Below are 1,054,878 nucleotides of genomic sequence, written 5' to 3'. Positions count from 1 at the left end.
AAAGAATAGGGCATAGAGTCCATTCTATTTCTTTCAGCTATGCCTTCCCAGAGACATTACCTTTTAAAAACTTTTTAATTTATTAGTGAAATGCTAAAAATGTCCTCTTTTCAAGAAGAGAAATTCCTTGAAACCAAATTCAATAAAAAAAAATCAGTTGATTCCCAGAAATCACCCAACCCTTTCATCAAACTACACATCCCTTCTGCAAATCTAAAAATCACGTCCAGTGAAAAAGAAGGGAATTTTTCTGTAGCTTGAAAATTTTAATTTGATTTTTTAAAAAGCTTATTTGCATGGGGCAGCTAGGTGGCGCTGTGGATAGAGCACTGGCCCTGGATTCAGGAGGACCTGAGTTCAAATGTGACCTCAGACATATAACACTTACTAGCTGTGTGACCCTGGGCAAGTCACTTAACCCTACCACCTAGCCCCCCCCCAAAAAAAAGCTTATTTCTAATAATAATAGCATGCAGTATAACCAGAAAAGTAAAGGGGTAACAATACAGAACTTACACAGAAATGTCAACTCATACTGTCAATGACCACGTGCAACAATTCTTAATAAGCTAAAATGAAATATGGTACGTAGCAGGAAGTTCTATGTGACCAAAACATATTGCCATTTGGCTTATTAGAAAATAAGTCAATTTGATCTCAGCAATATCTTCCTTCCCCCTCATATGGCACCTTTATAGGAAGCCCAGCCCCCAAAGAGAAAGAATAAATATTAAACTGTTCTGTTTTTACCTCCCAATGGCTGAACACCAACTGTGGGCTGGCAAGACCACTTGTCCTCTTCCTTATTTCATCAGCAAATCCAAAGCTTTCAGCTACTGGAAGCACAGCTTTGATAATGAACATGTCCGTCCCTTCTTTCATCTCTTCCTGCAGTACTCGACCTTCTCTCTTTGACAAGACAGCATAGACCCGACCTGCAAAATCATAAGTCTCATTAACTGGCTGAACTTGTCACAAGTTTTTTTTTTTAAGGCAATTGGGGTTAAGTGACACCACACAACTAGTAGGTATCAAGTGTTTGGTCTAAGGCCATATTTGAACTCAGGTCCTCCTGACTATTCACTGCGCCACCTCGCTGCCCCTTGTCACAACTTTTTAGCCACAAAGAAACACATACTTAAGAAAGTCCACTATTACAATCTGCCCTAATGTGCGGTTTTCTCAAATATCATCTTCTGTGGCCTATGTTTTCTGAAAGGCCTTCATAACATTAACTTGCCTACAATACAGTCTTGGGATATTGACCACATGGTTCTAGTTACGGGAGACATCTAAGCCAAAGAAAAGGGGACATATTTATTTATATACTTTTCTTCAACCCACTCTTCTAAAAAGTATGAGAATGAGAGAATATCAGCCCTGGAAAACTGACACTTTAAGTTATTTCATGTACCCTAACAATTCTTGTCACATAGAAATCAAACAAGTTTTTTTTGGCCAAAGCTTTTCCTATTCATTACCATTATTTCATATACTTGGGAAGCAGTATCTTCACATACATGAGTATTTACATGGAAAGTATATTTTTATCCTAGAAGGATGATGACTATCCATAGTAAAGAGTATGGATAACTGAAATTCATATACAATGCTAAAGACTAATTTTGGCCAATACTTCAATTTTGTCACTTTTTCTATGTAACTTTTTATGAGACTTGGCAATAAAGAATAAAATGGGCTAGCCTCACTTCCTCTTCCTGACCCTTCCTGCCCTCTGGTGGTGATGTTAATGAAATTACTAAACAGGGAACAGCAGAAGGGATTAAGAGAAATAAATAAAGGAGAGAGAAATAATCCACAAACAGGATAAGGACACGTTAAGAGTGGATGATTCCTCAAAAACCTGGCTATTGCTTATCACTATTCTCCTCAACATTTTCCATTTTTTCTAGCTCTAATGCCTTTTTCTTACCTTTCAAATATATTCAGGCAATATTCCCCATCTTAGAAATTATTTCTTTTGATCCCATTACCCCTTCCAGTTTCCCCACCCAAAAAACGAAGATCTGTCCAGGATGTTTATTTATTCCTTCTTCATCACCCTGAAATCTATCTTCCATTCCCCACACTACTGAAAATGCTCTTTTGAAGGTTACTGACTCCCTTATTGCCAAGTGGGCTAATTTGCCTTCATACAGTTTTTTTCTAGGTCCTAATTCTACTTGACTTCTTTGTGGCAGTTAAAACTGTTGACCACAGCCTCCATTCTTGAAACTTTCTCCTCTCTTGTTTTCCTTTCACCCTTCCAAAAGATTTCTGATGCTTCTTTTTCCCTCTGCCTAACCTTTAACTGTAGGGTTTAACCCGGACTCAGTCTTTGTTCTCTCTGGTACGCTTTAAGCTTTAACTATCCTATTTTTTTGTGTATTCAATTACTATTTGTATGTCTTCCATATTTCTACATCCAGCTTTGATCTGATCTCCAAACCCTTCTATTACCAAGACATTTTCACCTGGATATCCTACCTTTACGTTACAGTTAATGTGCCCAAAATTTAATTATCTTCTCTATAAATTTAGTTTCACCTCTCAAATTTCCAATTCCTGTCAATTACTAACACTGCCCTCTTAATAACTCAGAGGAGAAATCTTGAAATCACCTTTGACTTTTCCCCAGGTCCATTGCTCCTCTCTTTCCATTCTTCCTGAAACTATCCTAATTCAGGCTGCCCTCACTGTTTCTGGTTTAACCAGCATTGCAACTTCTAGCTTCTCCTAGTTTCAATCTATTCTTTACTACTGACAGAATTATTTTCGCAAAACACCATTTTGTCACGTTATTCAATCAAGAACTGCCTATGGATTCTCCTTCCCTATGGAGTCCAATTATTCTTTCTAACAAGGTCTTTCACACTGGGCCCTATCTTAACTAATTTTTATCTCTAGTTTCCTTAAAATCCTAAACACTCAGTTCCTAAACCTACTCACTTCCTACAACCTATTCCTCCAACCCAGCTCACCCCCACACAAAGATAGTCATACCTTTGATCTTGCTATCATCCACAAATGTACTACCTCCAAGTCCAAGAATTCTGAAATCCACTCCTCCAACCATAATCTACTGGTTTTCCACATTTCCCTCTGCTTTCCTTTACATAACTCTACCCTTTATCCTCACTGTGACCAATTCCTTGGCCCCTCAATTCTTTCCCAAACTATTTCCTCTGCACTAGCCACTCTTTCCTCTTTTCCCCATCTTGACCCTTTGCTGAACTGATTCAACTCTATTGTCCTCTTCCCTTAAGTCCTTAGCCCCTTATCAAACTGGATGTCCAGCAGATATCTTCAACTCAACACATCCAAAACAAAATTCATTACCTTTCCTCCTAAAAGCTCCCCCATCCCCTATCTTCCCTATTGCTATAGAAGGTGACATCATCCTCCCAGTTGCTCAAGTCTGTAACCCAGGAGTCATCTTCAACTCTTCTCTTTCACCTCCTAACTCCATCCAATCTCTTGCCAAGGCCTGTCATTTCTACCTTTGCAACATGCTCCCTTCTCTCCTCTAACACTGCTACCACTCTAATGCAGGTTCTCATCACCTCATACCTGGATTACTGCAATAGCCTGGTGGCAGGTCTGCCCTCCGTAAGTCTCTCCCCATTCCAATCTATCCTCCACTCAGTCACTAACGAGATTTTCCTAAAGCACAAGTACACAACCATGTTACCCCCAACTCATTAAATTCCAATGGCTTCCTATTGCTTCCAGAATCAAATGTAAAATCCTCTTTTTGGTGTCCAAAGCCCTTCATAACCTAGCCCCCTACTATCTTTCCTGTCTTCTTGTACCTTATTCTCTGCCACATACTGCTTGATATAGTAACACTGGCTTCCTTGCTGTTGCACGAACAAGACATCCCATCTCTTGGTTCTAGGCACTTTCTCTGGCTGTCCCCCATGCCTAGAATGCTCTCCCTCCTCATCTCTTCCTACCGGCTTCTTAAATCTAAAATCTCACCTTCCACAATAAGTCTTTCCTAACACCTCTTAATTTTAGTGCCTTTTCTGTCTTTCTTATTTCCCATTAATCCTGTACTTTGTTTTACTATCACCTATAACCTTACCTTTCCTAGAAAACTATCCTTTATAATGATTTTTTTTAAAAAAAAGAAAAAGAAAAGAAAAAAATTAGCAAAACTGAACAACACCTTGGAAAACTCTGACATTACCTGTAATGTTCCGTATCTGTGGACCCCAACCTTTATGCTGAATCCCCTAGTTTAAATGTAGGGACTAGGAGTCTATTATAAAACTGCCTGATTTACAATATGGTTTTCAAAACTCATGCTAAAGCAATCTTCCAGCATAATGGGATAGAGGTAAAGTTCCATATTAGTAAAGACCAACATAGTTTCTAGTTCTGCATAAAGGGAATATTTTCATTTCCCTGTACATAGCCTAGAGTAGCAGGGTTTGGTGTTTGTTTGCTTGTTTTTCAATCAAGGTTATAAGCATTTCTCTTAAATTAAAACACACACACACACACACACGAACTTTAATAGATCTCTCCACTTAACCCTATCCACATATAAGATAAGCTCAATATGAAAGACACTGCTTTAGTATAATTGTACTTTAATGGAATGTAAGACTGTTTGAAAACCTAACAAGTTTACAAAAGGCTAAATGGGTGCGGCCTGGGTTTTTTTTTTAGCTTTGCTGGGAAGAGGGACAGGAGAAAGTGATTCCCATAGGAGGAGAAAGCTGACAATTAAAACATGAAAAAAGGATTTATCACTGAAAATCAAAGGGTTGAGATTAGAAGAAACGCAAAAATATTTGGGTAACATTCTGAACAAGGGTTTTATAGCTTATTGTTGTCCTTAATTCTCGAAGAGAACCAAAATGACATCACTATGTTAGAGAGTCAAATGACAGTGTGTCTGACTGGCTGATCAGACCAATACGAGCTTGGAAGGCTCTACCACATGTCAGGCACAAATAGTCCACATGAACATCTGGAGTGGACATGTTTCTAAATTTGCGCATCTCACGTTTCTTTTCAGCTACTTCAATTTTGTTTTGCTCATAGAGCACAGCATCTTCTCTGATGAGGGCATGTCATGCTGGGCGTGTTCTGTGTAACAAAATCAATTCCGAAGTTCTTATGTGACACCTTTATCCTTGTATTGCTCTTTCTGACCATCATGTGAGTGCTTGCCCTCTGTGGGTTCTCCATAAAATAGTCTTTTTTGGCAAGCATACATTTGGCATTCAAGGGGGGGAAAAGCCATGTATCCCAACAACTGGTAAACATTTACTGACTGACTGATAATTGTAGCAATAGGTCTCCATTTATATCAAAACTGAATATACTAAGAAAATTTTAATGGTAGGTTGTATTTGTTAAAAAGGAATTCTACCTGAATACAGGTGCAAATAGTATTAAGAAGTGTAAAAGATTTCATGTTTTAACCCTTTTGGGGGAAGTATATTCTGAATGAGCTCTGCAGAAAAGTGTGGCTATTTTCTAAGAGTATTTCTCCAGAGGAAGTACTTTAATTATTTTGCGATACTTATATTCTCAGAAAATTATGTTGTATAAGTGTGAGGAAAAAGTAATTTAACAGCTATAGAATAAATTACTGTTTTAAGACTTTGTTTAGAAGAAACATTAGCTTCCTTCCTCCCTCCCTCCCTTCTCTTTCTTTCTTTCTTTCTGTCTTTCTGTTTATGATTTCATGGGACATCCTGGCAAGGAATTTCCTCTCCTAATGCAGGTCAGTACTTTCTCTGCAAATGTCTGCAAGTGCCTGGAGTATTAAGAGGTTAGGGGACTTGCACCAGGTAAAGAGCCAGTTTATGAGTCAAAGGCAGTACTATAGCCTGGGTCTTACTGAATCTGAGATCAGCTCTCATGGTGTGTGGCTCAGATTAAAAACAGAATGCTTAACTGAAAGATTAAATAAACCTACCATTCACTACCCAATTCTGCTGATTCACATAAATAAAGGTCTCCAATGTAGCCCTAAAACATTCTGAAATTCTGGGTAGGAAATTAAAGAATTTTGGGGGAATTGGTAAAGTTTTCATCTCCTCCAGTTCAAAGTTATGACTTTAGAAGAAAAAAGGCTACAGCTGACTATGTAGATGAGGTCAAAGAGCAGGATTTAGTTTCATGGGCTATGCTATCAGAACAATAGGTTCCTGGCAAGGGACTAGGAAAAATTCATTTGGCAAGATCTGATCAAAAGGGATTTCAACCAAATTCTGAAGGAAGAGAGAAAAGCACTCAGATAAAACAGTGAAATAAGATACTATATAGGACAATTTACTTAACCAAGAAAGAAACAGCGTCATGGAAGTTGTGCCTAGTAATTCTTAGTTGAAAATAACAGGAAAACAGGTCAGAAACAATACTATGGTTTCTAATGTCTCCATGACAACCCACAGAGCTGCAATAGTTTTCCATTTCCATTAAAACTGAATAAAAATAACCAAATTAAACCTGAAACTTTAACACAAAATAGTAAATACAATTTCAAAGAAATTACTGAGATTTGTTAAGGTAGACCAATACCTGGAATATGATAATAGCAGGGGATATTTTATACAAAACTAACATTTGATTTATTTTTAAGGCAGAAGAATATAATAGTGTATGAATTTAACTCATATTAAAATCCACAAACTTGAATCAGAAGGTAGAGACTTTCTGAATGAGAATAAAAGGGGAGATAAAGAGAAGTACAATATTGTTATGCAACAGTATTGTTATACAACAGACCACTTGGTCAGAAGTGCCTTCTGAACACAGATGCTAAAACTGGGACAGAGGCAAAATAGAGTGGTGATGGGGGACTTCAACTATTCTGATATCAGATGAATGTTATTCTGCTAAAAGCAAAGTATCTGATAAATTCTGTATCTGACTTACTAAAAATGCAAAGGAAGGAAATGGCAAAAAATGCCATCCTGAAAAATACTCAACAAATGAGACCTGTCTGGAGATATTCAAATACTAAAGGAGAGATAACGTTCCATATAGTTGGACAAGTAATTTCTGAAAAGTAGATGTGAAAGCATTTAGAGAAACTGGCAGGACGAGAACTAGGACAGAAGTGTTCCCAAAAAACAAGGAGGAGAATGTCCAGAAGGAAGGGCGGTATCAACAGTGTCAAAAGCTTCAGAGAAGTCAAGAAGCATGTGGACTGAGAAAAAGCCAGTGGATTTAGCAAATCACTGACAAACTTGGGTAGTCCTTTTAGCTAAGTGGTAGAGTAAGAAGCCAGACTGATTGCAAGACACAATCATTCAGATTAATGACAATAGCTCACATTTATGTAACTTTATGGTTACAAAAGGCTTTACATCCACCATCTCATTTTGTCCTTACAACATCCCATCTGAGGTATATTTGTGATTGTACAGATGAGGGAAATTAAGGCTCAGAGAGATTTGTTAAATGACTTGCTTAAGTTCATGCAGCTAAATAGATGTACAGGTCATGATTTGATTCCAGGTCTTTTGATGCCTAAATCTGACGCCCGTTCTCTTTAGACAAAAAGTCACTCTTTAACGGCCAGTTCCAAAATTGTTTGCTCATACAAATATGGCTTCAAACATCACCTCTATACCAATGACTTCCTCAAGTGCATCTCTGGTCCTGAGCTAGAAGTCTATCTCCAGTAACCTACAAGACATCTCCAGAGATGTGTCACTGTCACTCCCAGCTTGATTTACTCCTTGACTGGCTTCCCTCCCCCAACAAGTCACCATTGCCCTCCTGATTCTTTCTTGGAAGACAGAGCTAATACAGAGACACCGTATGTCACACACACACACATACACTCTCTCTCACTCTCTCTCTCTCTCTCTCTCTCTCTCTCTCCCTCCTCTTACCTAATACTTCTGCAGTGGCCATGATGTCACAGGTATACATTGCTGCCACGAGGCGCTGGGGTTTCACTTGTAGTGCATAGCGGCAAGCTTCTTTCATAGTAGCAATCAGCTGACCAGAGAAAGGGCCATAACAGTCGGCCAGGAATGCTTCCCCTTTACGCTTGCTCCTTTTTTCCAATGTCTCTGGATACTCCTCTTGAAACTGTTCCTTTTCAGTGGGTGACCCTAGAGGTTTACTTGGGTCAGAAGCAGTTTCACCTCTGTCTAGCTCCTCTTCGGCTTTCTCAGTTGCTCCTTGACCCAAGAATTTACTTAGGTCCCATTTTTCTAGAACAAAACAGACACCCATGAGCGGTTCTTCACACATGGGGCCTGAGAATGTTGCCAGCTGAAATCCACTGATGATACTATTGTCAAAATCTCTGTATTTACTTGCTTCTTTAATACATTTGCTCTCAAGGCACTGCCATACAGAGCTCTTAAAATCGTTGCATCTATTTACTAATATATTAGGTCCACATTTCCTAGGACCAAATGACCAGATCTGGTCCACAACATTCCTCCATTTCCTTCCCTGTAGGTTTTGCTCCAACTTTTGTTTGAACTCCTGGATCTTAGCCTGGGTTTTCTCATGAATCATCTGAGTATTTTCCCCCTCACTTAAAGAAGAAGTCAGTTGCTCCATAGACCGAATCAAATCACTATTTTCTTCAAGGATCTGAGTGACTTCTCCCGGGAGAGGCAGGGCTCGGACACTGAGAGTGGCGAGTTTGTTTGGGGTGGTTATTGTGATGAGCCCATCGGCATCAACCTGGACCCCCTCAGGGAGTTTGCTCTGGTCCTCTTTGGTTTGGTGTATGACTGCAATCTTCTGTTGTTTACCTATTTCTTCGTTGACCATGTCCACTTTGGGTGGCTTAGTAATTGTTTCCCTAAATGGGATGATTGGTTCAGATACACTGATTTGAATCTTTGCAAACCTGAAAATAAAACCAATAGATACAATGATGATGATGACCTAGGAAAAACCTACAACTAAAAAATACCACATACATGTGTGAAGCAGGTCCTGTCAAAAAATAAGAGTTATTTTTCTTTTCAGAACTCTGTAATAATTTGTTTCATGAATTCAGAATGTAAAACTCATTTTGATTTCAGTCTAAAAAGATAAAATTCTGCTTAAAAAATAACACTTCAAGCGGAGTACCCAAACTTGTGTGTGTGTGTGTATGTGTGTTAGAACTGCATTATAGTGCTATTATTTAAAATAAAAAGGTTTACTTGCTTGGACTTACCTATCACATTACGTATGTTTTCACTTGGAATGCATTTGTTGTAGTAAGATTTGACTAATTTGTGTTTAAAAAAATAATGTATACCAAATTATTTACTAAGACACATGAGGAGAAAACATCTTATAGTTTTAAGTGGAATACAGAATTTTAGAACTGGAAGGGATACTAGACATCAGTTTAGTTCAACTCCATTGTAAAGATGAGGAAACGAGGCCCAGGGAAGTAAAGCACACAGAGTTAGTATCAAAAGTGGAACTAGGGCCCAAGCCTCGTAACTCAAACATTTTTAATCATTACATTCAATTACTAAGAAGTATATATTATTACACTTAGGAATGACATCTTAAATATAACAAAATGGGCTCTACTGGGAATTATCTTTAGTTTCCAATGGCATCATAAGACCAAAAGTTGATTGTAGCATAAATGCAGAAGGGAAAAATCTCTATCATGTTAGCTTAGGTCAACTGAAAAACGACTGTTTCAGGACCACTTTCTAAGTTCCTTTGAGCTGTGGGGAACTTCTCATTTTCAGACCGGGAAACAGCAACAGCAACTTACACCAACTAGTGGCAGTAATACATCCCTGGATTCCTTCAGGAAGAGCCCAGGCCAAAAACTAAATAAAGTGACATTATACTCCCATAAGAGACATAGAAGTAGAATTCCCAATATTCTTATGAAGGCAGTCTTAGCTAACTACAGGATGTGAATGCACCAAAGTAATATCGAAATCAACCTAGGTGGCATAGTGGATTTGTTGGATTTGGGAGTAAGGAAGACCTGAGTTCAAATCCTGCCTCAGATACTAGCTATGGGGCACTGGGCAAATTACTTTCATTCAGCCTCAGTTTTTTCATCTGTAAAATGGAAATAATAATACCACCTATTTCACAGGGTTGCCTTAAAATACTATGTAAATGCTAACCATCATCATCATTATTAAGTCATTTTTCTCTACCTCTCTCCTCCAACAAAACAGGTAATGTAGTGATATGGAAGGAAACCTGGGCCCTAATCTTGGTTAGTGACAGTGTGAGCCTGTATAAATCAGTAAATTAGGTCTAAGTTTCCTTATATGGGAAATAAAGACACCAGGCTAACTCTTTCCAGCTCTACCATTCTATGAGCTATAATTGGGAAATACAAAGTCCTTTCCAAATAGGGAGAGAGTTGTCGCTACTGCCTTTTTCTCCCCTTCCTTTTAGCCCTCATTATTCCCGGTTGTGTTTCATTTTTCACTGCTTCCATTCCTTGTATTCAAGGACCTATAAGTAATCCCTTTTTCCTCTTGTCTACTTTTTGTCCCCACAGCAAACGTGGAAAACTAGGAAAAGAAGACATTTGGTTAAATAATTCGTGTTCACCTGTATGGCCATCTCATTTATTTTAGTTTCTTTCTTCTTTTTTTTTTTGGTGAGGCAATCGAGGTTAAGTGACTTGCCCAGGGTCACACAGCTACTAAGAGTTAAGTATCTGAGGCTGGATCTGAATTCAGGTCCTCCTGACTCCAGGGCCAGTGCTCTATCCACTGCACCACTTACCTGCCTCTATGATTTTCTTCTATGGTATATTCAGATTACAGGGCTGCTTTGGGAAACAAAGTAGACTTTGAAATAAAGTCCAATATTTTTTAAAAAAATTATTATTAAATTAAATATTTCTATAAAGAAAAGCCTAAATAAAGATAATTTAATATACATTAAATATAAAAGATTAAGTTTAAACTTTAACATGAAATAAGGATTATGATTTATCTAGGAATCTAAGAGAGATTATCTCCCCACTTCTGCCCTGTGGAAAGCTGTATTTCTTTTAGTTGTTATAGGGGTGGGCACCAGACCTGGGATTTCATTGGTATAAGGGGCTCCAGAAAGATAAAATTCCCTCTACTAAAACAGATCAGCACTTTGCAACTTGCAGGTTTAGAGAGCTGCCCAGAGCCCTGAGAGCTTATGTCAGCTTCCCAGGGTCACACACCCTGTAGATTTATTTCAGAGGCAGGATTTAAGGCCTTCCTGGCCTCAAAGCCAAATTTCTAACAACTATCTGTCACTGCCTCTGGTAGTTATTATACTATAGCATATTTGTACATGTGACCATGTCTCAAATATCTTTGTACTTCCTCCAGTGTCAGAAACAGAGGGTTTTTTTTGCACACAGGGACAGAGAGTGGACCTGTGCTTTCCCTGGTAGGGGGAATTCATAGTGAGTAACCTACCTTTAATGATGCATATTGGTACTTCTTCTGTAACTTAGTAGTCTTAAAAGAGTTTCTGAGAGCACTAGGGTTGCACATTCTGTTTAGGGCTGGAACCCAGCTCTCTATGAACCACATCATGAGGCCTCTCATTTAATAAACAGTTGCTACTGCTGTTGATATAATTTTAGAACCTGGTTCTTGTCTACATTACTCTACTGGAAGTGCTCCTTTGCAGATCCCTCAGTAATGTACCACTGCCAAAGCTAATGACCTTTCCTCCATACTCAACTCTTCACCTCCCTGCTAATGTTCTGGCCATACTCTACTTGCTTTAGTTGCTGTTGAACTACCTTTTCCTCATAGAGAAAACTTACTATCTCTCTGTCCAAACCAAGGTTAAGCACAAGCATCCACTACTGGGGAGATAAGACAAAGGCCTAAAGGCCAAACCAGCTGTGAAAGCTCACTGCAACATCTTGTTAAGATGACTTACATTGCTGGCTTAACTGTTTGTAGCATCCCTGGACTTTAGCATTTTTCCCATTTCTAATTCTCATTCTTTCCCCTTTGAAATTTCGGTTTTGGTTTATTCTACTCTACTTCTTTATAAATGACCTTTGCCTACCTCAACCCTGATCCCATGGGCTCTGAGAATTAAACCGACAAAGAACCACGACATGTACCCAAACGTCCTTTCTAATTACTCTTTCTGCCACTTCTTTTTCCACTTACCTCTCTTTAGGGCCTAAGTAATTTCTCATCTGCCTTCCATCAGGTGTGGCAGGAGAAGGAGGCTTATTTTCCTATCTATGCCCTATAGGATTTCTTTAGTTTTCAGTAGACTCCAGTGACTGTACAGAGGCATCTCCATGCCTCTGTAGGAGGAGGGAAAAAAAAAAAAAGGAAAAATCCTAGTATCATTTGATCATGGTTATGAGGAATTTACCTATTCCACTATCTAATACCATTTAGTGTTTTTCAATTTTGAAAGCTTCATTTTTGTGTATAAACTTGAATGATATGTTAGCTAGTGTTATAAAATCACTTTCGCAATTTAATTTTTGTCTATTTTAGATGAATTTTAATGAAATCATAATTTTTTCCCCTTTCTTTTTCCTAAAAATCATCCTCTGAGCAGTGTAATTGGAGCCAGAAGCCCTAGATTCAAATCTTGCCTCTTCTACTTATTACCTCTACCTGTGCAGCCTTGGGAAAATCAAGTTTACCTTTCTGGGGCTCAGCTGCCTCATCTAATAAATGATGGTACTGAGCAATATAACTTCTGGCTCAAAATCCCATGATTAAAAAGAATCTGAGCTATGAAAGAATGGAGTTTTATCACCTCCAGAAACAGGTGTCTCCAGCAACCACGGAGAGCAACTAACTATAAGAGTGCTTGAGAAGAATGCTTAAAGTATCTCTTTAGAGAACATACATCCAAAGATGGCTGAGGGGCCTCTGTCTGCATTACTTTGCTCCCTTCATTCAGCATCAGTCTATATTTCTGATGATGTTTATAAGCTGTAACACTGATCTTTCCAATTGCTTTCATGCTGAATGGTTTTCAAAGTGAGCTGGTTTTCTATAAATACTTTAATACCATGTCAAGGCCACATTTCTGAAAAAAAAAATCAATTTCTCTTTCTGTAAGTGTAATTTTTTTTTCTCCTGAGGAAAAAAAGTGCACCTAAACACCAGTGAATGCAAATAATACACACCTAAAATACAAGTGGATGACTTAACTCAGATACTCACTGAAGCATAAGAACACACACTTGGAGGGGGTAATTCTAAGTTTAAAAAGATGCATGATATTATGCAGAGAGGAAACTAATGGTTTGAGAATTAAAAAATAAATTAAAATTGATTTTAATGTGAGAGGGGAATTTATTTCAAATTACTACTGAGAAGCACAGAATTTTGAGCTGGAAGAAATCTCAGAAGTAATCTTAGTAAAAATTATTTTCACAGATAAAGAAACTAAGGTTCAGAAATGTTAAGGGACCTGTCCAAGGAAATACATCATCTATTTCATTTACAAGAATTGCTTCAGTATCTACTCTGTGTCAGGCACTGCACTGTACCAGGAGTTGGGAAATACAAAGGCAAAAGTGCTTGCCCTTAGGGAACTTACATTCTATCAAAGATTATCTAAAGCTAATAAACTAAATAACTTTATAAGTTAAAACAATCATTGAAAGTTATTAATATTTACTCTTTTAAAAGAAATTATGCTTTGTGATTTATTATTCTCTGAGTGCTAATGAAGCTTTCCATAATTAGCAAGACAATTTTAACAAAGAAACCTAATGACATCAAAGAAGGTAAAGGAAAGGCAATGCAGAGGACCAGAAGTCAGAAGCCCTGGGGCCTACTCCTAACTCTTGTCACTACCTCTCTGTGACTAGGAATAATTCTTCTGACATCTCTAAGCCACAGGTCCTTTTCAGTTCTAAAATTCTAAGTTCTTAATCTAAATAGCCATAAAAATTTTAAACCTAAAGAAAGGGGAAAAAATCCACAATTTCATTAAAATTTATCTAAAATAGGAGACAAAAATCAAATTGCAATACTTTTTTTATTAAAAAAAGTTATTTTATAATACTAGCTAACATGCCATTCAACTTTATACTTAAAAATGAAGATGTCAAAATGGAAAAACATCATATGGGATTAGATGGTGGAATAGGTAAATTCTTTACAACCACATTCAAATGATACTAAGATTTTCTTTCTTCATTTCCAAGTAACTTCTTTTATTAAAACATTACCTTGATAATGTATATAAAAGCACTTTAAAGCAATATATGCTGTCATTTATTATTATTATTATATAAAATATTATATGACAATATATGACTAATATAGAAAAATAACATTAAAATAAAAAGCATTCAAGAAAATAGGAAGAAAGTGACATTTCCTGGTGGTAGTCATTTTATAGTTATTAAAATTTAAATGTATGATCCAGTTGCAGCAAAACTCTTGCACAAGGAGGCTTTGCCTACCCACCAAAGATAAACCTCAGTCATGGATTTCAATAACTGAGGAATACTCAAACAACCTACTGAACTACACACATATAGGGAACATAACTCCACCACCCTTGTCTCCTAACCTTTCTTTCAAGTCATCCAGGCATCGTTGGAGATGGACCTCTCCTGCTGTAACTAACACATGTTCTCCAGTCTCCTGAATTAAAACTTGCACACATGGATCAGCCTGGTTTAAAAGCTTCATTCCTTTAACCAACTGCGGCATCTCACCTAAGCAGACCAAATAGAAAATGCTTATTAAAAATACAGCAAAAGGAGGACTATTAAAAACCATTACCATCCAAGGGAAAGAATAGAAATCCATTAGTACTGAAGCTCCTAATGTTTTTTTTAACCCATTTGGATAAAAACCTCTACAAAAATTACAATTATGTGTGAACTTATTACTTCAAAATTCAGTTTTACACATTTTTAGGCCATAGCATTCACAAGCATGCAATGTGAAATCCGTAGCTAGTCTGTAATACCCCTTGAACTCTTCAATAGACATAACTATCGTCTACCATTGGTTCTAGGAATATAACAGACATCTCCCCCCAAATCACAGATAAAACATAGGCAGCTAATAACCAAAGGAAGGCTTCAGTGTGGAATCTAGCTAAAAGAAAAATGAGAATAAATAGCTGTCACAGAGCTGCTGCAACAGGGAAAAACTCAAATCATCTATAAAATTGCTTATATTACAATCAGGATTTTTCTGGGCATAAAACTTGCCCTATAAGTATCAGCTTTAAGCATCTTGATAAAGTTATTAGTTATTGCCTTTGAAGCCATCTCTCCAGTCTTGTAGAGCTCTCTAAATGCCTCTCCTCATATAGATATATGGCATGTAGAGCAACACTTTGGAGCTTTCTTAGAGTATCATCAGAAGAGGGTCCCTTGCATGGCAGTACCTGAGTACCTATCAGGCTGTCCTGCCCAAGTCTCCCTCCTGGAGATACCCATATTTTTACTGACTTCACAGGAAGTCTACCAAATGAGTGGATTTGTCCACAAAGAGGCTGTGGAATACTGGTCTGGTTTTGGAGTGATTGTGTAGGGTGTGGATCCCTGCAGCCTCTGAAACAGACGTTTTAAAGTACTTTATATTAACATATGGTCTTGTTCCTGTTTTAAACAGGAAGAAACAAACAATGGCCCCCCAAAGTCTGTATTTTAGAGACCAACCCAGAAATCCCAGACATCATAGCTCTACTGATTCCACAAACGAAAAGTACTTGATGTGACAGAATGGGGGAGTCAAAAAGAGTGAAGGATTTAGAGTCAGGTGACCTGAATTTGAATCCCAGTTTTGCTCCTTAACTACCTGTGTGGCCTTGGTCCAGTCACTTCACCTTTCTAGGTCTCAGTTTCCTCATCTGCAAAATAACTGGGGTGGTCTTGAACCCTAAGGTTTCTTCCAGCTCACATTCCTCTGATCCTACGATCCAGTACATGTAGGATGTGGCCAGTGGGTAAGGCAGTTCCCAAAGTGGACATCAGTAATTAGGAGAAGGCAAAATAGTTGAGACTCAGAAAAGGAACACTCTGTTAGACTAACAGGAATCCACACAAATGGTGACATGAGCCTTCCTGGAAGCTGTCCTAGAACAATCAGAAGCCAGACCACTGAAAACATGCGGAATCAAAAATAGCATCTGAAATTGTGAAGATGCTAGGAAGATGTTGCAATGAAGCAAAACCAGAAATCAGATGGTGTGGGTCAACGTGTGGTCTAGAAAAGGTCTGGCCTAAAAAGCTCAGAGAGAAAGATTTGCTCCTGCATCCTCCTTCTTCCCTTGGCTTATGTGACACTTCCCTCTCCTGGTTCTTTTTCTACCTGTGTGACAGCTATCTCAGTCTCCCCAGCCTTATTTCACAATCATGGCCTACCCCAAAACTTTGAAAAAAGGCTCTCTTGACTTATCTTTGATTCTCTGCTGTTGATGTATCAGCTCCCCTGATTTTAGTTATCATTCCCTTCCTATCTACCCATCCATCCATCCTAAATCTCTCTACCAAGCTTCAGTCATGGATTTCCAATAGCTTACTGGACATTTATTTTCACCTGGATGTCAGGTAGATATTTAAAATTTAGTATAAACTGAACCAACATGACTGCCCTGAAATCCTCTCAAAATTGGGAGACTGGAAGAAAGGTTATTTCCTCATCACACAGGTGGTAAGTCCCAGGACATAATAACTAGGATTACTCTCCTGATTGTGTATCCTATTTTGTGTTTCCTAGGTCTTTGTTGTAATGGGTCCACTCTGACCTCAAGTTATGGCCAAAGAATTCTTGCCCACCCTGCCAATTGTGGACAAGCAAGAAGGATGCAGCTGCCAGAAGATCTAGAGGCAATGACAACACTTAAGAGACTGGTAGAGTTACAGAAACCTGTAGAGAACGTGGGAACCACTGTCACCCACAGTTTTTGACTAATGTCATACCACCAAGCACCAATTCTGAGTTTCAAGGAGGCATTTTAGGGAGAAATTGTGGCTAATGCTGCTGCTACAGAAGAGAACATGGTGAAAATGAATCCTTTCATGGAAATAACTGTCATTTTACCAACAGCCAATGCTACTCCTTTTAGAGATTTTTCTCTGACCTGGTCCCCTCCCCACAACTTTGGACCACTGCAACCTCTTAACAAGCCATTTGGACTTCTTTATACTGTGAATTCTGGCTTCCTTGAGTATAGCATTCTATTCATCTTCTTACATCAAAATTCAGATCTTGCCCCTTTTCCCCACAAGAGTTTTTTTTCAAAGGGTTCACTGAAATGATAGGCAGGATTCTAATGGACCATAAATCTATAAAGAAATTCAGCTGAGGAGGCACAGAAAGCCATCAAGAATATATTTCTGAAGACCAAAGAGAAAGACTAATGATGAGGAGGAAAAAGGGGAGTTGTCTAAAGAGACTGATTTGGATACACAGAAGAAACTCATCAACCAGCTAAGATTTTTTTCAGAAGTGTACTGACAATGGGAACAAGTACAGTAATGGAGGATTAACATAATGGCATAAACTGCGATGAATGTCAGGAGGGCTAAAGTTAAGAATGAACTAACCTTGGCAAGAAATACTCAGGCTTAAAAAAAAAAAAGACGTGTTTCTTTTAACTAAACTGAGGAAAAGAGGAGGACTAAAGAAGAGAAGTAAACTTGTCCCACTTGCCAGGACAGATGGAGCGATGATAAATGATGATGCAGGGAAGGTAAAACTGATCAATTCTGATTTTACATCTATTAACCAACCCAAAGCGGAATAAACTGCCTTACAAGGTAGTGGGTTCCCTTTTATTTAAGGTTTTTCAGTAAATGCCGGAAGACTACTTATCAGTGCTGTTGTAGAAGGATCATTTTTTAAGGGCCAGCTGGACGAAATGGCCTTCATGGTTTCTTCCAATTGTGAAAGTCTGTGATTCTGATTCACCCTCAGGTGCACTGGATTTTTCTTAGTTACCAGCAAGACAGAAGGGACTACTACAAAATCCCTAAATACTAAAGACAAGCAGTTCTAAAAGCACAATATGTAGTATCCATTGCAAAGAGCAAAGCACAAGTGTCTTGCACAGTAGGCATTTAATAAATATTTGTGGAACTGAGCTGGAACACAAGAGCTGTCTTACCTGGATGTTTTGGCTCAATTGCAACTCTCACAATGGGAGTGGCTTCAAAGTTGAGTGGGATAAAGGGAGGGCAAGATGGCGAGGTACACAGGGTAGCAGACTTCAGGACAAACTCCTGCAGACCTCCTATCCCTAAAAAACAAACAAGAACAACAAACTCAGTGAACAAGAACTCAAGGTTTAAGATATCAATAAATAATGACAAAATCTGAATGTACAACTGAAAACCAAAACAAGGCCAATATCTAATCTGATTTAAAATGATACAGATTTGCACACTGATTTTTTATTAATATGCAATCCCTGGCACTGCTTCCAAAACCCGGATTCTGTATTGCATCATAAAAGACTAATATAGGCCCCAACTTGGAACACAGCATTACTCAATGACATCTTGTCTTCCAACACTGATTAACATACATCACGCTTATAGATAACATTTAATTTTTTAAGAATAAACGTAGAACAGAAATTCTCTTTAACAAAGAATTAATTTCCTTAATGCAGGAAGACTTCTTCCATTCAAATCCTACTATCACAGCTCACTGTGGTTTAAGAAGTGATCATGGGTTTTTCAAGCTATGCCAGAAAAGCACAACCTTGAGAGATCCTAAAATGTCTACCATTCAAAGATAAGCCTCGCTAAGTTTAAAGAACATCCCAAGGCTGGTTATGGATGTTTTTCTGGCCACTGCTAGCAACTCAAGAAGATCATCTACCACAGAAGGAAGAGAGAAGCTACCATTTGCAATCAAAGGATGTAGGACGACAACAATGAAATTATAGATTCTTTAGATATCTTAACAAGAAATGGAGGAAAATTTTAAATAAGTGGACTCATTTCAACTGATTATTTATACATTCATTTAGTCAACAAATATTTAAAGTTTTAATAGAAACATTAAACATCAATACAAACTACATTTGCTTTATATTGATTCATATTTAAATTAGTTTAAATGCATAAAATTTCTTAATACTTTTTTTTAGTTTTATCCTTAAGTCTCCATTATGATTGTTCAGTTATTTTCTTCAAATAATCACAGATTTATTTCACTCACTTTTCCTCATATGATAGAGTTAAAATACAATCCGTTCTTCTGGTTCTGCTTTTTTCACATTTTGTGATTTAATAAAAGATCTTTCTAGATTTGTTTGTATCTTAATTGCTTTATAGCATTCCATTATATGAATGTACCACACTTTAATCATTCTCCTACCGTTCGACATTTAGGTTGCTTTATCTTTCTCTCTCACAATTATATAGAACGCTTCTATGAAAATCTTTCAGCAGATAGCTCTTTTATTCGTATTATGATGACACAATAAGGGTATATCCTTAAAGAAAGAATTATTGGGTCAAAGAGTATAATTATCTTTACAAACTTTATTGCATAATGCCAATCTCAGAAAGATTTTAGAAGTTTTCAGTTCCACCATCAATGAATAAATATTCCCATTTGGTCATAATGTTTACATCATTATTTCATGATTTTTGAGTATTTTTGCCAACTTGATAGGTGTGAGATGGTATCTCAAAGTCAACAAGTATTTACTGAACACACTATGTATGAGGTATTTGTGTTATATACTGTAGATGACACAAAGACATATGAACTAGCTCCTCTCCTTTAGGAGTTTACAATCTTGAGGGGAGATAAGAAATATGCACAAAAAACTACAATACGAGGCAATATATAAGTGCTATAAGAGTGGCATAGATACTGATTATATAGATATACAGAGAAAGATGATAAGGTATGGCACAGTGTTCAGGAACATTTTAATGGAGGAAACGACATTTGACTTGGATCTTGAGAGATAAGCAGGATTCAATAACTGAGTTGAAAAAGGGAATCCAATCAAAAGAGAGAATGTGAAGAGCATGAAGAGGCATGTCGGAGGGACAGAAATAATATCAGTTTAGAAGAAATTGAGCAAGTTTATCTAGGGAAGTACTGTGAGCTCAGGCTACAATAAGAATTAAACCTGCAAAGGGCCTGGAATGCTAAACAAAAGGCTTTACCCCTTTGTGTTCTGAGGTCATGGAGAGTCAGTGAGGATTTTTGAGCAAAGGGACAACTTCATCAAAGAAGTGTTTTTATATACTTTATCTGACAGCAATGAAATAGAAGGATGAGGATAAGGAAATAAAAGTAGAGGTACCAGTTATGAACAGATGAGAGGTAGACTATGAAGAAAGATGTGACAAGAGTTGTCAACTGATAAATTGTAAGAAGAGAGGAAACAGTCAATGACGACTTCAAGACTTCAAGTCTGGTTGATGGGAAAAGCATCGATAACACCGCCAAAAGTAGGGAATTAGGGAAAAGGAACTACTTCATGGGTTTAGGGGAAGATGATGGCTTGGGTTTTAGACACATTAAATCTGAGATAACTGCAGAACAATCAAGTGGAGATTATAGAGGCAATTGGAAGTGTACAACCAGAACTTAAGAGAAAGCTCATAGACGGAGATAAAGACTTAGGAATTATTCAATATACTTCAATTTAAGAAACACTTATTAAGTGTCTACTGTATGAGGGATCATGCTAGGTCCTGGGGATACAAAAACAAAAAAATAGTCCTTGTCCTCAAAAAACTTACTTATGCTGGGGGTAAAAGGAAATACAGAGATGAATAAATACAAAACACTTAACAAAGTAATTTCAAGAGGGAAAAAGCCCTAACAACTTATGGATGGGGTGGGGAATCTAGAAAGACCACAAATAGGTGGCAGTAGCCATAGTGTGCTTTGAAGAAACTTGGACTTTCCAAGAAGAAATTATAAAGGACTGCATTCCAGAAAAGGGAGGAGCAGCTGTGCAAAGGCAAAGAGGTGGTAAAGGAAATACCATGTATAGGCAATAGGCAGGGGAGTAAAATGAAATAAAAGGCTAGAAGGGATGTGAGGGATGCAATCAAGTATATAAAATAGTTGAAACTGTGAGCAGGAGGCAAAGGATAAAACCTTGAAGAATGTCCACATTTAAGGGGTCTGAGGAAGAAAACAGCCAGAAAAAGAGAAAGAGTGCAAAAGGAAAGCCAAACTCTAAAGATAGAAAGAATTCCTTTTGTGTGTAATTTGGTGGTGGTTCTACATCAGGAGAAGTGACAATTTCCCTGAAACCATCAGCATTTCTTAAACTGGAATCTTATTGTTCAATTATATCCTATCCATTTAGGCAACACAGTAAACACACACATGCACATACATACACGCACACACATGTGAGCATGCACACACTTCATAACAGCAAGCAGAAGTGTTAACTTCCCATTTAATATACCACTAACCTGAGTCAAATGATGCTGCAATTGAAACCCACGATTATTTCTGGCAGACACATGCCCTACCACCTTTACAATTCCACTGGCAGAACCAACAGTCAAAACCCACAAATAGAGCTATGATTCACAGCTCAGATGAAATGGAACTATGACGTCCATTATCATGTTATAGGTTTGTGTGTGCAAGACCAACATTCAGAAAGCAATTTATTTTCTCTTGGGACAATCAGAGTACTTATATGGATGATGGTGCCTCTGTCTGGTCTTGTAGCCAAACACCTAAACTTCACACAAACATGATTAAATGAATAAAAATTGTTATCATTTTTCAAAAAGCAAAATTGAAAATACTTTTATTCAATCAACTAACTATAAATATTAATAAACATATTTTAAATAAGGCACACAATTTAACATAATGTTTTAATACAAAATCTAGACACGATCAGGAGGCATCCTCTAACAAATTTTTAAATATTATAAAATATTCTTTAGTCTAATTCTAGCTTTCCCCCAGGCTTCAAGAGTGCTCATGCTCAAAATGAGCCAATGTTACGATGTGGCAGACAAAAAGATCCAATGCTATTTAAGGTTGCATTAAGAGAAGCATATTGTCCAAGACGAGAGATAATGACTCCACTGTACTGGTCAGACTACATCTGGAACACTGCATTTAGTTCTGGGCATCACATTTTAAAAGAGACATTGGCAAGCTTAAGTTCCTCTAGAAGAGAGCTATCAGTATAGTCAAGAGTATGGAAAAAGAAAAGTCAAATTTTTAGTCTGTATAACTCCAAAGGACAAGAATAGGATAAAAGGTTGAAAAATTTCTTTGGATTTCAGTTCAATATTAGAAAGACCTCTAAAAATCAGAGCTATGTCAAAATAGAATAGCCTTTTATAAGTTCTCTGTCTTTGGAAGTGTAACAGAGGCTGGATAGTCATTTGTCACGAACAATTATTTGGGAACTTATTTATTAGGTGGGAACTTGGCTGACACTTAAATATCTATTAAGCACCTAATATGCTCAAGGCAGTATGCCAGGGCACTGGGCTTACAATAGGGGGAAGATATGACTTGACACAGTTGTTGTTGTTCAGCCATGTCCAACTCTTCATGAACCCATGGACCATAGAACATTTGGTCTTTCTATTCTCCACTCTGTCTTGAAGTACGTTAAAGTTTGTGTTAGTTGTTTCTACGACGCTACCCATCCATCTCATCCTCTGCTGTTCCCTTCTCTTTTTGCCTTCAATCTTTCCCAACATCATTCTGTCTTCTCATTTATGTGGCCAGTGAAGAGCCTGAATTAATTTCTTGAAGTATTGACTAATTTGAGCAAATCAGCTCCTCCTCTTCTTTCCTCTCCTACCCTCTCCTCTCTTCTCTTCTCCCCTCCTCTCCTCTTCTCCCTTCCTCTCTCTCCATGGGGTGGTCGTGCCCTTACCTGAGGGCATTCTGCCCAAAGGAAAGCAAATTTTGACAGCTGAAGCCTAGCCTGACGTCATGGGGTTTACTGGCTAGAATTCTGCCTAAAGACCATGCCTGAAACTCAATTCATTCTAGCTCTCACTGATTGGCCAACAATAGGTCCCTTTCCAAGCACCACTTAATGGTTATTTTTTTGGCCCTGATGGTTCTGAGTGAATGTAAATAGTAATCCCCTCTCAGTTCGAGCTTAAAGTGACAGTAGGATAACCAGGTAGCGATATCTAGCTGATATTATAAATATAACACTGGAGATCAGAGGAAAGAAAGAAGGGCTAGAAAGAGCACAGGCCCCAGAGTGAGAGGACATGAGCTCAGATACCATCTCAGATACCAACTTACTGTTGCTTAATACTCATTTTACCTCCCTGGGTCTCAATTTCTCATTTGTAAAATAAAAAAGTTGGAATTAGATTAGGGTCTCTTGAAGTCCCTTTCAGTTTTCTATCTATGATGCAATATAGGCTTGGGAAATAATTTTATATAAAGGTGTTATCTGAAGATATAATAGTGGAAAAGATTGCCAATAAAAACCATGGAGAAAGGAATGATACAGATAAAGTTTGAGGAAGAACACTTATAAAAATAATCAACCTACAAAACAGGATGCAGAAAGATAATTTAAAAATCAAGATTACAGAAGAGTATGATGAAAAAGGAAACTATATTACTTTTAAAAAAATCACAAAAGAAAATTGCCCATAAGTACTGAAACCCAGAGGATGAAGTACAGATTGAATGAATCCAAAAATCATCAACAGAGGAAAAAAACCAAGACAGAACATACTCAGAAATGTAACTGCCAAGCTCCAGCAAGAGACAGGTCAACTATCAAGGAAATCCAATAAGAACCATATAGAACCTTGCTTCAACCACAAGAAAGAAAAGAATAGATTGGAATATGATATACTGAAAGGCAATGGGGAATGGTCTGCATCCAAAAAGAATTTATTATGCTGAGCATATCTGACAAGGGGGGAAAAAATAGCTTTTAGCAGAAACAATGACTTCCAAGCATTCCTCCTAAGAAATTAGAAATAGGCAGGCGTTTTGAAATGTAAATGTAGCAAAGATTTAATTATAATAGGTCATATTATATATTCTGACCTCATTTCTTTTGATACTTATAACAATCCTTTGAGTTAAGTAGTTGTTACAGTTTCCTCATTTTATAGATAATTAAACTGAGGTTTATAAAAGTTAAGTGACCTGTCCAGAAACACAATGAAACATTAAAAAAGCAAACACATTTGAATAATTCAGAAAGGCTGAAAAATACCAAGCTACATCTCAGAAGGAGGAGACTTTCTACTACTTACTATGTCTTACTATGTCTAAGGGGCAGGTGGAAAACAACAACAAACTATGAGTTTGGGTATTCCCCCCGAAGAAAAGAGACAAGAACTAACCCTAGCAAGGTAGGGAATTTTAACGTGTGTTAGTTACATTTGATAGAATAAGAGAAGGAGGGAGAAGGGAAGGGAATAGGCCTTTATAAAGCACTTACTATGTGCCAGGCACTGTGCAGTGTTTTTTGTTTATTTGTTTACAAATATACTCCTATTATATATATACCTCCCAAAGACCTCTATGAGGTAGATGCTATTATCCTCATTTTTTACAACTGAGGAAACAAGGTGGCAACAGAGGTTAAATGACTTGTCCAAGGTCACATGGCTAGTAAGTGTCTGAGGCTGGATTTAAACTCAGGACTTCTGATTCCAGGCCCAGCACTCTATCCACTGTGTCACCATCTGCCTCTAAGAGGCAGAAGAGTATTAAAATATTGTGGATAGGGGTTCCAGGGAAGTAGGAATCTCACGAATTTCCCTCATACCTAGGATGGGCAAAGGAACATGAACCAGATTCCAGGTCTGTTGACCAGACCAAGAACAGATTCCTTAATTCTATTTTCATTGTTTCCACATTCCTATAAACCAGGCCTGCACAACCTGTGGCCCGTGGGCATGCCAAAGGACTTCAGGCAGCCCTTGAAATGTGTAGAGGATGTTTTCCTCTATATTTTTTGCAGTTCGCACAAAATTCATTGACGGGCCAGATTGTGCAGGCCTGCTATAAACTCATGTCTGAGTTTATCTTCATCTGTGACATCACATTTCAAAAAATATTAATTCAGTCCTTTCCCTCCTGCAAAGAAGGTGTTTTTCTGCACTGTTAGAAGAAATGTCTTCAACAAGAGTTTTTTATGCTAATGAAATTACAACTCCAGCTTCTTCTATCCATCTTTTATTTTGTTTAGCATATTGTGCTGTTTAAGATGAAGGGGAGCTTCGCTTAGCAACAGCCACCCACTCATCCAGCTTACTGAATGCTCTATCTTCTTCATCTTCATGTGTCTTTGTAAAAGTAAGTTATACCCTAATGACAGCGATGTGGGCAAAGACTTAAGAAGGGGACAAGAAGCCTTTTGCCTGAGGCAGCACTATAGCTCTGAAATGAGTAGAAGAGAATAGGTTGGACTACTTTTAGGAAAATGCAAGAATTTTCAATTATTCAAGCTTCTCCCTGAAACAAAAATCCCCTCTTTTCAATACCAATTTTCCCAAGTTGAACACCATTCTCAATACTACAGGCAACTCTCTTAGCTTACAAATTGTAGAGAAGGGACCTTTCTGTGTTAGTAAAGGAAGCTCCTTATCAGGTACTTCTTACATTGATGAAATCATAGGTCTGATTTTAAAAAAAAAAGCTCTTAATTGTCCATGTATATGATTCTCTCCATCTACGAATCATGGAATATTACAACCTATGAGAAATCGAAATGGTAGATCACTCAAAGGCAAGAAAGGTAGTAGGTGTAACTAGGCTTGGTAATGGATTACAAATTATGAACTGTCTTCACAAAGCAGCATACAAATTATTGCCAAAGGTATATATGATTAGAAAAGGAGGTGGGTTATAAATGTGGAGAGAGCAACTCACTGATAGCCATATAATCTTATGAGATCTATAGCACTCTATGTGAGCTCCCTGTAAGGAATTTATAAGAGGATATTATGAAGAGTAACATAGGATGGAAGCCATGGATAGGTTGGGATTCACATCACTAGAAGGAGTACTGATATCAAAAAGAGCACTGATCCACTGCAGTTTTTCTTTTGTTTGTTTTGTTTTTTGGTTAGGCAATGGGGTTAAGTGACTTGCTGAGGATCACACAGCATTGCAGTTTTTAAATGTACAGGTTCCATCTACTTTAGTAGAATGTAAACTCTTTCATGATAGAGATTATTTTACTTTTATTTCTGTGTTCTTAGAGACTAGCACAGTGTCTTGTACATTGCAGGTACTTAATAAACATTTATGGAATTGAACTTAAATTAGCTTCTGTGTTGTTCTTCTGTTGTACTATTGTCTTATAATCATATCAACTGCTACCATCTCTTTTATTTGCCCAAGGAGAACTTAATGGTCAACCTTCAATTTAACTCTAATTTCTTTATATTTTCTGGTTTCACTTACGGTAAGGATATCTATATGGATGTGATCTAGTTTCCCTAGTAATGAACTAACTTACTGGTTGCTGAAAAAAAATCTTGCATTTAGAATATACAAACAGTTAAAATTAATGTCTATAGCTTTTAAACATGCTGACACTATTACTATGGAAGCAGAAGGGGGCCTCATGGGACTGAGGTTCATTTAGTATTTTTAATCTGTTCCATAAGTTTCCCCAGCTAAAAAATTCCCCATCCAGTGGCTATCCCTTTGTTGCTAAAATTAGCTAAGGTTGGTCCTTAGACAGAAGATAGATTAATTCCCAGGACCATATTTCTAGGCTTTCCAACTTAGTAGCACTGCCACAGCTTATACTCCACTAGTATAAAGTCTTTGAGAATCTGGAGTTATCTACATACTATGATGAGAAAATAATTCATCTTACAGATTGGAAATCAGAAGCATAGTGAAGAGAAACCTGCAAATCACATAACTAGCTTGGGGCTAGCTTACTTCACTATCATGCAGTCTTCTTTCTTTTTTTTCTGTCTTAAAAACAAAACAGATCAAAGCCAAGCAGAAAACCACTAAGAACATTCAATTTCATATTTTAAGTGACAATCACATATAGCTATGTTAAATTTGAACAGAATCTCACTTTTACTACCCTTATATTAAATCTAGTAACAAAAACCAAGCATGCCTTTCCCTGAATCATTCTGGCCACATACATGCACATTTTCCCTCTATTTCTCTAATCACCAGAGCTTTCCTCTTCTCACTATTCAGGGCCTGATCTGCTTGTACAAAAGAACTCCAGAAAAGCTGGAGCTGGGTACTCACTAATCTATAGCCATTTGGAAATAACTGAAGAGACTATTTTCTGCTGTGCCTGACATGCTATTATCACCAGTTTTTGTAGTTCAGAAAGTCTACCTCCAAATTAGAAATAAAAGAGCATCCAACAAGGCCAGAAGTACAGGAATATCCTAAACTAAAAGCTAGCCTTCAAACTCCATCCTATCTCTGACCTATGACCAGGCTGTACTTCCTTTCTTTGCTCAGAGAACATATGGCTTCAATGAGAAACAAATAGTAGTCTTTCCTCTTTCTCACCAAAAACCCAATCTGCAGATGGTCAGTATATTTTCATCTTCTATAGCTAATAAAAGAAATCTTCGCATATACCATAGTGACTTATTTCTTTGCATTTCATAAAATGAGCCCCAAATGACCAAATCTACTATTTCTAATCAGACACAGCTAGATTTATTAAGATAAAAGTAGTTCATTCAATTCTGGGATGGGAGGAAGCAAACTTTTCAGATTTTCTGTGTCACAGTTGAGGCAGTGTGCCGATAAATTGATGCCTCCAAACCACAGTAACATGTGATGGCCCAAATCTATCATCAGTCTTGCCACCAATAGCCTAGTTGTTATTTTTGTGTGTGTGTGTGAGGTTTACAACTGGACCATTTTAGCTTACCCAAGGCTGTAATTTGACAAAGCAGCTTTCAATTCATGTGGTTTTTATTTCACTCAGTTTCATCAAAATCATAAGATAAGTGGGGGCATAGCCCCTTCTAAAAAAAAAATAGTCCACCAGTCAAAACAATGAACTAGGCACAGAAAATACTAGGACCTCTTAATGTAGTTGCCAAAAATTTATTCTGTGATTGACAGCAAATTGCTTACTTCCTCTCTGTTTCCATTTTTTCCTTAAATGCCAAGTGAAATTAGACAAACTCACTTGTTTAGGCCATGTAGTGCATTTGACTGACAGATGAGACCATTCATTTGAACACTTCCTTCTTCAGTTTGGTACAATTTACTTTGCCGTCATACATCGTTATATCAGTTGCTATGCTGCTGAGCTCAGATAGAACCACTCTCAATATCCTAATAAGGTGGTATCTCAATATGCACCATATTGGCTATGGTACATCTTTTATAGCAAAGGCAGTTCACTTTTTTGGGTCGCACATAAATGACAACAGCCTAGCACAAAATGGCTTGCCCCCAATATCAGTGTGCCAAGAAGCTTTATTAGCCGGTTCACAAAGAAAACATTGCAGTCATGTATGATAAAATGAATGTCTTTTTTTTTTTGGTGGGGGTGGTGAGGCATTTGGGGTTAAGTGACTTGCCTATAGTCACACAGCTAGTAAGTGTCAAGTGTCTGAGGCCGCATTTGAACTCAGGTCTTCCTGATTCTGGGGCTGGTGCTCTATCCACTGTGCCACCTAGCTGCCCCCCCCCCCAAATGAATGTCTTGCATGAGAAATCTACAACTTAACAGCAGTAATTCTTAACTTTGAAAACTTACAAAAACACAACATAGCTCCTAAGTGTGGATTGTGGTGCTTCCCAAGACTTTTCAATTTTGACTTTTCTGTAAATTTAAAGGGGGATCCCTACTGTCCAGTTATCAACTCAAAACCATATAATGATCCCTCCCACTCACAACTACAATGTGTGGGTATACACATATACTAGACGGCAAGTCATTTGAAGGCAAAGGTCATATCTTCTATTTCTTTTGGATTCCACAAACTGACTAGAGTTCATCACTCAACTCATGTTTTTGTAAATGCAATTAAATTATTAAAGTGAATAACACCATCTCAACCTCTCAGTAAAAAAAAAAATGAACAAAGCAAAGAAGGAGTGTAAAGTAATGGAAAAAACAACTGACAAGAAATCAAGATGCGTGGGTTTTTATCCCTGCTGATGTCCGTCACCAGCTGTGTAAGCCTGATCAGAATATCCCAGCTCTCTGAATCTATTTTCTGATCTGCAGTAAGAAAGATTATACTAGATGCACTTAATTATTTGATCATTCTTTTACTCATGTTGTACGGTATAGGGTTGTGAAGAAAAAACTCTGCAAAACTTAAAGTGTTATAAAGGTGTTATATATTAACTATTTATTATTATTTTCACAAGGGATTAATAGAATTTTATTTAAATAAACGTTTATGCTCTGTACATAGCCCCAGGGATGGAAAACAGGGAAGGGGCTCAGTCATCAGTAGTTTTACAAACATCAAAGCAACTGCAAGGCCCACACAGTAGCTTCACAAGCAAGGCCAGTAACTGCTTGTGCTCCTGTTGCACATCCGGCAGAGGGGTGAGCAACTTACAATGAAGGCTCCCCTCTACCATTCGGCCTAGGGCCCGGCGAAGCTCCCACAGCAGCTCAACAGTGTGTGAGTCACCTTCTAGCTGCAGGAGATCACTGTCACAGTAATAATAATCATAATCGTAATCATAATCATAAATGATTTCAAATATCCCTTCCACACCTAAATTTCTACGTTCTTTCATGGGGTGTTCAAGGAGGATTAGCACCAATGGTGTGAGGACTTGCTGAGCCCTTTTCAGGGCTACTCATCCACCTTTGGTGGCCACTCCCTCCCCCCAACTCTCACCTGTGGCTCCAAGAAGAAGTAGCATGTGCAGCGGCCACATCCCGGTAAAACCATCTCAGCAGATGGGCTGACCCATATTGGTAAAGTACTGTGCAAAACATAAAGCACTATATAAATGCTAGCTATTATTATTATTAAAAGTCTTATATGGCACCCGTACGATTGAGCACTCTCATATAGCATCTCTCTTATTCTCAGTAGCCCATCAGTAAATAGTTTGGAATCAATGAGGCAACACTAGTACTCAGCAAGATGGTAAAGCTCTTAGCTGCTAATGCTACTCCCCGAGAATACACTATATAAATATCTAATAGAACAACACTCTTGTCATTAGCAAAACCTATGTTTTGAGGATGTTTTCCTATTACAAATTCAAAAGTATGCTGAAAACAAATCAGGAAAAAAAATTCTTCATCCATCCATGTACATCCTTACCTTAACATTTCATGAGGTATGGGAAATGGTTTTCAAAACCCAGGAAGATTATATTTTCCCATTATAGAAATTTAACTTGAAGCAGGCCTGAAATATTAGGATATCTAAGAATTGTTACCCTGAAATTATTCTGCTTAAGCAGTAAATGTGAGTTATCATCATATTCATGAGGGTGGTGGTGGTCATGGTATGATGGGGTTAAAAAAAAAGAAGAGGGCAGAACAGCAAAAAGAGCACTTGAATTCAAGGGAGCTTGGTCAGGAGACCAAGATTCAAATCTCAGCTCTCCTATCACCTTGGGCAGATTCTTCCATCTTTGGAGCCCCTGGTTTTCTTAGTTATAGAATGGGGGGTGGGAGTGGACTAGAAGATGTCTATGCTTCTTTTCAGCCCTAATCTATCAGACTATGATCACAAACCAACTACAATTGTAAAAATAATTTTCCTGAGATTGTAAAGTACAGCTAATAAATGCAGAATGTCTTTCTGTGGACTACATGGTGCAACTTTCTCCTTAAGTCATCCTTTAATGCAAGGGTGCTTAACCTTTTTTGTGTCGGGACCCTGTTGGCAGTTTGGTGAAGCCTGCACTCCTTCTCAGAAGCCTGTTTTTTAAATTTATAAAATAAAATACAGAGGATTACAAAGGAAAACAATTATACCAAAATACAGTTATCAAAAATTTAAACAAAACAACAAAACAAAAACTAAGTTCACAGACTGCAGATTAAGAATCGCACCCCTAATGCTTCGTCACAGTGTTGAAGTGAACTTAAGCTCTAGCAGCTCTACCAGGCTGAAAAGGCTCCCAGTTAGAGCCTGACAATGTGTGTCCATATTCTAAAGATTAACTTGTTTTTGGAGGAAGGGAGTATAGGAAGGGAGATCCATTACCAAGTAAATACCACGTTTACTCTCCATGCATGTACACAAAGATGATGAAGTTGACGCATGCATTGCCAGAGCTAGCTCAGTGTTTGGGAGGCTCTGAAGTTAAGGGGGAGAGAAGAGGTGTTACACTGCCTAACAAACTGAAGGTCTACAGAGCTGTTGTGCTGACCTCATTGTTGTATGCCTGTGAAACCTGGAGAGTCTACCAGCACCATGTCAGAAAAACTGAATCACTTCTATCTGAATTGTCTTAGATGTCTTAAGATTCTGAAGATCACCTGACAACATAAGGTACTGGACACTGAGGTCTTTGCTTGAGTTGAACTGCCAAGCATTCAAACTCTACCACAGAAAGTGCAATCCAATGGGACTGGCCACGTTGTTCAAATGCCAAACCTACGTTTACCTAAAAGACTAGTTTATGGAGAACTCACACAAGGCAAGCACTCATGTGGAAGTCAGAAGTGATACAAGGACACTCTCAAGGTCTCTCTGAAGAACTCTGGAATGGATTGGGTGACATGGGAGACACTGGCACAGGATCATCCAGCATGGTGTGCCTGCATCAAAGGAGGCACTGTGCTCTATGAGCAAAGCAGAATTGCAGTAGCTGTACAAATTCAGAGACATCTCCACTCCAAGTGTCCATATAGACTATTTGTGCCAAGCCTGTGGTAGAGCCTTCTGAGCTCATGTTGGTCTGAGGAGCTACAGTTGGACACATTGGACCTTGACCCCAATGCAGCGATGTCATTTTGGTCCTCTGAGAAAAAGAAAATAACCTACATAGCAAGATACCAGGTGATTCAACACAACAATAAAATATGCCACCCATCCATTATTTAGAGAGATTATGATTTGTATCTGTGACAACTCCAAAACTAAGGATTCCCTGAAGTACTGAATTCAATTCAACAACAAACATTTATTAGGTATGTGCAGTGACCAAGGCACTGTGCTTAGGGAAACAAAGACAAGAAGAAACAGTGCCTGCCATTAAGAAGCCCACACTGCACTGGGTGAAGGAGGGAGGGAAGGGAGTAGAGGTGGGCGAGATACATCTACAAAGATAGGTAAGTATCAAGTATATACAAAGTTATTCAAAGTAATTTTGGAGGGAGACAAGGCTTCAGGTAGATGCTGGGACTAGGGTTATGCTTTGAAAGCTCAAGATTCCAAAAGGCAGGGCTTAGGATTACATGTCATATATGGGGAACCACCTATGCAAAGGAACAGAGACAGAAAATGGACTACTGGGAATGGGGAAAAGGCTAGTCTGGACCAAATGGAAAATTCATGAGGGGAGTAAAATGAAATAAGGCTGGAAAAGCAGGTGTAAGCCAAACTATAAAGGGCTTTAAGCACCAGACTTCAATGGAAAGGGAAGAGACTGGAAGCAAAGAGATTAATAAAGAGGCTCATTGAGTATTCTAGACAAGAGGTGACAAAAGCTGGAAAAGGACAGAGCTTGTGGGAATGAAGACAAAGGGCCAGATGGAAGAGAGGGGACAGAGGGAAAACTGATTAAGACCTGGCAACTTTTGGATATAGGGGCTGAAGGGGAGCTAAGTGTCGAGAATGACTATGAGATGGCCAACCAGAGTAACTCAGATAGTGTTGATGTGATCAACACAAATATGGACATACTGTAGAAGAGGGTTGGATTTAGGGAAAATATGAATTCCATTTTGGATATTTATCATTTCACGATGTTCTGTCTACTGCATACATCAGCTCCACTGACCTCCCTGCAGTATGAAAATAATACAGCTGAATAACTCCATCAGTATCTTGCTTCTGATAGAGGCAGTAAGGGACATATTGAGATTGTACCCATCAGATCGACTTCTAAGGTTGGAAATATAGCAAAAAATATCCTATCTTCCCTTACTTCACTACTGTAAGGATCTGTGATTTTTTACATATAGGGTCTCCCACCACCAAATGCAGACCTCAATGTCTCCATATAGTATTTGGGCATTGTCATCGCCAAAAAATTCATCACTGAGCAGATAAATGAGTGATGAGGCTCTCCAAACCTAGCTGGACTGGTCAACAGGCAACAAGTCCATTGATAGGCATACTCAAAGCCTAGCCTAGAATTTGGTACGGCCAGTCAGAGCTTGTACAATTCTGGGATAATCCTGAAGTATATAGTGCCCCACACACAGAATGTAAAAACCAATTAAGTTTGTATCAAATGACTATTAGCTAAATTTAGTCATTGAGTGGGTGTTTCCTCCCAATTAATTGCATACCTATACAGTAACAAGTAATGTGCTTCTTCTGTGTGAGAAGTAGACAAACACTAGAAGATTTTCAAGTTAGTGTTGTGGGATTTAATTTTTCAAACATGCTCATACCCAAGGCAATACTTGAACATATGAGTAACAAGACATTTAAAACATTCCAACAATTACAGTCCAGTCTTAAATGTACTGGATTCTCCCACATGGTTCGGCAGAAATCTCCATCAAACTGATGGGTTTTGCGCCTCAGGCAATAGAAGGGCACTGATGGAGCTAATAGCTGGCTGAGGTGCCCAGCTCCTCCAACATTTTCCCAAGGAGATTCTTTCAGAGGTCTAATGATGTCCTTTCTGTACCACACACTGACTGCTAGGATCTGTACTTCAAGTCTCTTATCCAGTAGCTTTGAATCTGTGCTGATAATAGCAGTTCAAGAACATTTATAGAGTGCTGTAAGTTTGTAAAGTATTTTTTACATATTAGCTAATATGATCTTTATCCTAATACTTCCTTCTCCTAACAGTAAAATTATAGAATTTTCTTCCTTGTAATTGATAGCATGAATTTAATGGAAAAAGTCAGGAAATGTGAGTTCCAGTTCCACCTGCCACTAACTAGCTTCACAATCACAGATGAGTCAATCTCTCTGATCCTTGGTTTTCTCATCTGAAAAGTGGGGATAACAATACTTGCCCAATAGTTATTATGGAGTTGAAAGCAAATTATAATTTATACTTTAAAAGCATCATTATTTAATTTTTTAAAATAAGTTTTAATTTTTTTTCCAATTATTAAGTACCTCTAGGAAGGGGAAGAAAAAAGAAAGGTCAAAGATTGAAGGGAAAGGAGAAATGAGACTTTTCCTGTCTTCCCTTTTCCCCTTCTCCACTGCTAATGCCTTCCCTCTGAAGAGTACCTTCCATCTACTCTATCTGTATTTACATTATTATTTATATGTTGTCTCCCCTATTAGAAGCATCTTGCCAGGAGCAACAGTGATTTTGTTTTTCTTTGTGTCTTTAGAGTGCCTGGTATACAATAAGAGCTTAGTAAATGTTTAGTGACTAATTGATTGACCAGAAGAGAGTACTCATTAATTATAACCTTATAAGAGGAAAAATGAACGAGAAGGAATAGCTAAAGAATACTAATCGATACTTAGAAGTTACTAAAAATTTGTTAGAATATTCTATGCATTCATATTAAAGAATTTAAATGTGAAATTACTAAAAAACATTCTAAAATGCTAGGGGTCATGATAACATCTTGAAGCAAAAAGAAACTTTAAAGAGCATCTAGTTCAACCTCATTTGGAAGAAACACACGCACAAATGGTTCTAGAATGTTTATATATGAATTAAACACACTCAACACAAGATAATACAAAATATTACTATTTTCTGATGAAAACTGACTGATTTGATATCAATCTTTCAACCCTAATCCTACAAGAAAAACACCAGCCAACTCTTGGAAAATAAACTATATCAAAGTTGTGATGACCAGGTTTGTACAAATTAAAATTTACAAGAAACCAGTATTTAGTTTCTTTTCTGGATTTGAAAGAACTAACTTTCCAAATTCTGTCTGAAAGCTTAAAAAAAACATAATAAACAACGGATAACTCCTAATCCATTAAACAAAGGATTTTTTTGGCCATTTGACAACTAATACATTCATTAAAAGAGGCTCAAATTTTAGCTTCAATGGCATGGTTTAAAAAATAAAAAAGAGACAATGGAAGAACTTATGATCAAACAAGAAATAGAACATTATGAAATGCAAAATGGATAATTTTGATTTTATTACATTGAAAAGTTTTTTGCATTAACAAAGCCAATGCAACCAAGATTAGGAGGGAAGCAAAAAACTGGGAAAGAATTTTTACAACCAATGTCTCTGATAAAGGCCTCATTGCTAAAATATACACAGAATTGAGCCAAATTTGTAAGAATATCAGTCATTCCCCAACTGATATGCAGTCAAAGGATATGAACAGGCAGTTTTCAGATGAAGAAATTAAAGCTATCTGCAGTCGTATGAAAAAAAAGTTCTAAATCACTATTGATTGAGAAATGCAAATCAAAACAACTCTTAGGTACCACATCACACCTATCAAATTGGCTAACATGACAAAACAGGAAAATGATAAATGCTGCAGAAAATGTGGGAAAATTGGAACACTACAGCATTGTTCATGGAGTTGTGAACTGATCCAACCATTCTGGAGAGTAATTTGGAACTATGCCCAAAGGGCTATAAAACTGTGTATCCCCTTTGACCCAGCAATACCATTTCTAGGTGTGTATCCCAAAGAGATCATACAAATGGGAAAAGGAACCACATGTACAAAAATATTCATAGCAGCTCTTTTTGTGATGGCAAAGAATTGGAAATTGAGAGGATGCCCATCAGCTGGGGAATGGCTGAACAAGTTGTGGTATATAAATATAATAGGATACTATCGTGGTATAAGAAATGATGAGCAGGCAGACATCAGTAAAATCTGGAAAGACTTATATGAACTGATGCTGAGTGAAGTGAGCAGAACCAGAACACTGTACACAGTAACAGTCACATTGTGTGATGACTGACTTTGACAGACTTATCTCTTCTTAGCAATGCAAGGATCTAAGACAACTCCACAATACTCGTGATGGAAAACGCTGTCCATAGCCAGAAAAAGAACTATAGAGTCTGAATGCAGATTGAAGCATATTATTTGCTCTTGCTCTTTTTTTTGGTTTGTTTCTTCTTTCTTGTGGTTTCTCCCATGGGTTCTAATCCTTTTTTACAATGTAACTAATATGAAAATAGGTTTAATATGAATGTATATGTATAGCCTACATCAATTTACATGCCATCTTGGGGTAGGTAGAGGGGAGGGATGGGGAGAAAATCTGGAACTCAAAATCTTATGGAAGTGAATGTTGAAAACTAAAAATAAATAAATTTATTATTAAAAAAATGTTTTACATAAAAAAGACAAAGTCTGTGCTAAATATATTTATCTCTGTTTACTGATGATAACATCACTTTGAAATTTTGGGGAACAAATGCTTAGACTCACAGAACTGGAGATTTTCAAAGCTGAAAGAGGCTCTAGTCCAATTCTTCTCTTTACAGAGGGTTGAAAACTGAAGCCTAAAAGTGAAGAAGTGACTTGCTCAAGGTCATAGAGTTATTACTTGGCAGTATTTGCTACACTTTTGACTGATAATTCTAAGTTGGCAAAGAAAAAGTTAAGAGAGCTAAGGGAATATACTTCTAAACAAGCAGCAGTTTCATCACTTCTCACTGGCTGTAAGTTCAATAAGTCTCGTTTTACAACATACAAAATTTTAGAGGTGGGATATTTTAGGCATCAACAGGATCTGTGACCACAGAACAATACTAAAAACCTTCCTCCACCCAAGATATCTAGGCAATAAGCAGACTCTCAAAGGTCTTCTTTTATTGGTCATAAAAACAAAGAAGTCTTTCCTAGTTATTATTATTAAAAAGAACGATGATGGTAATAATAACACTTTACAACATTTGTAAAATCCTTTACATTTCCTTTGTGCTATTCCATGCATCATCTCATTTGAACCTCACAATAGCCTCATGTGGCTGACATGGCTGGTATTATTTTCCCCATTTTACAGCTGAAGAACCAAACTCCAAGAGGTTAATTGAAACAGATGAAAAGAATACCTTTTTCTAAAGTGATAATGAATTGGATGCATCCATCATTATCTTTTCAACTAGCACGTAAAGAAACATAAACAAGCACCTTTAAGATTACACACAGTTTACACTTTGCCATATATATATTTATATCTTAATTACACCCCAGAGCCCACAATTTTCTGACTCTGTCAGGGATCACGAAAATCAATTAAATTAAGGCAAATGTGGTTATTAATGAGAATGTTAAAAGGGAAAGAAGCCAGGAGGAACAACATAACTGAGAACCTACTTCTAGGGTCAGTCCATCTCCTGTGAAAAGTGGAAGGTATTCATTCTATGGGCTCTAGAAGCATATGAAGAAAATATGAGGAGGTGGGCTGGGCTTAAGGAAGAGCTTAAGAGAAGTATGGAGAGAAAACAAAGTAATTAGAAGCAATGGAAGGAAGTTTAAAGTATGTGGAATTGAGGAGGAATGAAGATAAATTCTATAGTTAAAAGAAGAAAGGGAAGAAAGCTGGCAAGTAATTTTAGTCAGATCAGTGAGACAGAAAATAGAGTTTACAGATCAGTTGCTTTAAAGACTATAGTTAAATTAATGGGAAAAGCACACAAAAAGAGATTTGGAGAAAAATTAGCCAGTGTAAAACAAGAGTTTTATGTAGGAAGCACATTAGCTTCTCATCAGAAAGAGGGGAAAACACTCCCAATGTCTGTCAGCTACACCACCAGATACAATTAGTCTCACTAGAGCTTCAGTATGAAAGGATTCACAGAAATCACAAGTTCACACACACGTCAAGGCTGCAAGGGGCTTCAGCAGTCATCTAATCCAATGCCCTCATTTTAGAGATAAGGAAACTGGGGGAGAGTCCGGGAGGTCAGACAAGGTGGCTTGACCGAGGTCCCAAACTGACTGAATGTTGCAGCCACGACTAGACCTTTGAGGACTGTTCCAGCCCATCTATGGTCCAATGACCTCAGGTCTTCTGATTCTTACTAAAAGCAAAATTGCATACTCTAACAAGGACACTCTATTAACAATGAACAATGTACACTTGCTCTCAAATGGACCCACCTCTACATAGTTAGCTCTCAAAAAGGCACAGTACAGTACCTATGGATGGTACAATGAAGCCCTCATGACTATGAATAGTGAAAACTAAATGTTACCCATAGTGGAAAGGATAATGAACACCTCTACAGTAGTGGTGTCAAACTCAAATAGAAACAGATCCCTGAAGGTGCAATATTGACTTAGAAAACCACAAACTGACATCATCCATGTCGTATTATATATTTATTTATTTTGATAGATATTTCCCAGTTACATTTTAATCTCCCTCCTACCACACTGGTGAGCTGTGAAAGCTTCAAGTTTGATGCTTCTGCTCTATATCAGCAATACCAAAGAAAGGGAAAGACACACCAAACCATTGTGAATCTCCTGGTCTTCACCTCTATATCCTTAAGCCTGGCCTCCATTTAAAAATTCCCACTCTTCTAATGGTGCACACTTTCCCACACAAAGGTGGCTGAAGAGTGAAGAATGGCATCCTATTAATTCAACGCAATTTATAGGCATGTATAAATAGTTACTGTATCTGTGGAATTTTTTTTAAGACTTTTTAGTATGTCCATTCTCAATCTATTGAGAGAACATTTCTTTCATTATATTGTATTGCTTTGAAAAAAGTTCCTAGGGTAACCATGGATTCAGATAAATATTAAGATCCAAATTAATTTTAAAAAGCATTTATGAAATGCTACTATGCTCAAGGCTGCTGGGGATACAAAGATAGATAAGATATGTGGCCCCTGTTCTCAAAGATTTTTATATATCTATTTACAACATTTTATAACATATTTATAACAATTTATAACATAATGGGCGTGGAGAGTAAAGGGAAGAAAGGAGTGTACATAGTGACTATGATACAAAGGAAAATGAAACAGATGTAAGGGGGGAGCAATTATGGATCAGGATTGTGTCAGAAAAGCTTCATGGAGCTGATACTACCTAAAATGGGCCTTGAAAGATGACTTTTGACCCACTGATCTTATAATTTCAAGAAGTTCAAAAGCATAAGAGAATCTAGAAAAAAAATTCTCCTTTTTCAGAATTCTCACTGTATTTTGATGGTACTTCTCTTTGGACACTTTGTTGAACAAATGAGTAAATGAAAGAAAAAGGACTATAAAATAGTAAAGATAAAATATGACTCTTAACCACAAAATCATGTGACTATTTTTTGATTTAAAAAATTATAATAATATGAAGATCAGTATTTCAGTTTAATCCAGCACCCAAATTCCTCCCAGTTCTTTACTAGTTTTCAAACTGAAGCAATTTTCAAAGTAACCCTGTTAATCCATATGAAGAATAAATCTTGAAAACTCCCTATTTTCTTTTCCACTCAACAGATCAGTGTAATCAGGGGAAGAGAAGTGAATAAGCATTAATATAGTATCTATTATGTGCCAGGTACTTATTATCTCAACGATCCTTACAACAACCCAGACTGGTAGGTGCTATTAGTATCCCCATTTTACAGTAGAGGAAACTAAGAGTTTAAATGACTTGCCCAGAGTCACACAGCTAGTAAGTGTCTGAGGCTGGATTTGAACTCAGGTCTTCTGGACTCCAATCAATCAATACACTTTTATTAAGTTTCTACTACGTGCCATGCACTGTGCTAAGGCCCAGAACTCTATCTAGTCAGAAAACCTAGCTGCCTCATTATTGCATAATCGGTGAAAACATTTCTGATTAAACATTTTGTTTCCAATTAGAAGACACTTAAAGTGAAATATTAATTACAGTTTACATTAGAATAAGTTGAAATTTTATGCTAGTGTGAAAGTGTTAAGGGTATATTTATTGATATAGCCAACATAAAGGTTTCCTTTAAACATTACTTTCTAAGCAACAAAGGAACTTTAAAGTTACTTTAAAGTCATAATGCAATGGAGACAATCAACAGATGCTCAGTTTTACACCAAAGCGAAAAAGGGTTAATTAAGGCTGCAGTAACTACTTACCCAGAATCCAAGTAGGCAACATGTGGCTATTTGATAACTCTCCCCTAGAAAGAAATTTAACCAGTATCATCCAGGTCATTAATACCAATAATGGATAAAACTTTGTCATAGAATCAGTCAGAAAATTTTTAGAGCTGAAAAAGATTTCAGATCATAAAGTCTCCTCATTTTATAAATGAGGAAACAGATTCGTGGCTTCCCCAAAACACAAAGAGAAAAACTAAGCATAATCAAAGGAATTCATGTTAGAGTGAAATAAGACAAACTCTAGTGGGACTGAAAGGGAACCTTCAGATGCATCTAATAAATAGAAGCCTTGTTATCACTGTTTACTGCAAAGGGCCATCAAATTAAAAAAAAACCCCAACTAGTTTCAATATTTAAATTCCCTTCCACATCTCTCCAGTAGCCCCCAAAATATGCCTGTCAATACATCAAATTCTAAAATCAGAAATCTTGACACTTCTGTTCTCAAACAAATGGTCTGCTCATTCATTTGATGGATGCTATTCTCATGCTGGTCAGTTTATAATGACCTGCACAGTCCATACTGGGTCTTTTTGTTTTAAAAACATCTTTAAAGTAAAATACAAAGCCTATAGGAGACTCCTATTGTTTTGATATTAGCTGCCTCTTTTTTCCAGAAAAATAAGTAAATCTGGATTAAGAGTGAAGAGACATAGGATATCGGGTACGTTACTTCACCTTTCTAGGTTGGTTTCAGTAACTATAACATGAGGAGGGTTGGCCCAGATTTCTCAGATCTCTTTCTGGCTCTAAAAGTCTAAGAATCTGTGAATATAAGCTTCCAAAAAAACCACACCTGCTTTTGCTTCCTGAACATGAAAATTCAAAAGACAATAATGCTCAAGAATTTGCAGGTCTGTCCTGATCCTCAGAGTAGCTACTAGGTGAATAAAATCAGAGTATAGGTTAACAAATAACTTGATTATGTACCTCTGGCAACATCTCCTCTCTAGCCCAGAAGAAGCCTCGAAAGCAAGGAATCACAATTATTTGCCACCTTACCTAGAGACAAATAAATTATAATTATTTGCCTACATGGCTTAACCTCATCAATTAAATTATAAAACCACCTTTGAGACCAGGGACTTACACATTATAGACAACCAATAAATGATTGTTGAATAAATGCAGTTTCTAGTTATTGACTTCCACAATAAATATTGTAGAGGGAGGAAAAAACCCAAACTTGTTACCTGAATGTTCGGTTTGACTTCGGAATGACATCCCTTTCTGCCCCGCCCCCCCTTCCCCCCAGTCATTCTGCGGCAGCCTAAATACACTAAACCTCACTGAACTACCCCCATTCTTTGGCATACTGAATAACAAACTTGATTCAACTACCTTCATCTAGTTAAGGCTGAATGCATAAACCCCTTACACATACAAAATCACACATGTGACCTTAGAAAACTACTAAGGACTTTCAGACCAATTTTCTAATAGTGACAGACTAGATCCCACTGGATCTTTGAAATGCCATAGAATGTTCTTGATTTGCAGTGCCCCCCCAACAGGACTGAAGAGGCTATAGAAGTCCAGTCTACCACTAGGTAGCTGAAGCTGCTACAGCCAAAGTATCATTTCTTAGGGAGTTCATACATTACTTTTTCTTTTGGTTTGGCTACTCTATTTGACTCCTAGTCATGCAGATCTGCATGGAGGGTGAGATTCTCCCTGGGCTCTCAAGGAACCGAGGCTGAGAACTTCTCCAACAATACCAAGGCAATTTTGACTCTATGAGATTATGCTGACAAACATGAGGTAATGTTTTATATTTACTTCATTAATTTAATAAGTATTTGGAAGTGCCCAAAATTGGCAGGAGCACACAAGGAGAAAGGGGGAGATTACCAGAAAGAGCTATTCCACCAATGGATAGAGAGGTGGCTATGCCCATAGGTTCTAACTTCTGTTTCTTACATTACCAGTCACAGGGAACTTGGTGGACAGGTTATTTCACTGCTCTCAGTCAGTTTTTCATCAGTTAAATAGAAATAATACCATCTGCCTTGCCTTGCACTATGAGAATTCAGTGAAATAATGGATGTGAATGAGCAGCAAAAATAAACTACTCTCAGAATTATAAATGTCAGATATTATTAGCATTTTTATGTTTCTAATTGTTTGCAAAAGCATACTTGGTTGTAAATCAAAAAACATCTTTGTATTCTCAACCTTTACAGACAGATAAATTGTGCCAAAAGCACAAGCCTAAGAATAATAAAAGTCTTTCTTCATAAGAAGTAAGTCTTAGTGTATTGTGCACTTCTATTGCAGAAAGGTTACATCAGCATGAGTGGCAGGAGGAGAAAATAAATTTCACTACACTAGCTCTAAGTAGTGAGAAACAGCTCAAGAGGAGACATGGACCTTTATTAAGTCTACAAATCTATTACCATTTCAGGTGAGGAGAAGGTACTTCTAAGTTTCTATGAAAGAGACTTTGTTCTAGCTAATGTCAAGGGATGCCTTCAGAGCTAATGTGATCATAGGCTGCGTTTAAAACAAGGTCTAAGTTCCAGGACTTGGGTATCCTGTTGTATTCAAATAATTGAGGTATTATGTTCACTTCTGGTCATCACCTTTTAAGGAAGGACACTAATGATCCAGAGAATATTTAGAGAAGGACAACCAGGATGATGAATGATCCCACGAACAGTCCATAATGGAATAAGCTGAGGAAACTAAGACTGTTTATCCTCCTAAAGAATAGTAGAGACCATGATAGCTGATCCCAAAGGGGAAAATTAGGAGTACGGAGTGAAAGCTGTAGAATCAAATTTAAACATAATTTAAAACTTCCTTATCAATTAGAACCGTCCAAAGAGTAGGACAGACTGTTCTGGAGGTGATAGGTCCCTCCTTCATTTGAAGTCTTCAAGCAAAGGCTGGATGACTACTTAACGGGTATAGCATATCATAGAATGATTCTTAATCAGGCACAAATTAGACTTGACAACCAGAGGCTCCTTTTAACTGTGAGATTCTATGATAGCTTTGACAATGAGATAACATATAAGTATTATTACTATTATGAGGAAGATGAGGAGGAGGGGGGAGGAAGAGGGGCATGGAAAAGAAGAAATAAAGAAAAAGGAAGAAGGGAGTATAGAGGAAGAAAGGGGATAAAGGAGAAAAGAGGAGGAGGAGGAGGAAGGAGAAGGAAGAGGCGGAGGAGGAGGACCAGAATAGTAGTAAGGCCGGTTTGAGGAAGATATGGATGTGCCTTTAAGGCAGTAGAGAAGCTGCTAGTTGACAGTGAAAGATCGAGAATAAGAGAGAGAGGATGATAGAGGGGGCAAGATGGCATGGGACTGGATCTTGTGTCCATGTACAGGGATTTGCCTTGATAAGGAGTGGGACCACCTCTTCATGTTAGACAGGAGTGAAAGAGAACGTGGCAGAAGGCATCTCAGTAACGTGAAAAAAAGGAGGGGAGAAGAGAGAGCTCTTAGTGATTGCCTCAAATTTTTCATATGAAATATGAGGCAAGGTTCTCAGCTAAGAGGTTGGGGAAAGGAAGAACTATGGAAGATTTGAGAACAGATAGAAAGGTTTGAAAAACTCAGTGGTCTGAGTGTGATAGTGAATCAATTAGCAAAGTGTAAAAGGACTGCCTTGCAGAAATGAGGGCCCATTTGAGATTATGTAACATAAACTTGTAGGGGATTCAGCATAATTTCATGACTTTCTCTAGCTTCATTTAGTATCAGATGAATAGGAGTAAAGGTGAAGGATGATGGGAGTGATCCAAGGCTGGCCTTTGGATGAACAAGATCAGTAAGAGGCAAAAGACTCATGAGAAGAGGAAAGAGCAGAGTTGAACTGGTTCACCAAGGGGTCAAAAAGGGAGAAGGAGGAGAGTGTAGCTAGTGCAATGGCAGCCTGGGAAAGAATTGAGGGGATTTGCAGGTGATATCTAACATCCTTTGTAGTTTTAGATCCAGTTTTTAGCAAGCTGGAAAGCCTCTGCACAAACCCAGTGACAGATTGTACATCAGTCATGCGAGGATCAGCCTAAGTAAATTTGGAAAAGTTCAATACCAGTGTGGCTACAGAGTAATGAATGTTTGGCAAAGTAACTCAAGATCATTTACTCAAGCACAAAGAGTTTGCAATCTACAATACTGCAGGGAAAGCCCACAATGATGAAATCACACATCCTTGAAATACATTACATTTAAGGACCTGAGAGACCAGCATTGTTGTATATTCAGGTGCACCTCACTTCTAATAACAGATAGGTTCTTAAAATGTTATATATAAAATGAATTTTTAAAAATCAAATGCTATTTATTTCCAATATATTAGTAGAACTTACTACTTAAAGGAATGCCACCATATATTAGTTTGTTAAATGACTAATCAATTAATTTCTTGAGGTTTTATGTCAAGCATAATTAAAGTAAGATAGATATACCTGTATACATCCATATACATATAAAATTAAAAACTAGCATCTGTTTTTTGCCAGATGTTGATTAAAAAGTGGTAATAAAATCAATTAAGTCTTTGGGTTGTAAATTTGCAAGTTATTCATTTAAACTATACATCTGTTAGACTCTTATTAGATTTGACAAGCTAATTGTCTAGAAAATCTACTATCAAAATAGGAAGTCTAGAGACTAATAAAATAAAACCTTTAGGAAAATATACTTTAATACAAAATAGGAGAAACTATCCACTCTGGGTTGTACTAGAGAACTGTTGTGGTTCCTTTCAGCTCTAAGACATTCTAAAAATTCAAATGCCAGTTAACCTATCAGAGTCCTTGCTTCTTGTTCTCTAAAATGACAGGCTTGGACTAGAATTCAGGGGTGGGGAACCTGAAGCCTCGAGGCCACATGCGGCCCTCTAGGTCCTCAAGTGTGGCCCTTTGACTGAATCCAAATTTAACTAGGTCACTTGGGGACCTAGAGAGCCACATGTGGCCTTGAGGCCTCAGTTTCCCCATGCCTGGACTAGATGATCTTTAAAGGATCCAAATTTCCTAGCATACTCCTAGTGATGGATTAAGCTGATCTTTAGGAACCCAACAGGATTTCAGCTCACCTGTATTACTGTATGGTCTATCAACTGTCTTACTGTATTGTCTATCAACTGTCTTATTGTATTGTCTATCTGAATTCTCCCAAACATGAATTAATGCATACTTCTTGAATTGCTAATCATCAAACATTACAAAGGACAGTATGTTAAGTTATCCACTACATCTCTCTGAAAAGAATGACCCAGAAATTATCTATTACATTAGAACATACCCCAATTAGGTCAACAGTGATTTATTAAGTGCTGACTATTTATTCACAGAGCATTGTGCAAGGTGCTGGGACATTTGCAAAGATGAATAATACACATTCCTGCTTCCCAGGAATACACTCTACTAGGGGTTCAAAACAAGCCCCCAAATGCTTACAACAGAAACGAGAATAGAAGAGCTAATGAAGATTAAATTGTTAGGAGTTCAAACAGAGGACAGAGACAACTACTACATAGAGCAAGAAAGGTACAAGGCAGCAGCTTGGTCTCTGATTGAGCAGTTGAAAGATGGGCAGAATTATGATTGATTGTTAAGACTTAAACAAAAGGCATTCTAGGTAAAAGGAATGGCATGTAGTTCAATCTGGCTGCAATAAAAGAAAGAAGTGAGAGATATGGCAGGAGAGGTGCACTGTCACAAGACTTACAGGAGATGCTAAAAAGTATGGTTTAAAAAATCTGGATTTTAATAGGAATAAGGAACCACTGAAGTAGTAATATAGGTAGTGGAAGAGAATAATTAGACCAGATTAATATGGAAAGAGTAGGTACAACAGACTGGAGCAAAAAAGAAACCAGAGCAGGGTTATCATTTAAGAGGCTAACAAAATAGTTCTGGTGAGAGGTAATAACCTGAATTAGAATGGTAGCAGTAGGATAAAAAAGGGAGAGGGCAGATGGAAGAGGTTCTGGAACTGTAAGCAAGAAGATTCAGTGACTCATTAGATAATAATAGCTGACATTTAATTAGCACATTAAAATTTAAAGTGTTGGACATGCATTGTTTCATTTGCTTATTATAACACATATATTGTCAAATATAAACAATGTGTTGATATATATATTGTTTAATGTGATTTCCACAACATTCCTATAAGATATGATTCAGGAGAAAAAGAAGTAGGAGAAGGCAAACATGACTGAGGTTTCAAGACCTGGTTCCTCAGACAATGACAGACAGAAATTGAGATTGTATTGGAGGAAGGTAGTGTTAGGGGTAAGACAATGTTGGATTACAGACCTCTAAAGTCCTTTTAGTTATAAAAATGGTCAAGGTGAGTTATAGGGATCAATCCTATAAGATGAAGTTGATTAAAGAAAAATTGCCATCAGGTATAGATCCTGTGGTATCGCCAATAATTTAATTTTCTCAACATCAAAAGAGTTAGTGTAATAGCATCACTAAGAAAAGGATTAAAATAAGTGAGTAGTATTTGTACTATATCAGCGAGACCAACTGCTCCCATTTATAATCTTTTTGTCGCCAAAGACTTCAAGTTGACCAATAGGCCTTGTAACCACTTGTGCATTCAAAAACAAATATTTATTAAGCATTACAACACACTGTTTTAAGTGCTGAAGATAAAAGACAAAAACAACATCCCTGCTCCAAAGGAGCTTACATTCTACTGGAGGATATAACATGTACACAGATAAGTAAAAACAAAGTATATTTCAAAGCAAGTTTAAGAGGGACAGAGCACTAAAAACTGGGGAGGGATCAGGAATGGCCTTGTATACTCAATAACTGAGAAGAGCCTTGAAGGGAGCTAAGAGAGAAAGATGAGGTAGGAATGCATTCCAGACATGGGGGCTGCCTATGCAAAAGCGTGGAAATAGGAGAGGGAATGTTGTATATAGGTAGCAGCTGTAGGTCAATTTGACAGGAATGTAGAGAGTTTTAAGGGGAGAAATAGGAAATGACTATAAAGGTAGGAAGGACAGATTGTAGAGAGTTTTGAACATCAGGCTAACAACTTTGTATTTTATCCTAGAGACAGGAGAGAGATATTGAGTTTTGATTAGAGAAGTGACATGGTAAATCTTTGTTTTAGAAATATCTACTTGGCAGCTATATGAAAGATGGATTGGAGAGGGGATAGTCAGCAAGCAGAAAGACCAACTCTATCTTCACCTTCCTTTGAATTTGGTAGTCCAAATATACTCTGGTTTGACTTGGCAAATCTTTAGTTTACTCTGACCAACTGTTTGTGACTTGGGCCATGTCCTCTTATCAGGGAAGGTTTCATACTCAAACCCTCTCTTTTGCCCATAAAAATCATTAACACCTAACAACCATATTAGAGGTCCATCTAGTCCAAACACCCATGCATGTAGTAATAATTTTTTATCTCCTCAGGAGATAGTTAAGTGAACATCTTCTTGAACATTTTCAGTGTCAGGAAGTATATATATTACAAGGCATCCTGTTCCATTGTTTGATGGATATAACTATCAAAAAAGTTATTTCTTATGATGGGAAGAAAACAGTCTTTTTTAATCTTTTACTTATTGATCCTAACTTTGCCTTCTGAAACAATGTATCTATTACCCTATTATGTGAGTCTTTCAAATATCTAAAGACATACTTAGCATAGTGTTTGGCATACACTAAGTGCTAAATAAATGTTTGCCTTTTTTTCATTCATTTATTCAATTTATTACCAGAACCCTGCAAACAAAACACTACTAATTCCTTTTGTTGCTCCTCACAGTACATGGCTTCTTGTGGAACTCATCCAGAAGCACTATCTTTTGACTAATATCTCTTAAAACCAATATCTCTTAAACTAATAGCTCTTGACTTAGATCACTACCTCTTAGAATGCTGCCTCCAAAAACAATGGTCATATTCTAAATGTAGTCTGACTAGCAAAGGACACTAGAATCATTACTTCTTGTGCTCTGTACACTATATTTGTCTTAAAGATTGCAGTAGTTACTTTAGCAGTCACATTAGACTCATGTTAAGCTTGTGATCTCCACGCTTAGTGTTTTCTGATTCACATTCCATACTGCATCTCCGCCCCCCCCCTTCATTCCCTCAATTTTCATATTCTACTTCTGCTAATTCATCCTTGGCAAGCCATCCAGTCTCTTATTTCACATGGCCACTGATACTAGTTCAGGCCTTATCCACCTCATATTTGGATGAACTCTCAGTCTTGCTAACTCATGTGATAAAAGTTTATTTGAAGGAACCATAGAAATCATCATTTTAAAAATGTTTAGTGGACTGCCTAAGGCCATAGAGCTGAGATTCAACCTAAGACCATCTAACTCTAGGACTAGTGGTCCCTCCACTATACTACAGTGATTTATGTCCAGTCTCTTGCTCCCTCTAACCTACAAAACATTTAGATTAATTTTCTTAGAACACTACTTTTATTTTGCTATTCAACACCTTCCATAATCTACCTAGACTCTACCATTTTGTCTTCTTGCCTGCTTCTCTTCCACGTGACTCCATAGAGAATAGCATATTCATTGTGCTCTAAACATTTTAGTAAATCTTTGCCTTCTTACTTAAAAATTCTTGTTTTACATTTACAGGAAAGTTCACCTGGTAAAGAAGTAAAAAAAAAGACTTTACAAATAGAAAACACTTCCACGACAAAGGAGAATTTGGTTGGAAGGCTGAGCATCTGCTGCAGTAACAGTTGTAAATCTGACTAACTTGAGTTCAGTGCTAGATAGCTGAGAGCAAAACACTGTTTCTCGAGGTATCTCCTTCCATATCTACCTTGATACTATTCACTAGAAAGGGATATTGCAGGCAGGCTCCAGAAAACAAAGTTCAAAACATGGCAGAAGAGAAGAAACAGAAGAGGAACTTACCAAGAGAGCACACGATGGAGGGCTAGTTGAATATAATGCTTTAAAACAAACTGTTTAGGTGCTCTCTACATTGATATCATTAGTAATGTAAAAACAAAAACAAAAACAAAAACAAAAAAAACGACCCCATCATTTTCCAGAGCAAAGCTGCCTAATTCTTCATAAATGCATGGGAAAAAAGCACCAAGTAAATTAGAATTTGAAGTTCAGTTTTAGACAAGTCAATTTGTGCTTGCTTCCTCTGACAGTTTATAGCCTTATTATCTAGGGGAAAAATAATTCTCTCCCATAAGAGTCTGTGTCAAAACACTGCTTAGGGCACATTTCATCATTATTAGTCAGTTGGACAGATCAGTCCCTGCACCAGGAAGCACATCACACTACTGCTCCACAAATATGTCATTCTCCCTGCAGATGTCACTCAGTGATAAGAGGCCTGGAGCTCCAATCCCACAGAAGCATCTGTGTGTAGAGGAGCAGTGATGGAGGAAATTTAATAAGAGAGGTTCAGAGAATGGTCCAGCAAAATAATTTTCTTTAAATCCTAATGCACTACTAAGTATTTAACCAGTTTTGCATATTATCAGTGGGTTTACAATAGGCCCTTGTGTTCCTATATTTGTTAGCAGAGTCAATTGGCAGTTGGTGTGCTTTCCTGGGGAGCTATTAAAAGCCAACATTAAAATAAAACTTCAAAGCAGAATTCCCTGAAACTGGGAAGACATTGGGAACTCTGCCCAGAAAAACAACAAAAGGCTACCTTACTAGTTTGAAAGCAAAGTATTACTGCAGTTTACATTATTAACAGAGGGCTCACTAATTCTAAAAGTCCCTGTTGCTGAGCATGGTACCTTCCCCAAGGATTCTCTCTTCTTTGTTCCTAACGTTAGAGAGAGCTCCTTCTTAATCAAATCTTGATTCCTATATCCCCAGTCCAAGATCACTACAATCTTTGCTCCTGGCTTCCAATGATGATTTACCTTTCAAGTATATGCCTTCATTTATCTCTTTCCAGTTTAGCTCTGTTTTTTGCAGTGACAGAGGGCTCAAAGGATTTTCATTTGGAAAGGACCTTAGAGATAATATACTTCAACCCTTTTTGCAGACGAGAAAACTAAAGTTCAGTGAAGTTAAATGACTTGCCACAGGGCACAGAGAATGTAAGCAACAGATCCAGTTAAATACTCTGACTTCAAATCTAGGACTCTTTCCATTACCTATACCCCCTTTTAAACATCATGGCCTCTCAAATTTATTCTAATGATTGAGCTACAGAAATTTAATCCACAGAAGTTTTGCACGACACTTTGTACAGAATAGTAGGACATGTACCTAAGAGAATAGATCCAAAGAATTTTATGGCTGAAGAATCTTTAGAGAAAATTTAATTTCACATATCCCAGCTCAACTCACCAGAATTCAACAAACATTTATTAAGCACTTACTCTCTCAAGAATATATATAAGCATACGTACATATAACATATATACACAAATATACATATAAATACACACACACATATGTGTGTAGACAGAGATACAAAAATTAATATGCCAGTCCTACCCCCAAGAAGTTTACCTTTTTTCTGAGGAAATAAAACACGTACATTTATATAAGCAAATATGAAGTACACATAAATCCATAAAAGAGAGAGAATGTGTTAACAACCGGGGAAATCAAGAAAGCTCTCCAGGAGCTAAGGATGATAAAAGGCAGATATGGAACCAGAAGACAGAAATATCCCCTACAACGAAAATATAGCAGGCCAGTTTGACTAGAATGGAGAAGAATGTGAATGGGACTAAAGGGTATTCAGGAGGTAGACTGGAGGGCTTTAAATGAGAGCTAAAAATTTGGATTTTATCCTAAAGGCAACAGAGAGCCACTGAAGATTTTGCAGGACATTAAGATAAGTGTTTTAGAAATACCAATTTGACAGCTATGGGGAGGATGACTGAGAAGCTGAGAGACCAACTAGGAAGCTGCAGAAATAGTTCAGGTTGAGCGGCAATGAAGGTCTGAACTAGTGTGGAGGTTGTTTGAGTAAAGACAAGGAAAAGGATGCAAGAAATGTGGAAGCAGAATTGATAATTCTTGGCAAGTTAGTGAATATGAAAGGGAGAAGGAGAAGGAAGAGCGGAGAATGACTCTAAGGCTGTGATCTGAGTGCGAGTAAAGAAGCTTATGTCCTCAATATAAAAAAGAGAGATTTAGGGATGGGTCTGGGAAGACTGTTAATTATGTTTGGATAAGCTGAGTTCGAGTTGGCTACAGAAAACCTAAGTGGGGATGTCCAGGAGGGAACTGGTGTAAAGCAAGGCTGGAGTTTAGGAGGAAATCTGGGCTGGATTTACAGATCTTGGAAGTTATCTGCATTAAGAAGAAGCCACAGGAGCTGCTGAGATCACCAAGAGACAGAATATAAAGAGAACTGGCCTAGGACAGTATGTTGGAGAACTGCCCACATTAGTGGGCGGGAGAAAGGTGATAATCCATCAAAAGATCTTCCAGATGGAGGAATCACAGATGGTATAAGCAAGAAAGAATAGTGTCGAGGAAGCAAAAGAAGGAGAGTGACTGGGAGGAACCCTGCTACTACTTCTGGGGTTAGCTGACAGTGATATCAAGCAGAATGAAAACTTTTTTTAAAAATCCACTGGATTTTACAATTAGGAGATCATTAGTAACTTGTAAAGAGAGTTTCTGATTGAGTGGTCCAATCAGAAACTGATTGGTTGGGGCTAAGAAGTGAATAGGAGATGAGAAAATGGAGGCACCGAGTATAAAGTATTAGGAGACTCTGCCTGAGAAAGGGAAGAAAGCTTGAGGGTTAAGGGAAGGTTTTTTAAGAATGGGAAGATCTATCAGATTTGTTAGGCAACTGAGAATTGAGTGTATAAGAAGAGACTGAAGTAAAAAGGAGAGGGAATGATTAAAGAAGCAAACTCAGAGAAGAAACAAGAAGAGAAAGGATCAATAATATAGCAAGAGGCACTGAACTTGTCAAGAGGAAGGGCACCCTCCTTTTCAAAGGAGAATGGAAAATGATAAAAAAGAGCAGTTCTGAAGTAGAGAACAGAGAAGAAGGAAGTGGTGACATATAGTCTCTTTTCTCAGCAAAGTAAGAAGCAAAGTTCTCTGCTGAACAGGACAAGGGATGGTGTAGGAGCCCTGAGAAATAGAAAACATTTGAAAGAGAGTCAATCAAAAGAAGGAAAAAAGAGATTACACAGAAGTGAAGGACCAGTTGAGATTAGATAATAAATTTGTACATCTAATCCACTTGGATGTAATAATGCCATTCCATAAATTCCAGGAATTTCATTCCATGACCACAGGATAAAGACTATAAAGTGAAGAAAGGAAAGACAGAGTAAGGATGATGCTTTGCTTCTGGCGGATGGAACAATGATAACCAACAATTGAAAGGGCAGCACTGTTCAACTCTGGTTTTCATTTTCTCTGTAAAGGTCAATGACCTTTATACTAGAAATGACAAAACAAAAATGACTAACAGGGAATTGATGCCCAGGATCAATAAGAAGAGAGAGTCCATGTACCTGCTCTTGATGAATCCAGGTCCCAAATAAACTACATCCTTAGTTCCTAAAAGAACTGGAAGATTTGATTACTGAAGTATTTTTACTGATATTTGAAAGATCATGGAAAATGGAAGAGGTATAACAATCATTTATCAAGTGCCTACTATTTGCCAGGCCCTATGCTAAGTGCTGGGGATACAAAACAAAAACAGTTCCTTCCCTAATGAAGCTTACATTTTTATTGAAGAGAAAACACGTAAACAGGTACGTATATACAAGACATATATAGGGTAAATTGTTGTAGTTCCAGAGGGAAGAAATTAGCATGAAAGGGAACCAGAAAAGCCTTCATACCGAAGGTGGGATTCTAGCTGAGATTTGGAGGGAGTTAGGGAAGACAGAAGGCAGAGGTAAAGAAGGAGAGATTCCAGGATTAGAGGGCAGCCAGTGAAAATGTCACATGGGAGAAATAGCAAGGAGACCAGTGTCATTAGAATTAGAAAAGAATTTTTGAAAAAAGATCTGGGAGTTTTACTGGATTGCAAACTCAACATGAGGCAGCAAGGTGGCACAGTGGAAAGAACGGGCCTGGAATCAGAAAGACCTGAGTGCAAATTCAGCCTCAGATTCTTCCTACTAGCTGTGTGTCTCTGAGCAAGTCCTTTAACCTTGGTCTGCCTCAGTTTCCTCATTTGTAAAGTAGAGATAATAAAAGCACCTACTTCCCAGGATTGTTGTGCAGAGATAATGTTTGTAAAGGGCTTTGTAAATTAATCTTAAAGTGCTATGCAAATGCCAGCTATTAGGACAGTGATGAAGAGGAGAAGGAAGAAGAGGAAGAGGAGTCGTCAGCAGCGTGATGTGGCAGCCCAAAAGGCTAATGTGATCTTGGACTACATTAAAAGGAGTATAGCTTCTAATAACAGGGAAGTGACTGTGTTACCATACTCTGCTCTCAGGAGATTTCATCTAGAGGTCTTCAGTTCTGGGTAAGCAATGCTTAAGAAAGACACTGAGGGGCAGCTAGGTGGCACAGTGGAGACAGCACCGGCCCTGGAGTCAGGAGGACCTGAGTTCAAATCTGGACTCATACACGTAATAGAAAGAGAGAGAAAGAGAGAGAGAGAGAGAGAGAGAGAGAGAGAGAGAGAGAGAGAGAGAGAGAGAGAGAGAGAGAGAGATATTGAGAAGCTGTAGAGTATCCAGAGGAAGATAACCAAATTGAGGAAAAGCTGTGTATTGATAAGACAGGAAGACTGGTTGAATAAACTGGGCATGTTTATCCTGGAAAAGAAAAGATTCAGAGACATAATAAGTGTCTTCAGTTATTGGAAAGGTTGTTCTATGGAAGAGGGATTGGATAGAACCAGCAACAATGTGTGAAAGGTGTGAAGAGGTTAATTTGGGCTTGATATCAGGAAAAAACTTTCTAACAATTACAGCTGCCCAAAAGTGGAATGGCTCTCCTTGAGAGACAATGTGTTCCTCCTCCTTGAAAGTCTTCAAGCAGATGCTGGACAATCACTTGCTGGGTATATTATAGAGAAGACTCCTCTTATGTATAAATTGGACTGGATGACCAATGAGATCCTTTCCAATTGGCTGGAAGAAAAGGAAGGGGCAGATTGACTATAGCTCTCAGTGAGGATGTAAGGAGAGATAGAAGGTCATGATTAGAGAGAGGAATTTCAGAATTCTGGACAATGACAATTTATGAATGACACTAAAATCAAGGAATGTTCACTCCTGTATGAGGCTGACATATCATGAAGGTGCACAGTTTACGTAAACTGAAAAGGCTGACGGATTAGAAGACCAAGAGGTTTGAAAGGACATCGACATGTATACTAAAGTCCCAAAAGGTTGGGGTAGACAGACTCCCCAGGTGCAGAATTCATAGACATTCAGGCAAAATGACCCAGGGGCTGTAAGATGCCTATTCTACTGAACAAGACTGAGACAAGAATTTAGCTGGATAGAGTCAGACTCAAAGAAGGAGATGTTGCTCAGTGATAGTGACAGGAGGAGTATGCCTACTGTTCTTCCCTGAACACTATGTTGTATGAGAGAAGCGGCATTCAGGATTAGAGAGGGTGGCCAAGGATGTACATGCATTGTGTTCTGGGGTAAGCCATGTTCCCATGACCATAAGATTGAAGGGTTATGAAATGAAGAGAACTGAGAAAAACCAAAGTTTGCTTAAAATTAAACAGAGGTCCAAAAGGCAATACTGGTGAAGGAGAGGACTTGGGTGAGGTCTTAGGAAAGAAAGAGCTGAAATGGATCAGAATGTGAGAACACATTTGACAAAACTGATCTCCAAAGTCAGCCAGATTGTGAATAGTGATAGACTTGCATAGTGTGCTAGTAAAAGTTTATCAACCAGTTCTCCAGAAAAAAAAAAGTACACAACACAGCTTTTAAGTTTAATCTGCACTATTAACATTGTCTCCATCACTCTCTCGAGTCTAAACAATCAACAAAGCAATAAATCCAATCCAGATTTGAGAATCTAACTGTATTCTATTAATCTAGTCATTTAAAAAAACTTGGAAAAGTATATAAAACAATGTTACTCTTCTCATCGATTTTTTAAAAATAGTTATTTTTCATAAATGTTATTTATGTTAACATGTAATGGCTCTATTATTATTTTTAAATAAATTAATACATAATTACGTTAAAATTTACCAGCCTTAATTTTTAATATGGTAAATATCAACAGATAAAACTCACATAAACAAAAGCTCTTTGGAGTCCTCAATAATTTTTAGGAGTATGAAGGGGTCCTGGGAACAAAAACTTTGAGAACCACTGCTCTTTAATCTTTAAGGTCCCATCCAGATCAAATCATCTAGAAATTGAGGAGAATTTGGAAAGAACCAGAAAAAAAACATCCTAGAATAGACAGGCAGAAAAGCAATTATTCTTAAGTTTCTGCAATGATAGGGGGAAGCAAGCATATATGAAGCCAAAATCTGTATAATTCTAAAACAAGAAACAATATTTAAAAGAATGAGAATTTCCTCAATAATGGATCTTGGGTCTCAGGAAACACTGCAGGAACCCACAGCACAGGTTTAACAATCAGTCCTTTGTATAACTAATGAGGAGGTCTCAATTCCTTTCATCCATGAAGCGTGTGGAGCAAACACCTCATGGAAATGAAACAAGTTAATTTGTCTCTATGAATCTCCCAGCCCAAAGGTCTCTCAGAAACAAAGCAGTTCTGGCTAGTATTCTGCTGACTAAACAAAGTGCTCCACAAACCTGGGATCATGTATCACCCACAAGCAACAGCAAAAGCTGGGCTGCTTCCACTTGAGTGCTAACTAAAAACATTTTAAAAAAAAAATCCAACCAGAGTGTCAGCTCCTTTTCAGTGGGCTAGAAATCTGAACATCTGAGTTTAAAATAGGGTATAAAAGCAATGCCCAGATACCTTACACTCCCACTAAAGAAGAGCCCTGTCATACTGGATTACCTTAATGTCTTTATCAGCTGTGAAGTAATGCCTGTAATGGGATAGTCTATTCTCCTAGAATGCTATAAGCTGGCACTGGGGGTGGAGGAACTGGGCACTGTTCTGTAATGTGTATTTGGGGATGGCAAGATTATGTAATTTGAGGGGAAAACACCCTGAACAATTAATCCCTGGTGAAAAACTTCTGCAAACGTTACTTTCATAGGGAAGGATAAAGCTCAGTTTGGTGTTTATTTCTTAATGAAAATATTCTTAATATAACAAAAACAACTATGATACGGCTTTACCAACTTGTAAAAGATAATTATTTTATTTACCAACATGCCCTTAAAAAAACTCATCTTCAACCTGGAATACCACATACATTTTGGACAATAAATACGTCTGATTACTTCAAAATAATTTAATCATCACCAGGTTTACTTTCCTACTCAGGGAACATTTGACTGAGGGTCTAATACATCAAGTGCCATGGGCCCAGAGATGTTAATCTCAAAGCCATCAAGTTCATATTATGGCCCCAATGAATTTGAATCACGAACTCTGCCCTGAGAAGGTAGCTATGGATAGTCAGTGTGGCTTCCACAGTTTGGGAACGACTCCATTCGCAGCTCTCCTCCACTTCCTTAATGTCACCCTGATCTCCATGGGTATGAGTTCAGGGACGAGGTCAGATTGAAATGATAGAACAAATGCAAGTGTAAATCCTTTAAACATACATTTGGGAAATAAAAGGTCAGGCATTAAATATTTGAAAGAAACGAGAGGAAAACTGGAGGATAATAATAATTCATATTTCTATAGCCTAACAGGTTACAAAGTGCTTTCCTCACAATTCACATAGGCAGACAAGTCTTACTGTTTCCTGTTTTACAGAACCAGAACCAGAACCAGGTGCTGATGTGTGCTACCAGATGTGTTACTCATGCTAACACAGTTTCAAGGAGTTTCAAAACCCAAATCTTCCAACTTCTAGTACTTTGCTCTTTCTCCTATACTAGGCACTATGCACTGTAGCTAAGGTACAACAGCTTCCAAAGGTTCTGGTGTCCTAAAAGTATCCTGGTATAAAGAGGACAAGCATGCAGGATGAAATGAAAGAGTGGAGAGACAGGAGGTAGGGACACCAAAGTTAAGAGATCGGAATTCTTTCCAAGGGAACCATCTTATGCACAAGATTTATTTTAATGTTAAGAATTCTGGTAGAGTCTTCAAAGAAAAATGTTCCTCAGAGAAAGAATGTAACCTTTCTATTCATAGCATGGTGACTGCAGGATTAGGGAGCAGAAGGTGGTAAGATATATTGCTTTTTATTGATCTGAGAATCACTAGTTTGCATTTTTCAGGATCAACTTCAGAATCACAGAACACCAAACCTGAAAAAAGCTTTAGGGAATCAAGCTGAATCTCCTTATATTACAGGTGAAAAAACTGAGGTCCCTAACAATTACATGAGGGGCCTTTATAGAGCTTGGATTAGAACCTTTTGTGGCTTGGTACATGGAGAATCAGGCTTGAAGCCTCTTCATCTCCTCTCGTACCTGTCCTTTAAAGGTGGAGGAGCAGTGCCCACTGATGAACACTGTCACAAGTGTTCATCCCGGTAACTCTAAACTCCTGTAGATCATCACCTAAACCCCAATTCCCCATCCCCACCACCTAATTCCTCATCCCCATCCCCTTCAATTCACCCCAAAGTTTCAACCTAGCTTCACCCATCCTTTTCACTGTGCCCTTTGGAACACGTTTCACAAAGCATTTTATTGGTAATAGGAAAAGAGCCCAGCAGAGAGGGAAAGACTGAAAAAAAGTGAGAGTGGGGATAATAGAGGGCACAATTTGTTGGAGAAGACTTGTTCAAACAGTCCCATTCCATCCTGTCTCCTCCAACAAACTGCCCCCTCTGTTACCCTTCACTTGAACTTTCCATTCCTGCTAAACTAGTATTTCTTCTGCCCTTTTTAGCTAAACTCCTGGAAAAGCTTGTCTATAACTGGTGCCTCCACTTTCTCTCCTCTCTATCCTTAATCCTTTACAACCCAGATTCTGACTTTATCATTCCAGTGAAATCGCTCTTTTCAAAGTCACTGAATAATTGCCAAAGTCAATGGCCTTTTCTCAGTCCTCATTCTTTTTCACCTCTCTGTAGCCTCTGACACTGCTGATTACTCTTCCCTCCCGGATACTCTCTTCTCTCTAGATTTCAGGACACCACTCTCTGCTGGCTTTCCTCCCACCTACGTGACTGCTCTTTCTCTCTCTCCTTTGCTAGATCTTCCTCCAGATCATGGTCTCTAACCACAAGTGTCCCTCAGGATTCTGTCCTGGGCCACCTTCTCTTCTCCCTCTATACAACCTCACTTGGTGATCTCATCAACTCCCAGGGATTTAACTGCCATCTCTATGCTGATGATTCTCAAATCTACCTAGTCTGCTCCAATCTCTGCTGACTTCCAATCTATGTCCAAACGCCTTTCAGACATTTTGAACTGGATGTTCAATAGGCATCTTAGACTTAGCATCTCCAAAACAGAACTCCTTGTCTTTCTCTCTAAATCTCCACACACCTAAACCTTTTCCATTACTGTAGAGAGCAGCACCAGCCTCCCAGTCCCTCAGGCTCACAATCTCAGGAGTCATCCTGGATTCCTTCCTCTCTCTCACCTCCCATATCCAAGCTGTTGGGAAGACCTGCTAATTTCACCCTTGCAACATTTCTTAAATATACCTCCTCTGACAAGGCCACCACTCTAGTGCAGGCCCTCATTTCCTCATACCTCAGTTACAGCAATAGCCTGCTTTCTGGGGAAGGTGGGGTGGGGGGTCCTGTCTGCCTCAGTTCCTTCCCACTTTAATCCATCCTTCATTCATCCACTAAAGAGATTTTCCTAAAATGCAAGTCTGATCATGTCACCCCACCCCCCACCCCAACTCAATACACTCCAGTGGCTTCCTATTGCCTCCAGGAGCAAATACAAAATGCTCTGTTTGCATTCAAAGCCCTTCATAGCCTAGTCCCCTCCTACCTTTCCAGTCTTTTTACATCTTAACTTCAAGATTCTTTGATTTGATTCAGTGACAATGGCCTCCTGGCTATTCCACAAGCAAAACACTCCGTTTCTTGGCTCCAGGCATTTTTTCTGACTGTCCCCCATACCTGGAACACTCTCCCTTCTTGCTTCTGACTCCCTGTAAGTCCCAATGAAAATCCCACCTTCTACAGGAAGCCTTCCCTAACTTCTCTTAATTCGAGTACCTTCCCTCTGTTAATTATTTCCTATTTATACATAGCTTGCTTTGTATATATTTTTTTGCATGTTGTCTCCTTCTTTAGACTGTAAGCTCCTTGAGGGAAGGGACTTTTGTCTCTTATTGTATCTTGGGCACTTAGTAGGTGCTTAATAAATTTTTATTGAATAAATAAATGAAAACCTGAGTTCAAATGCTCCCTTTGACACTTTTGAGTCATGTGATCCCAAGCATGTCATTTAACCTCTTAGCCTCAATTTCTTCATTTATAAAATGGGGACAATGATGGCACTTACATCATAAAGTTGTTGTAAGGATCAAACAAGATATCTGTAAGGCACTGTGCTAGTCTTAAACTTTTATGAAAATACTAGATCTAATAATAGTTATTGTTATTTTTATCATGTTGACCAAAGCTTTCGTGATTTTAAAAGATAATATGATACAGTAGAAAGAGTAATTATTAATTAGATTTGTCAAAGAAACTGAATTCCAGTCCTGGCTCTGAAACCTAAGATCTGTGTGATCTTGGGCAAATCACTTATTCTCTCTAGGACTCAAGCTTCTTCATTTTTAAAATGAGAGGGGGTGGACTTCAAAAGTCCATTCAAACCACAAACTTAAAAACCCACGAACCTTTGAGGTTCTTCAGAATCACTGAGTGGATATCATCCAGATCTAGTGATTTGTTTATATCAAATACTTGTTTACAAGTTTGTCTAGATCTAGAAGTCTAGATCTATCAGTTTCTGGTCTAATAACTCTCTCCCATCTGACTCAAAAAAACATTCGGGAGTGTGATTATCCCAAATACCCTTGTCAGTGAAGCCCAAAAGAAAGAATTCATTGAGTTGGCTCTCTTTTGCATTTTCCCATTCATCATTTTTATCTCATTCATCAAATGGTCGTAATAGAGTCTCCATTAGTACTTCTGTTTTTTTAAGTTTTTAAACAAATTTTGAATGGCCTTACAATCCCCTGAAATGTCCTTCTCAAATATTATCCATAGCTAATTTCTCTTTACTTTGTTAATGTTCCTGTTCTTTCTTTCTTTCTTGTGATGATTTCCTTACAAGGTAGAATTGCTTTATGAACATCTATTGATTTGTATCCCTGATAAACATTCTTCTCAATCTTTCTGCAGAAATTTTTTGAGTCAACAAATAATTCTGTGAATTATTTACCTTATTAAGTATTTCTTTCACTTTCTTCCCAAACTCACTTGGCACATCTCCATTTTCTAAAATTCAATAATTGTGGCTTTTATTTGACTTCCCTTCTCCCATCAAAATGCTGAACTTAATTGGCTTGCGATCTCCATTACACAAAGGTCCCCACATAATAATTTCTGTACTACTTACATACAGTATATGCAGACCTTTGACAATCACAGGATTTTAGAGCTGTCAAGACCTCAGAGATCATTTAGCCCAGTATTCTGATTATATAGAAAATGAGGTCCAGAAAGTTAAAGTGAGTCCCCCATGATCACTTAGCTATTCAGTGTCAGGGACAAGAGCAGAATCCACATTTCAACCTTAGCTCACTTCTCTCTACCTGTTTGTTTGTTTTTTAACTAGAATACTTAACCAAAAAATAATAAATACCAGTACACATTTCAGTATACTCCTTTTTCACCAAGGCAATAGTCTTCTAGTCTTAATGAAGTTTTAATACAGTATGGAATGCTGCTGTCCCATAAAGCTCATTAAAATAAGCCTCTAATCGCACTGACTCACAAAAACTAGATCAAAATTGTAACAGGAGACCATGAATTAGGTCAGCTCAGCTCCTAGCTAATTTTTCAAAAGTTATACAGTGATACAAGACAGGAAGACATGGTGTCCAAAGAGGTATTCGGTTGAGGATATTTTATTTGATGTTTACCGCGCAGCAGATGAACAGTCTTAAAAATCTTAAAGTACTTTTATGTCAGAAAGATGAATAAGAAGCAACAGAAGGCTAATGTAAGCACAGTGACACATGATATGTAAATAAGTTTTCCTCTTCAAGCATCTTCCACGATCTGTAATTTTGTATGTATTTTGAAAAAGGGGTTGGGGGAAAATGTACTCCCCACCAAAAAAATTCCACTCTACCCCATCACAGGCCCCAAAGAACAATCTCTCAATGGTATGCACATAAACAAGAGGAGCTAAGAAGACGGAGGATTCTCTGTGCTAAGGATAAAAGCAAAGATGACTTACATAGCCTCAGAGTTTTGGGATGCTTACTGAAAAGCACCATTGCTCCTTAGTGAGGAAAGAAAATAGAATAAGGGGAAAAGCTTTTTTAAAAAAAGTTGTTTCTATATGGTTCTGAGATTATCAAAGAACTTGGAATAGAGTCAGGAGACCAAAACAAAACTAGGGCTATAGAAATGAGAAGAGCTCCAACAGAGAGAACCAATCTCACCTCCCTCCAGGATTGATAGAACAGGTAAGGATTCCTGTAAGGAGTGTGCTTTTAAAAGAATACAGTCTAGTAAAAGGTGAATAGAAACAAGAGTCTAGGGAATGGGAAGGAAAGGCCAGATTTTTAGGTGTTGGAACAAAATAATAAAGGAAGAGAACAAGTCTCCCATGAAGCTTGGTAGTTGTGTTCTCCTGTAGAAGAGTCTTGGCTGTTTGCATTTGCACACATAGCCAAAGAAGAATCAGAAGGACTTCAGGGTATGCCTGAATTTCTACCACCCTAGACAACTTTGGGTTAATTTCTTTCTCTCAGCTTACATAAAACTATGTTATTTTATTTCTACAATATAATTCCCAGCAGGATAACTGCCAATTGACTGGCTGGCTCAGAGGAGGCAGTGTCAACCGCTAGTGAGCTAGCTGTATATCAAGCTGATTCTGAGAAAGCTAGGAGGAGAAACTCAATTTAACACAGGAGTGAGCACTTTAGGAGGGTGAGAAGAAAGGAGCAGGGCAGGCTAAAGTAATTTTAAAGTTGCTTTCCTCCTATGTTGAAACTACTCCGTATTTTTTGCATAAAACTCCTTAGCCAACAAAGTGACTTTCCTAAAAAGGGTTCATGTCTGACCCTACCACCTTCCGAATCAAAAAGCTCCAGTGGTTCCCTCTTACCTACAGGTCCAAATATAAACTCTTCTGTTTGGCATTTAAAGCTCTTCCCAACTGGGCTCAGTCTTCTCACATATTCTTCCCCTCCTGCTACTCTCCAGTCCAGCCAAACTGCCCTTGCTGCTGTTTCTCATACACCACACTCAATCTCAATGCCACTGCATTGGCTATGCCTCACTCCAGAAATACTTGTCCTCTTCACCTCTGCTTCCTAGACCCCCTGGTCTCTTTCATGGGCCACCTTCTATATAATTCTTTTTTTTTTCAGGTCTCCCCAGCTACTTGCCTTCCCCACCCAAGTACCTTATAACTGTTTTTATATGTTCTGTATATTTCTAGATCTGCACACGTTGTGGTCTCTCCTTCAGGAACATTAGCTCCCTGAGGGCAGGAACTTCTTCAGCTTTTTCTTGGTAAGTCCAGATCCTAGCACAGTCCTTAATACTTGTTAGCTGATTGATGAATAAAATGAAAACCTGAGTTCAAATGCTCCCTTTGACACTTTTGAGTCATGTGACCCCAAGCATGTCATTTAACCTCTTAGTCTCAATTTCTTCATTTACAAAATGGGGACAATGATGGCATTTACATCATAAAGTTGTTGTAATGATCAAGTGAGATATCTGTAAAGCACTGTGCTAGTTTTAAACTTTTATGAAAATAACTAGCTCTAATAATAGTTATTATTATTTTTATTATGTTGACCAAAGCTTTCATGATTTTACAAGATAATATGATACAGTAGAAAGATTAAAAAAAATTTCAGTGTTTTTGTTCTACAAATAATAGTGGCACTTTTAGGAAAGGCTTTGGGATAAACTGAGATTTCTATGACTTTCAGCTCTGATGAGAGGTTAAGTTGCTAGGTAGCAAGGGGAATAATTATATTCAAATTTAGGTTCACTTAAGACATGGCTCTGATACTGCTAAGAAATCAGGGGAAAGTTTTTTTAAACCTCCATAACTACCAATACACATCTCCACAAAAATACCTAGTTAAGGATGGAGGAGAAGAAACATTTTCTAGTATTATAGAGTACTAATGAGAGCTGCATGTCAGACATCCTAAGTGAGTGTAATTACTTTGTATTTCTGTCAAGATGTATAGAAAACAAGAAACCTTAAAGCATTTTAGAAAGGGATACCAAATAAAACAGTTTAAGTCTCTCTTCTATTCAACAGAATTCTTCTAAAACAGAAAACGAAACAAAAGACTGGGATGTTTTACAGTGAGAATACTGACTGACTCAGAAAAATTAAGTCAGATGTAGTCAAAGGACTTTCACTATGAAATTCACAGCCAGCTGCTAAGAAACCAATTCTCCAAACTGCTATTTGGCTATTTTAATAAAAATTTTAATAAGACACCTGAGGGCAAAACCAAAACATTCCCAGTTCTTTCAATAAACTCCTTTTACTCTCTAGTCACCTCACAATCCTACTTATTCTTAAGCTTTATAGATATTTTTCCTAAAATGTGATAGCTGGCATAGATAATTTTACTCCAGTTGTGACTTGACTAGGAGAGAACACAATGGAACTATCACAACCCCTATTTTGAACACTAATGCAGCCTAAGACTGCACCAGTTTTTGGCTATGTCATATTTTCGCCTCTTGTTAAACTTCTAGTCCACTAAAATCCCTAGGTCTTTTTTCACATGAACTGTTTAAGACATGTCTCTTCCCCATCCTATACTTGTGCAATACACTTGTTTAATCCACATATATGACTTTAGATTTGTCAATATACAGTTTCACCTTATTACACAATTTATCATTCTAACTTAACATAATCTTTTGGGGAGCCCAATTCTGGCCTCCAACATGTTAACTAGCCCTCCCCAAATTGTTGTGATTTGCTAAATATGCTATTTATCCAAATCACTGATAAAAATATTCCTGGGTCAAGATCAGCTCTATTTGAAAAACTGTGTCAGCAACTTCCCCATTCAAGCTGACATTAATCCATTTATGACTAGGCTTTAGGTTCAATCATTTAGCCAGTTTTCAATCTGCCTAACCATACAATCATTCAGCCAAGAGCTCTCAATCTTATCTATGACCATATCATAAGATATATTATATATGTGTGTGTGGGTACACACATACACACACACACACACACACACGCCCCCGGAGAGGAAGCATGGCATAGTAGACAGAATCAGAGAATCTGAAATTAATTGCTGCCTTCGATACCTACTAGATGTGTGGCCAAGAGCAAGTCATTTAACCTGACACTATTTCCTCATCTGCAAAATAAAAATGATATGCCTGTAGTACCTAATTCACAGGATGGTTGTGAGGCCCAAATGCAAGAATGCACATTAAATGCTTTACAAACGTCGAGTCACTATGTAAATGGCCGTTTTTATTGAATCTGGTTTCAGCAAATGATTTGGCAATGTCTATGGCATTCTACTTACATGGTAAACCTATCCAAAAAGGAAATGAGCATGACTTATTCTTGATAAAGGCATGAGCTTTAGTGATCACTGTTTTCCTAAGGCTTTAGAAACCATCCTTCTATTACTGTCAAACTTTTGCCAGATTAAAAACATACTTTCTTCCCTATCCCCTCCCCCTTTCGAAAATTGTGACATTTGTCCATCACCTGTCCTGCAATATTTTTCATCATAATTTGCCCTCCAGTTAATGACTATGGTAAGAGATTGGTGGAAGGCTCCAGAGTTATTTTTGTACCCTGGGATGAAGTTTTCTGGGCCTGGCGAAATCAATGAGTGCAGCTAGGTGCTCTCTTATCATGTCTTCATTTGTTTCTTAGGTTTTGATTCTCTGTTAACCATCTCTAAGTGTTTCCCAGCCTGAGCTTTCACAATCTATCTCCTGTAATTCCAGCAGTTTCTGAAATTCCATCTTCAATGTAAAGTCTTTCAGGAATGATCAGTGGAGTGGTGACAACTTTCTCTGCCAAAACCTTTCTGCTGGGAATTCCTATGACATCTCTTTCCTTCCTTTCTATTCCTAAAAGTAAGTGTCTCTTAATACCTACAGTATGAGAGTGCTTTACTCTTGAATTAGATGGTGGTCAAGTGACTCTATTCTGCTAATGCTGTGTCCTTACATATTTGTTTCCATCAAAAGGATGTTAATTCAGGAAAATAAGAAATCATTAGACAGCTAACTTTCAAGAAAGTAATTTGAAGTAGCGAACTTTACCCTACCAAAAACCAAAGCTATTTCACTGAAATAAGCGAACCTGGAATGTCCACTATCTGATTTATTTTTGTTTTTCAAATCCATCACCCCAATAGGTATTACTTCCAAAATAACCAGCACAAACCTTTGAAGAAAAAAAAAATATTGGACTGATCAAATATTGTAGGTTAAGTAAGGCATTTTAAAAAGTATAAAAGCACTATACAAAAACGCAACAGTGATGTTAAAAAATGGATTGCAGCATGAAATCCAAACCTCTTCCATTCTGGCTACTTTACTGAGTGGTAGAGAAAAGGTAGGAATCATCAATACTTTAACCTACATCCTGCTAAGAATCTCATTAGGAATGTATCTTGAAAATCAATCACAATTGATCAAATTTCATTCTACCAACTCAAACAAGTTGATCAAGCTTTGGTAAAGTGACATTGAGTTTTCCCACAAAATCTACCCATTATTTTTAATGGATGACATTTGGAATACTTCAAATCAAATGCAGGAAAGTATTTCCCAACAGCTGCTTAATTACATTCTTGGCAAAGTAGGGCTCTCGATTTCTACTTTAAATCTTTTCCTGCAACTAGTCAATTGTTGAGAAGAGCACTGCACTACAAATCAGGAAATATAGGTTCTAATACCAGTTCTGCTAACAGTTATAGCCTTACCATCTACTCATGGGCAAGCCAAAGGATACTGCCAATATCTTCTCTAATAATCTCAGCAAAGACATGGCTTTGGCCACCACTAAAGATGGGATTCCGCAGATCGATCAGGCAAATAAGGAGGCAGTATAGTACCCGAGAAAGAACACTGGTTCAATAAACCAGAAAACATAAAATTACTTAGGAAACAACTTCCTATTTGATAAAAACTGCTTGGGAAAACTGTAGTCTATCAAAAATCAGGTTTAAGCCAATACCTTACATGATATTTTATACCTTCTAAATGGATATTTGACCTTAATACTAAAGATCATACTACAAAAAAAAGGGAGATCATATGCCTCTCATGGTGATAGGTAGGAGATGAATTCTGAACCAAACAAAGGAGGTAGGCAGGCAATTATAAAAGATAAAAGAGCTAGCTTTAATTGTATGAAATTGAAAAGTTTCTGCACAAACAAAATTAACATACCTAGGATTAGAAGGGAAATAGCTGAATGCAAAAAAAAAAAATTTCTTTGTATCCAATTTCTCCTATAAGAATGTGGTATCATATTTATACACATACACACACACAAATGTGTATATATATCTATATAGACAAACAGATAGATATATACATGTAGACAGATATATATCCATCTAAAAGCCATTCCAAAAGTGGTGAAAGGATAGAAAAAATAGTTCTGAAAAGAACTGCTATTAATAACCAACCACAAGAAAGAAATGCTTCAAATCACTAATAATAAGAAAAAATGGAAATCAAAACAACCCTGAAGTTTTACCTCAAATATTGCAGATTGGCAAAGATGACAAAAGATGGGAAAAGTGAGTACAAGAGGCAATGTGGGAAGAGAGGCACACTAGTGCACTGTTGGTGGAACTGTAAATCAGTACAACCATTTTGGAATGATGCAAACAGAATGACTATAATCTCCATACTCTTTGACCCAAAGATCCCATTATTTATCAATGAGGTTTAGATATTCTTTAACTTCACAAAAGATCAATCATCTAATTTAGGGGTATATAGAACATGGCATAATTTGAATTACAGCAAGTAGGGGATTTGAAGAGATGATCTCTGAGATCCCCTTTACACAATCCTATGAACTAGGTGAAGTTATGTCACATAATATATACGAGGTAATAATCAAGACTTTCATAGTCATTCTCTTTTCAATTAATAGGGTTTTTTAAAAAATTCTTTTAGGGTATATATCAAGTCAAATCAATAAGCCCTTATTAAAAGAAAAGCAAAACCAGTCCCTGCCTTAAAGGAGGTCACATGCTAACAGCAGAGGCATGAAAACAACTATGAACATACAGAATCTATGCAAAGTAAATTGAAGGCAATTTCAAAAGGAAGGTACTAGCATTGGATTCTTCTTTAGAATTAGCATAGCTTATAGAGCTTTTCCCTTCTACAGTCTCTCCAAGATTTGGGGAAACCAAATAGGATGGCTTAATCATATCCTACTTCCCCCTCTCAATTTTTTCAATCAGTAACTCGGTTAATACATTATAATCAAAGGTCTGTGAAACTCTGCCGTATCACCATTACATGAAGAACAACATGAAACTAACTGCTCACTTTAATGCTATCAGGCCAGAATACAATGTTTTAGAGCAGTGATCTCAAATTTTTGGTTCTCAAGTTTCATTCTTAAAAATTATTGAAGTCTCTTTAAAGAGTTTTCTTTTTTTTTATATGGATTATATCTGTTGATACTTACCATATTGGAAATTAAAATATATTAGTATTATCATAAAAATAGTTTTGACCTCGCATTCCCCATAGAGGATCCCTTTGAAAACCACTGTTTTAGAAGAATCTAATGATGACATTAGACTCTCCTCTGCTCCTCATCTCATAGGACTCCACAGCTCTATTTCCTCCTTTATCCCTGTTTCACAAAAGGAGGCAGACCATCATGCCAAGGTTAAACCTTCTCTATGCACAACTGATCCTTTTCCATCCCATCTTTTCCAGCTCATTGGTCCTTCTATCATCCCTATCTTCAGTCTCTTCCTATCTACTGGCAGCTTCTTTACTATCTATAAAATGCCCATTTCTCCCCATCCTCAAAAAACATTCACCCCTGCTATCTACCACCCTATATCTCACCTTCTCTTTTTTTATGGCTAAATTCTACTTCCTTTCCTTTCACTCTCTTCATAACACTTTAGAGCTAGGCTTTCAACTTCATCATTCAAATCAAATTGCTTTCTCCAAAGTTATCAGTGATCTCTTAATTGCCAATCTAATGGCTGTTTTTCTTCCCCAGTCCTCAACCTTCTTGACATAATGACAGCCTTCAACACAATCAATTATGTTCTTCTTCACATTTTCTTCTCTATGCTTCTGGGACACAGATCTCTATTTATTCTCCCCTTAACTGTATAACCACTCTTTCTCAGTCAACTTTGTTGGACGTTTATCCAGTTCACACTCACTAACAGAGGGTTGGTCCCCCAAGGTTCTGTCTTGAGCCCTCTCTCTTTCTCCTTCTGTTGGTCATATTATCAGCACCCATAGTTTCAATTATTACCTCCATGCAGATGATTCTCAGATCTATTTGGCTAGGCCTGACCTCTCTTCTGACCCCCAGACTCACATCTCCAATCATCTAACGGACATCTTGAAGTAGATGTTCAGACATCCTAAACTCAACATATCTAAAACTGAACTATATGTCTTTGCCCACAAACTCTTCAGATTTCTGAACTTTGTTGTTCATGAGAACAGACCCTAAAATCTGAAACAGTTTTAGAAAAAAAATTTATTATGTCATTTGGTAGAGGCGAGTGAGCTGGAAATGAGGTTTGGCTCCCTCTCTCCAGATTCTGGAAGATTTACATTACATAGGATTTTGACAAAGCTTTCCCACATAGGAACCTCACATACCCCATGTATTTAGTTAAGTGATTTTGCCAAGAGGGCAGTTTGAAAGCAAGGCAGATTGAGACAGATATGAGTAACTATAAACAATCAAAAAGATTTGAGTAAAGCCAAAATACAAGGGCACCCAAAATGGAAGCTTGGGATGGACCCTTCAGGACCCTGCCTATAGTAACCCAAAACAAGAAAGCTTTGGGTATCTGGGGCCTGCCAGAATCGAAAATACCTTATAGCCATCTCTGGCATTTCTAGAGTTACTGGGTTCAAGCAATATTCGGGGTGTGGATAACCTTTAATTTCATAAGGTTGGATTTAAACAGTATAATAAGTCATTTCCCCCACAATTTCCCTATTACTATTAAGGGTACCACCATCTTCCTAGTCACCCAGGCTTGCAACCTAGATGTCACCTTCAACTCTTCACTCGCTCCCATTACCCCCTTCCCATCTGATCAGTTGCCTAGTTCTACTGTTTTTACCCTCTTAACATCTCTTTGTATAGACCCTCTTCTCTCCTCTGACACTATCGCCACATTGATGCAAGCCCTCATCACCTTATGTCTAGACTACTGCAATAGACTGCTGGCTGGTCTCCCTATTTCATCTCTCCCCTGACACTGGTCCATTCTCCACCCAGTTGTCAAACTGATCTTCCCAAAGCGCAAGTCTAACCATGTCACTCCCTATTCAATAAACTCCAGTGGCTCCCTATAACCCCCAGGATCAAATACAGAACCCTCTGTTTGGCCTTTAAAGCCCTTCATAACTTGATCCTTTCAGTTTTCCTATATCTCACTCCTTCTCCATGTATTCCAGTGATGCCGGCTTCCCTTGTCATTCCTTGAACATGATACTCCATCTTGGACTCTGAGCATTTTCACTGGTTGATAGCCATGTCTGGAGGAACTCTTTCCTTCATCTCTGTGGCTTCTCTGGCTTCCTTCAAGTCTCTGTTACAGTCCTACCTTCTGCAAGAAGTCTTTCCTCAGTCCTACTTACTCTTAGTGTCTTCCTCTGAGATTATGTCCAGTTACTTCTGCATAAATCTTGTTTGTACATAGCTATTTTTATGTTGTCTCCCCCAAAAGACTGTGAGCTACTTAAGACAAGGGGTGGTTTTTGCCTTTTCTTGTATTCTCAACACTTAGTACAGTTGCCTGACATGCCTGACATGACAGGTGCTTAATAAATGCTACTAGGACCACGGATGATTATATTAACTTAACTTATAATCTAACATATCTACTACTCATCTGCTACTATCTACTGTTTTTAATTTACATTCTGTTACTACTGCTGCTGCTACTACTATTACTACTACTTCTACTGCTACTGCTACTAGTACTAGCTACCAATTCTATATAGCTTTAAGATTTATAAAGCACTTCACAAATATTATCCCATTTGGCCCTCATAACAACCCTAGAAGGTAGGTGCTATTATTATATCCATTTTAAAGATGAGGAAACTAAGGCCTCAGACAGAGGTTAAGTGACCTGTCCAGAATCTGGCAGCTAATAAGAGTCTGAGGCAGGAATTGAACTTTCCTGACTCTAGGTACAGTGCTCATATCTACTGAGCCGCCAAGCTGCTAGCTGGAGCAGTATATTGATTCTTCCTTTCTCTGTCTACTTTCCTTAAATCTGTGAAGGTCCTAGACTGAAGCACTTATTAAATTCAGCTAATTACAAAGTATCTAAATCTTATCAACTAAAGCATTCTTTTAAATTTCTGTTCTTCCAGATAGTACTGCTTCTTTCTAGGGAATTAGGAGGTACAAACAAAACTTTTATCCCTTCCCTTTCACACTCTTATAGGATTTTTAACATATAGTGAATATACAGAATGGGGAAGAATTTCTCATTTTTTTGTTTCTTCCCATTCTTTCTCCAGAGAAAGCAACAGTTATTATTCTTGGTGATCAAAGTATTAATAAACCATCAACTTGGATGGGAGAGAAAAATGAGGAGGAATACAGAATAGTCACAGAAGTAGAAAAATCTCAAATAAATAAATATCGTTGGCATAAACATGTTACTAGGAAAAATAAGTAAGAAAAATATTGCTAACCACAAAGAACTATTAATTTACTCAGATATCTTAATATAACTTGAATAGAGGTGAGCAGATTTCTCCCTTTTCTACTTCCTCCAACCTCCAAAGGGAACCAAATAAGTTTTCTTTTCTAATGATAGAGTCTTTTAATTTTTTGGAATTTGTGATGGAAAGAAATTGGATCATTCAGAAGATGAATGACACTCATGACAGGTAGAACAAAAGGACATTTGTTTCATTTTTTTAAATGACCTACTGGGTCACTTAATCTACTCAACTTACAAATGCAAGATTGTTTCCCTCAAATGCACACTCTACAAAGCTTGATCTTATCCAGTTTAGAGTTACCGAATCTAAGAGAGTTCCCATCACTTCCCTTGAGAGTCAATTTCACCATTACAAAAACATATTTAACCTTCTAAGGAAAAGGGGGCTCTTAAAATGGTTATTAGTCATTCTCCTGTAACAGAAACCACTATTCATACAGAGAACATAGAACAGTAAGAATTAGTTAAAAAAAAAAAAGGGCACCCTCTCACTCTACAGGCTTCCAAGAATACCTGAGGATATACTGTGAACACAAAGAATAGAAATATTTATTTTATTTTTTAAACAAATTTGTCTTCTGCCACCTGGTTTCATAATATATCACCACTTACCTTATAATGGACCAATTCTGCATATTTTTGTTATTTAAAAATAAATATTGAAATGTCTTTAAAATAGCGAAGTCTTGTAATTGGTAAGTTCTAGTATTTTGTCTTAAAGAGATGATTTTGCAATTCAACATACAGAAAAAAAACACTCAACAGATGAATATCAGATGAATATCATCTTCATATAAGTGGCACACACTTCATTTGCCAATGCTTTCACTAATCTGTGGCCACCTAAGACAAGTTATTTTTAAAATTAGATACTGATCAAAAACCATATCTCAGTATTTCCAACTTGTAGGAACTAGACTGTCTGCAGATAAATGTGTCTGACCATGAGTGGGGTCACCAACCTAATCAACCATTCAAAACAAACAGAAACTGTAAAGACATTTTGAGAAAGGTCCATTAGGAACAAATGAGAAGTTATTTGCAATTGTGAGAAGTAAAATAAACCAAACAATGAAAAACACTGGAAAGTACTTGAGACATTCAAGTTTTGAGAGCTTGATTTTTTTTTGGAAGGGGGGGAGAATCACCATATAAGGGAGCAAAAGTTTGTTGTTCCTGCTAATCAGAAATCTAAGTCAATAAAGCTAATGATTTTGAATGGTCCCAAGAGTTTTTCCAAATTAGAAGAGAAATAACGTAAGCATAAGAATTGGAACAACACCCAACCTGTCAACAAAACCACATCCCTAAGGATTTGCATACCCATATAAACTTAAAAGGTAGAAGTAAAATCAAGTACTATGGGACTGATGACATATACATGCCATGCAATAAAAGTACAAACTCGAGGTAACACTGGTTGCAAGAACTGAAGGATCAATATTTGATTACAGTATTCATGAGTAGAAAAGCCTAAGCTTTAAACAGTACCCAATGTCTCTGAGCAAGTAGCTTTTACAGGGGCTCTCTGGGCAGGCTACACTGAGGCTGTTTTAAGGCTAACAATCCCTAGCTCTCGCTAATCTATTAGTCTTTCTCCAGAAAAATCTCTGCTTCCCCCCTCTTCCCTTCCCTTTTCCCCTACATTCCACCCCCAGACCAGAAACTGCTAGGACAGAGACACACAAGTATGTGCTTAATAAATATCTGTTTATTTGAATTCTCAGCTGCATATAAAATCTGTGTTCAAAATCAGGATGATGTCTACCCAATAAGAAAAATCTTAACTGAACTTTTAAGTCAATCAAAATTTCTTCTCTTCTCCTTCCTTACCTCTTTATCATAATGCATTTGAATCACTTACTTGCTGAGCCTGCAGTTGATGTCTTTGTTTCTTACAATCTGGATGGGCTAATCTACCTTTAAGGTAAACCATTTTTCCCCTTTGAACATTTAAACACATTTTAAAGTAACAGAATAGTTTTTAAATACAGCTACATCATGGCTTCTTTGCTGAGGCAATTCCCTAACACCAAAACACTGGATTTGAAAAAATTTTGAGGTAGACTTAAAATCAGAATGCAGAATGATAAAAACCTTTTTTCTAACACATAAAGTCGTATCATCTTAGCAATAAATATATAAGAATTGAAACTACTATGTGATGTATCTAATCTTAAGTATACTTAATATATTCCTTTATAAATGTCATCTGCAGCAAATGCAATTGATCATGAATATTATTTTAAAACTAAACTTTAAAAGTTGATACTTAAAAAGAATTAGATTGAAGAAAAATGACAAGCATACAACAAATCTACTAATTGCTGCTTCTGTACAGACCTACAAAAGTATTTCTTGATAGAGAAAAGTAGACTTTGTCTTTGATTTCCTGCATATCTGATTTCTTTTCTCCATTATAGTTAGATAATATGATGAAATTAGATACAATAGTGAAGAAATAATAACTGTGTTTCTTCAATTCAGCACTTGAATCAATAAACCAAAATCCTTTGAAATACGATCATCAATGGAATTATGTGCTGAACTGGTGGAAGCTAACAAACAGTCATCTGGGAAGCATAAAACAAAACTAGTGACAATATGCTCCTAATTGCACTGGATATCAGGTTATTAGCAATGTTTTGCATTCTGCTTCACTGCTCACTAAGCAGCATATATTTCCATAACAAAACTACTTCAAACTAGAAATAACCAAAGGAGTAATAACTCAATTTCAGAAGACTCAGAACGAACTGAAGTAAAAATATACAACTAAGACAACGGCCCTAGTATTCAGGAATGAATGGGGAGGGACAAAGGAAGGAAGTGCCATACTAGATTTAAATTGCTGATTTAAGATCACTCTTTGGGTCCTGGTAGTAACTAAAAGAATTTCTACTTCAACAGTTTAACAGGCCCTGACATCTCTAAACATCTGGTCATGTCATCATCACCACCAGCAAATATTTATTTGGGCACTAACTATGTGTAAAGCAGTGCTGGGTAGGCCTCTGGTGTGTGATCCAGCATATATCAACAAAGAACAACAGAGTTGTGTTTTACAAAAAACTGCCCATTCAATAAGAAATCTGATTGTGTCTACTTTTTATTCAATTCCTTAACACTGTTTTAAAATATGGCAAATGAAATAATTCAGCTTCTGCATTAATAGTAAGGCACTTAATTACTCTTAAAACCAACAATTTCAGATGTTAAATGAATCTCTCCTCCACCCCTCCAAACATTTCTCTCCTTATTTCTTTTACTATTTTTCAGCTAATGGTTGAAGAAAATGTGAGAAAGACTGCCCTCCTGTGTTCACCTTGAGATGGAGCTAGGAAGCTGGATGCAGCTGGAACTACTTTAAGCCAGCTACTTTTATAATCACATTACTGATTCAGAGAGCAAAATTAGCCCACCAAATGTTTGCACAGAATAAAAGGCTGGTTTAACAGCAGGACTGTTCACAGGGCTTTCAGAGAAGGTGTTAACGCTTGCGAGCTGGCATCAATCCCAGAAAGCCATTCTGGACCCTTATAATGGCACCACCACTTGCAGCTGCTCCGTGTGCTAAGCAGAGCCTGCTTATTAAAAAGCCCCAAATCATTACAAGAAATACCCAAAGGGAAAAAATGCCTACTGGGCATGCAGCAGTGTTTTTAGCAGGGGTAGCCTCTCTCTTCACAACGTCTATATCAATCAATCAACAAATATTTACTGGGCAGACACTCTAGCCTCTGTGTTACACAAGGTAGAGGATAAAAAAAAAGGATAAGATATTATCCCTGCCCTCATGGAGTTTACAAACTGGTTAGGACATAAAACATACAATGACAGAAAAAAATTGATAAAGAAACACAGTATATGAATTCTGAGTTTAGTGAATGAGGAATTCACTGTGAGTTGGAGGGATTTTAAGGAGACTCCATCAAGAGGGAAGCATCTACATTAGCTCTGAAGGACAGACAGTGTTAGAAGATAAGCAGGGAGAAGGATATTGCAAGTACAAGGAACAGCATAGGAACAAAAAATTATAAGATGTTTTCTAAGTAATGGGATAGGTTTATGAAGACAGCAATAGGAAATAAGTCTAAAAAGTCAGACTTATAAAGTAGTATTAGAGTATGTCATAGAATGTCAGCAATGAGAGAGCCCTTAAAAATCATCTGTCCCACACATCAAGTTGTTTCCCCAAATCTTTACGTAAAGAAACTCAAGGAGGTTAAATTGTTGGCTCAAAGCACGTTAGGTGAGATTGTGGAGGACTAATACTTAGTTTAGGGTGAAAAATCCAAGCATTAAATGCAGTGAATCTGACAACTTTAGAGTCCAAAGAGCTGAATTACGATCCTGCTTCTCACTCTTATTCAAAGGCCTGCTCAGGCAGCCTTGGAGATGCCTTGCAGCTCCAGATCTAGCAACCTACTCAATAGTGAAACACGAGTTATTTCTCCTCAAAGGCTGCAAAAATTGACTACCTGGCAGAATGGGAGGAACGTTTTTCCTTTCTAAAAACGGAATTGTAAAACCTTCCCCGAATAGATCAAAAAAAAGATTTTTCCCCTCCCTTCTCAAAAATAAAGTAAAAACCCATATGAGAAAAATAAATTCCATTTGTCAAGTTAATTACTGAACAACTCCCTATGTACCCATATGTAATGTGGGGTTTGGGGGGAGCAGTGTTAAAGGAAATATATACTTAACCCCAAGAGCAGAACTTAATTTATGCAATCTTCTCTCTGAATATTTTAAATCTGTGGTCCCAAAATAAGAGCTAGCCAACATCTATATAAAGGCTTTAAGGTTTGCAGTGTGTGTGTGTGTGTGTGTGTGTGTGTGTGTGTGTGTGTGTGTGTGTGTGTAATCTCATTTGATCCTCAATAATTTTGTGAAAGAGATCCTATTATTTTCCCCTTTTTATAAGTGAAGAGACTGAAGCTAAGGAAAGTTTAGTGATTTGTCCAGCTAATAAGCATTTGCCACAGGACTCAAATTCAGGTCTTCCTGGCTCCAAGTCCAATGTTGTATCCACTGTGGCATTTGATACTACCAAAGTCTACAATGAAGATTAGACAATGCCCATTTTTCTACTCCTCTGTCATAAATTCTAAACTTAACTAGTCACTCCCTAATCCCAATATTCCCATTGTCTCTATGCCAGAAAACACATCTTTCTTATGGGTGAGAATCGTGTCCATAACAATAGTCCCCCTTCTTGGATCCTCCAACTTGAGATCACAGATTTAAAGAGAGGTCATCTAATTCAACTCCTTCATTTAAAACTTTTGAAGAATGAAATTACCATTAGGGTAAATCAAAATATTATTGGTTGCTTTGCTTTTGGCAGACACACAACTTGTACCATATGTCCAAATAAATGAAGTCTCTCATCACTTCTACATACCATGACTACAACTTAGGCCTGCGGTGTGTTTCCCAAACTTCTCACGTATTTTCTCTTTCTGTCTAGGTTGTCTATACATGACAATATCTGTCGTTGCTGTTTCCATTCATTTTTATCTGAATACTCCCCTCCTTGCCTCTTTCCTCTAGCTCCAGGATATGCACACATGATTGCATCTTCTTGATATACATACCACTTCTCCTGTTACCTTTCTCTTTTCTTTTGAATAAGACACATACCTTCCCAGAATTGTATTCTAGTCACATGTCATAACTTCAAGTCTCAGGGAGAGCTATGAGATCAAGCAAGTTTACTTCCTTACTTTAGAATTCTAGTTCCAAATGCTTGTTGTACTCTGTCCACCTGCATAAAGACATTTGAGGTGATAGGTTTTGTTACTGGTTCTTTTCTTCAGTCTTGTTTCTTGTGCACTCCTGCATGTTGCAACTGATTAGTCTGGTGAGAAGGTACAGTTTATGAAGAGCAGGAAGGTGAGAAAAAAAGTAGACTAGAATTAGATAATAAAGAGCTATCAACTCCAAGCTGAGGAGTTTATATCTTATGCTAGAGGCAATAAATAATGACTGAAGTTTCTGGAGCAGGGCAGTGACATGCTCAAACCTGCACTTTAGCAAGATTATTTTGACAGCTATATTAAAGGTGGATTGCAAAGTGGAGAGACTAGAAGCCAGGAGGACAATTAGGGAGTGAAAGGTGATGAGGACATATACTGGAGTGGATGGAGAGGAGACAGATGTGACTGATATAGTGCTAGTAGAAATGCCAAGACTTGGGAACTGATCGATTGGATATGGGGAGTGAAGGAGAGTTAAGAGTCAAGAATCATGACGAATTTGCAAACCTGGATGACTGGAAGATTGATGGTACCTTGGAAAGGAGTAAGAAAGGTAGGGGAAAGGTGGGTTTAAGGTAACAGATAACGAATTCTGTATGGATATAGCTACATGTTTGATGGAGACATCCAACTAGATAGTTGGTGATGAGAAAGATATTGAGGCACTGGTTAACAGAGTCAGCAACTGAGTAGGGAGGGAAGAGATGTATGAAGGAGTTGGTTTGGGTTTTTTTTTTTTAATCCACCATCAATACTAATAGAGTTGAGCTAATCCTTCAAGGCAAATATGTAACCAGACATTTTTTCACAGTACTAGTCAACTGGTGTGGATGGGAATCTTGAAGATAAGACTTTAAGATGATCTATTTTTAGTACATATCTACAATATAAATGCACTTTGGAGCAGGCTACTCACCTCCAAACACATGCCACCATTTCCATAACCCAGCAAGCCACATTTCTCTACCTCCTTTCAACAAAGCTTATGCTTTCCTACATTCTTCCACCAAAAAACCAAGACAAGGTTTGAAAATGTCTTCCACAAAGTGTTAATATTATAGATAAAGTTTTGAACCTCCATTTTAATGCACAGTTCAAATTGGTACAAAATTAACTATGTGTGCTACAGAAAGCATTCATGGGCATTACAAACACAGGCATTTATTACAAGTAAAATTACAAAGTGGCCCTCTTTATGTTCCAAAGGTATTACACTCTAAGTAACTCTGCCAACTGGGTTTACCTTTATTACTAACTTTGTTCTCATTCCTATTACCTGACAAACTTACTACTTCTTTGCCTCATGTATAAAAAGACAAAAGGAAAATATTTTATAAATGTGTGGTAGTAGGACTTTCTCATTAACAATATCCCAAAGTGTTCATTCCTCAGTGACCATATTGAAATTCCTGAGGTTTCACTAGGCTTTATTATATAAACAACATCATATCAGTACACTGTTCTACTTTAAAAATAAACTCCTAAGTTTCAGTCTGTTTAAAAAAGGATTACATCCATTTTCACTTTTGCCAAGACAAGTCAAAGAATTTTTAAAAAAGCATTGTGTTTACAATTAAGATAGCAATAATAACCCAATGACTGGAGCCAGAACACTTTAGCAGTAGCTAAGCACCCATAGCAGTTTCCTGCTTTTTTTTTCCCTTCTTTTTTTTTTTTTTTGGTAGTAAGAGGACTCAGTCATTTGGCCCAAATGATTTAAACCTCAGCCTGCAATCATTTTCCCTTTCTTTGACCTAAGGGAAAACTACTGAAATCACTTTTCTCTTTCTGTAGAGATAAAAAAAAAAAAGAAAAAGAAGAAATGTTAAGATTAATGTATGTGCTTCCAACATTTCGACTTCATGTATTGGTGGGAAATTCAGCTACGACACTTTCTTCATTCCCCTTTTGCACTCAATCTGACCTCAAGTCCACCCTTCCGGCATTTTCAGCCAATGACTTCACAGGGAGCTTCTTAGTTTCTTCATCTGCAAAATGGAGATAGAAACAGCACCTGCCTCACAGGTTTGCTATGAAGGTAAAATTAGGTAATGTATACAAAGATCATTAGAAACTGAAAGCATCTTATGTCAATACTTGTTACCATTTCTTTCGGTTTCCATTTCTAAACACTTGTCTCTATATATAACTTCTCATCCTGCCCTCTTGTAAAAGAAATGCCTCTCCTCTCAACGATTAACCTCATTCCTAATGTTACTGAGGACATTAACCCCTCAACTACTCCATTCCTTCCCTTAATTTCTATTTCTCTACTATTTTCATTTGTAGATGACTGTCAAATCTGTATTTCAATCAAGAGCACAGTGCACCTGCAGGTTTCTGACTCTTGCTATTGGTGCCATTGTATGTTTGAGGCCCACAACCATATGCATTTCGTTTTGGTGTTTTCACTTACTTCTACCTCAAATTACCTCAGGAGTTTTGGACTCTTGAGCTCACCTACCTTGACCTTTAAGAATGGCCTTAACTTGAGGACATTCATGCCTTCTCAAGTCTTCCAGGAAAAAATTACTAAGTTCCTAGACTCCAAGGACTCACTGTGAAGCCTTGCTGAGCTAATAACATTCTCTTCCAACCACCGCAATTAGAGTTTTTATTCAAATGATATACTTTCAAACGAGTGTATGACAAACTGATATCAATTTCCCAATTTGGGTCTAGACTAAAAGGTTTTTTTTTCTTTTCAATCACAGAAATTCATTAGAACCTAGAACACAGACTCTATTAGAAACCACTTTATATAAAACCTCAATTGAAAGTAGGAAGAAAAATATACAATGTAACAAGTCATTGGAAAAATAGAAAATTCATACATTTCTCATCTTCAAAATGAGATTAGGCTAGATGATCTTTTATAATTTCTTCTAATTCAAAAGTCCTATGATTCTAAGATTAATTATGTATTCTATGTGGTAACAATTTCATTACAAAAAATAAAATCACAGTGATCTGAACAACTTCCTTAATTAGCTGAATAATTTACCAATAATTTCCTCATAAGGGGGGGACTTCTGCTTCTGGGAGCCAAGATGGCGGAGTAAAAAGGTAGTCACTCTCACCCTCCCCTATCAACCTCTGAAACCCCAAAAAATATCACCCCAGAAAAAAAAAAAACCCTGAACAGCTGAACTAGAAGAAAGATAGGGAACAGCAGTGCAGCAGCCCAACAAATCGGTCTCCCAGTGCCTCAGCAAAAATAAGGGAAGCAGCACTACAAAGGGCCCCAGGCAGATACTCCGAAGCATTCATCTGAAAGGAGCTGAAGAAAGCAACCTAGAGTCTTTCTAAAGTATCAGCCTTGCTCATTCTAACCCAACACCGGGTAAGCTCTCAGAACCCTATAGCCTCCAACTGTCAACCAGGAGGAGATCCTGAAGCCCAGGTGGTAGAGCAGGTAAACACCAACATCTGGACCTCCAAGTGCCTCAGTGAGGGAGGGGGAACCAGTGGAAACCAGCTCAGACAACCACGAGGTGCCTCAGCATTCTATGCAAAGGAATCTCCCACTGCATTAGCAGAAACGAGAGAGGCAGCACTGCAAGGGGCCCCAGGCAGATAAACACCCTGCAGCACCCCCATCTAAAAGGAGCTGAAGAAAGCTAAAGGAAAGGAAAAGCAGGCAACCTAGAATTGCCTGAAAGTTCCAGCCTTGCTGATTCCAGCCCAACACGAGGTAAGCTGCCAGAACCCCTACAGCCCCCAATTGCCAACATAGGAGGCCTAGCACACAAAGTCAGTGACCAAGATGTAGGCTTCCAACACAAGAAGCTTGGGTCAGTGCCCTCTGTTCCCCAGCAGGAGAGCTCAATCTCTTTAAAGGCCAGGGAATAAAGAAACCATGAGTAAAAAGAAACGTACCATAGATTCATATTATGAGAAGAGTGAAGATCAAGACAGAAATTCTGAAGAGGACAACATTGTCAACAAATCCACATCTGCAACATCAAAAGGGAATATAAACTGGTCTGAAGCCCAAAAAGCCTTCTTAGAAGAGCTCAAGAAGGATTTTAAAAGTCTAATGAGAGAGGTAGAACAGTCCTTAAAATACAATTGGCCAATTGGCAAACTGGAAAAAAAGTACACTGAAGAAAACAAATCCCTTAAAAATACAATTGGCCAATTGAAGAAGGAAGTACAAAAACTAACAGAAGAAAACAATCTGTTAAAAACTAGAATTGGACAAATGGAAACTAATGACTCTATGAGAGAGCAAGAATCAAACAGAAACAAAAAAAATGAAAAAAGATGAAAACATAAAATACCTCATTGTAAAACAACCAACCTGGAAAATCGATCCAGGAGAGACAATTTAAAAATCATTGGACTACCTGAAAATCATGATAAAAAAAAGATCCTGGACAGTGCCTTTCAGGAAATCATACAGGAAAACTTCCGGGAAGTCCTAGAACCAGAAGGTAAAATAACCATAGAAAGAATACACTGCTCACCACCTGAAAGAGATCCCAAATTGACAACCAAGGAATATAATAGCAAAATTCCAAAATTACCAGATGAAAGAGAAGGTGCTGCAAGCAGCCAGAAAGAAACAATTTAAATATCATGGAACCACAGTCAGGATTACACAGGACCTTGCAGCTTCTACATTAAAAGACGCAGGGCATGGAACATGATATTCTAAGGCAAAGGAGCTTGGATGCAGCCAAGGATCAACTACCCTGCAAAAATGAGCATGATTTTTCAAGGAGGAGATGGATATTCAACAAATAGGGGACTTCCAAACCTTCCTGATAAAAAGACCAGAGCTCAACAAAAAATTTGATCTTCAAGTACAAGATTCAAGAAAGACATAAAAAGGTAAATGGGACAGAAAGATACAAAATGTTGTTAATAAGGGGACTGTTTAATCCCTACAAGGGAAGATGACACTTGCAACTCTTGAGAACTGTATTGTTATTACACCATGTTAAAGGAGTATACATAAAGGGGGTGGATATTAGCTGATTTTATGTATTGATAAAAAAAATCTAATCAAATGTGGGTTAAATGGATCCAAGTAAGTGGATTAGTCTGATCTTAGAAAATGTACTGAGAAAGGAGAAGGCAGACAAGGGTAAATTACATTACAGGAAAAGACAGAAAATCCTTATTCCGCCGGGGGAAAGGAAGGGAGGGGTGAGCATTGTTTGAACCTTACTCTCATCAGATCTGGCTCAAGAAGGGAATAACATAATCAGTTAGGTATAGAAATCAAACTTGCCTATAGGCAGTAGGAGGGAAAAGGAGAAAGAAAAGGGAAGAGGAATAGAAGGGAGGGAAGAAGCAGTAAGGGCAAAGGGGAAGAAAAGGAGAAGGGATAATAGAAGGGAGGAGAGACTGAAGGAGGCGGTAATCTAAAGCAAAACACTAGTGGGGGGGAAAGGAGAAAGGAGAAAGAAAAGCATAAACAGGGGGGGAAAAGGATGGAGAAAAAGACACAGATAGTAATCATAACTGTGAAAGTTGAATCGCTATCTTTTTTTTTTCCTCTTCTGTTGAGTTTTGTTTCCTATTGGTTTTAATTTTTACTTACAGCTTCACTAATGTAAAAATATGTTTAATAGGAATGTAAATGTATAGCCTATATCAGATTGTGCGCCGTCTTGGGGAGAGCGGTGGGGAGGAAAGGGGAGAAAAATTTTAAACTCAAAAGCATATGGAAGTGATTGTTGATAAATCAAAATAAATTAATAAAATAAAATTTAAAAAAAAAATTTATTCATAAGGATCCAAGTAAGGGATAAAAAAGCCTCTAAAAACAAAATCACTGTTTCTAACTAGAACCATAAGAGATTTGTAAAAATCACTATTAAAGTCTTTTTTTTTTTCACATGGAAAATATAACATTCCTTTCCTGAATTCAACAAATTACAGTGAAGGTAGAAAAGGTGAATGAATACTGGACCATGGATAAGTTTAAAAAGGAAAAGAACCAAATGAACTCAAAGGTAATTTTTAGTTCCTTTATAAATAACTGAAGTTAAACTATTCTACTAATGATGTTTTGTTGTTCTTTTACTCATGGACTAACAGTATCAAACAGGTTTGCATTATATCAGACAAATGAAACAGTGGATAAACTATCCAGTCATCTTCTCCATGGCAGTGAATAACTGTCTCTAGGCTCTAGACCCAGGTTGCTTCATCCTCTAAAATGCTAGCCTTTGAGACTCTGGGGAAACTATAAATTCAAGAGCGTTCTATTTGGAGTCACAAGCCCTAGGTTTGAATTCCTGCCCAGCTGCTTATTAGATCTGAGACACGGGGACGTTTTATCTCCCTGAGCCTCCGGTTCCTTCTCTGTGAAATGAGGGGGTTGAAAATACATGACCTCTAAGATCACTTCCAGATAAAGGTTCTTATCCTTAATCAATCCTGTAGCTTAAAAGCAGTCATGCATGTGCTGACCCTGGATAGTCTACCCCTACTATTTCCTTCTAACTTTGCAAATGCTGAGAATCATCAACAAATGCCACCTTTAGATGGAAAGTGTTGGCATTTCAGAAATGCTCTCTTTTCAAAAATGTAGATTATAAAAAGATTTTTTTTTAAAAAAATGGTATTTAAGGACTAGTGGAAAAATGATGGAATGGGATTCAGGAGTCCCAGGTCTGTCCAAATTGGGCTAAAACAGTGGTGTGACTCTGAACATGTCACTGAACTTTTCCTGAGGCTCAGCACCCTCATTTGTTAAATGCAGGAGTTGGACCAGATGATTCCTAAAGTTAACTACATGACTCAAAAATGAACTCGCTGATGAATTTTCAAAGCCTTCTCATCTGTTAAGCAAATAGGAACATACAATACTGATCTAAACCACTGTAATTATATTCTACATTACCCATTGCAAGTTTTCTTTCATTTAAGAAATTAATTACATAAGAAAACAAAAAGTACTCAAATTAAACATGTCAACGTCAGCATTTCCCTTTCCCACTGGGTTCAACATTTCCTTCTGGTGTGGATATCTACACATTCTATGAAACCACGATCAAGTACAAGCCTTCTCCTATCAACAACAAACAAAAAATGAAGGGTTATTTATAAAGTGGCCTTTCCACTCACAATAGCAGGGCCCTTACGTGACAACGAACAAGAAACTAACCTTCTTCATCATCAGTAAATGATCTTGAAGGTTACTTCCAGAACTAATTTTTATGAATCTGTGACTACTTTCACCATTCATGCTTTCTCTGCAGCGTCCATGAACCACCACCTTGCATGGGGAATAAATAGAATCCTGCCTATAAAGATTCTGGTAAGAGATACGGAAAGGGCTCCCAAATGATCAACCCTCCCCTAGTCTTTGAAGAGAGGCTATTCTTTTAATTTCACTATTTACAGTGTTACAGAGGCATGAAGCACTATATTTTCATATAATATGAACTTTAGCCATGCCTTTCAAATACCATTTAGGGAAATTTGATTACTCCCCTGAAACTGATTTACTTGGAAAAAGTCTAAGTGAAAATGGATAATCAAGGAAAAGCTAGCTGAAGAGAGCAGGTCCCCTGCCAGTGATCTCCGGGCCTAAAAAACATTCAAATAACCCCTAATTTAGGGCAAGAGAGGTGAGGAAGATGGAGAGGTGAGAAGTATTTTTAATCTTCCCAATTAGCCACAGGGTAAGAGGATCTTTTTAATGTCTGCTTCCAGTGGACCCCAAATTCCTAGTAAAAACACCTCAAAGGAGAAAAGGCATAGTACTATTTTGGAACCATTATCTTAATCATGATGAGTGTCATTAATAGCCTTGTTCCTTGTTCCCTCAATTCCCCTTCTCCAGTCAAATGTGTCTCCAACTACCTCTACCTGAAGGCTCAAATCTGTTCACACTCTGGGAATAGTTGTGGCCCTAAGCACAAGGCATAAGACTAACTTTCTATTAAACTCCATTGGCAAAGAGAATGCTGATTGCCTAGATTCAGTTTCTAAGTCCTTCTCCAGGTTTGGAGCCTGGGTTCTTGGTGATAATTCACATTTAGACAGTGCTTTAAGGCCTGCAAAGTGCCACCTGAGAGGCTGGTTGGGTTGGTATTATTATCTCTAATTTTACAGAGGAGGAAACAGGTTCTGGGACATTAACTGATCCAACTGCCCTGATTCTAAGTTCAGAATTCTTCTAACTTCCTGGGTTTGATCCTTCACTTTCTTGGACCTATGTCACCTGTCCAGGGTGTTGACCAATGCCCAAAGAAAGGCACTCCAAGAACTTCCCTGGGGAGAAAACTGGAATTCAGAAGAGACTGCGCCCCTAGCTCTCTGTCCACAACAAAAATGTAGCACACCTATCCAAGTCCAATTTGGAGAATCACTGCAACAAAGAAATTGAAGACAATGTGCTAAGGGTGCTATGACCTATCCTATACCCAGGTCCTTTTAAGACCAGGGCAGACTCACTCTTCCAGAGTATGGGACTTCCAAAAGGCACAAATGCATCTGTGAAAAATCAGCACTTCTCAGGGAGGATCAGTCAGCTTAGCACACCTACTGATAGAGAGGTCAGCTTTTGTTTGAACCTTGGCTCTGCCTTTGCCTGGTTATATCTCCTTCAACATTTTCAATACTTCCTGTCTCACCGTCCTTCTAGCCAGAGAAGCTACCTATTTTGAAAAGCAATTGGCTCTACCCTGCCTGATGACCACAGGAGTTCTATCTGGATAGGACCCTGATTGGGAATTCTGCAACCTGGGGCAAATTCAGGGGTGTGGAGAAAGAGAGCCCAATCCTTACCCTAAGTAGCAAACAGGCAGTCTGTCCTGTTTGGGGAAAGCCATGTTAGCATCTGGTTTCAGTGGGGGAAGAAGGGAGAAACCAAGGCAGTCCAAGACAGGCACAATATGACCATGAGGGTGCTCCTGATTCTGGGAATCCTGTGTGCCAGTTTCCTCATGAAGCCTGGCGCATAGTAAACAGTATATAAAGGTTAACACCATCATTATCATTAGGCCACTGCCTAGCTTAGCTTAGTTTAGCTTAGCTCCCTGGGATACCTGAACAGTAGAGTCATAGCACAGCAGTAGAGCAGGGTACCTGACCAATTATCTGTGTAAAACCAGTCACTCTTCAACCGTATATACCAGCAGCTTCTGTACACAGCTGGACAGTCTTTGCTTAACAGGCAAAGCTTAGGAACTCGAGCCTAAGCCAACATGGCCTATTTCTTTCTATCTGGGTTAGTCTTTCTGAGTTCAACCTCCAGTCCACATGACTCTCCTGTTAAACAATGCTCAGGCCTGCCTCCCCTTTGTTTCTTATGCTGCCGCTCTCAATGGACTAAATGTTAAACACAGAAGTCACCAGTATTTTTTCTAAAATTCATTTAAAATCTGACCTATTAAGCACTTATTGTTCAGTATGTAATATCTAAATAGTTATTTACTATGTCTTACAACATCTGTCAAGTGTTTTCAATTCACACATCTGTGACAGGTTCACTAGGAAAACTACTTCTAAAAAGGAGGGAAAAAGCATGAGGAAGGGAAACAAGGAAGAGCCATTTATCAACTGGTAACCAGTGCTCTGATACTTTGGAAGTGCTGCTTACTATAAGACCACTGGCCAACCTGGTTCTGCTCATGCTAGACCATTAGCTATCTTCCAATGATACATGGCACAATGAAGGCAGGTTTCTAGCAATAATCCATCATACTGATATTACAACTAAAATTTGGGGCCTGGGCATTATTTTCCTTCATATTTCCTTCCACCCAGCTAGCAAAGTCTGTATAAAACCCAAACAAATCCTGACAACACCTGCTCTCCCCACAGATTCAACTAATACCACCAAGAAATAAGCCCCAAATTGACACCTTCAGCCCTGACTTCTCCCCTGAGATACAACCTCAGATCATTAACTATCAGGTGGACACTTCCATTTAGGTGTTAGCATATTTGAAACCAAATTCATAATCTTTTCACCAAAGCCTGCTCCCCTTCAAAACTTTCCTGACCACTATTAAATGGAAAAAATGTGTGTGTGTATGTATATGCCCAACAACTGAATAAACATTTATTTAAGTATATACAGAACAATGCTGGCTGCTAGAGAAACAAACACACAATAATGAAACAGTTTTTATGTCCCTCCCATCTCCTCCCCCAAGGAGCTTAAATACCGTAGATTTAGAAGATGTACACACATAACAAAATGTAAAAGAATATGATGATGGAGAGACCATTAACAACTTGGGGGAAAGGGGCATGCATGGTGGAGATAGCAAGGATGGCTTCCAGAAAGAGTAAATCCTCCCTAAGTCTTGAAGAAGATCATGATTCTAAGAGGTGACGGAGATAGTTTTTTATAAATATATGGAAGCAGGAGATAAGACTTACATTTGGAGACAGCTGGTAATCTAGCTTGTTCAGAAAAGAAAATATATAGAGTAAGGTGCTGGCCACTTGGGTAGTGAAAATGGGAAACACAGGAGAAATGTTATGGAGGTAGAACTGAGGAGATGAGGATGAGGAAATCAAGGAAGACTTTCAGGTAATGAATCTGGGTGCTTGAGGACAGTAGTGTCTAACAAAAACAGGCCAATTTACATAGAAGTAGATCTGTATATAAAAAATTGAAATGTACAGAAAAAGAAATCAAATATCAATAAGTTATTATAGATATTTTATATGATAAAATTCAGATATTTAAATGTAAATAGTTGCAAAGCAAAATTCTGTTACAGGTGTCATTGTTGACTCCCTATCACCCTTAAATATTCAATTAATCATCAAATCTTATTGATTTTTTTTCTTGTACCCTTGTTGTTTCATATCTATACTACTGCAATAGGTTCTATTTTTTAAATCTTTCCCCGTCTAACGCAGAATGTTATTTTGGTCCTCACTAGTGGAGCTTCACAAGTCCGTAAATTCTTAGGCATGCTACAGTCTAGAGCTTTGTGGCTGCTCCAAACAAAACGCTGACCTCACATCTGCTACATTTTAATTATCGGGTAGAACACTATACACATCAAAAAGCTGAAGACAAACAGTTCTGTAGTTACCTTTGGAAACAAGTGTAGTGCTGAGTAAAGGATAGTAAATGTGAATTTGGAAAACCTGAGTTTGAGCATCTGTTCTGAGAGTTATTAGCTCGGTGACCTAGGGGAGATGCAGACTGCTGTCGTGCTTTGCTTTCCCTAGTGCCCTCAAAAGGGAAGAAAATGGCACTTAATATTTCTAGAACTCAGTTTATCACCCTGAAAAATAGAGATATTAATATCTACATGAGCTTCTTCAATTTCTTTTTCTGTAAAACAGGGATTATAATATTCATAAGATCTACCACACTGACTTGCTGTGATATAAATACTTTGTCAACTTTAAAGTACTATGTAAAAGTAATTCTGATATATTATTATCACAGGCACTGTTAGTCTCAGCTAATACAGCTTCCTGCTGACAACACTGATCTCCACTCAGTTACTAGGGGTACAGACTTCGAAATGTAGTCATTATCTGACGTTATTTTGCAGTGGTTCTTCATCATGGTTTGCAACGGTTCATTCTTAAAACTGAGAATTGAATATGGACCTTAAGCAAAACCTACAAAGCTTAATTTGTAATTAATCAAACTTTCAAAAGAAATCCTTCAGCATACAGATAACACCAACATATCAATTACACCCTCATTCTTTGTCCTTTTCCACTGTTTTTTGTCTATTCACCTCTTGCATTTGTGTATACATGTTCCTTTTAGAATAGCTCCAAAGAGCATCCTGGTCTACTAGTTTGAGGCTCTATTATTTCTTTACATTCCTTGCATTTGTTTTCCTTACTGTATTAGCCTCCACGAAAAGCCTACTCCAGCACTTATATTACAGCACGTTATAGCATGAAATTATTATAGCACATTATAGCACAAAATTCACTGTGGCAGAGTGGAGTCTCTAGCACAGTCTATGCCAAACTGGAAAACAGTTTGGAGTACTGGCCCTGCACCTTGTACCAGCCTAGTTAAATTATAAGACGCTCATCACCAGAATATCAATCACCAAAGGATGAACTGTTTTAGTTAAAAAAAACTCAGGAAAACTATCTCAGGTGTAACCATTTGGCAGCTGGCATTAGTTGTAGGAATAGCCACACTAATGACATAGTTTGTGGGCTCATAAGAGAGAAATTGTGTGTGTCGGAAGGGCAGGAGAGGTAAGAAAGAAACAAGGTCTGTTTGGAAATGAGTGAATTAAAGGCTAAGATGGTCATCGTTCTGGTTAAGGGAGGACAGAACAGGAGTGGAACAGGAGCAGAGCAGCTGGTGGTTCTTCAGGGAAGATAAGAAGATACCAGTAACAGCAATAAAGCAAAAAGAGGGACAGTTAGATGGCGCAGTGGACAGAGCACTGGCCCTGGAGTCAGGAGGACTTGAGTTCAAATCCAGACACATAACACTCACAGCTGTGTGACTCTGGGCAAGTCACTCAACCCCAATCGCCTCACCAAAAGAAAAAAAAAAAGATAACAAACCTGATCAAGAATGAATAAAAGAAAGAAGTGATGTGGAAACCAAAGTTTGCCAAGATGACAGTTTGCATGTTCCACCAGCCCTTCTACACTTTTTCTACCCAGGCACTGTGCTGCTCTCCCTGGTCCCCATGCCCACTCTGCTTAAAGTAGGACAGCTGTTTGGTACTTGGGGATTTAACTGGCAAGTGGTAGAATGGAGCCCTGCAGTAACATCTCCCCATCAAGCAGCCCTTCTGTTCTCAAATGCGTCCATAGCATCCATGACCTTATATGAGGCTGTGGGAATGTAAGGTCATATAGGCCACTTGATATGAGGAAATCGTATCTGGGTGATCGTAGTCAATAACTTGAGAGGACAAAGAGCAAATTAACAGATAAGTTTTACCAGCCTAGCCATTTTCTGAAACAACAACCAAACTGTAACTACTTGCTTCATAACAACTATATTCTATATAGCCAAAACAAAATGGAAGATCATGCAAATACTTGGATCATTCAGGAAAAAAACCCCAACATACTTTTTTTTGTCTAGTATGAAAAAAATTCACAGCCTTGCATAGCCTTTCCATTCTACTTTGGCTAAGCTGACCTAACCTATGAATTAAGTAGGAAGAAATAATCTTTCCTTATATTACAGATTCTTTTAGCTAAGAGAGAAACAGAAGGGGTTACCTCACACAGGTTTCAAACGGAAACAATCCAATTGCTGCTTAAATTCCTAATGTACAATCCTCAGCTTGAAACAAGCAACACTGCTTCTTTTGATAAAAAAGGATAGTCTTTTAATTGGAGAGAAAGGGCCTAATCCAGGATGATTAAAAACAAGTTCAGCAAAAGGCATCAGAACTAATAAGGTAAATATTTTAAACACTTTAAAGCACTTTCTTACATGAAAACAAATATCATCTGTAACTGACTAAAACAAATCTTCCCTGATCCAAAGAGAAATGTTTGGAATAAAGGGACAAATTAATCACTATTTAGATAAAAGGTTACCTTAAAAAAATAAAAACTATGAAATTATTCATATTTTCCTCAAAATAAATGTTAAATAATGAAGCTCTTTCAAAGTTTCTTGGTCTTCCCTCATACCATATGATATATCACAGAATTAGCTCATTCAACATGCCATGACTTCCTACTGACCCAGTGACCAATCAGAACTTAAGCAAAACAAGTTTAGAAGGGAACTTATTAATATTCATTATTTTCTTGATGCTATGGTGAAAAAGAAAGGTATCAAGTTGCTTCTGAGAATATTTCTTCAAGAACTTTTAAAAGTAATTTAACCATCTGGAAAAGATCTGAAAAGTTTCCATGAAAAAGTTGTAGATTTGAAAACCTAATTTAATTTCCCATATACTTCAATAAGAGGCAATAGCAAACTTATATTTTTAGAGATGTTCATCACCATATATAGCAAAAGGCAAGTGTGTATTAAATATATTAGAGACCCACTGCCCTCCTCTGGGCCCTCATCTTTAACTACACAAATGTCAGAAGGCAAGCAGATGAAGTCAAAATCTAAATCAATTGTTTCCAGACCACAAAACACTGTTGTACACTATCAATATCATTACAAGATCTTCAAGTAAATTTATTTTGTTTTTTTAGTTTGTTTGTTTTGGTGAGGCAGTTGGGGTTAAATGAGTTGCCCAGAGTCACACTGCTAGGAAATACTATGTGTCTGAGGCTGCATTTGAACTCAGGTCTCCTGAATCCAGGGCTGGTATTCCATCCACTGCACCACCTAGCTGCCCCTTCTTCAAGTAAATTTAGCAGAAGCCAAATGTCAACCCCTGCGTTTTCAAAAGCCAAAGAAATTTCTGCTTTTTTTCTTGTCTATAAAATGCTGAATTGTTCAAGTAAGTTATATAATGTTTTCATTTACTTTTTTCAACAAAAATTTACATCTGGGATGGATAAATCTGATGTCATATACCATTTTTGACGAGAAGCATATGGGTAATGGTCATATCAATCTTATTTTGAAAGTTCTTGCATTTTAAAAAGTGAATTGGTACCTTTTACAATGTTAATTAATGAGAGGAAAAGGAGGTGGAGACTTCAGGTCTGTCCAAATCACAATAAGACCCCCTGTTGCTTAACTCGTGAAATGTGCTCCTGCCATGTACGTGGTAAAAAGAAATAGAAAACAAAATATCTATGATTAATAGATTCTTTAGGCCAAATTTAGCCAACTTATGAGTTGACTCCTTTCCATTTCATATCCACATGTGAAAAGATAAAGCATTTTTAAGTGGATAAAACTATACTGACACATCTGGTATCAATAAAATTCACCCCAACATACTATTGGCTGGCATCCCAGCATTCATTATTTTGAGCTGCTGCTGTCTCTCTTCTGAGTCACTCTATCCCCTTCCACCTCATAATACACCAGAATGCATGGCCTGCCTTTCAGCCCTATACTGAACTTACTCCTAAATTTGGAAATTTGCTTTCTATTAGGTGACACTGTATCCTGGCTTCAGACATGGCTGCTGCTTCCACGATTACTGCACATGTGGCAAACCTTCCTAATCACTATGTGTTCTTCAATGAACAAGCGGAATGGCCTAGGTATCCTGCAGGCTTTGAAGAGACACCATCTATCTGTTCAAGATGGTTTGGTGACAATGGCTGAAGAACTCTGCACAACTACTAAATAAATCCCCTCTATGAACAAACCTGGTCTGTTTGCTTTTTGATCCTTCAAAAATATCCCAGGGAGGGAGAAATCTGATCTTTGACTCTACTTTACTTAGAGTAAAATTATTTCTCTAAAGAACTCACAGAGCACTAGAGCTACAAGGCACCACAGAGATGACTGAGCCTGTCTCTGTCATTACTTAGACTGAGAAACAAGGGTCCAAGCCAGTGAAAGGATCTGTTCATGGTCATCCAGCTAGGTACTAGGAGAACCTGCACTTGAACCCAGTTTATGGTTCTTTTTACTAAACTATACTGTCTATCTGGATCTTAATAACAGGGGCTCATGCAAGTATTGATAACATGACAAAAACAGTCCCATGTTCACCTACCCTTCCCATATCATTCATGATTCTATAGACTTAGTTTCAAAATCTTAATTTTGTTACACTGTCCTCACATTCAGGTCAGCCATTTGTTTGATTTTTTAAATGATCACTTATGGACCTTCTCCAGTTCCATTTTACCTCTGTTAATATGCAGTTGCAACAACAGGAGGCTTTGATACAGATGCAAAAATTCTCATGGTTTTGTACAAGGGCAGAATAATATTTTCTATTTTATTTCTAATACAGTTCCTAATAACCAGCAGTTTGTTAGTAACTGTTGTCCATAAAGCTGCCGAAGTACTCACAGCCATTCAAAAGCAAGCTTCAAAAGGCATGGAAAAGACATGACTCCCATAAGCCAATTAGATAATTATGCTTGTTGTGCACTTTATTTCATAAGCATATGTATTTCTACCCCTAAAAGTCAAAATATTTCAGGAAATATTTCTAAACTAGCTGTTCTAAGATTCAGATAAATGTCTACTGACACTAAGGGGCATCTCAAGACCAAAAGACCAGCTATCCTATTTATTCAAACTCAAGCAATTTACAGTAAAGGGCCCTATAACTTAACAACATAAAAGTTCAGGACAAAGACCCACTAAAGAAATTACCCTCAACAGATTTCAGTTGCAATGAAGGTAAGAAGAGAACCTGAAAATATAGGTCTATCAAGTTCACATTAAGAAATGTTTTAATGGGGGCAGCTAGGTGGTGCAGTGGATAGAGCACCGGCCCTGAAGTCAGGAGGACCTGAGTTCAAATCCAGCCTCAGACCAAACACTTGACACTTACTAGCTGTGTGACCCTGGGCAAGTCACTTAACCCCAACTGCCTAAAAAAAAAGTTTTAATGGAAAACAATATTTCATTTATAATTTTAAATGTGAACACACAAATCATGAGTAGGGAAGAAGTACCAAACGACTGGAGATTTCTCACTTAGGTAATAAGGAAGAAAACTCATAGAAATTGATGGATAATTTTAGCCACAGGTAAAAAGGAAATGCCAGACAGGAAAATGGTGGTCGAAGAGAGAAAGAAAATAATTTAAATGAGCCATTAAATAAACATTTTCAAGCAATTCAGGTCTTCTAAAAAGCTGACCATTCCACTGAATAGAAGCCTTATCCCAGAGAAAAGAAAGTAATGGCAATGTGAGGACGGAGAACTATCCTGCAGAATGATTTTCTTTACATGTTTAAATGTATTATATATTTATTTGCTAAATAAGAGAAATTAAAAGCACTGTCCTACCTAGTACATTGCCTGGGGGCACTTCCTGTAGATCCTCTAGTTCCCTTCCCATCAGAAGGTAGAGGTTTTCCAAAGTACAACAAGCCATATGGGGAACTGACGGAAGATCATCTGGAGAAGCCGAAAAGCCTAAAGGTACCTGGTCAAAGAGAATGACTGATGGTAAATATACATTTTATAAACTAAGAATGATTCCATAAAAAGTGAAAATGTACCCATTCCAATCAATCAAACAACAAATTTATGCAAACATGTTATGTGCAAAGAACTGTGCTAGAAGCAATAAGTAATATAAAGAAATCATTAAAAAAAAAAAAGAAAGGTCCCTAACTTTAAAAGATCATAACATATTTGGAAAGATACAGTGCATTCACATAAAAAAGACAGCTAAAAATACATGATGGTAGAGGACAAGCAGTAGTACAAATAATCAGCTCTCCCACCAAAGGAACACTGTGGCCTGGTAAAAGTGGGGATGCTAAAGGAAAAATCTACTGTGGGGATAGGAAAGAATCATAAAGTATGACTAGGACTCAGATGGAGAGAAGGAACAAGGTGAGTCTTACCGCAGGGTAAAGGTCTGAGCAAAGTGATAGCGCAAACAATGAGCAAAGACACACAAAGTACATCTCATGAAAAGTGAGTATGCCATTATGGCCAGAGCTGAGGAAAAGGTTTTAGATAGTGATGAGACATAAAATAAGAGAGGAAAGTTGCAGTCCTATTTTAGAGGACCTCAAGACCACGCTTAGAAGTCTAACTTCAACTTGAAGGTAGTGGTTACTACTGGAGGATTCTGAGCAGGGAAGTGACTTGATGAAAGCTGTAAATAAAAGATGCCACATGAGGTATGATTTTGAGGTTCACGTCGGGCCAACCTGGATGGCTAAAGTCGGAAAGTCAAGAGAGCTAGTAATCTAGAGAATTCTTGAGAATTATAATAATAGCTAGTATTTACATTATACTTTAAAGATTTGCAAAGTACTTTACAAATGTTACCTCGTTTTATCCTCACAACCACCCTGGGAGGTAGGTGCTATTATTATCCTCATTTTACAGATGAGGAAACTGAGGTAATACATAGGTTAAGTGTCTTGATCAGGGTTATGCAACTGGTAAGCATCTGGATCAGGATTTGAACTCAGGCCTTCCTAACTCCATGCCCAAAAAGTACTCTGTCCCTAGATGCCCAGGAAAGACAAATTCCCAAAGGTCTACCATGTAGGCAAGTAATCCTATTTCAGTCTATAAGAGATACAAAGCAAGAACACACCAAAAGAGAAAAATAAGTTAACTAAGTACAGAAAAACAATATTTATCTGCCTATGTGGAGTCAACCCAGAAGTATGGTAACCATATGTTGCTTGGTTGATCTCTCTCCCTCTCCCCCAACTTTTAGTACCTTCCCCCCTGAGTTTACCTTTGAAAGAAATTATTATTTTTTGTCATATTAATAATCAATTATTAAATTAGGATTAAGGCCTTTTTCTCTCTATTTCTTCATTCAGGGACCAGTCCCTGTAAGTCAGTCAGTTCCTGGAGATCATTGCTAATAGATGAGATTGCCCAAATCCTCTGGGAACATGCTCCCTGATCTCGGGCCAGACCAAAACTGCACTAGGAAACCTTACTTCTATTTAGAATGTAAACAGAACCTAATATAGGTGAATTCCAGCCACAAAGCATCAAATCTATGCCCTTGCACCCCTCCACTGGAGTCTAGGGTAACCGAGCCCATGAAAGAGAAAACCAGAGTGGTTTGGGTAGAGATGGATTACTTTGTCCAGACTGCTAGAGGGAGCTGAGTCTCATGATCAAGCCATGGTTTTCAGCATGAGGAGCTGAAAGCTTACCTCCTCATTTGAAAGTCCATTCCCTCATTAACTGTTCACAAATCAGGGCTAATTTTCACCCTTCAGGGGCACCTCCTTTTCCAAAGGTATTATTGGTTACTGAGAGAAACCTATGACCATCAACTTATTGATTATCAGCTGGTCTGATTAATAAACTGATTTTTAATTACCCAGAAACTCTGTCCCTCGTTTCACCTTCCATCTATGAGGTATGTAATTTATGTGTATCTGGTTATTTATATGTTGTCTCTCCCATTAGAACGTGAGCTCACTGGGGGCTGGGATTATTTCTGCCTTTCTTTGAATCCTCAGCATACTGCCTGGCACAAAGCAAATGCTTAAAAAATCCTTTTTGACTTGACTTTTTTGTGAACATATATAGTATGACCCTGTGCATTCACAGGTCAAACCAACAAAGCAACCTATACATATGTGTACTGGTCCTATGGATGGGGGTCCAAAGAAATTAAACATAGGATAAGGAATGCAATAAGTATGAGGAGGTGAAAATAATTTAATTAAACATGAATTATCAAATGCTTACTATGTGCCAGCTACTATTCTAGGTGTGGAGATATGAAAACAAAAATGGAAACATTCTCTTTGGAGGAAACACAAAATAAACACAAGGTAATTTACCAGAGTTAGAATGGAAGAAGAAAGGAACTAGGATAGGGACTAACAATTGACTGAATCAGAAAAGGTCTTGCAGGAAGTGGAAATGAGCTGGTCCTTGGAACCATTGTTTGGACTCAGGAGAGATGAAGTTAAAAGCGCAGTTTATTACACAGTTGCAAACTCGGCTGTCCTATGGGGTAGGACGCACTGTACCAAAGCAGGAGTTCACTATTTCTCTAATTCCGGCCACAAAGGCCCTATTCTGTTTCCTCATTGGTTGAATACTCCAAAGTGTACAACTTTCCGGTACACCCATTACACGTCTACTCCCTGACATACCTTTCGCCTTCTTCATACATCCCATGTTCAGAAAATGGTGCCTTAGCCCCTCCTGGAGGTGGAGAAGCTAATATTTATAAGCCTATTATTAAGCATGTATACTCTAAGCAAAGCTTAACCTTTGTCCTACTTACTAACTTCCATTAGCAAAATAAGATAAGACATGCTGTATTCTGTTTTACTTAGTTACTTTTCTAGCTGTCTGCTCCAAATTTATGGGAACAAACATTTTTGTTATATCTCTCAACTATCAGGGTCATAAGGCATAGGGGAGGAGGGAGAACATTACAGGCATGGGAGATAGTTCGTACCAAGGGATGTAGAACAGCATGGAGGGTAAACAGGGAGTAATGTATAAGTTAGGGTAAAACTGTAAAGAGTTTTAAAATGCCAAACATGAACTTGTATTTGATCCTGTAAGTAATAGGGAGCCATAACACTTCTTGAGTAGGAGAGTGAGTGTCAGCCAACAAGATTTTATTAAGCGTTTACTATATGCTAGGCATTGTGCTTAGGGGTGGGGTCAGATCTGTACTTTAGGATTACCACTCTGCTAGTAAGAGGAGGGGAACAGTTGATTTTATTTTTCTACTACGTGGGCCTTACAAACTTCAATCACTCTTATCTGAATTTTCAAGAATATTTCATTTAGTAGGTCAGGTAGGCACTGATGCTGTAACATTACCAAAGTAATAGGAAACCACATACTAGGGATGATTAGAGGCGGCCATAATCTTTGTAACATCTGATCAAGACTTTTAAACAAAAAAACAAACAAAAATCCCTTGTCATCTAGGAAAATTTCTAGCTTTCAAATATTAATGTGAAAAAAGGTTTAAAAGAAGTGCTTGATACTTAATAATAAGAAATTTGCAATTATATCATAAAATTTATGTGCAAACCAAACCACCAAGATAATCACAAATGGATTTTCATAAATCTCACCACCCCACATTTAACAATTTAATAAGAATAATCACATATACACATTTAAAGTACTTCTTGCTAAATCAGGGTATATAGAAAACAAGAGTCCTCTAATTTATGCTATAATTTGAGAGGTATGGATAAGATGTTTAATATGGATAAAATGTTTTCAATGCAAAAACAAAGTCAAGTTTATTGTCAGGCCCCACGGTAAGTTGCTACACCCACATCCCTTTATTTATGCTGACCAACAGACCCTGGGCTCACCATGCCCAGGAATATATTTTACTAACTTAAGAGAAAACTTATAAAATTGTCTGGGTGATCGAGAACCTTGACTCAGCATCAAGGTGATCTGACAGTGACTTGTGCTTCCTATTTCTGCCTCTTCCACACTCCCTTCTGAGTGTGAGTCAGGGGTAAGGCATGCCCCTTATTCACTGCCTATTCAGCTGCAAACAAGACATACAGGGTGGTTTTCAAAAGCATAATTATCTTGTGTTTTTCTTTACCTTTGTTGTTCTCAAATCCCACAGTGTCCATCCAATGACAGAGCCCTATCTAACCTGCTTTCTATGATATGTAACCATTATCAGCTGTCTCGCCAAAGCCTCACAATGCCTGCTTTGGGCTGTTCTTAGTCCCACTAGACTAAAGTGTTTTTCCACACTTTGCCACATCTCACAGTGCCAAAGTAACAGAAGGTGGTTTCCCTCTATGGTTTTTCTAAAGTGCAACTGATCCATTCTGCAAAAAATCTGCCGCACAGTGTTAAAGAACCTTAGATTTAAATGCAAAATTGCAGTTGCCTAACACATGTGACTTTTTGTTCTAACAGGACTAACAAGGAGAGATAAGCAAGGTATACCAAATCTGAGTCAAAGTTACAGAAGAAATTTGGTATTGATTTGGAGTGGAGACCAATGTGTCCTGGGCTCACTCCCTGATGATGGTACCCAGTTCCAAATTCAAGGCTAACTTTTTAAAAACAACATGGATCTCAACTTTTAGCAGGCCCAAAACCAGTTTGAGAAATTTGGAAAGAAGAAGGACCACACAATAGGATAAAAGTTTAGCCCCAATTCTTACCCTTTGCAAAAATTCAGCAGGATCATATTTGGGTCCTAAGACAAAAATTCTCTGTCCTCTTCGAGCCACACCACTAAACACCCGAGCAAAAGCAATGAAAGAATCTTTGTCCTCTGCTTCCTGCATCACAGGTTTTAAGGTGATACTCTCAACTGGACTGGTCAGCTGCTCATCATCTAATTAAAGGAAAAATAGGTATAAAATACTATTCAATAATTATCATCAAGGAATGACAGGGGAAGAGCAAAAGGAAATAGTAATTCTACTCATTTTGATCAACCATCAGTTAAGAAATGTTAAGGAAAAGAGGGAGAAAATTTAGGAAAAAAGCAGTAGTATGGATAAGGCCTAACAAAAATAAGAGAAACAGAGGATGATGTAAGTTGGGAGAGGGCCGAAAGTCCCGCACCACATCCAGCAGGAGCACATACTTTTGAAATGATGTAACAAATCCCATCTTTGCATGTGAAGTGAGGGTGGTGCTGACAACCTACTAGTAATGCCCCAAGTCAAAACTGTGAATTTCACTTTATAAACAACTACTGTGGTCATACACAAATGAAGAGAGCCAGGGCAGTTTATGGAAAGACCAATGAACTCAAGAGTCCTGTCTCCACTACTCATACTATTTGTGTGACTTAAGCGAGTCATCTGCCTCAGTTTCCTCAACTTTACGATGAGAATAATATTCACACAGGATTGTCAGGATTAAATGAGACTGTATACATAAGACTTCTTTAAAACTGTGAAATGCTATGCACTGCAATATTTTAAGACCTTTCATCTCATTGGTGAGTGTATTTCCCCCATGGAACATAGATTGCAAAAGCTCTGTGCCTCAGTAGATGTTCTTTCTGAATTGTTATGGCTGGAAAAATGCACCAGCTATCAGCCTTCTTAAATTAGTGGAGCTGATGCATGCCCTGCCAGAAATAAAAGTGCCTCATTAGAAAAGTACTCAAAACTATTCTCCCTGAGCACAACATGCCAAATCTCGTGCCCTGTTCATACAGCCTGCAGAGCCCAGGGCCAACTCCATGACCAAGACAAGGCATCAGAATATGTCTTTAGTAGAGGTCAGGTGTAAGGGCTGCTTTATTTCCAAATAAGGCTTTTCAAATTATGGTAGAAAAATGGTTAACCCCACAAATCCTCTTAAATATAGAGTAATACTACAACAACAACACTACTTTTTGTCTCTTCTTTCTTTGGACAGATTTCAGATGCATTTTCAACAAGAGCTGGTTCCAATGGCATCTGTCCCTGAGCAGCAGCCAGCTTTTCAGCATGCCTTCTTCTCGCAAACTCCCGCCTTTGAGCAATTTCTTCTGGAGTTAGAGGCCTGTATAACATTACAAAATTGTTAACATTTGGAAACAACACGAGAATTCTAATAAATTCAGTCAAAGAAACAACAATTGTTACTACAGCATAGTGAGGTAGAGCTAAATCCCGTTTGTTTATCAGCACTTTTATTTCACTAAAGGTGTAGCGCCTCAGCAGAAGCTGAAGGATGTAGACTTCTCAAGCCATCTCAAAGCTTTTCATAAGGCTTTTTTTTTTTGTCTCTGTAGGTGTTTGGAATTTGATGTGGTAGCTACCTGACTCCTAGACTCCTGTGCTCCTGGATGGTACCTACAATGGCACTTTCTCTGGCTCCTGATCCCACTTAAGGATTAGACAAGGTAAGTAAGTTTCTTAGGGCCCAAGAAGAGCCTTCATGGAGGATGCTGTAGTAGCTACCAAGGAGGTGCTGTGTGATTTGCTAGAAAGAACCCTAGATTTGAAATCAGGAGTCTTGGGTTAGAATCTTGATGGCTTTGAGAGTAGTCACTCAAGTGACTTTGCACAAGTCAACATCATCTATAAAATGGGGATAGTAATATACAACCTACCTACCTTGCATGTTTGTTGTAAGAAAAGCAGTTTGTATAAACATTAAAGTGCTAGATAAATATAAGCTACTGCTATTACTATCATCAACAAACTGCAGAAAAATAATCTTAGTATAAATAACTTGTTTTTCATATCTTCCTATCCATATTTAAAAAAAATAAGGAAAGAAAAAAGAAAAACCATCATGGTCAGCTGCATCATACAAGATACAAGGAGAGGTCAAGTCAAGATTAGGGGTCATAGAACTCAACGGGAGAGCTGAAATTATCAACATAAGCTAACTCAATTCAATTAAAAATATTCATTGAGTGCCTAATATATACAAGTCTCTGTGCTGGATCCAAAAGAGAATAAAAGGAAAAATAAAATATGGCACCTTATAGAGCTTAAAATTTAGGAAGAGATCAGACAAATAGACATCACTATAATACAAAAGGGAGTATGAAAGTATGGCAAGGGAGGTACAAATAAGATTCTCTTCCCTTATCCTGAAAAAATCCTCACTTGATCCTTCCCTGCTAACTATCATCCTATAGCTCTTCTGCTCTTTGTAGCTAAATTCCTCAAAAAGCCTGTCTACAATCGTTGCCTCCACTTTTTCTCCTATTCTCTTCTTAACCCATTACAATTTGGCTTCCAACCTTATTTCACAGAAACCACTTTTTCCAATGTTATTAATGATTTCTTAGTTGTCAAGTCCAATGGCCTTTTCTCAATCCTTATTCTCCTTGACCTCTCTACAGCCTCGGACACTGCTAATGACTCCCCCCTCCTGGATACTCTCTTCTGTTTAGGTTTCAGGACACTACTCTCTGCTGGCTTTCCTCCCCACTACGTGACCACTCTTTCTTTCCTTTGCTACATCCTCCTCCAGATCATGGTCTCTAACCACAGGTGTCCCTCAGGGTTCTGTCCCTGGCCACCTTCTCTTCTCCCTCTATACAACCTCACTTGGTGACCACATCAGCTCCCAGGGGTTTAACTGCCATCTCTATGCTGACAATTCTCAAATCTACCCAGCCTGCCCCAATCTCTGTTGACTTCCAATCTCACATGTCCAAATGCCTTTCAGACATTTTGAACTGGATATTCAATAGGCATCTTAGACTTACCATCTCCATAACAGAATGCATTGTCTTTCTCCCTAAATCTCCACACATCCAGACCTTTTCCATTACTGTAGAGAGCAACACCAGCCTCCCAGTCCCTCAGACTCACAATTCAGGAGTCATTCTGGATTCTTTCTCTCTCTCACCTCCCATATCCAAGCTGTTGCCAAGGCCTGCTAATTTCACCCTTGCAACATTTCTTGAATATGCCCCCTTTTCTCTTCTTAACACGGCCACCACTCTAGTGCAGGCTCTCATTTCCTCATGCCTCAATTATTGCAATAGACTGCTTTTTGGGGGATGTGGGGGAGTCCTGTCTGTCTCAGTTCCTCCTCACTCTAATCCATCCTTCATTCATCCACTAAAGAGATTTTCCTAAAATGTAAGTCTGATCATGTCATCCCACTACTCAATAAACTCCAGTGGCTTCCTATTGCCTCCAGGAGCAAATACAAAATGCTCTGTTTGCATTCAAAGCCCTTCATAGCCTAGCCTCCTACCTTTCCAGTCTTCTTATACCTTACTTCAAGATATTTACTCTTTGATTCAGTGACAATGGCCTCCTGGCTGCTTCACAAATAAGACACTCCATCTCTCAGCTCCACATATTTTCTCTGGCTGTCCCCCATGCTCAGAAGACTCTTCCTCCTCTCCTGCCACAACTGACCTCCCTGGCTTCCAGTCCCACAAACACCACCTCCTACAGGAAGTCTTTCCTGACCCTCTTAATTCTAGTGCTTTTACCCTGTTTATTATTTCCTATTTATCCCACATGCAGCTTGAACATGAAGTAGAAGTGATGAATAGATTTAAAGGATTAGATCTGGTGGATAGAGTGCCTGAAGAACAATGTACAGGAGTTTACAATATTATACAAGAGGCAGCAATTAAAAACACATTTCAAAGAAAAAGATCAAGTAAGCAAAATGGCTATCTGATGAGGCTTTAGAAATCTGCTGAGGCCAAGGACGAAGGAAAGCAAAAGGGAAAAGGAGAAAGGGAAGGATATATCCAACTGAATGTAGAATTCCAGAAAACAGTAAGGAGACAAGGTTTTCTTAAATGAGCGATGCAAAGAAAAAGCAGAAAACAATAGAATGAGGAAGACAAGAGATCTCTTCAAGAAAATTAGACATCTCAAGGGGATATTTCATGTCAAAATGGGCATAATAAAAGACAGAAATGGTAGGGATTTAAGAAGTAGAAGAGAGTAAGGAGGGGCAAGAATATATAGAAGTATACAAGAAAGATCTTAATATCACTGACAACCACAATGGTGCAGTTACTGATCTAGAGCCAGACATTCTGGAGAATGGAGTTAAGCAGACCTTAGGAAACATTGCTAACAATAAGGCAAGTGAAAGTGACAGAATTCCAGCTGAGCTATTCAAAATCTAAAAAGATGATGCTGTTAAAGTGTTGCATTCAATAAGCCAGCAAATTTGGAAAACTCAAAAGTGGCCCACTGGATTGGAAAAGATCAGTTTATTTCCCAATCCCAAAGAAGGACAGTGTCAAAGAATGTCAATTACCTAAACAATTGTGCTCATTTCATGTGTCAGCAAGGTATGCTTAAGATTCTGCAAGCTAGACCTCCAAATGCCTGAAAAACATGGCTCTACACCAATTCTAAAGCAGCAAAACCCACAAAAAGACACAGTGAAAAAAAATTTACAGCCCAAGATAGCCTGGATGGTTGATCAGAAAAGTATATCATGCCTGGCTGGGAGAGGAACACAGTTTGGCGTGGGCACACAGGCAAAACAGGTCTCAGCAAACCTGGAGCAGCCCTCAGAGGACTGAATCACGGGCAGCTGTGGCAGTTTCCAGACTTCTTAATCCACAAATGCCAAAGACAACTTAGGTCAGTGGGAAAAGTCTGTGACCGCGGTGAGAGAGAAGCATGATACTAGCCCTAGCTCCCAAGCTCGGTCCTGGGGCAATAGCTACTTTCGGAGCTTCCGACCCACAGACTGTGGGGGAATCAAGTGGCTGATCAGAGGGGGATTGCAAGGATCATTCTGATGGTGCAGGATTCTCTTGCTTTGCCCATGCCTGGATCTGGGTCACAGTTCTGGGTGGCTGGTCCTGGGGCGAGGAGGAATGCTGGCATGGTAATTATTTGCATAATTCCATATTGTTTTGAAAAATGGTCGTATCATTTCACAGATCTACAAACAATGTACCTATTAATCCACAAACCCTCCAGCATTGACTATTTGTTTGTTTGGTTTTTTTGGTCACCTTTGCCAATTTTGCAGGGTGTAAGGCTACACCTTAGGGCTGTTTTGATTTGTATTTTTCTTATTATTAGAGATTTGGAATATTCTTGTATGTGATTGTGAATACTTGGTAATTCTTTTGAGAATTGTTTATTCTTATCCTTTGATCATTTATTTATTAGGGATCTCTATTATTCATACATATTTATTAATTGTTTTATATATCTTGGATACCAAACCCTTTAGAAGGCTCTTAATAAATATATGTTGAATGAGTATGAATGCTCTAACTGAATTTTTCTTGCTAGCTGTTTCTTTTAACTCTAAACTGATCAATTATTTTGGAGACATGTAAACAAGGACTAAGTCTGTGTAGTATGCATGCTAATCTCCGTAAATTAGTATATGAGTGCCTGAATTTCTGTGGAGAAAACAATGTTTAATGGGACAACAGAGTAGAAAGAGCATCAGTCTAGGAACTAGTCTAATAATACTAGGAACTAATACCTAGGCTCCCCAGCATTTGTACTACCACTAACTAACCAGTTAGCCATGTTGCCTTGGACAAATTTCAGTCTAATCCAATAAACATTTATTAAGCGCCCACTATGTACCAGTTACATTAAACAATATTTGTTTCCATTCTGCTTTAATGGTATAAATCATAGAAAGAGCTAGAAATTAGCTGAAAACTGCTAGCCTACCCCACTCCCCCCCTTTCTAGATGAGGAAACTGAGGCTCAGAAAGTAGCCAAGTCAGATCTTAAACCCAGGTCTCCTAATTACATTTTGTTAGACTACCTCCCCCCATTCATGTATTGGTTTATTGCGATAAACATGTCAAAACTTTTATTTCAGTAATTATGTCTTGGCTGCAGCAAAAAGCAGGTCTTTGAGACTGACACCTTTAAGTTTCCTAGATACAAAGCTTACCAAAAGTCTCTATTATTTGGTAATAATCTTGACAGGACAGAAGGTACAGAAAGAAAAGGGAACCTTCAAGTATAGACAGGATATACCAGAGAAATACAGTGAGATTCAGAAGGAGCAAAACTGGGGAAGGACCATTTCCTGACTGTGACTTAAGAATCACGGGACTAAGTAAGATATTATAGTTTCTCCCCATTTTAACTAAGAAAAACATGGGAGTGCAATCACTTTGGAGGAAAAAAGGGGGGCTCTACTCCTTCAGTTGTTGTGTAAAAGTCACAGCTAAGCTAGTTACACCTAATTACCACTATTAAGGTGAGATCAGCCATCAACCTACATCCAGCTCCAGAGGTGAACCAGCAGACAGATGGCTGGACTTGAAGCAACATTAGATGATGAAGTTTCATTGTCATTCCAAAGAAAACTGTAAGTATAAACTAGGAGAACACCAGTCTTTTAAGTATATAGTAAAAATTAGGGATAATAGGGGCATTATAACTTAAGGGGTACCAAATGCATATGTTATGAAATAGAGATGGTTAGAAGAGTCAAAGACAAGGAACTATAAAATAAGGGTGTTAGATGGATATTCAACATGAAAGGTGAAATCTCTGAGGAAGACAGCAGTAAAGTGGCATAAAGGAATTTTGTGATTAAAAATATATCAAAGAACAAGGAAGTGGGTCCTTGATGGTGTAGATGCGAATAAGGTTTTTAAAATTCTAATACTGCTTTTCCCATCAAGTCAAGAGAATAGTAGAGGAAGATGAGTGTACCATGGGTGGGAACATATCAAGAAAGCCAAGATTCAGAGAAGGCAAAGAGTTAAGGAAAAGAATGAGTCTAATAGGAGCAACTGGGTGGAAGAGTAGAGGTGGAAGGAAGCAGTACAGAGTGGACTCCAAAGAGTGCTTTCAAATGGAAATCACAAGACTGATTAACCAGGAAGAATAAAGGGAATTCCCATTCAAGCTACTGCTTTGACTAGAAGATCTATGAAATGGAAAAATGTACCAATCAGATCTATGGATAAGGGAAGAGTTTATGACTAAACAAGAGATAGAGAAGATTATGAGAAATAAAATAGATGATTTTGATTACATGAAACCAAAAGGCTTTGCACAAACAAAACTAATGAAGCCAAAATGAGAAGGAAAACAGATTGGGAAAAAAGTTTTGCAAGAAGTTTCTCTGATAAAGGTCTCATTTCTCAAATGTATATGGGACTAAGCCAAATTTGCAAAAACAAGGGCCATTTTCCACTTGATAAATGGTAAAGGTGCGAACAGGCAGTTTTCCGGGGAAGTAAAAGTTATCAATAGTCACATAAAAAATGTTCTAAATCACTAATGATTAGAGAAATGCAAATTACAATAACTCTGAGATACTATCTCACACCTATCAAATTGGCTAATGTGATAGAAAAGGAAAATGACAAATGCTGGAAGGGATGTGGAAAAATTCGGACACTAACCTACCTTTGGTGGAGTTGTGAACTAGTCCAGCCATTCTAGAAAACAATATGGAACTATATCCAAAAGGCTATAAAACTGTGCATGCCCTTTGGCCCAGTAATACCACTACTAGGTCTGTATCCCAAAGAGATCAAAGGGATAAGGACCTATTTGTACAAAAACATTTACAGCATCTCTTTTTGTGGTAGCAAAGAATTGGAAATTGAGGGGATGTCCATCAATTGGGGAATGGCTGAACAAGTTGTGGTATATGATTGTGATGAAATACCATTGTGCTATAAGAAAGGACAAACAGGATGGTTTCAGAAAAACCTGGGAAGATTCATATTATCTGATGCACAGTGAAATGAGCAGAACCAGAAGAATATTAACAGCACAATAACATTAACACAATAACAGCAATATTATAAAGATGATCAACTGTGAAAGACTTAGCTACTATGATCAATACAATGCTCTATGTCAGTTCCAAAAGACCCATGATAAAAATGCTATCTACCTCCAGAGTGAAAACTGATGAACTCTGAAATACAGATGGAAGTATATTTTTCTAAACTTTAATTTTTATAATTTTGTTTGTGTTGTCTTCTGCAACATAGCTAATATTGACATATGTTTTGCAAGACCTCACATATATAACTGAAATAAAGTTGCTTGCCTTCTCAAAGAAGGGTGAGGAGCCAGAGTGAGAGAGAAAATTTGGAACTCAAAAATTTTAAAAATGACTGTTAAAAAATTTGTTTACATGTAATTAAGAAATATTTAATGAAATAAGTAAAAATCAATTTTAAAAAGAAGATCTATGAGATCCCTTCCAAGTCCAAAGTAGATTGGGGGGGGGCGGGAGGAGGACATAATAGCGACAAGGGGTGAGAAAATCATGCAAGTGTTGGCGATGTCTCATTACTAGAGAAAATACAAAGAAAGGAGCAAGGAAGGGAGCACAAGTAGGAAAAATGGACCCAAGTGCTCATCTAAATGAGGTCCTTCCATGAGCCAAATGAAGTGTTCACTCTATAAACATGAATGTATTAAAAACAGCTAAAGGCTCAGCAACCACTGGCTGAATACTTTCTTGAGATGAGAAACAAATATGAGGAGTTCTCGGTATTGTCAGATCTTTGTTGGGGAATAGTGGGAACAAAAATTGGATGAGTGAATTAAGAAAGGCCTTGAAAGGCAAGCAGAGCAGCTAAGAACGACTGGCTGATACCTTAACAGTGGATGTAAACTTTCCAGGTACAGGCCCCCAGCCCCACAATTATCAAGCATGAGCCAGTCTCTGGCAGATTAAGTTCAGAGTCTCTGAAATCAGACTATTTTTCGGGAAAGCCAAATGATAGTGACAGAAACAGGCAATGAGCAAATGAAAATCTTGTAAGTAACACAGTAAACACACACCCTGAAAAGCCAGCTTACAACAAAAGGTTTAAAAATAAGTGAATCAGCACATACTTGATTAAACATTGGAAGGTCAAGAAAATAAACTACCACAGCAGACAAGATTTTATTATTAAGATCATATATTTCTCTTATAGATCATTTTGGATAGAACATCAATCATGGACTTAAAATTCTATCCAAATAGCAATTGATTATCCATCACTGATTTAAAATTAAAATACATAAATCAGAGCAATCTTATAATTACAAAAACTAAAAATGTCCAAATTCTCACATTACTGCATTATTGAGGCATTTCTACAGTGTTTTAACACTTGTTTGCCATCTTGCAATTATGTAAAAGCCACAGAGAGATCCAAACTTCACACATATATAAAAGCTATTACTTTAAGTCAGTACCATATGTTTCATTTGAACCCCAAGAGATATATTTCCATATAGGAAAGAACACTAAATACATTTTTCCTTTAAGTGACCAAAATTATAAAGCTCATAAATTATATAAATGTCAAACCTTTTCATTAAAAATTTGTTTAACATTATGCACAATTAACTATCAATATTTCTATTTAATAAACTGATTAATACAATGAAGTTCAGCCACAAAACGCTTTTTTGTACTCAAAAAGGCAGTTCAGAATTTGATTTTTTAAATAAAATGCATTTTACAGGTGACGTCTTTACTGAAATAAGTTTAAGAAAATTTTATTTCTATAGAAGATTATGCTTTACACAACAATCACATCAAAATATTACTCATGACAAAGCAAAACCAAATTTGTTTTTGCATCTTTTCCCCTGCAAGCTTTCCAAAAGAGAAGCAAACTTAAATGTGTTATCAAATGACATATAAAACTAACATGTTGTTTTAGCACATGCAAACAAGCTGCATGACCAGAGATCTAATTATTGTGCTAATTTCATGCAGTATTATAAGACAAAGTGCCAATTTTATGGTGACATTTAACGCAAGGTACTGATTTCATGCAGAGAAGAAAAATATTTTTCATGTCATTGAGAAGAAAAGTATACAATGTAAAAGGAAATCTCTAAAGTCTATCAATCAGAGGGAAAAGAATCCTGGAGCTTCTATGATTCTGATATAACTACTGTGGAAGCCATAGGGAGGCAGACACACATAGAAGGAGCCCTTGGCCAGGAATCAAGAGTTAGGCAATCTAAGTTCTTTAAATCCAAGATCTGACACTAAATCCCAGCTCTTCAACCTTAGGCAAGTCAGTGTGTGTACATCTGAAAACATCAGGATTCAACTACAGAATCTTCCAGTTTCATAAAAGATTCATCATGAATAGCTGGGTCTGGTAGATGCCAAGTCCCCTCCTAGAAGTTAAATTTCCCAGTGCCCATCATTCCTCCTTCGATCTCGCCAACTCTGTCCTCTTAATTCCTGTGATGGCATTACTAAAAGGACAGGAGAGACTTCAGGATGCACTGACCATTTGAGCTACAAAGGCTTCTTTTTTCCACTAGTTGAACCTGAACCATAACACAATGTAACAACCATTGCCTCCAACACATTTAAGGAAACAAGGGCACTTAACTCCCCCCTTGCTTTCATGGTTCCGTTATGCTCCCGAGCTAACAAACATTTGCATATATTTTCCCTCATTAATTCTGCAAATCCACTGAGAATACTTTAGGTTTACAATATCACATGAAGTTGTGGAACGTGGAAAAAAATGCTGAGCCAGGTAACAGGTATTGCTGCTTATGGATAGATGGATCTCAAGGGAAAATTCAAATGATGAATTTAAAAGGAAAAGCAAAGATGTGAAGCTGTCCTCAACAAACAAATACAGTACTGTTCTAACTATAGTCCACATCCCTTAATGAAATCTCTTTGGGGAGAAAAAGATATACATTGGAAAATAAATGCATTATATTATCATTTATATGTTTATTTATTGTGAAAGGTTTTCTAGAAAAAAAAATTATTCCTAACAATTCTATCATCACTGCTCTTCTCATCTTTTATCACTTTCACTGTTTATCTCTTACTTAGCATATGATTCTAGGCCACATTCAGATTTTCCAGAAACCAAACTTGAGAAAAAAGTATGGCTTATATTCAGATGAATATATACCACTTCTCCAATTCAGGTGGAAACCAAAAGACAAGAAGGAATTATTCTAACAGATTCTCAGAAAACAGGCAAGAACCTGTTCAACTTGGGTCTCAGAAAGACAGTCAGGAATATACTAGGTGTCTCCTAGAATTCTAGTTTCTGAATTTATTCTTGAGAAAGAGACATTCAGTAAAGTATAGGAACTAAAGGCACAGTCAGAGTGTAACGCACTTTGGAAAGTAGAAAGGGTTTAGAGTCTGTACAAGGCAGAATATAGTGCCATAAAAAGGGTGAAGGGGTATATACCACAGAGAATCACTAAGTTCCAAGAAATCTGTCAGTAAGTAAGCCAAAGTTCAAAAAAAAATTAACAAGAGTCATGCACACAGAAAAAGAAATTTTCATTAAAGAAACATCTTAATGCATGGTTCAGAGGTCAGAAGGGCAAAACAGAACTAGCTTTTGCTGAAGTTATAGAACTTTAAAAGTCAGAAATGTTATTGATGACAAAAGAAAATAATCTTTCACACAGTTTCTAAAAATGTCTTTGTTAAAAGTATTTGGGCAGCCATATGATTTGCTTAACCACAGACATTCTAAGATTCATTTTGTTTTCATTTTCAAGCAGTAGTGAGTTGCAAATAAGTAATATTTATGATATCTTCTCCACCCTCTCAAAATTTCTGTTTAACATAACAAACTGTATACCAAAGGGTGTACACTTATTCAAGATTTTAAACCCAAACAAGTGAAGATTTACCCTTTGATTTTTTTTCTAGAAAACTATGACTTAAAAGATGAAACAGTGATACCTAAGTTATCTGGAATTATCAGAGATTGAGGTGTTCTTCCTGAAAACTGAAGTTTAACCACTTAAGTGTAGAGAGTTTCCTCCTCTGGAAAACAAGGAGGCAGTATTTGTGGCACAGAAGAAAGAACACTAGATTTGAAATGTGAGGAGCTAAGTTCAAGTTTCTTCTCTGCTTTGTACTCACTCATATGAACATTTTCAAGTCCCTCAACTTCACAGAATCTCAGTTTCATTTGTAATAAGAATAAAGGCATTTGCACTATCTACCTCACAGGGTTAAAGGAATCAAATAAAGGAAACATATGGAAAATCACTCTGCAAATCATAAAGCATCATACCAATGTATGCCACTATTATCAGAAGATCTTTAAGGTTCCTCAAGTTTGAAAACTACACCACATGTTTTACTGAAGTTGTTGTTTTTATTTGGGAGGGGAGGACACAGTCATAATTTCAGTGACTCCCCATGGAGGAAGGCCCTCTACCATGCAGATTGGCACAGACTCTGCAATTTATAACTGGAGAGAACTATCTGGGTCATTCAGAGGTCCAAGTGTGCACCCAGTCATGCAGCCAGTTTGTGCCAAAGCCCCCAGGTCTTTCTGACTCAAGGGCAGGCTCTCCATAAGCTACACCAGGACTCCTTCCCATTTAACATTTCTTTCCCAATGGAAATCTTTTTTAAACTATACTTCACATGCCCTTGAATTCAAAATATATTTAAACTAATTTAATTAGGTTACATCTCACGGTCATCAATATATGAACAGAAGTTCTTATAGCTACTGCATCAACAGACATGCAGATATAGTAAGTGGGATAGGACAAAGGGCAACTCAGGAGTCACCCTAAAACTTGCAGCCACAAAAAAGTCCCTAGTGTCAGAGTTATGATCATTTGGCTTCTTATAAAAGGTAGCATGAAGAATATACAGCTACATAGCCTCTTGGGCAGGACAGTAATAATAATAATGATTTTTTTAAGGTGTTTTAAGGTTAATTAGCACTTTTCTTTCAAAAATCCTGTGAGATAGGTAGTTTAAGAAGTATCATCCCCATTTTACCAATTTGGAAATGGAATCTCAGAGACATTAAGCTGATTGTCCAGAGTCACAAGAATACTTAAAGTGTGGAACCAGAATTTGAACCCAGGTCTACTAATTCCATGTCTAGTTGGCATTGCTTCTAAAATCACTACATATTTTTATGTATCACTAACACAACATGCCATGGGGCTATGCAGTTGATTGGTATCTACTTTTCTATCTCATTTGTGCTAAATTTGTTGTTGTGCGTATACTGCCCTGCAAGATGTAGCTACAGATATAGTAGTTATAAATGAGGTGGGACAAAGAAATAAAATGACTCATTTTAGATGTACTAGGTTATTTGGGTAAGTCCTTGCAGCTCCAACCGCTAGAAATTCATCATCAGAAAAAATGATATTCATGTGCACATAACAACATCTCCCCTTCTCCCTTTTTCTCCAAGCTCTCATGAATGTGTGACTTTTACATAACTCCAGGCCCAAACAACATTAAAAACTATATCTTTAATGTCATAACAAGCCTGAAAATGCAGTATAACTCTTACACTGATTAGCTTTCTCCATTTACGAGCTGAATTAATGCTGGTTGACGAGCCATAAGCATGACCACTCAGAAGGCCTCTCAGGCCACAGAAGTATAGAGATCTTGACTTCTCCCTTTCACTCAGTTCCCCCCAACACAACCCCTGCCCAACCCATGCACATGACACAGTGCTAGTCTTGGGAACTTCTGTGATCTGGATAGCACCAACAATTGTTAGGACTCTGGCATCTGTCTGATAGGACAATGATGCCTACAGGGGTTGCTAAAATCTATGGGGATCATTGCCCCCAACAACTGTGGAGCTGCCTCTTCATAATGGGCTTTCTTCTGTAGTCTGAGCCTGTGTTTTGCCACCCTAATGGCCACTTCTACTCCTGACTGTTCCTAACATGGAGGGCAACTTTTCTTTGCCCATCACTCCCTCCTTCAATGAGCTCCGCCCCCCAACCTTTCCCCTTCTCAATTCTGTTTCCTTTCCCTGTCTGAATTTCTCATGCCTTTTATAGAAAAGAGGCGAGAACAACCTTTCCTTCTGGTCAGCAAACCAACTCTTCTCAATATATATTGAGAAGATGACAAGGCTTTCTGGTATCTTACAAAAAGACCTCCTGATTCATTATGATCCTATTCTCTTAGCTATGGAGGAGGAGCTTACTAGAAAGACTGTCAGAGGTAAGTTTTTGTCAGAGATCTGATGGCTGCTTGAGGTCTGCCTCTTAGCTTCCATATCTTTATGCTTGAGGTTGTCATATGTCTGGATAATGGAGACACTGATGAATTCATCCTCATATTGCTGAAAATGCCATGAAAGTATTAACATTCTGCAAAATATTCAACATCTACCTCTGCATATTTTAGATAGTTACCTCAAAATAGATGGTGTGTAAATGCTGACCAAGTGAGCAGATAGATCCTAAACATGTTAGACCCTGCCTTCCAAAGATACTCATGATTCATTCCAGTCTTGGGTGCACAGGATGAAAACATCACGTGATTCTACCTTTCTCCATTTACCCTAATCATATTGGGGAAAACTAGTCTTCTCTTCTTTGGTCTTTATAACATAGGGACCCAATTTGGTCTTATGACAGGGAGGCTTAGTTTGGGCCCAATTCTGCAGCTCTATCATATACAGAAAGATAAAATGGTTCAAAATTTTACAAATCATTTCTCATTCTTCCTTAAAAATCCTATCAAGTGATCAAAAAATATCACCCACAAAATCAAGTGAACAGAAATTTGTGACTGTTTCTCCTTTACCTCTGCTCTGGTCATTCCCTTATTCTACTTCCCATTATTCTTTTTCACTCTTTTTTTCATTGCCTATTCTGTGTCCTTATTCCTTACCTAGAGTCTGAAATGAAAACAAGTACAGGAGGCGAAGGGACAGAGTAGAAAATGACATTTCTGGATCTTTTCTCATCACCACCTCTCGTTTCTATATTTTTTGGCTTGAAAGGGTACAAATTATGTATGGGGAGATCTCTAGCTATCTACTTATGCTAGGGTGAGGAATCATTTTTTCTATTAAAGGGCACTGATCCACAAGGGAAAATAATTAACTGAGGCCAACCAAAGTAAACTAACTTTAGTTAGTTCTTGTTATTTTAAAAGAGAAACAGAAAACATTTGAGCTACACATTTTCAAAATTAGGAATAGAATAGAGAAATAAAATTTTATTCAGTTAAGACCATAAAATTAATATACTTACTTTGGTTTCTCAATTAGCAACCAAATCTGCAATCAGTTAACACAGGTATCATCTAAATACCTTAAATCAAGCAAATCTTGGAGCTATAAATCATTCAGAAAGTAAGATAGGACCTCTGCGTATCTGCTGGCCCATGTGAGGAAAAAGAACAGCAAAAAACAATCACTATAAAAAAAATTATTTTCCTCCAAAGAATGTTTTAGGTTTAGAATATCATTAGTACAAAAATGTCTCATTTTTCTGGCATAATAATAAAAGCTGACATACACAATGTAAGGTTTCAAACATACTTCCAAACTGATTCTAATAAGAAAACACTGAGGGTAGGAGCTACATGAATTATTAGCCTCATTTTACAGATGGCAAAACTAAGGCTCAAAGAACTTACGTGATTTGTTAATGGCCACACAGCTATTAAGTGTTGAAGGCTTGCTTCAAACCCACGTTTCTCCTGATTTCAAGCCCAACACTCTTTCTACTATACCATGTTGCCTCTGGAAGTGAAGTATTTTTCCTGAGCCATGTTTCTGTATAAGTGAAGGAAACTTCTTTAAGTATCCATCCTTTTTTTTTAAAAAAAAAGTACCATTAATATTATTTCTCTTGTCTTGAAAAAAGGAAAGCACTCAACTCTGCTGTGGTCCTTCCATTTATTATCCTATTCCTTTCTTCGTTTAACTCCCAAATTTCTTGAGGAAGTGACCTACCACAAAGGATATGAACAGGTAGTTTTCAGAAGAAAAAAGTCAAACCTATCTAGAGTCACATTAAAAAAAAAATGCTCTAACTCACCACTGATTAGAGAAATACAAATTACAATTCTGAGATACCACATCACACTTATCAGATTGGCCAACAAGATAGAATAGCAAAATGACAAATTTGGGAGGGGATATGGAAAAATTGGGAAACTAATGCCCTGCTGGTGGAATTGTGAACTGGTCCAACCATTCTAGAGAACAGTTTGGAGCTATACCCAAAGGGCTACAAAACTGCATACCCTTTGACCCACAAATACTACTACTAGGTCTGTATCCCAAAGTGACCAAAGGAAAAAAAGAAAAGGACCTATATGTACAAAAATATTTATCAGTAGCTCTTTTTGTGGTAGCAAAGAATTGGAAATTGAGGGGTAACTATCAATTGGGGAAGGGCTGAACAAGTAGTGGTATATGATAGTGATGAAATACATTACTGTGCTTTAAGAAATGACAAACAGGATGTTTTAAAAAAAAAGAAAAACCTGGGAAAATATATATGAACCGATGTTAGGTGAAATGAGCAGAACCACGAAAACACTGTACATAGTAACAGAAATGTTGTAATGATGATCAACTGTGAAAGACTTAGCTACTCTGATCGGCGGTACAGCGATCCAAGATACTTCCACAGGACTCATGATAAAAAATGCTATTAATCTTCAGAGAGAAAACTGATGAAGTGTGAGTGCAGATTGAAGCATAATTTTTTCACTTTATTTTTCTGGCATTTTTTTGCAACATGGCTAATATGAAAATGTTTTATATAAATTAACATATATAATTGCTATCATATTGCTTGACTTCTTAATGGGGGAGGGGGAGGTTTGGAGGAAGGGAGATACAATCCAGAATTCAAAATTTTAAATGAATAAATAATAAAAATAAATAATAAATTGTTTGTGTATTTTTTAAAAAGAGATCTATCAGGTGCTTACTGTTGCTTCCCTGTCTTTCTTCCAACTTAAGTCCCTAGGAAACCTGGCTATCAATCTTAGAGACATTTCTGAAACTGTGACCTTGTTACTACCAAATTCCAGCATCTCTGCCAAAGAATTCCATCTGTTTGCCACCCTCACTTTCACTTTATGGTTGGTTGTTTTCAGTTACTACCCATCAACCACAGTCTCCCAGAACAATGGCTGCTGTCAGTGAGGCAGAATGCTCAAGGGAAACCAGCCCTGATTGACTAAACCTTTGTCAGATGCAGTCATGATGTAGATAATGCAAAGACCACAGGCACTGGAGTCAGAAGAATAGGGCTCAAGTTCTGTTGCTGTAACCCACACAACTGATTTCCCTAAGCTTCAGTTTTCCCATCAGCAAAATGGGATAATACTCTACTTCTATGGTTCTGTGCTCTCATGAATATGGGTCCTCCCTCCAACCAGCCATATAGACTGCAACATTTTGATACGTGCCAATTCTGTCCATGGCTGTACAGGTGGTTGCGACCTCAAATGAGAGAATATACGTAAAAGCATCCTATAAATCATAAATATATGTATGTATGAGTATGTATTTGTATACATGTGTATAAATACATACATGTGTATTCATGTACATATAGATGGAGAGAGACAGAAAGAGAGAGAGAGAGAGACAGAGAGAGAGAGAGAGAGAGAGAGAGAGAGAGAGATGCTTAGTATATTCATAGCACGTCCTAAGAATGGAAAAGATGTTTCTTTTATCTTTCTCCTCTCCTCTGGAGAACTCAAAGTACTGTCTAATCAATACTATTTAATGCTACCAGTTATAAGAAGGAGGGAAGAAAGAAGAGAGAATCAGGGAGAGAGTCGGCTATGTAAAGGAATGAACTAGGGGCCAGAGGAGCAGCTCTGCCTCCGGTGAAGCACAGCATATATGTGTGTGTGTAACATATGTATTCAGGAATATTCATTAAAATTAATTAAGTCTATTTAGATATAGATTGCTATATTCCTCAGCAACCTATACATAACATACATATATACTAAACATATATCTATCTATCTATCTATATATATATATATATACACATACACATACATATATACGTGTGTATATATCCATGTCTAGTCAATATTGATACAGACATAGATAAACATAATCTCCCACTAACATATTTACCAGAGTGTAAGTACAAAGGGAATAGACACCTGAGGGTGGGGAAGCAAGTGACCCAGTGGCCTTTCTTTCCCGAGGTACCTCCCTTGTTCCTGGGTGCCTTGACCCCAGGAAAGTTTCTAGGATTGCTGAATGCACTTATGGGCAGGCAGTGTGTTTATAGTTTTGCCTTCAATTCTTCCAGTCTGTTCTTGGCAGCGGCATCAGACCCTCTCTTCCCCCTCTGCCCTACCCCACAGACACTGGGTCTCCCTGACTTTAGTCTACTTGCTCGGCCTCTAGTTCCATGGCGGCACTAACTTCAGTGTTTTATGGGGTCCTGATTTGGTCACTTGTCCAATGGTACAAACTTAACACACACAAACCTTATATCAATGACTTGAAGTAATGTTAGAGACACGCTGAAACAAGGGGATGACACCAATGCCTATTCAGATTCAGAGCTGTACCCCCTAGCAGCCCAAGGTCCCAACTACTGAGACTATTTACACAGGGGTTCCAAAAGTCTTGGTGCAGTTTTAAGCTACTAAAGCCCAAGAATTCAAATAGCTATATAAATAGCTTATACTTGTTCAATTTTCTCAGTCTTCTGTTTTCTCTGTCATTTGTCATCTCTTACTGATGTCAATATGGACTCCAATCTGAATATGCTCCCTTATTTTACACACAATAATCTGGGTAAAGACCAGAGGTTAGTGACGCCATGCCTCTCTCTTGTGGTATAAATACATGGGCTACAGGAGAACTACTTTTATCAAGGTTCCCACAAGATCTTTATCTTGTTGCCAAGTTCATTTCTCTATTCTAGATGGCTAAAGTTATGGAAAGTCAATCCAATAAAAATTTATGAAGCAACTACTATGTGCCAGGCAGTATGCTAAGCACTGAGGATACAAAGAAAGGTAAAAGACAGTCCCTACTCTCAAGAAGCTAATGGTTTAATGGAGGAGACAACATGAAAACAACTATGTACAAACAAGCCATAGAAGCATACACTGCAGATTATCAACAAAGGGAAGGCACTAGAATTAGGGAGATTGGGAAAAGTTTTCTGTAGAAGGTGGGATTTTAGCTGGGAAGGAAGCCAGGGAAGCCAGGGAATCCAAGAGGCAGAGCCAAGGAGGAAGAGCATTCCCCACATGAGGGACAGCCAGTGAAAATACCCAGAGTTGAAGGTGAAGTGGTGTGTTCAATGAACAGCATGGAAGTCTAATCTCTACAAAACTGCAGTTAGACAGACACACTAATCTGGGTCACTAACTGAAAATGCAAGATAGGTCATCTAGCTTGTGTATTTTAGTTGTAGGCTGGAAAGCTGTGTCCTAATCTAATTTAAAACATCTCCATTTCAACACTTTAGGGAGTTTTCTATTCAAGTTACTAAATAACAGACAAAAAGACAGCAAATCATCCCTTCCTTCCCCCTTGCCCTGATATACCTGAGTGAATACTATTTCCATTGTTAAAGTATTCCATTTCCATTAAAGTCATAAACAAAGGGGAAAAGTAAAGTTAATGGAGTTCTTAGTATCATTAATAAGCCTACAATCTACAAACTGTTTTAACTACAAAACACCAGAAATTCTGCACATATAGACCCCACCACAAGAATGTAGAAACATCATAGAGAATATTATGTGCAAAACATGTGATCAAATGTAACCATTCTCCAAACATGTCACTATTAAGAGTAGACAATCTTTCCGCAAAACCAGGTGAACATAAAAACAGAAACATTTGATGACAAAAGAAAAAAAAAGACAAGCCCAAAAAACATGCAAAATAGAAAATTTCAGTTTGATAGGATTTTGCAAGTTGCATTACAAAATAAAAAAGAATAAGGAGGAAAGTATTACTCCATTTTGAAGGAAACAGAATCAAAGAACCAATCGCTGATGAACCATTTGTTATCTATGAATTGTGTAGAACCAGGAAGCACCTTTATTTCAAGTAAACAAAGGTATCTTTAGGAACGACTAATGTCCTATAGATGTAACGAACGTGTGAAAGGCAGGTCATAGCCAAGCAAACATCAATTCAGTTGATGAGAAAATTAATTATGAAATCACCTTTTCCCAATTAACAATGAAATTTTTGGTCAATTACCTAAAGAAAAGTAAATATCGGAAACTACAAACCACTAAGAAAGATAAGGTGAAATTTTTATGTACTTTCTGGTTTGTTTGGAAAAAATATATATATATTTTTCTGGGCTTTAAGCTGGGTGCAGTCTGGAAGAGCAGATACTACCAGGAAAGAGCTAAGAATGGGCCTATGATTTGATTCAAGTGAGAAACTAAAATAAGGTAAATAGACTGGGTCACAAAGTGTCTGGGTACCAGAAAAGGAAGTCAGGAACCCACGCCAAAGAGCCTTGAGGGAGCAAGATCCAGGCAACAGATTTGGGTGACAGCCGTAGCACCCAACAAATACTAAGAACTAAGTTTAATTCAACAAAGTACCTGCCCAATTACTGCCTGAGTCTAGAAATACTCTTAAACCATATCAGAGGGCTTGAGCCTCCTGGCAAAGCCACAACCAGGCACGCCAAGCTGGAATGTGGGAGGGAATAAGACTTGATAATACATATAAAGAGCAAATAAAGATATATACATGATACATACATGACACATATATAGCAGATAATTTTATTAGAAGGAAAACTGGCTTGATAATACTAATAATTAGCATTTATACAGTGCTATAAGGAAAAACATTACAAATATCTCATTTTCTCATTGATTCTGGTACATTTTGTTCCGGTCAAAAAGAAAATAAATTATCTAGGCTATTTTAATATCTGCTCTACAATATAAAGAATTGAAGCAATTACTCAGAAAATTCAGGTCAAATAAACTTTTTTCCCCCTGGAATGCACTTATATTCAAAATATGCAATGGTATAGCAGGAAGAGCACTAAATTTAGAGTCAGAAGCCTTGAATTTGAATCATGGCTCTGCCATTTCTCTGTGTCACCTTGGACCTTAATTCTCTCATCTGTAAGGGAGGGGGTACTTTTATGGTCCCTTATAACTCAATTTATGACACTTTAACCCAAATAATCCCAAAATCTATTTTGACTGATTTTCAGAGTAACTACTTCATGTTGTCTTAGTGTGGGGGAGAAGGGGAAGAAAGGATAAACTCTTAGTGTGCTTTTAGATGAAGAGGAGTCAGATGTTATAATTAGGATGTTTGGTGTTTTTTTAGTTTGTTTGTTTTTTTTAAGTCACAAAAGCTTTTGATAAACAGTGAATCAGCCTGGAACTAATTCCAGGATCTTTTTTTTTTTCCAGTGCACAGAATTCTTTGGGGAATTTTCAAGTCCCACTGGTACAATGAGAATAATTTTGTTTAGAGAAGCAGGTAAGCACCATCTATTTATCCTTGATCCCCATTTCATCTCCTCATCTTTTGAAGCATTGAGCTGACTTATAGCTAGCTACTTCTGCTTTCAAAATCTAGATGATCAGTCTACTGTTCAGAAGTATTACTCAAGAAACTTCAAGTCTTCTCCCCGCAACAATTATCAATGCCATCCCCTCTCTTTGATAATAAAACTACCCTAATGTTCTTCTTAAGTTTGGGAGAACATGGAGCATGGGGCTCCAGCAAACCTGCACCTTTTCTACAAACTCTCATTAAAGAAAAATCATACTAAATAGTAACAAAAAAGAGAGGCAGAATATGTAAACTTCTTTATGGCCCAGGTTGGTTGTTCACAATTCCTAAAGAACTCTACAAACAGGTGATCTTAATGAAGAAAATCCATTCATAAGCTTCCTTCTTCGATAGACAGACCAAAGCAGAGGTCAAAATAACTTAACATTTATACACCTCTTTAAGCTTGTAAAGCATTTCCCATCCATTCCCTTATCTGATCTTCACAACAATGCTGTGAGGTAGGTGGTACTCAGAGAAATGGAATGGACTGCCCATGGTCACATAGCTATTAACTGCCAAAGGCAGGATTCCAACCCAGGAAGTGCTGATTCTGACAAGTCCAGCAGCCTCTCCACTATTATAGACTGACCCTGCTGTATAATAATGAATAGACTTTGAAAAAATTCATAGGCTAGAGCGGCCTTGAAATTAAATCAATTTCCTAGAGCACATAGGACAGAGTAATGAGAGGACAAGATCCAGATGTGGCCACGGCAGCTGTCAAAGGCTCTAAGTGGTTCCAAGACCTGCCTTCCTCTTTTCCTCATCTCCCTTACCAGAGAATGTTCTCAGAAAAGGCTCTACTCATTGACTGACTTACTCCACAGTATAAAGTCTATATTCCCTTTTACTGGCTATCAGCATTATCATCCTAGGTTGCCCAGAACCAGCCACTCCATGGTAGGTGAAACTGCACACTCACTACTTTTGCTAAAGCAATGATGGCATGGTGTGGAGAGGAAAAAGAGCCCAAAACTTGGGAGTCAGGATGGGCTGAACTTGGCACCAAAAGACCCAGGATCAAGTAAAAAATTCCCTGAGCTTTCATTCCCTAAATTTAAATAATGACCATAATGATCCCCACCAGTCTTTTCCATAGGGTTGTAGAGATGAAATAAGAGGTTATATGTGAAAAGGCTTTTAAAACCACAAAGGGTTATATAAATGGAAAGGGATTCTTATGCCCATCAGTCTTGGATCTTCAAATAACTGGCTATGGGGCTACAGGCAGGGCACTTTTAAGTTTCATTATGTGAGGGCTGGTTGCAAAAGCAGAGAAATGTTTACTTCTCCCTTCTCTTGACATGTAACTGTGTTAGACATGGACTGACTAATTTTTAGACAGATACTTGATCACAGAATAAGCTAGCCAGGTGGGCCATATTCTTAAGATGACTTTTAAGATTAGCCCAAGGAATCAAAAAACTTGCCCAGCTAGTCTCTAAAGGAAATCTTTGGCAGCAAAACATTTTAATGTGTGTAACTTTAATCATGTTTGCTATCGGTAGATGTATCATGAAATGGCTTGTGCTCATTTTAACTCTAGAGGCCTTAAAACAAGAGCCAAAAGTGAATGGTCAAGTACATGTAACCTAATATATTTTCCAGCTTTTACCTTTTCAACCAATTGTTACCTGTTTAAATATATGTGTATACACACATTTGCATATATAGACATATAGACATATATAATATCCATACATATGTATAACTATATAACTATGTATGTATGTGTGTATAAATACACACAAATACATATATATAATATATATGTATATATATATGTATGTATATATAATGTTTAGGTATGAAATTTCTACTTAAGAGGAGTAATATCATGACAGATATTGAGAGAATACCAATGAAGATCTAACACTGAGATGGGATCTCTAACTAAAAGATGGGATGGAATTTAGAGATAATCCAGTCTAATCTCTTTTTTTTAACTTGGGAGGGAAGTAGTTCCAGAGGGGGTAAAATTACTTGCCCAAGGTCACATAGTGATTCAGTAGTGCATAGTCAGGATGTGAGAGGCAGCTAGAAAGCTGGCCCTCAGAGTTAGGAAGACATTTACTACCTTTGAAATATACTGGTTGTCAGACCATAGGCAATTCACTTAATGTCTCAGTGTCCTCAACAATCAAAGGAGTTCCTTGCCTAAACCAATGAAATCACAAATCTGTACCAAAAAGTGGGCAGGCAGAAGACTGCTCCCCAGATTAAGTATGCAGCTAGACAGCTGGCCATTAAACTAGTCCATCAATTACTGAAGTACGTCTATATGATCACAGGTTTACAGCTGGAAGGTATCTTGGATGTCATCAACTACAACTCCCTCATTTTATAGATAAGGAAAGAATTCCAGGTAGGTGAAAAGACTTATCCGAAGTCCCACAAATACAAGCAGTAGAGGAAGGAAATAATCCCAGATCCAACGACTCTAATCCAGCACTCCATACATCTTGAATAACCACTATGGATGGACAATAAACCAGAGCCAGAACTAAGTAGGAACTGGTCAGGCTAAATCACTCCTGAGAAACGGTTCAACAATACTAAGTTGTTCACTGCTGCAAAAGTCCATCTTTTTGACAGTAAATTCCCAGGAATGCTGTCATGGAACAACACATTCATGAAACAACCTAATTCCAGGACTGCAGATGACCCAAAAAGATAATGGGAAGCTATGGATTTTAGGGTGAAGGATATTACCAGAGGTGACTGTCCTGGAAGATGGTACGCTGGTCATGCAGCAGCAGTTTAAGAGATAACAGATGAACAGTCACACAATGCTACACAGAAGACAACACTCAATACACTGGCTGGACTCTTCAGGGAAGATTTATAGAAAGATAAGGAAAACAATAATATTGGATAAGAAGACATGAATGATTTGTAATCTGCACTGGTCAATGGAATATTCACAGATCCAACAAAATCCTGAAAAAGGAGGCAGGATACCACACAGTCTTATGATGGAAGCATTCCCTGGGGGGCAGATGCCCAAGAGCAGACAATGATTGGTTACCATACCTTCCAAACTTGTCATCTGGCATCTGCCTAAAGGAATCAAAATTGCAGATAATGAACGACCAGTACAATAACGGTACCAGGTTCCCCCAATTCTCAAAGATTTGAGAGTCAGCAGCTATACTAATGCTCTTTAAGCAAAATATTCTAATAATGAATAGGGAAAACAATAGGACACAGGGCATACATACCATTCTAAGTTCCTGATAATTACAACTGATGAAGCATTAGCCAGGGATTCATGAGAGCACAACTCTAGTCCCAGGTCTGCCCTGTGCTAAATGCTTTACAAATATTATCTCATTTGATCCTCATAACAACCCTGGGGAGTTCGGGGGCGGAGGTGGGGGGAGGGAAGAGATTCTATTATTATCCCCACTTTATTATATTTTTTTTAAGGCAATTGGGGTTAAGTGACTTGCCCGAGGTCACAGAGCTAGTAAGTGTCAAGTGTTTGGTCTAAGGCCGGATTTGAACTCAGGTCCTCCTAACTTCAGGGTCGGTGCTCTATCTACTATGCCACCTAGCTGCCCCAATCATCCCCATTTTACAGTGAGGAAATGGAGACAGACAAAGATTAAGTGACTTGCCCAGGGTCATACAGCTAGTAAATATCTAAGGCCACATTTGAACTCAGGTCTTTTGACTCTAGGCCCAGCTCTCTATCCAGTTTACCACCCAGCTCTCTGATTCTCTCAATTCCTTCCCTTATAAAGCAACTGGGTTGGACTATATGATCTCTAAGATTTCTTCTGGCTCCAACATATCATGAGCTAGGCTAAGGCAAATTATAAAGCATGGAAAAATGATCACTAGCATCTGAAGCCTCCTCTCCTTCGTCTTTGAGATGACCCCACACCCCATTCTGTGTCACTTTTTTCTACTATCAAAATCTGCTCTTATGAAAAGTATCTAATGTTAGTCATTTACACCTTTTTGTGACTTCAGGCAAATTGGGCTACCTCCCTCAGTTATATTGAGACATACAAGTTAGATGTCAGGAGTAGAGGAGAAACAAAAGAAAAAGGAACAAGAGAACTTATAGATCCTAGCAGACTCTATAGTTACAAAGAACTTTCACAAATACTCACTGATTTGAGTCTCAGTAGAATCATCTGAGGTAGGGAGTGACAATGTTATCTATGGTAGAGTGGACAGGAAGTCAGGATAACTGGCTTCAAATTCTGACTACCGCTTCTCCTTAGCCATATGATCTTGAATAAATCATTTTACAACATGTACCTTCATTTCCTTATTTTTAAAATGAAGGAATAGGGCTACAGGAGCGCTAAAGATCCCTGATTGCTCTAGTACACTATGATTCTACTCTTCTTTTAGAGGCAGTTAGGTGGCACAGGACACAGACTGCTAGGCCTAGAGTTATGAAGACTTAGGTTCAAATCCAGTGTCAGACACTAACCCTGGGCAAATCACTTAATGTGTCTGCCTCAGTTTCCCCACCTGTAAAATGAGGATAATAACAATACCTACCTTTCAGGATTGTTGTGGGGATAAATGAGATAATATTTGACAAGTACTTTGCAAACCTTAAAGCACTGTGTAAATGGTAGCTATTATTAGTGTTGTTGTTATTATTATTGCTGTTGTTGTTTTGTCATTATTTTGAAGTGAGACAGAGGTGAAATGAACTCGTCCAAGACCACACAGCTTGTAAGGGGCATATTTAAACTCCACGCTTCTAACTCAAAGTCTGGTACTATTTTCACATATTTCACTGCCTTTTCAGCCAGTCTGCCATCACCTAAGCAGGAGGATGCCAAAATCATCAGGGCTAATTGCTTTATTTAACAAATGAGGAAACTGAACCCAAGTTAAATGACTTGCCCTAGGTTACACAGTAAAGTTGCTGGGCCAAGTCTTCTGTCTCCAAATCCAGTCTTCTTTCACTGAACTACAAGACTGTCTTTTTAAAAAATAAAGAATATGAAATGTTCTTTACCATATAAAAGTCCACAGGTATCAGTCAATAAAGAGTGATACACCTATGTTATAATCTGTTGTAGTGTAACTATACATATCAGTGATCCAATGTAAAATCTATGCAAAAGTCCAAGTTTTAGACCTTCATTCACAAAGTTCCATGTTTTTAAAAACTTTAGATTTAAATATTAAATGCTATAATAACTTTATACAAACTTAAACCAAGAGGTTCTGAACTGGCTTCAAGACCTTTCTAAAACTGCCGAGTATTATTTGCTTCCTCTCACCAAATATTATATTAATAATAACACTTCATTTGGTGAGAGGAAACAAATTCTTTCTAAAATGTCACACAGCATCTACTTTCATTGCACACCAAAGACCTGTCAAAATATTCACAATACCACAGATATGAAGGGATCATTTGCAAGAGAAGTCAAACCCATTTAAAACTCCATTTCACATGTTCAAGGGGCTCCCTGGGATCAAAGGCCTAGTCTGACTGTATCACAATGTTGAAATTTTCAGTAGCTACTGCCTAATATAGTTTGAAAAATTATACTATTCTAATTAAAATGATAAAATGCCAGTCACTAGAAGAAAACTTAAGTATTCCTTCACTTTGAATGTGACTGCGCAATTATAAAAGTGTTTACCTGCCTGAACAAGAGTCTTATAAAATAATTCCATTCTTTGAAAATGAAATTAATGAATTTTAATAGCCCCCCCTCAAATTATATAATCAATAGTTATATCAGTACTCTAAACAGACACAATATTTGGCTGTCTTGATCCCGACTAGGGCTAATCCCAATTTAGTCTAGTCAATTGCCCAGCCTGGAACATATTTTACTACTCCTAGATGGTACGAAAAGATAACTTCAGCTAAAAGATCCAGTAAGCACCTTTGTTGCTACTGGTCACAATTTCTGTCACTATGTTTGGGGATGATTTTGTTTTCCATCCTAAAGGTGTGGACAGTGGAGAAGAGAGGGGCCTCAGATTAAGTTACTGAATTACTTTAAGGCTGCTCTAATCAATGAGAGCATGGAGTAGTGAAGAAAGCATAGATCTTAGATCCTAGTAACATGATAAATGTTTTTAATGAGAGAAAATTCTGTTCTTTGTGGTATGTAGCTACTCTACAAAAAATGCAAGTCACATGTCTAGACTGACAACTCAAAACCTCCAGCAGAAAAGAAGCACACAGGGGACATCTTTTTAAATGCAGAGAAGAACAACTATATAAGCTTATACAGAGCACACAAGAACATTGTTCCAGCTTTGGATTCCATATGTACAGATGATTAGGGAAGCAAGAAGCACACACAAAATAACTAGATACACGCAAACAGCAGCATGTCAGTAGAAACTGCTAATTAATATAGTACCATATATATGGCACAACTACAAAGGGAATATGCTATAAGCAAAGGAGTGAACTGTCATTGAGAGTGAACCTTAATTTATTCTTGGTGGTAATAAATTATGAGCTCGTCTGGAAAAGTTAAAACCCCATTCCCCACCTCTGGCACACACATACTTACCTTCTACTAACTCTGCCAGGAAAAATCTCCAGTACACATACACCTATCTGCTACTAAGCCCCACTAGGAGAAATCTCCAGTTTCTCCTTGAGCCTTACCTCGGTTTGTTACAAGGTAAAGTCTTTGCATCAACTGCAAACATTTTGGAAACAAAGATGATCACTGGAGCTGTGTCTTCACTTCCACATTTCATAAAAGCTAAATAAATAAGAAACAAAAGTCACCCTTTTTCTTCATCTACTGTAAGAAAAATTTTAGAATAAGTGAGGTTTAGGACAAAACAGCACTTAGAAGTAAAACCAAGCCACGATCTTAAAAATTATTTTTTAAATTCTACTTGGAAGACTGTTTTTTCAGATAACAAAAATGCTTCCCTTCTTCACTCAGAAAAAAAAAAATCAATGTAACCTATAATGATTGACTTGTATGCCTGATATTTATAGTGAGTGGTTGGACTACAGGCCCCGGAGTAAGACCCCTTCTTCCCCCAAGATGGAGAAGAAATAATTGAAATAAATCAGGAGAGGGCAGGCCATCCTAGCCAGAGAAGGGACACATTCTGTGAGAAAAGCTAACAAGTATCCATACAGCATAGATAGGGGATAGCCTGCAAACTTAGCAAACCTTCCTTAAGTAATCCAAACTACAGTATTTGAAGCGTTAAGTGGCCTCACATATCCCTCCTAACTCTACAACTATGATCCTATGACTTCCATGCTACAATTCCATATCCAAGGGATGGTAAGAGATATAATGATGGCAGAATATTGTTAATAAGGAAATACCACCAAACTCTCTTGAAACAGTTTCAAAAATAACCTTTTAAAGTTCCAGAACCAATCTCCCTAGCTGCTCTGAAGCCAATGGCAGAATGGGCTAGTGTTGGAAGAGGCTTCAGTAACTGAGGAATTGCCATACCAACATGAGAGGGAAGGTTCTAATAGCCCAGAAGTAGAAGCTCCCAAGCTGGAGATGGCATAGTAATTTCTGTATGTTATTCAAATATGTAATCAATCATATGTATCAATATGCAATCAGTCATCAAATATATAATCAAACCTAAATCACAGGCTGCCTATAAATAATTTGTGTCCTGTGATTTTATCAATAGTGATTTTCCTGCTAGCACTCCAGTTTAGGATGGCAACGAGAAGAGAAGAGTCAGCTTTCTTTGTGCCCTATCAAAAATGATTCCTCACACATGCACAATTTGAGAATTTACTTTCCATGATACTAGACCAGACCCTAACAAGCCACCCCCCAAAAAAAGAGCCCAGTGGATTTCACCTAAAAACTGTAAGAACATCATCTAACTCCATATTACAGCAAAGCAACATTGTCTGTAGGAAGGAAGGGTGTACTGGAGTTTAAATGGGGTTTTGAGGAAACTGCCACTGAATACTTCAGAACTTCTTCCTGGCAAAGTACACTTACATCTTTAAACCAAAGTGAGAATCAATTTTCTGATAAAGTTCTCTTCCCAAGAGTGATCTAAACCAATTTCCTTGAGAACTCATTCAACATGCCTAAATACCTATTTTTGGAATCTTGGCTCACCATAGGCTGTGGTTAAATGCTTCCACATATACATGTTTCTTAAGAGCTGCTTTAACATTATTTTAATGACGGCAGATCATATTTTAAGTATTAAACATCCATCAATATGGCTGTGTTATTTGTCTTTACTCTTAAAGAGAGAAAATCCATTCAAAACCAGAACTGACAAGAGCACTGGACTGGAATGAGTATCATGGGCTCAACCACAATCAATCAACAATCATGTAGTGAGTTCTTACGATGTATCAGGCACAGTGGTAGGTGCTGGACAGACAAAGAAATAAATGCAGCAGTCCCAATCCTAAAGTCTCAGAGCTCAAATACATGATGAATTGAATTTAAAAACCATCACCATCAAGGCTAGATCCAAAGCTGAAATTATACAATGTCTTAGTGACCAGAACACCAAATATTGGATCTGTAGCACCAGAATGGGCTTTAATCATTTCTAAGTTAACTTGTTCATGTTTAACTTACCTGTCTTTAGTTCCTGGGTTTCTGGAGGAAGAGAATCAAAGGTCCTTGCTCCAGTGCACAGCAGCCTCTCCACCCGCTCAGCCGGGATGTCAAGAGGACTAGGGAGTTTCTGACATACCATGTCTAAAACCTACTGTTAAGGATTCAAAGCCTATGGGCTAGACCTTGCTCTCAATTCTTTGTACTAGCTTTTTAAAAGGTGTCATTATCAAGTGATATAGACCAAGATGATAATCATGGACAGATTACAGGTAAATGTAAGTTAATAAAGCACATGGAATATATTGGATCTTCACCACACTCCAATGTGGCAGGTATAACAGAGCAACATCCCAACTGATTGATAAAGATATTGTAACTGAAACTTACAGATTTGTATATTTGCCCAAGGTACAAATGAACATTTACACTTCATATAGTATACAGATATTGCAAAAAATTACTGTATAACAAATAAAAAGCTTCATTTTTAATAGTTTAGTGCAAAAATAAATACTAGCAATTATCAGAGGACTTCATTCTATTATAAGGGCTCTGGCAATTACTATATAGATACTTACAGCTAGAGATTTCTGGCAGATATGTACTAGAAAATCCTCAGAAACAGAAAAATTCTCAAACATAGAACTGCTGCTATAAGAATGAAGAGGGTTGAGGATAAATTTAATTTAAAGAAAACTATAAAAAAAATTTTTGAAAAAAAATTTTATCCAGACTGGACCTGTGATTTCAATAAATATCGAGAATTCACGAAAAACCAATGTAAATGGGCACCTATTCTGCAGCGTCTAGTCTTAGAAAGTTGTCTGGGGTGTTGAGGGGTAAAGTGGCTTCCGGTGACTTAGCCTGCTTAGGAGTCAAAAGCAGAACTTGAAGGCAAAGTCTCCATAACCCTGACCTTGAGGCCAGCTACTATGTAACTATGCTTCTCATTTAGAGAATATGAACATTTCTCATACAAAAGAATATGAACTTTAAAAAATTAAGGGCATTATTATCCATATTTTAAAACATTTTACTTTTCATTTTACCTGAAAAACATTTTAAGACTTCCTTGAAACATCCATTTTCATAACTTCAATTAAGATGATCTGATTTACAAATATTCAAATGTATATAGTTATCCAGGCCCATACAAGAGTGTTGAACAACTAAAGTGTCCCAGGAAAAGGAAAACTCTAAATGTATTTAATTAACTAGCTCAGTTAAGAATAGACAAGTGAAAAAAGGCCATAATGATAAGAAACAGTGATCAGTTGAAGATACAGTTATATTCAAATGGAACCAAATTCCCAGTAGAAACCATTCTCAAATTAACCAGTGATACTCAAGGGGAAAAAATGCATTTTGTTAAACTATAGATAATAAATATGACAAATGTAGGTTACCTTTGATAAATCTGGGTCACCTTCTTCCCTACACATGTTAGATTTAGTCTGAAGAGGTGTTATGGGATAAAAGGAATCCCTACAGGGAAAAATAAATATCATAGGCAAGGCCTTAAAAAAAGCTCATTACGTTACCATAAAAAGCTTCAGCTTGGAGAGCCTTATTTTCAAAGGTTTTCATGGCTCATCAATAGCAGGGAATTTCAAAAAGGATACCAAGAACACTATTTGATATTGGAAGCCACTGGCTGCAAATGGCATTGATCTGAACTTTAGGGTCAGAATGACGTGCCTCTCGGGCTCCAATTTTTAATCCCAATGAGCTTACTATTTTATCAATTTTTTCTTTGTCCCTATAATTGTTCAAGAAAACAAAAACACAAGATTATATTTCTATACACACTGAAACAGAGATAAAATTTAATTACCTATTGGTTCCCAATCTTTACTTTTCCAATAAAAGATGATAAATAACCTGCTTTTTTTTCAATTTAAAAAATGGGAGATTCCAAAACTCTTTTATGACAAACCACATTACCAACAATATATCTTTGCAAATGGTGAAAAATAAAATTATTAACCTATCATTCAGAATGGAATTATAACAATAAAATTAACTTTAATTTCTACTTGTTGCAGATAAATTTTATCAAATTAATCTTATAATGGGCATGGATGTCAATTTTTTTTTTCACAGAAATTGACCCCAACCCCTATCTTTCTTGTTAAAAACACACAGCTATTATCATCATCCTACCACCACACCACCTTGTACAATCTTGGCTAATTACACTTTTTGGCCATGATTTTACTCGGGCTTAATATTAACAGTAATGTTTGGTTCACCAACTGCAATCAAATCTGTTGAAAACTTCTATCCCTTTTCTGTGTCAACCACACTCTTCTTAAAACATGATAAGTACCTAAGACTAGCATACTATTCAAACAGAATTGATCAGAATATCAAACACTGTATAATAATCTTACCTTTTCAGGACTGCATCATAGAGACTCCATATATTTTCCAGGACTAACTGTACAAATAAAGGTTTCTTTCCTTTTGTCTGTAAGAAAGAATATATATATGGTTGGAATAATAACAACTCACATTTATATAGCACTTTCATATTTTACAAAGGCTTTCCACATAAACATCCCCAATAATGTGGAAAGGATATCAACAGCAATTTTACAGGTGAAACAGAGGTGTAAAGAGGGGGCCTGACTTGGTCATGATCACCAATCTAGTGAGTGCTAGAGTTGGAATTCCCACCCATGTGTTCTCATTTCTGTGCTCTCTGGTCTCTACCAGATTGTCTCTCGAGATCTTGAACATTTGACAGATGTCTTAACATGATTCAATTTCATACTCGATTCTTTATCAACTATATGTCTCATCAGTTTGCAAATATTTACTTAACTTAATTTTCAGTTTGGCATAACCTGTAGTTCCACACTCAGAGCCAAGTTTCAATTATCCATACCAATGGTGGTAAACAGTAACACAAATAATGCTTAACAATAAAAAAGGGAAGCCTTGCTGTTGCAGCTGCTCCACCATTAATGCTTCCATTTCAATTCAATTCAACCAACATTAATTTCTATGGCTACTTCCATTGCTTTTGCCACAAATGCTCAATAGAGGCATTATCCACCCTAGTAAAGGAACCAAGGTGGTTTCAGTTTTAATTCTGTTTGAGTAGCCCATTCATATGGAACTCTTTCTACAATGTCATTCCCACTTCCTATTTATACAGAGTATGCTAAACATAACTTAACATTTTCTTTATACCTCAGAGCCGTCATTATGAATAGCAAATACTGTACTGCATTTACAACACAGAGCCCCAAAGGGACCAATGAAATGCCAAAGAATGTTTGCCACTTCACTAAGTGGCCCCAGATTGCTGAGACATGTATGGTAAATGGAAAATATACAATCTCTGACATATAAAATGTGTGGTTTTCCATCATTTCCCCAGAGCTCTTGTGTAGCTAAGTGACCTTAACAATACAGTTTTTTAGATCTATAAGAGAGAAAGTCGAAGCTTCTAACTTTATAGAGATGCAGAAAAACAGAAGGGGAAGTCACACAAAATCAGAACTTGAACCTGAATCTCTTCACTCCAAACTATGAAGAAATGAGTTGTTATGCTATGGAAACTTAAAAGGACAACAAAAATTCTTATCTAAGCACATAAAGAAAGCTTGTAAGTGTTAACCAACTTCGAAGAGTAAAAAACTTTCATGACATGAGCAGCATAAATGAAAGATGAATTAAGACTATTACAGCTATTAAATGATATAAGATATTCAAAGGAAAAGAATGTAGCTAAATATCAAAATGTTATATGCCACATTTTCTGTGACTGTTTGAATACAGACATAATTTTCTTCAATGTTCAACATTACAACTTCATCTCCAAAATCCAGAAAAATTTGTGAAATGGCATAAATGAACCTACATGAAGAGAATATTACTGGTATTTGTGCTCATATGTTGAAAAATTTATTAAGGTCATAATTTCCATACTACACTGAATAACGAAGAACATTAAATATCAGCTACTACTTATATCTCTTGGTAGAAAACCTCAAAGATTTATTTTTCTTTATATCAATAGTGAGTCCCACTAGAAAGTGCTTCTTCATTTTAATGTATTTACCTGGTCAGCTTTCATAATCTTCTTTGATTTTGTATTTAGGTAATAATCTCCCCATAAGGTCTTCAGAAGAACATCGGTTTTGATGCCAAGTTTTTGGCTGTAGAGTTTGGCAAAATGCTCAATCCTGAAAGAAAGTGATTTTCCATAGCAATATGAATTATACGAAATATATTATGCTTTACTGATTTCATAACTAAAGCAAGAAGAAGAAGGGAAGTTAGAAGGACCAGATGGAGACTAGGATGTTCAAACCGTAGACAAAGTTATTCATCTCCTCCAAGATTTTATCAGTGTAGAGAATTCCCAGTTTGGAAGGTCCTTCCACCAATGCAAATCAACTCTTCTGTGGCTTTTAATCTCAGAGAGATGCCTGGGGCACTAAGAGGTCAAGTACTTTGCTTAGTTGTCACACAGATAAATATGTATTGTAGTCAAGGCTTGTACCTAGGTCTTCTGGATTTCAAAGATGCCTCTACTTTATCAGTACTAACTCTCTTAATACTCCCTTCCTAATCTCAAACTAAAACAAGTTCAATTTCCTAGAAAAATATCCCAAGCACCTTGATTTTAAGTAAGGCAGTTCTACAAACGTAGGGTTTATATAGGGTATACATTTCTGCCTTAATCTTTTTCTTTATACATTAAAAGAGCTGTGAGATTTCATCAGTGAGGGAATTTCCTCCACCGATAGACATCATACACAACCCCTCCATATTCTTAATAGGTAGATTTATGAATTGCTGTGGTCAAAAATTCCATCACTTGGTGGCCAATATATCTGCTACTGATTCTCCTTGAAATGAGGCTGGCACTCAAATACCAGGCAAACAATCCACTTCTTGGCCTGCATTTCACATCTTTCTAAATTTGTAGACATGCCAGAGCTGGTGTTCAATAACATAACTTTTGAGGACCGATGGTCACCACCTTCAACCATAATAGTAGCAAATGACATTGATGTAACACATGCATTATCTAATTTGAACCTGACAGCAAACCTGTGAGCTCAGCAGTGCAAGTACTATTGTCCTCTTCCATAATGCCTCCCAAAACAAAAAACAGGAAATTGAAGGAAAAAGTAGTCAAAATGTTATTTCCCATTCTTGGTGCTTCTTAAGTAGCTGTCACATGCTCAAAGAAATGAAGTCATCCTCCCAGGAATACACAGTGAGTTAGTGGTAAGATGGAGATGCTAATCCAGGTCTCCTGCCCTACATTCTTTTGGGTACACTTTTTACACTACCTGTACAGGATGAATTACTGGTTCCCAAAAGTTAAACAAGAAATAACGAGCTGTTATTAACATGCAACTTGCAATGAAGGAGCAGAGAGCTTACTTAGGAAATCTAAATATAGTTTGCTGAATTATCTTTGCAAGACTAAATTAAGAAATACTCCTGTTTCTCAGAAAACTTTATTTCTTCAGAGACCTAAGTTAGCTGTGATCATCTGACCTAGGAATCCAGAGACATTTACAACGGCCACGTCTTCCAAACAACATTCTAAAAAGTGATGCTGCAAAAAGCATGGCACTCAAGACAGTGTCTTAAAAGATGCCAGCATTTTTTGAAAGCAAGCCAAAGGCAAAAAAAACTCAGACTTTTATGATTCATTTGATTTCTGTAATTGCTAATATACAGTTTGACTGCACCCTTTCAACACATGGATTTTATATGGGAATCCCAGATGTGCTGTGTTCAGCACTTGATCAAAATAGAACCATCTAAACTTCACTCACTCTTCCCATAAGCACATGGAAGAAGTTTAGAATATGTCAGCAATTCTGTCATGGGTGTGCAAGGGTAGATTCCTGCCTTGGGTGGATTTTCCTCCAGCCTTGTTGATTGCCCTAAGTGTCTGCATATGTTGGCTCCTATTGTGGAGCATATAATCTTTTTTCTGAGGTTTATGAAGTTCATTACATGTGTTATCTCATTTTGACTCAATAACCCTGGGAAGTAGGTGACATAATCCTCATTTTGTAAATGAGGAAACCAAGGGTGAGAGGTTAACTGACTTGCTCAGGGGTCACTTCCCTCAATATCTGAGGCAAGATTTCAATTCAGGTATTCCTGAATCCACGTCCAGCGTTGGCACTTAACTGCTTTGTGGAGCACACAGTCTAAGGCTCCTTTTAGCCTGAATGTTCTTAGTCTATGAGATCTGGACTCTTTCTTAGAGACTAGTTGGCATTAAAAATAAAAATTCTCTTTTTCCTCTGAGAAGAGTAGCGTACCTAATAATCCTATTATTGAAATGAAGACCATAACCAATTAATACTCTTGACTAACAATTCACCACACATAGTATTCAACTAGACAAGACAAGGCAGGTAAAACAAAGACATCTACCTTCACAGGACAAACAAATTATAAATCATAATAAGCCAAGAGATATGAGAAAAGATGGGATTTTTTTTTTAAAAAAGCTCTCTTTTCAAGAAATTTTGACAGCTCATTTTTATGTTTCCCAACACCTAGCACAATGTGTGATACATAGTAGGCACTTAATAAATGCTTGTTAATTTGCTGACTGGTCAACAGGTCTTAATCTTTAAGTTTAGTAATAAATAGGGAGAAAATGGAGGAGTTGGAAACCAACTAAGAAAAGGAAAAGGCAGCACTAGTGAGTAGAAATAGAATCACTGTGATATTCAGGCCGATAATGGAACTTCAAGAAATCTGAGTCTACCCAAATTGAGGGAAAGGGAAGGGAATAAGCATTTACTAAGCACCCACTATGTTTCAGGCACTGTAAAACACTTTACAAATATTATCTTATCTAATCCTCACAACCACCCTGGGAGGTAGGTGCTATTATTATCTTCACTTTACAGTTGAGGAAACTGAAGTAGACAGAGGTTAAATGACTTGCCCATGGTCACACAGCTAAGACGTGTCCAAGATAGATCTGAACTCAGGCACAGGTCTCTATTCAGTACATCATCCAGCTGCCTCAAATTATTTGCAAGCCTATCTTTAATCAACGTACAGTAAAAGTCCCATTTTAGTTGGACCTGCTTATATGCACTTTACTTTTCAAAAATCTTATTTTCATGTTTTGCATGACTGCACATGTATTATCTATGTCAAACCGTTTACCATATCAGAGGAGGGCAGAGGCAAGTAAGAAAATTTAGGCCTCAAAATTTTAAAAAATGAATGCCAAAAATTGTTTTTATAAGTAACTGGAGTAAAACACAAAATATTAAGAGAGTAAAAAATTAAAATCTTACCACTAATACCTTTTGTTTTTACATGATATTAATTTCTGAAGATACTCTTTGCTTCTTCCCTTAATTCAAAGAGCCATCTCTTTAACAAAAAAAAAACCCAACACTTTTTAGAAGGCACAAATTGTGGGGGGGAAATTAATGAAGATTTACTTAGGGCAGCTAAGTGGCACAGTGGATAGAGCACCAGCCATGGAGTCAGGAGGACCTGAGTCCAAATTTGACCTCAGACACATAATACTCACTAGCTATGTGACTCTGGGCAAGTCACTTAACTCCAATTGCCTCACCCAAAAAAAAAAAACCATTTGGAAGACTTACTTAGTATTTTTTAAAATTCTAGGTTAAATGTTTGGCTTAAGAGAGTCAGCCTAGTGTTTCATATCTACACCCCAAATACAGTATCATAATCATCAATATTTATAATAATCCCCCTAAGGTGCTACAAGATCCTCAAAGAAAGATTAGATTAACAGTCACAGAAAGAGAGATATGAATCCAAGGCCTCTGGTTCCAGAGGCATAAAACTCCCAGTAACTTCCATCCTCTAGCTCTATTTCTGCCTTTCAGAGTTAGACAAAATAAATGTAATTCCTCTTCCACAAAACAATCATTTAAATACCAAAGGACAACAATTATGCCTCACATAAGTAGTCACTTCTTCAGGCTAAACATTCTCAAGTCTTTCCTCATATGATATGGTTTTCAGAACTCTCACCATCTTGGTTAATATCTTCTGAACATATTCTTGTCTGTTACTCTTTTGGAAATGTTGCCCACATCAAAACCAAAACAGAGTACAGTGGGAATGCCATCCTCCATGATTTAAACACTATACTTTAAAGTGACCAGAGACTGCGCATCCCACTGCTTATTGATACTGAAAGAATAAAAAGAAATAAGCATCTTTCTCATGGGAGCTACTGTCACTCTAGGTGGCTTCCATCCTCTATTTGTTCAACTGATGTGTTCAGCGTAAATGAAAGATGCTAGATTTATCTCTGTAAATTCTCATCTTATTGGTTTCATTCCATCATTCCAGACTGTCAAGATCACTTTGAGTCTTGATTCTGTTATCCATCACATTAGCTTCTCCTCTTAGGCTAGTGATATTTGAAAATCTGCAACAAATGACTTACTTCCATGTCTTTATCTGCATCACTGATTAAAACATCTAACATGGCAAAAACAAACCCTAAGTCCAACTTCCTTTTCAAGGTTGAAACCCTGATTAATTTCATCAATCAGAGCTATTTTAAATTCACATGTTAAAATAGTGCAAATCCACCTAATGGTACTATCATTCACTCCACTTTCTTCATCTTGCCCAGAGTTATCACAAGAGACTCTGTCAGATACCTTGCTAAAATCAAGATAAACTGTTTGTGGCATTCCCAATCTACCAGTCTAGTAACCTTAAAATAAAAGGAAATTAGATCAGTTGTATGTGATTTTTTTCTCAGTGAATCCACCACACCTTTTGTTTTCTAAATGCTCACAAAGATTACAATCTGATTTAATAATCTGATCTAGACTTTAGCCAGGAAGCAACACAATTCTTAGCCACTAAGCTTGTAATATCCACCTTTTCATTTATGTTGACAATATTTGTCTATTTCTATTTCTTTGACACCTCTCCCGCTTGCTTCACAATTATTTCTCCAGACTACTAACAGGGGTTGTGTGACAACATGTACAAGTTATTTCAGTACCCTGGAATGTAATTTGTCTGGGTCCAGACACTCTTAATTCATTTAAAGCTACCTAGTGCTCTTTTCTTGTCTCCTAACCCATCTTGGGCTTCAATTCCACCTTTAAGATGTGTTTCTTTTTCCCCTCCCCTTTTCAAGTTGAGAGGTCTTTCTCCCAACTAGCGAACACAGAACAAGAGAAGATAAGCAGTTTTGCCTTCTTTTTGTCATCTGTTAATATTATACCATCTCCTCTAACCAATCTCTTCCCTGCTGTTCTTGCTCGAAATGTAACAAAAAAAGGATTTTAATTTGTCTTTAGTATTTTTGGCAAATCTCAGTGAATTCTGACATTATTCTTGTGGGTTCATACCACTCTATTTGCAGTTGGATTTATATTCTTAAGTCAATCTTTTGGCCAACTCCTTTCTAAAGCTGAACAAATTTTCTGTAGCACAAAAGATTACTTTACATAACTTTCTCCAACTTTTCCCTCATTGGGATTATTTTCAATCATAATGTCAGAATTTTACTTTTTGGAGTCTCCTAACTTCTGGGGGAAAAAAAAGATATTTTCTTTCAAAGTTTCCAGCCAAAGACCCATGTCCCTACTTTTTTTCCCCCCCACTAAAGCCTATGGTCATGTCTAATAACAATCATAAATTCCCTTTCTCTGTAATCATGAACTGTAGATGACATGGTCATTATTTCCCAAAGTTTCTATCACTGTCACACTTCTAGATCTCCTTTGCTGGCTAGAATTAAGGGCAAAATAGCAAGACCCTCATCTCATCTTCTACCCTCTCAAAGATGAAACTGTCAGTAAGACAAGTCAAGAATTTAGCAGTTGCTCTGATTTGAACAGAAATGACCCTCAGTTACTAAGTATATCCCATTCCCTGAACAATTCTACTTAACTAATACTTCGTAGTATATACAAAAATTTTATTTTAAAAATTGTGTTTATATGTATATGAACACACACACATATACACATGGGTGGATATATATGTGCATATATATTTACATATATGTACATCTATATATACATAAATATATTTATTTCTAAAAAGCCTCAAGCAAAGCTACCATCCCTGATGATACTAAGCTTAAGGAAAAAAAGGACTCTACAACCCATGTCAAGGAATGCTTAACAACAGTAAGTCAACACAACTTATGAGTAAATTGTGAAATTGTTAAGAGGTCTCAGAGGATGTCTAGTTCAATGTACTACATGCCCAGAAAGGAATCCCTTTTACAACATCCTGGACGTGTGCACATATTGCCTCTGTTTAAAAACTTCTAATGAATAAAACTCCCTTGCTCCCAAGGTAACCTACTCAACCTTTACACAGTTTGAATCATTTGGAAGTTTTTCATTATGTCAACTCTAAATCTGTGCCTCAGCTTCCACTCATGGAAATTTTTCACTTTTGCCCTGTGGAGTAAAGCAGAACAAGTCGAATCCATCTTCCAGCCATTCAAATACATGAAGACATTTAACACACCTCTTGGAATCTTCAGTTTCCTCATCTGTAAAATGAGGGAGTGGGAATTAAGCAGGAGTCTGATAACATTTAGATGAGAGCCATTTAAGCATATGAATGCATTTAGCAGGGTTCCCTGAGATTCCTCATCTATAAAATGAAGGGGTTGAACTCTGGCCTCTAAGGGTCCCTTAAAGCTTCAAAACTATGATTCTATGGTAATAGGTTTAGCTTCTTTTCATCGTGCATTATCAACCCATCCACCTACAGCAATGGTACTATCTTTGACCTTTCTCTTGCCCCTAAATATAGGTAAGAAGCTTGCTTTGTTATTCTGAGCACTTGCCACTACCCTGGGTTGATTCTGGCCTTGAGTACTTGACATACCACTCTTACAACACTTGGCTTCATCCTCTATTATGCTTTCCCTTGCTGCAGTCTTCTACACGCAGCTTTGTGCACAAGTTCCCTGTACTGACACACTGTCATAAACATAACTCTATGGATGAGTTCCCTATATAGCTCTATAGCCATCTTTAAGCAGCCCCTTCTTTCCCTCCCTAATTCTCCCTTTTCTGTCTTCATGGTTTTCTCATTTTTCCTAGACTGATTTGCCCTCTAGAATGAGCCCTTGAAATCCTGCTTATTCCTTTTCTGTAACATCTGAAATCTGTTTTCCCCAAAATCTACAACGCACATTAGACTTATGCTCTTCCTCTATCAGAAATTCTAAAATGGAATGGATCTATTTCCTTCTATTCAGGTTGTCTATAGTACACACTGATAAGAATATAAATTTGTCATTTCCTCCATTGATTCTCACTCTAATAATTTCTCGCTATATTCTCAAGTTGCTGGATTTCATCACAAGAATTTATCTTCTAAAAATATAATGCTATTTTCTTGCCTTCTCAATGGCTGGGGAGGGGGTGGAGAGAGAGATTCAGAATGGAAAATAAAATTTTAATTTAAAAAAAGATATAATTCTATTCTACTGCCCTTTTTACATATTCTATATTTTTTTAATCAGATGTATCTTTCCATGGCCACATTCCAGGTATTAATCCCATTCTACCAACTCTTAGGAATACACTGCTTATTAAATCCAATTTTTCTTCTCACATTAAGATGGCTAGTTCCCATCCTATCATTGTTATTTTTTGCATGTTTTTACCTATGTACCTAAGGACATGGATTTTACCGCTGGATACCCTCAAATATTATCTCCTGTAAATCTTTGCTCTTTCTATTGCTATTCTTCCTATGTTGTAGCTTGCTGTAGTATCTGAGCTTGGAAGACTTATGCCAGCAACAGAAGCCTCAACTTGGGTTACCCCCACCAACAATCTTTTATGCTGAACACAGGTGTACATGTTATAACTTCACAGCAGACTATACACTCTCAGAATGTGGCAAGTGTTTCATTTTTGTTTTTGTATCCTTAGTGCCCAGCACAGTGCCAGCAACATAGTGGAGATATGATAGCAATGAATCGAACTGATTTTCTCAAAAAGCACTTCTTTCAAAAGATGCTTCATCATAAAGAAGAGTTCATCCAGCCCTTCCAACTTACTACTCTAAAAGGGAAACCAATCCGTACTTTTATCATCTACTTCTGTTACTTGGCAGTAGAGAAACATTACTGCAGCACTTGATCTGGTCACTGCAAAAGTCCCCATGCTTACAGGAAATGAGAGCCTTGGTACTCTGTCATTCTTGATGGCAGCTCTCATGGCATACTGCCACAATGAGACACCTGTTTGCTAAGCCGGTGGCTATTTATTCATAGCTTCCTACTTTCTTTCTTAATATGACTGGAAATCGGCAGTTTCTTGCCAAAATCTCAATGTAAACAGAAACTGTCCACTGCTGTTTACTTTGCTTGGGATTTCAAATAACAATTCAATTTCTAGTCATTTTGCACCCTCTCTTCCTACTTTTTTTAATCCTCTCTCAATGATGAGATTTTAGAAATCTTCATCTTGCCACTTCTTCTATTAGAAATAAAAAATTAATACTTAGACTTTTGCCATATAGAAACCACACTGCCAGATCATAAGTGAGCTTCTTGAAAGTGGCCAACACAATATATCCAAGATTGATATCTAAGTATGTGTAATATTCACTTATTGAGATTTCTATTGTTTAAAAAAAAAAGCCAAACACATGAGCTCAAAGAGATGAGTCAGCTACATTTAATCAGGTAAAGACATCATCTTCTTGCCCTTTCTCCATCCACAAACCTCTCTGACAAAATAATCATTACATAATTTATAAATTAAGACTTCAACTAAACAAACATGAAACATTAATAGTAACCTTGAAAGAAAAAGACAAGATCTCCATCTTGTGGCCAGTTGGCAGAATACTCAACAAATCATTAAAAGAACCATTAAAAGAACTTCTGGATATAATAAAATATTACAGAATAGAAGGGCTTCAAATAAGGGGACAGACATTGCAATCAATTAAGATACAACATGTTTTAGCAACCCCTCCTCCCAAAACACTTTTATAATGCACCCGTCCTTTTATATTGCAATGAAATATGTAATAATGGCAAGCCATTAGCAACCTGGCAGGGTGGCAACTGCAAACAATCAACACATATTTATTAAAAACCTACTATGTGCTAGGCATGGTGAAGGAGCTGGGGATAAAGAATAAGACAATTCTACCCACAAGGAGTTTACACTCTAATGGGAAAACAACAAGTGCATATATAAGCATATACAGCATAAATATAAAATTAATAAATATACAAAGAACTTAAATACAAGGTAGTTGCTAAAGGCTTCATGCAGAATACGGTGCTTGAGCACCACCTTAAAGGAAGTGAGTGATTCTATATGCAGGATTTAAAGAGAATATGCAGGCAAGGCCTGTAGGATGGCCCCTTTTCAATCAACTATGTGTCTGGGAAGACACAGTTTGCTAGAGAGAACTGTCTGCAGAAGCTTTGCCTTGCCTTTCTCATTTCAATCACTGGTACTCCTAAATGCATCGAGTATCCTCACACAGAGATAAGAAAGTAGGCATCTGATTGATAGCTGCTAAGATTTCTTGGGTTGCCTTTTTTTTTTTAAAAGTAATAGTACTATCATCCATGATCTTTTTTAATTTTTAGAAATTTCTTTTTTTCATTCTCTGAGATACAATTGCAAAGTAAAATTAAAATCCCCTTAAATTATTGGTCTAATTTGTTTGCTTGTTTGTTTCAAACTTATACTTTCACTGGTATATGGAAATTCTGGTGAAGGAGCCCCCTTTACCAATGCATTTCTACAGCAATTCTGCTCAGTATAATAATCTTAAAAAGTTGTCCACAGGGTTTTTTTTTCCTCCTTTGGGTCTATGTCTTCTTTCACAACATGACTAATACGGAAATATGTTTTATATGACTGCACACGTATAAATAACCTATATCAAACTACTTATCATATCAGGGAGGGGACAACGGAGGGAAACAGAAAATTTAGAACTCACAATTTTTTAAAATAAATGTTAAAAATTGTCTTTACATGTAACTGGGGCAAAAATAAAATATTACTTAAAATAAAAAGTCTACAGTCACTGAGAAATTATGTGACTCAGTCAGGATCACAGAGTTAGTATACAGCAAAAGCGTAACTTTAACCTAAATTTTCCTAACTTCAAGATCAGCACCCCATCCATTATTCTATGTTGCCTTCACTGCCTGTAAATAACTTATTTTACTGGTGGCAAAAGTCACTTAAAGAAAAAAAAGCTGTCTATATAAAGTTTCTCAGAAATCAAACAGTGTCATAATGGTTGTATTACCTAGTTTGGGAGATGATCACAGACAAATGCAGACAGATTTCTAGCATCGCTTAATGCTTTGTTTTCCATACTAATGAAAAAGCCCTAAGTATTGAAGTTTGAACAGTGAGAAGTTTAGACAGTTAACCCTGAATTATCCACATGAAGATAATCTACTTCCTGAACTGTTTGCAGAAAAATTTTCATGCCCACGTTCTCTTGTATTCATTTCTCCCTCTTCTCTTTCTTACTCCTCTTACTTCTTACCACTATCAAATGGGATGTGCTCCTGGAAGACAAACTAATTTAAATCTAGTTAAGAAACTCTACAGGAAATACTAATCATTTTTATGTAATGAAATTTTATGACTAGTTTTATAAGCCTAGATGAAATAAAGATGAATATATGCTCTTTACCATCAATTGTCAAGGGAAAAGAAGGGCTTTGAACCCAGAAGGATGATTTTTCCCTACAAGCTCTTAAATATTTTTGTATACATTCTTGTTTTGGAGGATGGTTTGAATTTTGTTGGAATTTTTTTTAGATGGCTGCAACGTTTGAGATAGTTTGGTATGGGAACCTGAAGGGACAAAAGTATAAAAAGTTCATATCACCAAGCCTATTCTACAAGCTGAACAGCATACAATCAAGGTCAAAACACAGAGAAGCCAAATAGAAAAGAACCAGAAAAAGCATACACACTGCATTATTCCTTTCACTTTGCATGTGATAGGTGCTCAAAAATGTTTTTATTAAAACAAATTTATAAAATTATGAAAATAAAAATCAGCAAAACATTTCTAGACCACATGCCTCAAAACAACTGTGTTACAGAATCCTTCTTTTCCAGTGTATTCTTTGTAGCTTAATTCTACTGCTATTTGACTGAAGAAAACATAATCGCTCAAAATGCATTATAAGTTGGCTTATACCAAAGCTGTAAGATGCATTACAAAATCAAATATAAAGTATTTTTGGATAATCATTCATTTTAGTTTATTCACGTCCTCTTCGCCTGTATTAACTTGGATAATCAAAAACTTAATACAAATGACATTTAAAAAAGAGCTCAAGGAGAATTAACTATTATCTGTCTCAGAAGGATTGTAAAAGAATTAACTCATAGTGTAATAATATCAACGACAGCAGAGTAATAATAATCTTAATAGGTATATAGTGCCTTACGTGTACCATCTCATACCTTACAACTCTCTTAGGTAGGTACTATAGGTATTAGCATTCGCATTTCACAGATTAAGAAACTGAACCCCAGAGATGTGAACTGGCTTGCCCATAGCTACCCACCTAGTGTTCAGAGCCAGTGTTCTAACCCATGTCTCTGCTCATTGCCATACTGCCTCCTGGTGTAGCAGAAAATAGTTAATAACAGTAATGTTGAAAAGTCTTTATTTTTCTTATGACTATAACCTCTACGGCATTCAAACAGACTTACCCAAAGCCCCATCCATCTATTGCACTTGTAAATATCACATTTCCCTGATCTGGTGAGAAGTAAAGGTGAGAATCATCTGTGTGCTCCAAGCCTGCACTCCAGTCATAAACTTGGTCTCCTGGTACAGAATCTGAACTCTCTTGGGATTCGGTTTCTCTTTTGGCCCATTCTTCTAAGACTTTAGAAGTAAAAAGAGCCCCAGTGAGTGCATTAATCTAGGGAAGACAGGTAAAATACAAAAATGTCATCCAGATGGTAAGAGATGGCCACTGTGGGATATCCACTGTGGGGTACACACGCTCTAACTCCAGGTAGCTAGCTTCTGAAGTAACAAAAGGATGCTGCCAATTCATATTCAATTCATGAAGAAAATGTATGACTACCTTACCTTATCAAAGATATTCTTGACTTTACTTAGAATAAGATATTATCAAGTTTGAATTGTCCATAGTAAAACCAAATCAGAGGTATTCTGAGAGGTCATTTTGTGATTTTAATACAAATAAACACTGTCAAACCCTCTAGCAAATTTTCATTTTATTTCCCAACACACCCAAACAGCAGCTCTCATTGATAAATCTGACAGCACAAAAGAACCGCTTCACTCCAGTCATACTGTTTTCAAAATGGTGATCTATGACCTACAGATAGTAGAGGAAGTTCTTTTATGTTTTTTTTGGATTTGGTTTGGTTTTGATCATTTTGACTTTTGTATAGCAAACTTTAAGGTATTTAATGAATGAATAAGCATCTATTTAATCATTTACTATATACAAAGCACTGTGCTAAATGATAGTGATAGAAAAACATCTTAAAATGTACTTTGAGAGACTCAAGGTCAATCTTCCCACCACTCTACTGCCTTCCCCCAGACCACGTACCCCTCCATTACAGGGAGGCAAAAGCCTCCCAGAAGTGGCTGCTTACAAATATATTCGGAATCCTGATTTTTTCTGAAGAAAGCTTCTTCTGGTTTTACTGATATTATCCCATACATCACACCAATTTTTACCTCTGGAATTACCCCTCTTAAACTTTCCTGTGACCTCCCCAGTTTGATACCAAAAGTATAATTTGATACAGTACCTGTTCTAAGATATTCTTCAGGTGAGAATATGCTTCCTGAGGGGTCAACTTAAGTTCCACTATCAAACGATCTATTTTATTGATCACTAGAACTGGGCGGATGTTTTCTAGCCAGGCTTGTCGAAGGACTGCTTGCGTCTAACAGAAACACACATGCAAATACGGCTTATGGTTTGACAGAATTAAACCACATCAAGAAAACCTTCAATGCAAAATAATCAATACATTTCATCCTATCTGATCAAAATCCAATCCACATAAGTGAGTCAGCAAATTCAGTGCTTACTGGGTATGCACAAGATCATGGAGTCATTTACTTGCTGGAAAGGTTAGAAGAATGGAACTGGGTTAATCAGGAAAATTTTCCTGAAGGTGGGTGTTAAGCTAAAATTGGAACTAGAGACAAATTTGGGAGGAGGGGGTTAGGGAGATGTTCCATTAGTGATAACAGCTGCTCACAGTGATAAGATCTTTACAATTTACAAAGTGCTTTTGTGTGAATCATCTTGTTTGATGCTGACAAAAAACTGCAAAACAGACAATACATTATCTTATTATTCTCAGTTTTTAAATGAGATGGTCACAGTAAGTGGCAGAAACAGGTTTTGAACCAAAATCCAATTCTAAGACATGTCCTGATGCAAAAGAGCAATCAAAGCAATGGTCTCAAAGCTGGGTGTGAAAGGACTAAGTGCACAAAGCCAAAGAAGAGAAGTTTTACTGACAGAAGTCATAGACTTCAGTAAAGACAACAAGAGAAGATGGAAGACAAGCCAGGTAAAATTAAATCAGAAGAAATCACTCTAGGAGTTATAGTGAACAGAAAGGACCTCGGGAAGCCCCAGGAAAACTATGAAAAGTGAAATGGATGAAACAGCAAGAGCAGAAAAATGGCTCAAATTTCCACATGATGGCTCCACCTCAAACTCAGTGCTGAAAATCAAACATCCATTTGTGTCTCTGGGCCCACCATTCTTCAAAATCGTGTACTAGCCTCTCTCCCTAGCATTCCACCTCAGTTAGCACACTGATTCATCCTTTTCAGTTCTGTTCCATCCATGGTCGCTTCCTTCCCATGCCTGTAGTCACCATCCTAGGAGAGAATCTTACCTTTTCAGCAGGGCTGGGGCCTCCTAGCTTCCCCCCTTGCTTCCAGACCCTCTGCTCTACAGATAAGAAGAGGGTTAGCTACACAGGAAGTATTCCACAAACGTACTGTTTTTAAGGAGGAAAAAAAGGAATCTTGAGCTCCTTTCATCATTTCACATTTATGAATCAATCTACTCATCAAAAAATAGGATAATCTTCTAAAAAGAGAGAAAACAAACAAACAACTTGCTTAATCTGATGCCCAAGTGGTTTGTTTGTCTCGGATCTCCAAAGCAGTAGGCTCTGATGCAAAGCTGCCATGTTGGTATTCACTTCAAGATGTGCAACCCATCAATGGCAGCAAGGCAGTAAGCCTGACCCAAAGAAAATATTCTAGGGCAGCTAGGTGGCACACTGGATAAAGCACCAGCCCTGGAGTCAGGAGGACCTGAGTTCAAATCTAGCCTCAGACACTAGCACTCACTAGCTGTGTGACCCTGGGGAAGTCACCTAACCCCAATTACCTCACCAAAAAAAAAAGGAAAATATTCTGCTCATATCATCCATGCACCCCTAATTTCTCATTTTCCAGGGGGGCTTCTTAGTTCAGAAGCTGCCTTTGAGAATGTGACAACTACTTAAGCACCAAGAGTGAGAATAGAATTTTTTTAAACTACTTTTTCCTTGATTTCAAATTTCTGTTATGAGAGGCAGTGTAGAAGAATAAGAAGAACATCAAGGAGGGGCTCAGGAGACCGGAGTCTTAATGCCACCTCCACCAAGGCTTGTCTGTTGGGGGTAATCTAGGGCAAGCCAAGTTGCCTCTCTAAAGTCGTTTGAAAAAATGAGGGAGTTGGTAGGAATTAAGGTCCAGGACCTAATTAGAGCTACCTGAGACTCAGTGGCCTCATTTCTCATCTATAAAGTAAGCCAGACTAGATGATATTTAAAATCCTTTCAGTTCTAACATCAGAGTTTGGGCATATCTTCTATACAAGTAAATATTATATATAATTCACTTGATCCAGAACACTGTGCTAATCCTTAGGCAAGAGTGTAAAGCTGACCAAAGCAGCTGTGGGGTAGTAAAAGGAGCCCTGGGCTTGGTGTCAGAAGAGTTCAGTTCAAACCCCGGCTGACTGACAATTATTAGCTCTGTGACCATGGGCAAATTAATTCACCTCTCTGGGCTTCAGTTACTTCATCTGCAAAGACTGGGGTTGTAAAACTTGTACTACCTTGCTCACAAGGTTGTTGTAAGAAAGCACTTTGTAAACTTTAAGATGCTACGGAAATGTGAGTTAGTTACTACTCTGATTTTTCCGAAGGTTCGTTATTTCCCTCTGCTATTCCCAGTAAATGCCATAGTTTCTCACTGTACATCACCTGTGGGCAGACTCCTTCCACAGCATCCACCACAATGATGCAGCCATCACAAATTCGGACGGCAGTTGATACTTCTGAGGAGAAATCCACGTGTCCCGGGGAGTCTATTAGATTAATGAGGTACTCCTGATCATCTGAAATCAAGTTTTAAAAATACATGTATTTTAAAAACATGCAGAGTAGAAGATTTCAACACGGGTGCTTAGTCACAAAAGCAAAGAAATTCCACACTGATAAAGGAGTTTCACAAAAAGCCATGAATCAAAACTTAAGAATTAGTCCTCACCCTAAGTTTAGTTGCTGTTATCTCCTGTCCCAAATTGAGGACTCCTAATTCTTGATGTAAAATTAGTTGTAAATGGGATGACCTCTTCTGATCTGTCTGGCATTCTACATGGGGCAAATCCCTGTCTGACATTCTGACATTCACCTTAAAAGGATAACAAAGTTCAGGTCCCTCACCACTAAAATGGCCATAATAAACTGGAAAGGAAAGGGAATGTGGAGAGAGAGACTGAAATTGTATTCTACCAAGATCCTGATAGAAAACATCCTCAAACAAAAAAGTTGAAGTATAAAACCTTGAGGAAATCTAAAGAGCAAATATAGGGGGATTCCAAAATCTGATAGCAGTCATAAGCTTTTAACAGCTTCTAGGGTCCAACAACCTGAGATAAGAAACTTTCAGACTTCTCAGTTTCCTTTATAAACAAGTTTCATATCACCAATTCTCACATTTGTCCTTTGGTCATAATTAAGCAAGAGGGCTCTAATTTCATAGCAAAAAGAAAAGTGGTAACTGTGGAAATCTGTGGAAAAAAATTTGGAAACTAAATATGCAAGTTCCCATTACTCGCAGCTCCTATGCCATAATTGATAGGCAGCAGTTCTTCCAAATAATAGCTTTCTATGAGATGAGATCGTAGATTCAAAGAATCATAGTTTTAAAATGAGATGGGCCCTTCAAGATCATTAGTTTCAACCTCTGTTCTTTTTTTCTCTTTCTTTCTTTCTTTTTTTTTTTTGCAAGGCAGTTAGGGTTAAGTGACTTGCCCAGGGACAAACAGCTAGTTCAAGCTCTGTCTTGCAAATGAGGAATGTGAGGCCTAGATAGGTGGGGCGATATGCACAATATCACAGAGTCAGTGATAAAACTGGAAGAGCTCAAATTTCTTAATTCCCAATTGGAGGTTCTTCAATATCACCCTGCCTTCTCAATTTATTTTCTGAGGGATCTCCTTTCAAAGGGAAAAAGCACAGGATTTTACTGAAAGATCAAAGATGTGACTTATTTTCACATATGACTTGTGAAATTGATCTCCCAACTTTATAGTCAAGCCTCATGTGCAACTATAATCAATCACAAGGAGGTGTTTTGGGTTTGTTCACTCACTTTAAGCCATCTTTGATAAAAACCATTTGCTATCAAATCTATTTTATTTTAGCCAAATTCATAAAATTCAATAAGGACAAATTTAAGTTTTAAAAAACCTCTTTTCATATTAGTTATTCAGAAATAACAAAAATAAATACAATTCAGGTTGCTTTACAGAACTTTGAAATTTCAGAAGCTATTCTGCATCATAACATATAATGGTGAGCGTAGCAAACTAGTTACATTACAATTTACTTTATGTCATACCAACACCAATACCTGATTCTTTTGTTACATTTATATGATACGTATTACTTTAAAAAGATTTAGTCTTATAAGCCGTCTTTTCTCTTGTCAACAAATTCTCATCACCCAAAATTCTGAGAAATCCCTACTGCACTTCAGGTATAAAGATGTTTTATTCAGTAATGAATAATGAATAAAACAGTAGCTCTTTTTCCACAGAATTTCTCTCACTTTATTAAGCCAAGCTTTGACTGTGGCCAGTTCTTCTGATTCCAGTGTTGGACTACTAACAGCAAAATAATACATTCCTTTCTCAAAGTGGGAAACATATCTCTGCTTAGGACCTATAATAGCATTTTAAGAGAGTCCCAAGATAATACTATTCCAGTGACAGACTTAATTCATTCAAATGCCATGTTCCAAACAGTGACCTTGGGGAATAAGCTCCACAAATGTAACTTTCCTTCCATACATACCTTCAACAACTTGCAGAAATGGAGGGATTTCTGCGTTATTCCTGCTGGTGCTCTATAACAACTGCTTCACAATTAAAGGTTAACCCTTTAATGCTCAATGAAAAACCACATAGTAGGTCAGAGGCTCCATGTACGACTAAATGTTTTAACTACTTCGTGGCCAGGATTTCTTTCCCATTTTGTGATATCTCTCTCAAATTCTAATATCATTTGTCTAGAAACATTTGAACCCTAATATCAGTTTCAAAAATCTGACCCAAAAAAACCGGTGGCTTTAAATAAAATTTTAGTATCTAATGACAGTATTAATATGAAGAAAAATGAGGCAAGATTTTCAGAGAGTTTCACAGAATAGTTAATATTGCACCAGTACAGATAATGGGGACTCTTTACATAGAGATGACAGACTTAAAGAGAAGCAACACAATCTCCTCTATAAATACCAGTGAATATGTATGAGCAATCTGTAAAGTTCTTTAAAAGTGCTATAGAAATATTATCTGAAGAGAGGGGAAGGAAAACATTCAGAAACCAAAGTGATTTTTAAAAAAAAGAGAAGGCAACAAAATTATGTATTTTTTAAAATCAAATAATGTCTTTTGGCTAAAAAATGGAAGAGTTATCACAAGACTAGAAAATGTCTAATTATCTTCTTTTATTTGATAAAAGGAAGAGAGTACAGTTAGTCAACTAAAAGCCAATTCATTTGAATTCTATAGCACGTCTAGAAAAGGGAGTGGTGATTATGAAGATCCAATCATTAAAAATATTTCATAACAGACAACTTTATTTCCTTTTTAAAGTTTTTTTTAACAGAATTCCTAAATAGGATGACAAGGGGAATACTATAGGGTTTATCAAGATTTTAACAAAGCATTTGACAAAATCTATAATGCTATTTTTCTGGAAATGTTGGAAAGAAAATATTCAAGTCAGATAATGGTCAATAAAGTATATTCATAACTAAAAAATAAATGAATGTGATCTGCTGTTATATGAAATAACAAAATAATAACTAATTCTACAAACCACATGAAAACTACCCTCATTACTTCATAGTTCACATACATTTGAAGGGATAGATGCTTAAGAGGACCAAGAAACCATCCAGTCCAACTCTTTCACTTTATAGGTGAAGGAACTAGCTTCAGAATGTTACTGAAACTCAACAAATATTTATCAGGTACTCCCTTCCAAGAAAGGCATTGTGTAGGGTGCTTTGAAATATATAAAAATAAATAAAACATAGTCTTTACCCTTGGGGAACATAATTATATAGATCAAATAAAGACACATACATAAATGTTTTCCATACAAAGCAGAATATGATAAATACCAGGAGAGGAGCATACCAAGTACTCTTGAGAAGTTCTGAAGGAAGAAATGATCACATTTATATCAGGAGACACAACAGAATATAGATGGAAGAGAAGGCCTCTAGGCTTGGAGGGCTGATGGGCAAGACTTGAACAGGCAGACAACCAGAGAAGAGGTAATTCTAGCAAGTAGAAACAGCATGGCGAAGGCAGAGAGGAATGAAACAAAGGACCCAGTAGGAGCAGTGGCTAATGCAAGTTTGACAGAGCAGTAAGGTAGTGTCCACATAAGGGAATACTAGGAGATAAGGCTGGAAATACAGCTTAGGAATCAAAGTGGAGAGGAGGGTCATGCTGAGAATTTTTAATTTTATTATGTAAGCAACAGGAACTGCAGAATAATATGAAAAATACCACAAGAATAAAATCTATAAAACTTGACTATAAACTGGCCATGAGAGTGAGGTAAAAAGAAGAGTCAAAGGTGACAGCCTAAAATTCAAGCCTGTGTAACAGAAGAAATGGTGCCATTAACAAAAGAAGGGAAGTTGGGAGGAGGGAGAAAGAGATAAAGGGAAAGAGATAAAGATTTTAAAAGTCACCCACATAAAGGAATCATTGAAAGTTAAGTGACTTGCCCAAGGTCTCACAACTAGTGATAGTCTTGGATTCCGAATTCCTCATCCAATGTTTATTCGATTTTTTCCCTCATCAAATAACAGAAAACTAAATAACTTTATAGTTAAAGTTTATTTGTGCCTAGGAGCAACTAAATTGCTAGAGTGCTGCGCCTGCAGTCAGAAAGACTGGAGTAAAAATCCAACTTCCACTTACTGTGGTTTTACTCCAGGCCAGTAAGTTACTTAACCTCTATCTGTAACAATTTCCTCAACTGTAAAATAGAGCTAATTTAGCACCTACCTCACAGGGTCATTGTGAGGATTAAATGAAATAACATTTGTAAAATGCTCAGCACAGTGCCAGGCATATGGTAAGCTCTTAAATGCATGTTCTTTCCTTTCCTCCCTAATTTAAAAAAATAATAACTATACCATAAAAAATGAACTATTTATTAGTAACCAGAATGTGTATCTTCTGCAGTAGCTAGCCTAGAATACATATACAGAAGGCATTTTGGGGGAGACAAAATTTTAAACTATAAGTGTGTTAGAGTTTCCAACACCACCTTGAGAGCATTAACTCCTGCTACAGCATTCAGAAACAAAAGTCTCTGCCTTCTTCTGTTTGAACAACTTTTCTATTACAAAAGGAACAAGCTAACCACAAGCATTAAGAACATTTTAGCTTTCTAGGCAAAAGGAAAAACAGCTAAGGTGAGAAGGGGCAACCATAGTATCTAAGGAAATATCTTCCAGATGAGATCCCCTATTACTATTAGAAAGGTGTTAAGAGAAAAGAATCTCTCACTCTCCTGCAAGAGTCCGCTGGTCTTTCAGTAAGCCATGGAGAATTGTTTAAGGAGCCTGCTCATTTGTCACACGCACCAGTCAAAAGATCTCCTTTGTGACCAGTAAAATGATGAGGTGAAGCATCCCCATTTCAAATGAGGTGAAATTATTAAAAAAGTTCCCATCACCACTATTCATTAAACATAGACACAGATCCAAAAAGGAGGGCTTTCTTAAAATAAAGAGAAGTGAACAAGTCAGTTCTCCTCAATGCCCCGGGTTTGACTGGTTAAGAGTTCACTGTTTCTGGACAATCCTAGACCCACCTCTGCACCATGCAGCTGGCTCTGACCTGTCTTAGACCCTCCTTGACATGCTGCTCTAAGTCCCACCCTGGGTCCTCGGGCTTCTCCTTGGTGGCTAGTTCATTGATTGGCAAGAGCTCACCATATGCACCATGTCTCAGAAATACCACTGTACTGCACTGAGATCCTGACCATAATGTCTTATCCTTACTCCTTTCCACCTCTAGGCAATAATCAAATCAACACTATAATTCTTGGAAAGAGCTGTTAATCAATTACTAGAACCATATTTTCCAGACCAAATCACCCTCCCTGGCCATCACTTTTTTTAGAATGTAGGTCTCTGCCGCCTGAACTAGATTAAAGTTTAACTACAAATGTTTAACAAAATAAATAAAAATACAGATAAAGTTAATTTGAGATTTTCTCAGTTAACATGTGACCCACAGGGTTACATTTCTATTTTTCTATTCTATAACATCCAATTCTATTCTTCCAACTCTCAATCTATAATACTAAAATGCTGGTTATAAGGTTTAAAAAAGTCAATGAATAAAATATCTTCAAGCTATTAATTATATGAAATCTAGGATCCTACTAAGCAGATACCATCGATAATTCAACCAATATTTACCAAGCCAGAAATTGCACTATATACTATTTCATTACTAAGTAAATAAAAATCTGCTAATTTCAAAAGCAATTCAAAAGACACTTACTAAATAATGATGATGAAAGATAGTTATCTGGCCATGAAGGCAAAGATTATTGAGAAAACTAGGGTCTATTAGCAAAAAATCACTTAATCTTTAAGAGTACATATTTGTGTCTAAGGGTAGCCATTTCTAAGATGGGGGGGAGGAAAAGAGTTATATGATAACTGTATAATATGTTTTAAAGGAATAGCAAGTTGTACATAATGGACTAGCAGTTTCATGTACGATCATCTTTTTTTATTCTACTATGTTAAGAAAATGCTTGTTATTTCACAAATGAAAAATAAATTTTTCAAAAGTCTAAATCAATGGTTCTCAAAGGCAGCACCTCTAGTTTTTTTTTTTTTGTTTGTTTTGGTTTTTTTGTTTGATTTTTAGGCAATTAGGGTTAAGTGACTTGCCCAGGGTCACACAGCTAGTAAGTGTCAAGTGTTTGGTCTGAGGCCATATTTGAACTCAGATCCTCCTGACTTCAGGGCCAGTGCTCTGTCCACTGCGCCCCCTAGCTGCCGCGCACCTCTAGTTTTGTTGCACATGTGCTGAGAACTGTATAAAACTTACACTTGCCCATGTCATGCTAACTTTTAAAAGGCAGCTTTTAAAAAATCACAAAAAGATATCCTACACAACATTCCTCTGATTCACTCTGTTAATTTGCTTCTTTCCTAAAGCCTTTTAAAGAACTTTTTAACATATTCACCTTCTAATTCAAATTTTTTAGACATTAAGTCCATTCTAACTTTTTTGATCTGTAACATTCCTGGGGTTTTTTCTTTTTTCTTTTTTTAGGCATTTAGCTTTATACTTCTATTCTGCCTCTTTATATCTTATAAAATTAGTTCACTCAACAAATATTTGCTGAGCACATAATGTGCCTGGTGCTATGCTAAGTGATAAGGGAAAGACAAAGGTGTATAAGGGCCCTGGCCCTCTAGAAATTAAGAATCAGAAGTGAAGACAGAACAAAAACACCAATAACTATGGTAGAATCTAATAACTGTCAGGAAAGAATTACAAACAAATAGACATAAGAATTCTGAGAAAAAGACTCCTTCCTATTGTGGGAAAGAGGGGAGAGAGGAGGACTGGGTTGTTATTTGTCCTTTGTTCTCAAAGAGGACCATGACATCAGGGACATGATGCCATGACATGCAAATGAATTAGATTTAAGTGAGGGAGGCTGTGCAAAGTCATCAGCCTCACTTTTTCCTCCAGAGTCATCTGGCTTAAGTGGCAAGATATAGATCAAGATGACTGGAGATGGCCCTGGATGCAGTGGGGGATGCACTTGGCCTTAAGCTAAGGTCTTTCCCACGTCTAGGTTTGTCTGATGTAATGCCCATTCAGTGGTTAAGGCTAGGTAAGAAAGGAGACAGAGAATGGCCTCTTGTACCTAGTTCAAAAAAAAAATCAATCTGGAAAGGGAAGACCCTCAGGGTTTCTGACCAAAACACAAACAATTGGTATTTACATTCACTCATAGTCAATCAGGGCCCAAATAATGATGAAGTGTGGCTTGGCCTGGGACCTACTGTTGGCCAATCAATGAGAGCCAGAGTGATTTGGCTTTAAGGCAGGCCTGCACAACGTATGCAAAGGATTTTAGGCAGCCCTCCAAAAATGTATGGTTGCCACTGCTCACTCTCTTGTTACCCACCATCAACAGTCTGTCTGTAGTCTAACCTATCTGCGGTCAGAAGAATTTTAGCCTATTTTAATTTTGGCCCCCTACCTACTGCAAAGTTGTGCAGGTCTAGTTTAAGGCATGGTCCTTAAGAAAAAAAATTAGCCTATAAATCCCAAGACATCTTGTGAGGTTTCAGTGGTCAAAATTTACATTCCTTTGGGCAGAGCACCCCTGGTAAGGCTATGATGAAAGAAAGGAAGGAAGGAAAGAAGGAAGGAAGGAAGGAAGGAAGGAAGCAAGGAAGGAAGGAAGGAAGGAAGGAAGGAAGGAAGGAAGACTGGGGAAAGCAGGATTTCATGTGGCCTTTAAAAAACAGAGTAGGAGTGACAGACCCCAGAAGAAAGAAAGAAAAGAGGCTTCTTTGCAGCACTCTCCTCTTCCTACCAGTCTTCCGATGGGCAGAGATAACTTAAAAGCTTGTCCCTCAACCACTGTCCTCTTCTGCTTTCTTACTACTTTTTTTTTGATGGTGCTTGTAACTTCATTGGTGTAGGGAACTCAGAGTGAGGATCTTCCTCTGTCAACGTTGGTTACTACCTGCTCTGCAACTCATCTGTCTTAGGGAGTTGTGAGAGGTTGAATGATTTGTCTAGGGTCATAGATCCAGCATGTGTTATAGGTAGGACTTGAATCCAGGTCTCATGATCAACTGTTATCTCTTACTATTATAGGGTAACCATAAGAGGTTTACTTCCTTCTATGACCAACACATGTGCTAGTTTTTATCTGTGACCATACAGATATTCCATGCAGTAGAAATAAAGGAAGGACCCTTTCAGCAGAAGTAGGCATCTGATTGACAGGTGCTATACAGTGCTAATGTACAGGAAAATCACCATCAGAAAGTGCTTTATCACTCTTCCTCTATGTTGTCTGAGGACAGCTTCAATATCTTCCTCTTTCACATTTTCACCTGCCAAAAATTCTAGTTTTATGTCTTCAATACTATACTAGTTATTTTTACAAATTTCATAGAATGACAATAGCCCTACAAGTCCATTGAGAAATAAGCATTAATTGAGAAGTAGATCACTTCAAGAGGCAATCATCAATTTAAAGTGTTTTAATTTTTCAAAAAAGGAATTGCTATAATGAGCAAATTAATTCAAAAGGGAAACCCCCCCCCAAAAAAAGCAAGAGACTAAATTATGTGCTCTTAGATTTACCTTTTTCATAGTGTAGGGAAATGGCACTCGATTTCATGGTGATTCCTCGAATCTGTTCATCTTCTCGGCTATCCATATATCTTAACTAAAAAACAAAAAAACCCAACAGCTTACATACACAGACACTATACACACATATGTGCATGTATGTATGTATTCACCTCATTGATTTAAAGTGTAATATGGTGAATGGTGAGTTTTTACAGTAAAGTGTTTTTTTACTATGTAATTTAAAATGAATTTAGGAACTTTAAAAATTAATAGAATTAACAAATAAAACAAATTGAAGTATGTAAAACTTTACTATTACTACTGTGAAAAAAATCTGCACTTACTACACATTTTCCCAAAATTAATTTTAATCTTCTACTTTACTCTAATACCTGATGTGAGATATTTTATACATATGAACATTTAGAAACTGGAAACAGAAGCATTTCTTCTATTATTCAATATCATTATTAGTATTGGTTCCAGTATAACTGTTTTAAAGCAAACTGTTTTAAATGAGTTTATTAGGGAAATACTGTATCTGGCTTCATACACGTTTAGTGGTGAGGCCTCTTTCTTCTGCTAGAAACAATGGCTAAGAATAGTGCCTAATGTGGTTCTACTATCACCACTTAATCCCATAGCTTCTTCTGGCCTGTAAATAGAGGCAATCTCTAATACCCAAATCCTTGATCCTCTCCCCTTCTTTTTTTATATGTTCTTTCTCAGAGAGCTGACCCATTTTTATGCTTTGAACTACCAGCTCTATCATGATGATATTTTCAAAACTACACGGGAGATTCTTTTCATTCTCTGAGGACAGACTCTAGAGTCCTCTGAAAATAGTGGAATTCAATAGCATTCGTAATTCTTTACAAACAGCCCTGCGGCCCAAGAAGCTCAGAGTAAAATCACCACTGGAAGAAGAGTTGGTACTCATAAGAGAGAAGAATCCTCTCTTATGGATATTTTCTGTATCTATAGTCCTGACGTTTCACCTGACCTCACCAACTTCAACCACACTAGGCACTATTCTTTGCCACTGATCCTAGGAGAAGAAAGAGTCCAAAAGAGATATTGGTCAACATGTGAAGCCAGAGACAGTATTTCCCTAAACTTCCCTAATTTTAACTTGAGATTGTCCATTGGATATGTATCACCCCAACTCAACTCTTATAAAACCTAATTCATCATATACTTTCTCAAACTCACTTCTCCCAAACTTTCTATTTCTCTTACTGCCCCACTCTTCTGAGTTTCCCAGACCCCAAACCTTTTCATCCTCTTATTTCTTCCCTTTTCCTTTGGACTTCAACATTCAATCAGTTACCAAATCATGTCTCCCTAATGGCAAGGTCCTTAAGGGCTGGAAGCAAAGTGATTCCTGCTTTAAAAATAACTCTTGTATTTATACCTTCCTTTCCATCACCACTGCCACCTAACCACCATATCCTCAGAATTTCACGACATGATTACTGAAAACAAAGCCTAACAGGCCTCTCTCTCTTCTTATGCAATCCATCCTAGAGATCACTACCAACAGATCAACCTTTCTAAAACATTAATTTCATCCTGTTGCTGCCATGTTCAAAAGGTTTCAATTGTCTTCCATTACACACAGGATGAAGTTGAAACTCTTCAAAACAGCTTTCAAGGCCATCTTCAATATGGGTCCCACAATACTAACTGAACTAACCTCCTCCTAAAAAACTCCATTCTCAGCAAGATGGTCTTACTGTTCTCTAACTACATCACATTCACTGCTTTTGTTCATATTGTCCATCAACCTTTTCTCCAATGTCCCAACAATACAAGACCTATTCTTTATGATCCAATGTAATTTTTTAATCATCAAACCATCCTCAACCCCTAAGGCAACAACTCGCTCTACCATTCATGTTTGTACTTAAATCAAATTCCTCCTCATATTATTGTTTTCTGAGTGTACCAGCCTATCTTCCTAACCAGATCATAACTTCTTTAGGGCAAGAACCATGTTTCAGACACCTTTCACACCTTCAGATTGCTAAGCCTATGGGAAATACTCAATAAATACTTGCTGAATACTGTAATAGCCTGATGAATACACATCCATGATAAAATAACATCTTACCTTCCCAGCCAGGCGACTGGAGATGATTCCATTGCTAGATATGAGGCAGTCTGCCAGCGTGGTTTTCCCTATAAATAAAATAATTAAAGGGCATTTACTCTTTAAAAAAAAAAAAAGGAGTAAAACTGTAAGAGAAGAGAGTCTACCTAAGGGCTAAGTACTTGACCATTTGATGTGGCTTAGGAAAGATTCCATAGCTGTTACTGGTTAAGTGAAGCTAGACCAAAATCTAGCACCTAAAATAAATAAACTAGAGCCTAGATAGTAGTGGAGAGAGTGCTGACCTTGGACAAAAAGACCTAAGTTTGAATACTGCCTTGGACACCTGCTAGCTTGTATGACTCCAGACACAAATCACTTAATCTCTCTCTCAGTTTTCCCTTATTTGTAAAGTGGGCATAATAAAAGCACCCATCTCACAGGGCTGTTGTAAGAATCAGAGGAGACAATATTTGTAAATCGCTTGGCAAACCTTAGCGTTCCGCTACTACAACAACTACCACCCCGACCACCTGAAAGTTAAATCAAGTTACGATCCTTTAGAAGACCACCTTAAGACAGAAGGAGCCCTGTATAAAATTCATCAGTATTCTGAGGAGAATGCAGAAAAGTTAATTCATACTAGGTTGACATTATTCTCTGAGATGGAATAGTAGAAAGGACACTGGACTTGGAATCAGAAGACCTGGGTTTGGATCCTAGCTCCGTCAATAATTAGCTATGTACACTCGGGCAAGTCATTTGAATTCTAAGACCTTTAGTTTTCCTCATTTTCCAAATGAGGATAAAAAAATTTCAACTTCCCACCTCCTAATTATGAGGAAAAAGCTTCATCACTTGTAAAGTGCTATAGAAACGTGTGAACCATCAGGATTTCTTTTTCCACCTCCAAACTTTCCTTGACCCAAACTGTTAGTTAGGATCATTACTTTCTTCTCACTCAGCAGAACCACTGCAGCTACAAACACCAAACCCTTACCAATCTCCAAAGGAACAGGCCAGAAATGATAACACGGATATTCTTGAAGAGAAGGAGCTGTAATTTTATCAGCGCAGATACTCCCTCCAACTACAAAGATTGCCAAGTCAACTAGACTTAGGTGAGGGTTTCTGGGAATTACTAAAGCAAAATTTTTATCAGCTGACCCTTTCTTACACAGTATCCAAGGAAGAACTAATTTCTGACACACCTAGAAAAATGCATTATTAGTAGTTTAGCCTACAAGATGTCCCCACAGAAGACAGAAAAAAGAAAACAGCATAATACTAAAAATAACCAGTCATGCTACATTATGAAACACTCTGAAAACTTTCTTCGTATAAAAGAAAAAAGAACTTGTCAATGACTTTCCATGAATCCTCAGGCTGTGGTCCAATGATGGAAAAAAGGTAAGAGTGGTTAAGTGGAAAGAACATCCACTCTGGAGTGAGAGGACCTATATCCAAATACCTCTTCCAGTGCTCTCTCTCTCTATGACCTGGGAGAAACCACCTCATCTCCCTTTATATGTCAGTAGCTATGTTTCTTCATTTACAAAAATTAGAGGCATAGACTAGAGAGGGCCCCAGAGATCTCATTCAGTCGTAAGGCAATAATCCTTTTGCTTGTTGTTGTTGTTCAGTCATTTCAGTCGTGTCTGACTCTTTCTGACCCTATTTGGGGTTTTTTTGGGCAAAGATACTGCAGTGTTTTGTAGTATCCTTTCCAGCTCATTTTACAGACAAGGAAACTGAGGCAGACAAGGTTAAGTGACTTGCCCAGGGCCAAATGGCTAGTGTAAGCATCTGAGGCCAGATTTGAACTCAAAAAGATGAGTCTTTGTGACTCCAGGCCCAGCACTCTAACCAGCGGGCCACCCAGCTGCTCCAGGCCAAGATCTCATGATACACTACACCAGTGCCATAACAGGTCAGAGAGCTCAGACCTGATGAAACTGCCTTGCCACAGGTTTCTCTTACATCCTGGAAAATGAACCAGTCTACTAGTATAAATCAAGACCTGTAAGTTGTCCACAGCATACCTCTTCCACTTTTTATTACTCAAGATAACATAATTCAGACATGCTGCTTACCGTGGTCCACATGAGCCAGTATGCAGATGTTTCTGATGTTACTGGTATTTCTCTGGAGTTGAATCATCTTATCCAAACTGTTGAGCACCATGGTCTTTTTTTTCCCTGTGTGGTTAAAAATTAAACTACATTCTGTTACAAACGGAGATAAAGATAAAGGCTAGGGAATATATAAAATGTTGGTAGTTGACAAGATTGTCAAATACACTTTCAAGTAATCAATATCAAAGCTCAGCGTAAGTACCTAATGTGACAGCACAACGTAGTCATTTAGGGAACACAGTTCGGCTGCCAGGATTCCAAAAGCTACACACATACAAAGAATCCCCGAGACGGGCAACTTCTGGTTTACGGGTAAAGAATCACCATAGTATTCCTCCATTCCTTGGTTGTGAATGTATGTTCACACCAAGACAAACACATCTCGGCAAATTATAAATCTGATAAGTTGTATCCAATCATTAGAACCAACATTTAAAATTGCCTCAAATGTTTTTATCCACTAAAAACTGAACTGACTGCTCATTACTGACTTCAAATTCAATCAAAGTTCTGAACAATATTGGATCTGTGTTCTTAGGTTGAATTCATTTATTCTGAAAGTATTTCTCTGCTGAGGGATATAAGAGCTCTACAAAATATAGTGCCCTCCCCTGCAGAAAACTATTAAGTAACAAATGCAAGGTACTATGCAATTAAATAGCAAAGTATGGAACAATGGTCTCCAAACTTTTAACTATCACACACACACACTCCATCAATTAAAAAAAAAGTCAGTAAAAAATTTTTAAGCATGTACTCCCAATATATGTATATTTACTTACTCATATACTAACAATTATGTATATTTGTATATTATAAAATTTACATAAAAATTAAACTAAAAAAGGATGAAATAAAAATGAACTATTTGATCCCAGAATTAACAGGGAGCTACTAGAGTTTTCAGTCAGGCTACTGTCCTTTCTGCTCGAAGAGGATCAAAATGACATCATATGACAGGGTCAAGGACCAATGTGTTGTGACTGTGGCTGATCAGACCAGTATGAGCTCAGAAGGCTCTACCACAGATTGGGCACAAATAGTCCATATGAATATTTGGAGTGACAACGTCTCTAAATTTGCGTATCTCATGGTTCTTTTGAGCTACTGCAATTCTACTTGGCTAACAGAGTACAGCTCCTTTGATGTGGGCATCCCACGCTGGGCCGTCCTGTGCCAGGATTTCTCATGTCTCACAACCAATTCCAAAGTTCTTCAGAGAGATCTTGAAAATGTCCTCGTGAGCTTCTTGTGAGTGCTTACCTTATGTGACTTCTCAGTAAAATAATCTTTTAGGCAAACACAGGTTTGGCATTTGAACAATGTGGCCAGCCCATCACTGCTGTACTCTCTGCGACAGAGTTTGAATGCCTGGCAGTTTAGCTTGAAAAAGGACTTCAATGTCCAGTACCTTGCCAGGTGAACTTTAGAATCTTCCTAAGACAATTCAAACAGACAATTAAAACATGGCACTGGTATACTATCCAGGTTTCGCAGGCACACAACAGTGAGGTCAGCACAATGGCTCTGTAGATCTTCAGTTTGGTAAGCAGTCTTAAACCTCTTTTCTCCCACACGTTCTTTAGGAGCCTCCCAAACACTGAACTAGCTCTAGTAATGCATGCATCAACCTCATTGTCTGCGTGGCCATCCCTGGAAAGTATACTGCCAAAGTAAGTGAACTTATCCACAGCATTCAAAATTTCTCCATTTGCTATAACCGATGGTTCCACATAAGGATGGTGTGGTACTGGCTTGGTGGAGAACCTGTTTTCTTGGTATTAATTGTCAGGCCAAAATAAACACAAGCGGCAGAGAATCAATCCATGCTCTGTTGCATCTCGGCCTCAGAGGCTGTATTGAGTGCATAATCATCTGTGAACAAAAAGTTGCCTACCAACTCTCCCTCCACTTTAGTCTTGTCTTGTAGACTTTTCAAGTTAAATAATTTACCATCAGTGCAGTCAGTGACCTTGATGCCATTTTCATCCTCACTGAAGGCATCTGACACTGAAAACATCATGCTAAAAAGCATGGGAGTAAGCACACAGCTCTGCTTCACTCCACTGATGACTGGGAAAGCATGAAAGCATAGTCTATTATCTGGCACCCATGCAAGCATGCTGTCATGGAACAGGGATACACTACTGATGAACTTCTCCAGGCAACCAAATTTTACCATGATCTTCCATAAGCCCTCACTACTGCCAGTATCAAAGGCCTTGGTCGGATCAACAAATATTGTATAGACTTCCATTCTCCTCCTGGCATTTCTCCTGGAGTTGTTGGGCAGCAAATATCATGTTGACCATTCCTTGACCCTTAATGAAGCCATACTGGCTCTCAGATAGATCACCATCTCCAAAGTGAAGGATTAGCTTTTTAAGAACTCTGGCAAGAATCTTGCCAGCAGTAAGACAGAGACTTCCCTGTGATTGTCACAGGACAACCTATTTCCTTTTCCTTTACAGAGATGGATAATGGAGGCATACCTGAAGTCCTGGGGGATAACCACCTCTTGCCATATAACCAGGAAGATTTCAGGTAGCTTTTGTATGACCAATGGACCACCCTCCCCCACCTTTGTAAATCCCAGCTGGAACAGAATCAGCACAATGCACTTTGCCACACGAGAGGAGCCTAATGGCATTCAAAACCTATCCTTCCATTGTAAGTTCAGCTAGAGAGGGATATGGTCAATGGCTTCAGCATTAGTTGAAGATGGTCTGTTGAGAATATTACGAAAGTTTTCAGCCCATCTCTCCAACATCATGTCCTTATCACTAATCAACGTGGCTCTGTCAGCAAAGAGCAGTTGCAATGTATCGTAGGTCTTCAGCCCTTAAACAGTCTTTTTAGGGCAACACAAAAGTGTTTTAGATTGCTACTATCAGAGTAAAATTGAATTTCATTTGCCTTCATACCAAACCAAGAACCTGCATCTCTCTAAGTTTCACTTGCACTTTACTTTTGATGGAGTTAAATGCTGCCTTCTTAGAGATGGATGAATTATCTTGTTGGTCTGAGTAGGGGAATGACATGCACAGCCCTGTGTTTTAAGAGTATCAATGCAGTAGCTGTGTGATGTGGGAAAAGACTTAAGGTAGGGAGGCAGTTGTAATTGTCCAGGCAAGAGATAATGAGAGCCTTAACAATGGTTGGCAACCGAGTGGAGAGAAAGGGATAGATAGGATAAACAAGACTCAGCTACTGACTAGATATATGGGGTCAGGGAGAGTGAGGAGGATAAAACTGAGCTTCCAAATTTGGGTGATTAGAAGGCTGTGGTGCCCTTAATAGAAACTGGGAAGTCCACAGATGGATGGGTTGGGGGTAGAAGGGAATACCATAATGAGATCTGAAATGTAGATAAAAACTTACTAATTTGTACCAGCTCATTCTTTGAGACTCACTCTGTCCCACCAAAACCATGAGGGAGGAGAAGTAGAAGGATCTGGGGGCTCTATTCAGGAGTGTAAAGCCCACCAAGAAGCACCAGCAGCAGCCATAGATAATCTGGAGGATGACAAGGTATACATGGATGGCAAGGGAGAATGTTGCCATCAACTTGTGTTTATTCACTTTGAGAAGCCTATCATCTCAGTCCAGGGAAAGGCTGGGGCTCACACAGGCACAAGAGGCTCTTAGCAGAGTTAGCGGGTAAAAGAGGGGATTCTGAAGGATAAGAAGTAAAGGGGTGATGGAGACAAGCCTAACAACTGGATATGTGGGAAGACTGGGAATTTATCTTCCTACCCCACCCTTCACTTGGTTATATACCCTGAGGTCATGCCAAAGTCTAGCATGTGGGAGAGGAGACACTTTGGAGACCCTGGACAGGGACAATAAGTATTCTAAGAGAATTGGGGTAAGCAGATTGTGAGATAAGAGGTAAATGTCCTGGAAAAGGTAAGGCCTCTGCTATATTCTCAATGGTAGAGGAACAATTAGGATGCTATTGAGAGCATGGAGAACCATATTTTAGATGAGAAAAACAGCATTCAGCAAGGTTATAGTCAATCAATCAATAAACATTTATTAAGAGCTTACTATGTACCAGGCCCTGTGCTAAGTGCTGGGGATACAAAAAGAGGCAAAAGAGAGTCCCTGCCATCAAGTTACAGTCTAATCGGGGAGAGAACATGTAAACAAATATATACAAAGCAAGCTATATACAGAATACATAGAAAATAATTAGCCAAGAGAAGGTACTAAAGTTAATAGGGTCTGGGGAAGGCATACTATAGAAGGTACCCATATTGAACTATTTTATACTTAAGGGATAATGGAACTAAGGACCAACTAGATGGATTGATATTTCCACGCTGGGGAGTAGTGAAAGATAGTAAGGACCAGGGGTGGAAAGCCTTGATTAGACTGCATAAATCAACTGAAAACTGTTATCTACAATGTCCACATTAGACACTCTGATAAAAAAAAAATATCCCAAAAAAGCTCATCTCCACAGAGTTGAGTCACACCTGGAAGAATTTAAACCCGTGCAGTATTAGCTTTAAGATAGTAGTGAAACAGAAGCTACAAAGATAATAAAAATTGAACATGAGCAGTTTATACTTCTATAAAACTAAAAATTCAGCCTTAGGGAGAGGGCTTTTTGATAGAGTATTTAATGATTTGGTTTCTTTTCATACAAATATGAATTTCCTGTTCCCCACCTCCTATACTGGCTCTCACCTCAAAGAATACGCTAGAGAGCCTACAAAATTTAAGCCCCACTTCTAGGCCCTAGCAATACATAAACTCCAGGTTCTGAGCAAAACTTAGCCCTCACTTTAATTTTACACAGCTTATTAAAAAAAAGCAGACCTTAAATAAAGTCTTTCCTCTTTAAACTAAGTATAATAAGGAACTTTAAAAAAAATCCTTTGTTGTTTTAAATAAGCTTTTATCCTCAATTTAAAAAACAGATGGCTATCATATTTTATTATTTCTTGACAGAAAAAAACGCTTTTACTTTGTGGCCCTTCATTTTTGCTATAGGTCAATGGTTGTCATCATTTCTTGTTTAAATAATAATACTCAACAGGACAAAAACACTGTTTCATTTATGCAGCCTATAAGTAGATTGACTAATCTTCCTTGAAAGTCATTTATCTCTGTACTTTGTACACATGTATAAAATTTTACTAAAATTCTTTTAAGAAACGCTTTAGTATATGTATTTGAACACCATGCCTGGGATTTGGTTTCAGGATGGGGCTATTGATTTTAAAATTCATCTTTCAGTATATCTATATAGTCTTTTTCAGTAAAGAATTTTAAAAAACTTTTTAATCAATTAATTTCTTCAAAAGTTACCATAGAGTGAATAAACAAACAGGCTGTTGCAAGTTCTAGGATGACATTTTAGTCAATTATATCTTAATATCTTGCAGATCAATCATAGAGCAAATTTTCTTGTTATTTATTTTTTTAATATATTTATAACTACTATGAAAGTAAGCAAAGTCACATACATGCAGAATTTCAGTCTTTTGCACACTGCTTAATGCACATAATAATTGATAACATTTATATTTATATATGGGGCAGGTAGGTGGTACAGTGAATAGAGTGCCAGGCCTGGAGGCAGAAGAATCGTCTCCCTGAATTCAAATCTGGTCTCAGACACTAGCTGTGTCACCCTGGGCAAGTCACTTAATCCTGTCTACCTCAGTTTCCTCATCTGTAAAATGAGCTGGAGAAGGAAATGGCAAACCACTCCAGTATCTTTGCCAAGAAAATCCCAAATGTATCTTGAAGAATGGGACACAACTTAAAAAGTGACTGAACACACTATTTGCACAGCACTTTAAGGTTTGCAAAAACCTTACAAATATGATTTCATTTTATCCTCATAACCACTCTGGGAGGCAGATGCTATTCCCATTTTACAGCTGAGGAAGCGGAAGCCAAGAAAGGTTACATGACTTGCCCAGTCACACAGCTGGTATCTGAGACTGGATTTGAACCCATCTTCCTGACTCCAGGTCCATGACTCACTCTCCTGTGACACCTAGCTTGCCTCCTTTTAAATGTACAGAGTAGTAGATTTAGAAACTGATTCATCATGACCTGGAGATATTTACATAAATCTTTAATATGAATCATTAAAAACAAGAGAAACAAGTTTTTAAAATGCCCATATAGGCAAAACAAAAATTACTTTAGGTATTTTCAATAACTCAAAATTTATTTCCACAGCTGTAGCTTTTAACTTAAAAAACAAAGTTTACAATCTTAACTGGTCCATCTTTCAAGTTACTTAATAACTCTCTGGGACTCAGAGTTTGCTTAATAGTAAAATGAAAAGTTGGACCCAAAGAACTAGAAAGTCCATTATAACTCTCAATTTAAGCCCCAACTACCAAATGGAAAGAGATGGTAGAAGTAATATAGCCCAACATCCTCATCTTACAGATGAATAATTGCGAGCCAAAAGTGAAGTAACTTGCCCATTCAGTGAGTTAATGGCAGAACCAGGTCTATTTAGATATGCAGGATACCCCAAAAGTCTTTAAACTTTATTAGCTTAAAACTGCACTACTAATAAGGCTTATAAGTATACTAAAACTTTTGGAACAATCTGTACAATGCCAACAAAAACCAAAAAGGGAAGTATTCTGTTGATTCCTAAAGTTAACTTCTTGATACTATATGTTCAACTACTCTGGGCCACCTTCTAATGTAATTTAGGGAGGAACTATGGCAAAGTGACAAGCAAAATGTAAACTTGAGGGCAGGGTCTTTTTTTTCTCCCCATCTCTGGATCCTCAGTGCCTAGAATCACAGTATGATAGATATAAAGGCAAGAACCATATTCCTCTCTTTCTTTGTATCCCCAGTGCTTAGCACAGCATCCCTGCATACAGTAAGCTCTTAATAAATGCTTGTTGACTGACCTCAGAGATCCTTCTGAGTGGAGTTACCTGGGATCTGGTGAACTCTCTATACACATAAATGTACACATATACACACATACAGAGAGATACATATACATGCGTATATACAATTTTCTCTGCATCCCCTGCACTTAGCAATGTATGGCACATAAAACATTTTATAAATGATGATCTAATGGCCATATCACACTCCTCTCTTCAAAATGAGCTTCAATGACTCACTATTGCCTACCCATTAAAGTTTAAAACAATTTTTTTTGCCTGGCATTCAAAACATTCAACGATATAAGTTTACATTTCCAGCTTTATGTCATTAATCCTAATATACACATACATGTATGTACACATACATATGTGTATACATATGTACATCTATAAATACATTCGGATGTGCTACATAACTATACACGTGTCTATAAACATACTCGTATGTTAAATTACGACTTCATAACTATTTTTCTATACATTTCGTTTCCTTTGTAATCCTACGTATTTTATTTTGTTCATTTAATAACACTGTTTTGAGAGGGGGCTCATCGATTTCGCCAGACTGCCCAATGAGTTCATGAACCCCCTATACCCCAAACCACCAAAATAAGTTTAGACTCCTGGTCTCATTTATGTTACGTCTGAGGACACCGGGACTCAGCGGGGGGAAATGATCCGTCCCAAGTCATCTGGGCAGAGCCAGGCCTCGGGACCCCACAACTGCTCCCTGCCGTCCATCCCTCCATCCCGAGGGAGCGCTCCACGTCCACGCCTCGCCGAAGTTTCCCGCCGGCCTTTCCCCAGAGTTGGGGCTGCGGGAGCCCAAGCTGCCGAGCCCCGCTTCGCATCCGGCCCCTCTAGGATCGCATTTTGATCTGGGGGACGTGGGGAGAACCGGAGGGTGACCCCGGAGAGGTGAGGGACGAGGCCCGCGAGGAAGTGCCCGGGGGGAGGCTGAATCCCGCCCCGAGCAGCGCGGGGCGCCGGCGCCTCACAACTTCCCAGGGTTCCCCCTTCCAGTTCTGACAACCTGGGCGTGCGCGACCTCTGACCCCAGCGAGTGACGCCGGCCGGGGTAAGCCGATGTCCAAGCGCTCTAGCAGGGGAACGCTGGAGGCAGTCACCCAGGAATCGTTCCAGCCCCCTGCCCACCTGCGTCTCGACGCCCCCCAACTCACCCACTCACTCAGTTACAGATGACAAAAAAACCCAAGGAGCCGATGTCGGGCCCAGCAGCTCAGGCGCCACCACGCGTGCCGGAGGAGACGCGGAGGAGGAGGCTGTTGCACACCCGGAACTCAAGGATGGGGGAGCTGGGGAAGGGGGAGGAGGGGCGAAGGGGCGTGGCGAGGACCGCGACCTTCGACTGGCCCGCCCCCTGTGACGACGCCGGAAGCCCGCCCCGTTCATAGGACGCCGCGGCCGTCACTAGGCAGCACGGGGTTGCTGTGGTTACTACGGCCTCGGTTCGAGAGTGTTAGAAACGGCCGGAGGGAAGGCTTCGGCAGGACAATGACGCTCCTCTGTCTGTGCCAGATTTGCACATGCGGGTAAGGGACATTTCGAACTGCGGTGAGTGCGGGCCCCTCTCTCCCGCCACCCAGTATCGTCCAACGAAGCCATCTCCATCCCTCCTCCGGAATCGGCTTCCCCTCGGCTCCGCCGCGCGCTTCCGAGCTGCCGGGATGCTGCTCTACGCGTGCTCTGGGAGTGGGGCTCCGGCGTGGGGCTCCCGCCCTGGCGTGGGGCTAGCCCCTTCCTCGCCCTACTGCCTTTATCTCCTTCTGTTCCGGGGTCTCAGCCCCCTCACCCGCTTCCTGACTCCGCTGCCTTCACCTCCCCCCATCCCAGGGTGTCGACTCCCCTTCCTGCCCCTGCAGTTTTCAGCTGTCCTTTTCCAGGGTCTCACCACACCTTCCTGACTCCTTATTCAGCTCTCCCTCTTCCAGGGTCTCAAACCCCTTTCCTCCCTCCTCCCCCGCCCAACCTTCAAATGTCCTGTTCCACTGCGTTAGACCTTTTCCTGACCCCATACTCTTCAGGCCCCTTATTCCAGAGACTTAGGCCCCTTTCCACTTCCTGTAGGTTTCTTCTTTCAGAGACTTAGTCCACTTCATGGGCCCCACACTCTTAAGTTTTCCCTCTCCCTCTCAAGAGGGCTAAGTCCCCTTAACCCTAGAGCTTTTCTGCTTCCCTGTTCCAGAGAGCCAGCCCCCTTCCTGAGCCTCACACCCTTATGGAAGCCAGAGAACACTTTCTAAGCTCACACCCTTAAGCTTCTCCTGTTCAAAGGACCAAGCCCCCTTTTCTGACCCCCCACTGTTCCAGAGAGCCAGCCCCCTTCCTGAGCCTCGCCCTCTTCAATTCTCTTTTTCCAGAGAGCTAACCATTTCCTGTACCCCAAACCCTTCACCTTTTCTAGTCCAGGAACCAAGCCTCCTTCCTGAGCCCACATCTCACCCTTCCCCACCGTTTTAGAAACTTAGCCTTTCCAAATCACTTCCTTCAACTCTCCTGCTCTAGGAAGCCAGCTCCCTTTCTGAGCCACATCTTTCATCTTAACCTATTCTAACTCCCTTCCTGAGCAGCTACACCCTTAAACTTACCCTATTCCCGGGATTAAGCCCTTTTCCTGGCCCGGTTCCCCCCTTCAGCTCTCCTGTTCCAGAGACCCGGACCTCTTTCTGAGCCCCACTGCCTTCAGCTCTCCTAGTCCAAGAGCTCCAGCCCAGCCCCTGTTCTGAGTTCCATACTCTTTGGTTTTTCTTTTCCAGAGACTTAGCTCCTTTTCTTAACCCCATTTACTTTCACCTCTCCTGTTCCAGGGACCCAGACCCTTTTGCTGAAGTTTGTGGGTGTCAGGTTCCAAGGACCCAGCCTACTTTCCTTCCCCTTCATCAGCAACCTGTACCAAGCATCCAGACTCCCCTTCCTAGGCCCCATTCTTTTTAACTTATATTCCAGAAACTCAGTTTTCCAATATGCCCCTTCCTTCTGAGCCCCATACTCTTCAGTTCTCAAGTTCTAAAAACTCATTTCTCTTTCCCCTTTCTGAGTTATCAGAGTGGCCTTCAGTTTTCCTGTTCCTGGGAGCCAGTGCCCACTTTCCTGACTCTCATGCAGTTGAGCTCTCCTGTTCCAAAGCTCTGCCTTCCTGAGCCATCATACCCTGTGGCTCTCCTGTTCTAGGAATCCCAAATCCTACCCCCTACACACACACACACACACACACACACACACACACACATACATGTCTTCAAGGGACCTCTCTCTTTTCTGACCTTCCTCACCCTTCAGCCCTCCTCTTCCAGGACTCAGTCCCCTTTCCTGAGCCCCTATACCTTTCAGTCCTCCTCATCTAGAGATCCAGCTCCTTTTTTTCCTCTTGTAGAATGTAAGGTCTTTGAGGTCTAGGACTATTTCATTTTCATATAAAAACTGTTTGCTGAATTGCATTTCCCAAGGGCCTACACCCTTTGGGTCACCTGTGGACCAAGACCACTTTCCTGTACTTTTCAATAGTCATTAGTTCCACCGATCCAGCACCTGTGCTCCTTTCTGAGCTTCCTGTGTCTTCAAGCACTCCTGTTCCATTAAAGCCCAAAGTCTGTGCTTTTAGATCTTCTTTCCCTGCATTTCCAAATTTATACCTACTTATCCTGGAACACTGTTCAGATTTGATACAATTTTCTTGATTTTCTCTACTTCCTGAATTTCTTGAAAGCTTTGTCTGCTAAGGACTAATTTGACTCTAAAGGTTCACTTTTTCCCTCTCCTGTGGCCCAACTATATTCAGATAATCTAGGAAAGGTACCTTTCTTGCCTTAGTTCACATATGAAGTGTATTTTTTTAAACACTCAGATACAAAGGTTGAACTATATCTGTTGTGTCTCTGGAGTCACCGTTTCATTGCTTTTTTAAAATTTCCCCCCAGTTTATGGAAATACCAGGGTCCCACCTAACAACTTCCTATACCAAACAAACACAGTCTCCTAGTTGCTCTCTCCCCACTATTTACCTAAGGTCTTAATCAGTATGTGCCATTCAGTTTATTGTTTCTGCTCCCAAGTAATGAGTACCTCCAAAGGGAAAACACTTAAATTTTAGGGGAAAATGGTTTTTCACAAGCTTGGTTCTTGCCAAAACATTAAAAATAACAGTGGACCTAAGGTTGTTTAGGTTATACCAATCAAGGTTATCAAATGTCTTCTGGGAAATTGTTACATTTCATTTTTCAAAAAAAATGCAATAAATACTCAGCTTTTTCTCACCTTCTTTTGTATGTATTTGTCTATTTATCTTCCTTTAAAGTTATTTCTTTACAGTTCTGTGTGTTTCCATCTGTTTATGAGCATTAAAATATGAGATCATGTAGAAATTTAGAGCAAGGATGGGACAAGAGACTTGATTCCCTCAAAAGTCATATTACAAAGAATAAAATAATGCATATGGATACTTGTGAATTTTTAAACAACCTTTTGTCACTAGTTAAATGCTTGCAATGATAGAATTCAATTTTTTAGCCCAGGAGTTGGTAAGTATCTATTTTGCCGACTAACCACATCATAATTAAAGGAAGCACTTGATAATGTATGCTTTGAGCTATCCAATTCAGCTGCCCACTTCTCTGGCTCAATATGCTCCTCTTGTATATCCTCAATTAAAATCCTTGGTCATGTTCATCATGAAGCACAGACCATCACAAGAGAGCACCTAAAAGTTACCAAAGCTCAAAAACAGGGATTTTGTTGCACCTCCTCTACAGTCTTCTGGAATATCTCATGCTGGCATAGAAGTAACCTGGTGTTCTCCCAGGCTGTGGCAGGAGAACACAAGATAAAGCAGATCTCATTGTACTCAGTGGCTTCAAATGTGGCTTCCAGGGGAAGGGACTGCTTTTTGAGGACTGGCATATCTGAATTTGCAGAGACTCATTAACCAAAGACCAGCCATCAGGTGATTGGTTTTTGGTTTTTGGGCCACAATAATTCGTGAAGACCATCTACTAAATCAAAGGGGGTTACTTCTGTTGGTGAAAGGAAATGTTATATTGGTGAAAGTATGGATCCCTGAAAGGTTGAAGTAAATATTCAGCAGAGATGATCCCAAAATACAAGCAAAATTTTGCAAAAGGGCTATAAAATTTCACTTAAATTGACCAAATGAATGTCATTGGAGTTCTTAGAGATTCAGCTATGCCTGAATATTGTAATTAGTCTATGTAAAGTTTCCATAAGATAAATGTAAAGCATCAGTGAATATTAAGACTTAAAATAGAAGAGAGGAAAAAAAGCCAAAGATAGATAATAAAAAAGAAATCTCAGGCCCTTCAGTTACAGTCCATTAAAGTCATTGTCACTGCTGAAATTAAAGCATATAAACTTGAAAGAAGGAACTACTTTTCAGAGCCTTAACTAGCAGACAGGAAACCATGGCTTTGCTCTGAGGATGCTGTTATCCCAGCAGGCCCTTCCCATAACTGTGCACTGGCCCACTGTCTCTGTTCTTTCAGTGCCATCCCTAAGAGTCCAAGGTCCACCTTTTCCCACTGCCAGGTTCCACATTTGCCACCTACCTTCATCCAATGTTGCCTAGAAACAAATGATTCAGGGGCAAGTAACTGAGAGTAGAATGTTCTGTGGGTACAGAATGATCAAGAGTAGTTCTCTTTAACAGATGAACTACATTTCTTAGATACTGAAAGAGCTGGCAGCTATGATTCCCCAAGCACTCTTAGTAACTGGAGAACAGGAGGGAATACTGTAGGACTAGAAAAGGGCAAGTATCCCTTTTTTTCTAAAAAGGGAAAAGAATCAAACAATACAAACCATAGTCCAGTAAATTTCTTGGCAAGGCTCCAAAACTTATTGGAGAGATATTTAGTGAATTACAGAAATTAGTAATCACATTTAACTATGGCTTCAAAAAAAAATAAATCATGCCTTACAAGCATTTCCTTTTTCAACAAGCTTTCTCAACTTGTAGAATACAAGAAATAGTATAAATACGGTTTACATAGGTTTTAAGAAAGCATTCAATAGAGTAGTTGTTACTATTCGTGTGGAAATGATGGAGTGGGGATAGATGATAATACTATTATATGGACTCAAAAAGTAATCAATGGTTCAGTGTTAACATGTAAAAAGTGCAAAACTTTGTCAGTAGAGTGACCCAGAGATCTGTAGTTGGGTCCTTTACTGTACCATTTTAATCAGTTATTTGGATGAAGGCATAGGTGGCAATCCTTATCAAATAAACAGATTAAATGAAACAGCTAACAGACTGGATAACAAAGTCACTATTCGAAAAGATACTGCTAGGCAAGAAAATTGGGCTGAATCTGACCAGGTGAAATATAATAGTATAAAATTTTAGCTTTGCCTTCAAAAAATCTGTGCTAGATATAATGTTGAGGAGGCATGATTACTAAGCAAGAGAGTGGGGAGGTGGGAGGGAAAAAAGATCTGAAGGTGTTAGTGGACGACAAAATCAGTATGAGTCAACAGTGTGGTATGTGATTCTGAGTTGTACGCTGCCTACTACAAAGATTCTTTCCTTGACCACCACTTACTGCTGCTTCATATTATCGTGCCCTCCAAAAGCCATGAGTTCTGTTCACAAATTGCCTTTGTATTAGATTTGTTCCCTCCCCTCAGAAATTACTTTGTATATATTTATATTTGCTTATGTGTTTATATATTGTTCCCCCTCAATGGAACATAAGCTCCTTGAGGACGGGCTCTGTTTTGTTTTGTCTTTGTGTCCACAGCACCTAGCACAGTGCCTGATACATAGTAGGCACTTAATGTTTTTTGGGGGGTTTTTTGTTTGTTTTTTTTTTCAGGAAAATATAGCAGCCAAAAAAACTAATGCAATTTAGGGCTACATTAAGATGATTCAAATGTGATCTTTCCTGGCCAAACTCTAACCCATTGGTGGGGAACCTGCAGCCTCAAGGCCAAATTTGGCCTTCTAGGTCCTTGGGTGCAGCCTTTTGAGTGAGTCCAAGTTTTACAGAACAAATCCTTTTATTAAGGGGATTTGTTCTGTGAAGTTTAGATTCAGTCAAAGGGCCATATGTGTGGCCTTGAGGGCACAGGTTCCCCACCCTTGCTTTAACCAGTCCCACTGTACTCTGTTGTGCCCAAAACCATCTTTGGGTATGTGTATGTGTTCTGTTCTGGGCACTATGTTTCTTGAAGGACATTTTTAAAATGGAGAGCAGTTAAAACAGGATAACCAAAATGGTTTAAGGCCTTAAGTTCATGTTAGATGAGTAGCTTTTGAAGGTACTAGAGATGTTTAGTGTAGAGAACAAAAGGCTTAGAAGGACTATAGGGTCATAGGCTTAGAGCTGGAAAGGACCCTAGAGGTCATTTATTCTAGTCCTCCATTTTGCTTATGTGGAAACTGAGGTTCCAGGTGAGCTGTCCAATGTTGTATGGGTGGTAGCGTCAAGAATTGGGATTTGAACCCAAGGCCTTTGGCTCCAGAATCCATGATCTTTCCAGGACATGATAGCTGTCTTTAAGTATGTGAAGGACTATAATGTAGAAGAGGGATTAAACATGTTATCTGGCCCTAGCCTACAACTAAGAGTAATGGGTAGAATTAGCAAAGAGGCAGACTTAGGCTTCCTGACAAACTAGAGTTGCCTAACATGACAGAATGGACCCTCTCAGAAGGTAGTGTGGTCCTCCTGAAAAGGTTAGATGACTATTTGTCGAGTGTGTTGTGGTGATTCTTTTATAGGTATGGGTTAGACCAAGTGGCCCTGGGGTCCCTTCTAACTTTGAAATTCTCAGATTCTTCCCAAGGATTGGGAATTTGGAGATCACTGAACATGCCAAGGAGACTGGAGCTAGACTCTTGGGGATGGGAGGGAGGATAAAGTGCAAAGGAGAAAAGTGGAGGGCACAGAACTAGTGATTTAGGTACTTCCTGAAATGGTGGTTGGGAGAAGAACTCACTAATCAGAGGTAGGGTTTCAGTGAAAGAGGGATTTCCGGGTGAGAAAGCTGTAGAGTGGAGGTGTCTTCTAGGGTGAAAAGGTGAGAGTCAAGAGTAGAGCTAGGAGAGGGAGTTTGCAAGATAGTATGATATACTGTGCTTTGGCTAACTATACACAGAATTGTAGGGTGCTAGTACTGGTGCTGCCATTAGCTGTACAGCCATAGTCAGAATAATGAAGGTACTCAAAGTCATGCCATATCTAGGATTGGTTGAAGGATGTTTAGCCTACAAAAGAAAACACTTAGGTATGGGAGAGGGTATGTTGAGGATGTAACAGCCATCCATCTTAAGGTTTTTGAAGGTCTGCCTCTTGGAGGTTCAGTTTAACTTGTTCTGATTGATGCAGGATGGACTAAATGGCTCTGTATCTCTTAGGCCTTTCATGTCCATTCTAACTCTAAAATTCTGGTTCAGTGTCCAGCACCTTCCTTCTTTCTTCTTGAATAAAGAATTCATATTATATAGGTATAAAGCTTCTATGTAAATGACAAGCCTTTGGCATATTTCATTTCTTGCTCCTGAGTCATGTCTTCCAATATATTTTTCGGTGTCTTTCTCTATGCCCACCTTTATGTACCTTAAAACCAACAAATTAAAATTATATGTTGTTTTAATCTAGAGATTTTTGTTGAATTCTTAGTAGATTTTCTCTACCTCCTTATTCTCTGCAAAAGATCACATCAGATTACCCTGTATTATCTTTCTGGTGGTCTTTTTCTAGATGTTCATCTTGAATCCTGAAATGTGAGATAACCAAATATCCCATAACATGATGTTTCTTGTTGCCTTTGGGCAGAGACTAAAATTAATCCTGGGCTCATTCCCTTAATTCCTATTTCCTAGGAGAACCTATGAACCACTCTCACTTTTTATCTTCTGGTTTCACTTGTAGCAAGAACATCAAGATTGACAAGTTTTAGTTTCTCCAGTAACAGGTTCGTTTGTTGGTTAGCATACAAGAATTGAACTATCATTCATAGTACCTGTAATTAAATTATTGTTTTATAGGAAGTCTTAAGAACTATGATTCATAGCATTTTCTGGCCTGCTTTCTGCTGTTTGCCAAGGTCACAGCAGATGCAGAAGGGGGCCACGTGGGCCTGAGGGCTGTTTTGGTTTTGTTTATTTTTCCAGAGCAGGCCCCAGAGTTTTACCATTACTGATTTAAGCAAATCTGGTTACATGACTAGTGTGTATATCTGGATGTTGTATAAAGTCTCTGTTTAGTTAGTTTGATGATTAAGGTAATAACTTTAACTTTCTTTATCAGTGACTTAAAGGTGTGGATATTATGCTTATCCAATTTGAAGATGACAAAAAAAACTACTTAAATAACTATAGCCATTTCAAATAACATGAAAATATATTTTTTACCAAGTATAAGAATACCCCAGTGCTGGGTTTAGCATGGGGGGTTGGTAGAAGCATAGAACATATGTATCCTCATTACCAGAACCAGGCTTGTGAGAGCAATTAAAATTGGAAAATTAACATCAAAACTTAGAGAAAATTTAAATAAAATATGCAGAATACATTTAAATAATGGTCCTTGTGTTTTTAATTATAGTACAGTTTAATGGTTGCAACTGAAAAGTTTTCTCAAGATATGGAAGGAATTGAATTGAATGTTGAGTTGATTTAGACAAATGGGATTGGATTGATGCCATTATAATCTCTTTCATTTAATTGCCTCATTTTCCTGGGAGATTTTGAATACATCATAGAAAAAAGGTTTTATATGATGGGCAACAGAAGCATAAATGAAGGAAATAATGATAATAAGATGTAGGCTGTAGATATGTGTAGACATGATGCCAGAATATTTGATTGAAAAATAAAAATGGCAATTAAACATCCAGATGTGTTTTTTTTTCTGTAGAGTGCCAGATATCTGAATGAGTCCAAATATCCATATGTTTGGCTAAACATCTGGAGATTAACTGAGTTTTCTGTTTTTCATCCAGATGTTTTTCTGTCACATAGAATAACTCAGACTCAATCAACCAACAGATTCTGATATAGTTTATTTTATGTTCTGAGAACTATGGTAGATCCTAGGAAGCATATAAGCATATATAGTCCCTGCCTCCTAGGAGCATATAATCTAGTTGGGAAGAGAAAACCTATATGTACAAACCAACAGGTAAACAAAAAAAACAAAACCAAGTATTATAAATGACCTTGACCAATTCATTTGACCTTTCTGAGCCTCAGTTTCTTCATCTGTAAACTATGAGTCTGGACTGGATAATTTCTAAGTTCACTTCCAGCTCTATACTATATGATCCTACAGATAGGAAATTGGATAAACTGACTATAAATGCTTTTTAAGATGAGAAGATGGAGAAAGCAATGAAGGTTGAAGTAGGCAGATAATGCTCTCTAGAGGAAGAAGTCTTGAAGTGATTTTTTGAACTATAGGGAGGATTTGCCTACATAGAGAATCAGGAAGACCTTTCCAGATGAAAGGAACAATATAGATAAAGGCTCTGAGGTGTCACTGAATATAGAACATCCATGGCATGGTAAGGAGACCTGAATGACCACAGCACAGGATACATTGGAGAACAACAGGAAACAAGGTTGTATAGATAAGATGGAACTAGAAAGGCTGAAACTTCAGAGTCAAAAGGATCAATACCAATCTGAAGAGGATCAATGTAAATTTAAGAGCACATTCATGAACATGAAATGAAATACACAGAAGATGAGACAAAAATAATACGGTAAAAGTAGCAAAAACCACGCAAGACTAACCCAAGAATTTTCATCCTGTTTAACACTGTGATGCCTAGCCCTAGATCTTTCTATATCCGTTCAAACGAATAATCTAAAAGGTATCTCCAAGCTTGATGTATCCCAAGCAAAATTTCCTATGGTCTAAGCTTAGTCATAATCAAATTACCTGAAGTATACAAAACAATGTTAGGAGGTAAAGAGTGATATTTCTTGAGTTATACATAAATATATTGGCTCCTTATTATTTAAAAAAATAATTTAATTTAATTTAAAAAAATAATCCAATTAATCCTATACCCCTTTCCAAAGTGAATTTATAACCTAAACTGATGTTAATGGAAATATTAATGATGTAGGTGGAGGGTGTCCCTAAACAGCTACCTGATCATTTAGCCCAGACTTATTGTACTACATAATTTCCAAGTAAGCATTAATACAAGTAGTCTTAAGTGACAGAATTCACTGATAAACTTCTAGTATGAACTAAGGCTACAAAATTTCCACATCCACAGAGGAAGTCCAAGCCAAAAGAACTATGTTCCAATCACAGCGAGGATGTTTACTACCCATGTGATTTTGGGCAAGTTACTTAACCTTCTTGGGTTTCAAGCTTGTTCATCTAGAAAATCAGAAGGTTAGACTAGATGGCCTTAGAGGCCCCTTCCAACTCCAGAACTAAGATCCTATGACTTCCTATAACTAAAAAAGAAAAGAAAATGCCAAAGGTAACCAATTATTTCCAAAGGAGAACCAGTTATATTCTCAAAGAAAACCTGTTACTAATGTGGGCAGACAAGGTTCTTGCAGTGGCAATATGTCCTAATTTATAATGTGTCACCACTATCACATTTAGGCCAGCTCAGGTACACTAAGGTCATGAGACAACAGAAAAAGTACTTTCTACTTTGCAATGTAATTGGGCTTGTGATCACAGTCTACCACAACCTTAAAGGACTCTGGAGGGAGGAGACAGGAGGGAGGCAGGGACGCAGATGTAAGAGTTAAAGCTGTTTTGGATATATCAGACACTAGGACCACAGTTTCATGAATTTGCTCAGACAGATGATCTTATGTTCTAGGCATGATGAATTTAGTCAGTAGTCAATAAACATTTATTAAAACCTACTATGTGCCAAGCCCTGTGCTAATTTCTGGGGATACCAAAAGAGGCAAAACAGTCTCTGCCCCCAAGGAGCTCACAGTCTAATGGGGGAGACAATAAGCAAGCAAATGTGTATGAACAAGGTATGCACAGGTTAAATAGGAAATAATTAGCAGAACAAAAGCACTAGAATTAAAAGAGGGTGGGGTGGGTGTGACATGGTCAGACCTGCTTTTTTAGGAAGATCAATTTGATATCTCAGTAGAACATGGATGGGATGGAGAAGAGACTTGTAGCAGGCAGACCCCAACCCACTACCATGCTGCAGCTGTTGCAGTATGCCAGGTCTCAGATTATAAGGGCCTGTACTGGGGAGGGGGCAGTATCAGAGGAGAGCAGGGGGTATATAAGACAGATGTTGTGAGAGCAGAAAATAGTAGGACTTGACCACTAATTAGATCAGGGGCAGGGGAGGTGAAAGAGGGCGAGGAGTCTCCTGAAATACTACTAAGTAAAAGGAGAGATCTTGAGCACTTTATAAACAATTTCCTGAGGAACAACTGGCCTATTTCTGAGTGTATGACCCAAGATAGGGAAGTGACATAAAGAAAGCTAAGATTATGTCGTCAAAGATGGGTAGGCTGGATTTGATTGAGAGAAAGGCTGAAGGAAGATCAATTAGGGGACTATTGATGTAGTCAAAGTAGTTTTCTCTAGGGCAAATGACTTGAGAAATCAGAGAATTATTAAAATTAAATTAGAAAATTAATTATTAAATTATATTAGAATAAGAGAAGCCTCTATAGTATCTGAAGTAGATAAAAAGTTATTAGAATCCCTTATCATAAGCAATATTAGGCTGAAAACTTTGTGGGAAGATAGCTACCTAATTAAGGACAAATTTGATTCATTCTCCTATGAAAAGGACTTGGAAAAGTTTTCAAGAAAAATCTAAAATGGTTAATGTAAATTATGAATAATATGGATGCAGTGTCCCTAAAATACTGGTGCCTGGCAATGTACCTCAAGCCACAGAGAGTGCTCTTAGCTAAAGGAGTGCCTCCTTTAGTGACTTCAGAAATAGCTTTACTGCAAGCACACCCACTGCTACTCATCCACACAACTGTTTTCAGGAGTTAATTTTGGAGCAGGTCTAGATTGTTTGCCTGTTGTGGTACAAGAGAGCTTTTCTGAGATCCTTCTGCTACCACAGAGCCATAGGATGAGGTTTCTCCAGTAGCCTAGAAATCTCAAATGCTCAAACTTACAGATCTTTGGAACTTTTCTACCTGCCTGTCCTAGCATAGTGTAAGTCTGAACCTCCACTTGGCATGTCCAGTGCAGTTACGGGGAATTTTTTGTCCAGACCACTGCTAGATAGCACAGGAGAAAGAGTGCTAGAACAGAAATCAGGAAGACCTGAGTTCAAACCAGCCTCAGACACTTTGCTATGTAACCTTGAGCAACTCATTTAATGTCTGTCTGACTCAGTTTTCACATCTGTAAAATGGAGATAACACCCACCTCCCAGGATTGTCGTGAGGATAAAAGTAGGTATTTGTAAAGCACTTTGCAACCACAAAAGCACATGTTCCTTAGGTGTCTGACTCTCTACTTATAATATCTGCATCTCTGCTCTTCCTGTTGATGCTGGGTTTATTTACGGGAGAGTGTGCCCCAGCTTTATGGAGGAATTTTTTTTTGTTACTTGTATTATAATGCTATTTCAGTAAATATCTTCACTTTGAGCTAATAGTGTGTTCTGGCTGACTACTGAAAGGTAAACAGATCAGCAAGGGACTTGCGAGCTATAGTTTTAAGGGTACAGATCCACACAGAGTACCTTAAACCTAGGGTGGCCATCCTCTATGGTAAAGGAGTCAGACTCCCAGCCTGCTGCACCAAGTGCCCCCACCAAACTCCTGAGTAGGGCCCAAGCCAGATTAAAATGTAATTGAGAAATATTAAATGAAATAAATAAAAATGCAGTAAAACCTAGATAATGTTAATTTGTGGTTTTCCAAGTCCGTAGTCAGCCTGGGGATCTGTTTCTATTTGAGTTTGACACCATTGCTCCAGGGCATCAATCCTGTGAGTTGGGGTACCTCCAAGTGCTACATAAATATATTAAATCTTTATGTCATCTGAGAATTACAGTTTCTCAGAACTGAAGGGGACCTCAGAACCATGTAGTCCAATAAGAAGTACCTATTCTGGGTGTCATAACATGATCTTCTTTTTAGAGAAACACAGAATCAGAGAAGTTATTACTGTGTTTCTTCATTGTGCAGAAAAAAGCAGAGAATGTCCAGAGAATACAGAGTGATTAGAAAATAGTTTTCAAATAGAGAAAACACTTTGCATCTGTTAAGTGGCATAGATATTATTCAGAGCAAACTGTTGTGGACCGACATTATGATTATTGTTTATACTCCAGGTTCTGGCTGTATTTACACCCCAATAATGATTATTTTCCCATTTGGGGGGACAATCAGGGATTTAGAATTATGTCATTTAGACATGACACATCTGACAGGATTATTTCATGATTTTCCCAGAAAATTGAAATTACTCTATGCATAGAACCCAGAACACATAGAATCTTACCAGCTAACTGCACAAGCTAGAGGGAATGCTGCCTGATAACCTAAATCAATAGTGTTCCCATATTCCCTAAATCAAGACTTTGCCCTAGGAACACACTCAGCCTGCCAGGGATCTACAACCAGATTCATTCATAGTCTGCCAGGGAACCACGGTCAAAAACACTCACAAATCATTTACGCTGACTCAGTGCTTCTCTGCAGACTTTTAACTCTCCAATCAATCTCTCTCATCACAGTTTCCCACTAACGTTCATTGATGTACTTACAGCTGTATAATTGATCTCCACATCCTTCATATGTCCAACATATTCCCAAAACCCATGGGCATTCCTACATCTGAGTATTCCTTTATAGTCTGGGGGTGCAGAGACAACTGTGAATAGATTATAATCCCTTTTGCCTTCTACACACTCCTCTTTCAAGTCTGAATTCCCCAGGGTCTAACACAAAACCTAATGAACTGATTTGGCTACACACACTATAGATCCTGGTTAGTATAGGAGAAATCATGGAGCATAACAGAGCAGGGGAATAACTGATTCAGCATGTTAACTAAGGGCTTCCCCAATGGAGGGAACAGTGCTAAGAACTGGGACAAGTAAAACATTTATGTCATAATAGCACAAGCTTTGGAAGTGGAAGGTGCCTCAGAGATCATCTAGTAACCCCCTACACACACACACACACACACACACACACACAATTTACAGAGAAGGAAACTGAAGCCTAAAGGGAAATAATTTACCTATTTGACACTCATTATAATGACCTGGTATTGGTTATTCATTCATGCATGTGTAACTAGAGTTCCCATAAGTCCCTCTAAGAACTTGCTACCTTTCCTAGGTTCAATGTAGAACATTTTGGGTAACTAGTTATGCAAATCACGGCCCAATCCCCAACAAGCTCCATTCACAGAATATGCAAGATTCAAAAACTTAATAAAAATGTTTAATAAAATATAAAATTAGTGTAAACAACAAGGGAAAAAAACAATTGGTCAAATTCTTACTGCCCTATACACAAATGAGCAAAATATTGTATACCTTATAGGATGGAGAAAAAAGCTCCCAGGGAAAACTCACACAGGGGTGGAGAAATTATCATTCAGACGCTGTAGCTCCTGTCTTCTCACTTCAATAAGTTTGTACTCTCAGAAGCCATCCTTGCATCCAGAAACTGTCTTGACATCTCAAACCTGCCTGCAGTGAGAATGCAGGCTCCCTCACCTCTGTGGAAACTTGCACTGGAGAACTCCATTAAGGGAGAAGACAACCCTTGTCCATATTGCACTTGAGTGCCTTTATCAACTAGGTTATAAGCTCTTTGGGAATGGTTACCATGTCTTTTTATAGAAGCTAATAGAAGGAAGGGACCATTTTTTATTTATCTTTATATATCCACTAGCACTTAGTGTAACATTATGCATAATTATTTAAGTATTTAATACATGCCCGTTGAATGCTAAATGAATGTGTTTAGTAAATATTTGTTGATTGAATTTCATTTACAAATTAAAATACTTTTCTCACCACCTTTTATAAATCAATATTCACCTCTAAATCTGCAATGCTGTGATGATATGTAATCTACTATGGTCAGTAACAAAGAGGCTTTCCTTATAAATTATGTTCACCTTCTGCCCCTTATACTATTTTTGGGTTTTGCCTTCTTTTTGCTTTGTTTTCCTTAGGTAATTTGCTTCTGTCTTCTGAGCCTCAGTTTCCCCCTTTAGAAAATGGAGGTAGGAGGTTGGAAAAGATGATTTCTAATGTTTCTTCCAACTTTAACATTCTGTGATTCCATGAAAGTGTTTTGTAAACCTCAAAGGACCACATGGAATTTTAAAATTTGAAGGGATTTTAGGGATCATCTAGCCCATTAGATGAGGAAACAGAACCGAAGAGGTAAAAGGGACTTGCCTAAAGAGTCACAAGGTGACAGAGTGACAGCTAGTATTCAAACCCAGGTGTTATGACTCCAGATTCAAATATGAACTATAATAATAATAATTATTATTATTCTCCAGTCTTCTTTACCTTTGATCTTTTCTTTTTTTAAATAAATCTTTAAATTCCAACATACTTCATTGCTAGCAGGTCTATGTTAATTTTGTTTACCAAAGATGAATGACATCATAATCTTAGGCATCACCTTCTTACTATCAAACAATAGAAAGCTGGCAAGAGAATATGCATAGTGCAATATAAGCCCACATCACTTTAATCACTTTCTGCTAAGTGGAAAGTCTCTCACTGGAAATAACAATGTCAGTAATATCACTGATGTTGAAGAAGTCATGGAGTGATAGAAAGAGTGCTGTGTTTAGAGTCTAGAGATTTGGATTTATAATCATAGATTTTGACATGAATGTGGTATGAAATTGAGAAAATCAGTCTCTCTGTGTCTCAGTTTCCTCTATAACATGGAAACAAACATTCCTACCCTGTTTTCCTCAGTATGTTATTTTGAGAAACAAGTAAAATATTAAGTGTGACAATACTGAGAAGTTAAAAGACAGGTACATCATTATCCTATTTCAAAGGTCTATTATAAATACCCTTTAGCTCCTTTATCAGCTGAGACATAGATAATATAGATTTTTAACCAGGTATTGACGATATTCTTGGTGATCTCATTAACTCCCAAGTATTCAATTATCATCTCTTTGCAGATGATTCCCAGATTTTCATACTCAGTCCTACTCTATCCTGAACTTCAGTCCCAAATCAGCTAATGCCCCTTGGACATTTCCCACTGGACATCCTGGAAGTATCTCAAAACTGACATTGTCTAAAACTAAACTCATTATCTTTCCCCCAATCCCCACCCCTCCTCTTAACTATGCTTTCTATCAAGGACACCATTAGCTTTCCATTCACTCATTTCAGATCTGAACAGTTGCCAAGTCTTATCCATCCTCATCACCTCTCACCTTGACTATTGCAATAACCTCTTAATTGGTCCTGCCTCTAGTCTCTCCTCTCTCCAGTCCATACTCCATACAGCTATCAGTGGTATTCCTTAAGTATAACTGACCATGCTACTTCTCCACTCAGAAAGCCCAGGGGTTCCTTATTACCTCTAAGATAGAATGCAAGCTCCTCCATTTGATGTTTAAAGCCCTTCAGAAACCTGGCTATAAGAACTTATTGCATGAATTTGGAAAGTCATGCATTCTACATCAGCCAAATAGGCCTCTCTATTCTTCAAACATGCCTTAACATACGCTGCCCACCCCTCCCACCCTCTACCCTATGCCTGAGATGTACTACCTCCTTCTATCCATCTTTTAGAAGAACCCTTAGCTACCTCCAAAAATCAACCCTAGTTCTACTTCCCTGTATAAGCCATTTCTTTTCTTAATTTTTGGAAGGCAGCTGGGGTTAAGGACTTGCCCAAAATCACACAGCTAGTGACTATCACATGTCTGAGGTCATATTTGAACTCAGCTCTTCTTGACTTCAGGGCCAGTGCTCTATCCACTGCACCACCCAGTTGTTCCACATGAGGCATTTCTTAATCTCCCTAGCTGCTGTGCCCTCCCCCATTACCTTGATTTTACCTTATATGAATTTATATCTACTTTTATGTGAATGTTTCATTTTCCCTGATAGAATGTAAGCTCCTCAAGGTCAGGGACTATTTTGACTTTTCTCTTTACAGCCCCAGACACTAACAGTACCTGGCACATAGGAGGCACTGAGTGAATGCTTATTGATTGATTCATTCTCTTAGGGATATTTCTGACCAGAAATGCCAGTCTAGAATCAGAGAAGCCTTTCCCCCTAGACCAGGGGTTCTTAACCTTTTTTGTGATATTTCATCTTTGGTAGTCTGGTGAAGCCTATGAAGCCCTTCATGTTTTTAAATCATGTTTTTAAATGCATAAAATAAAAGACATAGGATTACATGAAAACTAATTATATTGGAATAAGGTTATCATATTTTTTTAAAAAAAGATCTAGACTGTACTGGAGAAACACCAACAAATTATTACTATGTCACTCTTTTTTTCCCTTAAATATTTGTTGTATTGTGGTCTTCTGTATCTGCTTCATGCTGACCATCTCCCTTCAGTTTACATATGTCTTTGTAGCATTAACCTTCTTTTCATCACACTTTTACAATTCACAAGGTGTAAATTTTTTATCATAATTTTAAGTTAGCTGCTTTCTGATGACATGTAGAGGGTTAGGGTAATACATTTCTAACTCATACTAAAGCATGGGTTATTTGGAAGACTCATTGTGGACCAATGATACCATGTATGATGTAGAGATTCTTGTAAAACTTTAAATAGAGGGAGGCAATTTTGTTTGAAACTTCAGTATTTTGTCTTTTTTTGACCTTGCCCTCAATCATCTAGATCTGCATCCTGCGGTCAATCATACCTTGGGACCTGTACCCTCTGTACGTTGGCTATGAAGATCAAATAGTTCATATAGTTCATTCAGGATTGGTGACCCAAATATGATATTGAGGTAAACAGTGAAAAGACCACTGGCCCTAGAAGCAAAACATCAGTATAGTAACATTGAGGATATTAGCCTTGGAAAGTCAGTGAGTCTATCTGAGCTTCCATTTCCTCATATGTAAAATGGAAATAAGAACACTTGCCTTGACTATCTCACAGAGTTTATATGAGGATCAAATAATAATATTAAGGAGCATTGAAAATTGTAAGTTATTACTATTAGAGGTTCCCGGACTTGAATGGAATGTTGGTTGTGTTTTCAAATATTTTCTGTGATGTTTTTTGACGGAGACATATGGGAGTTGCAACAATTGGCTGAAGAATGTCCAGAATTTATTTTTAATAGTGTAAATGGAGAATCATAATTAGAAATTATGGCATCTGAAGAAAATTCAGTTGAGGCAGGATGGCACCTGAGGCATGATCATTCATCCACATGATTGAGCTTGATTAGAGAAAAACTGAAGAACAATAAGCCAAGTTACTAGAAACAAGGAGGGACTGGGAACCTCAAATGTCTCATTTATTTATTCATATCAGCACATCAAATGAAAATTGGTTAAAGGAATTAGAGATGTTTAGCCTGAAGAAGAGAAGGCATGGGGGTGGGGATATGATAACTGTCTTCAAACATTTGAAGGGCTGCCATATGGAAGATGGAACTCTACTTGATCCCAATGGGCAGAACTAGAAGTAAAGGGTGGAACCTACAAAGAGGAAAATTTTAGGCTTCATATAAGGAGAAATTTTCCTTCTAGTTAAAATATTAGCTCCCTGAGGGCAAGGACAGTTTCATTTTTTTTTCTTTCTATCTCTATCACAGTGTCTTGAACATAGTAGGCACTTAAACTCATATTGAATTCAGTTAGCAATTAAGAGCTATCCCAAGGTAGAACGCACTGCTTTGAGAGGTCATCAAGCAAAAGCCCTTTGTTGAACGGGTATATTGTAAAGTGGATTCTGGTTTAGGTATGGATTGGATAAGCAGCTATTCTAGTTCTGAGATCCTGTGATTTCTATAAATCAGACATTCTCTTAAAGAGCACAGCTATCTTCTTTCAAGGTATCTGCCCTTCCCTGAGTGGCACCCAGTCTTTATTTTCTAGACTTTATTCTAGCTCTGGCAAGGGGCAAGATTTCAGACCTACACCTCAGGTTTTTCTTTCATTGGCTTATCTAAGGCCAGCCTGGCATGTCAGATTGGTCCTTAAGAAAAGTTTCAGACGTAACATAGACAAAGAGGGAAATGAAGCTGCTCTCAAGTAAAGATCCCTAAGTGTGTTGGGGATTTCTGGGTAAAAAGGTATCATGAGGTACAGTACAATGATTTCATGATATGCAAAATATTTTTAAAAGTTGAAACCACATTTCAGTTCATTTATTTGTGTTTACACAGGCTCCATCGCTGTCCTCGGAGGCCTACAAGGATTTATGAAGAACTAGATTTGAGTTGCCCCACCACTGAGTATTCAGAAAAATATACCAGCTTTGAAAATGTTATTCCTTCACAAAATATTAAATCTATCAAGCATAAACACCAAGCAAATGGAGGCAAAATGTAAGAAATAATGGCATTTAAGTAAATAGTTCACATTGTACGTTATATGCAATGGGGGTAAAGCTATTTCTAGCCTTTAAAAATGTTTTATTAATGTGGGTTTTTTTATGACATTATTGTCCCTTCCTAATGACTCCCCACCCAATGGAACTCTCCCTTGCAACAAACAAGTTCTGTTGAGTAAAGCAAATCAATAAATTGGCCATGTTTGAAAATGTGTAGTTTATTCTGCACCTATTATCCACTAGCTTTTTGCTGTGTCCCGAGGCATGCTTCATTTTCATGTTGTCTTGGTTACAGGTAGTCACCACTAATCCCAATTGCACAATACGTTGATGAGTTCTAATGCGCTTATCTTTTACAGTCTTGTGGTCATATGTCAGTTGTTCTGATTCTGCATACTTTGCTTTGCATCAGATCATATAAGTCTCCCCACATTCCTTTGAGTTCTTCATGTTCATGACTTCTTCTTGCATTACATTATAATTCACGTGTTGGCCAGTCATTCCCCCAAATCATTGGATACCTACTTTCCTTCTACTTTTTTGCTATTACAGTATTTTTCTATATATGGGATTTTTTCTTCAGTCTTTGATTTCAAATACTTTTTTTTGTTTGTTTTTTTAGGCAATTGGGGTTAAATGGCTTGCCTAGGGTCACATAGCTAGTAAGTGTCAAGTGTTTGGTCTGAGGCTGGATTTGAACTTCGGTCCACCTGACTTCAGGGCTGGTGCTCTATCCACCTAACTGCCCCTTCAGTCTTTGATTTCCTTGGAGTATATGCCTAGTAGCAGCATCACTTGAGTCAAAGGCAATGTACAGTTTACTGACTTTATAAATATTATTCCATATTTTTTTTGTAACAGTTGGGCTAATTGACACCTCCACCAACAGTGCCTACTCACCTTCTTCCCACACTCTGTCCTGATACTACACCAGCCAAAATCTGCTCCCCACTGCAGTTAGGTTTGGTTTGACGGAGCTGGGGATTGAGACACGAATACAGGAATCATATTATCTGTACCCCATTCTCTCTTAGTTGGGAAGGATTGGAGCCCTTTGTTGCTCCTGGAGTAGGCTTGGGTCTGAAACTCATTACTTGGCCCTTTATTATCTCTCTCCCTTTGTGAGAGTAAGATAACTGATGTCCCACTTAGGTTTACCTCTTCTGTTGGTTTCTCCTTTGCTCCACCTGCCAGTTTTCCCCATTCTATGTCAGTTTCTTGAGAAGGCCAGACTTGGCTTGCATCTTCCATATCAGCATCCTTGCTGGAAGTGGGATTCTTACTTTTATATTAAACTAGTAACTTGTGCTGAAGTAGAGATGATCTAAGGGGAAACCTAACCATTTAATTTTGAGGCTCAGAAAAGATGTTTAAAAATAAGTCTGAAGATGAGGAATGGTGAGGTGAGTAAAAAGAAGTAGAGGGAAAAAGGTAAAATTATTCTGAAGTTCACATTTTGAGGGGAATTTTTCTGCCACTGTCCATACTTGTTTGGTTGATCAACTGTTTTATCTTCTCTGATATTTTCCTACTTTTCCCCACGTCAGCTTTCTTTAATTTTTACTTTTACGTTGCTCCATCACATTTTTCATTAGTTTATGCCAGCATCTTGGTATCATTTTGATTCAGGTAGAGCCCAACCCACTTGTGTATAGCAGTGATGGAGAACTTTCTATAGCCCTTATGCTGACTGCAGCCCTTGACTTCATTTCATCTAGTCCTTTTAGTCATAGTCACTACAATTCAGAGAAAAATCTCCCTCAAGTGAGTATCTATGGATTTCTAATTAAGAATAGAATTTCTGAAGGTTTAAGAATAAAAAAGAGATGTGTGAACAGTGTACAATAGTCTGAATAGCACTGACTTAGGTTTACCAGTTCTCAGTTGAAAAACCACAACATTTCAGAGACTATGCCCCAGAAATTCTGGGTCCTTACCTAGACTACTGAAACCCAAGGAGGCTGATGACTTAGCACACAAAGGTAAGTGAACCAGATTCATAGCTGGGTGAGAAACAAGATTTTATTCCATAATTTATAGTTGTTTTGCCTGACTAATCCTAGGTAAAAAGTTAAAAAAAATAGTAATCAGCTTGACCTTATGAGGGGTAAGGCATGGCACCATCATGGTATGATAGAAAGAGCCATGGATTTAGAGTCAAAGGCTCTGCATTTGAAGCCTGGTTCTTTTATTTATTATCTGTGTGATCTCAACCAAATCACAACTCCGTTAGACTGTGAGCTCCTTGAGAGCAGGGACTGTTGTTTTTTTTTGTTTGTTTGTTTGTTTTGTTTTGGTTTTACCTTTCTTTGTATCCCCAAATCCTAGCATAGTACTTTGCACATAGTTGGTACTTAATAAATACTTGCTTGCTTGAACTAACTTTTTTGGACCTCAATTTCTTCATTTGTAAAAATGAGGGTATTACAAAAAATGAACTCTGACATCCCTTCTAGTTCTAAATTTAAATTCCTATAATAAATACCCAGCAAGACAGAAGGTTAAAAGATTGTCTAATCTAGCATATCAGACTAATTTAATTTCTTTCCATAGAAGAGGAAAAGGCTTAATAGAAATAGGCTATCTACAATACCTATATAGAGATAGATATGCCTAGACTTGGGACAGTCTACCAGTTCTATCAGTGAAATGGGACATGGATTGTTGGAACTGAAAAGGGCATTAGAAGTCATCCAGTTCAACCTTATTTTACAAATGAGGAAAACGGGATCTAGAAAGGTTGAGTGACTTGACTAGCCACTTAGTAGAAGAGCCTGGACTAGAACCCAGTTTTTATGGTTCCCAGGTATATTGTCTTTCCCCGTAGGATCTTCCTTTCATGACAGGAAGATCTAGAATGGCAGATTTGGAGACAGAAGGGAACTTGGAGTCCATCTAGCTCTATTCCCCCATTTTACAGATGAGAAAACAAAGGCCCAGATAAATAAACTAACATGCCCTAGGTCACACAGGTACTAAAGGACAGAAGCAAGATGTGAATCCAGACCATTTGCCTCTAAAGATAGTGTACTTTCCACGGTACCACACATCTCTCAGAAACATCATTGATTGGGTAGGTGTTGGATTTTCTTTATCCCTTCCAGAACTTAACGCATTGCTAAAGTTCAGAGGAAGTCTACACTGAACAGATAGGACTTAGTAGATCATTTTCAACTCTGAGAGACATATCATGTAGCAAGAAACCCAGTGGAAATGATTGTGGGGCCACTGCTCATGATCTCTGAGAGATTGTGGAGACCCGGAAAAGGTGCTACACATGGTACAGATGTCACCTCTAACTCTGAACTTCTTATAATAATATTTGGTTTCACGTTTCAAATCCCAACCACCCTCAGTTCCCATATTTCATGAAGTGAAAAATAAATATCCTTTATGGAATGTCCCATGTTATGTTATTTCAGGTCCGAACGTCTTCCCTGTGACACATTTCAAGAAATGGTTCATGCACCAGAAGAATACAGGCCAAAAATGGTGGACACTGATATGACAACCACCTATAAGGAGAATTTTAATGTTTACCCATTACAACCTGCTGAAACAATGAGGCCTCTGGACAGACATCTTATTAAAAAAGAAAAGCTGGATACTCTTCCTACCTATAAAGGTAATAGTACACATTTTTAAAAGAAATAACATGTAACCAGCACTTACTTTTAGTGTAGTTGATATGGTGATTTTAAAATATTTTTATTAAACTTTGTTGGGTAAAATATGAGCTCAAATGACTTTGAAAGGAAATATATATAATACATATGTATATATACATGTATGTGTGTCTACACACATAAACATACTGCATATATACCATAACTAAAATTATATATATGCACATAGGTGTGTATGTATATGTTCAAACATATGTTTTTTGGGTTTTTTGGTGAGGTAATCAGGGTTAAGTGACTTGCCCAGGGTCACACAGCTAATATGTATCAGATGTCTGAGGCTGGATTTTTTATATGTGTATACACACACACACACACACGTGTGTATATATATATACATATGTGTGTGTGTGTGTATATATATGCACTTTCAAAGACATTTTGGCAGCTCATATTTGTGTAGTCGAGGAGTGACCTAGTTACATATGCACCTCAGAAAGAAAAGTTACTTTGGCAGCTGTGTGGTGGATGGATTTTGAGAGGGGAGAGAATGAAAGCAGGAAGGCCAGTTTGGAAGCTATTACAATAAACAAAGTGAACGAGGTTTTGAGAGAACTTCAATGAAGATGGTAACTGAGGGGTAAAATGAAGGAGAAAAATACTAGAAATGTTGTAGAAGGCCTCAGATCTCAGATTTTATTTGAGAGGCAAGAGAGCCATTGAGCAAACACCTAATATGAATTCATCTGTACATGAAGAAAATAAGCCATGTAAAGAATGTTATGCAAGGGATTAGAGTGGAGATGGGAAGATGGGAGATGGGAAGAAGATACAGTAGCCCAGGAAAATGGTAATGAGGGCTGGTACTAGGGTCTAAGAAAGGGAGCAGTTAGAGAAATAAGTAGAGAAAATTGATCTATGTACCTAGGCTTCATCTGCCTTTTGAGCCCCAGGCCCACATCTCCAAGTGACTTCTGGACAAGTCTGTTTGCTGATTTCATGAAGTTTAGGAGTAAAGGAGATCTGTGTAAGGTAGAAAGGTCAAGGGAAGGTGTTTTGGGTTTGGTTTTGTTCTGGTTTTTTTTTTTTGGTTTGTTTGTTTTGTTTTAGCACTGGGGAAACCTGAGCATGTTTGTAGGCAGATAAAAGGGAGCCAATGGAGGAGTCAAGGTGCATGAAAGAGAAGGGATGATTGGATGAGTCAGTGTCGTGGAGGAGGCAGAAAGGCTGCGATCAAGGGCATAGGGAGAGGAAGCTAGAGGGCATCTTTCCTTCAGACAGGAGGGAAGGAGATAGAAGTGAGTGACCGTGTGGAGAAGTGCTGAGAAAGATAGTTGAGAGAGTTTCCATTTCATGTTAAGTCTCAGGCCATCTGATTTGGCACATTTAGGCCCCTAAGGAGAGAGAACAGGTTTGTAATAATTGTGACAAAGGGGAAATGAGACAGGGAGTCAATGAGTAGAAGATTGGGATATATTTTATCCTAAGTGTACAATATTACATACTAGTCAGCAATTTTAGGGACATCCCCCCATTCCCTTTCTTACCTCTCCCTTCAACTTTTAGGCAAATATAATAAACTATGAGTGGTTAAAAATGCAGTAAATGCAAAATCATTCTACATGGGGAGGGATCTAGAAGTAGAAATGGCTTATTTAGTATTAAATCTGCCATCTGTTATTTCTTATTCACGTTATAATTATATATACATATATTTTAAAAACAAAATATGATACATATCTATTTATCAAAACATCAAGATCCTGTCTAGATACCATCTATGGCTATAACCTCTTTGCTAATACATAGCACTATAGCTTCTCATGGGTTATTTTCAGAATTGAATACTAATACTAATTCATTTATGTAGCTCTTTACAAAATACTTTCCTTAGAACCACCTTGTGAGGCAGTAGGTAGTACAATAATTAGTTACCTAGATTTATTGATGAGGAAACTGAGAGGCTCAGAGAGAGTCAACGAATCATTACCAGGGAAACACAGAGAGCAAGTGGACGGATTGGGGACTCAAACCTAGCCTCTTGTGAGTTCAAGCCAAGAGCTTTTTTCTACTGCACCATGGTAATGCCCAGCATTTTGTTGTGATTTTTCTCTTCGTTGAATTTTCTAGGACCTACATAAATAACATCAGTGTTGAGTTTTCATGATGTGATATACAGTTAGATCCTCCTCCTCCTTTTCTTCTTCTTCCTCCTCCTCCTCTTCCTCTTCCACTCTAATACACACACACACACACACACACACACACATTCTCTCTGACACATTTGCTAAAAAGCAAAGGTTTTGGATTCAGTTTCTTAAAGGTGGGGTTCCTTTCAAGTTCCCTACCTCCTTCCCTAAAAGTCTCTTCTTAGAGGGAACTTTTGGAAAGCATCTCCTTCCCACCCTCCACTGCTAGCAGCCCACCCTGAGCCAGACCGAGGAAGCACCAGCTTTTAACATTCTGGATGCTGAAAAGCATCAGACAAACAGAAGCATGTACTATGTGATATCACAGAAAAAGAGGGAGGGAACAGTGAGAACTGACTTTGACTCAGGCATCTTTCAGGGAGTTTGGGGCAGGGGGAAAGTGAGGGAGGAACTCAAGGAAGGAAAAGATTCATCCAGGAGGGAAGACTTGTTCTTAATGGGAGTTCCAATTCCAGATCTATAGTTTGAAGAAACTATTAATTTCTGGACACATTGGATAGTAATTGGTCACCCAACAACTATTTACTATGTACCCACTACATCTTAAGGCTAGGCATTATGGAAGATACAAATATGTACAATAACATTTCCATTACCCGTAAGGAGCTTATTATCAAGTTGGGGAGACAAGACATGAATGCATACATGTGAAAAGTTAAATAACACAAGAAAAAAAAATCAGTCCAATAAGATAAGTGATGTTATAAGGCAATTTGTGGTTAGTTGCCAAATGAATAAATGCTACAGGGAATAGAAGTTGATCAGATTTCTAAAGACAGGAGGATTATTGGTAGTGACAGAAGGGAGTGATATTAATAGAGCAATTATTTAAGAATCAGTGTCTTTGAATTTTCATTTTATGCTTAAAGGCTTTTTTTATCTTAAAGATGATTTCAGACCTTGGAATACTGAGAAAAGTGAACTTGGTAAACATCTGCCTACTGAGAAATCTACATTTCAGGATGACTTAAGTCCTCAAAAGCTATGTCCTAGGTCAAACTTTAAACCTTTGAACCTACTCTCCCATTCTGTTATTCCCTTTAATGCTATTACAAGCCATCGCTCATCATATGTGCCTCACCAGCTAGAACCCAAATTTATAAGACCAAAAGAAGTTTACAGGCCAAACAATGAACCCTTTGATGATTTAACAACCCACCGCCATGCCTACAAAGGCCTTTTTGGAGAACCTGCAAAGATTTGTAGACCTACAGTCACCAAGGTGGCAAAAAACGCTCCATTTAGGGAAAACACAGAATTCCAGGATAATTTTCAGTCATGGGAAATTCCATTGCCCAAGGTTCGAAAGTTAATGGAGGATGTCCCCTCAACAGGTCACATGGAGCCAAGTAGCAAAATCAAGCAAGATCATATTTCAACTCATATGACCACAGGGGCTCCCAAAAAGCAAGTTTATTCACATATCACTAAGTTTCCTTTTCAAGCAAGAAGCACTACGAAAGATGATTTCAAACTATGGGACAAACCATGTCGGCTAGGAATGATTAAGCCCAACAATCAGATTCCCAAGCCATCTGGGAAGTTTGAAGGCTTGACCACTTTTAGGTCACATTATATACCACATGAGTTAATTCCAACACTGAGTTTCAAACCTGTCCCCATTGTCTGTCACAGCTCTGAACCATTTGATGATACAACAATGTACTCTACACAGTATACAGCAAAGATACAGGAGACGTGCCCAGCTAGCTATACTTCCCCTCCAGGATATACATTTGAAAATACCAATTCCCATGGTCACAAATTATTCCGCAAGGATATTCCTTCTGGGAAGGACTTTTCCCCATTAATTGACAAGGTTTCCCAATAAATGGATTTTATGAGATGCTAGATTTCCTAGGCTGATAGACCTATGAGAATCAAAACATTTTAATTAATTGATAAAGAGAAAAATCTTCCTGGAAGATTGATCTTATGAAGGATTCACAGTAAAATGTTTGAACTGGATTTTTTTTTAACCTAAGGAAATTTGAAGATCTATCAAGAGGGATCAATATATCTGCTTATAGAATCAGGTCTATGATTGAACTAGTATGGATATTCCTTCCACCAAAGGTAATCATAACACCTTCATGCCACAGGAGACAGTTCTTCCTAAGTTGCTATGGTAAAAAAAATCATCAGTTACCACCCCTCTGTTAATAAGCATTTTTGAACTTAGCCAGGCTGATCCCTTAGAAGTCAGGCAGGTCATTGACAAGATTGTACCCACAGCCTTTCTAGCTGGGTGACACCAGCCACAGCTTGTGTTCCACTAGCATAGCCTCCAAGAGCCCCAGGATCACCTCCTTGACATCAGGAGGCATTAAGAGTAGGGTGCGGAAAGAGCCTCATGCAATTAACATTGATATTTTAGACCATTTTTCTTGACAATGCACTTATAACCATTTTACTTTGTATATTCCCAACGTAACTTATTATTCCTAACATGCAGTTTGACAACTGGTCCTCGTTCTGTGATCCTATATAATGATGACATTTTTATGTGCAAATGATGTAGTCAGGTGTCCAGCTGTTCAGTCATTAATGTCAATCTGCTTATGAAATATAGTCATTCAGCACACAGTAAATTAAACTCAGATCAAATTTGGCATATAAAGTATGATTCTTAATATAAATTATGCTTTTGGAGACTCAGGTAGTTCATGGTCATTCATATGCTTATGCTAATTTATTAAGTATTTTTAGATTTTTTTCCAATATAGGCATATTCCACATAATGTTGCCCCAACCAAGATCATGTTGTAATAATGATAACTTACATTTTATATATAGCACAGGCTTAATAAATACTTATCAAATGACTAAATATAGTGTTTTATAATGTACAAAATGCTTTATAACAATTCTGTTAATTATATAGTATGACTATTATTATTATTATTATTACTTCCATTTTACAGATGAGGAAACCAAGGTGTAGAGAGGTTAACCACTTACCTGGTCATAGCTACTGCATTCTCTCACCTTCGTACCTTTGCTCAGGCTATTTCTTAGGCCTGAAATGACCTCCTTTCCCATGTTTGCCTTTTGAACTAACTACCCCTGCATACTCCCACAAAATGCTACATCATCCAAGAAGTTTACACTGATTGAACAGATTTGGCAATAACCTTCCCCCTTCAATGTTGCCATAATACTGTTGTGTAATTGTCTCATGCATTACAGGCCATCGGGGTTTAAGCCCTTATCTTCCTACTAGACTGTAATTTCCATAGGCTTAAGGATTATCTTTTATCTATACTTTTTGTCTCCCTTGGCATCTAGCACAATACCCTGCACTCAATAGGTGCTAAATAAACATTCCTTTTATTGAATGTTGGAGCCAGAGGAATAAACCTAAGCCTGCTGACTCCAAAACTGGTGCTCTTACCATCCTCTTGCCTCTCACATTGACAGTATAACCACATCCCACCTCCCAAATATCTGATCTGTGCCAAAATTAACCCAACCTTAGCCTCTGCCTTGGATGGTCCCTGCTAGCCTTTCTTTGCCCAGGAGCCTCAGCTTAATCCACTCCAGCAGCTGAGACTCCACTCAGCTCCCTTTCTATGGAACTAACTCTCCCCGGTTTTTTTTGGTTTTGTTCTTAAGGGAAAAGAGTGAATAAGGGACATTAAGACATAGTGTATCTGAATACCAAAGAAATCTTGAATACAGCTTCTGAAATGCTGTAGTATTCATTTTTACCAGAGCGCCATATAATTTGTCTTTCCAGAGTAATTAATGAAAGGTAACATAACCTAAGGCAGAGAATCTGTGGAGGCCACATGAGAAGTGCTTAATTAACAATTCACTTTCTTCACTAGGGCAAGACAAAGTAGGGCATAATGGACAAACATCGGATCTAGTCCCACATTTAATGCATTGGAGTGCATAATGCATATAACTCTAGACAAGTTATTTAACATATTGGAGTCTTTTTTTCCTTATCTATAAAACAAAGATACTATTATCAGCCCTGACTACCTCACCAGGTTGTTTTAAGGATCAAGTGAGGAAATGGATAGGAAATCATACAATTTATGTTTCAAAGCTCTCTCCACCATAGTAGATCACAGCCCGTCTAAACCAGAGTACGCAGTCTTCAGGAGCAGCAAAGGGTAAACAAATGTCTTAACTGGTGGTTAGCCTATTGGTGGTCAGCCTTCCCTAGGTTACTTAATCTGACTTCTAGATGACAAGCATATAGTACATTGAGAGGCCCATACATTTTGGTATGACCTATCAGTGTGTGTTTTGCTTCACAGACTTTGAGAATTCAGAAGTTCAAGTTAATTCAATAAACATTCAGTAGGTGCCTGCTATGCATCAAGTACTGTGCTAAAAGCTGGGGGATACAACAAGAGGCTAAAGACAGTCCTTGCCTTCTAGAAGCTTACAGTCTAACGGTTCTCATCTACTCCATGATGAAACTTTGGAGCACCTCTATGGAGGATAAAATTGTAAGGCATTAAATTACACTCTCTCTATTCCACAGTCATGCAAGTTCAATTTAACAGGTGCTAAATAAGCACTCCCTACATAATGAATTCACAGGTCCAAACTTTACTGAGATATGTTAATGAATTGTGTGCTAGGCAATGGGGATACAAAGATAGATTTTAAGTATACCTTGCTTTCAAGCTGCTTGCAATCTCATAAGAGAAAATCACAATTATCTGTGTGATTTTGGATAATACATTTAATCTCCCTGGGCACTGGATGTTAGATCATAGGTCTATAGAGACAGAAGGGATGTCTAAATGGCTCAGTGGATACAGTACCCCACCTGGAGTCAGGAAGTTAAGTCTTCTGAATTCAAATCCTGCCTCAGACACTTTCTAGCTGTGTGACCTGGGCAAGTCACTTAACCCTGTTGGCCTCAGTTTCCTCATCTGTAAAATGAGCTGGAGAAGAAATCTCCAGTATCTCTGCCAAGAAGACCCTAAATGGGTTCACAAAGAGTTGGGCATGACTGAACAATAACAGAGACATCCAGTTAGTCCATCTTCCTCCTTTCAGAGATAATGAAGCTGAGGCCAAAAGAGGGTCAGTGATTGGCCAAGAGTCAGATGGGCAGTGTCACTGGTGGAATTTGCACCTAGGTCTTCTGACTCCAAAACCAGTGTACTTTCCCCGGTGCCTCACTTCTTCCACAGAGGCCCCCTATTTCTGTAAAAGGTCTTCTGTTATCTGTAACATGAAGAGTCTGGGCTAGTAGCAGATCTCTAACATCCCAGTTCCAAATGTCCGAGGCTGTGAGTTGTGAAACAAAGAAAGATGAGACAGATGCAAGGGGAAAGTCCTCCAGGAAAAGGACAAGAGGAATCTGCTGAGGGAGAGATTACTTTGATTTGGGGTGAGGGAGGTGTTCCTTCCTGTTTTCTTATCTTTAAGAAAGGGGTTGATAATGCTGTCCACTTTCTATCTACTTTTTAAGTACATCACAAAGATTACAGAACAACTGCTCCAAGTTTTTCTTGATTTCCCAAATAGGACACTTCTCAACAGAGTGGAGAGAATGCTTTTGCCTTTAGAAATTCAAAAGTTGCTTAAGACAACTATTTCACAGGGAGTGGAGTATAGGAGACCAGTGAAAGAAGTCTGCATGATAATGTTTTCTGAAGACAGAGTGAAGCATAGTGAATTGAGGCATTTGAAAGCATGTAGGCCTTGGATCCAAGGGGAGACCTGGGTTTGTGTCTTGCCTCTTGACTCCAGCTAGCTGTGTGACCATGTGTAAGAGCCTCTGTGCCTCATATAACTATAAAAATGGGGATGATATCTATCACATTGAGCACACAGAGTTGTTATAAAGCTCAAATGAAAACAATGTTGCAAGATTTCCCAGGTGTAGAAATGTCAGTTGTTATGGTTATGACTACTATGGAAAATTATAAAAGATATATCAACAAAAACTAATTGCTCAAAGTCTTCAGAGTACTTAGGGAGATGAGGTTAGATATGTTCTGCTTGGACTGGTGGGAGTTCCCAGTTTCCCCCATAAGGAACAGCAGTAGCCAGATGTAATGTACAGTTATAGTAACAGACTCAGAGTCATAAAATCTAGGATTATGCCTGGATATCATCTCTTTCCCATACTCTGCCTCCTCTTTTAGTTCAGCAATAAAATACATGCTAAAAAAAAAAAAGAAAAGAAAAAGGAAAGGAAAAAAGATTCTGCTAGTAAATAAAGTAGCAAGAATTAGTAGTAGATGAGATATTTCCATAATTTCCTACAGAAATATAGAAGTTCCTGAAAATATTTTTCTTTGAGTAAATATGTTTAATATGGAGTGAATTTTAGCTTCCTTTTATTGTATCTATGTTAAATCTATATTAAATATATATCAATTTGGGGCTTGAAATGAACCAGTCACATACTTTTTAGATTGAAAACTTGTTATTAAATTGTGATTAATTTATCAACATGAATTTAAATTTGTATACATGATTGTAAAATTATAAATAGCACTTAAAACTTCATCTCTATGTAGTATCAGATGATCAAAAAAACCCAACAACTTATACTTCCATCTTTCCCTAAAAAATAATCTCATTTTGGGGAAAAATAATGTCAAGTAACTGACTATGTATATGAGGTGAGCAGCCTTCTCTCATATGAATTCTGATTATGTAAGTCAGAAAGAATTGAAAAACCCCTAGTTATTTTTCCCATTTTGAGGTTTGGATATGTCACTGGTAATCTGGTAATGCATCTCTTTTTGAATATTCTTTATGACGTATTTAGCAGCTCAGAGAACAGAAGAGAGACCTCTTTATCAAGGTTCCTTCGACTTTACTTTTATCAATATGGTTTCATTAATGTATTTGTTTGGTGTGCAAAGACTGTTTTAATCTCTCATATGGAAAAATCATGGACAAAGATCAAATGAGAAGATGTGGATGGATTGCAATCTGTACTGAAAGAAGGAATACCCTCCGTGGATGAGGTCAGAGATGCAGTGATATACAGAAGCATGTCAATGTTGATTTCACAAAATTATATTTTTAGTGCTTTAGGGATGCATAATGAAGAATACTACTCAAATTGGATAATAGGATTATCCTCAACATAATAGGTGGTCCTAGTAGTTTTAAAAAAGTGGTCCTGGGAAATGATGTTTATGGAAGACATTATGTAAAATGTCACAGAAATGAACCCATATATCATTGTATGATGGTCCAACAGCTGGGGAATCAGGAGAAACGGATTCAAGTCCAGCTAACTCTTCCATTGACTTTTAGCATTATGGTGGACAGGTCACTTTGCCTTTTTGAGTCTTACTTTCCTTACCTGTAAAATAAAAAGGTTGGACTAGATAATTTCTAAGATCTCTTTTTGTTTACCATTCCATAGATCAAGAGTATTTCTCTCCATCATTAATAGACCTTATAAAACAATAAGATAAACACTGGAAACCAGTGTCAAGAAGTGTGTTTCCAATTTAATAAAATAATCTTTTTCTTTATTCTGTTTTAACAGAATTCAGTGTTAAGTGCACTTATGGCCTGGATAATCATTGATGAAGTATATGCATTTTTGGAAGCCTACTTAAACTATAGTATTATCTTTCCATGTTCAGTATACAATTGGGGATAGGGTTTGGGATCAAAATCAAAGACTTCCCAAAATGAGTGACAACAGGTTTTATGTGCAGCAATCCCTTAATACATGGTTATAACAGAACCGTAATGCACCTAGTTACAAAGAAAACATAACAATAACTGAGCCATCCCCCAGGACATGGCAAATGTGGTCATTACTCTGATCCTCGGCAATGGAGTGCTTCTCTTTTTTCTTCTTCCCCTCTCCCAATAACAGACAACAAATGTAATTAACCAGGGGAAGAAGATGGCTCCCCTAGTTTGGACAAAAGGTATCCTGAGGCTTACATATGTATAGATAAAGATAGATAGATAGATATAGCTATAAATGTGTGTGTATGTAAATGTGTGTGTGTGTGTGTGTGTGTGTGCATGCATGTGTATATCTCAGTCCATTAACTTTCCTCATCTTCCTTCTCGCCAAGGCCCCTCCTTCCTTCCACATGTCCTACCCTCAACCCAAGTTTATGGTATCTGTAACTCCTTTTTGCCACTTCCCAATTGCCTTGGATATTCATTTTAATACCATTTCACCTGTGTTAAAGATGCTTTGGATGGATGGAGGAGGTGGAGATTGGAGGCACATATTATGATTTGCTGTAAGATAGTCCTTCCCTCCCCCTGGAGGGTCTTGGGCCCTGAGCACCTTAGGGATGGTGTGGATATCCCCATATAGAGAGGCCACAAGAGAAGCCACAAAAAGAAATGCTCTCCATAATGATGGTGCAGCTGAATAACCAAACTCAATTTTATTTCTGAATTACTGAAGCGGTTTTTATGAAAGATATATAGTGAACACTTCTTGTTACTGTAACAGTAGTCAATACACTACAGAGGCATGTCACTTTGATGGTAATAAACAGTTTCCTTATTGCAAGAATATACTCAACCCAACCCAGAGGGTATAATAGAAAACAAGAAATGCTTAATGTTAACTCTTAAAGTTTAAATACAAATATGAAGTAATTTAATATGAATTCTTGGTAATAAGAAAAATATATGTTCCATAATCTTTATTACACACTGTACAAAACAAAATATTGCACTTTAAGAATCATACAATAAATATATACAAAAGTTATCTTACAAATGTTCTTTGTCCTTTTAATTTAAAAACCTGTTTCAACAGTCAAGACCCATTACTGATTAAAAAAAAAAAAGCTTGTCATCTGGAGTATCCTCTCCCACACAGCCACCAAATGCTGTGCCTTCTAAGCCCTTGGGATACAGTAGTGCTCATCTCAGTTTCAGTGATGCTAAAAATTATGGCCTGGGAGACCTGTGGCTTTCCAAATTACAATGTGCCAATTCTGGGACTGCTCCTGCCCTCCAAGAAACCAAAGCCAAAATGTATGTCCCCTGTTGGGCACTGAGGCAAGAAACAGTGAGATGTGCTTCCCCCTCAGATTTCATCATTGCTACAAATGGGTAAAATATTGCATGTAAACAGAGCAGCTGTGGCACCTTCCTCAGACTGCCAGGACATCCAAATGCTGAATCCTTAATTCTTTTTTCTCTCCCCTCAACCCCCCTCCCCTCACTTTTTTTTTTGGTCAGCCAGGCTTAGAATTGGCAATACATCTAGGAAGATGGTAGAGAAGTCTTTCAATGGTAGGTTTAGAATTTATAATGTGCAAGCTTGAGTTCCTTTTTTGAGTGATGGAAGCTCAATGTGTATGAAAATTGTCAATGGCTTCACTATTAAGAATCCTATTTAGAACACTACTTCCTTATTATTTTGATTCAGGATTGAAAAAAATATAAAATACTGAGGAATGATATTTGACACAGACTGGGCCAGATAAGGCTTAGATTTCCTATCTGGTCATGTGCAAGAGAATAGTGCTTACCAAAGTGTCATTCACAGCTCTTCTAAAGAAGTGTTGAGTCTAATTCAAAGTCAGTAGAAATGACTAAGTAGAGCTTCCCTCTGATCATCTTTCAATCTGAGTGGAAGAGGATAGGAACCAAGCCAAGCAGCGCCTCCTCTGATTAAAAAAATACAGATTTCTGGAGTGGAAAATGGCAAGACTGTCAAGAATGCTGTTTCCCATTTGGTACATAAACACTGGTTAGGGATGTGAGATGCTCTCCCACACTGTGTATCCAGCCACCAGCCAATCTTGAGAAAACTTGTCCTGAGAGTTTGCCTCATAGTCCAATCTTAAAGCCAGCTATGAAAAATACAATCAATGACACAACCACCACCTGAACAGCTACTGGCCAGAGCATCTGAAACTTCAGTACCTTGTAAATTCTAAAACACACTAAAAATATGAAGTTGAGAAACAGTCATCAGTTGCTGCACTTCCCAAGTCTTCAGGATGTATTAATCTACTATGATTTCCTACAAATCACAGGAAGTGAGCAGTATTTGATGCACTGGTGATAATAGTGTTTTCCCGATTACAATCATGTAACAAGGGCCTATTCAGTTCAATGGATTACATGCTATGGTGTTTTAAATTCTGGAACAGCAACAACAACAACAAAAAAAACCGTAAGTGTTGAAAGTTCACCATGGGAATGCTGATCAAGGAAAAAAAAACCCAAAATCATGGAAAAAATTCCACTCTATAAAATTCTAACTGTGGTGTTTCTGCATCAACATCCATTTTACTTTTAAGCCTAGAGTCTTACACTGAATACATACTTTGGAACCAGCTACATGCAAAGAACTTCCTCCTCTTCATAGCAGCACCATGAACTTTGCACAGAGCTATGCTTCTTGACAAGACTGGCAACACCGTTGTTTGTAGAGGTCTATCGAGCACAAGTTTAGGTGCTTTACAAACGTACAGTAGTGAGTTGTGTCCTTGCATTCTCCTTCTGCAAAAATAACAACTGATTAATTAGCTGGATTTATTAAACATTTTATTTTATTTTGGGTACAGTCCTACGTTCTCATCAGCATCAGGAATTCCCAACGTAGAAGCTCTCTTCAGGGATGCAGCTTGGCAACAACAAATTTACATACTTAATTGTCTGGGAAATCTAGAGGCTAATTGACCTACTTAGGGTCAACACAGTTAGTATGTGTCAGAGGAAAGGCTTAAACACAGGTGTTCTACTCTACCACATTGCTGCTCAATGGGGAACATTTTCATGAACAATACGTTCATTTTAATTAAAGGTATTAATAGGCAATGTGGCACAATGGATATGGAACTAGATTTGAATTCAGAGGGACCCACGTTCAAATTCTGCTTCTGACCAGTTCTGACTGTGATCCTGGGCAAGTCATAATCTCTGAGTGCTCTAGGCAACTCTCTTAAACCAAACATTTCAGAGAAGCTGTGGACCCCTATTGGTTGAAGCAGTTTCGTAACCTGAGACTTCCCCAAGTCAGTGAAAACCCTATCCCTATCCTTATCCCTATGTGCATTTAGTAGTGTGATTTATTATTAAATAATAAATGCATAATTGATGAATAAGCCACACATTAAAAAACTCTAGTTCTAAAGGGTTGTATTTCTACAAACCTTTCAACTAACTAGTCAACACAGAATAAACATAATTAAACTCTCTAGTTACAAGTCCATATGGTAGTCATTGGTACTTTACAGTACTGACAAAGTACTTTACCTCTGCAGTGACCTGAATTCCAGGCCTCTTTTGGTTAAAAAAAGATTCAGTTTAATAGCCACATCTTACTTCTTTGGTTGCTGCACAGAACAATTATTTATGCTGGCACTTGTAGGAGTCTCTTCAAAGCTGACGCACCTTCTCAGTGCTGGGAATGGAGATTGTTGGAAAGCCTGGCCATTGTTGGTAGTAAAACCAAACACCAAAGAATATGTGCTAGTGAACCAGACATGCCTTGAGGGTTTATTCAGGATTTTTTCCTCCAAAGAGTCTGAAGTCTGGCCTGGAGCCAAAATAGTCAGTCCCCCTCATTACATTTTAATGGATAGGAAACAACAAGTAAATCAATAGATTGACAAAAAGATTAAAAAAAAAAAGTGAATGGATGGTAGCCTTAGAGGGGAAGGCTCAAGCAGCTTTAAGATGTATTATACATTATCTTGGGAATCCTTACCCGAGACAAAAGGCATTACTTTCTATCAAGCCACTCAAATCATCTTCAACCCCCAAAGCCAACTACCATAATAATCATATAGTAGCAAGTAGGATTCATACCCGGAATGACTTAATGACAAGTCGAGTGCTCTTCACACTCACTACACCATTCTGAGGACCATGAAAAGTACTTAAAATGGGTACATACTACCACAGGAAGTGACATTGCAGTGCTTCCAGGTCACTGGTCTCTGTCTAGAACCGCAGTGGTGAGCTGCCACAGGTCGGTTGCTTTTTCGGTGTACGCATTCCACTTTCCGGGATTGAAACCCATTGCCACAGGCTGCCGTGCAGGGCTTCCAAGGGCCTGTGCGCCAGTATACATCACACGGCTCAGAGGAGCAGTTTCTTCTCAGGTTGGATCTAAAGGGAGAAAAGTAGGAGAATCAGGGAGATTTGGAGGAGGAGGAAGAGTAAGCACTTTTCTGGAACACTGTTTTACCTTAAAACTACTGGGTAATCCCGACACTTAGACTCCTCCCACCAATTTTTTTTAAAGTTGTGATATTAGGATAGGAATTCAACTGACATTTGCCTTGGTGCTACCTCTGAAAATAAAGGTTCTTTCTCTAAGGAAATGAAATTTTCAGGTGAGTGTTTTCTCTGCTCGAGGAAACAAAACTTTGTTTTCAAATATCCTGCATTTACCATATTCTACCCAATTTACCTCCAACTTCCTCAGATAAAACAATCACATAATGTAGTTGGGCAAAGGGCAGGAGGAGGAAATCTAATCTAATCTAACAAAAATATCAAAGATTCAAAGGAAGAAGAGATGGAGAGAGGTAAGGAAAGCAAAACAAAGTAGGTTAATGAACACCTCAGAAGCGAATATCAATTGCACTCATTTCAAGGTAGGGATGGGGATAGGGAGCAAGCATCTTCTGCTCAGACGTCAGAATGAGGCATGGAGTCCTCCAGTTGTAAGATGAAATGGATTGGCTAGGGATCTAGGGAAGTCAAAAGTAGGGTGCCAGATAGAGGAAATAAGGAAGAGGGCTAAGGACTTGCTCTAAAGAGGTAAAAAAAAAAAGACTTCTACTCTCTTCTTCACTGACTTCCATGAAACTACACTATTGAGAGAAATTATTATTCTGTTATATCAATTATTAATCGTGGTCCACCCTTCTATTTTCTGTGAAGGGCCAACTCCTGTTAAGGTCAGTCAGTCTCTGAAGGGCATGGCTGACTGAAGAGATTTCTCCTAGCCCTCAAGGAACATGCTTGTTAATTTGGGTGGGACTCCACCCAACTAAGAGTCTGAGAGAAATGATTATTAATAACCAACGAGTTGGGAAGATCCAGAGTTTCCCCCTTTTTCTAAAGTTCTCGTTTCAAAAGCTCAATCTCGGAAGGCTGAATTAACTATCTCCTCTCCCATCCAACCTTATATGGAATTTAATCTAAGGTAGGGAAGTCCACTGTGCTCTACACTAGTTAGGGTGGGGATAAATTCTTTGAATAGATTGTCCAAGGTGGGGGCAATTTAGAAGTAAATGACAAAATCAAAGTTCATTAGAATGGGTCCAGCCCCTCATTGTAATATTCATTCCAATCAGAGCTGATTGCTCCCCTCAGGAACACACCTCTTCCAAGGGCATGTGAGCCATGAGCTCCAGCCATGATTGTCTTTGGCATTTGAGAGTATACTGACCTCTTTCATTTCTAAACTGATTAATTAGATTGACTAGAAATTATGTCTCTTGAACTTTTAAAAAGTCACAAGTCCTAATTTCTGTTTATTTAGAGTACAGTCTGGTGGAGCCCTTACCCTGAGAGAGGCAACCTCTGTCCTTGATCCCTTCCATTAGAGTTTAAGGTGACCCAGCTTGTGAAGAAGAAAACTAGCCAGAGAGGTCTGGATGGAGATGGCTTTCCTTTGCCCAGATTGCTGGAGGATGCTGAGTCTCACCATGAAGCCATGTTCTCAGTAGGAGGAGCTGAAGACTTTTAGATCACCTCCTCATTAAATGTTCGGAGTTGATTTTCACTTGTGAGGGGAATTCCCTTTCAGAAGGGATTTAAGGCATTTCAGGGTCTCCCTTGGTGTCTTTGGTTACTGAGAGAAACCACTGAGAGTCAATTTATTGATTGCAGTCTAGCCTAATTAATAAATTGATTATTAATTAGCCAGAAACTCTGTCCCTTGGGGTTTTCATTCATCTCACTATCCTGATTTCTCTTCTTACCACTCTGTTGTCCTGTTTCCTTCACTGGGTCTTTTTTCTCTTCTTACCCTTTATAAGATTTTTACAAAGTTTTGTCTTTGGTACTTTTTTTCTTTCTTTCTAAGCAATCTTCTTTAACAATCCCATTCGTTCCCTTGGTTTTATCCAACACCCTTTCATGTGGATGGATTACAAATCTCTCTGTTCAGTCCCCATGTCTATTGTGTTCTCCAGTCCTGACTCTCATTTCCAACTTCACCTGAATAAAATCTCAAACTAAAATCATATGAGTTTCCTTTACCTCAGATCAACTTTCATTTTTTTCCTATCTCTCAGTAATACCAATACAATCAATCAACATGTATTTAATAAGTTCTTACTACATGCCAGGCACTGGGCTGGGCTAGTTGCTGAAAATACCAAAAAATAATAACTATTTTTATAATAAATTCCTGCCTGTAAGGTGTTAGGACCATTAAGGGGTCTCCTGAATTTGTCTTTTTGAGTTGCCATATTTTTCCAGAAACACTGGACCCACAGCATGCAGGAAGCCCTGAATGTGCCAAGGATAGTGCCTAATCAGCTGACATAATTTGTTGTTTGCATCCCAAACTGGACTCCCTGTGTGTCCTCGGGAGTCAAGACGGGTACCAGTTGAGGGCAGCTAGGTGGTGCAGTGGATAGAGCACAGGCTCTGAAGTCAGGAGGACCTGAGTTCAAATGTGGCCTCAGACCAAACACTTGGCACATATTAGCTGTGTGACCCTGGGCAAGTCACTTAACCCCAACTGCCTTAAAAAAAAAAAGATGAGCACCAGGTCATTCTGTAATTGTGCAGCTAGGACCCTTGAAGATAAAGAGACCATTACTTCTTCATGGTTTAGTAGTTCCCAAGGGAAAAGAATGTGGCTTTTACCATTGCCTTGCTCTTCCCCTTTGGGAGGAGTTTTGTCCTTTTCAAACCTTTATTGCACCTTTTCCCCCTCCCATGCCATGCCCCTTCAGGTAGAGATTTCTGGTTAGTAGAGATTTACTCCTTCCTTTGTCCTGCTTTTATAAAAATGCAAACTTCTGTATGGATTGTGAACTCTTTAGGTTCCACATACATGTTCACTTCTCTTGTACTAAACCTATTTTTCATGTAAATTTTATGAAATTGTGACTGTTAAAGAGCTTGTGTAGCATGTAAATAATAGGAATATACAAATCAGTGGAGTAGATCAGGAGGGTCAAACTCAAATAACTTACTCCCCTCCATGCACTGTCTAATCTCTGGACCTTGACCAACCTGCTGCTCCTCAAACATGATTCTCTATTTCTTGTCTTCGTGCCTTCGTATTCTTGTTCCTTCTCCGGCCTAGAACACTCTGCACCTTCACCTCTCTGTGCCTCTTCGTTTCCTAGACTTCATTCAAGACTCGCTTCAAATCCCACCATCTGTGAGAGGATTTTTCGGCTCCTTCCTAGCTACTAATTAATGCCTTTCCCTTTCAGTTTACCTTCATCTACTCTGTAAGTGTCTTGTATGTACCTAATTACTAACCTGTCGTCTCCCCCACTAAGCTATGAGCCCTGAGTGCTTAATGCAGTGCCTGCTATAGAGTAAGAGCTTAATAAGTACTTTAAAATAATTAATTAATTAATTTTTAATTTATGGAATAAAACAAGCATTTCTAGAACATAGTATAATAAAATAATACATAGTATAGTTTGTATGATTAAATATATATAATAAAATAATTATATATAAAACATATAATAGTATAATTTGCACAAAAGTGCAAATCTATTATTTACAACTTGCTGTTCCTTTTAAATATATAATAAAGTTATAACATAAATTTCTTTTTTCCCTTCTCCCACCCTAGAGATGGCTACCATTAGACACAAATATGTATATATGTAAAATGAGTCTATATATATCAGTTCTTTCTCTGGATGCAGATAGCATTTTCCTTTTTATGACTTTCATAGTTAATCTGGATATTTATAATAGTAAAAAATGACTTAGTTGTTCAGTTATTCTTAGAACAATATTGCTGTTAATGTATACAACGTTCTCTTGGCTCTGCTCATTTTGTTCTTCAGTAAGTATTTCATGCAAGTCTATCCATCTTTTTCTAAGATTATTGAGCTCATCATTTCTTATGGCACAATAGTATTCCATCACGATCATATACCACAACTTGTTCAGGCTGAACAAAATAAGTACTTGCTGACTTACTGCCTGGTAAAAATTGATATTTATAACTGAAAGCTCTATTAATAACAGACTATTTCAGACATGACAGTGAAAGGCCTTGAGATCATGCCACATGAAGATGAATAGAAGGAATTGGGCATGTTTGTCCTGGGGAAGAGAAAAAAGTTGGGGAGAGGAATGGCCATGAAAACTCCCTTTAAACAGCAGTCACATGGAAGAGGGATTAGACAGTTTCTGCTTGGGCACATATTGTGGATCCAGAAACTGGTAAGAAAAAACTTCCTAATAATTAAAGCTACCCAAAAATGAAATAGGATGGGGCGTTGAGAGGTAGTGAGAAGGATCCCTTTCACTTGAGATCTCTATGCAAAAGCCGCATGACTGCTTGTCAAAGATGTCATTGAAAAGGAAACTAAGATAGTACGAGTTTAAGTGATCTGCCCAGGGTATAGAAATAATAAGAATCTTTGGTGAAACTGGAACTAAATGCTCCCAATTCTAGGTTTACTGTCTTGGCCACTATACCATGCTGTCTCTCTAATGTCTGGGTTTAGTTTCCTTTAAATTTTGAGATTCTGTGATTCAAAATCCCATCTGCAAATGATATAAATTGTTTATGGGAAGCTTTGGCTGTAAAGAGAAGTTAAATTTCATAAATAATGCTTCAAATGGTTTGAAAACACTATTTTCAAGAAGGGATATTTCTTTCTTGTTTCTTTATCTTTGAAATGGAAAGTTACCTCCTTCTGACTAGAAAGAGGAAGTTTTTGGATTTTACTTCAGAGTGTAGAGGTACCCTATGTGGTTGTAATTTTTCTTTCTCTGCTTCAGCCTTGTGAGGAGAGACGATGGGGGAGTCAGAGGGAATCACAGTCTAAGCAAGACATACTGATATCCAGAGGGCAAAGAAATCCAAACCCCAGAAGTAAGATGAAATTCTGGGGATAAATATGGAAAATGTGCTTCTTTGAGCTGTGAAGTTTTCATCAGGTAATGCAAATTCAAATCTATAACAAAGACCTACTATTTTTACTGACAGGTACTAGGCTTGTAATTCCAACACACGCCACAAGGTGGTGCCTGGAATCTAATTTTTGTTTGTTCAATGATCATTGGTGATAGTAATTATTTGGCATCTCCAAATATAGGCTCTTTGATTTGAATTGCATCCTCTGGCCCAGTAATAAAGGCATATCCTACAAAAAGAAAAGGACCTTTTATTTAATTTGCATAAAGAACTCCCAGGCAAGAAAATTCTCCCCATCAATGGAAGTCAGTACCTTCTCAGCAACTTTTCAGAATTGCCTACAGTCTCGAGAGAGTGATTTGTCCAAGGTCACACAGCCAGTCTGTATCGAGAAAAGGCTTAAACCCAGATCTTCCAGGCTTCAAGACCAACTCTCTACCTACGGTACTATACTTCCTCTTTGGATAACTAACAAAAAGGAGGAATTAAGGGAACATTTTTTTAAAAGACATTTTCTTTATTAAAAAAAAAAAACCTATACAATTAATTAAGTGCTAATTACTTCACTTTCTAACTTGTAGAGGGCACAGTTTAAAAAAATGCAACACTTATATGGGCACTTGGTACCTTTTCTTACTGAATTCAATTTTGTAGTAATTACTGCTAAATTTTATTTTAACCACTTCTTCCTATTCTCAAGAAACCGTTTAACTGATGCCTTTTTGGGTATTGCTTAGTTAAAGTTTCTGGGTGGCTTGTGGACTCTTTGTTCCTCATTCTTGCTTTGCCTACTTCAAAGCTTTGAACAATCAGGGCTTGGCATCAAAACTTTCTGCTTTGAGCCAGTTCAGCCATGAAAAGCCTTTAATCAGCCTAGGCCTTCTAATCACTGCAGTCAAGATCTTCTTTGTTTGAATTCTGCCAGTTGGAGAATAAGGAAATTTGGAAGTTGGAAGAGGTCTTGGCGGTCATCTAGCTCTACTTCCCAAACAAATGTGAGAATCCCTTAGATACAATCCCTGATCGAGGCGTGAACGTCCTCCACTCGTGAGTGGGACAGCTTTCTATGGAGCCCTTTGGTCAAAGTTACTGTAGACCTTCTAACCATGTTGTGCCCACTGGAGCAATGCAGAATAGTTTTACTGCCTCCTCCTAATGAAAGCCCATCAAATATTCTAATGTTATCATGTCCCAAGCAGAATATTGCACGGATGTCATCTATATCCCATGTCATGTAGTTTTTCTTCTGGATTCTGGATGCCTTTCTATTTATTTATTCATGTTCTTCTAGCAACTGATTGCACAGTGAATAAAACTGCTGTACTTAAGAGTCAGGAAGACCAGAATTCAAACACTTACTAGCTGTGTGATCCTGGGCAAGTCGCTTAATCTCTGCAGAGCTTCAGTTTCCTGAACTGTAAAATGAGGATAATAATAGAACTTATCTCCCAGGATTGTTGTGAGGATCAAAAGAGATAATATATGTAAAAGCGCTTAGCACAGTGCCTAGCACATAGTAGGCTCTTGCTAAATGCTAATTCCTTCCTTTCTTCCTTCCCTTCTTGAAATCTTATGTCCAACCAGAACCTAATACTTCAGATGTGGTCAGATCAGTGCAGAATACAGGGATCATTGCCAAGATCTGGATGCTATCATGAACATAATTTGAGACAGTGTGGGCTTTTTTCTTTTTTTAAAGCAGCCACATCATACTTTCTGTTTATGTTGAACTTGTGGTTAAACTTCTCAGGTCTCTTTACATGAACTACTCCCAAGCTAGGTCTTTTCCCATCCCACACTTGTGCCATATATATATGTCAGATATTATGAGCTATGAGAACCCTTAGTGGAGTAGGTCCAGCAGGACAAGGTGATGATAGCACCTGAAGTCGTCAGTGACCTTGTGCATGGAGATGGACTATCTGAGGGATAGCGTACCCAAGATCTAGACAGGTAATGTTTTATTGCTACTTTTCTTACTGCACTATATCATTGAATGCCTTTTGACTTGAATTGCATCTCTGGCCTAGTAATAAAGGCAAACACATTGGTGGGGACTCGTGAGCTGTGGGTTTGAGGGGATGCAGACTCACAAAGTATGCTAAATCTGGGGACTGGGGGGTGAGTTGGGGGAGGAGCACCGAGCTGCCATTTCCCTATTAGCTTTCCCTTCTAATTTCTCATTCAGTGCCTGTGGCATTCTACTCAAGACTCTGGTTCAAGCTGACACCAATCCTCTAACTGGCACTCTTTAGAGAAGTTCACAAGTTTACTATCATCCAACACATACTGCTTCAGCTTACCTATTTGGGGGTAGTGGATCATGGTGGGATCTGGGCCCTGATCAACCAACCAGAGAAAACAATAACAATGGCTAACATTCATATGGTACCTTAAAGTTTGGAAAGCTCTTTACATGTGTTAGCTCACTTGAACCTCACAACTCTTGGAGGTTGGTACTATTATTCCTAGTTTATAGATGATAGAACAGTCGCAGAGAGCGTGAATAACTTGCTTAGGGTCATCAGCTAGCAAATATCTGAGGCCAGAGTCCAACTCAGGTCTCCAAGTCTAACGCTGGATCCATTGTGCTACCTAGTTGCCCCAGCCCTCGCCCCTCTCCAGGACTAAACCTGGAACCCTCCTCACCTCAGAATCCACTTCCATGCGTGGAGGCTATACCTAGTCTTACCTGAGCCAATCAATCAACATTTATTAAATGCTTACTACTGGCAACGTACTATGCCAAGGATACAAGACAAAAATGAAAGAGTCCCTGTCCTCAAAGAGCTTACATTCATTTTAACAAAACCTTCTGAGAAAACAATGCCTTAGTCTTCTGTTACCAAGTGCCTACAGAAAGGCCAACTTTGACACCAAAGCTCCTGGTGAAGTACCAAGAGTGTGCCCCTAGCCTCAGTCTCTTTCAGAGATAATGGATGTGGAGGCCTCTTGTCTCAGAATCTAATGTCACGTGTAAAGGCAACACCCACACTTTCCCTAAACCATAGCTGACTATGAACAAAGATAAGACAAAGGAAAAAGGGATTCAAAGACAGAGTAGAATTAAAATATAAAGTCCTTGAGGGCCAGGACTATTGTTAATTTGTGCTCAGCACAGTGCCTGGAATGTACTAGGTGCTTAATAAATGCTTGATTATTGGTTGAGTACAGTACACAGCTACATATGGCCAAATGTAGGGTCAAGATTGTGATGAGAAGGGGCAGCTCGGAAGTGCAGTGGATACAGCGCGGATGCTGAAGTCAGGAGGACCTGAGTTCAAATCTGGCCTCAGACCAAACACTTGACACTTGCTGACTATGTGACCCTGGGCAAGTCACTTAATCTCAATTACCTAAATAAATAAATAAAAATAAACAAATAAGCAAAAAAAAAAAGATTGTGATGGGAAGAAGGATGACGAAGAAGTGAAGGTCCCTCTGAGAAAAATACCTTAGCCTTTGCTACCCTTTGGCACCCAGACATCAGGCCTCTTCTCTGCTTGATCTCCAACCTTGGTCTCACTGCCATGACCTTGTTAAGGTACAGGTTCTTAGATTCTAGTTCTAATTAAGAACCAAGTACATGACAAGTGTATGAAGCATCTCCTGTGTATCATTCCTTGTTTGGGATGTCAGAATGGCAGTGAGTGTGGTTTTACCAATCCAAATACTCAGCCCAATAATTCCACTGCATCAACTACAGTGATATGCTGGCAAATATTTAACAATAGGTTTTCCAAAAAAGCAGGACAAATGTTTACATTTAATCTACATTATTAACATTTTCTCTATCACTTTTGTAAGTCTAGAAATCTCAAAACAATAAATCAAACCCTGATTTGTAGCATTTGATGATTTCTGAGAAGTAAATGCTCACACAGAAATTCAATAATTGGCTCTCAGGAGCCAGTCTGAGCTGGCTCCATCATACCAATCCACTGCTTTCTTCAGGAATGGAGCGGGATGAATAGGCTGATACTGCCTATCCTTTCACAAGATTCTGGAGAGTAGGCATCCCAGTCAACTGGTGCTTCCTCCAGTCCCTCCCACCCTCTTCCCTACAATTCAGCCACTGTCTGCTGAGGCTGCAAACAAACAATCCCCCTTTCTCTGCTATCACTTCTGCTCTCTCATCCCTATCCTTCTTATCCTTAGCCCTTCCCTGTCCCTATCCTTCTCTGCCCTCTCTTTCCATTGTGCCTTCTATAGTACCCTCATCCCATTATTTAGTTTACCATCTTTCCTTCATCTTCTGCTTCTTCCTTCACACTACTTCATGGAACCTCACTCCCTCTGAAAGACAAGGCATTCCTGACCACCTTCTGTATTCCTGGCTGCTCCTCCCCTCAAACTTCAAGAAACTGTAAGCTAGGAAGAGAAGGAAACCTACTCTTTGCTCCTCATGAGAACCTGAAGAACCTTGCTCTGGCACCATCACTCAGCACCTTTGATTTGTCTAAATCATTCTGAGCGAGGTCCCAAACTCGTCTCCATGTCTCTCTCCCCTTTCTCAAGAAGTTTAGTACCACTCACAGTCTTCCTTTCTGGTCCAACTTGTGCCTTCCTGCTTAGCATATTTAAGGATTTTAATATACACACTGATATTCCTCCTCAAACCCCCTGGTCTCTCACTTAAAAAACTCCTCAACTTTTTTTTTTTAATAAGGCAGTTGGGGTTAAGTGACTTGCCCAGGGTCACACAGCTAGTAAGTGTCAAGTGTTTGGTCTGAGGCTGGATTTGAACTCAGGTACTCCTGACTTCAGAGCCGGTACTCTATCCACTGTGCCACCTAGCTGACCCTAAAACTCCTCAACTTTCATGGACTGCATCTTCACTCTACTCCAGCCACAGGCCTGGCCACACATTAGATATCACCATGACCTGTAGTCGTGCTCTCTCCAGGAACTGTGAAATTCCCTTCTCATCAGAGCTAGAATCATTCCATCTCTCTGCTTCATTTCTCCTAAATCTATTCTTTGTTATCACAATGACCTCTAGTTTGTTCGTTTATTCCAGTCTATCACCGCTTCTCTCATCATAGTTTGGGTTCTAGAGCCGATCAGATAACTGTACACTGTCCTCATTCCAAAGGCATTTATTAAGATTCGGGAGGAGAAAATGAGGCTGGTGACTTTGCACAGCCCTCCCTCACTTAAATCCAATTCACTTGCATGTAGTGGCATCAGCTCCCTGATGCATTTGTTATGTGTCTGGCACAGTGCTAAACACAGAGGATTAAAAAAAAAAAGACAAAAACAGTCGCTACCCTTAAGGAGTTTACATTCTGATTCCCCTCTATCTGTGAGTTCCTTACTGCTTTGTCCCACTGCTCTTCATAAACCAGTTAAAGCCTGTGTTTGGGTTACCCATCTCCCCCTTCCTTCCTCTGTTCCTATTCTCATGCTGCTGAATGCTGCCAGCAGAACACACAACCACACCACTACATATTTATGCAATCTGACTTCAGTTGAATACTCACTGCTGCATGACAGTTCACTTATTCTTCCTTTATCAATTCTCTCACATGCCCCGCTATGTGAAGGTTTGGTTATGACAATCCACCTATTCTTGAGCCCCCTGATGCCACTCTTCCACCACTCCCTCTCAGCAGAACTCCAGACTGTATTTTATGGAGACAAATCCTTCTGCTGTAAGCACACTGCAGCTTTTGATACTATCAGCTATCCCTTCTCTCTTTAATAACTTTTTTTTTTTGCAAGGCAATTGGGGTTAAGTGACTTGCCCAGGGTCACGCAGCTAGTAAGTGTCAAGTGTTTGGTCTGAGGCTGGATTTGAACTCAGGTTCTCCTGACTTCAGGGCTGGTACTCCATCCACTGTGCCACCTAGCTGCCCCCTAATTACTCCCTCTTTCTCTGGCTTCTGTGGTATAGCTTTCTCCTTGTCCTTCTCTTCCCCACCTAACAATTACTTCTCAGTCTCCCATGCTTCTTAAAAGTGGTTCTTTTCCAAAACTCTGTTCTAGGCCTTCTCTTCTTTCTTTGAGTTCTCAGTCATCTTTGCTGCTCCCATGATTATCATCTCTATATAGACACCTCCTAAATCTGTATATATAACTATGATCTCTCTCCTGAGCTTCAGTTCCCATATCACTTGGTCTAGTCTATTGGACATTTCTACCTGAATGTCCCATCAATATCTCAATCTCAACATCTCAAACCCAACAGAATTCACTGTAGTTCCCTCAGTCTACCCCTCCTTCAAATATGGTGCTTTTCTTTCTGTTAATAACCTCCTAGGGGATTATGAAGAGCAGTGGAATCTCCAATGTGTTCATTTTAATGACTTTATTTGAATAATTCCAAATTGCTTTCCAGAACAGTTATACTAATTCATAGCTACATCAACAATGCACTAATGTGCCTGTCTTTCCATGATGCCCACCCCCCTGCCCCAACATTGCCTGTTTCCATCTTCTGTCAGCTTTCCCTATTTGCTGGAAATTAGGTGAATCCTCAGGGTTATTTTGATTTTCATTTCTTATCATTAGTAATTTGCAGTATTCTTCCACATGGCTGTTGATAGTTAGCAATTCTTCATTTGAGAACTCTTCACTGATATCCTTTGATCACTTCTCTATTGGGAAACAAGATGATCCTTAAATTGCCTTGAAATTATAAAGTATTATTTAAACATTGCTAATAAATTGAGATGAAAGAGTATTTCCAGTAGAACACTCCTACATGAATTGATAAAATGGAAACTTGAAACTGAAAAACTGAGGACCAGATCTCTGACACGTTTATTGGGTCTTCACCTCTAGGTAGCTCAAACAGTTTAATCAGGTGAAAAGACCACTACTACCAAGGCTCAGAAAAGCCTGTGAGATGCTGGAAGGGCATTCAGCGTTAAGGCAACCTGAAGACTTTCAGCTTAAATAGTGGAGGCATGGACCCATCTCAGAAAGAAGAGAACTCTAAGACCTGAATTCTGGGTGAGTTAGAAAGAAGTATTCTAATCAAGCCAGAGGACAAGATCAATGTCAGGTTTGAGTTGTAGCTGTTAAAAAAAAATAAGTACCAGTCACAAAGGTGTACATATTAAACATGTATTAAATACTTATTGTGGAAAGCACAATGCTAGGTCCCAAGTGACAGTGCAGAGGATACAAAGGTTAAGTTTTAAAAATACTGTTCTTCCTCGAGGTGTTTACAATCTAGGAGGTGGAAAACAAGACAATGTATATATAATACATTGTGTATTACAAATGTGTAATACAAAACAGAATTTAAGTATATACAAAAGGCTTAAATTTAGAGGAGGTAGACTTTCACTTTCAGGCTGAGAAGAGGCCAAGAAATATTACATGAAGCTTCCATTTTAAATTGGATCCTTGACTTTTCAAGTTCAGAATTTTTATTTTATACATTCATTGAGGTTTGATTTTCTGGAAAAAATCTTTCCGTCATCTTGTAGCTAATGCTTATGTTTATAATGTCTACCATACTGCTGAATAATTGTGCTCCTCTATTTTAATAAAAAGTTATATTTTTGTAAAAACAAAAAAAGAATAATGATTGGTGCTCTATATTGATGTCACTTAAGTCCTGGACCATTTCAGAACTGAATCCTCAATTGTAACAGTTATCTTGTTTTGCCACTAGATGGCGACTGTGCATTGGGTCAGCTTATATAGAAATTATTAGCAAGCTGTTCCATTAAAAGTAGGCGTTTACAATTTTAAAAGCTAGACATATTCACATTCCCACTAAGAACAACTTTATATTAACAAAACACATACTGCTGCGACTCGCTGTTAATATATGCAATTACAACTTCCTTCAGGGCAATTATCTAAGGAATTAGGACTCTAAGTGCCTCAAGCTCCTCTCTTCTATTATAACTATTCCTCTAGTTCACAATCAGGGTGGCTAGGTGGCGCCACAGTGCACAGTGCTGGGCCTGAAGTCAGGAAGACTCATCTTCCTCCGTTCAAATCTGGCCTCAGATACTTACTAGCTGTGTGACCCTGGGCAAATCACTTGACTCTGTTTGCCTCAGCTAGAGAAGGAAGTGGTAAACCACTCCAGTATCTCTGCCAAGAAAACCCCAAATGGCATCACAGGGTCAGACAGGTAAATAACAAAAAACTTACAATCTACCAGGCAACAACAATGTCCATGTAATTAAACTTACATATCCCCGTTGAAGCTCCTACCTTTGAAAATATACTGCCACAAAGTCCTGGTGTTCTTGCTTATTAGGACAAGTTCATAACTGTTTCTCAGTAAAAGCCAAGCCTCTACCTGTTTATGCTAGCAGGAGAATACTACCACAGACTTAGAGCTAGAAGGTACCTTAAAAGAAAAGCCACTTGTTAGATTGTCATTGCGAGCATTTCACACCTCAGAAACTGGAAAATGCTACAAATCACAGTTTGATTTACTGTTTTGTTGATTATCTAGACTTGAGAAAGTAATGGAGAAAATGTTGACAATACAGATTAAACTTAAAAGTGAAGCCTGCTTTTTGGAGAGCTGGTTGTTTAACATTTACCAGCACACCTCTGATTAAAAGCCATGAAACAAATATCCTTTTTCTAAAGATAAGGAAAATGAGGCCCAAAGAGTTTAAGCAGTTTGTTTAAAGTATGTTGTAAGGAGCAGTAGGTCTTTAACTTCAAATGCAGTATTCTTTTCACTATGTCATGTTCCTTCTAATTTCTTAATGTTGGCCTTGCAATTGTGTTCTTCTACTCAAATATGATCTAGGTATCTTCTCTGCTTCTCACTAATCAACAGAAAGGGACATGAATTCAAAGTACCAGATGCTTTTGATTCCTTAAGTATTTCCCCCACCTATCCATTCTGTTCTTCTGTTGTGTAGAACTACCAGGGTGGGGAACCTGCAGCCTCCAGGCCACATGTGGCCAGGTTCCCCACCCCTGAACTAGACCATATGGTCATAAACATGGACCCAAGACTTACAACTGTGACATTCACTGTTACTTTATAGGTTTGGCTTTCCAGGTCAGTTCTAAAGAGATTATTGCTTTTTCTCCTAAGAATTTTGCTTGCCTTTAAAACAAGTTAACTGTATGGTACTACTAGACACTGGGGATACTGGCAAAGGAAGAGGGAACAGCTGTGTACCTGAGAGGCTACATGGGGACATGGCAACTCTCAGCTACAGATAAGTCCCTGGGCACCTTCAGAAGTGTCAAGACGTTCCCTTAATGATGGCAATGGAGAGAAGGTATGGTAGTTGAGACAATTCCCTATATGAGTGACATTAGTGCAAAGATCCCTGGTGTGAATAAGAGAGGGAGAGAGAAAGAATATGGATGGTATGACTGAGTCATTGTGAGATTAGGAAATATATGGCAGACAGAGAGGCAAAGTACACAGCAACTGTATGTGAGTGGCTCTACCGCAGCAGAATGAACCTGGACATGACAGGATGTGACAGTACCAAAGGAAGTAGTCTAGTATCTAGGCTGAGGAAGATGATGTGGGTGATGAAATTTAGGGTGAGGGTGATTATGACTTTGTCCTGAGGGTGCTGAAATATAGAGGAAACACCCTCTAAACATTAGTCAGTCCTTTAGCCCTACAGAAACAACTCAGTCTAGCACCTAGTTAAAAGTAATAATTAGTTAAAATAGGAAAGCAAAGTCCTTCCACAGGAGATCCTCCACAGTCCAGGGTCACACTGCCATGAAACACCACCTTCCCTCCCCCACCACAATCCCTCCACTCCTATTGAGGAAAAGGTGTTGTCCTGGTGTCTCCTACCAATCTCCACTCACCTTCCCAACTCAATTTTCCTTTAAAAATTGTCTTGAGGGAATATTTTCTACTGCTTGCCCCTAGATTAAAGAATTGAAAGTTATGGCTCTGCCTACCACATAATGATAACACTTTGACAGTGAGGCTGAAAAACGTCCAAATAGATTCTGTATATTTGAATTTCACATTTCTGAGGGAGCTGTAGTCTCTAGATGGGGAGAAAAGGAGTGCCTGGGGAGGGGGAGGGAGCAAGCACCCAGAGCTCAGGGCATAAGTGAAATCAGCCTAAGTATGGGTGGGCCTGTGACAGATATATCACAGGAACAGAGGATTTGAGGGGTAGAAGACCTCAGAAGGCATCTCGTACAACCCTCTCATTTCACAGAGAAGAAAACTGAGTCCCGGAGAAGTGGTCTGACTAGTGCCTGAGGAAATGAAGACCTGGCTAACTGAGAGGGATATTAGGAAGCTTTTCCTCAGTGATATTTTAGCTTTCACTTAGACCGCCGCAGCTCCCGGGCTGTCAACAGCTTGTATTTCCTAATGCTGCTTCTCCTCTCTTAGCTCTGCTTGCCTCTCACACATAGATAGAAGCAGAAAAAAAAAGCCATTTATTGTGTCTCTTTGTTTACAAGCATAAACCCTGTAATTGTCTTTTTTGTACATGTCTAGGGAATGATTTTCTACTTTCTTAACCTGAGCTCTTTAAAGTCAATGCTATTACTTAGAATTCATATCAGATTACAAATTGCATCCTCAGTGCTTGGAGTAATGCACATCTTGGGCACCGCACAACAATAGGGCAGACAGAGTGTTCATGAGACAGATTTTAAAAACTCACATTTAACCAGAATACAACTGAGGTCCTTAATAAATGCTTGCTGGCCTGAATCATATTCACTTTGAAATGGGCCCATTGAAGTGATTACTCCCACAGGGTGGTCTCTATATCTTTTTTAATGTCTAAAGAAACTGCTGCTGAAGGAAAGAACAGTATTCTAAAAAGTGATTGTTCAGTATGAACTTTGTATTATAAAAAGATAAAGCAACTTTAAATCACTTCAATTTCAGCCATGGTACTATGGATAGACTGTTGCTTTGGGAGCCAGAGGACATGGATTTGAATTTCATTTCTACTTCTTTTTACCCACAGATACAACACACCCATACATATACATGCATGTGTTGTGTATATGTATACATGTGTGCATGCATGTATATATGCGTACCATACATACCTATAAATAGATATGTATTTATATCACACATACAAATATACATACATGTGTGTATATGTGTGCGTGTATCTATCTAAGCCTTGGAAGACTCCACATCCAGCACTCTATTCACTTTGTCCCATTGATTTCTAAGGAGAAATTCAAACTAACATTGCCATTTGACACCCATGTGACCTTGCACAAGTGACCTCTCTGAACCTCAGTGTCCTCATCTGTGAAATGAGGGTGTCAGATTTGATGAGCTCTAAGGTCCCTTCCAGTTCCAAACCAGTGCTCCTATGACAATTATGAACATCACCAGGAATAAGAGATTCGACCCATCTTGGCACATGGCTCGTACCTCTTTCTTTCATCACAGTCCATGTCAGATATTGCTGAGCCATTGGGATGCTGACAGAGCACAGGCAGACGCTGCATCTCCTGGGCATGGCCCAAACACTGTCCAGGCAAACACTGAAATTGAAAAATAAGCAATGTCCTAAAAAAGGTAAAAGCAAGTTAGCCTCCCATTAGTGTGTTGGTTAGCTGTTTGTGCTGAGTTTATAAGCATTGGAAATTATTAAAATTACATCATCCTCCGGGTCCATCAGGTTTCATATTAGATCAGCATTGTAGACACAATATATTTATCCCAATTCTTCCTTCTGCTTGGAAGATAGTAAGTGATCCCAAATACTCAATGTACAAATGTACAAACAAGTAGTGTGTGCTCTGGACTGTATAGCCTTGAACTGGAAGTGGGGAAAAAGAATGGCCAGATGAAAATTTTCCCATACAGAAGTGTCTTTATTGTCGCATCCCCTTAAAGGGGTATGCGTAAACAAAGAAGTAAATAAATACTTGTGTGATATAAATATATATTTATGTGAATCGTATATGTGGTAAGTGTATATGTATATGTGGTAAATGTATATGCATACACACATGTGCCACACACACATATGCTCCAAAGCACACACACAGAAACATGTGTGAATGTGTAATGTGTGTATATGTGTATATCATATACAATTTATTCCATAACAAATACATACACTTCAATACACATATATGCACATACACATATGATATATTTGCATGTATGTATATACACATCATATATACATGCACACAATTATTTATATCATGTAAATATACATTGTATACATGTACATGTTTATGTGTGCCTATAAGCCCTGGAAGACTTGAAGTTCAGGACTCTGTTCACTTTTCATTTTGATATACTGAGTTCTACAGATGAATTCAAATTTTAAAAACTCAATGGACATTAACTAAATATTCTCTATGTGCAGAGTACTGGGGAATATGAATATGAATAGGAATCGTCAGATCAGAAGATTATATTAATTAATACAGAGCGATTGAATTTTCTTCTACTGTTAACGAGACACAAAGTCATGAGAGAATGGATGGATTACCTGGCTCCCTAGCTGAACTTCCCATTCACCACAAGCTTGTCCCAAACAACGTTTTCTGCCCAAAGGTCGATCTTTATGGGCACAAGCACTTAGAGACATTGCCTGCACAATGCCACTGGCTTTTACTCGTTCACAAGTTATTTGGCGATGGCGAAATCCGTTACCACAAGACACAGAACATTCTGACCAGTTACTTGTCAGCCACCTAAGGAATATGAGACAAAACATTTCAATTTGGATGTTAGGGATGTGGTAGGGTCACAGAATGAAATGCTGCTTTTTTCAGAAGAAAAAAAACAGTAACTCTAAAAGCGTGAGGGGTCAAGAAATTAATTTCACTTTAAGACATGCTGAATGAACATTTACAAAATACACAGTATTGGGCTAGAAACTCAAGGCAATACAATAACAAATGAGGCATTGGTTCCTGTCCTCAAAGAGCTCCTAATCTAGTAAGAGAGACAAAGTGTGTATAGGAGTGATATCTGGTTCAGCCCCTTTGACAGATGGTGAAACAAAAATCCATAAAAGGGAAGCCTCCTAAGACCAAACAAATGGTTGCAGACTCAGCTTTAGTTCACAAGTCCCCTGAATCGTGGCAAGGGCTTCCAGAGGCAGTGGGTGCCCCCTCACTGGAGGCCACCAGGCAAATGCTGAAGGGTAAGTTGTCAGGGATGTTCTAGCAGGAATTCTCATTCAGATACGGGCTGGACTGGATGACCCCTGAGGTCCTTTCCAAGTCTGAGATGATCTGATCAGTAGGGTGAGAACAACGAAAAGACAACACAAGGACGGCAGATCAAACTTTGTTGAAATAGGTCTCTCTAGGCACCAGATGGTGAATGGTGAGCAATGAAGGCAGAAAAGTGGCTTCAGTTCCCTGAGAAATAAAAGTGCTGAGATTCTCCTTTTCTGTTTGAAGGGAGCTAAACTGATGTCCGCTTTAACATTCGAAAGCATTCCGTCAGTGACCAAACCACCTGGTAATTTCATTCTTAAATCTAAGTTTTAGAAAGATTCATAGTCTTTACATTGTGTCCTGGAGCCTCTCAGTGTGGGGGTGGGGTGGGGTGGGGGTGGAGGATGGGCTACCTGAAGAGGCTCTTTAAAAGAAAGAGTGAAAACAGACACAAGAGAAAATGCACCTTGGAGGGCAGTCTCTCCAGTTGCAGGGCTGGACCAGAGTCTGTGGCTTCCGGAGGTGATCACAAAAGGTCTCATTGACTTTTTGTCTTTTTGTCGTCATGCACTGGGGGCTCTGAATGCGGCTTCCCAGGTTGCCACAGGTAGCAGAGCAGTGTGTCCATTCACCAGGCTCCCAATTATATTCTGCTGAAAAAGGAGAAAGAAAAAGAAAGAAATATTGCCACAAACTCAACTTAGAAATAGTGACTGGGGGCTCACTATGCTATGGCCTATGGACATTTGGGGGACTGAATTTCCTATAAGTCTCCTTTACATAACAGGGTCTTAAGGATCAACAAAAGAAAGACATCTTTCCTCCCCCTCAAAAATGCAATTGTCTATTTTAAATATTATTCTCCTTCCCCTGCTTTCATGCATCTACACAGTCAGGTGCAGAAGCCAAATGGGGCCCACTGGAAGACATCCATGTTCTATTACCACAGAATGGGAAAGAGGGACTGTGGCGAGCCAACCAGATGTCCCAGAAAAATCCCAGAAGGTGTAGCTATTAACCACTGGACCTCCTACTCAGATATCTTGTCAGAACACAGGAAGGGGGAAAACTAGAGAGTTGCAACTTCTATTAAAGCCACTGTCCTGGGAAGGATTTGGAGGCAAATCCCATCTTCTTAGCCAGCAGCTCTCAGGATTTTAAGCATTGGACAACAGGACTCTGGGTTGGCCAAAGCCCATTGAATCAACAGAGACAATCTGGCTTATGAGGGGGCAACAGATATTAATGAGGCCTCAAAAACATAAAAAATTTTGGGGACTTCTAGCTCTATACAAACATGCAGCATAAATCCATTAAAAATAACTTGTATAAATCAAGGATATAATTCTTAACAGTAATCCTAAAGACACAGGAGTGTAAGCATTTCTACAAACAGGATGGAATGAGATCATCTCTCCTCAGGCCAGCTGGGCCTACCTTGCTTGACACAAGGCCACACAGGTTTCCCAGCTCCAAACCAAACTCAGAGAGAGGGAAAGGAAGAGGAAAGAGGAGAAAGAGAGAGAGGCTACTGCTTGCTCCTCATTCCAGAAAAGGGAGAAAGAGATAGAGGAGGGTGGAGGTAGTGCAATGTTGCTAGGGGTTTTTCTGCCTCTCAGGAGAGAAGTGGAATGGTGTTCACTAGGAGGGGAGAGAATGCTGAAAGAGCTGAGCTAGAGTCCTCTATCTACATCCCCAACTCCTTTCTACTACTTTAGGACTAGTCAGGCCATGTTTAGTTACTTTTCTTTCCCCAAGACTCTCTACACAGTCGGCTATGCCCCACTCCCCACTCCACTGAGAACTGGAAACAAAACCATCCTTTCTGCATTGTATGTTCTGTGATATGAAGATTATCGTAAAGGTGTTGCACCTCTGAACCAAGGAGGTCTAACATGTTAATAATAGAAAGTTTCTTCCTTAATCCAGTCATTCGAGTCACTGTTGTCTAAGAATCTGTAAAGTGCTTTCTATGTACCAATGTGCCAGGCACTGAGTTAAACACTAGGGATACAAGAAAAACAAAACTCGGTCCCCAAGGAGCTCATAATTTAATGGGGCAAGCCACAGTGTAGATAAAAGATGTGTACAGGGTAAACTGGATGCAATCTCAGAAGGAGGCGCTGAGAGGAACTAGGAAAGGCTTCTTGTAGAAGGGAGGGTTTGAGCTAAGACCTGAAGGAAAGCCAGGGAAGCCAGGAGGCAAAGACAAGGATTCTACAAGGCATAAGAAAGAGCTAGTGAAAAGTCAGGAAATGGAGCATTGTGTCAGAAGATTATCACAAAGGCCAGTGTCACTGGACTGTCGCGTACACGTACCGTACTGTAGAGTACATGGAGTGAAGTCAAAGTAGAAGAAGACTGGAAAGGTAAGAAGGGACCAGGTTGGGAAGGGCTTAAAACCCCAAAAGAGAATTTGATCTTGGAGGTAATAGGAAGCCACTAGAATTTAATGAGTTGAGGAATGACACAGTCAGAGCTGAGCGTTAGGAAGACCACTTTGGCATTCAATTGGAGAATGCACTGGAGTGGGGAGAGAATTAAGACAAGAACACTAACCAGAAGACTACTGCAATAGTCCAGGCACGAGGAGTTGAGGGTCTGCCAAGAAGTTAGAAGGTAAGGATTTATCATTTGATAGTTACCACATTGCAGAGATAGGGTTATTTTGGGATCCATAGGAATAATTTAAAAATTGGCCAACATCTTGTCCATTTTAATTTCTATATTTAGTAGCAGTTGCTCTTTAAATGAGTAATTTGATGAAAAACTATGTGCCACACCTAGAGAGGAAAGAAACAGACAACCCACAGAACTTATAACTTCTAATGAAGTTTGTTGGAGGGTTTTTCCCCCTAGCAAGCAGAGGTCTCAGGAGAACTGGAGAGAGGACTGTATTGCTTCAGTTCCTCTGGTTCTTGAGTTAGGGCTCTACTAGCCATCTGGGCAGCACAGGGCCATGCAGTCTTGGATTAACTAGTTAGGGGGAGGGGAGATCCCCGATGGCTCACAGGGGTCACAGCACCAAAGATGAGTCCATAGCTTTTGCCATTTATTTAGAAGAGGTTCAACATCTGAAAACCATCAGAAATGTTTTAATTTTCTAGTTCCCAAGGATTCTAGAGAAGTGATTACTTAGATGGGATAGCACACTTAAGATGAAACTGCTCATCATTCTTAACACTATTCAGGATGCTGAAACCTATTATCTACAAAACTCATTCATTTTATGAAGAACTTAACAAGATCCTCCAAACTAAATCAACATATTCCTTGAAACTCAGTGACTTCAGTATTCCAACTAAGCACAGATCAGAAGAATAAACACTCTTTTTGAATATATGGTTCAGGATTAAGAAAAGAAAGAGACCAAACCATTGTAAAATACCAAGATGATTCATGACTGTATGCTCTTGATTTTCAATAATAAAATTAATTTGACAGAATTTAAGCTCCTTGAGGGGAAGGGGCTATTTGAATTTGGTCTTTGTAGACCTGGTGCCTAGAATATAGTAGGCACCTAAGAGGCGCTTACTGATTAGTTGGTTGAAGAGAATTAGGAGACATTCTGAGAGTACCATATTATATCGTAAATAGTGAAACTGACTGTAATTTAGTTGGAAAAGGACCGAGTAAAAGCATGATCATTTAAGAATCAGTTAGCCATGTACTATAAGCTCACTGACTAATTAGAGTAGGGATCCTTAACCTATTTTGTATCATAGGTCTCATTGGCAGTTTAGTAAAGCTTATGGATCCCTTCCCAGAATACTGCTTTTAAATAACTGAAGGAAATGGTAAATTTCACTTAGAGGTTACTGAAAATAAGGATGTAATTTTTTTCATATTGAAGTTCCTGGACCCTCTGAAATCTATCCATAGACCCCAGATTAATAAATCCTGAATAAGAACAAAGTCAAGGTGAACATCAATTTAGGAATTGGAATAAAAAAGTGAAAAGGAGACACCAGCTGAAATTACAGTAGCTCTAGTCTGACCTACTTAAACAAACTAGAGTGTAAGCTCTTTGAGGGCAGAGAAAGTTTTTGCCTTTCTTTGTATCCAGTGGTTGACACATAAGTACTTAATGCTTGTCACTTGAATGTTTGTTGATTTGATTTCATTTGAGTTGAGAGGAACATTCGCATGATTTTTGGAAACTCAGAGACATCTCAGCAGTTGGGGTTACCAGAGAAGATAGTGACAAGCAACAGACTATATGGGCAAGTAGAATAAACTATAAGTTACAAGTGGAGTATCTTATCATTCTTTAATCTGTAAACAGCTAGCTCGCTGTCAAGGGGAAGAGGCTAAACTTCACAAGGGTATTAACATTAGGCAGGAAAGGGTCTCAATATATCGATAGAGCTATGTATAAATATTTGTATGAATGTATACAAGCCACGTGAATTTCTTTCTATCCATCAAGAATGGCACTTACAGTTATAAAAACTCTACAAAGCAAACATATCCTTATTTACGTTACAAAAAGGGAAATGGCAGCTACTCACCATAGTTTAGCTGACACCAACACCATTGCCACTGGCAGGGTCCTGACCCTTCTGCAGAGGATGCTTTAAATAGTTTTGACTTTCAAAAATGGCCAACAGGTAGAGCAGGATTGTGGGGCATTTTAAACAGGCAACAGATTTACCAGAAAGAGTGACTGCAGGCTAATGATCATTCTAATATTGAACTAAAATAAGCTTCATATTAATGGATTGGAAAATAATTATAGGAACAGATTAAAAAAAAACTGGTTAAATCCTGTTGAAGTAACAAGCAGGAAATGTGAAAAACTATTTGAATTATGTGTTTTAATTAACTTCTGTGAAAAGTCTATTGGAAGTCTGTTGTCCAGTCGCTTTCCAATTGTGTCTGATGCTTTGTGACCCTAGTTGGAGTTTTCCTGGCAAAGATACTGAAGTGGTTTGCCATTTCTTTCTCCAGTTCATTTTACAGATGAGGAAATTGAGGCCAATAGGGTTAAGTGATGTGGCCAGGGTCACACATCGAGTAAGTATTTGAGGCTACATTTGAACTCAGGTCTTCCTGACTCCAGGCTCACACCCTATCAGCTGTGCTCAGTAGGAGATAAAGAGCAGGGACTGCTGATGAACATCAGAAGATATGAGGAAAAGGAGACTGCATCAGGACCTAGGCATCACTGTGTACTAAGCCCATAAGCAAGTAAGACAGAGAGAAAAGCTAACTTAACCAACAATAGTTCCTATTTTAAGAGCATTTTTAGGTTTTTAAAGCTCTTTCCTGCACAGAAGCACCAGAGACAAATAGTCTAAGTATTTTCCATTGTCGAGGATGTTCACGTTTCATTTAACCTTAGAAAGAACCAGAGAAAGGGGCCTACCCAGAGTCACTGTGTTAAAAATGAATCATATTGAAGCAGCTAGGTGGCGCAGTGGATAGAGCACTGGCCTTGGAGTCAGGAGGACCTGAGTTCAAATCCGGCCTCAGACACATAACACTTACTAGCTGTATGACTTGGGGCAAGTCACTTAACCCCATTGCCTAGCAAAAAAAAAAAAAAAGAAAAGAATCATATTCACTTTTCCATGATATGCCCAGGAATATGTATTCTCCCCACTTGTCCCAAACTAATGCACTTCATAAGAATGAATGCAGTGACTCTCTGTGCATTTAAGTATGTCTGTGTGTGACATCACATGTATACACATACCCATTCAAACTAAGAAAGGCTCTTACACATATTTTCAGACTGATAAAGTCTCTAAGTTTAGCAGATGAATGCTGGCTAATGGATCTTTGAAACCAGAAGGAATGTCCATGAGGGTTGGTGTTAACACCCCCTCAAGACCTGTGAATCAGCATTGATGAAGAGCCTAGCCTGCCACTATGCTGGGTACTGGGCATACAAAGACAGCTCCTAGCCTCGAAAGAGTTTGCATTCTACTTTGTAATGCTCATTCTGACATCATTAATTTCATAAGATGAGAGTTTAGTCCGAGGAAGAAGGGCCAGATATTAGGGTGACTCCAGGTGTATCCAGAAATACAATTCAATTCAAATCTTACTTTTGCCAGATCAGTCCATTCACTCCTAATCTAAATGACAGGTTTTGTGCCTTAAAGTGTCTAAATAATTTGCCATTGAGAACATTGAGCAAAATGAGGTGAAAAATGGGGATTTTCTTTAGAAATTAGATGCTAATCACTTCCAATAATTATAGTTCTTATAGTCAGTCACCATTCCAAATGATTTTTCCCTTCTCTTCTGACACTTGGTACCAGATGAGGTACTACATGATGCTGACAGATTTTTATGTGATCACAGAAGGAGCCAGATTTAGCTGTAATAACCAAAAATAATTGATAGCTACCAGCTGTGTCCACAGTCTCCCTCAAACAGCACATAATGAATTCTTTAGCTTATTGTTTTTCAGGCTTTCTTTCTTAGTTCTGAGTTTTTTGTTTTAAGCTGCATAAAGGGCTATTTGCAAAGTAGAAACAGTTACATTTATTGACTGTCACTGTGGCCTGGAGATTGTTTATTTAAGTACAGCAGCACCTGCATCCCACCAGGGCAATCCCCTTGCCTTGCCCACTTTAGGTGAGGCTCTCTCTGGTTTCTTCATCTCTTTAAAAATTCTTAAATGATGAGCCATTTGAGGGTTCAGAGTACATCATGATAAGTATTAATAACCCGAGGATTTTTATTAAAATTACCCAATAACATGGTATTATGATAGGCATCTGGAGATCTTTGCAACCTAGCTGCTTGTCTTTGGGCATCAGGGGTGGGACGGTGAGAACCTGCCGCCAGATTCCAGGATTCGACTCCCAGGAGGACTAGGTTTGGGGCTCTTGGTTTTTGGTTTGGGGAAGGAAGGAAAGCAGGGGATGTGGTGTGAAGGAGAAGGAGACTGGGACTTGAAGGATGTAGGATCCCCGATCAAAATCATTTGCTGAGCGCATTCTACCAAGTGAAGGTTAATTGGGATCAACTAGACTAGAGTGTCAGATCTATGCATCATTCTCACCTTAGTGTCAAAGCTTCTTTAATCAGATCAATACCTAGTTGAGAAGTCTCAATGAATGGGAGTTGTTTTGGAGGTGTGGGTGAGGAGAGGGGGTAAGTGTTGCTTGCTCCAGGTGACAGAGCGTCTTGGGACTGGGTTGAGTTCAGAGCATAGTGATTATTAATAAGGAGATGGAGGAGGGGGTATGTCCGTATGGTGGTGGTGGTGGTGGTGGGGACAACAACAAAGGAGGGCTGCTGACAGCAAGAATTTAAGCATCATCACCAGGGTAGCTGAAGCCAGGGTCCAAGGCTCCAAGGAACTGGAGACTCAGCAAGAATAGGAGGGTGAAGGGAGTCCTATGTGGTAATTTTTTATTCCACAGACTACTGGATGTTTTTTGTTTTTCTCCATTGGTATAAACGTTTGGAATACTGGGGCTGCTGAGCTTGAAAACCAGGAGGCAAGAATAGAAAGAGGAGGCCCTGGAGCTATGTGCCAGCTTGGACTGAACCCCCATTCTTATACCATCTTCTTATTCATTCTCACATGGAGACAGATGTTTTCAGGGATCCCTATGATTGTAATGGCTTTCCAACTCAAGCTTCTTTTATATCTGGAGAAGGCAGTGGGGATGACAATGAGGAGGTCCCTTTCATAAGTGTTGGAGGGTAGGAAATACCTAACTTACAGGGGGTGTACACATGAGGGTCCAGTGTGGACATGGCCAGAGAAAGAGTAAGGTGTAACACAACTGTATGTTTTCTTCTCCTTTTGGTAAATAGCTCTCAAGGGAGTATTTGAGCTACCAAGGACAGCTTCAGAATTCAAGCTCCTGGATGCAGGCCTCTGCAAACTGCTGTGTTCCAAAGCACTTTACCAGTCTATAACCAGCAGGTATCATTAGAAAGCACAGAGGTACCAGCAATAGGCTATTTTAGCTTTTTGATTAAAATAGTCATGGAATAAAATAAGGTATTCTTATCATTTAAAAGTTCCAAGATACCAAAAATGTGTTTACATTTTGTAAGAGATACACATGTCTGGGACGCAATAATTAGCCCTCTTCCTTTATTATTTGGTACAAATCCTTATTTATCTGGTAAAACAAATGAGTTAAATACAAAAATAAACTAGAATCTTCAGAGCAGCCAACAGATTTCACCTCTCAAACCTCTTACCAGAGATACAAACAATCTAAATGGTTTGAGATGGGTTTTCCTCTCTTTCCTCTTCCCACTTAATAAGCAGTAGCAGCAGTAGTAATAATAGCAACTGACATATGGTGTACCTATGGTTACAGAACATTTTACATACACAATCTCATTTGGTCCTCACAAAAGTTCTGTGAGGAAGGCAAGGTATTGAACTGGAAAAAAGCTTAGAGTTCATACAGATCTTCTTTTAATCAACTGCTACCTCTTAGGGAGGGCTTTCCTGGTTCCTCCAGTTGTTACTGCTCTGCTCCAACCAATGAAATTATTTTGTATTAACTCTGTATTAACCAATCAATTGTACAGACTTATCTATTATTTCCTCCCATTAGAATGTAAACTTCTTGAGGACAGAGATCGTTTATTGTCTTTGCATGCTGGGTACCTAGTACACACAGTGTGTGAATGTTTAGTGAATGAATGAATCAAGCCTCAGTTCCACCATTTCTTAGCATTGTGACTTTGGGCAAGTTACAATTTCTCTGAGCTCCTATTTCCTCACCTGAAAAACAGGAACATTGGCCTTATTCCCTCAACATCATAGCAAGGATAAAAATGAGCTAATGGATTTGGTTTTTTGTGTACCATAAACTATGCAATTCAATTCAGCAAACATTTATTAAACATCTGTCATCCTGATTTTTCACATAATGCAATAATACTCAGAGAAACAAACTAACCCATCCTATGTCACCCAGCTAGTAAGTAGTAGCACAGAAACTTGAACACAGATCTTCTAATTATGTTCAGAGAAGAGAATAAAGGTACTTATAAATAATAGTAGGATGTTGAAAGTGTTTGGGGGAAAAACTGTAAATAAAACAATAAAAGAGCAGGGCATGCATTTCTTAGTAAACCTTCAATGCTGGCATTTCTCTAAGGAGAAAGTGGCTTTGAGCCATTGAACAACTGACATTTGTATTGTCTAATGAATTACTGAGGGACAAAAGTTACTTCCAGTGCCGAACCCTAGCCAAGGGACTTTCCCTCATGTCCCTGATGTTCTCAATGGTTTAGTCTTTGAAGAATCAACACATGGAGACTCTATAATGTGACTGCCTAGGACGTCCTCCAAACCAACAATACTGCAAGAGCTTTATGACTGTGGTTGCTGTTCCACATGTTCTCTTCCTTTCTTTTAGAGTTCATGGACAGATGCAATGCATTCTTCCACACACAAAACTAATTTTATCAAACAGAGATGTTCAACAGTTGTGCCTATCATTCAAAAATGGTCACTAGATATACTGTTTCACTCCTTTTGCTTTTGATGGCTATACATGAACCCACAAAATCCCACTGAATCCACAGCTCCCAAAAGACTTTATGGCATTCTACATGACCTTGCTTGATGCACCTTTCTTGCCAAAGCCCTACTGAATTTACTACCCTTATAGCTTGACACCCTTTCACACTCTTATTCTCGCTGTACTACCTACCCAAGTCTTTGCTGCCAAACCAAAAGTCTTTGTTAGCCATTGTTGTGTGTTTTCTTTGCAAGGTGGGAGAGTAAAGTCTACAACGTGTAAAACATGGCACAAGAAATCAGAGTACTTAATTGCTAATTGTCTCATCTTGAATCAAGCTAGGGAGAGTAGTCTAGTCTTCTTGAGATTATCTTTGTTTAAGAGAAAGGCATCATATAGCTGTTTTCTTCTAAGCTATCCCACAACTCTTTCTTCTATTTACTTTCTAATTTGCCTTACTGATATCACTGATAGAATTATAAGAAGCATCCTTCTCCACACTCAGTTGGAAGTGAATGCCTTTATTCGGCACTGTCTTAACATGCCACCAATATGCCCTCATGTGATTAACACATCACAATATATCTTTCCCACCAAGGGGATGCAGAAATATATAGATAACTACGTGTTGTTAAAGACTACATCCATCACCAGTTCACCTTAAAATTTATAAGAAAATTACACTTTAGAACACAGTAGGCTCATTTAACCTGAAATCAGTGGGTAAAAACTTCATTGTGAATCTTATCCTTCATTGTGAATAGTCTCATTTATTGGGAAAACCACTTGTTTGCTGCAATTTGCTATAAAGACATTGCTGATCAGGTCCAAAGCTTCATCCTAGAAAATCTGGCTGAAAAGCTATATTTTGATTGAAGGAAAGGCAGTCACTGTTTAGAGCCAACTTCGATCCATCTATATGTTGACGTTGGGGTCAGAAGACCTGCATGTAAGTCCTGGCCCCACCACTTATTAGCTGTTTATTTCTCTGAGCTTCCGTATTCTTATCTGTAGACAGTACAAATATTCTTACCCTATCTCCTGACAGATTGTTGTGAAGATCAAATGAGAAAATGGACATGAAAGCCCTTTGTAATTATAAAGTACTACATATATGTCAATTATTACTTAGGGGTACAGATTGGGATTAGACCTATGATTTGGGTGAGGAAACTCAAGCAATTCAGGTCAGTCCCTCTTCTGAAACTTATAGTTCTAGAGACTTGCCTAGAGCTCTGAGAAGTTAAAATGACTGGTGTACGGTCACACTGCCAGAATGTGTTCGATGTGACACTTGAACTCAGGTCTTCTTGGCTCCTAGGCCAGCTCTCTATACACTATTCCACACTTTCTGTTATTATTTAGTCATTATTAAATGCTAAATACTTAGGAGAGTCTTTTAGCCTAATGTAATTTTGGTTGAAAATACCGTGCTGAAAAGAGCAAAGAATAAAAATAACTCACCTATATGGAGCATCTGTCCAGTTGTCACACTGATACTTGTACTGATGTTGGATGCCATTAGAACATGTTTCTTGTTCCCTTTGGGCAAATTAACTTTCATGTCTGGATACCTTGGTTCTGAAGAATAAAATGTACTTTGTACTATATTTTATTATTATTTAAATGTTGCTAATATATTGTTCTAGCCTGAAATTCTTACTCCTACTAACTTGCTAGATAACAACCTTTACTCATCATTCTGAACATTTACAGAAAACTCACCCATTAGTTCATGGTACCACATACACTAGGCATGATAAAGTATACACAGTGTGGATAAGATGCTGACTCTGGGAGCAGAGTGTTGTCTATGCTCCAAATATTCTTCCTGACAGAGTTCAAGTTCCTTCAGGGCAGAGATTTGTCCTTTTTTCCCCCCCTTTGTATCCTTACTACAGTATCTTATACACATTGGGCATTTCATTTCAATTAAATTCAATAAGCATTTCATTATGTGCATATTATATGCAAGGCATCATGCTATGTGCTAGGAATACAGAAATAAAAATGAAATAATCTCTGTTCTCAAGTGGCTTAAATGTTTATCAAAGCAAGTGGGGAGTAGAGTGGTTTGTATCAGAAAACTGCTATAAATTCATGTGCACCATTGTAACTCTCTCCTTGACTGAATATGAGAGCCATGGATTATACCACATTGTTTAATACTGTGACTTGTCTTAGAGTCAGTATTGCATCGTGTGTAGTGGGCTACTCTTGGAATCAGGAAGACCTGAGTTCAAATCCTGCCTCAGACACTCACCAACTGTGTGACCAAAGGCAAATCATTTAACTTCTTGGAGTATCAGTTTTGTCATCTATAAAATGCAGAGAATAATACCTGTAGTACCTATCTTAAAGGTTTATTTTCAGGTTCAAAAGTGTTAATATTTGTAAGGTACACTTTAAACCACTATTTAAACATCAATGTCGGTTGTTATTGAAGGTTATGTATAGAATGGGGGAAAGGAGAATATTTGGCATCTCAGCCCATTTTTCTCAAGTGGAGTAAGGAATCAGTATGTGTTTACAAAGTATCTTGTTCTATACATATCACTCGCCTGAGATATAAGAATTACACATATGTAGAGAAAACAAGGATAAGAAAAGAGACCCTTTTATGAAGATGGACCTACAAGAAAAGGTGGTAGAATGCAAAGATGAAAGAACAAAATCATGGATAGGAAAGGTCCTTGGCCAGTTTGTGAAACTGGTTAAGGGTCTTTGGCAACCGTTTCTCATATTACCTTTTGGCCACATATTCCCTTAATGATCTGTCTTTTTCCTTCTCCTACCTCAGGTACCTAGTTAGCCAGTACTTTATCCCCTGCCTCTATAAAGCACCCCTCCCTTCTATATTGTGGAGCTCTCCCCCTTTCCCAAGCCAACATTCTATGACCTGAACATTTCTTCTTTCCTCTTCTTATCACAACTCACCTGTCTCTCATACTCTCTGTATCTTAAGCTTAGCCTGCTGTCAAGAATGAAAGCAATTTGATCTGGTAATTCACAATACACTCCATTCAACTCATTAGCCTTGAGATTTAATGCCACCTTAAGTTACTCCTTCAAAAAGTGACCCATCCTGGTGTTTTCTCCTGTCTCTGTGTCTTCATGTGTAAAATACAGATAATAGTTTTGACATGAACATTAAGGAGGTTTGAAGACTTAATCAGTAATTATTCAGGACCTACTTCACGCTAAGAGGAATTTTGCCTGCTGGCTGTCCTCCATGCCTGGAATGCTCTGCCCTCTCCCCTTCCTGCCTCCCAGTTTCCTTAGTTTCCTTCAAGACTTAGCGCAAAGCCTCCCTTATGTAGAAGGCCTTTCTCAGTCATTTCAGAGGCTAATGCCTTCTCTTTTTCAAATCACCTTCAGTCTTCTCTCTCTCTCTGTCTCTCTCTCTCTCTGTCTCTCTCTCTCCCCCTCCCTCCCTCCCTCTCTCTCTCCATCTCTCTCTCTCTCTGTCTCTCTCTCTCTGTCTCTCTGTCTCTCTCTGTCTCTGTCTCTCTCTCTCTCTCTCTCTCTCTCTCTCTTCTCTCTCTCTCTCCTCTCTCCTCTCTCTCTCTCTCTCTCTCTCTCTCTCTCTCTCTCTCTCCTCTCTCTCTCTCTCTCTCTCTCTCTCCTCTCTCCTCTCTCTCTCTCTCTCTCTCCTCTCTCTCCCCTCTCTCCCTCTTCTCTCCCCCTCTCCTTCACTCCTCCCCCACCTCTCTCTCTCTCTCTTTCTCTCTCTCCCTCTTCTCTCCCCCCTCCTTCACTCCTCCACCTCTCTCTCTCTCTCCTCTCTCTCTCTGTCTTTCTCTCTGTCTCTCTCTCTCCTTTCCTCTCTCTCTCTTCCCCCCTCCTCTCTTTCTCCCCCTCCCCCCTCCTCTCTCTCTTTCCCTCTCTCTCCCCCTCTTTTCTCTCTCTCTCCCTCTTCTCTCTCCCTCTCCTTCACTGCCCCCCACCTCTCCTCTCCTCTCTCTCTCCCTCTCTCTCTCTCCCTCTTCTCTCCCATCTCCTTCACTGCTCCCCCCCTCCATCTCTCTCTCCTTCTCTCTCTCTCTCTCTCTCTCTCTCTCTCTCTCTCTCTCTCTCTCTCTCTCTCTCCCTTTCTCTCTCTCTCTCTCCCTCTTCTCTCCCCCTCTCCTTCACTGCTCCCCCCCTCTCCCTCTCTCTCTCTCTCTCTCTCTCTCTCTCTCTCTCTCTCTCTCTCTCTCTCCCTTTCTCTCTCTCTCTCCCTCTTCCCTCTTCTCCCCTCTCCTCACTGTCCCCCACCTCTCTCTCTCTCTCTCTCTCTCTCTCTCTCTCTCTCTCTCTCTCTCTCTCTCTCTCTCTCTCTGTCTCTCTCTGTCTCTCTCTGTCTCTCTCTCATTCTAATCCTCCCATTAGAATGCATACTACTTAAGATCAGGCACTTATCTCTCTACCACCTACCTCCCCAACACTTAGCACGCAGCCTGGCACATAGTAAGTGCTTAAAAAATACTGAATGATTGGTTGATTGATTGCTTAATAAATGCTTCCTGCTGACTGAGAACAGCTCTCTGACTTCAAGGAGGTGACAATTTAATTGGGATGATGCTAACACACAATAACAATAAAAGCAATTACTATTATTACAGCTAACATTTTTATAGTGCTTTAAGGTTTGCAAAGTATTTTACGTATATTATTTCAGACAGCAGTAAATGGGAGGAGATAATAAAATGTTAAAATAGAAGTGCTCTGAGAGATTAGAGATCAAAACACACCAGAATGGTCAGGAAAGTTTTCATAGAAGAGAGAGGAATCAAGCTAGGACTTCCAGACACGCAGAGAAGCAGGGGGAACACAGTCTAGGCTAGGGAAACTCAAAGTTATGCATTAGTATGTGGTACATGCACTAGAGTAAAGGGCCTAAAAAGAGTAGAACATTTGTTTTGGAGAGTAGTGGTGAATGAAGCAGGATAGCTAGGATAGATCCAGGTCATGAAAGGCCTGGAGAACCAGGCAGAGGAGTTTTAGACTTGATTTAGTAAGCAAGAAGCAGAGGAGCAACACACTAAAAGCAACATGTTGTAAGAGAGCTGGTAAAACGTCCATAGGAAATACTACTCAGACACTGCATAAGAGCTAGATGGGTTATTTGGCAAGGACTACAACAATAACATGCCTTTCAGTGATCATTCCCAAACTTCTGGACAAAAACAGGAATACAACTCCCCCTATAGTAAAAAAAAAAATCGTTAAATGTCATGCAATCATGAAAAACAATGAAAATAACACACTTACCCGACAAGTGAAGAAGAGATGATGCCATTGCTTTTCCAAGGCCATTGGTAGCTGTGCACACATATGTTCCTTCATTTTCAAGTGAAACATTCTTCAGCAATAGGGACCCATTGAAAAGCAAGAAAGCATTGTCACTGAGGGATCCTCCTCTTTTTAACCAAGTAATATTAGGCTGAGGAACACCTTAAAAACAAAAACAAACAAGCCAAAAATATCCCTTTAATGATCAACAAACATAATGTGCCAAATCATTCAATCACTGTCATTGACACAATGAGGGCATGGATCTACCAAGTACCCAGGGCTACCAAATACCCCAGTGCCTAGCACATAGGGCAATAAAATCAGATTTAGAGATGACAGCCCAACTCTCTCATATTACAGATGAAGAAAGTCAGGTTCAAGTAAAGTGACTTGCTCAAGGAGACACAGCCGAGTAGGTAAAGTATTTAACAAATCCTTGTTGATTGACTGATTCTGGAACTTATGAGCTCATGTTTGCCATTCCTCCTTATGTCCAAACAACCAGACCCCTGGCTCATCCTACCAACTTTTTAGCTTCGTTGTTGGGTGGCTGTGTTCCTGTGGGATCCAGCCTGTAAGTCAGATGGTGCATTTATTGTTTCTCATCATTGACTCATGACCTGTCCAAAGCCACCCACGGACTTTGGGGGGGGAGGCAGAGTGCTACATCTGTGTCATGTGACTGTACCAGAGGAGTCGATGCTAGGTGACCATCAGCTTTTGCTCACTGCTCTTTATCGAGGTCAATATTCTGATATGTAGATCACTACAAGAAGTATTACAGACTTGGAAACTTCGGCCTGATCTTTCTGGGTGCTTCATTATTGGTCAAGGCTGAGAATGTGGATGAAACGAATCCAGGCCATTTTCTGGTTCACTCTTGGTTCATTCTGTTATCCTTTCAAAGGTAATAACTGAGGTATTTCCTGGAATATTAGGTATTATGGCTAAAAGTCCATAGATATTTAAGGATTAAGTCTGAGCAGTGGAGACCTCTTTTCTCTAGGAATTTGGTTATATAACAGTTTAGAATAGGGGTCAGCAAACTACAGCCCTCATAGGCCACCTGTTTTTGTATGACCTATGGTCTGAGCGGCTAGACTTGGTGTGTGGGCTGGAGTTTGCCAACCTCTGGTTTAGAAGAATGAAAAAAAGTCATGATTTTCATGGTTTAGTCAAATTTATACATACATAAACATATATATGTTTATGTAAATGTATATTTGCATATGTACATACATATACACACATATACATGTATGTATGTGCACGTAGTTTTATGATATTAAAAATTACCAACTTTCAAATGCTTAATCTGCATTGTAGAAACAATTCACAGCATTTTTTCACATGAAAAGTACAAATGCCCCAATAACCTGGGAACCCCAAACAATAGCTTGTACTTCAAAACTCAAATCCAGTTTACTCTTAATTAAAGGGGGAAGGACCTGGTTCTAGTGCTCATACCACCACTGGTGCATGTCACGTGACCTCTCTGGGTCTCAGCTGCCAAGGGGGAAAATAGAGATATTAGTACTAGCTTTGTGGAAACCAGGAGTGGGGAACCTGTGGCCTAGAGGCCCTCAAGTGCAGCCCTTTGACTGAATCCAAACTTTACAGAACAAATTTCACTTGAGGACCTAGAGGGCCACAGGTTCCCCACCCCTGGTCTAAACTCTAAATTTTATTTTATTTTTTTATTTGTTTGTTTTTTGGTTAGGCAATGGCATTAAGTGACTTGCCCAGGGTTACACAGCTAGTGAGTGTTATGTGTCTGAGACTGGATTTGAACTCAGGTCCTCCTGAATCCAGGGCTGGTGAGCTATCCACTGTGCCACCTAAACTGCCCCTAAACTCTAAATTTTAAAGGTAATGGGCTTGACTAAATGAGTTCTTGAGATCCCTTCCAGCACAGAGCTATAGACGTGTGTTTGTTTTTATCTCCTTCCTACATTATCTGAGGATACATTTTCAATCCGAAGCCAGCTGCTCTTGCTCTATATGTAGTCTTTTCCTGAGTTACGTTCTCCTACTGACCAGCTACTGAGAAATTACTGACTAGTTCTACTATGAACTTCTACAACATGTAATTGAGAATGTAAATCTAATGGAAAAGAACAATGCTATTTCCCAATGACAAAACTGTATGTCTTTATGGTGTACATTGACAATATATTCTTCCTATAGCAAAAAACCCCAGCATTTTGGCAGAAGTTCTTTCATTTATTCCTATTTTGGAATCTGTGATCACACAGACTATTAGTGAAGAAAGGGATGTGTCAAACAAGTGAATTGTGAAAGCAAACTCTCTTATGGGAGCTTTTACAACCCACTCAACTCTTTAGCAGAGACATAAAAATTAATATACCAATTTTAAAGCAGTTATCTATCAACAAAAGTCGGACCCATATTTTGTTAACCAAGTTCCAGTAATGAAGTCTGATTCCATGCTTGAATGAATCTGTCACTTCACTGATGTGGCCACTTCTGCCACAGGTACAGAACATAACCCATCCAAGATTCTTATCCTAGGAAGGTTCTGACCATGCCCTTCCACTCTGCTAGAGACCTTGTTTTAGGCTTTTTAACTTGTGGTAGGCACCAATGTGGTACTCCAAGTGTCAACCTAGTATTCCTTGCTCTCATTAAATGTACCTGAAAGCAAAGATATTCTAGTTTAATTTTCACATAATTTAATCATGTTAATTATAGTCATTAGAATTTATCTCATTTATTTAGCACTTTAGGTTTACAAATACTTTTTCTCACAACATCCCTGAAAATTGGTAATTAAAGTATTATTATTCTCCTTTTATAAATGAAGAAATTGAGCCTGAGAGTGATAAGGGGCTTGTCCAGGGTCAGCTAGCTCATAAAAGTCCACTCTCATTTTAGGTAGCTAGATGGCCAGTAGTTAGAATGCCAGGCTTGGAGTCAGGAAGACTCATTCTTCTGAATTCAAATCCTGTCTCAGACACTAGTTGTGTGAACTCAGGCAAGTCACTTAACCCTGGTTACCTCAGTTTCCTCATCTGTAAAATTAGCTGAAGAAGGAAATGGCAAATTACTCCAGTATCTTTGCCAAGAAAACCCCAAATGGATTCATGAAGAGTTGAACACATCTGCAATAACTGAACAACAACAATAACACAATGTGCCTGGCACTGTGCTAAGTGCTGGGGATATAAAGAAAAACAAAAGACAGTCCTTGTTTTCAAGGAGCTCAGAGTTGAATGCTGGCGACAACGTGTAAACCACTAAGTATAAACAGGATACACTGGATATAATCAACAGAGGGAGGCACTAGCATTAATGGGGACTGGGAAAGGCTTCCTGTAGAAGGTGAGATTTTAGTTAGGATTTGAAGGAAACAAGAGAAAGCAGGAGATAGAGGTGAGGTAGGAGAGAATTCCAGACACCAGGGACAGCCAGTGAAAACACCCAGAGTTGGGAGACAGAGAATCTTGGGAAAGTAGGGTTTTTTAAGAAAATAAAAAAATGACACCTAATTTAATCAAACAGTAGAAAAAATATCAGTGAGGTATTATAATTTGTTATGAGCAACAGTTGTATGTGCTTTCAGTATTATAACAGAATGGCACTGAACTGGTAATAACATGGCATCGCAGTATGGTTGCAGATTTCTAATCATATTCCATAATTTGACCAACATATTTTTATCGAGTGTCTACTATGTGCAAGGTACTGAGGGAAAAAAGCCTAAATAGTACTTTTATCCTCAAAAAACTTAAGAGGTTGCCCCTGGATATGATAGCAGAGAAGTAAAGGTACATGGTAGAAAGGGCAGTCTCAACCTTTCCCACTACAGAGAAGCAACATTTCTAAAGGATGAGACATCACCTCATTCTCTTTCCCTATTAGGGCCTAAGCAGGATAGTCTCTTTGATCTAGTGCCATGTATAGATAACCAAAGATTGCAGCATCTCAAAAAATGGTTCTGGATTTGCCTCCTTTTCTCTGCTGTTAAAGGACTGATGGTTTCCTGAGATACCAGAGGCAAAGGTAGAAGGAATAAGGCAACAAGAGTGGAATGTGTCCTTCCTGTACGGAAGATCTCACTTATTGAAGGCCCTGAGGAGATGAGATGCTGAAGAATTAAGATTCTGACACATGATAGTGGTGGTGGTGGGAACCTTCTGTGCATTTTCAAAATGATAATCTCAATTAAGGCTTAATAATAACTAATAATATTATGAACTGAGCCAATGACCTGGCAGATCTCACTGACAACATTTTAGTTAGCAAACTGTTAAACTGTGAAGATATGAAACTGCCCACAAATGTTTTAAGGGGAACTCTGATATCACTGTGATGTACTATTTATTTCAACTCCTGATAATTTTTTTAAATAGTATACAGAATGTATCTGTACTGTCAGCTCCCATGTTTGGGGAAAAGGCAGAGTGTAGTGGAAAGAGCACTTGATCTGAAGTCCAAAGGACATGGATCTGAATCCTTCTACAGGAGTACAAGTATTATTATCCCCATTATGCAGACAGGAAAACTGATATTCAAAAGGCTTTTCATTTGCCCAAGGTCATGAAGTTAATGGCTCCTCCCACAGATATCAGATTTTAGAGTCATTAAATGTTAAACATTACTTGAGTTTTCCAGCAACATTTTTTATGTTTATATAAATACTACTGTGTAAAAAACAAAAACAAAACAAACAAAAAACCCAAACCAAAACAAAAAACAAAAAGCAAATAGTGAGGACTGGACTCAAGGATGTCTATGATGTAATGATCTTTTTTTTTCCTCCCCAAAAGTGCTGGGTTTCTATTTAACTAGAAGGAGCATTTCCTGTCATTTTCTGAACAACCTGCTTATAAACACCCTCAATTTTTTTCCCTTAGAATTTCTAGGGCAGACCTCTAAAAGCCCTACTTATTCTTAAGTGCCCACTTGAGCTAAGTCTACTAAGTACTTGGCCTCCCAAGAGATTAACCAGCAAGTATCTGGGGCTCTGGGCTTGCTGATTCAACAAAGGATAATCACAGTAAATTATAGGTAAATTCCTGGGGGACTCAATACACATTTCAGTCCAATCCTAAAAACAGCTATGAGATTTAGAAGTTTGTTCACCCAAACTTCACTTTTCATAGGCCTCTTTTTTCATCCAATTACCTGGTTAAGAGAATCAAATTATCATTTCCCAAGGGTATTTCATGAACAGGAACTGTACTGTACTCAGTAATTATAATGATCATACTGTCATGTTCACTAATTGCTTTATTTGTACTTGTCTTTTCAACCAGGTCACAAGAAACTTGTGGCAGGCACTTTGCTATGTGGTAGAAGGGACAATGAAGTGAGTGTGGGAGAGAGGGATTCTGGTCTTGGCTCCACCACTAACTATAGGACTTGGGAGAGTCATTTCATTTTGTTTGGGTTGGCTGTGCTTTTCGTCTTTAAAATGAGAGGGTTGGATACAATGACCTCTAAGGTCCTTTCCAGCTCTCATTCTGTCTAGGCATGGTTTCTACCTGTACTCTAGAACTCCAGGTCCCACTCCACGGACCCTGGGCTCTGATCAGTGATCATTCACTTTATTTTTTCTAGACCTAGGCCTGCAGGACTATTACCTCCCTGAATCTCCACGCCTCTCCACCTCAGGGCAAATGGAACAAAGAACACCTTCAGATGTGGGAGTGCAGAACATTGATCTATGACAGACATAGATCTCAGAAAACTGGCTCAAAGTGACTGTGGGGGGAGCAAGTACACAGGAGATGAGGGAGTAGAGTGGGGGAAGAGAAGAGCTCACTCTCACCTACCACCTAGCAGTCCATTATACAAGCAAATTCTTCTTTCTAACTAGTTTCTAAGCTCTGTTGTTTCCAAGCCCTTCAAACCCCTCCCACACACACTAACCCCCCCTTTCCTGTCTTCTTATACCTTACACCCTCCCCTAAACTCCAGCCCACCCCCACCTCCACATACTCTGCAATCTCAGAACACTGGCCTCCTTGATATTCCTTAAACAGAACACTCCATCTCCCTGACTCCTGGCATTTCACTGGCTATCCCCTAGGTCTGGAATACTCTCCTTCCTTATGTCTGCCTTCTGGCTTCCATCAAATGCCAGCTAAAAAGTGTGCACAGTATCAGGGCTTTGTGCAAGGAGAAAATGTAATAAGAACATACAAACATCTAATATGTAAATTGAATATGAATGAATGAACCCTCAAAGGACAACAGAGAGACCTATCATGGACATGAGTAGGCTGCGAGATGTCACCAACAAGGAATGATGAAGAGCAATGCCATCAATGAAATATGTAAGTGAAATGAAAGATGAACTGGTCACTAGGAAAGAGCAAAGGTGATCAATGGACAGCTCACTGTCGATGTCAATGAATTGTCAAAAGGACAAAAAGAAGGCTCACAACATACTGGGTAGACCCCTTGTAGCAAACTGATTTGAGCAATTAGCTAAGAACTGTACAGGATGATCATGAAGGGATAAAGCCATGATTTGTATTATGGGAAAGAATACCAACAGGATAACAACAACAAAAATAACATTTCTTGTTGTTCATTTGTTTTAGTCTTATCTGACTCTTCATGACCCTATTTGGGTTTTCTTGGCAAAGATAGTGGAGTGGTTTGCCATTTCCTTCTCTAGCTCTTTTTTTTAAATTATTATTTACAAATGAGATAACTGAGGCCAACAGGGTTAAATGACTTGCTCAGTGTCACACAGCTAAGTGTGTGGCTAAGTTCAGCCAGTGTCTAAGGCTGAACTCAGATCTTCCTGACTCTAGGTCTGGCACTCTATCCACTGTACCACCTAGCTGCCCCATAATAATAATAGCTAGTATTTATATAGCTATTTATATTTTATATACTATATTTTATATAGTATTTATATATATATATGTATTTAAGATTTGGAAATATAACTTACAAAATTATTTTATTTGATCCTTACAACAATCCTGGAAGGTAGGTGCTATTATTTCCATTTTACAGATAAGGAAATTGAGGCAAACTGAAGTTAAGTGACTTGCCCAAGGTTACCAGCAAAGAAGCAGATGAGGCATGATTTGAATTTAGGTCAACCTGACTCCAAGTCCAGCACTTTATCTACTGTAGGACTTAGCTAATAATATCCCATATCTATTTGCACATATACACTCATACCCTAAATGTCCTTTGACTCAGTACTAGGTCATTGACATAAACTAGATGATATAGGGATTGTTTCACTTTTTGTATTTGTATTCCTAGCTCCTAGCCCAGTGCATGGCACACAGTAGGTACTTAATATATTATCGAATATACACTGAACTGAAAGAAAAACTGGGCTAGTTATATATCTGATAAAACTTTAAGAAAAATTCTATCATGGATAGAGGGAAACTGACTTTGCAACTCATCATCCAGATGCTACAAGAGACATATAGGCAGAATTTTCTGCATTCAAAAGATCAGAAAATATAAAAGAAATTCAGTCTGAAATTTTTTTCTACCCATGCTCAGTTTGTTTGGTGCATTGAAAGCAACCGAAAATATAAATGTTTGCTTCATAGTGAAACAACCACAGAATGTCAAAAATAGTTTAAATTTATTTATCTGACCTTAAAAGGTACGCTATTTTTCCAGCCTTACAGCAGTTCTGAAATATCTAGTGTTCAATTTCCACAATCCTAAAGTAGCTTTTGGACAGCAAATGTTGTGGAAAAAAAGTTCAGGTCTGGAGGGGCTGCAAAACATGTGTTTAAAAAAGTCTGCACTATAGGGTGCCTTTAAAATATTCAGTGTTTAAAAACAAATTTCTTCCAACCTTGAAAGGCCCATGAAATATTCCACACTATAAAAAAATTCTTGGCCTACTCACAGACTGCTCTAAAATACTGGATATTTCTTGAGAGAGTTTTTCCCCCCTTCAACTGTGCAGGCTCACAAAGTTTTCTGTATTTCTCACTGAAGACAGTGAAGATTGATATTTGTACTGGCTATATCTTGTGTGAATATTTTTAAAAACTGTGATTTCATAAGAACTGCAGCAACTCAATATGATATGGATGAAATAGAAATAGTGCGATTCAGAATACTGCTGAGACAGGGTTGACCCATCACACTTAGATTAGTAGATAAATTAGCTTCCTTTGTATTCCTGACAAACTCTCTTGAGACACGTAAGGCCAGATGAGTGTGGGCCTTTGAAGAATTTCTATGTTTTCAATAAAATATCTATTTTTGCCTACCCAAAGTTGTTTTTTGAGTCAAAATTAATGAGGCTATATCTCTTTGGCACTTTTGCAGATAATGTCAGAATACCTTCCCTTCAGAAGTCTTCTTTATCTGAGTATGATCATGAGGTCTTTGTAAAGAATGAGAGACAGACAGACAGAGAGACTGAGAGACAGAGAGAGACAGAGAGACAGAGGATGATGATTATGTATGAATGATATTGCATTCCCATATGGCAATGATGATGAAAATAAACAGGTTCTGAATACATTCAGTAATTATTTCCTTTCATTATGATGCCTAAATTTTTTTCCATATGTGAAATAAGGGGCAACAAATATGCTTATGTATGAATGTGATTCATTAAACCTGAGGCACAGCCACTTTAGACAAGACAATTCAAGGGGTACATGAAGCCCCAGTTTATGCTTCCTGAGCTTTATGTTCATATTACACAGGTGCATCCTGAGCATTTATCAGGGTGCTAGTTGCTTGGTACGGGGGAAAACTGGGAATGGTAGAGAAGAACTCAATCCTGTTGAGAAGACAAGGCAAACATATGAAATTAAATAATAATGTATTCCAATATATCATTAAACTAAATGAATGAAAAACAATATGAAATAAGTGTGGAAAAGTAGGTTGGAACCAGATTACATAGGACCTTAAATGTAAGGTGAAAGAATTTGTATTTTAACCTAGAGACAATAGGGAGTCATTGAAAGCTTCTGATCAGAGAGGATGATTAACATGGAAATATTTGTGATTGGTTATCTGGAGCTAAATAATCCAACACAGAATTTGGGAAAGGTCAACAGAACTTTCAGATACATGGAAAAGCTATTTCAGCCATAACCCTAGGGATGATCCTTAGCCAAAGCTCTTGTTCTAGTAGGAAGACTATTGGGATGTATTTAGAATAGTTGAGGCATAGAAGTTGCCCCCTACGAAGACTGTTTGGCTATGTAATCCCCCTAGGTCTGGGGGCCTCAATCCCAGCCAGCTTAATTAGTTGATCAGGCCAGAGATGGCAGCCATTTGGGAGTTCCTGGGTAGATAAACCCTCCAAAACAAAAGCAAGGGTTATACTGGCCCTTCACCTTCTCTGTCAGAGCCTTAATTATATTTATTAAAAAGAAAAATGAAGAATTACAACTGCAATTATGGTAAGGTCCTATATTGAATAATTATACAGAATTATCCACTCACCCCCATCTTTGATACCTAATTTAACTGGACCAGTGGGACAAGGATGGTGATAGTAACCAACCAGACCTCTAGGAAACATACAATTAGAGCTAGATATAAAGGGGTGAAGGAATGGTTATCACTATCTAGGCTGAATACAACCTGTATGAATAACTGGTTCTGTCCTTTGGGGATTGTGAAGGCCTCTGCAGTCTCTCAAGGGTTCATGAATTTGCTGTTTCCTCAATCTACTGTACCAGGAAGCAGTCCTTTATCTCCATAATACCATCATCTACTTTTGGGCTCCTGCTCTGCATCCCTACTTAGTCTGAGCTGTCCTCCATTGCCTGGATCATTATCAGGTATTTGATAGACTGAAAATAACAGCAACAACAATAATGATAACAACAATAGCTAGCATTTCTATATGGCTTTTAGGTTTGCAAAGCACTTTAAATGCATCCTTTCATTTGATCCTAACAACCCTATGCCTAGGAAAAATGTTAGGTAGAGAAAGAGAAAGTGGAATTTCTGAAGTACAAGATAGGACAGTGGTGAAAGGGAGGGAATTATGCAACATGGAAGCCACACTGCAGTGGTAGAGACCATGTCCTGTGTAAAACCTATGGTAATTCTTTTTCTTTAGGTTGTCTGACACGATAGCAACATACATTCACCTGCTTACCCAAACATTCCAAAGGATACCAGAAATGGAAGACAGCTTTAATTACCTGAAGAACAAATTTACCTCAGTCCTTAGATTTTACGTGTGTGTGTGTGTGTGTGTGTGTGTGTGTGTGTGTGTGTGTGTGTGTGTGTTGTTCAGTCACTTTTCAGTTGTGTCTGAATTTTCATGATCCCATTTGGGGTTTTCTTGGAAAAGATACTGGAATGGTTTGCTGTTTCCTTCTTCAACTCATTTTTTTTTTTAACAGATGAGGAAATGAAGCCAACAGAGATAAGTGATTTGCCCAGGGTTAACACTGCTATTAAGTATCTGAAGCCAGATTTGAACTCATGAATATGAATCTTCCTGACTTCAGGCCCAGCACTCTATCCACTGTGCCACCATGTATCTCTATCATTTCTATGTCTATGGCTAGATACTGATACCCCCCCATATATACATATATATATACACATCTAGATACAGATATTGACATATATACACATCTACATATACTTCCCCCCCCACATATGGATCTGTTGAGATCGTTCATCATGAAGATCGACACACCTAATACCATCCTCTGACAGGCCATACCACCATCCTTCCAAACCTTGTCCTGTATATACTTGTCATACAATCTAGCTGATATAGAAGAGATATTTTAGGGAGATAAATCTGTTGGAGATGCACAGAGTTGATTGGATGGAGACAGAGTAGCTATGGGGAGATCAATTAGGAAGCAACAATCCAGATATGAGATGATAAGGACTTGATGGCAATGGAAATAAAAAGAAAGAAAAGAAAGCAAGAGATATGAAGGAAGAATGCATAGGGCGTGGCAGCTGAGAAGAGGCTTGGGGAAAGGGACAAGAAATCAGACATCACCCCTGAGCCTGGATGAGAAAGAACACTGACACGATTGAGAAAAACAGGAAAGTCAGAAAGGTTAGTTAGTTTTAGAAATAAGATTATGAATTTGGTTTTAGATATGTTAAGAAATACAGTATTTTCAAAAATCTATTTTGATTGTTTCATTAATTTTAATCAGGTTCAAAGAACAGATTAAGATTTTAATAAGATTAAAAGAACATAAATTAAGCAATATATTTCTAAAATAACAGGTTAAGAATAAGGAATGACCTTTTATTTGAGATACAGTCCAGAGCCCCAAAGACTCAAACCATAAAGTCCTTTCTTCTACATAATATGAACCAATAGAGTTCATGGAGAAAAGGGTGGAAAGTAGAAGGAGAAAAGATTCAGGTTTAGGAATTTAACCACATATAATTCTGCTTTACCATAAATGTTTTCTCAAGACCACATCGAAAGGGAGAAAATTATGAAGTTAATAATGAATAGAATCCAATAAGTCTTCAACAGAACCCATGGGCATATTCCACAGCTTGCATATCCTGAAATAAATCTGATGATGCAAACCCTTTTTAATATAGTGTGTGTGCGTGTGCGTGTGCGTGTGTGTGTATATGTGAAGAGCTCAAAGTGCTCTAAACCATAAGAATGTGTCCAACACACTGTATCATCTTGTGCTATCTGACAGCACTGGACTAGAGTCAGAATACCTCTGGTTCGAGTTCTGGATCTACAACTTCCTAGTTTTCTGACTCTCAACAAGACATTTAACATCTCTATGTTCCAGTTTCCTCATCTGTAAAATGACTCACCTGTGGGCATTGTCACCTGTCAGTAACAAATGTCTGTAATGGCCTCTGTAATTGCTACTGTAACTGTAACCATAAAAACACAACATCCACTAGCAATGCAGAGGACAGTGGGTTGGCCTTGGGGCTCAAATCTGGCCTCTGACACTGTGTGACCAAGGTCGAGTTGCCCACCCTCTCTGCACCTCAGCCCTTCCACATCTCTAAAATGGAGACAATAATACCGGTCATACCTTGCCTCACAGGGTTGCTGGGAGGCTCATATGAGAATACTACACGTAAAGCAGTCTGCAGACTCTAAAGTGCTATATCAATGTCATTGATTATTATTAAAGGAATTGTGAAGCAGCAAGATATAGTAGAAAGTGAACTAGTTTTATAGTCAGGAAGACCTGGGTTGGAGTCTCACATGCTGGGGAAGGGTGCCAGTGCTCCAGGCAATGCTCAAAGACCAAGCAGGTGCCCATCTGCATTCACAGAGGGGGTTTTCCCCACCAGGAGTTCCCTACACTAGTGAAATCAGTCACAAAACTGGGCCAATAAGCAATAACCATAGCAATAGAAATCCTGTTTCTTCTTGCCCCATCACACTCCTAGCCCCTTCTCACACTTAAAACAGATGATTTGTCTGCCATAATTTATTAGGAAGAATTAAGGTCACTGCATGTGATCTTGAGCTCCCCGAAATCCTCATAGCCTCACTCCTCAGTATTTCCTCTTTCCCTCCTATCTCAGGGGCACAGGCCCTGCCTTTGCTAAGAATCGCCCCTTTCCCTGGGCCCTAAATCCTTTTCTCTCCCAACTCCTTTAGGACTTGGACTCTGGCATTCCTCTTCTCTCTCTCACACATCTACAACCGCTCCCTCTCCAAACATGCTCAGCTCCCAATCATAAAAAGCCTTCCCTCTTGACAGTTCTTCACACTAGCAACATCGGCCTCTGCGATGTTCTACCAACAAGACACTCCATTTCTTGGTTAGGGGCATTCTCTCTGGCTGTCCCTCATGCCAGGAATGTTCTTCCTCCTCCACTCAGAGTAGCTTCAAGTCCCAACTAAAACCCCTTCTACAGGAAGCCTTTCTCCTCCCCTCTTAATTCTAGTGCCTTCCCTCTCTGTCAATTAGCTCCTATTTATCCTGTATGTAGCTTGCTTTCTATGTATTTGTTTGCACATTGTCTCTCCCATTAGATTACAAGCTCCTTGTAGTCAGGGACTATCTTTTGTCTCTCTTTGTATCCTTAGTGCTAAGCACAGTGCCTGGCACATAGCAGGCACTTGATAAATGTTTGTTGATTGATTACAGATGACTGACTGGTCCTTCTCCTCCTTCTCCCTAACGAAATGTTGGAAAATCGTCTACATTCAATGCTTCTACTTCCTCACATTTCATTGCCTCCTTGACCCTCATGACAGGGCTGCTAGCACCAGAGTTCATAAAGTTCTCTCTCAAAGGTCACTCTGCCTTTGGTGACCAGCATTTTTTTTTCAACATTCCTAACCTATCTGTGGTATTTTGTCTTGCTGAGTCTCCTCACCTTTTAAGTTCTCTTCCTCTCCTAGGCTTCAGAGACCATTCTCTTGCTTCTCCTCCCAGCTCTCAGACTGTTCTTTCTTAACGTGAACCTCAGTTCAAATCCCTGCTCTGACACAAACCAGCAGTGTGATTGTGGGCAAGACATTTCACTTCTATGGCCCTCAGCAACATCAGTTGTAAAGAATGTAAAATGTAGATAATATTAACACTTGGACAACTATCTCATGAGATTGTTTGAGGAAGATAACACATAAGCCCTAAAGAGCTTCAGAGATAGGATCTGTTGTTTGTATATTTTGCCTTCCTTTTTTGCCTCATTCTTTACTCTCTGAACTTCATTTTCCTATGTACTTATTATATGGTGTACCATGGAAATAACTCCAACAAAGTAAAACTTATTTAAAGTACCCAAAATGGGAAAAGTGGAACTGCAGGAACTGTATTATTGTGCCCCCACTCCCCCACCCCCAAATGGACAAGAAGTTGTGTCAAGAATGGACAGGATAGGATTGAGCAGCCTCACTCACCTCTGGGAAACTGTAAAATTCTTTTAATGACTCCCAATTTCTCCCTGAAACAGAGGTCTATCTTTTTAATGACAAAATTCTTCCAGTGTTATTGAATGGCTGTGGTATACTACATGGAACAGTAGAGTCTCTGATGAAGTGAAAATGAGAATAACTTAGAAGGTAATGGAAAGAGGTACATGATTTATGTGAACAAGCTGTAACTGTGCTGCAACACAGTAGGCACTTAACAAATGCTTATTGAACGACAAACGCTGGAAGGGATGTGGAAAAATAGATACACTAATGTACTGTTGGTGGAGCTGTGAACTGGTTCAAACATTCTGGAGAACAATTTGGAATTATGCCCAAAATGCTATAAAACTGTGCATGTCCTTTGACCCAGCAATATTGCAACTAGGTGTATATCCTAGAGAGATCAAAGAAAAAGGAAAAGGACCTATACATACAAAAATATTTATAGCAGCTCTTTCTGTGATGGCAAAGAATTAGCAACTGAGGGGATACTCATCAATTGGGAATGGCTGAACAAGTTGAGGTATATGATTGTGATGGAATACTATTATGCTATAAGAAATGATAAGCAGGATGGTTTCAGAAAAACTTTGGAAGATTTATCTGAATCGATGAAAAGTGAAGTGAAAAAAACTAGGGGACAATTTTCAAAAATAATATTTTATTTTTCCCCAATTGCATGTAAAAACAATTTTTAACATTTGTTTTTTAAAAAAATCTTGAGTTCCAAATTCTTTCTCTCCCTTCCTCTCCTCCCTGCCAATGGTAGCAATTTGATATAGGTTATACATGCGTGATCATGCAAGATATATTTTCACATTAGTCATGTTGTGAAAGAAAACACAGACAAAAAGAATCAAGAAAAAAATAAAGTGAAAAATACTATGCTTCAATCTGCATTCAGAGTCCATATGTTCTCTCTCTGGGGGTGGATAGCATTTTTTATCATAAGTCTTTTGGAACTGTCTTGGATCACTGTATTACTGAGAATAGTGGAGTCATTCACAGTCGATCATTGCACGATTATTGTAAGATATTGTGATTACTATGTACAATGTTCTCCTGGTTCTGCTCACTTCACTTTGCATCAGCTCATGTAAGTCTTTCTGGGTTTTCTGCTCATCATTTCTTATAGCACAACAGTATTTCCATTACAATCAGATACCACAACTTGTTCAGCCATTCCCCAATTTCCATTTCTTAGCCACCACAAAAAGAACTGCTATAAATATTTTTTATACAAATAGGTTCTCTTCTCCCCCCCCCCTTTTTAAATCTATTTGGGATACAGACATCGTAGTGATATTGCTGGGTCAAAGGATGTGCACAGTTTTATTGCCCTTCGAGCACAGTTCCAAGTTGCTCTCCAGGATGGCTGGATCAGTTTACAACTCTACCAACAGTGCAGTAGGATCCCAATTTTACTACAGGAACTTTGTAAATAGTAATAAAATCATCTGTTAAAGACTTAGCTACTTTGATCAATACAGTAATCCATGACAATTCCAGAGGATTAATGATAAAAAATGCTATTCACCACTAAAGAGAGAAGTGATGATCTCTGGGTATTGACTGAAGCATATTTTTTCTTAATTTATTTTTCTTGCTTCTCCCTCCCTCAGTGTGGCTAATGTAGAAATGTGTTGCATGGCTTCACATACATAATGGGTACTGTATTTCTTGCCTTCTCAATGGATGAAGGAGAGAGGGAGAAAATTGGAAACTAAAACTAAAAATAAAAAATTTTTAAATGTTATAAAAGAATTAACAAATATGGTTACAGAGATACATGGAAAGACTTGTATGTGTTGAAGAAAAATGAATTAAGCAAGGAAAACAACATACACAATGATTATAACAGTGTAAATGGAAAGAAAAATAATCACCAAATAACTGAAAATGAGTTTTGAAAAATTATAGTGACCAAGCTTGTTCACAAAGAAGAGCTTTGAGATGACACCTTCTTCTGCTCCTTTGCAGAACTGGGAGTCCACCTATATGGAATACTGCAAATAATGTAAGACTTTTTGGAGATGTAGACTGGTTTTGTTGATTTGTTTTTTAATCTTCATCTAAAAAAATGCTTGTTATAAGGATGGCTCTATGGGAATGGAAAAGGGGAATTTAAGAAGAAATCTGTTGTAAAAGTGATATAAAAAGATATCAATAAAATCTATTAAAAGTAAATAAATGCTTATTGACTGAATGACCTTATAAACAAGGTTATGAAGGACACATAGAGTAGTAATAATGAGAATAATACTGGTTAGCATGTATATAGCACTTTAAGGTTTTCAAAGAGCTTCATATGTTATCTCATTTTATCCTTACAATAACCTTGGGAGGTAAGTGCAATTACTATCACCATTTTACAGGTGAAGAAACTGAAGTGAAGAGAAGTTAAGCAACTTGCCTATGGTGATAGAATAATGAGTTTCTCAGGCATGACTCGAACTCAAGTTTTCTTGACTCCAAGTTCAATACTCTATCCACTGAGCCACCTAAAATGTGTCCTTACAGAAACGTATGAGCAAAAAAAAGATGAACTAGTCACATGGTGAACACAGGGGCAAACCAAAAGATAGCCTTTGTATGCTCTACTTGTATCCTCTCCATGTTGAAAGAAAGAAAGGGAGGTACATTGGATGGCTACCATACAATGAATGCAGTAGTGTACCTGGACAAGAGTTGCATGGGATGGCAGACATGAATGAGTTTCAATCTGAGGGACCAGAGCAAATAGCACCTCAATGAGATCATAGATTGACATGAGTACAGAAAGAGGTTAAATAATACTTCTTCCTGTGTTCAGTGCCTTCCCTACTGGCCACTAGACTCAGAAATTAATCCCATGAAAAAAATAAATGAAACTGCATTTCTATGTACCAGGGAACATAAAGAGGTCAGAACCAAGGTTACAATTTTGAGAAATTCCATCCTAGGAAGGTGGGAAGAGTACACAGAGACAAAGAAAGAACAGACACAGGAGAACCAAGAGTGTGGTATCTCAAGCTTAGGGTAGGGAGAGTATTCAAAAGCTGAAGGTCCTCAGTAAGAAATATTGCAGATAAGTCAGGAAATTTGAGAAAGATGCCTCAACACCAAAGGCAAAGGTGACCATTAAGAGACTCCAAAGACAGTGCTCTTCCCACTGTAAATTTTGCTTCTATAGTAAAATGATTCGGCCAAACAACACAGACCAGGTAGTTTATGTGGCATATTAAGCATCTACTCTACTAAGAACTTTGCTAAGAATACTTTGCCCCCTCCCCCAAAGGAAAGTAAACTTGGAGTGTTCTAGGTCACCCTTTAACATTCTAGTGAGTCTCTTTCTCATAGAATCCTATAGTCCCCAAGAGATATAACAATACCCTGTGGGTGTCCCCTCAAAAGCAAACATACTTTGGGGGACAGGCTGAAGAAAAAGCAATCCCTTGCCCATCAAACCTGTGACTAACTGGTATTAATCTCTAAGCAGGACACTATACAGAAACTATGTATATGATCCCTTTTGCTACCCAATGAGCACACTTCATCAGGAAATGTCCTCTCTGCGAAGTCTCATATTTAGGATTATCAAAAGCTTCTGCACAGGAAATGTCCTTGCTCTGGTCAGAAGGTTCGATTTTGGGGTCACCCTGCCTAGGGAATTTAAAATACTCCCTCCTGCATACAGGACAAACACTGTTTATGAACTGCCCTCTGGCTGAGTAGTCATACACTTCCGCTTCTTCTGTGTGCTTCTGAAGGAAATCTGTAAGTGTCAGGGTTGCTACCATCTATTTAGTGGGGAAAGTCCACTCATATTATCTCTATCCCCAAGCTATGTGTAAGTACACACGTACTTTCTATTGTGTATTTCTGATGTAAGTCACTGCTCTTGGGATGATGAAAATGTACACAGACACAAGTCTCTTTCACTTTTCTCCCTACATCTTTGTCCCTCCCAGAAGGCAGGTCTATTCTGTTATCCACTGGTCGCCTAAAAGTCCAAAAGTTGGTGAGAGACAGAGCTAGTCTTTCAGCTCAGTTTAATAGACCACAGAGGGAGGCTGACTCCTCCTTCAGGAGTCTGTCCTTATGGACTCAATCTGCTAATCATCTTTAGTCTCATCACCAAGTCACTAGTGCCTTAGACACATTAAAACAGATAACACATTAAAACAGATGTGCAGAACCTATAAACTGACTGGGGGAAGTCGTCACATTGATCAGAAACTCTCCTGACCAATCCCTTTTGTTCTAACATTCTGAGATTCTCTGAAAACAAATTCCTTCTTTCATCTGCTTCCCACAGCATTTGGTTGCCTTTATTCAAACAGACCAATTTTGATGATGCCAATTTCTAAGAGTTTTGTGGGGAGGGAAAGAACCACTGCTGCTTCCTCACCCAGACCTCAAGTGTTACAAAAATTACAGGTTGCCTCATAAGCCACTTTGGTAACTCAATCCTGGCCCCCTGCCTTCTTTCACACTATACTCAAAATGACCAAGGACAAATTAACTTCTCAGGCTGAAAGGGCAGTATTTTTCCTCTCCTACACCCAGTTATGTTGTAGCGACTGTAAGAGTCTGGAGGAAGAGCTTAGTTTCAAAGAATCAGACACTACAGGGAAGGAATGAGATATCCTAGCAAGAACAATGGACTGAGAGTCAAGAGAGAGGAGGGTTTGAATTCACCCACTGACACTTTATTCCTCTGACCTCTCAGTTTCCTCATCTGCATAAAATGAAGATGATAATACCTGCAGTACCAGCATTATATGGTTGTCATGAGAATCAAATGGGGGTATTTACATAAAGTGCATTGCAAACATTAAAGTGTCAAATGAAGGTCAATTATTATTTATAATATTATATTTATAATATACTATTATAAGTTTAGCGATGCCTCCCTTTGTTGGGTATTTCAGTGCCTAGGCACTTAAATGTCTATTGACTGACTGACACATACTGCTCAAGACCTGACCTATCTTCCTGTTATCACTTAGGGACTCTTTTTGGTACCCCAACCAAGCTCCAGTCGGTTATCTGTCCCATTTTAATCCCCTTCTTTCTCTCTACCTCAATGCCATTTATGTGCTAGAATCCTTTCTTGGAGAAACCGGATTTAATGGGATTAAGGGGGAAAAGTTTTCTTTTTCAACCAGGAAGATGACAGATACCAGCTCTAGAATCATTAGAATGAATGCCTTGAGATATTTTTCTTTTTTTTTGTTGTTGTGAAGATGGGCTGACCTGAGCCACCTTCACTCTGATGAAGTCTATGGTTTGTTAACAAAATGATGTTTGTTTAAGCCAAAGTTGGGGGCAGATTCTTGCAGTTTCTGCTACCAGAGAGGCTGAGGCTGTCAGATCTCTTGAGCTTAGGACTCCTGAACTGTAGTGAGCTACATCGATCCAGTGTCTGCACTAAGTTCTGTGTTGGTAAGGTGAGCCCTTGAAATGGAGGGCCAGCAGGTTGCCTAAGAAGGGTCAAACAACCTAAGGTCAAAACTCTCATATTAGCTGGAGTTGGATCATGCCCATGACTGGCCCCAGAGCTTCCAGTCTACATGAGAGAAAGGGATCCAGTCTTCATTAAAAAAAAAAATAACCAAAATTTTTTTCAAATGCTGGCTCAGGACAGTTTCCTGATTTAGAGGTAAAGTTCCATGGCCATGAAAGATCTTTTCTCTGATGGAGCAATCACAATGGCAGAAAATGAGAAGTTAACTAAAGGAGAAGTTCTGGAATCTGAAGGAGACCTAAGAGATCATCTCATTTGGCTCCTCCAGGATAGGAAACTCTGACTCAGAGAGATCAGGTGGTTTGCTTAAAGTCCTGTATTTTGTCAGGGAATTCATTAATTATTTAAGCGGGGGCATTTTTTTCATAAGTCCTAACATTTTCACCTCGACGTTTCCATCAGTTGTTAAGCTCCACCATCACCAAAATGTTCCATTTATATCCTGTAAGCTGATATCTTGTCCTAATTTGAAAGAATCAGGATGATGGGAGACATACAGAAGGGAAGGGAATGAAGAGATCAATAACCCTCCTCTCCTCGTGATTTTACAAATGAGAAACCTAAGGCAGACAGGGAAAGTACCTTGCTTGAAGTCAGGGAATTACAGAAGTAGCAGGGGCAGGACTAAAGACTTGGGTCTCCTGACTCCTACTCCAGAAAGCAGAGAGCACTAATCTACGCCCCTAGATGTTATGAACACCACATTTCTCCTAGCCTGTCATCCTACAAATCTGTCAACATTAAAAGTCTTTGGGAGACAAGGAAAAGTTCTTCCAAACAGTAACAGTAGCTGCCTAAGGGGGCTCTGCCATCATCCGCAAGTCCTTGTTTTCTCTCACCCCCTCTATCCAATCTGTTGCTGAGGCCTGTCAGTTTTACCTTTGTGAAAGCTGTCACATAAGCCCCCTTCTCTCCTTGGACAGTGCCACCGTCCTGGTGCAGGCCCCTATCATCTCGCTATGCTACTGCCAGTGTGTGCTGCTTGATCGCCCGGCCTCATTCCAGTGCATTTCCCCATTCCAGGACATCTTCCATTCAGCTGCCAAAGAGAGCTTCCTAAAGAACAGATCTGACCACGTCATTCCTCTACTCAATAAATTCCAGCAGCTCCCTATCATCTCCAGGATCAAATATGAAAACCTCTCTGGTGTTCAAAGTCCTTCATAACCCTTCTCCTTCCCCCCTCCACCTTTCCAGTCTTCTTACACCTGGGCCATCTCCAGTCATCCTGATGTGTATCTGGCCACTGGACCCAGATGGCTCCAGAGGAGAAAGTGAGGTTAGTGCCTTTGCATTGCTCTCCCTCACTTATATCCAATTCATTTGCAAGTCATGGCATCACTTTCCTGATGTCATGGTCCTCTTCTAGAACTAAGGACAAACAACAGCTTCTTAGACCTTTACATAGATTGCTCTTCCCCATTCTCTGCAGTCCAATGCCAGCGGCCTCCTTGTTCCTCAAACAAAACACTTCAACACTCTGGGCATTTTCACTGGCTGTCTCCCATACCTCACATGCTCTCCTTTGTCATTTTCACCTCCTAGTTTCTCTGACTTCTTTCAGTTCCCAGCTAAAATCCCTTCTACAGGAAGCCTCTCCTGATCCCCTTAATTCTAGTGCCTTCCCTCTGTTGATTGTTTCTAATTTATCCTATCTATCTCTCCTTTGTACATCTGTTGTTCAGTTGTTTTTCAGTAACATCTGACTCTCCATTGGACCTCATTTGGGGTTTTCTTGCAGAGATTCTGGAGCAGTTTGCCATTTCCTTCCCCAGCTCATTTTACAAATGAGGAAACTGAGGTAAACAATGTAAAGTGACTTGTCCAGGGTCACACATCTACTAAGTGTCTGAGGCCAGATCTGAACTCAGGGAGCTGAATCTTCCTGACTGCAGGCTCGGCATCTGCCGAGTCACCTAGCTTTGTACAGAGTTGCTTACACGTTGTCTCCTCCATTATATTGTGAATGTCTTGAGAGCAGGGACTGTTCTTTGCCTTTTTTTATATCCCCAGTGTTTAGCATAGCACTTGGCACACTGTAGTTGCTTCTTTAATGCACGCTGACTGCAGTCACAAGATTTGTTTCAGGAAAAGGAAGTACAAGGCACACACTCAACAGAAAGATATCCTATGTCACCAGACTGAACTTTGAGAAGCATAAGAATCAAATCAAATCAATTATACAAAACTTAAAGCAACTGACCATTTTCTTCTGACGAGCTTTCCTTTCTTACCAGAAGGTGGCAGAGAATACTCATTTTCCCCTCTCACTTTCAGAGGATCTTGGGTCATAGGAATTAGAGCTGGAAAGTATCTGAGAGATCATCTAATCCAATCTCCTCATTGTAGAGATGAGGAATCTAAGGCCCAAGAGATAAAACAATCTGCCCAAGGTTAAACAGTAAATAAACAGCAGAACTGAGATTTGAACCCAGGTTTTTTAATTCCAAATCTGGGATTTTACCTCTCTGCCACAAAATTTTTTTAGGCAAAGAATTGGCCAAACCAATTATTTTGCTTAATCCTAGAACTTTGGAGCTTTAAGAGTACATAGAGTTCAACAGATGTTATTTATTTAATGTAATAATCTTTAAAAAATTGTTGCAAATGTGGTAAATTTTATTCAAGAACAATTAGAAACAACTGCTACGAACATTTATACTATATGTATTGATTGAACAGTAACTGTCCGCAACATGAGAATATGGGTCAGTCTTAAACATAACAAAGTCTCATAAACATGATTTTACTATAATTAAAGGGAAAATGGTTTAAGAGTTAGTTGAAATGAAAATAGGTATTTATACCAGTGGCTCCAATGAATTAATACAAATAAGTATATCAATTCTCAACCTACATATATGTTACTCATTAGGATATTTTATTTTGTAAATTTTATAATATGAAGCTGATGATTAGAAAATGGAAGCATCTATGTGAGCGTGGTAGGAAAATCCAGGAAATAAAACTGTGAGATCGCAAAGGAATGTGTTGTGTTGATTAATTTTAAACACACAGCTACATTTTTGCTTTGATAATATTAATTAAAGTTGGCATGAGTAAGCTATAGTTAATTTAACAGCCCAAGGTATTATGCAACATAATAAAAAATTGTGGAAGATTACAGGCCATGCATTATATTACTTAAAAGGATATACAATCTGTCCTAGTCAGACTGAAAAATGAACAGGGCTGGCATTGCTTGTGCAAATGGTCCACTAACAGAGTTTTTCAGATATTGCAATGGTAGGGGTTAAGCCTGTGTGTCTCACATGGACCCAGTTCCAACACAAGCTATGCCAGCAAGAAGATAAAATTTGGACCCAATACTCGAACAGCTTTTTATAGAAACTGTTAATGACAGCAGATAACCAAACTCGGGCCAATCATCTAGCCTTTCCTCAGACAAAATTGCCACTGAAGCCAATTATTCATCTGTCATCCTCCCCAAAGTCTACCTAAAAATGTGACCTCTAAATCGATCACATCATGAAATTGCAATTTAAAAACACTGCCCAACTCAGAAATCAAAACAAAGGTGAAATGATGAGGCTCCTCTTAATAAACATCGGTTCTGTTACACACAAGTCCCTCTCTGCAGGTGCGGGATGGCAGAAGCTCCAGACAGTTGTGGCTTGGCATCGGAGAAGTGTAAGCCCGCTCGTCTCCTTGCTGCAGCCACAGAATGCTGGTCCGGACTATAATGGGGAGGTTTACACTGCCAAAAGGCTCGCAGTGGTGTTGGGGGCTTTTTCCACCCCCTTAGGGGTGAGGGCAGTGGTGGAATCGAGTTAGCTGCTGGAGATGTCTTTTACAAGTCTAGGTCTATGAAGGCCAGATGGCCTAAGAACTTCAAAGGGGGTGTAAAACAACTCATTGTGGGTTTGCAGATTTCCAGACCAATAGGTCAACTAGTTGAGAAGCCAAGACAGTGCTCCCTTGCAGCTCGGAGGAATGGTTGGCAATAGGCCATTACAAAAAGGAAGATATTTCAGTGTTGGATGCCTATACCGGCACGTCCCCAGACGGAGGACTAATCACAAGCCCTAGGAAAAAAAAATGTGTGGCCTTCATTCTATGACTAAGCACGGCCACAATCATTTTTACAGTTCCCGCTGGTTGTTCAGGTCACATTTAAGCGCATCCTAAGATTCAGGCTACAAATGGATGCTCTCACTTACCTTTTGCTGGACACCTAATGGTGATGTTGGCTCCTACTCGTGCCTTGGCAGTGCCACCAACAATTACAGTCAGACGGCCATGTTCCAATTCTGTGAAATTTCTTGCAACAGTCAAGATGACAGGCACCTCTTAATTAAAAAGAAATATAGAGCTAGGTTAGGTTAAAGTCTTTTTTTTTTTTCCTTTTCTCCAGATAGCTAACAAAGTAGCAGGGCAATGACCAAAGCTGGCAGGCAGATGGATACAGATTAAATATGTGCAGCACAGTTTTAGTTACTGCAATTTTGGCACCAAAGTTTAATTGGCGATCAGGAGTGGGAGTGATCAGGTTGTCTGGGCCTGTAATTCCACTGGAATACGAGCAAACTCTAGCAATACATATGAGCAACTGTTCCACAGCCTACGGTTTAGAGAGCTGTCTGAGGCACCAAAAGGTTATGGGACAGCTAGTGTACGTCAGAGGTAATGCCTGAACCCAGGTGCTGCTCAAATATCAATCACAAACAGAGAAAGAAGGTAATCGTTCTACTTAATTTTTTTTCTAATGTCTACTTTTACAACATATGGATTCCCATAAATACCAAGGAAAATATAATTCGAGGACTCATACGTTTGAGCAGTGCGGTCGGTTAGTCAATAAGTATTTATCACGCCCCTACTATGTGCCAGGCACTGTGCTAAGCCCTGGAGATACAAAGAAAGGCAAAAAAAAAAAATACTGAAACAGACTGTCAATCAGTAGACTTGTGTTCTAATCCTGATTTACTGTAGTGCCTCCACTGTTGAGCACAGTGCCTGGCACATGGTAGGGGCTTACAAAATGTCTGTTGACTGACTGATTATGCCACGAATTATCTGAAATGTTGAGCAAAACTCTTCCAATCTCCAGGCTTCAGCTTCCTTATCTGAAAAGTGAGGATGCTGAAAGGCCTTGAGTCTATGCCATATCAGTCGATCAATCCACGAGCATTTATCAGGCATCTGTTACACGTCAGTCACTGTTCTAGGGACTGGGAATTTAAAGAGAAAAATGACATATTTCCAACCGTCAGAGAGCTTATATTATAGGAAAAAGAGATAACATATATACATATACGTGTATCTAAAACACATACACATTAACATATACGATAATTAATTGAAGGAACTAAGGATATTTAATCTAGAGAAAGGAAGGCTCAGGCAGGGGCACAATAATGATTTCCGAGGATTTGAAGGACAAATGGAAAATGCATTAGATTTGTTCTGTCTGGCCCCAAGAACCAGGAGACAGAGGTGGAAGTTGTAAGGAATCACATTTAGTCTTGATGTCAGGAAAAACTTCCTAAGATTTAGCCTCCTGAGGTCGTGGGTCCCCATCCCCTGGAGTTTTTCTAGCAAAGGCCGACTGGCAATATATTGGGAGTTTTGTAGTGGAGATTCTCTTTCAGAGATGAGTTGGATGAGATGACCTCTGAGGTCCCTTCTAGCCCTAAAATTCAGGGATTCTGTGAGGAGACTTGATCTTCTCAAAGCGTTCTAGATTTAAGATTCTACAGTCGGTTGTGCGATCTGATCTTGTAAAGGCTTCTGCGTTTTAAATTCATCTAATACAAATTTTAATTCAGATTAAGGAGTTGCTCTTGAAATAACTTACAATACTAAGAACTCATTTAAATTGTAGAAAGTCTTAAGATGGAAAATGAACCTCAATTGGCCAACTCTAATATTGCTCTCCAACTGCAAAAGTTACATGTGGCTATGACCAGTAAAACTGTTTAATAAAAAATGGCCAACAATGGTGAAATGAAATTAAAAGTTAGTATCTGATTATTCTGAAACGAGTGTTTGCATAACAGATTAAGTGGAAAAATTCAATACTAGAAAAAACATTTCAAGTTTGGAAAGAATAAAGAATGTGTTGGTCAGTGACAACTCTGGCTGCACACTAACATTTCCTGCCTAAAGAAAAATGCTCCCCTAGGGCTGGTGACAGGCAAAAAGCCAAGTACCACAAAGTAAACAAGGCTCCCCTCCCAAGGCCAGTCTAGACCCACCACATGGCGCTTTCAGAAAACAGAAAGGGACAAGTTGGTAGGAATGTGCTGATGAAGATGGGCAATTCATTCTGAGAAATCTAGAAAGGGTCTTATGTTTAATATGTATGTATATGTATAGCCTATATCAGATTGCATGCCATCTTGAGGAGGGGGAGAAAATTTAGAACTCAAAATCTTATAGAAGTGAATGCTGAAAACTAAAAATAAATAAATTTTTAAAAATTAAAAAAAAATAAAGGGTCTGAGTACCCAGGGCTAGGAGAAAAAAGGAATCAGTAAACTATGACCTGGGGGCCAAATTCTGCCAGCCACTTGTTTTCCATGAACTAAGAATGTTTTTTATACTCTTAAATAACAATTTATTGATATGTGATATGGATATATAATATGTATTGATATGCAATAATTTTATTTATATCTGATACTCCCAGAATAGGGTTTTTTTTAACATGGGCTCTATGAACTTCTAAAAAATATATTTGATATCTATATTTCAACATAATTGGTTTCCTTTGTAACCCTATGTATTTTATTTTATGCATTTAAGAATATGATTCTGAGAAGGGGTCCATGGGCTTCACCAGATTGCCAAAGGGGTCAACGACACAAACAAGGTTAAGAATCTCTGACCTATGGGCACTGCCCAGATAAGCACCAACTCCAATCCTGAGGCAGAGTGGCAGGTGGCAGGATAACTGCTTTGGCCTGGAGATAAGAGAAACTAAGCTGAGGCAGCAGCCCTTCACTCGGAGGTGCAAGAAAAGCAAAGGACTCATCCAGGGTCATCCCACTGGGCCTCGATGACCGCATCACAAATGCTAAGAGGCAGGTTCCTGGGGAGCTTGGCAGAGGGTGTCCCAGGAAATGCCCCTGGGATCCAGCTTTGGCCGTGGACCACTGAACGATTTTTATCAGTGACTTGGATCACAGTACAGCTGGTGTGCTTATTTAATCTACAGGGGACAGAAAGCCAGCTCACGAATCGTTAGGACAGAGTTAGGAGCCAAAAAAATCTTGTGAGGATAGAACACCGGGCCAACTACGATTAGATGAAATTAAATAGGGATAGATTTAAAGTTTTACCTTTGCTTAAGAAAACCAGTCTCACAAGCACAAGATCAGGGAAGCATGGCTAGACATCAGCTGGGGGAAGGGGGCAGAGATCTGAAGAGTGTTAGCGGACAGCGAGTTCAGTGTGATTCAGTGCAGGAGGCTAATGTGATCTTGGGCACTATTAGAGGAGTTAGGGGGTATAGGACTCAGGAAGGAGGTTTGTCCCGATCAGCACCTATGCTGAATAGTGTGTCCCTTTCTGTAGGCCACATCTGAGAAAAGACACTGGTAAACTGGAATGCCTTTAAAGGAAGGGGAACAGGATGATTAAGTGTGTTGAGATCATGACATACTGCTTGAAGATGTTTAACCCGGGAAAGGGGGGAAGTGAAGAGGGAACAGTTTAGTCTAAAACTAAATAACAATTTTATTGTCATATCTATAAATGATATTCTTTACTCTTATATATTAAAATCTTAAACAAGGATTTTACTCCTAAACATTAAACTTGTTTTTCTTGGTTTGCAGGGCAGAGCTAGCCAGATGTAAAGGAGAAATTCCTAACAATTCAGGCTATCTCAAAGTAAAATGGGCTGCCTTGGGACAGAGATGGTTCCTTTCCATTGGACATTTTTAAGTAAAAGCTATACTATTTTGTCGGGTGTGCAGTGAGAATTTTTATGCAGGTATAGGTTGGGCCTCTGGTCCAACTTTCCAACTCTGAGATTCTGTTCAGGTATATATAGTTTGGACTAGATAGCCTCATGTTCTTTTCTACTTCTAGGGTTTTATAATTCTGGGGACCCAGAAAGGAAAGAATCTTTTTTTTTTCCACACAGGATACTTAGGTTTTTGGTTTTTTTATGCTTAAATTTTACTTTATTTTTATCTCAATTACATGTAAACAAAAAAATTTTAACATTCATTTAAATTTTTTTTGAGTTTTATATTCTGTATTCCCTCCCTCCTCTCCCCTCTTCTTGAGAAGGCAAGCAATTTGACATAGATTACACATGTGCAGTCATTCATAACAGTCCAAGATACTTTTCTAGAACACATTATGACCCCCAGAGCTATTGCCAACAGGAACAGATGCCTCAAGAAAGCACTTAGGCTTATTAAAAACAATCTAATCTTAGGATATTCGTTTTGAAGATGAAATCCAACAGACACAAGCTGGCCTTGGTAACACATCAGGGTGGAGAGTTTAGCATCTTAGAACTTTAGAATGGAAAGAAGCCTTTGAGAACTCTAGATCAATTACTTCATTATACAGGTGACGAACCCAGGCCCACAGAAATGATGTGATTTTCTCAAAGTCAAACAATCAGTGGTAGAGCCCAGATGACTACTCAAGCCATCTCATTCCTAATGGTGCCAATCCTCCAGCTCACTGTTACATATTGTCTTCTTCCCCCTAGGGGAACGTAAATTCATTGTGGCTAAAAGGCATGTCTCATATTTCTCCTCTGTCCCCTACAGTGCTATGGTCAGGGTTGGATGCTTCAAAGGGCATTCAAGGAATACTTATAACCATATAATTTTAGAACTGGAAATGACTCAGACATCATCTAGTCCAAGGTCGTCATTTTACAGATGAAGAAACTGAGACCTGGAGAGATGAAGAGATTTGCTCAAAGTCACAGAACGTGTTGCTGCACGGCCAGAACCAGAACCAAGCTCTTGACTCCAAAGACTATGTTATTTCTCCTTTACCATTATGCTTCTCAACTTATTGCACTTGGCTGTGACCTTTCCCCAAAGAGCAATTTTGCAAACATTTCCCACCCTCCCACCCACCCTGGAATCTCTACATCTGATTCTCACTTGTGGTTTGGGGAAGTAGTAACAGAAACCACTGCTGGTGCTGGTGATGATTCCTTTCATCTCTGCATGCTTGAAATAAGAAAGCCTTTAACGAAACTTTTTCCCCCTCTGTGATTTCACTAGTACAATGAATTCCTAGAGTGGAGACTTCACCCACCAGTGCAATTCTCCAGTAATTTATAGTTTTAGAGAATTGGCTATGGACACTGATGGGTTAAGTGGGTCAAAGAGTTACTTTAAAAGAGTGGCAGGGTGTAAACTCAAGTCTTACTGACTCCAAAGCCAGACAATTATTTGACAAAACAATGAAACAATAAAGTTTTACAATATTCCCTTAAATATTTTTACTTAAAATAAGACAGTTTCCACTCCCTTTCCTTGAGAGTGTGTGTGTGTGTGTGTGTGTGTGTGTGTGTGTGTGTGTGTGTGTGTGAGACAATAATAGCCAGAATTTATATGGTGTTTTAGTCAGGTTGCACAATGGTTAGAGCTCTGGTCCTGAATCAGAAAGACCTGAGTTCAAACCTGGCCTCAGACACTTGCTAGCTGTGTGACCCTGGGCAAGTCGTTTAACCCTGTTGGCCTCAGTTTCCTCATCTGTAAAATGAGCTGGAGAAAGAAATGGCAAACTACTCCAGTATCTTAGCCAAGAAAACCCCAAATGGAGTCACAAAGAGTTGGACATGTCTGAACAACAACAACAACAAAAGCACTTTACAAATAATCTCATTTTATCTTTACAATAACCCTGGGAGGTGAGTGCAATTATTACCCCCATTTTGCAGTTGAGGAAATAGGTGGAAAGGTTAAATGACTTGCTTGGTGTCACACAGCTAGTAAGTATCTGGGGACACATTTGAACTCAGGTCTTTCTGACTCTGGGTCCAGCGTGCCATTCATTTTGCCACCCAGCTACCTCATATGATTTGATTTATGGAATCATAAAACATCTGTATAGCTATATTAAGTTCCAGCTTCTTTGAAGTGTTTTTAATGAGGCAGATAGTTATATATTATGGTATTAAAAAAGACAAGTCTTAAAAATATCCCTTCCTTAGTTGGACTTTAAATATGAAGTCAGTAATGTAGGAAATAAATATCCATAATTAGGATAAAGGCTGCTTTAGAGACCACCTTTGAGCACAGCCACGTTAAACAACTCTAATGATTTCATATTTCCATAGGAAGCAAGATATGGAATTAGTTGTAGAATAAAAAAAAAATCCCAATTCTTCACTAGGCATTACCTGCATACAACACTGAGGAAGTTTTTGTTTCTGAATCAAGATGATTAACCACAGTACATCCATATACACCTTGTTCTTCCCTTGTAGGATTCCGAATTTGTACTTTTCTGGAGCCATCCAGTATTATTCTGCAGAACAGTAAGAAACATGGTGTATTCACTCAATTAATATATTTACTAAGGAAAGCCATATATAACACTTAAGAATGTGGGACTATGGAATTTTAAGGCTAATAAAATAGAGCCATGGCCTGGAATTTTTGTGTCTGTAGCAAGTACCACAAACTGTGGTAAAAGAAATGGTACAATGTGCTGAGAGACAAAGCCCCTTGGGATACCAGTGTGAGAACCACAGCTGGGAGGTGAGGAAGCTTACTCCAGTCCTCCATCTGGTAGCTTAATATTTTAATTAACTTTTGTTTCTAATTAAGTGCTTGTCATCACCCTCTAAATTTGGTACCCTGGAGAGCAAAGCCCTATTTACTCTACTTTACTTATGACTCTGAGAAGGGCCCTCAAGGGATTACCTTGTCTATGGTCCCTCCCTGAACCTCCCTTTCCTTTCCTTATAGTTATAGGTTCATAGACTTTTTAAAACTATAAGCGACTTTACAGACCATCCATCTGCCATTTGCCATCTGTGCCCCATGGGCAAATAACTTTTCTGGGTCTGTTTTCTCACCTGAAATATAAGGTAGTTAGACTAGATGACTTTTAAGGCTCCCTTCCACTTCTAAATCTATGATCGAACCAAGACCAAAATTTTGGTTTGCTGACTCCTAGTTCAAGTCCTCCCATTAGCACGCCATAGGAGGTCAATCCAATATGGTAGGGACATTCCTTACTTTCTCCTGATATTGTGAAAATGCCAGTGGAACACATAGGCTATCTAGTAGCTATCCTTTGCTTTGGCCGTGTGACCAGTCCATCTTTTTAAATTATATGCTTATCTGATGGCTCCGTTTCTCCTTTTCTACTCCTTTTTTTTTTTTGTAATGGGCTTCAGTCTGCTGATGCCTACCATGTGCATTTCCATTACCTTTTGGGTAATTCTCACCTTCAATTCTTCATTGATTATAGTCCTCCAGAACTTGTAGCCATACAACAATATCAGAAGACTACTAATATTTAAAAGGTGGTTCTTTATTTCTGGGAGAAGCTTGTGATCAGGAGAAGAGCTCTGAAATTCCTCAAAAGTAATCTAGCCACCCTCCTGCTCCTGCTAAATTTTGGGCTCAACACATTGTCAACATGCGATGTCTGAACAAAATATATGTGTACTTTTCACCATATCTGGGTTTTCTGGAGCAATTATATATCAGTCTCAATGACAAACATTTTTTTATCAACTTGATTTATTCTATGTGGATAGTTAGGCCAAACTCATTTGAGTAATTATGGATCTCACTTAGGGGGGCTATGCAGTCCCAATGTTCCTTAATTCAATTAGCTCAACATCATACATGAAACATCTTAAGAATCTCACTATCTTTAGGGAATTTTTCCCTGAGTAGGACTCTGTAGAATTTTTTAATAAGAGTAGCAAACATCGTTGGCTATCATGTTTCCCTTTTAAATGTTTCAGTTGATATTTATGATCAAAAGGTGTTCAAAGAAGGTTAGCTCTATTGGGATGATGATCTTCCATCTTCAATAAGATGGAGGACCAGACACTTTTTCTTATCCCCTAAAGCTCTGAAACTTGTCCCATATAGAAATATATACAAGGGCTAAAATAACTTTAGTTTTCTCTATAGTCTAGGACACCAAGAACCCTAACTCTGATGAATTAACAGCAGAGAAGGCTAATCCTTAATGCTTAACATATCCATTCAGCATCCCATTTCCTACTGCCCATTGGGTTCCTATAGCAGGGCTGCACAAGCTGACCCATGGGTTTGCAAATGAACTCATTTTAACTGTGAAAAATGAAAAAGCACACGTTTTCTTGGGCTGCGATAGCAGCTCTGTGCTGCAACAGAGAACTGAGGAATAAAGGGCAAGGGGCAGCACTCACGTGTGCCTGCATGGCACCATGTTAAGTTTGAGGGAAAGAGCCCAGCTGGGACCAGTTCTCTCCACCTTCAAATCACTTGGGGCAGAGACTGAGGCTAGTGAGATGTGAATTGCCAAGCATGAAATAAAACTGAGATAGCCTTGAGATCTAGTGCCCACAAAAACTGTCATCAAAGAAGAAAAAAAATGATTGAAATTACCAAAGAGATCAGGAGGAGATTAAATTATAGGCTTTGAACATAAGCAGATAATCCAAATAGGGAAGATATTAAAAAACAAAAGGGAATATGGTCTGCACATCAGTTTAAAAAGTCCAGATTTCTGCAAATAAACATTTCAAGACAAATTAAAATGAATCAACACTTGATGAGGTAGAGGACCCTGGGTATTCCCAAAAAATCATGGGTATTTCTGAATGATTTAAAAGAGAAATGAGAATTACAAAAGCAGAATTTATGGATCGCATAGCAGAAATAATTGCAGACTAAAAAAAAACTGAACCCACAGTGGCAAATTTCACCAAAGAAACTAAAGAGAGAATAAGTTATTGGGAATGCAAACATACAAAAGAGAAGGACAATCTGTAAAAAGAGAAGCAAACAGTTCTGTTGTTATATTTTTCATGGAATTTTGTATTATTTTAGCATATGCACGAGAGAGATGTTGGAGGGAAAATTTTAAGGCATCATTTTGCTCCAATGAACCAAATGCATTTTTGTAGTTAATAAGCAATAAGCACAGTGGTATCTTATATCCTCTATTTCTTTAATGAATTATGATATGTAATATACAGTCTTCTATGGAATATCCTTTCAAAAGCCTACATATTCCCTTCTTATGTTTTCATGAAGGATGCTCTAAAAATGCATGCAAATTATTCTCAAACAATTACATGATGGAAAAGTAGGCATATGGATTTGTAACTGATATTCTCTACATTGCCTTTTTTAGAACTAAGAAGGTCTTCATTTTTTTAAAGCTTCTAGTATCTTCCTCTTTAGATACCTTGAAAAATCATCCCTCAGTATCACCAAGATTGTTGCCTTCCAGAATGTACCTCCTCTGTGTTATATTTGGTTTAGTTGACTTGCTTTTCTTATCATTGTCTATTGATCTCAAGACCATTTACACTTGCTCTACAAGTTCATTTGGATTGTGTTCTTAGAATCCAAATGAGTGGTTTCACTTTATGGTGAATAGAATTTGTCGTAAAAATTTTTGTACATCTTTTTCACTTTTTATCAGTTTGCTGTCTGCTTTCCAGTTTCATCCTTAAATATCCCTGAGATGACTTTCGGTAGGGGGTATCTCTCACCAAACTTTCTGTTTTAAAATAATATTTTATTTTTCTCCAATTCCATACAAAAATAATTTTTAACATTTAAAAATCTGAGTTCCAAATTTTCTTCCTCTGTCTCTAAACTTTCTTTTAGCTGCTTTTCCCCTCCATCATCATTCTCCATACACCACACTGCTTCTTACTGGGTCAGTAACCATTTCCATTCTGTTGGCCTAATGGGAAGTATCTGAAGTTGCTTTCCTTGTCCCCCCTCATTTTTCTGCCAATGCAGGGAATCCAGGATCTTTCTCAGAAGAAAGAAGATTGGAGTGGGGACTTACCATCTGCCCTGCAGTTATGCCCTCTAGATTCTCAGGCACTGACATCTTACTTACCAATTAACTTTAAAGAACTCTGGGTGGCCACCTCTACTCTACAGCTGTACCTTTAGGAAGACTGGGCCCCTTCATCTGCCTTGAAGCTTAGCCATCTTATATTAGTTATCTCTCCCACTTAGAATGTGAATTCACTGAGCTTGAAGTGATCTCATTGCTTTTCTATCTTTATCCTTAGCATTTAGCACAGTGCTTGGCACATGGTAACTTCTCAGTCTTCTTTTTAAAAAAAAAAAAATTTGTTCATTCATTCACTCATTCACCCTAGTTTAGGCCCTCATCACCTCTTGCCTAAACAGCTTAATTCAAATCAACAAACATTTATTAAGGGCCAACTCAATGTTAGATGCTGGTGACACAAAGCAAACAAACAAAAAGACCAAAAACACAGTTCAATCTCCCTGCCCTCAAAGAGCTTATAATCTAATGGGAGGATACTAACATTTTCATAGACAGATAAACAAAAAGTTATTTTAGGAGGGAGATGGAACCAACAATTGCAAGGGGGCAGTGCGGCAGAAATGCTTCCCTAGGAGGTGACACTTTAGCAAGTGATGAAAAATGTCAGGAATTGGAAGAGGTGGCCCAGCATTCCAGGCATGGAGGACACAACTTATCTGGGGAAAGAGATGGAATTGTCAAGTTAAGAGAATAGCTAGTAAGTTAATTTGATGACAGCACAGAGGGCATGAAGGATACTATTGGACAACAATGCTGGAAATGTAGAAGAACCATATTCTGGAGGGCCTTAAATGCCAGGCTGAGGCATTTCTAGGAAGCCACAAAAGATTTCTGAGTAAGGACATAATAAATTATGTTTTAAGACTATTGATTTGGTAGTGATACAGAGGATGAATTGGAGGAGGGAGTGCTAGAAGCAAGATTAATTAGAAGGTTGCTGCCTTAGTCCAGGAGAGAAATGATAAGGGCCTGACCTTCAGTAGTGATTTTATGGGTGAAGAGATGTAGTAGAATTTACAAGACTTGGCAACTGTGATCAGACATGGGGAATGAAGGAGACAGTAGAGTTGAGGGTCATTCTGAAGTTGTTAACTCTGGGGGTGATTGGAAGGATGATGAGATCATCCTTCATCTCCGTACCCTAGACCCCACCTTCCCATACTTCATTAGGCTCTTGTTTCATTAATTCCCTTTCTCTTACATACTCAGTTTCTTCCTTCCCACTAGCTTCTTTTCCCTTTGCCTACAAAGATGTTTAAGTCTTTGCTATCCTAAACAACAGCCCTAACAACAACACTTCTCTCTGTACCACTTTACTGTCAGTCAGGTTTACATCCTATCGCTTTTTGCCTTTAAAAATCAAATGAAAATTAGATGGAGGGTAGCTATACAAAAAGTGGAGTAGCTGATTAACTATCAGTACTTGAATTACTTTGCCTGTCTCCTGGGTTTCTGTTCCCACAATCTACCCACCCGTTTTGGGATGCCAGCTTGCCTTTCTTTCTGTGATTCTTGGTTCACCCTTAGATTACCTTCATTTGGCATCCTCCTAGCATTCCAGTCTCCTGGCCTTCAGAGCCCTGGCCAAAACATTTATGCCACTGTTCTGCTTGTAACTCTCCTGGCACTTTTCCACCATGCCTGTTTGTCATGGACTACCCCTAGTGAGTCTCTGGGACTTTTGACCTTGCCCCAGATTTAATCCTCTCTAGAAAATGCCCCAAATCTCATCTTCTTTTCATTGCCAAAATGCTAAAAGTATTAGCTTAAACTCAACGTCTTTACTTATATCTCAGCCTTGTGCAATCTGACTTTTACTTTCACCAACTTACTGGGATTGCTTTTTCTAAGGTCACCAGTGAATTTCTGGCTGTCAAATCTACTAACCTTTTCTCTATTATCTTTCTCCACTGTGCCATTTGATATTCAGTTAGCCCTTGCTTTTTGAAAATTCTCTCCTTCCCTATTTCCATAACACCATTCTCTAGATTCTTATTTTTCTCTGACAGATCCATCTGTGAAAACTACAGTGGTTCTTCTTCTTCTCCCACCCTTTAGATACAGATATTCTCCAAAGTTCTGTCCTTTGCCTTTTTTTTCCTGAGAGTTTATTTTCTTCTTTGGTAAAATTTGAAATAAAAGATAAAATATATTTTCTAAATGTATGTTGTCTTTTCAGACCACACTCACTTTCCAATATCACTCCCATACCTTTTCTTATAAAACAAAATTAAACAAGCTAAAAGTGGTTACAAAAACTGTGTGATATAGTGACCACAAGTAACAAGAATAACTAATAAACAACACACCTATAATCCATTCCTTCTCTATAGACTGGAAAGAAGTATTTTCCAATAGCCCTTCTCTAGAGTCAACATCAGTCATTGTTATATCATTTATATCAGTGGTGTCAAAGTCAAATAGAAACAGATCCCTGCCAGGCTGCATACTGACTTAGAAAACCACAAATTCACACTACCTATGTTTTATTGTATTTTTATATATTGTGTTAAACATTTGTTCTGAAACACTTGGCGGTGTTGTGGTATGTAGTTAGACACCTCTGATTTATATCACTATAGTTGTGCATATTTTCCTCCTGGTTCTAATTTGTTTGGTCTGTATCAGTTTCATGTATCTTCCCATGTTTCTATGAATTTCTCATATTCATCATTCCTTATGGTATAAAAAAATACCCACATCACTAATATGCCACACATTGTTCAGCCATTAATAATAATTGACATTTGTGTCATGCTTAAAAGTTCTCAAAATGCTATACACATATGTGTGTACGTGTGTGTGTGTGTATACATACATATATACACACACGCACACACACAAACATGCACACATGTATACATTTGATCCTCACAACAACTTTATGAAGTACTATAGGCATCATTCCCATATTGCAAATGAGAAAACTGAGACTCAGAGATGTTAAACAACTTGCCCACTGTCATATAACTAATCTATGTCACAGGCAGGATTAGAACATAATCTCTCCTGATTCCAGATCCCACATTCTTTCCATGACACAACATTGCATTCTCTATTGCATGCTTGCCAAAGACATTTGCCACAATAATGGAATAGATTTAGGACATCGTCCAAGTTGAAGAAGGATTCCCTATGGATGGTGAAGTCCTTCAGATGCTCCTATTTATGGACAATTTTGCATGGACTGCATTGAGCCCTAGAACATTTTAGAGTTTCCTGGAAGGGATTCATAATCACTCAAAGGAGTTTGGCCTAACCACACAGGAAACAGCAAAGAGATGAAGAATGTCCATTGCCAGATTACAACACGCAATTGGATGGCCAACTTGTGGAACATGTCCATCAGTTTTTATACTTGAGAAAGATAGCATATAATGACAAGTTGGGCCCAAAGTTGATAAGGAGATGGGGAGAGAGGACAGGATTGCCTTTGGGAAGTTGCAGAGCTCCCTTAATGATGTCTAGCTTCTCATATATGTTCCCTTCTTTCCATTCACACAGCCACATCTCTGGTCCAGGCCCTTATCACCTTTTGCCTGGGACATTATAATAGCCTCCAACTAATTATCTTGGAATCTAAATATTGGATGGATTAGAGTAGAGAGAGAGACTGTTTTCTCTGCCTCTAATCTTTTCCCCTTCTATTTTCTCATCCACTGAGTTGTCAAGGTGGTTTAACTAAAGCATAGATCTGACTATATGACCTCCATACTTAATTTGCTCCACTGATTCCCTAAGATCCCACCCTCCAGGATAAAATATAAATTCTAGCTTGACATTTAAAGCTTTTATCTTTCTAATATCAATATTCTAACAGTGTTTCTGTCTGGCAGTGAGACATAGGATAAATAGTCTCAGAAGAATCTCACAGAAGGCAATGGAGAGGTGTATGGAGGATTTGAGTAGGCTGAAATATAATCAATGAGGAACTTTGAAGAAGAATAGGAGTAAAAGAGGACAATATGTACTGGATTAACTTACAAACTGAATGTAATATGAATAAAAGTACCTCTTACACTCTGAGGGTACTCAAGGTTGAAAGGTCAGAAAGCTCTACCCAGGAAGCCATTTTACAATATGGCTCTATATAATACTGTGGGCAAATTTTATAGTGTTGAGATATTCTTTTTGACACATATGCTTTAGAAGTCATGATTGGGAGAAATCAGCCTCAGGGTATGGTGAAGAAGTGAGGGGATGACAAGTTGTCATTGTGGCCAAAATAACTTAGTCAGTGGAGAACAAAAGTATGCAAAGGGAAGAGAGACCAGCAGCAATTAGAGCAAAGAGGGGCTAGAATGAGAATGATAGTGGAAGTGTAAGAAAAGAAGGATCAAGGTAAGGATGTGTCCAGGGATTGAAGCCCTTCAAAGATGTAGATGAGTCTCGATTTAGGGAGGAGGGACAAAGTGGGTACTTGGACATAGCGGAGATTGGTACAATGCTGCCCATCAAATCCAGTCAGTGAATGACTCTGGGATAATCTAAAAATTATATAATCTTACACATGTATGTATGTATGTATGTATATAACATGGATAATTATCCTCTTAGATAACACTTGTTTGGATGGAGAAATGTTAAGAGATGCTGATTTCTTCTGGGCAAGTGAATGGCACATTGCTGAGCACCCAAGTCTTGGCAAGATTAAAGAGAATGTATGGTACCGAAAACTGACAGAAAGAGGGTACAAGTGAACCCAGAGCTTAAGGAGTAAGTTAGAACAACTAAGTCTATAAAAGTTTCAATGAATTTCTTTATAAAAATGAAATAACAAAATTTACATGCAAAAACTGGCAACAATACCAATTGTCAATTTGAAAAAAGGTAGACTGAAGTAGGACCTTTTTGGAGGGCAATTCAGAAAATATGCAACAAGAATAACACATAAACAAACTTTCTATCCCAACAATCCCCTTATCAAGAATATACAGTGTTAGAAAAATCAAAGCTATTTATTAAAAGCCATGTAGAGCAGTATTATTTGTGATTGCAAAGAAATGGAAATATTCAACTGTTGATAAGAAAACATGATCTAATGGAAAGAATATTGAATGAGTCAGAGGACATGAATTTGAATTCTGCTTCTACTACTTTACTACCTATGTAACTTTGGATGAGTGCCACTTAATTTCTCTGTGCCTCAGTTACTCGCCTGTCAAAGGAGGGAGTTATACCAAAGAGTCTTGAGGGTCTTTTCCAGATCTAAGTCTGTAAATTATTTATATAATAGAATATCATACTGCTATTAAAATGATAAATACAGAGAATGTGGGGAAATTTTCAAAAATGTAATATATTTGCAACTAAGTAGTGTAAAATGGGTAGCTATGTGGCACAGTGGCCAGTGGCACAGTGGTAGAGTGCCAGACCTGGAGTCAGGAAGACTCATCTTCCTGAGTTCAAATGCTATCTCAGACACTTACTAGTAGTGTGACCCTGGGCAAGTTGCTTAACCTATTTACTTCAGTTTCCTCATCTATAAAATGAGCTGGAGAAGAAAATGGCAGACGACTCCAGTATTTTTGCCAAGAAAACCCCAAGTAGGGTCACGAAGAGTCAGACGTGACTGAAACAACTAAACAACAAGAGCATAAAATGAAAAAAGAACTGAAAGATTATATACATACTAAGAAAAAGAAAAATCTATACACAACTACAGCAGTGAATATATAAAAAGAGGAAAGGAAAACTGAGGGAATATCAAACTTACAATTTATATACTGAAATACTTTTTTTAATGTCATTAAGTTACAAATATATGTTTAGTTGTTTTTCTGTGTTTTAAAATTAAATGCATAAAAATTATTTTAATGAAGTTATACCATGTGATATAACAATTAAAGGTTAAACAAATGAGCTTTGGGTATTGAATTCAAGCACCTTGAATAGTATTTCGTCCCTCAGTAAATGCTTACTGTTTTTTTTTTATCTTTTGCTTATTTTAATGTTTTCCCTTTCTAATATCTAAGCTAATAGCTCTCATTTATATGTCACCTAAAATGTGGCAAAAGAATTGGGCTCAGGCTTCTTGCTGCTACTGAGAGAAGAGAATAACTGTGATGTGAAACAAAGTCTGACTCATTCTTGCCATTACTATGAGAAGAAAAGGTTGTGGCCAGTCTCTGTTTTGAACTTCCAGACATTGTTCCTGGATGCTTGAAGGTCACAAAACCTACAGAATCAAAGCTGAGAAAGCAGCTTACAGCTCCTGCTTTGACCAGCTGAGCAGGTGACCCTATCTTCCCCCTTCTGTTACTTGTTTCTGGACATGTACACTCTTATCTTTCCCTTCTAATTTCTGTAAAATTCCATTTTTCTATATTGCATGTATATTCTCATTCTACATAAAGTTGCTGAAGCTGATGCTCTGGCTCTCCAACTTTTTATTGTTACATATACAAGAGGAGCCTGTGCTCCAAGCATAATAAAACTCTGCAAATAACTATCTCTGAATCATTGATTTGATGACTGATAGCAGCACTTAATCAATGGCCCCTCAGGCAAATTTTTACCACAAAAGTATGAGTATTAATACCCCCATTTTATAGACAAATGAGGCTCTGATAAGCTACTTACCTAGTGCCACACAGCAAATAAATGTCTGAAAAGGGATATGAATTCCAATCTTTTGACTCCAAGTCCAGCACTATGTCCATCATATTATTATATTGACTCTCATCTTATCCTGGACCTTTTATTTTGGGGTATCTAGGCTTTTTTTTTCTAAAGTAAATTTTTTGGTTTTTGTTTGTTTTTTAACTGGAGTCCTAGACCATCCCCTTCAGTCTTTAATTTGTCTCTGACATGCTACAGGCATGCTTTCCTTTGTACTCACACACTGCAGGTTGAATTGCAAATTGGTAGATTGAGCTTTGACCTATTCTGCATTCTTGCTCTCCCACTTACTCCTCCTCAGCACTCCTACCTTGACCTCAGACCCTTGTTGTCAAGTGCCTCAGTGGTTTGGTCCTGAGCTTCCTCCCCCACTTTGGCTAGATTCTAGGTATCTCTATATCTTCATGTGGTTTCTCTCTCTCCTATCTCTCCCTCTCGTCTACATATCCGACATGCAACTTTGGCCACAGTTGAGGGGAACTGGCTGATGGCCATCTCTAAACAAAGCTTCTGCTGCCTCCTACTGCCACCATTTTAAAACCTATCAACTCCTGCCTACTCAGGTACTGCAGGTTAATCTTATCTATCTAAACATTAGACCGGTTATTACAATACATCAAATACAGTCCCATGATCTTGGACAGTAGGCAGAATTTTCTGCATAACTGGTTGCTGCTTCCCCCTCAATCCTAGTACTACAAAAATGGAATAATGTCAGGAATCTCTCTGAAGTACAAATGATAACTGTTCAATCTTTTAAAATCAGGCTTTACAGTTAGTCCAATTCTATAGAGATGCAGAATCACATTAGTTGCCATCTTAGCAAATCTGAGTTTGTAGCAGAAAGTCATTTCAATATTTTTTCCAGTGGTCATATAATTTCTGCCTGGGCACAATGAGATTTCTTGTTTCATCATTTATGTTAAGGCAAGCCCATTCTTTCCAAATAAAAGGTTAAGGTTGTTATCAGAGCACAGTGAGCAAAAGAAGAAGAAAGAAGAGTCCTGGTTTTTGGTAGAAGAATTTGCTCAATACTGAAACTATCTCACTGGCCAGACAAGACTGGAAAACACCTAAATCTCTACTCTAGTCCAGATACTTAGCACCTCTCTCCTGCACTATTACAAAAGCTTCCTATATTGAGCAGTCTGCTTTTAATCTCTCCCTTCTCCAATCCATCCGTCATGTAGCTGCCAGATTGATAATCTTAAGACACAGATCTGACCACATCATTTGACTACTCAAAAATTTTCTGTGGCTCCCCATTGCCTCTCGGATAACTCCTCAGTCTGGCATTTAAAGTTCTCTAGGATATGATTTCCACCATATTTTTCAAAATCCTAGTTCATATCATTCCCCTTTCTGCATTCTCTGTTCCAGTCAAACAGATTCACTGGCCATTTTCTGTCTATGAATATGTGTTGCTGTTTTGTGTCTTCATACTAGGGGCACTCTATGTCTGGAATGCACTCCTTCCTTACTCTTTCTCCTAAAGCTCAAGTAACACCTGCTACACAAGGCTTTTCCTGACTGGCTGTTAGCACTCTCTTGCTCTTGAAATTACTTTGTATATTTTGCATTTACTTATTTGTGTACACATTTTATCTTCCAAGAAAATGCAGACAGAGGGCCTACTTGAAGGCAGAGACCCTGCTTGAGGGCAAAATGGTTTTTGTTTTTTAAAGTTCCAGTGCCTTGAACATAGTAGGAGTTTTAATGCTTGTGGCATTCAATTGAACAGAAATCAAGCATGTGCATTAATTTTATTCAATGAAAATTTGGGGCATATATATTGGATGTTTGGTTACAAGAGTCCTGACACTCAAAGGAGCTTATGATCAATACGTATGACAAATGAAATGAAAAAAAAATAGTTAATTAGTGCTATTTTCGATAGGTATTGCTATATGAACTATAAAATTCAATAGAAATGTGAATTCTTGTTTTTACTGTAGAACAGGGTACCTGATAATCCAGATTTTTTGTAAAATAACAATAAATATACTCTGAGTGAGGAGCTCTCCCATGGAGTGAAGTGTCTGAACTTTAGTGTGTGAATTTTGTGTTATGTATTTGGCCTTTTTTAATTATTCAATTATTGATTTTTGATTTTATTCTAAATAGTAGCATTTGTAAGATAAATCAATCCCAGATAAGTGAGGCATTATTATAACCCTTTTCTAGCTCACTATCTAGCTTGCTGGATTACAGAGGAAAAATGTCAGTTGTTATACCCCTGAACTTGGGAAATCAGAGACAGGAGATATAATTCTGGCTTTCCTATCAACTAACTAGCTGTGTGACCTTTGGCAGGTCACTTAATATATCTTTGCCTTAGTGCCCTCTCATGTAAATGAAAAGTTTGGATAAGATAATGACTAACACCTCTCAGTTCCAAAATTCAATAATTTTTAATTTCTTTGCACTGAAAGATTTAAGTAATTCAGAAAGAGCAGATCTAAAGAACTTGGATTATAATAAAGAAAAACTACCAGTTTAAACCAGTTAATGGCAAATTAAGTATGTTCTATATGATACCAATAACTGGCAGTAGTAACAGAGACTTCAAAATCATTCTAAGTTCTTGTAAGGATGTCATTTTAAAACACTTTGATAACCACACAGAAAGACCTTATTTTTTGGCAAGGGTGCTAATCATTAAAGTATGTAGAGTCACATCCAAATAAGCTGTTATAATTTCAGAAATTCTTTTTCAAAATTCAAGGCCAAATCATAATTCCCTGAGACTCAGGCCTGGGAAGTTAACTTTAATTCAATCCTGGTGATTTCCTAAGGCCAGCATATCAAATCCAATTAGCACGTATTTATTGAGTGCCTGTTAGCCAGATGATAAGTCTCTCAGGGCCTCAGTTTCTCCATTAATGAAATGAGAAGTTGGACGCAGAAGGTCCTTTCTATCTCTACAATTCCAACCCTTCATTCGAAGCATAGTATTTTTTAAATCTACATGTCTAGCATGAGGAAATCAAAAGATGGGAAAAAACATTTTTCTACATTCTCTGTTCAATTAAATTCAATTCCACAAGTATGTATTAATCATCTACTATATTCTAGGCACCAAGCTAGGTATTGGAAATATGAAGGCAAAAAAAAAAAGAGACACTCCCTCGCCTCAAGGAGCTTAAATTTTACTGTGGGGATTCAATATATACAGAAAACTAAATATAAGGCATATATGAAATGAATACAAAGTGATTTCAGGAAGGGAGTGGGTGTAGAATCAGGAAAGACCTCTTGCATGAGCTGAGACTTTAAGGGAGCTGAGGATTCTAAGAGGCTGAGGTGAGGAGGAGGAGGGTTCCAGGCGTAAAGTACCATTCCTTAACATATTGCCATTTCACATGGAATAGCCTGGTGCTGAGCTGTCTGCACCTGAGCACTACATGAAACACACCTCTCAGTGTGATGCTGGCCGGTTGGAGCGAGTGAACGAGACCAGAGGGTGAGCAGGTGTTTGCGTGTGAGAAGTGAGGCTCTAAAGTGTGGTGGGGGAGGGTAGGGTATAAAAGCCCACACATCTGCTACATGTGCACAAAGGACTGCCTATGCTAAGGTTAGGGGTGGGGAACAGAATGGAGAAGAGCACATAAGCCATTTTGGCTTGGAAGAGGGAATGATATGTAATTAGCTTGAAAAGATAGGCTGGAATCAGACTGTGAAATGCTTTCAATGTCAGGCTGAGTATCCTAGAGGCAACAGGGAGATAATGAAGTTTCTGTGTCAGGAGTCCGACAATGCACTCAGACTTGTGCATTAGGAAAATCAATTTGGCAGCCGTGCAGAGGAAGGAGCAAGGAACGAACTGGGTTTTAGGAGACTGGCACAACAGTCAGCAGAGGTGATAAGGGCTGAACAAGGGTGACTGTGGTGTAACTGAAAAGATGGGGAGAGATATAAGAGATATTATGGAGGTTGAAATAAGAAGATTTTGCAACTGACCAGGTATGGGGCTGCAGAAGGTGAGTGAGTAAAGAGTTGAAAATATCTTCAAGCTTATAAAACTCAGTTGAAGAAGGATGGTAGAGCCCTGAAAAGAAATAGTGAAATTGAAGAGGTGAGGTGTGTTTATGGTGAAAGATAATGAGTTTAATTTTAGATATGCTTGAGCTTCAAATACCCATGGGATATCTGAGTGAAGATAATCATTTAAAATGCAGCTCCAAAGCTAATGAGAGAGAGAGAGGAGAGAGAGAGAGAGAGAGAGAGAGAGAGAGAGAGAGAGAGAGAGAGAGAGAGAGAGAGAGAGAGAGAAGAAAAGGAGAAGATAGAAGAGAGACAGAGATAGAAAGGGACTGAAACAGATAGATTCACAGAAACAGAAAGGGAGAGACAGAGGCAGATATCGACTAGAATAGAGTCTTGGGGTATGCACAGAGAGAGGGTGAGACATGGATAATGACTTGAGCAAAGGAGACTAAGAAAGATTAGCCAGGAAGGCAGAAAACCCATGACTGTGCAGTATCATGAAAATTCAGGTGTCTAGAGTATCAAATGATACAAAGAAGAATCAGAAAAGGCCCCTGGATGTAGCAATAAACAAAACATTGGTGACATTAGAGAGAAAATTTCATCTAAGTGGTAGGAATACAAGCCAGACTTCAAGGGACTGAGGAGTGGAAGGTAAGAAGATGCAGTCTAGACAACTTTTTTAGAAGTCTGGCTGTGAAAAGAAGGAGAGATATAAGATGATAGCTGGAGGGGATGGCAAGGCACTAATATTCCTGTCTTTTAATTCCTAATTCCTGTTTTCTCTCCATGTGAAACATTTTGAGCATAATTTATGCTGAGCATGTAATCTATAGTCTTTTATTCACAAATAGCAAGAGCTAGAGACATTAAAGAATATAAAATATCGGCTCAGATTCTTATAATCTTGCCAATATTAGCTCGGTAACGTACAGATTCCTTAAAAGTCTGTCCAATATTATGGATGTTCTAATAAACCATATCTTTGGCTGAAAGAAGGCGTGGGTCGAATTCTTTTGGGCAGGACCCATATGTTGTTATGTCAGAGTCCTGACCACTTAAACCCTTAAACCTCTTCATTTTGGTGGCCCATACCAGGAAACTGCCTCACCCCAAGTTCTTTTCCAGCCAAGACTGGAAGGCATGTAAGCCTCCCCCCACTTCTTTTTTGCCCTGCATTTGGAGTCACTCTCCAAGCACCTACGAAGGTGCTTTTTGGCAGACAGGTACGAGACCGTCTTGCACTCAGCCTGACACTCTCAGGCTCTTAGTCTACTGGGTCGGTTCAAGGCCATGGACCTGGGTACACCTTCCGCAGCATAGAGGAGAAGGATGGATGCCCTATCTGGAAGCATATGCCCAATCCTGTCAATTCTCTCGGAGCTAGAGAATTGGGAGAATTGCAGTTGCTTTTTGGTCCCTGAGGCTTACTTTCTCCCTTCCCTCTACACCCCCGAATTCTCCTTCAAGGAGGTTACAGGGAAAAGTTAAAACAGCTAAAAACATTTTGCAAATTCTGGAGGTTTTGTGACTGACCATTTAGGAGTTTTGAAATGCCTCCTTACAACCCTGGGTCACTCCCTTTCCTTGAGTCAAGAGGGTATCTGTTAACCTCTCTCATAGGAGAAGAGAGTTTCACCCTTTCCCCCTCACTTTTGATTTCTCCCTCCTCCACCTGGGGAAAGAGGGGGGAGGGGCAGCAGCTATAGCATGGACCCCACTGGCAAAGGCCTTGGGCCCTGGGGCAACCTTTGCCTGGAAGCATCACCCCGGTTCAGGACATCCTGCTCAAGGTAAAGAAGCCAGCCTCTGAACTTGGGTAAGCACGCTCTTTTTAAAGTTGTAGTTTTAACTGTTAAGGAGGAGATGTTGATTCTCTGGGTAAAGTAATTTTGAAATGCATTTAACAGTCACCTAATTGGTAATGGCTTCGTTTCAAGTTTTGAATTGGTGAACTTTTTGTGTCAGTTATGTCAAGTAGCTTCTCATGATTTAGTTATTGCTAAAAATAATTTGGCTATTGTTGGTTATTGTTTTAATGTGTAAACTTTCCAAAAAGCTTGTTTGGGTTATGGCCTGCTGAGAATTTGCAAGTGTATAGAAATCTCTAACAATTGGCTTTTTACCCCAGGATAAATTTAAATTTGAGATGTAAAGCCTGGAAAAGTTTTTCCTAAGCTGTGATTAGTGAAACTTGCTTTTTGAGGTAAAAGCTCATGGGATTTTATTTTAATAATAATACCATACATTTAAGTAGGACTTTGAAATGTTAATAAAACTTTCATGCTTATCACTGATTCAAAGATAAAGGGGAAAAAATCACTTAGTAGTTTTTTAAAAAGTCAGTGACCCAAATGGGCAATTATTTTGTTAATTTTGTTAGATGTTACATGTTAAATTTGTCATTCATATGCAATTAATCAATCAATAGGCATTAAATGTCTAATAAATACACCTTGCTAGGTGCTTGGTGGAGTATAAAGTACAGAGAAGACATGACTCCTGCTCTCAAGGAGTTTGGAATCTATTGAGATATAAGACACAAATACATTAGTATTTACTACAATTTACTTTAAGAATAGGTGTTTCTGGGTGAATAGTACTGAGTTAGAACACACATACAGTTTCTACAGGGCTAGGAGTTGTAGCTATAATGTTTGTCTTGTGGCCTCCTTTTCAAGAATTTCCCAGAAGTCTCTCCACCAAAGGGATATAGTTCCCCTAAGATGAGAAGAGTGCCTGGCACTCTTGATTGCCAACTTCCATTAACCTCACCCTAGCTATCAAGAGGCAAATTCCTTGGTCTGGTGAGGGCCTTTGAAAATGCTGCTAGAGTAGGGATAGCTCTGCTATATGTTTGGGTCTAATTATTTTTTTCCATGTTTGAAAATGTATATGTCTATTTAAAACCTACAGACAGAATCACAGAACCAATTGCAGACTGTTATCTTCTCATTTTTGAAAATTGGGACACTTCTCCAAGTTTAGATCTAATTCTGATCGTAGCTCGTAAGAGAGCCTTAGTGGGGCTAATATCATCTAATGAATCATAATTTATCATTGGAACAAAGGCACAAAAGTTGAGATAGTGACTATTTTATAAGGGTTTCAGAATCTAGGCTCTAAAAGTGGAGGGATTCAACCTGTCGAACCTCCATTTTTATACACTGCCACCCCCATGTGGGCACCTGATTAACACTGTACTCTCTGCTCTGAATAATAAAGACAGAATGGCAGAGCAGATAGAGTGTTGGGCTTGGAGTCAGAAAGATCTGGGTTCAAATTTTGTCTCTGACATTTACTAGCTCTGTAATTTGGGCAAGTCTATGGATACCTCAGGCAACTCCCTACAACTGGTCTACTAAATCATCAAAGCATTGCTATCTAACATTGATGGACAAAGTCACAGACCATAAGAGTATTTATGTATGCCAGAAGTACCTACTTCAACCACATCTGCTTAATAACATTCCACCCATTCTTCAAGGCCAAGCTCAAAGGCAATTGCTTATATAAAGTCTTTCTCCTACCCGGAAGTGATTTCTTCCACATGGTCCTTGTACTTCTTGTGTGCACACATCACCCTGGAATTTGTGCTATATATTTATCTGGGGACATATTTTATCTTGATCCTTGAGAATAGGAACTATGTTTTACCTTTGCATCTCCCCCACTACCTTGCCCATAGAACATTTTCCATGGTTGGATCTGACAACATAAAGAACTGTTTGATGCTGACATATATTAAAAACAGAACTGATAGTACCATCTTTTCTCCTACTGGCAACCTAAACTCAGAAGAAGGTATCTGAAAATATGTCGAAACTATCTGAAGAGTCATTAGTAGCATGTTCTTTAAATTAAGATCTACATTTTACTTACTTTTCTGAGGGCTGTAGCACTGCTCCATCTTTGGTCCATGCATATTTAGCATCATTAGTTGTAACAAGGTCACAAAACAAGTTGATGACCTCAGTACTTTGAGTAATAAAAACTGTGCTTCCAATCCTCGAATTTATTGTTTTGTTCAATGAAATTGGGGGTAATTTGCTTTGTTTCATAAGAGCAAGTCCCTTCTGCTTGATGGTTGGCCTGTTTGGGTTTTTTGACTTGAAACCTCTAGACACATTTTGAGTTTTCATGTTCAATCTTGTGGTGGAAGATTCCACTTGGGCTCCTCTCCATTTCTCCCTTGTAGGCTGTACCTTTGCTAACTCAGCAACCACCTCATAGATCACTTGGGATGCGATGTCATCATTCACTTCTCCAGTTTCAACGAGCTGACTCATATTCTTTATTAGTTCTTCAAACTGTACGGTCTCCATACTGTAGGAACCTTGTTGGACTGCTGCTTCTAAGCATTTATCCTTGAATTCCAAGGAGTTGGGAGTTTCTGCTGGATTACTGCCATGGTGTACAAGAGCTCTCAAAAGTGGCTGGTCGCTAACTTGACCATCATCCAGGTAGAGTTCATTTTGTTGACTCCATATTTGTCTCATTTTATGCCATGTGGCTCCTAAACTATTGGCTTCATTATGGTCTATCCTGCCACGTTCAAGGGAGTGATCTCGGAAAGCTGGGGGCTCTATGAGTCGGTTGTCAGTGCCAATTAGCTTGAGAACAAATGTTTCACGCACAGGCCCTGCAATACACTGGTATAGTCCAATATCACTGGCTTCAAGGCTATGAATCTTCATTGAACCTGACTTGGTTATGCCAAGTCTTTTGGAGTTCTGCAAACGCTGTCCATCTTTTTCCCACCGGATGAGAGATTTCTGGAACCTTCTTACGGGGCACTTGATGACCACAGATGTTTTGGGAAGTAGATAGGCCCTACCACCTATTGTGAAATTAATACGTTTTTCTTCTCTTGTCTGAATGTAGACTCTTTGGATGCCAAGGATCTGAGGACCTTGGACACCATATTTTGGTATAACCTCTGGCTTTATCACTGCAAAAACCCCCCAAAACCAATAGAAAAAATTAATAAAACAACTTTTCAAAAGCAGAAACATTTTTATCAATTTTAAATATATGTATATATTTAATTTTTTAGTTTACTTTTTTAAAGTACATGGATAAAAACACTGGTAAACCACAAAAATCATAGAATCTCAGGGTTTTAAGGAACTTCAGTTTTTCTTCTTTAACACCCCCAACAAGTGGTCATCTTGCATCTGCTTAAAAACACTGAGAGATAGAGAATCCACTGCTTCCGAGGGCAATCTGTTCTGCTCTGGGGCAGCTATAAATGTTGGGGAGATTTTTTTATATCAGGCCCAAATCTGTTTCCTGCATCTTCCACCCACTATTCCTGGTTCTGTGCCCTCGGGCCAAGCAGAACAAAGCTAATCCACCTCCCACATGACAACCCTGCAAATACACAAAGACAGTTGGCATAGCCTCCAGGCTAAATGTACATCTCTACAGCGTCTGGATACATTTCAAGTCACTATGCACTACTTCAGCAGTGGAAAACCTAAGTTAGAAGACACACTGAACACATGCAAGTGATACTACAAAACGTTGGGTGGAGGAGACAGGAAGCTAAATGCCTCCAGGGCTCAGTAGATACGAAACGCTTACAGTGGTTATTTTTTGGTTAGGGGAAATGTGTTCTGACTCATGGGATTATCTTGGCCTCAGTTACCCAGTTCCTAAGTAAACAGTTCTATCCACTTGCATGGCTTTCAAATTAATCATTTTATAAGATACAAATTAGAGTAGGCACTGATATAGTAGATTTTTTTGTTTTGCTTTGTTTTGAATTACAGTCCAGTACATTTGTTGCAATGGAAGAGTCCCACGTCTAAAATATTTGAAATCCTGATTACAGTAGAACAGGGGTGCTGCTCAACTGATACTTGGAATCAATCAGGAGATTTTTTAAAAACATTTTTATTTAAAGTTTTGAGTTCCAAATTCTATCCCTTCCCTCCCTTCCGCTTTCCCTGAGACAGTAAGCAATTAGATATGGGTTATATATGTGCAATTATGTAAAACATTTCCATATTAGTCATTTGTACAAGAAGATGTGAATAAAAAAAAAAAGAAAGTGAAAATAACATGCTTCAGTCTGCATTCCAATAATATCAGCTCTTTTTCTGAAGGCAGAGAATATGCTTCATCATTAGTTCTTTGGGACTATCTCAGATCACTGTTTTGCTGAGAATAGCTAAATCATTCACAGTTCTACATTAAACAATATTGCTGTTACTGTGTACAACATTCCTCCAATTCTGTTCACTTCATTATCCACGAGTTCATCTAAGTCTCAATCAGGAGAGTTTTACAGGTTTTCATGGGAGTTCCTCAAAGCTGGCTCTTCGCTTCCTTTTATGCCACAGTTTGCTAAAATTCCCTGCAGAAAGGGGTACACAAAGCTAGCATCCCTGCTCCAGCCCAAGAATTTTGCTGACAGGATCCCATCCTTTACTGCCCTTTAGATATTTTAATTTCAGAACCAGCTATTGCCCTCGAGAGACAGTGTGGAAAGGGAAGGGGGTCTGGCATCAGCTTGAGTCTTGATGGACTTAGGGCATGTCACTTCCATCTCTGGGCCTTAGTTTCCCCATTTGTACAATGAAAGGATTGGACCAGATGAATTTCTAAATTCATTTAAGCTCTAAATCCTATTACCTTGGAGGTTTTTGGGAAAGAAAAGTATCTTCCAGAGAAAAAAAATGGTTAAGGGCACCTGTAGTAGAGGAATTATGACCTCTTGGATTTAAGTAAGTTTATCTTTTATTATGGTTTTCTTTACATCAAATGTTTGACAAGGAATTAAGCCTAAAGTTTGTCAAGGTTCCATTCCATCTGGTTGTGACCCACAAAGCTAATTTTAGAACAGCAGTTCTGTCTACACAAGATGGGGGTCTGCTGATCAAGTCCGATCTGCTGGAGAAGCTGGGATGTTGAGGGGATGATGAGAACAGCATCATGGTGTCCTCCCTGGACAGTGACTGCACAGTTTTGTCTGACTCCATGATAAGGATGGTTTGCAAAGCCGAAGGAAGGTTACAATCTGCAAAGACATTTACTTAGGCATTTTTTTCGCTAACTTATAATTTCTCCTTGCACCCCATTTCATGCCCTAATAACTACTACAGATTCCCACATGTTGTCCCGATATTATTTTAGTGGAAGCTGCCAGTGTTACTTTAATATGACTCTCCTCTAAGCAGTTTACAGACTAGCCACACAGCCATGAAACTATACACAATTAATAAAATTCAGATAAATATGCAGCTCAAAATATTTTATTATATCACATGCCAAGGACATTCCAGAATTCCTTGGGGCTTTATTTAAGTGATGTTTGGAACCTCAGACTTTTGGAATGTCAACTTAAAAGATGTGCAATAAAAGAAGTTTCAAATGATGCATGAACCAATAATTACTGTATTTCTGATTTGATTTTTTTAGTGACTGAGAAAGCTATGTATAAGCAGATGATTTTAGATAGCATTAACCAAACCTTTCTTCTTATTAAACTAACTTGCTCTTTATAATGATTTTTTTCTTAACATTATCCTCCACGAGGGACCTTGACATAATTAAATCCATTTTTTTTTCAGATTAATATATAAAGGTATCAAGAAGTGGCAGGGTGAAGAAGAGAACTGAGAAACTGTTGACTTCCAGCAGAGTAATATATTCCCAGGATCATCCTGTTTCTTAATTATTAAATTCTAGGCATTAAACCCAAATAACCTCACTTGAAATATACATGTAGTATTTGGCATTTTCTTATTGTTTTAAGTATTTGGAAGGAGCAGTACTTTATGTCTCTCTAATAAGTTATAATGAATTTATTATCTTATTTAACTAAAGAGCTGTTCAAACTAAATTTTGTATTTTGTAATATAGGAACATTTCACTTTTTAACTCAATTCTGATTTTGGCCCATTGTTAACAAAAAACACTAAACTTTTGCTATTCCCCTTAACAGTGCAAATATAAAGATGTTATGAGTATAATGGTAAAAAAAGAAAAAAACATTAGATTTGGAGGTTAAAGGAAGTGAGTTCTACTCCCATCTTTGCTCTTTACTGCATGTGGGGTTTGTGTAAGTCACTCTATCCTCTAGGCCTCTTCTACAAAATGAAACAGTTGCACTAGACACTCTCTAGGTCCCTTCCAGCACTAAATCCTAGGAAGTGAAATTAGGAATAATTTCAACATCAATTATATAATTAACATTTAAAACATCAAATGTTAGGAAACCAGGAAGAAAGGCAACATTCTAAGGGGGAACAAGTCCCAACATTGGAAAAAATAAAAATAAAACCTAAAAGGCAGAAACTATAAATGGAAGGAAAGAGAAGAAAGCTACTAACAGACTTCAGCATTATAGACTTCATTAGCATAGAATTTCTCTGTTAATGTTCTCAACTTTGACCAGCTTGTTTCACCCACTGATTAGAAACATGCTGCTGTAAGGAGAAAAAAAAAACCATTTGGTAGTTATACAAGTTCTATACTTTAATATTCAGATAATAATTCAGATCACTAGGCTAAACATTTCATTTGAAGACATGCTAGAACTATACTTACTATTACACATGGTCATCCGGCAAGACCTTACGAGAGGGGCATGCAGCTGACCCCTGCACAGTGACCCACTGAGTGTGATGTTTCGACCTTTGGAGGTTAGCTTCTGACAGATGGGCTTCCTCCTCTGAATTCCAACACCACAACTTACAGAACACTGTAAAAGGGATGAGGCAGTGGAGTCAAATAAGATTCTAATCTGGTCCATGTCAAACCCAATTGCAATGAATTCTACGGGAGGTATAAACTCTAGAGATATACAGGAATTTCACAAATGTAGGGTTTCAAGTGAGCGAGCCACTTCCTGGATTTTTGTTATTCATAGTTCACAATTTAATTTTCTTGTAATGACATCTGTCATGGTTATCATCTTGTAGATAATAATAACTGGCTTCTAATTATTTTTAAAGTAAGTGCATTCAAATAACTGAAGGGTCATTTTGCTCAAGATGGCAACCAAAGGGTTTTACTTTTTTCTTATGGAGACAGAATGGTATCAAGATGTAATGGATGGGGAGTTAAGAGACTTTGGTTCTGGTCTTAGCTCTGCCTCTGTGTGTCACTGTTAAGGTAACTGGTAAAACAGCAGAAGTAGTTAAAACAACAATAATAATAGTTGAGTTTATATAGTACTTTAAGCTTTGCAAATTGCTTCATCTACCCACACAATAGCCTCACTAACCTTGTAATAATACTATTACTCCTCTCATTTCATAGATGAGGAAAGAAATGGAGGCTGATAGCTGTGTGACCCTGGGCAAGTCACTTAACCCCGACTGCCTCACCAAAAAGCAAAAAAGAAAAAAAAAAGAAAAAGAAAAAAAGAAATGGAAGCTGAGAGGGTTTAAACAAGAGAGGTTAGTAGCCCAGGGTCACAAAGCCAGGAAGTATCTAAGTAGAGATTTAAATTCAAATTGTCCTAAACCCAAATCACACACTACCATTTTACCTCTGGGCTCTAGTCTCTATACCTGTAAGACAAAGGGGTTAAATCAGATGATCTTTAAAACCTTTTTCAAACTAAGTCTGTGATTCTTTCATCAATGAAAGTATAGGAAAAAGTGGCTGCTCCTTATAGTGGGTGGAGAGAATATAAAGAACAGGGTGACTTTTATAAGTCTCAGCATTTGTTCAGTAACAATTCAACTTTTTAGTAGCAGGGAGCAGTAGAGAAAGATCCGGTCTTGCACCCACCTGGCCTCAAGTACCACCTCTGGCATTTACTGGCTGCATGACCCTGGGCAAATCACTTAACCTGTGAGGCAGCTATGTGGTACAGTAGAGAGCACACTGGACTTGGAATAAGGAAGGCCTGAGTTCAAATCCTGTCTCAGATACTAACTGCACTTAGCCTTTACCAGACTCAGTTTCTTCGTCTATAGAAAAAGGATGATGATACTCAGAGTGTTGCAATAATCCAGTGAAATAATATATGTAAAGCTTGACAAATATTAAAGTATTATATAAGTGTTTTTATTATTATTACTATTTATTATAATTATTATAATTATTATATTTATTGTTATATTCTTATAATTACTATTATTATTCTCTCAGGATTCTATGCCAGGGATTCACATACTTTAACTTTTTGGTCTCAGGAACCCTTTACAATCTTAAAAATTACTGAGGACTCCAAAGAACTTTTGCTTATGTGGGATTTATCTATCAATATATTAGACATTAAAATGTCTTAGTATTATTATGAAAATTGTTTTAAACTCATCACCCCTAAAAGAGGGGTGGGTGGGTGTGTGTGTGTGAGAGAGAGAGAGAGAGACAGAGAGAGACAGAGACAGAGAAAGGGTAGGAGGGAGGAGAGACAGAGAGACACAGAAAGACAGAGACAGAGAGGGAGAGAGAGAAAGGGAGGGAGGAAAAAGGAGAGAGAAAGAGAGAGAAAAAAAGGGAGGGAGGGAGGGAGGAGAGAGACAGAGAGACAGAGGAGAGAGAAAGAAGGAGAGCAAGAGAGAGAGACAGACAGAGAGAGAAGGAGAGAGAGAGAGAAAGAAGGGGACAGGGGGAGAGACAGAGAGAGAGAGAGAGAGAGAGAGAGAGAGAGAGAGAGAGAGAGAGAGAGAGAGAGAGAGAGAGAGAGAGAAAGGGAGGGAGAGAGAGAAAGACAGAGAGACAGAGAGAGAGAGGGAGAGAGAGACAGAGACAGAAGGAGAGAAAGGTGTAGGTTTCAGGGACCACATTTTGAGAGTTGCTCCTCTAATTAGGCAACTCTCTAAGTGCTGACCTATATAGGAAAAGAGAATTTTCTTTCTGGATGTTCCCTATACCAATGAAATTATTGGTCCAGTCCCTGCTCCAAATACCTATTTAATACTTTGCTAGGCAATGAGGAACATATAAAGTAAACATAAGTCATGGTCCATAATCTCTGGGAGCTTCCTGTCTGGATGGTAAGAAAAGACATACACACATGAAAAAGCCAGGAAGAATGACAAGTGGTCTCTATTTAAATCAGAGGTGGGGACAATAAGCACAGAAATGACAGCAAGTGTCATGAGAGCTGAACGAGGAATAGTGCAAAGACTGAGCCTCCAGGAAACCTCCAGGGAGTGAAGAGGAACTGTGGAAAAGGAGACACAGAAGGGTGGATAAGAGAGAGCAAAAGAACTTGGTGGGAGGTGGTCAGCAATGTCAAATTCTACAGGAAGGTAATGGAGAGGAAGACTGAGAAAAGGCAGTCGGATACAACGAGAGCAAATTCACTAGAGGTGAAAAAAATGAGATGGGAGTTTCATTAGGATGAGAAGAGAAGGTACAGACATCAAGGAGGGGGATGGTCAGATGAGATGTAGAGCTGGAAGGAACCTCAATGACCATCTAGTCCAACCCCCTCCTTTTACAGATGAAGAACTGAGGCCTAGAGAAGTGACTTGCCCAAGGTCACACATGCAGCGAGGGCTAGAACTGGGATTCAAATCTGGCATCTGATTCCAAATCCAGAACACATTCTACAATTCTACACTACCTCTCATAGGTGGTGAGGAAATAAATGTGGTGAACATAGACATTCATCTATTAACTCCAAAAGCAGTCTAGGAACTCAACAGTAGCATTTATTGTTCTTTTCTGTAAGACAGACAATGGATACAATGGGAAAAAATACTGTATTTAGAGGTAGAAGACCTGGGATTGCAACTTGCCTCTCTGAGCTTGCTTAAATCAGTTAACTAATCTGACCTCCAGTTTCCTCATCTGTAAAGTGACAATAACAACACTTGCCTTACCTATCTCACAAGGTTGTTGGATAGAAATATGAGTTATTATCAGCATTGGTTCAAGTCCCCAGACTCCTTACCAATGCTAGAAGAAATAAAGTTGAAATGTATGGCCTTGTGCATATTATTCCGCACCTCACCCCCTTGTCCCTTCCTGGGATGCAGTTTCCTCAAATGAATGATGAGGGGTTGAGTTAGATGTTCTATAAGGGCCTTTCCAATGCTAGCATTCTAAGAAGCCAATTTCGGTGAGTGTAGGGTGATCACAGGCTGGGGAAGGGTCATGGCTAGAAGGGGAGACACTCATGAGCTGTTTCCTAGCCTTTGAATGCACAGGGCTAAATTGTTAGCTATAATCTTGCAATGGAGCTATTCAGAAGCTACAATGAATAGCTAGCTAGCTGCCTTTAAGGTGAGAACTCCCTTGGCACATGGACTTGGCAGGCACCCACCCGGCCTTAGACACAGGCAGCAATTAGGTGTCAAGTTCTATGCCAAAGAAATAAGGGGAAAAAATGATTTCAAAATGAGAGGAAATTTCAACAGAAAAGAGAAAATGGGAATGCTACAAAAATGCTAAATTCCTTTCCTACCAGCTGCATATGCATCCTGTTGTTTCTGAACCCCAGTAAGGTTTGTTTTTGAAAGAAAGGTTGAAATTGAAATCATGTGTATACAATTTCCTTGCTCACACCCTATTAATGGTCTCACATAGAAATGTGGTCTGTGGTTGGACCCTGGTAGAATGTCTTGACAAGGTTAGGCTGACCTGGGTGCTTACTTTGTACCTTAATGAATTTTGTTGCCTTGGCAACCAGCCCTCCTACCAAAAGCTCAGGTAGGTTAAGAGCCTTTTTTGTTTGCTTTGAATTGCTTCTTTCAGAATAAAAGTCCTTAGCCTAAATCCCATACCAAAAGTGATTTAATTCCCTTGCATGAGCAGGTTGGTACTTTGTCCCAGATATACCTTCTTCTTAGCTTATGCTTAGGATACAGTTGGCACCTGTAAAAGACGTCACGAATGACTCCAGTGCATTTCCTGACTTCTTGGTCAATGGGGGAAGTGAAGCTCAGGAACCAAGACCACAGGTCATTATAGAAAGCCCAGGTCATTAGGACACTTTGACTTCATGCATGAAATTCTGCTTTTGCTAAGTGGCTAACAAGACAGCTAGGTAGGTTTCACATCCACCTGATGAAATGCAGTGTAATTCAACATTTGCTTGCCGAAGTACCTGTATCTTGTCTAGCATTGTACAAGTTACTGTGCTGGCCACAAAAGAAGAGAAAGGTAAGCTCTCTACTTTAAGGGTACTTACAATCTAATTGGAAAGACCAAATATATTAAAGAGAGTAGCTATCAATTTAGGTCACAGCTATGAGTGCTAAAATGAGGAGTATAGACACACCAGCTAAAGAAATTGAAAGAAAATAAGAATGAATTAGAGTTAGAGCAATCACAGAAAGCTGTTCAGAGGAAAAGGTACTCAAGTTGGGCCTTTGAAGAAAAGTGAGATTTAAATAGATGAGAGGAAATAGCTGGGGGGAGGATGTCACACAAATAGAATGATACAGAATGAGGTCTCAGATCACTCAACATTAACCCTGCAAAAAACCAGAAAGGTCATCTAAACTAACTCCCTTATTTTACAGGAGAAACTGAGGCCTACATAGATAAAATACTGTGCCCAAGGTTCACAAAGTTAATTAGTGGTAAGCACTGGGATGGGACTAGAACCCATGTTTTTGATCTCCTAGACCAGTGTCCCGTCTACTATACCCAGGCATTTCACAGCATATTCCAGTTTGTCTTAAATTTATAATATAGAGTGAATGAACTTTTTATGGCTTATAAAATAATCTGCTGCCTTTGAAAAATCAGGTTATTGTCCTCCTGAGTCTCTCATTCACATACTGCCTGAAAGAATAGAAAAGAGCTAGGGAGACTCTCAAAACAAAGCCAGACAATCAGCTGACAGAAAAAACCACTAAATCATGGAATCACATAGTTTGAAAGGACCTCAGAAGTAATCTATTCCAAACCATACCTGAATGAGGTTGCCTGAAATAAGTATCCACAGACATGATTATCCAGCATCTTCTCAAAGACCTTACCACCCTGGGATGAAAGGAGGGAGATAAACCCTGCCTTGTCTCCCAACTCTTTCGGTGACCTGCTCTAGGAACATCCAAGTTCAAATCCCATCTAGGACACTTACTAGCTTTATGACCCTGGACAAGTCACCTAACCTCTCTGGGCCTCAGTTTCCCCACCCATAAAAAGAAATAATAATACTTCTATTGCCAACCTCACCAGGTAGTTGAATGGAGTTGCCAATCTTAAAGTGATGAAAAAATATATTTAATTAATATAGTAGAATTCCTCTTTGTACAAAACACTACTAAACCTTTTTAGTTTTGTTTTTAGAAGTTTCTTGGACTATTCATGCAAAAATACAGTACTAAAAAGTCCTCCGACTACATAAAAGTCACTAACCTTGGACCAATCTCCTAAAACTAACTGAGGCGGACAGTCAGTTCTGGCACAAGATTTATGGGACGATGCTCTAGGCTCTTGGCACAACTCATCTGACAGGTTCAGAAAGCTGCCATCCGTCAGCAGCTGCCTACAGGTCACTCTCCGATACTGAGTTCCTCCACCACAGGTCCTAGAACACTGAGAGAGAGGGGCAGGGGAAAACGGGTAAGTCCAGCATCACTAACTTTGCATTTATCCTTTCATGTGGGGTGATGACCCTGCATCTTGAGAAGGGTCACTCTGTACCTGTTGCCACTCTTCGATGTGCCAGCCAGGGGGACAGTCAAACTGATTGCAAGCTTGCAAAACATGAGGCTTTTCATCTTTGCACTCTTCAGAAGGGACAATGGGTTCCCCGGGCTGCAGGCAGTACACGTCTCTGGTCTGTATTCCCACACCACAAGTTGCGGAGCATGGCCTCCAGGACCCTGTTTGCCACCTGTGCCAAAACATAAAAGGATACAGCCATGTTCTAGGAAATGGTGCTCGTGTGCCAGGGGCAACAGCGAATGGGAGTTCTTGTCCTGATTTCAGAGCTCCCTTTATCTGTCTGACACACTTCATCCTCTGGGCAAAGTCTCGAGAGCCACAAAAGTCTCAATAAATCAAAGTAACACACACACATACACACACATACACACACATACACACACACAAAATGAAGAATGACTGTTTTTAATGCAAGAAATGTCTGTGATGCTTCTCAATGAAGAAGCCCTTCCGTTTAGGAAGGCCCTTCAGAAAAATAAAGGGAAAACAAGGCTGTCCACCAAGTCCTGACTGGCTAGCCCATAATTAGTCAAACTTTTGTTTCCTTTTGAAAAGAACACAAAGATAAGGATGATGTGTATGATTATTAAAAGCAATTTTAAATGCTTAAAAAGCCGATTTCAGGAAATCTTCCAGGCACCTGTCTTCATTCACTTAGATTACTCTAAAACTATTGTCTTCCTCTGGTAAGAGCATATATAAAGCAGTAATTAGGTCAATGTGATTTACTTCAGATAAAACCTTGGGTGAATGAAATTTTCTTATGAAATATATTTTAAAAAATATTTGCAAATAAACAGAAAAACCAGGACAGCTGCTTACCAAGCATAATCCAAGGAGGGGAAACTGGCAATAGAGATGTGAAGGCCTGGGGAAAAAAAAACAAACGGAAAGATTCGGGAAAAAAACAGTTTGTTTTTTTTCCTGTTATTTCCCAAGGACTCTCGTTTCCCCAAAAATGTTGTAGTGTTAATTTTTAGGATGATAAATGAAAATTTAAGGAATTGCATTCATATATATTTGGTCTAGTCTTTTACTCCCCCAAACAAATTCTAAATGCTACACAATGAGTATGATTTTGATGGAAAGCTAGCTATCATCACAATTTCTGTACACTTTAGACAGGCCCTGTCCTAAAGCAAGATGCATTTTGACCTCCATTGCAGAGCCACTCTCACAAGGGAAGGAAAGATGCAGTGCTGCCCTGGCTTGTGAGAATTCTTTTGGTGACTTATAATCTAGAGGTTTCCATCTTCCTAACTAAGTTTCTCTAGGCTGGAAACATTGAGAAGACTGGCAGTAGCCGCCATTTATCCTCATAGGTATTATGAGAACATTTTTCTCACGCTCCTTACTAAAATGCATCAGAGCAGAGAGGGTTTTGGAGCAAAGGGGTTTTTACAATTAGAGGGAAATTGGAATCTGCTTCCTTAGTTTCCTTTTCTATAAAATGGAAAGGTTTGCCCAGATGGCAGCAAAAGCCCTTTCTAGCTCGAAATCCTAGAATTCTAATATCTTCCTAGTTCTTCGACCTTGAGATTCACAAGCAAACTACAAGAAATTTTATCTATTAGAAACAAAACCAAACAAAACAGACGCTTACATCTACCTAGATTCAAAATGCTAAACTGTGTTTTAGTTGGATGAACATATTTCCATATTCAATGCAAAGTATAATAGAATTTCTCTAGTGCTTTATGTCAAAATCACATTCCTAACATTCATAGCGAGGGGAAGCCTACAGAACTAGAAAGCTGTCTGCAGGTAACTAAAATAAAGAGCTCTGTTAATTTTGTGCTTGCTGTACTTTGTTGTTGCCTGTCTTTCATTCTCAAAGAGGAGCAATGACAGACATCACGTGGGTGATGTATTGACTTGCTATCAAATTGGATTTCAGTGAGGCACAGCTACACAAAGTCATCGGCCTCACTTTCTCCTCCAAAGTCATCAGAGTCCAGTGGCAAGACACAGGTCAAGACGACCGGTGATGGCCTGGGATGCAGTGGGAGACTTTGACCTTTTTAAATTAATCTCTTTGCCATGTCTCAATCTGTCTGAGGCAATGCCCATTCAGTAATTAAAGGACAGGTAAGAACCGAGGCAAAAGATGGCCGAGTTTGCCTTCGTAAAAGAATCCATCTGGCAGGGGAAGACCCTTTAGCCTTGACAAAAATGCTACAAATTTAGTTTAAGAAACATTCATTGTGTATCTGCAATGAACAGGACATTTCATTAGACATTAAAGGGTAAGCAAAAATAAATGAGATATAATTCCTGCCCTCCAGGAGCTTACAGTCTAGGAGGAAGGATAACATATATTTACAAATACCTAGAATAAGAGGTAAAATGTGAAAAAAAAAAGGGATTAAGTCATGCCAACAAAATGTTATGAGAGTTCAAAGGAGGGAGAGATTGTTTCTGGCTTGGGAGAAAAACTTCTAGCATAGGGAAGATTTTTTTCTGTGGGGTGAAATGATTTGAAAACATTCTTAAATGAGGTATGTGTGCAATTCCATATGTGCTGGCTGTGGGATAAAGGAAAGCTATCTGTCAAGGTTGTATGTGAGAAAGATGAGCACAAGATGAGGAGATAAGGGTAGGTGGATATGGTTAGATAGCAGCAGATGGGAAAAAGATCTGGGGCCTTTAGATGAATTCACACTAAACAATGACTCAACAAAGTGGCAAAGCTGGCAAAAGAGTAATGTGATTTTGGGCCGCAAGAATAAAAGCAGCATCTAGGAAGGATGAGGGGGGCTAGACTTTAGATTACGTATTTGGCTTTGAGTGTCACATTATAGGAAGAATATTGACAGACTAAAGCATGCCAAAGAAAGGCAGCCAAGATGGTGAGGCTGCCAGAAAATGCCATGTGAAGATGGGCTGAAGGAAGAGAGGAACGTTAGCTTCAGGGAAAAAATAAGATGGGGGCAGGGTGCGCAGCTTCACCACCCTTGTGAGGATAGAATAGCTGTCTTCAAGTAATGAAGGAGTGGCAGATGAAATTTATTCTGTATAGTTTCAGAGGGCAGACTGAGAACCAATGGGCAAAAATAGTTGGAAGGAAGATTTTATTCCCAAATAGGGAAGTTTTTCCAAGAATGGAACAGGATGTTTCTTGAGATAATTGAGCAACAATGGAGTTGTTGGAAAAAGACTGGATGATTCCTTCTAAGAATGAAAGGTCCTTGAGAGGAAAGAATATTTCCTTTTTTCCATATCTACCTCCCACACCTATCATAGTGCCTGGCACATAACTGACACTTAAAATGCTTATTGATTGGCTATTATTGATTGTGGATATCACACTCATATACTGCTAAGGACTAGGTAGGCTCTAGGTAAGTCAGACTAGGTAAGCCCTCTAATGTTACTTCCAAGTCTAAGATTTTATGATTTGATAGAATAATTTTTAAACATGATAAATTCTGAAGATGAAGAAAAATTTAACCAAGTTATTAGGCATCTGATTGGTAATTTCATATCATGGTGAGTGATAAGAGTTATTACTTGGGTTTTGCAGCCTAAATATTCCGCACTCAAATATCAAAATATATTTAATAAAACAAGGTTAGGATAGAAACGTAGAGTAATTTGTAAAAGTAAGGTCATTCCACCCTCTGAATTTCTGTTCAGAAAAAGGATATGTAATACAGAACAGAACAGGCTCCCCTATTAGGTACGCATTCTTCTCTAGACTGATAGCACACCACTAAAATCACAAACAAGCTTAGTCAAATGAACATCCAACCATCTGAGATGCAGATTATTAAAGCTATGATTTCTAAGGTCAAGTATCCCATGCACAAATGGGCATATATAGAGCACAAAACTAAGCATTAGCACTCCAAGGCAAAAACCCTAGTCTGGCTCAGTCTTACTAGATTTAAGAAGTCTGGTTTATATCTGACTCCTGCTACAAGCCGTTGCTGTTCAGTCATTTTCAGTAGTGTTCAACTCTTCATGGACCTCCATTTGAGGTTTTCTTGACAAAGATACTGGAGTGGCTTGCCACTTCCTTCTCTCCAGTTCATTTTACAGATGAGAAACTGAGGCAAACAGGGTTATGTAACTTGCCCAGGGTCACACAGCTAGTAAGAGTCTGAGACCAGATTTGAACTCTGAAAATGTATGTCCCAACATCCTTTCTGTTTGGTGATGCTAGTTTGTTTGACTTTATTCCTCCCTCTAGGTCTTTAAGTAGAATCAACAGATGAACTGGATGAGGATGTGCTCGGGATCACCTGCAGAAATCCCATAAAGACTGTTTTCTCCAATAAGGGCTATACCTTGGTCAAAACATTTTCTCAATTCATTCTAAAACTACTTGCTAAGTATCTACCATATCTAAAGCATCTAAGAGGTGATGGAGAAAGAAATATGGCAGCAAGGAGAGACAACTTCATATACAGCTTACATGAGCTCACATGGTACACTATCCTCGTGTACAACCGCATCAAATCTCTACCTTCAGCAGCCTACCTGACTTGTTGCCTTGGAAATTCTCATTCTAAGGCAATCCAATGCATCTTAATAGAAGTGGGATTATAAGTAAATTCACTGGAAGATTGGGTTACACATTTAAACAATTCAGCTTAAATTTATCTTTTCCATTTTGAGTGGTTGCAGGGCATTTATTTTTTTCTAGAAAGAGGGCAGCCAGAAGAATCACTACAGCAACACTAGACAGAGTAAAGGAGCTCTTTTATTTGGGAAACTGGTAATAATTTTTTTTTTATTATTATTGGCTTACTGGTCCAAGTGGTTCAAGACACTAATATGCAATACCAGTGGAGATTCCAGTCCTCTTGTTCTCCTCCCACCTGGCAGATGACTTCCTCTGTCCCTTTTCTGAGATTGTTTGAGAAAAAGCCTCCTCCCAGACCCTCAGGAATCATCATATACCACATCACCCACAAGTTTTTCTGAACAGCTGACTCCATCCCAGAGACAGTAACCCAGGAAGAGGTAGAAACTTGGCAGTGATGGTCTTCATCAGGAAAGAGCCCACAAAGGTGAATCAAAAATGCAGCGCCCAGCCTCAGAAAGCTGAAGCAAAGAAACCAAAGGAAGCTGCCTTTGGGCAAAAACAGCCCCATCGGATGTGCAGCACAGTCTCAGCAATGAGCCCTACCCTTGGGTGATGTTTTACAGCCACTGCCCTTGGAGCCAGTCAATATTTGTATGGAAAATATTATCCAGCGCCCTGTTCCTGTTATTTCTACAACCACAAGTTTTTAGAACCTCAAACATTTCCGTAAACTTACCTTTGTTTTCGCTTCGACCTTTGTCTCTACTATGTCCTTTTTTTCCAATCGAATCCCCACTCTTTGAAAAAGTTTATTAAATCTGCATCATTGAAATGAGGCATAATATTTCCCTCTGTACAAAAACAAAGTATCAGTTTCCCAAAGAAATCAACACATTCTGACTGCCCAATTATTCCTAGCTCCGGGGCTCCAGGGTATGGCATTCCTGAGAAGGATAACTTGCGAGGTTTAGTGCTGAGATGTATTGAGGTGGATACTCCACATAGGCTACTACAAGAGGAAACCAACCAGTTATTATAAGGGACAAAACGAAAACGTTCTTCAGTATCATTGGGAAACAATTTCCTGTCTCTTTATTAAATCTGGATTTAACTTGGTGAGCAAAGACCCACAGTGTAGACCAAGTTCAACCCTACACTGGATTTTCAACTCTTCTAGATCTCTGCCCTAAAATTCTGACTTCTCAAAATAAAAAACAGATACTAACAACTCAAGTTTGCTAAAAAAAATTCTTAGTTTTTCACTCTTCATTATCTTATCTCTCTAGCATGTAGAATTTACATCAATAATGAGTTTTTCCTAATATCTTTTAATTATCATCTCCATCACTGTTAATGTGTGTGCACATACAAACATAAACATAGACATGCATTTAAAAACAAGAGTTGTGGATCTTATTTTTAACAACTAACTTTCCTTTGCTCCCAAACACCTTCCCCTATCCACGTCTCAGGGCTATTTCCCTAATCTTTGCCCATGCACTCTTACCTACCAGTCCTCTCTTCTTGGTACCACCATGACCCTTTCGATCTATGAGTTATTAGTGCATACTTATTATACCAAGGATTATAAAGGAAAATCTGGTCATAAAGGGATAGTGATTGCCTACTAAATTATACAAGGAACAAATCTATACAACTTCATAAGGCAGAAAACAAAAGATTTGTGGCAATACTAGGCAATAAAGAATCTAAGTTGCAAATAGGTACCCTCCTCAATGACCACCTAATTCTATTTTGGGAAAGTGACCACATCTTGGCTTGTTCCAAAGTTGTGGAAATACAGGTGGATAGATTGAGTTAACTATTCTGGGAAGGGCTAGGGAACAGAGAAAATCCTATAAAATTCTAGTAGTGGCAAAATATAAAGAGGTGAAATACAGTTAAGAGAAATTATGTTTGTGTGTATTAGAAGAAGGAGGGCATGAATTTTAAGCTTCATTTTTGCTTTTGTATAGGAAGGCTTGGGGACCTAACAACTTCTACTGAGAACCGTCTAGCTAGTGGGTGCCTGTTGGCTATCTTGACCAGGATGAGGATGATCCGTTAAACTACAGTTAAAGGTGGCCTTGACAATATTGTACATCATTTTAAATTTGTCCTTTTCTGCTTCCCTCTAGTCTTTGATGAATAAAGTGACCCTTTTCCTTGCCAAGACCAACTCTTCTGGACTTGTTCCCTTGATCCAGCAATAGCACCTTGTCCTCACAATTATTCCCCCTATACATCTCTCTCATCTCATCTTTCCAACTCTATCTCTTGGTTCCTTCCTTGATCCCTGTAAACATGCCCACATCTTCCCCATCCTAAAAACAAAGAAATAAAATCCTTCCCTGGATCCTATCGACTCTTCATGCTATCATCTTATCTCTCTCTTTTTTTTACAACCAAACTCAATACAGTTGTGAGCTGTGTACTCTCACAACCTCTACTTTTCTATATCACACTCAGTTCTCAAGCCCTTAGAGAATCTGCTGTCTCCAGTTTTACTAACCTAGCTGCTAAATAGAATAGTCTTTTTTCAACCATCATCCTTCTTAACTTCTCTGAAGTGTGTGATCTGGTTGGTTATTCCCTCCTCCTAGAAAGTCTCACCCCCTTGAATTTTTCTAATGACGTTGCGCCCTGGCTCTCCTCTTAACTGTATAGACATTCCCCCTTGGTCTCCTTGGATAGATCATCACCCACATCCCATTACGACACACACATATTGTGTACCCCTAAGCCTCCATTGTGGGCCTTTTCTCATCTATGCTCTCAAGGTAATCTCCTAAGCTTTGCTTCTATATCACCAACTACCTATTAGACATTTCCAGTGGAATATTCTGTAGTCATCTAAACTCAACTTATCCAAAAGAGAAATCATCTCTTCTCATAAATTGGTTCCTTTTTCTTACTTCCCTATTTACTAACCTCAAACTTGTCCCTCTTCTCATCCCCCAAATCCAGTCCATTCTCATCAATTCTACCTCCACCACATTTCTGATGTGGTTTCCCCTCTGTCCATTCACACAGAAGCCAACCCAGGTCAAGTGATCATCACCCTTTGCCTACTCTCCAGGTCCTCCCCTCACTACTCCATCTTGTGTGCAGCTACCAGCTTGATATTCATAAAGCACAGGTCTGACCATGTCACTTCCCTGCTTAAGAAGTTTCAGTGATTCCCTACTCCCTCTAAGATAAAATACAAACTTCGCTGTTTGTAATGCAAAGCTCTTCACAATCTGATTCCAGTCTACTTTTCCAAGATTATTGTACATTTTTCTCAAAGCTGCTGATTGACTTCAGCCTCCCTTGGGCAGTGAGGAAGTAATAATGATAATACTAAGTAGCATTTAGATATCACTTTAAAGCTCACAAAGTGCTCTAACTGTTATCTCACTTGATTCTTGTAACCCTGTGGGGTTAAATGTTATTATTCTTCACATTTTAAAGATGAACAAACTGAGGCAGGCTAAGAAAAGTTAAGTGACTTGCTCAGGGTTACATAACTAGCAAGTGCCCGAGGGCAGGATTTAATCTCAAGTCTTCCCTCCTTCAAGTCAGGCACCATATACACTATGCCATCTAGGGATCCAGTATTAGGGTATCAGATATTGAGGATGCCATGGGGCTGAGTGAGAAAGGAGTGACAGGTGTATACCCTCATCCTCAGGGGAGGTAGGGGTGATGGTTAGACTCTCACTGGATCTATTAGGGAGTCCCTGTTTCTCCTCAGCATGCATACCACCAGAAAGAATACTGATAAAAGGCTTCACCCCCTTACAATACATGTAAATGAAGGCATTTTATGAGTTTCTTCATAGTTTAGTTTAGGAAAGAGAATTCTTGCTTTCTCTGAGAACACAGAGAGTATGTGACTGGGGATGATAATTTAATGATGGGATAGAGTGAGGGAACCCTTCCTACCTTCCCTTCTTACCCAACTCTCACCACTACCCATGCTCCCTAAATTCACTGAGGTAGGCTATCCTTAGGATTAGGCTTAGGCAGAGATTATAATTTTAGGGTCAGAAGAAAGGTCCATTGCCCAAAGAAATGCTTCCCCTATCTGTCCAATGATACTTAAACTTTCTACAGCAGTAGAGATAGCCATTTAGTGGGTTTACAGTGGGAGAGTCAATAAGTGTACAAAAGAGTTTCAGATTAAAAACTACAGCATCAGAGTTGTTCCTGTTTTAATAGGGATATGGGGTTAGAGAAAAGGAAAATACAGGGAACCTAAGAGGGCTGAAGGAAAGATGTACCCTAAAAGGGTAGAGGGGAGGAGCAGAAAGGGAGATGGGAAATAAATTTCACTGGCTTTATAATTTATCTCAGATCTGCCCTGTTTATTTCTATCTACTATAGGGATAAACAGAAACCAGGTATAACAAGTACTTCATGTCCTGTGTAGCTCTGTGCATGTAGTACAAAAAGCTGACCTTGTGTGCTCACCACACCTTTCAATCAGTTCTAGGTGTCAATAAAGCAATCAGGAAGCACAAGAGCCTAAAACAGTCAGCCTGGCTTGGCTTTCTCAGCATGACTGTATCCTGGCTTTTGTATGCAGGCACCCAAACCCTAGCTCCATTACTTCTGCTTGCAGAAGTTTCTGAGTGGTGATGACAGCAAAAGATGAAAGGCCCAGGCATATGAGTCCCAGGAGTCCCAGGTCCTACACATACCTTGGAGGACAGGGATCAGTGTTGCAGCCCTGAGTCATTGCGGGGGGACGATGGGCCTTGTCACACAGTGTGTCATTGACAGCTTGCTGGGTCTGGATGTGTAGACACCGAGCTATGGCTTCTCGTTTGCCTAGTTAAAAAAAAAATACCCAAACCACAAATGAGATAAAGTAACCTACTATGAAAAAAAAAATGAAATTACACAAGAGACTGAAAGCTAAACACCCTTTAGGATAAAGTCTTATCAATTAAACAACTTAATATGAAGCTGAATTTCTGTATCTACTTGGTAGTGAAAAAAATTTCAATGAAAGACAATATTTATTAAGTGCCTACTATCTGTTAGGCTCTGCGGTATAGTAAAAATAATACATTGGATTTGCAATCACAGAGCTCACCAACTAGATCAGGGCTTCTTAATGTAGAATCCATGAACTTACTTTTTTATTTTGATAGCTATATTTTAATTGATTGATTTACTTTCTAATCCTACTTATTTTATTTTATGCATTTAAATTTATTTATTTATTTATTTATTTATGCATTTTTTTTTTTTTCTGAGAAAGGGCTTATAGAATTCGCCAGATTTCCAAAGAGGTTCACAACACAAAAATAATTAAGAACTTCTGATCTTGAATGAAGTGATAGAAAATACATACAAATGACTATAATACAAAATGAGCATATCTAGTATATAAGACTAGTACAAGTACAATGTTGGGTCTAAGGAAGGAAAGCAAATTTCCAAGTGGAAGCATGAATAAAGATCTAATGGAAAAAGTGGTATTTGAGCCGGGTCAGACTTATGCACAAAGAGGCTGGGAAAACAGTTCATTAGTACAAATACTATGAAGTGGGAAAGTGTGGAACATACTACATTTATAAATTTAAATTATGCTCCATTAAAATTTAATTATAAATTACATATTATTATAATTTTAATTATTATTTAGAGTTTCACTCCGTTAGCTTCTCCTGACTTAAAAATGAACTTTTATAAACATACTTTTCATCTGAGGTAAAAAAAAGCTGAACGACTGGAATTTAAATCCTGGCCTAAAACATAAGAAGTAAATTATAGACTAGAGTAAAGAGAAACTAAAACAGTATTTCCCAGATCTAATGACCATATTTTGGCTGGCAAAGAAAAGCTGTGGAAATTGTAAACTTCTGCACTCAACTTATTGAGCAGTAAAATCTATATTGTCTCAGGTAAACAGTAACACGTAAAGCTGTCTATAAGGTGTATGTATGGTTGGCATATACTAGGTTCTTTGGGGATATTTAAAAGAAATAGAAGTGAGTAGAGTTTATCATTCAAAGATAGAAAATGGGCTAAATAGGAGTTACAACACAATAACATATAAATTAAAAAAAACCCATTGTATCATGCCTACTATGCTTAAGTTGTTAAAATAAACCAGAGTAAATTAATTAAAGGCACAAAAATATTTACATAGTGAATAAAAGAATAAGGCAATGAAGAGAGTCTTAAAGCTGAGAGACATTTCATTAGAGAAGTCCAAATAGAGTTTGGGATCCATCCTAATCTCCATCTCTATTTAATCCTGGGCCCATCTCACTGTCCATCCATCTCTATTGCCTGTAAACAAATCTAATTGATAGAGACTGTATGGCTGCATGTCATAATGTGGAAATATGTTCATAGGATCATAGTTAGGGAGCTGGAAGGAACCAAAGAGGTCATCTGGTCTAATGCCTTCACTTTACAGGTAAGGAAGTTGAGGCCCAAGGAAGTTAAGCAACTCACATAAGGATTTCTTCATCTCCTTTGTTTCTAGTGTGTAGATATGGGCTCTCTCTCTCTCTCTCTCTCTCTCTCTCTCTCTCTCTCTCTCTCAATTTATTAAATTAGCTCACATTGATTATGTCAGATTTATACACAGCTTTATAATTTACAAATTTGATTAAAATAGTGGTCCAATTCAGATTCAACCCTGGGGTCCATCTTCATGTGGAAGCAGGCTAGTCTTCCAGTTGGGAGAAAATATAAATAAGGCTTATAACAGAAAATTAACTCTTAAGCCTATCTCTCTTGAGTGATCTCACTTAGAACATCCTGTAGTGTGACAGAGATCAACTCAGTTGTCATATATCAGTTGCAAACAGAAGCAAGAGGAAACCCCTCTGTGATCCAATGATTTTGGTCAGAGCATCTTCTATGAATGTGGTAAACATCTACAGTGAGCGTATCTCATGTTGACGTTTCACTTGACTTTTGTACCTACAGGATTGTTGGAAAGAGTTATCATCATGACTATCCATCATGGAATCTTGTATAATCTTTATATATCAAGAGGAGATACCTAGTTGCAAGAGGGCATTTAAGGCCATGATTTGTTCTATCAAGTGAAATTAATTTCTATAATGAACAACTGGCACATCAGAATTTCATATTCTCTACATTCCTCCACTCAACTGCGTGAATGTGAAGATCGTTGTTCAGTCATTTTTCAGTTGTGTCCTACTCTTTGTAAAACCCCATTTGGGGTTTTCTCGGCAAAGAAACTGTTGTTCTCCAGTTCATTTTATAGATGAGGAAACTGAGGCTAACAGGGTTAAGTGACTTGCCCGTGGTCATACAGCTAGTAAGTGTCTGAGGTTGGATTTGAACTCATATCCTTCTGACTCCAGAGCCAGTGTTCTAGCCATCATTCTACCTAAGATGAAGAATGCTAGGCCACGCAAAGGGACCCTAGAAGTCTTCTGTCTTGGGTAAAGTCAGGCTGCTACAACAAAGAAGCCACCAGTAACATGCATCCATCTAGTTGAAATGGTGATACCTCAGGTGGGTGCCCCACAGCTATTCCACAGGGGTTAGCTCCACTGGGGCTTTCCTCTGCACCGAGTGGGTGCAGCCTTAAGGTGAGGGCACCATGAAGAAAGTGGAAAATTTTTCATTCTTACACATTACTCTTCTCCTGGCCCTCTGGGGTCCAGGTCTACTGGCTGTTCTTCACAAACGATGCTGCCTGTCCCAACTCCAGGCCTTTGCCCTCACTATCTTGCTTACCTTCTGGGAGCTAGAGACTATTCCCTTCTAAGATTTTACTGCTGAAACCCCGGAGCAGGTGCAGTAGAACTATTAATTCCTGTGCTGTGTATTTGAATACTTGGAATATCAGTGATGCACCCAACCCATGGGTAGGTCTGAACCTCCTGCTTCACTATCATGACTCTTTCCTCCATCTATAAGAAGCATTGGCCCCTCTGAGCATCGCCTAAAGCTTAAATCTTCTGGCTGCAGAGGAGAGAGCCAGCAGCAGCAGCAGCTGTCGAGACACCCTGGTAAGCAAATTGCCTGTGTTGTACTTCTATAATTAAATTCTCTTGCAATCCAGGAAAGAGTTTGCTTCCAGGTAGTCCCAATTAGTGGGGTTCGCTATACTTAGGACAAACTGAACAATGCAACCTTTGTATCTGGAAATATGCAACTCCATACAAGCATATATATATATATATATATATATATATATATATATACACACACACACACACACACACACACACATATATATGCATATAACTAACTAGCCTTTATGTATATATGCATACATAAGTATGTCTATATATACACATGTGTTCATTATATACATATATATATATATATACACACACATATATAATTATACACATGCATATATATTAGTTTGGAGTTGTATATTTCCAGATACAAAGGTTGTATGTTCAATTTGTATGTATGTATATAAGTGTGTATATATGTGTATGTGTGTATGCATATTTATGTATATGTCAGCTAGGTAGTGCAGTAGATAGAATGCCAGGCCTGGAGTCAGTAAGACTTCTCTTCCTGAGTTCAAATCTGGCCTCAGTCACTTAATAGCTATGTGACCCTGGGCAAGTCACTTAACCCCCTTTGCCTTGCTTTTCTCATCTGTAAAATAAGCTGGAGAAGGAAATGGCAAACCACTCCAGTATCTTTGCCAAGAAAACCCAAAATGGGGTCATGAAGAGTGGAACATGACTGAAAAATGACTGAATTATATACACACATATATGTATATATGCACATGACATATGTATTTTGTATGTATGTATATGTGTACATATATAAACACACATATATCTATGTATGTATGTATTTAAATTACAAAATCTCCTCATGATTTTGTTTTAGCTTTGTAGTTTAAAAAAAATGCTGCTCTCCTAGATGAAATAAAGGACTTTCTTTCCGAATTCCCCACTAATTAATTTTCTGTTATAAGCCTTACTTGTATTTTCTCCTAACTGGTATTTAGGGGACTCATTCACTGACTGGCACAGTTTCCAGAATTCTCAAAGGTCAAAGTTCCAGAGTAGCTATCTGAAACAATTTATCTACATGGTTTATTGGGTCCCCTACGTTACACAATTACCACCTTATTCTTTTTTTTTTAGTTTCTGAAATTTTTTTTATAATTTATTTATTTTTAGTTTTCAACATTCACTTCCATAAGATTTTGAGTTTTAAATTTTCTTTCCCTTTTTTCCTCCCTCCTCCCCAAGATGGTGTGCAATCTCATATAGGCTCTATTTATACATTCATATTAAATATATTTTCACATTAATCATGATGTCAAGAAGAATTAGAACTAATGGGAGGAATCACGAGAAAGAAGAAACAAAACAAAACAACAAAAGATAAGGAGAGTAAATAGTATGCTTCCATTTACATTCTGACTCCTAAGTTCTTTTTCTGCACGTGGACAGCATTTTCCATCATTTAGTGTTTTGGAGTTGTCTTATATCCTTGCATTGCTGAGAAGAGATAAGTCTATCAAAGTCAGTCATCACACAATGTGGCTGTTACTGTGTACAATGTTCTCCTGGTTCTGCTCATTTCACTCTGCATCAGTTCATGTAAGTCTTTCCAGATATTTCTGAAGTCTACTTGCTCATCATTTCTTATAGCACAATAGTATTCCATTACATTCACATACCACAACTTGTTCAGCCATTCCTCAACTGATGGACATCCCCTCAATTTCCAATTCTTTGCCACCACATAAAGGGCTGCTATAAATACTTTTGTCCATGTGGGTCCTTTTCCAGTTTTTATGATCTCTTTGGGATACAGCCCTAGAAGTAGTATTGCTGAATCAAAGCAAATACTAACATCATGAAACAGGAAAATGATAAATGTGGGAGAAGATGTGGGAAAACTGGAACACTAATTCATTGTTGGTAGAGTTGTGAACTTATCCAACTATTCTGGAGAGCAATTTAGAACTATGCCCAAAGGGCAGTCAAACTGTGCATTTATTATATTAGCCCAGCCTACCCATGAGCAACTGATATTTTTCAATTATTTAGATCTGACTTCATTTGTGTGAAAAGTATTTTGTGATCATGTTCACATAGTTCCTGGCAGGTAGACTCCCAAATACTTTGTAATGTCTACAGTAACTTTAAATGGAATTTCTCTTTCTCCTGCTGTTGGGCTTTGTTAGTATTATACAGAAATACTGTCGATTTATGTGGGTTTATTTTATATCCTGCAACTTTGCTAAATTTGTTATTTCAAGTAACTTTTTTACTCAGTTCTCTAGAATTCTCCAAGTATACCATCATATCATCTGCAAAGAACCACCTTATTCTTAAGACACTTTTCATCAGAGTTAGAAATATAATTTGAGGCCAAATGAAACTTTGAATCCAAAAGGCCCTAAGTCCATTCTTGGAGACTTCTCCATGACTCTCTATAACTTATATTTGTCCTCATTCAGATGTTCCTATTGCCATTAAAATCCAGGTCATTGAAGCAGCGAGGTGACACAATGGATGGAGTACTGATTCTGGAGTCAGAAAGTCTTGAGTTCAAATTCCACCTGTGATGTTTACTAGCTGCAGGACTGTGGTCAAATCACTTAATCTTTGTTTGCCTTGTTTTCTCCTTCTATGAAATGGGGATAAAAATAGCACCGACCTCCCAAGGTGGTTGTGAGAATAGAATGAGATAATATTTGCAACACACTTTGGAAACCTCATAGCACTATATAAATGGTAGCTATTACTATTCTGGCTCTCTATGAGGGGTGTTCAATTTATCCCCTCTAAGCAACTGTATCTATTTAGGTGGCGGAACTTAAAAAGTCAATGTAGCACAAGACATGTCAAAAGAACATATAAAATGACTCAAATCTGAGTCTGGTTAGTAAGGGAAAAGTTATTACATCTACAACATAGGACACTTCACAAGCTTACTGATTTAGAGCTTGGGAACAATGTTGCTTGGATCACCTGAGCACACAAAGTATTGAGAAAAATGCTCTGTTGCTTAACAGATTATAAACCCAAAGATGGTAATCCTCTGTCTCCATTCTCCCCTTCAGCTCTCTCATGGAAGACTAAAACCTTTCCCAGTGAACACAGGGAAAGGCTTTCTTTGTTTCAGACATTTATTTTGTCTATAAACCGTAGTAACCACAGGTCTTTGCTACTGTTGGTGTACTTATTAAAAACACAGGTGGGAGGAAGCAACAGAAGTGGATACATCCTCAGAGAAAAGACACAGAAATACACTGGAGTGTTTTGCTAGAATCACTGTCTCTGACTGGGGGATTGTCACTAATAAAAGGATAAAGAGAATTTTTAAATCCTTTGATACTACTTCCTAGTGCGGAGAAGGAGAGTTTATATCAGGAAGCACATCTGGACAATGAGTTAATACCAAGGTGAGAGGCAAATAGGAGTATTTGAACAGCTGATCACCGCACCACCCTCCCTCTGCTAAAAGTTGGTAATGGCACCATCCATAATCTTTTCTACTCTTTTGCAACACTCATCTTTTTGAAATATATTGAAAAATTGATCTTAAATGCCTTTTAAATTGTGTTTCCATCAGCATTAATTTATTTTGTGTGTGTTTCATGCAGTTCATTTTCCATTTTCAACTTCACATTTAGCATTTTAAGTTCCACATATAGCACATCTGAAACCAAGGAGGCAGAGATAAAATCTAAAGCCTTCACATTTATTGCTAAGACTAACATATTGCCTTAAAAATGCCAATTAATCTGTTACATTTCATATCTATTTGTTGTTTTCCTTTGATTTTCATCTGTGAATGCTTTCAGCATAATCTGGCTTAGGTAGTTCTTAGGTGCTTATCTGCTTTTTCTATTTGGTGAAGTGATGCATTTCATATTTTTAAGTCGTTCATCTCTATAATATTTTACAAATCAATATATACTCTAAAGTGATGTTTTGGTTTTCATGTTTCTTTGCTTATCAAAGAGATTCAGAAGTATTTACTGGCTAAGGTGGTTCCTAGGGTCTTTCGACCTCTTCATTGTGGAGGTTATTTTCTATCAGTTAAGCTCTTCTAAAAATAGTGAGAGTTAAAATATTTACTTTGGTACATTTCCCACCTTTCAGAGTAAACAAATTGCTGAAATAAGTTGAGTTGAAGCCATACAATGTCTTCTCATCTTTATCTTTTCTTTTAATTTAGTGTTTATTTTCTTTATGTCTGACTACATAGCAACAAGAAAATGATTCCCACGTCATACATAACTAGCTAATTCCTGTCAAGATACAATCAATTTCAGTTTTTATAATATTGTTTAATGTTCTCTCCACTTCTGGCACCTTGAACTCTCTCTTTGAAGAGAGTATTTGTGATCTTCAGATGTGAGGTTTCTGAGCAGTCCAGAAGCCAGTGGCCTCTTTCAATCTTTGATCTGGAGCCACATTTTCCAACATAATCTTCCAGCATCCTCCCCTGTGTCTACCTTCACACTGAAGTCACTAGGTATCAGGGTAAATATTGACTTAATTTGGAGGATCTCATCAAGTTACAGAAATAGGTTTTTCCCTACATAGTTATCCTCTGCAACAGGTGTTGGAACATGTGCTGCAATTATCTTAACTATAGCCCTCAATACTTAAAATAACCACTGCAAAGAGAAATGATCAAGTGTCCCATGAAAGGATGCTTCCTGTTGCTGTTGGCTGCACCTAATGAATCTAATTTAATAAACTTCTTTCTTAGCTTCTCTTGGGGAGAACCTACGAGCCAACTTTCTATTTGGCTACAACTTTATGATTCTTGCTTTCCTTTATATCAATAGGGATATGGTTCAGTTTTTCTAGTCATGTTCTCAGTGGATACTGATAGCCACGAGTATCAGTGAATATTCAGTGTTCACTGTACAAAGAACTCACATATTGAGAATCAGCAGTTAATTTTATATTTGTAGACAGTACAAAATTATGTGATTTTTAGCATTCCTTCCTTCTTTTTCCAATGTTCTGCCACCACTGTGGAAGTGGAAAGGTCCTGCATAGGACAACTTTTTATTTTCTCTATCACTTTCAGGGCACTTTGGCCAAAGAATTCACCTCCAAGTAGCTAACTTGATGGTGAGTCTCTCTGTATATTGGGATCTAGAGCTTTAATACATTCAGCTTGTTGCTGATGTTGTATACTCTTATTCTTTCCACTTTGGTAGAGCCTTCCAGAACTTGCTTTCTGCTAAATTAACCTTTGAGAACTCAAAGTTACTTCCATCAAGCAACTGAGGACTTAATTTTTTTTTTATAGTGTTAGGCTCACTATATCCTCCTTCCTCTCCCAGAACTATCCATTAGGACAAAGAGTGGAAAAAAAAGAAAAAGAAAAAACTAAGTAATTTACTGAAACTAATCAAAACACGGAAGAAGTCTGACATCATAATGCTATGTTCTGTTCTCATAGTCCCTCCTCTGCAAAGGAGAGTGGATGTGCCTTCACAGAAACATTTTTATGTAGTCTTTTTCCTGAGCTATGTCTCAAACTGAATCTCTGACATTTCTATCTGTATGACAAGGAGGCATCTCAAATTCAACATGCCCAAAACATGACTCATTACTTTTTCTCCCAAAACTACCCCTCATTTGAGCTTCCCTACTTCTATCGAGGGTACCACCATAAGTCACTTGGGTTCATAATCTCTAAGTCACTGTCCACTCATCCCTTTCCCTCAAACTCCATAACCAATCCATTGCCAAGTGCTTTTAATTATATCTTTACATCGGCATTCCCATTAACCCCTTCTCTCCACTTGCATGGCTAACACCCTCATTTAGATCCTCTTTATCTCTATCCTGGAATATTGATATAGTTTCCTAATTAGTTTCCACTTTCAATCTCTAACCTTTCAAATCCATCCTCTAAACAACTACCAAAGAGATATTCTTAAAGTGAATGTCTAAAGCATTTCAGATAGTGGATAAAATTCTAGTGGCTCCCTCTTACCTTTAATATAAAGTACAAGCTCTTCCACCTGACATTTAGAGCCCTTTCTAATCAGATTTGAGCCTACCTTTGAGGACAATTGTACATCATTCTCCTTCACTCAATGTTTTAGACAAAATTTGTTGTTTCCCAAACTTAACATTCCACCTGCCATCTTTGTCTATGCCTTTACATGGGCTCTGTCTTATGCCGGAAGGTACTTGTTCCTTAATTCTACCTCACAGAACTCCTAACTTTTTTCAAAGTTCAATTCAAGTGTGACTTCCCGAGGTTGCTAGTGCTTTCCACCTCAGAAAATTTTGTTTTATATATATATATACACACACACACACATGAATATATGCATGTGCACATATGTATATTTATTTATATAGATATAAATATATAGGTATCAATACATGTAGGTATGTCTCTATAGATATACAGATACACATATATGAATATTTACTTATCACTGTAAATGTTTCTCTCTCAGAGGACTGGAAGTTACTTTCAAGGCAAGAACTGTTTCATTTTTGTTTCCGTTTGAGGTACCTCAGTACCTTGCACAGTGGTTGGCACACAGTAAGTAAATGAGGAATGCTTGCAGAATGAATGAAAAAGAGAAAAATCTTAAACATGGGAATTACAACAAAATTGTTGGAAATTGTTGGGTAAAACCTTTAAGAGTAAGAAGACACTTTGAAATATAAAAATGTATTCAATTTCACATGAAAAGAGCCACGATCCCTTTTTTATGAAGTGGTGGATTTTTAAAATAAACACTTGTTATATTTCAGCCCAGCAATTTTCCAATGAAGTAATGGTTATAAAAAGGACATAATTATATACACATAATATTTGTTTACAAAGGGCAACTCTTTCCTCTTACTTTTCTGTAATGCCCCTGCTTCATTCATTAGCAATTTTATAGGCTTAATGATAGTAATACAGTGCTAAATTTCATGCCAGTTAATTATAAAGCTTTAATAAAAACTGATCAACCTGATACACAAGAATAAATATTGTCACAACACATTAACTCTGCTTCCTGTTTTCAAATGTGAAATTTTCCCTAGTCATTTGCAAAGGCTATAAATATTCCTTCCCTAGCCAGTTACATTTATTTTCTTATGCAAAAGCTTGTATGTGTACATATGTATGTATATGTCTATATGCACACATGCACATATATATTTATGTATATTTTCGTTTGCAACTAAAATTCCTTAAAACTATAATTAAACTTCACCCATCTAGAACTCTTAGGGAATTAAAATTCTGTCTAGTTAAGGTCTCTAGCTAGCTAACATTAAAAAATTATTATTACAGACAGTTTTTAAAAATGGTATTATATACTTTCCTTACTTTTTACACAGGCTATACTGGCCATAATTTAACCATTACTTGATCACTATGAATATCAGGTATTATCCTAGGCTTAAACAGGGACAACCTCAGGAATTACTGAGGTCTTAGGTTCACAGATTTAGAAGTAAAGAGTTCTTAGAAGGCCATTTAGTAAACACTCATCTTACAGACGAAGAAACTGAAGCCTGAAAAGGGCAAATTATTTGAAAAAGGTCACAGAAGTTGCAAAGCCAGGTTTTGAACCCTGGCCTTCTGACAAAAAAAAATTCCACTATACCACACTATTCAGGACTATTTGCCTTTATATTCTTGCATGTGTGTGTGCGTGTGTGTGCACGCGCACGCATGTATCCTCCCTTGTTGGAGTGCCAATAGTAACATCTCTGCATTTGTCAGTGGGTCTGGTGATACTAACTCTTCTCCTCCATTCTAATCATCTACTTCAAATCTTCTGTGAGACTAATCAAGCTTGTTAGAATTGTGTATAAAGTTAGAATAAACAAGATTCTTAGTAGTCTGACTTTAGTGCATGGTTATCATACCTTCAACTTTCTTGCCCTGATTTTTTCTTAGCTCTCAGCTGAATTACCTGAATTAAGTACTTGTGTTTATGCTCATTACTCTTCTCTCTGAGGAAAGCTCAGGAAACACTTCACCAACATCTCTTAATGGAGGCTAAAGCACACATTTTATCACTGTCTCTGCCTCAGGAGATCAATCAGCTCAAGACAGTCCCTGGTATTTCTTTCAAGTTAACAAATAGACATTCAGAAAACGTTCAACTAGAGCATTTTCAGTAACTCTTTTATCCTCGAAAAGACCTGGGGTTAATCTGGCCTGTGGGAATAGACAAGCTGGCCCATACCCCAGTGAAAAACCATGCAGGAAGACACATCGAAGAGAGTTGTGGCAAAAGGTCCCTCCAGAGCCAAGGCTCTGAATGATTCTCAAGTCTAATGTAACATTTATAGAGCACTATTATATGCCAGGCACTGTATTAAACACTACAAATATTATTTCATTTATTCCTCATAATCATCCAGGAAAGTAGGTGCTATCATTATCCCCAAATACAAGTGAGGAAACTGAGACAGACTGAGGTTAAGTGACTTGCCCAGAGTCACACAGTTAGTAAGTGTCAGAGGCCAGATTTGAATTCAAGTCTTCCTGACTCCAAACCCAGTGCTCTAGCCATTGCACAACATAGCTGTCCCTAATAGCTAGAAAGTAACACTCAGAATACCAATGGGAAAGGGCAAGCAATCTGAATTAACACCAGTACAGAGTCCTGGATGGATCAAATTTTTACAGTATCTTTAAAATATCGGTGAGAAAAAAAATGATTCTAGTTTCACCACTGTAGAAAGCAGCTCCCAAGGGGCTTTTTCTTTCACTATGTATTCAGTGGACAGGTTGAGTCTCCTCTGCAATTACATAATGGGCAGGGCAGCTTCCTCTGTTTCCTGCTTTGCCCCAACGCTGTTGCTCCTAGCAGCTCTGCTGATGACCTAGCCTAGGAGGTGGGTGGGCTTGGGACTTTATTGGACCTCTCTTTTTAGCCATGACATTTTCTCATTTTGACATCTAAGAATTTCCTCTTTATATATTTTGTTATCTCCCCATTAGAAGGGAAGCTCTTTGAGGGCAGAACTGTGATTTCTGACCTTCTTTGGATCACCAGTGCTTAGCATAATGACTGGAATAGAGTCAGGACTTAATAAATATTTGCTGAGTTAAAGATCATGACATTTGGAACTTTATAAACCTCATATAAACCTCATAACCATGAACTTAAAACTTAACAACTACTGTTGATTATTAACACAGCAGTTCATTTGGGGCAGAGAAAATGGTTTCTCAGGCTGATGACGTTAATGACCAATTTCCACCAAGAGTCTTGGGAATGGGAATATCCCCTCCTTCCTCCCCTACCAGTCTTGTTTCTAGCCCAGTACCCAAAACCACTATCCATGGAAACAACTACAGTGAAGAAGGGAGCATCTGTCCCCAGAATATGAGACCAACTTACACCCAAAGGTCAGGCGAGCTAGTCTAACTGAAGTGGCAAGGCATCCTGAGGGAGAAGAAAGAGGTGGTATGTGCCAGAAGAGTTAAGCTACGGCCACCACCTTGAAGACTGCCTTCCTTCTCTAGTGGAGACGTGACCCTGAGCCCAAGACCACTGGGAATAGCAGGGAAAGGGAAAGGAGGGGAGGAGAGGGAAAGAAAAGGAGTAAGCATGTATATAGAACCACCTACTATGTGCCAGGCACTCTATTAAAGTTATTTTTTAAAAAACAAATGTTATATCATTTGATTCTCACAACAAATCTACAAGGTAGGTGCTATTATTTCCCCTATTTTGTAGATGAGGAAACTGAGGCAAAAGTTACGTAACTAGTTCAGGGTCACCAGTGTCTGAGGTCACATTTGAACTCAGGTCTTCCTAACAATAGGACAAGCACTTTGCCACCAGCTGCCTCTGGTGGGGGAATAGTAACATCCCTCAGATCACCAACTCTGCTTTATAGTCTAGCCCCTGGTGCCAACATGGGTCCCTTTCCTTGCCACCACCAGCACCAACCACTGAACAACTGCCATTGACAGACAGGTAAACTCAAGAGCCATGGGAATGGTAGTCCTCTCCACCCCTCTCCTAACCCCTATAGCCATCAATACTTGTGGAGATGTCCCTGGCAACTGCTGACGCCTCACCCCCTCAGCAGCTGGAGACACTAAAGAAAATTTTTGCCATCGAGATTCTTGGTGCTTGGTTCAACATTAGAAATGGAAGTTTCTATTAGTGGGAATGGCAGTAAAGAAGAGATTACAATTTGCTTCATCACCAGTTCCTAAGGTAAGGACCATGGGGTGTTTCCATCTGACTTGCAGTTGAAATCTATGTAGGCTGTCTCCCCAATTCAGGTGAGCTCCTTGAGGGCAGAGACTGTTGCTGCTTTTCTACTTGTATTCTCAGCATTTAGCACAGTCCTGTGCACATAGCAGGCTCTTAATAAATTGTTTTTCATTCATTTATTCAGTCATGAATATTCATTCTTTCATGCCCAGAAACACAGAATTTCAGAACTGGAAATGATCTGAGCCCATCATCCAGTTCAACCCCTTCATTTTAGAGATGAGGAAAATGGAGCCCAGAGGGGTAAAGTAATTTGCTCAAGGTCACACAGTGAGTAAGTGATACAGCCAGAATTTGCAGGAAAGTCTCCCAACTTTAAGTCTAGGATCATTCCGTTATGCCATCTTTCCTTCCTATTTTGACGTATCTTAGTACATGTTTAAGTATAATTACTATTTTCACTTTTCTCTAAAGTGACCAGTGTGTACAATACCTGACCATACAGGATCTTAGAATTTAGCACTGGAAACATTAGAGAGTTAGTCTGATCCCTTCATTTCAAAGGATATGGAAGCTAAGGCCTAATTTTCAAGTGGTACAATCAAAGTCATTTGGGTAATAAAGTAATAAATCTGGGATTTGGACCCATATTTTCTGACTTGAGACCTAATGCTCCTTCCACAAAACCACAGTGCCTTCTTCTCTAGTCTTCGTATTACTATCACTAATCGCCTCCTGCCCAAATGTGAATGCCTGGATTAAACCTAGGTATGCTTGCTCTCCATGCTGCTCATTAGTGCCCCCTATGCCCCTGTGATGCCTCTATGAGATTCTTTTAATTTTTTGGACATTCTCACTACAAACGAAAAAAAAAATTGCCATCAATATCTGGGATCCTTCAAAATCAGACTACAGTCTTCCATTCATCTGACACCTGACCTAATCATGTTGTTTCCAACATATTAAATGTCCTTGTATGTAATGTGCTTAACAGTCAGACAGGATGTACTACATCCTGGATGCCAGAATTCTCATTAGCATCAGTAGGTACCATAAGCCAAGTGGTTTATTTCAGGAAGGCTCTGTTGTAAAATTGTTTTGACTAGGTCTGCAAAGGGCTGAGAGAGAGAGAGAGAGAGAGAGAGAGAGAGAGAGAGAGAGAGAGTGTGTGTGTGTTCTGGCCTAACAAGAGCCATGACCTAGAGTTCAACTGTGTGCCTAGATAGTCTATAAAAGACTAATAATTAAACTAATAATTAATGCTAATTAATAATTTAATTGAACTAATTAATAATTGAACTAATAATATATCATATCTAAATAGTACTTTATCATTTACAAAACCCTTGCCTCACAACAACCTTGTAAACTGATCAATCCAAGCCTCGTTATTCTCATTTTATAGAAGAAGCAGCTTAGGCACACTGAGGTTAAGTGATTTGTCTGCAGTCACATGGCCATTTGGAACCCAAGTCTTCTGATTCCCAGAGCAGTGTACCACTTGAGTTCTTAGGACAGAAGAGAATGAATAAGAATAAGGGACATAAGTGGATACCACTCCTCTCCCTATAAGGACCCAATAATTTTTACAAGTTTGGTAGCAATTAAAATTCAAAGAGGATCTGTAAGGATGAATGATGTTTTATTCAGATTTTTCTACAACTGAAAGATAAAATGATAGCTGGAAGCTAAATAAAATAGAATTTCATCTATAATTTTATAGGTGTAATCATGGTAATCTTAAGTATTTCATTTAAACTCCCAGGGCTTTGATTTCTGAATTTGTTAAAAAAAAAAAGAAAGGTGACAATACAGAGTATAGTACAAAATCATGGGATTTCAAATGTTGGTTCTGCTACTTGCTATGCATGTGATCCTTGCCAAGTCACTTGGTCTTTTGGGGCCTCAGTTTTCTCATCAACGAGGGTGCTGGACTAAGCAATTTTTAATGTTCCTTCTAGCTCTAAATTTGTTTATCCTAATGCATGCTATCTCAAATAAAAGGAGGGTTTTAAAAAATTATTATTAATTTATTTTACAAGTAAAAGCACCCATTAAGTGGTGGGTACTCTATTAGGTGCAAAACAGGATACAAAGGGAGGATGAAGCAGTCTTCTCCCTAAAATATAGGAAAGGTGATGAGACATTAGCAAATATGAATAAAAAACCAAGGTATTTTAATATAAGTGATCCAGATGAAGTGCTACAGGAATGTAAAGGAAAGAAGGATCTCAGGGCCAAGTCCTTCTCCTTCCTTAGGAATTTATAAATTACCTGGCAATGAGCCTCCACATTGGCATAAAGCTCTGTTCCTAAGGTAGTGTAGAGCTCCCCATACTCTACCAGAAGATGGAAAAGACTGTCCTTGATAACTTTCAGGTGAAGGGAAGAAGCTTCCTATGGAAAAGTTGGTCTTAGGAGAACACAGCATCCTCCAGTGAAACAGAACGTGAAATGGTCAGGGCCCCAGAGCAATCAGTGAAAAAAATGGCTGCAAGGAGATGTCTAGGGCCAAGGCAATCTTGGAGAAGGGGGTGATGGAGCAGTTTCTACAAGTATGCCCTAGCCAGGTCCACAAGCCAGTCCATGTGGCACAGGTCCCAGACTCCTAAGGAGCCTACGCCCATCATCTGGATGGGTACTTATTAGCTGAAGGAACTTATGTGAGGTGAGGTAAGGACACCTAAGCTGAGAGAGAGGCTTTTTCCTATGCAGGAGGGGACACTCTGTGGGGTCCCTAAGAGGAAGAGGTACATTCTAAACACAGGGGGCCACTTATGCAAGGAGCAGATGCAGGGACAAGCTAGCAAGCCAGTTTGACTAGAACAGAGAAGCAAATGTATGAGGGGAGAAAAATTTACTGGTCAGGTGGGGAGGAGACAGATTGTGGAGGGCTTTAAAGATTAGGCTGAGGGTTTCAGAGTTTATCCTTCATGTAACAAGCATCAAAGATTTTTGAGTAGACATATCTATATGTCAGACCTGTGTTTGTGAGTGTGACAGTTGTGTCAAAGACGGAGTGGAAGGGGACAATAAAAAGAGTGAAAAATGATATTCTGACAAAGTAGCAGACTAAGAAGGAACTTGTCTTACTTATGCAATTCCCACTCTAGGATCATTCACACTCACATACTACCTACAGAATAATGATAGACATCTGAAGTCAACTACTCCCTCGAGACAATGTTTTGCAGAATATTATGGTCCCTCAGCTTATTTGCATAGAACTGTTTTATTATAATAATAACAGCTAATAGTTATATGGCATTTTAAGGTTTACAAAGTATTTTATATATATATATATATATATATATATAATATATATATATATATATATATATATATATATATATATATATATATATATATATATATATATATATAATCTCATTTTAGCCTGACAATTCTTGGAGGTAAGTGTTACTATTATCACTATTTTACAGAAGAAGAAATTGAGGCAGCAGTTAAGTAATTTGTCCAGGTTTACACAGCTGATGAACATTTGAGGCAGGATTTGAACTCAGGTTTTTCACAAATTTTAGTTCCGGTGTTCTATCCACTAACTCTACTTAGCTGTCTCTTAAGAAGACAAAACTTCAAAAATCACTCATGTAAGTATATGGAGAGACTTAGATGTGATTTCTTTTTTAGGCAATTGGGTTTAAGTGACTTGCCCAGGGTCACACAGCTAGTAAGTATGTGATTTTAAAAGGACTATTGATTTCAAAGCTGACATTTGGCAAGTGGTGAAAGCTGAGTTACCAAGAACCAGGAGACTTTGATTTAATCCACTAGAAGATACAGGGGTACAGGAGGGATGAGAAGTAGGAGGCTGAGGCAGAAAATAGAAGAAAGGAACCCAAGAAGTGAAGAAAGGAAGAAACAGCTGAGGGCTGGAAAACCAGTTTGTTGGAGCAGTTCAAAGAGATCAGCAGCAAAAATGGACAACTCTCAGTTTTCAGCTATGTAATTTCTAACTGGTGAAGATCCTCAGAAGTACACGTTGTCCCTCCTGTCCCCTCTGGTCTGAGAAGGAAATGAAGAAAGAGGAAAAAGAGGTACTTCAGCTGCTCTATAGAAAGAGCTGCCTAGTGATGGTTTTCCTTGTCCAGAGTAAACCTGAGTTGTTTGCTGTGAACCCTGTTTTGACTGGTCAGCACTGCCTCTGGGTGAGGACTAGCTGGCTGGGCTGGTCCTTATAGACCAGACAGCTAGGCTGATGAGCCGTGCACTTCTCTGGCTTAAAATAAACTGTTGTTTCTTCACATTAAAGGGTGATGGTTTCTAACTGCCCTTTGAAGGGTGATTGTAAGTAGAAAGAAATTATAAGTGTCACATTAGAGTATAGCAGAAAAAAGCATGAGAAGATCTGTCCAGGACCAAAAGACAAGCAGTTAACAGAAGCAGTTTTGTTTAGTGCAGATATTCTTAAATGGATCAATGACATCAAAGCCTACATTCCATATGTGAGTAATCTCAAGCACATGGGATTTTGTCCTTCATCGGCTTCCTTGCCAGGTTCTGCAAGTATGTGTCTATTCCACCACAGATATTGAGTGCGTTGGAGAGTGTGACCCAGGTACATATGTGGATTGTAATGTATATTATTTTATTTATTTTAATACAGGAATGTCTATGATGTTATTTTTCTTCATTGTTAAGTAAACAGTTATGTTTAAGATCTGACCAAGATCTCTGGATCTATGGGGTTATAGGTGAAATCTAATTTTCCAATGTCTGGTCAATGAGAGCATTAACCCCTTTAAGAATTTGCAGCTGTAAGGAATAGTTAAATAAATTTAGTACATTGATGAAATGTAATAATGCAATTAAGACCTACAAGTCTTAGGAATGAAGAGAAATCTGGAAATAGCTATATAAAATGATGCAAAGAGAAAAAAAGCAAAAACAATTAGGCTGGACCCAATTATCATAATTTATATTACTATAACTATGAATAGTTTAAATTTGAATACCTATCATCATTTCATAGGATTCATTATTTGCACTAAATAGTGCATAGCTCCTAGGCAAGTTTAGTTCTTTTGGTGTTCAATGTTAAGTTTCTAATAAAACATGTAATAAAATAATTTACGTTATAGAGCTTTCTGTCCCTCTCTTATTTCCCAAACTCCCTGAGGCCAGGCACTCTTTCTTATTCATCTTTACATCCTTAGCTCCTCACACAGCATGTTACACACACCAGGCATTTTTAGTTGAATTAAATGGCTTGTGGAGACATCACTTCAGACACTGGTTATTGAAGGATTAAACTTCTCCATGCCATTTACTGTAGACACAGATTCATCAGCTAAAAGCAATACTTTTCCAAGCAAAATGAGAAAATGGTGTACATTGATTAGAAAATAATGTACAAGGAAATGATGTACATCAGTGGTGAAATAAAGTTGTAAGCTTGCTTAAATAATCAATCAATTACTTTTCATGGAAAATGGTTGTTTAATTATACTCTGTCCTATATTGAACAGTTTTTGACAAACTGTTTGTTGGGCATATGGTTTTAGCCTTATAAAAAACTTAAAATCTGTTTGAACAGAATGGAGTTAAACAGTGGTACCATCACAGAGTTTTTAAATAGTTTATAGACTTCTGGTGAATTACAGATTTTTTTTTTGGTGAGGCAATTGGGGTTTAGTGAGTGTTATGTATCTGAGGCTGGATTTGAACTCAGGTCCTCCAGGCCCAGTGCTCTATCTACTGTACCACCTAGCTGCCCCAAATTATAGAATTTTTGAATTCTACCTTTCAAATTTTCTGAATACTTGCATTTTGTGACAATTCCCTTTTCTAGAAGTGTCTGGCATCCCTGAGATTTTGTTTTACAATACTGTCTATCTCTTTAGCCTTCCTTCTCCTACCAGGATGGCAAATTTAATTGTGTTATGAATCACTATTTATTATAACATTGGTATAACATTCTGATACTTAGATGGAACCATGATTTCGTGGGTTAAAGCAGCCTCTTCACCCATGCTGCTCCCAATCCTCACATGCTCATTCTATGCAATTCTTGCCCATGTTTTTCCAAAAATCCCTTATCAAGAATCTACTTACAGAAAGGAGTCTGAATAATCATTTTCTTAATAGTAATAACAATAGTTGACATTTAGAGAACACTACCATTTACCTTCCTTCTGAAGAAGACGTGTCATTGGTCTGGCCAGCTGTTATTTCTCATTCTAGCTACATGAATAATAGCTCAATTGAAGAGAATAAAGTCTTCCTTGATGGAGTAATGTCCTTTACTTATTAAAATTTTAAGATACTTCTGCTAAAAGGTGTCACATTTTACAATTATTACCAGCAAACAGAGGCCAAAATAGGTTTTGAATGTAGGGAGGAAGAGCTTAATAGACCCTTAATTTTAAAAAACTGCCACACAGGTTTTGCCACAGGCCAGATGAAATTCAGCTGAGAGCTGTATGCATCCTGTAAGACACAGATTTGACTCCCCTGGTTTATCTGCTCTAGAAGCTGAAAACAGAATGTGCCTGGTTCCTTAATCATTGCAGAGAGATCAGTAGAGAAAAAAGTTAACTTGTGGTTACCAAATTAACATGAGAGAAGATTTACTCAAACTTCTGAATGCGTCAATGTTGAAAAGACTAGATAATTTACCCACTGACAACTTTGCTGGGATGTACTTACATGATGGATGTACAAGCTTATAGGTTAAAACAAAATCTCAGGGATTCCAGACAATGGGGTTGATTTTTGAAAATTCTTAATTTATATTCATTATTTCTTCTCCATAGGAAACATGACTTCAATCCATGAATGTTGAGTGGAAAATTACATTTCTCTCAGCATGGCTTTTTAATATAACTGCCAACCTTTTTCAGATGGAAGCCCTTTGATTTTCAGAAGTCAGGTTATGAAACTCTTACATACTGATCAAAATTCAAATCAACGAAGAAGAAAGTTAATCTTTGGAGGATGACCTTGTAGTACTAGGTTAAAATGTATTATAAAGAAACAGGCTTTGCTACATCCAATAAAACCCTTCAAGGAATCTATAAAATCAAGGGCTGGACTACTGCAAATCTACAGGCTTCCTTCACTCTCTAAGAGAGGCTTTCTTCTCAGGCTGCAAAACCCACCTTTGCTCCTCTCACATTTTTCCCAGGGTCGTCCCTAGTCAACTCTCTCATTTTACAAAGGAAGAAATTTTGGTGCAGAGATGTGATATCACTTACCAAGCTCACAAAGTTTCTAAAGGGCAGAATCAAAGGGGCTTTGCCCCTTTCCACATTTCCTTTCCTTCTTCCCCCATAGGCACTACCTACTCCGGCTGACCACACTGTTAGGCTGAGAGAACACAGGCATCTCTTTCTCTCTGCATTACCTCCTGTGAGTAAGAGATTTAACAGGCAGAGTATTTTACTAATTCTCTCTTAGGTCATTGGCAGGACTTCTTTCAATCCCATTCTGATTTACACCAAGTAATTTTTTGTTGCTGTTGCTTTTTTTGGTGAGGCAATCAGGGTGAAGTGACTTGCCTAGGGCCACATAGCTAGTAAGTGTCATGTGTCTGAGACTGGATTTGAACTCATGTCCTCCTGACTTCAAGGCCAGAGCTCTATCCACTGCACCAAGTAATTTTTCATATGGCTTTTGGCTACCCAAAAAATAAGCACCACAGAAGAAGAAAAGTATCAAATACCTCCCAAACATGTAGCTGAGCAAGGAGTAAAACCAACATACTCCCAATCATAAATCATTTCACTGTCCTTTTCATGCCGAGAGAAATCCAGTCCACGTGCAGCAGGGACTTCGTCACATGCTTCAAGTAGACAAGGCCGTTCTGTAGATGGCTTAGGACTTTCACACTCTTCCTCTGGCAGCTCTGTTTCTGTCTGAGTGAATGTAAGCAGGACTCGACACTTGACCTCTCGGACTTGGATGCCTGGGCCACAAGTGGTGCTGCAGGGTGACCAAGGCTCAGGAATAAACCTACAGAAAGCAAGAGGGAGGGAGGGAGGGAGGAGGAGGAGGGAGGGAGGGAGGAGGAGGAGGGAGGGAGGAGGGAGGGAGGGAGGGAGGAAGGAGGGAGGGAGGGAGGGAGGGAGGGAGGGAGAGAGAGAGAGAGAGAGAGAGAGAGAGAGAGAGAGAGAGAGAGAGAGAGAGAGAGAGAGAGAGGGAGAGAGGCAAATAGACATTTAGTTAAGACATATAGGAAAAGCACCAAAATGCCTTTAACATACAGAAGAAGGAAAAACGAGGAGAAATACATAGCCAGCTTCATTTAATGGACTTCCTCTCGATTCGTCTTGCCAGTGATTTGCTATATTTAACCACTGTACTGACATCACATTAGCAGCAGGGCTGCTTGGAAGGAGCATTTTCCATCAGAGAAAATGGCCATTTGATTACTGAAACTCTGTTTTATAGCCCTTTAAAATAAATCTTTATGAAGCTTTACTTTAAGATTTAATAATAATAGACAATAACATAGGACTTTCCCTCTCTCTCCACCTCCTAACTTCCTCCAAACCTCAGCTTTTTCTACAAGCAGCCTTTCCAAGTCCTCTTTAATCTTAGCGCCCTCACTCTGAGATTATCTCATTTACCCTGTATATATCCTGTATGTACCTAGTTCATGTTTTCTTCCTCATTAGAATGTGAGCTCCTTTAAGGTGGTGACCTATTTATCTTTCTTTGTATTCCTCACTGCTTATTTAGCATAGTGCCTGACACATAATAAGCACTTAATTAGTGTTCGTTGACTGACATGTTCTCATAGAAAAAAAAGAATTTTAAAATCATTTTATTAAAAAGATCTAAAATTAAAATTTAAGTGATGGTGGGAGGTATCTTTTTTTTTTTTTGCCTTGTAGTAGACAAAATTTCCTGAATATTTTTTTGTCCTTTAAAAACTGTAATATACTCTGGCTGAATGAATTATTTGTCATTTTATCAAGATTTTTCTCTCTTAAGTCTTAGAGGTAATGAATTTTTAAAACAGACAAAACAGGTAGAATGAAGCTATTTTATAAGACACTACCATGTGCTTAAGTCAGTCATCACAGCTGAAGATTCATAGTAATAGGATAATAGGAGTGTGTCTCAGAAAGGTCACCAACACTCCAGAAATCACTGTCTAAATTTTTTTAGCATCAGAAATTGCCTTTTTCTCTAACCAAAGGAGGATCCCCATACTGATGCCAAAGAAACAAACATCAATTTAAAAAATTACAGGAAGTAGGGATGTGGGAAAATAGGAGGAAGGAGAATTGGGGAAAGGGGGAAACTAAATCCTAAACCTTAAAAAAGCCAACAGTCTGGGGGCGGCTAAGTGGCACAATGGACAGAACACTGGCCCTGGAATCACGAGGAGTTGAGTTCAAATTCGGCCTCAGACACATGATACTCACTAGCTGTGTGACCCTGGGCAAGTCACTTACCCCTGATTGCCTCACCAAAACAAACAAATAAATAAATAAATAAGCAAGTAAGTAAATAAATAAATAGCCGATGGTCAACACAGTTTTCATTTTTATTTATTTATTTATTTTTGGAAAATAATCACTGAAGAAATGGTAGAGAAAACACAGGTTTAGCTATTTGTAGACTAAGCTATTATTGCTTTGGGCATCCTGCTGAAGATTAGAGGCAAGACACAAAGCACTGGTCTGGGAATAAAGATACTCAAGTTCTAGTCTTGCCATTTATTAACTGTGGGAGTTTAGGCAAGTCATATCAACTTTCTGAACCTCAGTTTCTCAGTTTCTAGGATGACAAGATGGTAGGTTCCCTTTTTCTCTAAGTCTTTGTGATTCTGTCATTTTGACGCAACCTAGAAGAAACAAAGTTTATGTTACTTTAAGGACTATTGCTAAGCCAAGAAGCTAATGACGTATGGAAGTAGTCACCATAAGATACTTTCTAGGACTGGTCAATCTACCAAATAGTCTCTTGCATCTCACCTGCCATTGGGAAGAGACTTCCAGGAGGAAGAAATTCTTCATCCAAAGATTAGCCAACAATTCAGAGCAAGCAAGAGGTAAGCCTCTAGGCTGCATCCCCAAACAGTAATGAGAAAAAGCCATTATCAAAATGTAGATACAGTGATACCACTATTAACAAAAAAATGCATTTCAAAAATGTATTGTTATCATACACTTCCTTCCTAGAGAAGGAAATAATATTAGAAGAAGAGGGGTACAATCTAGGACATGGATTCCCACCCCACAGAGCCTTAGCCAAGCACTCCTTTCCTTCTTTGATCAATTAATCAACCAGCAAGCATTTCTTAAGCATCCACTATTTCCCAGACACTGTAGTAGAACCTTGAGCTATAGAGACAAAGAATGAAATATTTCTTACTTTCAAGGAGTTCATATCCTGCTGGGAGACACAATATATACATATAGAAGCATATACAAAATAAATACATTGTAGTTAGGCAGGCAGAGCACTAGCAGGTGAGGAACCAGGAAAGGCTTCAGGTAGAAGAGAGTTCTTAAGCTGCATCTTAAAGGAAGAGCAGGATTTTATGAGTGGAATATGAGGAAAGAATATATCCCAGGCATGGAGACTAGGAGCAGCCAGCGCAAAAGCGCTGAGATGGGTGACTGCATATTGTGTTTGGGGAACAGAGAGACCAGTTTGACTAGAGTGAATCACAGAACATTAGAGTATGAAGGAATCTTATCAGAGAATTTAGAGTGTAGGAAGGGCAGTGATATATGAGGTTAAAAAGACAGTTGTGACTAGGTCCTAAAGAGCTTTAAAAGACAAAAACAGGAGTATATAGTTTATCTTATAGACAATAGAGAACTACTGGATTTGATGGCATAGGGCAGTGACACAGTCAGAGCTAAGCTTAAGGAAAATAAGAATCTGCCCCAAAAGAGTTGACTGTGGCTCCCTACTGCTCTCAGCCCATGTGAGGGAGTTCTCATCTCTCCTAGAATAATTCTCTTAGAGACTCTCAGGGACAGGGTAACATCACAGGTAATACCTTCTACGAGCCCATGTGGGTGGAGTTGGGCATGTCCCCATAGAGCAACTCTTACCTGAGCTCAAGGTTCTTAACCTGTTCTGTGTCACTGAGTCACTTTTTTAGTAGTTTGAAGAAGCCTATGGATGCTTTCTCAGAATAATGTCTATGTTTTAAAAATTCATACTTGAAGGAAATGCTCAATTTCAGTTGGAGATCAATGAAAATAAAGATGCGATTATTTTCCCCGTGCAAATTTATAGATTTCCTGAAATCTACCCATAGACCACATTGGTGTGTGTGTAGGAGTGTCTGAACCCTAGGTTAAGAGTCCCTGGACTTGGATCTAAACTCCCCTCAAGAATTCTATACCCCATGCCACACCACTGCTTTCCTTTTGTCAGCCACAGTTACCAGTGGGTCAGAACTGAGGACTCCAGAACTTTTCTGGCTCCTTCTAAGCTCAGGCCAACTTGGTTCAGAGGATATTTCCTCCCAGATCATTTTCTGATAGAAGCATCACTATATTATTACTATTGGCCTACTGGTTACTCAGTTCAACAAATGAGCTGGTGTTTGTGAAAAAGGCCTGAGTGGCAATGTCTTTTGACTCAGTTTGGAGAATCTTGTCAAGTTCTTCCTAGAATTTCTCTACTTCTTCACCCTCTACAACAGATGTTGGCACAGAAACTGCAAATACTTTCACGGAGGTCTTTTTTAGTCTATTCATCATGGACCCTGCCAAATAAGATGATCAAGTGTACTGTTAAATGATATTTCATGTTGCTTTTGGAAACAAACTTCTTTGTTGGCCTTGCCCAGAGGAGTCTGTGAGCCATCTTTCTACGTAGCGGTGACTTCTTTATGTCTTTCATTTCTAGCAAGAACATCAGTAAAAATGTAGTTCTGTTTCTCCAGCAGTACATCAAATCCTTTCACATTGGACAAAGATCTCACATTTAGAATAGCCTCATTTAAATAAATACTGATAGGAAATCTAAAAAATGAAGTAATTTTAAAAAAAAAGACTGGGTCTCACCTCACCCAGGTTTGGCAGGTCAAGGTCAACTCATGGGCCTGATATTGCTTGGACTGGCATGGGAGTTTTTTTTTTTTGAAATCATAAATTTATTTATTTATTTTTAGTTTTCAACATTCACTTCCATAAGATTTTGAGTTCCAAATTTTCTTCCCATCTCTCCACTCCCCCTACCTCAAGACAGCATGTAAATTGATATAGGCTCAACATATACATTCATATTCAATCTATTTTCACATTAGTTATATTGTAAAAAAGAATTAGAAGGCATGGGAGTTTTTTTTTAACTTGCTCTGTTTCTGACCTGGGACAGTTCGTCCTTCCTTAGGCAGCCTGGTAGCCTTCTGCTCCCAGTAGCTCACCATATTGGTGTCAGACACTTGATCAGCTATAGACCATACTGCAGCTCAGAATTCCCAAGCTTAAGAGAGTCACCAGTCTCAGTCTCCATGGTAGCTAGGATTATCAGTGTGTACCACAATACCAATCTAATTATGTGATTCTCAGCACCCTGCCCTTTTACTTCCATAGCCCTTTTGCTCTGAAAGTAAAAGGAGACAACACAGAACTACAGTGAGTTATAGTGGCGGAAGCAGTGTAAGAAGAGCAGACAGGGTACTAGCTTTGGATTCAAAAGACTTGGGTTTAAATCCTTTCTTTGCTTACTACCTGGCTGACCTTGGGCAAATAATTTACTATTGTCTATGCCTCACTTTCCTCACCTGTAAAATAAGGGATTTGGAAGAGATGATCTCTAGGGTCCTTTCAGACTCTAAGTCTTGTGATTCTGAGTGTTGCTTTTAATATTTCTTAGTTTCATGGATTGCCATGGCCAAGAAATTTATTACCTAGTGGCCAATCTGCTAGCTAGGACCCTCTCTGTATTTAAGTAGGCTTGTATTCAATAAGGATTCTCAGTCCATCATTAAACATATGCTTGAGGTTTTCTAACTTGGTAGAACCTTCTAGGAATTGTGCTAAATCAATATATAGGCTTTGAGAATCCAGGATCACTTCCATGGCCCAATAAAATATCAGAATATAAATTTTGTGGTAGACCTAATTAGTTATGTTAGGTTTAGGTTTTGGATGCTTGGAAAAATTAAACTTACATCCACATATCTTGACTTTTCACTCTTATATTAAAATGAAAGAAATGGAAGACAGCTGCCATCTCAGGTAATGTGATACAGTAGAAAAAATGCTAGACCTGGAATCAGAGTTCAAATACTAACTGGGTTAAATATCGGGTTCACATACTAACCCTGATACTTATTACCTATGTGACCTTGGGAAAGTTTCCTCATCTGTAAAATGAGGAGGTTGGCTCCTAAGGTTTCTTCCAGCTCTAATATTTGATTTTATGATCTTGGACGGTTTTAGGAACTTGTCTACGCTGCCATCTTTGGAATTATCTCAAGTGAAAATCAATTGGGAGCACACTGGTGGGGGCTCATGATTGTCAGTATTAGAAACTATTCCCAACCTCTGCAAGAGCTTCCAGACTTGCAGTCTCTGGGCGGGAAAACTCCAGAGTGGGGCCAGAACCAGATTAAAATGTAATTGGGAAATATTTAGCAAAATAAATAAAAGTAAAATACAACATAAATAATGTTAATTTGCAGTTTTCTAAGTTCATTTGCAGCCACAGGGATTCATTCCTATTTGACTTTGATATCACCATCACAGGGAACCCTGAGAACCCAGTAGGGAGAAGTAGTTAAAAACTCAAGGGATCTGATCTGTCTATGAGAATGGTAATTTTAAGAGTGAGCTTAGAGAGTGTGATATGCTAGGCACCACAGACACAAACAAAATAAAACAATTGCTATCTTCAAGGAATTTATATTCTATTTTGGGGAAAGAACATGAACAAACACACACACACACACACACACACACACACATATATAGTAGACACAAGGTAATTTTGGGGAGGAGTTGAGGCTCTAGCAGTTAGAGAGATAAAGATGTGTAAGAAGTATCACTTCATTTGAACTTGGAAAGAAGCAAAGAATTTTAAGAGGCACAGATAAGGAGGTAATACATTCCAGGCCCAGGGACAACCCTGGAAAAGGCAAGAGATGGGGAAGTAGAGCCAAGATGGCAGAATGAAAGCAGTGACTTGCTTGAGCTCTCCCCCGAAGCCCTCCAAATACCTGTAAAAAATGTCTGTAAAGAAATTCTAGAGCAGCAAATTTCCAGCCCAAGACAACATGGATGGTTAATTGGAAAGGTCTATTGAGCCAGGCTGGGAGAGGAACACAATTCAGTGTGGGTGCGTAGGCAAAGACCAGGCCTCAGCAAACCTGAAGCAGGCCTCAGGGGACTGAATCACGGGCAGCTGTGGCAGTTTCCAGACTTCTCAACCCACAAATGCCAAAGACAACTTAGAAGGTCAGTAGGAAAGGTCTACGACCCACAGTAAGAGACAAGCTTGGTCCCAGCCCCAGTCCCAACTCAGCCCTGGGGCAGTGGCTGCTTCCAGAGCTTTCTGCCTATAGACTAAGGGGGAATCGAGTGGCTGATCAGAGGGGGATTGCAGGGATCTCTTTGTTGGTGCTGAGGCAGGAATCTCTTGCTTTGTTGGTGCTTGGATCTGTGTTGCAGTTCTGGGTGGTTATCCTGGGGTAAGGAGGAGAGCTGGCATGGTGGAGCTTGCAGTGGCAGTAGAGAGAGAATCCTCCTCTCAGTTCCAAGGCAGAAAAGAGTGCCTGTGGTCACTCAGAGACCAGAGCACAGGCCAGGAAAGGAGTATACACCTCACCCTTGATTGTACTACCTTGGATGAAACAATTTACAGGTCCCTAGAAGTATCTCTGAAAACAGCTGCACAAAACCCTTGAAGCTTGGGACAGTACATTCTCCACACTAGAAGCAGACCCCTACCTTAACAAAGAGTTTAAAACTCAAGTAATTGGCTGGGATCATGAGCAAACTGTGCAAAAAAAAAAAGTCAGACCACAGAATCTTTCTTTGGTGACAAAGAAGATCAAAACATACAACCAAAAGAAAACAACAAAGTCAAAGCTCCTACATCCAAAGCCTCCAAGAAAAATAGGAATTGATCTCAGGCCATGGATGAGCTCAAAAAGGATTTTGAAAAGCAAGTAAGAAAAGTAGAGGAAAAATTGGGAAGAGAAATTAGGTGATGCAAGAAAATAATGAAAAAGAGTCAACAGCTTGCTAAAGGAGACCCAAAAAAATACTGAAGAAAATAATACCTAGAAAAATAGACTAACCCAAATGGCAAAAGAGGTCCAAAAAGTCAATGAGGAGAAGAATGCCTTAAAAAGCAGAATTGGCCAAATGGAAAAGGAGGTCCAAAAGTTCACTGAAGAAAATAATTCCTTAAAAATTAGAATGGAGCAAGTGGAAGCTAATGACTTCATGAGAAATGAAGACATTGTAAAGCAAAAGTAAAAGAATGAAAAAATAGAAGGCAATGTGAAATATCTCATTGTGAAATAAAACAATTGACCTAGAAAATAGAACCAGGAGAGATAATTTTAAAATTATTGGACTATCTGAAAACCATGATCAATAAAAGAGCCTAGACATCACCTTTCAAGAAATTATCAAGGAAAACTGCCCTGATATTACAGAACCAGAGGGTAAAATAGAAATTGAAAGAATCCACCAATCACCTCCTAAAAGAGATCGCCAAAGGAAAACTCCTAGGGATATTGTAGCCAAATTCCAGAGTTCCCAGGTCAAGGAGAAAATACTACAAGCAGCCAGAAAGAAACAATTCAAGTATTGCAGAAACACACACAGACACACACAGACACACACACACACACACACACACACACACACACACACTTGTGGATAACACAAGATTTAGCTGCTTCTACATTAAGGAACCAGAGGGCTTGGAATATAATATTCTGGAGGTCAAAGGATTACAGCCAAGAATCACCTACCCAGAAAAACTGAGTATAATCCTTCAGGGGAAAAATGGACATTCAGTGAAATAGAGGACTTTTAAGCATTCTTGATGAAAAGACCAGAGTTGAATAGAAAATCTGACTTTCAAATACAAGACTCAAGAGAAGCATGAAGAGGTAAACAGGAAATACAAATCATAAGGGACTTATTAAGGTTGAAATGTTTACATTCCTGCATGGAAAGATGATATTTGTAACTCATGAGGCCTTTGTCAGTATTAGGATAGTTGGAGGGAAAACAATATATATGTATAGATAGATAGAAAGATAGATAGACAGATAAATAGATATATGGAGGGATGGATAGATAGAGGGCACAGAGTGAGCTGAAGATGAGGCAGTGATATCTGGAGAATAAAAATAAGAGAGGATTATAATACTATGAGAATGAGAAAGGGAGAGAGAGAATGGGGTAAATTATCTCACATAAAACAGACAAGAAAAGGCTTTTACAGTGGAGGGGAAGTGGAGGAAGGTGAGAAGGAATGAGTGAATCTTATTCTCTCAGATTTGGCTTAAGGAGGGAGTACCATACACATTCAATTGGGCATGGAAATCTATCTTACCCTACAGGAAAATAGTGGGGAAGGGGATAAGAGAGCAGGTGGCCAGGGGAAGGGATGACAAATGGGAAGGTAGATTGGGGAGAGGGTAATCAGAAGGAAAAACTTCTGAAGAGGGACAGGGTCAAAAGAGAGAACAGCATAAAGGGGGTGCAGGTTAGGATGAAGGGAAATATAGTTAGTTTTCCACAATATGACTTCTATGGAAGTGTTTTGCATGACTACACATGTATAACCTGTATCGAGTTGCTTGCCTTCTCAATGAGGGGGGGTGGGGAGGGAGGAAGGGAGAAAATATGGAACCCAAAGTTTCAAAAACAAATGTCAAAAATTGTTTTCACATGCAACTGGGAAATAAGATAAACAGGCAATGGGGTATAGAAATCTATCCTACTCTACAGGAAAACAAAAGGGGAAAGGGATAAGAGAAGGTGGGGGGGGAGATAGAAGGGAGGGCAGATTAGGGGAAGGGGTATTCAGAATGCACACTGCCTTAGGGTGGGGGGGGAGGGATAAGATGGGGAGAAAATTTGGAACTCAAAATCTTGTGGAAGTGAATGTTGAAAACTAAAAATAAATATATAAATAAATATTAAAAAATAAAATAAAAAAAGACCACTCTGTGATTGAAATTTAACAGTTTAAGTAAAGTGTGTCAAGGCATTTCAATTCAACAAACAATTATCAAACACAATATGCCATATACATACTATGGGGGGGAGATAAAGAAATTGATTTTCCATTAGAAAAAAATAAAATTTATTTTTACCTTTGTTAAAAAAAAAGCAAGAAAGAGAATTTTCCTCTATAAGTCCACATGCTCGAGAAATACTAATGAAATGGCTTAACTTTTTGGTTTTTTACATGTATATGCAAAATAGTTGCTTATTTAGTGGGATTCGGCTCACCAGGCATTCTATTGACTAATGCCTAGGAAAATTCCAAGAATAATGGCTCTCAAAAGATTTGTTAACAGAAGACTTGTTAATAACAGTATGACAAATGGGATTATATAGAAAGCCCAAACAAAATACTAATTTTCCATTCACAAGAAAATTCAAGTCAGTATGGTATCGGGTAAATAATAGTAGTCATAGTGAGAAGACCTGGATTCAAATCCCAATTGTTAACTATCTGTGTGACCCTGGATAAAGTCATTAAACCTCCTTTGGCCTATAAAATGGGGACATAATACTTGCACTAAAATTCATGTCTCCAACATTCACTGTGTGATTCTGAACTCAACCTCTATTAGCCAGAGTTTTAATTTATAAATTGAAGAATTAATGTTACTGTCTAGGATTACTGAGAGAGGAAAAAAAAGACACTTTGCAAACCTTGAAGCATCATCATTATATACGATTTCTGAGTATAAGTAAATTAATTCTTTTTTTGTCAGTCTATTTAATTTGTGAAATAGTTCTCTGAATTTTTAGAGTTAAAAAAAATCCCTAAAGCTACTATCCTAATAGTTTATACAGGCCAAAAAAAAAAGTAGCCTGTTTGGTTCAAGTGTGATAGCAGCATACCAGAAATTAGACCTGTTATTGTATAGAGCCAAATGAATTCTTTGGAGCATCCAAAAATAATTTATGGTGCATTCTTCTAAAGTCTTTTATTGCTTGGTTTGGAAGAAAGGGCTGAAGTGTACCGCAGATGTATTAATAAACTCAAAAATCATGAGCAGTTTTCTTTGACTTGCAGCAGACCTATACTGCAATTAGGGCTTCCTGTTCAACACTGGTATCTGCTTTCAAATTCTAAATGGCAAAATGAAAAAAATTGCAAATGGCATTTAAAAGTCCCAACCTATGACTATTATGGCCAGTTATATGAATTGGTGGTTTAAACACTAACATCACTGTCACCAAGTTACAATTGAATTGGATATCCCTTGCCTTTATACTGGGATGGGGCAAGGATTCTCTTTAAGTAAGATTTCTATAAATTTTTAAAAATTGTATTTGAGAATACTATCTTGCTGTATTGCACAATGTCGCTCAGAAAAGGACTCATGCAGAACTACATTCCTGATGAAATTTAGTTCCAGGAAAATGTTTGTCTCCGTAGACAAATTTTTTTGCCCTCTTTTGTTGGAAAATAAAAATTTTGTAATACGATCTGTTTCCCTTTTTAGCTCATCAAAAAACTCAGTCAAATTCAGGGCTTAATTACAATAATCAAATTATATCTATTATGTGGTAGCCTCTACTCTTTCTGTGTCCTTCAGGTGGTCCCTCTCCTGTTTCTATCCTTAACTGTCCTAATTTCACAACATTTTTAACTAATTGTTGTTCAGTTTTTCAATCATGTCTGACTCTTCATGACCGCATTTGGGTTTGCCATTTCCTTCTCCAGCTCATTTTACAGATGAGGAAACAGGGTTAAGTGACTTGCCCAGGGTGACACACCTCATGTCTAAGTCTGGATTTGAATTCAGGAAGAGGGGTCTTCTTGACTTTAAGCCCAGAACTGCACCACTTGGCTGTCCTATTTTAACTAATAGGCTGCCTCAAATCCTTTTGGTAGAAGGCAGAATAAAAATGTTAAGTAAATAACTATCACAGCCATGCAAGAGACTTTTAATGGAGGTGGCTTTGGCACCATAAGTTTTGGTCTGGACTTGTGTAGGGAACTTCTAGGGTCTGGAGCGTCAGCGATAACTTAGAATTTTAGAGAGTTCTGAGGCACTGAAAAATTAAGATAGATTGCTAGAAGCAAACCTTGAACTGATTCTGCTCTAATCCTGTGTCCTTGTCTCCCAGTTCATTTGTGATGAGGTTCCTATTGCAGTGTCTCAGCTCCCATGGGTCTGAGCTCCTCCTTTGGACCCACATCCCCAGCAATGGGGTTTGTTGCTCTTTAGCTCTTCAGTGGCTCCTGACTCCCAGTCTCCCTGTGATTGAGAACCTGACATCTGTTGCTAGATTATCTCAACTGTCTTGTTTGCTTACACCTCCACTGACTACCTGCCATACCGCTACTCAGACTGACATTCTGAATCTTGAAATTGGTTTGAACATTTTGCATTCTGCCTGTTCCCTCTCCAATATCCCAGTTTCATATCTACTTTCAAATGAACATCCCATATGCCTTGATAACTGAATGCCTTGCTCCCTTATTCAGGCCCCCAGGCCTTTCAACAATGTAGAGCTGCTTGGACTCAAAGTCCCAGCCTTCTGTGGTCTGGTCCATCCTGGGGCTGCTTAAGCACCAACTCGGACAAAAATGACCCTGGCAACTTACAGTTTTACACTTTCCCGACTCTCTGCAGGATGCAGCAAACTCTCCATTAACTTCCTTCCAGTTAAAACATGCTTTGAACAAACGACTTTCCTGTGAGCATCAGTTATGATTCCCTTCTAAGTTTTATCCATTCCATACCGCATCCTCAATTCTGCTCAGTAGGCTAGGTGCTGAGAAGCTTGCTCCTGCTAGCCATCCAGCCCTCTTCCATTTCAATTCCAAGACCTTGCTCTGAGTTGAATCTGTTTCTTTTCCCCCTAAGTCTTTCTTTGCTCCTATCCTACAATGGATAGGCTTTTATCCTCCTCTTTCCTTCTACCTCTTCCTTGGTGGTCAGAATTCCTTCAACACTGTAAATTTATTCTTTCTGGCCCTGGTACAATTCTCCCTTCCCTCCAATCCCTGGATTTTCTACATGTAAACTGTCAATAGGAACATCTGCTTCTCTGTATCTCCTCTCTTATTTCAACAGGCTGACAAAATGAAGAAGCTGATTCAGAAGCAGGAGGATTTAACCTGATGACCACATAGCAACAACAGGATACTTTTTATTCTTGTTATAGCTTAAATTTGTGCTTTCAGCTGTCTCAGGAGGCCAAGACCACCACCCCCCCTTACAGATTTTCCTCTGATTAAGTTAGATAAAGCATCACAGAATGTTGGAGTATAAGGTGACCTTACTGATCATAGAAGCTCAGGACAGGAAGCAACCCCAGAGTTATTGAGTCTATCTTGTTGATATTTAAATTTAAAATTCACTAAAGAGAAATTTCCTATATGATATTTATAACGATAACAATATTAATAATAGTTAACATTTATATAACACTTACTATGTGCCAGGCACTGCAGAGGTTAAGTGACTTGCCCAGGGTCACATTGCTGTTCAGTTTCTGAGGCCAGATTTGAACTAGGTCTTCCTGATTCCACCCAGTGCTCTAACCATTGGGAAACCTAGCTGCTGTCTAACAAGTGATTATGTGGTCTGGCCTGGCAGTTACTAGGTAACTCACCATCTCCAGAGGTATGCCATCCCATTTTCAAGGAGCTGTTAGAAAGTTTTTGCTTAGATTGAGCCTCATCACTCCTGATTCTGCTCTCACGGTCTCTGCAGGACACAAGACTAAACCTTCTACCATCAGCCCTTCACATGCTTGACGTCCCCTCTCTCCCTGGAACCTCACCTTCTGTCTTCTCTTAGCTATACCTCCTCAGCTCTCTAACTTGTCCTCATAATATGTTTCCTCAAGGCCTTTCACCATTTTGTGCTTTCCCAGTTCCATGCTTTGGCTACATGCTACTTCCTCTGAACGTACTCCAGTTTATCAATGCCCTTCCTAAAATAAGGAGCCCACAACTGAACAGAATGCTTCCGGCATGGGCATGGTATAACTAGGGCAGAATATACAGGGATGATAACTTTTCCTATACTGGATCCCAAGCCTTTCTTAATACAATTGAAGATCATGTGGCTTTTTTTGGGTCATCACTTCACATTACTGACTCACATTGAGCTTAAAATCTGCTAAAAGCCCAGATTTCTTTCACAAAAGTTGTTGGCTATCTGTAGTCCATCCTTTTAGTTTTATGGATAAGGAAAATGAGATACTGAGAGATAAAGTGCTGTAACCAGGATTCCAAGCCTAGTTAGGAAAAGAGCCCATACCACAATCCAAGTATCCACACCAGAACTTTTATACTATAGTTTGCTGCCTCTGTCACTGGCTATTTATTACAAATGGAGGTAGCAATAAAATAATAAGATGATAAAAGACTATATTGGTGGGCCCTAGCTATATTTAGAAACAAGGATAAGAAGGGCAAGGAGAGGTGTCCATCCTAACAGGAGTGGCTATGCAGAGAAAAATCAGGAGCTGGGTTAAAAAAAAAAGTAGAGGAGAAAAAAAAAGATTGAATAAGTGAAGGCCTCTGAGATGCTTCTCTTCCAATACTAAAAATGGTAATGATAGTTCATATTAATATGTACTTTCCCCAGAACAACCTCATGTGGTGCGTAGTATTATTATTACTATTGTGACCATTTTAAACATAAGGAATATAAGCTTGGCATGAGTACATAAGGTATGATTAATGTACATAATAATTTCATGGGCTGTATCTCAGGGATATACTTCTCACCAATCAATATGCCCTTAACATTATCTAATAGGATAAACTACAATGAGTATGGCTTTTGAGAGGAAGATGTACACTGTGTAACATCTACTGTTTCAGTTTGAGACATATGAGAAAACATCTCCCTGATCTCTCCCACTCAACTCCATAGTGTAAGTTACTATAGCCTTCACTTTGCCTTCCACATCTGGGAAGAAGTGGCAAACTACAGAATATATCCAGATGAGAAAGTCACATTCTAATTCCAAGGCTTGACTGGTGCAATGAACATCAAGTATTAGGAATAGGGGACTAGGATGAGATGGTGACAGATTTCCTTTTCGATCCTCAAATGTAAATACCACCTGAGCAATTCCTGTGTTCCAGAGGTTGCCAGGAAAAAGAGGTGGCTTTCTGCTAGCCATCTGTTTATTCCGCAGGTAATAAATGTATAAAAAGGAATATTTCTAAATTTTTTGGAGGGCTCATAATGTAAACTCCAGCTACCATTCTAACCACACGATGATAAAGTTCTAAAAAAGAAGTGATCACCACAAATGTCAACAGACATAGTGAACTAGATACTGAAATTGAAGACTATGGCTATTAATCAAAATCTCATCACAGTTCAAGTTTAACATAGACACCAACAACCAAACTTGATTCCAAAGGAAACATATACTTCTATGAAGCTCATCCTGGTACATAATGCTCAAAATGATATGTGTGCTTTTGTGGCTTACAGAGGTTTTTTAGCATTCTCAGAATTCCTAGTTTTACAAGGATAGCAGGATTTAGAGCTAAATGACACCTTAGAAATTACCTACTCACAGAATCACAGTTTTGGAAAGGAGGGACATCAGAACTCATGAAGCCCAAGCCATACCTGTATAGGAAACCCCTCTATGATATCTCCAACAAGTGGTAGTTTTGCCAGCATTTGAAAACCTCGGTTACAAATGAGGAAATTGGCACTCAGAGAGGGCAAGATCTCAACTGTCTGTGATTTAGTAGATAAGTTCCAGGCAATTGCTAGAGACACACAGAGGTTAACTTACTTGCCTAAGATGATACAGCTGATAAGTTGCAGAGATAGGATCTGAATTCAAGTCTTCCTGATTCTATGCCCAATATTCTTTTGATCATGTAATTCTGTCTTATACAAATATACAAGTATTAATTATACCTTCCAAAACTATTATTTTTATTGAAGTTTTATTTTTTTTAGTTAACAGAAATCTATTCTCCCCCCCTTCATCTCTCCCCATTAAAATAAACAACAAATTCCTTATAACATGTAATGCATGGTCAAGTAAAACAAATTTCCTCATTAGCCACACACACACACACATTCATGTGTGCATATAAGCACATACACACACACACACACACACACACACACATATAGATAGATAGATAGATAGATCGATCGATCGATCTCATTTTTCGCCCTGAACCCATCGTTTTTAAGTCAGGAAGTAGACAGCATGCATTATCATCAGTTCTATGGAATACTGTGCTGATGATAATTCTTGTAGTTTTCAAAGTTCCTTGTCTTTGCAGTGTTGTTACTATAAAAATAGTTTTCCTAGTTCTTTTCATTTAATTCTTTCTTAGCTTCTTATATCTTCAAAATTGTTCCTTTTTATAATATTGATATTATAGCATAAACTGTTCTTCTGGCTCTGCTTACTTTATTCTGCCTTGGTTCAAACAAGTCTTTGTGTGTCTCTGAAATCACCCATTTACCTGTGACAGAGTAACAATTTGGCCATTTCCCCCACTGAGAAGCATCTCCTTAGTTTCCTTTTTTTGGCACCACAAAAAAAGCTGCTCTGAGTATTTTTCTTTTTTTTTTTCTTTTTAATTTTTTTTTGTTTTGCTTTGGTTTTTTGGTTAGGCAATTGGGGTTAAGTGACTTGCCCAGGGTCACACAGCTAATAAGTGTTATGTGTCTGAGGTCAAATTTGAACTCAGGTCCTCCTGATTTCAGGGCCAGTGAGCTATCCACTGCGCCACCTACCTGCGTCTGAGTATTTTTCTACATATAGGATTTCATACTCTTCGATCTCTATTGAGTATATGTGTAGTAGTGGTATAACTGGGCCAAAGGGCATTTACTGCTTAGTAACATTTTGTGATTCCAAATTGCTTTCCAGAATGGTTATACCTATTGTCAGATTCACCAACAGTGCATCAATGTGTCTGTTTCCCCACAGTCCCTTCAGAAATTTTTTCCTTTTTTGGTATCTTTGTCAAAATTATGTGCATGAGGCAGAAACTCAGAATTGCTTTATTCTGCATTTGGAGCATTTTTTTCATATGGCAATATGAACATGGGTTTCTTCCCTTGAGAAGTCATTAGTCCATTTACTAATTCCAATTAGTCCATTTACTAATTGGAAAAGGGCTGTAATTCTTATACATTTGAATGAGTTCTTTGGAAATGAGACATTTATCAGAGAAACTTACTGCAAAGATTGTTTCCCCATATTTAATTATTTCTCTTTTAATATTAGCTATATTAGTTATATTGGATTTGTGCTAAACTTTTTAAATTTTGTGATCCTCTCTATCTCATGTACCCCATATGATGTCTATCTTATGTCATATATTCTAGAGCGGCCAAGCCCACAAAAAGACAGAGGGAAACAATTTTCCAGCCCAAGACAACTTAAAAGGTTGGCAGGAAAGGTCTGATGCACCAGGGTGAGAAAGGAGTGCAGTCCAACCCAGGCTGCACCACCACAGATCAGACTCCAGAAAACCAGCCTCAAGCTACTGAATCAGTGGCAGTAATGACAGTTTCTAAACGTCTCTGCCCACATACGGTAAGGGGATCAGACAATGGGTCAGAAAAAGATTTACAGGGGTCTGTTTGCGGGTACCAGGGACAGGACTCTATTGCATTGCCTATACGTCGATCTGGGTAATAGTCCTGGGTCTTAGTTCCACTGTGAGGAAGAACACAGTAAAGCTTACAGCCACAGGGAAGCAGGAACCCTGGTCACAGTTCTAGAGCTGGCAAGAGTGCTTGTGGTTGTTCACAAACCAGTGCACAGTACAGGAGAGTAGTAAACACCTCTTCCTAGATCATACCAACTTGAAAGAGCCAAAAACTTACAGATTCCCAGAATTACCTCTGAAAACGACTGAACAAAAAACCCTGAAGCTTGAGACAGTGTCCCCTCTACTTGGGAAGCACAGCCCCACTTTAGCATAGAGTGAAAATTTAAGAAACAGGCTGGAAAATTAGCAAACAGGAAAAAAAATTCTTTCATAGAAAGTTACTATGGTGACAAGGAAGATCAAAACACAAAGAAGAAGACAACAGAGTCAAAATTCCTGCATCCAAAGCCACAAAGAAAAATATGAAATGGTCTCAGGCCATGGAAGAGCTCAAAAAGTATTTTAAAAATCAAGTAAGAGAGGTAAAGGAAAAACTGGGAAGAGAAATGAGTAACATAAGAAAATCATGAAAAAAAGAATCAACAGCTTGGTAAAGGAGGCACAAAAAATACTGAAGAAAATAATATCTTTAAAAAACAGAAGACGCCAAATAGCAAAAGAGACACAAAAATCTAATGAAGAGAACAATGCCTTGAAAAGCAGAACTGGCCAAATGGATAAATATATACAAAAATTCACTGAAGAGAAGAACTCCTTAAAAGGAGTAAGATTAGCCAAATGGAAAAGGAGGCACAAAAGCTCACTGAAGAAAATAATTCCTTAAAAGTTATAATTGGGCAAGTGGAAGCTAATGACTTTATGAGACATCAAGAAGCCAAACAAAATCAAAAGCATAAAAAATAGAAGAAAATGTGAACTATGTCACTGGGAGAACAACTGACCTGGAAAATAGATCCAGGAGAGATAATTTAAGAATTATTAGACTACCTGAAAGTCTTGATAATAAAAAAAAAAAGAGCCTAGATAGTTTTCAAGAATTATCAAGGAAAACTGCCAGATATTCTAGAACCAGATGGTAAAACAGAAATTGAAAGAATCCACCAATCGCCTCCTGAAAGAGATCCCAAAATGAAAAACCCCAAGAATATTATAGCCAAAATTCCAGACCTCCCAGATCAAGGAGAAAATACTGCAAGCAGCCAAAGAGAAACAATTCAAATATCATGGAGCCACAATTAGGATATCATAAAACAAGATTTAGTAGCTTTTACATTAAGAGCACTTGGAATATGATATTCTGGAGGGCAAAAAGAGCAACCAAGAATCACCTACCCAGCAAAACTGAGTATAATCCTTTGGGGGGAAATGGAGATTCAAGGAAATGGAGGACTTTCAAGCACTCCTGATGAAAAGACTAGAGCTGAATAGAAAATTTGACTTTTAAATACAAAATGCAAAAGAAGCATAAAAAGGTAAACAGTAAAGAGAAAGCATAAGGAATTCAATAAGGTTAAACTGTTTATATTCCTACATGGGAAAATTATATTTATAATTCCTAAAAACTTTCTCATTATTAGGGCAGTTAGAAGGAGTATATAGAAAACAGAGGTGTGAGTTGAATATGATGGCACGATTATCTAAAAAATAAAATTAAGGGATGAGAAAGAAGAATACACTGGGAAAAGAGGAAAAGGAAAGGTAGAATGGGATAAATTATCTGACATAGAAGATGCCTGAGAGAGATTTTACAGTGGAAGGGGAAATGGGGGAAGTGGAGAGGGGAACACATGAACCTTACTCTCATTGGAACGGGCTCAGAGGTAATATTACATACACTCAGTTGCCTATAGAAATCTATCTTACCATACAGGAAAGTAGGAAAGGAAGGAGACATGAGAAAGGGGAGCTGATAGAATGCAGGGAAGTTTGGTGAAGGTAAAAGTGAGATACAAAACCCTTTTCAGAATGGACAGGGTAAATAGAGAGAGAGTAGGATAAACGGGGGAAATAGGATGGAGTGAAATACTTAGTTGGTAATCGTTACTGTGAAAAAAAAATTTACAGTGAGTTTCTCTGATAAAGACTTCATTTCTCACACACATAGAAAATGAGTCAAATATATAGAAATGAGCCATTCCTCAATTGATAAGTGGTCAAAGGATATGAACAAGCAGTTTTCAGACAAAGTAATCAAAGCTATCTACAATCATGAAAAAATGCTCTAAATAACTATTGATGAGAGAAATGCAAATTAAAACACCTCTGAGATACTACCTCATACCTGTCAGATTGGATAACATAACAGAAAAAATAACAAATGTTGATGGGGATGTGGGAAAATTAAAACACTAATGTACTATTGGTGAAGTTGTATACTTATTCAATCATTCTGGAGAGCAATTTGGAACTACGCCCAAAGGGCTATGAAACCATGCATACCCTTTGACCAAGCAATACCACTATTAGGTCTGTATTCCAAATAGATTAAAAAAACAAAAAGGAAAAGGACACATGTGTACAAAAATATTTATAGCAGTTCTTTTAGTGGTGACAAAGAATTGGAAACTGAGGGGATGTCCATCAATTGGGAAATGGATTGTTGTATATGATTGTGATGGAATACTATTGTGCTTTAAGAAATGATGGGCAGGATTCTCTCAGAAAAACCTGCAAAGACTTACATGAACTGATGCAAAGTGAAATGAGCAGAACCAGGAGTAACAACAATATTTTATGATGATCTACTATGAATAACTTAGCTATTCTCAGCAATACAATGACCCAAGACAATTCTATATGACTTAGGATAAAAGGTGCTGTCCATCTCCAGAGAAAGAACTGGTAGAGCCTGAATGCATATCAAAGATACTTTTTCTTTACTTTCTTTTTCTTGATTTTTTTTTTTTGGCTTGTGTTTTCTTTTACAGAATGACTTACATGGAAATGTGTTTTTCATGACTACACATACATAACCTATGTCAAATTGCTTGCCTTCTCAATGGAGAGGGAAAGTAGGAAGGGAGAGAATTGGGAACTCAAAATTTGAAAAAATGTTAAACTTGTTTTTACATGTAGCTGGAGAAAAATAAAATATTAAATAAGAAAAAAAGGCACCCCATCTGTCCTGTCTCTCAGACTATCATCTTTAATTCCTCACTCTCTGGATATATGTCCAATCCATTTATAAATTACTATTATTATCATTATTATTATACAACTGATAAATGTGAAGGGTTTTTGTTATTTTTCAAATGTAGCTAAAAAACAACACTAGTAGAGATCAGATAGCATTAAAACCGAAGTGGTACTATATAACCAATCAACAGGGGAATTCAGAAAACAGTTTTTTATGTTATAAATTGTTTTTTCCCTACATTTTTCCATTAGCAGTTGCAGACTATTTTTATAAGTGAGAAATTGGTAAAGAAATATTAATTAATTCAGCAACCATTTATTCATTGCCTTCTATGTTAAGCACTAGGAGTAGATACGACATGGCCCCTGTCTTCAACAAATTTATAGTTTAATAGGGATATATGACACACACAGAGACAAATATAATATAATATAATTAATATAATATAATATAATATAATATAATATAATATAATATAATATAATATAACATAACATAATATTATATAATATAATATAATATAATATAATATAATAAACAATATCATCGACAAATATAATATAATATAATTAATATAATATAATATAACATAATATAATATAATATAATATAATATAATATAATATATAATATAATATAATATAATATAATATAATATAATAATATAATATAATATAATAAACAATATCATCGGCTTAGTGTTAGTGAACTTAATCACATTAGGCAGCTCATAAGCTTCCCTTCCTACTAGCCTTTGCTCATGTGTTTTCTTCTCAGGATTTTTTTCCTTCCTGCTCAGTCCATTTTTTAAATGCTTACTGTATGAAAAGCACTCTCCAAGGTGTTGAGGAAATAGGCAAAGGATAGGTGAGACTTTTTCCTGACCCTAAATGGGGTATGCTTACTGAAATTCTACCTATTTCTCAAGGTTATCAAAGTCAAGTGCTTCCTCTTCCATGAAGCATCCCTTGGTCCTCTAGCAGACCCGACTTTCCTCTCCTTTGACCTCCTCTAGCACTCTTGTGGCATTTATCACATTATATCTCATGCAGTTATTTGTGGACGTACCTTATCTCCTGTTGCTTGAGGTCAGAGTCTGAATCTTATTAATTTTTTATTTTCCCACAACATATAGCATGAAGACTTACTTCCTCAATAAATATGTGAATGAATGAGTGTGTGAAAAAATGGGATATCCATTGTAAGAGAGTCAACAATTTTCAGTGACTTTCAACTCAAATTATAATGTAAATATTACCAGCAACAACAACGTTAAACTATTATTACTCTTATAAAGTGTAATATGCTCATCTAGAAAGAAAACAGATTACAGAAAAATGCTAGTCCAACTCTTTCATTATATAGCTAAGGAGAAATTATGGTCTATAGAAACTACATGATTTATCCAGTCATACAAATGGCTAGGGACAGAGCTAGAACTTGACACCTATCTCCTAGGAATTTGGACTACGTAACTTCTGCATGTTTTTATTTGGGTCTTTTCACTATATCCTTTCCCACTCCCAAAAAAGGCAGCAGCATGTAGTAATGGGAGGCAAGCAATGAAAAGAACATTGGTGTGGGAAGAAGACTTTTTGCCATAGCTTCTCCAGTTGCTGGCTCACTGAATACCATTCAGAGCACAACGATACAAGATATTTTATTATTTCCTTAAAGCATTAGAATCCACAGAATACTTGGATCCTTTAGTCCTCTGATCAATTCCAAAGTCCCAAATGGCTTTACAGGAATGGAAAACTGACCCTGAAATAGAGCTTAAGTCCAAGGATGAAAACAGAAAAAAACAGAAATTGATGTTGCTCCGTTTTCTTAAAATTAAATGCACTTTCCAGGCCCAATTTATTTGGTTTCTTCTCTAAAGAAAATCTTAAGTTCCAGTGAATCATTGACATAGGCTGTTAAGAAGAGATAGGGGAACCTAACGCTGATCCTAATAATTGGAGATAGCAGGGTACTCACCTGGAGGTCAATTAACTCTTCCAAACCACCAAGGGACACTTAAATTATCTTCATGAGCCACCAATACTATCCCAATACCCAATCTTAGAGGCTGTGTTTGTGGACCTCATCTTTCTTGACCCCTTAGAAACCACTTGATGTTCTCTCCTACCAGTTAACTTCTTCCTTGGCTTCAATGACACTGCACTCTCTGAATTATTTTCCTACTTCTTGAAATGCTTCTTTGTCTCCATTGCTGGCCTTGCCTCCTCTTTTTTCAGTGTTTAACAATTTATTATGTATTTCACATATATCATCCTTATAGGATCATAGCTTTAGAGCTGGAGGGTATACCAGAAATCTTCTAACACAAACACTCCATTTTACAAGTGAGGAAACTAAATTTGCCTCTTTTCAAGGACTGCCCAGGGCTCTGTTCTCAGCCTTTTTTCTTTTTCTCTCGGTAACCTCATTCCCTTGCATGAACCACCTATGTGCAAATGACTCCCAAATCTTGTCTGCACCCCTAGCCTCTTCTGAGCTTCAAACCCATATACCCAACTGCCTACAGTATCTCTCCATTTGGATGTCAGTATCATCACCTGAAACATAACACATCTTAAAGTGAGTGTATTATCTTACCCCACGTGCTTCTCTTTCCAATTCCATGATTTCTACTAGTGTCACTATCACCCACTCAACCTCCTATGTTCAAAACTTTAAGATTACCTTGGACAATTCCCTCATCTTCATCTCTCATATCCAGTTCTCAAATCTTACCAATTCTACTCCTGAAACATCTCTTCTGTTTATCATCTTCTCTGTCCCCATGGCCATTTTTGCAACAGCTTTACAGCTCTTCCCATTTCTATTCTTTCCCCACTCCAATCCAGCCTTCATACCAATGCCACACTAATCTTCCTTCTCTACCAATCTGGTCGTGTCGCTCTTCTGTTCACATCTTCAACACTTCTTTCCTGCCCAATAAATAAATTTCAAACTTTTTGCCTAGTGTTCAAGGCCCTTCATAATTTCACAGGATCATGGACTCATAGACTTAGAGATGGAAGAGAACTTAGAAATCATCTAATTTAGCCTCCTCATTTTACAGGTATGGAAACTGAGTCACAAAGAGACTAATTAACTTGCTTAGGATTACACTAATAGTTAAGTTTTGGAGGTACAATTTTAATCCAGGTCTTACTGATTCCAAGTCCAGCACTTTAACTGCTACATGATACATACCACTATATCTTTCCAACTTCAATCTAATATCATTCCTCTGCTCCAACCAAACTGGACTTTTCCCCAAACATAGTCTGTGATTTTGTGTTTCTGTGTTTTTGCTTCTACTGCTTCCTGTGCCTAGAATGTCTACCCTATCTCTTTTCACAACCTGAATTCCTACCCATTCTTTAAAATCTAACGCAAATACTTCTTCATAAAGTCTACCTTTATGCCTCCTGCCAGTAACACCCTTTCTCCTTGGACTTCACATGACATATTTTTTTCTGTACCACTCCAATACACTTCTTCTAAAATAATGTGCTACATATTTTTTTTGTTTTGTATCTTATCTTTTCACTCAACTATAAGTCCTATGAAAACAATTTTATCTAAACTTTCTATCTCTCCCAGTGCCTCGCACAGTGCTTTGCACACAGAAGGTTTTTAATAAATGTATGTTGAATCTAATAAAAGATATCTACTAAGTAACTCAGCTGGTTACTTAATTATCTGTTAAGAGGTCCCAATTCAATGTGACAAACATTTTGCGAGTGCTTACTATGCTGGATTCTGGGAATACGAAGGGAAAAAAAACCAATGATCCCTGCTCTCAAGGAGCTTATATGCTACTAGGGGCATAAGGTGGGTAGAATAAGGATACAACACACATATAAATAAAACAATGTAATTTAAAAAGGAAAAAAGTACTAGTAACTGAAGAAAAAGGAAAGGTTGAATGGAGGGAGGTGGTATCTCAGCTGTGCTTTGGAGGAATTCTATAAGCCAGAAGTGAGGGAGTGCATTTCAAAAATTTATACAAAAGCATGAAGGCGGGAGATGAAATATCATGTATGGGGAGCAGTTCTTTGGCTACTTTAACTGGAACAGAGTTTGCATGAAATGGAAAACTATGAACTAATACTTGGAAAGGTAGGTAGGAGACTTTTATGCCAGGCTAAGTTTTATATTTTATCCTTTGGATAAGGAGGAAGCCATTGAAGATGTCTGAGTAGGAGTGATGGGGTTAGATTTGTGTCTTAGAAATATCAGTTTGTCACCTGTGCAAAGGATAGGTCAGAAAGGAAAGCAACGAGAGACAGGTTGGTCAATTAGAGGCTACTTTGCGGTCCAGGTGAGATATGGTAAGTTTAACTACAGGAGAGGCTGCATGAATGCAGAGAAGAGAAAAGTGCAAGAGATGTGGAGACTGGAACTACAAGATTTAGCAACTAACTGGACATGGAGGTTGAGGGAAAGGACAAGTCAAAGGTTGCAAAACTGGTTGACTAGAAAGATGCCGTCAGCTAAAATAGTGAAGTTTGGAGAAGGGATGGATTTGTGGAGAAATATGAGTTCTGTTTTAGATATGTTGAAATTAAGACACTCAGGCTGAGATGCCCAAAAGGCAAAATAGGGGACTAGAGTTCAAGAGATTTGGGATGGATATACAAATGTGGGAGTGGTTTTCATAGCAATGATAAGTGAACTCATGGTAGCAAACAAAACAGTGGAGAAACCAAGAAGGCTCAAGACAGCCTCTCCCAAAGTATTTCACTTTTATGATATGAGAGAGTACAGTGTGTATATGTGGCAGTCTCCCAAGAAAATTATACTATCCTTTTTTATGGACAGAATCCATAAAAAAGTCTTCCTTTCCATTCCCACTGCCACCCCACCACCACCCCTCTAGCTCAGGCCCTTACCACCTCTCACCTTAGTCTTATTATACTCAATTCAGTGATCTTACCACCTCATCATACATTTCCTCTTTCCTTTCCTGTTCATGAGAACTGGCATCAGAGAAAGACAAAGATATTTTGGAGATAGATGTAAAATTCAAAAATAAGCTGGGAAAGGAATTTAGTGTGGAGCTCTAGCCATACCCACGAAAATAGGAACTAGGAAGGATTTACATCCCAGTATAATGGATAAGAAAAAAGGGAAGAGTCATGAGCTAGTCAGAAAAAAATCAAGGCAATATAATCTGCTCTGAACTAATGAAAGTTCCTAAAAACTTATTTCCTGATTATAATCATCAACATTTGATAGCACTTTACTCCCACTATTCTTTATAAACTCCACCCAAACTGGTTTTCTTATGATGTCTCTAGCATGCTTTCCACTTTCCCAACTTGGCACTTTTAATGTAGTCATTCTGTTCACTGGAAAGACCTCTTACCTCATTTCCACCTTTCTAAATCTGTAATACTAAATTAAAATTTTTTTAAAAAAACTTGGAATGCAGTCTCGAGTAGCTAATGGGTATATTCTTCATAAGTATGAGGAACAATGGTTATAACTATTAAATGGTGTTTTAGTATACATTGGATTTCTGGTTTCTGAGCTGTTTTTCTGCCTTATTCAGCTCAGGCTGCTCCATACTGGAATGTTTGGGTGAATTTCTAGCCATGTCAACTCCAATGATATCCTTCAAATGCCATCAAGGTCTTCACTGGAAACAATCATAGCCCTCAGCTACACATAGCCTTTTGTTTTGCACCTCTTTGAGGTCATACTGATTATTAGGAATATTTATATTCATGTCTTATCACTCTGTTAGACTCTATGCTCCTCAAGCACAGGGACAATTTAAATTTTGTTAACTCCTGAATGTCTAGTAGTGCATTCCACACATACTATGGAAGAAGGTCCTTAATATTTGCTCTTGTTCAACAACAAATAATTATGAAGAAAGATGGACCATACCAGAATTTCAAATATTATTACAAAATAATTCTACCATAAAGGAAAAACCCAAGTTTGACCCACAGATGCCAATGTTAGGGGTATCCCTCAAAGAGGTCAAAGACAAAAAAGATTCCCTACATAACAAAATATACATAGCAACATATATTGTGGTAGCAAAGGACTGGAAACAAAGGAGATGTCGATTCACTGGGAAATGGTTAAGCTAACTGTGATACGTGAATGTAATAGAATATGGCATAAGAAGTGTTGAAGAGTATAGAGAGGTATAGAAAGACTTACATGAATTGAGGAAGAGTGCAGTAATGAGAACCAGGAAAACAATGTACACAATGTCAACAATATAAACGGAAACAAACAAAAACAACCTATGATGACCAAGTCTAGCTCCAGAAAAGAGATGAGAAAACACTTTCCCCTCTTCTTTACATGGGTGGGTGACTATGAGTGTGGAATATTATATATACTGTTAGAGTGACTGGAGGTGCTGACTGGCTTTGCTAAACTTTTTTTAAAGAAATTATTTATTACAAGTATATTCAGTAATGAAGGCTATCTAAAAATGTATTAATACAATTTCTTAAAAGGAAAAATAAGGAAAGGCCATCTGTAAAGTGAAGAGAAGCTGGGACTCAAGAGGCTAAATGAGGCTAGTAATGAGGAGGCCACAGTGACTAGGGTACTGCTAGGGTCAGCAGGCATGTGAAGCTGTTATCACTCCTGAAGGCTGCAGACTGAAAACTGTGGAAAACTCAGAGAGAGGTGAGGAGTATGAGTTTAAACAAGGGTCAAGTGAAGCAGAATCTAGCAGTCAGCCCATTATCAGGAAGCCAACGGGTCAGGTCAGAGAAGGATGAGGATGCCAAAGCGGAGAAGTGAGGTATGAAACAGGAAGTCAGAATGAACATGGGTCATAAAGAAGATAGACCAGTATGGAACAGAGGGTCAGAATGCTGCCTAGAGAATCCTATGAAGCAACTAACTCTCATGGTGGGCTGTGTGAAGGGAGATGGATTTTTGATGGCCCCTCAACTCTGGCACTAAAAGAAGCCCACCAGGGCCAGGCTCTCATGTGGGTTCTGAAAAGACCACCAGCTTTGCATTTTACCAATAGAAAATAGCACGGAACTGTAGTAAAATCATAAATGGATGTATTAAATGGAATAGGGAAGAATAATCCAAGAGTTTGTGGAGCATTAGAATCACTCAGTGTTGGTCAGGAGACTGGTATGAACTCTGGCTCTGACTTTTATTATCTATATATTCATGGTAACTTACTCTGAAACTCAATTTCTTCTTTTGTAAAATAAGTGAGATTACTTCCCACTACCTATCTTACAATGTTTTTAGAAAGTAAGACCTTTGTAAACTGTAAAATGCAAGACTGAATATAATTTTTCACTGTTATATGGTTCTTGAAAAAACTGGTCAGAAACACCCTGGTTACCAACCCCTGAAATATCATACATCAACTTGGTTTTAACAAATTAAATGTCCCTAAATGGAAAAGGCTTAAGTGTCAGCTGGAGAAAACATACCAAGCATTCTAAATTCATATAATTTCTTTGGCCTTTTGATGAAAAAATTGAAAGGAAAAGGTAAGGAGAAAGGGGAAGATGGCAATGGTGATGTAAAACCTTGCTGAAGTCTTGAGAATCCCAGAGAAACTCAGACGGCTCCAGGGAGGAACTTTTAAAATGATGATGCGTATCAACTGTCATCACATTCCACAACTGAAAACCCAAAAGGCCAAACCTACATTTTTCTTGGCTTAGCTTGACAAGCTGTAATTTTTTATTTTCCTAATAAAAAAAATGTCTTTTGAACATTCACCCTCTATGTAAATTCAGAACCCCAGCCACGGTAGACCACAGAGGCTGCAATATTTATCTTCCACAAACTGGGTTGGCATGCTTGTGTTTAGGGGTTTTGAAACACAGCTACATTTATTCCCTTATTCATTGTCAACTAACACACAGCTCAGAGCCACAGAAGACAGTTGTAATAAAAGGATGAACTAGAAGCTGAGATATGTTGTGGTTTTGTTTGGAAAACTAGGAAATGAATAAAGTCAAATGCTGTGGCAGCCTACCAAGGAAACTGGAAACCCCACACTAACCAGAAGTGGGCCAGAGACTGTTAGGCAACATGACTTACAAAAGGAAAATCGAATATGTGCCAGGATAGGAGAGAGTCTACATTTGTGGGAGAGGAACAGTTTCCTACTATACATGCTTGATCATCCTCTGAGCTCTCCTATCTCCTTACCCAAAGATGATGATGATAAAGATAAAAGATAGTGTGTGTATATGTATACATGTACATATGTACATACTCACATATACACATACATATATGTGTGTATATGTAGATATTGGGGCAGCTAGGTGATGCAGTGAACAGAGTGCTGAGCCTGGAGTCAGGAGGACCTGAGTTCAAATGTGGCCTAAGACATTCACTAGTTGTGTACCCTAGGCAAAAGTCATTTAACCCTATTTGCCTCAGTTTTCTCACCTGTAAAATAAGCTGGAGAAGGAAATGGCAAACCACTCCAATATGGTTTTTTTTCTCTTTGATAAGGCAATTGAGGTTAGGTGACTTGCCCAGGGTCACACTGCTAGTAAGTGTCAAACCATTCCAGTATCTTTGCCAAGAAAACCCCAAATGGGGTCATGAAGAATTGGGCATGACTAATCAATGAAAACAACTAGATAGATAGATAGATACATACATACATACATACACACACACACATATATGTATATGTATGTATATATGTATATACACACACATATACACATACATATATGTATACATGTATGCATATATATGTATGTATATTATATAACTTCAAAATTTGCAAAGTATTTTGCATATATTATCTCATTTGAATCTCATAACAACCCTATGAGGTAGGTGCTATTATTATCCCCTTTGAAGAGATGAAAAAACTGAGACACAGACAAGCAAACTTACTTGCCCAAGGTCAAAAATCTAGTCAGTTTCAGGCTTCCTGATTCCAAGTCCAGCACTCTATCCACCATGCCATCTAGTTCCTCATATGGAGGAGTATAGCTTTTTCCTTCTTATGACTAGAGGTAGCAGGGTCATTAGAGTTGAGAGATGAAAAGGTCTCAGAGTTCATCTAGTCCAACTGCTTTATTTCACAGATGAAGGAACTGAGGATTGGAAAGGTTAAGTGAGGTTTGATCAAGGCCACATAGATAATCAATTGCAGAACAGTTATTTCAACCCAGATTTGCCCTGTCCAGGGCTTTTCCCACTACATTAACATGGCTTTCTAGCAAAGATGCTGAATCTTTAAAGGACCAAACAGAATGGCTGCTCTGCTTGCTTATATGCATAAGAGGAAAAGGGAAAAAAAGGCAAGAAAGTTTAGGTGACTTTCAACAGAAAAATCTCAAGAGGTAAAGCAGTACCTGAGGGCACAGAAACCTCAATCAGACCTGAATTTTATTACTTATGTACTCTTCAGGGTGGGAAAGGACCTGAGAGTTTGAGGTCTTCAAGCTCAACTCTTTAATTTTTCATATGCACAGACTGAGGCTAGGGAGGAGAGAATGACTTGCCTACAGTCACACAGCTAGTCTGGAGTAGGGCTGAGTCTACTTTAGAATCTAGGTCCTGATGCAATTTAGAGATCTTTTTACTGCCTAATAATTAAAAGAAATGATGTCTATAAAAGTGTTTTGGCTCTCCTAAGAAATAAATGTTTATGGAGCCAACTTGGTACAGGAGAAAGTGCCTTGAACTTGGGAGTCAGAAGGCCTACCTTTGAGTCCCACCAAAGTACAGTGCTTTGTACATAGTAAGGGCTTAATAAATGATTCCTTTATTCAGTCAGTCCTGTTACCACCGTTTACCAGCTGTGAGAAAGTGGCCAAGCCATTTAACCCCTAAAGATTTCCTTCTCTGTAAAACGAGAAGAGAAACATTACAGCAGAGTGGACAGAGGATAAATCTTGCAATCAGAAAGACTTAAATTCTAATCCTAACTTGGACACATAATAAATGAGCTACCCAAGGCTTAGCACAGTGCTTCACACACAGAATGCACTTATTAAATACTAGTTGACTGACCCTGGACAAGTCACTAAATTTCTCCATCAGTCAGTCCTCTAATTACAGTAGGTTGAGGAAGTTTTCACTCAAGGAGCTCTGTCTGCTAATAAAGCCACAGGCCTAGATACCATACTCTTCAACTAAAATTAGTATTCACACTCCAATTAGTAGTCAGATTACAGACTTCATAGAGCTCACAGAATCAAATGAGTTATGTGTTCAAAAGTTCTTCTAAAAATTAAAGTCCTTCTTCTCAGCAGTAGCAAAGAATTGGAAACAAAACAGATGCCATAATCTGGGAAATGTTTAAATGAATTGTGGTACATGAATGCAACAGAATATTACAATGCCATAAGAAATGATGAATATGATAAAAATAGAGAAGTATGAGAAGACACAATCAGATACAAAGGGAAGTAAGCAGAATCAGGAAAGTGATGTACACGATGACTGCCAATCAAGTAAATTCCATTAACCAATACGTGTTTATTAAATGCCTACTATGAGCCAGTCACTGTGTGAGGCACTGGCTATACAGTATAAAATAAAATGAAACCATCCATATCTTCAAGGATTATAAAAACATAAATACAAAGCAGAACAAAAAACTGAAACTGAATGCTGTGAAAAATTTTGTGATTGAACTTTGCCCTAAAGAAGAGATATGACAAAGTACCTCCCCTGTTTCTTTGCAGAGTTAAGGGATAGAGCTGTGGAATATTGCATGCTAATGTCAGACCTTTTTAATGTATTTGTTAGTTTTTATGAATTGATTTTTTTTCTCTTTTTGTTCTTTATTATAAGAGATGTTTACGTCAGTGGGAAGAATATATTGGGAAATATGGGTGACATAAAAACCAAATATATCCATCAAATTAAATTAAAATTCCATATAAATGTAAGAGATTATTATAGAATTATTTTGAGTCACACAAAGACTTGACTAACTGTGAACTTACTGAGTTATTGGGACTTTCCTTGGATGGGACGATATTCATTTTCTCATCTTAAAGATGTGAAACTGGGCTATATATTTTTTTTAATTAAAAGGCAAGGGAGAGCAGCACAAAAGGATGGCATGAATGCCAGCTAGAGCTGTGCCATCTCACAAATGGACATGGTCTGTTTTGGCAATACCTGATCTTTCTACACTGACATCCATCAGTCTAGTACTTTAGGCTACTTCTCACTAGAGGGATAACCTTTGGATGTACTCATCAGTCTGGTAGCTGCCTGTAGAATTGTGTAACATCTGTGGGGCAGGACATCTCTTGTATAAGTAAATAGAGGTATTATGATTTTTAATAATCTTTACTTACTAATGCAGCAAGATTTATCTTCCCGAGTTCAAGTCTGGCCTTGGGTACTCAGTACTTGAGTGACAGTGGGCAAATCACTTAAACCTGTTTGCCTCAGTTTCCTCATCTGTAAAATTAGCTGGAGAAGGAAATGGCAAACCACTTCAGCATCTTTGCCAAGAAAACCCTAAATACAGTCACAAAGAGTTAGACATGACTGAAATGACTCAATGACAACTAATACTTTTATGTCTAAACAAGGATAGTGAACAAGAAAAAAAATAAAATGCCTCAATGAAAGGCTCAGGAAAAGGGTCCTTTAAGGATAAATAACACTCAGAAAGCTTCCTTACTTCAAAATATATGTGTTAAAAATGTTTGAAGAAAATAATAATAAAAAGAAAGATGTGGGAGCTAGGAGCCAGTTGCAACATATAACTAATAAGGAACTAGCAAGAGCAGGGGTAACCAGTGTCATTAATAAATTATATAACAGGAAGGGAAGATGGGTGTGTCCCATGGCAAGGGTGAAAGGTGACAAGTAGACTGCCAGCATGCTCCACTGGTATGCTCTTGATATCAAAAGAAATTGAGAAAGACCTCCAGTGTGCTGGGGGAATCCCTGTGGCCAGCTAAAGGAGTGGACATAACTTATACAGGATGGGCAAGCCAAATCAATGAGATCCCAGATTCTCCTGAATATCTGAGTATCCAGTTATGGAATCCTAAGAGCCAGAAGGAATTTTAGAGGTAATCTATGACAACCTCCCACAAATCCGGAATAACACGTCAGTGCTTTCAATGCAGCAGACCTCTCGATATGAGGAAACATCTTGTTCCATAGTTGAACAGCAACAGATGTTAGAAAGTTCTTTCTTATATTATTCTGAAATCTCTTTCCTTAGAAGTCTTGATCACATGTCTTAATTCTGCCCTCAAGAGCAAAAATCCCTTTCGTACTTGAAAGCCCTTCAAAACATGTTCAATTTGGGAAAAATGCACATGGGGAAAAATACAGTACCCTAAAGACAGAGAAGAGCCTACTTATCAAAGTTGGAACAGCTCATCTTCCATATGTGACAGAATCCAGATTAAAAATAATCATGACAGGTTGGAACCACGGGCAGAAATTAGTGAAATGAAACTGAACAGCAACAAACATAGGTTTTGTATTTAGGTTTTTTTTTTTTAAAAAGTCAATTACATAAATACAAGATAGAAAAAACCTACCTTGGCAGCTGATCATGTGGAAAAGACTTAGGAATTTTAGCTGACAGCAAGTTAAACACAAGCTGTCAGGGTGATGTGGCTTTTAAAAAAGCTAATCCAATTTTAGGTACATGAATAGCATTAATGTCTAGATACCTGAAGTAGTGATCCCACTGTACTTTATGCTGATGAGGCCACACCTAAAGAGCAATGTCCAATTTATCCATTTAAAACAACCCCTGAGTAAACCACACTCACATCATTTAAAGAGGGGCAAGAGAACAGTTGGGAAATTTCCTAGCACTTTCAATGATCCCAAGCAACAACTTGAAAAATTTAAAAACACTAATATACTCCTGGCAGTGCTACATCATTAAACATAACAATTTCCAAAGAATAAAAATTGTGGATCGACCCAAAGGGGAATGAAATGGTATATGGGAGGATAAAGCTGGTTACAATATCGCCAATGATAACAGGAACATGAGAAGAGGCTAAGAGGCTTGATACTAGGAAAAATTTGGTAAAAATTAGAGTTATCCAAAAGTAGGATGGGCTGATTGGGAAGTGGGCTAACCCTCGCTAGAGCTGTTCCAATGAAGGTCTGATGAACACTTTTGGTGGATATTGGAGAGGGAAAAATTGTACAGGTATAAGTTGTTCTAGATGCCTTTGAGGTTACTTCTAACTCTGAGATTCTGTGACAAAATAGGATAGGAATATATTATTCAGCATATGTATGATGAGAAAAGGAGGCAAGATGTCTTCAATGAGAGCAAGGTATGACATACAGTCTGTGTGCTACACTAGTAGCCCTGCAAATGTTAGCAAGCATAAAGGAAGGCCTTTATTACATGGAATAGATTTTCTGTAAAGGATTTTTGGGGCAGCTGGGTGGTGTAGTGGATAGAGCACCAGACTTGGAGTCAGGAAGACTCATCTTCCTGAGTTCAAATCTAGCCTCAGATACCAACTAGCTATGTGATCCTGGGCAAGTCACTTAACTGTTTGCCTCAGTTTCCTCATCTGTAAAATGAGCTGGAGAAGGAAACAGCAAACCACTTCAGAATCTCTGCAAGAAAACCCCAAATGGCATCACAAAGAGTCAGATATGACTGAAAATAACTAAACAACAACAACAAAAGGATTTATTAGAAGGCATGGACAAGAATCTCCAAGGATAAGATGATGCGGATGGGTTGCAATATATACTGATGGAGCATAACAGCAATAATAACAATGGCTAACATTTCTATAGCACTTTTCAGTTTTGCAAAGCATTTTGTAAATATTTTGCAACAACCCTGGGAAATCGGTGTTATTATTATCCCAATTTTATAGATGAAGAAACCAAGGCAGACAAAGGTTAAGTGACTTGCCCAGGTTACACAGCTAGCAAGTAAATGAGGTTGGATTTGAACTCAAATCTTTCTGACTCCAGGTCCAGTGCTCTATCTACTGTACCAGCTAACTGTGACTAACATAAAAAAGAAGCATTACAAAATTAGAGTTTACATCAGATTGCTGCAGTTCATTTCTCTATCCATGTAACTCTAGAACACCCCAGGATGAACTTTTCAATGTGGCTTCCTGTCTCCTTCATGTAGAAATTGCTTTAACAATCTCTCTGAAAAGTGACTGGAGCTTCTGCTCCAATTCCTCCAGTGGGGGAAAACCCACTCCCTCCCAGGGAAGTCCATTATGCTTAGAGCTCCATGTTGGGCAACTGGCTCTTAAATCAAGCACAAAGTCTTTGCAACTTGAGAGAATTAGAGAAACTCAGAGGTGGAAAAGACCAGAGGATTATAGCTCTAAGAGTTGTAAGGAACCCCAGAGATGATTTAGTGCAACTTCTTCTTGTTACAGATGAGGAAAGTGAAGCCCAGAGAGGGTGAGGACCTTAGAAGCTCTCTAGAGAGTTCAATTTATTCCCTTTTACAATACACTCCCAAAGTGGTTATTCAGCCTGGACTTAAAAGATTTCCCAGGAGGGGAAATCTATTTTCTACCAATGAAGCCTAGCCTACTCTTGCAAAACTCTAATTGTCAGGAACTTTGTACTTAAAATCAAGCCTAATTATGACCCTTTGTAACTTCTACTCATTGCTTCTGGTTCTTCCCTCTGGGGCCAAACTGAACAAATGTCTTCCAAATTACAGCCCTTCAAACACTTGCATATAGTTCTCATACTCCTTTTTTTTCCCTTAAAATTAAACATCCCTAATTCCTTCGATTCCAGTGGCGTATGATCGCAAAGTTGTTCCCTATCCTGGCTGCCCTACTCTCCATGCTCTAAAAGGTGACCTGTACACAGTTCTGCAGGTGTGTAAGAGAAAAGGCGTATGACTTTTCTGCTCTTGGACAGTACTCTCCCAATGTGGCCCAACATGCGCTGGCTTCTTTAGCTGCCATGTTGTTCTGTTGGTTCATTTTGAGTGAACAAGTTCTCATCTTGTACTTTTGATGTTAATTTTTTGAATCCAAGTAAAAGACTTTACATTTATCCATCTAATTCAATTTGGCCTAACATCCTAGTCTGCCAAGATCTTTTAGGCAATCCAGTTTGATCATCTGAATGTTAGCTATTGCTCCTACTTTTGGGTTATCTGAAAAATGTGATTAAGTATATGACTTATGCTTTTAATCAAACTTAATGATAAAATATCTTAAACATGCAGCATAAGACCAAGTACATATCCTCATGACATCCCACTACAGTCCTTCCAAATAAGACATGGAACCATTAATGACTATTATTTTAAAGAGATTCTAAGACATTTATTAACATTCATTTGAGGTCTGTGATTCAACCAGTTATGAATGCAACATATACTGTTATCTAGCCCACATCTCCATTATTTCTACTCTTTTCTCCCAGCTCTGTCCTCTAAAACTAATAGAACAAATCTAATTCCTTCTCCTTCTACATGACATCCCTCTCAAGTACCTGAAGGTAAATGATCATGTCCTTGAGCCCCTAATCCTCTTATCCAAGCTAACATCCCTAGTTCCCTCAGTTGATTATAATGTGGTCTGGTCTCTAGTTCTATTTCCTACAATGTGGTATAAAATGCTACTCACAACTGATGTGGATGAATCAGGAAAAAGAGCACTAGGATTATCTATCACCATCTTTGTTCTGGATGCTGTCTTATTTAATGTAGATTAGGACTGGATTAGTTTTTTTTTTTTTATCTCTCATGTCACACTGTTAATTTATATATTGAGCATGTAATCCACAGGATTTCCAAGATTTTTGCACATAAGTGATTATCCCTAAGAAGACAGAATTTTAAGCATTGTTTCACTTGTAGAGAAATCAAGATATGGTTTCTGTCTGTGTAACACAAAATATTTACCATTACTCATTTTTTCTTAATATAGTAACAGTTTACATGTTAAATAGCCAATAGCTAGCATTTATATAGAGCTTTAAGGTTTGCAAAGCACTTTACATATATTTACTCATTTGATCCTCACAAACAACGATGTAAAGCAGGTGCTATTATTATCCTCATTTTACAGATGAGGTAACTGAGGCACAGAGAGACTGACTTGTCCAGGGTCATACAGATAGGGGAAGATTTGAACTCAGGTCTTCCTTACTCCAATCTCTGTGCTCTATCCACTGTATCACCTAGGTATCTATAATCATCACAGGTTTGATCTAACATGGTCATTAACATGGAGGCTAGGTGGCACAGTGGAGAGAGCACTAGGCCTGCTTGAATTCAAATTTGACCTCACATGCTTACTAGCTAGGAGACTCTGGGTAAGTCACTTAAACTTCTGTCTGCCTCAGTTTCCTCAACTGTAAAATGGGGATAATAATAGCACCTACATCCCAGGGTTACTATATATGAGATGATATCTATAAAGTGCTTAGCATAGTACCTGGCATGTAAAAGACACTTAATAAATGCTTGTTTCTCACAGTGGATAGAGCACCGGCCCTGAAGTCAGGAGGATCTGAGTTCAAATCTGGCCTCAGACCAAACACTTGACACTTACTAGCTGTGTGACCCTGGGAAAGTCACTTAACCCCAGCTGCCTAAAAAAAATGCTTGTTTCCTTCCTTTCTTCCTTCCTTCCTTCCTTCCTTCCTTCCTTCCTTCCTTCCTTCCTTCCTTCCTTCCTTCCTTCCTTCCTTTGTTCCATCCTAAGATCACTCTGATAAGTCAGTGGATTCATAATCACATTGGCATCAGTATTCCCTCCAGCAGGACTGATCATAATCCACCTATGTCTTCTTTCTGTAAATCTTCCTTTAAGGTTCTACTTAAAGCACTGGAGGCCTTCTTCTGGTTCTTTTAATATTTTGGGGATAGCAATACAACATTTAGGCTCTATTGTTATCAGGCCCCTAAATGGTCTCCATCCTTTTCTGGTCTTTTACTTCTTCTCACACGTAAATTATCAACAGTTATGCTATAGCTTATTTATGTCTACCATATGTCTTGACATTCCTCTTTGAATAACCTGTACATATAATTCTTCTGATAGCATAATATTCTAAGATTTACAGCCACACATTCTCACTGACAGAATTTTTTTTGGATTTTTTTTTTTAACTAGGCAATAGGGTTAAATGACTTGCCCAGGGTCACAGAGTTAGTAAGTGTCAAGTGTCCGAGGCTGGATTTGAACTCAGGTCCTCCTGACTACAGGGCTGGTGCTCTATCCACTGCACCACCTAGCTGCCCTGTTACAATTCTTTTTTAAGGGACAATGGGAGAGGTGTTGGTGAGGGTGGGTCTAGACCTGTGTTTTCATTGGTGTAGGGAATTCGTGGTGAGGAAACTCCGTCCACCAATCAATCAATCAATATTTATTAAGCACCGACTATGCGCCAGGCATTGTGCTACGATCTGGGAATACAAAAGGAGGCAATTCAAATTGGCAACAATGCTGTAGATTACAGTCTGAGAGAGTTTGTGAATCATTGAAAACTCTGTACACATAATCCATAAGAAATTAAAAGCTAACCTAATGGGTCACCCGATATAATATTATGTTTCTAGCAAGTAGGGTTGTTCAGAACCCAATATCTCTTTCCATGAGAAGACATCAGAAAAGGATTCTTGTAAAAGTAGGTAATTTTTTGAAAACCTTAAAGTGTTCCTAACAACAACTAGTAGGTGACCTCATCATTCATATTCCCCCCAAAAAGTGGCAATTTATCCCAACCCTTTATTTCTTATTTCTAAACTAGTTCTTTGCCATGAAAAAAAAATATCTCTCCCTTTCCAATTCCTTGGTGATTCATTTTTCCCCTTTTAAATATACTTGTGTGTAAACTTTTTAAAAATCCACACGATTTACATATTTTTTTTAGGTGGAAAGGAGAAGAGTGGGTTTCCCTGTATTGCCCAGGCTAGAAGTTCAGCAGCCTCTTATGGACTCAATTTCACTGCTGATTGGCACAGAGGCCATTAGACATGGTCCATTTGCCCCTCCTTAGGGATGCCAGTGTTCCCATGAGGGGCTCACCATATTGGTGTTGGACTTGGTAGAGACACTTAATTGGCTTTAGTCCTCACTGCAGTTTAGCATGCCTGAGCTCAAACATTCCAATAGCCTTAGCCACCCCAACAGCAGCAAGTACAGCTCTGTGTCACCATGTCTGAACATAATTTTCTAATTTCTCTGTTTATGTGCATACACACCTATCACTCAAAGTACTCAGGTTCAAATTATTTCAGCTTTTTAAATATTTGAATTATAGGGACTATATGACGATCAACCATTACTTTAGTTTAAAACAAAAGAACTGACCTTGGAATGATCAGTTTATTTAAGAAACAGTGGGATTGCCTGAGGCCAAGGAATATATGAGATCTACAAAGTGAACCCAATTTCAACCATAACTTGCCATTTGGACTGCCCTAGGATAAACAAATTTGCCCTCTTCTGTATCCCCTAGACAGATGATACCCAAACAGCATGTCAAAGAGTTGTGAAAAGAGAAGGGTTGACAACAGCTGTGATATCTACTGAGTCTGAAAAGTTCAGATCACTCTTGCAAAAGATTCCCAAATGAGAAAAAACTGATAGAGGCCTATTGAAGGGCTTGGTTCCCTTCTAGGCTCATAAAAGATGATGAACTCACGTTGGTTCTTCTGACGCTGCTGTTCTGGTCTCTTCCAGTTCCTGGGCTTGTTTAAACCAAGGTAATTTGGCTTCCACTGGATTTTTTTCTAGGATAGGAACAATGTTTAGTTATTGTTAATTCATTAAGGATCCATATTAAATATATAGAAGTTTTCTATTAATTTTTTCACCAGAAAAGGTTAAGTGGTATAGACTCAAGTGGTTTCACTTAAACACAGCTCATCAAGTGGTTTCTGGAGTAAAAATTAGCTCCAATTCTATTCAGTTGTATTTTTTTTTTAAAAACAACAAATTAGCAAAACAGGAAAGAAAAGTCTCTGGCCAGTGTTTAGCTGTACTCCCTAAATTACTATTAAATGTCTTCTAAAATGTGATATCAGCTCTTGGTATTGTTTCCAACATTTGCATTTTCAGTTAGTTATTCAGGATCATTTCCCCACTAAAGTCTGATGGGGCATTCACTGTGGTGTATGGAAGATTCTGGATTCTCAACGGCAATACCAGAAGATTGTATGCTTTGGCAAGTGCCACCAAGCTGGAAGAGCTTTGAATATGGGCTCAGCAATGGACTTTGTGTCTGTCATCCAAGGACCAGTTTAGCTAATTTAGAAAGCAAAGGCTCATTTTCCTCACTAGGAGGTTGGCTCCTGAATAATGTTTTTTTTTTTTTAAACAATAGTAACTTACAAAGACCATCTTCTTAGACGAGGTTGTCATACTCACAGCCATGGCTGCAATCAGCCTGCAAAACTCCCAAGTGCAGGGACCCATATTAAAATGCAATTGGGAAATGTTTAATGAAAAAAAATAAGTAAAATTACAACAAAACATAGGTAATGCTAATTTGTGGTTTTCTAAGCCAATATGTAGCCTGTAGAGATCCATTTCTGTTTGAGTTTGACGCTGCTGTAATCTTACACACACAGGGTTTGTGATCTTGTGTAGTTGGTACCATGGAAAGATCACTGGCTCTGAGATCAAAAGACATAGATTCAAACTGTATTTCTGATGCTTGCTATGTTTGTGACTCTGGGCAAGTTATTTAACCTCTCAGTGCCCTAGGCAGCTCTCTAAGACCCTAAGTTGCAAAGAAGGTGCTGACTTGCATTTAGAGAGGATGTTTCCTATATCAATGAGATCATAGGTACAGTCTCTATATGACCCACAATCATCAGGGCAAATTACATGGATGGTGGGGAAGTAGAAGAGGGGGGGACCAAGGAGCTTTTGGGGAGCACAAAGTAAGAAAGTAAGGAACTGTTAGGCATAGGCTTGAATAATGGCATTTAACTTTCCTATAACGTCCCTGACAGCTGATGTCCATCAGCCCTCTGTAGCTGAGGTAGCCTTGAAGAAGAGATCCTTCCCAGGGATACATGGGCAAGTAATTATCTTCTAGTTTCCTGCACCTTTGCAGTCTCTGCTCTATCTCTGGGGGTTCTTTGACTCTTGTCTGGCAAATCAGTTCACACTCCTGGTCTAATCTTCTTGGCTTGACACATAAGTATTCCCCAGCTGATGCTATGGACTGAATCCAGCAAAAGCTTCTCACTCAGATTTGGTAATGCTCCACTCTGCTCCCTTCTTGGTACTTATCACTGGCCCATTTCCTTATTAGTGAACTTCCTGGCAAGACCAGGACTTGGAGGAGCCTTTCTCCACACTAACCCTCTAGTCTAGCTTTGTGTGAGTCTCTCTCTGTCTCTCTCTCTCTCTCTCTCTCTGTCTCTCTCTCTCTCTCTCTCTCTCTCTCTCTCTCTCTCTCTCTCTCTCTCTCTCTCTCTCTCTCTCTCTCTCTCCCTCTCTCTCTCTCTCTCTCTCTCTCTCTCTCTCTCTCTCTCTCTCATACACACACACACACACACACACACACACACACAGACAGACACACACAGACACATACACACGCACCCCACTTAGCATACTGCCCGGCATATAGTAAGTGCTTAATAAACACTACTTGATTGATTGCTATCAGCTTTCTTGTCTATAAAAAGAGGCTCCCAATCTACTTTACATGACTGTTATGAAAGGATTCCAAAAATTAATAGTGAAACCCTTTGAAACATAAAATATCATATCAACATAGGGAAAAAGCATGCTAAAACACATTCTTTGCAACCCTTTTTACATAAAGAATAAAAAGAAGCAAGATCATATGAGGAATAGTTGTTAGAATCAAACTGTCTAGAAAAGAAAAAAAACAACAACACTTAACTGGATTTCTATAAACATTTTAAGGAAAGTGATGGGCAACAGGAAGTAGGGCTTGTTTTATGTTGCTGCAGAGAGTAGAAGTAGGACCAATGTAGAAGTGGGTTTTTAGTACTCAAAGTAATAATTAGGAATGATCAGTGATTCTGAGCTAGAAAGGCCTTCAAGTTCATCTGAGCAATACCCTCGTTTTACAGATGACAAAACTGAGGCCCAAAGATGTTGAGTAATTTGCCCAATGTCACAGAGATAGTTAACTGCAATGATTACACTTGGGTCTTTTGACTCCAAATCCAGGATTCCCCCTACTTCCCCAGAACAGAATAAGTAACCTCCTATGGGACTCAGTTCTCTATCATTAAAAATACTACTAAGTTGATGCCTCTGAAGCATAGTTCTGACCATGTTACTCCTTTTCTCAAAAACTTTCAATAGTTTCGTATTAACTATAAGAGAAATTACAGAATTTACAGAATCCTCAGGATGGTATTGAAAACCCTCCACAATCTGATTCCCACCTACTTTTTTAGTCTTAATTTGTATTACTTTCCTACTGGTATTCTCTTTTCTGGTCACAACAAATGAATGTATTTGGACTGAATGGCAACTAAGATACCATGCAATGTTAAGTTTTTAAAAATTTGTTTAATTATTACAAATATCCCAAGAAAGGAGTTCTGTCATATGCTTCTTTTTTGTCCTCTACAGGATATACTACAGAATCAGAGAATACAAAATCAAAGAATCAGTATATAAAAATGTACTCCTCTTACTATAATGAATTCATTTTTCCTAAATGAGTCAATCATATGTGTATATGTATTTCAAGATGCATCTCAGTTGACATTGCTATTACATTAATTTTAGTATATTAAAAATACTAAGGCTATGAGAACTTGGATCCTCTAATACAAAAACTGATGAATGCTGATGAATTCTCACTAAATGATAAAATCAAAATCTAATCTGAACTAGCCCAACAAGCATTTACAGAGCGCTTACTCTGTGTGAGGCACCGTGCTAAGCACTGAGGATATGAAGACAAAATAAAAAACAGGCCCTATCTACAAGCTTATGTTCTACCGAGGGACACATTATCCAGGCCTGTAAAACTATCCATGACTAATTGAGGTAGCAGAAACACTAACAACCTGGAGCACCATGGAAGGCTTCTTACAGGAGGCAGACCATGAGCTGAGCCTTGACAGAAGCTAGAGATTCTAAGGGGCTGAGGTGAGGATGCAGTGCATTCCAGACATGCAGGAAGGCACTGAGGCCAGGGATGAAATGGTATGTTCAATGAACAATAAACTGGCAACTTTGGCTAGGATTTTTGTATGTGAAGAAGAACAGTTTCAATTAAGCCTGGAAATGGAGGCTGGAGCAAATTGAAAAGGGTTTTAAATGTTAAGCTGAGCAGTATATATCATGTCCTAGAGGCAATAAGGAGCAATTAAAAGCTCCTGAGCAAGAGAATCACATGGCCAGACTTGTGCTTTAGGAAGATCATTCTGGTAGTTACGAAAAGACAGATCAGAGGGAGGAAAGAGTGACTGGAAACCAGGAGCCCAATGAGAAGGCTGCTGCAATAGTCCAGGCAAGAGTGAGGAAGTCTTAAACTAGCACAGTAGTCATGTCAGTGGAGAGAAAGGAAAAGTCATATGGTAAGCTATGAGGAAGAATATGTAAGAGTTAGCAACCGACTGAATATGGGAGAAGAAAGTGTCCAGGATGATCAAGAGATTGTGAACCTAAGTGAGTAGAAGGACAGTAGGACCATAAACAGAAATAGGTGACCTAGGAAGAAGAGAGCATTTGCAGGGAAAGAAGAATCCTGCTTTGGCTGTATGGACTGTGAGATGTCTGTGAAGCATCCATTTGAAGATGTCAAATAGGCATCTGATGATATAGAACTGGGGCTCAAGAGAGAGATTTGGAGTGGATACAGAGATCTGGGAGTCATCTACATAAGAGATTTATAATTGAACTCCTGGGAACTTATGAAATCAACAAGAGAAAGGAAATGGAGAAAAAAAATGGAAGAAGGTCCAGGACAGAATCTTGAGAAACATCTGTGGAAAGGGGACAAGGCAAGGATGATTATCCAGCAAAGGACAGACTGGAAGCGAACCAAAAGTATCTTCGTACAGGACTTGATAAGTCTAGAGAATTACAAGCAAAAAGTAAAAGAAAAAAGAATACAGATTACCTTTTGGTTTATAACATGGGACTGGGATGATACATTCCTCTTTGATGTGTAACTTGAGTTGTGGATTGCAGCCCCCAACATGCTGTCCATTATGGTTGATACAAAGGACAACTCGATATCTTAACCCTCGACCACATGTCACTGTGCACTTCAAGAAAGAAAAGTTACACAAAAACATTAATTTGTAACTTACAAAAGAGAACTAATATCCCTTTAGGATATCCCTGGCCAGGGTTAATCTTTGTCTTTTGAAGGAAGATGTGATTTTTTTTTGGGGGGGGAATAACCAAAAGTCAATCAAAGATAACTCTGACAAATAGTTCAATGATCACTGGCTATTATGATTTTGGATTAAAACAAAGTGTGTCTATGACATGATAAGAGTGACTTTCTTGTAAATTGGTTCTGAAGGTAATTCTCAAGAGGAGATTTAAAAATATCAAGAGGAGTAAGAACATCCACCATTAAAACAATTAACTCCAAGCATATTCATACACAGCCTCCAAGGTATCTACTTTGAAGGACAACTGTCACGTGATTATATAGGTCTCATGTTTATTTAAAAATGAGTTTTAGAGTCATACCTTAAATTTAGTAAATCTTATAGAATAATAATAATTAATGTGATTGATCATTTACTAAAAAATAGCAAATCAAGATAGAAGGCAAGCCCTTATATTTTATAAAGAATTATGATGGTCAATACTTTTAGTGGGTAAAAAAAATCTGCCTGCATCAGAGTTAACCACTTTTATATATAATATGTATTATCTCATTCAAGACACTAAGATATTTAGTAAATTAATATAGTAATTCACCATACAAATACTTAATATAACACAATGAGATATAGGACCTACATTCCATTATGTATTATACTATCAAAAATTAGATATAAAATTATTTAAGAATTGTAAGATTAAGACGAAGGCCTATGGGACATTTTAAAAAATAATGTTCTTCAATTTCTGCTAATCCCAGTAGAGCTTCAACTTTCTGTAGACTCTCCAAAGATTCTGCCAGTGGATATATTAAATTCATTTCAAAGAAGGATTTAATTAATTAAGCTATTTTGTCAATTCATAAGGTCATTTAGAGTCCAAACTTCTCATTTAATGCAAAAGGAGAGTGAGGCTGGGCTTAAGACTTGTTCAAAATTACAAAACATAGAAAATGGAAGAACTGGAATTTGAACCCAAATCCCCTGACTCTAAATACAGCATTCTGTGACTGTACCATCTATGTCAGATTCATTCTTTTCTGTTTATTCCCACTTCTTCCTCCATGGCTCAGGTTTTCAAGACCTCACACGTGAAATATTGTAACGACTCGTCTTGTACAGTGGTACTGGACTTATCTTATAGGAATATAACTTTTATATCTTCACTCCAATAATGAAGAACCTGTTATACCTTCCTGCTGAATACTCAAATATCAACAGTCTGGTTTCATCTTACTTGTCCAGTTTTATTTTCTATTATTTTACAATCCATAATTCTCCTCTAACCAATTTATTCTATCCCAAAAATGTCAGGCTTGTTCCCACAGTCACACTTCTGTGTATTCTGTATCTCCTGCCAATGATACCCTCACCTTTTTAAATCCTCTCCTGGTGCCAATGCATAGTCCTTGTTTCTTCATGCTTAAACTCTGGTCATTCCCAAACCCTACACATCACTTACTGTCTGCACCACCCACATTATGGCACTCAATAGTATCTTGGATTTCAGTTGTTTTTTGCCTCTTCAAGTACACTGTAAGTTATGTGGGAGCAGTGGGCCATGGCTTGATGCTACTTTCAAAGTCCCCATATTATGGAGCCAAAAAAACTGGATATAGGGAGGAAAGAGCCACTCAATCTTACCTGTGACCACTCCATGGCAATCCACTTGGGACAATCAAAGAGGTTACAAGTTTGCATCACCTTGGGCTTGGGGGCATACATGCATTTCCATTCTTCTACTTGCAATATTTCTCCATGCATGGACTCCTCTACACAAACAAAGCTCCGCCTCTGGATCCCTCCACCACAGGACACTGAGCATGCTGTCCAAGGATTATGTTCCCAGCTCGGGAGCAAAAACAATTTAAAAAGAAGACGTTACTTTTAAAAAAAAATACCCCAAGAGTGTAGTTTCAAACTTGAGGCCATCAAGATTAATATTAAGGATCAGAGAAACATATTCCAAGTAGGTCCTTCACTTATTCCCAAGCATATGATGAAATGGAAAGATACATAAATCAGCTTGCTAAAGCCTCTTAAGCCAACTTAGAATGACCATGAGACTGATCCAACTTGTTTCAAAACATGTTCTGGTTTTTAAGTAATAGGATATTCTCAAGACTCCAGGTGCATTTCCTGTAAGTGCTGCCTGACACATTCTAATCAACTCCAAGCATGTCCATAGTTAAATTAAAATTCTAGGTACAAGAATCATCTACCCACAAAAAGTACATCTTGTCTTTTTGCAGGCTCTTTGTTCAACATATTGGTAGGAAAAAATAGAAGATTCAATGAATTTTATAGATCAAGGCATAGAAAACTTCAGTGAGTTTGCTAGGACACTAAGAAGTTAAGTGACTTGGCCAGGGTCAAAGAGTCAGTATGACTCAGATGTAGGCATTTTCCTGTCCCTAAGGCTTGCTGTCTATCCACTATAACACACTGCTTTTCTTGAATTCATATGTATGTAATATATACACACAGAAATATAAACACACACACACACATATAGACATATATGTGCATGTGTATGTATGTCTACTTCTTAGACATTTCTTCCTTTCTGCTTTAAACTCTTGCCCAATTACTCCAGAAAAACTATTTCTCCTCCCATTTCCCTTCATTGAATCTAGTCGTTGTCATTATTGTTGTTGTCAAATCATTTCAGTCATGTCCGACTCTTTGTGACCCCATGTAAGGTTTTCTTGGCACAGATAATGGAGTGGTTTACTATTTCCTTCTCCAGCTCATTTTACAGCTGAGGAAACTGAGGCCAATAGAGCTAAGTGACTTGCCCAAGGCCATACAGCTAGTAAGTGTCTGAGGCCAGATTTGAACTCAGGTCCTCCTGACTTCAGGGCCAGCACTCTATCCACTGCACCACCTCGATGTTTAATTGCATCTATAAGCCCCACCCCACCCTCCATCAGTGTTGATAAGTGTAATAGTATTAACGATGCACTAGCACCAATATTCGTGAAAATGGCATCACTTTTAATGAAAATGAAAAAGAATGAAAAGTCTTTATGGAACAGCTACTGTATTTGAAGTAGTGTACTAGTCATCCTCAGTAGACTCAAGTAATTATTCTTTCTCTCATACTTAGTTCTCATTCACTTAATTTATCTATTTAGTTTGCTTTGAAACAGACACTATGTTGCAAGCAGACACCCATTATAGGCTAGTTCTCTAACCCTAAAAGGGACCTTAGCAAGCACTGAGCCTAATCGTTTTATTTTATGGACAAGGAAAGTGAGGCCCAGCAGGCAGTGACTTATCTATGGTTAGTGGCACAGCTGAGATCTGAACCTAAGCCCCCCAATTTCATGAAGTGAAATCTAGCGCTCTAAGGGTAATGCACATGATTCCTCTATCTCAAAGCAATCACCTCGTGGCTTTTAGTTGCATAGTTTCAGTCTCAAAAGGAAATCACAAATTCGATTTCAAAACCATCATTGAGATGTGTTAGGACTTCATCTATGATGGAAATCTGGCTCTGGGAGAGCATACTTTCTTTGGAAAGGTACAAAATGGGTTAAAGGGAAGGGGTAAAGAGGCAGAAAACCATCACATACCAAGATTATAACCAGCCTTTTGGACCCACCCACCCACAAAGCAAGGTGGGGGGGGGCACCAGTGACCTAGCCTACCGAATGGGTGGTTTTATTAAGATTCCTTAAGCTCTGGTGGTTTTGGACTTGGTCTAAGAAAAACTACCCAGAGTGCTCTATCTCTCCTTGCTACTCCAGGTCTTAAGTGGTGTGAAGACACTGTAAACACTGGAGGGAATGGCTAAAGGACAACCAGGAGATGAATGGCATGCTGGTGGAGGTTACCTGACTTGACTATATTGCTTCTCTCTTCTCCTTCAAACTTAAGATCTGGGGTACTCTAGGTATTCTCTCCCAGGCAAAATCCAAGCCTGGATTTCCCCAATAAGAATTTGGGGAAAACTGAGAAATTGCCTAGCCAGAAGAAGGTAGTTTCTTGGCTTCCCTCCCCACTCCATGGCCACGCCTCTGAAGGAGGGCATGAAAGATTAGAAGAAGGTATGCTCATGTGAGGAAATTCAAGAACCAGAGGGATAATTATGATAGACCGAGCTTAGGTGAAAAGATATGCAAAGGAAAATAGTAGCAACATTGTCACAATAGTATTAGCTAGGTAGCACAGTAGATAGTGTGACTCTATCACTGTGCCTCTGGGAAAGTCATTTAGCTTCTCAGTCTCAGGGTCTTCATTTAAAAAGTGGGGCTGATACTAGCACCTACCTCACAGAGTTATTGTGAGGATCCAGTGAAATAACATATGTAAAGCACTTTGCAAACTTAAAACGCTATATAAAGTCTCATCAACTACTCAGGTAAAATGGTGAATAGCTCAGGAAACAGATCACAACCTGGCACAGAGATATAGCATAACAATGACAAGAGAAGGGAATTATCTGGACTTAGCTGGCATACTCTTTCTGCCAAAGCAGAGTGACTTGGCTTACCTAAATGCAAATTTCATCCTTTAAAAGGTGAAGAAGATAGGAGGGAATTATTATTCTCCAACAGATTCTCTCCCTGAAGGAAGAACTGGTTGCTGGGATAAAAATAATGGGAACTTAAGGGAACTGTGACTTTTCTGTCTTAGAATTTATAACTAAGGGGATGGAAAGGGGGAAGAGAATAACCATTTCGTTGTTGTTGTTGTTCAGTCATTTTTCAGTCATGTCAGACTCTTCAAGACCCCATTTGGGCTTCTTGTGGCAAAGACAGTGGAGTGATTCACCATTTCCTTCTCCAGCTCATTTTACAGATGAGGAACCTCAAGAAACAAACAAGTTTAAGTGATGTGCTAGTAAGTATCTAAGGCCAGATTTGAAGTCCGGAAGATAAGTGTTCCTGACTTCGGGCCTGGTACTTTATCCACTGCACCACCTAGCTGCCTAATAAGTAGTTATTATGTGCCAGCCTCTGTGCTAGAGATTTTTACAAATATTACCTCATTTGATCCTCACAATCACCCTAGGAGGTAGGTGCTATTATCATTGCCATTTTATAGTTGAAGAAACTGAGGCAGACAGAAGTTAAGTGGCCTGCCCAGGGTCACAGAGTTAGTAAATATCTGAGGCTGCATTTGAACTCAGATTTTCCTGATTCCACATCTCATGCTCTATCCACTGTGCCACTTAGTGGCCTTAAGAAGGAAAGAAAAGCCAGGTACATTCTGACATGTACTCCAGGTTTTGGGAGAGCAGATTTCCAAGGTTTAGGAGAAAAGATAAATTGGATCCTATGCTCAAAAATTCTGAAGAAGTCAGCGTGTAAAAGATAGGCGCTTTCAAAAGTAAAATTCTGAAGACACAAGAAAGAAACAATTCCAAGAAAAAAAAATGAAAGCAGAAGCTATCAAAAGAGACCAATGTGGATACACGAGGAATTCTTCTACCAACTCAAATTTTAAAAAGAGGGAAGCAGCGCAGGTCACTGCTGAGTCAGGCACGACCGAAAAACGACTGAACAACAGCACCAGCAACAACAAGGGACGAATTCAAAAGTGAAGCATGGACTAGTACAGGCAGTGTCGGGAATGCTAAAACATAAAAGGAGCTGAGGAGATCAGGATTTCGGAATTAATGTCCTGGCTCCCTTTCTTACCAGAACACATATAGACTTCTAGTATTCTCTTTGAAATTAGATTCATATGTGTCATGTCCCCCATTAGTCTGTAAGTTTAACAAGGGCTGAAGTCATGTCTTAATCTTTGTACATCTTCTGACATCTCGCACAGCAATCTGCACAGAGAAAGTGCGTTTTCATACAAGTCCAGTGAACTGAATCAATATCAGTGTTTGATTTATTAGTGAAGATATATTTAAGCTACATGAGAACATTTGAATGAGTGGCAAACCTGACCCCAACAAACCACTTATATTAGGTACTGGCCATGTCTTATTCAGTGCCCAACAAGTTACTCATGTTCAATGAAAACAAACAATAAATAAAATTAATAGTAATCAGAACTCACCGAGGAAGAGGCTGGAAGTGGTCATAGGGCATAATCTCTTTAAATCCATCACTGTGAATAAAATAATTAGCACAATGTTATTTTATCTTTTAGACAACTGATATATTTGACATTGTGACATTTTCAGGTAGCATGAACCTCCCAAGAGAAGCCCCCTTTTTCCAATGACAGCTCAATGTGACATGCTCCTATTTCCCAAGTGTTCTGCCAACTTCATTTCTTTAATCATCTGTGGTTTTCTCTTGCCTTTTCTCCATTTCAGAAACATCCCTGACACAAACCACCATCTAACCTCATTTCTAATATGAGAATGTATTTCACAGAACCCCAGACTAGTTAGATGATGAAAAATACAAATTATCTTCCATGACCAAAAGGTGGTGTGTTTGGCCTCTGGCAAGGGAAATGGGCTCAATTCTAGACAAAATTTTAGTCATGTCACATGCCTGCTACTATAGGCTACTCTGGTAAAATACACATATAACACACTCTCCTATTAATTGGGTCTTTAGTTCAGGTATTTGTGCTCAGTAAAGGTCACGGTTAATGGTGATGTCCAACTGGGATTAAAGGAAATGGACAGTTTAGCTATAGGAAATGAAATCTACCGAGAAGGTTTCCTTTTCCACTTGCCTATAACTCTCCCTCCGCCAGCTGGCATATTTATGTGAGGTTCTGGGACTTGATATTGTGATGTTATTTTAAGATACTGTAATGTTGCCAGGAAACCGCTTCAAGCAGTCCAAAAGTAAGCTGGTTCTAAATTGTGCAACATTATAGTTTCTGCAGGGCTTCTCTACACTCCGGCATTAACACTTGGTAGTTCTTTGCAAAAATTTGCAATTCGTACCACATTTAATATGATTACTTTTCAAGCCACGACATGCTAATAAGTGACCCACTTTCACAGTCTGTGAAGGATAAATTAAGTTGGAAACTTGGGAGGAAGAAATCCTTCATACCATATATGGCACCTCACACAGCAGAGGCATCTGGCCAGGTTTAATGTGTTCGTGAGTTTTAATAGCTACATCAAAAGTAGATTCAGACCATGATTAGGAGATGAGGAGGTTATGCTGACCTGCCATGTGGACAGTTTAAGTTCCCTTACTGAAGGCCAAGGAGATAGACCTAGTTGGCAAATATAACAATGTCAACCATCAGCATTTCTTCCAATGGCAAGAATCAAGAAGGAAGCTGTTTCTAGGGTAAATGAATGATTGGTATCAGCTAACACTGGTTTATTTGTTCCTCAACAAATAGCAATGCAAACGATGCACACAAACCTCGAAGGGCAAGGATCCATGCTACATTCCTTCAGTTTTGGCTTCGGTTTTGTGTTCTCAGGGTAGTAGTGACAATAATGATCAGGAACGACCCGCTTCAGGCGAACATCCACACATTCAGCAGAGTTGAGTTGATATCCTAGTTAGGAGAAAAATAAAAATACAAGAGCAGCATCATTTTTGAAGATATAGAGCTAAAGGGGATCTCAGAAGTCATTTTTAATGGGGATGACTTTAGTTGTCTAAAGAGCTCCTTTAGATTCCCCTTCCTAATGCCATTCTTCTGCCCAGACTCTGTAAATAACAATAATAGTAATAGCTTATATTGCTAAAACAATTTAAAGTTTACAAAGTGCTTTACAAAGATTTTCTCATTTAAGCCCCAAAACAACTCTATAAGGTAGCTACCAGCTGTGTTACTAGACTTTTTGTTTGTTTGTTTTTAAACAGATGGGGAAATGGAGGCTGAGAGGTTAAGTGATTTCTCTACATTTTCAGTCTTTCAGTATTAGAGGTATATCTGAATCCAGTGTCTTCCAAGTAGAATATTCTATCCATTTTGGCCATGCCGCCTTTCACTCTCATCATTTTACCTTGCAAGAATGTAATTGAAAAATTATAACAGAGTGCCCAATCGGGAATGAAAACATATTGGCAGTTAGCTATTAGAGACTCAGCACTCTAAAAAGATGAAACAATTTGCAAAGCAGCTAGTTATACAGTCTTTGAGAAAAGCAAACACCTGGAAGGTATAACCCAAACAGAAGAGGAGAGCAAATAAAGAAAAAGAAGCAAGTTGTACTTTCATTTCTGGGAAAGTTTGGCACACTTCGCCTCCAGCTACACAAGTGCTATGTTGCTAAACATTTTTTCAAAGTAATTTTTTCACGAACATCATCAGTTATTCAGCCCCTTTTCTTCCAAAAAGGCCCCAAACCCAAACATACCTAATTGGTCTAAAATTCTATTTAAAGGATTGATTACTGAGAGTGAATTTGATTTTATAAACCACTGGGCTGCTTTCTTGGCAAAGAGAGGAAAGGCATTCATGAGCGATGGCTTGGATGTAAGCTGAGTAGAGAAGGATGTACTGGTATGCATTATAAAAAACAAGGTAGAAACCACAAGAATGAAAATTCAAATGGAGTCAGTAAAATATGACTGTAGTACTAGTGCCAGTATCTACTGAAAAGACTAAAATATCAGATATCAATGGCAACCTCTGCCCATTTCCTTGGCTCATCATGAGCATCCCCACATTGATTTTTAGATGGCAGGAATAATAAAATTGAGTTAAATGGTTCTGGCACCTCAGAGGCAAATCAGCTAACTTTCTTAATTATCAAGGAACCGTGAAAAATGCCATTTATTCATATCATGTTGACTAGAGAATAAGCACAAATACACTTTTCAAAAACAAAACAAAACAGAATAACAAAACACTAAATGAGTTTATGGTCTTTCAGGACAGAAAGTACCTTTGTTCTAAAGGGATATATAAACAAGAAAATGAGAGAGTAGGTATGTATATGTTTATGATTTGGTATGAAGGTTGGAGGAAAGAAATCATCTTTGCTCTTTTTTTTTAATTGTAAAGAGCTTTAGGAGTTAAAAAACATATATACATATATAAAATCTATTTGTTGGCTCTCCCATTTGTAGATAAATATAGAGTTCAAGCAAGGATTGAAGAACAGTGGAAAGAGCTCTGTATTTGGGAATCAGAAGACCTGGATCTAAGTCCCAGGTCTAGTACCGACTAGCTGCGTGGAGATGGACAACTAATGTAGCCTTCCAAAGCCAGAGCTTCTTCAACTATAAAATGGGGACATTGCTGCTTGAGCTGGATACCTTATTGGATTGTTGAGAAGACAACAGTCAGAGGCAGTGTAACATAGTAGCTTGGGTGTTGGACTTGGGGTCAGGAATATCTAGTTTTGTATTCTATATTATTATTATTATTATTATTATTATTATTATTATTATTATTATTATTATTATTATTAGCTTCTGACACTAGTTGAGTTACTACCTTGCTGAGCCTCAGTTTTCTTATTTGTAAAACAGGGTTAGCAAGAGTATTTATCTGATCAAATGAGACAAGGTCAGTCGATCAATAAGCATTTATTAAGCACATACTCTGTGCTAAGCACTGAGGGTGAAAAAAAGGAAAATAAAAGACAACATCTACTCTTGAGGAGCTCGCAGTCTAATGCAAAGAGAGGTCTTTATAAAGCTTTAAGCACTATATGAACATGAGAAATATTATGATGAGATGCAAAGCAATATATAGATATAAGCTATTACATAATAGTATCAAAATCTTGCTACCATACAAATATGGCAGGGATTAAAGATGACAACCCTTCTACCAAAAAAGGAAAAACAAATGTTCCCTAAGCTGTACAGAGAATAGCCCACAATCCCATTCTATTAACATAGCAATCTCACAAGTTTTAGCAAATCTGACCACTAGCTTCTGCAGCAAGAGCCCCAGGGGATGCTCATGCGCCTTTCTGCAATTTCAGCAATGTTTGCTGACTTTTTATTACAAGTAAATTTAGGAAGCATATCTTTGGAATCAAACTGATCATAATTAGCCAAATCCCAATTCTAAGTGCAACTCTCAGATGGGAAAGTTACTGCTGGTTTACTGTATCTTACCTGGCCTAGGTCCTGCCACATAATAAATAAATGCTGAAAAAACGCTTCTTGATTGACTGATTGACCTAACAGGGTCTTTGGGTATGCATGCAATGAATGGGAAGAAAAGTCTTCCTGCTAAAAAAGAACGATAAATACATACATACATACATATACACACATTCTACACTGAGGCAGTGCAGCATGATACATCTGCACCCAGACAGTTCCTAGGTTCAAATCCTAGCTCTGCCCCTTAGCTATATGACTTTGGGTAAATTATCTCACCTTTCTAGGTCTCAGTTCCCTCACTTATAAAAATAAGGGACTATGTTTGTTGATACCTAAAGTTTCTTCCAGCTCTAGATCCAGTGATTGCTTTGTTTTCAAAAGATGTGATCATCCCCTTTGCTTAACTTCAATCATGGATCATGGTGCATTCAGGTTTATGCTGAGGTTCTGTTATATGCAAAGCTTGAATGTGCAAATCTGCAGGTACGATTAACTTATGCGAACAATTGCTTTATGGAAGGCCAGTGAGTCACACCCAAGTACATCTGGTAACTTGTCCTGGGCGCAGAGGGGAATGCCAGGAGCCCGGACCTGAGGGGATTAGGTCAGTTATGCATCTGCTGACTATGTATCAGCATTTATGAGAAAGCATAAAGTTCTGGGTATTAATTTCAGGGAAGAGATTTGGCCCTACGAATTTGTGAATCACAAGAACTAGCAGGGAACTCGCGGACTCATCTGATCCAGGCTCCAAGCAGCATGCTGTCTAAACCAGTCCAGACAGGGGTCTATATTTTAAGAGCTTTCCCTCACAGCATGCTTGGAATTCTATAGTTAAAAGAAAAAGGTAATTTTTTTTTTTTGCCTCACAAACAAGTATTCATACCCTAGGTCACTGTATTTGTATTGTCAGAACCTAACACAATGCTGGCACACAGTAGGTCCTTAATCAGTGTTTATCAATGGGTTAACCATATATTTATAACTAATTAGAGGTCATCTTATCCAACCTCCTTATTTTAGATATAAGCTAACAGTCCCACAGGTTAAATGTCTTGCCAAGGTTCCCACAGCAGCAGAGATATGGTCCAAACCCAGGTCCTTGGATTCCAAATCCAGTGCTGTGCTGCCATATAAGCAAGTGAATCTCAAACTCAGGGAGAGACAAAAGATGGAGGTTGATATTTCCTACGTAGGCTAGAGTAACAACAACAACAACGTGAACAATGGAACTTATATTGCCTTTATGAGGCACTTTTGGAAGGCACTTCACATGCATGATCTCATTTGATGCTCACAACAACTCTGTGAGCCAGGTACTTTTCTCTCCATTTTACAGATGAGGAAACAGAGACTGATGGGCTAAGTGACTTGCCTAGGGTCACCCAGCTAGTAAGTGCTTGAGGCGAGATTCAAACTTGGATTTTTCTGATTCCAACTGAAGTGTCAAACACCACTAAGCCAGAATTTTAGAAGTTGAAGGTCCTTAGTATCATTTAGCCCAACCCTTTTAACTGAGGGAACTGAAAACCAGAGAGAAAAGTCATTTGCTTAGGATCTCATGCAGTGAGTCCACTGCAGAATCAAGTCCAGAACCCAGGTATCCTGAAGTAGTCCAAAGCTAGCAAGCTGCATTGCAAATAGCCAGTTGACAATAAGGTGTTACTAACTGCAGAAAGGCAGTGTGAAGTAAGGAATGAAGCCTTGGAACAGGCCCTGGACAAGTCTCTTATCCCTCGGTGCCCCCCAGGCTACTTTAAAACTACAGAGCAGGCCTCAATCTGTATTGATCATAAGGGTTTCTTTACTGAAATTTCTCTATAGCAATGAACTCACACTCCCAGTCTGGGGGACTGGAGTGGGGGAGTCCTGGTACAACTCTACTAGTTACCCTTCCCCAGGGAGTCTGAACTTTGAAAGGAGATACTTGACAAGGGAAAGTCTTAACCTAAGATAATTTCATGTGGGAGGGCTGTTTGTGAATAAAATGGCTATAGTAGTCAACTTTCTTTTGGGAATTCAAAGAACACTGTGAGGCCTCTAGGTGGTGGGGTCTGGAATCAGGAAGACCTGAGTTCAAATTCTATCTTATATGCTCACTAGCTGCATGATCTTGGGTGAATTCCTTCAGTCTCAGTTTCCTCATCTGTAAAATGGAGATAATCATAGCATCTACCTCCCAGGGATATTGTGAGTCTCAAATGAGATAATTTATGTACAGCACTTTCCTAACCGCAAAGCTCTATATTAAGTACTAGCTAATACAGTCTCATACTTAAAGTAGTAGTTGAGAATAAAAATAATAATAGCTAAAATTTATATAGCACTTACTATGTGTCAAGCACTATGATAAACACTTCACAAGTATTACCTCATTTGATCCTCACAAGTCTGGGAGGTAGGTGCTGTTATTATCCTCATTTTACAGGTAAGGAAACTGAAGCAAACAGAGGTTAAGTTATTTGCCCAGGGTCACACAGCTGCTCAGTGTCTGAGCCAGATTTGAACTCAGATTTTCCTGAATCCAGGCCCATCTATCCACTGTACCACCTAGCTGCTCCTGGATCTAACTTCAAAGTTTACTGATATCACAAATAAGTTTCGTGGACATAAGTACTCCTATCAGAAAGGTATAAGACAGGTGTTAGCTTTATACCCCACTGCTATCACTAAGTCTCCATTTTGATCTGATTTGAGGAAATAAAGATTCAGCATGCTATGGGTAGATAAATGCTCAGCAACTGGTGTTCCCCAAGTATGGATAAACTACATATGTGGGGGGAATATGAGGGGAGCTAATGGATTTTAAATTAAGGTAGACAAAGTGGGCTGGAATCTTTCACATATATATCCATCTTATGGTAAGCAGAGAAAGCTCAAAACAGAGCCCAGAGGATGGCAGAATTCCTCTGGAGTCAGGGGCTAGACTCAGATATTCCCCATTCACTCTAGCTGTCTATCTGCACAGATTCCTCCTCCCTTTCTTTGACAAAGAGTTGATCTAATAAACCTGCATCAAGGACCTTCTTCACTCCCTCCTCATCATCCCACTCTGGAAAAAACAAACAAACAACAAAAAAACGACTGTCTCCTAAGCCTAACAGTAAGATGGGTCCTACATAGTCTTAGGAAAAGGTAGAGGTAGTCATCTAGACAACTCAAAGAAAAATGTTTCCTAAAGAATTATCCTAAGAATGAAGTCATGGTCCCCATTTTGAAATTATATCCAAGCTATTTCTCTTGCTTTTAAATTGCATTTCAGAATGAATATTCTTTTGCCTGAACTATCGCAGTTATTGACTACTTCACTTTTCTTTTTGGTTCTTTTTGGTTCAAGAGAAATACATTTCACCAAACCTAATGAGTATAAACTCACTAGTTGGTTGAAAAGAACTTACAAAGTATAGCATGGACCATTATACTACAGCACACAAGGTTAACTTAAGAGCCTTGGAAAATTTATTTAAGGCACCTCAGAGTAAAGGGGATGGTGAATATATTCTCCACATGATCTGGGTGGTGACTATTACACCATGGGCAGTTTAAATGGAATAAACTCTAAAAGGAGATCCAAGAGCTTATTAGACAGGCCTCAAAGCAAGAATTTGGAGGGCTTAGCTGGAAATTATACTAATTTAATTTAAAATGCCAGACAGAGAAATATAAAGAGGAGGGTAGACGGAGTGGAAAGTGATGAAATGCTTTAAAGACAAAACTCAAATCTCTTCAAGAGGTAGATAAATGAAAGCTACCTTCTAATAAGTACAAATATGGAGGAAGCATGGTCTAGTAGAAACAGCACCGGTCTTGATAAGACCTGGGTTTGAATCCGACTTCTGACAAGATCCATATGAGCATAGGCAAGTCACTAAAATTCTGTCAGGCTCAGTTTCCTCATGTCTAAAGATGAAGATCATAATACTCATGAAGATTAAATGAGATAAATTATCTAAAGCATTCTGTAACTATGAAGCACTTTATCAATGTTGGCTATTATTTTCTAATCAGAAGGATTTGTCGGAGGAGGCAGCATGGCCTAACTGAGAGAACACTGGGGCAGAGGGTGGGGATAGGGAGAGGACATCAGGACATCTGATGCTTTGCCTAACTCATTCATTATTAACTTGTTAGCCTTGAGAAAGCCACTAACCCTCTCACTTTCTCTGTTTTTCTATGCGGAATGTGGAGATATGAACATGTGCTTTACAGAGATGTTGTAGAGCAAAAAAGTAATCACATGTGTGAAAGGATTCCAAGGTCTCAGTAAGAAATGTTCTTTCTGAATCTAAGCTTTAATTTCATTTTCAAGAGTTAGAAAAAAAGCCATAGCACATTCACAGCCATTTACTTTACTGAGGAAGAAATGATACAATCACAAATTAGGAATTTTGGCATCATGGCCTTAGAGTCAGAAGACCTGAGTGCAAATACCACTGCTAATGACTAGTTCTACGATTATTCATGAGTCACCTAACCTCTGTAAGCCTTCATTTTCTCAAACAGAGGGGTAGCTAGGTGGCACAGCAGAGAGAGAACTGGTCTTGGAGTCAGGAGGACCTGAGTTCAAATCCAGCCTTAGACACTTGACACTTACTAGCTGTGTGACCCTGGGCAAGTCACTTAGCCCTGACCGCCTCAACCCCCCCTCCAAAAAAAAAAGACATTTTCTCAAATAGAGATGAGGATGCTAATATGTATATCACCTACCTCACACAGTTGTTTGAAAGCTCAAATGAATCAATAACCATGAGGCACTTTATGTAAGTTGTATTAATTTCTAATTGTATTAATTTTTATTAAATTTGTGCTTATCAAATTTGTATTAATTCCTTTGAATTAACCATTTTAGACATGCAAACTGGCCATTTCTAATTCACAGGTGAATGTATTCGGGAATAGCCTCTGCTCACCTCCTCCGCATGTTACAGTGCAGGGAAAGAAGTCAGTTTGTCTCCACTGATGACTGATAGGTTGGTAGAAGAAGAACTGGACCACGCTGTCTCTGGAGGTGGTATACCTGGTCTAAAGAAATGTTCATTACAACACATTTGCATGCTTATGTCAATACTCCCCAAATGTTTCAATATATAAGTGAGATGTGTCAACACTATATGGGAACCATGTATTCATAGATATGAAATTATGCTACACATAAACAAACATTGCAATGAGCAATCATTAATCATGAATTTTCATTTTCAAACTATAGCTCAGCAATACTTAAGACAATACGGCTTTCATGTAACATTTACAGAATTTCCAGATCACCAGGAGTAATCGATTGTACTGGGAAAAGAAAATTGCTATAAAAATGTAGACAATTTCTCAACCATATAACTCAAGTACCATCTGGGAGATAATTTTTTACAAACTATAATTTCTGGATAATTCAGTCCCAATCTTCTGCTTTGGATTAAATTACCTGGGTAATTTAGAAGAAACATAAGTTTTGGTGACAAATTATCCAGATTGACCATACACATTTATTGAACAAATTAAGAGGATAACTGCTAACCCTATATTTCAATGTCAAGATAAATAATTTCCATTCTATTACACTGAAAATTATAATTTACTACCTGCTACATTCAAGCACTAAGTGGTTAAGTGCTACAGGGACATAATAAATAATTAAACACTTTAAAATGCCTACTCCGTATGAAATGCTGAGTGCTGGTGAGATGAAACATACCTGGTCCCTGCCCTCAAGGAGTTTCTAATTCAGGAGGGAAGATATGACATGTATATAAATAGTTATACAAATTTGAATGTGGTAGCAAGGTTGGTAAGTATGCACGAGCGGAACAATTGTGAGCATTTGCCAGTCTCTATTCAGTCTCTCTTTTTTAAAATCCCATATCACTCAGTATATGGGGTTGCAACTGAATTATTTATGTATATTCTACCTCTTCTCCCTTAACATCCCAACCCCATGCCCAGAATTCATACTCCCTCCATATTTTAGACAAGAAAACAAAGAAAAAATATTTTCCCTGAAAATTTCCCAAATGTTCTCCCAATCTTACATTTTTAAAATTTGGAAATATTAATAGTTACTGTCAAATATTTCTCTAAGAAATAACTGCTTATATTTATCAGAGTCAGAGTTAAATTTAGGAAGCTGCTATGTTGACTGCTGTGAGGTGGGCAGCACTGCCTCCTCTGCATCTGAACAGATGTCCTACGTCCCTCTCCTCTTTCTTCCACTGGCCTTTGACAGTATGACTATGGCTCCCAAACGTAATCTCAATTTAGAGGAGTTTCCTGAGAAGTGATTGGAGATGGGATCTGAGATTACAAATAAATACCCAGTCCCTTTATTCTTCACTATTTCTGTACTACATTCCCCCAGAGTGGCTGTTCCACACCTTCTTTTCTCTTCTGAAATCACCCTTACCCCCACTTTCAACACGTCCTTCCAGATCACCCCAGAATCATCTCTTTCCCTTGTCCTTTACCATGTTGCTCTATTCTTGAAGGATGAAGTCAAGACCAAACCCTTCACATCTACTTTTGATCCTATGTCCCTTCGTTGCTTCCAAGAAACTTCCTTGTTCAATTATCCCTCTTCTTTCACTAATTTTCCATATCTCTTTATCCACTGGTTCCTTTTGCCTATTTTCAAACAAGCCCAGTACTTCCACATCCATTAAAAACCCTTCAGCTGAATCTACTATTACCTCTACTTATTATCCTATATTTCTTTTTTCTCTGTCTCACTTTTGACCTTGGCACCCCATCATTCTGGACATTCTCTTGTCTCTGAATTTTAATGACACTGTTCTGTTGTACTTCTCTTTCTAGTTACTGAACCAATCTTTAGTTTCCTTTAAAATATAATCATGCATGTCCCATCACCTTTCTACAGATTACTTCTAGTGTTCTGTCCTGGGCCCTCTTTTCTTCTTCTCCTTACATTCTCTCTCAGTGAATTTATAAGCTCTCATGAATTAAATTCTAATCTCTATTCACATGATTCCTCAGTTCTCATCTCTCTGCAGAGTTCCAGTTCCACACTTCTCATCGCCTGATAGACATCTCCATCTAGATGTCCTAAAGACATTTGAAATTCAATATATCCAAGTACATCCTGGGTGTATTCTAATCCCCAATCAATTACCAATTTTTCCTAGTCTACTTCTTTCTGCATCTCCCTCGTCTGCCCCCTTCTCTTTGTTCATACCACAAAGAAACTAGTCCATGCTCTTACTGTTCCCTTCAGTCACCTAACTAGGGTCTTTCTGTCCAGTATTTTCCCTCTCATCCATCCTTCAAACAGCTATCAAATCGATATCCTAAAGCACATCTGACCACTTCTCTCCAACTCAAGAAGCTTCATGGATTCCCTGTTATTTCTGGAATAAAAAATCCTCAGTTTGACATTTAAAACTCTTCATAATTAGGCTACAATCTATCTTTCCAGGATAATTACATGTGTGTGTGTGTGTGTGACGGAACCTTTTGCTTGTCTGATTAAGCCTATCAATCCCTTCAAAGCATAAAATAAAATACCAAGAATTACAAAGGAACTCGAATATTGAACTGCAGTTATCAAATATGTAATTAAGTAAAACCACTCCACAGCTCCCAAGTTAAGAACTCCTGCTCTTAGCCAAACTTGCTGTTTCTCACATGCGAGCTCTCCAGGTCTGTGCCTTTTCACAGACTAACCTCCATGCCTGTCATGCTCTTCCTCCTCACTTACAAACTCCTAGGCTTAGCTGGTGTTTATTAAATGCTTACAGATTTACCAATTGGTTTTCTACCCTCAACAAACATTCTATGTGGTAGTTGAAAAGAGTAATCTTCAAACATGAAATTTAAAAGAAACAAAGTCTAAAGGTACTAACAAATGACTCAATATAGGTTTTCCTATGAAGAAAAAAGCAATTGAGATGGATATGACCAGTAGGAAATTTCCCGAGATATAAATAAAACTGAGTCCTTTATAGCAGTAGTGTCAAACTGATAACAGAGAGAGGGACATTAAACCCTGCATAGGGATCCTTGTAGCCTGCACCTTAGAAAACCACATGTTAACATCATCTATGTTCTACTGTATTTTTATTTATTTTATCAAATGTTTCCCACTTATATTTTAATCTGATTCTACTGCACTAGAGCCCCACAAACTGGTGACTGATGCCTCTGCTTTACAGTATATAAGCCAAATATAAAAAATCCTGGATTTCAGGGAGTCAGAGACAGTGAGGGAACTCACTGACTATGAGTTCAATCACTGTAGGACCTTGAGGGATCTTATTATGATGGCTATTTTCATGTTGAGCTAATATATTCCCTGCCCCTCCTATTCTTATGATTCAGAGTCAACACCAGCTAAGACAAAAATCCTCTCCCTGTCCTATTTCTCCCTAAGCCAGTGAGAGTTAGGGACTCCACCCTAATCACCTGAGCTTCTCCAGTCAATGGTCCATATCCTCCACCTTCCTATTCCATTGCACTTTCTGGACCCACTCCCCCCCTCAACTTTGTTGAATGAAGTCTCCTCTAACTTAGATTTCATCCTTCATTGTTTACACCTTGCATCTCTTTTTGTACCAATGGAAACCTGGCTCTTGCTCTGGACCTTACAATCTGTATCAATAATGTCTGGGTTCTTTCTGACAGGATCACATGCATTAGCAGAAATGGATAGTAGTCATCACATTTGACAAGACACCAGACATTCTTTATCACATTCTGGATATCTGCCACAGGAAGACAGGAGGTGCAGACTAAAAACAGCTTTTCATCAGGTGATCACCAGCCATCATCGCTCCCTTCTCTTTTAGACCGTTACTGAATGATCTCTTTTGTGATACTCCTTATGAATTCATACCATCTCCCTTGGAACATAAGCATTTACCTCCTCCTCACAGGGGCTCGCTCCCTTTCCCTCTATACGACCAGCCTCCTAACCCTTACCAACTTTTACTCCATCGTCCTTCTTTTCATTGTCTTCTTCCATGTCTCGCATTTTTATATCCTACAAGACTAGATTTCTCTTCCACCTCTCCAGACAACTGTTCTTCTTTTTCTTAAGTTGAAACTTTCACTTGCTTTCCATACTCAATTCTCTGCCATGCTCACGACTGCCCTGAGCCTTCTGAGCAAGCAAAACTGCTGTGACCAACTCCTGAGCCAGACTTTGTGAACTGCTCATCAAAAGCAAATGAACATTCTAGCCTTATTTATTTCAGCAGGAAAGCTAACAATAAAGCCCAATGGAAATGGAAACTGGCGACAACAGAAATACACGAGGGGTTACCTAGCCGAGTACAATCACTAGCCCTCTCCTCTAATCTGGTGTCTCTAACAATCTCCCATCTTCCCACTTCTTGGCTGGTGCTTGTTTTGCAGTAGAGTAAAATGAAAATTAGCAGAGGTAGCCATTTATTCTTGTGGAGATAAGAAACTAGGAGCTGAGTGTTCTATTTACTCAAAAGGCAGCCTAGTACAATGGAAAGAACACTAAATGTGAAGTCAAAGGACCTGTGTTTGAATTCTGGCTGTTTGTGACCTTGGACAAAACTTTTAACTTCATTGGGTTTAAATTTCCTCGTCTACAGATGAGAAAGCTGGGCTAAATGATCTCTAAGGGCCCTTTCAGTTTTAAATCTAGGAATCTAAGGCTTGGGGCTGACAGTAATCCAAGTCAAAAGGTTTTGTAGCTGGATAGATATTTGAAAACAGCTCTTCTAGGCCCTGTAACATGATGAAGATGAGGGAAACTGTGCCTTTTAGTTGAAATGTAAGACATTATTTTATTCTAAATTCAGAATATTAAATTTTATTTTGGCTTCTCTAGAGAGTTTTCTTGACTCATGAAGGCACAATTGAATTCCTACTAACTCAGTGCTCCATAGCAAAATTATCTAGCCAACTAGTCAGATAAGGCTTGAGAAAGGAAAGGTAGAGTTAATTTGAGGAGAGGTTTCACATGTTCTAAGTTGGTGTTTCTATGCAAGCTGCTTACTGAAATACATTTCTTTTTTTGATCAGCAATATGTTAAGACCAAATTCTACCCACATGGAAGTAATTTTCCAGTGCAATTGATTCTGAGAGGTTAAAAAAAGATATGTGATTTGCAAATACTGCCTAATGAAATACAAAATTCCAAATGTTATTAGGATGGGTAAACACACTCTTGCAGGTAAGAAGTGTCCTGTTCATGCCTTCTGCATCATTAGCACAAGGGGGTACCCAGCCAACACCCTCCAGTTTCCAGTTATTGCAAGCAATGATGGAGACTTCCGTTTGTCTCAGTTTCTTTATCTGTAAAGTGGAGAAAACAATAGCACCTACCTCCCAGAGTTTTTGCACAGATAAAACAAGCTAATATTTGTAAAACTCTTTTCAAACCTTAAAGCATTATCTAAATGAAAATAAGAACCTCATATCGACTTTCTTTCCAGACAAAATGTCTCCACTGGGTGATACCTGTCAATAACTGAAAATGCATGCTGGCAAAGAGTGGTTAAATTACAAAAAACATCACACTGGTTGGCCAATAGAAAATCTTTGTGCAAGTATTTCTTTCATATTCAAGAATGCAAAGATATAATGAAGTTAAATATTTAAGAATAGAAAGAATCAATGCAGTCATATATTTTGCAAGTACTTTCAGATGCACAAACTTTGTGGTAACAAACAAAAGTCACTTTTTAAAAAACTGAAGTACTATAATAAGGGGAAAGAGACAAATTTTAGAGAGATGAATTCTAAAACTCTAAAACACAGTAAAATAGATAATTTTCAGAGGGACAGAGGATAATTTTCATAAGACACAAGGTCCTACAGGAAAATGGGAGTAGGAAAACATTTGCTCTGTAGACTAACAATTCAAATACCACAATCAACCTGCGGAAAAACTGGGACAGAACGAGTGAAGATCACTGACTGGCAAAATGATGGATAGCCCATGAAAGTAGGACACTCTCCAGAAGATGAAAAGGTTGCGGGACATTTAAAATTAATAAAGAATACCCAGTGTGAAGGAGATGGGGGCAACTAGGTGGCACAGCAGATAGTGCTGGACCTGGAGTCAAGAAGACTAATTTTCCTGAGTTCAAATTTGGCCTCAGACACTTATAAAGGAGAGACCCTGGGCAAATCACTTAACCTGTTTGATTCAGTTTCCTCACCTGTAAAATGAGCTGGTGAAGGAAATGGCAAACCAGGGGTTACGAACAATTGGACATGACTGAAAAATAACTTAACAAGAAGTATGAAGGAGTGGCAGTGAGACAATAATAAAACAGTGTGGGGTAAACTATTGATATTATTTGATATCATTTACCAAAAAACAAAGCTTCTATTTAAAAAGCAGTGTTAGTGGAAGATCCTCAAATACCCAAGAAAAAAACAAAATACTTAATAAGAATGTCTTCTGCAAACCTCAACTCCCCTTTCCTTTGGCATTTTCTCCATGTAAGCCAGACAGCATAGACAGAAATGGAGGTGGTGATAGCACTGCCACTGTGCTGGAATGTATTACAAAATAAATTGCATGTTGAGGACTGGTGTTGGAAAGCACTTTCAAAATGTGGCAGAATGAGAAACTCATTAGCTGCTTGATCCAGGAAAGCAGGCTGGTATTCTACCAATTAAATAGCTCCTGTGACATTGAGGAAGGCTTTTGTACAACACCACTTTGGACTCCTCTTGCCTTTCACCTGCTTTTAGTCTTCCATCTATGTACTGTAGTCTGCAAAATGTGTAAATGGAGAGATTTACCAAATCTGTAAATAAACACACGTGCAGAAGGGTAGAGAAGCTGACCTCAAGTTTTCAGTTTCCATAATCCTCACAGAGATGGCAAAAACAAAGCATCAGAAGAAGCAGAAACTGCTGACAGGAAAACAAAATTTGTCTAATTTGTATGGCAAAAGTTTGGAGATTTATGCATGGGTTTTGTTCTTTCCACATTCCTTTTTTCTCTTTAATTCCTTTTATAAAGTGACTTTTTCTGTATTTGCTTGACACTGTGAAGTGCAGGAAATCTGATGATTTTGTTTTGCTCTTAAGCAGATGGTGTCTCTGTTCTCAAATTTGTGCCTGCTTTTCATTAGTTAGCAAAAACTAAGGAATAATGGATTCCATAAAGTTTAATAGCTTAAAGCTCTATTTGTAACAAAACTTAAAATTCATCTAAAATTAAATCCAATTAGCAATTTAACAATAATCAAGTGAATAATAAATTATAAGAATAGGAGTTGGACCTGTGACTTCAGTGCAAGAGGGTAGTAGTTTCAAACTCAAAAGGAAAGGATTCCTGTGGGCTTCATATTCACTTAGAAAACCACAAATTAACATTATCTAGCTTATATTGTACTTTTATTTATTTTGTTAAACATTTCTCAATTACACTTTAATCTATTTTGAGTTTTGCTTGTCTCAAGGTCAGGCTGCACGTTTGACACTTCTGGGTAGAGTATTCTCAGTGAGGACCTTCTATCAGTGCTGGGGGGGTATCTGCTTTACAACTTGTAGTTTTGTAGAGTTGCCTAGAGTACTTGGGGGTTAAATGAGGGTCATATGATCAATACATGTCAGAAGTAGGACTTGGCCCCAGGCCATCTTGGCTCCTAGGCCAGTCCTCTATTTACCATGCTATGCTGCTTCTCTGAATAAATTATATTTTTAATAAATGTTATTGTGCTACATAAAGTCTCCCTCTATGAGTACAGAGTAGACTACATGTGACCCTGAGTTCTTCAAATCTGTGATAGCAGAATACAAGGAAGAAGGAGGAAGAAGACAAGGAGTAGGAAAAGAAGGAGGAAGAAGAAGAAAAAGAGGAAGAACAGTAAGAGGAGAAAAGAAGGAAAATAGAGAAAAAGAAGAAGGATGAGGAGGGACAAAAGGAGGAGGAAGAAGAAGAGGAGGAGGAGAAGAATAAAGAAGATGATGATGATGACAATGACGATAACAACTCCAACTCTTTTCTCCATCACTATCCACTGCGTTGGAACTCCAACATCATGATCTTCAATGAGGAAGTAGCAAAGCAGTAGAGGAGAAGGTGAGATCTAACTAATGTAAACCATTCCCAAAGTACTTATAAATGGAAGTGGAAGGAGGAGAACAAATATATTTGAAATGAAACTGATCTACCAGGATATATGCAGTGGTCTACCAACATCACTGATGACAGTAAAAGAACCACATTTGGTCTCTGGCACCTAAGTTAGAATTTAATACATTATATGAGACACTAAGGAATCAATTTTAAAAATATCTAAAAGAAGAGATTCCAATATATTTTTTTTTTGGCTAGGCAATGGGATTAAGTGACTTGTCCATGGTCACACAACTAACAAGTGTCAAGTGTCTGCAGGTAGATTTGAACTCAGGCCCTTCTGACTCCAGGGGCAGTGCTCTAACCACTGCGCCACCTAGCTCCCCCAAAATAATTTTAGTGATCATAGTTAACATAGTATCCCCCCAAGAAGACAAAAGAAGATATAAGCAACTAGCAATGACATTTCTCTCAACTTTATAAAATCTTTATGACAATAACCTATATATGACCTATATCAAGTATATCCTTGATGAAAATTTGAGAAGGGAACAGGAAGGTTTTTGCAGATGATTCTCTACATAATTATATATTTTTAGTCACAAAAACATCAAAGAGAAGCAGAATGGCTAAAAAATACAAAAATATCAATGAACTAAAATAAAAACTAAAATTTGGATACATATAAAATAAACCTTAAAAGAAGAAAATCAACTAAAATAACAAGAGTAACAGAAGTAGAAAAAGAACCTACAATATATGCCATGAGACATCAAAAGACAGAAAAACAGCACAAACAAAAACTGGAGATGTTAAAGAAATCATAAGACCAAATAAAAAGCATAAAGAAAGTAGGAAATCAGATGAAGAAATTAATTGAGAATTTTTTAAAAATCCAAGCCGAATTAATGAAAATCATCAACACGGAAAACACAATCAAAAAAAACTTTTTTTAAACCAATAACTCAAGAAACAGCAGATATACAATAGTGGAAGCTGTAATTACGCACAATACAGAAAAGCCAGAAATTCAGACTCAAAAAAAATCACTGTATTGGTCAAAATATTAGAAAACACTCATACCCATGTTAGCGTCCTGGAGGAAAGAATATATTGAATCAATCACAAGATTACTGACATCCCAGGGAAGTTAGCAGATCAAAAAATTTGAATGTACCATTATTCACCTCCCCCCCCAAGGGAAAAAGAAAGAATTTCAGTGAAAACAATGAGCAAGATGTAAACAGAAATAAGTGACAAGACCCTGACAATTAAGAACTCCGGGTTTTTTTGAGTTTAAATACATCAAAGTTAAACTCCAAGGTTACGAAAATGAATACAGGAGATACATTTTTGAAAAACTGAATTTCAAATGTCAGCTTCACATAGTCCCTCTGTGGAAGTCTTCAACAACAAAGACTCCCAAGAGGAAAGTAAGTACTAAAAAACAAAAACAACAACAAAAAAAACAAACTAAGAGAAACAGTTGTTAACATGGTATGAGAACTTCTTACTAAATCACTAAATATTTTATAAAGGAGTTTCAGTAAAAGAGAAGAAGGGAAAACAAGTTGGGGAAGAAAACCAGTAAGCAACGATCCTATCTTGAGTAATGATGAAGCCCAAAATAACTGACAGATTTATTAATGTAAGACAAAGAAACTTTCTTTATAGGATTCAATTGTTTAGATGAATAATGGAAATAAAATTAATAAGAAAGCTAAATTCCTTTCTGAGAGAATGTTTCTAAAACATAAACCTAACAATTATACTATCAAATATAAATGGGACAAACTTCTCAACAAAATTAAAGAGTTATAAAGTAGATTGAAAGAGTTATAAAGTGGATTCAAGAATACTGCTTATGGGAAACACTTTTAATCCAAAAGGATCTAAACTAACACTGACCTAAAATTTACCATGCTACTGAACTTTGCCTAAAACACTTAATGGCTTATGTGACACTAGAAAAACCATTTTGCTTACAACTTTGTTTCCACATCAGTAGTCAGAACGATTGTGCCTGCAACACTTACCTCATAGCGTTATTGTGAAAAGAACATTTTATAAACTTTATGACCCCATATGGATGTAAGCATTTTTTATTACTACTACTATGACTACTTTTGCTGTTGCTCCTACTACTGCTGCCACCAATTCTGTCAAAGCAGAAAGCTGTCTAATGCCATCAGACAGCCAAAGCTGAAGTCAAATCAGAAAATATTAAAAGTGATAAAGGCATAATATTATGCTAATAAGTTTATACACAAAATGAGACTATATCAATCTTAAATATTTGCTCCCAATAATACTACAGTAAAATTAATGAAGGAAAAATTCACAGTCTAACAAGAAATTCTAGCAAGATTTCTAAAAATCAACAATGAATATATAAATGACACACAGTTATGACTAAAAATACACACTCCCTTTTTGAGTCACAGGACATGAATAATTTCCTAAGGAAGAAATAGAAGCTGTTAATAACCACATGAAACAATGCTCAAACTCCTTAAGAATTGCAAATACAAATTAAAACAGGAAAAAAAAGATAAAATCTAATGTTGGCAGGAGTATGGGAACACATCCACTCTAACAGATTGCTGGTCAGACTGCAGACTGGCACAAACATTTGTAGAACAATTCTGAAGAGCAATCTGCAATAAGTCACAAAAAATAATTCCTTGCAGCCCAGAAGCTCCATTTCTAGTATTCCATTCCCAAAACCTTGGTCCATATGTAGAAATTTATTGGTTATAGGTAACTCTCAGTGAGAAAACACTTTCTACCAATGTATGTCAACAACTGTTTTAGAACCTGTGGCCTAAGATAGCTGCCTAAGGGCACGGAGAAGTTAAGTGACTTGTCTAGAGTCACAGTTATTTTCTATCAGTGGCAACACTTGAACTTAGCTCTTCCTGATTCCAAGACCTGTTCTTTAATCACCAAACCATGCTATCACTCATCTGCAAAACATAATAAAAAAGGAAATAAAGGGACCTTTGATTCCACATACAAAAACCTGTGTAAAATATTCATGATAGTCCTGTTTATAATGGCAAACAACTGGGAACAACCAATATGGCCAACAATTGCAGAAGGGTTGAATAAACTATGATGTATTCTTGTAAAAGAACATTGTTATTACTGTTCAGTCATTTCTGACTCTTCATGGCCCCATTTGGGGTTTTCTTGGCAGAGATACTGGAGTGGTTTGCCGTTTCCTTCTCCAGCTCATTTTACAGATGAGGAAACTGAGGCAAAGAGGGTTAGACTTGCTGAGGGTTACATAGTGAATAAGTGGTTGAGGACAGATTTGAACGCATGAAGATAAGTCTTCTTGACTCAGATAGTGACTGGCCAAGTCACTTAACCCCATTTGTCTCAGTTTTCTCACCTATAAAATGAGATGGAGAAGGAAATGGCAGACCACTTCCATATCTCTTCCAAGAAAACCCCAAAGGGAGTTACGGAGAATAGCACGCAACTGAAAAATTACCTAGCAACAAAAAGTCTTATAATTACTTTTAAATTGTTTCAACAGCCATATGCTAAACTACTATTTATCCAGAATCCAAATAACTTGACAACTTAAATAACTGGCATTTTTAGCTTCTCACATTTCTTAATCTCAAACTCCACAAACTACTTTTTACAAGCTAGAACCAAAGAAGGTGATATCAGTAATTTATTGGAAAAAGTGAGAAGAAAAAGTAACTTTTCAGGTCTACCATGGATTTTGTTTAGATATAGTTGAACCTCTTAAAGCTGCTACACCTTTGACAATGGACACTGATCATGGCATTGTGTCATGATACAAGGCTTTGACTAGGACTGAAACCTTGGTTCTAGCCTTTGCTTTGCACCTAACAAACTCATGTGACCTTAGACAAGGACTTTGTCTCCCCCCTAGTTTCTATTCTTTCATTTGTAAAATGAGGTAGTTGAATGACATGATCTGGTCACTTTCAGCTCTAATGTTCTGTGACTCTGTGGCTTTGAGATATCAAAAGGCCCTGAATTCAATTCAACAGACATTCATTATTAAGAAACTTCTGTGGTTATAGTAGTAGGGCAGATAGGTGATATAGCAGATAGAATACCAGGCCTGGAGTCAGGTAGCCTCCTCTTCCTGAGCACAAATACGGCCTCAGACACTTATAGGCTGTGTGACCCTGGGCAAGTCACTTTGCTCTGTTTGCCTCAGTTTCCCCATCTGTAAAATGAGCTGGAGAAGGAATTGACAAAACACTCCAGTGTCTCTGCCAAAAAAAAAAAAACCCAAACAGGGTCACAAAGAGTTAGATACAACTGAAAAGGACTGAACAATGGGCAATTTTTATCTTACTCTTGAGGAACAGAACCAGTGAGGAATTCTAGTCTGGGAGTGACAAAGATGGTTGTTTGGCAGCTGGGTTTACAAATCAAACACAAACTGGGCCAACTCTCCAGAAAAGGGTGTCAAGATATTAATCCAAACTCTTCACATGATTTCTCAATCAAACTCTGGGGAAAGGAAAACTGGAACCAAAGCAACCAACTTTAAACCGTCCCCCTAATGAGAAGCCTCTCAAACAGATTAAATATTTACAGATAACCAGACAGACTAACAAACGGAATAGGAAAAGATGGGAAAGAAGGCATCTCTTATGTATACAGGCAGAAACTTGGACTAGAGAAGGGAGACACTGGAGGCAGTCTACTGAGAAATGATGGTGAGAGCATGAACCAGCACCAGAATGCGAGTGCGGAGAAGGGGACTATGCAAGAGGAGTTACGGAGAGGGAACAGAGAACTGCAACGTTCGGTTGGATATTAGAGAAGAAGGAAGGAGGAGAGTCAAGAATGACTTACAAGTAGCTAACCTGGATGACAAAGTATGGTAGTGCCCCTGATAGAAACAGGGAAATGAGGAAGAATGGTAGGTCAGGAAGAAAGATAATTCCGCTTCAGACGTGTTAAATTTGATATGTCTATAGGACAGTGAGGTAGAGATGTCAACCAGCAGCCAATTGATGATGTAAAATCCAGGAGACAGATTAAAGATGAATATACACATAAAGATGAATGCACACACACACATATGTAATCTATATAATATGTGTACATACCTACATGCATATATAAAATACAAATTATCTAGGCTGCCTAGTTTGTTATTATTGAATCATTTCAGTCATGTCCAACTCTTTGTAACCCCATTTGGGGTTTTATCGGCGAAGACATTGGAGTGGTTTGCCATTTCCTTCTCCAGCTCATTTTATAGATGATAAACTGAGGCAAGGGTTAAGTGAAGTGACTTGCTCTGGGTCACATAGCTAGTAAGCGTCTTGAGGCTTGAATTTGAACTCATGAAGATGAATCTTTCTGATTCCAAGCCCACTGCTCTAGCCACTGTGCCACCTAGCTGAGGTGTTCATGTTGCGCGCTCTCTTTTTCTCTCTCTCTCTCTCTCTCTCTCTCTCTCTCTCTCTCTCTCTCTCTCTCTCTCATCCTCTCTCTCTCTCCCTTTCCCCTGTCTCTCCCTATGTATATATATGTATACACATACATGTATGTTTATATTTACAGACTACAGTCATAAATTACTATCTACATAGAATGATTTGAAAGTTGGTTACATTATTTAATTTAATTAACTATTCTAGTTAGCTGAGAATTATATACAGGGTATCCCAAAAATCTTAGTGCACTTTAAAACTTTATTATATGTTTGCATACATGTGTCTATAATATATTTATATTTCAGCATAATCTGCATAGAGATGACAATTAGAACTCATGAGGTTTCCAAGAGAAAGATAAGATAAAAAGGCCAATGGTAGAAGCACCCTGAAAGACATACAGAGAACAAGGATGGAAAACAGATGATTATATAGTGAATCACATAGATCATCCCCAAGATATTAAAATTTTTACTGATAAGGAGCATTTTATCTAATTATTTTGGGAAAAAAACTAATTCAAGAATGACTTGCATTGGTTATCTCAAAAGTCTTAGTGCAGTCTCAGGATATTAAAGCTTAAAACTGCACTAAGACTTTTGGGACACCCCATATATAGCTAACTAGAATAGTTAAATATTTAAACAGTCTACTCAATTTTCTAGTCATTTTATACATGTAGAAATTTTTTAGATAATAAAAACTTATTTTGTAATTATTTATTTTCAGCCTTTAGTATAAATAGGGTGAGTTTGTTTCTGTGTTCATCATGCTACAGATACTATTTGAATGTACAGTAAGTGAATAGTTTAAGAACAGCTAGTCATATGGAATTGCTTCTCTACAGGGGCTATATAAGGACAGCTAGGTCACCCAGCGAATACAGCACAGGTCTTGGAATCAGGAAGACTTATTTTCCTGAGTTTCTGAGTTCCTGAGTTTCTTGCCTCAGACAACTGCTAGCACTGTCATCCTGGGCAAGTCACTTAACCCTGTTTGCCTCCGTTTCCTCATATGTAAAACTATCTGGAAAAGGAAATGGCAAACCACTCCAGCATCTTTTTCAAGAAAACCCCAAATGGGGTCATGAAAGTCAGACACAATTGAAACAACTGAACGACAAGGGGGATTATTTAAGAAGAGAGGCTAATGAAAAATTGAATGCTTCTATTGAGGTTGATGAGAAAGGTTCAGGGTTATAGCATCTTAAATGAAAGATATTCCAATTTAATGAAGGGGAATAAATTAGAATGTCTTTCACTTAAGATGCTGTATAACCCTGAACCTTTCTCTCAAGATTTTAAAAGCAGTTTCTAGGGGAAACTGGCAAAATAAATGTAAATCGAGATATCAGGTGCTAGGCTCTTTCTCTTTCCTTCTCTTCCAAAATAAACAGTATTGAGCAAAGGCTTATGGACCAAGCTCATGGGATCAAAGAGTCCTAGATTTAGAGCTGGAGGAGATGAGAAGAATAGAACTTCACTTTAGGCAAGGCTAATAACAGACACTTCGAGTATTAACCACCTTGGAGTACAGTATTAAAAATCTCCTTGTCATAGTTCTTAGGGATCCAACCTTCTAATTTCACAGATGAGAATACAGAGGATAATTCCAACAAAACTACCCAGAGGCTTAAAGAGAACATTAGGGAGAAACAAGGGGGTGCTGTCAATCCCTGAACATGTGAGGAATAGAGGCTACTTTTCCAACGTGCCAGGGAAGAAGAGCCTCAAGATTTATAATATACTTGAATTTAGAGTTAGTGATGGGAATTCTCCTGAAGGTTGAAAATGACATGCCTCTAAACCCTAGACAAGGCTTTGTGTAGCTCAAGGATAATTGGGCTGGTAGCAAAGGGAAATAGTCCTAGTGAAAGGGAGATATGTCCCTGTACCTTCCAATAAGGTAAACTGAATGCTTCCTCCTGTGGTAATGAAGACTTTGTCCAATGACAGAGAAAGTTTTTTTAAGGGTTCTTGACCTTTCCTATCCAAGTGATAATCATGTGGTAGAAGAAGAAAGAGCTATTTATGGTACCTCTGCTAAGAACTTAAGAGGAACTAGACAAGAAACCCCGAATAGAAAATGGATGCCTTTTATTTTAACATCATTTCTTTTCCTAATATATTCCTCCTCTCATTAAAGGAAGCAAAGAATAAAAAAGAGGAGGGAGGAAAAAAAAACATTGAACAAAACTAGCCAAGACAACAATTAAGCCTTACATGGTACACAATGTTCCACACTCACAGTCCCATACCTCTGCAAAGAAGGGGGCATTCTCACATTGCTTATAAAGAAATCAGGATTCCAGTGATAACTACCTGCTCAGAATGCCAAGGAGCTGCAGTAGTAACAGAAGGAATTGCATGAGATCAACACAAGGAAACATCTGATGAGAGCACCAGGAAACTATAGTAGTTTTAGCTTTCCTAAATTCATCTGTAAGACACTGGAAATTTATATGGATCTTGGAGATATGGATCTTGCCACCAGCCCAATTATCCTCAGAGATCAGGGGGTTTAGGTTTTCCAAAAGTTCTATTTTGGAATATATTTTGTTTTCCTTGATCCTTCAGAAAGCATATACTTTTTCTCTAATATTGTGAATTATATTCTTTCAAGTCAGTATCAATATGCTAACCTTTAATATGCTTTATTATACCTTGCATACATTTTCCTAGGTTTCATGGGTGGGTATTTAAATCCAAGTGAATGAGAACAGGTTAACTTTGAATCAGAGATCTTTAAAAAGTCAGAACTCTGATGAGAAGGGTTAAGTGGCTTTTCTTTCTTGAAAAACAAAAACAAAAGGAAGGGATAAAGAAATAAAAGCAACATGTGATTAGGGGAAGTTTGACACAATGTTTTAAGTTTCTGAGAAATGATGTAACAGCAAGTATTAGAAAAAATACCTTTGGTTGGAGAAACCTGGAGTTTCTTCTACTAGAACTACAATTACTAAAGACAGGAGAAAGATGAAATCTACTACCTGGAAGGAACCAGGCAATTAGTTAGAGAATTCTCCTGGGTGAGTGAATCAGAAATATGCCTAAGTCAGCAACAAATGATTTCCTAAGGAGAAGGTAAGTGAATATGGGAACAGAAAACAGACCTAAAAGTGAGAAGATGTGACATAATTTAACTTTGATATAAAGTATCACAATATGTGTAAAGGGAAGAGAAAGCTTTCTTTTAAATGGTAGTATAGATATTAGAATTAAAAGAGTCTAAGACTATTGACAATAAAGAATTAGGGAGAACATAGCTGTATAGCTCATTCCGCAGTATCTAGAAACTAAAAGGGGTTGCCATCTATGGGGAATGGCTAAACAAATTATGAATATAGTGAAATGGTACTGCTCCGCATAAAATGATGAAATGGGCAGTTTCAGATGAAACTGGAGACTTCTAGGAACTGATGCAGAGTGAAGCAAGTAAAACCAGAACATGACAACAGTATTATGAAGAAAAATAGCTTTTAAAGACTTCAGAATGCTGATCAATGCATCAGTGCCTCAGAGTTCCAAAGATAAAACCCTCTACACAATTTCTTTTCAGAGAATTGATGGACTTAAAATGACAAATGAGAAATACATTTCTGGACAAGGCAAATGTAGGAATTTGTTTTGTTTGACTATATGTATTTGTTATAAAGGTTTTGTTTTCCTTTTTATTCAATGGGGAGGAAATGGAAGAAAGAGAAAAACAAATGCTTGTTAATTAGAAAAATTAATGTATTAAATTTGGAAAAAATATTGTTATAATTAGCCATTCAAAACTTCCTATTTTATTTTACTACACTTAATTCCACACATTTTTGAGTGCCTGTTGTGTGTAAGACCCTGCTAGGCAAGATAGATACAGGGTTTGTTCTGACACAGGATGAGTCCAAGAAACTTGCAACCTTTTTGGTGTGGGGGGATGACATCTGCAGATAACAATGACACAAAGGAAAGTGGAGAGTGTGAGAAGCATGAAGTGCTGTGAGAAATCTGATAAGAGATGTATTACTTTCAGTTGGACAAAAGAGTGGTTGGTTAGAAAAGGCTGCCGAGAAGAGGTAGCACAATAACTAGCCCTTGAAGAGACTTGTTCCACAGAAGCTCCCCACTGAATAAAAATGAAAAAGAAAACCTCAACTACAAACAGAAACACTGAAAAGAAATAGCAGAAAACAAAACATACACAAAAGAAAGCAAAACTCTTACATTTCTCCCCAAAAGGATCAAAGCAAAGAATGTTGACAAGATTTTTAAAACACAGTACAACAAATAAGTCAACAGAACCCCCCCCAACACACACACACAGAGAATAGGAAAGATGTTCAGGGCTATCAGAAAAATGCCTAAAAGCCAGGGTCAGAGTCATTGGCCAAGCACTGGAAATACTATGAAAATCACAAAGCCAAATAAAAGATCAGCTTAAAGAAATTACAGGGTGTAAATAAAACAATCATAGAAAATAATGAAAATGGCTGATACATAGAAAATTTTTTTTAAAAATCCATTCAAGTGAAAAACAGACTTATTATAGCAGAAAGCAGAATTACACATGACACAGAGAAATTGGTAATAACGTAGCCTCAAAAAAAAAAATCAATGAATTATCCAAACTATTGGAAGACACTGAAACTGTGGCAGGTTTGGAGGACAGACTGCAATGCAGCAACATTAGGATATTCCACAGAACTTAGGAAAACAAAAGTATTTGGACACTAAAATTATCAAAGTAATATCCCCAGAATTTTCAAAAGACAACTGATAAAATACAATGGCAGAACTCTCCATAGCACCCATAAGATAGAACCAAGATTTAACACATCCAGAATTGGGTCTTGAAGAAAGGGAACAACTTCAGTAGATGGAAATGGGAGGTTAGAGGGGACTCCATTCCAGACATAGGGTTAGTTGGAAAGTTAAGGATAAGAGTCAAAAATTAGTCTAGTTTAGCTAGAATGTAAAGAACTTCAAGGGGTATGAGTATGACACAAAACTGAAAAGGTAAGTTGGAGGTAGATGGTGGAGGATCTTGGATACCATGATCAGGAATTTACTCTTTCTTTGGTAAAGGAATCAACAAAGGTTTTAGGGTAAAAGACTGAAGTGACTGAACAATGCTATTTGGGAAAATACTCAGCAGTATAAAGAATGAAGGTCATAGATAATGGACCAGAAGACCAGTCAACAGGCAATTACAGCAGAAGGAAGGGCTTTATTGGGAGACAGGGGAGATAGTAAACTGTGAATGGATATGAGAGACACATTGTGGAGGGGAAAGCAAAGAGACTTGGTATGTATGTAGGTACAATAAAGTTTAATGCTATGTCATTTTGAGTTAGATAGTGTGGATTTCAAAGAAGGAAAAGTTACCAGATTTAGGCTCTAAATTATATCATACTAAAAGTTGATGTTCATACCAACTACTGCAGTGGTAGAAGTAGTTTTAAGATGTTCTTTCCCAATTCTCCTCCTGAGTACTCTTTCTCATTCTTGTTTGCTGGCTCTTCATGCAGGGTATGCCCATTAACCATGGGTATCTCCAAGGCTCTGCCCTGGGTCCTCATCTTTTTTATGTACTATCTGCCCTGGTGATTTCATCCTATTGTATGGGTTCAATTATCTTCTCTATGCATGATTCCCAGATTTACATACCCATACTGTGTCTTAAGCTCTAGCTCCAGGTAGCCAACAGTCTTTTGGATATCTCAAGCTCAACATATTAGAAACAAAATTCATCATCTTTCCCTCCAAATCCTCACTTCTTCAACATCTCTGTTTCTGTCAAGGGTACTTTTTTTTGTTTGTTTTTTTTCGCTAGGCAATGGGGTTAAGTGACTTGCCCATGGGTCACACAGCATCAAGTGTCTAAGGCCAGATTTCAACTCAGGTGTTCCTGACTCCATGGCCGGTACTGTATCCACTGTGCCACCTAGCTGCCCCCCAAGGGCACTTCTATCCCCCTCACTCAGCTAGGTTCAGAACCTTGATGTCTTCCTCAGTTCCTTGTTCACTTACCTCAAATATGCAGTTATTTGCTAAATCTTGTCTTTCCTGCATGTCTTTCATATATATCCCCTTCTCTCCACTGACACAATACCAACCTTAGTCCAGGCTCTCATCACCTCTTTCCTAAGGTACTGCAATAGCCTTCTGGTTGGGCTCCCTGCCTCAAATTTCTTCCAACTCCAATTCATCCTCCACTCGGCTGTCAAAGTGATTTTCCTAAGACGGGTCTAACCACGTCACCTCTGTCTGCTCCCACACACACATTCAATAAACTGCAGTCACTCGCTTTTACCTCCAGGATCAAATATAAAATCATCTCCGTGGCTTTTAACCCCTTCACAATCTGGCCCTTTCTCTTCTTTCTATGTCATACAATTTACTCCCCTGCACGTACTCTTTGATCTGCCTCCAGATTCCACGCATTTGCATTGGCTGTTGCCCGTGCCTGTAATGCTTTCTCCTCACCTACACCTCCTGGCTTGCTTCCCTGGTTTCCTTCAAGACTCAGTTCAAATACTACCTTCTACAGGAGGCCTTTCCTGCTCAACCTTCACCCTGCTACCACTAGTGCCTTCCTTCTGAGATTTTATGCACATATATGTGTGTATAGGTATTCATATGTCATGTCCCCATTAGAATAGAAGCCACTTGAGGACAGGGACTGTGTTTTTGTCTTTCTTTGAATCTCTCTTGCTTAGCCCAGTGCCTGGACATGTTTAAAATACATGTTTAAAACACTAGAAAAATTGAAATTTAGAAATAATTGGAAGGACTAAGCAAATTTTTGCATCAAGACAAACCTGGACCTTCTTTAATCATCTTTGTTGACTGCCTCACTGACATTTTATGGCTCAAGCTGCTAGCCTCTTCCTGGCTACCTGGCAGCAGGGAGTGCGCACTGCTAGAGCAGTGACTACAGAGGTAACTCCTCCCTAAGTCCTGATCTCAGGAGAGATTTGTGAAGTATCATAGGAGAAACAAATGAACCATTCAGGAAAACTAGAGAGCAGACAGCAAGAGAAATGGTAATTTCCACGAATGATCCAATTGAAGAAAGACAGCCCTAATTTCATCTTGGTGTAATTCAGAAAAATTCAAATGAAATATAGCCCATATGCTCAACAGGGAAAAAAAAATCTGCCTAACTTATCTGGCAAACTGATGAGGCAATATCCAAGAGAGCCCAGAAAACTTGTTTTCTAATACCATTTACAAACAAATGCCCCCACATACACATAACACATCTTTAACTCAAGTATTTGCATAGTTATTGTTTCTTGTAAAAGGAGGTTACTTATACTAAGAACATACTTGAGCATTGACTCTATAGTAACAAGCTGATCTGAGGCTCCACTGACCCCTTCATGTTCATCTCTATTCTACTGCTAAGTAGAGTATTCTGAAGAAGATAAATTCTCTATTCTCAGGATGTCTAATTTAAGTATCTACAGTGCTCTGGTAAGGTCCCTCAGTCCCTCAACAAGTGAGACATAGTTCACAACAGTTCATTTGTCAAGCTCCCCGGATGAAAGGAAGAAATATCTGCTAGGAATTGTGCCTGCGTCCTTTCTGGCATTCCCTAACACAAATGAATACAACAAGGACAAGGCTGGTCTCCCTTCCCACTTACTCTGTATAGACTCTGTGTTAGTACTTCATCTTTGGACCACTTCTGCTGGTGAATGAATAAGGAAAAGGGATGATGAATAAGAAGTGAGGCTGAACAGTCTGCAAGATGATAAATGTGTTTTTCATTTGGATTTGTCTGTGCAATATAGCAAACTAATAAGAAATGATGAATGGAGGCAAAGAGCGCCTAAACTTTAGCCACAGATGAACACAGGCAAGCACATGAATTCCATTTCTCAAGAATCAGAAAGAGTTCATCAATTCATCCAGAAATCTAAAGGCAGCATTGTGTCACAGATAGATCTTGGTTTGAATCTCACTTTAGATATTTAACAGTTAGATGATCAGGAGTCATTTAACCTTGCAGAGGCTCAGTTTGCTCATTTTTTAAAAGGGGATAATTATATTTCTATTATCTACCTCAAAGGGTTGTAGAGAAGAAAACACTTTGCAAACCTTAGACACCTTATAAATACGCATTATTTTATTATCCTACAACCTCAGTTTATTTAGGTCAGTAATGTCAAACTCAAGGATTCCTGCAGGCCACACAGTGACTTGGAAAACCACAAATTGACATTATCTATATTGTATTGTGTTTTTATTTCTTTTGTTAAATATTTCCCAATTATATTTTAATCCAGTGTAGCAGGCCACATGTTTGACATCTCCGGTTTAGATAGACTGGCAAGCTAGGAAAACCCTACCTCCCAGGAACTTAATCATACACTTATCTAAAATAGGCAAGTTTCTTCCAATTAGGTATATGGCTGTAATAAGAGTCACTGGTCTAGGAGGAAGGAAGTAAATAGTGTTGCACTCATAGCCAAGAAGATATGAGCTCAAATCCTGCCTGAGAAATTTACTAGTTGCATAATCCTTATGAAATCATTCCACCTCTTTGAGTTTCAGTTTTCTAATCTGTGAAATGGGTAGGGCTTGATGACCTTTAAAGTCCTCTCCAGCTTCAAATCCAAGATCCAGTCAATCTATGCATTGCATATGAATCTTAGGATACTATACATCTTCTGGATATAAATATTTCTATAAATATTCTTTAAAAAATTCTATATTACTATGGAAATATGAAGATTGAAGGGAGATGAAAGGTGAATATAAACACTTGTTCAACAAATCTTGGTTCTACTTTAGGTAACAAATAATAAATTTATGCAACTTGGCATACCAGTAACACAAAAACAGATTAAAGCTTGACCTACCTGAAAGATCATCATAGCATTCTAAATAGAAAGGGCACCATAACACTCCAACATCAATAATAATAATAATAATAATAATAATAATAATAATAATAATAATAATAATAATAATAATGATAATGATGAGCTAAAATTTATACAGTATCTATTGTGTGCCAGGCACTTTGCTAAGCACTTCACAATTATTATCTCATTTGATCCTTACAGCAACCTTGCAAGGTAGGTACTATTATTATCCTCATTTTACAGATGAGGAAACTGAGACAGACAGAAGTTAAGTGACTTGATCAGGATCACACAGAGATCATGTCTGAAGCTGGATCTGAACTCAGGTCTTTCTGGATCCAAGCCCAGCACTCTATCCACTGTGCCACGCAGGTACTTGAACAGTACCCTCTTGAACCAGTGGCTGAAGGTGAGAAAAGATTTCAGCTGCCCATCAAAAAATGAGTCCAGGGAATCTCTCTGATCATGCGTGAGCACCACACTCAGAAGCTGAACTATTTGCACCTCCAAACCCAGCAGCATCCCAGTGGTAAAATGACCTGCACATCCCAGTCCAACTACAGCAGCATTCAGTAGCTAACCCACCTGGTCCAGCCAGCAGCAACTGAGCTTGGTGAGAAGCTAGGGGGACAGCTAAACAATGTGCCCGACCCAGCCAAGCAGAAAATGGACACATCCAACTGAAACACCATGCCCTGTGAGGAGCAACGGTAAGCGAACCACTCACATAGTGGAGGCACCATGCCCTGCGGGAAGGGGCCAGGCCAGCTGAGCAGCAGAATGGCTTGTCGACCCCCGAGGCTACACCCTGCAGTGCACTCCATGAGAAATTGCTAGAGAAAGACTGGGCATTGAGGTCCTTCGGCTCTGGAGCTGGAAACTGCAGTAGCCACGCGTTTCCTATACACGTGGCTCACTGCTACTTTACCTTAAGAACATATCTATTTTTCCTCTCACAGACTGTTTATTTGGGGACAGAATGCCTCAGATTTAAGGGCTGAGGACAGGGAACACTTTATAATTATTGCTGTTTCTATGCAGTTTGAGTGTCATTACTAATGAAATAAGTGAATCTGCGAGCTAACTATTAACCTGCTCTGGTTTCCTCAGCTGTAAAAGCCCCTCCCCTTTCCATTCTAGCCCATCAGGCTAGTACCCCATCTCTTCTTCTTTGCTACTGAGCTTCTTAAAACAGTCTTCTCCACTCAGTACCTGCACTTCATCAATACTCCCTCCCTCCTCAATCCCTTGCAATCAGGCTCTCACCCCCATCACTCGACTGACACTATTCTTTCAAAAGTAAGTAATTCCTAATTACAAAATCCCAAAACCTACCTTTTCAGTCCTTGTCCTACTCAATTTCTCTTCCTCTAATGATGTTGTTGACCATCTGTCCTACAGGACAGTATCTCCTCTCTTGGCCTTGGAGGTACTATATACTTGGTTCTAACTATCTCTCTCTTGCTGTTTCATATCTGCCTCCTATAGTGGCTCATAATCTTTTATTCAACTTCTCACTTTCAGTATTTCCCGAAGTTTTAGCTTTGGTAATCTTTCTTTTTTATAATTAATTAGTTTTTTTTGATGTCTTTTGTTTTTTCCATCACTATAATTTTTTTCAGTATCTTTGCTTCCCAACTATCAGAGAGTCATTCTATATAAAAAAGTATTGTTAAAGACAAAAAAAGGAAAGAAGGGAAAACTGCATAATTAATCAATATCTCAAAAGAGTCTGAAAGTATATGTGATGCACAACGCTTGTTGACCTCCTGCCTTTGCAAACAGGTGGGGTAGGAATGCCTTCTCGTGTCTCTTCTTGTGAACTAGGCTTATTTGTTAAATTTCTGCATTATTCACTTTTCTGTGGTTGTTCTTTCCATTTACATTGTTATAATCATTGTGTGCACTGTTTTCTTGGCTCTGCTTACTTCACTCTGCATCACTTCATGTAGATCTTTTGATGTTTATCTATATTTGTTACATCTCTCCTTTCTTACAGTATAGTAATATTCTATTATATTCACTTACAACAATTTGTTTATCCATTTCCCAGTTGATGGGTATATACTTTATATCCAATTCTTTGCTATTAAAAAAGTGCTGCCTTCTCTACCCCTATTTCACTCTCTTTCTAACCTTATCTTATACTAATCCCTTCCATATATTTTACATGCCAGCTAACCTATATTACTAAACCTTTTCTATCCCATAAACCCCACCCCCTTTCAACATTTCTTACAATCTTGTGCCTCCGTGTTTTTATTATTGCTCTTCCCTATGTTGTGCATTATCTTCAAAAAAAAACCACAGAATTCCAGAATTTTAAAGTTGGAAGAGACCTCTGTCACCATCTAGCCTAACCCACACCTGAAACATACCTCCATCATAAGATGAAGAAGTAGCCATCTGGACTGTCTGAATACCTCCAATGAAGAGAAATTCACTAACTTTGATAATACATTGCATTTATGTAAAGCACTAATTGTAAAGACATTTTATTCTTACATCAAGCCTAAATTTGCCTCTTGCAACTTTAACCCACTATCCCTAGTTCTAACCTCTGAGGCCAAAGTGAAAAAAGAGTGTAGTCCTTCTTCCCTAGTAGAACCCTTCAAATGGTTGAGCATAGCTATCATGTCCTCCTAGACTCTTCCCTTCTGAAGGTTAAACACACTCAGCTCCTTCAACCAACCTTTATATGACATGGACTCAAGGCCCTTCACTATCCTGATCTCCCTTCTCTGGGCATGCTCTAGCTTACAAATGTCCTTCTTAAACAGTGATACCAGAAAGTGAACACAATGCTCTAGATATAGTCAGGGTACAACAGGATTATCATAACTTATTCCTGGAATCTATATCGCCTTTAACGCAGCCCAAGATTGAATTAATTTTCTTGGCTGTCATGTTATATTCAGGCTGAAAATCCCCTATACCTTTTTTTTAGGCAAACTGCTATTTAAACATGCCTCCCATTATCATGTACTTGCAAAGTTGTTGTTGTTGTTTTTCTTTCTTAAGCCTAAGACTTTGCATACATTCCTTCCGAAATTTATTTTATTAGATTAGATGATACATTAGATTCGATGTTTTAATGTGTCAAGACCAAATGATCTTGACTCTCCTACTGAGTGTGTTACTTAAGTCTACCATCTTTGCATCATCAACAAATCTGATAACCATGTCATCACATGTACATAGCATTGATGGAAATGTTAAATAGCACAGGACCAAGGACACATTTCTAGGACATTCCACTGAAGACTTCTTTTCAAGTTGAAACTAGCCACTTAATCAGTCTGGATTCTGATTAATAACACTATTACCTAATACACCTCTTACTATCTTTTCCACAATATAAGACACTTTATAGAATGGTTTGATAAAATCTATATAAATTATATTTATGTCATTACAGAGATATCTATATTTCATATATATTAAATATTAATATATTATACATAATATACATATTTTACATATGTATATGTGTATATCTATATCTATATCTATCTATCTATCTATCTATCTATCTATCTATCTATCTATCTATCTATCTATCTATCTATCTATCTATCTATATTAACATATATACAGTTGTCCCTTCCACATCATGGGGATTAGGGGGGCAGTGCTCCCATGATCTGGAAAACCTGTGTTAAATTTTTTGGCCCTCCCTTCATACCAGAGAAGAAGTCTGGATTTTTTTTCTTTTTCTTTTATGGGGTGTTTACAGTGCATTATTGTACAATTTGTGCTGATATCATACAATACTATACATGTATACATGTATTTTATTTTTCTGCATCATCTGCTGGCATTTGCGTGTTGTCTGTGGCTTCCACAAAAATTCTCATTTAATTTCTCATGCTGACCCATGATATATCAAAACCGCAAGAGGGAAAGTCATGATGTGGAAGGGATAACTGTATTTTAAAAAGTCTTCCACTCTTTGCCCATTGACTTTCTACCCATTCTTTAAAGTCTAATTCAGATAGCACTTCATCCTTAAAGCCTTTCCTGATCCCTCTTTTTCACACTGACCACCTTTTGTTGTTTATCTCTCTAATTCATTTGTTAATTAACATTATATCTTGGAATTCCCTATGTTTGTGTCTCATCTCCCTACTGAAAGATAAACTCCAGGAGATCAGACTGCGGGTCTCATCTAAACTTTGTACCTCCTCTAGCAGCCTGGCTATCACATTAGATACTTACTAAAGGTTTGTTAAGTGAATGAGTCAATGATAAACTATTTTCACTACAATAAGAAGAGTGATTCAATTGAATATGAAATTAAAAGGCAGTGTTTGATAAAAATCATTCCCTATAACTGAAAACTGCCCATAGTCCACAAGGGCTTTAGGACTAAACAAATAAATATGGTTCACTGTATTTCAATAGGAATAGGCTGACAAGTAACAAAAGCAGATTGATCATACACATAGACATGTCATATCAACTTGAATAGATTTATTTGTTGCTTGATATTCCAAGATACATAATACTGTGCTTTAATTATGTTGAGACATTCATAAATAGGCTCATCCTACCTTGAAGATGAAATCTGCTCCCAGAGGTCCTGGAATCTTAAAAGTTTCCCTATCAGACCCCCTCAGAAATTCAACTGTAGTGTTTTCTATAACAAAAATTCCAGGGGCAGCAAAACTGTGCTCTCCTTTGCTTCCTTGAAGGGTTTTTGATTCAATAACTAAAAAGAAAACATTGAAACAAGTTAAATGATTTTTGAAAGTGTTTAAAAATGGCTTCTTATGCATAGTGACAGCAATTAACAATAGTCTGTGCACAATTATTTTATTATCCAGAAAAACAGTTACACATTCATAAACCCTAAGCTATGCCATGCACATAAATATGCAAATTCTGCTCTTTGGGGGGTTATTGTTCCCATCATCATACGTGAACAATTTCCTCTTTGAAGTCTACTTGCTGGTTTATTGTTTTAGAGATATCTGTCACCTAATTTGTGAATAAACACTAGAAGAAGAGGTCAGTATAATATGTTACTCAGTGTAATGTGTTGATAGTGTATGTATGTGTATGTACGTGTGTACATATGCATTATATATCTATGTATGTATATATATATATATATATATATATGATTAACATGGTCATAAATAACGTAACAATTATAATTCAATATCATGCAGATTGACTAAGAAAATGCTCTAGATGACCCATCTAGAACTTGCTTTTAAATCAGGGATTCTTATCCTGTGGTGCACTGAATGACAGATTTCAGAGAGACTATGAACTTGGTTGGGAAGTGGAAATACTGCCAGGTGGTGGAGCACTGACACTGGAATCAGGAAATCATGAGTTCAAATCAGCCTAAGACACTTAGTAATTATGTAAAATTATGTTTGTCTGAGTTTCCTTATCTGTAAAATGGGGACAATAATAACACTTTCCTCCCAGGGTTGATATGAGGATAAAATGAGATAATATTTATAAAGCACTTTGAAAACCTGAAAGCGCTTTATAAATGCTAGTTGTTGTTGTTGTTGTTATTTTCACTAATTCCTAACTGAAATTTAGCATTTCATTTAATTATAATGCAGGCAACCAACATTTTTCTGAGAAAGGATCCATAGGCTTCATCAGACTGCCAAAGGGGTCTAATAACATGAAAAAGGTGAAGAAGCCCTGGTCTAGATAAATGCAGGTAGATCTACTATAGAAAAAAGCAAAGTATGGAGATCCGTCTCAAGAGACTAAATACTTGTCAGCTTCCTCTAGCACAATCTATTGTCCATGACATTTAAGAGATAAGTGAATGAACCAACTTCTTTCCTTCAACAATACTTGTGCAGAGAGCACAAATGCAGAAGATTTTCAGCAGCTCCTTTAGGGATAATTTAGTGGAAGAAGACGAGACAAAAAAGGCAGAGCATTATAAATGGGGCATCCTTTCAGTTATGGACCCTTGTCTTTTACCTGGTCAAATCTGGGGCATGAATGCCATTGACTGACTCAAGGACATGCCAGAGTCAGCTCAAACTGGCTCAAAAAACTGTTAAAACTTTCAGTGTGAGCATTTGCACCTTAGAAATCAGCAAGCTCTATAAATCAGGGCTTGATTTTTTGTTTTTGATGATTGTCTAAACTTAAGAAAGTGTTGGAGAAACTGTTAATAAAGCAGATTAAATCTAAAAGGGGGTCCTGCTACATTTCCCCCCTATAGATCTGATTATTAAACTTTTGGTCATCTAGGTAGTACAGTGGATAGAGAACTGGGCCTAGAGTCAGGAAGACTTGAGTTCAAATTTGGCCCACGACAAGCTGTGTTAGCCTGGGCAAGTCACTTAACTCTGTTTGCCTTAATCTGCTGGAGAAGGAAATGGCAAACCATTCTACTATCTTTACCAATAAAACCCCAGATGGGATCACAAAGTGTCGGGCACAAATGAACAACAATTTATTTATTCAACACACCACTGACTCTGAGATAAATAGGGTTAATTGCTTGGGTGGATCAGCCCAAAAGAAGCTGTTTGTCTAAAATAGCCTGAAATTGTAGAAAGAGAGGACTTTAGCTTTTTCTCATTCAGATGATTGCCATTATTCTCAATTTCACTTCACTTCATAGACATGGACTAAGGTTAAGAGAGGTAGTATGGGGTAGGGAAAAGAACACTGGAATGGGAACCAAGAGATCTAAGTTCCAGTTCTAACTCCTGCCACTAACCTGCTGCATGACCTTAGACAAGTCACATGACCTCTCAAGGTTTCCATTTCATCATCTGTAAAATGAACAGATTGGAATAAATGAACTCCCTTCTAAATCAGACTTTATATGACTGATTGAATGTAATTCTGCTATTCCTTAGAGATCCTGAGAAAAAATAACAAGTCTGACATCTGTAACTAAGTTGCTAGGATACAGAAATATGAAAAGCTAGGAATACAGTCTTAAAGGTTTTGCATTTATATACAGCTTTCTTTTGTTGGATTTTCTCTCTGCTACTGTGGCTGCTACAGGAATTCCAGAGAGCTTGGTGCTAAATCCACAAAAGACTGTAAACTTTTGCAGGGATTGCTGGTTATCACTGACAGAAAGGCAGAGAATGTTTCTGGGAAAAGTCAAGGATAGAAGTGAGCTACTGATTTGGAGAATTTATTAGAGGGGTATGAAGTATGCTGGCTACTTTCAAGTACACAAAAACCAGTTGCTTTGAGGCAATGACCTTGAAATCAAAGTCTGGAATAAAGTCCTGCCCATATTAGATTTTTGGAAAGTATAAGACAAAGTACTTTTTTTCTACTTCCCATGAGGTTCTTTGAAAAGCAATGGTGATATAGTGGAAAGTGTTCTAAATTTAGTGATAGAAGACATGGGTTCAAGACTTGGCTCTAAATCTCAGTTTCCTTATCTCTAAAATGGGAACCATCATGCTTGTACTACCTGCTTCACAGGGATATTGTGAGGATCAAATGAGATCTGGGGGGAAAAGGCAATTAATAACTACAAAATGCTAAAATTAGCATTACAATGTTTTGTTTTGTTTTGTTTTTCCCTAGACCTGTGATTTCAGAGATGTGGGGAAGTCTGGGTACAGAAACTATCTGCATGGAGTACTTTGTATCTTACCGTCTCACTGAGTTACCTAGAGTGCGTTAGAGGTTAAATAATTTGCCAAGAGTGCCAGGGCTATCAGCGTCCGAGGAATGACTTGAATATGAAGACTGCCTATTTTCTATACCAACCTACTAGTTGAAAATGTAACAAAAGAAAAGTTAATACAGAGACTAGGTTCCAGGGGAAAGAAAACAGGAAAAGGCTAATAAAGAAGGAGAATGTCCATAAAAGGAAAAAAGGTTATAGAGGAAAACAGCCTTCAGATAAAATGAAGTATCTATCTGACTATAATCACACAATGTCCAAATACTCAGTTGTTGATGCAGCCAAAATCTACTCAAATAGGTGACTGACAACACTCAGACTGCATACTTTGCTGAGTTCACTAAATGTTTTTATATCACACACACACTCATACACATGCATATACACACACACACACACACACACACACATACACACACATACACCCCCTACCTTAAGTCATTGCTCCCCCAGTGACTCTATCAATGAGGTCTGCAAGGTGAGGGTATTTGAAGGGAGGCTTTAAAGAGTAGGGAGAAAAGCATGGTGAAATTTGTTACATAAGTCCAGTTTTTGTTGTGCCTCCATTGTTTGGCTTCATTAATTCCTCCAGGGCAAAGACTATTTCTTTTTGTTCTTTGGATCCCCATTGCCAATCATAGTTCCTGGTAGGCATATAACAGGCATTTAATAAATGCATACTGATAGAATTAATTGAAATTATGCAAGGATCTAAGATAACTCCAAAAGACTCATGATGGAAAATGCTGTCCACATCTAGAAAAAGAACTATGGAGTCTGAATGCAGATCAAAGCTCTCCCTCTTTTTTCTTTTTTGTTTGTTTCTTCTTTCTTGTGGTTTCTCCCATTGGTTTTAATTCTTCTTTACAACATGACTAATGTGAAAATAGGTTTAATATGAATGTATATGTAAAGCCTATATCAAATTGCATACCATCTTGAGATGAGGGGAGGGGAACATGGGGAGAAAATTTGGAACTCAAAATCTTACGGAAGTGAATATTGAAAACTAAAAATAAATAAATAAAATTTGAAAAATAAAATAAAATAATAAAAAAAAGAACTAATTGAAATCATAAACACGAAAGCACATTCCCAATTTAGATAAGCAGAGAGAGACAGATGGGCACACTGCTATTCATCACTGGCATTGACCACTGACTGCTTTATGCTCATTGGGTTGGGGGGTAGAAGGGAAGTATCTCTGTGCCAACGAACCTCAAAGTTTTCCATCAGTGAAATCACAAACTCTCCTGCTGTCTACATGTGATAGAGGGCAGCAGAATTTTTATTTCCAATTGTTTTCATGAACAAGCTGAGTCAAAGTGTGAAATTATTCGTTCAGATTCTCCTAGACTGAGGTCACAAATGCAAATTACTCAGTCAATTCAGCTCAATAAAACCATTTCACTTGAAATTAAAGCAATTCAGATGCTGATATGAGATTTCCTATGACTATATGTTTTAATGGTGGCAATTTTGCAGGGCCCTAGCCCCTTGTAATTAATAATGAGATTGCTTTTTATAATAAATCTGAATTGAAGACCTAGAGATTACCATTATACTCAAGAGGCTCTACTTTACTAGATCCAGGCACACCCAAATTCCCCAGGCTTTGTATTTCAATTAATGTCTCTGTTTCCAATCTCACCCCCATGTTCACTTTTTAGCTAGTTTCTAGAGTTAAGGACCTAGCTTACTGGGGCCAGGTAGTTATTTAGGAAGATGACAAGAGGAGTAAACTGAAGACAGTCTCTCCAGCTGGTATCAAGAAGTAAAGATTCACATAAAATCAGTCCATAAATTCCCCTACCATCGAGTAAGCAAATGAGTGATCACTCCTCCCTTTACCCTATACTCACACTTCTCAGGTTTCCCTTTCATGATGTCTTTTCACCCTTGCTACCTTTGGTGTTGTTGAAAAAGGGATCTGGGGACTAGCAGGTGAGAAGAACAGAGAGAGAGAAAAAAAATACAAGAGAAACTAGAAGATTAAATTCAAGGAAGTCTCTACTTTGACTTCCAAATATTTACCTGCTGAAATAGCTGCACTTTAAAAAATTATTACTGGGATAATTTAAATTGATCTTTCCTTGCTGTAGAGATATTTCTTTATAAAGAGACAAAGTATCACTTCAAATTTTCCTATGCGCAGTACTTTGCTAAGAGAAATAGGTTAGTCAAATCCTTCCCAAAAGGCCCTTTTGTATTCTATGATTACAGTAAAATTGTTTCTAATTAAATAATTTTATTAGTTTTCTAATGAATAATTATAGAATTTGTATACATTTATCACGTAGCTATTGTGATTTTTCACGTGATTTATATATATTTTACAGTCTTTTGGAGGTCTCTTTCAGAGTCAATGCATATAACACATTGATGCCCACTTTATAGGACCTAAATTGTCACTTTACTATTTTAAATAAGCCATAGTCATAGATCCAGAGTTCAAAAGGATCTTAGAGATTATCTACTCCAACTCCTCATTATATAGTTGAAGGAGAGGAGGCCCAGGGAAATTAAGTGACTTGTCTAAGGCTACCTAACTAATAGCAGAATTTGAAACCAGGTCCTCTGAAATATAAACCAGTAGTGCTCTTTCTATGTACTACACTGCCTCCGAAATCATACTTAAATCCATCAAGGATGGACTTACTGGTGTGCGCAAATCTGTAAAATGAGGTGATTATTTTAAATGATCTCTAAATTCTTTACTGGCTGTGACATTTTAGGACTGGTAGATGTAATTTGTTTTCTCCTTTAGAGATTTTGTGAAGAAAGAAAGAGGAGAGAAAGAAGGAAAGAAATGGAAAGAAAGAAGGATAGGAGAGAGAGAGAGAGAGAGAGAGAGAGAGGAGAGAGAAGAGAGAGAGAGAGAGAGAGAGAGAGAGAGAGGGAGGGAGGGAGAGAGACAGAGACAGAGAAAGACAGAGAGAACCAAAAGGATATCCTGGCACTGAGTTGCTCAGATACAGAAAAATGAAAAGCTAGGAAAACAAACTTAGAAGTTTTCTTTTGGGGACCTTAGTAGATCTGCGAGTACTTGATATAGCCAAGAAAACTTATCACTGAGTAGCCTTTTGTTCATAAGACTCTCTGGACTTATCTGGGCTGGTCCTCAGACATTATGGCTGTACCTCTACTCAAATCCTTTCAGGCTCTGTAGAATCAGTCAGTTTGTGCTTCATTGATTTGGTCTTTGCAAACCCAAGATCTACTGCCTGCCACAACAAGGAATAGAATAGAAGTAGGACTTCAGTGAAAGTACAGATGATTGCACAGGCACATCATTATTACCTCTTTGTTTTTATGATTCATTATCCATAATACCTACTGTATGACTTATTTAGTGTTGGAGTAGTTAGGTGATACAATGGATAGAGTACTGGATTTAGACTTAGGAGGACTTGAGTTCAAATCCTGTCCCAGACATTTATTAGCCGTGCAATCCTGGGCATATGTATCCCTTAACTTCTTTCCTCATCTGTAAAATGAGGATAGTAACAGAATTGTTGGGGGAATCAAATAAAATATGTGAGAGGACAAGTTTCCCAGTGAGAAATGTCCCTCTACCAATGTAGTTCATGACTGCTCCTCAACGGAGTCTTGGAGAGCTTCCTGGGACACTGAGAAATTAAGGTGACTTACCCAGGCAACACAGCCACTGTTTGTCAGCAGAAAGGCTTGAACACAGGGTTTCTTGACAATAAGACAGGTCTCTATCCACCACGATATGTGGCCTCTCTTAATATTATTCCTATGGAAAAGATTATGTTTTGTAACCATCTTTAAGCAATGTGCTTGGGAGGATGGTGGAGAACTGTCTATATACTGGTGAGTAGCTATAGTGGCTTAAGTGCCTTAAAATAAAGCCTTCCAGTAACTATGCCCCAATACTTATTTTGATAGATCTGTGATTTCATCAATAAAATTCATCAGATCCCTCTTCTCCTACCTCTTATACATGTCCTTCCATAAATTCTTCATAGGAGCTCTACTCAATGTGCTTAGGTGCCTTTTTTGAGTTCTTGTGAGATTATATAAATGTCATTAGGAGTAATCAACACTCTTTGCTGGTACTCAAAATGTCCTGCCTGGTATTTAAACCCATTCTATGATCAATGGTGTTACAGCAATGTTATTGCTATTATAATTATAATATTATAATTTACAACATTATAATATTATTACTATTATTGCTGATATGAGAAATCATTGTAAGATTATAGATCTAGTTCTGGGAGGGACTTAAGAGGCCATCTAGTCCAATCCTTTCATTAAACAGGAAAACTAAGGCACAGGGAAGTAGTGACTTACCTAAGATTATATAAGGAGCATGTGCCAGTGATAACAATTTGATCCCCAATTCTCAGATTTCAAAGCCATTGTTTATTCTATCGGTCCATGCTGACCCATGTGCAAAAATCAAGTATTTTCCCCTATGAGAAGCACTGCTCTTAATTAAAAGGGCAGCAGTCAAGTCACATAGAAGCAAACCTCTCAGTTGCTAACTTCACAAAAAACTACATCTATAAATTAAGAAGAAATTAAGAAATGGAGATGAAGAATGCTAAAAAAAAGGCAAATAAGTAAAACCTACATCTTTATTTTTGTAGCTAGGTGGCATTGTGGATAGAGTTCTAGCCCAGTTCAAATCTGGCCTCAGAAACTTACTGGAAGTGTGACCCTAGGCAAGTCACTTAAACCTTTGCCTGCCTCAGGTTGCTCATCTGTAAAATGAGCTGGAAAAGGAAATGGCAAATCACTCCAGTATCTTTGCCAAGAAATCCCCAAATGGGGTCACAAAGAGTTGGGCATGACTAAAACAACTCAACGACAACAACAAAATTCCTTTACTTAGAAGTTTAGACATTTTTCTAAACCATTTTATATGGCAGATTATTTGCATTCCCCAGGAAAGAAGCATAATATCTATGAACATTTCCAGGGGAAATGCAAGAGGAGCCACAACAAAGTTCTTTCTAAGCAAAGGGATCTTGTCCGGTTTTTGAGCTCTTATGAAATAGGAACATTTTGGAGCCTTGTGCGCAGGGCAGCTGACCATAAGGTAACAAGATGACAAACAACACACGAGGTTATAAATATCCAAATGAGTTTTATCCTTCAAAATAATCACCTTAAGGGACTATATGCTTATTTCAACGTTGGGGGTATCAATCGGTCCTCTTCAGGAACTGCTGACTTCAGAGACAGTTTACAAGCCCCAAGAAAATCTCTCATTACTTTACAGGCACACTTCGCATTTTAACCCCTAAACACATTATGTCTGCATTATTCTGTGCATTTCCTAATAACTTCAGCTGACGTTTATAGAACCCTTTAAAATTTTCAAATCACTTTACATACATTATCTTCTCTTCGTCTCTGAACAACTCAGGGTAGGTATCACTATCTCTAATTTAGAGATGAGGTTACCTGCTATGGTTGAAGTAAATGTCAGAGGTGAATCTTGGACCCAGGTCCAGCACTCTACCCACAATACCCTATTGTCTTCCAAGTAATTAGGACCCTTGAAATAATCAATGCATATGGGGCATTTATATTACTTTTCTAGGATTTGGAGCATCACTTTACTGTTTTAAATGAATGTAGATGATTACAGTTAATTGTTATTGCCTCACCTCATTGAACAGATTTGTCTCTAAATGACTTTTGGCTTTTTCCAAAGGCAGTGAGGATACTGACCTGCTCTAGCCTCTAAAAGCAATTCTCAAAAGGGAGTTCCAGAAATTCTTTGACCAATTACAAGTTAGAATCAACAGAATAAGAAGGTATAGCCTCTGAAGATAACTGCCTGGAAGAGGAAAAATATTTATTTGGATATAAGTTTGAATTTCATTTGTTTAACAAAAGCATCTGCATGACTTTATAGTTAACAGTGTATCTAATGAAACTAAAGGTGTGAAAGGCATTTCTGGTCCATTCATTGCTCATGCCACCAGCATCATTAAATTTCTTTTGCTTTCCAAATTTAAATTCTACCACATACAGGATTTCCTTAAGTTCTCTCCCAGTTCATTAACTACCTCATTATTGCCTTCAAATGTCTTCTAACAATTCCCTACTGTTTTAATAAAGGACGGGCTCACAGCTGGGAGAACTTTAAGTGAAATGCTTTAAATAGAAACCTTTGACAAAGGGCAATTCTATTTCAGAAGCTAAGCTCAGTTTCTAAAAATCTCATTTAATTTAGAAGCCACTAAGAAGACAGCAACCAAGGATTTTCCTCCTTATAAGAAATAACTTAGAAAAATAAAACCAAATAAAAGATGATCCAGGGAAAAATGCCTTAAATATAGGACTCCTTACTTAAAAATGAATCTGATTCCTCACCCCTTAGGATTGGTAATAGGGTTAGTGAAACTCTGAGGATGGTTGTTTGGACTGAAATTTCATAGCTGCCCAAGCTCCTTTGAGAGTCTACGAGGCTGTGCTTTCCAGAAAGAGAAAGTGAAGGAGACTAGATAGCTATGATGTTTATACCACAACATTCTCTGGAGTCTCTGACAGGTCCTGAGATATTTTTGGAGGTGTTCATTTTGAGAGTAGCTGAAGAAAAGCCTCTTTTCCGGAAGAAGGGCTATACAACAGTATATGTTACATAATAATTATATGTGATACAACAGTAAGAGCTGTCTAGCAGACATCAGATATTGAATCTCACATCTTTGTTTTACATATGAGGAAATTGAGGACTAAGGAGGCGTCCAGGTAGCACAGTGCCTGCCACAGAGTAGGTGTTTAATAAACGATCACTGAATTTGGATTAAGCGACTTAACCAAAATCGGGGGACTGAGGAAGAATTTGAACTTAGGCCTTTTGATCCCATACCCAGTGTTCTTTCCAATGCACCATTCTGCCTCTCAGTCAACCAGGATCACTTTTACCATACACTCTCAAAGCTAGGTACAAATTTAGAAATTGCTACCAAACCAAAAAGACTTCAAGTAAGTACCTAGCAATGGCCTTTATATGTTTTTCCTTTCTCAGGACCAGTCTAAATTACCAGTGGCTTCTAGCTAGAAGGGTTGGTCACCAGTGATGACATTTTTTTGGGTATTAAATCTGAGGATTATCGTTGTCATCATCTTCCTCCTGGCCTCACTTCTTCACCATTTTCTACCACCATCACTGCTGCTAACTTGTTGACATTAATATGGGGATTTAAAGGTTTGAAAATCACTCCATATACATTCACTCATTTGAGGCTCTCAACAACCCTGAAGTGGGTACTATTATTCCCATTTTACAGATGAGGAAGCCAAAGCTCAGAGAAACAAAGTGACTTGCCTAGGATTCCACAGCTACTCGTGTAGTAGACAGGCTGTGGTCCAAGAACAGTTCATCAACACTTACCAAAATGAACAGATCCCATGATGGAAAGAAGCTGATAATTTGCTAGTGAGGTTTCCTCCATTGAAGCCAGACTAGCAAACTTAATATATAGCCCCATATTTTTCATTGTGTTTTTTAAAGTACATGCTTTAAACTTCTGTGATTAATGAAGCAACATAGAAAAGTTGCTTTTCACCTCAAAACAAAGAGAGCCCTGTGCTCCATCAAGGGTTTAGGCTCACAGTGTGGCAGCCAGAGATACTTTAAGGATCTGATTCCAATTCCAACACAACAAATCTGGATGGAAAATTCTTAGAATGGTTCCAAGGACTTTGTTTACTTTCTACATCCCCCACTGGTTAGTATCACATCTACAAAAAGCATTCTTTATATTCCACAGATGTAAATAATACAAGGGTGTGGGTTTTTTCCAAGAGGGATTTCATTCTCTTCTGGATGGGAAATAAACACAAGGTGCACATCTTATAAACGAGATATTTACAGAGGTGTGCTGGTCCTTTCACAGTAATCCTCACACTTCGACTGCCTAGTGGAACAGCAATCACATTTTCTTCCCCTAGGAGGAAACAAGAGAGCTGTAGTTAGAACAGAGCGTGACAGGAATGTTAAAACACAAAACTCAATTAAGAAATTTTGTTTCACATTTTAACTTCAAATGAGTTTTTGTCATATTACATTTCATCACATTTCATTTCAAAATAATCAAGTAAGTAGTTTTTCACTGCCTACTATGTGCCCGGCCCTGATTGGGACAATACAAAGACAAAAATGAAAGACTTCCTGCCTTCTAAGAACTTACAATCTATTGCAGGGGTAAAAGGCTGTACTTAAGGATCTAGAAGACCACATGTGGCCTCAAGGCAGCAGTTCCCCACCCCTGTTCTATTGGGAGAGATAACATACACACATATTTTGCAGTGTCCCCTTGTTAGACTTCAGTGAGTTGAAGGTCATAAGGGTAAAACACAGATACAAAGAGGTGAGAAGTAAAACAAAGTGGTCACATGACTAGTAAGAAGCAAAACCATATCTTTTGGCTCTAAGGTCATCATTCTATACAACTAGTCCCACTTTAAAATCAAAACAATGAGGCTGCTTTGAACACACACACACACACACACACACACACACACACACGCAACAACAACCTTGAAAGTCATTTTGAGTAGTGGGAAATTACATTTTATAATCCCAAACAACTCAAATATCAAAAACAAATTAGTTACATATTTATATTCTATGGATTCCATCTGAATTTATTTCGCAATCTTTGGCCTGATTCACGGATCTGCTTAGTCTGTTTCACTCCATTCCCTCCCACACATAAATGCAACCAGTCCAGCTGTTCCATCATATTTTGCCCAATACCTCATTTCCCGTCACAGATCACAGCGTAAGTAGCAAGATGTATAGGAAATCAATCACCCACACAACACTAACTAATTATTATGCTTCGGTTTAGATCTAGAAATTTATGTCAGGCCATTTCTCCTAGCAATAAACTCTGCCTTGCATGCACCCTGAAAACTACCTCCACCTGTGTAAAGTTAACCCAAACAAGGAAACATTTCTGAATTTTTCTCACTCTGATCTAATACAGACCTAGCCCCATTTTTCTATTCTGGCTTTCTCTCAGCTGATTTTCATGCTCTTTTTTCTTATTCCTCCTACTCCTTTTTTTCACCCACTGTTTTCTAGTTCTTGGGACTATAGGTATGGCTAAAAAAAGCGAGGAAAAAAGAATGAACTATACCCACCCCCCAACAACAGTAACATTTTGAAAGAAATAGCATTTGATTTTGTTTGTCTGTTTAGGAAAGAATTTCATGAATGCATAATATAGGGATTGTAACCTTTCTAAATGGGTGATCATAATTTTGACCTTTGTTTTGTAAGGTTTTGGAGAGGTGCTGTGACTGTGGCAATAACTGAAAGTTAGTCTGGGGATGAATGTGCCCCCTTAGAAAAGGAAGTCAGTGGAAAGCAGTGGCTCTAGTCAAAGAACCTGAGTTCAAATCTCACCTCACCTGCTTGACCTCTAGAAAGTCACTCAACCTCTGTGGGCCTCAGTTTCCTTATCTGTAAAATGAGGAAGTTGAAGTAGATTGACTCTTGAAGTCTCTCCCAAATTTAGATCTATGTTCCTATGACATGCAACATTCCTGCTACTGAAAACTAGCCCTTAGGCATAAGTTGCTATAGATTGTTGTTGAAGATATTTGCACAGTTGAAGTTCAGGACTAATTAACTGTCAAGAGTGATTAGCAGATTATGGCAGTGCTGACAAGACTTTTAAATATGAGAATTTGTTTAATAACAAAGGTCTAAATTGAAGGCAGTCAATTCTTCAAAACAGAGTTGGCACTAGTAAAATGACAAAAGGCTTGATTTTACTTTTTTGTTTCTATTTTTTTTAACCTGTATCAAAAAGGTATTGCCTTCCATGTGACACACAGTATCGCATAATGCTGCATTGTGTAGCACCACAGCTGCAAAATTTCACACCGAGTAAAAGCTTCATCCCTCACTCCTTGAATCTCTCAGGACACTTGGTCTGATCTCATCTATGGATTTATTAACTTTCTATTATATTACCAAAGTTATTTTCATATGTGTTTTTTTCTACTATTAGACTATAAGCTTCTTGAAGACAGGGGTGGTGCCATTTTTCACTTCAAGACAATTCAACAAGGCACCTTCTACCTCCAAGGCACTATGGAGGAAAGGCAAATGGCCAGGATACAAGGAAAAGTGCAAAAAATGTGGGACAGAGGTCCAGGGAACACAACGAAAAATTCGAGGACCAAAAGATTGTTCATTTGTACTTTACTCGTCCTTTCCTGAAATCTACAATCCCACCAAAATGGCCATCTTCCTAATCCATCCCCACCTCCTCTCTGCACACTCTTGCCTTGCTACTGGCTGTTCCCCATGTCTGAAATGCATTCTCTTCTTACCTCTACTTTTGAGAAGCCTTCAGGTCAAGTACGACCTTCTACATACGATTCCTTCCAACTAGTGTCCTTCCCTCAACTACCACATGTTTATTTTGTGTTTATCCTAAATATACTTATATTTATATAGTATTTTCCCTGAAAAAAAAAAGCCAAACTTTTTAGATCAAGGATTTTCTCATTTTTATTCTTATAATCTCAGTGCTTAGCACAATGGCTGGCACATAGTAGGCACTTAATAAATGCTTGTTCGTTTATTCATCTAGGGAGAGGGGGGTGGAAAGAACTGGAGAAGGCTCTTGGGATGGGAAACATCTGATTTGCTACCTGAAGGAAGGGATGGTCTTTATCTCTGTATCTTCTTTGTATCCTTAAGTCCCTAGCATTGTACCTCATTTTCAGTAGGTGCCTCAGTCATTCAATAGACATATATTGAGTGACTATTACTTGTGAAGCACATGCTTTATATTATATTTCCAACACATAGGGTTTGCATGCTTTATAGCCCAAACTTAGATTACTTTATTTAAGCTCCCTTCAAGGCTATAGCCACAGTGGTATTTCCAATAATTCCCCGGGTACAGTATGACTAAAGCTGCTACTATATTAAAGAGCCATATGAAAGGGAAATCCTTCAAGAGTGAAGTTAACGCTTGCCTTTATTTACTGTCATTCTGTGGTTCTGGAGCACTAGAACACAAGGGTTCTGGTTACATCAGAAAACACAGAAGTCCTTTTCCATAAATATACACATTTTTTCCCTGTCAGTTTGGAAAAAGCAAAACCAAAACAACAACAAGCAAAACCTAAGATGATTTTCCATTTTTCTGAGGGAACATGAAAATAACTGTCACTGTGGGTAGAGGGCTGAAATGAACAGACTTCTTGAAATCTTTTCTATAGTATCTGAGCAACAAAAAATAGCTTTGCAAGGTTAGTAACTGTATTTTAGATATGTTTTTCTTAGAGCATTAATTTGTCTTGGTCACAATTTACTATGATGTAATTAATCATTTTTCAGTTGTTAGTTTGGTGGGGGATGCCATCACAGATCCTTCTCATATCTGAATGAAAACTGCTATAGATTTCATGAATGGCTGATTCCTGGAACATTTTCTAGTTGGCACTATGGAAAGATGATTACTGTATGATTTACTATTCAACTCTTCTTTAGAAATCAAGGATTATCCTTATATTTAGAATATCAGCAAGGATATAAACTAGAAGATAGCATGCAACCTGTGGAGACATTTATATATTATTTAAAAGGATGCATGAATATATCATATCCTATAACTAGATGTACTCTCTGTCTTATGAAATATTATTTAACTCATGCAGTTCTCTAGTTGTTATATTTAATTTGTGTAATTTATTCATTCAACAAACACATAGACTCTGACCCTCCAATGGATCTTAGCAATGGAGGATATTCCCTCTGCTAGTCCAGTCTATGATGAACACATATTTCCTCATCCTATGTGTTCCTTGTTCAGGTCTTTTCTTTGTAAAATTCTTTCATGGAGAATCTACCCAATACACAGGAAGCCTTTCTCTAGTTCTAGTTTAGTTTTTAAAATGGATTTTAGATCAAGAACTAAAAACAGGCCAACTAGTTCAACCCCTTCATTTTACAGATGAGGAAAATGAGGTCCAAGGATTTCCAATGATTTATCCGAAAATCACATAGGTAGTGCTACAGGTAGAATTCAAACCCAGGTCCTCCAATTTCAGAGCCAGGACTTGGCCACTGCCACACTAATTGGATGACCACCTTGTCTAGTAGAAAGACTACCCACATTAGTCAACCACTGAAGTAGCTAAGTACTACCCCTTAGGTATGATACTTTGGTGGCTTCAACTCCCACCCCCTAAGCTTCCCAGGAGTACTTTCATGTTAACTCAAATGAATAACTCCTTGGTAGAATTTCAGGAGTGTCTGTGGTCCCTAAACTCTTCTCTCTAGTTATTTTTGTGGGTCATAGGATCATAGATTAAGAACTGGAAGGGATCTTAAAAGCCATCAGCTCCAACCCTTCCCCATTTTACAGATTTGAAACCTAAGGTACAAAAAGTCAATGACTTGCCCAGGGTAGAACATTTAGTAAATGTATGAGGCAAGGTTCAAAACTAGGTTTTCCTGACTGTAAATCCAGTGCACTAAACCACACTGGAAAACTGCTCCTAAATGGTGTCTTTTGGATCCTTGAGAAACCCAGGGATCCACAATCTGGAATGAGAGTCATGACCATACCAGTCTCACTAAAATCAAAACTCTGATACTTAAAACTTTTTTGATAGACATAACAGGACAGTATCTATCCCTGGCTAGTTGAGGATTTTTCAATGATCCAGGAGACCCCCAGCAACCTTGTCTGCTTTTCATTTATTTATCTGAAAATTATTTATAAGTGGCTACCATATTTAATGTACAGTGCTAGGCAGTAGTAAGGGAGATAGAAAGCTACCCTACTAACTCAAATATAGACTACACTTTCTTCCCAATCTAGTTTATATAAAACCTGATTGTGGCCCTTAATAGTGTCCTTTTTCAATAATGCCTATATACAGTTTTTTTCTCTCTCTTGAGGTAGCTTCTTGTTCGGCAGAGTGCTTTCTTCTTCTCTCCACCCTTCACCTCCTACAATGATTACAAAAATACTCAATTTGCCTACAGAAATACAGTAGTAATTACAGTTACAGGAACTGTTTATCATATCTGTCCAATAATAACAATAATTAGTACTACTCATTTACATAGTACTTGAAGATTATGCCCAATAACAGTAATGTTAACTCTTTTATAGAACCCTTTAAGGTTAACAAAGAATTTTCTTCACAACAACTCTGTGAGCTAGGTAGTACAAGTGGGTAGTATTCTCATTTTACAGATGAGGAAACTGAGGCTTTAAAAAGTAATGTTATTTTTTAACATGTCCAATGTAGAAATGTGTTTTGCTTAACTATACACATTTGGAACAGGTTTTGTTTTTCTTGCTTTCTCAATGGGAAAGAGGGGAGGGAGAAAAGTTGAGAGATAAAGAACATAGACCTGAAAATAGAGTGTAACTGAATATACACACACATATATTTTAAAAGAATGATAATGTTACTTATTCAATACTACAAGTATAATGAGAGGCAGAGTCTGGATTTAAACCCAGGTATTCAGCCTCGGTACCCTTCCAGGGCCATTTCTACTGACCATGTAATTTATGTGGCATGTTTCCTATACTGTTACATCCTTGTCAAATTAACTTTGTTTTAAGTTCTGTTTGATCTCAACATTAAATTCTGTACAGGTAAATTCAGTCTTCATATTATGTCAGTCAGGTACCACAGTCATCTAATTACAACTTAATAAACAACAGGATGGAACACATTTCAGGGATCCAGCTAGAAATCCAGCCAGTCCTCACAATAAAGGTGAATGGTAAAGTAAGGATGCCTAGAGATCATGAGTGTGGCCTTGTGACTATCAGAAGAATCACTCAGCCAGAAAATAAGAGTCCAAGGTCACTCACCCCAGAGACAGTAGTGTAATGGAAAGAGCTTGTGGTTTGGGACCCACGTTTGAATGCTTACTCTGCTACTGTATGCGTGTGCTTGGGCAAATCAATTCCCCTCTCTGAATTTCAGTTTCCTCATCTGAGGTTGGACTAAATGATCTTTAGCTTTCTTTTCCCTTATAAATCCTATGAATCCAAACAAGAGATGTACATTTTCAGGACCTATAATTTAAAACTTATTTCCTGCCCCAATCCATAAGCAGGATCTTGGCAGCAATATTTCATTTTCCTGTACCACCTTGCCCCAGATATTGAGGAGATAATCTCTCCTGACAGTACAGCATCTTCACTTGCCAATCTTTGGTACACTCAGGCCAGGAAATTCCCCTAACCTTTTTTTCAGGCATAGGAAGTGGAGAAAATACAAAATAGCCAGTTGTGGCCAGAAAAACCACTACTGTACCTAATTAGAACACTAAAAACACACCAACTGCCAATATTTGATAAGAGACAGCTTTTCTACTATAATCCTTCAATTTGTGTGTTTAGAAGTTTTTGTTTTTTTCTGTGACCCAAATTAACCTTGGCATTACAATGTTATACCTTCCATTTAAGAAAGTTTTTGACTGATTTTATTAAAATGGAAATAAATAATATCACCTCCATCACACCAAGAAATAAATGATCTATGACATATACCATACAGCGAGCTGTGAGTGAAGCAGCTGCTTTTCTCTCCAGGAGTCTGTTTCGTTTTCTGGGGTGTTGTAAAAGATACTGACACTTTAAACTTATTTTTGAAGCAGTTTCTAAAGGAACCTCCAGGCAGGACTGTTAATTTAGTAAACCAGCACTGTATGTTTTAAAAAGAAAAAAGTAGCCAGTCAGCTTTAGAATAACATAAGCAGATGGGAGGGATCTGGAACACTTCTTTTCTTTTTTAGAGAAAAGAAGCAAAAAAGCAAAAAGGTAGAAAAACCTCCTGTGTTTGGCAAAAGTTAGACAAGGGGTTTGACATTCCCAGAAAGGATAGGATACTCCATCTGGCTGGGTCCTCTTTTTTCCTTTTTTCCCCCCTTCCCTTAGTGACTGAGAAAGCTGGAGAGGGAAAGCAGAGGAGATGAGTCCCTCCTGTTGATCATAGTCTGGCTGAGAGCCCAGAGGGTGAGGCCCAGACCTTTTTAACCGAGAAAGAGGCTCTCAAACTCCCCTTGAAACATTTACTGCCCAAAACACTCATCTGACACTTTGCTGTGGTTACTAATCTCTGTGTAAGTTGTCCCTTCCCTAAGAAGTCCCTCCCCTAAGGGAAGGGAGCCTTTCTTACCCTTCTTTGATGAACAATGCTTAGCTGAAAGCAGGTGTACAATAGACTGAAGAAGAAAATTCCCATAGGAATGTTATCAGTGCTGTTATCAAGAAGGAATAAGCAAAAGTGTGACCTTAATGAGCCAAACAGAAAGCAAACAAACCCTTTAAGTCACAAACATTCAAGTTTTGTTGATTTCTCTTTCCAGATGCCTAATGAGATATGCTGCCATCAAACATGGTTCTGGGCATCGTGACCCCACAATCTGCCCAATCAAAGTTTCTTTGACATCAAAGAGGATGTCGTGAATATCTTATAACAAACGCTTGTCTTAAGTTGCCTGAATCTCTTCTAAGACCAATTTCAAGATGGTTGCGAGCTCCTATTTGTGAAAAGGCTCTTGGAATTTCTCTACAATACCTGAGAAACCTCTTGACCCTGGAAGCTCACCCCACCCTTGGACTTCACACAATGAAATACTCTCTGCCCCTGCAGCCTTTGCCTCTGGTCAGCTGTTTTCTCCCTGAATCTCCATTTTAAAGAAGATGCCCAGGGCAGCCATTCGTTAATTCCTCTACAGGCTGCAATTCTGACCATCCTGGGCTTTCTCTTCAATGCCCCTGTTCCTGGAGCCTTCTACTTTACCACCCATTTCCCTTTCCAGTACCATTTTGTGGGTTGCCTTATCCAATTAGAATGTAAAAATCTTGACGGCAGAGATTTTCTGTTTGTGTTTTCATCCTCGGTGCTTAGCGCATATGCTGGCTGACTTGGCTTGACGTGACTTGACTCGATTTGACTCTAGGAGCATAGCCCAGGACTGTCCAGAGCTGCTGAGCTTGCAAAATGCTAACAGGAAATGTGGGGAGTCGAAAAAATGTGATGAGGTTTTGAGAACCCAATGCAACATGTTCTGCGACACTCCTCCAAAAGCCACTCCTCTTAGCCCCACCCATCAGGTAAGAAACCTCTAGATGTATAGGGATGAAGGAAGCAGCAAGCTGTGCAGTGCCAACATTACCATTAAAATTACAGCCTTTCAACTCTACACCTCAGCTTTTACAGTTTAAATTTTGGCTAGCCAGGAAGGCATTTCCCATTTATGACATTGTTGATAATTGTAACTAGCCCCCTTCAATGCTGTTTCATTTAAAGTTGTGTTTGGGAAGGAAATAAAGCTGTTAGATGGATTCCACCTTTACTTAGTACAGAACAACCCAGGAAGAAAAGGGGCACTCCAAGAGAAAACTCTACTCAACAATATGGAATTGCTGGAATGAGAATGAATCCATCAACACAGATCGGAAAAGGCGACCTCTAAATTGGGTAGAATTCAATGGCATAGTAGATGGAATGCTGGACCTGGAGTTGAGAGATGTAGGTTCAAAATCCTGTCTCAGACTTTACTTGTATGACCATGAGTTAGTCACTTAACTTTTCTTAGCCTCAGTTTCTTTGTCCGTAAGGCAGGGATAATAATGCTTGCACTCATTTTCTGACAGGGTTGTTATGAGGGAAGCCTTTCGCAACCCTTAAAACACTAAACAAATGTGAGTTGTTATTATGACTCCAAGAGTTAAGAATGCGTTTCACTGGGCATGAGAGCATCATGTCAGGGCTTTTGACTATCCTTTCTAATAAATAACAGAAGACCCTATACTTGTCCCAAAATGAACCTCTTTTTCTGGCAATTGGCCTGGGCTGAACAGCCTCTTTGGATGTTCTGAGAGCCCTAGCACATACAAAAGAAAGTATCAATATTTAACTGTCTGATTGCTCTATTAAGAGCACAAGGTCTTCTTTCTTTGGCCTTAGCTCAATCCTACACCAATTTTTAAAAGAAAGAGAAAAGGAAAAGCCGAAGAATTCACTAAGAATGTATTTATACAATGTTAGAGCTAGAATGGACACTGGACAACACAAAAATCAAGGTGCCGAGAAAATATCATGACTTGCCTGAGGTCACCTAGGTAGTTAACAGTATCAGAGCTAGAACTAGGGCTCAACTCTCTGGTCTCCTGACTCCCTGTCTTTACACCACGCTGCCCTCCTTATTGAGTTCAATAATAAGTACAACAAATAAGATAATAAATAAATAACTAATAGTGCTCAATTATTAAATGTTGAGATACCTTAAAAAATGGACCAGATAGCTGGTCTGGATATACTTTGACATACCACACTCCTGGTGGGGGCACTCTTTTTCATTCAATATGGAAATACAAAAGGAGATGTATATAGGGTCATTCATGTTAGAAAGACAATTTCAGCAACATCACTGTGTCTGACTGGATAATGTTTTTATATAGTTATCAGTTCTTTTTTATTGATTTCTTCTGACTTACTATTAAAAAAGAGAAACCAGTTGTATTTATCTATAGGAGGGAGGTAACAAACATTTATTAAATGCCTATGATGGACCAGGCACTGTGTCAAGTACTTTAGGAACATTACTTCATTTAATCCCCACAAGAAATCTGTATAGTAGGTGCTACTATTATTTTCATTTTACAGATGAGGAAACTGAGGAAGACAGCAGTTAAGAGACTTGTGCAGAGTCACACAGCTAATAAGTGTTTGATGCTGGATTTGAACTTGAGTATTCCTGACTCTAGTCCCAGCACTCTAAACACTGAGGCACTCAGGAGATAAGAAACTCTATTCTGAGGCAGACTGATGGCCTGCCCATCCCAGTATAGTGTTTCTGACAGTGATATCAACATAGTTTTCTAGGAAGAAACCATAATAGTAGGGGCATAGTTTTCTGGATTAAGGAAGCCACCCATGGTTCCAATATACCCCAACATCATTTTCTCCAGGTGAATATAATCATAAGTGCAAGAGCAGCAATTAAATTAAGTCTATGTGCCCCACTCTTCAATTAGCTGTTTTGTCTATGTCTCAAGAGTATGCACAATTTTTTAGTCTCAGAAGTACATTAAGCCTTTTGAATCTTTTGCTTTTGCTCCAAATCACCCATGGAAATTCTTATTAATTCTGCCTCTCTCTTCCTCCTTCTTTGAGTAGAACACTTGCATATTATAGCTGAATGACTGTCTCATTTTTCTCATAGTGGAGATTCTGGATCTATACTCTTGCACCTTGAATCTGCTTCAGCATATGATGGAAATGATATCCTGTTCACAACCTTGTGTACTTTCTCCTGAGCAGGGATGTGCCGATATTGTCTCATTTCAACACTGACTCAGTATGAATCCAAGCTAAGATATGAACAATCACTTGGCAACCTTTACCAAAAAACTATACTTATTCTGCAGGCACTACTGATACACAATCAAAAAAAGGAGACATGGCTTCATTTCCACATTTCATTCACACAGAGCATGATTACATAGAAGTGCTTCCATATGGTATGTAGAAAATCTTAGCCAAAAATAGGTTTTGTCTTGCCAGATTCAGAGCAAGAAAAACAAGAGACGGGAACAAACCATACTAAAAATTAAGGAATGGGAACACTCTATATTCGTGGAAGTAGGAGATTCATGTTATTTTTAGCCTTAACTCAGGTACAGGCATATAAGATCTAATGAAATGCCAGAAGCACCCAAAACAGGACAATCTCTCCTCTTGCCAAAAGTTTCTTCTGCAGACATTACTCAAAGCCATGGGCATTCCTTCCTGAAGAAGTTCTAGATATTGGAACAAGGAGTATGCTAGTAAATGCTTAACAACCGGCTTTCCCCCACCCCAAAATGTCCACATGGCAAACTTTTAAATGTAATATGCATTATTAACATTTTGTCCATCATTTTCTTAAGTCTAGAAAATCAACAAAATAATAAACCAATCCCTCATTTATAGCATTTGCAGATTTCTGAGTTGTAAATGCTCATGTGGAAAAGTTAACAGTAGGCTTTAGTTAAAGCTGACCCCAGCAATCCCCTGCTTAAAACCTTTATTTTCTTCTGTTTCCATCCTTCAGAAGTAAGTCAAACATCCCATCACACTCAGCTGGCTATTTGGGATCTACAACCAGGTATGCAACTCACAGGCACACAGTATAGCAATACGGTACAGCCCCTTCTTTACCCTACTTCTCTCTCCAAGAAATCTCTCTTCTCTTCCCAATTCCTCCTTCCTTCTACCTCAGGTCCAACTAGAGTTCTTTCTTGGCCCTTGATGAAATGAGGTTCCTTCTGGCATATTCTCTAAGCACAAGCTTTAGGGTTCAGGAATAAATGTAATTCCATGTAATTCCCCAATAGCCCCATGAAAACTTTAAAGCACTATATAAACGTCAGCTATTATGATGATGATGATTGTTATTTGACCTCCCCTCCACTCTTTCTACCAAAAAGTCTTCCCAAACTAGCCCTTTGCACTGTACGCTGTCTTCTTCCTACTCCTAGCCTAAACTTTCTTAAGTGTTGGTTTCTCCTTGTTCCTCACATTTCTCTGACTCGTTCCCAGATTCTGGGTCCAAGTTTTCATCCCTTGTGGAACTTCCTCCAAAATAAACTCTGAGGGGATGGCTTACCCATTAAGAATGCTTTAATCACAGATCAACTCATGTCCTTTACAAATCAAAAATCTTATACTGACTACTTCCTGCCTACCAATTAAAGTGCTAATTCCTTCGTCTGCCATTCAAGGACTTTCATAATTAAGCAACGTTCTATAATGCCAGACTTAACATAATGTTCCTTATCACAACTCTACACTATTAAGTACTCTCTCTGCCCTCTGAAATAACCCTGCACTCTCAGGCCTTCCAGCCTTCATTCATGTTGTTCTAAATATGCCTATACTCTCCTCACTCTCCCTCTTCAACTACTGGCCTATCCTTTAAAGCCTGAGGGAAAGGCTTCTTCCATGAAGCCTCCCTGGATCCCAATCCCCATGAAGTCATCCTGAATTCCCATCAGCAAAGATCTCCTTCAGACTTCAAAAGGACCTTGGCTTGGTTTTGTAACTCCCTAGTGTATTTGGAGTTAAGTTTATCTCTTATGCCTCAACTAGTCTGTAAGCTCAGTGAAGGAGAGGGTTATGCTCTTAGCTAAGATTTGCTAAATCTCCCCCAGTGCCTAGCACAATTCTACACACATCCTTGCAAAACGTTTACTGAATATCAGGAACACCTAATGAATGTGCTGTACATATGTACTGTCTCTCCACTCCCTCTTTGGCATGTACAGTATCTTCTTAAAGAACAAAGGACAAACAACAATGACAAGTTCCTTGTGGAACTGTACTTCCAGTGCTTGTCACATACAAAGCCCTTGATAAATACTTGTTCATTCATTTAATTATGCATTTAATGAATGAACTCGTGTGTATTTACAAACATCTTCATTTATATGGCCCGATCATAAGATGTCTCACCCACTAGAATAAAAAGATGCCCTTATATACACGTAGCAACAGACCTATGCACATGGGTGGGGAGGGGGACTGAGATGTCTTTCTTTCACTAAGGGGCCCCATTTCTGGGGTTTGGTCCTAGATGTGCCTGGCCTCTAAAAAGATGGATCAGGCTCTTTTTCCCCTTTCCCAGTTCCCGTACTTTCTTGTACTTTACTCTCTAATGACTTGAAAAAATTCACTTAAAGAAAGCTTTGGTTTGGCTCATGACTAGGGTTTCCCCAGAAGGGAATAGGAAGATACTCAATGTACAATGTAAACCCCATATCGGATCAAATTCATCCACACAAAAGAAATGCCTAATACTCAAAAGGCTCATAAATTAACATTGTCAAAGACTAAAAATATGAAAGAGTAACCATAATTCCTATTATACTGTCCTGGGAGGTTGATACTTAAAATATCAAAACATGAAAGATTTTGTGGGACTGAGAAACAGCTGTTTCACCTTTGACCTCAGCTCCACACTAGTAGTATTTTGGAAAGTCTCAACATGGCTGGGCTCATCCTCCTGGCAGTGGTCATCATCTCCTTGAGAAGAACTGACGTAACAGAATGGTACTTCAGAACCTCCCTCTTTCCGACCTTTCCAATCTTGTAATATCTTACTCCCTTCCACATACTCTGTGATCTGGTGACACAGGCCTCCTGGCGGTTCCCAGAACACCCCGCTCCACCTCCTGACACCAAGTGTTTCAGATGGCTGCCCTTCATGCCTGGAATACTCTGCCTCCTCATCTCTATCTCCTGGCTTCCTCCAGATCTCAGCTAAAATGCCACCTTCTGCAAGAAGCCTTTTCCAATCCTCCTTAATCTTAGTGTCTCTCTCTGAGATTACTACCAATTTACTTTGTATATAGTTGTTGGAATGGTGTTTCCTCCATTAGACTATTAACTCCCTGAGAGCAGGGATTTGTGTGTGTGTGTGTGTGTGTGTGTGTGTGTGTGTGTGTGTGTCTTTGTATCCTTAGCACTTGGCACAGGGGCTGGAACACAGTAGGCTCTTAAAAATGAGATCTAACTAACCGCTCAGAGCACCTTCTACACTGCAGCTGGCACTGATCGAAGGAGCCAGGAGATTCAAACTTCTAAAACTCACAAGGTTGCCTCTAAGGCCAGAAAGTTCCAATTCTGGATTATTATTTGGTCTCTTATGCTGAGGGAAAGAAACATAACCAGAAGAGGCAGCATAAGGTCCATTCTCAGGCTCACTTTGTCAGCACACAGGCTAGCTTCTGTGAGTTAGCAGCCATCATAGCTGCTAATGAGAGGAATCCCTTCCCATCCTCGTGGGAAGTCTTGGAGGGAGAGAGGGAGAAAGAGGAAGACAGAGGAAGAGAGAGGAAAAGAGAGAGAGAGAGAGAGAGAGAGAGAGAGAGAGAGAGAGAGAGAGACAGACAGACAGAGACAGAGAGACAGACAGAGGGAGACAGAGAGACAGAGACAGAGACACAGAGAGTTGGAGAAAAAAACCGAGATACAGAGACAGTAACAGTAACAGAAACTAACAGAAAAACAAAGAGACAGAAGAAACAAAGACAGAAAGACAGAGACACAGAGAGAAAAGGAGAGTGCCACAGATGCACACAGAGAGACAGAGGGCGAGTGAGACAGAGACAAAGACACAGAGATGTGGAATGAAAAAGGAAGGAGTCATAGAATATGTTCAGGCAAAAAGACGCTAGAGTTACTCATGGTAAGTGTGCTGCTCTTCTTCTCTCACTAGCTAATCCTGGGGTAGGAGAGGCATACAGAACTGTGTATTTCTTTTTAGCAAGTGGCTCAAACAAATCCTTTTCCTCTCTCACATGGGTCTAAAGCCATATTCCACTGGGATTGCTTCTATTACACACACACACACACACACACACACACACACACACACACACACTTAAGGGAGGAGGATTAAGGATTATTCTGTGTGCTATTACAGTTTAGACTAGCCAAAGAAAAATGGCACCTTCTTCTTTCCTGAAAGTAGTACCATTTTACAGCAGGAAGATCATACCCTCATTTATCTTACAGGGAAACTGAGACAAGGACAAGGGACTTGTTTAAGATGTGGTTTATGGTATACCCAAGACTAGAATCCCGCTAGTCTTCAAGAAGCAAAAAAACAAACAAAAAAACTCCAACCCCCCCTCCCCAAACCAAATAAACAGAAACAAAAACACCTGCTTTATGCAAGGTACCAGGCTAGGTGTTTGGAATACAAACAGAAAAAAAATAGTCCATGTTCCACAGAAGCTTATATCCTACCTGGGGGAAATGTAATTTCTCTCATCCTGTAACTGTGTACATGTGTGGATAGGAGGAGATCTTGTGATTTCATCATCACAGGAAACTCCTTGTGGGAGTCTCCATCAGTGTGGGAACTTCCTCCACTATAACGGTTTATCTATTAAATCCTAAGGAGTAGCCTGAGACACACAGGGGTTAAGTGACTTGCCAAAGCTGGAAAGTAGTAGGATTTGAACCCAGATCTCCTTGATTCCAACCTCCACATTTAATTGGCCACACCACACTACCTTTACAATATACCCATGTGAAAAGCTAAATCACATGCCTTGTCTATACAACTAAATATATGCTGTCACATAAAAGAGTGCCATGAATTTCTGAGAATGTAGACCTACAATGAAATATGAGTCCATACTAGGGACTATACTAGATGCATTTCTATTAGATTTTCAATAGAACAATGAAGCAAGTAAACAGATAAACAGATTGTCTCTCTTGAAGCATGGATCTATATTTGCCTCTTCTTTTTTTTTAAAGGATATATCTACCAAGCAAAGTGGCAACAGTGGATGGGGCTAGGTATATGCTAGCTTATGGCCCCAGCTTGAGAAGCTGCATGGTACAGTGGAAGGTAGCCAGGCTTTAGGGTTGAGAAATTTGATATGCAAGTTTCATCTTTAACACAAAGATGTTGTTGTGACCATAGACCAGTCATTTAACTGCTGAGAGCCCCAAACAACTCTCTAAGATTGCAAGTGACAGAGCAGTCATCAGAACTGCACTGGAAGAAGTTTCCAGTCCTCACACTGAGAAAATCACAGGTCTAGACAAAGCAAAAAACTCCATCTAAGGCATTTCACATTAAGCCCCATAGACCCTACTAAAGGAAAATTAACTTTATGGACCTTACCAAGTCTTTGGAGGTTAGCCTGCTACTGTGAAAAATGCAGAGAGCTCAGATGACTGAAACCCTCACCTTTTCCTTTAGATTGGAAATCTCATGAGACTACGGGCCAAGCCTAACACAGTCAACGTCTCCAAGCGGATCGATGCTGTAGGCATGAACTTCAGCGCTAATGAAGACGGCAGAATCATTAGGGTTTCCACACAGAGCCCCTTTATTCGCTAGCCAAAAGGGACAGCTGCCGATGGCCCGCCACAGCGAGGGGTTCGCGCGGTCTTAATTCAACTTAACAAACATTTACTGAGCTCCTAACATGCAGAAAGCTGCTGTTTGAGGTGTTGATGGATACACAAAGTGGCATGTCCCCTGCCATTAAGCAGATGATAGTCTAGTAGAAAGCATAAAAATATTTACACAACGATATAATACAACACAGGGGTCAAGGCATATGAGAGAGGTTACAAAAAGGAGAGACAGGGATTTGTCAGGGAGAGCTATCTCTTCTGGCTAGGTATAGAGCGATCAAGAACGGTTTATGGAGAGGTGCTTGAGGTGAGCCTTGAGGAATGTGCAGGATTTCTACCAGTAAAATGTATGGGATAGGCCCATTCCCAAGTTAATTAAAAACAATGAAACTGAGTGATGGCAGGGCTGTGGGGCAACAAGTAAGTACTATTGCATTGCTGGAACTGTGACCTGTTACAATCTTTTGGGGGAATAGCTGTGTAATAGCCAATAAGAATTACAAAACTGCTCATGTTTATTGACCCGGTTATCCTACTACCAGAACTGCATCTAAAGAATGTATTCGAAGGAGGGAAATAAACATTAATAGGTGTTTTATTTATGAAAGCAAAAAACTGGAAAAGCTTTTATGTCAAATGACATGGGAATGGCTGAGTAAATTTTATTTAGCAATATAAAGAGGCACCATGGTGTACTGGATAGTGTTTGTAGCTTAAGGTCAGAAAGATTTGGGTTCAAATGCTGCCCTTACCTAGATGTATGACCCTAAAAAGTCACTTGGTCTCTATATGACTCAGGGAACTCCCTAGGATGTATCTATTATGTCACAGAAAAGCTGTGATCTGTGTTGGTGGAGAAAGTTCCTATGTTAGGAGCTCTTCATGCTGATGAAATTGTAAATATTTTGTACATTTGAATACTTAATTATATCAATGGATCCATGATCTCTTTGGTGTGGGTTCTCCCTCTAACGGTTCAAAGTCATTTTCCTACCCTATGCAACTCCTATCCATGTCTACCCAACATGTTAGAGGCCTTCACCAAGTCTTTTAAAATCACACGAGGACAAATGCAACGCTTGGGCTATCCTTTTTATCCCTCATGCTTTCTATGTGACTAGCATACCTCTTTTTCCAATCACATCTCCTGGGTTCCTTTTATATAATTTCTTTGTGTACAAGTCATCATTGGCAATATGCATCAGTTGATTTACATGTTCTCTCCCTTGCCTCTGAAGATACCTGTAATTATAGTGATTGAGAGACTGTCTCATTGTATCATAAAAAGATGGATTTTTGTTTTAAGGAATGGCTTTGGGATAGCTGAAAGTTCCACTGTCCAAGTAAAATCCGGCCTGCTCTCTTCCCCTACTAGATTACAGGCCTAATTCATTGTTCATCAGCACTGTCTTTCCAAGAAAGACAATTTCCAAGAAATTGTGGACTAGCCTAATGAGTTAATGAGCCTAATGAGTTAACCATCAACTGGATGTTATAGTCTGTAAAATAGATTCTTTATATATGTGTTTTTACCTGTGTGGACAATTAGGCCAAATAATTCAGAGAGATTACAGGGTTTGATACATACAGCACATTAACCAAGAAAATAGGCGTCTGGAGGACAGGATCCAAGAATAAAGAGTTCCTTGTCCACTTGGATCCTGGCAGAGACGTTTTTCATGATCATGGAATGTTGATAAGCATTCTTTGATAGACATAAATTTCCCTGTGTTATGAATTGCTTGATATTAATAACCAGATAACTGTTGAACAAAGTAATATTTAAGCTATCATTCAAAGAATCCTGCACAGTATTCTTGGGAGATACCTTGTTGGAGGAGGTCTTCTATGGTTGCATTTTGCTACAAGTCACATTATTTTCTTATAATCAACAAACAGGAAAATATGGTAGGAAACTATTCTCTGCTCCTATCAGTCAGTCAATAAGCATTTATTAAGCACTTATTGTGTGCCAAGAACCGTTTTAAGCACTGGACTTTATGAAGAGGTAGTTTGTAGTAAAATATCGTTTCTGCAGACTCTGTTTTCCTTTCTTATATTTTCAAAGATATTCTCATATTTGTGTAGATCACTTCCCATATACTGTAGAGATGAAAAGGTAGTCAGTGGTTATAGATACCTTCTTAATAAATCAATCAATAAACACTAATTATGTGCATGCTACATGCCAGGTACCATGCTAAATGCTGGGAGAACAAAAAATGGCAAAAGATAGTCCCTGCCCTCAAGTAGCTACAATCTAAAGGGACAGAAAATATGCAAACAAATATATATAAAGAAAACTTTATATAGAATAAATGTTGTTGTTGTTGTTTGTCCTTCATTCTCCAAGAGAACCAAAGCATCAGGAAGGTGATGCCATGACTTGTGAGTGAATTGGACTTAAGTGAGGGAGGGCTGTGCAGAATAAACAGGAAATAATTAAAAGAAGAAAGGCATTAGAATTAATGGGAGTTAAGGAAGGATTCTTATAGAAGGTGAGATTTTAGTCGGGACTTAAAGGAAGCCAGAAAAGTCAGTAGTCAAAGCCGGGGGGAAGGGAGCATTCCAGTAATCCTGGGTTAAAATTTTGACTCTTACTTAATACTTGCTTGTCTTTTAGTTCCCTTCTCTGTAAAATGCTGGGGTTGGTCTACATGGCCTCTGAGGTCCTTGCTAACGCAATGATCCCACCTGGAACCTACCTGCCTAATTACCTCCAAAAGAAAAATATTCTCTCCTCTGAACACAGACACATGCCCTTACTGTGTCACTCTGGCAAATCTCTTCATCTCTATAGCACTCAGTTTCTTCTATCAAATGAGAAGATTGGACATGATGATTCCTAAGGTCTGGACCAGCTCTTCCTAGCATGGAAAACCGTATTCAAATTAATCTCCCAAATGTGTTGTGAGGAAGGCACCAAGTAGTCTGTATAACTATAGAAACAACCAATCAATACTCACGTATTAAACATCTACTATGTAGTCAGATGCTGTGCTAGACTCTGGCAGTAAAAAGACAAAGATGAAACCTTATCCTGGAGAGGATCTTACAAGCTACTGGGGAAGACACCATATACATAAGTATATTCAAAATAGAGGAGTAGGGACTGTACCTGGGATTTCCTTAGTACAGAGAACTTTGAGATGAACAAACTCCTTCCAGTGTTAAGTTGGCACCTTCTCTGAAACTTGAAGTCTTAGAGAGTTGCCCAAAACACTTTTGTTAAGCTCACAAAGAGATCAAGTAAATCCACATCCCTGGTGGCCATATAATGACTTAAAAAAACCACATGCTAACATTATTTATCCTCTATTGTATTTTTATTTATTTTCTTAAATATTTTCCAATAACATTTAAATCTGATTTGGGCCACATCAAGCAATGCTGTGGGCTGCATGTAGACATGTTTGATACCTCTAGCCTAGAGCACTGAGAAGTTAAATGATTTATGCAGGGTCACTTAGGCAGTATATGTCAGAAGTAAGACCTAAGCGCAGGTCTTCATGGCTCTAAGGCTGCCTCCTGGTCCACAAGACCCCACTGCTTTACATCAGAGTTACGACTTCAAAGCAGGCTTTCACTACGCCTTGCTGTTTCTCATTTGAAATATGTACAAAACAAACATAAGGGGTTGTTTTTTTTCTTGAGGAGTAGTGGAGGGGACACTAGCAGCTAGAGGGATGGGGAAAGGTTACTTTTAAGGTAGCACCTGAACTGAATTTTAAAAGAAACAAATACATTGTTTCTGTGTATGTGTACTGGCATGTACAAAACAATACCCTTCTAGTACCAGACCATATCTGAAACAATTATTCAATTCCATGAAACTATGCCTTAAAGCTCAATTAAATATGACTACTATATATCTTGGGTACATAGAAAATGACAACATACAAAGAAAATCACTAGGACTTTTTTTGGCCCACAGTTCTCAAAGTTAATTTACGTTATCACATACTGAAGGGGGTTTTTTTAACCCTAAAGTTAAAAAAAATGTTAAGAAATGTGCCTGAAATCCACGAGGGAAGACATACTTTGTGCACTCCATGTTCACATTCAAATCATGCATGTAACAGAACCTATGGTATGAGCTCAGTACAAAATACTCTGGCTACCAGATTAGACCTAACACATGTCTTTGGGGAGTCTTTTTCAAAATGTGTTGCCTGTTAGGCTAAGCAGGCAGTAGGAATGACCCAGACTGGAACCCACATGTTTTACCTCTGCTGTCATCTCCTACTGCCCAGGGCATTATAAGCACTGCTAAACCACAGAGATCCTTTTTCTATTCATCCCAAATCCAGCAGAACCTGAATGATTCCGTGAGGCAGTCTCTGCCTCTCTCCCAGATGTCAGACAGAGGCAGCTCAGCAGATGCCACGGCTGGACATGGGATAAACCCCAAACACTTACTAGCTTGCTCTTTCTAGGGAAGTTTGCTGTTTTGAGAGCTATGAGAGCAAGGCATAGTAATTTCAAATAAAACAAATCAGTTGCCAAATTATCCATATAGTTTAAAAGGCGTTTGACTGATTGGTGCAAGCCAGTTTCTAAAAGATGTGGCTATAAAACTATGCAACAAAATTAGAGCACAAAGAAGGATTTCCCTTCAAATAAGATGCAGATCCCTAAGTTTAGAGAAGCAAAACAAGCTTATTACCAACAATAGGATGCATAGTTTTAACTCTTTCCTCTTTATGTTCCAGAATGAGTTAGCTTTCTTGAAATTCAAGTAGTTCCATCTAGTCTAAATATTTTATAAAGTATCTTAATAAGAACTGAACAGAGTAGTGTTTTCTGAGCATGCTAAACAAAAAAAGCTAAGAACTCACTGGTGATACATTAACAACATTGCAAAGAACACACTGTTACAATGGAACATCAGATTAATTTTGAAACATACTTTTTTCAGGAGAAACATGTGACTTAGACTGTCCCCTCACAAGTCTGCATGTTGATCCATCTCCCGCACAGACGCCACAGTTGTCTTCCTTGGCGTTGCTCCCAAGCTGTCGATCACATCCTATTGCCTGCCAACAGCAACATCACAGTCAGAGGGAAAACAAAGCTGTAGTAGACATGGTCAGGTTTCTGAAATATTTTGTTTATGATGTTATCCTTTTCTCTTTTATTAGTTGGCTTCTTTTGGTAAGAACACATCTTTATAACTCTGAACTATGAAAAATGTTACAGTATAATGCCATTTTCATGAAAAAGTCATAATGATTAAATATATCATAGTAAAGTGTTTTTGCACCAATATTCAAGAATTGCTTTCCTTATTCTTCTCAATGCTTAAATGGCCAAATCCAAATACTAAATTATCCATTAGGAATAGAAGCAGGATAAATTTTCTCTTGAATTTTTTGTTCTTAAAAGGTTAATTTGTAAGAAAACTTATTACAAACCACAATCATGGGAATAAATGAAAATTACTTGTTTCAATGACACAGTCTATGGTTGGAAACTTTGTCAAGGAGCTTTGTATCAAAAGAATTTGGTAATCAGAATATTACTGTACAATAAATGTTTATTTTGAACATTACCTAATGTATATCAGTTATTCTGTGGTCTGCTTTAGTAAAATAATACAGCAACATCTTCCAGAACTGAGCCATCAAAATCTATGAAAAGTATATAAAACCTTCAAATCTAAGTTTTGGAGCTTTAAAAACAGAAATTAATTTCCATAAGCCATCTGGGGTGGTATACATGGAATCAACTGAAAACATTTCATTACAATATTATAATATCCAAAATAAGTAGTTGCTGTTTAAAAGATTTCTACTTTCTTAAATCAATTGGATCAAGAATATGGAAAATCAAAGTTAAATAACAATTAAGGAAGGTATGAGGAATGATTATGCCATATATGGAAATTGGGGTAACAGAAGAACACATTTCTGAAAGCATCTGTCTAAGGTGCTGAACATAATGTTACTACTTCAGGGTATCTGGAACCCCATTCTTTAAGCTGATAATACCATATTGCTTAATGAATACTAATAAAGACAGAGTAATTACGACATTTAGTCCTTGATAAATAAACAACGGTCACATCTCTCATCTTGGTGACTTCCCTAGTATGTGGTCTGGTGCTCTGCATACTGAGTACTTCAAACATTTATAATTGAATTTGAAGATGCAATTGATACATGTATGTGATATACTATTCAAATTCCTGAAATCTCAATACTAGATACGTTGCAACAGATGAAGTGTCACAGATTATTTTTTCTAGGCATCTCAGATTCTTCTACCTATGTCCAGACTAACTCATGTATAGATTTCTACTGGGGGCAAGCAGTGTGACACAGTGGAAAGAATGTTGAAATTTGGAGCCAGAGGAATGAGGCTTGAATATTGGCTTTTCCGCTATCTGTATGACCCTGTACAACTCACTTAACCTTTATGAATCTCAATGTGTTCACAGGTAAATGAGAGTGTTAAATGGTACAACTTGAATGGCCCTACTCAACTCTAAATCTATGGTCCTATGGTCTTACTTTTTATTTTATGCTTTTAGCTGGAACCCTAGATCCACAGTTCTTTTGTTTCTATATTTTCTTTTAATGATTTTATCATTTTCCTTGAGTTCATTTGTTACCTGTATGCAGGTAACGCCCAAATCTCCATAGCCTGTCCTAACCTTTCTCCTGAGTTCTGGTCCCATATTGCCAACTGTCTGCTAGGTTATCTTCACCTAGATATCCAACAGATATTTCAAATTCAATTCAATGTCAAAAAGAAAATTCACTATTTTATCCCCTCAACTAATCTCTATTCCTAACTTTTCAATTTCTATAGAAGGTATCACCATCTTCTAAATACCCTGTTTCTCTATCTTGGAGTTATCCTCAATTACTGGCATTCTTTCATTCTCTAACTCCCTCATATTCAGTCAATCCCACAACAACAAAATACACAAGTAAAACCCATGCAGCTAAAATTAGAAGAAAAGAAAAGGAAAGATTTTATAGCAAGTGTCTCTGATAAAGGTCTAATTTCTAAGATATATAGGGAACTGAGTCAAATTTACAAGAATAAGAGCCATTCTTCAACTGATAAATAGTCAAAAGATATGAACAGGCACTTTTCAATGGAAGAAATTAAATGTGTCAATAGCCAAATGAAAAAATGTTCCAAAATCACTAATAAATAAAGAAATGCGAATTAAAACTACTCGGAAGTACCACCTCACACCCATCAGATTGGCTAAAATGACAGAAAAGGAAAATGACAAATGCTGAAGGGATGTAAGAAAATAGGTAATAGCAATATTGTAAAGATAATCAACTCTGAAAGACTTAGTAACTGATCAACACAATAACCCATCACAATTCCAAAGGACTCATGATGAAACACACTATCTACCTACAGATAGAGAGTAGAGAGCCTACAGACTCAAGAGTACTAATGAAAATGGATTTTCTTCTCTCTCTATCTCTCTGATAATATAGAAATTTGTTTTTCATGACTATAAATATGTGTAATTAGTTTTGTTTTTTCTTGCTTGCTCAATGGGTGGGAGATGGGAAGGGAGAACAGTTGGAACTAAAAACAGAATAAAACTGAATTTTAAAATATTTTAAAATGATTAACATGCCATCAATGACTTCATCTAAATCAATGACAACATGCTAGATAATAACTAACATTCATATAGGACTTTAAAGCTTGAAAAGTACTTAACACAAATCATTTTTTCATTTTAGACACACAATAACCCAGTGAGGTAGACACTCTAAACGTTGTTATAATTTTACTGAGGAGGAAACTGAGGCTTAGAGATATTAAGTGAATTCCCTATCATCAGACAGTAAGATAGGGTCAAGAGTGAGATTTGAACACATATTTTCCTGATTCTTTCACTGAGCACTGTCTATTATACCAAATTACCCCTATTGGTTAAGGAGAGATCCCTGGGATATTCTCTCCAAGTCAAGATGTCCCTCTAATTTAACACTTTACTCACACATTATTCACACATTACTCAAAAGTTCTGGTTATTCAAAAGTTCCCCAAACAGCTAACTATAGTCTAATAAAATGAACATCTGACTTGTTCACAAGGACATCATAAGTCATTTTTCAAATGACTTGCTATACGCTAGGCACAACATGTCTATATCCCCAATAGCATCCCCAATATCCCAGAGCAGTGACCTTATAAGAAAAGAAAAGGAAAGAAAGAAAAGAAAAAAAAGGAAAAGAAAGGAAGAAAAAATGAAAATAATTCAGCTTACTCTGTCTTTAACGACCTCATTCTGACTTGCAGTGGTCAACATTTTTCTTTCCAAAAGACCATCATTCATTCCTTTAAAAACATACTGGAAATTTCCTAGGATTTGAGGTCAAGTTCCCCAGCCTATAGTTTAAAGAATCCATTTTCTTCCTACTTTTTAAAAGTCAGATAAAATGTGCCCATCTCCAATAACATCTCTCTAATTCTTCTCAATTTTTCAGAGATCACTGATAGTATACCATTCAATAATCATACTCACTAGTTGAATCAGTACTTTGGGATGTAGTTTGTTTGGGTCTGGTGAATGAATTAATGAATGAATGCAAAGCATTTTAAAGTGTTAACTATGTGATAATAATCGATATCTAACTACAATATCTATACAGTTTCTACCTTCAAGAAGCATACATTCTAATAAGAGATATCACATACAGGGGAATGGTGGCCTGGAATAGGGTATTTTGGCTTGGCAAGTTACAGGGATGGTGGCTTAAGCCATAGGGGATATTCTATTTCCAATAGCAATGGCATAGTTCCTGAGTTGGAAAGTAGGCATGGGAGGTGGGGCAGGCATACTGAGCATGTAGGCAAGACAATGGTGAAGGTATTAAATTAAGAGTAATTTTAAGGGACTAAAGAGACGCAGTGGGCCATGTAAAGCACTCAACAATCAGGATAATTAGGGGGTGGGATGCAGGGATGGAAGAGGTAAGGGCTGAAAGAGGTAAGCGTTCCAGGACATGATGTTTGGTCGAGAGGGCCAGCACTGTCAAGAAAATAGCTGGGTGTTCTCCTCTTACCTCTTCATTTATCTTGGCTTTAAATTCTCTGTTAATCTTTTCCCTACCATCATTCCTTATGTGAATAGTATATACATAAACTTCAGTAAGATCTCAGAGAGGGAAACAAAATTGCAGGAGTACAAGATTGATTCAAGACTGTCAGAAAACACAATTGAGATACATTGTGAAATACAAACTAAATGAGTGAAAGGTCAAGGGCAGTCAAATAAGGATACCGAAAAATATCAATGGGACTACTGTAACATTAAAATGTATTACTGAAAATTTAGCCCATGAAAATTAAAAGACAAGCTTCTATGCTCATAAATGGTGAAACTTGTCCTCATGTCAATACTTGTCTGCCCAATCTAGATTTATGTAATTTTTCACTTTCCTGATCAGTCTTAAAGATAGCATTCCCAAAATAGCCAGGTGGTACAGTGAACACAGCACTGGGCATGGAGTCAGAAGACCTGAATTCATATCTGCCCACAGATACTAACTAGACATGTGATCCTGGGGCAAGTCACTTAACCTGTCTGCCTCAGTTTCCTCAACTGTAAAAATGGAAATGATAATAGCATCTACCTCCCAGAGACTTTCTTTCACCTTTCTGTACCTCTAGAGCTTAGCACAGTTTCTGGTACATAGTAGGCACTTAGGAAATGCTTGTTTCCTTCTTTCCTCTTCTCTGACGATCCATCTCTATCATGGTGTAATGAAAAAAGTGGATTTGGGGTCAAAAAGCTTTGGTTTGAATTCTAGTTCTGTTATTTACTACCTTAACTTTTAGGGCTCCAGGTTTCTTCATCTCTACAATGAACTGATGATGATTAAGGCCCCTTCTAGCTCTAAACCCTATGTATGTATGACCTGCATCTTATCCCTTCTTACATCTTTTCAGAAACTGTACTTCATATTCATTCCTTATTTCTCTACAGAATTTTCCTTTCTAAAAATGCATACCTCCCCCTATCTTGAAAAATCATTTGGTTTTATTCCTCACTTTTTCTTCTCTAAACACCACATGCTATGACTTTTCTGATCTGTAAATTGGCTTTCTAAGTGGGCCTATCAACCAGAAAGGGAGTGCCCTGGGCAAACAATTGAACCCAGTCTTTGGACCTGGCAGATATTCCACTGAGTTTTAATAAAATGGAATTCTGATCTATAAGTCAGCATCACATCTCTCTCTCTCTCTCTCTCTCTCTCTCTCTCTCTCTCTCTCTCTCTCTCTCTGTCTGTCTCTCTCCCTCGTTCTGTGTGTGTGTGTGTATGTGTGTGCGTGCGCACACAAGTGTGGTTTGAGTGAAACAGAATCTAATTAGTCCTGAACAAACTGATAAAAAAAAGTAATTTTTGACCTTATTCTTCTTCATACCAGACCCTGGGCTCGTGCAGGAGCCAAAAGTGTAGCAACATGTGAGGCCTCAACTGAAAACAGTCTGCCAGTTTCATCTACCATATTATGACAGTGTAGACCAGACTAATTAAAAAAAAATCAAAGTAGAAGGAAATCAAGAGCACTTTGGAGTCTACTACTCATGTACAGGAACAAAGGAAAACATGTTTTCATTTTCAGATTGTTTTCCTTGGACTGCTTCGCTACAGTTCTAAACAGTACAATCTGTGTATCTGTGTTTGGGGATTGGGAACTGGGCACATGATGCAGAAGTGATTTGAATTTGAACATTGTTCATTTAAAGCAAAATGTAAAGAAAATAGATTATATAAGACATATTCAGGTAATTTAACTAGCTATCAAGTTTGCTTCCTATTAGAAGACACAAACTTTTCTTCTAAATTCACAAAATAATTAAAAACATAGTCAACTCTTGAATATTTGCATAAATGGAAACTGACATGACTACAGATAATTTTAAAATGCCTAAAAATATACAAAGTTGGCTTGGGGATACAGCAGGCCTACCGCCTACAGCTGGGAATCCTGCCATGGGAAATAAGTCATGGCCCTGAACCAGTTGGGATTCAGGGAAAAGGAACTGTGAGGCATGTCAAAAGGTGGTATGCTATGGTGGAAATAGTGATGGACTAGGTGTCACAATGCTTGGTTTCTAATCCAGGTACTCTAGGGAGTATTTCCAATCTTGCTAGACATTTCTAACCCAGTTATCTCATCAGTATCTCAAATTCAACATATAAAAATTGTTCATTGTATTTTCCCTCTAAGCCTGACCCTTCCCTAAACTTATTTAGTTTGATATAACCATCATTCTCCCAATCATCCAGCCTAAAAATTCCTGAGTACTCCCTGATTCTTCCAAATCCTCATCTCTCTTCTGCTCCTTCTCTAACTAGATGCTAAATACTGTACATTATTCTTCTTCCCCAACAGCTCCTGAATTTATCCATTCTTTTATTGCTAAGCCCATTACAACTACACTATCATATTTTAGGCTCTTACGTCTCATGCCTATACTACTGTTACAGCTTCTCACCTGGACTTTGTGACTTATGTCTGTTACTTCTCTAGTTCACCCAACTGCCTAATCATCATTTGGTACCACCTTGAATGCTACTGCAACCTAAAACAGAAATATATTTAATATTGAATTAATATTTCCTTAAAACTTGTTCCTCCTTCTAACTCTCCCATTTCTATGAATGGTATAAGATTTCCACTCTTGAAATCTGAGGCATCTAATCAATTTATCTTCCTTGTGTATGGATCACGTCAATTCATTGTTCAAAAACACTCACATGTTCCTCATCGCCTACTGAATAAAGTCTAAACTCTTTAACTTGGAATTCAAGATTCTTTACAATATGACTCCAAAATAACTACCTGTGAAACAACATCACATATGACACCTCTTCACATCCTCTAAGTACCACTGGAATTGGGCTGCTTGCTTTTCCCCGAACATGACCCATTATTCATCACTTCTATGACTTCCCTTGTACAAAACCTTTTAGACAACCTATAAGTATTTCACATTCAATATGTCTCATATTCAACAGTGACTAGAACACAGTAAGTGCCTAATAACTGTTTCCTGATGGACTGAATGGTCCAAAATAGCACTCACAATCTTTCCTGTTAAACTCAGATCTCCTCTAAATTTCCCTTTGTCATGGTACAGTGGAAAACATGTTCACTTTGCAGTTAGATGACCTGGATTTGAATTCTAGCTCTGCTACTTGCTAGTTGTGTGACCATAGACAAATAACTTCTCTGGGTCTCTATTTCCTTATCTGTGAAATGAAACCATCAGCCTAGAAAACTTTTAACGTCCTTTCCAGCTTTAAATCCACGATCCTCTTGGCAACCTTGCAGTCTTCCTTTACCATACACACTACCTTTATTCAATCAGTTGCTAGATCTTACTAATTCTAACTCTATCTTCACATCATGAACCCATATAATTTTCTTCATTCACAAGACTACAACCTCAGTCCATCACCTTTTGCCCCCATACCTTTCTCTTCACTCATACAACCACCACCCTCCTTTGTCACCTTTTGCCTAGACTAGGACTTCTTAAACTTTTTCCACTTGCAAGCCTTCATTGGTGCTGTGTAGCCTGAGGGAATGTGCAGTGCTAAATGTGCATGCTTTGTGTTCAGAACCAAGGCTACAGTGAAGTGGCTCCATGCAACATGGGCAAGTGCTGCCAGAAACACCTTGGATTCATTATGTATTTGAATTTTTTATTAATTTTTGGTCATTGCATGTTCAGAAACCTTCTATTGTTGCCAAATTTTTTGCAACTTGTGGCCCACACTTTAAAAATCACTGGCCTAGACTATTATAATAGCCTCCTAATTGTAGTTGAGCCATTTCAGCTTTCTGTGACCCCATTTGGGGTTTTCTTGGCAAAGATACTGGAGTGGTTTGCCATTTCCTTCTGAAGCTCATTTTACAGATGAGGAACTGAGGCAAACTGGGTTAAGTGACTTGCCCAGGTTCACACAGCTACTAAGTGTGTGAGGCAAGATTTGAACTCAGGTCCTCCTGATTTCAGCACTCAGGCTGGTGCTCTATCCACTGTGTCACCTAGCCATTTACCTAGCCTCCTGATATGTCTTCCTAATTCCATTCTCTTTCTTTTCCAATCTATGCTTCCCCAAAGTACCAAAAAATTCTTCCAAAAGCAAACACCTAACCATGTAAATTCTCTGTTCAAAATCTTCACTGCTTTCCTGTTATAAAGAAAAATACAAACGGCTTTGGTATTTAAAGCCTTCCATATTGGCTCCAACCTTAACTTCTCAGCCACATTTCATACTTAACAAATTTTCATAAACTCTACATTCCCAACAAACTGGACTGCCACATAAGCTACTCTCCATGCCAGAAATGTACTCCTTAACATCACCTTCCAGGACCTATGATTTCTTCAAAGATCAACTATGGCAGTACATTGTCCACGAAGTCTTCCTTGGTTAGTATTAGTTCTTGTTCTCTCTCTCTCTCTCTCTCTGTCTTCCCCATCACCTCTTAATTTTCCTTGTATTATACTTATCTGAGCACATGTTTTCTTCCTCCAACAAAATGCAAACTACCTGAAGGCAGGGACCATTGCTTTTCTGTCTAAGTATCATTAGCACCTAGCATAGTACACTTAATAAGTGTCAGTTGAATATAATTCTGTTGAACAATTTATCTCTTCTTCCCCACCTTTTAAAATCCTACCTTTCCTTCAGGATTCAGCTTATATGCCACTTCTTCCATGGAACCTTCTCTTAGCACTTTGTTTATACAGGCATATCCTGAATAACACTGCCCTAACCAACACTGCTTTGCAATAACATCATTAACACCTTGTAACTATATGCCACCATCATGTCCTGAATCCCAATATAATGTCTTTTGGTTCACCTTCCCAGGTAGTGCTGGCTCCTGTTCCCTACACCACTGGCTAAATACTCCCCACTCTGACACCTCTGGCTCCATTCCTATGAAACAAACTATTCCTTGTAATGATGTTTTTCTTAATAACATGCGTTTGGGGATTCAATTAATGACACAAGGTGGGGCTATTTCTCTAAGTCTCTTATAAAAATAATCATTTTCTAATTCATTAGGATCACAGATTTAGAGTTGGAAAGGTCTTCAGATACCACTTGATTGAAACTCATTTTACAAATGAGGAAAGAGGCTGATGGAGGTTGCCACTTATTTAAGGTTGCAAAGGTAGTGGAAGAGGAGGATTTGAATCTAAGTGCTCTGATCTTAGAATTCATGCTCCTTCTATTGTGCCATGAATGTTTTATAGGAATCTGTATACATATATTCTTCAACTCAAAGTCCTACTCTGATCTCTCATCTTGGCAAAGTAATTACCACAGGTCACTCTGGATTCTAAGGGACTATATGATGGCAAAGCAAAAACTCTGTCGTATCTTAATGAGATGGTGATACTTCAAATTAAGGCCTGGTAATGGATTGCATGTCTTTGAACAATAGGCTAGTTAAGTTTGAAGAAGATAATAGATGGTTGGCTACCAGGTGATTTTTTTTAAACCAAAGCAATTCATGGAACTAACTATGAAGACATGGAGGATTACAATTTGCATGAATCTACGTGGAAAGAGTAACCACACTGATGAGTTATCTTGAAGCACTGAAAAAATGTTCAAAAATTTAATCTACTTTATTAATATAAGAACAGGCATAGGGATTTCTTAAACCTTGTTATCACCTCTGCATCTGGCACAATTCAATTCAATTTAATAAACATTTACTAAGCACCTAAAATGTGCAAAGCATTATTAGGTGCTGAGGATACAAACATAAAAATGTTATACAGCCCTTGAAATGAACAAGTTTATATTTTACTGGGGGAGGGGTATATGTGTGTGTGTGTGTGTGTGTGTGTGTGTGTATGTGTATGTGTATGTGTGCGTGCAGTTAGGTCTGGAAAGGTAGGCAGGAGCAAAATTGTATACTGCTTCAAAAGATAAGATGAAGAATTTGCATTTTATCCTAGAGACAATGAAGATTTTGGAAGAGGGGAGTCAAATTATCAGAACCACATCTCTATAAAAGGAGTTCTTAACTTGGAATCCATAAACACAGTTAAAAATTTGGAGGGGTGTGGATAACTTTGTCTAGATAATTGATTTCCTTTGTAATTCTTTGTATTTTATTTTATTCATTTAAAAACATTCTGAGAAAGGGTCCATAGGCTTCACTTGGACTGCAGAAGGAATACAAAAAAGGTTAAGAACCTCTAGGCCTAGGATATTAATTTGCTAGGTATTTGAGGGATGGATTGGGAAAGAAAGAAAAGACTGAAGGCAAAGTTGTCATTGTTGCTCAACTCTTTGTGACCTCCATTTTTGGTTTTCCTGGCAAAGATAGTGGAGTGGTTTGCCATTTCTTTCCTCAGCTCATTTTACATATGGGTAACTAGCAGAGTTAAGTGACTTGCCCAGGTTCATAAAGCTGATAAGCGTCTAAGGCCAGATTTGAACTCATGAAGATGAGTCTTTCTGTGCTTTCTGTGAAAGCAACAAGGCTACTGCAAAAGTCTATTTCATAAAAGAAATTATGATGTGCACTCCTTGAGGGGCAGGGACTGCTTCATTTTTGTGTTTGAAGCCTCAGCAACTAGCATGTGGTACATCATAGGTACCTGATTAATAAATTTCTGTTGATTAATTTGATAGAGTAGGATAGTGGCTATGAGAGGAGGGAAGAGGATGTATGCCAACAATCAAACAATCAACAAGAATTTTTTTCAGTGCCTATTATGTGCCAGGCAATATGTTAGTCTACAAAGATAAAAGGAAAACAGTACTTACTATCAAGGAGGCTGCATTCAAGCAGCAGAAACAGCAACTGCATCTATAGATATATTCAAAAAGTATACAATATAAATACAAGGTTATTTAGGTGAGGGGGGAGCCCTGGCAGTTGTAGAGATCAAGAAAGACTTCATGTACAAGGTGGTGCTTGAGTGGAGTCTTAGAAGCAACTAGACTAGGTAAGAAATAATATGGAGATGAGACTTGGCAAGTAATGAGACGTGAGATGGAAAAGAGAGGAAAGGGTCAAGGTCAACTCCAAGGTCAGTAAATCTCAGTAAAAGAAAGGATCCAGTAGTTAGAGCTGGCACTCTCTGTAAACAAAAATCCCCTACTTCATCTAAGGGGAGAAGAGAAATGATCCTATTGCCACAAATCTTTGGATTTCAATAACTCAATAAGCATTTATTAAAGAACTAATCTAAGCAGTGGGGAAGATTTGAAGATGAGTAAGACATGCATCCTGAATTCTAAGAGATCATAATTTTTGGTCGGAATAAGATAGACAAAAATAACTATATCATAGGATAGAATGTCCCATTTGTTATAAAAGAGATACAAAGTACTCTGAGGGTGCAGAGGAAAGAGAAATTATTTCTGGTTGGGAAAATCTGGGAAGTCTTCTTAGAGGAAGGTTCATTTGATTCGGATCTTTGATGGCAGGTAGGATTAGGGGAGACTAAAGGGAAGGTTAGGAAGTTAGAAAATGGGAAAGTATTTCAAGTAAAACAAACAATAAAGGTGAAGTTTTTTTTTCCTCCATAGATTTATGACAGCCTGACCTCTGAACACTTGGGAGGGTTTTAAAGACTAAACTAATGTAGGTGGAGTGGATCTCTCTTGAAGGTTTTAAAAAAAAAGGCTAAATAGAAATTCCACTCTGCCCTACCCTACTCCTTGGAACCTCTGCATCTAAGTCGACATATAGGAGGCCCAATCTATAGTCACAACCATGGCAAAGGTGAGATTAATAACTACATGCCCTGGCATTTTCCTGGGTGGACCACTGAAGCTGATTAACATCCTCTTCTGTCATTTCTAAAGTATAACTTAAAATTCCACATGAAGACTTAGTGTAGATACATTAGCCTTTAATTTAAGAAAAATTCTCTGCATATTCCTTGTTCAAATAGAGAACTGGGATGGGGGAATCTCTCCCTACTCCATATGCTTGTTGGGGAGGCTGATGTGAGGACAAGGCTGAGCTGTCGTATTCTCCCGGAATGGAAGCAAAGAATCAAGCAAAGGTCTTTGGCTACATGTTATGAAACACTATCCCTTACAAACCCCATAGAAAATTACTTATCTTCTCATTACAAAACTACAAACTCTAAATCCGATACAGAGTGCTCTAAATGTACCATTGAACAGCTAAGCTATTGAATGTGGACCTTGAGACCAATTCTTAAAGATATATAATCTGAGGGACATTCCATTAACATAGTAGGGACAAAATAATCACAAATACCTTTGGGCACTGAGGATACTCAACCAATCAACAAGTATTTAAGCACCTACTATGTGCCAGGAGCTGGGCAAAAAGAGAAATAATCCTTGCCCTCTGGGAGCTGGCATTCTATGGGAGAGACAACATGTATTTTTATAAGCATAACACAAAAGCTATATGACATAAATACATAAATTCAGCATAGTTTTTATTTTTGGAAGGAATGTGCTGGCAGCTTGGGCGGGGGGGCTACAGATTAGGAAACATCTTATGGAGAAGATGAGGCTTAAGTTGAGCTTTAACTAATAATAAGGCAAACAGTCAACTGACAGTCTTCTTTAACATTCCTTTGGATATATTTCACCATTAGGTTCCAGGCAAATGCTGGCATCAGTCTTCCATACTGGATATACAGACTCTAGGCTAAAGATAGGGTGATCACAGTTTCTTGCAATGGAGCACCCTCTGCTGACTGATTCATGAGGTGGCATTTATCTCAGACCCAAAGACCACAAGTCTTAATTTACTATGGAAACATTTTATGTGAACAAGCTCCAGGTTGAAAAATGGTATAAGAAATGATCAAAGCCGACTATATGACAGGGCTCAGGACCGTATAAAGAGACAGCCATTACTTCTGGCCACTAGCTTTCCTTTGCTCTGGTTTCTGCTCTCTGCTGCAGCTACCCAGGTGATTTTCAATGGAAGCCATGAGGGTTAGCCTTCCCATTGCTGGCTCTTTTCAGAGTAAAAAGGAACCAAATGCAACCATTATACGTAGACTAGGAAAATAGCCAAAGGAATACATAGCATTCAAAATAAACTAATTACACTGAAATACTAGATTGCCAGAAATAAAAAGAACTTTAAGGAAGGACCGCTCCAAAACCACTATCTTAAAAATGAGGAAACAGCAAGGAAGTCACTTGTCCAAGGTCACATAGATAGCAGCACAGTGAAAACTGGAATCCAGGGACACCTAGGTAGAGTGCCAGGATAGAGTGCCAGGCTTGGGGTTAGGAAAATCTGAGTTCAAATCCAGTCTCAGACACTTACAAAATGTGTGACCCTGAGCAAGTCACTTAACCTCAGTTTACTTATCTATAAAATGGGGATAATAATAGCACCTATTTCCCAGAGTCATTGAGAGGCTCAAATGAGATAATATTTTAAAGTGCTTTGCACAGCACCTGACACATAGTAGATACTACATAAATGTTAGCTATTGTTATTATCATCTCTTGGCTTCCAGTCCGGTGATCTTTCCCTTACATCTTACTTTAGATATTAACGAATATTGTGGAAGCCAGCCTCAGAGGCTGGAAGACATGGATTCAAGTCCTAACTCTGACATACACTAGTTATGTGACCCCGAGCAAGTCCCCTCCTCTCTTTTAGGGCTCCCAGCAATTCTCTAAATTGAAAAAGGGGCTGCCTTGCCTTGGTGGAAAGAGTTTTCACCTGTAACAATAAAATCCTAGGTCTGGTCTTGTTTCCACTCCCCCTTCTCTGTCTCCTGTCACTTCATCTCCCCAAACACATAGAGGATTTAATTAAGGGAGGAGGAGATGATAACCACAAGATTGATTGAGAAATTTAGAATTTGTTATTTTTCTTTCTTTTTTTAACAAAACTTCTACCAAAACAGATTAGCAACTTTTCTATAATTTATAGTGTTAGAGAGTCACTGAGTATTTAAGTAACTTGCCCAGGGTCACAGAATTAGATCTAGGCATACTCAGGTCCTCAAATGGAGCTATGATCTCACATCTGCCCACACATGCCACTATAATCCATGCATCCTTTTGGGAGGAGGAGAGGAGGTGTTTTTTTATAATTAGATTCAGAGACAGAGAGAGAAAATAGAAAAAAAATTAGAAAGAAGAGAGTGTAAGAGAGAGAGAGAGACAGAGAGAGGCAGAGACAGAGAGACAGAGAAAGAAAAAAAGGAGGCAGTGACGGGGAGAGACAGAAACAGAAGTTTGCCTCTAACATTAAATTCTGATTATAAAGGAAAAATAACAACAGGAAAAAAGGTGCAATTTAGAACTGAACCTGAACCTGAAATGTCCTGAGTTAGTTTGAGAAAAACCCCATAAGACAAATTTCAGTAGTAACTTTAAATGAATAGCCAGCAAACTTTATAGTGCGTGATTTCCCTAAACAGAAAACTAAAATAGTAAATTTGAGAGAAGAAGGTTGGGGAATAAGTAGATCATACAAGAAGCTTGACTTCCTAAACAACAACATCTGAGATGGCATGACTCATTTTTCCCCTTTCAGAAAATGTTTACACTAGAATATACAGGATATGGAAATTTTTAATTAAAATATTTGGGGAAAATTTGACAACAGGCTATGAACCTGCCTTCCCAAAGTATCATATCATACTCAATTCCTATTTCATTCCCACAAATTAGAAATTGAATACATGATATATGAAATCTAAAATCCTACAGTTAGAAAGGACCATAGAGACTATTTGGTCTAATCTCTACATTTTACAGACGGGGAAACTGAGGCCCAAAGAGTTACTGTGATTTGCCCAAAATTGCACAGCTAGTCTTAAAGCCAGAACTAGAACCCAGAGTGGTGTAAAAAAGAGAGTCTGAAGACTTAGGTTAAATCCTAGCTCTGACATGCACTAACTTGATGACACATAGCAATTCACTTTAACTTTCTCAGCCTCAGTTTCTCTATTCGTAAAATGTAGATAACTTGGGATTGTTATAACAAAAGCAAAGCGCAAAAAAGCGTTTGTTTAGGTTTCTTTTTGACTCCTTCAATAAAGACTAAGAATGAACCGTCAGAAAAATACCCAGAGTAATTTATCTTTGACAGACTCCAAGAAAATGGATCTTTCATCCAAATGAATACACTTTAGCCCTAGTGCAGTTGAAAATCCAGCACAAACATGTTTGTGTGTTGGTGCCTGCCAAAGAGGTAACTCCTTTCCCAAATAAGGATGGGATGAGAGTGACTGTGCCTACCCCTATTATAAAAATAATTAATCTCCCAGCCTCTCCTGGAGACACATTTTCTTCTTCCATTTTGTAGTAATTTCCCACTTTCCATGTTTCAACCTAATTTCAAGTATGGTATAATATACTGATAGGGTATAATGTCAATAATTGCACTGATGTCTGCATCATGTCCTCTCCCTGACTCTACCACTAAGTAGTTATGCCACCATGCTCTTTAGTTTCCTCTTTAACAAAAGGAAGCAGTTAAGCTATATCACAGAGCTGAGTAGAACACACAAGTAAGAGGTCAAAGAGAATTCTGGGAGGCTTATACAACTTTTGTGTCGCTCTATTAATCTATATTGCCACTGCCATTTTATCACTACTCTATTCCCTCATTAGTAGCAGTAAAAATCCTTAAGATAGTTTCAAAAGATTGTCCACCTACTTGGTTGCTGTTCTGCTGTTTCAGTTGTGTCTGACACTTTGTGACCCCATTTGGGGTTTTCTTGGCAGAGATGCTGGTGCAGTTCGCCATTTCCTTCTCTAGCTCTTTTTACAGATGAGAAAACTGAGGCAAACAGGTTGACATGACTTGCCCAGGGTCACACAGCTAGCATGTGTCTGAGGCCACTTGGACACAGGAAATGAGTCTTCCTAACTTCAGGCCCAGCTCTCTGTGCACTATGGCGCCACTTAGCAGCCCCTACTTACTTTAGTGACAAAAAAGGTTGGTATCAGCTGGCTACGAGAAAGCATTCTTATCTGGGGTGCAGCCAGGGAGAATACTCTGTGGTTTAGTGAAAAGATCACCGTCAGGAGACCTGGGTTTGAACCCTAGATCTACTACTCACTACCTGTGTGACATGACCTCTCTGTGTACCTCAGTGTCCTCAACTGTAAAATGAATGAGTTGGCTTAGACAGCCTCATTGAGCTATGTAAACTCAATGAGAGCCATGCCAAACTCTTATCTATACTTTGCTCCTTCCCTGGGCTCTGTACTTACTATTTTTTATGATTCTTGAATGAATCAATGAACAAATGAATGGGTTGCAAAAAGTGAAGCTGCCTAGGGTCTTGGGCTACCTCACAACTCACCCTTATTTTTTAATTGTTTAATGAATAATAATAAATGAATATTATGATGACGAATGAATAATATAATGAATAATAAAAGAAAAGTAACTATGTGGAATGTGATAGGATTTTACTTCCAAAGGCTATTCACTTAATCTCTCTGGGTCTCCACTTCCTCATATGTAGAATAAGAAAGTTGGTCTAGATGCTAGATGCTCCAGACCTATATGAGCCTCCCGTGCTTCAAGAAAGCACATAGTACAGTGTGCAGTCACAGGACCAGGATGTCAATCTTAGCTCTGCCTTTTACTGACTGGGTGACTTCTAGCATGCTCCTGCTCTGACTTGGAGCTTCCGCATCCATAAAATGTAATTTCTATGAATCAAAGCGCAAGAAACTGCACATCTCCAGACAAACTGTCATAGTCCAGGTTCTAAATGATGAACCCCTGAAATAGAGGGGAGCATGCAGCAACACTTCTCCAGGAAGACACAGGCCCATCAAAACAGGGGAAAGGTAACACTGCCGCTGGACTCCAAGAGAAGCTGATGGAGGTCCATAAACATCTCACAGACATTCATCTCGCACTCTGGACATTTCTACAGATACTTCCATCACTCCTGCTCTCTGTGCTTTGTATTTGGCCAAGGAGCAAGATTTAAATGAAAAACAGGAATACAGAAAGTCTAATTTCATTTTGACATGGTCAATTTAAAATCTGTTAGATTCAAAAACCTTCCGTTCTTAAGCACATATGTCCATTTAAATGTTATTAGGGAATGGGCAGCAGCCGAAAAACATACTCCCACCCATACAATTATAAGACAACAGCTGCAGAGCCCTGGACTGCTTCATGTTATTTTTTCTCATTCCAGAAGGGCCTATATTACTCTCAAGAGAGTATGAATGGTTGGGATAACCATACTTCTCGGGCGCTGGAGGTCTCTCTCTGGCTTTCATCCAAGAGTTGACATCCAAATGAAACCCTGTGGTCAAGCACAATTCCTTCCACAGGTATAAAACAACAGATGAAATGGTATGAAATCTGTAGATAAAATGATGGTCTAACCTATGAGTCTATGGTCTAACCTTGGAGTAAAATGTTAATTTCTCTTTGAAGAGTCAGACAGTGACTCTTCCCAGGTACAATAAACTTCAATCACAGATAACCTGAGTACAAATCTTAGATTTCCATTGACTATCTGTGTATTTCTGGACAATTCACTCAATCTTGCTGGGCCTCAGTTCCCTCATCTATAAAATGGTCATGTGGAATTAGATGTCTGTAAAGTTCCTTCCAGCTCTACATCTACAATCCTACAATCCTTACACATGGATTTTTATAATTACATTTTGTATGTTATACACACCAAATACATGTGTACTATATTTGGAAGAGCATTGGATTTGAAGTCAGATATTTGAGTTCAAGTGTTAGGTCTGCTATTTACTATTCACGTGATCTTGGGCAAGTCATTTGGGCTTGAATTATCCTGATGAGTAAGTGAGTGTCAATTCACCTAATTTCTGAGCTAGTAATCCCCAGACCATGCTTTGTATCCCATTCAGCCAAGTGCCAGGAAACCTGAGTCTACCAGACATCTTGCCACTGACTCAAGCATACACCTATTATCCCTCTACCCCTGTCTTGCTTCTTTTGGAAACAGTAAGCAAGCCAATACTATCATTGCTATTATAAAAGTTGTGACAACAGACACTGTCCTATAGCTATAATAACAATCCTAGCACCTCCCCAGACCAAACCTCCCTTTGTCAGTCAGTGTTCTCTAATATAGGTTGTCTCTCCCTATTAAGCTTTTGGAGGGAAGGGACTGTCTCACTTTTATGTTTGCAATTCCAGCATCTTGTACAGTGGCTGGCACATTATAGCTCTTAATAAATGCTAAATTCATTCAATCTCTGTATTCCTTCATCTATAAAGGGAGAAAGGTGGCCTAAGTGATTTTTAAAGTGTTTTCTGGCTCTAAAGCCCATGATTCTCTGAAAATAAAAGCTATCAAACACAAGCTACAGCAATTATACATGCTACATGTCTAGAAGAGATGGTGTGATATAGTAGAAAGATTACTGGACTTGGACAATCAGGAAGCATCTGGGTATGTCTTGGCTTTGTTAATTAATTTACTTTATTATTTACTAGCTGTGTAACCAAGGGTAAGTCACTATATTTCTGTGATCATCAGCTTACTCACCTTTAAAATGAAGGGTGTGGGATATGTGCCCTCCCTATGCCCTCTAAAACTGGATTCCATACATAAGTCACTTCCAAGCTTTGTGTCTAGGTTTCCTCATTTGTAAAGTGGAGGTAATAATTTCAGACCTTGCCAGGATGTTTTGATCAAAATACTTTATAATTATAAAGTATTATATGTTATTCTTATTATCATTCTTGCAAAAGCCAACCCATCATTTATACCATAATTAATGATGTTTCCAGTGCACATTACATTCAAACTATAGGAATATCTTGACTTCCATTTTAACAAATTCAGTGGTTATACCTCTTCTTTGAATTATAGGACTCAAATTTTATCTCTTCTAGGAAACCTTCCCTGTTTAATCCCCTTTCACTCAGATTTATCTTTAAATCTCTGATCTCTTCAATTTGTTTGTCCTGCACTGAAATCTTGATAATACCAGTTAAAGGTATGGTTAATTTCTAAATGACTTGCATTAGATTTTGGAACTGTTTTATAGTTCTATTTAAATATTAATGTCTCTGATGTTATAAGATTCACAACACGCTAAATAAGATATTAAAATCGTTCTGTTGAAGTCTGACTCACCGACTTTCCCATCTTAACTATATTATTCTCTTCTACTCGCAATAGATTGTGGATGAATTCAAAGTACTAGTCTGAGCCAGAGCTGGGTTTTGTACAAACCTGTTCCTGGTTCAAGCTTTCCCTAACTTAAGGAGTTTGGCTTTGAATTGTAGCTCTCATTAGATTAGAGTGAGCTAAAATCTTTCCTTTTTAATGTCAATAAGATAGGATTATAGGATTTAGAGCTAGAAGGTACCTTGGGAATCTGGTAAAATGTCCTGATTTTACATATGACAGAACAGTCCCTGAAAGAAGAAATGACTTGCCCGAAGTCACCAATAGCAATTTGAAACCAGGCTCTCTAAACTTGCAAGTCACTTCACCTCTCAGTTGCCCCAAGAAACCTCAGCGACCGAAAGTTACAGAATAGTTTCAAGTCTTCATGGGTACACAGAACTCTTCACTGAGAATTACTGGTACCAAAGAAACCACTGGTCTGGACTCCCTTCTAGTCAGTCAACAAGCATTCATTAAGCCCTTACTATCTGCTTACATATCAAAGAAAGGCAAAAACAGGATCCCTGGCTTCAAGGAACTCCTATTCTAATAGAGGCATGTGATTTATCACTAAAGATTTGTACTTAAATAACTATGTAGATATAAGATATATGTAGTATAAGTGTAAAGTACTCTCAGAAGGAAGATATTAGTAATGGAGGGTGGTGAGGGAAAGGAGGGAAAAAGCATCCTACAGAAGGTTGGATTTGAGCTGAATCTTGAAGGCAGCCAAAAAGTAGGGAGGACATTCCAGGCATGAAGGAAAACCAGTGAAAAGAGGAGTCAGGAGATGGAGTAGTATCATGCCTGAAGAACAGCAAGGCCAGGGTTACTAGAGATGGAAGGGAGTATACCATAAGAAGGAGGGGTAGCTACGTGGTACAGTGGAGAGAGAGCACTGGCCTTAGAATCAAGAAGACTCACCTTTGTGAGTTCAAATCTGGCCTCAGACACTAACTAGTTGTGTGATCCTAGGCAACTCACTTCACCCTGTTTGCTTCAGTTTCCTCATCTGTCAAATGGGCTGGAGAAGGAAATGGCAAACCACTTCAAAATCTTTGCCAAGAAAATGACCCCAATTTTTTTTTGCCAAAAGTGACCCCAATTGGGGTCGTAAAGAGTCGGGCACAACTGAACAATAACATAGTATAAGAAGACTAGGAGATAGGAAGGGCCAGGATGTAAAAGGATTTTAAAACCAAACAGAGGATTTTATCTTTGATCCTAGAAGTAACAAGGAACCAATGGAGTTTACAGAGTAGGGAGAGGGGGCAACATGAATTGGAATGGGGGAAGATTTGAGGTAGACAGGCCAATCTTAAGGTTATTGCAGTAATTCAGGAAGGGGGATGAAGGCCTGAAGCAGGGTGGCAGCTTTGTGGGTGAAGAGAATGGCATCTATATGAAAGATGTTGTGAAGATACAAATAACAAGAGTTGAGAATATATTGGCCACGGAGTAAGTATGAGAGAAGAATGAAGAATGACACCTAAACCGTGAACCTGGAGGACCAGTAAGACAATGGCACGTCTCAGTTCACTGGTCCTGTTTCCAGCCCAGCCCTCACAATTATCATCTGGAGAGGCAAATCCTGTGGAGAGACCAGCCATTCTCACCAACTGCTAGTCAGCCACCACACACAGATCGGGCAAACCAGCCTGGCAGAAAGCAGCAGTGCGTCTTAAGGGAGGTACAGGAGAAAGCATGTGCCAGTCAAGTCATATCCCACCCCCAACATTCCCTAGACCCTAATAGAACCAGCCTATGATTCTGAGTTCAAGAGCTTTCGAAATAGCAATGCCCCATAAACTACTTCCAGCTCAATGCTCTCAGCCATCATTTGAGAAGCAATTCCTATGGAGATGCAATGTGGTAACTGCTCCTGCAGGTGATACAACCACAGCTACTAAAGACCCAGAAAAAAAGTTCTTCCCACCAAGTCCTTAGCAATGTCAAATAGTTTATCATCAGAAAATGGTATCATTTGGGGCAGCTAGGTGGCGCAGTGGATAGAACTCTGGCCTTGAAGTGAGGAGGACCTGAGTTCAAATCCAGTCTCAGACACACAACATACAACACATACTAGCTGTGTGGCCCTGGGCAAGTCATTTAACCCCAATTGCCTAGCAAAAAAAAAAGGCATTTTATTAGTGGAAATGACATTTAAATAGGCATTAACATCTGCTTTGCCAGTTCACCCTAAGGACCATGGAACTTTTCCATCTGACTTGTAGCTGTGGTATATTATACACCACAGACAGCTAGGTGGTGCAGTGAATAGAGCACAGGGCTGGGAATCAAGAAGATTCATCTTCATGAGTTCAAATGTAGTCTCAGACACTTATTAGCTGTGTGACCTTGGGAAAGTCACTTAACTGTTTTCTCATCTGTAAAACATTCATCTGTTCCTCATATGCAAAATGAGCTGGAGAAAGAAATGGCAAACCACTCCCATATCTTTACCAAGAAAATCCCAAATAGGATGACAAGGAGTCAGAAAAGACTGAACAACAAAATTATACACAATGTATATTCCATTAGAATATGAGTTCCTTAAGAGCAGATACTGTCTTGCTTTTCTCTTTGCATCATCAACATTTAATACAGTGCTTTCCATATAGTAAGCACTTAATAAATGCTTCATTAATATGTCTGTACACACACACACACACACACACAAAACCTCTGTGAAAGTGGATAAAATCAATACAGATTTGAAAGCAAAATTTATTACAGAGAATTCTGACCTAGCCAATCTAATTACTATGTGCCCAATAATGACATCTAAGAATTTTTTTTGGTAGGAGATATAAGTAAATACTTTCTAAAATGTTAAATCCAAAAGATTAGGGATGTTGCTTATCATAAATGTTCCCTTAATGACCCATCATGGTGCCACCATTTATCATTTTCAAATTTACCTAAACTCTTCTTGAAAACATCTATGTTTTTGGCTTATATATACATACTCCTAACACATGAGATAGTTATAGATTTAGAGGTGGAAGGGACCTCAGAGGTCACCCCCATATGGGGTCACGACCCAGCGTTTAAGAAGTACTGAAGGGGTCATGTGTTGAAAATTTTTAAGAAGCCCTGAATCTAGTTTAACCCCCTCTTTAGCCATATGTGGAATCCAAGACCAGTTATTTGCCCATTGTGACACAGAGAGTAAATAGTATAGTCATCCTTTGAACTCAAGTCTCCTGACTCCAAATCTAGTTCTCTTTCTATTGTACTACATAAGCTGAATTTAAAATGTCACTGGTGTCTTTAATTGGTCTCCATGATACTTTGCTACATATAACCTGTCGGCTTTCCTCTTGCTTTGTGTGTGTATGTCTTCTATTCCCAATCACATTGCAAAGGATTATCTTTCCTTTCTTCCATATCATCCCAAGAACTGATATCTGAGCTTTCTAGGTTCCCCTACTATGTCTGTTAACTAATTTCCTTAACTAATATTGAGGCAAATCCAGAGGATATAGTCAGGAAAGATGATAATGAGTCTGAATTTTATAACTGTGGGCTCAGAGAAACCTAATTGGGAAAGAACCTTCCAAAGTCATCTGGTCTACTCTCCCACCCATCCCAGGACTCCCCTCAGTAGCATCTCTGACAGGCAATCATTCAATCTCTGCCTGAACACTTCCAGTGACAGTTGGTTCATGATTTCTTGAGGCAGCTCATTCCATTTATGGATAAGTATAATTGTTAGAAAGTTCTTTTTCGTTGGCAGTATAACAACTCTTGCTATTCAGAAGCTGATGTTGGCTTTTGGTGACCATAACTTTCTGTAAGTGTTGGACACTACAGCTGGGTTCTTTACTACACTACAGGCATTCCAAATCCATTTGGAAGCCTGTGTTTCCTTCCAGAACTACTTATGAGTAACTGTTACTGCACTTCCTTGATGAACCTCAGAACTCTATCACATCCTCTGAGTGAATGATTCCCTAGATTGGTGTTTCCCAGGCTTTTAGAATATTTGAAACATCTGTGAACTTAGAACACCTGGTATATACTAAGGGGTGAAGGGGGAAAGTTTTAACAAAGGAAAAAAAATCCCGTATGGTATAGCAGAAATAGTGCTAGATTTGAAATCAAGAGATTGAGCTTACCACTCCACTAGCTGTGCGACCATGGACAAATCATTTGGTTTCTCTGAACTTGTTTCTTCATTTGTTAAATGAACACAATAATACCAATCCTACAAAGCCTTAGGATTATCATTAGAAAAGTATTTCAAAACTATTAAGGACTACAGAAACTGGATTATTATTGTGAGGAGGGATGCATTCAAAGCATCTCTGATAAACTGAGTTCCTCCAACCATCCTGGTGAAATTATAGGATATAAAGGGAATGTATAGGATATAAGGAATGAAGGGAAAACATAGGATATCAGGGAGTGGTAGGTATTAAAGTTTTGTCTTTGAGTAGCTTCATTTACAGAGTATATTAAGCATGAAACCTTCAGTAGCTCACACCCTGAGTGAAATACTGGAAGAATGTAAAAGATTCAGAATTGTGTCCTATTTGGAACTTGTAAAGGTTCACCCCTTTCAGATTCTGATGGGCCTATGTAGAGAAGGTGTGAACAAGTTCCTTAATCAACCCTAAGAACCTGATGCTATTCTAGGGTGGCTTTTGGCTGGCTGAATAAAGGGTCAGCCATGCCCCTGAGCCACCTTAAAAATAAGAAAATTCAATAAGAAAAGCATGGTGTTATAGGGAGAGGAGCTATCTTGGGGAGTTCATAAGATGTAATTTGGAACTGTTCCTAAACTAAGCTACATATAATTATTAGCTATAAATAAATCCAGGGGTGTAATAGGGTCCAAAATCTAAACATAAATCATACAAAACTCATACAAAACATCTTCCAAATGTAGAGAGAAGGACCAAGGGCACACTTAGATAATTCCTTTGGGCAATGGCTATGATAAGGAGTATTCCTTTATTTCTGAGCCCAAACTCACTGTTTGGTTAAACCTATGTAGACAGAGAGGTAGTGCAAACTTGAGCTCAACTTCTATGGTTCATTTAAAACCACAGAATCCTAAACTATTATTGGGAATTAAACTATTAAGTAGAGATCACCTTATTTACTCTCTATTTCACAGCCAAGGAAACAAAGAGCCAGAGACAGGAAGTGACTTGTCCAAGGTTAGGTCACATTGGTAAAAAGTCTCAGAGCTATAACTAGAACTCTGGAGACAGCATTATTTTTTTTTAACCACAAATCCTTTGGGATTGTCTTGGATCATTATATTGCTGAGAATAGCTATCATTCACAGTTCTTCATTGTACAATATTGCTGTTACTGAGTACAATATTCTCCTGGCTCTGCTCATCTCACTTTGTATCAATTCATGTGAGTCTTTCAAGGTTTTTTGGAAATCATCCCGTTTGTCATTTCTTATAGCACAACAATATTCCATTATAATCACATATTACAACTTTTTCAGCCATTCCTCAATCAATAGGCATCCCCTCAATTTCCAACTTTCAGCTACCACAAAAAGAGCTGCTATAAACATTTTTGTACAAATAGATTCTCTCCCCCTTTTAAAAATCTCTTTGGGATAAAGTCCTAGCAGTGTTACTGCTGGATCAAAGAGTATGCAGTTTTTATAGCCCTTTGGGTTATTGTTCTCCACAATGGTTGGATCAGTTCAAAACTCCAACAAAAAGTGCAGTAGTGTCCCAGTTTTCCCACATCCTTTCCAATATTCATAATTTTCCTTTTTTATCACATTAGCCAACTTGACGGGTATGAAGTGGTACCTAAGAGTTGTTTTAATTTGCATTTCTCTAATCAATAGTGATTTAGAGCATTTTTCATATGACTTTGGATAGCTTTGATTTCTTTGTCTGAAAACTGCCTGTTCATAGCCTTTGATCATTTATAAATTTGAGAATGCCTTAAATTCTTATAAATTTATTCAGTTTTCTATATATTTGAGAAATGAGGCCTTTATCAGAGGTATATGCTGTAAAATTTCCCCCCACTTTTCTTCTTTCCTTTTAATTTTGGATGCATTTTTTTTTTGTATAAAGACTTCTTAGTTTTTCATATAATCAAAATGATCATTTTATATTTCATTATGCTCTCTATATCTTGTTTGGTCCTAAATTCTTCCCTTACCCATAGATCTGACAGGCAAACTATTTATCATTCTCCTAATTTGCTTATGGTATCACCCATATTCATGTACCCATTTCAACCTTATCATGGTATAGGGTATGAGATGTTGGCCTATATCTATTTTCTGCCAAATTGTTTTCCAGTTTTCCCATAAATGTTTCTCAAAAAATGAGTTTTTGTCCCCCAAATTTGGATTTTATCAAACACGAAATTACTATGGTCATTTACTATAATATATTGTGTACCTAATTTATTCCACTGATTGACCACTCAATTTCTTAGCCAGCAGCAGATTATTTTGATAATTACCACTTTATAATATAGTTTGAGATCTGGTACAGCTAAGCCACAATCCTTCACATTTATTCCATCAATTCCCTTAATATTCTTGACCCTTTATTCTTTCAGATTAATTTTGTTATTTTTTTCTAGCTCTACAAGATAATTTTTTGGTAGTTTGATTGGTATAGCACTGACTAAAAAGACTAATTTAGGTAGAATTGTCATTTTTATTATACTGGCTCAATCTACCCATGAGCAATTAATATTTTTCCAATTGTAGCTCTAGTTATTTAAAAACAAAGAAAACTATGCCTGTGCTATTTCTAGAATCCGTTTGGAAAATACCATTTGGTAGAAGCAAAAAATACACAACTTTAGTAAAATGTTTAATATCATTTATAAGTCTGGGGTACTACTGTAGTTTGTAATACATTCAATTCAATTTGATTGGAAATTTCATCAAAAATATCTTCCATATGCTGCCAAATGATTTTCTGCATTTGTGCTCCTGATTCATAATGTTACCAAAAATGCATATATATTATTCATTTGTACTTTCAAAACACTTTTTATCAGGTAGGCAATTAGGTGCCTACTATGTGCTTCAAGATACTTTTCAAAGGCTGGGGATACAAAGACAAGAAAGAAAAATATTCCCTGCCCTCAAGTACTTTACACGGTAGGAGGAAAATGTCAACACACAATAAGAATAAACAAGGTAATTTCAGGAGGAAGAAGGCATTGAAAATAGTGGTGACCAAGACTGGATTCACAGAGAACTGGGAACCTGAGCTGAGTCTTAAAGGAAGCTAGGGATTGGAAGAAATAGAGGTAAGGAATGAATTCCAGCAATATAGACTGAACAGGAGACAGGAAATGGAATGCTGAATTTGGGGAGCACCTAGTAAGCTAAATGTATGAAGAGGAACAATGTGAAATGAACTCTCTTTTCTCTCCAAGTTCATTTTGTTGTCGTTGTTGAGTCGTTTTTCAGTCACGTCGGACTCTTTGTCATCCCATTTGGGGTTTTCCTGGATAATGGAATGGTTTGCCATTTCCTTTTTCATACCATTTTACATATGTGGAAACTGGAGCAAACAGGGTTATATGACTTGCCCAGGGTCACACAGCTACTAAGTGTTTAAGGCCAGATTTGAACTCAGGAAGATGAGTCTTCCTGACTCCAGGCTTAGTGCTCTATCCACTGCACCACTTACCTGCCCAAGTTCACTTTGCATCTCACTAATTCTATGCACTGCTTTTGAAAATACCTACTGTGTGCTAGGCAATGTGCTAAGCCAACGATGTCTGATAAATTAAGTTTGTCTTGAATAGTCTAGTATTCTGGGACTTTTGTAACTGGAAGGAACCTTAGAGGGCATCTAACTTGATCTCTTCCTTCTGCACATGAGGGATATGAGCCCCAAAGAGGTAAATCCCCTCAAGTCTTAAATTTATGATCCTCAGGGACAGCTAGGTGGCACAGTGGATAGAGCACCGGCCCTGGATTCAGGAGGACCTGAGTTCAAATCCGGCCTCAGACACATAACACTTACTAGCTATGTGACCCTGGGCAAGTCACTTAACCCCCCTGCCTAGCCAAAAAAAAAATCTATGATTCTGATCCTCAGTAGGATATAAACTCCTTTAGGTAAGAACAGTTTCATTTGTTGTCTTTGTATCCCCCATACTTCAGGGTGCAAGGCATACAATAAGTAGCTCAATAAATGTGTCTTAAATTGGAATCTAAAATGATTGGTCCAAGGTCATAAAGGTAACAAATGGTACAAACAGCTTTGAAATCAGGTTTTCTAACCCCAACGCCAGTGTTCTTTTCACTATACCATGCAACCGATATTAATTCACAGTCTAAAATCAAAGCGAAAGTGTCAATTATACATATTGAAAGTAAACACAGTAGCTATTAAGTGATGCACTTAAAGGGAATTAATTATGTGTTGTACCACAAGACAACATAATAACAAAGATTCCTCCTTCCTCTGAATAGAGACTTGAAAGCAAGAGGAGATGATACAAGTTAAATAAAGTGAAACCATTTATAGCTATTTACCATGAATAAGAGCCCTGCTAAAAGTTGTTAAACCATAAAATCTTCTAGCCATTTTTTTTAGTATTGTGCTTCTGAGAGGTATCAAAAATGCTCAAATTATCATTAACTTTGATATTGTTGCCTTAAATCAACTCTCCTAGGGTAACCTAATCTTGAACATTCTATTCAATATGAAAGTAATGGTTAGTATGGAAGTAAAAAGCTTTCAATGTCAGTTTTGCTATTGATAACTGGAAGAAAATAAGGCTTAATTTTTTAGACCATATTTTAAATTCTTCTCATGATTTGACTGCTGCTGCTAATCATTGGCTATTTGGAAGAGCCAGTGTAAAATTCCAAGGTTATCTTTTTTGTTTCATACTTCAATATGAAATTTAAAAAAAAACTTTTAATATGGCTAGCCATGGCAGAAACAATAAGTCAGGTGAGAAAAAGAACTAGGATTTTAATACTGCCAATCAAAGCAGAATATGACAAATGTATTTCCTTAGTACAGGTTATCTCAAACATCTAAAAAAATGGCAAAACGGGTAAAGAAACTGAATTAAATTTTATTTACTATCCATTCATGTTCCTGTCATCTGGATCTTGTTTTGCATCTGAGAATTGGATCTATCCTCTCTCATATTGTACCCTACATGAACTCAAAATTCACAACTGAATGTATGCATGCACGTAGAATGGATCTTGGCAACTGCACATGAGGTCCTCATTTGAAAATACAGCCTTGGGAGTCCCTTTTTTAAAAAAATAAAGACTACATAAACCATAAATGTATATTTAATCACACGCAATTGGTGCAACCTCACACAGTCTGTGTTCCCCACCCCAAATTTGCCCAGCTGCAAAATGGATGGTTGAGCAATTTCAATGTATGTCATCCTTTCATTTACAAATTCAACTGACATCCATTTGTTATAGAATTGCACCAGGTCCAATTGGGGCACAGCCTGACTCCACAGCAGGTCTCATTTATACTGCATTGTATGGTTTATTAAGTATTTTCCTTACAAGGCCTTGGGAAGTAAATAGTTGAAGCCATATTGCATTTTTACATATGAGAAAATAATCTTTAAGAAGCTAAGTTACCTACCCTCAATCACATAGAAAACAAGTGCTCAAATGAAAACTCAAAAACCAATTCTTCAGACACTGAGTACTAAAAAAATTATTTTCTAAAACTGCAATTAAAAAGTATTAATTAAATGCTTCCTATGTGCCAGGCACTTTGCTAGGCACTAGGTACAAAGTACAAAAATTGAAAAAATCCCCATTTTCAAGGAGCTAATGGAGGAGACAACAAGGGTGTAAATATGTGTGTGTGTGTGTGTGTGTGTGTGTGTGTGTATATATATATATATATGTATACACAACTGTATATATGTGTGTGTGTGTATATATATATATACATACTGTATATGTGTATCTATATATACATACTGTATATATGTATGCATATATGAACTTAACAAATATGATAAATTTTAATACTTCATCATACAAATGGCAGAAAATAGTACTGTATATTACTCTACAAAACTTCTATTAAGTAAAGGTTGTTTTTTAAAATATATGTTAAATTTTAAAAAATAATAACAAAACAGCTCTGCGTATCTGTGCCCCCTTCTAAGCCTCCTACTACTCTCTTTGTGAATTTTAAAATGTTTCATTAACTCTTTTCTTTTTTTTCCATCACTACCCTAACCACCAACTCCTGGCACATATACTCCCCACACCCTAAATAGAAAGTGTCCCTTGTAACAAATAAGTATAGTCAGACAAAACAAATGAACACATTAGCTGTGTCTCAAAATGTCTCATTATGTACCTGTAGACTACCACTTTTTTATTCTCTTTTGGGGTGGGGTGGGGATCATGCTTCATCATTAATATTTAGAAGTTATATAGTATTGATCAGTCATTATTATTAATTTGAAATATTTTTTATATTTTGATAGCTAAGATTTCTTCATTTAGAAATGCCTATTCACATTCTATGCCCACTTATCTACTGGGGAATCACTCTTATTTTTATATGTTTGTATTGATTCTCTACATAATTTGAATATTACACCTTAGTCAGAGGAATTTGCTATGAAGATTTCCCCCTCCACCTCTTTTTTGTTCCCTCCTGATTCTAACTATATTTTGCTTGTGTGGAAGCTTTTCAAAATTTTATGCAATCAAAATTCTCCATTTTATTTTTTTGTGATTATTGCTTTTGCTTATTTAAATAAGAATTCACCTCCATTCTCACCCCAACACAGAGCTGTAAAAGGTAGCTCCTTCTTTTGTCCTCCAATTTTTTAATTATGTGATGTGGTAGGATATTTGATGTCATTTATCCATTTGATATTTATTAAGGTGTGTGGCATAAAATGTCTGCCTAGCCCTAAGTTCTAATTCCTGCCAGACTGCTTTCCAGTTTTCCAGGCAATTTTTATGAAATGACAATGGATGAGGTCACCAAGGGCCCAGGACAAAGCACTGGAAAACACTCACAGCTTGGGAGTGTGATATGGATGATAAACCAGAAAAAGAAATAAGGAGTAGTTAAGACTGGATGAGAAGCAAGAGAGAGTAGTGTAACAAAAACCCAGAGAAGAGAGAACATCCAAGAAGAGAGGAGAACAGTGCAAAGTGCAGACGTTGATCAGGGGACAAATTTAGTACTCAAAACCCAGAAGCAACTGAACGTAGCAGTGCAGAGTTTGAGAAACCCAAACATACCAATTGTTGGAGTAAGGACTTCGTAAATAACTCACAGATCTATACAGCAAGCCCCATATGTTTGTGAACGTCAGTCCTACAACTCCAATTGCCTATTGGGCATTTCAAATGACATCCCAGAGATGTTTCAAACTCATTGTGCCCAAAGCAGAACTCTTTCGCCTCAAACCCACACTTCTTCCAAATCTCCTGATTTCTGTGACGGTGAAAAATACTACCATACTTCCTGTCTCTCAGATTCAGCAACTCAGTCTTTTCCTCAACTCTTTTTATTCCCCTTCACTCTTCAAATCCAAACAGTTACAAATATTGCCGTTTCCACCTCCATAACATCCACGGTGTCTGAGCCCTTCCTTTTATTCATACAGCTACCACCCTAATTGATGCTGTCATCATCTCTAATGTAGATTATTGAAACAGTCTCTTTCCAATTGGACTCCCTGCCTCAAGTATCTCCCCACTCCATCTTCTAGACTGCTGACAAAATTTTTTTAAGTGCAAGTCTGATCATATCATCACTCCTAGTGAGATGGCATCAGTAAACTCCAGTGGCTTTCTTTTGCCTAAGATCAAATAAAAACTCTTCTGTTTACCTTTTAAAACCCTTCATATTCTGGTTTCAACATATCTTTCTCACCTCAGTGTACATTATCCTCCTTCTTGCATACTATGATATTACCAAATCAGCACACCATCTTCCATCTTAGTGACTTTGTTTTGGCTTGGCTGTTACACACGGCAGGCCCCTAATAAATGCTTGATTATTTCAACTTTCCTATTTTTAACCAGTATCAAATTATTTTTAGGATTATTGTTTTATATTTTTAAATCTATAACTATTAGGTCCACTTATTCCTATTTTTCTTTATTATTTCTCTTGACATTCTGGTCCTTTTGTTCCTCTAGATGTATTTTGTTGTTATTATTTTGTCTATGTCTATTGATCCCTTAGTAAGTTAATCAATATGGCATTAAATCTACAAAATTAAATTGGGTAGTATTTGTATTGTTATTATGTTGCTACTGCCTAACCATGAGCAATTAATACCTCTCCAATTATTTAAGTCTTCCTTTATTTCTGTAATGAGTATTTGTAACTGTACTTCTACAAGTCTTGCGTATATCTTGGTAGGTGTACTCCCAGATACTTTATACGTTCTGTAGTCATTTCGAATGAATTTTATTTCTTTTTAATGGGTTTTGTTAGTAAAATGAATTTTCTCCAATAGCACATAAACTCACTGGATAATGGACAAAAGTCATACATGAAGAGTGACAGTAGCTAAATTAATGTTTGTAGGTGCTCTGAAACTTACTTGATTCCCAATACTTTTTGCCTCCTTTCCTATCAATCTCTCACTGATACTGCAGAAGCAAAAGAGGGTCTCAGAGGTCACAGGGGACTGAAAGATGTTTTATACTATATTATCTGTTTCATTAGTCACTACCACAGCCAAAGCCAATTTGGTAGAACTTGGCAAACTTTGTGCTATGTTGGTACAGACCTTAAGAAGCCAGGACCACTTTCATTCCAGAGGGAATAGGGCCTTTTGTGGACGTATGTGGCTACAGGAACAACATATAATAAAGAATACACTACAGGAGAAGTGAAGTAGTAAGGTGACTTGCCCAGTGTCACACAGAATCACATACAAGCTGTTTAATGGATAGATGCCAACATAGAGGGAAATCTCTGGTGCAGGACATATTAATCTTTTTTGCTTGTCCTGAACACTTTTGGCAGACTGGTGAAACCGATGGAATCTCTTCTCAGATTAATGTTTTTAAATTCATAGAATAAAATACAGAGTATTACATAGGAAACCAATTACAGAGAAATATAGTTATCAAAGTATTTTTAAAATAAATAGACAAGTTCACAGATGTCAAGTTACGAATCCCTGCTCTAGCAGCACACCATAGAGTCAGGGTTTTTTTTGTTTCTTTTTCTTGGCCTTGGCCTAACCAACATTTTCATTAAGAATTTGGATGGAGATGTAGCTGGCATGCTTATCAAATTTAGAGATGACACAAATCTGTGGGATACTGGTAATGTGCCTGCCAACATCCAGGATTCAAAAAAATTCTAAGAGCCTAGAATGAAGAATCCAAAATTATACAATGAAAATTAATAAGGAGAAAAGTAAAGTTCTGCTCTATTCTTAAAATAAACTGAAGAATTTCATAGTGGGCAAAACTTGGTCTGGAAGTAGTTCACCTGAAGAAAACATGATGGTTTTTAAAGCTAACCATAAAGTTAAGTATGAGCTGAGAGTGTGACATGGCTGACAAAAAAGATGATACAATCTTAGGCTACATTAATAAGATCCTAAAATACTAAAAAGGGAGGTAATATTAATGACTTCCTTATCATTGGAGTCATTCAACAGTGGCTGGATTTCAATAAATCTTGAAGAAAAAAATCCTTAACTTTACTACTGGGTAAAAGGATAGACTGGATGACTTCTAAGATTTTTTTAAGCCCTAAGGCTTTAGAATGTTGTATATTAAGATAATCCCATTTGCATCTATTCATTGACACTAATTAGACTCCTTGTTCATATATCAGAGAATTCTAGATCCATGTGACTGACATTATGTTATCACATTCACTGATATTTTTATCTCAATGTTTAATTTTAGAAAACAAGAGGACCAACTGAAAATAGACACTATTATATTCAGGCAGAAACTGTATGAACATCTAATCAATGAAGCATTTAGCCCTCACATTTATGTTCACAAGCCAGTTCTTACAGTATTTTACATTCATATCCAATATAACACTGTTTCAATCAATACTATTTATTAACAACAATAATAATAACATTTATGTAGTACTTTAAGGTTTACAAAATGCTTTCCTCATAATAAACTGATAAGTTAGAGACTGGAAATAACATTACCCCTATCTTACATACGGGGAAACTAGAGTTCAAGTAGTGAAATGACTCACCCAGGGTCACATAGCTAGTATCTGAGTTGGGATAAGAAACCAGATCTCCTAAATGGGGGTCCAGTGTTCTTCTCCCCACATTAATGTCATTAGCAGACTATGAACAAATCTCACTTTAAGAACACTAGACTCTGCTTCAATGTTGTTCTCTTTTAGTTAATCATCGGAAACCAGACCAGCCTACCAAGCATGACTCACTTGAGACCCTTCTGTGCTCAACATTTCCAGCGGGTGTGTGCATGGCACCCACCTTTATCTATCTCTCCCCTATGTCTCAGACTACCCAGAATGTTTTGCACTTAGCTAACTACATTTGGCCCAGCCCTAGACTTGGCCATCTCTCTCTCCATTCTTGCTGCCTAGCACACAAAAGGCTGAGCTGTTCTTAGTTCTGAACTGGTCTCTTTTACTCCCTCTCTGGGCCTTTCCACTTAACTCCACAAATGCTTCTCCCTGCCATGGACAATATCAGCCTAGGAAGCGTTTTCCTCTAATGGCCACAATCACAGAATTTCTGAGCTGAAACAGATGTTACCAACCCTCATTCCAGTTCAATAATTACCTAAAAATAACCTCTACAACATATTTGACAAGTGCTCACCCAGCATCTACTGAGAGAAAGCCCACTCTTCCTGAACAAGCCTACTCTACTTTGGAACGGCTCACATTTTTAGGAAGTTTTCTCGTTCCATCACACCTAATTTTTTTCTTTGTAACTTCAACCTGTTGTCCCTAGTTCTGTCCACTAGGGTGAAACAAAAGAGGTCTAATTCCTAGTTCATGTCACAACCTATTACATACTTGAACACAGCTAACAAGGTCCTATCTGTAGGTTCTCTTCTCCAGGATAAACATCCCTCCAAGTTCTTCATCCAATTCTCATATGGCACAAATTGGCCAAGGCCCTTGACCATTCAGGCTGCTCTGCTCCGGACACTCTTCAGTTTACATATGTCCTTCCTAAAGTGTGGAGTTCAGTACTGAACACAATACTAGAAACGTAGTCTGTTGATCGTAAAACACAATACCTCTTGATTTCTCTCTTCATATAGCCTCAGATGACATTAGCTTTCTTGGATGCCATCCCGCCCTCCTCGCTTATATTCAGGTTGTATACTCCCCAGGCCTTTTGCAGATGAATTGCCCTCTAGTCACATTTGCCTTATCTTTCACTTGTGAAGTTGATTTTTTTTAAACCCAACTGTAGGACTTTACACTTATCTCTATTTAATTTCACTTCATTTGTTTAGTTCAATGTTCCGGCCTATCAAGATCTCTTTGAATCATTCCTCAGTGTATTAATTATCTTCACAAGCTTTGCGTCATTTCCAAATTTGATACATTCTATTCAAATCATTGATAAAAATGTTAAACAAAACTGCCTGAAGCACAGATATCTCCGGCGGTCTGACGGCTTCAGATTCCGAGGCAATCAAGCATTCAGTCAGATAGTTCTGAATTCCCATCATTAAATGATTTCTTAAACTCCAAAGAAAGCAATATCTATATCATTCCCCTGATCTGCAGTTTGGTAAGCTAGTCAAAAAAGGAAACAGGGTTAATTCGGCCTAACTTTATTCTTATAAATCCATACGGTTGTTCTGAGATCACTTATTTTTTCAAGATGTTCATGAATCCCTTTTATCATATGGTCTAGAATTCTGCCAGGAATTTAAATCCAGGTAAGATACTGTTCCCCCACCACCACCATGGAGCCTATAAACTAAGAAGGGGATAAATGTACATGGAAAAAAAAATAAGACAAATAATTCATGATGAGTACAAGGGAAGTGTTCTGTGAGGCAGAAGATGTGGAGGGAACGGATGAAGCTGCTCACTCAAAATCTAGAGCTCTTCCTACCACACTATGCGGAAAAGGCTTAGATGGTCATCGTGGAGAATGACACAGGAAGTCAGTGAGAGTAGGACAATGGGAAGGATCGTACATCTGCTCTGGGAATCATTTTCATCGTTGCAACCTAATTTGAAGTGTCAGCTAATAGTGAGGTCTAAGGACGGAACAAACAGAAAAAAAAAGTTGCCGTTATTTTTGTTCCTCTGATTTTGCTGCCCTCCCCTCACTTCTACCGCTCCTAGTACACAACTAAAAAGGGCATTCGAGCATAGATAGCATAATGCCTAATATACCGCTTATTCCCCACAGCCTTTAACTGGAGATGAAGTCCTCCCATACCCTCCAGTTAATCCTCTCGGCACCCAGAATTCTAAATACATTGTGAGCTTCAGTAAGACTGACCACCATCTTGAATTACCTATGTTATTCCCCATCATAAAAATATAAAGCTACCTATATACATTGATCTTCCTATATTAAAATCTAGTTTTTCTTTTACAAAAAGGGTATACCGACTTAATCAAGACAACGTTCTGAACCCTTGCCTATTTTCAGAACCCAATGGACAATCATAAATGTTCTGAAGTTTCCTCCCACGGCCAGTTTCCAGCTGGGCCCAGAAGTGAACGTGCCAAAGGCTGTTCTCATGGTGTCCCTGACCTCCTCCTCCAGGACAAAGAGAAAATATGCAAAACTTGCTGTTCTCATGAGTTTGCCAACTCATTTGTGCAGAGTATAGAGAGAAAGAAAAGTGTTAGATAATCCACGGCTGTGGCCCTACAGCTCCAGTCCTGTCCAGACAGCTGGAAGAACTGTTTCATAGTCCCAACACGCAGAGACAGTGCCAGGGAGAGATGGAAATGATTCCTGAGGCCCCAGGGAAGTACATATATTTATATTCCTTTCCTGTTCCTGTAGCTCAGCCTAAGGAGAGCTGCAATGATGCCTTCCATGATTTAGGAATGTGCTCATTCTATTTGTGCTTACCAATTTAATGCATTTCTCCCATTGTGTATTTGAAGCATACTTATCCTTTTCAACATAAAAATTACATGAAATTAGAGGGCAGATTGATAGGGGCAAGTGCCATATATATATATAGATAGATATAGATATAGATATAGATATAGATATAGATAGATAGATAGATAGATATGTGTGTGTATATATATATATATATATATATATATACACACACACATACACATTTACATATATATATATGTATATATACACACACACATTTATATAAATGGTCTTATGTATTCTAATAACCTCCAAACTGAATATTCTACTTCCTGATCCCAACTTGGGATGGAGCTGTCAGTTAATTTTACTGCTTATAATAAGTCAATCACTGAGAAAAAGTTCTACATTTCCTGAGAGCACAAAGAGCCCTAGAACCTTTTGTGAAGGAACAGCAGGGAAACAACTAACGATGTTCTATTAACTTTCCATGGGAATCTTACATACAAGTAGTTCATCTAAAAATTATTTGGAACACTGCAAAGTGATATGGCATATGAATGAAGCCTGTCTCCTCCAGCAGGAAGGCAAATCAAATGAACAGCTGAATGAGCTCAAAATAAGAAATAATGTAACAGTTAAAATTGGGATCTTGTAAAGGATATCAATCATGAGATTGCAGCATGTTAGAGAGACAAAGTAGTAGGGAAGAAAGAGTGCACACATGCTATATTCCACAACATTATAATGAATGATGTTCATAATAATGACCCTGAATCATGAGAAAACTACAAAATTCTCTTCAGTACATGCAACACTGATCATTCATTCTACTGCTCAAAAAACATCAATGAACTCCCATTTCCTACTGAACAAAGTCTATGTTCTTTAGATTAAAATTCAATTTCTCCACAACCTGGCTCCTACCTACCTTTCTAGCTCTCACATTCTTCTCTTTTACAAAGTCTATGCTCAAATCAAGCTCAACTATTTGCCACTGCCTGAATATCACCTTATTTCTATTTTATAGGTATTTGCATATGTCTATATATGTATATGTTTATCTATCCAGCCAGACTGCAAGCTCCTTAAAAGCAGTGATTGTTTTCACTTTTATGTCTGTAGGCCCAGCACCCAGCACAGTGCTTGACATATAGTATGCACTTAACAAATGCTTACTGATTGAATGATTGACTATATTTTCTCATGATATTCTCTATTTCCAGAATACTCTCCCTCCCTCATATTCTATCTTTTTCCTACTGAATTTTACCCATTCTTCAAGTCTTGGTCAAATGATATCTTCTCCATTAGACCTTTCCCAATCCCTAGCACCAAAAATGATCTCCTCAGCATCTTCTTATATAGCACTTTGCACTTGTAAGCACCCATTACAATCTATGGTTTTATGTTTGTAAACATGTGTTCCTCCCTCCCCCACCCAAGATTGTAAATTTCTTGACACCAGGAACTGTTTTAATTGTACTGCTATTTGTGTGTCTCTAGCCCTAGGACAGCACCCTGAACAAAGTAGGATTTCAATGGAATACTTGCTTGCTTACCTGACAGTGAAGAGGTAGGATTTTAAAAGACATACACAAAATATTGAGCCAGGGTTTTTTCTATTGAGAACTGATTGTTCATATCCTTAGACTATTTATCAATTGGAGAGTGGCTCTTATTCTCATAAATTTGAATTGGGTCCTTATCTAGTTTGGAAATAAGACCTTTATCATATTGCAAATATTTCCCCAATAATTTGTTTCCTCTTTTAATCTTAGCTTTATTGATTTTTTAGGCAAAATCTTTTTAATTTTATGTAATGAAAATTCCACCCTGTCCTGTGTTATACTTTCTATCTCTTATTTGGTAAGTAACCTTTCTTCTATCAACAGATCTGATATGTAATTTTTTCTATGATCATCCATGCTTCCATAAAACCAATGATGAAGCATGATATCTACTTCCTGACTGTGAGGTAATGGATTCAAGGGATAAAATAAGCTTTAAAAAAAAAACCATGATAAAATGGAGGGTTTTGTTTTAATTGACTAAGTATAATTTACAAGACATTTGCTTGTTTATTATCGATGTGATGGAGGGGGGAGGGACAGAAATTAAATTTCTCTTAATTAAAAAAAATAATTTTAGAAATCTTGGGAATTCAGGTTCATGCATTACCTGTCTTAAGAGCAATTTTCTTCAGCAGAGGTAATTCTGCCATTACTTAGCAAAACGTACAGTCTTGGCCAAGTTGCATCCTTATAAATTCACCATCCTCTACCAATTAACATTTCATGAAAGTGAACATTCCCCTGTTTTCTTTTTTTTTTGCCAGGAAGGGTGTGAGCTTAGAATTTAGGTTGGGCTTATTCTGAAGGGTTTTTATAGGCTTAAAAGATCTTGGAAAGTTTTCAACCTCATGAATTCATATTTAATTCACATTTTAAAAAATACAGCTCACTCTGCTAATTTCACAGCCAAAATGCAGTACATGAAAAAGGTCAGAAATAAGTAATAGCTGTGAACTCCCAGTAGGTTTGTGCTTGAGTGGTTTAAATCAGACTCTGACCCGAAACTGAGGACTGAATTCAATCAGTTGAATCCTAGTATCATTAACAATAACTCACTTGAATTATCTGAACCACTTCCAGTCTTCTTTCTGAGGACAAAATCTTTCATTACAAGGATTTAAGACAAAATTAATCAATCCACAAGAGCTTAGCATTCCTGTTAGGTTGTACTGTGAGAGGCATTGTGTACAGGTCTAGGGAAGTAGTAGTCCTGCTGTCCTGTCAGTTAGTTAATAAATATTTATTAAGTACCTACTATATGCCAGGCACTGTGCTAAGTGCTGGGGATAGCAGGAAAAAAAAGGCAAAAGACAGTTCTTGTGTTCAAGAAGCTCACGACCGACTTCTGCTTCCGGGAGACAAGATGGCAGAGTAAAAAGGTAGTCGCTCTCACTCTCCCTTATCAACCTCTGAAAAACTCAGAAAATATCACCCCAGAAAAAAACCCTGGAACACCTGAACTAGAAGAAAGACGGGGACCAGCAGTGCAGCAGCCCAACAAATGGGTCTCCCAGTGCCTCAGCAAAAATAAGGGAGGCAGAACTACAAGGGGCCCCAGGCAGATATGTACCCTGTGGCATTCATCTGAAAAGAGCTGAAGAAAGCAACCTAAAGCCTTCCTAAAGTCCCAGCCTTGCTGATTCCAGCCCAACACCAGTCCAACTGTCAACCAGGAAGAGATCCTGAAGCCCAGGTGGTACAGCAGGCAAACACCAACACCTGGACCCCCGAGTGCCTCAGTGAGGTCAAGGGAACCGGCGGAAACCAGCTCAGAAAACCACCAGGTGCCTCGACACTCTACCGCAAAGGAATCTCCCCGTGCATTAGCAGAAACAAGGGAGACAACACTGCGAGAGGCCCCAGGCACATAAACACCCTGCAGCACCCATCTAAAAGGAGCTGAAGAAAGCTTTTTTTGTTCTTTTTTTTTTTTTAGGCAATTGGGGTTAAGTGACTTGCCCACGGCCACACAGCTGTTTGGTCTGAGGCTGGATTTGAACTCAGGTCCTCCTGACTTCAGGGCCAGTGCTCTACTGCACCACCTAGCTGCCCCTTGAAGAAAGCTAAAGGAAAGGAAAAGCAGGCAACCTAGAATTGCCTGAAAGTTCCAGCCTTGCTGATTCCAGCCTAACACAAGGTAAGCTGCCAGAACTATACAGCCTCCAATTGCCAACATAAGAGCCCCAGCACACAAAGCCAGTGACCGAGACATAGGCTTCCAACACAAGGAGCTTGGGTCAGTGCCCTCTGTTCACTAGCAGGAGAGCTCAATCTCTTTAAAGGCCAGGGAGTAAAGAAACCATGACTCAAAAGAAACATAAGAAACGTAAGAAAAGATTCACATTATGAAAAGAGTAAAGATCAAGACAGGAATTCTGAAGAGGACAACATTGTCAACAAACCCACATCTGCAACATCAAAAGGGAATATGAACTGGTCTGAAGCCCAAAAAGCCTTCTTAGAAGAGCTCAAGAAGGATTCTAAAAGTCTAATGAGAGAGGTAGAAGGGTCCTGAAAAAATACAATTGGCCAATTGGAAAAAAAGTACACTGAAGAAAACAAGTCCCTAAAAAACACAACTGGCAAACTGGAAAAAAAGTACACTGAAGAAAACAAATCCCTTAAAAATACAATTGGCCAACTGAAGAAGGAAGTACAAAAACTAACAGAAGAAAATAATCTGTTAAAAACTAATGACTCTATGAGAGAGCAAGAATCAGTCAAACAGAAACAAAAAAAATGAAAAAATGGAAGAAAACATAAAATGCCTCATCAGTAAAACAACCAACCTGGAAAATCGATTCAGGAGAGACGATTTAAAACTCACTGGACTACCTGAAAATCATGATCAAAAAAAAGAGTCTGGACAGTATCTTTCAGGAAATCATAAAGGAAAACTGCCCTGAAGTCCTAGAACCAGAAGGAAAATAACCATAAAAAGAATACACCGCTCACCACCTGAAAGAGATCCCAAATTGAAGACACCAAGGAATATAATAGCAAAATTCCAAAATTACCAGATGAAAGAGAAGGTGCTACAAGCAGCCAGAAAGAAACAATTTAAATATCATGGAACCACAGTCAGGATTACACAGGACCTTGCAGCTTCTACATTAAAAGACTGCAGGGCGTGGAACATGATATTCCGTAAGGCAAAGGAGCTTGGATTGCAGCCAAGGATCAACTACCCTGCAAAAATGAGCATGATTCTTCAAGGGAGGAGATGGATATTCAATGAAATAAGAGACTTCCAAACCTTCCTCATAAAAAGACCAGAGCTCAACAAAAATTTGATCTTCAAGTACAAGATTCAAGAAAGACATAAAAAGGTAAATGGGACAGAAAGATACAAAATGTTGTTAATAAGGGTGGACTGTTTACATCTCTACAAGGAAAGATGATACTTGCAACTCTGAGAACTGTATGTATTACACCATGTTAAAGGAGTATACATAAAGGGGGTGGATATTAGTTGACTTTGATGTAATGAAAAAAAAAATCTAATCAAGTGGGTTAAATGGATCCAAGTAAGTGGATTAGTCTGATCTTAGAAAATGTACTGAGAAAGGAGGAGGCAGACAAGGGTAAATTACATTACAGGAAAAGACAGAAAATCCTATTACAGCAGAGGGAAAGAAGGGAGGGGGTGAGCATTGTTTGAACCTTGCTCTCATCAGATTTGGCTCAAGAAGGGAATAACATAATCAGTTAGGTATGGAAATCTAACTTGCCCTATGGGCAGTAGGAGGGAAAAGGGGAAAGAAAAGGGAGGGGGGATGGAAGGGAGGGAAGAAGGGGGAAGGGGATAATAGAAGGGAGGAAAGACTGAAGGAGGCGGTGGTCAAAAGCAAAGTACTGGTGAGGCAGGAAAGGGACAGAGGAGAAAGAAAAGCATAAACAGGAGGAAAAAAGGATGGAGAAAAAGACACAGATAGTAATCATAACTGTGAAAGTTGAATCGCTATCTTTTTTTTCTCTTCTGTTGAGTTTTGTTTCCTCTTTCTGATGGTTCCTCCTATTGGTTTTAATTTTTACTTACAACTTCACTAATGTGAAAATATGTTTAATAGGAATATAAAATGTATAGCCTATATCACATTATGCGCCACCTCAGGGATGGTGGTGGGGAGGAAGGGGAAGAAAAATTTTAAACTCAAAAGCATATAGAAGTGATTGTTGATAACTCAAAATAAATTAATAAAATACGCAAAGAAAAAAGAAAAGAAAAAAATAAAATGAAAGATGAAAAAAATTTTAAAAAATTTAAAAAAAATAGAAGGTCGTGACTTAATGGGGGAGATGAGCAAACAAGCTATATTAAGGAGAAAAAAAAGAAATAATTAAGAGAGAGAAGGCACTAGAATTAAGAGGGTTTAATTGATAAAGGCTTCCCATAGAACATGGGATTTTATTTGGAGGTTAAAGGAAGCTCTGGAAGCCAGTAGGTGGAGATCAGGAAGAAGACTATTCCAGGTGTGGGGGACAGCTAGAGAAAAATGCCCAGAGACTCAGAGGCATGTGGGGTATTAAGTTGAAATCTGGACCACATATTTTAAAAAGGAAATTGATCAACTAAAAAATGTCCAAAGGATGGCAACCAGGACAATAAGGGTCTCAAGTTCATGCCATATGATGACTGATTAGAAAAACTGGGGACTTTGAATCCGAAGAAAAGAAGACTTGGAGGAAGGAGGAAAGACAGATGGCTTCAAGTACTGGAAGTATTCTCTTGTGGAATGTGCATTAAACTTGTTCTGCCTGGCCCCATGAGGCAGAGCTAGGAGCAATGGGTAGAAATTCTGGAGAAGCTAATAGTAGCTCGAAGTAAGAAAAATTTTCTAATATGCTGAATAGGAAGTGCTAGTGAACCCACAGCTAGAGAGTCCTGTAGGCAATCAGATATATGGATCTACAGCTCAAAACAGAGGTCAGAGCCAGACTAGCGACAAAGGTAAGTCATATGTATTAAAGCAGCTGGGCAGTGCAGTGGATAGGGTATCGGTCCTCCGAGTCAGGAAGACTTATGTTCAGATCCAGTTTCTGACATTATTTATGTCACCTTGGGCAAATTTCTTACCTCTGCCTTAGTTTCCTCATCTGTAAAATGAGGAGAATTATAGCACTTATCTTCCAGTACTGTTGTGATAATTGAGGTAATATTTGTAAAGGGTTTAGTACAGTGCCTGGCGCATAACAGGCACTATATATAAGCACTAGCTTATTATCGTCATTATTTTCATTAATATCTTTTGACACATAGGAGGGAATGAGATAGTTAAGGGAGAAAATAAAGAGATGAAAATTACTTGTTAGGCACTTAACAAATGTTCGTTAATTGAATTAACTTGATCTTCTTGGAAATCTTTGTAAAATGGTTTAAATGCTTCCTTAATAGCACAGCAAAGATAGTTTAACCCTTTCTTAGTGTCTACATATCAATATTATGGCTATCACTAATTGTCTTGTGATATGAATGTAGATGTACATATAGATAACAGCAGAAAGGGACTGGATACACTGATACAATGGATCAATTGAGGAATGAAAAATTTTGGTTAGAGTTCACTCCCTTCTCCACCACCTTCTTAGCCTACTAGAATTCCCTCCCCAGCAGCATCAAGATCTTCCTAGCACCTTGCTAAGAGACTTCATCATCAGCAATGCCTTTTCTTCCAATCAAACCAACCTTCCCCTCACAGGGTCAGATTTGGTTTAAAAAAAAGGGGGGGGTGGGTTCTGTCTCCACACATGTTGCAGATGTGTTCACGATCACCCAAGATACACTGGGACTTGCTTTCAGGACTTTCTGGTGCTAGTTAGTTCCTGGTCATTCATATTGTTCTCATAAAGGTGAATTGTAGGATGCAGAGCTACATAAGCTACTGGGGCAGGCCAGCACAGCTGTCTTTCTGGGGAGAATAAAACCAATAATCAAACCAATCATTGAATGAAAGACTGAAGTCATTTCCTTCCAAGGGACTTGCCCTCTAGAAAGTCACCATTCAAGACATCTATGATTTTTGTAACACTAATAAATGGTCCTTAGCCACCTCATTATCAGTTTGAAATTACCTTCCCTCTGTGATTGACCCCAATTTGCCCTGTATTCATTTTCTTTATACAGAGTTGTTTGCAGGTTGTTTGCCCCCTTTAGAATGTGTGCACCTTGAGAGCAGGGGTCATGCTTTCAGCTTTCTCTGCATCCCTAGTGGTTAGCATGATGCCTAGGACATAATAATCTTGAATAAATGCTTGCTGACTGATCCACTTCTTCATCTTTCTAAATCTTAGTCTATAGATGAGGTATGGAAAAGCAGTATCTCTCCCACTTTCAAGAATTTGTGGTAGGCTGTTTTGGGGAGTACATGCTACAAAGTTGTTATCATTATCACCATGTAGCACAAATGGAACACCATGTCACAAATCCAATTCATTTAAATTTAACATGCATTTACTAAGTACCTACTACATACACTGTCCCTTGCTAGGGAGTGGAGGAACAAAGGCAAACGTTATACAGTCCTGTGCTCTAGGAGCTTGATTTCTAGTGGGAGAAAAAGAGCACATGTGTAAATGAATATAAAGACAACTGAGGATGAGGATAATGACTAAGGAAAAATAAGAGGTGCCATCTGAGTTAAACCTTGAAGGAAGACAAGGATTTCCTCTAATTTTCCCTCAATATTTTGACTTTTAGCAAAATTCTAGGTACAAGTAAAAATTAAAACTACATTTGCAGTCATTTAACAAGTTTGAAAATCCTGTATGATAAAATTTCTCGTGAAATCTCTTCATATTCACAAGAACATGCTACCTGAATCCAAACAGTAGGCAGGATCACAAGGAACATGCTACCAGATACTCATGGAGACTGACTGATATGCTCTGTGGTGCCCCAATTTAATGGACACATAGCCCTACCCAACCCCCATCCCCTACTCTCCACTAAATTTAGTGCTGAAAACTCCCAGCTTGCCGGCTATGGAGCTCTGGTTTCACTTGTAACTATGGTCCCCTTACTGTAGCTCCCTTCATGACTGTGGACTGTAGGTTTTTATCTATGACCGCTTTTTGCCAATTCCAGGGAAGATTCATGAGATGACTTCCTCTCAAAGTCACGTTGGGTTAAGCCTGAAAGAGCCCTATGCCACCTTTTTCTTTTCTGAGAGGGAAAGGTGGGGAGTAAGAGACATATAGAGAAAGACAGAGACAAAGAAACAGAGACAGAGATGGGGGGGCAGAATGGAGGGAGAGAGGAAACATAAACAGCTGGGTATATTTCCCAGCATGTATTTCATAACCGGGGTTTCTCTAATCAGCAGGAAGCCTCATAACCTCTTTCTTTCTTTACTTCCCTTTTTCTTTCCTTCCTTCTTTCCTTCCATCTGGCTAGTTCTCCTTCCTGGTTATTCACCCTGTATTTCCACACAAGCGTGGCCTCTGTTGATACCTCTGGCCCCCTTATCAACAAAAGCTCTCAGAGGATTTGCCTGTTCCAGATATAGAACTTCTCCAAAAGGAACTTGTTTCTTTTAAAGGGACCATTTCACTTTTCTAGTTGCCAGTCTCAGTTAAATCAACTTTTTAAATATTTGTAGCAGCTCTTTTTCTGGTAGCAAAGAACCGGAAACAGAAGGGATGCCCATCAATTGGGGAATAGCTGAACAAATTGTGGTATATAAATGTAATGGAATACTACTGTACTATGGCACAATACAAGAAATGATGAGCAGGCAGATTTCAAAAAAACCTGGGAAGACTTACATGAACTGATGCTGAGTGAAGTGAGCAGAACCAGAACATTGTACACAGTAACAGCAACACTGTGTGATGATCAACTTTGACAGACTTAGTTCTTTTCAGCAATACAATGATCTAAGATAATTCCAAAAGACTCATAATGGAAAATGTTATCCACATCCAGAGAAAGAACTATGGAGTCTGAATGCAAATCAAAGCATACTATTTTCTCTTTTGTCTTGTTTTGTTTTTCTTTTCTGTGGTTTTCCCCTTTTGTTCTGATTCTTCTTTCACAACATCACTAATATGGAAATATGTTTAATACGATTATACATGGACAGCCTATAACAGATTGCTTGGGAGGTGAGGGAGAAAAAAATTTGGAACTCAACAAATTTAAAAAATGAACGTTAAAGCTATCTTTACATGTAATTAGAAAAAATAATATTAAGTGGGGAAAAAATGAAATTAACTTTTTAAACATAAGACAAGGTAGATTTTCTATAGCCACAGCCCCTAGGGAGTATAATATATATGAAGACCAAATCAAGCTTGCTTTTAAAGGCTGAAGGCTGGTTATCAAGTATGGCCTCCCTTAGATAAAATAAAAAACAGCTAAAGTAGCAGCACTCAGAGCAAGAGTCAATCAGACAGGATCTTTCCTCTTGAGTTCTCTACTGCTCTATGGTAGATGGAAAGGCAGCTACATGAACAAGGCAACATGTTTATTTAGATGAGTTAACCAGGAAAACACTTGCCAAACTCATTGTACCCCATGCCAAGTAAATGTCAGAGCTCAAAAGACTGATGTTTTTGCAACAACGATTGCAACTAATCACAAAGTTCACTCTCTCTCATCCTAATAGCTGCTGACTATGTAGCCACATTTTACAAGAAAGTGAATTTATGGGAACCTTTTCCGCCACAGAGCAAGATTTGAGCTGCCCCAGATAAGCATTTGTGTCAGCTTCTGAGGAAGCTTCTACTCTTTTTTAATATTATTTTTACAAGAGTGGCCTGGCCAAAAAAGCACTCAATGATGGCTGCAACTCACCATGGCCCATTACATTTCATCAAGACATTAATAGAATTACATTGAAATCACGCTTTATCTGTGTCAGCTTAAAGAAGATTCTAGTTCCAGTGCCAAATTCCGGAAGGTGAGTGGTCTTCCAATCAGAAGTCATTCAGCCTGAGGCCCCGCCCACGAGTGCCTTATTTGATCTTCTGCTTTCCAAGAAGAGGTATCCATTTAGAAGAGCCCTTCCAATCAAGGATGAGTTGCCTGGGCTAGAATCCAAGAAACTCCCGCATTGTTGGTTTGTTTTTTTATGTATCCCAAGGAAATGATAAGCTCCTTGAGGACAGAAGTTTCTCTGTATTCCCTATAATAATCAGCAAAGTGCTGGGAAGTTAATAAAAAAAAATCATTATATATTCAATGTAATAAAAAAGATCCTCCAAGAAAGGCGTTATTAACTGTTTGGATTTTTTTTCTCTCTTAGACCCCTCAGGCAGTCTGGGGAAGCCTATGTTATTATTATTATTATTAACTGAAAAAATACTACATTTCAGTTAGAAATAACTAGCAAAAGTAAAGATTTTTTTTTCTCATTCAAGTTCATGGAATCTTTGAAATCTATCCAGGGATTCCATCTGTGGACTTCAAGTAAAGAGCTTCTTGTGTTCTAGGGGTTTTTTTACATTTTAGAGTACCAAGGGAATATTCAGGTTACTCATCTTTTATTTCTCATTTCTAACATGTGACCAGCCCTGCCTCTTTTCTTTTTCAAATGTCTAATCAGATATTTATTTATAAGGTCTGTTAGACTGCATCTTGAGCCTTTTCCACATCCACTATGTGTCTTTCTATTGCCCTTTGGGTCTCCTGAAACCTAGATTTCTTAGAAATTGTCCAAGATTAATAGCTATAAATGCAATAACACTGGGAAGGTATGTTATGGGGAAAATAGATATTGGGGGGGGGGCAATGGGATTAAGTGACTTGCCCAGGATCACACAGCTAGTAAGTGTTACATGTCTGAGACCTGATTTGAACTCAGGTCCTCCTGAATCCAGGGCCGGTGTTCTATCCACTGTGCCACCTAGCTGCCTCAAAAATGGATCTTTGTACCAGGTAACAGCTTAGGATTGTTTAAAAGTATTGTAATCTCTGGTAAGAGGGAATTCACTGAAGATGCCATCAGAAACTGTCTTGTCTACTTTGAGATATCTTTAATTCCTAAGAAATTTTTCTCCCCTTCCATTAAGCTCCAAGTCTGTTGTGCTTTCCAGGGCCAAAGAGAATAAATGTAAACCCTCTTCCACATGATGGATAGCCCTTCACATATTTGAAGACAAAGTATGTGGTAGCTGGAAGTCTTTCTTTACCAAGCTAAATCCCACTATATGGTATGATTTCAAAGTCCCTCAGTGATTTGGTTACTTCTACCTTCTATATAATCCCAAATGTCAAATTGATATTATTAAAGTACAAGTCTGCCCATATCACTTTTCTATTTAATAAAATCTAATGGCTCTGTTTGGCATTCAAATTCCTACATAAGCTGTCCTCTACCCTACCCTCACCCCCAAATGCATATCTTTCCAGTCTTCTTCTATCTTACTCCACTTCAATTACTCTGCAATCCAGTGATACTGGCCTCCTCGCTGAACACAACACTTCATCTCCCAACTGAGCATTTTCATTGTCCGTCCTCCGTGTCTGGAACTCTCTCCTCCGTCCCCCGTGTCTGGAACTCTCTCCTCCATTTCTACCTCCTAGCTTCCCTTGCTTCCTTCAAGTCTCAACAAAATCCTACCTTCTGTAAGAAGTCTTTCCTAAATATGTTTTACATGGTTGCATATTCATACACACGCACACACGTGAGCGCACACACACACACACACACACATATATAAAACCTATATCAAATTGCTTACTGTCTAGGGGAGGAGGAAGAGAGGGAAAAAATTTGGAAGTCAAAATTTTATTTTAAAAATCAATGCTAAAAATTGTTTTTACATGTAATTGGAAAAAATAAAACATTATGAAAATTTTTTAAAAGTCTTTCCAAGTCCTCCTCAATTATAGTGCCTTTCCTTTGAGTTTACCCCCTCCCCATTTATCCAGTGTACATCTTGTTTGTACTACACACACACACACACACACACACACACACACACACACACCCATATACATATATATTTGTTTGCATGTTGTCTCCCTCATTAGACCTTGGAATCCTTGAAAACAGAGACTTTCTATCTTCCTTCATATCCTCAGCACTTAGCACATAGTAGGCATTTAATACATGCTAGCTGACTGTCTCTCCAGCTTATCAATGTCTTCCCTAAAATGTGGTACCTAGAATTAAATCTAATTCTCCAAATATGGTCTGATCAAAGCATAGTACAGTGAGAGTTCGAGAAATACTAAGAGTGATCAAGAGTAAAGGGCAAACAACAGCGGTGAGACCCCATCGTGTGTCTCAGTCTAGCGACTATGCCTCCTTTAACACGAGGTAGGATCACATTAGCTTTTGTGGCTGCCATATCACATTGTCGACTCATCAGACTGCAATCCACTAAAACCTCCAAGTCCTTTTTCTATGAACTACTATACCACCACTTCTTTCAAAGTTTGAGCCCATAAAGCTCATTTTTGAAACTAAATATAATAATTAATTTTATTCCTATTAAATTTCATTTTATATGATTCACTCCATGTTCTAATCTCATTGGGATTTTTTGAACTCTGATTTTTGTCACCCAGCATACTAATTATCTCTCTGAGCTTTCAGTCTTCTGCAAACTTGATAAGTACTGCATCTATAAGTTTAACCAAGTCACTGACAGAAGTGTTAAACAGTTCAGGGCCAACTAAATCTTTTTAGCATTGCATTGGACCCCTCATTCCAAGCTGACAGTTAACCTTTAATGACTACACACTGAATCTAGGCATTCAATCAGCTCTAAATCAATCTAATTTTACTATCCTAATTTTCCCTAAATTACAGCAAGTGAGACTTTTTCAAATGCTTTGATAAAAACTAGGTAAACTATATCTACAGAGTTCCTCTACAGAACTTAATCATTCTAGTAACCATATAAAAATAATGTTAGTTTGGCATGACCTATTTTTGAAGAAGCATGATAAAAAAGAATAACAATAATCCATGATAATAATAGTTAAGAATAATATAGTTACTACATACCACACACTGTGCTAATCTCTTTCCAATTATTATATCTGATCCTTATAGCAATCCTGGAAGGTAGGTGCTATGATTATCTATCCCTATTTTACAGATGAAGAAACTAAGCCAAACAGAGATTAAGTGACTTGCCCAGAATAACACAGCTAATAAGTATCTGAGGCTTGATTTGAATTCAAGTACTCCCGACTCCTACTAGAGAAGGAAATGACGAACCACTCCAGTATCTTTGCCAAGAAAACCCCACGGACAGTATAGATGCACTGTGGTCCACAGAGTCACGAAACGTCGTACATAACTATATGACTGAACAATAACAAATTCCTGACTCCAAGCCCATTGAGCCACGCAGCTACTTGATCCTTTGTGATCACTATTTCATTTTCTAGAGGTACAATAACATTCCCTTAATAATATATTCTAGAATTGTGATAGTATTGACATAAGTCTCATTGGTTTCTCCTTTGCAGACTCCATTTCTCTCCAGTTTTTCTCAGATCACTGACAGCTACAGGCTTAGCTTCTCATTTGATAGCTGTCAGTGTACCAAGATGCAGCTCTTCCAGATCAGCTAGCATCCAGGGCACCCGGGTACTTTTCTTATGTTCTCCCAACCCTTCTTGGGTATCAATTACCCATTTTTTTGTTTTATCCTTTCTTTTTCAAAGATAATTTTCTTTGGCAGAGGAAATAGAAGCCACAGATGAACTGAACAACTCTGCCCCTCTCTCTGTCACCATTTAACAAAGACCCATCCACCTGAGCAATAATTCTACTCTTCTTGATTCTGTGTTTTTTCTCAATATAGCGAGGGTGTGCGCACGTGCGTGCACACACACACACACACACACATACACACACACACACATATGCACACACACAGTTTTTATTGTCCTTATTTCTCCTGGGCAACCTCAGCTATTCTCGGTTTATACTAGCCAAACAAGACTATGCCACACGTCTTTATTTTTATACTGTTCTTTGCTCTTCATTCCATCCTCAGTATTCTAAAATATAGGTTGTTTGGTGAATTCCACTTTTGAAGTGCTCTAATTATTAGAAAGCTTCTCCCTCATATCAAATCTAAATTTACGTCTTAGAAACTTCCACCACCAGCCCCAGTTCAGTCTTCTGCAGCCAAGCAGAACAAATGTAACCCCTCATCCTTCCGCCAGCCCTTCAGGTACTCAGAGATAGCTATCATGCTCTACCCTCCCCGGTCTTCTTTTCTTCAGACTTAATATGCTGGGTTACATCAACCGATCCTTGAATGACATACATATTCTTGAGTCTGGTGTTCCCAGCAGACCACATTTAGGAATTTCATACTAGGAATACCACTTCCTATAAGAAGGGTAGTCCTCTTCCAAATTAGCTGGAAATAGTGTCTTTTCCTTAAAATGAAGTTAGTTGTATTACTAGTACTTAGTGGCAAGCAATTGGAATTACCACTGCTGTTTGGGCACATCATCTATGGAAGACTCATGAGAATTTCACAGGATGTGAAATGCTTTTGGAGTCATTTTGGAGTATGTGCTTCAGCACTGCAAAATACTGCCAGAGGGGCAAATTTAGTTCTCTTCCACACCTACCCCCATCTTGTACCCAATATGAAGAGATCCCATATTTTACTGATGTCCCTAGGTAGCAAGTTGCAAGTATGTGTGTTTAAAGCAATAATAATAAGCCCCCTTCTCCATGGTAATATATGCCCTCTAGATATTTCTTCTTTCTGGGCCTCATTCTTCTTACTGGTAAAATGAAGGATTTTAACCCAAGTTCCTTCCTTCTATGATTCTAACTTACAAACATAACTTTGCCACCCCTTCAGAAGTCAGTCAATTTGAACCCTAAACCTTGCTCCTTATTCCCCAACTGCCTCTCAAATACTCACAAACCCTTGGGGTCCATTGCCAGTTCCTTCATGATATACAGCTGGGGCACTTACATCAGTCCTACCTCCTTATTAAAGCTCCAGTGTGATGAAACTCGCCAATGACTGTGGCTACAGCAAGGAAGCTGCTGGAACACTAGCAGGAGTAAGATTTTTCAGTAAACAGGTCAGTGCCCTTTTCTACCCCCCCCCCAAAATACCCAAAACAAAATAGGTCAGTGGCTCAGCTTCAAGAACAAGACCCTTATACATAACACAAAAGGGGATACTTTTGCTCAAAAAACTTGCCAAAGTCAACCATCTAAAAGATTATCAGAAACAATGGAAAGAATAAAATATTTAGATTATGACAGGGCCAGCAGCGAGATTCTACTGTCCCCGGCCCCTCCATGCAACAGAGAGCCTTAAACAGTACACATATATACAGACACTGGTTTTAGTTAGAAAAACATGAGGATTGCTGATGGGATAACATCCAAAACTTATATTTTAGCACAGTTGTCAGAACTAACGATGGTTGTCTCTAACAGGGTATACACAGGGAATACAGTGGAATAAAGAAGGAGTTTCACTTATAAAGTATACAATCTAGGACGAGAGACAGAGAAAAGAATTTTGGCTCACCTGACAAATGCCACTAATACACATGTCCAAGGAGTCTATGTTGCAGCGAGTCCCATCAAGAACTTTGGGTGCCAATTCCACAACCAAGCTTTGCCCTCGAGCTTGGCACTTAAGGGCACAGGGTGCTGCTGAATCATCATAGACAGGAAGCCATTCATAGTAATGGCCTTGGTACTGGACGTCATTATAGGCTGAACACTGTTGAGCTCTGAAATCACCAGCATCAGAAGGGCAGTCCTAAAATCAGTGAAAGAGTCATGTCATTCTTTAGAGAAACATACACACTTAAGGATAAAGATGATTCCTTTGAGGCAATGGGAGCATGCAGGAATACTGATCTTGGAGTAACAGGAAGTTGAGTTTGAATCTTTACTCTGACACTTATTACTGTCATGATTTTGACCAAGTCTCTTAACCACAATGGGTTTCAGGTGCATTTTCTATAAAATGAGGGAGTTGGGCTAGATGGCCTCTTAAATCCTTTCTAGTTCTAGATTTCTGAACCTATAATCAATCAATCAATCAATCAATCATTTATTAAGTATCTACCATATTCTGTACTAAGTGCTGGGGATCCAAAAAGAAGCAAAAGACAGTCCTTGCCCTCAAGGAGCTTACAATCTAATGGGACTTTGGAAAGGCCTGCTACTGCATATGGGCTTCTTTGCAAGGAGATTACCCTCTAAGTCTTTGTATAGAAATGAGATATGATATTACCAGAATCCATTTGACCTTTGATTACTGGTAGCAACATGCTATATTCTAACACTTCATTTATTCATCATCCATGCTGAAGGAAGGGTTCCATAGATGAATTTTCAAGACATCTGAAGCTTATCCCCTTTAAACTCTAAAACATGCTGGTTTTTTTGTTTTGCCTTGTTTTGTTTTACTATTCTGGATGGAAAGCTCTTATCAAAGGCGTTACATACTTGCCTGACTTCTTGAGAAGAAAATAATATTAATAACAACAATAAAAGTAATAACATCAATAATAATGATAGTTATCATTTCCATAGCATTTTATGATTTGCAAAGTGCTTTACAAATGTTATCTCATTTGATCCTCACAACAAACCTGTGAAGTGGCTACTCTCATTATCCTCATTTTGCAGATGAGGAAACTGAGCCTGAGAGAGGTTAAATGACTTTCCTAAGATCACACAGATACTATCTGAAGCAAGATCTGAACTCAGGTCTTTCTGATTCCACGTCCAGCACTCTATCCAACAATCTTTCTCTTTTGCCACTTAGCTGCAGAATATATTGAACAGGCTTAAGTGTTTTCCTGATGATTACACTAAACCAGGGGTGGGGAACCTGTGGCCTTAAGGTCACATGTGGCCTTCTAAATCCTTAAGTGTGACATTTTAACTGAATCCAAATTCTACAGAACAAATTCTAGGATTCTGATTTGGATTCAGTCAAAAGGCTGCACTTGAGGATTTAGAAGGCCACATGTGACCTTAAGGCCATAGATTCCCCACACCTGTACTAAACTATATGACAAAGATTCTGTTTAGAGCTATTAAGGCATGGGGCCATTTGTCTCTATAAATAAATGGCATGATGATGTTATGGTTTAAAAATACGATTTCATTCATTTTTATGTGTCTTCTTTCTTAGCTGTGACTTCCTATTTTTGTCAGTGTGCCTGCCTCTAAATGTCACTCCCTTTCTAATCTGTTGCTTCTGTACTATGGTGGGATGAGAAATTCAACAGTAAACTTGTCATAATTGTGAATAAAATGCATGAACCTTCTGACAACTCAAAAGCGTGCTTTACTTTACTGGTTTCTACAATGTTCTGGATAAGTGAGATTGATGAAATTAACTCTACCTGAAGCCCAAGGAGACTTTCAAATCTTGGGAACAGATACTTTACAAACCACGGGAAGTATGCTAAGAGCAAAAAGTAATAACCATTTTCTTAATCTCAGTTATACTCTTTTGTTTCTATTTCTGGTTTTGTTCCAGAATACAGATAAGCCTAGCATGCTTTTCCCCAAAAAACTAAAGCCCTTTTCTCTTTCATGTAGAAGGACAACATTTCCCTGGAGAAAGTGGCTGAAACAAGAAGCTTCTTAAAACCTTAGATAGTTTTCCAGGTGAAAATTTCCATCAAACATTAAGCTTACCCCAAAACACTAAATTAAGCACAGGGATTGTGATGCATCCCTCTAAAACATTCCTGCATTTCTTAGGGTTTTTTTTTTACAGGAAAGTTACTTTTAGAGTCCCCAACAAAAGATATATTGTATCAATCCTTCACATACTAAAGACTCTACTTACAAAGGAAAGCATGTCCAATGTCAAAAAGTCTCGGTGCAAGATGGAATGCACAGTCTTCCCAGAATTCTGTCCACACATGGGCTCTCACATCTGGGTTATAACAAACACTGGCTGTGTTTTCATTGGACAGAAAAGGCAAAGACCCTAACATGTCATCTAAACTCTTGGGATACTAAATGTCAGACTATAAGGCCGCACCTGAATGATACATCAGTCCCTTCAGGTTGCAGGATTTCACTCCTGGCTGGAAAATATGAGAGCCCTCATAGATAAATGGATAACAGAAGAAAAGAGCATTGAACTGGGTAGGAACCAGAAGACTAGTTTTAAGCCCAGCCTAAGCCACTAATTTGCTGGGTGATTTTGGGCATGTTACTCCCATTTCTGGGGCCTTAGTTGTAATTCAATTCAAACTGAACCAAACCATTCCAATTCAATATAACAAGCACTTAAGCACTTGCTAAGTGTCCAGTACTACGGACAGAAAAACAAAAATCTTCCCTCACTCTAAAAAGTTCCCTTTTTCCCAGGGTACCTAGATATACACAGAGAAGTGATTACAAAATACATACATAGTAAATACTAAGTATTTGGGGAGGAAAGTTGCTTGGGGAGGAAGAACAATAACAATGAGAGTATCAAGAAAGACCTTTTGTAGGCAGCAGGACTTGAGTTGAGCATTGGATGGAGGGAGGCATTCCAATAGGTAAAAGGGTGGAGGGAAGAAATTCCAAACATGGGGGTTATTAGATGAACTTGAAAGTACCTTTAGGATCTAACACGCCCTATGATTATCTTGCATGTTAAACACTTGTTCCACATCACATGTTTAGCGTTGATGATCTAAGGCACTGCTTCAGTTTAGAGGGGCTGGGAAAACAAGGCCAGAGCAATGGGGAGCCCACATCTCAATGTAGGATGGTCTAACAGATGCTGCTAAAATAGCATTTTCTCATAGACTTTAACTAACAGAGAAGTTTACAAATGGTTTTTACAAACACATCTCTTCAGTAAACCGTTTCATACTAGTCGTTAAGTTGTTTCAGTCCTGTCAGACTTTTCGTGATCCCTTTTAGTTTTCTTAGCAAAGGTACTAGAGTGGTTTACCACTGCCTTCTCCAGCTTATTTTACAGATGAGGAAACTGAGACAAATGGAGCTAAGTGACTTGTCCAGGGTCACACGGACAGTACATGTTTGATGCCAGATTTAAACTGAGGATGAGTCTTCCTGACTCCGAGGCATAGCACTCTATCCACTGAGCCACTTAGCTGCCCATTTCATACTTAGTGACTTTAAATGACAATTACAGAATCACAAACTTAGGATCTTAGGTCATCGGGTCATAGAGTTAGAGCTAGAAGGGACTTTATTTATTTAATTACCTGTTTGTTCATTCATTTATTTATTTATTTTCAGGCAAGGCAATTGGGGTTAAGTGACATGCCCAGGGTCACACTACTAGTAAGTGTCAAGCGTGTGGCTGGAGACCAGACTCAGGTTCTCCTGACTCCAGGGCTGGCGCTCTATCCACTGTGCCACCTAGCTGCCCCCCAGAAGGGACTTTAAAGGCTACTGAGTTCAGTGCCCTCGTATTTACAGACAAGGAAGCTGAGACAAAGAATGGTTCTATGAATGGTATATATGGTCACAAAGCTAGGAAGTTCTAGAAGGAGACAGGATTCAATCTGGAACCCTCAATTTCAAGTCCGTACTGACTGTCTAAATTTGGGCAATTGGTAAAACGTATCTGACTTAAATTTCCAAGTGACGTGGCCCATATTAACTCACCAATCACTGGCAAGCATGTAACTTAGAATCTACCTAGATCTTGTAAGCCTCCCCTTTCATGCTTAAATTTCTTAGTGTCCAAATTATCGTGATTAAAGACTCGGACACTTGCAGCAGCAGCAGCTGAAGTGTGGTGTCATAGAGGGTACCTAGGGAGTCCAAAATCTGAATGCAGACTGAAGTTTCACTAGCTGCATTCAAGCTGTATTAATTTGAGAGCTAAGAGACTTGGGATCAAGCCCTGGGGCTGCATATGTTCTGCAACCTTGAACATCAATTGAGCCCTCTCTAGGGCTCATCTGTAAAATGAAGAGACGTTGGATTGGATTGTCTGTTAGGTCTCTTCTGATGCAATTATTCTAGATTCCATCCCATTATGTTGTGGAACTGATACCTAGACAAAACATCTCACACTTTGATATAGAAAGCTCATAGATGGTGACTGTCATTGCCTGCTGACTGCTCGGTGGTATTTGCTCAGGTCCCACTGTATGCACAGGCAGTAAGCATTCCAGATGTCAAAAGGGCAGTGCATTTTATGGCACTTTTTCAAATTGGGTGGAAAAAACTATTCCCAATGAGGTAACACATCTGGATTTCTTTTTTTGAAACCAGATGTGGTTTTCCCGTTTTCTCAACCAACACAACACTCTGTACCTCCATACCTGTGGAATTTCTCCATTCTACAGTAGATTACAATTATTATTGAGGAACATGATGCAGTGGGCAGAGCAGAGAATTTAAAGTCAGAAAACAAGGGCTGTAGTCATGGAATTGTCATTTCAGGTATAATCCTGGACAAGTCACTACAGCACCCCGAGAATCACAGAATTTCAGATTTAAAAGGACCCCATGGACTATATTGTCTGATCCATATCTGAACAAACATTCCATCTACAACACAGCTAACAAGTGGTCATTTAGCCTTTGATTCAAGACTTTCAATGAAAGGAAAACCACTCCCAAGGTAGCCCATTCTACTTCTGTTTGGTGGACAACTAGGTGGCACAGTAGATAGAGTTCTGGACCTGGAGTCAAGAAGATTTGAGTTCAAATCCAACCTCAGACATTTACTAGCTGTGTGATCCTGGGCAAGTCACCTAACCCTGTCTGCCTCAGTTTCCTCATCTGTGAGAAAGAAACAGCAAACCTCTCCAGTATCTTTGCCAAGAAAACCCCAAATGAGGTCATAAAGAGTCAGACACAACTGAAACACCTGAACAGCAACAACAAATAATTAGGAAGGCTTTTCTCATATCAAGTCTCAATTCATCTTTTCACAGCTTCTGTCCTTTGTTCTTAATTTTGCCCCGCAAAACAATGATAATCCTTCCTCCATGTGACAGTCTTCTGGATACTTGAAGACAGCTATCATCCTTCCTCCAAGTCTTCTTCATACTAAACATTCCCAATTAATCTCACTTAGGCTCTTACTCATGTTTCTGACAACCTCTGTCCATTTTCCAGCATATACATGTTCTTCCTAAAATTAAACCAAATCCCGTGTACTCCAAATGTGATGTCATCAGGGGACAGGCAACAGTAGCATCATCTCTTATTTCTGGACACTAGTTCACATTAACTTCATTGGCTGCTTTGACATACTATTGTTGTATATTGACTTCATGTGAGCTCAGGGTCCACTAAAACCTCCACATCTTTTTCCATAACATAATTAACAAACTATACTCTAACTAACATAACCCATCTAGGGTTGTTTCTTTTCTTTTCTTCTTTTTTGGTTTGTTTTGAGATTGGATCTCCCTGTCCTGCCCCAGTTGGAAATGCAGCAGCCAGTCACAGGCCTGAGCTCACTGCTGATCAGCACGAGACCACTGACCTACTCTGTTTCTGGCCTTGACTGGTCCTCCTTAGGAAGCCTGCTTGCCACCACTCCACCATCCAGGGGCTCATCACATTGGTGTCAGACTTAGTAAAGACAGCCAATTAACATTAGTCCTATTCCAGGTCAGAACTTCTAAGCTCAAGCAATCCATTAGCCTTAGCCTCCCAGAAGAAGGAATGACAGGCATGGAATAAGGACAGCTCTAATTACTTGTTCCCATGAAGCTGATTTTTTTTTTACCCAAAATGCAAGATTTCATATTTTTCTCCATTCAATTTTATCTTGTTAGAGTCCACTCAATATTCTTAGCTTACCACAATTTCTTTGAGCCTTGATTTTGTCATTCCAGCCATGTTTCTTCTGCTACTTGGGTAAGCATAATCTCTGTGCTTTTATTTAAGTCCTTGATGAAATGCTAAACTGCACAAGACCAAGTATTGATCCCTCTAGTTCTTACTCTCTAAAATGGGGAGTAATAATACTAATACTCTCTTCTACTGAGAGTTGTTAAGAGGAATGTAATTTGGAAAGCTTAAAGGTCCATAAAAATGTGAGTTTTTATTCGGTTGTATGCCTTATCCCTTCCCTACTAAGCTATAAGCCACATAAAAATAGGGCCCACATATTATTCACCTTTGCATTTCCATCATTATCTATCTGGTATGCAGCCTTGCATATATCAAATGTTTAATAAATATTTGCAGAATGAAAAATATTGTTATTATGAAACATATTAACAATATCATTTTTCTTCTTCTACAATTATTAATCATATTTTTTCCTAAAGTCTTTCCAGACTCCTAAGAAAAGCCCCTTGGAAAAGTGGGTGGGATAGGTCAGGACGAAAGGGAAAAGGGCCTAGTATGGTGCATTGAGCTTTTTTCTATTGTTTTAACCAGTATCAAGTGGTTTTGATGACTGTTGCTTTGACAGCATTTCCTTCTAAGACAGACAGAACTTACTAGATAGAGTAGCTAAGTGGTGCAGTGGATACTGGAATCAGGAAGATTCATCTTCCTGAGTTCAAATTTGACTTCAGACACTTACTAGCTGTGTGATTCTGAGTAAGTCACAACTCTGCCTCAGTTTTCTCATCTGTAAAATGAGGTGGAGAAGGAAATGGCAAACTGCTCCAGTATCTTTGCCAAGAAAAACCCAGATGAGGTCATGAAGAATCCAATATGACGGAAACAACTCAACAACAAAAATTTGATAGATAAGGATTCTTCCTTGAAGCCAATTACGAAAATGCTCACGCAATGACAATTAAAAAGTTAAGGACCTATGGGTAATATTATATAAAGGAAAGATAAACTTTAATACTAAATAATCTTTTAAATAGTTATACCTGTACAATAGAGTCTTAAGGGAATAATCTTAATTTTTTTTTTAATAAAACTAGCCTAATTAGGCAGCAAGGTGAACATATGAGTTGTAGGCAGAAGGCCTGGGTTCGAATCTTGGCACAACCATGTGTCTCTTCTGCTCAATAACTGCCAATGTGAAGCTCACCTAAAAACTCCTCTCTCTGGCATTTAACACCCTTCATGGCTTAGCTTCCTCCTACCTTTGGAAGTTCATTGCACATTACTGCCCCAATATGCGTTCTTTGGCACAATCAAACTGCTCCTTGGTGCTTTGCACATATAACATTCTACCTCTCATTTCCTGGTCTTTGGACAGGCTGTGGTCCTCTGTGTGGCATGAACTCCCTGATTATCAGTATTTGTTGTTGCTGCTTAAAGCAGAGATTAAGTGACTTGCCCAGGATCACACAGCTAGTAAGTATCTGAGGCTAGATTTGAACTCAGGTCTTCCTGACTTCAGACCTAGTGCTCTATCCACCAAACCAGCTAGCTGCCTTAGCATCACTAGTTTCCTTCAAAGTTCATCCTCTACATGAGGCATTGTTAACCACAGCTATTAGTGCCTACCCACCCCAATAAATCACCATGGATTTAGACATGTAGATGTCTTCTTCCTTGACAAAAGGCAGGCTCTTAGATGGCAAAGACGATTTTAATTTTGCTTTTGCATCCTTGCAAGCTAGTAGCAGGTACATAGTACATGCTTAATAAATGTTTATTGGTTATAGAGAGCACATGGTTTTTCTCATCTCTACAAAGCTCCACTAACTGGGGAAGAGGTGGGAAATGTGAGAGGCATGTCCACAGTACCTTACACTAATGATCCTAATCCTGGGGCAGTCTTTTTCTAATCAGAGGATTTTCTCACTCTGTGATTCACATATCCCACCTAATTCCCTATCCTCTGAAGAAGTTAGTTGTGTGACATATAATTTTATGCAAACTAACAACTATAGCAGACTTTTAGCAGTTTACAAACTTATCTCTGCCAGAGATTTGCTTCTTTTGCTTAAAAGGGCCAGGCTCCTTTTTCTTTCTTTTTTCCCCTTTCTCAATGTTTTAAATGGAATAGGCCAGGAGAAAACTTAACTGTTGTACAATGGTTTATTCTTATTTCTTTGGAGAGGGCAGCAGCATGGCATCTGAACGTCATTAATAGCCTACCACATAACACTGATCGGTGTCCATGTATAGGGTGTTTGCAGACTGTGAGGAACAGAAAAAAAAAAGAAAAGAAAAGCTACATATTCCCAGCCATCAAGAAGCACAGTGTCCGGCACATAGTAGGCACTTAACAAATGATTATTGCTTGACTGATTGATTGAAGGAGTTGAGGAAAGAAGCAAATGTAAGGTAGAGGATTCTTGGAAAAGTGAAAAATTTAAATGGAAAGATATGAAGAATCTAATGTTTTATTTAATTTGTTTTTTCAGAGTGTTTATGAAAACCTATGAAATGCCTGCCTTTTAAATAAAATCACTGCCAAGACAATTGTGGTTTTTTTAAAAAAACCCACAAAATTAAAAAGATCAATTGCAGATTAAAAATTCACATGCTTTTCATTTATGGAAACTTTGAGTTACACGTTTCTGCCTGAAATACTGTGCTGAGAACTACTTTGCTAAAACTTGTTGAACCTCCTGCTATTCGATTACAAATCCAGATGAAACCAATTTCATGGTCAAATGACTCTTGTTCTTTTCATAGAAGTGACATATGAAGTCGTGCTTCACGTGTACTTGATGCAAGCTTTAGAGGCAGCATGGATCATATGGCAAAATGACATTTACAGATAGTCCATTTCTGACACCTCTTGTACAAGGCTATACAAAAGCAGCCAGCATCTTTCAAGGGGTTCAAATAAGCCTTACATATACAGGATATAAGGTGAAATACACCCAATCTGCAAGCTAAAGAGACTTACATAGCTTGACAAGTACTGCTGGTCTTTAAATATATTTGAGTAAAACTTATGCATTTTAATGACCAATTTCTTGACCTCTGAAAATTCCTTTTAAAAATTGTATAACACAAACTGTCAACTCTTATTGAAGACCTTTACTTCATACACTTTTAAATCACAAATAGTACCTACAGCTTTAACTTGTGGTTGCACAAACGGACCACAAAATATTTCCTGTAGAGGGAGAGGGGAAAAAGAGGATTTACATACTGCAGTTTGATTGACTGCTCCTCTAAGTATGTTAATGGAATCATAGAGAATCATAGTATGTTAAAGCCTGAAGAGACCTTAGAATCCAGTGTTTCTCAAACTAATTTGGCCACATAAAGCTTTGGAGCTTGAAATATATTGATGAAACCCATAAATATAGGTCTGAGGAGTCTTGGGGTCTGGAACAATGCCAGGATAAATGGGGTTGGAGAAGTTTTGGAGCAATATAAAGAAAATTAAGCTTATTTTCATACCAAGAAATTGTTGCACATTATAAGCATTTTGTATAAATATATAATTTTACATTTAATGTTTCATGGGAACATATCACTAACCTCCAAATTTTCTCATAATCCCTATTCACACTATACCAGGGCTCCATGGAACAGTCTGGAAAGCATGGCCCTAATCCAATACCATCAATCCACAGATGATGAAATTGATGGCCTGACCAGGAAAATAACTTTTTCAAGGTCACACAAAATTAATGGAATATCAAAGGTTCATACGACCTGGACCTGAAAGGGGCCTTGGGAGATCAACTACTTTAACACCTTTACTTTATAGACGAGTAAACTGAGAAGCAAAGAGGTAATTAAGCACCTAGAATTCAGATGTCCTGAGTCCAAGTCAAGTGTGTGCTTTCTACTAGGCCATGCTGGTATATGTAACACACACAATAATGAAGAATCTCTTGGCTTTGTATATTTTAAGAAGAATGTTATATTCTTAAAATAAAGTCACTAAAAAACCCATATTATTTACATTTGCTATAGTCTAATTCCCGCATTTTAAACTGAACAAACAAATCTGAATGGCTCCTAATCCATGTTTTAGCATGCTTCTCCCACCTCTCTTTTCATGCACATCATTCAGGTGTACAAGAGCCCTGCTGACATCCATAGCAATGAGATTGTAGTGATATATGACAAAAGTAAAAGCTGTTTCCTCTCACAGTTTCAGATTTAGCCTCTTTCCTGAGCTTCAGTTGTGCATTACCAACTGAGCTACTGGGTATTTCAAACTGGATGTCCCATAGGCCTCTTAAAATCAACACAACGAAAGCAGAACTCATTGTCTTTTCCCTGTTTCTTCTCTTCTTCCAAACTCCCTATTTCTGCCAAGAGTACCACCGTATTTCTAATCCCCTAGGTCTACAACCAGAGTCATCCTCAATTCCTCAGTCTTCTTCACCATCCCACTTATCAATGATAGTCAAATCCAGTTGTTTCTACCTCTACCATCTTTCATATCTATCCTCTTCTCTCCACTTACGCAACCACCAACCTCCTTCAGGTCCTCATTACCTTTTACCTAGACCAGAAAAGTCAAACCTGTCACTAACCATATGCAGCCCGTAACATTCCCAAGTGAGGCCCAAACCAGATTAAAGTGTAAATGGGAAATATTTAACAAAATGAATAAAATACAATAAAACAAATAATGTTAATATGGGACAGCAAGGTGGCACAGTGGATACACTGCCAGGCCTGGAATCAGGAAGATTCACCTTTGTGAGTTCAAACCTGACTTCAGACACTTACTAGTCTGTGTGACCCTGGGCAAGTCACTTAACCCTGTCTGCCTCTGTCTCCTCATCTGTAAAATGAGATAGCAAAGGAAATGGCAAACCACTCCAGGATCTTTGCCAAGAAAATCCCAAATGGGGTCACGAAGAGTTGGTCATGACTGAAATGACTAAACAACAACAAATATTAACATGTGGTTGTCTAAGTCTATTCATACCTCAGGGATCCTGATGCATGGGGTTGGTTAGTGGTTCCTGTTTCTATCTGAATTTTCAATAGCTTTTTAACTGGTCTTCCTGATTTAAGTCTCATCTCATTACAATCTGTCCTCCACACAGCTGCCAAACTAACATTCCTAAAGGACAGATCTGCCCAGGTCCCTCTCCTACTCAGTAAATTCTAATGGCTCTCTTATCTATAGGATGGAATATAAATTTCTCTGGTTGGCTGGGTTTTTTTTTGCAATTGAGGTTACGTGACTTGCCTAGGGTCACACAGCTAGTAAGTCTCAAATGTCTGGTCTGAGGCCAGATTTGAACTCAGGTCCTCCTGACTCCAGGGAAGGTGCTCTATCCATTGTACTACCTAGCTGTCCCCTTGATTGGCTTTTAAACCCCTTTACAACCTCATCTGAAACTACCTTTCCAACAATATTAAATATTGCTCCTTTTCCTGTGGTCTACAGTCCAGACATCAAACTAACCTTCATGCTATTTCTCACACATGCCATTCCCCAGCCCCCACTGTATCTTTGTGCTGGTGGTCCTTGATGCCCCCCCCATCTCTGTCTTCTAGAATCTCTTGTTTCCTTCAGAACTTTTGAGAACCACCTCCTACATGAGGCCCTTCTTGATACCCACAGCTCCTAGTTTCTCCTCCCACTCATACTCCCAAATTACCTTTTATCTATTTTAAGTATACTTACATGCATGTTATGTCCCTCGACAGAATATAAGCGCCTTAAGTGTGGGAACCGTTTCAGAGTCTTTATATCACCAGACTTTTAGCATGATGCCTGGCACAAAATGGGTCCGTAATAAACTCTACCCAAAAGCACAACATTAGAAATGTGGAGAAACAATCTCTTCCTCTCCTCTGTCTTTATCCATTCCGCCTTCAAACATGTCCAGATCTCCTCCATCTCACACACCTATCTTTCCTTTCTATCCCTACTGCTACCACCCTCATTAGGCCCTCATGACTTTTCAGCTGCCACTGAAGCCTTTGATAGAGGACAGCTGCCAATCTCCCTCTTTCATAGTCCTGTCAAAGTAACCTTTCTAATGTGACGTTCTGATCACGTCTGGCCCCAAATCTCTGAAGATTACCATATGCCTACCAAATAAAATTCAAATTAGAGTGCATAACTTTGAGCGAGAAAGATTTGAATTTGAATCCTGCCTCAGACACTTAGCTATGTGAGCCTGGGCAAGTCACTTGACCTCAGTCTCCTTTGATAGATCTTCATTCAGGTCTTGCCTTCTAACCATAGGTGTCTCACAGGGCTCTGTCCTGGACATTCTTCTCTTCTCTGTATATAATATTCCACTTGTTAATCTCCCCTGGATTTAATGATAATCTCTATGGTGATGATTCTCAAATCTACCTATCCTGCCCTAACCTCTCTGCTGACCTCAATTCTTGCCTTTCCAACTCTTTCAGACATATCAAACTGGATGTCTAGCCAACATCTTAAACTCAACATGTCCAAAACTTAACTCATTATCTTTCTCTCAAAACTTGTCCTCTCCTCCAAACCTCCCTACCAGCCCCTAGTCTTGAGACCTACGCGTCATCCTCAATTACTTACTATTTCTCACCCTACATGTCCAATCTGTTTCCAAGACCAGTTGATTTCAACTACACAACGTCTCTCAAACACACCCTCTTCTCTCCTCTGACACTGCCACCACTCTGGTACAGGTCATCAATACCTCATGCTTGGACTACTGCAGTAGCCTGCTGGTGAATCTGCCTGCTTCTAACCTCTCCCCTCTCCAATCTATCCTCCATTTAGCCACCAAACTGATTTTCCTAAAGCACAGGTTTGACCACATGACCCACCCCTCCCAATAAATTCCAATGATTCCCAATCACCTCAAACATTGAATACAAAATCCTTTTTGGCATTCAAGCTCTTCATAACCTAGCCCCATGCCCGCCCCCATTATCTTTCATCTACTTGTATCTTATTCCTTACTATACTCTTTGTTCCAGTGGTACTGGTTTCCTTGCTGGTCCACTGGACACCCATCTCTTGGCTCTGAGCATTTTCTCTGTCCCCATGCTTGGACTGCTATCCCTCCTCCTCTCTACTTACTGGCTTCTCTGGCTTCCTTCAAGTCACAACTAAAATCCCTTCTTCTATAAGAAGCTTTTCCCAACTTCTCTTAATTCTGGTGCCTTCTCTCTCTTATTTACCTCTGATTTATGCTGCATATAGCTTATCTGTTTGCTTGCTGTCTCTCCTATTAGATTGTAAGTTCCTTAAGGGTAAGGACTATCTTTTGCCTCTTTTTGTATCCCCAGACCTTCTTATCATGCCTGGCACATAGTAGACACTTATTAAATGCTTGTTGACTGACTTACTTTAACTTCTCTCAGCTTAAGCTTCCTCATCCGTAAAATGGAAATAGAAAACAAATGGCACCTACTTTACAAGGTAAATGAGATAACACATGTAAAGTGCTTTGCAAAAGTTAAAGGGCTATATAAGTGCTAGCTATTATTATTACATATAATTTCATCCACTATACCATAAACTCCTCCACACCAGATACCATGTCATTCATTTGTCATTTAATTCTTATTACCCAATCTGAGTGTCATCCTATTAAATTATTAATGAGTCTGCTGTCAAACTGCTGTCTTTATTTCTCTTTTATGTCTTTTTCCCTTCATTTCCTTATTACCCATTCCTCCTAACTTACAATAATCTGGCTTCTATCCCCATGACTCTACTGCTCTGCTTAAGTTCTAAATACTCTGTCCTATTTCTCCTCGACCACTTTGTTCCTTTTCACATTTTAATACATATTCTTTCAAAACTCTCTCCCCCTTGGCTGGACTAGTCTGGTACTATCTCTGCTATTCTCATGGCTCCTTTTTTCCTTCTCTATCTCTTAAGCTCTAAATATTATATAGGCCTAATAATAATAATATAGTCCCCTAATTTTTTCTCTCTATAATCTCTTCCTCACTAAACTCACTCATTTTCATGTCATCAACTACTAGCTCCATGCTTATAGGTAGAGGAATGCATAGCTCCGGTCCTGACTTAGATAATCTCTTGTCACCAATTACATTTAAGATATTTTTACTTTCATGACCCATCAAAAGCACCCCAATCAGAACTAATCTTTTTTTCCCCCTTTTGAAGCTCAGTCACTTTCTCTATGCCCCCATTTCTACAGAAGGCATCAACCTTTCTCCTAATCAAAACCAAGAGTAATCCATGTTTTTCTCTATCCTTCATCATCTATATCTTATCTGTAACTATTTTGGTCAAGCATTCATTTGAATATTTCTCTGAGATATGTTCTTCCTTTCACTCTATTTCTACCCCCACTATATTATTCTAGAAGACTTATTACCCCATGTCTTGACTATAATGACCTCCTACCTAGTCTCTCCCAGAGATTCTTAACCTAGTGTCCTTAAGCTTGTTTTTTAAAAACATTTTAATAGTTATATTTCACTATAATTGGTTTCCACTGTAATACTGTGTCTTTTATTTCATACATTTACTTAGCATTATTCTGTGAGGGGTGTACTGGTTTCATCAGCCTGCCAAGGGGGTCCAGGGACACAGAAAGATTAAGAACTTCTCCAGGGTCTAGACTCTAGAGTCAGTGGCTCCTATCTCTGCATCTTATCACCCAACTGACCTTTCTAAAATTATTTTCAACACGTCACTCTCCAGTTCAAGAACACACAGTTGCTCCACAATACATAGTGTCTTTTTATATCTATTAATCACATTTGCTTAGCTATTCTCTCTTCAACAAGAAGGAAGAGGTCTTTGAGAGGAGGAATTGTGTTTCACATACTCCATTTATATTCCTCACTATGCTAGGCTATCTAGGTACCCAATAAATTATCAGTGAATTGGATTGAGCTTTGTGGATGTAACTATTGTGGATAGATTGTAAGCTCTTTGAGGGCAGGAACTATTCCATTGGGGGGTTCCATTTCCCATCTGCCCAGCACTGTGCCTAGCACCAGTTGGTGATCCAGAGAGGGTATTATATACCCTCTTTTGTATTCCTTACCATGCTAGGTTACTTAGGTACTCCATAAATAAAAAATGAATTAAATTGAACTGTTATAGATATAACTTGTAGAAAGAGTCCATAGCTCCAGACTTGATGAAGATAACTTCTTGCCACCAATGGCCTTTAGGATATTTTAATTTGAGGGTCCCTTGAGGGAAGGGACTTCCAATTTTTTTTGTCTTTGTATCCTCACTGCCTAGTACAGGGCACTTGTTTGTTTTAATCGTTTTCGGTTATGTCCTACTTTTCATGACCCCACTTGGGGCTCCATTGGCAAAGATACTGGAATGCTTTGCCATTTCCTTCATCAGCTCATTTTACAGATGAGGAAACTGAAGCAAATAGGGTTATGTGACTTTCCAGTATCATATTGCTAGTAAGTGTCTGAGGCCAATTTTGAACTCAGGTCTTCCTGACCTTGGTTCCAGCACTCTATCCACTGCATCATCTAACTGCCTTACAGGGCACGTAGTAAATGCTTAATAAATGCTTGTTGATTGATTGGAAACTACTCAAAAGGAAAATAGTAGGATTTTTGATGGTCTGTCAGCTTCCTAAGTTTCAAGCACAGGAAATTTCAGATTCTATTATGCTGGCATGTGGAGCAGCAACAAGAGTGCACTGGTAAGGCAGCTGCTGTGCTTGAAAACAAGCCAGGTCAGCACCAAAAGACGGTCTTGCATCAAGATCTAGTATAATTAGCCAAGGGGCCCCTAAGGGCTCCAATTAAGAGGTCACCAAGGTGTAAAGAACAAATTAGATTCTGGAAGTCAAGACAATCTATTGCTAAGAATCCTATATGTTTATTTTTTCAATAGCACCAGCATTAAAGAGCAGAACTTACCTTGGGTTGCCTCACTCTAGAGCAAAGTCTGCACTATTGCAATAGATTCCTAATTGGTTGAATCCCTAGTTGATTTCAAGAGTCAGCTCATTTACTCATTTTATTTTCATGACACATCAAAACCATCCCAATCAGAACTAATCTTTTTTTTTCTTTTTGAAGCTCAGTCACTTTCTCTATGCTCCCATTTCTACAGAAGGCATCAACCTTTCTCCTAATCAAAACCAAGAGTAACCCATGTTTTTCTCTATCCTTCATCATCTATATCTTATCTGTAACTATTTTTGTCAAGCATTCATTTGAATATTTCTTTGAGATATGTTCTTCATTTCACTCTATTTCTACTCTCACTGTGTTACTCTAGAAGACTTATTACCCCATGTCTTGACATTTACTACCTTTCTAAGCTTTCCCTCATACTCCCTCAGTTATTATGGTCTTTCCCTCACCCTTAGTTACTTTATATATTTAATAATGTATATATTTAATAATGCCAACATATGTTCATATTGGTTCCCTTATTTGAAGGTAAGTTCTTTGAGGGCAGAGACTTTAACTTTTGTTTTTGTATCCCCAGCTCCCAGAACAGTGGCCATCACATAGCAAATACTTAATAAATGTTGTCTGAATGACTGAATGAATGTTCTCTGTCTTCTTTTATACCTTAGCAGTCTCTAGATCTCTGGGCCTGAGGAAAGTGGCTCTTTCGGGTTAAGATATCAAAGAAAACAGCGGTTACAGAAAGATTCCTGATGATTTATTTTCTTTGCCTTTTCTTTCAGTTCTCTTTAATCATAAAAAGTCACATTTCATTTTATGAAATCATTTCATTATTAACACTCTATTCTGTGGCCAGGCAGAGAAAAAAATGTCCCAGCCCATTATATGAAGGTAGCTCAATCCAGGATGAATTTTTTCGTCTGGTTTAATTTAACCACACTTACATAGGTGTGGCTTTAGTCAAGGTTTTGTCCTGAACAGATGTGGAGATATTTCCAAATATAGAGGGAGATATTTTAGAACTTCTAAAGAATTCATGGAAAAAACAACAGCACTTATCAAGAAGAAAATTAGTGGCATTGCCTATTACACATAATGTTTCAAAATTTTTTTCTCCAATTCATATTGTCATAGCCTCAAGCTCTGCTAGACTTACTGTTCATATCAGCAAATTTCATTTGGAATGAAGGTATTCCCATAACTCCAGACTAAACAGAAAGTAACTGAAGAATTTTCATAATTATCATCATAATCTAAGTAGTGGAAGTCAAATGATCCTCTTTGGTGAGCAGATTGTATGAAGGACAGATATTCTTTTATCCTTTCTGATCTTTATTGCTTTAAAACATTGTAAAAGGAAGTCTTAAACATCTTTTTAAAACATCTTAATGCCGAACAATTTAGGATAAGTTCCTATGAATTTTCCCCAAATGTGTAACTTCCTTGTAATTCACATGAAATATTTTGTATCCAATTTGGCAGTAAGGCATGCATTCACGAAGGGCAAATTCTAAATCTGTGGTCAATTAGGCGAACAGTCAAATCTCTTTAAACGGGTAACAAGAGAGTGAGGAAAGAGTATTATGTGCCATTAGCTTTTAAGTACATACCACAATAATATGTCGTTTTAAAGTTTCATTAGAATATTTTTTTACAAGACTTACATTATTGCTGCAGGTTTTGTATCGGATATTCTGCCCTTCACAGCTCCTAGGTAGAGAAAAGAGGATAAAGATTGTGAATAAAAGTCATTATTATCCATAAGCAAAAACAAGACAATGATTTTCTATAAAAACTATACCTACATGGCCTTGGACGGGTCATTTCATTTTTCTATGCATGAGTTTCTTTATCTTTCAAATGATACCAATGAACTACCTGATCTTTGAGGCCTATTTCACTTCTAAATCTATGACCATACTCTTCTATCTCTATATGAGACAGCCAGTAGCACAGTGGATACAGTGTTAGGCTTGGAGCCAAAGAAGACCTGAATTCAAGTCAGGCCTCAGACACTAGCTGCGTGACCCTGAACAAGTTATTTGACTTCTGTCTGCCTCAGTATCCTCACCTATACAGAGGCAGAACCAAGATGGCAGAGTAAAAGCAGTGACTTGCTTGAGCTCTCCCCCAAACCCCTTCAAATACCTGTAAAAATGGCTCTAAACAAATTCAAAAGCAGTATCCTCAACTATAAAATGGGGATAATAATAGCACTGACCCTCTGAGGTTGCTGTGAGGATCAAATAAGATAACATTTGTAAAATGCTCAGCACAGTGCCTAACATATAATAGGTGCTTAATAAATGCTTATTTTTCTACCTTAATTCTTTCCTCTAATCCTGTTACCAGCACATTTCACTTCACTTTTCAAAGACTTCACCTTTAAATATTGTCATTCAATCAGCAAGCATTTATTAAACATTTACTATGTGCCAGGCACTATCTTAAGCACTAAGGATACACTGGGGATACAAAAACAAAAACTGTCCCTGCCCTCAAGGAGCCTACATTCTATTGGAGGAAATTATGGATACATAGCTCATTATATAAAATAAATACAGTTTAAGGAAGGTATCTTTTGAAGGGAAGGCATTAATAGCTGGAGAGGCCAAAACCAAATTCAAATTAAGCAATGCATTTGTAGTACTCTGTAAACCTTAATGCCCTATCTATTTTTCAGCTACTATATTTATCTCTAAAAACCTGCTCTCCAATTAATCTGTTATATAAATAATAAATTCTTTGGTTGTACATGTGCAATATTATTTCTTTGTACATATTCTTTACTTATAAGCAGTATGTTCATTTAGCACATTTTTATCACAAAATTATGCTCATGAAGAGATTTTATTTCAATATTATTATAAGTATTAGATTATTATATAATTCAATATTATTATAAGTACTATATATAGTAGTCATTAATAATAATAATATTAATTGTTCACACTCATACAGTACTTAAAGGTTTGCAAGCCACTTAACATGCATCATTTCCTCTAATCCTACTGATGCTCCAACAAGTTAGGTGTTATTTTTAAGTCCAGTTTAACAGGACTAATGCTAAAAGAGGTTGTGATTTCCTAGGTTCACACAACTACTAAATTTCTGAAGTGTGCTATGAACCCAGGTCTGCCTGACTTTCAGTCTCCATCTTTACCTTCTTCCGCACACTGGAGAACATTTGTGACTTCTCTGGTATGGGTATGCCCTCCGTTAAGACAAATTATAGCCTTTCCCTAATTTAGTAGATGATTTAATTTCTAGTCAATTTAACAAGCATTTATTAGGTGCCTACTACTACATGCAAGGCACCATGCAATAAGCATATGCAAGGTCCTTTGGTACAGGTTGGGAATACAAAGGCAAAAACTCGCCTTCTTTAATCATGAGTTACTGTGGGCAAAAAATTCCTTCCTGGTGGTAGTCTTTTGCCAGTAAGCCATTCTGGTCTTAGAGCAACCACTAGTCATTGGGTCCGCTCTTAAAACCTCTCCAATCTGCATAATGCCTATCAGAACTCACTCTCTTCTGATTGATATAACCTTCAAGAACACACAGTCACCAACTTACCATAATGGGTAAGATTAAGTGGAGGCAGTATTCAGGACAAAATAAATATGAAGTTTCCTTCATGGTGAAAACCAAAGAAGGTCTGATTGCAGATGGCATTAGACAGATCTTACCTATTTCCATAGCATTTTACCTCCACCAAGGTCTTTCAAAAATAGAATATATTCCATTCCCTGTGTCCCCTAAGACCTTTGCCCCACCTCCCCAGAGTTTCCTTTGTCTCAAATGTCTCAGAGAGGATAATCCTATAATTTTTTTTGGCAAAGATTCTTAACTTTGGGCCTGTAAACTAGTGGGTTGTTTTCCCTGTATTTTGATAACTGTATTTCAATATATTGGTTTCTTTTGTAATCCTATGAATTTTATTAACTGCATTTAAAAACATCTTTATGAGAAGGGGCTCTTAGCTTCACCAGACCCCCAAAGGGATCCACAACACAACAAAGGTTAAGAAACCCTGTTTCAAGGGAATTCAAGGGGTCTGAGGTCTCTGCCTCTGTGCATGCTCTAAAATGTCACTCATTATGATGTAAACCTTGTCTAGAAGTGGATGATGTGGCCAAGCTTTTATTTCTTTCCTTCCTCTTTAGTGGGAATGAGCAGTGAGTGGTTGTCCTCTTTGGCTTCTCTCTTTCCTTTGACAGCTGGCCAAACACTTCTCAGAGAGCACTGCTTTCACCAGGGAAAACCTAGGGTCAAGGAAAACCACGAGTCTGCTTGTTTGGGAGGGGCTGGAACAGTTTTCTGTCTTAAATCCCATTTTACTCATTTAAAATTCTTCACAATTTCAAATAATTTTAAATATTTGTTAGTCCAGAGTATACGGAAAGATGTGCCAGTCAACTAAAAGGGAGAACTTGGGGGCGGATGAGTGGGAAGGATGTTATTCATTCATTCCAAAAAAATTTAATAAGACCCTTCTGTCTGTCTGGCATAGTTCTATGACTTCGAGAGGCACAAAAATGTCAAAGGAATGAATGATCCTTAGCCTCAGAGAGCTTACAGTCTACTGGGTGATATAAGACAAGTAAATACAGAGACAATACAAAGCAGGAGAAGTTAAGTGCCATATTTTTTGTCTGTTTTGGGGAAATGGAAGGGGAAGCCTTGATCTGTGACTTCAGCCATAAAGGGAGATCCCATACAAAGAAGCTCCCTCTCCTAATGCAGGCAACTGTTCTGTCACTAAGATTTAGAGAAGTGACTTGGAGGCACTGAGAGGGTAACTGACTTGACCAGACTCACACAGCCAGGATGTGTCCAAGGTGGAATTTGAAACCACAACATCCTGACTCCAAGATCTCCCTCAATTCATGACCCCACTCTGTGTCTGAGTGGTAGAAAGAAGTGCTATTGGAGTTCAGAGGAGAGAAAGGTCAGATCTGGTCAGAGGGCTAAGGGGGAAAAAAAAGGGGAGAGACAATAGGGAAGGCTTCAAGAGGAAAGTGGGGCTTCTGTCAGGGCAAGATTTTGATGGTTTGTTCCAGTTGGCAAAAACTCTTCTTCTTCTGTTGTCACATCAAGTTTATGTCAAAATATTACTTTAAACAAGGAAACAAAGTAGGTTTCACAAACTCATCCAATAATTGAAAACAACTGAAATTCAAAGATATCTGTCTGCATTTTTAACCCATAAATTCCTATATACACCTCCACCTACCTCTTTCCCCACTCATTCTATATGCTGACAATCTGTGTAATAGGTGAGATCAGCATTAAGAGAACCACCTGGTAACAAAATGCTCCGAAGAGGCCCCAAGATGGTTCTGCAGTAAGGTGAGTATCTTGCTATAGTGTGACATGTTATAATGAAGCTCCAGGAGTTTTTTGAATTTGATATGTTTCCTTGCAAATTCTCTCTTAAATTAATAAGTTGATTTTTATTATAATGACCACAGTTCTGAGGAATTTCTAAAAACAAATCCAGTCTATCTCAGGATTAACCCTAATGTACTTCAGGTGTACCCAGTTAATTACATATCTAGGGATGACACCACCACAACTATCTTTGGGATTTAATAGATGTTAAATATATAAACCAGCATAGTCTGGTGCCACAGTGAATAGAGCACTCGGCCTGGAGTCAGAAAGACTTGAGTTCAAATCTGGTCTCAGATGCTTACTAGCTGTGTGACCCTGGGCAAGTCACTTAACCTTGTTTGCCTCAGTTTCCTCATCTGTAAAATAAGCTGGAGAAGGAAATGGCAAACCACTCCAGTATCTTTGCCAAGAAAAACCCAACTGGGGTCATGAAGAGTCAGACATGACTGAAACTACTCAACAACACTAAAATGTATAAACAAAAGTTTGCACTACTCCTCAATCTTCTTCCATTAGGGTCTTTTGGATCAGAGATTCTCATAAATTTTCTCCTCTATTCTCTTTCCTTAATTCTCTCTTGGGCTTTAGTATTCACTTTCCTTCCATTGTCTCTCTGTAAGAGGTAAGCAAGCAAATCTAAAAGTTATAACTTATTATCAGAACCTCTATTTCTAGTACAGAAGTAATGTGAGAAATATTATTTTCTTTCTTTCATTGTAAACCTGAAAATCTATATCTTATTTACATTACCTGTCCAGAACAAGGGAAATGTTACCCCAACATACATTGCAGATACCTTGTCCCTCATATTAATTACGTCTTCAACTTGAGCAGAGGCCAAATGTAAAGCCTCAATAATTTTGATCAGAAATGATCTTGTAGGTGGTGCAGTGGATAGAGTGCTGGACTTGGAAATCTGAAATACCTAAGTTCAAATCCCATCATAGGCACTCACTAGCTATGTGACCATGGACAGTTTCCTCATCTCTAAAATGGATACCACCTATATTTCATAGGGTTGTTATGAGGATCAAATAAGATAACTTTAGTAAAGCACTTTACCATCCTTAGAGTGCTTTATACAGTTATACCTTCCACATCATGACTTTCCCCATTGTGGTTCTGATATATTGCAGGTCAGCATATGAAATTAAATAGATTTTGGGGGGAGTTTTGTGGAAGCCACAGATGATTCATGGAGGCCAGCAGATGACACAGAAAAAGTTTAGAAACTCAAAAATGCATAATATATAAGTGTATACACACACACACACACACACACATATATAGTATTGTATGATATCAATATATTTTATATTTTAATACTGTAAACTTTCCCATAAAAGAAAAAGAAAAAATTCAGATTTCTCCAGTATGAAGGGAAAGCCAAAAATTTTCACAAGGATTTTCCAGATCACCGGGTCACAGAGTCCCTAACACCTGCAATATGGAAGAGATAACTGTAATTGCAAGCTACTTTAAACCTAGTAAAGTAAGTTGATTCTGCTTCAGTCTAGGTCATAGATTACAGGATGCAGAGCTAGAAAGGACCTTGGAATTCCAATCTGCCTATTTTATAGGTGAGGAAACTAGAATCTAGGAAGGTTTAAATTAGCAGTCCAAGTAAACAGCAGATTTGGAATTCAAATGTGTCTTCTGACTCTAAATCCTGTATCATGGTCATCCAGAAAGCAAAGTGCTTAGTTCCCTTCAGAGAAGATCTGTATTATCTAGCTGTATCAAATGGATTTCATTCATTGCTGAAGTATCCAGCCTCTTTATTCATCCAACAACAAAAAATACCCTATAAAACATCCTCTTGTAAGGGAACAAGTCAGAAAAATCTAGTTACTTTTTTGGATAACTGTGATGAAAGCATCTTGGCTTAACTGCTTTAAAAACTTGTTAAATGTTTAAACTGTTGTTTTAAAATATTTTGTCCTGATGGATATATAAGGTTTTTTGAAATGTAGAGCTCTCTGCAATTTGTATTTGATCCAGTGTGTGAAATGGTCAATAGCTACAACTTCATTTGAAGTTGCATTAGAAGTAATCATTGCATGCACATTTCAAGGAATACAGCTAGACTTTTAAAAACTAAATTCCCCCTTTTTCCCCCTCTTCCTTTTTTTATTTCGTTCTCCTCTTCCTCTTCTTCCTCCTCTTCTTCTTCTCTTCCTCTTTCTCTCATTCTCTCTGAAAATTCTCCTTTCCAATTCAAAAGAAAGCAGATATCCATGTGTAACAATGCCAAACAGTCTCTTATGTTTGGAGAAAAGTAATAAGAAGGAGAAAAGGCAAACTAAAGTCCTCCTATCAGTTCAGAAGTTAGAAAATGATATTTTCTCTAGAACTAGAAAGCTGTTGGCACATGATGGCTTTGAAATGCAAGGACATCTGACTCCCTACTGAACTGAAATTCTACAGGTCCTTTAAAGGTTCCACCAGTTCTAAATTAATAGAATCATGATAATTTGCAAGAAAGTAGTCTGCTTAAGTTTTATGAGAATGAGAATAGGCCATTACTATACTAGCGAAAAATACTAAATTGCATCAGAGTTTTCTTCACAAAGTGGTTATATAGCTTTGAGTTCAGTTACCTTAATAAATAATAACTTAGTGCATTACTTTTTAAAGGAAAATGGTGCTAATCTGTTTCTCAGATAAATGTATATCTTTGACAAAAGCTTATTAATTGGACCACATTACTATAACTCAGATACCATCAATCACTTAGTGGCAGCTTGCCCTAATTATAAGCAAAAGAGTAGAGAAAGAAAAAATAAAACTGGTTGAGTCCTGATTTGACCAAGCGAAACTACAAAGCAATGCTTCATTACCAAAACAAACACCACTCAAATGCTAACAGAGGTAGAGGTCAGTAAATTCTACAACAAATCATACAATAAATTTATTCAATGTAAACCCCAGCAGGTATAATAGGGTGCTCATCAGCCCTTTATATTTGGTTCAATAGAAAGAGTTTTTCTCCCTACCCTTAAGTTTTCTGGAAGATTTCATCTTCTTCACTACTTCATTTTGCTTATGTTTAAACAGAGGCTTTTTCAAATTCAACACTTAGTCAATCCTTTGGCTGGCCTCACTTGATATAGCAAGCTTATGCTATAGTCTCTTAACATGTACATAAATAACCATTTTATGAACCAGGCACAAAATGAAATGCAAGTTATTTAAAAGCTAAGAACACAAGAGCCTAAATTTCCTATACAGGAATTTGCCAGCTTATTCTAGAAATAACTCCCTTGACCCATGGTAGCCAAAATACAAAAGTACTGCCTTCAAATTTTTAATTTCATTCCAATGACTGTGAAAGCTAATGATTCTTAGAGCATATGAGAATCTAAAAATGTTGTTTCACAACTATGTACTTCCTACTCATTACAACAATCATAATAACCTGATATAGAATAGTTTTGAAACCATAAATTTATCAGTGCATAGAAAACATATGTTGTCTCCACATGGGAATACATTAAAAATATTAATAAAATTGCTCTGGAGTTCATACTGCTGCAATTTATAGCGGTCACTTCACAATTGCTAGTATACTGGTAGTGTACCTTGACTCAAATATTAGTGTATTAAAGACCTAGTGTATGTTTTGTAGAAGAAAAAGATATTAACTTCTAAAATAATAGCTAACTTAAGCCTTGTATTTTTCATTGCTGGTACTTGCCTAGAGTATCATGTTACAAGTTCTTCAAGAGAAAGAGATTTTTTGGCTGGCTTACTGTACAAAGCACAAACTAGCCAAAAGGTATTAAATGTAATTGAATTTTTAAAATAACAATTCACAAAGAAATTAACAAGTAAAAATTATATCTACCCAAATTCCCCAAATCTTGAATTTAAAAAGAGGCACATACAAACTCTCTAAAGTTCTAGGGCGTCTTTGTTTTGAATATAATTTCCCAAGCAGTACCCTTCTTCCAGAAGAGATTGACCACAAGGGTTCAAGATTTATAAAGGCTTTATAAGTCTCTGAGGCTGTTCAGGGATAGAAAGCAGCCATAAGATTTCCAAAAGAAGTAAGTGATACTACTCTGGGTTTCTTTTCAACATCTCAAAGTACTTCCCAGACTTACAGGGAGGGTTGTTAAGCACTGGAAAGGGTCTGGAATAATTTAAGTATGACCATACCTAAAGGTCGAGAGCTAGGCACTGCGGCTTATTAAGGGCTCATCCTGCCCAATTATTTCTAGTAGTCTCTGACTCTAGGCAAATATGTACAACCACCTACCCAGGGAGAAAGGAGGCCTTCGTTTATAAAGCTGAGACCCAATGAGGCAAGGAGAGCTGCCAAAGTGCTTTCAGCATGCTTCTGAGTAAGCCAGGCCCTGAACCCAAGTCTCTTCATTCTTGGTCTTTGTTCTAACCACCAGACCACACTTCTGTTTTATGATGACGATGATGATAATACCTTTCATTTGTAGAATACTTTATGGTTTCTGAAGAGCTTTTATATAGTTTCAGAAGGAACAGGTAAGTGTCCTGACTCTGAGGCTTAGATGAGTTCGCCTCAGAAGAAGAAGTCATGGAATTGTGGACTTGAGAGTTGGAAGGGTCTTAGATGATATTTAATCCAACAGCTACCCAAAGGGAAAAAAAAACTGGGCAGCTAGGTGATTCAATGAAGACAGTGCTGGGCCTGAAGTCTGGAAGACCTGAGTTCAAATCCAGCCTCACTAGCAGTGTGACTTTGGGCAAGTCGCTCGACCTGGTTTGCCTCAATTTCCTCATTTGTAAAACGAGCTGGAGAAGGAATGACAAACCACTCCAGTATCTTTGCCAAGAAAACCTCAAATGGGATCATAAAGAGTCAGAGATGACTGAAAAAAAAGATTTCAACAACAACCTGAAAAATAAATCTCCTTACCAATAACTCACAAGGGTTCATCCTGCCTTATGCAATGCAGAGGGGTACGGACCCTGGTGCCTTTACCCAACAACTGATAAGGAAGTCATTGATCATTCTCCAAAAGCAGTGCCTGGATATTAATTTTACACATCTAAAATATATTCTCTTTAGTGAGGGTTAAATGAAGAAATTCATCCTATATTGTTGTTCTTCATCAAAAATTTAAAAAGTCATATAGGGTTAAGGCACCAAAAATAACTTTTTTAAAAAATGAGCCTGTAAAAATACAAAAATATGTCACTAAAAATGTGATTTTATTGTCAGCCTCCACTGAGACTCTTCTTCAACCAATTCAGATTACAAACTTCTCTTCAGTTTATAGTCTCAAGAGAGTTGCCTGAGGCACCTGAGAAGCTAAATGACTTATCCAGGGTCACACAGTGTGCCTGAGAGGTGGGATTTGAATTTATGTCTTCCTAACTCCAAAAAACAGCTGTCTACTGCTATAACTATAGTAATATTTGATGCGTAATGTTGTTCAGTCATATATGACTCTTTGTGACCCCGTGCATCATACTGTCCATAGAGTTTTCTTTGCAAGCATACTGGAGTAGTTTGCCATTTTTTTTCTCCAACAGATTAAAGGCAAAGAGAGGTTAAGTGACTTTCTCAGGGTCACACAGCTAATAAGTGTCTGAAGCCAGACTTGAACTCAGGTCTTCCTGACTCCAAGGCCAGCATTCTATCCACTGAAACACCCAGTTACCCCCTGTGTAATAGATAGATATAATTCTAGCCCAAAACTAACTTGTGACTAAGAGAGAGAAGGAATGTCAGCTCAACCACCAAAGTCTTGAATTTTACCTGCCCCTCTTCCACTAGGTTACTGATAGTGGTAGCCACGGTTCACCTCCTATTTCACAACGAAGACAGAAATAAAAATATAGCTATCATTTATATCACGCTTTATGGTTTGCAAAGCACCTCGAACATGTTGTCTATTTTGATCCTCATAACAACCCTGAGAAGTAGGTGCTGTTACCACTCCTAATTTTACAGATGGGGAAACTGAGGCAAATAGGGTTAGATTAAGTGACTTCCTAGGGTCACACAGCTAGTAAGTGTCTGAGGCTAGATCTGAACTCAAGTTTTCCTGACTCCAAGTCCAGGTGCCTCTCCAGAGTCAGGATGGCCAAGTCTCAGATACTATCCATCTAAATAAAAGTCCACATTACACGTAGACCAGTTTTTTTCTACGTTAGAGAGCTATCTATATTACATGTTGCTGTTTGTTGTTTTTCCTTCATTTCAAAGAGGACCAATGACATCACATGTCTTGACCTGCACATGAACTGGATTCAAGAGAGGCAGAGTCGCACAAAATTGTCGGCCAGAGTCACTGAAGTCCAGTGGCAAGGCAAAAGTCAAGACAATTGGTGATGGCCCAGGATGCAGTGGATGACCTGGGTGTCTCTGATGTCTGACCAACTCTAAGCACTCCATAGCACCTGCTTCAGCAGCCTTCATGGCCATTGGAACATATTGTTCTCATCCACCCGTTCCAAGGGGAGAAGTCTTCGCCTACTTGGGGCAGACACCCCACTATCTCACCAACAGATTTGAGGCCTGTTGGTTACCCTCAATCTGGTTCAGTTCATCTTCTCAAGTTTAGCCCAAGACAATTTCACTGGAGTGTGGCTGCTGTACATGCTACAGCTTCTTGGAGCCACAGGTGAGAGCTGGTAACAGGTGGACACTAAAGGTGGATAAGCAGCCCTGAAAAGGGCTCAATGAGCCCTCACACCAGAGGTGCTAGTCCTCCGTGAACATCCCACATACCCTCATCCATAGTACATAAGCCAAACAACTAGGCAGGTGATTCCTATTGTACTCCACCTATCACCCCTCTACTATCAAATCTCTTTAAATTCTTAGAATGGCAGACCTAGAATGGTTCTTATCCATCTAATCCAAAACCCTAGCTTTGTAGGTGAGGTAAGTGAGGCCCAGAGAGGCCGTGACTTACTCAAAGTCACATAAGCAGTAAATAGCAGAGCTAGGACTTAAATCGAGGTCTCTTGATTTGTGCTTATTTTGTAATGTGGCTCCTCTCTTCACATAGTTGTCCCATTCTGTTCTGTACTTCCTGTTCTTACCCAGCACACATAAATATTTTTATTCCCAAACCTCCAAACAAACTTTTCCAACACCAACTGGGTCTAACAATTCCTATTTGTGACAGAGTAAATTAAAAAAAAAATAAGGCTATACAGGCAGAGGCAGATCTGTGCTCTGTATATTTTGTAACTTACAGTGCGGGACCATGATGGTCACACAATACGTGCTTATTAAGTATTTGTTGAATCAAAATCTCTAATCACTTTCAGAGGAATCTCTTGACACATTATAATGATAAGATTTAGATATTAGATGTTTTAATAATGATAGTAACGTATATTTCTATATTGCTTTAGAATTTACAAAGTACACTCATACACATTACTTCAGTAGTCCATAGGTAATGGATATGAATGTGGTTTGTAAATTCTAAAGCAATATACATCATAATCTCATAACAATCGTGTAAGGTAAGTAGATCAAAAATATTATCTTTATTTTACTTAATATCTATGGGACTTAATTTCTTTTCTTTCATATGTAAATCTTTAAAAAAGAGGATCAAATTAGGTGATTCCCTAAGGTATTTTCCAATTGAGCTACTGAACTGTGCCAACCGGGTTCAGTACAAATTCATGTCATATAATCTCAACCAGGCACTCCCTGCTGCATGGCAATACTTTTATCCTTTGGGGATTTTATCCTTTTGGTACCATTCACACTCTTCCCAAGAATGGTTTCAAACTTCTTATCTCCTCAAGCCTCCTAACCTTTCCTTTTGAAAGAGGGAACTCCTCGGTTCCCTCTTTCAGTGAAAGAAGGAAGAGGAACCTCCTTCTTACTCCCTAGCCATTTGAACTCCCTCTTCCCTATTTCTCTACTCTCTGTTTTCCCTCCAGTCCTATTCTATCCCCCATCATACCCTTCACATCTCCAATTTTTTTTATCTTTGCTACAGTCTCTGACTAAGAATGGTTCTTTTTGCTAAGGCATGATGCACTGGAAACTGCACGGAATTTGGAGTCAGACAATCTATAATCCCACCTTTGCACTTAGTGCCTCTGTGAACTTGGCCATACAACTTGACCTTTCTGAGCCTTACTCTTCCCAGCACTAAAATGACCAGGTTGGACTAGGTCACTGCTAAGACCTCTACTAGCCTTAAGCCTGTAATTCTACTTATGCATTTGACTATATCCCCCTCATATCACCTAAAGGAATGTGCCCCTTTGATCATCCTCTATAATGTGTTTTCAATCCTTTCTTATCCACTAATTCATCTTCTATTGCTTATGTACAAAACCAACCAACATCATTTACTTGCAAAAAAAGTCTCTCACAAACTTTAAAAAAATCATTTAAGCTGTCAGACTCTCAAGCTATTAAACTATAACCTTTCGCAGTCAAATTACAAAGAGGAAAAGCTATCTATATGGTTGCCTTTCTCATCTCTCACTTCTGAAATCCTTGCAGTCTGTCTATTGACTCTAACACTCCACTGAAGCTGTTTTCTCCAAGATAACTAAAGATTCTTTAATTGTTAAATAAAAAGTTCTTTTCTCTGCCCTCTCCTCCCAACCGAGTTTTCTCCTCAGTTTTCCTACCTGTCTGATCATTCTTCATCAAACTGCTTTGTTCAATTGGCTCTATCCATCACTTACCCCCTAACCCTGGCTAACTTCAAAACTGATTCTATGCTGGGCCCTTTTCTCATTTTCTATACCCCTTGCTAACATTAGCTTTCATGGATTTCAATTATCATTTCCATGCAGGTGCAACCCTAATCTCTCCCTTGATCTCCACATAGAAGCTGTTCCAACCTTTTCTTGTCTCTTCAAGCCTCCTTCAGGAGGCTCAATAAAGTAACACTTTCAAAAGTTTGTGTTGTACTGAAAATTCACACCATCAGCAGCCTGCTGTACCTTTCCACTTGGATGTCCCAATGGCACCTCAAATTCAACATGTCGAGAATGTAACCCATGACTGACCCTTTCTCAACTCTCCCTTATTTCAATTTCTCTGTTAGTATTAAGGGCACCACCAGCTCTCCAGTCAACCAGATTCACTTGGATTGTACTGACTCTTCAATCTCCCTTATCCCTGTCCTGGCCATATCCATTCAGTTACCAAGTCTTGGTAATTGTGTTTCTACAACTTCCTCATCTCTCCCCTCCCCTCCATTCACAGTCACCACACACACACACCAACTGACAGCCTCCTAATCATTTTCCCAATTTCCAGTCTCTTCCCTTTCCAATTCATATTCCAAACAGCTGTCAAACGATCGCACCAAAACATAGGTCTAACCATTTCATTTCCTTCTCTAGTCTTCCACGGCTCCTGATGGCCTCTAAGATAAAGTAGAACCTCCTTAGCTTGATATTTCAAAATCTTTACCATCCTTGCCTCAGCTTATCCTCCTAGAATTTTTCTGCAATACTCTCTCATAAACTTTGTATTCCAGCCAAACTGGACCTAGTTGGTGTTCTCCAAACTTCCAATTCCATATACTGTCACCTTCCTTTCATTTAGGCTGTCCCACCTTTCCTAAAGGGCATCTAGGTGACATAGTGAATAGAATGCTGGAGTCAGGAAGACATGAGTTCAAATCCAGCCTAGACAATTACTAGCTCTGTGATCCTGGGCAAGTCACTTCACCCTGTTCACCTAGTTTCCTCATCCATCAAATAAGCTGGAGAAGGAAATGGAAAACCACTCAAGTATCTTTGCCAAGAAAATCCCAAATGGGGTCACAAAAAGTCAGACATGACTGAAAAGAAGTGAACAACCTTCCCTGAAATGCACTCTTCTGACCTTTGCCTCTTAGAATCCTTAGCTTCCTTGAAGGCACAGCTCACATGGCACCTCCTACAGGAAACCTTTCCCAATTCCCCTCATTTGGCAGTCTTCTCTCCCTCATCAAACTGTTTCGTGTTGGCTTATCTGTTGAAGTGTTTTATTCCCATTCCTACACTCCAAACTCCAATGAAATCGAAACTCCTCAATGCCTGGAACTGGTTTTGTTTCTGTTTTGCCTTACAGCTATTTGAATAAATGCTTGTCAAACTGGATTCTGTTATGACTTTCCCAGGTTCACACAGCTACTAACACAAGAGCTGGGATTCAACCTTCAAACTTCTGGCTTCAAGTCCAGGAAGCCATCCCCTTAATTTTAGGCTCTCAACCTGCGCCTTCTGCTAGTTGGAGGACTCTCCTACATCAGCCACTCTATGGAAGAAGGCAGGGACGTCTACTTGCATGCAGTAGGCCCTTGCTGAACCCAGGCTCATTCTACCTCTCCCCTTGCTTCACCTTCCGGCACCTGTTTTTTTGCTGTCATTGAGACCCCCATTCTCTTTACCCCTTGGTACTTCCTTAGGCCATTACCCCTGCTCTGACTGTATTTTCCTTCTTCTCCCACCTCAAATCAAGAGCTAGCCATTTCAATTCAAAGCTTTCATCTGTTCTTGAATGCCCTCTTGTCCTGTTGCCCCACCTCCCTTGTCTCTCTCTTCCTTGGATGCCCCTCCATTGACCACCTCCACATCACTGACAAGCTGTTGAACAAAGACAGAGAAAGTCTCTAATGTGCTGATTGGGCACATTAAAAAAAATTCCTATTATCTCCTGATAACATTAGATCATTGCATCCTCTTTCATCCCCTCTCTTCCTCTAATCTTGAACCTCCACTGGTGCCTTCTCTACTTCCTACAACCACGCCCACGTTTCCATCATCCTGAATTTTTTAAAACCTTCACTAGACTCTCCCATGCACTCAGGCTGCCACCCTGTAGCTCTCCTCTCTCATTCAAAAACTTCTTCCTGACCTCTGCCTCCCCAAAGCCCCCTCTTCCTTTGAGATGAAGTTCAGCCTCTATCTTCTGCCAGGAAGCCTTTTCTGAAGTGCCCTTCTGCTAGTGCCCTTCCTCTGAAACTACCTGGTATTTACCTACTTTGCATATAGCTCCATTTATTCATTTTACATTTACATATTTTTATATGTACTTATCTCCCCTATTAGAATGTAAGTTCATTCCAAGTACAGGTTGTTCCATTCTTTGTACTCGCGTTCCTAGTGCCTAACACCAGTGCCTCATACAAGCTGTTGACGTTCCACTGAATGATAGTCATGTCCAACTCTTCGTGACCCCATAGACAATAGCATACGAATGTCGTCTGTGGGGTTTTCTTTGAAAGGATAGTGGAGTGATTGGTCATTTCCTTTTCCAATGGATTAAAGCAAACAGAGGTTAAATGACTTGCTCAGGGTCACACAGCTAGTAAATGTCTGAGGCTCGATTTGAACTCAGGTTATCCTGACTCCATGCCCAACAATCTATCCACTTAACACCTAGCTGCCTCCTGATTCATAGTAGGCACTAACTTAAAAACAAAACAAAAGAAAAAACCCAACTGCTGATTGACTGATTTTTAACCATGCCATTTCTAATCAATGGGCTGTGGAATGTGTAGAAAACATCTATTAGTCTAACTCATATAGCCCTAGAAAAGGGGTTCTTAACCTGAAGTCTGTAAATTTGCTTTCAAAAAAATGACACCATTTTTTCCATATAATTGGTTTCTTTAGTAATCCTATCTATTTTATTTTAAGCATTCAAAAACATTCATCTAAGGGGTCCTTAGGCTTCACCAGACTGTTAAAGGGGGCCATGACATAAAAAAGTTAAAAACATCTGTTGTTCAGTTGTTTCGGTCACATCTGACTCTTTGTGACCACATTTAGGGATTTCTTGTCAAAGATACTGGAGTGGTTCATCATTTCCTTCTCCAGCTCATTTTATAGATGAGGAAACTGAGGCAAACAGAATTAAGTGACTTGCCCAAGGTTACAAAGCGAGTAAGTATCAGGCTGGATCTGAGCTCAGGAAGATAAGACTTCCTGACTCCAGGTCCAGCACTCTATCCACTGTGCCACCTAGCTGCCCTCTTAAAACATTTACCCTAGAGCTACAGGATTTCCCATGGACAACATGTCACCCAACAGGAACACGGAAGCAGGCAAAGGGAACTCGTATGGTAAGAACAGCACTGGACTAGAAGTCAGAAAGCCTAGATTTTAACTGGGGCTCCACCATAAATTGGCTGTAAGACCCCAGCATTTCTCACTCCATCTCACTGGGCACCTTCTTAATCATGTAAACAACCCAAACTGATCGTTTATATCTTAAGTTCTCTTTCAGTTGTAATCTTTTGTGCTTCTGTGCATCAATCCTAAAATTCACTCTACATGCTTTGCCAGATGTATATGACTAAGCGCATGGCAAGAATCCCAAAATACTGGTTTCGCTATGAAGAGAGCCATATGTGAATCTGACGGATCCAAATTTCAATCCCAGTCCTAGCAAGCTAGAGCCGAGAGGCCAGGAGCCTATGAAGTGCGAGTGAATGGGGAGTGGCGTGTGCACCAGGCAAGCGTCTCACCTTTCCCCTAAACGGGCCGCTGCTATCGGGAGTCAGCAGCTTTTCAGCTTTTAAAGGCCAGGTAGCTGCTTGGATAGTCCGGAGCGGGTGTTGGACCAGATCCCAGAAGCATGCACAGCACTTAGGAAAGGTACATTCTGGATAGAGTCAGTGTAATTTTTAATGAATCAAAACCATGAATGTACCTATTTTGGTTGACTTACAACAAGGTGAAAGCAGCAATGTACGGTCCCTAATTTATTCTTATGGCAGTTTTCATCAAACATATACAACCACTATTTCAGTAGAAGCCCACCTGCCTCCATTCTCTCTGGAACCTAAGTCAGTGGATAAAGTTATAGAAACAAAGTACAAATAAGGAGAAAGAGAAGTATTTCTTCTCCTTCCTAAGAAGAATTTTTCCACCTGTGTTCTCATCTATCTCCCAGCTGCTTCATTCATGCCCTGGCTCCCTTCCTTTTTTCCTCTTCTATCTCTCCCTATTCACTGGTTCATTTCCACTTGCTTACAAATGCACTCAGATTTCCCCTTCAAACAACCTTCACTTGACTGCTGTATCTCTTTTACCACCTCCCCACTTTCCTTTCACTGCTAAACTTTTTAAATAAATGATTTTTATCAGGAGTCTCATTCAGGGACAAGAGGTCAACTTACCCTGCAAACATTATGGAAACCAGCAGAGAGCAGTGGAGCCCAACTAACTGGAAAACATAGGACGAGATTAGCCCAGACAGTTCAGGAAGTGTGGAAACCACAGGGGAAGTAAAGTTTTGAGGACGGCAGGCATCACTATTTGTCAGTCAGTCAGTCAGTCAGTCAGTAAGCACTTACTAAGCGCCTACTATGTGCCAATCACTGGGCTAAGCACTGGGGATACAAAAAAGGCAAAAAGTAGTCTCTGCTCTCAATAAACTCATTGTCTAATAGGAGAGACAACATGCAAACAGCTATGCACAAAAACAAAACAAAACCCTACATACCAAAAAAAATATTTGTATGAGAAACTGGAGATAATCAATGGAGGGAAGGCACTAGCATTAATTGAGATCAGGAAGGCCTTCTTATAAGAGGCACTGAATCACACAGGCTCAGAGAATTAGAGTCAGATGGAGCTCAGAGGTCATCTGAGGAGTCCAAACTCCTCTTTTTACAGATGAAGAAGTGAAGTGGTGAAGGGTGGAGGTAAGGTTTAATTATCTGCCCCGAGCCATAGGGGGAGCAAGCGGCAGATCAGGGATTTGAACACTGGTCTTCTGACTCTATGTCCAGGGGACCACACTGCCCAATGTAATTGTAAGCTTGGAAGTGAAGAGAGATTACATTGAAGTGGATGGTCCAAAGGGGGCTGAGGGAATATGGGTCAGAAGCATGGTCAAGTTGGGCAGGGATGGTGAATGTGGGTCACAGAAACATCAAATATTAGAGCTGAAAGGGTCTTCGGAGTTTACCTAATCAGCCTCATCACTTTATGCTTTTGGAAACTGAGTCTCAGTGAGGTTAAATGAGCCAGGTCACACAGCTAGTTTAGGGAGAACCAGTACTAGAGTCCAGGTCTTCTGACCTCTCCCTCTTCCCCCTTCAAGGCAATCTATCCAAAAGAAATGCAGATATAATTGCCAGCTAAAAAGGTTCAGGTGGTTTGTGGGCTTCCTTGGAACTGAGCACACTGGTCCCACCCACCTCAAGTATCTAGAGTATCATATCTGTAATCCCTTCAGCTGCCTCTACTTCCTGATCATCCATTCCATTTTCAACTCTGCATTCTGATTCCCACTTCAGTTCCCTTCTCCTCCCTCTTCCCTCCTCCCTCTTCCCTCCTCTCTCTCTCTCTCTCTCTCTCTCTCTCTCTCTCTCTCTCTCTCTCTCTCTCTCTCTCTCTCTCTCTCTCTCTCTCTCTCTCTCTCTCTCTCTCTCTCTCTCTCTCTCTCTCTCTCTCTCTCTCTCTCTCCCCCCCCCCCTCTCTCCTAATCAAATCAAACCCAGTGGTGTTTGCTAATCTTTCTCCTCCTCAGGGTCTCTGCAGCAAGTAGCAATGTCAATCATCCTCCTCCTTTATATATATGTTTGAAACATTAACTTTATGAAAATAAATCCATGGAGCATTAAATTATATTTGTATCTATTCAAAATCCCTTTTTAATCTTTTTTATGGGATTTGAAAAACCTTGTTAAGAATTCAAAAAACTTAAGACTAAGCTCAATATTTTGCAAATGTAATCTAATTTTTAATTCAGAGATCTTAAAATGCAAGTTTATATATATACGCATTCTCAAGTTATGTTTAAAAAGACTTACGTTTTCTAATATATTAAAAAACTTGGAAAAACAATCTTGTTAATTTCTCTCTGGCAAACTTTGAGTGTATTCTATTCCAATAAATGGGTCATTCATAGTATTTTAATAAGAAATTAATTCCAATGGATAGAACCCAAGAAGAAGACTCAGGAAACTTGGGTTCTAATCCTGAATTCCCAACTAACACCGTCATCTACTTTGGCAGGTCATTTCAATATTCCGTGCCTCAGTTTCATCATAGCATGATGTCCTCGGAAGACAGAGACAAATGCCACAGGGGCTTAGATCCAGAGCTCATTTAAATACAAATCGTTACCTCATGGTTTGCTATCACCACCTCAAAATCTCCCCATTCCAATGAATCCAACACAATAACGCCAAAGTAATAGTCTTAATATAATGCTTTAATCATATTACTCCTCTGCTCCAACTCTTTCAATGGCTCCATACTGCCTATTGAATAAGGTCCAAATTTCTTAGTCAATCATTCAAGGTCACCTGTAATGTAAATTTATAGCTTTATTTCACCCATGTTTTCATCAGTTAAACGGCTGGTGGAGCAGAATAATACTTGTACCACTATGTTATGTTGGTATGAGGAAAGCACTTTGTTAACTATGTTGCTCTTCAGTCGTTTCAGTCGTGTCCTACTCTTCGTGACTCCATTTGGGTTCTTCTTGGCAGAGATACTATAGTGGTTTGCCATTTCCTTCTCCAATTCATTTTACAGATGAGGAAACTGAGGCAAACAGGGTTAAGTTGCCCAGGGTCACACAACTAGTAAGTGTCTGAGGCTGGATTTGAACTCAGGTACTCCTGACTCCAGACTCAGCACTGTAGCCACTGTGCCGCCTAGCTGCCCTTACTACCTAGTACAGAATTGATTTCCATCTTTACAGATATGGAAACTCAGGTTGAGAGATTAAATCACTTGCCCATCCTAACAGAACCTGGAGGGATCTTGAGCCCAGGTCTTCCTGATTCCAAGTCTAACACTGTGCTTCACTCTCAGCTATTATATCTGATTTTTCATTTCAGTTACTTGGGTAATATCTTTTTTCTCTCTAAGGACTAGAAAATGTCTAAGTAGGTGATATTCATCTTTCCATTTCATAGCACCCAGCACAATGTCCTGCACAGTAGACACTTAATAACTGTCTGTTGAATTGCATCATAATTACCCACACCTTGGAATGGCTATGCATACTAGAGTTTATATGGTTATAATATTCAATTTTGCAAAGTATGCCAATGTGCTCCTAAGATACTACCATTCACTCCTGCTACTGACCTTCCATTCAAGCATCTCCTCAGAGAGTAGGAGGCTCCTCCACCACAGGTCCGGGAACAATCACTCCAGGCACCCCAGGCATCCCAGCCACCATCCTTCTCTTCATCTGAACGTGTAATTCTTGACGTCTACAAATAAGGCAAAGAAGGACAAGGAATCGAATGTAAAATTCCTGTAAATATGTTCAAGTCTTCTGGGTCCTTCCCGCCCTTCCTATCTTTTCCTATGGGTATCCAAAGGAAGTGAAACATCTTTGAAATGTTTAACTTTTAAAATTATTATTTTCTCATGAGAGCATGACGGTAGAAAAAAACTATCAGAACCTAAGGGCGTTCAAGCAATGAGTACTATAGTTTGATTAAGGCCAAATTATTTTCCTTTAAAACATATCTCTGAGGAAAAGAAGAAAAAAAAGTGTTAAAGGTGTACCTCATTTAACAGAAGAAATACGCTCCTCAGAGCTTTCTGTAAAATGAATTTTTGTAAAGGGCATCATTATGCTTTGCCACCCAGAGATTTACATTGTAATTTCAAACACATGTTCCCCAGGGAGAAAACATTGGACCCAAACAAAACATACTAACATTTCATTTTTCCATCTCCAATGGGGATGGAAATTCCACATGAATGAATTTTCCAGACAAATGAAGTTTTACCCCTTTAAGCACCAGGATTTGTTTCAGTTTAATCATTTTAGATGGAAATGGGGAGGAGAAGGGGAAGGCAATGGAAAGAGTTTGCAGTTCAGAGGATCTAGGTTCAAGACCTAGCTCTGTACATTACTAGCTGAGTGACCTTAGACAAGTCACTTAGCCTCTGTGCATTTTAGTTTCCCCAATATGTCAAAACTAGATGACCCTTAAGTTCTCTGCCAGTTCTAATCTTTTATTTATGTCCTCTATCAAATGAAGTCTATACTTTCTGCCTTCCTTGTAGAGAGAGTTTGGGATAAAAGGATAGGGAATAGAGGGATAGGGGCTAGACTTATAGTTTTAGTAATGCAGGGAAGAAATGTAGGGTAAGGAACTAATGCTATCAATGCAGGTCTACACTTTCGGTGCAATTTACAGTCTTAAGAGAATTGCAGAGGTCTCAAACTCATAGACTATAGGCCAGAAGTAACCCACAAAACTCCAGAATTTGGCCCAAACTACATTAAAATATAATTGGGAAATTCTTAACAAATTAAAATACAATAATGTTGAATTATGGGTTCCTAAATCTGCATGTAGGGAGGTAGGTGGCACAGTAGCCCTTGAGTGCAGAGCCTGGAGTCAGGAAGACCTGAGTTCAAATCCAGCCTTAGTTATGTACTAACTATATGACCCTGGGCAAGTCACCTAACCCTGTTTGCCCTAGTTTCCTCATCTGTAAATGATCTGGAGAAGGAAATGGCAAACCACTATAGTATCTCTGCCAAGAAAACCCCAAATAGGGTCACAAAGAGTCAGACACAACTGAAATGACTGAATAACAAGTTAACATGAGGCTGACAAAGATCTCTTTCTACTTGAGTGTGATACCACTTGTCTGAAGTACTGAGTGATGGTGACTGGCCCCCCATATGTATCACGGGCTGGCCTTTCACACTCTGAAGACCTCTCTCTATCCACTACTCTTCTATACCATCTCTCAGTATATCATAAAAATCATTTAACCTTTTCTTGATAACTAAGATAATCAATGTACATATTACTAAAAGATCCAAGGTTTCCCTCCTGTTCAAAAATTCTACAGTTCTACCAATTATTATTTCTGTGAGGTATTCATGGACAAATTCACGAAGAGGGGTGTATTACCTTGTAGGAAATGCTCCAGGTTATTACGCTTTATGAATTCTTTCTGATTTTTAGAGTTGGTTTTTTTTTCCTGTCTTCTCCCTTGCTGTTGGGCTACCAGCTGCTATCATTGTTCTGATTATTTCTCTGAACCACACTTTGCCAGGAAATCAGCAGGATCATCCTTACTAAGATACCACTGTATACATTTAGTTGTTCTCACGTTGCTAATGCATTGCTTCTAATCTTCTGTGGACTCAGGAACCCGATTTCCAAGCTTGGCAGAGATATGTGTTGACTCTGAATGGGAAGACTCTAAGCAAGGGTCTGAAGGTGCCCCCAGAAGCCAAGTGGAGGAGCTGTGGAGCATGGATTTCATGTTCTCTATTTTCAACGCTCAGATGTAATTTCTCCTTTTTGACTCTGGGCTACACTCAGCATAACTAAAGACATCAAGTAGTTGGGGCACACATTGTTTGTTTCCAGAATGTGCCTGATTCTAAAGAGAAATAAAAAGTATATAGTGTTGGCAAGAGAGTAGGCCTTGGGATTATCGATGCTTAGGCTAGCATCAGTGGTCAGCCAGAGGGCATCTCAAGGAGATGGTCTTTGGAGTGGGAGTCCAATTCATTACATTGGGCACTCTTTAAACGACAGCACATAATCTTGCCCCACCCCCTCCAATTAAGCTCACTGAGTGTGGGCTATTCCATTTTCCCAGAATGCCCTCCTCTACCAAAATAAATACTACTCGTCCTTAGAGACACTGTTCAAATTCTACCTTGTTTGTGAAACCTTTCTGGAATAAACAATATTACCATCAAGACATCATGTGAGGCACTGAGAAAATCCAAGAAGCGTAAGACAAAGACCCCTGTGACCACAGAGTTTGCAATCCAGTTGGAGAAAAGACAGACACATGAACTTAGTAGTTCAAGAAAACTAAAAAGACACAAGGCCAACTGTTTGCCAAATGAATTACGTAGACAGAGATGTTATAGATGTTTGGCAGATGATGGCAGAGATGTTGCTAGAAGAGTTCAGAGGAGAGAGACACTAAGGCAACCAGAAATGTGTGCTACAACAGAATGGGTCTAGAGAGGGTGACTAGGGTGGTGAAAAGGCTAGAATCCTTAGCAGATTGACTAAAGGACCTGGAGATGTTTAGCTTCAAGAAGACAATACTAAAGGAAGACCAAATAGCATCTCCAGATGTTTGAACGGTTATCATACTGAAGTGGGGAGGAGAGGGGAGGCTGAGCTGCTCCCTAAGTGGGGTGAGGGTGGGGGTTGGGTTCAGAAAGGAGGGTGTGTTCAGTTTAAAACTCTGGAGAGTTTGAGGAGAATCAGGGTAAAAAAGAGGTCACAGGATTTGGATCATTGTCAATCTTCAAGAAAGAAGTTTTTAAGTGGTTCCTGGCCCCCAGACAAATATATAACCAGGGCCTGCCTCACACCTTTTACAATTTCCAAGGTAAACTAAAAAGAGATGACACAATCAAAATTCATTTTCTACCAAAACAAAATACAGAAACTCTACCAGAAGGAAGTAATTCAGTATTGCCAAAACAGCAACATAGGTAAATGGGTTTTGTTGAAGTCTGTATGGATTATCACTCATTCTGATAACTATTTAAACTAAGAAAATTGGAGTTCTTTCTTCTAAAGGTCATTCCCACTTTCTGCTCGGCGTGCTGTCATCTCGACACAGCTGTCTCCCATCATGGAGGCAGCGGAGGTGAGCATGAGCTGATCCCAGCTGTAGTTCATTTGGAGGCAGGCCCTAGCCCACACACCCAGGCTTAAAAGGCCACAGGTGTGTCCACTCATGAAGCCAGACAAATCATAATTCCATCTAGGCTCAGGCCTTCCTTTGACCTGCTCATTACCCCAGTTTTGCTGACCCTTATTTTCACCTTGGACCCTTATTTTCTGCCTTTTCTCAGATCCTATTTATAGATCTGTAGATTGGGAAGGCTCTAAGAGGTTATCTATGCAACTTTACCATAACAACATGAATGGTCTTTTACCTCTGGCTCTTTACTCTCTCTTTCTTACCTACTTCTTTGACTCTGATCCTTTGTGAATCCAAGTTGTCGCATGGATGACCCTCTTTTCCTTTCTGGTTTTAGCACCCACAGAACTAGGGGCCATAACATCTCTGCCAGAATAATGGAAAGTTCCCAAGTCTCCCTATGTCTCTAGCCCTAACTTCAAGTAGGGGTAGAGAAAGAGAAAATCTGATACCTGTGGTTGCCAAGCATTCAACATATACCATCATGGAGAATCACGGATAATAAATAAGAATAATATTAAGTATAATACATCACAATACCATATTATTAAAATGTGGTTATAATAATTCATAACTATTGTATTTATTATATTTTAATATTATGATCACACTATTAATCATAATCATTTTTTAATGCTTTAATGTCTACAAAGTGTTTTACATGTGTTATCTCATTTGATCTTCCCCAAAGCCCTTCAAGGGCAGGCAAGACTCATCCTCATGAGTTCAAATCCAGCCTCAGACACTTAGTAGCTGTGTGACCCTAGGCAAGCCACTTAACCCTATTTGCCTTAGTTTCCTCACCTGTAAAATGAGCTGGAGAAGAAAATGGCAAACCCCAGTATCTTTGTCACGAAAACCTCAAATGGGGTCATAAAGAGTTGGAAACAACTGAAAAACAACAATGACAACAACAAAACCCTGTGAAGTGGGTGCTACAATTATCCCCACTTTACAGATAGGAGAACTGAGGTTGGGAGGGTAAGTGATTTGCAATGGGTCACATAGTTATATAAGTGTCTAAAATGTGACTCAAACCCCAAGTGTCTTCCTGCCTCAACATGTTTTTTACTGTTATCATCTACACTAAAAAGGAAGCCCAGATCATTAAATCTAATTTTGTAAATTAGAAAACAGTGGAACAGTGAAATTAACTGACTGAGCCCAAGGCCTGTCTCCTTCCAATGCTATACATATAAAAAAATTTTGTTTATATTTTGTTAAGTAAGACTTATATTGGAATAGGGGCTAATTCTATAGTGGAAAGTGTTTCTGTTTAGGCCTAAAATAAAATTCAAGGGGATGTTCAGACTATTTAAGTAACCTTTTGGTAAGTCAATGTGGCTTCATCCAAAGTGTTATGAGGCAATCTTGGCTCAGCACTCATTGCTAATAGATAAGTAGCTTATTAATTTGGATGTTACCACCAATAAAGTAGATTTCAACCCACCTACACCAGCCCATCCTCTGCTACTCTTTTACATGTCTTCCCATAGGTTCATCACAGGGGGAGCATCCAGGATGCCAGGGGCACACACCCTCCTTGCTTTTTCTTGATTTCATAAGAATACCTGTGGAACACGCTGGTTGTCCATTAGTTATCCTTTGTCCCTGTCACATGACCAACCAATCATCATTTTCAATCACACACATCTTTGATGACATCCTTAATTATTGGTCTTTCTAGCCTCTTCTTTGTTAGATATTGCAGTATGCTCACACCTAGCACGAGTGGTTCTCATTTTCAGTTTCCTAATCCTAAGATGCAGACAAACACAGACTACTCCTTATTTGTGGATTTCTCCTCGTTGGGTGCTTTCAACTTCCTGTCTAAAAATTCCTATCTATCTGTAATATGAAAGCAGACAGCCTACACACCAAAGCTCTCCCCTATATATGTCACCAGACTCTCTTCTCAAACAGCTCAGTTCTGTGGAGTGATTCAGGACCACGTGCATCAACTCAGAGAGGAGTAATGAAAAGCTGGCATCTTGGTATCCTGCCCTTCTGGACATTCAGTTGTAGCTTTATCTTTCAGGTACCTATGACCCCCCAAGACATCCTCTCTTCCCTTGTCCCTGTTCTCACACTCCCTCCCCTCCCTGCCCCATCTCCAATTAAGTATTTTCTCTTGTGTTGGGCTCAATGCAATTTAAATAAAGGACTGTTGCTTTTTTTTTTTTTATTATTAGCATTAATGGCTAGTTTGCTTCTTCTATGGAAATTTCTAAGTGCTTTCCCCAACCCTCCCCCCCCAAAAAAAAAGCTGCAACAGACTGGTGCATGTGTATTGTATATTTTTAGGATTGTTGTCAAGAATTTTATTTTCATTATATAGTTCAACTTTTACTAGATCTGTATATGCATTACTGAGTTAATAGTTCCCCTTATTTTCCACGTACTTGGCAGTGGTGCTTCAGCTGGATTGGTATGTTCATTACTAAGCTGAGAATTCCTTAAAGTCTATGTGCTAATTCTTTTGGGAGAGGGTAGAAAGCAGTCTGGACGAGTAATTTCTTTAGCGGAGAGAATTCCTGGTATGGAAACTCTTTTCACCAATATAGATCTATAACTCATCTGTCACTTTTAGTCTCAGAGATTTGGCTAAGACACTGAGACATTAAGTAACCTGCCTGTGGTCACACTGTTTAACTCCAGTCTTCCTGATTCCAGAGTGTACCAACTCTGTCCATTACACCACAGTGTTTCTCTATGTGCTGATATCCCACAGAGAACCTCTCTTTCTATAGCAAAAATGTATTGTTATTTTGTAGGGCTCACCCTTATAGGTACTTCCTTACCAAGGCCTAAATCGATCTCAGGAGTCCTGGCCAGCAACAATTTGGGAATGAACAGACCTGGCTGGTGGAAATCAGGCTCTTCTGGCTGATGTTTAAGAAAAGACCACTGGATTTAAGTGTCAGGTGACCACTCTATAGCAGTTGTTTTCATCATTATCAATCCTGGCTAAATAAGTCATTAACAATCTTGGCTTAAATATGTCATTTAACCTTTACAATAGTTAGTTTCCTCACCTGTAAAATATGTTGTTCACCTCTGGAATACTGGATCATAAGGAATTTAAAAATCAAAATCATATCTTTTTTACTTAGATATAACTGATCCCCAATAATTTAAGAATTGTTAATTTAGGGAGTGTCAAATAAACCAGTTGTTTGAAAGCAACAAAAAGTTGTTTTGTATGTACATAGGATGTATGTGGTTACATAGAAACGTATATGTTGTTATTGTTCAGTCATGTCCCATTTTTTGTGACCCCATTTGGGGTTTTCTTGGCAAAGGTACTGGAGTGGTTTGCCATTCCTTCTCCAGCTCATTTTGCAGATGAGAAAACTGAGGCAACCAGGGTGAAGTGACTTATCCAGGGTCACACAGCTAGTGTCTGAGGCTAGATTTGAACTCAGGAAAATGAGTCTTCCTGATTCAAAGCCCAGCACTGTGCCACCTAGCAAATGTACTTTCGCCTAAACAGCTATTTAACAGAAAACTCACACAAGGCAAGTGCTCACATGGAGGTCAGAATAAGCGATACAAGGACACTCTCAAGGTCTCTCTAAGGAACTTTGGAATTGATTGTGAGACATGGGAGACACTGACACAGGATCATCCAGCATGATGTGCCTGCATCAGAGAAGGTGCTGTGCTCTATGAGCAAGCCAGAATTGCAGTCATTCAAAAGAACAAAAGAAACAGGTGACAAGCAAATTTAGAGACATCTCCATTCTAAATGTCCATATGGACTATTTGGGGTTTTGTGTGTGTTTGTTTGTTTGTTTTTAAGTTAGGCAATGGGGTTAAGTGACTTGCCCAGGGTCACACAGCTAGTAAGTTTTATGTGTCTAGGGCCGGATTTGAACTCAGGTCCTCCTGAATCCAGGATCAGTGCTCTATCCACTGTGCCATCTAGCTGTCCCGATATGGACTATTTGTGCCCAACCTGTGGTAGAACCTTCTGGGCTTCTACTGGTCCCATCAGCCATAGTCAGACATGCTGTACCTTGACCCACCCTAATGATATCATTTTGATCCTCTGAGAAAGAAGGATATCAACCAACCTTATACACAGGAAACACCATCTCCAATTTGCACTTTTGGCAACAGAGACATTGCTCTAAATCTCGCTTGAAAACAACCAGTAGTTCACTTTAATCATGCACTTATAACACCCAAGGACTGGAGTCAGGGAACATAAATTCAAACATTTACTGAGTCCTCACTATGTGCAATGAATGTGCTGTGCTTGGACTTGGAGGAGATATTGAGATAAATAAGACATAGTTCCTGGACTCCAGAAGCTTAGAATCTAGAAAGAGAGGTAAGACTTACGGCAGATAAATATTACAATACAAATGAGAAATTAGTAAGCGTACAATGGGAATACCAAGTGCTCTGTAATTAGAAGAAAAGACCTCCAGATTTAGAAAGGAATAAAGGATTCAAGTGAGACTTCATAGGGCAGGTGACATGTAAGGTGAGTTTCAAGGGATGGGTAGGAAGCCCACAGGCAAAGGTGATGAGAGGATACTGGTACAGGAACAAAAATGTGGAGTTGGAAAACTAGGGAGCACACATTTAGGGAACAGTGAGTCATCTACCAACTACATGAGCAGAAAGAGTGGGAGACAAAGGGTGCATAAGATGTTTGCTTAGTTTATTCTACAAATTTTCTAGCACTTCTTTATCCGAGTTTGTCCTGGCAATTTTCAGAGTCACTAAATTCAATCCATAAAAAATAAAAAAATCTTAGAATCTCTGTGGGTCAACTTTCCACATTCATTCCAAAGCAAATATAATGAGGATACTAAATATTAGAACAGGTTTGTACTACTTGTTCTGGGGGCTAGGGTTGGGGGAACATCTCTAGCCGAATCTCATTTACTGATCCATATCACCTTTGACCTGGCCTAAGTTAGGAAAGAACAAACAATTTCCTAAGATCAAATTCAGGTCTTCTTTCCATCCAAGGAAAGGAAATTGGTTTCTCTTTCTGTTATAAGAGCACAAGCTGTACTGGAAATTAAAATCCTCCTTTGTACTAATGGTAGAGTGTGACTCAAAAACAGAGAACACAGTCCAGAAGGAACCAAAAATATGTGATTCTAGTCAAAGTACATCATAACGGATGGTCACACACACAAAAAAAAGATTGGACTGGGTATCAGGAGATGTGGGTTCTAAGACTTGCCCTGCTAATAACTGGAAGGGACTATGGTCGAGATTCCCCAACTCAGGGCTCCCCTGACCATGCATGAGAGGTAGCTCCCCTTATATAAATGAGCATCTTTGTCCTTCCCTTTTGCTTCCTTCCATCACATTATCTTGATTGTACCTATGAAAATTATCTCTAGGCCTAAACACACATTAATATAGTTCTCCTTAGCAAAGGCTCTCAGGGTCAGGACAGTGTTCAAAGTGGTTTTCCTTGGATACTGAGAAGTTATGCCTCAGTTTTCACAAGTGTCATTCTTGATTATATCTGGATAGGAAAGAAGTGGCATAAATGCCAAGGGGACTGGACTGGGAACCAGGAGACCTGGGATTCTAGCCTGAGAAGTGCCACTTAGTGGCTGAGTGACTGAGCAAATGGTTTTTCTTCTTCAGGTCCTTGTTTCCAACTGCTTCAAAATAAAGTGGCTAAATAGATGATCTCCAAATTCTCTTCTGACCCTGACATTCTATGACCATTTCTTTAAAACCCAACTTAACCCTTTCTCCCCTTGCCCCAAGAATACTGGCTTAAAAAAAAAAAAGATAATACAAGGAAAGCTTCACAAAATAATCATACTGGATTAAATCATGGCTGGATAAAAGCCAGATACATTAAATGAACAAAAAGAATGTATACAAGCTCACAGTTTCACAATTTACAGACTTAGCTTGTTCATTGTTGATATTAGATTATGAACACTGCAGCTACAAAGCCCCATAGTTAATAATCTACTTTGTTAACACCTTGAATTAATGAAAGATCAAGCTAAAATAAAAACTGATTACACCCTTTATTTATCAAAATACTAACTGAATATTTGAACTTTCTTGTTTTTGGTAAAGTTCTATTGGGATTAGATCATCTTAAGTAGTGTCTTCCTAAAGGAGAAACTTGTGGTCCATCCAAGAATAAAAGGAGAAGCTTATTGATAGTAAGGGCAATTAAAGGAATAATTAAATGTTGAAGGAAAGCCTGCAATCTCCTTCCCTAGAATGTCTCCACCAGGGGAGACAACCAATTGCCTCCTATTCTTTGAAGTTAGAATCTGTACCAGTTGCACGCTTGAGGACTCATTTGGCTGACTTATGAAGAATGGAGGCCATACTAATGGAATTCTGCCAGTAGCAGTAAGAGCCCATTCCTCCACCCCCAGACCCCACCCCAAATCCCTGCATTTAGATGTAGTTTTAGCCAGGGTGCTTGGATTTTCTGAAACTGGATTGGTTTGTAGATTTAACTGCTTCAACATTTTAATAATAACACCATAATAAAAACAGCTTTTAAAAACTGGCTGTGCAGGGGCATCAGAATTGTAAATTAAACCAACCAAACCATGGAAATTGGAATTAGTAAACCAGGGGGCCTAAATTGAGATTTTTTCCAACATGTACTCTGGGATAGTTCATGGAATAAAAATAAAATTGCATTAGCAACATTTGCCTTGGACTTTGGCTTGTCTGGGGCCAGATGTCTGGTGAGCTTCACCTTCCCAAATGACACTTACCCTGAAATCAGAGGAGGCTCTAGCTGATGGCTACATATGGAACCAGCATAAACCTCAAATGGAGGGTGAATCTGATGAGGAAAATAGGTACAAGAGGCTGATGACAGAGCATGCCCTCTCAGTAAAAACAGAAAGAATTCCTAGCCATGGGAAATGTGACACTCCATTAATTTCCTAGCTTGTCAAGTCACCTGCACTCCCCCAAATTCCACAAACACATCGGTCTTTATAAAAGTCCTATGTTGTTTCAAAAGTTCTTTAGGGTTTCTGTACTGGCAATGCTGTCATTATGGCAATCAATCAACAAGCATTTTATTAATCACCTATGATGTGCCAGGCAACAGTCCTAAGCTCTGGGGATACAAAGAAAGAAAAAGTAAAAACAGCCCTTGCCCTCAAGAAGCCTGCATTCTAATGAGGGAGATGACACACAGAAATCAGAACCTGCAAGGTAAATATAGAGTAGAAGGCAGGTAATCTTAGAAGGAGGAAATGGCAGGGGCAGAAGGAGTGGGAGCAGAAAAGACCCTGTAGAGGAGGCGGTGTGTTAGCTGAGTCTCAAAGGAGGAGTTTCTAAGAGCTGGAGGTTGAGAAGGAGAGTGTTTCAGGCTTGGGGAGCAGCCGGTATAGTGATGAGAGATGAGCAAGGTGTGTGAGGGACAATAAGGAGGAGAGGATGGCTGCATCTAGGAGTAGGCTTTAAGATTGGAAAAGGAGAGCGAGACTTGTGATGCCAAACAAAGAATTTTCCATTTGATCCTGGAAGCAACAGGGAGAACCTAGGGTTCACTGAGCAGAGTGGTGATGGGATCAGACTCTCCATAAGAGGATCACTGACTGCTGAGTGGAGAAACTTGAGGCTAGGAAACAGCGGAGGGGTTGGGAAAGGGTGATGAGATGCAAGGCCAGGGCAGAGCACTGTCATTTCAAACGTGCTCACAATCTGAAATAAATGAAGCATCTTGCACGTGGGTGACGATCAGTTGGACTAGACGCAATGTTCCCTTTTATCTGTCCAGAGGAGGGTCAGAACTGATACCAGTTTCCCCAATATAAAACACCTAAAGGATCCCATCACTTCAGAAGCTCCCCCCCCAACACACACACACACGCACACACAACAGAACTCATACCCCATACGCACTTGCTCATCCTGTGGGACTCTGGTCCCAAGTTTGCCACAGGGAATCCATCACCTACCATATGACAAGGAGAACAGGCCGGAGAAATCAGCAGGTACAGTGTGCTCACTCCCCCTACTTGCTCTATGGAGATCTTCCCTGGAGGTCAAGGAGGGAAGTGGTTCAAGAAGGCAATTTTACCCCAAGCCATCACCCCAGCTTGGATGTTCCAGGGTCAAGGCTGTACTTCGGAAATCCATCAGATCAGGTTGCAAGATCAAAACAGCGTTAGCTTCTCCTGTGAGTGGCTCCCAGGGCCCCCTGACCTCCTGAAAGACCTTACCAAAATCTGGCAACAGCATCAGTTTATGTTCTTTAAATATCAACATGCCCCCACATAATAGTGTGGACAGACATATGGGGGACGGAATCTGGAGGTGGGCAGGAGCCCAGAACTACAGAGCTTCAACAAAGTATGTACACACACACACACACACACACACACACACACACACACACACACACACACACACATACTCCTGAAATCCAACCCAATTTAATAAACATTTATTAAGCACCTACAATGGGCCAGGCACTGTGCTAAGCTCCAGGGATACAAAAAGAGGCAAGAGACAGTCCCTGCCCTCAAGAAGCTTACAATCTAATGGGGGTGGGGGAGAAACAATATACAAATAAATACATATATAAAGCAAGTGAACTACAGCATAAATAGGAAACAATTAACAGTGGGAAGGTACTGGAAATAAAAAAGGTTAGGGAAGACTTCATGAAGAAGGAGGGATTCTGGTTGGGACTTAAAAAAAAGCCAGGGAGGTCAGTAGTCAGAGGTGAGGCAGGAGAGCATTCCAGGCCTGGAGGGCAGGCAGAGAAAAAACCCCTGGAGCTGAGAGGTAGAGTATCCGGTTTGTGAAACAGTGAGAAGGCCAGTGTCACTGGACTGGAGTATATGTGTTGTGGAATAAGGCGTAAGAAGACTGGAAACGGAGGAGGGAGCTGGGTTATGAAAGGCTTTGAATGCCAAATAGAGCATTTTGTATTTGCTCCTGGAGGCAACTGGAAGCTACTGGGGTTCACCGATGGGGGAGGGGAGACGTGAGCATTTATGGATTTAGCTCCCCGTGTCAATCAATGACACACACCAATACATTGGCCTGACCTTTGGCTCAGTTTTCTACATCTATATCTCATTAATAAACCCTAATCAATTCACACTGAACAAGGACAGCCACTGCTTTCACTCATCTACCATTGAGCTATAATAATGGGTCCATCCCCTGCTCAGGCTGACCAGACAGCTCTGGGAAACCTCTAGGCTAGGAAATGGGCCCAAGTTCCCCAAAGAATACCAGATTCCCTTTAGGGAATCCCGGGATATCCAAACAACTGTCTTACTCAGGTGAATTCCTCTCAGGGAGGCTTATAACCCTCAAGCAAATCACTTTGGGAAGGCCCCTCAGCTGGGACCTCGCTTACTGGCCAAAGGCAGACCCATGCCAATGTCTGCAGCTTTCTCTGTGCCTAAAGAGAGTTTGGAGATTCCCAGATCAGTTTTACTTATTGTTTCCCTCTTCTCTGTCTTTTTAAGAATTCTTGTTTTGTAGGAAGGCTCCCTAGGAGAGGAGAGAGGGAGGAATACAGGCGGAAGTTTAGGTATTGTAACAACAAAAGATAGCAATAATTTTGTAAAAGAAATTCTAATGGAGGGGAAAGGCCCCTGAAGGCTAATCCAAGCCAAAAAAGTTTGCTCTTTCCCAGTTTATGGATCACAAAGTAGGTGAACAGTAAATGCCTGTTGATTGATTTAAGTCTGAATAGAAGAGTCAGGGGCAAATCTAGCTGCTGTATTAAAATATCTGGACAATTTGTCCAACGATAGGGTCCTTATTCCATTTACATGTAAGAAAAGGTCCCCATCTAGGCTGAGTCTGAACTCAGAAGGAGGTCACCACTTCACACAAAACAGTCCTTTCATTTGGAGGCAACTGTAAATTATCCTTCCTGTGCATTTTTGCATCCTGATCTTTGTTCTGGAGCTGAAAAGAATGTCTTCTAACACAAGACAACCTTGCGAATGGTGAAGTTAGCTGTCATGACCCCTGTGGGCATTATTCTCTTTCATAAACCAAACTTATTCATGTTTTTCAATGCCCTCCTTAAAATGGTGGACTGAAAATGAGACTCAGGCCTGATGTGACCAGTACAGAGTTCGGTGTAACAATGACAGGGGTTTCCAGCTTAAAAGGAAGGGAGGCTGGCACTTCTATGCTCTATCAAAAATTAAAACCCCATCAAGACTTTTGGGGTACCTTGTACATTATTACTCCATTGTTCTGGCTGCTTGCTAGACTTAACCATAACAGTGGTTGACTCACACCGACTTCAGCTTTTATTCAACTAAAACCCTGATGTTATTTTCAAATGAGTGGCAGTTATACTAAATCTTAGGATTCAAGAGACTTAACTTAAGCTAAGGTCATGCGTAATTTTTCTTTTAACCCAAATGCAGGGCTTTCTATCCTTCCCTATTGAGTTTTCTCTAGTTAGTTTTAGGCCATCACTCCAGGCCTCGGAAATGTTTCGGCATGTTGATTCTATCCTGTAATTCAGCCTATTAACTATCCCTCCCAGTTTTGTGTCTTTAGGCTATTTCTAGGAAATGCTGAGGGTCATTCAGCAGGCTAAGAGCAGGGTGTGGCCTTCAGCTTTGGAGCCTTAGGTTTTCATAACTTGGGGATTTGTCCAGGCTGTGATATATTACTTGTTGCATTGATCTGCCTGTTCCAAGAATTCTACCCACAGTAACCACAGGGAACTTAAGACAAATCCAATAGAGAAGACTGCTGATGTTAGTTAATAGTAATACCTTAAGTTAATACAATGCCTTTTAAAAGCTCCATTGCTCCACATTTTAAAATTAATTACATTATCTGAATAAGGCCACTAGTATTTAAAAGTGTTCTTAAGGGAGTAACAGAATATCTACTTTAAAGTCAAGAAAGAAAGTTTAAATGATGTGTCTAAGTCCAAAGAGTCGGGAATACAAAACAGGTCTGTTTGTATGGATAAAGCTGCGTTCGCCATTGCTATAATGAGAAACTGGAACACTACTACTACTGCTATATAGCATTTATATTGAACTTTAAGGTTTGCAAAGTCCTTTACTGTGTAATCTCTCTCGGATCACAACAATTCTGTGAGATGGGCGCTATTATTCTCCCCCTGTTACAGAGGGGGCAGCTAGGTGGCGCAGTGGATAGAGTGTCTTGGAGTCAGGAAGATTCATCTTCTTGAGTTAAATCTGATCTCAGACACTAATTATTTATGTGACCCTAGGCAAGTCACTTAACCCTGTTTGTCTCAGTTTACTTATCTGTAAATTGAGCTGGAGAAGGAATTGGCAAACCACTCCAGTATCTTTACCAAGGAAGAGTCAAACATAACTGACATGACTGAACAACATTACAGAGGATGAAAACACCCTGAACTAGGTTAAGTGGAGTGCTCAGTGTTAAGTGACTCCTAAGTAAGGTCAATGAAGCAGGATTTTAATTCAGGTCTACCTGACTCCGAGGCCAATACTCTATCCACTGTGCCACCTTAGCTACCTCACAGACTATAAACACTCTGATGTATACAAAGAGACCTATTTTGTACTTTAGGAGTGCCTCTGACTCTTGACTAAAACACTTCATTTTAACTTTCTCTATTTCTTAACTGTAAAGTGAGAATTCTGCTATTTGTCCCCTAGCAATACTTTAAAATGAAAGTAGCCTCATTTAGCTGATGTCATTACTTTATTTTGAAATGTCTGACATTCTCTCTCTTCTTTCTTCCCATTGGCATTTTATAAAATAAGACAAAAATTCTCTTCCAAAACAATTCCCTTTCCCAAACTCATAATTTCTTTCAAACTATGCAACAACGGACAACAGGTTATTATTGGTTTCCCTCCCTTTTGTCCCTCCCTCTGTCCTCCAACCTGGCCTCAACTCATCCTGCACACTGCAGCTAGGCTAACTCATTCTTAATTTTTTTTTTAGGCAGTTGGGGTTAAGTGACTTGCCCAGGGTCACACAGCTAATAGGTGTCAAGTGTTTGGTCTGAGGCTGGATTTGAACTCAGGTCCTCCTGACTCCAGAGCTGGTGCTCTATTCACTTCGCCATCTAGCCACCCCTAGGCTAAGTCATTCTTTCATCATGTCATATCCCTGTGTGAGTCACTCCAGGAGCCCTGTACATCTTACTTCATCTAAGTACAAACACCTGAACCTGGAGTTCAAAGCTATCCACCACCAAGTGCTTTCACCTGTTCAATCTTACATCCTGTCTGTCACTCCCCACACAGAGCCTCTGAGCCAGTAAAGTTTTCTTTCCCTAGCAGTTTACACACATCAGTGTCACAAGATCTGGAGCTGGGATGAATCTCAGACCTGGGTTGACTTAGGTCAACCCCCTCATCTAATTAATGAGGATACTGGGGCACAGGACAGTTAAATGCTTTTCTTCAAGTTTCCATAGGTAGTGTTAGAGGCAGGGTAATAATAATACTGATGACAGCAGCTAGCATTTATATAGAACAGAACTTTAACATTTACAAATATTATCTCATTTGATCCTCACAACAACTCATCAAAGTAGGTGCTATTATTACCATCACTTTACAGATGAGGAAATTGAGGCAGACAGCAGTTAAGTGACTTGTCCGGGGTCACAAAGCTAGTAAATGTCTGAGACCAGATTTAAACTCAAGTCTTCCTGACTCCACTGAACTAACCTAGATATTCTGACCAGATCACCAGTGGTCTTTCCACCCTACCATGCTGCCTCATAATTTGGGGGCAGTAGTCTTGACTCTTTGCTACTCGATGACTCTAGAGGAGACGGTGAGGCTGATGACTTTGCTCAGCTCTGCCTCACTTAAATCTGATTCACGTGAAAGTCAAGACAGCCCCCTCCTGATGTCATTGGTCCTCTTTGAAAATGAAGGATGAACAACAGTTTTGCTAGTCCCTCTGCCTAGAATGCCCTACTCTCTTCACTTATCCAAAACCTATACTTCCTTAAAGGACCAAGATTAAGGTTCATCTCCTCCAGGATGCCTAACAGCATCACCAGTGATTCTTGTTTTCTCTGAATGATTCTAGCAGTTATAGTCTCTACTGGTGCCACAGGACACACACTAATCTAGAAGAGGGCTAGTTACTGTTCTTAAGTAGCTATGTAATATTGGTCAAGCTGACAAATTTCTCTGGGCCTAATTTTCTTCATCAACTAAAAAAGAAAAAAATTAAGGGATTGTTGATTTTGGAAATAACAGTCTGAACAATGTACTTGTCGATCTGATGTCAACTATATAGTAGTTATTGGATGGGTCACCAGGGCCGCTAATCTGAATACTTCCTAGGGCAGTGGCCTGCCTATAGGAAGGAACACATTTTAATTGGGTTCTAGATTAAATTGTGGACAGATGATTTTTATCCCATGGGAAAGCAACTGTTGGACCTCTCTGGATAACTCATTCTAATATTTAGCATCATTTATTTCAAGTTATTTTTAACCCTCAGCTCCTACAAGAAATTTTAGCTTGTTCTTAATGGAGAAAATAAAAAAGAAAAATAGTAGAAGTTATCCCCTACCAGCATAAAAGCCCTTCCCATATATAAGGAAAGAGAACTAACTTCAGAATCAGCAAGTCCAGGGTTCAAGTTCTTCCTTTGACACCAGCTAGCTGGTGTGTGACCACAGGCAAAGCATGCTCAGTGCCCCCAAGAAACTCTCCAAAACTCTATGTTACAGACCAGCTGTCAATCTTCTTCAGAAGAGAATCACATGGAGTTCACTACACCAACAAATTAAGATATCTAAGCCAAAAAAAGGAAGGGGGGGGGGGAGAATGTGGAATCTACCTTCTTTTCTCTAGGTTCAGTCATCTCAATTCCTTTGACCACTCCACAATGGCCTCTTCTACCAACTTTGGTGTATCTAGCTGCTTTTTCAATGTCCTCTCTCTAGCCCCCTTTAAAAGACTAAAAGTTTTTGCTGTACTGGTTGATATTAGAAAAATATGGAAAGACTGACATGAAATAAAGAAAAGTGAAATGAGTAGAACCAAGAGAACACTGTACACAGTAACAGAAATATTGTCATAGGAACAACTTTGAATAAAAGACCGATGAAAAAAGATGTTTTCCACCTCCAGAGAAAGAACTGATAAACAGAAGTGTGTTTGTGTGTGTGTACACATACACACACACATATACATATATACACATATATACACACACATATATATGTAGTATGGTTTTACACATACACATGTATTTGTATCTAATGGTAGCAAGATTGGGAGGGAAGGAGAAAAAAAGTATACAGCAGAGAACAAAAGAAAACTTGGAAGGAAACACAGAAAAGCAAAGGAGCATTGAAAATTATGAGTAGTATTTATTATATAGTTTTTAAAAAAGTAAACAGTGTGAAATGGAAATTCATGGTTTTATACTGAATCCTTTTTAGGTTATGCTATGCACAAGGAAATATCTTTTTGTATTTAAGTTCAAAGTGAGTAAAAAATTTAAAAAAGAAAAAAAGATGAAGAGTCCTGATGAAAGTGGAAAAAATTTTCTCACGGTATGGATTAGTCCATGAGGTAATCAGCAATGAATCTACTGCACAATACAGATTTTAAAAAGCACTTAGATAGGCCTGGTGACACTGCTGACCTCACACCAAAGGAATTCATTTGGTTCCAGTTTCATGGCTTCAGCCACTGTTTCTAGGAGTCTGTACACAGAGAACAGCCTCACAGGAGGAAGAAAGAGGTTTGAGGACAGGTGCAAATGGCCCTCCCAACACTACGTAAATTTGGCAAAGTGTGCTATATGACTGGAGATCTTTAAGACCTATAACAAAGCGATTCTAAGTCTAGATTTTTTTAGAAATTAAAAATACGGGTTTTTTTCTATTTGCAATAGATTTAACATATTTATTGTTGAAAGATTTTTTTATAAAAATAATTATTCTAGACATAATTTAATGGGTACCAAATCTCAAATATATCACTATGGAATGGGCATCGTAATTTTTACTACAATAATACCTGCTCCCTTCAATTTACACATATTTCAACCCTCCCAAAATACACCTGCAGACAAGCAAGACAGACAGGGATTTGGCATACGATTTCATTGTCCTATGGAACTCCTAAACAAGGAGAGTCCCTCTCCTGAGGGGATAGCTCCCTTCAACTTATTGGTTTAGTTGCTAGAGCACTGACAAGTTGTCATCAGTCAACTAGCATTTAATGAACGTCTGCTCTGTGCCAGGAATTGTGTTAAGTGCTGGAGATACAAAACCCAAAGGAACAAAAAGAAATCCAGCCCCCCAACAAAAAACAGTCCCTGCTCTCAAATAGTTCATAGTTCGATGGAGGAAACATCATGCAATCAACTATATACAAATTTTATACCCACCCACACATTTAGGGTCAGGGTTTTGGGTGTGTGTGTGTGTGTGTGTGTGTAATAAAACAGAGATACTCTCAGAAAGGAGGCCCTAAGATTAAGGAGGACTGGGAAAGGCTTCTTGCAGAAGATATGATTTTAGCTGAGACTTGAAGGAAGAAAGGGAATCCAGAAAGGTGAAATGAGGGAGAGAGTTGTAGACATGGGAGAAAGCCAAGGAGAACATTCAGAGTTGAGAGGCAGGAGTGTCATGTTCAAGGAACAGCCAGGAGTTGCCTTATTGCAGAGTTTGTAAGGGCAGGGGCAGGCTGAAAGGTGTAAGACTGCAAGGGTAGGTTATAAATAGCTTTAAAAGCCGAACACAGGATTTTATACTTGATCCTAGAGGTGACAGGGAGGCACTGGAGTGTAGAGAATAGCAGAGGAAGAGTGATATGGTCAGTTTGACAACTGAGCGGAGGAAAGACTGGAGGAGAGAGACTTGAAGCAAAGTGAAAGAATCTGCGTGTGTCACTGACTTCACTTTCCTTCACTTTTCAATCTTGGCAATATCGCTTCTTATTCATCACTCCACTGAAACTGTTCTTTTCAAAGCTACCGATGATCTCCCAAATGCCAAATCTGGTGCTTAACCCTCATCCTTCCCTACCTATTTGTTGCATTTGACACTGCTGATCACCTTCTCCTCCTCAATATTCTTTCCTCTCTCTGTTTCCATGACTCTGCTCTTCTGGTTCCCTCCTGTCTGATTGATCCTTCTTCACCATCTTTGCTGGCTCATTATCCATTTCATGCCTCCTAACCTTGGGTGTTCCCAAAAGTTCTGTCATAGACCCTCTTCTCTTTCCTCTACACTATCAGTGAACCCATCAGCTCCCAAGTGTGTAATTATTATCTTTATGTAGATAGCTCAGATATATCTATATATGTGTATACATATAAGTATATATGCATCAAATGTGTAGATATAGACACATATATACATTATGTATCTATGTCTACATATCTATCTATCTATCTATCTATCTATCTATCTATCTATATAGAGGGGAGAGTTGGAGGCAGGGAGATAAGTTTAGTTTTAGACGTGTTGAGTATGAGATGACTGAGACATACACTTCAAAATATCTAAGAGGCAGTTGGTGACATGGGACTGGAGCTCAAGGGAGAGAAGATGGGCTGTATAGATACATAACTCTGTGTGTGTATATATGTGTATATGTAAATGAATACACACATATCAGAGAGAGTGTATATATGTATGTATATATACACATACATATACATATGTATGTGTATATATACACATGTAAATGTATGTAGACATAGAATATAAAGATATGGATGTAGTTATAGATAAATAAATCAAATACGGATTCAGATTAGATATAGATATAGCTATACAGATCATCTCCTCTTCCTTGAGCTTCAGTCCCATATCACCAACTGTTTATTGGACATTTCAAATTAGACGTCTCAGGTACATGTCAAACTCAACGCATCTAAAACTAAACTTATTATCTCCACCCCACACCTCCACCTCAGTTCTCTCCTCTTCCAAACTTTATTATTTCAGTCAAAGGCACAACCAACCTTCTAGTATCCCAGGCTCATTCAGCATTATCCTGGACTCTTCACTCTCCCATACCCCACATGTCTAAGTCAAACCTTGCCATGTCTTCCTTCACAGCATCTCTTGCTTCCAGCTCCTTCTCACTACTCACACAGCTACCACTTAGTTTAGAACCTAATCACTTCTTAAGTAGATCACTTCAACATCCTCATAACTGATCTGCTGGACTCCAGTCTCTCCCTCTTCAGCGACAAAATTTTGGTTGTGCAGGACCATTAAAAAGCCCTATCTATCCCCTGTGACAGGCAGGTCTCAAAGGTATCACAGAATAGGCAATCCTCAGCTTAAGGTGATTTCCTAGACAGAATCCTGATATTTCTTTCCATACTGGACTCCAGTCTCTCCCTCTTCAGCGACAAAATTTTGGTTGTGCAGGACCATTAAAAAGCCCTATCTATCCCCTGTGACAGGCAGGTCTCAAAGGTATCACAGAATAGGCAATCCTCAGCTTAAGGTGATTTCATAGACAGAATCCTGATATTTCTTTCCATAGTTTTACTTAGGATATTTAGGCAGGCTGCACACAAATCAATTTATGTCTTCCAGACAATTCTGAGGAAATGGATACAATCTCAGAGAGAGCAGAAAGCCGATAAGTAATAATGATCGTCCTTGCAACAGAGAAATTTGCAAAGAAAACAAAGGTAAGAGAACAAATATCCCACGACGAATTTTTCACCAAGTCTGGAAAAGGTTATATATCTCCCCTGCAGAAGAGTCTCCTCAAAGATACCTGCCAATACTACCCCCCACCCTTTAAAAAAGCCTGAATTCCAAGACCCTGACAAAAGTGTTTCTTCATTTTCCAATCTGATTCCATCAAAAGAAGTAAAATAACTTCATAGTAATACTGTGTCTTGCAAAAAGTAGCCATTAAGTGCTTGATGAATTAATGCATTAAGAATAAAATGACTAATTGTTATATTGGCCTGTTTAATTGATAGAGGGTCCACCTCAGAGGTAGGAAGACCTCAATTTGAGTGCCACCTCTGATACACAATGCCTATGTGACCATGGGCAATGTACTTAAATCTCTCAGTGCTCCCAGGTAATTTTCTAAGGCTATAAAGTTTCAGAGCAGTTGTCTGTTTGCTTTGATAGAGTTTTCTCAAAAGAAGTTTCCTATATTGATGAAATCCTCCCAACCCCTTTATTTCTTACACATATACATACAATCTCTCTCTCATACATGTGTGTGTATATATATATATATATATATGTATATATATATATATATATATATGTTATATACATATATTTCTGTGTGAAAACTTTATACTATATGGCATTATATATATGTTATACATATATATATATATATATATATATATACATATATATATATATAATTTGTGTTTAACAAATTAGACATTTATTTGATTGAGTAGTTAACTGAATATAGCATTTGTGGTTACTAATAAGCTAGGCATCAAGCAGTCTGCCAGAAATAAAACCCCCTACCAAAACACTGCTTCAGCGGAAAAATCAAATTCAACTAACATCATTTTGACGTTAGGGTCCTTACAAAGTTGCCCATACATGCAGTAAGGGAGAACTGCTTGAACAATGCCTAACATTCATAATGATGACTCTGAGTCATCAAAGGAAAGTTCACTTATAATAGCAGCTCATGTTTATAATCTGTATAAGAAGGCAGGGAAATGTAATATACATGAGAGACACCACCATAAAAATGGGTAAAATAAAACAAGTTTTGACACTTAAAGATTATGCTTCTGTTATTAGAAAAATTAACTTCTGCAATAGCTCATTCCCCATCATAGAAATGACTTGCAATTACATCCAGGATTCATTATTCTCCTTGCTTCGAATACCATTCCTTTCCTCCACCCAACCCACCTTCTGCCCTTTATTAATGGCAGAGTATCCTCGTAAGGCTTAGAGTCAGGAAGACCTGGTTTTAAATCCTGCCTCCAACATATATACTAGTTGTATGACTGGGCAACTCACACTCTCAAAGCCTCACTTCCTGAATCTGCAAAATTAGTGTAACAAAACTGTATCTTACAGGATTGTTGTGAGTCTCAAATGAGATTATGTTTATAAAACATGATTACTTTTTACTCATAAATACCTGTCTTCTCCTTTTTGCCTTAGCTCACCTACCTGTGCTTTACCCCTAATATGCCCACAGGAGATATCTGTTAGTTCTTCTGGGGAGAACTCAGTAACCTTGGATTCTCCTGATCAGTTCTATTCCATTTTGCTCACACCCCAGCATGACACCATCTCAACTGTTAGCAATTAACTCCATTGAACTGCAGACAAAAACAAAGTGACCTCCCAGTTTGCAGAGCATCTGACTGAATTAGGGATGACAAATAAAAATAATCAACCTATGATTCAAAGCAACATGACATATTTGAAAGAACATTAATTGACTCCGAAGTCTGAGAATGTGAGTTCAAACCCTGTCTCCAACACTTAACAACTAAGGGGGAAAAATCACTTAAATCTCTCCAGGGCCTCAGTTTCCTCATCTGTAAAATAAAAGGCAGACTAGATGATCTCTAAGCTCCTTTCTTCCAATTCCAAATCTATGATCCTAAAACTTCAGATGAATAATTTGAGTTCCCATCACAATCCTAACCAATTTCCCCAACAGATTTATAAATTTTAAACCCCAAATGGCACCAGACACTGTTGGCACTCTGACATGTTAAAATATCCTAATTTATGAATAATCAATATCAAGTTTGAGACCTTCTCTGTAAAGGATGGTTGGTTGTTTTGTTTTGAGGGGAGGGTTGGGAAGAAGTAGTACTTGGTGCCCAAGTCCAATGCTGAGAATCTCAGACAGAAGAATAAACCACAACAACTAAAACTAGATACTTAGGCCACAGGCTTCCATGTTCTACTTTGTCAACTTACCTCATTACTAAATTGTAGAAAGAAAGAGAAAAGAGAGAGAGAGAGAGAGAGAGAGAGAGAGAGAGAGAGAGAGAGAGAGAGAGAGAGAGAGAAGGGGGAAGGGAGGGAGGGGAAAAAAGAAAAAAAACCTAAAACCCAACCATAAACTTCCCTCCAGAGAAGACTGTCAGTAGCAAAATAAAAGAAGAACAGCTGGGTGACTAGGAAAAGACCTTAACATGCACTTTCACTGGAGTTCTTTCCTTAGTTTCAAAAGGACCTGGTGTCTTAAGATCTGAATAATTGGATAAAACATGGCATGTTATCCATGATGCTCTCCTCAGTTGCTGGGTTCTGAGGACTGGACCTGAGATGTCCAGATATATCCCACATTCAGCAGTCCACTTGATCATAATATTCCTATCAACGTCATGGTAAGGCAAGTCATAGAAAGTAAGGCATCAGCACCTGGCAACTCACCCAGTCTGTCATCAGGAATAAAGACAAATCAAGACCAGACTGCTTACTGTTCCAATTAGCTCCACGCTCCCTTTGGTTTTTCCATATCTGTTTGGCAGCACTATACCCAACATATCTGCATCCTACAGATTTATCATGCTGAACAACATGAAACAGTGAGCTCTTGTTCATAAAACATACAATCAGTACGTTATTAAATTGACTTTGACTCTAGGTTGTTCTTGCCAATCATGGAGATAAAGCATCAAATATATAAAGCTGATGCTGATTAATTTATTTTCACTAAGTGGACTGTTATGTACACTTACCCAGATGATAGTTTAAAAAATATTCTCAAATATCTTTAGAAATTGAAAACTTGAAGTGGTTTATAATATGGTTTTAATTTGTTTTCATTTCTATTACAGCTAGAAACTGAATTGCTGTGTCAGTCAGGTCTACTTTTAAATAATTTTCCTTTTTTTTTTTCACTGAAAGGTCTAAAGTAAAACCCAGCTTTTCATTTTTCATAGATCAGATGTACAGATTTTTTTTCCTTTTCTATTGTGTCTTTCAATAGTTTCATAAATGCATCAAGTGACAGTATCTGAATAATTACAGACAAAGAGGTCCATCCAAAGGGGCTCTTCCAAAGCTTTTCTTCTGTCACTGTTCACTAGTATGGTACAATTTTATTTGGAATACCCCGCATTTCCTCTTCCTCCTCCATTCTCCATAGTTCCATCTGGGTTTTCAGGTCAGTTTCAATTAGGCAACACTGTTCTTTGAGTACTGGGGCCTACTGTAAGAAAGCTTCATCAGGACTTACTAGCTAGTCATGAGTCTGTCAGCTAGCTTAATTTTCATGAACTAGAGAAAAAATGGTTCTCAAGAGTATGTTGATGACTGAAGTTATCAGTGACATTTTCATTATAAACACAGAATCTTAAAGTTAGGGGCAGCTAGGTGGCTCAGTAGAAAAAGTGACACACCTATTGTCAAGAAGACTCATCTTCATGAATTCATATCTGGCCTCAGACACTTACTAGCTGTGTGACCCTGGGCAACTCATTTAACCCTGTTTGCCTCAGTTTCCTCACCTGTGAAATAAGCTGGAGAAGGAAATGGCAAACCACTCCAGTATCTTTGCCAAGAAAACCCCAAATGGGGTCATGAAGTATTGGACACACTTCAAAACAAGTGAATAACAAAATCTTACAAAGCTGGATTAGAGCTTCAAGGTCATCTAATACTACCTCTCAACAAAGGAATCATTTCTACAGAACTCTTGACAAATATCTATTCAACATTTCCAGTGTTAATCAGGTCATTATTTGCAAGGTAATCCATTCTTTTTCGGATAGAGCAAATTAGCAGAAAGTTTTTCCTCATAGTGAATAGCATCTATCTCCTTCTAATGTTTCAATGGAAAGACTGCTTGACTTGAAATCACTAAGTCCACTTTCAAAGCATAGTTGTGTGATCTAGACACTTAAATTCCCTTGGCCTCAGTTCCCTCATCTGTAAAATAAAGGAGTTAGACCAAATGACCTCTATCATATAGAAGTGTCCTTCAAAGACTTAGAAATCTGTCATATCCCCCTTAAATCTCTTCTTCTCCAGGAGAGACACCACTAGTTCCTTTACCTAATCATTATAAGAAACAGCTTCTAAACTGTGCATGTCCTATGGACCTTCTAAAGTCTATAAATGTCCCTCTTCATATTATGACATCCATACTGCTTTCCTACAGTTTCTGTCCATCATTCTATCCTATTGATATATTTTTGAATCCATTTCTTTTTCTCCAATACATTCTGCTATACCCCCCCCCATCTTTCTTTCAACCACAAATCCAAAATACGTTTTCTGTCTTCTACATCTTCATGGCTAATTGAAGCTGTGCATAGAGCACTAGGGGTCAGAAATCCTGAGTTCAAATCTGGCCTCAAATATTTAATAGCTGTGTAACCCTGGGCAAGTCACTGGATACCTCACTCACTCACCTCAATAAAATGAGGATAATAGTAGTTCCTGTAAAAAGAGGATAATAATAACACCTAACTCACAGTGTTGTTGTAAGAATCAATTATTTGTAAAGCATTTAGCACAGTGCCTGGCATATAGTAGGTGTGTAATTAATGCTTGTTTCCTTTCCTTTCCCTTTACAGAAGTAAAACATGAATATACTGATGCTACTTCATAATGCACAATTATTCATTTGTATAATGCACAATTATGCATAATGCATAATTCTCTTAATGTCCACTCCAATTTTGTTTTAAAGTCACAAACCAAGTACCATGACTCATGAGCCGCAATGAAGTCTAATCGCACGTGATCAGAGTTGATTGTTGAAAATAAATACAACTTCTACAAAGTTAACCACCATCTACAAACATTCATTCAACACTTACTAAGAGCTGAACTTCTAGGGGCCTCTGGTTACCCATATATAATAACATATATGGTGGTTTGGGCTGTTGCTTTTCTTGGATTTTGGAACAGTCCTAGGGGTTAGTTAACTCCAAGTATGGAAAATCCTTTTACGTATGGTATCTGCACTTATTCTTCTATTTATAGTTTTAGAGAGTTATCTCAAGAATTGAGAAGTTGTCACTCATCCTGATCACACAACCACTATGTGTCCAAGACCAAATCTGAACCCAGACCTTCCTGACTTCAACGCCAATTTTCTATCCATTCTGTATACCATGCTGCCTTTGTAAAATCATAGCTCAATTGTTAGAAGTAACCTCACTGGTGATCCAGTTCAATCCTCACATTTTAAAGAAGAAGAACCTGAGGCCCAGGGTTAAGTGACTTGCTCAAGGTCATACAGGAGATGAGATTTAGAGGCAGAATTTGAACCCAGTCCTTTGTTTCCAGAGTCACTGCCTGGCTTAAAGTATGTGCTTTTAAATGGTTTTTCAGTCTTTTATTTTCTTTGCCTATTGGAATATAAACTCCCTGAGGACAGAGACTGTCTTGCTTACCTTTTATTTGTATTCCCAGTGCTTAGGACAGTGTCTGGCACATATTGAGCATTTAATAAAAGCTCTGTCTGTCTGTCTATCTATATCTATTTATCCATCTATCTTTCACTCATGGACTTTCATAGGAACCCTCAGCTACTGTGAAACAGATTAAGAAAGAAAAACAGAGATGGGAAGATTAATACTCAATTGTACATTGACTCAATGATAGTTTTCAACATTAGTAATAGTTATCAACATTGGAGAAGCAAAAATCTTTTATTTGAACTACCTACCTTTTATGCTAATGACCACGCATCATGTGGTGCAGACATCTTGTCTGCCCTGTTGATGCTCCCTTTTTCTGCACCTGAAATAGAGATTCTTCTCCCATACCTCATGTTCCAACCCCTCTCTGAGGGAGTTAATCTGCTCTGAGACAGGAAATTAATGATATATAAAACATTAGATAAAAATCAGGATTCAAAAACATCTCCAAAGTTGGAATGATGGACAGAAACTGCTGTGAAGCAGTATGGATGTCATAATTTTAAGAGGGATATTGATAGACTTTAGAAAGTACATAGGAGAGCACCATACACAGTTTAGACTCTGTGTCTTATAATGAATAGCTAAAGGAACCAGTGGTGTCTCTCCTGGAGAAGAAATTTAAGGGGAATATGAGAGACTTTTAAGTCATTGAAGGACTTCTATATGATACGAGGTCATAGTTTCAGATGCATGATAGCAATGCATAATTTTAAGAGGGACACTGACAGACCTTACAAGGTCCATAGGAGATTGTACAGCTTATAAACTATGTCATATGAAGAATAGCTAAAGGGACTGGTGGGGTTTGTCCTGGAGAAGAAATGATTTAAGGGGAATATGATTAGCTGGTTCTAGCTGACTGTAGCCCACCCATGGCTGCAGCTGAATGTGGAGTTAGGAAAGTTTGAGTTCAAATCTTATACCAGGGCTTTATTAGCTATGGGACCTTAGACAAGTTGCTCGAATTTCTCTGTGCCTCAGTTTTCTCATTTGTAAAACACGGGGTTGGACGCAATGACCTCAAGTTCCCTTCTAGCTCTAAATCAATGATCCTATGTGTTGGGGATAAAGACATCTAAGACATCAACCTTTTTAAAAACTTCATCCATGTCTCCCTTGACTCCAATTATTTACCTTCAATTGTAGAGGTCAATAAATTTTGCAATGCAAATAGCCAGGGTCATGAAAGGCCAATTGGAAGGCACAGTGAAATACAAATCTGGGTTTTCTGGGGGGAGGGATAGGGGGATCTTCATTTTTTTATATTACCTTTATAGTAGCAGCACAGTACAATGGAAAGGAAGGAAATAAGTATCTATTAAGCACAACTGTGTGCCAGACACTGTGCTAAATGCTTTACAAATATGATCTCATTTGATCCTCACAACAATCCTGTGGGGCAGGTGTTATTATTATCTCCCTTCTACAAATGAGGAAAATCAGGCAGAGGTTAACTTATTTACCCAGGGTGACAAAGCTAGTATGTGTCTGAGGCCACACTTGAACTCAGTTCTTCCTTATCCCAGAGTGCTCTATCTATGGTACTACCCAGTGGCTTTGTAGTCAAAGAATGTGCATTCCCAACTTTTACCTGTCACTACCAGTGTATCATCAGGAAAAGTCACATACACTCTGGCTCTCAGTTTTCACAACTCTAAAATAAGGGGGTCAGACAAAATGGCCTCTGAGTTCCCTTCCAGGTACAGATCTGTGAGAAGTCTCCAAGCTTTCCAATCTTTGCTGATTATTAGAAGCTGTACATGCTCCCTTTTCAAAAATCTCTCTCTCTTTCTCTGGCCATTCTTAGTTCATTTTGTTTGTATGAGCATATATGTATTTTAAACAGTTAGAACACTATTTTGGCACATAGTCAAGGCTGGTATGAGGAGGGTCAGAAATGTGTAACACATTCTACTTACAGAGGGCCAAAACCAAAGGTATACAATTAGACTCAATTTTACAGAAGTAAATCAAATACCCTCAGTACTCTGAGGTTCTTCTGATGTACACATTACAATGACAGGGTTCCTCTAGATATACACAGGCAGCACAGGACTCAGTATTATCAGGAAACCCCCTCCATTAAGGCTAGTTTCAGGAAATAGAGCTAACATCTAAGTTACTGTCAGATACAGCTTCTGGGTCTGTTCCCAGTATCCAGACTTTCTACCTGGCCAGCTGTTTTCAATTACCATCACCTGTGAGTTTCCAGGCAGCTCTTACTCAGGGGTAAAAACGACAGGCCTTAAGCAGCAGGCCTCTTCAGCCAAGTCAGTCTTGAGCCCATCTGTCTCACGGCTGCTAACATCTACGTTTCTGATTCTCTTGCCCTGAAGAAGCCTCCCCATTGCTGTCTACTTCTCCTTAGCCATCCATGTTCAGACTTTCAACATGGCTGATCAAGAGAAACTTTACCTTTCTGCTTTACTGTAACTCAGGGGTGGGAAACCTGCAGCCTCAAGGCCACATGTGGCCCTCTAGGTCCTCAAGTGCAGCTCTTTGATTGAATCCAAACTTCACAGAACAAATCACCTTAATAAAAAATTTTGTTTTGTAAAACTTGGACTCAGTTAAAAGTCTGTGCCCAAGGACCTAGAAGGCCACACAGGGCCTCCAGGCCTCAAGTTCCCCACCCTTGCTCTAGGATAAGCTGGGTAGCTGCAGGGAATGCTTAGATGTACGTCACTCAAGTCTTGTCTTGGGTCCGCCCAAAGCTTGTGTTTTAGGTTCCTCAGATTTGAGTGTTTATGCTTACCTGCTGCTATTCACCTCAGACTGCCCTTCTCAGGAAACTGCCTACTGCCCACATGCAGCCAACCAGGCAAATATCCTTATGCTGTTGTCTGAATTCTATATGTATTCTCATAAAGATGAGGAAAGAGCCATACCTTTTCCCAGCTCTCTCCTTTGCCAAATGACCTAATAAAATTCTTTCTAAAACTATTTCAGGTTTGGGGATTTGTTCTCTACTGACAATTACCTGCAAGACAGCCAGGAGAAAGTGATGTCTGGAAAACCTAAAGAGAAGAGAATATCAAGAAGGACTGATCGACAGTGTCAAAGGTTGCTGGGTGGTCAAGGAGAATGAGGATAAAGAAAAAGCCACTGGATGTGGCAACCAAGAGATCACTAGTAACTTTGGAGAGAGCAATTTTGGTGGAATGATAAGACTGGAAGCCAGATTGTAAGGGGTTAGTAAGAGAGTGAGAGAAGAGAAAGTGGAAGCATCTATTGTAGATGGCATTTTAGTTTAGTTTAATCACAAAAGGCAGAAGAGATATAGGACAATAGTTAATAAGGACAGAAGGATCAAATAAGGATTTTTCAAGGATAGGGAGACATGGGCATGTTTGTAGGCAGTTAAGAAATGAGCCAGTAAAGAAGGAGAGATTGAAAATAAGTGAAAAAGTGCTTTAAAGTTTACTAATGGCTTTACCCACTGCACCTCTGTGAGGCTTGTGATAGTTAGTGGGGATGGAAGGATTAAATGAGGTTGTAATTTTTTTCTAGGATGAAGAGACATAATCTCTCTCTCTCTCTCTCTCTCTCTCTCTCTCTCTCTCTCTCTCTCTCTCTCTCTCCCTCTTTCTCTTCTCTTTCTCTCACCAAAGACTGAACCATTGTTCCTGTTGTTTTTTCCCCACTAGATGTGAAGATATTTTTATTCTGCAACATTTAAAAGCATCCTTTTAACTTCATGTCTTAAGTATGCTCCTGGTAAACCATTCAAATCTTGAAATAGTGCTTACATTTCTTCTTTGAATCTCAGAGACCAGAGATCTGATGCAGAAAGAACCCGCTGAGAAAGTTTTTCTCAATAAAGTCTTTCACTTCACTTGCTATTCTTCAGAGATATTCACAAACCTAGTTGATTTTTTAAAAAATCACCTAGAATACTTGACTAGCAATTTTGGATAGAAGTGCACTGTCTAATTCATATGTCCTAAAGTCCTTTCTAAGTCCTAAAGAAGCTGGTTTTACAATATTCAAAGAGTTCAGCTGTTGACCCCAGAAATGAAATGTCCTTACCAACCTGACTTCTAAATATATAAATTTTATTTCTATCTTTTGTTTTTATATCATCTATATTTTCCAATTTATCTCTTCCTCTCCCCTTCCCAGAAAGCCATTCCTTATAACATAGAATTTTAAAATTTAAGTAAAAAGAATACAGCAAAATTAACCAGCATACCAAATATCTGACAGTAGATGCAGTGTTCTATAACTATAGTCCCCAACCTTTGCAAAGAAGGAAAGGAGGCATTTGGGCATTTTTAAGATGATCCTTTTCAATTTTTTCTTGAAGAACATCTTAGCAAATGCTCATAAAACATTGCTATTCCATCTTAACAGATTATATTAGAGTTTGCACCATTTTATTCTTTGCATTCTCTTTGTCTTGAAGGCAGCATGTATGATGAAGCAGCCTTTGTAATTTGTACTTTTCTGCACTTCTTTTAGGAAATGAAATTTACAGAATTTTCCACTTAGGCAAGAAGAAAAAGTTCCGGGCGGGGGGGGGGAAGCTTATCTCCCATTTTGTTTGCCTTTCCATTGTCAAGTCATTACGGCTCTAGTCAGGAAGCAGAGAATAGGGTTTCCAGAGTTCAAGGCAAGACGGTGGGTTTAGAAATCAGACAAGTCGGTCTTATGTATGTGTGTATATCTACACATGCATATATGCACACACACACACATATATTTTACTGGCACTAGAGCCAAACACTGGGTGTGTCTTGCCCTGCAGGTGGAAGCGGGGATGGTAGGCAGGTTAACTTGGGAAGAGTGGGAAATGTGGCGCCACAGCTCTGGGTAGATCCTGCCAAATTCGTACCAAATGCCAGAAAAGTATATTTAAGAGATACCTACAAAAACATGTTGGGGAGGTTGAATGTACTTTGTATAGTTTGGCTAAAATAATCAAGTTTTTTTTTTTAAAAAAAGATCTATTCATAGGAAATCACATGTTTTGCCAAGTAGATTTCTCACTGGGGAGTGTTTTGGATGAAAAATACAAAAAAGACATTGTTTCCTTATTATATAATAGCATTGCCTAAAGCCAAGAATATTGTAAGATTAAGTGTGTTCACAATCTCATAAAGATTGGTGTAGCTATTGCTTTACTTGTATCCACACACATAAATCATATCTGAAAATATTTTCTTGACAATTGCCTAAACCTGTGACTCATAATAAACAGTACAGTTCTGCTACGCTTATACTATGTCAGTTTCACCACTAGTAACCAGTAATTAAAGGCAGATCTCTCAGAGAAGGTCAGTTAATGGAAATGCTCTATTAACAGCCCCGTATTAAAAACAATCCAAAGGAAAATAAAGTTCCACTGGGATGTTACCTCCCAAATATCAAATAAAAGTTTGCACCAAAGTTACTACTAAAAGCTGTTTAAAGAAACCACAAATGACCCAGATGTTGCTAATAGTAAATACATTCCTTCAGATTATAACCACTGTAAGGTCTTAATGATGAAAACCAAATCTTGCAATCAATAAAAATGCCCCATTGATAAAAAGATATCACATATGTTACTTTACTTCTTGGGAGATCGTTCTCTCTCTCTGTGTCTCTGTCTCTCTCCTTTTCTCTCAGAGTATGTATATATACATACATACATACATACATACACACACACATATATATATATATGTATGTATATATATATATAGTCTCAGAAATTCAGGTTTTGCATTTCAGCACTTAAATGTTGCATGATAAAGATTTGGCTTGTCAGAATGGTCATTCTTGGAAAATCGCTGAATTCTTTATTGAGATTTATATAGACTTCAGGAGAAAAGGAAATACACCATCCTTCCTCACATAAAGATGTTCTTACTTATTTCTTACTAGAAAAAAAAATATGATCATACAGATAGAGTATTTACAAACTAGATTTAAGCACTTAAGGTATTTAACTGTAATGTACCCATGGGGGGGGGGTGGAAGTACTGGACTTGGAGGCAGGAATACCTGAGTTTGAAATTGGCTTAAGATACCTAGTTGTGTGACCCTAAATTTCAGTTTCTCCATCCATAAAAAAAAGGGATAATAATAGTACCTAACTCACAGAGGGTTGTTATGAGGTTCAAATGAGATAACACATGTAAAGCATATTGTAAACCTTAAAGTTTTATTATTATTATAATGATTTGGTTAATAAATGCTTCTTGATATACTGATATTCCAAATATTCTCTCTACAACACAATTTAATCACCATATTTTTCCTCGTTGTCCTCCAAAGCAATATTTCATGTGCTATTCATTCAAGTATTTGGTGATATCTAGCATATGTGTCCCTGAAACCTTCTCTTTGCCAGTATAAAATACTAGAGAAATGGCTTAAATTTAAATTCTGAGCCCCTTAGCAAAATTCAGCAATGGCCTCTCCTCTAGGGTGAGCAATGGAAGAGGAAAAAGTAAAGAAAGAAGAATAAGAGGGGAGATTGGGAAATAAAGACAAAAAAGTAAAGCGAGGATAGGGAAGGCATAAGAACATGGCAAAATAAGAGGGAAAGAAAAGGAAGGAAGGAAAAGCAAAGCCCAGTGTGAATAATCTGAAGGGTCAAACATGTCAATCAAAACCTAAAAATTCACAATTCATTCCTCTTAAGGAGGAATACAACCCAATGTTAATACTATCATAATTAATTAGTCCCTGAGGAAATAGCCTGTATAACTGGATTAGAAGTTTAGAGCCTAGATTCTAGTCCTAATTCTATTAGTAATTAGTTGTGAGACTTTGGGCAAGTCATTTAACCTGTCTGCACCTCAGTTTCTTCATCTGTAAGTCAGGGCTATTTGTCTCACCAGGTTGCTATGAAAAGAGATAAACAGCAAAGGCTGACAATAAAGAACTATTAAAATTTAAGATATCAAGCTAGGATATACCACTTGGGTCACAAACTAAAAAGTAATGATGAATTCTCTTGTGAAACTCATAAACAGATTCCAAAGACAGATTTTAAAGAGGATTTCCAAATGTGTTGAGCAATGGTGACGTTGTTGGAAAAAGTGTACAGTCTCCCAAGGGTGCAGCTTTGAATGAAAAGATCCACTTGGCAAAATAAGCTTTGGTATGTTAGGGATTTGAGGGTTTTGTTTTTGTTTTTAAAAGCTTTGTTACTTTAGAGAAAATCAGTATTAAGCAAATTTTCTGATTGATTATGGGTTAATCCATTTGTGTAGAAAACATGCCAAGGGTGGAGCCGCTCCCTGAAGAGAACTCACCTCAAGAATGCAATTTCAGCTGTGCATTAAGAAATGCAGTTCTTTAGCAACCACAAATCTTCAATCTAGTAATAAGACCACCAACCACAGCATCAACACATTTGGAAAGAGGCCTCATAAAAATTAATAATATTATAGCTAGTAAGTGGCAGAGCCAAGACTTTACCATGCGCTTAAAATTTGAAGCCTACTGTTCTTTCCACTGCAAACACTCCCGCCTCCCATCAGAAAGACTTCGGAATTTCTAAAAATCAAATCATCCTTTGATAGATGAGAATATTCAGCCAATCAATTCATGCAAACAAGCACAGCATTCTTAAAGTAATCCTTTTCTATGCACACATTTAGTTTTAACAAAGGAATTTCCTCACCATAATTTTAAAAACAGAGCATCAATCACTAAACTAAACAGTAAACATTTATTAAGTGCCAAGCATCAATGACTCAGCAAGCATTTAATATGTGCTTGTCATGTGCTGGGCACTAAGGATACAAATATAAAATAGTAAACTGCCCCTGACCTCAAGGAACCTACATTCTATCAGATCTTACTTTACTTACCAGTGAAAGAAAAGGGATACTTTTTAAAAAATAAGCAGAAACAAAATAATAATAATATATATCTAAATGTCTAAATAAGACCCTATGGATTATTTTGCTTCACCACTGAGGGCTCAATGAAAAAAATTTATTTTCAAACTGTCATGTCAGACTTCAAGGATAAGTAGTATCATGATTAAATATAATGAAGAAGCAGCCACATTTTCAAAATTTCTGAAGACATTTCCTAATGATGTTTTTGAGCGATAATAAAATCATTTAAAGAAGTATAAAGCCCCCAGAAGTGATTACTTTGAGAGTGAAAATATCCACTTACAGGCAAAAATTCTGACATTTCTTAAAAATAAAAAAAGACAAGACTTTAAATACTCTGTCCAAAAATGTCCATTTCAGGTTGTCAGGCATAGGATATCTGTTAATGTGACAAAAAAAATCAAGCAGCAATTCCTCCTCATTTTATGTCTACTAATCCTAGACAGCATTCCCCATTCAGTATGTGCAGTCTCCACAGGGGTCCTGGCTACCAAGCAAAGAATGAAAGCTGTTTGCTATCATGACTGAACGACCTAGCTAAAGCCAGATTAAGCTATTTCTGAAAAACAAAACAATTAAACTGAAACTGTCAAATCTTCTTCCACAGGGACTTCCAACCAAAGGTTTTAAACAGGATAGAAAAGAGATTTTCAAAAAGCAGAATTGTCTAAAACATTTTTCCTTTCTATATACTTCATGGATATTAATAAGAAAAATCCACATATACTGGTAAACTCACTGCTCTCATCACACAAAAAGAAAAAAAAATAAAACCAATAAGTATTTATTGAGTATATATCATGTGAGCTTGGCTGTTAGATGAAGGAACGATGGCCCTTACTGCGCATTACTATGGTTATACTAGTCACGACAGCAATGACAATTCAGGGATAAGCTTAACAAAAGCAAAACCATCAAAAAGAAGGAGAAATTCAGAAACGGGGAAGGGAGGACAGCAAATCAGAGGTGGGAATAATCAATGAGGTGGACATGAAAGGGAGAAAGATATTCCAAGTAGAGAGAATGATTGTCATGAGCAAAGGCAGAGGAAAGGGAGTGTGCTATGACAATCAGGGGGTCAAAGAAAAGTCCGTTTTGGCCAATACCTAAAGCATATGGATGAAAGTAGGGATTTGAGACTGTAATTATGGAATGCTGACAGATTACAGAAGGTCTTGAACACAAAGCTAAAGAATTTAGACTTTGTTTAGTAGTTAAGGAGGAGCCACTGAAAACTTTGGACAAAAAAGTAGAATGATCAAGGCCACACATAAATTAGATTAATTAATGTGAAGAGTGCATTGGAGGGAGAGAAGATGGAAATGGAAAGCCCAGTTAAAAGGTCACATCCAGGCAGATGGTTACAGTGGCCTATGCCAGTAGGAACATTTATAGTTACAGTGTGCCATATAGAAATAGCAGAAAAGAGGTAATTTGATTGATCCAAGAGATATTATGGAGTTATGATTTATAGGAATTGGCGACAAAGAACAGGTAATAATAAAGATTGGGGGACAGAGAAGAATAAAAGGTTTCAAATATGTGATATTAATGACAGAAGCAGAGAAGTCAGAGGGGAGCAGGTTCTGGGGAAAAGATAGTAAATTCTATTTTGGACATAATGAGTGTAGAATATCCAGGTGGAGGTCTGAGAAGCAATTAAGAATGGTCTAGAGCTCAAGAGAGATAGATTTATAAGTCAGCTACATATAAGAGTCATTACTGAAGCTATGGGAGTGGATGAGATGGCTAAAGGAGTGAGGGTACAGAGAGAAGATCAAAGATAACATCTTGAATAGGACTGGGATTAAGGGATTGAGGAAAAGATCGTGGAGGAGTCCGGGCAGGGTGTTTGCAGGGGGAGCAGGGGGGTAAATTTGTGAAGAAGACAGATTAGGATCTAGGCCCAGGACAGGATATTTTGGTTCACTGCTTGCTCCCCACTGTCAACTCCACCCTCCCTGCCCCTTCTCCCATCACTACTTAACTTCTCTTTTGAAGGCCATGTAATCCAATTATACAACCATCTCCCAATCCCTGTCACTGCTAGTTACTGACCTCCAAGATGCCCTCCCACCTTCCTCAATGACTTCAGCTCTTGGCTTAGAATTTTCCTCTCCTCCCTTTCATCTGTCATCATACTTGGCAACTTCAAGACTTACATTTATGACCCTGCTAACACTCCTAGGTTGTTTTGGTTTGTGTGGTTTTTTTTTTCCCCTTGAGCTCTTCCTTCTTAGCTTTCATATTTTTTGCTTTCTTGGCTTTTTCCTCCCTTGCTGACTCCTGGATTCTCTTTCTCCTCTTACCCTTTAAGTGAGGAAGTCCTGTGTGGCTCTATAATCAGCCTTCTCTTATTCCTCCTCCAGCAATCTCATCATAGCACGTTAAGAGGACTCTTAGAGACCATCATGTCTAACTCTCTTTGAGCAGAGGAGTGTTTTGCCCAAGGTTATACCCAACTAGCTAATGGCAAAGCTTAGCTTTCTAGCCTCAAATTCTACCCTGGGCTCCAGTTCTATGTTACCAATTGCTTTCTAGAAACCTCTACCATATGATCATAATGATCCCACAAAGTCAACATGTCTCAAACAGAAATGAGTTTCAAAACTGGTCCTTTTTCTAACTTCCTCATTCAATTAACATCATCATTTTTTGAGTTGCCAAAATCATTCTTTGCTTTTTTTTCTCTATTATCCCTCATATCCAATCAACTGCAAAGTCCTACTATGCCTAAGTTCAAATCTGGCCTCTGACTCTTCCTAGCTATCTGATCCTGGGCAGGTCACTTAACCCTGTTTGCCTCAGTTTTCTTATCAGTAACATGAGCTGGACAAGCTGGAGTGGTAAACCACTCCATTACCTTCACCAAGAAAAGCCCAAATGGGGTCATCAAAAGTTAGACACTCCTGATACGACTGAACAACATTGATACTACTCCCAAAACGCAACCTATATTTGTCTTCTCCTTCCTACTCCTGCTCCTACTATACTACTTCAGGCCTGACCTATTCTAATAGCCTCCTACATGTCTCAGTGCCTAAAGTTGCTCCTATCCATCCTTCACAAAAATGCTAAAGCAATCTTCATAAAGCACAGATGTGAACATGGAACTCTTCCATCAAAGACTTTCACTAGTTTCCTATTGCCTAAAGAAAAAAAAAATTACTTTAAGGTATTTAAATAGTTTCCTAATTGATCTCACTACCTCTAGTCTTTTCCACCCATCCTCTACAAAGATGTTGAAGCAATTTTCATAAGGCACAGTTCTAAACATGGAATTGCTCTGGTTAAAACCTTCAGTGGTTCTCCACAGCCTAAAGGAAACCAGGCATTCAAAGTGCTTCCCAATTTGCCCCCAACTTTCTTGACTTATATCATCCTCCTCCTTTTTCCATTGTTCTCTGATCTCATTCTGCCCATTCCTACTTCCTTTTACTAACATACATTGCCCATTATGCCTGTAATGAACTTTCTCCCCCTGTTTTCATCTGTCTATTGACATCCTTTTTCTCCATCAGTGCCCAGAGCAGTTGCTATCTTCTCCAGGATGCCTTCTGATCTTCCGAGCTAGAAGGGATATCTCCTTTCTTAAATCCCTTGGGCTTTGTTCTATTGTTTTATATTGTTTCTATTTCTATTTCTATTGTTGTCTATTTTTTCTATACATGTAAGCATTTTCTAAACAGGATCATAGATTAATCCATTATGTGCAAGGTACAATCTATACATTCAAATTATAATTTTTTAAAATAACATTTCCTGTCCTTATAGGGTATACAATCCATGTGAAGTGGTGGAGATAAAAGTAAGCTGGTAAACATAGGAAGGCAGAGGCCAGCAATAGGAATTAAGGTTGAACAGGAGAGAGTTTGGGCCAGAGATAAAGATATCAATCACTCACATTCAAGTTAATAAAAATCACTCACATTCAAGTTAATAATTAAACCTGCACGTGTGGATGAGACTGCAAATGGACAGAGCGTAGCAAGAAAGGAAGAAAAATCAACATTTAGAGAAAGGGAAGAGGGAAGAGAAACAAAGGAATTGCCTTAAGAGGGATAGGAAGGTGAATATTAGGCCACAGATGTCAAAGGAGAAAGAGTAACCAGAAGGAGGAGGTGGTTCATATCAGACAATGCTATAGAGAAGTCAAGAAGAATGACAGTAAAGGAAAGAGTCACTGTATTTGACAAGCAGATGATGAGTAGCTTTCTCGAGTGTAATTTTAATACAGTAGTGTGGACAGGACCCGATTGTCACTTAATAACTCACCTCATTTCCACTAAAGAAACATCACAAATGGAATGGACTAGAAACCATCATCTAGTGTAATCTGAGCCAGGTTTGGGCTTTACTCGAAAAGTCAACAGATTGTAGGAAATGAACACATAAATAGGGAGACTTTGACAGATTGTAGAAGACAAAAATACAGACAGGGAATCTTACAAATACAGCCAAGCAACAAAAATGTTATCCAGTCCTTCTAATCAATCAAAAGAAATGTGAACAACTATATATACGATCTTTTGGAGAGGGGCAGGGTCTAAAAATAAAACTAACATTTCAATATAATTCAACATAATACCACATCAATTAAAATTAAAGCTATGAATTGCTTTCTCTGAAGTCTAAAATTCCTTTAACCAGAGATAAAACCCTTTACTCCATATCTACAGATAAAAGTGTTAAGATTTAAATGAATTGTTGAGGTAATACTTTAGGATTAATGCATAATCCTTCTTATAACAAATGTAAACAACTAATATCAGACTCTTCCCTGTTTTCCTGGGGAGGGATTTATTGAGAATGGGAAAGCACAGGGCATCTGAAGTGAACAGGATAAGGAAAGATTTGGGAGAACAGGCAAAAGGAAACAAAATAAGCAATAAGTATTGACACTTATATAGGTTTTACAAAATATTGTTTCTACACAATGTCATTTGAGTCTATCTGTTCTAAGTACCCTGAAAGGCTGGGACCATCAGTATCATAATGCCTTTTTTTCAAGGTGAGAAAACAGCCTCATGGAGGTTGTGACTTGTCCATAGTTACAGCATTATTAAGCACTCATGGCAAGATATGAACCCAGATCTTCCTGGGTTCTTTCCCTCAGTTTGTAGACTACAATATTTTGCTAGGGATGCCTCAAGTAAATGGGTAAAAGCAAGAAGATAATTTTGTCATTCAGCTGCAAACACTTAATATTCTCTTTGAACAATTTATGGTTTTTTTAAAAAAAACCACCTTTTACTTATTATAAAGGCATTTCATTCCCAGAAAATGTGTTAATTGATATATCACCATACTGAAAATTTTCAAATAATCTTCCTGGGAAGCAGGCAAATTGTATGCCCAAATCTAGTTCCATGAACACTTACCACAGCATCTATTCACGAATTCACTGGCTAATTGTGAAAGTCCCTAGTTTCATAGGCTGCTGTTTCATTTTGGAGGTACACTGAGGATTCATTCCTAAATCCCCAAAGTCATAATTGTTGGACAGGTCAAAAACAAAACCAGACTGAGCAAAAACAAATGTCAGTAGGATTGTTGAGCAATGTCTCTTCTCAGATTTCAGCAATGGCTTTATTTGAACATAAAAATTCCCTGAAGTAATAACAAAAAATCACAATCATAACACTCATATTTATATGACACTAAAGTTTACAAAACACTTTTATTACAAAAGTCCCATTAGGTAGTACCTTTATCATCCCCATTTTGTAGATGAGGCAACTGAGGTTCTGAGAGATGAGGTGATCTCTCCATAGTCACACAGCTAATAAAGCCCCCGAGTTTGAAATTGAACCCAAGTATTCTGACTCCAAAGTTAGGGCTCTTTCTACCACACCAGGATGATTTTTTAAGATAGTTATTCTTTTATATAAAGTAATTACATTTGAGAAAAGTGAAATTTCTTAGACTATGAGGCACCAAAACACTGACTGTTCCTGCCACTACCTCACTAGGCACTTAATGAATATTTATTGATTGATGGACTGAAGAATGCCATCTAGAACATAATTCAGAAGAAAAAATATGAAGGTGATAGCAAATTTCAGACTTTACTTACATAAAGCAAAATTTTGTCTAGGGTTGAGGGAGAAGAGAAAAATAATTTAATTATGTATTTATTTTCCTTTATTTCAACCTAAAAAAAAGCATGGATAGAATATAAAATGTCAAGTGATATTTTTTATTTAAGACTTCAGGTAGAATCATGTGTACAGTTTTGAGCCTCTTAATCATAGTGTTCTGGGGACTGGAGGCTAGGCAACATCTAAAGAGGATCTACAAAGATGATGTCACACTCCTTAGGTCTACTAATGCCCCAAACCTCAGCGCAACTAGAGATCTTCTCAAGTACAGACCAGGAGGCTTTTTGCTACCCTAAAATGCCTGCTGGGCAACATGTACCCTATATTCTGAGTGAAAAAAAAGACCAATACAATGACTGGCATCTCCTAGAAGGTGATTTATAAACAGATTCCAGGAAAGTAACGGGTGGTTTAAAGAATAAATTCTACTACCAGGGATTAGGCCAGATAATACCAAGTTCCCATCTACCCTTAGATTCCTAGAAGCTGAAAAACATTCTAAAATGATTATATGTATATGATAGAAACCTGCCTTTTTTCCCTCTACAATGAGTTGCATTCCAGGTTAATGAGCTGTCTTCTAAACTGACATACAACAACAAAAGTGATTATACGCTTTATTCTTTAAACAAAGCTATGATAATGCTCTCTAGCTTACTCCATGGGCACAGATAGCATTTTAGCAAAATAAAACCTTGCAATTATTTGTATGAGAATTTTAAAACATTTTTACTGGGCTTTAACGTATATTGTTCCTGTCCTGCCCAATATTCAGAACTACTAAAGTATTCTTTAGAAAGCCCTTCTGATCTAAACATACCTTGAACCACATTTAAACTATTAATATATGACAATCCACAGTGAACTTTTCTTTCCGAGGAAAAAAATAAACTTGGATTTTTTTTTTTAGTTTAATGATAGGGACTTTAAAAAAAATTCTCTTGACTTTTCGTTGTGATTTACGTCCATTCCAGGTCATCTATTTAACATAGAAAAATACAGGTTTGGTGCCAAAAAATCATCAAGAACATTACCCAGACCAAAATTTTGGGGCAAAGTCTTTAAACAAGCTCCTGCAAGGAATAGCCTTTGACAGCAAAGAAATGAAGAAATGAAATAACCCAGTGTGTTATTTTTATCTCATATCTCCACTTCCGGTGTTTTGGCTTGTAGATTTTCACTCAACAGGGGCTTTGGTTGATGGCATATCATGCTTGGTGAAGAAAAAGAAGTGGGGGCCATTTATATTCAGAATTTCTAAGCAGTGTTGGCATGAAGCCTTGAAACTTCTCACTTCAACTACTAAAACATATATGGGATTTTCCTGTTAGATAATTACTGTCTCATTTAGATATTAATGTCTTGTAATTGCAGATTTAGAGTCTTAGAACTTTTCAGACAATTATGCTCTATATGGTTTTATATGTGCCAGAGTGACAGTATTTGAAACTAGTTATTTATTCTCTTTAAAAATTCTTCAACCTTGTTGAGTCTCGATGTTCTTAGTGGCTATCAAAGGAAACTGTTAATTTCTAGAGGGCTGAATTCTCTTCCTTTAACTTTATATCACACACACACACATCCTTTTCCCCATCTTCCCCAACACCCCAGGTTGGTGTGGAGGTATGGTCAAAGAATACCAGTGTAAGCTGATTGATCTAGTTTAGTACTTCATAATATAAAGGGCTCTAAGAAATATTTCTGAAGATAAGTCTCTGAATTTCTTAGTTACAGTTAAGAAACTATATCCAAATATTGTTATAAGCTGTAAAGAATTTCTTATCAGAGTTCTTTCAAATTCTGAACACCTATCTAAAGTTTGTTCTCAAATATCAGGAGTCCTTTTGCACTTTTTCAGCATTTACTCATAAAAAGGTTTGGGATTAAAGTTTGTTTTGTCATGAAATTCTGAAGATTTTACTCAGTGTGGGTAAAGCAAACAGCTGGAACTTTTAGGAATTTATTTTCAAACCCAACACTTTCCAATGTCCTTAGCTTGCCTCTCTCCTACTTTTTCACCCTGGCCAAACAAATTCTCAGCCCTTAACCAGAGCTCTTGGTCACACAATTCTTCCCTATTCAACTCTTCTAGCTACATACACTTGACTCCCTGACCAGCCTGAATTCCATGGAATCACTTCAAAATAACCCACACTAAAAACCACACATTTTTTTTGTGCTACTGACCTTCTATCAAATACGTAGCTTTGGATTATTCCAACTGTCTCTCTGTTACTACTCTAAGGTTGCAGAATATTAAGAGCAAGCTAGAAAACTTGTAAATTCCTCAGGCTACAAATTCATGTTAACTTTTAACTTCAACTGGATCCTTAGAACTGATCAGAAATGCTTTTATTCATCTCTTACCGATTCCCTCACCACATTCTTTCAAGAAGATCTAGACCTTCTCTACTACTTTCAAGAACCCCATCCCATCTCCACATATCTTGATTTCATGAGATTATCTTACCATGAACTTTTCTGACACTTTAGAGACAAAAAAGTGGATCTGTGTGCCTTTCTATCTCTATAATAAACCTCCTTCTTCTTTTCAAGTCTCATCCCGCTATCTTACTCTCCATCCCATCCACTCTAAGATAGTGATGCTCCCTCAATTATCCCTTCTTCTACATATTCAATTTCTCCCATTCAACTTTCCCCAACATCTTAATACAACTTCAACTTGATCTCACTGATCCCTTCCAGCTACTACCTCATATCTCATCCTCCTTCAACAGCCAAATTTCACCATTAACTTCCTAATGTCCATGGTCATCTAGTCTAACTCATACTTGAGCAGGAAGCTCTGTAACAATATCCCTGATAAAATATCATCCAGTCTCCTGAAGAAATGGGAAGCATATTACTAACTGAGGTAACTTAGGCCATTTTTTGACAGTTCTATTTATTAAGAAGTTTTTCTTCATATCCTTAGCAACTTCTACCTAATGCTTCTAATTCTACCCATATAGTTAAAAAAAAAAATAAAGCAAATCTAATCCTTCTTCCTTATAACAATCCTTCAGATTCTTAAAGAAAGTAATCACATCCCCTTTATGTTTTCTCTTCTTCAATTTAAATACCTCCAGTTCCTCAAACCAACCCTAACAAATCTTTGAATCACTCTCATCATCCTGCATGCCCTCCACTGTATGTACCATGCAGATTATCAGTATTCTTCCTCAAACCTGCCACAATACTTTGGTTGTAGACTAATGAGGAAAGAATACAACAGGACCGTCACCTCCCTTGCACTGGTCATTAGAATTCTACTGATGCAGCTTGAGATGGCTTTAATTTGGCGGACTGCCATGTCACATGATTACTATTGAGCTTATTTATAATCCACTAAAGTCGAAAGGTCTTTCTCACATTAACTACTGCTTAACGATCCTGTGCTTGTATTTGGGTACTTATTAATTAATAGCACTAATGAATACTGGTGCAAAAAATAAAATCCTGACAAAAGGAATGCAATAATAGATTAAATTATTTATTATGACCCAGGGGGATTTATACCAGAAGTGAAAAGGTAACGAAAACAATTTACATAATGCATCATATTAAAAATAAAAATAATGAAAACCATATAATTATATCAATGAATAAAAAGCTTTCTATAAAATATAATACCCATTTATGCTAGAAATAGTAAAAGTCACAGGAATAGAGGGATTTTTCCTTAATGCTAAAAGAAAGCAAATACTTGAACTCAAGAAGTAGCACTATACATAAACCATCTAGCCTTTCTAACTCAGAACAGAGGTTAAGAAAGGTTCCCTTTCCCTTGCCTCAATTCTCAACATTCTTATTCAACATAGTACTAAAAAAGAAATAGCAGTAATACAGTAAGAGGAAAGTAAAAAAAAAAGAGTTGGTAGAAAATCTTAAGTAATTTCTATTTGTGGATAGTATATTTATTTAGAAAACCAACATAATCAACAAAACCAATAGAATAAAAAAAAATAGAATCAAATCATAGACATAAGCAAAATATCAGGATATGCTGCCTCTCCTATTTCTCCCAAATCACCATTTCTATGTATTATCAATAAATTTAGATGGCCACATCAGCTCTCAGGGGTTCAGTTATAATCTCTATATAATCTATCCCTAAATTACCCTATCAACACATTGAAAGGGCTCGTATAAAACCATCTCTAGAATAATTTTTATTGATATAAGAAAGTAATTGGTAAGATGTTCAATGTTCAAAAGTGAAGACAAGCTAATATAGTGACTGTTACAATATTTTCCAAATTAATTTGTACATTTCAAACTACATTGATTAAAATACAAATAATATACTTACAGAACTTCATGGAAGCGGAGCCAAGATCTCTGAATAGCAGAAAGAAGATAGCTTAACTCCCCAACATAATCCCTTAATAAAGATATAGAAAATGCACCATACTGAGTTCTGATAGGGAAATTCAATTTAAAAAATCACAGTGAGTCATACTTCCAGCCTAGATCAGTATGAGGGGACAAACAAAGAAATCTATCTAGAGATGGGGTCTAGCCAGGGTCACAGACACTGAGCATTTATTTAGGAACTGAAAGAGGACCAAGGCCACATTTCAGGGCAAAAAGTGGTAGTAGACGCATAAAGTGCAACCCCTACTTTGTCCGGGATGCAGGAATAGGTGCCAACTGGAAGCTCTGTTATTTACCCCCAAGTTCTAGGTCACAGATCAAGGGCAGAATGAAAAAGAGACCTGAACCTAGGGATGGCATTCCCAGGTGAGGAGTGGTCACATGGGCTCTAGGCCAAATACTGAAGATGGAACAAGGTTAGAAACAAAGAAAGAGTGAAGCTCTGATCTCAGGAGTTGAATGGAGTCTCAGTTGAAGCCTCCAGCCCAGCCTGAAGCTGGCAGTAGGATAACTAGGTCAAGAACCTAAGACCAAAGAGGAACCTGCAGTTCTGTGACTCTAAACCTGCAGGGGCATTCTAGATGGCCAAAAAGAGGCTGAGACCAGTAGTAATTTGCTGGAAACTCCAACCAGGGGCAAGCCCACAGGAGTGTATGACAGAGTTAAATAAAGAATAGCAACAAAATCTATTATGCTTCAGTAGCAATCACAATTTCAAACAAAACAACAATATACATAGGCTTAAAAGAGAAAAACAGGAAAACTATGTGTTGCTAAATGGTACCATGGGCAATGAATTAATATCAATATTAAACATACATGAAACAAGTATCATAGCATGAAAAAACTTAAAGGAAAAATTCAATGAGAAATAGACATGAAAACAGCAATAGTGGGGGACCTCAAATTAGTCAAGGACCTCATCTCAGACCTAGATATAACTAACCAAAAATACTCAAAAAAACAAGGGAAAAACATGAATAGAATTTCAGAAAGGTTACATACTGAAAACTATAGAATAGAAAGGAATATACATATTTTTGTGATGTACATGACATCTTCACAAAAAACTAGCCATGTATTTGGGAATACAAACCTTGCAAATTCAGAAAAGCAAATATATTAAATACATCTTTTACAGACCAGAATGCAAAAATATTGAAGAAAAGATGAAAAATTCATCAGAAGCTAAACAACTTAGTCCTAAAGAATGGGTGGGATGCTGAATAAATTATAGAAATATCTACTAATTTGATTAAAGATATTGACAATAAGATAACATTTCAAAATTTTGAGGATGCAACCAAAGAAATCCTTAGAAGAAAAATTATATCTCTAGAGATTTTCATCAATAAAAGAGAGAGCCGATCAACAAATTGCACATGCAACTAAAAAACTGGAAAACCAACAAATTAAAAACTCTAATTAGACACCAAAAATAAATAATAGCCGTGGTCTTTAGGAAGTGAATTGTGAAATTTGACTGTTGAAGGAAGACGAGAAATGGGGTAGTATAGTTGGAAGGGGTCAGTGAAATCAAATGGAAGTTGTGTTAAGATGTTCGTAGTTAGACTTGGAAAAAAAGTTGAATGGGAGAAATTGAATGTGTTGGAGAAGGGATAATTGGGGAAGCATCACTGTCTTAGAGTGGATGGGATGGAGAGTAAGGTAGCTGGATGAGCCTTGAAAAGAAGAAGGAGAACACTGACTATAGAGACAGTAAGGCACAAGTATCTATCTATCTATCTATCTATCTATCTATCTATCTATCTATCTATCTATCTATCTATCTATCTATCTACATACATACATATACATATATATGGAGAGAGAGAGAGAGAGAGAGAGAGAGAGAGAGAAGAGAGAGAGGAGAGAGAGAGAGAGAGATTTGTTAATTGATTGATTGATTGATTCCACCAGGTGTTAATGCTCTTTTTATACTGAAGCAGTCTTATATTCATTTTTCTATGTGCAAGTTGCATTTCCTAGTGAAGCAGAAGCTCCTTAAATGCAGGCCTTTATTATTATTGTTGCTGTTTCTTTGTTTCCACAGAATCCAGCACAATATCTTGAACATGGTATGCACTTAATAAACATTTGCTGAATTTAACTGACCCATAAGTACAAAAATTAAAGCCCTTCTCTGACAGCTAATGGTCCAAAAATATAGACAGTTCTCAAATGTGAGCAACCATATGGGAAATGTTCAAAATCTCTAGAGAAATGGAGAAACGAAAACATTGCAAACTCGGATTCTCTCTTCCATCAAATTAGACACAATCATAAACGAGAAAACATAGTGCTCACAAGATGTTATTATACCACCAGAGAAGTAGCAAATCATTCCAACCTTCATAGGAAAGCAAAGTGGAATTATACAATAGAGTTATAATAGTGGGAATAGCCTCTAAGTCACTGGTCCCAATATTGGGACCATATATACCCCAGTGAGATTATTGACATTGGAGTAATGAAGACTCAAATTCCATTTCTGACAAATGCTAGTTTGAGCTTAACCTCTCAGCTCCCCCAGGAAACTCTTTAAGACTACAAGCTTCAGCTGAGTTTAAGGTCTATAGTAGTTGAGGGAGTTTCTATGCCAGATATTCCTAAAGTGAGGAAATAGCAGAGACAGAAGCCAATCAATCAACAAACATTTGATTATTAAGCTCTTACTCTATGCAAGACACAATGATAAGAACTGAAGATACAAAAGCAAAAATAAAACATTCCCTGCTTTCAAGAAGCTTACAGATTTTAATATGGTAGATGACATATGCACATATGAGCATATACAAGATATACACAAAATGAACACAGGCAGTTTGGGGAAAGAGTACCCACCTAGCACCTGGGAGAGCCAGGAAAAACTGTATAAAGAGATGGTGTTTTAAGCTAGAAGGAAACCAGGCATTCTAAGAGGGAAAGGTGAGGAAGGAGAGCTTTCCAATCATAGTGGATAGCCAATACAAAGGTACAACAACAGGAAACAGAACCTAGTGGATGTGGAACAACAAGTGGGTCACTATGTTTGAAAGACAGGGGAGGGAAGTATAAGGAGACTGGGATGGTAAGGGAAAGGACAGGCTGAGAAACTCTTTAAATGTCCAACAGAGGAGTTTACATTTGATTCAAAGGCAAAGGAAGCCTATACAGTTTGTTGAACAGGAAAATAATATGGTTAAACCTATACTTAGGAAAGTCATTTTGGCAGCTATGTAAAGGATGGATTTGAGACAGGAGACACTCGAGGTAGGAAGATAAAAAAGCAAGCTAGTATAGCTGCCTGGGTGTGATCATTTTACACCTAGAGTGGTGGCTGTAGGAATGAAGAGGAAGAGATACGTTAAAGAAATATTGTGGGAACAGAAATGGCAAGACTTGGCATCTGACTAGATATATAGAGTAAGTAACAGCAAGGAGCTGAGGATGCCACCAAGGCTGCAAACCGAGGTCACTGGAAGGATGAATGTACCTTCTAAAGAAATAGGAAGGTTTAAGAGAAATTATAAGTTCTATTTTAGACTAGCAGAGTTTGAGACATCTTTGGGACATCCAATTCAAAACATCTAATAGGTGGTTGTTTATGCAGAGATGGAGCTCAGGAATGAGACTGGGACTGAATACCCAGAAATAAGAGTCATCTGCACATATATGACAATTGAACCCATAGATGAAATGCTATTCCCCCAAGAGAAAATCAGATACACTAAGGGTCTGACCTTGTTAACCAAAACTTCTAAAGAGTCAAGGAAAACACATGAATATGGAAAATAGGGATTCCCCCCACCCATTCCAAACAACTATGACCCCATAAGTCTTCCACATCAAAGTCTACTGGCAACAAAATCAAGAAAGCAGAACAATTGATTTGTGAAAGCAAGAAACAAGCAACTGTTCTCAACAGCCGTACTGGGAGTAATGGCCTTTTGCCCACCCTATTCATAGTAGGCAAAGGTAATGAGCTGTAACACTCTAGGCTAATGTTCTAGATTAAACCATTACATTGCATTTGCAGAACTGACTATCTTTAAAGAAATGAGAGATGAAAGAGGTGAAAAATAAATGGCAAAATGGAAGCATAGCTGGAAAGTGTGGGGATCTGGTATTTCTGGATTGCTTTCCCTGCAGGTCTGCTTCTGCTTCTTTATTTTGTATGTGCCCCGAAGACTTAGGTCCGGACCATGGTTTAAACAGCCCCAAGACTTGAGCATGAGAAAATTAGCAAAACAGAAACAAACCAAGGATTTGAGACAATAATTCTGTGTTACAAGTTTAACAACAGCTACAATCTGGACAATTTTACTTACCTTCCTGAGTGTGCTGGTGTCAGAGGTTGTGGAGGGACTTTGGCACCTGTGTTCCCCGGTGTCTCATATTTAGGATGTGCAGGCCTGCTGCAAATCCACTGACTGTATTCTGGCTTCTAAGCCTCCATTATAAAGCCTATAAGCAATTACTCTCCCTTGAGTATTCTGCTCAGGCACATCTACACACTGTCCAGCTCTGTGGACCTATCTGCTATTCCTTGGAATGAGCTAGCTGATTTACCCTATATCCCCAACTGCTAGTTACTAACTCTTCAAATAAAACCTTTCCAAAGCTCCTTTCCAAAATTATTTACCTTATAAATTGTTTTCTTATCTCAATTCTACTACAAGAAATTCTAAAAAAACTGAGCAAATGTGCCATAAAATTTACCCTTCAATTTCATGTCAAATGCACAACACTTTGATGAAGATGTAAAGGAATAATTTTACAATTACAAAACACAATGACTTTCTGGCTGAAGTTAAATGGAATTTTAATAAAAAACATGACTCCATCTGAGTCAACCCAAAAAACTTAAATGAAGAAATAATACAGACTGAATTTTAAAGGCAAATAGCAAAAGTCAAAAGAACAGAGGAATGCTCAACACTGGCCTAAATGAAAGGCACCTCCCTTCCCTTCTAGGTGATAAAGCACACAAAGAGCCCACAGTGAAGGTTATTTGGTTATGAAACTATAGACTATAGGTACTAAACAGTTTTTCCTCCACCTTATTGAATTTCATGTTAAGTTTGTCATTTCTAATTAATTTTGTCACAGGATATACAGGCAGAGGAAAGATTTATTGAGGGAAAATGATCTTCAAATATAAACAAGATCATTTGCTTTTAATTAAGTGGGATTCCCAGACAGAAACATATGGATCTAAGTACAAGCTGTTTCAGAGGGGATGTTGGGAAAGGACACCGATGGTGTCAGCCAAATCTATAAAGCCAATCACTATGGTGGTGACCAAAAGGGCAGCTTCTGGAAAGCTGCTATGTTCATAATAGGTTTGGCTGACATTGTGGGGTGACTATGAAGATTTCTCAAAAAACATAATATTATTTCTCTTCAATTAACAGAGAACAATCATTCTAGCCAAACTTCTATGTGTATTTTGATGTTTTGGAAGCATTTTTTCCCATATAGTTGATTTTTTTTAAACTTTGACCACTGGCCTATTTGTGACTAGGTCTAGGTCTTAGTCTTACATATTTGGGTCTTTTAATGACCTTTATCAGAGCTTTTTGATGCAAAGATTTTTTCCCCTCTACTCAATCATTTCCCCCTCTACTCAATCATTTCTCTTCTTAGCCTAGGTGCATTGATTCTGTTTATACAAAAGCATTTTAACAGTATACAAACAAAATCACCTATTTTATAATAATTATGATTGCCTTGATCTTTTGTTTAGTTAATAAGATCTTCCTAACCATAGATCTGAAGGTCATTTCAAGTTCACTTTTTTTTTGGATGATATGACCGTTCATGTTTAGTTCACATTGGATATGTATTTTCGATAAGCTATCTCATCTTCTGTGTCTCTTGAGCAAGGCAATATGGCATCGAGACAACTGGACTAAGTCAGAAAACCAGCCCCAAGTCTCAACTCTGACACTTCTGAGCTGTGTGAGCAAAGACAGGCTGCCTAGCTTCCCTCAGCCTCAATTTCCTCATCTGTAAAATGGAAATAGTGTTTGTCCTACTTACTTGACAAGGTAGTTTTGAGAAAAGAGCTTTGTAGCTCATAAATCACTATGTAAATGCCATCTCTAATTTGGTTAAAAACAGCAGTATTGTCACAGAACTTTAAAAAAAGAAACTTTAAAAATAATTTTAACTTGGCATTTTCGAGTTGTATTTCACCTAAATGTGACCTTAAGCAAATCCCTTATCCTCTCTAAGTCTCAGTTTCCTCTCATCTGTAAAATGAAAAGGAAGGACTAGATGAGTGGTGTCAACCTCAAATAGATCGCTGCAAGTCCCGTATTGACTTAGAAAACCACACATTAACATTATCTATGTTGTACTACATACTTTTTTATTTTGTTCAACATTTCATAATACATTTTAATCTGGTTCAAGCCCCACTCAGGAGTTCTGCAGGCCTTAGGCTTGAAGTTTGACATTGCTGGACCAGATGACTTCTGAGATCCCTCCCAGCTTGAAATCTATGATTTTCCTATTCTAAAACCAGGGTAATGGCCATGCAGCAGTCATCCCAGTATATGATGTTTTTATCTAATAAAGCAGTCCTCAAACTATCAATGGCTTATCTTCTAAAAGGCATCTCCATGTTGGTTGTTCAAAAATTGGGATATATGCCTCTAAAGAAACAAAGTCGCAAACGATGTTTGGGTTTCCACACAGGGTCCACAAAAACTCCAGCTCCATAATCCAATAAGAATTGCTTAAAACAATACTAAGTAGCCCTATCTTCTTTTCAGCAGGAGAAAGTATGTTCACACATAGAGTACATATTTTTCAAAACAATTTTAATGCAGGTATGGTAGTCTACCTCACAATGCAACACTAGCAAGTAAACAAAACTGGGAAGCAATGGCAATGAAACAAGAAGTCATTTCAAAGTTCCCTTGAATGTTGACACTTGAGAAAAGATAACTATCATTGCAGCAGCATGAGGGGGTAGATGGAGACGTATGGAAATTCTGAAGGGGACTTTGAGCACTTTCAAGTTTTATAAAGGTTATTTTAATTGATTCTCCATTTAGTCTAGTTTCAATTCAAAGCTTGCAGTTTCTCTTTTTCTGATACAGACCTTTCACTGACACTTTCTTCCATGTGTATCTGCCATTATTAGTGTAATTTGTTGGCTTAAAAATGGAACAAAGTCATACTGAGTTCACTCAGAAGAGAACAATATTTCTCCTTAATTTCCAAAGCAAAATGTCTCTCTTAATATGTCTTTAATTAACTTTCTACTTAGATCTCACAATCTTTTTATCTATCTTCTGTGCACACAGTTATTTGCATGTTGTCTCCCCCATCAGAACATGAGCTCTTTGATAGGAGAGACTGCTTTTTCCTTTCTTTGCATCCCCAATGTAGCACAGTGCCTGAAACACAGCAGGCACTTAATAAATGCTTGTCTACTTCCCTTGGTCTCTCTCAGAATTTAGTGTCTCTTTCTCTTTTAATCTTGTTTTAAAAGCCAGGTTTCAGCCAGGTGAAAGTAATTCTCAGACTCTGTGCCCAGGCCTTACAAGGACTTCATGGCTTTTATATTTGGCACTGGACTGATGGACTCAGGCCCCATGGTCCTCACACTACTCAAAGTCAAGCTTCAGGGACAAAGGTTATAGCCAGAGGCTAGTGCATGATTTATGTTGTCTTCTGTGTGCTTAACGACTCAAAATCCTCATTAAGAAGTGAAGTGATGAGGACCAAGGGCCCTTGACTACTGTCAAATCCCCAAACAAGGGATTCCAATAGATCTCCATAGTAAATTAGAACGAAGAGATCCTGTTCAAAGGTGAGGGGACATAATCTGGGTAGGAGGAGAGGAGAATTTTCTGCTATCTACCTTTTCTGTCCTAGAAATGACAATAATGATATCCATCTGGTTAAGGACACAGGGTAATTACCAAATCCAGTTACCCAGCCGACTAAAACAATTTGGCAAGTAAGTAGTACTGAGGCATGGAGGAGAAGGAAGGAGAATCTTGATTGGTTCCATCAGTAGGGAGAAGAATGGGTCCATCAATCATCTCCCTTGGTAATGGCAGACAAATCTAGGCTAAGACATCTGTTGGCTTTTGACAGTTGGAGACAGACTGGCTATTGATAAGCTGGGGACAATGCCGATAGCATTTTTCTTCAGGCAACTGAGGCTTGGCCTTTAGAAGAAAAGCAGTATAAATTTATATTAAAAACATCCTCATGGGCTCCTCATTTGTCAACAGTGTCAATGCTCTAATTAACTGGCAAGACTTCAAATACAAGTTGTGATGACGGTTTGTTCAAGAACAAGGCTAGCTAAGTTCAGAGAAGCTCGTCGTTAATGTGACCGTAGTGAAATATGTGTGTGTGTGTGTGTGTGTGTAAAACACACACACACACACACATGTTTTTGGTAAGTGCCACTCTTGAGCCCATCTACTAACATTGGGATATGCCTTGTTAAATTGAGAATCCATACCAATAAAAAAAAAACCCTGCAAAATCATACAATTTCAGAGTGAGAAGGGACCTCAGCAGCCACTGAGTCTGAACCACATAACCCAGAAGAATTACACTACAACATACCTGAACAAAAATCAATCAGCAAGTATTTATTAAGCACCTACAATGTGCCAGGTACTGTGATAGGTACTGGAAACACAAGTACAAAGAATTAACCATTCGCTATTTGCAAGGAGCTCATGTTCTAATGACAAGTACATATAAAAATACACAGAGCATAAATATAAAGTTAATTAATACAAATTATATATATATATATGTGTGTGTGTGTACATATATATATATATATATATATATGTAAATATGAGATCATTTGGGAGGGAGGTTGCTAGCTCTCGGAGGAGGGGGAATCAGAAAAGGTTGAATGCAGAAAATGATGCTTGAGCAGGGTCTTAAATGGGACTTTTATTCAGAAGTAAAAAGGGACTGAATTCCAAGCATGTGGTCCTCCAGCCTCTGCTTAAAGATCTCCAATGGAGGGAGCCAATTACCTAAAAATAAGGCTCATTTTGGGCACTTTTGGGCAGTTGTAATTTTGAGTTTTTTTCACGACATCAGGCCTAAATTTGTTCCTTTGTGACTTCTGTCCCATGGTCCACATCTTTTTGAAACACTGAACTGCTAAATACAGGATCCCTTTTCTAAATGTTAAGAAAAAAAATGGGAAAAACTCAAGATCCTATTTTGAATCCAGTATGAAATATTCATGAAGTTTAAATTTCTACCTTAAAAACAAAAAGAAAATTATAATTTGACTCAGTTGAATCTCCATATTAAAACCCACAGTACAAAACACATGGCCCAAACTGTTGGATTGTCAGTACCGATTGTACAAGAATATACAAGGGCTTCACTTAGGAATTTGCTTTCTGAGATAGGTCAAAACCCCAGGAAAGAGAGCCCTAACAATTGTACATCAGTGGACAAAAAAAAAAAATAGGACTTAATCCTTCATTTTGCTCACAAAAAATTGGCTGTATCTCCCTGGCAATAAATTTGAGGAGGTAAGAAGAGGACCTGTGGCCATGTTGGTGCTTTACTGGAGGGATGACCAAATAAAATATCTTGGAAAGAAAGGCAGGGTGCTACCACCAGAGCCAGCGCAAAGTACTTAATAAATGCTTCTTGACTGATTGATTGTTTGGCATCCAGAGGAATCTAAGCTCCAAGTCTGGATGTGCTCCCATAGGTGCGTCAAAGAATGCCAGGCTTCCTGAAGTCTGTGACATACAACTGAAAACAGCAGGTGGGTGGGACAGGTCAGGTGAGCCACTCTGCCAGATGCTAAAACCTTTGCGTTCAAAGATCTGTTCCAAAATGGCAAGAAGGGGGGGAAAAAGAGCTTCCTGTAGCCAGAATATAGGTAATAAAAAGCGAAAGTTTCCTGCAACCCAGCCAGAGTGTGCTTAATAAAGGAAAGTTGAGGGGGGAGGGGGAGGGAAGGGTTCTGCAGACAGAACCCTATAAACAAAGCTTCCTTTGCGGACTCTTCAGATCCAAGCTGGACCCGGCCCCCTCGCTCACTCCAAACTTGAAGAGTTCCGATGGGACTCAGCCCAGGGATTTGCTTCCTCAGCAGCAATTGGCTTACGCCTGTTGACCACAACCCACTATTATCTGTGTAAGTTTCCAAAGCTCACATTTAACTAGGCCAACAACTACCCAAGAGAACAATGGTCAGGCCAGGTACAAATGCCCTCACCACAACCGGTACTGTGGATTTCTAAGGGAATGGACACTGATTTTTTTTTTGGATGACCATATGAACATCAACACTTCTTCCAGAGAGTTTTTATTGAGTGTAGTCAAGTTTTTAGGGGTAATATGGTTTATAATATCTTTAGACACTTAAGATCACTTAACTAAAGTGAAGGTAAAATTTGGAACGGAAAGTAATATGTGGCTTAATACTGGTATAAAAATAAATTCTAAAAGTAATCAAAGTTTTAAAGTAATTATTATTTTTTTTATTGTTCTACGTACTGATGGTGGTGGTAGTGGTGTGTATAAGTGTACTTGTGTGTTCGTGCATCTGTGTGTGAGGTGTGGAAGATGGGGGCTGGGGAGGAGGAAAGGAATTCCAGAAGGACCAAATAGAGATCTGGTTGGGTTTGGTTTTAATTGAATTTTAAAAATGAATGAACGAACGGAAAAGAGAGAAGGACTGCCAGACTGGGCCCTTGCATGCCAAGTTTCAGTTTGAGTAGATTTCTCCAGCCAAATGAAAACAGCAGCTCCTAATGGAAAAAGCTGAAAAGTCACTTAAAGGTGAATAGCAGTGAAAATGTAAGGCATATTTTATATTATTCAGCTACCTTAGCAGCTCAGGAAAGAGCCTCGGAGTCATAGGGTTAGCTTTTCTGGAGGGACTTCAGGGTGGGTTGGTTTCCTGCCGGGGAATGGTGTCGCTGAGCTCCTGCTACTTCTCAGTTGTTACCAAGCCAGGCAGGAAAGGGGGGTTGGGGATTCTGAACCATGGGCAGCTGCTTAAACCACCAGGGTAGAAAAAGTACTTCTAAGCACCCTCTCATCAGTTCTGAGCCCAGTGGAGGGGGGAAAAATGCCCTTCCGTATGGTTTCAAAAGGCAAGCTAACAGGTATGCTAATAGAATGGGTGTAATGCACAGCGGTTTGCCCTCCACAGTGCACTTTGGATTGAAGGAAAGTGTTTTAGATCTCTTAAGCAGGACCCCAACACAATACTCTGAGATGAAAGTAGGTAAGCATTATAATCCTTTTATTCAAAGACAAATGAAAGGGAGCATAACTTCCCCAAAGTCACCCAAAGCCAAAAGTCAGTCAGTGACAAACCAGACCTAGGAGGACTGATTCCTAGGCCTTGACCTTACCGACATAACTGTAAAAAGTATACTCAGATGACTCACAAGAATCTAGTTCATATCCTTATATTGCCATATATTGCCCCAATTATGATCAGTGAATACATAGACTTTAATAGAGTGTGGACCCAGTTTACCAGCACACACAGGTGGTTGTAGGTCTGTATTCTAGTCCTGGCTCTGCTATATACAGGAGAGAGAGAAGGAGAAGAGTGAGGGAGGAAGGGAGAGAAAGAAAGGAGAGGGAGAGGGGTGGGAGGAAGAGAGGCAGAGACAGAGAGAGATAGAGAGTAGATATGTACATACACATACATGTGTGGATAGTAGATACATGCATACACATATATGTGTGAATATATGTGTGTCTGTCTATGTGGGACTGTGTGCATACACACACATGCATATGTGACCTCTGAACATTCACTTTTTCACCCTCAATTCACAGAGAAATGAACCAAGTAAACCAAAATCCCACAGAAAGCATACAACACAGCCTAGATTTAAACCTGGGTCAAATGCAGTACCCACAATCTACACGTGGAAGGAACATGAGAGGCCCTCTCGTTCAAACCCCCATCTTTTACAAACAAGAAACTTGTGGCCGAGGAAGGTTAAGCATCTTCCCCAACATTACCCAGGTCGGAAGTATGAAAGATTCTAAATCAGAGCCAGTACTCCCCTCCTGTTTGACAGTGCCTCCTGTTCATGAGGCACTGAGGAAAACGCAACAGGATTTTCAAGGGGAAATCATACTTTCTTCATCTACTGGCATTTTTTCCCTTTCTAAATAAGCATGGGGATAAGGCAGCACCAGAACACATATTTCTCAAAAAGACTGACAAAGTTCCAAACCAAAGACTTCTTATTTTAATGGGGTCAACTTGGACTTGAAGATCTCTTTTGCAATGGATAGGGAACGGACTTAGAGACAGGAAATAAAAAGTAAGGATAAATAAATATTCTGTAAGAAAAAAATATATAAGTGAAAGACCAATGCTAGGACTTGTCTTACTTAATTAGCAATTGCATAAATAACATGGAAGAGAGAGCACACAGGGACATCTCCAAATGTGTAAATAATATTAAAATCGGAAGGCAAAGTGAAAGAAATCTGCCTCATCCTAACTAACTCTGCCTTTGCTCATGATATCCCCTATGTCTAGAGTAGATTCTCCTCTCTCTGGGTATTTCTTTGCAAATCTCAGATCTTTCCTCTTCTGGGAAGGGAAAAGCCTTTCCCTGACCCTTCTCATCCACCCTGTTGCCATTCTGTTCTTTCTTCCCCTTCACTGACAAACTTCTGGAAAAAAAAAACTATCTACTGCCAATACTGCTATTTCTTTATCATCTATTCTTTCCTTCATCCCCCTTTCAATCTGACTTCTGATGTGGTCACTCTACTACAACTATTCTCCTAAAGATCACTAGTGAATAATCACCAAATCCAGGGGCCTTTATCCATTCTTCATCCTCCTTGACCACTATACAACAGTTCACACTATTGCTCTTTCCCTCAGCTTCATAAATGCTTTATGTTCTCCTGATTTTCCTCCTCACTTCTTTCTTGAACTGCTAGCTGTACTCTTACCTCTAACACAAGGAATATAGGTCCACAGATCTCAGCCTCCTCTCTATATAGTCTCTGCCTTGGCATTCTCATTCACTCCCATGGCTCCAATGACTTCCTCTATAGTGGCTGCTGGGTGATATGGTGGACAGAGTGTTTGAATTTGTAGTCAGGAAAGCCTGAATCCAAATCCAGCCTCAGACACTTACTAGTTGTGTAACCCTAATCAAGTTACTTTAACCTCTGCCAGCCTCAGTTTTCTCATCTGTAAATGGCAAAGTCATCTTTGATTCTTCCTTCTTTCTTCTTTCTCATTACCCAAGCTTCCATTCTTATCACCTTATGACATAATTGCCCTAACCTCCTCAATTGTGGCAAGAGTAATACAGTGCCTTGCCCAGAGCAGACAATAAATGTTGAATTTCACTGTCTTTGAAGACTCAAATCCTGGGTTGAAAACCAGCCCTGCCACTGTTGAGCCACCTAGACACTGTTAATTGGTTGCAGTCTGTTTCCTTATCTCGATAGTGGGAATAATATAAACACTGACAACTTCACAATGATTTCATGATGATCAAATTATATTTCATAATAATAAGTTAATGTTTATTGGTTACTTTAAGGTTTGCAGAGTCATTTGTATATATGATATGATTTGAGCCTTAAAACTATCCAGGGTAGGGAGTTGCTGTTATTATCCCCATTTTACAGATGAAGAAATTGAGACAAAAAGGTTAAGTGACTTGTCCAGGGTCACATATCTAGTATGTATCTGAGGGAGAATTTCAACTCAGGTTTTCCTGACTCCAAGTCTTACACTCTGCCCAGTGGCAGAAAAGGTACACAGGATACATATGAGTAAGAAGTGTACCTGGGACTCCTGTTGAATGCTATGAGGAACTTTCTGCTGGGAAAAATGTGGAACTGCAGAAGTGATGGTGGAGGATCAAGAAACATCTTTGGGGACTAACCTAGAATAAGAGAGAGAAAGAGAAAAAGAGAGAGAGAGAGAGAGAGAGAGAGAGAGAGAGAGAGAGAGAGAGAGAGAGAGAGAGAGAGAGAGAGAGAGAGAGAGGGAACTATATATAGTTGGGAGGATTTATTTGCACAGGTCTTTGAGAGAAAGTTGTTCACTAGAATTTTTCCATTTGTTTCCCAAGGATTCTATTTTAGGTTCTGCTTTGTGTTGTTCCTTGGTCCTTCAATAAAATTTTCCTTTTTTTCCAATAATATAGTGAAATCTGTGGCTACAGGTAAAGGTTCCTTTTCAGTGCAGGGTATATTCTCACATGTCTATCCTAGGTTGCCTGGGTCAGGGCACCAAGCCTGTAGAGTAAGGAATACTCTCACAGGCTGCAGAGGCACTTACCTCATAAGAGTCTGACACCAGGGAAACAGGACAGATCAAAAGGAATGGATGTTTTACTATCAAGGATCAGAGCTGGGCACTGCTAAGGAAATGGAATTTGGGACAGAGATCTCTGAGACCATGGCCAAGAACCATCATTACACCTGGATCAAAGTCCATGACAGAGGTCCATGTTTAGGAACAATCAAAGAAAACTCAGGAAAAAGAGCGTTGGACTTGGCTTCAGAGTATTTATGACTGAATGCCAGCCATGGCATTTACTAACCTCATAACTCCTAGCAAATTGATTCCCTTCTCTGAGCCTCACAGTTCCTATCTATAAAATGGGATAGCTATCAAAAGGAAATATGCTCTCATTATCTGTCTCACAGGGTTGTTGTAAGAAAAGTACTTTGTCAACCTCAAATTACTACAGAAATATATACTACCATTATTAGAGAAATGTGAATTATTATGATTGTTAATTATCATTATTTTTAGCAATGAAACAAGTAGCAACAACAGCCACAGATCACAGGTATACAGCTTTATATCCAAAGCCAGAGTCACAAGGCAAAACAAAAGTCAACCCAATATTGTTCAGGATACCAGGACAACACAGGAAAGCCATAGATGAGTCAGTTTAATCCCCAGGGGCTTTCTCTCTGTCTCTGTGTCTCTGTCTCTGTCTCTGTCTCTCTCTCTCTCTCTCTCTCCAAAAGAAAGCTTATCAGTAATCTGGGCATATATGAGTGAGATCATACTAGTAAAGAGGCACAGATTATAATTTACTTTGCCTTAATAAGTCAAGGGTAAAAAAACACAGCAGGACAAATTGTCAGTAAGATAATGGCAATCACAAACTAGGCAATGAATGAATGGAACTTGTTACTCTACATGACGTGGTACAGTCTGTGTTGGAGTCAACGTGCTCTCTCTCCTGCAGTAGGAACATGCTGCTCTGTCTTGGTCAGCCTTCCTGCCCCCTCTGGATAGCCTTCCTTTCCTCACTTAAGACAGATTCCTGGATTTCTTCCCATCCCTGGGACATATCCCTGGTCTCTTGCCTACATTCTGGAAAGATCCTTGGTCTTCTTCCCACCCTAAGGACAGATACCTGGCCTCTTGTCCACGCTAAGGACAGACACCTGGCATCTTGTCCACGCTAAGGAGAGATGACTGGCCTCCCGCCCATGGTACGGAAAGATATCTTACCTCCTGTCTACACTAAAAAGAGCTACCTGGCCCCTTGCCTTTCCTCACACCATTCTGTGTATCAGCCCTCCTTACTAAATAAACCACTGCTCAGCCCATTTGTCTTGCCTGATTCCTTGTTCAGTAACCACATGCGTCACCTTAAATCCAAGACATGTGAAGCAAAGCCCTACATTAAGTCAGCTCACCCATTAATACAAAAACACTAATTCAGTAAAAGTGACAGTATAAGAAGGAAAGCTGTTGCTGGGGAGGAAAGGAGTGAAAATGAGAGATGGAGGTTCCAGATTCACAACACAGCTGAGCCTTAGAAGAAATAGGGAATATAAGAAAATGCTTCAAGCAGGAGGCAAACACTGAAACAGACAGGATGCAGAGGAGTTGATGGCAAAGAGTCTCAGTATCATGAATTCTTTTACCTCTTTCTAGCCTCCTGAGAATTAATCATTCTCTCTCAACCAAAAGTATATCCCTCACTGGGACCAGATTCAGTATATAGCAACTTTGCTTCCAAAAGGTTTCCCCTTCTTAGAGATGCGCCCAGGGAGTAAGCAAGTAAGACTGTGGCCAAGAATGTGACATTCAGGGGGATTTCAAGGAAATGGCATGGTACAACGGCATTAGGTCTAGAGTCAGACCTGGCTTCAAATCTCAGCTCTGTTAACCTACAGCTGTAATGACCCTAAGCAAGGAATTTCCCTTCTCTGTGTACTTAGCACACAGTACTTCCTGGCACATAGCAGGTGTTGAGTAAATGTTTGTTGACTGACTGTGCCTCAGTTTTCTCATCTATAAATCAGAGAAGTAGATTAAATCACTTCTAAGTTCCTTCCAGTTCTAAAGGTTTAGGAGAACAGATTTAGAGTTGGAAGAGACCTAAGAGGCTATAATGTCTAACCTCATTTTACAGATGAGGAAACTGAGGCACAGAGAAGTTAAGGGATATTCCCAGGGCCACACAGCTAATAAGTATCTGACATAGGGCTGTCTGCCTCAAACCCAGGGCTTCCCAACTCAAAGTCTGGTGCCCTGTGCAATGCTATTTCCTTGATACCATACTGCCTTATCCAAATGTTCCTAACAAGGGATATTTAATATTACTTTCTGCAAATGTACATAAAAAAGACAGAAAGACACGGCGTGCGCCAAGTCACTTAAGCTCTTAGTCCTCTGAACACTTGAAGATTCTAATTTGCAGAGAAGATGCCAACCTGATTTGCTGGAGGTAGTTGCCTTCCCCGGGAGTTCCCTATACCAATGAAATCACAGGTCCAGTACCTGTCCCTAAATTCACACACATAATTTTTATTCAAGAAAACTCTGCTGTCTGGAATGCATAGGCACTTTTTTTGTGAGGCAATGGAGATTAAGTGACTTGCCCAGGGTCACACAGCTAGTAAGTGTCAAGTGTCTGAGGCCGGATTTGAACTCAGGTCTTCCTGACTCCAAGGCCAGAGCTTTATCCACTGCACCACCTAGCTGCCCCCATAGGTACTTTTAAATGATAATTATAATAATAACAACTAGCATTTATACAGTGCTTTCTCTGTGCCAGGTACAATGCTAAGCACTTCACAAATATTATGTCATTTGATCCTCACAATAATCCTTTGAGGTAAGTGCCCCCTACCTCATTATCCTTATTTTACAGTTGACAAAACTGAGGCAGATAGAGATTAAATGACTTGCCCAGGGTCATACAACCAGTAAGTGTCTGAGGAGAAGTCACTTGCATCAGAGTTAAGACAATAATGAACAGTAACATCAAAATGGCACACTTTTCAAACTATGACAGACTGTTTGTCGTGCCTTTGCTCCTTCCTATATACTCAAGGGGGAGGGAATAGAAAACAATTCAGTACCCTTTTTCCAAGTAAATTTGGCCTTCCCTGATCAGGGCTCCACCCAATCTAGGAGTTCCAAATATTTCCCTACTCAACAAGTTCAAAAAGGCCCAGCCTTTTTGTGATGTATGTGACGTGCTCACTTTACTGTTTATGGTCATTGATTTTTATAGATTTGATGGTTAACAGTAATAGCTTACTGCAACAGAAAAGAACAAATGGCTACATTTGCATTAACAGGGACGTTCAAAAATATTTATAAATAATAGTTAAACTTCAATATTTGGCATTCCTATTAGCAATGAGGTCTCTTTCTTCATTGCCATAATTAAGCTACATATTGAAGGATGGGATGGATTCAGATAGGGTAGTACTGGCAAGATCATTCCAGGTAAGAAAAGAAATTTCTGAGTGTTGGTTGGCACTGTTTTCATTCTGACACCAACTTTATGAAAAGTTACCTTTGTAACTGTAAAGAACTATAATAAACTAACTGTGTATTGGTTGTAAATTGCCAACATTAAAGCCAGCTACGGTTAACTGTTGCCACCTTCAGAGTATTTTGGGAGATTCTTTTTTTCCCTAAAAGGGATTCTGTGAGAGACTGTCTTGGTCAATGAGTGCCTCTGCAAGAAAGATTATTTAAAGTGGAAAATAAAGGGGCCAGTTTAAAAGCTTCTTGGTCATCAGAGGGCAGAGTCTAGAAGATGCAGGAAGCTCTTGATTCCAGAGACAAGCCTTCCACAAAGGGTTACTTTGTAGAGTTCTCAAATGGATAAAATATCAGGGGCAACTCATGGAGAAAAGCACAGTAAAGTCACAGTATCATTTCATTACCTTTTATATGAGGATACTCTACATGCCTTCACATTTTAAAGGGATTTAACAAACAATTTTCACATTATTTAGTGATAAGTAGAATTCTACAGGAAAAAGTAAAACTGGTTGTTAGTCATGCCATGCCTATTCCCTATGAGAGAGTGTGGTGTCATTTATTTTCCCCAAGACAACAAGTAACTTAGCTAAAGCTCCAGGATAATCTCTGAGTATCTCTGCCCATCACTACATTCCAGATTTATATTGGAAGACATCAGAGTTACTAATGGGAACAAAAGTAGATGGCTGAGGATGACCAAAAAAAATAGGTTGGTCTGGGGAGAATATCATCAAGAAAGTGAAAGCTCAGAAGGAACAGAGGCTGTTAGTATGTAATAAAAAGCAAAGAAAGAAGGAGAAGGGGAAGAAGAGGAAAAGGAGAGGGAGAAGGAGAAAGAGAAGGAAGAGGAGAAGAAGGAGGAGAAGGAGGGGGAAGCAGGAGAAGGAAGAATTATTTGTGGGCAAAAGGAAGTTCATGATAATAAAGGATTAAAACAAGAAAGCCAAAGTACCAAACACCTATTTTGCTTTTGGCTTATCAACTAAAGGGAATGACTTTCAGAATGGGAAGGATAAAATTAAAATGGCTAATAGAGAATTCATGCCCAAGACAAGTGGGAAGATAATAAAAGAACATCTGGCTGTATTCAATGAATTTACCACATCTGTATGATTATCACTCAGGGGTATTGAAAGGACTTGTGAATGAGACTGCTAAGCTACTGTCAGTGATTTTTTTAATGCAGAAAATGAGAGAAATGTCACAGGACCAGAGGTAGGGAAAACGGTTCTAATAAAAAAAAAAAAACAGAACCAGAAAGAAGGTGGAGATTCTTCAGTCTATATAAATTGGTAGCTTGACTTGATTCTCTAGTAAGATTCCATAATATGTTATTGAAGAAATACTTTGTGAGTAAAAGGAAAGGCATGATCTCCATGAGTAAGCATAGGTTCATGAACAATTGAGGAATAACTGGACAAGTTGTGGTATATAATTGTGATGGAATACTATTGTTCTATAAGAAATGCCGAGCACAATAGTTTCAGAAAAACCCAGAAAGACATCAAAATGAAATGAATAGAACCAAGAGAACACTGTACAAAGTAACAGCAATATTATAAGGATGATCAAATGTGAAAGCCTTAGCTACTCTGACAATGATCCATGACAATTCCAAAGGACTCAAGATGAAAAATGCTGCCTACCTTCAGAGAGAGAATTAATGAACTCTGAATGTAGATTGAAGCATACTTTTTAAAACTTTCTTTACTTTTATTGCTTTGTTTTGTTTGTGTTTTCTTTTGCTAATATGGATATATATTTGGCAGGACCTCACATGTATAACTGAAATAAAATTGCTTGCCTTGTGAAAAAGTAGGAGGGGAGGGAGGGAAGAAGAGAATTTGGAATACAAAATTTATTAAAAAAAATTAGTAAAAATTCTTTTACATGTAATTGGGAAATATTTAATGAAATAAATAATTGAAAAGTAAAAAATAGCACAGATGAATTTCAGTAATGTATTCAAGCAAGTCTCTCATGAGAGTCTAATGGACAAGAGAGATGCTTGTCTGGTGATGGTACAGCTATGTGAATTTGGAATCATATGAACAGTTGGACTCCAAGTATGGTAATTTTACGAATCAATGTCAACCGAAAAAGATTCAAAGACTCTCTAATTCAGAGTTCTTAACTTTTTGTGTTTCACAGACCCTTCTGACAGTCTGGTAAAGCCAATAGGTTCCTTCTCAGATGTTTTTAAATACTCGAAGAAAATTTTAAATCTCACTTAAAGGTTAACGAAAATAAAGATGTATTTTTTCCCATCCATGTTCATAGACCTCCTTAAATCTATTCATATTCTCCCAAGGAGGATTAAGAACTCCTGCTATACAATACAATGATCCAAGATAATCCCAAAAACTCATGATGAAGCATACTATCTACCTCCAGAGAAAGAGTTGATTCTGTCTGAATACAGACTGAAGCATTATATCTTTCTTTATTCCATCCTTTCCTTCATTCTTTCTTTTCTGAGTCTCCTTATATAAAATGACTCATATGAAAATGTTTTACATGATCGCACATATATAACCTGTAACGGACTGCTTACCATCTCAGGGAGGAGGGAGGGGAGGAAGGAAAGGAGAGAATTTGGAATTCAAAACTTTTATAAAAATGTTTTAAAAATTGTTTTAACATGTACATAGGGAAAAATAAAACATTATTTAAAAAAAGAAAGAACTGCTATAGTGAGACAACATAGGTATCTGTCTCTGACCTTTTTCCATTTAACATTTTTATCAGTGATCTGAGTGAAGGCATAGAAGGTATAGATGGAAGCAGCTAGGAGGTGCAGAGGATAGAATGCTGGGACTGGAGTCAGAAAGACTCATCTTCCTGAGTTCAAATCTGGCCTCAGACACTTACCAGCTGTGGGATCCTGGATAAGTCATTAAACCCTATTTGCTTCAGTTTCCTCATGTATAAAATGACATGGAGAAGAAAATGGCAAACAACTCCAGTATCTTTGCCAAGAAAACCCCAAATAAGGTCAGGAAGAGTTTGACACAACTGAAAAATGACTAAGCAACGACAAATAACTGGCATGCTTAACAACTCTGAAGATTACACAAAGTTGTGAGGGTTGGCAAGATGCTGGGCAACAGACGGGGAATCCGTAAAGATCTTCATTAAAGACAGGCTAAATATAATAAGATGAAACATTAACAATTTCGTTTAAGTCCTGTACTTGTTTTAGGTTGAATCTAGAGTCAGGAGGACCCAAGTTCAAATCCTGCCTTGGTTACTTACTAAGTGCTTGATCCTGGTCAAGTCACTTAATCTCCAGCAGCCTCAATTCCCTTATCTCTAAAATGGAAGCAATAATAAAACCTACTCCCCAGAATTGTTTTTAAGGATAAAAAGAGACAATATATGTAAAGTGATTTGCAAACCTTAAAGTATAATAGAAATGTTTATTATTTTTATTGTTAAAAATAGACTGTACAAGTGGTAGGTAAAGGACATGTGGTTATAATAACAGTGAAAAAGACCTGAACATTTTAGTGGATTGCATGCTCAATGTAAATCAAGTATGGCCTGGAAGCCAAAACAAACAAACAAAATTGAAGCAAACTTAGGCTATATGAAAAGAAGCATATTTCAGTACATTACTGGAGCTGTGATCTCAATGAATAAATATTCTCTCCGATCATACAGATTGCAACCCATTCACATCTTCTCACCCTGTATTTTCATCCATGTCTTCAAAATAATATTCCACAGGGCATTTATCCAATATGTTGGATGACTTCATTGTAATCTCTTGACATTAGAGGGTACCAATTTAGGGTGCAAGCTATCTGTTACCTCTCACTCTTACTTGCTTTTCTGATGCTGTATTTCCCTGTGACATGTTTTATGCTGTTAATAAGCACAATTACTATTCATAATATGCTATTATTTACATTAGCCACACACGTCTGTAGTGCCCTTTGGATCATCCACAATTTTGATTCTTCAGATCTTATGTTATTCCATGATTTACAGTCATATAATATCCAGCATTTTTCTACTGTACTACTTTGCTTTCCAATTTATTATATGTTCCATACCATTTCCACTATATTAAATCAGGTAGGATGGGAACAAAATTAAGGAGGAGCTTGAACCGAGGGCTGAGAAGCATGGACTTTATCCCATAGGTCCTGTAATGTTTTTCAAGCAGAGAAGTAACATGAGAAGAGAGACAGTGGGCAAAATGGATTGAGGGAGAGAGACTGGAATTAGGAAAACTAATCAGAAGATTATTGTAATCTGTAACACCATTCTGCATACAATGTGTTTTCACTACTCAGTCATAAATCTTTCCGCAAACCTGCAGCTATACTAAGCATCTTCCTAGTTCAGTGGGCTCTATATTAGACATAGCTAGTCCTCAAAAAAAGAGGAACTTTAGGAGATCATCATCTATTGCCACCCTCCTATTTCACAAATGAATAAAGTGAGGCACAGGAAGATTGACATATTCATGGCCACACCAGTCAAAAGTCATCTGAAAACCTATTTGGCAAGAATCACCTAAAATCTGGCTTTCCTACACAGTTAAGACTAAATGGAATTTTTCAAAAGTGCAAGACCTAGAATGAAATGCTTGAATTGGTATGTATGGCCAGCCAAATGGAGCTTTCTCCCATGTTTCCCTACTTCCATACCTTCCTCTCTCCCTTGGCTACCTCATCCCTCCTATGGCTTCAATTATCACCTCTCTGTGGATGACTCCCAAACCCCTATCTCTAACCCTGATCTCTTCCCCTTGAATTTATCGTTTTAAGTGAAGGCAGCATTCATAAAAATGTCAAATGGAAAATGGAGCCTTTGTTTATTCACAAAAGGGGCAAATCACAGCCACAATCCAGGCCAGGTTTCTCCACAGTACTCGATCCTGGCCCTGAAGGGGTCACATTATAGGCTCATTTAAAAAAAAATACAATTCTCTAAGTACTAGTCTAGGTTCTACTTCTCTGCCAACTCAGCAACCACAAGTGCCACCTTAACTTGACCTGCCTATGATTCTCCTATTGCTCAGTCCTAAAAATTAAATGCAGATTAATATTTTCTTTCAGGCAAATACATGTTAAATAAGGTAGTCTATCACAATTCTTAGTCACTGTGAACTAGGATAGGAAGTGATTCAATGACCTAGGAGTCAACGTCTTGGATCCCGTGCCTGATCCATGGAGTCATCCATCTCCCATAATTCCCAAAGTCATAGAGGTTCAAGAGGAAACTTCAGCTGCTATGCTGCAGTGCCAAACAAGCCTTCACTTTTCTTCCCCCTCTGGCAGAAAAGCAAATAAATATACTCCTGAGACTCAATGAAGTTTATGCTTACATTGATAAATGTGCCTAATTCCCCATGAAGGCCAGAAGAACAAATCTTGATGTGTCTTGACTCAATGCTTTATTTCACAAGAAACAGCCTTTCTCCAAATTGTTTATTGTATGTGCCATTTGGGAAGAGAAAATTCTTCCACATTGGGCCATGTGCCCTAATTTTCAAGTAAAATTTTTGTTTTCACTTAATAGAAGCTATGATAGTTAGTCCCTGGGAGAGAGAGAATTCAGGTTTCACTAATCCTTGCAGAGAATGGAACCTCAAAGCAAAGTCTCCCCTTTCCCAGTGTTAATCCTTCTTTCATTAGTATTTAAAAAGGAGCTGTGATAAAGGCATTCCATCCATGTACAATATAGAGAATGAAATCATTTTTCTTTGGATCTGGGTTAAGAGTTACTGGATATTCTGGAAAAGAATAAGAAACTGACCCACCTCTCCCTCCGGTCTATAATAAGTGATCCATGACTCTCACTACTTGAGCTTAGTCATAGTATGATCCTCTCTGGATCATCAATTGGCCACCTACAAGCAATAGTTTTGATCCTTGCACAGAAATATAAGGCAGGTTTTGGAGAGAACTAATGAACATCCAAACCAAGGAGGACCTAAAAACAACATTGTTTTTCTACTACATTATCCTCCATTTCTTTTCCTATGATCATTTTTAAGCTTAATATGCCCAGGTTAACAGAAGCCCCGACTTAGAATCACTGAATGTTAGAGTTTTATTAGCTTCCCATTTTATAGATTAAAACAACAAAATCAATCAATCATCAAGTCTTTTTGAAAGGCTATGTTAAGCTCTCTATTAAGTTTATAAGCTCATCAGATTTAAATCCAGAAGGGGCCTTAGTCTGATTAACTCCCTCAAAAAATTTCAGTTCAAACATTTATTTACTAATTATTATTTTCAAATTCATGGGCTAATTAGGCCCTGGGGACATTCCAATACCCTGATAGATCAGTGATCCAATTGATATGTTCCCTCCAACACTGAAAACTGCAAATTGTCCATGCCTACCCATCCTATGGCATTCTCATCAATGTCTTCCACTAGATTCACCATGGAGAATATTGGAGAAGGAAGTCAAATCTGATCAGTGTTCTATAAAAGTATATTATGTTCTCTTGATACTATGTGAATACCAGTGGAGCTGTCCATTGTTTGGTCCCCAGTGACTGTCCCATCATTTTTTCCCCAGTCATTCATTTCTTTGCTGGCATCCTTCACACCATTTCTTTTACACAATTTCTCATTTGTAATGGATTATTGCTCACTTATTTCTACCCTCACCTCTGTATTGCCCTTTGAGTGACTTCAATCAACTTTAATTCTTTGGATATGTAGTATTTCATGATTCACAGCCATATACTTCTAATCCTAGGTCATCATCCATGTATTTTCCAGAAATATGTAGTGACAATTACACAGTATAACTCGCCATCCAACTGTCTATCAAAGTCTGGATAAAGAGAAGGGGAAGGAGGGAGGGAGTAAGCATTTATATAGCACGTGCTCAGTGCCAGGCATTGCGCTAAGCTCTTTTTTTTTTTTTACAAATATTTACTGATTTGATCCTCACAACATCCCTGCGAGGTAGGTACTGTTATTAGCCCCATTCTATATTTGAGGAAACCAAGGCAAACAGAGGTTATGTGACTTGCCCAGAGTCATACAGCTAGTAAGTATCTAAAGCCAAATCTGAGCTCTTGTCTTCCTGATTCCAGGCCCAGTACTCTACCCATTGTGACTCCTAGGTGACATGCTTCATCTAGTTGGTTTTCTTCTTTTTTCAATTTTTTAATTTTTGTTTGTTTATTTGTTTTTGTTTCTTTCTTCATGGACAGACAGACCAAATTCTTTTAAATGATTGCAAGTCTCATTTAGAAGACCCTGCAATTTTCCACTGATTACTGCCATCATCAGAATGTCAAGAGGGACCTTATCATCTCTAGGGAATCTCTTTGATTGGAACTCTGTCGTGGACTGTCATGACAGTGGCCAACACCTTTCACAAGCACACAGCTCCCTTGCTTATGTCTTGCTTAGGGGCAGAAGCAAAACACTTCTTGTCCTTAAATAGTTTATCCTTAAAAGATGGGGAAACTGAGGCCCAGAATGGTTAAAGGACTTGTCCAAGATTACACTACTAGTAAATAGCATACTCAAGATTCACACTCAGGTCTTCTGGCTTCAATTCAGTGTTTTCTTCTACTATATCATACTTCATAGTCTAGATAACAGTTTTCATTTTTTTTTCTACATGGACAGAGGCAGCTGATGGCTCACTGGATACAGCACTGGGTCTGGAATCAGGAAGATGAGTTCAAATCTAGCCTTAGAAACTTACTAGCTGTATGACCCTGGACAAGGCCCTTAACTGCCCTTTGCCTCAATTTTTCCTCAACTGTAAAATGGGGATAATAATAGCACCTACCCTGCAGGGCTGTTGTGAGGACCAGATCAGATAATAGCTATAAAAAGCACTTAGTATAGTGACTGGCATATAGTAGATGCTATATAAACATTTATTCCCTTCTCTTCCCCTTCATGTAAAAGGTGATGCTTGCACTATGTTTTGAAGAAAAATGGCAATTCCGTTAGAGAGAGTTGAGTAGGGAGAGCATTCCAGTAATGGAGGACAGCCAAATCAAAGACACAGTGAGTGAAGCTGAAGTTTCATTTGAGGAAAAGCACGACCAGTTTGGCTAGACCCCAGAGTATGTAAGTAAGAGTAATGTGTAAGAAGGCTAGAAAGGTAAGATGAGGCCAGGCTATGAAGAGATTTAAACGTCAAACAGAAAAATTTATATTTGACCCTTGAGGTAATAAGGAACCACTAGAGTTTATGGAGTGTATACACATACATACACACATATGGAGGGGGAGTTGACAAGGAAAAATATTCACTTTAGAAAAATCATTTTGGCAGCTATATGAAGATTGGATTGGGGAAAGACTTCAGGAAAGAAGACCAATCAATCAGCAAGTATTTATTAAGTGCTTACCATGTACCAGGTAATGTACTAGGCTCTGATAATAAAAAAAAAACTGCTTATATTTGCAAGGAATTTATATTCTAATAAAGGAGACATGTTCACAAAAAATATACATGGCAAAAATATAAAGTTAAATAATAAATACAAAAAATTAGTTAAATACGAGGTAATTTGGGAGAGAGAGTCCTAGCAGATGGCGAAAGCAGGAAAGACTACATGTAGATTATGGAGTTTGAGCTATAATTTAAAGGAAAAGAAGAACTCTGAAGTGGAAGTAAGGAAGGAGTACATACCAGGCCTGGGAAACAGCCATTACAAAGGCATAAATATGGGGGGCAGGATATGGAGGGTTGTGTGTGAGAAACAGAGGAAAAGCCAGTTGCAAAATGTGGGCAGGGAAGTAATATCCAATGAGACTAGAAAGGTGCTTTGGGAACAGATTGCATAGACCTTTAAGATATAAATAGAGGAGTTTATATTTGATCTTAGAGAAAGTGACTAGAGTTGACTGAATAGGGGAGTCACATAGTTAGAAATTCGCTTAAGGAAGATTACTCTGGCAGCAGTGTGGAGGATGGACTTGAGTAGAGAGAGATGAGGCAGTGGTGCCTATTAGGAGGATGTTGCAATAATCCAGGGAAGGGGGGTCTATGAAAGCCTAAACTAGGTTCTTTTACAATGATGTACATCTCATGGGATTATGGAATCTAGATTTGGGCAGGACCTCTGAGATTCTCCAGTCCAGCCTTTTTATTTCAGAGATGAAATAAACCAGGCTCAGAAGGGGGAAAAGACTTGCCTTAAGTCAGAGGTGATAAGTAAGTGAGATAGTGGTCAGACTCACTTCTTCTGCCTCGAAAATCCACTTTTCTTTCGACAACACCATACTGCTAACCTTAGTGCCTAATACAGCATCCTTGCACACAAGAAAGGATTATTCATTACTTTTATAAGGATGTAAGAAATCTTCTCTGAGTATTCATCCTTCCCTAAAACTCCAAAAGCTTCTTTTCCAAAAAAGAGGGGGATAAAAGTCTTCCTCTACACTATCACAAGGATGAGGAAGGTATGGTAGAGAAGAGCTTACTCACAGAGAAGGTGCCATCTGCCCCTTCTCTCCCTGTGAAAAGCATGCAAAGTGTTTTTCCCACATTTTTATTAAGATCTCAAATGAAAACTATACACAGCACCAATTATCTTCCTCAGAGCAGAAAAAGGGCTAAGCAGACCATTGCTGGATTATGAACCTGTGGTGCCAGGGAGTCTAGGTATGTCAGACCTAATGATTATACGGCTAAACCAGCTCCCTTCTTCCAGCTAGAATGACAAATGCTCTGAAATTGGAGCCATTTCTCCATCTTCAGAGAGCCAGCTATAAATGTAACTTTTGTTTTCTTCTCACTGATTACATGAAATGTTTGGTGGTCACTGGCTTATGTGAAAATAGGAAAAGTGGATCACAGTAATCCTTCTGATATGTAAACTTCGGGTGTTATTGTAATTCTATTGAAATCAATGCCTTCTCCTCATGAAGGTTTCCATTTTTAAAAAACAGGTAAAGAATAAGAAAAAGTTACCTTCCTCCACTCCCACCCCTTAAAGCTTCAAAAATTATGGGTATCGCCATTGCTTATCTAAATCCATGCTGGTGTTTGTATACACAGCCTGGCTCAGCTTCAACATTCATGCTAAAAAACCCTATTCCAAGTAATCCTTGGCTCATTCCATAGTCTCAGCACAGCTTCCTGTATGCATGGTGATCTGACTCCTGGAATCCTATAGAACTTAAAAAGAGCAACCCAAAGGCCAGATTTTTCAGTCAGCTTTCACCTTTGGTATCTACAGGTGATTGATTCTCTGCTTTCTCTAAATAAGTAATCAATGTTTATTTAGAGGCTCAGAGAACCATAGATTTTTCAGCTTGAAGGGACTTTGGAATTATGATGAATAGTCTCCCCAGATTTGTCAAAAGGAGTCTCAATAACTTTAAGACTACTGGGTTAGGTTGACTACAAGAGCTCAATCTGAACACCAGAACAAAATGACTAGCAATAGGAAAATTACCCTCAGAAAGACACATGGGAAATTTGTTCCATACAGGCAAAATGGTGACCTACTAGAAAGTCATATTGAAGAGGCACATGGTATAATAATAACTCACACTTATATGCTGTCTTAAGGTTAGCAAAGCAATTTCCTCACAACAACTGTTTTGTAGGTAATGTGTGGTAAGACAGCATAAGTAACCAGTCCAAATTCACAGAGCAGCATTGTATAAGGGAACAAGCCAAGGACTTAGAGTCAGAATCTCTGCATTTATATCCTAGCTCTGACTCTTATGAGCTCCAGGGAGGGAGGGAAGATGGGCATTAAAAAAGAGAAATTTAGGGAAAGCTCTTTCTAGACTGAAATGGACAACCCCACGAGGTTATAAAATTAACTAAATCTTTATTACTGCCAATACCATTATTCAAAGTGCATATTTTTAGTCTAAGTCAATATCATGATGGAATCCCCTCTCAAAGAAGAGGTCTTTAAGAATCAACCTTCTTCCCAACTGAAGATGGATTGAGAGGACGAGGTTGGTGTTGTCTTTGTCAAGAACACTGAAACAAGTCACTGACAGAGAGTTTTGTTCAAAGAAGTCAGTGAGGCTACAAAGTGACACTTTCTTGGTCTTCTGCAAGTGTACCCACAGATACACTTTGCATCATTTTGTGCCAACAAATGCTGTTGTTTCACAATCATGACTTTTTATAGTAACCCCTCTAGTGCATCAGAACCCAATTCCACTATATCCTTTCTCCCCTATCTTTCTTCAGAGAGTCACTGTGCCCTTTGGATTAGTTAAGAGGGGCAAGTTCAAACAGAGAATGGCAGTTGTTCAGGCTGAGGGTTTTCTCTTCTCTCTCCCAGTCTCTGAAAAGGAAAAAGGAAAGCGTATTTTCCACCTAAGAAGAATGTCATCTCCCCTTCTCCCATCTTACATTTAATAGGCCTTTTTTGTTACTCAGGAATTTTTCTTCCATCTAGAAAACTATTTGCATAGATCTAACTGTCCCCTATGACATTTCCTCTAACATTTTGTTTTCACAAAAAATAATAAATAACACTGGGCAATATGTGTTCTGTAGTGACTTACAGATCCACTACTCCCCTTCATCTCTATCTTAATCCTGGTTCTGGCCTTTGTTCTCAAGTCTGAACTTGTGTCTACCACCACTCTGACTGAGCCCATTTGTCCTCTGCCCAGTTAACTCTCCTGTTTCAAAATGTCAATGGAAAAATATAACTTAATGAGTTGACTGCCATGAATTTAAATCTTGGGAAAGGGAATGTTTCAAGACATCAATAGCCATGGGTCAATCTAGACTGTTCCTTTCCCCTAAAAAGAGGCCATGTAAAGCTAATTAATGGAGTTTTTGTGCTTTGACTCAATCTGTCATTCTACTGGACATGTATTAATTACTTGATATGTATAAAGGCAGGAAGAAAGGGGTGCAAAAGGGCAGCTGAAGGTGAAGCTAATGATCTGGTAGATCATTATATGGTACATTAAGATGTATACCAATATTAACAATGGCTGACTCTGGAGTTAAAGGACCTAGACTCAAATGTTGGCTCTGCAACTTACTTCTACCTGTGTGAACTGGGAAAAATCATCCAGCCTCTCAGGACCTCAGTTTCCTCTTCTGTAAAATTATGAATCTGGACCAGATGAACTCTATGATCCTTTCCAGCTCTAAAGCTATGATCCCAGTGAATTAAAATATGATAAGCACTTAGAGAAATTATAAGATCAGAGGAAGGAAAGGATACGTGCAATTCTGGGGACTCAGGACAGTCAGAAAAGACTTCATGAAGACTATATTCATCTGTATCTGAAAAACAGAGTAGAATCTCAAAGGGAGGCAACCTTTTAGACTCAAAATACAAAGTATCTTTCTCTAAGAAACTTGCCTTTTGATTAATCAAAATGAAATGCCAACAAAAGCCAAGGCTGAATGGCTTGGAGACAAGCCTTAAAACTCTGGGAAACTTTTAAGTCTCCTAAATTGGCAGGATAAACCCTTGCATCTTTCAGAGGAAAGCAGAAAAGCCAGCTCTGCAAGGGAATGGGGAAGAACTGACCACCTTCAGGATGACTCTTTGCCACATTTCTACAATCACTCAAAGAAAGGCAACAATATATAGCATTTCAAATGATTTTCCGACATTTCTTTTACACTTTTAGTCAGATTTGGGGTCAACCACAACTGGCAAAATACCCAAGAGGAAATCTGAAGAATTGGAGATGGAAAAACCTTCTCCATAAGTCATCCAGTTTTCACCCTTGCCAGGGCAGAATTAATCTAAAGTGAAGATTCTACTGCTGACTCATGGTGCCAAAAGAGTGAAATGCTATTTCAACATTCTGTCCAAGTGAGGAAAGAGGAAATGAAAGGTGTGCAGGATGTGAGGACATTCAGAGGAGACAAACAGGATGGACAGGAAGAAATGTTAAAGGAAGAGGTAGGAAGGGGGAAAAAGCCTTGAAACAGCCTAAACATTCCCTGTAGAGGAATCAACTCTAAAAGGACAGCAGTTAATGGAGATACAAGTCAAGAGAAGCACACTGACCTTTTTTTTTTTAAACAGCTGAACTGTCTGAATTATACATAGCCTACAGGCTAAAAGAATGTTTTTCTCACCTCTCTTTTCAAAACTTCTAACCCATCTAGGTATCATGTTACATGTAAATTCTATTTGTAAAGTGAAATTGTAGGGATTTTTTATACTTAAGGAACCATAATGAGCAGCTTAGTAGTTGTGATTTGTTTTTCCCAAGAATAAATATCCATGAGCTCTGGTAGTATTCTCACAGGTCTGCCATCAGGCAAGTAGCCAGGTCACAGGGTCATAGAATTATAAAGTGTTTTAGCTGGAAGGGACTTTTGAAGATTATTCATTCCAGCATCCTCATTTTATAGAAGATACCCTGGAAAGAATGAGAGGAGTTACATTCAAATTCCAGGTCTGATACTTAATCAATCAATAAACATTTATGAACACCTAATATGTGCCAGCTACTGTGCTGAGTACTGGGGATACAAAGATAAAAAGTTAAATAATTCTTACTCTCAAGGAGTCAACAGTCTATCTGGGGAAATGATAGGTACACATGTAAGGATACAGACAATGACAGTAAGTAGTTAAATGCAGGTAGGTAGAGAAGGGGGCCACTGGCAGTTGTTGGGGAAGGAGGGGATTAGGAAAGGCTTCGTGGAAAAGTGGTGTTTGATCTCCATCTTGAAGGAAAACAAGAATTCTATAAGGCAGAAGTAGGGATGGAGTGCATTCTAGGCTCAGGAGACAACCAGAGCAAGAGAATGAAAACAAGAGCTGGAACACCATGCTTGAGGAAGAGAAAGAAGGCCAGGTGGCTGCATCACAGAGGGGAAGTAGTTTTATGGGGCTGGAAAGAGAAGCTGGGGCTAGGTTGTGTAGGGTCTTAAATTCAAATACAGGAATTTGTGACTTTATATTAGAGTAAAAAGGAAGTTGCTGGAGTTTACTGGGGAGTGACATGATCAGATTTGGGCTTTAGGAATTTTTTTTTTTTTTGGTGAGGCAATCAGGGTTAAGTGACTTGCTCAGGGTCACAGCTAGTAAGTGTCATGTATCTGTGGCCATATTTGAACTCAGGTCCTCCTGACTCCAAGGCAGTTGCTCCATCCACTGCGCCACCTAGCTACCTCTGGAAAGTTTCTTTGGCAGCTGTGTGGAGAATGGACTGGAGAGGAAGGAAAGATGCATTACAGTGCCTACTACGTACCAAGATCTTTAGACATATTATCTCACTTGATTTACAACAAACTTTGGAAGTTGGTGCTATTTTCATCTCCATTTTATGGTGGAGGAAACCGAGACAAATAAGTGACTTGCCTAAGGGAACATAGCTAGTATCTGAGAAAGAATTTGAACCCAGTCTTTCTGGCTACAGGTCCAGTGTGCTACCTAGCTGCCTCTAAGAGAGGGAAGGAAACAACAGGAGACTATCGTAATAGTCCAGGTGAGAGGCTATAAAAACCTGACCCAAGGTGCTAGCTGGGTGAGAAAAGGGAGGCGGTTTTGAGCTTCACCTCTACAGGCCTCAGTTTCCTCATTTGTAAAATAAAAGTACTGGGCTGGAAGACCTCTTAGATGACACTCTCTAATCTCTCATTTCTGTGACATTAAACTGAGATCCAAATTGTGCTTCATCCAAGGTCAGATAGTCAGTACTTATCCCCAGATTTTCAGACTCCCAGGTTACTCACTACTCTTTCTACCATATCTTGTGCTACCATAAAGAGTTAATTAATGATCTTGATTTGGGTGTCTTCTAATATCAGTACAGCAAATATTTACCTTCCATGATCTCATCATTCCATACTATTCCACAGGGAGAATAAATCAGAATTTACTAACATCCAATCTAATTCTCAGACCCATTAGAGGATTTGAGAAGGTGAGTTAAAAAAAAAAAAAGAAAAATTTTGAACTGTAGACTGGCTGTATTATGTGATGGGAACCCCAACTTTTCTTGAGGGATTTTAAAAAACTGGTGAAAATAACACTATTAGAAATAAAACTTGTTCTACAACAATAAAATATGTAAAATTCAAATGCAATAATCTATGGAAAGTGCTTTGTAACTGAAAAGTGTTATATATTTCTATTAGTTTGTAAGTGTAAGGCAGCCTGGGCCAGCTGGCTTATTATGCCCCCATGGGGGGAAGAGAGGGTCAGCATGCATGGAAATCTGCATCCATTTACCACAGCTTGGAGCGGAATAACAGTTCATCCCATCCAGGCCGGTACTTGCTCCTAAACATTTGTATTTCATTCACCCTCAGTTCCGGACCTGCCCTGCCACTCAACTCAGTAATTACAGACCTTGTGGTCAGTGACCTACTTGAAAGCTTTCACTTCTGAAGCAGAGTTCACTTTTACCTGAATTCCTTACCCTGAGGGGACTCTCTTTTCCTATGCTGAGAATTTAGGAGGCTCAAAAAATTCAGGTTCTAATAAAATGGTACAAGACCAAATCTGGTTGATGAGCATTCAGCATTAATTCCCAGAGCTGGTAGTGACAGGGGACCTAGGTAGGGAGATTGGGGCACAGATTACAGCCCAACCTTCTGGCACACAAACTGGTTTTTTTAAAACACTTATTCCCCTAGTACTCCCATTAGGGCTGTTGATCCAAGTGTCCACATGGCACTAATTTTCACAATGGACTTTGCTTCTTTTCACACAACTGCCAAGAATCCAAGTTCCAGAAACTCCCTCACTCTTTCCTCTGTATAGTTTCAATACTCCTAAAATACAACTGGCTCAGTCCTTATAAATATTAGCTCTCTGTCCAAATCCTTCAATACTGCCAAAGGTTAGGTTTCATCAAGGTACCTCTAACACCAACAAGAAAGGCACATCCTTTCTTATCTTAAGGAAGTCATCCCCTTGTTGGCTCTATACACACACAGCATTTTTCCTGCTACAGAGATCCTCAGTCTCTAGTGGCCATTTGGCTCCTGGCTCCATTCTGTGGTTTTCCTTATGATCTATGTTGCCAGGTTCCTTTGGTGAATCCTGACCTAGTTTGTCCCAGGACTCTGCATATTGTCAAAATGTCATTACAGAATTCCAATCCCTCCCTTCCACCATGGTGACCCCAGTCCTAGTGAAATGAAACACAATGACGCTGGATTATGTGTCCCAGAATTCCTTCTCCAGATTTCTACAATGAGGCCTACAAGGAGGATTCTTAAAAACTTCACGGCTAGATAGCTATGACATTTACCAATCCTCATTCACTTTCTGCCAAGCATTTGGTTGGTAATTAGGGTAAACTGCTACTAGAGGGATGGCTTTACTCCAACAGCTCATACTCCAAAGGTCTATAATTTCATTAGTGGTTACTCAATCTACTCTTGCAGACTACAAACTCTTCATACCTTAGCTATCTTCATGTGTTGCATTGGTTAAAAATAATCATCACTTGGAGTTCTAACCTTTCTGCTAATTAGCTCCTCCAAATTTAGTAAAGCTTAGCTGTTATATAATAGGCATTGATTGCTGTAACTCTACTCACTGGTATAGATGAACACCCAGTCAGTCTCCTCCTAGGTGATTCTTATCTATGCCCATTTTACAGATGAGGGAATTGAGGCTTAGAGACATTAGGTGATGTGATTAAGGTTGTATAACTAGCAGAGGGAAGAGTCAAGATTTAGACTCTAAGTCTAAGGGCTCTAAGTCTCATGCCATTTCAGTCCTCTCAAAATTAAGAACTCACCAACACTGAGGTTGAAAGAGTTGATGCTTGGTCCAAGGTCACAAAACTAGTTGTGGTGGAGCAATGGGTTTAGACTCCAAATCCTCTGTTCTTTATGTTATACCACATGGCCTCTCTTTCACTTTGGTTACATTCTCATAGAGCACTTGGGTTCTCATCGGCATGGTTAAGCGAGAAAAAAAAGATTACCACACTTTTCCATTCAATTGTGCTTGTTTAATGAGAAAAAAAAACTAAAACAGAACTTTTCATTAAAACAGTTAAACAAACTTGTGCCAGGATGACTAACCACTCAATGGGCCGTTCCCACCTTTTGCAACGATGAATGCGTCCTAGGAAACTGCAACAGAGGGCAGATTTTAATTTCCCCAAAGAATAAAGAGTGTCATGAGGAGTGGTGTTTCTGACCAATCGAATAAATCCTAGATATAACCAACAGAATGTCATCAAAGCAGAGACAATAACTAAAAACTTCTTTAGTCTCTAAATATAGTAAAATGATGCTCTAAGTCCCATAAAAATAGGCTTAAATGTCCTGCATTCAATGATTCTACAAGGGCCCCCAATGAACTATAAAGAATACATGCAGAAGGTAAAAAAAAATTGTATTAGATAAAGCATAAATTTGACCTAAAATTAATATGTTGCTAGAAATAATTAGACATCTAACGAACAATAATTTTATTTGTCTTCTTAGGATCTGGAAAGGCTTCAGAGGATGATTTGCAAAGCACAGGTCTTTAAAAACAGGCTCTGCAAGGATATTTGAGCTGAGGCCATCTTTTATTTTTTCTCATGATAAATTTCTCTGTAGTAAGCAGAGGCATTCAGACTAGCTTCTCTCCTCAAAAGAGAAGTGTTTCTTCCCCTGGCTTCCTCACTGTCATTTTAGGGAACTGTAATGAGGAAAGAAGGTGAGTGGACACAGGATAGGAGAAGGAGGACTGATGCTCCAAGCATCTTCCCCTCTCTCGATATAGAGTTTAGTAGGGTACAATGCAAAATCAAATTAACATTGAGTCGTTACCATGGCAACAATCACACATACAGGATCAGATACATCTGCTCTGGATTACAGCTTGGAGTTAACAAAAACCTTAGTGATACCAGAGCACAGTTCTTATTTCCATACTTCAAAAGGGCTATGATTTCATCCAAAGGGGCACCCCTTTCATCGACAAGGCAGATGGCAATCCCCACGAGCCTCAGCAGATTGTTTCATAAGTTTAGGGGGCCAAAAACATCATTCACTTGGTAGTGAACCTTTTCAATATCATTCAATAGGCACTTATTAAACCCCTACTATGTGCAAGGCACTAGGAATTATGCATATGGAAACAGAAATGAGAGACACCTTTACCTTCAAGGAAGTTACAAGCTAGTGGAGGGCATGAAAAGACATTTAAAAAAACACACACACCAGATCATTTCAAGAAGCAAAGTGGATTAATAACTAAGAGGCTGGTGATTAGCTTCCTTTAAGATAGGCAGTTGTATTTTCAAAAGCCAGACAGAATTCACCTTCAGCACTTAGGTTCTCCAGGAATAGCCTTCAAGAACCTAAATCATCTTGAAGCAATGAGGGAGGCCTCATAGTCAGATTTTTTTTTCAGGGTACCAAAACAGATTTTAAAAGACATTTCAACAAAATATAGCAAAGGTTTAAAACTGTTAAGTCATGCACATGTATGTATGTACGTATGTGTGTGTGTGTGTGTGTGTGTGTGTGTGTGAGAAAGAGAGAGAGAGAGAGATGGTACAGTGGGGGGAAATGCTAGCTTTGGCACTGGAAGGCCTAGTTATTCCCATTTTGGTTTGGCTATTTACTTCTTGTATGACATAAGGCAAGTCATTTAACATTTTTTCTGGTCTCATTTTCCTTATCTAAAAATGGCTCAGAATAGCTAATGATCAGTTCCAATAGGCTACAGTTTCACTGCTCTTTCTACCACCAACGTTGAAGATACTAGACGTCACCAACAGGCATTCGTACACCAGACGTTTCATTTTTACCTGTTTCAAAGATTACAACTCATCATAGGTTGAGCTCTGTTCACCCCCACACTCCAGTTCTAGCTTCAGTTTCCTGAAATGCACAAACTTAGAATTGACAGTAAGGTGGCACAGTGTGGGGCCTCAAGTCATGAAGACCTGAGTTCAAATCCAGCCACAGATACTAGCTTTGTTACCCTGCACACATCACTTAATTTATTTACCTCAGTTTGCTCATCTGTAAAATGGTGATAATAATAGTACCTACCTCCCATGGTTGTTGTGAGGACCAAATGAGATAATAATTGTAAAGTGCTTGGTACAGTGCCTGGCACATAATAAACACTATAGAAATGTTAGCAGTCATCATTATGATTAACAAAACAGGAAAAACACTGAATGTCTTCATGTTCAAATTTTTTTTCCCTAGAAATCATATTGGAACCCAGGTCTCACTGACTCTGAGGCTGTCTCTTTTTTCATTAGAACAGGATGTTAAGACATGAAAATAATTTGCTTAATGGTGAGAATATCAACACATTAGAGCAGGCTCCAAAATGAGCTAATGTAATCATCGCTGAAGGTCATGGCGGGTCAGGAGGCTAGATTAACTTTTCAGTGGTTGGGCATGGTTTAGATGCAGCCCTGCTTGAATACAAACAAAAAAGCTAATGGAGCTGTCAAGACTCCTTCTAGTCCCATGAGCCTATGATTCAGGGGCCTCTTCTGTTGTTAGAGTTATAACACCTTGAGATGATCACAGCTGATCTTTGCTTAAAAGAGAAAAGCTTGTGGTTAAGGTCACTGGAAACAGATGATTCTGAAGGAAGTGCACCAATATGGGAGAAACATCTGTTAAGTACGGTATTTCACAACCAATTTGGAGTTATGACATTAACATTATTTGTGTGATTTTATGACAAACCCAAGGGCCACTCTTAACTTTGCACTTTAAGTCACATGTTTATGTTTTAAAAGTCTTTGTGGCATATGTTTATGTTTTACATTTTTTAAAATTAGATTTATTTGGCCTTAAGGATTTATCCACTTCACACCACACCCCCCTTGAGATTCTGGGCTGCCACAGAACTGGGCTGAAAATCACTACTGTAGGCAAGAGATGACAGGAGATTGAGGACTTTCCTCCCCAACAAGGCTTTGGGATTCCTCCCTGAATCACAAAGACAGAGAAAATACTTAGAACTTAGAAATAGATTTTTAGTCTTGGGGAAGGGATGATAAACCCAGATATCTTCCTCTTCCCCATTTTATGTGTACCCTTTTTCAATTTCTTATCTCGTATATGTAGAAATAATTACTATCAATTACATAATAATATTAGTGAGAACCACACTCAGGTTTCATACAAGTCAGAACCTGGATAAAAGTGCTTTTACTTAGACTAAGATTCAATTTAATTCTATAAGTACTTAATTGTGTCATTTTTATGTTATTATGTTGCATCATTATATGTTAATGTGCAAGCTATTTTTTAAAAAATATTTTGTATCTGTATTCCCAATGCCTTGCACAATAGCAGGTGTTCAAGAAATGCTTCTTGAATTAAACTGAAGCTTAGTCCATGTAAAGGCAATTGTTGGTTAAATAAAACTCAAGTATGGCATATAAATGGTATACTTAGTACCATGTATCTTCCTACAGTCTTCCTTTTGAGGAGATCTTATTTTAGGGATGCGGCCTACATACAGCTCACTAGGGATCAGAGGCTATATCTTCCAACCACCTCGTTTTACAATGACAACCTGAGACCCTAGGATGTCAAATGATTTGCCCAAAGTATTAAGGATCAGAGGTGGGAATTGAACCAGGGCCTATTTATTTACTCTAAGTGCTTTCTCCTTATGACATGCTGCCCCTCCAATCTGCTAACAATTTAGGCACATGGTGCAGTGGACAAAGAGTTGACCTGAGAGCCAGGAAGAACTGGGTTTGAGTCTCACATCTGACACATAGTGATTATATGTCCCTTGGCAAGTCACTTAACTTCCCAGAGACTGAAGGCCACTCTCTAACATCATAAATTTCAGAGAAGGGGAAAGTCAGAGAGCTGTATGAGTGAGTAGAGAAAGATTCCTCATCTGGGATACTTTGCTATGCCAATGAAATCCTAGGTCCTGGAAATGATGCCCCATCCCCCTGAATTATTGGAAAAGAAAACAACCAAGTGGTTAGATGAATTAAGATAATTTTGGAATACAGATGATGGAACACATAGGGACGCAGCCTCAATGAGAAGAATTCCTGCCAGGGGGACAATGCAGCTTTGTGACTGGGTGAGCTCAAAGGCAAATATGATAACATCAGCCTTTTTATGTTCAACCATAGGAAAGTTACCTGCCCAACTGAGGAAATCGCTGCTTCCTCTGTCACCTCTGCTTCCTTCCTCACAGAAATAACCAATGGCAGAGGAGAATGAGACAATGAAAGGACAGTACGCACCACTGGTGAGGAAGCCAGGGCCAGGGATGGAGCTGACAGAGCTCAGCAGTGGAAAACCATGCAAACGGAGGGTTCTGGTGATGAAACAAAGAAATGAGGAAATCCTAAGCAAGCAACAGCCCCCAAGACTACCTGGTTCCTGACAGTCAAGATGAGGTGGTCCCTCACCTCACTGATGTGGATACTTTCTCCAGTGGTGCAGAACAAAACCCCTCCAGGCCATCTCTTCTGCATTTCTAGGCAGTGTATGTATATGCACATCAATATACAAAAATATCAATTAATATATTAGATTGTAATGCAGTGATTTCCTTAGTGATTATGTATATATGCACACATATATATATACATAAATAATCACTAAGGAAATCACTGTTTTACAGCCTAATATAATAATTGCTATCCATAATCATGATCAGGTTAATTATAGGTAAGCACAGTATGGGTGGCACAAGTACTGAATATGGCTTCAAAAAACCTGGGTTCTAATCCCAGTTCCAAAGATATTCAAAAAAAATTTAAGTTTGTATTGAAAGAATAAAATTTCAGTTACCTGGAAATGATGCTCATCCAGACCACACAATTCGCCCTTCCCCCCATGCTAGATAAGTGGGGCGTTCCCATTCTAGCTTCATACTTCCTACGTTACACACAATGGATCCAGACAGCCTCACATACTAAAAAAATTTACCCACTAGACAACACATAAAACCATTAAGAGCTGTTCTACTACAAGGCATATAAACATATAAAAGTTCAGTACTTTTCAGTCCAGCTGCCAAATCAGCTAACTGGTATCTGAAGGTTTTACCATTATTACTCACTGGTCAAGCCTCCTGGAAATCTGATTCTTCGTTACCTATCACCCATGGTATGTTAGTTTAGTGGGGGGGAAAGTCTACTTTCAACAGCAACAAAAAAAAAGATTAACAATTGTGAGTGTGGTAAAAATAAATCATGGTGGCAGGGAACATAAATCTCAACCTGTACATAAAAACATTTAAGAATGCTTCTAAATCCATCTTTTTATAGAATACTTCATTTATCTCAGCATTGTTAGGGAATGAGCCATTCTACCTTGGTGATTTTTCCAGATAAATGAAGTCCCTTTGTCCCTTAAAGAGCTAAAACTTTCTTCAGATGTTTGGGAAGAAAATCTCTTTCCTAGGTGTTACATGTTTTCCTGCTTTCTTGAATAGTGTGTACTCCCGATTTAGCTTTTTCTGGTGTATGCAAAGGAAATCCTGGCTCAGCCACTTTCTAGCTATTTGATTACAGTCAAGTCACTTAGAGAATGTGAGGCATAGCAGCAGAGTTTCCTCCTCTGTTAAACCTAGGTATCATTCTTGTACAGCCCACCTTCAAGGCTTCTTGTTAAGATCAAATGAAACAATGGATATGAAAGGGCTTTCCGTATAAGAACACTAGGGTGTGTACACACACACACACACACACACACACACACACACACACACACACACACACACACACACAATCTTTCTGGTCTTCTCACACCTTACTCACCCCACCCCACCCTCTATTCTGCAATCCCGTGACCAGGGGTCTCCTTGTTCCTCCTCACACGTGACTGTCCATCTCTGGACTCCAGGCCTTTTCTGTGTCTGTCTTCCATGCCTGGAATTCTCTCCCTGCTCATCTCTTCTGGCTTCCCTTCTTCAAGTCCTAGTAAAATTCCACCTTCTTCCAAAAACCTTTCTCAATTCCTCTTAAGGCCAGTGCCTTTCCTCTGGTGATAATTTCCAATTTATCCTGAAAATCTCTTGTTTCTACACAGTTGCTTTGTCTCCCTCATTAGACTGTGAGCTTCTTGACAGCAGGGACTGTCTTTTGCCTTTCCTTATATCTCCAGTGTTTAGCAACAGAGCCTGGCACACAGTAGGCACTTAATAAAGGTTTACTGACTACTGACTAACAATAAGCACCCCATATATGCCAGGCACTGTGCTAGGTGCTACAGAGATAAAGATAAAAACAAGTAGCCTCTGTCTTCAAGGTGTTTACAGTCTGTTGGGAGGGAAGTATACAAATTGTAACCTGCTGAATAAATGTAAGATAATAACAAGGTGATCTAGTAGTGAAAAAAAAAACACTTAACCAGCAGCTAGGTGGTACAGTGGATAGAGCACCAACCAAGCCTGGGGTCTGGAAGACCCAAGTTCAAATCCAGCCTCATACTCACTAGCTGTGTTACCCTGGGCAAGTTGCTTATCTGTCTCAGTTTGCTCATCTGTAAAATGTGGGTAATAATAGCACCTACCTCCCAAAGTTGTTGCAAGGATCAAATGAGACACTAATTGTAAAGCACTTAGCATGGTACCTGGTACAGAGAGGGTGCTATATAAATATTAGCTATTATCATTATTATTATTGAGTCATGAGATCTGACCCTATGTGACTTTGGGCACATTGCTTAACCTTCCTAGGTCTCAGTTTTCTCCTCTGTATAATAAGAGGATTGGAAGATACACATCTAAGCTCCATTCCAGCTTTGATAATCTAAGAAATGATAACTCATCATCACTGCAAAACTCCGTTATTCTAGTTTGTAAGAGAGTGATGGCCTCTGGGCTTACTGAGAGTCAAAGGGCTATCCATTCCTACCGTGGTACATGTTCCATTACCCCAGGCAGTCTCTCCAGAGAATTTCTGCAAGGCTTCTGCAAGTGACTCTCTTTTCTTTATTATTATTATTGATGGAAATTGTTCACCCTGTATATCTTTAAACGATTTAGCCAGTTTTGCGAGCACAACAACGACAGTTAGGTTTTCAGTTCTGGTTAATTTGTGAAACATTACATTACAGACTCACTGAACATCAGAGCGAGAGAAGACCTGGAAGGCCAGCCCATTTTCACAAACTCTGAGAGCTGGAAGGCCATGTAGATCTTAGGCAAAGGAATCTCCACTAACACGTAACCCTACAAGCCCCCCTGTGTGAAGAATTCCAAGAAGGGCTCTCCTTGACCTCTTGAATCAGCCCATTCCACTTTGGATCAGCTCTAATTGTTAGGAAGTTTTTCTTGACAGCAATCCTAAATCAAAGCTCCTGGTTTTGTCCTCAGAGGCTAACAAAACCAGTGTACCCCCTCTTCCACCTGAAACACCTTTAAACATTCTGATTCCCAGTCTTCTCTTCTTCAAACGATCTTTATATGGCATGGACTCCATCCACTTCACTGTTCTAGTACCCTTCCCTAGATCATGGATTCATAACTTGAGATCTGTGGCCCCCAAAAGATTTCAAGGGCTCTGTTAACCTAGGTAGGAAAAAAAAGCATCTTTATTTTCACTAATCTCTAACTGAAATTTAGCATTTCTCTCAATTAAAGATTTGTTTTAAAAAATTATTCTGAGACAGAGTCCACGGTCTTCATCAGACTGCCAGAGGGGTCCATAATCTTCAAAAGGTTAAGAAGCCTCACTTTCACCCCTCTCTAGCTGTTTGATTTATAAAAACAAACATGGCTCAGAAGTCAACACAATTCTCTAGAATGAGGTCTGATAAGGATGGTGGGCCTATCAGCTCTCAATTCTTGGAAGCTACAGTTCTCTTAATGCAACACAAGCTCATAGGTGTTTCTTTGGCAGCCCCACCATGTACACTGCTGACTCGTGTTGAGGCTGCACTCCATTAAAACCCCCAGATCTTTTTCAAAACAACTGCTTTCTAACCATGCCTTTCTCATTTTATACTTATAAAGTTGATTTTTTTTTCTGTACCCAGGTGTAAGAGTTTACATTTACCCCTCGTGAAATTGCAGTTAGGTGGCACAGTGGATAGAGTGCCAGGACTGGAGTCAGAAAGACTCATCTTCCTGAGTTCAAATCTGGCCTTAGACACTTACTAGCTGTGTGACCCTGGGCAAGTCACTTACCCCACAGTTTCCTTATCCGTCAAATAAACTGGAGAAAGAAATGGCAAACTACTCGAGTATCTTTGCCAAGAAAACCCCAAATGTGGTCACAAAGAGTTAGACATAACTGAAAAACAACTGAACTACTCAATTTCATATTGTTAGATTCAGCTCAATGCTCTAGACTGGTAAGAATCTATTAGCTATCCCTTCCCACTCAGTGTCATATCATGAACATACCATCTGTCTTTATCTGAAACATTGGTAAAATTTGATACAGATCTTTGGCCTTCATACCATGTTCACCATGGACCATTAACAACGCCCTAGAGTTAGGTCTTCCAAACAGCACTATGTCCATCCAATCCAAATCTCTCAATCTCCACAAGACTCAGATCACTTTTATGAAATGTTTACCCAAAGTATAAGGAAAACATTCACAGCATTCCCTTCATCTATCAATTTAGTAATCCTGCAAAAAAAGGAAATGAAGTTAATCTGGTATGACCTGTTCTTAATGAAGCCAGGCTGGCTAATCATATTCACCATTTTTCTTTTCAGATGTTCACCAGTCTTCTCTTTGACATTTTACTGATGAGGAATCCCAGGCCCAGAGAAGGGAAGTAGACTGCTCAAGGTCACACAGCAAGTCTGTAGTGGAGCTTTTCCACCATACCACACTGCCTCTTATTATCCCATATAAGCTAAGAGAATTTCTTTTGCAAAAAATAACCTTACATTTTCTAATATGTCCATTTAGCAAAATATAAAAAACACAGATATAAGAACACTCAGATTTTCCAGAAGCCAGATCTGTGGTAGCTTCAGCCATCTGGAATACATCCATAAACAGAAGGCATACACATACATATACACATACACATACACACACACACACACACACACACACACACACACATCCACCCACACACACACACCAACCCACCTACCCACATACATGCACACACATGTGAATGCCATAAACCTATAATCCAACATAATGTTTTGCTAATTAACTATAATTTAAAACCTTATTTTTTTTGTAGTTACAAAATATGGCTTTAACTATATGTGGGGAAAATGGTTGGAGTCTGCATGGGTTGATGGGGCCAGACCTCTTGCATTCTAGTTCTGGTTTCACTGCTGAGTGGCCAGGAGACTCAGGGCATTGCCCTCAGTCCCTCTGAACCTCAGATTCCCTTTCTATAACATGGAAATAATTCCATCCACCCTTCCTATCTCACAGCTGTAACAGGGAAAAATGAAATGCTGTGTAAGAAAAAGCTTTGAATATCGCAAAGGGCGATAGAAACAGGAGGTATTATTTTTTTAAATCTAGCATCACTATTTAAAGTTCATGCTGCTAACCTTTGCATGGTCATAGCTTTTATATCTATAATAAAATGCACTTCCAAAGATTCCATCTCCTAATTTTCCTCTTCCCTGTCCTCACCCCTCCCCTTCTTTACCCAGAGTTCCTTTCTCCTTGAGAGCTTTCCCCTTTGAGTTTTCCGGAGCTAGTGCCTTGAAAAACGTCTTAAATGAGTTTTACTGAACATTTAAGAAAATGTAAACCCAGAGTTTTTAAAGCTTTTCAATGCTTCTACAATGGCACTTACTGGTTCTATCTGTGAAATCAGATTAAGAGCATGTCTTATGGAATTTTTTTAATAACAAAACTTTCATACACCCGGGAGGGAAGAGGTGAAGTACTATCATTTATCTGACGAAAAACCTTATTGGAGAGAAATCCCACTTTCCACTCTCCACCCTAACTACAGCACAGAATTCTTTCAGTGAGGGTTTACAAACAATAGGACTTGAAAAATTTAAGTATAACACAGACAGGCCATGGGCATAGCTGGAATCCATTGTTTCATTATTCTTGATAGTATAAATAATCAATTGCAAAACAAAAAGTGTAAGAGAGAGAACCTTGTACGGAAGGAGAAAGTCAAGTACCCTGCCCAATATAAAAATGAGTTGTTAAGTCAATAAACATTTATTAATGTGCCAGATGCTAAGTGCTAGGGATATAAAGAAAGGTAAAAAACAAAATAAAACAAAACAACAACCACAAAAGTCTCTGCTCTCAAGAAGCTCAGATTCTAGTTTTATATTTCAAAATAACATTTGTCAGTCAGTTGTTTAGGGCTTGGAATGCATTCTTTCACAGAAACAACATTTTACATGATGGTCCTGGTCAGTCTACTGAATTCTACTTAACTCATAAATTACCCAAGTTACTTTGAGTACAAATGTACTTGGGAATAGCCTAATTACCTTTGGAGAAGTTTTATCATCCAAAAATTGGCCATTAGTAGATGTGTTTGTAAATATCGCCCTTTGCAATATTCAAAGCTTTTTCTTACACGGCATTTCATTTGACCCTGTTAAAGCTGTGAGATACGAAGGGTGGATGGAATTATTTCCATATTATAGAAAGGGAATCTGAGGTTCAGAGGGACTGAAGGCAATGCCCCAAGTCTCCTGGCCACTCAGCAATGAAACCAGAACTAGAATGCAAGAGGTCTGGCCCCATCAACCCATGCAGACTCCAACCATTTTCCCCACATATAGTTAAAGCCATATTTTGTGGATGTATATGTACATATACACATATATACACACATATGTATATACATTTAGATGTATGCATATATACATATATAATACATATTTAATTCAAGGCAATTCACAAAAACTGTCTACTATGGAAAGGAAGAGTTATGTTGTCATAGAGGAGAAACAGAGGATATCACTGAACTACAATGTGAGATGCTGAGTAAAAACCCCAAACTAAAATAGTGAGCACATGACAAAAAACTATATCAGCACATCATCGAACTCATGTCAGTTACGGACTCATAGGAGCTTTGTGATAAAAAGGAACACGTGTTAGAATAGGGATCAAGAAAAATGTTTTATAACAAGGTCAAGGGAAAGAGAATGGATGTTTGAACTTGAAACATCCATACCTCATTTTATGCTCAGCTTTAGCTTCAAGTCAGCAGGACCCATATGAATAAGGACTGCTAATCAGCCCCTGGCTCATACATCCTACATCTCTTATATCACCTAGGGCAGGGGTTCTTTTTTTCTCCAATAAATTTTTATTGATAGCTTTTGTTTTTGTATCATCTAAATTTCTTCCATCATCCCTTTGCTTCCCTTTTCCCACAAAGCCATGCCACGTAACAAAGAATATTTTTAAATTTAAAAAATGAAGAGCAAAAAGGAACAAAAAATTTAAATTGAATGATATATTAAAGAGATCTGAAAACATATGTTATATTCCACCTTCATAGACCTCACACCTCGGAAAATGAGTGGGATAATTGTCTTCTCATATTTCTTCTTTGGGGCTATGCTGCTTCTTTGTGATTTTAGAGGAGGCTCTCTTAAACTTTTTTTGTGCTCTAGATTTCTTCAGCAATTTGGGGAAGCCTATGGACCCCTTCTCAGAATGATGCTTGTTGCCTATATTCATAATAGAAAGAAATGCTAAATTTCAATTACAGGTTGGTGAAAATAGATTTTTTCTTTTTTTTTCTCCATCCAAATTTATGGGTCCCCTGAAATCCATCCATGGATCTTTTGGGGTTCTGTGTATTCCGGCCAAGATCCCCTGATCTATTGGTAAATGTATCAATCAATCACTCAGCTCTGTTCCCTTCTACTTGGCACTCTTCAAAAGCAAATTTAGAGAATCCACCACAACTGTTCACATGGACTATTGGTGCCCAACCTGTGGTAGAACATTTTGAGCTTATATTGGTCTGATCAGCCACAGTCAGACACACCGTAACTTGACTCTAACATAGTGATGTCATTTTGGTCCTCTTCAAGAGTGAAGAACAATGTCCACCACCACTCGGCACTCTTTACTTCACTGGACTCTGAGTGCGCAAACAACTATTATGCAAATTTCAGTATCCAAGTAGGAAACTTAATAATATTAGAAAGAAAAATAATAAAATGTTAGCAACAGACACATATATTGCAGAAAAAGGCAGCCATCTTGCTCCTCCCACTCACACAGAGCAAAATGACCACCCCTATGACTCTTGCTTCAGAGTGAAGACTACAACTGTTGAGGTGCTTCACGTAAACCTTCTGCTTCTGGCCAGCCTAGGGAGGGGGAACGTGTTTCAGACACTCACACGTTCCACACTGGCTGACTCCTCAATTTCCATCTTCCCCAGCCTTGCTCCCCCCACCAACTGCCTCTCTGCGCCGCTCCTCATCATCTTAGATGGATGGAAACTCGGCTCACTCTGTTCTTCATGCCTGCTGGAAAAACAGGACAACTCTTTGCTCGGGACAATGGAAAGTGACAGCACAATCCCGTCTTATTGCTGCCATACCTGTGCTTCTGGGTGTATCTAATTCTGGTTCCCTTTTACCCTGCAAGGCCGGACATGTAGTGATGTCCGTGTACATGGATGACTGAGAAATCACCTCCATAACCCACATGGTCTTCTGCCACAAAGTGTTTTTGGGAGATGTATGCTATCGGGAAAAGTCAGTAAGGCCCCAGATGAACGTCCATTAGAGTAAAGATATACAACATACCAGCAGATTTGTAATTTTTGACATATGTCAGAATGCATCAATTGTTTGCCAGTACATATGCACCAGGATCCATGTACAGGGGCTGGGGGGGCAGGGGGAGGAGAGAGAAACAGTACCACTTGCAGAGAAATAACCACCAAGTGGAACACTAGTTCTCTAAGAAAATCCATTGAGTTCCACTCTGGGTTAGGGGGAAAACATGCTATTCCTCTCCTTTCCCTGTCCCATGGGGGGTGATATTATGAACTCTTTTCCACCTTTCAGCTACAAGGCAAAGTAGAACTTCCTCCGACTTCATGCTTGGAGGTGATAGATCCTTTGACCTGGGGAGGAGATTACAGCGAGGTCTGGGAGGAATGAAATGTAGGAGTAAACACTACAAGGAGGTAAAGATGGGTTCCTAGGGTTCAGAAGCTATGAGGTAAAAGTAGCCAGGATCTCCTGCCAGGGCAACCTCCCTGGAGAGGATTACAGTTCAAGCTAGTCTCCCATTATGCCCTATGACCTCAACCCTCTTCCCTTATTCAAAGGGGATGGGGATGGTGGGGGCATGGGATTTATTTGTTACAGAGGTCCAGGTGCCAGTCAGGGCCAAGGTAGAGAAACCAAACTTCACTTAAAGGGCAGAGCCAACCACAATATCCAGCCAATGAATCTGATTCTGGTAACACTTTTTGCATGGGAAGGAAGGGTCAAGGATGAGAGAGAAATTCCAGGGACTTAATTCATTATGATAGCCAGAAAAAAAGCTAGGGCAAAAAGAATACTGAAAGTAAAGTCAGAAGACCTAATAACAAATCTCTGATGGGCCACTAACTAGCAGTGTGACCTTACGCAATTTGACCTCCCAAAATCTCAGTTTCTTCATATGAAAAATCATGAGTTGAACCAGATGATCTACAAGGCACTTAGTACAATGCCTGGCACAAAGTAGCAACTTAATAAATGTTTATTGACTTTGCCTGACATTTCTAGACTCTGTATACTTCCAGCTCTGATATTTCTAGATTCTGAAATCAGGTGATGAAGTCAACTGCCCAGGAACAATCTTTAAAGGTCCAACAGGGAAGGTTCCTTATCTTCAAGGAGCTAGGGAGCTAGAGAGTAAGAAAAGGCTCCGTCAACAAGGTTAAGGATGAGGAAAGCAAAGCCTTTGGTGGCCTAAAGTTTAGAAGATCATTTGTGGGGAGAAAAAAAGAAAGTGCCTGCCTAACGTTCCCCTACTCAGAGCTGAAGCTGGATGGGAGAGAGGGGCAGTTAAGCACCTACTATGTACCAGACACTATGCTAAGCACTTTGTAAACATTATCTCATTTGGTAGAATCCAGAAGGGCTGATTCTTCAGGGCAAAATCAGAAAGAAATTCATTTGGACAAGAGAGAAAGAAGAAAAGAAGGCTAAGGCCTAGTTCCACTCATATTTCACTGTGGGCCAGGAATCACTACTGAGGACTGCATCACTTCACACACTTCCCCATTTGGCTTTTATTTGAAGACATTGTTTCCCTGTAGTACTTGGGCAAATCCATAAGAACTCAAAGAATGGTGATGTTCTGTTTTCAGGGAGCAGGGCAGGCAAAAAGGGGAAAGTTATGTATCCTCAACCTGTAAGCAAAGCTAGATGGTAAGGAACTGAAGCCAACAAGTGGGATGGAAAGGAACATGGAAGTGGGGATAACAGTGAGTTAAGAAGCCTTATGCATCTATTGGTGGGGGGAAAAAAAGGGATGTGGTCATGGTCAATGACATCACACCTTCTCAATGTTACTGTTAGTGCCTCTCTATTGCTTTTGATCATGGTTTCTTACCTTACTTTGCTCATTATAGAAAAGAATGAAATGATTCATACAAAGCATTGTTTAGAGTTTATGAAAGATTGGTTTGTTTGGGAATGGGGACTTTTGTGAGGGTTTTTTCTACTGCTTGTTAGCAAAGAAGGAATTAAGAGAATAACTGATTCTCTCCTAATTCTTCTGTTCTTACTTAGACCTTATAGATTGAGAAGTAATACATGGTGAGTTTTCACATACAAAGAATGTATTTCTGAGTAGGATCAAAGGAATATAAATTTAGAGCTGGAAAAAATTCAAGAGATCATCTGGTCCAATACTATCATTCTACAGATGAAGAAATAGGCCCATAGAGGCAAAGGGATTTGTTCAGAGTCATAAAGATAGGCAGTTATAGGCCTAGGATTTGAACCCAAAACACCTAATTCCAAATTCATTGCTTTGTGGACTCCACTATTGCTTGTTATACTTAGCTTTCTCTTCTCTTTCTCTCTCTCCCCCCTCCTTCCTTTCCTTCTTCTCAATCTCTCTCCCTCCCTCCCTCCTTCTCTTTCTCTCTCTCTCACTCTCTCTCTCTCTCTCTCTCTCTCTCTCTCTCACACACACACACACACACACACACACACACACACACACGATAGTGCAGAGAATATTGAGTTTAAAACTGAAATACCTATGAGTGAAGATCTGCTCTTTGTTCCCTGCGTGACCTTTAGCAAGTCACTTTCAAACCCTGTGGACCTCAGTTGCAAAAGGAGGCAGTTGGACTAGGTCCAGTTCTAAAACAAATCCTAGCTTTCTCTACGAGAAGAGTCCTGCACGAAGGAGATATGTCTCCCACAGAAGTGACTAGTACTTAGCACCACCGACAATAGTACCCTGTTGTCATTGAACAGTTGCTATGTACCATTTCCAGGCTGACGCCATTTCTCTTGGTGTATCCAATGATTCCATATGAGTGATAAACTTTTACAAGTCTTCTGAGATCTGCTGGGATGAAAGATACTCTAAATGTAAGATATCATATAACCAGTGGAAAACGCCATAGAAACATTCACATTAAATTCTACCTCCTCTCTTAGAAGCATAATTTGACCTTATTGGATCGCCTCTCCAGTGAGCCAACACCACCATACACACAATCCCCCAGAGCAATCATCCACATTGCGTGCTGCACTTGCCATGGGCCTCTAAGTGGTAGATCAGCTCCAAGTTTACATGAAAGCATATAGGTAGGGAATGAACACTAATCAAAAGTTTCTCTAGAAATGTGGCTGCTAAAACACTGCTTACATTCTCAATTTTTAAAAAAAAAATTGCATTCTTTTAAAACTAGAACTTTCTTTGAGGGCTTAAAGATCAAAGGTTTTACCTTGGATAGCATTTTTCCTCCATAGATCAGCTACCAAAGTAAAATCATTCCAAATGTGATATAAATACCTCCAGTGAGCTCACCAAAAGAAGAAGCTACTTTTCACTAATTTTTTAAAATAATTAACTACCTTAACAGGAAAGCTGTCATTACCATAAATACTGGGAGCAATTTGTCCCTTACACATACAGTAGGTGGCTAATGTCTGACAAAACATTTAAATGAATAGGTCCAAAAAAGGTGTTCAAAGGGAGAGTGGTAGGTATACCTAATTCTGTTAAAGTTGATAGACAGTATTTTCCCCTACTGTAACAGAGGGTCTCTCAATTGGTTTCAGATCTCTTTCAGGTTCCTTAACATTCTGGAGGATGTCATTCACAAAATAGAGCATATGGAGGACCCCATTATCTATAAGGAAATGTTCTTAGCTTTGGATTTGGCAATGGCTCTCTTTCATGACAGTGGTGAATGTGTTTGGTGAGAATATGTTTTACTGGTTCATGCCTTGCCTAATATTAATGATCAGAGCATCAAAAGTAAGGTTTTCCTTCCCTCCTTTGTTCCTTCTTAAAATGGATTTCCCATACTCACGGGCCTGATCCCACTGCTGATCAATGAAAAAAACTTCGATTTGCTCTGTTTCTGATGTAAGCCAATTCACCTCTCTTTAGGTAATCTAGTAGCTCTGTCTTCATAGGGGCTTACCATATTGCCTCCAGACTTAATGTGGACACCCAATCAGCTTTAGCCCTAATGTAGCTCAGAGCTCTCAAACTCAAGCAACCCACCTGCCTCAGTCTCCCCCAGTAGCAGGGATTACAGGATATCATATAAGACACAAGGATCATGCGTAATTTTTCTGCATGAATAAAAGATACCATGTTGGAAAATAACCTCCATTGAATCAAATGCTTTTTTCCCTTTACTAAAAAATTTAATAATCAACATGTGATCCCAAGCAAAAGAGAGGAAGATCTCCAAAATGTCAAGAGGACCTTCTGGTAAACTTTAGGGAAGACATTGACAAAAATCCAAATGGTTGGGTAGGCAGGATGGGTAGGATGAATTGCAATCTATATCACTAGAGGAAATATTGCTATAGATGAGATAACAGGTTCTTTGGTATCTCTTATTCTGCTTCTGACAAACTAGACATCATTGGGTGCAAAAAGATATCATTATTAAGATGGCTGCTTCTTTATAACCACACTCCACTGCCCTGTGGGTCACCCACAGTTTGACTGTTTGGAGATTTTACAGATGGACTGTGATATACCTTGTTGGAAGAGAACATTCATATTGAAAAGATCACAGATCCAAATATTTTGGGCATTTTAACAGGTTTTAACCTCAAAGATGATTCTTCACTCTTTTAATTACTATTTGAATAACCTTGAGCAACCAACTTCTCTCTATCTCATTTTCCTTATCTATAAAATGAGAAAACTGTACTAGATTACTTATAAGGAATTCTTTACAGTTTGGTGCTACTTAATTTAGGAACTAAGGAAGAGCTAGCAAAGACAGACAAGGTCAGAATCCGTGAGTTAACTGTATCTTACACAAGCTAAATAAGAGGAATTCAATGGATGCCAGTAAATATACAAAGTGTAAAAATTGAACACTAGGTTAATTTGAGACTGGTTATGCCAATTACATAAAGCCAGATATTTGAATCCAAGCAGAGACTATATGTGTACACGATATAAAAGTAAGAGCTCCTAAAAATCTATGTAGAGTTATAGCAATGTGAATTATTATTATTATTATTATTATTATTATTATTATTATTATTGTTATACAACTTGGAAAATACAGTTTGTTTCTTGGCTAAGCCATTCACTCATTCATTTATCAAAGGTTTACAGAGCACCTTCTAAGTCACTGAGTATGAATCCACATGCCAAAGGCTGAGAATTTTAAGGTTTATCATTCACCTTCTTGAAACTCTAGAACAGTGTTTATATTTTCAGCCTACACAACCTCATGGGATACACAGTTCCAATGATTTAGCCAGTCATTATGGCTGCCATCCCTGTATCTCAGGAAATGTATGTAATGATACAACACTCAGTTCCTCAGAGAGTCATCTCCTGCTCCATAATGAGTTTGGCTCTAAGAAAAGGGATGAGAGGAAGGTAAATCACCACTACCTCTTCTACAGCCAACTCAATGGTCTATCAAGGGACATAGGGAGAGGATGAATAATGGAAATCTGCAAATGGTCTACAGAACTCAAATTATCCTACACTATCAGCCTTCTTACCAGAGGTATTAATGAGCTGAAAATTCAACGTATCTGAATTTTACCTCTTTGCTTTACTTTTCCAACATCCTTTCTGATGAAGATACTAAGAAGTAGTTAAATGGAAACCCAAACATACAGTGGAAGAGATATAGGCTGCCTTAAAAGGTAATGATCTCCCCATCACTGAGAGTATTTAATCAAGGAGAAACTGAATAAATGCTAAGAACACTGTGGAAGAAATTCTGTATTGGGTATAAGTTGCTCTAATGTGTTTTAGAAGCTAAAGGCATCAACGGATGCGGATAGTGACATGACACAAAGCTGCTTCTCTCTCTACCTAAAGCCCCCAAGGTAAATGCCACTCCTAGGTGGAAGGATTAGACTAGGTAGTTCCTGACACATCTGTGTGGCTAGTGTTAAAATTCAATTTTTATGAGTTTTCATGAGGATTGCAATAGATAATCTCTACTGCGCCTTGCAATTCTGATTCTATAGTTCTTTAAGAAGCAAAAGACCAGAAAATAAAAAATAAAAAAAGCAAAAGATCTAGTTAATTCACAAATTAGATCATTATTCTCCAATAAAAATATCAAATACTTTCCTATATCAGCTCTAAGTTCCCATTCTCATATGTACTAATTTGAAGAGTATTAGTGGAGCATCTCCTTCAAAAGATGTCTATGGAATAAATGCATGAATAGTTGTAATCAGGAGAAATGGATAATCTGACTTTAAAATTTCACAGTCACCATAACTGACCTTTATTTAGCACTTTCCAGTTCAGAATTCCAAACAAACCAGTGAGATGAGAATGCAAGTATCATTGTTCTTAGGTTACAGGTAAACAACCTGAGCTTCAGGGGAATTAAGCAACGGCCACAGGTAGCAGAGCTAACATCGAGCAGAAGCTCCTTCCAAACAAAGCCCTTGGACTAAAATTCCAGTGCTCTTTTCACTACAGTGGCTCTCTATTGGCTCAGGGACAAAATGCAAACTCCTCTGTTTGGCCCTGATAACCCTTCACAATCTGGCTGCAACTTATCTTTCCGGACTGATTTCACACTACTCCCCACTCATACACTCTATGTTCCAGGGAAATTGGCCAACACAGATACTCTGTGGCATAGGGGAAGGAGCACTGGTGCTGAAGTCAGACGATATGAATTCAAGTCCTCACTCTATCCCCTTAGCACCTATCTGTTCTTCAGAAAGTCCTTTCACCTCCACAGACCTCAGCTTCCTCATATGTAAAATAGGTGATTGGAGACATCTGAAGTCCCTTCCAGCTCCAGACTCTATGACTCCCATACACAACATTCCATCTCTCACCTTTATGTTTCTGCATAGGTTTACCTCACTCCCAAAATGTACTACCTCCTTAACCCTTCTCTTAGAATCCCTCCCTTTAAGTCTCACTTAGTTCAAGTATCGCCTCTTTCACAAAGTTATTATGGTTGTCCCCAGTGGTCTACATTTCCCACACACAACCTCTCCCAAAATATTCTTCGTATTTCGTGTATATGTAGTACTGACTCCTCTGTATATATTATTCCCCCCACACACCCAAATAAACTCCTTGAGGGCACATAATAAGTGCTTAATAAATACTTCAGTGTTGTTTTTGTATATCATATAACTTCAATACTCAATAGTTAATAATGATAATTACTACAGACTCTTAAGTGTAGCTACTTGGGAAAGTATTTGGCACAAGATCAGAATTCAGACTAATGACACAGCTATGTGCTTGATAAACACAAATGAAATCCATTGGGGACAGCTTGGGAATGCAAAGGTAAATAAACCAATCTATTTTTATGCCGCAAATCATATAAGTTTGATAACATATGATTTTTGCCTACAAACTCAAATGAGTGTAATATATGATTCAATGAAATCTTCGCTAATGGCTGTAGTCACCTTGAGCTGACAGATCCACAGGGAGAATTATTTTGGGTCAACTCATTAAAATTGGACTTTAACACTTTTTTCCATAAAAGAAGCCACACAGATGTATCATAAACTGCTACCAAGAAGATAAAAGTCTGTACTTTCTGCCAGGATGACTTCATAGACTTTTATATCTAAAGTGATACTAGCAGAATACATATCTAACTATAAAAAGGGTCATCCAGAATAAAAGTAAAACTCTAATAATTTATATTTCAGACACCTTGACGTATTATTCCCTGGGCATGTTGTCAGCCGCACTGTCCTTTCCTCTGCTGTAGGCAGAATGCCTGAATACCAATCTTATTAAACTGCAGCTCTGAATGTATCCCCCTTATATAACATTCCAGATGTGCTACCAGCTGGGAATGGGCCCTGAGGCCATCTTGAGTTGATCTCCTAGTCACTTTCCTGCTTTCACTGGAAACAAAGCCAAATATATGAGCGAAAGTGTTAAAAACAGATGTCAGAATTAATAATTTTTACTCATAGGAAATACAGAATCTTCCACCCTATACTTATTCTATGAAATATGAACACTGTCAACAAACCATAAGTTAATTTTAAATTAAATCATACCACTGTAAATTTAATCCATACAATTCTCTCCTGACAATAGGCCAGTTTCCATCACAGTAGACTTTGAAAATATGACATAGTCATTTGGGTTTCTTGCATTAGGTTGTAACATACTTAAGGGAAGCACTGCAAGGAGTTTCCAAAACCCTCAGGTCTCACAAATCTCTTCCCTGATTTACAAAATGTGCATTAATCACACCTAGCTACATTATCTGTTTGGCCTACACAGTGACAAATGCCAATCATATTTCCTTACCCTAAACACCAATAATAAAATTTCTCTGTCATAGGAAAAATAGGAAGTTATTCTGAGAAATATTAACACTGTCAACAAACCACAAGTTCAAATTAAGTTGGATACAAATAAATAGCTTTCCCAGAGTGCCACAGCAGATCAGTGGTGGAAACTCCTTAGAACTTATCTCTTAACTCTAGCAGTTTTCTTCATCAATTACTATAGAATCCAGTTGTAGAATCTACAAAGTAAAGGATTACAACCACCTTCTTCCATCTCCCACAAGGTAAGACTCTCAACAATGGGAACAAAGCCCGTATTTAAAGAAGAGAATTGGACTCCACTTTTAAACGTCTGTACAGGGCCGTAAAAAATCCACCAAGCAGCCTCCAAGGTATAGGAAGGCCAGTTAGCCAACTGCATTATTAAAGAAGAAAAAGGAAAAATAGAAAGAAAGGAAGAGATAATTGATTAAACAAAGATGTTTTAAAATATAAACTTGGCACCAAAGACATGTTAATTTATATACCATATTCCTGATGCGTAAAAATAAAGAAGAGGAGTCAATAGAGGGCCATTCTCTAAATATGCAGTGAAGAAAAAGTAGATTTTTAATCTACACTCAAGTTCTTACAAGAGCTAACTCCCTGAGAGCACACAGCAAACTAATGATGCACCACTGATTCACTTCCCTACTACCCTGAATTCAATCAACCAGACATCTGTACTGGCAACTACTTCAGCACTTCACAAACTAATTAGTGTTCATAAATAAGTTCTGGGAACATTATTATTATTGAAAAGGGAAACTGAGAAAATATTAACTACTGGCCCACAGACTTAGTTTCTTACCACAACAGAAATTTTATGAGAATAATCTACCTATGTATCAAGTGCATACTTAATAAAGGTATGAGACAGAAATAGGTAGGCTGTGATAAGTGACAAATTCTACTTCAGATCTCCTGAAACCTGGACAGAATACAAGATCCCACTGTAATTGCTGTTTTCTGAACTTTAAAAAGCATTTGATTTGGTAGAGAAAGATATATCCTTAAAGGTTCTCCTCCAACAAGGTGTCTCCCATGCATGTGTTAAAGCCATTACAGATTCCTTGAAAGATATAACAAGAGAGACAGTTTTGCTGGATGTCTGATCATAAATATCAAGCAAGGCACAAAAGAGGAAGATAGATGCTTGCCAAAAACATTTGCCAGTCATGGGGGATGCCCAGCATATGGTCCAAAGGGAATATAAATTGCCTATTGATCCTATGGTCTTGAATATTCTCTCTTTCAGTGATCTCATCCGCTCCATGGATTAAATTATCATTATGCTGATGACTCCAAAATCTACAGATCCAGCCCTCATCTCATTTCTGAATTCCAGTCCTATGTATCATGCATCGCCTGATAAATATCAACACCTGGATGTTACATCAGTATTTCAAACTCAACATACACAACACAGAATTCATCATCTTTTCCTCCAAATCTGCTCTACTGCTCCCCTCTGGACTTTCCTATTTCTGTTCAGAGTACCATTATACTCTCAGTTGCTCAGATTTGTGATCTTGGAGTCATGCTTTTTCCTTACCTTAGACATACAGTCAGTTGACAAGCTTGTAACAACACTTCCACATCTCTCATATTGGTCTTCTTCCAATTTACTCATATGGCCACTTCCCTAGTCCAGACCTTCATCACCTCTTGCCTGAATTATTGTCCTAGTCTGCTAATTTGTCTTTCTGCTACCAATCACTTTTCCTCTTATCCATTCTTTATCACTCTCAACATAACATATTCCTAATTATGCAAATGGACACATTACTCTCCCACTCAAAAGTCTTCAGTGATTCACTATTGTCTTTGGGACAAAATACAAACTCCTCAGTTTGTTATTTAAAGCCTTCCACAAACTAACTGCAATCTCTCTTTCTTGTTTTATTTCACCACCTTCCTCCCCTTCAAGTCCTCTTCATTCCGATCAAACTGGACCATAAGCTGCTCCTGAACCCTGACATTCTACCTCTGGCCTCCATTCACGAGTCATCCTCTAGCCCTATATCACACTCCTTCCTCACCTCTATCCCTTAGGATACTTATCTACTTTCAAGGTTCACCTCCAGTGCTACGTTATCTTCTGTGATTGCTCCTGCTTTTTCATGTGCTCTCCCTCCTCAAATTGCCTACTATTATCCTTATCTCAGTACATGGTATGTTTCTTCTAGCAGAAAGTAAGCTCCATAGGGGAAGAAAGTGACTTTTTCTTGTCTTTGCATCCCCAGTGGCCAGCACAATGCTTGGTACATAGAAGTTAATAAATGACTGTCAAAATTAATTGAAGAAAACTTCATGAGGCTTTTTACTAAAAGCAAAGAATCTCATGGACTCAGACATACAATAAACACAAGTAAGATGGATGAACAGGAAAGTTCACAGACAGTTAGCACATATAAACACTTTAACGCTTTAAAACCTAATTACAAGATCATAGTTCTAAATCTGGAAGGGACTTCAGATGTCACTTAGACTGACATCCTCATTTTACAGATGAGGAAACTGAGGCCCCAAGAGGTTAAGTGGGATTGCAGCATATGAGTTAAGAACAATGGGTTATAAGTGATTCAGAAAAGAGACTGCTTCACATTAAGCTCATTGACAGCCTAATAAATAATGAATTCATTTGGATTTGGGTGTTTATCTCTCAATGCAAAAGCAATCCATCAATACTCCATTCATCAGGCTCTGCCAAACAGCTATACTTCACTTAATGCCTCCATCAACGTTCAAAGAGTTGGATTCCAACACAGGGCCTTTGTTGATGATGTTAAGTATTCAAGGGGCAGCAGGATTTGGGAGAAGAGGCAGATCCTCCAGCTGGTGCTCAAGAGGCACAGGCTCAAAGTCACATAATCAGCCTATAAACAATGCCACTCCTCTTACTAATACTATGCGACCATTGTCTCTCCCTTCTACATCAACACCTCTTTGGGCTTTAAAAGGAAAACCTCTGGAAAATCTGCTTTATGATACACTTTTCAAGAATCCACCATGGTGAAAAGTGCAGAATGTCTCTCTATATATTTACACATATGCACAACTACCTAAAACTATACACTTTAAAAGTATATCCATGAACAGTTACATTAATCAGCAGAATCACAGAATTTCTGAGTTGGAAAAGACCACAGAGGTCATCTAATCCCATCCATATTTCAATAGGAATTCTCTCGAAAACATCCCTAATTACTAGAGAATCCATATTTTCCTTCTTAAAAAATTATAAACTTGAAAAATATCAACAAGCATGAACATTTGAATATACAAAAGACAATTATATGTGAAACAATGAATCTTTTATGTACTCCTTTTTATCAAAGTATATATTAAATTTAATACAGTAGTGCCAACCAGCTTTGCTTGCCTATATCCCCTACTAAACTCTTTTTACTTTGTTTCGTATATTTCTTTCAATATTCCATTAATGCTCTTTTCTTTCTGCTCTGAAAATATACCCCCTACCCCATAACAAGTTAGGTATGGTTAAGCAAAATAAATTCACATATTGGTCAGGTCTGAAAATATCTTTCTCATTCTGAAAATCTAATCCATCACCTCTGTCAAGAGGTAGGAATCATGTGTCATAATAGGTGTTCTGGATTAGAACAGCCTTTCTAAGTTGTTTTCCTTTATAATATTGTAGTCACTGTATACATTTCCCCCCCTAGCTCTGCTCACTTCACCCTACATCAATCCATACATGTCTGCTCATATTTTCCATTACATTCATATGCCATAATCTGTTTAGCCAGTCTCCTAAACATCCTAGTCACATCCTCTGGACATACTATAATTTGTCTATGTCCTTGCTAAAATATGGCCCTTCTAACTGACTGACTAGGGCAGAATATAGCATGATTACCACTTTCTTGAACTGCTATAGGATAGTTGGTTCTACAGAATAAGCCACATATTCCAACATAGATTTTGTTTTACATCCTTATACAATCTTTACGCGCAATTCTATGAGATGGCTATAAAAGTATTCCCCTACAAACTGCAAAAGGCTACCATTTTTAAAATGAAGCTTTGTTGAGTATAGGTTGTTTGATTTTTAAAAAGGTTTAAAGAGACTTTATACATTTTTCATTCTACTCATCATATACATGTATGTGCTTATATACTTCTCTTTTTATATACATGTAAATCATCTATAGCTATATATTTATAAGATGAAAGAAAGAAGGAAAGAAAGAAAAAAAGGAAGGAAGGAAAACTTTTTAAATCTCAACAAACTAAAAATATACCAGTGGGTAGAATCACACAAGAGGCCAGTAGTGATAAGTACCTCTAGGAAGTTCAAAGGGACTTTTCTTCACTCCTCAAATACGATGATGCTCACTTTACAAATAAGGTAATTTACATACCATAATTTGACATTTCCTCATTAAAGTCACTTATCAAGTATAATATGACACTGGCTATTACCTGTGCTTGGTGTAGTCTAACTGAAATCCCATTTAGTATATTTTAAGCTTTCTATTTCTAAGGAAATAAATCTCCTCATTATGAAGAAACCAGGCATTTAGGATTTAGAAAAATAAATATGAAAACCTATGTCACAAGCTAAAAAGATCTCAAATACTCACAAAGATAACACACAGAAATAGAGTTCTGTTCTTATTGTAAGGGAATGAATTATTTCAGAAAAGTAACGTTTCTTATCATTTCTAGAAAAAAATTTTTAGCAAATTTCTTGCAGGCTATTGTATTGGGCAGATATGTTTGGTCCTATACTAAATGACCCCAGACTTTTACCATTTTTAAGTCCCAGGATATTGTGGGGGGGTTTTTAAATAATTCTTTTTACACTCCATGCTCACATTACTTGTTGCTCTTGTTAATTCCAAGACTTTCCTCTACCTCCTAATTTCTAATGGTTTCTAATCTTCATAGCCTGGGAAAACAGTTCACAAAGAATATTGCAATTGCATCTATAAAATCATAGTCAAATAGTCAATGAAGTACATGAACTTGACTTAATAGAGTTATTAAATATTAAATGCTGACTCCTTGAAGGTCTTTCCCCCCTTTCTTCTGATTCTCAACTACATTCACAAAAACAAGTGGCATAAAGAAACTATATTTATTGAAACGAAACTAACCCCCAGTTTAAAAAAAATTTAAGTCAAATTGGTCAAAAAGGGAAGGCAGGTCAGAGTTAGGGTAGGAAGGTACTCACTTCAGAGGTAATTACCAATGAAAGGAAGTGTACTATCTAAAAGCTTCCTATTTTAACTACTTATTCTTTTTAACGAGGTACTAACTCAGTTGTTTCTACACTACTAAAAGACTGTAAATGTTGCCAATGGTGCCTAAATTTCAGCATCACAGAGTAAAGGCCCAGACTCCTCATTCCACTTACAGTGCTTTCTTCAGGGTTTATAGAAGAAAGTTGGGGCAGCTAGGTGGCACAGTGGACAGAGCACCAGCCCTGAAGTCAGGAGGAACTGAGTTCAAATTGGTCCTCAGACACCTTACTCACTAGCTGTGTGACCCTGGGCAAGTCAATTAACCCTGACTGCCTTGCCAAAAAAAAATATAGAAGAAAGTCTCAACAGTGATAAGTTAGAGATAAAGCTAGAAAGGAATGATAGAGGTCAAAATTTGGAGAGCCTTGCATGGCAGTCTAAATTTAGACTTTATTTTTGAAACAATAGGGGGGTTTTTATTTCTGAATAAGGAAGTGACACGGTGGAAGCAATGATTTTAAAAATTAATATGCATGTAATGTATAGATGAACATGGGGAAAGACTAAACATGTTCTGAACTTGATGTCAAATCCTTTGAAATAGAAAGCATGGGACAGATAAATGGATAAGATAGATACTGTGAAGAGAGAAGCAATAGATTTTGATCACTGCTTGAATGTGGAGACTGAGAAACAAGGAAATCAAAAACTATATTGAGGTTTTTTCCCCTTTTTCATTATTTACTTATTGTTATTTTTTACTCATTCTTTTTTATTAATTTATTTTGATTTATCAACAATCACTTCCATATGCTTTTGAGTTCAAAATTTTTCTCCCCCTTCCTCCCCACCACCCTCCCCAAGACGGTGCACAATCTGATATAGGCTATGCATATACATATATTGAGGTTTCTGAAGATGGTTGATTTGAGAAGGAACTAGGTAGAGGGGTAAGGGGCTGAATATACAGGGAACAGAGGGAATAAATGAGGGAACAACGTTATAGAGGTGGTAAGGGGTTAGTCTTGGAAGTAAAGAGGGATATATCTTCCTTTGAGACAAGAAGAAAGGAAGACAGTGGATGAAGACAAACATAAATCGAGGTAGGGAGAAAAGGAGGAAGGTGGATGAGGGAGCTCGTAACTAATGACTTCTCTCTTCAAGCCCCCAACTCAATTCCCTCCCCCTCACTGTCTGCAGATGACCATGACTCTTACTTAACTGAGGCCATTCAACATGAGGCCTTCAACTCCCTTCCTCTACTCCTCTAAACTTTTCAATAGTCTCAATCTTCTCTTCCCTCCAGTCTCAGAAGTGGCCCTCCTCAGAAAGGGGCCAAAACACCGCCTCTATCTGTATCCTCAGCCCTGTTTGCTCCTGCGTCCGCTGGTAACTCACTCACATCAATCACTTCCTTTCTCTCATGCATTTTCAATGTCGCCATTTCTACTGGAACATTCCCTCCAGTGTAAAAACATGCGTATACCTCCTTTTAGCCTGAGGAGGGGAAAAAAACCCTTTTCCTGATTAATCTCTCTTATCTTTCTCCTTTTTACTGCTAAATTTCCAAACTCCAGTTCCTCACCAATTTTCTCCTCAGCTATTTGTAATCTCACTTCTATCTTCATCACTCTACTGAAACATCTTTTTCTAAGTTCACCAATTACCTCCTTATTGATTAATTCAATAACCTTTTTAAAAATCCCCTTATTCTCCTTGACCTGTCTTCAGCATCCAACATTAAGAACCACTTCTTGTTTCTTGGTACCATCCTGACTCTGACATTTGAAGCACAATTAGCTCTAGCCTGCCTTTCCAGGATTGTCTAACATTACTACCAATCATATGTCCTATTTCACAACCAAATTGGACTACGCACTGTCCGCCTTCTTATCCAACTCTATCTTGTCTTTGTGCCTTTGTTCATGCTGAAACCCCCTTTCCATCCATATCTGGAACAGATTTCACCCTCTCTTCCTTCCAGGTTCAACTCAGAAGCCACCTCCCTTCATTAAGCCTTCTCTGACCACACCTCACCCCTAGCTGGTTGGTCCAGTTTATTGCCACCTTTAGAGGAACTAATAAAAGGGGCTTGATTATGTTCTATGCTTAAATTGTGAGTTCCTAAGAAATATCAGGCCAACAGAAGACATCTGTTCTTATACCTGTTTTTATGCAAATGTACAATTTTAAACAGGTGCACAGGAGATAAAACAATAACCATAAGATGGCAATAGGGCTTGGATAGGGGTATCATGACAGCGAAGGGTATCATCTCCTTCTTGGCAGAAAAGTGATGGAAGAGTACAGAATAACACACACATGGTCAGACATGGCCAATGTGTTGACTTGTTTTGCTTATCTATACTCCAAGAGAGGGAGTCAGAGGGTTGGGGACAGGAAGAGGTGGTCACTGAGAAGCACTGGTGACACAAAAAAGGGGGAAAAACTTCAAAATATTTTTAAAGACTATAAGGGGTATGAAAAAGAAAGAAGTTTAAGACAAATCCTAAAGATGAAGAGAAAGAAAGCTTGAGAATGAAGTTATTTTGGCTGTGAAAGGTAAATTTTAGGGTAAGAAAAAGTTATACATGCCAGGATAGATTAGTTGGAAGGTAATATATCAGATATATGTTCTATAGTAAAAGCATTTTGGTTACATTTATATCCTATTGAATAGAGTTCTAGCTTTATATTTCATGAGAAATTAAATTTTCATATAAAGAAAATGCAAATTATTTTGATAAGAAGAAAGGCATTCACAGTTAATGATGATAGGATGAAACCTGGGTGTACAAATTTTGATTGCCTGAATTGTGGTAACAAGAATGGAGACCTAAAAAATGAGTTTAGTGGAGGAAAAAAAGTCTTGTACTACTTTAGGTTAAGGATCTATAAACTGCCTTCACCCTTAGCAGAAGGCCTTACCTTGAAGCTATGGGACTGCTCTCAGCCAGTAAAAGTAAGAGCAGTAGCAGGGCCCTTTTCTCACAATCATTTTAAAATACTGTACAGTTTCTAAAAATGGTGTCAACCTCAGAAGCTTTTGACCTTATTAAACTGTTAGTGATTTGCTTCTAAATGTAAAACTCAGCCCTTAAAAAAATGACTAACAAAGATGGAAGGAAGGTCAAAAGATTTTCCCTGCATGCAAATAAAAGCATGCCCATCATCTGAACTTTTAAATGTTTTGTTCATTAACTTTTAAGCTTTATTATAACTGCAATAACAATATATGTAATAATAAAATCATTTTCTTACATAAAAATGCTAAATATGGAACTTTTCAAAAAAGTCTTCCAACCTAGGAAAAAATGCTTTAAGCCATTTAATTAGGAGTTTTCACTAACTTTGTGGCATTATAAGTCCAACAGGGAATGTCTTAAACTGGGTCGAATTTGAGGCAGTAAAAGCTTTTTCACATATTGCTGCAGCATTATTATTATTTAATTGCAGAAGGGAAAGAGGGGGAGAGCTCCTTTAGGATGATATACAAAGAAAAACAAAACTAACCTATTTTTAATATGCTGATTTGAAACAAACCCTGTCATTGCCAAAACCTGGGTATAGTTTATGCCTGGCCTGAAAAATGCTGAATGCAACTGTTGGTGCCTCTTGTAATTTTAGCCCCTTTGTTCGTATTTTCAGCATTTACAAACACTTGTCAACAACCTCTAAACTAATTCACGAAGGAAAGGGCTCACTAAAGCATCTCTGTTTAGTGTTTCAGCACATGCCGCCAAGAACTGTAACTAGCATATGTAATCCTTTTCTTCGTGGCCAAATAGCTCTTGGAGACTCAGAGCCAGTGGAAATAAATCAGATTCTCTGGCAATGTTGACAATTATTTTTAAAGCAATGTGGAACGAAATGCATGTTTTAAGTGGCAAAAAAAAGTGTCGTCAGTAAGTTAGAAATAAGCATCCATAATGTCTCATTATACCAGGACGAGACGCCGTCTGCCACATTCAATATTTGCCCTTTCAAAAATCACCTCAGAGAATGACCGAGAGTAACCCTTTGGTGGACTTTTGCCATATTTGCAGTAGGCGTTGTGAATAATTTCAATTATTTTTGTCTGCTGAAGAGGTCACTTGGATGGGCCACAGGTACTTTGAGTTTACATTACTGGGCAATGGAGGCAGTGAAAAGGTACTCACTATCAAGGCAGGTCATGTTTCTCTGCATCCTTAGCATATCCCTGTATAACTGAAATGGAGTTTCATTAGAATGATCCATCTCTACTAGTACAGGATACCTTGCAAGGCTGGAGGAGAACTCTGAGGCTGACAGAGAGGCAACCAGCTGCCTAGAACAGAAAGAGTTAGTAGCCATGGCCTAAATCTGCCATGTAAAACCATCAATCAATAACAGGATCATGTATCTAGAGTGGAAAGGGATCTTAGCAATCATCAAGTCCAACCCCCTCATTTTTACAGATGAGGAAACGAGGCCCAAGGAGGTAAACTGACTAAATGTGAGAGGCAAGATTCAGACCTCAGGGCCACTGGCTGTAGTGGACACTCTTTCTACCATACTGTGTAAGAGAAACTAGCCAGGGTGGGAGGAGGGGGAGCAGGACAGGGAGTGTGAAGAAGAGAAGAAGGAAGAAGCGGAAGAAGAGAAGGAAGAGGAGGAGAAGGAGGAGGATAAAGAAGAGAACAAGGAAGAGGAGAAGGAAAACGAGAAGGAAGAGGAAGAGATAAAAAAAGGAGGAGGAGGTGGAGGAGAAAGGAGAAGAAAAAGGAGGAGGAGAAGGAACTAGCATTTATATGAGTGCTTTAAGGTTTGTAAAGTACATTACATCTATTAACACACAACCCTGGGAGGTAGGCGCTATTATTATCCCCATTTTACAGCTGAGCAAACTCAGGCAAACAGAAGTGAAATGACTTATTTAGGGTCATAAAGCTAGGAAGTGTCTGACTCTGGATTTGAACCCAGCATCTATATCCACTGTGCTGAGTGGCTGCCAACCCACAAGCATGTATTATGAAACGTTTATTTTTTGCTGGACACTGTGTTAAATGTGAGGGATAGAAAGGTAAAACAGAAAGCAGTCATTCACATTTCTTTACTCACAACTCCAGGCATCACCTTGGATTTCAGAATCAAGGAGATGGAAGGTCCTTCTAAGACCATCTAGTTCAGCCTCCTTACTTATTATTTATTATTTATTATTATAGATGAGCAAGCTCAGCAGGAGATGAGGCAAGGGGCCCCACCCACAGGCAAACAGGGAGGAAACAGAAGAGACTAGACTTGACCACAGGTCCTCTGACTTAATCAAGTGCTCCTTGTACTACGTAATCCAAGTTTTAATATTGCTATTTTATAGATAAGAAATCTAAATTGTAGAGAAGTTAATTATGTTGGCCCCAAGGTTTTAGAGTGTCACAGTCAATTTCAAACATGAGTCTTTTGACTCCAGGTTCTAATCTCTTTCTACAACATCTAATTTCTTCTCAATTTGGGGAAGGTGGAACCATATAGCAGGGAAAAGGTTAAGCTAATAATAGCGGCTAGTATTTACATAGAGCTTTCTAGCTGGTAAAATGCTACATACATACATACATACATACATATATATATATATATATATATATATATATATATATATATATATACACACATATATAATTCTTACAACAATGCTTGGTGATAGGTACTATTTTTATCCACATTTTACAGATGAGGAAACTAAGGCAAATAGAGGTTAAGTGACTTTCACAGAGTCACTCATCTAATAAGCATATGAGACAGCATTTGAACTCAGGTCTTCCTGAATACAGGTCCAACATTCTATTCTCTATGCCCCACAGTTACCTAAAGAATAACTAAAGTCAGACTTTGTCCAGACAGGATCTAAGCTTCCAAGGGAGGTAATGATATAGGTTTGGAAGCAATGAGAAGGTGCTAGGAACAGAGGCATCAAAAGAATCCTTGGACAGGCTCAAAGGTCCCATTGAGAGGTTACCTAATTCTATCAGACCAGTGGGTTAGACACACCCCTCCCCCCTTGCATGGGGACCAACAGCCATAGTGGCATTAGCTTTATCAAGCAATATGATTACCTCACATAAAACCTTTCTGCAATAACAACAGCTATTCCCTCCCAATACAGAAATACTCTGACATTTTTAGACTCTAAGCTACCTTTCAAGTTACTATTATGCAGCAGTTACTATGAATTTTTACCATGTTTTTAATAGTTGTCTACATGGGAATTAATTATATAAACAAAATTTAAAATGTACTACTTTCCTTGAAATATTCAACACTGGAAAAACAATGAATGCTGGAAATTGAATAGATTTTCAACACTTTGTAAGGTTTTAATTCAGTTTCACCCACTCCCAAACAAATAAAAAAATCATGTTTGCCATGACGCTGCAATAAAAATACAGTAAATCCATTTGGAATTTTGTTTAATTTTTCTGTTTAAATTTTTAAGAATGCTTTGCAAATGAAACTGAGTGCAGTCTAACTGTAATGATTAAAAGTCTGGTACTGAAAATGAGAAAATATACCTCCTCTCTTTCTTCCCACAGGTAGAGACTATGAATATATAACACATACATATACTGCTGGGCTTGTATGATATGTGGGTTAGCTTTCCTAAGCTGTTATGTTCTCTGTTTTTTAATCCTTTACTACAAGGGATGGCACTCTAGGTAAGGGGAGGTACATATATGGAAAGGAAAGTGATATATAATATTAAAAGACATTGGTAAAATCAAAATATGTTTTAGCATAAGCTTGGTTCCAAAACTATACAAGTATTACATACGTGTGACTTATAAGAAAAAAGGTACATCAGATCATGTGAAAGAGATGGTGAACAGGTGTGGATCATAAGGATGCTTGCTAGGGGCAGCTTCACTTTCTTATTTGAAAAGAACAGCACTGGATGTAGTTTATCAGTAAACACCAGCGCTGACACCTAGATTCCTCCTGGGAGAGAGGCTTCCTTCTCCTATGACAGTAAGAACACTTTCCCAATTGTAAAATTCAGAAGCAGCTCTTCACAAGGACCTAGAACTTAGCATCAGAGGATGTTACATCTGGAAGGAACCTTTTTTTTCAATACCTTCATTTTGTCAATGAGGAAACTGAGGTCTGGAAAGATTAAGATTTATCCAAGATCATAAAGCAATTATTGCGCGGTAGAGCCCGGACAGGAGCCCAGGTCTCAATACTCTTTGTGTAGTGATCTTTCCAGTATACCATATACCATTCTCCTCATGCTAAACAACTACAATCTCCTTCTGCTGCCACTGTAAGATCACAGACAGAAAGGGAACTTAGAGGTCATCAAATGTGACCCCTTCATTTTACAAATAAGGAAACTGAATCACAGAAGTGAAGTGACTTGCCCAGATTCACACAGCTACAGATTCACACAGCTAGTAACTACCTGAGGTGGGATTTGAGCCCATGTTTTTCTGACTTTAGGCCCAGCACTCTATACACTACTCTAGATGGAAAAAAGAACAGAAGTCGACAGAAAACTATTTTTCTAACCTGTCTCATTGTTGTTCAGTTGTTTTTCAGGCATGTCTGATTCTTTGTGACCCATTTGGGTTTTTCTTGGCAAACAGACTGGAATGGTTTGCCATTTTCTTCTTCAGCTCATTTTATAGATGATGAACTGAGGCAAACAGGGTTAAATGACTTTCCCAAGGTCACACAGCTAATAAGTATCTGAGACAAGATCTAAACTCAAGAAGATGAGTCTTCCTGACTCCAAGAGTGACACTCTACCTACTGCACCACCTAGCTGACCCTATCCTACATATAGTATGAAATTAGCATCAACTAAACTGAATTTAACCTATGCTCTAACCAATGTGGACTATTCATCATTCACTGAACACATTCTCCAATTTCCCACCTCATTATTTTTGCTGATACTATTACCTATACCTGGGATGCCCTCTCTCATCCTTTACTTCCAATTGATGAAATCATGGATCCTCCAATTCCGTCTCCTCAATGCAAGCTGCCCTGTTTGCCTTAGTTTAAAATATATCTGCCTCCTCTGAACTCCCTGAAGACTTAGGCAAAATGTTTCCTACAGGTTTTTAACATGCTATTTTTTAGTGTAGTATTTCTCCTACAGGGTGGTGAGTCTCGAGGCAGGAATGATTCCTCATCTTTTTTACTATCCATAATATTACTTAATCCCTTCATATTTAGTAGGAATAGAGACTAAACCTGTGATTTCATTGATATAAGGAACTCACAGATAAGCAAGTTCCCTCTACTAATGCAGGCTGGCACCTTCTCTGTGACTGGCGATCTCTAACTGTTGCCTAGAGTACTGGGAGGTTAAGAGATTTATCCAGGGTCACACGGGGTTACATACTTGCCAGGGAAGACCAATCCTCTATCATACCACAGTGCTTCTCCTGCATACACTAGGTGCTCAATAAAAGTTCAATTAATTGTCTTGGACAGAGAAGCAGAAGATGACACAGAGATACTTGAAGTCTAGACAAAAATGAATTTTGATAGCTGTTGGGAGTTGTTAGTTAACAGCAAACTACCCAGAAGAACATCTGATACATAATGACCTAAAGTCTTAGAAATATCAAGGAGATGTTAGACTCTAAGATAAGGATCCAAGGTGACTTATAACAATATATTTTAATTAAGTCTGGCAATAACTTTGATCAAAATAAGTTGTAGTGTATGCCAGTTAAAGATTAGTAACTAAGGTACCAAATTATACCTAGGTATTGAATTAAGTAAAAGCTTATTCTAATAAATGCTTATCCATTTAAAATATATTATTTATTATGCATTAGTTATTTTAATAAGAATTTTTCTGTATCTTTAAATTTTTCTTTGAAAAATCCACTAATTATTCTCAGCTAACTAGCTCCTGGCCAAAGCTTGGTTATTCAGACTGCATGGCCATACCCTGGCAGCAGAGCCCTCTAACTACAGGCTAAAGCTTAAAGAGGAAATAAATAATTGAATGCTGAAATTGCCATCCTAAATCTATAAAGTGTTGACAGAAATGCCACAGGACCAGAAGGAAAGCATAATGTACTCAGCAGGATCCAGGAATCTGGAGACTGTGGACCTGGGAAACAAGAAGGTCTAAGAATTCAACACAGACAGAAGACACAAATAGTCAATGTAAGGATTATATCTGATACACACATGCTGATTCACTGTATTTTGTTATACTCATAGCCCTCCCTGTGCTTTATCAATCAATTAATCAACATTTATTAAGCTCCTACTATATACCAGTGGTTATGCTTAGTGCTGAGGATACTAGTGCAAAGGATGAAACAACTTTTACCCAAAAGGAGTTTATGTTCTAATGAGACAACTATGTAGCATAAAACAATATATGCAGCATAAGTAGAAAGCAAATAAATATAAATATTTCCAAAGCAGTTAAATATTAAATAATCTGGGAAAGGGGCACTAGGAGGAAGTGAGAGACACAGGAAAGGCTCCATGCACAAGATGGTACCCAAGTTGCATCTTAAAGGAAGACAGACACCCTAGGAGGCAGAGGTAAGGAGAGAGGACACTTCATGCCTATGCACATTAGTGTAGTATGTGAAGAACAGAAAGAAAGTCTTTTTGTCTGGATCAAAGGCAGCAGGGGGAAGGAGGAAGAAGGATGAAGAATGTCTACAGAGCTGGAAAAGTAAATTGGGATTGGGTTGTGTAGGGCTTTAAATGTTAGTAAAAAACGGGGAGGCCTTGAAGGCTCTTGAATAGGAAACTATATAAAAGTAGTATGTAAGAAAGACTATTCTAATGTATAAACTATATCAAATTGTTTACCATCTCAGAGAGAGAGGAAAGGAGGGAAAGAGAGAATTTGGAAGTCAAAAAATTTTTAAATGAATATTAAAAATTGTTTTTACATGCAATTGGGAAACTATTGTTTTAAAAAAAGAAAGACTAGTCTAGTGGTACTGCTGCACAGAATGGACTGAAGGAAGGAAGAGCTAGGGAGACCAGTAGATTACCTAAAATCACCCCTTTTTGCAAACCCTCAGATGGCAGTAGGTATGCTATTAACAACCATTTGCTAAGAAAATGCATCAGGACAAAAGGCTAAAATGGATTCATTAACACTTTTTAAACCAATGTGTATTTTATCAATGACAGCATCAGCCTCATTTGGAAAGTAGCAGCATGCAGGTGTGAGATTTATTATTAATTCAGTCTAAAGAATCTTTGTTTCCTTGTTAATGGATTTGCTTATGCACTTGTAGCAACATGGTGATTTCCCAAGAGTCCACAGTCCCACAAATTTGCTCTTTACCAATCCTGCCTTTACAATGCTGGCAGTGGGCTTGGAAAGGAAATGGTGAATAGGCAGGACATTTTGAAGGAATAATCAACAGGATCTGGCAACTGTTTGTGTGTGAGGGTCACAGGAGAAGCAAGGCTCAAATGGGGATTTTGAGGTTTTAAGAATGGGTAACGAAAAGAAGAAAAGCGCCAGTAACAAAAACTCAGAGGTCCGGAGGATAAGCCGGTTTGTCAGTGTACGTTCATTAATTCAGTTTTGGATATGTCAAATCTGAAACGATGGTGGCACAAGGCCAGATGATGTTTTGGGAAAATATTTCAATTAAAACATGGAATTAAGCTAGAACTGTTCCAGCATGTCCTCAGCTTCTCCTATACATGGTAATGTGGTTGGCCTAATGATTTCTATCTTCCACCCAATGATGGGGAGGGAGGAATGTTATGAGGTGTCTCTAGCTCCTAATATCCTTTGCTAATATTAGAGTTAATATCTGACACTTTATAGCAATGTCTAAGTATCACTATGCCTTCCAAGACTATAAAAGAAAGCTAACATTTTCTAAATTTTTTGACTGGGGTTAGTGATGGGAAAGCAGAATAACCTACTCCTTCCCCAACTCTCTCTTGCTAGCTTACCTGAATGCAGAGGGGAGGAAGAGTAAATAAAACATGCTTCCCCTCTTCCCTTCTTCCTGGCAGTGTGGTTGCATCAAGAGAGAAAGCAGCAGAATCCACTACCCCTCCCCACATGGCTGCTGCCAGTGCAGAGGTTTTCTTCAGTTAGACACAGAACTGGGGGGGGGGGGACGGGGTAGCTTTACAGATGGGGTTTCTGAAGTCTTGCTTTTGGTCCTTGCTTGGCTTTAGTTCATATGTATTATGTCCATTGCCCATCTGCTCCCCCAAGAGCTATTCTCTAACCCTCTTCTGGCTGTGGATGGAATCAGCAGTCTCTTTTTCCTTCCAAATGGCCATGAGGGACCAGGTAGAGGCCTACCTGCACAACTATAGGGTTTTCCTATGCTGTTTCTTCTCTGCCCCCTTTCTTTCACCTCTGAGCTGATACATCCAGGTGCTCTCATGTCCAGGTATTGCTGCTAGGCTATGACAGGTATCAATTATAATCTATGGTAACCTCATTTATGTGTATTATATTCTGAGGATTTAAGATACTATTGTTGTTAAATAGAAGTCATTACTGACAAATGTGTATGTTGCTGAGCTAGTGATTCAATGGATAGTCTGTGTGCTTGGAGAGCAAAATAGATCATTAGTATAAAATGTTTTGTATAAACACATTTTATACATGTTTAAATATCATATATATATATATATATACATATATATATATTTTATTAGTATAAAATGTATAAGTAGATGTATATGTTCATTACTGAGCTAAGAATTCCCCTGTAACACATATGCTGATGATTTCCATTAAATACTTTTCTAGAGCAAAACTGTGCAATTATTTTACTAAGTTTTACCTTTGCTGGCACATTAAGATCAAGGCCAGAAGATCTCAGGGATTCTAGGACCCCCAAAGATTGGGAAGTGCAGCAGACTCAAGAACTAAAAGGAAGTGACTCCTTTCCCTTCCCAAAGGCTATTTAACAGAGCACATAAAAATAAAGAAGTTGGTTGGGTACAGATAAGACTAGATGACCTAACTAGGGGGTATAGTGGATATAGTGCTTACATAAGGAAGACCCGAATTTGAATCTTGACTCAAATGCCTAATAACTGTGTGACCCTAAGCAAATCATTTAACCCATATGGGTCCAAGTTTCCTCACCTGTAAATGCACAGCGTGGACTTAGTGGCCTCTGAAGTCCCTTCCAGCTCCAAATCTATGATCCTATCACTTCCTAGTTTCTGTCCACCTCTTAATTTATGTGATTAATTTAATGGCGACAGGTTTCCCTGACTCCAGGTCCAGGGATCCGTCTACAATACCACTTAGCTGCATAAGAGTTGAATGGGCTTCATCAGGATGTAGTGTGTGATTCTGGGCAAATCTGTCAGTCAATAAGCTTTTGTTAACTGCCTACTGTATGTGATGCACTGTGCTAAGCAGTAGGAACTTAATCTGTCTGCCCTAGTTTTGTCATCCACAAAAGGAGGATAATAATCTTGCCCAGGATTGTTGCAAGGATAAAATAAAATAGTATTTGTAAAGCACTTTGCAAACCTTGATGCATTATGTAAGTGCCAGCTACTATTAAGTATTAAGAAATTTATTCTTAGAAGGATGTCCATCAATTGTAGAATGGCTGAACAAGTTGTGGCAACTGGTTGCAATGGAATATGATTGTGCTGTAAGAAATGACGAGCACGATGATTCCAGAAAAATCTGGAAAGGCATACATGAACTGAGACAGAGTGAAGTGAGCAGACCCAAGAGAACACTGTACGCAGTAACAGCAATATAGTACAATGAAGAATTGGGAATGGCTTAGCTATTCTCAGCAATCTCAAAGGACTCATGATGAAAAATGATATCCATCTCCAGAGAAAGAACTTGCTTCTGAATACAGAGCAAAGCATACTATTTTTCACTTTCTTTCCTTCTTTCATTTTTTTTGGTTCTATTTTTCTTCCACAAAATGACTAATATGGAAATATGTTTTACACAACTGTACATGTATAAAATCTATCAAATTACTTACTATCTCAAGGAGAGGGAAGGGGAGAGAGAGAAGGCTAGAACTTGGATTTAAAACAATTGTTTTTACATGTAATTTTATTTTAAAAAAGAAATTTCTTCTTATACCAAGCCTAAGTGATTCTCTAAAATTAGCTTTCAAATTATTTTTAATGCCAATTAAAATATGATGAATCTTAACATATGCTAGCATCACAAGGCAAAGAAATAGAACAAATCATACATGAACCATGGCCCTACCCCCCACAAGCATACATTCTAAGGGGAACAAAAAAAACATAATTTCATCTTAATTGGGTTGCTTTGGCACTTAGCACGCTGCCAAACATGTACCCAGCACTTCATAAAAGCTTGCTGTTGATTGATTTGGGGCTAATGATTTGTTCTTCAAAGTGTTCAAATGTAGATTTAATCCCTCATCTACATGACAGCCCTCCAAGTACTTGAAAGGAGCACATTCCCTCCTTAGTCTTAGATTCTTAAGGCTAAACATTCCCAACTGGTTCTCATTTGGGCATGTTCATCTCACGATCAAGATGTAGTTCTATTTCCAAACATGATTAGGGGAAAAAAGAAAAGGAACCTCTATGTTCTAAAATATTTGTAGCAGTTCTCTTTGTGGTAGTAAAGAACTGGAAATTGCAGGGATGCCCATCAACTGGGGAATGTCTGAACAAGTTGTGGTATACAATTGTGATGGAATACTACTGTAATGTAAGAAATTATAAGCTCATTGATTTTAGAAAAACATGGACAGACTTGCATAAATAAGGAAGAGCAAAATGAGCAAAACCAATAAAAGCAATATTATTTTAAGAACAACTTTGAGTGAGTGTTGTTTTGACCATTATAAATACCCAAATTAACTACAAAGGACTTATGAAGGAAGACACTATCTGCATCCAGAGAAAGAAGTGATAACCAGAAGCATGTATAGAATGATTACACACAAACACACACACACACACACACACACACACACATCTATCTAATGGTAGCCATCTCTGTGGCAGGGGAGGGGGGCGAAGAAAAAAAGGAAAAAAATTTTGCATGATAACTTTAATGTATATTTTAAAATATGTATTATATATTTACTATATACTATGTTATGAAAATGGTTGTTTTATTTCATGTATATAAGTGTATATAGATATAGACATATATCTTTCATTATCTTAGTCATCTTCTTCTGCCTTTTGTGCACAACTCCTCAAAAAGGGCATCTACAGTAGATGCCTCTACTTTCTCTCCTCTCACTTTCTTCTTAATCTCTTTCAATCTGTCTTCCAACCTTATCAATCCACCAAAACCATTATATCTAGAGTTATCAGTAATCTCTTAACTGCCAAATCCAATGGCCTTTTCTCAATCCTCATTCTCCTTGACCTTTCTACAGCCTTTGACACTACTGATTACTTCTCCTTGATACTCTCTTCTCTCTGGGTTTTTAGAACATGACTCTGTCCTGGTTCTCCTCCTACTTCTCTAACTGCTCCTTCTCTGTCTCCTTTGCTGGATCTTCCTCCACATTATGCCTTCTAAATGTAGATATCCATCGAGGTTCTGTTCTGGGTTCCCTCTCTTCTCTCTCTATACTACTTCATTTGGTGATCTCACCAGCTCTGATGGATTTAATTACCATCTCTAAGCTAATGATTCTCAACTCTACCTTTACTGTCCCAGTTTGTCTTCTGACTCTAATCTTACCATCTTCAAATGTCTTTACATCTTAAACTCAACATTTCCAAAATAGAACTTGCTATCTTTCCCCCTAAACACTAACCTCTCCTAACTTCCCTAATACTGTAGCAGAAAACATCATCCTCCCGGTCCCTCAGACTCACAACCAAGGAGTCATCCTGGATTCCTCAATATCGCTCATCTCCCCATATCCAATCTCTTGCGATGGCCCATTCATTTCACCTTTGCCACATTTCTTGAATATTCTCCTTTCTCTTCTCTGACACTGCCCCAACCTGGTACAGGCATTCATCGCTTCATGCCTGGATTACTGCAAAAGCCTACTGATGTGGCTCTGCCTGCCTCAAGTCTCTCCCCACTCCAATCCATCTTCCATTCATCCACTAAAGTGATTTTCTTAAAAGGCAAGTCTGTTCATGTCACTCAACTACTCAATAAACACTAGCTGCTTCCTATTACCTCCAGGAACAAAGACAAAATGCTCTATTAGGCATGCAAAGCCCTTCACAATCTAGCCTCCACCTACCTTTTTGGTCTTCTTACACCTTACTCTCCAACATGTTTGATCCAATGATATTGGCCACCTAGATACTCCACAAACAAGACCCTCCATCTCTCAGCTCTAAGCATTTTCCCTGGCTGTCCCCCATGCCTGAAACACTTCCTCCATTCCAACTTCTGAACTACCTGGCTTCCTTTAAGACCCAACTAAATTCCTACCTTCTATAGAAAGCCTTCCCTAAACCCTCTTAACTCTAGCGCTTTCTTTTAATTTTTAGTTATTTTAATTATTTCTTAATTATCCCGTATACAGCTTGCTTTGTATATATTTGTTTGCATGTTGTCTTCTCCTTTAGATGGTTAGCTCTTTGAGGGCAGGGACTGTCTTGTTTTTATTTTTTTTCATATCCTCAGCACTTAGCACAATGCCTGACATAGAGTAGGCCTTAATAAATGTTTCTTGATTTGAACTGAATAGAGCTAGAAGGGACCTTAGAGTCCAAATTCCTCATTTTACAGAGGAGGAAACTAAGGCATCCAAAGTTTAGTTGACCTGGCTTCCTTCCAGTCTGAGTGAAAATCCCAAATGCTACAAAAACCTTTTCCTGGTTCTCCTCCATTCTAGTGCTTTTTCTCTGAGATAATCTCCATTTTACCTTGTACAAATCTTATGTGTATATAGTTGCCCCACCCCCCATTAGAATATAATCTCCTTTAGGGCAGGGACTATTTTTCCCTTTCTTTGTATCTCAGTGCTTACCAGAGGTCTGGAATTTGTTGGCTTGACTTGCCAAATGTCATAACCAATAAATTTCTAAGTTAGGATTAGTGTTCAAGTTTGCTTTACCCTGCACTCTCTCCACTATGTTTCTCATCTAGAACCTCTCCAGTTTTATCAATGTTGTTTTGAAAAGGTGGCACTCAGAATTGAACACTATGCTCCAGATGTGGTCTAATAAGAAGAGATGACAAGGGGTCTACCATGTCCCTCTTCCTAGATACTGTGCCTCCTTTAATGTAACCTAGGCTTACAATAGCTTGTCTCACTGCCACATTATATGTTGACTTTGTGTTTTTGGCTGAAAGTCCACTACAAACTCAATATCTTTTTCAAAGGAATTATCATCTAGATATACTTCCTCTAGTCTGTGCTTCTGAAGCTATTTTTATTTCTAAACTGGAACACGATTATTTACAAGTGCCCTTACTGAATTTCTTATTATATCAAGTTAAATGTTTTAGTCTGCTAAGATCTACTTGGATCCTAATTTCTATCCAATATGTTAACTAACCTTTTGCATTTTGTGTTCACTGTAAATCTGATGCTTTTTTTCTGATACAAATCTGACCCAGTAACAGACACTGTAACTTCACTGGTTGTTTGTGCTTAACTACTTTTTTTTCTGTTACAAAGGAGGATTGTGTGTGGGAAGCTAAATCTGAAAAGAACTATGAAGTAAAAACAAAATATTTTGATTAATTTTAATTTATTTTTAAGGGTGATTAAACATTATACTTTGCCCTGAAGGGCAGAACTAGGAGTAATGAGTGGAAATTAAAAAACAAACAAACAGATTTAGGCTTCCTATCAAGAAAAAATTTCTAATGATCAGAACTATCCAAAAATATAGAAGACAGAAAAATCAATATTGGAAGGCCTGCAGGAAGATGTCTTTAGATAGAAATCCATTAGAAGAACTATAAATTAGTCCAATAATTCTGGGAAAGTTTGGAATTATAAGACAGTTTATTTTACTCTCCATAACCTTTGCCCCAGCAATCTCTTTAGGACAGTGTATCTAAGAGATCTCATTTATACCAAAATCTTCAAAACAGCACTTTCTGTGTCATCAAGGAAACTAAGGGGGGAAAGCAGGTACTCATTGGTTAGGATGGCTCAAAAATTTGTGGATTGTGAATGCAATGGAATGTTATGGCATATGAATTAAGAAATATAAGAAATTCAGAGAAGTGTGAAAAAATCTTTATAAACAGAAGCAACGTATGTATATACATTGTATACATATACATGTGTATACAATGTATACATGCATAGAATGACTACAATAATATAAATAAAAGCAATACTGAATAATAAGAGTAACTAGTCATAGAGGACAGATTATAAAACACATTTCTCTCCTCTTAAAGAAGAGTTAGACAGGACTGAAAGGACTGACAAAACAAAATGCTTATTGATTTGGATATTTGTTTTTCCACCAAGTTCATGTTCCTACAGAAAAAAAGGCTTCAAATACAAGTAAGTTCAAATACAAATTGTCTCAATTAAAAGGACCCTATCTATCCCTTATGCAGTTAAGAACTTTTTTTTACCAAGTTTCTGAACACTGACTTAATTTCTTAAGATAGAGTCACTATAAAGAAATTAAAGCCATCTATAGTCGCATGAAAATGCTCTAAATCACTATTGATTAGAAAAATGCAAATCAAAACAACTCTAAGGTACCACATCACACCTATCAGACTGACCAAGATGACAAAACAAGAAAATGATAAATGTTGGAGAAGATGTGGGAAAATTGGAACACTAATGCATTGTTGGTGGAGTCGTGAAATGATCCAACCATTTTAAAGAGCAATTTGGAACTATGCCCAAAGGGCTACAAAAATGTGCATACCCAGCAATAGCACTTGTAGGGCTATATCCCAAAGACGACATACAAATGTAAAATGACCCACATGTACAAAAATATTCATAGCAACTCTTTTTGTGGTGGCAAAGAATTAGAAATTGAGAGGATGCCCATCAATTGGGGAATGGCTGAGCAAGTTGTGGTATATGAATGTAATGGAATACTATTGTGCTATAAGAAATGATGAATAGGCTGACTTCAGAAAAACCTGGAAACTTATATGGTCTAATGCTGAGTGAAGTGAACAGAACCAAGAGAATGTTGTACACAGTAATGGCCACATTGTGCGATGACTAATATTGATAAACTTAACCCTTCCCAGCAATACAAGGATCTAAGACATCTCCAAAGGCCTCGTGATGTAAAATGTTATCCACATCCAAAGAAAGGACTATGGAATTTGAATGAAGATCAAAGCCTATTATTTGCTATTTTTTTTTCTCTTCTGTTGAGTTTTCTTTCCTCTTTCTGGTGGTTCCTCCTATTGGTTCTAATTCTTACTTACAGCATCAGTAATGTGAAAATAAGTTTAATAGGAATGTGTACGTATAATCTATATCAGACTGTGCACCATCTTGGGGAGGGTGGTGGGGAGGAAAGGGGAGAAAAATTTTAAACTTAAAAGCATATGTAGGGGCAGCTAGGTGGTGCAGTGGATAGAGCACAGGCCCTGAAGTCAGGAGGACCTGAGTTCAAATTTGACCTCATACCAAACACTTGACACTTACTAGCTGTGTGACCCTGGGCAGGTAACTTAACCCCAACTGCCTAAAAAAAAAAAAAAGCATATGGAAGTGATTGTTGATAAATCAAAATAAATTAATAAAAAAAAAGATAGAATCACTATAATATAGTAAGTACTAGTGAAGTAGTAGTAGCAAGAGCAACAGCAGCAGCAGCACCAGTGGTAGTAATACTAGTAGTAGTAGTAGTAGTAGTAGTAGTAGTAGTAGTGATGGTGATAATAACAGCTGGAATTTACAAAGCACTTTAAGGTTTGCATACCTCTTTAGAAATATTATCTCATTTTATCCTTATAACCCTGGGTTGTGGGTGCTTTATTATTCTCATTCCATAAATAAGGAAACTGAGGCCAAAGAGAGATTAAATGACTTGCCCAGGGTGACATGCTAGTAAATGTCTGGGGCCAAATTTGAATTCTGGTTTCCCTGACTCCAGATCCTAGTGTGGCTCTAACCACTGCAACATCTAGCTTTCTTCCAGTGTAACAGAATGAGCATGTGACCTGGAATCAAGAGATATGGGTTCAACTTCTTAATTTATAACAGCAACAATAGCATCTATTTTCTGATCTATAAAATAGGCATTATAATATTTACTTTACCTACTTTAGAGGACTGTCATTGTTAAGCATTTTATAAATCTAAAAGTGATAGAAGTGTGTTATTGGTATGACAGAAGCTGATAAATTTTTCTGTTTCTCTCTACATGGGGAAGCTAGTTTCTGACACTCTGGGAATCTACCACTTGACAACTCAACTCAGTTATTTCTACTCAAATACCCTCTTGGAAGGGAAAAAATGTGGGCTAGAAATCTTATAAAACATCTTTCCTTTTTCTAATTAAAAAGGAAAAATAGCAACCATTCTAGCACTGTTTTTCTCTGTTAAAATTAAATCCAACAGTGAAGGGATTAAGAGAAGAATTCACCCAAATCCATTATGAGCACTGTCCTCGTTGGTGGGCCATCATATGGAATGGTTTTAGACTTGGAAGCAAAGGCTCAAGTGGCAGAAAACATTTTAATTCTTCAAGAAACATTTCCAATACTATTAGTAGTTGGAGGAGGGAATGATTTTCTTATAGCTGCAGGTAAAGAATAAAAAAGCAACTGACTCTCCACTTCCCTCCCTCAAATCTACCCAAATGTAGATAGAAATTATCCGTTTGTTATTATGAAGTACATTTTGCATTTGGAAAAAGTTTCTGTGTTTTCTTTCAAAAAATCCCAGAAATAAAATCATAATTAGCATTCTCTTCAAGTCCTATAATTACTGGAAAAGGAACTTTCTATGACATGCCAAATTCTGCATAACATATAAACTATATAGAAGCCACACTGATCCAAAGGGATTTTTAGAACATGACAGTCATGCTGCATATATCTGGCATCAATGGGAATGAGGTGCTTGGGATAAGCTAATTTTTCAGTTGATCAAAGTTTAACCTTTTAAGGACTGACTTTTTATTGTAGATTTTTCTTTTGAAGCATGCAACAGAGGCAACCAATAGTATGTTGGTTTTATAGTGAGAAGACCTAGGTTCAAATCCCTCCTCTGAAACTTACTAGTTTTGTAATCTTTCTGAGTCTTAAAAATATAAAACTATGACTTATATAGATGGATTCTTATCTGAGTATGTACCTTTCCCCCCCAACCAAGCAAACTACATAGGCCCTTGGCATTTTGACCATGATGTATACCTCAATACTTGAAAGATCCATGATTTTACTGGTGTGAGTATTCCATCTCCTACATAGACCATGACCTCTCCAGATGTCAGTAAATAGTCATTATGAGTTGCCATAGGAAAAAAAATCATCATCTAGTGGCCAACTTTCTGATAATGTGCCTCTCTGAATTTAGTTGGGCTGGTCCTTGGATAAACATGCAGTCATCACTAGGCCTAGAAGGAAAGCCTTTCCAAAAAATTTAAGGCCTGTCACCACTTAAGCTCTAATCATAGCCTTAGGATCACAAGATCATAGATTAAGAGCTAGAAGGGACCTTAGAGGTCATCTGGTCCAGCACCTCATTTCACAGATGAAAAAACTGGGGCCTTGACTTGTCCAAGATTGACAATGTAATTTTAAAACCCTATTGTCATAATGATGCCAAGATGGAGCTCAGAATAAGACTTTAGATGGACATTTTTTAAAATGACAATACATTTGCTTTCCTCCTTAAATAGTATGCTGGATATAATTTACCTTTTTAAAATTAAAATCATTAATATTTGGAGTTATCATAATGAACTTCAGTTATTCTACTAAGAAGGTGCCATTGTAGACAAAATGGATAAACGGAGAATGACTCCATGAGATACCCTGAAACTCACTTTGTTAAGTAAATCCCTAAAGTCATATTATTCAGGTCATTTATATCTCTCTCCTAAAGACAGAAAGAATAACAGGAAGTTGTATGATCCTCTAAGACAAGACCAATGTTTTGAACACTGGACCTGGGGTTAAGAAAACCTGAGTGCAAATCCACCCTCAGACATTAGTTTTGCTATCCTGAGCAAGTCAGTCAACTGCTGTCTGCCTCAGTTTCTTCATCTGCAAAATGAGAATAATAATAGCACCCACCTCTCAAAGTTATTGCAAATATAAAATGAGTTATCTGCAAAAGTGCTGAACATGGTAAGAACATACTTAATGCTTACAAAATTTTTAAAATTTAATTTATGAAATCTTACAACATTTCTTACTCTGAATATTGTCTATAGTTTTAATCAATGAGATGACACTAGAAAGTAGGAATATGATTAAAAATATTTCCATACTCGAATATCATTTCTTCATAGTAAAGCTCTAAAACTCTAACAACAAAATACTTTTTCTGTGCTTAAAATAAGCCTGTGTTCTGAAATGTTTCATTAAATGTATAAATTGATGATTGAACCAGTGGAAAACTTTGGGATTGTTGACTTAGGACTGGAAATAACTTTAATGGTACAACAATCCAACCCTCTCATTTGATAGATGAAGAAACTGAGGTCTTAGGTTTAATTGACTTGCCCAAGAGCCAGAATTCAAGGTCTAAGTCCCCTGGCTGTGATCCAAACCTCTTTCCATTAAATTAAATTGCCTCCAAGACCCATCTATCTATGTATTACTTTGTGCTTTGTAAGCAACAGTATTGCTTCTTTTAAAGTTCTCAACTGATGATAATTGCCAGTTTCTAGTTTTATTTTATGGAGGCCTATGGCATTAGGACATGTGAGGACAGTTGGGCTATCCTTACTCTGCTTACATCCCTGGAGGGGCCTGATTCATCAGCAAGTACTAAACTAGAAATGAATTATGCTTTGCCAAAACAAAACCATTTCATCTACCCTATCAATCTGTTCAAGGAATAGATGGTTCAGTATTTCATTTCTTAGAATGCTGGCCATGTCCTGGAGGGTCATACATCAGTACAAGGGAGAAGACTGGGCTCAAAAATGAGTTCTCTGAAAAAGATACAAAATTATTCTGCAGTTTTATTCACCATTAATCACCCATAGCTCCTAGAAACAGGGACATTATGTGCCAGGAACATTTTTCTCTATCACCTCCCTCCACCCCATCCAGTATAGGATTCTTTGCACATAGTAGGCACTTAATGAACATCTGTTGCTTGACCTCCAACTATATCTAGAGTTCTAATTCTATATCTCATTTTCAAATGTTAAGTCTCATTCCTAAAAATACACATAGCTTAGTCAACTAACTACATTTGATCACCACATGACTCTGACTTCTCAGTAATGATTTGGCCAGGGCAGGAGGTAATCTTTCATCTGTCCATCTGACAAAGCCTGTAATCCAAATGATAAGACAGTGTCTTTGACCAGGTAAACCTTTGTCCCAATTACAGGATCAACATGTGAAAAGGTCAAATCAATGATGTAAAAAAATAACCAAAGCCTCTTTTACTATAACAAACAAATACTTGGCAATGATCTACATTGAAAACTGTGTCTTTCCTAGGGATGCCCCTTGGTTGGTCATAACTGAACCTCTGAAGGAATAAAAAGTCCATAAGAGAGGAAGAACTACACCTCCTTATCAATATTGACTTATGTAGAATTCATCAGAAGGTAGGTCTTAATGCTTTTAGCCTATCAGCATTTATGTTTTAAGTCATTAATTCCACATGGTCTATTCAACTCCTTAGGGGCCAGGGACTCAATAGAACAAATACTGCCTAGGACAGATGGTTTTATGATATTCCTCTTTTCTGCTGCTTATATGAACTCTATAACAGCCTATTACATTATGACTTAACTTGCCACTACTGTGCAGTAAATAAATCATCACACTAAACTAATAAAAATGAACATCCAGTACAGCTTTACCAAAATACAACAATGCCCCTAGAGCAGAGCTAGGACAAGGTAAAGACAAGGAAGATGAAGACAACCCCTGATACATGCACTTGAGATTTGTAATGTAAAGCATAAGACAATGTCTTAGGCTAGATTATACTCTGGTTCTAAGAGAACGGTCAAGATCTGCAAATGCCATAACTGATAGCATGGTATGACATGCCAAGGTATACAAGAAGAAACTTTTTAATATCACTTTTAAGAGATAAATATATTTCAGTGCTAGAAAACTGCACAATTTATGGAACACTCTATGCATTTACTGTACGATGTGAAATCGCATCATAAAATGCTTCATCAGAGAGTGTGGTATACTGGAAAGGACCCTGAAATTGAAGTGTGGAAGACTGGATTTAAAATCTCACCTCAGATATTTACTAATCTATATGACCCTGGGAAAGTAACTTAAACTTTCTGTGGTTCAGTTTCCTCATCTGTAAAGTGAGTAGGTTTGACTTGATGGCTCCAAGAACCAGTCTACATCTAAACCTATATAATGGGGAGAGACTAGATAATGAGGAGCCAGTCTTGGGAACACACTTGGATCTGTCTTGCCTATAGTGTACACAAATATTCCCTGATTCATTCCAATCCCTTGCATAGAAGCTTACTGAGCCTGCTTTTGGACATGAGGGGCTTATACCGTAAGATGATGAAGAGTCTTCTGGGTGGTTAGTTGAAGAGCTAAAAAAGACTGATGACCCAGAAAAAGCAAAACTGGAGGAAGTATGCATACAAGAGGTTCAGGAGGATGTCTCAGGCTCTTCCTTGGGAGCAAGTGAGTGAAGATTGATCTGACCTGTAGAGTTTGGGGAAGCAGGCCATTTCCCTCAAGTCAACGCCTCTTCTGTTTGTTTTGTATTTATTCTAGTACATGACTGAGTAGCTAAGAAGATGGGGGTGGAGTGCTTAGGCCACTACAGAGTTCAGGAAATACATAAGAATCATCATAAACGTGTCACAGCAAACTCAGTAGGTAGCTGAGTTCACCAGAGAAGTAGTGGTCAGTAACAGAGGAAGGGCCTGCAGACTGAGGTGGAAAGCCTGCCTTCTGAGGAGGGCAGTAGCCTCAGGCATTATGATCCATCCTGTCAAGGATGCTTATGAACCCTAGGTAGATACTGATCATAGGAGCCCAGCAGAGAACAACACCTAAGGGGAACCTTTTGAGGACTTTACAAAGGGAAAAAAAGGATTTCTGAATCTAGGATTCACAAGGTACCCCTTGGCCATATGTGTTCTTTATGAGTATGACTCACTCCCTTTGTAATTTAAATTTGAGCCCACTCACTCCAGGGAGTCTGCAAGCAGGGAAATGACCCAGGTTGGGGGAATGTTTTATATCTACTATTCTTGCTATTATACCTTCTTAGCAAATACCTTCTCTAGAAACCAATAGTTTAACTGGTTGATTGATATTGGAGGGTGGTACACCAGAGACGGGTTTGTAGGAGGCACTATCAGAAGTCCAAACTCTTCAAGGTTAACTCTAGAACTCAAAGAAGAGGAATGGTACTCATGACTCTGAAGCTCCAAACTAACATGAATGTGTGAGTGCTAGAAGAGGTTCTAGATAATAATCCTATGAAATCTGGAAGACTTGGCACGTGCTGACTACGTGACCCTGGGCAAGTCACTTAATCTATCATTAGTAACAACAATAGCATGGACATAGTACTTATCATGTGCCAAGTATTTACAGAGTCTCATTTGCTCCTCACAACCCTGAAAGGTAGGTGCTATTATAATCCTTATTTTATAGCTGAGGACACTGAAGCAAATAGAGGTGAAGAGACTTCTCAAGGTCACACAGATGTAATTGCTTGAGGTCAGATTCCAACTCAGCTCTTCCTGCCTCCAGGCCCAGGCTCCATCTACTACACCACCTAGCTGTCCTGATATTTGCATAGGTCCTCACTACCTTATGCCTTGGATATTGCCACAGTATCCTAACTGACCTCCCTGCCTCATCTATCCCCCCTCCAACCCATCTTCTACGTAATTTTCAATAATAAATAAATATTAGAATAAAATATGTACAAAATAAATGTATGTTTTGTTTTGTTTTGTTTTGTAAGGCGTAGGGCACTAGCAGCTGAGGGGACAGAGGAAACAGAAATCAGGAAAAGCTTCATGTAGAATGTGTTGCTTGGGCAGAGTTTTGAAGGAAACAAGAGATTGTAACGGATAGAGGTAAGGAGTAAGAACATTCTAAGTATAGAAGACAATCAGTGCAAAGGCAAGGAGGTGGGAGATAAAGGGTTATGTGTGAAGAATGGTAAAAAGGCCAGCTGAGCTGTACCAAAAAGAGTAGAAATGGGATTCATGAATAATAGGATTGGAACCAAGGTTCAGGCCAAGTTGTAAAGGATTTTAAAAGCTAAACAGATGACCTTATATTTAATCCTAGAGACAATAAGAAGCCATAGGAGTTTGTTGAGTAGGAGAGAGACATTGTCAAATACGCACTTGAGGAAAATCACATTGAAAGCTGTATAGAAGATAGATTGGAGTGGGAAGAGACGAGGCAGGGAAGCCAATTAGGATACCAAGGCAAAAGGGAGTGAGGGCCTGAACTAAGTAGTTGTATATAGAGAATTCTGTTAATAGATGTAAGACTTATAATTCTCCTTAGCCTTCTCTACACCATGTCAAACATTTCTAGTTCCTAAAGTATTCCTCATTTGTCATGTTTTCTATACCTCTCACCATTCTAGCCATCAGTCAAGACATAACTCTGTGATGTCATCATTCCAAAGGACAACAACAACAACCTTTCTACAAGCAATTCTATACTACTCTATTCTCTTGATGCCCCTCTTAACAAGTGGCACCTAGAACTGAAGAGAACAACAGATATGATACTACCAGTGCAGAGTACGATGTGACTGGCTTCCTCTGATCTGAGCACAGCTGGCTTTTTCCTTTTTATTGTCAAAATGTCGGGCACTCATCATCCCTATTGACACTCCTAACCACTCTGGCCGCTTCTGCTTATAATTTTCTTTCTTTTTATTCTCCTTTTCTTTCTCTTTCAGCTGTTATCTCTCACCTACTTCTAGTTATCTCACCTAATGACTTGGCTTTAACAGTCACTATCAACCAATGAGGGCAATTCTTTCTTTCTGGTCAACAGACTGGACAACGTTTGCATATGAAGCATAATCTCTGAGGTTGAGTCTCTTCCTGACTCTTTTCTGTTGGTATTGGATGCTGAGAAGCCATCTCTTTGCTGCTTAAGAAGCTTTCATTCCTTTTTTTTTCTTCTTCCTCCAAGGGCTCGGCACCATTCCAGGGGCTTGGGGTTGCTGGAAATCTGACATCTGGATAACTATGGTGTAATTTTATATAACATATAGGTGCCGCAATTTAGTTAAACCACCTCTTCTGTGAAACACTTCACTTAACCCTGGATCTAACTAACTTTTAAATGCTTCAATTCTGTCTCCTTTGACAGACTTTAAATTTCTCCAGATTGAGAACACAGAAGAATTCTGGGGGGAAAAAATAACTGTGTAAATACCCATGAAAAAATTCACTAGATATACAGATGCTATTTTTTAAAATCTCTTGTAAAATTACAAACTACTGCATTAAAAATTCCAATTGAGTGATATACAGTCAACTCTTAATTATCTGTGTGTAGATTATCCAAAGCAAATGATTTTTCCAGGCTGCCTTTCCTTTACTTCTTAGGGCAACATTCTTCCAGCAGAACTTGGTACATACTCAGAGACTGTCCTATAATTTTTTTTAAAGGAACTAAGACCAAACATAATTAGGATATCATACAACAAAAATTTAGATGACAAATTCTAAAATCAAGAAAAAATAATGTTTATGGCATGTTGTTATGCTGTACTTCAGATTCTCCACGCCATCACTCTCGCCTTTTAGCAATAAGTTGCTTATTGGCAAATAACTGTTACAGCTAAAATGTAAACTCTAGGTAAAGTAGATATCGCCTGACTAATGTAGAGCAATGGCCTTACTTCCCACCCAGCTGCACTCTGGATTTCTCCATCCTGCTCCCTACTGGGGACTCCCTGTCCCTGACCTCCCTGACCATCTCCCACCTTTCTTTTGTGTGCTGTGTCCCCGTTTGATACATTACTTGAGGTTAGGAGCTGTCTCTTGCCTTTCCTGCCACGGTGCCTGCCACACAGAGGCATTTAAACATTTATCGATTGATTTATTGAATGAACTGAACTTATCCAAATCTCTGAAGTGCTAGTAATTGTTTTTTCACGAGCTAATTTAGGGATAGCAATGTGGAAAACTACTATTCTAAGTCATGTTGATCTTCAGTGGTTAGAGCATTTTCTAATTCATTTTGACATCAGACAAAATTTGGACTTTGGCCATAAGATTTCCAGAGGGAATCTCTTTACTCTCACAAGGGTATTTCAACAGAAGTGGGATGCTCCCCAAAACATTAGCATATGAAAACCAAAATAACCCCAGAATTCATTTTTTTCTAACAGCTTCAGTCTCCTGCCTTATTAAACTATTTGTAAAAGTGGCAAACAAATAGCCCACTGCATTAAGTTTTGCTAACCTTAAATCATTGTATAAATGTGTTATTGTAATTGTTACTACATGTCTCCTCCCAATTTTTCCCTTCTGGCATAGAAAATTGTAAGCCCCAAAGTCCTCCACCAAAAATAAATAAATAAATAAGCAAATGAAAATAAAGGAAAAGAGAATAAAAGCAGCAAATGGTCTCAAGAGTTTCAAAAAACAACTAGGTAATTGGTCTCTGATAACAGAGTTGACTGTGTCTCATCTCTGCCCAAGAAATAATTATCTGGAACAAGTTTAATGAGAATGAAATTCTGTGAATACTTTCATAGGACACGCTAGGGAAAAAAGTGTACTGTATGACATATACAATATGAATGCATGTGCCTGGGCTAGGAGCAGAAATCAATTTGTTGCAATTACTATTTACTTGTCTCTCATGTCAGATTGTGAGCTTGTCTTTTTAGATGTCTAAGGCTCTTGAATATTTAAAAAGCATAACTCCATTTGAGCAAGATTACTCACTAACAAAGGAATGAATGGGCCAGATTCAAGTGGCTCGCTGCTTGAAACTATCATAGGCATCAGCCAAAAACAACACTGAGACATTTCTATGTATGGAATATGTAAAGAAGCTAAGTTTAGATGGTGATGAAGATGACAGCGCATTGGAGAATGCATGGCTGCATATAGCTTCCTGTAATGTAAATGTCAGAAGTAAGAATGTGCAGGGCAAGCCATAAACTATTGCACAGATAACTTGGAAGACTCATGCAATAGTTTGATGCCTGCCAACAATTTAGCCCAAACTGCACATTCTAGCCAACATACTCATGAAAAGTTCTAAGAAAGTTACCTTGCAAAATAATGTATTCATATTTCTTCCTCTTATAAATCAATCATTAAAAATGAAAACATGAATTCATCATGAAAAGTCTAAGAAAAAAATTCTAAGAAAAATACTAAAAAAAATTAGGAAAATAATAATAATTGTTGAACCTTGATCTGATCAAGTTAAAATATGGCATTCTCTATCATATTTTATAGTATTCTTACTTGTATAAGTATTTTATCTCCTGCACTAGATTGCCAGCCATTTGAAGGCAGGAGCTGAATCTTATTTGTCTGTGTATTTTCAGTGCTTTAGCCATTGCAGTTGCTCAATAAATTTGTTGAATGAATGAATCTAGTCAAAATAATGGGCAACACACTTGCCCTAATGGTACCCATGTAATGTTCAAGAGAGGTGGCGGAAAGACTCCAGTGTCTCAGGTTACCCCGAATAAAGGACTCACAGGATAATATGCACAAGAGACACACAGAAAAGGAAGGCTGTAGATAGGTTGCAATCTGCTTTGATCGACTGAGCACCCATGCATAATAATGATGATAATGACATTAACATTGTACTTTAAAGTTGTTACAGAAGCTTACAAATATTATCTCATTTTATCCACACACCCTGAGAAGAAGGTGCTATTTATCCAGTTTTAAAGATGAGGAAACTGAGGCACATTTCAATGAAATCATGGATCCAGCTATGTATAAGATATGCATAAGATATCATTGGATGTCACCATCAAAATTTAAAATCCCCCTCTGATTAAAACATTAACATTAAGATTAAAAACAAAGAGTGATTACACAACACACAAAGCCACAGAACACACAGAAAAATTTATCTAGTTCAATCCCAGACATCTGCCTCCTGGCAGTGCAATGTGTAAACCTTTTCAGACTTCTCTTCTACATTTAAAGATCTCTGAAGAATGATATATGATCAAACTTCTTGTTCTGGCATTTACTAACCTTAGGAAGTGCAATATTCTTCATATCTAATTCGAACTTGTGATTTCTCATCTGTTACTCATGTGACAAGGTATTTGAAAAAATACCATTAGCATCAAGGTTAATACATTTATGGTTCTGGCATTGGGGGAGTGAGCATTCAAACTGAAAAGGAAAAAAGGAAAAAGATACAGTTTCTACTTCAAGAAACTTACATTCTAAATGGAGAATTCAAAACAGTCCCCACAAAAGAGTAGATAGAATGCCATAAGCGGATAGAGTGTAATAAGAAAGAAAGAGTTAAAATCTGGCCTCAGACACTTACTAGCTTTATGACCCTGGGCAAGTCACTTAACCTGTCTGACTCAGTTTCTTTATCTATAAAATGAGTATAATAATAGTACTTATATCCCAAGGTTGTTTGAAAAGGGCTTTGCAAACCTTAAAGCACTATATAAATGCTAGCTATACAGTATATGAATAAAGACATGCATAAATGGATACAAAAATGTAGAAGTATTTTTGAGAAGGAATATAAATGGCTTGTAAAAAGGTAGAAATATCAAGTGATTTATGGAACCAATTTCTAATAGTTCAAAAAGGTTTCATGGAAGAGGTGCAATTTTAGTAACATTACAGTCACTGTAGCCATCCCTAGAGTCATTTTTAAAGATGAAACTGAAGACTTGAGAGGTTAGATGACTTGCCCAAGGTCACACAGATAGAAAATGTCTGAAAAAGCATTCAAACCAATATCTTACTGACTCCAAGTCTAGGATTCTATCTATTAAACCATACTGTGAGTTTAACTTCCCATATAATGCAGAAATTTCTCTATAATATATCTGTCCAGTCACACTAGAAGCAATGATCACCAAACCAGCAAGCATTTATTAGGCCTAATTTAATAAATTAATTGATTTCAATTTAGTGCATTTATTAAATCACAGCAGAGATGGAAAGTTCAATACTTCGCCAAGCAACAAACAGAACTGTTGTGCAATTCTGATCATTAGAAAATTCTGCCTTAAACCAGGCCAGTAAATTATCCATTATTCCTATTTCTATTTCACCAGACCCATGCAGAAGAAATCTAATATCTTTTCCAAAGCCAGTCATTCAAAAAGTTGAAGATACCAATCATGTCTTTCTAAGATTTTCAAGCTAAATATCAGCTTCATCAATTGTTGATCTTATGAGATGCCTTCCAGGCTCAATGTCTTAAGTGTCCTACTTGGGACTCGATGATTTTTTTAAAAGTTCCTCTTAAAATGTAATGTTCATAAATGGAAATAGTATTCCCTGAGAGTCTTCACTGACCCTCGGTTCTGGCAACAGCATTTGGAATACACGAGATATGACATTTTCTTGAGTTCTCAGGAGGTTCTGAGAAGCAGATTCTAAAATGAAGGAAAATAATTTCCTTTGACTTGACTTGACTACACCAGAAGTAGCCAGTAGAAGCGCCTTCTTTGTTGTTGTTCAGTTGTTGTTTCAGTCATGTCTGACTCTTCATGACCCCGTTTGAGGTTTTCTTATGCCAGTGATATTGAAGTGCTTTGCCATTTCCTTCTCCGGATCATTCTACAGATAAGGAACTGAGGCAAACAGGGTTAAGTGACTTGCCCAGGATCATATGCCTAATAAATATCTGAGGCCAAATTCGAACTCAGGAAAATGAGTTTTCCTGACTCTAGGCCTGGTACTTTATCCACTGGACCACCCAGATGCCCTAGAAGAGTAGAGAAAACCTATCTTTAAGCCCTGCTGGCTACATGAAGCCTTTCTTGATCCCATTAGCTGATAACGCCTTCTCTCCTCATGCAGTCATGAAGATATACTTATATATTTGAACATTATCTCCCCAAGAGAATAAGCTACCCGAGTGAAGGAATTATTGCATATTTATCTTTGTATTACCATTGTGTGTGTCACATAGTAGGTGCTCAATAAATGCCTGTCAACAAATTAGGCAGGAGTGTTTCTCTTATGGGCAGAGGAGAACTCAAAACCAAGTTTCTCTTGCTTTCTGGCTCTCTCTCTTACCCATCTACCCTGCTATCCCTCAACACTTTTGGCTTGGTTTAGAGTGGGGAAGTTCATGTGGCCTCATTATCAACTGAGGTCCCGTTGGTCCTAGAAGAGGTAATCTAATGTCATCCTATTCATAGGGAAGCTTGTGTGTCTTCTATCATTAAGGTTATTGTTAAAGATTATATTTTTGATTTTTGATTGATTTGTATATTATGGACTGAGTCAGAAATTTCCCTGAAAGTTCCTGCCCTTCTTATTCCTCATTAAATCTCTCTTTCCTTCTCTTTCGTCAGCCAAATCATCTGTTTATTCAGTGGGGTTCAGTCTGCCAAGCATTCTATTGATCAATGCTGAAAAGATTTGTAGCTAAAAATAGCACTGGCCTTTAAAAAGTTTCACTGGAGAAATTTGGGTACTTCTTTTACCAGAGCTAGCAGAAAATGTGGACAAAGTTTTACAAAATGATGCTTTTAACAAAGCTGCAACTAGTTAGAATGGAAGGGAAGTCAGAGTCCAATCTCCTTATATGATAGATGAGGAAAATGAAACCCAAAGAGGTTAAATGATTTGCCCAAGGTCATATAGGTACCAAATGCCAGAGGTGAGTTTTGAATCCAGGCCCTCTCACTACAGAATCATTGGTCTTTCCATGATACCACACCCACAGTCTCTAAAGTGGGCTATTACCAGCTGGTAAAACTCCTTGAAGCCAAAGATAAGAGTTTCTTGATTTGTTTTCAGAGTTGACCCAGAGAGAGGTCAACTGAGTTCACTTGGAAGAATCACAACAGAGTTTTTGTTAGGTCATACAGGGTAGAACTAGAAGTAATGAGTAGAAGTTGCAAAAACACAAATGTAATCTAGAGGATAGAGGGAACTTCATAAAATTAGAGCTATTCAAGAGAGAAATGGGCTTCCTTGGCAGGTAATGGGCTCAGTCAATGAGTCAGTCAACAAGCACCTATTAAGAACTTACAATGTGTTAAGCCCTCTCTAGTACTTGTCATACCAGGTTTGGCAGAGTAGCAGAGGTAGCAGTTGAGGACAAAGACCAGACCTAAACAAAGGCCAGTGAAATTAACTTGTCTCCATAGATCCAACAGTGGATCATTCAAAGGATGGTAGTACTTATGATAGTGTTAGGAAAGAAGATAATGAATTGTTAGAGGGAAAGGGAAGCAGGTTTTATGTAAGCAGGAAGTAGGAGGGAGGGAACAATGGGACCATTTAATAGTACAGGGTGAAAGTGGGATTAGACTCAGAATGGAACATAAGTTGGGACTGGAGATACAGAATTAAGAGGCAGCAGAGTACTACGGAAAGCACAATGGATTGGTAGAGGACTTGGGTTCAAATCCTGGTTCTACCAGTGTGACCCTAAGTCATGTCACCTCTCTGAGCCTCAGTTTCCTCAAATGGAAGGTTGATCTAAACAACCTTCAAGGTCTCTTTTATTTGTAAATCCAATGATCCCTATGATATGGATAATCAACACCTGTATATGATAAGTGAAACCTTATGAGTAATGAATAGCCATAAGAGAACAGGTATCTAGTAATGAGAGGAGAACAATAAATTTCAATTAAGAGGAATAAAGGAACACTGCCAAAAAATAAAACAAAACTGCTATAATTCAATTTAACAAGCATTTATTAAGTGTCTACTATATATCCAGCACTGTGCTAGGAACTGGGAATGCAAAGGAAAAAAAAATCCTTTCCCTCAAGAGGCTTACATTTAAACAAATGAGTACAACATGTATACAGATAAATACAAAGTCATTTCGAAGGGAAAAGTGAAATAACATAGGGATCAGAAAAGGCTTTATAATCAAAATAAACAGGTGACACATTTGTATGATGTATCATAGCTAACAAACTGATTTTTCTCAGCTATTATTCTGTGACACAGACAGTATAAGCATTATTATCCTCAATCTGAAGAGGAACCTGAGACTCAAAGTAACTGAGCATTTTATCTGTGGTCATACAAGTAGTAATTACCAGGGCCAAGAATTTGATCCCTGGTCCTCCAACTCCAAGGCTTACTAATGTCCTCTTCACTCTGCTCCCAGTCAATTAACAAAGACTGCCTAAACACCCATTTACCCAGGCTTGATCTAGGTACAGGGGAGGGAGGTGAAAGAATCACAGAATAATAGTAAAATCTCAGACTGGAAAGAGAGCTCAGAGGATATCTAGTCTGGTCCTGGAAAAACTATGAATCCTATCTATGGCTTCCTTGACAAGTCTTCCTCCAGACTGTATTCCTAGTCTTCTAGTGATATGGAACTTGCTACCTCCTGAGACAGTCCATTCTATCTTTGAATAGCTCTAATTTTTCAGGAAGATTTCCTAATATTGAGCCAAAATCTGTCTCTCTGAAACTTCCAACCATTACTCCTATTTCTGCCCTCTGGGGCCAAACCAAATAAATCTAATCCCTCTTCCATATGACAGCCCTTCAAATACTTAAAACAATCATGTCATTCCCTCTCCCTGCCTCCCCCCCCATCTTCCCTTTGCCAGCCTAAACAACCCCAGTTTTTTTTTCCAACAGATCCCTGTATTTCAGAGCTTTGAGTCTTCACAAAATTCTTCTTCCCTCCTGTGAACTACCTCCAGTTTATTGTTAATGTGTTATCTAAAATGTGGCACCTAGAATGCAGCGCCTAGAACTGAACACAATTTTTCAAATGTGATCTAACCAGGACAGAGTTAGCCTATACCTCCCTCATTTTGGACACTACACTTCGATTAATGTAGCCAGAGAGTATATTAACCATTGTTACGTTGAGATTTCAGTCCACTAAAATCTGAAAGCATTTTTTCTCAGAAATTATTTTCTCACAATGCCTCCTCCACTATAGGTGTGTAATTGATTGTTTGAACCCAGATGTAAATCTTTACATTTATTCCTATCAAATTGAATTTAGGCCTTAAATAGATCACAGTTGGAGAAAATTCCCACTGATTTCAGTTTACAAAAATGGAGACTGAACCACTAGAAAGTCTAACCAGAATAATACTTTTCTAATTTTCTATAGAACAGAAAATAAAATTCTGAACTTGAGACTCCCAGTTTGTAAGTCTACAAACATTCAACTGTTTACTTATACATGCAGCCTTAAGGGAAGAAACAATCCCAATTTAGTAGCAATTCCAAAAATCTATTGATTATATGCCAAATCACTATTTTACCCAAATGTCATTTCAATTCTGCACCAGTCAAGGAAGAAATTTATAAGCACTTCACTGAAATGGTTTTTACTAGGTACTAAATGGATTAAATTTTCAAAGTGTTATGTTCATTTCATGGAAAGTAAGTACTTTCATAATTAATATTGAATTTTAATCTGACATTTTAGAAATGGGAATTAGAGTAGGAAGAGTTAATATATCTGGATAATTCTCAGAATATCTCTAATTGATATGATTCCTAATTCTTGGTAGGAGCTAAGAGCAACCCAGTAAAGCCCTCTACTATTCTTCAATCTTCAAATCTTTGTTAGACAATAGGACCCATAGCATTCACTTTATGCAAAAGAAAATTTAGGATTTCAATTCATTTGTGCAGGAAAGAAGTACAACCAAGTAAAATCTGCAATCCTGACTTATCATCCCACCTCTGCCACTAACTAGATGGGTGACTTTAGGCAAGAAACTTAAACTTTCTGGGATACAGTTTCCACATGCTTGAAAAGCAGAGGGCTGGACTTGGTTATTGCTAAGATATTCTCCAGCACTGAAATTCACTTATTCTTCAAGTATTTTATTATATGGATAAGCTGAAACACACAGAAGCCATCCTAGTGAAGAAAAATCATCCAATTAATAATCTGTAAAGGAGACTATTCTGTTTGGATTTATTCAATTAGGTTCAACAAATGCTTCCTTCAATAGAAACTGCTTCACCCCCAAGCATGATCTGTATTGGGCTTTTTTTATAGGTCTTGTTAAATGCAGCCCACATTGCAGCTGTGTTTTACTATTTCTTACGTTATTAGTTTTCCAGATGCTTAATCTAGGAGACATCCTGAGATGAACTGAATGTCTTCTCACTAATACATTCATGAAAAAACACTTACTTAAAAACTCTTTAAGAGATACGCATACAAAGCTTATCAATACACTTTCTAATTGTTTTTCTTTGCAACAAATAACAATTCTGGAGCTGGGATGGTCCCAGGAAATCCTCCTAAGTTACCTTCTATTTTAAAGTTAGTGGCTAAATTCCCCAATGAAATTGTTCTTCTTCTAACAGCTAGATAGACACACCTTTACAACCCAATTAGAGTTTCCATATATTGGTTGAGAAAGTTTCTTTTGGGGGCAGCGAGGTGACACAGTAAATACAGCACCGGCCTTGGAGTCAGGAGTAGCTGAGTTCAAATCCGACCTCAAACACATAATATTTACTAGCTGTGTGACTCTGAACAAGTCACTTGACCCCAACTGCCTCACCAAAAAAAAAAAGAGAAAGTTTCTTGTAACTAAAAGGGAACAGCTCCAAAAATCTTCTCATTTAGAAGGAAATGCTAAGATTTCTTTTCTCAGCTCTGTCACTAATCCACTTGTGCAAGCCTAGACAAGTGACTTCAGATCACTTCTAAATCACAGAACTGGAGCTGGAAAGGTTTTTGGTAGTCATCAAGTACAATCCCCTCATCTTACTGCCAAGGAAACTGAGGACTCTCAGAGAAACTAAGTGACTTCAGTGGATCATAAGATAATTGAATTTAGAGCTGGATGAAATGTAGAGGCTATCTCACCCATCCCCCCCATTTTGTAGTCACTCAGTAGGTCAATCAACAAACATTTATTAAGTGCCTATTATGTACCAGCCACTGGGTTAGGTGCTAGGTATACAAAGAAAAGAGCAAAACAGTCCCTCCCTTCATGGGGACACAACACATATATAGGTATATGTAAAATCAATAAGAAGCAGTTTCCAGAAGGATGGCACCCACAGCAGTAAAGATCAGGTGATACAGGAGCTGAGTCTTGAAGGAAATTAATTCCGCAACGTTTCGGAAACGAGAAGGGAGTGCATCCTAGGCAAGGGAGACATCTGGTTCAAAGGCATGGAGTTGGGAGATGAAGACTAGAGAGTCATGTTTAAGGAATGATACAAAGGTCAGTTTGGTTAAATTGCATAGTAAGTAAAAGTGGACAATGGGATGGTAATAACAAACACGTACAGAGTACTTTATCATTTTCAAGGGACTTTCCCTGCTCTCTGAAATTAGCCCCAATTTATCCTGTACAGATCTTGTTTGTATATAGTTGTTTCCATGTTTTCTCCTCTTTAGATGGTGACCTCCTTGAGAGCAGGAACTGACTGCTTTTTGCTTTTATTTGCTCAACACTTAACTTAGTATTTGGCAAGTAGCAGGTACTTAATAAATGCTAGGTGACTGACTGACTGAAATCAGGTTTTTAAGGGCTTTAAATGACAAAAGAGTTTCTATTTGACCTGGAGGTAACAGAGAGCCTCTGGAGTTAATTAAATTGGGGGATGACATTATGAGACCTTCACTTTAGGGAAATCACTTTGGCAGCTATCTGTGTAGAGGATGGACTAGAGCAGGGAGAGCCCAGAAGCAGGGAGACCAATTCAGAGGCTAGTGTAATTGTCCAGGCAAAAAGGCAGAGAGCTGGAACTGGGATAGTACCTGGGAGGTTAGAAAGAGGGGTACCTACATAAGAGACATTGAGAAAATCCAGGAAGTTTGTGAATTGCCCAAAGTCACACAACTAGTAAACAGCAGAGATGAGATTGGAACCCCAATCCATTGATTCCAAATCTGGTGTTTTTCCCACTGTACCCTGCTGTCCCTCTCTCTCTATTTTTTTAAGGCAATCAGGGTTAAGTGACTTGCCCAGAGTCAAACAGCTAGTAAGTGTCAAGTGTTTGGTCTGAGGCTGGATTTGAACCCAGGTCCTCCTGACTTCAGGGCCAGTGCTCTATCCACTGTGCCAGGTAGGTGCCCCTATGCTGTCTCTTGTCACACAAGTTAGTAGGTGACCTGGCCTCCTTTAGGTCCAAATGAAAATCTCATCATCTACAAGAATCCCATTCTAGTGCCCTCTTCCTTCTTTAAATTATGTCCTGTTTTTCCTATATATAGCTTGTTCTGTTTATTGTTTCCTCCATTGGATTGTGAGGTCCTTGACAATAGGGACTCTCTTTTGCCTCTTTTTTGTATCTTCAGCATTTAGCACAGTGCCTGGCACATAGTAGGTGCTTAATATTTACTGACTGGATTCAAGCTCAGGTCCTATGACTCCAAGTTCAGCACTTCCCACTTAAACACTAGGTCTCCCAAAGCTTTAACATTCTAAGCCTGTCTCCTTACCAACAAAATAAGGGGATTGGACCAGATAATCTCAAAGGTTCTAGCTCTAATGTTCTATGACTGAGACAGTTACAAACTGTCTTTTGTAAGTTTGTAAGTCTATACTTACAAAAACACTTTCTCACAGCAGTGATGGAATGTATCATATCTATTTTACAGATGTGGAAACTAAGGCTCACAGAGATCAAATGATTTGTTTCTTTTCACAGCTAAGTGTCAGGGCTAACATTCAAATGAAGTTCTCTTACCAAATCCCATGCTCTCCCTATTATACCATACTAAAATAATATTCATGTGGTGCCTTAAGATTTGAAAAGCCCTGTACTTACAATAACCCTGTAGACAAGGCAGTACAGCAGTATTATGCCCTTTTTACAGATGAGGAAACCAAGGCTTTAAGAGGTTAGGAACTTACTGATAACCACGGAGCTATCAATTATCTGGAATACAAAGGCAAGTCTTCTGACAAATCCAGTCTATTCCATCAAGCCACTCTACCTCTCTAACTTGAATCTTTGTTGACTAACCACATGGCTCTACCAAAGAGATTCACACTTCAACCCCTAATTCTGTCAGTCTAATACTCCTATAGAATGGTTTCTTGTTTCCTAAAGCTTCCTCAGGAGGAAGATTTCTTTGAATTTTGTCTTTGGAACTCCTACCAGGCTTTTATTCTATGAAAAAGCTCCGAGTTAGTTCAGAGATAGCTCTGTAGCAATACTCAGTCAGACATGTGCTTACATGAACTAGTCATCATCTTAAACAGCACCTACTGTAGCCCCGTGTTATTTTTATCTCACTTTGGAATACCTGAAGACTCTTTAGGATTTCTCTTCCATGGGCTCCATCAATTAGCAGCATGTTATAACTGAATACAATGACTACTTACAGTTGGAGAGTCAAGTTCAAATTCTGCCTCTGATTCTTGATAGCTTTGGAGCCCTAAGCAAGCTACTTTACCACTGTCTGCCCCCACTACTACCTATGGGCTTATCTGGCAAGTCACAGGCTGCAGATATGCATTCGTAAGGTTGAGGTCCCACATATGAAATCACAGCTCCTTTGTGTATTCCTGATGTCCATGGTTCAGTTTTAGGGAAATCAACCTGAAAATCCCCTGAAAACCTCAAATAATCTTATCACTCTAAGCCTCAGTTTTCTTATCAATAAAATGAGGAGACTGAGCTAGAAGATTCCCTGGAGTTCATGTCCACTTTGTCTTGGGCCCATCATAGTCACTGGTACCCACATTTCTGTATATTTCCCTGAGTATCTGAGTTCAGAAAAATATAACTGGCATTGTCTATACAAAATCATCACTTGAATATGCCCTATTCACTTGTAAGATCACACAGGCTCTATTCCCTTTCCTCTTCCATTATAGCATCTGATGAGGGCTGAACTTTGTGCTGTGGCTAATTCCATCATATCATATTGAGAAGGCAAAATGTCATTGTTTTTAATATGTGGCAATGCTCTCCAGCTTCCTCAAAAAAACTGTGAGGAGCATCCAGGAATTGACATGAATTTTGGATTTTCAGTTTTCTGTGGTGAATGGAGGAGTAACAGAAAAGAAGTTTGGGGTACCTATAATGGCAGAGATTCCCAAGATGTAAAATTCTTAACCCCAAACACGTACCCTTCTTCTCTCTCCCTGAAACTGCTTAGAATGTTTCCACTTTTTAAAAAAGTACCTTAACTGCTGGTTTCCACATATATCAGGTCTACTTGGTTGGGTCAAATGAACTTTTAAACATTTTCTTTGAAGTTTGGGACTGTAGCTCTTACTCACTAGTTCTATGAGAGTCTTACCCTATTCCTTTGCTTTAATTAAAAGAAACACATTTTTAAGGACCTATGAATGTCATGCTAGTGGATCACACATGGTGTTCAATAGGGCTTCTGGAAAACAATGTGCTTTGAGTCAACTTTTACTGTATGCCACACACTTTCCAGCTCTGCGTTAGCCCCTTTCCCCAGAATTAATGGGGCTTCTTTTTCTTTTTAAAAAATCTTTTTATATTGTTGTTATGCTAAATATAATGTATCTGTGCAGTCCTGGAGAAGTCATTACCACTCTTTAATTATAAGATGCATGACTTGTTATTTTCCAGACACCCAATTTTATACCTTACTCTCCCTCTCAATTAGTTTCTCTGAAGTTCTCATATTAAAACGTGTAGGATCACTGATTTCTGGATTAACTAGAGCTATAAATTGTAACACCAGTAAAATTCCAACATGGTGAAAGGTTCCCGGCTGTGTAACAAACCACTGCACCCTATTCAGGCAGACACATTTCAAAAAATTCAAACTGGGTTACTTAATCTGTTTATAGAAGTATTCTTTCTCCCTCCCCCAGCTTCAAATTAAAATATTTTTAAATGACTTTTCATATTATTTTCATATTTGAATGTAAGTTTGTGTAATATTTCAACAACAAATGACCTTTCATTTATCCATGATCCAGGTAATGTATCAGGCAGGCTCCTTACTATATCAGAAAGTAGAAGGTAGAAAAGTAGGATTTATTGTACAAGATTTTATTTTTAATTTGAATTACTGCACAATCAACCCAAGTCCAATAATTATGATATCCTTTACTCACCTGATCATCATAACGGTAAGTGAGGAACTGTTCCCCAGTTGTATCTTCAAGGAAACTTCCTTGGGGAGAAAGGGCAAACTCAGGTAGGAAGTATGCCCCTGGAGACTTCTCTGCTCTTGCCTGAAAGAAAAAATCACTCCAGTCACATTCAGGTTTCAGGGATCACATCACCCATGTAAACAATGACAGAAACACGGGGAAAAGACATTTCAAAATGAATCATGAAGAGATGATGCCTTTAAGATGCCTTTAAGCGGAAAGGCTCTATGGGAACAGGAGAGAAGATTTTCATTGCTGGCCACAAGATGTCAGTAACGAGATTCCCAGTTAAAGCAGGCATTGCATTTGTCTGGCAAATGATCTCCAAGAAATTAAACATTACAGAGCCTAGAAAAATGAAAACTACTTGTTGCTTATATTGTAGTGATCTTCCAAACTCAGGGACCTGTATTTTTTTTTCCAGCAGGATCCAGTTTCTTGTCTCTTGGTAGTCATTTTCCAGTGCCTTGTTTTCTCACTTCTGTAGCCTACTCAGCTGTCTTAGAAGCAATGATAATAGTCTGTGTGAGGCTTTAAAAACCTTGGTTTGGATCTGAATGCAAAATAGATGTTATGTTGTATCTGAGTGGCTCGGTCCCAACCTAAAGTCACAGGGTTAACTTCATTCAATTTAATTTAGTTCAATAAGCACCTATTGAGCATCTATGATACATGCTTTGGATACAAAGGGAAAAAAACAAAAAAAAAGCTCTGCCCTCAAGCATCTTACATTCTACTGGAAGATAAAACATACTTTACGCCTAAGGAAATACAAAGTCTTACTTCCTCTGAAGGGAGAAGCTACAAAAAAGCAGATACTCAAGTCAAGCCAAGTCCATCAGACCCAGATGAAGATGAGTCTCCTGACCCCTGGCTTGCCTCCTTCCTGAGGCTCCCTGTGCTATTAGGGGACTTACCCCTCTCACTGGTCCACATGAGACCAGAGTCTGGGAACCAGGACTGGACACCCTGCTCTGAAGCTTATTATGGGATGATAAGTAAATCACTTCTCTCTGGGTCAGTTTCCTCATCAATAAAATGGGAACTAATAATACTAAGAGTAACTGCTTCACAGGATAATGTGGAAAGTACTTTATAAACCTGAACATGATTTATCATGACTATTATAAGACATAGAACTGTCATTTTGATAAAGAACTGAATGATACACACATAAGGAAGGTCCTCTCTTTCTCCCACCCCGAGTCTGAAGCATCTTTCAATCATGCAGGCATGCAGACATAACAAACTTTTCCTGAATACCTACGGATAAGGCATTGTGCTAAATGCTGTACAATAAACTATATCTTTGTGAAACACTAGATGACGGCCCTCACTGATGGCCTAACAAATCCTAGTCCTGGCTGTGCCACTAACTAGCTGAATGACCTTGGATCAGTTACTCTAACTCTGAGGGGCCTCAGTTTCTTTGTCTCTAAAATCAGGGGGTTGAACTCGATGGCCCCTAGGTCCCTTCCAAATTTCTAATTTCCTATGTCCTAAAATTTTTATGTTTCCCTTAGTCTGCTTCCCTGCTGACACAGTCTCATTTCCCACACTGGTACTCCTACTTAACACCTAAGAAACTCAACCCCTCCCCCAACACCAGTCACTTGTTTATCCCACAAGCCCCAGTCTTTCCCGACAGTTACTGGCTGAGAGGGAGAGGGGCACCGCATGTCAGAATAGGCAGGGAGTGAAGGAGGGGAAAACTAATTTCTCTCACGGGGAGCAAATTGAGGAGAGGAGAACTAGTCTGGTGGAGAATCAAACACAGTAAAGGGAGACAAATATTAGTTGGCAGGAGGGGATGTTTGGCGAGCAGTGGATTGGAGTAATGGGAGGGGAAAGAGGGCCTGAATGTTGTAGAACTGATACGGGTTGAGAACAACAGGGAGGAAGAGTGGGAAGTTTGGCCAGGGATGAATTGATGTCAATATGAATAGTGATGAGACAAGGGCAGGAAGATAAGCAGGGAGGACATTTGTTCATGAATTAGTCACTACGCCATCAATCTTCACGCTACTGAGAAGCATTATGGAATAGTTGCAACAGAGCTACATGTAGTTAGGAAGACTGAGGTTCAAATTCCACCTCTGACACTTACTAGTTATGTAATCATTGGCAAATCACTTAATCTCTCTGAGCCTTAGTTTCCTCTTCTGTAAAATGGGGGGATAATAGCTATAGTACCTATTTCATAGGGTTGTGAAAATCACATAAGAAAATGTATTTAAAGCATTCTGCAAGCATTAGCACACATAATATATATCAATTATAATTATTACTACCTATCCCGGATGATCAATCCAGTTTAATTACTATCAATTTCATGAATATTTCTATGACTATTGCTGCTCCCAGAAATATCTTCCTCCTCCATTCTCCTAGCACTTAGTCATCTTCACATGGATCCCAACATCAGAGATTTAGAGCTGGAAGGGACTTTAGTGGGGTAATCGGGTCCAACAGCTTCATTTTGCAGAAGAGAAAACTAAGACAAAGTGTAATAGAAACTCAGGTGTTCCTGGGTTCCAAGGGGTCTGAGTTTAGTACTTTACACCAAAAGTGTCTCCAAAACTCCCTTCCCTTCCCCTACCCAGTGTACTGAAACCAGGCTGTGTTTAACAAAAATAAAAATACAATACAATATAGCTAATGTTAATTTGTGGGTTTCTACATCAAAACAGAGCAAGCAGGTATCCATTGGAGTCTGACACTACTGCACTCTACCATACTCCCTTATCCCAAGAATACACTGTCTTCTGAACACACTTAGAAGCCCACAGACTGTCAGAACTAGAAGGCGCCTGACAGTCCTCGTTCCAAACTCCTGATTTCTGAGACTCAGAGCAGAGAAGTATTTTTCTTCCCTCTCCTCCCCTACCACCCGTCTCTCCGATGAATTCTATGCTGTTGTCTAACATTAGTTCTTTTTGCTGTTGTTTTCATTATAATCTCTAGATGTTCTATATCTCGAATGAAGTAAGTTTCCAAGTCTATAGATATTCTGATTTGTTTGAAGTCAAACAGTAAGTTACTTTATTTCCAAAGTTACACTATATCCTACCTGCAGCAGCACTAAACAGGATCTCATTGGCTAGCTGAAAATGGTGCTATCACCTTGCCAGTGACCCGAACTCTGAAAATCTTGGTTACCTTTGACTCCTTCCTGTCCATTATCCCATTATCTGATCACTCCCCAAATCCTGCCAATTCTCCCTTTACATGGTTTCTCCCATCCATTCCATTTCTACTGGTACCACCATAGTCTAGACATGCTATTGCTTATCTAGACCATTACTTCAGCCTCCATCTTCAAGTTTCTCATCTTTAATCTATTTGGCTGTTTTAAACTTATTAAAACAACACATTCACCACCATACTTCCTTGTTTAAAAATCTTTATATTTTTTCTTACATGGAACAGTATATAGTCCAACCATGTAATCTGGCATTCAAAGCTCTTCAGGATATGGTTCTTACCATCTATCCTTCTAGATTCAGCAAAAATCTTACCTCCTCCATTGTCTTCTCTGAGCAGTCCAATCAGTCTGTCAGTAAGCATTTTTTATGCCCCTACTATGTGTTTAGCAATGTGCAAAGGGCTGAGAATACAAAAAGAGGCAAATGACAGTCCCTGCCCTTAAGGAGTTCACAATCAAATGAGAGACAATATGCAAACAAATACATGTAGACAAGCTATATCCAGGATAAACAGGAAATAATCAAAAGAGGAAAGGTAATAGAATTAAGAGGGGTTAGGAGAGCCTTCGTGTAGAACATGGGATTTTAGTTGTGACTTCAAGAAAGCCAGTAGGCAGAGATGAGGAGCGAGTGCATTCCAGGCATGGAGTAGCCCTAGAATTAAGCTAGTAGTGGCTACTCCTTCTTCTGCCTCATGAAAGTGCTCATTACTCATTTGGTATTTTTCATCCATTGCCTTGAATTGTAATTATTTGTTCACGTTTATGTCTTATCTTGCTATAATCTCAGAACTAGGAGGGACACTTCAAAGACCAACTAATCCAACCTATATTTGAACAAAAAAATCCCCTCTTCCACATACCCAACAAGTGATCACCCAATTTTGGCTTGAAGACTCCTAGGCAGGGGAAACTCACTGCTTGTCAGAGGCAGGCCACTTCACTATGGAATACTTCTAATTGTTAGAAAGTGTTCCTTATATTATGTCTAATAGGGATTCTTTGCAATTTTCACTCATTTTTTCCCAGTTCTTTCCTCTGAGCCTAAGCAAGGTCTGGTCCCTCTTCCATAAGCATCTTTCCAAACACCTGAAAACAGGGAGAGGCAGGGTGGCAGGGTTGATTAAAGAGCTGTCCTCAGGGTCAGGTTCAAATCCCGCTCCTGATGGATACTAAGTGACCCCAAGCAAGTAACTTAATCTCCCTCAATGGCCCAGGCAACTTTCTAAGACAGTAGCTCTTAATCCCAAAGGAGTCCATGGACTTGGAATTTTCAATATTTTGATAATTCTATTTAAATATAATGTATTTCCTTTGCAATCCTATGTATTTTATCTTATGTATTTAAAACTATTATTCTGAGAAGGGATCTATAGGCTTCACCAGGCTGCCAAAGGGGTCCATGATACCAAAAAGATTAAGAACCACTGATCTAAGTCCATAAATTGAATGGCAAGTGCCTCACATGGAGCTCCCTACGCTGATAAAACTACAAGTCTAGTCTAATAATAATAATAATAATAATAATAATAATAATAATAATGATAATCAGAGATGTGTTGGAGCCAGCTCTTACCAGCTCTGGAGAGCATACCATTAAGCTTTTAATGTGAGCATTTACACTTAAGAAATTAGCTACAAATTAGGGTTTGATTTACTCCTTTGTTGACTGTCTAGACTTAAGAAGGCATTAATAATGCAGATTAAACTTAAAAGTGGGTTATGCATACATTTTCCTGAGACAGTAAATCAAGCCCTTTCCCCCAAAATCATCCAGACATATCACAGATCTACTGAAATCTATTAACAATATTTTCAATAAGGATTCAAAAGAGTTAAGTTACATACCCCAGATCATACCAAGTAGTAAATGGAGGGGAGAGCATTCAAACTCACGTCATCTGATATTCATTCTAACGTTCTTTTTGCTCTACCGCACCTGTTCCTATACCCAACTTTTTCATAATTAACAATGATCTTGAAGCTAACAGGAGTGAAAAGGGCAGTTAGCTCCTATATCTGCAACTTGAGAGAAAGAACAAGGGGAAAGGAATGGGAAGAAAGAAGGAAGATACCTGGATGAAAGATCTAGAGCCGAAAAAAAAAAACCCTCAGAGGCCATGTACTCCAAATCCCTCATTTTGCAGATAAGAAATTAAGGTAGGGAAGTTGTAATTTGCCCAGGATCACAGAGGTTACCACCATCTCTTTTCTGATGATTCCCAAATCTACCTATCCCTAAGTTCTCTGCTGACAACTAATCTCACATTTCCAACTGCCTTTCATATAACTCAAACTGGATGTTCAGTAGACATCTTAAATTCAGCATGTCCAAAGCCATACTCTTTATCTTTCCCCATTAACTGTCCCTATCCTCCTACATTCCCTATTACTGTCAAGGATAACACCATCCTCCCAGTAACTCAAGCTCACAACCTTGAAGCCATCCAGGGACTCCTCACTATCTCTTATTTCCCATATCCAATCTGCTGCTTGATTTCACCTTTACAACATCTCTCAAATATACCCCCTTCTCTCCTCTGACACTGCTACCACTCTGGTGGTCCTTATTGCTCCATGCCTGGATTACTGCATTAGCCTGTTGTTGAGTCAGACTGCCTCCGATCCCTCCCCCTTCCAATCCATTCTCCATTCAGCCACTAAAGTGATTTTTCTAAAATATGGGTCCAACTATGTCATCTCGCCTTACTCAATAAACTCCAGTGACTCCCTATTGCATCTAGGATCAAAAATAAAATCCTCTATTCATCATTAAAAGTCCTTAATAACCTAGCCCCCACCTACCTTTCCAGTCTTCTTACACCTTACTCCCTTGCATGTACTTTTCAATCCAGTGACACTGGCCTCCTGGCTGTTCCATGAACAGACGCTCTAGCTCTCAGCTACAGGCATTTTTTCTGGCTGTTCCTCATTCCTGGAATGATCTCCTTCCTCAGCTCTGTATGCTCACCTTCCTAGCTTCCTTTAAGTCCCAACTAAAATAATTTCTTTTATTGGAAGCCTTCCCCAACACCTCTTAATTCTAGTGCCTTTCCTCAGTTAATTATTTCCTATCTATCCTGTATGTAGTTTGCTATATATATATATGTGTGTGTGTGTGTGTGTGTGTGTGTGTGTGTGTGTGTGTGTGTGTGTGTGTGTTTGTGTGTGTGTGTTTGTGTATGTATATGTATATACATATTTGTATACTGCATTGTATATTTTGTGCATATATACATATATATATACACACACATATATATATATGTATGTATGTATGTTTGCATGTTATTTCCTCCAATAAGGGACTGTCTTTCGCCTCTTTTTTGTAGCCCTACTGCTTAGTACAGTTCCTAGCACACAGCAGGCACTTAATGAATCTTTGCTGATTGATTGAGATTGCAAGTGTTGGCAGTGGGATATGAACCAAAGCCCTCTGATGTGGGAATTATGAATCACACTGTCCTTAGACAGGGTTCTCTGTACACCTGAGATTGCCAAATGGGATTCCTGAATGGCACAATGAAGCTCGGTAGTAAGGGCAAAGAAGCCTGGATACTCCCCACTCTCACCTCTGATGCAGGAACATAAAACCAATTTTAAAGAATGGACGACAAGTTTCACTTCTGTCTCACAATCACTTCTTTGCATTCCCATCTGCAGCTGACTGGAAGAGAGGCAGATGGCATAACTATATGGTGCCATGGACCCCAATGTTGTCCAACAGGACACAACCTCTAGATTTCCAAAGTCAGAAAAATAACTGGGATCCATCCACTGGCCAGGTTGGGGTCAGGCTGATGTCAGCAATAAGCACTCTCCTCTCTTCTCCCCAGTAACATCACAATAGATTTTTGTGTTTCCACCTGTAGTCAGGGGAGGAAAAAGGATTTTTGTAGCCTCCAATAGGACATACCTTTTTTGCTCTCTTCCTATCTCCTGACTAACATTTTGAAGTTTGACTACTGAGAACAGCTAGATCGTTAGCAATTACCTGCTGTAACCAGTTAGAGACTAGTTTTTCATTGTGTCAAAGAACTTTACTCTGAAAAACCTTAGAGATCATTTAATGAATGCAACCCTTTAACTCTACCAACATAAATACTAGAATGAATGAGGCCCAGAAAGACATACTTCTAACTGAAGCAAAATGAAGACCAGGATTCAATACTCTTGATTCTTCTTACAATGACCCTTCCTCTGCACCGTACTGTCTACTTTATAACTTATAAAGTAATACATCGAGGGTGGTTTTTACATGTCCCAATCCCTACCATCAATATGGTTATGGATTTATGTCTTTTATCCTGGAAATAACATAAGCAGTAATTCCTTCAAATACCAGAGATAATTACCCTATACAACAACACTCAAGTCTTCCTTCAAAAAGCTACTTTATATTCACATAAGACATTCTCATGCGTCTTTATGATTTTCCATCTGTGCTCTCTTGTGTAGCATCAATAAAATGTCATTTCTAACATTCCATGAATTTGTGCTAAATTCTGAAAAGGTGATCTCTAACTTTGTTTAAACTTCACAATGACCATCATGTTCTTTTTATTTTCCATTTTCCATTCTACACAAATTGGCCTATAAAACACTCAGATCCTAAACAGAGCCCTGGTCTTATGGTTTTATGATTTCTTTTTTGCTTTTGAAAACTAACTGGTAACCATAAGGAGGCAACCATGGTGTTTTGAGAAGAGTCCTTATTTGGGAATGAGAAACATCTGGGTTCAATTCCCTGTCTCTTCCACTTGTTCCACTTGTGACTTTAAGCAAGTCACTTTACCACTTCTCAGGGCTTCAGTTTCCTTGTCTGTAAAATGATGGAGTTGGCAAGTGATTCTGAAGACACCTTCCAGGTCTAAGTCCCATGATCCTACCTTACTAACCTCATTTTATAGGGTGGTAGGAGAGAGATTTGGGATGCAAAGCTAAGTCATGATCCTCCTGCAGCCAAGGAACTCTTCGAAAAGCACAGCAAACTGACAAGCCAGGACCTTGGGGAGGGGGGTCAGCAAGCTCTGTAAGAGACACCGTCTGTTTCTGTCTCTCCTCTATCTCTTTCATTTTACAAATGAGGAAACTGAGGCACAGCAAAGTTCAAGGTGAAAGTTAAAGGTCACACAGGTGAAAATAAAACATGAAAGAGACAGAATTTTAATCCAGATCCTCTGATTTTGGACCTTGGGCATCTCAAACTCAACATTTCCAAAACAGAACTTAGTATGTTTCTCTCAAAACTGTCTCCCTTTCTATTACCATCAAGGTCACCATCACCCTTCCAGTAAGCCTTGTTTATAACTTTGGTCTGATCCTTAAATTCTCCCTCTCCCTCACCCCACGCATCCATTCAACTGCCTAAATTCATTATTTCTAACATTGTAACACCTGTCACAACCTTATACAGCCACCACCCTAGTTCAGGCCCTCATCACCCTTTACTTAGATTGCAGTAACAGTCTTCTAATTGGTCTCCCTTCCTACACAAAGCTGCCACATGATTCTCCTAAAGTGCAGGTTTGACTATGTCACTGTCCTATTCAATAAATTCCAATGTTGGGGGGCGGAGCCAAGATGGCAGAGTGAAAGCAGTGACTTGCTTGAGCTCTCCCCTAAACTCCTTCAAATACCCTTAAAAAATGGCTCTAAACAAAATATAAAGCAGCAGAACCCACAAAAAGATAGAGTAAAACAGATTTCCAGCCCAAGACATCCTGGATGGTTGATTGGAAAGGCACATCGCACCGGGCGAGGAGACTAGCACAGTTCGGTGTGGGTACACAGGTCAAAGCAAACCTGGAGCAGGCCTCAGAGGAACGAATCACAGGCAGCTGTGGTGGTTTCCAGACGCCTCAATCCACCAACACCAAAGACAACTTAGAAGGTCAGTGGGAAAAGTCTGTTTTTTTGGTGAGAGAAGAGCTAGGTCAGAGCCACTTCCAGAACACAGAGCGCAGAGCTCGGCCCCCAGGGCCGTGGCTGCATCCTGAGCTGCCAGCCCACTGACTGAGGTGGAATCAAGTGGCTCATCAGAGGGGGACTGCAGGGATCTCTTTGCCAGTGCTGAGGTAGGAATCTCTTGCTTTGCCCGTGTTTGGATCTGGGTCACAGTTCTGGGCTGCGGTCCTGGGGTGAGGAGCAGCGCTGGCACGGTGGAGCTTGTAGTGGTAGTTGAGAGGAAACCCTCCTCACAGTTCCAAGAGAGAAAAGACCGCTTGTGGCCGGTCACTCAAAGACCAGAGCACAGGTCAGACTTTTACCTTAACAAAGAGTTTAAAACTCAAGTAGTTGGCTGGGATCATGAGTAAACCTCGCAAAAAGAGTCAGACTATATTATCTTACTTTGGTGACAAAGAATACCAAAACATACAACCAGAAGAAGACAACAAAGTCAAAGTTCCTACATCCAAAGCATCAGTCCGAGTCATGGAAGAGCTCAAAAAAGATTTTGAGAAGCAAGTAAGAGAAGTAGAGGAAAAACTGAGAAAAGAAATGAGAATGATGCAAGAAAATCATGAAAAGTAAGTCAACAGCTTGCTAAAGGAGACCCAAAAAAATACTGAAGAAAATAACACCTTAAAAAGTAGCCTAACCCAAATGGCAAAAGAGGTCCAAAAAGCCAATGAGGAGAAAAATGCCCTAAAAAGCAAAATTGGCCAAATAGAAAAGGAAGTCCAAAAGCTTACTGAAGAAAATACCTCCTTAAAAATTAGAATAGAGCAATTGCAAGCTACTGACTTTATGAGAAATCAAGACACAGTAGAACAAATCCAAAAGAATGAAAAATCAGAAAACAATGTGAAATATCTCATTGGAAAAACAACTGACCTGGAAAATAGATCCAGGAAAGACAATTTAAAAATTATTGGACTATCTGAAAGCCATGATCAAAAAAAGAGCCTAGACATCATCTTTCAAGAAATTATCAAGGCAAACCGCCCTGATATTTTAGAAACAGAGGGCAAAATTGAAATTGAAAGAATCCACAGATCTCCTCCTGAAAGAGATCCCCAAAGGAAAACTCCTAGGAATATTGTAGCCAAATTCCAGACTTCCCAGGTCAAGGAGAAAACATTGCAAGCAGCCAGAAAGAAACAATTCAAGTATTGTGGAAACACAATCAGGATAACACAAGATTTAGCAGCTTCTACATTAAGGGACCTCAGGGCATGGAATATAATATTCCAGAGGGCAAAGGAGACAGGATTACAACCAAGAATCACCTACCCAGCAAAACTGAGTATAATCCTTCAGGGGAAAAAATGGTCATTCAGTGAAATAGAGGACTTTCAAGCATTCCTGATGAAAAGGCCAGAGCTGAATAGAAAATCTGATAGACAGATAGATAGATAGATAGATAGATAGATAGATAGATAGATAGATAGATAGATAGACAGACAGATAGATAGATAGATGGCACAGGGTAAGTTGAAGATGAGAGGGTGATTTCTGGAGAATAAAATTAAGGGGTGAGAGAGGATTATACCATGAGAAGGAGAAAGGGAGAGGTAGAATGGGGTACATTATCTCGCACAAAACATACAAGAAAAGGTTCTTACAGTGGAGGGGAAACAGGGGAAGGTGAGATGAAATGAGGGAATCTTATTCTCATAGGATTTGGTTTAAGGAGGGAATAACATACACACTCAATTAGGTATGGAAATCTGTCTTACCCTACAGGAAAATAGGGGAAGAAGGAGACAAGAGAGCAGGGGGATGACACAGAGAAGGGCAGATTGGGAAAGGGGTAATCAGAAGGAAGTACTTCTGAGAAGGGACAGGGTCAAAAGAAAGAACAGAATAAATGGGGGGGGCAGGATAGGATTAAGGGAAATAGAGTTCGTTTTTATGGAAGTGTTTTGCATAACTGCACATGTATGGCCTGTATTGACTTGCTTGCCTTTTCAATGAGGGTGGGTGGGGTGGGAGGCAGGGAGAAAATTTGGAATCCGAAGTTTTAAAAACACATGTTTAAAAAAAAATGTCTTCACATGTAACTGGGAAATAAGAAATACAGGAAATGAGGTACAGAAATCTATCCTGCCCTACAGGAAAATAGAAGGGGAAGGAGATAAGAGAAGCGGTGGTGGGGGAGATAGAAGGGAGGGCAGACTAGGGGAAGGGGTATTCAGAAAGCATGCCATGTTGGGGTGGGGGAGGGGCAAGATGGGGCGAAAATTTGGAATTCAAAATCTTGTGGAAGTAAATGTTGAAAACTAAAAATAAATAAATTTATATTTAAAAAATAAAAAAATTAAAAGAAATTCTGCTACAAAGACAAAAATTTAAAAAGAAGTAAATTCCAATGTTTCTCAAATATCACCAAGAACAAACATGAATTGTTCTATTTGGCATTTTAAAGTCCTTTACAACCTGACCTCAATCTACCTTTCCGGTCTTATTACACATTCCTCCCCTTTATGTATTCTATGATCCAGTCAATTTATCCTTCTAACTGTTCCTCACACTTCCATTTCCCATGCCCTTTGCATGGAATAAAATTAAGGGGTGATTCCAGTACCTGGAATGCACTTCTTCCTCCCCTGCACCTTTTAAAATCCACAGCTTCTTCAAGATTTGATACTTAACTCAAAGAATACCTTCTACATAAAGTCTTTCTTGACCTCTGTTTCCCACCTACCCCCAACTATTAGCACCTTCTTCTTCCAAATTACCTTGCATCTATTTTGCACATGTCTATATACTGCATAGTTTCCCCTGCTAGAAGGTAAGCTCTTTGAGGAAAGGCATGTTTTGCTTTTGTCTTTGTATCCCTAGCACCCGGCACAGTACCTCCTAGTTAGTAGGTACTTAATACTTGATGATTAATATGACTGATATGGAAACTGATGCATAGAATCTAAAATGACTCACAGCTAATTAGTGACAGTCTGAAATGGAGCCCAGTTCTCCTTACTCCCAGCCTTTCCAACTTTATCCCATTCAATTTTGATTATAAAAAGTCAAAGCTCCTGACTAGGTGGTGTTATGAATAACAGCCTTGCCAGGTAGGAAAGTAGGAAAGGAATGTTTTTTTAAAAAGTAGAGAGTATTTTTTTAAATCCTCAAAACTGGGGATGGATGAAATATTTAGGTGAAAATATGCAAAATAAAGATGACATGGTACTTGAATTTCTTTCCCAAAAGAATGAGAGAGGAAGAATATATTTTGTCCAGTGTATAATGTTAAAATAAGAAAATCCCTTATTGCCTTGAAAATAACCATTGGCTTATTAAACCTGATTATTGTTTATTATATATTCAATTCAAGAGACTGCATCTTCTGACTAGAACACATATTTCCTGTTCAACACATTTCCTATTTTGTTAATAAATCTTTGTTCTACAGAGAACACACGTCATAAGAAGTATGCAGTAGTAGAAATATCTGAAGAAAGCTAACCTTAACCACAAAGACTCAGGTTAACAAGGAAATAGGAGGGGCAGCTAGGTGGCACAGTGGATAGAGTACTGGCCCTGGAGTCAGGAGGATCTGAGTTCAAATCCAGCCTCAGACTCATAACATTCACTAGCTGTGTGACCCTGGGCAAGTCACTTAACCCCACTGCCTAGCCAAAAAAAAAAAAACCAAGGAAATAAGATGGAAGTAGGCAAATAAGAAAGAATATGATCATAGGATCATGGATTTGGGGATAGAAGAGACCCAACTACCCACTTTCACAGATGAGGAAACAGAGGCCCAAAGAGATGAAGAGGCTCACCCACATTAATCCATATAATGAACGGCAGGGGAAAATTTGAAAGCCATGTCACATGATCTCAAATCTAGCACCATATTATCAGAGGACATGCACGAGAGCTATGAAGTACCATCTTGGATGGATTTTCTGAGTTTTATAGACGGATGGCAACTGAGAGGTCACCTAGTCCAGCCTCATTTTATAGATGAAAAAGCTAAAAAGCCCAAGGAAGTTGTGACTGCAAAGGCGATTGCACCTCGATCCCAGGTGTACTAAATCTGGTCTACTTTCTGCTTCATCACACTTCCTCTGAGTAATTAAAACACATTTCTGTATTATTAAGGCAGCTGCATTTATTTCTGACCTTCTCCAATTAACAGACTTGACTTTCTGTACATTTGATCTCACTAAACCTGGTACTGTTTATGAAATGATGAATTCCTTCTAGAACTTCCTCTCAACTCCCATGCTGTAATCACCTTCTATGTCTAACTATTGCCCCAGGATTTATTAGACAAGTACAGTCCTGTGTAGTTGGAGTGAAAAGTTGACATGTGATCACAAGGAGGTAACTTGCAAAGGTTGTTTACATAAAGTTATTACAAATGTCATTATCATAAGAAGTTAACTTTTAAAGGAGGTAGATATATTACACCAAGAGTTAGTAGAATTGAACTCAATATGTCACCGAAAGGTGTGCTTGATTCAAAAGGAATAAATCTAGTGGAAGGTTTGATGTGGTTCTACTACATCTGCAGTGCCTAGCACATAGCAAGTGCTTAATAAGTACTTGCTGATTGGCTGACTGATATGGAAGAAGGCAGATACCAGCACAGATATATACAAGTCTGAGAGCACTGGCATGTGAAGATAAAATGAGAAACAAAAGCGATACTTTCGTAGGAATATATTATAGACCTGAGATGTCAAACCTGTGGCCCACAACGCTCCTGACTATGGCTCAAACTAGATTACAATGTTATTGGGAAATATTTGACAAAATGTACAATAACACAGTGATATACAGATAACTGTTCTAGTTGTTCAGTCACTGCAGTCATGTCCAACTCTTCCTGATCCCATTTGGGGTACTCTTGACAAAGACAATGGAGTAGTTTGCCATTTCCTTCTCAAGCTCATTTTACAAATGATGAACTGAGGGGTAGCTAGGTAGCACAGTGGATAGAGCATTGGCCCTGGAGTCAGAAGGACCTGAGTTCAAATCCAGCCTCAGAGATTCAATGCTTACTAGCTGTGTGACCCTTGGGCAAGTCACTTAACCCTATTGCCTAGCAAAATTTAAAAAAAAAATGAGGAACTGAGGGAAACAGGGTTAAGTGACTTGCCCACACAGCTAGGAAGTAAGTGTCTAAGGCCAGACTGAACTCAGGAAGATGAGTCTTCCTGACTTCAGGCCTGGCACTCTATCCACTGTACCACCTTGCTCCCAAAAAACATAGATAATATTATATTTTAAAACTAAAAACTAAAGTATCCTTATGTATGGACTAGTTGCCCCCATTTCAATTTCAATTTGACACCACTGCTATAGACCACTCAATCAGAAAGAGGATGTAGATGATGCTTTCCTAAAACTGAAAAAAAAAATTGACACAAAGGAGACTAATACTCATAATATGTAACCTCAATTATCTTTACATCTGATGGATATCTAATTCTACTACAATTAAAGGATCAGATAAATATTTGACATACCTTACTAACAATTTCATTTCATTTCCTAGAAGGTAGAGGAAATAAAGAGAACTGATTTTTTGTTAAAAAAAAAAAAACAGGGAACATGAAAAAATATGAGAGAATACCCTCAATCCACCCCTTAGTATTAGTATAGGTGGAAGGTCCACAGGTTTTACACACTGCACAGGCTTTCAGGGTTTTTCATTTCATTGATTGATTATATAGACATTTTTCCTCTTCTTTTTTTTTCTTTGAAAAATACTATTTGTTACATGACTCAGTGGGAGGAGGGGGGAGGAATATAGTGGAAAACTATGATGATGCAAAAAACATAAGATATCAATAAAATTTATAAAAGAAAAAAAGGAATATGCTTTTCTCCAGGTACAAGTGTCAAATATGGGAACAAAGGGCTCTTAGCAAATTTTAAAAAACAGAGTCTGTAGCACTCTTCAGCATTGTCTCTGCTCAACAGAACTATGGCCAGGTCATCAAGTCCTTGGGGTCTCCTCTCATCCTCAGATGAAAAGCCACTGGTGGTTTCTTAATTAGAAATCAGAAAGATACTACATACAGCTGGGAGAATTGTTAATGTTTTGCCTAGGACAGAGAAAACCCAGGAGTGGCATGTTCTATGTCTTCAAATGTTTGAAAGGTTGATGTGGTATGGGAGTAATCTTATTCTATGTGGCTTCAATGGAGTGAAATTCTAATGAAGCAGGTTTTGACTCAATAGAAGTTAAAATTTTCTAACAGTCAGAAATGTCTGCTCTAATCAATTCCTGTTCAAATACAGTGTGGACTCTCTGGCCTCCAAAGTCCCTTCCATCTCGCAATTCTGAATCCAAAAAGGGAATGAGCCACTTCACATAGTGAAGTCTTCAATAGTGAGCCAAGTAGTCACTGAAAGTGTTCAAGCCCGGGCTGGATAATTCTCTGTGGGGATACTGTAGAGGGAATTCCTGTATGAAGTGAGAGGCCTCCTAAAGTCCCCTCCAACTCTGTATAACCTATAACTAGCTCTATTCTGTTCATCATCCCAATGTGCTCAGGCAGACACCTGAGCTGCATCTTTGGATCCAGAGGTAATGTAGTAATAGCAGAAAAACTGTGTTTGAGGTCTCAGTTCTATCACTGGGTAAATGACATAACCTTTCTGGGTCTCGTGTGTGAAATTAGGAAGTTGGATGAGATGATCTCTAAAGTCCCTTCCAACTCCAAACTCTATGTTGTCTACAGGGACTATAACATCTGTCATCACATGACAGAGATTTGTGAGGTTAGCAGTCCACACTGTATTCCCTCCTAAGTACCACGGGGCCCTAACAGTAAAGGGACCACGGTCCAGGGTATGTATGTCAAGGTGAGAAAGCACCTCTGCTATCATGCCTATGATGCTCTAGGCAGAGTGGCTGTTCACACTCTTGTTAATTACTGGATTAGGGATATTCTGCAGTAGGCATATAACCTTTTCTGGATCTGGACTGAAAAGAAGCAAGGGTCCTAAGAAAGCCTCTGCTCCAATCTATCCCAAGAGAGTTTGTTGCTAGCACCTACCTGGATCCATTAAGGAAAATCTAGTCATTTATTATTATTTTTAACCAGGCTACTTAACACTTTTCTCCTCCAAAAGACACAACATAAGTTTTATTTCCTAAGCCTAAAACCTGGGTTAAAAAAGAAACATTCCAGTTTACTTTTTTTTCAAGTGCACTTCGTCACTCTGAAGGTTTTTTTCCTAAAACTATGTTTTAAAAAGCATATTCCTGATAAATATAAAATACATTTTCTTTGGCAGGACTGGTACTGTGGGCAGAAGATCAAATGAGTCTTAAAATTTTTCTGAACTTTTAAAAAAAATATCCCAGTGATTAAGTTTCTGGATATTTATCAACAACTAATTGTATTTTCTCTTGACATAGTTTGGCTAAAACATTTAACATTTCACTAAGAGACCTCTGCAACAGGAAAGCCAAAATATGAAGCAGTTTTTTTTTTAATTTACCTTTGCTCTGATGCAAATTTCCAAAAGAAATATGAGCACCTGAGCCTAACTTCTCTCCCTAAGTTGTTTCTTTTTTCCACATGCTGGAAATGAGTTATTTGTTTTTAAAAGTCTTTACTAAAATGAAAACTTGTCACATTTAATACCAATTTTTAACAAAAAGGAATTTTTAGCTTATTTATGCCATTTGCCCTGGAAACATCATCCCTCAACACACACATTTTAAACTTGCATGAGCAGGTAGGCCAAGATGGAAAACATAGATTAAACTTCTCCAGTGAAAAGCTAGTAGCCAGAGGAGAAAGCATATCTTGTAACCTACAGAGGGAAAAAAGACAACTGCAGGAATGAAATCACGTCCAACAAGACCTTTCTTAGGGCACCACCTAAAGGAAGCAGGCACCACCTTCCACACGTAGCTTGACATGACTGACATGTGAATGTACTTTCCTCCAACAGGAAGACCAAAATGTTTTGGCTGTAATTTTGAACAAAATGTTGGCATTTCACAATAGATTATTTAAAAACAAGTCTATTACTCTGTATGGATGGAGGAAAGACAGACTTCCCCTGCCAATATATACAGTTTAGCTATTTTCACCCTTGAGCCTTCTCCCGAACAATTTTATTTAAGATTTCATTTTCTGGTAGGCCTTGAAATAAAATTCTTCCATTGGAAAGAGCCTCGATTTGTAAAATGCCACAGAGATAAAAATTTCTCTTAAAATACCTTGAAGAGAAACTGAAAAAAAAAAAAGAAAGATTTCATGACTAACTTGACTTTTTAAATTAGGTATTGAGTGAACAACACAGACATGTGGAATATTGTAAGAAAATGTTTGGAGTTGTTTTTGTTGCTTTTTTTTTTTTGACAGTTCATCTGCTTTTCAAACTGGAAAACTTTGAACACACATTCTTCCCCCCCCCAATTGTTTCCCCAGCTTCAGTATCTGACTCCTTGAAAGCAGTTAAGCATGTTAACTCTTTCAGGAATCATTTAGTGACAGGAAGGAAGGAAAGAAGGAAGGAAGAAGAGAGGAAAGGAGGAAGGAAGGAAGGAAGGAAGGAAGGAAGGAAGGAAGGAAGGAAGGAAGGAAGGAAGGAAGGAAGGAAGGAAGGAAGGAAGGAAGGAAGGAAGGAAGGAAGGAAAAAGTGAAAAGAAGGGAAGGGAGGAGGGAGGAAAGGAAAGAGTTAGGTGGGGGGAGGAAGACAATCTTTTAAAATCTACAAAGCACTTCACATAAGTTATCTCATTCAAATCTCCTAACAAACCTCAAAATTAGACACTACTGTCCCTATTTACAAAAGAGGAAACTAAGGCCCAGAATGATCAAACAACTCTCCCAGGATTATACAATTAGTCATTGTCACATACCCTTTGAACTTGGGTTTTCCTGGCACCAAGTCCATAACTAGCCACTATGACATGCTGCCTCTATAGCACACAGTTCTGAAGCAGGAAATGGGCTCTTCCATAGTCAAATTACATCATAATCAATGAACACAATTTTATTTCTGATGGTGATGGGACCTTTTTTAGTAGTATTGTTTACATAAAGTAAAAATGGCTATTTTGTCATTAGCAAAGCAAAAAAAGTGGCCTCAGTGGCCTTGAAAATTATTGGGTTGTATGAAATCATTCAAGAATTTAGAGTTTAACTCTCTAAACAGACAAGTTAAATACACAGACCTTGAGAAAGGTCACTGGTACTTCACAATATTCCCTATGAGGAGTCATCCCTTCTACCCAGAAGCTTCTATGGCAGAAGCTATAAAATTCAGCACAAGAGTCTTCTTCAGGTTATGGGCAAATAATGTCTCAGTGAAATAGCATCCGTGAACTTCTTTTGCATCTTCTACTGCAGAATTTCATCCCTGAAACATTCAGGAACCAGTCCTGCCTTCCTTGTGGAACACAATCTCAGTTGTGAGCTTATATAATTCTTATGAGAGAATGGTAGGATCCTGATTATGTTTCTGTACGAGGGGAGGCAGGATTAGGAGCAGGTCCAGAGCTTACCAAATTACTGAGGATCATGCCTCCATTCTTGCCTCTACTCTGTCTCTTCAAAAATTTTTCACAGAGCTGCTAAAAACAATCCTCTGTAAGACATAAGGCATGCCCATGGCACCACCCCACTCCTCCAGAAAACTGGCTGTATGACCCTGGGTGAATCACTTCCCTTCTCAGTGTTCCAAATAACTCTTTAAGTTGCAGACCATTAGCAAAGGGTGTTTCCTCCCAAGGTATTTCCTACAGCAACATAACCTTCCCCTACGGCACCCTAACCTCAGGTCTGGTCCAAAAACACAAACGGCCTTCAGAGGCCCTATTGCTGATTGTTCCTTAAACTGACATTTAAGGCCCTTCAAAATCTGGCTCCAATCTACCTTTCCAGCCTCATTTCATATTCCTCCCTTCCATTCACCATGTTGTTGCCAAACTGCAATAGTAACTACTACTTGAACTCGACATGCTATCTCCCACTCTACAACACGTCCTGTCACTTGCAACACAATCGTTCATTAAATCCACCTTTCAGAATCCTTCTCTTCCACTGAGGCTCAGTTCAAAGGCCACGTCTTCCACAGTAGCCTTCCCTGATACAAACTTCTAAAAGTGATCTCTCCCTCCTAAAACATTCCTACAACACTTTGTCTGGATGTCTCTTTTTTCTTCTCTGTATGCATATAACATGCCCCCACTTCCTGAAAAATGGAAGCCCTTTGAGGGCAGGAGCTATGTTTTTTTTTCTAGCTGTATCACCAAGCATAGTGCCTTACACATAATAGGAGTTTAACCTTTGCCTTTTTTTTTTTAATTGACTTGGGGGCTGGGTGCTAAGAATTATTCTCAGCGTGTCTGGGAAGACTGGTGTCTGAGAACATGGTTGTGAAGCACCAACCTAGCCGAGCCCACATCTTCATTTCCTTTAGCTGCCTGCCATTAAAAAATGTCTACTGCTTTGAGCTGTTTCTTTGAGTAAGGCAAATTGTCCTCAACACCTGCCTCCTGTGTTGCTTCCTCTTCTTGCTCTAGTTTTGGTGCCCCTAACTCTTGACCCATTGCTTTCCAACTCTTGAAAGTGTGTTCCTACTTAGCCCCTGGCTTTGGTACCTGGTTTTTTGGCCTTTCAGGCTTTGGACTTTGTGCCCACCTTGAAGTTTTCTCCATGAACTCTCTGGCTTTCCCTGGCTGTGTATGAACCCACTTTATCCCAGCTGCCTTGTTTACATACTTAACAACCATGTCAGCTTATTGACTTACTTAAGGGTCCTTCCAATTATACCCTGGCTAGAACATAGGTCTGTTAATCTCTAACACATTTCCTACTCTGCCTCTGGCTTTCTCCCAGCATTTGGTGATGAAGAGGGAATTGGGTGGGGTCAAGGGAGGAGTTGGTTTATATGATACTACTTCTAAAAAAATAAAGTAGTGGTAGTCTCCTGGATTCTTGCTACTCCTCTGCATCATAACATCCGAGCTGTGGTTTTATGAATTCAGCAGCTTCTGCCAGTGGGGATGAGGAGGGCATTAGCCCCTCACCCACACTACAATCAATAAACAACAGCTGGGAGAAACAACACTTTTCTCCTTATGGCTGAAGGATAGTCAATCATACTGCCAGTACAGAATTTTTCCTTAGAGGGGCAAGAATGAGAGATGGTCAAGTGGACCCTCATTATATAGACACTACATACAGGACCAAGAAGGACCTGCATCTATGGCCACACCATTCAAGAGTGTGGGAGAGAGCAGAGTCTGACCCAAACACAAAACCCCAACCCAGAAACTGAGACTAAAGATATGAGTAAACAGAAGAAAATGCTGAACACCATGAAGAAATACTATGGACTAAGAAAAGCCCAAGAGATGAACCCAGAAAAAGAGGGTGAACCTACAAAAACTTCAAGCAGAGCCTCAGAAAAAATCAGATACACTAGTCAGAAGGACTACAAGAATACCCAGAAATGAAACAAATGATACAAAATTTAAACAGCAAGGAAGGAAAGAATGGCAAAGATAATTAACACCTTTGAACAGATGATGGTAAACCTTACCTAAGCACTGAATTCCCTGAAAATTAGAATGAGAAAAGAGACCCTCATCAGCATGGCACAGTACAGCTATAAAGTTTGAATATTCCTACACAATTTTACCTGGGTCTACATTTGTCTTCCCCTTATTATATTTGTCCCCAGGGAAGATGTGTGTTTTGGCCCTGCCACTGAGGATAGGGGTATAGAGAACACCAAAGAGGCAATATCACAAGGTTAGCATAAGTTGTTTCTTTGGTAGTACTTCCTGTCAGTCTCAGAGGAAAAACTTATTTGAAGGCTAAACCTTTTCCAACACGTCTACTCATGCTTGTATCTCCAAGAAATGGCTCTCCCCAATATCCAACATTGCCCTCTCAATCTCTCTCTCTGCCTCTCTCTCTGTGTCTGTCTGTCTGTCTGTCTGTCTGTCTCTCTCTCTCTCTCTCTCACACACACACACACACACACACACACACACACACACACACACACATACACACACACACCCTTCTATTATTCCATCTGTACTGGTTTCTTTTCTACCTTCAAAAGAACCTATATCTTTTCTATCTGCTTTATCATGATGGCATCTCAAACTATTGTGCTATTTTTCTCCTTCCTTTCACTATCAAACTCCCAAAAATCAGTGATCTACACCTACTCCATTCATTTCCTCACCACCCACTTACTTCTTAACACAATCCATTTCCATCATAAGGACTCTACTGAAGCACATTCTGGAATGTCATCAATTTCATCTCCTACTTGCCAACTCCAACAGCCTTTCCTCAGTCTTCATTTTTAACCTCTCTATGGAATATGAACCTGTTACTCTTCCCTTCCTTCTTGAAATAGGCACTTCCTTCAGACTACATAATGATACACCATCTTGAATCTCTTCTTAGTCTTCTGGTTCCTTCTTCTATGACCTCAAACAACAAACATTCTACAAATATTCAACGAGGACCATAATGCATAAAGCACTGTGCTAAGTTTTATGGAAATACAAAGAAAATGAAGTCAAAATCCCTTCCTTCATGGTACTTGCTATCCAGTAGTAGGATAAATAAGACACCTACACAAAACTATAATGCAAAATTGAACTTGAAAATGTAATAAAAGATACAAAACACTGAGGTACAGAGGAGAGGTTGCTTCAGATTGTGGAATCAAGTGTGGCTTTAAGATCTAGAATCTGGCAATGTCAGCTAACTATATATATGTTATCACTCACTATATATATGTTGGTACACAAGTGATAAGCCTTAGTTTCCCTATCTGTAAATGGAGATTATAATATCTTTTCACTCCATGTATCACAGGATTATTGTGAAAAAAAGCAATTGCAAACTATATCTTAGAAAATATAAGCTATTATTACCACCATTTGTGAAAAGACAACATTTAAACTGGGCCCTGAAGGACTGGTTGGCATCAGGCAGATCTTGAGGGAGAGAAATGCAGGGTATTCCAGATAGAGAGACGAGAAGCACAGGGAAGAAATGTATGGTGAACATTCTGGGGACAGCAAGTAATATTGTTTAGCTGAGGTCTGTGTGCAGTGAAGGGGGACTGTATGAGATATGGTCAGAAAAGTGAAAAGCCTGGAAAGCCAGGCAAAGATTTTTGGATTTTATTTGGAAAGCTAATACATAAACACTGAAAATTTGTAATCAGAAGGGTGACATGATCTTGGTCAAAGTCTCCTCCTCTTCATCCTGCTATTTCCTTAACCTCAAGGTTTAGACATTCTCTATCATAAGATATCACAAGATCACATATCATGGGATCATAAATCTAGAGATGGAAGGAATCACAGAAGCCATCCAGACCAACATTTTCATTTTACAGATGAGGAAACTGAGGTTTATGGAAGTTAAGTTACCCAAGGTCACATAATGACACAGTATCAATTCTCTCTCAACCCTGTCTGTCTCCCTTGGAGACTCTATCTACTCTAATAGCTTCAGCTATCACCTTCATGCAGATAATAGCTCCCAAAATTAGTATCTCTCACCTAGACTTCTCACTCTGCCTTCCAGTCTCGAATCTATGAATGCCTGCCAGACAATTCTACTTGCCATCACTTGAAGCACAACATATAAACACTACAGTGCAGTCTCAACTTATCAACCAATCAGTAAGCATTCATTAAGTGCCTACTATGTACCAGGCACTGTGAGTTACTAGGGATAAAGACTGGCCCAATGGTTTCTTGATACAGGGAATTCCCAGATGAGGAAACTCCTTCTCTGGATGCAGGTCTCTCTCTGCATCTTGTAGCCATAGAAGGCTGCCTAGATCAGTGTTATCGAACTCAAAACAGAAATAGGGGCCACTAAACTGTACATAACCATCCCCGCAGGATGCATACTGGCTTAGTTTTTAAATGTAATGTTATTTATGTTTTGTTATTGTTCAGTCATTTAAGCTGTGTCCAACTCTTTATGACCCCTTTTTGAGCAGGTTTTCTTGGCAAAGATACTGGGGTGGTTTCATTTCCATCTCCAGCTCATTTACAGATGAGAACCTGAAGCAAACATGGTTAAGTGACTTGCCTATGGTCACATAGCTAGTAAGGTCTGAAGCCACATCTGAACTCAAGAAAATGAGTCTTCCTGACTCTAGGCCCAACATTCTATCCACTCTGCCACCTAACTGCCTTCAAGAAGCTTACATTTTACCAGGTTTGGTGGGAATACAATATGCACATAGATTAGTAAATATAAGCATACAAGTAAAATATAAAGTAATTTCTAGACAGGGAAAGCATTTACAGCTGAGGGTGTATGAAAATCAGGAAGGCTTCATGTAGAAGATGCACTTGAAATGAGCCTTTAAGAAAACTGAGGAAAGTGAAGGACAACTGAACCCAAATGTTTCACTGATTCTCCGGACTCGGTAGAATGGAGCTGCAAAAACATCCAAGCTGGAAGGATCATTTCAACATGGTCAACTTCAGTCCCTAACTGAAGCAGGAAACCCAGGATAACATATTTGACAAATGACAAACAAGTTTGAAATATGAAATGAATTACAGGAAGCATTCCAGCACATTAGATGGACATACAGGATTCATGGAAAAACACAGACAAGAATCGCCGTGGATGAGATGTGGACTGACTGTAATACCTAGAGATGGAAGTGACCTTAGAGATTATCTAACCAAGAAGCCTTATTTCATAGATGAGGAAACTAAGTACCAGAGAGGGTAATGGAGGTGACTCTAATGACAGCACTCTCTTTGATGAAGTTTGATGTTAGAATGAAATAAAGTACTTGCAGGTTATTGAGCAGTTAACAAAAAGAGGTTACTCCTGAAGATGAGTCTTCCTGATTCCAAGCCCAGTGTGCTATCTACTTCGCCATCTAGCTGCCATCCATGTTTTACTCTGTTTTTATTTATTCTGTTAAATATTTCCCAATCATATTTTTATCTGGTTTAGAGCCAACCTCAGGCATGTGAACTGAGTGTTTGACCCCTCTAACCCAAACCAATGAGAGTTTAAGTGACTTGCCCAATGTTACACAACAGTTTGTATGGAAGGCAAGTCTTGAATCCAGATCTCCCTGACTTCCAAAGTTGGCTCTCTATTTATGCTGCCACTCAAACTACGAAGATGCTGGGGATACAAAAATAAAAATGAGACAGTCTCTCCCCTCAAGGAGCTTACATTCTTCCAAAAATTACTTCCTACAATTTCAGAAATCCTTAATGTCAATCATGCTGTTTTTATCTTTGTCTTTTTAACACATCAAAATACATTGCTTCCTCCCTACGTTTGCTGCCAAAACTCCTGCTAAAGACATGCACCAGTGCCCCCTACCCATATCCACTCAGACCCACCATCATCTCTCTTCTCCACTCTGCTCTTTCACAGCACACATATTCATCGAGTCACTGTTTTATTTAATAGCAAGGGTCCAACTTCCTCTTTTACATATGAACTCCTGAGATGCACAGAAGTTAAGTGACTTGTCTAAGCTAACAAAATAGTAGAGTTTTGATCTGAACCTAGGTTTTCAAGTCTTCTAGTTCAGTCGTCTTTCCACCAGACCAATACCATATTGTCTGATCTTCACACTTAACCTCATATACTGTCTCCTTTTCACCTTGTATTGTATTATCCCCCAAACTAGATTGTATGAGAATTTACTAGGACCACAGCTAAGACTCAATCAGAACAAGGGTTCATCTAAAGCCTTCTTAGCTCTTTCTGGCTGCAATTAATATCTGTAAGACAAGTGTATCCCATATTTCACAGTCTCTATGCTATATAAAAGGTGGGATCATAGATCTATAGCTGGAAGGGACCTTAGAAGCCATTTAGTACAACCTCTTATTTTACAGATGAAGAGAGTGAGGCTCAGGGAGTTTAAATGACTTGCCCATAGTCACACAGGTAGGAAGTGCCAGAGGTAGCATTTGAACTCAAGTCCTTTGCTCCTTCTATTTTCTTCAAGGCAGAAAGCCAAATGCATATGCCCTAAGAAACAGAACTCATCAACTCTGCATGCCAATGTTACTTTTCTCTAACATCCTGGACTCTGGATCCTACCTGTTTAAACTCATAGCACCTATTTAATTGGTTTCCATCCATCTTACTCTTTGTTTGCCTTGCATCTGAAAACTGTACCCCTAATCCTGGCTGCCTGTACCTTATAATAATTGATTGTAAGCTCCTTAAGGGTAGAAGCCACGCCTTATTTATTCTTCTTTATGTTTCCCACAGTACCTAGAACAATGCTTTATCCATATAAGGCACTCAACAATTATGCACTGAATATGTGATTAAATAGGTACATCTGAAAGGATTTTCTGTTATCATGAACTAGAACTGTTAAGTGTATAATTAGATCAAATGGATATACTAAGTAGCTGTTAAACTGATGCTTCCTAACATAAATTTATTTTATATCAGCAAAGAAAAACGTGCAATCCTTCCCAGATTTAGCAATGGAACACTTAATGCCAAGTGAGCATGAGGGAGCAGGCAAAGGTGCAGTGTCATTCTGATAAGCATATTCACTTTATTTAGGTTCTTTCTCATGCATGACCTTATTTCTTTCAAGACAGAGTTAATCTGTATGGATGGAATTGTGTAGATTTTAAATATGTAATCTGCAAGGATAGGAAAAAGAAATATTCTGTTTACACAGGCTCTGAAAAACATCTTCACATACCAACAGTTATATTAATCATAAGCTAGTTTGTTTTTATAAGCTTAGCAAAGCAGGAAGTCTTCAGTAAGAACAAGTTTTGTCTATGCCAAACTTGCACTTTTGAAGTTCATCCATTTTAGAATGCCTCAACAAGTAAGACTAGAAGATACTAATTTTAGAGTTGGAGCACTATTTTTCATATATCGAAGACAGCTAATGGAAATTTCTCTGTGCTGTACAGAATAAAAAATGTCCTCATGCCTATCACCCAACATTAAAGATTCCTTAGATGCATAAGATGACATCTTTAGAAACTTTAAACCATTGTATCAATATGGGTCATCATTATGATTGTTGTCATTGTCATTTATAAAGAAGCTAAAATTATACCTATTTAGTAAAATAATCCAATGCACATGATAGGAACTTAATCAGTATCTAATTAATTAAATGAACTACTAAGATACAAAATCAAAACAAGTCCAACTTGGAGTAATACATGCATTTAAAAGCACATTATGAAGAAAATTATTACATTTCAGAAAGATAATTATAATTCTTCATTCCAAGAAGGACCTGCGGGGGGTGAAATAGGATTCTTGACTTATATCCTTATGTCCTTATGTTTTTGGTTTTAAGACACAACCTTAATTTGATATTCATATTGAATTTGAAACTAATTTCCTTTATTGTTGGGGTGGGTGTTGCTTTTAACAGTAATTTACATTACTTCATGTTAATTTAACATTAAAATGTACTTCACCAGATTTAGTGAATATATAGAATAATAACTGTCAGCGTCCTATGACTACTGACTACAGGTACCCACTGAAAATGGGTATCCACTCCATGGCCACTGAGAGTGGAACATCATCTTTGTCACAAATGCCTTTGATGTTTTCTACACCTAATACCTCAGGCAACTTATAGCACAGCCCAAGGAATAAGACTATCTTCAGACCTTTTTGTGTAAAAAACTAACTATATTTCCCTTCATCTTATCCTGCCTCCCCCCACCCACGTATTCTATTCTCTCTTTTGACTCTGTCAGAAGTGTTTGCTTCTGATTAGCCCTTCCTCCAATCTGCCCTCCCTCCTATCATCCCCCTCCCCTTTTCCTATTCTCCTATTTTCCTGTAGGGTAACATAGGTTTCCATACCCAATTAAGTGTGTATGTTATTCCCTCCTTAAGTCAAATCTGATAAGAATAAGATTCACTCATTCCTTCTCACCTTCCCCCACTTCCCCTCCACCGTAAAAGCTTTTTCCTGTGTGTTTTATATGAGATAATTTACCCCATTCTACCTCTCCCTTTCTCCTTCTCCCAGTACAATCCTCTCTCACTCTTTAATTTTATTTTTTAGATATCACCCCTTCAACTCACTCTGCACTCTCTCTCTCTCTCTCTCTCTCTCTCTCTCTCTCTCTCTCTCTCTCTCTCTCTCTCTCTCTATATATATATATATATATATATATATATATATATATATATATATATATACACACATATATATTGTTTTCCCTCCAACTACTCTAATATTGAGAAAGGTCTCATGAGTTACAAATATCATCTTTCCATGTAGGAATGTAAACAGTTCAATTTTAATAAATCCCTTATGATTTCTCTTTCCTGTTTACCTTTTCATGCTTCTCTTGAGTCTTGTATTTGAAAGTCAAATTTTCTCAGCTCTGGTCTTTTCATCAAGAATGAATGAATGCTTGAAAGTCCTCTATCACTGATTGGCCATTTTTTCCCCTGATGGATTATATTCAGTTTTACTGGGTAGGTGATTTTTGGTTGTAATCCTATCTCCTTTTCCCTCCAGAATATAATATTCCAAGCCCTCCAGTCCCTTAATGTAGAAGCTGCTAAATCTTGTGTTATCCTGATTGTGTTTCCACAATACTTGAATTGTTTCTTTCTGGCTGCTTGCAATATTTTCTCCTTGACCTGGAAACTCTGGAATTTGGCTATAATATTGCTAGGAGTTTTCCTTTGGGGATCTCTTTCAGGAGGTGATCAGTGAATTCGTTCTATTTCTATTTCTATTTTACCCTTTGGTTCTGTAATATCAGTGCAGTTTTCCTTGGTAATTTCTTGAAAGATGATGTCTAGGCTCTTTTTTTGATCATGGCTTTCTGGTAGTCCAATAATCTTTAAATTATCTCTCCTGGATCTATTTTCCTGGTCAGTTGTTTTTTTCAGTGAGGTATTTCACATTGTCTTCTATTTTTTTCATTCTTTTGGTTTTGTTTTACAATGTCTTGATTTCTCATGAAGTCATTAGCTTCCATTTGCCCCATTCTAATTTTTAAGGAAGTATTTTCTTCAGTGAGCTTTTGAACTTCCTTTTCCATTTGGCCAATTCTGCTTTTGAAGGAATTCTTCTCCTCACTGGCTTTTTGGACCTCTTTTGGCATTTGGGTTAGGCTATTGTTTAGTGTGTTATTTTCTTCAATATTTTTTGGGTCTCCTTTAGCAAGCTGTTGACTTGTTTTTCATGATTTTCTTGCATCATTCTGATTTCTCTTCCCAGTTTTTCCTTTACTTCTCTTACTTGCCTTTCAAAATCTTTTTTTGAGCTCTTCCACGGCCTAGGACCAATTCATATTTTTCTTGGAGGCTTTGGATGTAGGAGCTTTGACTTTGTTGTCTTCTTCTGGTTGTATGTTTTGATCTTTGTCACCAAAGAAAGATTCTATGGTCTGACTCTTTGCACAGTTTTCTCATGTGTCCAGGCAGTTACTTGAGTTTCTAACTCTTTGCTAAGGTAGGGGTATGCTTCCAGTGTGGAGAATGTACTGTCCCAAGCTTCCAGCGTTTTGTGCAGCTGTTTTCAGAGATATTTCGAGGGACCTGTAAATTTTCAGTTCTTCCAAGGTGGTATGATGATCAAAGGTACGGTGTTTATCCCTTCCTGGCCTATGCTCTAGTCTATGAGTGACCACAAGTACTCTTTTCTGCCTTCACACTGTGAGGAGGACTCTCTCTGTACTGCCACCACAAGCTCTACCACACCAGCCAGAACTGCCACCCAGGACTGCCACCCAAAACTGTGACCCAGACCCAAGCATGGGGAAAGCAAGAGATTCCTGCCTCAGCACCAGCAAAGAGATCCCTGCTATCTCTCTCTGATCAGCCACTCAATCTCCCCTCTGTCTGTGGGCCAAGAGCTCCAGAAACAGCTGCCACCCTGGGGCTGCACCCAGACTGGGACCAGACCAAGCTCCTCTCTCATTGTGGTCACAGACCTTTCCTACTGACCTTCTAAGTTGTCTTTGGTGTTTATGGGCTAAGAAGTCTGGAAACTGCCACAGTCCCCTGAGGCCTGCTCCAAGTTCACTAAGGCCACGTCTTTGCCTGCACAGCCTGCGTGGCCCATGCTGAACTGCACTCCTCTTCCAGCCCGGCTTGATAGACCTAATCAACCACCTAGGTTGTCTTGGGCTGGAAATTTGCTTCACTGTCTTTTTGTGGATTCTGCTGCTCTAGAATTTGTTTAGAGCCATTTTTTACAGATATCTGGAGGGGTTTGGGGGAAAGCTCAAGCAGGTCACTGCTTTTACTCAGCCATCTTGGCTCTGCCCCCTCCCAGAGACTTCTAAAGGGAGTAAAAAACAAAGACAGTGGAAACCATGGAGGTAACCAAACTCCCCAGAGGTACCCTGCTCTCTCACAAAGGAATCCATCTGACTTCTTTATCTCCCTCTGAAATACATAACTCCACAGCTTTACCATCATGTTATAAAGATCCAGATTAAATACTAGTGCAGAGGCCTCTGCTCTCCTTACTCTGTGTTTGCTGCCTATGGATGGCCTCAAAGTAGAAGAAAGGTTGGTCTTACTGTAAGGGCTACTAGAAATAACTATTGCCTTACTGTCTTGCATATCAATTGCTCTGTCTCCTTGATTAGGATAACACTGCTATATGACCCCAAACAAGTTACCTAATCTCTTTCAGACTTATTTCCTCATCTATAAATGGGGGAAATAGCAGCTATCTCACAGGGTTGTTGTAAGGACCAAATGAGATGACATACTAAGTACTTTGCAAACTTTAAAGCACTATGTAATTGTCAGCTCTTATTGTTACTGCTGTAGTAATCACAGTAATCCCAGGCTTTTGTTTCCCCTCATCTCTCACAAGGATTAGCTGTGTGACCCCTGCCCAAGCATGGCAACCTGCTTCACTCTCCTGGGTCTCAGTTTTCCTATTTACAAAAAGAGGGTTTTGAAGATGAGATATTTACAAAATGAGAGGAAAATTGAGAAGATGGTCACCAAGCTACTTTTCAGTTGTCAACCACATAGTAAACCTTACCTGTCATGGCCCCTTCTCCATTTAAATCAAAGCTTCTATATTTCCTCTTACCAAAAAGAGGTCCATACTGAGATATACCAGTGTTTCACACACTTGGACTTTGCCATGTACAGCTCAATCTATCACTAACCAGGAAGATGTGCAAAGGTATCACAGAAAGAAAAATGGCAGGAGTCAAATAAGAACTATTTTAAGGATTTAACCTTTCCTATGAAAAAAGGGATATGCTGGGGCAGCTAGGTAGCACAGTGGATAGAGCACTGGCCCTGAAGTCAGGAGGACCTGAGTTCAAATCTGGCCTCAGACCAAACACTTGATACTTACTAGCTGTGTGACCCTGGGCAAGTCACTTAACCCCAATTGCCTAAAAAAAAAAAAAGGATATGCTTCATGAGAGATCACAGGATTTAGAACTAGAAAGAACTTTAAAGATCACCTAGACTAAGGGTTCTTAACTTTTGTGTGTGTCATGGAAATCTCTGGCAAACTGATGGAAACTATGGCCTCCCTGCTCGAAATAATGTTTTCAAATGAATATAATAAAATATAGTTATCAGAATATTTTTAACAGTTGACAGACCTTAATTTAAGAACTCCTGCCCTAGGCCAACCCACTTATTTTATATGAGTAAACTGAGTTCCAGAAAGTTAAAGTGATTTCCTCAAAGTCAAAGAGGTATTTCTATAAGCAGCAGAGTAGGGTTTGAAGGCCAGTCTTCTGACTCCAAATCCAGGGCTTCTGCCCACAGTAATATAAAGCAGAGACCAGCATTCTCCAGAAATAAAATTAGAAGAATGAAAGATCAAAGTGCGGCAGGGGGAGGTGAGAGGGGGAATAAATAGGTTGCCATCTACTTGTGGTTTAATTTTGGTCTCTCTGTGTTTTCTGACCTCCATTGTTAATCGTCCTGGCTTGACCATCATTTTGGAGTCTATTTCTCATTTGGTTTACCACACTTCTTGTTCAATCGTTTCAGTCATGCCCAAATCTCTGTGACTCCATTTGGAGTTGTCTTGGCAAAGATACTAGAGAGGTTTGCCATTTCCTTCTCCAGCTCATTTTACAGATGAGGAAACTGAGGCCAGCAGGGTTAAGTGACTTGCCCAGATTCACACAGCTTGTGTCTGAAGCCAGATTTCAACTTAGGTATTCCTGACTCCAGGCCTGGCACTCTTTGCATTGTGCCACCTAGTTGCCCCTAACCACATTTACTCCCCTCTTTTTCCTACATATGTAATCTCTCCTTACTATTCTCTACATCTCCAGTTGCCACTCCAATCATTCTTTCCAAGCTAAATGGCATGGAGAAAGGTCACCTGGTTCAACTGGAAGGACTACTTGCAAGGGTCTGTCTCAAGAGGCTCTTCCTTGTCATATGCTTAAGACTGTAAGTATGAAATCATGGGCAGGACTAACCACAGGTATGGGAAGCCACCTTCATAAGTCCAGTTAGCTTAGTAGATATTATAGATCCTTAGTTGTTATACAAGCAAAGTCATGGTTAAGAGTTCAGTTGTCCCAGGAAGAAGAAAGTGCAACTTGGAGAAGACAAGGTAACAATAGGCAGGAAACAAGCTTAAAACAATTATACTAAGGTCAGTATATGAAAGATCAAGTAAACTTGTTGGGAAAAGGCAGATAACAAATCCTAACCAAAAAATCTAGATTGGAATGAAAAGTTTATTGTAAGATGCCCCAAGCCAAGAGAGACTCATCAAAGAAAGGGATTCAGGTAAAGATATCTATACTGGTAGTGTAACTAATCCATTCCCTCTGCCTTGGTCTTGTATATCATGATAGATGTGGGCAGACAAAGGTTGGCAAGTGCGACCAATTGCCACAAAATTACCCTTCCTGTTAGTGAAAATTACTTATTGTTATTATTCTGTTAAACTTGTAGTGTCGGGGCTCTGGGGGAATGGGGAGCTGTTAAAGGATCAGTCCCAACCTGAGGAAGTATATGGTAGTTGAGCAAAAAAAAACTGTTCCCTAGACTTAAAGCTGTCTACATCCTAATGTCTTCTCTACAAATGAGCTGAGAACTCAAGGTATCCTTAACCTGGGGAGAATTTAGTAGGAGGTACAATAGGGAATGCTAGATTTGAAATGGAAAAGAAGACAGTCTGCTGTAGGGTAAAGAAGAAACAGACAACATCAAGAGAAAACATGAACTGGACAAAGATACTAGCTTAGAACAACAGTCAAGCTTCACTTAAAGGGTAGAGAATATGGTTTAAACCAGAAATATATCGACAAAGAGTACAAATTATGACCAAAAGATAACAACAGGATAAGCCAATGGGTAAACAGCAAGTAGTTGGTTCCTCAAGCCACGAAGTCCAGGAATTTATGAATTGGGTATTTGATTCCAATTCAATAAACCAGAAGTCCATATAAAGGTCCCACAATTAGGACTGGGAAAATTAAGTACTTGGAACACAGAGAACTAGGTTAAATCAAGGCAGTAAAATACATAGGGCTTCTTTACTAAATGGCCTTTAACTTCTCTCTGGTTTTTAATATCATTTGCCCAAATCTTCTCAACCTTTTGATGCTCCTGCCTACACAGCTCTTAGAGGGGAGGGGCAGCAAAAATGATTGAATTTCATTTATGCAAAATGACCCTGACAGAAAGGAACAGGTCAGGGCAAGTGAGGCTTCTAAAAAGATGGAGCCAGGGAGACCTCTAGTGAGGGCAAAAGAGGTTACTGAACAAGTCTGTCTGCTTAGTTCACATAAGATAACTTAAAGTCAAAGACACAATCTAGTAAGCCAAAGTACCAACCAGAGCTGAAAAGGAATCCCTGCAGACATCAAATAAAAATGTACAAAGTAAGACAGTCAGCTCAGCATCAGTGAAAACCTACTCTGGCATATACTATATGGATAGACTACTATTGTGCTATAAGAAATTGTGAAAGCAACAATTTCAGAGTAATCTGGGAAGACTTGTATGAATGAAGTGATGCAAAGTGAAGTGAGCAGAACCATGAGGACAATTTATACAATAACAAAAACACTGCAAAGACAAATACCTAAGAAAGACTTGAGAATTCTAATTAATATAATGACTGACCACAATTTGAAAATACTGATGATGAAGCTTGCTACTCTCCTCTTCACTGAGAACTTGATATACTCTAGGTACAGAATGAGACATATTTTTTGCACCTGATCAATGAGGGAATATATTTTGCTTGACTACGCATATTTGTTACAAAGGGTTTTTTTCCTTTTCTTTTGCCAAGGGGAGAAAAGAGAATGGGAGAAGAGAAACAGATTTTTGTTCACTGAGAAAAATGATTTTTTTTTAAAGTTCAGGGAAGGAGACACTGCATTTACACTACAGATTCTGTGTATGTTTGCTCACTTAGTGGCTTCTTGGGTAATAATAGTTGATTTTATAGACATTAGCCCACAGACTGGTCTTGTCAACTTCTCTGTATCTGCACTTGCATGGAAGTGAATATTCAATGCAGAATCACCAGAGAAAAGCATAGCAAGGAAAATAAATGGAAGGGGTAGGGCTGTGTATGGCCAGGATTGAAGCATCCCTAGGTACTGGGGAACAGCTGGACCAAAATATAAGCTGATCATATCACACTCTGACCTTCAGTTATCCAAGATATTCAAGGCAGTTAGATGTACAGAATGGAATGTACAATTTTGATGAAACTGACCTATACGGGGTGCTGAGCACATACCTCAGCACGCATGTATGAGAGCCAGATGCTTATAAATGTTCTGCAGTGGAGCCAGCCTGGCGCTTGTAGGCTGGCTGACTTTGTCCTCCTAGCTGTAGATAGTTCTATAAGGATGGAAAAGATTTCTGTCTTCAAAAACTTACACTCACACACATATGTGTGTGTGTGTGTGTGTGTGTGTGTGTGTGTGTGTGTGAGATATACATATATAGAGAAACACATTTTGTGGACAGTTATATTAATGGTTCAGTTTCCTTTGCTAGGGCTCTCTGCATGTGACTTACCAATTGACAAGCAGTTATTTCGTACCTACTATGTGCCAGGCAATGAAATACAAATACAAAGAACAAAACAATTCCTGCCCTCGAGAAGCTTATGTTCTAACAGTAGAGACAACAAAAACATATACAGAGGGTCCCAAAAGTCTGTGTTTAGCATGAAAGTTGGTGTCCTCTCCTACTCAAGGACTTCCTTGGTTCCCAGCCCCCTTCTTCAGTTACTGTTACTCAGACAACTTTGTATTTACTTCATCTATATACTTTGTATTAGCTTAACTCTATAAATTGTGTCATTCCCTCCTCCTCCCACTCCCTCAGTGGCCAAGACTCTGATTTTGGTCTTTGTGCCCCAGTCACGTATGCTATATTGAACTGAGCTATTTAAATTGAATTTAAGCTATTAAAGCTTAGAACTCCACAAAGGACTTTGAGGACAGCTTGTATAAGTAAATGGGTACTGGGGACTGGATCTGTGATTTCAGTGATGTGGGAAACTCCCAAATGAAGTAATTCCCTTTACTAATGCAGGTCTATACATTATCTGCAATTTATAGTCTTAGAGAATTGCCTCAAACACTGAGAGATTAGGTGACCTGCCCAGGACCACACCTCTCTGTCAGACATGGAACCTGAATCCAGTTCTTCTGGCTTCAAGGACAGCTCACCATTGACAACACCAGGCTGCCTCTCATATAAATGTATATAGAATAAATCAAAGGGAATGAATACAAATAGATGCAAGGTAGTTAAATTCAAGGTAGTAGGGATCCATGTTAAATCCAAGGTAGCTAGGGTCCAGACAGGGCTGTATAACTATGCAATGGAACTATCAAAATTTAAAATGCAGGTCAACAATCGTGTCCTCTGACAGTAAGGTGAGTACAACCCAAAAGTTCAGAGAGGTGGCAGCTATAACTCAATAAGTGAGCTTCAGCTCAAGAAGGCTGGGAAGAAGTTAAGAACAAAACTATGATGATACAAATTGCCAATTATCCCAATGAGGAAGAAAGGAAGAAAGCAGGTAAAGAGACTTATATGGCCATACTCAGAGCTCTTTGATGAATTCATATTTTTAGAAGACAGGTAGACAAGAAGGAAGGAGGGACATATAAACAAGATAAGAAACTGGACCTGGGATTTTAGGATTACAGGGAAGTCCTAAATGAGATTCTCTCTATCAGTGCAAGTCGGCACTAGCTGTACTACTCATCATCTTTGAGAGTTGTCCAGAACCCAGGGAGGTTCTTTCCCAGGGTCATACCAGCACTATGTGTCAGAGGCAAGACTGGAACCCTCATCTTCAGTACTCTCTTCACTACACCATGCTGCCTTGATATGATATAATGAATTGGGGTGAATACCAAATAAAGGAGAATAAGCATGTAAGACTACTGTGAAGAGGAATAAAGTTCAGAATGGGCTTTGCTGAATTCATGTTAAATTGGTTGATTTTTTTTAGGGTGAAATGAAATCACATATTTTATTGGAAATTCTTAGCTTTGATATAGCCAGCCAAATAACAAATGGCAAAGATTTATTTTTTGGTTCTTTTTAATTACAATTTATATTTATACAGTTCAGGAAGGCTTAAAAGATACTTTCCTTAAAACAATTTAAAGAAGGCAGTAACAAGTTTGAGTTATTGGGATAGGGGGAGAGAGTTGCAAAGGAAAGTCAAGTTCTATGATTCTATCGACTTTGGAAACTCACCCCAACAATGCATGAATATTGGCAACTGCCACAATGAATGGAGAGGGAGAGAGAGAGAGAGAGAGAGAGAGAGAGAGAGAGAGAGAGAGAGAGAGAGAGAGAGAGAGAGAGACAGAGAGAGAGACAGAGACAGAGAGAGATTTAGAAGGGACATGAGCAGCCATCTAATCCAACCTAAACACAAAAGGAAAATCCACTAGAACTTTCTGACAAGTGGTTTGAGAGAGTTGCCTGAGGCACAGAGATTAAGTGGTTTGCTCATTCATGGTTGGTTACAGGGGCAGTACGTGATAGAAGCAGAAACTGAATTTGTATAGCCCTGCAGTCAAGGTTACCTCCTGAGCTACTCTACCATGCTACCTCTCCAGTTTAAAAAAAAAAAGGGAGGAATGGTACCATTAAATTATTTTTGAGGAGATGGTATAAGGTAAACAGACAGGTAAACAGAAAGTGGAACAACTAAGCTCTCTTTCAAGGAGAATAATGTTGAGACAGGGAAGGGTAAAACCAACATAATTTATTTTTATTTTTTCTAATCACATATAAAGTTGTTTTCAACATTCACTTTCATAAGATTTTGAGTTCTAAATTTTTTCTCCCTCCCTCCCCAGTCCCCTCCCCAAAACGGCATGCCATTTGATACAGGCTATACGTGTACAATCCTATTAGACATATTTCCACATTAGTCACAAAACCAACATAATTTAAGAATAATTCAAGTCAGGTTATAGGACAGAACTGATCACCTATGCATGCTAAATGAGTTCAAGTCCTTTGGACATGAAGAATTACAGCAGATGAAGAAACTTTTGTGGATTTAATTGCTGGCTTGCAGGTAACAATATCGGAGGAATTACAATGAAGAGATGCACTAGAAGACTAGAAAAGACAATATGGCATACTGGATGGGGAATCCCACCCCATTCACCTCCTAGCTGTGTGATCTCATGCAAGGCACATAACCTCTCTGGGTTTCAATTCTTCATCTTTAAAATGACAGGATTGGAAAAAATGGCCTCTAAGGGCCCTGTCAGATCTAAATCTATGATCCTATGATATGTAAAAATGTTTTCCTAATTAATCTGAAATTGATGGATAACAAAGTACATACCAGTAAACTAGGTGTCAATCAATAGCAACATCTGGGAATGAATTTCTAATTAATATTTAATTGATGCCTTTTGCTCTCACATCATGATCATTTCTAAATATGCCACTCCCTCCCGCTCTACAAGCTTTCCCTTGTAATAAAGTGGGTGACGCAAAACAGACCAACCCAGTGACCATGTCTGACACTGCACTCAAAGTTCTGAACCCAGGCAGTCTCTCCACCTCTCTAAGGAAAGAACAGAGGTCCATTTCCTCATCCCTTCTTCAGGGCCAAAGCCGATCATTATAATTACCCAGCATTTGGCCTTATTTTGATGTCCTTTCCCTTTACATTCTCATGTTCATTATATGTACTGTTTTTCCTGGATCTATTTATTTCACAGGCTGATGATCATCTTCTTCCAAACTGTTAAGCATCACTGTTTCCCAAGCTTCTTTCCTAGACCTTCTTGTCTTCTTTCTCTATACTTTCTCCCATGACTTGCTCTTGAGACAATTATCACATCAATGAAGGTGATGCCCCCATCTACATTCCAGTCTTTATCTCCCTACTGAAACCTAGTCCAGTATTACAAACAACCTGCCAGACATCTTTACCTGGATCTATCAGGATAAGAATTCAAACTTCAGTTTAAATTTTCCCCTAAACTCATGCCTTCTTCAAATATTTCCATTTCTGTTGATGACACTACCATCCTTCTAGTCACTCAGGTTTACAAACCTAGAGTCATCCTGGATACCTCCCTCCCTCTCCCTCAATCCCCACATCTAATCAACAAACACATCCTAACAATCCTACATCTACAGCATCCCTTGCATCTATCCCTTTCTTGCCATTCGCAGAGCCCTACTAAGTCCAGCCACTCCCTGCCAATCACTTGGACTATTTCAATGGCCTCCTACTTGAAGTCCCTCTGCTTCCAGTCTTTCTTCTTTTCAATGCATCCTACATATAGCTGACAAACACATATTCTCAGAATACAGTTGTGACCCTGCTAGCCCTTCTACTCAAAAATCTGCAGTTTCCTGTTGCCTCAAGATCAAATATAAAACCCACAGCACTGCACAACCTTGCTCCAACCTAACTTCGCCGTCTTGTTTCATGTTGCTCTCCTTTATGCACTTTCCATCCTGGTGAAACTGGCCTGCTAGTTATTCCTTATAAACAACATTCCATTTCTCACCTTCATAACTTTAAGCAAGTACTCTCTCCCAAATGTGGAATGCGTTCTCTCCTTACTTCCACTCTGCAGACTCCCTAGTTTCCTTCAAAACACAGCTCCTACACAAGAACTTCTCTTGCCCCACCTTCCTCTGGTATTATTATTAAAATTATTTTATGTTACTTCACATGTACATACATACATATACACACATACACACACTTGTGTGTGTATATATATACATATATATATACTTTACATTTACTTACTCTGTATATACTGTGCCATCCTCCCCTCCTTCTACCACCACTTAAAGAGGCCAAGACATCGATTATTTTCCTTTTTGTCCTCAATGTACAGTGTCTTGCTATTTAAAGCAAATATGCTGTACTGAACTGAAATTGAATGAATATGCTTAAAGAGTGTTGAGATCAATATTGATCTGGAGAGAAGAGTCTAGGGTCATGGTGTCATACCATAAAAACATTTAGTCCAGTTGCCCGCCCTTGTTTTACAAATAAAAAGACTATGTATCATACAGGTGAAGTGGTTTAATTAAGGTCACAAAGGTTTTATGATCCCAGATCCAGTTCTTTCTACTAAACCATGATTAGCTACCTCCCTTGTAGTCTGCTACATACCTTTGTCCTTAGCTCTATTTTTGTTTAATATTTTTTATCAATGACTTGGATTGAAGATACACAGGGCATGCTTTTCAAATGTGTAGATGACATGATGCAGTAAAGAACTGAACTGGATGATTAAATATGAATCAGAAAAAAAGATCTTAACAGGTTGGGGAAATGGGCTAATCTAACACAATGGCACTAACTGGGGATAAATGTCAATGTCCGGCACTTAGGCTCAAAAACTCAGTCACTGGGGGCAGCTAGGTGGTGCAGTGGATAGAGCACTGGCCTTGGAATCAGGAGGAACTGAGTTCAGATCTGGCCTCAGACCAAACACTTGACACTACCTGTGTGACCCTGGGCGAGTCACTTAACCCCAACTGCCTAAAAAGGAAAAAAATATTTTAATTAAAAAAAAAAACAAAACTCAGTCACTAAGGGACAGGAGGGACAGCCATGTCTAGAAGTAGCCTATATTAAGATTTAAAGGTTTGATTTGACTGCAAGCCGAACATGAGTCAACAATATGATAATGTTGCCCAAAAAAAGCTAAAACAACCTTAAGCTCCATTAATAGAAAAATAGCAAAGGAAGTGACAGTTCCTATTATAGTATGCTGTTCTTATAAAACCAAAGTTAAGGGTTATTATTTTCAAGTTCCACCTCTGATATATACTGGCTATTTGGTCCCAGACAAGTCACTTAAATTCTAAGACTATGACTTGCAGGAAAACCACAGATCATCAATGGGTAGAAGGAGTATACTCACCAAGATTTCCCTATACCAAGAAAATAATAGATCTGGCCAAAAAAAAAGAAGGGGGAAAGGATTCCATCATCCTTTTTCTCCATTAGCATTAATGATTAGTACTTTATGTGTCATTTCCAACTCTGATAAAGTGTTCCTATCTTTGATTTATCTACATTTGATGAGTCAACTTCCACCACTCTCTCTGACTAGATTTCAGGTTTTCTGACTACATTCTACTGTTCACTTCCTGCAAAAAGGATGTTACAAACTTTGAGAGAGAAGGGTACCTAGGATAACAGAGAAATGTATCACCCAATCTATCCAGATAGCTGAAGAGCATTTGTAACACACCATGTGTCTTTTTTTTATAATTAATGTGGTGAGCTTGGCAACCTCATTATGGACACGTTGGACTTGGACTTGGGACAGTGACATGAGCCAAGGCTTTGGTGGGTCACACTGATCACCAGCAGTGAATGAGCAACAGGCTTAATATGTGTCCTTATTTATGGCCCTACAGTGTAAGCAGGAAAAGCTGATCTAGGATTCCATTACTTACCAATTAGCAGCCCACCAGGGGTTCTTCCTGATTCTAAGAACTGACACAAGCCAGATTGCCTGAGTAAGTATGTATTATGACACAAACCAAGGAAATTGGCCACCACATCCAAGATCTGGGGTTGGCAGTCACCCCCATCTGCATGTGGAAGACCTTTCTGTTGCACATTATGTGCTCATTCTGTGTGGGTGTCTGGAGACAGATGTGAAGATTAGTAACAGCTCCCAAGGCAGCTGGAAACTGAGCTGTGTCTTTAACTCCTGCCATTTTCTTTTAGTATTGCCTTTCTACAACAATGATAATGCCCCGATCAAATGTCTTGCAAGTAGCAGCAACAGAGTTCATAAAGTCAAGGTTAACTGGAGGAAAAAATTCAGCAGGGGCTCCTTTCACGGACTAAAATGATCTCAAGTTTAAGAACAAAAGGGAAAAAGCCTATTACTTTTACTGCTACACAGAAGGATGCACTGCCTTCCCCCCTCCCCCCAACTTACTCATTCCCATTGGCTATACCGACAGCTGGGGAAAGGGGCAAAAGGGGAGGCGGGGTTAGGAAAGAACTGGCCTGAGTGAAAACGGACCCAGTCCTATAGAAAGGTTCCTTATTTGCCAAAGAAAGCACCATAAAATACATACACATTAGTCTAATTTTCTTAATCAAAGACCAGGAAAAGTTTTCATGCTACAGGTATGAAAGTTCCATATAGGAACTGATTATTGAAGTATCTCAGTTATCTAGAAGTTGTTTTTTTTTTAATCTAGCAACCTCACCTGTCCAGAATCCAACAAAGCACCTCCCCTATGAAACCTTCCTTGACCTCCCCAGCTGGAAATGTGCCCTAACTCATTTGTTCTAAGAGAACTTTCTGTGAATCTGGTGGAGAACACATGCACATTTCATCACTCCTTCTGGACTATAACCTCTGATAGCATGCCCAGGGCTTCATGACCATGAGAAATACACTTAAACACTCAGAGCTTCAGTATCTTCATCTGTAAAATGGGAATAATAATTTTGCTTGCTAGCCATCTCAAATGGCTGATGATCCAAATTTAATTAAATTGTTATTAATTATTATTATTTTCTCCAGTGCCTAGCACAATAAAAACACTGCAGAATAGATATTTAATAACTATTGGTTGAATCAAGACTAGAAATTAAGCAAAAGAAGATTCCTGGCATCAAAAATAAATGTCACAAAGACTATAGCAAAAATAAGTCAATTTACTACCAGAGGGGCCTTTCAAGTCTCCTCCTCAGTCTTATTTTGCATATAATGCATTATGGTCATTTCATTTTCCAGCCTAAAGCCCCAGATTAGGTAAGGTCAAAGGATCTGGTGCAGCACATACACTATTATTAGTGGCAAGTGACCTCAGATTGTTGAGGCAAAAGACAAAAAAAATCTCCAGAAAGTAGAAAAATGTCCACTGTAGTGTGGAACAATTCCAGCATAGGGAACATACACATTACTGAATAGGCTCTGAAGCCATCATTGTAATATTACAGAATTGTACAACACTTGAGGGCACAGTACATAGAGTGCCAGTCCTGGAGTCAGGAAGATGTGAGTTCAAATCTTACCTCAGACACTTACTAGCTATGTGACCCTGGAAAAGTCACTTAACCCTGTTTGCCTCAGTTTCCTCATCTGTAAAATGGGCTAGAGAAGGAAATGGCAAACCACTTCAATATCTTTGTCAAGAAAACCCCAATAGGGTCACAAAGAGTCAGGCATGACAAAAACAACTGAACTGGGGCATAATAATCTCCCCCTTGAAACTCTAAATCTTATAAAACAAAGATATTCATAATGATAATAGTAACAGCCAATATTTATAGAGCATAATATTTAAGATTTATGTCCCTGAAAGGCAGGCTTAATTATTATCCCCACTTTAGACATGATGAAACTAAATCCTAGAATGGTTAATGGACTTGCCCAGGGTCACGCTGATACTAAGCATCCCCAGTCCATCTCTCTATTCATTTCGTCCCACTGCCTCAATGACCATGCTTAAGGAGTCAGGAAAACACATAATGCCTTTTATTTTTATTTGATAATTTATTATGAATTTACTTTGAAAAATAACAAAACTAAACATACATTTACAACTTTTTTAGAAAGAATTCCCATTTGCAGATATCTCCAGCAGCTAATTTGGTCCTACTTCTGTGTCCCTTTGTCCACCTGCTTCATATTTCTGCAAACCTTCTATACACTGATGACCCTCATATTTATCATCCTTAATTACATTACAGGGCTACTCCATCACCCTACCGATAGGCCATACTCTGTTCAGCCATTCACCAGCTGTTGGATATTTAGTGCCATTTAGCTCCTTGTGATTGCAAATAGATGTGCTCGATATCTTTGAGCAGAGAATTCTTCTTTCTTTTCTGAAAATACACTTTGAGTATATAATGTTAGGATACTGGACTAGGAATAGAGAAGATCTGGTTTCAAATGCAGCTCTGACATTTACCAACTGTGTGACCATGGTGGCGACGGGGTGCAGAGGGAGAGGGGGAAAAGCATCTATTAAGTACCTACTATGTTCCAGGCATTGTGCTAAGCATTTTATAAATATTATCCCATTTGATATGAGGTCACTCACCCTCTGGGCCTCACTTTCTTCATCTGTAAAATAATATCCATAGTCCCTACTTTACTGGATTGTTGGGAGGTTCAAATGGAATAATTAGTATAAAGTGGATTTCAAAATTTAAAGCACTATATAAATGTTGATTACTGTTATGTAATATGTTTTAGAAAGATTTTCATCCAAAATGGTTATTTGTTTAAAGTTTCAGTGACAGGGGATATAAGCTTCAGCAACAGAGAAAGTTCACTTACGTAGTGCAACTCATTCCCAGATGATGTCAGATAAATGAGGTGTTACCGTATTTTGTCTTCCATGTTTTTAAGAAACAATTGTGCAGAACAATATCTACTGTTGGGGGGGCATTCCCTTCAGGCAGCTCCTCATCATATCTGTCACATACAGATGAAAGCCGTTTAAATAGCTATCACATCCAGATGGTAACATAGTTTTCAAACCAGTGACTAAATATTCAGCTTGGTGATTGAATGGAAGCATATGTATATGATGAACGTAATTATTTCATCATATGTTCCAAGGCAATTCCTAAAGCTTTGAGCTGATTGATACCTACGGTTTCCAGGTTATAGAAACCTAAAACTGCCAAGCATTAGCAATACATGCTAGAAGAAAAACACATGCAGAAAGACTGATGGCTGGACAATTCGTTGATCAGTCAGGCAGATGAAACGGTCATCCATCTGATGTATGTCTCCTGACTCATGTAACCTCATACATGAAAGATCATTAGAGGAGCAGAAATTATATGCCCCTCCCAGATGATGAAAATAACTATAATAGCAGCTTACTTTTCCGGTTGAAAAAGTACTTTCTTTACATCAACCTATCCTTCAAAACCCATCTCAAATGCCGCTGGCTCCATACAGCCTTCTCTGATCCCCACACACGCTCTCATACACACATGTAGGTATTACTGTTCTTTGTTTGGAGGGGGCAGCAAGGAGCTGTGAAAAAAAAAAGACAAATATGGAGCAGGGGACCTGAGTCTGAACCTCAGTTCTTCTACTTATTCCTCATGCTTCTTTAGGTAAGTCACTTCCTTATTTCCTCATCTGTAAAATATGGGGAATTAGCCTAGATGACTTATAAGGGCCTTTCTAGCACTAGACTTATAACCCTACAATCCATATGACTGTGTATTTCTCTCATGGAATTAATTACATGAAGACTTGCATTGAAGCTAATTGTGTCCATGTCTTATTTTCATTAGACTGTAAGTTCCTTGAGGGCACAGACTATACTTTTGTCCATCTTTGGATCCCCTGCCAGGCCCCACACAAAGCCTTGAATATACCAATCACTGAATAAAGTTGTGTTGAATTGGCTTAAAACCTCCTCATCACATTCCAGACTAAACAGATTAAAAGCAAAGGGTCAAAGGAGGCTTGACTTCTTTCCTACCTGCAGGGGGCAGGCATCTACAGCAGCATGGCCGGAGAACGTAAAGGGATATAGAACTAGGACACTGGGATACTGCTCCAGTAGGGGATGCCAACTCACCCACATAAAACCCTGCATCCATCCACTGTATCTCTGTCTGCATAGAAACACTGATGGCAGATTCCCGACAGCTAATTTATATAAGACTGGTCCTGACAAGTGATGCAAAGTAAGGTGTTTTTTTTTAATTTTCCCTCTATTTAAGACCTCCACCAATGCACAGTGCTCTCTCTCGCTGTGTGTGTGTGTGTATGCACATACATACATGCATACATACACATATATACACAACACACATATATACACATAAATACATACTTACCTATCTATATCTATATCTATATCTATATCTATATCTATATCTATATCTATATCTATATCTATATCTATATCTATCTATATATCTATATATACATATATTTCTAGGAAGAGGAGCTTCAATTCTAGGCAAAAATACAATCATTCCATAAAATATTATCAAAAATTCACCACTTAACACTGGAGGTATTAACATCCTTCCCCCTTTTCTATACATGCTACCTTGAATTTAACTAGGTTTCCAAGTTCATTCTTATTCATATCTACTCACTACTCACTCATTTCAGCTTAACATATTTATACGTTGTTAGAGCAGGAAGAAACCTTAGAAATAATTTCATACTACCCCTTCATGGATGAGAAAATTAAAGCCCTAAGAGCTTCCATGCCTTGCCCAAGGTTACAGAGCTAGTTATGGAAGAGAAAGGTCACACAGATACTTAGTAGCATATCTGGAATTCTAACCCAGGTCCCTTAAATCCCAGTCCCATGCTCATTGTTATACTCATGATACATTCTAAACCATTCACCTATAACACTCTTTCCTGTTTTCATAATACTTTGGTTGACTGTCAGACCTGGTGTAATGCAAAATTGTGGGTTGAAAAGTGACAGGGCAGGTGGTGCCAGGAGCAGGAAGTCAGACTAGATCACTGTGACATGGAATAGCAGAATGTGATGCAGTCAAAAGGTCATAACTGAGATCCATAAATCAGTTAATTCAGAAAGATGGGCCATGGGCGATAAAGGCAAAACTGATATTTCACTCCTTCAGAAGTCATTTTTTATGCTCCTACTATGTGCAAATATACTAGGTACTATACTAGGTACTAAGAGAGATAAAAATAATAATAAACCATGGCCCTTGCCTTCATGGTGCTTACCATAGAGAACTTACAGTGTTAGGTGAATCAAAGGAATACGGAATATGAGTAGAACACAGAGGACCAGTATCCAAAGATTCAAATAGGCAGGTAAGAACAGGAATAAAGACGTGTATAATACAAGTATTTGCTAGGGTCAGTGTTACGCGTTGAAATAGGGAAAAGAGAGGTGTAGATAAAATACAGTATGGACAAATGACTCCATATTACAGTACAACCAGCACATAACTCTAGGAGAACTTTCTGCTGCCTGCTCTGCATACGTGATAGCCTCACTGTTTTGTAAGTAAAGAAGGGTTCCCAAAACAAAGTAAAAAGTCAGCAAAGTCTCTTGGTGAGTTCAGGTCTACCCTTTTTCCCAATGTAAAATGCAGCTTTGGATGATTTTATTTCTGGAAAAGAGTGGAAACACAGATAGTTCTGAGAGAACCTCTAGGAAAGTGGAACAAAGAGAAAATTACTTGGGGAGATACACAGTTGAAAGAGGACTTGAAAGAATCAGCTCTCAGAGAAAAGTACTCAAAGTGTAAAGGTAGCCAAAATGTATCATTTCCCAACAGCTAATTTGCATAAGGCTGGTATGAGGATTTTGATATTGAGAGTTGTGAAATTCTGATATTAGAACTTTTTGATAATCATGAGACAATTGTATATTGCCTATTTGTTAAGAATTTGGCAGAAATGCAAATTTCAGTTTCTCATCTTAAGAAAGAGGTGAGTCATTTCACCTCACACACTTCACTTATTTTGAGGCAAGAGTCAATTAGCAATAAAAGAATCAGATTGTGACCAGAGGAAGGAAAAGAGATGCTGAAGAAAAAAGAGAAGAGTTGAGGTTATCCCCTGCTGCTTGAACAAAATGCTGAGTTTGGACTATTCCAGCTGAACTAATGGACCACAGAAAAGTAACTGACTGAGAGCTGAGAAAAGAGGTTGGAATTTGCACTACCCCCTTCTGCACAGTTTACTGGAAGAAGATATATTTTTACATCTGCTGCTGTACCCTGGTCTCACTGGAAGGAGGTAGGTTTAGCATCTATTGCTCTGAGGTAAACTGAATGAAAAGTGAAGTGAAAGTCTTGCAGCCCAGCTGAATGGAGGGAGAAAAATCTGCTGCTGCTTAACAAAATGGGTTAGAGAAAGGAGAAATTTCTATGCCTTGCCCTTTACTTCCACCTATGGTTTAACTCCTCAGAGCCCAACTGAGTCAATTGAAATAGTCTGCAGATTCCAGACTTAAGGGAATGGCTTGTGTTAAAAGGGCATAATTCTATATTAAACCCTATCACAAAAAATGTTCAAGTAGAGTGGCCAGAAGAAAAGAAACCTTACATAGTAGGGAAATAGTCCAACAACATCAACATCTGCAGTCCAGAGTCTGGAATTACCTTGGGCACATGGGTGTCCTTCCTTGCGTGCCTCCATGCTATGGGTTTCTAAGTTTGGGCACATTCTTCATGGACACTGTATGTATTTATTCAAGGAGAATATCACTCAGGTTTAGGGATGAGCTATTGGTATATTTATTTTTGCTTTTGTATTCTTTTTATTAAATGTTCTATGATTAAGAATTAATGGCATCTAGTCTGTACTGAAGGGATCATGGAAAGACAAGCACACTAAAAACACTGTTGGTGAAACTGTGAATTCATATAGCCATTCAAATGGAATTACACAAATAAAGTGTCTAAAATATCCATATCTTTAGCTCAAAGAATTCAGTGCTAGGCATATACTCCAAGGAGGTTACCATTTTTAAAAAAAAGGTCCCATATATACCAAAATATTTACAGTAGCCTTATTTGTGATAGCAAAGAATTATAAACAAGTAGATATCCATTGGGGAAATAGTGAAACACATTTTGATACATGAATGTAAATGAATACTATTGTGCTATAAAAATGACTTGGGCAAGTCACTTAATCACTCTCAATTTTGATGCTTGGAAGTTCTAGGAAGACTTGGGTTCAGATCTCACTTTTACCTCTTGCTAGCTCTGTGAACATGGCAGGTCACTTAACCCTCTACAGGGGTAGTTAGGCAGGTGTGGTACAGTTTACCTTTATCTGGTTTCCTCTTCACCAGGCACAACTGGACTGAACTGAATGAAATACCTCCTCCTCTCCCCTACCTTTGGGAGGGGGACTGAAGAGGTACCTTGGAGTTTAACTCTCCCCTAGTCTTGATGGAGAGAAGGCTAGGCCTTCCCCCTAGTCCTCTGACAATGGGTGTCACATGATTCAACTTTATTCTAACAAAAGCTTAGCTTAATTAAACTTTAAGTGCTACACAAATAAATTGACTTGGTCTACACATTGTTTAACTAGTTGCTCTGTTTTCAACCCCTCAAAATGGGTTTTTAGATTTCCTCATTTATAAAATTAGGAAGCTGAACGTGATGGCCATCAGAGCTCCTTCTGGTCTTAGTTCTTTCATGCTATGATCCACTGTTTATCCCTTTCTCTTGTGCATCCCTGGACCCATTTTTTATCCCATGACTAGACCTATGGCAGCCCATGAAAACCCTTTACACAAATTATTGAATTCTAAAAAATAAGCAATATGAAAAGATTTCTAATTCAAGTAACTGCCTCAGATGTACAGATCCTTCATCAAACTAGCTACAAATCTTTACCAATGTGGTCACAAGCTGTTGGGCTTTGAAGAAAGGTCTGTAAATCCTCAAACGTTGAAACAATTGATTTCCTTTCTTGTGTACATCTTGGGCATAAGTATCTGCCATACTTAGAATCACAAGGAAAATTACCATATTTTATGCAGCCCTTTACATGAGCAAGATATAATTGTCCACGGAATTAGGAGGCACAAGCATATATATAAGTGGACCTAGAAATGATCTAAACTAGCAAAAATGGTGTGCCACCATAATCTGCCTCCGAACATGTGGCTAAGACTATGTCTTCAAAATCCAAAAACATAGCCATAGGTACCTTACAGTTTTTTCATTTCTTGGGTAAAGTAAATCAAGGGATAATTTTTCATGTCCTTGCCAAGAAACACAGAAGGGTAGCTTCCAGTAGCAATAACTAGAACCTGTCCTCAATACTCCAGAGGAAGTCAGATTTCAGCAAGAGGTGATGGTGAAATACATCACTTTTTAGAGAATAGAATACCAAACTCTTACGAATTCAGAAATGTTCAATGCGGTCAATTCTAAGCTATCATAACTTATTTTCAAAAATGAGTACAGCAATGTTGTGGTCCTTTCTTCCAGCAGGAAAAAAAATCTTATTTTTCTACCTTGAATGAGAAAAGTTTGAAAGAATGGAGGTCAGGGAATAAAACATTCTTTGTGAACCCTTTTTCACAATCTCCTTTAGTTGGAGATAACAACATATTGAATGTAAATCCATGTAAAATTAAAACAATGATTTATTTATTTTTGAGGAGGATTTATTCAAAAAGGGTTTGGTTTGCAACAGATGTAGCAAATTATACCATTAAACACTTAATCCTAATAAAGCTTCAATTTCAGGCTTTACAATAAAGGCTTGAACAAAAAAGAGTCTTACTTTGCCTGAAATAAGACTCCAGAAATAAACCATTTAAAAAAGGTCTTAAGTAGTTAAGAGGGTGACCGCTCACTGGACACAGGGGATATCAAAACAGGTTGGGCAGCTTAGCACCGTAAGATCAATCCCAAATTTATCATGCATAGAATTTCTGTGCTAAATTGTACAAATTGCAAAATATAAAAACCACATGATGACTTGACCTCATAATCTAAAAACCTATTTTGAGGAATTAAAAAAGAGCAATTAGTTAAACAATGTGTAGACCAAGTCAATTTATTTGTGTAGCACTTAAAGTTTAATTAAGCTAAGCTTTTGTTAGAATAAAGTTGAATCATATGAGACCTATTGTCAGAGGATTAGAAGGAGAGCCTAGCCTTCTCTCTGTCCAGACTAGGGGAAAATTAAACTCCAAGGTGCTGCCTCAGATCTCCTCCCAAAAGTGAGGGAGAGGAGGAGGGATTTCATTCAGTTCAGTCCAGTTGTGCCTGATGAAAAGGAAATCAGCTAAAAGTACTACACATGCCTAACCCTGTAGAGAGTTAAGTGACCTGCCATGCTCACACAGCTAGCAAGAAGCAAAAGTGAGATCTGAACTCAAGTCTTCCCAGAACTGGAGAGAGGTACCAAACTCCTTGGGATCTGTCCTATTACATAAGACAAGAGATTTTTGTTGAAGTCTTTGATAACTACCGCTGGCTGGTGAAGTCTAACCAGGTAACCAGTTTCTAAGACTGCCTTTAGATAAGTAAATGATGGCTTGAGAAAATCCAACACTTGGTTTTGCTTCCATGGACAATATTATGACTAAGAAACCCAAATGAGGACACCATCTATCAAAGAGAAGGGTCACCCACTCCTAACCATTTCACAAGCCTACACAAATCTAATTAAAATGCTCCTCCGTTTTAAGGCAGGTTAAGGGTTTTTACTCTGGCCACAAATGCATCAGAAACCACAAGCATCCTCATTGCAAACTGAAGTTGAACCAGCCAGGCTATCGTATTGCTGAATCTATCCCTCTTGAATAAGAAGCCACAAGTCAAGACAAATGTTGCATTTAAGAAGCTGTATCAGCCTCGGGCATGAAACTGTTTCCTGATCTTCCCCTTAATAACAGCACCTGTTCCGACACTGGAAAACCTCTGGACTATAACTGTTAGGCCATTTGTAGATAGTTCTTGAATAGTAATGCTTAATAACAGATTATCATCATCATTCCCACATTCCAGAGGGCTTCAAATTAGAAGGAATGGGTAAGTCTGTGAGGGAGCCACTATATATATCCCTATTTAAAACTATTCTGTTTAAAAATTAAAGCATATTTGAGAAGGACCCTTGGAAAAAATGCCTAAAATGGATGACTAAAAGGCAGAAGCCTACTATTGTGCTTAGTAAAGAATCCGTGGGACATCAAAAGGGCACAGTAGATAGAGTGCTAGGCTTGGCGTCAGGAAGACCTGAGTTCAAAATTGTCTTCAGACATCTGTGTGACTCTGGGCAAGTCATTTAGCCCTGTCTGCCTCAGTTTCCTCATCTGTAAAATGAGCTGGAGAAAGAAAAGGCAAACCACTCCACTGTCTCTGCTAAGAAAACCCCAAATCGGGTCATGAAGAGTCAGACATGACTAAACAACAGCAACAACGAAATCTTGGTCTACGGCAATCAGGCAAGGTCCAGGTGGAAGAAGAAGTGAGGCTGATCTGGGTGCCAAAGTGACCTCTGACTAAAAGGAAATCATCAGAGAAGAGAATGAGCATTTACACGCTGCCTACTATGTCTACTATGTGCTACGTACTTTTTACAAATATTATATTATTTTATCCTCACAACAATCCTTCGAGCTAAGTGCTACTACCATGCCCATTTTACGGTTAAGGAAACTGAAGCAGAGGTTAAATGACTTACCTGGAGTCACACAGCTAGTAAGTATCTGAGTTCAAATCTGAACTCAGGTTTTCCTAAGTCCAAGCCCAGAGTACTATCTACTGTGCTACCTACTCTGTCCATCATCACAGGATTTTAACAGACATGAAAAAGTTAAAGGAAAACATCATCAAAACTAGGATCTCTTTCTTGCTTGGCTGCTCTTTCTGTACAAACAAAAGATGAGAAAAGAATTAAGAGCTAAATGAGGAATGCTAAGAAGACAAAAATCTTCCATTGGATAAACTGCAAGCAGGTGATTATGGGTTTTTAAAACCAAATCCCAAGGTGAAACAGGATGAATGAAGCAGCTGGAGCCCATGCAAAGACTGGAAGAGCCCTAAGTGAAAAGAACATATGGTGTTTGTTTGACAAAGCTAACTATGCAAAAACACACACCCAGAAGGTCTAGCTAACATTCTTCATACCTTTTTATGTTTGTAGTTAAGCAGTCAATAAGTAATATATTTTGGATTAAAACTGCCAAAATAACACAAAATAAAATAAAGAGCAAGCTGTAATGTTTGTTTAGATCTAATGCTTTTTGAAACACACACAGCCAAATTCTGTTTTAAGATAGACTGATGTTAGTTAGTTTAAGTAGCTGAAAGAAGAAAACAGAATAGAGGAAAAAGTTAGATTCAGCAGGGATAACAGTGGAGTCTAGTTAGTAAAGTACTTATTTGTACCTGAGATTTACTTACATTCTACTTTAAACGGTGTCTCATTTTCTTGTTAGTTACCACTCAGCAAATTAATAGGCTTTAGTTTTTAATACATGCATTTTTATAGATTAAAATATCAATGACTAGATCATGTCCTAATCTATTTTTATTTTTAGTATATTTATTTTTATCCTGTTCTCACCTCTCCATCCCTGAGAAAAGCTTGTCTGAGTACTTAGGCAAAACGAAATTGCCTTGCTTAGGCTGGCTCTGAAATCTCAAATATTATAGATACCACAATCTTATTTTAAGTTCTTATAATTCTCAGTTTTATATCACCAAGTTGATAGTGGCCATAAATCACTTACAAAAAAATGCTGCTTAGGAACTTTTTGAATGAGCAGAAATGTTTCATTTTGATCCACATCTATCAAAATAGAATTACTAACGAGATCAGATGGAATATCAGAAAGCGTAGGTTTACTAACATCACAATTTCTACTGATTTTCTTGGTCTGAGAAACAAAGTTTAGAAAGGACATTCATTGACTCTTTGGATAATATTTCAAGGAAGCTGCTCAGGATGGTGAAGAGTCACAAGGTCACAAAATATGATGATTAATGGAAAGAAGTGAGGATATAAGAGCAGAATTAAGAGGAGAAAACAATATAACTACCTTCAAAAAGATTTGGGTATTTTAATAGACCACAAGCTCAATATGAGTCAACAACATGCTATGGGAGCCAAAAAAAGTTCATGAGATCTTAGGCTTCATTAAGAGACTCAAATCCAGGACTAAGGAGAAGACAGTGCTACTGTACTCTCCACTTGTCCGTTCACATGTGGGACCATGACCTCAGTATTGGGCACCACATTTTAAAGAAAGCATTGATAAGCTGGGGTGTCCTAAAGAAGATGACCAGGATGATAAAGGATAAAGAGATCATGACATTTAGCATGCAAACATTCCTGATGAGAAGAATGAAGACCAGAGTTGGGGAGATAACAGCCATCTTCCAGTATTTGAAAGGCTTTGTCTAGGTATTTGATTTAGACTGCTTTGAGCAATAAAGAAAAACTACAGGAAGACAGATTTTAGCTCCATGCAAGATAAAACTTCCTAGCAATACGAGCTATCCAGAAGTGGAATGGACTACTTTGGAAAGTCATAGATTCTCCCACATTAAAGACCAGATGCTGCTTTTGGTGGGATGTGGAAGAGAAGAATCTTTCTCAGGTGTAGTTTGTAAGAGTTGGCCACTGAGGTCCCTTTTAATTCATCAAATTGTGATTCTGTGTCTCGGAATTTTACATCCAGTCAGGCAGGCCCTATTAGGCCAAGGAAAGGTACTGATGTCTTAATAATTATTTTTTATTTTAGGGTTATTACTAAAAATTCTATTTTCATTAGACAGGAGTCATTTTTTTCATTGATTGGTACATTTCTTAATAAGCCAAGAATTTTCCTATTGTCTATAAACAAAACAGCTAGATGGGACAGTGGATAAAATATGGGACTGGGAGTCAGGAAGGCCTGAGTTTAAATCCTGCCTCTCTTTTTTAAGTTTTTTTTTATTGATGCATTTTGTTTTTATATGACAAACATTTATAGATTACCCCACTCTGTGAGTTTTATTTAAAAAGAAAAGTAAAACAATTAAGTAAAATTAGTAGCATAGAGATCTCATCTCAGAGTTGTGCAATATTCCACATCTCTAGCATCCTCATGTCTCCATTTTATTTGTTTTTTTTATTAATAAAAATCTATTTTCTCTCCACTGACCACATTGGGAAAAAAAAGAGAAAAGGAAAAAATTCTTTGTAACAAATATGCATAGTCAAGCCAAAAAAATTCCCTTATTGTCCATATACAAAATATGTCTCATTCTGTACCTTAAATCCATTACCTCTTTTGGAGAAGGTAGATAATGTTTCTTCATTGATCCTCTGTAATCATGTGTGCTCCCTATAATCATTATAGATCTTACAGCTTTTAAAAGTTATCTTTACAGTTTAGCTTTTACTCTATAAAATATTCTCCTGCTTCTGTCTTCATCTGTTTATAAGTCTTCAGATTTTTTTCATTTTTATATTCATATTTTAATTTTTAAAATGTTCTTCTGATTCTGCTTATTTTGTTCTGCATCAATTTATATCAGTTTATTTCCTCTTCCTGTTGTTTCCTCTAAGAACATAAAAAAGAACAAGAAACCTTTCCCTTCTCTTCCTACCATACTTGGTAATATATATATATGTGCATATATATTATATATATACATATATATGTGTGTGTATATATACACATATATACATATATATGTGTGTGTATATATACACATATATACATATATATTTGTGTGTGTATATATATACACACATGTGTGTGTGTGTGTATATATATATAAGTGTATATATATATATCCTGATGTTAGTTTAAGTAGCTGAAAAAAGAAAACAGAATAGAGGAAAACGTTAGATTCATCAGTGATAACAGTGGAATCTAGCTAGTAAAGTACTTATTTGTACTTCAGATATACTTATATTCTTTTACTTATATTTACTTACATATATATAAAGTAAAATACTTCATTGTTTAAAGTCTTACAACTATTCAACTTCATTTACCTTTCTATGCATTCCCTGACTCTTGTATATGGAAGTCAGTTTCTATTTAGCATTTATATTTTCATTAGAAATGCTTAACATATAAAGTATGTTATTCTTAGTTGCAAGCCTTTATCTTTTGCTTTTGGAATGTATTATTCCAAATTTTTCTCTTCTTCAAAGTAGTTGCTGCCAAGTCTTGTGTAGTTCTGCTTTGGTACCTGAATTCTTTCTTTCTCACTGCCTGCAGCATCTTTTTCTTTTATGAGGAGCTCTGGATTTTGGCTATGACATTACTAGGAGTTTTCATTTTGGAGTTTCTTTCAGGAGGTGACAGATGGATGTTTTGTTTTCTTTTTTCACCGCTCTTTCTTAATCTCCTTTACTAGATCTTTATCCAGATCACACTCACCAAACATGGGTATCCTCCAAAGCTCTTTTCCTGGCCTGCCTTCATTCTCCCTCTACATTATACCTCATAGGTTCAATTATCATCTCTAATATATGTCTTCTCTCCATTCACACAGCTGCGAGTCTGGTGCAGGACCTCATCACCTCCAGCCTGGACTACTCAGTAACCTTCTTGTTTAGATCTCTGCCTTACTTGACTTACTTTCTTCTTTTTGTTGTAATATTTTGCTTCCTTCATAATAATTCTTGTTTCATGGAGTTATCAAGTCTTATTTGGTCTATTCTAATGAAAGTTTTCTGCCTTCTGTTCTCAACTATTTATTATTCTTTCATCTTTGTCCCAGAGCTCATATTTCATTTATTATCTCTTGATTCACTCCTTCCAGGTACTCCTATAGTGTGACCAAGGCATTTTAAAATGAAGTTCTGGTTATTATTGTCGTGGAATTACTGTCCTTTGGGTTTACCTCTTGGGCATCTCTTGATACACAATATTTCTTCATTGTGTTCAGTGTCTTCCTCTGTTTACTCATATCTCCAGCCTCAGTTTCTAACTTGGGACTTTGTGCCAAAGCTAGCCCTGTTTAATCTTGACCTTAATTTCCTTAGTTTCTTCTACTAGTTTTTATTTCCTCTTATGCATCTACGCTCAGAACCCTGGAAAGGTCTGATGTTTGTAGTCACAGTTCTGTGGTTAGCTGTCTTCAGTCAGAGTGCCACTTCAGCCCTCCACACATCTCCCTCTCCCAACACCTCCTTGGTTCAAATGCTGCTGCAGGCTTCCCCAGTCAAGTCACTGCTACTGGCTTCTGACCTACTTAGCTAAGAGCCTTCTGGCTTTCTTGGCAGGGCTCTTCTTTCAACACTAGTGGTTTCTGACTAATTGTTTTTGTGCAGTCCTGCCCGGCCTGGATGAAGGCACTTGGGAATGTTTCTCTTTGGATTTCTTTATCATAACCCAAAGTGGTACCTTTTTAAAAATAATTCCTTCAGGGGGGCAGAGCCAAGACGGTGGAGTGAAAGCAGTGACTTGCTTGAGCTCTCCTCCAAACCCCTCCAAATACTCATAAAAAATGGCTCTAAACAAATTCTGAAGCAGTAGAACCCACAAAAAGACAGAGTGAAACAAATTTCCAGCCCAAGACAACCTGGATGACTGATCAGAAAGGTGTATCGCACCGGGCTGGGAGCTCAGCGCAGCATGGCATGGGTGCGCAGGCCACAGTGAACCTGAAGCAGGCCTCAGAGGACTGAATCTCGGGCAGCTGTGGCACTTTCCAGACTCCTCAATCCACGAATGCCCAAGACAACTTAGAAGGTCAGTGGGAAAAGTCTGTTTCTGTTGGTGCTAAGACAGGAAGGTAGGGTTTCAGCTCCATTCCCCAAGAGCATGGCCGGGGGGGGGGGCAGCTGCTTCCCAAGCTTCCGGCCTACAGACTGAGGGGGAATCCAGTAGCTGATCAGAGAGGGATTGCAGGGATCTCTTTGCCAGTGCTGAGGCAGGAATCTCTTGCTTTGCCCCTGTTTGGATCTGGGTCACAATTCTGGGCAGCAGTGCTGGGGTGAGGAGGAATGCTGGCATGGTAGAGCTTGGAGTGGCTGTGGAGAGGAACCCTTCCTCACAGTTACAGGACAGAAAGGAATACTTGTGGTCACAGGCCAGGAAATGGGTAAACACCTCGCCCCTTATCATACCACCTTGGTAGAACTGAAAATTTACAGGTCCCTACAAGTATCTCTGAAAACAGCTACACAAACCCCTGAAGCTTGGGACAGTACACTGTCCACATTGGAAGCAGACTCTTACCTTAACAAAGAGTTTAAAACTCAAGTAATTGGCTGGGATCATGAGCAAGCAGTGCAAAAAGAGTCAGACTATATTATCTTACTTTGGTGAAAAAGAAGATCAAAATATACAACCAGAAGAAGACAACAAAGTCAAAGCTCCTACATCCAAAGCCTCCAAGAAAAATATGAATCAGTCCCAGGCCTTGGAAGAGCTCAAAAGGGATTTTGAGAAGCAAGTAAGGAAGTAGAGGAAAAACTGGGAAGAGAAATGAGTGATGCAAGAAAATCATGAAAAACAAGTCAACAGCTTGCTAAAGGAGACCCAAAAAAATACTGAAGAAAATAACACCTTAAAAAATAGCCTAACCCAAATGGCAAAAGAGGTCCAAAAAGCCAATGAGGAGAAGAATGCCCTAAAAAGCAAAATTGGCCAAATGGAAAAGGAAGTCCAAAAGCTTACTGAAGAAAATACTTCCTTAAAAATTAGAATAGAGCAATTGGAAGCTAGTGACTTTATGAGAAATCAAGACACTGTAAAACAAATCCAAAAGAATGAAAAATTAGAAAACAATGTGAAATATCTCATTGGAAAAACAACTGACCTGGAAAATAGATCCAGGAGAGAGAATTTAAAAATTATTGGACTATCTGAAAGCCATGATCAAAAAAAGAGCCTAGACATCATCTTTCAAGAAATTATCAAGGAAAACTGCCCTGATATATAGAACCAGAGGGCAAAATAGAAATTGAAAGAATCCACAGATCTCCTCCTGAAAGAGATCCCCAAAGGAAAACTCCTAGGAATATTGTAGCCAAATTCCAGAGTTCCCAGGTCAAGGAGAAAATATTACAAGCTGCCAGAAGGAAACAATTCAAGTACTGTGGAAACACAATCAGGATAACACAAGATTTAGCAGCTTCTACATTAAAGGACCTCAGGGCATGGAATATAATATTCCAGAGGGCAAAGGAGATAGGATTACAACCAAGAATCACCAGTATAATCCTTCAGGGGAAAAAATGGTCATTCTGTGAAATAGAGGACTTTCAAGCATTCTTGATGAAAAGACCAGAGCTGAATAGAAAATTTGACTTTCAAATACAGGACTCAAGTGGAATATGAAGAGGTAAACAGGAAAGAGAAATCATAAGAGACATATTAAGATTGAACTGTTTACATTCCTGCATGGAAAGATGACATTTATAACTCATGAGACCTTTGTCAGTATTAGGGTAGTTAGAGAAAAAAAATTATATGTATGTATATGTAGATAGATAGATAGAGGGCACAGGGTGAGTTGAAGATTAAGGGGTCATATCTGGAGAATAAAATTAAGGGATGAGAGAGGATTATACTCGGAGAAGAAGAAAGGGAGAGGTAGAATGGGGTAAATTATCTCACGAAAAAAGAAACAGAAAAGTCTCTTACAGTGGGGGAGGGAATGGGGGAAGGTGAGAGAGAATCTTATTCTCATAGGATTTGGCTTAAGGAGGGAATAACAAACACATTCAATTGGGTATGGAAATCTGTCTTACCCTACAGGAAAATAGGAGGAGAAGGGGACAAGAGAGCAGGGGGATGATAGAGAGGAGGGCAGATTGGGAAAGGGAGTAATCAGAAGTAAATGCTTCTGAGGAGGGACAGGGTCAAAAGAAAGAACAGAATAAATGGGAGGGCAGGATAGGATTAAGGGAAATAGAGTTAGTTTTTCCACAACATGTCTACCATGGATGTGTTTTGCATAACTGCACATGTACAACCTATATTGAGTTGCTTGCCTTTTCAATGTGGGTGGGTGGGGAGGGAAGAAGAGAGAAAATTTGAAACCTAAAGTTTTAAAGACATATGTTTAAAAAAAATGTTTTCACATGCTACTGGGAAATAAGAAATACAGGAAATGGGGTACAGAAGTCTATCCTGCCCTACAGGAAAATAGAAGGGGAAGGGGATAAGAGAAGGGGAGAGAGATAGAAGAGAGGACAGACTAGGGGAAGGGATATTCAGAATGCATGCCATCTTGGGTGGGGGGAGGGGGAGATGGGTAAATTTGGAATTCAAAAACTTGTGGGAGTGAATGTTGAAACTAAAAATAAATAAATTTATATTAAAAAATAAAGGAAAAAATAAATAAAATAAAATTCCTTCAATATATACATATTCATATATACATATATATACACACATATATATATATATATAACATATACATATTTATGAGAACACTGTTTCTCTATGGCCTTTCACGCCACCATTTTAATGCTAAGTCCTCTTAGTCTTTCTTGTGATGAGCTGTCTCTGTTCTGGATTACACCTTCTCCCTTTTACAGAATCTTCAGTGCCTGCCACATTCCACATTAAATCTTTCATGATTCATAGTATAGCCCTGCAAGCTCCTTGCCTATGACTCTCAAGGTAGGAAGCCAATCAAAAGACTTCATCTCTTGATATAAAACACCTAGGATTTCTGCAGCATTACCAAGCAACTAGGACAAATAGAGTAATGAAGGACCTAGGTATCTCCTCTATTCCCCTCTTAAGAGGTATTGAGAATTTGTTCTAATCATGCATGTGCAGAGTTAAGGAAGCTACCTTTCATAGGACCATCCTAGATTTCCTTGTTCTCATGCCATCTACTGAGGCTCTTGGTTGTACACTTTCCACAGCCTTCCCTATGCTTCTCTGGGTTTGGGGTTTCAACTGCCACTCTAATTATCTCCCCTTATTGTTGTCTCCTGCCTAATCTTCCTTCATGTTCCCAAGCTTAGGTGTCTCCAGTTAAGCTACATAACATTTTCTTACACAAGCCAGATAAAGTCTACTCCTTTGCTTTGAATAGATAGTATAATTCTTCTGCAAAGCCTCTTTTAAATCCCAGGGCCATAACCTCTACAGTCTAGAGCCCCAATTTATACATAATAAATTATGTTCACATAATAATTAAATGACTTATTAGATCTAAAGAAGGTACTTTAAAAATACTGCTCATATTACAATTTCCCCTAAAATTTCCATGTCCATAGCTGAGTACCCTCAATACAAAAACACACATGAAATATTTTTTCCAACAGCTTAAACATTTTTAAAGAAATTTTATATCTCTAAACATAGGACCATAAATACATATAGAACTGAAAGAAACTTCAGACAGCATCTATTCTAAATTCTCTCTTAAGTTCAGAAAAGGAATCAAACCATATAAAATGTACAATTCTCTTTAAGATATTCAAATCCTATCCAACCTTCTAAACCTCACAAATAGTTCACCTACTTCCTGGGCAACTATTACAGTCTGAAGTAATTGCTTCCTTCTCATAATATTATAACTTTTGCAGTCCATATACCCATTGAACATTTATTACATAAAATGTCTTGTCATATAAATTTCATTTGTTTGCAGTATGCCTACAAAATAATTAAACTGATAGCTAGAAGTCAAACATGAGATTCAATCTCTACTTCATAGACATATCTTGTACAAATCTTATCTCCACAAAACATTCCCTCTCTCTTTTCTCTAGTCCATAGAAATGAACCTCTATGACCTTCACCTGATATTTAATCATGTGCTACTTGATCATTTCTACCATTGTTTAAATACTTTATTGGAATTTAGATTTTCATGCTGATATCTTATCTTCCTTTTCGGACTATAAGCTCCATCAAGGCAAGGGCCCCAGTTTATATGTCCGCCTAGGACAGTACTAGGTAGAGAGTAGGTGTTTCTATATATTTGTTGGTTTGATTTGATGTGCTATCTTGGAAAAGCAACTAACCAAATTCAAAACACTACTTGCATTAACTACTGACCATTTTAATGGTCACAAATACTGTCATGGACACAATGTCAGTCCATGCTGTAACCTGGCACCAAACTCCTTCTACAATCTTATTTAATTATTCTCTCTCATGTACTCTTATGTTTCCAGTCCAACTGGCCCAACAACTCATCCTGAATTTCAAATGCACTTCCCATTATTTGCCTTTGTGCATTGTCACAAACCGTACCCCCAGACTTCATCTCTGCCTTTCATATTCCTTAATCTCCTTCTAGAATCTGCCCAACTGCTGCTTCCTTGGTGAAGATTTCCCATAGCCCACCACCAGCCATTAATGCATTTGTTTTTCAACCTCAAATATTCCAGGAGCTCCACTCCAGAGATCAGTTTTGCTCCCTATCCTGTATTTTAATTTTCAGTGTATATGTTTTATCCCCCAATAGAATATAAGCCCCTTGGAGGCAGAAATTATGGCATTTTTGTCCATATCCACAGCACCTAGTACAATGCCTGAGCATTCAGAAAGCGCTTAACAAAGTTTCCCTTCCTAATGACACTAGACTCACTATATTCCCCTAATAATAGAAGAACACTGAGGCAGTGCTTCAACTTTCATTCAGGGCAGAAAAAGAAAAAAAAAAGAAACCCTAACAAATATTTTCCAAATAAATATCCATGTTTGTCATGCTTCAAGCTTTCATAAAAATAGCATGCAAACTCTAAGGGTTGCTTTGAATGTTTACCGCCACAACACTTCAGAGATATTCTTGCCAACAAAGACAGTTTGACATACCTGAGAAAATGCTCTTCATGACACTCGACAAAAACTGACCTTAAGAAAGTGGGACTACCTTCAAATTTTACAAGGGTCATAAACAGACAAATTATCATTTAAATTTTTATATGAAGAAATAAACAGAACTCCACTAGAAGAAAACTAACAGCTGCAGAAACAGTGTATGATGCCATCTGACCGCCATAGTAAAATTAAATGATTCCCTCAAGTCGAGGGAAAAGCCAGGTAGCAATATTTACAGCACAGTTTTACTGCATCTCCCTTTAAAAGTAAACAGATAGTGAACCAGATTTTTCCTTGTACTTTAATTACTCCTGGTAGGCACTTAATTCTTTCATCACTCATTGCAGAAGTCTACCCTCAACAACTACTAAACAGATTAACCAATGCCTCAGGTCCAGAAAGGCTTGAAAATGAAAGAAAGAGAAAAAGAAAGAAAGAAAGAAAGAAAGAAAGAAAGAAAGAAAGAAAGAAAGAAAGAAAGAAAGAAAGAAAGAAAGAAAGAAAGAAAGAAAGAAAGAAAGAAAGAAAGAAAGAAAGAAAGAAAGAAAGAAAGGAAGGAAGGAGAGAGAGAGAGAGAGAGAGAGAGAGAGAGAGAAAGAAAGAAAGAAAGAAAGAAAGAAAGAAAGAAAGAAAGAAAGAAAGAAAGGAAGGAAGGAAGGAAGGAAGGAAGGAAGGAAGGAAGGAAGGAAGGAAGGAAAAGAAACAAAGAAGAAAAAAATTATAATTCACACACACATACATATATGTGTGTGTGTGTGTGTGTATATATATAGATATAGATATATATGTATATATATATATATATCTATATCTATATATATATATATATCTCACTTTAATGTATACAAAGAAATTTCCTCACAACAACTCTGTGAGATAAGTTGTGCCAATATGACTGTCCTCATTTTCTAAAACAAGGAAACAGAAACTCACGTAGCTAGTCAGTAACAATGACAGGATTCAAACTCAAGGCTTCTGACTCCAAATCCTATACTTTCCCAAATCCAAAATGATAACTCCCATGGGATTGAGAAGAAAAAGAAAAGGAGTGGGTGAGAAAGGAGTGAGAGAGGAAGGTCTCTGTCACCTCTGTTGTAGCTTAATGTAGTCAAAGAGCTTTTTAGGTGCCAGCTAACAGGGCTGCCTGTGGAGATCTCAAAAGAGCTGTAAGAGACCTACTATAATCACAGTACTTCTAGTAGATGGAGGACAGAGCAGCAAGTAGCTGCTTTGAAGATACTACCTCAGATGAAGGTTATCACTATGATGTGGTAAAATTTTAAAAATCAGGCTGAAAGAGCTTTAGTGGACAGGCTTACACCCCAAAGCATTGTTTTCTTAGTGGATGCTGAGCTAAGTTATTAGGTGACCCTGAAGACAGCAGTTCTGTAATTCCTGGCAGAAATAGGTCCATTGGAGAGCAGCTTGATTATGCTGCTAGAAAACACTGGAATTTTCACAGCATAGTGTGTGTGTGTGTGTGTGTGTGTGTGTGTGTGTGTGTGTGTGTGCATGCGCCACATATTCCCTCTGTGTGTGCTTCTTCTTGTCATTAGCCTAGCCACAGGTGTTTCCCCACATGTACCTATGATTTCTATACAGGCTCACTTTTTCTACTGAATTTGTTTGTAGGAGAATACAAACAGAATTTATAGTGGAAAATGTTCTTTTGTTATACTATTTCATTAAATGCCTTTGTTGTGAACTATGTGTCCTCTGGCTGACTATTAAAAGTAAACATTTTGGTGGGGGCTCACGAGTTACAGCTTAGGTACGACCATGGTCCACAGAGTACCTAGGACCAGTACTATCTAGCTGTGGGCGAATAAGTACCCTGTTCATTACTTGTATTTTCTTCAACCAACATGATAAAAGTATAACTTCTATCATATGAGAAAACAATCGTGGAGGCTCCACCTTAGCATTCTTTTCTCCAGATTAAGTAGCCCCACCTTCATTAGTCTTTCCTCATGGGCACTCTTCCATACACTGACACTCCTCAATCTAACAATGGAAGTTTTTCCATGAAACTCAGTAAGTATTTATTGGGTGCTTGTTTCCAGCTAGAACTATGCACTAGGAAGATAGCCATAGTCTGGAACAGAGAACAGAATTAGCATCCAAAGACCTCCACAAAACAAGTCAAGCAAATTCCCATGAAGCCATGATACGAGGCAGAGTTTCCAGGGGTGACAAACCACTCCTGCTCCCTCCCTCCTGACTCACTTCTCTAGCAGCATAAAAAGTGCAGGTCATCCCACAGGCTGCCAAGTCGAAGCCTGAATGCCCTTGGAGGCAGGCCAGTTCTGGCTTGAGGCAGGAGAGCAAACACAGTGTTACTGTCTTCTTACTCTCTCCAATGCTCTATCACCAGGGCAGGTTTGGATTCCAAAAAGAAAGCTTTTGTTTGACAGCATTGTTACTGTTTGTTCTGCAAGGCCTTTGATGGGAGGAGTACTCAGAGAACCCGCCAGGACCTAGGCAAGTTTTCCTTCCCTGTGTTCCATATAGCATTTCCTATTTCATATGACTGACAAAATCATGCCAGTCCCTCTTCCCACACACTGCACCCTGGACTTCCGCTCCAACAACAGTTGGGATAATCAAGAATTGGCCCTTCATCAGCACTTTATTTTACACTTTGCAATTAATTCAATTTGCAAATTAGCAAATTCATTTACACTTTGCAATTTATAAAATCAAAAAATCTCAAGAGACAGTGTGGTGTGTTGGCTGAAGAGCTGGTGTTGAAGACTTGAAGACTGGAAGACCTCCGTAGCTAGGATCAAGTCCCACTTCTGACACCTACTAGCTGTATGACCCTGGGACAAGTCACTCAACCTTTCAGTGCCCTAGGCAGCTCTCTAAGAAGACTCTAAGTCAAGGAAAACATATCAAAAGTCATGTGTAGGAGTTTCCTCACCAGGCTGTTCCCTATACTAGGTTCAGTCCCCATCACTATACCCAAAAATCACACACACAAAGTTTGAATTATGGACATTAAAATGAACAAGTCATGTAGTTTGCATACTCATCTCTTTTAGCAACATCTTCATCAGGCGACAAGTCAGAGATAACAGTAAGAACTCTTCTTAACTTTGTACTTGAAAGCTTACCATTAAAAAAAAAAAGAGATAGCACATGAAAATGATGGAATATTACTATACCATAAGAAATGATGAATATGAAGAGAAACAAGCAAAGAAGTAGGCATCCAGAAAACAATATACTTAATGACTACAACAATTTAAATGGAAAGAGCAAAACAAAAATCCAGAAATTGAATTCTGGGTAATTATAATGACAAAACTTGGCCCCAAAAGAGATAAGAAAATACACTTCCTTCCCCTCTTTACAGAAGTGGGGGACTATGGGCTAGAACACTATATATTACCAGACCAATTGTTGTGCTGATTTTGCTGAATTAATTTTTCCCTTCTATTTTATTCTGTTATTAAGTATGAATCAATTGAAAGATACAATAACCCCGATAGATTAACAAATGAGGGTAGTATGAAAACAGGTTATCAGTAAAAAAAATTTTTTGAAAGAAAAGGGAGAAGCACAATGTCTTTCTTAACTTTCCTGTCCTCTTCAGCTATCACCATCTCCATCTTCAAAAGGAGGCATCACCCTGGACCTCTTATTAAAAGACCCTGCTCATACAATGATCCAAGACAATTCAAAGGACTAATGATGAAGCATACTATCTCTCTCCAGAGAAAGAACTGATAATGATTGAATAGACTGAAGCATGCTATTTTTCACTTTCTTTCATTTTTTTTCTTTTATTCGAGTCTTCTTGTACAAAATGACTAATATGGAAATAACCTATATCTGATTGCTTACCAGCTCAGGAAGGGGGAGGGGATTGGAGGGAGGAAGGGAGGGACAGAATTTGGAACTCAAAACTTTAAATAAAAATGTTTAAAAATTGGGGAAAAAAAGACCCTGCTCTACTTTCAAGATCTGGAAATCGGTGCTCCCTCTCTCTAACCCCAAATTCCTTACCTGGCATCCCCCCAGCAACCCCACTGAACCTGCATCCCAGATTTCTGATCACACAAACTTTCCCACTTCACTAAGGCCACTAAGTGCCCTTTGGCTATATACACTAGACTTCATCAGCACCTCTGGCTCCCTGGTGAGCCATGAACTTCTGCTGGGCCTATATAACTAACCCTGTATTACCTCCCTACTGACTAATCTTCACATTTCTGTTTTTGGTTACTAATAACTATTAGATGATGATGAAGAACATATTGTTGACTCATGCTATCCAGTTTTAATCTACCCTATCTCCCTACCCCTCTGCTCAGAGGTTCAAATAAGTGGAGAGGGGAGAACATTCTGGCTAAAATCCTGAAAAGGAATCAATTGGGGGAAGAAGCAGAGCTCTGGGACTTGTTTTCGGTCTTGTCTTCCTCTCTTTCCACCACATGACCGAAAGAAGTATCTTGTGAAATCTGGAAGTCTGTAGGACTTTCCATCTTCCCAGTATCAACCTAGAAGCACCCTTGGATCAGCTATCTACATCATGAGCCAAGGACAGACTGGACACAAATTCACAATTCTGTCAAGAGCCCGACAAGAAACTATCCCATATCTGAGTGGACATCTTGAGGAGCTATGAGTTACCCTTTTGCCACTTGTCTTCTCTAAGCTTAATGCTATTTTCCCTTGGACACTGGGTATACTTGTGGGAGAGTATTCACAAAATTTGGGGAGAATATTTTTATCAGGCCACCGTAGTAGAGACTTTCCAAAAGCCAATTAAGTCTATCTAACTAAGTCAATTAATAAGCATCAGTCATGGCAGGAAGCACAACAGTTGAAGTTTATGCAATAAAAAGCAACAGAAAACCATACCCCGATTTTTCAGGGCTACTTCCAAAGCACTGAAGACATGTAGTAGACAGAGTCTGGTAACCCAATCTACCAGTCCCAAAGAGGTTTGGGAAAGCAACCCCCTGGGCTACATTTGAACACTTTTCAGTGTACCATCTGGATTATCTGGTTGTTTCCTATATATAAATGTTTTCTCCCTAGCTAATCTACAAGTTGAGTACAGACCAGACAGATACTTCTATTACCACCCACCCCAATAAATATATGTCAAATAGATTACAGAAATACTGACAAAAATCCCCCAGAAACCAGGGAAAACATTTAAATGTGAAAAATCAACAGGTAGACAGGGAAGGCATGGTATGTGAGTCATAATTAGGAAGAGAAGAACCAGAGGAGAAACACTCTGAAAAAAGTTTTTGTCCCCAGAATTTTCATGATTCCTTTTTCAGGCCTCTACACATAAACATATAACTAATGATCATTTGAGGAACAAATCAAGTTATATATGCTACATTTTTATATTTTTCAATTTTAATTCTGCTAAGAGCACTAAATGAAAATACTGCATATATTTCCCATTGTTTTTAAAATTCAATCTCTCTTTTCCTATCTTCTCAAAAATGTTGAGTTTTTTTCTTCTTTTTTCTATGGTTTAAATTTTTCTGGAGTTTTTAAGTCCTACTCACAATACAAAGTAAATTGTATTTCCCCACTAAGTTAATTGCTCCCTAATTTTTCAACTTAATTCCACTGGACCAAAGATGCATTTAATGTTTGGCTCTTGGAATTAAATAAAAGACATTTATAGTTTCCTCACCATCAAGCACACAACTTTACAAAACTCTACACATTAATCATATGAGATTGATTTTGCTGGGACTCACTCCCATTGTCTTATTATGCCATGAATATCATTCAAGAGCAAAAATTAGGTCAACGGCATCAAATTGTTGAGATCAAAGTAAAGAGTTTTAGTCTTCCAAAGATACTCGGAAAAACATCACAGAACTCAAGCTTACCAAAGGATGGTTCCCATGGCCACAAGGCAAGTTTAGTCAGTCCCAAAAGCCAAATGTCAGATGAATGAGTGATAAGTGTAAAGTTCTTCCCTTGGTTAAAAAAAAAACAAATCAATTCACAAGCACAGAAAGGGAAGGCACAGATAGCAGTTTGTCAAAAAAAATACCTGGGGGTTTTAGTGGGCTGAAAACTCAGTACAAGTCATGAATGTCAATCAAAGAGGCTAATCTAATGCAACCTTAGACAACATAGAGAGACACAGCTTCCAAGAATGATGTCATACTCTGCTCTATCTAGATTCCAAATGAAATGCTGCACTCAGTTCTGGGTACCACAGTTTAAGGACACTGATAAGTTATAGAGCACTCAGGATATAGTGAAGAGTCTTGAGTCCACGTCATAGGAGGATTGGTTGAAGGAACCTGGAATGTTGTGTCTGTTGAGGAGAAAACTAATGTACAGAGCACTAAACCTGAAGTTAGGAAGACCTGAATTCAAATTTGGCCTCAGCCACTTGCAGCTACATGATCCTGGACAAGCCACTTAACCTCTATCCACCTTAGTTTTCTCATCTGTAAAATGGGGATAATAATAGTACCTACCTCCCAGGGTTGTTCTGAGGGTAAAATAAGATGTTGTTTATCAAATACTTCAAACACCTTAAAGCGCTATGTAAGTTGCTATAACGTATAATATAATGTAATATAATATATAATACATAAAGTTGTATACCTCAGAAGGGTTGGATGATAGCTGTGTTCAAGTATTTGAAGAGCTGTCATATGGAAAAGACAGGACACTTATCCTGTTTGGCTCTAGATGGCAGAACCAGAAGCAGAGGTAGAAATTACCAAAAGATAAAAATTGAGGCTTGAAGCCAGGAAAAGTATCATTAGAACTGCCCAAAAGTGAAATGGGTGGCCTGGGGAGGTAGAGTCCTCCTCATCAGAGATCTTCTAGAAGCAGCTAAGTGACAACTTGTCAGGTATAGTGGGCATCCATTTAAGTTATGGATTGAACTAGTCAGCTGCTAAAGGTCCCTCTGAACTCTCAGATTCTCTGCTTCTGTAATGTAATGTAAGTAAGAAAGCAAGTATCAGAATTACTGAAGGAAGACATGTAAAACAAAGATCTACCTTCTCTGTCCTACCTTACCCCTTACCCCCAAAGGAAAAAAAAAGGAAGAATCCATAATAATGCTAAAGGAGTATGTGATTATACTTGGTAAAGGTTGGTTATAAGAGATAGTAGAGGAAGAAGTACATATTACAATAAGCATTAAGGAGCTTTAACTTTCCTTGCGTAAAACAAATGTGTATTGAGTGACATGTAGTCAGTGCTCATATTCTCTATTCCAAATCTACATTTCTCTGTGCCAAACACTCCCACTTGTGGACAGGATAACAGACCTCATTGTCAGGAAGTGCTAAACTCACTGACAGCCTTCAGGTAGGAAGCTTGGCACAAATCATATAAATCCTAACTCCCCCAGGTTGCATTTACGTACAACACAAAGGACTTGTCTGGGTCTGCAAAAATGAATGCTGGCATGTAAGTTGGACAGTGAATAAGGCCTTTGAAAGCTGACCATGCTTCTGAGTCCAGCAGCCTCCACTTGGTTCCAAGGCATTAGAATTCTTCACCTGTCATTGTTTGAGCTGTGGTTTCCTATTCTCCTTTTTCTCTTTTGTCTCCTTCCAACTTGGTATCCCCATGGAAGTCCATTTAGGGATTCAGTGATAGTGGCAAAACTCTTAGCAAACCTTCAGTAATATCTACTAAACCCTGGGGAAACTCTGAGTCCATTATCCTACTTTGGATGTGGTCACGTGCTAAGCACCTCAACTTTCTCCAGGTTGGTGTTTATTTCCCTTTGGAGACACTGGGTGACCTACATATTTAAAGCTGTACGTTAACAAAAGTCAAATCTGTAGACTTTTGTTAACATACAGCTTTAAAATAGCTGCTTCCAACTGATCTGGTATGTTGAATCACCCCTCTTGTGCTTCCCATAGTATCTTCCCAAACCCAGCTTCCAACTGATCTAGTATCCTGAGTCACCCCTTTTGTGTTTCCCATAGTATCTTCCCAAACACCACTTCCAACTGATCTCTATCTTCAATACTCGCTACTTGTCTGGTCTTCTCAAACAGAACAAGATTATCCAGGTAGATCAAAACTTCAGAATCACTTTGAATCCTTGCCCCCTTTTCCCCTTGAGGTTCTGAAAGGTGGGAATGGTGAGCTGCTGAGATTTCTTGGAGGCACATACTTCAGATGGGTAGAAGCTCCCGGAATACAGGAAATTCCTTTCGAATTCACCTGCCCTGGGATTCAGGCAGTGCTGACTGTATACCTAAGGCCAGATGTAAGGCTTGGAAACCTTCTACTTCATTGAATGGTTTGTAGTCCAGAAACATTTTAATTTTCCCACTCTTTTTTGTACCACTAACACCACAGCTGATGTCTGAGAGCTAAAGGACTTTATAATCTTTCTTTTAATCCCTAACTTTTTAATGTGATTCCTTGGGTCTTTGGTTTCTGAGGGAAATTTTAGGCCAATGTTTTGTCGAGTCAAAGATCCTGAAGCTAGATATAGTGTCTGGCTTATTTTCCTCCTCCCATATTCCATTCACAGAAAACACCCCCGCTCTAAGCACTGAGTTTTGGAGGGTTTTTTTATTAGTTGATCTTATTTTTGTTAAGTGCTCTGGAGATCCCAAAGATAAATGTTTCCGGGGCCACACCTGTATTTACTTCCTGATGCATTTTATTGCTTATGCATCTTATATGGTGGCTAAGTGGCACAGTGGCTAGAGCACTGGGCCTGAAGTCCGAAAGAACCGAGGTCAAATTCAGCCTCAGATACTTCCTAGCTGTCCGACCCTGGGCAAGTCACTTAACCTTTGTCTGCCTCAGTTTCCCCATATGGAAATGGAGACAATAACAGCACCCACCTCTCAGGGTTGTTGTGAGGATCAAATGAAATAATATGTGTAAAGTGCTTGGCAAACCTTAAGGCACTATATGAATGCTAGCTATTATGAGGCAGCTAAAGGGTATGGAGTAGAATGGCCTGCTGGGCCTGGAGTCAGGAACAAGTGAGTTCAAATCCAGTCTCAGACACTTACTGTGTCAAGTATGACCTTAAGCAAGACACTTAGAAGGTCAAGTATGACCTTGAACAAGTCACTTAATCTCTACTTCTGTTTAACTCAGTTTCCTTAGCTGTAAAATGGGGATAATAACAGCACCTACCTCCCAGGGTTATTGTAAGGACCAAATGAGATATCTGTAAAGTACTAAGTACAGTGGCTAGCACATAGCTGGTATTTCTATAAATGCTAGCTATTATTATTGTATATATAAGCACAGAAAGTTTGGACAGGTCATCCTAACATTCACATGAAATGCTCCAAAGAGACTAAAACTTATTTCAAGCAAGGCAGAATCTCTGAGAATATGCTTGGGGTCTGAATACATTAATCTAGTCATAGCCATTTCTTCAACACTGATCACCTCTTATAGGAATTCCAAATATGCCCCTGATACATGTAGTACTTCTCTCTGAGACCAGAGAGACCTACTCACTTTAGTGATCCAAAGAATACATGAATCTAGTTTTGACTACATAAGGACTTAATTTTAGTGCAGGTAGATATGTAGTGGGTAGAACACTGGGTCTACACTCAAGAAGACCTGAGTTTCAATTTGACTACAATCACATACTAGCTGTTTGCCTCAGTTTCCTCAACTGTAAAAATTGGGATAATAATAGCACCTACTTCAGTTGTGGAAATCAAATGAGAAAATATTTGTAAAGCACCTGGCACATAGTAGATACTATATAAATGCTTATTCCCTTCCCTTCTCCCCTACTGGTTGGTAGATGAGTCAAACATATCTGAGCAGAATGTACTATATCTTCAATTTATGACTCTCAATTTGGAGGGAATGCATCCAGGGAAAAATAAAAGCATTTGCACCTACTTTTCTGGGAGTTCAAGATACCCACTGGCCCCAGTTCTCTCTTCTGTCCTGACACCTTGTTAGGAGACTAGAGACTAGAGCTCAATTTTTATTGCCAAAGCATACTTCAGAAATGTGTCTATCTTTACCACATAGTTAACAGCCATTTGGATCACTCTGGTGGTGTGATTCTGAAGGTCAGCCACATGTGCCTCAGGATACCAACTTCCCTTCAAATGCCAGGAAAGGAAAGAAGGTGACATCTCATAAAGCAGAAATTTGAGGCCTTGACTTCAGGAGTATTGTTCACCAGTAGCCAAGCGTGTTTAACCTGTATAGCCACTGTTTGCTTTATTAAATCAGTTTCTTTACATATCTAATGATCCTCTTCTTTCCTAATCAATTCAATTAAACAAGAATTTATTCAATACCTACTATGTTCCAGGCTGTATGCTAAGTGCTAGAAATACCACCCCCCTCTCAAAAAAGAAAGAGTCCTGGGCCTCAAGGACATTCTACTTCTCTGTGCTTATATTTGATACCAAGATCTATAAGCAGAAGACAGGACTTATTGTTTTTTTTTTCCTAGTCAAGTAAGATTTCCACAATAACAGGTCATCACAGAAGACCTCCAAAAAAAAAAAAAGCCCATACTCAAATCACTTGTATAGCCTACCATAAATACAGAGCTGGGAAGGAACTTTACTAGTCATCCATGTTAAACCCCTTATTTTGCAGAAGAATAAATTCAGGCCCAGAGAGAAGTGACTTGTCCATAAGAGTCACAAAGCCAGTAACAGGGCTAGGTCTCAAAACCCAGGCTCTCGACGAGTGCACATACAGCACTCATGCCACTGTGCTGTGGCCACTACCACCCTTCATCACTACTTTTAAAAAAAATTTTCATCACTACTTTCTACAGCATTTTCTTCAGCCATCCAACAAAGCCGGAGGTCTTTTTGTAATCTCTCAATATATAGCACTTTTATTAAGAACAAGGCACTGGGGACACAGATACAACAGTAACACTAAATCTACACTTCTGAAGCTTAAATTCTACTAGAGGACTTAACATGTTCATTGATAAGTTAGACCGATAGATAGATAGATAGATAGATAGATAGATAGATAGATAGATACAAATATAATGGGGGGACTGGCCAAGGGAGGACCCAGGCCTTAGAGCACATGAAGATTTACCCTTCCTGGTGGCTTATGCAGGGCATATGTAATGTTCTCTGTCTAATTTCAATCCAACACATGGAGGCTTGGTGAGCCTTCTGGCTAGCAATGAGTGACTGAGGCACCATTACTATAATGAGTCTTCTCAATTAGCTGAGGAGCAGGAGCCACTTTGAAAAGGTTTAAGCAAATGGTCTCTCAATCTCTTTGATTGAGGAGAATTACTGTGAGCCACTGGGTGGGGAAGAGAAAGACCACTGTGTCTCCTATCCAGCCACCACGCATGCATGAATGCATAGTGTCTCTGTTCATCTTGTCTCCTTTGTATTTAATCTTTTCTTACAGTCTATGAATGAGTATCTGGAGATGGAGTTGAGCAAGCTGCAACCTCCTGAGCTCTGAAAAGTTTGAAGAGCCACTGGAGTTCCTCTAATCAACCAGATTTGGTCACAGAGACAACCAGAGCAAATAGCAGCAGTAGCTGAATCCAGTGAAGAGCTAGCCCTAAGGAGTCACCTGCTTGACCCAGCCCCAGCAGTAGATTGATCTATTAACCAGGACAAGCACATCCTTCAAGGAATTAGCCCAGCTGAGCAAGAGAAAAATTCATCCACCTGGGATACCATACCAGAACAAACTGGTGGGAACAATACTCGTAGGGCTAAGAATAAAGAAGGAACCGTGGATCTCTGTGTTTCCCACTTATGTGCCTGATTCCCTTTGTATTTTAAGCTTGAGCTCACTCTCCCCATGGATTTTGCATCTGCACAAACATCCATTCTAGAGAATATTTTTGTAACTTCTATCCTTACAATACCTTCTCAGCAAAATCCCTTTATAAAAGCTACTTATTATCAACTGGTTAAGAAATACTGGGGAACACACAAGATAGCCATTAGAAACCCCAATCCCTTGGAATTACCTAAAAAAGGAACCTGAAACAGGAAATAATCAACAGCCGCCTAGAGCCCCAATCTACCAGTCCCAGTAGAAGTTTGGGAAGTAACTCAAGGGGAAGTTCACTAAAAGTAAGTATGAAACGAGGAAAGAGCACTAAAGGGGGGAAGGGGGAAATCAGAAAGTACCCCTTGAACTTGAAGATGCTTAGTTCATTTGAACCAAATGAACTAAGGTGAATTGAGGGAGGGAGAGCATCCCAGGGGAGGGGGCAGTCTATGCAAAAGCACTGAGGTGGAAGATGGAAAATTATTCAGATGGACGGACAACTAAGAAACAAAAACTAGCATTAATAGAGTACTTTAAAGTTTGCAAAGTGCTTTACAAACCATTCCAGTATCTTTGCCAAGAAAACCCCAAATAGGGTCATGAAGAGTCAAGCATGACCGAAAAATGACCACATGACAAATACACATGTTGGAGAATCCATGAGATTGGGGTTCCAGTCTTGGCATAATGCATAATCTGGGACATGTCACTATACCTTTTTGAGCCACAGTCTCCTCTTCTGTAAAATAGGGGTGTCAAATCTCACCTCGAATGCTTACTAGCTGTGACCTAGGGGAAGTCATTTAACATCTGCCTGCCTCTGTCTTCTCATTTCTAAAAGAGGGGCAGTAATAGCTTCTAGCTTCCAGGATTATTGCTGAGATAAAGTGAGATAATATTTGCCATTTCCTTCTCCAGCTCATTTCACAGATGAGGAAATGAGTTAAGGGACTTGTCCAGGGTCACATAGCTAGTAAGACTGTATTTGAACTCAGGTCTTCCTGACTCCAGGCCAGACACTCTACCCACTCTGCCACCTAGCTGCCCACAACATTTGTGTACATGACTGATTATGTTGCATGTCATTTTTTTCATGCCAAGACAAAATTAAAGTGGGCACTGTTGAATACAATTCTTAATGAAACTCAAAGCATTACAAGTTAGCTTTTCCTGGAAACCACATTTCAAAGAATGCAATTGTGATTGTTTACTTTTCCTAAAAATGTTAAATATCATAAGTTAACATGGAAACATGAAGCAATCTCTTCACAAATTATTTTATGCAATTGGTCTCTGGTAAGAGTCTGTTGAGCAACGTCAGTAAATATATGTTGTCAATTACCACTGTCAAACTTCTTAAAGAACAAATTATTGCTCATACTTTCATTCTCAAAACCTGTTTGTTTATTGAATGTAGAAGCAAAATTGCAAAATGTATTATAAAAAGAATTCAAAACAGAAGGCCCCACTGACTTACTGTATTTCATTTTTAGAAAAGGGTAAGTTGCACCAGACCTCATATTGTACTAAAAAGCAAAAATCATCAGAACTATTTAGATCTCATTTTTAAAAATAGAAAAGTAGGTCAGTGGAACAAACAAGATAAGAAAGCATCAGAAATGTATCAATTCAAGAACTCAGTACTCAATAAACCTTAGAAGACAAATTATTTGGGAAAGAACTTTGTATTTGAGAAGAATACTTCTGGAAAAACTAGGAAGTATTTTTGGCAGAAATGGGTCTTTTGACCAATATCCTATTTTATACAGCATATAAGCTCAAAATAAATACTCAATGTGAATGTCATGGGTCACACCAATTAAAAAAATTTTAAAAAAGAAGAAAATCAGATCACTTACTTTCACAGCTATGGATAGTGGAGCCTATTCCTAACCAAACAAAAAAATAGAGATAATAGCAAAATCAAAAATAGAAAATTTCAATTACATGAAATTGAAAAGCTTTTGCATCAGTACACTCAGTACTACCACAATAATAAGAAAAGGTATTCAATGGGGAAAAAAAGCTCTTTAACAAATATCTCCCATTGCATCCTGGGCCAGCCATATAAAGCACTGTTCCAAACCATTATATAATAAAACTCTGCATTATTACGTTGTACCCAGAAAATAGGAAAGATGAGAAAGGATGGGAAGAGTCAGTATTGGAGGGACTATGTAAAAACAGGCATATTAATATACTATTGGTAGAGTTGTAAATTGGCATAACCATTCTGAAAAGCAACTTGGAATTATGCTTTGAAAGTGATACATTTGACCCAGAAATGCCACTGGTTAAATGCCCCAAGGAAGTCAGAAACAGAAAGAAAAGCCCACATCACAACATTCATTATAGCAGTACTTTTATGGTAGCTAAGAACTGATATCAAAGTAGATTCTCATCAATTACGGAGTAGCTAACCAAACTGAAATGCATGAATGTACTGGTTTGGAAGTCCCTTATTTTGTTGAATATCCATCTCCTCCCCTGAAAGATTATGCTCATTTTCGCTGGATAGTTGATCCTTGGTTGTAATCCAAGCTCCTTTGCCTTACAGAATATCGTATTCCATACCCTACGATCTTTTAATGTAGAGGCTGCAGGGTCCTGTGTAATCCTGACTGTGGTTCCATGACATTTACATTTTTTCTTTCTGGCTGCTTGCAATATTTTCTCTTTGATCCGTTAATTTTGGAGTTTGGCTACTATATTCCTTGGCGAATGTATTGGAATATATACATCACTGTACTGTACTGCCTCCTGATTAGGATGATCAAGGAAAATTTCATAAAATAGAAAATATTTAGACTGGTAATAGAGGAGAAACATTAGGTATTTGGCGAGCAGAGGTAGGAGGAGGTCCTTCCAGGCACAGAAATTGGCTTGAACAAAGACAGAGTAAGGGGGTGAGGGTGGGGAGAAGGAGGACAATCATGCGACATGTCTGGGGAACAGTGAGTAATCCAATTTATCCAAATTGTATAGTAGTGTAAGAGACTGGTAGAAGATATGGATGGAAATGCAGAGAAATCCTATAGGATAAAGAAGAAAAAAAACTAATAAGTAGTTTGGGTTAAATTGTATAGGCAATGGAGAGAGTAAAGGTGTTGTTAATGAGGAAAGCAATATGATCTGAGCAGAACTTTGGCAAGATGAATCTGACAGCAATACATAGAGCAGACCAGAGACTAGTAGTGGGGAGAGCTCTTAGGAGATTAATGCAATAATAATTCAAGTGTAAGATGATGGTAGTACCGAGGAATAGAAACAAGAGGGTGGAATCCAGGAGTATGTTGGAGGTAAAATTGCCAGGATTTGGAGTTTGAATAATTGTATGAGGGAGGGAGGCAGGAATAGTACAAGATAGCCCTGAAATGTTGAGTTTAGGTAATAAGGAAAATGATGGTGCCCGTAATAGACAAGAAAATCAGGAAGAGTTGGTTTGAGCAGGATCAGTACTATCTTCAGTTGTTATACTAATTACTTCATTTGGATATATGTAATTGCCTCATAAATTCAGTGTTAATAATAATAGCTCATAGTTATACAGTGCTCTAAAGTTTACAAAGTGCTACATCAATTGATTAGTTTTGTTCTGTTTTTAAGTCCAACCTGGGATTTCATCAGTGTGGGGAAATCCCTTCGCTGATGCAGAGAGGTGGCTCCTCTGTAACTTACAGTCGATAGGAGCTGTCAAAGGCAGAGACAGTGAATGACCTGTTCATAGTCAGTTAGTACAAGTCAGAGGCAGGCATTCAATCTTAGCTTTCCTGACTCCAAATGTAGCTTTCTATCCATTTATGGCCTCTTCAGACCAAAGCGAATGGGAGCAAAGGCTGAAACTATTAGTCTTAAGCCTAATTTCTCCTCAGCTTCTTTCTAGCTGAAGCTGACACTCTCTGTGGTTTAGAAATGGAAGAATCATTAAAACAATACGTATGACCTTCAATTTCAATAGCGAGATGGTTCAGTGATCTCAGCTAATAGGAGTATTCACTCCCTCCCCCACCAATGGTGCAGATGATAATCCTAATATGACTTCTCATCCATATGTTCCCTGCCCCATAACTCTACTTTAGAGGGGCTAGCCAAGGTACTGGGGGTCTCCCTTTAGGTCTTTCTAATATTGTGTGGGTATCAGTATAATACTCAGAAAGCCTGTCATCCCTCACTACGTAAGCAGCTCACCTCCTTTTCTGATCATACACTTCCTGGATGATATCCCGGACACCACTTTTTGTGTGAAAGTTGTCATTACTCGAGCTGTGCTGCTGCCTGCTTATGCCCACCTGGCCTCTCTCTGCAACCCTGGCATCAGAGAAAATATTGGTCCTAAAGAGATGAGATTTGTCCAAGGATCCTCTGATTATCTTCAACAATTGAAGCATAAAATAGAGTGATGGATGCTAGCCAAAGAATGCCCTGCATTAAGTCCAAATAGAAGAGAAATTCCCTACAGATGGTTATATTCTCCAGATGCTTCAGTTTGTGGCTGATGTGTTAATTATATCAAGATCTGGAATACTATTAAGAACCATGGCCATTCAAAAGAGCTCAGTTTAATAAGCCATAGAAGAAAAAACAAATGACAGAGGAACGTCTATTGCTCATAATGAATGCTAATGGAGTTCATCATTCAGTACATAAATAAAAATAAAAATTAGAATAATAGTTAGTATTTATATAAGGCTTTATAATTTGTATTTCATCTTACCCTCACAACAATCCTGGGAGGTAGATACTATTATTATCCCCATTTTACAGATAAGGAAATTGAGGTAGAGAGGTTAAGTGATTTGCACAGGGTCACACAACTAATAAGTATCTGAGGCAGGATTTGAACTCAAGTCTTCCTGACCCCATGTCAAGCACTCTGTCCACTCTACCACCCAGCTACTTTATATATTGTGGACAGCTAGTGTTACTGGATAATAAATGGGGCCACATGTTGAACAACAGGGAGACAGCAGACTAGACGGCATTTAGGAAATGATACAGCACTTTCCACAATCCCAAGGTGCCCCCTGTCACAAAAGCCTATCCTTCAAATATCTTATTCATCTGATTTCAAATTCAAACTGAAATCTGATAATGAAATCTTCTGAGAATCAGAATCGAATGCTTTCAGGTTATAGAAAGCTCCAATTTACAGAAACAGTTGGAGAGAATTTTATCAATTGAAAAAAATAGACTTATGAATTTTCTAAGTAACAGCTTGCTTTTCTTAATGTATTCTATGCTGCAGGGTCCCTCCTTCCTGTGTTATTCTCTCTGAGTAAAATGAATCCCTTCTTCCCTAGGGACATGCCACTGCCTTACAATACTGTTTCCAAATGCCATACAGTAAAAGGTCCAGGCATCTGAAAAACCCTTGCATAAAATCCCTAGTTTTCCCCAAACACAACAGTTCAAGTATCATTTCCTACTGGAGGCCTCCCTCCCTCCTTGTATTACATACACACATAGTTTGTATTGCTTATCTGCATACTCACTGTTTCTTCCCAGTATGATGTAAATTCCTTGAGGGTAAAGACTATTTTTTTACTTTATATTTATATCTCTAACACCTATCACATTACCTAATACACAGGCTCTCAAAAACTGCTGAATTGAATTGAATCCTGTGCAGCAGAAAATTGGGCAACTTAACAGTATGCTGGGGATAAATGCTATCTACGAGTCATCTCACCAACCAGCTAAACAGAAGATACAATGATTCCAAGAATGCAAAAATTCTGCAATCAAATCACATTACAGATAATATGACTCATCTAAAACTACCCAAAAAATCAATAAAGGAAGCACACAGGCCTCCCATGTAGTTAAGGTCAAGACAATAAGGCTTTATATGGCAGAAGAATAAGAAAAAAAAAATTAAAGGTCAAGTTTTGAGGGCCCCAAATGTGGCATACCATAAAAATTTCAGGAACCTCCTCACAATGACTAGTTGATTACTTCAACCTGTCTGTGTTAAAAAATAGAAACATCCCATAAAGAGAGCAAGATGGAATCGTATGTGGAGAGCAGGGCATAACGCCAACACCGAATTCCATTCTATGAGAACCAAACACACTGTCTTCTCTCTGCTTTCACAAGGAGTGTGCATAAAAGTGACAACAGCATTCCCCAGAGCATGTGGCTACTCCAATCTCACATGCAGGCACTAGAATGACATTTAAATACAATATTCTAAAGTTATTTGCATCTATCTCTTCTTCCTCTGAACTTCCACTTCGATCAACTCAGCCCACCATCAGCTCCTACCTGGATAACTGCACATCAATTAGACCCTTTACTTTCCAAGTCCTCTGCCCTATAATCACAGAATTATGGAGGTAGAGGGACAAAGGTCCCAAAGGAGTAACTAAGTCTCCCCCTCTCATTTTACCGATGAGAAAACTGAGGTACAAAGAGGTTAAATGATTTGCCCACAGTTACACACTTGTCTGAGGCAAGATTCAAGCCCATATCTTTCTGCCTCCAATGAGCTGTCCACTTCACTATGTTGAGATCAGATTAATCTTCCTCAAACACTGCTTCTGTCAGGTCACAGTACCAAGCAAAAACCTTGAGTATCTCCACAATCAACAGGACTGTAATTTACTGGTAGTTCCTAAAGCTTTACCAAGTTGATCTCCAAGACTGGAGGCTGCTCTCACATCAGCTTCTCCAGAGATTTCTCTCTTTCTTCTGTAAAATTCATTTTATTTTTATTTTATGGAATAAAACAAGGGTTTCTATAACATAGTATAATAAAAAAAATATGATGGCACATGAAGCTGCAGATCTATTACTAGGCACCACAGATTTCTAGCAGGGTGGGGAGCACTTCCATTTTCTGTCCCCATCAGTGATATACATTCCTTCTTTCTCCTTTTTTTTGCATATAAAACTGCAAATCCATTCTATACTACTTGCTATTCCTTTTAAATATATAAAAGTTATCATGTAACTTTCTTTTTTTCCCTTTTTTCTTCCCTCCCCCTCTCCCTAGAAATGGCTAAGCATTAGACATAAATATATATCTATACATATATATGTACACATACATATGTAAAATCATTCTATACATACTTCTATTTATTAGTTCTTTCTCTGAATGCAGATAGCAACTTCCTTCATAGGTCCTTTGTAGTTAATTTGGTATTAACAAGAGTCAAAATGACTTAGTCACTCCAACTTATTCTTTAAATTCTTTAAATTGCTGTTATTATATACAATGTTCTCTTAGTTCTCATTTCACACTTCATTATTTCATGCAAGTCTATTCATGTTTTTCTAAGATCATCAAGCTCATCTGTTCTTACAGCACAGTATTCCATTATGATCACATGCTACAACTTGTTCAGCCATTACCCGACTGATGGGCACCCCTACAATTTCCAGTTCTTTGCCACCACAAAGACAGTTGCTATACATATTTTAGAACACATAGGCTCTTTTCCTTTTTCCCTAATCGTTTTTGGAAAGAGACTTTGTAGTGATATTGATGGGTCAAAGGGTATAGGCAATTTAATAACTCTTTTGGCATAATTCCAGATTGCTCTCCAAAATGGTTGGATGAGTTCACAGTTCCATCAACAGTGAATTAGTGTCCCAACTTTTCACATTCCTTCGAATATTTGTAGCTTTGCCCTTCAGTTGTTTTAGCCAATTTGATATCTCAAGGTTGTCTTAATTTGTATTTGTCTAATCAATAATGAGTTAGAACATTTTTCATATGAGTTTTGATTTCTTCAAAAGTGCTTGTTCATATCCTTTGACCATTTATCAACTGGGGAATGTCTCATATTTTCTGCTTTCCTTCTGATCTTGTCTACATTTGCTTTATTGGCATTAAATCTTTTTAATTTAACATAATCAAAATTATTTGTTTTATACCTCACACTACTCTCTATCTCTTGTTTACTCATAAATTGTTCACCTGTCAATTAACTCTGATAGATAATATGTTCCATGCTCTTCAAATTTTCTTGTAATATCTCTATATCTAGATCATGTATCCATTTTGACCTTATCTTGGTAAATGGCGTAAGATATTTGTCTATGACAAAATTCTACCAGACCACTTTCCAGCTTTCCCAATGATTTTCACCAAATAATAAATTCTTATCCCAAAAAATTTAATCTTTACACTTGTCAGGCACAAAGTTACTATAAATTGTGTGTCTACTCTGTTCCACTGATCTACCTTTCTATTTTTTGGCTAGTACCAGAAGTTTTGATAATTATTGCCATATAATATGGTTTAAGATCTGGTACTGCTAAGCCTCTTTCATTTACTTTTTTTATTAGTTCCTTTGATATTCTTGACCTTTTATTCTTCCAAATGAATTCTGGTATTATTGTTTTTAACTCAGTAAAATAATATTTTGGTAATTTAATTGGGATGGCATTGACTGTATAAATTAGTTTAGGCAAAATGGTCATTTTTATCATATTGGCCCTACCTATCCATGAACAATTAATATTTCTCCAATTATTTAAATATAATTTTATTTGTAAAAAAGTTTTTATTATTTTGTTCATATAGTTCCTGGGTTTGTTTTGGCAGGTGTACTCCCAGGTATTTTATGCCGTCTAGAGTTATTTTAAATATACATCCTCATGTAATGCAAGCTCTAATCCCTCATCTCTAATCTATCCTCCCCCTAAACTATGCTTCTTATAACTGCCAGGATCATCTTCCTTATACACAGATCTATTCCTGTCACTCTTCTGCTCAAAACTCTACAAAGGCTCCTCACTACCCACCAAAGTGAAGCCCAGACTCCACAACCCGGCATTTAAGGTCCCCACACAACCTGCTGCCTCCTTACCTCTCCAGCCTAATCTCATGCTAACACCCAAACTTTCAACATTTGTCTCAGCCAAACTGGACTACTCAACGTCCCTAGTACCCATCTAGTACACTCCCACCTCCATGCCTTTGCTCGCAGTTACTTATAACTAGCATGCCTTCCCCATTATCACTGGATTGTAAGCTCTATGACAGCAAAAACTGCATCACACATAAAGTGTGGGTCTTTATTCAATTCATCACACAGTTTTCTCTCCACAGAGGAAAAGCTTAATGAATGTCTGTTGAATTGAATTGAATTTCTGCCTTTTGAAAATCTATTCATAATTTGAAGTATAGCTCCTCAGTAAAGCTTTCCCACCTCTTCCTCCTTGCCTTCCCTCCTGCCATTTGGGAACAGTCTCTCCTACCCTGGACTCACAGTGTGTCTCTCATATTCCTATATACTCTATTCTGCATTTACAGACGCCATATTCTTTTACTGTATAATTATTTTTTAGTTATTGGATCATCATCCATTGCCTACTCACTAAGTATGTATGTACTCCATGGCTCTGTCCTCAGATTCTCTTCTCTTCTCACTCTAAACTCTATTCCCTGGTGATCTTGATAGCTTTCATGGCTTCCAATCATCTCTATGCATAATTCTCAAATTGCTCTCTCTATATATAGATACATGCATACACATGCATGTGCATGTATACATGTCTATATGTGTATTATGCATAGATGTACATGTGCACACAAATGCACGTGGGCATATATGTATATTGTATTGTGTGTCAATTTCTCATCATTTCCCTGAACTTCAGTCCCTACATCCTTACCTTCTGTACTCGATGTCAATGTCACTTCTTGAATGCCCCATTCATATCTCAAATTCAACTTGTCTAAAAGTGAACATTGATTATCTTCTGCCTCTAAACCTACTCCTTCTTCAAACTTCCCTATTTTGTTGATAATGTCATCATTCTCCTCACCATCAAGAATCATAACCTCAGCTGTCCTTGAATCTTTCCTCTCCTTTACCTGTCCCCACTCATCTAGTTGATAAATCCTTTTTGATTCTATCTCCCAAACATCTCTACATCTCTCCCCTTCTCTCCTCTCCCTCAGCAACACCTTAGTTCAGACACTCATCAACCCTCATTTGGTCTATTATAATAGCCTCCTAAATGGTCTCCCTGACTACAGTCTCTTCCTCCTCAAAGTCAGGTATCTAACCATGTTACCTATCCTGCCAGAGGCAGTGTTACATAGTGGAGAGAAGAGCTGGCCTCAGAGTCAGAACTGCCTCTGACACTTACTGGCTATACGACAACGGGCAAATCACTTAACCTCTCAGTGCTCTAGGCAACTCTTCCAACCAATAAATTGCAAAGAAGATGATAACCTGCATTCATAAGAATTTCCTCACTTGGGAGTTCCTTATAGAAATGAAATCATAGGATCCTGATCCCTATTGTTTCTAAGATAAACTACAAACTCCTCAGTCTAGCATTTTAGGGCTTCCATAATCTGGATCCAACCTACCATTCCAGACATATCTCATTAACCTGCCTGTTCAAATTTCCCTGTGTCTTTTGAAACTATTGCAATTCTCCCCATCACTGATGGTCATACTTTCAGCATCCCTCTACACCCCCCATACTAGCTCTAATCTTACTGTAGAAAGCATCAGTATCATTTCCTTTTCCAATAACATTTTCTGTTACTTTGAGCAGGATAGCAATATAAACTTCACAAGAACCGGAAAAAAACACTTAAGTAGTTATGGTAATATTAAATTGCAACCATACTAAGAGTTAAAAACAAAAATATCTTCAAGAGATCACATGCATATGTAATTTTTTTTTAAAAAATAAAGTTTCTTTTTTAGCCAAGGAAATAAAATTTAGTGAAATTACACTTTTTGGTGGAAAAAAATTATAAACTTACTAGTGGTAGTTTGTTAAAAGAATAAAAACAAGTCAATAAACTACATATTGGAGTTGTGAGATGAAGTACCTCAATTTGGAACAACCCTACACATTTGGGATTGGGAAATCCTTCACACAGACTATACATAGTCTAGGCAAGCTGGACTACTACTTATTCCTTATACTCTTCATACCATCTCCTGGATCTACATTTGCATAGTGCCTGGATTGTGTTACATTCTCTTTGCTTCTTCTCTGAATGTCCATCTTCAAGGCCACCTCTTCCAAGCAGGCTTCCCTAATTCCCTGGCCTTTCCAGTTAGTGCTTTCTCCCTCCTTAATCTGTCAATGTGTTTTATCTTCCCACTCATAGGTGAAACTCAGCCCGTGCTCTATATACACTTACGCTTCCAGTAGACCAACCCAAGTTCTTGAGGTCAAGTTAAGACATATCCATTTTTGTCTGTGAATAAACTTCTCTCCTTCACTTGCCCCTTTACACAATACTTTCCATAGAATTTAACTATGATGAATATAGTATTTTTATTTATGTCTTTTATCTCCCTTGCTAGACCTGCAAGCTTCCTGAGGGACAGGAGTCATATCTTCCTCACTCTTGCATCTCCCCAAGGGCCCAGCAGTTTCTTACACAGTTTGCCCTAAATAACAGAATAGAACACAACAGAACTGAAAAGCAAGAGACTTCAGACAGAGTATATCATCCATACCCTTGATTTTACAGTTGAAGAAACTAAGATCCACAGACTTTAAGTAATTTGCCTGTTTGCAGCAAAGTTCAGAATAGAATACAGGTCTCTTGACAAGCAGACCAAATTGTTTTTTGTTATATAATCCAATTTCTTCAGTAAACAAACTCTAGTGATTACTTTCTGATGTTCTGATTGCTTTGAATCCAGCAAAACTATCTCTTTCCTTCTAACTTTTTGTTCCCTGGACCCTCTTTTATCCACTCCTTAACTGATACTGAAATTTCCTAAAGACCTGTCCTCAATCCTTCATATACATATATACATGTATGTAAATAAATATATATGTATATATATATATATATATATGTGTATATATATATATATATATATATATATATATATATGCACACACACACACACAGACATACACACACACACACATATTCTCTTTCTGGGTGATCACATCAATTCCCAAATTTTGATTATCATGTACAGGTGAATAGACTACTCCAAAAGTATTTATTAAGCACTTGTGGATACAGAAACTAAACAGTCTCTGCCTTAGAGGAACTTATATAATAATAAAAATATTTAGCACTTATATAGGTTTGCAAAGTACTACAGAATACATAAAAATCAGATACACAGTGATGGGAGGGCATTAACAACTGCCAGAACTAAGAAAGGTTTCTTGAAGCAGGTGACACTGGAGCTGAGCTTCAAGAGAAGTTAGGAGTTATAAGAAGCAGGGGTGAGGAGGGAGATGATTCCAGGCTTTTGAGACAGCCTGTGCAAAGTCATCAAAGCAGGAGATAGAAGGTCATGCGAAATGAGTCACAAGTCAGCCAGTCTAACTATAAAAAAAAAAGAGCGTTAAGTAGGGTATTGTGGGGCAGCTAAGTGGTATGGTGGATAGAGCACCAGTCAGGAGGATCTGAGTTCAAATCCGGCCTCAGACACATAACACTCACTAGCTGTGTGACTCTGGGCAAGTCACTTAACTCCAATTGCCTCACCCCCCCAAAAAAGGGGGGGGTATGTGTAATTAGACTAGAAATGTAGACTTTAGTCACATTGTACAGGGCTTTAAATGCTAAACAGAGAAGCTTATGTAGTATCCTTGAGGCAACAGGGAGCCACTAAAGCTTCTTTTGCCAAGGTCTAACCTGGCCTGACCTGGAGAAGGAAATAGCAAACCACTCCAGTATCTTTGCCAAGAAAACCCCAAATGAGGTCAACAAAGAGTTGGACACAACAGAAAACAACTGAACAACAACAATGAAAACCTAGTCTGACCTGAAGAGTATTAATTGGGCAAATGTGAGGAGGATGGATTCAAGATAGTTACCAAATCTCTCTCCCTAGTTCCAACCTCTTTCCAGGCTCAATTTTCCATCTGTCAACTGTCTCCTGCAGATACTGTATGCCCAACATGTTTAAAACAGAACTCAACATCTCACTGCCAATACCTTATTTTCTTCTTGATTTACCCATCTTTGTCAATTATAACACCATCCTTCTCTATTTTTACCTTTGGTTATAATAACTATGACTATTCCCTCTCCTTCATCTCAACATCTAGTCACAGAATACTGTTGTCTTCTATTTCAACAATACAACTTAGTATCTATCCACTCCACAAATATCCTGAATTTCCCCATTCTCACCTTTAGATGTCTATTCCTGGAATGCTTTCCATTTTAGCTACCACCCCACCCCCCACCTCTGCCATTTGAAATCCCAACCATCCTTCAAAAGCTAGCTCTAAGGCCTCCATGAATATTCCCTGGTTCTAGTAGGAGGGAATATCTCTCACTGCACATATTCATAGAATTAAAAGATTTATGACTGAAATGAGCTTCCAAAATAATCTAATACAACTCCCTTATTTTATAAGTGAGGCCCAGAAAGACAAAAGAACTTGCTAAAGATTAACAACTAATAAATGTCAATTTTCTCTGACTCCTTTCTACTAACACCAATTTGTTGGTTCTATTTCAAACAGTTATGTAAGTTTATCTCCATTGGATTTAGTGTTTTTCCAGCACCTATCATAGTACCTTACCCAATTCAGTTTCCTAAATGTATGGATGAATAACAGGTTTCTACTCTATCTCCAGACAGCAGTCTATCCTAACTAGAAGAGGAAAAAAATAACAAGGTTGTTTAAAGCCCACTAACTTTTTCAGATGGAAAAGTTTGCTGTCTTTTATGACTAGAATACCAACGACTAGAATACCAGTTGGTGATCCTCTTTTCTTTGAAATAAGTAATAATGCAGAAAGTTTGGAGACATTATTGTTCAATAATGGAACTAAAAGAATTAACCAAAAGAATTACCTGACCACAGCCTCATGCCACCTACCTGCAGGCGTGTGCAGAAGAGAATGGCAATCCACATGCCCAACCAACAGAAGGTCTTTGGCAGGACCATGGCTCCTGATCTCAGAGGGCTTGACTTCAGCCTGTCAGAAAAAGCAATGGTGTCAAATTAATGCCCCTACCCTACTGTGTCTCACCCCTCTGGAAGCTTGGTGACTCAGCCGGACGCGGCCAAGGAATAGGACATTGGACTCAGAGCAACCCCAACACGAGAAAGGTTTGTGCTGGCCGAGAAGCTGACTCAGGGCACAACATGCCGTGATCAGTTTTCGGGATGAGGTATTTCCAATTAGGGAAAAGAAGTTGTGGACTTGGCCAAAGGATAGAGCCTTGGCTAGCAAGTATGGGTAAAATGTATCAAGTGCGTGCATATGAATACAGGAGATGATACGTATTTGCAAGTTTTGCGGTACGCACGTGCGTGTACGTGTGAAAAACTGCCGCACCCGAGCGCCCCACCTCCCGCGTTCCCATTCGGCAGGGTGGGGCCGCGAGGCGCCTTGCTCCGGGGGCCAGCCTCAGACTGCAAGGGAGCCCGAGCGACTCCAAGGCTCCAATCCTGCACAAGCCGGGAGCGCAACCCAGAGGCCAAGGTATCTTGGGACGCCCCAGCCAAGGCTTGGCGCGTGCCCGCCCAAAGGCTCTCTGGTGAAGGTTCCACGTGGAACCCGGCCAGAAACAGAGCGAGGAGTCCAGAGAAGTCAGTCCTCCCGGAGCTGCCCAGGCGCAACGTCCGAACAGACGCAGGGTCCGGCCCGCTGCCACGGCCGCGGGATTCTTTGCAAACCCGGAAGTCCCGGAAGAAGAGCCACCTCTCCCTCCTATCTCCCCTGTCCCGAAGTCCTGCACCTGTACGTCGGCCCGTGCCAACTTAAGGACGCCCCCGAGACCCGAGCGCCTACAGGTAGTCCGAAACTGGGAGGTCGCCAAAGCAACCCCAACTTTTCCCTCTACCCTGGAGTTGTGCCTGGTCGAGGCGGACCCTGAATCTCAGACAACCGGGAGTTGGAGAAGAGAGTGGGCAGCTTACGAGTGGGTGTCTTTTTGCATATTTTCCTTTCAGTTTCAGGAAATAGGCAAAGGATGACGTTGAAGAAGTGGCGTGTTCTAATGGCCCGTGGTCATTCCTAACTTCTGTATCGAGGAGCTGGGAAGTGCAGCGCCCCCGCCGATGCAGAGCCGCTCTGTCCGTGGGTGATTGGATGGCTTCGCACTCATCTGGAGAAAGCATTAACGGGACCCGACCTAATGCGATCCGCAAATGTGCTGCTTCTTCCGACCTGTCGCGACTTCTTCGCGCCAGCGCCCCGCCGAAGTGATGCAGAATCCCCGGGACGCTACCCCTTGCTCCGTGCTCTCCCTTTGCCTTCAGCCCCAGCAAGTGGCTCGTCACCCGTGTCCCCCTCCCTCTTCACACACACACTCAATCACTCAATGCCCCTTAACTGAGCCCCAGTTTTTTCGAGCCTGCACACACACACACACACACGCGCGCGCCCTTTACTCTTCAGAGAGCCACAGCACCCCGTAGGGTGACATTTCTGTATACCTTCCTTCGGGATTGCTCGGGTGGGTCCGTCCCTCTTCGACTCATGTCATAAATGGGGCATGCTGTCCCCCCTCTTTTAGTGCCAAAATCGGTCCCCTAACATGTTGCCAATTGATGAGAACTTCCGTGGCTGTCTGGCTCCTTCTAGCCCGCCGCTCAGCTAGCTCTGGCCTCTAACTTTGTGCCATCAGAATCCGAAGCCTCGCTCCCCTCCCAGGCGGGCTCCCTTGCCCACCCCACTTTCTCCGTCTTCCACCGTACCTACCTTGCAGTGATGACCTGTACTCTGTCTCCTGCACCCAAAGACCGCTCCAGCTCTGCTCGAGGCTCGGAAGAGAGCAGTTGCGATCCTGTCACCACCACTGGGGATGATGCCTTCTCATTCCAAGCCCAGAGAAGCATGACCTTACTGCACGTCGGCCTCCAACTCGCGGCGTCGCAGCCGCCAAGATGTTAAATGGTGCTGGAGCCGAGGCTGCCCCACCTCTCCATTCCACCCCCCCCAACCCCCGCCCTCCCCTCCTATCCCCACTCCTGGGACTGCCCCGGCGCGGAGCACTTGCGGGAGCCAGACTCCGGAGAGCGCGCGCGCCGCCACCTGTAGCACCGGAGCAAGTGCACTGGACCACGCGCCCCACCCCCATTGAAGACCTCCCCCCCACCTCCCAGTTGCCCAGTGCCCCAGGATGGAGCTTAGCCTCCTAGGCGACTTCCCATAACGGAGGCATCTCTCCTTCCATCACGCACAGTCACTGACAGAGGCGAACACGCCAAGAGCTAGGGAAAAAGTGTCCAGAGGCCCTGCTTTCCCTGGGGGCAGGTGATTGCTCAGTGGATAAAGTACCTTAGGCTAGGGGACTTGGTCAGAATCCTCCTAGTCCGAGTTTGCTGGAAGCCACTTCTTGCTCAATGCCTCCTGCCAGGTGTCGTGCCAAAGGCAGGGATTGCAGCCCCGGGCGTGTTATGGTGGAAATGCTGCAGCGTTACAAAACGTAACCAGCAAGGGAGGGGAGGGTGGGGAGGAGGAATATGTTGCAAAACAAATTCAGAACCTTTGCAGCATTCAGAGCAAGGTAGGCTCTGGAATAATAAACCCAGAGATCAAAACATACTCAAGTACCGCACAGAGGTTTAATAGATAGAATTTTACCTTTAACATCTGTCTTGTGCCTGTAAAACTTTAGAGTTTTATGCCATGGTATAATATCCAAAACAGCGAAAACCCTAGTGGCTAACTTTTTATCCAGCTCCTTGGCTGTGATAGGCACAGACTGTTAAAATACCTTTACCTTCTCCTCGTCCTTCTTATTGGAAACACAGAGGACACACGCACTGAGTACATGAAATCGACAAGGACAGCAAAACTCCTTGCTATTGTACGTGGGCCATGTACACTGAAAGTATGAACTAAACATAACCGATGAAGGGCTTGCTAAAATATGCTGAGTTGGAAACTTTTCCAAATTGCTCACACTTCCGCGAGGGCACACAGCCTCCCCATTAGCTAGGAACTGAGCACCCTCTAGTGGAACAAATGCTCCTAACTGGGCTGCGATATGGACGAGCCAGACTCCTAAAGTTTGGCTAAGGAGTGTGCTTGCGACGTGGACGGGATAAGCAAGGTAAGGATGGTAAAACCGAGTCTGGGATTCTTTGCTAGATGTTGTGAAGGTTTTTCCTTTGTAACTGTGTGTTTACATTACTAAGAGGAACGGTGACTGGGTGCATAGAGAGCTGGCTTTAGAGCCAGGAAGGCCTGGGTACAAATTCTGCCCCTGATAATCTTTGGCTTTGTGACCCTAGGCAAGTCTTTTAACTTCTTCTCCATGGCCAAAGCAACTCTCTAAAAAATACTTAGTTGAAAAGAAACTGATAGGAGTGAGTTCACTATACCCATGAAATCTCAAATACAGCCTGTCACTCTATTTAATTTGGAAGTTTTTCTGTTTACTTCTGAATATCAGTGAGCCAACAGGCATTATTAACTATTTTCAGTATCATTTTCTTTCACAAGTGCCTTAACTCAATCACGTTGTCCTCTAGGCATCTTACTGTGGGCTTACCCAATTGCAAGAGAATGAGAGATCTCCCTATTCCTCTCCAAGCTTACTTGTACCTACTACTAGAGAAACAGAGGGAATAAATAGCACGAGCAAAAATCAAAACAAAACAAACAAAAAAAAAGATGAGGAGCGATCAGAACACAAGATATGTATGGGGAATGTAAAATAACACAGTTTGTGCAGCCAGGGATAAAAGAATAGGGCAGGATGGTAGCTGTGTGAGGATGTACACCAATGTACTTCCCACTCATAGAACTGCTGTTATCTCTAAACCAGCCACACAATGCTCCTTTGCTAGAAGCCGAAGTAGGTAAGTGGAGATTGTTTTGGCCAGGCTTCCATTAGGCAACGGAGAAGGAGGAAGCTTTTCTCAGAAGAGCCCAGTAGCATTACATAGTGGCTCCAGCTTGTTGACCTTGGAATCATAAGGACCTGGGTTCCCAAAATCCTGCCTCTCACTAAGTGACTTGGACAAGTAACAACCTCCCAAAACCTGTTTCTTCATCAGTATGATGAGGATCAAATGAGAATGCAAACATTAATGAGATGTAAATGTGAGCTATCATTATTACCCATTAAATTTATACCTAGCACTCCTGGGGAAAGAAGTGAACTACTTGTGAGGTTGAAACAATTTCTTTGAAAATAAAAGTATAATCCAAGAAAAGTCTGTTTCTTCACCCACCTCCCTCCTCTCCAACTTAAAAAACAAGCTTAAAGGTGTTTGAAAGGACTTTATTCATGATTAAAAACATGTTTCCAGAGGGAAAATGATCCCTGTAGAGAGAAAGCTTATAAACTCACAAGAGCAATCTGATTGTTAAACTAATAAGCAAATGGAGAGGAGGGAGTGGTGGAGTAGAGACTAGAAAGAAACAACAACAACAAAAAAAAGGTCCAACCATAAGTATCCTGATTTTTTCTTGAGGCCCAAAAAGAGGAAAAAAAATAATAGTTTGGCACTTAAAGAGAAAAACCTTCAGCTATCTGGAAAATTCAGCCTTCCCAAATGACTCATTTCCCCAAGGGTTTCTGGTGGACTGGGGTTTGACTGTTGTGTTACATAATTCACAGCAATAGAAGTGAAAGGATACTATATACAGAAGGGATCCTGTTGGGATAAACATCGCACTGTCTTACATGGGCCTTCAGTTCAAAAACAAGGCTTAAAATAAATTTTATCCTGTTCCTCTTTTGCATGTCACTCAATTTGGCCCATAAAACGAAGCCAGTCTGTTTAGTCTGTCTTCCTACTTGTTTCTTATGCCCTCAATGTTGCAATATTTGGGTTGGAAGCACCACAAAGGAATACTTGAAAAGTGTGTTTTCAAATTTTAATTCAATAAAAACATTTCTATGCATTACCGTTTTAAAACACTCAGCTCTGGCACTTGAAATAGCTGATGGCCAATAAAGCATTTTTATTCCTTATTTACAAAGAGAGACATAATGCACATGACCCCATTAGCTTGCTTGTTACTTCAAGGAACCTGAATTCACACTTAGCAAGCTTTTTTCACTCCCAGGCAGTATTTCTCAGAGTAGGGGATGGAACAATCTGAAGGCATTATCAGAAACTTGTAAGTGGGTTGTAAGGAATCATCACCACAATTTGGTGCAAATTTGGTGCACAAATCCTCTCTGGATAGCAAGCAGGGGAAAAAAATGAGAGCCTACTACTCAAGAGTGACACAGATTCTGAACATATAACGATATGGTAAGGTATATTCTTTACAATAAATAAAAGTATATTCTTTCCAATATGAAAAAGGTGCTTTTCCTGGCAAGTTACGTTATTTCCAAATGAGGACATGAGTTTGGATTGAAAAACAAGCTTCCCAAATCTGAGAACACAAAGAAGGGAAGAGATCTTTATGAAATCTGTGATTTCATCAGTGTGGATATTTCCTCCACTCATGAAGATTCAGGACTGGGCTGTCACTCAAAGGAGCTTCTCGGGATAATGTGAATTAAGTATGTCTCAGAAGCAGGTCTTGAATGAAAGACTCCTTGACTCCAAGGCTTTATCAACTACACAGTGCTGCCTCAAGTACATGATATGTATGTATTTAGGTGAGCTGTGGGCAAAATGTTTTCCACTTTGGCTTCCAAGAGCCAAATTTGCAGGTATTATTGAAACAATATGAATAGAAACCACTTCATGATACCACAGGCTAAATAGTGCCTAGGATGGAAGACATGTTTGTTTGTGCCATTAAAAAGGACACATTTTAATCATGTTCTCATAGTAGTTACTTTTATTTAAAAAAAAATTGGTGTGTAAAACCAGGTACACAGTAGCATAGGATAAGTAAACAATTTTGATGTTTCGATCTGAGCATTTATTTACATTAACTGTTTAACCAAGATCAATATTCTCAGTATCTTTTCAGTGCTTTTCACTTTGGATACCAGCATGCTCTCCAGTGGATTCCAATTCTAATAAGTCTCATCAAAAGTTTGTTGCCATTTTCAAATCAAGGGGAAGATCACTTCCAATACCATAAACTATTAGCAATAGTAATAATGATGATGGTTGACATTTTTATATTACTTTGCTTTTACAAGGTACTTTATATGTTATCTCCTGGAAAGTCATAGGAAACTTTTGAGGTGTTAATTTCAAATTTTACAGATGCAGAAATTGAAGCTCAGAGGGGTTTGGTGACTTTGACACAGTTAATGTCAGAGGTGGTACTGGAACCTTTGTCTTGATTACAGGGCCAGTACTCTATTATTTTAGGATGCCAAACCATCCCTCAAAGGGGAAATGTTACTTAATTGGTAGATCAGCATTTTCTAAGAAAATTAATAAAACATATGAACAAGGATCCAATGGACACAGAGTTAAAAATTCTTGGACAAGGCCCCACAGTAAAGATTGTTTTATAAACAATGAACTGGCATATGATTTAGAGATAATATAGTTCAGACAAGGAGAAAGTGAAGTCAGAGAACCTGGGTGGAATCCCAGCTTTGCCACTTGCTGCCTTCACAGTCCTAACCAAATCATTCTCCAGTCCCCAATTCTTCCTCTATGAAATGAAGGGTAAGACCAGATGGTCTTCAGTGTCCCTTGCAGCTCTAAATCTGTGATCCTGTGTGAGGCAGTGACTTCCCCAAAGTCTTAGAGTGAAATAAATGGCAGAGCTGGGATCAGAACCTTGTTCTCTGGGCTCCTGACTCCATGTGCTCCCGAATCACACCATGTTGCCTTCCTTTCACACAAATATTTTATATTTCGACACAAGGAAAAAGGGAGAGAATACCAAAACAGACAGAGCAGCTAGGAGGCTGAGACTATAAGGAATAATGGGTCACAGAGACATGTAAAATCAGGATCTGGGGAGCCATGACAAGGCTTAAAATGAAAGATAGGATCCAGGCTAGATTTAGTAGGCAGCCAAAGATAAGCAAAGGACCATATCTCAGAAAGCCAACAGGAGGCAGGGAGCCTGAAGTTATCAGAAACCCATATTCGCTTAATAAATACTCATGGACTGATTACTACAGGGATAAGACTACATGATTCTACTGGTTGATCTCAAAAGGTTAGAAACGGGGCAGGCAATAGATTATTAATTTTAGAAAACTTTCCACAAATTAGATGAAATTAAGCTGAGTGCCAATCCAGATCATGGACCAGTGACTCTCTACCCCTCCTATAGTGTGCGTAACAGTGCATAAAAATAAATTTCTTTAGACTTCAAAACCATGGAATGGTTGATTGAGAATGCAAATATTTGTCAGTATTGCCTCTGGAGTCAAACTCTAGAACTTAAAATATTAATTTTCTTACATGTTCTACTTGGGCATAATTTCCGTTTACTGGGCTGTTTTTTATGGGCTAACATGACTTGCAGAGTCTTTATAATCCATTGGAATTTATTATAAAGATGTGCAAATAGTCTCAGAATAATCAAAGTAAAAGGTAAAACCCTTCTTAAAGCTCATATTAATATAACTTAACAAAACTTAATTACAGTAGCATTTGTTTTTGTGAAAATTTTTCATTTACACATTTCTAGCCTAAGTTTCTTTACTTTCCTGGTTTTGCTATTTTAAAAAGTACTGATATCTTTGCTATTATAAGATCAATAAGATAGTATTTTTGTCTAAAAACAAAAAACTAAATGTTTTATCATAAGAAAAGCCAGCACAGGCAAGCAGAGAGTTTACAGAGATTCCAGGCAGTGAGACTTCCATTTAAGAGAAAATTTAGGATGTCTGACAGCTTTGTTCCAACTGATCATCAGCATTTATTAAGCATCTATTATGTGCAAAGCCCTACTATAGGAGTTGAGGATACAAAGACAAAAGTGAAACAATGCTTGCTCTCCAGGAATATACATTCTATAGAGGAAGATATAAGTAAGTGTTCATGAAACTTAAAAGAAATTAGTTATTTTTTTTTTAAGGAACGGGCATTAGCAGCTGAAAAGACTTCGTGAGGAAGGTGTCATTTGAGCAGAATTTTAAGAGAAATGAACTCTCAAAGATGGAGGTGAGGTGGAAATGCATTCTAGGCTTGGGGGACAGTCAGTGCCTCCACTGCTATGGACCTCACACCATCAGGAGGCACACTAGAGGCCACTACAAGCCATAGATTTCCTTTTTTCTGGGATGCCAGCTTCCTAGCTAACCTCTGAGTAGATGAGGGTCAGGCAAACCACCCCCCTTCCTATGTTAAGGAACCCAATCTTGGGTTCTTTTGTATCACCATTGACTCCCATCTTCCTTCTTGCCTTCCTTTAAAAAAAATGACAACAAAAAAAATTGTTTTTGTTTGAAGTGAAAGCCTTTCTAATTATGTAGAGAGATTAGTCATTTAAAAAGTGCAACATATTCTCCCCCATTGATCCAAGGACCTTATCTGTGACCTTTCTTCACTATCTAATCAGTTTGGAAGTATGTTGTCTCTCCTTTTGAATATATTGTAGCAGCCTTATTGCAACAATTAAACTAGCCAAAGGAGTGATGCTCCTAGGGGGAAACAACAGCAACTTCCTAAACCTGACCATTTCTAATAGGGATGCTCTCCCTGCCGATTCTACCCTGAGGCAGCATCAAGTGGTAGTGGCCTTGAAGGCTGTGCTAGCTGGATGTGAGCTCAGAGCTCCAAGTATAAGTCTTGATGAGGGTCAGTGTGTCTGTCACTTCAGGACTAGCCCAAGTTAAAAAAAAATCACCAGATTGTCAGGAGAGTGATATATTTTTCAGTCCTGACATTCTGGAAGGGCATCTGCTAGCCTTGGGTTCTTAATTTTTTGCAGATTATGGAAAAAGAAGGGGTTCTCTGGCAGTCTGATAAAGCCTATTCCCCTTTTCAGAAAAATGTTTTTAAATGCATAAAATATATTGAAAGGAAGGGGAGAAAGCAAGGGGTGGGGATGGGCTGTGATCAATTTTAGTAGTGGGAATGCCGGGAGCGCCTGCGTCCCCGGCTGTGGTCTGATGCTGGCAGAGTGTGAAGAGAGAAAGAAACACGGGCCAGGTGAGAGCAGTGAAGAACAAACTGTTTATTGATCTGAGGGCTCAGGCTTATATAGTACTGGATCAAGCAATAGTAACATTATTATTCATGAAAAGTACAATGATTTCCTTACTTCCTTGTACCTTGTCTGTTACACTCTTTCCTGCATCCTGTCCTGTACCCCATCCGTTTCCTCCCTTCCTGCATCCTGTTCTCAAGAGATGGAACAGGGAAGTGGTGAGCCGACATCCTGAGTTTCACAGCTGTCAGGCTTAGTACAAGCTGCAGGTAAGACCCGGGCTGGCCTAAGCCCTCCAACTCCCCAAAGCCAGCCCTCTACATGGGAATACCCATGAAATCACTTAAATTTTTGTGAAAATTTAAGATACCTTTTTCTCATCTTTTCACTACCTTCCATGATGTCTAGATTCTTACTGGGGTGGGGAGACATAGTTGTATGTTACGCCAACTGAGGTCCTTAGAGCAGCCTAAGTTAACTCCTAGATTCTTTAGTTTCCTAAGGTCATCCACAGCCCATCATCTTGCAAGTGGGGTTTATGTTATTTTCCCCCAAAATGCATTACCTCATACTTATAGGATCATAAGATTTTGACAGGCAAAGGGTCCTCTTCAGAGATCACCTAGTTCAACTCCCTGATTAAATGAAAGAGCTGAAGCTCAGAGACTTGGTGACCTGCCCATGGTCTTGAGAAGGAATGGGTTACCTCTCCTTAGAGGTCTTCTTGTCACAGGCTTGGGTATGCTATAGTACAGATTCCTTCAGGGCATAGGTTGGACTAAATGGGTTCTCAGCTTTCTTTCAACTCTCAAATTCTGTGTGTGAGATAGTGTCAGAAGCAGAATTCAGACTCAGATCCACTTCCAAATCCTCCACACCATACTACATTTATCCATACTTAAATTCATCTACTCTTTGCCTACTCACATTACCTGGTGAGATCATCCTGCAGTATATCCTCATCAACTTCACATTTCCCTACCCGAGAGACCTTAGCCATTCATCTGGAAAAGTAGATATTAGACTGTTCAATCTTTCATATTATTTATAAAAATGTTAAATAGTGTAGTTACATAAGCGACAAAACCAGGAATAACAAACTAGGTTGGCATGAAACAGCATGCCAAAGCTCTCAGTAGTAGTTGTTCAATGTTTATAATGTTCATAGTTATAACCATAGATTTTAGCATGGGAACTATAGAGACCATTTGGTCCAAGGGTTATTAACCACTTTTGTGTCACGGGCCCCTTTGGCAATCTGGTGAAAGCCTAGAGACTCCTTCTCTAGAATAATGTGTTTAAATGCATAAAATTACAAAGGAAAGCAGTTATATTAAAATACATATTTTAAAATTTATTTTAAAAAACAAATTCATGGACTTCATGCAAACTAGTCATACCCATCTGTTTTACAGATGGTGAATAAGAGACCCAGAGAGTTCCACTGGGTTGCTTAGGGTGGTGACAAAGCTGGTACTAGAAAATGGGCCGCCTCCCTCTTGGTACAACATTTTCATTATACCACATTAAAAATGAAGAGCTTCGTTTTGAGGTTTTCATTTTACAGTTACTAGAATAAAAATGTCATTCTCACCTAGTGAAAATTCATCTGCATTTTCTAACGAACAAATTATTTCTTTAACCGTTTCTGGGCCTGATGTTCCTACAATCACATGGAGCAATGGAGAAGCATTTTAATCACGTACAACTTCTTCGTGTGGTTGGGTGTTGATGCTGAAAGGTATAAAGTGGATGCAGATGCAAACACTATTCTAGATTAAAGATATATCAGGAAATATTTCATTATTTGGGCTCATTTCATCTGTGTTGACAATATGTCTTTGACCTATGACTTTTTCCCCTTCTTGCACTAGAGAATATAACCAGGTCAAAAAGAAAAGTTTAAATATCCAAGCGTGGGAAAGTCACCTGTAGTCTTGCTCTGCTTCCAGAGGATGCAGGCTGGTTTGAGACAGTTCACATAAACCTTCATGATTCAAACAGCTTAAGTTTGAACTGCAATCTGATTTGGGGCATTTTGTTTCAAAGAAATTAAGGCATTTTTGCAAGTGTGAAGTTGAAGGCAGTCCATTTCCTTGTTATTCCACAGCATTACTGGGTATGGCTTCCATTACCTACACTTGCAGCCATCTGTCTCACACCACCCACAAATGTGGAAATGTCTAGGTGTGGGAAGAAGTCGACAGTTGGCAGTGCTAGAACCAAAAGCTGCATTGGAAGGAAAAAATGGTATTTCTTCTCCCACATTTTTGGGTTGTTAGCTAGCAACTGGATGGCATGGGGGACAGACAGGTAACAGGCACACTAACCCAAGAAAGACAGTGAAGCTTCATGGATGTAGCAGCTGAGGCATAAAAATCAAAATAGGTGTCTGATACACCCCAAGAAGATTAATGCTTTTCCTTCCATAGGCTTTTCTCTTGACCATATCATCTCTTCCCCTCTTAAAAATAAGTACAAGCTTACTTCATCTGTCTGTGAAGATAAATAAATCATCATTGCATCAGTCTCTTACATCTTCCTGAATTGGTTTGCAGTTTACCTCTCTCTGACGTAGCCTTTTATGCCTTTTACATCTGGGTTGTCTTTAGAATTTGCAGGGCATTTTTTCATTTACATTAACTTATTTGATGCTCCCAACAACCCTGTTAAATGGGCAGGGCAGATAAGATTCATAAAACAGAGAAGTGGAAGGGACCACAACGATGTTAGATCTCTCAAACAGCAGTCCAGCAGGGCCAGAGACTTGCCTGTGATCAAAGAAGCAGGAAGGCGCAGAGCCAAGATTCAAATTTAGGTTTTGTAATCCCAGGTTTAGTGCTCTTTCTACTACATTACTTCAGTCTCTCAGCATTACAATTTATCTGACACTTAGGTTGAATAATCAGGCAACCAGGGGTTCTTAACCATTTTTGGTTGTTGTTTCATTGACCCCTTTGGCAATCTGGAGAAACTAATGGACTCCTCAGAATATTTTTTTAATGCATAAACTATATTGGATTACAAAAGAAACGATAACCAAAATAAAGTCATCAAAATGTTAAACAAAAAAAATCATGGATTGTCTGAAATGTATTCAAGGATTCCAGGTTAAGAACCTCTGGTCAAAAGTGTTGTTTTGATCATGCAACTCTCTAGCTGAAACCTAAAGGGATTCCTAATTGCTTCTTGGAACATAAGCACTCATTGAATTGGACCTCCGTGAACTGGGACTCTTCTTCAGCTCCACTAACTCCAAAACCCTTATCATTCCTTAAAACAAAGCCTGAATTCTCTATTTTCATGAGATAAATCTTTTGTACTCTTCCCTACTTCTTATTTATTCCATTCTTTAAGCCACTGAGTTTGCCTCCCTGTGTTAAGCCATATGCCTGCCTTTCATTCAAATTCATGCTTAAAACTCCCCTCCCCTCATGAAGCTTTCCCAAGTAAACTACATCTGTGCCCAAGTACCTGATTCACTCCAGCACTTCTGCCCACAAGCCTATTCAATACCCAGTTCAGGATGCCTCACTTTGAAGACTTTCCCCCACTCACTGTGAAGTATAAAGAAAAAGTTACAATAACTGGGTTAAGTAGGTAAAAGGTGATTTAAAAAAAACCCACAGGCATTCCCAAAACCACTTTGATCTGCAAAGGAAAGTCACTTAAAAGCATTTACATAAATGATGAAAAGGCATTGTTTTCTCTAAAATTTATTAAGCCGGGTCAACCTGGGTAAGCTAGAATAGGCTACAACCTGAGGACTGCATTCTGTGCAAAAGCATCATGGTACTGAGGATACCAAATTTTGACTTTTGACTACATAGAATGAACAATATTTATTAGGCTGTTAACAGATAAGTTACATTGTGATGAATGAAAGATTCAATGACCGCAGTAATTTGGAGACGCTGGTTTTTTAGCTTTATATTTTATGTTTTAAATTTAACATAATTTAAATTATATTTAATGATTTTAAAAATCATTGCATCTAACAGACAACAAAAACCAGTCAAGAGTTTCTGCAATGGATACAATTTTTTTTTAAACAACAGTATCCATACACATCGAACCAGTGACCTTGAAGAGACAAAGCAAAAAATGAAAATTGCACTTCCAAGTGGCCAAAAAGGTAAAATATTTATACAAATGAAATACAAAACTCACTAAAAAGGGAACACACATACAAAAGTCATTTAGTCGGTCAAATATATCAGGGCTTTCACAGAATGCCACACTGAGAGAACACTTGGGTGAAATCATTTCAGTCACAAACTGAGGTCCACAGCTGCAGTGACAAACCTAATAAGGCAAAGGCACTAGCACAGAGACATAATTAATGGGGAAGAATCCAGATCGCCCCTGGAATATTCCTTCATACCAGTTTTCATCTACTTGACTGGTTAATGTAATGATGTCCCCTTCTTTAAATCCAAGTTCTCTTCCACTTTCAGGAACAAAATCGTAGAGAGCACGACAGCATGGATGATCCGGGAAAATCGTAGGACCTGCCCGAGTTGTATGGAAATAAAAAATGTTCATTAAAAAGACAAATACTTTACTGAGTTAGAGGGAATTAACAAAATACAGGCGGGTGTGAGCTAACACTACTTGCCATCTTTGTTTTTACCTCAGTCTCAGGCAAGATTTCCCTACAAACCTGTGAGATCCTTCTCCCTACAGTCAATACTTATGGTACAACCCATAGCCAGTAAGGTATATAAAACAGGAGAGAGAACAAATACTTCTGCCCCCTGATCACTCATGCCACTCTTTAACTCTGACTTCACTGCCTACAGTTACATCCATACTCTTTCTTGGCCCAAACTGATCTCCCAGGTCTTGAACCGTTGCCCACAGAGACTTGTATATCATAATTCTCCTCCCACTTTGCTGGACTCCAGGTCCTACCCAGCTTCTTCTGTACTATCATGTTGCCTGTCTATCAGTTCAGATGGAAGATTCTATAGCAAGCTTATTCTTGGACCTGCTATTAACATATCAATCTGTCTAAAAGGAGCCAAAATGGGAAGAAAGAATGATGCCCTAACTCAAGGGAAGAGAAGTCCTGCTGTTCTTCAATTACTTGAGGAGAAACAATTTAAAGCCCTGGCCCTTATGTAGTGGTTACTGTGAACAAGCTAATGATGAGACTCTATCACATGGAGAACGTTGAGTGTGTTGTTAGTGTGTGCCTGTGGGGTGCTGTGTGTCAGTGTGTTCTCACTGTGGGATGAGAGTTCAGAACACAAAGGATGGCTGGTACAAATCTTGGAAGCTCATCAGTGTGTGGTCAATCTGAGATTGTGTCTCTTGTCAGTGTGAATGCTGAGGGAACAGTGTTGAGAATGAAAGTGTGGCCCATAGGAAACAATGCAGTTTTAAGCCCTGAAATGGCACATGCCAGTGTGTCTAGATATGGCAGTGAGACTGACAGGGTGGCCCTCGAGTGTTGCTGAGGTGGGACCAGCTTAATGATTTGGTGTGAGTATGAAAGTGGATGATGTGGAACCTGACAGGTTTGGCAGACTCGGAGTTGGGCCTGTGGGAGCACAGGAGAAGAATGGATCACTTCCCAGTCCTCACAGGAGATACAGATCAGCACTGGAGAGCACCATGAAGAGCCAGACAGATAAAACATCTGATTGGCATAACCTTGAGTACTCAGTCTTCACACAGGTGAGACTGTCTGAGGGCAGGGAGAAGAAGAACAGATCCCAAGTGTGAAAGTGATGGAGTGTGAGGGGATATGTACTGGTCCCTACCTAGTGAATACAATGAGTGTATGCCGATTATAAAATGACAGCTCTAAGGCTAGAAGAGAGCTGAGGCCATCACATCATAGGATCCTGAATGATGGACCTCAGAGGTCACAGAGTCCAACTTCCTCATTTTACAGAGGAAGAAACTAACGCCCAGAGAAGACAAAGGCCTTGCCCTAGGTAATGCAGGTACTAAATGGGACCGGTGGGATTTAAACCAGGCCCTCTGACCCTCAATTCAGAGTTTGTTCTGTGGGTAGTGCACTGCTGTATGACTGGGGCTTGACTAGGCTACTCTGTAACACAAATAGCACCAAACAATTGACTGAGCTGTGCATGTGCCCAGCATTGTGCTAGCTACTAGGAACAATAAAGTTCAAGAAATTATATTTTCCCACATAAAACCCACCTAACAAAAAAAGAAAGTGTATTTTATGAATGCATATTCACATTCTGTGTGGTTTATGTATAAATATATATGTCATTAAGTATATATTTTAGAAATTAGCTCATTTAGATAGCACAATGAACAATTAATTCCACTGTTTAAAGATGGATGAAGAGGAAGGCGGGAAAATTAAGGGTCAAAAAATATTCAGTAACATCGGGAAGCATCTGATTGTGACAGACACAGAATCATCTAGTTTTAGAGTTGAAAATTACCTCAGAGATCATGCAGGCCAACTCCTGCCTTTAGAGAAGGAGGCATTAAGGCAGAAAGGCCGCACAGCTAGTTAGTGGCAGGGAGAGGACTAGAAAGCACAGTTCCCCATCTCCTAGTGCTGTGCTCTCTCCATCATACCATGCTGCTCTCAGACGACCTACACATGTGTATGGGAAAGACTTTTTCCAGCTGGAATATTCTTTAACTAAATAGTTTGTAGCAACTTAATCTTTTTTATCCTACAATTATTTTGCAACTTAATTATGATTTGTTTGCATAGTGCCTCTAAACCTTCACTCTGTTGTTGGTTCTTTTTCTATACATAAATCTTCTGAGAATCACAAGGGAGCTTAGAGGACATCTAGTCCAATCCCCTCATCTCGCTGATGAAGTAACTGAGGCTCAGAAATGCATTACATAGCAGAGCCAAGACCTGAACTCATGCCTTGTGATTCAAAGTTCTGTGTTCCTTTCACTCCACCACACACACTTAAGAGCCCAATGTTTATCCCTCTCATATGGTATGTTTCATTTACTAGTTATACTAGTTAGTCAACTTTTTAAAATCTATTAAAATATAGTGAAGATGATTAGTGCTTAGAATCATTCAAAACTTTGAAAATAAATGGGTTAGCCAAAAAACATGATTAATCCTATATCCAGTAATACCTTACATTTGTAAAGGGTTTGACAGTTTTCAAAGCACTTTCCTATACATCATCTCAAAACAACCCTATAAAATAAAGACAAATAAAAAGATGAGGAAACTGATGCTCAGATAAATAAAGTGATTTACTCAAGATCTCACCACTAATTAGTGGCTCAGCACTTGAAGCCAGTTTTCTGACTTGATTCAGTATTCTTTCCACAGCATCACAAAGACTAATTTCTAAACTTATAATATGGGAAGTGAATATTGAAGTGCCTGGAAAGAGCTACATATTTGTAGAATAAGGAAAGTGTAGCTCACAAGTTCCTAAATTATTTTCTTTGCTAAAGTCCTAGGTAGAAGGGGAAGTAAACACAGGGCTTCTGGGCTCTTTCAGGACCGGGCAAAAAAGAGCCATTACACCTTAATGGCTTTCCCTCCCCCTTTTCTCTTCAAGTTTGGCACAAAAATACTCCTGAATGCTGATGAGGCAAACATGACTGTACGCTCTCAGAGTTTGGATAGTAGGTCATTTTTCCTAGCCAAGACCTAACCTGGTCTTTTGCCTGCAATCCATCATTACAAGATGTGATTTCTCCATTTTTTTGTCATGCTCTGTTCATTTTCATAATCTAACCAACACAGAGGCTTCATTTCAGTCTTGCTTACTCATATTATCAATGGTCCCATCTCACTATAATGATGGATTCATACTGCCTAATTGACCACATTCTTTTCTTTCCTTAGAAAGAAGAAATGATGAGGAAAATGTTCTTGGAGTCCATTTCTGGCAGGGTCCCATCAGCTTCACTTTGAATTGTTAGTGAAATGCTTGACATTTTTTCTTCGCTTTATAAACATTCTGTGGAAATCATTCAGAATCCTAATGGAAAGTAATTTCCCATTAAAGCCGACTATAAAATGTCATTTTCATCTGAAACTGTTCCTGAGAAACAAACACTACAGCCCCCCTTCAACCTCACACATTCCAGCCATGACCAATGGAGATGGATGTGAAATGTGCTGGTTTTTAAATGGTTGCCATTGCCAAGGGCAATTCAGGAGGTAGTCTATTAAAGTCATAGGACAAACTGAGGTACATAGGAGGAGGGCAGAAGATGATTCTGGTGGTTGGCCCCAGACCCTCCTGAAAAATAATCCTTTGCACAGTGAATCTTAGATAATAAAAACAATGTCAACTGTGGTCTCTGTGAAGAAGTACTTGACAGCCCACTTCCAGTGCAATCTCTATCTGCCTGGAGCCATAAAGCCTCCCCTCAACTCAGCAATCTAATAATGTTTTCTGAAAAAAGGTTATTTCCAGACACCTGAGGACAGCCCCTTGGTATACATAAGTTACAACACATTAGACTAAACTTCTTTTAGAGGTTTCCTGGAAAAACAGCTTTGCTTTTTTAATGAGATAAATATGAAAAATTAGTAAATGATGGGGCACCAAATTCCACTTTATTCTGTGTATGCATTTGCTTGTGTGCATGTTGTACTTGCAATGAAGTTGCCAAGCTCATATGTCAGATTGCATATCCTCCCAAGATGTCCCCTAAGTTGACACTAGGCCCAGGATTATAAAGTAAAGCTTCCTAACCATTAGTATGTAGAAAGTTTTTACTGGTCCAGAGTCTTTACTATTAGATGTCTTTGTCTCCCCCCTTTTTTTGGGGGGGGGAGAGGAAGACTGGGTCTCCTGAGCTTGTCAAGGCTATATCAACATGGGAACTTTGACCTACTGTGTTTCTGACCTGGACTAGGTTGCCTTCTACTCCTGGAGGCTCACCAAATGGTGCTGGACTTCATGCAGAAATCCAACTGGCTTGGCCCACTACAGCTCAGAACCCCTGAACTCAAGAAATCTACCAGCCTGTCACCTGTCTCTCTGGTAGCAGGGATTACAGGTATGCAAAGGTCCTTACTTCTTAACCTCTACAAAATTCTTAAAATCTTTCTCCTCCTTCTTCTATCTCTCTCTTTCCCTGCATCTCTATTCTTTCTCCACATTCTCTGTCTCCTGAGCTGCTGAGAGCTCTGGGCCTGGGAATCAAAAGGTTAGAGTTCAATTCAAAGAATTCAATAAAGAACTGAGATAATTCACTAGTTTGCAGCATTATCTATTTTAAGATACATTGCTATAGAGAGTTAGTGACTCCTTCCCTTCTACAGAGATAAGACTGAACATAAATAGCTTTTCCTAGATTCTGGTTCTGAAATCCTCTATGTCTTCTGAGAACTCAGAAATTAAACACTACTTTTATAATTCTAGGCCAAATGTAAACAATACTCTTGTTTGTATGCCTGACTTTAAAAGCTGATGTCTATTCTGTATCAAAAGACACTTTCTAAGTAAAGTTAAGAAATACCTCCTATTGGTAATTTGTTAAAGTATATAACTCTGTGTGTGTATAGTATACATAAAGTAGGTATATAGTATATAAAGTATATAATAACCTCCAAATTAGCAACATTAATGTGAAGAAATGTGTACATATTTTCCTTTGATATGAGAAGCATTCAGCCATCATATTAAGACTAAAAGAATAACACAAGCTTTGCTTAACAGTTACACAATTTATTCTCTGGATTTAACCAAATAGTAAGTATAATTGCATCCTTACCTGAACTTGCTGAAGAATGGAATGAAATCTGACTGTACTGATTGTCAACTTTAAAAGTCTTGAATTCAGTCTCAGGCTTGTAATTATAATTAGAGAAAGCAGTTGATATACGTATTCTGTAATACATATTTTAAGATATATAAAACATATGACCATCGAAAACACAGGACTTTAAGAATATATTAATTCTATTCAGACATTAATCATAGATTTAGATTGTAAGCAGGAAAAGATTGGGCAAATTTATTCTGAAAAATCCCCAAAATGCTATCCTCTAATCATCTGTGATTGATGAGCTGACTGTGTTCACATAAATTAAATTCCAAAGCTTGCTTTTTCTACTGTTTACCAGAACTCATTTAGGTCATACTGGTCTTTAAAAATTAGTGTCTCCTGAATAGGCAGGACTACTGAAAGTTAACAGGAACTGTGTCTCTCTTGGAGAAGGTACTTTCTAAATTAATCAACAATTAAAATATCAGAGTTTTACTGTGTGACACAGTTCTAAGTGAAAATTCCCTCAAATTTATTCTTAATAATCCTTTGAAGGGGCAGCTAGATGGCACAGTGGATAGAACACCAGCCCTGGAGTCAAGAGGACCTGAGTTCAAGTCCGGCCTCAGACACATAACACTTATTAGCTGTGTGACCCTGGGCAAGTCACTTAACCCCAATTGCCTCAACAACAACAACAACAAAAAATTAATAATCCTTTGAAGAGTTCCTTCCCCAAAAAAATTATATTGTGTTTATACCGTGTATATGTATGTATGAAGCTGCCATGAATAAGTCATGTGATATGGTAAGACCTGCATCTTCCAAGCTAGCTACACTGTACAGTTCGTCTGCCAGATACAACATTAACAAATGAAGCATTTCTTTCTGATTAGGGGAAATATAAAAACTATTCTGCAGGATTCAAGCTGAAAGTGATTGTGTTAGCTGAACAGCATGGACAATTTTCAGTGCGTAAAAAGTTGGTACAAGATTGATGGAAACTAAAAGACCAGTAATACCAGCACAATTTTAAAATTAAGAAAAAAAGCTTCACATTATGGTTGTCCCCTACTACTTTGCGAAAAATTTGGCATAAAATCTGCAACAATTATGCAGTGAAATACACTATGTGTTTGCATACATATATATATATGTGCATATGTATATATACACTGTGTGTATGAGTGACAGAGATTTTAGTAAATAGAAGGTATTTAATAAATTCTCATTAACAGACTCATCAGTAGCTTCCTGTTATCCAACTTGGTCCAACAATGAAGGGCTGTAGTTAATGAAGACTTGATTTCATTGAGAATCACCGCATGTATTATACAGGGATCAGAATCAAAACGTATTTAATACTACACCAAACTAATAATTTAATCTTTGGGGGATGATTCTGATGGAACTTCAGAATCTGGAAAGGGCCCAGAGTCATCTTCATAAACATATAATACTCTATTGGCAAAAATCAGGCATATTTTTCTAGTTTCTCTGGAGTTCAAATTGCTTCCCAAATGTCATCTCAGTCTTCTTATCATTCTCCAGAGAAGGACAGAGAAGGTATTTCCCATTCTTTAGACTGAGTAACTAAATCCCCAAAAGGTTAAATGACTTGCTTAAGGTCATTTTGCAAGTCAGCAACCATGTTAGGAATAGAACCAAGGTACCTCAAAGCCAGAGCAGCAGAGTAAGCAATTTGTGTTTGTCTGTCAGATACTTAGGAAATAAAACAGCTTTAATTGTAAAAGGAAAAGAAAAAATGTGGGAGGGGGTAAGTTTCAGATCCCTTTCCCCAGTCCTTCTAGCCACAGGTACATTTCTCAGTCCACTCAACCAAGAGAGCTAACCAAATAAGATTCAGAATCAACATAAGAATATTAAATGAGATAATATATGTGAAAGTGCACATCCAACTATAAAGTACCATATCCACGTCAGAATGTATTAGAGCATAAGTCCTTCGCCAGCAAGGGTTGGTTCATTTTTGTCTATTTATCGCCAGTGCCTGGCATATAGTAAGCGCTTAATAAATACTTCCTGATTGATTACTATCATCAGCATCATCATAATTATTACATCCTGGTAATGACCATATATCTGGAACTCGTGGAACGCAGCAGAATATTTAAGAAAGAATAAAAATTACAAACAAATCAAAAGGCAATGAAAACAAGAGTGGTGGGTTTAAAAAGCAGACTAGCCTAGAGGACATGTGCAAGAAGAATAAAGACATCAGTGGGACTCTGTAACCTAGAGACAGCCTGGTCAGGTAATGAGAAAGAGAGTCAACACAGAGACAAAAAAGTGGAAGGGCAGATGGGCAGATCCTCTCAAAAGGATTCCCCTCTCCACCGCGTGTACATATCTCTCAAAATAACAAAATACCGAAAAAGGGAAAAAAGTGGCGTATCAGAGACTTCAGGTTTTTAACCAATTGGTCAATTCTTACCGGTGCTGTAACTTCCTGTCCAGCTCCACCAAAATGTCAGTGGACTGTCTGTGGTAGTCTAGCATGGCTTCTATAAATACTGCCAACTGGCTAACTTGCTCTACCTGCAGTAGAAGAGAAGAATTATCTCATGGAGTCTTCTGGTCTAGATCAGCTTCAGAGACAAGAACAGAAAATGATCAGACTGGCAACAAGGACAATGATTTGTAAAGGAAACCTATCAGGTAAGTGGCATGATTCAGGCACATCTTACTTCACCCTGAAGCCCTAAATACTGGTCTGGGTTAGAGTATCTTACAATCCCTGGTTACTGTGTAAGGAGATATTCAAGTTCACTCATGATTTGTGAATTTAATTTAATAGTAAACCCAACAAAATGCCTGTTTTTCAAATTAGAGAATATTTTCAGAGGGTTTCTAATCTATAAACCTCATGGACATAACTGCATGAAAAGGCATTCCACTTACGAATGCTATTTAAATTTGCTAAAGGAGATGTGTGCTGTAAGTCTCCCTACAGCTACTTAATGTCTAAGCAGAGGCAGGAACAAAATATATTAACCTATCCTCAGATAGGGAAGGGGAAATATGAAATACTATGTGATCAAAAAGATTCATGGGTATCCCATCCATATGGTCCCTAGGACACAGAGATGACATATTTTTTTCTGGTACAACTAAATGAAAGGAACAGAATTTAAATGTCCCAACTTCTCCCCCTTTTGAAGAGTCAGTGCATTCATTGTACTGGCTAGGATACTACAGACCACCCACTTTGTCAATACTAAGATGAATGGCAATTAAACTTGTCACATACCCAACAACTGAAAAAAAAAAACCTGGAAATTATTAGAATGGAAAAGATAACACTTAGGAAGGGCATTAAAGTTGTCTTCAAATATTTAAATGGTTGTCACATATAAGAGGAAATGGACTTATTTCAAATTTCTTCACAAGGCAGAACTAGGACCAATAGGTGGTGCTAGTACATCGAGAGAGGTTTGGTTTCTAGGTAAGAACTTTTTAGCTTTAACAATCCCAAAAGGGGACAATTAAGCAATAAGGTACTCAATAGGCCTGATTAAGTGATGAAGTTCTCATTGCTAGGAATTTTCAATTAGAGGCTGGATAACCATTTATTAGAGATTCTGTAAAAAACATTCATTTGCACAATAAATGAGAAAGTGGACTAAAAGACTGCCAACCTCTCCTCTAATTCAAAGATTTTATGCTAATAACAATGCCCTAATTTAGCAATGGTCCAAAGTTACAGTATCTGCTAGCCCTAGAGGTCTTAACCCTTCTAGCCTCCCTATCACTCAGCCACAAGCAAGCATATTGGGGGAAAATGTTACTAAGCATTTGTAAATCAGGTGACTCTTAAAGGCTATTTGATGTTTACACTGTAGACTTAGAGGTAAGGGGGGAAATGAATAAACAATGAATTCGAATTAGGCAGTGGTAGCTAGTCTACACTTAGTCAGGATAAGGCTTTTCTTAGCTGCATTCCTAATACTAGGCGCTTCTCTTTATTCACCTGTGATATTTTAATCTTTCCTATTGGACTGCATGCTGCTACAATTCTTTATCTCCTGGGAGTCAGGAGATGCAGGATTCTATTTCTAGTTCTGCTACTAATTAGCTGTGTGACTGTGAAAAAAAGAACTTCATTTTCTCTGAGCTCAGTTTCCTCATTTATAAAATGAAGGAGTGGGAAATGATGCTCCTTCTAGCTCAGACATTCCAAAATTCACCATAATTTCTTGTATCATTAGACAGCAATCTCCACCTTTCAAACCCTATGCAGTCTAAGTCCTTCCTGTTTCATTCTTCTTTTCAGGCTTTTTAAATTAAAAAGTGTACACACACACACACACACACACACACACACACACACGTGTGTGTATATATACATATATATATGTATATATACACACACAGATGTATGCATGTGTGTGTGTATATGTGCATTCTTTTATACATTCTCGCCACTTCTGTAGTCCTGCCATTCCTGTATTTCTTTGCTTGATTAATCCTCCACTTATTTGCATTTTCTGCTGAAAATTTTTCTTTGGTCGCCTATACCTTAATTTTCCCTTCCTCTTTTTGTTATTATTAATCTTCAACTCTACAACTACATTACCAATAGTTCCTAAGTTTTGGAATTCAATAAGCATGAAAGATGGTAATTGTATTCCATGATGTCAAAATTTATTCAGAAGATGCAAAATTAAACAATAACATGTTACAGTTACTTTAAAAAAAAACTATAAAAATTGTCCAACTAGTTATGGTTCAAGTTTCCAGAAACCTTAAAAAGAACACACAATGTGGCCTCTTAACCCACAACATCTGCAGAATTTCTTGCTCTTCAGAACATGGACCTCTATGTGTCTTGCTAATCCCATATATTTGAATTATAAAATGCTCATGATAGGCTCATCTCTATAAATATATATTTGCACCATTGCCTGAGATAGACAGAAAATTTTACTATGTGGTTCTCTACGGGCTATTGTTATCATCATAAAACGACATTTATGTCAAAGGATATGAATAGGCAGTTTTCAAAAAAAATCAAAGCTGTCTAGTTATGTGAAAAAATGCTCTAAATCACTATTGATTCGAGAAATGCAAATTAAAACCACTCTGAAGTACATCTTCACAACTATCAGACTGGCTAATATGACAGAAAAGGAAAATGACAAATGTTGGAGGGGATGTGGAAAAATGTGGATACTAATTCACTCTTGGTAGAACTGTGAACTGATCCAGCCATTCTGAAGAGCAATTTGGAACTAGGCCCAAAAGGCTACAAAACTGTGCATACCCTTTGACCCATCAATACCACTAATAGGTCTGTATCTCAGAGAGATTTTTAAAAAAGGAAAAGGACCAATATGAACAAAAATATTTATAGCCACTCTTTTTGTGGTGACAACTAATTGGAAAGTGAGGGGATGTCCATCAGGCAGGGGAGTAGCTGAACAAGTTGTTGTATATGAATTATGTTATAAGAAATGACAAGCAGGATGCTCTCAGAAAAATCTGGGAAGATGTATATGAACTGATATATAAAGTGAAATGAGCAAAATGAGGAGAACTTTGTACACAGTAACAGCAATACTATACACAGATCGGCTGTGAATGATTTAGCTATTCTCAGCAATACAATGATCTAAAATAATTCCAAAAGACTTAAGATAAAAAATGCTATCCACTTCCAGGGAAAGAACTGATGGAGTCTGAATGCTGACTGAAGCATATTTTTTTAAACTTCCTTTATTTTTCTGGTGTTTTTTATCGTTTTCTTTTACAATATGACTAATATGGAAAAATGTGTTTTAAATGACTGTATGTCGATAATCTATAGTAAGTTGCTTGCCTTCTCAATGAGGGGGGAAAGAAGCAGAGGAAGGGAAGGCGAGAATTTGGAACTCAAAATTTTTTAAAATTAAGTTTTAAAACTGCTTTTACATGTAATTGAAAAAACGTAAAATATTTAAAAAACAAAATGAAACTACATTTGTGCCCTTAGCTAAACTCGAATTTAATATCCGTTTTATGACTGTCCATTAAATCTCCTTCAATATCAGTTACATTATTATTATCCATTAACAATTCATTTAACATCAATTTTTAAATGTAATATAATTTTCAAGGAAAAGGAGAAATATCAGTTGGCCTATGGCCAAATTATATTCTCTGAAAACCATGTGAAAAGACACTAGCTATCTCCAATGACACTGGAATCTGCTAATAAGATATCAGATACTACTCTGTAGTGAATTATTATGCCCTTGTAGAGGCAGCAATACACAGTTAAAGCACTAGCTTCAGGTAAGGCCCATTTCCGGTCCTTCCTCCTTCCACACATCTAGCTGTGTGATACTGGATAAGTGATAACCTCTCAATGTCCTAGGCTAGAGGTAGCAGGTGTTAATATGCATCAGAAGGAGATTCCTAACCAGAGTTTCCTCTATCCGTAAACTCATAGGTATTCAACAAAATTGCTCTGGAAAGTATATCAATCCCACTTAACCTCATGAACCGATTCATTTTGTACTTTGCTCCACTTGCACTTCCATTATTTTTTGTGATCTTCACAGCATCCCTATGAAGCAAAGACCATTTTATAGATGATGAAACTGAGACAGAAGCAACTTGCCCAGAGGACTACACAGAGGTCTTGGCAAAAATGGAACTAAAACTCAGTATTCCTTCCAACAGACTAAAAGAACCCAGGCACTGGAAGTAAGGTAGGTATCAAGTGCTGAAAGAAAAAAAAATCTAAGAGTCCTCTTTGGAAACCTGGAAGTTCCAGGTGGTTTCCTGAGATTGTTCAATGAGATGGCATCTCATTATACCTCAAATTTTCCAGCTCTTCTAAATGTCATGATCCTAAGTTTGCTGTTGAAGCTCTTGGGCTGAATTCTTTCAGGAAGGGAAAGACATGTGGTGGAGTAACCTGGCTGAAAAGTACTATATCTCCCTCTAGGACAAATGTAATTGTGGAAGTGGAGTCAAATTTCTACTAAAAAGCCTGCAGGTTCTCTTCTTCTCAATTATAAATATAATGATGGAATACCTACCTTCCTCCAACAATAGTTTGCTTTTCAATGACAAGACTAAGACCCTGGGCTGCATGGATTTGATGAGACTAGCCAGTCTCAACAATGTAACAATGAATGGCATCAACAGCCAGGCCTCAAGGATTGTGTTATCACTAGGGTCTCTGATGTGTTAAAATGTTACAGTGCCCCTTTTCTGCCTTCTATCATTGTCCACTTTAGAATATCTCCCTTTTGTATCCCAAAAGCCCCCAATACTTGTTTTTAATCAATCAGAGTTCTATTATCCTTATAGTAGAAACTGAAATGTTTTTCTTCCTACAATTTGTATTTAGAGGGTAAGTATTAAGAATAGATCTTTTTTGGTTTCTGGGTTTTTTTGTTTGTTTTTGTTGTTGTTTTTTGGTGAGGCAACTGGGGCTGTGACTTGCCCAGAAGTGTCTGTTTTTGATGAAGCCATGTTCCCTGGTTAATAAACTGGATTTGAAAAGTATAGAGTGTATCATCTCATAGAAGAAATGTTTGTAGGTAACAGAGACATTACAGGCATTTCTCATAAGGTCTACCAGCACCAAGTGACAAGGATCAGTTCATATTTTGGGGAGTTGAAAGGGACAAAATAAACTGACACAAAAGCAATGCCTATATCCTCTAATCAAACACCATCCATAACCCAATAAAGGTTCTCCTCCAAAACCTCCCAGTCCAAGGCTTTCTAAAATGGATAGTGGCAGAAATGGAAAATGGTGCCAAAAAGAACAAAGTAGAGTAGGATGAGATAGGTGCCCCCATGGGAATGGGGAAGCCTGGAGATCATGTCTCTGATCTGGTCTTCTAATAAGAAGAAAGGTTTGCTTAGAAAGCTCTCTATTTAGGATACACTGGGATCAAAAAGAAAGGAAGAAAGGGAGAGAAGGGCCGTACATGCCCTCCCCCGACCTTTATTAAGAACTTGCTTTTCTCCTTCTAATGGATGAACTAGGTGGCTTAGCAGAAGCAATACCGAATCAAGAGCCCTGGATTCTAGTTCCAGACCTGCCATTAATTGGCTATGTAGTAATTATTCTGTTTGTTTTGGTTTTTGTCTTTTCAAAGAAACCAAGATAAGGATGGGGAGGGAGAGATCCAATTTCTGTAAGTTCTAATGAAGCTTATGGATATGCCCTACTAAGAAAGTCAACATTAGCAGGTATGAGAGTGCCAAAGTCTGTCGGTTACAGCAGAAGGAAAGCTAAGCCAAGAATTAAATAGGGGGAAAACCAAATTACCTAGCCTAAGTAGTGACAATTGAAGGCCTGTCACCCACTCTCTATTAGAAGTCAAAAAGGAGAAATTAAAGGTGGCCTACAAGTATCCAAGGAGGGCTTAACCGAAAGCAAGCTGGACAATTACAATTCCACAGCAAGGAAAGGAATTCTCCCACTCTCAAGACAGCTAACGTATTTTATTTTGGAAAAAATTGAAATGAACAACTAAGTTCATTAATGAAACAACAACTTCTGGCTTTTTACTGATAATTAGGGAATAAATTCTACAGGCTGGGCTAATTGCCAAGCTAAATTTAATAGTAACCAACTATGCGTATCTTAAATGTAGGCCTTTGTAAAAACCCACTAATGATGTTCTCTGAAGAAGATAATTCATAAATTGTTCTGTTTAAATGGGCCTGCCCACACACAAGCTAGATGGCAGCATTTATAAAGCAATGTGTCTTCCCAAGTTAATAACCTTAGCTAATAATTCTGTGATAGGAAACATCTTCCAGACAATTAGGTGGCACAGGGGATAGAGTGCCAGGCATGGAGTCAGGAAGACCTGAGTTCAAATCCAGCCACTGACATTTAATGGCTGTGTGACTCTAGGAAAGACACTTAAATCTGCTTGCCTCAGTTTTCTCATCTGTAAAATAAACTGGAGAAGGAAGTGGCAAACTATTCTGGTATCTTTGCCAAGAAAACCCCAAACAAGGTCATGAAGAGCCAGACACAACTGAACAACAACAAAACATTCTGTATGCTAGGTCCAACATGACACAAGTTACTTTTTCCTCCAGGACAGGTCATATGGTAGACTAAAAAGAGTGCTAGACTTGAAAACAAAGGATCATAGATTTAGAACTCAAAGAGACCTTAGAGACCATTAAGTCCAACTCCATCATTTTACAGATGAGGAGACTGAGGCAAAGAGACGCTGTGACTTGCCCGGGGTCAAAGACTTGGTAAGTGGCTGAGATTAGGATTTGAACTCAGGTCTTCCTAAATCAAGTACTCTATCTACTACATCATGCTGTCTCCATCTGACACCACGTAACATGGGCAAGGCACTTGCCTGTTTCCAATGGGAATAGTAATATTTGCACTATATACCACACAGGAAGTGGAAATGGAAAGTATTCTGTAAAACCTTAATGTGCCATAGTGATATTAGCTATTACTATTGTTACCAAAAACAAAAAATGAAACCTTGATAAACAAGGAGATAGGGAGGAAATTGTCTCTTTGTCCCTTTAAAAAAAAAAAGGAAGTAAACAAAGGGAAAGATAAAGGTGATACTGTCCTTTCTGGCACTTGATGGATTTATATGAACTCAGCTTATCCATTATAAGATTCCTGACTTGACAGTAGTCCAAACAGTAGGCAAAGCCATTCTACAAAACTCCAGCACTTAGCACCATATCTAACAGAGTAGGAATTTAACAAATACTTGTTGGCTTGACTTAATAAAATAAATTATTTCTGTTTGAATGCTCCATTTCTGATGGTATAGTGATGTTAAAAAATGGCATTCCTATACATTCTAAAGAGGAAAAAAGTCACTCTTCCACAAATCCAAAGGACACACGATATTGGAACCAGAGATCCTAAATTCTCAGTTTTGGAGAAATGGTACAACACCTTGGACCATCAACTTCTAGGGCTAGTTGAAAGGGCAATGAAATGACTCCAGGTGGCCATGAGTAGACAAAGGAGGGGGCCTGATGCTCCTATCTACACCAATGCAGACATTGTGGAACTGTCCATTCTCTCAAGCAGCAAATGGACTTTCAGTAATTTCTTTTCCCTTTTAAGGCCGACCCCTAGAGCTTATTTTAATTTATTTTTATCCATAAATAACTAGAGGCAGAAGAATGAAAAAGGAATACATTGTGATTTTCCCCTGGCTCTCACCTCCTACCAATGACCTTGAATAGATATCTAATATAGTCATGCTTCTGAGCAAGTGCTTCCCAAGATACTCTGATTTCTTGAATTTCTGAAGTCGCAAGAATTGACCACAGCAGAGAAACAATTCCAAACCACTAACATGTACTAATACTTCGTGTTCATGAGGACATTAAAGTTCCTTCCTCTTCCTGACACTGAGAACATCTCTAAAACGATATCATTTAATTAAAATTTTATTGTTTTAAGAGTCCCTTAGTTTATTTTAAATAGTTGAAATGTCATACTCACATCATTTTCTAACAAATTAAGCATGCCATTTCTAGCCAACTCCTTTGACTCTTCAAATTTTTTTACTGCTGTTCGTAATTCTTCACCAGGTATCCTAGAAACTCGTCTCTTTTTATAATCATAGTCCAAACGACGGCCTTCCAGCTTTTTCAAAAGCGACTAAGAGAAAAATTAGAGAATTGTAAGACTGCTTTTACAGTTCTATGAAAATGGTAATTATTTTCCCCAAGTCTAAACCACAGATGGCACAATCCATCCCTTTCGATGCCTAGCACAAAGGTGACAAGGATGCTTATGGAATAATTGAATATGTGTGTGTAAGTACAAGTAGCTAGATCTTCTTGACATCCAACAAAAGTGTAACATCTGGAAAATCTTGTCCAGAGATCCTGTTTTGAGGGTTACTCATCTCTTTCCAGCTTTGCCGATGTGCAGAAACTTTATTCTAGATAATTACTAACCAAATAAACAGGAAATTAAAAACTGAAACTTTTTTGTTAAATATCATATTGAGCCAATCATTAAGCAGGATCAGATTTAGAGACAGAAGAGACTTTCAGATTTCATGTAATCCAACCCTCTCTGTTTACAGATGAAGAAACTGAGTCTCAAAGAGACTGAGTGACTTTCTCAAGGTCCAACCAGCTGTGTTAGAGATGGAATTCATACCCAGGTCCTCTGACTCCCAATTTAGGGCTCTTTCCAGTGCGTCTGAGAAATCCAGATGATTAGTTTCCCCCCACTGAAATGTACTTCTTCATCCGTTCACCCCTTTGAATCTTTGTCTCCCTTTAAGACTTTGAATGCCACTTCCTCCGTGAAGCCCTCTTTGATCTTTCAGGTTTTTAATCATTTCTCCCTCCTCAAATTATCTTGTAATTACTAATCTGTGTATATGTTGTATCCTCCATTTAAATGGAAGAGCTTTTAAGTGTATTGACAGTGATGTTTTAGTCTACGTACTACTAACACCTGGCACAGCGATTTGGAAAGAGTAGACACTTAATAAATATTTGTTCAATTGAAATGAAAAACTTAGGAATTCATTTGCTCAATTCATATCAAGTTGAAATGACATCAGAGTGTAAGTAAGTCATAATCACAATGATGAAGTCAAGAGACCAAGGCTAGTTTTGGATCAAAAATTAAATTGCCTAGCTTTTTTGGACCCCCAGTTTCTTTATCTACAATATGAAGTTGGATTAAATGATTCCCAAAGCCTAAGCACTAGGTGGCACAGTGGATAGAGTGCTGGGCCTGAAGGCAGGAAGAAATCATCCTGAGTTCAAGTCTGGCCTCAAACATATACTAGCAGTGTGACCCTAGGCAAGTCACTTAACCCTGTTTGCTTCAGTTTCCTCATCTGTAAAATGAGCTGGAGAAAGAAATGGCAAACCACTCCAGCATCTCTGCCAAGAAAACCCCAAATGAGGGACTACTTAAAGCTATACCTGAAGGAAACCACTCCTCAAAATGGAAAGAACGATTATACTAGAGGATAGTGAGAAGACAGGACTGCTTAACTCTGATTTTGATTACATTTTCTCTGCCAAGGAGAAAAATTTGACTTCACTTACTTTATTTAACAAGTTTATGAGAGTGAAAGATTGTGAAAATTCTATAGCTATGTTACCTATATTTTAGCAAAGCATACTAAATATTGTATATATTGTTTAGCTATTTTTGCAATGCAATGCTATTTTTATGAAAAGGATAAGGAGAAATCTGTGCTAGACAAGAGTAGCGAGGGCATTTTGAATTGTTTAAACAGCTAGACCTAAAGAGCTAGAAGCAATGATACATATTTCCTTCTAATACATTTCTAATCCTATGTTACACAAAGAACAAACGAGAAGTAACACTTGAAAGGTGGCCAACACTATATAAAGATAGGGAAAGTCCAACAGGGTGAATATTAAACATGGTAAATGGGCCCCAAGTAGGGCACCAAGAATAAGATCAGGGGTTTTCTTTGTTAGATCATTAGATATTTTTACAAGTTTGCCTTCTTCCCAAAACTATTCAATTGGACTGAATTGCCACTAGGTACTTGAGAGGATGATATTCTGACCAAGTTCCTACTGAACAAAGGTTAATGACTTTAAATAAATACATCATTTTAAAATAAATCTACGTTTTCTGCCCAGGAACTCACAGTAATCTCTTTTAGATCTTTTTCTTGTAATAATTGTAGTGGATCAATAAAGTTTTGTTTCACACTGATATCAAGATAGCCTTTCACTTCAGCCATCAACTTCATCGCTTCACCAATATCCAACAATGCTTGGCCTAAAGAAAAGAAGAGAAAGGGTCAGCTTAGTAATGAATGTTCTCTGGGTTTCCAGAGAAGGATGGCCTATTTCATTTTGTCCTTTAAAAGGAGTTTCAGTAGTTCAATATTAGGATAACTATCAGCATAATTGATCATATCAACAACAAAACTAACAGAAACCACATGATCACCTCAATAGATGCAGAAAAAGCTTTTGATAAAATATAAAACCCATTCCTATTAAAAGCACTAGAGAGCATAGGAATAAATGGAGTCTTCCTTAAAATAATAAATAGCATTTACCTAAAACCTTCAGCAAGCATCATATGTTATGGGGACAAGCTAGAAGCATTTCCAGTAAGATCGGAGGTGAAACAAGGATGTCCATTATCAACACTGTTGTTCAATATCACGCTGGAAATGTTAGCTTTAGCGATAAGAGAAGAAAAAGAAACTGAAGGTACTAGAATAGGCAAAGAAGAAACAAAGCTATCACTCTTTGCAGATGATACGATGATATACTTAGAGAATCCTAGAGAATCAAGTAAAAAAACTACTTGAAATAATAACTTTAGCAAAGTTGCAGGCTATAAAATAAACCCACATAAATCATCAGCATTTCTATATATCACCAACAAAGCCCAACAGCAAGAGATAGAAAGAGAAAGCCCATTTAAACTTACTGTAGACATTATAAAATATTTAGGAGTCTACCTACCGAAACAAACCCAGGAACTCTATGACCCACAATTACAAAACACTTTTCACACAAATAAAGTCAGATCTAAATAACTGGAAAAACATCAGCTGCTCATGGGTAGGCCGAGCTAATACTATAAAAATGACAAGCCTACCTAAGTTAATTTACTTATCCAGTGCCATACCAATGAAACTACCAAAAAATTATTTTATAGAGCTAGAAAAAATAATAACAAGATTCATCTGGAATAACAAAAGGTCCAGAATATCAAGGGAACTAATGAAAAGAAATGCAAGGGAAGGTGCCATAGCCGTTCCAGATCTTAAATTGTATTAAAAGCAGCAATCATCAAAACTACTTGGTACTGGTTAAGAAATAGAGTGGGGGATCAGTGGAATAGGTTAGGTACGCCAGACACAGTAGTCAATGACTATAGTAAACTACTATTTGATAAACCCAAAGACCCCAGCTTCTGGGACAAGAAGTCACTATTTGACAAAAAACTGCTGGGAAAACTGGAAAAGAGTATTGTAGAAACTAGGCATAGACCAAAATCTCACACCATATGCCAAAATAAAGTCAAAATGGGTTCATGATTTAGATAGAAAGGCTGATACTATAAGCAAACTGGGAGAGCAAGGAATAGTTTACCTATCAGATTTATGGAGAACAGAAGAATTCATGACCCAACAGGAGATAGAGAATATTGCAAAATGCAAAATGGATAATTTTCATTATATTAAATTGAAAAGATTTTGCACAAAGCCAATGAAACCAAGATTAGAAGGAAAGTAGAAAATTGGGAATTTTTACAACCAGTGTCTCTGATAAGGGCCTCATTTCTAAAATATATAGAGAATTAAGTCAAATTTATAAGAATACAAGTCATTCTCCAATTGATAAATGGTCAAGGGATATAAGTAGGCAGTTTTCAGATGAAGAAATTAAAGCCATCTATAGTCATATGAAGAAATGCTCTAAATCACTATTAATTAGAGAAATGCAAATCAAAACAACTCTGAGGTACCACATCACATCTATCAGATTGGCCAACATGACAAAACAGGAAAATGATAAATGGTAGAGAAGATGTGGGAAAACTGGAACACTAATGCATTGTTGGTGGAGTTGTGAAATGATCCAACCATTCTGGAGAACAATTTGGAACTATGCCCAAAGGGCTATAAAAGTGTGCAAACCCTTTGACCCAGCAATAGCACTTCTAGGGCTATATCCCAAAGACATCATACAAATGTAAAAGGACCCATATGTACAAAAATATTTATGGCAGCTCTTTTTGTGGTGGCAAAGAATTGGAAATTGACATGATGCTTATCAATTGGGGAATGGCTCAACAAGTTGTGGTATATGAATGTAATGGAATACTATTGTGCCATAAGAAATGATGAGCAAGCAGACTTCACAAAAACCTGGAAAGACTTGTATGCACTGATGGTGAGTGAAGTGAGCAGAACCAGGGAGAACATTGTACACAGTAACAGCCATGTTGTACGATGACTAACTTTTATAGACTTAGCCCTTCTCAGCAATGCAAGGGTCTAAGATATCACCAAAGGTCTCATGATGGAAAATGCTATCCACATCCAAAGAAAGAGCTATGGAGTTTGAATGCAGATCGAAGCATACTATTTGCTATTTTTTTTCTTCTGTTGTGTTTTGTTTCCTCTTTCTGGTGGTTCCTCCTATGGGTGCTAATTCTTACTTACAACGTCACTAATGTGAAAATATGTTCAATAGGAATGTATATGTGTGCCTATATCAGACTGCGCGCTGTTGTGGAGAGGAAGGTGGAGAGAGTGGGGGAGAAAATTTTAAAACTCAAACGCTTATGGAAGTTATTGTAGATAAATCAAAATAAATTAATTAAAAGGAGTTTCAGGCTGGCTGTGTGGTATGGATACTGTTCACTCTTAAACTCTGGGCTTTACAGCCCCAAATAAAAAAGATTCTTATTTGTTGTTACATTTTGCTTAATATTTTCTAAATGTGCACAGAATAAATGAAATGCTATAGCTGGGCAACTTCAGATTTAAGTATTCATTTTGTTTCTTCCATTATACTAGTACTTATTCATTTTGTTTTACTTTCCTAAGTTAACTCTTTAAAAATAGGCAGCTTAATAAACACTGAAACTGCGAAGACAGTATTACTCCTTTTTTACAGATGGCTTACTAAGAAAACTCATTAACTCTACTTCAATAAAAAAGTAGACTAAATAAATGTACAAAATCATCAGCATTTGTATTTAGCAACAACAAAAACCAAGAGCAAGTGCTAGAATTTCCATTCAAAATAACAACAAAATGTACCAAATATCTGAAACAATACATGAGGACACAATTAGGACTTACATAAATAATTACAAACACTGTATAGAAATAAAGGACAATTTAAATAAGTAAAGATAGATTTAAAGCTTAGCATTGAGCCATACCAACAAAAACAACATCATCCGAATTAATTTGTAGATTCCATACTATGTCAAACTACCAAAGCATTATTTAGTAGAATTCCACAAATTTTTTCTAAATCATTTAGAGGAATAAAAGGTCTAGAATACCAAAGGAAATGATGAAAGAAAAGTAATAATGAAGGGGGCATAATGCTTTCAATATTTCAAACTACATAAGAAAGCTTTAATCACCAAACTATTTGGTACTGGTTAAAAAACAAAAAAGTAGATTGATGGAATGGAATACATGAGTAAAAAGCAAAAACAACTGACCTCTATTATCGCATGTTTGGCACATTAGTGGAGAAGGGTCTCTCTGTTCAACAAGAATGAATAGAACACTGGAAAAGTTTGGCAGAAAACTGGCTCCCACCAGCACACTGCCTAAGCCCCAGGGAGACACACAAACTAAATATTTTTAAAAAATTAAGAGGAGAAAGGAAGAAGGTGTCTTTCATGACTATACCTGGGAGCAAATTCTTAAGTCAAATGAAAGATAGAGAACACAAAAATAAAATAAACAATTTAAACTGCAAAAGACTAAAAGGCTTTTACACGAACAAAACTGGTGTAGCAAGTATAAAGGAAAATGTAAATAGGAGGGAAATCTTTGTTATCAAATAACTCAAATAAAAATCTAATATTCAAGAAATTTTATTGAGCTTTCTTTAAACTGATTTTATCCTTCAGTGTTTCTCTTTGTATGAACCAAGCAAAGCCATCCTAAAGGTATTCAAGGATGACAACGGAGAAGGAGAGGAGGGGCGATAAGGTAGGGGGTGGAATGTGAGGGTGGAAAGGGAGGGCATAGTACAACAGAAAGAAAAATGGAAAAGATTTGGTTTAAAAAAATAAAGAAAACATCACAATAGATAATGTAATACATAAAGAACAATGGAACCACCACACTTGGACCCTAATAGATCTCAGTTTGATGCACTGTAAATAGGCAGAAATTAACAAAATAAACAAAGATGTGTAAAGAACTGTCAGATTGGAACAAGTATAAAGAGTGGAGATCTATACTGAAGACAATGCAATTAGGAAAACGTTAGGGACCAATTTATAAGTTATCTGAAGCACAGGAAGATGCCAACTGTATGAAAAAGAATAGTGGACCTTTTTTAATATCGCCCTTCCCAAAACACAGTAACCAAGAGACATAAAAAAATACCATAGTTAAATGCCCCCTCTCTAATCTACACAAAATCTTGATGAGAGACATACATACATGAATTGAAGGCATTCTTAGGAAAGCACGAGAATGGAATAAGCAGACTTTTCCAAGTGGTAGTCAACAAAGGACCAGAGCATTATCATCTCACAATTAACAAAAAAGATGCAGGGAATATAAGATCGAGAGCCTGATGTACAGTAGGTGCTTAACAAATGTTAATTGAATTGAATCATTGTTTGCTGATTATGAAAATACATTTGATTTGGTAGAGCAAAATGCCACTTTATAAACTTTTATAGAAAGTTATCTCCCATCTGGGCATTAAGATCATTCAAGATTCCTTGGAAAATGTAGCAACACCCCTGTTCAGTGACCCTCAGATAATAAACATCAGAAGAGGCATAAAAAACCTGCATTTGGTTTGAACAGGGCTTTACATACGTCATCTCAATAATTCTCACAGGGTTATAAGGAGGTGCTGTTATTAGCCCCATTTTCCAGATAAGGAAACTGCCCCTTAGAGAGGTTAAGTGACTTGTCCTGGGTCACAAAGTTATTAAGTGTCTGAGGCAGAACTCAAACTCAGGTATTGCTGACTTCAAGCCCAGCATTCTATTCACTGTGCTGCTTAGCTGCCATATGTTCCCCAAAGGGATTTGCCTCTAAGGGAAAAGAACCAACAAGGAGTCCAAGCTGCGGAAGGATTCCCTGTGGATGGTGAAGTGTTCTCTTTCCTCATGTTTGAAGACAGTAGTGTTGGTTGCATCAAGTACCAAGACACTGACTGCAAAGTCTCATGGAAGAGATCTATAACCATTCAAAAGAGTCTGGAGCATCATCCATCCACTTAGGAAAGACCAAGCAGACGAAAATTGCCTATTGCTATCACCAATAGTATTTGACATGATGCTAGAAATGCTAGCTTATAGGAATAAGACAAGAAAAACAAATCAAGAATAGGAATATGAATAGACAAAGAAGAAACAATTGTCACTTTTTCTTTTTTTGGCAAGGCAATAGGGGTTAAGTCACACAGCTAGTAAGTGTCAAGTGATTGAGGCCACATTTGAACTCAGGTCCTCCTGATTCCAGGGACGGTGCTCTATCCATTGTGCCACCTCGATGCCCCTACTGTCACTTTTTTAAAATGATATGAGTGTACTTAGAAAAACCAAGGCAACTTAAAAATTAACCGAAATAGCTAATAACTTTGGCAAAATTACAAGATATAAATTAGATGCACATTAATCATCATTTCTGCATAAAAAATAACAAAAAAAAAACACAGAAAGAAGAAATAGAGAAAATCCATTATAAATTAACTACAAAGTGGATAAAATTACCCGGCAGTCTACCTACCAAGATATACAAAAGAAACTATATGAATACAATTACAAAACAATCTTTAAGTATTGTTTAAGTATTAAACATAGTCCTACCTAAATAGTAATTAACTGATTCAATGACACAGCAACAAAGGATAACATTATAGAAGTAAATTAATAATAATGAAAGTCTTCTGGAGGAACAAAAGGTCAAGAATCTCAAAGGAAATAAGAGTGAGGGGAGTAGAAAGAAAAAGTCCAGCTCATAAGCTACACTACAAAGCAGTAATCATCAAAACAATCTGGAACTGGTTAAAAAATGGGCCCAATGTTCAACAAAGCCAAAGACTCCAGGTTAATGGGGTAAGGACTCATTATGTGAAAAGGGAAAAAAAAACATGATAACAGAATTGCAAAGCAATCTGGCAGCAATAAGATTTCAACCAAAAATCTCAGACCACATACACCAAGATAAGCTCCAAATGGATAAATGAAGAATTTTTGTACAAATAAATGCAATGCAACCAAGATTTGAAGGGAAATAGATAATTTTTTTGGCGGGGGGGGAGAATAAGTAAGCTTCTCCGGTAAGTTTCTCTGATAAAAGCTTCTCTTATAAATTCAAATTTACAAAAATAAGAGTCATCCCCCCAACTGATAAATGGTCAAACAACATGAAGACAGTCCTCAAGGGGAAAAAAATCTAAGGTATCTATAGTCATATGAAAAACAATGTTCTAAATCACTAATAAGTAGAGAAATGCAAATTAAAGCCAATTATAAGGTTACAACTCACAGTCAACTGCAAAGTTGGAAGAAAGGAAAATGACAAATGTTACAGGGACTACAGGAAAACAGACACACTGATACACTATTGGTGGTGCTGTAAGAAGTACAGCCATTATGAAAAGCAATTTGTAATTATGTCCCCAAAGTTACTGATATGTGTGTACCCTATGAATCAACAACACTACTATTAGATCTATGCTCTAATGGGATCATAGAAAGAAGGAAAAGTCTTATATATACAAAAATATTTATAGTAGCTAAGGGAGTGTCCATCAATTTAGAAAAGATTTAACAAATTATGGTATAAGAATTAATGAAATGACAACATGCTGTAAGAAATGAAGAGACAGTTTCAGAAAAACTGGGGAAGACCTAAATGGACTGATACAGAAAAAAGTTAGAAGAACCAGGAGGAAAAAAATATACTACATCATCCACAATGTGAAAACAATTTTGAATGGCTTAAGAATTCTAAGCAATGCAATGATTAATCATGATTCCATCAGAATGATGTCTGGACTACTACATCCAGACAGACTATCATGTAGAATGAGACATACATTTTTAGACATGGCCAACTTGGGAATTTGTTTTGTTTGACAATGCTTACTTGTTATAAGCACTTTGTTTTTCCTTTTTGTTTTAGTGGAAAGAGGAAAAGAGGAAAAAAGTGCTTTATGACTTGAAAAAATAAAATTTAATTTTAAAAAAACTGTCTGTTGCCCAGATCTCAATATGAATTTGTGCATATTCAACAGATCGTATCTAATGCTAAGTATATTTGGGCCAAACAGTATAGATGGTTCCAGAGTTGAAAAGGAAGGAAGAGAGTAGGCTCAATTGCTTTTGAGAAACCACAAAGCTCTTTAACTAACTCCAAGCTTTCCATGAAAGCAAAGGCCCTTCTTTTCAATACTAACATTTTACCAGTGTTGCCCTATGGCTTCAAGACTTATATCACTGAAAAAAAAAAACACCTTACAATAAGTGTCACACAGAAAGACAAATAAGGGTTACATGGCGGGTGTGAGCAGGCTACAGCATTTAACCACCAAGGAACTCTGGGGAAGAGAAGTACAGAATGTCATCAAAGAATTACATGACACAAAGCATGCACTGACTACACAGCAAAAACAGACGATGAAAGAATGGACAGCATGACTGCTCCACCTATGCCTTTGTGATGTCAGGAAGAGAGAAGGCAGGACTCCAGCACACTGGACTACCTGGTGGTGAGTTTTCAGAAGAACATGGACAGGAGTTGCACAGGATAAGCAAAGGCTAAGCTGTGATTTGTATCTGTGGAGGGGACTCCCATATGTGACATCACATATCTATTTGAATGTTTGTACAAGAAAGGCCTCATCTGCTGGTGATATTGTAAGGGATAGAGGGATAGCATATCCAAAAATGACTATAAATTAAACAAAGCAACTGGCAAATTTACAAAACACAAAGGTCAAACAAGTGCTTTTAATTTGTTAACATTCTTTCCCTCCATTATACAGAGTGTTTCAAAAGACTAAAACTGCATGAAGCATTTTGAAACAGCCTACATGTTGTCCAATGTTCATCTGGATATGTATACTTAAACTTACAACCTCAGCTTCTGTGCAGCTGATGTTTGTGAGCAAACCTGTACTCTCTCCCTTTAGGGACCAATTCTCCTTCTTCTCAGGTTTGCCCTGCAGGAGTCAAAATGGAAATTGTTCATTGGACATCAGTGCCAGTTCTTGAAATAAGCCTTTCCTCAATTAATGGGAAAGGGAGCCCACTTCTCATCTGACTCCCAAGGCCCCAAAGGCCTGCTATAGCTAAAACCAGATTAATTTGCAAATGTGTGTGTCCAAACCCTTCCTGGAAGTATAAAGGCCTCATTCTTCCTTTCTTCTTCACAACCAGCTTTAACCTGCTCTCTTCTTCACTGTAAGAAGGTGTCTTATCTCGATTAGGTCAGTGACTCCTCTTTTCTTCCCTTAATTTTCTTCCCTTGGTGCCCTTCCCTCTCTACAGTTGAGTGCAAAAAGTGTTGTTTTCCTGTCTGTGTTCCCCTAATAGATCTCAGTTCATATTTAAATCCAAAACTTGCTTATTTCTCCATTATAAACAACCCACAGCTGACTTTTTACTGGGAGGCTAAATTTCCTTCTCTTAAAGAGGCAAAATAGAGTTACAGAGGGGCATCTAGGTGGTGCAGTGGATAGAGCACCGGACCTGAAGTCAGGAGGACCTGAGTTCAAATCTGGCCTCAGACCAAACACTTGACACTTATGAGCTCTGTGACTCTGAGCAAGCCACTTGACCCCAACTGCCTAAAAAGAAAAAGAAAAAAAAAGAATAGAGTTACAGAAAGAACAGGATGTATAGTCAGAAGACCTGGGTTTGAATAATGGTTCCAACAGTTACTCCCTGGTGTGGGACATCCAGTGAGTCAGTTGATCTCTGAGCCTCATCTTCTAGTTCTACAAAATGGCAGTGCTGAATTTGATGGCTTCCTTCAAGTCCAGCTAAAATCTCAAGTTCTATAGGAAGCCTTTCCCAATCTTCCTCAGTTCCTTCCCTCTGTGTGATTAGCTCCAATCTATTCTGTACATGGCTAGTCTAATGTAGTTGTTTGTACATTTTTGCCCCCTTAGACTTTGAGTGCCTTGAGAACAAAGACTGTCTTTTTAACTTTCTTTGTATCCTAGTGCTTAAAAAAGTGTTTGACACACACTGGGTGGTTATTATTGATTGATTATTCTTTAAGATCCTCCTAGCTCTAAATCCTATGAACTTTCTGCAATCTTTCTCTCTTTTCCAAATGGAAGAAAGATAACCTCTTCTATCTCATGATTTATGTCCAGTCAGTGAGAGAGGAACACAAAATGGAAATAGGGAGCAGTCTGTATTTTTCAAGTGTTTCCCCTCTTGAACATGATGCTTCTTTCCCATGCTTCAAATGCAATTAAGTTTATTAGGATTTTAGTGCTCATAAGCTCTAAGGCAGTGGTCCTCAAACTTTTCTTAACCACATACCACTATCAACAAAACATTTTTTGAGGAAATATGCTCAAAACACATACATTAATTTGTAAATCATATATATTTACTAATTACCAATGTTATACATATACCATAAAATAAAAATGAAAAATAAAAATTTTTAAAGAACAAGATGAAGATGAAATTTTAAAAATAATTTCAATTTTATTTATTAACATTAAAACTTTTTCTCATACTAAAAAGATAATAATTTTATAAAATCAATATGACTATGGGTAATAATATATTGTGATGTAGCAATTACAAATTCAGGTTCAAGGTTTATTTCATCACTGAGTTTTAATGGCTGTCATAGCTGAAATGGGAAGAATCTACAGACTATAATTCCCTACAAAAGACTTATTTTTAAAGGTAATATAGTTGTTGGTAGGGAGTATTGTTTTTATTTGCCATATCATAATCCCTAAATCTTAAAACAAAAAAAAAAGCACTTAATCCTTTAGGAGTACCACTTTTCTATAAGAGGCTTTTTTAGAGTGCTTCTGGTGTTATTACTCCATCTCCAACCTCCTCTCCACCCAAAAATTAGAAGGTAAAATTGAAGCATCTATCTTTTTATATTCTCTTCTCTATTATGCACAGTCCTTAGCTGTGTTCATATATCCAGAAATAAGGGGGGGGAGCTAACGTGACACATGATTGCATGACATATGGAGATTAAGTGAGGGCACTAGGATCAATCTATATATTCAATGTCAGCAAACCTTAATTTCTTCTTTAGGATTAAAAACGAATCTGAAGTAGAAATTCTCTTGTTTTCTTCCCACACCAACATGGATCACATCTCATACACTTTACTTCACTGGAGACCATTAGCTTATCATTGAGTACAAACCACACTGCCCTATGTCATGATGAGAAGCTCTTCGCTTTTTTGAGTCCTTTAGGGTCATCTGTAGCTAAAATGGATCTTTGTCCTCCTCCCCAAGTAAACCCCAGGGAATTGTTTTGCTTTTGTCTTTGAAGCTGAGGTACCTGACACATAACAGTAGGTGCTGAATAAAAGCCTGAGCAGACCGAGGGAGAGAGAAGGAGAGTGACGAGTGATCAAGATAGGATGTACCCAAGGAAGCCGTGCTTTCATAATGTAGTTCCTATCCAGAAACTTCACAAGCCCTTCCTTCTCCCCTCAAATCAGACACAACTCCTTAGAACCTTGCTGCCACAAATCAGCCAAAGGACAGATCATGCCTTCTTCAGAGGGCTCGGGGTGCCAAACGACCGGAAGCCTGCCTGAGCTGTATGTGGAGCCAATCCCATCTACCTCTGACCAGAAAACCATGCTAGATTCAGATTTCTTCCTTCAACCACTGAGGCAGGCAGAGATGGATAGCAACAATCCTGCTTAATAAGGGGCCAGGCCAGGTTTATAAAATTACCTGAATCATTTGAACACATGAATATGGAATCTAGGCAGTATAAAAAGTTTGCTATTTATAACCCAAACCAGCCCCACCTTCTAAGCACGCTCAGCCCCTCCATGAATTACCAAGGATCTCCCATGCATTACATTCCTCCTCCCAGTTTCCAAAGCCACTGAGAGGGAAAGGAGGGTTAATAAGCCACATAACCATCAGACAGGGAAACTGAATGAGGGCACCAGTGTCAATCCATATATTCAATGTTTTCAAGATTTAAAAATAAATAGAATTTCTAATATTGACCTCCCACATTCCCATGACTTGTCTAGCATATCTTGTGCATACACCATGGGGTTTGTACACCCTGCTTGGGAGACCACAGGGTTAAGAAATCTGTATGAACCATACTATCCCAGTCCATGGTGGGAAATTTTGCCACCCTTAAGTTTTGTGCCTTTAGTTTTGCTAGCATGTTAAAAATATGTGAACATCATTAAAAATCAACAAATAAAAATTGTTAACAACAAAGTATGTTACCTTGCATTCCTTACCTGCATCCCCCATAAACTCTAAAGATAATATACTATATTGATGAGCTTTCAAAATCTATTTTGCTACTCCTCAGGCTTTCAAATTTGTGTGCATTAATTTAAAAGCAATAACATACTATCTTTTCCAGGATAAGATAAACTGAGATATTCAAAAGTACCTGGCATACACTCACCAAACATAGAGTCTTCTCCAAGCTCTGCCCCATATCGCAGCATAGAATCTCCTAATAACCCTTCAGGCTGTGGGTATCCTGTGGTTCCCATCTGCCCTGTGATCTTGGACATGGTATTCTGCATTCCTAGCTTCATTCTGTATGCTTAAAAATATGATCATTTGTAATTCTTTAAACTTAAAAAGGCAGAATGCATGACATAAAGCAAATACAGTTACAGCACCACATTGGAAGGCCACTTTATGACTTAAGTACATCAAGAGATGAAAAGATGGGCAAAAGCTCACATATGTAAATGGAGGTCGTTCTTTCTTAACCTTTTTAAACTCAAGTTGTAAAACTTTGGATTCTTGACTAAGCTAAGGGCTAAGCAAGCATATTTATACAAGGTCAGAAAACATACATATTCAAGGCCCAACCCAGTGACCACTGGCAAGTTTCAATATATATATTCCCCTCCTAACGCCTATTCTTCAAAAAAGCAAAACAAAACAAAAAATCATGTGCTAGTGAAATGCATCAATCAAAGCTAGCAACTAAGACCCATGGACAGAAAGGGTTTCCTGCTGACATTAAAATGAGATGAATTTAACTCAGTAATATTGCATAATTTCACTAAGTACCCACCAGCATGTATTTACTTTTAAAGAAAAAATTTAAAGTAAAATTGCAAATCACTTGAAAGTGAACAATGTTCCATTAAACACCACACTCAAGCAACAGACATAGTTATCCTTTCTTCCTTCACTCCTTTTACCTCCTCACCTCTGTGGACCTGAACACTAATTTAGATAAACCTTGTTTAAATGAAAAAAAAAATGCAATGTTCTTTTGTCTCTAGTGCAAGTAAAAGACTATAGCTGAGAAAATGTTTTAATGCAAAAAAAAAAAAGGAAAGTGAACCATGTTGAAATGTTTTGCATGACTGCACATATATAGTCTATATTAAATTGCTTGCCTTCTCAGAGATGGGGAAGGGAGAAACGGAAGGACAGTATTTGGAACTCAAATTTTTTTATAAACTAATGTCAAAAATTGTTTCTACATGTAATTGGAAAAAAATTTTTTAAAAAAGGGAAAAAAGTGAGTCATGTTAAATTTGGGGATCGAAACCAAGAATAAGTGGCGACTCTGTATAACAGTATGTCCTGGTTGTAGATTTTTAAGATTTCGGTAAGCTCGCAACTTCCTGTAACCATCTTCCTACTTGATATCAAAACACTGTGCTTTTGGCCTTTTTTTCACATGTCAGAGGCAAGATACTGGAACTCAAGGCCCTGCACAAGTCTCAGTCTGATTTGTCATCATCGTGAAAACAAAAAATATTTATTGAGCACCTAATCTACAGTGGCCTTGGTGTCTAGCATTAGTAAAGTCATAGTTTCTACCCTGAAGGTGGAGGTAGAAACTGCAAAGGTAGAATGCTTAGAACATATGAGAGAGAGAGAGAGAGAGAGAGAGAGAGAGAGAGAGAGAGAGAATGTCTGTGTGTGTGTGTGTGTGTGTGTGAGAGAGAGAGAGAGATGGAAACCAGTCTTGTTACTTTAAGAGTGTCTCCCCCCACCACACATACACTATTAAGAATACAATAAGAATAAATCGTTAAAATTAAGAAATCAGAAGAGGTCACTGTGGGCTGGAATAGTGAAAGAGGCTTTAATGGACTAAGTTGGAATATAAGTCACAAAAGAAGAATGGAGCTTAAAAACATGAAAAGGATAGAAAAGAGAACTGTAGACAGGGAAAGGAGGATAAATAAAAGTATGGAGAATGGAAAGTGGGCGGGCGACTAATATGGATAGAACAAAGGATTAATATATGACAGTGGTTGGACAAAAATTTGGAAATCTAGACTGAAAGTCTTTGAATTCTAGTTTGTATTTTATCCTGTCAAGAGGCCTAATGGAAGTTTTTGAGCAAAAGAATGTTTTAGGAAGATTGTTCCAGGCCTAGTAAAGGAGATGAACTGTAGGTAGAAAAACCACCTATGAAGCTATTAAAGGTGTCCAGGTAAGGGGTGATAAGAGCATGGATATCAACCAGCAAAGCAGTAACTTTGGCATACACATTTCTAGTGGAAGAAACTTGTTGCTGGGGATGTTATTTAATGGCACTTCACTTGACCCAAAGTAATTTATATCTGAAAAAAAAAAATCTCACCTATACAGAACACAGGTGAGAGCCAGGAAGTAAAGGGAAATAAGAGTTTTAGTAAACAGAAAAAGATCATACTACTAAATTATAGGTACTAAACTCATGAACTTAAGTAAAGGAATTCATTTAAGGCAAGAAAATCTCCTTAAGCCTTTATTCAATTGGTTTACTATTATTTTAGACCATACTCTAACCAAGATCAGTTATCTGCCTTGCCAAGTGGCAATTTCTTGAAGCCTTGATCATGGGTATAAACCTCTTGGCATGTGAGCCTTTATCGCTTCGGAATCCCTTTGACTCAGGACTTCAGCAAATGCAGCTCATTGACAGGAAACAAGCTTGAATACAGAGCTTTTATCCTCTCTTTAAAATCTTTCAATAAAAATACCTTTGCTTCATTGTGTTGTTACATGCTACTTGGCAGATAAGTCAAAGAAGCCCTGTCAAAAAGAGGATGCAAAATTTAGGCATTTGCCAAGTTTCTCATCTGACTAGCATATTCTCTGAAATTACTCTGCATGAAGAGAATTCTAAACTTTTTATCAAATACTTGGAACACAAAATACCTTGCTTAGGAAACCTTAGCAAAGAAAAGCAGTGCAATAATTACATTGGAAAGAGCACTCAGTTTGGAGTTCAAAGACCTGGATTCAAACCCTGGCCCTCCTATGTGTGACCTTAGGCAAGACTTCAGTCTCCTAATCCACGATAGAAGTGAACCAGATGACCTCTAAAATTTCTTCCAGCTCTCAATCTATAATGTACTCATGGTGTGCTGATTTAAAAAAAAAAAAGCTTGCAACATTCTTTGATGTTAGATGAAATGTTACATTTCCTAACTTTACCTGGATTTGGCTGAAGATACTCAGTGCATTTTGTAAGAAGACCTTCAACTGCTTTATTGGTTACTTCTGTTCTCTGAAAGAGAAATTTTACAAGATGTAAAAATACCAGAAAATCAAAACAATCCATACATAATATCAAACTTTAGAAGCAATGTTTAATAATGAAATTCTGGTATAAACAGCATGATGTTTTAATTTAGACAAAGATTCTTCCCGTGATTGGGAAGTTCCAGTATCTTATCATTTGCAGTCCTCCAGTATGTCAGGGCCTCTGGATAGGTTTTAAATTAAAATGAACATTAATTGACTTGTTTTTAGAACAAAGCCCTTGTTTCTCAGAAACATGGGTGCCTATCTTAAAACCCTGAGAGCTGTGGGCCGAACCTTTGGTGATTCCCAAGTGGCAGCAGAATATATAGCTCAGCAGATTAGGGACTGGAGTTCTCATGCTACTTTCATTCATCAGTCATTCGACCACCAATCCAAAAGCTTATTACAAGAATGGCACCACATTAGAGGACAGGATTAAAAAGGCAAGAACAAAACATAAAACACCATTGTCATTCACTTGCTAGTTGAACTTGGGCCTTTACACCTATAAGCATATTTATAATATAAATTCCCCCATAATGGGAATGCCATGTTTCATTATTTAGGATGGAGTAGTAATGAAAGCTGAGTTAATTTATGCTGAGGCCAGAAGAAAAAAAAATATCAAACTGCACAAATGACCAGGTGAAAGCTCTAATCTTTCCTGAGTGCTGGCATTCCTGGGGTTGCCTTCCATAACCTCTCACCTGAGAAGCACAGAGGTGTAAAGAAAATTTTCAGCCAAGCTATTTCCTGTTGCATGTGTAAATCTAATGAATGGAGATGAAAACAGTTCCCTGCTTCCCATCTCTCTCTCTCTAATCTGGCCTCTAAAGCAATATTTCTAAAGCACAGGTCTGACCATGTCATTCTCTTCTTCTAAAGGCTCTAAACATCTCCTATTTGTCTAGTTTAAAACACATACACATATGCTGTTAATGGTACACGTTACATGCAGTGTGGGCCCGTCAAACTAACCTTGTTGCTCGATCTCACAAATAACATCTCCTTAAATCTCCTATTTCTGAGCTTTTGCACACAACCCATCTCCCAACCCTGAAATGCTCTTCTCCTCACCACTACCTTTTAGAATATCTCTAGCTCCCCTCAGTACTCACATCAAATGCCACTTCTAATACAAAGCTTTTCCTGACTTTTCCAACTGCTTGCCCTCTTCCCACAAAAGCTAAAATTGTATATATTTTAGTATGTGTATACATATACATATTTATGCACACACACACATACATACTTATACATACACGTTTTTTATCTGTCATTTTATCCCCTAATAAAGTGTAAACTACCTGAAGGGCAAGAACTTCTCACTTCTTTTAATATATATTGCACTAACTATAGCACATGTAAATAATAATAACTAATAAATGCTTATTGATTATGCCCATATAGCATGCCTAAATTTCGCCTTAAGTGGCCCAGGGAGGTTCCTTTGTAGAAAGTAATCTCTTAGTGAGTAGAAAACTATTTAACATGTCTATTTGTGTCAGGGGCCTAACACAGGGATTGGCCCACAGTTGATACTTAACAAATGTTTGCTGATTAACAATTAGGAATAGCCTTATACTACATGGTATAAATTAAGAAGTGCTAAAAGGCTGGGCTTACAAATATCCAGCAGGGTCACTAATTCGATTAATCATCTGAGTCAGCCAAGTGTTTTAAATTAAAACAGGGGAAAACTCCTTTATGAATAAAAGTATGTAAATTCTAACTACGCTAGTAAATACGACTATGCAACATAAGATAAGGAAAATCTCCACTGTATTCCTGCCATTAAAAAACCCCCAAATTGTAGGTATTTGAGGGATATGATTTTATTATATTTAACTCATTGCAGGTATAAAAGACCAATTTCCACATAAATATAAGTAAATAATTGAGTTAAAAACTCAAGGAAGTTTGCTAGCAGTCAGCAACAAGACCAAATGAAAAAAGCAATGAACTGGGAAAAACACGGCACAGGTCCTAAAATTATCTTTGCCACTGTCTAACAGAATGACATTGGGGAAATTACTTTGAACCTCTCTGAGGCAAAATTCCTCATCCATAAAATGGGACTGACTAAAAATACCTGACCTCCTTTTGATTTTATTTTGTCTAGAACCAGACCTCCAAATCACTTCCAAACCAGGCTGGTGCCATATCTCTTCCAGCTCAGCCCCAGCCTTTGCTGGCTCCCCTGTATGTGTTGTCTTCTACCTTTAGAATGTAATCTCTTTGAATGTAAGTACCATCTTGCTTCCTTGTATTTGGGTTCCTAGTGCTTAGCACAAGCACAGTGCCTGGCACATAGCAAATGCTTACTAAATTATTTTTCTTTCAATCACTCATTCATTCACAATGTTGTATAGAGGATGGAATAAAATATAGAACATGAAAGCAATCCGTTCAAAAATATTAAGTGCTAAATAAATTGGTGAGGGGAGATAAAATGGCAGACTAGCAGGAGGGACTCAACCTGAAATCTCTCAAATTCCCCTCCAAACATCTTTAAAATAATGCCTTATATCAAATTCTGGAGTGGCAGAACCAACAAAAGGTCGAGAATGCAACAATGTTCCTGCCCAAGACAATTTAGGAGGTCTGCAAGAAAGGTCTCTCTCATCAGGGTGGTGGTCAGGCCTGAAACACAGCGCAGTGCAGGTCATACCCTGGCAAGCCAGCAGCCAGCCTCAGAGGCAGCGCATCAGACGACTTCAGGAGCTCTAAACCCTCAACCCACAGATGGTAAGGGAATCAGACAACTGGTCGAAGGAGATTACAGGGGACCTTCTGCTGCTCCTGGGGGGAGGACTCTGTTTCATTGCCCACATGCAGTTCTGGGTCCTAGTCCAAGGGTAAGAAGGGCAATTAGGAGTGTACATAGACAGAGGGCACAGGTGTGAGTTGACTATGATGGGATAATTTCAAAAAACTAAAATTAAGGGGTGAGAAAGAAGGATGCACTGGGAAAAGAGGGAAGGGAGAGACAGAATGGAGTGAATTATGTCACATAAAAGAGGCACAAAAGGAAGAGCTTTTACAGAGCAGGGAAAGATGGTCAGGTGGGATTAACCCTTGAACCTTACTCTCATTGGAACTGGCTCAAAGAAGGAATAACATACACACTCAGTTGGGTACAGAAATCTATCTTGTACTATAGGAAGTATGAGGGGAGGGAGATCACAGAAGGTGGGGGAGATTTTGACAGAACAGAGAGACTGGGGGAGGTGGTGGTCAAAAGCAAAATGGATTTTTGAGGAGGGAGAGAGAGAAAGATAAACAGGGGGGAAACAGGATGGAGGGAAATACACAGTTACATATCATAACTGTGAATGTGAAAGGGATAAGCTCACCCATAAAATGGAAGTGGATAGCAGAGTAGATTAAAAACCAGAATCCAACAATATGTTGTTTACAAGAAATATACTTGAACCCCCCCAACCCCCCCACATGGAACAATTAAAATTCAGAGTAAGAAAACCATTGAACTAATAAATAAAACTAGGAGCTGGTTTGATGAAAAACCAATAAAACAGACAAAATATTCCTTAATTTGTTTTAAAAAAAACCAAATTACCATCATCAAAAATGAAAAAGGTGAATTCACCAACAAAGAGCAAATTAGAGCAAATATTAGGAGCTTATTTTGACCAATTATATGCCAATAAATCTGAAAAATTAAATGAAAAGAACAAGATTTACAAAAATACAAATTGTCCAGATTAACAAAAGAAATAGAATATTTAAATAACCCTATCTTAGGAGAAGAAATTGAACAAGCCATAACTGATCTGCCTGAAAAAAAAATCCCAAGACTAATTGGATTCACAAGTGAATTCTACCAAATAACTGAAGTACAATTAATTCCAATACTACATAAACTACTAGGAAAAAAGAGGCAAATGACGGAGTCTGACCAAATAACTTTTATGATACAAATATGAGGCTGATACCTAAACTAGTAAGAGCAAAAACAGAGAAAGAAATGCCAATTTCCCTAATGAATACTGATGGAAAAATTTTCAATAAAATACTAGCAAAGAGATTACAGCAATATATTGCAAAGGTCATACACTATGACCAGGTGTGATTTATACCAGAAATGCAGGGCTGGTTCAATATTAGGAAAACTACGTGCATAATTGAGCATATAAATAACAAAACCAACAAAATCATATGATTATTTCAACAGATGCATAAAAAGCTTTTGACTAATGCAGCATTCTGATTAAAACATTAGAAAGCATAGGAATGGAGCTTTCTTTAAAATCCTACGTATTATCTATCTAAACCATCAGCAAGCATTATCTGTAAGGGAGATAAGCTAGGAGCCTTCCCAATAAGATCAGGGGTGAAGCAACAACGCCCATCATCATCACTACTATTCAATATTGTACTAGAAATGCTAGCTATGACAATTAAGAGAAGAAAAACAAATTGAAGGAATTAGAATAGGCAATCAGGAAACAAAATTATCACTTTTCAGAAAATATGATGACATACTTAGAGAATCCTAGAGAATCAACTAAAATATTTGTTGAAATAATTAACAACTTCAGCAAAGTTATGGCATATAAAATTAACTCACATAAGTCATCAGCATTTCTACATAATGTATTACAACAAAGTCCAACAGGAAGAGATGGAAAGGGAAATTCCACTTAAAATAACTGCAGACAATATAAAACATGTGAGTCTACCTGCCAAGATAGACCCAGGAATTACATGAACACAGTTACAAAACACTTTTCACACAAATAAACAATCTGAAAAATATTAATTGTTCATGGGTAGGCCAAGCCAATATAATAAAAATGACAATTCTACCTAAATTAACTTACTTATTCAGTGCTGTGTTAAACAAAACATCAAAAAAGCATTTTATTACATAGGAAAAATATTAATAAAATTCATCTGGAAGCTCAAAAGTTCAAGAATATCAAGGAAATCAATGAAAAAAACATGAAGGAAGGTGGTCTAGTAGTACCAGATTTCAAATTTTATTAGAAAGCAGTAATCATCAAAACAATCTGGTATTGGCTAAAAGGGCAGCTAAGTGGCATAGAGGAGTGAATGCCAGGCCCAGAATCAGGAAGACTCATCTTCCTGAATTCAAATCTGGCCTCAGACATTTACTGGCTATGTGACCCTGGGCAAGTCACTTAACTCTGCCTCAGTTTCCTCATTTGTAAAATGAGCTAGAGAAGCCAAACCACTTCAGTATCTTTGCCAAGAAAATCCCAAATGGGGTCACAGAGTCGGACATGACTGAAAATGACTGAACAACAAAAACAAAATATGACAGAAAAGGAAAATGACAAATGTTGGAGGGGATGTGGAAAAATTGGAATACTAAGGCACTGCTGGTAGAGTTGTGAACTGATCCAATCATTCTGGAGAGTAATTTGGACCTAGGCCCAAAAGGCTGTAAAACTGTGCATACCCTTTGACCCAGCAATACCACTATAAGATTTGTGTCCTAAAAAGACCAAAGGAAAAGGACCTATACACACAAAAATATTTATAGCAGCTCTTTATGTGGTAGTAAAGAATTGGACATTGAATATCGGATACCCATCAGTTGAGGAATGGTTGAACAAGTTAATATGATTGTGATGGAATATTACTGTGCTATAAGAAATGCTGAGCAGGATGCTTTCAGAAAAGCCTGCAAACTTATTTGAACTGAAGCAAAGTGAAGAGGGCAGAACCAGAATTCTGAAGGTCTTATGATATTCACCTACAGAGAAAAAAATTGATAGTGTTTCAATGCAGATAAAAGCACACCTTTTTTTTGGGGGGGGTGAGGCAGTCAGGGTTAAATGACTTGCCCAGGGTCACACAGATAGTAAGTGTCAAGTGTCTGAGGCCATATTTGAACTCTGGTCCTCCTGACTCCAAAGATGGAGCTCTATCCACTGCACCACCTAGCTGCCCCTAAAGTATACTTTTTTACATTATTTTTCTTGGAGTTTTTGTCTGTTTTTTTGTAAACTGGCTAATATGGAAATATGTTTTGCATGACTATACATGTATAATCCATAGCAAATTTCCTGCTTTATCAAGGACAAGGAAAGGGAGAGAGGGAGAAAATTTGGAACTCAATTTTAAAAACCAATGTTTAAAAACTGTTTTTACATGTAGCTGAGAAAAAAATTTTTTGAAATTAGGATTCAACTAAAGTAGTCTTTTAGGGACAATTTATAACAACACTTTCACCAACAAAAGAGCAAAAGAATAGAGCAACGATTCTCACATAACTTAAAAAACTAGAAAACAACCAATTTTAAAACATTTTTAAAAAACAATTAAATAACAAAATAGAAATCTTAAAATCAAAGAAGAAATTAATAAAGTTCCAAGTAGAAAAGAAAAAGACTATTAATGAAATTAAGAGCTATTTTTTAAATAAATAAAATAGATAAATCATTGGCTAATTTGATTTTAAAAAAGAAAGAGGAAAATAAGATTACTGGTATTAAAAATGAAAAAGGAGACCACAAAAAAGGAAGAAATAAAAGAAATCATCTGAAATCACTTTGCTTAGCTATGACAATAAAACTGGCTCCTTTAAATAAATGGATGACTATTTATGAAAATTAAAAAGACCCAGATAAACAGAAGAAAGAGAATTTAAACAACCTAATGTCAGAAAAATAAACTGAATAGGCCATGAATGAACTCCCAAAGGGAGGGGAGTTGTTAAATATTTAAATACAGTAAGGAGGAGAGAGAAAAATAAAGGGAAAAAAAGTAAGAAAAGAAGAATAAGGCTATGAGTAGAGCCAAGATAATATGTTTTTTGTTATTTTTTTAATATTGTTAAATTTTAAAGCCAAACTTTCTTTCCAGAGGCTGGTTAGTTCCTTATACGTTATTTCTATACATTGGGCTCCTGCCACCAGGTGAATGAAGGTATCTGTTTAGAGAAGGCTTGACTCCAAATTAAACTTAACCCAAGGACTAAAACAGTCTGAAATTATGCCTGATCAATGAATAAAAGACTTTAATTTTTTAAAGTTAACTTTATTTCAATTTAGCAATATTTTTCAATTAACAAGCATTTATTTTTCTCCCTCCCACCTTCCTTTTTCCCTTGGGGGAAAAAAAAAAGAAAGAAAAACAAAACCTTTGCTGTGGTCAGTTTTTTAATTGATTTCAGTTGGCCCTTCAGGATTCTCTAAGGATAACATATCATCTGTAAAAGGTGATAATTTTGGTTTTTCTTTGTCCAAGTTTATTCCCTAAATTTATTTTTATGTTATTGGTATATTTAGCATTTCTAATACTTTATTAAGCAGCAGTGGTGACAGTGGACACCCTTGCTATTGGTTGTTGTTTTTTGGGGTTTTTTTGGAAAGAGCTCTAGTTTATCCTCTTTATATATAATGCTAGATCTTAGTTTTAAACTTATTATGGTTTTTTTAAAAAGGTCCATTCATTCTAATGTTTTCCACTTTTTTTTTTCCAAAGCAGAATTGGGCATTATATGTTGTCAAAAGGGATTTTTTTTGCATTTATTGATATAACTATGTCATTTTGTTGTTCATATTGTGAGAGATGAACTCTCAGAAGTGAAGCCTCCTCAAAAGGTCAATAATTTTTGATTATTATTTTCAAAATCCTCCCCCACTCAGACCCTGTTTTTAAGCACATAACAGAAAGAATAAGTCCTGCCCCCCAACCTGAGCCATTTGCCCTTGGCTTCCCACCTCTTTCCTTGTCTTTGAATTTTGTGCCTGGAGTGTGGGCCTACACCCAGTTAAGGAGATAGGAAGAAAATATTTCACCCTTAGAATATAAGCCCCACCCCCAGTTAAGGGGGATAAGGGATACTGGTGGGTGGAGACTTGTGGTGGGCAGGGACTTGTTTTTATACAGGGTGTCCTTTGTTCCCTGACCAGCCTCTCTCTCCACGTGTTGAAGGAGCAGACAGCCATCTCAAGAGACTGTAATAAAGGTAACCTTTGCTTTCTACCTTGAGAAGTCTCTGAGTTTAATTTGGGTTAGGGTCACTGTCCCACACAGCTTTGGGGATTCCACCAAGATTTTGCCCATCTGTAAGGGAGACTACTGTCTGGACCCTGGGGGTCAGGGCACCCTCGGAGATTTCTCTGGCAACCCTCAGACCAGACTTAGGGAGCCTCCCTCTGTTTGGGTAAGGTCTGGAAGAGAGACGCTGGAGGGGGAAAACAAAGGCAGGGCAGCTATAAGATTGTGTGAGTTGTATGCATACAGCCCAACCACGTGGCTCTCATGTTCCTTTATTCCTTAGGTCCTTGACCTGGAGGAAAAGCACAACTGTCAGCTAAATTAACTAATTGCTAAGTCTCTGACTTGGGGCTGGGGGCGACCCCACCCAAATAAATTCCGGGGACACAGAGAGAGCATTCGGGTGACTGTAAGGGGGGAGGGTGACCTCTTCTGTTAGTTAATCATTGAGTCCCTAACTCAGAGAGAAGAGCAATCTCTCTCAGCCAAATTCACTTGGGTAATTGCATATAGGTAAGAAAATTATGGGTAAACCACAGTCTAAAGTAGTAAACCAGAAGCTGCCATTTGATATTCCGGAAGATAGCCTTTTAGGGAGTAGACTCCAAGATTGGAACAAACTACCAAAATAAAAAGGGAAAGATAGAAAGAAAAAAAATTGATTAAATATGATTTGAGGACTCTGCAGCAATTTGTTGTATGTCTGTTTTGTGTTCCTGTTTGTGTGCGTGGTGTGAATGAGCGTGAATAGAGGGTTTAAGAGTAAAAGGTTTGGAAACTTGAGGGGAAAAAAATAATAAAATTTTTTTGTAAGACCAGTGAATTGTTCAGAATGCATAGTAAAGTTGTAAAAGCAGTCTGGGAATAGAGAGGGAGGGCCCTATTCAATTATCTACAGAGGGTTACAATCTGTTCAAATTGCTGAAGCCTGAGATTTTCGGGAGGGAGGTTCCATCTGATAAGCCTCTAAGAAGCAGAGGGGATTTTTTTTCTTAGTTCCCTTAAGGAAGTAGGAAAGAAAAGGAGGATTTAGAGCAGGAATTGTCACCACGTGTCTTTTCAAGGAAATATATAAATTTGTGGAGGATATTTCCTTTTAAAGGGCCAAGAATATTGGATTTAAAACAAAAATGCTTTTAATTGTTTATTATCAATAATTATAAATTTGGATCTGATTGGATTTAAGTTTACTGTTAAAAAAAATGGTTGTTATGAGATGTGGCATTATTAGTTAATGTAATTGTTAAAAGTACTAAGAATAATAAGATTGATAATTTCTACTTGTGATAATCTGGAAATGCAACTGATATTATCTGAAGTTTATTGTCTAAGTTATTACTATGTTTCTAAATTGTATTGTATTTCTAAAACTCTTAGATTTTAAAATTTGAGGGATCATGAGGTAGAAATAGTGTTAAAGTAACTCTTGGCCTGGAATGGGTCTTTAGTGATAAACAGTGGAGTGTCTCTTTATCTTTAGTGATGAAATTGAGATAATTTGAAAGTGTTAAATACCTAGTGAGGTATATTTGGTTATAAGACTATGATAGCAGATTTCCATTTAAAATCTTGACTATTATAAAAATACATGGTGGTTTAAAGTTATAGTTTCAATGTATTAATGATGAGATAAATGATTCTCTGTGCAAAGTCATCTGGGAGTGCATTTAAGTAAATTGTAATGGGTTGTTTCAAAGTTTATTACAATTGTGGAAATAATGCCTTGCCTTGTGATACAAGCATATTTTACTGTGAAAAACTTATTAATATGTATTGATTTGGAATTAATGAGGTATTCTCTCATATTAGAGCCTCAATTAGAAATGAGGGGAAAAAAATTTGAAAAATATATGTACATATATGTTTTTCAACCCAGGCCTTCTTTAGGCTAACTCTTGGGTTTATTGGGGGATGGGCCATGTGGGCCAGAGTCTTAAGGCAGGAACTGGTTGGGCCTGGGGAAATCCAGGCTGCCAGACACCAAGTTCTTGATTGGGAGTGTCACTGAGGTTGAATGAGTATGTGGCCCCAGGATATCGGGCCAGTAAAAAGACAATGATGGGCTAGCCTAGATAATAAAGAAAAGCCAGTCTAGTGGGGTGGGAGTGGCCCCAGGAGACTGGACCTGGTGAAAGAATTCAGAAAGAAAGAAAGATCTTTATTGGGTCTGTTTTAGGTTTTTAATATACTGCTTACATATTTCTGAATGTTCTTATGTGATGTAATCTAGTAAGCACTTTCATTACTTACGTTGTTGGAAGGGCAATTTATTTTATAACCCAGAATGTTAAATTAAGAATTGTGCTTTCAGAGAAGAGAGAAAAAGGAATGAATCAGGGCTGTTGGGACATTCTATATGGTCCTGTTTTGTAACATTTCCTTTTAAGTATTGTAATTTAAGAAATGAGAACTTCCAAGTTTTGTCTCTGTTTAAAGGAAAGTTTTAGCTGGGATTATCTGGCTTTCACTTATGAAGCTTAAAATTGTTAACTAAGCAATTTGGAGTTATTGTTTAAGCCAAGCACTGGTAAAAGTATTTTGTGTGTGTGAAGAGAAACTTGGTAATTATGGAAAAAAAAACGAAAAACAAAAACAAAACCAATTTTGTAAAATCTCATAATTCTCATACAGATACCTTTTGACTAGAGAATTTAGGTAACTAGGAATTTTATGGTAATTAGAAAATTGTAAGCTGTTTTTGAGAAAGGGAGATACTATTACAAAAAAAATGTTTTGAAATCTTTGATACTCTTTTTAGAGAGCCTACTAAATTTCTATTTGCAAGAAAATTATGTCCAAACCTACTATGAACTTAGAGTTTCGTTCCTGGGTTTGCTGTATCCTTGGACTGGACTTAACTGGGTGCTTTTAGAGAAACAGTCTCAATGGCAGCAATGTCAGAGATCTAAAGCTAGTGATTAATACTAAACCATCTAAATTTCTATAATAAACTGTAAGTAGGAAAGATCTTACTGTTTTGATCTGAATTCATTCCATAGCCCAGAAAGAGCTAAAATTACTATTTGAACTTGTATGTATAAGATTCGAGTCCTGAAAGTGTCTCATTCTTTCAGATTAAGGATGGTTAGAGAGGGATAGATAAGCTTGAGAAACAGAAAGGCAAATCTATTTAGAGTAGCAACTTATGATCTTAATGGAAATTTGATTTTACTTCGGATGTTATTAGGAACCATAACATGTGTAGGAAGTTATGCAAGCTACTTAGAGCTCACTTTGGAGATGTTCCCTAATTAATGTGAGACTATAGTCACACCTGAAACTCTGATGAGGGGAATTTGCTATCTAAGACCTTGGAATCTGTTAATGAACTATTATTTTGAGTGTAACTCCAGGTATGGTTAACAAAGAACTGATTGAGCTACTGACCCATGACGTGAGCAACCTCCAAAGAGGTTTGTGAGCTGCAAGAAGGGAAGGTGTTCTCATGGGAAGGTCGGGAGAACGACTTTTCTGCATGGCTGACGTAGGATTCTCATGACTCAATTTCCCCACTATGACACCTAGCAGACTTTAAACCTGGCTCAATGCAGTTGGTTATTATATAACTTCTGCCTGGAGTTGACATGAATCTAGGGAAGCATTGTTCCCTTCAGTTATGTTCTTTCATGGCAAATTCCTATATTCATAAGTTTGTAAGTATAAATATCGAATCTATTAAACAACAGATTGATGCAGGAACATCTGAGGTTATTATAGTAAGATACAAAAGATTGAGTTATTTGGCCTAGAATTTCAGAATTAAGTATATTCCTGTATAATTCTGGATCCTTTAATTTCTCATAATGGTTATGATGAGGTCTGGAGGTTTGGGGGTGCTGGGACTCCAAGGTCACTCAAAGGGTCCCTCCTGAAGAAGTTCAGCCCAGGTCTTTCAGCCAGGGGGGACGTTTGTTGGAGACATATAGGCCAGATGAATCCCATAAGGAAGAGCGGGCATGAGAAAGTCTCTGGATCTTACATACACTAAAGTAAAGGCCTGGGAAGGGGGTCTAGGAGAGAATTCTGATTGGAATGTCTGAGAGATTGAATGGATGGTGGGACTGGATAGTGAAGGGAACTGGAAGGAAGAAGTCTGAAAGGCATCTGGGGCTTTCAAAGGAAGATGGGGAGCTGGGGCCCTTAGATAGATGGGAGCCACATTCTTTCTGGGTCAAGGGACAGGGGTCGATTGGACCTTACCCTCATTAGGGGATAATTAGGCCAGGAGATTATGGAACAAGGATTATTCTGTTACTTAGTTAATACTTAGCTAATGTTAAAGTTATCTCCGTTTGTTACAATTAATGTTAAAAGAGGAATAGCTTATGGCTTATCTTGTAAATGCCTTGAAAGAAGCATCTATTTTAATTAAGGATTATTTATTTGTATATGACTAGAAAGGATTGCTTTGTTATTTAATACATACTGGTTTTAAATTAACTACTATGTATTGGAGTGTGTTATTAATTCCTTAGTGGAATCTCATCCTCCTGATGGGGAATATGAATAAAGGAATAATAAAGGTATAAAACTAGAAGTAATGCACAGTGTAGGACTAGGTTCTGATTTTTTTAAATTTGAGCATCCTGAAAAATGACAATTGGACAAAGTTCCAATTTTGATCTGGTAATGGTAGAAACATAGGGGTTGATTTAATTTTCATTATTTGCCCTGGTTATTGGCAAGGTAATTTAAAATTGTGTTGAGATCAATCTTGTAGGAGAGCGGATAGAAGGAGGATCTCTGCAGGAGGACAGTGAGTCTGCAGGACACTATTTGAACAGCACTAAGACAAGAAGACTTCACCAGATGATGCCCAGAGTGTCAGAGGTATGAGAAGAGACTTCTGAAGCTTTAAATGGACAGTTTCTCATTATTTTTGGGCCTCCGTATCTGTAAGGTGTAATGTTTGTGAGGAGGCTTCAAACTGTAAGAAATGAGAAGGGGAAATTATGACAGATGAACTCTCAGAAGTGAAGCCTCCTCAAAAGGTCAATAATTTTTGATTATTATTTTCAAAATCCTCCCCCGCTCAGGCCCTGTTTTTAAGCACATAACAGAAAGAATAAGTCCTGCCCCCCAACCTGAGCCATTTGCCCTTGGCTTCCCACCTCTTTCCTTATCTTTGAATTTTGTGCCTGGAGTGTGGGCCTACCCCCAGTTAAGGGGATAGGAAGAAAATATTTCACCCTTAGAATGTAAGCCCCACCCCCAGTTAAGGGGGATAAGGGATACTGGTGGGTGGAGACTTGTGGTGGGCGGGGACTTGTTTTTATACAGGGTGTCCTTTGTTCCGTGACCAGCCTCTCTCTCCACGTGTTGAAGGAGCAGACAGCCATCTCAAGAGATTGTAATAAAAGTAACCTTTACTTTCCACCTTGAGAAGTCTCTGAGTTTATTTTGGGTTGGGGTCACTGTGGCGCACAATATTAATGTGTCCAGTTATTTTGAGAATTTCCCTAACACTGAACCACCCCTGCATAACTCTTATAGTGATAAACTGCTGCACCCTCTCTGCAATTATTTAATTTAAAATTGTTTATATCACTGTTCATTAGACACATTGGTCTTTAGTTTTCTTTTTCTGTTTTGATATTAAGGCCATATTTGGTAGGATCTCTTTTTATTTTTGGAAACAGTCTATGTAATATAGGAATTGTTTATTGAATATTTAATGTAATTTACTTATAAATCTACTTTGTCTATGAGTTTTTTCTGTATATTACCCAAAAAAATCATGAAGTAAAAGAGAATAATAATAACTATAGATTGTATAAGATACCTAGAAGCCTACTTGCCAAGATATACAAATAGACTATGTGAATAAAACTACAAAATTATAAAACTATCTTGATGGTAATGACAGACAAAAATAATTGGAGAAATGTTCATTGCTCATGAATAGGCTAGGTTACAATATAATAAAAATAACAATACAATCAAAATATTAATCTACTTATTCAGTGGAATACTCTACTTATTCAGTAGAACTAATCTATTCAAACTAGAAAACTACAGAGAACTAGAAAAAATAAAAACAAAATTCTTCATAAATCAAAAGCCAGGAATCTCAACAGAAATAGTGAAAAAATGTGAAAAGGCAGCCCAGCAGTACCAGAATCAAACTACACTACAAAGCAGTAATCATCAAAACAATCTGATGCTAGTTAAAAATAAAAAAGTCAAACTCTGGACAGAACAGGTACACAATATACAGATGCAAAGGAACCTAGTAACCTAATTTTCAATAAACTGAACAAGGCCTCAGTATTTGACAAAAAGTGATGGGAAAACTGGAACACAGTCAGGAAGAAATTATATTTAGATCTACACCTCACATTAAACACCAAGATAAGTAGTATCTTTGCCAAGAAAACCCCAAATAGGGTCATGTAGAGTTAGATATAATGACTAAACCACAATAAATAGAGAAATGCAAATTAAAGCAATTCTGAGGTACTACCTCACAACTATCAGATTAGCAAAGTTGACTAGAAAAGACAAATTACAAATGTTGGAGGTGTTATGAAAAAAAAAAGGGCATACTGATATACTGTTGGTAGTGGAAAGCAACATGAATCTATATTTCAAAAGTCACTAAGCTGAGTATACCTTTGACCCAATGTTAACACCATAGGCCTATGCCACACTGAGATCAAAACAGAAAGGAAGGTCCAATATGTACAAAAATATTAATTACAGCTCTTCTATGGTGGTAAAGACCTGGAAACTAAGGAGCGCCCATCAATTGGGGAATGAGTAAACAATTATGGTATATGAACAAAATGAAACACTACTGGTGCCATAAGAAATGATAAAGGTGATTGTTTCAGAGAGGGATGACTTGTATAAACTGAGGCAGAGTGAAGTAAGTGGAACCAGAACAATTCACACCAAAACAACATCATTATAAAAAGAACAACTTTGAAACACTGAACAAGTCTGATCAATGAAATGATCAGCCATGACATCTGATGATAGAGAAGAATGCTACCCACTTCATCACAGTTGATGTACCAAATATTCAGAGCAAGACAAATTTTTAAACATGGTCAATATGTGAATTTGTTCTTTTTTGACTATCTTAAAGTGTAAGGGCTTTGTTTTTACTTTTTTTTTTTTTACCCAAAGGCATGGGGAAGGTAGGAGGGAGAAAAATAAATGCTTCTTAATTGAAAAATGTTGTTAAATGTTTTTTAAAAACAGAATTTAATTATAAAAATTTAAAGTATTTTATTCACAGATCAGGTATAATTGAGAAGACACATTTTAGTCCCATTCTATTCTCTGTTTTTCATTCCTGGGGTAAGTTTAATTTGGGAGTTAAGCCTTCTAAACAAACACCTTCAGTCACCTGATGGTAGCAACCCAATATATAGAAAGAGCATATGCATATATATAAGGAATTAACCAGCCTCTAGAAATAAGGTTTGGCTCTAAAATTCAACAATACTAAAAAAAAAAAACAAAAAACAAAAGACACACTATCTTGGCTGTACTCATAGCCTCATTCTTCTTTTCTTGCTTTTATTCTTTATTTTTCTCTCCCCTCATTACTGTATTTAAATACTTAACTTTCAAAGGCCTATTTCCATTTCACTTCTGCAACTGCAAGCAATCTCACCTTGAGTCAAATTATGTTTCCAGGAAAAACCCTACCCTCCAACTCCAGGTATATCAAGAAAAATATTAGCATAAGGGGTAGGAGTTCTCAAACATTTTTTCTGTCAAGTACCACCCTCCACCCCACCCCACCCCCACTCCCTTCTTAGGCAATCTAGTGAAGCCTCTGGAGACCTATTCAGAATGTTTATTGATGACATTCAAAACTGAAGGAAATACTTAATTTCAGTTAGAGGTTAGCTGAAAGTTTATGGGCCCCCTGAAATGTATCCACAGATCCCATGGACCCTAGGTTAAAAACTCTTGATATCTTGAGGTTGGGCTCAGAATGAAATATGCCAAAACACTAAGTATATCGATTAAGTATATCAAGCTCCTTCTGCACCTGCATTAAGCTAAATAGATTCTAACATCTCCTCTTAGTGTTTCATAACTCTTTGGGAAGCCAAGGGCTGGGGAGAAGGAAGTGTCTTATCTTACCTATATTCATAACAATACCTTACAATTACACAGTGCTTTGTGCTTTTCATGGTACTTTCACACATTATCTCATCTGATTTCCTAGGATAACCTTTTGAGGTAGGCAAGGCATATATTATCATTCCCAATTTACATACAAGGAATTTAAGATTTAAGGACCTTAAGTGATCTGCCCAGTCACATAAGCAATGGCAGACTAAGTATGCTCTCCTGACTTCTCTATCAATCACATATCCCAGAATTTAAAGCCAACTCTTTTTGTTCAGTGAAGATGAGGAGAAACTATTTTCTACATAATAAATAACTTTTCATTTACCTAACAATAGCTTGAAACCTCTCAGCTTTAACTCTCTAAAATGTGTAATCCCTGTTATTTTAACCTTTCCAAATAGATTCTATCTCTCTGTATGATGCTTTTGGGATAATAGAAGGAACTCAGAGGATGGAGTCCAACTTCCTAATTTTACAGAGAAGGAAACTGAGACACAGAGAGGCTAAGGGACTAGTTCTGAGCCACACAGATAGTACCTGAGGCAGGACTGAAACTCATTTCTTCTCTACTCAAAGTCTAGCTCTTTTTTCCACCATGCCACTTGGCTTCTTTTTAAACATTTTCATGGCTCTAGCCCAAATCACTTTTAAGTTATCCAAATTCCTACATACCATGAAAGCCCCAAAATGTTAGGACTACATGCCTGGAACCTATCCAAGGCTCAGCATTATGAAAAGACAACCTCTAGCTGAGTTCTGTAGCCCATGTTCTGCATTATACACCCTGGGATTCTCATTTGCTTTAGTGACAGGAGACAGTTTTGGTGATAAATAAAATCTCTCGGCTCATAATGTCAATGTCAATCTTATCTAATTTGTACATGAAATTTTTTTCTCACCCTTTGCAATTCTAGGAATTCTTCATCTAGTTTCGTTCTTTCTACTCGACTGATTTTTTCACTAAAGAACTGCAAAAACAAACAGAAAATAATTACATTATATGGCATGTCATAACATTTTAATAGGTAGTAAAAAATAACTTGTATTTTCACTTTGTCAATAAAAACCTACAGTGTTCAGTAGATAGAAGACAGAAAGATTCTTTTTAGTAAAATGAATCACACTCCTAAAAGGATGAAAGAAGGAAAAAGGAAAAGGAATAAACATTTATATAGTGCCTACTATATGCCAGGCTCTGTATTAAGTGCTTTTTATAGATATTATTTCATTTGATCTCCACAATATGCCTGGGATTTAGGTGCTAATATTATTTTCATTTTACAATTGAGGAAATTGAGTCAAACAGAGGTAAAGTGACCTGCCCACAGTCACACAGCTAGCAAGCATCTGAGGCTGGATTTGAACTCAGCTCTTCCTGACTTCAAGCACAGCAATCTATCAACCATACCACCAGCTGCCTCTAAAGAAGTTATCTCTCTAATTTTCTGGGATCAGAGGGGCTATTCATAAACATCATAGGGCCTGCATAATGTTGACTGCTGAAGCCAGTGACCCTGGCCTAGTCTTTCGGCAGCTAGGTTCCTTCCTCTTAGGTACATAATTGCAAGTCTCTACTTTGAAGTACATGCCTAAGGATTCTCTTCAAATAACCCGCCAGACTCAGACCCAGCCCTCAGAAATTCTGTAAGAAAAAAAAAAATGTAATATCCAGAGGCAGAGCCAAGATAGCAGAGTAAAGGCAAGGACTCGCCTGACTTCTCCTCCAAATCCCTCCAAATACATTTCAATAATAACTAAACAAATTCTAGAGTAGCAGAACCCACAAAAAACTGAGTGGAAGTTTTTCTAGCCCAAGACAACTCAGGTTGGTCATAAGGTTGGCAGAAAAGGTCTGTTGCACCAGAGTTAGAGAGAAGTGCAGTCCAGCAAAGGCCATGACATCATAGAACTGGCCCCAGCAAACCAGGAGCAGCCCTCGGGGAGATCCAATCAGTGGCAGCAGTGGAGGTTTCCAGAACTCTCAGCCCACAAACACCAAAGACAACTCAGAAAGTCAGCAGGAAAGGTCTGCGGTACCTTGGTAACAGTGAAGCACAGTTCAACACAGGTAATGCCAATACACCCCAGCAAATCAGAAGCAGGCCCTGGGAGTGACTGAATGATCAGCAGCAGCAGCTGCTGCTTCCAGAACTCTCAGCACAGACAGTACGGGGGTCAAACAATTAGTCAGAAAAAGATTATAGGGGTCTTTTTGCTAGCGCTGAGGTAGGTCTCTGTTGCTTTGTCCATACTCAGATCCAGGCTGTGATTCTGGGTGGCAGTCCCAGTGCGAGGAGGAGCACTAGCACAAAAGAGCTTGCAGCCACAGTGGAGCAAGGACCTTCCTCACAGTCCCAGGGTAGAAAAGACTGCTTGTGGTCACTCACAGACCAGAGCACAGGTCAGGTTAGGAGTAAACCCCTCTCCTTAGATCATACTACCTTGGAAGAACTGACAATTTACAACTCCCTAGAAGTATCTCTCAAAAATTAAAGCCATCTATAGTCATACAAAAAAATGCTCTACATCACTAATGATTAGAGAAATGCAAATCAAAACAACTCTGAGGTACCACATCACACCTATTAGATTGGCTAACATGACAAAACAGGAAAATGATAAATGTTGGAGAAGATGTGGGAAAATTGGAACACTAACACATTGTTGGTAGAGTTGAACTGATCCAACCATTTTGAAGAGAATTTAGAACTATGCCCAAAGAGCTATAAAACTATGCATACCCTTTGATCCAGCAATAAGACTTCTAAGTCTGTATCCCAAACAGATCATAAAAATGGGAAATGTACAAAAATATTTATAGCAGATCTTTTTGTGGTGGCAAAGAATTAGAAATTGAAAGGAATGCCTATCGACTGATAAACAAGATATGGTGTATAAATGTAATGGAATATTATTGTTCCATAAGAAATGGTGAGCAGGCAGATTTCAAAAAAACCTGGAAAAACTTGCATGAACTGATGCGGAATGAAGTGAGCAGAACCAGCAGAATACTGTATACAGTAACAGCAACATTGTTCAATGACCAATTTTGTTAAACTTAGCTCTTCTCAGCACTGAAGAGATCTAAGACAATTCCAAGAGACTCATGATGGAAAATGCTATCTACATTCACAGAAAGAACTATGGAGTCTGAATGTAGATTGATGCATAGTATTTTCTTTTTTTTTGTTTTTTCTTTTCTTTCTTGTGGTTTTTCCCTTTAGCTCTGATTCTTCTTTCACAACATGACCAATGTGGAAATGTTTAATATGATTGTACATGTATAGCCTATATCAAATTGTATGCTGTCTTGGGGAGGGGGAAGGAAGGGAGAGAAAAAAGAATTTAGGTACTTTTCTAATTAGGCAAGATGGGATACTGTCTAATCACAGACTTTTTCTTATAATATTTTCCCCAATTACTTCTTAAAACAATTTTTAACATAATCACAGACTTTTAACCAAGGAAAAATACCTTAGAGATTATTGGGTCCAACTCTCTCATTTTGCAGATGAGGAAACTGAGGTATAGAAAGATCAAGCAATTTACCTAAGGTATCATAACAGTTAGCAAGTTAGGGAGCTAGAACTAGAACTCAGGTCTCTTGATTCTTAGCCAGTGTTCTTTAGGGAACTGCTCTGAGATTATGCTGAAAATTTCAGCCCCAGAGAGGGTTTAGGAAGAGTGGCTAAAGAAGCAACCACTTGGAAACAGAACTCCATAACATCTGCTCCAGCAGCCTTCATGGCTGTTGGAATTAAATTGTTCTCAACCACCCATTTCTCCTGGGGAAGTCTTTACATGCTTTGGGGCAGACAATCTCCTGGGCCTGCTGGTTACCCTCAACCTGGTTTAGCTTGTCTGGGGTTTACAACATGTGGCTGCCGCACATGCTGCAGCTTCTTGGAGCCACAGGTGAGAGGTGACTAGGGACACCAAGGGCTCTGCAGGACCTCACACCAAAGGTGCTAGCCCTCCTTGAAGATCCCATATATAGCTTAAGGCATACCAGATTTGGGGAGGTAGATTCTCTTCCCTTCCCTCCCCCCAACACAAACCTACCAGAGAAGAGAACACATTTACTAATTTTTTAATGATAAAAGCCAGTGTTAGGCAAACAGGCAAATCAATAAACATTTATTAAGCACCTACAATGGGCCAGACCCTGAGCTTGATAATGGGAATGAATACTGTCAAAAAAAATGAAATAATCTCTATTACATTCTATTAGGGAAGACAACATGTACATATATAAGTGTATACAAGTCAAGTCAATGAGCATTTATAAGCACCTACTATGTGCCAGTTGGGGCAGCTAGGTGGCAAAATAGATGAAGTGCTGGGCGTAGAGTCGGGAAGATTGAGTTCAAATGTGACCACAGACACTCACTAGCTGTGTAACCCTGGGCAAGTCACTTAGCCCTGTTTGCCTCAGTTTCCTCATCTGTAAGATGAACTACAGAAGAAAATGGTAACCTCCCTCCAGTATCTTTGCAAAAATAAAAAACCCAAAAAAACCCGAAATGTGATCATGAAAAGTTGGACAGGATTGAAAAAGCATTCAAGAAAAATATGAATTGGTCTCAGGACATGTAAGAGCTCAAAAAGATTTTGAAAATCAAGAGAGGTAGAGGAAAAAATGGGAAGAGAAATGAGTGAGGCATGAAAATCACGAAAAGCAAGTCAATAGCTTGGTAAAGGAGACACAAAAACATATTGAAGAAAATACCTTAAATAGCAGAATAGGCCAAATGGAAAAGGAAGTACAAAAGCTCACTGAAGAAAATAACACCTTAAAAATTAGAATTGAGCAAAGGGAAGCTAATGACTTTATGAGAAATCAAGAAACAATAAAACAAAACCAAAAGAATAAAAAAAAGAAGACAGCGTGAAATATCTCACCGGAAAAACAACTGATTTGGAAAATAGATCCAGGGGAGATCATTTGAAAATTATTGGACTACCTGAAAGCCATGATCAAAAAAAAGAGCCTAGACCCGGGGTCTAGAGTCAGGAAGACTCATCTTCCTGAGTTTCAATCTGACCTCAGACACTTACTAACTGTGTGACCCTGGGCAAATCACTTAACCCTGTTTGCCTCAGTTTTCCCATCTGTAAAATTAGCTGGAGAAGGGAATGGCAAACCACTCCATTATCTTTGCCAAGTAAACCCCAAATGGGGTCAACTATGAGTTGGACACTGAAAACTACTAGAGAACAACATTCTCCAAGTGAAAGTGACTACTACTGTCTCAACCAACAAACATAAACAATGTTCCTAGCTATTCCAGAAGCCCATTGGAGTTCATTAGGAAAAGGGTAGTGCTACTGTTTTGCCTCAGCTTCCTCCTTTGTAAAATGAAAACGAGAATAGCACCTACCCTTCCAGGGCTCTGAGGATCAAATGAGATTACACTTGTAAAGCACTTGGTACAGCACCTAGCACAGGGTAGGTGCTTAATAAATGTTTGTTTCCTTACTTCCTGCAAAAATAAAGTTTCACAAGTTGTTGACTTAGTTATGGCTGAACAGAGTAGTGTTAGCATGAGAGGCAGCATGACAAAATGAACATAAAACTGGTCTCACTGGCCTTAAGAAGTTCTGAGTTCAGGTCATTCCTCTGATAGAATAGCTGTGTGACTCGAGATAAATCACATAACCCTTAAATGTCTGTTCTAGGCAACTCTTTTAAGATACTCAGTTGCTGAGCAGGTAGTAATCAGCATTAAGAGAGAGTTCCTCATCTCCTCACACAGCAAAATCAAAGGTCTGGTATGTGTGTATAGGAATGGAGATAAAGCAAGAAATTATCAAGGAAAATTGTCCTGATATTCTAGAACCACAGGGCAAAATAGAAACTGAAAGAATCCACCAATCACCTCCTGAAAGAGATCCCAAAATGAAAACTCCTAGGAATATTACAGCCAAATTCCAGAGCTCCCAGGTCAAGGAGAAAATACTGCGAGCAGCCAAAAAGAAACAATTCAAGTATCATGGAGCCACAGTCAGGATGACACAAGACTTAGTAACTTCTACATTAAAGGACTGGAGGGCTTAGAATGATATTCTGGAGGGCAAAGAAGCTAAGATTAAAACCAAGAATCAGCTACCCAACAAAATGAATATAATCCTTCGGGGAAGGGGGTGGTAGAAATGGACATTCAATGAAATAGAGGACTTTCAATCATACTTGATGAAAAGACCAGAGCTGAATAGAAAATTTGATTTTCAAATACAAGACTCAAGAGAAACATAAAAAGATAACAGGAAATGGAAATCATAAGGGACTTAATAAGGTTAAATGTTTACACTCCTACATGGGAAGGTGATACTTGTAACTCATAAGAACTTTCTCATTATTAGGGCAGTTGGAAGGAGGATAGATAGATAGATAGATAGATAGATAGATAGATAGATAGATAGATAGATAGATAGATAGATAGATAGATGGATAGATGGATAGAGGGCACAGGTGTGAGTTGAATATGGAATGATGATGATAAAGTGACTGAATAAAATTAATGGATAAGAGAAGAATGTACTCTGAGAAAGGGAAAGGGAGAGGTAGAATGGGGTAAATTATCTCACATAAAAAAGGCATGAAAAAACTTTTACAGTGGAGGGAAGAGGGGGAGTATAAGGGGAGTGAGCTAACCTTACTCTAATCAGAACTGGCTCAAAGATGGAACAACATAAAATAGAGTATAGAAAACCACCTTAACCTACAGGAAGGTAGGAGAGGAAGGGAATTAAGAGAAGGGGGTGCAGGTTGGAGGAGGCAGTAGTCAGAAGCAAAACACTTTTAAGGAAGGACAGGGTGAAGAGAGAAAAAGAATAGAATGGAGATAGGATAGAAGGAAATATAATTAGCAATAGTGACTGTGAAAAATTTCAGTCAATTGAGGCCTCTGATAAAGACCTCATTTCTCAAACATGTAGAGAACTGAGTCAAACTTATTAGAGGCATTCCCCAATTGATAAATGATCAAAAGATATGAACAGTTTTCAGATGAAGTAATCAAAGCTATCTATAGCCATATGAAAAAAATGCTCTAACTCACTACTGACTGGAGAAATGCAAATTAAAACAAGTCTGACGTACTACCTCATACCTATTAGATTGCCTAACAGGACAGAAAAGGAAAATGACCATTGTTGGAGGGGATGTGGGAAAAATGAGACATTAATGCATTGTTGGTGGAGTTGTGAACTGATTCAACCATTCTGTAGACCACTTTGGGAACGATAAAACCATATATATCCTTTTACCTAGCAATACCACTACTAGGTCTATATCCCAAAAGAGATAAAAATCAAAAAAGGAAAGGACCTATACATACAAAAATATTGATAGCAGCTCTTTTCTTGGAGCAAAGAATTGGAAAGCAAGGGGATTCCCATCAATTGGGGGAATGGATGAACAAATTGTGGTATGTGATTATGATGGAAAACTATTGTGCTCTAAGGAATGATGAGCAGAATGCTCTCAGAAAAACCTGGAAAGACTTACATGAATTGATGCAAAGTGGAATGTACTATGTACAAAGTAACAGCAAAATTGTAAGATGATCAGTTGTGAATGACTTAGCTATTCTCAGAAATACAATGATCCAAGACAATTCTGAAGGACTTATGATGAAAAATGCTATGCATCCCCACAGAAAGAACTGATGGTGTCTGAATACAGATTGAAGCTTACTTTTTCACTTTATTTTTCTTGAGGGTTTTTTTGGGGGGGGTTGGTTTTCTTTCACAACATGACTATTATGAAAATGTTTTGTATGACTACACATGTATAACCTATATCAAATTGCTTGCTTTCTCAATGGAGGTGCGGTGGGGAGGGACGAAGGGAGAGAATTTGAAACTCAAAGTTTTAAAAACAAATGTTAAAATTTGTTTTTACATGTAACTGGGGAAAAATAAAATACTAAATAAGAAGAAATATACTATCTTCAGGTGCCTTAGGGCCTCCACCAGAAGCACTAGTCTTTTTTTGGTTGGTATACAGGATCTTCCTTGGCCATTAAATTAAAATATCAGAATGTTACCTATTTTATCTTTATTACCTTAATTACTAAATTTTACCTTATTTCATTTCCATTTGTTGTTTTTCTTGCTTTCTATGGAGAACAGGAAATACCAATATGAAGTCCAATAGGTAACAAGTGTCCCACATAATTCTTTCTCTTTTTAATCTCAGCAATTAATCATTTATTAAGCACCTACTATGTGCCAAACACTCTGCTAAGTATTGGACTGAGCTGATTTTCCATTAGAGGGCCTGTAGATGAAAAACCTGAATAAACCAATCCAAATCCCATCAAGGGAGGATATTTAAAGAATTCTAGCATTCACAATTATTGGATTCTATATTTTTCATTAACCTTCATAGTAACGGTTGACTAGAGTCAGGATCAATCCTAAGAATACTTTCAGGCATCTAACTATGCTTTAGGTGAAGTTATCTTACAAAAAAACATACTCAACACTCTTCTAAGAGTCCTAACACAGAAGAAGCGTCCAACAGCTGGGACCCATAATAAATCAGTTAAAATAAATTTGTTAAGTACCTCTGTGCCAGGCCCTTGGGTACAAAAGTGAAACAGTCTCTGTCTCTCAAGAACTTACATTCTATTAAATCTGGCCTCAGACACATAACACTTACTAGCTGTGTGACCCTGGGCAAGTCACTTAACCCCATTGCCTAAAATAACAAAAAAAAAAAAGAACTTACATTCTATAAGATGGCTTACCTCTCTGAGCTCCAGTTTTCTTATGTGTAAAATGGGAAGAATGAATACCTGTAGTACCTACTTCACCAGGTGCTCATAAGATTCAAATGTAGTTAAGCATGTAAAGCACTTTGAAATCTTAAAGTACTATATCAATTGAAGTTAATTATAATAATCTGGTATATTTGGATTATTTTCTAATCGAGCCTTTCCTGTCCATTGATGAACTGGATTGGAAGATCCAATAAGAAAATAAATTGCTTCCTCAAACCAGATCAAATGGGCCTGCTTGATGCAGCATGGATTCTGGCTTACATTTCCACAGATCATGGCTAGGAATATTACCTTTTTTGTCTAAAATAGTAATTTTATTAGACCCTATTGTCCATAATCACTGGCTTGCCTAGGGCCAAATTCCTCTCTCCTTGCCCCTACATATTACTTCTACCAGGGAATTTTCATTCAGCCAAAAGAATTTTCGTTAACATCAGTTGTTAGTTTTTCGGCTACTTGGTCTATCTAACAAATAACTATCTCTAAAAAGAACTTCTTAGGATCACCATTTAGCTTGGTACCTAAAAGGCATTTATTCAGTGTTGACTGACTGACTGATTAATCACAGATGAAGAACCAGAAGGGACCTCAGAAACTTTGTACAGTCCAACCTCAAACTGAGGCCTTGAGAGGTGAACTAAATGCCCAACATCACACAATTAGCAAGGGTAGAGTCATGATTCAAACTCAAGTCCTCTGACTTCCAAGTCAGTGTTCTCTACACTGCAAAGTAATGCCTATTCCTTCTGATGCCACTTCCTGATAAAGCCAAATTGGTCTGGACCTTTATAAAATTGTTTCCCATTCATGTTTCTTCTGCTAAGACAACAGGTCTTGAGGAGGAGTCCCTGTTTACTGGACACAGGGTTGAGAACTACAGCCCCAGAGTTCATATCCTGGATCCTAACACCTCACTTGTCAGGACGGTGGGGTAGCTGCTGAGGGTCTGATAGCACCATGTATCTCTGTGCACTAGTACATGGTCAATTTTTATAGAAGTTCCATATGGTCCTGAGAAATAGAAATATAATTGTTTGTGCGTGTATTAGGAGAACTACCTAGCACTAGTCTGGACCCTGGTTCACAGTATACCAGAAGGGAGGGACAGATTTCTAAGTTACCCAAGGTCAAATTTATAGTTGTTCCACTGACAATACCACAGCCACAACTGGCAATGGGGGCTGCAGGGAATATCTGAAATTTTACTATGGATGGGGGCCAAGTTCTAGAGTGTGGGGTCCTAATGGTTGGTTCCTAGAGGTCTAAGGGTGAGGGTGCTTGTCTGTACCTGTTTTCCTGACCATCTGTCAGGTGGGTAGGGCACCTTCCCCTTGCTGGACACCAGAAGGCCTTATCACAGCCTCCCAAAAGACCAAGGAGGGACAAGGATAAGAATATAGCATGATCTAACTAAAGGAACAGGGAGGTCAGTGACTGAGTAAAGGGAAATTACAAGGAGACCTGCGGACATCTTTGGGGGTACACACTATTCAAAGTACACTAATGTCAAATGATCACATAAGCACTGTATATACTACAAACTTATAAGAAGGAAACTATTTCTACCAAAGCATACATATCCACAACCGTTATAAAACGTCTCAGAGAATTCCCTGAGGGCGTAACAGACTAAGTGACTTAGCAAGGGTGAAAACAGTCATCAGTGTCAAAGGATGAATGTGATTCCAGGGTCTTCTGACTCAAGTTATGGCACACTTATTGTATGTTTGTGTTATTTAATGTATTTATTGTATATGTATACACACATACATATGCTATGTAGTGATTATCTCCATCCTTCAGATGAATATTCTAGAGCAAATTAAAAATGAACCCTCCCCCTTAAAACTTATTCCGTGTACACACACACACACACACACAAACACAGAAAGAAAAAGCTATACATCTCCCTCCAACTCGGCATAGTGATTCTTCAAATATCTTGAAATAATTTAACAATTTTTGAACTGCATGTTTTCCAAACATTATTATAGTTTGCATAATTTTAGGATTTATAAATATCAGAATTAGCATTGGTTCAACCAAAGCAATTTGGGGCAATTTGGATTGGGATCCGGAAAGGATAATTTTACTAATAGTTGCCTAAGTTAAAGAGGAAATTATGTGGCCAAACTAATTTAGAAGATCAATCTTAAAATACTAAAGGACAACCCGTTAAATGCGGGAAGAGGTGAAAGTGAGGAAGACACAGATTCCTACCTCTAGCCAAAGATCCAATGGACTACTTAAAAATCATCCCTACATTGCCCATTTCTATCCTGGAAATGAATATTCTAGACCAGATTAAAGTGATCCTTTTCCCTTTAACTTATTCGGATCCTCTAGACAGCTTGTCCTTGATTTTACCTCTATCCTAGAAGCAATATTGTCATTGAATATACCCTAATATTTAATTTTTTTCTTTTTTCTTTTCCTTTTTTTACATGTGTAGTCATGCAAAACACTTCCATAGTAGTCATGTTCTGAAAAACTAACCGTATTTCCCTTCATCCTATCCCACCATCCATTTATTCTATTCTCTCTTTTGACCCTGTCCCTCCTCAGAAGTGTTTGCTTCTGATTACCCTCTCCTCCAATCTGCCCCCCCATCATCTCCCTGCTCTCTTATCCCCTTCCCCCTATTTTCCTACAGGATAAGACAGATTTCCATACCCAATTGAGTGTGTTTGTTATTCCCTCCTTAAGCCAAACCCTATGAGAATAAGATTCACTCATTCCCTCTCACCTTCCCCCATTTCCTCTCCACTGTAAAATCCTTTTCTTATCTGTTTCACGTGAGATAATTTACCGCATTCTACTTCTCCCTTTCTCCTTCTCCCAGTATAATCCTCTCACCCCTTAAATTTTTTTCTCCAGATATCACCCCTTCATCTTCAACTCACCCTGTGCCCTCCATCTATCTATATATACATAGATAGAATTTTTCCTTCCAATTACCCTAACACTGACAAAGGTCTCATGAGTTACAAATATCATCTTTCCACGCAGGAATGTAAACAGTTCAACTTTAATAAGTCCCTTATGATTTCTCTTTCTTTTTATCTCTTCATGCTTGAGTCTCATATTTGAAAGTCAAATTTTCTATTCAGTTCTGGTATTTTCATCAAGAATGCTTGAAAGTTTTCTATTTCATTGAATATCCATTTTTTCCCTTGAAGGATTATACTCAGTTTTGCTGGGTAGGTGATTCTTGGCTTTCTCCTTTGACCTCTAGAATATTATATTCCAAGCCCTCTGATCCCTTAATGTAGAAGCTTCCAAATCTTGAGTTATCCTGATTGTGTTTCTGCAATACTTGAATTGTTTCTTTCTGGCTGCTTGAAATATTTTCTCCTTGACCTGGGAACTCTGGAATTTGGCTACAATATTCCTAGGAATTTTCCTTTGGGGATCTCTTTCAAGAGGTGAATATACCCTAATATTTTAAAGGGGTCACCATTAATATATTTGAACATTTTTTGTACCTTTTGCAAAGCCACATCTTTACACCAACCAACAGTATTTAAAAATGATGCTCAATTTATTTAGCATTTCTATAATATACTCATCATGTATAATTCTATATTACAGTTATCTATGTCATGATTAGCAGCAACATTGGCCTACCAGCTATTCCAAGACACTCCATCTCACAGCTCCGGGCTTTCTCTCTGGCTGTCCCCCATTCTAGAAATGCTCTTCCCCTTCTGCTCCAACTATTGACTTCCTTAACTTCAAGTCCCAATTAAAATCCTACCTCCTACTGGAAGCCTTCCCCACCATCACTTAATTCCAGTGCTTCCCTCTTTTAATTATTTTATATTCATCCTGTTTGCTTTGTACGTATTTCTTTGCATGTTGTATCTCCCATTAGATTGTAAGCACTTGGAGGACAGAGAGCTGTTTTTTGCCCTTTTTTGTATCCATAGCACATAGCATAGTACCTGGCACACAGTATGCACTTAAGAAATGTGTACTGATTGAACTAAAGGAACTGGGAATGCTTAAATTGAAGAAGACTTACAGAAATAAACTTCAACTATCTAAAAAGCTTTCATGTGGGAGAGGGAATTGGACTTGTTCTAGTGAAAGAAGAAATAAGAGAAATGGGTGGAAGCTTTAAAGATGCAAATAGAAGAAAAAACTTTATAACAATTTAAAGTGTCTCAAAGTGGGAGGAAGGAGTCCTTTTAGAGGCAATGGATTCTCCTTCATCAGAGGTCTTCAATTAGAAAATGGACAACTACTTGTTTGGAATTGCTGAAGAAAGTATTCTTGGTTAGGTGGGTAAGAATAGAACCTTAGAAGTCTCTTTGAGCTTTGCAATTCTGTGATTATGCACTTGTCACGAATTCTTTTGATTTTTATGCCTTTAATATCCCTCTACGTGACCATAAACTCCACAATGGGACTGTTTTAGCTAAGTTTAATATATTGCACAGGACTCTGCACTTATTAGGTATTTAATATACATTTATGATGTTAGAATAAATGAAAAGGAATAAGAAAATTGCAATGGAGTAAGGCTTTGGTTCCATGAATTCACTTTCTGAGGGTCTAAAGAACTGATGAAACTTTATTCACAATACATCTTTTGAGCAATGCTAAGCATCCAAATATATATTATAGACAAGCTGAAATCTGAAGGAGAAGAATTAGAAGAATAAAAAGGAGAAAGAAAAGGAAGAAGAAAAACAACAACATACATACTGCTTTATGGTTTACAAAGAGTTTTACAATATTATCTCATTTTATCTTCACAACAACCATATGAGGTAGATGTTATTGTTACCCCACTTTACAGATCAGGAAACTGAAACAAATAGGTTGAGCAATTTGCCCAGGGTCACACAGCCATTAAATGCCTGAGGAAATTTTTAAGCTCAAGTATTCTTGATGCCAGATTAAGCACTATATCTACTATACTGAGTAATTGGCTTAGTTAGAATACTGGTCATTGTACTTCTTGATTAAATGAAGTTTTAAACACTAAATAAAGTTATGAAGACAACACCTCAGACAAAATTAAGCTAAAACTATCCTCAAACTTATCAGGTTCAAATTCTGCCTTCTGCCAGAGAAATCATAGAAACACAAATTTCCACTTAATAAATGGACAAGTAATTTTGAGAAAGTGTATACTTTCCCTCAATAATTTCTTCATATTCTACAGATTCTGCAGAGTCCTCTCTAGCTGAGATCCAGTAACTCTTTCCAGTCTAAAATAACTGATCAAAACAATTTGGAAAACACTTCAGGAAGAAAAAATTTGCCTCCAGAATTGTTTAGCTTTTGTCCTTGGTGACAAGCGAGGATCTTGCAAAAATTATTTCTCTTAATAAATAAGCCTCTCTCATAACCCTAATGCGAAAATCAAAGTAGGCAGTAATGGATTTCTGAAATAGTAAATGTCAAACCTAAATGATACATACAACTGTGTTCATGCCTTCTCCTAATTTATGGTTAAAATAATATGGCAAAACGACTAGCTGAATTACATGAATGCTAGACAGCTACAAGAAAGAGGAAAATAAACATCATATTCCAGGCTTTATTTCACATTCCATGCTTTATTATATTAAGCTAAGAGTACATTAAGAAACAACTGGATCTGTTGGCTAATTACTTCAGAGCTTAGCATCAACTATGCTAAAACTAAAATTGTATTTGGCAGAAATTCGGCAAAACTAAAAGTTTCATCCAGCTTGTCAATGTATTCATCTCCTCAGAAGACTATCTGGTTGATAACTCATCTTGGCAGGGCCATCACAATGCCAGCAGTTCTACTAAAAAAAAAAAATCAGGAATTCCTCTGAAGCCATGCTGAGATTCTTTTAAGGCTAAGGTAGCTGATCAGTAACACCTGCCCTTACTATTGTTTAGCTCCTAATTGTTTCTCTCATGCTACAAGGGACAGAACTCTGGAGCCTTGGAGGAGCATTTATCCTTGAAGAGACTTAAACCTCTTTGATGGACATATTGGCTCTTTTCCCAAGCACTCCTGAGCCCACCTCATGGGCTGCTACACTAACTAGCTGCCCTCTACCCGGGCCAGATTACACATAAATTAAGCTCCTGAATTTTCAGGATGGAATATGCCTCCCACATGTCTTGTCTCTCAACATGGGTCTTTCTTTAAACCACAACACAGATACATCAAACATTCATCAGAGAATCTGACTATGAATTGACTGCAATTTAATATACACCAAAGGCTCAATGAAGATGATGAATAAGATCTGAGAGAGATGGCCTATTGCATAAGTGAATTATCTATTGCTGAGATTCTCTAAGCCCTATCCCCATATTAAATGAGATCATCAGAAGACTTCATATCTGAACCATATTATCTCAGCCACAACTGCTGATCCCTGATACCCTTTCATACCTCAACTCCCACAAAAAAGTGCTGTTACAATTAAGTGTTATGCTCTCGACTTTTAGGGGGCCTATATATAATCAATATTTATTGAGCAACTACTATGTACTACTATGCCTGTTTTGTGCCAAGCACTGTGCTAGGTAGGTGCTGAGGATGTAAGAATAAACAGTTCCTACTCATAAGAAGCTTAATGGGGGAGACACTAAGTACATAAAATAAATATACAAGACAAATATAAAATTAATAAATATACATATACACAAAATAAATACAAGGTACACAGGAATGCAATAGTAGCTGAGATCAGGAAAAACTTCATGCAGAAGATGCTGTTTGAGCTGTGTATTAAAAGAAGAGAGGGATCCTAGGAACCCAGCCAAGTAGACAGCACACTCTGAGCATGAGGGGACCAAGCAACGCAGAGGCAGGAAGTTATCACATATGAAGAACAAAGAGAAGACCAGTTTGACTGTATCCAACGAGTGTGGGAGGGGAAGTAACATCCAATGAAGACTAGAAAGATAGGCTAACCTCAAGAGTTTAACAGAGGAGTTTGCATTTTATTCTAGAGGCAACAGGAAGCTACTGGAGGTGGCAACTGTATTAAAAGTAGGGGTAAAATGAGGTAGATGTTGTGAATGTAGAAATGATGAGATTTGGCAATTAACTGGATATGTGGGGTTCAGGGAAAGTGAGACATCCAGAATAATACTGTGACTACAAACTGGGAGACTATAAGAATGGTGGTGCCTTCAGCAGAAAAAGCAAAGTTTGGAAGCAGCTAAATAGTTATTAAATTACTATTATGTGCAAAACACTGGGCCAGGCACTAGGGGGAAGCATAAAATCAAAGAAAAAATGCCATAAAGGAGCTTACAAACTAGTAAAAGTGCTATTTTGCAATTTTCAAAGTGCTTTCACATATTCTTCATTTTCCTAGTGAAACTGTAAAATGCGCAAGGCAGAGATTTTATCCACTGTTATGAGGAAGCAGGGCTACATAGGATAAAAGACCCAAGGTCACAAAGACAGCAAGGCAATAATTAAAACTACAAAAGTGAGCTAAAAACATTAGTATTTGGCTTTTGAATTCATGATTTTTTCGCTAGTAAATTGTATTTTTCTAATTATATTTTCTATAGGATAACATTAAAATCAATTTCATACGTTAATAAGCACCAAATACATGTACAGTATTATGCTAGAAGTTGGAGGTAATATAAAATTTACATAAAAGACATGTTCTGGCCTTGTGAAGCTTACAGTACAGAGACATAGTACAAATAACTATTAATACATAATAGGAGCACCAAAGATGTACAGCCAGGTTATTATGTGAATTCTTATTGGGAGAAAGGTCATAAACAATTGGAGAGTTAAGAGAGTGCTTCCTTGAGATGAATTTTAAAGTGTATTGAAACATAGCCAAATTAGGTATGGATGGAATAAAGAGTACAGGTGGAGTGTGTTTCAAGTACAATGGAACAAGTGTGGGCAAAGGTGTGGAGGTGGAGGAAGTGGGTTAAGTACAGAAGATGGCAAGTAATCCAATTTAGCTACAGCACAGAGCACATGGAGGGGAGTCAGGGAGTATGGATAACATATCTGTGCAGGGCCTAGAATTGCAGGCTATTAACGTTATTCAAAAGTCAACAGGGAACCCCACCCTGTCCTCTTCACACAGTTTTAATATTTGTGCTTGAGTAACATCCCTGTGCAAGGAGGTTGTACTGAAAGGGGGCCTTGTAGGATGACTTGGAGTTGTTTGGTAAAGTGAGAAGACATTATGTAGACATCGCATGTTATTAAGCGATAGAGGCTTTAGGTTTGCAAGTGATCTTCAACAGGGTTAAGCAGAACAGGATTTTCTCAGCATTCTCCTATCCAAGAAGCCAACCCTGTCCTTATTTTTAGTAACTGTTTCTTTCATTCCAAACTCCCTATTATGCTTCTGTCCCTGTCAAAGCAGATATGATATCTAAAACAAAAAAAAAAGTTTATATGAAAATTGAATATAAGCTAAAGTTGTAAAGGAACCAAATAAGAAGTGTTTAGTATTTAAATCTTAATATTTACTTCAAAACTTCTAGAATCTGTGATTTCAGCTGGTGTCGAGTACACCATCCACCACCACAGATAAATATTCCTTTACCACTTAGGAGACAGTCATCCTGAGTTGCTATGGCTGAAACAGTCACCACACACTCCAGCCTATCTAGTGATGGCCCTCTCTGAACCAAGCTAGGCTGGTTTTCAGGCAGGAGACAGTCCTACCTCAAGGCCTATGCTTTAGAACTTTCCAGCTTAGAGGGCTTTGCCAGGCCCTGAGCTATGCTGGAATAATTCAAGAATCCAGAGCCACCCAAGACTGGGCTTGTAATGGAAATATCTTATTGCTGAATTTAAATTTCAGTTTACAGGTGTACTAAACAAAAGGAGGCAAAAAGCTAGTAGAAAAAATGGGTGGTTTTGTTCCTTTTTCAAAAAAGGTCAAATGGTAAGAAAAGTACACCCTTTTTATTGGAAAAGAAAGCCTGAAAGGCTTATTCACTCTCTTGTCTTTCTTCTGCTATGTGAATGTGAGTATAGGGAGGCTTGAAGGAAGAATACGAAAGGGAGTACTACTTTTTTCTCCCTGGCCAGACAGCATTTCTATGTTGGTACCCAAGAGATCACAATGCTGAAGAAACCACTGGATGAGGAAGAGTGGCTGTAAATATCAAAAGACTCATTAAGAAAATCATAGTGGGAAAGACTAACTTCTACAAATTCCTAACTCAACCTGTCCTTACATACTTTCATCCAGGGGTTCTTAAAATGGTTCATGAACTTGAATGGGGAAAAACTACTTCTGTATTTTCACTAATCTCTAATATAGATTTAGTATTTTCTTCAATAATGAGTTTTTAAAATCAAACATTATTTATTCTGAGAAGAGGTCCCTAGGCTTCAGACTGCTAAAAGAGTGTGTGACCCACAAAAAGATAAACTCCTCTGCTCCAAGATGATGTCCCAAGACAGTTCTGAAAGAAGTGTACTAAAAGGTGGGCTGGACAAAAGTGGCAAAATCAAGTCTATGGATTAACATCAATACCAAATGAAGATATAATTAAGAAATGAGAAAACAGTCCAATTTTACTGAGGTGTCTGTATTTATAATAGATATACTTATTTGCCACTAATTTGTAAATTATTTATTTTCTTACAATTATTTGTTTTCTTGTGAAATGTTTAACTTTCACTATACAATTAATTCGGTCAATTCTCTACCAGCAAAAGAAATTATTAATATTATCCATTAGTACTTATGGTTCCTAGGTTCATAAGGTCACAGATTCAGAGACAAACAGAACCATTTAGTCCAACTCTCTCACCATTAGGTTTCACTTGAAAACAGTACTTGAAAGTAAAATACAAAAAGTTATTACGTTCAAAATGGTAACAATAAGATCAAACAGGAGCTTCTAATACATAATAGAACTATGTATATGACAAGTCACAATTGTTATAAGCACCATATATTTATTATATGACTTTTTCCATATGAAACAATCACATTCTGAAGAATGCTACAATGTTGCTGAATTAGCAATTTTGAAAGTAAATCTAACAGACATTACTACATGATTTTATCACACTATATATTTTTAAAAGGTATGAACAAAAGAATAGATCATCCAATATGAAGAACAACTGAAAAAACTACAGATATTTAGCCTGGATTCTGAAGAAGAGACACAAGAGACAGGCTTAGAAGAGACATACCTGTCTTCAAATAAAGACTTGTTGTTCTGCATGGCTCTAGAAGACAGAAGCAGGAGTAATGAGAAGTTGAGAAGAGACAGATTTTGGCTCAAGGTAAAGAAAAAATCTTCTATCAATTAGTGCTATGCAAAAATGGAAATGGTTTACCTTTTCAAGTAATCAATCAATAAACATTTATTAAATGATTATGTGCCAGGCACTGTGCTAAATGCTGTGGTTACAAAAAGAGACAAAGGACAGGTGCTGACCTCAAAAAGCTTACAATCTAATGGGGGGGGGGGAACATGCAAACTAATATATACAAAGCAAGCCATTTACAAGACAAAGAGGAAATAATTAACAGAAGGAGGGCACTAGAATTAAGTTGGACAAGGCTTCCTGTAGAAAGTGAGATTTTAGTTGGAACTTAAAAGAAACGGTTTTAGGGAGGTCAGTAGTTGGAATGGAGGAAGGAGAGCATTCCAGACATGGGACATATCCATGGAGAATGTCCAGAGCTGAGAGATGGAGTATCTTCTTCATGGAACTGCCAGGAAACAAAGAATGGATGGCCATTGTTTAGGTATATTGTAAAGGGGATTCATTTAAATACAGGTTACACTGCATAATTCTTCAAACTCATATTATGTGACTACATGAAGAATCTTATAAATTATAGATTAATTTAAGTGGAAAGAAACCATAATTTAGCATTTCAAGTATACATGTTTCATCAATATTTGCCCTTTCTCTACTGTTAAAAATCCCAGTCCTTCCATATACCTGGTTGCCAAACTTCTAATTATGAGACTCTCCAAATGTGGCATGCTAGTGTGGTCCTTACACCTGGAGTTCACTACTGAGACTTCACTTAAAGTGTAGTTGCATGTGTGCGCGCACACACACACACACACACACACACACACACATTTTTTTCCAGAGAGAGATATTTGCCATATTTCAAAATCTACTTTCTTGCTGTTTGATGACATCCAAAACATATGGCAAAAATTACTTTGAATACATTAAGGCATAGATAAATGTCACAGTTGAAAGTTTGGGTTTGGGATAATGTGGGAATAAATCCAATTTATAGAGTAAAAGCATCAAGTTAAAAGTTATATTATGTGTTTATTTTTGCAAAAAAAGAAAAGCATGATTACCTCTATCTCAGGTATATTATACCAAGATAAATGTTTACTGTTAGAAATACATGACAATAATCAAGACACCATCAATACCAGTAACTGCTTATTCTAATGAGTGTCCAATTACAGAGATGGAGGATACCTCTTGAAAACACAATTTAACTGAAAACAAAGATGAACCTGAAAAACTGACCTTAAAAAAATAGTGACCTAAGAGCCAATTGGTCAAAACTCACTGGAACAGTTGGTTTTTAAAAACTGTCCTAAATACTCGCTCCAGAAATCACATTAAGATGGTAGACCCATGATCTAACTCTGCCCTGGATTCCCTCCTCTAAAGTGGTCCTTATTCATGTAAAATACATACTCCAGCAGCAAATCAGTAAAAATGGAGGTATCATCCCCCCCATTTTAGAAGAAAATTTGCATACTTTTGTTAACAATATTCAATAAGAGAAGACAAAAGAATAACAAAGAATGAAAATTAGCCTTACCTGGCAAAGCTATTGATTTGGGGATCCCCCCCCCAAAACCTTATTGCTGAGTCATATGATCAAATGATGGAAGAATTGAAATTTTCTCAATTCCTCATAAACTCTCAAAATTCTCCAAAAATGAGAATTATTTAACAAGGTAAAGTAAATGCAACTACCTCCCAAGGACAACACTAGAAGTTGAATATCCTGATAAACTAACTGCAGAGAAAGCTCTGCTTACTCAGCACACCTTCCCTCATAGCTTACTCATGGGACTGTGTTCCGGGATCCACTCAGCAATTTCCATGCTGTTGCTGCTGCTACAGCCTCTTCCCCTGACCTCAAACCATCTTACCTTCGTGGCAAAAAGCAGCAGTCCTCAACTCTGCCCTCCTTACTCCACCCAAAAAGAGGTGGAGGCAAAGGGAAGCAGAAGTTTCCTCTGAGTGAAATAACAGTACGACACATACACACACACACACACACACACACACACACATATATACACACACATATATATGTATATATGTGTGTGTGTATATATGTGTGTGTGTGTATATATATATATATGTATATGTGTGTATATATACATATATATGAGAACTAAAAATCAGAGGAAAGTTCAGAGCACCAGCACATGTGTGGAATGCCACTGTGCCTGAAGGAAAGGGTTCTAGAATCCATTTGAGACCTGTTCTGTCACCCAAAAAGTCACATGAGGCAAGGACTCAGGTGGGTGAAAAGTATACTCCCCAATGAGAAGGCAGTGACAGATTTGAGGTCTAGCCTTTGAGGTAATCCATCATCAAAAAGGGAAGAGTAAAAACAAAAATTAACAGTAAGGAAACTTAGAGCATGGTAGATAATTTAGGTGATACAGTGGATGGAATGCCAGGCCTAGAGTCAGGAAGACACATCTGTTCTGAGTTGAAATCTGGTCTCAGACACTTACTAGCGTATGACTCTGGGCAAATCACTTTACCCTGTTTGCCTCAGTTTCTTCATCCATAGAATGAGCTGTAGAAGGAAATGGCAAACCACTCCAAAGTCTCTGCAAAGAAAACTTCAAATGGGGTCATGAAGAGTCAGGCATGACTGAAAAGACTAAAACAACAACAACATGGTCAGGTCTGCACTTTAGGAAGATCAATTTGACAGCTGAAAAAAGGATGGACTAGAATGAGGAGATATGATTCAGTGAGACCAACCAAAAGGTTATTGCAATGGTTCAGGTTAAAATGTGATGAGGACCCTCACCAAGGTGGTGGTAGTGTCAGAAAGGGGCAAAGAAGAGATGTTACAAAGCTAAAATAAAACCTGGTAACAGACTGGATATGGAGGGTGACAGAAAGTGAGGAATCCAGGATGATACTTATGTATAGAAACCACCACCTGCCTTGTTACCCCAAGTTCATAACCCAGGAGCTTACAACTTAAGTGTTTTGGCAAGAAAAGAGCCCTACATACAAAAATATTCAAAGTAGTATTTCTTATAAGAAAAAAGTTGTAAACAAAGTAAGTGACTCAAAAGTAGAGTATTATGGTGTATCAATATAATGGAATACTACTGTGCTATAAAAAATGACTATGAAAAATTCAAGGAAATGGGAAAACCTGCTTCAGGTAATTACAGAATGAAGAACATAGAGCCAAAAGAACAATATCCACAAATAATACAACAAAATAAATAAGCTTAATGTGTAGAACACAAAATTCTGGCCAAACATCTGTGTGATTTTACCATTACATTTAAAGAATACATCCCTCCTTTTTATTAGCAATGTGATAAACTGGGTTCAAAGGGAATGAGCCTTGCATGATAGCTTGATGAGAAGCATCTGATACATATAAAAAGAATGTTCTCAATTCTTTTTAAAAAAGCAATGTGTTGCTTTTTTAGAAGCAAAGAATTGCAAACAAAGTTGATACTCAGGGAAATGAATAAACAAATTATAGGACATAAATGCAATTAACCATAATTGTGTCATAAGAAATGACAAACTGAAGAATGCAGAGAAAAATGGGAAGACATATGAAAGAATGCTAGGTGAAGTAACCAGAAACAGGAAAACAATATTCACAATGACCACAGCAATGCAAATGGAAAGAACAATAGCAACAACAAAAATGAAACTCAGCATACTCTAATTATAACGAACACGCTTAAGAAGAAATTTAAAAATGGAACTCCCTTCATTAGAGAGACAGGAGACTATGGATGTGGAACAATGCATATACTGTCGAACTGTGACATATTAGTTAGTTTCACAGAACTGTTTCCCTTTCTTTTTTTTCCCCTTTAAAAAATACTCACCATTACAAAGAATGGCCCTCTGGATGAGGTGGAAAGAGTGGTATATTTGGAAATAAAGGTGAAAAACATCAATAAATATCAATAAAGAGAAAAAGGAAATGTACTGATTGTTTTCAGTGCCTATTAAGTACAGTTCCTCAGTCAATATAGACTTGTTTGTGTTTTTTTTTTTTATTTGAGGAAAAAAGAAGAGACTTTTCATTCTTAAATGTATTCTACTTGGTCCATACCAAGAGAAATGGTACTATGAGAGCAAACCAGATGGAGGCTAGTCACTTGCTAGACAGACAGTTTCAGCAGAATTGAGGAGATACATTCAGAAGTCAGCTATGAAACGACAAAAACCTAGGTCTACGCGGATCTGCTTCCTCATTCATAGTATGTAGTTAATGCCCTCCCCCCATGGAGACTGGAGAGACAAAGAAGCTTACCTTTTATATTCCATGTGTTTAATTTCCTAAATTTATATGTGTGCCCAAGCTAAGGGATATGAGATGGTGCTACATAAGACATGGAAGGCTAGTCATCGGCCTCACAGTCTCAATAAAACAAAAGAGAGGTGTTCAAGAGCAGAAATTAGTTATGAAAAGACAGAAAACCAAATGAGAGTAGGAGCAGGAAAGGTGGGAGAGAACTGGGTATATGCTCAGTGTCTGCCTAGGAGACAATCTCTGTTGTTCAAGGTCTCTTGTGCAGCATGTTGGATACCTTTCTCCTACTTAATTCAGAGCAGCTCACCATTAAACATTTCTAAAAATAAAAAAATCTATTGAGAATCTTAGGGAATATTTGCTTCAACATCCTTCCCAATGCAGAACAATCCCCTCCCCCAAACTTCCTGACAGGTGACTAATCATTCAGACTACATCTGAATACTTCCAGTAATGGGGTGTTCACTCCTTTTTGAGATAGCTCATCCCATTTATGGGCAACTTTAATTGTTAGAAAGTGCTTCATTATAGGGTTATGAAAGCTACTCACTTACAACTTTTATTTGCTGGTTCTAGTTCTGCTTTCAGGTATCAATTAATAAATCTACTGTCTTCTACATGACAGTTTTTTAACTATCTAAAGCTAGAAAATCATGTAGTACTTCAGTCTTTTCTTCAAACTAAACATCTCTGACCCTTTTAACTAATCTTCATGTGACAATGACTTCAGTCCATCAAACTGGTCATCTATCACAAGAGGGTGACCTCTAGATTGTCAGTGTTCTTAAAGAACGGTCCCTACAATTGAGCGTGATGTTCCAACTTCATTATTTTAATTTTGAAACCTTTTAAAGACTTACTAAGCACTCTTATACACAAGGAGTTTTACTAGCTGATACAACAAAAATAAGTTGAAATAACACATTCTTCTTCACTAACTTATGGCATAAGACTAAAAAAAAATTCCACAAGGCTTTTAAAATAGTACAACCAAGAATGCTCCCAAACAAGTATGAAGTTCTGGAAAGTAAGGGACTACATATCATGGCTACTTGAATCCAATATCTCAAAGGAAGGTGTCTAACTTTTCAACTGCTTCATTCCTATGTCCTAATGCTTCTCACCTGGCTGGTGAAAACTAAATGACTAGCTGAAGCACAGCCTCCCACAACCATATTCAACATGCTTCCTCTCTCCAGAATACTGCAAAAAGATACATCTTTCTTCTTGCTCATTCACATTTAGGTATGGGACTGGCCGTAAGTCAAGTGTGCCAGAAGGTAAGATTTTCTTAATACTGTCCACGTGATTTTCCCCCAAACTAAAGTGAAAACATTTCAGTGGAAATTAAGCTCTAAGAATTATTTTGCTGGCTATCAGTTTACAAAATAAACATGCCCTCACAGAACAGGTAAGTGGGCTTGTGTTCCTATTGAGAGCTTCTCTTTAGTTTTTGCTTTTTAAAAATAAGTACCACATTTGAATGTCTAACTCCATAATGACTGACCTAAGATTTCAATAGAATGTTAGGTATTGTGAAAATATGTTTAATGGGTATGTAAATGTAAAGCCTATGTCAGATTGTGTGCCGTCTTGGGGAGGGTGGGGGGGAGAAAAAGGAAGAAAAATTTTCAACTCAAAAGCATATGGAAAAAAAAATTTAAAAAACAAAACAAAACCAAAAAAAAAGTATATTAGGTATTTGAAACCAAGAGAAAAAAGTAATGACTCATTTTCAAACCACCATTATAGATATAATGAGTCATAGTTTCTAATGGGAATTCTCACAATATAAAGAGAGAGGAAGGCTATTTGTAAAGTTTCAATGGACAGATCCTTGAAAGCCACACAGAAGGCAATGATGTGATGAGGAGAATGCTGGACTTAAGAGTCAGAAGTTCAGAGTTCAATCTTCCCATATAATCACACACATCTAGTCCGAATTATCCCTGCACAGGAATTCCTTCTGAAACATATCCAACAAATGGTCATCCAAATTTCATTTGAAGACTTCCAGTGATGAGGAACTTATTATCATCCAAGAAAGTCTATTTCACTTTTGGGTAGCAATTATTTACAGGAAGTTCTTTCTTACACTGAGCCTAAATCTATTTCTTTGCTACTTCACATTATGCCTAGCTCCTTCCTCTGTTGCCAAAGAGAACAAGTTTAATCCTTCTATCAGTTATCATCTATTCCCCTACATCTTCTGCAAAGTAAACATCCCCATTTCTTTCAACCTGTCTTCATATGGAATAGTTTCCAATCCACTCATGATTCTGGTCACTCTCCTCGAGATTCATTCCAGTTTGTCAATTTCATCCCTAAAATGAGACACCAATAGTCCCAAAAATGAACACTGATACTCCAGAGACTGTCTAATCAGTATAGAACACAAAACATTTTCACTTCCCTTGTCTTGAACACTATGCCTCTAAATGTATCCAAATATTACACTGGTGATTCCTTGAGATTGCAATCCCCTATAACTCCCAATTACTCCCCTACACCCACATACATTTTTCTCTCCCCTGAACTTACAGTATCGACAGTATGTAAACAATTCAGCACACAATTATAGAGAACCTTTATCGTAAGTGTCTTTACACTGCATTCTGTAGCTCAAGAGAGAGAAACCAATAGTTACACCACCCCTGCAAAACCAAGGAGACTTTAGGCTCATGGCCAATGGCACCAAAGTGGAGAACAGAAGAAAGAATGCAGGGTCAAACCCTAAGTGAGCAGAAATAGCACATTTCCTAAAGAGAGTTGATAAAGACAACCAGTTTCCTCATCATCTTTGCCATTGTTGCTCTCTCCCCTCAAATTGTCAAGCACATAGTTCATCTCATAGGTTCACAGCTTTAAAGCTGGAAGGGAACTTAGAGGACATTAAATCCAATTCACTCATTTTTCGGATAAGAGAGCTAAGGCAGTAAGCTTAAGTGATTTGCCCTGCACACAGTGAAGTGCCTGAGGCACAGTTTGAACTCTGGTCTTCTTGCCTCTTAAGTCTTATGCCCTATCCACTATACTACCAAGCTGGCTCTTTGATACATATGACAAATACAGAAAAGCACAGGGGAAAAAAAAGATTTATAGAATCTAAAGACAACTGAAGGAAGGAGGGTCAATAAAACAATGTATACAACAATCAAAAGTGAACACTGAAAAATTACAAAGAACAAATGTGGCCCAGAAGAGACAGGAGTACACATCCCTATCTCACTCATCTGCATAGGCAGGAGGGCCCACAGGTATACTATACTGCACATATTTTCTGATTGTTTTTCTAGGTATTGACCTATTTTGCTTATTTTTTTCCTCTTCCTTTATAAAAAATATTATTTGTTATACAGTACGGCTCCCTGGAAGGGGGCCAGGTCTTGGGAGAAAGCCTGGAAAGAAATAGAAACAACACAAATGACCAATCAGACTGGAAATAGCTAAACATTTAAATTGTGGCACATGAATGCAAGGGAATATTATTGTGATATAAGAAATGATGAATGAAGACAAGCATAAAAAGACTGATACAGATACAGTGAAGTAGGTAAAGCCAGGAAATCAATATACAAATTACTATAATAATGTAAATGGAATGAACAGCAACAACAACCAAACAATCCAAACTGAATGCCATGAGATCATAATAACTAAGCCTGGCTCCAAAGAATAAGTTGTATCTCCCCAACGTGCTCTTCCACAGAGGGGGAAGACCATGGATATAGAATATTATCAGACCTTTTCACTGTGTTGGTTAGTTTTGCTAAATTTTCTTTCACTTTGCTTATTCTTTATTAAGGGATGGCTCTGGATCAGGGATGGGGTGAAGTAGAGGGTGTAATACAGTGAGAAATGCAGTTGATGTAAAATTAAAAGCTACCAATAAAAATTTAAGAAAGAAAATTATGAATAACTGTGAGAGTGTAAGGGTTATTGTTGGAATTTCTATTACAGACTTTTTAGGTCAATTATATCTTCTGTTTATAGTAAGCTTGGCAAGCAGACTATAGCTGGAAAAAAAAAACCCAAATAGTATAGTAGTAAGTTTAGTATTAACATTACTCCATTTGTTACAGATGTGACTGTGGTTAGCTAGCATTTGCTGAGTTCCTTGGTGGGTTAGGGGAAAATACTCATAATTTATGTCTCTGAAGGTGTGATGTGTCCTGCCCTGGAGACCTTCAAGAAAGGTGTTTAGTACTGCAAAGTGTTAAGAAAGAGAAAAAGAATTTCTCAGCAAAAGGCTGCCAAATTACAAGGTGACATAAAATAAAAACACAATTGTTAATTCAAAAAAGAGTAAGATATGTCACTTTAGGATTTTCTACAAAATCTGAAAAAAACTTGAGTTTTAATGACTCGAAATTTTTGCCTCAGCTTCTTTTTACAAAGTTTTTAAGGATATTAATCAAAGAAAATTCCTATAAAAAGACCTCTCATTAGAAAGTTACAAATAAAATACACTGCTTATTTATTTTTAGTTTTTAGAATATATTTCTTTTAAAAATAAAAAAATACAAGTCTTTTATGACAGGAGTAGCCTACATTTATCTAGTACTTTACAGCTTCAAAAACATTTTCATAAAAATGAGACATTTCTTGTCCTCAAGGAGATTACACTCCAAACTAGAAGACAAGTACATGAAAAATGTCTATAAAATTAATATAAGGATTGTTTTGGAAAGGAGAGCACTAGTAACCTGAAGGATCAGGAAAGGCTAGGTGTAGGTAGCACCTGATGGAGGTTTTGAAGGTTTCATCCATTTCCTCCACAAAAGCTTGTCACAGCTTGGCCTTTATCTTTCCAGTCTTCCTATGTCTAACTATACTCTCATCCAATGACAATTTTCCTTGCATGTGACACTCCCAATTCTGTGCCTTTTCACTGACTATCCCCTACACCTGGAATGCTCTACCTCCTTACTTTTTTGCATCCTGGCTTCCTTCAAGACTCAACTCAAACGCCATCTTCTGCAATCTTTCCTGGTTCCCACTCACCCACCCAAAACTACTAGATACTTTTCTCTGAGTTTATCTCTATCTCCCATATGCACTGCATATATCTTGTTTATACATAGGTGGGGGTTTTTTGCATGTAGTCTCCCCCATTCGAATATAAGCTCAGAAGATTAAATTGATTTAGTATAATTTTAATTGTTCCTATTTATAATTAATTGATTTTTGTCCTACAACTGCCCAAACTGTAGTTGTTTGTCTCTGAACTTAGTTCAGAAATTCAACTGGCCTGTAATTACTTAAGGTTAGAAATCCAGTTCTCTTGCTAATTGCCGTTTCTATTCTGTCAAGGAAATCTGCTATCCTTGAGGGATGCAGGTAGACACCAGGGAGTCTGGTTTAGTATTTTTACACTAAACTATCCTTTAAAGATTTCTGGTTTGCTATCCGAAGAAATCTGGCTCACTATCTATAACCTTGCAGGAAGACTCAATCTTAGTCACAGGAGGGAGGGAGTTGTTGCCAGCCCCTCATTCCCAGTTTCCAACCAATCATATTGTCCCTCATACCTCAACTCTGTAACCAGTCTGTCTTCACCCCACCTCTTCTGTCCCCTGTGATGCTACCAACCCTATAACCAATCATAAATTTGTTCCTTGTCTACGAAGTCCCATTCTTCTGTGCCCCCAAAAGCTATAAAAGGGGAGCTGTCCCTTCTGCTTTGGGTCTTTGTCTTAAAACTGAGACAGCCATTGACCACTTTATTATCAAGTTTATGTCCTAATAAATTATTATCTTGCTTGGAGAAAATGTGCTTCAGTCTACCTTTGTTGAATTTCATTCACGAAAATTTGGTGGTAGCAATGAGTTCAGGGACAAAGTTTCCCCCAGACCCTTCTTCAAAACTTCTCCCCTCTTTGGGGCTCAGGTGGAAATATTTCACAAAGGGAGAGTTTTATGTTGGGAAGTCTGTGGCTGTGGACTGACTCTTCCTCTGAACACTCACAACTATTAAAATCTTCTCCAGGAAAGATGGTAAGTGCCCTGTTGTGAATAATTTCGTGCATTTCCAGTTCATTTTTGTTTTGAATGTCGTTTGTATTAAAAGTTACAACTTATAGATTTGGAAATAATTGACTACATAGGCAGACAGACAGATAGGCATAAAACCTGAGATAGCCTTTAGTGGCAATGTATTTCCATTGAAGATCTCCCACAATAGGACAGGGGAATAGGGGATCAACTTGAGTGTACATCAAGTCTATGACATTCTACAAGCTTGAGAAACGGAGGGAGTCCTATATCCCTACCAAAAAAGTCAACACTATTTTGCTTTCATTGCTGCTCTCCAATATTTTCAGGGAACTAAGAATAATACCTCTAGCTGGAGAGTTGCATAGTGGATTATTTTCAGTGTTTCTCCAGCTTGGGAGAATTGAGGGTCTAATGCAGCAGGCCCCAGTCGAGGATCCTTCCTTACAGGTAGATAGATAATCAAATTGATTTCTGAGAGAATCTTTCTCCCCATTATCTGAGCAGTCTGGGGAGTAAGACAGCATGGTCTCTGGAGACATCTAGTGACCAAATTGACAATAGTCAGGGGATCAACATTCCAGATTGGTTTAGGAAAACAGAGAGGAGGTATTTTACTTAAGAAGAAATAAAATTCATGAGGCTGGTAACTGAAGTCTCACACTATTATCAGTAATAAAACATCATAGTGTTTTTCTCACAGTGTTTTTCTATGTGTTTGTCTCTGTATATGTTTCTTCTGTGCCTGTGCTTTTAAGTATCTTTGTTTTTCTTTTTTATGAGAAATTAAAATTATTAGTTTAAAAGATGCCCCAGATGACCTAAAAAGGGGACTTTCATTTGTGCACACAAAAATATTTTTTAAGAAGCTTTGTCTGTGGAAGTGAATGTTCAAAACTAAAAATAAATAATTTTTTTTTAAAAAGCAGCTTTGTCACTAGTGCTTATTGTCTTTGTTTCTGTCTTGTGATGGTAATCCCTCATTTTATTAAGATTGTTTTTAGAAAATTGTGTGCATGGAGCTTAGTAGCAAAAACCTTGCCAGCAAATATCTGTGTATTGTGATCTAATTTTTTGTTGTTGTTGTTGTTCTAAAGGTTCTCCCTTTCTCTTTATGTTCTTTAATTCTGGCCAAGTTTTGGGAGTGTAGAGAGAAAGACAGATAAGAACAGGAATCTTTTCCTTCAGACTGTATAATTTTATGATGACATAATCTAATTAGAAACTAAATTTATAACTGAACTGTAAGTTCTCTACTGTGAGTCTCCAAATTGCAGTTTGCACATTTTTATAAATGCTGAAATGTTCTAGTTTTGGGTTAACATCCTTTGGAATTTGCTTTAAGGAAATTAAGAACATAACTATGAATGTTATAAATTTATTGTTCTGCAGCTAGGACAAGAAGGTAATTTCATTGATTAAAAAGAAGCTGGTTTGAAAGTAGTGTAAGTGAAGCTGCTAAGTAAAGAAAAGAAAATAAGTTGCAGCTTACATTTTAAACAGCTGTGGTACTTAGTAAATGCTCTTCCCTGGTGCCCGCAAAAAGAGAAAAGTTTGTGTGAAATCAGGAAACAACCAAAAAGTAAATTATTTGTATTGGAACACCTAATTAGATAACTGGGGAGTTTTACAAATTAAAGTTAGGTACAAATCAATTTAGAAAGAAAATTTTCAATTGCTGCATGTTTTGGGATTAGACATTTTTGTTGTGAATTTTATTGAATTCCACAATTTGGTTATGAATGTTAATTGAAGTAGATTTCAAACAACTTGTTTGAAATTCTCACTTCTTAGTTTTAGCTCACATAGAAAAATCATTTCCAGAAACTGTCCAAGGAATGTGCTAGAGTCTGGTTTGAGACTCTGTTTATCCTATAAACAAAAGCTAAACTGAGCTGGTTCTGGCTACCAAGAACCATGCCTATGACCTTGGTCCCTTCATGGGAGTTTGGGGTGGCCTGTCTTGTGAAGAACGAATAAAGATCCTGATCCAGAAAGGTTTTGTTTGCTCAGTTTGTTGGAGGCTACTGTAGAAAATGTGGTTGGGAATGTTGCTTCTGCATATCTCTTATCAGGGTGTGAATAAGTCCCCCAAACCCCTTGATGAGTGGCTGCTGGGGTATTGACAGCTGTAGGCAGTTACATAACAACCTTGTGGAACCAAATAAACGTGGAGAATGGAAGATGCAATTAGGGGTGGAGACTCACGTGGGGAAATCAGGCACTCTGGATAGGGTGTAAACCCTGCACTACCCAGCCAATGGGGAAACGGGAGGGAACCGAGATTCAGGACTAGGGATAAAACACTTTGCTTCCCTTCTGTAAGGTGTGGCCACACGTGGGACACTGTGCCTAGTGCCACTAATAAAAAGGGTTTTTTTGTTTTGGTTTGGTTTGGTTTTTTCTGGCTCACCAATAGCTTGGGGAACTTTTGTTGCTTACACTACTGAATCTCAGCTGACCCTCTCCCCTCGAGGATGAAGTAATGGAGAGGGAGATGAAGATTCTGAGCCCCTTCTCCTCATGAGGTGTACAGCAATTAGGGTTGCCTTTTTCTGGTCAGGGGAGGGCCCAATAATTTGCTGTCAAGAAAACAGACCTAGCTTTATACTGGTTCTAGACTCTCCCTTTAGTGTCTTTGGTTACCAAGAGAAAGCACTGACCATCAATTTATTGATCATTGGCTAGCCTAGTTAATAAATTGATTATTAATACCCAGAAACTGTATCTCTTATTCTATGACATCTGGAAATATTTGTTAATCTATAAAATGAGGGGGACAGGTAAACTCTAAAATTCAAAGATTTTATGACCTCCCAAAGCATGCATAAAAGGATGCAATAATGAGTAAATTTATAATCTACATATATTCAACATGGGATAAACTATTTATTATAAGATAATTACTAGAAAATCTGAGGAAAAGCTGAGGTTCAAGTCTTTGCAAGCTGTGAAAATTACTTACTTACTTTGAGAAAATCATGCAATTTCTCAGAGCTTCAACTGCCTCATCAAAATTTACCCCAATTTCATTAAAAATAAAAAAACCCAATCATGTCAACCAAAGATTCACGTGTCAAGGCAACAAACATTTATTAAGCACCTATTACAAGTAAGCACTAAATAAATCCACTAAAAATATGCAAAAACATACTTATAATCCTAATCTGAAGCCACTTCCTCTCATTCATAGTCATTCCCAACTCCATCTTTATAACATTCATTCTGAGAAAGAACAACTAATCTTACTGACAAACACAGTCTGGGAAGCAAAAACACATTTTCCTGAAAACCAAAAAGGGAGTGGACAGGAAAGTCTGAGGATTTCAAGTTCTTTTAGTCTTTCTCATTTCTCCTAAGCCTTATGTATTTCACCATTTTTCACTGCCACTCCAAATCAGATTCCTTGAGCATTTACAGCTACAATGCACAGATCTTCAACTTAGCACCCAACACCATTTAAACAGTCCAGGTTTCTCCCTAAATATTTTCCTTGCCTGGTCAGGTGTATACATTCCTTCCATGTCACTCTCAAGGATGGAACCACTCTTTCTTTTGTATGCAACAAGGTGTTCCCATTTCCCTCTCAAGTTTTCAAAACTTATGCTTCACAGAACCATACCCCGTAGAAAACAAACCCTGCATAACTTCACTTAAAGCATGTTCTGTTTTCTGTGAGAGTTTATTTTTTTAAGAAGATAAAGGGTTTGGACCAGATTGTACAATGAAGTAATCAGTTACCAGGGTTTGCATATGCCAGGGTTCAGGTTTCAACTCTTACATGTATCAGCCTTGTGCCTTTGGGCAAGTCAACTAATATCTGAGCCTCAGTTGCCTCATCTGTAAGTATGGATAATAATACTTGGCCTGCCATCCTCAAAGGATTGCTTTGAAAAAAAAAATGCATCATAAACTATAAAGGTCTATACAGATGTCAGCTATTATCAGCTGAAGACAGCACTCTACAGTGGAGAAAACAAGACTTAGTCACCAGAAGGCCTGGGTTCAAATCCTAATTCTGATTCTTAATACCTGTGTAACCTGAAGCCAGTAACTCAACCTCCCTGGGCCTTAGCTGCTCATTTATAAAATGAGATTAGATCAATGATAAGGTTTTTTGGGGCTCTTTGGGTTCTACAGCTATGATCCTATGAGTTTTTACTATTACCCTTGTTTGGAACTCACTTCTCACTCCTCTTCAACACCCAACTCACCTTCCCCATGAAGCCTTCCCTGACCACTCTACATATGAGTTGGGAAATGGGTTCAAATCACAATTCTACTTGTGTGGCCTTGGACAAATCACATAACCAGTCTGAGTTTCCCCAGCAATAAAATAAGAGTATCAGAATAGGTGAAGTGATAGAGCCCATTCAGCTCCACAGCTATCATTCTAGATAGTATAGATCTTTGTCTTTTACTGCCTGGTGGTGTTAACATCTAGCAGAGGTTCCCAAAGTGGGCAATGCCACCCCTCGGGGGGGGACGCAATGGACCCATCCAGGGACTCAGTAGTAGCCTTGGGTGCAACTGGGGGGGGAGCGTGAATAAGGGGGCGGTGGAAGCATAAGAAGAGAAGACAACATTTTGAAAAACCATCAGTGCCTGTTTCATCTATTGTGTAACAATTAAAGTGGTAGTGATTTCATTATTTTCCAAATAAATACACAAAATGCAAATTATAACCGATTAGTGGTCAAATTTGCCTACAGGTCTTAACAAGCAAGTGTTGGCAGGCTAGCATGTTGCATATCCAGGATGCACTGGCAGGAGTATGGGCATGTAATGACTTGTTTACAATACCATACACGGTTATATGACACAATATTGCATCATCAAAATTTTAATGCGGAAAAAACCCACAAACTTACCATAAATTATTAAACCTAAGATGCATCATTTTTAAAAAGTTTTTTTTTTGAAATGATGCAAATTTCCAAAAAAAAAAGTTAAAGGGTTAAAAAAAAAAGTAGATTTCCAAGGGAGCACTGAGTAATTTATTTTTTGAAAGGGGCATGGTAGGCCAAATTAGTCTGGGAACCTCTGATCTAATGTGTCTATGTCTTCTTAGACTTATACTTATGTTGGGAAGCTAGTATATACATTACACAAAAATTATTGCAACTAGGAATACTATTTAAATGTAAACCATTTATGTCATAAAAGTATTCATGCTCTTTGGCTCAGAGATCCTGCTGCTCAGTATGTACTCCAAGAATGTAAAAGACAGGTGCCATAAATACCAAAACATTCACAGCAGCCCCTTTTTGTGTTGACAAAGAACTGGAAACAAAGGAGGTTCCCATCAAGTTGGGAATGGTGAAACAAGGTGTGGTACAAGCGCAGTGCTTAGTCTATAATAAATTTAATAAATTCTTTTGTTGTTATTGTTAAGTTGTTTCATTCACGTCCATGATGCCATTTGGGGTTTTCTTGGCAGATGAGGAAATTGAGGCAAACAAGGTTAAATAAGCGACTTACCCAGGATCACACAACTAGTAGGTGTCTGAGGCTGAATGGGAACTCAGGTCTTCCTGAATCCATGCCTGGCAACTCTATTTACTGCACCACCTAGCTGCCCCTAAATTCTTCTTTACTCATTCACAAACAGAATGGGCTATTCTTACTGCACTGTAAGAAACAACAAATACAATCAATTCAGAGAAACATGACACGATTTACAGGAACTGATGCAGAATGGAATAAGTAGAATCAGGAAAACCACATATAAAAAATATCATAAAGTAAAAAAGAAAAAAGAAGGAAGACAATGTGGTTACAATGAGCAAGAGATAAAGAAGACATGGACTCTGAGGACAGAATACTGCATATGCTGTCTTCACAGCTGTGTCATTTGGTTTTGCTCAACTTTGTCTTTGTTACAAGGGAAGGCTCAGGGTAAGTAGGAGGAAAGACTATCTTGAAATGACTGTAACATAAGAGTCAAAGACATCAATAAAACAACAAAAAAAAGACAAAAAAAGTTATTATTGATTATTAGCATGCACAGAAGCTCCTTGGTGTCTCATGATATTTGAATCTTTATATTTCCTATATACTGCTTTACCTAAACAGTTCTGATTTTAAGCTTGTAATTACATCTTTCACCACCATACTGCTGAGGCAAAATCTTCAATGTACATGAAGGTACCTTCCCAAATGATGATCTTAAACTAACCAATCAAGGAGACAAAGGAAATTAAGGTACTACAATACAACAGACCATACTGTGACAGTCAACACCACAAAAGGGAAGATACAAATTTCAAGCTCTTCAAAGCAAGATGCATATAATAAACTGTTAATAAAGTGATATGAAATGTTCAGTGTCTGAAGTGCCCCATTAAGTACAAATCAAAGGCAGGGCTTTAATCTGGGCCTTCCTAACTCCAAGGTTGGCCTTCTGTAATAAGGTGTTATAGAACAATAATTATTGTATAATAGAATATTATATTCTATAACATCAATCATATTATACACGATGTTCTATTATACATCTTACATATAATAGAATATTAGACATATCTAATATTCTGTAATATGACTTATGATTTTATAGAATAACAGGATGCCATGTTATAAAATAATAATTGTTCTAAAAAATCATCATAGAAGGTCAGTCTTGGAGTCAGGAAAGTGATGATGACGAGAACGACATTTATACTAGCATTTACATGGTGCTCTAAGGTTTCCAAAGTGATTTACCAATATCACCTCATTTTATCCTCGTAACAACCTGGAAAGTAGGTGCTATCATTAACCCCATTTTACAGATGAAAACACTGAGGCAGAAAGAGGTAAAGTGACTTGTCTGGGGCCATATGGCTAGTAAATATCTGAGGTCAGATTTTAATTCAGTTCTCCATGACAACTGATGGAGTACTGACTTTCAAAATTAGCATCTACTAATTACGAACTCATACTTCAGGCAGAGGTTAGATTAGATCCCCTAAAATTCTTTCCCTACCATAAGATAATTAGCCAAAGAAGAGACAAAATAAAAATTGTTTCCCATGGCCTATGTGTTAGCCTGTATAAATCTACCATTGTACATTTTCACCACTGGATGGCAATCATGCACCGGGAAGAAGACATGTTTTGCATTTACAACTGGATGTTTCTGGAGTCTGAAAAAATGTATTAATAATAAGATTTAGTTACTGAGGCATGAAATTTAAATACTTTAAGCAGCATTCGGTGAATGATCAGTGAAAGCTAAAGTGGTGTCCAAAATACACCCCAAGCTACTTGAATAAAATATACAACACATATGACTTTGTATCTGTGGTACAGATCAAAGATCAGAGATTACCAAATTTAAAATTTCAAGAACTGCATAAAGGTTCTTCAGTTCTGGGAAGAAAAGAATTAAGAATGACTAGTGATATACACTAATTCAAAACTAATTACCATTAAATGTAAGGAAACCACTTTCAAGTGCAATACCAGCTTGATTATCTCATACAAGTTTAAAAAAAAAAAAGAGGTAAGGGCATTACCATTCAGCAGTTTAAATCACAATTTTCATAGCTATGGATCTCATCTGTCTCTGGTCTCTTTTCCCAGTGCTGATTCTACGAAGTCCTACCATCTGGAAACTTCTCCCTGGTACCCGGCAATGGCTATAATTGCCAGCCTGGTTTATTCAAGTGTGTGTTTGCTTAAAAGTTGGGCTTAGCTCAAGGCTGAAGAATTAAAACCAGTCCAAAGATACTAACAATGTAGTAAACAACCAACAGGATAAAATATACTGCCTGTTTCTTTTCAAAGACTAGAGGCTAATAAGGAGGAAGGGGGTAAAAAAGAATGTCAGGTTCCTTTGCGCCAAATGACCTTGCTATCTTCTCCATAACTATACTCCACTTTAATGCTGTAGGACTTAAGCTTTTACAGGCCCAATAATATCTTAAACTTTTCATGTATGTTTAATATTTAAAGGAAGGTTTCCAAACTTTTTCCTGTACAATAAAGAATCCTAGGATCTAGGGCTGTAAGTGACATGAGGCCACCTAGGCCAACCTGCTCATTTTAGAGCTAAGGAAATTGAGGCCCAGAAAAGTTAAGTGACTTGCCCAAGGTCACACATAAGAATCAGGTGTGGGATTTGACTCCAAGTTCCCAGACTCCAAAGTCAGCAACCTTTCTTTCTTTCCTTCCTCTCACCACAGTTTCCTGCTCTCTTTCCCTTTTGAGGATGAAAAAAAAAAACCCTAGCAACCATATCAAGTCATTCAGGTAAATTCAATTTCATTTTTGGTATGTTCAATTTTGTTACAGTAGAACACAGCTATATGGCCCAGCTCAAACATATTTGAAGTACATTCTTTTTATTCCATCATTCCATCATTTTCCTCGCTTTATATATAGGATTTTCCCAGGGTTTCATTCCTGCTTGATTTGAGGTTGCCAATGATTTCTAACAACAAGCCTTAAGAATACCCACCCATTCCACAAATTTGCCACAGACTTGGTTGCCTGCACAAGTATCACCAGCTTCTCTATACCAGTCCAGGGCACTCAATAACTTCATTTTTAAAAGAAGAGGAAAGAGGCAGAGAGGAACATATAAAAATAAGCATAAAAATAATTTGTTTCAAAAAAAATAAAAGGCTTACCTATCACTAGGCCACCCTCAACAGATCTAACTGAAAGAAAACAATGCTACCTTGACGCTTAATGCAAATGTGTCAGCTGAGTTTGCAAAATGTAGGACTTTGACAAAAGCTTAGCTCCTATAGAGTATCCCCTTCTTTGCTTCAGAGACCAAGCAGGAGAAAGAATTATAAGTACCTACAAGTACAGTGATAGTGTTTCTACGAGAAATGGTTTGAGCAGGAAGCCTTTGATAAATATCCAGTCTGGGACCTGGAATTACAAATGACATCACTATTATAATATGTGCATTCTTTTACAATGCATACAAATAAACACCAATAATCAAAGTAACAAGTATATATAACTGCCTAACCAGAAATATATTCCACTGACTAAACTATCAATCAGCTACAGTAATGGTAAAAAGAGGATTGTAGATAACAAAAGGCAAAGTATAATCCAAAAATGATCTCTTTGGCTTTGGAGCACACAGTTTAAGCACAAGCTCCATCCCCACACTCCAACACATGGATGTGTACACTCACTCACGCACACACACTCAGTGTTGTATATATTATAAAAAAAACGAATCTTAAATCTAGGAAGATGAGTTCAAATTTCAGCATTTCAGTCCTTTATCGCCCTTGGCCACCGGAAGGCCTCCAATTCGATGTCTTACCATTGCCATCACCTCACTCTCAGCATATGTAAAATGACACCTTACATCACAAAGTCAGCCAACTAATTCCCTCATCCTAGAATCTTATGTCAGTCAGTCATATCTTCCTTCTAGTTATCCAGTCTTTTAAAACTTTTCTGTGACTTGCTCCCCTCTCCTGTCTCCCAAATTCAATCAATCCTGTTGATTCTTCCTCCATAATATCTCTGCCATCTATTCATTTCTTTCCATCCCACCACAACCATGCCAGGGACCAGGGACTAGACTTGTAATTTCACTAGTGCATGGAACTTCTGAGTAAGGAAACTCCCTCTACTGCAAGTCAGTACCTTCTCCAGAACTTTGCCCAGGATTACATAGCCACTATATGTCAGAGGCGGGACTTGATGTCAGGTCTTCTCACTCAAAGGCCAGTGCTCCATCCACTTTTGTGGAAAAAGTACCACTACCCTAATTAAGGAGAAAAAATGTTCTAACTGCTCCCCCACCTCCAGTGCCTCTCCCTTCTAATCCATCCCTATATTGCTGCCTGACACATTTCTCTAAAATGCTGTTCCAATAACATCATTCCCAGGTTCATTAACTTCCCAAAATAACCTTTCTCTACAGATAAAAGTCCAAACTCCTTAGTTTGACTTCCAGGAGCCACCACAATCTGAATGTATTTTCAGTTTATTAATCTTATCTTTTACTATTCCTAATAAGAATCCTTTTTATTTTCCCACAAACAATTCACTTCTTTCTTGCATGTATTCATATTTTACCCAGACATGAAATATTCCCTGCCCTTCTTTCTGTATATTTAAATTCTACACATCCTTTAGAGTCCAGTAAGTTCGTCCTCCAGAAGGTCTTCCCTAATCACTCTTGCAATAGAATGCTTCTTTGATTGAACTAGAGTTCTGTCTACACTTCATTTTGACCCTTAATCACAACATATCTTATTAGCTCTTTCAAGTGTATCATTTCCCCCAATTTTTGCACAAAGATGACTGAGGGTAGGTACTCTATCCTATGTATCTTTTGCAGTGTCGTATAGCCTGTACCACAATGAATGAAACAGCATTTATTGTGTTTATTATGTGTAAAGGACTGTGCTAAGAGTTAGAGATTCAAAAACAATGGTCTTGTCCTCAACATAGTGGTGTCCAGAGAGGGATGTTTTGGATCGGAAAACTCAGGGTGATGTCACAGAGTAGACTGATACATCCTTTCCAGTAGCAATGATAGTACTGATTTCTTTTTGGTTGGAGAGCTAAAACGGAACGCAAAGGGAGTTGCACACTTTGGCCGCGTAGATGATAAGATGGTTGGGGTATAAAGTAAACACAATGCTAGCCACATATTAGATTAATACTATTTATTGACTGAATAGATTTTTACAAATGGGGAGGAAATGAGAAGTCACTGTAACACCAAGAACAAAAATCCCATCTCCTAGTTCTTTCAGCTACACTTGTACTACATTATTTACTCTTTAGAAGACATCTTACAATTGGATTAACAGAATATGTTACTTTCTGGGCACTATAAGTCTTTTCTAAAACTTTACAAGTATAGCTCAAATACCAACTTACCGACTCTTTCCAAATGCTTTGACTGTAATGAACTCAACAAAATGCAACTCTCAAAGTTCTCACCCAACAAAGTATGTCACGTGTGTATACGTATACGTATAGCACCTAAGGCTCTATGAAAGAGGTATAAAACAAAGAGACTTGTTCACTTAAGATTTTTTTCCTAGTGTCATGAAAATGTCCTGCCCTGAATCCAAACAAAGGATTACCTATTAATATTGAGATTTTTCAAATGGTCTTATCTAGAGATAATGACATAAGAGCCCCATAACACTACAAAGTCTCCTCAGTTAAATCTGTAGAGATAGGAAGGAGCTTGGTTTGACCACACTTAAAGAAACAAAATGGACATTAAAAATGCACATTATCCAGACAAGCAGCTGGAGAATCCAGTGAGTTAATTCATCAATATGTAACTCCCAGATAAGTGTTTCAAGAGGACAATGTGATGAAACAAGTAGAAAGTGGGTATCTGCCTAGATCACATTATCATAAATTGAGAGCTGGCAGGAAAGGCAGAACTAATTCAACTCTCCATTTTTAAAGAGGAGGAACCCATGCCCAGGGGGCAAAGAGTATAGTCTCTTTAATAACCAAAATCTATTCACTGCCAAAAAGTCCATCTTTTTAACACTAATGCTCTCCTTATGTTAATATGACTGTGGATCATAAAATAATATGATCTTGGAAAAAACAAACTTACTAATAGCTCAGGTCCCCTGTGTTCCTCAGTTTTCTGGTTGAGTGCTGCTGTAGCACTATGTACTCCCATGATGGTCAAGGTGGGCAGATCACAGCAAGAGCTGTGGGTGGGGATAGAGTTTAGTTCAGTTACAAATTCATAGTTCAGTTTATGCTGTCCTGCCAGAGCTGGTGGGGGATGGAGGGAGTGCTGAGTAAGTCTGTTAGGATTGGGAATTCATCTTCTCTGCTCTCAGTTCATTGGTTTACCTTCTTCCTCTTTAAAGCTCTTGTCTTAAACTGGGGATAGAGGGGCCACAGCTGGATTGACTGTTATCATAATTATTAGCTTGTTCAGGTTTGAAAGGTGATAAAAGATTGGAGGAAAAGTCTAGCCTTCCATCTTGTTAGTCACATGACCCAAATTCTGGATTAAATCTATCAAAATTTATCAAAGTAAGGCTAGAGTGTAGAATGAGATCATACTTCGCTACAGAATTCCAAGAATGAGAGAAAAACAGTGATTACAATTACTGGCCATTTTTCATGAAGTTACACTGTTAGTTTCATGTGGACCCTGACCTGTAGGCACCACTAAATTTTCCCATACCCACTAACAACTTTAGGCTTAATTGAACACTTGACTACCCCATTTAGCACCTCTTTGTGAATCTTTTTGTTAAAGTGATTTTGGATTATTCTCTAAAGATTTGAAAATTAAAGCTTCTAAAGAATTGTGTTTCTTTCTAAAAAGCTCCTGATCAGAACAAAAAGCAGGGAAGTATAACATTTTAGACTGCTACAGAAGTATCATCATTATTAAAACAGTGGAATAAATTTCTTACTCTAAGAAAGGAACTCTTAACCTGGTATCCACAGACCATAGATTTCAGGGATGAGAAAAAAAAAACTCTATTTCAATATAACTGGTTCTTTGGTAATCCTATGCATTTTTATTTTATGCACTTAAAAACTTTATTCTGAAAAGGTATGTATAGGCTTCACCAAATTGCCAAAGGGGTTCATGACACAAAAAGTTAAGAACGCCTAAAAGAGAAGATTTTCCCTCTTTAAGTCTTCCTAGAGTACTTTATCCCCATTATATCCATATATTATACTTATCTACATGTGAAATGTAGACTGCATTTCACATCTTCCCTCTCTACCTCTAATCAGAATATAAATGATTTGAGGGCAAGAACTGTCTTGGGATTAAAATTACACCTCATCTGGAAATCTGCATATGAACATGGCCTCAACACATGGGAGTCAAGGTTAAAAGTGAGGCACCAGTTCCAAAAGACCACACAACCCTAGGGATTGTCCTAGAAGCCACTCTGGATATGAACCACAATTTCCTTTTGGAATATTAATGTGGATGATGAGGACTATTCCAAGAAAGATTAATCTAAGAACAAGGCCCCTCAACTCCATTTAGCATCTCATCATGGGCAGATTCCAACAGTGCTTCCCCATCTAGGCCAGCGTTTCTAATGTATATTATGTATGTCCCACATAACAGGTCTTTTTCAATGTGTCTGTGTTTATGCGCCTCCTTATTCCACGTGTCCCAAAAAAGTTTATGCACTACTCTTTGCTGTTAAGTTATTTGAGGTCTTGGAGTACACCAAAACACTTTCCTCTGAATTTCAAAGTCAGCGATAGCTTTTGCCTTGACATGACCTTCTCAATCTCTCCCTATGGCATGGCAAAGATTACAGGGCCTAGCAGTCAGAAGTCATGGGACCCTTAAGCTTGACCATACTTTACACCCTAATAATCAAATGACTTATTTTCCCCAGTAGCAGTTATCAAAGTAAATACCTAGGGAAGAATAAGCAACAACACCATTTGCCTTGCAAATACAGCCCTATTCAATTATGGTAAACTTTTTTCTTTATTTTTCCCAAACTGTCTCCTTTAGACATGAAGTTCAAAGGCATTTAAGGCAACACCAGTGGAGTCAAAAAGCCAAGTTTTCCTCTCTCAGCTCCAACTTGTGTTAGCTACAAAACAATAAGCAAATCACTCATTTTCTCTAGGTCTCAGTTTCCCCACATGTAAAATAGTGTTGGGGCTGCACTAGATGATCTCTAATGTTCTGTTGAACTCTTAAATCCTACGACCTCCAGAATCTAAAATAATATTAAAACAAAAATACATATTCCCATGAGTAGTCAAACAGAGGCAATCAAGTAAAAAGCATTTAAGGACCTTCTGTGTACACTAAGCTATAGGTTCTGGGGAAACAAAGATAAAATAAACTCATTCTTGCTCTAATTAAACTCACCTTAACAACTCATGTAAGTATGAGTAAATATAAAGTATATAAAAGGTCAATGCAAGATAAGGGGAGGGGAGGATAGCTGGTAGGATCACAAAAATCCTCATGGAGGAGAAAATACCTTTAAGAAACAGCAGTAAGGGCATTCTAAGACAATGCAAAATAAATAAAATAAAATAAAATAAGATGGGAAATTAAATGTCTTATACTAGGAACAATAATTAGGCCATCTGTATGGAACCCAGAATGTACAAAAGGAGGTGTAATGTTTATATTGAGCCTGGAAAGGAAAGTTGGATCCAGATTATGAAGGGCTGAACAGCCAAATGGAACAGTGTATATTCTATCCTAAAGAGAACAGGGAAGCAGGCACTTCTGAGGAGAGGACTGTGTCACTTGACGCAGTCAGATCTGTGCTTTGCTAGCTGTATGGAGGATGGATTAGAGATGGAAAAGGGATCAATGAAGAGATTACTGTAATAGGCCAGAGGTAATGAGGCTTGAAGTAGGGTGGGGTGCATGAAAGTGGGATTCAAAAACAGGCTGTCCTGGCTTCAAGTCTGGTCTTCTTTCCATCACACCACACTTCCTCTAAATGTAAAGCAATTTTTTGACACTGCTATTGCCAAACATTAATTCTTTCCAGTCATAACCAAATTTCAAAGAAGGAAAAATAAGTGGATCCCACCTAAGTAATTTGGTTCAGAATTTATACAAACAATGCTCATTATTTTATTGAAAAATATAATATACTGTTTAAGGGCTTCAATTAAAATTCATGCAGCTTCATAACACTGGGGTATATTATTTTTGTCCTATGAACAAAGAGTTCTTTTTATTCACATATGAATAAAGTGAAAGACTGACTATATAGAGGAATTCTGCATTTCTATTCACAATGAGGCACTCTGCACCAGGCACAGAATTTCTGTACATTCCAGATAAACTGGCTGGCAATTACATTCTTTAACGTTTGCACTGGATAAAAATATAATAATAACTCTATTGTAAAAAAAACCCGTCACCAACAAAAACAACCTAAAGTTTTCTTAAACAAACTCTTCTCTTTTGCCCTAAAAATGAGACACTGACAAATACACATGCATTTATAAATTCACAGATACATTCACAAATAAAAGGAATAAGAAATAATCTAGTTCAATATTTTCATTTTACAAATAATAGCCAATATTTATAAAGTGCTTTATATTGCTTATTTTACTCCTAACAACCCAATGTGTTAGACACTAACCTGTTACTACTCTCTATCTTAACCCCTTACTCTTATACTTGGGGACTTCAATAGACATGCTGTGGATCCTCCAAACACCCTGGCCTCCCTGTTCATCAACCTCCTCAACTCATATGAATTACATTTTCATTCCACCCCAGGCACAAAGAGGAACAATAGTACCCCTGATCTCCTCATCAACACAGAAGTATTCATGATCAACGGCCCTTGATGTGGCCCTACATTACCTTTCCATCTCTCCCTATACCCTCACTCCTTGCTAAATCTATTTTTCCACCCTCACCATGACCTCCAAATCCTCCCTCCCTCAGTGTTCTTCCAGGCCATCACCTGACTTCACTTTTCTAATTTCTCAATCTTGACTTCAGAATCAAGGAGTTTAACTATGTTCTTTTCCTCTACATTTTCCAGCCCTGGTTTGCTTCCACCACTCATCTTCACGGCTTTTAGTCACATGCTACACAACAGTGCTGAAAGGCATAAAGAATCATTCTAAGTCAACTACAAATTTATATTACTGGTCTCAACTGGGTTCTCACCAACACAAAATAATTTTTTTTAATTTTCCCTAAAATTTTAAAAATGACCCTTTATGACATTCCCCACAGAAACTATTCCATTTTTTCCTCAGGTCTGTGAAATTACATACCTCTGCCCACCACCCTTTCCGGTACAAGATCTTGCTTTCATACTTTACTGAGAAAATACAGGCTAACAACAACAACAATTACAACAGCTAGCATTTATGTAGCACTTTAAGATTTGCAAAGTGCTTTACAAATATCTCATTTTACCATTATACCATTAGGTGTGAAGCTGCCCCTTTCCCCTGTTCTGCATCTTAAAATCCCTTAATATTATTCTTCTTTTGCTCCAATTAAAAAAGTGGTCCTTCTCACCAAGCCCAACTCTCCTCTACTTGTGCCCTTGATCTCATCTTCTCAAATCTCCTCCAACAGCTTGCCTGTGCAATTATCTGTCCACTGATTTTCAATCTCTCCTTATCTACTGGCTCATTCCCTATTGCCTAAAAACATGTCCAAAGTCTCCCCATCCCTAAAAAATCTTCACTTCATCCTACCATCCCTGCAAACTATTTTACTAGATCTCTTTCATTTCACAAACTCTTAGGAATAAGGAACAGGAGGAGACAGCTATATTCCACATCCAATTCTCTAAATTCCTTGCAATCTGGCTTCCAAACTCATCCACTTAACTGAAAACTGCTTTCTCCAAATTCTCAACTATCAAACCTGATGGTCTCTTCTTAGTCCTCACACTTCTTAATTGTTCTACATCATTTGACATGGATGAACACTTCCATCTTCTCCCCATACTCTCTCTCCTCCTTTCATGGAACTCTCTTCTGGTTCTTCTCCAACTTACCAGATCTCTCATTCTCAAATTCCTTTGTTTTATAATCACCCATAATCTGCTCCCACTTTGTAGTTCCAAAGCAATTTTTCTCTTCTCTATTTCTCTGTGTCTCTCCATGACCTCAAAAGGTCTTATGAGTTCATCTCTATTCAGAGGATTCCCAGATTGCTATATCTAGCTATATTTTTTCTCTTGAGATCCAGTCCCCCATCACCAAGTGGTTTCTAGACATTTCCTACTGGATTTCCCGCCAGCATTTTAAGCCCAAAATATCCAAAACACAACTGTCTCTAAAATCCCTTACACCACATCTTAACTTCCCTCTCTGTGGGGGACACAACTGTCCTTCTAGTCACCTAGTTTCCCAATCTCTGATTCATCGTCCATTCCTAATTCTCCCTCACTCTCCATATTCAATCAATTGCCAAGTCTTGTCATTACCCTCAAGTTGGGCATCTATATGGCTTTTAGTAAAAATATCAGTTGATTTCCTATTTCACCCAATGTATTAGACACATATGGCTCTCAAGATGTGTGTGTATGTGTGTTTGTGTGAATAATTAGTTGATTTCCTACCACCACATTATAAGTCAAAATGTTTGGAAGGAGAAAGAGATCACTTGATCCAAAGACCTAGTTTTTCTGGCTTAATGTCAGGAAATACTGAAACACTGTCAGGAAAGGGGAAAAGGGGGAATAAAAAAGCAACACGTTTTGGGGGGAATACTACCATTAAGTAACCAAAAGTATATACTGGCAGGAAATCTTTCAATTACTTTATGTAAAAGACATATAATATACTGGATAGAACAATTGACAAGCAAGAGTACAATTAGCTTTTTCTGAACAAGTCTCTTGCAGGGTCAGAACATAAATGATTAATGGATTCAAGAATCAATGCAACACCACCCTGTGGTGCTTAACAGACAGAAGATTAAGTATTTGAGAGAAAGGAATCATAAGCTTTGCCATTATAATGCTTTTTTTTTTCTGGCAAGGCAATCGGGGTTAAGTGACTTGCCCAGCGTCACACAGCAAGATAATGCTTTAACCATTTTTTAAAAGAAAAGCACTGAAACAGATAAAAAGAAATAATGCACATTACTTCAGTCATATGTCCTACAAATAAAGTTAGATACTCTCTTAAAAAAAAAAGAAAGAAAACTATAGAGAAGGAAAAGTTACAAAGCAGGTAAAATTATTCATAAAGTAGTTAATTTCTCCATGAAGCATAGTCATCAAGTTGTCTGGGAAGCTTTCCAGTGCTAAGGTCACGATGTGTTTTTTCCTTCTTTCAATTGCCTTCAATCTTCCATAGGTTCTTGGAAAACAAACCAAGCACTTCATAAGGGTCAGGAATAGAAACCGAATAGAAAGGCTTTTGTCTTTAAAGTCATATCAAGCAGAACAAAACATGTAACATTTACAGATATTTTATTTACAAGTAGACATTTAACAATGAAAAAAACACCAATGTCCATATTCAGTTAAGAGCAGTGTAACACAATGACCTAAGACAATTCCAAGGGACTTATGATGAAAAATGCTACCCACCTTCAGAGAAAGAACTGAAGTCTAAATGAAAACTGAAGCACACTTTTTAAAAACTTTGTTTTTCTTGGATTGTTTTTATTGGGGGGGGGGGAGTTTGTGTTTTCTTTCATAGGACCAACATGGAAATGTTTTGCACGACTACACATGTATAACATATATCAAATTGCTTGCCTTCTCAATGATGTGGGAACAGGAGGGAGAGAATTTGAAGCTCAAAGTTTTTAAAAACGTAAAAAATTTTTTTCATTTAATTGGAAAAATGAAATATTTTTAAAAGGCATGACTACACAAGTATAACCTGCATCGAGTTGCTTGCCTTCCCAATGAGGATGGGTGGGGAGGAAGGAAGGGAGAAAATTTGGAACTCAAAGTTTTAAAATCAAATGTTAAAAATTGTTTTCACAAGCAACTGGGAAATAATATATACAGGCAATGGGGTATAGAAATCCATCCTGCCCTATAGGAAAATAGAAGAGGAAGGGGATAAGAGAAAGGGGTGAGACAGAAGGGAGGGCAGATTAAGGGAAAGGGTATTCAGAATGTATGCTGTCTTGGGGTGGGGAGAGGGATGAGATGGGGAGAAAATTTGGAACTCAAAATCTTATGGAAGTGAATGTTGAAAACTAAAAATAAATTAATGAATCTTTAAAAAAATAAAAGTGAACAGCTGAAAAAAAATGTTCTAAATCACTACTGATTAGAGGAATGTAAATTAGAACTATGAAGTACCACCTCACACTACAGAAATGTAAATTAAAACAACTCCAACCTAACCAACTCATACCTAACAAATTAGCTAACATAACAGAAAAGGAAAATGACAAAAATAGGGAAACTATTGCACTACTGGTAGAGTTGTAAACTAGTCCGACCACTCTGGAGAACAATTTAGAACTATGTCCAAAGGGCTATAAAACTGTGCATACCCTTTGACCCAGCAATACCACTTCTAGGTCTATATCCCAAAGACAGCATACAAGTGTGAAAAGGACACACATGTGCAAAAATACTTGTAGTACCTCTTTTTGTGGTGGCAAAGAATTGGAAATTGAGGGGACGTCCACCATTTGGGGAATGGATGAACAAGCTATGGTATATGACTGTGATAGATTACTATTGTGCTATAACAAGCAATGAGCCAGATGATTTCAGAAAATCTTAGGAAGACTTATATGATGATACAGAATGAAGTGAGGAGAACAGTGTATACACTAACAGCAATATTGTAATGATTATCAACTGTGAAAGATTTAGGTACTCAGATCAAGGCAATGATACAACACAATCCTGAAGGACTCATGATGGAAAAATGTTATCTACATCTAGAGAGAGAACTGATAAAACTGATTGCAAATCTCAAGTACAATTTTCCACTTTGTTTTTTCTTGTTTTTGTAAAATGGCTAATATGGAAATGTTCTGCATGATTTCACATGTATAATTAATACCATATTGCTTGCCTTCTTAATCAGTGGGGGAGGAGATGGAGGTAGAAAGAATATTTGGAACTCAATTTTTAAAAGTAAATGTTAAAAATAAATAAATTTTGAGGAAGGAAAAGACTAGTGTAACAACATGTATCATTTTAATGACTGCATTATTTTAACCAGACTACACTGAAAAATTAATGCTAGTAAAATTCTTGGTTGTAACATTTAGAGACACAATAAATAAAATGAAAATATGATTGCTTAAATTTTTTAAATGGAAGTGAAGCCATTTGGACAGAAGTCAGAGTTGAACATAATCTAAAGGGAAGGGGAGGGAATCTCTGATCCAAATGAGCTCTTCATGTTAAATGGAAAAAAAAAAGAGAGAGATTTTATCTTCAAGGATAATGAGCAGCTTGCCTTTTCACATAGACTATATTCCCAGCATCCTTAGGTTTTGCAATAGAACTACATTACAAGAATGAAGACTTTCCTGGTGAAGCATCAATTTTTTCTGCTTCTTCTTTGGCACAAGATTTCAAAAAAGCTGCAGTCTACTAAAGCTCTCCCTTCTTCATAAAGGATCACATGTTCCATATGTTAGTCTATTTTATTCCCAACCAATATAACGGATATTTGGACTTCCCTCATCATATCCAAAACTTGCCAAGGATAACTTTAATCATTTAAAAACTGCTTGATGTAATTGGGTAAATCATTAATGTCTATGGAGTACATCTGAGGATAGATGGACTCCTCATCCTGCCCAGCTGTATCTACTAGCTGAAAATTATACTCCTGTCAATTTACTGTGACCAATTTTGTAAATATGTTTTCTATGTTTGGATCATAAGAGTCAACAAATTGACCATTAACACACTTTCCCACCAGCTGCACTATTTTGCTTCAACTCAAGCATCATAATGTACCCCACCTCCTTACCTCCTGAAAAGTTCAACACCAGAAATTTCGTGATCACAGATTCCTTCAGTACCCTCAGCTGCCTCTGACCCTATAATTGGGAAGGTTGAGGGCAGAGCAAAACATTTTTCCCCAAACCCTCTCTTTAAAGAAAGCCCAGAAGCCCATCCAACTCTTCATTTCCTAACATCATTACACCCAGCTCTGGGTATCTTCTACCCCTCCCCTTTACAGCTTCCTTTTGTGTATTATCTTCCCCCATTAGATGGTAAATTCCTTGAGGGCAGGAACTGTCTTTCTTTTTCTGGTTTGAATCCCCAATTCTTAGCACAGTGCCTGGCACCTAGTGGGTACTTAATAAACGTTTACTGTATAAAAGATCAACTGTAATGTTCAAGGATTATTGCATCGGGTGATCTATTATACAAAATAACCTTTAAGGTTTATTTTAACTCTATGATTCTATGAAATAGTAAAACTAACACTTGAGAAATTAATGAGATAAGAGTAATAATTGTAAACCCCACCCCCTAAAAAAAGAAAGTAATAGCAGATCTTCAAGGAAAAGGGAAAGTTTAGGAATGAGAAGCAGAAGGAACACTGTACTTGATAAGGATGTCTTTAGGAGTCAAATGCAGTACTTACTGAAAATTCTCAGGTCAATTTCTTCAGTAATCACTTCATCTGAATCAGACAGTACATTTACATCAGCCATTCATTATAACATAAATCAGAAAACATCAACTGTTAAAGAATCTAAGTGTATCTACAATTACATTTACAGAAGAAAATTTAATAACTTTGTTAGGAAACAGGAATAATAGCATTATTATAATTCATGGATCTTCAAATCTCTTGGATCCAAAATTAAGAAGCAGAAGCATAAGTAAGGCCAGCACTGTCTCTGCTTTTGACTAAATTATAATAAGTAGGACACTGGAGATCTGATGTAGGAAAAACATTTTTGATATAGCTCCTCAGGTGCCTGATCCACAACTGCAGCATGGGATTCTAACACCACTGTTAGACAGACGAAAGCGCTGGCGCAGCATCTGACTCTTCTGGTTTCTCACCAGCTTTACAGTCTTCCACTTCTTCTAGAATGTAAAAGAAACTAATGTGTTTGGAAATATACCAAGTCAGAAAATACACTAATACATGAAAGGCTATAAAAAGCCACCTCAATTCAGACAAACCTCCAGTTTTCAGAAATCTAAGATCACTTCCAAAAATTAAGCATCAAAAGCATAGTGACAGCTAAGAAAATGAAAGTGATAGGCAAAGTTCCACATGGCAAAGACTATATTAATAAATTTAGAGAAGTAGTCTTCTTTCATTTCTCAAGTCATTTTCCTAAAATTAAAAAAGGAGCACTTTCTATATCTGCTCAACTTTATGGAGAACATTAAGTTTAAAAATATATAACATTGTTTGTTTTACTATAATATTGAAGTATTTCTCGGTCTTTACTTTTTACCAATTTCTCAAATTAAAAAAGACAGAGAGACACAGATATCTTAGAGCAGGGGTGTCAAACTCAAAATAGAAATGGATTTCTGCACGTCATATACTGACTTAGAAAACCATAAATTAACATTATCTATGTTGTGTTGTTTTTATTTATTTTGTTAAACATTTCACAATTACACTTCAATCTAGTTCTGCCAAAATCTTTGTAGGCTACATGCCAAAGGGCCCCAGGTTTGACCTCTGCCTGAGAATAGCATCTAGATTACTACATTCTAAGGCAGCTGGGTAGTGCAGTGGATAGAACACTGTGCCTGGAGTCCGGAAAGCCTGAATTCAAATCCAGCTTCAGACACTTAACTAGCTCTATGACCATACCCAAGTTACAAATCTGTGTTCGCCTCAAGTTTCCTCAATTATAAAAAAAAATGGGGCTAATAACAGCATCTGATCTAGAGAGCTGTTGTGAGGGTCAAAAGAGATAATATTTGTAAAGCACTCAGTACAGTACCTGGCACATGGTACGTGCTTAATAAATGTTTATTCCCTTCCTTTTCCCTCTTAGAACTTGTACTCTATGCAGAAGAATCCAGAGCTGCTAGAAGGGAGAGCCTTTACTTCACATAATCAAAGAGCTGGAAGATACTTCAGAGGTTATCTAATCCAATTCAGATATGAACAAGAATCTCCTTGTTAGGGAGTGATCCAAAAGTAATGATCCTGCCTCCAATTAAAAGATAGTATTTAAAAAATACATAAAAAGGTAGTGTTAGAGAACAAACAAGCTCTAGGGGTAACCTCTTAGCTCTAAGCCTTGAGAAGTTTTTCATTATATTAAATTGAAATCTGCCTCTGATCAGATTTGCAAATCTCTAAGAAAATCAATCCACAAGCACTTATTAAGCACCTTCTATATACCAGGCAAAAATAACCTTTGGCCACGAGCTGATCATTCCTATTCTATACAGCATCTTAGATTGGAGCCTAGAAGGAACCTTAGAAATCATCTAATCTGACCCCTTTATGTTACAGATTAAGGCCCGTGGTTACACAGGTAATAAGTGGTGGAACCAGAATTTGAACCGAAATTCACAAATTCCCAATCTAGAACTGTTCCCTCTATGCTGAGACAAAAATTTAAATAACATTCTCAGCCACCATCTTAGCCAGCTTTTTACTTCCTGAATCCAAACTTTCCTTAAATGATTCAACAGCAATAACAGAAATAACACCACATTCTTACCAAAAACCTCAAAATCCCTAATAATGCTTTCTAAATTTCTTCTGCTTTTAACATTTGTCCCTATGTGAATCACCAAGTGTCAGGACTGAAAATCTTTTAGAGACCTTTGATCAAATCTGGGATGCTATGGAAGAAACCATGTTTCACGTCAGCCACACACATTTTGCCTTAGGGGTGTCACCAATTACCACGCTTTTCTCCCTTACATCTGACCAGTAATGTATGACTTCTCTTTTGTGGCATATGCGAATCCTCATAATCATTCCCTGAAGCAAGAAGCTGACCTCTTCAAAGGACCCATCGTCACCTCTATGGGAAGAGGCACATACATATAACATATCATCAAAAGTTCAATCATCCTTATTCCCCTCCTGCTTCATGTTCTTTTGAGCCCTTCTTGCATTCTTCCAAGGAGCACTTCAATCTTTTTAAACCTGGAAATCAGGGGTGTTCTTCAGCCTTTCCCTCTTCTCCTCCAGCAAGATCAAATCTGTGTTTTGTGCATGTGTAACTACTACCAAATGTTAATAGAAATGCAAATAAAGAATATTTTTTACAGGGCATTAAGATTCCATTTGCCCTCTACATGCTTTTTAGAAAGAAAATTCTCAGGCCCCTACTGTTCTTGCTGCTAACAAGGCAAATATTCATGATTAATAACCAAATCCAAAGTAGCAATTATTTTGCAGCTGAAGCAAGTAGTGAGGGTAGGGAGAGAGGCAGGGACAGAAGGACCATTTGTGGTTCAGTCCAAGAGAGGAAGTCCTCTCTAGGACTAGAATTCAGAACTAGAAGGAAGGAAACATATCCTAGGACCCAAGAAGTTTTTATGCAGCTGAAAGAAAAGAATACATGCTCCACGATAAGACATCACCACTTCTGGGTGGTAGGTAGGCATGGGAAGAAGAGTGTCCCTGGACAGTACTGTCAGCACCCTCTAAATTTCCTGCCTTGGGGAAAAGTTCTAATGGCCCCATCACAGTCGTGACTCTACTAACGGCCATGGCAGGCAGCTAGGTGGTGTAGTGGATAGAACACCAGACTTGGAATGAGAAGACTCATCTTCCTGAGGTCAAGTCTGGTCCTAGGCACTTACTGGTCTTAAGATACTTACTAGCTGTGTGACTCTGGGCAAGTCACTTAAAGCTATTTGCCTCAGTTTCCTCACCTGTCAAATGGGCTGGAGAAGGAAACAGCAAATCACTTCAGTATCTTTGCCAAGAAAACTCCAAATGGGGTCAGGAAGAATTGGACATGACTGAAACAAATGAACAACAACAATGGCCGTGGCAAGTAGTTTCCAGGGTCTCAATCACTGGGGACTTATGAAGGATGCTTTCCCACCTTTTTTCAGGGACTTTTTCCCAGATGTGAAATTACTTTTCAACTTAATTAACTTTTTGATCTACAATTAGAAAATGCCTTAATGTAATGAGAAGATGCCCTCAACTATTATCTCCAAAGAGGTTATGATGTCTTGCTAGAAAACAAGAGTGTTTCAGCTAATTTCAATTAAAGTTATCTTATAATTAGTCCAATCTCACTACATTAAGTTACCATTTGGTAATAACTTTTGCTTCCATTAATTTCAGGGAATTCAGAGATGGATTTACTCTTTCAGGTCAAGAGTCAATCAAAGGTACCCAAGGTGCTAAAGGAGATCCACATTTAAAAGGGACTAATTTACTCCTCAGGAAGTAGAACTTTCTTTTATGTAGGGTCTTAATAACTTGATTAATTAATTTTACTCATCAGTTTGCTATTTCCTATTCAGGTATCCAAAGATAAGAAGAACACCTAACATGAACTGAATTATGTAAATGCAAAGAACATGCTAACTAAAGTTTCTAATCCCTTACACTTGGAAATAATTAAAAGTGTTTGGCAGTAGTCATTTGTCTTCTCACATCACATTCTAATACTTTCAGAATCTAAAATTTCAGAATTCTCTTTATAATTAAGTAAAGAGGAACGATATCAGTCTACCTCATCTAACATAGAACCAACAATTAAATACTGGATTGGATCCATGAGCTTATGGAGTAGGGCCTCCATGAGTATAGCTCACAGTTCATCTATGCCTTTTCATTCTGTGCACTCCTTGACTACATACTTACATAAATCCTCCACAAAGTATAAACCCAAGCATTGTACGACTTCTTCTTGATCTTTTAATAGTATTCAGCACTCAAGCTATGTGTTATCCTTTCTTGCTACGTGACAGCCACTTTCCTTCCTGATTTACACATTGACTGGATGTTTTTTGTGCTTCATCTGTGTAAACCATGTTTAAATAATATGGACAGTCCACTTCTGTTCATAGATAAAGATACATAGAGATCTAGATCCAGATATAAATATATTCCTCCACTTAGTCATTCAGATATTGTAACATTCTATGATGAAAGGCACAAAGAATTACTAGAAGGGCAGTAATAGTAAAAGATGGACTTTTATGTTATGTAAGCTTGAGAACATTAAAGAGCTATACAATTTCCAAAATGTAACCAAAGCTATGCTCTTCCTGCTATTAAATTATGGACCCAACTCAGTGTCCATCTGCAGTGTATGTTCAATATAGATATATGATCAGCTAACTCAATGGGCTATACAAACAACTGTAAAGTTGTCTAAATAGGCATTCTTCACCCATTTGAGTTTTCCAGTATACATTGTTAGGCTACACTCTTAAGGGACTCTGGCTGTAACAATAACAACAATAACAACTAACATCTGTAAAGCACTTTAAGGTTTGCAAAGCATTTTATACATATTATCTTCTTTGATCCTCACAACAGTTTTCTGAGGTAGGTGCTATTATTATCCCCATTTTTCAGGTAAGAAATTCAAGCTAAATGGGGTTGTGACATGCCCAGGGTCACCCTATAGGTTCTAAGGCTTAATTCATTCAAGACAATGTCAACTGCAAAGAGAGATACCTGGAAGACCTTATCTTTGGGGCATCCTTCTTCCACAAGGAATTTGCAGGATATCATAACAGTGACAAACACCATGGCAACTATTTCAAGTTTTATGCCTCAATTAATATTGTTAAGTCAGAGGGTCAGTGAGTAAAATCTGGTTATATCTACGCACAAATTTTCTATGATCTGAAAATACCCATGTACTATGCCTTGTTAGGAGAGCAAAAGGCAACCTGTGAGTCAAAGGTTCGGGGGAGGGTGGTTTAATCAACTAACAGTAAGTAGAATAAAATCTTGTAATCCCAAAAGAGAATTACAAAATTTCTGAGTTGGAAAAGATCTCGAATACATCTACTCCAACTCATAACATGAGCAGGAATCTCCTTTCCAACATCTCTGAAAAGTGATCAAAAAGTGGTCAAACAGGCTCTGCTGGAATATATCCAGTGATGAGGAACTCCCCAGCAGACAAAACAATGCACTTAGGCAGCTCATTCCACTTTTGGATAATTCTAACTGGTAGTAGCTTTCCTTTTATTAAGCTAAAATCTTACCTTGTTCATTAATTCTGTGAAGATATTCAGGGAAAAAATAACATTAGACTTCTGGGTCATATGACTAACAAAATGGAGGCCTAGACATTTTCTCCCAACTCTCCCAACCTCTCAAAACTCTACAAAATTGGAATTACGCATGAGAGGTAAAGCAATTTCAGCTGTTTTCATAGTCTAAGACCATCAAACACCCTAAAGAGATGACAACTCAATGAATAGCAAAGGTTGCAAATAATCCTTCACCCCTAATTTGTACTTTCCTGACACCTCCTCCCCCAATACACACTATGCTTCCATAGCAAGAATGCACAAGCTGACCTTAGAGATCACCAAAAAAACCTCAACTCCACACCCTGCCCACACTCCCACCCCACTCTTCCCAGGGTGCCAGAGATCCAAACTCTCAAGGCAGAAATTTGCTCAAGCTCTGATAGCAACTGGCAGTCCTCTGTGCTGCTGGGCCAGAGAAATGAGAAACTGAGGCAATGGGGACAGGACACAGGAGAGCTGGGAGGTGACATTCTAATAAGACAAAGGTACATTGGGGCACTTAGGTGGCGCAGGGGACAGAGGACCAGCCCTGGATTCAGGAGGACCTGAGCTCAGATCTGGCCTCAGACACATATCACTTACTAGCTGTGTGACCCTGGTCAAGTCACTTAACCCCACTGCCTAATCACAAAAAGGGAAAAAAAAAGACAAAGGTACAGTACCCGGCATCCAGATGAGGTTAGTTCTGTCCCCATAGAAGTCACCTGGGGCAGAGACCAGAGCTGATGAACCATGGACTGCCAAACATGGAAGAAAACTAAAGATGCTTTGAGATCTAGTCCTAAGGGAAAGTACCATCAAAGGGGAAGAAATCAAAAAGAGAACAATGTGGCAAAAGGGGGGAAAGACTGAAATTGCCAAAGATCTCAAAAGGAAGAAAACTCAAAGAACTTCAGGATAACCAGATAAGCCAACATGGAAGATATTAATAGCAGAAAACTCAAAGAACTTCAGGATAACCAGATAAGCCAACATGGAAGATATTAATAGCAGAACGAAATAAGGCCTCCAGATCAAGTAAAATCAGGGTATCTATGAATAAATATTACAAAACAGAGGAAAATGAATATTTAATGAGGCAGAGGACCATGTGGATCTCCAAGAGGGCACAGAACCATAGCAGGATGTTCCTGAGTGGTCTAAAAGACAAGTAAGAATTGTGAAAGCAAAATTTAAGTTGGAATCCATGGTACAAGTCTCACCAAAGAAACAAAAGAAAAGATACTGTAAATTCATAGAAGTGAAGGGCAATTTGGAAGAAGAGAAACAAAAAGTAATAACATCAAAATAAAGTCTGATCTTCATATAAGCAAAATATAATCATCTTGAATACAGGATACGTAGAGACAACTCTTAGGACTGCAGGTCTTCTAAGAGAGCATGACAGGTAAGAAACCTGAACGCTATAATGCAAGAAATTATATAAGAAAACAACTCAGAATATCTTAACACAGAAAACAAAGTACCAATGGAGGAAAAAAAAACAGATTGTTTGCAGGAAAAACACCCAATCAACCTATGTTGCAAACTCCAGGACACCTATTTAGTGGTTAAATGTAACAATTCCACTGATTAAAAAAAACACTTCTGCAAGTGCTCTTTTTGTGATGGCAAAGAATTGGAAACAAGGGAATGCCCACCAGTTGAGGAATGACTGAAGAAGTTACAGTATATAATTGCAACGGAATAATATTGTGATGTAAGAAATAATGAAGGAGGTAACATTATAAAAGGTGTAAACAGGTAAAGGAGCTAAAACTATCCCTATCTGCTGATGATAGGATGGTTTACCTAGAAAATCTTAAAGAACAACCAAAAATACTCATTGAGATAATTAATAGTTTCAGCAAAGTTGCAGGCTACAAAATAAACCTTCGAAAATAAAAAAGATTTCTCCATAACAATGAAATTCAAGAGACAACAATGGGAAAGGAAACCCTATTTAAAATAATTACAAAGTATATAAAGGATCTGAGGATAAATCTAGAAAAGCACCAAACAGAAACAAAAAATAACTTAAGTAGCTGGAAGAATATTCAGTGTTCACGGGTGGGCTGTGGCAATATTTTTAAAAATAATACTACCAAATACTACCAAAGTTAATTGACACTTTTAAAGATATACCAATTAAATTATCAAAGGGATATTTTACAGAACTCAATAAAATAGCAAAATTCATTTGGAAAAATAAAAGATCTAGAATGTCAAGGGAAATGATGAAAAGAGGTAGGTACAAAGGCAGAATATCACTTTCAGATTTCAAAACTGTATCATAAAGCAATGGTCATTAAAACTTTCCGTATTGGTTAAAAAAGAGACTCAAACTAATGGAATAAGCAAGACAAAAGATAATCAGAAACCACAGAACACAATAAACCAGGGTTTGATAAACTGGAAAAGATAAAATATTTAGGGAAGAATTCCTTGATTTTTTTTTAATTGCAAGAAAACTGGAAAGTAGTCTGAAAGAAATTAGGTTTAATCACCAGAGGTCTCGAACTGTAGGCCCACAAAGCAAAGGAGTACATGTTAAGCAGATATGTAATTGGGGAATGTTTAACAAAATAAATAAAAACATAACACAGTATATATAATGTTAATTTGAAGTTCTCTAAGTGAACACATGGCCCAATCTGTTCTCAGTTTGAAAATGCCTTATACAATATTCCACAATACACTCTAAATAGATATGTAATCTTAATCTTAATATTAAAGATCTTAACATAAAAATTAGAAAATGGATCATAATGTAATCTTAAGTGGAAAAAAAGGATAGAGGCAATTACAAAAAATAGATACCTTTGATTACATGAAACTGAAAATTTTCTAGACAAACAAAATTAATGGATCCAGAAAATGAAACAAAGTGATCCAATGTGAAAAAAAAAAACCCTTACGTCAAATATCTCTAATAAGGGCTTGTTATACAAGATACATCAACAATAAATATAAGGCTAAAAGTTACTTCTTAATTGATGTCATTAAATGACATGAGCAAATAGTTCACAAAAGAATTGCAAAGGGTTAAAATCCATATGAAAGAATGCTCCAGGGGCAGCTAGGTGGCACAGCAGATAGAGCACCAGCACTGAAGTCAGGAGGACGTGGGTTCAAATCCGGCCTCAGACCAAACACTTGACACTTACTAACTGTGTGACCCTGGGCAAGTCACTTAACCCCAATTGCCCTAAAAAAAAAATGTTCCAAATCATTAATAAGACAAATGCATGCCAAAAAGCACCTGTCACACCCTGAAAATTAAGAAACATGACAAAAGATGAGAAAAGTCAACATTGCTTGTGGGAAGACAGGCACACCAGTGCATTGTTGGTGGAAGTGTGAAATCAGTATACTTATTTTTAGAAAGCAATTTAGAATTATGCAATAAAATGACTAAAAAGTTCATACTTTTTGACCCAGAGATTCCAATACACCCAAAGAAGACCACTGATAAGAAAGTTCAAAAATGTTCGTAAAATACTATGATGAAGAATTAAAAAGAGTACATACCTATCAATAGAGGAATAGCTAAACAAACATGGATGTAATGAAGGATTAAACTGAGCTATAGACAAATGAAGTGGATGTAGAAGAATGTAAACATATACATGAAATGATGAACACAGAAGTAAGCAGAACCAAGAATTAACAATGTATACAATGACAATGTAAACAGAACTACCAAAAAGATCAAAAGTGAATGTGGCAAATTTTTTTTTGAAGTGTGGCTCAAAAGAAGACATAAGGCACTCCTACCCCACCCTTTTGCAAAGATAAGAGGTCAACAAGTAGTGCACATTGTATATACAGACTTTTTCAATGTACTGATTACTTATGCTGAGATTTTTTTCCCCTTTTTATTTCCTTTTAAAAAATCTTCAGAGGGGGCAGAGCCGAGATGGTGGAGTGAAAGCAGTGACTTTCTTGAGCTATCTCCCCCAACCCCTCCAAATGCCTATAAAAAATGGCTCTAAATAAATTCTAAAGCAGCAGAACTTACAAAAAGAGTGAAACTAATTTCCAGCCCAAGATAACCTATGTTGCACGGGCTGGGAAAGGAGCGCAGTGTGGTGTGGGTGCGCAGGCCACAGCAAACCTGGATCAGGCCTCAGAGGACTGAATCGTGGGCAGCTGTGGCAGTTTCCAGACTTCTCAACCCATGAACGCCAAAGAGAACTTAGAAGGTCAGTGGGAAAAGTCTGTTTCTGCATGAGAGAGAAGCTAGGTTTCAACACCCCCCCTCCCAATCCGGACCACGGCGCAGGGCAGCGGTTGCTTCCTGAGCTTCCAGCCCACAGACTGAGGCGGAATTGAGTGGCTGATCAGAGGGGGATTGCAGGGATCTCTTTGCCAGTGCTGAGGCAGGAAATCTCTTGCTTTGCCTATGCTTGGATCTGGGTCACAGTTATGGGTGACAGTACTGGGGCGAGGAAGACCACTGGCATGGTGCAGCTTTTGTAGTGGCTGTGGAGAGAGAATCCTTCTCACAGTTCCAAGGCAGAAAAGTGCTTGTGGTCCAGACCAGAGCACAGGTCAAGAAAGGAGTAAACACCTCGCCCCTTATCATACCACCTTGAAAGAACTGAAAATTTACAGGTCCCTAGAAGTATCTCTGAAAACAGTTGCACAAAATCCCAAAGCTTGGGACAGTACATTCTCCACACTGGAAGCAGACCTCTACCTTAATAAAGGGTTTATAACTCAAGTAATTGGCTGGGATCATGAGCAAACCTCGCAAGAAGTGTCAGACCATAGAATCTTTTTTTTTTGTAACAAAGAAGATCAAAACATACAACCAGAAGACGACAACAAAGTCAAAGCTCCTACATCCAAAGCCTCCAAAAAAATATGAATCAGTCCCAGGCCTTGGAAGAGCTCAAAAAGGATTTTGAGAAGCAAGTAAGAGAAGCAGAGGAAAAACTGGGAAGAGAAATGAGAATGATGCAAGAAAATCATGAAAAACAAGTCAACAGCTTGCTAAAGGAGACCCAAAAAAATACTGAAGAAAATAACCCCCTAAAACATAGCCTAACCCAAATGGCAAAAGAGGTCCAAAAAGCCAATGAGGAGAACGCCCTAAAAAGTAAAATTGGCCAAGTGGAAAAGGCAGTCCAAAAGCTTACTGAAAAAAATACTTCCTTAAAAATTAGAATAGAGCAATTGGAAGCTACTGACTTTATGAGAAATCAAGACACTGTAAAACAAATCCAAAAGAATGAAAAATTAGAAAACAATGTGAAATATCTCATTGGAAAAACAACTGACCTGGAAAATAGATCCAGGAGAGACAATTTTAAAATTGTTGGACTATCTGAAAGCCATGATCAAAAAAAGAGCCTAGACATCATCTTTCAAGAAATTATCAAGGAAAACTGCCCTGATATTTTAGAACCAGAGGGTAAAATAGAAATTGAAAGACTCCACCAATCTTCTCCTGAAAGAGATCCCCAAAGGAAAACTCCTAGGAACATTGTAGCCAAATTCCAGAGTTCCCAGGTCAAGGAGAAAATATTACAAGCAGCCAGAAAGAAACAATTCAAGTATTGTGGAAACACAATCAGGATAACACAAGATTTAGCAGCTTCTACATTAAGGGACCACAGGGCACGGAATATAATATTCTGGAGGGCAAAGGAGATAGGATTACAACCAAGAATCACCTACCCAGCAAAACTGAGTATAATCCTTCAGGGGGAAAAATGGTCATTGAGTGAAATAGAGGACTTTCAAGCATGCTTGATGAAAAGACCAGAGCTGAACAGAAAATACAAGACTGAAGTGGAACATGAAGAGGTAAACAGGAAAGAGAAATCATAAGAGACTTATTAAGGATGAACTGTTTACATTCCTGCATGGAAAGATGATATTTATAACTCATGAGACCTTTGTCAGTATTAGGGTAGTTGGAGGGAAAAATTATATATATGTATATTTGTGTGTGTGTATATACATATATATATATATATACATATATATGTATATATGTAGAGATAGCGACAGAGACAGAGAGACAGAAAGATAGACAGACAGGTAGGTAGGTAGATAGATAGATAGGTAGGTAGATAGGTAGGTAGATAGATAGATAGATAGATAGATAGATAGATAGATAGATAGATAGATAGATAGAAGACACAGGGTGAGTTGAAGATTAAGGGGTCATATCTGGAAAATAAAATTAAGGGGTGAAAGGATTATACTGGGAGAAGGAGAAAGGGAGAGGTAGAATGGGCTAATTTATCTCACACACACACACAAAAAAAAACAGAAAAGAAAAGGCTCTTACAGTGGAGGGGAAACAGGGGAAGGCGAGAGGGAATGAGTGAATATTAGTCTCATAGGATTTGGCTTAAGGAGGGAATAACACATACGCTCAGTTGGGTATGGAAATACATCTTATCCTACAGGAAAAAAGGGTGAGAAGGGGACAAGAGAGTAGGGGAATGATAGAGAGGAGGGCAGATTGGGAAAGGGGGTAATCAGAAGCAAACACTTCTGAGGAGGGACAGGGTTCAAAAGAAAGAATAGAATAAATGGGGGGGGGCAGGATAGGATTAAGGGAAATAGAGTTAGTTTTTCATAACATGACTACCATGGAAGTATTTTGCATAACTGCAAAAAAAAAATCCTCAGAATACTCTATTTATTACATGAGACAACTCTACAGGAGGTGAAGGCATACTGAAAAAATTATATTGTTAAAAAATGACATCAATTAAAATTTATTTGTTAAAAAAGAAAAATAACATTACTGTGGATATTTTGATGTTCTTCATAACTGCATAGCTGACTTCATGTAGAACCTTCTAAGCTTTGTATTTGTTTCTTTTTCCCTTTTCAAAATAGGAAATGTTAAACTGATGAATGAAATGTATCTTAAATGTGACAAATTAATTTTTTAACAAACAACTGAAATTATATAATCTTAATCTTTATAACAGCAATACTGACTTTCAAACAAGGAAACTGTGGTCTCCTACCTGAAAGATGAGAAAGAAGCAACTTCCTACTAAACCTTCCATGTCTATTGTGGGCTGAGTTGGCAAAATACAGGGTTACACAATGCTGCGCTGCTTGCTACCTGAAGCAAATTTGGCTTTTTCCCCTGTGGCTTATGACAGTTGCCAAGAGGAGACGCTATTATTAAGTAGTATCTGCCTACTTTTATTCCTTAACTAATGAAGCAGAGCCGTAAGGAACCCATGAACAGGTGCTTTTTATAATTTGCTGGAGCTGCCCAGGCATAGCAATTGCTTAGCAATTGTTTTCTGATTGACCTAAGTATCAAAGCTACTCTTGGGTAGTCTACCTCTGCTTTCTACCAAAGGATGGAGGCAATTTAAACCTCAAAGGAATCAACTGCTGTTAAGATGAGATTTTGTTGTATTATGGTGGGAACTGGATGCTAATGTAGACATAATGTGTTTGTGAAACAATGTTAGTTAGGCAACCTCACCAGATATGTATGCAGATTTGGAGTGCTTTCTTGGACATGCTTTAACATTATTATCAGGTGCCTTTTTCTAACTTCTTGCTCTGAATCACACTCAAAAAACACCATCATTCCATTAACATGGTTTCCCACAATTATTTTTCTATTGTCCAGGAAAAGTGATATGATAGAACTGACAAGATAAATAGTTAACACTTAATGGATACTGGAATGAGTATGAGGAAATATGTCTAAAAGCTACTGTAATTTAAAAAAATTAAAATATTAACACTGAAAATGTCTTTTATTGTGTAAAATTCCTTGTCTACTATTCCAGAATTCCACCAAAGTATGCCAAAAGCCTGTCACTGTTTCATTTTACTTTATTCAATGAAACTCAACATGATGAAAAACCCTACAGGGATGCCTTCAGATTTCTTAAGATTGATTTAAGCTGTTAACATATATTACTCATGGGGTAAGTTCTGTGACGTTTTTAATGCTTGCAACAAAGATAGCATAGCTATCTGTCTTCTTAAAATTACCCTCATACTAATAGCTGAAAATTGTTGGTACAGGGGTTTGGTTGATCTGTATTATCAAGACATTAAGCAATGACAGAATGATGGTGTGCCCATGAGTGGAGGAAAATAAGTGCTGTTAATTTCACTAAAAAGGAAAAACACAATTTCTACCTTTGGCTCAGTAGTCAAAAGCTGATTTCAAGGATGGAACTGAACTAGCTGATTTAAGTACTTAAACTAGCTGATTAAAGCAGTTTAGAAGGAGCATAATTAAGAATATCATTCTCTTTTTTCTTTATATCAATGTAGAGCTAGGTAAAATGGTACCCAAAAAGACAGCATACAAATAATAAAAAGGTGTTTATTAAATGCTTTCTGTGTAATAAGCAATGTGCTAAGCACTGGGCAGGCAAACAGAAAAAGGCTGCTAGAGTCCCTGCTCTCAAGGAGCCTACATTCTAATTGGGCTAGACAACATAAAGAAAACAGTTCAACTTCAGAGGGAGGGCAAAGTCTAGGGGTCTTTAGGTTGCAGCAGCAAGTCATTCTTCAGGGTCAAAGGGTCTAGAAGGCATAAAGCCAGAGCACATAGTAGAGCCCAGCGGCCTAAGACACAGAAGCAAGGTATATATGGTAAGGATTAGTAGTCTTCCATCTATCTAACTTGAAGGTTTTTGTTAACTCCCAGCTCATCCAAAGGGTAAGAACAGCAACAACACTTCCTTAGGATAGGGGAATTGCAAAGAAAAAGCAAAGACTTAAGTTGTTCCCTTCCCCTCCAAACCCAGCTGTTCCCACCATGATGGCCTGGATAGAGTCTGAAGAAAGGGGAGAGCTATTGGGAAAAGAGCAATAGAAAGAAAGAGGAAAGGCATCAGCAAACTGAAAAAGGTTTGCGGACAAATCTGATATATTTTCTAATATTACAAAAACTGTCAGTCAACAACAATTAGCCTTTTTTTGGATTGGCAAACATTTTCTTCCTCCTTTAGATAGCAAGTTATTCAGAGACAGGGATTTAATCTTATCTATCTTTATATCCCCTGCAACATCTCCTTAAATATAATAGAGGTGCTCACAGAATTTGAATCACAATATCTAAAAATTGGAAGGAATTTCAGAAGTCATCTAATCCAGCCCACAGCTTTAAAATACCATAACACTGTCCAAGAATCAATATTTCTTAAGCACAAGATCTCCACAAACTTTATGCATATATTGTTTCAGGTTTACAATCTAAGCTTAATACTCCTTAGTGAAAGACCTAACTTATTCCAAAACTGTCCATTGCCCCAATAGTGTCTGGGCCTCATACAGGACAAAGGAAAAGTGAGAAAAAGAAAAGTTTATAGCTCCAAAATCTACATCAGTTAAAGCCAGTGATCTAAATTGAAATGTTATCCAAATTAATTCAAAATTAGTGCTTAAATATTCAGAGAAGTCTACCCATAATACATCTTATTCCAAGTATCACCCCATTGTAAAATCCATTTCCAACTAGGAAAACAAAGAGTATAATTTTCCACATCAAAGTGACAAATGCTTATACATAAGCACAAACATTAATGATATAAATATAATACAGAAAAACTTATAATCAGTAACATCAGGAAGTACATGTAATAAGAAGAGCTATGGAACTAAAGTTAAGACCTATGCCCATCATGTTTTGACTTATTTCAGATTAAGATGAACGGAAAAAAATAAACCGAAATTTATATTCCACCTCTGACACCTGCTATGTAACTATGGGCAATCTTTCTATGTCTTAGTTTTCACATCTGTAAAATGTGTACGATAATGCCTGAATCTCACAAGGTCATTGTAAAAATTAAAAAAGATAATGTATATAGACCCTTCCATAAACATTAAAATAATCATTCAATCATTAGTTTAATTCCATTGAACGTACGTCCAAATTATCTATATGGGTAACATATTTCATGCGTGTCTTTCCCAGGGACAGCAAGGTAGCACTGTGGATACAGTGCCAGTTCTGGAGTCAGGACGACCTACGTTCAAATCCAGCCTCAGACATTTAACTAGCTGTATGACCCAAGTCATTTAACTGTTTGTCTCAGTTTACTCATCTATAAAATGAGCTGGAGAATGAAATGACAAACCACTTCAGTATCTCTGCCAAGAAAACCCCAAATGGGGTCCCAATGAGGCAAGCATAACTGAAAAAATGACTGAACAAGTCTTTCTCAATTCTGTCATTCCATGTTGGTTACATTCAAAAACCAAAATGCAAAAAACTGTTACCAATATTGATCTGTCATAGTTACAATGGAATAATGGCAATCTAATGGCGATCAACAAATGACACAAATAAACACCTATACCCATTTATCACCTATTAGATATTTCCCAGATGTTGTCCATTTGTACAAAATAATATCCAATTAAATTTTTATCAAAACACTACTTACATACAAATAGTTTCAAATAATTTTGAAATGTCAATTCTATGTCAACTAAAGAATTTAAATTGGCCAAATCTGAAATGTTAAATACATCAAATTACTTTTTTCTTAGAGGGTAGTATTCATATAACCAAACTGTTCCTTAAACAGATACATATGTCCAGTATTTGGTGCTCCAATACAGAAAATTTAACTACCTTTCCCAACTCTAAATGAGCATTCCAGTATTTGTGAAATTTAGCTTGAAAACTATTTATTAGTTGATAAATTTTTTATTGATTCCTAGCTGCTGTCCCAAAGAAGTTTATATTCTATCAAGAGAGATATTTACACATAGAAGTATATACAAAGTGAGGATCAAGGTATCCAGAAGCTCTATGTTTATGATAGTCCTAATCTCCTAAGATTCTCTGTACTCTTCCTTGACCCAAAAAAAAAGATCTAAAAACTTCCTTACATTTGTATTACTATAAAAACAAACAACTCTGAAAAACTTAAGAGCTCTGATCAACTGAAAGACCAATAAAGATTCCAGAGAAGTGATGCTGAAGTATGATAATCACTTCTTGGAAGGGAAGTGATGGGTGCAGAATGTAGCATGAGGCTTTTTTTTTTTTTGGACATGGCTAAGAATTTTTTTTTTTACTTGATTACACATATTTCTTACAAAAGTTTTGCGGGATTATTTCCCCCAAATGTCTGTTTGAGGGAAGGACAAGGGGAAAGAGTATGAGAAGGAAAGGCAAGAGATTTTTGTTTATTGAAAAAAAAATGTAAATGTTACCATTTTATACAATATAGGTTTCTACACCTGCCATTTATCAGTTCTTCCTCAGAATCACTGCAGAAGTCTCCTATAGCTGCAACAAATGGGGTACCTAAGTAAAGATGCCCAAATTGTTCTTCCTGCCATTAGAATATCAAAAATTGGGGCCACTGGGTGGAGGGGTAGGAATAATAATAATAATAACAATAATAATATTCAGCATTTACAGATGATTTTGAAGTTTAGTGCTTTACATGTTATCTCATTTGCTCTTCACAAGAGAGCCCACTGAGGTAGATGCATATATTATCCCCATTTTACTGATGAGGTAATGGGGTCAGAGACAGGTTAAGTTACAAAGCTACTAAGTGTCTAAGGAGGGATTTGAACTGAGGTCTTGAGGACTGCAAGTCCAACAGTCTATTCACTGTATCACTTAAGCCATCAAAGGTTTGTTGTATGTATACAACAAGCTTTTCAATAAATACAGAATATCAGAGTTGGAAGGTACTTCAAAAAACCATCTAGGCTAACCCATATATATGAACAAGATCCCTGACAGGTGTTTGTCTAGACTTTGTTTGAAAGGGGAAATTCCTCCATTATCCCCATCAACCAACCTAGTGAGGCAGCCTATTCCACTCTGGACAACTCTCATTGTTCAGAGGTTCTGCCTGACATCAAGACAAAATCTGCCTTGTTAATTGCTTCTTTCTACAAAAGTACATTTAAAACAAGATTATTAAGAGCACTTCATTCCATAAGAACTAAGTTATAAATGTGAGATATACTCCTAGGCAATGACAATTACAAGTTTAAATTGGGTTTCTACTGAGATCTGAAAATATATAATCTTTATAATAGCAATAATTACTCTTCGCTTTTAGTTCCAAAGAACTGAAGTTTCTGGGATAGCGGGAAAGTTTCATGGGCCCACCTCACATTTACTTTTCTGTGTTTGTGATGAGCTGGTCAAAGGCAAATGTAGGATCATTCAGGGATGTGCTGGCCCCCTATAGAACTTTACACCTCTCCACTTTGGCTCACTGCAATGCCCAAGAGAGAAAACCAGCAATATGTAGGGCTCACTCAATTCTTCCCCCAACATGGAGGGAAGGGCCACCTGGACCAGAGGGCAGTGTGAACAAGTGCTTGTTTAATATTTAAACTTGTGCCAAGGAAAATGAATAACACTAAAACTACACCAGTGATAAATCTCAATTTTATATCTTCGGTATCCTGAAATTCCTTCACTTTAAAATAAAATTTAATCATCTACAAGAACCTTGACTGTGTGCCTGCTGGATTGCAGTGGACTAGGTGAGGGGGAAAAAAAAAGGAGGCATACAGTCCTTAAGGGTTCAAACTGTTGTTTTGTTTGTTTGTTTTTATCCACAATACATAGCACAGTGCCTGATAAATAGTAGGAATTTAAGAAATGATACTATTATAGAACAGGCTGCTGGGTAAAGGCCAGATCCCAAGGACATAATCTTTGAGGAGAAATGCCTTTGTTTTGAGTAGTGGTAGGAAAGAGTGAGGGGGGGGAGGGTGGTAGAGCTAGGTGGTACAGTGGATAGAGCACTTGGCCTCGAGTCAGAAAGATCAGAGTTCAAATGTGACCTCAGACATTTACTAACTGCGTGACCCTGGACAAGTCACTTAACTCCTGCCTACATAAAACCAGAGAAGGCAATGGCAGACTACTCCAATATCTTTGCCAAGAAAACCCCATAGACATTATTAAAATGGCAAAAGACATGATGTTAGAAGACGAACCCCTCAGGTTGGGAGGGTCACAGAGTCAGACGTGACTATACTACTGAACAACAAAAGGAAAGAGTTAACATTGATCAACCCAAGATCAAATGTGGTGCTGTACCCGGTTATATCAAAACACACCCCCATCTCTGCCTCTCTAAATCCTAACTAACCTTCAAATCAAACGTTATCTTCATGGAACCTTCCCAAATCCTCTTACAGCTCTCAAAATGCCCCCAAGAGTAATCTTTCTTTAATCTCCCATAGGTCTGTTTACAGCTTTCTTATATACTTGTCACATTCTATCTTGAATTATAGATATTTCTGAACATGCCAAAACCCTCGCACTGGACTGTAAGCTCCCTATATGCAACAACTATGTCTTTTACATCTCTGTATCTACCACAGTGCCAAGAACAGAGCACCGTACAACTGAGGCACTACATCACCTAGAGAGCATCACTCTCTAAACATGGGAACCAGCACCAGGACAGGCATTACAAAAAGACCAGTGAGTCATAACTGGTGCAAATGGTGTACTGCAGTAATGCCCCAAGTCTCCCTAAAACATCTGTAAGCAGTTTTATAGATTAAGGGTTGAACCCTTCCTAATCAAAAATTTATCAACAAGATCTGCCAAGCCAATGGTTTACACAATAAGGGAGTTGCAAGTCTTAATTCGTTATCACTTTGGGTAGGAAGACATAAAGCCATCATCTAGGGGAGAAAGTGACATGACAAAAATCTATGACTTCTATATCTACCATTCTCCTGAAGGAAGAAAGATATTAACCTACAAAAGCTAGGACCTTCCCAACACAAGAAAAGCAATAACAGGTCCATTCACTTTCAACTCAAATCAATAACCATTTGTAAAGTGCCTACTATGTGCCAGGCACTGTACTAAGCACAGGGGATACAAAAAGAGGCAAAAGAGAAGTCTGCCTTCAAGGAGCTCACAATCTAATGGAGGGAGACAACATGCAAACAAATATATACAAAGCAAGGTATATATAGGTTAACAGGAAACAAGTATAAGGAGGGAAGCACTGGAGTTAAGATGGGTTAGGGAAGGTTTTCTATAGCTTTTTGAAGCAAGGGGCATACTGATCTTTGTCTATCCTTCAGCACCTCATATGTTAACAGGACTTTTAAAAAACTCAAATTAAGGCTTCCGGGAGCCAAGATGGTGAAGTGAAAAGGTAGTCGCTCTCACTCTCCCCTATCAACCTCTGAAAACCCAGAAAATATCACCCCAGAAAAAAAAACCCTAGAACACCTGAACTAGAAGAAAGAGGAGGAGCAGCAGTGCAGCAGTGCAGCAGCCCAGCAAACGGGTCTCCCAGTGCCTCAGCAAAAATAAGAGAGGCAGAACTACAAGGGACCCCAGGCAGACAAGTACCCTGCGGCATTCATCTGAAAGGAGGTGAAGAAAACAACCTAAAGGCTTCCTAAAGCCCCAGCCTTGCTGATTCCAACCCAACACCAGGTGAGCTGTAGGAGCCCTGAAGCCTCCAATTGTGAAGAAATCCTGAAGCCCAGGTGGTAGAGCAGGCAAACACCAACACCTGGACCTCCGAGTGCCTCAGTGAGGATGGAAACCAGCTCAGAAAATCACCAGGAGCCTAGGCATTCCACCCCAAAGGTATCTCCCGGTGCATTAGCAGAAACGAGGGAGACAACACTGCAGGGGGCCCCAGGCAGATAAACACCCTGCAGCACCCATCTAAAAGGAGCTGAAGAAAGCTAAAGGAAAGGAAAAGCAGGCAACCTAGAATTGCCTGAAAGTTCCAGCCTTGCTGATTCCAGCCCAACACAAGGTAAGCTGCCAGAAACCTACAGCCTCCAATTCCCAGCATGAGAGGCCCCAGCATGCAAAGCCAGTGACCAAGACCTAGGCTCCCAACACAAGAAGCTTGGGTCAGTACCCTCTGTTCCCCAGCAGGAGAGCTCAATCTCTTTAAAGGCCAGGGAATAAAGAAACACCATGAGTAAAAAGAAACGTACCATAGATTCATATTATGAGAAGAGTGAAGATCAAGACAGAAATTCTGAAGAGGACAACATTGTCAACAAACCCACATCTGCAACAACAAAAGGGAATATGAACTGGTCTGAAGCCCAAAAAGCCTTCTTAGAAGAGCTCAAGAAGGATTTTAATAGTCAAATGAGAGAGGTAAAAGAGTCCTTCAAAAATACAATTGGCCAATTGGAAAAAAAAAAAACACTAAAAAAACAAGTCCCTAAAAAACACAATTGGCCAATTGAAGAAGGAAGGACAAAAACTAACAGAAGAGTACACTGAAGAAAACAAGTCCCTAAAAAACACAATTGGCCAGTTGAAGAAGGAAGTACAAAAACTAACAGAAGAAACAATCTGTTAAAAACTAGAATTGGACAAATGGAAACTAATGTCTCTATGAGAGAGCAAGAATCAGTCAAACAGAAACAAAAAAATGAAAAAATAGATGAAAATGTAAAATACCTCATCAGTAAAACAACTGACCTGGAAAATCGACTCAGGAGAGACAATTTAAAAATTATTGGACTACCTGAAAATCATGATGAAAAAAAGAGCCTGGACAGTATCTTTCAGGAAATCATAAAGGAAAACTGCCCAGAAGTCCTAGAACCAGAAGGGAAAATAACCATAGAAAGAATCCACTCGATCACCACCTGAAAGAGATCCCAAATGCCAAGAAATATAATAGCAAAATTCCAAAATTACCAGATGAAAGAGAAGGTGCTGCAAGCAGCCAGAAAGAAACAATTTAAATATCATGGAACCACAGTCAGGATTACACAGGACCTTGCAGCTTCTACATTAAAAGACCGCAGGGCATGGAACATGATATTCCATAAGGCAAAGGAGCTTGGAATGCAGCCAAGGATCAATTACCCAGCAAAAATGAGCATCATTTTTCAAGGGAGGAGGTGGATATTCAATGAAATAGGAGACTTCCAAACTTTCCTGATAAAAAGACCAGAGCTCAACAAAAAATTTGATCTTCACAGGACTCAAGAAGGACTTAAAAAGGTAAATGGGACAGAAGGATACAATATGTTGTTAATAAGGGGGGGGCTGTTTAAACCCCTACAAGGGAATATGAGACTTGCAACCCTTGAGAACTGTATTGTTATTACACCTTGTTAAAGGAGTATACATAAAGAGGGTGGATATTAGTTGACTTTGATGTAATGATAAAAAAAAATCTAATCAAGTGGGTTAAATGGATCCAAATAAGTGGATCAATCTGATCTTAGAAAATGTACTGAGAAAGGAGGAGGCAGCAAGGGTAAATTACATTACAGGAAAAGACACAAAATCCTATTACAGCAGAGGGAAAGAAGGAGGGGGGAGCATTGTTTGAACCTTACTCTCATCAGATTTAGGCTCAAGAAGGGCATAATATAATCAGTTAGGTATAGAAATCTAACTTGCCCTATAGGCAGTAGGAGGGAAAAGGGGAAAGAAAAGGGAGGGGGAAAGAAGGGAGAAAGCAGAGCAGTAAGACTAAAGGGGAAGAAAAGGGAAAGGGATAATAAAAGGGGGAAGGGACTGAAGGAGGCGGTGGTCAAAAGCAAAACACTAGTGAAGGGGAGAAAGGAAAAAGGAGAAAGAAAAGCATAAATAGGGGGAAAAAGGATGGAAAAAAAGACAGATAGTAATCATAACTGTGAATGTGAATGGGATGAACTCTCCCATAAAACGGAAATGGATTGCAGAATGGATTAAAAACCATAATCCTACAATATGTTGTTTACAGGAAACACATTTGAAAAAGAGTGACACATACAGGGTAAAGGTAAAAGGCTGGAGCAGAATATATTATGCGTCAGCTGAAGTAAAAAAAGCAGGGGTAGCAATCCTGATCTCAGACAAAGCAAAAGCAAAAATAGATCTAATCAAAAGAGATAAGGAAGGAAACTACATCCTGCTAAAAGGCACCATAGACAATGAAGTAATATCATTACTAAACATATATGCACCAAATGGTATAGCATCCAAATTCTTACAGGAGAAGTTACAGGAAGAAATAGACAGCAAAACTATACTAGTGGGGGACCTGAACCTCCCCCTCTCGGCACTAGATAAGTCTAACCACAAAATAAACAAGAAAGAAGTTAAGGAGGTGAATAGAACATTAGAAAAGTTAGGTATGATAGACCTCTGGAGAAAACTGAATGGGGATAGAAAGGAATATACTTTTTTCTCGGCAGTACATGGCACATACACAAAAATTGACCATGTACTAGGGCATAAAAACCTCACAATCCAATGCAGAAAGGCAGAAATATTAAATGCATCCTTTTCAGATCATGATGCAATAAAAATTATATGTAATAAAGGGCCATGGAAAGATAGACTAAAAAATAATTGGAAACTAAATAATCTAATCCTAAAAAATGATTGGGTCAAACAACAAATCATAGAAACAATCAATAATTTCATTCAAGAGAATGACAATAATGAGACAACATACCAAAACCTATGGGATGCAGCGAAAGCAGTTCTTAGGGGAAGTTTTATATCTCTAAATGCTTACATAAATAAAATAGAAAAAGAGGAGATTAATGAATTGGGCATACAACTAAAAAAACTAGAAAAAGAACAAATTAAAAATCCTCAACTAAACACCAAATTAGAAATATTGAAAACCAAAGGAAAAATTAAAAAATTGAAATTAAGAAAACTATTGAACTAATAAATAAAACAAAAAGCTGGTTTTATGAAAAAACCAATAAAATAGATAAGCCTTTGGTTAATTTAATTAAAAAAAAAAGAAGAAAACCAAATTACTAGTATCAAGAATGAAAAGGGTGAAGCTACCACCAAGGAAGAGGAAATTAAAACAATAATTAGGAATTATTTTGCCCAACTATATGCCAACAAATTTGACAATCTTAGTGAAATGGATACATATTTACAAAAATATAAATTGCCCAGATTAACGAAGAGGAAGTAAAATACTTAAATAACCCCATCTCAGAAAAAGAAATTGAACAAGCCATTGATGAACTCCCTAGGAAAAAATCTCCAGGGCCAGATGGATTTACATGTGAATTCTATCAAACATTTAAAGAACAATTAATTCCAATACTATATAGACTATTTGGGAAAATAGGTGAAGAAGGAGTCTTACCAAATTCTTTTTATGATACAAATATGGTGTTGATACCTAAACCAGGAAGAGTCAAAATAGAGAAAGAAAATTATAGACCAATTTCTCTAATGAATATAGATGCAAAAATTTTAAACAAAATACTAGCAAGTAGATTGCAGCAACTTATCACAAGAATAATACACTATGACCAGGTAGGATTTATACCAGGAATGCAGGGTTGGTTCAATATTAGGAAAACTATCAGTATCAGTGAGCATATCAACAACAAAACCAACAGAAACCACATGATCATCTCAATAGATGCAGAAAAAGCTTTTGATAAAATACAACACCCATTCCTATTAAAAACACTAGAAAGCATAGGTATAAATGGAGTCTTCCTTAAAATAATAAATAGCATATATCTAAAACCTTCAGCAAGCATTATATGTAATGGGGACAGGCTAGAAGCATTTCCAATAAGATCGGGGGTGAAACAAGGATGTCCATTATCACCACTGTTATTCAATATTGTACTGGAAACCTTAGCTTTAGCAATAAGAGAAGAAAAAGAAATTGAAGGCATTAGAATAGGCAAAGAAGAAACAAAGCTATCACTCTTTGCAGATGACATGATGATATACTTAGAGAATCCTAGAGAATCAAGTAAAAAACTACTTGAAATAATAAACAACTTTAGCAAAGTTGCAGGCTATAAAATAAACCCACATAAATCATCAGCATTTCTATATATTACCAACAAAGCCCAACAGCAAGAGATAGAAAGAGAAATCCCATTTAAACTTACTGTAGACATTATAAAATATTTAGGAGTCTACCTCCCGAAACAAACCCAGGAACTCTATGAACACAATTACAAAACACTTTTCACACAAACAAAATCAGATCTAAATAATTGGAAAAACATCAGTTGCTCATGGGTAGGCCGAGCTAATATAATAAAAATGACAATCCTACCTAAGCTAATTTACTTATTCAGTGCCATACCAATCAAACTACCAAAAATTATTTTATAGAGTTAGAAAAAATAATAACAAGATTCATTTGGAAAAACAAAAGGTCCAGAATATCAAAGGAACTAATGAAAAGAAATGCAGGGGAAGGTGGCCTAGCAATTCCAGATCTTAAATTGTATTATAAAGCAGCAATCATCAAAACTGCTTGGTACTGGCTAAGAAATAGGGAGGTGGATCAGTGGAATAGGTTAAATATGCAAGACACAGTAGTCAATGACTATAGTAATCTATTATTTGATAAACCCAAAGACCCCAGCTTCTGGGATAAGAACCCACTCTTTGAAAAAAACTGCTGGGAAAACTGGAAAAGAGTATGGCAGAAACTAGGCATAGACCCAAATCTCACACCATATACCAAAATAAAGTCAAAATGGGTTCATGACTTAGATATAAAGGCTGATACCATAAGTAAACTGGGAGAACAAGGAATAGTTTACCTATCAGATCTATGGAGAACAGAAGAATTCATGACCAAACAGGAGATAGAGAACATTATGAAAAGCAAAATGGATAATTTTGATTACATTAAATTGAAAAGTTTTTGCACAAACAAAGCCAATGCAACTAAGATTAGAAGGAAGGTAGAAAATTGGGAAAGAATTTTTACAACCAGTCTCTCTGATAAAGGCCTCATTTCTAAAATATATAGAGAATTAAGACAAATTTATAAGAACACAAGCCATTCCCCAATTGATAAATGGTCAAAGGATATGAACAGACAGTTCTCAGATGAAGAAATTAAAGCCATCTATAGTCATATGAAAAAATGCTCTAAATCGTTATTGATTAGAGAAATGCAAATCAAAACAACTCTGAGGTACCACATCACACCTATCAGATTGGCCAACATGAAAAACAGGAAAATGATAAATGTTGGAGAAGATGTGGGAAAATTGGAACACTAATACATTGTTGGTGGAGTTGTGAAATGATCCAACCATTTTGGAGAACAATTTGGAACTATGCCCAAAGGGCTACAAAAATGTGCATACCCTTTGATCCAGCAATAGCACTTCTAGGGCTATATCCCAAAGAGATCAAACAAATGGGAAAAGGACCCACATGTACAAAAATATTCATAGCAGCTCTTTTTGTGGTGGCAAAGAATTGGAAATTGAGAGGATGCCCATCAATTGGGGAATGGCTGAGCAAGTTGTGGTATATGAATGTAATGGAATACTATTGTGCTATAAGAAATGATGAACAGGCTGACTTCAGAAAAACCTGGAAAGACTTATATGGTCTGATGCTGAGTGAAGTGAGCAGAACCAAGAGGACTTTGTACACAATAACAGCCACGTTAGGCAATGACTAAGATTGTTAAACTGAACCCTTCTCAGCATTAAGGATCTAAGACATCTCCAGAGGCCTCGGATGGAAAATGCTGTCCACATCCAAAGAAAGAACTATGCAAGTCGAATCGCTATCACTTATTTTTACCTTCTGTTGAGTTTTGTTTCATCTTTCTGATGGTTCCTCCTATTGGATTTAATTTTTACTTACCACTTCACTAATGTGAAAATACGTTTAATGGGTATGTAAATGTAAAGCCTATATCAGATTGTGCACCGTCTTGGGGAGGGTGGGGGGGAAGAAGGGGGAGAAAAATTTTCAACTCAAAAGCATATGGAAGTGATTGTTGATAAATCAAAATAAATTAATTTTAAAAAACTCAAATTAAATTTAGATGTTTAGAAATCTATAATCTTATTTTGCGATTAAATATCACCCATTTGATGCTGTTCTAATACAGATAAATAAAACTCTAGAATTCTTCACAAAACTTAGGATATCACAAGACTTAAAAATAGAAAAGAAGACAGTAACTAATGCAACCCTCACTTTATAAATGAGGAAACTAAGGCCAGGAAAAGGGAAATGATGCAAGGTCACAATGGTAGCACAAATGCAGTATACAAGATATAAGGGAGAAAAGACACACATAAAGATGAAAGACATGGAAAATATTTTGGTAGAGGATTTTGAAATGACAAGTGAGTTTTAAATAAATAAATTATGACATTTTCTATCACTATAAATAGCAAACGGGTCTTGTTTTATTTTTTGAGTGATTATTTGAAAACAAAAGGGAGCACAGCATACTAGACAGAGAAACCCGTACTGGTTTCAGGAAGACCTGGGTGTGGGTCCCACCTTTGACACACCCTCGATCTGTGAGCCTGTACAAGTCACTTAAATCTCTCTGTGCCTTAGTTAACTCTCTAAGGCTCTAAGGTGCAGACAGATGCTGATCTACATTGGAAGAAGGGTTTACTCACTAGGAATTCATTATACCAATGAAATCACAGGTCTGTCCCCTCCCCCTAACTATAGATTTAACAAAACATAAGCATTATAATAAACAAAGCTAGTAAATCACTAGTTAAGTTAGTTTTCATGAAGTGTGTGACAAATACTATCAGTTTCAAGAAATAAAATAATCTATCTCCAAAACAAGCTCAGCAAATGTTTCCATACTGTACCTATAAACTTTAGATTGCCATTTACTCCTTCCACCAAGAATCTTTTTTATAATTACTTTATTTATTTATTTTTAGTTTTCAACTTTCACTTCCACAAGATTTAGAGTTCCAAATTTTCACCCCATATCACCCCTCCCCCCACCCCAAGATGGCATGCATTCTGAATACCCCTTCCCCTAGTCTGCCCTCTCTTCTGTCTCTCCCCCTCCCTCTCTTATCCCCTTCCCCTTCTATTTTCCTGTAGGGCAGAATAGATTTCTGTATCCCATTTCCTATAGTTATTTCCCAGTTGCATATGAAAACATTTTTTTAAGTGTTTTTAGAACTTTGGGTTCCAAATTTGCTCCCTTCCTTCCTCCCCACCCACCCTCATTGAAAAGGCAAGCCACTCAATGTAGGTTATACATGTACAGTTATGCAAAACACTTCCACAGTAGTTATGTTGTGAAAAACTAACTCTATTTCCATTAATCCTATTCTGCCCCTCATTTATTCTTTCTTTTGACCCTGTCTCTCCCTCAGAAGTGTTTGCTTTTGATTACCCCCTCTCCTAATCTGCCCTCCCCTCTATCATCCTCCTGCTCCCTTGTCCCTTTCCCCCACTATTTTTCTGTAGGGTAAGACAGATTTCCATACCTAATTGAGTGTGTATGTTATTCCCTCTTTAAGCCAAATCTAATGAGAATAAGATTCGCTCATTCCCTCTCACCTTCCCCCCCTTTTCCTCATCACTGTAAGAGCCTTTTCTTTTCTGTTTTTTTGTGAGACAATTTACCCCATTCTACCTCTCCCTTTCTCCTTCTCCCAGTATAATCCTCTCACCACTTAATTCTATTCTCCAGATATGACCCCTTAATCTTCAACTCACTCTGTGCCCTCTATCTTTCTGTGTGTGTGTGTGTGTGTGTGTGTGTGTGTGTGTGTATACACACACACACACACACACACACAAAATTGTTTCCCTCCAACTACCCTAATACTGACAAAGGTCTCATGAGTTACAAATATCATCTTCCCATGCAGGACTGTAAACAGTTCAACCTTAAATTAAGTCTCTTATGATTCTCTTTCCTGTTTACCTCTTCATGTTCCACTTGAGTCTTATATTTGAAAGTCAAATTTTCTATGTAGCTCTGGTCTTTTCATCAAGAATGTTTGAAAGTCCTCTATTTCACTGAACGACCATTTTTTCCCCTGAAGGATTATACTGTTTTCCTGGGTAGGTGATTCTTGGTTGTAATCCTATCTCCTTTGCCCTCCAGAATATTATATTCCATGCCCTGCGGTCCCTTAAGGTAGAAGCTGCTAAATCTTGTGTTATCCTGATTGTGTTTCTCCACCAAGAATCTTAAAAGTACTCCTAGACCACATGAATAAGTAAAATCTATTTGGGGAGAAAATGTTCTAACTTAGTTGAACCTCACAATACAATGGGGATAAAGAACCAAACAGAGAATTTTAACAAGTGGGAATAACAACCAATTCTGTTACCAAAAGCAAATAACTAAAAATTAACTTTATTTCAACCTTAACAACAATACAACTTTTTTCAAAAGAAAAACATAAGTACCATGGAGCAGAAAAAGTCTCAAGTTTTCCTTTTCCCCTTCAATGACAAGATCATTAGCCTGTTCTCATAGGAATCATTAAGACCTGGGCCCACTTGGTATCAGAGGTCAGACTATCACAACTAGGATACAGACAAGCTTAAGAGAAGAGCCAAGAGCTTGGAAGGGGCTATGGATCACAGAGGTAGAGTGGAAAGAGCAATGGATTTAAGTCAAAAGATCTGGGTTCAAAAATCCTGACTCTGCTACTTCCAACTTGTATGATTTTGGACAAGTTACTTTAACTCACTGTTGTTGTTGTTTAGTCATTTTCAGTCATACTGAACTCATCATGACCCCATTCAGGGTTTCTTGGCAGAGACACTAGAGTGATTTGCCATCTTCTTCTCTGGCTCATTTTACAAATGAGGAAGCTATAAAACAGGGTTAAATGACTTACCCAGAGTCATACAGTTTGAGGTCAGATTGGAACTTATGAAGATAAGTCTTCCTGACTCCTGGCCCAGCACATTATCAACTGTGCCACCAAGCTGCCGCTTCACTGCCTAGGCCTCCCCTTAAACATCTCTACAGGGAAGAGATTGTGAACCTGCAAATATCACTACTACGCATATGCTCCAAAGAGATCAATAAAAGAGAGAAAGGGCCATTTGTACAAAAAACATTTATAGTAGCACCTTTTTTAATACCAAAGAACTGGAAAACAACTAAGTATTCATCACCTGAGAACAGCTGAACAACCTGTGGTTTATGAATGTAATAAAAGATTACTGTGCTGTAAGAAATGACATAATGGATGGATTTAGAGTGAAGGAAACAGAATGAGAAGAACAATTTATATGGTGACTACAACACTGTAAAGGAAAACAATTCTGAATTTTAAATGCCATCAATACAATGATGAGGAATTATGGTACCCATCCATCTGTTGGCAGAGATGATGGCCTAGAGGTACAAAATGAGACATTTTTAGACGTGGCCAATATGTGGATTTGTTTAGCTTTAACATATTCATTTGTTACAAGAAAGAATAGTTATAATAGTCCCTCCCCCAAAAAAGAAAGGCGTATCAATTTAGCATTTTAAAAATACACAGAGGAGAGCAAAAGGAATTCAGAAGACACAGACAAGCAGGGCAGTATTGGTTAATACTGTGTTACAATTTACTACATACACATATTTTTAAACTAAACTCAATGTAACAGAAATTGAAATTTTCATAGAATATGCTTTTTTCTGCTCTTTGTATACAGGAATGTTCATATTTCTTGATGTTTGCCAAATACATCTTTTTTTACATGAGAGGTAAACTAGTTGACCTATCAGATTCCTTCATGCTGTGTAACTATGATGTTGTGTAGTTTTCACTACACCCAAGTCTTGGGTATATGCTTTACCTTATACTGCCATAGAAGCTTGTAAATGCAGCACAAGAAAACACACAACAAATATAAAAAATATTTATAGTAGCACCTTTTTGTTGTAGGAAATAACGGGAAACAAAGTAGTTACCCATCAACCAAGGAATGGCTGAACCAACTGCGGTCTGTGAGTATAATGGAATATTATTACAATTGTGAACAACATTATTACACATGACAAATGACAGCTTCAAAGGAAAGGGGTGTCAGTGATTGATGATACAGACGAAAGAAAGAGCATAAAACATTAAAACTACACAAGACAATGATAAAGTTCAGAAAAGAACACAAATGATAATTTTGTTACTATAATGTTAAATTCAATATTCTCTTTTACCAGACAAGTTGCACATATAATAAGTAGTTCAAGGTTTCATAAACAATCCTCTTTTTGTTCTTTGTATATTAAAATAATGGTATTTCTTGATGCTTAAGTTCATTTTCTTTCTTTTGTCTGTATCATCAATCACCGATACTTTCCTACTTTACAATGAAATAAATTGCATTACCCCAAATCCACAAGTTGGTCATGAGTGATAATATAAAAAAAAACTTATTAAAATAAAGTGCACAGGTCTACCAGCCTTATCACCACCACAGAAGTAAACTGAATTAATGTGACAGGATTTGTTCTTTACAAAGCTATGCTCATTCTTCACTAGTGCCACACTACCCTTATCCTGATGACATGCTCCAAACACCTGTTCAGTTACTTTGACTTCAGTCCACTTGTGTTTTCAAAGAACTCAGTCTCCTGGGAGGCATAAATATACTAGATTTGCTTAAAATATGCACATCTGGAAATTCAAAAAGTTATCATCTGGTCCACATATTCTTAGTAGGAAATTCCTTAATAATCTCTAGGCCATATATTGTTTTTCCTTGTTCTAATAAAATCAAAAACTTTTTGTTGCTGTCATTCAATTTGATATAGGTTAGCAAAACTGAAAACTGGTCACGGTACATTCTCAAGAAAGAGAAGGGTTATACTCCCTCAGAACACATTTTCAAAATAAAAAAGAATATTAATCATAAACATGTTGGTAAAAGACATAAGAAATTGATGTCTTGGCCAAGAATCAGTCTTTGAGACATAAGAAAAGTGAAGAACCAGCAAGAATGGCAAATTACTGATTTTCTGAAATAAAGAAAAAGGAGAGGAAGATAAAGAAAAGTTAAAATAAAGAAGACAGAGATGAATGAAGTGGAAAGAATCCAGATAGCCAAGTAAGCAATGTTTCCGTAGTGAAGGACAGGTATACAATGAGTGGCAATGAGACAACTTATCACAGAAAACATACCTCCTGGTTTCCCTCATTTTTTACCAAATTAAGCTTATTATAGCCACTTTTTACAGTCTGAAATACCACAGTAAATAATTAACATCAGGATAGACGACAAAATATAAATGTTTTATATACATATATACATTCCAGCTACATGACAAGTAATTATGGTTTCAACTGTCTGGTGAGGTTATTACCTGAAGCTCCCAAAGTCACTAGGATAAATTAGAATTTTAAAGTGATATGTAATTCCCTGATAAATGCACTGTTGTATATTTGTTCACAATACTATTATTCTTCCGTCCAAAGCTTCAGAAATCAGATTTCCCCTTGGCAGGTAAATTTTAGAGGCTATTTAAGATTATATTCATCCTAACACCTCCAATTAATAATGAAAATACCTTAGATTTTATTAAGTACTCTTCTTATTGGAGACTCAAAATCGCTGAAAGAAATCTACATCAGAGCAAAGACAGTCTATTCACTCTTCTACTTCCCTACTAGTGGTTATAGTGGTTGGTTGGCAAACAGGTTTTGGAGGGCTGAAGAGGGAGAGTGGGGAGGAGTGAGGAAAAAGATGAGCATTATCTTCCTGGACACTAAGCAAAGACAAAATTTTTCCAAAAACTGATCCTGCCAACTTGTTTATCCAGTTATATGGCTAGCAGTCTTGACCACCTGTAAATAAGCACACAAAAAAAGCCATCAGAACATGGGGAACACACAATGGCTCGCTTCTGGAAAAATACAGGAAAAAATTCACCTACCAAGAGACCTTAGATGGAGTCCAAGATTGCATGGATGGTCAGAAGGAAGAAGCGAGGATGATGGCCCAAGTTCAGTCAGCATGTGAAAAGATGGTGTAATATGCTTGTCTCCTTTCTGTCAAAGGGCCCATCAGTAGTTTATGTTCTTGGGTTTCTGAGTTATAGAACCTGGATTTAAATCCCACCTCTTTTTATTTATTACATGTGAGTATCTTTGGGCAATTCATTTTACCTTTCTGGGCCTATTCTTTAATTCATCTTTAAAGTTCCTTCAAGCGTCAAATTTGTGATTCTATAATTCCACGACCTTTGAGCTACTTTCTAGCACTATATCTTCTATACTGTTTTTATCTACTTTAGTCTGCTGACCTTTTTTTGTCTAAAGTCAAATACTCTCGACAATTGCTACTTTTTCTCTTTTTTTGTTTGTTTTTTAGGCAATTGAGGTTACATGACTTGCCCAGGGTCACACAGCTAGTAAGAGTCAAGTGTTTGGTCTGAGGTCACATTTGAACTCAGGTCCTCCTGACTTCAGGGTTGGTGCTCTATCCACTGTGCCACCTAGCCGCCCCATAATCGCTACTTTTAAAAGAACTTGAGATCTGGTAATGCCAAACCTCTATTCATTGTTAGTAAATGTTCTTCATTATTTCTCTTAATATTTTTGTCTTTTTGTACTTTCATATGAAATTTATTATTTTGTCTAATTCCACAAAATATATCCTTGGCAGTTTAGAAGGCATAGAAATCAAATGCACAATTTTAAGTAGTATTTTTACTATGTCGGTGGGACCCATCCTAGAACGTTGACTATCTTTCCATTTACTATGAAAATGCGGGGGGGAAATTCAACTTTATTTCTGTAAAAATTGCTTTGAAATTATATCTTTAATCTCTATATGTTGCTATGCTTACATCAAGATACTTAATGTATTTTGTTCTTATTTTACACTGAACTATCTCTTCTTCCTGTTTAATTTTTTCAACCAATGAAAATTATTCTCTCTTCCCTCCTACCTCCTCACTGCAACTCTCTACCATTGGTGGTAGAGGGAAAAGCTCTTTTAAAAACATATTGTAGGACAGCTAGGTGGCACAGTGGATAGAGTACTGGCCCTGGAGTCAAGAGGAAAGGTCCTGCCTCAGACACTTGACACTTCCTAGCTGTGTGACCCTGGCTGGGCAAGTCACTTAATCTGGACTGCCTCACCAAAAAAACAAAAAAAAACAAAAAACCACACACCACACATTATCAAGCAAAATAAATTCTTCCTTTGGCTATACTAGCAAAAAAGACTGTTGTAAGGATAGAATGAGATATTATTCATAAAGTATCTAGCACTGTGCCTGGGCACATAGAAGGTGTTTAATAAATGCTTGTTCCCTTTTCCCTCCCTCCTCATCAAGAGACGGGCAGTATGTTTGATTACTAGTCCTCTGGAATCATTAGTCATGGTGTTGATTAGAGTTCTGAAGTTTTTCAATGTTGTCTTTACAATAATATTGTTATAGTATAAATTTTCTCCTGGTTCTGTGCATTGCATCAGTTTGCACAACTGTCACCAAGTTTCTCAAGTCTGCTACCCCAAATGGCTGGAAAATTTCATAGTTCTATCAACAGTGAATTAACATACCTGTTTTCCCTCAGCAGAATAACTATTTGCTGTTTTCCTTTTTTTTTTTTTTTGGTCAACTCTGCCAATCTGAAAGGTTATGAGATAGTATCTAAATAATTTTAATCTAAACTTAGGCAATAAGAACTCATTTAAAGCATTTTGTTTTCTTATGACTTATTGATGACATATTTTCCTGTGAAAATGAATGCTCATATCTTTTGACCATTTAAGTAGTTGAATAGCTCTTACAGATTTGAATTAATTCCCTATATACCTTGGGAATGAGACAGAGAAGTTTCTCTTTATCAGAGAAATTTGTTTTTTTCCTAGTTCCATGCTTCCCTTCTAATTTTAGCTGCATTTATTTTGTTTGGGTTTTTTCCCTTTTGGAACTTTTTTAAAAGTAAAATTTAAGTTATTTCAATTCTCTATTTCTTGTTCTGTTAATATGAGCAGTTCATCCATTCCATTTAGATGATCAGTTTTATTGGCATGTAACAGATTGAAAATTTCTAATACTTTCTTTTATTTCTTCTTCATTGGCTATGAATTTACTTTTTCCATTTTTGATACTGGTAATTTGGTTTTCTTCTTTAATTTTTCAAAAACCAAATTAGCTAACAATTTGTCTCTTTTATTAACTCATAGTTTTATTTGTTAATTCAATGTGATTTATTTTGCTTTCAATTTTGTTAATCTCTTCACTGATTTTCAGGACTTCTATTTTCCTGTTTAATGGGAACTTATAATTTATCTGATTTCTAGTTTTTTCAGTTGTACACTTAATCCACTGATCTGCTCTTTTATTGATTTAAGTGTTTAGAAATATAAATTTCCTCTGAAGGGCTATTTGTCTGTATATCAAAAATTTTAGTAGGCTGTCTCATTGTTAGCATTATCTTTAATAAAATTATCATCTGTTTCCATGTTTTTCTTGATCAACCCATTCTTTAGAGTTGTTAGTCTCAAATTAATTTTTTCAATAGCTCTTTGCTGAATACAATTGTTATTATATTGTGGTATATTAAAATGATTTTAGTATTTCTGCTTTTTTGCATTTGTTTGTGAGGTTTTATGCCATGATACATGGTTGATTTTTGTAAAGGTACCATACACAGCTGAGAAATATGTACCCTGCTTTCTATTCTCATTCAACAATATCCTAAGAGTTAGCATACTTAACTTTTCTAAATCATGTACTTAATCACATACTTCCTTCTTATTTTTGATTGGATTTATCGGGGTCTGAAAGGGGATAAACTGAGGTTTCCTACTCTTACAGTTTTACTGTCTTATTTCTCCATATAATTCACTTATATTTTCCTTTGCATATGTGGCCTTCTAGGTCCTTGGATACAGCCTTTTGACGGAGTCCAAGTTTTACAGAACAAATCCTTTTACTAAGTCACTTACTTCACCCTGTTTGCCTCAGTTTTATTCTCATGTGTAAAATGAGCTGGAGAAGGAAATGGCAAACCACTCCAGTATCTTTGACAAGATAACCCTAAATGGGGTCACGGAGTCAGAAATGACTAAAACAACTGAACAAAAAATCTTTCCCTTAATCTACCCTCCCTCTCATCCACCTTTTTCCTCCAGTTTCCCAGTAAATGCATTTCTGTACTAAACTCCACATGAGCGCATTCTTCCCTCTGCTGACCAGATGAGAGTGAGGTTTAAGTGTTGCTCACTTCTCACCTCCCATCCCTACCCTCCTTATTATGGTCTTCTATTTTCACATCCTGGTAATGTGAGCTAATTTTCCCTGATAATTTTTTCCACAAATTAGATAATTGTAAATTTTGCAAAGGGCTTAGCACAGTGTCTAGCATACAGCAAGCACTTAATAAAGGCTTGTTTTCTTGCTTCCTCCCCTAACATTCCTTTCCCCTTCCTTTCTATTCTTGTTTAAGCTCATCAAAAACACAATAAACTACTCCCAGGACTATCAGACTGCCTCTATGGTCCTTGATTATAATAGGGTTCTGAGAGATTACATTTAACATCTCTTCATATTAGAAAATAGTTTTATCATTATTATTAGTTATTGCTCATTCATATTTACCTTTTTGTGTTTCTCTTCATTCATTGGTATTTCAAAGTTTCTCTGCAACTTTCGTTATGGATATTTGGAAGTCTTCTATTTCACTAAAGGTTCATTTTTTGCCCTTTAGAATTATACTCAGTTTCACCCAGTAAATTATTCTTAGTTATAAGCCTATATCTTTAAGGTTCTGAAATATATTCCAAATGTTCCACTTCTTCACAGTGATGGGTGCTGAATTGTGTAGTAATACTACTCATTCTCTTCAGTACTTGAAGTCTTTCTTTCTGGCTGCTTCTGGTATTTTCTTTTTTGACCTGAAAACTCTAGATTTGGCTATAATATTCCAGGGAGTTTTTTTATTTGGGGATGTCTTTTAGGAGGTAACTCTGGTGGATTCCTTCTATTTTCATTTCGCTCTATGGATTTTTTTTTTGGTCATGGCTTTCAAGTCATCCAATGATTCTGAAAAATCTCTTTTCTGTTTTCCAGTCAGTTGTTTTTGCTATGAGATACCTAACATTTTCTTTGATTTTTCCAGCCTTTTGACTTTGTTTTAATATTTCTTGTTGTCTCGTGGTGCCAATAGTTTCTATTTAGTCCATTGTAATTTTCATGGAGCTTGTTCCTTGGATAAAGTTTTATTCCAAGTTGTTAATTCTCATTCCAATTCTTTCTTCCACAACTCTTACTTCTTTTCCCATTTTTTCATCTAGCACTCTCATTGACTTTTTTTAAATATTTGTTTCAATCAGCCAAAATTCATCTTCTCAAAATTCAGCCTCCCAGGCTAAACCCTGCCTCATCCCCCCCCCAAAAAAAAAAATAAAACTCATTACAATTACATATAGTCAATCAAAACTACTTTCCACATTGGTCATATAAAAAACAACCTCTCATTCTGCTGAGTCCTTCACTTCTCTATGAGGAGGTAGATAGTGTGTTTCACCATTACTCTCAGGAATCATAGAAGAATTCAGTACAATAGTATTCAATCACATTTATCTGACCATTCTCCAATTCTCCAGTTTACAGGTACCTCTTCAGAATCATTTCAAAAAGAACTACATTTTTGTACAACCTTAGAGTTTGTTTTGCTTAGTACTAATCCCTCTCTCTAAATCGCTTAGTACTAATCTATTCTTCCTCCAATTTTCCATACCTCCTTCTCCTTTTTCACTCTTAATACTCAATTTTGCCTGCATGTATATTTTATCCTTCTCTTGACCAGTTAGGATGACAGTAAGATTCAAGAGTCATGATAACTTCAAATCCTCCCTCGTTTGCATAGATGTCTACTTGCACACTCCTGTCTTTTCATCAGGAATGCTTGTACTTCTTGTACCAAGATACTAATTCCCTTTCCAATTCTTTCTTGCATAGCATTCACTTCTTTTCCAATTTTTCTTCAAACATTGTCATTTCATTTATAAAAACATTTCAACTCTTTCTTTTAAGCACCTGCTTTATCTTTTCTAGGAATTATAGTTGATTTTTTAAATGCAAGCTGTGTTTTCCTCTTAAACTTTACCGTAGGCATTTTGGATTCATTATTTTCTAGGTATGTAGCACTTCTGGATGGCAGGTCTTGGGGCTGATACTGTTGCTGCTTTCTCGGGCTACTAAGTAATGTTCCCCAATCTCAGGAACAGGCTAAGAAACTGTAAGCTTTTAGTGCTTCCCAAGTGGTTTGATCCAGGGCAAAATATGATTGGTACCCACCCAGGTCTGAGCTCTAAAACTTCTTGACACAGGTCTGGGTCTAATGAAGAACAGACTGCTGCTAGACTCAACCCCTATCTGCCAATTGAAAAGCTCTGCTGGTTCAGAGTTATCAGAAATATAAGCTCTCCTTTGGTCTGGGATTCCTCCCCCTGGATATTGCTATACAGGCTGGACCAGACACTAGAAATTTTACCCTGTTCTGTGTCTGGAGTTTAAGCTACTTTGCTGCTGCTGCCAGCTTCTGAACTTCCTCTTTTCTTGTTACACCACCCAGACCCACCGTAATCTGGGAACATCAACTCATGCACAAGGTCTCTTCTCAGTATACCCTGAATCAATGAATACCCTGAAATGGGTACTGAGCCATAAAGCTGTCAGTGTGCTTATTCCAATGCCTTGGTATGGGTCTGAGACTTCCTCTTTCCCTAGTACACAACCTCTCTCTGGATATTGTGCTCTAAGACTTGTTCCTGGATCAACCACATTCCCAGTGTCCACATATCTGTCTGTCTACCTATGCTGGGCTGGAGAAACAACCCACTGTGACTTTTTCTAGATTTCCCCATCTGGATTTGGTGAGATGCAAGTTTTGTGAAGGGGAGCTCAATTATACCACTTCCTATCACTCTGGTGTCTTTCTCACTTGATTTTTAAAATAATTTTTAACTCTTCCTTTATCTTTTGCAGGAATTCTAATTGAACTTGTGTCAAAGCTATGTTTTCTTTGAGGCTTTGCTTGGTGATGTTTTGAATTCATTCTTCTGGAATAATTATCTTGAGCATCCCTATCTCCATAACAGCTCTTTATGGTAAGATTCTTTTTTTTTTTGCACATTTTTCCAGCCTACTTCCAGACTTTGGACTTTGTTAGAGTCTTCCTCTAAACATTTCTGCAGGGGATGTCTGAGCTGTGCTTGTGTCCTTTTGGGTCATCCTTCTGTTACTTTATTCAAGTAAAAAATATGCTATTCAGGATTTCAGGAACAGCTCAGGCTGGGGCATGCAAGGTTACAGTGCTCCCAAAGTTAATCTGCCCCAGAACTAAGTCTCATCACTGCCCTTCTAATTTAAGCACTACAAGTTTCCAGCATGAGTTGGGGAATAAGTAACACATGTAGGGGCAGCTAGGTGGCACAGTGGATAGAGCACCAGGAGGACCTGAGTTTGAATCCGGCCTCAGACCAAACACTTGACACTAGCTGTGTGACCCCGGGGCAAGTCACTTAACCCCAATTGCCTAACCAAAAAAAAAGAGGGAAAAAAAATAAGTTAACATCTACTGGCTTGTTACAGTAGACTTTTGCTGGACTCAGTTATCAACATCAGCTACCTGGAAAGCTTATTAGTTCAGTGTGACAGAATGCAGGATCTCCTTTGGTCTTAGATTCCTGTCCTGCCTAGTTGTTCCTCTTCAGGCTGGAGGCCAGAATTAAGACCCCCAATCTGCCCTTGGGATCAGAGCCACAGATCTGCTGCTTACTTCTGAACTTGCTCCTCACTCGGGACAAAACCTAAGGCCCACAACTCTTCCTGATTCTGAAATGCCACACCTAAACTCAGGTTCCCTCCTTAATCCACTATGGATCTGTGAACTAGAACTGGGTAGTGATGGAATTGCCAGCTGATATCTATTCTTGTACTCTGCACAAGATTGGCCCCCTCTACACAGGTCTGGGACCTCTTCTTGCCCTGGTACATACAACCTCAGTCTTCTTTTATTTACTAGACTAGGCTCCATGCTTCATGGTCCTGGCTAGACCATATCCTCAGTGTCTGAAGAACTCCCTAAGCTGATCTCGGTTGGAAAAATAACTGCAATTATTTTATTCTTATTTTTTCAGATCAATGGTTCCAATATAAATTCTTGTTTTTACTTTTAAAGATTTTCCCAGCTTTCTAGTCTGATTCTTTCCAACATATTCTGCAATCCAGTGACACTGGCCTCCTTGATGTTCCTAACAAAGTTTCTGACTCTATTTTCACTGTCTGCCCCCATACCTGGAATCCTCCCCAACTCCTCATCTCTACCTCCTGCCTTTTATACTTTCCTTCAAGCCCCCACTAACAAATCTCATCTTCTGCAAGAAATCTTTACTGATCCCCTTCAATGCTAATGTCTTACCTGAGATTAATCTTAATTTATTTTATCTATTATTTTGTGTGTACATAGTTGTTCGCATATTTTCACTCCCATGAGAACAGAAGCTCCTTGAGAAGAAGGATAGTTTTTTGCCTTTCTTCGTACTCCAAGGACTCAACACAGAGCACACTTGACATGAATTGGTCCAACTGTTCTGGAAAACAATTTGGAATTATGCAAGAAAAGTTGCTAAATTATCCATACCCTTTGAGCCACAGATCCTAACAGTGGAATTATACTCCAAGGTTAAAGATAGCCTAAAACAAAAATAAAAGATCTATGTGTACAAAAATATTCATGACAGAAATTTAGGAAAATGTGTCCAATAAATTGGATAATGGTTGAACAAACTGTGGCATATAAATTTAACAATATATGACTGTACTGCAAAGTTCAATGTTTCAGAGAAACACGGGAAGACTGGTGCAAAGTGAAGGAAGTAAAGCTAAAAGAACAATAAACACAACAGCATAAAAACATTAAATGGCCAGAAAAAAAAACCCTAAGTAATATACAACAATTTTGTTCCAAAGTTTTAAAAAGTTAAAGCATACATTATTCTCATTTTTTGTTGTTCAGTCACTTTTCAGTTACTGGAGAGGTTTGCCATTTCCTTCTCCAGCTCATGTGACAGATGAGGAAACTGAGGCAAACAGGATTAAGTGACTTACCCAGGGTCACATAGCTAGTATCTGAGGCCAGATCTGAACTCAATAAGATGAGTCAACTCCTGACTCTAAGCCAGACATTATCCACTTTACCACCCAGCTGACCCACTTCTTCCCATAAGCTCTTTTTGAATTAAAAAATTCGAGAGTAACATGCTACAATAGCTATTAGATGGTTTTCTTTAACTGTTTTCAGAGAATGTACGGTGTGTGGGCAGTTTGTTTGGGTGCTAATTGGCAAGCGTCTGTTACTTAAAATATGTACCAATAATTTTTTTTACTATCTTTTTCATCTCCAAGAGTTTCTAGCTGACTTAGTATAGTAAGCTCAGATGTTCCTTCATGCCAGTCCTTGAAGAGAGCAGCTTTTGTTTCCAAACCAAAGACAACTAAAATTTAGCTGACAATCTGAAAAGCCAAATGGCTATCACAATAGGAAAAACAACTAGTGTATAGTTTTAATCTACCTTCAGAAACTAGAATATGCAACCCTATCACTTTGCATAATTTTGTTTCCCTTGTAATTACTTTACTGAAAGTAAATCTTGCATAGTGGCTAGAGAGCCAACTTCAGAGTCAGAATGACCTGGGTTCTACCTTTAACACCTACTGTGTGACCCTCAACAATTTCTCCATACCCCAGGTACATTCTCTAAAAATGTACGTTAATAGTGGCTGACCTGTGTTTTATATATGTATATATACATATACATATATATGTGTGTGTATGTATATGATATATGATTGTATGGATATATACATATAAAACTATGTTACATATAATCTGTGTTATATATATATATATTATATATGAAATAGACCAATTTCCCTAATGAATGTAGATGAAAAAATTTTAAGTAAAAAATTAGCAAACAGATTACAACTTATCTCAAGAATAATACACTATGACCAGGTAGGATTTATACCAGCAATGTGCAGGGCTGGTTCAATATCAGCATAATTGATCATATCAACAACAAAACTAACAGAAACCACATGATCATATCAAAGGATGCAGAAAAATACAATACCCATTCCTATTAAAAACACTAGAGAACAAAGGAATAAATGGAGTCTTCCTTAAAATAATAAAGTAGCATCTACCTAAAACTTTCAGCAAGCATCATATTTAATAGAGACAAGCTAGAAGCATTTCCAGTCAGATCGACAGTGAAACAAGGATGTCCATTATCACCACTGTTGTTCAATATCGTACTGGAAATGTTACAGATCAGCCACTATTAACATACATTCTTAAGAGAGCTACCATAGCATAGTGTCTATTACTTAATAGATAGTTAATAAATGCTTAATGACTGAGTAATATCTTCTGATTAGGAGGCTGTTCCTCAAAAATCACATCCATAACGGCCTTCCCAGACTTCATGAATCTCTAATCTCTAAAGTTGTACTCTGGGCGGGGGGGGGGGGGGGGGGGGGGGCGAAGCCAAAATGGCAGAGTAAAAGCAGTGACTTGCTTGAGCTCTCCCTCAAACCCCTCCAAATACCAGCAAAAAAAAATGGCTCTAAACAAACTGTAGAGCAGCAGAACCCACAAAAACACAGCATGAAACAAATTTCCAGCCCAAGACAACGTGGATGGTTGACTGCACCAGGCTGAGAGAGAAACACAGTTCAGCGTGGGTGTGCAGGCAAAGACCAGGCCTCAGCAAACCTGGAGCAGGCCTCAGGGGACTGAATCACAGGCAGCTGTGGTGGTTTCCAGACTTCTCAACCCACAAACACCAAAGACAACTTAGAAGGTCAGTAGGAAAAGTCTGTGACCCCAGTGAGAGAGAAGCTAGGTCCCAGCCCCAGTCCCAGTGCAGCCCTGGGCAGTTGCTTCCAGAGCTTCTGGCCCAGAGACTGAGGGGAAAATCAAGTAGCTGATCAGAGAGGGATAACAGGCATCTTTTTGCTGGTGCTGAAGCAGGTTTCTCTTGCTTTGCCTGTGCTTGGATCTGGGTCACAGTTCTGGGTGGTGATCCTGGGGCAAGGAGGAGTGCTGGGCATGATGGAGCTTGTCGGGGTGGGGTGAGAGAGAATCCTCCTCAAAGTTCCAAGGCAGAAAAGAGTGCTTGTGGTCACTCACAGACCAAAGCCCGGAAGGCCAGGAAAGGAGTAAACACCTCGCCCTTGATCATACCACCTTGGAAGAACTGAAAACTTATAGATCCCTAGAAGTATCTCTGAAAACAGTTGCACAAAATCCCCAGAGCTTGAGAAACAGAATGCTATGGAGCTGACCCTGGAGTCAGATGATTTGAATTTAAGTCTCTTCTCCATCACTTATTAGCTATGTGATCCTGGGCATTAATAATAATAGAAAGACATATTTAACTAATTTAAGCCTGAGGATTACACTGGTACTATACCAACAAAATATTAAAAAATAATCAAGTCTGCAGTACATGGGATACTTTCATTGAGGATTTATGAAAATACATAGACAAGCATCATGTAAAATGAGATGCCATAGACATAGATGCTTTCTTGTGAAGCAGGTATTGCCACTATTTTATGAAAGAAAAAACAAAGTGACTAGCTCAGGGGTCACATAGCTAGTGAATGTCTGACTCAGGATTCAAACTCAGACATTTTGACTTCTTTCAATCAATCAACAAACATTTATCAAGTACTTACCATGTGCCAGAGACATTAAGATATTCAAGACCTGTTTTTCACACTATACATACAACCTTGGCCTGTCTTTTAACTATGTAAACCTCAGAGTCTCAGTTTCCCTATCTGTAGTATGGAAATAAAAATATTTATACTACTATAGATTTAACTAGAAAATTTTTCACCTGGGGTAAAAACTTGGGTGGAGGGAAAGGGATTAAGAGGCACAATCATGAAGCCACAGATTTATTCAACTTTTGAGAGAAAGCCAGATTGCTCTTGTTACCAGAGAAATTAGGAGAGAAACTCAAGTCCAGGAGAAGCGTGCCATAGTGACAAGACTGTGGGAGTGGAGCTGTGCAGGTCAGTGAAGGACTACATGATGAGATGCACATATAACAGCCACCACAAAACCCTCCTGGGAGCGAGTGCACACCTCACCCCTATGTCAATCAATGTCCTAGAACAAAGCCCTGTTTGGTCTGTGCTACTCATTTATGGATTTGCTATCTATAGGGCTGTTGTATCAGATTTTTAAAAAAAGATACTTTACGTGCTAAACAGAAAGTGATATATAAAAATGAACAATGACAAAATGCATGCCATAGTGGATAGAAGGCCAACTTTAGGCCCAGAAAGAGCTGGTTTCAAGTTCTGCCTCTAGCACAAATTAGCAGTGTGACAATTTCCCATTGTCCCGGGCAACTCTCTAGAACCATAAATTACTTGCAAGATATCAATCTATATGAAAAAAAAGAGAGTTCCATACTGGGAGTTAACATAGATCCCAGATCTGGATTAAAAAAAAAATACAAACTATTATCACCATCATTATATACTTCAATGGATCTGTGATCTCATCAGGTACTACAGGTTCTCCCTGCATGTTGCACATTATAATCTAGGCATGCCTCTTTTTCCTGTGGTTTTTTTGTCTATGTCCTTCCATAAAGTCTTTATAGAAGACAAACCAAAAGAGCAATAAGCCTTCCTCTAGGTATTTTAGCATTCCATGGACAACTAAGTATCTGGGCTGTCCATGTGTTGTTACTTCTTGCTCTTGTTCTATGACCAATATTGTTTGCTTCCTTCTCCAATAACATAATTCCAGGGTTTAAAGAGAATCCAGAAGTCATCTAGTTCAATCCACTCCTGAACAAGAAATCTGCTTTTTCTGCGTTATACATGACAAGTGACCATTCAGCCTTTACTTGAAGACTCCCCCTAAAAGAGAACCATTGTACTCTTGTATAATCTCTAATTATGTCAGTGTTTTCCTTAATGCTAATCATACGTTTCCTGCATGATATGTAAAATACTATACAAAATCTTCAACAAGACACTACAAATCTATAGGAAGCAGTCAAAGAATACATAGCAATAAAAATCAAAGGGATGAAAACTATCTGTTCGCCAGACTATGATATACATTTGGATAGATAGCCCACTGGGTTAGTCGACTGGTACACATCTATCTTGGACAGGCGATAATGAAAGACAATGACATGGATCCAGAATTAAACAGGAACAAAAAGACTTCGGAGAAAATGAGCCCACTTTCAACAAGCCCAAGCTGCTTTCCTATTAAAAATTCTTGTTAACTTTCTAAGATAAAAACTCAATTTTTAACAACAATGTACTTGTGGCTACATTATATGGCTATGAATTACAGAATATCACAGTAGCAGAAGAATCAAAATTTTGAGTGGTCCAAGAAGAAATGGAGAAATTAAGTGGAATCAAGTAGGCTACAGAATATGATGTCTTACATAGAAGAAATGATGCGAAAGGTCACAACTGCTGTTGTTATTATCATTATTATTATATGAAAGACAATGTTTTATAGTGCGTAGGGAAATGGCCCCAGAATCCCAATGAATTTCGTTCCAAGTCCTGCTTCTGACACGTGCCTGTGTAAATCCGGGCAAGTTGGAATATACCAGACAACTCCCTCAGACTCTAAGTTTCAGAAAGGATACCCATTTGCATTTGTAGAACAAGTTTCCTTATCCAGAAGCTCACTACATTAGTGAAATCAAGTTTGTGCCAAAAAAAAAATCATTATTATTGAAAGTCAACCACTGAACAACCCACAACTAGTAACTGATAAACTAAGTCAAACCTCTTGGTGGTCAAAAGACTTCTGGAGTCCTTATCTGATCATTTTTACTGTAAGAAATACCCATTCATTTCAAGGGCTATTTATATAGCACAGAGGACTTTTCAAGTCTCTTAGCACAGGCCTGTATCACTGGAGATAAAAGTGTGGCCTTCTGACACCAGAGATCTGCAAATTAATCCAGATGTCTTCGTGAAAATTCCAGGCATTCAGTAAGAGATGAGAGGTACTACTACTTTCCCATTTGAAATTCACTAGACTAAAAGCACTAGGCAGTTTACCACATTTATATGCTACCAGATTTGGATAGATCCCACCATCTCTCTGCTATAGGACAATATTGGGGTGGTCACTTATAGACAAAAAGGAAGTAAAGGAGCTTCTACAATTCCAACAGTACCTAGGCCATTGCTCTATATTCAAGAACAATTCCAGGTACCTCTCCATTTTCCATCAGCACCTCTGCTACCTTTAGGCTCTACATGCCTCACCCACAATAAACTGATCAATAAGCTGATCACCTGAAATTTTATCACCTTGCTTATTAAGTCAAGTTTGGGGGTTTTTTTTAATATTCCCCACCTTCTGAAACTCCCTTAGTGGTTTCTCCCTTCTAATTAGAAGGAGAAGCCATAACCAAAGCCTTCCTTTAAAAAGTACTCTGAACTTTCCAGGTAACGTTCCATTTTCCATCAGCAGCTCTGCTTAGTTTCATGCCTTCCCTAGGATAAGCTGATCACCTGAAATCTGATTACCAAGTGGTCTGACTCAGTTTTTGATACTCAACACCTTTAACTCCCTTAGGGTTGGAGGATGGAGCAATAAACTACACCCAAAGCCATTCTTTATAGAAGGCTCTGAATGTTCAGAACTTTCCAAATAACTCAGCTTTGTTTCCAACCCCAAGACCATCATACCCCTTGGGAACCCTTCCCCATTTTTCAGCTTCCTTGTGTGTTGTCTTCCCCTATTAGACTGTAAGCTCTTTAAGGACAGGAACTGTCTTTTTTGTACCCCCAACTCTTAGTACAGTGCCTAGTACATAGCAAGTACTTAATAAATATTAATGAATTAAAGTGAATAAATTCAGGAGTCACCTACTAATATTACACAACTATAACTGCTTTTGTCCAGTTTGCTTGTTTGTTCAGGGGCACTAAAAACATTTCATTCTGCGCAAACCCTTTTTGCGAATAAACAAAGGATAAAAAACCTGAGCCCATAATTCATTCACTGAGTTCTGCACTTGAACATTTATAATGAGAAAACCCACAAATGTTGAAAAGACTAACTTACTAGGCATTAGGATACCTATGTTCCTATTCTAAAGCACGAAACAAGGATAAAATGCCTACCTTTTTATTTGGGGAAATGATACATGTGACCCCTCTGAATCCTATTATCATCAGGGGTCATAGAGGGAATCTAATTAGGAGGCCTGGGAGTGGTGGGTCTGTTAGGTCTGATCCTAAAAGACGACAGAAAGGGAGAGGAAAGGGAAAGAAAGGTAAGGTTTGTCTCACATCATCCAGGTGTCCAAGTAGAAATCTATACAAACAAGGAAGAAGGTGGGAGCGAGAGAAAGAGGGCAAAGGCTAACAATTTAACCTTAACTCTGAAGTGAAATAGTAAAAGGAAGAATCTCTTTCTCTCTCTCTCTCTCCTCTCTCTCTCTCTCTCTCTCTCTCTCTCTCTCTCTCTCTCTCTCTCTCTCTCTCTCTCTCTTTCTGTCTCTCACACAGCTGGGTATAGGTTGTCGTGTTATTGTTGTTGCATTTGTCCTTCATTTTCGATGGGCCATGACATCAGGGAGAGATCACATGACTTGCAGTGGACTTGGATTTGAGTGAGGGAGGGCCATGCAAGATCACCAGCCTCATTTTCTCCTCCACAGCCATCTGGATCCAGTAGCCAGATATTCATCAAGACAACTGGAGATGGCCCAGTGGGTACAGAAAAACATTTCACTCAATAATAATAATAAGGAAATAGGAAAGAAAGACAAATTGGGAATATACAGGCCCAGATTTGGGGTGATTAAGGAAGGGATTAGTCCTAAACAAAATCTAATCAAAGATATACAAAAACATTTAGAATTCTTTTTGAGGTGGTAAAGAATGGAAACATAAGGAGGGCATTCATCTACTGGAGAACAGCTAAACAGTTATGGTTTATAAAGGTTGTAGAATACTATTGTGCTTTAAAAAATGAAAGAAGCTGTTTCAGAGAAACTTATATAAACTAACGCAGGGTGAAGTGAGCAGAAGCCTGAGAACAATTTATACAAAAAAAAAACAACTTTGAAAGGGGTTAGTAATTTCAATCAACATAATGGTCAACCACAAGAAGAGGTGAAAGCCTTAAAATACAGTGTAAGACACATACATGAGTATGAATATCCATGTTTACACATACACACACACTTTTTTCCTTTTGGACATGACCAATACAGAAGTTTGTTTTGCTTGACTATACAGCTTTGTGACATGGGAAAAAATTAAAGCAGACTAAGATTTTTATCACTTCAAATTATTATTCCACCCCTCTAACATTGCCAAATGAACATCTTACTTTACTTTTTTTGTTCCCTTTGCTTGCTTATTCAATCACTTCCACTGATGAAACCATATATGTTGAAAAGCCAACCAAAGATAACCATGAGAATGCATGGCTGCTCTGTACTGTCCAGCTGATAGGAATATACCCAACAAGTCAGTTTCCAGGAATGCAAGACATTATTAAAAACAAGAGCAGCCTACACTGGGGCAGCAGTACCACCCACAGTTTAAATTTAGCAGCTAAACAAGTGATGCTTTACATCATGAGTGGCCACCAATCACCCTTCCAAAATACACAGTAGAATATATTCCAGGGCTACGGAGGTACAATTCAAAAATATATATTTGCTTGTAATCTTTGGGGGGGAAATGCCAATGAGTTGGCAGAAATCATTTAAGCAGTTCTATTCATCAGAAATTCCTATGGTGATCATCCCAAGCAGCTTCTAATGAAGGCATATAATCTGAGCTGTTGAAAGCTATGACATTATCATTGTTTTAAATCTGGCAGCTTTACATAGGGAAGAATGGAAAGAGCAAAGGTAGAGAAATCAATTAGAAAGCATTTTTCAGTAATCCAGATATCAGATCTGGATGAGAACATATAGTAAAGGGGAGGGAAAAACACACTCAAAAGATATTTCTAGGTACACAAATGAATATACTTGTTTTATTAAAATAGCAATGCCTCTTTTTATTGAATAAAATACCCAGAACTGGTAAGTTTAAGACTTAATAGTCAAAAAACTTAAATCAGGGGTGCTTAACCTTTTTAAGTCATGGACTCCTTTAGCAATCCGGTGAAAATGATGGAGCCTTTCTCAGCATAATGTTAAATGCATAAAATAAGATACAGAAGATTATAAAGGAAACTAATTATACTGAAATATAGTTTTCAAAATATTAAAAACACTAAGTTCACTGATCATACATTAAGAATCCCTGACTGAAATGTTTATTGTTTTGGAGAATGTAATAGCCTTCCTGATACAGAATAGTAATAATATTGTCTGATAACCCATAATAAACCTGGTTTACTTCCCGATAAATTCACAAGTATCCTGATTCCATTAGCTGTGGCAAAGTGACCAAATAACAATTTAGTTTCCACAAGCCACTAAAAATATAGTTACATATCAAAATGGATCATAGCTTCAAAACATATGTATGTACTTTAAAAAAATGAAACCTTTGAGCAGTACAACTCCCAAGATTTTACAACTGAGGAAGGCCCTGGGCGGTGAAATAAGTGGCGTTTTCAAGGTGAAAAGGCTGTGTATGGGAGGCAAGAGACCTAGTTCCTTGTCCCAATTTTGCTATTAACTAGCTGTGACAATGAGCAAGTCATTACTTTATCTCTCTGAAACCTAGATTTCTTATCTGTACAATAAAGGTGTTTGACTAGATGATGTCTCAGGTCTCTTCTGGGTCTCAATGTCTAATTTTAAGTTTATATTACACTCCCAGAATGTGATTTTTGTAAGGAGAAAAATGACTAGATTGTATCTTCCTGATGAGCCTGAATTATTCAAATAATTTTAAATAGCTACCATTTGAGTCAAAGAAATATAACATGGATTTATATGTTAATAAAGAACATTAAATCTTCTAAAAATGAAAAGAGTAGTCATGGTTTGCTTTAAATATTTTCTAATATGTATAAAAGAAAATACACAATTAAGTTTACAGAGTTCTTTTATTATATCTTTTTCACAAAGAAGCTACCTTCATTTCCTAACTAGACAGGTTCATCATTTATAGTCATCATTTAACAGTACAACACTAAGGTCTTAATATATTAAAAAGTAGAGTTGGGAAAACTGCAGAAAACCTCAATAGCTGATAATCATTCTTGTTTGGAAGGTTCACAAGTAGTTCAGACAACTAAAACAAAGTTGCAGGAGGCTTTTTTGCAACTGAATTTTATTATCAAAATTCTAATGAATAGTAGCATCAATAGATAACCCAAAAGATTGGGGGCAGGGATATCAAATGTTGATTAACTGAAACAGGTGAGAAGAATTAAATCCCACTGAGAGAAGTTAGCAGGGTATGTGGCTGTTGTCATGAACAAAGAATGAGGAAGGAGCAAGACATTCAAAAGATCAGTCATACCTAGCGCACACACACAGCAAGGACTCAATCTGCAGCACAAATCATCAGAGACCCGGTTCCCTCTGGACCTCTCAGCAGCTCATCCATGTGAATGAACAAGGTCCCACAAGACACATTCAAAGCACCATACATCGGATACGTTGACTTCTTTGGATAAATGGCAAACCAGCGGAACACAAATACACATATGGCAAGGAAAGCAATTATGGGACCCAGACCACCAGAGCCAAACTGGTTCATTCCCCAATACTCATTTATTCTGCAATAGCAAAGTCATAAGGACTGGTTTAAGGGAAATAACAGCATGGTAATGCCGCTGGTTAAATTTAGGGAATAATAGTAGTCCCAGCCAGAGAAGAAATGCTAGTTCACTTTCCAGTGCAAGTGTAGCACCACCTCCATTCTTTCCCTACTTTCACTTTGTTATTCTAAAAGAGGGAACAGAGAAGGGAAAAATATCTGAGGCTGAATTTGAACTCGGATCTTCCTCAGTCCAGGCCCAGTGCTCTACTTGGGACACCCTGAATAGGAAAGCAGCTGTGTTAATATCTACTTTTCTAACTAAGAGAAATTCAGATGATCAAAAATGTTTTAGTTCTTAGTACTTACAGTCCCTATGTATCCTGCCATTAGTTACACAGTTGTTCACAATACTTAAAATTGTTTTTAGTTATTTCTTTTACATATGTCTTGTTTTCCTAACTAGATTACAAGACCCGTAAGTACAGCAACCATATGTGATACACCTTACAAGTTCTGATAATAAATGTTATTCTTTTAGCACTATCTTTCTCTTGGAAATTGGTCTATTTCTTGTCAACTGACCCAATCTAGCTAGGTGGTACAGTGGATAGAGTGCCAGGCACAGAGTCAGGAAGACTCATCTTTATGAGTTCAAATCTGACCTCAGACACTAGCTGTGTGACTTGAGCAAGTCAAGCAAGTCACTTAATCCTGTTTGCCTCAGTTTCCTCAACTGTAAAATGACATGGAGAAGGAAATGACAAACTGCGCCAGTACCTTTGCCAAGAAAACCCCAAACGGGGTCACAAGGAGTGGGACAGGACTGACCAACAAAAGTCCCCATCTTTTCCCAAGTGGAGGATGAGGGTAGGTAGGGAACTGTGGAGTAGTGAATTACCAACTCAATACTATTCTCTGGCCTCAAGACTTTTACTAGCTGTGTGGCCCTGGACAAGTCTCTTCCTTGTCTATAAAATGAGCTGGAGCAGGAAATAGCAAACCACTCCAGCATCTTTGCCAATAAAACCCTAAAAAGGGTCACAAAGAGTTGAACACAACTGAAAATAACTAAACACCAACAATAACAGTCTTCTCATTTGGGATTAATTTCTACTATTACCTTTTATCTTCAATATGCTTCCAAAACCATTCATAACCTGGGTACAGTTCTTCAAGCTCTACAAATTAAAGTTTTTTTAAATATGCAAAATAGGGAGAATAAGGGATTATTTTTCCTGGAAATTATAAGTAATTATTCTTGTTCATTTCTAATAAAACCTTTTTATTCTGCCATTTTCCTGTTTTCTTATTGAAAAATTATCCCTTTTATTATGTCTTCATCTTGTCAACATGCCTTAAAAATAAGAATGAAAATACAGAATGAAAAACTTGAAATGTTACAGTTTGAAGGACCTTTAGAAATCAAGTTCAAATCCTTCATTTTACAAATGAGGAAACTGAGGTCCTGAGGAAACTGAGGTCCAGAATAGTTAAGTGAATACCCAAAGTCACAGTTATTATTTAATGGCCAAAACCCCCCCCCAAAAAAAAAACAAACCAACCATGAGACTAGAATACAAGTCTCCAGATTCCCTTTTCAATGCTCTTCTTTCTTCCAATACTGTGGTAATTTTGCATAAAATAAAACTATTATAATTCAGGTAAGAAAACATTTAAAAATGTTATCTTTCCAGTTATGTGACTCAAGAGTATTTTTTCTTCCACAATTGTATCTTTTTCTATTACACTGAATCCTGTGTGATTTCTCCCTCCATTATCGTTGTGCTGGAGTATCTTTAGAGAAGATAAACTTGTATCCGTTTAGCATTTCAAACGCAAAATGTAGTTTCTGCTACTAAAACATTGTTGTGTGTTCTTCTCAAGTGGGACACTCTACACCAGATCCACAAACTTCTGCTTTAATATAATTTATTTTAGTTCAATTAGTTCAATTACCGGAAGCATCTCATCACTACCATTTCTTCAAAACCTTTCCACTTTCTAGTATTTCAACATTTTCCTCTTGGTTAGCCAGCCAAAAACCAACTGTTAACTACCACACTAGGAGTTACACAATGCTTTGTGTGGTTGTTCCCTTGGTGACTTCCTCACTTTCATTTCTCCTTTGTTAAAGTTCCTAATGTTTTAGAAACACCTCAGTTCTCTAGTTATTCAACATGCCACTATGACATATACAAACAGCAATTTCTTTAGATATCTGATACTAGGTTAGTTAAAGTGTAGCAGAATGTAGTACACTCCTACACTACAGTATACTATGGCCACACTGTAAAAAGTTGGGACAGCAAGACCCTCAGAATGGTTCAAAGTACATTACAAAACTTTCCATGAAAAAGTTAATGGGGGGGTAGGGAGAAGATGTAGTGTTTTTGCATTCTGGCTTGAAGTTGATAAATATTCCTTTAGAACTCATATATTGTCTCTCATTCAGAAAAGCAAAAACTGGAATGGGAGGCAGGCTGGGGGGGCGCTCCCTGAGAGAAAAATTAAAGGCAGAGAAAGACTCAGAGGCCCGGACTCACACATATATATATAACCAGATTCAACATTTCCTAGGTGAAAATCAAACTTCACTCCCTGGAGATGCTTCAAGGAGAGAGAGAGAGGTAAGGGGAAGGGAGGGGGAGGGACAGAAGGAGAGGAGGGAGGAAGGTGGGGTGGGAAGGGAGGGAGGTTAAAAAAAAGGTAGAGTGGGAGAGAGGTAGACAAGGTGAGGGGGAGTTGGAAAGAAGAAGCAAAGAAGAGAAGGAGGAAGAAAGAGGGATAGAAAGGGGAAGAGGAAGGGTGGGAAAGGAAGAGAGGGGCAGGGTGGGAAAGGAAGAGAGGGGCAGGGTGGGAAAGGAAGAGAGGGGAAGGGGAGGAAGGAAGAGAGGGGAAGGGGGAGGGAGAAGAGAGGAGAAAGGGGAAGGGAGAGAGGAAGAAGTGAAAGGAAAAAGGAAGAAAGAGGGAGGGAAGAGAGTAAGGGAAGCGGAGGAAGACAGGAAGAATGGGAGGGAGAGAGAGGGAGGGAAAGGGAAAGAGAAGGCTATACCAAGAGCATCACCTGAGCAGCTGTCCACTTGTCTTCATCTCCCCCATCCCTCCACATAGTCAAAAGCAAGTTCCTCCCCTCCCATTCTCAATACTCTCCACCACCCTGGGTGGTTTTTTTCAATCCCATTCAACCCAATCCCTATCTCTCCCCACCCCAAGTGCCCTCTACACCCCCTACCCACCATAGCCTGGGGGCGGGGTCAAGTGGGTGGATGGGGATGAGGGGAGGGGGGTGAGACTGTGGGCTCTCAGTTGGGGGTTAAATGTAGGGAAGGGGATTAGTTGGGGAGTGGGGTGAGCTAAGGGAGAAGTAGGGTAGGGAGGACCCTGTCCTCACCACACCCACACCCACGGTGGAGACACGGTTCAGGAAAGGAGGGGAAGACTGGAGCCGGGGTTAGAAGACATTACCCCCAAACAGGTGGGAGGTCGAGGCAATTCCCGGCCCAGGAGAGTCTTTTTGGAGGGTGTGAGTGGCAGCCCCTCCGGACCCAGGCCTCCCCCCCAACCCCCACTGCAGGACTCCTCCCCTCCCCCTCCGACGGCTTCCCCCATCCTACCTGACTAGCTTTGTGGAACTGCTTTTTCAGTCCGGACACAGACATTGTGGACCGCGCGCGGGGCCAGAGGGCGCCCGACTCTCCGGAGGGGGGGGGGGGGCGCCGGAGGACAGGGGGGCCGGGGAGGGGGACGATGCGGTCCCAGGAGAGGAGCGGACGCCCAGGCCACTGGCCCCGCTGCTCTCAGCCCGACCCCCTGCCTCTCACAGTCACCGCCGCCACCACACACTCTCTCTCCCTCGCAGGCAAGCAAATGAAGCTCTGCGTTCTAAAGCGTCCCGGGCTCCCATTGGCCAAGCCGCGGCTGTATGCAAATGAGGCTTCCAAAGAACGCCCACGCTTCATTGTTACGTGAATACGGGAGAGAGGCGCCTGAGGGCCATAGGAGGGGCGCGGGCGCCTAAAAGAGGGCGGATGCGGGGGGTTGAGGAGGGTTTCCCCTCCAGCTGGTTGTTGCATCCCCTCCTACTGGTTTTTACAGGCCCTAAAGTCCGTGCATTCACGTGAAATGCGTATGCCACGCACCCTGCGTTTGGATGGCTGTATATGTACCGGGTTTTCCTAGTTGTTACTTCGTTCCGCCCCAACCTGGGGCCGCGGGCAGGTGGAGATCCGCGGGCAAAGAACAAGCCTTTGGCAGAATGGGCGAGGTAGGGTATGAGTAGGGAGCCCAGACCGAGAAGCCCAAGAGGGAGAAATCCTACCTTGGGGAAAAAATAGTGTAAGGATGCCCTAAATCATTGTTGGTAACGCAGAAATGCACCAGATTCCCGCTGGTGAGCTGGTAGTGAATTACTCATTTTTGGGAGATGCTCAGCCTCCTTCGGACCAATAGGAACAATGTAGCATGCTGCTAATTTACAAATACATTAAATATGTGTGTGTGCAATTTATTCCCAGGTTACTTTATTGCATCTTATACTGTAAATAGGTAGCACCTGTTTCCAACCAAGTCTAAATAATCCAGTTTGAGTGTTTCCTAAATTAATTTGTCCGGAAATACTTACGGGTTAGGGGAGAAGGAGGAAAGGATCGACATGGAGATGAAGGTATAATGGGTACATGGAATTTCCCTAGGGACAAAAAAGAATTGGACAAATTTGGACGCAAAATAAATTAGGTTAAGCCTATTTGTATGCCCACAAAAATTGTCTGCTGTAATAAATATTTTTATATCATTTCATTCTTCCACTTCATTCCTACGGCAAGGTGCCTCACTATGAAATAGAAATGAGCCTTGGCTTTTCCAAGACTGTAACAGCTGAACTTAAACTCTCACAGGCCAAACCAAGCTGGAAGGGATCCTAAGTCTGGATCCTAGGATGGGTGTTGGATAAGCATGTCTGTTAGAGGAAGCCTAGCTATTTTCTGAAAGTTTCATGAGCATCCAGGGCTGCAAAGATGATGGAATTTTCCTCCAAATCAGCTCTCCCAAATCCCAGATCCATGAAGCTTTCATGTTCATAATTTCATATTTAATATTTTTAAGGAAAGTATCACTAGCACAGATCTATTTTTTATAGAACTGATTCATATGGTAGGGAACATTTGGGGAGTGTTCTGTTTTTTAATGAAGGGAACTGGAGTAAGAGGCAGGAAGATATTATTTTTTTTAAAATACTGTACTTGGAGTCAAAATACCTGGTTTTAAATGAGTCTCTGCCATTTACTGGCTTTATGACCTTAGTCACTTAACCTATTTGGGCCTCAACAGTTAAATGAGGAGTTGGACTAAATTGTGTCTAAGCTCACTCCAACTCTAAAGTTCTATGACTCCACTGTTATCAGTATCTGGTGATAATTAATAGCTTTACAAGCTGTCTTTGTTAATTAGAAATATACCTTGAATCACTATGGAAGCATGATCTGAGGTCGGTATAACAAAGTGCTTTACAAAGCTTTGCATTGTTATATCAGGCATCCATATATGGCCTTTATGAAATCCCTCAAAGCAAGAGGTAATTTACAAATTACAGTTTCTCTTGCATCTCTCCCTAACATCCTGAAACATAAATGAAGACTATTCATAGTTCCCACCTTCAGAGATAGTTTTATAAACTTCTAGGGCACATATATCTACTCCATAGATTTTTTTTTTAAATCCCTCCTTTTCCCCCAAAATGAAGAGATAAAAGAATATTGAAAAACATCAAATGTTGAGGCATCAACAATCTAGTGTCCAAGCTCTCCAAAAGCACAGTAAGTTTCTCTGAAATCCCCATTTCAGAGGTGGGATACTGGCCATTCCCACCTAAATAATATGGAAGATTTGATTTACATCTACCTTCTCAAAAATTTTCAGTGGTTCCCCACTGTATAAAATTCAATATCCTTAGTCTTCTCTAGACTCTGGAATGTACAAGGCACTCCACAAGCTGGCTCCCTGTTATCTTCCCAGCTTCAATTCATATTAGTTCCCTTCACAAAACCCTATTTTCCAAATGAAATTGATGACTAGTGCTTTCACCAACCTGACATGCCATTTTCCATTGCTGTGCACCTTTTGTTTGTGGACTCAATTTGTAGGTAGGTAGATGGATATAGATAGATACATATGTATGTATGGATATGGATATATATACATATAATCATTTTTTTATGAGATGTTTCATCACAAAAAGATTGGCGCTATTGGTCTTTGAAATCAAGCAATCCAAAAGAATTAAGTGCCTTACTGTGTTACCAGGTGCCATACTTCCCCAGAGATGCTCTGTCAGGAGGCCCCACCAGCAGTGCCACAGGAGCTAGTAGAAGGCCACAACAGAGGGTTGATATGTAATCCTGACTATTTAAGAAATACATCACCTTTTTTCCAAAAAATATAAAGACATCAAAACCTAACTTAAAAAGCCATTAAGTAACAACCCCCATATTTGCATAGCCTTTTAAGATTTACCATGTTATCTTACTTGATCTTCAAAACTAGGAAGGGTGAATTTGAATGAATGGGCTAAAAATGGCCCATCTGAAGAATTTAGGCACCCTCAGTGTCTCTGATAAAGGCTTCATTTCTAAAATATATAGAGAACTGAGTCAAATTTATAAGAATGCAAGTCATTCCCCAACTGACAAATAGTCAAAGGATATGAACAGGCAGTTTTCAGATGAAGAAATTAAAGCTATGTATAATCATAAAAAAATGCCCTAAATTACTATTGATTAGAGAAATGCAAATTAAAACAATTCTGATGTACCACATCACACCTATAAGATTGGCTAACATGACAAAACAGGACAATGATAAATGTTGGAGATGATGTGGGAAAATTGGAACACTAATGCATTGTTGGTGGAGTTGTAAACTAATCCAGATATTATGGAGAGTAGTTTGGAAGTATACTCAAAGGGCTACAAAACTGTGCATACCCTTTGACCCAGCAATACCACTACTAGGTATGTATCCCAAAGAGGTCATAAAAAGGGGAAAGTACCCACAAGTACAAAAGTATTTATAGCAGCTCTTTTAATGGTGGCCAAGAATTGGAAATTGAGGGATTGGATGGAAATTGGGGAATGGATGAACAAATTGTGGTATATGAATGTAATGGAACACTGTTGTTCCATAAGAAATGGTAAGCAGGTGGATTTCAAAAAAATCTAGAAAAACTTGCATGAACTGATGCTGAATGAAGTAAGCAAAACCAGGAGAACATTGCACACAATAACTGCAAGGTTGTTCAATGACCAACTTTGTTAAATTTAGCTCTTCTCAGCATTGCAGTGATCTAAGACAATTCTGAAAGATTTGTGATGGAAAATGCTATCCACATCCAGAGAAAGAACTATGGAGTCGGAATGTAGATTAAAGCATATTATTTCCTCTTTTTGTTTTTTGTTTTTTTTTTCTTGTGGCTTTTCCCTTTTGCTCTGATTCTTCTTTCACAACATGACTAACATGGAAATGTTTAATATGATTGTACATGTATAGCCTATATCAGATTGCATCCCATTTTGGGGAGGCGTCAGGGGAGGGAGTGAGAAAAAAAGAATTTAGGCATCTTTCTAATTAGGCAAGATGGGATACTGTCTAATCACAGACTTTTAAAAAATATTTTGGGGGTTTTCCCCAATTACTTCTTAAAACAATTTTTAACATAATCACAGACTTTTAACCAAGGAAAAATACCTTAGAGATTATTGGGTCAACTCTCTCATTTTACAGATGAGGAAAGCGAGGTATAGAAAGATCAAGCAATTTACCTAAGGTATCATAAGAGTCAGCAAGTTAGGGAGCTAGAACCAGAACTCAGGTCTGTTGATTCTTAGCAAGTGTTCTTTAGGGAACTGCTCTGGGATTATGCTGGGAATTTTGGCCCCAGAGAGGGTTTAGGAAGAGTGGCTAAAGAAGCAAGCACTTGGAAACAGCACCCCACAACACATGCTCCTGCAGCCTTCATGGCTGTTGGAATTAAATTGTTCTCATCCATCCATTTCACCTGGGGAAGTCTTTACATGCTTTGGGTGGACAATCCCTTTAACTCACTGATGGGTTTGAGGCCTGCTTATTACCCTCAACCTGGTTTAGCCTGTCTATCCAGTTTACCAAGATGTGGCTGCTGCACAAGCTACAGCTTCTTAGAGCCACAGGTGAGAGGTGACCAGGGACACCGAGGTGCTAGTCCTCCTTGAACACCCCATACACAGCTTAGGGCATACCGGATTTGGGGAGGTAGATCCTCTTCCCTCCCTTCTCCTCCCCCCAACACAAACTCACCAGAGAACAGAACACGTTTACTAATTTTTTAATGATAAAGCCAATGATTGTTAGGCAAACAGGCAAATCAATAAACATTTATTAAGCACCTGCAATGGGCCAGACCCTGAGCTAAGTGATACGAATGAATACAGCCAAAAAATGAACTGATCTCTGTTCTCAAGAAGCTTACATTCTATTGGGGAAGACAACATGTGCACATGTAAGTGTTTACAAGTCAAGTCAATGAACATTTATTAAGCACCTACTATGTGCCAGTTGGGGCATCTAGGTAGCAAAATAGAGTGCTGGGCCTAGAGTCAGGAAGACTGAGTTCAAATGTGGCCTCAGACACTTACTAGCTGCGTGACCCTGGGCAAGCCACTTAGCCCTGTTTGCCTCAGTTTCATCTGTAAGATGAGCTAGAGAAGGAAATGGCAAATCCCTCCACTCTCTTTGCCAAGAAAACCCCAAATGGGATCATGAAAAATTGAACAGGACTGAAAAATGACTGAACAACAAATTCACCAGATACTGTACTAAGCACTAGGGATACAAAGAAAAACAGACAGTCCCTGCCCTCAAGGAGCTCACAATCTAACGGGGGAAACAACATACAAACTACTATCCATAAACAAGATATAATAGGGTGAACCAAAACCTCCATTTAAGGTGGGAGTTCTGCTCAAAACATCTAATTTTCACCTAGCTGCACTACTCTGGAACTTCTGACTGACTTTTCCACCATCATGCCCCAGAAATCTCATTATTGGGAAAGCCTCATCATCTGCCAAGATCCCATCAGCCTGGGTATTCCACTTCATCCCCACCTTCTGTCACTCTGATTGGAAGGTAAAACCATGAATTCCAAATCCTCTATTTAAGGAGGGGGTTTTGTTTTTGTCCAACTCTTTGTGACCCCATGTAGGGTTTCTACTCCAGCTAGAGAAGGAAATGGCAAATCACTCTGGTGTCTTTGCTAAGAAAGCCCCAGAAACAATCTCCAGCTCATTTTACAGATGAGGAAACCAAGGCAAACAGGTTTAAGTGACTTACTCAGGATCACATAGTTAGTAAATGTCTGAGGCCAGATTTGAACTCAGGAAGAGAAGTCTTCCTGCTTCCAGGCCTGGCACTCTCCACTAGCTGTCCCAGGAGGGAGCTTAGTTTAGCTCAAAGATCTGATTTCTCATCTGGCTTGAACTACTTTGGGACTACTTTCACTTCTCCAAAATGCCCCAGGAAACTCATTATTGGGAAAACCTCATCATACTGCAAGATACGATCAGTCTATGTACTCACCCTCCTTCAGTCTGATTGATGGGTTCAGCCATGAAATACAAAACCTTGGAACATCTCATTTCTCAACAAACTTGCACTGCTTTTTAGGTCTCTTTCCACTCCCCTCCCCCCTTTTTCATCTTTCTTTTGTATATAGTCTTTTCCTTTTATGTATTATCTTTCCCCATTTGACTGTAAACTCCTTGAGGACAGAGACTGATGGTCTTTTCTGTATTTGTATTCCCAGTGCTTAGTGCCTGACATTTACTAGGGGCTTAATATATGTTCATTGACTGTTTAAATTGGAGTTAATCTCCAGACAGCACTAGCATTAAGGGAGACTGAGAAAGTCTTACAGAAAGTGGTCTTTTTTCTGAGATTTGAAGTAGAACTAAGGAATCAGGAGGTGAGAAAGCAGAGAATTCCAAGCAGGGAGTAGGAAGGTAAAGACACTTACAAACTGTGTGACCCTGGACAACTCACTTTAACCTCTATTTGTCTCAGTTTCCTTACCAGTAAAAATTGGTATAATAATAGCACCTACCTCCTAGGTTGTTGTGAGGACCAAATGTGATAATATTTTTAAAGTGATTAGCACAGTGCCTGGCACATAGTAAGCATTTTATAGTTGTTAGCTATTAGTAGTAGTAGTATCTTGTGTGAGAATAGCAAAGAGACCAGTGTTACTGGATTGTAGAATAGTATAGAGAGGGCAGTATGTTGCAAGAAGACAGTAAAGGAAGGAAGAAGACAGGTTATGAAAGGCTTAAAGTACAATATAAATACAAGGCAGTGAAATACAGGAGGCAGCTAAGTTGTGTAGGGTATAGGGTGCCGGACTTGAAGTCAGGAAGACTCATCTTCCTGAGTTCAAACCTGGCTTCAGACACTTACTAGCTGTGTGACCCTGGGCAAGTCAGTTAGCCCTGTTTGCCTCAGTTTCCTCATCTGTCAAAGGAGCTGGAGAAGAAAATGGCAAACCACTCCAGTATCTTTGCCAAGAAAACCCCAAATGAGATTGCAAAGAGTCAAACATGACTGAATAATGACAATACTAGTCACAAAACTACCCCTTCCACCAACGGTTCCATGGCTTAGGTTTTATTTTAAGTACTCATGGGGGAAAGAGGGGAGAGGTCCTGTCTATGCAAAAATATTTAGAGCTGTTTCACTGGATAAAGGCATGGGACAAAGCCCATTTTAGACTATGGCACCTTCAGCATGGCTCATACCCCAAATGATCTATTCACAAATTATAAAGGATACAAAACTATGAATTGCCAGTCACAGCTAGTAAGGGAAGCGTCTATGAGTGTGTGTGTGTGTGTGTGTATACACATGTGTGTGTACACCCTTCCTTGCTTCTTTAGGAGGTATGAAGAAGTTCCCCCATCAATTTGGTAGAATTATAGGGCAGCTAGCTAGTTGAAGGACCAGCCATCCATACCCCTGGTTACTTCTGTAAGTGGGATATTTTCTAAGGAGTCAACTAAGACCCTGAGATCTATGTCAGAGGAGATTAGAGAGTTATCTCTAACAACTGAAGGAGTCTTCCTTGGCATGAGAGAAGAAAACATGTTATAGAGAAAGAACTCAGCTCTTGAGAGGGAATTTGTCTTTGTTCTCTCTTCCAGACTTCAAGGGGGATGGAAGAGAGAACAGGAAATTTCTGTCTCCTCCTCACCACCCCATGAGCAATGGCATCCTAAAATGATGTGATTTACCCAGCAAAAGAGGGCACATGAGGCAGAGAACAGGATCAAAGAACCTAGAAAGATAGGAGTCAACCCGAGCAGTAAGGAAATGGATGTGTATGGGAAAACTAAACAATCTTCCCAACAGAAAACATATTCCATCACTACTGTTCATGCTGTATCATTTCAATTATAATAGTAGCTAATAATAGCTAACATTTATATAGTGCTTGCTATGTGCCAGACACTGTGCTCAGCTCTTTACAATCTCATTTGATCCTCACAACAACCCTATGAGGTGGGTACTATTATTATCCCCATTTACAGTTGAGGAAACTGAGGCAAACAGCAGTTAAGTGACTTGCTTGCATTTAATTACCCGATTTTAATTGTCTGAACTTGGATTTGAATTCAGTTATTCCTAACTCTAGGTCTGGTGGGCATGCTGTCCACGGCATCACCTAGCTGCCTAAATGTATTTGCTTTGACTTAATTGTTCCTTCTGACTGTCCGTTAAAGATAAACATCAGTGGAGGGTTCCTGGAGTTTTATAGTTTTAGTTTTTTACTTTAAACTCAAGTAAACACATCTTTATTGAGTGCCTGCTGGTACAAGGTTCTCAGTTAGACACTATTGCAGGATACAAAGGTGAGTAAGGCCTGGTCCCTGCTTTCAGAGTTTAGTCAGAAGGAGTGTGTGTACTAAGCTCTTATAACTTCCCACATGATAAATAATGTCTGGAGGAATAAACATGATATGAAATAAGCGTGATATTTTGACGGCTCTGTGGACACCCCTTCCAACAATGCAAACCCAAATTGGCAATAGAAATTGGCTTATCCATTTGAATTTTCTGCCATCTTTGTCACTGAAGACCTCAAAAGTATAGTTTCATCTAAGTTACAGATGGCACTTCTTCCTGTTTCTAAAAGATTGGCTTTGGCACACTAAAGCTTTTAGTGTACACTCAAGACAACCCCCACACAATCAAAGAAGGCCAATTTTCTTTTATTTTTGCTATTGTTTTAACAAAACTCCCATATTTAGGAAGGTTGAATAACTTACTCAAGAAAGTAAATTAGGTGGTATCATGCCAGGTTTTTAATATTTATATAATGTGTCCAGTATTTTTATAAATCAGACATTTAAAAAATTCTAGCTCGTAGTTGATAGGCATTCACACATACCTGGCTCTGACAGGAATTTAAAAGCATGGATATTGTTTTGCTTATATTGTAACTTAATAGGCCTTTCAGGAACCCCATGTTTGAACATCTGGAAAACATGTTGTCTGTTGATCAATGAGGTAACAGAAAAGACATGATAAGTTACAGATGTTGAACATGGCAATTTTCCTTGGGCCTAGTGAATCACAAAAGGGAACAGATAGACTTTTTTTTTATTTATTGGTTTATATGAAGCTAGTAAGAATCGTTTGGTCAGTTCAAGGAATGGGCAGGGGCTCTTTTCATTTTAAATGTTGAAGAAAGTCTTAGAGCTTCTAAATTCTTCAGAAATGAGTACTGGAAGAGGGACGATAGAATAGTTTACCACTGCGTATCAATAAGGTAAGACAATTGCCTGCATAATATGTCTGCCAATACATGATTCTGCTGTTCAGTACACCTTAAATAAATACTAATGTTGAATTCTAGGTCAGTAACCCCTAATGAACCTGTAGTATGCATTTTGTTACAGATGTCTTTGTTTCCTCTCAGATGTTTTCACACTTCAAAAAACTGCATATACAAAAAAAGGAAGCCAGGTAGTGAGCAAACTACTAATGTCATCTTCTGGTGTTACCAGAATTCCTAAAACTTTATGAAACACATCAGCCACTAGTTCTTTGTCATTTATTTGTGTTCTGCAAACAACCTGTGGCTAGGAAATTGATAATATATAGACTCCTTATTGTTGTCTTAAGGAAAAGATCACCAAATCTTTGGATAGAGGGGGAAAGTTTACCTGAATAGCATCTGTGTGACAGCTTCAAGAGTCTGTAAGGGGGCAGCTAGGTGGCACAGTGGATAGAGAATAAGCCCTGGATTCAGGAGGACCTGAGTTCAAATCCAGCCTCAGACACATAACACTCATTAGCTGTGTACTGTGGGAGAATCACTTAACCCCATTGCCTAGCCAAAACAAACAAACAAACAAAAAAGAATCTGTAAGGTATATAGTCTAAGCAAATTGCTTGCCTTCTCAGGGAAGGGGTAGGGAAGGAGGAAGAGAATTTGGAACTCAAAATTTTTAAAAATGAATGTTAAAAATTGTTTTTAATGTAATTAGAAAAAATAAAATATAAAAATTAAACCTAAAAAGAGTCTATGAGGGATTCAGTACATGTGGAGTGGGAATTGGGCCTGTCAGGGGCCTGTTTTTCATTCTAAGCAATGTGTAGAGGGCTGTTACAGAAACAGAACTTCAAATCTGACTGATCTTGGAAAATAATCCCTACTATAATACTCCCAATAAATGTTCATCTTCTTGTTTGAAGAGCTCTAGCAAGGGGAATTTGCTACCTCCTAAGGCAGCAAATTCCACTTTGGCATAGTTCTTACCATAATTAAGTTTGTTTGTTTCCTTTTCCCCGATATCAAGCCTAAAGTTGCTTTTGCACTTTGCACCCACTGGCTGTGATTCTGCATTCTGTACGGCCAAATAGGACAAGTGCAGTCTCTCACATAAAGAGGGTTATTTTATTATGGTGACATTGGTGTTCGTTTTGACAATATATCTGCCACTTAAAACTGTAGTATTCAAAACTGAATTCACATTGCAATTATCTACAAAATGAACAGGTTGAATTGAGTAGCCTCTGTGTCCCATCCTGGTTCTTTAGATATGATTCTATTATAGAAAAATGCTATATACACTTGACCTCAGTTAGGTTAGTAAGGCTATTACTTTTCTGTTGCTGACCCATGAGAAATTAAGGTTCAGTTTGGCCAGTTTTTTTCTGTGCATTAATGGGATGATGGAGGTTTCTTTGGTCCTATCTATGGCCTACCTCCCAGACTGAGCTTTAACCACAAACAAAATGGATAGTTCTATTGGTTATTCCCTACCCTAAATGTTGTTGAACTATAACTTTCATGGGCATGTAAACCAGAAAACAATACAACCATGTGATAACACCAAAAGCCAGGAAAGGCAAGTACAATTATCATTCAAATACTAAAAGCAAATTTTGTTCTATTATCCCTGAATGAATAATCATACACACTGGCTGATGCTGATATTGTGATTTTTAAGTCTCATTCTAGCTTTAACATTCTGTGATCATTATTAACTTATCAATAATTGTACTGTGCTAGGACCTGAGAATATAAAGACAGAAATGAAGTAGTCTCTACCCTCAAGCAGCTTAAATCCTATAATCTCAATAATTATAACCTCCTATCTTTTCGCCTCCCTCTGATTACTTCCTCCTAAAGCTATTCTTATTGGTCACTATAAACTCTGGTCCCTCCATATCTTTCCCTGCTTTCTCAGGCCACCACGCTCAAGCTCTGGCCTCACTACCTTCCCTTCACTACCTTGACTGTGTGGTTGACCAGTTCAGCTTTTACATTCTCCTCCACACTTGAATCTCTTCTCACATTCTCTTATCATCCACCACTCAAGCCTTGGCAAATTTAAACCCTGAGTTTTCCCTAATATCCACCTCCACTCCTACTTTCATGTTCTAGAGCACTGCTAAAGAAAGGATCGTAGATGTAGAGCTGGAAGGGACCTTAGAGGCCACTGAGTTCAATTCCTTCATTCTGCAGATGAGAAAAATGGAGCTCAGAGAGGACTTGCCCAGAATTGCACAACCGCAAGTGTCTGAGACAGAATTCAAACCCAGGTCATTGAGTTCATTGCTCTCTATTGACTTAGCTATCCATGGCAACTAGGTCCATTAAAAATGTAAGTAAAATCTAAACCAGGCCCACACTGATACTTGAAGAGCCATTTATTCCTCTCTTGCTGACTGTCTTCATTCTCCCCAAAGTGACTATCTCATGCTCTCTTTTTCCCTCAAATCACTTTTGTCTGCCTCTCTCTCTCTCTCCCCTTCTCCCTCTCCCTTTCCCTTTTTCTCTCTCCCTCCCTCTCCCCTCCTCCTCCTCTTCTTCTTCTTCCTCTTCTTCTTCTTCCTCTTCTTCTTCTTCTTCTTCTTCTTCTTCTTCTTTTCTCTCTCTCTCTGTCTTTCTTCTCTCTCTCTTTTTCTATCTCTCTCTCAGCAGAGGACCTCTCTTCCTATATTGAGAAAATTGAGGCTATCTTATATAAGTTTTCTCTTTCCGTCTATACCATATCTCAAAATATCTCTGAACTGTTTCCCAGTTTCTCCTCCTTTGTTCTATTTTCTGGGGAAGAAGGGTTTCTTCCACTTTGATGAGTTTAATAATTTTACCTGTGTATCCTATGGCTCAGCTGCTCAGGTTCTATACTTACACTTATCCAGGTTCAGTCTTGGGGGTGACCTCCATAAAGCATATCTTTTTTTTGCACTGATTATGGTTACTTTATTGATGGTACCCAGCACAGGACTCTTTGTTTCTCCCCTCTACTACAGGGAGGCCTTGGGGAAGGACTATGAGTGGGCTATGAGATCTCCAGCATTGGGAAATAGTTTAGGGATGTGGGCTTCCCCAGTGCTGGAAATCCTCTTTTGGCTATGAATGAAGATCCACAACTTTGCACTTCACTCCTTGGAGGCCATGTAGACAGTGAAGGTTGTCATACTAAGTAATGAGTTTGACAAAATGGTCATCGAGAGCAACACCAGCACCAGCTTCAAAGGTAGAAGAGTGAATGTTATTGTTAAAGTCACAGGGTACACTATTGATTAGAGAAATGCAAATCAAAACAGCTCTGAGGTACCACATCACACCTATAAGATTGGCTTATGAAAAAACAGGACAATGATAAATGTTAGAGATGATGTGGGAAAATTGGAACACTAATGCATTGTTGGTAGAGTTGTGAACTGATCCAGCCATTCTGGAGAGCGATTTAAAACTATGCCCAAGGGGCTATAAAACTGTGTGTACTCTTTGACCCAGAAATAATACTTCTAGATCTCTATCCCAAAGAGATCATACAAATGGGAAAAGGACCCACATGTATAAAAATATTTATAGCAGCTCTTTTTGTGGAGGTCAATAATTGGAAATTGAGGGGATGCCTGTCAATTGTGGAATGGCTGAACAAGTTGTGGTATATGAATGTAATGAGATACTATTGTGCTATAAGAAATGATGAGCAGGTGGACTTCAGAAAAATCTGCAAAGACTTGTATGAACTGATGCTGAGTGAAGTGAGCAGAGCAAGAAGAACATTGTACACGGTAACAGCCACATTGTGCAATGACAAACTTTAATAGACTTGGCTTTTCTCAGCAATGCAAGGATCTAAGACGTCTCCAAAAGACTCATGATGGAAAATGCTAACCACATCCAGAGAAAGAACTATGGAGTCTGAATGCAGATTGAAGCATATTATTTGATCTCTTTTTTTCTTTTGTTGTTTTGTTTTGTTTCTTCTTTCTCGTGGTTCCTCCCATTGGTTCTAATGCTTCTTGACAACATGACTAATGTGAAAAATGTTTAATATGATGTGTATGTAGAACCTATATCAGATTGCCCTCTTGGGAAGGGGGGGAGGGGAGGAGAAAAATTTAAAACTCAAAAACTTATGGAAGTGAATGTTGAAAACTAAAAATAAAATAAATAAATGAATAAAGTGACAGGATACAACCTGGTCCTCTGTGTAGCCCAACATGCCCTTCAAGGGTCCCTCTGATGTTTGCTTCACCATTTTCTTGAAATCATCATATTTGATAGGTTTTTCCAAGCAGTATGAAAAACCCACAATAGCTACATTAGGAGTGGGAACACAGAAGGCCATGCCGATGAGCTACCCATTCAGCTCAGAGATGACTTTGCTCACAACCTTAGCAGCACCATCAGAAGCAGGGTGCTTCCCATCACACCACAACTTGCCAGTAAGGCTGTCTTCTGTGTCTGGTTAGTAGTAACAGCATGGATTGTGGGCATGATACAAAGTTGTCATGTGTGTTGGAGGCAGTTTGTGAGGGGCTTTAAATGCATTTTTCCTAGAGGCAATTAGGAGCCACAGAGAAAAGAGTAACATGGTCAAATCTATGTTTTTGTACCCCCAATTTGTGATGTCTTTGTTTTAAGGAAGTCCTAGTGAAGAACTACTAATACAAGATAGTAATAGTTCTGTAATTTTAGTTTGAGACTTGACTGAGGTACTAAGGTTAAGTGACTTAACCAAGGTCACACAGCCCATATATTTAAGAGACTTCCTAACTCTAAAACAGGTCACCTATCTGCTCCTCCATGCTGCCTCTCATACATGTGCTTTAATTAATATCAATTTGACAGCTATGTAAGAATGGCCTGAAGAAGGGAGAGACTGAAGGCAAGAATTCCAGTTATTGGCAATAATCCAAATTCCATGTTCCAATCTTTAACCTTTTCTATTTTCATCTTTTTAAAAAATTATAGGACTCGTGAAAAATGATTTTTCTTAGTAATCATTATCTTGGAGACTCAGAGCTCCCCCCATCCGCCTTTCTTCCAAAGTTCAGTTTCTTCTTCAGTAGGACATTAAGATCTAATCTAATGGGGTCTATTCCTGCTCATTGTGCTACCCAGATAGGACTGGGGAAAGGTTGATTCCTTCCAATTGTCAAGACAGATGATATGGAAATTGGTATCTCTTTGACCAAGATTAAGTGACCTAAGTCACGAACCCCCAGACCCTCATTTTAATATAGCCCTCCTCCCAGTGTGTTAACTAATCAGAGGTGATTGGCACTCCTTGGGAACACCTACTCTCCCAAGGATACATAAACTCTGTACTCCCAACCCCCAAATCTAGCCAGTTCTGGACTGCAACTCCCATGCAATTCCTGTGTTTTGCCAGCTTGAGAAAAAAATTGAAAACAAGGATGCAAGCTAATTTCCTTTGTCTCTCTCTTAGAACAAACTCTGTAAGGTTGACAGACTACAAGAAGGATCCATCAGCTTGGGAAACCCAGTGCACCTGAAGCAGCCTGCATCCCTTTGTAATTCAGCAGATTAATCATAGCTAATTACCTAAGGCACCAAGAAATTTGGTGATTGGCTCAGGGTTACTCAGTTGAGTGTCGGAGCAAGATTTTAACCCAGGTTTTCTTGATTCTAAGTCTAGAACTCCATCTGCTACTTTTTAATTTTTTTAATTACTTCAATATTATCTTTCTTTTTATTAACTTAATTAAAGAAAGACCTTTCAAAGACTTATTTTCCCTATACTAGTAGATATACATTAGAAGGTAGAATTGTACAGTGGTTAGAGAAGAAGGAAGGGATGGGAAAAAGCATTTATTAAACACTTACTAGGTGCCAGGTATTGTGCTAAGTGCTTTACAAATATTAACTTGTTTTGAGGCTGTGAGGTAGTAGGTATTTTTAAGATGTCCATTTTTAAATTGAAGAAAGTGAGGCAGACAGCAGTTAAATGACTAGCCCAGGGTTACACACTTAGGAAATGTCTAACGTAAAAATTTGGACTCAGGTCTTCCTGACCTGAGGCCCAGTGCTCCATCCACTGCATCACCCAGCTGCCTCCCCAGGCCTGAGTTTGAATTAGACCTTGTTATTTGCCAGCTATCTGGCATCTGTGTTAAAACGAAGGAGCTGGACCAAATGACCTCTAAGATCTCTAAATATGTGTGCTTATCATCTCTCATCAACCATATGTTATTCCAGAGGCATACTCCCTGTCTGTCTTCTGGGAAGTCAGTCGTGTATCATGGAAATTTAGACAACTAGAAGTATGGCTCAGACTGAAAAAGGCTGGAAAATACTGCTACAAATACATGACCTAAAATGCATTAAAGTGAATGGTCATATCTATTCCTTTGACTTCTGAATAGTTAAATGACTGGAAATGCGTTGGTTAATTTTACCAGGGACAACATTTTAATTGAAGGGTGAATTTTTTTCAGTATACAAAACACAAAAAAAGCTACAGTTGGCTTATGATTATCTTACAGTATTGGGACACCATCCAGTTTGAGGAGACCCAAAGCTCAATTTGAGGACTTCCGAGCCCAACCCCACCTTCAGGCACTTAAACTTTGGTAACCAAGGAAGAAACTCATAGCAATCTAAGGATTTGGGCAGGTCTGTTGATGTCCTGAGCAGCAATACAGGTTTTTCAACTTCAGACTTGGCCAGAACCATTTTTTTTTTAAAGCAAAGGTAAGGAGGAGGAGAAGGAAGAGGAAGAAGAATCATGGTATCACAGATTAAGATTTAGAAGGAACTTCAGCAATAACCAGTCCAACACCCCCATTTTACAGATGAAGAAATTAAAGACCAGAGGGCTTTAGCACCTTGTCCAAAGTCACACAGGTAGTAAGTAATTGAACTTGGATAGGAACCCAGGTTCTCAGACTCTAAGGGCATTTTTTTGTTGTGATTAGTTTTTGTTGTTTTGGGGGTTTTTTGTTGTTGAGTTTTGGGGTTTTTTCCACTGCACTATGTGTAAGACATATCAGGCATCCTCCTGCATCTCGATCTGCTAGCTGGCTGAGTTGTCACATGATCTTAGAATTTGGAATTGTAAGGTAGCTTAGAGATCACCTAGCCAAATTCCCTTCATTATATAGATGATGAAACTGAGGCTAAAAGAACTTAAATCGATTACCAAGGACACACGGGTAGTAAGGAGAATTAAGATTCAAGTCCAGGTCCTGTGAATCCTCATGTTTGTTTTAGAAAATGTCAATTAGCTGGAAATATGATCACAACCAATTAAAACCTTTGTTAATTAGTCTAATGCTGACTGACACCCCCCATCCCCTCTAGCAAGAAAAGAAGTAGACTAATCTTTACATTTTTGCATATGTGTATATAAATATATAGGGATATAGAGAGAGTGACATATATATACAAGTGTGTATGTATACATCTACCTATATACCTTTACTTCTGGGAAGATCTACATATCTCTATATCTGTATCTGTTGTTATTGTTGTTTGTCCTTTACTTTCAAAGAGGACCAATGATATTGTGAGGGTGATGTCTTGAGTTGTGTGTGAATTGGATTTAAATGAGGCGCAGTTGCACAAAGTCATCAGCCTTACTCTGTCTTCCAGAGAGACAAGAATCAAGATGACTGGCAATGGCCCAGTCTACAGTGGATGACCTTGGCATCTCTGATGGGGTCTGACCAAGCTCTAAGCACTCCACAGCACACAGAGATACACATCTATAGGTAGATAGAGATATAGATAGCTATATCTCAGAACAAAATTCCTACATGAGATCATAGATTTGGTGCTGGAAATAGTGTCCAGAGGTCATCTGGACCAACCTCTTCATTTTGTAGAGGAGGAAACTCAGATGCAGAAAAACTAAGTGATGAGCCCAAAGCCACATAGAATTAAGTGGCAGAGCCAGGATCTGTACCCAGATTCTCTAGTTCCAAGTATAGTGTTCCAAATATCTACTCCCAAATTCTGTCTTTAAACAATAGATCTTTAAATGAGAACTAAACAAATCTATTTTGAATCGAAGAGTCAGCCCCCAAAATTCAGGCATGAGTCATTATTTTAGCTTTTAAGGACTGGGGGGAAAAAGACAAAATAGCCTTAGGACTTTGGTTCCCAACATCATGAAGAGACCCATATTAAGGTTACAGTAAGTCTTGGAATGTTCTCGAAAGATTCACTGGGAAAGGCTTGATGATGGAGACGTCAATATCTAGTCAGGTTACTTCTGGGGCCATATAGAGGGATTGGTGGAAGCCCTGGTCGCTATTGGCCTTCTCCTTCCTCTCCATTCCCTTTCATTTCTCTCTCTTCTCTAGTCTGAGCATAAAGCTGGACCCAAGCCCAAGCTGGAGTTGCCATGGCAACTGAGGATAATAGTAATAATGAAACCAAAAAGTTCTTCAAGGATGATGGCCACATGAACTCAACCCACAAGAATCCCACCAAGAGATATCAAGCAAATGGCTGAGTCAAGAGGATTTGTTTATAAAAACAGAGGAGGTTTTAATGGTGGCACAGTATCAGGTTATTGCTACCAAAAACAGTGGAAAGCTCATTCTTCAGGAGTCAGAACTTATTAATCGATGGAGACTCTGCAAGTAAACAGCAGAGACTACAATACATCACTGCAAGTTGCAAAAATTTTTACACCTACCAAATATACAGAGACATGATTCAGTGGTCAAAATTATTCAACAGAAACTCACTATATTTCAAAATTTAACATGATGATTTTTTGTACTACAGATATAAGCCTCAAAATATCTAGGAGAATTCAACATACAAGTTGTACTAGAATAGGAATATTAACCCAGATAAAATTATTACCCTTACTCCCGGAACAATGATCTACAATAGGCTTAATGGAATTAAGAGGCATTTGTTAAGCACTTAATATGCATGCAGATAGGGACCATTCCTGCTCTCAAAGAGCTCATGCTCTAATTAGGGGAGACAAATATAGGGAGGAAGTTTCATCTTCAGACCAGATGGTCCATAAGGTCTGGAGAACAAAGCAGCAAAGCAGATGGTCCCTGACCAGTGATTGTTGGGAATGGGGTAGTTGGCTCAATCATTGGAGTAGACCGAGGCTCGGAGATATCTCAAAAAAAAGGGGGGAAATGGAAGAGGAGGAGATGGGTGTCCAGCCAAGAGAATATACCCAAAACTTACTAGGAATTGAGCAGTAGGAATTGATGTGGGAAAAGTCAAGGGTTCCTTGAGACTTACTACTGCTGGGCCCACAAGTGACCACTGGCGTGTGGGCAGCTGGCAGGCTAGAGAGGGTAAGGGTTCCTCCCTCCCCCAACCCTGCTGGTCTTACTAGTCTCTTGGGCTGTCAACTGATATGTGGAACATGCACCGTTTGAGAGCAGTGGTCTGAATTCATGTTTGCATTTCTGAGTGAATGTTTGTAAACTAATCAGTAACTAACTCATCAACTAATCAGTAACTAACACTCACTTTTCAGTACTGTGATCTTCAACTTTTCCCAAAAATTGTGCTGAATAGTTGTTCTCAGTCAGCGTTATTGATGTCTCTCGCCTGAGAGGCTCAGAGGCTTCTCAGATAGAATTTCTTTGTAAATGGACATAGGATTTATATTTGTCCTTTATATTGAGTGACCAGGGAGAAAATAACATCTTTCGAGGCTCAGAGAAAGGGAAGGGAGGAAAATGTCACCTAAGTGTATCTCCTAGAACGTTATAAAGCAGGCTAGTTCCAGAATTACAATCCAGAAACATCCCTACCCTACCCACTGAGTTTGACAAAATTATGATGGAGGGAAAGTACAGCAGTAGTAAACATATGGCTCCCACTCTCACTTAAAACAAGAAAGCAATAAACATGGGAAATCATTCTTCAGATTCACAGATTCTTTGCAGACTCCCATTTCTGATTTTTGATGCTCTCCCACATCTACCTGAGGGTAAGGCATAAGATCCCAATATTGAAACAAAAACAAAAAAATCTTCCCAGGATGTTCCGTGTATTCTGCAAGCTACCTCCATGTTTCATGTTCTTTAGGTCTTCAGACCTGAGTGAAGGGGATTGGCTACTTCAGGGTTCAGAATAATATACGCTTTGTGGATTCTCAGCATTTCCCTCATCCCAGGGAGGATGTTACTCATTCATTTCAGTGATAATGTTTTAAAAATCGATGTGGCCATTCCAAATACTCAAAACCTCCAAACTACATGGAATGAAAAGTTTTCAAAATATAGAAACAATCAAAACCATTTGGGATCAGGAAGAAATACTGTCATCTTGTCTGCTACTGGAATTGTCTTGAATTGACACTTCCCCTTATCATTCCTTGGACAAGACTCTCCATCTCTATACCCTACTGGGTGTCCCTCATGCCTGAAATTCTCTCCTTTCTCACCTCTGCCTTCTGACTTCCCTGGGCTTCCCTCAGGTCTCAGCTAAAGTCCCACCTTCTGCTAAAAAGCCTTTCCTGATCCCCCTTAAAGCTAGTGCGTTTCCTTGCAGATTGTTGTTATTGTTCAATTGTTTCAGTTATAACCCCATTCAGGGTTTTCTTGACAAAGACAGTAGAGTAGTTTGCCATTTCCTTCTCCAACTCATTTTACAAATGAGGAAACTGAGGTAAACACGGCTAAGTGCCTTGCCCAGGGTCATATAGCTAGTAATTGTCTGAGGCCAGATTGGCTCTTAGGAAAGGGAGTCTCCCTGACTCCAGACCCAGCACTCCACACACTATGACACCACCTCGCTGCCCTCCCTCTGACATTACCTCCTGTTTATCCTATATAGTTCTTGATAGCACATAGTTGTTTGAAGACCATGGGCTCTTTAAGAACAGGAACTGTTGGGTTTTGTCCCTTTCTTTGGATCCCCAGTGCTTAGCACTGTGCCTGTGGCACATAGTAGGTACTTAATAAGTGCTTCTTGACTTGATTGGAATACTAAAGATATAAGAATATAATGGAACGTAAGAGAGTAACTTGCTCCGGGACCATTCCGATTTGAGCTCCATCAAACACAAAGATGAGAAAAATATAATAATAGACATTTATTCAATACTTTCAAGTTTATAAAACACTTTACATGTATCATCTCATCTGAACCTCACAATAGCTCTGAGTTAAGTGCTACAGGTTAAGTGCTATGCCTATTTTTAGAAGCAGGATTTGAACCGAGATCTTCCTTCTTAAAGACCAGAATGCTATGTGTGACATCGCATGGATGAGTATCTGGTGCTTTGGGCTTCCTTTTTTTTTTTTCCCAAGGTATCCTAATAGTAAAATAGCAACCCCTGTGCGTAGGGGAAATGAAGTACACTTCTGAATTTCAAGGTAAGATGAAACCAAACATACTGGGCACTACAATGATAGCACCGTGCCCAGAGCAGTTCACATAAGAAGAATTTAATAAATGTTTGTCAAATTAATGAAATTATGCTCCATAGCATACTGATATGGGACATTTACAAAACAGTGGTTTATCATCTTAAACCACAAAAAACTGAATCCAGCTTAAGTTAAAAATAGCATTAAAATATTCTTTAAACCACTGATAATCATTAAAATTAGCTACACCAAATGACAATATTAAATATTATTTAAAATTGTTAGGCCCCTAGGGGTCAGCTAGGTGGTGCAGTGGATAGAGCCCTGGCCCTCGATTGAAGAGGACCTGAGTTCAAATCCAGCCTCAGACACAGAACACTTACTAGCTGTGTGATCCTGGGCAAGTCACTTAACCCCATTGCCCAGCCCCCCAAAAAAAAGAAAAAGAAAAAAATTGTTAGGCCCCTTTTGTTGAAGATAAAACAGTTGAGGATCATAGATTTAGACCTGGAAATTCCTGGCCATCTAGTCCAACTCCTCTAAATTTACAGATAAGGAAACTGAGACCCAGAGACATTAATACCTTGATCAATGTCACTTAATAAGTCACTTAACAGTACAATCAGCAAGTAAGTGAAACATTAGACAATTTTTATTTTGTTTTTCACCACTAAGAAACAGTATGGTAAAGTAGAAAGTTCACTGGGCTTAGTGTCAGAAAACCTGAGTCTGATGTCCAGTTCTGACCCTTAGAAACTAAGTGACAGAAAGAACTGAACGACCATAAAAGCTCTGTGACCATGATCATGCAACTGCTTCTCTGACCCTTAGTTTCCTCATCTGCAACAGAGAAATAATAATAATGCTTTATACTACTTCAGCAGACTTATAAGAAAAGCATATTGTAAACCTAAAAATTAAAGCCACTGTTATTATTTACTTCATTTACTGTGTTGTTTTAATACTTGTTGAGTTTTTATTCCTAGTTCATCAAAGCCATTTAATTATTTTTATACGTTCTCTTTAAAAAAATTCCAGTGGTTTGATCCCTTAATTTAATTTCTGTCAGGGAAAGATTAAAAAGAGAGTAATAATAAAAATATGAAGGGGGAAATGAGGACAATAATTTACACATCAAAGAGAGTCCTGAAGCTAATGGATTTTTAAGAGAAACAGTCATTTGATATTCAAAAGAACTTGTCTAAACAAGAGAGAGGGAATAGCTGTCAGGCAACATGATGTTAGGCCCTGGGAAAATAAAAGGTGACTTGAGAGAAGCACTGATGGAATGACCAAAGTTTTAAAAGTCGTTTAGGTTTTTATTGTTTCAATCACTTATTTCACATTAATGATGATCACTGTTAGGACACTGATAAAAGATTTAAAAAGAAAATTACTTCCTAAAATCAGTGACTCACCCAGCAGGCCCGAAGTCTCAAAGCTGGCCCTGATTCTTCCCTCTCCCTCAACATCTAGCCAGCTACCAAGTCCTGTCGACTCTACTTCCACATTGCACACATACATCCCCTTCTTTCCACAAACAGGGCCTCTAACTTTGGTTACGCCCTTCTTGCCTGTTGCCAGGACTATCGTAATAGGCTCCTAACCAGTCTCTCTGCCTTAAGTTTGTTCCCTCTCTGATCCGTCCTTCACACAGATGCCAAAATAATCTCACTTAAAGCACAGGTCTCTCATTCCCAGGCTCAAGAAGCCTCAGGGGCTGCCCATCATCTAGAGAATATAATACACAAATCAGTTTGGCATTTAAAGCCTTTTACAACCTGGCTCCAGCATCTTTCTGGACATATTTCATAGTACTCTACTTCACACACTCTGTTTCAACCAGCTGGCCTACTTTTTCTTCCTGTAACAGTGACTACCCCAACCCCCATTGCCTGAAAGCCATTATGTTACATTTCACTCTTTCCCCAGGATTCTCCTTTACCTTTAAGGGGGTTTTTAATATCTGTTCTGCCACTGGCTCAAGCTCCTTCCAGTTGGGTTCCCCCAATTCTAGAGGTCCTTTGTACTCCAGTTCCATTAAAACATTTAATAGATTAGTTTTTACAAAGGAAGATTTACTTCATAGGTATAGTAAGAGCAAATATATAAACATTCACAGCCCCTGTTCCATACCCAGCACCTAGGGGGCATCACCCTCCCTGGACCTCCATAGTGTCTGGGAAGAGAAGAGGGATTATGTTCGTAGTTTAATTTAGTTCTTATATAACATGGAATTAAGTATATACTGCCAGTGGATGGAGAACTAGGCCTAGAGTCAGGAAGACTCATCTTCCTGAGTTCAAATCTGGTCTCAGACACCAGCTATGTGACCCTGGGCAAGTCACTTAGCCCTGTTTACCTCAGTTTTCTCATCTGTAAAATGAGCTAGAGAAGGAAACGGCAAACCACTTCAGCATCTTTGCCAAGAAGACCCCAAATGGGATCACGAAGAGTTGGATGCAACTGAAAAAAGACTGAAAAACAACAAAAATTTTAGTATGGTCCCAGCAGGTTCCAAACCCCCCCACCCCCCAGCTTGCACTCCTGGCTTCTCAGGAGTTCCCTGCTGGGCTGACAGCAACAACCAGCCTGGAATCCTGCTTCCAAAGATCACCATGACTCAGGTTCTAGGTCCAAGGACTCTACAACCTTCACCTAGAACTGAAAAGGACAAGCAAAAAGACCAAAAGCCCAAGCCCAATTCCTGAGACCACAGGGTCTATAAAAGGGCAAAGGGGATAGAGAGCCCTTTTCCCACACCCAGTTCAGCACATGGTGCTAAGCTTTGAGTGAACAGGACCTTCACCCCCAGATACTGCCAGAAAGAAAGACTGACCCAATCTGCTAAGCTCATTGTGACTTTGCAACCAGTGCTTTGAGGAGGCTGCCCCCACTCACAGTGGAGAGAAACAGGGCATCTTTTCCCAGAAGCAGGGCCCTAATGTCTCCCGAATGGATGCCTCCACCTTAGGTGATCCGGACATGGGCCAAAGCCCGTGGTCTATTCTCAAGCTTGTATTTCACCTCCTATCTCCAGACTTTTACATGGGCTTCTTCCAAGTCTATACTGCACTTCATTCTCACCTCCACCTAAGTTCCTTAGTTGCTTTCAGTGCTCAGCTCACATACCACTTCTTAAAGGAAGCCTTTTCTTTTCTGCCTGGTTAGTGCTCTCTCATTTGTATACCCCAACAGAACTGTTAAAGAAAAAACCCCTGTAAACTGTTAAACGGAAGAAACCTCAGCTCCGAAAGGGGGTTTACACACATCATAAATGCATTTATTTGCCTGAGAAGAAGCTTGCAAACTGGAACAGTGACAGAATGGTAGTTCATTTTTATCTGTGTACCCCCAGGACCTAGAAAACTACTTTGCCCTTGGCAGGCTTTTAATAAATGTTTGTTGTCTAATTGAATCAAACAGGTATTTTTCAAACATCTTACTCTCTACTATTGTATAAGATACAGACTTAGCTCACAAAGATATGGGAGTAAAGATGGGTCAAGAACATAGTATGACATAGTAGGTAAAGCAATGGACAAGTCAGATTATTTGGGTCAGTTCTTGGCTTCAATGGTCGCTAGCAGTATGGTCAGTAGAAAGTCACTTTCTTCCCTCCATCCCCGACCTTAGTGTCCTTCTCTGTCAAATAGGGATGTAGGGATAGTGATACACTACTTACCTTACGCATTTGCTGTCAGAAAAGCATTTTGTTAACCTCTGGCCTTATATGAATATGAGCTATTATATGCTGACTAATTTAAAAAGAGGATGCAGTAAAATGCTATTTGTGCAATATAGATACTTTTGAAATTGTGTATAGCTTACTTTTAAACATTTCTCATATGAGCCAAATGTAGATGCTTATAGAAATCTAACCACTGTTTTTCTGTTTCCAGTTATATAAGTCCTTCCCCACTTGTTTACATCTTATCAGTACATACTTCATTTCAGATTCCTATTTAAGTTATAGTGGAACCCAGTGGTACAATTCTGAAGAACTTAAAATGTAATTTGGAGGGGGTGCAAGATGGTGGAAAGAGTGCTAGAGTAGGAATCAGAAGCCTGACCCAGAGCCTTATTGAGGAAAACCAACAAAGAAAGCCCTTCAACCCTATCTGTTGTGCAAACCCTACGGTCATATATAAATTTAAAGCTGAAAGGTATCTTAGAAGTTTTCTCATCATTTTATGGATGAAGAAACTCAGACCCAGAGAGGGCTATATGATTTGGCCAAAGTCACACAGGTAGGGGCAGTTAGGTGGCACAGTGGATAGAGCACTGGCTCTGGAGTAAAGAGGACTTAAGTTCAAATCTGGCCTCACATACTTTCTAGCTGTGTGACCCTAGGCAAGTTACTTAACCCCAATTGCCTCCCCCCCCCAAAAAAAAAACAACCCAAAAACAAAGTCACACAGGTAGTACTCATGTCTTCAGAATCCAAATCCTGTGTTCTTGCCATTGTACTGAACACTGTGACTTAATCAGCAAATGCCTGTTTAAGAAATGCCTTTGGATAAATCCTATAGATTTGCCTAAGACATAAAGGAAAAATGACCTGCCCAGAATCACACATCATTCAGAGGCAGGATTTGAACCAAGTTTTTCTGACTCCCAGCCCAGCATTCTACCCAGTTTGCCATGTGGTCGCTATCATCATCCCATCACCATCATCATTATCACTATCAGTACAAAAGGAAGATACCCATGAGAAGAAGTGTAGATGCAAATCTATAAGAATAACAAAAACTAGCTGAAAAGTATTCAAGGAATCAAAAGTTCCATTGAAATTTGTTCATTCATTCAAGTAATAATTATCAAACACTCATTATGCAGAAGGAACTATGCTGGGTGAATATTTTTGATAGAATGAACTTCAATCATTAAGAATTTTTTGGCCTTTAAAAAAGTACTGACTTCATAAAATGGAATGCAAAATATGAGAATTAGTCTTGCCAAGATATGCAATTAAAAATTTTTTAAGAAAAAGAACAGTTTTTCCAACAGTCTTTTTCTGTCACAGCTATGGAAAAATTAATTCTTTTTTTTTTCATTTTTTTCTTTTGAATAACTTTTTTACCTTATATCTAGAGTATGTGATCTGGAGTTTGTTTTATGTTCTATTGTATCATTGTCTTCACAAAGGCAGCAGCAATGTGCCTTGGATGTAGGTTTCCAAGAATTAACCCACTTGAATGAATTGTGTCTAGAACACTTCCTATACAATTCAAAGTAGGGTGCTGATTGATTTAAAATATATAGATATGTGTATACATATATACATATATATGGAGATTAAAAATCATTTGGACTCTAATCAACAGGGGGCAGTGACCCACCACCGTAACACCAGAATTTCAAATTAAAGAATGAAAACATCATGTAGATCCCTAAATGACAGGGTGAAAAGCAAATTCTTAAGTCAACTAAAGAAACTTAAAACATTTTATTAACATTTATGAATGATTCAATAATTAATCTTAAGTAGTCAAGTATTCATACTTCCCTTATAGACTCACCAGAGACTTATTAGAATTTAATTTACATGTTATTATTTGCATCAGTAATATTGGTCTAGAAGTTAGTGTTCTGAAATGGAGATGAGAAAGCCTGAGTTTTATTTAGAATTTCTTTTCAGGTAACAAATTTTTTTTTCTTACCACCTTCCCTCGAAAGAAAAAAAATCAAAACCCTAGTAGTTAGAGTTCCATTCTAAGTTTTCTGTTCCCATATATGTTAACTAGAACTAATCCTATTCATTATCATATCAGAAAGGCATCCCAGTATCCCAGGGTAATAATAATACTTTGCATTTGCTAAGTGCTTTACAATTTTCAAAGTCTTTCACATAAATTATTTCATTTGATCCTAATAATGCCCCAGTAAAATAAGTAGGTTAGGTATTATTATGCACTAAGAGGTTTCTTTAGGTATCCAGGGAAATTTTCAAATCTGCACATATTTATTAATCACCTATTATGTGCAGAATATTATTGTAAGTTCTGTAAGGAGTTATTGTTATACAAACTTTTTTTTTCAATGGTGTATGACTCTTCGTGACCCTATTTGGGGTATTCTTGGCAAAGATACTGGAGCAGTTTGCCATTTCCTTCTCCAGGTGATTTTACAGATAAGGAAAATGAGGCAAACAGAGTTAAGTGACTTACCCAGGGTCACATAACTAGTGTCTGAGGCCAGATTTGAACTCAGGAAGATGAGTCTTCCTAACTCCAAGCCTATCCACTGTACCACCTAGTTTCCCCCTATAATAAAGAGTATAAAATGTAGATAAGATATGTATAGTCTCTGCCTTCAAGGAGTTTATAATTTAGCAAGAGGGAAAAGACACCAAAACAGGTAACTATAATATATACATAACACATATATTGTAAGATAAGTACACTGGAAAATTCTTTAACAAAGCTCTATCTTAGATCTGAAGAGGAAGATATGTATGATATATACATAACACATATGTTGTAGGATAAGTACACTGGAGAATTATTTAACAAAGCTCTATCTTAGATCTGAAGAGGAAGATAGGAGGAGGGTATGGATCAAGGAAGGCTTCAGAAAAGTGTCATTGGAGTTGGTCTTTCAAGGATGTACCAGAGTTCAACATGCAATAATGGAGAAAAGTGGCTCTTCAGACATGGAGAGCAGCATGAAGAAAGACACAGAGTTGTAAGAATGTTGTATATTCAGTGACACAATTCTCTAGTTTGTTTGGAAAGTCATGTCTAGAGAGTAGTAAGGTAAGTTAAATGATGAAATGGTAAGATGGAGCCAAGCTATGAAGGGCAAAGGAATCTGAACCTTACTTTACACACAATAGGGAGTCCCTTTTGATTTCTGAACAGAAGAATATCATAACTCGAACTACATATAAGAAAGACTATTCTGTTAAATATGTGAAAGCAGAATTAGAGAGAGAGGAACATTGAGGGGAGAAGACGTATTAGGAGGTTAACGCAACAGTCCAGGCAGGTGAACTGTGGTGATGGCACTGGGAATGTTGTTGTAGCGTAGCAGGGGCTTAATAAAGATTTGTTCAGGTGGGGTGGGGTGGGAGACAAATGCAAGAGATATTATAGATATTAAATTTGGGAGGTGAAGGAAAGTGAAAAGTCAAAGACACTACCAAGGTAAAACCTGCTGAGATGCTACAGATAGCAATGATGAAGTCAGAAGGAGAGCAGTGTTGGGGCAGCGAGATGGCACAGTGGATAGGGTGCTGGCCCTGAAGTCAGGAGGACCTGAGTTCAAATCCAGACTCAAACCAAACACCTGACACTTACTAACTGTGTGTGACCCAGGGCAAGTCACTTAACCCCAACTGCCTAAAAATTTAAAAAAAAAAAAAAAGGACAGCAGTGTTTAGAGAAAAAAAAACAAACCAATGAGCTAAATTCTGAAGATGTTGAATTTGAGATGCTGGTGGGAAATGAAAGTAATGATGTCCCTTAGGCAACTGGAGAGCTTGAAAGGGTGCTCAGGATTTGGGAGTCATCTGCATAGATGCTATAGTTAAAGCTATGGAGTGCCAAGGAACAGGAAGAAGAAGACTAAGTACTGACTGAGAGGAACATTCACATTAAGAGGAAGGTAACAGGAAGAAGAGCCAAAGAAGGAGAGAGAGAGAGAGAGAGAGAGAGAGAGAGAGAAGAGAGAGAGAGAGAGAGAGAGAGAGAGAGAAAGAAGCAATCATTCCTGAGTCAGAAGACAAAGACTGGGATAGAAAGAAGATTATGAACCAATGATAAGACTCATTAAAAAGAAAATTATGGAAATGACCTCAAGGTTGATAGATGACCTTGATGGGTAATGAGCAACACAATTAGATTGAATAAATTCCTTTAGAGGAAAGATACTGAGGGGATGGTGATAGAGAAATAGTCTGGCAGGAGCAGTGGGGATCAAGGACATGTCCCCCCCCAACCTCCCTACCCTCCTTCAGGCCCTGTGAGTCAGAGGTGGTTGGAGTGGGCGAGAAGGGACCTTGTATCCTCAGGGAAAAACCAGATTTCTGTTCAAGTGAGAACACTGAAGGAATGCTGGTTGACAAGGTTATGGACAAGGCATATTGTGGACAATACAAAATGGGCTAGGTAGTGGGTGAGTTGGGTTGGAGTGGAGCAGAACTTACGAGAAGCAAAGGCTCTTAGACTAAGGGAGAGTTTGGGAGGAGGTCCTATGGGCATGCCGCTTGTGCCATAGGTGGTGGTGAACCTGGATGACAGGGATTTGGCAGCTAGTATAGGGGCCCTGGCCTACTATTTTATCATCTCTAAATTGCTTAGACCTCTAGATTGCATCTCTAAATACTTGCAGAATTTTCAGTTAGTTCTCCCTATAGTTGGTGATGGAATTAAAAATTTTAAATCTTGGTTATTTTTTTGGGGGTGTGGGGGGTGTGGGGAGTGTGGGGGGCAGGCTTGGAAGGGGCGGTGCTTTGCCAAGTTTTTCCTCCAGGTGTGCTGTGTTTGACTTGATTTTGAGAGACTAAGAGCTTTGGATGTCTGAGCTCTAGGCTTCCTAGCCCTAGGTCAGGGAGGGAGGAAGTTTGCTGAGAGGATGAAAGTCTATATCTAGTGTGGAAACACTTTTCTTCACCAGCATTTCAAAATCAGTTTCTTTGATGTCTGAGTGACAAGGCAGATGGTTTTGTCTGACTGAGCAGGGCATAGTGTAGCCTGCATCCTGTTTATTAGCTTACTTGTGTCACCCAGGGCCTTATAAGAGCTTAGTTAATAGATATGTCTTATGGAGTAGGGTCTACTTACCCAGAGCTATTTCTTGGATTTTATTTTCACCTGTGCCCTATGAATATGGCAACCATATGTCCTAGATTTCCTAGATGGTTTTAATTTTAGGAAAAGAACACATATGTTTAAACAAGGCTTTGCAGAAGGAATATTTTTATCAGAGCACATGCCCTAATTTTGGAGTTTGGAAAATATGGTTGTGGTATGACTGCTGCCAATAACAATAAAAATGATGATAATTCATTTTCACAGAACTTCAAAGGTTTATAAAGCACATCCACAGAATTGTGGGCCTTCAGAGTTAGAAAAAAAATGTCCAAGGCCATCTCGTTCAATTCATACCTGCACAAAAATTCCTTCGTTATATATATGATAAGTGATTACAGCTGAGAACCAGAGGGGCAGAGTGATTCACTCTAGGTACTACTACTACTACTAATAATAATAATAGCAGCTAACATTTATATAGTGCTTACACTGTGCTAAGCACTTTATAGTTATTGTCTTATTTAATCCTCACAACAACTCTGGGAGGTAGGTGCTATTATTATCCCCATTTTACAGATGAGGAAACTGAGACGTAAGAATTGACTTGCCCAGGGTCACACCACAAGGTACCACAGGCAGTAAATGTGACTGGTGAAAAAGGTAAGAATCCCCAACCAATGAAATCACGGATCATTTGAAATATTGACACAGCATTATCTATAGTATACACATACATATATGTATATGTATGTGTATTATACATAAATCTGGAGGAAAGAAAGCAATGAAACTCTAGCTCTTTTCAATTTAGTTTAATGTAGATTTTTATGTAGGCTGGTACATCAAACAGTATAAACCATCCATCTTTCTACCAGTCAGATGCGACTCTCACAGTATTAACAAATGCTTTCTTCTCCTTTCCTCCAAAATACATTTATCTCCAATATAATCAGAATAAAATCTTATTTTTTCTTAGATTGACAAGAAATGTTACTTTCTCTTTTAGAATAAGACCCTTCCTAAAACTTTTTCGTTGACTAATGTTATTTTAGTGAAAAAAAATTGTAGGTCAATATTTTTTTAATCATCATGACATCATGTTCAAAAATGGCAGGAAAACTTGATATTAGAAAAAATATTTGTTTTAAAAATAGTTTTACTGATATATGTTGTTTCTTCATCACCTATATTTTACAGAGTATCCCTTCTCCCACTGCTTCTCAGAGGATCATTTCTTATAACAAAAAAAAAGAAAAGATAAAAATCAGTTCAGCAAAACTAACCGTGTCAAAAAAGTCTAATTTTATACATTGTCCATTTATATAAAAGTGTTACATTTATAGTAAACAGCAGCCCACTTTAATACCCTAATGCCAACCTCTGGCTTCCTTGGCCTCCAGGGCCATCTCCAGCACGAGCCAACCTCAAGACAAAATTCCTTTTGTTTCTCACCCCCAGGGCCTTCTCCAAGTGCTGACTGAACAGCAATGCTTGCTGAACTAGCTCCCGTACATATTCTTGCTCCTACATTCTGTGATGTGGACTTCCTGGGGCCTCACAAAACACATTACCACCTGCCTTACAGTTGGATCTTGAGGAAGGACCTCAAGCAGTCTAATCATGTCTAATCACATCCCTCACTCAATAAACCTCTTTCTAACCACTGATACTCTGCCTGGACTCACTCCTCCAATGGTTACTTCACTCTAACTTCCTTTTACTCTCTCCGTCCTAGTGATTCTGAACTTCCATCTGCTGACATACAAACCCAGTCCAACTGCTCACTCTTACTCGCATCCACTTCAACCCAACTCCTTCAATGACCCAGTCCAGATCTCTCTACCCGTTCTACAATGCCCTTTGGAATACCTACTCCAATGAAACGGACACATTTCCCTTCAGCTTAAGCCTCTTCCTTTCGTACTCCTTCATCTTCTGGTACTCAAAGAGAGCTGGCTGTCTTCTGGTGACATTGCTTCCCTTGACACCCTTTTTAGTATTTGTTGCACTTTCACTCAAACCCCTGACCACCATCCCTCCATACACTGGTGGTGGTGGTGGTAAAATATTCCTTTGTTCCCCATTGCCACTTCCAGACTCTGCCTCTAACATTATCACTCAGCATCTCCTTTATCCAAATTTATCACATAATACCGATCCTGGTGGCCGTTACCAATCCCACAATGTTTTCCTTCCTTAATGGGTTCAGTGCCTGGTTCACAGTCTTCCTCTCCGTTACAAATCCTGCTCTTATAATAGGGGACTTTAACATACATATTGAGAGGTCCTTAATCAAGCAACCAATCACTAAACATTCATTTATTAAGCACCTATTGTGGGTCGGGTCTTTTACTACACAACTTTCCAACACCTCAATCTATTTAATCCATGTGACCTATTACTCCATTCCACTTCAACTACACACAGAGATGGTCATGACCTTGGACTTGCCATCACCTTGTTCTACTTCCATTTTTACAAACTTCAAAATTCCTTTATCTGATCATGATCTTTTATCATTCCCTCTTCAAACCTTATGACCCCTAAGGCTGCTCTTCATCTTCACCATGATCTCCACCCCCTCCATCCCTCAATTCTTTTCCAGGCCACTCTCTTTCCTTCCCTATCTTGAACCTTTGTGAACCAAACCAGTTCAACTCTATATTATCCTCCACTCTTGAATATCTTGTCCCCTTGTCCTGTTGCCAATCATGCCTTGCCCAACTCCAGCTTTAGATTAATCACACCATTTGCAGTCTTCACTCCTATTCATATAATGCTAAACAAAGCTGGAGAAAATCATGAGACTGTATTGATTGAGGCCACAACAAATTTGCATTACATAATCTTAAATGGGGTTAGTCTAATCCTCACTACAGCAAAGTAATCCTTTTATATTTCTCTAATTGGTTTATTATCTTTCTTATCACAACAACTATTCATCCATCTTATGGTATCCTTTCTTTTTACTTCCTCACCTAAGAATGTTGCTTCATACTTCACTGAGAAAAATTGGGCAATTTGCCAAGTTTCTTCTTCTCTCATACTTCTCTTATCACTCAGCCATCTATCTTCCCCCTTTATGTCCTCCTTCACTCTGATCTCAGACAAAGAAATGTCTCTTCTTTTGGCCAAAGCCAACCCCTTTACATGCACCCTTGATCCCATCCCCTATCATCTTTTCCAGCAGATTGCCACACTGTCATCTCAACTCTCACCTTCAATCTCTATCTGTTTGCTGACTTCTCAGCCGCCTATAAACTCCCCTGTGTCTCCTTATCCTTAAAAGACCCTTCCTTGATTCTACCATGTTTGCTTTTGTCTTGCATCCCCTCTTCTCACCTAAATTCCTTAAGATAGCCATCTACAAGCAGTGCTTCCACTTCTTCCCTTAGCACTTGATTAAATCATGTTTCCCTCCTCATTTGACCTAAAGCCCCCCATATCCTCACCCTTCACCCCTCCAACTCTTTCCAAATTTACCAATGATCATTTCCAAAGTGAGTGGCCCTTCACCAATCCACATCCTTCTTGACTTCTCTGCAGCACTGGACACTGACAAGCACCCTGTCCTGGATACTTTCTTCTCTCTGAGCTTTTGTCTCATTGCTTTCTCCTGGTTTTCTTATTACTACTTGGAAGACTCCTTCTAGTCTCCTTTGCTGGTTTTTCATCTATGTCATGCCCATGAATCAAGGCTCTATCCTGGGCCCTTCTCTTTTTTCACTCTAGACTATCTAACTCGGTAATTTCATCAGTTCTACACATTCAGTGATCACATCTATGCATATTATTCACAGATCTATGATACACACATACATACAACATATACAGTATATTTACGTGTATGTGCTATGTGAATATGTATGTGTGCATACATGTATATATGTGGGTGTAAACTACATGTATACAAATATGTATATACAACCCAAATCTCTCTTCTGAACTTTAGTACCGCATCACCAACTGTTTTTTGGACATCTCATTTTCCAGAGGTGTCTCAAAATCAATATGTCTAAAACAGAATCCATTGTTTTTCCCCCAAACCCTCTCTACTTCTAAACTTCTCTATTATTTTCTGGGATACTAGAAAGAGCACCAGAGCTGGAGGCAGGAATACTCATCTTCCTGAGCTCAAATCTGGCCTCAGACACTTACTAGCTATGTGAACCTGGGCAAGTCACTTAACCCTGTTTGCCTCAGTTTCCTTATCTGTAAAATGAACTGGAGAAGGAAACAGCAAACTATTCTAGTATCTCTGCCAAGAAAACCCCAAATGGGGTCACAAAGAATTGGACAGAGCTGAAAAACAACTGGACTGAACCATCCTCCAAGTTACTCAGGCTGCCATGTACCATACCTGGAATCTCACCTCTGCCTTTTAGTCTATCTTCCTTCAGGCTCCATTTCAAATCTTACCTTCTGCAGGAGGCTGTTCCTACTTTCCATATTGTCTTCATATATCGGGTATGTAGCTAGTAATTTAGAAGTTGTCTTCTTTCTTGAGGAAACTCTTGGTTTAGTTTTCCTTTGCTTTTGGGGTGATATTGCTCTCTATAATAGTTTTTGATGCCCCTGTATCCCAGAGAATAATTCCCCCAAAGAGTTGCTGTTGCTATCCCATTTACAGATTCTCAGGGAAAAGTAAAGAACATAGGAGCTTGAACAGTCATTTCATTAGCATTTTAAGGAGGCAGCGATTGAAGATGGTAACAATCTGGATCCAAAACTCCAATAACATTAATCTTCAATAATGAGATCATTAAAAAGCTGCTGGGCTTCTCCTCTTTCTCTCACTCCTCTCCTACCATCCTCTTCTATCTTCAACTACTCTTCTGCTTTCCTCTTTACTCTTCCTCAAACTCTTCATCTCTTTCTTTAGTTTGCACTTCTCTCTTTCCTCTGGACCATCTGTCCATCTGTTTTTTCCCATGCTTTTAAAGTTGAAGATTTGTGGAACACTATAAATACAGCTACAGAATGATTTTTACAGAATTAAAGAACTAAATAGAGCAATATTCAGTCTTTGTGACTGAACCACACCACTATAGCAAAAATAGCAATCCTATTTACCCAAATTATTCTACAGATTTAGTGCTATTATAAACAAATTGCCAAATTTGCAAAATTGCAAAATTGCCAAAATTGCAAAATTTCTTTCATCAAATTAGAATATCCGAGTTGTTTTGTGTGGCATTACTTAAAGCTGGAAACAAAATGTACAGACACAACAAATGGCTAGCAGCTGAACAAACTGGGGTATATGAATGTAATAGAATATTACTATATCATAAGGATAAATGCATGTTTCTTCTGTTTCTTCTCCTCCTTCCACCTTCTTTTTTTCTTTATCCTCCACTGTCTTTGGTCATAATGTGTTCATAATTTTAAAATATATATTCTATTTATTGAGTTCCCTGCTCTGAAACAAAAATCAGGTCAGGCAAATTGTTTACATCTCTTCCTTTCTCTAAAATAATAGCAACTACATTAATCAAATTGTTTTGCTCTTCAGAATCACCCTTTCCTGTTTTTTTTTTCTTGTGAATAAATTACTTTTATTAGAGAAAAGGAAACCTGTCGTGGTGTTTAGTTTTTCCTGTGTTTAGGAAGATTTAGACCACAGAGTAGCAAGCAATAAGGTAAGAAGTGTGACCTGAGTGTCACCATAAAGGAATTTGACTTTATATTGACTTCTTAGATGGATGTGTACTCTTAGTGGTAACCCACCCATCCTGTATGACTTTTGTTCATGTCCTCCTATAAGGCACAGGAATAAGAATGAGAGCTGTGATTTCACTGGTAGAGGGAACTCCCAGATAAGGAAATTCCCTCTACCAAAAGCAGGTTAAGGGACAGCAAGGTGGAGCAGTGGATAGAGCATTGGCCCTGGAGTCAGGAGGACCTAAGTTCAAATCCAGCCTCAGACACTTGATACTTGTTAGCTGTGTGACACTAGGCAAGTTACTTAACCCCAATTATCTGCTTTAAAATACAAAGCAAAACAAAAAAACAAATGCAGGTTAAAATAATAGCAATAATAATAGCTAGCCCTTGAATAATACCTTGCAGTTTACAAAGCACTTTATTACAAATATTATCTCATTTAATCCTCACTACACCCCTAGGAGGTAGGTGCTATTATTATCCCCAATTTATAGATAAGGAAACTGAAGCAGACAAATGTTAAGTGACTTTTCCAGGGCCACACAACTAGTAATTGTCTGAAGCTGATTTTAACTCAGGCCTTGCTGACTCCAGGTCTAACTCACTGTTAGTACTTATAAGTATTTATATTGAAAAGCCAAAGCAGTATTATGTAAAAGAAAGAAACACCAGACTATTTCCTAAGAAGATCAGAGGTGAAGCAAGGATACCCACTGTTTCCATTATTAGTTGATAAAGTGCTAGACTTGGAGGCAAGAAAGCCTTAGGTTCTAATCCAGTCTTCAGCACTTTCTAGTCATATGAACCTGTACCATCTAATTACTTCTAGGAAGCATCTATGCAATTTAAAAACTTAAACCATTTCCTAAAACACTGAGAGGTTAAGTTATTTTGCTAATGTCACAGAGCCAGTATGTGTCAGAAGCAGGATTTGAACCCAGGTCCTCCTGTCTTTGAGGCCAGCTCTCTGTCTACTATGTCATGCTCCCTTTCATGTCCAGCTATAAACCACATTTTTTTTTCTGATTAATTAACTTAAAGTGCCCAATGGTCATGTCTCCTAGCTTGCCCTCTCCCGACAACCTCTGTTTTCATCATGCCAGTTTATTTCAAACTGCCTGATTTAGCTGTTTTTCAACTTTTAGCACCTTTGTTCACTGATTCTGGTTTGTTTTTGTTTTTGTTTTTGTTTCTGTTTTTGTTTTTGTTTTTTCAGTGTGGGAGTGCCCCATCTAGTGACCAAAAAGTGAAATTATAGGCTAATTTGACAACTTGGCCCTGAGGTCTGAGGAAGGATTTTGAGAGCCTTTATTCAATAAAAGGAAGTTTGTTGAGAGATAAAGAAGGAATTAATTCAGGCATCCCTAGACTAGAACATTTTTAAGAGACTTAGGACAGCGAAAAGTTTCTCCCAAACCCTCCTAAATTCTGAGGCAAACAACATAATAATTAATTAAATGCTTAATGTTTACTTATATAGCAAGCATTTTAGTTTCAGGCCAAATTTATGACATGGTAGAGATGTATTTTTAAGTTCTCTTTATAAACTTCATAGCATATGTTATATTATATAATTAATATGTACTTTTATGCCTGTTTTACAGGACTTGGAGGACTTTATTATTTTAAATTATTATGGAAGTTTAGTTTTGTCTTTGTTTTTATGACATGTCAGGCATAGCTATGATTTATTTAATGCTGAGACTTTGTTAAGGAATGCAACCTCCAGGTATGACATTACTCCTGGGGAAAAGTGAGGTCTACTTTATGATAACCCACTTTTTTTTCCTTTTTAAAATTAATGGCCTTTTTTGGGGGGGGGAGGGAACAGCAGATAATTCAACCAGAAGCAGCTTCGTAGTACAGTGAATAGAGCACAGGGCCGGGAGTCAGGAACATCAGAGTTCAAATCCAGCCTCAGACACTTAATAGCTGTGTAACCGTGGGCAAGTAATTTAAGCCTGTTTGCCTCAGAGAAGGAAATGGCAAATCATTTCTGTATCTCTGCCAAGAAAAAGGGATCACAAAACCAACACTGTGTACTTGCAATAGCCATTATGTGTATAATGTACGTGTCTTTAACTTTGCATCTCTTCATACAGGTCTTCCATTGTTTTGCTGAGTTTTTCCACTTTCTTCTTTCCTTACTATATAGTAATATTCATTATATTCATACATCCCAGTTTGTCTAGCCATTAACCATTTGTTGAATACGTTTTTTGTTTCCAGCTTTAAAATACTACTTCAGGGGCAGTTAGATAGCACAGTGAATAGAGCACCCGCCCTGGAGTCAGGACGACCTGAGTTCAAATCCAGCCTCAGACACATAACACTAATTAGCTGTGTGACCCTGGGCAAGTCACTTAATCCTGATTGCCTTGTAAGAATAATAATTATTATTATTATACTTTACAAAATGACTCAGATACTCTAATTCAGTGAAGGAATCCTTTGATAATTTGTTTAGAATAATATTATTTAGAGTAATTTACAAATTAAATTAAGGTAGGATTGCTATTTTTGCATATTTTGTGGTTCAACCACAAAGATTGAATATTATTCTATTTAGTTTTTTGTTTAATTCTGGAAAAATCATTTTGTAGCTATATTTCTAAAGGTTGTCCCCAAAAGTCTTAGACTTTAAGCTTCATTAACTTAAAAATGCACTAAGACTTTTGAAATACCCTGTACAAGGCCAGTGTATGTATTGCTAGATTAACTCCAAGTTATCAAATGCATTTTGTTGTTATTTACTTATTCCTTTCAGTCCCAACTAAAATCCCACTTTCTATAGGAAGCCTTCACCAACCCATCTTAATTCTAGTGCCTTCCCTGTGTTATTGTTTCTTATTTGTCCTATATATAGTTTGCTTTCTAAATATGTGTTTACGTGTTGTCTCTCCCATTAGATTATAAGCTCCTTGAGGGACCAAGGACTGTTTTTTGTCTCTTCTGTATCCCTAGCACTTAGCACAGTGCCTGGCATGTACTAAGGACTTAATAAATGTTTATTAATGACTGAATAATTTAAATAAAATTTCCCCTCCAATCTCTTCACCTTCCATTTAGTAATAGAAGTGTTAATAATGTTTGTGGATTAATTTTCTTTAATGATGATATTAATTTTCTCAAGTAATTTTAGTATTCTTTAAGTAAAACATCATATTATCTTACAAATAGAAAATTTACTTTCTCTTTGCCTATGTTTATTCCCTTAATTTCTTTTTTATCTTATTGTTACAGTTAGCAGATCTAATAATAATAGATGACAATTATAATAGTATTTTAAGGTTCACAAAGTAAAATGTGTACAATATTGTGGATGATGCTCAAAAACTCCTGTGAGGTAAGTTCTATAAGTATTAATATTTACATTTATCAGATGAGGAAACTAAAGTTCACAGAGAAGAAATCATTTTGCCCAGGCTCATATGACTAGAAAGTGCTGAAGGCTGGATTTGAACCTAAAGCTTTCTTGCCTCCAAGTCTAGCACTTTATCAACTAATAATGGAAACAATGGGTATCCTTGCTTCACCTCTGATCTTCTTAGGAAACAGTCTGGTGTTTCTTTCTTTTAGATAATACTGCTTTGGCTTTTAGATATAAATACTCTTGATCATGTCAAGTATAGGTCCTTTAATTACTAAGCTTTCATCCGTGCGTGCATGTATGTCTTTTATCATAAATTAGTACTGTATTTTATTGAGGGCTTTTTTGTGTGGATATAATCATGAGATCTCTTTTCAATGGTAGATAGGAGTAGGAAAGAGAAAATCAATTCTTGTTAATTGAAATAAATTTAATTTTAAAATAGTTTATATGATGTATGGATTACTTGTACTTTAAATATTTAGTAGACATAAATTCATTAGGACTAGAAGTTTTCTTTAGGAGTGATTTCTTGACTTGCTTGAGCTTTCTTTCAAATTATATAATACATATAAACTCAGATTTTATAGCACTATATATTTGCCGTTATTTCTGTTAACGTCTCCGATAATGTTTCTCATTCTGATGTTTCTCTACGCCTGTTTTGTTCATTTGTCATATTTTCATATATATTCATCTATTTCATTTTAGTTTTGTTTTATTTCCATATAAATGGGGATAATGGTTTCTGACAATTTTTCTATTTCCTCTCCTTTTATTGTGAATTCCTCCTTATCATTTTTTCCTGATAACGATCTCTCTTTTTCTTTCTCTTTTCTTCTCTGCTAGAGGCAATTAAGTGGCACATTAGACTTTGGGGGGTCAAGAGTTAGAAAGACTTGAGTTCAAATGTGAACTCAGACATCCTAGCTAAACTACCATGGACAAATCACTTACTCTCTGTCTCAGTAATAACAGCACCTACTTTTTAGGGTTGTTGTGAGGATCAAATGAGTTAACATTTATAAAGCACTTAGAACAGTACCTGGCCCATAGTAAATAGTATGTAAATATTTATTCCTTCTTCCTGCCCTAACCCCACCTTCTCTCCCAAATTAGTCAATGTTGCTTGGTTTGTTTTTTTATGTATCAGCTCAATGCTCTTTGATTTCAATGCCACTAATCTCCCCCTTGATTTTAAACATGTCTATTTTTGTGCTGAATTCAGTATTTCTAATTTGTTGATTCTCTTGTTTTTGAAACTGTACACTTAATTTTTAGTCTTTTCTTTCTTTTATTAATATAAACTTTCACAGCTATAAATGTTCCTCTATGGACTACTTACTTAGTTGCATCTCATAAATTTTGGTATATTGTCTCAGTGTCATCATTTTTTATATGATTATTTATTCTTTAGCATCCATAGAAGCATCTATTTTTCAAAAATATTTCCCGTACTGATTTCATTTTTAGTTTATCATGTTCTTTAAAGCATACGATTTCTATCTGAGCTCAGTTCTCTGGGGCTTGGTGACTACTTTTTCTAGGTAAGTTATCATAGAGTACCTCTCTGACAAATTACTTCTATTTAGATTTTGATATGAGAAAAATTCTGGCCACTTTCCTGTAGGATTTCCTGAATTATAGCATTGGGTTTTTTTTTTTGTTTCATCACAATTTTCTGGGAGATCAATTATTGTTAGATGGTCTTGCCAATCTCTGAAAAGAGAAAAGGCAGTTCAGAGACAGGACCAGTGATTGGAATCAGTCCACTACTGCTTTGGAGGCTAGGTTAGGTAGGCAAGAAGCTTATTCTGGGATAGTGTTGTTGTTGCCCCACGAAATTTCTACCCTGGGGCAAAGCGCTGATGACTTGTACCACAGTTACATCTCTGATCATACAGCCTTAGTGTTAGGACAAGATAGGAAAATAGATTGACAAACTCTGCCTATAATTAATGAATTTATTCAAACCTTTTTGTACTGATCTATATTTTCAATTTGTATTACTTCTTGAAGTCAGTGCACCCCATGAGTTACTTATTACCTGCAGCATCTAATAAAGCTTCCATTTCATTTTCTTAATTTACATTTATCAAACTTTTAGTCAATGAGTCAGTCAATAAACAAACATTTATTAAATGCCTCCTATATGCCGGGCACCAAGCTAAGTGCTGAGAATACAAATCCAAGTGAAAAAGAAAAACAGTCCTTGCCCTCAAGGGCTGACAATCTAATGGGAGAAGACAGCACACAAGAAGTTAAGAAATAGGTTGGGGAAAACGGGGACAAAAAGGAACCTGCGCTGTCACTGGGCCCCTGTTGGCAAGAATTGCATGGGTGCTGCTATTGCTGGGTACTGGTTCAGCTAGTGGCTAAACATTTATCATTCCACTGGAATACACCTAATCCTTCTATATTTGTCCTTTGAAGTGAGCGGAATGTTATTACTTTTAATCTCCCAAAATTCAATTCCTCCTGACTTCTTTGATGGTAAACTGAGTTCTGAGTAAATTCCCTAGTAGAACTTAGAAAAAACTTAAATTACCAGGCTCCTAGGCCCAGGAACAACATAGCTGGAGGACTTACAAGACAGTTCACTGCTGCGATCTTCAAAATATAGTTTTTGGAGTAGCTAGGTGGTGCAGTGAATAGAGCACTGGCCCTGGAGTCAGGAGGACCTAAGTTCAAATCTGGCCTCAGACACATGATACGTACTAGCTGTGTGGCCCCTACATATAAATGTATGTATGTATATATGTGTATACATATATATATACACACACACATTATATAATAATAATAACAACATATATATGGATATGGATATGGAGCATTCTTACATTGTTCTCTCTGATCTTTCTCTACTAAACAGGCAGTCTATTGTCTAATCTCCCAGAAATGGTAGGGGAGTGAGGGGGTAGGGAACCTCACAGTAAGCAAACACTATCTCACTAGACAGTGCCAGAAGCATGAAAGTCAATGCCAGCCCACCTTCCTCTGCATTGCCCATCCCACATTTCAGCAAGCTCATCATATTTCAGTCTTGCTGCTTAGGGCGATTGTTCTGGGGAGGAACTGACAGACCAGTTCCCTGGTAGTTTAGCTTTGATATTAGGACTAAATTGGCCAAGAGCTCCTTCTCCTTCCCTCCTCCTCATACCAGATCATTCAGATGTTTTCTGCTATTCTCTTCCTTCACCTGTCTCACATAAAGAGGCGACTCTTTTCCCTGCCAAGGTAACCCCCTCTAAGTGCACAAGTGATTCCACTCCATCCCATCTTCTCCAGCAGATTGACCCCTCTATTATCCCCTCTCTCGCTTATCTTCAGTATCTCCTTATCCTTTTCTCCTGGATACTTCCCTATTGTGTACAAACATGCCAATGTCTCTCCCATCCTCAAAAATTGTCACTTGATCTGTCCATCTACCATCCCATTATCTCTCCTTGAGATGGCCAACCACAATTAGTGCCTCTACTTCCTTTCCTTTCACTCTCTTCTCAACTCTGCAGCCTGGCTTCCGACTTCATCATTCAATCAAAACTGCTCTTTCCAAAGTTACCAGTGATCTCTTAATTGGCAAATCTAAGAGACTTTTCTTAATCCTCATCCTTCTTGACATCTCTGGAACTTTTGACACTGTTGATCCCCCGAAACTGTTTTCTCCTTGATATCCTGTTCTTTTTAGATTTCCAGGACACTACTTTCTCTTGGTTCTCTTTCTACCTGTCTGGCTGCTCCTTCTCAAGTAGTCTCCTTTGCTGGATCTTCATTCAAATTACATCAGTTAACTCTGGGTGTCCCCTAGGACTCTGACCTAGGACCTCTTTTTTTCCCCTCCCTGTATACTATTTCACTTTGTGATCTCATCACATCCCATGGAATTAATTACCATCTCTATGCTGATGATTCTTCACCTTAACTTCTATTGACCTCCAGTCTCAAATCTCCAAATATCTATTAGATATCTCTAACTGGATGTTCCATAGACATCTTAAACTCAGCATGTCCAAAACTAAGCTCTTATCTTTTCCTCAAAACCCTTCCCCCACCTTCTGAACTTCCCTATTAATGTTCTCCATCATCCAGACTTTCAACTTCAGTAGTATCTTCAGCTCTTCACACTCCTCTCCCTTCTCCTCTCCCAATCAATTGGGAAGTCCTGTTGATTATATCTTTGTATCTCTTAGGTACATCCCCTTCTTTCTTCTGATACTGCCACTAATCTGGTGGAAGCCCTTATCACCTCACACCTGGACTACTTCAATAGCTTGCTAGTTGGTCTTCCCATTTCAAGTCTCTCCCTCATCCAATCCATTCTCAACTCAGCTGTCAAACTGATCTTAAAGTGAAAGTCTGACTATATCATTCATTCATACACACACACACACACACACACACACACACACACACCCATTCAGTCAGCTCCCATGGCTCCCTCTTACTCTCAGAAGTAAAGATAAAATCCTCTGTTTAGCATTCAAAACCCTTTATAACCTAGTCCCTTCCTAATTTTCAGTCTCCTTACACTTTTTCTCCCTTCTGTATAACTATAATCTTGTGACACTGGCCTCCTTGCAGTTCCTTAAACAAGACGCTACATCTCACAACTCTGGACTTTTTTACTGCTTGTTGGAATTCTCTACCTCCTCCTTTCTGTCTCACGGATTTCATCAAGTCCTATCTAAAAAATGACCTTCAACAACAAGACTTTCCTGCTCCCCTTTCTTCAGATTCCTTTCATCTGTTGATTATTTCCCATTTTCCATGTCTGTACACATTTTTTTTCATGTTGTCTCCTCAATTAGGTTGTGAGCTCCTTGAGAGCAGGGACTGTCTTTAGCCTTTCTTTGTATTCCCAGCATTTAGCACAGTGCCTGGTATGGAGTAGAAGCTTAATAAATGCTTGTTGACTGACGGTAATGAGGCACTCAGCAGTTAACAAATGTGGATTTACTTAGGATAGGCACTGAGGACTCCTCAAGTTGATTTGGCTAAATGAAGTTTTCTTGCCTGAGTGGTCCATTGATTTCCACAGAGCCAAACCATCAGAGAAGGTATCTGGTGTTCCTAGCAGGGTTTTGTATTCAGGCAACCAGGAAGTGCTGTCAACATCCTGAGCCTTTCGCCAACCAGATCTTGAGGATGCTCTCAATGCCCTTTAACAAAAAACTAGGCAGGGGCAGCTAGGTGGCACAGTGGATAGAGCAACAACCCTGAAGTCAGGAGGACCTGAGTTCAAATCCACCCTCAGACCAAACACTTGACACTTACTGGTTGTGTGACCCTGGGCAAGTTACCTAATCCCAATTGCCTAAAAACAAAACAAAACATCTAGCCAAACATGCATGAGGGAAGAGTTTAGGATACTGTTCCTCCCACAGCACCAGTGCTTATTTATCCCTTATATATAATGGGTGCTAAATGAATATTTTTCTTTTTAATTAATTAATTAATTTTTAGTTTTCAACTATCACTTCCATAAGCTTTTGAGTTTTAAATTTTCTCCCTTTCCCTCCCCACCTCCCACCCTAAGATGGCATGCAATCTGATATAGGCTCCACGTACACATTCCTATTAAACATTAAATGAATATTTTTTGACTGAATGAAATGAATCAATGAATGACTTAAGACTATTAATCTTTTTCTTCATTCTCATATGGTAGCCTATCCAGAAGCTGATTCATCCCTGCAAAAATGTAAATTTATAGGGGAAAAAAATTAAACTATTTCAGTTATTGATACAATAACTGTTTTGCAAGTGAGGGGAAGCTAGTAATACTTAGCACATCTACTGATTTTTTTTTCTTCTCAGGTTCAGTTATTTTGTGTAAAATAAAAATAAGTTCTAAAGTATTTCAAATTTTGATTTAGCAATTTCCTATCCCCATGATGTATATTTCAAATCTGTCAAGTTCTTTTAAAAGACATCTTTTCTTCCTGACACTTGGTGGATGACCTTGCCTTCTATTTTACAGAAAAGATTGAGTCCGTCTGGCAGGAGTTACCTTCAAGTTCACCTCAATATTTAAATGTTACCACATTTATTTGCTCATCCTTCTCAGTAGCATCAGAGAAGGGTATCCCTTTTCTCTTTTGTAGTTAACTTCAGTAACTTTAAAATGTGTCCCAAATCTACTACTTTCCCTCCAGAACACGCCACAATCTTATCATCTATGCAGGAGTGGGGAGCCTATGGCCTTAGGGCCGCATGTGGTCCTGTAGGTCTTTTGTTCTGTGAAATTTGTAGTCAGTCAAAGGGCTGCACTTGAGGACCTAGAGGGCCACGTGTGGCCTTGAGGCCACAGGTTCCCCACCCCTGATATAGTTAGCCCTTCTATTTTGTAGCCACCCCATGCTATAAGGAGGGTACAAGTTGGGCCAATGTCATCCAGCAGAATTTCATTTACCTGTTCTCTGGGTTGTAATATCTTACGGTCATCTCATTTCTCAAGTTCTTTCTTTATCCAAAAAAAAAAAATCACACACTCACAGAGCCTCTAATCTGCCCAAACCAAAGTGAAAAGATAACTTTTACTAACTTCTGGTTCTTCTACTTAAGAAAACACAAGTAAAAGTCCTCGCTGGCTGACAATTTTATCTTTTGACCTATAGAATCATAGATTTAGAGTGGGAAGGGACCAGGGGGTCATGTAGTCCAAAATCTTCATTTTACAGATAAAGAAACTGTGACCCAAAGAGGTAACTGCTCAGTGCCACACAGGTAGTAATGGAAAGAGGTGAGATTTGAACCTGGGTCCTCTAATATTTTTCCTACTGTACCACATTTCTACAATTACACTGTAATGAATATTCCCACCTCCCATCTCATCCTACTTCTACCTCTCAGTAAGCCCACTTCAAGTTACTTTTATGCACTGGAAGAATGTGTATAACCTCAGCTATTTGACAATTCCCTGACTTTACAGTTTCAAAAACCTTTCTATCTTTTGTTATTGTCTATATCATTTTGTTGCTATTATCTTTTATTCTAAATAACTCTGGTCATCATTTTTTGTTCTCATACTATGGTCATCAGAATGAAGAACTGGAAGGGAACTCTGACATCTCTGACCAGTGATAATTAACTCTCTGCTTAACAACCCCTGTGATAAGCAGCTCACTACCTACCAAGGAAGCTTAATTAATTTTTTGAGAACCATAGTAATTATTTAAGAGATTTTAAGATAAAACTTTGTGTCTTCCTGTAAATTCTACTGACTTATCCAAGTTTTGCCCCCTAGAATCAAGCAAGACAAGTTATTCCCTCTTCCACATGAAAAACATTCAAATATTTGAAAATTGTTACTATATTTCCCAAGTTTTTTTTTCTTCTTTGGGACAAACATTCCCCAATTCCTTCAATAATTCTTGTATGGCCTAGCTTTGAGTCCTCTCACTGTGCAGTCTTTATATTTATCACTATTAAATTGTACCTAATTTGTTTTAATCCATTGTTCCAGCCCCTGGAGATATTTCTGTAGCCTGATTCTGTCATTCAATATATTATTTGTCTAGGAACGTGTTGGTGAATATTTAACAACAAGCTCTCCAAAAAAAATGTAGTTCTGACACACTTAAATTTAATCTGCATTATTAATAATATTCTCCACCACTTCCTTAAGCACAATCCACAAAAATTAATTAATTAATTAATTGAATCAAGTCCTAATTTATAGCATTAGCCAATTTCCGAAGAGTAAGTGTTCACACTGAAAATTTAACAATCAGTTCTCAGGTACTAGTTAGCTCCAGTATACCCATGGTTAGTAGATTCCACAGGTTGCTCCTGGCTGGGTTTAGCTGCCGGCACACTCTGCAGTGGACTCCATTTCCTGGGCCTTTGGGGATTTCTCAGGGTCATAACCTAGGTCCACACCATCTCCAACACTCATTCACTCAAGATCAAGAATACAACTCAGGCAAGAAACAGGGTCATTGTGTGTGTTCCGGGGTAAATAACCAGCTGGCTGAGTAGGCCACTCTCCCTAAATGGTCCTACCTCTTTTTCCACCCAGATGCTTATAGTAATCCCTTCCACCAGGAAAGAAAGATGCCTATTGGTCCAGTTAGTGACTTAGTATGTATGCACATCCCGTTGCAGCTCAGCAGCCAGTCCACAGGCTCCTCCTTGCCACACAAGCAGAATAATCGTAGAATTACCTGCACATCCTCAGAAATAGGAGAAATAAAGAGCAGTATTCCATTACGCAGACTCTGAAGAAGTCTCATCAAGCACACATATAGTGCTGCTGTCTGTGCTGCCAGAACTGGGTTTTCATGGGTCAAGCCCTGTATAATAAGCCCAAAAAGCAGGCTTGAGTCCTATTTTAAAGGGCTTTACATGACAAACATGGAGAATTTGTATTTTTATCCAAAGCAAAATAGAGCCATTGAAATTGCTTTTACCTCCAGCACTAATACAGAGCCTTGCATATAGTAGTCACTTGATATATGTTTATTGAAAAGAATTTGTGATTCCCATAGGGGAAGAGATCACAGCATTTTTCTCCCTTCACCTTGAAATCCTTTATGCCTACATCTGACTGCGGGTGCACTGTGCCTTCTGGGCACATGGTGGTTCCTCCCATGGGATGGGGAGATTGATTTCTTTGGGCACTCAGATACTTTATCAGTAGAATCTCCTTCCTCTGCAGCTGAGACATTCCCTTGGTTGGGGCAGGGGTTCTGACATTGTGAATATGCCAGAATTATAGATTTATTAAATCTTAGGACTGGAAAATACCTCAGAAGTCATCTGTTTCTCATAAGCAGACCTTTAAACCCGGCAGCCATCATAAACATGTGCCCCAAAGTACCTGAAGATAAGATTTCAGGCATTCCTCTGCTCCTACTCCTAGATGCTGAACATCAGTGGAGAAAGTCCAAATTTGAGCTAATTTCACTCACTGTTAATTAATGATACGTCATCTCAACTAGGTCCTCATTGCTACTTCACAATCCATTTTTTATACTTTTATCATCATTCTCTTCAACCCAATTCCAAGCGTCTTCTTTTTTTCATAAAGTTCTCAGCCACATCTGGACCCATTAAAGCTCACATAAGTGAGCTCCTTGAAAAGCAGGGGCTGGTCTTCTCCCTCCCATTTCTTTGTATCCTTGTCCCTTAGTACAGTGCTTGACATACAGTAGGAGCTTAATAAATGCTAGTTGACTGACTGCATAGTTTAGCAAATCTTAGTCTCCTCCTTCAGACTGAGAAGATTGAGTCCAGTTAAAATGAGTTCCCTAAACTCCCTTACTCCATTTTATCATTTCAGAAATGAGTACACCAGAGGTGAGCTCTTTTTGGGTTGTTGGTGATAAACATATTTGCCAAAAATAGTAATTAAGTCATTGCATGAATTACATGGATCCAATTTCTTCCCCTAAAATATGCCCAAAATAATTTATTCTGAGTCACAAGTTTACAAACTTTACTGACAAAGAAGTAATTTCCAAATTAAGTAATGGACTGAGGGGTGAAATGTATGGAAAAATTATCATTAATGAATATATTACTTCACCAAAATAAAATTAATTTGGTTTCTTTTTAGCATTTAATACGGAAGAATGGAATAACATTGACCTAATGGTGTTGGGAGAGAAAATTATTCTATGTCTTCCTGTTTAAGTGATAAATAAGACTTTTTTTTGGGGGGGGTGTTAGGCAATTGGGGTTAAGTGACTTGCTCAGGGTCATACAGCCAGTAAGTGTCAAGTGTTTGATCTGAGGCCAGATTTGAACTCAGGTTCTCTTGACTTCAGGGCCAGTGCTCTATCCACTGTGCCACCAGATGCCCCTAAATAAGGCTTTTAAATAAAGATCTGAGAAATGGGAAGTAAAGAAAGATAACCATCTCTCATGTATTTTGATCTATACTAGGAAAATTTTAATCCATATTCATTTATCCATTTACTTCCTACATCTGTCCCAGAACAGGATATATATTTACTTGATATTTGTTCAAATTATAAGTTTAAAATAAATATTCACATATTTAAAATATACATTCAAATTATAAGTTTATATAATTTATTTGATGTTTTTCAAATTATAAGTTTAAAGATAAAGATATGATAAAGATATTTTATTCGACCATTAAAGAACAAAATAACAACATAACTATTCTAGAGTTACTATAGGAAAGTAACACTTTAAAACTATTTGGACTGCCCAAGTACCGACATGGAGGATAGGTGGTGCAATGGATAGAGTTCTGGATCTGAAGTCAGGAAGATTCATCTTCCAGAGTTCAAATCTGGCCTCAGACACTTAGTAGCTGTGTGACCCTGGGCAAATCACTTAACCTTGTTTGCCTCAATTTCCTCATCTGTCAAATGAGCTAGAAAAGGAAATTGCAAACTAGCGTCTTTGCCAAGAAATCCCAAATGGGGTCACAAAGAGTCAGACATGATTTAAAATGACTGAATGACAACAAAAGTATCAACACCAACCAGGTGCCCAAATTGTAATCAAAATACGAATATCATCTGAATCCTGAAGAGATTATCTAATGACAGCAGGAGTAGGACACAGGCTTTTCTTATGCTAAGTGTTTGATGTGGGAATTTCAGATGGGTATCCACTCTGGTAAACCCATCTGCACACCAGGAATTGGATCCAAGAAATTCTACTTACTGAACCCTTCATTCATTACCTGTTAGCAAGTACTTGAAGCATGACATTTTACCATGTCGATCTTATATGTGAGTGGGGCTCTGAATTGATAATTTCAACCAAAACTACTTGCATAACAAATTAAATATATAAATAATAGTATCTGATGAGTTAAAGACAGTTAAAAAACAAACAAGTGTTTACTAAGCACCTGCCATGTGCAAAGAGATTTACAAATGCTATCTTATTTGATCCTTACAACAACAACCTTGGGAGGAGGTGCTATTATTATACCTATTTTTCAGTTAAGAAAATTGAGACAAACCATATGTAAGTGACTTGCCCAGGGTTACACATCTAGTTGTCTGAAGTCACATTTGAACTCAGGTCTTTCTGACTTCAGGTCCACTGAGCCATCTACCTGACTAGTTAAAAATTGAATAAGTTCATTTTTTCCTATTGTTTCCAATTGCTATCTTGGTGGCTACTCAAATAAAGATATTTATTCATGTAGAGTCCCATCATTGAGAGAATGGGGTTGTATCTTTCTCTGCCAAATGTTGGCACCACTTACTATTTCTGTATGCTTGAAAACTTTCTAGATATCATTTAACGGGAACACCCTAGAAAGAACTAATCCATCACCCATTGCCACAGAATAATGTACCAGTAGTGAATCTAATGATAGGTGGTAAATATATATATATATATCAGAGAATAGGCAAAGATAGAACTTAAACCTACTCTCATTAATGCTCCCACGGCTTAGAAATATTTTACTTAGAGCACATTTGACTGCTGTTTGTCCTTCATTCTCAAAGAGGACCATGACATCAGGGAGGTGATGCCATGACATGCAAGTGAATTGGATTTAAGTGAAGAAGGGCTGTACAAGATCCTCAGCCTCACTTTCTCCTTCAGAGCCATCTGGGTCCAGTGGCCAGATATAGATCAGGACAACTGGAGATGGCCCAGGATGCCATGGGGAACCTTGGCCTTTTCAAGCTAAGATATTTAACAGGTCTCAATTTGAGTGAGGCAACACTCATTCAGTGATTTAAGTTTAATAAGAAATGAGGCAAAAAAAAAACTCTTTAAAAAAAATAGCAGCTTTCCTCTCTGAGCTCAAGCCCAGCAACTGGCAACATGGCTAAACATACCAAGAAGGTAGGAATTGGTAAATATGGAACACGTTATGGTACATCCCTCAGAAAAATAGTGAAGAAAATTGAAATTAGCCAGCATGCCAAGTATACCTGCTCCTTCTGTGGCAAGGCCAAAATGAAGAGATGGGCTGTGGGTATCTGGCATTGTGGATCCTGCATGAAAACAGTAGCTGGTGGTGAATGGACCTGCAACATCACCTCTGCAATTATGGTCAAATCTGCCATCAGAAGACTAAAGGAATGGAAAGACCAGTAAAATCTTTTATCAAATATCTGTAGCCCATAGTCCAATAATAAATGGGTTAATTTATGGAATGAAAAAAAAAATGGTAGATCTGGGAGGGGAAGACCCTCAGGGCTTCTGGCAAAACAGAAATAATTGCTATTTACATTCATTCTGAGCCAATCCTATAAAGATCACCCATGTCTGCTGTATACCGAGCAGGTCTGAGGATCAGAAAGCTACCCAACAAATGCAAAGAGGCCATCACAGCATCCCGCATGTCAGAATGGAGCATCTGAGAAAAATCTTTTGGACCTAGATTCTAAGACAGAAGAGTGCCTGATTGCTAAGGCAGCTACTATTCTACCGGTCAGTCATTTCAGTCATACCTGACTCTTTATGATCCTGTTTGGGGTTTTCTTGGCAAAGATACTGGCATGATTTGCCACTTCCTTCTCTAGCTCATTTGATAGATGAGGAACTGAGGCAAACAAGGTTAAGTGACTTGTCCAGGGTCATACAGCTATTAAGTGTCTGAGGCCAGATTTGAACTCAGGGAGATGAATCTTTCTGATTCCAAGCCCAATGCTCTATCTACTGCACCACCTAGCTGCCCTTCCTAAGGCAAATGGTGCTGTTAAAAAAATGTTCCTTGTTAAATACATGTAATATGAATTCTCTTCTTTATCTGCTATGGTCAAATGTAGCTTTTTCAAAAATCTCCAATCTCATTAGAAATTCCCAAACCATAGCAGCACTGTGCTCTAAGACCAACAGCAGCTCCTTTATCAACAACCATTTTCCCATCTGGTCAATTTTAAAACACTTTTTGACAGTTCAATGCCATTTCTTTCAATTCTTGGGCAGCTTTTTCCATGCTAGGTCACAAATCTATGCAGTCCCATTGTAGAGAGCAAGTAGCCCTGATCTGGTTTTAGAATAGAATTATTCCAAGCAGGTGAAGTCTGAGAGAAAGAGTCCTGTGAGTTCAGAAGCACACTAAACTTGCTGCCAACATGGTATTACAACAGCTTCACCAGTTATTTATGAAATACCCTGCTGGTCATCTTGGCAGTGGAGCTTGTTATAAACCCACACAATGGGCTCTCTGCCCTTGCCTCTTCTCTTCTTTCTCTAGCAATAATTACCTATTCTCCCCTTCTTCCTTAGTCTGTCAGAGATGACTCTTCACCAAGGCTAATTCTTCTGCCTTCACCCTTGACCTTTGACCCCATTATCTCCTCCAGAAGTTTGTTCCAAACAATCATCTTCTCCCATGCATCTTTATCCTCTCCCTGTTCACTTCCACTGTATTTTTCTCATCTATCTACAAACATGCTCAGGTTGCCTCAATCCTGAAAAAAAAAAAAGGAATTAAAAAAGAAGTTCTTCAATCCTTCTATTTCACCTAGCTGTCATCCTATCTGTCTTTTACAACCGGGCCTGAAAAAGTCATCTGCATTTGATGCCTCTACTTCAACACCACTTTTCTCAGTGACTTGCAACCTTGGCTTTTGTCCTCACTATTGTACGAAAATTTCTTTCTTGAAAATCATCAATGACCTCCTACTTCATAAATCTGCAGGCCTATTTTCTGCCCTCATTTTTTAATCTTTCTGCAATAACTAACACATTTTCCCACAACCCTTCTTTATTCTCTCCTCCTTCGACTTCTGAGAGAACATGGTCTCTCAGTCCTCTTCCTGCTCATCTTTCTTCATGGCTCTTTGTTGTCTTCCTATCCACTAGTATAGTTATCCCACAAATTCTGTTCCTAACCTTTTTTCTCTGTTTTCTGGCCCAGAGGCTGCATTGTCCTGGTTGGTGACTGACTGTTTTAGCAAGTTTTAGCAAGAGGCCCAGGTATGCTTCACTTCATTCATAATTCAGCTCTCTAGATTTCTCCTCCTTCTGGACAGCTACCTCCTTACTTTGGAGAAAACCCTGTCCTGAAGTCCCACCCTTCCTGACTGGTGAATACTTGCACAGACCACTGAATCAGGAGGGGCCCAAGCCATACTTCACTCATGCCTCAGCTTTTCAGACATTCTCTTCTCAACAACTGTCTCCACTCTGCTTTCTACATCTCTTTGTGTTGCCTTCCCCCATTTGAATATAAGCTCCTTGACGGTAGCACCTATTTTGTTTACTTCTATTTGTATCCCTGGTGCTTAGCAAAGTGCTTTGCCCACAGTTAAGTGCTTAATAAATGTGTTATCTCTCTGTCTTTCAGCAATCTCATTCAGTCTTTTAGTTTTAACTACCACTTCCATGCAGATGAATGAATGAATGAATGAATGAATGAATGAATGAATGAATGAATGAAAAAGTATTTATTAAGTGTTTACTATGTGCCAAGCACTGAGCTAAATGTCAGGGATTCAAATACAGGGAATTCATTAACCAATTTAGCTCTGAAAAAAACATATGCAGTATGGAAGCAAGCACTTGTAATGGAAGATTAATACAAAAATATAAGAATGATGTCTGTAGCACAAAAACTCAAAGTGAAATGAGACTAAAAAGGTCAAAACAAACATAACTAAGAGCTGCTAGGTGGTGGAGTGGATAGAGCATCAGGCCTGGAGTCACAGAGACCTGAGTTCAAATCCAGACTCAGACACTTCCTAGCTGAGTGATTCTGGGCAAGTCCCTTAACTTCTATCTGCCTCAGTTTCTTCATCTGTAAAATGGGGATTAATAATAGCACCTACCTTCCAGAGTTGTTGTGAGGACCAAAAGAGATTAATCGTAAAGCACTTAGCACAATACCCGGCTATATAAATGTTAGCTATTATTATTAAGAGGGGACTGAAATCCAAGATAAGGAGGGGTATAGTAAGAGAGTACCTGACTGCTGTTGAAGAGTTCAAGTGACCAGAGAAACTGGAACTGTAGTCCAGGGTATTTAAAGAACTTGTGTATAGGATTGCTGAATCCCTGCCAGTGACCAGTGAAAGGTGGAGGAAAATGAAAGAGTTGCCACAAGAAGTGAGAAGGGCAAGGGCTGTCCTAATAATAATAATAATAATAATAATAATAATAATAATAATAATAATAACAACTTTTATATAACACCTACTATGAGTCAGGTGCTGTGCTAAGTGCTTTACAAATATTTCATTTGATCCTCACAACTACCTTGGGGGGAGGGTAGATGTTGCTATTATCCCCATCTTACAGAGGAGGAAACTAAGGCAGGCAGAGGTTAAGTGACTTCCCCCTAGGTTGCACAAGTTGTAAGTGTCTGAGGTTAGATTCGAATTCATCTTCATGACTCCAGACTCCACTCTATCCATTGTACCATCTAGCTGCCACGTAATCACAATCATTAAGTTCTCAACAGGTTATATCACCGGACCAAATCTAATAAAATGAAATTTAATAGGTATAAATGCAACATCTTACACTAGGTTTTTAAAAAAAATCAGTTTTATAAGTATCAAAAGGAAGAGCCATGGCTAAACAACAGTTTGTCTGAAAAAGACTTGGCTTTTTAGTGGATTACAAACTCATCACTCAACAGTATGATATTATAGCCAACGTAGTTAATGCAACCTTAGGCAACATTAAGAAAGGCAAAATAACCAAGATTAGAGAGGTGATCATTTCACCATCTCTTGCCTCGATCAGACCATAAATGGAATAGTATGTTCAATTTGGAGGTCCACAATTTAGATAGAGTTGGAAAGATGTTAGAAAAAGTTCAGATGAGTGTGATGATGAAGGGCTTCCATACCACACCATATGACAATTAAATGAAAGAATTGGGATGTTTAGCTTGGAGTAGAAGTCCCCAAACATTTTTTGATCATGTACTCTTATTAGTACATTTTTCTTGGTAGATAAGAGAGATGGGGCAGTTGGGGCATAATTTTTCCCAGTGGACCTGTGTAGCAACTGCTGTGGATGCACCATCAATCAATTAACAAGCATTTATTAAGCCTTACAAAAAACATTGGGGATAAAAATCCATGACCTAAAGAAGCTTGCGTTCTAATGTAGGAGACAATAGATATTCAAAACATAAACTATAACTACAGAACAGATGGAAGGTAATCTTAAGAGAAGATGACACAAGCAGCTAGGTGAACCAGGTTTGAGGCAGGTTGTAACTGCCCTGAGGAGTTGATACTGGACTCGGAAGGAGAAAAGTTAGGAGAGCTTGCACAGCAGTGGAAAGGGATACACTGGTATTGTGTTGGGCTGTAAGAGGTGAAGGATAGGTAGGGTTATGTTGGAAACAAGCCTCATGATTGAATATTGTGGGATATGATGTATCTGCCCACTCTCTGATTGATTGGCCAATCATTACCTCTTGAGATCATGCCATAGCCCCCAGTTTTGAGACCACAGGACTAGAGAAGAGAAGACTTCATAGGAGAGGTAACACAGAGACATGCCAGCAATCTTAAAATATTTGCAGGGCTGGTATTTGGAAGAGGCATCACAACTTGTTCTGCTCCAGGGGCAGAACTACATGCAAAGGTAAAAAGGTAGAGGAGGGCAGATTTAGTCTTGATGGGAAGAAAATCTTTCAGTTAGAACTATCTAAAGTGGAACGGGCTACCTTGGAAGGTAATGGAGTCCTCTTTCTTTGGGGTCTTCAAGTAAAGGGTGAAAGACCCCTTTTCAAGGAGTTTGGTAGAAAGTATTTGCATTTAAGAATAAGTTGGATCAGTTGGCCTTCAAAGTTCCTTCCAAATATGGGATTTTGTGATTCTATAACAGGGAATAGAATTCGGGTCTAGAAGAAATGTATTCAAAGCCTGGTTCTGCTACTTAAGAGTATTATTGTTAGTATTACTTTATTTTTTATTTATTTTATTTTATTATTTTTTATTGCTATTATTAATAGCGTTACTTATTAGTGCTTGATCACTTCGACTCTTGAGTTTCCATTCCCTCATCTGTAAGATGAGTAGATTGGTCTGGGTTACCTTTAAAGTCTCTTCTAACTCTAAAATCTTATGACTAAGTGGTTTGTTCAAAGACATGCAGCTTACTAATGACAGATACTTTACCAAGAAAACCCCAGATTGGGTCATGAAGAGTTAGATACGACTGAAAACAACTGAACAACAAACAACGACAGGACCAGACCCAGGCATTTTGACTGCCAGTCCAAGGCCCTTTTCACTACATATATTGCCTCTGAGATCATTCGTTAATTTTTTATTGTTATTTAACTATAAGGAGAATTCTGTTATGATTTCACTTCACTATATCTCTCCTTCCCCCCTGCCAGGGTAGGAGTAGAAAACTTATCATTCCAATTCTTAACACTTTCATTTTAACATGTAGCCAGCCAACCAGCCATCATTCTTCTATTTAATGCCAAGTAATTATTTAAATGAAAAATGAGACATACATTTTTGGTCATGATCAACGTAAGCATTTGTTTTGTTTGACTATGGATTTTTGTTAGAAGGATGTGGTTTCCTTTTTTTTCCGATGGCAGGGTGAATTGGAAGGGAGAAAAAATATAAATATTTGTTCATTTAAAAAGTGAAAGCTAAAAAAAAACCCCAAAGCATATTTATTTAAGTCATTGGTTAAAAGAAAACAAAACCATGAAAAAGAAAACAAGAAACTGATCCCTTGTATGTGAATTTTAGTTCAACAAATGACTGATAGAGTCTTTCTTGGGATTAGAGGCATACTTGCTAGGAAACTGAATGGTTACAAGTGTAGATTCAGTCATCTGGGGAAACAATGTTGGACATTTACTGAAGCATGGCAAGAATTAATGTTTAGCATTTCAGGTAAATGCTAAGGAGAATGTGCTCAACAAGAAAAGAGATTACATTAATTCAGTGTAGCTTCAGAAGTCAAAGTATCAATGAATGGATTTCTAGTCAATCTAATAATAGTATTAATAAAGTACTTTGAGGTTTGCAAAGCATTTTACACTTAATATGTATTATTTTTGTATTATTTTCATGCATAGATAATATTTTTCTACTAGACTATAAACTCCTTGTGGGCAAGGACCATGTCTTATCAACTTTGTGGCTCTCCCAGTACTTAGAACAGTGTTCTTGCTAGCGTCAGAAAAGAATCATAGAATACCAGAAATGTCAAGTGTTCAAAGTTCTTGTCTAGGAATTTACTCCACTGTGTATTTTGAATTAAACTGAAGATAATTAAATGATTTATCTTTAGATATTAAATGTAAGTAGGGTTATCTCTCCAATAGATTGAATTGAAATTAAAGATTGGAAAAACTACGTGTGACATTTGCCATCATTTTATAGGCTTGGGGTTTCAAGGCCATCTCCTAGGAGGTGTCCATATTTTCTTCAAGGCAAATACTTGTAATTAAGATACTTGGCCACTAGGTATATAGTAATAATTTGGATGTAGCCTTGTGATCCAAAACTCTAGTCACCTTAAGTGTTATTAACCAATATGGTATATTGAATGCAATGCGATAGTACTGTGCTGTAAGAAATGATAAGTAGGCAGTTTACAAAAAAAAAAAACCAACTGGAAAGTTTACACGAACTGATGCAAAGTGAAATGAGCAGAACTAGGAGAACATTGTACATAGCAACAGCAACACTGTGTGATGATTGATTATGAATGACTTAGCTCTTCTCAGCACTACCGTGATCTAAGACAATTCTGAAGGACTCATGATGGAAAATGCTATTCACATCCAGAGAAAGAAATAATGGAGTCTGAATGCGGATCAAAGCATACTATTTCACTTTCTTTTTTTTGGTCTGTTTATTCTTTCACAACATGACTAATATGGACATGGTTTACATGATTGCACATATATAATCTATTGCAAATTGCTTACCATTTTAAGAAAAAATTTTTTAAATGAATGTTAAAAATTGTCTTTACATGTAATTGGAAAAAATAAAATACTACTTTTTTAAAAGTGTGATTAATCGAGACAGTATTTAATATTATTTTCTAATTGTGTATGGTTTATGATGTCCCCTTCCAGTAGCTTTCACCTTTATCCCATTAAATCTTCATGACCTGGCTTCCATCTACCTTTCCAATCTTGTTATACATTACTCCCCATAACATACTCTATGGTTCAACCAAATTGGACTTCTTACTTTTCCTGATTAGCAACCCTCTGTCTCCCACCTCCATGTCTTTGCTCTAACTATATTCCTGAAATGCATTCCCTTCTTATCTCTACCTCTTAGAATTTTTGTTTTCTTCCAAAACTTGGCTCAAGCACCACTGTCTAAGTGAAGTTTTTCCTGATTGCACTTCCCAGATACTAGCTGCTTCCCCCTCCAAAACAATTACCTTGTATTTATTTTATACATGTTGTATGCCTATATGTAAGTATATAGACATTATTTACACTATTTCCCCTTATTCAATTAAGCCCCATTAGGGAAGAGACATTTCATTTTTGTCTTTGTATCCTGAGTGCCTAGAAGAACTAGCATTTAGTAGGCACTTAATAAATGCTTGCTGATTGATTGATTAATTATTTCCCATATGGCCCTGGGATACAACTGAGCTTTGAATTTAAATTTGTGACTTGGATTGCAATGGGGAATCAGCCTAACATCCCCAGTCTTGCAAATGCTACTGGGACAGGGCAGAGCTGAGTTGGACAACTACAGTGTTTTTGCTGTGACCCTCTTAGCTCCTTACATCTTCTTGGTGCCAGTGGCAATGAAGTCAGGATATACATGCCTATACAAAGTGAAACTGCATAGCTCACTTGAATTTCCATTCACAGAGGTAATCTTGATTGCAAACATCAGTCACTGCATTCCATCTTCTGGGAAAAAAAGTATAACCCCAAGGCAGGGAGGGAATAAGCATTTATATCATGCCTACTATGTGGCAGGCACTGTACTAGGCACTTTTTTTTTTACAAATATCTTATTTGATCCTATAATAACACTGGAAGGTAGGCACTATTATCCCCATTTTACATTTGAGTAAACTGAGGCAAACAGAGGTTAAGTGAGTTGCCCAAGTCACACAGCTAATAAAATCTTGAGGCTGCATTTGAACCCAGGTCTTCCTAATTCCAAGTCCAGTGCTCTATCCACTGTGCTATCAGATTTCTCAAGTGTAAAACAGTAGTTTCACATTATTATATGTTATATTATCATTGTATGTCCAATTATATGTTACTGATTGCAGGAGTCTTGTCACTGTTTGCTTGTGAGAGCCTTTTATGTTAAGCATTTCTTCTGTGGGTAGAAAATAAAGAATTGTCCTGATTTCCATTGTTCATTATGTACTTTCCCTTTTGGGGAGACCCTAGACATCAGCTAAGACTCATTAAGCGGTTTTTTTTTTTTGCATAACAAAGCAAAAAAAGACTTGACTTCTCTTTTAGGTACTTTTAGATACATAGGTATCCCAAGGACTGAAACTGTTTTGGACCACATGAAAGGGTCCAGAGCAGAGAGTCACCTTGGTAGAAAGGGAAAGGATGCAATAACCCTAACCAGCAGACCAAGCAGTGGTTATAATTGTTAAACTAAGATCCTATGACTCTTTACATCAGTGAGATTAGTTCTGTTTATGGTAACAACAAAGCAGTACAGGAATTCAGAGGAGCACAGATCACTTTTAGTTAAGGGGAGATGGAGGAGATAATGGTCAGGAGATATGGTTCAATATGCAGAGATGAATGGAAAAAGTGAGGAGAATATGAAAAAAAGGCAGGGGGTGGGAATGAGCAAAAGCATATAAATAATAAAGGGTGATGAATATTTATAGAATAAGAAGCAAATCAGTTTTGTTAGAGCATAAGGGAGAGGAATAGCTACAGATCAAAATGGAAAAATAGATGGGAATAGAAATCTTAATTCATTGTGACTGTTATAATCTAATAACGTAAGGATTTTTATAGTCCTCCATTAAAGTTCTACTCTGATACCTCATCATAGGGTAGAGATGAGTCTAGATTTTTGAAGGCTAGGCCAGTTGAACACAATCTTTGTCAGATTCTTCCTAGATAGAAAGAGTGAGTACAAGGCCCAGTGACAAACCAATGTCTTTTAACTAAGAATAAGCCTAGCTAAGTTCAAAGAGCCTCATTATAGAGGATGATGATTTCTTAGGAGGGAAGAGGGGATTTAGCCACACTTAGAGACTTTCTAATAAGTTGAAGGATACTTTTGGTCCGTAACTGTGAAAGGTATAACCACACAAATGAAGTCACAGGTTATTGAAATTTTAAGGTATTTCTATTGTGCCAATTACTAGGATACCATGTGACCTTCATATGCAGGTCTCTGAAAGTAACATACAGGTGCATAAAATACTTTGGGTCAGCATTTACTCAAATCTGCAGCTTATGAACCCCCACTGAGATTTCTTTTTTTTATTAGATCAAATTAGAAGACATTTTAATCCAAAGCAAAGGCATTTAATTAAAAAACAATTAACAGTAATTAACAAGGAAATTCCCCTCATATCCATCTTCATAGATTCCTAACTTCTACAGGGAGAAGAAACATATATAGGAAACACATGTAGGATAGGGAACATATATAGCCTGAACAACTCACGTTTATGATTCTGTCTCAGATGGAACACTTCTCTACTTCTGAATCTACTATCTATTGCTTTGTTACAGAACTGCTGGTATCATTGGCTAGCCTGGTGATGATATCTATTGGGCTGTCTTCTCCATTGTGCTGCCACCTGAAAGTTCTTCACTGAATTATAGCTATATGAGCTCTGTCCTAGGGTTAAGTGGTCAGAATTCCTTTGAGAAATAGCCAAGGGCTAGTTCAGCTCTTTTCTGAGTCAGACTCATAATTGCACCCAGCCAGCCACTGAAAGCCATTAGGTCAAGTCTATCTTTTTGAATAGCTTTGCTTTTGCCTCAGCAACCATCTCTTCCAGTCTGCTTGCTGTTTGGATGAGAAAATTCCTTTCAGCCACCATCATGCTTCCAGTAACTAGAACTGTCCATACAGATTGCCCTTTTAACATTACTTTAGTAAGATTAGAAAGGTATGGCAGAGCTGGCAACCTTTGTCCTACATTCCTGTAACTACACCCAAATCATAACTTTCTCTACAGGTGCTTTGGCAGGGAAACAGTTTTGTTTTGTTTTGTTTTTCTTAACACAGACTGTTTCTGAAATAGACGTGATAATATAAAATGGCTCTCAAAAAATGTACCAAAACCCAAACTCTGTTAAATTCTGTCTTTTGTTTAAAAAAAAAAAACAACACTGCCATAAATACTTCTCATGGGCACAATGGCTCTAATTTAACTGCTTTGAGCATGGACTCTTTTTCCACAAGCTAGGAGAAGAGATTGGCACAGAATTCTAAAAGTCAGTATCCTCAACCAGTCATGAGCATTGAAGTTATTATGCTGCTAATAGAAGAGCAAACAAAGGGCCCTTGTTATAATACTTAGAAAATGTGGAAATAGTTACTATTTGACTTTAAAAAAAAACAACTGGGAGCTTTCCCCACTTTTAGGATGAAATTGAAATAAGGCCTCCCAACTAGAAAGTATTCTGATTGTTTTAACTGGTGATATTGTTGTTCATCCCACATTGTCTCTATTTTTTTTCATCCCTTGAGAATATCCAAAAGCCGGACTTCTTTTCATTCCAACTGGTTGTAATCATCTTAATAAGGGTATGGTCCGTCATTCCCAATCTGGTGGAAGAAACATCACTACTGTTGCACTGGGAGATTATCTGAGTTAAATCAAGCCAAGGATCCCATTCCATTTCAACTAAAATTTAGATATGTGGATATTGCTGATAATGCTCCTAAGAGTGGTATTATCTGCAGGTGTATAGGTGCGACTGAAAAAAACTAAGTGTGATATTTGCCATTATTTTATAGGTTTGGGGTTTCAAGGCCATCCCTCAAGAGGCTTCCATATTTTCTTCAAGGCAAATATTCGTAATTAAGATACTTGGCCACTACATATATAGTGATAATTTGATTGTGGCCTTGTGGTCCAAAAATCCAGTCTCCTTAAGTGTGATTAAACAAGAGAAGGTATTTAATATTTTTTCTAGTTGTTTGTGTTTTCTCCCCCCAAAAATCACCTCTTTAAAAAAATCCAATCATAGAGAGTAAGGATTTTAATCAATTGCTTAGGAAGATGATATATAATTCAGGGTATGATGAGCACTAGTTGAGAAAATCCTTTCTTCCTACTTCCCCCACATTCTCACCCCCATCCACCTCAAGCCAACTTCTCCAGAGTCTACATGGTTCTTTGTCTTGTCATCCGTACTAGAACACCTGATATATTATTGACAAGCCTCCTTTCATCCTGGATCTCTTCATCTCACACTTGTTCCATTTTTTGGTGATCATGGTATATTGTGGAAGCCTAACTTTCTCCCTTGTCACCTTTTCCAGCTTCTCATTTCACAGTGAGCCACGGGGAAGTGAACTTGTTCCTTCCAGACCTTCTCTCTGCTACCACTACCACACCTTCCCTCTACTACCATCATTCTGTAACTTCTCTTTGTTTGAGATTCACTCTACCTCACTGTATGACCAAGTCAAGGTTATTGTGACCATGATATAAAAACCTGCAGGTTATTCTTCCTGCACTCATACTTGAACCCTTTCCTACACATGTTGATGTCACTCCAAATGCCCTGGACACCCACCCAGTCCAAAAACCTCCTTAGTTCCCTTGACCTACACCTTTACTCTACTCAGCTCTTGATAGGAATGGTGACATCTATTTTGCCATCACCCACAACTATGATACCTCTATGATCTCTAATTCTAAAATTCTCCTATTTTATCATAATCTATTCTTTCATCTTTCCTTCTTCCCTACTCCTCCTATTGTCCTCACAATGACCCCTGGTCCCTTCATCTCCCTCTTGTCTCTTACTTTATTACCTTACTTTGATTTTTCTTTTTTTTTCAATGTTTTGACCCTACAACTGATCAATTCAATTAAGCATACACCAAGTGGTTTGTTGGTAAATATTTAACAACTGGCTCTCAAAAAATGTATGCACAATACACTTTTAAGATTAATTTGCATTATTAATATTTTTCCATCACTTTCTAAGTCTAGACAATCAATAAAACAATAATTCAAGATCTGATTTGTAGCATTTGCCAATTTTCAAGGTGAAAATGCTTACACTGAAAATGTCACAATTGGCTCTCCAAAGCTAAGTCAAGCTAGGTCAAGCTAGCTCCAGTATATCTCTTCCTACACCCTTGAATACTTTGCCTCCTTATCCTCTTGCTATCAATAGATATCTTACCCATCCTCAACACGGGATCACCTGTACTACCTTTGTATATGCTTCTATGTGGGCATGTTATTTTTCCCAGTAGAAGATAGGGACAATTTTATTTTTTGTCTTTGTATTCCCAGTGCCTAGAACGTACTAGGTGCCTAATAAATGCCCATTTAGTGACTGATCTTCCTTTTCTACTCCTGGAAAAGATTTGGTAATGGGTGGAGGGAAGCATGATAGCAGTCTTCAACTATTTGAAGGGCTGCTATATAAGAGACAGATTAGACTTATTCTTGGCTTCTGGAGTAGAACTAACACAGATGTATGGAACTTGCAAAGGAGTGAATTTAGGCTTAACATGAGGAAAAAGTTCTTAGTCAGTAGAACTATCCAAAGTGTAATGGGCTGCCTTGAGATACTCTCACATTTAATCACTCTTCCTATTTCTCAAATATCTAATACCTGGCTCACATCCTTCCTCTTCAGTCCTACTCTATCATCTTCAATCTCTCCCTTTTCTGGTACCTTTCTTGCTGCCTGCCAATGTGCCCAAGTCTCATTCATGCTGAGGAAACACACACTTAATCCTATTATCCCTTCAAGGTATCATCCTCTATCTTGCTTCCACACTACTGTCAAGTTTCCAGAAAAAAAGTTGTCTACTCTCACATCTTCCATTTCCTTACCACCTAATCACTCCTCAACCCTATATAATTAGACTTCTGCACCTACTACTTTCTTCAAGATTAACAATGATCTTTTGACTTTGAATCCCAATGGTTTCATCGATACTTACTTGGATTCTGAAGAAGCAACACGAAGTGTTGTAACTAGCAATTTTGGTTCCTGGAGATAAACAACATAAAATGATACTTGGGGCAAGGAGAAGTAAACATATCCTTAAATCAACCACGAGGAGAGACCCCTAACATAGGCTTCACTGGGGGAAAGAAGGAGAGACCTCCAAACCAGTCCCTGAGGGAGACCATGGGGCACTGTGAGGTCACTGCTGAGGATATTGCCACTTACAGATGGCCTGAATGGAGCTGTGACAGGGACAAGTTTTCATGCTAGACTGCCAATGGGACAGGGGTATAGAGAAGAATCAAGACAACTGATAGCTTCCAAGTTTAATTATTTTTGCCAATCAGTTACAACACAGCTGAAAGAGTATATAATATGATATGTAATACTGTAATGTTAATATTAATGCAAGTATAATATATAATAAATGTAGTAACATAATATTAATCTATTAGTATATAGCACATTTCTTAATTGTATAATTTCTTAAAATTATTTAAAATTTTGTGCCCTATGTATTTTGATGCCTGATGGTAAAGACCCAGTAGTCCCTCCTAGTTACAACTCTGTCAGCAAGGTGCCATAGGAAAAAGGCAGGATTGCGAATCAGAGAATCTAGGTTCAAACCCTTGGCTCTGTGATTTAATACCTACATGACCTCATCCAAGTCACTTAACCCCTCTAAGCTTCCATTTCTTCATTTGCAAAATGAGAGGATTGGAATAGATGATCTCTAAAGTCCCTTATAGCTCTATAAAGCTATAATCTATGGTCTTACTATAGTAGCCTCCTAATTGGCCTCCCTGCCTCTAGGCTCTTCTCTCCCTAATCTACCCTCCATGCAGCTGACAAAATAATCTTTTGAGGGTACAGCTCTAACTATATCATTCTCTCAAAAGTTTTCAATGACTCCCCATTGCCTTAATGTATACAACACAATTTCTTTAGCATACCTCCCTGCAATCTGGTTCCAACCTATATTTCCAGCCTAGTCTCATATTCCTTCCCTTAATACACACTGCTGAACTCCTGATAGTTCTAAAACTTGACATTCCATATGCCATCTCAATGTATTTGAACAAGATGTCCCTTATTCCTGGAATGTACTTCCTTCTCGTCTCTGCCTCTCAGAATCATTATCTTCACTCAAGATGCAGCTCGTATGTTACCTTTCTTGAAATCTTCCCTAAGTCAGCTAATTGTTAATGGTCACTCATTCTTCAAATTACCTTGTATTTACTTATATCTATATTTGGCACAGAAGGAAGGTAGAAGAATATGAGAACTATCACCTCATAAAACATCAAGAAATTGTAGCAAGTTTACAGAAAGCTTGGTGAGAGATCTAGATAAATTGAATCATCCCAAGGGCATGTAAGGAGAAAAATATTGTTGTTTGTCCTTCCATCTCAAAGAGGAGCAATGACATCACAAAGATGGCGTATTGACTTTCCCATGAACTGGATTTAAGTGAGGAAAAAAAGAGGAAAGAGCATAACCAACAGATGAAAAACGGAAAAGATCTGTAAAGATTTTTGTTACAAACTCTTATCTCTATTAGTGACAGTGGAACCATCACATTTAGACTTTAACAGGACATCCTACATAAGAAAGCAAATAAGGCACTAAAGAAAATAAAGATGAGAAAAACGGATGGACTAGAACAAGTAAAATAGCCAGTATTTATGTGTCACTTTAAGGCTTGCAAAGTGCTTTACATATGTTATCTCACCTGATCATTCCAACAATCCTGGAAGAGTTGTACTATTATTATCTCCATTTGACAGATGAGAAAAATGAGGCAGGTAGAGGTTAAGTGACTTTTCCAAGGTCACAGAACTAGTAAGGGTCTGAGGTGGAATTTGAACTCAGACATTCCTAGCTCCAGGCCCAGCACTCTATCCACTCTTGTAGAAGACATAATTTTTGAAGATATTGTAAAATGAGCTGGAGAAGGAAATGGCAAACCATTCTAGAATCTTTGGCAAGAAAACCCCAAATGGAGTCACAAAGAATTGTACATAACTGAAAACAACTGAACAGCAACAAAAAGTGATTGAGAAAATAGCAATAAGTACCAGCCTACATGTTTACTTTCACATCTGTACAAAGTTTTTATGAAAATAAGTTGCCCGTGAGGAAGTTGTGAGAAAGGAACAGAAAGGGACGACTCAGTCTTTTCCAAATTATATTCTATAATGTGCTCCATCTTTACGGTAATGCAATTTATTGAAAAGCTTGGAAAATATAATATTCTGCTTTGCCTAAACCAAAATGCCATCTTAAAAGCTCTTCTCCAGCAAGGTGTCTGCTGTGCATACACTCAAATCATACAAGATTCCTTGAAAGGTATAATAACAGAGATAATCTTGTTTGACAGTCCTCTGATTATTAACACCAAGTGAGGCATAAGTCAGGGAGTTGTATATTCTCCTAGGACCAGTATTAGAGGATGTCCAGCACAGAACCCAAATCAAAGATGGAGTTCTTATAGAGGGTGAGGTCCTCCAGATGCCTGTTTGTGGATAACATTAAGCTCCTTGTACAAAGCTCCAAAACATTGCAGAGTTTTCTTAATGAGATCCAAATTGTTCAAAGGACCACTTTTTAAGCAGTAGAATGCTTCTTACTTGCAAAGCTAATCTGACTCCATCAGATTAGGGAACCAAAGACTCTGTTTTCTGACCATTCTAGCCACTAGTGACTTGATCTCCCAGCACATGGCCTTGGCTTGTTCCTTGGCAGATTTGGGTTTATCTTCCCTGTCTCCTGTACCTTAGTGGCACCCTCTATTCTCGACACTATGCTATTCCAAGGAGTCCAATTAAGCAATATGTGGCTACCATCTTATCTGTCCAGATTATAGTTCCAGGGCACCTCCTCAAGAGGAACTTTTCACCCAGTTATCATCTTATTTTCCCTCAAAGTTACTTAGTCTCAATTGGGTTAACAAATATATGGAAGGAGTCGGTTATAACACTAATAAACATTTATGAAGCGCAGTGTGTAGCACTGTACCAGGCAGTTGGGCAGAAAAAAAAAAAGCTTAGATGAGACACAGTACCTGCCATGCCGAAACACACATGTAGGTCAGAGAAAGAGCATAGCTCGTTGGAACTAAGTAGTCAGGAGGGCACAAATATCAAAGAACAAGGCTAGGCAGGCACTCAGACACCTGGGCCATTAGTCAGTATCAGGATATCATCAAATACCAAAGGGACATGACAATGCAAAAAAGAGATGATATGTAAGCCAACTCCCGAGAAAAACTTAATTCTGAAGCAAACTCCTGTCCTAATCAAGAATGTTTCTATATATTTCCTTGGAGAGGGAGAAACTTGTCCCAGGACTTAGCCAGCCTTGGTCTGGAGGTGGGAAAGTGGTGACACTTTACTAGTGGAAGTGTACGGGCACAACGTTAGAACAGATCCTGACATGTCTTTTAAATGCAATGGGCTTTCTCACTCAGCGATTAGTGCCTTATTGTGGCACAGAGGTGACTGTGGATTCTCATTATAGCACAAGTTCTGACAGGTCCCACCAGGTTGGAAAAGGCTCTGGGTATGGTCTAGCCACAGAATGTGGGCGTCAACCTATGACCAGCCTAGCCTCGCTTGGAGTAGGAAGGAAGGTGGTTGTGGAGAATATGCCGCACTGCATACCCCCCACCAATGGAGCATGCTCAGAGCTTCCCTACCTGATGAGTAAGAGTTTTAGCGACTTTCATCTTCCTTCTTCCAGCAGAGGAGCCCACCATCAAAAGAACTTGATGTTTTAGAATAAAACAGCAAACCCAAAGTGGTCCTTTGGTGGTACCCATCCCAAGACAGCAATAGCAGAGTTGGGGTGCTGTGTTTGCTAAAGGAAGAAACAAGCACTACCCATCTCCCTGTCCCTCTGCATGGGGGAGTCAGAGCAACGAGCAAGTCACAACAAGAAAGCTGTGCCGGAAGCTGCTTCTTCTTTCAACAGATGTCCTAAGGGCTGTGGTCAACCTGGGGATCACTCGTAGTTGATCTTGTCATTCCGAAACACCAAGTCCTTTCAGCATCAAGCCATCATGTGGCCAGAAGATGGCACCAAAGCTCCCACTTGTTACTAGAACCAGGAAAGATAGCTCTGAAGACTCTCCCTGGGTGTAGTGGGAATTAGACACATAGACACCATGTTTGAAGAGGCTTACCAGTGAAAAGTTGGCTATTAAGTAATGAATTAATTTGCTACAACTCATCAAACCATCCCCCAAAGCACAGGAGGATTGCAATCTGCCTCTGTGAAGGAAATAGTAAACCCCAAATTAAGAAGCACAGTACTAGGTGCTAGGGATAACAAAGACAAAGACAAAATGTACCTGCCCTCACGGACTTGTCATTTGACCAGGAGAAATAACGCGTGCCTATATAAACATATACAAAATATATGCAGAGTAAATGGAGCTAATTTCAGGAAGAAGGCACTAGTGGCTGGCAGAGATGGAGAGTGAGTGGTGGGACTAGGGCATCAGAGAAAGGCTCTATGAAGGTGATAGCGTTTGAGAAGAAAAAAACTAGAGTTTCTAAGAGGCAGAAGGGGAAAGAGAATGAGTCCCAGTATGGGAGATGATGAAAAGCCTTGGAAAAAAGAAGTAGAAAGTCAAGACTGGGGATAAGCAAAAAGCCACTTTGGCTGAATCGCAGAGGGCATGGAGGCAATGCATACAAGACCTGGAAAGGTAGGTTGGAGCCAGGCTGGGAAGAATTTTAAATGCCAAAGAAGTTTGTATTTTAATTCTAGAGATCTCAAAAGCCACTGGAGTTTATCAAGCAGGGAGTGGCATGTTCTGAAATATGCTTTAGGAAAATTCCCTTTGGCTGCTGTGTGGAGGATGGATTGGTGGCACGAGTCTCTGAGGCTATTGATAAGGCATAAAACCAGAGTGATGACAATATATGGGGAGATGAGGGTCAATGGAAAAGAGGTTGTGGAGGTAGAATCAATAAGGCTTGGCAATTGATTTGATACATGATATGAGGGAGAGTAAGGAATCAGGGATGAACCTGGGATTCCTGGTAGTCATGGTGGCTCCCTGTGACGGAAATAAGGATGTTTGGAAGAAAAGTAGGGTTTTGGGAAACTACAAAGTTCCATTTTGTAGCTGTTGAGTTTAAGATGCCTAATGGACATCTAGTTCAAAATGTCCAGTAGGCTACTGGTGATATGAAACTAAAGCTCAAGACAGAGACCAGGGCTCCGACCTGAATCATGAATGAATGAATGAAAATGTATTTGTTAAGCACTTCCTATATGCATAGTGCTAGGGATACAAACGGAAAAACAAATTAGTCTCAGCTCTCAAGGAGATCACATTCTAATAGAGTGAGAATATACATCTCAGAGGTTTTAGATAAGTTGAATAGAAAGCCCCAGTGATCTTTAAGGTGCATAGCATAGCAGACAGTAATGAATTTTCTTTAGTATTCTTTCCATTAATAAAAACCATATCCCTTTCTGATGTTGAACCATTGGTGGTGCCAAAGACTGCAGTGAAAAGAACTTTCTTTTCTGGTCTTTAGTAGCTGTGGCTGCTGAGAAGTCAGGGGCTATAACACTGGCAAAGGACAGGTATCAGTTATCAGCTCCATGAGGATTGATTCCCAGGATATGGCTCTGGGGGCTGGGATGGAAGAAAAGCCAGTGATCTGCAGGGACTTGGGTACATAGAGATTTTACCCATGTAGAAGTAAAAAGTGGACCCATGGGAGCTGATGAAGTCACTTACAAAAAGTATACAGGGAGGGGCAGGTAGGTGGCATGGTGGATAGAGCACCGGCCCTGGATTCAGAAGGACCTGAGTTCAAATCTAGCCTCAGACACATAATACTTATTATCTGTGTGACACTGGGCAAGTCACTTAACTCCATTGTCTAGCCAAAAAAAAAAGCATACAGAGAAAAGGCTAAGTACAGAGCCTTGGGGATGTATTTGTAATTGGGAGTGGGACATGGATGATGATCTGAGACTAAGAAGGAATGATCACATATCTAGGAGAAGAACCAAGGGAGAATAGTGTCACAAAAGCCCAGAGAGGAATGAATATCCAGGAGCAGGAGGTGATTCGTAGCATCAAAAACACCAAGACATCAAGAAGTATAAGGACTGAGAAGAAACACATGGATTTGCCAATTAAGAAACTGTTGGCAACTCTGGAGACATAAACTACAGTTGAATGATAAGGTATGAAGCCACATTTCAAGGGGACAGGAACTGTTTTTCTTTTCTTTTACCTTCATATCCGTGCACATGGTGGGTGCTTAATAAATGCTCATTGTATTGTATTGAACCAGATGATTCACATATGCAGCTGCTGGGAGACAGTGTCCTGTGATGCAAAGAACACAGGACTGGGAGCCAAGAGATTTGAATTCTGTTACAAGCTTTGCCACAAACTAGCTGTGTGACTTTGGGTGAGTGACTTCACCCCTCTTAACCATGATTCCCTCATCTATAATATGGAGACGAATTAGATTTTTTAAAATTACATTTTATTTTTTCAATTAACAGGCATTTATTTTCTCCCCTTCCCATCCCTTCCAGAAAAAAAAAAAAAGAAAAACAAAATCTTTGAAACAAATATGTATATTCAAGTAAAGCAAATTCCCATATTTGCCATGTCTAAAAATGTATGTCTCATTCCACATGTTTGATAGACTAGATTTCTTTTTTTGGTCTTTTTAAAAATGTAAATAATATTTTATTTTTTCCAATTACATGTAAAGATAGTTTTCAACACTCATTTTTGTAAGATTTTGAGCTCCAAATCTTTCTCCCTCCCTTCTCCACCCCATTCCCCATGACCGCAAGCGATCTGACATAGGTTATACATGTGCAATCATATTAAACATATTTCCGCATTAGTGATAGACTAGATTTCTAAAGATTCTTCTAACTGTAAGATTCTACTCTACAAACCACCACGCAATTTTGTGGAAATATTGTTATTCATTGACCTATGGCCCTTACAGTCATCTAGTTATACAGTTCAAAGCTTCATGTGATTAGTAACTCCTAGTAGGATACTAATTAATGGGCACCATTTCCTATCTCTGAGATCATTTTCCTTGCTCCCATGGGGAGGTGGCTGGGCTTATAGTAATGAGCTTGTATATTCCAGTATACAATTCAAGGCCCACCTCTTGCATAGGAGCATACCTTTCCTGCACCCTATCTTGGTCCGAGGGAGCCAAGGAACAGATATTCCATTGAATAAGGTACAGCTGCTCTGGCCCAAGGCCACCTTGTTACTACAAGGTTGTTCAGGTTGAACCAAATATTTCCACTGGGTCATTGGTGCCACACTGGGAGATTATACTCAGCTCCAAAGATGAATATGACAAACCAATGGGGAGGAAATTGTTGGAAAATGTATTTTTGACTTAATAACAGTCATTTTGACCTTGGTGTAAGGCATCTCCTAAGGATTAATACTGTAACTAGCTCAGTGTAAATAACCTTCTCTGTAATCTTCAGAGACAGCAATTACCCCAAGAAAATGACCTTTCCTTTGGTCGTACTTACATAACTGACTGATAACGGGTCAGCAGCTCCCAAGCCTTTTAACAATGTCATTCTGCTATTAGTCTCCAGACTGGAGATGTTTCCAGGGAATGGAAGATTGGATCTCTTGCTCTGGGCCTTGGGCCTGATGCATAAAAGTTGATTTTCATGGGGTAACTGGAGGGTGGCTCTGTGCAGAACAGGAGAGAAAACCATGGTTCTACCAGCAGGTTCTGAAAACAAAGACAAAAACAAAAAACGGAGGAGCTTCTAGTGGGAGGGTATTTATTTCTTCCCTGGGCACAAAAAAGTAGCATCGTAGAGTTCCTCTCTTCCTTTAAGAGGCATTACAGACACTATCTTCTGTATGAAGCTCTCTCCTGAGACTCCTCAATGGTAATCCCCTTCACTCCCAAACTGCTTTGTACTTAACTACTTTGTATGTGTACGTATACCTATATATGCATGTGTGTCTACACATACTTGTATTTATTAACTTTATGAGGTATATATTTTATACTAGAATATGAGCTCATTACAAATAGGTATTGTTTTGTCCTTTGTACTGGTATCCCCATTGATTGCACTGTGCCCTGGCAATTAGAAGGCATTTCATAAATACTAGTTGATATGATACATCTCAGAGCTGTAACCTCAGAGCAGGTTAATCAGTCTAGCCTAGGACCAATACTTATCAGCAGGTAGGTGAGTTTGTCAATCAATCCAGCCTCAAATACTGATGAGTTGTGTGACCCTGGGCAACTCACTTAATTCTGTTTGCTTTAGTTTCCCCATATGTAAAATGAGCTGGAGAAGGAAATGGCAAACTGCTAAGAAAACCACAAATGGGGTCTTGATGAGTCAGATGAAACTAAAAAAATGACTGAACTACGTGTAGAATATTGTGATAGGCGGTAAGGAATGTTACAAAGTTTAGATAAGATATGTCCCTGCCCTCATGACACTTATAGTCTAGTAGAGTAAGCAACTGTCTAGTTACCCACAGAAAGACACACAAAAGTAGAAGCCAAACCTAGGATGCCTATTCTCTTGGTTAACAAACACTGAAGTTCAAATCCCAACTGACATTTATTGCCTATATGACTTTGGGTAAGTCACTTAACTTCTCCAGGCCTCAGTTTCCTTATCTTCTAAGGTCCAGTTCTAAATCTAGGATCCTATGACACTGCTCCCAGGGTCTAGACCCAAATGAACAGGATTGGAGAGGTAACATTGGTCTACCTAAGGGGATTGGGACTGGGGGTAAAGGAGGGGCGGGTAGTAGCAAGCAGCATCAGGGGAAGGGGAGAAGAGGAGAAATTTCCCACATCATGGTTGTGGAAATCACTGATTTTCACAGTCCTACAAGGTGGTTGGTTCCACTTGAGGAATCTATCACATTTCTTAGTCATGATGTACTCTATAGAGTTGAAGGCAAGTGGCTAAGTCAGAATAAAAGCATCAATGTTTGCCTTCCCCTGCGCCTTTATTGGCTCCATTGGGTCATGTAGAAGGGAAGTGTAAGCTTAAGAATGACCTGTCACAGCTGCAGGACCATAGCTACTTCCCTTTCTTTGAGCAGCACTGGAACATTTGTTTCTTCCCCTCCTGCTCAGTCCTTTGACAACTTGCTCTGTTGAACCTGTCTTGTGAAGGGCAGGGTTACCTCCCAGATCACAAGGGCTTGTTTTGATAGTCAACTTAGTCATAATAACAAAAGATTGCATTTACATAATGTTTTTAAATTTACAAAGAACTTCATAGGCATCATCTAATGTAATCCTCACAGCATCCCCTATGAATAGGCAATGCTTCCTCAATACTTCAGTGAACCTGTAATTTCATTGATGTGGCAACTCCATCCAAAGATGCTGATCTCACCCCATCTGTGCCTTCCTATCCTGTGTGACTCCTATGCATATCCTTCCATAAGGGCACATCACCCAAAGGGTTCCGCCTAATGTACTGAGGACCTTCTTCTAGGTCTCATGATGTCGTGCAGATACCAGTGCTACAGGCAGTCTGTCCATCTGTTATCCTTCACTCTTTCTACATAACTTGTCACCTTTTCCAGTCATATGCCTCTTAGATGATCTCTTTTATGGTAGACAATACAGCTGTTATTATCCTCATTTTGCAGATGAGGAAAATGGAGCTTGAAGAGGTTAAGTAATTGGATTCAAACCCAAGTGTTCTCTGATTTCAAGTCCAGTTTTCTTTTCAGTGACCTATGTGGCCTCATATAAGAAAGGCAGTTGTGTTTTGTTGTTGTTGTTGTTGTTGTTTTGAAAGGCCATTGGTCTTGCTTCTCTCCATCACACATCCTCATGACTATACCAATGCATGTGACAATGCTATATCACTAATTCATGTATACAAGCAATACGGTACTAAGGCTAGGGCTGATTCCTGCTCTGATGAAATAAGGGACTTGGACTACATGATTTCTAAGTTTCCTCCTAGCTCCTAAATTTTATGAATCTCCAAGAATCCTCTGACAAATGGTAATCTATCCTATGCTTGTATCTCCTAGTGAGGTTCTTGACAGGTAGCCTTGTTGACTGACTGGCCTGTTCCAATATTGGACAGCTCTGAGCTACGTTACAGAATGGAGCTCATTGGTAATAATGTGCAAGAAAAAACTGAAGGGAAGAAGGACTGGAGGTTATTATAAGTAACATAAGAAAAATCACTTTTACTACTTTTTAGATACATTTTCATTTTGAATAAGAATAGTATATCACTCAGCTCCCTAGCCCCATCGGTTGACTACAGTTGGCTCAGAACAACATTTGGATCCTTCTAAAAGTCAAATATACCTTCAAAAGAGAAGGAAATTCAAAAGAAGATGCCTCAGGCCTTGAAGGCAAATCCCAAAGAGGCGGAACAAACCTGTACTGAGCAATGGAAGCATCAGTAGAATAAGTGTCTAGTGTTCTGAGGTCTATATGTTGAAAGTGGTAGCATTCATTTAGCTACTTAAGTTCTAGGATGCTTGTTTAAAAATCAGTTTTATTACCTTATAGTCAAACCTCATTTGCTATTTTCATCTTCCTTCATATTTCTTTCAAACATGAAATAACTTTTGAGACAGGAATAAATGTACTGAAAAATCAATATTTCTCCTCTAGCTAAGCCGACTTCAGATAAAAATCAGATCCTGCCAATGTCCTATGCTTACGTTTAAAATCTCTAGGTTTTATTCCCTATGGTAGATCTTATAGCTATCTGGCTAGTTCACGTGACATAGCTGGATTTTATAAGCAACAGTGGCTTTCCTATGGTTGGATCAGTATTCTGCACCAAACTTCCAAGTGTGGATACACAAATGCAACATGTGATTGCCTGTGTTCTTACCCATGCTCTTTTTAAATATTTCTAACATATTCCCTGATATATTCCAGGGTGGAAATAATGCCTACATATAGATAATGGAAAATATGGGGCTCTTTCCATCCTTGGAGAAACTAATTGGCTTTGAGGTAATAATGGGATTTGCAGGGAGTGAAAAACAAGGAGCAAGTGAAACACTATAGTCTTTAAGGGCTTCTAAAGGTTGCAACTAATGAAACAAGGAAAGGCTCAATGAACAAGCACCAGAGCTCTCGGGTGGGAATAGCAAGTGATCTTTGGGATCAGAGGCAAAGACTTGGAATCTGGAAATGTTGCAGAGACAATTGTGGGTATGACAGGAAAAGCAGTAGACCTGGGATGGCAAGACATTGCTTTAAGTCCTAGCTCTGACACTTGACTAGCTCTGTGACCATGTGCAGAACTCCTAATCTCTCTGAGCATCAGTTCCATCATCTAGAAACCTGGGATAAGAGACAGTGTGATATACTGGAAAGAATGCTGGATTTGGAGTCTGAGGACCTGAGTTGAAAATGTACTTCTAATACTTATTGGCCATGTGAAATTGGGCCTCCCTGGGCCTTAGTTTCTTTCTTTCTTCCTTCTTTCTTTCTTTCTTTCTTTCTTTCTTTCTTTCTTTCTTTCTTTCTTTCTTTCTTTCAATAGGCAGTGGGGGTAAGTGACTTGCCCAAGGTCACACAGTTAGTAAATGTCAAGTGTCTGATGCTGGATTTGAACTCAGATCCTCCTGACTCCAGGGCTGGTGCTGTATCTACTGCAACACTTAGCTACCTCTCTCAGTTTCTTCATCTGTAAAATTAGGGAGAAGAGAATGTCAAACCACTCCAGTATCTTTGCCAAGAAAACACCAAATGAAGTCATGAAGAGTCAGAAATGACTGAAAAACAACTAAACAGAATTAGGGAGTTGGATGAGATAGTTTCTAAGGTGCCTTCTAGGTCTAAATTTATGATTCTATCACCTACCTCCTAAGGTTGTTCTATAGAGATTGTTCTACAAAACTTGAAGAACTCTAAGTTCTTATGTAAATTGTATGGGCACTGGACACAGCCAAAATGTAAGACATACTTTCTTCCCAGAAGCCCTGTGAGGTAGCTCCTGCAAATATGATTATCCTCATTTTACATATGAAGAGACTGAGGGTGTGAGTATTAAATGACTTTTCCTGTTCTCAAAACTATTTGGGGCAGTTCTACAGTAGGTCACATTGCCCTTTACTTTCCACAAAGGCTAATGAATTGTGGAAGAAACTAAACTAGATTTCAAAATGACTTCTGCAGTTTTTTGTCTGCTATAGTACAAAATCTCATCCTTCTGAGCTCTTAATGTTAATTTTTAAAAATTGTTTTAATGAGCAAAAATCTATTTTCTCTTCTCCCCACTGGAGGAGGAGAAGGAGAAGAAGAAGGAGAAGGAGAAGAAGAAGAAGAAGAAGGAGGAGGAGGAGGAGGAGGAGGAGGAGGAGGAGGAGGAGGGGAGGAGGAGGAGGAGGAGGAGGAGGAGGAGGAGAAGAAGAAGAAGAAGAAGAAGAAGAAGAAGAAGAAGAAGAAGAAGAAGAAGAAGAAGAAGAAGAAGAAGAAGAAGAAGAAGAAGAAACCTTTGTAAACAAATATACATAGTCAAGCAAAACAAATTCTGGCATGGGCCCTGTACTAAAATATGTCTCATTTTGCCCCTGAGGCCATCACCTTTCCATACTCATGGGTCCTCTGAATCATAGCTAGTTATTACTTTGGTTAGAGTTAGTAAGTCTTTCAAGAGTGTTTGTATTTTAAAATGTTGCTGTTATTGTATAAAATATATTCCTGGTTCTGTTCTCTGAGCTCTTTGGAATGTGCTTTGCAACACTCCCTCATGCCACCCCCGACTCTAGGCAGGGCTGTGTCTGTCCTTTCCTGTATTTTAAACTATGAACAGGCAGCTAGCTCTCAAGGGAAGAAAGCCAGACTATCTATAACTATATGAAGAAAAAATGCTTCAAATCACTGATACAAGAGAAGTCCAAATTAAAGCAATTCTGAAGTTCCACATCACACCCACAAGATTAGCAAAGAGGATAAAAAATAAAGAAAATTAGAAATGTGGTATGGGCTGTGGGAAAACAGGCACATTGTCCACTGTTGGTGGGCCTGTGAATAGGTACAACCATTCTGGAAAGCGATTTGTAATTATGCACAAAATTCTGCTAAACAGTACATACCTTTTGACCCAGCTATAACACTGTTAGACCTATACCCAAAAGAGATCAAATAAAGAGTAAAAGATCTTCTATGTATGAAAACATGCATAGCAACTCTTTTCAGTGGCAAAAAACCAACAACAACAAAGGAAACTAAGGGATTGCCCATCAATTGGCTATTGCTGAATACTTTGTGGCATATGAATAAAATGGAATGTTATTTGTTCTGTAAGAAATGAGGGAAAACATGACATCAAAGAGACATGGAAAGACCTGTATGAACTAATGTAGAGTAAAGTAAGCAGAAACAAAATAACAATGTATATTATAACATGAATATTATAAAATGAACAATTTTAAAAGACTTAGGACCACCGTTCAACTAAATGATTAACCATCATTCCAGAGCACTAATAATGAAGAGTGCTACTCACCTCATGACAAGAGAGATGATGAACTAACGTGCAGAACGAGAAAGGCGTTTTTGGACATATATTTTGTTCGATTCTACTTATGCAATACATATGTTATTTCTTTCTTTTCTTTTCTTTTTTTTTTACCCTTCCTTCTTTTTTTTTTTACCCTTCCTTTTTTTTTTCATTGGATGGGGGAGGTGGGAGGGAAAAAATTGATCATCAAAAATAATAAAATGATTTTTTAAAAATTTAAAGAATGTGCCTTGCAACACTGCCTTCTGTTGCCTCCAGCTCTTTAGTCAGATAACTGCCCCTTCCTACCTCTACCTAGGTTTCTTTTGTCCCTGACACTGTAACTGAATGGCCTAATCTAGCATCCACAACTTTTTCCCCTTCTTGCCTGTCTGCCATATGTTTCTGCTCCCAAGAATATTTTCCAGCGTTCATTGATAAGGAAGAGTATGACCAAATTCAGAAATAATATACCAAGATATGTATAGTGAGTAATCTCTGGCCCCACTCTCCAAGAATGAATCTAGCAACATTTTTCACTTAAGGTTCTAGAGGTACCAGTATCTCCTCAAACCTCTTTAAGGAGCTTATTATTAGCCACCAGTGACCAAAAATCCAGTTCCATTTACCAGTTAATATCAATCAGCTTTTTCAAAAGTATGTTTACTTCAAAGATATAACAAAAACAGAAGTGCAAACATTTCCTCCTAACACCTATACCACCCCTGTCTCTAGGGAGAGTGAAACTAGATATAATATAATTTCTACATAGCATTTATTCCACCAAGTTCATGTCCAAACATGGCATTGATGCCAAATGAATCCTTTTTCAGGATTCTTGAAAAGTGAAAAATCCTTTTTCCCTTCCCTCCCCAGAAGGTCAATCCTTGCTTCTTGGGTTACTGATGCTAGGCTGACTGCCAAACCTGAACCAGACTTAACTCCCAGACTCCTTAACATTGGCTCATTCTCCTGACCTTTCAAATTTTATAAGATCATGGCCTCCAGACTAACCTTCACCTAAAAGGAAAGAACAAACTCTGAAGCAAAGAACAAGAGGCCTCATTTATGGGTCATATGTCAGCTTCAGATGGGAAGGGCCCAAGACCATTGTCTGCCTTCTCTCACCAGAACACCAAATGAAGGAAGAATTCAGCCTAAGCAAAGGGTTAAGGTTTTCATCTTCTAGTGTTTTGAAGTTTTGAAGGTACTCCCAGTTCCAATTCTACAACTATAGCCATGCAAACAGATGGCTATTTACCACATAGTTAGAAGACTGGAACCAAGTACGTATCTACATATGGTCCAGTCTATCATTGTGACTTTGTCAGAATTAGGATCCCCAGCCTCTTCCATGTGGGGAATTACACCAGCAGCATTCTGTGTATGCTTATAAGGATTGGGTTCAATAGCCAGTCCCCTATTACATAAAATAATTATAAATATGAAGGGAATAAAAACTACTACTTGCCTCTAGAGTGTCTAGCAAGGGGGAGAACTGCTGGGAGACCAAGGCTTCGTGAAGTAGCTGCTGTTTTCATCTATATTTAAGGACATTAAGTGACAACTGGTACTCATACAGGTGCAGTGGTAGAGGCTACCAGGGGTGGTGAACCTGAGGCCTTGAGGCCACATGTGGCCCTCTAGGTTCTCAAGTACCACAGGTTCACCATCCCAGGTAAATCCTGGCTGTGTGAAGTTGGTACAAGACACAAAGTAATCAATGCTTTGGGTGGAATAGTTAAGGAGACACTCAGTGTGTGAATGAAAAACAGAGAGAGAAGATCTGAAATTTTAAACAAGAACCTTTTCATTAAGAGTGACTGAATAACTGTGAAACTAGAGTAGAGAGATGGAGAGAGTGGACAGTACATCCCAGAACAAGTATGGACACTTAAGCATTGAGCCTTTAGAGGTTGTGTATGAACTCTGAATCCCAGTCCCCTCCTATGCAGCAATACCAGTTGGGAACAAGAAGGAGAAAGGTATTTGTACAGAGGGCTCTTAGCAGATCCAGAACTTGAGATGTGAATGAAATTAGTGGCACTAATGGGGTGGACAGTGAATATGGGTACATGGGTCTGTGACTTTCTGGTCCTGAGCTGGATAATGCCCAAGTTTTCCAACCTAATCTCTAACTCCAGTTTAGACGGCCTAGCCTGATGCATGATTCAATCCTAGAGGTCCCTGCCACTGTGTCTGGTCCGCCCCTGGCCCTAGAAAAGAACTTTCTTTCCCCTCTTTTTCTCTTCTTCTTCTCCTGGCCAATTTGATATTCATCTACCTAGGCACACAGAATCAAACTCATTGGCTCATTCTAGAATCCCAGGACAATACTCATCTTACTCTCAGCCAATCAGGAAGCTTCCTGACAGAAGGTTAGATAGTGCTCTACACACATTCCTATTTAAGCATTGGCTGTCTAACTTCCCCTCCTCCTCTCTTCCCAGTTTTCTCATACATCACTCCCTTTCACAAACTCTCTGGTCCAGACATACTGGCTTATTTGCTGTTCCTTACACATGATGTGCATTCTTTCATTTCTTTGCCTTTGCACAAAATTGTCTCCTATACCTGCAATGCTCTCCTTCATTTTCTCTACCTCTTAGAATCCCTGCCTTCCTTTAAGACTTAGAAAAAACACTATCTTTTACAGGAAGCCTCCCCTAGTCTAACTGCTAGTGCCTTCCCCTCTTACCTTGCACCTCTTCTCTATCTTGTATATCACTAGTTATGTATATGCTGTCTTCCTCCATTAGAGTATAGGTTCCTTGAGGGCAGGAACTGATTTTGCTTTTTCTTGCATCCTCAGTGCCTGGTAAACAGTAAGTGCTTAATAAGTGCTTGCTTGTTTGTTTGATTGATTGATTATGGAAAACTTTACAATCCAGATTGAATATTTTATATTTTGTCCTAGAGGCAATAGGGAGCCACTGAAGATTTTTGAGTAGAGGAATGACATGGATCTGTGTTTTGGGAATAACAATATGGAATCTGTGTGGATGACAAATTACAGAGGAAAGAGAGAGTATGCAGGGAATCAAATTAGGAAACTATTATAACAGGCTAGGCTATAAATGTTGAAGGCTTAAACTAGGTCAGAGGTCCTATGAATACGGAAAAGGAGATGGATGCTAGAGGTGCTGTAGAGGCAAAAGGGATGAGACACTCACTGATTAGTATGGGAGAGATGAGGGAAAAGGAAGAGTCTAGATAGGATGAGTCTAAGATGGTGATGTCTCAACAGAAATAGGGAAGTCTGGGTCTTGGCTCCCAACCACATAGTAAAATCCTAATTATCCTTTTATTTATTTATAAAAGTCCTAAATATTTCCTTTTATACCAGCCCCCTAATCCAAGTGTTTACTACAATACTGTGCTCATAGTAAATACTCAATAGTAAGCACCTGCTGAATGGAACTTCCATGTGCACCTGGAACTGCATTGATCATTAGACACATAAGTGGACAATGAAGTCAAGTTGGGGAAAAGGGGTAGTTTATGTTTCCAGTTTGGTTTAAGCTTTTTTTGGCTTAAGTAGTGCAGTGGATAGAGTACTAGTCAGGAAGACCCGAGTTCAAATCTGGCCTCACATACTAGCTGTGTGACCTCAGGCAAATCACTTAACCTTGTTTGCCTCAGTTTCCTCATCTGTAAAATGAGCTGGAGAAGGAAATGGCAAACCACTCCATTATCTTTGCCAAGAAACCCACAAATGGGGCAGCTAGGTGGCGTAGTGGATAGAGCACCAGCCCTGAAGTCAGGAGGACCTGAATTCAAATCTGCCTCAGACCAAACACTTAACACTTACTAGCTGTGTGACCCTGGGCAAGTCACTTAACCCCAATTGCCTAGGGGAAAAAAAAAAAAGAAGCCGGCAAGTCACAAAGACTCAGACACTGCTGAATCAACTGAATGACAGTAACAACAACCAAGTAATTATCAAGGAAAAGAGACTAGATAACTCCCAAGCAAGAGAAGCCACCAGAATACGGGGCTTGCCTTTGAGCCCTAGAACAGGAAATAAGAGCCGGGATTTAAACTGGACCTGTTAGGCAGATGACTGTAAGATGTAGATTATGAAAGGAGGAAGAGGAGAGCCAAAGCTGGGGCTGCTGCTGCCGCCAGCAATGGTACTCTTTCGAGGTCCTGAGATCTTCCATCAGAACGAAACAAATAATAACCATTCCCTGACTCCAGACATTTAACATTGTTCTTAGAGTTCCTCAGGATGAGTCAGAACACAAGCTTTGTTCTTCCGGCTCTGCAGCCCAGATGGGAACATCTGGCAGACTGAAGGAAAGAGGGCCCTAGGCTCCATCCCTCCATTGTCTTTCAAATCCGAAAATAAGCCAAAGATCTCCCTTGAGAAAGGCCATGCTCCACTGCCTTGACAAAGTGAATACCCCAAGCTGGGACACCTGCACTGGTGAAAGAAGCAGTCAGTCTATCTTGTGTGATCCGAAGAGCCCTAGAAAGGTACCCATTATCCTAAAGTGCTTCCAGCTGGTTGACACTGATTGGTCGGCACAGAGCTGGGACAGGAGGGGACAGAGATTCTATGTGGGAAAGAAGGTCAGCAGGGGAATTTTGTGAAACGTTATCTCTAGCCAAGCCATGATCAGAGAACAGTCTCAAGTCAACGAGCATTATTAAGTGCTTACTTTGCTGTAGACAGAGTGTTGGAACTTAGGATGTAAAGAAAGGCATAAACAATCTCTGCCCTCAAGGAGCTCACCTCCTAATTGCATTGCATTGACTCTAAAGAGTTGAGGGTGGAATAGGAGCCTTGTATCACAGGTCAAAGGAAATGTGAAGTGTAGATTTGGATAGGAACGCTTTGTATAAATGACAAAAGAACAATGCTTGGTGTGTATCAAAGAGGACTTCCTGATATAATGGAGAGACTGAGGAACTTGGAGTTTGAAAGGCTGGGGTTCAAATCCCATCTTTAACACTTACTAGCTAGTGACACTAGGCAAATCATTTAACCCTGTTTGCCTCAGTTTCCTCATCTGAAAAAGGAACCAGAGAAGGAAATGGCAAACCATTGCAGTGTCTTTGCCAAAGAAACCACAAATGGGGTCATGAAGAGTCAGATATGACTGAAAACAACTAGATAACAACAAAAATCTACCATTGATTTAATTTGTTCTTCTATGAGCTGACTATCCCACCTAGAAAAGGTTTCTATTAAATATCATTCTTTGGGTTGGAAAGGTGCTACAAAATTAACCAACTATCACATACTTTATTACTACACTACTATATTACATACTTGCTTGGCAGCTATGTAATTCAGAACGTTGGGCCTGAAATCAGGAAGATCTGAATTCAAATATGGTTTCAGACACTTATGGGCTGTATGACCCTAGGCATGTCACTTCACAGCTGTTTGCCTCAGTTACCTTAACTGAAAAATGGGGATAATAATAGTACCCACCTCACAGGGTTGTTGTGAAGGTGAAGTGAGGTATTTATAAGGCACAAAGCACAGTGCCTAGCACATAGTAGGTGCAATATAAATGCTTATTCCCTTTCCCCCCACCTTGTAGTAAATAACTTCTGAAGTTCAGCGCCATATTTTCAGAATCAATCCCACGGCTCACGGGGATTTGACGATTGTCTTTAGCATTGCATAGATTCACCCATTCAGAGTTACAGGTGAGACTCCCTGTGCGTAGTCTCAGCTGACCATCTTACACAAGCCTCCTTCCTAAGGTCCCTGCTTGTTCCATTTCATTGCAGTCCAAGTCCTGGTTCTGATATGCACTGACAATAAATTTGAAGTAGACTCATTGTTTATTAAATACTGAAATGTGGCCTGGCTACCTGCATCAGAGCAAGGCTCATCCTAACACAACTCTATTGAACATATGCTCGATGGAAGGGAGGAAGGCCGTAAGGAAAGAGGAAGGAGGAAGGGAGAGAAGGAAGGAAGAAAGCATCTATTAAGTGCCTACTACATGTTTGGCACTGTGGTTGGCCCTGTACTGTTAATATCTCATTTGATCCTTACAACAACCCTGGGAGGTGGGTACTATTATTATCCCTGTTTCACAGGAGAGGAAACTGAGGCAGATAGAGATTAAATGACTTGGCCAGGATCACACAGGTAATAAATATCTGAGGTTGGATTTGAACTCAGATCTTCCCAACTCTAGGCCCAATGCTCTATCCACTCTAACCATATGAAGACTGAGGAATAGAAAAGTACCCAGAGAGCTGGTAGATAATAGTTTTTGTTTCCATAGTATTTTATGATTTACAGTTTTCCTTTTGACATATCTAATTTGAGTCCTTTTATAGATGAGGAAACCAACACTTGTCAAAATTGAGTGACTTGCTCAGGGTCACACAGCTAGCCAGAGCCAAGCCTGGGCCCAGATCCTCTGGCTGCAATTCTAGTGCTCTTTTTCTATCACACACCAAATTCCCCTGATAGCTACTTGACCCCAGATGGGATGTTCTCAAGAAGAAAGGACAGAAAATACAATTTGAGGATCATTGGCCTCAAGAGAATCTCAAATAGCTGGAAAATAGCTTCAGCCATTAAGGACTAGCCCAGCACGCAGACACGAAGAATGGGTATACTCTCTTCAAAACAAGGCTTCAGAGGTGACCATCATTCTGGAAGTCAGGGTCTCAAAGGGCAGAACACACTTGAGAGGGCAGCTTAGCCATGAAGTATAGGACAAACATCCCACAAGCTCAGCATGGAAAGTACTTCCCCCCTTGACCTTTTCAGACACACTTATTCACTTTTAAGTAGGCCACACTTAAAAACAAAAGCATATACTGAGCATAGAGATAGAAGCAGAATATATTTTATAGAGAGGGGTGAGACAGTCCCATTCCATTGTTATTAAGCACTTTGCCAGATACGTATGTCAAGATAGGTCAAGGAAAACCAGCCCGGGGTTTCATTTTACCTGATGTTTTGTGCTTAGCTTCATGTTCTCTAAACATGTTCAAAAGTCCTCTGCTCCCAGGCCCCACGTGTCTAATCATATCAGTGCTGTTTCAAAGTCACACAGCATCAATGTGACACTGGAAATGAGACAGGGTTACAGTGCTTTGCACTTCAAATGCTTTTGTAATATTGAGACTGAATGAGAAAAAATAAAGGTCAATTTGGGCTGATTCAATTAGAATATAAGCCCCCTGAGGGCAGTGATCTTGTTTTCATTTTTTAATCCCCCAGTACCTACCCTATTATTGACTTGCATAAAATGGGTGCTTAATCCGTGATTGTTGACTTTCATCTTGACTCTCTTGGATTTTTGCTATTGAGCTAATTTGTTATCTGATTTCTACATTGACCCCAGAACTTTAGTTCATAAGGAAGCCTCACATGCCTAGTCCAGTCACCACTTATCTTCAGTTATCAGTCATGCATTCAACAAGTATTTCCTTCAAGGGCAAGAAAAGTGGCACTGCCACCCGAGGTTGGCAGCCATGAGAAGGGAGCAGATGTCAACAAGAAACAGCAAAGCCCTCCCTTGCCCTTCACCCCCAGCTCCACAGAGAGGCTATATTAGCTTGGACATGCAAGAAAGTATGTTCTCTAAGCCACTCAGGGCTCAAACTTACAGAGAGTTTTAGACAAAGAGCTGACATGGCACTAATAGGAAATTGTCCCATTACCCATGGGACAAGGCAATGAGTCTAGTCTATGAGTCTAATTAGTCTTGACCCTTGAAATCAGGGTATTTTCTGAGTTGCCTAATAAGGAATGAAGAATGAGGGGAAGGGACCCAGGAAACTCTGTGTCATAACAAGTAAATAATTAGGGAGAGGGCAACACCTGGTCTTAGCATCCATGCATCCTACAGACTGGGGCTGTACCAGTCAAACTGTTTTTTACTAGTTCATAAGCCCTTATTCTGTATCAGGCACTGTGCTAAGTGCCGGGGATACAAAGAAAGACAAAAAAGGTCCCTGCCTTCAAGGTGCTAACATTAGAAAAAGGAAGACTATGTAAAATAACTAGGGACATTCAAGATATATAGAAAGTAGATAGAAGGAATTCTCAGAGGGAAGTGTTATCATTCATTTATTCAATTAACCAATAAGCATTTATTTAAGCAGCTACTATGTGTTAGAAACTGTACTATGTACTGGTGACAGATATGAACAAAAAGAAAAAAAGAAAAAGAAATCAAGGAAATCAAACAGTCCCTGCCCTCAAGGAGCTTACATTCAACTGAGGGGAAATCAACATGTGTACAAATAAGTAAAAACAAAAAAGTTCCAAGTAAATACAAAGTAATATCCAAAGGCAAGATTTAGCTTTTCTGTTGGACTCTTTGTAGAGCCTTACCCATATTCAGTCTGTCCTTTGGTCCAGGTGCAGCCATTGCTAGGATATTGGTGGAAATGTGGGAAGTTTTTTCCTATTCCCAATTCCAGTCAAGGAGGCCAAGGCCAAAGCCCCGGGCTTTGTTCCTCCCCCATCCCCCCCACCACGCACATTCCTTCTCTTGCTGTTGTGGTTGTTTGTCCTTCCTTCTTGAAGAGGGCCGTGACATCAGGAAGGTGATGCCATGACTTGCAAGTGAATTGGATTTAAGTGAGGGAGGGCTGTGCAAAGTCACCAGCCTCACTTTCTCCTCCGGAGCCATCTGGGTCCAGTGGCAAGATATATGGCCCCACATATTCCTTCTCTGGGATTTACCTGGAATGGTCTCTCCTCTCCACATGATGGAATCTCAAAATCTTGGATTCTGATCTGGTTTTCTTTTTTATAGAAGATTCACAGGGCATGTTCAAGTTCCCTCAGCTAATCACAACAGACTTCTTGCACAATATCATTGAAGTTCCTCTGCTAGCTTTCAAGGGCATTTTAAACTGATCAAAGACTTTTCATACTTAATAATATTGATGACAGGGACTCTTTTTGAGGACAAGTACTTTCTTAAAATTTCCCTGGGTTTAGCATAGTGTCTGGCATACAGTAAGTGCTCAGTAAATGCTTGTTGACTGGCTAAAGTCTTTAACTGGTTAATTTATGGAAATCCTGTTCTCACCTCATTAAGGGTTTAGTATTTCATCACTTTCTTGAAATGGGGTTGAGGGACTTGATTGACTTACTTAACTAATCCCTATCTATTTACAAACAAGAGTATTCAAAATAGGTGAAAGGTAACTTTTCGGGAGGCCTTGAAGGCCCAGCTAGGGGCACCAGGAAAGGCCTCTTGCAGAAGGTAACCCTTGAGTTGCATCTTGAAGAAAGCCAGGGATTCTAAGAGATGGAGATAAAGAGGAAAAGCATTCCAGGTTATGGGGGCCAGGAAAGGCACAGAGACAGAGACAGAGCAGCATGAGTGAGGGACAATAGATAGGCTAGTACGTAGATACTGTAGATTGTGTGGAGGGGACTGGAATGTGGGTAAAAAGATTGGAAAGCTCCAAAGGGACCAAGGAACAAAGAACTTTAAATGTCAAAGTGTAGAGTTTATAGTTGATCCTAAAGGTACTAGGGAGCCACTGGAGTTTATTTGAGTAGGGAGGTGACATAGTCTGACCTGCACCTTTGGTAACCTTCCTCTGCCCCTCACCTAGGCTTCTAACCTGTTAAAAAATGATTGGGATTATTTTGAAGGGATCATTAATCTACCTTCTCCTTCCTCTTCTCTTACCCCACCCCCATTCTATCATGCAAAAGATCTATGCATCACTGCAAAAACTTAGCTGATATCTCATTGATATTACCAAAGTCACTTTCAGGCCGCTGGTAGTGAAAAAAAAGCAGCAATTTCCTAAGACTATAATGAAGGACGTCCAACTTGCTTCTTTGAGATAACATTTCTAAATAATTCTTAAATTGCTAATTTAGTTCTTATAAGCTTATTTTACATGCAATTAAGTGAAGTTGTGGAGCTATGTAAGTGTGCCCTTCTAGACCTTTAGTCCATTGAATTTAGGGTGGGCAGACAACCTCTTTGGTACAGAGTTGTAGTACACTGCTCAGATTCACTAGAATCCAATCTCATCTTCATTTCAGCGCTTTGGTTCTGGACTTATCCAAAAACGCAGTAAGTTGTGGGGATGAAATTTTAGAAGCCAACAATCCAAGGCAGCAGCTTCAGTTATAAATCATAAACATCTAAAGGAAGCCCCTAATTCATATTTAATGAAAAAGAAAAACCTGGTCTTAGATTCTCTAAGTATAAAATCAGATCCACCTCCCAAAGCTTTTGTAAGGAATTAACCATTCAAGTTAATTGCAAAGTGACATACAAATATGAGTAATTAGGTAAACATGTTTCCAGACACTGACTACCAAGTCAATACTACGGTGTTACTAATTCATTTAAAGCACAAATGCTGGCTAAGTAATAATGGTCTGAACTCCATGGGGGATTTCATGGCTCTAATTTTCAAGCCTGATCTCTTATTCCCAGACTGGCTGAACTGTTCCATCTAATTTAGGCACAGCAGGGTAGCCAGCCTTAGGCTGGCCTTATCTGCCCACTTTGGTCATAGAATCACATACAGTGTAGTCAAAACAGTTAAAGAAAGTGAGGCTCCAAGAAAGCAACTTAGCTAAGGTCACATAGCTAATAAGAGGCAATGCCATCTTTTACAGGAGCCTCTCCCAAGCCCTCTTAATTCTAGTGCATTCCCTCTGTTAATTATTTCCTAGTTATCTTGCAGGTAGCTTTCTGTATATATATTTGTTTGTATGCTGTCTCTCCCATTAGACTGAAAGCTGCATGAAGTCAGGGACTGTCTGTTGCCTCTTTTTGTATCCCCAATGCTTACTTAGCACAGTGCCTGGCATGCAGTAGGTGCTTAATAAATGTTGATTGATTGATTGATTGTCCAAATGTGAATTCAGATCTCCTGACTCCTAATCTGATGCTTTCCTCACCTGTTACATTGCCTGCTGGTCTGAAGTCATGGGAGAGAACTCATCAAAAAAAAAAAAAAAGGAAATCAGATCTCGGTAGACTTTCTGCCTGGGTGCTGAAACCTGCTGGAAATGAAGATTATGAAATTTAAAGTAGGTAAGAATCCACTGGTCCTTGATGTGCTATACAAATGGAAATAGGAAGTTAAAGAAGAGAAGAGTTAGACCAGTCAAAATACACATGGAAGGAATTTATGGTGGTGATACAACATTGAAATCAGCAACAGACCAATTTTTTAAATTTAAACTATTCCCTATTTCTTTTTCTTTGGATTCATCTTTAAATTTAAGGACAGATTGATTTTCAAGATAACTGAAAAAGGAGGAAATACTAAATTATTATAAATGCCACAGATTATATTACCTGAAAAGGCCAATTTAGATAGAAGATATCAATAACTACCTTAGAGGTAGTTTGGAAAAACTACCTCTAAGAGGTAAGAAGTAACCTGCTTTCTCATCTATACAAAGTCTTTGTGAAACCATATACGTGAATACACATGCATTGAGGATATCCTTGATGAAAATATGGCAAGGGAACAGGTTTATGTTCACAGTTTTCTGTAGATACATTATTTGCAGTCACACAGTCAAATAACAGTTGTAGAGAAGATTTCAATATGTTTATTATTTTTAAAAAGCATTTGACTTAGCAATTCAAAAGACAGCTTTGTAGGGTTTCCTTCCAAAAGGTGCCAATCATGCAAGTGTCCAGATTGTAACACAATTCCTGGGTAGATGCTCAATGTTCAATGACCCATAACTGTCACTATCAAGCAAGTCATCAAAGAGAAAGAGCTGTGGTCACCAAAGGGGTTGACGTTTCTCTTGAGGATTTCTAAATGGAAAGTCCAAACGAAGGAAGGACTCCCTAAAAATAAGGGAATCCTCCAGATGGGTTATTTCATCATGTCCCAGAATATGACCTTCTAAAGGAAATTCACTGAAAGAGATTGGCCTAGCAATTCATGTGGGGCAAACCAAATAAATGGAATAATAATTATATCTTGGAAATGCAGCTGGAGGGGCAGTTGACCGAGTCAGTTCATCAGTACATCTATCATGGACAGGAACTGCAGATGGAAAATAAGCTAGGCCCAGAACCTAATAAGGAGAGGAGATTGGGCTGGATTGCATTTGGGAAACTGTACCATATTCTCAACAATCCCAAGATTCTCCTTGACATAGAAATGCATCCTTTCAAAACTGTTATTCTTAGGATGATATTATGTAGCTGCAAATCACAGAATATCATCATCTCTGAAGAATCAAAATTGTTAATGACCTGAAGGCAAAAGAGGGATGCATGGTAAACATAAGTGGCTAGAGCATATTACCTATGATGCTGTGCAAGAAATGGCATAAAATAGATTATCCAGGCAATGTATGGTTGAAAAAGGAGGTGGGCAGAACATGTGAGAGCAGAAGATAACAAATGACAACCTGAGTGCTGCACAGATACCCACAAAATGTTAAAAGACATACAGGGAAAGCTGTTAGCCCAGGGACTACCCTCTCTGAAGGATTTGTGGGAGACCCTAGACAAGAATCACACAGGTTGAAAAGGCAGGAACAAATCTCTGCCATTGAAGGACCTATCCACATGGGTGAGTTTACACATCCCTTGGAGTGCAAAGGGAAGGAATCAACTTTGCCCATTCTGTTAGTAATTGTTGTTGCTGTTCAGTTGCCTGATCCCATTTGGGGTTTTCCTGGCAAAGATACTGGAGTGGCTTGCCATTTACTTCTCCAGCTCATTTTACATGTGAGGAAACGGAGACAAACAGGATTAAGTGACTTGCCCAGGGTCACATAGCTAGTAAGTATCTGAGGCCAGATTAGAACTCTGGTCCTCCTGACTCCAGGGGTAGAAGTCCATCTACTGTACCACCTAGCTACCCTTCTATTACTACTACCATTCTTCAAATAAAGATGATGATGATGATGATGATGATGATGATGATGATGATGATGATGATGACGACGATGACTGTAGAGCCTGCTAAAGGGACTGACTTAAGTGTCCTTGTGAAACGAAGTCTTGTATTTATCTCCAAAATATATGAATACAGCATAGCCATTAACAGATTGTCCCCTCCCAAGGTAATTTTGACTTTGTTTACACAAGGCTGCTGGCTCAATCACTTTGACTGGACTGACCAGTCATTTCACTTAGTCATTCATTTAGACTATTATTGTCCAGATCAGTTTTGCACAGAGAAAGACTTAGATCCAGAATACCTTCCTGTGCTCCTGCCAGCCCAAAAACCTCCTTCTCCATTTATATACAAACTCCTGCCTGACTTTTTCATAGCAACATGACTGCTAGATAGTGAGTCCATCATAATCACAGGTCCCTTCTGATCCTTCCTCTTGTTACTTTTTCTAACATCAACTTGACTTTTACTCATTTAGACTATCAAAGGATGTAACCCGCAGATGAATAAGGGGAAACACAATGACTTTCATTAAATCTCGGGGCAGTCATGGGGAAAATGGAGTAGACTTAGTAGGGAGATAAATTTTCTTTGAAAAATAAAGATGAGATATTAGAGAAGGGGATTCCTGCATGGTGAAAGTGGTTGGTCTAGAACAGTGGGGTCAAACTTAAATAGAAATAGGGCCACTAAAACATACGTAAGTATCCTTGTGGCTGCATGATGATTTATAAAACCACAAATCAACATTATCTATGTTTTATTGTATCTTTATTTTATTGAATACTATCTAATTACATTTTAATCTGTTTCAGGTGGCTACAGACCTATGTTTGACATCTCTGGTCTAAAAGATCTTTAGTCTCTTCTACCTTTGTGGATTCTGTGACCATTTAAAAAATATTAGCATGCTTACAGTGAATAATTATTTCCATATTTCCTTATATATACCAATAAACCTTAAAATGCCTTGAAGAAGTAGATAAAAATAAATTCTCTCCATTTTACATTAGAAAACTATGGCAGATGGATTCCATCAATTCCTCATGACCACAGTGTGAGCTGTCCTCAAAAATGAGATAAGAAAATTTACGGCTTTAGCACAACATGTACAATAAACATAGCATGTTAACAGAAAATGAGAATGAAAGAATAGCACAAAAGACTTAAAGGAGTTGTTGAACAACAACAGCAAACCAAGGAAGAGTTTTGGAATTGAAAAATAGGGGATATTATGGATAACAACAATAATGATATTGTTATTATTACCGTGATAACCATAAACATGCCAATGTCTCACTTGATTCAATTCAAGCAAGCTATCGTCCCATATCTTCCCTCCTCTTCATTCTTAAATTCCTTGAGAAATCTAACTCTATTGGGTACCTACACTTCACCTCCTCCCACTCTCTTCTCAACCTTTTGCAATCTGGCTTGTGACCTCCTCATTCAACTGAAACTGCCTTTTCCAAAGTTGCCAATCCTCTTTAATTCTGAAATCTGATGGCCTTTTCTCATTCCTCATCTCATGACCTCTCTGCAGCATTTGATACTGTTGATCAACTTTTCTTCCTGGATACTTTCTCCTTTCTAGGCTTTTGTGACACCTCTCTTTGGATTCCCCTCCTAACTATCTGACCACTCCTCAATCTGCTTTTCTGGTTCTTCATCTGTGACATACCCACTAGCGATGAGTGTCACTCATGCTTCCATCCTGGACCCTCTTTTCTTTTCTCTCTGTAACAGGTGTTCTTAATCTAGAGTTCATGGCCCCAAGGTAATCTTGGGTAAATTTCAGAGGAGTCCATGAATTTGACTGGGGAAAAAAAACATTTTTATTTTCATTAACCTCTAATCGAAATCTATCACTTCCTTATATTATGAAAGTAGGCAACAAATATTATTTTGAGAAAGGGTCCAGAGCCAAGATGGTGGAGTAAGGAGTCACTTTCACCCACCCTCATTGACCTCTGAAAGCTCAGAAAATATTTACCCAGTAAAAACCTTGAGGAAGGGTCCATAGGCTTTGCCAGACTGCCAAAAGGGTCCATGACACACACAAATAAAAGGTTAATAAACCAAGCTCTATACTATCTCATCTGGTGATCTCATCACTTCACATGAGTTCAGTTATCATCTCTTTGAAGATGATTCCCATATCTATGTATCCTACACTAATCTTTCTCCTTACCTATAGTCATACATCACCAACTGCCTCTTAAATATCTTGAATCAGCTGTCCCACAGTCATATCAAACCCAGCATGTCCAAAAAACCTCATTATCCTTCCTTTCATTCCTTCCTATCTTCTGAACCTCACTGTTACTGTCAAGGGTGCTATCACCCTCCCATCACCTAGGTTTACAATCTCAGTGTCATACACAACTCTGCATTTTCACTCACCCTACATATCTAATCCACTTCCAAATCTTATCTTTTCTATCTTCACAAGTACTCTTACATACATCACCTTCTCTCTACTCACATAGCTGTAACCCTAGTTCATGCCCTTTTTACCTAGACTATTGCAGTGGTCAGCTGGTTGGACTTCCCACTCCAATCCATCCTTCAATCAACTACCAAGTTGATTTTTCTAACATGTAATTTTAATGTCATTCCCCTCCTTCCCATTCAATGAACTCTAGCATCTCCCTGTTTTCTCAAGAATCAAACATAGATCCCTATGTTTTCTGTTTGAATCTTCATAAACTGCTCCCTTCCTACCTTTCTGGTCTTACTCCATTTTATTTCCCTCAATGCACTCAATGATCCAGCTACCCTGGCCTACCTGTAACTACTCAAACACAACACTGCATCTCCCATCTCTGAGACTTTACATTGGCTGTGCCCCATGCTTAGAATACTCTACCCTTCATCTCTGCGTCTTAGTTTCCCTGGATTCCTTCAAGACTTGGCCCAGTTCCCACATTCTGCAAGAAGCCTTTACTGGTCCCCTAGCTGCTTACTCCCTTTCATCTACTCTGCAAATATATTTTATGCGCGTTATAAATTTGTAATATACTCTAGATAAATACATTTAGAGTATATTCTCCATGAGGGCAAGAATTCTCTCTCTCTCTCTCTCCCTCTCCCTCTCTCTCTCCCTCTCTCCCTTCTTTCTTCTTTTCTTTGTATCTCCAGAACTTTGCACAAGCCTTAGCATACAGTAAGCACTGCCCATGGTTCCATAGCTGGTATTATAGGTAAGATATTGATAAGCTAGGCTTCTTCCTTCAGAGGAAGGCAACCAACATGGTGCTAAGTAAGGACTGGTTTAAGAAGACTTCAGAGGGACACGATAGCTATTTTCAAGTATTTGAAAGACTGTCACATGGAAAAAGGATTAAACTGCTTATGTTTGTCCCTAGTGGTCAGAACTAAGAAAAAGATGGAAATTGCCATGAAGTAGAATTTGGCTCATTGCTAGGAAAAAAATTACCTCAAAGCTAGAGCTATCCCAAAGTGCAATGAGTTGTATTGTAAACAGATTCCAACCTACTGGAGGTCTTCCACCAGAGGTTGAGTGTCTATTCATCAGATATGTTTTAGAGAAGATTCTTATTCAGGTGTGACTTATACTAGCTGGTTCCCAAGGGCCTCTCCAAGTTTGAGATTCTGAGATTCTATGACTAAGTGATGGAATTTACTTTGCCAGTGAGTAGTGATTCCTGGGTCAATGAACCAGGACCTCAAAAGCAAGGGACTCAGGGAGTCCCCAAATGGGAAGATTTTTAGCTGATCCTGATGGACTGATTTTATTTCATGTGAAGGGAAATTTATTTTCACAGAAAATAGAGAAAGCTTTTGATAGCATACCCATTATATTGTCCTGGGTATTCTCTGAACAGAATAGCTATTAACTTAGAGTAGAGGACTTAACAGGCTACTTCAAACAAGAACCAGAACTCCAGTACAATTTGAGGAAGTGGTGGTATCTGGTTCTGAGTGCTAATGCCACTCTATCTTCTTCCTTTCTTCCACCTGAAGTCAAACCTTTGATACTGGTCCAGGCACAAGTTGGCACATTTGGGGGACCAAAAGTCTCTGTATAACACACACTTGATCAAATGTTAGGAGTTTGCAAGAGACTTTGGCAGGTGAACCTCTTCTATTATTATGACTGCATGGTTTATTTATTTCACCCAATAAATAGAAGACAATTTTCCACACTGAAAAATATTGCAAGACATTGCCTTATTGACCTTCTGTGCATGGATTCCATTATTCATTCACATTCTGACTTTAAAAGAAGCTCACTTAAAGAATATCTGGTAGGTAAATGGGATGATGGACTTAGTCATTTGAAGCTTCCTGTCAGTATGCATTTTCAGTTACTGATGATAATATTCCCAAAGAATATATTGCTCTTTCAAAGCATGGTCAGTATTTGCCTGATCTTTGTGTGCCATCTACAAACAAAGCCCTCTGAGAGTATTTTCAATACAGTTGCATAGAGTGTTTATTTACATGGCAATTCTTTGCAGAGCTGTAACTAGGACAAGGGACCAGGGATTTGTCCCAGGGTACCAATATGCAGTGGGTTCTGATAGTACTCCTTTGGCAAGTTTAGAAACCACTGTGCTTAGCACTTAGTCAGCAGGAACTAGAAAGGTTACAGATTCCCTACCTCCTCCCCTAGCAACTTCATATCCAGTGAGCTCCACTCTGCACCAGCCCTGACCTACTCACTCTGACACAGAAGTCTCCCCTGCAAGACCCTCTCTCAGTGTCCCAGGGTCTCTGTTTATCCAAGCAGGGCACTGCCCTGTGGTCTCTCCCCTCATGTGCTCCAAAATCTAAGGTTTCTCCTGAAGTTCCTTCCCTGCTCTGACCCTCCCCAGACCAAACTGAATTTGCCTTAAAATGTTGATGTGAGGGTGCCTTTCATGTTGCTTTCCCCAAGGAACATTTTGTCACGCTTTTCCTATGTACTCAGAATCACTAATTCTAACTTTCTTTCTGTGATATTACATGCAATAATAGAAGGAAGACTTCTGTTTGATAATCCCTGGAAAAAGTTACTCAGCTCTCTTCATCATGGTCTCACCCAATTAGTTAGTGGACTTCTAAAAATTTGTAGACTGCTTTAATTCAACAAACACTTGTTAAAAGCCTATTACATGCAAGGCACCTAGCCGTGTGCTGGAGATCCAAAACCAGAAATTGATTAGTTCCTGGCCTCAAGGTGTTTACATTCTAGTGTCAGAAAGGAAGATAAGTAAATACAAATTATAGAGTTACTGTATACGTGGTATATCACTTCAGTAGAATACAGTTCTTACAAAACAAACATAACTGGGGTTATTTTCATAGCATCCATTTGTTACTCCTTTACCCGGTGTTGGAGAAGTTCTCCTTGATGGAATTGCAGGGCAGCTTGCTATTGGCTAGTTAGAGGCAGTTAGGTAGCTCAGGGGATAGAACACTGGGCCTAGAATCAGGAAGACCTGAATTCAAATCTGACCTCAGATCTTTACTATCTGTGTGACTCTGGCGAAGTCACTTAACCTCTGTTTGCTTTAATCCATTGGAAAAGGAAATAGCAAACCACTCCAGGATTTTCTTTGGGAAGAAAACTTCATGGACAGTATGGTCCACAGGGTCATAAAGAGTCGGACATGGATGAACAACAATTGCTATTGGCTGTCCAAAGATTGCCACAGCTCTGGTAGTCTCAAAATGCAAGCTTGCCAGCTTGCAATTCTAAAAAGTGTTAACTCCTAATAACAAAAAAGAGAGCCAGATACGGAAGAAGAAGAACCCAGCTCTTGAAAGAGAGTTGGTCTTTGCCTTTTCCCTTGTGGTTCTACTAGAATGCTGAAGGGTCTTGGGAAGGGGATGGAGCTTTCTCTCTCCTCTCTTCCTTGCCCTCCTTCAGCATCTTGTAGGAGAGATTCTAAACAAGTGGGAAATATAGAACACCCTAGGGGAAAAAGGCTCTCAAATTGAATGTGGAGGCAAGTTTTATCTTTGAGAAGTGTGACCTTTGAGTTGAAAAAAAAAAAGCCAGCTAAGGCCACCAATTAGGCATTGAGCTATGGAAAAGAATAGGCCCCAAGGAACTAGCAGCCAGACCAGCAAAGACACTGTGCCCAGGGAAGTGGTGTGAGAGAAGAAAAGATATTGGGGGCCTACAGGTATAAGCTGCCTTGACCACACTATCTAGCAATTCCCTCCTGTGTTTCTCTCCACACAAACTCTATGTATTGGTTCCTTTTGTAAGTTACTTTCTAAATATACTCTTTATATGAGTTCCGTCTTCCTATTGATACTATGTGTATTTTTAGGAGAAAATGTCCTAGGGTTGCTGGGAAATGTTTTATAGATACATTCCCTACTTTACCTTTTCAGTAAATGAGTGCATTGAGCAAATTGTGTCTCCTGGCTCACTATAAAAGGCAAATGTACCAGTGGGAGCTTTTGAGCTATAGTTTTAGAGATACAGACCCATAAAGTATCTTGAATCTGAGGTAGCTATCTCCTGGAAAACCCAAACTTCAAACATAAGTGCCAGACTGGGGGTAGGGAACAGCCTTGAGCAGGTGCTACATAAATAATTCTGGTCTGTTACTCTCAGAATAGTGCACCAGTGTTCCTACTCTGTGCTATATGGACTGAATCCTGACAAAAGGCCTTATTTTTGGACTTGGTAATGCCCCATTTCAAATCTTCCTTGGATACTTCTTGTTTGTATTTCCATTCCATCTCCCTTATAGGCAAACTTCCTGGCCAAACAATAGCTAAGACTCAAAATCCCATCCCACTCTCCATTAAACCCTGCTCCAAGCCAGCTGTTATTTTAGGGGGTAAATTTGACATCCTGATTCCCACAAAGAATCTGTAACATCTAATCCTTCCCAGGACTATCTGTATTTGATAGAGGATGATGCCCCAACCCACAGAAATTGACCTATAAGGGCAGGCTTTCAAGGCATCCATGGCAGATCCATGGGAGAGATATTCCGGGGCAGAGAGGCCCTCCTGACATTTCTCCAACTGTGTTGCATAGGCAGTACCCATTGTACTTATTTAGCAAATTAGCCTTGTTCAACATGACATTATAGTTGTATTTCTTTAAATCTTGGTCCAAGTTGTGTGTTACTTGGTTCATAGAGGTTAGTTAATTTTCACGTTTTACTATTTTAAAAGAATTTCTTTTAATAGAAAAGCATAATCAAATTGGAATTGTACAGTAATCTATGCTCTTGGCTATTCATGCCTATGAGAAGCCTAACACATTTGAGCAATCTAGGTGGTACAATGCATAGAACACTGAGCCCTGAATCAGGAAAACCTCAGTTCAAATCCAGCCTCAGATACCGTACTTTTTTTTTTTCCAGAAAGGATGCTGTGAATGTTATAATGCCTAGTAACTGCTCCATTGGGGGAGAAAAGCAATGCATATGCTCTTAACAATATCATTCCTAAAGTATTCTCATCTTTGATTTGTAAGAAAAAAGAAAAGATTCCAAGTTGATCCTTTTTTGTGTTGGGGGAAATGCCAAATGCAGTCACAATGTGTGAGATAGGTAGGGATTGAGTACAGAGACACACAAACATGCCACAGTTGACTCCCACTCCCAAGATAATTTTCCAGTTGGCCACCATCAGAGGTACCTTACTCCCTCACCTGGGATTCTTGAGGGCTCACAAGGTATGCCTGAGATGGAAATCAACAACTCCATTCCCTTTGGTGAAATGGAGGACCGGCCGGTCTGACCATCTGCTATCCTAAGCTCCTACAGACTTTACCATCCCTTCTATCTACTCTGCAGTCTCTTATCACTGTGATATTAACTACCTAAAAAAAACTAAGGACCCTTGGGCCTTGCCATCAGCCACACCACAGCACCCTTAGGCTTTGCAAGCCTTTTCATCCACCACACAACTGAACTTTCTTTTCTTTGTTGTCTCCCCAAGACAGAGTGTGAGTTCTAGGTAGCAAGATCTGTCTTTTACCTTTCTCTATATCCCCAGCACTTAGCACAGGGCCTTTCAAACGGTAAGTACATAATACATGCCTATTCACTGACTGACTGAGGGTCTATTTAGTTTTATCAATTTTGTATCCCTTATGCTTGGCATACAAGAAGTGCTTAATAAATGCTTTTTCATCCATTCACTGGGGGAATATATAAAATACCTACAATAGAGAAAGCTCCCTGAGTTATCTACAGAGTAGTCCCTGTGCCCTTTCCCACTCACTCTATGCCTTCTTGAGTCTATTCCTTTCTCAGCTCTTAGTCCAAATTTGCCCACAGGCATCAGAGTTGTGATGAGTCTAACACATATCAATAGTAGTAACTGCTATCCTCTTTTCTTTACCCCAGCTAAGCCCTGGACTCCGAGAGTTGGAAGGGCAGCACAATTATTTGTAAGCCCTTTAAGCCTCTCCCCTTTGCTTCTGCAACTCCACTGGGTTTCTTTGGATATTGAACTAGCAATCAACAATCATCACCATCACTGCTGTCAAGGACTGCCTTTGGCAACATTCTGACATTGGTCTTTGGCAGGCTCCCACCTCTGCTCTTGGCTGCCCATGCTCCCCATTTGCTGGCCCCACCTTCCCTCAGCACCCTGGGTCTTTATTCTTTTCCCATTAAACCCTGCTCCAAGCCAGCTGTCATTTTGGGGGAAAATATGACATCCTGTTTCCCACAAAGAATCCTTAACATCTAACCCCTCCCAAGACTATCTGTATTTAATAGGGGATGATGCCTCAAGCCATAGAAACCGTTCTATAAGGGCAGGCTTTCAAGGTATCCATGGCAGATCTGTGGGAGAGATATTCTGGGGCAGGGAGACCTTACTCACATTTCTCCAACTGTGTTGCATAAGCAGTGACCCATTCTACTTATTTAGTAGATTAGCCTTGGTCATCGGTCATCTGCAACCTCAAAAAGAATTGAGTCTCTGATTGCTCATGGTACTATATATTTGAGGTTAGCTAGTTAGCTCAGGGGTTAGAACTCTGGTCCTAGAGTCAGGAAGGCAGCTCCCTAAATTCAAATCTGGCCTCAGACACTTATTAGCTGTGCGATCCTGGGCAAGTCACTTAATTCTGTTTACCTCAGTTTCCTCATCTGTAAAATGAACTGGAGAAGAAAATGGCAGACAACCACTCTAGTATTTCTTCTAACAAGAAAACCCCAAATGGGGTCGTGAAGAGTTGGACTTAACTGAAAAACAACTGAATTAACTAAACTACATATTCGATACTATTCAAAGAGAACTACCTAGCTAGCCTTCTAGTTGTTGTTTGAGCTAAATAAGCATGTTGACCAATTGGTGAAGCTTACTCACTGAATTCATATTATTGCCAACATACCTCCACAAGAGAAAGCAGACCGGTTCAAAAAAAATAATTGTCAATTGCGATTTTTTTTGTTATTTGGCACACTAAGATACATGTCCCTTTGGCTTCCTGTTTGACTTTGGACAAATGACTAAACTTTTCTGGGCCTCAGTTTCCACATCTACCAGATAAGGGGATTAGATTAGATGGGGGCCCTTATAAGGGGCCTTCCAGCTCTATCACCGCAAGCATTTTTTTTGGTCAGACTTTAAAAACTAAGTTCCTCTTGTCTAAGATGCTTCCTTTTAATCCTGTGTTTCTGCACATTTATGAAAAGTTTATCTCAGGTCTTTTAGGGGCTGACTGTTGTTAAAAAGTGACCTGCTAGCTAGAACATCTCTACCTTGTGAAAAAAAAAGTGGGATTTTCTTTTAAAATTAGATCTTAGGGTTAATTTAAAGATTATACTGAGTGGAGGTTCTAAATCCGTTCATTCCATCTGACCTGCAAGAACACATCTGCTACACGTTAGCGTTCCCCGAACTTCTGACAGTGGCACACAGCTGAATCTTCATCACTCTGATTAAAGACTTGGTTTTGTTAGACTGTCATGTACAGTATATCAAAGGAGATCAGGAACGAGTCTGAAAGTCAGATGACAAAGAGAGCGATTGGTACATGTACAGTTAAGCAGCCTTTCATGAAGAGATGGCTTAGGGTAATGAGTCATAATTTGGAAAAAGTGTCTGTAAGTGGTGGTTAAAGCAATAATTATAAATCAGTCCCAGGGACTGCAGGACAGATTGAGGCAAAGGATTCTTCGAAACTGCAACCTGTCCCAAATACAAATGAACCACAAACTGAAGCCTTCCAATAGGACAAAATTCCAACTGAATCCTTAAAAGCCAAGAGGATAGGGTATTTGGAAACATTTGGCAATAATTTATCTAAAAAAAAGAAAAGTATTGGGATTTGTCCAGCTATTTAGTAAATAGATCTAGATTAAGAAATTATTTTCCCTTTAATCAATGACTAATGAAGAGCATTTGTTTCTGAATTACAAGTCTGCCCAAGACAATAATTTCCTTTTTAAAACATTTTAATCAAAATACACACTGCTTTCTGCTGTATTTTTTTTTCCATTTTCAGAGCTAATGGCTTCTGCACTTGTCACTTACAAACTCTCCTTTCCCTGTGATTCTTATATTGTAGCACTCAGTTTCCTGATTGAACATAGATTAATGAATCAGAGTTCACTGAACCACCAACCCTGTTCTTGGAAATTCCAGGCCTACCAGGATTACCTTCTGATGTGAGACACCTGGGCTGTAAAAGAAGCGTGATGTGTGACTTTGCTGAAGGGAGGGGTAACTCCCTTGGCCTAGGTAAAAGAACTCTCCCCACCCATAGGACAACATAAGGGAATATTTTGGTGAGTAATTTCCTTTATTAACTCAATCGTCCACCATAATTGTAAAAAATAGATATGTATGTTTATATACATGTTATATATACGCATACATACCTACATACACACACACTATATGTGTATAATCTCACATTCAAATGGCACTGTAATACTGACAAAAGCACTTTCTTCATAACAATATCATGAGACAGTCTTCTGGAGACATCCACATCAGCCTGGAAAGGTCACAGCATGAAGACTCTCTCCTCTAATGCCATTCTTCTATCAAGTCTTAAAGTCTGAGAATGTTGCCAGAGGCTCCAAAAAAATTGAATGACTTGTCCAGAGGTTACATAGCTAGGATTTATCAGAAGCAGGACTTCTAGCCAGATCTTCCAGGTTCTAAGTTTTGCTTTCTACCCTCTGTGCCACTCTTGCTTTGCAGGACAGGTATTATCTTCTATTTTATAAATCAGGAAGATAAGGCTTAGAGTGTTTAGGGGACTTGCCCATGATCAGACTGGTAGAGGTTCAAGTACAAACCTCCTAACTCCAGGTCCTGTGGCCTTTCCATTATACCCCAGACATCTTCCTCATATAGCTCAGGTTCTTGCTGTCATCATAAGATTTCCCTTGGCACCATATTGTCATTACCATGACATAACTTTTAAATAATAGCTTTTATGTATACAATGTTGGGTCGTTTTCAGTCATGTCCAACTTTTCACAATCCCAATTGGGGTTTTCTTGGCAAAGATACTGGGAGGGGCTTGCCATTTCCTTCTCAGGCTCATTTTACAGATGAGGAAACTGAGGCAAACAGGGTTAAATGATTTGCCCGGAATTACAGAGCTACTAAGTGTCTGAGGCCAGTTTGAACTCAGGAAGAAGAGTCCTGCAGGCTCCAGGCTCAGCACTCTACTCACTGTGTCACCTAGCTGCCTCTTACATATACATATACATGTGCTTTGGGGAGATTGGGGGTGGGGGACAATATTCATATTCCATGACTCTTTGATCACATTTAGTTCTCAGTCTGTTTCCCTACCTGTACCTTTTGCCTGATAGTGGCTGGCTTCTCTTTTGTTGATTACATAAATATATATTGTTTTCTAATGGTTCGAGAGATCTTACTTTGATTTCTTAGGTCTGAATTGCTGTTTGCCTTTATGTAAGTGCCTAAAGTACTTCATGCTTTAACTTCTTTCCTCTTCTGGGTAGACACCTGCCTCTCACCTCTGCTTTATGAGTTCAGAATGAAAAGGATGAAGAATACAGTCCTTAGCCAAGGAGAAGGGAGTAAGTACATGAATGCTTTCAGGATGCCCCAGTACCATTTATTATGTCTCCAGAACAATTAAATATTTTGATTAAAATTATTTAATTAAACTCTTTATTAGTTTGGAGTAGTTAAGGAAGCTCTAAGAGGTTCTCTAAAAAGAAAGTTGTTCCCATCTCATCTGGTGTCTGGGAATAGGAGTGGTGGGTGGAGAAAATTTACTTGGACAGAAAACAAGTCCAGAAAAAAAATTTATCTCGGGTACTTCCCATTTTGGGGCACAGTGTATTCCTAGAAGCCCCAACATCGAGGTATTGTATTTTTTCCTAAGAAAAATATTATATAATTGGAGAATAAGTTTCTGATCAAGGACACTATATCAAATACACTGAAGTTATGACTGATAAGTTATAGAAGCAAAGATTCGGTAAGAAATTGAGCTACAGAAACCATGAAGTAACGAGTGCATAAAAGAGCTGAGAAGTACAAGTGTTCATTAGGTCTTGTTCAACTTAATTCAATAAGCATCTATTAAGCATCTACTGCATGCAAGGTACTGGAGATTCAAACAGAAGTATATGGGGGCCAAATCAAAAGAGACTGTTAAATTTTCAGTATCATCATTTACACCCCTAAAATCAATAAATGCTACATATCAGAGCTTGATTTCTTATTTTCATGATTGTCCAGACTTAAGAAAGTAATGGAGAAAAATTTTGATGATGCAGATTAAACTAAAAAGTATGTCAAACTTTTTTTTTTTGGTTTAGGGAGCTTTTTGTTTTGTTTTTGGGTTTTTGTGGGTTTTTTTTCTTTTGGAGAGCAGATTATAAACATTTACCAGCACACCACCAGATACAAATACAAAACAAAACAAAACAAACTATCCCCTCTCTTCAAGAAGCTTATCTTCTACTGTGGAATATAACATTTACACAGATTAAGTGCAAAATAATTTGAGGAGAGAGAGAATGTAAACTAGGCAGTTTAGAGGAAAGACTTGTTATAGCAGGTGGTATATGAGCTGAGCCTAGAACAAAGCTAAGGATTCTAAGAGGTAGAGGAGAAGTGCGTTCTAGGTAGGAGGCTCTGCCTGTGCAAGGCACAGAAGAGGTATGAGAAGGGATGCAAAGTTCATGCCAGCATGGCTGAACATTGAGTCCCAGGGGTGGGGAACCTGCAGCCTTTACGTGGCCTTCTAGGTCCTCAAGTGTGGCCCTTTGAATTGGATTCAGCCAAAGGGCCACACTTGAGGACCTAGAGGGCCACATATGGCCTCGAGGCCACAGGTTCCCCACCCCTGATAGACTATACAAAAGTGAGTAAGGTGAAGAAATGTAGCAAGGTAAGCTGGAGACCAGACTGTAACAGGTTTTAAATGCCCAAGTTGAGGAATCTATATTTTGTCCCCAGGACAATAGGGAGCCATTGGAATTCCTTGAGCAGAAAGTGATGCAGTCAGATCTGTGCTTTGGGAATATCATTTTGATAGCTATTAGAAAATTGGTAGGAGGGGCAGCTGGATGGCACAGTGGATAGAGCACTGGCCCTGGAGTCAGGGGGACCTAAGTTCAAATGTGACCTCAGACACTTACTAGCTGTGTGACCCTGGACAATTCACTTACTCATGATTGCCTCCAAAAAAGAAAGACAATTGACAGGAGAGGGAAGAGAATGGAGAAAAGGCAACCAATTAGAAAGAGCATTGGATTTACAGGATATGGTAGAATGTGTGCTATATTTCGTACTTTGGGGATATGAATTTAAATTCTTTCTCTTGGGTAAGTCACGATCTCTTTGGGCTTCAGTTTTCTCATCTGTAAAATGAGCTCTAAAGTCCCTTCCAATTCTCAATATGTGACCTGGGTTCAAATGCTATCTCTGTCACTTGCTAGCTGTATGACTCCATGTAACTCATTTCTCTGTTTCTGCAATTATAAAATGTCCTGGTACCTACCTCGTGGACTTGCCATGAGACTCAACGTGAGAAAATACAGGTAAAGCACATTGAAAACATTAAAAGACCCTATTAACAGTAACCTAGCTCTGCTGCTTACTACCTGTGTGACCTTGGGTAAGTAAATTAATTTCATGTTAAAATGAAGACACTGGAATTGGATGATCCCTCAGGTCTCTTTGAGTTCTAAATCATATATCTTAAAAGTGACATAAAAGAGGAATAGACCTTTTATGGAAACACAAAGCAAGGAATAATTACATCAGGATAGGAAGATCAGGGATAGCTTCCTAGAGGGAGTAGCATTTTTACTGGGCCCTTAAGAATGGGTAATATTTCAACAGGTGGAAATGTTGGAGGATGGCATTCTAGGTAGGGGAAAAGCATAAGGAAAAGCGCAGAGTCGGGAAAGCATAGGGGATCTTAAAGGGACAGCAAATAGTCTCATTTAGCTAAAGTGTAGGCTAGATGAAGGGGATAAGAATGAGAAAGTTGGAAGTGTAGTTAGGGCCTTGAATGCTATACTATGCAAGTTAGGATTCATTTGATAGACAGTGGTGAATAGTGAGCCATTGAAGGAAGGTTTTTGACCAATGGGATGATATGATCCAAACTCAATAATGGAAAGATTAATCTGATGGATGATGGAGGAGAAAGAGATTGGGTGTAAGGATGTCACTTAGAAGAATAATGGTAATGAGGGCCTGAATTAAGATGAGCATAACTGGATTGGAAAAGAGGGGACAGACGCAAAGGCAAATTGTGCAGATAGCAACAGTTCAACTTGGCAACCAATTAGATATGTATGGAAGAGATAAAAGAGTACAACATGACTCATGGGCCTTAAGCCTTTGAGGAGATGAGTTGGAGAATGGTGGAGCCATTCAAAGATATAGGGATATTAGGAGAGGAGGAGCAGGTATGTGAGGAGATTCCATTTTAGACATGTTGATTTCAGGGTGCAGGCAGGCCAGGGCATTCAAGATGTCCAGAAGACAGTAATGAATGAAGATCTGGAGCCCAAAGAGAGAGAGAGAGAGATCGAGACTGAAGGTTTAAGGAGGGGTTCTTAACTTTTTTAATGTCATGGTCCCCTTTGGCAATGTTTTTAAAAGCATAAAATAGAATACATAAGAATACAAAGGAAACCAATCATGTTGAAATAAAGATGCATTTTATTCCATCCAAATTCACAGATTCCCTGAGTTCTAGGGGGTCTGTGAACCCCATGTTAAGACTTATTGATATAGATACAATTCAATTCAACCTGATGATACAATTCAAAGCAAACCTGATGTGTGCAAGGCACTATTTAGGATAAACAACTTATGATTTTTGTCTTCAAGAAGCTTGTAATCTAGTAGGACTTGGGAGTCAATTACATAGCAAGGAAGTATAGTGGATAGAGTGCTGTGCCTGGAGTCAGGAAGACCTGGGTTTAAATCTGGCCTCAGGCACTTACTAGCTGTGTAACTCTGGACAAGTCACTTAATCTCTGTTTGCCTCAGTTTCCTCAACTGTGAAATGGGCATCATAGCACATACCTCACAGGGTTGAAAGGATCTAATGAGGTAATATTTGTAAAGTACTCAGTACCGGGCACATAGTCGGTACTATATAAATATTAGCTATCACAATAATAATTATTATTATAGAAGAGATAGGTGAAGTTGTTAAGAGTAGATAAGATGGTCAAGAGAGTATATAAAGAGAGGAGAGAGCCAAGGGAAAAATCTTGGGAAATACTTCTACTGGTGAGTTGAGAGAAAGAGAAAGAGAAGCCAGCAAAGCACCACTCAACACGCACAGGTAGAAATGGCCTGTGATGACAACTGGCTTCCAATTAATAATACTAGTCAGAGACTACACTTTACATAGACATTAGAAGAGTGTAGCAGAGGAAATTAACCACGGCTGACACCGTCCAGCCCAGGGAAGGTCTTACCTATTTCTTCATCTTTGGAAACCTGCTTTTGTAAATACTCACAATTTTATCCCAAAGGGAGTGAACAATTTCATTTTATAAATGAGGAAACTGAGGCCCAGAGTGATGAAATCAATCAATCATTAAGCATTTATTAAGCACCTACTATGTACTGGACACTGAATTAAGTGCATGACGATATAAAGAAGAAATGAGGGAAAAAAAGCTTGCCCGCAGAGAGCATATATTCTACCTGGAGAGACAACATGTATTTATATGTATATAGAGAATATATTTAAAATAAATACCAGATAATTCAGGGAAGGGTAGAACTAGTAGTTGGGGGCATCAGGAAAAGCTTCATTAGTTAGACAGAGAGATGTGAAGAAAACTAGGAGGGAGGGGACAGTGTCTAGTAGGAGGCAATGATCCAAAGTGTCAAATTCTACAGAGAGGTCAAGAGCAACAGAACCTGATAAAAGGGCCTTGTGTTTGACAATCTGGATGTAAACAGTAACTTTCAAGGGAGCGGTGTGAGTAGAATGGGAGGGAGAGAAGCTAGGTTACCAGAGGCTGAAGAGTAAGTGGAAGGTGAGAAGTGATGACAGCTAGCATAGACTACTCTTTCAAGAAACTCAGTGATGGAGAGAGAAAGGGTGCAGTGGATGGAAAGAGGAGAAAGATTAAAGGAAGTGTTTGCTTATTTTTAAAGATAGGAGAGACTTTAGGAACTTTGCAGGCAGAGGGAAAGGATCTGGTAGAGTCAGAGAAATTGAAAAAAACAATTACTAAATTATGTGGTAGAGAAGCTGAGTGGTGTGGGAGTTGAGAGAAATAATTAAAAGGAGAATTGTGAAATTCAGAAAAGGGTTCTGGAGCATAACAGCAGAGTCAGCACCCCTTGGAATATTCAGTGCAAGCAATAGAATGTGAACTAATTCTTCTTCTCCTAAGGGCCTGGAGTTGGCATCCTCGAACAGCTGGTATGCCTCTGAACCTCACTATTTGCATGTGCAAACGAGCCTGCACAAACGGGCAAACGAGTCCTGCAAACCCTTACTTCCTAAAACATAGCGTGATGCTGCAGGTAAAATGAGTGTGCCTGATGGACAGATAAATATTGCCCTAAACAGTTAATGCAGATTCTAAGAGAGCTCTTAGATAAACTAGCCTATAATGAAAATCAATGGAAGTACAGGTGATCCTGCAGGATTTCCCTTCACATTTTCTAGGAGCTTAGGAACAGTTGAAACATCCCAAAAGACTCATTAGAGAATGGGATCTATAGCTGTGCTGGCCTAATGCATTTGCAGTAACTCTTTCATCTAGAATTGTTTGCTCAGTGATATCTTCTGGAATGGCTGAACCAGATCTCAGAAAACTGTCTTATTCTGACACACAGTCAAGCAGGGCAAGCATGAACAGAAGGGACTGTAGCAGGATCCTTTCTGCTCTGCACCCCACACCCCATACCAGCTCCTAGAGGCCAGAAGCAGCATTATAATTCTGGGTTCTTTTTTTTTATTTAAGGCTTCCAGGTACAAAGGTTCTAAGGCATTCTAGATTTACTGTAGGGTCAAAGAAGGAATACTGTCTTCTAGATCTCCTCTCTGACTTTTTCCTCATTGACTTCTTACTTAAGACAGATATTTGGTATTTTGCATTCTCTTTGGCTTTCACAGTGTAAAATGTGTTCCAAGAGTTCGTCCTCCAGAGAGAAGTTCTTAACCTAGGGTCCATAAGCTTCTCTTTTAGAAAACAGTTGTGGTTGAGTTGTTTCAGTTATGTCTGACTCTTCATGACACCATTTGAGGTTTACCTGGCAAGGATGCTGGAATGGTTTGCCATTTCCTTCTCCAGCTCATTTTGCATATGAGGAAACTGAGGCAAATAGGGTTAAGTGACTTGTCCAGGGCAACACAGATGTTAAATGTCTGAAGCCAGTTTTGAACTCAGATCTTCCTGACTCCAGGCCCAGTACTCTATCCACTGTACCACCTAGCTGGCCTATAACTATATTTCAGTATAATCATTTTGCTTTGCAATCTTATGTATCTTATTTTATACGTTTAAAAACACTATTCTAGGGCATCTAGGTGGCACAGTGGATAGAGCACCGGCCCTGAAGTCAGGTGGACCTGAGTTCAAATCCGGCCTCCGACCAAACACTTGACACTTACTAGCTGTATGACCCTGAGCAAGTCACTTAACCCCAATTGCCTTAAAATAAATAAATAAATAGAAATAAAAACAGTCTTCTGAGAGGGGGTCCACAGATTTCACCAGACTGCCAAGGAATCTGTGAACAAAAAAAGGTTAAGAATGCCTATTCTAGACCAAAAGTTGGCAGAATATGGCATGTAATGGATGTCAAAGTGGCCTGTGAGATGACTTTGAGTGAAATGTCTAAAACCAGCTTCAGGCAAGACTACAAAATCAGAAGTTTGGCATTCTAAAAATGTCTCCTATAAAAATAATAGGTATTAGTAATAATACTAGCTAACATTTATATAGCACTTGAAGGCTAGAAAAACACATTACATGTATTATCTCCTGTGATCCTTTCAGTCAGTGTCCCTCTTTCCTTCCTCCTGTTACCTACTTTCTGCCCCATTCTTACTCATTTCATTGTTAACTAACCTAAAAGTGGAGGATATGATCAGGCTATATGTAAAACATTGCAGTGGCATAGTAGACAGAGAGCTGGCCTTGGATTGAGGAAGTCCTGTGTTAAAGTCTTGCCTCTAATGCTTACTGGCCATGTGGCCATAGGCTAGTCACTTAACCTTTCATTGCTCCCAGGAAATTTTCTACAGCTCTAAGTTACAGCTTAGTTGCCAATCTGTCAGGCAAAGGGGTTTTCCACACCAGGAATTCCCCACAAAGATACAATCACATTTCTGGGCCAAAAAAGAGAAGTAAAACCACATCATTAGACTTCAAAAAAAAATCAAGAGCAGCAGTTCAGGATAAAGAAGATATAGCTAGACAGTAGCTCATTTGAGAAAGACTTCAAGGGTTTTTGTTGACTGTAAGCTCAATATGGGTCAATAATTTGGTGCGACTGCCAAAAAGCTAATGTAATCTTAAACTGTGTTAACAGAAGAAGGGAGACAATAGACACAATGAATTTTGCATTGATTGATCATATTTCAAATATTATGTGCCAGTTCTAAGCATCAATTTTAAAAGGGACATTGACAAGTTGACTTGTATCTGGAGGAGGGCAGTAGGAGAGTGAAGTAACTGGAAATTATTTCATATAAGGAAAGGTGGAAGGAACTGAGGGTATGTAGACTTTAGAATGGATGACTTGCGGTGGAGGTGGGGAGGAGGATATTATAGCTGTCTTCCAATATTTAAAGGACTCATCTTAGAGAGGGAGGAAACTTATTTTCCACAGCATGAAAGGGCAAAAATAGAACCAATGGATAAACCAAGAGAGTCACATTTTAGTGCACTCTAAGGAAGATCTTCCCAACAATGAGAGCTGTTCAACAATGGGATTACCTTACTTGATGAATGGATTGAGCTCCCTGCCACTGGAAACGTTCAAACAAATGCCGAACCTGCCAGGGATATTATAGAGTGGGTTTCTGTATTGAGTAAGGGTTGGATTAAATGATTTCTAAGGTCACCTTACAACTCTGAGAGTCTATGACACTAAGGAGGCAGTGTGGTACAATGGAATGATCACCAGCTCTAGAGTCAGAGGACTTGGATTCAAACTCCACCATGATGCTTCTTGCCTATGTGACCTTCAACAAATCATAACCACTCTGGGCCTCAGTTTTATCAGATGGGGGGGGAAGGGAGGGAGTGGATTTGATGGACTCTGGGGTCCATTCCCACTCTAGATCTATAATTACATATTTTTACGTATCTGTGACTAGATTCTAACAAGACTTCTTACAGGAAAAATTACATCAGAGTGACAAAGAAATAATTCTTTTACCTCTTGCTATCACGTACATTCCTTTTAGGCCATAAAAGTTAAAAAGAAGATAGATTCATAATTCCATGCTTCCTTCAATGTCATAAAAGTTAAAAACAGGGGCAGCTAGGTGGCACAGTGGATAGAGCACTGGCCCTGAAATCAGGAGGACCCGAGTTCAAATCCGGCCTCAGACCAACCACTTGACACTTACTAGCTGTGTGACCCTCGGCAAGCCACTTAACCCCAGTTGACTTTAAAAAAAAAACAAACCTTAGTTAAATAGAATTACAATCTCATACAAACCTTAAGGAAAAAAACCTAGCCAAACAAATTCTATAGGTAAACTAAGTCAGGTTACAGATTAAACTGCATTTAGAAAGTTCACAAATAGTCTAATTGAGGAGTAAATGCCACCAAGGTGTCAGTGACAGTTGAGATTCTTCCCCTGGCTTCTTATCTAAGGAATGATTAAGGCTTTAAGTAAATGTTCAAATCCCATGGAACAGGTTTTGGTCAACTCAACAATCTCTCAGTTAAGAGAAATGGCCCTGACCTTCCCTTAACATTATTATTCCATGAGTCAGGTTTTAGTCAGGTGAGTTTAATAAGTCAAAAAATAAAAATTCCCATTGCAATATTTTATACACATATATGCATATTATATATATATATATGCATACATATATATTGTTATAGTGCACGGGGTACAACTGGAAATATGTGACCTCCCAAGTGAACTTGGTAAGTATTTAAAGCTGGAAGTCATAATTTAATTCAATATCCTCATAGAACCACAGATATAATGTTGGAAGGAGCCTTGATCAAATCCCCTAATTTAAAAAATTTTAATTTTGACATTAATGACTACCTAAAAAAGAGCTTTTCCATATGCAGAGTAGAACAAAAAAGTTCACATTCATATTCATATTATATGTGAAAATGTGAATCTCTAATATGTATATCTTACTTTTTGAAAAAGTATATAGCAAATTCAACATGTTACTTTCAAATCTGTCATGCGTGTCTATTCTGAACTTCCTTCTGTTCTTTTCTGTACATTTTAAAAATGCTTCAATGATTCTTTTTTCTTTATTTTCTTGTCATTTTGTTTTATCTTGTTTTTTTGGTAACCCTATCACTAGTTTCCTTCTTCCCTGAAAATCCCACCACTCCCAACCCAAGTGAAAAAGAACAATATAATTCTTGTCATAAATAATCATAGTCAAAACAAATCCACATGGTAGCCACGTTCAAAGATGGATGGCTTTTTCATCAGCTAGTAACTGTCAGAGACTGAATTAAAGCTCTAAATTCAGTGCTCTTACTGTTATACCATGTCCTTCCCAACTTTGAAAATCCTGTGTACTCAGATGAAATAACTACATTTGCAAAACGTTTTCACATACACTTTCTCAAATGGAAATGTATTTTTTAAATGAGTCTTCAATGAGCTGATTTCCACCAACATTTCTTGCAAGCTTTGGGTGGAGATGATGGAAGGGCAGTGTTACTGTGATTTCACCAGAATGGAGAGTCCTTAGGTGAGGAGCTCCCTCTACTAATGCAAGTAGGTACTTTTTCTGCATCTTGTAATCTCAGAGTTGTCTAGAGCAGAAGTGTCAAAACTGAACAAGATTAAAATGTAATTGGGAAATAGTTAACAAAATAAGTTAAAATGTAGTAAAACAGAAATAATATCACATTTTAAAACTAAGTCAACATGCGGCTTCCCAGGATCCTTATGTTATGGACTAGTGGCCTCCATTTCTACTTGGGTTGGATACTACTGGCCCAAATGACTGTGAAGTTAAGTGACTTGACCATGGTATGTGTCAGTGGCAGGACTTGAATCCAGGGCTTCCTGCCTCTCTGCTCCCCTCCACTGTACGATGCTCCCCCTCTTCAAGAGCAATCAATGGAACATGTATAACCTATATCAAATTACTTACTCTCTCAAGAAGGTGGAGGGAGAGAGAAAATCTGGAACGCAAAATTTGTTAAAAATGAATATTAAAAATTGTCTTTACCTGTAATTGGGGAAAAATAACTTTTTTTTAAAGAGTAATCAAGTGAGGTGGAATGCTCAGGCTATGATGACATTCAGTGACATTGGGCGTATAACTTAGTTCCTTGGTGGTAAATCAACTAGCAATAAGTGTAACTGAGATGCACTGAGATGCAAATGAGGGAATTCAATCCAGCAGGCCAATCAGAAGGCCAGAAAAGTTAGGGGCCTGAGGTCTAGGAGAGCCAGAGACCAGTAGTGCACTGAGGTGTAGATCAGGAAACAGAATCAGAAACTCAGAGAGCTCCGAGCAGGCCTGGCTTCGACTGGATAGTGCTTCAGCAATGGCCTAAAGCCGGTAATTGGCATTGCTATTTGGGATCTCTAAGTTTAAAGAGTTGGGAACTTTTTGCTTTAGGTGAAGGCTACTGATGCAGCTGAAACTGTAGAGAACTTTCAAGTGGTTTAGGGCCCAAATCCTCAGGGTAGTAGTAAATCCCCAGATAATGATGGTATCTCGGGTCCCCATTATTTCCAAACAGGACCCACAAATAGGTAGGTGACAATGCGTAACATGATTTCAAGGACAGTAGGTATAGCGGAGGAGAATAGATGCCAACAGGGAACTTTCTTGGGATTCAGCTCCTATCATTCCCTGCCCCCAGCCAAGAGCCACACACAGAGTGAGGTGACTTCCAGACCAGAAACCATACAACTCAAAGGTCCAGTGCCCCTCTCACACCTCTCATAGCTACCTCCCCTAGGAATGTACTTCTTCTCTTAATTATTTGATTAAGGTGTAGAAAAAACAGATCTTCCTCTTAGTTCAACCAAGACAATGTTGGAATTTTCCTTTTTCTTTTTTCAAATGTTTAAATATAGTTTTTTCCAATTACATGTAGAATTAATTTTTAACTTTTTAAAAAAAATTTTGAATTTCAAAATCTCTCCCTCCCTTCCTTCCCCCCTCCTTGCAAAGGCGAGCAATTTGAGATAGCTTATAAATGTACAGTCATGCAAAACATATTTCCATATTAGCCATGTTATGAAAGAAAACGCAGACCAAACACACACACACACACACACACACACACACACACACATACACTAAAGGAAAAAAAAGTATGGTTAGATCTGCATTAAGACTCCATCAGATCTTTTTCTGGAGGTGGTTAGCATTTTTCATCATAAGTCCTTCAGAATCGTCTTGGATGATCATATTGCTGAGAATAGCTAAGCAATTCACAGTTGATCATCATACAGGATTGCTGTTGCTATGTACAGTGTTCTCCTGGTTCTGCTTACTTCACTTTGCATCAGTTCATGTAAGTTTTTCCAGGTTTTTCTGAAAGCATCTTGCTCATCATTTCTTATAGTGCAATAGCATTCTATCACAATCATATGCCAACAAGGGCTAGAATTTTTCAAAAAGAACCTTTACTACTAAACTAACAGAAAACAAATATCCATGAGTCCCTTAGATCATAATATGCTGGAAGCTGCTTATCTTATTCATTTAACTCTGCCTAAGAACTGCACGAATCTACATACGAACCAATCCTTGCTACTCCCCCTCACGTACTCTACATATTAGCCAAACTGGGAGTGCCATAGGGTATATATAGATAGTGACTGGAGTACTGGATTAGGCATCAGAGGATATGGGTTCATTGAAATACTGGCTCTACTGTCTGACCATGGACAGGTCATTTAAGCTATCTGAGCCTAAGTTTTCTTCTCCGTAAACTGATAGTGTTTAACTGATCTCTAAGGTGTCTTGAAACTCCTTCTTTAGATAAGTCCTGTGCTTTTCCACCTTTGAAATTGAAGTACTTAAATACTTAAGAAAATGGAAGCCTCTGTGAGAGCACCATAAAGAGATGATTGAGGCGGCTGGACACTTCAGCACCAAAGAAGTGGTCTATCCTTCCTTAGATCTTTATACCTCTGTTACAATCTTATCATGTTCCACGCTGCATTATAGTTATACAGTTATATATTTGTTAAAGTGTTGTATCCCTCCATCTCCCTCTACCACCCTACATCCCAAAAGATTATAACCTTCATGACCACAGGGACTTTATATTAATTGCCTATATTTCTTGCACAGAGTAGACATTAGTAAAGCATTGTTAAATGAATTAATGTATGAATGAATATACCAATCCCACTTCTATACCCCAAAGACTTGAACCTTTCCTTTGTTTAAAAGAGAAAGAGAACTAATTAAGGACCATTACATGGAAGAAGGATTAGACATTCTGTGCAACTTTAGAAGGCAGTACTACAGTGTTGCTAGGAGGAAGTAATAGGGATTTATAGGACATTATAAGGAGAGCAATTTAAGGCAGACTTTTCTAACAAGTAGAGGCTGTCCAAAATGGACTGGACTTGTGAGGCAGTAAACTCTCCATCCCTGGAAGTGTTTGAGCAGAGGCTGGACAGCCGTTTGTCGAAAGGGAATGGGTGGGACATTGAACTTGATGACCACAAAAGTCTCCTCCAACTCTAAAATTCTCAGTCACTTGCTAAATTAAAAGGCTCCTTGTGTTCTAACCAGACCCCAGAAGGCATGTCTAAAACCATAGGAATGCCTGTGGTGTTTGGTCACCAACAATGTTGAGGTTACATTTTGTGTAAGGCAGAGAAACGTGAACAGAACGAAAGAATGCTACTCAGTGAAGAAACCGATGCCCATGCCCTTAACTTCAAATAAATTAAAATGTCCATTCACCCTCCATAGTGTTTAAGGGTGCCTTCCATATATAGAAAGCACTCGATGAAGGCAGTGCCTTTGATATAAAAGGTACTCAAACAATATTTGTTGAATGTCAAATGAATGAATGAATGACTTATGAGACTGGGTGTGGTCCAGAGAAGGGACAGAAGTGGGAGAGAAGTTGTTCTGAGCTCTGTGATGTTAAAGGACTTGACTCTACAGGTAAACAAAAGTAATTAGTTCCAATGTTTGGAATTACCATAGCAATCTCCTTGATTCCCCATCAAGTTCAGTCTTGTACTAGCAGTGATAGGCCTGCTCTTTTTCAGACTTGCCTACAGTCTCAGGCAGAAATGATGACTGATGTCTCAGAATGCCTATCATGGACTGCTCACCTAAATCCTTTAAGATGTCTTTCCCATTCTTGTATACACGTTGCTCACACTGTGTAATTTGTACACCAACTCCCTTGTTAAAGAACCCCAGCAGACAGACTCCTGAAGTATAAACTAGAGTAACCAAGGTAACTATTTTTTAGGTTAAAAAAAAAACAAACAGCAAAGGGATTGTTGAGAAAAGTAGATTTTCCCACCCCTATCCTGGATCTTTCTTTTCTCTTCTCTGAGATAACTGACATTGGGCTGCTGAATTTGATTTTTATTTTGTGATGATTTCTGGAGGTAGGAGATGGAAATACCTTTTTTTTTTTAACAGACAGACACAAAAAGATGCCTGCTGTTTTCCTAATCAAAAATAATTTAAATAGCCCTTTGGGAGCCTAGGGACTGGCAAGATAAATCTAGAACTGCCTGCAACTTTAAAGGTGTCTAGTCCAAACCTTTCATTTTACAGATGAGTGATTAGCCTGAGGGGTAGGGGTGGAGGTAAACTTGTACCTTGCTTTCTCCTGAAGCAAACCCAATACAAAAAAATCCAAATTTACAAAATAGTTAAGAAAAATTATTCACTTTACAAAGAGAATTCCAATTTGCAAGAAGATTTGCCTTGGAATTCTTTTATAGAGAAGCATCTCTCAGCGATTTTGGAATATGACTTGGCTTGCTAAGGAAAAGTTCATTGGTATTGCTCCCATATATGCATTTTTCTAGCCAGTTATGCATTACTTTCTATCATACACTCTGTCTTACAGCCAATTAGCCTACTTGCTATCAGGCATACACACCTTTGCATCTCTAGCCTCCTTCCTGTTGAACAGGCTGTCCCCATTGCCTAGAGTGTTACTATTGGTCACTTCTCTTTCTTGGAAGCCCTAGATCTCAAGATACATCTTAAGTGTCTTTGCCTATAGAGGCTTTCCCTAATTTCCCCTGATATTAGCACTCACCAAATCTCCTATGTTTCTGTATTTATTTGCATATTTTTGTTTACTTATTTGTGAACATATTGTTCTCTGCCCTTGAGTAGAATACAAGCTCCTTGGAGGTATGTGTGGGTAGGTAAGTGGGGTGGGGGGAGGGTTCCTATATAATTTCCATCTTTGGATTCCCACAGCCTAAGGGCACAGTGCCTAGAACATAATAGGCATTTAGTAAGTGCATGTTGGATTGAACTGAATATGATCCCAGTAAATATTATTTCTCTTAGGAATGGAAGAACTTTGGATAAGATACACATGTTAAAACATGGCCTATGAATGGATTTATTTTGTCTAATAATAGCTAGAATTTATATAGTGCTTTAAGACTTGAAAAGCTCCTTTAAAATAGTCTCATTTTATCTTAACAACGACTCTGAAAGGTAGGTGCTATTATCATCCCCATTTTACAGATGAGAAAACTGAGGCAGATAGTGGTAAAGTGACTTGTATTTGAAACCATATTTGAACTCAAGACTTTCTGACTTCAAGTTAAATGCTGTATCCCCTGTACCAAGTAGCTGCCTGTTAACAATGCTTTTAATTATAGGGGAGAATTTATTTTTATGAGAAGGGGACTTGAAAGGGGAAAGGAACAGCAGTAATAGTAATTTCCTCCCCACCCCCACCCCCAACTGCAACAAAAGGAAAGAAAAGAAAGTGTTATTTAAGAAAAAAAAATTTTAACGTGCAGAAGGGAAGAGAAGAAAGATCCAAGGGAGACATAATAAAAGTAAGAACAACTTTGAAACTAACCCTTTACATTTTTTCTAAAGATACTTTTTTAACTTTTCTTTTTTTAATTTACTATTTTATTTTCCCACAATTACATAGAAACATTTTAAATAATCTTTGAAAACAAATTTTGAGTTCAAATTCCCTCCCTCCCCTCGCCCCCTCGCTGAGAAGGCAAGCAATTTGGTTTATTTTATATGTGTACAGTCACATAAAACATATTTCCATGTCAGTCATGCTATAAAAGAAAACATAGACAAAAAAAATAAGAAAAATAAAGAAAGGAAAGAAAAGGTATGCTTCCATCTGCATTCAGACTCCATCAGTTTTTTCTCTGGAGAGGGACAGCATTTTTCATCATAAGTCTTTCAGAGTTGTCTTGCAAGGATCATTGTATTACTGAGAATAGCTAAGTCATTTCACAGTTAATTATCATACAATACTGCTCTCACTATGTACAATGTTCTGGTTCTATTCACTTCACTTTGTATCAGTTCATGTAAGTCTTCACAGGTTTTTCTGAGAGCATCCCGATTGTTATTTCTCATAGCACAATAGTGTTCCATTATAATTATATACAATAACTTGCTCAGCCATTCCCCAATGGATGGACATCCCCTCAATTTCCAATTCTTTGCCGCCACTGAAAGAGCTGCTATGAATATTTTCGTACATATGACTCCTTTTCCTTTGTATTTTTTATCTCTTTGGGCTACAGTGGTATTGCTTAGTCAACAGGTATACATCATTTTATAGCCCTTTGGGCATAGTTCCAAATTGCTCTATGGAATGGTTGAATCAGTATACCACTTCACCAATAGTGCATTCATGTCTCAATTTTCCCACATCCCCTCTAACATTTATCATTTTCCTTTTCAGTCATATTAGCCATTCTGATAGGTATGGGGTGGTAGCTCAGAGTTGTTTTAATTTCCATTTCTCTAATTAATAGTGATTTAGAGCATTTTCTCATATGACTGTAGAAAGCTTTGGTTACTTTGTGTAAAAACTGCCTGTTCATATCCTTTGACCATTTACATATTGAAGAATGGCTCTTATTTCTATAAAATTTGATTCATTTCTCTATATATTTGAGAAATGAGGCCTTTATCAGGGAAACTTGCTGTAAAATTTTTATTCACATACTTTTTTTTTTAAAGAAAGCTGCCTGTAATAAAGATTCACAGTTTCATATGCCATCTTATTTTCTGTTCTTTGCTTATGGAAATGGTCGTGTTTATTGGTGTTTGTCAAGTTGAGAATAAAAAAATTAAGGCTTCAGCATAAAGATAGTCATAGATAAAGTCCCAATAAATGTCATTTGATGATGACAGCATGGATTTCTTCTGCTGGCAATACTGTTCCCTTGGCTGAGCTACAATATGGGGGAAATTACCAGAGAGTGTCTCTGATTTAGAGATGTTGGAATACTAAAGTAAATTCATTTGGAAGTCCCTTCCAGCTCCAACTCTATGGATGTAACTAATCTATGGACATGTGAACTAATAAACTGCAGGGATCTGTGAAGTCTTTTGCTGGTATTAGCCCTATTTAGTCCCATGACTCACTTGGCTGTTTTCTCCTGACTTGGCACCCCTGCTCCCTGATCCACTCTCAACAATCTCTTTTCTGTCAGATTTTTTTACCTCTTCAGTGGACTGGTACAGAGGTTCTCAACTTTTCCTCCTCCCCTCCTTAGCCCCTTGGAAATGTCTGACAAACTCTTATTGCCAATAGCTTCAGGGAACTGGACACGTAATAAAAATAACAAACATGGGTCAGTGTTGAAGATATACCAGTTCTCAGAGTCAATTCTGTTTGCAGAGGTGGGGTCATAGGTGTGGAACAGTGTATAATGTTACTTTTTTTTTTCATGTATCAGTTTTGTTGGCCTTTTTTCTCTTTCTTATTTTTATTATTATAAACTATGGCTATCTGAGAGGGAGAAGGGGAAGCATACAATGGGAAATGTAGGAGATACAGAGAAAAGAAACATATCAATAAAAACTTATTTTAAAAAATGCTAGGTCTTGCACATGTACAATCTATATCAAATTGCTTGCCTTTTCAATGAGGGAAGGAGGAAAAGGAGGGAGGGACAGAATTTGGAACACAAAAAAATTTAAAAACAAATTGTTTTAAAATGTAATTGGGGGAAAAATAAAATACTAAATTTAAAAAATGCAAGTCTTCATTGGACTACAAAAGGAGCTAGGCCTGTTCTTTCTTAGCTCCCCTATTGCTTTCACAGATTTTCATCTTCGCTTTTTCTTGGGGGTCAGCCCATTCCAAACTTTTGATTTTGCCTTTGAAATCATGGAACTGGATTTCCATAATGAAGGATGAGGATATCATCTTCCCAGTCACCCAGGTTCACAATTCCATAATCATCATCAACTCCTCATTCTTCCTCATCCCCTATGTACAATCAATTCTACTGCCTCAAGATCTGCCAGACTCCTAATTCAGACCCTCATCACTACTCTGCTGGACGTTGAAATAGCCTCCTAATTAGTCTTCCTGTCTCAAGGCTCTCCCTTTTCCAATTCCTCCTCCACACAGCTGCCTGAGTGATATTATTAAAGTACCCCTGCTCAATAAATTGTCATGAGGGGAGATGGGAAAGGAACAAGCATTTAATCATCACCTACTATGTGCCAGGCAGTATGCTAAGTGCTTTTTTAGAAACATTATCTCATTTGATGTGCACAACAACTTTATGAGGTAGGTGCTATTATTATCCTCATGTTACACTTAAACTGAGGCAGACAGAGCTTAAATGACTTGTCTAGGGTCAAACAGCTAGTAATCAGGGGGTGCATTTGAACTGAGGTCTTCTTGTCTCTAGGCATAGTGCTCTGTCCACTATACCACCCAGCAATTGCCTCTAGAATGAATCACAAACTCTTCTGTTCATTATGTAGAATCCTTTACATTCTGGTACCAACCCATTTTCCCAGACTTATTATATATTATTCCTCTTTATACATTCCACAGTTTGACCAATTGGTCTCTTCCTCAGGGAAATAGGGACCCAATGTGGAGCTCTACCAGCCTATGCCCTGTACACTACAACATAGAAGAATTTTCGAGATAACGGAACAAGCATTGGACTTGGGGCCAGAAGGGTCTCTGTCCTATTCTTGGCTCTAATTGTTACCAGCTGTGCAGTCTTAAACAAATCACAAATCCCTGAGCCTTATTTTCTCATCTGTAGAATGGGGGAATAATACTTGCACCACCAATCTTAGAGAGTTGTCATAAAAAAGCATCACAGTCTTTAAAGTGCTATATACTCCTAGACTGTGAGCTCCATGAGGACAAGAACATAACTTTTCTGAAGTTTGTATCCTCCCAACTCCTAACAAGATATTCTTCAGTTAAATCCAATAGATATTGTATTAGGAGCTGGAGATACAAAGACGAGTGAAGAAGTCCCTGTCCTCACGGAACTTACATTTTTCTGGAGAGCTCTGCTATATGCACAGGTATAGAACTGACATTTGATGTTCATTAAATTGATGAATGATAATTCAGATTTCTAATGAACTTTGAATTGTACAAAAATGCTTTCCTTCAAGCAATCCTTTGCAAGTATAATCCTCATTTTATAAGTGCAGAATCTGAAGCTCATAGAGATTAACTAATTTGCCTATAGTCACATAGCTACTCAGAGGGAGAGCCAGAATGCCAACCTAGGTCTTCTGAATACAAGAATAGTTTTCTTTCCTCAACAAGCAGAGGCATATGGTACAAAGAACACTGTATTTGTCCTCAGAGGACCTGGGTTCAAATATCAGTTTTTCTGCATGGCTCAGACAAGTCACTGAACCCATCTGTGCCTCACTTTACTTTTCTGTAAAATTAGAGTTTGGCCTAGATGATCTCCAAGGTCCCTTCCATCTCTACATTTATGACTATGATCATGTTACCATCTCCCAGGGATCAGTTTAGTAGAAATAATATCACTTAATTTAACTTGCAAGTTGAACTTGGACTTTTTGAAATAGTTCTGAATTATATTCTTTGTGTACAGTCCTTAACTGCAGAGTGAATTCCAACTAGACCTGATTTTTAAGTACTAGAGGATATGTGGCTTATGGAAAGTCAGGAGCACTTCCACAGAGATTTTCTGAATTCATTACATCTTATTTTGACCATTGACAAGTAGGTGTGATCATCTGGGGAAGAGTTGGGACAAGGAGCTGGTCTAATAAATAGTCACCTAAGTGGCAACATATGGGAATAAAAAAGAAGTTTTTATTATTATTTTCTGTTTTTATTATTTTATTTTGTGAGGGCTTTTTTTAGAAGCAGTGTGACATAGTAGACAAAAGACCATCCTTAGCATGAGATAACCCAGATTGAAGTACTGCCTATGACACACAATAGTTATGTGACACTAAGCAATGCCATTAATTTCTGAGTGACCCCAGACAACTTTTAAGACAATTGAGTTGCAGATGAATTGCTTATATGCCTCAGTAGAGAGTGTTCTTTACACTGATGAAATCATCGGTTCAGACCAAAAACAAACAAATCACATATGCTGAATGCTAGTATCTTTTATACTTTCCGTAACATTTGCTTTATATTTATTTGAGGACATTGTGGTACAGAGATGCTGGTTTCAAATCTCAGCTCTACCACTTATTACCTTGTGTGACCTTATTCAAGTCACTTGGTTAACTTTCTCTGGTTTTCCTCATCTCTATGATTCTATGTCCATGATTCACTGAAATAAGCCAAGTCATGTGTTTCAGTATGTGTTTCAGTAAAGGCTCTGAGTGTGAAGAGGACAGTAATACATGAGGAACATAATTTTTAACTCTTTCTTAGGGCATACAACTTCCTGGCCCTGCCTGGGGTCACTCTTTA

At 38.4% G+C, this 1,054,878-nt stretch overlaps 4 protein-coding genes and 1 pseudogene across 7 annotated transcripts in view; 2 read left to right on the top strand and 3 right to left on the bottom strand.

The window, feature by feature from the left end:
* Positions 1 to 168,953, bottom strand: part of EFL1 (elongation factor like GTPase 1) — a 208,543-nt gene extending 39,590 nt beyond the window's left edge. The window contains exons 1-19 of one of the 2 annotated variants that reach the window (XM_020966025.2): positions 168,807 to 168,953; positions 160,697 to 160,801; positions 158,625 to 158,692; positions 156,521 to 156,605; positions 147,825 to 147,958; positions 145,350 to 145,487; positions 144,264 to 144,478; positions 132,620 to 132,743; positions 130,941 to 131,017; positions 130,170 to 130,306; positions 128,566 to 128,688; positions 126,630 to 126,729; positions 99,659 to 99,810; positions 98,469 to 98,644; positions 93,643 to 93,781; positions 18,037 to 18,168; positions 14,482 to 14,629; positions 7,866 to 8,845; positions 751 to 935 (exon numbers count right to left, since the gene is read on the bottom strand). In XM_020966025.2, coding sequence (XP_020821684.1) covers positions 751 to 935; positions 7,866 to 8,845; positions 14,482 to 14,629; positions 18,037 to 18,168; positions 93,643 to 93,781; positions 98,469 to 98,644; positions 99,659 to 99,810; positions 126,630 to 126,729; positions 128,566 to 128,688; positions 130,170 to 130,306; positions 130,941 to 131,017; positions 132,620 to 132,743; positions 144,264 to 144,478; positions 145,350 to 145,487; positions 147,825 to 147,958; positions 156,521 to 156,605; positions 158,625 to 158,692; positions 160,697 to 160,787 — 3,204 coding nt within the window. In that variant the 5' untranslated portion in view covers positions 160,788 to 160,801; positions 168,807 to 168,953. The remainder of the gene's footprint in view (positions 1 to 750; positions 936 to 7,865; positions 8,846 to 14,481; positions 14,630 to 18,036; positions 18,169 to 93,642; positions 93,782 to 98,468; positions 98,645 to 99,658; positions 99,811 to 126,629; positions 126,730 to 128,565; positions 128,689 to 130,169; positions 130,307 to 130,940; positions 131,018 to 132,619; positions 132,744 to 144,263; positions 144,479 to 145,349; positions 145,488 to 147,824; positions 147,959 to 156,520; positions 156,606 to 158,624; positions 158,693 to 160,696; positions 160,802 to 168,806) is intronic. The other variant, XM_020966032.2, reaches the window with a different exon arrangement.
* An 8-nt stretch (positions 168,954 to 168,961) lies between these two features.
* On the top strand, positions 168,962 to 201,291 carry SAXO2 (stabilizer of axonemal microtubules 2). Its single transcript, XM_020966136.2, has 4 exons — positions 168,962 to 169,178; positions 187,963 to 188,124; positions 191,552 to 191,754; positions 194,850 to 201,291. Exons 1-4 carry the CDS (start codon positions 169,141 to 169,143, stop codon positions 195,791 to 195,793), a joined length of 1,347 nt encoding a protein of 448 aa, XP_020821795.1. The 5' UTR covers positions 168,962 to 169,140; the 3' UTR covers positions 195,794 to 201,291.
* Positions 201,292 to 202,291: 1,000 nt separating this feature from the next.
* ADAMTSL3 (ADAMTS like 3) lies at positions 202,292 to 769,443 on the bottom strand. Of its 2 annotated transcripts, none has more exons than XM_020966068.2 (30): positions 769,231 to 769,443; positions 767,400 to 767,499; positions 680,997 to 681,116; positions 534,791 to 534,918; positions 515,032 to 515,077; positions 497,253 to 497,489; positions 444,964 to 445,090; positions 423,992 to 424,066; positions 413,035 to 413,192; positions 386,066 to 386,177; positions 378,501 to 378,639; positions 377,215 to 377,265; positions 372,841 to 373,045; positions 370,977 to 371,124; positions 366,552 to 366,639; positions 327,723 to 328,012; positions 306,573 to 306,702; positions 297,333 to 297,525; positions 297,045 to 297,224; positions 291,318 to 291,471; positions 286,644 to 287,712; positions 268,504 to 268,631; positions 262,337 to 262,465; positions 238,789 to 238,971; positions 235,000 to 235,116; positions 224,544 to 224,730; positions 223,399 to 223,603; positions 222,321 to 222,433; positions 205,802 to 206,016; positions 202,292 to 204,402 (listed from the first exon to the last, which is right to left on the bottom strand). In XM_020966068.2, the coding sequence occupies exons 1-30, from the start codon at positions 769,365 to 769,367 to the stop codon at positions 204,293 to 204,295; spliced, it is 5,274 nt and encodes a 1,757-aa protein (XP_020821727.1). In that variant the 5' UTR covers positions 769,368 to 769,443; the 3' UTR covers positions 202,292 to 204,292. The 2 variants fall into 2 exon arrangements, with proteins under 2 accessions (XP_020821727.1, XP_020821737.1); XM_020966078.2 differs by having other exon boundaries at positions 224,544 to 224,727.
* Positions 769,444 to 773,268: 3,825 nt separating this feature from the next.
* On the bottom strand, positions 773,269 to 933,858 carry SH3GL3 (SH3 domain containing GRB2 like 3, endophilin A3). Of its 2 annotated transcripts, XM_020966143.2 has the most exons (9): positions 933,647 to 933,858; positions 830,643 to 830,711; positions 813,565 to 813,637; positions 810,566 to 810,709; positions 798,855 to 798,988; positions 796,700 to 796,858; positions 788,678 to 788,781; positions 786,229 to 786,344; positions 773,269 to 781,031 (listed from the first exon to the last, which is right to left on the bottom strand). In XM_020966143.2, the coding sequence occupies exons 1-9, from the start codon at positions 933,689 to 933,691 to the stop codon at positions 780,826 to 780,828; spliced, it is 1,050 nt and encodes a 349-aa protein (XP_020821802.1). In that variant the 5' UTR covers positions 933,692 to 933,858; the 3' UTR covers positions 773,269 to 780,825. The 2 variants fall into 2 exon arrangements, with proteins under 2 accessions (XP_020821802.1, XP_020821812.1); XM_020966153.2 differs by lacking the exon at positions 830,643 to 830,711.
* A 49,898-nt stretch (positions 933,859 to 983,756) lies between these two features.
* Positions 983,757 to 984,032, top strand: LOC110192098 (large ribosomal subunit protein eL43 pseudogene; annotated as a pseudogene).
* Positions 984,033 to 1,054,878: the final 70,846 nt, after the last annotated feature.

The sequence above is a fragment of the Phascolarctos cinereus genome, unplaced genomic scaffold (assembly GCF_003287225.1).
Source record: "Phascolarctos cinereus isolate Bilbo 61053 unplaced genomic scaffold, phaCin_HiC Scaffold_3;HRSCAF=262, whole genome shotgun sequence".
Classification (NCBI taxonomy): Eukaryota; Metazoa; Chordata; class Mammalia; order Diprotodontia; family Phascolarctidae; genus Phascolarctos; species Phascolarctos cinereus.
This window is presented reverse-complemented; position numbering and strand designations above follow the sequence as displayed.

Bases quoted from the DNA above. Each gene is read 5' to 3' on its own strand.
- SAXO2 (XM_020966136.2), top strand. From the start codon at position 169,141: ATGACGCTCCTCTGTCTGTGCCAGATTTGCACATGCGG. The intron at 169,179-187,962 runs GTAAGGGACATT...GTGTTTACACAG, and splicing joins TGCCAGATTTGCACATGCGG to GCTCCATCGCTGTCCTCGGA. The intron at 188,125-191,551 runs GTAAGAAATAAT...ATGTTATTTCAG, and splicing joins CAAGCAAATGGAGGCAAAAT to GTCCGAACGTCTTCCCTGTG.
- ADAMTSL3 (XM_020966068.2), bottom strand. From the start codon at position 769,367: ATGCTTCTCTGGGCTTGGAATGAGAAGGCATCATCCCCAGTGGTGGTG. The intron at 424,067-444,963 runs GTATGTTTCAAA...GTTTCCTCCTAG, and splicing joins ACATGTTTCTCCTGAAAAAA to GGGAAGAAAATGTGATTGCT. The intron at 224,731-234,999 runs GTGAGTTATTTT...CTCCTTTTTCAG, and splicing joins TGGACAGATGCTCCATATAG to CAGAATATAATTGGGAGCCT.
- SH3GL3 (XM_020966143.2), bottom strand. From the start codon at position 933,691: ATGTCTGTGTCCGGACTGAAAAAGCAGTTCCACAAAGCTAGTCAG. The intron at 796,859-798,854 runs GTGAGTTCCTGG...TTTTTCTCTTAG, and splicing joins AAGATCTAAAAGAGATTACT to TCGCTTTTGAAAAAGCTGGA. The intron at 788,782-796,699 runs GTGAGTATGACA...CTTCTACTGCAG, and splicing joins TTAATTTGTTAGAAAATGAT to GTAGAGCAAGTTAGCCAGTT.